The sequence below is a fragment of the Pelodiscus sinensis genome, chromosome 1, assembly GCF_049634645.1.
Source record: "Pelodiscus sinensis isolate JC-2024 chromosome 1, ASM4963464v1, whole genome shotgun sequence".
Classification (NCBI taxonomy): domain Eukaryota; kingdom Metazoa; phylum Chordata; order Testudines; family Trionychidae; genus Pelodiscus; species Pelodiscus sinensis.
In genome coordinates this window covers 188,572,481-189,678,916 of record NC_134711.1, presented here as the reverse complement: position 1 = coordinate 189,678,916, position 1,106,436 = coordinate 188,572,481, and the positions used below count along the sequence as shown (strand labels likewise).

The following is a 1,106,436-nucleotide window of genomic DNA, read 5'->3' as shown; positions in this document are numbered from 1 at the left end:
AGTGCCAAGTACCACCTCCACCCCACCAAATAACTTCAATGAAAAGGACAAATCTAGTGATACTTGAGCTTTCTCCCCAGCTGTGAGTCTACTGATCATTGTAAAGGTTGAGGGGAAGTAGCTCTTTTGCTACATTAATGGATCGTACTAGTACAGATTCAAATTCAACCTTCTATCTTTAGTTGTAAGGGGCACATGCTGTGTTCTGAAGATACTAAAGATTGTTATTCGCTATTGATTGCATAAGCGACGAGGAGTCCTGTGGCACCTTATAGACTCTGAAGTGTAGGAGCATAAGCTTTCGTGGGCAAAGACCCACTACATGCATCTGACGAAGTGGGTCTTTGCCCACGAAAGCTTATGCTCCTACACTTCAGTTAGTCTATAAGGTGCCACAGGACTCCTCGTCGCTTTTGCAGATTCAGACTAACACGGCTACCCCTCTGATATTGATTGCATGTGAAGGATAATTTAAAGTTTAACCAGAGAAAAGTTGTGAGTCATAGAAGTGTTACACTTTCAGTGCTTTTTCTTTTTAGACCACAATCCCACATTACTGTTGACTGAATCACACTAATGAACATCTTATGAAGAGATACTTTGGTTTCTGGAGCTAAGTAGGACTAAGAAAGCTGCAATGATGTAACATGGAAGCTAACACTACAGATAACTCTCACTAGCCCCTCAGTTCTTCCATAGAGGCTAACAAACATAGGTCAACCATGAGTTATGTACACACATCCTCTCTATCCAGGGACTACCTTATGGTAGTCTCAAGGGTGCCATTTCAGATTTTGGTAAGAGAGGGCCAAACTGTGCATGCCGTGATGGGGGGCAGGGTGGAAAGAGTGAGAGCATGTGGGGAACAGACTGAGGACAGAGGCTTCAGCAGCATTACTGAGCATGCTCAGTACAAGCCAAGCACCAGATGGGGAGGAAGGGAAGACAACCCTCCTCCGCTCCCCTCCCCCACATCATCTCCATCTGGGGCTACGAAGGTCCTGAAAAACTGTACTTCTTTTATCAGACCATTTAGTAGTTAGCTGACAGGAGCACTGTATCTAATCCCTCTTCCTGTGGGATGACAGTGACCTCACAGGTCATTCATGTGGCCCTGCCCCCAGCTCCACACCCAGAACAGCCTCTCGCCATGCTACCAGCCCTACGGCTGCAGCCTCTCCACACACTGCCCCCAGCCCCCTCATTTACACCCCCCCCCCACCCACAAACAACCTGAAACTCCCGGCACTCAGCTCCCTGCTAAGGGCATCTGAGGAGACCCAAGCCCAGCCGGGCTCCTTCCTGCTCAACCACGTGCCATGCAAGGCGGGTGAGGATGCATCCAGTAGCACTTACCTGGGTCTCCTTTGCCTGTCACTCCCGGCACTCTCATGGAAGCCACGAGCTGCGCAGCCTCTTCCCTCCCCAGTGCTCAGGGGAGAGTGGGAGCTGCGAGCTGCTCCCCCTCCTGGGGGGGGGGCAGGAGCTGTGCCCCCTTCCTTTCTCTCCCGCCCCCAGTCTCCTCAAACAACCCCTAGATTGGGGGGAAAGCCAGGGCTGGTGCAGCCTTGGCCTGGCCCCCCCAGCTGCCAGTGGAGTGGGGGAAGAAGGGATGAGAGAGCCAGGAAGATGGGGGAGGAGGGATAAGTGGGCCCCAGGGTGCGCATGAGGGAGAGAGCTGGGGTGAGAGGGCCAGGAGTGGGGGAGAGACCGAGGGGTGAGAGGACCAGGAGGGGAAGAGACCCTATCCCTCCCCAGATGAGGGGGGGTTGGCAAGCGTAGTGAGCAGGGGGTGCAGTCTCCTAGTTCCTATATAAAAGAAACAAAATTAACATTGACATCTTGTGGTATGTCACTTAAGGAACACTGGTTAGACTTAACATTTTAATGTATATTCTTACTTTGTTACTAACTCTGTGGAGAAAGAGACCCTGTCAGGATTCCTGGGCACGCTCTCAGCTCTTGAAGGGGAGTGAGGTCTAGTGGGTTAGAGGGGGGGCAAATGCATTTTAGCTTTATATAAGCACATCCGAATGGCCATACTAGGTCAGACCAAAGGTGCCCTTGGGTAGGCTATGAACTGTCTGATGGTATTAACCTCAGTTGCACTATACTTGAGAGTTTCATACAAACGTAATTACAGCGCACACTGATAGAAACTACTTAGTCTCAACTAAATGTATTGAACCACATTAAGGTTAGTTTCTTTGCCAGTGCTTGGGTCAGAGCATCAGGTGTCTCACGTTCGAACAACTTCAGATCCTCACACTCCACTGGCAAAGTGACATACTACTAGGTGGCTGCACCCCCTGTTTGCTGCACTCACCAACCTTCCTCCATCTGCCACAGCGGGATCGTGGCCTCTCCTCCTACCTATGCTGTAGCAGGAGCGGGGCCGCCGCCAGCCCTTTCTGTAGCCAGCTGGGAACTGGACTGCAGGGCCTGCCTCAGGATAGGGATTGGGAACAGGATGCTGCAGCCAGATGTGGTCTGGGCCCTAATTGGGGACTTGTTGGCCAGGCTTCATTTTAAGTAAAGGAAAATATTATTTCCAACACAAAAAGGTTTCAACATTGTCTTCATTAATGCCAGGGGTGGGGAACTTTTTTGGGTCAGGGGCAACTGACCTGCTGAAAAATCAATCTCACTACCCTGATACTCCAGCCCCAGAGGGAGGAGGGGAGAGAGAGGACTGAGGCCAGATTAACTCTTCTGGGGGTCCAGGGTTAGTGGATTTTGTAGTCCCTCCCCCCCCCAGGATCTTAGGTGGGGCCAGAAATGAGGGGTTGAGTGTGCAGGACAGGGCTGCCAGTAGTGGAATAGGGATGGGACTGCAGGATCTGGGTGGGGTGCAGGAGGGGCTGATGGTGCAAGGTCTGGATGGGAGATAGGGGGCAGAAGCAGTTCTGGGTGGGGGGTTGAGTGAGGGGCTGGCCATGAGGGAGTGGGGGCACTTGTCTTTTGTCCTCCTGCTGTTCCCGTTAGCCAGATTCTGGCCAATGAGAGCACAGGGAAAGGCTCCAGAAGAGCATGCTTGTCCACTGCTGTTCACCCAGCCCGGGAGCGCTTCTTCCCTGTGCAGCGAGGCTCTGGGCTATCCTGCCCCCGCCCCGCAGCAGGAAGCAAGCACCGCTCGGGAGAGGACGGAGGATGAGGGGCTGCAGTGCCAGGCAAAGGGGGCCCAGATCGCTCAGGTCAGTGCTGCCAGCCATCTCCTTGCCTGCCTTGCAGAAAAGCTACTTGTTGCTGCAGCCCCACATGAGGCTGGATGGGAGGGAGGCAGTCTGAGGTCTCAGTAGAGTGGCTTGGCCCTGGGCAGAGGAGGTGGCCACTCTGGGCTAGGTGGAGATGGGGTGGTAGGCAGGGTGCTTCTCTCTGCACCTGGAGCTTCTCTTGAGCTGGCTGGACCAGCAGCCATGAGCACCAAGAACAACAGCGGCGTAAGCAAGTGGCCCTAGTGCAAGTCCGTGTCTGGGGCAGGCAGCCTGTGGAATGCCAGAGTGACATGATGACATCAGGCTATTGTCCCCCAGGAAAAGGTGGTGTGTTTTTTTTTTAAATATATAGAAAATTTAAAGAACAAAAATTTCAAAATGTTACACTAACACTGCTCTACAGCCAAAATGCTTCTGAAATAAATGTAGTCAAACGTTACTAGTTCTGGGTCACTGAGAATGAAAATGATGCTTACAATTGTTGATTGGCTCTAGTTGAACAGGAAAAGGAAATCTATGCCTTTTGCAGTGCCAATGATTTGGAGAGAGCCAGCAGATCATACCAGCAATTGTTACTTCTGCATGGTGCCTCCAGTTGGGAAAGGTGTGTCAAAGAAGAAAAAGTGGACTGTGCATTATCCAAACATTCCATCAGCTATACACCCAGTACCGCACGGAGAAGGACTGCCGGTTCCTGATGCACCAGAATCATTCTCACTTGAGTCAGACGAGGAAGAGGATGAAACTGCTGGTCCTGAACCATCAATGTCACAGAACCCACATTTTCTCCCATCCTCCTCCTCTGACCCACACCTCATAACACAAGGTGAACTGAATGACCTTGTCAGGGATTTGGAACTACCCAAGAGTAAGGCAGAACTGTTGGGCTCCAGACTACAGCAATGGAATCTCCTGGCAGGTGATGTTAGGGTTTCCATGTTCTGTGACCGTCAAAAGGATCTTGTCCCATTCTTCTTCATGGAAGGTGATCTTGTAGCCTGCAACAACATCGATGGTGTGATGGCAGCCCTCAACATCATTCACGATCCAGATGAGTGGAGACTGTTCATTGATTCATCGAAGACGAAGATGAAGCTGTTTTGCTGCATAATGGCAATGTTTTGCCATCAATTCCAGTTGGTCATGCAGTCCATACAAAGGAAACCTATGACAACATGAAACAACTTTTGAGGTGCATAAACTATGACCAACATCAGTGGCAGCTTTGTGGCGATTTGAAGGTTGTTGCTCTCTTGCTTGGTCTACAGACTGGATACACAAAGTACTGCTGTTTTCTCTGCGAATGGGATAGTCGTGCAAGAGATTCCCACTACATCAAGATAGATTGGCCACTCCGACAGTTATTGGAACCTGGGAGGAAAAGTGTTCAGCATCCACCACTTATTGAATCAAGGAAGATTTGTTACCACCCTTACACATCAAGCTGGGTCTGATGAAGAACTTTGTCAAGGCCATGGACAAACCACAAGCAGCTTTCAAGTACCTCCGTGGAAAATTTCCAAGGTTAAGTGAAGCTAAGATAAAGGAAGGTGTCTTTGTTGGTCCTCAGATTCATGAACTTCTTCGAGATGATGCATTTGACCATGCATTGCGTGTCAAGGAAAAGATGGCATGGAAAGCCTTCCAGTTAGTGGCAATAAATTTTCTCGGAAACAACAAGGCAGACAACTACAGGTTGTTGGTGGAAAACCTCCTCAAGGCATACAAAAGCTTTGGTTGCAACATGTCACAGTGAGCGACGAGCACGGCGAGCGATTTCACCAGGACATTGCAACAATGGAGAAACGCTATCAGGGCAAATGGAGCCCATCAATGCTTGCAGACTATTGCTGGACAGTGACAAGAGATGCTCCATTTCATGAATACAAGAGACAAGCCAAGAAGCACCGAGTAGACACTGAATAGGACTAAACTATGTACATAATAGTTTTTTGCCTTTTGTTTCATAATACATTTTATTTATATAACCCTTTTGCTGATTTTTAAAGTGTTACATAAACAGGACAGGTGAAATATTATCATGTAAAGCAACCATAAACACATGAAAAGACCTAGGTTTACAATTTATAATTAAAACTCTACTATCTACACAATATACATAGACGTAAAGTGTAAAAACTTAAATATCTTGGAAACAGTAGCCAATCAGTTGTTTTAATTGTCATATTTGAATTCAGCACATCAAAATACATAATAAATAGCACATTTTATCTCTGAAGCAGACGACTTCTAAAAAATTGTAGACCAGTGTAATTAGTTTTCACAACTGAAAGAGTATGTAGAAGAAAACATACATTTTTCTTCTACAATTTTTTAAAATTGTACTTTCTGTTCTACAGCACAGGAACATGGTTTAATTCATTTGCCAATACAAGGTGTGTGTTTTATACTGGAGGGCCCATGTCCTCACTTATTAAAATGAACACAATCAAACTTCCTTCATTAACAATTGCAGGAAAACATAGAAAATTCATACTATAAAATAAACTGAAGTATATAAGGTCAGTGTAGACAGATGCACAATTTCTAATGGGTTATACAAAGCTCTGATATAGATCTTTTCAGAACCAAAGACTAATATTTGAAACAGACTGTTTAAGCAGAGAGGCTACATCACAGAAGATTTTATTAAGCGATGGCGAGCTTGTGTCAGACGATTAATTCGTCCACTCAGAAACTGCCTCTGATCAGCAGCATCTTTCCGTTCCTGAAGAAAGAAGCTTAATTCCTCTTTTTCTTGTATAAGTTGCAGCATTGAATTCTGTAGTTTATCTCCAAAGTCCTGAAGGATGTAGAACTGGATGATCAGAGGAATTTGACTGGAGAGACGTTTACCTGCACTCTGGAAACAGAAGATGGGTACAAAACATTATCAGAGACAATATGAGAAGGACACTATGGTGAAAGTCAGTAAGAAGCTACAAAATTGTGTCAAGTGATTTTCAGTAAATATCTTCATGAATTAGTCTCATGAAATGATTGACAGCTGAGATGCATATTTTCCTCACACTTGAAAACATGAATGAAACTGTTCTTAATTTTAAAAAGTCTCAACATTTTCTCATGAGCATGAACACAAGGCAGACCAGTCACTTGTAACTGCTTGTATAACCAGATCAATGCTGACATTTGCCAGCAGAGTGCTACCTAGTAAATAAGGCTATTGAGAAGTGCAAGCTCAAACTCCCTCCACAGAAGCCATAGCACGTGATGGACCTGCTTCTACAAACTGTGTGTGTGGGGGGAGGGGGAAGATTAGTGGACTGGGACTCCACCTAATATACTATCTCCTACATTCATAATTATATCACAGATTTCAATTCTTAAGGTTCTAGCCTGAATCCTTTAACATGTAACCCATTTGGGACAATCAGACGGGCACAGCTCAAAATCAACTCCCATGATCCAGAACTTACTTTGGCATGTCTATTAGTCCTGGGAAGTACAGGGCTCCCCTAGGCTTAAAGGAGGTCATCTTTGGGAGGAGTTTTAGAACCAAGGAAAAGGAAAGCTATTTCCCTTTTAATCTAACAAACCAGAGTACAAGTGAGGCAGCAATTCATAATTCAGACAAGCTATTCAACCTGACTAACAGAAGGAACATAAGTCAAGCTCACTTTGAGAGAAATTCCAGTCTATTGCCAAACATTATTCCTTTCAAATGCTGTAGGGTAACATTTTCCTCAGTGCTTAAATCCCCCCCCTTTTTTTTAAGTGACAAAAATGCCTAACTCCGCTAGAAAATTCAGTGGAACTAACTGCATAGGGTCTCTTGAAAATACTGCTGAGTTAGTGTAGCCAACTTTCTACTTGAACAAAACTGAATACCCTTCCCAGTGACCTGCCCCGCCTGCAAAGCTTTCTCTTCCCATTGCCCTCCCTCTCTGCCCCCCCCCCCCCTGTTCCTCACCCTCACTAAACTTGTTCATTTTCACCAGGCTGGTTCAGGGATTTGGGGTGCAGGAGAGGCAGAAAGCTCTCACGGGGATGTGGGCTCTGGGTTGGGATTGAGAGCAGGAGAAGGAGGATTACTTCTGGGGCAGAGGATTGGGATGCAGACTCTAGAGCAATTACCTCAGTTACCGGAAGCAGTGACATGTCTCCCCCGTCCAGCTTCTAGGTGAAGTGTTCAGGAGCCTATGCTGTATACTGCCTCCCAGCTCCCATTGCCTGCTGTTCCTGGTCAGTGGAAGCTGCAGAGCTGGCACATGGGGCAGAGGAGGTGCTTATAGTCCCCTGGCTGCCCCTATGTCAAGCTGTTGGGGGTAGGAAACAGACATGCCACTGCTTCCAGAAGGTTCACAGAGTCAAGCTGGGCAGGGAGCCTACCTTAGCCTCACTGCACCTCCCACTAGGCTCTTCTAGTCAGCACTGCCATTTACTGCTAGGGTCCCTTTTTGGCCAGACATCTGGCAAGCCTATTCCAAGTGCCCAATGATTCTCTGTCACAGATTCACTGCTCTGACATTATTTAACCAATTACGATATGGAGCACTTTAGGACTCCGTAAGTGTGAGAGAGGATTTAAAAGTAGGATCTTTTTTGTCTTTTCACCCTAATGCATAGCATCTATAGTTAAAATAACTGCTTCTAGTAACAGGAGCTAGATATGGTTTCTATTTTTTTAGGGAGAGAACAGAGCCCCGCTTGTTCAGTAGCTGCCTCTAGTAGTAGATACAAATCAATGCATCTATACTATACATGCATCCATTTTGTGCCATTGCACTTGAATTTTGCCAGTGATGCATTTCTGCAAAGCAAGCTAAAGCTCCCCTAAAAAGCAAGGCATTCATCTGATGTGGGGATACATTCAGAAATAGCATGGTCATTAAGTTGGTGTGAGTTGAAAGCTGAGGTAGACAATCAAAAATCAGAGCAGGATGAAGCAGGCCTCTGCTATCTATGAACTCTGTAACTACATCCAAGTAATGATTCTGATCACTGATATTATACATGCCTTTCATATCACTTCTGAATTTGCCTACAGACATTTTTCATTGGCTGTTCAAAATTCCAGTTAATGCAACAAAAGTGGTTATCTGTGGACATGAAGGGGGAGGAAGAAATCCATAAACTCACATTGAAGTATGCTGTCAGGTGATAACCCATTTCTTTAATGGCAGAGTGGTTCTGGGTTGGAATAGTTCCAAAATTGAAACTCAAGGAGACTGGGTTCTGACTCTTGGTTGCTTCCTTTGGGGTTTCTTCCCTGATAACTTTTAAGTCTTCGCTGTAAACATTGTCTTGGCAGTATACAAGCTGCTCCAATTTAAACTGGACTCGGATCATCATTTCAGCTTCCTGGGCTTGTTTGTCTCTAATGTCTTCAATTTTGTCCTGTAAAGGGATTGGGAGGGGTAAAGAGAACTATCAATATCTACTAAGCATCAGGCAATGCAGGTGAGTACAAGACTAGCCCATCTAACTGGTAACATGGAACATGGTGTCCCAGGTTTCCTAAAGAGCACATGGTAAATTGCTAGATTCTAGCTTCCTGTCAGGCAGTTCAAGGAGGCAGGAGAGTATACATTGCCCATTACACTTGTGGGCAAGAACTGCCAATAGCCAGCTGCTCCCGAGAGATTGTCTGCAGAGCTGGGGAAACACCGAAGAGATCATGCAATATATTCTGATATGGCACATAGAATCATAGAACCATAGAGCTGGAAGAGACCTCAGAAGGTCATCAAGTCCAGCCCCCTGCTCTAGGCAGGACCAATCCCAACTAAATCAACCCGGCCAGGGCTTTGTCAAGCCGAGACTTAAACACCTCGGCTACGTCTAGACTGGCATGATTTTCCGCAAATGCTTTTAACGGAAAAGTTTTCTGTTAAAAGCATTTGTGGAAAAGAGCATCTAGATTGACACAGATGCTTTTCCGCAAAAGCACTTTTTGCGGAAAAGCGTCTGTGCCAATCTAGACGCGCTTTTGCGAAAAAAAGCCCCGATCGCCATTTTTGCGATCGGGGCTTTTTTGCGCAAAACAAATCTGAGCTGTCTACACTGGCCCTTTTGCGCAAAAGGGACTTTTGCCCGAACGTGAGCAGCATAGTATTTCCGCAAGAAGCACTGATTTCAGACAGTAGGAAGTCAGTGTTCTTGCAGAAATTCAAGTGGTCAGTGTAGACAGCTGGCAAGTTTTTCCGCAAAAGCAGCTGCTTTTGCGGAAAAACTTGCCAGTCTAGACACAACCCTCTAGGGATGGAGACTCCACTACTTCCCTAGGTAACCCCTTCCAGTGCTTCACCACTCTCCTAGTGAAATAGCTTTTCCTAATATCCAACCTGGACCTCTCCCACCACAACTTGAGACCATTGCTCCTTGTTCTGTCATCTGTCACTACTGAGAACAGCCTCTTTCTACCCTCTTTGGAACCTCCCTTCAGGAAGTTGAAGGCTGCTATCAAATCCGCCCTCACTCTTCGCTTCTGCAGACTAAATGGACCCAACTCCCTCAGCCTCTCCTCATAGGTCATATGCTCCATCCCCCTAATCATTTTGGTTGCCCCCCCACTGGACCCTCTCTAATGCGTCCACATCGTTTTTGTAATGGGGGGCCCAGAACTGGACACAATACTCCAGATGTGGCCTCACCAGAGCCGAATAAAGGGGAATAATGACATCTCTGGATCTGCTGGCAATGCTCCTCCTAATGCACCCTAAAATGCCATTAGCCTTCTTGGCTACAAGGGCACACTGTTGCCTCATATCCAGCTTCTCATCCACTATAACCGCCAGTTTTCTGTAGAACTACTACTTAGCTGGTTGGTCCCTACCTGTAACAATGCTTACAGATTGTTTGGGATTCTTCCGTCCCAAGTGCAGGACTCTGCACTTGTCCTTGTTGAACCTCATCAGATTTCTTGTGGCCCAATCCTCCAATTTGTCTAAGTCACTCTGTACCCTATCTCTGCCCTCAAGCATATCTACCTCTCCCCCTAGCTTAGTGTCATCTGCAAAATTGCTGAGGGTGCAATCCATCCCCTCATCTAGGTCATTAATAAAGATATTGAACAAAACCGGTCCCAGAACCAAACCTTGGGGCACTCCACAAGAAACCGACCACCATCCTGACATCGAGCCGTTGATTACTACCCTCTGGGCCCGGCCTTCTAGCCAGCTTTCTATCCATCTTACCGTCCATTTATCCAATCCACATTCCCTTAACTTGCTGGCAAGAATATTGTGGGAGATCGTATCAAAAGCCTTGCTAAAGTCAAGGTATATCACATCCACTGACTTTCCCATGTCCACAGAGCCAGTTACCTCATCATAGAAGCTAATCAGATTCGTCAGGCACGACTTGCCCTTTGTGAATCCATGCTGACTATTCCTGATCACTTTCCTCTCTTCCAAGTGCCTCAAAATGGATTCCTTAAGGATCCCTTCCATGATTTTTCCAGGAACCGAGGTAAGACTGACTGGCCTATAGTTCCCTGGATCATGCAATATATTCCGATATGGCACATAGTGAGGGCTGATGCTACATACAGCCTCTGTCTGTCATCGTCCCCCATCCCCCCCCGCCCACTGCTGTATTTTAACTACCTGACTTCTGCAGGCCTTGACATGAACTTAGTTCCCCTCAGTCTCATCATGAAAATTCACACCATTGTCCATTCTCAAACAAACCAACCTTCAGCTAGTGGGTCAGGTATAGCAACCTTTTCTCTTTGGCCTTCTGGATACCTTACCTGTCCAATCCACCCAAATAGATGGACAAATCGTCCAGTTCTTGATAGTGCTACAATTTATTCAAGCCTTCTTAAAATCCTCACAAGATTTACACTTCTTCCCGAGCCAAATTCTGCCTTGTTCTCAGCTTCCAGGACTTCCACATCACAACTCCTTTCCTTCCTCCCTCTCCTATTGTTTCCCTCTATTCTCCCTTCCCTCTTTGCTCAGATGCTCACCTGATTGCTGCCTGATTTTTTCAGAGCTGCCGAGCCCCTGCATCTCCCTGACGATCCATTTATATCTTCTAACCTCTCCTCCCTTAAAGTCTTTTCAAAACTTACTTCAGTAACTGTAGTTGCTTTAAAAAAGAAAGTCCCATTGTATATAAAAGTCTCCTAACCAGCCCCATCAGCATGCTGCATGTTTGACTAAATCTCTGGGACTGACTGAAATCTGAGCTTGTAAACTCTTTGGGACTGGACTCAATCTTTGGGTATAGTGCTATATGCATATATGGTGTGAAATGGTGACAAAATGTTACTGAATGACAAAACAGCCGTATATAACATTTTCCATTTCAGTTTCTCTGTTACCTTATTGCATGACATTCATAAGGATGATATGTCTGCAGGAATCTCCACAAGTTGTTTAAAGATACAAGAATGAAATAAGTGATCAAGAGTGAAGAAGTAAAATATAGTTTTATACACACTAAATTATTTGCATTCAGTATTACTTGTCTTCTATGGGTCTATGTAACCTGATATAAGTATCAGGTGGGAAGATACCTTGAAGTCATCTAGTCCAGTTCCCACCATTCAAAGCAGGACTATGGAATTACTAGACCACCCCTGTCAGATGTTTGTGTAACCTGTTCTAAAAACCTCAGAGGAAAGAGATTCCACAGTCTCCCTCGACAATTTGTTCTAGGGCTTAACTACTTGGACAACCAGGAAGCATTTCCTAGTGTCTAACCTCAGCCTCCCTTTTTGTAAATTTAAGCCCATTGCTTCTTATCCTGTCCTCAGAGGTTAAGGAGAATAATTTTTCTCCCTCCTCCTTGTAACAACCTTTTAGGTACTTGAAAGCTGTTATCAAGTCCACTCTCAGTCTTCTCTTTTGCAAACTAAACAAACCCAATTTTAATCCATCTTCCTTCATAGGTCATGTTTTCCAGGCCTTTAAGTTTAACCATTTTTGTGCTCTTGTCTGGAGAAGATGTGGTGTCTCACCTTAGCAGCTCTGTTAAGATTGTGAAAATCCTCAAAATGATCTTTGGCAACCTTGGTAAAAGATTTTCGGACAATTTCTGAGGGGAGAAAAGAGAGATAAAATAAAGCTAACAATGTAAATGTGATTACTGAGCTACTGACAGCACCAGATTTGTGAAAACTTGGTCATTCAGCATATCTATCCAAAGGACAATGCCTTGGAACTCTGCTTAGCTCTTCAATGTTTGATTCATGTCCTATCTGATGATTTTTCATTTTCCTATTTTCTTATTGTGGTCCATTTACAACTTTCAGAAATACTGTCCATTTAGATATGTGTCCTATCACAGTCTAAAGGTCAGGCAGAGAGGATTAAGGTCTAGAAATGTTTCATGGCTTGACCCTGGTTTGATTCAGATTAGTTTTCCCCTGCCTGAAGCAGGTAAAATATAGCTCTCGACATGTGAACCAAAATGTTGACAAATTAATATTGCTGAAGCTTAGGATAAGCTTAATAAATGAAACTCACCATTTACTTTCTTCAGTATCTCAATAGCTGGTTCTTCTAGTATTGTGATTTGCTGTCTTACAATGGTCTCAAATGCCTTGTAACTGACAAAACCTGGGAGCTCTCTTCCACGATACTGTTGTTCAAATCTCCACACTTCATGTTGTATAGTTTTTCTAACTAGAACATTAAAATAGCACTATTTAAATACACTATATCCAATCATTTTATTTAAAAAAATTATGGATTTAAAACTTTAGCTTTGTTCTCAAGATACTTGACTGAAAGAACTCAGCTGGGCATTTATGAAGGTTGATTTATGAGCCAAAATATGCAATTACTTCTAAGAATGAGCTGTTTCATTCACTAAGCATGTAAACTAATGGAAAGCTGGAACAAGGGCCAGTATAGCATCTCCTATCAGTCTGATACCTTATCAGCAGTGGCCAATACTTGATGCTTTATTTAGAGGAAGATGAAAAACTACTACAAACAAGGAAGTCTACTCTAGGCCTTCTGATATGCTCAGGCACCATCTCTAAAACAATGTTAACGCTATAGAAGTTTGCCATCCTAAATCATATTTATTCCCTTTGATATGTGTACAAGTGCTTTAAAATGTATCCAATCTTTACTGATCATGGGTGGATTTAGAAAAATATAGCATAACTATGCATGACTGGAGACAGGAGGTACACAGGTAATGCTGCATTTGATTTTAGAAACCATTCCTCTCAAGAGTTCCAAGAGACTACAGGAAATTTTGGGCTTATAGTCACACTACAAAAAAATCATTGTGTAGTTTCATGTATCAAAGAGGAATTTGGGAAGCAAAGCAAACCAAAACCAAACAAAACCACAACACACCACTTTTAGAAGGAAGGTGTACAAGGTTTGTAAAATTAACCAGTCACCTAGAACATCTTCCAATGTACTTTAGAACAGGATGCTCCAAAACCTGCATAATTTCCTAAGTTTGAACTTTCATTTATAGGCTATTTTTAATATTTATTCTGTTCTAATTAGAACCATTTCATGAACTTACAATGACTCTAGTTATATAACTAATACCGGCCTCACACAGTGCCTCTCCTATGTGAATCTCAAGTTGCTTTCTAAATGAAGCTGGAGGTATCCCATTTTACCCTCAATGTAGGTGTGCCTCCCATTCCCCCCCCCCCCCAGCTGATTCTCAAAGGGAATAAGTCCCATCATAAAGAAACTAGTTTTTACTTGCTCTCCTATTTTTCTTGTGTTTGTTCACCTGCTCTCTCATCTTTTCCCTTGTTTTCCTGTGGTTTTTTTCCCATGCATCGAATACATATAGATTAACTGGTTCTGGATATGCAGTGAGACAGGACAGATTAGACAATAGACTATACCCAGGTCTAAATGTAGTTGTCCCTCAGTGAGGTGTGTCCTTATATTCAATCCACAGAATACCCCTTTATTCATCATGTAACTATTCATTTAAGAATTATTTAGCAACATTTATGTACATATGCACAAACAGTTAAAAAAAACATAATAGGGGTTGCTCAACAAAAAGGTAGTGCTACATGTTCACAAGAGTTAATGGATATTCTGAGAGGTTTAAAAAAGTTTTGAGCTTATCTTAAAATTAAATGTCTGTGAGCTATAGTCTCCTTTTAGATCTGGGTTATATGTGAAACCTGTTTTTTGTAATGGTTATTTTATTACACACACATTGCTACCTCTACACTTTAAAATCTCCTTTTAACATAAATTATTCAAAGAACCAGAGGGCATATTGTCAGCTGCTGAAATTGCCCTGGCACTATTGGCCTCAATGGAAGGTGGGAGCATGCTATTGACTTCAGTGGAGCTCTGAGAATTCACAACAACTGGGGGATTGCCAACCAGGTATCTAAGCATTAATTAGTCAACAGCTTGACAGATAAGTTTTCATCACTTCAAGCTTTTATTTTCATTAACATAATCTATTAGCTGTATTACAACTTCAGTCAATATAAATGCAGTATTTCATAGCAGCTTTATAGTCAATCCCCCCTGTACTTACCAGTCAATGCGCTCTCATCAAGTATTTTCCCCCATTTTTGAAACTCTGCACGGATTTTTGTAAATAGTTTAATTTGATTAAGCAGCAACTTTTCTTCTCCCACCACTGTATTCATGATTTCTTGATTAAAGAGTTTGATTTTCTGAAATGAGGTTTAAAGAGAAAAACAAAAAAACCCACTCTGAATTCTGTAAAGGCAACACAGCTAAGCAAGAGTGAACTTGAATTTTATTTCCCTTGTGGATCAAGGCAATCTTTTACTAAATTCCAGTTAGATTTATGAAAAGCCAGTGAGAGTTGGTAGAGTTGCAGAGGTATCAATGTGGGCCTATTTTGGTCTGCAGAACCTATTACTGGGGAGGGCATTAAAAAAGAAAAGTCTCCAGCTTGATTTGCAGATCCCAGGTTGAGACTGCAGGTCTGGCAGTTAGAAAAATAGACAACCATCTTATATTTGTAAACCAATGATGTCTGTTATGGAAATCATTGAGACAAACATGGACTACACTCTCATATTGACCAAGTTCTGTCCAGCATTGAACTTCTTTAAAAGTCATGGGATTTATGCTGCTAATTTATTTTGATGTTTTTGAAAATCCCAACTTAAATTGTAATTCACCTTCTTTGTCCCTCTCTCTCTTTACTCTACAGTCTGATCTAACCTCAGCCATGCTGTTCAGAAATGGATGCCTAAAGTGAGGCTCTTAAATCTAGATTGAAGCTCCTATAAGTGGTCTGATATTTGTGGCCATGGATGAGTGCCTGACATTTTTTTGAAAAACCAGACCTTTTGTTTGGATGCCTATATACGGCTTGAGGTCCCCAATTTTAAACATCTACTTTTGGAAAATCTTGTTCATTTAAAAAAAAAATGTACTGCTCCTGAGAGCCTTTGAGTCTGAAGTTATCTAGTTATCTGCAAGGACAGCAGATGTACAAGCTTCTTCCCCAACATTCTGCATGTGTTTCAGTTTTATTCTGGAGGGCTGTGTCTACACTGCTGCGATCTTGCACAAAATCGGCTGCTCTTGCGCAAAAACTTGCTGCCTGACTACACTGGCCGCATGTTCTTGCGCAAGTAAACTGACATTCTAATGTACGAAATCAGGGCTTCTTGCGCAAGAACTCTGATGCTTCCACTCAGGAATAAGCCCTTCTGTGCAACTGTTCTTGCGCAAGAGGCCAGTGTAGACAGGCAACATTAATTTCTTGTGCAAAAAAGCCCTATGGTTAAAATGGCCATCAGAACTTTCTTGCGCAAGAGAACACCTACACTGGCATTGATGTTCTTGCACAAAAGCACATCTCTTGCAGAAAAGCACATGCCAGTGTAGACGCTCTCTTCTGGAAGAGTTTTTGCAGAAGAACTCCTCCGCAAAAGAGTTTTTGCGTGAGAACGTGCCAGTGTAGACGTAGCCGAGGGGTAATTCATTCTCAGTACTCATTTAGTCCTAGCTGAGAGAGCTAGCAATAAGCATGGATTGAGGAGTTTATTTTTTCCTTACTATGGACACTTCACTGAGAACTGCTGAGACCAAATCACTTCATACAGACCACTGAGCAGGCATCACAATAGTTAGCAGTAACCAGTTTCTACAGAGACCAATAAGGGTGCTATTGTCATTGCAAGGCTGAGTAGAAGATAGCATATGCTATCCTACTATTGTCAGCTTCATTTTTCAGCCCAAGAGATGCAGTTTTGCTGAGACCAGCTAGATATGTGGATATAAGGGGTTCACTCTCTGTATTATTTTTTCTGAATATTATGTGTGACCTGTTTTCCCTGTTCTATTTTGTATTGCTGCTTACTTGAACTCAAAGGGTTAAATCAGACCAGAGTTGGAGATTGGCTTATACAGAAAACAAAACTAGAATGAGCAAGTCAGCCAGTTTCAGGTGCACACCTTCATAGCAGCTACAAGAGCAATGTGGCTATTAGTGGGAGACTCTACTTCCAGGTGCCAGTGAAATTAATGATTGTTTTGCCAAAGCTGAGACTTCACAGACTATAGAGCAGGCATGTCCAAAGTCCGGCCCGCGGGCCAATTGCAGCCCGTGTTCCGGTTTAATACGGCCCCACAGGTAATTTGGCAATATCTATCTTTTATGGCCCCCAACGAATCCATATGTATTGAGATGAATACATTGTAAAATCTCAGTTAATGTCAGTTGGTCTAAATCAGTTATAAATATATTTGGACACAACATGTATACTTGGTGTTATGTTCCTGTTCATATTTTTTGAACTTAAAAGTTGACAGACAACCTTTATTACCAATAATATGTAATGCACTTTACAATGTTCCTGACATATATTTCAGCTTCCTGGATTTTTTTTTCATCTGGCCTTCAGATATGAAAGGCAGAGTGATTTAACACCTGTTTAGATTTGTCATCCATGTGACGAAATGAAAAGTATGCCGTTTGCAATAAACTTTGCATAAAATAGTTAATTTGCATTTAATTTTAATGGTTCAAAGAATGTCAGGCAAAATGGTCGGCCCTCACGCATGTTCACTTCATCAAATCTGGCCCTCTTTGAAAAAAGTTTGAACACCCCTGCTATAGAGCAAAAGGATCCAAGTGAGCGAGAAGGGGTAGCCTTGAGTGTATCCATGAAACAGCTGAGGTCTGATTCAGAGGCAGAGGGAGCTTGTGTAAGCAGTGTAAACTGGTTCTTCCAGCTCCGAGATGGAAAAGAAGCTAGACCTGCCTGAGCTGTGGCCAGAGAGGGTAAGCTTGAGTAAGACCTGTAAGTCTGATATTTTATATCCACTTCTAAGGCCTGTGAACTTTTTGGAGAAAATATATTGTGTTTGTTTCCCTGCATGTATATGATAACAGTATCCCAGAGGAGAACTCTAGCAGGCCAAAGCCCAGGTAACAATTGGCAGCCAGGGAGGTGTAAGCTGGAGACCCAGTCTGGGGGGTGGGAGTTGGATCAGAGTATTGCACTTTGAAGAGAAGTGGAGGCACAGTTCTGCATTATGACAGGGGTGCACTTGAAAGACTGGAAGGTGGTGTCTGTGGGAGCAGCTTAATTAGTACTACGGGAACAACCATTCACCACAGTAGGTCTCATGGATGTTAAAGGGCAGAAAGGATTGCCATGAACATCCAGTCAGATCTCCTGTACATTTCAGGCCATTGGGTCTGACCTACCCCACCAGTAATAGACCCATCACATCAGGCTGGGGCTCATAATAAGGAGATTGTTGAAGCTCTTTCAACTGGCCACCATGAGCCAAACACAGCTATGGTTTAAATCCAGGGATGCACTTAGCCTTATATGTTGTAAGCCATGAAAGCCCTACAAAGTTAATGGAAGAAATGAATTTGTTCCCTTTTGAAATTCATGAAAATGTAGTCATTTATTCTGCTCCCTTAGGTGCGCCACACAAGAAAATACACATTTATACTCACATCTATTAGGAAAAACAGCTTCTCGCCTTCTGTTTTGGGTGCGCCTTTGCCATATTTGCGTAACTCTTCAGTTGCTTTTTGGAGCTGGATGTTTATTTGTTCTTCTAAAACAGGCAAAGATTTCTAGGGGTAGAAAAAAAATACTTGAACAGATCGGACAATTCCATTTAAGTAGAAAGAAATTTCAGGGTATGACATGGAGATATATAAATCCTGTGCTGCCCATAAAAATCAAGAAAGGCAGTGTTGATTTTAGACTGCAGAGCAGGCTATGAGGAAGTGTTCTTTTGTGCTTTCCTTACTTTTTTTTTTTTTTTTAAAGGTATCTTGCTTGTCTAGTGCAGCATCCTATTTGGAGAAGCAGTGCATCTCAGCAGTCTTTTTCTTATGATTAAACAGTGAATAAAAAGACTATGTAGCATCTGAAATGTTTCATTTATTATATATTTTTCATGATTCCAAAAGTTAACTGATAACTCGCTCTAATTAACACTACTTTATCCATAGGCTTCAAAGCACTTTACAAAGGAAAGCAAGGATCAGAATCCCTACTTTAAAAAGAGAGGAGGAGGAGAAGGGAGGGGGGTCATAGATTAAGTGATTTGACCATGGTTAAATAGTAGGACAGCAACAAGGCTAAACATAACATGGATCAGCTGACTATTGTTGGTGGAAATGTTTCCGATTGCTTTTTTTTCCACAGAAAGAAGCAGTTTTGGACAAGCTGACACTATAAGGTCAAGTTCATATAATTTTAACTGGGAAAGAGCTGGACTATTCTATTTTACTGATAGATTCCAAACACTTTGGGGGGAAAAATCCCCTGATAATACCTCTGGGTTGGCAGCTGAACTAAAAAAACCAACCAACCAACCAAAAACAGTTATCCACTCAGCTCTACATCTGACTCAGGCTCAGCATAATGGGCCATGTGCTTGCAGACTGCAATCCAGAAAGATAATTAAAGACTATTCAAATAAATAATGTTTATAGGCCCAGTCCTCCAAAAAATGCAAGATTGAATCCTATTTTGTAAAGGTCACCGATGTAAACAGTTTCTTTGTTAGCTTACATTAATGTGTTCCACAAGCTCAGCTGTAAGTTTCTCTGCCAAAATGGGGATAGTAGCCTTATTCTCCTGCAGAAGAACTCTGAAAGAGTAAGGAATATAAATGTCAGCAACTTCCATTTGCTGAACAAGATTGCAAGGTCTTCCCTAGTTCTGCAGAACAAAACACGTAACAGTTTCTTCTGATGAGGCAGGGGAACGCTGGTGAAGGTACAGCTGTTGCCTCAACACATCCTGACAAGTCTGCTTTTGTGCAAGATTGGATTCTAAACAATGAGCTGTTTGCTGAACAGACTGAGAATTAGAGAAGTTTGACACCTGTTTCAGAAAGATCACAAGATAAGAATATCCATATTTATTTGTGTATTATAGAGATAAATGTACCTCTACGCGGTAGGGATAGTGACTCAGAACCTCTTTCAGGTTTAAAAATACTCTTTATGCATGAAATGCTAAAGAGCAATCATCTATGGAGGACTGCATTCTCCTAACACAGACCATAGCATTCCTGTGTGTTTCACCATATTTTCTAGTGAATAGAACTATACATGTTAAATGCCAGAGCCAGCAAGGCACTTTAAAGCATGTGCAGAACTTGACTTCATTGGGACTACTTCAGAGTTTAATGATCACCAAGTTTAATGGTTTTCTGAACATACATAAGAACGGCTGTACTGGGTCAGACCAAAGGTCCATCTAGTCCAGTATCCTGTCTGCTGACAGTGGCCAGCATCAGGTGCCCCAGAGAGGGTGGACCGAAGACAATGATCAAGTGATTTGTCTCCTGCCATCCTTCTCCAGCCTCTGACAAACAGAGGCCAGGGACACCATTTTATCCCCTGGCTAATAGCCTTTTATGGCCCTAACCTCCATGAAATTATCTAGCTTCTCTTTAAAATTATCTATCTTCTCTTCTCTTTCTGGATCAGAGCTTAAATCAAACTTGAATCTGAAGTGTTGTTTGGTATAAGTCAAAAAGTTGTTTGGCATGTAAACTCTTGTATTTTGGAAACTACCACACAAACAAAAGGAAACTAAACAAAGAAACACCCCATCCTAAACTGACCTGAGGATAATTCTCATTATGGGCCTAATCCAAATCTGACTGGAGTCAGCAGGGATCTTTCCATTGACCTCAATGGATTGTGGATTAGGCCTTTTAACTGTTTGAAAAGTACCTAAAATGTTCATGCTCCTCAAAGAATGCTCTCTCCTTCTGGATTGCAGAGGCCAGGGTGAGGTTGTCATGAATGTCTTGCTGCCCACGACATTTAACAATCATATAACCCTTTCTTAGGTGGATGACAAGGTTTCGGACAATGTCAACAACCGACTCCTCAGTTCCTCTGTCCACCAAATCTGGTTTTGTCAGGATCCCTGTCGAGTAACATGAGGAGAAGATTAGATAAGCAAAGAAATTATGAGGGAAGATTTTTAACATATTCTGTTTTCAAGGTATTTATTGGCATAATATCATTGGCCGTAGGGCCCTAAATTTAGCTATCCCTTTAGATCAGGAGCAGGCAATTATTTTTGTTGGGAGGGGGCACTCCAAGAATTTGATAAGTGGGTAAGAGCCTCAGTGTTCCATGATATTAAATGAGGAGGTAAGCAGTCTGGGATGGAGGATGGATGCAGAAGGGAGTGTGGGGGTAAAGTATTGGATTGCATGGGGGAGGGCAGTCTGAGGGAGTCCGGGGCCGCCTGTGAGCCTAGGCAGACTCGGCAGTCGCCTAGGGCACCACCGGCCCGGGGCGCCCGATGATGATGTCACGGGGCGCCCGGGCACCCAATGATTACTTCACAGCCATTGATGGCCAGGCAGGCAGGGGCGTCAGCTGCTGCAGCTCACCTTGGACCACTCCTGGAGGGAGTTTGGGCGAAGGAGGGGTTTGTGACCTGGAGAAAGAGGCTAGGGTTCACAAGGGGTTGAAGGCATTTGGGTTGTGACCTGGGGCCATGGATCAGGGTGTAGAGTCTTGCGGGGGGAGGGGGAGTACAGGAGGAGCGGGGGGAAGAGCTGGGGAGCCAGAGGCAGGGTTTGGCTGGAAGACTTATCTCAGTGACTCCCAGCCAACAGCTCAGTGGGTTTCTCAGGCAGCCTCCGTGCCTGCCCTGCAGGGGACATATGGGTCTGCAGAGCTATGAGCTTGAGGAGAGGGAGGTGGAGAGATGCTGCATTCTGACTGCTTCAAAGAGGCAGGGGCAGGGGGAGCATGTGCTTGCAGCTGTTGAAAGACAAATGGCTCTGGCAGCCGTTTTTCTGAGTGGCGTGTGGGCTGGCAGGGCAGGTAAGGGAGCCTGCCTGAGGTGCCCTGCTGTGTCCACTGGCTGGATCCAGCCAATGGGGTCATATTTTCCTCAACCCTGCATTACATGTCAGTTTCCTTTTATTGATGCACAAAATTCATGTTCCCCCTTTCCCTCCCCCACCATAGTGGGTAGGTGTTTGCAGGGATGGGGAGAGGGGGAAATATTAGAACTCTACGACCTGCCTTCCCCCGTTTGTATATTTAAAAGCATGTCTTACCTAGAGTTCTCTCTCCATCAGGGTCCACTTCTTGAGCCATTTTCAGGGCCTCTGTTGTTGCAATATCCACGTTACTTGGCACCACTACCAAGTTTATTGTCTCTTGCTTATCAATAAATTTTTTAATTAGCTTTTTGATCTGTAATAAAATATGGTAAGAAAGAAAAGCAGTAAAGTTTGATGTGACAAATACCATTAGATGCCAGGCTTCTTCTTATCTGAGGAGGTAGAATTGTATCAATCATGTGTATGAAATTGTGACAGAAGTGAATGGGGAGGTACAAATACCAAGAGAGGGAAAATGGTTCTCACTATAAAGGCTAATTTATTTCTCTAAACCCTGATCTACACTAGAAATTTACTTTGAAATAACCCCCTCCCCCTAATTTTGAGATACTCCGCAGGGCGTCCATACTACCAAATCCGTTATTTTGAAATAACAGGCTAGTTATTTGAAATCTATTCCCACTTTCCTCAGGGAATAACACTTATTTTGAAATTGTTATTTTAAAATAGCATTATTGTGGATGATCTGATGCTGCTAATTCAAAATAATTGTTCTCCAAAGGCCTCTCACAGCTGCACTTCCGACCACTCTGGCCACATCTGTCATCTCCACTGCTCTTCTCCTCTTGCTTGAAACTCCAGGTAGAACATGCATGTTGCATTACCTGTTCTCCAATGTCTTGCGGCTGATTCCCTACAGCTACCCTTGCGATTCCTGGAAGATCGATCAGCGTCAGATCTGGAACATTTGGGGAACTAATTTCTAGGGAAATTAATTCCCTGCTAATGCCCACTCCTTCACCAGCAATTGCATTCTGGGCTAGAAAGGAGAAAAAGGAAAGAAAAGCAAATTGTTGGAAGTCCATCATGAGAATTTCAGATTAGAACATATTAGAAGTGGAAAGTTCCTGTTGCAGCCTTTTTTAAGGGAGGTATTTTGGGACTCTATTTTACAAAGGCAAAATCCCATAGAAATTAATGGGTCAGGATTGGACTCCAGTGCAGGATTTGAACTCTAATAAAGAACGCATTGTCTGTGAATTAAAACTTTCTGAAAACCCAATGTACAAAAATCAAATATCTGAAGATGGCTTAGAAAACAGTGATATAATTATTATAATACTTAGCGTGTACATAAATGGTTCCTCATCTTTAAAATTCTAGACACACATTAGTTAATCCTGACAACCTTACAAGGTACTAAAGGGTTATTATCCACATTCTATAAATGGATGAAATGAGGCATAGAGATTAAGTGACTTGTCAAAGATTTAGGAATGTTAAACTGGTTAACTGGTTAAACAAAAGCTCTGAACCATTTTGACTCAGGTCCTGCTGCCCAGCCCACCACCCAGCCCCGTTGTGGCTATAAGCTCCTGCCACAGCTGTGAGGTCCCCTTACTCAGTCCCTCCACCCTACCACAGCTGTGGGGTCCCTCCTCTCAGGCCGGTGTTGCTCTGGTCCAGCGGGTCTGGCCACTACCAGACTTTGCTGACAAGGGCAGTAAGCTATATGCTTACCAGTTAACCTTTTAACATCTCTCCCAAGATTATATAGCAAATCAGTGGCAGAGCTATGACCAGAATGGAAGAATATTGCGTTCCCATACTCTATTTTAGCCATCCGACCACACAGTCAAAATCAAACACCAGGTCACAGAAGCCTGCAAGTACATTTGACTGGTTTATCAATTAAATGCAACATCATTTTATAGCTGTTGATTGCTGCAGTTTCTTTGAAAAAGTTATTTGGTAAACAACTCATGAGAAACCTTCAGAAGCATGATTCGCTTATTTCACTTGCATGTCACTTACCTTGCTTCCTGACCAGGTTTTTTGTAAATTATTTCTTGAAAACCTTGGAGAATAGATGTACACTGTGATGCTGTGTGAAAGGAAGATGGCAGTGTGTATCACAGTTACCACGGAGTACAAAATATATGGTAATTTTGTAAAATGTATCATATAAAGTAGTAATAGAAAAGAGTTAGACTGCTGTTTTTATGCATGTATCATATTCAGTGCTGTTGGTAGGGGATGTGGGACCTAGGACAACCCCTCAAACCCTACGGCTATGTCTACACTCACAGCTTCTTGCGCAAGTATGGCCGTTCTTGTGCAAGAATCCGCAGAGCGTCCACACTGCCCGCCCGTTCCTGTGCAAGGAAATTTACGGTACCACGTGGTAAGAGAGGGCTTCTTGCGCAAGAGCTAAGCTCTTTTTTAACAGGTGCAAGCCCTCTTTCGCAGGAGTTCTTGTGGAAGAGGGCAGTGTGAACGCTCGGCAGGGATTTCTTGCGCAAGAGAGCCCTATGGCTAAAATGGCAATCAGAGCTTTCTTGCGCAAGAGAGCATCCACACTGCCATGGGAGCTCTTGCGCAAAAGCACAGCGCGCACATGGCAGTGTGGACATTTTCTTGCATAAGACTTCTTGCACAAGAACCCTTGTGCAAGATGTTCTTGCGCAAGAAGCCGCCAGTGTAGACATAGCCTACCTGTTCCTACCCCATCTCACCTCTTCTTGCACTTGCTCCACCCCTCCCACCAAGCCCCCACCACACCTTTTCCTCTCCCAAGGGATGCCAGGAGCCACAGGAGTCTGAGGGGCTGGGGACAGGTTGCTTGCTGTTGCTGGTGCCTGTTTCTGTCCCTTGCCACTCTGGACTCTGCATCCCTCAAAGTGTGGGGTTCCCCAAAGCACAAGGGCTGGGGGTGGTTGCACCAGTCAGCCCTAGGGATGGGATGGCTCCGCAGGGGCGGATATAGGGCAGGGTGAGCAGGGCGGCCGCCCCGGGCTCCTCGCTTCAAGAAGCCCCACGCATGCGCCGTGGCGCCACCGTGCATGCACCATGTCAAAGAGGGGCCCCGCAAAATTGTGCTCCCCTGGGTCCCGCAAAATCGTCATCTGCCCCTGTGGCTCCGATCATGTTTGTTTTAGAAATACATAGCAGAAATACCACTTCAATCTCAAACATGTGTTGTGTTCCTGCATAGCCCCTGCCAGTCAGATTTTGATCAGGGCTAACAGTCCTTGTGTTGAATGACTTATTGAAGGTCTCAACTTAGACACCCAGTGTGCCCCTCCTTGAGCTATTTCAGAGGGCTGAGCAATGGCTGACAAGAGACTCAGCAAGATGTGACCTAAGAATCCATCTTTCTGCCGGCAACTTTCTAGGTACATGGGCTGAAAGTATAAAAAAAGAGAATGGGACTCACTTTGTCTTCATTCCTGGTTCACCCCTCTGGACTGTTTTCTAGAAAAGCAGCTTTGAACAAGGGACTGATGATCCCCAACTTGTTTGTGGCTCAGAGAGACTTTGTAAATTAGCAGACGTATTTTTGCTCTGATCCTGACATACAGACTCTAAAAGATCAGTTGTGTGTGTTCCGTTTAATCTTGTAATAACTCACTTTGCTAAAGATTTATTGATATAAAAGAAATCTAAAACTAAAGGACTGACATGTGTGTGATATTTGGTAAAATGCTAAAGTGTGTAATTTTACCTGTTGTGCATGTTTGACCCTTTGGCATTAGAAGAACCTTATGTATGGTGAATCTGGTTTTCAGTAACCTTTCATAGAATCATAGAATCATAGAATAATAGGACTGGAAGGGACCTTGAGAGGTCATCGAGTCCAGCCCCCCGCCCTCAAGGCAGGACCAAGCTCCGTCTACACCATCCCTGACAGATGTCTATCTAACCTGTTCTTAAATATCTCCAGAGAGGGAGATTCCACCACCTCCCTTGGCAATTTATTCCAATATTTGACCACCCTGACAGTTAGGAATTTTTTCCTAATGTCCAATCTAAACCTCCCCTGCTGCACTTTAAGCCCATTACTCCTTGTCCTGTCCTCAGAAACCAAGAGGAACAAATTTTCGCCTTCCTCCTTGTGACACCCTTTTAGATATTTGAAAACCGCTATCATGTCCCCCCTTAATCTTCTTTTTTCCAAACTAAACAAGCCCAGTTCATGAAGCCTGGCTTCATAGGTCATGTTCTCTAGACCTTTAATCATTCTTGTCGCTCTTCTCTGTACCCTTTCCAATTTCTCCACATCTTTCTTGAAATGTGGCGCCCAGAACTGGACACAGTACTCCAGCTGAGGCCTAACTAGTGCAGAGTAGAGCGGCAGAATGACTTCACGAGTTTTGCTTACAACACACCTGTTGATACAACCTAGAATCATATTTGCTTTTTTTGCAACAGCATCACACTGTTGGCTCATATTCAACTTGTGGTCCACTATGACCCCTAGATCCCTTTCCGCCATGCTCCTTCCTAGACAGTTGCTTCCCATCTTGTATGTATGGAACTGATTGTTCCTTCCTAAGTGGAGCACTTTGCATTTCTCTTTATTAAACCTCATCCTGTTTACCTCTGACCATTTCTCTAACTTGCTAAGGTCATTTTGAATTATGTCCCTATCCTCCAAAGAAGTTGCAACCCCACCCAGTTTGGTATCATCTGCAAACTTAATAAGCATACTCTCTATCCCAATATCTACATCATTGATGAAATGATGTAGACCATAAAATCCTGTTGTCTGGGTGGAGTGCCAGAGGCTGGAATGCCTAAGGAAACAATGGGTTTGGCTTTTTATTCATCACTAAGGTGACACAGGAACCCACCACTGTTCCTGGCATGGTGAATTTTAATGACAGAATAACCTCCATTTTGGAGTGCCCCTGCCCTGTTGCTTAGTAGCCTGTGCTGAGCTAGCGTTCATAGCTATGACCCACCTACGCAGTGACTCATACCTAAAACCAAGAACAATGTATGTAAGTATGCAAGGTAAAACAAGGACAATGAAACCTTTTGCTTCAGAACATAAGCTGGTATCTCTCCTATCCCTGAGAGCTGTTCTCACCCATCATGGAACACAACTAGCTAGCTGCATGCATTTTTTTTTTAGTCTTCCCTAAGAATCCTGATATTGCCCAAGTACAAGATGATAACTCAGATACTCTATGGCCTGAGCTGGCCTGAAAAGTCCTGGAGCAAATAACTTCTGCTGTAAAAATGCAGCAGTGCCATTGAGTTCAGCTGAATTGTGAGTTATTCCAGCTGTGAATGTGGCTTCCTGGGCAGTTATGGTCAGGGGTTAATCTGGGACATGTTATTCTGGCTAACAGAAGGGAATAAAGGATGAAAGAGGAGGATCTGATTAATTTTATCAGAATGCAAGAAATAGTGCTGCTTACCTTTTCTTATTTCTTTTTCAACCACTGAAGGATCATGGAGTTCTTCATTTATATCCTGGTAACTAATTGTCCCTTTCCATTCCTGCTGAGGAGCCAATTTTTTCAGTTTGAGCTCTAAGGGGCATCTGGTAACAATACCTAAAGTTGTCCATAAAGAGAGTTCATCCTATTAACAATTGTCCTTGTTACTTTGAATGGATACAGTAGACAGCGCAAACCACAGAATGTAGCTTTTCCTACTGCCAGCTGAAAAATGGCCAAAGGTTTTCAGTGTGTTCGCAGAGCTTACACACCATGGAATAACTGAGAGCTCGGCATAGGCAGGGCAATGAGTAAAACTATCATCCTGATGGTATGTATGCAGCATTGGGCAGTGACCATGTTTAAAGTACTGTACTTTGTTTCACGAGATCTTGCATTTGTTTGAGAGCTATTTCATACAGTTAACATGGGGATTGGAAACCAGGTATATACATCTGAACAGAGAGGAATCATTTAAGGCATGTGAACCCTAGATGTTTTATTCCTTGAATAGACATTTTATGTATCAGGCACCCACTATAGAATTGTACTCTGATCCTGCTCTAGAATAGGGAAGTGATTGTGTTGTATAGGATTGCTTAAACAATCTGGTAAGGTATTTCTATCGGTATGAGGAGTGATTTCTTTAGAACTCTATTAGGTTTGAATACATTTTAAAGCCAGAAAGGACCATTATGACCATCTAGTCTGAGTTCCTACATAACACAGGCCATAGAACTGCACCCTGTGACTCCTGCCTCAGGCCAGTACTGCATCCTGTCATGCTAGTGCATATGATTTAGAAAAACATCCAGCCCTGATTTTTTTTAAATAGAATCCTCTTGGTTTTGGGTCTGTTAATCTTCATGGGTCTTTCCCATAGGAAATAGCAGCTGAACTTGATAGGTACAAATAGAGGTGTGATTTCCACTTTGGCCTAACTCACACCCAGGAGGTGTGAAGGTGAAGCAAAGGCATGGCAAAGCTGTTCTAGAGTTCTGTGGTTTACCAGCCTTGTCTCTGGCAGATCTTCTGTTCTTAGAGTAAAGTGGCTCAGAAAAACATATTTTGCCAGGCTGTGACATAGAGCATTTCAATGCTCATGTCTCCTGTTTAGACACTAGCTTCAGAAATATGCTGAGAGAAGGTCTTTTGAATGCCTAAACTGCTGCCAGGATCATAAGAGCTATAGGCAAGTGTCCTATAGTGCCAGCAAAGGCTCCATATTGTGCTTCTGTACCAAACAACTGGAGGATAGCTAATGTGACACATTTTTTTTAAAAAGGACTCCTGAGGTGACTCTGGCAATTACAGGCTGGTAAACCTGACTCAGTACCAGGAAAACCAGTTGAAATTACATCGAAGAATAATATTGTCAGACAGATTAACATAGTTTGTTGAGGAAGTGTTGACATTGTTTCTCTAAAGGGAAATCACTCCTCATCACTATTAACAATTTTTTGAAGGGAATCAATAATCACTTTGACAAGGGGCATTTAGAGGACATAGTGTATTTAGATTTTCAGAAAGCCTCTGACAAGGTCCCTCATGAAAGGCTCTTAAGCAAAGTAAGTTGTCATGGGGTAAGAGGGAAGGTCCTCTCAAGGACTGGTAATTGGCTAAAAGATAGGAAACAAATGGTAGGAATAAGTGGTCAGTTTTCAGAATGGAGAGAGGTAAGCAATAGTGTACCACCAGGGGTCTGTACTAGGACTATACAGCATGCATGGGTAGTGAGTGAAGGCAGCGCTAGGGGAGGGAAGCACCACAGAGAGGGTGGGTGGGCAGGGCCTACAGAAGGCATTCTAGCAGTGGAGTGTGGGTGGGGCCATGTCTGGCAGTTTGGGAAGTTTCCCCGACCTGTGATACCTGCTGCCTTGTCAACATATTCATAAGTCATCTGCAAAAAGAAGTAAACAGTGAGATTGCTCAAAAAAGTTAAGTCCACAACAAACTGAAGAGCTTCAAAAGGATCTCACAAAACAGGGTTACTCAACAAAATGGCAGCTGAAATTCAATTTTGATATGGACTTTGGAAAACAATCAATCAATCTCAACTATACATGTACAATAATGAAATCTAAACCAGGGATTTGGAGCAATCACATTTTTTAATTGCTCTGCTCCAGCTCCGCTCCGGCAGCAATAGTGACTGCTCCAGCTCCGCTCTGACTCCACTCCGACTCAAATTAATTTTTAACTATAAAAATATGTGTTGTGTTGTAGCGTTAGTACATGCTATCGCTGTTCTACGACATTAATTGTTGGGAAATAACGAGGCTACACATTACAAGGTTGAAGATAAACACATACTTATCTAACTAATCTATGTGAGTACATACTCGCCTAACCTTGGCACAAAAGTGGACGCAATCTGCAATGTTGCCGGATGTCTGATAATTATCTGATTCTTTAATAAAACGTATCTCCTAAAAACTTTGTAATTTTGTATCTGTACATTAAATCTTGATTTCGGCCAAAGTGAGAATAACTGTGACTTATTAAGTAAAGTGGTAAAGTAGATGTTAATGTCAATTGTTATACAATCTGAAACTTTTTGGCACATTTAGGATTTTCTTGCTAAAATATCATTCATTTTGGATTGAAAATGAAAAAAAAAAAAAAAAAAAAACCTGGAGCAGTAGAGCAGTCAAGATTTTCTGTGCTCCAGCTCTGCTCCAGCTCCCAGCAAAAACCTGCAGCTCCACTGCTCCGCGCTCCAGCTCCGGGCTCCGCTCCAAAGCCCTGATCTAAACTAGCTGTTAACACTCAAGAAAGAACCCCGAGTCATTGTGAATAGTTCTCTAAAAACTCAATGTGCAGCTGCAATCAAAAAAGTGAACAGCGTGTTGGGAATCATTAAGAAAGGACTAGATAAGACAGAAAATATTTTGCCTCTATATAAATTCATAGTATAATGCAGTGTTTCCCAACCAGGGTTCCACAAAACCCTGAGGTTCTGCAGACCATTGTCAGGGGTTCCACGAGAAATTGTGAAATAAATAAAAAATTGTTTTTTTACAATGTAAGCTGACATATAAAACCCCAGCTCTTTACAAATAAATTTTCTTGACAATAATTTAGCAGTAATGGAATTACACTCCCCACTGTCAACATTTTCTGGCCAAGCAAACATTTTCATAGGTAGGGGTTCCTTGGGATATGAAAAATTATTTTAGGGGTTCCTCCATGGGAAAAAGATTGGGAATCACTGGTATAATGCATGCAGTTATTCATCCCATCTCAAGATATATTGGAAGAGTTCAGAAAAGGTCAACAAAAATTAGGGTTTAGAATGGTTTCTGTATGAGGAGAGATTAAAGACTAGGACTTTTCATTTTAGAAAAGAAGAGACTAAGGGGAGATATGATAGAGGTCTATAAAATCATGACTGGTATGGAGAAAATGAATAAGGAAAAGTTACTTGTTCCTATAACACAAGAACTATTGGTCACCAAGGCTACATCTAGACTGCTTTCTTCTGCTGAAAGAAGATATGCAAATTTGGAGCTAATTTGCATATCTTCCAATCACGTAATTGGAAGTGGTTTTGTCAAAAAAGAAAGCAGTTTACATGTGGTTCTTTTGGGGGAAAAAAACACCCTTTTTCAAAAGAACTCTGCACACCTCATATTTTTTAGGAAAAAGGATTCTTTTGAAAAAGGGTTTCCCCCCCCAAAAGAACCTCATCTGAACTGCTTTCCTTTTAGACAAAACCTCTTCCAATTGTATTATTGGGACAAGATATGCAAATTAGGTCTGAATTTCCATATCATATTTTGGCAGAAGAAAGCAGTCTAGATGTAACCCAAGTGAAATTAATAGATTTAAAACAAACAAAAGGAAGTATCTCTTCATACCACCCACCATCAGCCTGTGGAACTCCTTGTCAGAGGACATTGTGAAGACCAGGACTTTAAACAGGGTTATAAAAAGAACTAGATACATTCCTGGAGGATAGGTCCATCAATGCTTATAAGCCAGGATGGATAGGAATAGAGTTCCTGCTTATGTTGTGAGAAGCTGGGAATGGGTGACAAGGGAAGGATCAGTTGATGATTGCCCCCCGCGGGAATGAACAGAACAGATAACTGGCATTGGCCACTGTTGGAAGACCAGATACTGGGCTAGATGGACCTTTGGTCTGACCCAGTATGGCCGTTCTTATGTACCCCACTTTCAGTGATTCTAAAGTGACATGAATTACAGAATGCCAGATAGAAACACATCATTGCAACTTAGGCAAATGTCAGATTTCCAAGATGAAAAGCCAAAAGGTAAATTCTTACCACTGCCTCTGGGAAGAGCAACTCCAGACAGAGCTTCTAGAACGGAGCTTTTTCCAGAACTCTGGTCTCCAATCACTGCAATTGCTGGCAAGGCCAGGTCCTTTTCTACTCCGAGCGCTCTCAGGGAGTCAATGAGATCGATACAGGGACGGATCTTCTCCTCATATTGGCTGCTCAAGGTGTATTCTGCACTCTGTTAGAATAGCCTTTCATTTAATTTGAGCTCTTATTTCACAGAATCAGGCAGTTATATATTTGTGCCATAAATAGTGTACATCAGCAAGCTATGTACTTCAAACCACAATACCACTAGCTTTGTACTTTGAGCTACCTGCCTTCGGAAGTATTCTTGATATGGTAAGAACATTTGCCATTTCAGCATAATTTAGCTAATTTGCAGCAATGGTTGAAATATCCACTATAAATAATTTAGCAGGTAAGGGAATACATAGGAAAAGCAAGAACACAATACTGTATGTTGTTCAGTTATTTTTGGCAACTGCAGATTTTTATAGTGCATCATAATATGCTAGAACATTTATTGCAATATATATATAGTAAAATAATGATGGTCTTAGTAATAAGAAACCTCAGTACATTATCCCTATTATATTGTTGCTGTGTGCTCTGGAGAAACATAGTTTGCATGTGAGTCAGATAATGCAGAAGAAAAGTGAGAATCTACTGTAATTTCTTTATGGTCTAATAATTTTTGGTTTATGTTGATCCTTGACCTACCTCCTCATGTCCAGGGCAGGATATTGTGCCCAGGGAAAGAATAAATGCACTGGATTATTTTTTTTTTAAATTTAATTACGTAATGTCTGATGCATAAACATAGAAGAACTCCATTTTTATTAAACAAACTGCCTTTTTATTAGAGCTGCTATTCATGGTGCTCTTCAAAATACATCTTAGGGTAAGTCTAGACTGTGTTGCTCTTTTGAGATACTGGAAGTATCCCGAAATAGCAATGCTGTGTCTGTAAAAGCGCTCACTATTTCCTGAACTAGTCAGTGCACTATTCCAGCATCCCTGTAACTCTTAGTCCACGAGGGTTAAGGTATTTGTCGGAATAGTGCTTTATTTTGAAATTTGGTGCTGTGTAAACAGCACCAAATTTCAAAATAAGCTCTTTCGATTTAGCCTTGGAATAAGCTACACTTGGAATAAGCTACACTTGGAATAAGCTACATCTAGATTGCAGGCTTCTTGCGCAAGAAGCTTTTTTCAGAAGATCTCTTCCGAAAAAACTTCTTGCAAAACAGAACATCCACACTGCAAAAGTACCTTGAAAAAGCGATGTGCTTTTTCTAAAGATAGCATCCAGACTGAATGGATGATCTCTTGAAAGAAAGCTTTGATTGCTATAGACAGAATGGCCACCAGAGCACCTGTGCTTTTTCCTCTTCCCTCTTCTTCCAAAAGAATTCCCTTCTCCCCATCCACATGCGCCTTTTTGCAAAAGAGCTCTTTTGCAAAAAGGCTTCTTCCTTGTAGAAAGAGAAATACCAATGCCAGAAAAACTCCTCTGTTCCTTCGATTTACTGTCAAAAGAATGCACTTGTAGTGTGGACATAACTCAGGTTTTGTCGGAAAAATGTCTGTTTTTCCGACAAAACTCTGTAGTGTAGACGTACCCTAAGTGTCCATAATTGACTGACATCCTGCTGTCTCCTCCAAATTCTTCCTTCTTGCAAATTCTCCAGGTCTCAAGCAGGTTGCTGCATTTATGGTATCCATGTCTCTTTGAGAAAATTAGTATTTTTTTGTTTGTTTGACAGGGCAGGTAGCTTCCTATTTTAATCTAAAATCTGGTATCTGTGTACATAGATAAAAATTTAAATGCACATCTTCCACCCTGAATTAAGAACACTGTTTCAGGAAATAAATATATGGAAATACAAATGCAGAATCGCTATCTTCTATGATAAGTTCGACAATTCTTAACACCAAGGGAATAATATTTGAATCTCCGATCATAACTGCAATGATTATTATCTAATAACCTTACTAGATAACTAGTTTAGAGGTGTAAGCAACTACTTGATTAGCTGATTAAATGCAATTCAACATCCCTGAACTGGTTTATTAATTTTAATGTAAAACCCTCAAATGCATAACACTGAGATTATAAGAACAAACTTAGGAAATATTAAGAGCCTCTGTATCTCTATTGAATGCACTGGAGCTTTATGTGAAAGAACAAAAACCCAAATCCCATGATACATGATCAGAGCTGCCACAGTCAATCTTCTAGAGTTCAGAATAGTGGGTCTAGTGAAGACACATTAGTAGTCCTGCTTCTATGAGGAGTAAGGGAAGTTGAAGGGAGAGTGTGCTCCCTTTGACTTCCTGCAGTGTGGACAGCACCAAAAATCAAGTTCAGATACTTCAGCGTAAGCTATGCAATTAACGTAGCTGAAGCTGTGTATCTTAATTTGACCTTACTCCCTAGTGTATACCAGGGGCGAGATATACATGTCCTAGGGAAAGTTGGAGTTAGGCGGTGGCCCTTTTATTTAATTTGCCTACCTTTGTTTTTTTATACCTGTAGAGGAGATGCAGGTGCAAATCTTAGTAATTACATGACTGAGCGCCTAGCCCCTGATCGTGTTAAGATTTATGCATGTGCTTAAATTTACAAAGTACTATAGGAGTCAAAGGGATTTACACACATGTATAAAGTTAAACATGTGCATAGGTGTTTGCAGGACTGGTGCCTAGACTGGCATGCACAATCACAGAGACAGAATTGTTTTTATCTGTGTCCGCTACTCCAGTGTAGAGAAGTTGAGACCAGATTGCTGAAAATTCAACCCTACGAATCAGCAGCTGAGCACTGAAATGTGAAGCATTAATTTTCACTCATGTGCTAAGTACCTAACTTGCCTTATTCTGTTGCTCTTCAAAGTCATAGGTTCCCCCTTGCTGTTTCATCTTCTCTTGATAGTTCCCAGACTCCACACGTTGGGCTGCTGCTACCTGTTTCTGAAGTGCCTCATTCCTCTCTGGAGGGGCGCTCTGCAGCAAAAGGTGAGGAACTGCAGTAGCTCCTGTGGTTGCTTGCGTTACTGCAAAAGCTTCTTTAGGTTGGATTGGTTGTGATCCCCCCAAAAGTGCTGTTGCCTGTGTTGGCAAAAATGGTGCAACAGCTGCATTTGACTGCATGACTGGGGTGCCAAGAAACACTGGTGATGGTGCCTGCATCGCACGCTGTGACTTTTTACGCGCTACCAGCCTGCGCCTTTGCTTAACAGAGGAAGATACCCAGCTGCCACAGGACTTGTTCATCAACTGTCACTGAAAAGCAAAAAAGTTTGGTCCTGAAATTCTTCTATACTGCTCCTGAAATGAGAGATCGGAGTGAGTGGATTTAGCGCTGTACACAGTTATTACTATTTCAAAGTGAGTCTATTACTGTTGGTGCCAGAGCATTGCTGGAATCAGCTGGAATAGTTCTTTTCCAACCCATGGGTTGGTGTTAGCTTGTACCAGCTGAGGTTCTGACCCCTTATTTTACTTCTGAGGGAATTCACCACCAAAAAATTAAAAATTCTGCACATAGTACAGTTCTGCATATTATACTTGTCAAAACAATATAATCACACCAGTTTAGTGTAGTAATTTATTTCAAAATACCTGTCAGCAGGTGTCTCTCTTCTCATGGAGAGATTCTCCCCCAGCAACAGGAAAGGCAGTAGAGGAGGAGTGCAGGGATCTCCCTGCTTTGTACCCCCATCCCCCATGCTACTCTGCACCACCCCCTGCAAAGGGCAGGTGGGGCAATCCTACATGGTGAGGGGGAACTCATACTGGGGTCCTACACCCCTTTCCTAGTGACCAAAGTGGAATTTGCCAGGCTTGTCCATGTAGGGTGCAGGAGGGTCCTCTGGAAGGAATGTGTGTGTGTGGGGAGGGGGGGGAGGGCTATTGGGCCCTACCTGGAGTGGCGAAGAAGCAATATTTTAGGGAAAATCCCTGCTAGCAGTATGTTGGGGGGGGACACTCAGTCCCTCCCTTGCTTTGGGAGTGTGGGGCGTGTGTCTGTCAGTCTCACCCACAGGCAGGTGCTGAGAGATCCTGGGGAGTTCCTGTGTTATGGTGCTGGATTCTGGGGTTCCCTCAGGGGAGTGTGGGAGGCATGGGGTTCTGTTGGGGCCCTCCCAGGTCAGAGGGTGGGTTCCTGGGGGATTCCCTGTGGATGGATGCAGGGAGAGTATTCCCAGGCAAGTGTGTATTGCATCCATCTGTTCCTTCCTAGGACAGGGGATGCCAGAGTTGGCTGCAGGTTCCCTATGGGAAGGTGTGTGTGTGTGGGGGGGGAGGTGTTGGTCCCTCCCCAGAGTGAAGGGGTGCAGGGTTATCTCATCAGTCCTGCCCCAGGGTAGCCAGGCCTGTGGGGAGTTTCTTATGGGGGGGGGAGGAGTCCACAGGACAGCAGGCTCTGGAGCATTTCCTATGGAAATGTAGGGGAGGGGATCATTGCTGGGAGTGAGGGGTGATCTGTCAATCCCTCCTTTTGGGGCAGGAGGATGCAGGATCCAGGGGGCCTTTCATCCCTTCCCAGAGTAGAGGTGCAGCATCTGGGGAAGTCCAAATAGGGTACAGGGGGTCTGTCGGCCCCTCCTTGGGGCAAGGAGGATGGGATATGGGGGTTCTCTTATGCAACTGTGGGGGTGTCTGGAGGGGTCTGTCAATCAGTAAATCTGGAAGTTAACACTATTAATAGTAAGTATAAGTCCCCTACCCTCTGCCCCCCCCCCCAATATAGAAGAAGTCAAGTTACACCTATGTCTAAATCACATCCCCTGTTATACTTCATGCAGCCCCACACAGAAAATGAAAGTCTGGCAGGCACTGCAAGGAAATTTAAGGGCTCACAGCACTGAAAGCTATTGGAGGGTTATCCAGGCTGTCTCTCAAACCTCCTCTAAAAATGCATCATTCTTTAACAATTTAGCACATCGTCATAAAGAGATAGCAAATGTTGTATTTATTTTGTATGTTGTGTCCTTATGCTCGTAGAGAGAGTTAAAATTTCATAGAGAAAAAAAGTTTGGGTTCAGTAATTTATTTATTCCTCTCATTTCAGATTTCCTTGCAGCATCTGCCAACCGACCCACATTCAGATATGAAGAGATACAAACGTTTAAATACTTACTGAAAAGAGGAGACAGAAAAATTCTGACCTGCTTCATCCTCAGTCCAAGGAAACTAATACAGATTATCTTTGTTCTATGCTTTGTACTGTGGGTAGAGCTGGTGATGACAGAAAACAGGAGAAATGAAACTAACTCAAAGCATCCTGCAGGTGGCATTGCTGTGAATTGATTTCATGGTGTGTTTCGTTTTTCTTCTTTTACACTTGTCACTGACGCCAACCACATTCTCAGACAGTAATCAGGGGAAATAAAACTAACTTGCAAGAGCATTCTTAGCATCGCTGTAAATTAGTTTAATAATGGAATGTATTGTCTTTCTCTGCCATGGCTTTCCAGGGATAAGTGATACGTGTTTCCAGAATCCATGTTGCATTAACTCACAGTTGTATTCATATACAGCTAATGCAACTTCTATTGATAGAAGTTTTCAGTTACTGATTTTTTTTTTTTTTAACTGCAAGGGTCTAGTGCAGTGGTCCCCAACGCGGTGCCCGTGGGGCATTTATGTGCGCCCGCCGAGACATCTGGGCTGGCTCCGCCCCCAGCACGTGGCACATGCGTGGTGCCGGCCCCGGGTGCGTGGTGCATGGGTGGCCCCTGCCCCGGGCGCGCAGCACATGCATGGTGCCAGCCCCAGGAGCGTGGCGCATGGGCGGCCCATACCCCTGGTGCGCGGCACATGCATGGTGACGGCCCTGGGCTCAGGGCGTGTGGACGGCCCCTGCCCCCGGGCGCGCGGCACATGTGTGGCCCTACCCCCGGAAGTGCAGCATGTGAGTGGCCCCACCCCCAGATGCATGGCACATGAGTGGCCACGCCCCTGGGCGCTCGGCAGCCATGAAAGGTTGGGGACTACTGGTCTAGTGCATGGTATCCAAATCTTTACAGTAAAATGTACTGCATCTCTGTCTTGCCAATCCCAAGATTTAAAAAATAATGAATTAGGCTCCCACAAAATCAAAAGATTGGCTTAAAATCTTAAGCTTTTTAAAAATAACAAGTGGGTCTATTTGCCTTTGAGATGTCTGAGCCTTTAGATTTTATGCATACAGGTTTCTCTCTCCTACCATAAAGTCTAGAAACCAATTTTCAAATATCAGAGGGGTAGCCGTGTTAGTCTGAATCTGCAAAAGCAACGAGGAGTCCTGTGGCACCTTATAGACTAACTGAAGTGTAGGAGCATAAGCTTTCGTGGGCAAAGACCCACTTTGCCCACGAACGCTTATGCTCCTACACTTCAGTTAGTCTATAAGGTGCCACAGGACTTCTCGTCGCTTTTGCAATTTTCAAATGACTCTGAGGATTCTGATGCCAGGAGCTGGGCATCTAAGGAAAACAACAAACATCACAGAAGCTCAGGATAAAAGCATGAGAGTTGGCACAACTGCTGCCGTAGGGCGATGACATGGACAACAGCCCAAAACAAAATGATTCCACACACCCAACATCAGTTTCTGATACAGTCAAACATCAGTCTTGATGCACATTCAAAATCAGTTTCCTCAGCAATCCTACTCAGTCTTCCCTAACACACAGACTTGAGCATATTTTCCCCAAACCACTGCTGCTTGGCCCCAGATTCTTTCCTCCTGGTACTTTACTGTTTCCAGCTGTTGTTGCCTCCCCATTCAGTTCCCTTCCTTCTCTACTTCCATTTATTCCCAGGCAGGCTCCCTGGCCTTCTGGGCTGCCTGCCTGCTGCTCTCAGGGTGGGCACTGGGGTGGCTTGGGGCTGAGGGCTAATGGCCCTGGTGGAGGTGCTCTGGCAAAGGAATGGGATGGGCCAGGGCCTCAGGCAGAAGGGGAAGGCCTGGGGACTAGTCTCCCAACAGGCAGTTCGCGTACTGCTCATGACAGCAGGTATGGGTTTGTCTCTGCCTCTGACGCTTTGGCCTTGTAGAAGTAGGAGGATGGGGGCAAGGTTCCAGCACCCTCCTATAATTGCAATCTTCCCGGCTCCCTGCTTTTGATCTCATTCTCCTGGCCACATGCCCTCCTTTCTCTCTAATTGGGATGATTCAGTTCCCCTGTTCATAAAATCTTTGGCCGGGGGGAAAAAAACTGTTTCTTCAGTGACAGGATTTCCAGGAATCCAGTTACACTTCTGGCTCTAACTCTGCAGTGAAAAAAAGCAAAAGACCTACAGTGCCTGACAAGCACCCCTAAATGTAAATGGGGGCATGGTCCTGCTCTGTGGGGAACGTCCCTGACTTCTACACAAAGCTGTCCCTACCAGTATGTAGAAAATGCAGCTGTTTAAGGCACCACAAAAGGTGGGGCACCAAACTGCCCCAAATTTCACAGTGCACTAGGCAGCTTCATGCCACTGCTGCAGTATGCAGCACTGAAGGCTCTGGCAGCCAGCCTCATCCACCAGCTTGTCTCCCCAGAGGCTTCACCAAGCAGGCCTGTCCATAGGGGTGTGTGGGGCCAAAACAAGCTTCCTGTTCTTTCCCTACCCCGCCCTCACTCTACCCCTATTCTGCCCCTGCTCCACCCGTACTCCACCCTTTCCCTTAAGTCCCCTTCCCTACTGTGGCCTCTGCCCATCCCTATTTCTCTCCGAGCCTGCGCCCCATTACCACTCCCCCCCCCCCCCCCCCGGGATGCAGTCCAGAGGATTAGCAGGGGACCTGGCACCAGCAGTAGGAGACAGGCCCACCCCTGCACTCACCAGTGGCAGTGGGAGGTGGAGCAACCTGGCCTCAGCCAGCTCCACTCTGCTGGATGCTAGTGGTGTTGCTCCATATCCCACTGCCAGTGAGTGTGGGGGTTGACTTCAGAGGTGTAGCAAAGGTGTTTTGCGCCTGGGGGCAAAGGCCAAATTTGTGCCCCCCCCCCCCCCCCAATCATTTGTTACTGTGGATCTGTTATTATTTCTAATGAGTTACTTACGAGTTAACCTAGTTTTTCATACTATTGCATGGCGATACACTACATCATAATTAAGAATGTAAGTGTTGCGAGAACCACAGGTCCAATGATGCATACCCAAGGGGGGAAGGACAGAACCAGGTAGACCGTTTTAGCAAGTAAAAGATATTTATTTATGACATTAATGAATTTATAGTATTTATTCTAAGATTTTTAATACACTCACCATTGTGGCAGGAGCTGGTATGGAGCAGGCTGCTGGATTACTCCAGCTCCTGCCACTGCAGTGAGTGGGGAGGGCTGACCCCGTGCTGCCACCGTGCATCATGCCCCCCGGTAATCTCCCAACTTACGTCACTCAAGGGCTTTGGGCAAGGGGGCTGAGCAGGGATGGGAAGGAGTGTGGCGATAATTCCCTGGGTCCCTCTAGGACCCAGGCATTGGACAGTTGAGACAGCTGCCACAGGGTCCCCCAAATTATGGAGCCTGAGGTGGCCACTGTGAACTGTTGTTTCAATGGGATGGCGCTGATAGGGTGCTACACTCCAAGGTTCATTACCAAGAATAACATGCACATCTGACCCCCTATAATGCCTGCTCCAGCAGTGTCTTATATTGACTGTTCCAGAGGCTAGGTCTACACTAGTGGAGAAAATCGATGCAAGATACACAACTTCAGCTATGTGAATTGCCTAGTTGGAGTTGATATATCTTACACTGATTTTCAGGTGTGGTCTCACAGCAGGAGTTCAACAGAAGAAACACTTCCATTGATGTCCCTTACTCCTCACAACAGCAAGGTGTAGCGGCTGCATCCTCAGCATTCAATTTAGCAAGTCTTTATTAGACCCATTAAATTGAACCCCGGAGGATCGATCACTGGGGCATCAATCCTCCAACAAGTGGAAATGTGGCCAGAGCCTCCCAACTCAGTAAAAAAAAAATATGCTTTTAAGCCATTGGGCCTTTCTCAGATTTGAAGTCTGAAGGGTAGTAGCTATACTAGGACTGGTGAGCATCTTAGTTTAGAGGGGGAGCCAAGAAAGTTGGTAGGCCTTGCAAGTGACTCTACAAGGGACTTCTGCTGGGAAATAGTTTCATACAAATGAGGGAGTGCACCCTTCATGTTACACCCTTATGAGGAGCGGCAGGCCAGGAAGGTAGCCTGTAATTCTCTGCTGAGAACTAATATGTTCATAACTATCAATGAGAGAGTTAGGCACGCATCAAAAAATAAATAGCTGTAATTTGCATGAACAGGCCACTCCCTTTGGAACTGAGCTATAAAGACCCTTGATCAAGGGATTATGTGGGCTTGAAAAATAAAGCATTAATGCAGGGGTGGCCAGCCTGTGGCTCTTTAAAGAAATGCGGCTTTTGCTAGTTCTGAGCCACATGCCCGGCCTGCTCAGGGCCAGCCACTCTGCACATGTGCCCCAGTGCCTGGAGGGAGTGTAACAATGTGATTTTTCTGTAGCCATATTGGAAGGCCTACACTCAAGTCTTCTTCTGTAGTGAGACTGAAGAGCAGCAGCCATTCGCTGTAAAGCCTGGAGTCACACACTCAGGCTGTGTCTACTTTGGCACCCTTTTCCGGAAAAGGGATGCTAATGAGACAAGTCGGAATTGCAAATGCCACGGGGGATTTAAATATCCCCCACGGCATTTGCATGAACATGGCTGCTGCTTTTTTCTGGCTCGGGGCTTTGCCGGAGAAAAGCGCCAGTCTAGACGGGATCTTTCGGAAAATAAAGCCTTTTCCGGAAGATCCTTTATTCCTCTTAAAATCAGGAATAAGGGATCTTCCGGAAAAGGCTTTATTTTCCAAAAGATCCCATCTAGACTGGCGCTTTTCTCCGGAAAAGCCCTGAGCCGGAAAAAAGCAGCAGCCATGTTCATGCAAATGCCGCGGGGGATATTTAAATCCCCGCGGCATTTGCAATTCCGACTTGTCTCATTAGCATCCCTTTTCTGGAAAAGGGTGCCAATGTAGACACAGCCTCACAGTCCATCTAAATTTCATTAAAGTAGAGTCTCACTAGGCTGTGAGAAGGTGACCTTGTCCTAATGGCACCCACTGTCACCAGATAAAAACACAGATCTCAAGATGGGTAGAGAAAACTTAATTAACAGCATTTCATCTGGCAAGAAACTGTTTACCAATAGTTGAGGTTGTGGAATACACATTCTAAGATTATTGGCCTCACTTTCCTAGTGTTTGGCTGTGTGATCTCTTTCTGGTTTGTAACTGTTTCTGTCTGCTGTATACTTAATTTTGCTAGGTGTAAATAAACTAAGGTGGTGGGGTATGACTGGTTAGATAATTCTGTTACAGTATATTATGATTGGGTATTAAAATTATACTAAAATAATTGGTTACGGTATAGCTAAACAGGACTCAAGTTTCACTGTATAAACTGGGGTCCAAGAAGGAGACCAGCAGAAAGAAGCAAAAGGAAAGAAGGAAAAAGCAAAAGGCAAGAAGAACAAAGGGAAAGAACGAAAGAAAGAAAGAAAGACAGACAGACAGACCAAGAAAAAGGAGGGATGATCTGAAAGAACACACCTCCAAGACACAGACTCCTCTGCATGACCAAGACCAGGACCGTCCTTAGGATTTATGGTGCCCTAGGCGGGATTATTAAACTGGCCTCTATGCCTAGGTTTGTCGAGCAAAAAAAAAAAAAAAAACAACCCCCCCCCCAAAAAACCATTAAAATCACAATCCTTTCCCCAAGACCCTACCCCTTTGAGGCCCCAGCCTCTCTGTTTCCCCTCCTCTTCATCACTTCCTATCCCCAGCCATTATATGCTCTCTCTTGGTTGAGAGAGGAAGTGCAGGTGCTCTGGGGTGGAAATGAAGGATTTGGGTGTGGGAAGGGGTGAGCAGTACAAGCTCTGAGAGGAAATTTGGATGCAGGAGAAGGGGATGCTGGCTCGGGGAGGGGGCTCCAGGCTGGGGAATTGTCAATAAATAGAGAAGAAGAATATTAGGCTGTGTCTACATTGGCCAGATTTTGTGCAAAAGCATCTGCTTTTGCGCAAAACCTTGCTGCCTGTCTACACTGGCTGCGAGTTCTTGCGCAAGAACACTGACGATCTCAAATGTTCTTGTGCAAGAGGCCAGTGTAGACAGGCAGCCAAGACATTTTATGCTAAAGGAGTCACAATGGGAAAAAGCCCATGTGGCCGCTTGGACGTTCGGTACCTGCAGGCAGCTCCCAGACTTCCTGGTAACCCGAGCCCCCTTAAAGGCAGATGCAGCCTGCAGAGACCACGAGGCAGAAGCCTTTTCCCCTGCCTCTACCCTGACCTGCTGCCTTTGCCACCAGCCACCCAGCAGAGCTCTGATGGCCGCTCCAGCAGGGGGGGGGAGAACAGCCACCCGCACCCCCAGCACAGGAGGCCCCAAAAGGCACCAAACGAAGAGCCCCCTCCTGGTCCTCAGGGGAGCCTGAGGCCCTCATGGACCTCTGGGAGGAGGATGACGCCCGCCGGGACACACGGGGCACCTGGAGCCAGAATGTTGAAATCTTCCGGCGGATGGCCCAGGCGCTCTTGCACCAGGGACACCCAGCCTGGACCCTTGAGCAGGTCCGGGCAAAGGTGAAAGAGATGCGCCTGGGCTACGTCCGGGCCAGCGAGGGCCAGGGGGCAGGAGCCCACACTTGCCCCCACTACGACCGGCTACACCGGATCCTGGGCCAGGCAGCACCACAGGCCCCAGAGGTCCCCATCGACAGCAGCAAGAGGCCCCCCATCACCAGGCCCACCGAGGCAGCAGAGGACCCGGAGAACGACAGCGGGTCGGAGGACGAGGGCAGCCCCGACGTCTCCCATGCATCCTCGGAGGCCGGGGAAAGATCCAGTGGTGAGTGTTGCACTTTGGACTGACAAGGGCGGGGGGGAGGGGGAGGGGCGGAGCCAGGCACCCAGGGGGGCAGGAGGTGGAGGGAGCATCACTTAGGCAGCGTGAGCTGCACTCTGCATAGCATTTAGCAGTATGTGACACGTGCAGCCTGGTGACAGAGAGGCACGTCGTCATGGCAGGAAGCTCCAGGGCACGCCTGGGACTGTGCTGCTCACTCACGTCCGGACCGGGGGGAAGGGTGGATGCCGGCTGGAACCAGCCAGGACCCCAGGGGCTCAGGCCAGAGCCCACAGCTCCACCATGGGCGCAGCACGCAGAAACAGCCACATTGTTCTATGCCTGGCTGTGAGGCACAGCCAGCTGCTGCTGGGAAAACCACAGTGACACAGCCCATGAGCGTGGCCCCTACTGAGCCCCTCGCCTGCTCCCGGTGCCTTGGCTGGCCCCCTGAGAGAAGTCCCCACTGCGGCCACACACGTCCCTGGGCTACTGTATTGTGAGGGCTAGCGCGAGGGGGAGGGAGGAAGCGCTCGGGTCAGCCCTAGGGCCACCTGAGTGTCGCTGCTAGGATTGTACACTCCCCAGTCACCCCCCTGGTTCCATCCAGGAGACAGCCACATGATGGGGGATCTGAGAGCCCAGACCACATCTGCCAGATGTGCTCCCAGGCATCTCGCTCCCTGTCAAACACCATTGATTAGCCCAAAGCCTCCCCGGCAGAGAGTTCCATGGGTTAACACAAAACACAACACAACACAACACACACACACCCACCCACCCACCCCCCCCAGTGGTTACAATACATGGAGAAGCACCCTTCTCGGGGGGCAGTGCTGTATGTAAACATACAATACGGGGGGAAGGCACGTGAATGGGCCCACGCCACAGTACCGTGCTGTCACTTGGGCTCAGGAGTGGAGGGCATGGGGTGTGGAGATGGTGGCTGGCCTGCCTGACTGACCCATCCTTTTCTCTGTTCCCTGCAGTGGGACCAAGCAGGAGCAGGGGACCCTCCAGGCCCATGGCAGTGGCAGCTCCCCCCAACCGCCCAGCCCCATAGCCGGCGGGTCTGGCAGCGGGACCACCTCCTTCGGCGGCACATTGAAGCTGTCGAAAGAATCGAGGCATCCATCACCCAGCGGGTGGAGGTGGACCTGGAGTGGCACCAGCAGGCCTGGCGCCACTTCCAGGCCCACTGTGATAGGGTGGGTGATGCGATTACTGCCCTCACAGCACATGCAGGTTATGCTGTGCACTACGGCATGGCCGTGCCCCATCCACCCACAATCCCTCCCTTCCAAATGCCCGTGCCCCCACTCCTGCCACCACCCCTCCTGCTCCTGCCATGCCCCCCCCTCCTGCTGCCATCCCGCCCGCCCACCTCCCTGTGGTGCCTGTCCCACTGCAGCCGGACCCACATGCCCTGGTCCAGCCCCGCAGGGGAGGTAGCAGCTACCGCCCCTCCCAGCACTCGGGAGCAGGACGTCATTGATGCCATGGCCGACCTGCAGAAGGGTGCAGAGAAACACATCAGATAAGGCAGGGTTAGTGTGTGCTCCCTTGGGCGCCCCCCCCCCCCGTGATGCCCTCTGTCCACACACACACATACACACACCAGCCCCCTCCCCTCCCAGCAGGCCTGTGCAAGGAAGGGACGGCCCAAACCCCTGGGTGACCCAGCCTGGAGTCTTGCCTGCCCCTGGGCATGGAGTGCAGCACCCTCTCCCTTCCCCCCCCACTCCCCTTGGGACTTACCTGCATGACGACAGCGGATCTGCCCACCCCGAACTGGTGTGCCACCGATCAGTAGCTGTCCGGGGTGGCCGGCTTCCATAATGCGATGGCGACCCTCTTGTCGACGGGGATGGGTGGTTCTCTGGAGCGCAGGGGCGAGCCAGGCACACAGCTCCAGAAACATCCGCTTTCGCATGCGGAAGTTCCGGAGCCATTGCTGGTCGCCCCATTGCCCCAGGACCAGCCGGTCTCACCAGTTCGTACTGGTGTCCAGTCTCCACAGTGGCCTCTCCACGCTGGGGTGGGGATGGCTCAGGAACACCATGGCATCCCTGGTCAGGGAGTCCAGAGTGACCTCTGCCTCGAGGTCCTGGAGGAGGAGTGCAGCAGCATAGAGCAGCTGCTGCAGCCACTTCAACATGGCCAGAAGGGGCAAGAGCAGGCACAAGGCCACCCCTGGCTCCATGGTGCAAGAAAGGAGCATAGAATGAAAAAAAAAAAAAAAATCAGCCAAAGGCACTAAGGCACAAGGCAGTGGTATCCAATAAGGCAGGGGGCACCTACCAATAGAACTGCTGCAGCTGTCAGTCCCTACAAGAGGTTCTAAAGCACGCAGCAGGAGAGAAACAGCTGTCCGGGGAGATCCCTTAAGCACATGTCTCAAAGGAGCTCCAGCCCCCGCCCCTGGAAAGAGCTGGTGCCCTTTTCAAAATGGTTCCGGGCTTCTGCTTTTGCGCAAGAGCGTCCCACCAATGTAGATGCTCTTTTGCGCAAAAGCGCATCATTCTGATAATGTTTCCTGGACCAATATAGACGCACTCTTGTGCAAATATTTTAATGCAAAAACTCGTGTTAAAAGTATTTGCACAAGAGAGCACCAGTGTAGATGCAGCCTTAGTGTGTAAGGCTCTTTCAGTGGCAAAAGATCTCGCAGACCCCTGAGTTACGCCCGGAGCCCTAGGAATTGGGTAAGGGTGGGTGTGTAAATTAACAGGGTTGCACCGTGAGCCCTGGGAACTGGGTAAAGGTGTGTGTCCCTAAAGTGTGGAATGGTTTAGAGAAACTTTTGCAGGTAACAGGAGATGTGTGTGGCCCTGGTGGCAGCTCCAGTGAGGCTCAGGTATTAGGTTAGAGCAGGAGGGAGAGGAGGGGAAGCAGGGGGGACAAGAGGGGCCTGGCTCTGGGGGAGGGGTGGTGCACTGGGTTAGAGCAGGGAGCTGGGGGTGCCTGGCTCTGGGGGAAAGAAGAGGGATTGGATTGGAGTGGGGAGACTGAAGCACCTTAAAGTCTTCATGGATGCAGAATAAGGCAGCCAACAAAGATGTCATTTAAATTCCAGGGCAAAAAAAGGATCAGCATGTACCTGGTTTACACTGTGTTTCTTTAAAGAAAATTCAAAGGCTAGTATTTGCCAGGCTGAAGCAATTGTTCTGAGATATGAGTCTGTCTCCCTTATTGTTTTTGAACCTGAGTTTTTAGAACTATAAAAAAGCCATAAACTCCATAAGTAAAAAAAATGAGGAAACCATACCAGAGATCAACAAGTTGGAGAGAAACAGGCACTTCAAATTGTGCCAATTACTTCTCAGTTCAGTTTAATTAAAAAAAAAAAAAAAAAAAACCCTCACAGAACATAATAGGGCAGCATTGTTACATTTAAAATACATAGTAGAGATGCTTGTTTTTAGTGTGAGAATATTGATGTATTTTTAAAGGTTCTTTTTTAATTTGATGTTTGTTCCTTGTCAAGTTCTCTGAAGATCTACGGACTGGCCATGAATTTTTTAAAATGACTAGAGACTATTGGTTTTTCCCCAAAGTGTCCCGTAATGTTATTTTTATCACTACATTTTATGTACTATATCTATATCTATCTAAAAATAAATATATAATACATGGCTCTTTGCACTCTATCCATTGCTATTTTGGCTCTTCGCCTCTAACTGGTTGGCCATTCCTGCATTAATGGAAACAAAACATGGCCATATTTTCAAAGGCCAGGACAAACTGAAAGCTAAAGGCTGTTGCTATGTCTTTAACATGGCATCTTTTATATAAATACATTTTTTAACATCAATATGTTGAAGTCATTTAAAAAGGAAAAAATAGAAAGCAATTTGTACAAAATAGCTGAGTTAACACTTTGGTGCAGTATCTTGAACTTCAGGAATTTCATCATGACACCTGAGTGCTTAAATATTTTGTCTTAAAATTAAGTTTATTATATTATATTATTTATTTATTTCGTTGCACTCATATTTGAATGGGATTAAAAAGAAAACTGATGGTTTTGAGCATCACTAATGCAGTTTGTAGCATTTAGGTCCTGAGTTTATGCTAAAAGCTACTTGACTCAACAATGGTCTCTTCTGTAGAATTTAAGAATATTGCAGGTTACTGACGATAGCAATTTCAGCTCCAATTCAGGAAAGCTCTTAAGCAAATGGCTATATTCATTTTTATCCAGGACTGCTTTCAAATCTATGCTTAAGCCCATCTGAAGTCCCCACATACAAATAAGTAAAGTTTCTAGCTTTTTCCATTTCAGTAGCTAGCTGAGAACTTAAAATGTGTTTTCCTTATACTCAAAAACAACTCAGCTGATCCTGCTAACATTCTTCTAAAGGGTAAATGTTGGCCTTACCCCCCAGTTCTTCTATGATGAAGGCACAAGTCCTTTCCTTTGCAGCCTCTGGAGGAAGCACTCTGAAGTGTTACTCCTGGGGGAATTCAGCACCAAAAATTTTAAAAATTCTATGTAAAATATTTTAAAGTTACACAATAAGTATTCCAATTTCAAATATTTTGGTAATTTATCTCAATACCTGTCAGCAAGTGTGCCTGTAACAATACTGGCAACAAAAAAAGATCAGGAAATATTTTTGACAACTAGATTCCTTATTATGCAAATTAACACAGAACTCTGAGTAATCATTCTTTTAAGCTACAATACAGAATTGTATCTTCTATACCTGCTGAATCAATGTAAAGGCTTATGGAGGAACTCAGGAGTAATGGAGGAGCTGAGGGACAAGGAAGAAGCCTGGAAGTGAAGCTGGAGGGTTGTTGGGTGTGGGTGGAAGAAATATGTAAAAGGTTTTTGGAAGTGGAAGGATTGTTAGGGTGTTGGGGCCCCTGCCCCCATGCAGACTCTGGCTGACCGGTAGCCTCTCCTATTCAGTCAGGAACACCCACCTCATCCCTATGTGTCCCTATACCCTCCGTCCCACATCAGCATGTGACTCCACATTCCCACTCAGCCACTTCTCATTCCCTGGCCCCAATTAGCCCTGTATCACATTCCCAATTAGTCCCTGTCCAGTCTGTTGCCTTCACTAGCCATTTATAATCTCAGGCGATTATCCCCACAGCCCTGTATAACATCCTCGGTCATCCACCCACATATCCTGTGCTTCCTAACCTGGCTACTGCTGGTCAGCCTGTTGCTCTCTGTTCTGGTGCCACCTTGTGGGAAAAAGCCTCTTCAGCCACATGTATTTTGACAGAAAAAAAAATCTGCAGTGGATAAGAATTCTGTGCATATACAATGGTGCAGAATTCCTCCAGTGGCAAAATAAAGACTTATTTCTGGAGCTGAGTTGGTCCAAGAAAGCATCCACTCCATCTGGCTGTGCCCATCACTAAAGATAGATCCATCTATACTCATTTACTTCTCAGATCTTCCCATCATGGCTAAAAAACACAGGTCAACAACACTGAACAATGTATTCACCCTTTTGGTAGGCTGTTGAACCACCTAATAGAATGAACCTCAGCCACTCTATTAAAACTCATACTGGACTTGTAGAGTTTCACAGAATAATTACAATGCACACTCACAGAAACAACCTAGTCCCAACTAATTATTTATTGAACCACCATTACAATTAGTTCTTTACCAGTGATTGGACCAGGACATCAGGTTTCACACACATACAGTCTAGAATCTTGCAACTTTACATCCTCATCATGTACCGTAATTCCAAAATGTTAAATAGACTAACTGGTTTCCATGGCTGAAATAAAGCATGTGGAAGAACACAACAACAAAAAAGTAGGAAAGCACACATTTAAAATATACTTTTTGTTCAGTCTCTAACTGCAATATGGTTTAATTCATTTGCCTATTGTAGAATGTGTGTTCTGTACCAGAGAGCCGCTGTCCTTTGTTTGCTAAAATGAACACATTCAAAGTGTTTCCCAGTAAGAACATAATTAGGGGGAAGCACAGGAAATTCATGTTATACATTGAACTAAATCAAATATAAAAATAAAAATATGAAATAATTTACAAATGAACACATGACAGATACATAATGGATGATGTTAAAGCAATTGTGTGATTTAGCTAAACTCTGACTTAGTTACTTCGGTTTTGTAAGGACAGTGTAGACAGGTGCACAATTTCTAACAGGTTATACAAAGCACTGATATAAATCTTTTCAGTGCCAAGAACTGATATTTGAAACAGACCATTTAAAGTAGAGAAGCTATATCACAGAAAACTGTATTAAGCGAAGGCGAGCTTGTGTCAGACGATTAATTCGTCCACTCAGAATCTCTCTCTGATACGCAGAATCTTTCCGTTCTTGAAGAAAGAAGCTCAATTTCTCTTTTTCTTGTAAAAGTTGCAGCATTGAATTATGTAATTTATCTCCACAGTCCTGAAGGATATAGAACTGGATGATCAGAGGAATTTGGTTGGAGAGACGTTTACCTGCACTCTGGAAACAGAAGATGGGCACAAAACATTACTATTGGAGAGGATATGAGAAGGACACTGTAGTGAAAGTCAGTAAAAAGCTACACAATTGTGTCAAATGATTGTTTCAGTGAGCACGTCCATGAATTAGTCATGAAATGGTTCAGAGGGCTGAAATGTATCATTTCCTTTTTTGTCCCATTTGAAAACATGAATGAAACTGCTCTTAATTTGAACCACAAATTTTCTCAGGGCATGAACACAATGGATGATGATGTAACTGCTTGTATAACCAAATTAATGCTGACATTTGCCAGCAGAGGGCCATCTAGTAAATAACACTGTTGTAAACATATAACATACATATCATGCAGAACACAATGCTATTCATAGCCTCAAAACCAATCTTATCATATTCAAAGAGACCGACAAAGGAAGCGCTGTACTTATCATGAACAGGACAGATTATAAACAGGAGGCCAACAGACAACTCACCAATACCAGATTCTATAGGCCTTTCTCCTGTGACTCCACTAAGGAATACAAAACAAAACAAAACACACCACACCCCCCCCACACTGAAAAAAACTGCTCATGACACTCCCTGATGCTGCTCAGGAACAAATTTACACTAACACCCCCCTCCAATCCCCAACCAGGAACTTTCTACTACCCAAAATACACAAACCTGGTAATCCCGGACAGCCCATCATCTCAAACATTGGCACACTCACCACAGGATTATCTGGCTATTTCGACTCCTTCCTCAGCCCCTATGCTACTAGCACTCCTAGATGCCTCCGTGACACCACTGACTTCCTAAGGAAACTTCAAAACATCAGTCATCTACCTGAAAACACCATCCTGGCCACCATGGATGTAGAAGCCCTTTACACCAACACTCCACATGAAGACAGAATATAGGCTATCAAGAGCACCATTCCCGATGACAACACTACACACCTGATTACAGAGCTCTGCGACTTTGTCCTCACCCACAACTACGTCTGATTCAGAGACAAGTTCTATCGCCAAGTTGGTGGCACAGCCATGACACTCACATGGCACCACAATATGCTAGCATCTTTATGGCTGACCTTGAACAATGTTTCCTCAGCTCTTGTCCCTTAACACCTCTACTTTACTTACACTACATCGATGACATCTTCATCACATGGACCCATGGAAAAGAGACTCTTGAAGAATTCCACAAGGATTTCAACAACTTCCACTTCACCATCAACCTCAGCCTGGACCAGTCCACACAAGAAATCCACTTCCTTGACACTATAGTACAGTTAAATAATGGACAAATCTCCACCGCCCTATATCAGAAACCCACTGACCACTACACTCGCCTCCATCCCTCCAGCTTCCATCCCAGACACATTTCTCAGTCTATTGTATACAGCCAAGCCCTAAGATACAACCGGAGTTGCTCCGGCCCCACAGACAGAGACAATCACCTACAGGATCTTTACAGAACATTCTTAAAACTGAAATACTCACCTGGAGAAGTGAAAAAACAAGTTGTCAGAGCCAAAAAAGTACCCAGACATGAACTACTCCAAGACAGACCCAAAAGAGAAAATAACGGAACTCCTCTTGTTGTTACCTATAGTCCACAACCCAGACCCCTCCAATGCTTTATACACAACCTACAACTCATCTTGGAAAATGATCCCTCACTCTCAGAAGCCTTGGGAGAAAATCCTATTCTTGCTTACAGACAACCCTCCAACCTGAAACAAATTCTTTCTGGTAACCATGCCACACAACCATATCATAAGCCTCCAGGAACCCAGCTCTACAACCAAAAATGATACCAACTCTGCCCACCTATCTATACTGGCGAATTCATCACTAGAGCCAACAACACAAGCCACCAAATCAAAAGGTCATTTGACTGCACATCCAATAATTTGATCTATGCCGTCAGAGTGTGTGTGTGTGTGTCTCTCTCTCTCTCTCTCTCTCTCTCTCTCTCTCTCTCTCTCTCTCTCTCTCTCTCTCTCTCTCTCTCTCTCTCTCTCTCTCTCTCTCTCTCTCTCTCTCTCTCTCTCTCTCTCTCTCTCTCTCTCTCTCTCTCTCTCTCTCTCTCTCTCTCTCTCTCTCTCTCTCTCTCTCTCTCTCTCTCTCTCTCTCTCTCTCTCTCTCTCTCTCTCTCTCTCTCTCTCTCTCTCTCTCTCTCTCTCTCTCTCTCTCTCTCTCTCTCTCTCTCTCTCTCTTATATATATATATATATATATATATATATATATATATATATATATACACACACACACACACACACACACACACACACACATACAGAACAGTCTCTGCAGGAAAGAATCAATGGACACAAATCAGATAAACACAGGGGTGGCCCATGAGGGTAGGCAAACTAGGCAGTTGCCTAGAGCACCACTGGCCCGGGCACCCGATGATGATGTCACAGGGCAATGATGCACCCCGTGATAATGTCATGGCCATTGACGGCTGTGCAAGGGGGAGGGGGTGCTAGCTACTGTTCCTGGATATACATATCGGGCCACTCCACAGGGAAGCATTGGAATTACAGTTCATCTGAAAATTCAATTCACATGCTAATGGACTCAATCATGATAAAAGTTGGTTGGGACATTACCAGTTTAACAGCCATTGAAGGTGCAAACAGCTCTCCCTGTTGTATCCTTCCTGACATGGGAGTCTATTTACTTTGATTCTTATCTGCTTCAGTTTAACTACTCAATCTTCACATACTTACTGATGCTTTCTGTCTCCCACCCTCTTTTTTCTTCCCTCACTCCTCCTTCCCCTCTCCTATTTATTTTGGGTGTACACATCCCAAACTCACAACTCTGGTCATCTGAAGAAGTGGGCTGTGCTCACGAAAGCTCATGATACCATCTACATGTTTTGTTAGCCTATAAAGTGCTAGCCTATAAAGTGCTACCAGACCATATTTTTTCCTGTAACAGACTAACTCGGCTACTCCTTGAAGCTATTGTTGTAAAGGAAAAGCTCAGAAACTCCTTCCACAGAAGCCATGGTATGTGACTGACCTGCTGTTATAAACTGCTGGGGAGAGTAATGGATTGGCTTGTAGGTAAGTACAGGTTCGACCTCTATGGTCCAGCCTTCTATAGTCTGGCACTACCTGTGGCCCAATATCTGGGTGGGTGCTCCTTTGTTGGAGTACTCGTGAGGCAAAGCTGCCCCCCTGCTCTCCTCTCCCCCCCCCCCCGAGCTTCCTGTGCCACAAGCTCAGGTAGGAGGGAAGGGGAGCAACAAGAACAGGGAATTCTGGGGGGAAGGGAGGGAAGAGGAAGGGTAAGTGCAGAGTCCTGTAGTTTGGAGACCAGGAGTGCAGCCCTGCAGCCACTGTTGAGGGGCTGGGAGTGCTGCCACAGGGCTCAGTGCACTCTCACAGGTTGGGGTTATGCATCCACCCTGCCTCTTCACCAAAATGCCCATCCCTCCGCTCAGTGCATGGCACCCCCTCTGCTGCTCCTGAAATGTAGCCCCAGAGCTGGCGGAAGCAGAGAGGTTGGGTGAGTGGGGACAAGAAAGGCGCTCAGGGGAAGAGGCAGGGTGGCTACAGAACCCTGTGGCTGGAGGCCAGGAGCATAACCCAACAGCCAGCAGCAAGATTCAAGAGTTCAGCCTGTCTGCCAAGGGGCTAAGCGTGCTCCCGTGGGGCTGTGCATTCACCCTGCTTCTTCCCCTGAATGCCCTTCTTCTAGTCCCTGTTTGGTCAATGCTGGCCCCTCTGCTGCTGCCAAAGCAGAGCCTGGCAGCCAATGGCCGCAGAGGGGCCGGCATCGACCTCCTCTGACCTGGAAAATTCCCAGATCCAGTTTGGGATTGGTCAGGTCCTGAGTGTGCTGGACCAGTGAGGCCCAACCTGTATGTAGGACAAAGCCTAATGTACTTCTACATATTTCAGATCTTATGGTTCTAGTTTGAATCCCTTTAACATTTTCAACCCATCTGGGACCAGTAGTCAAATGGGCACAGTCCAAAGTCAACTCCCAGGATCCAGATTGTATTTTGGCATGTCTAGTAGTCCTGTGAAGGAAAGTCCTGCCTTAGTGCTATATCCTAGCCTTAAAGGGGGTCGAGGATAATATAAGCTATTTCCCCTCTTCATCTAACAAACCAGAGTACAAGCAAGGCAGCAATTTGTAATCCAGACAAGCTATTCAACCTGACTGATGCACAGAGGGAACTTAAATCAAGCTCACTTTTGTGAGAAATTCCAGTCTGTTGTGTAACATTTCTCTTTTTAAATGATGAAGTTGAGGGTAAAATTTTCCTGAGTACTTAAGTGCTTAAGTCCCATTTTCAAAAGTAACCAATCTAGGAGCCTAATTCTCCTATTTAAAACAAACAAACAAAAAACCAAAAACAAAAACAAAACCACCAATGGAATTTATTTGTACAGGGTTTCTTGAAAATGTTGCTGAGTGTCTAATGGCTGCAGATTCACCGTTCTAGTCTTATTTAACCTATTGCCACATGAAGCGCTTTAGGACACCATAAGTGTGCGTGGGATGACATAAAATATGCCAGTTGATAGCCATGGTTATTTTAGCATTAGATATTATGAGGTAGGGTAAAAAGACAAAAGAACTTGCTTTTATTTGATCTCTCCATTAGAACAAAATGGAAACTGAGGTCTCCTTATTCAGTACCTGCCTTTTGTTTTATGGATGTACTGATGCGTATTGCTAGACATATCCATTTTTTGCCATTGCACGTGCATTTGGCCAGTGCTGCATCTCTGCAGACCAGGCTGAGGCTCAGCTAAAAGTCAGAGCCTTAATTTCTCAGGACACAGAGATTAACTTAATCCGCATCTAAATTTATGTGGTGAAAGTTGGTGTAGCTTAGAGCAGGAAAAGCAATCAAAAGGTAGATGCAACATGATGAAACATTCCTGTGTTACACATAAGGAACAACAAACAGTCCGGTAGCACTTTATAGACTAACAAAACATGTAGATGATATCCTGAGCTTTTGTGGAAAGAGCACCCTGTGCCCACGAAAGCTCAATACCATCTATATGTTTTGTTAGTCTATAAAGTGCTACCAGACCATTTGTTGTTTTTAAATTTATCCTGTACCCACTAACTCAGCTACCCCCTGAAGCTTTGTTAAACACTCAGCCTGTAACATTGATACTATACTGTACATGTCTTTCACATCACATTTAAATTTGCTCACAGACATAATGCATTGGCAGTTCTAATTCCAGTTAATAAATGAAAAGTTATCAATGCAAATCAAGGACGGGATTATATGCAGGGATGGCTCGTGAGCATAGGCAGACTCAGTGGTTGCCGAGGGGTCCGCTGGCCCGGGGGACCCAATAATGACATCACGGGGCACCCGGGCGCCCGATGATGACGTCATGGCCATTGACGGCTTGTACAGGCGGGGGCGCCGATTGTGCCTTCTGCTTGGGGCGCCAGCTGCCGCAGCCGACCTCGGGCCACTCCTGATCATATAAATGGGCAGGGCTTGACAATTAGTGTAATCTACTCACCCTGTGGTGAGTAGATTACAAGCCAGCACAGCCATGCAGCATGGTCTGCGCATGCGCAGTGCGCCAAACCGTGTAGCTGGTGAGCAGGGCTCGCTGCCGCTTGGTGAGCCCTGTAAATGGGTATTTTCTTAAATTAAAAACCATAAGAAACATCTGTTAATTGTAATGGGAACTGCTTCAAGGTGTGGAATGGAATAAAAACTGCTGTGGTAGGAATCCATAAACTCACATGGAAATATGCCTCCAAGTGATAGGTCATATCCTTAATGGCAGGGTAGTCCTGGGCAGTTCCAAAGCCGAATTTCAAGGAGGCCGAGTGCAAATCATTGACGACTTCCTTTGATTCTTCTTCCCTGATAACTTTTAAGTCTTGTCTGTAAACATTATCCTGGCAGTATACAAGCTGCTCCATTTTAAAATGGATTATGATGATTGTTTCCGCTTCCTTTGCTTGTTTCGTGATAATGTATTTAATTCTGTCCTGTAAAAGGAGATTGGTAGAGGGGAGAGAGAAGAAAATGATGAAAATCTATTAAGTAATAGGTTCATGAGTACGGGACCAGTTCTATGTGACAGGTAATATGTGCTATAGTGTCACAGGGTTCCCAAAATCTAATGGCAAAGCTAGATTCTGGCTCCCTGTCAGGTGGTTCAAGGAAGGCAGGAGTGTCTACATTGTTCTGTGCACCCATGACACTTTTGGGCAGGAACCACCAAAAAACTGCTGCCTGAGTAAGCAACAGAGTGTTTATGTTACCATCTATGGGAGACTTCCCACACCATGCGATGGGTGTGCAGAGTTAAGGAAACACTAACTAAAGGGATAATTCCACACATTCTGATGCAGCATAGAGTGATTGCCAATAGCGTATTCAACACATGTCCCCCCCCAGCCACATTTTAACTGTCTCTGTCTTTGGCAGGCCCTGACGTGAGCTTGTTCCCCTCAATCTTATCTCCAAAATCCACTCCATTGTCCATGCCCAACAAACCCACCTTCAGCCAAGCACTGAGCATCCAATAGTTCAGTTCAGCAACCCCTCCTCTTTGGCCTTCCAGAGATTGTTTTCCCAGGAGACTTTTGGGTAGATTGGATGGGTAAACTATCTGCCTCTCCTCGGTGTTACAATTCCATTCAAGCCTTCCTTAAAATCCTTTCCCAGGATTCACACTCCCTCCTGAACCAAATTCAGCCTTGTTCTCAGATCCCAGGACTTCCACATCACATCTCTCTTCCTTCCTCCCCCTCTGCTCTGGTTTCCCTTTACTCCCTGCCCTCTTCTTTGCTCAGCCAAAGCCACTCACCTGCCTGATTTTTCAAAGCTGCTGAGCCCTTGTATCTCTCGGAAATTTCAAAGTGATTTTGTGGATGCTCATCAATTTAGAAAATGAGGCCATATTTCATACAGTTCCCTCTGACTGGCAGTACCTTCCTGTCTGTCCATTTATAGTTTCCCTCTCCACCAAAATCTTCTCTCAATTCATAGCCCTTAAGTGACTGTATTCAATTTTTAAAAAAATAATCCCTCCCCCCATGATATATAAATTTCCTAAGCAGCCCCATCATCATATTGTCTTTGGCCTTTCCCCTCCCTGTGGTGGTGTCTTCTATTCTTAGCTTAACACAGGCACTACAAAAACTTACACGCATGCTTGACTTTGGGGACTACTTACGTACTTAAGTCTCAGCAGGAATGAAATCTGAGATTGTAAACTCTTTGGGAGCAGAAACTCAATTTTTGTTGTGTACACTGCTATGAACAGATATTGTAGCGGGTTCACTCCCTTTTTTTTCGCCCGGCTCTTCCCTCCAGGGTGGCCATCGGGGAAGTAACCAGTGTTCGGACCCACCCTGTTCAGGTGTGGTGGTGTCTTCAGGGCACTGTCCTCTGGCAGTGACCACTTTGCTCTTCCTCCAGGCCCCCTTCCAGGGGGAGATAGTCCAGGGTCCTCCTTACTCCTGGGGGACCCCCAGTTCTTCCTCTTGGGGACTCCTAGCTCCCCTCACTCTGTCCTGGCCTCAGGCCCCCTGCCTGCCCCTTAACAGCTCCTCCAGGCAGACTGCAGGATCTCCAGGCCCCTACTCCCCGGCCACAGGCTCACCTCTGCTTGCCCAGTTGCCTCCTGGACTCATGGCCTGGGGCTTCCCTGGCTCAGCCTCCCCTAGCTTACCGCAGCTGCCTCCTATGCGACCCAGCCTTTTAGGGCTGCCTCCATTGCTCGCCCTGACCTTTCAGAACTGCCTCCTATGCAGCACTGGGCCTCAGGCCGTGTAGCCTAGGCTTCTCCTGCCTGAGCCTCCCCAGTCCTGCCCTCCTCCAGGGAGCCTCCTTCTTCCCTAGCCATCAGGTCTTACTGCTCTCCCTCCAGAGCAGCAGGCAGGTAGATGATTCCTCCTCCCAGGAGCTGCTCTTTTATGCTTCAGCTGGGCTCTCCTAATTGCCCTCAGCTGGGCTCTCCTCTCTCCAGCTCTTTGGCCCCTTAAAGGGCCAAGGCAGGGCAACACCCTGACACATTATGATATAAAATCAAGTGCAGTATACTCATGAAACTGAGAAACATAGCAACGACAATGTTGCTATTAATGTAACACACCTTCATGTCTCCTGTATACACAATTTCCATTTATTTAGAGTTTCTCTGTTACCTTATTGCACAACATATTCATAAAGGTGATATGTGTGCAGGAATCGCCACAAATTGCTTAATAACACAATAATGACAGAGACTGATCCACAGTGAAGGAGTAAAATGTAGCTCTATATACAGTAAGTATACTATGCCATTCAGTATTACTTGTCTTATATCCGGTTACATAAAGTCATAGAAGTATCAGATGGGAAGGGACCTCAACAGGTTTTCTAGCCCAGTCCCTGACTCTCAAGGCAGGACTTACTAATAATCAGACCATTCCCAACAGGTGTTTGTCTAACCAGTTACAAAAACCTCAGATGAAAGAGATTGCACAACCTCCCTCAGCAATTTTTTTCCAGAGCTTAACTACTTGGACAGTTAGGAAGATTTTTTCCTAATGTCTAACCTAAACCTCCCTTGCTGCAATTTAAGCCCATTGCTTCTTATCCTATCCTCAGAGGTTAGAACAATTTTTCATTTTTGCCCTTTTAACAACCTTTAATGTACCTGAAAACTTACAATGTCCCCACTCAGTCTTCTCTTTTCCAAACTAAACAAACCAATTTTATCAGTCTTCTGTCATAGGTTATGTTTTCCTGACCTTTAATCATTTTAGCTGCGCTTTTGTGGAGAGCATGTGGTGTCTCACCTTAGCAGCTCTGTGAAGATTATGAAAATCCTCAAAGTGATCTTTGGCAACCTCTGTAAAAGATTTTTGGACAATTTCTGAGGGGAGAAAAGAGACATAAAATAAAGGTAACAATGTAAATGTGATTAATGAGCTTCTGGTAGTACAAGATTTATAAAACATGGTTCTTCTCTGTATCTATGCAAAGGACAATGAAATGGAGCTATGTTTAGCTATTCAATATTTAATCCATTCTTGTCATATCTAGGATGATTTTACATTTTCCTGTCATGGTCCATTTCTAACTTTTTCAAAAACAGAACACTAGAACTGGAAGGAACCTTGAGAGGTCATCGAGTCCAGTCCCCTGCACTTATGGCAGGACCAAGCACCATCTAGGCCATGGGTGGGCAACATATTAGATCTGGCCTGCGAAGCAGTCTGATCCAGCCCGTGGCCCACACTGCTAAGACCCCAAGGCTGTTCATCAAAATGGCTGGCAGCTTCCTTGCCTCCCTGTCCCCACCAAGGATGTGTGGTGCCTATAGGGAGCCATCAGCAGGGAGGAGTAGGGTGGGGGGCAGGGGAGAGGGATAGACTTCACACGCTCCCCTGCTCCCATGCTCCAATTGGCCTGGGAGTGGGAGAGAGTGCAAAGTCTCCTCCTCCCCCCACCTCCTGCCAGGGACACGTGGCACATAGAGGGAGCTGCCAGTTGTCCAAAATGGCCCTGAGTGGCACATGAAGGGAACCTCCCTGAGCAGCCTCAGGCTGCTGCAGAAGGGAGATTGTCTTGGGGACCCTGTTGGACTGCTGTCCAGGAGCTGCATCAGGTAAGTGACTCCTGGCCAGAGCCTGCCTCCAGCACCCTAGCCACTGCCTCTGGTACCCAGCCCCACCCACTTCTTAACTCCCCACTCCAGGTCATCACCTGCTCCTTCCTTAGGTCATCACCCAAATCCTCTGAACACACAGCCTGACCCAGGTCACAATTCCCTTCCAGACCTTGCACCCCTTGCTACACCCCTACCCCAGGTCAAAATTTACTCCTGTACCCCACTCCCTTCTGGACCCTGCATCCCAATCCTCTGCCCCAGGTCACAACCCCTTACTTCACCTAAACTCCCCTCAGACCCTACACCCCCTTATGTATTCCAGTCCCCTACCCTGGGCTCCCTTCTGTACCCAACCTCCATCTAACCTCCCGACCATCTAGAAAAGTGTGGCTCATGACCACCTTCCAAAATCTTGGAATGGTCCCCCATCAAAAATTATTTTCCACCCCTAAGGACAATTTTCCTCCTTCCTCCTTATAACACCCTTTTAGGTACTTGAAAGCTGCAAAGTCCCCGCTCAGTCTTTTCTTCTCCAAGTTAAACAAACCCAGTTCTTTCAGTCTTCCCTCATAGGTCATGTTTTCTTGTAGATTTACTTCCCATAGGGCCTTACCTTCTTTAAATCCATTGTCTTTATTTTGCTGTTCTCCCTCCTCCTAGTCCTTAGACTCATGAACTCTATACTTTCACTGTCACCCAAACTGCCTTCCACTTTCAAATTCTCAACTAGTTCCTCCCTATTTGTCAAAATCATATCTAGGACAGCCTCTCCCCTGTTCATTTTGGAATTTGTAGTGGCAAAGTCTAAAGAATAGGCAAAGATATTTGAGGTCTAGAGATCTGTCTCATGGCCCAAAGCTGGTTTGATACAGATTCATTTCCCCCTGCCTGAAGTAGCCAAGATACGGCTCTTGCTCAGCAACCAAAATGTAGACAAACCAATGTTTCCAAAGCTTAGAGATAACCTTAATTGAAACTCACCCATCACTTTCTTCATCATCTCAATAGCTGGTTTTTCTAGTGCCACGATTTGCCGTTTTACAATGGCCTCAAATGTCTTGTAACTGGTAAACCCTGGGAGCTCTCTTCCACGATACTGTTCTTCAAATCTGGACACTTCATGTTGTATGGTTTTTCTATCTATAACATTAAAACAACAGCACTCTTTTAATATACCAAATTTCTAAAGAAAATTGTGGCTTTAAAAGAGAAGTTTCAATTCTTTGTTCCAAAGACACTTTGGATTGGAAGAATTACTACACATCTGATTGCATAAGCACATTGATTTCTATAAAACTGAGCCAAAATATGCCATTACTACTGCTAAGAATGAACTGTTACACTCATTGATATGTGCATATAAATTAATGGAAACAGGAACACTGGCCAGTATTCTGAAACAGCATAGCAGTTTCTAGGAGTCTGATATTCTTGATGCTTAAGAGAAAGATGTAACACAATTTGTAAGTCCACTTAGTCTAAACTTCATTAAACACTCAGGCTGTATCTAGACTGGCAAATTTTTCTGGAAAATCAACAGCTTTTCCGGAAAAACTTGCCAGCTGTCTACACTGGCCACTTGAATTTCCAGAAAAGCACTGACGATCTCATGTAAAATCATCAGTGCTTTTCCGGAAAAACTATGCTGCTCCTGTTCGGGCAAAAGTCTTTTTCCGAAAGACTTTTGCGCAAAAGGGCCAGTGTAGATAGCACAGTACTGTTTTCCGCAAAAAAACCCCAATCGTGAAAAAGGCAATCGGGGCTTTTTTGAGGAAAACCGCGTCTAGATTGGCCACGGACGGTTTTCCGCAAAAAGTGCTTTTTCGGAAAAGCATCCTGCCAATCTAGATGCACTTTTCCGAAAATGCTTTTAACGGAAAACTTTTCAGTTAAAAGCATTTTCGGAAATTCATGCCAGTGTAGACGTAGCCTCAGGGTACGTCTACGCTTGCTCCCTATCTCGAGATAGGGATGCAAATGTAGTGTACCGAAATTGCTAATGAAGCGCGGGATTTAAATATCCTGTGCTTAATTAGCATAATCGCGTCCAGCCGCCATTTTGAAATCGCATTATTGCGAAATAAAACGCCCCGTGTAGCAGTGGCATTTAGAGAGAAAACCCATCTTTTGAATGAGTTGCCTTTCCCTAATGCCTGCGAGGTGGGGAGCCTTCCTGAGGTGAAGGCGCATGGTGGCACTACTCAGTGCTCTGGGGTCACTGCTGGCTTGCACTTGGGCCTGCAGCAGCCCACACAACACTGCCTGTCATTTGTCCTGCTCCTGCTCTGACATCCTGTGCAGACAGGAATAACACAGCTCAGACACTGGGTGGCGGGGGCGGGGTAACCAGGTCAGGCACCCAGCCTGGGGAAGGGGGGGCGATGCTGACTCCCGAATCATGCCACGGGCTCCTGGCACCACTGCAGAGAGGGGAAAGGAGCACCCAGCCCCAGATTCCGCCCGGGTGTGCTAGTGTCCAGGCTATTTGCACAGCATGGTGCAGAGTGGCCACTTTGCACTCCAGGGGCAGAGAGGTACCCTGAAGGCAGTGATCTCACTTCCCCACTTGGGTCTTACCCCCGGTGTAGGTAGAGGACTCTCTATCTTGCTGAGAGCCAAAGAAATAGCTCTGTGGTGCCCCCCACAAAACTCCTAGCATAGGGGCATTCCGGAGGAAAACTAGAGCAGTGCTGCCCTGTGCTTATTTTTGGCCTCTTGTGACTTCAGTGGAACTGTGGGCAGTGCAGACTTAGAGCTGCCTTGAGGCTAATCTAACAACAGCAGCTGGACATGCTTCTGGCAAGATGGAAAATACAGATGGCACAAAGGGGACATAGATACATCGTCCACTCTTTCAGCATTCCTGCACTGAGTTCATGCCTTGGTATCGTAATAAAAGTTGAGAGATGCTGTAATTCAGATTTTTCTGCTGGATCTCATATTTCTCATATATTGGTAGCAAACCCCCCGAGGTTCTTGTGGTGTTTTGAATTCTGACAGTAATCATAATGTCATAAGACTGGAAAGGAGATCAACTAGTCCAGCTGGGTGAGGCTCTGGGGAGGGCTATAAACAGAGGGAGTAGGCTACTGAAAATTTTGCAGTATTAATATTCTTTTTATTTGACCTCATATTATATAAACATTTAGGCTACGTCTAGACTGGCCCCTATTACGAAATAGCCATGCTAATTTCCAACTTTGGAATAGGGAAATCCACGGGGGATTTAAATATCCCCCGCGGGATTTAAATAAACATGTCCGCCGCTTTTTTTCCGGCTTGGGGAAAAGCCGGAAAAAAGCGTCTAGACTGGCGCGATCCTCTGGAATAAAGCCCTTTTCCAGAGGATCTCTTATTCCTACCTGAAAGTTATTAGCAAATATCTTATATATATTTTTTAAAATGTTATGGAAGAAAGAACCCTAAAACAAGGGATAATTAACAAGGTGCATGACTTTAAGGCCCCTATTACGAAATAGCCATGCTAATTTCCAACTTTGGAATAGGGAAATCCGCGGGGGATTTAAATATCCCCCGCGGGATTTAAATAAACATGTCTGCCGCTTTTTTTTCTGAAAGTAGGAATAAGAGATCCTCTGGAAAAGGGCTTTATTCCGGAGGATCGCGCCAGTCTAGACACTTTTTTCCGGCTTTTCTCCAAGCCGGAAAAAAAGCGGTGGACATGTTTATTTAAATCCCGCAGGGGATATTTAAATCCCCCGCAGATTTCCCTATTCCAAAGTTGGAAATTAGCATGGCTATTTCGTAATAGGGGCCAGTCTAGACGTAGCCTTAAAGTCATGCACCTTGTTAATTATCCCTTGTCTTAGGGTTCTTTCTTCCATAACATTTTAAAAAATATATATAAGATATTTGTTAATAACTTGGGTACCACGGCGGCACACATCCAAACAAGCGCACATCACCTCAATATCAGTGCTGAAGACAAAACTCATTCTGCTAATGGATGGAAAATCTTAGAGGGAACACTGCCGGGGAGAGGTGCCTCTCTCCCAGCCCCAGGGTTGCTGCGGCCTGAGAAGAGGGTCAGGAAGGAATTTATTTGGGGTTGGGAAGGAATATTCCTCCAGGGTAGATTGGCAGAGGCCCTGGAGGTTTTTCTCCTTTCTCTGTTGCATGGGGCACGGGTCACTAGCAGGAGGATTCTCTGCATCTTGGGATCTTTGAACCATTGTTTCAAGGACTTCAATATCTGAGATATAGGTGAGAGGATTATTCTAGCAGTGGGTGGGTGAGATTCTGTGGCCTGCACGGTGCAGGGGTTGGACTAGATGATCAAAATGGTCCCTTCTGACCTTAAAGTCTATGGGTATGTCTACACTATAGCACTAATTCGAACTAACTTAATTCGAATGGAATTGTGGAATGAGGTTTACCTAGTTCGAATTAAGCGCTCCGCTAGTTCGAATTAAGTTCGAACTAGCGGTTTGCTAGTGTAGCGCCTATCAAAGTTAATTCGAACTAACGTCTGTTAGTTTGAATTAACTTTGTAGTGTAGACATACCCTATGAGTCTAAGAGACACTTCTCCCAGGACCCCGGCCCTGGAGTTATTGCAGCTGGTGAGAGACTTTTTTACTCCGGTCCCAGCTTTGGCCCTGCTCCAGCCAGGCGTTTCTCCCCACTGCAGGAGGTCCAGGCTGCCATTCATTCACTTTAACTAGATTCACCAAAGGTAAGTGTCCTGCTAAACTTGGCCCAGAAGACTCTCTCACACCTGGGAAATGGTGTTGGGGTTACTAATGGTTAAAAGACTAGAACTTATTTAAGATCACTAATTACACAATCATCTGAGTTATCTACTGAAAAAGAACTGTTTGGGCAAAAGACATGTAGACAGCAACATTTTTATGGTTTTGTAGCACTAGCCGCAGTTTAATTGTAATCACTATTGCCACTTTTTACCAGCATGGAGAGTATTTAAATGACTGCTGAGTTTTCAATTACAACAAACAGTATCAAAGAGTAGACGCATATCCTAAATTTGGTTGGGAATGCAGTCTTTCTTAAAGATTCCTATTAAAAAAATCTAGCAATATTCTGTATATTATGGACCAAAACCAGCCAGTAAAAAACCCCCAAAAACATGGCGTGTGTGTAAGAAACTGAACATTTCTGTACAGTGTAGCGCCCCCTCTCCACCTGGTTACCTTCTTTTAGAGCCAATCTCCTTTCAGGTTCGGATGGATAGGTCTGGGTTCTTCTGGATCCCGCCACCTACTCAATTTTATTCTTTCTGATTGATGTACTTGGCGGTGCCTCCACCCCCCTCACTCCTTCCTAGCAGGGTTGCCAGGGCAGCTTGGGAGGAAAATTCTAGCCCAGGATAATCCCCACGTATTCGTCAGATAGTTGGAGACTCCCAGAAAATAACACAAACACATACACTATAATAAACACAATTATATTAAACAGGAGACAATTATAACAGAACAGGGTAAAACATTATTTTTAGGGTCACCGGTGCCCTGCAACTGTGAAGTTAGTGTCCCGTTGGTACGCGTACTTTGTTGGGGCCCTTGATGACTGTTGACCACACAATCCTTCTCTGCAGTGGTTTAGTAGTGGGGCTGACTAGGTCCAGTACAGCCCAAAGGACTCACAAATGGGAGAAGGCAGCAAATCCCTCCACAGTTTAATAGGCTGCAGGTAATAAAATCCCCAAACAAATTCCCTGACTTACTGACTAAAAATTGGTGCACTCACACACTCCATGAATGAGCCTCAGGTTGAGAGATGACTCAGTCTCTGCAAAGGGGCTGCTCTCTTCTCACAGGGGTCCTCTTCAAGCAGGAACCAGGCTGCTTCGGTCCCAGAATTTCCCCTCACCGTGAAGGGGTGCAGGGCTCAAGATGCAGACCACACAACTGCACCAAAATTCAAAACTATAGCCTCCCAGGCCAGCCTCCAGACCCACACAGCAGGCAGCAGCCCTGAACTTGCTGCTAGAGCCCAGCTGACCATGCAGTGCACTCTCTCACCCAGGGAGCTGGAGAGCCAACTCCGCCTGGCTGGGGAAGCCTCCCAGCAAACTCCACAACTGGGAATCAACAGTGGAGACATAAACCCAGCTGAGGGATCCTGCCTTCAGGTCCCTAGAGGCTAGCTCTCAGGGGGAACCCTGCATGCAGGCCTGGGGCTTACTAGCTCCCACACACTCAGTCCTCCCCTTTTCCTGGCTGGCTCCAGACTCCCCTCAACAATGGTCTCTCCTTCCCCCTGGGAGGGGCATCTCACTCCCCATGGGTTGCCGGGCAGACTCTGGCCCTGGTAGGGAGGGGGAGCCAAGGCAAACTCAGAGTGCCTCTCCCTGAGCTGCCAGCAGACAAAGCCCCGGGAATCCAAGCAATCTCCTTGGGGGTTACACTCTCCCTGTGCGAAAGTTCTTGCCGTCCTCGGCAAGGGTCATTTAACCACAACACAAACATGCAAGGTCCTTTCCATCAGGTAATAGTATACATTGTTTAGTTGACAATAAATATCATTAGCCAATAAGTAAGTATTGCTGTGTCCACATACAATATTAATTTAAACATTAAATTGTTATTCAATTTACATTAATAACATTCTTACTATATTTAAATAAATGACTTAACCTTGGAGTCTCCATTGTTAACTATCAGACACAAACAATAATAGGCCACCCGCACCCATCTATTTACTAAATGCAGAGGGACAGAGGTGGAGGACCCTGGGACATCATAGGTGAGTTTCTGTACAGGTTTTCGCTCTCGTTCTGAACGTCGAAGTACAGGAGCTTCTTCATTCTCAGGGTTCTCAGCAGTAATGACTGCAGGACAATCAATGATTTCCCTCTCTGCAGGTTGCATGGCTTCTCCCACATCCTCTACAGGTGGAACCATCCTAGCTGGTAAACCACTTGCCTCTTCATGCTGTATTGTTGACTGAGGGGGTACAAAGGGTGCAGCTTCAGGGTTAAGTATTTGAGCTAGAGGAGGCTCAGATTCTCCCTCTCTAACAGTTTCTACCTCACATAGCTGCTCATGAAGCATAGGAGGTATTGGATAATAGGGGAAGAATTCCTCTTCACTGCTACTCTGTGAATGAGGATCATTTTCTCCAGAGGAGGTTAAAGACTCACTGTCTGCCTCCTCAGCAGATTCAAGTTGTGCAGTAAGGGTTCTTTCTGCAGGAACTTTCTTCCTTAGTCTTGAACGAGTAATGGGTCGCCGGGAGGAACCACATTCACTATTTTTCTCTTCACCTATTAACTGCCCCACTGGCAAGAGGTGGTTTCGGTGAATAGTCTTACAAACATTTTTTCCATTTTCCATCCTAAGGCGATATACAGGCAAGTCTGGTAGCTTATCAACCACTATGTAGGTGTCTGCATTCCACCGGTCAGCTAATTTATGTTTTCCAGTGAGACCTAGATTTCGGATTAAGACTCTGTCTCCTACCTGCAGATCCTGTTCACGGACCCGACTATCATATCTCTGCTTGTTAGCAAGGTTGCTTTTTGTGGCTGCTTGGGAGGCCAGTCTGTAAGCTTCCCGCAAGTCACGCCTGAGACTCTGAATGTACTGGAGATAAGTTGTTTCGCTAGCTTCATCAGAGGATATCCCAAAACATAAGTCAATTGGTAGCCTGGCTTCTCTGCCAAACATTAAATAATAAGGCGAAAACCCAGTGGACTCATTTTTAGTGCAGTTATAAGCATGCACAAGGTAACTGACATGCTCACTCCATCTGGTCTTTTGGGATGGATGTAGTGTTCCCAACATGTTTAGCAAAGTCCGGTTGAATCTCTCCGGTTGTGGATCTCCCTGGGGATGGTAAGGAGTGGTTCTGGACTTCCTTATTCCCAGGGTTTTTGTAAGTTCACGAATTAGTCTGCTTTCAAAATCTCTTCCCTGGTCAGAATGGATTCGGGCCGGGAAACCATAATGTACAAAGAATTTGTCCCATAAAATTTTGGCCACTGTACTGGCTTTTTGGTCTTTTGTGGGATATGCTTGGGAATACCTTGTAAAATGGTCAGTAACTACAAGTATACTGGAGTGGTTCTTTCTATCAGGCTCCAATGACAAAAAGTCAATGCACACCAATTGCATGGGTGCATCTGTAGCGATGTTCACCATAGTCGCTGCCTTTTTTGGTAGAGTCTTCCGCTTAACACACCGAGAGCACCATTTGCAGTGGTCTTCCACAGATGCTGTCATTTTGGGCCAATAAAACCGATCTCTGACCAGTTCCAAAGTCTTATCTACCCCCAAGTGACCATGATCATCGTGCAGAGACTTCAACACCATCTCCTGGTATTCTTGGGGTAAGACCAGTTGTTTCCGCACATGGCCCCTTACAGTCTGGGTGGTCCGGAATAACAAACCTTTGTTAATCACTAAACGATCCCACTCTTTTAAGAGAAGAATTGTGCCGGGGGAAAAGTTAGCCTTAGAGACGGGTTTTTCACCCTTTTCTACAGCTTCCAGCACAGGTCCAATATTTGAATCTTTCCACTGAGCTCTTCTCAATTCAGTCGGAGTTAACTGGGGCAATTCAAAAGTCTTTAGCCCAACGAGGTTTGCATAAATGGTAGGTATAGCCTTCTCAGACAACCCCAGTGTGTCAGCATATCTTTCCTCATTTACATAAGGGGACTGCACTTTTCCTATTACAGCCTTGCAGGTGGCACGAATAGCAGGAGATGGTATCTCCATCCACTCAGACTCTTCCTCGAGTGGGTTATGAGGGCGACGGGACAATGCATCTGCGTCTGCATTGGTTTGACCCGAACGGTACTGCAGCTTAAAGTCATAAGCAGCCAAGGCAGCCATCCATCGCTGACCAGTAGCATCTAGTTTAGCCGTGGTCTGCACATAAGTAAGTGGGTTATTATCTGTTTTTACTACAAAGGTCGCTCCGTATAGATAATCATGAAGTTTGTCCACAACAGCCCATTTGAGAGCTAAAAACTCAAGTTTGTGCACGGGATAGTGTCTTTCAGAGGCAGTCAACCCTCGACTGACAAACGCCACAGGTTTCCATTTATTCTCATAATTCTGATAGAGAACTGCTCCTAATCCATCAAGACTGGCATCTACGTGTAGTTCATAGGGCTTGGTAGGGTCTGCAAAGGTTAACACTGGTGCAGTGGTGAGTTTCTCAATAAGGGCATGGAAAGCGCTGTTGCATTCCTCTGTCCAACGGTCTCCAAATGGTTCATTCACCTTGAAATACCTCTCATTAGGACTTGCAAGCTTATGTTGGGGTGATCTCTTCCACGTTGGGGGGTATCCCCTTGTCAAATTGGTGAGCGGTCTCACAATGGAGGAGTAATTTTTTACAAATCGGCGGTAATATCCACAGAAGCCTAGGAAAGATTGTAAAGCTTTCAGGTCTTTGGGTACAGGCCAGGTGGTTAATGCCTCAATCTTCTCGGGATCAGTCGCCACACCTTCTGCTGACACAATATGGCCTACATATTTTACTCGGGTCTGACAAAATTGACATTTATCAAGTGACAGTTTCAACCCACTAGCGTCCAGGCGGTCTAACACTTTCATTAGTCGAGCTTCATGCTCTTCCAGAGTTTTCCCAAAAACAATTAAGTCATCCAAATACACCAGCACTTCTAACAAATTCATATCCCCCACTGTCTTCTCCATCAAACGCTGGAATGTAGCAGGAGCTCCTGAGATACCTTGGGGCATCCTCTCAAACTGGTAGAATCCCAAGGGACAAATGAAAGCTGTTTTCTCTTTGTCTTCAGAGCTCATCGGGATCTGGTAGTAGCCGCTTCGTAAATCTAAGACAGAGAACCATCTGCTTCCTGCTAGGCAAGCTAAGGCATCATCTACCCTAGGTACAGTGTATTGATCTGGGATGGTCCTTTTATTCAGTGTGCGATAGTCCACACACATGCGCACAGTCCCATTTTTCTTCCGCACCACCACAATGGGGGATGCATAGGGGCTACGGGATTCAGAAATTATTCCTGCTTCCAATAGTTCTTGGATATGCTTTCTCACATCCTCAATGTCTGCAGGTGCCAGTCTTCGGGACCTCTCCCTGAAAGGCCTGTCATCTGCCAAACGAATGGTGTGTTCCACGTTAAGGGCACACCCCACATCCCATTCTTCAGTGGAGAACACATTAGGTCTCTCGCTTAACTGCTTTTTTAACCGGTCTTTCCAACTGGGAGATACAGGAGAATCACCAAAATTAAAAAGATCAGGATCCAATGCCTTACAGGGCTTTCTGGCTGCAGCTGCAGGGCTCATAACACTCTCTACTCTATACAATCGTGCCAATACCATTCCTCTCCTGATGGCTATGGGATGGTTGGTTTCATTTCGTATTCTGACCATAATGCCAGCTTCTTCCAGCTGTGGTAAGGACAATAAACCTCTCAGAACCATCAGACCACTAGGGAGGTTATCTCCATCAGAGGACTCCATCATTACTGTATGAGGAAGGCTGCTACTGTGCTTCTCAAGTTTTCCCCTCAAGTCAATCTCACCATGTGGGGGTATGGACAGAACAGCTTTGGATACTCTTACTACTTTCCCTAGAGATTCATCGTCAGAGCTATCATGGTCAGAAGGCATTGTGGATGAGCCCAGGGTCAGTTCTCTCCATGGAGGGCGAACCACATCTGGGGTCTTCTGGCCCAAACGACCACAAAGTGTGGCCAAAGATTGGAACATGTTGCTGTTGGTTCCAATCAATATGGGAATGCCATCAGAATTTTGTGTCTCAGGACAAATCAAAGCCAGAGTATCACAATCCTGGAGACATCCAGCCAGTTCTGCAGGAAAACGTAAAGTCACTAGTACATATCCATCGTATGGGTAACTAGCATTGCTAAGGCCCCATATTGCCAATCCTTCTAGAGGATGGATCTTCACTTGAGGGAGGAATTGCCGATGGAATTCTCTAGTAATGATGGTGACCTGAGATCCACTGTCCAGCAGGGCCCTACAGGGAATCCCTTCTACCATCACATTAACTACCGCTGCTGGGCCTATCAATCCTTCTGGGAATGGGCTCCAGGAAGGCTGTTCATAACACAACTTAGTGGAGCTCTGACTGTAATGGCTCCCAGTATGCTCCATTACTGGGATCCTTGGGAGTTTCCCTGTAGCTTCTTTTTTCGTTGCGCTACCTTCTCTTCATTCCTTGGGTTGTCACACTGGGTGGAAATGTGCCCATCCTCGCCACATCGGTAGCAGAATCTCTTGTTCCTTGGGAGGGTCACCAAGGTTTTCTTTACAGGTTCTCTGTTGGGGTCCCTTCTCCCTGGGTGAAAAGGAGGGTACTTCCTTTCTGTCAAAGTTGGTGGAAGAATATCGCTAGGTGACCCCTGAGGCATCTTACTCGTCATAAATTCAGTGAGCTGTGCTGTCAGGGTTTTGAGCTGTTGATGGAGGTCCTCAGTGGTAGGCAGACAAAGGTCATCCTTCAGTTTCTGAGGACCAACGGTCTGGCTCACTGAGATCTTATTCCTCTCTCTAACCGTTCTCTTTTCCTCCTCCTCCCGGACTTCTCGCAGCAGTTGGTGGAATTCTGGAGGACTGTCCAATCGGTCTGCAAGTTTCAATTTCATAATTAGAAAATCATCATAAATGGCACCTCGTATGACCTGTTCTAGTCGTACTCGGTGTTCCTTGCTCCTTTCAGTGCCTTTACGGCGGATGCACAGTTGAAGGGCTGGTTCCAATCTGTGAAGATAGGAAGATAGTTTTTCACCTGAATGTTGGTAACAGGATCGAAACTGAAAGTAGAGGTCTTCCCCAGTCTCTAGGCTCCCAAAGGCATCCTCCATCGCCGAGAGATAGTCATCAACAGTGGCAGCAGGCTTGCTGGCTTTTAATGCACAGATTACATTCCCTGCAGGTCCTCGCAGGCTTTCTGCCACACGTTTCCTCTTTTCAGCCTCACTACATTGCCATTCCTGCATCACCTGATTTAGTTGATGCCTCCAAGTGTCATAGTCATCTTCCCCTACAGGCACAGGTTTAATGCCTGAAAAGAACTTCAGTTTTCTGTAAGGGCCTGATTCATATGCTGTCTTTATGGACTCCCCTATTGCTTTTCCCATAGCAAAAATTATTTGGTCTGTAGAACTGGAAGGAGGCACAGGACTACTTCCCAAAAGAGTCCTTAATTCAGTCATGGTCTTCCCTTCCTGCATAAGGAAGTTCCCCAATTTGGACTGAAAACCATTAGTTTCAGATGGTGGGGCAGATGGGGAGGGAAAACGTGATTGTGTTTGAATGGTCACCTTCCATCCGTCCTTCTCTCCATCTGGCAGAATTACATGGGGAGTCACTACAGTAGACAGTATAATCTTGCTCTCTACAAGAAGAGATAAAGTAGCTTCCCCTTGTGCTTTCATCTGACTCCGAACCACACAGGTTCCCCATTCTCTGACATTAGCAATCTCATCTTCAATTTGTCTAATTTCCCATTCAGTGGGTACATTAGTGAGCAGAAAGTGGCGTTCAGGGTCAGCTCCCTCCAGCTCACACCAAGCTATAAGCCTTTTCTGATAATCCATACTGGGAATTTACTTAATATCCCAGGAAGACAGCAGGAGTGTATATAAGGTATGAGTTTAAAAGACGGGATCCCAGCGGTGCCTCCAATGTAGCGCCCCCTCTCCACCTGGTTACCTTCTTTTAGAGCCAATCTCCTTTCAGGTTCGGATGGATAGGTCTGGGTTCTTCTGGATCCCGCCACCTACTCAATTTTATTCTTTCTGATTGATGTACTTGGCGGTGCCTCCACCCCCCTCACTCCTTCCTAGCAGGGTTGCCAGGGCAGCTTGGGAGGAAAATTCTAGCCCAGGATAATCCCCACGTATTCGTCAGATAGTTGGAGACTCCCAGAAAATAACACAAACACATACACTATAATAAACACAATTATATTAAACAGGAGACAATTATAACAGAACAGGGTAAAACATTATTTTTAGGGTCACCGGTGCCCTGCAACTGTGAAGTTAGTGTCCCGTTGGTACGCGTACTTTGTTGGGGCCCTTGATGACTGTTGACCACACAATCCTTCTCTGCAGTGGTTTAGTAGTGGGGCTGACTAGGTCCAGTACAGCCCAAAGGACTCACAAATGGGAGAAGGCAGCAAATCCCTCCACAGTTTAATAGGCTGCAGGTAATAAAATCCCCAAACAAATTCCCTGACTTACTGACTAAAAATTGGTGCACTCACACACTCCATGAATGAGCCTCAGGTTGAGAGATGACTCAGTCTCTGCAAAGGGGCTGCTCTCTTCTCACAGGGGTCCTCTTCAAGCAGGAACCAGGCTGCTTCGGTCCCAGAATTTCCCCTCACCGTGAAGGGGTGCAGGGCTCAAGATGCAGACCACACAACTGCACCAAAATTCAAAACTATAGCCTCCCAGGCCAGCCTCCAGACCCACACAGCAGGCAGCAGCCCTGAACTTGCTGCTAGAGCCCAGCTGACCATGCAGTGCACTCTCTCACCCAGGGAGCTGGAGAGCCAACTCCGCCTGGCTGGGGAAGCCTCCCAGCAAACTCCACAACTGGGAATCAACAGTGGAGACATAAACCCAGCTGAGGGATCCTGCCTTCAGGTCCCTAGAGGCTAGCTCTCAGGGGGAACCCTGCATGCAGGCCTGGGGCTTACTAGCTCCCACACACTCAGTCCTCCCCTTTTCCTGGCTGGCTCCAGACTCCCCTCAACAATGGTCTCTCCTTCCCCCTGGGAGGGGCATCTCACTCCCCATGGGTTGCCGGGCAGACTCTGGCCCTGGTAGGGAGGGGGAGCCAAGGCAAACTCAGAGTGCCTCTCCCTGAGCTGCCAGCAGACAAAGCCCCGGGAATCCAAGCAATCTCCTTGGGGGTTACAACAGTTTTATTTCTGTTTGTCAAAATTGCAAGGAAAAAAAGGCTTTCCAAATTTTGAAGTGTGAAAAATGTTGACCATCTCGAGTAAAAACCTATTGCCCGGTTTACACTATCTTGAAAAGTGATTCAGCTCTCTCCGCTGGTTTTACACCAGCAATGCTGTGTGCCTCTGACCACAACCTAACATCAAAAGTACGGACGCCCATTCTAGCAAGCTGTTAACAGAGAACCTTTAGTAAAATGTAGCTTCATTAGGAAGTGCAGATGAAATCACACAGCTGTATTTTCAAATTGGAGGAGAAAGACTGGGTAGGGTAAGCTAGTTTAAAGTAACAGCAAATATTATAAACTAAAAAGTAAACACTTCCAGCTCCTGCTCAGCAACCAAAATGTAGACCAACCAATGTTTCCAAAGCTTAGAGATAACCTTAATTGAAACTCACCCATCACTTTCTTCATCATCTCAATAGCTGGTTTTTCTAGTGCCGCGATTTGCACACCGGCCTGTGCAGCATGAGCTCTGGTCCCACCCCAGCCCAGTGCCCTCCTAGCATGGCACCTGGGGGCAACTGCCCCTCTCATACCCCCCTTGCTATGCCTCTGGGTTTCAAAGAGGATGGAAAAAGACTGCTTTCAGTAGTGACGAATGGCAGAATGAGGAGCAATGGTCTCAAGTTACGGGGGCGGGAGGCAGGGGGAAGGTCTAGGTTGGATATTAGGAAAATATTTCACTAGGAGTGTGGTGCAGCACTGGAATGGGTTACCTAGGGAAGTAGGAATCTCCATCCCTAGAGGTTTTAAAGTCCCAGCTTGCCAAAGCCATGACTGGGTTGATTTAGTTGGGGTTAGTCCTGCTTTGCACAGGGGGCTGGACTCAATGACCTTCTGAGGTCCCTTCCAGCCCTAGGATTCTATGAAAAAATATCCTTAATATGCATCAGGTTACCTACTAATTTCACCTAGATTTTCAGAATTGTTTGCAGGGGCTTCTGTGCTGCCTATAATCCAATTTTCTGTTGGATAGGTCACTTGGGTTCTCATTCAGTAATATCTGCTGACATAAGTAATTACTTCAAGAGAAAGAGGAGCTTTACCAATCCACATGCTAGGAGTATTTCAAAACTACTGACTGTGGTTTACTTATCTCCATCCTTTTCTCAGAACTTCGGGAAACTAAACTAACCACTGAATGCTATTATAGCCCAAATTTTTGGTTCCCAAGAACATTATCTTTATACTTAAGGACCTGTCATTATCTTTCACCCTGTATCAGTAGGCTACTAGTAAACAGCATAGTATTTAAAACAAAACAGAAAAGGTTATATTATTCCAATGACTCAACCTCTGCAGGTAACCATTTATTCAAACTCTTGTTTCAGACTCCTATGCTGTGGGTACTGTGCTGCTGCCAAATGGCTACAGATTGGCTTTTGCATATCCCCTAAACGGGCACTTATTGACATTCACAACCCTGCAGTTTATTTTAGGAGTGAGAGGTGGGACAAAGAGAATTGTGGTAGAAAATAAAAAGTCTCCTCTTTATCTTCCATCTTTTTTCAGAAACTGTCAGAAATCTGGTGCCTCCAATCCAATCACAATTTTCTGGGGTGGCTACATGCTGATGGAAATGGGGTTTAACTCCCCCGAACTCAGCTGTGTGTCTCCTTCCTAGCAACAGCAGCATCCGCATCACCAGCTCTCTCCAGCTTCCCAGGCAGCAAAGAGCAGAAACGAAACTTACCAGGTAGAGTGATGGCTCACCATGTCAGCAAATCATTCACATTGCAGAGCGCTCATGGGCTGGGTGAGATATACTACCCTTCTAAGAGGGGAGAGCAATTCCTGGCAATCACAGTAATGTTTTCTCACCTCTGTTTATCTGAGCTTTCAGAAGCATCCAGAGAGTTCCCTGGATCCCTGAGAGACTGTAGCTGAAAACAAAACTAAAGCTAATTCAGTTTAATTGTGCTATATTTACCTTACAGTCTGATGCACTCTCTCTCTAACTGCTAGGTTGCTCTAAGGCTGTGTAAAACATTGCATAGCAACTCCATCCATAGACTAGAATCTCCTATTTTTTAAATATACCTCTAATTAACAATAATCTGTGACCCGTCCTTCAAACATCCTCTTAAACAGAAACTACATTCCCTCTGTAAGTTTATGCTACTAGCAGAGATTTTACAACACTCTGTTTTTGTCTAGTGAGAGAAAGCTTTTGTATCATTACGTCACTCTTGTTTCTGGCTCTCTGGTAGCAGCTCTTATTGCTACTCACATTTGACTACCAATAAAGTAATCCTTCTCTCTTGCAATAGAACAATCACTGCTATCGGCACAGTACTAAGGGATTAATTGAGAAAGAACAAAGGCGAAAGATTCTTACCTGTTCCAAGTGCTGGGCTGAGAGGAAACTGCTAATATTCTGATGCTTTTGGTTATATATACCATGCTTACTAGCCCCACCCTGCTTCAGTGGCATCATTCTGGAGAAATGAAACAAACCACCCGGGCTGCTTTCTACTGTGAGCTTAGCAGCATGAAATATGGGAGTTTAAATTCATGACCCAAAGATTTGGTTATTCATTACTGTTAATATTGTTTCACCTACCACCAATATCTAATTAGTTATTCTGATCTCTCTCCAGCAGACTGTCCTGTAATAGGATACATAAGAATAAAACAGTATTAATAGCCATATGAAGATAGTGAAATGCATTTAATTCTCTTACAGGCCACAGTTAAATCAGAAATCGCAGATTCAGTATTTTTAATGGGTCCTTTTTGCCATCTCTTTCTACACTGTGGTACTAGGAAAGGGGATAAGCTGCAAAGACAGATGCTAAATTCTACTTATATGGTAAAAAATGAGCCATGATCTACTTAAGTCACTGGTTCGTGTGACAGATGGGGAAGCAGGACCAGCAAGTCATGATTTTTACTTTAAAGTGAGGACAACTGAGGCATTTCATTCCGGTGTGCTGCAGGACCCTGGAGATAATGCTTCTTAAAACAGTGTACCTTGCTCCAGGGAAACATCAAAATCCAACTGAGGTTATGTCTCCACTACGGGGCTGTATCGGAAAAAGGTATGCAGATTTTTTTTTTGGAAGATGCTTTTCCGAAATTTGGCCTGTCTACACTGGGCCAAATTTTGGGAAAAAAAACCTTTCAAAAGAGCCCTTCATCCTCGTGGCAGGAGGAAGACAGAGCTTCCAAAAGAGCACATCCGCTCTTCTGCCAAAAAAGCGGAAGAGCGGATGCGTTCCCTGGATGTGTTAGAGTTTTTCCAGGATACCTGAGGAAAAACCCTGTAGTCTAGACATAGCCCGAGAGGAATTCCTCATAAAATGATTTACCTGAATGTTAAATGCTTTTATTTGTAGCCACACGAGAACCCAGGAGCTGTGGTCAGGATGCTGCTTCTACAGCAGCGGTTCCCAACCTTTTCCAGATGGGATCTATTTTGACAATTCAGGGAGACTTAGCGACCCAAGGCAATTCAAAAATGGGGGTGGGGGGGAGGAGGGATGGCAGAGCCATCTGGGGAAACACTTAGCGACCCTTTTGAAATGTAATGGCGACCCATATTTGGGTCCCAACCCATAGGTTGGAAAACCCTGTTCTACAGTTTTATGGGCAATGTAGCGAAGGCAGGTTGGGGGTGCTTCTGCAGTACAGATATCACACATGAAGAGCTGATACTCCCTGGCTGTGTCTACATTGGCAAGATTTTGCGCAAAAGCGGCCACTTTTGCGCAAAATCTTGCCGCCTGTCTACACTGGCTGCGAGTATTTGCGCAAGAACACTGATGTTCTACTGTATGAAATCAGTACTTCTTGTGCAAATACTCTCCCGCTCCCGCTCAGGGATAAGTCCACTTGCGCAAGTGTTCTTGTGCAAGAGGCCAGTGTCGACAGGTAACATCACTTTCTTGCACAAGAAAGCCCGATGGCTAAAATGGCCATCAGAGCTTTCTTGTGCAAGAGAGCATCTACACTGGTACGGATGCTTTTGCGCAAAAGCACATCTTTTTGTAAAGGCACACGCCAGTATAGACGCTCTCTTGCACAAATACTTTTAATGGAAAATATTTTCCGTTAAAAGTATTTGTGCAAAATCATGCCAGTGTAGACACAGCCCCCTAGTGTAAATTGGTAGTGCTTCTCTGAAATCAGTGGAGCTATGCTGATTTGTATCAGCTACTATCAGGCCCACTACATCTACTAGTGAGGCCTAAGCAGTTAGGGTATGTCTACACTACCACCCTAGTTCGAACTAGGGTGGTAATGTAGGCAACCGGAGTTGCAAATGAAGCCCGGGATTTGAATTTCCCGGGCTTCATTTGCATAAAGCCGGGCGCCGCCATTTTTAAATGTCTGCTATTGCGGACTCCGTGCCGCGCGCCTCCACGCGGCACGGACTAGGTAGTTCGGACTAGGCTTCCTAGTAACTACCGTTACTCCTCGTTTTACTCCTCGGGCTCTGGTTGCCTACATTACCACCCTAGTTCGAACTAGGGTGGTAGTGTAGACATACCCTTAGAAAGAAGTTCATGTCTGGTATAACTCTGGTAGATGTAGTATAAGCCATAGATCTACAGCAGATGCTCTCAAACTTTTTCTTATTACCATGCCCCTTCCAAATGTCTGATGTATCTTGCATAGCCCCAAGTTTCACTTCACTTAAAAAAAACCCTATTGGTTCCAAAATCAGACATAAGTGTCTCAAGCCCCCTATTACTGAAAAATTAATTATTTTATAATTATATGCTAACAATGAGAGTAAGTCAACTGGAATATAAATATTGTACAGATTGGACCTCCTGGTCTGGCTGCCTGGAGTGTTTTCCGGACCAGGGAAGGTCTGAAGGGAGGGGCAGTCCCTCCACTGGGCTCCTCTCCCCAGCTACCTGCTACCACTGCCCTCAGCCTCCTACTTATGGCAGCCCTGCGGGCCCTGTGAAGCCCAGCAGCCCCAGGAGCTCTGGTGGCTGCCCTGTGGACACTTGCAGCCATACCAGCTGCGGAGACTAAAGCCTCCTCTGCCCTGTGGACTCCAGCAGCCCTGCTGGCTTCCTGGCCCATTGCTAGCTCTGCTGCCCTCCACCCCCCATGGACTCTGGCGCCCCTGCCAGCTTCCCAGTCCAACTGGCTGTGTACTTTGATGCCCCGTGGGTGTTGCTGCCCCCTGCTGGCTGGCTCTGCTCCCAACCCCCAGCAACCTCTGTGCTGGGGCTCTCTAGTCCCACAACATCCATGGTCCTACCATGCACGTTGCTGGACCAGAGTCCCGGACTACAGAGGTTCAACCTATACTTATAGTTCTATGTATAGTATATAGCACAGAATAAACATGGCATTATATTAAATTTTAGTTTGCACAGACTTCGCTAGTGTTTTTCTTGTAGCTTGTTGTGGAGTGAAGCAAATAGATGAGTTGATGTACCCCGTGGAAGACCTCTATGTACCCCCAGGGTACACGTAAGTGGTTCAGAACCACTGATCTAGTGGGCCTGATGATCTTTTTACCAGACAAATTATATAAGGACAAGCCACTCAAATGGCACACTACATTTTTTATTACAGCTTTGTAAACATTTGTAAAACAGTATGGCTGTGTCTACATTGGCACGATTTTGCGCAAAAGTGGGCGCTTTTGTGCAAAAACATGCTGCCTGTCTACACTGGCTGTGTGTTCTTGCGCAAGAACACTGAGGTTCTAATGTGTGAAATCAGTGCTTCTTGCACAAGAACTATGATGCTCCCGCTCAGGAATAAGCCCTCTTGCACAACTGTTCTTGCGCAAGAGGCCAGTGTAGACAGGTAATATCAATTTCTTGTGCAAGAAAGCCTGATGGTTAAAATAGTCACTGGAGCTTTCTTGCGCAAGAGTGTGTCTACATTGGCACAGATGCCCTTGCGCAAAAGCACATCTCTTGCACAAAGGCACATGCCAGTGTAGATGCTCTCTTATGCAAATACTTTAACGCAAGGACTCTTGCATTAAAGAGTATTTGCGCAAGATCATGCCAATGTAGACGTAGCGTATGCTACATGAACACTACTAGGGTGTGTCTAAACTACATGGCTCCATCAATGGTGCCATGTAGATTAGACTGATGGGCAAAGGGAAATGAAGCCGCGATTTAAATAATTGCGGCTTCATTTAAATTTAAATGGCTGCCACGCTGAGCCGACAAACAGCTGATCAGCTGTTTGTTGGCTCAGCGAGCTTGTCTGGATACTCCTGCGTCGACCTGAAAGCCCTTTATTGACCTCCCCCTTATGCCTCATAGGATGAGGTTTACCAGGGAGGTCGATAAAGGGCTTTCATGTTGGCGCGGGAGCGTCCAGACTAGCGAGCTGAGCTGACAAACAGCTGATCAGCTGTTTGTCGGCTCAGCGCAGCAGCCATTTAAATTTATGCGCCACATGCCTGGAGCCCCCTCCAAGCGCCGCACGCCCGGGGCCGGCGCTACCCCCCAAGTGCCACGTGGCCAAGGCCAGGCCAGCCCCGAGCACTTGGTGAGCGCCCACAAATGCCCCCGCGGGCGCCTCCCTCCCCAAGCATTGCGCGCCCGGGGCCGGCACCTCCCCCCAAGCGCCACATACTCCCCCCCAAGTGCTGCACGCCCGAGGCCAGGCCAGCCCCAAGCACTTGGTGAGCGCACACAAATGCCCCCGCGGGCTCCATGGCGCCCGCGGGCACCGTGTTGGGGACCACAGACCTAGCCCGTGCTGCGGGCAGGTAGTTCGAGCTACTGGGCATTTAAAAATAGCGGCACCCGGGAACATGCAAATGAAGCCCGGGATATTTAAATCCCAGGCTTCATTTGCAAGTTCGAATGACTACATTAGCCACCCTAGTTCGAACTAGGGTGGCTAGTGTAGCCATACCCAAATAGGCTGGCATAGAGCTATTGCAGGTAGCTGGCTACTTTGGCTTTCTGCCTGCTTTGCACTTGCACAGCACCATAAAGCATTGTACATTACGTGCTCTCCAAATCTCCCCCAGAACATTGGCAGTTGCTACTGTATCTTCATAACTTCACAAAACAGCGTCCTTCACAAGCTCACATTAAAGACAAAAACAGGTTGGTGGACTTCTTACTCGGTTGGTACATCATCCAGGGTGCTTAAGAACCAGTAGCGATGAAGACATGCCCACTGCTAAGGGTATGTTTATACTGCAACTAAACACACATAGCTGGCTTTTGTCAGTTGACCCAGGCTAAGGGGCTTTTCCATTGCTGTGAAAATATTTGGGTTCAGGGAGCCTCCTGCCTCTCATGGTCCCAGACCCAGGCTCAAACATCTGTGCTGTGTAACTTTAGTGCCGTTGTGGCCAAGATGCAGTCCACTCCGAAGGCAGTTCTGGACAGGAAACGGCACATGCACAAATGCAGCTGGGAAAGTCCCTTCCACCTTGGAGCATCTGTTCCAATGCGCCCAGAATGAATACACATACACTGGAAGAGGACAGCAAATATAGGAAGAGAAAATATTTATTTACAAAGGGAAAGATGGGGGAGGGGGAGGTAAATCAGAGTTACATTGAACACAAGGCTCCTTAGCCCTGGTGGTACAGCAGTCTGAAAGAGGAGGCACTGAGGAATGCATTTGTACACTAAGTTCAGCAGTTCTGGGTAAAGTTCCCGTCCAACAGTGAGTACTAGATGCTCCTGGTTGTCTTTGGTGATACAAAACTTTCTGCAACAAATCCCTCCAATGCCCTCTTCTGCTGCTCTGTGTGGCTTTGCAGCAGGCAACAACCTATTCATATGGCTAGCTAGGTAATCTGTTTTGATGTTTGTTATTCCTTATATGATCACTTAAAATGCAGCTTTTAATAATCTTATTTTTGCTTTATCTAAACCAGTGTGCACGAACCACAACTTGCGTGCAAAAGGCTGTTGCATATTCCTCTTCACATTGAGGAAGGGGATGAAGTTAGTGAGCTTACGCTGGACTGTTCTCTATACAGTGCAAGATGGGTTTATACTCCTGAGAGTGTGAGCCTGAGAAGATGGTTGTTGCCTTTGCTGTAGCCTTCCCAAGGGGGGGCTTGTCAAAGAGTTTGCATGTAACAGCAGCTGGGTGTGTCGCTAGCCATACATATGCTGGTGAAAGTGAAGGCAGCAACCTGCTGAAGGCTTTGCAGCTTGAAACAGCAGTCCCAGTGTAAGAGGTAGGGATGTTAGAAAGTGATTAACTGAATAGTCATGTAACTGCACAAAATATTACATGGTTACATGACTATTCAATGGTCCTCAGGGATGGGGCCAGAAGGCAGCAGCATGGGGGTGGCACCAGCCCCTGTCTCTGTGGGGTCTGATCTCCCCGTGGACAAGAGCTGTGCCAGCATCCCACAGAGCAGCCTCTGTCTGCAGTGAGCTTGAGCCCACCATGGACAGAAGCTGTTCTGTTGCAGCCTCTCCTGCCCTCCCCCCTGCTACCTCTAACAGAGGCAGCAGTGTGAGTGGGGGGGAGGAGGGAGAGGGGAGAGGGGAGGAGAGGAGCAGCAGACAGATCTGTGGAGCCAGTATGTGAGGAAAGCCATCTTAAGAGCTGGTTCCTACATATATCAGCTCCTGCCTCTCTCCCCACCCCAGTTCCTCTGATAGAGAGGCAGCAGTGTGGAGGGAGGGGGAGAGAAGCGGCTCACATGAAGCCGCAATGCTGGGGTTAGGGGGGCAGGGCAGGTGGCTCTGAACCACCGGCTCTCACTTTCCCCTCCTGCTGCCTCTCTATCATAGGCAGCAAGGAGGGGTGGAGTGTGTGTAGTCAATAAGATTAACCAATAAGCCTAGGCTTATCAGTTAATCATCTGCTCAACTATACATTGACATCCCTAGCAAGAGGGAGCCCAGGCTGATAGGTCAGGAACACAGCGGTACCCAATAGGGAACCTATTACAATAGGAGTGAGGCCAAATTCAGCAGGTGCTATGTTGGATTTGATTTGGATTTACTACAGTATCTATAATGCCAACAGTTTCTTAGGTGGTTTACAGACAAATATTATTATTACATTCCTGACCTGAGGTGCTTACATTCTAAACAGATAACCAAACAAAGGAAATAGAAGAGAAGCAACAAATGCAACAGTGAAGCTAGGCATCTTTCTTATGAGTTCTATAAATTCTGTAAGAAGTTTGTGAAACAATGTGCAAAATAAACTAATGGTGGGGAGAGGAGGAGCAAACTGAAATGTAAGGGTGTAGATCATTTGCACAGAATTCTTGTAAGTGACCCTCTGGTGATTGCTAAAATTGGTTAATTATCAGTACACAAGTACATTAAGAGTAATGGCAATTCAAACTTTTCTTAGGAGAAAAAGAATTATTAATACACTGCAGCAGAGTAATTGTTTCAACTACTAGGGATTGAGACAGGAGAAATATAATTTGGTTTTCTATCTTGTTTCCTCGTAAAACTTACAGCAGAAAGCAACCTATAAAAATTAAGACTTGTCATTTATAGTGACAGTATGGTCCCATTTTTATAATCCTGGCATATCTATTATGCATCATCATTATAGACCAGAAAATGGATGAATTTATCTGCATCTACCATTGAAACACCCATTTGCTTTCCCACCAGTTGTATAATATAACCACTGAAGGATAACTGGTTAAAATAGTACACATGACTTTATTAGTTTACAGCAGTTATTTAAATGTGTATCGGTTTTATGACTCATCCATATATAAAAATAATGTACACAACTTTAGTAGCAAAATGTAAGATCAGATCAGGTTAGTTGGGATACAACCTTCTATCTGGATTTCAGCTGGCCAGCCATTATATCTGTTCTTGCTATTGTCAGAATGATTGATCTGGTTAAAAAAAAAAAGCAAACAAATGTTCAGTTTATCACATATAGACTGTTGTCAGTAGTCTGGAAAACTTAATTTCGCTGTTTGTAGCAAGAGAGAAAAGATACGTGGATACCAGCACTTGGAAACTGTCAGATGCACTGGGCATTTTGTTTATCATAAACTGGCATGTCCTCACTCCATTCTGTTATATAATCATTCCTCAAAATGATATCACCCAAACTCCTTAATGCCTGGAGCACCTCATAGACAATGATGCTGAGGTACCTCTTATAGGGAATCTGTTTCAGTAAGTAACACCCAACCATGTTCTGGAAAAGACGTGAAACTAGGGATAGTTCTCTATATCTTCAGAATAGTTTGAGAAATCTGTGGAAACTGAGCTGGGTCTAGAATACTAATTTTTCCTCCCCTCTCTACATCATATAAATTAAGGTATGGAGCATATAAATTAAAATATCACTGGCATGGGAAGAAGTTCAGATTCAAAAAGGATTACTGCTAAATTTTCCTCAAATGTGAGGAGGCTAATATTTTTTAAAAATGACATAGTTTTGGGCATCTCTTCCTGGGTGTCAATTCTGAGACTCATACAGGGTCCTGATCTTCAGAAAATGCTGAGCATCTACCTTCTGAAATTCAATTTTTGAAAACTCAATTTCTGAGACACCTTTAAGGAAGTCTGAAACACCCTAAATTGCTAGTCACTTTTGGAAATTGGTTTCCAGAAAAGAAGCCACAACACAAGGTTCTGAAGGGTTTCTCAAATTTATAGTTTTAAAAAACAAAACCGACAACAACAAAATAACCCTTACCCTTTCTCTTTGAATATAATCTGGTAGCTTGAAACCTTTGGCAGCTATAAAGACCCAGCTTGACCTGAACTTTATGTTCCATATTTCTTTACTCCCAAGTTCTGCTATTGCTTTTTTCGCATCATCCTTTAATCTAGAAGAGTTGAAAAATTAAACATTGAAAACTTCTGAAATTTAGAACTTTAAAAATAAGTTAGGTAAGAAAGGAAATAGTCTGTTGATATTTTGTGTTGGGTGTTCTGATTTCCTATTAATGAATAATTAAAGCCTTCTTGTATCTTCTACTGAAGAACTGTCCAGTAATGTGCCATACAATTCACAGAAACAAATTCTATCCTCACTTCACCTGTGCAACTCCACTGATGTCAATAAAAAACCATGAGTTTGCACACGTGGAGCAGAGAGGAGAGTTCTATGTTGGGAAGGATTCTCTTTTGTACATTTAATTGTTTGAACAAATTTAGTGTAATTGGAGCGTCTTTGAGAAGTTCAATATGTGTTATATGAGTAAGTGTTGAATGGGACAACATCAAATATCACAGGAGATGGTAAGTGATTAAACCTGATCATCACTCAAATTGTAACAACTTTTGCTTCTCAGAAGGTTGCCAGTCTGAGTTGCAAGCCATTTATTATTCTAGAATGCACTCGCTTACCTGCTGCTTCCATCATCATGGGTCACCATCAAAAGGAGTGACCCTTGAGGTGCATTTTTAATGAAAGTAGTCATGGGTCCAGAGAATTCTATTGATAAAACAAATGATTCTTCAATTACCTGCATACCAATGCACAAAAACACCTTACTCTCAGCTTATTGCTACTTTTAAGCTTTCCTTCTCCAAAAAAACAGAAGTAAATTTCTCATTTTTCTCTAGCCAGTTAATTCCCCCTTTCCCATTCAGAGGGCCCAATCCTAAAAAAAAAAGAGTGCCCTCAACTCCCACTGACACAATTCAGTTTTTTCTTTAGTATTAAGCTGTGAAGTACTACTGATGAGCAGAGTTAAATCTGTTTTACCATCTGTTTTATATTAATTACTGGAGGACTTTAGCAACTGTCAAATATTTAAATAAAAATATTTTCTATCCAAACTTCTTCTGCATGGAAAAGTGTCTACAAGAGACCCTGTGCCACTTCTATTTCATAATACTTTGGCTCTTACCTCCTTCCCACATGTCAAAAAACTCTGTAGATATTACTTTTCCTGTTTTAACTGCAATAAAGAAATAATACATTTTAAATATGATGGAAAGGGAGATATGAAAAGGGAAAGTAAACACAATGGTTACAACTAAAAATAAATGCATTTATTATTTTATATTACTATGGTCAGGGGCAGATGACTGTTTTGCGGGGCCCTGGGCAGCATAATTCCGCGGGGCCCCCCCTTTGCCACGGCACATGCGCAGTGACGCCATGCGCATGAGCAGCAGTGCCGCGGCGCATGCGCGGGGCTTTCTGAAGCGCGGGGCTCGGGGCGGCTGCCCCGTTCGCCCTGCCCTATATCCGCCCCTGACTATGGTTTCAAGTATCAGCGGGGTAGCCGTGTTAGTCTGAATCGCAAAAACGATGAGGAGTCCTGTGGCACCTTATAGACTAACAGATTTATTGGAGCATAAGCTTTCGTGGGTAAAGACCCACTTCATCAGACAAAGTGGGTCTTTGCTCAGGAAAGCTTATGCTCCAATAAATTTGTTAGTCTATAAGAGTATGGCTACACTTGTACCCTCTTTCGAGAGAAGGATGCAAATGAAGACATTTGAAATTGTAAATGAAGCTGAGATTTAAATATCCTGCGCTTCATTTGCATATTCGTGTTATGGCGCTATTTCAAAATAACAGACGCTGTTAGGACGCAGTATCTGGTAAACCTCATTGTATGTGGAATAAGGGTTATTTTGAGAGAAGGGTTTTCTCTCGAAATAACCGCGTCTTAACAGCATCTGTTATTTTGAAATAGCACTATTTTGAAATAGTGCCATAATGTAAATATGCAAATGAAGCACAGGATATTTAAATCCTGGCTTCATTTGCAATTTCGAATGTCTTCATTTGCAGAGCTCGACAAATAATGCAATCTACTTGCCCGTGGTGAGTAGATTGTAACCCGGAAGAGCCAGGTTCGGGCGATCTGCGCATGATCGCAGGACAGTGCGGCTGGTGAGCGGGACTTGCCGCGGTTCGGTGAGCCCTGTTCATTTGTATCCCTCTCTTGAAAGAGGGTGCAAGTGCAGATATACCCTAAGGTGCCACAGGACTCCTCATTGCTTATGGTTTCAAGTTTTCATTAGTTCCATATTTCCTTCCAAGTTCAGAACATTAATCTGGTGCGTGCATATGTATATTCACTTATATATAATCTTAGTGATTCTCCTTGACAGCATTAATTCCTGCCCACTGATTGCATGCAGAAGTGATCTATAAAAAGGTGTCCTGCAACCAGGGGCAGATGACCGTTTTGCGGGGCCCCGGGCAGCATAATTCCACGGGGCCCCCCCTTTGCCACGGTGCATGCGCTGTGACGCCATGCGCATGCGCAGCGGCGCCACGGCGCATGCGCGGGGCTTTCTGAAGTGCGGGGCCCGGGGCGGCTGCCCTGTTCGCCCTGCCCTATATCCGCCCCTGCCTGCAACTGAACTTCACCAAAATTGTTTCATGGCAGAAAATATTTCTGCCCAGATTCTTGAATTGGCTTTACTGTTTCGGTTTATGTTTAAAAGAATGAGTGAATTGCATTATGAACTGCGGTGCTTGCCTATACACTTTATTCTAGTTCCTAAGTAGAGCTGGATACAACGACTTAAGGCTTTCAAGTTCCTGTTGATTATGGAAGCAAAACTAGAGAAAATTTCAATAGCCCTAATTTTCAATGGATGGATGTTCATCACTTTCTAAAAAACCTGATCTCTTTATAGTGGCCCAAGTTAGGCTCCCATACCCACTAGTCATTTTAGAGAATTTTGGTTAATATTTATAATTAATTGTTATTGTTCAAAAATGAGCCTATCGTGAGTTCATGAAACAGATGCAAAATTCGAAGCAAGTCTTAAGACTTCAAAATTCTTTGATAAATTCATGTAACATATGTTTTTGCTAGTAGGAAAACTGGAAAAACAATAACCAATTGTCATGTTATGCTTTCAAATGCCAAACGGAGTCAGGCTTTAAAATGAAAGACACATACTTCCATGCAAGGCTTTCTTCTGGAGCACTGTAAGCTCCCACTCAGCAGGAAAATCTGGCAATTGCTGCTCCCTCTCTGGCTCATCAAGGCTTATCCTTGGCAAGATCATGGGAGAGGGAGGAGTATTTGGACTCTGTTAAAGTTTACTTTTCCCAATTCAGGAGGCAGAGGCCAGAAGTGGGGAAATAACATTCCAGATCTGAGTAAAGACCAGAGACTAGAGATGCCAAACGTAGGATTCTGGATTGTCTGCAAAACATCACCTTTTTTCCTAAGTGGTGTTAATCTTGATCTATGTTTTTTTTCTTCCTTAACAACAAAAACTCTTCATTCAGAAAACAAAGTGGACACCAATGTGAAATAATATATTAGACTGATGCTATAGTAAAAATGTTTGATACAGTGTGTAGTGGAAGGTATATCTACACTACATTATTTCGAAATATCTAATTTTGAAATACACACAAAATGCATTTTGAAATAGCACAGCCACACTGATTGGACGCTGAATCACATTTAAGGTCAGCCGGAACTGGTTCTGGCAGGGCATCAGGTCAGAAGTTACCTTGTGGCCAGGGCAGCCAGCAGGGCACCCTGGGAAGGGCTGGAGGCCCCTTATTTCAGAATAAGCATCTACACAGCACTTATTTCAAAATAGTAATTTCAAAATTGGCGCTAATCCTCGTGGAATGAGGTTTACCAATTTTGAAATAAGGCCTCCGCTATTTCAAATTAATTTCCAAATAGCAGCTGGCTTGTGTAGATGCTAGGAAAGTTATTTCAAAATAATGGCTTTTATTTTGAAATAACTTTGCTGTGTAGACATACCCAAAATGTTTAATTGAACAGTACATTTGCAGATGATTTGTTTTACTGTACTGCAAAGGTAGATACAGTCACTTTTCTATCTGAATGAGTGGATAAACAAAATAAGATAATTAAGGAAAGCATGGCTAGAAACTAGCTCTCGGTGGAAGGATGGCTGTGTCTCTATAGTGCAGCCATTTAGCTTCAAGTGTGTGGGGGGGGGGGGGAAGAGGGGGAAATAGAACAAAACTTTTTTTTAATGTGCAACATTTTTGGGTAAAAGCAAACACCACACTGAATCTGAGCTTGTTTTCTGGCCAATGGGATCTGTGAGGATTGTACTGGAGCAGGAACTGTGTATGGAGACCCCCTCCCAGGGGGCACACAGTAGAGGCATACACACTGACCCTAGCAGCTGACAGCTTTGAGTGGCATGCATGGGCATGACAGGCAGGAAGCCTGCCTGAGGATCCCGTAGACTACAGGACATTGGCAGCCCAGAGTATCATGGTGAGCTGGCTCTGGCTGGTGAGCTGTATTTTGCCCAGCTCTGCTACATTTTTGTAAGTGTCCAACGGAGAAGAAATGTTAGTTTAAAAATATAGAATGAGGATTGTTAGTTTGCTTAGAGATTGCATCTTAGATATGCATAATCATTTTTCTTAGTGTTCTACCATTGTCCTCATAACATTCTTCTCTTACTTACAATTCACAATGGCAATGTTTATACCTCGTCCAACATTACCCTTCTGTTCACTTATGAGCCTGAAATTGAGATAAATATGCTGTCAGTCAGGAATTGTACTTCCAGAAGAGCAATGGCATTTACCTGTGCAAAGTCCTTCCTTTAGATTTTTGTTTTTAGGTTAATCATTTAACTGAGGAATCTGCTGAAAGCAATGGAGCCCCCATGTCTTAAAAGTCTATGAAGGGTGGGTCAGTTTCTTCCAGAGAACCCATAATAAGCCTACTTCAAAACCGTAAATAAGTGCAGCATAAGAGTAAAAACAATGCTGAAGAGAGAAAAAAAAAAGTTTTATGGCACCATTCCATGTAGATTCATAGAATAGGCCAGTGTATCTTCTCAACAGTGGCACACCAACATTTTTACAAGTCACTAGTGATTGCAAGTGTCTCAGTTTTAGAGGGCCTAACTTGAAATACTATAAAGAGGCCCTATTTTGAGAACGTGCTGGAAATCCAACCTCTGAAAATTAGGCCCTTTTTACAGTGTTTCAAGTTGTGCAGTGGAAACTTGATGCACCAACATTAATTAGCCCTGCATTTCTCAAACTGTGGGTCCCAACCCCCCGGGGGGTCGCGAGCAGCTAAGAGGGGGGTCATGGTATCACAAAGTTTGAGAACCCCTGCATTAGCCACTTTTGAAAATCTTGGCCCAAAGCATACAAACTAAGGTACAATCCTAGGTGCAAGGTTAAACAATGTTACCAAGAATGACTATTTTAGACACAAGCGCAGAGAAAACAAAAAGAACAAAGGAGACTAAAAGGAAAAAAAATCTAAAGTGTCAAAGAAAAATAAGTATACTTTCAGATTACATAGAGCGAGGAAGACTGGAAAGATGCAATAAAACAGAGAAAATTAGACAAGGTTTAGTGTTGGTAATGGACTTAAAAAAAAAGAATGTTCTCCACACAAATGGAACAGAATTATTCAGGGTTTAAAGTTAAGGTATCCAACAGCTGACACAATGAAGCAATACATGTAGCCAGAAAAGGGGGAAATAAAAATGTCAGGGAGATAGCAGCTTCACAGAAATAAGGACACAGAGTCAAGCTTTAGTTTCAGTAAAGTCAGTGAAAATATTGGCAAAGATTTCAATAAAACCAGCATGTGACCCCAAAGATGAAAAAACCAGTGAGCTATCCCAAAGGGAGAAAACGTATGGAGCAGAGTTGACAGCACTGAAGAAGATTTTTAAAATATTTATAATCATTAAATTAAAACCCGCAACCTCTAAATCAGAAATATAGCCAAGGTTGGGCGGTGGCCCATTCACATAGGATCCAGGTCTACCTCCACTAACTCTATCTCTCCTCTGGCCCCATTGCTTTCCCTGCCCACCCCACACTCCAGCAGTGGAGTGGAGCTGAAGGCTTGCCCTGCTCTGTCTGCCCAGCACTCCAACCGGGAACAGGGCTGGGGTGCAGTGGCCTACACTGCTCACCCAGTATGCTGGCTGTAGAGTGGGGTTGAGGCCTTGCCTCCCTCTATCTGTCTGGTGCTCTAGCTAGGGAGTGGACTTGGAGTGTCAAGGCAGGCCCCCATGCTCTGACGCACTGCCCTGATGGAATGCCAGGCAGGTGGAACAGGAAAAGTTCTCACGCTTCAACCCTGCCCCTGCACTTTGACCCCACTCCCAGGCTGGAGTACCAGGCAGATGGGAGGATCCGGGCAAGCTCTTGTGTCCTGACCCTGCTCCCTGGGTGTGCACTTAGAGTCTAGGGGGACTCCTCGCCAGAACGTCCATTGCCCCCTGCAAGGCTGACAGGAGAGATTAGGCAAGGCAGTCCTGACCTCTCCTGTCCCCTCTCATTGCCCACCCACTCTCCCACCAAAAGTCGAGGCCCACCCAAGTGTCTGGCCCTGGCTACACCACTGCTCTAAGTGATTCCCACCTTTGGATTTCCAACTGTGCCTCATTTGCAACATATCTGTCCTAGAATCACACCTGTACTTTAAACTGAAATCTCTTTGCAGATGGACTTTGTGTGTGTGTGTTTTACCATCTCACACGCTATCAGAACCGAACAAACTGGGAAGAGCCAAGGATAGACCACTGACATATGCAGATGTAAAGTAGAGGAGAGCTGAGATGCTGGTTTCTTGCTTGAGGTGCTTAAAGAGTGTAGCACGGCAAATAATATTGAAAGTGAAAAATCCCAAGATCACTGTTCTTATGTTATGTAGTCTGCGTTAATCCAATAAATGTCTTTTATAGTAAGAATTTGGTTTGTCATTAAACCAAAAGCAAATGCCCTTGGTTGGATTGAAAGTAGAGTAGGACTTACATCTCATCTTCAAAACAAATCTTGGCCATTTTTTCCTTGCCACCACCACTAAGTAATCGATAAGCATAGCTCCCAGGTGAACATGGAGACCAATGGTCACATTTCTGTCGTTTAGGAGGTGGGGCTGTAGTGAATAAGAAAACAGAACATGTTTTGTTTGAGCACCGTGTAAACATCATGGTTATCAAAGTGACCAAATAATTTCAGACTATTAGAGCAAGGTCAAACAAGTACTTACAAAGGCAAGCGATCATATCAAAAGTACCCCAGATTTACACATGCTTGAAATTAGCACCTACTTGCCAAATGAGGGTAAATTGGTGTTTAAAAATATTACAACTTAGACAATCACTCAGACAAACAAATTTGGTTACAATTTGCAGGAGATAATGCTACTAACTTCTTCACAACGTCATCTGAAAGCGAAGTCAGTCAGGGTGCATCTAGACAGCAGCTCTATTTCAGGATACTTCTGGTGTCCCAAAATAACATTCCCGCATCTTAACACAGTACCTGTTATTTCAAAATAGCTTTAGAAATAATGGGAATGCTATTCTGACATCCCTGTAAACCTAGTTCCATGAGGATGAAGGGATGTTTCGGAATAGTGCTCTATTTCAAAATTTGGCGCTGTGTAGTCAATGCAAAATTTCAAAATAAGCCATTTTGAAATACACTCAATGTAAGGTATGCAATTTACATAGCTCAAATTGCGTAGCTTATACCGAGCTAAAAGTGCAGTGTAGATGCATCCTCATTCGCATGGCTCTGTTGTAACTAGCATCACAAAATATTTACATACCAGATGCACTAAAGATTGAAATGTACATTCATGTATCAGCCACCAATTCCAGAAGACACGTGTCCATGCCAACGATTGGTTTTGCTCAATAATCCAAAGCTGTACTGATCAGCACAGGCTCATTTTCATCATCTGAATCAGATGTCACCAGCAGAAGGTTGATTTTTTTGGGTGTCTTGGTTTCTATTATTTTTGCACCAGAGTGTTGTTCTTTTTAAGACTTCTGAAAGTATGCTCCACACCTTCATCCTCTCAGATTTTTGAAGGCACTTTAGACTCTTAAACTTGAGTACAGTGCTGTTGTCATCTTTAGAAATCTCACATTGGTACCTTGTGTGTTTTGTCAAATCCGCAGTTGAAAGTGGTAAAGCAGGAGAGGAGACACACAATTCTCTCTTAAGGAATTCAGTCACTAATTTAATTAACATATTTTAATGAGTATGATCAGCATGAAAGCTTCTTCTCTGGAATGGTAGCCAAAGCATAAAGGGCCTAGGGATGTGAAAGGTTGACGAGTAAGCATCACCTTTAATGAGTGACGCTTACCTGTTCCCATTAACCAGTGGAGGCTAGAGCTTTGCCATCCTGCCCACCTCCCCTTTAATCAGTTAACTGGTTAAACATGATGTTTAACCAGACAATCAATTAAATGGGATTTTACAGCTATAGAAGGGATTTACGAATATTCAGCATATCTGATCGTAAATACCTTGCAATGCTGGCTACAAAATTGCCATATGAATGCTTGTTCTCTCTTTCAAGTGACACTGTAAATGAGACATGGGCAGTATTACCTCCTATAAATGTAAACAAACGTGCTTGTCTTAGTGATTGGCTGAACAAAATGTAGGACTCAGTGGACTTGTAGGTCTATAGTTTAACGTAATTTTGTTTTTGAGTGAATTGAAAAATATTTCTTTTAGCATTTTTTCAGCGCAAATATTTGTAATAAAAATAACAATATAAAATGAACATTGTATACTTTGTATTGTGCTGTAATTGAAATCAACATATTTCAAAATTTAAACATCCAAAATATTTAATAAATTTCAATTGATATTTTATTTGTTTAACAGTGTAATTAATCACAATTTTTTACCACAATTCTTTTGAGTTGACCACGAGTTAACTGCTATTAAAATGACAGCTTTAATTATAATAATAGCTGCTCATTCATTCTTAAAATAGTACACAAGTAATCATTCATTAACTAACAAGCCATTTGCAGATTAAATTACAAACACTATGTTTCCCTTATAATATGCTGCATGTTAGTGGAAAAATATCAAGTGACCACATACGCTTAATTACTGGTTTCTCTCCAATGTTCTGAAGATTTTCAATAGCTGATGATAGCGAATCTTCAGGAACGATATCTGCAAATAGGTATCCCAAATACCAAGCACATACAGATGCGAATGCTAGTCCTGATAACTTTGCCACGTCTGAAAAGAAACAACAAATCCATTACTTAATGTGAAATAAGTCTACAAAAGGATATTAAAAATATAGCATTTTCTATGGCAATGCTACACAAATAAACCAATTTAATACAGTGAAATTCAGTCCTGATGCACAGGCACTCCACACCATTTGAGATTTTCAGTTGGGCTGTGGACAGAGTGAGCATGGCACTCTACAATGACCACCTTTTCTACCCCTACAGGAAAAATGTCTTAAAAACAAAAACAAACATCAGTCTATCTATTTGACCCTGGAAAAGGAGACATGCCAGAGAGTCCATGAAATCCACAATAGACCTTCCTATTGCTATCCATTTTAGATTGGTGGCACCCAGTTTCTATGATGATAGGTAGCAGTTTAAAACCCTACCCTACAGTAAGCTTACAGGGGGCTTTCTGTATCTTCTTAAAAATACAGGAGGAAACTAAGCTAGGCCTGACTAGGCAGATATGTAAATGAGGGTTGGAGATCTGGTTGAGGGTGGACTTCTAAACACCAGATTTGTGCACATCCGGAAACTTGGAAGCCTGCAGAGAAAACTGGAGTGACCATAGCCATTAGTCCAGTCTCTCTCATTTCTGCAATTGTGCTACTAATTCTAGTATAAACTATAATAGTGTCTATAATGGACACGAAGACTGGTGTGTATTTGCCATGTTTTTGATATTGAAGCAGATAAATACAGAGTCATGTTGTACCAGAAACTTGGCTACCTCTTCTTGAGAAATAACAATTTATTCCTGGGCCTGGAAGTAAGTGTAATTCATGCTACTCAAAAGTTAATAAAATACCACATTTGTATATTTTTCACCCCAAAATGACCCAAGTGCTTCAGACGGTGAGTATATACATTGTGTTCATTAAGAACTAGTTTGACTGCTGCTGAAATACAGAGTTTTCGTGGGGTTGCAAGATGTGGAAGGGACAGAGAAAACAAGGCAGGTTTTTCAACAGCACATAGCAGGCAGTTCAGACAAGGAAATGAGGACTAAACATCAAATTTGGAGATTCTTTTGTTTATTTTTAAGTTTCCTTTCCTAATAGTAAATACGGGATCTATAGATGGTTCCTAAATCAAATTCCTGAGCAAGAAGTTAATGAATTCCTTGTGCTTTAGCACAATCCCAGCACTCTAGGCCCCCCATCTATCATGGAGGAGTGCGTGGGTTGAGTTTAAAAAGATAAATAAATCATGTTTAACTTATAAGTGCTGTTTAAAAACATTAACACCGGGGCTATTCAGAAACAAACATTTTTTTTTTACATCAAATTCTGAAACTAAATTTCCCATTCTCTTTTACTATGTGGAAATTTCTAAATTTCCTGCAAAATGGAATTTGAAAAAACAAAACCCACATCAATTTCTGGTCAGGTGAAACATTACAATTCAATACAATCAAAATATTTTGAATCAATTTTGACATTTTATATTATAATTTAGAATATAAAATAAAATATTAGAGAAAAAAATAATTTCAAAATGAAAAACTGAAATGTCCTAGTCCATGGAAGTCAAAACAGAACATTTTGACCATATCAGAATGCTTCATTTTGATTTTTTTAAAATGAAATCTCATCAAAATTGATACCTGCTGGGGAAAGTTTAGATTGCAACAAAATAGCTTTTTCTAACAGGAAAAACATTTTGTTGGAAAAATTTTGACCCGTTCTAATTAGCATCCAATTGATACAGATTTTTAACAATTGAGTTAAGTGACTCTCAGTCTATGCTGGAGCTGGAGGTGATTAGATATTGACAACAAGTATTATATTTTAAAGTGAATTAAAACAGGATGCAATATATGTCCAAAATATATTCTGGGGTGAAAATCTGATATTTCAAAATACAAAATTATATTGAAAAATTGGCCCAATTTAACACATTTTGGCCAGCTCTATTTAGCATTCACTGATTGCTAAACTCTATTTAATGATTTATCTGATTCAGAATGCTTGAAGTTGAAGGGAGTGGTAGAAAAACAAAGAACTGAATGGATATAAGTAATTAAAACAAAGGATTCGTCTCAGGTAAAATATGAACACTGTAAGGAGTTGCTCAGCAGCTAGTTAAACAGGATTTGTAGTCACCTCACACAAATGCACAAGCTCAATTTATTTTGCCTTTTGCAGATCAAATGTGATACCGAATGTTGTCAATGAGAAACAGCAGAACTTTGATATGTTGAGTGATCATGTGACAGATTTTCATGTTTATAAAAAATATCCACGCTGTTTTGTTAAGACCCTTGTTTCCAGCTTATCAAGCTTTTTAATATTAATTTAATTCAAGAGAAATCTTGTTCATTTTCAGCATCCCCTGTGCCAGGAAAAATAAGGCCCACAGGCTGGATACTGCCCACCAAGTTGCTAGATATGGCTCACGTGAGCAGTGGAAGCCTGACAGCCTGCTCCCTCCCCCTGCTCAGACTCCGTTTGCTGACCCCACCTCCAGCACAATCTTTCAGCCCCCATTGTTCATTTTCTGGCCAATGGGAGCTGTCTATTTGAAGAACAGGCAGCACACAAAGTAACCTTTCCCTCCCCACAGGCTCACAGCTGTTCACAAACAGGGTCCCATGGCTGGCTGCTCTCAGTGGCCTTCTGGGACATGGAAGGCAGGGAACATGCTGGGCTGCTGGCCAGAAGTCATCCAGGTAAACATCTCCCAGCCAGAGGCAGGCTCAGTCTCTTCATTCCTCCTAGATCCTCTACTCCCACACCATATATAACTCCAAACCCTCTTCTTCCCTACCTGCATTCATACCTTCCTCCCAGACCCTACACTCCAGTTCCTTGACCCAGGTCATAACTCCTTTCCAGATTCCACACCCTCTTCTGCACCCCAATCCCTTACCTCAATCTCCCTTCTGTATCCAACCTCCATCCCAGATGCTGCAACTTTTCCATTAATATAATGGAAGAGCATGGCCCTTACCCACTTACCAAATGCCTGGAGTGACCCACCCATCAAAAATTATTGCCCACTCCTGATCCAGAGTAAGAAAAAGGTCACTATAAATCTGATCATCAACGTTTTCCACTTGATTAAAAAAAAAAACTTGCAACGGTCCTTTACTCATTAGCTTTAATGAAGTATAAAACATTTTAAAGAAACAATTGATGTTGGGTATCCTCCTTGAGACAAATTTCAACTGCCAGACTCACTTTTAGTGACTGAAAAATTAATTCAAGTTTTCTGTGCTTGAGTGTTCTGTGCTAGAGCTAGCCTAGCTCTAGTGAAAATAGCAACACTACAAAGTAACACTTGAGCTAATTTGTTCATACTGGCCTTTCACTCGTGTGTGGCACTACATTCTTGTCTTCACTTACAGAAAGATGTGTGTGACAGTGGGTTTTTTGTTTATAGCAAGATAACAGACAAACATCCAACTCTAAAATCCTAAGAACAGACAACACATTTATACAGATCATCATGAGCTATGTGGGGGTATGTCTACACTGCATTCCTCTTTCAAGAGTGGAATTAAAATGAAGCCAAGCGAAATTGCAAATGAAGCACGGATTTGAATTTCCCACACTTCATTTGCTTAAATAGCAATAGCAGGCGCTATTTCGAAACACCCTATTTCGAGATAAAAAAACACGGTGTAGACATGGTTATTTCGAAAGAAACCCCTTCTTTTGAAATAACCCTTACTCCTTAAAAAATGAGGTTTAACGGTTATTAACGGATGGTGTGGGGAAGGGTTCTCATGTTGGCTGCCGGAGCTGCAGCTGATGGTGGTGGCTGAAGCTGGGTCCCAGAACCATGTGGTGGCAGGGGCCAGAGCTGGGACCAGAGCCAGTGGCCACATGGACATGCATGGCCCAATGGAAGAGTGGGAATAGTACCCATAGGAGTATGCTTGTGGGGGGGAAAAAGTGGCTGATTAATTTCTTGGTGGTGGACAGTGCTTGTACGAGGTATGGGCTTGACTGTCATGCAGTAAAATTCAGACTGACATGATGAATAAGGAATTTTATTGTGTGGGACAGGGGTAAAATGGATGTACAGATGGAATGTACTGAAATGTAGTTCTAGCTAAATAGAGGAATGCTGTTTTCTTCCTAGTGCTTAATTGCTCCTAAACAGGTTTTTAGTTTTATCGTCCCTAACCATGATGGTATAATGTAATGCAGAGATAGCTTGAAAACATTGCATCCTTTATTTGTAAACATGTCGTAAAATAGTAAAACATGCACAGCATTCAGCAGGCCCACTGCCATTAAAAACCAGACCCTCTCAAAAAAGAGCAGAAAATAGTTGATACACAATATAAACTCTCTATTGCTACATGACTGGTGACCACACCTTCTGTTTTTCCTTCTTTACACATTTCTCTCTCTCACACACACACGGGACAGCCTAAGAGGGGAGGGGAATTTTTCACTTGAGAGACTTTGAAGAAGGAAGGCTGCAGAGGATTTAATTGCCCTGTTCAGCCGCTCATGAGTTCTGAATGTACACTTACTGCCTGAATGCACACTTACTGCCAGTTACTACTGGACTGCCTGTGCACTGTGTTATAAAGCAAATAATATTATTTGTCACCTTTCTTATACATTATTTGTGTTAATAGACATTTAAGCTTTGAAGAATGCTTCTGAGTTGATCAAATCAGACAAGGGAAATCTGAGAGCTTTAGCTCTGATTTATGTCTTGTGTGCAGAACAAGCATTCTAGGTAACTACATTTTCTAAGTTGCTATTTACCTGTAGTAAATCAAATAGAAAGAACTGAGGGCAGTGGTGGGGAGATACTGGATTGACTTCACCTCTGATCCAAAATAAAAGATAGCCCTGAGACACAAGGTGAATGGTGAGAAATATTCAATAAGCTGTTGTCTAGGTGTGCAATGGACAGTGTATTCTACACAAGCTGAGAAATGTTAGTCTGAAAGGCCAATTAACAATTTTCTGAAAGGACAGCCAGATTTAACTGAGCAGGAAGCCCAACTGCAGGAGGGTCTAGTAAAGGGATATAAACAGAGGAATTTGGCTACTTAAAATTTTGCAATATTACATTTTTAATTTGACTTCATATTAAATAAACAAACATTTAAAGTCATGAACCTTGTTAATTATCCCTTGTTTTAGTATTGTTTCTTCCATAGCATTATTAAAAATATATAAAAGTTATTTGTTAATAACTTGGGTGACATGATGGCAAACATCCAAACAAGCGCACATGACCTCAATATTGGTGCATGTGACAGGGTATACCAACTGTGCACTGGGTTGGCAAGAGTTAACTAGGCCTATATGGCTGAGAGAGCTCCACCCCACAACCCTGCTGGGCATGCTCCAACTGGAGGACCAGTATAAAAGCCAAGGGAGCAGCTCAGTCAAGGCTGACCACAGCAGAGAAAGGAGTTGCTGCCAGAGCTTGAAGCAGAAGCCAGCCAGCAGAGACTGGCCAGGTAAGGGTCCAGCTTGGAGGACACAGGTGTGGAAGAAGCTGAGAATCCTGGACAGGGTAGGAAGTAGCCCAGGGTGGGGAATTGGAATCTCTGAGAGCTTGGTGTGTTTTGGGTGAACTCCCCACTGAGCTAGTGGTGGGACATGCCCACCAGTGACAGTGCCCTGGACTGGGACCCAATGCAGTGGGAGGTCCCCTTACCCCACCCCATTAGCCTCAATGGGGGACACTACATCTGAACAACTGACTTGGCTACTGGGCTGCATTGCCCTGCTGATGGAGGCTGCTACTGGCCTGGGGATGATAACAATTTAAAAGGTAAATCAACCCAGATGGGGCCTCAAAGGCTCCATGCTCTTCCTCCTGAGGGGGTGGGGAGGAGCTGGGCTTGCCACCCTGTCACAGTGCATAAGGCAAAACTCATTTTGCTCATGGATGGAAAGTCTTAGAGGGAACACTGGTAAATACCTATCTTTGCACCTCATTTCACATCAACACAAGTGAGGGGTTAGGAGGCAGAAGCCCACCTTGAAAGTTTGAACCCCCTGGGTTTCATACTTGAGGTCTGTTTAAAGCTGTATACCCTGGCTCCAAAGGCAGCTCTTAACTGCAACAGAGTTTGAGCTGCTTGCTGCTTTGCCTTTGGGACAGGGAGTTTGTTATAAAAGGAGGGAGGCAGGTGATTAAGAACAACAAAAGACTGATATGCAAGTCATTAAATGATCATAGATCATCATGAAAACATTGCCAAGTACTTGATAGGGAGGGCAAAAGAGAGTAGCAATGAGTGTTGTGTTGCTGTGATTTGAATTTGTACCAGTACTGTTAAACTTATATGGCTATGTCTAGACTGGCATGATTTTCCGCAAATGCTTTTAACGGAAAAGTTTTTCCGTTAAAAGCATTTGCGGAAAAGAGCATCGAGACTGGCACAGATGCTTTTGTGTAAGAACTTTTTTGAGAAAAGCGTCCATGCCAATCTAGATGCGGTTTTGCGCAAGAAAGCCCCGATAGCCCCAGTAGCGAAAATGGCGTTTTTGCGCAAAACACATTTTAGCTGTCTACACTGGCCCTCTTGCGCAAATACATTTGCACAAGAGGGCTTTTTCCTGAACGGGAGCAGCAAAATATTTGCGCAAGGACACTGACAATCTTACATTAGATCGTCAGTGTTCTTGCGCAAATTCAAGCGGACAGTGTAGACATCTGGCAAGTTTTTTCGCAAAAACACCCGCTTTTGTGGAAAAGCTTGCCAGTCTAGACGCAGCCATACATGTTCTTGAAAATAAGGATAAATAGTGAGGTGGCAAAATTTGCAAATACCACAAAATTACTCAAAATAGCTAAGTCCAGAGCTAACTGCAAAGGGGGTTACAAAGGGATCTCACCAAATAGGTGATTGGGCAACACAATGGCAGATGGAATTCAGTGCTGAGAAATGCAAAGTAATGCACATGGAAATAAATAATCCCAACTATGCATACAAAAAATGATGGGGTCTAAAATACCTGTTACCACTCAAGAAGATGATCTTGGAATCATTGTGGACAGTTCCCTGAAAACTTGCTTAATATGCAGTGGCAGTCTAAAAACTGACTATTGGGAATCAACATGAAACGAACAGGTAAGACAAAATATTGTCTCTATATAAAGTCATGGTATGCCCACATCTTGAATACTGTATGAAGATTTGGTTATCACATCTAAAAAAAAATTGATTTGGAAAAGGTACAGAAAGGGCAACAGAAAAGGTTGGGGGTAAGGAACAACTTCCATATAAGGAGAGTTTAACAAGACTGGGATTCTTCAGCTTGGAAAATAAATGACTAAAGGATTGAGGAAGGGATATATTAGAGGTCTAGAAAATCATACATGGTGTGGAAAAATAGAATAAAGAAATGTGTTATGTTAGTGAAGGAGTAAATAAAAATAACTCTTATAGGCAGCAGATTTAAAAAAAAAACTTCAGTCAACCTGTGGAACTATTTGCCAGGAGATGGAGAAAAGGCCCAAACTATAACAGGAGTCCAATAAGAACAAACTAAGTTCAAGGAGGTTAGGTCCATCAGTGTCTTCTAGCCAGAATGGGCAAGGATGGTGACCCTAGCTTCTGTTTGCCAGAAGCTGGGAATGAGTGACGGGTCATTTAATGAATGTCTTTTCTGTTCATTCCTTCTGACGCACCTGGCATTGGTCACTGTTGGAAGATAGGATACTGGGCTAGCTGGACCATTGCTCTGACACAGTATGGCCATTCGGATCTTATAAAGAGCTGAAATGTATCTGCCCCCTGCTGTAACCCACTAGCCTCCATTCCAGTTCCGGATTAGAGCTAGAACCCAGGAGTCCTGACAATCTCTCTCTAGTAAGACCATACATTAACATTTTAAGGCTAACCAGTGTCTCTCAAGTGACTTGCTACAAGATGTCAGAACACATTAATATTAGAGCTGTGTGAGTCTAATATTTATTTACATTTTCTTGTATATAGGAAATAGATACAGTGCTCCTGACAGCTAACTATGTTCTCTGCCAAAAAACTCTAGAGAGCTTTCCAGTGCCTTAGTAGCTCCAGAAAGAGGTTTCTGTGTGTTTGTGCTGCATGGAATCTACCCCCTGCCCCCTTTTGGCAGATCTGTGCATGCCCCAAGGGTGGGAGAGAGCGAAAGCATGGTGGGCAGAGGAGGACAGGGGCATCTGCAGTGTTACTCAGTACAACCCAAGAAGTGAAAATTTCCTCTCCCCTGGGGGGGGGGGGGGGGGGGTGGTGGTGGTGGTGGTGTGTGTGTGTGTGTGTGTGTGTGTGTGTGTGTGTGTGTGTGTGTGTGTAATGAATTATGACCTTAGGTGAAATTTCCATCCAGAGTATCATGTGGCACTGAATGTATTTACTAGAGAAATTTCTCTAGTATTTTATACCAGTTTATACAGATTTCTCAGTCCCTTGTGAAATGGCACAAGCACTGGTAGGGAGTACACGTAGCTGTTGCAACCGTGCCCAGGCCAAAGGGCGGCTGTACTTATGTCCCACACTTAGGAGTGCAGATGTAGGCAGCCCTGGCAGAGAGCAGGTTTCTCCCACCTGCGACCAATGTGGCTGTCGAGAAGGGGGAAACTCAGGGAACAGGGGCAATTGCTGAGGAGAGACACCAGACTCTTCGCCTACCATCCCTAGCCCTGCGGGACAATCCCCCTGTTTGGAGAAAGGTCCTGCCCTTTCTCCAACCCCTGTCCCCCAGCAATGCGGTTCCGGGGACGAGCCGGGCATGGCGCTAGTAGCAGAGGTTGCTCCCCGCCGGCCCAACCCCTGCTCCCCGTGCGGGGGGATGACTCGTGCTGCAGGTGTTTACCCCCCATAGCCCCGGGCGCCCAGAGGCTCCGCCGCCCCTGCCAGGGGACGTGCCAAAGGGAGGCAGGGCTGGGAGGGGACGAGCAAGCCCGACACGTCCCGTCCCAAGAGCCTCCCGGAAGGGACCCTGAGCTCCGGGAGCGTGTGGGGCTCGGGGGCGGGGAGCCCTCCAGCTGCGGGCCCGCGCCCGCCTCTCCGCCCCACAGCCTCCAGCCCGACCGGGGGCGCCCGCCGCTGCTACTCACTGCTCCACGGCAGCCGCATCTTCCCGGCCAGCGGGGCTCCCTCGCAGCGCTCCCCTGCAGCTGCTCTGCCGCGCCCCGGGCAGGGTGGCAGCAGGGAGCGCGCAAACTCGCCGCACCTGTGGGCCCGGCCCGGCAGGCAGGCACGCCCCGGGCGTGGGGGGAGCGGGCTGAGTCAGGCGGGGCCCGGCTGCTTCGGTCTCCACGCCGGTGTATAAAGCCGCCCCGCCGCGGGGTGGGCTGGAGGGAGAAGGGACCTTGCGTGCGCCGCGCTCCGCTCGCAGCGCTTTCGCTTTCACTTCGCCCGGGCACTGCGGGGGGAGGCTGCAGGCGCCGGGTTAGCCCCGCGGGCCCGCTCTCGGTTGCGTAAATGTCACCGCGCCCAGTGCCACCCACAGCGGCCGGCGGCTTCTCCCTGGCTCCGCAGGCGGGGAACACGCTGCCTTTCCTGCGCGAGCCGCCCTGGGGCTTCTCAGCGGGGAAGCTGCGCTCATCAAAGAGCCTCGTTCACCCACCTGCTCTCGCTCCCAGGCTGCTGCCCTTCACAAGGCATTTCAGTATCCGCGCCGGACAGTCCAGCCAGCCAAACGGCTCCTGGATGTTGGTTCCTGGGCTTGTTTCCCCACCTGGCACGGCCGGGATTTCTTACTGAGCACCGGCTACACCCCGCGGTGAAGCAGAAACAGGGTGGGCAAACTCACTCCATAGCTCCCCCCGGGACCACAGGACAAGACAACACCTGCACCTGCTGTCCCTCCCCTCTCCAGTTAAACGAGGCTTTATGCTTTCCCCTCGATGAAGGCTTGCACGACTACACCCCCTAAGGATTCTGACCACCAGAATGAAAAGTTAAATTTCTTACAGGTACTACAGTATTATAGTACCAGTTTAAAAAAAGGGTGGGATGGAGAGAGGGGTCCTTAGAGCAGAAGGTTGGTTGGTGGGTGGGTGGGTGGGTGTGCAGTGTTAAAGGAAAAGTAGGATGTGGAAGAATCTCAGATTTAGGAGTACAGCCATTGCACTGCCCAGTTGCCAGAGCCCCATGGCTGGCATGCTACCCAGCCTGTAGTGCAGGGGTGGATAAGATCCTGCCCAGCAAGCAGTTTCATGTGGCTTGCGGCCCGCCCTACTGCACCACCCCAGGCCAATCAAGAACCAGAGGCAGGAGAGTGCACCCAGTCTTCCCCCCTTCTGCCAGGGGTGTGCCCCAGAGGGACTCACCAGCCGTTCAAGGTGGCTGGTAGTTCCCTCTAGGCACCCCTAGGACATGGGGTTAAGAGAAGACAGTGGTCCATGGACACTATCAATAGTGGTGAAGTGGCCCCCTAGAAAAATTGTCCACTCCTGATGTAGAGATACAAGCCATTTTTGTTGCTACACCAGCAGCATCTGGTGCCCCATGCCCAGGTGGCCAATCTCTTATCATACCCAGTGGCTTACTTTCACCTTTGTTGTGGAGGAGCCGGCCTCCTCCCCCCTGCCCACACACTCTCTCTGTTCAAAGGACTGCTCAAATTAAGAGCTAAGACACTAAATTTGGTGTACAGCTTCCTCTTATCCTAGCTTACAGCAAGGTAAGAGTTTGATTGTGCCAAGAAAATGGGATTGCTTCTCATAAAACCATACAGAAGAGAGTCTATCACCAGGTAGGTGAAAGGGGCAGGTAGGGAGCTGAAACCACCCTCCCCCATTCATATGGGAATATTGTTGGCTGTTCCCCTTTGTCAGGGAGCAAGGGGAGAGTACACAATTTGCTGCATTCCTCACTCTGGCTAGGGAACAACAGGCAGACAAATCTGAACCTGCCCCAGCTGGGGAACATGCACCCCTTCCCCAGCTGTGCCTGCTGAAGCTGCAGGGGCTATGGAGAGGTGCTCCTCACCTGGCCTCAAGCTGCTGTGGTGACAGATGGCTGGGATTGTTCTCGTTCCCCAGGGCAGCTGCCTACCGAACCCCTCATCCCCTGCTCCACTCCAGAGAAATGATTTAAATAAAGAAAAGCAAAAATTGAGTTAGACCGAAGCAATGCTGGGTAAACCATCTAGTATTTAAATAAATCAATTCAGAGGGGAAAAAACAGGGATGATAGTTTAAAAAGAGGGTAATTCTTATGCCAAAAAAATTCAAAGTGATTCCAACTGATTGAACTACTCTAAATATTTCATTTCAATAAAAAATGAAATGATCAGAAAAGTTTCTGCATAATTCAAAAAGGTGTTTTTGTTTAAAACCAAAAACAATTTCAGCTAGCCCTAGAAATCAATCAGTCTACACAGAAGAGTAATGGGGAGCCTCCTCTGGGGATGTGTAAGGAACAAATAAGAGAAAAATAATGAAGAAGAGGGAGGGTAGCACAAGTCTGAATTTAGACATACCAAGTTTAACCAGATAACCCACACCTACTCCTAAATCTATGAGTCATCTAGCTTCCCTCATCACCACCACCCATAACAATTCTAGCATATTTACCATGGGGCGGATCAGTGATAGTATTTCTAATCCTCCTCCAGAGGAGTGGCAGTACAATTTTTCTACCTTGCTAGGATAAGAGGTGAGGGCACATTAGCTTCTCTTAATAAACACTGCGCCCCCCCGTTCAGGGAGCTCTAAGATTAAAATATATAGGAACATTTGCGATGTTCACTCATTCTGCCAGGCAGTAGGAAAATGTGGCATGAGAAGGATGCCCCTGCCAGAGTAGGAGACACTGCCTTGCTGTAGTTTGGAATATTACATTAGCCAGCCATCTGCAGTAGTTGCTATTTGCTTTCCAGTAAGTTCATTGTTCCTGTACCAGCTCTAATTATGTTGACACCATAGCCAGGAGATCCCAAGGAGGACAAGGCAATAAGGAAGCAGATGTCAAGAGATAAGATAGGTGGAAACATGGATGCAGTAAAGGAGTGGTGACTGGTGCCTGTTGGGGGAGGGAGAGCAGGGAAGACAGGGACCAAGTTTGAGTATTTCATTAAGCAATTAAAATATTGGTAAGGGCAGGGCCGGATTAAGGGGTGGGCTAGCCAGGCAGCTGCCCAGGGCACCAACCTATGGGGGGCGCCACGTGCCCAGGGGCTGTGCGGTGCCCCTTAGAGCTGCCATCAGGCGCCACATGCCTGATTGCATCTGTAAGATGCGCTGCGTGCCGGGGGCGGGGCTGCACATGCGCTGCGTGCCGGGGGCGGGGCTGCACATGCGCTGCGTGCCGGGGGCGGGGCTGCGCATGTGCTGCGTGCCGGGGGCGGGGCTGCACATGCGCTGCGTGCCCGGGGGGCAGACCCACGCATGCATCATGCACCTGCTGCCCGGGGCGCAGGAATGGCTCAAGCCAGCCCTGGGTAAGGGCATGGGGGAGGAGCAGTGGCCCTGGTGAGTGCTACCATGAGTCACTATGGTCCAAATGATACCTTAAAGCAGTAAAGCACCTGCAGTAATGGAGGGGGGAGAGAGAGAGGAAGTAAACTGATTTTAAAGTAAACAACTGCTGTGATTACCATTGCAAGACAGCAAACAGGAGAGGTGGCCAGGAGATGTAGTTCTCTCTATTAAAAGTTTAATTCTCTCTCATAGATAGTTATAAAGCGGCTTTGAATCTAAAACTGTTTAAAATATGACAAGTGGAGGATTCTTCTCTTTAGTCTGTGACCACAACACTGAATTAATACTCCAAACAACTGTGGAAGTTTCCCTGCTTTGCAATATGCTTTCAATGTGACCTTGAACAAGTCACTTAATTTCTGGGTAAATTTTTCCAAAACCGAAGAGACTGGCTATCTTATGTGCCTCAGTTTCATATCTATAAAATGGGGATACTTCCCCCAACTTTAGAATACTATTGGAGGTAAATTCATTAATGATCCATGTCCAGCGCTCAGCACTTTGGAAATACCATGAAACTTTCTTAGGCAACTAATTATGGATTGTAGAGTGAGCTTAACACTTGGCATCTATTTTGGAAAATCTTGGCCATATTTGTGAAGTACTTAGCTGCTACGGTGATGCATGACATAGCAAATCTACTAAAACCAAAAGCAGTTCTGGCTAATAGCCACCTGCAATTGTGCTAGAGCAGAGATGTTTAAGAACTGATCTATGTCAATTTTTTTTATAAAACCAAGAATGTCATGGTTCTGGGAGTTGGTCCATGCAGGTGGACCCTGCAATCTCATGGAGCTCTACTAGTTGCAGAGTAACTTGCAGGATCAGGGCCGCTCTCTACTTTAAAGCAAAAATAATAAAATAGCTTCTCTGGGGACCCTTGAAGTCCTTCAGGAAACCTGGAAGCAAAGGTTTGGGACACAGGCCAGCCAGACTGAGAATATTAGATTAAGCCTTCTGCTTTTCAGTGAGACTAAACAAAAATACAAAAACATAGGCCTTAAATAAGCAACAGAAAAAATGGTGAGCAGTAAAATAAGCACTTTCAAATAATGAGCTGGAAAAGCCAGTGAGACTGAAAGCCAGTGGTTGTTGGCAGCCAATTTATTATTTTGATTTATGCTTGACAGGTTTTAACCTAAGGGGTGGATGTTTTGGTGCATATTAGCCCAAAGTCACACCACATAGGTGAAAACTAATTTCACCTTTTTCAGATAAAGGACATTAAAACTGACATTACAAACTTGAGTAATTACTTGCTCTAGAGATGGGCAAAATAAGTAGAGATGGTTTGGACGTACAGGACCGATTGGGGGAGAATATGAATGAATTTAACTGGTGATACAGAGCATAGGAGATATCGGTAATTTGAGAATTAAAAATTCTTACAGAACATTGTAGGTAGCAGCACACAAGCCCACAAAAACATCTCCCAGATGCATACCAACACAACCTCAATTTTGTTTTTATAAAAGTTAGATTTAAAACTACACTTAAGATAAACAAACATTGAAAAAGAAGGAACATTTACTGCCAAGATGAACTAACTTAACTGTCCCTGCAACAATGTTATAAAAATAATCATGCTACTTTATGTATCCACTACAAAGTTTCATATGATCAGTGTCCATAAAAAACCATATCATCCTCCTACAGTCATACATTTGGTAGAGCGGACAATTCTAGCCTTCTTTACAATTACTGTATATACATTCCACAGGGGAAAAATGCTTTACCAATTCCTTGTTTGACAAACAGCATATTGAGGCAATTTTTCCTCATTTCCTTTTTAAATGCTGAGTCTTGAGAGATGTTGAAGGTACTTGGCACTTAGGATAAAGCCCAATGAATCCAAGTAACAAAAATTCAAGTGTCAGACACAGATCTGCCAATAGAGATATGGAATCAGTTTTAAATCAAGGTCTATGGAGCACAATTCAGTTTTCTATATCATTTTGCCCAGCTGTACAAATACGATGGCTGTTCAAAATTTAAGCTTTTAGGTAAAGAAGTTCTTCCAGTTCTGAGAAACAGTTTCTTAAAAAGCCAGACATCTTGCAAAGCCACTGGTTTAAAAAAAAAAAAAAACCAAAAAAAACAAACACCCACACACAAAGCTGGGAGACTATAATTGCAGAAGGAGCAATGACAAATTAGTTGGGCATTTAAATAAAAAAAAATCAATTGTGAAGAAAAAGATTTGCAGATGTCACATCTGAAAGATGACACAGGAGTGCCATCTTGTGAGAGAATGTAAGCAGAGCACATTAAATATTTCTAGATAAGTAGGATACTAAAAAAAACCCTAAAAATATGTAGTATTAAAAATTGTATCATGAAGTTTGTCCCTTTTTATCTTGTAGCAGGAACATTCAAGATACCTAGTTAAAATATCTAAAGCATTATTAGTATAACTGTTTTCCCATCTGTCTAAATCATTCAAAAAGTTTCACTTACTGGACTAACATTTTCTGTGTCTGATCTCTGTCCAACGGTGAATAATTTTGAGGGAAAGATGAAGGAAAAATAGCTCATTTCTAAAGTATGAATGTTTAACTTTCTCCTTCACAAAGCAGCGAGCCCTCTGCAGGTTTCAACTTTCAATCACTAAAGTTCTACTCCCACTTCAGAGGTCAAGGTTTATTGAGGGGTTATTATTGAGAATCCTACGTTTGGTCGAAGGAATTTTGAATTTCACTGCACTGGGAACAAAGTGGTTGCATACTAAATACTAGTGACCAGAAAGTGAAATATTACATGATTTAAGAGACACACTGAACAAGTTAGAACAATTACTCATTTATTTCAACAAGCAGAAATTTTAAATTTTTACGCAATGCACATTAAAGAACAGTGGAACTTAGAAAGGACAAAAATACCAACTTTTAGAAAACCCAGTTATAATACGTAACAATAATTGGGAACAACATAGTACAGCAGCTGAAGACTAGCTTTACAAATGTAATATCCTCCTTTTAAAGATTTTGGCCCCATCTTCCCTTAATTAACATTCAACTCTGAACCATTAAAATAAAACAGGTATAAAATACTAGAGAAATTTCTCCAGTAAACTGAATTATGACCTTAGGTGAAATTTCCATCGAGATTATCATGTGGCACTGAATAGATTCACTGTAAAAGTTAGAAACTGATACCTGATTTTCTCTTAAATAGCATGACATCTTAAAACATAGATTTGCTCATTTAGGTTTTCTCCTCTAGATGACAGTTTAGAACTCATTCTTATAGTCACTCATGCTTGCTCTTTTGGGCAGTAATGCACACCTCAGATGAGGCATTAGGGTAACATGTTTCAAATGCACAGGAATAAAAAAAATACACCTGTTGCGAGGTTCTTAGGGCTCAGAGAACTTGATAAGACAAAGGAGCTTGATAAGAAAAAGGTGCTTCAACATTCTGCTTACCCATGACCTCTTGGGACCAATCCAACCCATTAAAGTCAGTGGGAATCTTTCCATTGACTGGACTAAGGGTTGGATCGTTACAGCTTGGCAAAGTATTCTGACTCCCTTTTTCCTTTCCCCACTCCTGTAAAATCAGAGTGGACCAAATTACTCAACAAGAAAAGTAGGGGGCTCCAAAGATGGCAAGAAGGGCCTAAAGGAAGTGGCACATCCAGATTTAAGAATCTGTATGGAGTCTGCCATTTGCTACCCATTGATCTACACAAAGGGAAAGCTCAGAACTAGAAAGTTAATGATGGATATATCAGTGCAAAGTAAGTTTAATGTCTATAGCAGAAGATGCAGGCTGTTTAAAAATGTTCAGCTCAGCTTTCATTACAAAATATAAAAAAAGTTTTTAAAATCATTTATCAGTTCTCTTCACTGCCCGACTTGAAATAGGTAGTCCAAAATAGGATTCCTGAAATTGAACATGGAGCAACAGAATGCTTTGCTGCAGCTTGAATTTACTCACATGTCTAATTCATTAGGAAACAGTAAACGTTATTAATGATTAAAGAAGTTGTATGCAATGAATTATGGACTTTTCCACATTTGTCTAGTAAATACATTTAATATTAATTTTGGGGATGCATTGCATCTGAAACTGAGCATTGGAATTGATTGATCTATTACTCCATCATTTGGAGTATATTTGGTTATTGTTCTAAAAAGCGTCAAATTGTCTGAAAATAAATATTTATTTTTCCTTAACCTTATTTTTGAAAGCGTGCTTTAATTTCTGAATATCCCTGAAATAAATCAACAAGAGTATCAATACCTTATGGCACTATTTCAAAATTGGAAAAAATCTTCCTGAATAAGAAAGACTAAGATTTTAGTCTATCATTGAGCTTCATCTGTCATAGAAAAATGCTCAAGTGCATTATTTTCTTAATGTGCTGCTGGCTAACAACTGAAACCTGCAAGAGTTCCCATTGCTTTTTCTGTTGCCAGAGCAACAAAGCAATACCCACCTGAGTATCTGCCACTGTAAGTATCAATTTAGTAGCTAAGATGAAGTTTGTGCAGCTAGCAGATGTAACTAACAGCACTTTAACCATAAGAGATTTTTAGTGGCAAAGAATGCCATGAAAACTCACAATGTATTAATGTTTATTTAATTTCTGTTACTGGATTATTGCGTATGTAATTCAAGTACTTCTATTAATGTCTTGACTGATGACATTTAAAATTAAACAAACTGAAGGGTTTTTATACGAAATACAGTGCATTAAAAATAGTTTATTGAACTACTTTGGAGGGAGCTAAATTGTCAATACAAAATATAGCAAGAATTGTATTCAATAATTTGATTCTTAAGATCCTTCTCAGTAATCAGCAAACTAAAGTGAAAATATTTAAGGGCATACAGTCTCCCACCCCTCAAATTAAGAGAGTTCCACTCTCCCCTATACTATTAAGCTAGACTCTGTGCACACCCCCACACACACTTTAAAACAAAATGCAAGAATATTAAATATATTTTCCTATTAAACTGAAAAGGTATTGTTTTCAATCACATTCCTATGTACCAAGTCAAATGGGGCTGAATCGAAAAAAAAATTAAACACCATTCTTTCTGAAGCAAAAGCTTTGGGTGAAACTCCAAACAGGAATTTTTTTATGTTTACACTCAATGCTCCACATGCAAATTTGTTTCAACAGTATGAACTTTCAATTATAAAGAAACACAGGGCCTCATTTTCAAAAGTGCTGAGCACCCCAATACTAGGTGAAATCAACAGAAGTTGTGGAGCTTTGTGCTGAGAATCAGGCACAATACACTTTATTCTACTTTTGTGCAAAGAAAAACAAACAGTAAATTTCATCTGAGTATGCTATGTAACAAAACTGCCATGATATGTGAAAGAAAAAAAAACTGTTACCCAGCTCGCATGAAGAAACAAAGATAGTGCTTTCCTCGTATGATTTTCATCATCTTCATATTAGAACTGACAAAGGGAAAAATAGTCTTTCATTTTTTAACAAGATAAAAAGAATTTATAGTGTGGATTTATAGTGATAAATAGCATAGGGGAAATCTATGAAAATAAGAATAAAACTAACACATTTTTCTCATTCTTGCTACCCAGATTTTAAAACCTGAAACAAGACACGCACTGAAATTTCCTGTTCCTCATTCCAAGAAAAGCACTTTCAGATGCAAGACTAAAATCTAGCTATATGAAATCTAGCTAAACCCCATAAGAGGCACTTTAAGCCAGGCTGCAAAATGTAGGTGTTTAAAAAAGTGTAATTAACTTAATTTCTGAGCCTAACACTGTTCCTTCTTTCCACTGACTACGCAAGAACTCTAAGGAAACCAAGGTAGAGCTCCTGCAACAATGGCTTACCACTAAGAAAATACTCATCAATATTTGAATACAAGGCCACATTCTAATCTCTGTTAAACTCCAGATTTATACTTGTACAACTGAGATAATACTCTGATCCAAAGTGGTTTTTTAGTGTGCTTTTTAGGTGTACCAGACAGTAGTTTTCAGTCTTACCTAGCATTCCTAACACCATCAATATATTTTTCACTAAGATGGACATGCCAGAGCTGAACTGACATACCTTACCGTGTTTAAGTGGCAAACTATTTTATAAAATGAAGATTAAGCAATGACTATTTGGGAGTCAAGGAAATACATCTTGTGGTTGGAGATTTCTTGTGGTTTAAGGGCAGTTTTGTGTCTGCCAAACATACCAACAATAAGTATCCTTATAAACTAACAGAGGTAGTCTTGTTCTATACTAAGATTGAATAGTTTTGATTTCCCAATTTTCCTCTTCAATCTGTTTAGGAAGGATGGCCTACGAAGGAAAATGCACTCAAATGGACAACAGGAGTTTGGTTTTTTTGGCAAACTAAAATATCTTCTTGCCCTCACTTGTTTCCGTCTGCTATTCACCACTCTTCTTTCCCTCTTCCCTACATTGTGAGCACTATTTCAAAATTAATTGCTGTAAACAGTAAAAAATAGTATTTCTTTAATGTGATTAATAAGAAAAATCAATAAAATTAAGGTTTTTTCTACATTCAAGGCTTGATTAATGTTAGATACTTAATGGTTCTTTTCTTCTTGTGAAGAAGGGATGAGCAACTTTGTTCATCTGATGGAAGAACACAATGTTTAAAAAAAAAAAACCACTGCGGAGAACTTAACGATTCAGCTGTACTATTGAGGAGCAGAACCAGTTAAGGTAGCACTTGAGAATGGTTATAAGGTTTTGGTTCAGAATCAGTGTTAGAAAATAAAGCTTAAAAGTTATGATGCAATATGCCTGGAGCGTATCCAGCACTAGGAACAGTGATTTGAGACTAAAGTATAAGGCCTTGGCTTTCTCTCCATGATTGGAAACTTTATCCTTCATTGTGTTAACAGAATCCAAAGTTACTTGACTTTCATCAAACTCCTCATTTCCATCGATGACGCACTAATGACGACTCATCATTGACTACATCATTATCAGTGTAGCGATGCTGACAGCGAGGTGGAAGAAGCAGTAAGATTATCAAGACAAGGAGGATGATTCCACATAAACTCATGAGAGCATAGGAGATAATCCATAACATCGGTTCATGGAAGGTCACTGTGGAGACACAGTTGCTTGCTATATCTGCTGTTGTGAAAGGGCCTTCAATCTCAGATACTGGAGAGCCACCAACCTCTGAGAAATTACAAAAACAGAAACATTGTGTCAGAAGCCAACACTTAAGGATGGGAAGAGATGACTTTTCTTAGCAAGATTAAAAATAGAAACCTACAACAGTGGCACATTCAAATTGTTCTGTACTTTAGATGTTTGGAATAACTGCAGTAGCTCTGTGTTCTTCACAGTTGATAGATAAATTATACCTCTTATCCAGACTGTTAGGGGAGGGGGGAAGGAAGAAAAAAAAATCAGGAAATGGTTGTGGTAACCCTGCTCCCCACAACCACATTAAGCTGATGTCAACATGGTATGAAAAAACACTGTGCTTTTCTAGCCTTTCTTCCTACTTCTATTTAACAAAGATTAGAAAAGCCCATCACTACCTACCCACAAAAAGGCTGTCTATATACTACATCCCTCTGTCGACAGAGGTAGGTAAATTAGACACTTCGAAATGGCAAATGAAGTGGGGATTTAAATATCCCACGCTTCATTTGCATAATGGCGCTTTTTCGAAAGAGCGCCATTATGTGATTATGCAAATGAAGCATAGGATATTTAAATCCTTACTTCATTTGCCATTTCAAAGCATCTAATTTACATCCCTCTTTCAACAGAGGGAGGTAGTCCAGACAGAGCCAACATATGTGTGTGTGTGGGGGGGGGAGGGAGGTTAAAGTAAAATTAAAAACATAAGTAAAGAGAAAAGGTATAGACATTCTCTTCCCCTTTCACGATGATAAATTCTTATATTAAGGATTTATAGAATTGGGCTCTAAACATAAGGTACTCTTACAGTAATTGGGAAGGAGCTATATATATATATATATATATATATATATATATATATATACACACACATACACACACACACCCCGCTTTTTTTGTGATGGTACTGTCCGGTACACAGTACCGGTACCTCCAGTCAGAGCTCAACAACTTTGCACCTGGAGTACTGGCACCATTTTTTTTTAAATACAAAAAAAGCACTGTGTGTGTGTGTGAGAGAGAGATTTTATTTATATATATATACACACACACACACAGGGCTCAACAAATTCTGGAAAACCCAACTCGCCAGACAAAAAAAAAAAGGGACTCGCCACCCTCCCCCCCAAAAAGTGTTTTTTTAATAGCATAAATTCCTAATAAGAACAGTAATTACTTATAAATATCTTATAAACCTCTACCTTTTCCCTCTGCTGCCATGTCTCCTCCCCTTGCTCCATCAGCTCCCCTGGTGCCTGCTACCCCCCCCCCCCAACCCCTCACCTGCCTCTGCTGTCCTGACTCCTGCCCTTCTCACTGCCCTCAGCCTTCCTCAGACCTGCCCCAGCTCCACCAGCCCTTCTCTCCCCCGTGCCCACTCCTTCAGTGGACCTAATCTGATCTGATCCTCATCCCTCTTCTAACACCTCCCTCTACACACCTGCCCCTGCCTCTCTCCTCTGGTGCTGGTCCCTCTCCTGTAGGTGTCTGCCCTTCTGCTTTACCCCCAGAATCTCCTGGCACTTGCACCCTCCTGGTGCCTTCCCCTTCCCTTTTTCTGATGCCCACCCTCTGCCAACATTCCCCTCATACCCGTGCTCTCACACGACTTGCTCCATCCTTGCCTTCCTCATGCCCACCCCTTCTTTCTAGCCTTCTCCCAGCACCTCTCCCTTCCCCCTCTAGCCCCCAATGTCCTCTCTCCTCTCCCAACATCACCCTGTTCCCCCCCCCCAGACACCTCCCCTCGTGCCCTTTACCTCATTGTCTGCACTTGGCCCCCTGGCATTTGTCTCTCCTGCACCCTGTCCCTTGGTGCCTTCCCCTTTCTTCTTCTTATGATCCCTCTCCTCCCCTCCCCTCAGCACAAGCCCCTTCCCCATATTTTTCCCCTCCCCTCCTCACAGTCCACTCCAGCCCAGCCCCTTGCCCTCCCCCAAGGCCAGCTCTAGGTTTTTTTCTGCCCCAGCAAAACATTTTTGGCCACTCCCCCCTTTTTATGTTGTCTTTTACACATTTGCAATGGGGTTTTTTTTTGTTTTCATTTGTGTCCCGGCATTTTAGCGCTATAAATAGCAAATAGCATTTTCATTTGTTTTTTTCCATAAAGGTGCTTCAAGTGAACTCCCCCTTTCACTCCCTGCTGGGTCATAGCAGCCTTTTCCCTGGCTTGTCCAGCCCCTCCCTATGGACAAGCACCTTTCACTCCCGACCCACAGGGGAAATAGGTTGCAGGGACAGCACCGAGCCAGAGAGGTGCAGGAAACAGTGTGGGGGGGGGGGGGGTACAGGGGTGGCATGGGGAATGGGAGGCACAGAGCAAGAGGGACGCAGGGTGTGGGATGTGGTGGAGGCATGGGGAATGGGACACGGGGAACGGGGCAGAGGGATCGGGGTCTAGGGGCAGTTCAGGGAACAGGCAGCACAGAGATGGGGGCAGGGATCGGAGGGGAGCAGGGTGCAAGGGTAGTGCAGAGCCAGAGAGTCACAAGGAAGAGGGAGAGCAGGGGGTCCGGGATGCAGGGGCGGCATGAATGGGCAGCACGGAGAAAAAGGGGCGCGAGGCAGGTGCAGCGAGCCGGGTGGTCGGATGGGAGCAGTTTCTCACCAGCAAGGGGGTTGGGGCCATGGCAGGACTGGAGCCGGCGGGGCGGGTCCTGGTTGCGCTGCAGCTAGCTCCCGGGGCTACGCAGCCAGCTGAGAGCTGCTGCGGCCCTTTAAAATCAGCGGGGCCCTGTCATGCCAGCATCCTGGCATCTGCTGCCATCCCGCCTCTGGCCCCACTTCCTTGCGCTGGAGCTGCACACAGGCAGCCCGGCGCCGAGAATCACTGCGCTTCCCCCGTCCCGGTGGCGCTCTGCTCCTCCGCCTGGCTGGTGGATCGGATGGGGCCACGTCGGCCGCAGTGCAGGCTTTGGCCAGCCCGTCACAACCACCCACCGGGCCAGTCTGCCCCTGCACTCACCAGCTGACAAAATCTACCCACCCCGGGCGAGTGCATTTGTCGAGCCCTGTGTATATGTACATGTATGTCTGAATACAGGTCCAGTATCAGTGAGAAATGGAATAGCCATGTAGAGTAAGCTTTACAAGAAAAATCAACATTTCATTTAGCACGAATAAGTACTGAAACCCCATTGCCCTCATCCGCACATGGTACAGCGGGATGGAATGTACATCAAGCACATAACTTTTAAAGAAGAAAAAAAAACCCACAACCACCCACGGTACACTGACCAATACCTGCTTCCTTAGAGACAGTGCAGAATGCATTGTGAAAGATTTTTGCCCCTGAAAATTGTGCCACAAAATGATTTTTTAAATTTAATAAAGGCTGAAGGGGAAAAAAAAAATCATTGAAAGTGGTAGACTATATTGGCCAGCTCGGCGCAAATTCCCCCCAAATCCTCAGGATTAGCCCGAGGACATCATGGAACTTAAAGAGTTGATTAGAATTTATATGGCTGAATTCTGCTTGAGAGGTTGCAGTAACAAGTAAAAAAGGTACAAAGACCAAAGCTAACACAATGATTTGAATTTCCAATAGCCTCAGTGCTATCTGATGGTTGCATGGTCATCTTACCAGTGACAGGAGGAGACAACATCACACTCTAGAACTGGTAGGCACTGTACTACCAGAATGATTCCCAAGGATGCTAATCACCTTGAATTCTTTAGGGAAAAAACCCCCTAAACTGCAGAACTACCTATTTATCGTTAGTTGGCAGATTCATTTGTAGATGTCACAGCAGAGATGGTCTTGAGGAAGAATTGTAAGTGAATGCTTATCGATTAATTATGTCAGTTATACGCAGCAAAGCCACCTTCCTGGGAGCTGGGCAGAAAAGGTTTCTGCAGTATAAAGCTAAGCACAGGTAACCATGTGATTTTCAGCAATTAAACAGTTAGGGTATGTCTAGACTACAGGGTTTTGTCGACAGAAGTTTTGTCGACAGCTACTGTCGACAAAGAACGTCTAGACTACATTCAGTTCTGTCAACAAAGCAAGCTGCTTTGTCGACAAAACCCTGTAGTCTAGACACAACCCTACATGCAATAACACCTTCTGTCGACAGAAGGCGTTATGCCTCGTAAAATGAGGTTTACCAGCGTCGACAAAACTGCTGAGTTCTGTCAACGTTATGTTGACAGAACTCAGCGGTAGTGTAGACGCAGGTATAGTTTTGTCGACAAAAGTCCACTTTTGTCAACAAAACTCTGTAGTCTAGACACACTCCTACTCTATTACATGATTTTTAACATTCCTTGTGTTGTGAAAGAAGTCATGAAAGACAGAATTTCCTGACTAGTTCATAGTGCCATTTGTTATGTAAAAAGCAGAACAGGTGCACTGCACTGGGAAAGAAGACACACAGTGTGTTTCATAACTGAGGGGCTGTAGATTTTGAAGGGTGAATATTTTCTAGTTGAGAGGTTTTGAAACTGTGGTCCATGGGCCAGCCCCATTCAAGTGGTCAGGAGCAGTTTCCTCTAAGGTGTGAGCCTGCTTGGCTGCACATCAAAAATGAAGGGCTACATACCTAATTAGTGGAGCTACATAGGCATGGGCTCCAGTAATTAGGTGCCTAGACCCTAGGGAAAGAGCACATGTAAGTTGAGGTGATGGCAGTGGAGGAACAGAAGGTAGGTTGGGGAGCAGTGAGATGAGAAGAGGGACTGGGGGAATTTGGGGACATGTATAGGTGCAGCAGCCAAAGAAAGATTATTTTCTCCAGTTCCAGGCCTACAGCTGCTGGGGAGAGACATGGCCCTCCTTCCAAATCTCAGCTCAGAAGCTGCTATGGCAGGAGTTGGGGAAGCATGAGCCTCTCCCTTCCCCCACCCCTCATTCCCAACCCTAGCTCAGCATCTACTGCAGAAAGGAAGAGACATTTGGAAAGATCATTAAGGCTATGTCTACACTGCAGATTTCTGGCGCAAGAACTGCTTGAGCCAGAGTTCTTGCGCAAGAGCACGTCCACACTGCCATGTGCTTTTGTGCAAGAGTGTCCATGGCAGTGTGGATGCTCTCTTGTGCAAGAAAACTCCAATGGCCATTTTAGCCATAGGAGTTTCTGGCGCAAGAAACCCCTGTTCCCGTCCACCCTGCCTTCTTGCACAATAGCTCTTGCACAAAAAGGATTATTCCTCGTGGGGAGAGGAATAACTCTTGGGCAAACAGCCCTCCTTCTGATGATCTACTGTCAACTTTCTTGTGCAAGAATGGGCTTGTAGTGTGGAAGCTCTGCAAGTTTTTGTGCAAGAACAGTTGTTCTTGCGCAAGAAGCCTGCAGTGTAGACATAGCCTACATGTTCCCCTGATTCTTCCAGCTATTTTCAAATGGTCCATGAAAAAAAAAGTTTGAGAGCTAACAATTATGACCACTATTGCACTTCAACAAAGTTAGGGTACCAAAATCGAGCCAGAATTCCATTCTAGGTACAATTTGTTGAAATTGTAAGTCAGTATGTTTTGCCATTGCCGTCAATGGGGTAAAAATTTGACTTCTGGGTAGTGCTCCTTTTTAAACATACATCCACGAATAATTTGAAAGATTTATAGTGAGACCGAGCAAATTTCAGCACACATTTATTTCAACGGTTTGTATTTTTAAATGTTGGAAGTTTCTGATAATTATTTTTAGATAAAAGTAATGACTGGAAAAATTATGGGGATAGTAAAGATGACTAATTACTATATCATTTCTATATTTGGCCACGAGCATTTCTCAGAAGAGACAGACTGATTTAGTTCAGAAAACGATCCATCAGCAATATGGTCAAATTAGTTTTATTTTATTTTTAAAATACTGCTATTTTATGCTTTTCTCTCTCAACCTTGGTCTACACTAGGAGTCATGTCAAAATAACCCCCCTTATTTCAAAATAAGCGGAGTGTCCACACTATCAACCCCATTATGTCAAAATACAGTAAAACTCCAGTTGTCCGGCATCCAGTGGTCTGACACTCCTGCTAATCCGGAACCACCTGGAACCCGGAAGTGCTCCAGGCAGCTGGACAATTGAAGCTGCCCTGACCTGGGCTTCCCTGAGTCAGCTGCTGGTCAGTTTCAGCAGTGGCTAACTCCGGGAAGCCTGGGGCAGAGCAGCTGGGGTGCTGCCGGGTTGGTCCCGCAGCACCGCCCTCCCACCCCACCCCTTCCGATAGTCCATCATATCCAATAATCCGGCACCCCCTGGGTCCTAAAGGTGCCGGATTATCGGAAGTTTACTGTAATGGGTTGGTTATTTCAAAATCTTTACTCCTGCTTTCCTCAGGGAATAATGCTTATTTCGAAAGTTACTTCAAAACAGCGGTAGCAACGCTACTGCTATTTTGAAATAACTACACACCAGATTAATTCAAAGTAGTTACTCCCCAGTGATTCCTGGGGCTCTAATGCGTCCACAATAATGGTGCCTGCCTCAGACTAATTTTAAGGCTCCCCCAGAGTGGGGGCATGCTATTTTAATTTTGTTATTTCAGGAGTTATTTCGAATTTAGTTATTTCAAAATAATTTCCTAGTGTAAACATGCTCTTAAAGTATGTCTCCACTACCAGTAGATCGATGCTGCAGCGATTGACCCACTGTGTGTAAATTTAGTTGATCTAGAGAAGACACAGCAAATATGCTCCCACGGACTCTGGTGCTCCAACGGAACAAGATGTGGAAGTTTCTCCAGAGTTTCTCACGTTGACCTCGTGCAGTGTACATACTGCAGTAAGTTGATCTAAGCTACATTGACTAACAGGGTTCAAAAAAAGAGCTAGATAGATTCATGCAGGTTAGGTCCATCAATAGCTAATAACAGGGCTTGACAAATAATACAATCTACTCGCCTGTGGCGAGTAGATTGCAATGCAGAAGAGCCGGGTTCGGGCGATCTGCGCATGCACAGATCGCCGGACAGAGCAACTGGCGAGCGGGGCTCACCATGGTTCGGCAAGCCCTGGCTATTAGCCAGAATGGGTAGGAATGGTGTGCCTAGCCTCTGTTGTGTTCCCTCCCTCTGGGGCATCTGGTATTGGCCGCTGTCAGCAGACAGGATACTGGGCTGAATGGACTGTTGTTCTGATCCAGTATGGCTGTTCTTATGCTTAGCTACATTATTCATGTAGCTGGAATTGCATAACTTAAGTCAACTTTAGCACATAGTGATAGACCAAGTTTCATACTATTAACATATTTCTTCCATAATTAATTCACAGCTTTACATGCTTAAAACAAAAACTTGAAAAGGAAGAATGTTATTACAAGTAGGAGGTATGGTTAAATAAAAGTTGCATTGCTTAAAAATCAAGAAGTCGTATGATCAGAACATCTAGTCCTGAGTGAGAATTTAGCACTACTCCAAAACCCTTTCTTTTTATTTTGCAGACACACTGACAGGCTGCAGAGGCTTGAATGAAGCAGCAACAGTTTATGAACCTTCTTCAACCCCCACTCCAGCTTGGGAGTTTTTTGGCCAATTTTTCCCAACAGTTTTAGTAGGCTGGGGAGAGTATATCACCTGAGGATTTTTCAAAATTCTTATAAAGACTGTCTTCTTCAGTATACGCCTTCAAAATAACACGGAGGTGGATTTGAAATTAGAACTGGGTGAAACATGTTTTGAAGCTTCCCTTAAATTAAGCTCAAAAGTTCAAAGGCTTTTGGACTTCTCTTCTTGCAATAATCAACAGCTTTCCCCAGCCCTCTATCAGATTTGCCTCAGGGGTGGGAGGAGCTGAAGTTTGAGGAAAGACATGTGTTGGAGAAATCGAAGGAGTAAGCGACCAAGAAGGGTATGAAGATTTGGGGACTCTGTATAATTTGTGAATTTTTTCCACCAGAATGGTGCAGAAACGGAGACAGAGAAATAAAATCTATTTTTCCCCTTCCCCCGCCGCACACGAGATCTGTGTATTTATTATGCACTTAAAGAGCAATAGCTGTGAGGAGTCCTGTGGCACCTTATAGACTAACTGAAGTGTTGGAGCATAAGCTATTGCTTATGCTCCAACACTTCAGTTAGTCTATAAGGTGCCACAGGACTCCTCGCCGCTTTTGCAGATTCAGACTAACACGGCTACCCCTCTGATACTTAAAGAGCAATGGCGTTATAATCCTATACAAAATCTGTATGGGTGTGTTTTTTGTTAATCTGTCACCTAAAAGCACCTGCTGGAATTCTGGGAGAGGGTGCATTTAAGATATAGCGAAGCCTGAGCAGTCATCCCTAGTCCCAGGAACTAGGCAGTTGTACCACAGGATCTATGCTCTCCGGAAAAATCAGCACTCCAGTAGCATGCCAAGGTGGAGCAGTGCCTGGACTAAGTTCCAGAGGCTTAAATCACATACGATCCTGCAGCTGCATGGAGAAGATGTTTGAATAGCACATCCTGGAGAACTTGGAGATGAGTGAGCAAGAAGGGTCACCACAGATAAGCTAATTCTTATCTCTACCAAAGAGATCACCACCTCAAAAGAAGTTGTGGTTCAGTTCAACGGCTGGTTTTGGTCCAATTCTTAATTTTTGTTAATTAGATTTTAGTCCCTATTTAAAAGGCCACAAAAGCAACAAATTCAAAGTTCAAATCCATGTTCTAATCATTAACTACTTATCCAGTTGCAGCATAAAATCAGCGACAAGAAACTATGTTTTCAATGAGCTCTCAAAAGTGAGGACATGTAATCAGCAAATCAGTTTATTTTAAGCCTGTGAATAGACTTAAGAGTCCCACCTAAAACACAGTAATAGAACTGCTATGGAAGTTTGGACCCTGTAAGAAGCCAGTTATGCTGTTTAATTTCTGCATACCATGCTGACTGTTTACCAGGCAGTGTCATGGTTTTCTGGTGAAAAATTATTTTACCAGACTTCTTGTATATCCATAATATGGGAGCTGTCAAGAAGTGAATTCAGAAAAACGTGTGTATCTGTGAATCACTGCATCAGCACAATAGCCTGTATTAGACAGCGGCTTACATCAATGGTTCCCAACCACTGGTCCATGGACTGATGCCAGGCTGCACCCATGCTGGCTGCTCTGGCACTGGGGCCAGGGTATGCCCCAGGTGTGTGCCAGGAACTGCTGGAGCTGAAGCTAGCTGTTCGTGGTGGCTCTGGGGGCTGGGGCTGGGGTACACTGCAGCTGGCTTCAGCTCTGGCAGCTACTTGGACTGCTAGATGTCTGTGTTCTCTGAAAGAAGGGGAGAGGAGTGCGGGGGCAGTGGCTGGAGCAGGGAAGACCTACGCTGCCTGCCAGCCCTCAGCATGTGGGGTGGCCCTGGAAAGGCAGAGCCCAGCTCCTAGTGAGTTGGGGTTTGGGTGCGCGCACACACACACACACACACACACACTTGTAATTCTTTTGTTTAGTGTTGTAGATATCTGCAAACTCTGATCTTGATTTTTTTTGCAAATATGCAAATGAATGTGCATAATGAATATGCATATATCAAATGCTGCCAGTATGCCAAAAGTTTGTGAATGGGTTTGCTGGTCTGCAGTATAAAAAAGGTTGGGAACCACTGGCTTACATCATGTGATCTCTGTAGAAAGCAAGTTCTCATAATAAATATGGATAACTGTGTGACATTATACCATGGAGCTGAGGAGGTTGGTTGACAGATGAATTCTTCCAGGCACCAGAGGCACCAGCTGGTGATCAGTTTACATCATAGCTAATGTAAATGCAGATTCTATTAGAATTCAGAAAATGTAATCCCTTTGCTTTGAAGAAAGATTATCAGAATGATGGACTTATGACAACAACAACAGTGGGCAGAGCAAAGGAGGAAGCTGTCAGGTAGCCAATTATGGCTCATTTGGCTTTCTGTTAGAGCAATTTAGAAGCTGCTCTAGATTCAGTCAGTTGGCTAAGCTCACTTAAGGGACATCTACAGGGCTACAAAAGGACTAGTTGCACCAAGTCTCAGACTCACATTGTAGGTCTAAAAATAGCATTGTGGGTATTTGTCCTTGTGATGGAGCCCAGACTGAAACCCCACAAGGGGAATTACTGATGTATTCTCCTATGTTTCCCTAAAGACCAGTTAAGAGATGAGATGACAGGAGTTCCACTCTTTACCCCGTGATAACAACATTTCCTTAACCATCTGCTTAGGATAGAATAACCTGTCAGTCAGTCTTGACTAAATTATGTACACTTTTTCCACCTTTACCTACCTTCATCTTTTCAGATATTGGTGAAAGGTCAGAAAGTCACAATTTTTACTTTTTCACAAGCTGTGCTGGTTTATTACTCTGATCTCTCCTTTATTGCCAATTGCGGAAAGTTTGCATTAGCATCTACTTATCTGTAAATTGCGAACCTGTAAAGTGATCTTCCTTGTTGATAGAGCAGCTGATATAGTTTGATATTTCCCATAGGGAATACTTCTCTTACCTGCGCATGGACTAACTGCAAAGCCCACTCTCTTGTGAGCCCTGTCAAAGATAACATAGAAGCCCTCCATAACTGTAGCACCAATAACCAGGGCATTGGTGGAGGAAGAGATGCCAAACCGGTAGCATTCTAAATTCTGTCCAATCCCAAGCAGGGGTTGAATATAAAGCTGTTTATTCAAAATAAAAATAAAACAAATAGTAAGTAGCAGCAATGCACAGTATTTAGAAGATAATGACATCAGCTCACAGCTGTGGATGCATTCATAAAACACAGCTCTTTATCTGGAACGTTCTCCAGAGCTTTTGATTTCTCATTTTGAGCACTCATTCATTGCTTAGCAGTTCATCAGATAAAGATGAATGTTGTAACTCACTTAAAACTGGGTAGAGTGTCAGTGGAGTTAAGAACCAGGAACACAGATGAAATCTGGATTTTTTATTAGCTGATACGTAAAGGTCACCTTCACTTTCATCTAAGCGATTGTCCTCATTGTGTGTGTGTGTGTGTGTGTGTGTGTGTGTGTGTCAGGGATATACAGTCAAATTACAGAAATATTCAAAAGGATGGGGGTGCGGTGGATCCAGAGAACATTCATGTCAACTTCAAGCCTTTTTAACAGAGTGAGCTTAAGTCAATTTTACACACTCATTTCCCACTCAGGGGTGAAGTCAAACTACATGGTCTATACAGAAAAAGCTTTTTCATGTTAAGAGCATCTATATGTTTCAGTTAGTGAAGTAAGAGGGTGTCAAACTGATGTTTATATTGCCATCAGAGCTGAAAAAACAATCAGGAATGATATTTGTTTATGTTTAACAGAAGTGGCATATTATATTTTAAAAGCCAGGCAGTACATACCACATCTAGGTGATAATGATAATAAAAACAAAATTGCCAAAGGCATAAAGGCCCTTTGCCAAGAGTGCCATTTGCAGGAAGAAGTGCCATAGCTTCACTACCATACAAAATTATAATACATTTGTTTTACAAAATGGAATGATCAAAATCAGCTGAAGCAAAATAAGTATTGGTGACTGAGACAGAACTATTGCTGTTAAAAAAAAAAAAAAAAAGTGTGCAGAATCATTATTGGATTTTTTTCCCCCTGACAATTTAAAAAAGTTCTCCACCTGCTCCACAGTTAGTGACAGAATAGGGATATTTTTGCAAAGCACCATTGACATTTTCCTCCTTTAAAATGTATTCTTCAAATTTCATCAAAACATCTTTAGCAGACCTGGAAGTAGCAGAATTCATAAAAATCATTGAAAACATTTTTTTGTAAGCATGAACTCCAATGATAGTTAAAATAAATGACTGGGGTTGATTATCTCTGCATCACCAGAATAGCTTTCTATGAACAGGATGAGCTGGGAAGCTGTACAATGCAATGATGAAAGAACTATGCCATCATAACGTTTAGCTCTCTGTTGCTGCAAGAATTATTTCACTGTAATGTGGCAGATTCAAACCAAATAAGATAAAGTTCAAACCTGTGGTAGGATAGTGATCCGAAATGATCTGCTAGAGTTTTCATCTCTCAGGTAGATAGAAAGTTTAGGAAATAAGGACCATGGTGTTTCAGTTTTATCCCAGCATGCAAGCTGGGAACCAGTCCAGAAACCAGAAGAGAATGTTTGAATCTATTGGGGAGGGGGAGGCGGGGGAGAAAAAAAATATATGCACATTATATTCTGTGATAATTAATATTATTACATTCATCCATGACCATCAATTAATCACCATTAACTCTTTCAATTAATTAATGATTAATCAGTTTTAATTGTATTGATAAACAATACCAACTGACATTTTATTTAATATTTTTCTACATTTTCAATTACAAAAAACAGACTACAATGTGCACAGTGTTCACTTTATATTATTTTTATTACAAGTATTTGAACTGTAAAAATTACAAACAAAAGAAACACTTTTTCAATTTACCTCATACAAGCACTGAAGGGTAATCTCTTTAGGGTTGTCAGATACGGTCACAAAAAATACCGAACATGGCCGGAAAAAAATTGGTTGAGGACTTCCCTACCCCCAAAAATTTAACAGTCTTAAAATCCCCATGCACCACACTCCCCCAACCCCTTCCAGACACAGCAGGGGAAGAATGTCCCAAGCAGCCTTCCGTCCAAGAAAAACAGAAAATACTGGACATTACACATCCTGTATTTTCTAGTTTGTTTGGTTTTTTTTTTTTTTTTTAACCCGACAGAGGCTGCAAATACCGGACTGTCCCGGCCAATACTGGACATCTGGCAACTCTAAAATCTTGATTGTGAAAGTATAACTTACAAATGTAGTTTTTTACATAACTGTACCTACGTCTGGGGTGAGACCTGGGAAAAGAGCTTTGGGGTGCAGAAAGGGGCTCTGAACTGGGACTGAGGGGGTCAGAGGGCAGAAGGGGGATCAGAGAGCTGGGCTGCAAGATTGCAGGCTCTAGGCTGCCCTTACCTCCTCAAGAAGCTTCCAGAAGCATTGGCATATTCCTGTTGGCACCTACGTGGAGGTGCAGCCAGCGGTTGCGTGTGCTGCCCTTCTGCCCCGTCTGCAGGTGCTGCTCTCCTATAGTTCCATTGGCTGGAAACTATTATGTAGTATGGAGAGTTATGGGGGGTAGTGCTTAAGGCAGCAGCAGTGCATGGAGCCCTCTGGCTGCTTCACTATAGGAGCTGGTCGGGGGACATGCCACTGCTTCTGGGAGCTGCACAGAGCAGGGAAATCCCCAGACCTCGTTCCCCAGCAGGATCTTGGGGCCAGATTAACAATAGCAGATGGGCTGGAGATGGCTGGAGCGCTGTGTGTGTGTGTGTGAGGGGGTGGGGACGGGTAGAAAGGGAGGGGAAAGCTCTAGTTTGCCGCCCTCTGTGTTAGTGGCATCTGACTCAGATGAAGACGACAAATATGCATTTGCCCGGGATGGTTATCAAGCAGAGCCTGTTAGCAGCATGGGCATCTGTCCTCTGGAATGGTAGCTGAAGCATGAAGGGACATACAAATCTTTAGCCCATTTGACACAAATGTTTTCTCCAACACTGACTACAACTGTGCCACATGAATGGCTATTTTCACTTTCAGGTAACATTGTAAACAAGAAACAGGCAGCATTATTTCCTGCTAATGTAAACAAATATATTTGTCTAGTCTGGTGTCAGCAACTTATGGCTCACTAGATAGCTAGATATGGCGCTTCTGGAACCCTCCCTCAGTTCTATCTAGGCCCTCCCACAGCAGGGAGACAGTGCTGGTGCTACAGTCTTACGCCCACCCCCCCACACAACTGGAATGCCAGTGCCAGATTCCTGCAGGGGATGAAGAGGAAGAAAGCCCCAAACTTCCCTGCCGGATCCAGCGTGTGGGGAACAAATGGAGTGAAAAATGGCTCAGTGCACTGCACTTTTCCTTCCTCTGCAACACACTTCTTGGAGGCTTCTTTCCGGCAAATGGGAGCAGTGGGAGGCCATGTTATACAGTGCATGTGACATGGCACAAAAACAAGTGCTCCTCACCCTCCCCACTCATCCCACCTGGCCAGACAGCCTGCTCCCAACCCACTCCTGTCCCCTCCCTTGCTCTGGCCCTCTCTCCCCAGCCAGACACTCTACTCCCACCCTGCTCCCACACCCTACCTCCCACCCAGACCTCACTCCCTTCTATACTCCACCTCCTGCCCTGATTCTGCACCCCCATTGCTATCCCATCCAGTGGTAATCCTATCCCACACACTTAACCCCTCATTTTTGGCCCCACCCCAGAGCCTAGGTGGGCCCACAAAATCCTCCAACCCTGGAACTGCAGAAGAGTAAATCTGGGCAGAGGCCTCCTTGGTCCTCCCCCCACCATGGGGTGGAACACCAGGGGAGTGAGGTATTTCACTTGGGGGCCACATTAGTGAGGACTGGGGGGAAGCTGAAGCTTTGGTGTTTTTTTTTTTTTTTTGCTTCTCACTTGTGTGGTCCCTGCTAAATAAAGACAATGTTGAAACCTTTTGTTGGACATATTTTACTTTATTTTAAAATGAAGCCTAGCCAACAAACCCCCAGTTGGAGCCCAGCTCCCATCTGGCTACAGCATAACAATCCTGCATCCCTCCCTCCCCCCACACCAACCCTGAGCCCTTCATATCCCCCATACTCCTGCCATAACACTCCTGCACTGCCCCCCACATACCAACCTTGTGCCCTGAGCCGGTCATACACCCAAATCCCCTGCCCTGAGCCCTGATACATTCCAACCCAAACTCCTACACCCCCACATGACCACCTGCTATAAGATTGACAGAAGACATCCTGAATGCATGCAAGAAGCTGGGATTTGACCAGTTCTGATCTAATCTTCAAAGAAATATGCAAAAAGATGCAGCAGCAGAAGTCCCATTAAATAAAGTCTGCGAGCACAACATTTCATGTATTCCATTATTAATTGTGTCAATTATGTATAATATTAAGTTGTATATTTTCAGTCATGCAAACGGGCATTCTTATACAGCTCTTTGTTAACAACTTGTTCTGAATTTTGACGTAGTTTGGCTCTTTGATTTGAAAAGGTTGCCGGCCCCTGGTCTAAGTGGACAAGAAGTATGACTCTATGGACTTGCAGGCTTTGAAGTTTAGAGTTCTTTATTTTGGAATGCAGTTTTTTCCATATTTCTACATCTGTGAATTTCAACTTTCATGATGAAGAGATTGCAGCACGATACTTGTATTAGGTTAACTGAAAAATACTATTTCTGCTGTTTCTACAGTGCAAACATTTGTACAGGGAGGTCCTGAACTAGTTTGCTGGATTGGGGAGATCAAGTCTCCCCTCCTGGCTGTCAGCCCTGCTCCCAGCCCTGCCAGGGCTGTGCTTCTAGCTATTGGGGGCACCAGTCTGGGCTGTGCCACTTTACACTAAGCTGACCTGGGCGGGGCTGTGCCCCCCCCACCAGCCCCAGCTGGGGCTCTGCTCCCCACCACACTAGCTCCATTCCTTATCACCAGCCCAGCTCCTGAACCTGGCCAGCCGGGGTTCTCTGGTCCAGCAATATCTATGGTCTTGCTGAACCATGGATGTTGCTGGAACAGAGAGTCGTGGATTTTAGAGATTTAACCTGTAATCAAACAAATATAAAATGAGCACTGGACACTTTGTATTCTGTGTTGTCAAAATATATTTGAAGATACAGAAAACATCTAAAAAGATTTAAATAAATGGCTTTTAATGGCTTGACAGTCCTAATTTTAAATGCCTTAACATTCATGCATGCTTTCTTCTCCCTTCATTAGAAGAGTTCTTGAATGGACACAAATTACAGAAGAAGCAGCTTGTGCACATAAGCCATCAGTGAGGCCTGTCTACCCTTTTGGCTGGTCTGATCCAACAAACTGATTAGCATTAAGACATGCTATTAAAAAAAAATATCTTAAAGGCATGAACATGAAAGGATTATTATGCCTAGTGGCAGGATTCTAATTTAGCGTTAGCAGCAGAAACAGAATAGTTAGAAATGTAACTAGCTGCAGTAAATACGTAAGCAGGATGATCAAACTCATGAGCTCCCTGAAAATACTGCCACATCAACAGACAGAAAAAGCAGTAAGTAGCCTTTGCTCCCTCCCCACCCACTCCATAAATGTTCATGTACATCTGGAGCTCAGCACAGATACTAAGGAATAGGTACCCTTTAAACACAAACAATTTAACAAAGTCAAGAACCTCCTCCCTTCTCCAGAGACACAATATTGTCTTCAAAGGACATTTTAGAGCAGGCATTAAAATTGTAGCTTGCAAGTTCAATAAAATCAAAGGAAACCTTTACACGGACTTTAGAAGACTTTGAATCAGGCTGTTAGTCTCTCTTCCTGTCTTACAACTTCGTGCTTTTGAAATAAAATTGATTAACAGAAGTTCTTAATATAACCATGGTATTACGAACAATAAACGCTGGCAAAACTTCCCCACCCAAGACAAACATCCCATCCTACTTCCTGAAGCACATAAGTATTGACATGAAGCCTAGCTAGATGATGCTAGAGAAGAGAAACAGCTTCTTTAATCTCGTGTAGTACTTTGTGCCTGTTCCCTTATGAAGCATCACACAATACCTTACTACAACACACACACACACCATTACACCAAATACAGTGTTTAAGTGAGCAAAAAGGTTAAACTCAGTTTATTTATGCATATTCACTACAATAGACTCTCATCAGACATTGAAGCCATATATCCAGAAATTATTTATAGAAAATGCTAGTGGTGACTGACATGTGTTTACAGGTGTGCCTTACATTTTCTCTAAGTCATAATAAACGTGTGAATAAAAAAAAAATAACCCTACAGCTTGTAAATCAAAACATAGCCTTCAGTCTTTTAGATATAAACATTTCCTAATACAATACCTGGCAGTCATTCTTATACACCCCCTCTTGTGCTAGAGCCATTCCTCATTTTTTCAGGAAGAACGGCTCTTGCACAAAAACGGCTCCTAATTAACTATGCAAATGAAATGTGGTAATATGTTAATCTGCACTTCATTTGCATAGGCTTTTGCAGAAGAGGGAAGCTGTGTAGACGTAGCCTATATCAGAGGCAGTGGGGGTAGGGAGGAAGCAGGAGCCAGTGCTGGGGGGAGCTGGCTTAAAAGCCAGGTCCCTCCAGCACTGGCTCCACAGAGCCGCCTGCCCCTCTCCCTCACTACGCTGCTGCCTCTATCAGAGGTAGCAGCCTGACAGGAGTGCAGGGAGGCTGCTGTGAAGCAGCTCCTATCCATGAGGGAGGTTCAAGCTCCCCACAGACAGAGGCTGCTGCTGCCTGAGCAGCCTCTATTTGTAGCAGCCCAGGCTGGCCACAGACAGAAGCTGCTTCGCGGAAGCCTCTCCCGCTCCCCACCCCCACTGCCTCTGTTTGTGGGGAGCTCAGACCCCCACAGACAGGGGCTGGTGCTGCCTTTGTATCAGACGCAGCAGTGCAGGGTGGCAGACAGACCTGGCCCACCTGGGGAGCTGATTTTTAAACTGGCTCCCCTCACCAACCTGCTCCTGATAGAGCAGCAGTGTAGGGTGGCAGGGAGTGCCCCATGAGTGGGTCCAGAGTGCACTGTCTGCCGGCTCCTACCGCTAAGAATTCATGCTGTTAGTTGACTATTCAATTAACCGATAGCTAACATCCCTAATCTGGGCACCTCACAATTTTTACATTTAGCCTCACATCACCACTGATATAGAGAAGTGTTATTATCCCTAGCTTATACATGGCCAACTGAGGCACACAAGGGCTACATCTAGACTGGCATGATTTTCCGCAAATGCTTTTAAACAAAAAAGTTTTCCGTTAAAAGCATTTGCAGAGAAGAGCATCTAGATTGACATGGACGCTTTTTTGCGCAAAACAAATCTGAGCTGTCTACATTGGCCCTTTTGCGCAAGGACTTTTGCCCGAACGGGAGCAGCATAGTATTTCCGCAAGAAGCACTGATTTCTTACATGAGATCGTCAGTGTTCTTGCGGAAATTCAAGTGGCCCGTCTAGACACAGCCAAGGATTAAATGACTTGCCCAAGGTCACACACAGAGCAGGAAATCCAACCTGGCCTTCCAAAGTCTCAGGCTAACATCCTAACTACTGAACTGACATTTATTCTTTTAGGCTTCACCTACACTGCAGGGTTTTTGCGGAAGAAGCCTTTCACGCAAGAGTTTTTGTGCAAAAACTTAAGAACATAACATAAGAACAGCCGTATTGGGTCAGACCAAAGGTCCATCTAGCCCAGTATCCTGTCTACGGACAGTGGCCAGCACCAGGTGCCCCAGAGAGGGTGGACCGAAGACAATGATCAAGCGATTTGTCTCCTGCCATCCCTCTCTAGCCTCTGACAAACAGAGGCCAAGGACACCATTTTATCCCCTGGCTAATAGCCTTTTATGGACCTAACCTCCATGAATTTATCCAGCTTCTCTTTAAACTCTATTATAGTCCTAGCCTTCACAGCCTCCTCTGGCAAGGAGTTCCACAGGTTGACTACACTCTGTGTGAAGAAGAACTTTCTTTTATTAGTTTTAAACCTGCTACCCATTAATTTCATTTGGTGTCCTCTAGTTCTTCTATTATGGGAACTAATAAATAACTTTTCTTTATCCACCCTCTCCACACCACTCATGATTTTATAGACCTCTATCATATCCCCCCTCAGTCTCCTCTTTTCTAAACTGAAAAGTCCCAGTCGCTTTAACCTCTCCTCATATGGGACCCATTCCAAACCCCTAATCATTTTAGTTGCCCTTTTCTGAACCCTTTCCAAGGCCAAAATATCTTTTTTAAGGTGAGGAGACCACATCTGTACACAGTATTCAAGATGTGGGCGTACCATAGTTTTATACAGGGGCAGTAAGATATTCTGGGTCTTATTTTCTATCCCTTTCCTAATAATTCCTAGCATCCTATTTGCCTTTTTGACCGCCGCTGCACACTGTGTGGAAGTTTTCAGAGAACTGTCCACAATAACTCCAAGATCTCTTTCCTGATTTGTCATAGCCAAATTAGCCCCCATCATACTGTACGTATAGTTGGGGTTATTTTTCCCGATGTGCATTACTTTACACTTATCCACATTAAATTTCATTTGCCATTTTGTTGCCCAATCACTCAGTTTGGTGAGATCTTCTTGGAGTCCCTCACAGTCTGCTTCTGTCTTGACTATCCTAAACAGTTTGGTATCATCTGCAAACTTTACTACCTCACTGCTTACCCCTTTCTCCAGATCATTTATGAATAAGTTGAAGAGGATTGGTCCCAGGACTGACCCTTGGGGTACACCACTAGTTACCCCTCTCCAATCTGAAAATTTACCATTTATTCCTACCCTTTGCTTCCTGTCTTTTAACCAGTTCTCAATCCAAGAAAGGACCTTCCCTCTTATCCCATGGCCATGTAATTTACACAAAAGCCTTTCTTGTGCAAAAGTGCATCCAGACCTCAAAGCGCATCGCAAAAGCAATGTGCTTTTGCACAAGAGAGCATCCACACTGCATGGACACTCTTGCGCAAGAAAGCTCTTATTGCTATTCACGGAATGGCCATCAGAGCACCTATGCTTTTTCCCCAGAGGGGTTTCCTGTGCAAGAAACCCCTGCGGAGCGTCCACACTTGCCTTTTTGCATTACAGCTCTTGCGCAAAAAGCAGTTATTCCTCGTGGGGAGAGGAATAACTGTACCGGCAAAAGCCCTCTGTTCTGCTGATTTACTTGCGCAAAAACGTGCTTGAGGTGTGGATGCTCCACCTGTTTTTGCGGAAAAACGGCCGTTTTTGCACAAAAACCTTGTCGTGTCGATGTAGTCTCAGAGCAAAGACTCCTCAACTGAGGCTACAGTGCTCATCCCACGCGAGGGGACTGCTTTCTTTACAAAGTAACAGGTGGCATCACAACAGCAGTGTTTGGAGAAATGTTTTGAGATGGTAATCTGCTTGTTTCCACAAAGAATTCTGAAAGATCAAAGATGCCAATGGGCCAACCAGCACCGGACAGGCTGCTATGTGTTAAGGGCTTCAGTATGACATGGTAGTGAGTCAAGCAACTGGTGTGAATTTAAGCACACACTAAATGGTTAGCTGGCTCAGGACACAGGGTTCAGCACATTGAAGATCTCAGCCTTAGATCTGTCCTACTGGAAAATAGTCTAGAAAGAAAATACTTCTTCTGTCTCTCAGCTTCTCTAGGAAGACAGCCCTCTTGTCCCGACACACAGCTTGAACAGGGCCAGTCTATAAGGTTTTGAATACTTGCTGTGATTTCAAGAATAATAGTTTGTTACATTACACTTGCCTGCCTTATTTTTATATGACCAAATAAATATATTTTGTGAGGCACGGCTTTATACCACATAACCGGACCATGGAGGCCACCAAAATAAAGGATTTTAGTTGCATTTAAGAGCCCCCCTCTCACCATAACTTATTAACAACACGCTAATCTAACAAGTGCCTTCCACAAGCAAAGCATGTTGAAATTTCTACTACAACACTGACAGTATAAAGTACAGCTACTGAAATATATCTGATGTGAAGCATGATCCTGCTAACATTACTCACATGAGTCAGAGTCTGAGACTCAGAATCCCCACCCACAAACAGTCCTGATTTCAGTGCGACTGGTTCCAGAGCAAGATGCTTCCAAATAGAATAGTGGCAGAATCAGACCCATCAGCATCTTTATAGACATGAATAGTCTCATTGACGTCCACAAGACTCTAACGACAAGCAGGCATTATGCCTGACAGGAAGTGCTTGCAGAATTAGCCCTTTATGTTTCATGAATGTTTCAAAACAAACAGTGAACTAATTGTCAGATGCTAGTACACAGAATTTGAGAGGCAGCGATTACATTATTGGTTCTTCGGTGCCTCAGAACAAGCCTTACACCACTGCAAATGTCCCCACCTTTTCCATATTAGAACCCCATTTTCCATACTGAGACCTGACCCCAACTAGAGCCATTGCTCATTTAGCAAAGTGGGCAAGTTGATCACAACCTCCAGACACACCAGGTTGTGGCCCCCTCAGGTTGCAAAAACTCATAAGCTCGTGTTACACAATACCTGAAAACGTACACGGTCCTTCAAGGAACAAGGAAGGTTTTACATGATCGGCTTACCAGAGATGTGCGCACAATTGCTTCAACCACAGCATTGAAGACCTTCTGGGGCAGCCGGAGGAGAGTAGTGCCACTGTCTACTATTGCTTTGTCTGCATTATACTAAGAGAACAAGAGGGAAGGAACACAGTTAACATAATGTATGCAGGTTCAACTTTGTAGCCAATTGCTTTGTAACAATTACTAGACTGTTCTTTTCTCAGTAGCAGTCATCAACCTTTACTTCATGTAATCTGAGAGCACTCTGCAGCTGGCAGCCAGCATAAAACTAAGGACTAAGAATGAAAGACAATGAATGAAGGATTCCCCCCATAGTTGAAATGGCTCACCATAACTTGAACACACTACAAGAGGCAAACGTATTATGACCTATAGTACTATGGACCTGGCTTAAAACAAATTAGGGAACTTCAGTCCTTATTTCTGCTCATCATACTGAGTCACCACGACTAACAGAGTCACTATAAAAAAGGTCACTTCTTTGTCATACTATAAGAAGTAAGGCAGAAATGCAAATGGAACTCTGAACCAGAATGGTAAAATCAAGTCTTGTCACATTATAATCTGTGCTTGCCAAACAGACATGTTTCTCTTCACTATACAGAAATCCAATAAATGAAAAAGCTTCGCAAACACGAATACATAAATATTTACAAGGTGGTCTTTTTACAAAATATGTTAGTAACCACCAGTGTTTCCTGGAATCCAGGAGTGGGCAATATTTGGTGGCGGGGGGCGCTGGGGGGGGACGGGACGGACACTCCAAGATTTTGGAAAGTGGTTGAGGGCCGCACTCTTCCATGATATTAATGGAGGAGATGCAGGATCTGGGATGGAGGTTGGGTGCAGAGGGGAGCTTGGGGTAAGGCACTGGGATGCAGGAGGGAGACTGGAGTCTGGGAGGGAGTTTGGGTAAAGGAGGCGGTTGTGAACTAGGGCAGGGGACTGGAGTGCAGGGGTTTGGAATGTGACCTAGGGTCAGAGGGGATTGTGATCTGGGGCAGGAAATTGGGGTGCCAGATCTGGGAAGAGGTATAGATGCAAGAGGGGACAGAGGGTTTGGGTATGTCGAGTGGGGGAGAGGGTTGAGTCAGGGAAGGGTCAGGGTGCCAAAGGCAGGCTGTGGCCAAAAGACTTACCAGCCAGCTGCCAAACCAGCCTGCCTGTCTGAAGAACTAAGGCTTGCAGAGCTTAAAACATTTCCCAGACAGCCAGCCTTCCTGCTTGCCTGGCCATGTGCTTCAGTGAATATCTCAGTTGAGGAGAGATGGCATGGGTCTTCTTGGCTGCCCATTATTTTGGCCAGAAACGGGATGGGGGCAACTGGGGGAGGGGGCGACTCCTGAAGCTTCCCTCCTCCCCTCCAGTTTTGAAACAGAAACAGAGCCTGGCAGCTGTGTTTCTGCACAGCGCATGGGTCTGCAGGGCAAGCAGGGGAGCCTGCTTAGGGCTCCCCACTGCCTCCGTGGCTGGATCTGGTGGCTTGTCAGGCCAGATCTGGCCCCGCAGGCCATATTTTTGCCCAGGTCTGCTATAAGCTGAGCACTTGGGCAGCCACCCAGGATAGATTCAAATGCTGCTCAGCTGATTAGCAGAGTGCTCACAGCGCTCAGTGCACATACCAAAATTGAATCCACACCTGGATGGAAACAATTAGAGGGAACACCCGTGACTTCATGTTTTATCATTAACAGTAATGGTAGTTTTTTCTCCCTATCAATTGAACTAATATTGAGAGTTGGGTCTTGTGGCAAGGTCTTTAATGAGTTTACACTCTTAAATGACAGAAGTAGTATCTTTTAAGTTTAATGAATATCAATTACATGGAAATATTTTCAATGCAGCTTTGTAATGTGGCAGTGAAACTCAAATTTTATTAAAATACAAAGAAACTTTGGGGTTCAGATAGTGCTTGATCCTCAGATAGCTGAGCACCACTAGAAGAAATGTGGAGAGTCTAAGCATTGCCTCAAAGCATTCAGCCTTCACTCAACACATGTGCAGAAATGCTTCTATGGAGCAGAGGGAAAAAACAAACTAGCAAACAAACCCATCAGCGATTTTTATTATTTTCAGCTATTCCTCTACCACCACCAACTGGCATCTCAAAGCTGAACTTGGAAGTAATATATAGCAAAACAGTCATGTTAGTTACCCACTGCCAGAAATACATGGAGAGGGTGCAAAGAAAGCAAATTACTCACAATCTAACAGCTCAATGCTTTCTATGCCAGTCACAATGTGTTCAGACCCACCAGTGTGCAAAGCCTGCTCTCTTTAGCTCAATCTTACTGGATCACAGACAACAATCTGCCATATGCTGCAGCCATGCGGGCAGCTCAGCACTGCTCTATCCAAAATATTCACCCGGAAGGATCAAGACCGTAATTGCAATAGTACTCAACAGCTTCCCAGTACTGAAGCAAAAGAGATTTGTTTTTACACAGAAAAAAGGAGGACTGTTGCCTCTTGCAACTGTAAGATTTACAGAAGTGCTCTATTTCCTAAATCATTAGTAAATACCAAAGGGCAAGTCCCTACCATCACAGTTCATCCTCCCAAGGTACTCATTGTACATTTATGCAAATTCAGAAAGACTAACAAGCTTGCTAATCTCATAACTACTATGACCTTTGCCTACTGTTTATCTCCTAAATTTTAATTAGAGAGTCTGCTTTGATTGTTGCAGGGGCTAGGTCTTCAGTACAGTGACTAGCATAGCTTGGGCATTATAGAAATGACAGAAAATAGCAGCAGCAAGAGTAACTGCAAAAAATATTAAATCTTCAATTTTATCCCTGAAGTTAAAGTGGAAAATATTTTTGTCAACCAAAAGGCTACTGAAGCAACAGCAACTCACTTCTCACTAGTACAATTAATCAAACATTCAAAGTGCCTGTAATACAACGGCTGCAGCTGTGCAATCCCTTGTGAACACTGGCGTATCTGCAGTATCTACCTACATTTCCCTTGGTCTAGGTTACTTAAACAAAACTGCACATAGTCTTGCTCATCCACTCAGAACCCCTCTTTGAGTCTGGTGTATTGTTAAACACAAATACCAAAAAAAGCAAACAAAATCTTCCACTCAGCTTTCTGCTAGGCACGGTCTCTTTCCACTGAGAAAGAATGTTTAAGAAAATGCCCAAAGGAACACGCACAACTTTCAGCTAAGTCTTCTTACCCAGTCCCAACTTCCTTTGTGAGGGACCATGACAGGAGACCCTGTGTCCCTGAAGCTTCACTCTTCCATTTCCCACTCTAGATTTAATCCAGTGGTTCCCAACGTGGTGCCCACGGGAACCATGGTGCCCGCCGGGGTATTTGTGTGCGCCCGCCGACAACCTGGGCCAGCCCCGCCCGCGGTGCACAGGAGGCGCCGGCCCCAGGCGTGCGACACGCACCAGTGCCGGGTGCGCAGCGCTCGGGCGGCCCCAGCCCCGGGGCATGCGGCGCTCGAGTGGCGCCGGTGCCAGCCCCAGGCGCGCAGCTCGGGCGGCAGCGCCGGTCCCGGCCGCAAGGCGCTCGGCCGGCCGCAGCCCCGGCCCTAGGGCACATGCCGGCACCGGGTGCAAGGGCATCCCAGTCCCCTAGCGTTCTCCCGGACGCGCAGCCCCGCCCCCGGGTGCCCGGAGCGTGAGTGGCCCCACCGCTGGGTGCCCGGGAGCCTCTAAACTCAGTGGTCCCCAACCTTAACCTCACTACTGTCCCTCTGGCCCTTTAAAGCACACACACAATACTGTTCAAGATATACAAAGGAAATCTATTCGCTCTCATAGAGTATCAACAACTTTTAAATACTGTAAATAGGTCTGCCCTTGAAAGAGCTATATAATTTCAGAGTTTAACTTTGATTGCTTTATTTTTGTTTCATAACAAATGGATGTAATCTCTGTTTAAAAAGCAGTGATGTATGTATGTTTGTTTTTTAACCTACAAACATTTCTCTCATTGCTAATACCTCTCTGCAGTCCAAGTTAAGGTTCTGGCCTCCAACCTCCAGTTTGAGAATTTCAACCTGGTAATACCATTCTTCCTTTATTGGCGTGTACCAGATATCACCCTTGTACAAACTTGGTTCAATTCCACCCATGACCTGAAGAGGGAGGGAGAGAGAATCATAAGTTTGAGAGAGTCATACACATTTGGGGAGGGAGGGTGAGTATACTTGCATAAAACCTAAAACAACCATGATTACACAGGACACAGAAATTTTACTGAGCTCTATTTATGAAGAGCACAACTGTTTCATTATCTATAATGTTTCACCTAGAAGTCAGAGAGCACTTGGTATAGGCAACAAGACCTCATCTTGAAATTCCCAAGTACCAACAACGTTTGCCAACTTCAAATTGATTCCCTTATGGGTGTTCCCTTCTTCAGTTAAAATTAAACAGCATTTTAAATAGTGCTTCCAAAGCTGAATCTAGGCAACCCACAAGAACAGGAATGAGCATTAAGCTCTTCACATTAAAAATTAACTTAAGAGTACAAAAAAGTTAAATATAGCCTAATAATGCAATTTTTAGATGCACTTAAGAAAAATACAGTATGGCAGTTGAGTCATTGCTACCATTATTAGTTCATGGTAGCATTTTCATTTCTGTTAATTATGAATGCACTAGACCTTCATACTTATGATGCAGAGTCAAAGTACAAATCTTTAAACAATAGCACAGAATCTCTACAGAAAGAAATGCCATGCTTGAATAATAGAAGTATTTTGAGAGCACCCGATCAGGATGCTGATGATGATTATGAAATGCGCAGGGAAATCAGACAGGCTACAAAGGCAAAACAATGCAACTATCTTCATATTGACCCAGTGTGTGTCACCCAAGGATAGCATGTAGAGGTAAAGTTTTTAGACACCATTAATGACTACTTTTTGAAGCAGCTTATACTGAAACCCACAAGAAGAAAAGCAATTCTTTATTTAGTCTGAAGCAGAGTACAAGATCTGGTACATGAAGTGAATGTAGCTGAATTGCGGAGTAACAGTAATTAAATTTAACCTCTCGTAGGGGACAAATGCTAAAGAAACCTACCACAGTGCCATTTAACTTTAAAAAAGGGGTTCTATAAAGAAATAAGGAAGCTAGTTAAATGGAAAATAAAACAATTCCAAGTGTGAATGCTTGAAAACTGCACGGAAACTATAACAATACAAGCTCGAACTAAATGGCTCTCACAAATTAAAACAAAAACAAAGGACCAGAAAATGCAAACAGCTTAACAGCACCACAAAAGAGGCTGTTGGTGGCAAAAAGTCTTCCTTTAAAAAGTAGAAGTCAAATCTTACTGAGGAAAATAGAAAGGTGTATATATTTGGTTATGTCAAGTATACAACTACAGGCCAAGAAAGACTCTGAAGAGCAACTAGTTAAAGACAAAAAACTAATTTATTTTTTTTTAAAAAATGCATTTGAAACAGGAAACCTCCCAAACAATCACTGAGGCCACTGGACAACTGAGGTGCTAAAAGAGCAATCAAGAAAGGAAAAGCTGTTGCGGAGAAGCTACGTGAAATCTTTCCTTCAGTCTTCACTGTAGATGAGGAAGGGAAGATCCCTACACAGTTACCCTGGAATTGAGGGGTGAGTACACCCCAGAATGTGATCCAACTAATTGCAGCTATATTATGTGTAGTCAGCCACTATGACCTAATGAAACAGAACACCAAATCATTAAGGTTTAATTTGAAGATAAACTTGACCTTGTCTCTAAAAGCCTAACTGGCAGCTTCTACTTATCAGAGTTTGAGAAGAGAATAAACACGCAAACAATGGATACTGAAAACCTTGGTGGCTGGACAGCCTTGAATCTAGACCAGGGGTGGGCACTTCACAAATTTCTAAAATGATTGTTGGTTGCGCCAGAAGGGTCAGGGCTTCAAGTGTAAAGGGTGAGGCCTGGGGGCTTCCCATGCACCTCTGCCCACAGACCCTGATTGGGGGCTGGGGGAAAGCAAAGTCTTTGCCCCTTCCCCCAGCACCTAGAGAGAACTGCCAACTGTTTCGATCAGTTGGTGATTCCCTCTGGTGCTGTATGCCACTGGCGAGGGGGGGGGAAGGAGGGAGGGGAAGTGGGGGATGGGGGGGGAAGGAGCCTTAGACCCTGCTGCCTCATTGGGCAGGATCCAGTGTTGTGCACCCTCCCCCATCTCCAGGTCTCAATCGGGCTGGAGACAAGGGAGCAGTAGGGCAGCCACAGGCCAGATCAACCGGCTTGGAGGGCCAGAGTTGGCCCGCAGAGGCTGTCTTGCTCACCCCTGGGGCAAGAGATTTGGATGCAGGGGGGCCTGTGAGATCTGGGAGAGAGTTTGGATGAAGGAGGCAGTTGTGACCTGGGGCAGGGGATTAGTTCAGGGGGTTGGGTTGTGCCCTAACGCAGGAGACTTGGGTGCAAGGGTTTGGGTTGTGACCTAGGGCAGGAGGAAATTGTGATCTGGGGCAGAGGATTGGGGTGCAGGGCCTGGGAGAGGGTATGTGCTCAGGAGGGTGTCAAAGGATTTGGGTTGTGTGTGGTAGAACTGGGAGGGGCAGAAGGCAAGGGTGCTAGAGGCAGGCTCCAGCTGGGGGACTTACCAGTAAGACTCCCAGTCAGCACTCCTGGGGGAGTGGTGTTTTCTGTGCTACCTGTTTTTCAAACAGGCCACTCCCATTGGCCAATGGGATTGTGCTGGGTGTGGGAGCAATCATGAAGCATTGCTCCCCTCTCCCTTCCAGGATCATGGTTTGTAAAACACAAATGGCCCAGCAGACGCTTTTCTGAGCAGCGTGGGGGGGCAAGGCAAGCAGGGGAGCCTGCCTGAGGCTCCCTGCTGCCTCCGCAGACTAGATCCAGTGGCTTAGTGGACCAGATCCGGCCTGCAGAGGATGTTTTGCCCAGGCCTGGTCTAGATGCCTCTGATATTAAGATCACCAGGGCTCACCGAACTGCAGCGAGCCCTGCTCGCCAGCCACGCTGTCTGGTGATCTGCACATGCACAGATTACAACCTGGAAGAGCCGGGTTCAGGCAATCTACTCACCACGGGCGAATAGACTGTATGATTTATCGAGCCCTGAAGATCACTGAAAGCTAGAAAACTGATGATATAATAGGGGTCATTAGGACTTATGTATTTTGTAAGAGTTAGTTCTAAGAGGTTAACTAATAGAACAGGAGTGGGCAAAATACAACCAGGCGCCCTGCCCGCCCCGCACCCTGCTCAGAAAAGCAGGCTGAAGGACCACACGTATCTGAACGCTGTGAGCCGAGGGGAAAAGGCTTCACATGCTGCCCCCATACCCAGCACAATCTCGCAGCTCCCATTAGCCAATTTCCAGCTAATAGTAGCTACCGGTCTGAAGAACAGGCAGCGTGCAAAGTACCCCTGTCCCCCTCCCCTCAGGCTTGCAACGTTCAGAGCAGCACACAGGCACCTGCAGCTGGCTGCCCTGAACAGCCTGTGGGGGCATGGAAGGCAGTGACCCTGGCTGAGGAACCTGCTGGGCTGCTGGCCAGGGAGTCACCCAGGTAGGCATCTTCTCAGTCACAGCCTCCTCTGGCATCCTAGCTCCTCCCTCCCTCCAAGCCTCTGCCCCCCACTTCTGCCCTCTACCCCATGTAACCCAAATCCCTGCCCCCCTCCTGCATCCATACCTCCCTGCTAGACCCCACACCCTAGTCCCAGATCCCACACTCCCTCCTGTACTCTAAGCTCCATCCCAGACCTTGCACCTCCTCCATTAATATCATTGAAGAGTATAGCCCTTAACCACTTACCAAATTCTTGGCATGCCCCCCTCCTCCCAATCAAAAATTTTGGAGCCATTTTGAGAGAGGCTTTTCCTGACCCCAACTCCCCCCCCCCCACCAACAGATGAGCAACTGGCCACTGCAAGTCTGCTGTTAATTACTCAGTATCATCTCAGAATATAGGTAAATATCTTGATGTCCTAAGCTTACTGCTTCAGTTTGTGAGAGCTTAAATCTAATAAACGGCAATGTTAGACAACAGCATGCTTACTTGCATTACTCCATGATCAGATGGAAATTCCTGCTGATTTATTCCTTACATCACCTGGGGAGATATAGTTAAGTTGCCCTGTTGGGTGTTCTGAAAACGCTGGGTTTCTAATACCTGAGCCATTCTTTTTAAGATGACAAATCTGAGGAACTGTCCTAGATCGAGGCACCATTAGAGATGGTCTTGGAACAAACTGATAAATTAAGCTATAATAAAGTCACCAGGATCAGATGGTATTTACCCAAGAGTACTGAAACAACTCAAATGTGAAATTGCAAAACTATTAGCTCTAGTGTGTAAACTATTGCTTAAATCAGCCTAAATACCAGCTGAGTGGACAGTAGCTAATGTAACGCTGATAGTTTTTTAATAGGCTCCAGAGGCCATCTTGGCAACTGTAGGCCAGTAAGCCTAACTTCTGAACCAGGCAAACTGATTGAAACAGAATTATGAGAGACCTAGACAAACACAAGATGTTGGGGAAGACTCAACACAGCTTTTGTAAAGAGAAATCATGCCTCACCAATCTATTAAAATATTTTAAGAATGTCAGTGAGCATATGGACAAGAGTGGTCCTCTTGTGTCCTGTGATTTTCAATAAGGTCTATTGACAAGGTCCCTCACCAAATAACTGCTTAATTTGCTTAAGAGACTGGGATAAGAGGGAAGGTCGTCTCCTGAATCAGTATCTGGTTAAGAGACAGAAAATAAAGGGCAGGACTGTGTGTCAGTTTTCATAATGTAGACAGCAGGGTCCCCTAAGGATCTGTGCTGGGACATGTGCTGTTCTACAGAACTATAAGTGATCCAGAAAAAGGGGGTGAACAATGAGGTGGAAAAATTTGCAGCTGAACAAAATTACTCAAGACAAGTCCAAAACAGATTGCAAAAAGCTAACAGGGATTTAAGAAAACTAGGTGACTATGCAACACAATGGCAGATGAAATTCAATGTTGAGAAGTGCAAAGTACTTCGCTTTTTTTTAGCGAACACATATAAAAAGGACAAATCAAATTTCATTGGGTTTTTCTCCTTTTATATGTGTTCACTTTTTTTGATTGTATCCCTTTGGTATATATGGTCATGCCAATTTTCTTCTACATATTGATCTGAGGAAGCGGGTCTGGCCCACGAAAGCTCATCACCTAATAAACCATCTTGTTAGTCTTGAAAGTGCTGCTTAGTCCTGTTTTTTGTTTCAGCTAGACTAGACTAACACAGCTACATCTCTAATACTATGTGTTCAAAAAAGAATTAGATATTTAATGAGGGATAGGTCCATTGATGTGTTATCCCTACAATGGCTATTAGCCAATATAGTCAGGGCCTCAACTCCATGCTCTGTGCGTCCTTAGAAAACCTCCAACTACCAGACACTGGGACTAAGGGTGTGTTTACACAACACCCTAAACTCAAAATCAGAGATGCAATTTGCGCTATGCAAACTGCGTATCTTATTTCAAAACAGGCTATTTTGAAATTTGGCGCATCTACACAGTGTCAAATTTCAAAATAGCGTGCTCTTTCGAGCCATTCCTTATCCTTCATGCAATGAGGTTTACTGGGATGGCGAAACAGTGCGCCCATTATTTTGAAAAATATTTCGAAATAAGAAGCGGCTTGTGTAGACGTGAGGTAGCTATTTTGGGACACCTCTGGTATCCTGAAATAGCTGTGCAGTGTAGAGATACCCTAAATGACCGGTGGGGGGGGGGTTGGGGGGGGGCGGGGGGGAGAAAATCACTCAAAATTTTCCTGTTCTGCTCATTCCTTCTAAAGTATCTGGCACTGGCCACGAGCTATGCGACATGTATGACCATTCTTATGCACAACAGGATCAGATTTTTTTTTTGTCATACACATTTCTCAAGTGCATTAACTTACATGTTTGTGAAAAATAAGTAGAGCAAAAATCTGTAAGGAGTAGGAACCAGATTCTGACAGCCTTAAGCACATCAAGTATTACTTTATTCCAAGCATCTCTATTAACTGGAATTACATTACTTGCAGAATAATATACAATTCACCATGATCAGAGATGGTGAATCTGGCCTTAAGTGAAAATGTTAAAGGACAACACTTCTTTCTTACAAGTTTTAGTTAAAAAGACAAAATTTAATATAAAACACAGATGACTCAAAGAAAAAAGAAAAAGAAAAGGGAAGGGTAATAATTTAAATAAAAATGGATGAAAGAATAAAGTGGCACTAACTTTTAGACATTAAAAACAGATCTATGTTTATTAATTTTGGAAGGCGAGAATGTGATTAATTTAGATTATTTTTCCCTTTCAGACTGACAGATACCCACAAGACTACCTCCGTTGGTACCACTTCCAGAAACAGGCATTCCAGCACCACACATCTGCAGAGAGAAAATGTTGGGAATCTTCGCTTGACTCACAAGGGAATCAAAAAAAGTCTCCACAGAACTTGAAGGCTAGAGTACATTTGGGGGAAGAAAAAAAAAGAAACAGCAGATAAATGCAGGAGTATTCACACAGATGAAAAACTGCATTAAGAATCATTTTAAAGTTTTTGTAGAAATAAGCAAAAATCAATTGCATAAAATCCCTTTTCACTGGACAAAGATGAATTTCTGACAACTAAGTGATGAACAAACACAACAGATTTAAATAAGTTCATTAAAAGGAAAATGGAAGAGACAGACTTTTGCCATTTCTCTTTCTCTAGATACTTCTTTACACACATTTTTATTCTTGGCCATTGTCACACACATCCAGAACGCATCAGTGAACTGATGATTGCAGTGTCAACTACTGAAAAAGCCTACCATTTTGCTGCTAAAAGCACCCAAGTGCACCCAATTTCTGCAGAACTATTTGCCACAGATTACACTGTGGGTCAGCAGAAGAATTAGGAATCAGTTTTCCCTGCCACTTCTCCATGGTCTAATGGCAGCATTTTAAAGAGGAAACATCCAGAATTTCAGATTTTAAGTCTAATCTTCAATGTCTTTAAGTCTCCTTTGGAAGGGATGGATGATCAAAATGCACTTAATATAATTAACTCTTGGTTTAATAACATGTGACATACAATTCATATCTAGAGTGATACCGTGCCCCCTCACTGGCCCGCCACACTTCCTATGAAAGCAGTTAGGATGAGGTGATTTTACATTGAGATATATCATTCCTGCATTTCATGACACTTGGCTATTTGTTTGGCACACAGAATAGTAAGGCCTGATCCTGTGAGCTGAGCACCCTTAGAATTTCACAGCACCAAGGCATCACTAAAGAGAGCAAAATCCTTGTGTGCACTATTTGCCTAATCAGTAGTTTGCAAAGTAGCTTTCTTCCCTGCCTACTACCCCCGGTGACAGTGTATGAGAGTAAGGAAGGCTGAAGTCAATGTAATCACCAACCACTTAAAATAAAGCATTCAAGTTCTGATGGCACCAGATAAAACATTGTATGTTGCAATGGGTAAATTTGAATTTCTGTATTTCTCATTTCATCACTATGAATGTAGATTTAAGGTAGTCTGGGTGGTCTCATTTTCGCCTTCAGATCTCCAGAGCTACTAAAAATTTAAGCGTTTCTATCCAGATCTCCTAACAGTAGAGCTGTATGTGGTTTATAAAAATAAAACTATGCACAGTTTTGTACATTTTTTCTCTTATTTTACCAATATATGTGCCCTGAATCTTAATGGTCTGTTTGGTTTTTATTTTAAATAAAATAAACAACGTGGGGCTTTGCCTAGCACGTGCATTGGCTTCTAAGCAAGCCTAAAGATGCTCACTAATAGCATTTCATGCCCCAGCCTTTTACATATTAGGAGACATGTGGTCTCCTACCAGACTTTACTTACCAGGTGCTGGAGTTTGTTCCAGAGCCAGACCTTCCACCACTAGAAGACTGCTCAGCCCAGATCACTGGCCACCAGATATGCTTAAATCATCGGGGGGGGGGGGGGGGGGGGAGGGGAGAGGGAAGACGCGCTAGGGGGAAGGGATAGCTCAATTTAGATTTGTTGCAATCTGCCAAACCTAATAGGCCCCTGGTGGAAGTGGATACCTCTTGCTAAGAGTTTATGGGGGAGGAGGAGGAAAACAAGGATTCTAATATCTTTAAGGGAGTGCTCCATGCCATTTGAAAGCACCTTCCCCCATTAATTACCCAGTCATAATTTTTTGCTTTACTTTAACATGAGAGGTTATGTGGGGAAGGAACCTTACCTTGGCTAAGGCATCATAGGCAAGTCCAAGGATCCCATGCCATTTAACCTCCGGCAAAAAGAAATTCTCCGATTCCAGAATAGTAGCAACGTTGACAGTGTAAGTGCCATTAATTCCCTTTGGAATAGTAATGACGTCAGTGCCAAGCACTCCTACCCAACTTCCTTGAGTATACCGAACAGTGACCTCAGTGCCTTGTGATTTGTATGTACTCGACCTGAAATTGAAATGCCAAGTTAACTGAATGGTTTTAGACAGACACCTCATTAAACATTAACAACAATTTCATTCTGGATAAACAAGGATGTAATTCCTAGTTACATAGCAACAAAACAGTCTGAAATGCACATAACTTAACTGTAATTTAAGGAAGAATGTTTAGATTTAATGGTGACAGATTTACAGGAAAAGGGACAAAAGTTCTGTATAGAATTGGGGCAGAAAAAGTTTAGGAAGAGCAATTAAAAAAAAGACAGAAGGGACTATGAATTGTGAAAGGAAGAAAAGGTCAAGTCTATGCAGGGTTTTGGAAACTAAACTAGGTTTATGTTATTGAGCTTGGAGACTGACAAGAAAACAGATGAATTGAGGTAAGGTGAGGTTGATATGGTCCTACTTCCTGAAGAAAGTTTGGGTATTTCATGGCATTACAGCTAGAGGGAAGGGGGGGGGGGGGGGGTGGGGGGGGGGGAAGACAGACAAGCGGGCATGGATTGCAAATCAGGTGATATGTGGCTCCTCCGAAAGTTCTGGGAAGGAAGGGAAGGAGCAGGTAAGTGCAGGGCTCCAGTGCATGAGGCGCACATAGGGCAGGAGGGAGAGGGGGAAGAGGGGAGACAGGAGGGCCACAGGCTAGCAGGGGGAGCCCCAGTGGGCTGCTACGACCCACTGGAGGTAAAGGAGGGCCACTCATGCACCCCACCCACTATTCATGGTTGCCCATCCATGCTTTAGCTGTCTCCATCTCCCGCAGCAGGGTGTTCTATATGCAAGCTGGGCTCTCCTGAATCCGGCACTCCTCTAGAGGCGGCCAACAGCACTACAAGTCAATTTCTGTGGGTCAAGAAAGTTCTACATGTACAACATCCATTTTTGCAAAATTCTGCATTGCACAGATAGGGTTGCCAGCTGTCCGGTATCCTACCAGACAGTCCAGCATTTGCACCCTCTGCCCGGTTTAAAAAAAAAAAATCAGACAATACTGGACACGTGTAGTGTCCGGTATTCTGATTTTTCCGGCTGGGCATTGGACAGGAAGCCTGATGTGGGTGGGAGGAGTGGCTGGGACTCCCAGCCACTCCCCCACCCCTACCAGGCTTCTGTGCAATCACAGGCTCCCAGTACCGATCGCAGCCCTGCCTCCCAGCCTGCGAGTCCCAGCTGGGAGGCGGGGCCCGATCGGGGGCTGCGAGCCTTCAGCTGGTTGCTTCTGGCCTAGGAGTAACGCCTTGGGGAGGAGAAGGAGAAGCCCTGTCCCTGAGTGCTGTTAAAGCAGGGTGTGGAGCCGAAGTCCTGGACAGAAGCCCACAGGTGCTTTGTGGTTGTTTAGGTGCTTTCCATGGGCTCTCCGCTAAAACTGAGTGGGGTAGAATTCCCACTTCCTTCCACTGGGACACCCAAAGACTTTGCTATGGGGAAGTCACCTTCTACCCCATGGTCACCCCACCCTCCGCTCTGCCACTGTGTTGCCCTGGGGTCTGCCTCTCTTCTTTGGGTAGCAGGCGGCTGCTTTGCAGAGCAGGCTCTGCTGCTAGGGTTGCCAGGTGTCCGGTATTCACATGGACAGTCCGGTATTTTCGCCTCCTGTATGGTAAAAAAAAATTCAGAGAATACTGGACACCTAAAATGGAGGCAAAAATGCTGGGCACCTGCCAATCCTACAAACACTCAGCGCCTGGCCTCCCCTCTGACTCCCAACACCCCAGCCCTCCCGACTCCAGCCCCCATGCTTACCTGGTTCCCCAAAGCTGCTGGCACAAAATGGCTGCCGGCCAAAAGACCTAGGGGAAGCAATGATTCCCAGGGTCTTAGTGTTCAACTACACCCCTGTTCCTATTCCTGCACTCATTCTTAAAGGGGGAAAAGTCCTATGGCCTAGGTCCGTGGTTTCCAACCAGTCCTGAAGCAGAATTGACTATATGTGAACAAGCCACACACAACCAGCCAAATAGCCACATGTGGCTAGTGGTCAGCTTGTTGGAAACAATGGGCGTACGCCATTTAGGGACATCAAATTATATGGTTGCAATGGTGCCTTCCACCCCCCCCCCCACCCCCCCCATAAAACCTATTAATATATGGATATCTTGGCTTTCAACTTTTAGATGAATTTGTTTCGGGTCTTAGATTGATTATCCTTTGGAATTGGAATATAAAATACATGCCAGCCCCAACAGATATTTCAGATCAATCTAAGTCTGTAGACCTAGCTAACAAAACTAATTAAAGGTTTTTTAGAAAAGAAAACTAGATGGATTTCATTACCAAATAATTTTAAAAAGTAACTTAAATGAAAACTATTTGAAGATTCAACATGAAATATATTAAACCACCCTTCAAGCCAGTTCAAGTAAGTCACTTGTAGAAAAGTAACAAGATACATTCACCAACAAATATTTTTGAACAGCCTAGTGAGATAAATCACTCCATGTGCAAAAAACCTCATCAGGTTTCCATCCATTGCCAGAGAGCCTTCTCACTATCCCTTGTTAACATTGCTGAAAAATGGTAAATTTACACATGAAACGAACAGTAGTTGAATCATTTGAAAAGCTAATAGAAGATTGCCAGAGCACATCTGAATTCCCTAACTGCTGAAGTGATCCAGAATCATATTATCTTGAATACTATCTACTTGCATATTATGCTGCTAGAATGTCTAATTACAATGTTTTGCTTGGCTTGTAGAAAAATGCACTCAGTTGAGCAGGCAATAGAGCATATTTCATGAATAAATCATCATATGGGCATTCTTAGCAGTAACAAACTTTTTTCTAAACACTGATTGAGTTCAAGGTTTCCTCTAATACCCCATAGTTCCAAATGGTTTTGCTGGAGACTCAAAGGTAGGAAGATAAGTAGCAGTTAAGTATCTATATTGTATCATTTGAATTAAAAGAAGCCACAAAAAACTAAACACACAAGAAATTCAGAATATAGATTCAACTTCTAACATTGCACTGACATATTTTAACTTTCACACCGTTTTATAACAAAGCACTAATTCTTAGTTCTCTCCCCACCCCTGCTTTTTTGCCTCTTTATAAACTGTAGTGAAAGTATGTACTGATATTTAATGAAATAGAAATTGCATGAAATATAACAAAGAAAGGAGAGTTTGAAATTATTTTTATTTTGTTTTAGAGCAATGAAAACAGTCACCCATCTTTAAACTCTAAACTGCAAACGGGTAGAATCCTGGCCCACTTACATCAATTGTAAAACTCTCCTACCCCTTCCGTGGGGTCAGCATTCCACTCATAGTATGTTTATTGCTTTTAAAACAAGTGTTTGGAATTAGAAATGGTGTGATCTAGCCATGTGGTATGTTCAAAATGCTTGTGCTACACAAAGACTTGTTATGTTTAGCTAGGTTTTGCTGAATGTTTGTATTCTTGTATTTCTTCAGCGTCACTTACCTTTTGTAACTCACTTCTGGGAGATAGTTAACAGTTGTGTTTATTTTAATGAACTTTATTACAAGCACAGCAAGAGCAACCTTAAGCCTGGATTTCTTAGATTTCAATGTCAAACTTTATGCCAGTGTTTAAAAACAAACAAGCAAACACAAACACCCCACCATACAACACATGGACAATTACAACAGTCAAGTGCTTTGTGTGGCACTTCCGGGGGGAGGGGGGAACAGAGGGAGTTAGGTTTATTTTTAAATGCTCCTAAACCTAGAGAGAAGATGGGTCCCTATACTAAGAAATTCCTGAAGAATAGAAGGGCAACAAGGATTGCTCCTTCTCATCCCACCCCTCATCTGTTGGCCATGAAGTCTCCTCATAATCACAGTCCCTGCCTGCCAGAACTGAGAAAGCAGTCCTGACATTTCCAACATCCTAAAGTTTATACAAAAAGGGAGACTTCAACTTCTGCAAGTACCCAAGAAAGAGGATCATTTGCTACACAGCCTAGCAGGTATTTAGAAATTAGGTCTCTTGTGAGCCCTCTGGATGTCTGCAGGCCTGGGGTTGTTTTAAGGCATGCTGTGGCAGGGGCAAGATGGTGTCTAGTTTACTGGAGAACGGGGGTTCAGTAGAGCCCAAAAATATAGGGGTAAGAGGAAGATAACTTCCCCCCTTCTACCACTGCTGCCCAGCCCCCATGAAGGGGGCCACAAGCAGTGCTCCCAGCAAGCTGTGTGCTTGGGTGGACACCCAGGAGAGATTCAGTTGTTGCCCAGATGATCAGCAAAGTACCCACAGCCAGCAGGATGTGTGTCTACTGGCAATGCACATCTGCATATGCCTCAGTGCACAAAGTTTATTCTACACATAAATGGAAAAAATTAGAGGGAAACATTGTAACATAGTTACAGGCTGGGGACCAACCAGTTAAGTAGTAGTTCTGCAGAAAAGGACCTGGGGGTTACAGTGGATGAGAAGCTGGATATGAGTCAACAGTGAGCCCTTGTAGCCAAGAAGGCAAATGGCATACTAGGTTGCATTAAGAGGAGCATTGCCAGCAGATCCAGAGATGTCATCATTCCCCTTTATTCGGCTTTGGTGAGGCCACATCTGGAGTATTGTGTCCAGTTCTGGGCCCCCCACTACAAAAAGGATGTGGACGCATTGGGGAGGGTCCAGTGCAGGGCAACCAAAATGATTAGGGGGCTGGAGCATATGACCTATGAGGAGAGGCTAAGGGACTTGGGTCTGTTTAGTCTGCAGAAGTGAAGAGTGAGGGGGGATTTGATAGCAGCCTTCAACTTCCTGAATGGAGGTTCCAAAGAGGATGGAGAAAGGCTGTTCTCAGTAGTGACAGATGGCAGAACAAGGAGCAATGGTCTCAAGTTGTGGTGGGAGAGGTCCAGGTTGGATATTAGGAAAAAGTATTTCACTAGGAGGGTGGTGAAGCACTGGAATGGGTTACCTAGGGAAGTAGTGGAGTCTCCATCCCTAGAGGTGTTTAAGTCTCGGCTTGACAAAGCCCTGGCCGGGTTGATTTAGTTGGAATTGGTCCTGCCTAGAGCAGGGGGCTGGACTTGATGACCTTCTGAGGTCTCTTCCAGTTCTATGGTTCTATGATCAACACACACCTTCCTGGCTCTCCCTGCCACTCTCCAGACTCCAAATGAAGACACACTTCCTCCCTTCCTGCTCTACTTTCATCTTTTGGATACTCATCAAGGCCTCCCATAGCCCCCGCCCTATGGTCTTAGGGATGCTCTGTGGGGGCCATGCTACAAAGCTCATAGGTCATCCCCATAATCCTTAACGATTTAGTTGTAACCCCACTTTCACACCTAGGACTTAAGTTTTGGGGGAGGTGGGAAGTTGATTCTCCCACCACAAAACATATCCTGAGAGGAGCAAGTCACTGCTGCTCCCCTAGCTCCCAACTTGACATGCCAAGATAAGCTTAGGACCTGCCCCTACAAAGCAATTAAAATACACAGGGGGACTGGAACTGGCCCCTACTGCTTAGCCTCTGAAAGCTTTCTGGCCAGGAGGAAGGGTGGTTTCCCCTCATTCACAGCTCAGGAGTAGAGCTGGGTGAAATTTTTCAACAAAAACTCTCTCAGCCACTAATGTAGATCTGGGAACATTATTTTTCCCCTAAATTGTTTAATGTCAGTTTTGGTGAGTTATATGGATATGAGAGGGAAAAAAATAATTTTCAAAGAGTCAAAGCCTTTCCTTAGGTATTTTAACACAAAACATTTTGATTCAAAACTACTTTTGGCTTAGAAATTTCCTTCCAATTTAAATACATTTTAAGACATTAAAAATGCTCTAAATCCAGGCAAAAGCCCCTTTTAAGAGTTTACAACTCAGGAACTTGTGTCTAATGCACTTTAAATCTGGCAGTGGAGGGGTGGGGTGCAGGATATCATGCTCTTCCCGGAGTGTAACCTTCCAAATGTTAAGCATTTTTAATGGAAGAGGGGGAGAAGGGTGTGAAGAAGAATGATCTAAAACAGGGATGGGCAATAATTTTTGATGGGGGGGCAGCACTCAAAGATTTTGGAAAGTGGTTGAGGGCCGCACTCTTCCATGATATTAATGGAGGAGGTGTGGGATCTGGGATGGAGATTGGGTGCAGAGAGGAGCATGGGGTAAGGGACTGGGGTGCAGGAGGCAGAACAGAGTCTGGGAGGGAGTTTGGGTAAAGGAGGCGGTTGTGATCTAGGGCAGGAGACTGGAGTGCAAGGGTTTGGGATGTGACCTAGGGTCAGAGGGGATTGTGATCTGGGGCAGGAGATTGGGGTGCCAGATCTGGGAGGGGGTATGAATGCAATAGGAGATAGAGTGTTTGGGTATGTTGAGTGGGGGGAGGGGCAGAGGGTAGAAGCAGGGAGGGATTGGGGTGCCAGAGGCAGGTTGTGGTCAGGAGACTCACCAACCAGCAGCCAAACCAGCCTGCCTCTCTGCCGAGATAAGGCTTGAAGAGCTTAAGATGTTTCCCAGCCAGCCAGCTTGCCTATGTGATTCAGTGAATAACTGAGCCAAGGAGAGGTGGCGTGGTTCTTCTTGGCTGCCTGTTTTTCAAACCAGCAGCTCCCATTGGCCAGTTTCTGCCAGAAACCGACCAATGGGACTGTGCTGGGAGTGGGGGTGGCTCCTGAAGCTTCCCCTCTCCCCTCGAGTTTTGAATCAGAAACGGGGCCTGGCAGCCACGTGTCTGCATGGTGCGTGGGGCTGCAGGGCTGGATCTTGCCCGTGGCCTGTATTTTGCCCAGGCCCAATCTAAAACCTGATTTAGAATAAAAGCTCAGCTGCAACCTCATTTATAGAATGGTGATAGCTGCCCATAAACACTTATATTCTCCTTAGAACCATTATTGAAAGTTCAGATGGCACACAAGGACTCCACTATTAAGAATACCAGGGATTGCACTGAAGGGAAAATTCTGAAATCTCCAGAACTGTCCTATTTCTAAAATATACTGTCAAGTTCTCCACTGGAGTTTCCTGGATAAAGGTCTTATCTGTTGCCATACCTCTGTAGAAATGTAATATTTCCCTCTATCCAAGGTAGGTTTCATTGAAGTCATTTTAAAAAAGCCAAACATGAAAAACTAAGTTGTATAAAGAGGAATAAAAAAGGGAAAGGGGCTTTCAGCATCCCCCATCTTCAAAACTGTTTTGGCCACATACTTCAATTAAAGATCAATCGTTGGGGTTGGAAAGATTACGTTTCTTACTTTTTTAAAATCTCATAATTATTGTAGTGAGCAGGGATGGCTGCTCACTGACCCCGAGGGGAAGAACCCCTCTCTGAACCTGGGTGGGCTGAGCCGGGTCCTGTCCCTTGAACTCTATGGAAACCAAGGGGTGGAGAAGGGAGGATAAAAGCTCAGCCCAGGAGCTCAGTGAGGGCTCAGCCCCAGGAGCCTGCCCTGAGCGCTCAGGCCAGGAGGCCCTTAAGGACCTTGAAGAAACTGAGGACTGGCCTGGACCGCTGGGCCCTTACTCTGAAGAGGAGACCTACACTCTGCCAAAGGGTTCAAGACTACCATGACCCTGAGAACCATCAGCTGGCGTGGAGCCAGGTAGATGCAGAAGGGGAACTAGGAAGTGGTCCATGGGAAGCTGATGACTAGGGTTGTCTTTGGTTTAACCAAAAATACAGAACATTCCCCCCCCCCCCCCAAAAAAAAAGCCACGAGGGAAAAAATTCTGTTGAAAAAAAGAAAAGAGGGGGTGGGGGGGAAGGGAAGGACCAAAGTTGTTGAGCACAAAAGGGACCCCAAGAGTTAAGGACAAAAATAAATAAATAAACCCCAGAATGGCCCCTTGAAGAGCAGGGGCTGGGCTCTGCCACTCTTAACAAGCTGCCAGTGTAGCACCAGAGTGAGAGCAACAGCATGCTCAGTACGCCCTAGGTATGCCTTTCTGAAACGCAGCTGTTTGCGATGCTACACCCAGGCAGCCATCTTCTCCATCTCCTTCCCCTGCTCCAGACCAGAACAGCTCCCCTGCAAAACCAGGTGGTGGAGGGGGGGAGGCGGGAGGGCGGGCTCGGCCCGGTTGCTTAGGGTTGCTAGGTCTCCGGAATTTTTGCCCCCTGGCTGGAGGGGGGGGACGGGGACTGGGTGTTAGAGGGGAAAAAAAAAAAATCAGAAAATACCGGACATTTTAGGGGTCTGTTCTTTTCTGATTTTTTTTTAAACCGGACAGGAGGCAAAAAATACCGGACACCTGCCAACCCTACTGATGACCGTCAGGCTGATCACATAACCTTCTACAGTATGTCAGCGTATTGCAGGCCAGATCCCTGCGGACCCCAATGGCAGGCAGTGCTGCCACTGCTAGGGCCCTGGGTTGGGATGTGGTGGAGTAGAGAGGGCCGGCATCCCTATCTGCCACCTCATATGCGGGGTGGCAGTCTCCCCTCCATGCTGGTATCAGGGGAACTGTGTTTGTTTTCTGACCTTCCCTGGACCAGGGCTGGGTTTTACTGACTGTAGGACTAGGTTTGCTTTGCTGCCCTGCATCATATTGACTGGGCGACTCCATTTGCATTGCTGCCTGCCCTGCCCTCAGGCCCCATGGTTTGAAAGGGGCCACTGAATCTTTACTTACAGGTCTGAGCACAGGTCAAAGGCCCAGGACTAAGCTAGCCAGCATACAACCATATACAGGCAGTCCCCGAGTTACACGGATCCGACACTTACGAACTGGGCTTTTCTCGCCCCGGAGGAGAAAAAGTGCGTCTCCCTGGTCTGCTGGAGTGGGAGAAGTGGGGGGGGGGGGGGGGGGGGGGGGGCAGAGGCAGCAGACCAGGGAGATGCGGAGCAAAGCTGCGGAGGACGTTGGCGGTGGGACCGTGGCGCGTCTGGGCTGTCCCGCCGTACGCGTCTCCCTGGTCTGATGGGGGGGGGGGGGGGGGGGAGAAGACAAGCAGCTAGTGCGCCTCCCCCCCCCCCCCCCCCCCCCCCCCCCAGCAGACCAGGCTTTTCTTGCGGACGCCTGTGGTAGAGCAGGTGGGGCGCTGCCGGGTTGGTCCCACAGTGCCGCTCCTCGGCGCTACTGTACCAACCTGGCAGCACCCCAGCTGCTCTGCCCCAGGCGTCCCCAAGTCAGCCGCTGCTGAAACTGACCAGCGGCGGACTACAGGAAGCCCGAGGCAGAGTTGCTCTGCCTCGGGCTTCCTGTAGTCCGCCGCTGGTCAGTTTCAGCAGTGGCTGAATCTGGACACCAGTTCCGACTTACGTACAAATTCAACTTAAGAACAAACCTACAGTCCCTATCTTGTATGTAACCCGGGGACTGCCTTTACACATGAAACAAGTTGATATCGACAGATTATCAAAATTTACAGGGGGGGAAAAACAAACAACCCCCCCCCCCCCCCAAAACAGTAAAAATGCTGCTTCAGGATATTAGTTGATTTAAAGATACTTACTACCTATTTTGATGTGACACTGACAATTCACATATTAATGGTTATAACTAACTTTTTGAATCTTGACTTCTATTGTCATTAAATACCCTGTTTCCCACAACTGAAAATTTAAATACAATTAAAATGCATAAGTTTGCACACACATGAAAATAAAACAAAAAATAAACATTGATATCAGTTACTAGAAGATTTACCTGGTATTGCTTGGCTCAATTAATTTTTGCAATAAAATCAAAATATAGATGGCTTCATTCAAATCATTGCTCTGGAGTAGGGCTAAGGAGGAAGGGTTTAGTATGCAGGCAGCCCTGGGGAGAAATAACTACCCCAGCCCTCTCTCACCACCTGACCCCAAGCTGCTTTAGCAGTGCTTCTCATGGCTATTACAATTTCAGGAGGCAGAACTGGGGGGTGGGGGGTGCATTTCCCTCTGCAGGGGCAGATCTAGGTCCATGAGCCCCCTGCATTCCCCAGACAGAGTGAGGAATGCAGCAAACTGCACTTTCCCCTCACTCCCCGACAAAGGGGAACAGCAGGCAATGTCCCCTAGGCAGGAACTGGGGTGGGGTGGGGGGAAGGGATGAGCTTCATTCCCTCCTTCCCTAAAAGGCACCTGATGGAGGTGGGAGGCTCGGGGCTAGAGCAGTACCAGACTGAGGGAGGAAGGGAGGTACAACCCCAGCCAGTGCCTTTCACCTGCCTGGTGATTTGGTCCAGCATATTTCTGTATGGTTTATGAGAAGCAATCCCATTCTGGATGAAAACAGCCAGACCCCGAGATGACAAGGACTGAAGCTATTTCAATTAATCTTGACCTTGTATTTGGTGCAGAGATTCTACAGCATGTGGTATCTTACATGCCAGGTTTAAACACCTCATGCTGCAAGTGGCTTCACTGAAGTCAGTGGAACTAGTGGTGGAGTAAGGAGCTACTCAGCATGAGGAAGAGTAGTAGATGCTGGTGCTGAAAATAAGACACATATGCCACATTCAGCAATTAATGGAAATCGAAGTTAGGGATGCAAGTGAGTAGTCAACTACCCGATAATCTTATCAGGTAGGCGAGTAAACTACTCGCTTCCCCCACTTGCTGCCTCTATATCAGAGGCAGTAGTGGGGGAGGAGCCGGTTCCCACCAGCACCATCTCTGCAGTGCCGCCCCCTCCACCGGATACTTATTTCCCGGTTTCAGGAGGCATGGCTGGGGTGAGAATAGGGAATGCTAGTTAATAAGCACAGGCTCAACATCAAATCACACAACAAGGGGGGTCCTCCCCCTCCCTCTCCGAGCTAGCCACACATGGCATGGATGGGACCGTGCAACACAGGTCTGGATCCTGTGTCCGGGTTAGGCACTATGGAACGCTCCACCCCGGACATTTGCTCGCCTATGATCTCCCCCTCTGCATCCTTCTTTCCTTCCCCCTTCTCTAGCATCCAGCTAATTCCCTTCCCTCACCTGAGCATCAGGTTGGGAAGTTGCAGTGCTTATTTTGTGGCTGGGGATGCTGCTTAGCTCCTGACTCAAGCAGGGGGAAAGTGTCTGGATGCTCTGGGAGGAAAATTTCCTCCTGCCTCTGCCACTCCCACGTAGGTTTATTAATGGCTGCATTGAACAGGACAGTGATCGGCATCTCCTAATGGAAATGGTGCCTGAGTGTCCTGCCAGCTGGGTTCTCCCAGCTCCCCCAGACCTGGTGGGGAGACCGTCATGTGAAATGGCTCCAGCTTGTTTCCCAGAATTGCTCTATTTTCAACACGCACACACAAGCACATGCTGCAAATTACAGTGAACTGCATTAAAAATCAGACCTAGGCGCCCTGAGGTAACTCGGCACCCCCAGAATATGTGGTCCAGCTCTTGCCTCTTAGCCCTTTGCTTCCCAGGCTTTCTTCAATTCCTCACTTGCTGCAAATTTTAAGTTACTTACTCTGCACCTGGCTAACCAAATCCACGTGGGTTGGTTTGTTTGCCCACACTGGGGTGTCAGGAACAAGCCCAATCCCCGCCATTTACTCCCCCCGCTTGAGCTCGCTCACAGCAAAATTTGCACAGAAGTAGAAGATTGCAGTTCAGAAGTTACAGGCAACAAGCAAGGCGGGAGCAGCAGATTTGCGAGTCTGGCGGGTCAGGATCTCACCTACTCCCACCACACATCCCGATCGAGCGGGGATGCTGGGTTTGCACCCACCAGGAGAGATACGTGGAGGGAAGGGCATGGGGTGGCAAGGGAGGCAGAGGCAGCCAAGGGGGGGGGGGGGCGTGAACCTGCCCCAGTCCTGGGGAGCTTGAACCTTTCTTCTCTGCCTGGCTCTCTAGACAGGGATTTTCCCCGGCAGGTCTCTTGCTCCGCAGAGCTTGCGAGGCAAAGGGGAAATGGACAGGGATGGCGACTGAGGTCTGGGGTGCCGAGTCCGCACCCTGCATCCAGCCACTCCTTTTATTGTTTAGCCTCATTTCTCTTTTCTTGGTACTGCCAGTCCAGGACCGCTGTTAAAACGTGTGGCACCCCAGCTAATCGATTGGTCAATTAACTGATTTGTACATACCTAATGGAAGTTCATCCACCTGATTTGCATATATAGGCCAGTACCCAAGACATTCAACCCCATTCAAAAAGTTTTAAAAAGATACTTACTTCTCAGTATTGAAGTATGATGTTACATCAGGGGTTGGGGCACCTGCGACTGCAAAATTACTGCTTCCAGTGTCAACCAGAATATTTAACTGCAGAATTAGAAAAGAGAGGGGGTTCTGCTGTCATTCATTGGAAACTCAGATGAAAAGAGAAGTATAATCTGAATTTTAGAAATGGAGATGAATATTGCTGGAGAAAAAAATTCAAATATTTATGCCAAAAAAAAAAAAATCACTGTTAGGAAAGAAATGCTGCTGTGACCTTTCATCACATTAGTTCATTACTATAAAATAATTTGATAAACCCACGTGTCTACAAAGGAAGGGAAGGAGGAACAGAGGGGGAACACTGAAAAACTAAGGCTAAATCTACACCAGTTGTTCTCAAACTGAGGTCTGCGGACTACAAGTGGTCCATGGCTCTAGCTCAGTCCCCCTTCCTCCCCCTGGTGTTCCGGCCTCAGTCCCCTCAGCAAGGTTGGAGCACCAGTGCTGGCTTCCCACTGGGGGGGGAAGGGGGGAGGGCGAGAAAGCACGGAGCCTTGCTGCGCAGTACGGCTTTCAGGGAAGTAACGGAGCCAGAAGTGGCTCCGCATGCCATTGCTCCCCCTCCCCTGGCTGGGGGAACAGTAGCACATGGACATGCTGTCTAGAGGCTTTGCCCATGCTCTCATTGGCTGCAATCCGGCTCATGGGAGCAGCGGGAGGCAGTGCCTGGGAGTGGTAGGCACAAAGGCAAGTAAGTTCCCCCTTCCCATGCTCAGAACCTGAATCTTCTCTCCTCCCCTCCCCCCACGTACGGCACCTTCCCCGCTGGCCAGACACCCTACCCTGCTCCTGCACCTAACCTTGCATCCAGACCTCGCACCCTCACCGCCTCCTGCACCCTCATTCCTATCCCTTTCACTGGCAGCTCTGCCCCACACACTGAACACCTCATTGTTGTCCCCACCCCAGAGCCAAAGGGGGCCCACAAAATCCACTATCCCTGGTACTCCAGAAAATTAAGTCTAGCCTGTGGGAAGCCCTTAACCTCAGTCCTCCCTGTTCCTTTCCCTCCCACCATGGGGCTGGAGTGCCTTACGTGTCTCAGTTGGGGGCCACATCAGTGAGGGTTGAGGGGTTTGGAGGGCTATTTTTGCAACTTGCGTGGTCCCCAACTGATTTTTCTGTGGGACAGTGACCTCAGACCCAAAAACAGTTCCCCACCCCTCCCATAAATAAAGAAAACATGGGAACCTTTTGTGCTGGGCATAAATTAATATTTTACTTGATTTAAGTTTGATGAACTAATGTGGAAAAGTTAAAGTGCTTAATCTGTATACAGTAATTTAAACTAGTACTAGGGAGCTATGTCCCCTCTGCTCGCTATGTTCACCAGCCTCCCTGTCTCTGGGAGTATGCAAGCCCGGCTCCCCCCGCTCCCACCCTGGCTCCTGGGGAGTGGAGGGCTAAGGCTGCAGTCAGCCCTGGCCTCTTGGCCCCCACTCCAGCTGCTGGAGGAGGGCTGGGGCTGAGCCAGCTGGGGCTCTCCCCCAACCACTGAGGACTGTGATCTAGGGAAGGAGGGGATATGGGTGCAAGAGGGGGCAGAGGATTTGGGTATGTGGAGTGGGGGGCAGAGGGTTGGGGTGTCAGAGGCTGGCTCTGGCCAGGAGACTTATCTGGGGTGACTCCCGGCCAGCAGCCCAGCACATTTCTCAGGCTGCCATTCAGCCAGTGCATGTGTGAATAACTACAAGCTAGAGGGGAGATTTGAAAGGTAAATAGCCCAGCAGATGGTTTTCTGAGCAGCATGCAGGTGGGGATGAGGCAAGCAGGCGAGGCAAGCAGGGATCTTGTCTGAGGCTCCCCACTCCGTCTGTGGGCCAGATGCAGTGCCTGGACCGGACCATATTTTGCCCAGGTCTGCATTAGCAAGTGGTGGTCCGCAGAAAGGTTTGCATTGAGCCAGATGGGCCACAGGTCAAAAAGGTGTAGACCAGTAGTTCTCAATTTAAAACATTAACACACTTTAAAGTGGAAGGATGGGCATGGCACAACGCTGGGAGAGACCTCCTCCAGCGCTCTATGTAAACCACCTAAGCAAGGAGCATAGCTCCTGTTACAAGCAGCCTATTTACACTGTCACATCACAGTGCTGTAACTTGCTGCACTCGGGGGAGAGGGAGAGAGGGATGTTTTTTACATTCCGAGTGAGAAAGCTGCAGTGCAGTAAAGTGTCAGTGTTAACAAGCCCAAATTCAAGAATTCAATATGTTCAAGTGCTTTCAACAAATACCTTTTAAGGGTAAAATTTCATTCTGAGTTGTTAGTATCCCATCATGTAAACCTCTAGGCAGCTTGTTGCCTGTAGATACACACACTTTGGGTAAAATAGCAACCACCAAACAAGAACTATAAATAGCTGCAATCACTATTTGCACCAAGATCACTTGAAAAGCATATCTGCAGTTGGAGCTGACTACAGACTAGATTCTTAAAAACGGTGTGTGGAGGGAGAGAAGGAGGGAGACCAAAGCCTGCACTCTACCTTCAGTCCTAGATGGGGAGAGAAGGGGGGAGCACTTGGGCTGTGGCCTCCAGCAAGCCTAACAGCCCAAGAAAGACCTCATTACAGTTGGTTTGCTACTCGCTTTGGGGTCCTGACCCACAGGTTGAGAACTGCTGGACTAGGATCTTGCAGCCTGGCTCCACCTATGAAGGTCTGCATTTGAATTTCGTTTTACTTCTTGGCTCCTGCTAAATCTTGAAAAAAAAAAAAGTGATAAAAACGCAGAACAGATAGAAACACTCAGCATTACTCTTGAGTTTGTGTAGTACCTGATTCTGTGGATGGACACACTTAACTTTAGACACACAAGTAGTCCATGGAACTATATGCCTGCTTAATGGTAAGCACATGTATAAAGATTGTCAGGATCAAGAGCATACACTAATAACCTGGGCTTGAAAATGTGGTCATTGCATAATCAATCAATCCAAATTGACGGGGGAAGTTGAAGGGGGATTCCAAATTTAGTGCAATTCAAATATTACAGGTGTTAGAACTTATGGAATTTTTACCTCAGGACACACTGGTGGTAGAACGAAGTGGAGACGAAGGTTTCCTTTGAATCAAAGATAAAGTAAAAGATTTCAAATACCTACAGCAATAGCAACAGTGCTATCTGGGAATGGGAAGGAAAAGACAGATTGGAAGCAGGACAGAAAGTGGAGAAACAAGCATAAAATATGACGGCAACAGGAACATTAGGATATTCATTAAAAAAAAAAAATCTAAGGTAGAGTTTTGGTCAAAGTATTTCAATTCACAGTTTATCCTGAAATGATCATTTTAGCAGCATCTGACTGGAAATGCTTCAAAACCAGAAATTCTCCAATGTTAACCTCCTAAGAATATCATCATCATTAAATGACCGTATGATTTAACACCTTCACGCCTATATTGGGAGTGCATCTCAATTAACTTTTACTGGGCAATAACTGACAATTCTGTCCTCACTTCCTTGGGTAACTTTCTAGTTTACCTAGCTAATAAAGCAACTTGTGATTCTTGAGTGAAGTGATATTGTACATGCCAGCACCACACAATTCATATTGTACAGGCAGCCAGCACCACACAATTCATGAATCCCTGAATAAAAGCAATTTTACTGCCCACTTTACTAAGCATACAGGATTTATTCTGTCTGGTTCTTAAACAAAGACAAAAATCCCTCAAAATACAAAGAACAGTAGAACACAAAAAGTCGCAAGCCCACTCTAGTATAACTAGCATTCACCAGACAAATTGCTATTCAAATTGACATTCTGAATCTGTATGTTTATGCATAACTAGACACTGACAGCGAATACACACACACACACACACACATATATATTGTAATCTTCACAAAAGATCCAGTGACTAGAAGAACATTTTGGGACAGCTGTAAATTACTGAGTTTTTTTAGATCTGCAATTCTTTTTTGCTTCTTCCCATCTCAAGATGAAAACCCTTTCCACCAGCACCAAAACCTACTTTGCACTGTATGCAGCCCATCAAACATAAATGGCTTGTCTTTCACACTTAAATCCAGGACCATCATTGTTACTGAGTGTGAGTATCCAATACCATCATGTTTTTTCATGAAATGTCAGAGGAAGCTGGAGAAATCCAAGAGCAAAGCAACACAATTGAAAAGAGGTACAACCAAAATATTAAGTTTGCAAGACTAATTAAGTGCAAAGCATTTTTTTTTTAAAAAGACATGCTTGTTTGTGCAGATTTCATGTACAAAGGAAAACCTGAAAGATTTATTTTGTTGCTGTTTCCAACATCTACATTTATATCTATAATAGGTACAAGACTACTTTTTCCTTGGTAGGTCACCTTTAATAGAACTGTAAGACATGCAGTGAACATCTGTAGGGACATTCCAAAAGCAACAACTGAACGAGTGTTCTGGGGACACTTACCAGGGTGCCTTTAAGATTTTTTTAAAAGACTTTTAATACTTTGATTAATATCAATTTTAGAAGCTACAAGCCATTTGATGATTGATTTATTGTCTTTTTTCCATCTGGCAGAACCTCAGTCATCTCTGTCTCTCTCATTTGCAAGAGCAAGTGGTGTTACATGGAATAGCGATAATGCCTTAGCTGGGAATCAAATACTCAAAGGTGCAGACATCAGCCATCCCCTCAGGAAACCGTATCCAGCCAATTATTGAGAGTCACAAGTTTCCTATTTTCTTGAAAAGAAAGCACTTATCATTGACGTTTAGATGCTCTGGAACATCAGCAGCACTCTCCCATAGACACATTACCTACCTAGGTCCTAGGAGGCCTTCTTTTACAGTTGAAACCACACTTGCCAGAGTTATCAGTTATTACTTGCTGTTTTTATATTGGGGTCAGTCGTCCATTCCCCACTTTCTACCACATGCATCCCTCACTGGAGCTCTGAATACAAAACTAACCACAATACACATCCATCTCAGAGGAGTAGCCGTGTTTGTATCTGTAGAAACAAGGAGTCCTGTGGCACTCCAGAGGCTGGCTAAACAGACATTAGGGCATAAGCTTTCGTGGGTAAAATCCACTTCAGATGCACTGGCATGAACATAGTCCCAGTACAAACTAATCACAGGTTACTGTGCCCGCCTCATTTCACTGAAACTGCTCCCACCAACAATTAACACAACCTTGCCCTGGTCAAGCCCCAGGTCCTGCACTCTGATCCCATAGACCAGTATTTCTCAAAGTGGGCCACGGGCTCCCCTCAGGACTGGCCCTACCATGAGGCGAACTGAGGTGGCTGCCTCAGGTGCCAGACAAAGGGGGGGGGGGGGGGAGAAGGGTGCCACTAGGACCCAGAGTGTAGAAAATTGTGTCTGCTGCTGGTGTATATGTAGGTGGCAGAACAGTACCATGAGAGGAGTAAAACAGGAAGGCAGAATTCAGACCTTTCAAAGTTTTGGCCCAAGCAAGGGGGCGTCATTTGGGCTCCCCACCTCAGGTGCCAAAATGTTGTGGGCTGGCTCTGGCTCCCCTTGACCGAAAACAGCAAACCTGAGCCTACGGGAGCCACAAGGCTCCATGGCTATGGACCCTCTAGATAAACAAAGTGGCATGGGCCCACTAGCGGCTTTGCCATCATAGACCACTATGCTGCTTTCAATGCTATTTGTTGTGTAATCCTCATAAAACCACATCTGATCTTTCACACTGAAGTATGGACCATGCAAATAGAGGGGTATGTGTGTGTGTGCGCGCACACGCTTCTGCCACCAAACTAACGGACCCGATCCTTTTAGCTGCAGCAGCAGAGGTGTTTTCTTTTAGATACAAAGTTCACATATTCACTGTCTTGTGCCCTGTTCTTTACTGAGATGGCAGTGAGGACTGGGGATTCTAAGGAACTTCTTACCTGGAGATAAAATTTAAATTGGGGGCGAAGGGAACCTAAGGCCCAGGGGCTGGATGTGGCTCCTGGCTTGCATGGATCTGGTCCCTGAGGCTCAGGGCTCCCTCCCAGCACTGGGGAGCCTGTGCTCCACCAGGGGGCTGGAGCACATAAACTCTATTAGCCGGGGCCCCCTAGGCTCTGGTGTGTGAGGAGAATGCAGGTATTGTTGTTTTTCCGTTTCTCAGAGGCCATGTCAGGGAGGGTTGTTTTGGGGTTTTCTGCATCTCATTTCTCTCACCTGTGTGCAGCCTCCCCCCCCCCCCCCACCGCCTTGTTTTTCTGTGAGTCAGCAGCCTGTGACTCAAAAGAGGTTCCCCACCCCTGTCCTAAGTGAAGACAGGGCACTTGAGTTTTCACCTGAATTAGTAGGCAAAGTTAAACACATTTAGCTTGACCTGCTAAATTATGGAAAAAACTAAGAACTGGTTTGCACTAGGCTTTTACCTCAATTTAAGAACATGTCTTTCTCTCCCCTCCCATCCCCCCAGTGAAGATACAAAGACCCAAAGACCCATTTAGGAAGGTTGTTCCAGTCACATACTGCTGAAAATCTGTTCTCCCTTGCATTCATGCTTCCTACCTCTCCTATTTCACTTAAGCTTTATAGTCCTCATCTTTTGCTGGAGTGCCCATACAGTAAACCATCAATAATTCAAGGGGGCTATTCCCTTAATATGCATAGAAACTCCAATGCTTGCACAAAATGAGAAGCTATGGTAAATCAGAGTATACTCTGATACATGAAAATCTCATGAGACAGTAAAATCCTACCATAGCTGAAAAACCCCAATCTCTTGTAAGCTTTATTACAAAAGTGAAAAGCAAAATCAGAAGTAATTAGCTAAACAAGAGATAAAAAGAGTTAGGTTTGTAGTAAGTGATTAGCAGCCAGAAATCGTTTGGATAATGTTCCCCCCTCCCACACACAAATGTTTTTTTTAAAGCTAGTTAATAGATAGGAAAATTAGCAGCCAATTTAAATACTGCCTCACTTAAATACAATGATTCCTAATTATACCATCAACCCATCTGTTAAGAATTGCTTGCAACCATCAAATAGGACAGAAAAGGCACTCTATGTACAATGTTTGCCCACAGTTGCGTGTTATTTATTGACAATGATTTTGCTAGTTGGGTTCTTTTACAATTTCATTTAGGAAAATTAATCATTTTATCATTCTTAAATATTGGCTTTAAAAAAAAAAGTGACAGTATTTCTCTTACCTGGAATGAGAACATTTACAAAACAAACAGAAGACTGAGCTTCACTATAAATTTGTTACTTTTGAAGATTTCCTTTTGAAGGTTTATTTCTTTAAATTCAAGTGAATTAGAACAATATTTGGAACAATGCTTAGGTGCAGAACACCTTAGTGTGGTGCACAGCAATCAAAAACATAGCTTTTTTTTGCACATAGAGCAGAGTATACATTTACAGCTAATGCTTTTCAAGTGAGCCTAAAACAAAGTACTGTCCAACTTTGCTAATCTCTCTAGAGGACTGAGACCCTGTTGTGGAACACCACATTTCTGGGCAGTTCCCAGACTACGGTTACGCAGTCACATTATTCTGTTGTATTCTGGAGAAGAACGCAAAGAATGATATACAGTTGTTTCTGACTAGCAGTTATGGCTCCTCGGAATAAGTAGTCCACCAGCTTGACACAACTAACTCTGCAGCACTAGCTAATGAGGTAGGCAACCTGAAGCCCAGCAGTGTTGTGGGCGCGCCCACAAGTCATTTTGTTTACTGTTGCCCATGTGCAGGATTGCCAGATTCTGCTGGTTTCCCTTTGTATAGTTTTTCTCTACCAGTGCTGCTGCTCATCCATCGAGGCCGATGAGGACCACCCAGTGTCATCAGTTTAGTTGCGGGTGGGTTCAGAGATGGCTAATTAGTCCAATCCGAGCCCGAAATTGACGGTTACAGTGGGGACATGAAAGATTGGACTGCCGACTGGAGGAAGAGAAGATACCAGCCCTGGACTTGCAAAGAAGACGTTTCTCTGCAGCATAACACAGTCTCTTTTGTTCGTGGGCTATTGCATCATCATGTATTCGTCTACGCCAGGCGGAACAATCATCAGCAATACTCTCCCAATTTCCAGGATCTGTGTTACAGTTGTTAAGGGAGTCTTTAAATCTCTTCTCTTCTTTTACCTCCAAGAGATTGCTTGCCGTGTTGTAATTCACCATAGAGCATCTTCTTGGGCAATCGATCGGACATGCGCACAACATGGCCAGCCCATCTGAGTTGTGCCTTGCAAAGCATGGTGTGAATGCTTGTCATATTAGCCTGTAGAAGAACATCAGTATCTGGAACTTTATGCTGCCATCTTATCTTCAGCAGTTTCCATAGACAGTTCAGGCGGAAAAGCTGAATCACTCTCTACCAGTATTACTAAAGTGACATGCACATAAAGCAAGGGAATGTGAAGTGAGGCGTGTGCTGATTGGTTCAATGTGGTGGGCATAGTGGTGCTTTGACTGGATGCAGAGAGAGCACATCCTGCAAATTCTAGTTATACAAGTGTGATTTGCTAACTACCCTATCTCAAATAGTTCTGCAGCACTTTAGAGATTAACAAAAAATGTAGATTATATCTCGAGTTTTCATGGGCACAACCCACTCGTTTCATCTGAAGGTGCTGCAGGACTATGTGTTGTTTAAGTTTCAGTTAGGGTAAGTCTACACTGCATTCCTCTTTCGAGAGAGAAATTCAAATGCAGCCAAGCGAAATTGCAAATGAAGCGTGGATTTGAATTTCCCATGTTTCATTTGCATCATCATGTCCGGCCGCTATTTGGAAATACTCTATTTCGAGATAAAAAATGCCATGTAGACGCGGTTATTTTGAAAGTATTTCAAAAGAAGGGGTTTCTTTCAAAATAACCATATCTACACAGCGTTTTCTCTCTCGAAATAGGGTATTTCCAAATAGTGGCTGGACGCGATTACACAAATGAAGCGCAGGAAATTCAAATTCACGCTTCATTTACAATTTCACTCTGCTGCATTTGCATTCCTCTCCCGAAAGAGGAATGCAGTGTAGTCATACCCCCACAGACTAACATGGCTACCTGGGAAACTTTTATCCTCTCTCAGGAGACTGTCTTCATTATAATAGTTTTTGTGACGCACTGATGAAATGAAGGAGGGCCATCATGAGGCCCACTCACTAGCCTAGTTTGCCCATCACTGGGCTAATGTCTCCAAGGAAATAGCTGTCTCTATTGGGTTGGCTCTTACAATGGTTACCAAAGGGAGAAGAAACAGCATGCCATTTCATTTAAGTGAACTAGGACAGTCCCAGGCTAACTGGGTGGGGCAACAGTGGAAGGGCAAGGTGGAAGAGAGACACATGCAAAACAGAAGGAAGGTTTAAAAATGAGGGAGCTAATAAGCCTTGTGAAAAAAAAAAAGGCATACAAGATAAAAATGGAGCCACAAATGTAAAATTACTCATTACTCAACATATTTTGCTAGATGGGTGGTGCCATATCTTTTACCGGTGTATCACGTTGTTTGGTTAGGCTGCTAAGAGATAGGTGGATAAACACATTTTGCGAGTCAGTGAGTAAGCAACTAAACAACGTGTGGATTAGCACCATAGAGAAACACACAAACATCTGCAGAATGATTGTAGTAAATGCTCTGTAGAATATTTTTTAAAAGAGTAATGGCTTAACATGAGACTTCCCTCAAATTTCTTCTAGTTCTTTACTGAGCTACTACTGTTTATTAGCAAATGATTAACACACAAATGAAGTTTCTACTGCAGTGAGACAGAAGCAAACTCAGAAATAAGTTCTGCTATAGTATTTCACACTTTCCCCCTCAACTAATCATACATCCCTGGTCCTATTGAAGTCAGCGGATTTCTCTTTGTGGTGATTAAGGTTATTTACAACTTTCCTACAATTATGGACTCTGACAACTGCACAGTGCCTCTGTCCAGTTCATAGATCTGACCCTGAGAAAGCATGTTGTAGGACTTGAACCTAAGTTCCTTCTCTATACAGTACTAGCCTCTTTCCTTTATTATAAGACAATGAGGGTCATATGGACTAGTCAACCTGTCTTGCTACATGGATTGTGCTTTTTTATAGTTTAGCTTAGCTCATTTTTGCTAGTTTAAAAAAAAAAAAATGTTACTGAAACTTCCTAAACTGGCAATAGAAATATGAGCAGATGACTGTGGGATAGATGAACAGTCATTTAGAAAAGAAATATAGGAAATGCATTACATATATTATCATTTTGACAGAGAAGGCAACTACAGTTTAAATAAAATACAATAGTCAGCCAATCAATTGTGGTAACAAAACATCCAGTATTTGTTACTATGCTTTCTCTTATGCCAACCCCTCAAATGTCTATATCTATCCCATATATTTTATTAATATTTTTTAAAATGTTTGGGTGGAAGATGCCTCTACTGACTGTCATGAGTAGAGCTCTATGTGGGTACAAATTGGTATTCACTTTTCCGCAGAGCTCTATTTTCAGGAAATGCAGCTGCTAAAGGAGAAGACTGTGGTGCTGTCACATCCAGGAGCCAGCACCCCCCACTTGCAGCTTGTCCTGGCCAGCTGTGAACCAATGCTGCTCCCAGCCATATCTCCTGTCTGGAACAGTACAACCCTAGTGCTGTGTACAGACAGACACACAGCTAGGAGGAGTTGCTAGTGTGGAGTGCTGGTTCCTGGGAACAACAGCACCACATCCTTCTCATTTGGCCACTGCATTTCCTGGGAGTATAGCCCTACAGACAGAGGAGAAAGTAAAATGATGTGCCATGGTGCTCAGATCCGGCAAGAGCTGGCTGAGCCACAGAAAAGCCAGCAGGGAGCTATTTAAAGAGCTGGCAGAGACTTGGGCTGCAACAGGATAGTATCTGTAAGAAATTTTAAGTTACTTCCCCTGCTGCCTGCATATCAATGGATATCAATTTCTGTCTGAAGGCATCTGTTGTTGTTGGCCTCCGTCGGTCAGTTGACCATGGATGACGTATCCTAGTTCTCGTCTTGGTTCGTGTCGGATTGTCTGGGACAGCGTCGGGGACAGCGTCGTTGGTGGCTGAAAAGGCCAATCCGGGACAGGCATTCTTTGCCGCAGAAGTCGCAGCTGTAGGTGGTTCCCTGGCTGTTGTTGTTGCGTAACTTCCTGCGGGCTCGCTTTTCTTCAGATGCACGCATCATGTTCGTTTCACCTGACTTGAGCTGTGTGGTCAGGGTGCCCCTCCACTTCGGGCGGTCTGCTGCGAGGTCTTCCCAGGACTGCGTGTTTATGTCGATGGCTTTCATGTCCCTCTTCACGACATCTTTAAATCGCAGGTTCGGGCACCCTGTGGTTCTCTTCCCAGATGCCAGTTCCCCGTAGAGGATGTCCTTTGGGATCCTCCCGTCCTCCATGAGGCGTACACGGCCAAGCCAACGCAGGCGACGTTGTCGGAGCATGGTGTACATGCTGGGGAGGCCGGCTCGAGTCAGAACTTCGAGGTTGGAGACTTTGTCTTGCCAGGTAATGCCCAGGATGCGGCGCAGACCTCGTAGATGGAAGGCGTTCAGTCTCCGCTCTTGTCTCGCGTATGTGGTCCATGTCTCGCTCCCGTACAGCAGGGTGCTGATGACGCAAGCGTTGTACACTGCCATTTTTGTTGCGGTTGTCAGCCTGGGGTTGGTCCACACTCGGGTTGTCAGGCGGGCTAAAGTAGAGGCTGCCTTCCCGATCCTCTTGTCGAGCTCAGCGTCAAGGGAGAGATTATCGGTGATGGTGGAGCCAAAGTACGTGAACTGGTGGACGACGTCAAGCTGGTAGTCGTCTACTGTGATGGCTGGTGGAGTGACAGTGTCCTGGCTTAGGACGTTTGTTTTTTTCAAACTGATAGTCAGCCCAAAGTCTTTGCAGGCCATGGAAAAACGGCTCATCAGCGACTGTAGTTCTTCCTGGGTATGTGTGACGACTGCTGCGTCGTCGGCAAATATGTCCCTGATCAGCGTCTCGCGTATCTTCGTCTTGGCTTTGAGGCGAGAGAGATTGAATAGCTTGCCGTCCGATCTGGTGCGGAAGTAGATTCCTTCCGTTGCTGAGCCGAAGGCATGCTTGCACAGATACATAGGTACCTACATGTCCTTCAGTTAATTTCCAGCCATTCTTCCTAAACCTAACATTTGTTTTATTTTTAGAGAGACTTGTGAAGTTTAAACAAACACACACACACAAACTCACCTTATTTTTTTCAAAACATTACAGCAAACCCCTGCGTTACAACAGCCCAAGTTGCGACCCCCCGCACTTATGAGCATTTTTGTAAGTGCAAAAGGGGCCGAAAACCCCTGACTTACGTCCTTGGCCTTCATGGATGTTGGTGCATGACGCCAATCGTAAATGTGTGTTCAAGTTATGACACCCCCGACTTGCGACGCTTCTCCAGGAACTGATCACATTGCAAGATGGGGGCCTCCTATAGACTTCAAGAGTTGAGTTCTCTCTAGCCTTTCAGAAGTCCCTGATCCTGCAAACCTGCACATGCTTAAAATTCACATGCACAAGGAGTCCCATTGATTTCAAAGTTAAAGTTACATATACGTTCAAGCATTTGCAGGATCAAGGCCCCAAATCTGTCACTCTGTGTAGATTTCCTGGTTTGTGGTAGGGAAGTGAAGGGTTAACCTGTTAACTGGCTTACACCTTACCAGCATCCTTACCAGTTGACTGGTGGTGGGCTCAGCCCCACCCAACCACACACCCTTGCCCACAGCACTGCAGACTCAAGCCAGATGGGCTGGAATAGCCCCCCTGCCTGTGGTGCAGTGGGCTCAGCCAGAGCAACCCTTCCCCATAGTCCCAGTGCTGCTCCAGCTCAGCACCCACAATGCTTAACCAGTTAAATACTTCGTTTAACTGAACCACCTAACTGGGATTTTACATCCCTAGTCTAAAGGGTTGCTCAGGAGCATTAGGCCGCTAGCAATTATTTAAAGATAGTGAATTTTGAAAACAAAGAATTCTATTAAAAATGCCTGGGGCAAGCCATACTCTAGGGCTACATCTAGACTGGCATGATTTTCTGCAAATGCTTTTAACGGAAAAGTTCTGTTAAAAGCATTTGCGGAAAAGAGCGTCTAAATTGGCACGGACGCTTTTCCGCAAAAGCACTTTTTGCAGAAAAGCGTCCATGCCAATCTAGACGCGGTTTTGAGCAAGAAAGCCCCGATCACCATTTTCGCCATCGGGGCATTTTTGTGCAAAACAATACCGTGTTGTCTACACTGGCCCTCTTGCGCAAAAGCATTTGTGCAAGAGGGCTTTTGCCTGAACGAGAGCAGCATAGCATTTCCGCAAGAAGCGCTGATTTCAGACAGTAGGAAGTCAGTGTTCTTGTGGAAATTCAAGCGGCCAGTGTAGACAGCTGGCAAGTTTTTCCGCAAAAGCGGAAAAACTTGCCAGTCTAGACACAGCCTAGATGTACTAATAGCAGTGGTATTGCTTTAAAATTGTGATATTATAATTAGAGCTTATTCCTCCTCTTCAGAGCAAATGCCATTTCGTGTCTTAGAAAATTTAGTCTGCATGACCCTCTGTGTGCACAAGAACAGTAGGCTAGTTCTCAAAATGATCAGCAATGTTGGTCTGCATTTTGTAGGCCAAGTATTATCCCTTATTAACCGGGGTACACAAGGAATAGAATTTTAATCTCAGCAGCACTTTTCAAAATGTTGCACAATGTATTTAATAAACTGATATCTGTGGTGTAATAAAAGCATATACAACTTATTTTGAATTCACAGTGCATCAGATGCATATATAAAGATTTTAAAACAAAAAACACAAATGCTCCTTGAAAGTTATGAAAACCTTAAGTCCTTCCCCCACCTTGCTAAATCCAAATTAAAATGTTTACCCTTTAGGGAGATTTTGGGAACTGAAGCACTGGCATTCTGCTCATTACACTATAGCATTTACAAGAAAGGAGATACAAACAGAAGATCATTGGAACCAGCTTTTAGATACTACTGTAGGGGAGAAGTCTCAGCAAGGATGCAAAATGATATTAACATTATTAAGTATTAGATCATTAAGCTTGCTAGCATCTGTACTGATGCTTATGATATATTTTTTACTTTCATACATATGATGCTTGAAGTACCTTGCATACATGCATTTTTATTTTATTACATGAAATATTGAAGCTGACCAAAGCAATTTTAAGAAGCTTCTTCTACCTTATCTCCCAAGCACAAGCAAATATCAGGGAAGATGAACATGGCTTTAGAGTCATAAAATGTTTATTACCTTGAAGTGTGTTTATACAGACTCTGGAAGCCAGCTTCATAACTTCTGTTTTAACGCTGTATATTATTTTCCTTTACACTAGTTTTTGCAGGATGTATATAGTTAGTTTTTGTGTTTTGTACAGAATATTTTTGTGGTATTCTAGACCTTGAGAGAGCACCTTATAGACCCCATATTTCCCATTTATAATATAGTGATATTACATATAGAAGCATGGCATGTGTCAAGGAAAGGTTATTTGCTAAAATGCAGTGTTCCATCTAAATAAATAAATATATATATATATATATAATAAAATTAATGCACATGAAGTTATGAGATTGTGTTGTATTGCTGTCACTAAAACACACTGTAAATTGGAGAATCAGACAGATATTAGCTCCCCAGAGACAACAGCAAGGAAAGTAACCAATGCCTGGATGTGGTGTCCAAACACCATCAACAGGCATGATCAAGCAAGGGAGCTACAATTCAATGACTCATCTGCATAAGGCCACAGCTGGGGAATTGCTCAGCCTTGCCTGGGGACTCAACAACACCCATTAGACATACCTGGATTAGTGTTCTCCAAGTACATGGAGAACAGAACACAGGGGGGAAACCATGCTTTACCTTTTTCCTGCCCCCAATTGGGCTGCAAGCAACAAGTTTGATGAGAAGACTCCAACAAAGGAGACTAGCCTAGGTTTAAGGAACAAACGTGCATATTAAGGATTAGACTATCCAGCGGGGTGAGAGAAACTGCTTAATCTGGATGTTGCCCTGTCTAAGAGGGTTGAGAGTTTAGACTGTGTGTTTATATTTTCTTTTGGTTATCACTTAGAATTACTTTAAAAAAAAATCTTTTGCAGTCAAACTCATTTTACTGTCTATCTTCCCAGGTGAATTTCTATGAAGTATCTGATATCTGCTCAGATTTACAAGGCTGGCATAGATCCACTTTCCATTGATGACCAGTAGAAATGTATCAATTGGTTTACCACTTCATCTTGAGCAGTGAAAGGCAGTGTATTCCTGAGGTACAAGGCTGGGAACTGGAGGAGACTTTGCGGGTGCCTCTCTGTGATTCGCGAGTGGCTCTGGGAGCATTCATGCGATCTAGCAGAGCATGGGGCTCCACATGCTGGTGTGCTGAGTGATCACAGCACCTGGAGGCAGTTTGCTGCTTGTCACTATTAAAGCATTGTGAGAGCCAGCCCAGGCTGGAGAGTGAAGTGGACACAGTGGTCCCACAGTCCTAGGCTGCACACCAGGACTCTGTCACAATTTTATCTGAGCATCTTATTTCAAAATTGTAACTATATGGTGAATGGCAGAGTCTAAAACTAAAAACCATTTGGTCAAAATCAAAAAACAAATGTAGCAGCATTTCAAAGACGATGACAGTCCATCTTTGTGTAAAATGTCAGCTTGATATAAAGAAACTTTATTTCAAGAAGGTAAACCATATTTCACCTTTTAGGCAGAGAACTGATTGTGAAAAGAATGCAGGATGTGTTATCAGAATAATCAGTCTAAGTAAATCTACACAAATAAGACTGGAAATATCTTAGCTATAATGAAATATGTAATTAATCTAAAAAACTTCATTCAGAAGAGCCTCTTGGAAAGTTACATAATGGGAAATGCTTGAAACCTTTTGTTTCTTAAACAATGAAATAGCAAAAACCTTTGCAAAACAGATAACTTGCAAATATGTTAGCAATCATATTTGTTTTTAGCTATATAAACAGTAAAATGCTTTATGTACAAATATAGCAAGGTCATTTGATTCTATAACTGGTTAAAAATGTAAGAAGCCATTTGAGTACAGAGATACTTATATTAATTGGGAAATTAGTATCTGGTAATGCTTAAGCAGCTCCTCACCTAAATCATGAAGGCAAAAAGAACCCCTCCCCGCCCAAAGATTTTTTTTAAAACCAGAGAGAGAGAGAGAGAGAGAGAGAGAGAGACACACACACACACACACACACACACACAATACAATCATTAAAGATTAAACAGTCAAAAAAGAAAGTATAAGAATTCAATTTTAAAGAAGATTATTTTGAGAGCTGACTTTAATAAATAGAACAAAAGCGACTGGACTTATTTGAAACAGAATTTTGATTCCTACTAAACCCTGAAGGAACTGAAGGGATTTTTTAAGAGAACTGACTGAAGAGAAATAATTAATAGTTAACTTTAAATGTTATTTAATGCTTTGCCACCACAAGAACAAAAGGTAACTGAAGAAATATTGCATATCCATTAGGCAGACTGCATATTCAGGGGCTGAAGTGTCATCAATGAAGCCATCTCCAAAGGCTTGAAGCCAATGAAAAAGCAACAGCCGCTAGCTTTGAATTTAAATCAGCTGGAAAAGTTGCTCATAATTTCATAGAAACAGAAGGAAAAGAATGTTTTATGTATAACTCTGAAGTGAGCATCCCTCACACAAACTGTCTACTACGCTTCTTACGCAGCAAGCATTTTACAATTCCTGTCCATCTCTATAAGCAATCTGCCACAGACAGATGAGGGACAGTTTGGAGAAGGAAAAGAGCAGACACAGAAAGAATTTACCCAAAGCATGTCACTGCTAAACTTCAACATAACTATCACTAATCTAATAGGACATTCAAAGGGATTAGATTTATATTCATATTGTGATTTTATTGGGATACCGAAATACTCTTGCAACTTAAACAGTTCTTCCAGTTTAAATAAATCAATCAATCACCAGGAATGCCTGGGTTAATCATCTGCAGGTGGGGACTAAACCTCAGAAAAAAAAAAAAAAAAAAAAAATAGTGGGATTTAAAGATGCCTACAAAGATTAATTGGCCCATGTAAAAATATATCCTTAAAATGTCTGTTGAAATAACTAGACTTCAGTATTTATTTACTTCAATTTCATAGGATATAGTTAAGATTATTTACTTTGCCCAATTATAAAATAGTCTAACTTATTAACAAGCAACTAGATCAACTTGCCCTTAAAGGAACTGTTTTGCCCTTACATATATGTAACATGCTATTCAATTTTAGTCTGTATCAGCATTTTTTAATTTTGATCTTTCCTGAGTTGATACAAGAAAAATATTTGGGAAGAGCTGGCCTACCACTTTTTATTTCACTGAACTAAATATTTTTGGTAAACTTTAAAAAAATAAAATTGCTTGGGATCCAGCACTTCAAAATTGTCCCTTTTAAAATCAACACTAGTCACTAGAAATACCACAACCTCATTGCCTTAAATTAGGCCCTCTGTACACTGGCAAAATTCATAGCCATAGCTCAGCGCAGTGGTCTCAGTAATCACAGTGGAAGATGGTGCAGGGTAGACAACAATCAGATACCTTGGTGATTAAAATAATATAATCCAACAAAATAATATAGTGAGGGCTCAAGCTTTTATCAGCCTGATGTTTTGAGAGGTAATTATAAATGCCACTGTATCTTTGGCAGCCACTTTTTGAGCCTAAACAGAACTATTTTAAGCCCATGTGACTGTCCAAGAGAGTAAGGGCTACTTACCTGTGCAAGGTTTGGCAGTACTGGTCCTCTAAATTTTGAGCATCTTGGAGAAAAACCTGCTTCTTTGCATGACAAGTGCCTAGCACTTTGTAGGGGCACAGGTCCTGCAGGCTAAGGCCCGGATGCAGACTTAATACACAGGTATTAGAGAAGTAGGATGGTCCAGCATCATGGTATTTGTTCTCATCATCTACTCTACAGAAAGTGGCAAAATTCTGAAAGTAGCAACTAATAGGGTATGTCTACACTGCATTCCTCTTTCATGATAGGAATGCAAATGCATCTGAGCAAAATCGCAAATGAAGCGCGGATTTGAATTTCCCACATTTCATTTCAATAATCACGTCCAGCCGCTATTTTGAAATACCATATTGAGATGAAAACTCTGTGTAGACGTGGTTATTTTGAAAGGAAAAAAAAAACCCTTCAAAATAACCCTTACTCCTTATAAAATGAGGCTTAAGGGTTATTTTGAAAGAAGGGGTTTTTCCTCAAAATAAAAAACGCTGTGTAGACACAGTTCTCAAAATAGGATATTTTGAAATAGTGGCTGGACGCAATTACACAAATGAAGCACGGGAAATTCAAATCCACGCTTCATTTGCAATTTCGCTCGGTTGCATTTGCCTTCCTCTCTTGAAAGAGGAATACAGTGTAGACATACCAATACAGAGTTGTCAACTCTTACAGTTTCACTGCAAGCCTTGTGATATTTGATGCTTGCTTAAATCCCCAGTTCCCAGACTAATGCAGTTTGGTTTGATTCTTAGCTTTCACTTAATTAAAAAACAAAAACAAAAAGACGTCTAGCCCTCAGGCTTGTGGTGAAAAAGCTTGAATTTGTGACCTGAGAAGCAGCTCAAACACACATGATGATTTTTTAAAAAGTGCTAACATTTAAAAAAAAAAATCACAAGATTAAAAACCATCTGCTTTGAATGCTTGCTGTTGGCAATACTGCACCTACCCAGCCCAATCCTATATCCCTTGCTCCCCCATAACCTCCCCAGAAATCAGTGGCAGCTAGGTGTAAAGGGATGCCACAGCAATCATACTTTGTGTCACTAAATAATTACATACCACATCCAAGCTTACATTTATGTTTTACTACCAGTCTGGTATCATACAAGAAACTAAAATTACTCAGGCTAAAACTGTCCTTTAAAAAAAAAAAAAGAATATGAGAGAGAGAGAGGTAGTCTGTGATTGTGGATATATTCAGAAGAGTTAGGGTTGCCAGATGGTTTAACAAAAAATACCAAACACCCTGGCCACCCACCAAAAAAAAAGGGGGGGAGGGGGGAAGGGGAGCCAAAGTTGTTAAGCAAAAGTTACACCATTCCCTCAAGTTTGGGGCCACACACTAGCCACCAATGCACCCACCCCTCCCCCTTAGCCAGGCCCCCCGCAGTGTCCCCCATCCCAATGCACTCACTCCTGCCTCAGAGCCAGGCTACTCTCCCCTCATCCCAGCTCCCGGCCTCTGCTGATCACGTGGGCCTGAGCACCATGTGCTCCACTCCCACCCCAGCCTGGCGCCTCCCTAGCTTGATGCCCAGCAACTTCCCTCTCATGCCCCCTATGCTAGACTCTGCCGCGCTCCTCACTCCCCGCCTCTGCCAGACGTGGCAGGGGAAAATTGTCCCTGACAGCCTTCCGTCCCAGGGAAACAGGAAATATTGGACACTGCACATCTCCAGTATTTCCTAGTTTTTTTTAAAACCGGGCAGAGCCCGCAAATACCAGACTGTCCGGGTGAAAGCTGGACACCTGGCAACCCTAAAGAGAGGGAATATATTAAAAATCAAGATCCACAAGCTTACATATAAGAAGTGCATTACACCAACTAAACTATTCTGATTAGAAATCTCATGGTTTTCCTCTCCAAAATTAGCTTCTAACTTAATTTGTCAAGTTGCAGTCACCTTTCTTTAGCTCCATTATTCATTAGAATCACTGAGGATCTGCTATATGAAAAAACTTGTGTTCAATTCATACCTATTGTCTACTTAGCTTCAAAAGGCATACCATGTAACAAAAGTTCATGTCACAATGGGGGAGGAGGGAATCAACCATTATAATCCTGACATCACAAAGATCCAAATAGTTTGAGACGGGGGAGAGAGGCTGATTTTATCTTCACAATACCCTCATATTATAAATAGGTCTGAGAGAAATGGATTTTTTTAAATCATTTCAGCAGATAATATTGATGTTTATTTTTACGCATTTTTTATTTGTTTATATTTTCACAGTTCTAGGAAACTATGGGTGGCAGTAGTCAAACGTAATGAGAGCAGATTCAAACAGCTGAGCGTTTATAAACTCTAAAACACAGATTGTATATTTTGAAATGTGATACTAAGTAAATATCCTTAAATCAACAAATTTCTCTTTTCCTATTCATGTTAGCCCATTTATAATAAAGACTAATTCAAAAATCTAAACAACTGAATTTTGACATACATTCTCAAGCACTATTTTTCTTATTTTGCCCATCTATACATTTCAGTTGCTATCAACAAATATATTTTAATGAGTTTGCTTGTATTCAGTGAAATAGAAGTTTACTGATGGTAGCTGATGAAAACCTAATCCTTTCAAGCCTACCTATAACAGAGCATAGACATTTTTAATGATTGTGGGGGCCAAACTAATCCCTATTGGTAGGAGGATGGTGGGGAACGTCCTTAAAAGGGGGGGGGAGGGTGTCACATGAAACCTTTTGCTTTTGGTCATGTGTCCATCTTGCCCTGAGAGTGTTGCCTTTAGAGGCATGGCTAATGGGAGTCAGGGTGTGTGACTAATGGGAGTCAAAGTGTACATTTTAAAAACATTCTTTGGGTGCACACCCTAATGAATTGTGCTGCGCACGCCTATGTTCCCTGGGCCACTTCCCGAAGCGATCCCTCTCAGTTCCTATCCTCTGGTGCCTGAATAAGTCTGTCCTGATCCTCCATGGCACAATGCCTTGCTCATAGTACTCAGCTTGCACCCAGTAGGTCTTCTCACTCTCGGATCTTGCCCTTGAGGGGGAGGCCTTATAAACAAGCCCCAGCAGGACTTTATGGGGCTGCAGGTGCTCCAATTAGCTTGGCCCTGTTTACTCAGGGAAGAGGAAACTGTTCACCCACAGCCCAGCATACTTGCCCTCCATTAGCATGCACCAAACCAGCTAGTCTGGGTCTGTCACAATATGTATATCAAAAAATCCCACAAAACCAAAAACAAAACAAAACCTCATATTTTTATTTTATTACCTGACTTGTTTATTGAAGAAAAAAATATTTACTTTAATGTAGAGCCAACCATAAATGGCAAAATGGCTAGCTTCTCTTGTAGCTTATATATGTCCATTATAATTCTTCATTACAAGGGAAGATGAATGACTTCTCCAGAACCTAGCTTTATTTTCAGGTACTGTAAATGGTTAAATTTGCAGGGCTGGAAATCAGACAATTATCTTTTGACTCGCAAACTGAAGAAGTTTGATATGAAAGTCACTGCAACATAATGTAATTCACAGGACATGTTTACAGTTCCCCTTCGACTCTTCAGCCTGTGTGTGAAACAATTATTCTCAGTTCAGGTAAAGACTTACAATCTATTCTGTGATCACAGCAGCTCTTCAAGTTTCAGTCTCCATCAGTTTGCTTAGTGAGATGGCAAATCCTGCTTCCTATAACTTCCTTCCAAACAGTACACTAAGGTGTGCCACTCGATAATACTTCTAGAAAATGATGACCTATGCAGTGAGTCACTAATCAGAAACAGGAACCGTAGGCTAATACAGCTCTCAACAGAGCCAGAACATGTAGGTTTAATAGGGTTCTCAAATTTGGGATATGAAGTCTATGAAAACTAGAATATACATAAAAAGAATTGTTACATTTAATCATTTCTCTCACCTCTACCCTACTAGTACTAACCTTGTCACATGTAACCTGCAGCGCAAGCAGATTACTCAATCAAGGAAAGAGAGCCAAATATCAAGGCACAACAGTTTGGAAAACATGGTTAACCGAGTAGCTATTTCTTTGAGTCAGGTGAATAGTAAGACAGGTTGGGCCTCCCGGCATTCCACCTGAAGTGCTGATAATACCACTGAGGCCATCTTTTCTGCTCACCAAGGCACCCTTTAATTCTGTCTTGCTCCACCAGCATATGTACAAGTAGCGCCATACCCAAATTCAGGAGACAGACACTGAGATCAGCTCTTCCACAGCACCCAGATGTCTGCCTCCCTTGGAGTACAAACCCAAATTATATGAAATTTGCCTCCTCTTTCAATGTGGATTAAGGTATGCACAACAACTTCCTTCCCTTCCCTCCCTTCCCCTCCTCTAGGCTAGAAATTATATAAACTGGGTTATATTATAAACCAGAAATAAGATTTAACAACTAAGAAAAAGTGTATTTTAAATAGTCACAGAGGTAGCAAACAGAACAAAGCAGATTACTGTGAAAACAAAGCACACAATCTAAGGTAGATTCACTAAAGAAACTGGTTACAAATAATAATTCCTCACTAGAGATACTATTTTAGGTAGAGTCCTTCACAAGCCAGGGATGTCTTTCTAGCCTGGCTCCATTATTCTGTATTCTCCCCCCACTCTCATTCCAATCCTTTTGTTAAAAAGTTATATTTTAAACAACTGTAACTGCTAAAAATCCTAGAAGTTACATATGCTGCATGCTCTGGATTATAAAGCTTTTATATAAATTTTATACTACAATTTAAACCACCAAAATACTTAGCATATTTCTTTAAACAATGGTGTAAATCTGATCACTAAAACATGTTAGTTTACAGTTCAGTGCAGCATTTTATGATGCCTAAAAAAGTTTAATTTTTTAGATAAGTTGATTTAGGAAATAGTGCATAATACTCATGTGTCTGCAGATACATTTTTTAAACTAAATTGTAAATGTTACACAAATGTGAAACATTTGCAATTTCAGCAGTCTGAGTTGCCAGCTATCCTTAAACTTTTTTTTTTAATTTTCAAATTTTATTAACTCCAACTGACAAGTCCTCAGAACACTAAATGTACAATGTTCTTAAAACTTCTACAACTAGCTTGCATCTTCCCCACACCCACTCATTTTAAGGCAGATCTGGTTAAAAGTTACCAAAAAAAGCTAATACTGACTGCAATCAGAGTGCACTTAATTTTGGAGTAAGGCCCCCTGAAAAACAAGTACAGGATAGGGTTCCTTTGGGAAAGCTGAGTTATGCTGAAGTAAAATAGGTTATGTCTCGACTTCAGGCTTCTTTCCGAAGAACCTTGTCCAGAAGAGATCTGAAAAAACTTCTTCTGAAAGTGTCCACACTGCCAAAACACATCGAAAAAGCGATCTGCTTTTTCGAAAGCTAGCATCCATTCAGTCTGGACACACTCTCGCATGTAAGCTGTGATTACTATGGACAGAATGGCCCCCAGAACACCTGTGCTTTTTCCTCTTTACTCTTCTTGCGAAAGAACTCTCTCTCTCCCCCGTCCACACATGCCTTTTTCCAAAAGAGCTCTTTTGGAGAAAGGCTTCTTCGTAGAAAGAGGTTTACCAGTGTCAGAAAAACCCTTCTGTTCTTTCGATTTTATTTTGAAAGAACGCAACTGCAGCGTGGATGTAATTGAAGTTTTTTTGGAAAAACGGCTGTTTTTCTGAAAAAAAAAAAACCCCCTCTGTAGTGTAGACATACTCCTAGGAAATAGACTATGGCATCACTATGGTCTGTGACCATAATGAGGTCTGGTCATTATGCAATATAAAATAAAAAGCATGTATTATGTAATATAAAATAAGAAAATCACATTCAGTGGCAACTGGCAACTCCAGATTTCTCTACTGCAGCTTTCTGTATTATATAATTGGACAATTCTAAACCTAGTAAGCTAATTAACTAAGCCATAAGTATTAACTAGAAGGTAAGTTTAGCAACATCCAATACAGCAAACCACTGTGAAATTTACTTATCAAACACTTGTACTAAAAGTCATAGTCTTGAAGAATGATCCATTGCAAAGTTGACCCACGTGGTTTTTCAGACATATCCACATCTTCATCCATACATATAATTTTCCCCAAATAAGCAAAAGTGGCGAGGAGTCCTGTGGCACCTTATAGACTAACCGAAGTGCTGGAGCATAAGCTTTCGTGGGCAAAGACCCACTTCGTCAGATGCATGCATGCATCTGACGAAGTGGGTCTTTGTCCACGAAAGCTTATGCTCCAGCACTTCGGTTAGTCTATAAGGTGCCACAGGACTCCTCGCCGCTTTTGAAGATTCAGACTAACACGGCTACCCCTCTGATACTTGACTCCAAATAAGCAGTTTTCCTTATGATGTTTCATTCTTGCAGCTAGCCCCTACATCTTCTTCTTGCACGGCTTACATTTGATAAATTTTGCTTTTACATCCAGAGAACAAATTTCTTCAAAAATATTCCCAGTTAGGGTCTCTTTCACACCTAGAAGCCATGATAGTTTTTCTGTAGCAGAAGTATAGGTGAATATAAGAAGGGGTGTGTGTGTACTGAATAAGGTTTTCCTTTTTTCTTTACAGTGCACTCCACTGTTCTTTTCTATACCGCCTCAGTCCCTTCTTATATATAGGTTGTACCTCCCTAAATTGGAACTCTGTGGTCCAGCAAAATCCATGCCAGACTACAGATGATCCTGGACCAGAGAGCTAAGTAGCGGTGGAGGGGGATTGCAGACGGGGGTTGATGCACCCTGCAGGTAGGAGCCCCGTGATGGAGAAGAGGCAGGCAGCAGGGCAGACAAATATCATCCCTCATTGGCAAAGGTGAGCATCCACAGTTAAAACAGTCACTAAAGGAGCAAAAGCTTATCGGTTAATGCGATATACTACATGCATTCCTCCCCACCCCCACTCCCCTCGCCTACATCTGGGTCAGTAAATTTTATAACAGGATGTCCAGCAGCCCGTCTCAGTCCTGGATTGAGAAGCCAGACCCAGGATACAGATGTTAAATAGTGACTAAATGACTAATCGAATAGTTGATAGGGCGATTCCGCCTTTGAAGAGTTGCAGCAACAGCTCTACACCTCAAAGGTGAGAGCTGATCCCGGGCTCCACAAGGCGCTGCCAGTTTGGAACACCGTGTGCAGCCTGGGGACACCCCAGCTGGCCTCAGGCTGCACCTGGTATTTCAAAGCAGCACCGCTACATGGAGCCCGGGGGTCTGGCCCCAAGCTTCAAGCAGCACTCTGGCTCTGAAGTACCTCCCTTTCTCTTCCTCCCTCGCCCCTGCCTCTTTCCGATAGAGGCAGCAAGGAGGGGAGAGGGAAGTGACTAGTTGACTAGCCTGTTGACTATTCGATAAGCATTTGCTTATCAGATAGTCCATTAGTCCTTCACATCCCTAGTTCAGGACCTACCCCTGCTGCATTTTCTAGATGTTACCATGAGGAGAAGACACACGCTGAAATGACAACTGCTTATTCAAACAAAAACGCAATATGGAGCCAAAGCATTTGTAACAAGGTTCTTATTTCACTATCATACTTTTTAGACTTTTTCTATTTTGCTGTCAATGGGCTATGCCATTCCTCAAGTCAGCATATATGATGGCACAGCCTAGATAACCTTCCACATATACTGTACATAAAGCATGTATGACACTTCTCATTTCACTGATCTGAATGCCATCTCACACTTACTAGTTTATAATGCTGCAATGCATCAGTATACAGGGATTTTGTACCAACAGATACTAGAATTCAACTCTGGAAATATCCTATTTATTGAATACAGTATTGAAAATTCTGAAGAGAAGCTAGTCTAGGAGGTCAAAAACCTCACCTCTGAAATTAAAAAAATTCTGACATCTGCAATTGCTTTAGAGCCCTAAATAAACACCATTGTTCTGAGTCCAAAATTGTGCTGACAGAGGCAGCCTTCAAATTACCTCCTGCTGGCCCCATACTGTATTTATGAAGTACAATTCTATTGCTAGTGCTATTTAAATTATTGTACCATTGAACAATCTTTCAGATTGTGTTTTGGCATTTCACCCTTTCAATAAAAAACAAGAAGTGTCCTTTACATAGTTAGTATCCCATCCTCCTCAATTAGAGAAGTAAACAGTGTTCCCAGCTATGAAAGCTACTGTTGAGATGAGAACAAGGAATGAAGATTTGAGGTGCAGAAGAAAGTGCTTATATCCTGCCTCCACACATGACTAACAGATTATACGCTTAAATACTTCCTGAGGTTCTGAAATGTTGATCTGCAGACTGCTCACACAGGTAAATCCATGAACAAATATCAAAAGGAATTATCTGGAAGATATCTGTCAAAAAGGATCAGATTATTTTCCTCCACCCCTTCAAATGGCAGAACCTAGCCTTTAATGAGAATAGGCTTGTATTCAAGCCCATCTTCTTCAAAATTCACTAAACTTTTTTTTTTTTTTTAAAGTACTGTATTTGATAATGGATACAATGAACAAAAGTGTTACAGTCAAGTAGTTTAGCCTCAAATATGGGTTAATTTGTGTATTATTTAAAGGGGAAGGGGAAAGGTTACTAAATATGATTGCAATATGAATCTCATTTTAAATAATAAAAAAATGCAGTTGACACCAATATGTGATTTAAACTTTTTGAACACACACAAGCCACACACAACATCAGTTTGTTCTAATGTATGAAAAAAAAAAAAAGAGATAGCAAGTTATGTTCTATTTTACTAACAGGTTAATTGCAGTGTTCTTAAATTGTCAGAGGCTGAGAATGGGTGACAGGGGAGGGATCACTTGACGATATCTGTGATGTTTATTCCCTCTGGGGGACTTGGCATTGGTCACTGTTGGAGACCGAATACTGCGCTAGATGGACCTTTGGTCTGACTCAGTATGGCCATTCTTATGTTCTTAAAGTGCTTTCGGGGATGACCCACCACTCCACAATAAAGTAATGTTGCACTGCAATAGCAGCATTCCTCGGAGCTCCTATTGCTAACCCAAAACAACAAAAGAGAGTCAGCCTACAAAAATAAAATAAAAAAGCATGAGATTTTTAAAATCATGAAACTTTAGAAATATGTTTGTAATTCCTTCTCACTTTCTAGTTTTTGAGCCTTTAAGTGTCATGTTTTCAATCTTCTATCACAACCAGGAGGGCTAGAAACTTTAAAAAATAAGGCTAGAGTCTCATGAAATAACATGACTCCAGGAATTGGGGATTTAAGAAAAACAACATTTTGTAAGTCTCACGATGAAAATGCAAAAGCTGGCAATACTACAAAACACTTTTTACAGACTATCATTTCTCACAGCACTCTTACAAAAGATATGCAAAAACGACTATCAAGTAAGAGATCATTCCCAAAAGACGCCAATACCGATGAAAGTTGTGGGTTTTTCTAACCTTTGAAACCATCAAGCCATACATTTGGTTTTTTTTTTTTTTTAAATAGCTGGACAGTGATAGACGGACTATCTCCAGGTAATTTTATGGGAATAAAAATTCATATTTTGTGATGAAGCCAGTCCCAATAATCACTTTATCCTTAAAACTTCCTAAATGCCAGTTTATAGGTCAAATTTGTGCTGACCCTCTGAGCAGAACAAACTGTCATTACAAAAGCTGCTTTCATGCTTAGCATTAATAATTGAACTGAACTGAGTGCGTAAGACAGACACTTAGTCACTAGAACAAAAATCAAGTTGCACAATAGTTTTGATGGCAAGTGATCAGAATTCAACTGCATTATGCTAGCTATTCAGAGGAATATAGTTCTTCCACCCAGGCTTCTGCATTGAAGTTACAAGGGAAATATTTATAGAGTTTTGATATAGACACAATTTGGGAACACAGGGAATGACTGAAAAGCAGGATGGGTGTAATCTGATGACATTGCTAGGAATGCTCCAGATATACCACATTTTCCCCAGATTCCTCTATTGAGTGTATTTCAAAAGTTAAGCTTCTGATTGTTTGTCAAATGTTGTGGGAAGGGGAAAATTAGGCAATGCTTTAGTAAAAATACATTTAATTCCACTTATTGAAGTTCTTATAAATTTCCATTCTAAGGCTGGCCAAAATACAATACAATACAGAGTGAAATAATTTAAATTTGTTTGCAGATTATTTAAAGAAATTAAAAAAAGTTAGAAGAGTGCAGTCAATGTATTCTTGCCAACACATATTTCAATCTTTAGACTTGGAATAGCAGGCAGCCATAAAGTACACCTTTCACCAGAAATAGGACACACAGCAAATCCATGGAATAAAAGACTTGTGTCTAATCACATTCTTCAAAACACTATGACATTTTTATCTTTCAAATAATTCTTAGAGAATGTATGTGCACTTTAATCTATTGGTAATAGAATGGGGAGGACTGGCAGAGAAACTGGAGTGCTGATATGTCTAGGATACTGTGCTATAAATCTTCTTTCGTAAAGGCTGGAAGAGGAAGAGAGGTACTTCTCTTTAGTTGCTTAGCAGTTTATACTATTCACTGTGAATTACACTTACATCAGATATAAGTTTGTGATTTCAGAGTCAAGCAGAGAAGGAGGTGTGCAAAGCACCTAATTTAAAACACACCCAAAATAAGTTTTAACTGTAAAAGTCTTGATCTTGCAAATATTTAAGGATATGTAGAACTTTACTTATAAACATCAATGGGACGTTTCAATGTTTTGCTCTGCGAAGACTCAATATAGCTTACAGAAAATTAAACCCTAAATCTAGTTTCAGGTGTAAAATGATGAACAGATGTTAAGAGGATCAGTTTTAATTGTACTGGTAATACACCTAATAGTTAATATAAAGTACTATCACTTATAGGTAAAGAATTGGGGGTACAACATTGAAACGAAGAACCTTTCTTAGCAATATACCCAAAAGTCTACATGAATCTCTATAATTTTGTTTTTCTATTTCAGAACCACTAAAAGTATAGAGGTAGGAGATACTAATATTCTGTTTCCTTTTTCTAACATACAGTTGTGTTGTAGTTCAAAGCCCATAGGATCAGAGTACTGATAGGATCAATTCTGATATCCTGAATCTCACAGAAGCAAGTATTGCACATCACAGCCTAGTGGGGGAAAAAACAGATACCTGGACAGCTTTTCAACATGGAGGAAAAGTTACCCTTTGGGTCAAGAAGAATTAAGTAACACCCTGATGAATCAGATCTGCTTAGGTCTCATAACATATATTCATCATAAAACTATCCAGTCCTCTCTGAATCCAGGTACTACTCTATGACCTACTGTAAGGCATTTCAATTAGTCAGAATGACAATTAGACCAATCCTCCTCTTCTATCAAAGCAGAAAAAAATTGTACACCACTCCAGAAGCAGCTTATTAGCTGAACATTTCCTTTTTTACTAAGTGTTTGTATGAATAACTTTTCCTTACGTTAAGAAGTCAGAATGGAAAAAAAAAGTATTTTCACGTATATAGGGTTCCTTCATTCACTTAAATATCATTAAAAGAGTCTGAGTACTGGGGGGGGGGGGGGGGGGAAAAAGAGGGAAAGCAAAACTGACACAAAGGCCTAAGGGCATTTAGAAAATTAATCCTTCTCAGCTGACAAGTCATCCCCACCAACAATCCACCAAAGCTTCACATGGGATCCCATGACATAGATGAAAGAAATTATTTCCAACGTTTTAAAGACTTGGTTGTCAAGGAGAGAGGCGGAGAAATAAGTCTCTCCACAGGAAGTGCATTCTTTAACTATTAGAAATGCACAGGTTACATTTGAAATAAAAATAAGATGTTTAAAAATCTTTGCATTATTGTAGCATTTAATGTAGTAAGAGTGGTTGATTAATCTGGAAGGGATGGGGGAGGGGGAGGGGAATATCTGACATTCAGCCTAGCCTACCACAGCTCAAGGCTGACTTCAAAAATAAGATAAGGTATGGTAAATGCAATATTTTTGACTGACAGAGCAACTCGTTTCAAATCAAATTGCTATCAAACAGGTTGAAATAAAGGGACTGGCTCCCCAGGATTTCTGTAAAATTACTGTGCCTGGGGACATTCATTTTTTATGCAAAGTGCCAATGAATAGAAATGCTACCTCCACAAAAGTTGCAAGCTGTATATAACTGTACATAGCACCAGCCCTAAACAATTGGTTTCCTTTGTTTTTTGGGGGGGGCAAACAAACAATACTGTCTGGCAATTAAAAGGCAACTGGGGAGGGGGACGTGGGAGGAAAGGAAAAGGAGGCAGAGAGTCCAGTCCTTGCAACACTTTGCCCTCATTGCTCACATGTGTAACAATCACATCTAATTCACTAATACGTTTACGACATTTAGGATCTTCCCACTGTTATATATAAAAAGTCACTCCTGGCTTCACTGTCTTTTCTTTTTGTAGATAAAGAAAAGACAGCGAAGCCAGGAGTGACTTTTCCTATTCTCCAGAAGCAATCAAAGGCACTCGTCACAGTCTCCAGTTTTCCACAGTCCACTGGAAGGGTCTCTTGTGTCCCTTCAGTGGGTGATGCGTGTGTCCTTCTGACTAGTGCTTTTAAGCTGCGCTCAGGCTCACTTCACCTGCGAGCGGTGGCTCCTGCGGCTTCATTAAGGGTCGTGGCAGTTCGGCTGAAGGAGGGCACTGCTCATGGAAGACGCCCTGTCCCCTGCAGCAGGGGCAGCTAAGCTGACCCCCTCCCCCGGCCTGATCCCACTCCCCCGGGAGCGGGAGGAAAATGGGGAAAGCGTCTCAGGATGAAGAGTGGCCAGCACGAGAAGAAAGTTTAAAAGCATCCCATGTTCCCCAGCTGCCCCCCAGCACAGCCAGCCTCCCCCCCCCCCCCACGAAAGAGCCTGCCATCGCCCTGCCCCGCGAGCCCCATCCCCGGGGTCGCCTCACCTTCTGCGGCGGGGTCCCGAGCAGCATCTCCAGGTAGTAGCCCCGGCCGGAGTCCCCCTGCAGATTCTCCACCATGGCCAAGAAGCTGACGGCGCCCCCGGGCTGCGAGGCCAGGGCCAAGCCGTCCGCTTCGCCGGGGGACGCCGGCGGGCGGCTGCTGCCCGGGACTGGAGGGGAGCCGCTGGGGGCGGCCGGCGGAGACACCCGGAGGGGGAAGGAGAAGGAGCGAGCCCGGCAGAGCCCGGCAGCGCCAGCCAGGAGCAGGAGCAGGAGCAGGCAGGGAGCCGCGGGCAGCGCGCCCATCCCGGCGGCAGCGGGACAGTCGGGGGCTCAGGCAGGAGGAAGCGGCCGCCTGACCACTGGGCTGGAGCAGCCGGGAAGGAGGAGGGCGGCTCCGGCTTCCCCACGCCCCGGCTTCATCTCGCACCCTCCAGCCCGGCTCCTCCTCGCACGCTCCCCGCCGGGGGCTACCCAAGACTTTGCGCTGCCCTCAAGAACAGGCGCCAAGAACCTGCCCCGCCAGGCGCCGGCCCACGGATGTGACGGGGTCGCCGCGGCCAGCAGGGGAAAAAAGTTTCGCCGAGGCCTTAAAGGGGCGAGGGGAGGGGAGCAAACGCCGCCCACGCCCAGCAGGGCGGAGCCCGGCCGGGGGAAGTTTGTCCCCGCTGCCCTGCGCCGGGCCGTGTTTACACTGGGAAAGGGGAAGGGCCGGTTCCAAAGTCCCCCCCCGCGCGCGGTTCGCTCGCCTGCAGCCAGGCGCTGGAAGGGAAAGCGCCAGCCGGGCCGGCTTCTGCAAATGAGCTTGTGCGCGAGCATGGCACTGAGTCTCTGCTCTTCATTACAGGGGCGGGCAGAACCAGAGGAAGGCAGAACCTCGCACCCGGAGGGACACTGAGCGCCGCCAGCGCTTGATCTTCTACCTACCTCCCGTGGACACGGTTTTCCATGCCGTGGGGGCGTCCGTTGTTATCCATTTGTTTCGCTACGTTTGCGCAGGGAAATCACTTTTATAATCGCAGCCTTATCTGTGAATGTGCATTCATGCGCTGCTGCGCCTCCCCCCGCCTCCGAAAGCGAGAGAGAGATGTGTATAGTTAGGAAGTAAATAGAGGAAGAAATTGTGATCCCACACCCGAAGTCCTCAGCCTGTGTAAACCAGTGGAGCTCCATTGATGTGACTACGCGCATTTACACTAGCTGAGCTTCTAGCTCAAGATTAAAAACGATGATGATGACTAGTTACTGTTTGTTTCTTTTGTGGTAGTGCTTGAGAAACACAGCCTGGGGGTAGGATCTCATTGTATCATATACACTCTGTGAAAACAAGTCAAATAAAGGCTATAGCTGCCCTGGAATGCGGCTCGCAGCCTAGGGTTTGAGAGAGGTGAATAAACAAAATCGGGAAGAAAGTCAAGGTAACAATAAAGATAAATGAGTTTGCATATGTTAGTAATCATCCTTATCTCAGGCACTATTCATTTAAATGCATTTCTATGTTAATGTGGTATATTGTGTACTGACTTGAATATAAAGTCTAGCTCCATGGAATAAATCCGGTATTGTAAACACATGAGGTTTTAAATATAATCATAACACAAATTATTAACACTCAAAAGATGTGAAATCTAACGAGCTTTTCCTCTAACCTGCTGCAGCAATTTTTTTTTATTTCTTCAGTAATGATAAAGTGAGTGCCAGATAATTAAAGTGAGATGAAGGTCTGAAACCTTTGAAAAATAATAGGATGCAAGTTCAATCAGTACCATTTCTGGCTCTTTTCCTTAAGTGGTAAGTAAACAGGAAAATGTCCAGACCCAAATCACAAACCTCTAAAGAATCACTAAACAATTTGTTGTCCTGGGCAACCACCTGTTCTGTCTTTATGTGTAAGACAGCCCTCAGTTAAATGGCTTAGGAAGAGCTTTGCACTAAGGAGAGAGGACAGGCATTGACTTCTATTATTGTTATAATTCAGTTCAGAAGATCTCAAACTGTTTAACAGATATTAATCAACCCCCCACAACAACTCTATGAAGCAAAAAGTATTTTCCCCATTTTACAAATGGGACACCAGTGAACTCCAGGAACCACATGCTGGGGAGAAATGCAGGTGAGTGGGAACACTACTTAGAGTAGAGTGATGTTCCAGCCCACATCCTCAATGGGACAGAGGTACCTAAATACCCTGGCTGTGTCTAGACTGGCAAGTTTTTCCGCAAAATCAGCCGCTTTTGCAGAAAAACTTGCCAGCTGTCTACACTGGCTGCTTGAATTTCTGCAAGAACACTGACTTCCTACTGTCTGAAATCAGTGCTTCTTGCAGAAATACTATTCTGCTCCCGTTCGGGCAGAAGTCCCTTTTGCGCAAAGCTTTTGCGCAAAAGGGCCAGTGTAGACAGCTCAGATTTGATTTGCGCAAAAAAGCCCCGATCGTGAAAATGGCAATTGGGGCTTTTTTGCGGAAAAGCACGTCTAGATTGGCATGGACACTTTTCCGCAAAAAGTGCTTTTGCGGAAAAGCGTCCGTGCCAATCTAGACGCTCTTTTCTGCAAATGCTTTTAACGGAAAACTTTTCCGTTAAAAGCTTTTGTGGAAAATCATGCCAGTCTAGACATAGCCCCTAAGAATATGGACTTCTAGCTTTTTTATCACTTTCACTGTGTCAGGCGTCTCATACATTTGAGGTGTCACAACCTTCTTTGAATGCTTCTCACAGTCTCCTGACTCTTTTAGGGGAGCATCAGTAACTCTGTTCCTCCTAGTTGTCAGTACAGGCAGTCCCCGGGTTACGTACAAGATAGGGACTGTAGGTTTGTTCTTAAGTTGAATTTGTATGTAAGTCGGAACTGGTACATATTGTAGGGGAAACTCTAGCCAAACATTTTTTTTAGTTTTGGATAGCATAGGGAAAGGTTAACTCCCCTCTAATGTTTGTTTTGCTGTCTGTTCCCCTGTTCAGAAGATTTCACATCTATTTCTGTCCCTATGACAAACTCAGGACTAAAAGAGTAACTCATCAAATACCAAACAGCTCTGCACCATGCTTTGAGCTAATAGCTTTATTTCCACACACCACCCAGGGTTCTAGGAGGAGGGTCCTTTTTTTGCTAACACAATGAGGCCAGCACTTTGTTTGTTTTGGTGGAGTCTTTGTTTGCCCAGGGAGCCCAGCATGTATAGGGGGAGGAGGGGCGGAGAGGCTGCTTTTGTCTGCTGTTCGGCAGCCTGTTGCTCAGGGGAGGGGGCAGCCTGTTGCTGGCAGGGGGGGAGGGGGGAGGCGTGCAGGATGCGAGGCTGCGGGGGGGGGGGGAGGGGGAGGGCAGCGGGCGTTGGGAGGCACTTTTCCTCTGCCCGGCAGCTCTGTGGGATCCCTGTCCCTGTGGCCAGCTGCTGCAGGCAGAGGCCAGTTGGTGCCGGCCGAAGAGGAGGAGGAGGATGATTCTAGGACCCAGGTGAGCGAGCCCCGGGGACGCTGCTGCGCTCCGGGAGCCCGGCATGTATAGAGGGGAGGAGGGGCAGAGAGGCTGCTTTTGTCTGCTGTTCGGCAGCCTGTTGCTCAGGGGAGGGGGCAGCCTGTTGCTGGCAGGGGGGGGCAGCAGGTGTGGGGAGGCACTTTTCCTCTGCCCGGCAGCTCTGCGGGACCCCAGTCGGAGCCGGCCCGAGGAGGAGGAGGAGGATCCTAGGACCCAGGTGAGCGAGCCCCGGGAATGCTGCTGCGCATGTGCGGGAGTTGCCTCACCCCGTTCGTATCTAGGGATCCGACGTAAATCGGATCCACGTAAGTCGGGGACTGCCTGTAACCAGGTTTGGTTCTTTAAAGGATTTGAAATCACAGACAGAGGAATACTTCTTTTAGGGTTAAACAAAGATTTTAATTTTTCTATTTACTTTATAATTAAATTTCCATTTAAATCAATTCACTATCTTTGATTCTTTTAAGACAGTGTAAAATACAAATAAAAAGTAGAAAAACAGTACAGTTAAAAAACAAGAAATAATAACTCCTCCTACAGATATACCCTCCAGATTTACCTTTAAACAATTTGTGGAGTTATCAAATATATAATACTCATGTTAAGAAAGATAGAAGCATTATTTAGATTCAGGAGATATCCTTTTCTTTCTGTCTTTCCTTTTTTGGATTTTTCGTTGCAACTTACAACTGGTGTTCCCTTTTCAGAGCTTATGTGCGGCAGCGAGATTCAGTGCTGGGGAGGGAGCCCTGGTTGATCAGACCTAGCTTTTTTGGATTCGCAACCCATCTGTTCTTGGTCTGTTCCGTCCAACCTTATATACCCTGTTTCGGTATTTCAGTATTCCTCCATTCGCCTGACAATTGCTGATGTTAGATTTTTGTTGTCTCATTCTGTCCTTTCAAAACTTTCATCTGCTCCATTTGGGGTAATGAGCACTGTGTTGCATATTGCAGTCTGAGTTACTTACTTCCCTAAAAACGGGGTTGCTGTTGGTCATCCAATCAAATTTTGTTTTTATCTTACATCTCCTGTATCTCACAATGCTGCCTTTCCTTTACACTTACAATTAAACTGGTGCTCATTTGACATATTCTGGGTAGGCCTCAACACCTTCCTTTCACACCAGTGTTTCACATTTTAGAACTCTTCTACCTCTGCTGCTACTCAGAGCTCTCCCAAGAAGCAGCCTAACAAAGTTGATAGGATTCTTATCTATTTCACTAAGGTCTATGCGTTTTCAACAGCAGAGGGACATGGACCAGAGGTTTTTAAATTTCATTCTGCTGCTGCCTACAATACTATCTGCAGCAAGAGAAACAGTGGAAATGCCAGCATGCAGATTCAGGTAAACTCTACTGCTTAACTTCACAGTTGTAAGGTTATCTTGGCACTCCAAAATTAGACACTATGGCTGTGTCTACATATTAGCATCCCTTTTCCGGAAAGGAGTGCCAGAGACACTTCAGAATTGCAAATTCCACGGGGGATTTAAATATCCCCCGCGGCATTTGCATGAACATGCCTGCCGCTTTTTTCCGGCTCGAGGCTTTGCCGGAGAAAAGCGCCAGTCTAGACGGGATCTTGCGGAAAATAAGCCCTTTTCTGGAAGATCCCTTATTCCTACTTTCAAGGGATCCCCTTTCAAGTAGGAATAAGGGATCTTCCGGAAAAGGGCTTATTTTCCGCAAGATCCCGTCTAGACTAGCGCTTTTCTCCGGCAAAGCCCCGAGCCGGAAAAAAGCGGCAGCCATGTTCATGCAAATGCCGCGGGGGATATTTAAATCTGCCGTGGAATTTGCAATTCCGAAGTGTCTCATTAGCATCCCTTTTCCGGAAAGGGGTGCCAATGTAGACACAGCCTATGCTTTTAAATGGAAGCTTAAATTTTGCAGCAATTACTTAGGACCCTGGCCAGGGGAAACTTGTACTATCCACAGACAAGTAGATCAGTGAAATTTTTCAAGTCCTGCTGTACCTGGCCTCTCATGCCCTGCAGTCATAGATAACAGAACTAGGCAATACCACATGGGCCTGAGTCAGACTCCCTGGCTACGTCTACACTGCAGGTTTCTTGCGCAAGAACTGCTTTGCACAAGAATACTTGCTCAAAAGTTCATGCACAAGAGTGCATCCACACTGCCATGTGCTTTTGTGCAAGAGATGTGCTTTTGCGCAAGAGTCCATGGCAGTGTGGCTACTTTCTTGTGCAAGAAAGCTCTGATGGCCATTTTATCCATAGGGGTTTCTTGCGCAAGAAATCCCTGTTGCCTGTCCACATTGCCCTCAGGAGGGCTTATTCCTTGTGGGGAGAGGAACAACTCTTGTGCAAGAAGCCCTCTCTTCTAATGCTTTACTGTAAATTTACTTGCGCAAGAATGTGCGTGCAGTGTAGACGCGCCTCAAGTTTTTGCGCAAGAACAGCTGTTCTTGTGCAAGAAGCCTGCAGTGTAGACATAGCCCCTGTGTCTAGATTGATAGCAGCTAAACAACTCCAGAAGTGGTGTGTGCAGCACTCCCAAGAAAGGTAATATTGCTGCAGTAATGACTTTTCTAGTCTAGCAATGCTGACAGTGACAGTTTATTCAGTAAACCCCATCTAGTCATGGTCACTATAGGGTGCGTCTACACTGCATCCTGAGCTCAAAATAAGCTACAAATTGTGTAGCTTATTTCGAGTTAATTTCAGAATAACATTTTGTAATTTGGCGCGGTCTACACAGTGCCAAATTTTTAAATAAACGGCTATTCCAAAACATCCCTTAAGCCTTGTGGAATGAGGTTTACAGGGACGTCGGAATAGTGAGCCTGTTATATTTCAAAATTACAGGCTTGTTTCAAAGATGCAGAATAGCTTTTTCAGGATATCAGAATTAGCCCGAAATAGCACTGCAGTGTAGCTGTACCCATATGAGGCCTACTCGCAGTTAAGGGTAGTCATAGGCCCAAGACCCTTTGTGGGAGTGCTCAGAATGGCCTCACCCTAGCAAGGAAAAGGAAATTAGAAAACAATTTAATATCCCCTCACTGCAACAAGAGTATATTGTATTAGTCAGTTGTATACATTTTGTTTAAATTCTTGTGCAATACAGTAAGTCTTCTCCTGATTCTGTTGCCAAGATAACTAGATGGTATCTCTGGATAATGCAGCAGCAGTCAGAAGAATGATTTACGAAGTATAAGCTTTTAAAAGTATAAAACATATGTTATAGTCTCTTCTGAATGTTCAGATGAAAGCTAGTCTTTTTGTAACACTTAAGTTTATGCATTTGGTAAAGTTTGACTCTATCTGGTCCTGTTACATGCAGGTCTGGGCTTTTAAAATGCTTGCTTAAAAATGATGGGAGTAAAAAACCTTCTGCATATAAAAGGATTGTGTTTTATCTTATAATAAGTTATGTGTGTACAGCTTCTCCGTACTCCTCCCCACACAACCGTGGCAGAAGGAATTGTTTGGGTGCACAATGGTTTATTGTATGGTGTTTGCCACTCCTCATTTCTCCTTTATTTACCCTGGTGGTTTATTACTATGGCCCTAATTCCATTACATGCATGTTAATAGTCCTATTGAATACTCATATATATGACAGTGCCACTGCAAGATCAGGTTTTATGAAAGCAAGGCAAACAACTGAAAGAAGACAAGGTCCTTAAAACCCCCCCGAAGACATCCATATCCAAAATATTTCTTCACGGGCATATGGAACGTATACATTTAATACACAGCTTTGTGCACAAGCTACTATGTATTTTAGAAACTTTGTGTGTCTGACCGTCTTTGAGTCCATTTGTTCAAGAATTCATCCACGACTGGCGTGGAAAAAGTGAAAAAGTTCTTTATTTGTTCCCATAACATAAGAACTAGGGGATGCCAAATGAAATTAATAGGTAGCAGATTTAAAACAAACAAAAGGAAGTTTTTCTTTATGCCGTTGTAGCCAGACAGAAACCCCCCCCCCCCCCCCCCGTAACATCCATTTTTGCTTGCCTGGAGCATACAGGGCACACAGAGCAGAAGGCCCAGGCTGTGTGACCGTGAATGGCTGTAAACAGAGATACGCCAATTGCTGACCAAGAGGCTGCCAAGGAATGCCCTTGACTCAAACCCATATTGATACGAACACACATCCATCCGCGGGGGGAGGAATCTCTCGCCCAGTAAAAAAATGTCTAGTGCTCACAATTTAGTTATCTCTCTTGCAAGTGTAAATTAACTTGAAACTTGCTTGTAAGAACTGGCGCCACAAAACGGACCAGTACAATTCGGCATCTTAGATAAGAAAGAGAATACAGGCCCCCAGGGGTATAAAGATAGGTCCAGCAGCGCATTTTCTCTGAGTGTCAATCTACCATCTATCTGCTGGTCGGGTTAGGTGTTTGATCTCCCGAGGTTCCAAGGGGACGCCCACCTCGTATTCGTCTTTCCTAGGAATTGAGAGACCGGCCCTGGCCTGACACGCTGGAGTCGAGAGGCACAGAAAGGGGTAAAAATTGTACCTGGATGTGGTCCTTTGCTTAAGTATATATATACATAGACTTAGAGCTCTTTAAAGATTAAGCTGTCACTTGGTACCATTATTTCTATTTTCTATCTTTATTTTCTTTGTAACCATTTTTAAAATCTGTATTTGTTAGCATTTAAGAAATAGAGCAATAGCCATTGTAACCATATGCTTTTATAAGTCTTTTAATAAACCTGTAACTGTTTAAGCTTTAACCTGACTCCTTCAGTTGCTGTAACAGAACCAAGCACAATTTAAAAGAACTTCAGCCGGTCATAAAGGGACAGGTATAGGGAGAGCTTGGGCGTTTGGATCTGTGTCACTCCCAGGTGACAAGATCTGTTGGGGCACCTTTCCAGCCTTTCCCAGGCTGCCCGCTGCGAAGGAACTTTGTGTTCTAGCAGTTAAAATCTAAGGTGTAATAAGCTCTTCCTATATAACGGGGCGTCTGTTGGCCTGCTGGCCACCCTCTGCGATGGGACCCCGGTCCTAGCAGTAAAGACACGGACGTTAAACCTTTTCTCGGAAACATACACACACACACTGCCCTGACCGTTGGCTGACAGCCGTGCACAGTCAACTTGCGGAACTCCTTGCTAGAGGATGTTGTGAAGACTAGGACTTTAAAAGAACTAGATAAATTCATGGAGGTTAGGTCCCATCAATGGCTATTAGTCAGAATGGGTAGGAATGGTGTTTCTAGCCTCTGTTTGCCAGAGGCAGGAAATGAATGACAGGAGAGGGGTCACTTGATGATTACCTGTTCTGTTCACACCCTCTGGGGCATCTGGCATTGGCCACTGTTGGAAGACAGGATCCTGGGCTACATGGACCTTTGGTCTGATCCAGTATGGCCATTCTTATGTTCTATCTTCTAAATGGTGAGAGCCAGGATCACCAAATTTGGTATGCTGCTTCCTCTTATAACTTAAAGCAAGGTAAGGGTTTGGTTGTGACAGGACTATGGGATGTGGTTGGAATTTGATTGCTTCTCATAACATGGAAAAGGGGAGGCCTGGAAGGAGGGACAATTATACTGTAGAATGTCCACTGGAGGTCAGCAAGGGGACAGAGATGTTGACCAGGACATCTATAACACCATTGGGTCAGTGGGGGACAGAACTGGATAAAGGGACAGATATCTATATTTCAGAGGATTTTTCTGTTTGTGTGTCTGTTTGTGTGTCGGTCTGTACCTCAGTCAGGGGAGATGTACATCTTTCCTGGCTGTACTCACTGCAGCTGCAGTGGCCATTGAAAGGCGCTTCTCAGCTGGCCCCAAGATGCTATGGTGAGAGAGGTCTGGGGTTGTCCTCTCTCCTCAGGGCAGCCGGGATACTGAACCCCTCATCCCCAGGCCCAACCCAGAGCAATTACTTAAATGAAGAAAAACATTAATTGAGTCAAGGACTCAGGCAATGCTGGGCAAATCTGGTATATATAAAAATATGGAATGCTAGAAACAGATAATCTTAAGTGTCTGTTTGCCCTGTTTTCTAAAATATCTTTATGTAATCCTGGTTTCTATAATATATTTCTCTTATTATAAATATGTATATGTTATTTGACTGAATATATGTTTTGATGTCGGCATCCATGTATAGGTATAATTCTAACTTCATGAAGACACATATTTAGATACAGAAATGTAAATATAATCAGAACTTGATTCACCCCTGTATTGATCCAGTTCCGTGGACTCATGCTAGCATAAAATGGGTGAACCAGGCCTACGGTATCTATAGCTATATCCAAAAGAGCCTTCTACTGTTTTTTACAAAATGTCATGTGAGACAAATAGGGAGCTAATCTGTAATTTTATGAATATTGTATGTTGAGCTGGTTTTGGGGATGTTTACTGTATGACCATATTTGGTTAATATTCCAATGGGAAAACAAGCAGAAAGGTGGAACAATATGCGAGGCTCCTGGGCTTGCTTATCCCTGGATGGCTACGACATCCACACAACCACCCAACACCTTTGTCAAAACAGTACAGGCTTTGAGCCATATAGGCCCAAATCCTACAGCTGGGCCTGATTAACAGTTCCTGATTGGTTCAGCCACACTACTCAAGCCTGGAGGGGACATCAGGAAGTTATCTTGCAACTAGGTGGATCCTGAACAGCTGCCATGAAAATCCTGCTTCTTCATCATACTTCTAGCTCTGGATTTGACCCTTTGTTCTGGTCCCTGGTGTTCCACTGCTAGGCCTGACTGTCCGGGCCCTGGCCCTGACACCAAGATTCAAGATAAGCCACCCCATGCTAAAAATTTGAAGGTAGTTATGAGAGAATGGGAAAGCCACTAGCTGTGAAGAGTCTAGATTTGCCTCCTGTAGAAATTATACTGATGTGGACAAATAGAGTAAAAGGCACAAAGGAATTCTGGCTGGATAAAAAGACATTCTCTCTTTTCAGACAAGGTAACTGTTGGGGGGCTATTCAGATTGACACAGTACCTGCTGGGGTGTATGAAAGAGCTAAACCTGTCCATTCTATCATCAGAAGGTGATAAGCATTTGGTAAGATAGATGCTTGCCTCAGCTTTGTGGTTTCAAAATCCTTTTTGCTAAGTACATTTTCCTACTGTTAAAATAAAACAATGCTTTGATTTTATGAAGGCTTTCTAGTCACAGCTTCCCAAAAGGATGAACTGCAGGTGCCTTGAACTGGCTGGGTAAAAACAGTTGCTACATAGAGTTCTATAGCCTTGGGCCTGATCTAACAGTGGGACAACTGACTGGGTAATTTCACCAAGAAGAGGTAAAGGCTTGAGGCCTGATAAATGAGAGCCTGCGCTCAGTCCACAAAGAGAACAGAGATGCAGCAAGCTTTGCAATCCTCCTGATATCGCACCTCCACTCACTTTTTATTCAGTCCTAAATCAATGGACATTTTGCCAAGACAATGCTCAATAAAACCAAACGAGTATTTCAGTATTTCACATGGCATTTCTTACATGAGAAATTGAAAACAAGGTAACAATAAGTTATATGTACTATGTGTCAGAGTGTCTCTCTATCTGTTTGTCTGCTTGTTTTTTCAAGAACTCCTCCAAAATGGTAAGAGCTAGGACCAACACATTTAGTGTACAGCTTCCTCTTGTCAACTTAAAGCCAGATAAGGGATTAGTAGTGCCAGGAGAATGGGATGTGCCTAGAATGAGCTTGCTTCTCATAAAACCATATAAAAAAAAAGAGAGACAGAATCACCAGGCAGGGGGCTGGCTGGAAGCATCTCCCTTCCTATTTGGGACTGCCTCAGCCCTGAGCCACCCACCTCTCAGGTGCCATTTAGGGAGGATGGAGGAGGCTGAAGATCCCCCCACCTCCAATTTGTAAGGAAACATTGCTGGCTGTTCCCTTTCTTCAGGGAGCAAGGGGGAAAGCGAACAGTTTGCTGCATTCCTCACTCTGGAGTGCAGGGGGCAGGTGAACCTGGAAATGCCCCAGCTAAGGGACATGTACCCCTCCCCTGGCGGTGCCTGCTGGAGCTGGAGGTGCAGCAGGTAGGAACAGGTGCTTCTTACCTAACCTCAGACTGCTGTGGTTAGGGAGGACTGGGGTAGTTCTCTCTCCCCGGGAAGCCCTGAGAAAACCAAAAATTGAGTTAAGGATCCAAGCAATGCTGGGTAAATCTTCCAATGTTGTATAAAAGAAAACTACAAGAGCTAATTCTTTCTTGCAAATATTACTGCATTCCTTGTCACAGTAAAATACTCTGAAGGTTGCAGTACTGACAGATACTATCAATATATGTGGGTGTAAATACCAATGTAATGTGAGTAGCAGTTCATATTATTTGCCATGTATATCACACAGATGGTAACGCATTTACCCATTACCTTTTTGCTGTTTCTTTTTATGACATCCTGGGCCTGATTCAGTAGACTGTCTCTGGGAAAAGATATAGACGAAGTTCCAAGCAGCAGAGACAACAGATGCTAACTCAGCAGCAAGCCTGTTGTGTGGTGTATATGGGGAGAAGGGTATGTCACCCTGGCACTGGAGACAAAGAACAAAACAGTTGGTCTGGGCCAGAAGAGATATGCAGACCTTGGGAGTTATAACAACAGTACTAGGATTGTAAAAACATCTCTGTTTTTCCCCAAGTGGGGAGAGAGGCAGTTTTGGGACTAGCCTAAGAACTAAGCATATGTACAAATACATATAACTAATCTGGACATGGAGGTTTCCCATTTTTTCAAAATGTGTTTGCTTACATGTATGTCATTGTGACAGAATACGAGTAGAAAGTCCGAATCTCTGGTCACCATTTTTAAGGGCATTTGGATCATGATCTAGCTCTCTGGTTGAAATCTTTAAGTGAGACATATGGAGCTAGTAGTCTTCCATCCATGCACTGTTTAAAAAGCTTCCTCAGCTCCTGCGGAAACATATTCAGTCTCTGTGGCGCATCTTGGAACTCATGCATTTCTTCAGCACAGTACTCGAGACACGAGCCTGAGAGCCCAATCACAATATCTGGTAGAGTGGAGTCAGTCCCCAAGCCTCTTGGGATGGGGGAAGCTGCCTGGAGAGCATCAGATGCAACATTCTGCACCCCCCAAATAGAGGTTACTCCTCAGAATTCAGCTCAGGACTCTTGCAGTGTTTTCACCAGGCAGCAACAAGAGAGGAAAACTTATTTCTGGATTAGGATTTAAATTATCTTTCATTGATCTTCTGATTCCAAACATTCATAAATAACAACCAACGATGGTTATGCATTTATGAACCATGACAAACTAAACGTGTAATCAACTATTATGGCACTTTAAAAACCTCACTTAAACTGACGGGCTGCAAAGGTTATTCAGGTATGTGCAGAGCTTCAATCCACTTGGCCAACACTAAAGCCTCAGGGGGTAGCCAAGTTAGTCTGTACAGGATAAACTTAAAAAACAACAAATGGTCTGGTAGCACTTGACCCTTGATTAGTTAGTCTTTAAAGTCCATTGATGATGTTAAGGATGGTATTAATAGTAAGGCAAATAGTAATGTAGGGCCAGATTTTCAAAAGTTCTCATTTTTCAGTGAAATATTTAAAAGCTGTGGCCAGATTTTCAAAAGTGTTCAGCTGCCAGCAGCCCCCACTAACAACAGAAGCAATTTTGAAAATCTGTCCATTGGCCACTTTGGGAGGTTTAAGTGCGTGGAGAGTATAGTTTGCATGCTGCTACCAGTCAAATGCACCTATTTACTATGGCAGTAGTAGAGAGGGTGCACGTAGAAAAGGGAATGTGGTAAACAGAAATTGAGGCATGCCCTTCCTTGACTGCACCCACTTACAGTTACATTACCACAGGTGCAGTTACATTACTACCTTACAATTATACAGTGGTAATGTAACTGCACCTACTTGTGACTAGCAGAACCTTCTGAGTTAAAACAAAATACAGGACTATGTAGCACTTTAAAGACTAACAAGATGGTTTATTAGATCCTCCTGCCTCTCTCTCACAAAATTTAAAGTGTCTTATTCCTCAGGTCCAAACTTCTCTGGTTTGCACAGGCCATATCTGCTAATTCTAAGGTTGCTGAATATGCTACAGGAAATAAAATCACATTGTGATAAGCAAACAGGTGCAACCAACATATCTAATCAAGACACAGTAACTTGCATGTAAGATTTTCCAGATGACACAGAAGTCCCCTAAGAACATTCATTTTCCCTCCCTACACACACACACACACACACACACACACACACACACACACACACACACACACACACACACAGTTTTTCCTGTCACATGACAGAATGACATCATTAGGCCTTCTGGTCACAAAAGTGGCCAAAGAGAGGGGGGTTGCCAAGCATAGTGAGCAGTGGGCACAGCTCCCTACTCAGTCTAAAAACAAAACAAAACCCAAAAAAGCTATATTTTCATAAATTTTCTTTTGCATTGAAGTGTGGATGAAAATTTAGTAGAAGTTTAGAATTTTGCCATTTTTTGACCATGCTCATAATCAGTGAGGAATTGTGTGACACAGCTCCATTACAGTGTTCATCCAACCAACCGCTAGAAAATGGCCAGCAGATTATACAAAGAATGTGATGGCAAAACTAATTATTTCTGCAAAGCCAAATAATAGAGTATCTGTCTTTCCTATCTGACACCCACAATCAATCCCAGCAGATTGCTCTCAGATCCAGTTTTTGGTTATCTACTTTTCTCTCTTTTTCACACTGACTAATTCCTGGAGGAGACTGTGTAGACTGGATGTGTTATACAAAATTACCACCAGCCATAAAGATTTATGCTAAGATCTGCAACTTGTCTAAATTACATTCCAGAAACCACAGATAAGTTACTGTCCTAGGGTTCTAAATGAGATGTAACAATCTCAGGTTAGATGTTCCGAGTGACCCTTGGCAGGAGGAGGGAGATGTGGATTGGCAAACTAGACACAGTACTTAGCATAGACACAGGAAACAGAGGTGTGGGGAGTGCTGCAGAACTCCCAGGGTATGTCTACACTACAAAGTTAGTTCAAACTAACGGATGTTAGTTCGAACTAACTTTCATAGGCGCTACACTAGCGCTCCGTTAGTTCGAACTTAATTCGAACTAACGGAGCGCTTAGTTCGAACTAGGTAATCCTCATTCCACGAGGATTAAGCCTAGTTCGAACTTCTAGTTCGAATTAAGGGCTGTGTAGACCCTTAATTCGAACTAGTGGGAGGCTAGCCCTCCCCAGGTTTCCCTGGTGGCCACTCTGGCCAACACCAGGGAAACTCATCTGCCCCCCTCCCGGCCCCAGACCCCTTAAAGGGGCACGGGCTGGCTACGGTGCCCGTGCCAGGTGCAAGCCTGCCAGCACCCAGCCAGCAGATCCTGCACCTGGCACGGCTTGAGCCAGCCACCCGATGCCCCCCAGCCCTCCCCCTCTTCCCAGGACCAGGCTGGTGGCTCCTGGGAGCTTGCCCGGGACCGCAAGAGGTGGGCACCCGCCTGGGCTAGTGCGGACATCGTGGACATTGTCCACGATCTCCGCACTAGGCACCGGAAAGTGGTCAGCTAGGGCAGGAGAGCTGCCAGCCTGGCCACCCAGGAGCAGGTGTGCATGAAAATCAAGGGGGTCCACTGAGACCCCCGACCCTGAGCTTACAATGGCCGTACTGGGTCAGACCAAAGGTCCATCTAGCCCAGTAGCCTGTCTGCCGACAGCGGCCAACCCTAGGGACCCTGGAGGGGATGGACCGAAGACAGTGACCAAGCCATTTGTCTCGTGCCATCACTCTCCAGCCTTCCACAAACCTTGGGCAGGGACACCACTCCTACCCCCTGGCTAATAGCACTCCATGGACCCAACCTCCATGACTTGATCTCACATCCCTTTAAACTCTGTTCTAGTTCTAGCCTTCACAGCCTCCTGCAGCAAGGAGTTCCACAGGTTGACTCTTTGCTTTGTGAAGAACAACTTTCTGTTACTAGTTTGAAGCCTGCTACCCATTCCTTTCCTTTGGTGTCCTCTAGTCCTTCTTTATGGGAACTAATGAAGAACTTTTCTTGATGCACCCTCTCCACCCCACTCCTGCTTTTAGAGACCTCTATCCTGTCCCCCCTCCGTCTCCTCTTTTCTAAGCTGAGAAGTCCCAGTCTCTTTAGCCTCTCTTCATATGGGACCTGTTCCCAACCCCTGATCATTTTAGTTGTCCTCCCCTCTCCCAGCCTCTCTCTTCCCCTCTCCCACCTCCTTTTCCCAGTCTCCCCCAGTTTTGTTCAATAAAGACAGATTCCATTTTTGAACACAATTGTCCTTTATTTTGTACATCAAGAAAAGGGGCTAGGGAAGGGTAAGTGGAAGGAGGTGAGGGAGGAATGGGGTACGAGCCCCCTATGGGGAGGACTGGGCTGGCTCTGCGGGCTTCTGGGTGTGGAAGCTCTCCTGCAGCCCCCCAATTGCCCCCTCTTCCCAGATGGCAGCCTGCAGCAAGTGCAGCCGGGCTGATGGCCGAGTGGTGTGATGTGCCCAGTGTGGGTACTCTGGGCACTCCAAACCAGGACTGCTTTGCAAGCGGGGAAGCCCTGAGAACTGTCTGTCCGGGGTAGGGCTCGGGTCCCTTTAAACGCAGCCCTCGGCTAGCCCGAGACAGCAGCTCCACGCTCTAAGTCCTCCTCTGATGCCCTGCCGGCACTGCTTCCGGCCATCCTTAACCCTGGTTCAGGGTCCACTTAATGTGGACATGCTAGTTCGAATTAGCAAAACGCTAATTCGAACTAGTTTTTAGTTCTAGACGCATTAGTTCGAAATAGCTTAGTTCGAATTAACTAATTCGAACTAAGTTAGTTCGAATTAGCGCTGTAGTGTAGACGTACCCCCAGGCTTTGTGCTCAGTGTGGCTCCATGCCATGGTCCTGGGTGTCAGCCCACTCCGGGGGCCCCATGCCCAGGAGTTCCACTGCCAGCTCCAGAGCCTGGCCACTGAACCATTGCCTAGTGTTGTGGATGCTGGCCCAAGAGTCCCAACTGCCAGCTACATTGCCACTGCTCAGGATCCCAGCCCCCTGCCCCATGGGCTCTGCTGTTGGCTTTGGGGTTCTGATCACAAGCCCCTTGCCTGGGATCCTGGATGCTAGACCCAGGGTGCCAACCACTAGCCCCACTGCCACTGCTTTTGTCCCAACCACCCCCCCCCAGGGACTCCACCGCTGGCCTTGGGATCCTGGCCATCTGGCTCTGCTCCTTGCCCTGGGCCAGTGCTCTGGTCACTCCAACTGTGAGGTGGTAAGGGACATGGATGGGAGGGGGACACAGCTCAGCACCCCCACCTAAAAATTGTTCGAGTACCACTGGTACTTAGTGGGATTCATTTTAAAGTGTTTGGGGAGGAGTTAGAACACAAAAATTAGCTGTAGTCTGAGAATTGTAACTCAGTCCTGTTTTGTTTGGAGTTCTGAAAGTGGTGCTTTGTGTGTATAATTGTTGCTATTTTTCTCTAAAATTATCACAGGAATTATGGGACAAATCTTGGTCTCATTGAAATCAATGACAATATTATCACTGGAACCAGCATTAAAAAAAAAAATCACATTAGACTCTTTTTTGCATACGTCCACTCTTCTAACAAGGAAATAACCCAACAATAGGGTTCAAATCTTTCCTGATGTTTCAGAATGATTAGATTTGCAATATTGGCATACTAGCAAGAAAAAAATATAATATTCCACAATGATCCAGATCTTCCTGGCAGCCATACTACGGTTCATGGATAGATGCCATAGTTTCAGGATTAACAGCAATTTTGTTCCCCACCCCTACCCACCTGGAGTTTCTTAAATGCACCCTCTTATGGTTTCAGGCTGCCAGCTGTCACCTCTCTCAAGTGGACACCTACATCTTTCTCCTTCCAGACTTGGAGGTTTAAATTTGCAGGTTCCAGTTCTTATGGTTAACCTTTCTCTAGGGGCTACAACAGGACCTACCGGTTATCAATCAAACTTCTCAGTGAAAAATATGCAAGTAAAAGCATTACACAGACAACATTTAAAATACAAAAAAAAAAATTTGATGCTAAAAGCTTATAAGAAGTCACTCATCATCTTAGATGGTTCTAGTGAAACCAAGTTTCTCCAACCCTTCCAAGAGGGTTCTCTCCCCTGCCCGTCCTGTTCCCACCCCCAAAGGTCCTGTCCATTTGCTGGATCACAACAAAGGCCCAGAGGTAGTTTAAACACAGTCTTTTCATACCAAAAACACCTTCCTTTGTCTGGGAAACCCAGTTTAAACTAGCGTGTGCATCCACAACTAGTTTTAATCATCCTCCCAGCCCTTCTCAGCTGCTTTTTATTCCTGCTTGAGTTGTAACCCTCACTATCTGAAGTTGCATATAATCCCTGGCCCACAATGTCTTATAAACCGTTCATAAAGTTAATGCAATATATTTTTCCCAAAGACATGTAGGCTGTTGTAATATCTGTCAGAGTGTATAGCTATCAACATTACAAAATATGCTTTGTTAGTATCTTCTTGTTCCTCTTCAGGCCTTCATTAAATTAAAATTTTATTGGGGCTCAAGGACAAAGATATTGAATTTTATTTCACAGAATGCTCTCCAATGGTAGCTATAATCTTAATTCACAATGTTCGGGGTAGATGTAGCTTTTTGAGTGTTATCTTCAACAACAGGAACAAAACAACTGCCTAAAACTCACACATAATTTGAAAACTGATAATGAAGTACTGATTATTCCGAGCATAGGACCTTCTGCTGAGAGGACAAAGCTATTTAGTTTTTTTTTTAAGTTTATTAGTAAGAAAAGCACATGCCATCTTAAAGTCATATGGTAACTAAATACTGTACTGGTGAATCAGTTTGTATAATATATGAACAAGGATAAAACATCATGAATTCTTTTTCAAAACAGACCAGAAATATTAGTAAATTTTCAAAACACTGAGTTACATTTAAAAACATTATTTCCTGACTCTGCATTTGAATTTCTCTATTTATTTTAATCTTAGTAGTAGTTCATTGTTTCCTATCCTGCTCTGGGCTCATAGGTCTCCTTGTAACATTTATGTGCCCCACTGTTGGACTAATTATACTTGCCTTTTGGCATTCTTTGTCTTCAGGAAACAATGGACCAGTGAAACTGTTCCAGTGAGGAAGATTCTCACAGGCAGGTAGCCAAAGAAGGCAAAACTTCAAAAACAGCTTAAGAAACTTCAGTTAATGCTGCCTTCATTTATAGTTGTGCAACCCACTGAAGTAAATAAGATTGGCTAGCCCTTTAAATGGGCAGAATTGGCCCATTTTTTTAACCAATTTTTCTTTAGTCTAATTCATGTTTATACTATTTCTTTTGTTCTGACATCCAAATAATCTATTGCAGGAGTTAGTAGTGCTATTTACAGTAATGTTTCCCCACACTTCCTATTTTAAGACCCTGTTTTCTGTTGGTTATAACTGCCAAAATCTAACTGCTTGAACTGAAATTTTCCATGGTAGATGTCTGCCTCAGACTGAATTGTTTTGGAAAGGTTCAACAAAAACAATCAACCCATCTCTGAGAAGGTGGCTAAAGGAAAACACATTGTTTTGCCATTTAAAAAAAATCTCAAGCAGCCTTTTCATTGAGAAGCTACAGTAACTCTGCATTTTGGAGATGGGGCTTGAAATTTGACAGGGAGTTCATGGTTATGTCACCAATGTTTCTTTTGCTGCAACAGTGAATATTTCCTGGAACCTTGTCAAGTTAAAAGCCTCTGAAAAAAATCTCTGTTTACATATGCTCAGTAGAGACTTGTTAAGAGTATTGAAACTAAATTCTCTGAAAACACCATCTGCACTGGGAATACTCTGTTTTCTTAGATCTACTACCTGTCACTGCCTTTTGTATGCACTATCATTATGGACAAAAACCAGCAAGCAAATGGTCTGGTAGCACTTTATAGACTAACAAAACATGTAGATGGTATCATGAGCTTTCGTGGGCACAGCCTACTTCTTCAGATGACCAGAGATATGATTAGAGGATAAGGAAACTCAAAATAAATGGGGGGGTGGGGGTGGGGGGGAAGAAAGATATTCTGTCATCTACCCCCCTACCTTTATGCATAAAGTATTAGGAGAAAGGGTGCTAATCCTGAGTAGATAAAGATCAAAGTAAGTGGATGGATAGAATCATAGAACCATAGAGCTGGAAGAGACCTCAGAAAGTCATCAAGTCCAATCCTCTGCTCTAGGCAGGACCAATCCCAACTAAAACAACCCAGCCAGGGCTTTGTCAAGCCGAGACTTAAACACCTCTAGGGATGGAGACTCCACTACTTCCCTAGGTAACCCATTCCAGTGCTTCATTACCCTCCTAGTGAAATAGTTTTTCCTAATATCCAACCTGGACCTCTCCCACCACAACTTGAGACCATTGCTCCTTGTTCTGCCGTCTGTCACTACTGAGAACAGCCTCTCTCCATCCTCTTTGGAACCTCCCTTCAGGAAGTTGGATAAGGCAGGAAGGATACCATTCATAAAGTAGTTAGCACTTCATTGATAAAGGTTCTACCACCCCATATCTTGATTAAGTCCACAATTAATTGAATTGAATTTGCATATGTATTACGATTCCAAGCTTTCCCTGTGGATTTGGCTTGAGGAACTGGCCTGTGACAAGACCACCACCTTCCAATCTGTGAGATGATGGTTAGGTATGTTCTGCCACTGGCTTCTGAGTATTTTCTGAATATGCTCCATCTGGGGCTGCAGAGGCCAAACAGAACTTTCTCTGCAATTCCCAGAGGCCAAAATGGTGCTGGGCACAGGAACAGCAAGCGGAGAGATTATCTCCCCTGTGGTCTTAATATGGCTCTGGGGGTGTCTAGGCCATGTGCAGGAGAAGGACATGGGGCAGCAGCAGCAGCATCCACAATGGACTGCAAAGTGGTGAGATGACTGGGCTGCAGCTGCCAAGGGGTGCAGAAAAAACCACAGGAGATGGGAGAAGAGCAGGTGTTGGAGGGTGAGGTGGATGCTCAGGGAGTGTGGTGGGGTATGGGTCAGAAAGCACAGTGAAGTGTTGGCTAGGAGGACAGGGGGACAGAGACAGGCTAGATGTAGAGGGGTAGAAGGCTCTGTAATCATTGCAGCCCATTCCCCTGTGTAACCTGGAAACTGAACTCAGCATTTCTCAGTCTCTACATTTCTCTACTGCCAGTAAATAGATGAATAAATTCCCATAATAAATGCACAGATTTTAAGGCAAGAAGGGACTGTTCCAATCATTTTGTCTGTCATGCACAACATGACAAGGAATCCTAGCTCCGACCAAGGAATCCTAGCTCCGACCAAGGAATCCTAGCTCATATTTTCTGCATCAAGCCCATCACATCATTTTGAGTGATAGCACATCTATTCTCAAATGCTGAAGGCTCTACAAGGTCCCTGGGTAAATTATTCCAATGATGAATTAGCCTCAGATTAAAAAATCTGTTAATTTGTAGTCTGAACTACTTCAGATTGGGCACCATACTGTTTGGACACCAAAACTGGGCACAACAAAATTGTAGACACCAAAATTGGGCACAGCAGCAGCTGCAGAGCATCCTTTAAAGCAGGGCTACTCCACTTCGGAAGCCCTGAGGGCCACAATGATACACACAGCACCTGCTGAGGGCTGCAACTTAACTGTGGTTGCATATACATGAAAATATATACACAAATATATGCAAATAGCTTCTTTCACAATGACAGGCATGAATACAAACATTGAGCCTTCAGCCGCGGTGCCAGAGCCAAACGTGGCCAGTATGAGCCAGTCAGCACCAATCAGGGTCTGCCCACAAAGCTAAGCAGCCAGCACTTCCCACAATGCCCCAGTATTCCCAGCACTTCCTACCTTGGGGCTAGAAACACCGACACCCTGTACCCATCTGTTCCAGCCAGCCCATCCGTTTGCGTCTTTCAATGATCACCTCACCTGGGAGACACCTCACCGTTATGGAGCATGTTCCCAGTGGAGGTCATGTTCAAAGGATCCCACCCGTGGGCCATGTGTCGAGCCCTGCATAAACTCAAATTGCACAGTGGGCCACAAACAAACAGACCACGGGCCATGTGCTGAGTAGCTCTGCTTTAAAGCATCGTGTTCTCTACCCCTCCTTCCCAGGGCAATGAGCCTCCATGCCCCAATCCCTTTCAGGATCCTCAGCTGGAGAGGGAGACTCCTTTCATCTCTTCCCAGAAGCTGCCTCCCCCACTCTCCTTCTTACCTGATCCTGCTAGCAAGCCTCACCCATGGGTGATGGGCCTGTCCTGATTCCTTCTAACCTGTCTGGTTCCCAGCTCTAAGATATGCCATTGCTGTTTTGGCAGCTGGGAGGCAAGGGTGTGGCACACTACATGCTCCGCACACACAGCAGGGCATGGGTGTTAACTGCAGTAGGATCCCAGCCAGGATGTATGTGGCTACTAGTTACAAGCTCACTGCAAATTACATCCCTGGACTCACAACAGGCAAGAGAGCAAAAAAAGTGGCCAGAGTGGTTAAAAATGGGGCAGGTGGCAACAGTTTTTTCAACATTTCTGCTTAAAAGTTGCTGAAACATGGCTCAGGTGCCCCAGCCCTGGCTCTGCAGCCTGCAAGACACAATATGCCAGAAATGATTTTACTAACACCACCTAGGCTGTGTCTAGACTGGCAAGTTTTTCTGCAAAAGCAACTGCTTTTGCGGAAAAACTTGTCAGCTATCTACACTGGCCGCTTGAATTTCCACAAGAACACTGACAATCTCATGTAGGAAATCAGTGCTTCTTGCGGAAATACTATGCTGCTCCCATTCGGGCAAATTGGGCCAGTGTAGACAGCTCAGATTTGTTTTGCGAAAAAAAGCCCCAATCGCGACAATGGTGATCGGGGCTTTTTTGCGCAAAAGCACGTCTAGATTGGCACGGATGCTTTTCCACAAAAAGTGCTTTTCTGGAAAAGCGTCCATGCCAATCTAGACGCTCTTTTCCACAAATGCTTTTAACGGAAAACTTTTCCATTAAAAGCATTTGCGGAAAATCATGCCAGTCTAGACTTAGCCCTAGAGAGTTAATATTGTGTTCCTACTTCTATTTCATATCCCCTTGCTTATATGTCAAAGGTTTGCATTCATCCTCTCAGCTACAGCACTGCGTGGTGAGGTCATGTTCATTTGGTTTTCTACCACAACCCTTAAGTCCTTTTCAGAGTCCCCAGCATCACAAATGTGAGCTCCTTTTTTATTCCTAGATGTGTGACTTTGCTTCTGGTTGTGTTAAAATGCACGTGTGATGGCACAGTGTGTCCTATTTCTTGGTCTACCCTGCCAGCTATCAGGACCCTTCACGAGTTTGGGGGGGGGGGGAGAGTGGGATGTGATACATAAAGCCTAAGGCAATATGAGGAGAAAGGAAAGGGGTTACAGGATGAACTAACATTTACAAAGGATCCTGATGCTGTATCTTGATGGGACTGTAACCTGGAGCCTTGCAGAAAGAATGGGACATGTCACCTCTCTTACCCACACAATAAGCAAGATGAGGGAAAGGGCCAGCCTAAATGCTATCTTTGGAACAGGACAGATGTTGAAATAAGGAGGGCCCTGAGTTAGCTGGAAATTGACTCCAGCAGGTTTCCAAACACTATGAACCTGAGAATTAAGTGATGCCAGCTGAGGGAGATAAATTACCAGTCAATTCCAGGAGTTGGGCTGAGTAAGGTGAGGGTTAATAATTTCTGGAATTATCTAGTTCTAGAAGCAAACTGAGGTTCTTGACATGAGAAGAAACTCACTGGCTGTGTCTAGACTGGCAAGTTTTTCCGCAAAAGCAGCTGCTTTTGTGGAAAATCTTGCCAGCTGTCTGCACTGGCCGCTTGAATTTCCGCAAGAACACTGACGAGCTCATGTAAGAAATCAGTGCTTCTTGCAGAAATACTATGCTGCTCCCGTCTGGGCAAAAGTCCTTTTGTGCAAAAGCTTTTGCGCAAAACGGGCAATGTAGACAGCTCAGATTTGTTTTGCGCAAAAAAGCCCCGATCACGAAAATGGCGATCGGGGCTTTTTTGCGCAAAAGTGCGTCTAGATTGGCACGGACGCTTTTCTGCAAAAAGTGCCTTTGTGGAAAAGTGTCTGTGCCAATCTAGACGCTCTTTTCCGCAAATGCTTTTAACAGAAAACTTTTCCGTTAAAAGCATTTGCGGAAAATCATGCCAGTGTAGACGTAGCCAGTACTGAGATTGTTGACATGACTGGGGATAGAGCTTAGCAGGCTGGCTTCAGAGAAACCTGAAACCCAGAAGTACCTTTTGTTTATTTGGGACTTCTTGATTTGTTTTATTTGTTTAAAGCTTTGCATTTAGGACACTAACAACTTCACAAATCCTTTCCATGCAAATATCAGAAACAAAACAATCATAGCAACAGTTAGATTTTATATAGGAATATTATCACCACATCTCTCTATTTAACAGGATGTTACCATATTATGGAGTGAGCTTCATTACAACACCTATGTCATTTCTATTGATTTTATTAAATTGTGTGAAATCTCTATATACCTTTATAACAGACCAGATATGCCTATCAAATGTTAACATAAAAAAAAATTGGACAGGTAAGTTGGTTTCTTTGGAGATGAATGTACTTTGTCTGAGCACTGAATAAAAGGTAACCAAGTGTTTGAGTTTCTATCTGTCCTCTATCTGTTGTGTTGGGTGTATAATTGGTGAATATATTTTCCATAATCACACCTTCTTTAACTGTACCTCAATGGTTGGATTCTGTCTCTTTTCCCCAATTGCTGAGCTGCTACTAGCAGATAACAGACTAATTATTTTCTTTTTGTGTGATTATTTCTACTAGGAAGCCCTAACAGGAGTACCGAAATATCATTTGGTAATAAATACTGAATAATCTGTGATATTTGGTTACAGATTTCTCAATAGTCTTTAATGATTGGACAAGTCCAGCACACACACATAGAATCTTGTCTTTTATCAGTTTGGCAGACTCATTAATTAAATAAGCCTGAGTGAAAATTCTTACAGAAGAAAACTTTTGAATGTGAAGCCTGATGTTTGTTTAGCAAGTAAAAATCTCGTAATTTAACTATAGTGACATCCAGTTTGTAAATGGTAAATCTTGGCACATATATGTATGTGCACACACACACACACAGAATTAAAAGTTGAATTGAGCTGATAAAACTTGTTTTCTCTACTTCATTCCCTGCAGTAGAATATACCACTGGACTATTGAGTATGTGATAGAAATATTGTATTAATGTAATCTAGTCCTTGCACGCAAGTCTCTCATAGGCTATGTCTACACTGGCAGGTTCTTGCGCAAAAACAGCCGTTCTTCCGCAGAGCATTCACACTGCCCACCCACTCTTGCGCAAGAAGTTTTACAGTAAAGCATGGTAAGAGAGGGCTTCTTGCGCAAGAGCTAATCTCTTTTCTAACAAGTATAAGCTCTCTTGCGCAGGAGCTCTTGCAGAAGAGGGCAGTGTGGACGTGCAACAGGGGTTTCTTGTGCAAGAAAGCTCTATGGCTAAAATGGCCATCAGAGCTTTCTTGCGCAAGAGAGCATCCATACTGCCATGGATGTTCTTGCACAAAAGCACATGGCAGTGTGGACGTGTTCTTGTGCAAGAGTTCTTGCACAAGAACCCTTGCGCAAGATGTTCTTGCACAAGAACCTGCCAGTGTAGACATAGCCCTAGAGTGCTCTGTCTTATTGTAACAAGACTTATACTTTTGGATGCTTATAAGCATATTTATCACTGCTTTTTCCTTCACAAATCTTTCCCCAGAGAATGAATGTACTGGCTACGTTAATACATTCTACAGACCTCCACAAAAATCCTTGCCTGTGCATTGGTCACCATGACAAATATTTGGCCACTACTGTATTTGAATATGAATTTCAGGCTATAGACCTATAGTAACCATAATCCTATTAGTCTGCCTAGAAAACAAAGAATAAGAAACAAAACTCACTGCAGTGTGGTAGGTAATCCTCTTAGATGGACTTGCTGAAAACACAAATCTAAAGCAAAACAGAGAGCATTTTCAAGGATCACAGACCCTAGAAAAGCATGCATATTTTGATCACATAAAATGATCAGGCAACACTCAAGCCTCAGCTTGGTAAAGCACCATGTGTTTAACTTTAATCTCGTTGGTTATCTTAACCTTCTTCTGCAAAGCAGGTAAGCCTGTGCTTAAAATTAAAGCTTTGCTGAATCAAGGCCTTAACAAAATTATACGCTACTGTGAGTAATTTACAATTACCACATGGGTTTATAAGAAATGGTGGCAGGAATGTCTCATGCTTACTGACCCTTGCTAATGACTCTGCTGTGATTTCCAATGTACGAGAAGTTGCTTGGACTGCATGAGTAGTTTTGTAGGAACTCTGACAAGAACAACACTCTGGCTCTGTAAAGGGTTAGTAGAAGATAAAAAAGACTGTTACTCTTCTCTCTATCCCAGATACACAAAAATTAGAACTATTGCTGTGAAGAAAATCCTATACCTCTTGAACTAGGGATGTTAATTTTTGAGTAATTGACTAATTGAATAGTCCAGTGGTCGGCAACCCGCGGCTCGCGAGCCACATGCGGCTCTTTACACGCTTTAATGCGGCTCTTCTGTGTGCCGGGCGCCCGCTCCCCTCCCTCCTCTCGGGCGGCCGCCCCAAAAGTCTAGTTACTAGACCAAACCGCAATTCAAACCGCATTTGGAGTGGGGCGGGGCCGCAGGGGGCGGGTGGGCGTGGGCCGGGATCCAATGGGGCTCCGGGGGCGGGGCCTCACCTGGGAAGGGGGCCGGGTGGTGTTTCTCGGCTCCTCCTGCTGCTCAGCGCCGCTTCGTGTGAGTGCCGGGCCGGGGGGCAGTGAGACGGGGGGGCGGGAATAGGAGGGCATAGAGATAGTGGGGGGGGGGGGGGGGTAAAGGAAGGGGGCTAGAGGCGGGGACGGGGGGGGCGCCGCCCGGGCAGAGTGGCGGGTGGAGGAACCGTGGGACGGAGGGGAAGATGGGGCGGGGGGGAGAAGGAGGGGCAGGGGCGGGGAAAGGAGGGCAGTGGGGCGGGGGGGGGAATGGAGGGGGCAGGGGCGGAGGGGGAGAAAGGAGGGGGCAGGGGCAGTGGGGCGGGTGGGGAATGGAGGGGGAGGGGGCAGGGGCGGAGGGGGAGAATGGAGGGGGCAGGGGCAGTGGGGCGGGTGGGGAATGGAGGGGGCAGGGGCGGAGGGGGAGAATGGAGGGGGCAGGGGCAGTGGGGCGGGTGGGGAGAAAGGAGGGGGCAAGGGCAGTGGGGGGGTGGCGCCCGGGGCAGCACGGCGCCCGGCCGGACACACAGCGGGGCGGGGGAGTGGACGAGACAGGGGCACTGGGAAGGGGTAGAGGACGGGGCGGGTCAGTGAGGCGGGCGGGGACGCAGAGGGCAGACGGGGAAGTGGCAGGAAGGGCGGGGTGCGGGAAAGGACAGTGCGGACGCGTGGAGGAGGGGCAGATCAGACACTTCTTTTGGTTGCGGGAAGTCGGGGTGTCTGCATTGTATGGTCGGGGGGTGGTGGCGTTGGGGTCTCTACACGGAGCTGCCTGTCTCTGGTGCTGGGACCCCAGTCTCTTGGGGCGGGCTGCCTTTGCTCGCGGGTCTCACTCCTTGCTTCACAGCTCGTTTGTTTTGTTGCGGAGCCTTTTCTCAGCTGAGACCCCCACCCTGGCTGGCCTGTGCTGCTGTTGCGCTTTAAACGTTATGCTAAGCATTTTGGAGCATTTAGTTTGAACCTGTGTAAAACACTCCTGGGCAGATAAACGGCCCGGGAGAGTAGAGGGGTGGATTTTAGCGATGCTTCATTCTGAATTTTTGCTTGGTCTGAAATGAGAGAAGAAGTTTCTTTCTGTGTGAATTAAACAGTCTGTAAAATACTAGTTCTTTCTTATCGTAATCATTCGGAGGGGCCTGTGCAAAGATACTCAGTGCAGAAGGTCCCTTATCATGATAGCCAGAGACCCGACAACACACAGATACCTCTAAGAAGTGTTAACAAGAACAGCCGGGATTCTGGAAACTGGAAGCTCTCTAAAAATCCAGTGCAGTCTTCACCCTTGAGGTTACTCACTTCTTGCAATTGAACAATGAAAATAGGGCGATTGGGTTGCAGGATTTGGTTTTTTTTATTGTAGCCTTTCTGTAATTGTTCCAGTGAGTTAATGCACTTCCTCATGTTTGGATTGCAGATACTGCTGGGGAAGCTTTGTTTATTTAAAACTGACCTGCTGGGAGGGGGTTGTTCCTTTTGTGCTGCTTTGTGATGTGTAACTGTAGCCTGAACATTTTAAGGTTTTATTTGCTTTCTGTGACCTTATAGTTAGGAATTTCAAGCTTGAGATGTGAATTTGGACAGAGGGAGACTGATCTGAAATACTGAGCTGGCAGCATAGAGATGGTAGTTGAACTTCTTTGCAATTTAGTTTACTTGGCTATAAGGTATAGATGAAGAGCCCTATACAACTTCCACAGAAAGATGGAGTGGGGATGAGGATTTTCAGAAAGACCTATTGATGGAGGATTAGAGATGTAGGGGAATCAGAAGAGAACAGTTCACTGCTGAGGAAAAGGGTTTTAACTCATGCTCACTAAGGCACAGCAATTTAGCTTTAAACTTGGGTTAGCAGTGCTAGCTCATCTGAGGCTGCCCTATAGACTTTAACAGTATACTAATAAGAGTTAAATGCTGTGTTGCTGTATCTTCACTGTTTTGTCCTAAATTAGCTACCCTTGAGTTAAGCATACTTTTTTTATGTAGACATACCCAAGAGTGGTGAAAAGGCATACTTGCATGCAGAATATTCTCAATAAAAACTTATTGAAACTAAAAACAGTGTACCATCCTATGTATTTTCGGGTTTAAAAATGTGGCTCTCAAAATAAATTTCAATCGTGGTTTTGGCGAGATTTGGCTCAGTTGAAAAAAAAGGTTGCCCACCACTGGAATAGTCGATGCAACTTGTATGGACTATTTGATTAGTCAATAGGGAGCCTTTGCCTTTGAAGTGTAGCAACAGCTCTAGGGGCCAGTGGGGCAGCATTTCAAAGTGGCAGCACCTCCTGGAGCCTGGGGTCCATAGGGAAGTCCCCAGCCGATCCCAGGTGCCACGCAGTGCTTCTGCTTTGAAATGCCACATGCAGTCTGGGGACACCCCAGCTGGCCCTGGGCTGCACTCAGTGATTCAAATTAGGAGTGCTTTGGGGAGCCTGAGGTCTGGCCCCAGGCTTCACGTGGTGCTGCCGCTTTGAAGTATGCCCTTGTCTTCCCCCTCCCCTTGCTGTTTATTTCTGATAGAGGCAGCAAGTGGGGGGAGGGGAGTGACTAGTCCACTAGCCTGTTGACTATCTGATAAGCATTTGCTTATCAGATAGTTGACTAGTCGGTCACATTCCTGTCTTGAACTTGGACCTTGAATCCTTCTCCTTCCCCCAAAAAGCATGAGTGAAGTACCTTATCTTTTCCAAGGGATAGTATAAATACTCATCCATTAATATTAATTTTCCTTACAACAAAAACAACATATAGCGTTGTGTTAAGATGTTGTCCTGAATTATATGATTACTTCCTATTTTTTCCACAGGACACCTCTTTCTGTCTGTGCTCAGGAAAGAATTTTAAAAACAGCTGGAGGGGCAAAGAGGACACGCATAGCTGCTTTGAAGGGAAGACCATCCTTATTTCATACTTTGGAACAAGCATTTACGAGCAGTTTACCCATGTGAAAATGTGACCCCAGTAATATTGCCAAGGTCAGTGAGAGCACAGATGAGCTGCTGAGGAAATGCAACTTGGAGGATGGGGGTTGTTGGTTTTTTTTTAAAGCCTACAAGAGCACTTCAAACTTTACCATTTTTTTCTGAGAGAAAAGCATATGGAGGAGAAGAGAGGACTGATAGTAGTCATGTCCTTATTTTACAGTAAGTTCCTTCCTTTTTCTCCTTTGGATATACAATTATTTATTGCAAAAACAGCTTTGTGAGAATAAAACATATTTAGCAGAACTGCCTACAAGTTTAAGCCTTCCCGCTCCAAAAGGAACATAGAGGGTTGCCACCTTTTAGTTGTTTGAGCTCTACAAGGATACGTCTATACAGAAGGGCTAAATTCAAAATAAACTGTGCAACTTGAGCTACGTAAATTGTGTAGCTTAAGTCAAAATAGCTTATTTCAAATTTGGGCACATCTACACAGCACTTATTTCGAAACACACTCTTTCTCCAACTTCCCTTACTCCCCATACAATGAAGTTTACAGAAGTTGGAGAAAGAAGCCTGTTATTTTAAATTTATTTCAAAATCACAGGCTTGCTGTGTAGATGTGCACTACATTATTTCGGAATAACTGATGTTATTCTGAAATAACGTTGCTGTGTAGATGTACCCCAACAAATTGCATCAATATTGGTAAAGCTGATAGGACTATCTATAGCTAATATTGTCCGATGCATCTCTGTAGAACACGCTATCTTTATACCTAAAATGTCCAGTATTTTCTGATTTTTTTTTCCTGGCCAGGAGGCGAAAATACTGAACACCTGACAACCCTAGCACCCGGGCCCCCCCCCAGGCCCCGACATCCCCAGCCCTCCAACCCCATGCTTATCTGGTTCTGCAAGGAAGCAAAGTTCTGGCTTCAACAGCAGGGCTGTGTGTTCTCATTTAACCATTCTCATTTTTTCTTATTCTTTTCTCTTAAATCAGTTGGGGTATGTCTACACTACCCCGCTAGTTCGAACTAGGAGGGTAATGTAGGCATACCGCACTTGCAAATGAAGCCCGGGATTTGAATTTCCCGGGCTTCATTTGCATAAGCGGGGAGCCGCCATTTTTAAAACCCTGCTGGTTCGAACCCCGTGCAGCGCGGCTACACGGGGCACGAACTAGGTAGTTAGAACTAGGCTTCCTAGTTCGAACTACCGTTACTCCTCGTGAAATGCTGCACGGGGTTCGAACCAGCGGGGTTTTAAAAATGGCGGCTCCCCGCTTATGCAAATGAAGCCCGGGAAATTCAAATCCCAGGCTTCATTTGCAAGTGCGGTATGCATACATTACCCTCCTAGTTCGAACTAGGAGGGTAGTGTAGACATACCCCTTATGTTTAATAAATTGTATTTGCTTTGAACCTTATGAAGTGATCACTGGGCCAAGAAGGCCTGCAGTGTGAAGAGAGCACCTCGGAGTGGGGACACCCTAACTCCTGCCCCTGGTGACTACAGGGTCGGGGATTAAGCCCCAGGAAACCTGGGACCAGCCTTGTTGGGGTTTCGAGGACTCTGCTACTCAGGAGAGTGGAGGGGGAGCCCTCTGGATCAGGAAGCTGTGGGGTAAAGGAAGTGGGAGCGGGGACTCAGATCCTTTCGCTGGTCCATTTCACCGGGGTGGTATAGAAGCCAGGAAAGTTCCCCACAATAGCGGGACCATTCCCCTGCTTACATTTGCTATATCCGGGGGGGGGGGGGAGGGGGGGGGCTGACAGATTTGCTAGGCCCCTGGGCAAGGTGTGGGGGATGGCTTGTGCTCCTGGAAGAAATGGGGTCTTGGGCAGAAGAGGCAGCACTGAGCATGCCAGAGCTGGGTCCCGAATGAACTGCCCCTTTGCCTCCACTCCCACAGTTGGCAGGCTATATTGCAGAGTTGAGAGACACGCTGACAAAGTGCATATCTCCTTCCCCTTCTAGTAGCTCATCCAAAGAGAGGTACCAGTTACTCTGTCTGCTAGAGGACAAATCTGTGGATATTCTAATGACCCATATGGAGGGTCAGTGTGGTTCTACATAATTTTTTTTTCCAATTTTTAAGTTTTTAATAAAATTACATCCAAAATCTGTTAAAAGAATATTGAGGGTACCAAGTGAAGCATTGAAAAATTGGAAATTTCAGTAGTAAGGTTGCCCATGCAGCCTTAGTTCAGCCTCCTTGTTTGTGGGCATTAAGATATTGTCTTGAATTATATGGTTATTTCCTATTTTTTGCACAGACGGAAAGACACCTCTTTCCGTCTGCGCTCAGGAAAGACTGCGCTTTAGGAATATATCAGGATTATGTAATGAAATAGGCTATTGTCTTCAGGACTCCTGCCTCATTTGTTGTAGCAGTTGGAAAGTGTATAATGAATGAGGCAGGAAGCCCACAGGAGCTCTTTGCTGAACATACAAAGTGCTTTAAATGTAAAGTACTCCGACCCAGGGCTTCTCAAACACATCATTCAAAATTAGTTGACGTTTTTGACAATGTTGGGTTTGATCTTTTGTGCCTCCATTAAAACACCTGAATATGAAATGGGGATAATAATACCACTTTATTGGAGTGTTGTGATGACAAATTCATTCATGTTTGCAAAGAAGTAAGATATGACAAGCGCACCACCGAAAAGCCCACAAGGAAGCTAATAGCTCCGTACTGAGTTCAGGATTTGGCTAGTGTATAGTAGGTAATTTATGGGACCACAAACTGAATGATGAGGGGAAAAAAATGGAATAGCTGCCCACTAAGTGAGTATTGGCCATTGTGTGCACTGAACAATGAAGAGTGTCCCGTGGAAAATATAGCTTGTAATTACAAATGTATCAACACATATAAAGCTGAAATAAGCTTTCATGGAAAGCCAGCAAGTGCTCCAGTACACGAATTAATTCACCACTGAAGTGCAATCATTTCTCAGGTGAAACATGATGGTTCCTTAACAGTGCCCAAAAACACTATACAACAGTTCAGGACAGAAAGCCGAGAATTCTTTATTCACTTAAAACAGCAGGAGGAATTTATGGAGGCATGTTGCCATCAGAACCCTGGATGTGTGTACAGTGCTTTACAGTGTAGGTCAGTTATTCTAAATCCTGTTATTTTCTCAGTTCTGCAGGAATTGTTCAGCTAATGCTGTGCTAATGTACAAAGTGCATAAACAACGTTATTGTAACTCTTCCTAGGATAGCTAATCAGTTTGCCTTTTCTGTCTTACACTTTCATTCTCACCTGGACCTCACCTATTCTTTTTCCCAGCACTAATGCCTCTCTTGAGCATTCCTTAATTGATTCAAAACTTTCCATCATCACAAGAAATGGACTCAACATTTTTCATATACAGTAAAACTCCATTGGTCCGGCATTCCTGATGGTCCGGCACCATCAAGAACCCGGAAGTGCTCCACAGCCGGACCATTGGAGCTGCTCTGCCCCCAGCTTTCCCTATTCAGCTGCTGCTAAAACTGACCAGCGGCTGAATCGGGGAAGCCGGAGGCAGAGCAGCTGGGGCGCTGCCGGGTAGGTCCCCTAGCGCGGCCCCTGGGGGCTGTGGGACCAACCCAGCAGCACCCCAGGCGTCCTGATTCAGCCGCTGCTGAAATTGACCAGCGGCTGATTCCAGGAAGCCCAAGGCAGAGCTGCTCTGCCTCAGGCTTCCTGGAGTCAGCTCTTGGTCAATTTCAGCAGCAACTGACTTGGGGACACCTGGGTCAGAGCAGCTGGGGTGCTGCTGGGTTGGTCCCGCACCGCCGCTCCTCGGTGCTACTGGATCAACCCGGCAGCACCCCAGCTGCTCTGCCCCAGGCGTCCCCAAGAGCAGCTGGGGTGCTGCCTGGTTGGTCTCGCCGCACCAAGGGTCGGCGTTACCCCGACCAACCCAGCAGCACTCCAGCTGCTCTGCCCCAGCGTCTCCGATTCAGCCGCTGCTGGTCAGTTTCAGCAGTGGCTGAATCAGGGATGCCTGGGGCAGAGCCGGACTATCGGAAAGGGGGGCTATGAGTGGTCTGGGGTGGCACCCCCCCCCACCCCAGACCTCTCATAGCCCCCCCTTCCGATAGTCCGGCATATCTGATAATCCGGCACCCCCTGGGTCCCAAAGGTGCCGGATTATCGGAAGTTTACTGTACTCAGTTTAAAGTTGTTTCTTAAAATGTGTTTCCATCCTACAGAGAAGGATAGAGAGAAGTTTTCATATTGCAGTTGTTTGTGATCTTCACCATGAACCCTGTCCTTCCCTCATTCTTCCCATACAACTCTTGTTTTCTCCCCATATTAACCCAACACTTCAATTTTCTCTCTTTTTTTAAATCTTCCCTTGACCCAGCCCCTCTGCGGTTGAACGATTTGCCTGCTTCTATCGCACAGAACCCATAGTCCCTTCTGTACATTGGAGCTGACTACTGTTCTAGTAAGGGGCAGTGTTTATTTTACTTGTTTGTAACTTTGACCCTGATTGTCATTGGTCTGTTTTGCACCTTGTGCTGATACGCTGTCTTTTATTTCTTAGATTCTGGGAATAATTTTTGAGTAAATCTGAATGTTTCTCCTGTTCATTCTTTTTTCATGATTTATCTGCTTCTTCTAATCGTTTCCTTTTCCTTCATCATTTTGGCACCTAGGCTATACTTTTTTTCAGTTTTCGTCTGGCTGATTTTTTAAGGTGCTTTGACAGGATGATCCTTTTCCCTCTCTCGGGGTTTGTCTACACTGCCAAGTTTTGTTGCCAAAAAACGCTTTTTGGTGAGAGAGTCTGGACATCGTTGACATTGCATGAGACAAAAGTTGCAAAAAATGCTGTTTCAGCAACAAAACCTTCCACCTCCACAAGGGACTTTTGCCCCTCGTCCTCCCTGTACTGTTGGTAGTCATGCAGTGAGTACTACAAGAGGCCTTTTCTCACGTTTCTTGAACTCCAGCATGTTTCCCACAATGCTTGATTAGCTGCTCTGGCCAGCGCTCTGAACTCTGCTGCTCTGCAGTCACATAAACAGGTAAACAGAAATGTACCCCTCCCCCTCCAAGCCCCTCGGACTTTAAAATCCATTTCCTGCTGGCTGGCTCCTCATGGTGTCTTCTCAGGGAATAAGGGGTGGCTGTCACTCACGATGCTCTCCTGCTTGGAGCACTCCAGAGCTTTTGGATCTTACCAGGGTGTGGGTGAAGAATCAGTGCAATCATAGCTGCATGTGATGGACTGGGTCATGTACAGTCACATTTCTCAAGCCCTGTGTGAGAGAGAGTATGAGCGAGACACCATGCAATGCAGAGCCACGATAAAGGAACTTCCGCAGTCATACCAGAAGATGGAGGCGGCAAACAGCCAGTCTGGTGCTGCATCCAACACATGCCGTTTTTATAAAGAACTGGATGCAATTGTGGGTGAGAATCCCACATCCACAGGCAAGGACTCTGTGGGTACATCCCAAAACCCAGAGTCAGCAGAAAGAAGACTTAACCTGGAAGCAAGAAGTTCTTGATGAAGAGGTAGAAGTGAATGAGGAGGAGGTGTTCACTCTGGGGTTACCTGATGCGGCAGACAGCCAGGAACTATTCTTAAGCCCTGAGGTGCATGGGGAATCTCAGCAACTGGACGTGGAGCATGAAGCAAGGAAAGAGATGCAGGGTAAATTGCTCTAATGCAGCAGGAAGGGGGTGGTGGCTTGGGACTCCCAGAGGCTGTGTTTCTGTGAGCTGGCTAAGCCCTGCCTGAGTCAGCGTTATGTCCAAACAGTGTATTGATGCACACAGAGAAATCAATAGGATCTTGCTGGGAGATGGCGTGGAAGCCTTTTTCTGAGGTACTTATTAATTTTCTTCTGGAGATTCCATGGCAAAGCTGCCCTTTCCCCACCACCATGGTATCACACTTGGCCAAACTATTCCTCAGTTTGTGCTGCTGGTACCAAGGTAGCACAGAACTGGGCTGCATAAGGCAGTGGTTCCCAACATTTTTTATACTGTGGTCCGGCAAACTCATTCAAAAATGTTTGGCGGACGGGTACTGAATAACTTGCATATTCGTTATGGTCATTAATTTATTTGCATGTTCATTATAGTAATTAGTTTAAGCAGGCACGTGTCATTTTACAAACATTTCACCCTTACTCTCACACAAATTATGTAAGCAACAGCATGCGGCCACTACCAAGGGGATATGATCCTCCGTAAGGTCCAGTCTGCCATTGAGATACCTCCATCTCCCTTTCAATCTGTCAAAGCCACATTCAACAACCATGCAGCATTGGCTTAGCCAGTTGTTGAACTGCTCTTTAATGAGTTTGGAGTGCCCTGTGCAAGGCTTCATGAGCCAGAGATGTAAGGGGTAAAGAGGGTCACCTAGGATTACTGCAGCCATTTCCACACACCCCAGTGTAATTTTCTGATCTGGAAAGAAAGTCCCAGCCTGTAGCTTCCAGTGCAGGCCACTGTTCCTGAGGATGTGTGCATCATGCACGTTTCCAGAACACCATGCATTCATGTTTGTGAAACACCCACACCTTGTGATCCACAAGCACCTGAAGTGCCATAGAGAAGTACCTTTAAGACAGATGTATTGTGAGGCAAGGCGGGGTGGCACTATATTGGGAATGTGTGGACTATCGAATTGTCCCACCACAGTTTGGAAAGCCCATTTCTGCAAAGCCAGTTACTATGTCATCAACATTTCCCAGAGTCACAATCCTACGCACTTTAAACTGACTTGCAACTGAGCGGTAGCAATTGGGAGTCACCAGGTTCTATAAAGGAATGGCAACAGGCTTCTCCATCGAGAGAGCAGCTCTCACTTGGGTGTCCTTGTGCTGCAATTTAGGAGCTAGCTCAGCTCACAGGTCCAGGAAGGTTGCTTTAGGCATCCTAAAGTTCGGTAACCACTGGCCTTCATCCCACACTGGCATGACAGTGTGGTCCTACCACTTGGAGCTGGTTTTCCTAGTGCAAAAGCAATGCTTTACTCTGCACAGCTGCTCTGTGACAGTCAAATGCAATGTCAAGTCAAGTCACTGTTGTCCGTGTCAACCTCCTGATTTTTGAACATTTGGGGATGGCAATACTGAATATGAATGCCTCTGTTTCCCGTCACAGGGGAGGAAGAGGGCAGAATGTCTATCAGGTCTGTCCAGTGGAAAATTGTTGAAGGATCTAGAGTGCGGTCTCACTGTCTTCCCAATAAATGTTTGCTTAGACTGCGTCTGTGAGTGAGCCTCTCAGCCCACATCCACAGATTCTCAGAAGTGGGGCTCTGCTAGGGAATGAAAAGTAGCAATGCAGATGGAGCTTGATGGTGCAGCTCGCCCCACCCCTTAGGTTCATAGCCCCAGGCACAATGGCTACACCAATGTTTTCAGAGCGCTACTGTGAACCCTGCTAGCAAGTCTGTGGACCCAGGTTGGGAGGCTTGCAGCCAAATGCAGGGGAAATGACCTGCAAACCAATGGCTGCAGGTGTTGCAAGTGTCATGTGGCAAGACAAGTGTCATGTGGCCACACTGTCATGCATGTGCAAGTGTCATGTCATGTGCAAGTGTCATGTGGCCACACTGTCATGCATAAAAAATGGAAACTAGGACAAATAACAAAGGATGAATATAGGCAAGCAACACGGGAATGCAGGGGCAAGATTAGAAAGGCAAAGGCACAAAATGAGATCAAACTAGCTACAGGCATAAAGGGAAACAAGAAGACCTTTTATAAATACATTAGAAGCAAGAGGAAGACCAAGGACAGGGTAGGCCCACTGCTTAGTGAGGAGGGAGAAGCAGTAACAGGAAACTTGGAAATGGCGGAGATGCTCAATGACTTCTTTGTTTCGGTCTTCACCGAGAAGTCTGGAGGTGTGCCTAACGTAGTGAATACAAGCAGAGAGAGGGTAAGTTTAGAAGATAGGATACACAAAGAACAAGTTAAAAATCACTTAGGAAAGTTAGATGTCAGCAAGTCACCAGGTCCTGATGAAATGCATCCCAGGATACTCAAGGAGCTGATAGAGGAGGTATCTGAGCCTTTAGCTATGATCTTTGAAAAATCATGGCAGACAGGGGAGATTCCAGAAGACTGGAAAAGGGCAAATATTGTGCCCATCTATAAAAAGGGGAATAAGAACAACCCAGGAAACTATAGACCGGTCAGTTTAACGTCTGTCCCAGGGAAGATAATGGAGCAGGTAATTAAGGAAATCATATGCAAACACTTGGAAGGTAATAAAGTGATAGGGAATAGCCAGCATGGGTTTGTGAAGAACAAGTCATGCCAAACTAATCTGATAGCTTTCTTTGATAAGATAACGAGCCTTGTGGATAAGGGAGAAGCGGTGGATGTCATATACCTAGACTTTAGTAAGGCATTTGATACGGTCTCGCATGATATTCTTATTGATAAACTAGGCAAATATAACTTAGATAGGGCCACGATAAGGTGGGTGCATAATTGGCTGGATAACCGTAGTCAGAGAGTGGTTGTTAACGGTTCTAAATCCTGCTGGAAAGGGATAACAAGTGGAGTTCCTCAAGGGTCTGTTTTGGGACCCATACTGTTCAATATCTTCATCAATGATGTAGATATTGGGATAGAGAGTACGCTTATTAAGTTTGCAGATGATACCAAACTGGGTGGGGTTGCGACTTCTTTGGAGGATAGGGACATAATTCAGAATGACCTTAGCAAGTTAGAGAAATGGTCGGAGGTAAACAGGATGAGGTTTAATAGAGAGAAATGCAAAGTGCTCCACTTAGGAAGGAACAATCAGTTCCATACATACAAGATGGGAAGCGACTGTCTAGGAAGGAGCATGGCAGAAAGGGATCTAGGGGTCATAGTGGACCACAAGTTGAATATGAGTCAACAGTGTGATGCTGTTGCAAAAAAAGCAAATATGATTCTAGGTTGTATTAACAGGTGTGTTGTAAGCAAAACTCGTGAAGTCATTCTGCCGCTCTACTCTGCACTAGTTAGGCCTCAGCTGGAGTACTGTGTCCAGTTCTGGGCGCCACATTTCAAGAAAGATGTGGAGAAATTGGAAAGGGTACAGAGAAGAGCGACAAGAATGATTAAAGGTTTAGAGAACATGACCTATGAAGCCAGGCTTCATGAACTGGGCTTGTTTAGTTTGGAAAAAAGAAGATTAAGGGGGGACATGATAGCGGCTTTCAAATATCTAAAAGGGTGTCACAAGGAGGAAGGAGAAAATTTGTTCCTCTTGGTTTCTGAGGACAGGACAAGGAGTAATGGGCTTAAAGTGCAGCAGGGGAGGTTTAGATTGGACATTAGGAAAAAATTCCTAACTGTCAGGGTGGGCAAATATTGGAATAAATTGCCAAGGGAGGTGGTGGAATCTCCCTCTCTGGAGATATTTAAGAACAGGTTAGATAGACATCTGTCAGGGATGGTGTAGACGGAGCTTGATCCTGCCTTGAGGGCGGGGGGCTGGACTCGATGACCTCTTGAGGTCCCTTCCAGTCCTATGATTCTATGATTCTATGAAGACAGATAGCTTGAGGAGGCAAACCTGGAAGGGGACCATGTGTAATTGTCTGTGAGGTGGACCGCAAAGAGATTGAAGATCTCATAAAATAGCATTAGCTGTCACTGTAGCTATGGGGATAGATTGTGCCTTTAGACGCTGCCTTGAGCCAGGGATATTAAATGAGCAGCATCACGCCAGGTCTAGTCTGGTGAGACATTATTCCCTAGAGCCGTGGTCCCCAACACGGTGCCCACGGGCACCATGGCGCCCGCGGGGGCATTTCCATGCGCCCGCCAGGTGCTCGGGGCTGGCCTGGCACCGGGCGCATGGCGGGGGGAGCGCCGGCCCCGGGCGCGCGGCGCTTGGCGGGGGGAGCGCCGGCCCCGGGTGCGCGGCACATGGCGGGGGGAGCGCCGGCCCCAGGTGCGCGGTGCTGGGCGGGGGGAGCGCTGGCCCCGGGCGCGCGGTGCTGGGCGGGGGGAGCGCCGGCCCCAGGCGCGCGGCGCTTGGCGGGGGGAGTGCCGGCCCCAGGCGCGCGGCGCTTGGCGGGGGGAGTGCCGGCCCCGGGCGCGCGGCTATGGGGGGGGGCCGCCCCCGGGGCGCAAGTGTCCCCGCCCCCTGGCGCCCGACAACCTTGAAAGGTTGGGGACCACTGCCCTAGAGACACCTCAACGAGGCACAATTCTGTCCTTGCGTCCCCTTTACCCTAAGGAAGGGTGTATGTGTGTGGAATGGCTGGCTTATACTAGTAGTAAATTACAACCCCTCTACTAGCTCAGCTGCCCTAGCTGGCATGAGGGGAGGTGGAAATAATGTTCCCCTGTGAGTAGGTGAGCATTGTGTACACAACACCCACTTCCACCATTTGCCTGAACCAAGGTTTGGATTCCTTCACGTAAGCAGGAGTGGAGGGGTTCTTACTTCATCCCTTCTCCTGTAGAGGTGTGCAGACCACATCAATCTAGCCCACGGTTATCTGAATAATATCTTGTGAACAAAGCATTATAGAACAGTGTTAGGAAAATACTGCAGCAGACTTCTTAACATGACAAAAGACTTGTAACATAATTGAATGTCTTGAAAAAAGCATCTGAGAACAACTTGTTCATCTGGCTTGATGTCACCCTCAATTTGGCCCCTCGTTTCAAAGTTCTGTCACTCACTCTAAGCTCATTCATCCTGATCGGTTGAATCCGTTTTTATGGCTGAATTCCAGTGAATTTTATGGTAAAATTCTATTCTTCAGAGCAGTGTCTCTGCCACTGTCATGTCCAAGAAAAGCTGTGAACAGAACTTGCAGTTGGACCAGAAGCTGTGGCTGGTACTGATCAGAAGTCTCTCCTCTACTCTTTGTAAATTAATGGACAGAGTCTGTCATCCCCACTCACACCGAGTAGCGCCTTTATTCTGTGAATGGCCCCATTGAAGTCAATGGAGCCATTTTCAGTGTGAATAATGCTACAGAATCTTTCCCTGAAAAATATTTCCTCCTTCTCCTACCTTGTTTTAGTTCTTGTGAAAGATGGCTGATTGAAATGTCCAGGAAATGAAACATTCTGTTTTTCCACAGGACAGGTGCAGTACAGACAGCTCCCTTTCATGGTTCCCCACTCTACTTCTAATTTACACTGGAGGATCATCCCTCTTCCCCACACATAGACAGAAAAAGAGGAGGCTATGTTGCAATGGCACAGCTGCAGTTGCACTGCTGTCGCACTTCAGTGCAGACACTTACTATAGCAACTTGAAGAGTTCGCCCAATACTGTAGTAAAGCCACCTCCCTGAGTCACCATAGTTAAGTCAATGAAGAATTAGAAGCAAGAGGAAGACCAAGGACAGGGTAGGCCCATTGCTCAGTGAGGAGGGAGAAATTATAACAGGAAACTTGGAAATGGCAGAGGTGCTTAATAACTTCTTTGTTTCAGTCTTCACCAAGAAGTTTGATGATGAAGGGATGCCTAACATAGTGAATGTTAGTGTAAATCAGTGGTCCCCAACCTTTCAAGGTTGTCGGGCGCCAGGGGGCGTGGCCATTCGCCCGCCGGGCGCCAGGGGGCGGGGACACTTGCGCCCCGGGGGCAGCTCCCCCCATAGCCGCATGCCCGGGCCTGGCGCTCTCCCTGCCGCGCGCCGCGCGCCCGGGGCCGGCGCTCCCCCCGCCCAGCGCCACGCGCCCGGGGCCGGCGCTCCCCCCGCCCAGCGCCACGCGCCCGGGGCCGGCACTCCCCCCGCCATGTGCCGCGTGCCCAGGGCCGGCACTCCCCCCGCCATGTGCCGCGTGCCCAGGGCCGGCGCTCCCCCCGCCATGCGCCCGGTGCAGGCCAGCCCCAAGCACCTGGAGGGCACATGGAAATGCCCCGTGTTGGGGACCATGGGTGTAAATGCTAGTGTAATGCTAGCTGGGAGGGGTTGCAACTACTTTGGAGGATAGGGTCATAATTCAAAATGATCTGGACAAACTGGAAAAATGGCCTGAGGTAAATAGGATGAAGTTTAATAAGGACAAATGCAAAGTACTCCACTTAGGAAGGAACAATCTGTTTCACACATACAGAATGGGAAGCGACTGTCTAGGAAGGAGTACTGCAGAAAGGGCTATATGGGTCCTAGTGGACCACAAGATAAATATGAGTCAAAAGTGTGAGACTGTTGCAAAAAAAAAAAAAAAAAAAAAAAAAGCAAACATGATTCTGGGACGCATTAACAGGAGTGTTCTGAATAAGACACAAAAAGTAATTCTTCCATTCTACTGCTTAGACCTGAACTGAAGTAGCGTGTCCAGTTCTGGGCATCAAATTTCAGGAAAAATGTGAAGAAATAGGAGAAGTTCCAGAGAAGAGAAACAAAAATGATTAAAGATCTAGAACACATGACCTGTGAGGGAATATTAAAAAAAAAGAGTTTGTTTGGTCTGGAAAAGAGAAGACTGAGAGGGGACATGATAGTGGTTTTCAGGTATTTAAAAGGGTGTCACAGGGAGCAGCAGGAAAAATTGTTCTCCTTGGCCTCTGATGATAGGACAAGAAGCAATGGGCTTACACTGCAGCAAGGGAGGTTTAGGTTGGACATTAGGAAAAAGTTCCTAACTGTCAGGGTGCTTAAACACTAGGAATAAATTGCCCAGGGAGGTTGTGGAATCTCCATCACTGGAGATATTTAAGAGCAGGTTAGATAGACATCTATCAGGGTAGATCTAGATGGTGCTTGGTTCTGCTGTGAGGGCAAAGGACTGGACTTGATGATCTTTTGAGGTCCCTTCCATTTCTAGTGTTCTATGATTCTAATTCTTCTGTTTACCTAGTGCTGTCTACTTTGGGACTTAGGTTTTCTTAACTGTAATGTTCAGGATGTGGATTTTTCACACTCTTGAGTAAAATAGCTGGTCCGATCTAATTTTCTTGTGTAGACTAGCTCTGAGTCTTGGTTAGTCTCTCGGTGATGAGTGCCAACAGCTGTGCTAATGAGTGACAAATTTGGTGCAGATGCTTAAGGTTATAGACACCTCCTCTCCATCCATTAAATACTGCATTGACAAACCTACTCATTTCCCACAGATCCCCAAACAATCAAATGCTAATAATTTTCAATCTGTATCAAGTGGGGCTGGATTCAAATTGATAATCCAAAAGCGAAACATTCCTTGTCACTCTTTCAGTCCCCTGAGACACCCACACTTGCTTGCCAATTAACTTTTGAATTGCAGCAGTTGTTTTCATTATTATTTTTATTGTAACTATTTATTACTGCAGCACCGGAGCAGTGCATGGCATTTAAAGACACATATTAAAAGCAGATGGCTCCTTTAATAAAGGAGTGTACCAGTTAAGGGCCAGATTGAGAATGTTCAGTAAGTAGTTCCACATAAGAGTGATGAGGGAAGAGAAAGGAACTTTTAGCCTTTCCCCCACTCCTAGAACTGGTTACAGTTACAGCACTTGTGCTACCCTGAGGGCAGAGGCCACAAATGTAGATGTATCTAGTTAGTCCATTGGTTAAATTAAAAAAAATGCATGTAATAATCTGATCAAGAACAAGAATATTACACACCTGTCTTTAAACAACACAGAATCAAGCTAACTGAAATACTAAAAGGGTGCAATGAAGAGAAGGAAACAAATATACAGGCAGTCCCCGACTTACGCGGATCCGACTTATGTCGGATCCGCACTTACGAACAGGGCTTTTCTCGCCCCAGAGCTCACAGGCGGCGGGTTGCCACCCGTGTCCTCCGGGGCGAGAAAAGCTTCTCCCGGTCTCCCTGGTCTGCTGGGGGGGTCCAGCAAAGCCGCTGGACCCCCCCAGCAGACCAGGGACACCCGAGCAAAGCCGGGGCGGCGGCTTTGCTCGGGTGTCCCTGGTCTGCTGGGGGGGTCCAGCGACTTTGCTGGACCCCCCCAGCAGACCAGGGGGACAGGAGCAAAGCCGCGGAGCACGCCCGCAGCGGGACAGCCCGGGCGCGCTTGGGCTGTCCCGCTGCGGGCATGCTCCGCGGCTTTGCTCTCCGTCTCCCTGGTCTGACCAGCAGACCAGGGAGATGGGGAGCAAAGCATCGGAGCACGCCAGTAGTGGGACAGCCGCGGCGCGCCTGGACTGTCCCGCTGCCCGCGTGCTCTGCGGCTTTGCTCCGCATCTCCCAGGTCAGCAGACCAGGGAGACGGAGCAAAGCCATGGAGGACTTGGGCGGTCCCGCCACCCCCGTCTCCCTGGTCTGCTGGGGGGGTGCAGCTAGTGCCCCCCCCCAGCAGACCAGGCTTTTCTTGCCTACCCCTGGGGTAGAGCAGCTGGGGGCTGCCGGGTTGGTCCCGCAGCGCCGCTCCGAACCAACCCGGCAGCACCCCAGCTGCTCTGCCCCAGGCGTCCTGATTCAGCCGCTGCTGGTCAGTTTCAGCAGCGGCTGAATCAGGACGCCTGGGGCAGAGCAGCTGGGGTGCTGCTGGGTTGCTCCAGTAGCGCCAAGGAGCCACTCTACTGGAGCAACCCAGCAGCACCCCAGCTGCTCTGCCCCAGGCGTCCCCAAGTCAGCCGCTGCTGAAACTGACCAGCGCTGACTACAGGAAGCCCGAGGCAGAGTTGCTCTGCCCCAGGCTTCCTGGAATCAGCCGCTGATCAGTTTCAGCAGCAGCTGACTTGGGGACGCCTGGGTTTCTTAAGCTGAATCTGTATGTAAGTCAGAACTGGCATCCAGATTCAGCTGCGGTTGAAACTGATCAGTTTCAGCAGCGGCTGACGCCAGTTCCGACTTACATACAGATTCAACTTAAGAACAAACCTACAGTCCCTATCTTGTACATAACCCGGGGACTGCCTGTAGTTTGAGAAAGGCTGCACTTGCAATTGACATTATTTCGCCAGATAAGAGACGTGACTAAAATAGTCAAAATTATGAAAGATAGAGTGATAAACAGTGTCAGAAACTTCTTTCTTAACTCCATCCCACAGTGAAAGAACAAGTGGTTCCTTCATGAGAGTGAAAGGCAATACATTTCAAACAAGCAAACCAAAACACAGTGCTATATGAAATATGTTGCTAGTCACTGGAGTTGATGCTGCCAGAAGCTGAGCCAAGGGGCCCATCTGTCTATGGTGAGCACAGGAACAGATAGGTTTATTTATTTATTTATTTAAAATATTTTTACCCCACCTCTCTATTTAAAATATTCGAGGCGGCTTACAATTTTTTTAAGGTTAAGTGATGGAAGGAAAGGTAGCTTTAAGCCACATTTGAATCACACTTTTTTAGGCTCTTCTCAACCCCTACGTGTAAGTCAGAGCAGTTTTAAAGTTGCTGTAGTTTACACTCAAGTTCCCATGCCCCCTATTGGCCAGGAAGTAGAAAATAGCTGGAGTACAGGGGTATTCTGGTGTCACCGCTTCCTGTCATGGCTCACTGACACAGTCATGCCCTCAACAGTCTACAGTAGAGATTAGGGGATGTACAAGCTTTGTACCATTCTTTCAGGTCAATGTTGCAGAGGAAGGGGCATTACAGGTCTATTCCCTAAGGGCCATTCCTTCTCCCTTTCAGATGGCCAGAGCATAATATTTACAGCCATAAAAAAAGAGAGATACAAAGGCAATAATAGCTAACGTTTCAGACCATAAAATGCTTAAAATGCAGGAGTTGACTGGGAAGAAGTACCTTCCTTCATGGAGCATCACAATTGAAAAGGTTCATTCTTTTATGCTTTTGTCTTCCTCAGGAACATCTAAAGGGTAATGGTTTCTTTACAGCAAATGATGTCACAACTCATATTTTCCTAAGGGAAAAACTATTGAGCAAAAAAAAAAAGCTAAGGCTGGCATTGCCCTTTTAAGAGACATGGCCCCTTTAAGAGATGCAGCCCAACTGATTGTTGCACATTTGCATACAGAGGTGCCAGTATACTCTGTTCCTTCCAGGTAAGCTCTGACTGGAGGTGCCAGTACTGCCTACTGGGCAGTACCATCACAAAAAAGCACTTATTATTAATTATTATTAATTATCAATTAATAATAATAATAATAATGATAGTAATAATAATAATAACGCCTAGGAGTACCTGTTGTGAGCCAGGACCCTGTCATCCCAGACCCTATACAAACAGAACAAAAAGACAGTACCTGCCCCAAAGAGCTTACAAGTGAAGGTCTAGAAGACACGAGATCCCATGTAGGGAAATTAATTTGCTGGTTTAATTGACCTCTCCCAAAGACCTGCTGTTATGCTTTTCCTTGCCAGACTATCTTGTCTGAGGATATTTTTTACTTTGAGAAAATTAATCAGGTCATTTTATGTATTATCCCAGTATGCTAATAATTAACATACGTTTAAAGAAAGAAAGTTAAAATAATAGTTCAGAAGGTGAAATATATTGACAAACATAGCAATTAGAGATGGTCAGATTATTCATTTGTAGTGCTGTAGCCATGTAGGTCCCAGGATACAAGAAAAAAAAAGATAGATAAGGTAATACCTTCATTTGGACTTATAGGTGACAACTGTATGGGTGTGTCAGAGATCAAGCATTTACAGAAAAAAATAGGAGGTGCTCAATGTGACATTGCATCCCCTCTTGTTTACGGAAACAGGCACATGAATATATCCAACTCAAATATACTTTATGTAAAATATTGTGTTTAATTTATCATTGGGCAGCTTGCAATCCCCTGAATGTGAATATTCTATTTGTATGCATGTACCTGTATCTGAAATGAAGAACATCAACTGTAGATTTATTATTAATATGTTCATCTTGAGAAAAATATATTTCCAGCCCATCAGAAACAACAGTGAAGAGGCCTGACCCAGTCAGAGAGCCAGCAGTCCATTAGTAAGAGACAGCTGAGTGAGGGAGAATGATCTCCCTGCAGAGATGTTACAAAGACATGTGTCCATGTCACCTGATGTTAAAATCCATCTTGAATTTTTTACTTTTCGTAAGAAATGTTAGGGAATTGAATAAAGGTTTCCTAATGTATGGACATTCTATAGAAGGAACAGGAAGTAAACAATGATTGTCTTCTGTAGAGGTGTAAAAGTATAACTGCTTAAACAGTTAACTGATAAGCCTGGGCTTATCGGTTACCGTTAACTGTTACACTCAGGTTCCTGCTCTGCTCCTAGGGAGCTGGCTGCCATCCCACGCTGCTGGCTCTGTATCATTGGGAAGTTTGCAGTCTTTTATCTGCTTTGTCTGACTTCTGTTTTGTTCACTCTGATTTTGCTTCCAGACTTCAGTTGAAAGAATAAGATGCCTGGTTGGTGCCCTTAGACTGTATGAGCTGGTTAGGCAAGATAGTCTGGACTGTGTATGTGGAGCCCTGAAGTGGATCCGTTTAGTTTGGAGAGTCAAAAACTGACCAGTCATAAAACTCTACAAATGCTTCTCAGTCACAGAGTATGTGCTGGTAATGGTGAAAGAGTATCCTGACAAGTGCTGAAAGAAGTGGTCTGGGATGAGGAAGCAGAGAGGACCTGAGATTAGGCACCTGCTATCTTTTTAGAGCTCTATGCTAAAGTACCCAGAAGACTGTGGGTAGGAGCTCCTCTTCCTCTCCACTATAACAACAGGGGAGCATACTACACTTAGTATAATTCTTGCCTTTCTCCCTCTACTTACTCATTTCATCCCTATAAAGTTGTGACCACTGAGACTTTCAAAATGAAATTCAAAAGACACTTCTTTTTGTAGGTAATATTATTTTGTATTATATTATATATCTTTGTCTACAAAAGCTTTCTACACATTTTTGAAAGGCATAAACATCAGACTAAGAAAATAATTGTTGAACATTGTCAGGGCTGTGCAATTAGAAGTAAGTGTGGGAAGGGGCAGCCCGTGAGCCTAGAACAACTAGGCAGTTGCCTAGAGCGCTGCTGGCCCGGGTGCTCGATGATGATGTCATGGGGCGCCGGGGCACCACGTGATGACATCATGGCCATTGACGGCCATGCAGGCGGGGGCATCAATCGTGCTGCCCGCCTGGGTCGCAAGCTGTCGCAGCCAGCCTCGGGCCACTCCTGGGAAGCATACATTGTGTTTGCTGAAGGACAGACTGAAAGACAGTGACCCCCAAAAGAAATGGTAGAATTCCCATTTCTTGAGCCATTTAAAATCAGTCTTAGTGAACCTCTTGAGACACCAGATGGGAAGTCTCCAGTCTGGGACTCGCTGGCCCAGCAACATCCATGGTCCGGCAGAACCACGGAATTTGCTGCACCAGAGAACTGAGGTGACCGAGTGGCTGGTAGCCAGGGCTGGGAGCGTGGCTAGTGGCAGGGTCAAGGTTAGGGTCAGGGATGGTAGCCGGGCCAGCAGCATAGCTAGGGCCAGCATCTGGGCTGGGAGCACAGGCAGGGCTGGGGCCTGAAGCAGGGCTGGAGGTGAGACCAGTAGCTGGGGTGGGAGTGCAGCTGGGGCAGGCAGCTGGCACTGAGGCATGCAGCATGGCTGGGGCTGGGAATGTGGCTGGGGCAAGTGGCTGGAGCTGGAGCCTGGTGTTATCTGCATTCTCCACCAAAAATGTTATCTGCTTAAACAAAGCACACAAGATCAGACTAAGGCAGTACGCCACATTTATTAAGAATACAACGGTTGCATATGCTTTTCAATTATTTACACACAAACACAAACACACACACACACACAGTCTTGCCAGACGACGTCATAGTTACCAGTCCAGAGTCTGTATCAGTTTAGTGGCCAGCTAGATCGAACACAGGAGGGAGCAGGGCCTTTGTTGGTAGGTCGACCTGATGCTCCTCTGGACTTTTGGCAAGATGAACCCAAAGTTCCATAGCAAAGCACCCTGCTTTTATAATCCTTTTCTCTGTTAAAATCAATGTATTCCGCTGTGTCATTCTGTGATCGGAACAGTATCTTTTTGATGTCAGTGTTCCCAAAACATTTTTCCAAGGCTCATCCTGTAATCAGTCATCTTTCAGGGGTACCTGCTTGCTTCAAGGCTCATTAATCTGACAATGTCCAATCTTCCTATGAGTCGGGGTATGCATCGATAGTTATAAATGGCTTCTATGAAGCCAGGTTGTTTTGTCTTAACCCAGGCTTGCAACCCCTCCTTCTCTGGCCATCTGGTTCTGAGAAATAACTTTGCACCTTATCTTGACACGTTCATACCCCTTTCACACACATAAGTAATGTTACAAAGGCTTTCAAGGCTATGCAGCACATCAACATCTGTACTGGTAAAACAAAGAGGTGTCATAAATCAAGCAATTAAGGCCTCAGCCTTTAACATTCTTGTAGTCTGCATTAACACAGACACAATATGAGATCCTGTCTCTTTACTCACTAAAACTTTAAAACAAGGAACTATAGGAGATATATACTTAACTAAAGGATTTGACTTACTACAATATTAAATATAATTCTATATACTACCTCACATTACTATATTACTAAACCTAAAATACAAATATTAAAAAAAAAAGAATAAAACTTTCAATCTTTCAATCCTAACATTGGCGCATAGGCAGGGCAGGCAGCCAGGGCTGGGGTTGAAGCCTGAAGTAGGGTCAATGGCTAGGAGCATGATTGGGGCTGGCATCCCGTGGCTGGGCTTGGAGTGCAGCTGGGAGCTGGGACCAGGGCTGGCAGCATTGCTGGGGCCGGTGGCCAGGGGGTCAGGAGCATGGCTGGTGGACCTCTGGGAGAGTCTGGAGGCCAGAATTGACCTCCCCTTGTCTGGCAAACTCCCTTGTTTGGGGCTGGTCAGGTCCTGAGGCTGCTGAAACAGGGAGGTCCAACCTGTAGCAACTTAGCAAGGCTAGATCCTATTCCAGCAAACTATTGAGCCCCCGATCTCTCTCTAGCTGTAATGGGAGCTAACATGCATAAATTGGCCCCCTAATCTCTTCCTTGTGTAATTTTTATGTTAAAACAATAGCAAAAATATTTTAATCAATTACTCCCATGTCCACCAGATGTCAGTATATTATAGGTCTACAAAGGGCACCCTATCAAACAAAATGAGACTAAATTCCTGTAAAAGAGGTACTAAGGTATCTTAAATGTTTCCTGGCCTAAGTGCAGAAAATAAATAGGGATGAACGGAAGAATGTGTAGTCTAGTCTCCTTCATACAGTGGAGGAAAGTTACTATTTTCTGGTGTATCTATGTTGATCTCCAAGAAATTAACTGTTCAGACAAATGGCCAAATTTTCTGCTGGTGCAAATTGCAAAATTTCATTGGCTCCAGCTGAGAATTAGATCCCCCCCAATAAAAAATTGATAAGCAAAAATAAACTTACCGTAAGTGGGGTTGTGACACTATCTCACAGTAGCCTACTGGTAGCATGATTGTGATATCTTATTATGTATTTGAGAAATGTGCATCTGCCTGTTTGCCTGTCTGTCTGTCCATCTGTGAGTCCATTTGTTCAAAAACTCCCCCTAAATGTTCCATTCAATTCCATTCCATTCCATGAGGAGTAACGGTAGTTCGAACTAGGAAGCCTAGTTCGAACTACCTAGTTCGTGCCGCGTGTAGCCGCGCAGCACGGGGTTCGAACGAGCGGGGATTTAAAAATGGCGGCGCCCCGCTTATGCAAATGAAGCCCGGGAAATTCAAATCCCGGGCTTCATTTGCAATTGCAGTATGCCTACATTACCCTCCTATTTCGAAATAGGAGGGTAGTGTAGACATACCCTTAGAGGTTTGTTTTTATGATGTTGTGTGGTTTTGGTCTGGCCTTTGACTTTTGAGGCCTCTCCCACTTACCCTCCTCCATGTGTCTGCAAGGCAGTTAGTATTGCCCTTGATCTGAAATGTACTGGGCATGGGATTTTGATCCTGAGTGCCAGAGTCTCACCCCCATATTTAAGAACTACTTGGCTAGCATTAATTCTGTCCCTCATCTCCAGATTAATCCTCTTCCCAACTTCTCCATTAGTTCTATTTTCCTATCTCTTAAGAGATGCTTCCACCTTTCCTGGGGTTCTTCATCCTTATTCCCAGGGTTGGGATAGGGAGAGAGGAGAATGGACCACAGGAGCCATTCTATTTCTCAGAAAAAGGGAAGGGGAGGAGGGAACTAGGTACTAGGTACTAGATTCTTGCTGCTCCCATCCCCTGAGAATAATATCTGCCCCTGAGTGGAGGAGAAGAACTTTGTCAGCTTCCTGCAGCAGCCGTGATTGGCTGTCTTTTCCAGGAGATAGGAAAGTGGGGCAGGCAACTAATCAGAGGACAGTATCCCCTTGTGGATTTGAAATTCATGAGAGGCACTGAAGTTCCTTGTGTCTTCCTTGGGCTGCCTCCAGACCCAGCCAAAATCTGTCATTTGCTGGACAAAAATGCAAGAATTGGCAACACTGGCATGAAACCACTGGCTCAGTGTCTCCAGCTGGCTGAGCTGATGTCAGACCATAGGCTTTTAGGAGCTTACTAGACAAAAGGTGAAGGAACTTGGAGGGCAGGGAGATGAAGTGAGTTATTCTCCTGCAATTTCACTTGACTGTTCCACAGGCAGTGCCTAGGACCTTAAAAAGATGGAGTTGAAATACTCCATGTGGGAATTACTTATGGGGGCTGGGACAATGTTTATAGTGGGGGTGCTGAAAGCCATTGAACCAAACTGTAATCCTGCATATGATGGAAACCACTTCGATTCAGCAGGGACAGCAGCACCTATGGAGGAACTGAAAGGAAGCCTCATTCTGCCCTGCCCTATCATTTCAGACCCAGGCCTGTCAATTTGGATGAATCAAAATATTAGGAAGCGTGAGATCACTGAGGGTTTGGGCAGTGGGAGAATGGCTCTGCAACCTCCCCCAGTCTTGTACTAGTGTGTGCTGCAAGTGTTTGTTCATTTGTGGTGTGTGTGTTTTTTTTTCTTGACAGCCTCTGCAGCTAAAACATTTAATAGGGAAGGACTGTTCCAGCCTCTCCAAACCCTTTCATGTTAGGTTTATAATGCCAGAGAGCCTGGTGCCCACCCCGATTGGTGGGGCTGAGGGCAGTATAACAAGGCTGGAGGAGCTGCTCATGTGGAACGCTGGCTTCTAGGAGTGGCAGCTCCACATTCTGCTCCTTTCGCTGTTGTGGTTCTTGGGCGAGCCCTTGTGGTTCAATAGATACAAATTTGTATCTGCAGATATACATTTCTATCTGTGCAGGGCTCTATCAGTCTTCTCCCTCTGCTCTCCTTTAGATATGGGGTAGCTCAGCACTAAAAGTGAATTAACTTTCTCCGTGTCCATGCTGGATTTGGAATTGAGATTCAGCATCTTGTCATGTGGCCATGTGAAGAAGTTTGGGTCTGCTCCTGAAGCCAGGCTGTACAAGGCAAGAACAGCATGGCTCATCCTGTATTGGGCAAACATTGACATACGTTTTGAAAATTATCAATGAGTGTTGCAAAGCAGACTGATTTTTGTGTGTCTCTCTCTTTATACTTTTTTGGCCAGTACATTACAGACAGCCATATGGTCCAATAAAAAAGTCTGTATATGCTGTCTCATAATATGCATGAAGACAGGATAATTAACACTGATTAAATCACTCTAAAGCATATACGAAACATAATCTTACAAATTAGTTAATTGGAATTGGTTGGCCTGTTCGTTAGTTTTTGGCTGACTACTAACAAGTCAAAGATGATGTCTCAGAAAGATGTGGATAGCATGCTTCCACTCTGTGCATTACTTGTGCTGTAAAAACACTTCCTGGGCCTATGGATGTTCTTATTTTCTGAATAAAGTAATCAGAGTAGGGTTCTGATTAACTTGCTCCAATTACTTGTGGGTTCATTATTCCCGAGATAGTAGGGGAAACTAGCAACACCAGAGTACAACCTGGACCTCTCTAGTCTGGCATTCTCCGGTCATAGCTGGGCTCCAGCATGATTTTAGTTAGCCAGCTATCCTAAGTAATCAGTGGAGAAATAAGCAGTTGAGCTTCTCTAAACTTAATTACTAATTTTCAGAAGAGTAGCTGTGTTAGTCTGTAACTACAAAAATGAGTTGTCCTGTGACACCTTAGGCTGTGTCTAGACTACATGCCTCTGTCGGCAGAGGCATGTAGATTAGACACATAGGCAAAGGCAAATGAAGCCATGATTTAAATGATCGCGGCTTCATTTACATTTACATGGCTGCCGCGCTGAGCCGACAAACAGCTGCCGACAAAGGGCAGGGGGAACCTCCGGACTAGCGCGCGAGCCGACAAACAGCTGATCAGCTGTTTGTCGGCTCAGCGCGGCAGCCATGTAAATGTAAATGAAGCCGCGATCATTTAAATCGCGGCTTCATTTGCCTTTGCCAAAACAACAAATCTACATGGCTCCGTCGACGGAGCCATGTAGTCTAGACGTACCCTTAGAGACTAACAAAAATATATATGGCACCATGAGCTTTCATGGGCAAAACCCATTTCTTCAGATGAACTGGAAGCTCATCTGAAGAAGTGGGATTTGCCTGCAAAAGCTCATGATGCCATATATATTTTTGTTAGTCTCTAAGGTGCCACAGGACAACTCATTGATTTTTAAAGGTACAGACCCACACGGCTGCCTCCCTCTGAGATTGCTTAAAATGAGACACTCCAAGGATAACTTTTCTGCCAATGGCAGACACAGGAGCCAGGTCCTTTTTCTAAAATAAAGAACACTAAGGCTAGAGCCAGACCCATCTGCTTCTGGGTAGTTAAAAGCCAGCCTCCCTTCTCCCTTCTGGCAAGTAGCCCTGCCTCATGCTCAAGCACTCAGACTCGTTAGGCACGTGAGACCAGAGTACCTTTTATTTAGGGGAAAAGAGATAAAAACTGAACAAAAGAAACATAGTAACCATGTCTGTAAATCTATGCATAACAAACTGAGGAAAACCCAGTCAGTGTGTCAGTAATATGACCAACACCATACTTCCAATTATTAGTTGTCTGACATATTTAAGCCCAGAATTCCTAGTCACAAAACACTCCCACATATTTAAAAGCCCACTCATAGGCCCAGGTGGACTAACCAGTAGTTAGGGATAAAAGTAAGTGCTATCCTCTGTGTGACTACTCCTATTCAAAGCAGTTTGCACCACCACACCCCTAGGTCCTACTCTGATATGCTATTACCAGATTCAGTTCCATGCAGTCAGTGTTGTTGGTCTCATCTGTCCTCACAACAAATTCAGCATGATCCAGTCACACCCATCCATTCTAGTTCAGAACTCCTGGGTGGGACACCCGCGCACACAACACTGTATACTCCATGAGATTGATGTTCTAGTAGACTGGCGCTTTCACGTCTAGACTGGCGCTTTTCTCCGGCTTATCCCCAAGCCGGAAAAAAGCGGCAGCCAAGTAAATGCAAATGCCGTGGGGGATATTTAAATCCCCGTGGATTTTGCTATTCCGATGTGTCTAATCTGCATCCCTTTTCCGGAAAAGGGGTGCAGTGTAGACACAGCCGTGGAGTGTCCACACTACCAAGCTCGTTATTTCAAAATAACAGGCTGGTTATTTCAAAATAACAACTCCTGTTTTCCATGAGGAATAACGCTTATTTCAAAATAGTTATTTCAAAATAGTAGTAGTGTGGATACTCCACTGCTGCTAGTCTGAAATAACTCCCCAGAGTCATTCAGAGTAATTACTCCCCAGAGCTTCCTGGGGCTCCAAGTTGAGGTAGCACATCCACTTTGAGGGAGCCTTCCTTGGACTAGTTTTGAGGTTTCTCAATAATGTGGACTTCTATTTTAAAATAGTTATTTCAGGAGTTATTATTTTGAAATGAGTTATTTCAAAATAATTTCCTAGTGTAGACATGCCCTTGCATTTCAATTCTTAGTCTGATCTTAGGAATGGAGCAGATAACAGTTGGAAGGAACAGGGTGACTTATTCATGATACCAAACTAACTCACTTTCCCACATCAGATGGAAGTTGCCCTAGCAGAGAACTAGGTGGTTTGAGCCAAATTTGTTTCTGTCTTTTTACTATTATTTATGGAAGAAGTCCTGGATCTTTGCAGCATTCCTTAAAATCTTAGGTTTATTTGTAATGCACATCAAAAATAAAAAAGCCCTTTTAGTTTAAATACAAAAATATGTATGCATCTATTTCAACAAGATTATTTAAATACAGACTGGATCTCTGCCAGAAATAGAAAGAAATTACTAGAAAATAACGGTAAGGATCACGAGTAGGAGTTATCTTCTTGCTTAGAAGAGGAGGCTGTAACAGCTACTATAACATTTGGTGTTTTAAAAATACATATTGATCGTGTGATACAGAATGACCTATAACAGTCAACATGACAGCTCAGGAGCAAGAGATAACCCATTAAGATTAGGACTCATTAGATGTGATCATCTTGTTTATACTATGTAATGTGGGCTTCTTGGGTGTAGGGTAGCAAACTGCAGAATAAACAGTCTGAGCTCTTCTCTTGGTAATTTATTTTGTAAATTACTACTATGTAATATCCATGTGCTAGTTACTTTTTATTATTCTGTAATTAGTTTGGCTTTTATAAAATTATTTTTGGAGACTGATAATTTACTTGGTTCAGTTGTTTTCTATTTAACTTAAAAACAAGGGTTTTAAAATTTTTATTTTACAACAAACAGGAAAGACAGACAAGGCAGTTTTTTATTTTGTAAATGCAGCATGCTGCTTTGCTACATTTGACCCTTCATAGATTATAAGGCCAGAAGAGATTATTGTTATACTCTAGTCTGACCCGCTCTATAAACACAGTTCATAGGATTTCTCTGAAGTAATTCCTGACACCATTGTCTCTCATCCACTTCTCACTGAGTGCTTCTACACTGCACCATAACTCAAAATAAGATACTCAATTTGAGCTATGCAAATTGTGTATGTTATTTCAATGCTATTTCAAAATATCTTATTTCATCATTTGACGCTGTCTACACTGTGCCAAATTTCAAAATAAATTGCTATTCCAAATTTCCCTTTAACCCTCATCGAATAAGGTTTACAGGGACGTCAGAATAGTGAGCTCGAAATAATGGGCTTACTATGAAGACGTGGGATAGCTATTTCAGGATACAATATTTCAGGATATTGAAGTAGAAATTAGATAGGATAGAAATTAGAAATGGGCATAAGATGAAAAATGTGGTTATGTATCAGGGTATTGAACACATGAATGTCCTTGGGTGTTTGAAACTAGGGATTTGGTTGCACTTATTATAAAGTGATGGCCATGACAGGAATGTGTGTTTTTCAGATTCTCATCACAAAGCGTGCTGGCTTTTTAGATCTAGGGCTAGGATGTAGGGTTTAGGATTATCTTCAGTAGAAATTAAACAGTACTGACATTGTATAGTCAACAAGAGCGATCACATATGCTATTCCACTGTTCAAAAGTTCATGGTTGATCACAGCTGAGTTTGGTTTATGGTTCATCTCTAGATCCCGTTTATGCGAACACCTAAGCTACAGAGGTTTGGGATAAATGGTGATGGTTAAATCTGTTGACAGTATGTGTAATTAGTACCTATTTTTAAATGAGATTGACTGAAATTAGGTTCTTAAGAAAACCCCACAAATCTCGCTGCCATTGATGTGCTACATAGTTCTCAGTATAATTCTGCGTATCTCAGTGATGAAGTAAGAGAAACATATCTGACCTGAACGCTCTTGATAGGGGTACAGCAAAGGGAACATCAGGAAAGCAAAGATACAGTGACAGGCGTCTACTCCCTAAACACTGGTTAGCAAGCGTGAGTGCCAGAGAAATATTCACCAGACAAATCAGTGATGTTCTGTACTTGTTTGACAGGAAGTTTTACATAAAACTAAAATATATGCTGCCTGGTAACACAGGCAGGCCTGTAGTCTCAAAGGAACGATTCTCCACTGTGCATCGGAATTGCCAACCAGTCATTGCCCTGCCAACTAGTAGAATCCTCAAGTCTGAACTAAGAATCCAGGTTCCTCCCACAATGCATGGGAGGAATAAAGCACCTAAACATGGAATCCTCAGAATCCAGGAGATTGGATAACTGTGTAAGTCAGCAAGGAGTGACATGCAAAGGTGAGAGAGGTTAGGTGGCTGAACTGGTTCATGGGCCAGAGATAGACTGTAGACGCATCCTTCTCTTGAGATCCTCAGCTGCCAACCCTCCCCCTGACACCTAAGCCAGGTCAGCTGCTGATGTAGGCTATATGGTAGCAGCTAAAGCCATCTCTTACTCATGCTCTGTGCCTGTCTCCTGAAGAGCCAGACAAGGCAAAGCTACATAAACCTGTAGTCATGTTTGTAGTCACTGAATAACCAATCATTCCAATGCTGCTAACTCTTGAGCCGGGTTGGATCAAAACCTGTCGAGGCCCTACGATATGAGAAGTTTAACAGGCCGCATGGCATTATCAAAAAATGAAATTTAGTATTTGTTTTTGTATTTAGAGGTCCCTTATAATTTGAGGCCCTAAAATCTAACTTATTTAGCTTGCATCTGACACTGTTATTGAGATTTGAGAGTCAATATATTTAGTGCTTCTTAAATCCCAGCTCCTGAAATTGAGAGGTTCTGAGATTCTTTGCTTTCTTTTACAGGGAACTGTGTGTGTGTGTTCCCATGATGTTTGCAGAGAAAAGCTGGAATGTGAAGTAAGTTCATCTTAAAGCCCTAAACCAGAAGGCAAATAATAAATGTTGGAAGGTTTTTTTTTATCTTAAATAAAAACAAAAAGCCAAAAAGCCTTCAGACATTTGCAGTAAGCATAACTTCCCTGTGAAGACAAGAAGGAATTTCCCATGGGTCTTTTTGCAGGAGGGAAACTGTGGTGGCATGACATGGAATCAAGTTTCCCTCAGTAGCTCTAGCTGTGTATCTCACCAGTCTGAAGGCTGGCCTACTGGAAAGCCAGTCAGATGTGCACCAGATGAGAATAGAATATCCATTTGCACAGCTGCAGTACAAAACACACTGCTAAATAATAATATTATTGTGCTGGCATGATTGAGCAATGTTCACCATTTTGGCTAAAAGCTAAGGCTGCATCTAGACGGGTGTGATGGGACTGGTGGCCTCCACCCCGCGGAGGCAGACCCGCCCTGCACTGACCTCGCGGTCGTGCTCACGCTCCTGGGGGTGGCCTGGGAAGCGTGGGTGGCGTGTGGCCCCTGTACCGACGCCGCCTCTCAGCTGAGAGGCGGGGGAGGGGCCAGAGCAGAGTGCCAGCCGGCACGCCGAGGCCGGGCGGAGCTACACGTTGGCCGCGACGTGCGTGACAGGTGACGTCACGCTGGGAGGATGCCGGCGCGGCATTTAAACCCAGAGGGGAGCCACCCAGAGAGGAGGCAGGAGGGAGGACGCCCGGGGGAAGGAGGACGCCCAGGAGGAAGAGGCAGGAGGGGAAACACCCAGGAAGGAAGTCACATGGTGGGAGCCAGTCCCACTGGGACGGCAGTAGGACCAGAGAAAGACTGTGGGGTAGGAAGTAGCCCAGGGCGGGGCTTGGAGCCGGTGAGCCGGTGAGTTGCGGACATTAGCCCCGCCGGCTGGGCAGGTTCCAGTGAACCTGTCCTTAGGGCCCTGGGCTGGGGCCTGTGAGAGAGGGCGGGCCCAGGCCCCCCTACTCCCACGTCCTGGCAATAACGGTTGAACCAAGCGTCCAATGATGGGGGAGAGCCAACGAACGGTACTGAGGACCTACCCTGGGTGGGGGAACCCAAGTGGGGGCAGCTAAGCATGCTTCTGTCTGGGTAGGGCTGGTGCCCCACTCGTACAACTGGCATGATTTTGCGCAAATACTTTTAACAGAAAAGTTTTTCTGTTAAAAGTATTTGCTCAAGAGAGCATCTATACTGGCATGTGCCTTTGTGCAAAAGCATCTGTGCCAGTGTGACGCTCTCTTGCGCAAGAAAGCTCCGATGGCCATTCTAGCCCTTGGGCTTTCTTGCGCAATAAATTAACGTGGCTGTCTACACTGGCCCTCTTGTGCATGAATACTTGCACAAGAGGGCTTATCCCTGAGTGGGAGCGTCGAAGTATTTGTGCAAGAACCACTGATTTTGTACAGTACAAAGTCAGTATTCTTGGGCAAATACTCGCGGCCAGTGTAGACAGGTGGCAAGATTTTGCGCAAAAGCACTTGCTTTTGTGCAAAATCATGCCAGTCTAGACGCAGCCTAAGTGTATTTTGCCTCTTGGGCCTCTTCTGATGTGTTGTAGCACATGCTATGACTTTATTTGAAATGAGTTTTTGGTGCACCACTTCCAACAGGCTCATGTTCCACTAGTGGTTTAAGTACCACAATTTGGGTTCTCCTGCTCTAGACACAAAGCATCTCATCTGAATGCATCAATTAAACTACAGGTTGAACCTCTCTAGGCTGGCAATATTTGTCTCCCATCATTATTTTAGTTAGCTGGATGCCTGTTTATCATGGATGAGGTCAAATTTCCTGCGGTCCCACAAAGTTTTACAGTTGCCAGTCCTGGCTCTGTGTTCTGTGCCATTATTTAGCTCTAATTTACCCTAAATATGTCTTCTAAGAGCCCAGCAAGCAGGGGAAGTGTTAGTAATGCTGCTAAATATAAGGATGGGTTTTATGCTTATTTCCTTCTGCCAATGAAGTAAAATTGTGTAACAACACTAACACTTTATTATGAAGACTTGGCTAGGTATAGGCTTATGTAGGGTGTATTGGCACAGTCATACATGATTCTGCAGCATTGCAAGTGTTGTTCCATTATTTACCTCAGTAAAATAAAAAGACACACTTTTGCTAAATTATTGACCTCCTGTGGTTCGGCAAATTCTCTGGTTTGGCACTGGTTAGGTCCCAAGGGTGCTGGATTACCGAGATTTAACCTGTATAACATTGGTGCAGTCAGTGAGACTGATGCCTTGCTTGCTGTGGCTCTTGAGGCAGAGAGATGTTAAGGTTTCCTCTACAAAAGTGGATATTTCCCATTATTTCCCATCCAGATGGAAAGTGGTTTTATAAAATTATCTCACTATTTTTAGTCTAACTTTTTTGCATGTAGTTTTCCAAATCTTAGTCTAGTTTAGACCCTTAAATTCAAGTGGGTGTGGGTGTGAATGACGAGGGATTATGTATCAATGAAGAGCAAATGTTTATTTCCAGATGTTGCTCTCTCTCTCTCTCTCTCTCTCTCTCTCTCTCTCTCTCTGTGTTTATAGAATGTTGTTACTCAAACTAGTGTTAGAATTTGGGCGTAACCAAATTCCATGAAAAGATACTTTTAACTTTAATGCTGTTTTTAATTATAAGTAAATCCTTTTTAGACCTGATGTTTTAAAATCTCAAACACCATTGTTGCCCCCCTTCCTCTCAAGAAATTCTAAGTGAAAATGTGTGTGTGTGTGTGTGTGTGTGTGTGTGTGTGTGTGTGTGTGTGTGTGTGTTCCCAGCAGCCTAAATTAAGGATGTTAAATTTAGATTAATCAACTGATTGAATAGTCAATGGAATTTGCATTGACTATTCGATTAGTTGATAAGAGCACCTCCGCTGTTGAAATGTGGCAAGAGCCCTGCCTGCTCTTGCTACATTTCAAAGGAGGAAGTGCTGCGGGGAGCATAGGCCAGTGGGGGACTCAATAGTCCCCCACTGGCCCTGCGTTCCTAGCTTTTGAAATGTACAAGAGCCCCAAGGGGGCTCTTGTACATTTCAAAAGCAAAGAGCATGGGGAGCATGGGGCCAGTAGAGGACTGCTTGAGTCCCCTGCTGGCCCCATGCTCCCCGCAGTGCTTTCGCCTTGAAATGTAGCAAGAGCGCCACTCTTGCTACATTTCAAAGGTGGAAGCACCGCCAGTTCCCCACTGTGTCCTTGTCTCCCCACAGACTCAGTGCTGGGGGGAACGGGCTTTTAAGCTGGCTCCCTCCAGTATTGGCTCATGCTCCCCCTCCTTGCTGTCTCTCTTTGCTAGAGGCAGTGGGGGGAGGGGGGAAAGTGATTAGTCAACTACAGTAGTTGCTTAAATTCCTAGCTTAAATAGTTGTGAGAGAATCTTTTTTTTTTTCAAACTCCAAGGCACCAGTGGGGGATTAACAGCTAATGGTGAGCAATTCAAGCAATAACAGCGAAGACATGTGAAACTACTGATTCTGCACTTGCTACACTAGCTATTTAAAAACAGAGAAAACCAAGACACTTGTGTATGACTCACTAATCACTGTCTGTGCTACAGAGTCAAGAGTACAAATGCCTTTTGTCATGAAAATGCTTGCTCCTTTGATCTCCACAACATTCTTTAAACATTTCTACATAATAAGTACATCTTTTGGCACATTCTTTGCAAAATAATCATATCAAAATTCAGTGTGGGAGTGTTTGATCCTGTGGAGACTGCTGCTAATACAATTTTAGTAGCAGGTTCATGCTAAACATTGCATTGCCTAAGAGGGGAGGAGAGTTTCCTACTTTTTCTAAGCAATTAGTTAGAAAAGTGAAATATACTGTTATGTAGAACTGCTGTATAGTGGTTGCCACTCACATGTTAACATTTACCAATAAATAACAGACAGTGACACTATTTATAAATATATCATAGAATCATAGGGCTGAAAGACACCTCAGGAGATCATCAAGTCCAACCCCCTGACCAAAGCAGGACCAACATCAACCAAATCATCCCAGCCAGGGCTTTGTCAAGCTGGGACTTAAAAACCTCTAGGGATGGAGATGCCGCCACCTCCCTAGGTAACCCATTACAGTGCTTCACCACCCTCCTAGTAAAATAGCTTTTCCTAATATCCAACCTAGACCTTCCCCACTGTAACTTGAGACCATTACTCCTTGTTCTGTTATCCGTCACCACTGAGAACATCCTCTCTCCATTCTCTTTGGAACCCCCCTTCAGGAATCATAGAATCATAGAACTGGAAGAGACCTCAGAAGGTCATCAAGTCCAGCCCCCTGCTCTAGGCAGGACCAATTCCAACTAAATCAACCCGGCCAGGGCTTTGTCAAGCCGAGACTTAAACACCTCTAGGGATGGAGACTCCACTACTTCCCCAGGTAACCCATTCCAGTGCTTCACCACCCTCCTAGTGAAATAGTTTTTCCTAATATCCAACCTGGACCTCTCCCACCACAACTTGAGACCATTGCTCCTTGTTCTGCCATCTGTCACTACTGAGAACAGCCTCTCTCCATCCGAAGTTGAAGGCTGCTATCAAATCCCCCCTCAATCTTCTCTTCTGTAGACTAAATAACCCCAAACCCCTCAGGGTATGTCTACACTACCCAGCTAGTTCGAACTAGCGGGGGCAATGTAGTCATCCGCACTTGCAAATGAAGCCCGGGATTTGAATTTCCACGAGGCGTACAGCTCGTTCAGATTAGAAGCCTAATCCGAACTAGCTAGTCCGTGCCGCGTGTAGCCACGCGGCACGGAGTCCGAACTAGCCGGCATTTAAAAATGGCGCCGGCCGGCTTCATGCAAATGAAGCCCGGGAAATTCAAATCCCGGGCTTCATTTGCAAGTGCGGATGACTACATTACCCCCGCTAGTTTGAACTAGCAGGGTAGTATAGACATACCCTCAGCCTCTCCTCATAAATCTTGTACTCCAAATCATTTTTGTTGCCCTCCACTGGACCCTCTCTAGTGAGCCCATATCTTTTCTGTAATAGGGGGTGGGCAGAATTGGCCTTATCAGTGCCAAATAAAGGGGAATCATCACTTCTCTAGATCTGCTGGCAATGCTCTTCCTAATGCATTCCAATATGTCATTAGCCTTCTTGGCTACAAGGGCACACTATTGAGTCATATCCAGCTTCTCATCCACTGTAATCCCCAGGTCCTTTTTTGCCAAAGTGCTGCTAAACCAGTTGGTCCCCAGTCTGCAACAGTGATTGGGATTCTTCCATTCCAAGGTCTGGTCTCTATATTTATCCTTGCTGAACCTCATCAGATTTATTTTGGCTCAATCTGCCTATTTGTATAGGTCACTTTGGACCCTCTCTCTGCCCTCCAGCACATCTAGCTCTCCCTCTAGGTTGGGGTCATCTGCAAAATTGCTGAGGGTACAATTCAACCTTTCATCCAGGTAATTAATAAAGATGTTGAACAAAACTGGCCCTAGGGGCACTCCACTTGATGCGGACCACCATCCAGACATCAGCCCTAAGCCGTTGGGTCCAACAGTCTAGCCAGCTTTCTATCTACCTTACAGTCCATTTATCTAATTCATATTTCTTTAACTTGCTGGCAAAAATATTGTGAGAAATTGTATCAAAAGCTTTGTTAAAGTCAAGTTATGTCATGTCAACTGCCTTCCTCATGTCCACAGAGCCAGTTACCTCACCATAAAAGGCAATTAGGTTGGTCAGGCATGACTTGCCCTTGGTGAATCCATGTTGACTATTCCTGATCACTTTCATAGAACCATAGAGCTGGAAGAGACTTCAGGAGGTCATCAAGTCCAGCCCCCTGCCCAGGGCAGGACCAATCTCAACTTTACTCTCTTCCAAGTGCTTTGTATCCCCTCCATGATTTTTCTGGGGACTGAGGTGAGGCTGACCGGTCTGTAGTTCCCTGGATTGTCCTTCTTCCCTTTTTCAAAAGATGGGCACTACATTTGCTTTCTTCTGGTCATCAGGAACCTCTCCTGATCTCCACAAGTTTTCAAAGATAATGGCCAATGGCTCTGCAATGACATCTGCCAACTCCCTCAGTACCCTCGGATGCATTAAATCCGGACCCATGGATTTGTGTATGTCCATCTTTTCTAAATAGTTCTTAACTTGTTCTTTCTCCACCAAGGGCTGCCCACCTCCTTCTAGTTCCGTGTTGCCTAGTGCAGTAGTCTGGGAGCTGACCTTGTCTGTGAAGACAGAGGCAAAAAACAAAAGCAAAAAACAACAACCCCAAAACAAAACAAAAACACAATAAAAAACAAAAAACATAAAAAAACCCACATTGAGTACTTCAGCTTTTTCCACATCATCTGTCACTAGGTTACCTCCCTTATCCAGTAAGGACCTCACACCCTCCTTGATCTCCCTCTTATTGCTAACATGTCTGTAGAAATCTTTCTTGTTACCCTTCACATTCCTTGCTAGCTGCAATTTCAGTTGCGCTTTTGCCTTCCTGATTACACTCCTGCATGCTTGTGCAATATAGTTATACTTCTCCCTAGTCATCAGGCCAAGTTTCCACTTCTTGTAAGCTTCCTTTTTGTGTTTAAACTCAACAAAGATTTCACTGTTAAACCAAGCTGGTTGCCTACCATATTTGCTTTTCTTACTGCACATCGGGATGGTTTCTTCCTGTGCCTTTAATAAGGCTTCTTTAAAATACTGTCAGCTCTTCTGGACTCCTTTCCCCTTCATGTAAGCATCCCAGGGGAACCTGCCCATCAGTTCCCTGAGGGACTCAAAGTCTGCTTTTCTGAAGTCCAGGGTGTGTATTTTGCTGCTCTCCTTTCTTCCTTTGGTCAGGATCCTGAAATGAACCATCTCATGATCACTGCTTCCTGGCTTGCCACCCACTTCTACTTCCCCTACTAATTCCTCCCTGTTTGTGAGCAGCAGGTCAAGCTGTACATGGCCCCTGGTTGGTGCCTTCAGCACTTGTACCAGGAAGTTGTCCCCAACATTCTACTAAAAATTCCTGAACATGCAATGCAGTCACACTAGCATATTTCCCGACATATTTATTTGATTGTTCAGCTGAGAACTTTACATATGTTTGGAGAGCTAATAAAATACAGGACGATATTCCAATGATCAACACATTTCTTCAGTAGAAGATATAAATTCCACCCCCTCCTTCATGGCTACAGTGTGCAGAAGAGTGGTTCTATTGTGTGAGTGGGGATAAGGGGAAGCCGCTATGCATAAAGCTCTGTGCAGATACAAAATTTTGTATCCTGATCTGTATCCAAAAAAATGAGCCATGAATAAGGGTACCTGTGGATATAAAGTGAATATTCTCAAGGTTCTACATACAAAATTTGTATCTGTATCCGCATGCACAAAAATGAGCCGTGGAGAACTGCATCCACATCTCTGGATGTGGATATGTGCAGATATAAAGAAGATATCCATAGATTTGCTGGGCTCTAAGCATGGGTATGTACCCCTGGTTTGTATAGGGACATGCTTTATGGAACTCCCCCTGCCATGCTTCCTATGGAGGGACAGGGAGACATAAGTTCCCCAGAGGTTACCTTGGCCATTGAGGCGTAATGGCCTCTCTGAATCATTTTCAGAACTGCTCTGGTTAGTTTTCCTTTGCCTTCCACAAGTCAGGCCAGCTGGGAATATGAGTCTTTGCAGATAGTAGAATCAGGAAAAAATGTTTTCCTTCTTCACTCCCCAACGTGTTTGCCAAAGGCCATGTTATCTTCATTTAAACTCACAAGCTTTAGCTAAAAGGAGACGGGCATCTGAGGCTATGGCTACACTGCAGGCTTATTGTGCAAGAACTGTTTTGTGCAAGAGTTCTTGCACAAAAGATCTTGTGCAAGAGCATGTCCACAGTGCCATGTGCTTTTGCGCAAGAGTATCCATTGCAGTGTGGACACTCTTGCACAAGAAAGCTCTGATGGCCATTTTAGCCATAGAGGTTTCTCGTGCAAGAAACCCCTTTCACCCATCCACACTGCCTTATTGAGCAAGAGTGCTTATTCCTTGTGGGGAGAGGAATAACTCTTGCGCAAGAAGCCCTCTGTTCCGATGCCTTATTATAAATTTACTTGCGCAAGAACGCATGTGCAGTGTAGACACTCCAAGTTTTTGCACAAAAACAGCTGTTCTTGAGCAAAAAGCCTGCAGTGTAGACGTAGCCATATATGAGTCATGCAAACCTACCCCATTTAATGATACACCACTGATTAGAACTAGGAGCTTTCCTCTGCCACAAACTGATCCTTAGTGAAGTTAAAATTCCCAGTGCACCATCTGGTAGCAAGAAATGTTTATCTTATTTGCATTTCAGCTGTAATATTCTTATGAAAGATATGCAGCATATAACACAGACTTTGAAAGCGATCTCACTGATGTTCTGTGCGTGTATGTGTGTGGGAGGGGGAATGGAGCTGCTGATGAAAGTTCTGGCACCTTGAAAGTTTTGGGTAAATGACTAACAGCTCTTCCTTGTCAAAGAACCAAGAATAGAGATTTCTATCATGCTCAGTGTATATATATTACTTCAGATCCAAACAACAAATCCATCTTTTGCTTTAAGAGATGGGTAACAGGATGATTTTTCTGGATTCCCTGACAAAGCATCACACTGAGAAATAACTTATCTGTAGGGAGGGCCAAGGATCAGCTCTTTCTACTGAAGGCCATGACAAGGCAAAATATATATGTTGATATGTCTCTTTACTGGGTTTAAGTTGCAGAAATAGCCTGTCCATTAGATCTATAATGAAATGTCCAGGAAGGCCTTTATATCCAACCTATATCTACAAGCTGTAGAACTTCAATTAGTTTAGATGAAAGATGGCAAAAGAGAGAGCTGCGAAAGGGGAATGGATTATGATCACCAATCGAGACATTTATTTTAATTAGTCTGTGTAGTAGTGAGACTGTATCTCTTTCTCTGGGTTCATATTTAAGTTTGCATTAATATTCTGTGGCTCATACATGTCTGCGAGTCTTTCATTTTGTCATCCAATTTCAATTTAAACTCTGGCCTCCCAATCAGTGTTTTTGAATCACTAGGATATTGACTAAGTATATAATTCTTATCTTAGACACTGAACAGCTGTTGCTGTTTGTATCAGATATGTAATTACAGCAGGGGGAGCTGGACAATCGGAGATTAACGGGATGCTGCTTAATCTTCCACCACATGGTTCCACTTTAAAAAAAAATACACACAAGAAATCCCATTATAACACATGGTATGTCTGCTGATGTCCCTACCCTCTGTTCAGTTAATAAGACAGATACAGTCCTCTTTCTAAAGTAACCGTAGGGCTCATTTTTGAATCTGTAGGTCTAGAGTGTTGCCTCCTGGCTTATGGATGACTCCATTCCTATATCTTTTGCCACATTTTAAAAATGCACCTTGCATATACATAAATATGAACTTTCCAGAAGGGTAGACGATTCCCTCCCTCATACAAGTTGAAGGGAGTAGAGGATTTGGCAGTGGGACCTTGTCATGCTTTCCGTGTATTACCTAGTGGGGTTCAATAGTTAGGGAGGTAGCATGGGGCAGAGAGTTCAAGTAGCATCCATTATATAGAGCGTGACCCCTAAGAGCTGTGAATTTCTAAATCTTTAGTGGAACTACTCACGTGCGTAGTAGTAAGCAGCTGCATAAGAGCTTGCAGGATCAGCACCAAAGGTGACCGTAGAAAAAACAGCATGTAATGTAAATAAACACCTGGCACGAGGGAGAGAGGAGCACTTTTTTGAAGTCTAGAGTTGTGAAGATGGCACAGTATTCTCTGTGTTACTTTGAAGGTTGTATTATTTTTCATACTATCGTCAGATGAGTGGTTGTCTGAGAAATGTCTGGACAAAGTAAGGTTGGACAAGAGAGAGGAAGGGGGAAAAGGAAGTTGCATTTCATATGGGACCAAAGGAGACATTTCATAAACATGGAGTAGCATGGATGAAGGAACAGAGGAGCTTATGTAAGGAAACAAATACTTGATGAAAAATACTGACTTTTATTAAAGTGTGAAAACGCATCTCTGGTGTAATGCTACATGCTGCCAGCTGAATTTTCACTTTGATGTTCTGTTTATCTTCTAAGAATAATTGCCAGGTGGGTGAGCAGATGTCTCTGGGTGAGTACGAAGAAGACTGCAACTCTTCATGAATAAGAAGGACTTCTGGCTTAAAGTAATTCTGAGAGGAAGTTAGGGGTGTTTATACACACTCTCTAGGGGTATGTCTACACTACAGCGCTAATTCGAACTAAGTTAGTTCGAATTAGTCAATTCGAACTAAGCTAATTCGAATTAGCGCATCTAGACTTAAAAACTAGTTCGAATTAGCGTTTTGCTAATTCGAACTAGCATGTCTACACCGATTGGACACTGGGGAGCACTTAAGGGCGGCTGAAACCAGTTCCGGCAGGGCATCAGGTCAGTAGTTGCTTTGTGTGGCTGCTGTCTGAGGCTATCTGAGGCTCGTGCTTAAAGGGACCCCCCCTGGACATCCAGTTCTCAGCTTTTCCGCTTGCTTGCCAACCTCGCCGAGGGACAGCAAAGCGTTTTCTCTGCGCCTGTCTGTGTCGGTGCTTCCCTTTGGGGACGCTGCCGCAGGTGGCAACATGGAGCCAGAGCTCGCCCTGCACTTTCTGGTGCAGTTTCTGGACTTGCTGCTGCAAGCCTGCCAGCAATGGCTGGAGGCTGCCTGGTTCCACCTGGTGCACGTCAGCCCCCTGCCTCTCCGCCTGGCCACCCTGGGGGCCATGGAGCAGCTGCGGTGGCGCCCGGGCGCCGGCGTGCCCCGCCGCATCTGGCGTCTGGACACCAGCAGCGACTGGTGGGACCGCATCGTCCTGGAGCGCTGGGGAGACTGACAGTGGACCCAGAACTTCAGGATGAAGAGGGACACCTTCCTGGAGCTCTGCGAGTGGCTCACCCCTGCTCTGCACAGAAGGGACACTCACATGAGGCCCGCCATCCCCCTCCAGAAGCGTGTGGCCATCGCCCTCTGGAAGCTCTCCACGCCGGACAGCTACCGATCCGTCGGGAACCAATTTGGCGTGGGGAGATCCACCGTTGGAGCAGTGCTCATGCAGGTACGGCACTCGCCGGCCACTGGGCCGGGGGCGAGGGGAGCTGCAAGGAGGGGATGGGCTGCCCCAGGGAAAATTGGGGGATGGGGGGAGGAGGTGAAAGTGCCCCGCACTGGAGAGGCCGGTCTCTCCTGGCCGTACTACACGCCGCCCGGGGGGGTTGCTTCCGGGAGTGGGGCGCGGGGCACTGCCAGGGCACGAATACTCCCAGCCACCCAGGCGCCCCACTGATTCGCGCTTTGCTGTGTCTCTCCGCAGGTGGTCAAGGCCATCAACCGGGTGCTGCTCCGCAGGGTGGTCCACCTCGCCGTCATCCGGGGGTTTTTGCCGGAGAAAAGCGCCAGTGTAGATGCGATTCCCCAGAAAATAAGTAGGAATAAGGGATCTTCCGGAAAAGGGCTTATTTTCCGGAGAATCGCGTCTACACTGGCGCTTTTCTCCAGCAAAAACCCCGAGCTGGAAAAAAGTGGCAGCCATGTAAATGCAAATGCAAATGCCGCGGGGGATATTTAAATCCCCCACGGATTTGCAATTCCGAAGTGTCTCATTAGCATCCCTTTTCTGGAAAGGGATGCCAATGTAGACACAGCCTTAGTGTATCTGATACAGGGAGCAGCATCTGAGAAGCGTTGTACCCCACATAACAAGTCTGCCTAGCAATGTATAAGCAGTTAATGAGGCCAATTGCTTTGTCTAACTTGAAAACAATACTACTTCTAACTTACAGGGTCTTGAACAAGGCTGGGGAAGATGAGGGCCAGGTGTCAAATCCAGCCCACCTACCACTTTGATCCGGCCTGTGGATGGCATCTGGCCACTTTCTATTTATATCCTGCTGCCTGTGCCACTGAATTTCCAGGTGGTAGCTCAGAAGCAGGACCCTATTTAAATGGCTAATGGCTAATGGCTCATGGTTGCGGCACTATCCTGGCAAGGGCTGGAGCCACAAGCCTTTCAAATAGCCCATGCATCTATCAGGCAATGTGGTAGTGTCGGGACTGGGAACTGGAAGCCCTTTGTTGTGTTTTTACTTCAAAGCCTCCAGCCCCAGACAACTCTGGGGGAAGGCTAGTCCCCAGTCTTCTGCGGGGTGGAGCTGGCCCGTGATCATGCACCAAAATTCACTAAGGCAAAGTCCACACTGCCACACTATTTCAGGATACTAGAATATCCCGACATAGCTATCCTGTGTCTTAACAGCAAGCCTGTTATTTTGGGCTTGCTATTCCGATATCCCTGCAAACCCCATTCCATGAGGAGTAAGGGATATCTTAGAATAGCAGATTATTTCAAAATTTACAAAATGAGCTATTTTGAAATAAGAGTTAAATAAGATACGCAATGTGTGTAGCTCAAATTGTGTATCTTATCTTGAACTATAATGCAGTGTAAATGTAGCCTAAGTGTCCCCCGGGTGAAAATTATTGCCCACCCCTGGCATTAAACAATGCATTTGATGTAAAAATATTAGGTTTGGCATGGATCATGGAATTCAATATGGCCACCATTCACAGACAATTGCTAATATCCCATGTTTCTAAATGTTGTTTTCCTATTCCCATCCCCAAATTTATCTTAATATCTGTGTAGTGGGGCAGCTGCCCCTCTCTGGCATGGAAGGGATTAAGACAAGAGGTTGTGCAGAATCCCAGGCAGGCAGGGAAGGATTTATTGAGAGCTAATAAAGTGGAGGGTTGAAAGCAGCCAATTAGGGACAGGCTGGGCCCTATAAGAAAGCTGCAGGAAAGGAAGGTAAAGGGAGAAGAGCTGGTTCTTGGAGAAGCATCTAGGACAGAGCAATGCAGGGCAGAGTCAGGAGGGGGTAGGAGAACTCCAGGCTGATGACTGCCAGGTGGGGGTCCTGGCACAGAGGGCAGAGAAAGTATGGGGGCTGCAGGGAAGTGGCCCAGGGAAGCAGGCAGTAGAGGAGAATTGGAGGACGACAGTAATGGCTGCTGCTAACTGGTCCCTGGATTGCAGCCCAGAGTAGCCCTCCCTCCCCCACTACTTTTCAGTGACAAGAGTGGCTTTGTCAGACTTTAGGTTGCCCTTGGAGAAGGGGATAGACCAAAGCCACTGGATCTGACCTGCAGCTGCCTCTCCAGAAACCTTAGGCAAAGAGCAGCTCACATTGTGCTCTGGACACCTGGGAGGGAGGAGGGAGGCATTGCATGCTGCCCGCCCCCAGCAAAATCTGTCATCTCTCATTGGCCAGTTTCTGGCCAATAGGAGCTGAGAAATTTTGCTACAGGCAGGGGCAGCATGTGAAGCCTCCCTCCCTCTCTCCCCTCTCCAGAGCAGAGCCGTGTAGTACAGCCAGCCCATGAGCCTAGGACTGAAGCAGCCGCCTGCCTCAGGTTCCTGCACCTAGGTAAGTGCTTCCCAGCCAGAGCCTGCCTCTGGCACTCCACTCCTTCATTCCCCCCAACCACTACCCAAACCCTTTGTATCCCTTTCCTCCTCAACTCCCTCTCAGACCCTGCTCCTGCTCCTACACCCTCCCCAGCCCAGAATCCTTGCCTGAACCCATATCCCCTCCCCAATCCGGGACCACAAGCCCCTGCCCCAAATCACAACCTTCTCCTCCACCCAAACTCCCTGTCGGACCCCACACTCCCTCCTGCACCCCAGTTCTCTACCCCAAACTCCCTTCTGCAGCCAACCTCTATCCCAGACCCTGTACGCCCTCCATAGAAGTGCGGCCCTTGACCACTTGCCAAAATCTTGCAGTCGTCGACCCTTGGGCTAGACTGAGGACTGCAGTGAGCTATTGAAGCTAGTGATAGAACAAGAAGTTGCCAGTCCCTCAGAAGGCTGGAGAGACAGCAGGGTGGTCACAGCAAGAGGGCAGAGTCCAGAAGCGGACACCAGGATCTTGGCATGATGTGGGTCTGATTATGAGGATGGTAGGGACCAAAACAATTATGGTGAATGAAACACCACTAGCAAAGGTGCATGGCTGAAAGAGCTGATTGCCAAAACAAGCAGCAGGAGGAGCTGCTGTGATGAGTCTGACCCCATTACACCCTGTCAAATGCATAAAATGTGATATTGCATCTTTGATACCTGAGAAGGGGGAATGTGAGAGGAAGAAGTTTGGGCCCTGATCCAAAGCCAATCAAAGTAAGACTCCCATATGAAAACTTCTCAGCATATTATATTTATGCACCCTCTACAAAGTTTGTAGTTCTCATCCAGGGGAGAACTGTTTGACACCTTTTGCTTAGCAGCTATGTTTTCATGTCTGGTACTGTTTACAAAACTGTAAGGTAAACAGGAAAACAAGCCAAAATATATTCAACTCCTACTGTAAATATATATCACATATAAATCACAGAAAATTACAATAGAAGGGTGCGCGGCAGACCAAGATTAAGGGGAGGGTATTATATCTTACTTGTGGCTGGATCCTTTATAGTAAACACTAACAACATTATGGAGAAGTAAATGACTTAACATTATCCACATTTTCAAAAACATTCAATTCAAGTAGTAACTGGGACAGATTCTTCAGTAAGAAATCAATGAGGAAATGTCAAGTGGTTACCTCTCTAATTTATAAAATAATCCCCAGGGTGTTCCAGTGTGCCAAATCACCTTGCACATGTGAAAAAAAATCACTTAGTGCACCTCTCTGAGTAACCTTGTTGGAAAGGCAGAGCCTGCAGAGACTGGCATTCTGCCAGAGAACTGTAGGGTGAACTATGGCTGCCCCCAACCAGACACGTGGAATTCGTTCTTCAGTGCCTATTCCAAGAATGCACTGTCCACGTGTAATTTGCTCATGGGTCTTGTTTACATTATTGTCTGCAAAAACTACATGTGCGTGGTTGGGCCCAGACTTGTGTAAAGATTTCATGGTAACTTTTCCTGGAAATCACAAAGTATTCATGACAGCGTTTTCCATAGTAAGGAAGAAAACAAAACTGTGGGAAAACACAAGTTTCACTGGTTTCTTCCCTGCCCCTTGCCCCATTATGCGTCTCTTATCTTCACCTTTTTTCTAGTATCTAAAATAAAACCTGTTTTGCTTTATGCTTACCCTATTAAATCTATTTGTAACTAAGTTTAGAGAAAAAAACAGCAAGCAAATAGTCTGGTAGCACTTTATAGACTAACAAAACACGTAGATGGTATCATGAGCTTTCGTGGGCACAGCCCGCTTCTTCAGATGACTTATTTCTCCATTGGTTATTTAGGATAGCAGGTGCTTGTTGTGTAATATATTATTAGGAGTCTCTGGGAAAAGACAAAATGAAACACTATTGCAATTAACATAATACAATTAACCTTACAGTACATTTGAATTTCTGCAGATCAGTTGGAAGTTAAGCAAAGAAAAGTTCTGGATGGTGCATAGGCAAGGCGGCTGTTATCCTAAGATACCGTTATATTCGCTAAATAACTAAGTGGTATATGTTCACATAGCTACATGCATACTGAGGAAGTATATTGAGGGAGGTAGCATTTTTATTGAAAACTATACATCTATACTGGCGCATTCTCATGCAAAAACTCTTTTGTGGAAGGGTTCTTCTTCAAAAATTCTTCCAGAAGAGAGCGTCTACACTGGCATGTGCTTTTCCGCAAGAGATGTGCTTTTGCGCAAGAGCATCCATGCCAGTGTAGATACTCTCTTGCACAAGAAAGCTCTGATGGCCATTTTAACCATAGGGCTTTCTTGCTCAAGAAATTCATGTTGCCTGTCTACACTGGCCTCTTGCGCAAGAACAGTTGCACAAAAGGGCTTATTCCTGAGCAGGAGCGTTAGAGTTCTGGCACAAGAAGCCCTGATTTCATACATTAGAACCTCAGTTTACTTGCGCAAGAACACGTGGCCAGTGTAGACAGGAAGCAAGTTTTTGTGCAAGAGTGGCCGCTTTTGCACAAGATCGTGCCAGTGTAGACACAGCCTTGTAGTCCATGTTTGTTTCTTATCTAAGTGAGGTGGGCTGATCAATGTGTGTATTAATCTCTGTAAGAGTGAGGAAGATCCCAGTCAGGGTCCCTTCAAGAAATGAACTAACAAAGCAAAGGCAGGGAAATGCATCTAGTCTCTGAAAGCTTCCTAGGTGAGAGCTTTTCCAGCTGCTTTACAAAATGCAAATCCCCTTTAAACATGTAAGCATTTTATGTGCAGCTGCTTTTATGCCTCCAGGAAATCTTTTATAATAAGTGCAGTAAGGACAATTTGCAGCATATTTCTTTGCTGAAAGAATTTTAGGAAATGCAGTATTTGCTGAAGCTGAACCTTACAGGATGAAATTTACTCCCAGGTAGAAGCTCAGCATCAGGCCTGTGTATCAATGAACTTTCACTTAAACTTTATTTTCAGTGACCTTCACTGGTGCATCAGCCTTGGGCTGGCCCTCTACACAATAGTGAATGTCACCTTTTAATATGGGTAGCCAGTGTACTTACAACACACTGACTACATCAAAAGAAAATGTTGGAAATAAGCTGGGGATGGAATTTTTTTTAATTGAAAGACAAAGCATGACACAAAAATGAAAAATAAATCGTTCTGACAGATTAAATAGGATTTACTGTCCCCAGACTTTCATTTTTCGTTTCTTTTAGCCATTGCAGTGGCTGGTCAACTTAAAAAAAAAAAGAATTCTGCTGCGCAATGGGCTGTCACTTCCACATCATTGGAATTTATGTTCAGGTTTGGTGACTGGAAACATCAGCAAATATATCCAAACCCTTTTCTCACAAGCATCACTTTTCACTGCTCCCTTTGGGATTTCACTGTGGTATGGACTCCTGTTTTGGACCTCGCACCACAGAAGTGAATTTCATCCTCTGTTTCATTAGCTCTCTTCCAGCATCCTGCCTTCCTCTGCTCCATCTCCCATGCCCGGAACAGTTTCCCAATCACCATTTGCAAAGCTTTTTCTGTCATACGCTCATTAAACCTTATATGTTCTGTGGTGCCTTACTATTCTGGGGATTCTTTCCATTGACTTCAAAGGGCTCTTGTCAGGCCCATAATGGCCACTTGCCACCACCACTGTGAATTGCATTGACTGTGTCATTCTTTGTTATACTAGCCTGCTTGCGGATCATAAAAGCTTGGGCGCAGGAAGCATGCTACATATTTGGCACAACTCTCAAACCGTACAGCACTGCGGTACTATACGAATAATATGACTATTTTCTACCTACTAATGGAAGAAACGATATTCTCTTTAGCTGATCTATGTTCCTATTCCGATGGGATATTTCCCCCCTCCCCACAAAATGGGTTTTCTGACATTTCTGTGACCTCTTAGAAGAAGAATTAGATGCACCAGTTACCAAGCAACAGAGAGTCAGGCAACACACTTTCAAAGAGCTCTAATTGCACATAATGGCAAGAACTGCATCCACATTCACAAAAGCTTCATGTATTAGAGACTTACTTGGTTGTGAGAATTCATTTACCTGTTTATCAATGTAGCATTAAGCTATAATGATCTCTATGTGGAGGAGGTGGAAAACTGAAGGGTACACGGGCTCTGGATCTCCTTTGCATACAGTGAACCACAAAGAACTATTGCCACTCGTTAGAATTCATGCTTTACATTTTGTTTGTTTAGAGAATATTTAAGGGTCCAGCTTCCAAGAAGATATAGTCATCTCTATGATATTAAAACCAAAAGGAATGGGAAAAAGGACTGGCTTAAATCTTTTTGGTTTCTTACAAAATATTTCAGAGAGGCTTTCAAGCACAATATATTCTGACAACGTATCCTCTGAGATTCAAAAATGACACGTTTCATGATTCTCACAATGAAATCGCTATGAGAGAAAAATACATGTGCCCATGTTTGAAAGTTTTCTTTTTTTCTCCAACTTGTATCTCACTGCACATGATAACTTGAATAGTTAATCCTTGCTTGGTGTGTCTAGGACAGTCACAGCCACTCCTTCCCACAGCATATCCCTGGTCATCAGAGGGCCATAATAGTATGTAAAGAGTGTAACAACCCACTTTCTGCATAAGGTGTTCTAAAAGTTCAGCTTGGGGTACAGAGCGATTCCACACAGAATCAGAACTTGTGAATGGACACCCAGCTTCTTTATTACACCTTTATTAGCCTTTGACCCTTAGCTTTCTGCAGGGAAGGTGTGTTGTCTAGTAGTTGGAGCAAAGGAATGGGATTTAGGACTATTTTCCACTCTGGCATTGGTTTGCTGTGTAACCTTGGGCAAGTCACTTCATTTCAGAAGTAAGGAGATTATATGCCTTTTAGAGATAAGTAAATACATGCCCACAGGACACAAATAGTGTGAGGCTGGCTTTTCAAGCACTGGAGTATTTGCTAGTGCCTCACAAAAACAGGTAAAGATTTAGGGCTTTGCTGTACTCCAGTGATGTTAATGTGAGTTATGTTGGCATAAAACTGATGTAAATTTGGGAAAATAATCTAAATGTGATTTGGTCTAGCACAACCTAAATTGAGTATGATTCATTAGTGGATGATATCAGGATCATTTTCTGCATCTTCTTCCTTGAGCCGTCTATGCAACATCTCTGCCTGTCTTGCCATCAGAAATGAATGGGTGCTGTGCTCTGTAGGGAAGATGAGCTATTCAAGGAGTCTGTCCTGGAACCTCACGAGGGCACTGCCCCAGACCATCAGAGCAGTTCCATTAACTTCACTGAAACTACACTCACGCATAAAAGTTAAGCCCCGATTGCATAGAAACCTGCATACAAAGTAGGTGGATACTCACCAGTTGAAACACTAGGGTTACGTCTAGACTGGCATGATTTTCCGGAAATGCTTTTAATGGAAAAGTTTCCCATTAAAAGCATTTTCGGAACAGAGCATCTAGATTGGCACGGACACTTTTCCGCAAAAGCACTTTTTGCTGAAAAACGTCCATGGCCAATCTAGACGCGCTTTTGAGCAAAAAAGCCCCGATCGCCATTTTCGTGATCGGGGCTTTTTTGTGGAAAACAAATCTCAACTGTCTACACTGGCCCTTTTGCGCAAAAGCTTTGCGCAAAAGGGACTTTTGCCTGAATGGGAGCAGAATAGTATTTCTGCAAGAAGCACTGATTTCTTACAGTAGGAAGTCAGTGCTTTTGGGGAAATTCAAGCGGCCAGTGTAGACAGCTGGCAAGTTTTTCCGGAAAAGCGGCTGATTTTCCGGAAAAACTGGCCAGTCTAGACACCGCTTAGGAGATAAATGAAGTATAGGTTAAATTACCCACATCTATATGGACTTTTGGAGCTCTGCATTTCTATTTAGGAACCTTTCAGTTCAGTAGCTGTATAATTGCCATGGTTTCTACTGTGACATTACCATGTTGTTTATTGCAGAGTATCTATGTAATTAACTTCTCACCCCTGTAAGTGGAACGTATCATGGTTTTCCAATCTGCAAGATCACATTTTTATAACCATATTCTGACATATTCAAAAAGATTTCTGCCATATTTTTAGTTCCACAACTGGTTATTGCTTTTCAGAGACCCAGCCAGAGGAGAGAATTACTGTATTGGCTAACTATATAACATAGACATGAATTACCTGCCACTGTAAATGGCACAAAGTTTTCACTGCAATTCTTTCCAGCTCATGAAGCTTTTGTTACCTACTTTAAGTAGGAATCTGAATTCAATCAGGTTTGAATGGATGTAGCACATTTAGATGATCAGTTGCTTTTTAAACACAAATTTAAGTTGGATCCCCTTCTAATGACACTTAACCTCCAATATTCTGTTCTCCTTAATATTATTGTATACTTACATGCTAACAGTATGCTCAGCATTGCTTATTATGCAAATATAAAGATGATCTCTACTCAGGAGAGGAGTGCAATCTAGGCTGCAGACTCAGAAGAGAAAGGTCCAACAGAAGACACAGGAAGGAATTGCTGCAAATAATCTCCCTTCCTGAACATAATAATGTTGTTGAGAGGGATTTTATTTTATTTTATCAAGGGTCTGGAAAACTAGATATGAGGGGCATGTCCAGAGGGATAGCATGAAACCATTCTAACCAGAGGGGTAGCATGAAGCATAGCAGCAAGGGGATTTAGAAGCACTTTTTAACATTCATACATCTTTCCCCCTGAAGTTAATTCATGCCCACTCCTGCAGTTCTTACATATGTGTATTACTTACTGAAGTCAACGAGAAGCTTACATGTAGGAGGGAGTCAGGATCAGGCCTAGTGGGTCTAAAATCTATTGCTATGAATTAATTTCTGCCCTGATATACCCATCAACATTCCGGTTTGAGAGAGAAAATTATCTTACAGCTATCGGGTAATTTCCTTGCAAATATATGGCTAGTACACATTCCATTTTGCTAATTCATTACAATTAACATGTAAGCAAACAAAAAGGAATTTGAAGAACAGTTACCCCAAAATTCAAAAAGTAATAGCAATTTTTTTAAAGTACATCAGAAGCAGGAAGCCTGCTAAAAAACCAGTCAGGCCACTGGACGATCGAGATGCTAAAGGAGTCCTCAAGGACAATAATGTACATGAGAATGACCATACTGGGTTAGACCAAAGGTCCATCAAGCCCAGTATCTTGTCTTCCAATAGTGATCAATGCCAGATGCCTTAGACAGAGTGAACAGAACAGGTAATCACCACGTGATCTCTCTCCTGTCATCTACTTCCAGCCTCTGACAAACAGAGGCTAGGGCAGTGGTCCCCAACACGGTGCCGGTGGGTGCCATGGCGCCCACCGGGGCACTTATGTGCATCCGCCGAGTGATCAGGGCTGGCCCGAGCCATTCTTGCACCCTGGGCATGCGGGGGGCGCGCGGCCCCGCCCCCGGACGCAGGACACACGCGTGGCCCCGCCCCCGGGTGCCCAGAAGCCCCAAAAGGTTGGGGACCACTGGAGTAGGGACACCTTTCCTACCCATCCAGGCTAATAGCCATTGATGGACCTAACCTCCAGGAATTTATCTAGCTCTTTTTTTCACCCTGTTAAAGTCTTGGTCTTCACAGAGAAACTAAATGAATTATTTTCATCAGTCTTTATGGCTGAAGATGTTAGGAAAATTCCAGAATCTTAGCCATTCTTTTTAGGTGACAAATCTGAGGAATTGTCCCAGATTGAGGGGTCACTAGTGGAGATTTTTGGAACAAATTGATAAACTTAACAGTAACAAGTCACCAGAACTAGATGGCATTCACCCAAGAATTCAGGAAGAACTCAAATGTGAGCTGGCAGAACTACTAACTGTGGCTTATAACCTATCCTTTAAATAATATGCAGTATCAAATGACAGGAAAATAGCAAATGTGGCACCAATTTTTAAAAAGAGGTGATCCTGGCAATTACAGACTTGTAAGTCTAACTTTAGTACGGGCAAATTGGTTGAAATTATAGTAAAGAAAAGAATTGTCAGACACATAGATGAACATACTGGTAATTTGTTGGGGAATAATCAACATAGTTTCTGTAAAGGGAAATAATTCCTTACTAATTTACTAGAATACTTTGTGGGGAGGAGAGTCAACAAGGATGTGGATATAGTGTGCTTAGATTTCCAGAAAGGTCCCTCACCAAAGGCTTATAAGCAATATAAGCTGTCATGGGATAAGGGGGAAGGCCCTCTTTTGGACTGATAAACTGGTTATAAGAGAGGAAACAAGGAGTAGGAGTAAATGATCAGTTTGCAGAATGGAATGAGATAACTAGTAGTGTCCCACAGGGATCTGTACTGGGATCAATCCTATTCAACATAGTAATATTTGATCTGGAGAAAAGGGTAAACAGTGAGGTGGCAAAATTTACAGATGATACTAAACTGCTCAAGATAGTTAAATCCACAGCAGATTGTGAAGAGATTCAAAAGGACCTCAGGAAACTAGGTGACTGGGCAACTAAATGGCAGATAAATTTTAATGTTGCTAAATGCAAAGTAATTCACATTGGAAAACACAGTCACAATTATATGTAAAAATGATGGGGACTAAATTAGCTATTGCCACTCAACAGATCTGGGACATATTGTGCATAGTTCTTTGAAAACATCCACTCAATGTGAAGCATTAGTCAAAAAAGCAAACAGGACATTAGGAATCATTAAAAAAGGGATAGAGAATAAGACAAAGAATAGCTTGTTGCCTCTGCATAAATCAATGATATGCCCACATATTGAATGCTGCATGTAGATGTGGTTATTTCACCTCAAAAAAGATATATTGGAATTGAAAAAAGTTCAGAAAAGGGCAACAGAAGTTATTAGGGCTTTTGAATGGCAACCATATGAGAAGAGACTGGGACTTTGCAAGTTAGAAAAGGGGAGACTAAAAGGGGTATGTTAGAGTGTAAAATCATGACTGGTGTGGAAAAAGTAGATAAGGAAAAATATTTACTTGTTTCCATAACACCAGAACTTAATGAATCACCAAATGAAATTAATAGGTAGCAGATCTAAAACAAACAAAAGGAAGTATTTCTTCATACAACACACAGTCAACCTGTGGAACTCCTTGCCAGAGGAGGTTGACCAGGACTTTAACAGAGTTCAAAAAAGAAGTAGATACATTCATGGAGGATAAGTCCATTAATGGCTATTATCCAGGGTGGGTAGGAATGGTATTTCTCGCCTCTGTTTGTTAGAAGCTGGGAATGGGTGACGGGGAAAGATCACTTGAGGATTACCTGCTCTGTTCATTCCCTCTGGGTTACCTGGCATTGGCCACTGTCAGAAGACAGGACACTGGGTAGATGGACCTTTGGTCTAACCCAGTATGGCCGTTCTTATGTTCTTAACAGTACTTGCTGTATATCATTATACTTTGTATGCTGTGCTAGTATCACCACTGCTAATATTAGTGTTGTGAAAGAAGATATACAAGAACACTATAGTCAGGGAAGCAGAAAGTCACTTTGGGTCCCAGAGCCTCTGTTCCAGTCTGAGCCTGAATATCTACATTGAAATTTTACAGCCTGCAGCCCAAGTTTTGTGAGCCTGAGTCACCTGCCAGAGGTAGGGTGGGCATATAATAGCTGTGGAGACATACCCAATGGGGTGAGGGTTTCCCCTGTAATCTTGTAAAGCAACAGGTTCACAAGTTCCGAAAATAATTTCTAGACATTTGAGTTCTTATCTGGGTGAGTGAATTAACATGTATACTTGCAAATTACATTTTCTGATCAATTTGACGGCAAGAGCAAAACGATGATTCCCAGTCTCTCCAATCTGCCTCCTGTCCTTCCTAAAATGGTAGCTCCCCAAAAAGGATTTTTAAATTTACAAAATTAAACTGTTGCTTTCTGTCGGAAAGCTGTGGAAAATGGATTTCATTATATGATTAGCTCTGATTTATTTTTTCTCTGCAGTGAGCATTGTCGTGCGTAACAGAATGTTAACAATCTGCCATGAATTTTCTGTAATGATATTCCAGCTTTCTGCAGTCAGTAAATACTCTGAAAGTGTTGCATTTTAAATTGGATTCGCCCCTCCTCCCTATCCCCGATATAGCCACCACCACCATGAAAATAAGCGAATTACACTGAATGAACAAGGTAACTCCAAAGTTTTCAGTGCCCGGCTGTTCCTCTGCATAACCAGCACAATACCTGCTGTGGTACTATCAGGAAGCCAGCTCAGAACCACAAAGGAAGGATTTGACCTCTTCTAAGAAATACCTTCTCTGGACCTATGTGCTAGTGTCTCTGGTACTAATTTCTGAATGCTGCTCTCATACAAGTGCCTTGCATGCCTTATTGATCTACACATTTCTAGTGAATTTGCCTTCAGAAGGCTGTGACACGACTGGCGTGCCCTGAGCTAGGACTCAATGATTTTTGAAGCTGTGAAAGAGGATGACTTATTATAGCCCTGCCAGCTACTTAAGTGATCATTCAGATGTGAATGTGTCACTACAAATGGTAATTCCTGCATCTTTGTATGATAAAGATGGCTGCTGAGTCCATGTCGATGTAATGTGAACCGTACTAGTTTCTGGAAGGCTTTATGCCAGTGGATCTCAAAGTTCGGACGATCATTCCCCCTCTTACTCCATTTCCCCCCTATCCAGAACTGGGGCCAAGAGTGAGGAAGCCTAGGGGGGACGATGCAGATGTGCAGGAGGGGCCAAGGCTGGGGCCATAGCTGGGGGTAGGTCTGTGGTCCAGGGCTGGAGCTGCCATCATGGTTCATGGCTGGGACCAGAAGCAGGCTGCAGCCAGGCTGTGGTGGGAACTGGCAGCCAGGCCCTAGGCTGGGGGCAGTTTCATTTCCAGCCTTGACCCCAGTCCAGGAACAGAGCCATGGTCAGCGGCCAAGGCTGGAGCAGTTTGGGGCCAGGAACAGAACTGCAGCGGAGACTGGCAGCCAAGAACGTGGCCGGGTGCACATTGATGTGCTCCAAGGCTGGGGCCAGAGCCAGGTGCAGATCTGGTGATAGGGAGTGGGACTGGAGCAGAACTGGGGGCAAGTCTGGATGGCACACATTGTTTGCTCTTTGTGGGGGATGCTGACAGGGTGACCTCTTCCTGGAATATGCTATTGCTATAACTATGCTGCCTTATTATTTGAATGTGACCCGGTATCTATTTGTTCATTGTAGGCCCAACGTCAAGTTTGAACTGAGCATGCAAATTGCTTGCAGACAGTGTGGAACGTGAGCTTTTCCTGTTTTAGCGGTGTGGCTTTTGTGACCTGTGGCGCTGTTCCTACAAACAAGGTAGATTAGCTCTCCTGTTTCAGTCTGTTCTTATCTCTTAGGTGGATTTGTTACTCTTCATGGCGGGGAAATGATTTGTTTTTCCACACAGATTCTCAGTGGTATGTGATGCGTTTTGTTTTTCCTCTCTCTCACAAGGGTGGCAGAGGTGACAGTTGCTTTGTGTCCATTCTCACATAGTGGCTAGTTTCTGAACATGCTATGCTAAAATTGTATTTAACAGCCAGGACAAGCTCATCAGTATTTTGCTCGGCCTCTTTTTTTATTTCCGATTTTGTAGCCCTGCAGATGTTTCTTGCTCTTGGCAAACACAGAGCAAGTTTGCTAAATTGGCCTTCTTCCGGTCTTCTACCAGTCACACGAAACACAGTTTTCTCTATAAGCAGATTATTCTCTGTGTTCACAGGCTCAATGTGGTGGCATCAGTCTCAGACTTGTTACATAGTGTTTTCTCTCTCATTTCCTCACAAATTAGATGAGACCAAAAGTGATTCTGTTCAGAAACAATGTTCTGTTTAGGATTTCAATAGCTTCTAAACATTAAAACTTCGTGCAGCATGCATGCCTCATTTCCTTTCTCCACTAACATGGTGTTATACGCTTGAGGAGGGTAAAATAAAATGGTTGTTTCCCTCTCTTTGTTACCTGTTTCTAAACCTTTGTAACATTTTTAAAGCATGCTCCCATTTCTTCCAGCTCTCTGTTACATTGTATCTAGAAACAATGGAGGTAATGGATTCTAACTGTTCTCCATGGGGTGTGTCTACACTGCACTGTTATTCTGGAATAATGGCTGTTATTCCGGAAAAACAATACTAGCGCCTACACAGCGATTGCATTATTTCAAAAGAAAATTGAAATAATGGAGGTGGACATTTTTCTGACATCAGTAAACCTCATTCCATGAGGAATAACACCTCTTCCGAAAAAGCTATTTTGGAAGATGACGTGTGTGGATGCTGAGTAGGGAGTTTTGTTGGAAAAAGAGGCCTCCAGGAAATCCCACAGGTGCCACCCCATCCACACTCCTCAGGACTCTATAGTTCCTTTTCCTCTGCAGCTCTTAAAGCTTCAGACACAGGGGAAAGGGCTTATAGCAGGAAGCTAGCCCTGATAGACTCCAGCCACAGTGCAGCTGCCAGTGCCTGATGTCTGCCTACCATGGCAGACCCCCAAAAGCTCCCTGCCCATCCCAGTGAGCACTAGCAGGGCTCCCAGGAGCCTGCAAGAAATGTGTGCTGTCTTGGTCTGGGGTGGAGATCCTGGCCCTCCTCGAGGTATAGGGCGAGGAGGAGAACCTGCAGGATCTCTGCTCCAGACAGCACAATGCCGATATCTACGGCTGGATGGCCGATAGCCTGGCCACAAAAGGCCATACCTGGACCCAGGAGCAAGTCCGGAGTAAAGTCAAAGAGCTCCACCAGGCATACACCAGAGTGAGGGAGCACAGCTTATGCTCCAGGGCAGACCCCACTTCTGCCCCTACTATGACAACCTGGAGAGCGCTGCAGCCCCTTCCCCACCGCTGGTGGTGGACTTGGAGCTGGAGACACCTGTTGTCCACCTGGGAGCCCCAGCTGAGAAGGAGGAGGAGGAGAATGCGGCCAGCATGGTGATCACCATCACCGTGGAGTCAGTACCCCACAGCCTGGATGTGTTCCAGGCATCCTCTGAGGCTGGGGAAAGAACATCAGGTGAATGGTCTTAGTTTTTCACGCATACAGCGTGGGAGTGGTGGGCGCTGAGGGGTTTGGTGCGATCATTGCTCGGCCTTCTCGGCCTGAGGATCGCGCTGCAGTCTGTGCACATGGATGCATGTGCAGACCAGTCTGTGCCATGCAGCCCCAGAAGGCAGTACTGGAGCACCTCTAGGCTCCTACTCACAGGCTCTGGGGAGGCCAACTACACTTCTGACCCCTATGGGGAAAAGTGGAGACACCTTCCCACCACAAGTCACTGCTAGAAGGAGGCTGGGGACAAGGACACACACACACTCTCGCTCTCTCTCTCTCTCTCTCTCACACTCGAGGCAGCACCCGCTCCCGGGGACAGTGCTGCAAGGTGAAGGGGTGTGTGTTGCTCACCCTCCTCCCCACACACACCCTTCAACCCCTCTCTCCCAGCTGGCAGGGAGACAAGGTCTCTCCCCTTGGGATGCCACCACTGCCAAAGGCGGCATGTGTGCAGCACCGATGGAAGCCCAGGCAGCTCGAGGCCCCTCTCCTGCCCATTGGCTCCCAGTGTGACCGGCAATTTCCCATTCCTGCTTGTCCGTGGGATGTGGGGAGGAGAAGCTTGGTCCTCTGGGGAAGTCTGAGCCCTTGTAAGCCAGGGCCCGCTATCCAGGCCACGCACAGCCTTACTCCCAGGATATCAACTTCCTCTGACATGGGAACTGTTGGTCTCAGCTCACAGATGAGGCCACGGCCTCAGGGACAGTGTCTCCAGGGATGACTGACCATCTCTCTTCATTGTCTTCAGCTGGACCAGCCATGGCTGTGGGGCGATCTAGACCACCCGAGCCAGCTGCCCAACCTGGGGGAGCCACAGGCACTGGAGGGCCAGGAGAACCTCATGAGGGAGCCCGTCTCCATCCTTTGGGACATGTAGGAGACGCTGGTCCAGAAGGTCCAGGACGACATGCAGTGGCGGAGAGAGACATGGACGGAGCTGCTGCAGCAGGGACACAACATGTGCGTGACTTTCCAGGCTCTCCGGATCCACCTGGAGCCAGCTCCTACTCCTGCTCCTGCCCCGGTCCCAGTTCCCAGTACTGCTCCCCCTCCCATGCCAGCCCCTGGTCCCCTTCTCATGCCTGACTCTGCTCCAGCCCCCCATCCTGCCTATCCCCCTAGCTTCCCCAGATCCTCCACCCCCAAGGTCACCAAGGGCCCTTCACACAAGGTAGAGGAAGCACGCGAGCCATGCGCCACTCCCAGCACTGCCCTGAGCCTCTCCTTCCCTGTCCAAGGTTCTCAGCCCTTCTCCTCCCTCCCCATTTCCAGATTTGCAGCCGCCTTTTCCCCCGGTTACTTCTACCCCTAATAAATCCAAGCACAGTTCTGTTTTAATAAGACCAAACAGTTGTTTTTATTGTGTCTGCAGGGTAGAGGGATAGAGGAGAGGAGGGGTTGTTGTGGGAGAGGCAGAGAGGGGCAAGGCACAGGCCCCTAGTGGGGAGGCCCTGGGGAGTGTCACTAAGAGGAGAAGGGTAGGCTGCATCCCCCATGATGCACAGTGGCATGTTCATGTCCCCAACCCTGATGCTGCACTTAGGGAAGAAAGTGCCAGCCTCCAACTTCTGGTAGAGGCTGGAGTTGTGGAAAATGCAGGCATCGTGCGCTTTCCCCAGCCAGCTTCATTTTTATTTTGTTACAATATAAATGTAACTATTTTGTTATGGTAGCAAGCCCCTTCCAAGACCATCTAACAGGTTTTTTCTGAGTCATCACATTGACACAGGTCTGGTTTTTCCTCTCACCTACATTGGTTTAAATTCACTCACTCGAATGGAGTAATTCCTGATTTATACAGGTGTCTGAACAGAAACTGATTCTGCATGTGGCCATTTATGTTTGTGAATTGGTGCCTCTGAGCAAAAGGAAAGTTGCTTGTTCCTGTAATTTTCAACAAAGATTATAGCCAATATGGTCCCCTTTCTGACTTCAAAATGGTCCTTTTCCAGCATGGATCTGTATAAGTCCTAAATCCAGCCACAGAACAGCAGTGTGCTAATTCTGTAATCAGTGTACATAATAATCTTTCCGTGATTGTCTCCATGCAATAAACAAAAAGTACTGTACATAATTTCCCTTTTTGCTGTTGTAGTTTGTTGTTAATTGGGCTCTTTAGTACTGAGATCCCTAATGGAAGGAATAGATAAATAACAAGCTTTTATGCAGAACATAGTTTCATTACGCAGAAAAGCTGAAAACATAGTGTTGTCTATATTTAGCGCCAGCATTATAACAGAGACTTCTTTTATGGATAGTAAAGTAAGAAGTAAATTGTACTGTAGTATTGCTACCATTTAACTGTTCAGTGTTGCTTCCTTAAGATTTCCACTCTTTTCTGACCAGTCCATGAATTTCATGTAAAAATAAGTTGAGTAAAAATATAACACTTCAAAATATGAAATCTAGCATTTAATATTTTCCACTACCGGTGGGGTCTGAATTCCGCTTACTCTAATTCAGAATGTGCTTTTGGCAGTTAATCTTACATCTGATAGGACAGGTTTGAATCAGTAGAGGATGGTGATAGCATCTGAAGCTGGAAAGTAAATCTGTCCTGTAAACCTGGTCTGTAAAGAGGCCTCAGAGACAGTTTGTACCAACAACCATAGATCATACTGTATGTTAAAAGGCAGCAGGTTTAAAACAAACAAAAGGAAGTTTTTCTTCACACAGTGCACAGACAATCTGTGGAACTCCTTGCTAGAGTGTGATATGAAGGCCAGGACTTTAACAAGGTTCAAAAAAGAAATAGATAAATTCATGGAGTGTATGTCAATTAACGGCTATTATCCAGGAGGAGTAGGAATGGTGTCCCTAGACTCTGTTAGAAGCTGGGAATGGGTGACAAAGGAAGGATCACTTGATGACCTGCTCTGTTCACTCCCTATGGGGTGTCTGGCACTGGCCACTGTTAGCAGACAGGATACTGGGCTAGATGGACATTTGGTCTAACCCAATATGGACATACTGATGTTCTTATGTTCTTATCTGAGTCAATATAGGGCATGACCCGTCTTCTTTTTGGGATCTTTCCCTGAATATGGCCCATGGAAATACAGGTTGAAACTCTCTTAACTGGGATTCTCTGGTCTGGCAACATTCATGGTCTGGCATGGATGTTGCAGGATCAGAGCGTCCCAGTGGAGATCCAGCAATAAGGATCCCTGAGGAGCCAACAGGGCAGTGGGCTGCTCACAGGGAGCTGATGGTGTGGCTGCCCAGCAGGGCTGGGAGCCCTGGCCCGCAGTGTGTGTGTGCAGATGCCCAGGGAGCCCAAGTGCATCGAGTTGTCTGGAGCCCCAGCACGTGGCGCTCGCAGCTTCATGGAGCCCCAGCACCGGGCTGCCTGGCGAAGCCATGGTAGCAATAGCTGCCCAACAGGTTGACAGGGCACTGGGTCCAGCAGGAAGTGGGGAGCTGGCTGAAAGGCCAGCAGCCAGGCAAGGGGGGCTGGTAGCAGGGGTCCAAAATGATCTTCCCTAGTCCGGCAAAATCCCTCATCTGGGATCATTCAGGTCCCAAGGGTGCTGGACCAGAGAGATCCAGCCTGTATTGTGATTCAGAAAAGATACATCCTCTCCAAGTTTACTGCACACTAAATCACAGTCTAGTTCGTGAACATCTGCCCTGAGTATATAGGACATTATGTAGCTCTGCTGTCTTTAGAGATTCTCTCCTAATCCCCAATTCTTGCTTCAGGAAGGAAGTAATTTATGTAAGTTATTCCGGGAAATTCAGGAAGAAGGCTACAACAATTTTATTCAGATCTGGTGTGACTGTCACTGTTGTTGTCTGAAACAAATATATTATGTTTGTGATTTTCCTGGAATTTTCCACTATAGAAAAGAGGCATAACAATATTAACTCAATTAATTTTTACATCAAATTAATGGATTGGTAAGAAGAGAGTGGAAATCTTGAGGAAGCACCATTGAACAGTTAAGCGGCAGCAGTACTACAGTACAATTTGCTTCTTTCTTTATTGTCCATAAAAGAAGTCTATAGTGTAATGATGATTCTAAATACAGTTCATACTGGGGTTTCATATATATTTATCTTTTCAGAAACCCCTTTCACCTGGGGAAACTCAAGAAGGGATCTATTTTAGACTACCTATCAGCAGGGTCTGTATAGCACACATCCTCCTTAGCCTACAAAGTGGCTTCTATCTACATTAAAGGATTTTCAAAGCAATTTGCAATGAGCAACTGTATAACAAGAAGGATATAAACAACTCCATTAAAAGAATGTTAAGGTTAGACATTTAGTCTCTTAAAAATTAGGAAATGCCAGAATTAAGTTTGACATTGCAACTACCCTTTTGTGCATATCCATTATGGTGATCATGGCTAATATCACATAAAAAGACTTAAGCAGAGTCAGAAAGAAAAGCCAAGTCTGCTTTTGGATCCTAGGCCTACCTTCATCATGCAAACACATCTTTTCTTGTATCATGTGTATTGAATGAGGCAGGGATTTTGGAAAACCAGAGTGTGTGATTTTATAATTGAAGATAATATCTTAGGCTATGTCTACACAGCAGCATTATTTCAGAATAACTGATGTTATTCCAAAATAAAAGTTCACATCTACACTACAAGCCTTTATTTCAAAATAATGTCAAGCTGGAGGACTTCTTACTCCAACTCCAGGTAACCCTCATTTCATGAGAGGTAAGAGTGTTCTTCCTTCGACTTCCTGCTCTGTAGACAGTACCAAAAATTGAATTAAGCTATTTCAACTTAAGCTACTCAATTGACATAGCTGAAGTTGCATAGCTTAATTCGATATAAGCCCTCCTGTTTAGATGTGGCCATAGTGTTTACATACACAGGGAAAGAATTAAGGATTAAACACCTTAATCCTGCCATTTTCATGCTTAACTTGACAACATAGTTTTTGTATGCAACTGTCTTGGTTTCTTTTTCTTTTAATAAATCTGGAAAAATTACAAGTTTCATTCCAAAGTGTGAAAATGTAATGTGTTGTAAGGGTCATTACAAGTTTTACCTCATTTGGTTACACAGCATAGATCTCTATCACTTGAGCTTAAGAGGTAGCAGCAGTAAGCCCCCCACCCCCCGGTTTTTTTTTTGGTGTATGGACTAGAAAGGGATGTACACAAACTTTGCAAGTGGGTTGCACAATTATTTGCTAAAAGCAGATGAAGTTTGGAAGTCTGAATTCCTAGATTCTGCCCCTGTGCCTAAAGGGATTATGGTCTAGTGGAGACAGGCCTCATAGTCAAGTACATAGATTTGGTGTGTATTCTGAAAGGCAATGTAGCTAAGCAGAGGAGACTTGAGCCTGCCATTTTCCACTCTGGATCTTTTTCCTAGTTCTGCCTGAAGTGATATGTACAACCTCTAAATCACCCACATCCCTAAAGTGGGAGAGGAGAAAGGGATGATAACTAGCCTGCCTTCCAAGGTGGACGTATGAAGCATTGATAATCAACAAAAGCAGTTAAATGCACAGAATCATTAACTCTAGTTAGTGGGAAGACAGAATAAAACTCCTGTTCTCCTGACTCTTAGCTCATTTTATCCTCTCTTGTTCCAAAGGGGCTGTTGTGATGGTGATAGTGTTAACTTGTGTGTTGGTATCAGTTCTCTAGCTGTGTTCCTAAAAGATAGAAAAAAACTGTAGGGCCTGAGAATATGCTCAGTGCATTTGGCATGTTGAGGGATTTTTGGAGCAAGTCTATAAGCAGCTCCACTGAGTCTGTGCAAAAAGCAATTTTTAGATTCTCCTAACTTGGCCAAATTTGTGAGTGTTTTCACAAATAGGGGCAGCAAAATGCCACTCACTGATGCTTGTATCATCTAACTACCAAGTTTTAAGTCCCTGTTCCAAAGGACTGAGTTGCTAGAGCTCTTCAAAGAAAAGAGGAAAAACTTTGTGACACTAGCAAAACTACTTATTCTCCACTTATCTTGTTCTCAAGAAAGGCAGATCTATCTCAGTGATACCAGGAGGCCAGCCATGAAGGGTGGAAAGGAAGTGACCCTCTCCAGAAAACAATAATTGAAAACATCAGGCCAAATATTGAAAGTTTGGGAAAGTTCTAAGCAGTTGAAAATGGGGCTTTTGAATGATAGAATCATAGAACTGGAAGGGACCCTGAGAGGTCATCAAGTCCATTCCCCTGCCCTTATGGCAGGACCAAGCACTGTCTAGATCATCCCTGACAAGTGTCTGTCTAACCTGCTCTTAAATATCTCCAGTGTTGGGATTCCAAAATGCCCCCCCAGCCAATTTATTCCAGTGTTTAAGAATCCTGACAGGAAGTTTTTCCTAATGTCCAACCTAAACCTCCCTTGCTGCAATTTAAGCCCATTGCTTCTTGTTCTATCCTCAGAAGCCAAGGAGAACAATTTTTCTCCCTCCTCCTTGTGACACACTTTTAGATACTTGAAAACTGCTATCATGTCCCCTCTTAGTCTTCTCTTTTCTAAACTAAACAAACCCAATTCTTTCAGTCTTCCCTCATAGGGCATGTTTTCTAGACCTTAAACATTAACATTTCAATTATAATGGAAAGTGTTAGTCAACGTTAACTATAGATGGTTTTACCTCTAATATCTCTGAAGTGATACAGTCTCTGATTAACTCTTCAGCTGATGCCAAATTGTCCAGTTCCTATATACAACGTTGATACATTTCTTAATTCTGTTCCATGTAAATGGATGGCAGTTTTGGTCTGTGTATTAAATTTTGGTATGAGTATGCACAGCTTTCAAGTACCTTAAAGGGGGTTAGAAGGAGAAGAGAGAAAAAAATATTTCCTTAACCTCTGCTGACAGGACAAGAAGCAATAGGTTTAAATTGTAGCAAGGGAGGTTTGGGCTGGACATTAGGAAAAATTTCTCAATTGTCTGGGTGGTTAAGCACAGGAATAAATTACCTAGGGAGATTGTGTAATCTCTATCATTTGAGACATTTAAGAGCAAGTTAGACATCTCTCAGGGATCAGCTAGGTGGTGCTTGGTCCTCCTGTAATGGCAAGAGACTGGACTTGATGACCTCTCAAGGTTCCTTCCAGTTCTAGTGTTCTATGATTCTATCTTTAAATATTAAGAAAGAGTAGAACAGTATATTTGTAGTTCATAGCATAGAAAATGTTAACAGAATATATATCGGATCATTACATTCCATGGGCCAAATTATGTTCAGTTTCTGTGCAGTGCTTCTATGCAACCCATCAATGGCGGTGGGTACAGGGATAAATGGAGGTGGAATTTGGTCAGCTGAAATTTCCAAATTCATATTCCAATTGCACCATGCATCAAATAATGTGAGTGTTGACTGATGACCATCTTCAGACTGCAGTTTATGAAATGAACACCAGATGGGAGAGAAGCAATGTGTATCCTTCACCAGCCCCCAGCTCATGATGAAACATCTAAAAAAAACAAGACACCCAGGACCTGAATCAAGCCTTTTATATAATGCCACTTGAAAAATACCAGAATGGAATTCAAAATAGAATGGGTTTTACTTCTAACATTATTTTTTTTATTATTTTTTGTATATTTTCCTCCAGTTTCATACTCCATTTCTCTGACGATCATTCATCAGCCTCTTCCAAGCAATCTGCATCTAAATATCAGCTTACCTCTGATATTCAAAGGTACATCCTTGTGTATTCTTCATGCTGCCAGTCCCTTTTTTTTACTTTTTTTGTCATTCTGTTTCTTCTACATCAATTTCTCCCCCATCTAGGTGCTGTCCATCTGTCTGCCCATCTATCTGTTTGTATTAAAATCTAAACACTGAATATCAATTAAAATAACACAGATTGTTCTGGGGATGAGGTCATTTGCATGACACTTTGATTTCACCCTTATTTGTGGTCAAACAGAATAGTCATAAAAAGGGCTGTGAATCAGAATATGGATATAATTGAGTTTGTAAGCAATTAAAATCTGCTGTATTATACAGGGACACAGCAGGGCTGCCATAGTTAAAGGCCTGTCAGTGTTTTCATTATCATAACCTTTTATGAGAAATCCTGCCATTTCTTTCTCCACAATATATCTAACAACTGACCCTTCCTTTCTGTCTCTCCAGCTAAAATGCTCATTCATGCCTTTATTATCTCCTGCTTTCACAACTGCTACTGCCTTCTCTCTCTAGTTTCTCTGATTCCCATTTTGCTGTAGTGCAATCTATTCAGAACTATGCAGCAGATTAAAATTGCCATCCTCACCTATTTAAACCACATGCCCCCCCTCCTTTTTGCAGCCCCTCACTATCTTCGTACAACCTTCATACAACCTAGACAGGGCTACAATAACATATATGCATAAATGGTTGGATAACTGTTCTCAGAGAGTAGTTAGCAATTGTTCACAGTTATGCTGGAAAGGCATAACAAGTGAGGTTTTGCAGAGATCAGTTTTGGGACCAGTTCTGTTCAATATCTTCACCAACAGTTTAGATAATGGTATAGAAAGTACTCTAGATACCAAGCTGGGAGGGGTTCCAAGTCTTTGAAGAAGAGGGCTAGAATTCAAAATGGTCTGAGGTAAATAGGATGAAATTCAATAAGGACAAATGCAAAGAACTCCACTTAGGAAAAAATAATCAGTTGCCCACATACAAAATGAAGGAGAACTGCGGAAAGGCATTTAGGGGAGTCATAGTGGACCACAGGCTAAATAGTGTGAGACTGTTGCAAAAAAGGCAAACATGATTCTAGGATGCATTAACAGGAGTCTTGTGAAGAAGACTAGGGCTATACTGCAAAGTTAAATTGGAAAAAGAAATGCAATTTGCAGTACGTAAATTGTGTATCTTTTTCTGATTTACTTTTGAAAGAGACTTTTCTGAAATTTGGCACATATACACAGCGCCAAATTTCAGAAAAAAGTGGTCTTTCAACACATCCCTTATTTCTCATAGAACAAGGTTGACATGGATGGTGAAAGAGCGCATCTGCTTTCTGGTGGGTATCCCACAATGTACAGTGAGAAAAATTCCAGAATACACAGAGCCTAGCAGAAGCACAATACACTGTGGTTTGTCTTTTCAGCATTCTGAACACTAATATCAAAGTAATGCAGTGCTTTGTGGATGCAAAAGGATGTGGCTTAATCTGTGGTAATGTGGTACGGAGCCACTGCTTGTGCAACAGTTGTTCTGGATCACTGAATAAGGCTATACAAAATCTGCAACAACTTCTAAGTGTAGTAGACATACCTGTCACGTTGCTGAATTGGAGGGAAGCAGCCAGATCGCTGCTGCACCCCTAGGTGGGGGTGTTGGCCCCAGAAATTGGTGTGGGGGGAGCCATGTGGGGTATTGAATGGGAGATTATTGTTTGTTGATCTTATGTACGCTATTTATGTGAGTATATAATGTCTGTGTGTGTAGGTAGGAATCTGTAATCTGTGTGGAAGCTGAATATTTCTGTGAATGTGGTTAAGCATGGCTATGGACAGGCTGAGTAGCAAAGCCCTGTGGAACAATGACTCTCAATAGGCTATGGACACACCCAAAGAATGGGATTTGTCACCTGAGGGCAGCCAGCAGGAAACATAGAGATTGGCCTCTGACCAGGTGACTTGCTGCATACAAGAAGAGGCCAGGAAGGAGTATAAAGAGGCCATGTGGTCGATGCCATTTGGTTCTCAGCTCAGCACTTCATCCCAGAGGCAGCACTGCAGGGATTGAAGAGCCCGGAAGACCTGTGGACCCATCCTGATCGTAGGATGTGCAATAAGGACTTTTAACCAGCAGCTGCAACATCTCTGCTAGAGCCTGCATCGAGAACTGGGAGATTCGGTGCATGTAACGTACTGTAGATTAATAACCTTACTCTCAGGCTTTTCTTTCTTGTAATAATAAACCTTTAGATATAGATTCTAAAGGATTGGCCCAGCGTGATTTGTGGGTAAGATCCAGAGGGTAAATTGACCAGGGATCTGTGGCTGGTTTCTTGGAACCGGACAGAACTTGTTCGGGGTAGGTGGGATTGGGTGCTAGGACCCCCCACCCGTGTATAGGCCAGGGGCCATCTGGGGCACGGATATTGCTGGGGTGTCGAAGGGGTTTTGCTCGGGAGGCTTCAGGCAGGCAGCTGAAGCGCTCTGTGGGACTGGTTTGTGGCCTGTTTGGAGAGGTCACCAGTCAAGGGGGCTGTAAGAAGCCCCGGATTTGAGCAATTCGCCCTGAGCAGATGCCCTCAGCTGTGCCCAGACACGGCGGTCTGTCACCTTTAGTCCCTCTATATAGATCGAATTTCTAGGACCCAAGCAGGGTGGGATTATGTGCATTCTGATGGCAGCCACCTTTGCTCAAGGTGCATTTGATGAATATAAATAATTGACTATGAAAGTATCTAGACTCAGTACCATTGAGTTTTCCTCTTGGCAGGTGCTGACCGGCAAGGTATAGACAATCTGCTTTTGCATATTTTCCCTGGCAGACAGATCCCTCCTGCTCCCCAGCTAGAGCAAGTCTGTCCCTCTTTGCCTCCAAGAGCCCTTATTTATACAGCGGACAGCTGGGCCCTAATTGGCAATATCAACCTCAGCTGTGGACTTTGCTCTCAGCTTTCTTCCAGGGTTGGGTTTTAGCCTTAAAGAGCCAATGTGAGGCAAACACCCTATCCCCTTAAGTATCTCCCACGGGGAGGTGGGGATGGGGTGTGTGTAACCTAGTGCAGTATTTCTCAACCTTTTTTAATAAAGTATCCCTTTTATAAAATATTATAAGTACCCCCAGTACCTACAGTTTTCAGACACCCAAATTTGTTTTCTACCATTGCAACACATTTGTTTAGACAACTTAATTGTAGTGGAGCAGCCGATGAAATTTTGGGGCATAAAAAGTACAAAAATAATAAAGCTCTATAAAATGTAAAACAAAAAATCAGTTTTCTCCAAACTTCAGTTGTGTTGATGTACCCCTCAGACTTCTCTCGAGTACCCCTAAGGGTATTCGTACCACTGGTTGAGAAACACTGACCTAATGCCCCAGCATTTCCCTCAGCTGGGCACGAAGGGTGTCTCTCTGCAGACTCTTCACCCTCTGGAGCAGCCTGCTCCCCTCTTCGTGGGTCTGGGTCCCCACCGAAGCACAGGCTGCTCCCAAGTAGGAGCCTAGAATTGTCTGGGGTCTCTCTGCCTCAGACCCTCTCTTATTTAAGGCTTTTGTCCTCACCACTCCCTCCTTCGGGGTAGTTTTGGGTTGAGCCTCTTTCTTGGCCTCCCGCCCCATTCCTGGGGGCAAGAACTCTTGATATGGCCTTTGGCATGGCAACAGAAGCACCTCTTGTGCTTTCCCTTTGCCCAGCTCTCCATGCCACTTGTGGCTTAGCCCTTCCCTCAGGGCTCGCTAGGACCTTGCAGGTCCCACTGGTGCACTCCCTCTTTAGGTGCCCAGGCTCCCCTGTTACCTTTACAGAGGGTGCTCTCCTGTTGTCCATCTTATCTGGGTGGCACCTCCCATTAGGTGGCACTCCCACAGGCATAACACTTTTTAGGTCCAGGAGCGGCTCCCAGCTTTTGGTGCCTGGTTTCCCCCAGAGTCCAGATGCCCACCCACCACAGCAGGCAGAGAAGCCCCCTCTGCTGCTCAGCAAAGTGGGCCACCTATGCCCTCCAATAAACATCTATTTTTATCTTCCACCCACAGTTTCTCAAGTCTCTCCACGTGGCCTGGTGGCCAGAATCTGTGAGATAGCCCTCTTGGTCACAGGGTGGCATGGCCCACCAGCTATAGTTCATAAAATAGCCCCCCTTAGTCACAGGGTGGCACAGCCTAATGGCCAGAGTTTAAAAGTTAGCTCCCTTAGTTGTAGGCAATGTGGCCCAATGGTCCAAGTCTATCCAATAGTGCCCTTGTATTGGGGAGGGGAGACCACACATGCCACATTCTCCACCACATGTCACTGGGTGGACCCTCACTGCCCTGGTGCCTCCTTCTGGTAGCCCTAGGAATTGAGTGTTAGCCTGCAGGGCACTTCCCATTGGCTGGTGTCTCCCCATGTCCTCACTCCACACTCTCCATTCCAGATTGGTGTCATTCCCAGACCACAGTGTCTCCTTCAGGACACTGCCTTCTGGCAGTGCCCACTCCAGTGTCTCCTGGCCCCCTTCTAGGCAGTGTTTATCTGTCTCTGCACTCTGGGGTACTCCTGTCCCAGGGGAAGCCCCCCCAATTCCCATTAAGCCACCTTGCCTCAGTGACCTACTAACAGTCTTCATCTAGCCTCTTACCTCAGGGACAAACAGAAGTCTGAAATGGCCACTCATCATTGACAAGGGGGTATGGACCTAATGCCTTTTCCTATACCTGGCTGCCCTCCTCCTATTACTCTCAGGCCTTGCTTTCCTGCAGCCTGGGAGGAGGCCAGGCCAGAGCTCCTTAGCCCTACCTGCTTTTCCCCAGCACTGCTCTGTCCCAGCAAGACCCCAGCTTCCCTAGCAGCCAGGCCCCTCCTGCTCACCAGCTAGAGCAAGTCTGTTCCTCTTTGCCTTCCAGAGCCCTTATGTATACAGACCATACCTGGGCCCTAATTGGCAATATCAACTTCAGCTGTGGGCTTTGCTTTCTGCCCTCTGCCAGGGCTGGGTTTTAGCCTTAAAGGGCAAACGCCCCATGCTGCAGAGCAAGGCTGTAACAAGATTTGTTGTTGGAAGAGCACAGTATTGACTAGTTTCTAAATCAACTGCTATCTTTTTATAGGGTAAGTTTGGGAGGGAGATGGTAAAAATAGCACAGCATGATCTATTTATGGCCTGGATCCTGCCATGTATTGTATATGATGCATACCTTCACCCAGACAGAACCCCGCTGAAATCAGTGGATGTTTATACCCACCTATGTACAGTACTTTTCAGGATTATTAGGGCTTTCTGCACCCAAACCAGCTGTGGTGTAACCAGAATAACTTATTTATAGTTATTGTTTATTTATTAATAACAACAGCTTATGTACTAATATTATGTAGGGAAGCAGTGTTATCTAGTGGTTATAATATAGGCTAGGGAGTTAGACACCTGAGTTCTATTCTTGATGTAGCTGCTAAGTCACAGTGTGACCTTTGGAAAGACACTCTCCATGCCTCTGTCCTGTTTGTTAATACTTAATGACCTTTGTAAAGCACTTTGAGATCCCCGGTGAAAATAGAGATGGCTTGGGGGAGTGAAACGTCAAAATCTTCAACATTGTGCTGTATGTATAATTTCAGATGCTCTACTTTACAGTGCTAAAGAGCTTGCATTTCCTGATGTCTCAAAATAGCTGCAGGGTTCACCAAATGAATCCAATGGCGTATTCCATCTTCAGTGCTAGCTGACAAGTTCTCAGTGCTTAGTACTTGCACATAGTTGCAGAAATGAGCCTGAGTCACTAAAGCAACTTTTTACTGGCCAGCATTCTGTACGGCTGCCATAGTATGAACACTAGGGGAAACGGAAGCGTGCGCAAACACACACACCTACAAAATAACTTATAGAAAAAACATTGCTTTTTTGTCCTAGAGTCCAAGGAAAATGCTGAAACAATGATGTAGGTGGTTGGATGCTCTTCATTTGTGACAAACTACAAAGATGCCCATGTTGAGTGGAGAAATAGGATACTTAACAGAATGCATCATCAACATTCCAGTCATGAGGCAAGGAGGCAGCAGCAAGAAACTTGCCACTCTTTGCAACCGTTAAAAGCTTCATCTGCACAATGTCACAGGGATTGAAAATACATGCCTATTACCCTGATTAAATGGTGATTATGCTGATTGGGAGAGTCACTGATGAAACACTTGGATTTTTTTGCTGCTGCTGTTTGGGAATAGGCCCTTTATTTCATAGTAAAATATAAAGGTTAAAGAATGTATGTCAAGAGAATCTCGGTGAGACTAGCACAAGCAAGGAAATACAGAGTTACTTACAGCTAACATTTTATGATTTTTACTGGCCTTGGGGGAACAGAGGAAAAGGTAGTTCCAAGGTCACTTCAAATTGCAGGCCATCGAGGGACATTTAGGCTATGCTACCAGAAGAACTTAGCTGACAGAGATGACCCTCTTAGGTACAGATATATATGTTACATTAAAATATATCAGTGAAATGGAAAACAAAGAAAATAGCAAGCAATACATAGAGCACTGGAAATAAGATTTTTTTTTTATGTCATACCATTTGCCTAGAAATAAAATGCATGGCAGAATTTAAAGCTTTAAAATTAAAATGAATATCAAATCTGTACAAGTCATCCATATGTGCCCAATTGCACTTGTGGAGATCATAATAAATGAAGCATCCTAGAGAAAACTGAAAGTTAAGCCATCTGGTGGTTGTTTGGTGGCTTTGGTAGGTAGCATTTATTGGTGGTCTCAAATGAATTGCTAGTTGAAAGCTGTCCAAATCACAAAGCCATGGATCACTAATGGCACAGATGGATATTTGTGTTGGCAGTATAATCGGAGGTCAGAGGTTAAGGCAGTTCCAGGAAACTTGACTACCACTACCTGAACTCAATCTGTAGGTACTAGATGGCAGTGTTCCTTCTAAGCTGAGGTGTAGCACAGCTACACGGGATTAATCAGCTCTGCCCAGTCAGTCAGTTCCCGGCACTGAGTCCTGAGCCTCTGACTGGGCAGGGCTGATCAATCATCTGTGAAGCTTTGCTGCCTTGCAGCTTAGAGGTAACACTGATAAGATGGCTTTGCTTTCTTTAGGTGTCGATGGAGTAACTTTAAGGACCATTACATTTTCTTTTAACCTCCCTCCAGACAGACATGTGGCAATAAAACACCACTGGTTGTAGCGGTACAACATGAGTGCCAAAAGGTAAGAATTTACCACAATTTTCTTTCTAAAAAGGGGTCCTGTAACCTTCTTGTTCTATTCTACCTTAATATGTTTGTATTGTTTTTATCCAGGAGACATGCACGTTACTTTTTTGCATTGCATTCCATAAAGAGCAGAGTTAAAGTTAATTATATGTCAACTTAATGCCTGTAGGCTTATTCTTTAGGAGAATGGATGGTGTGCATATAAGTGAGGGGTGAGGACTGTTCATATAAGATTATTCTGTATTTCCTGAGTTTTCTGTGGTTTTAAGTTTATAGAAACCAGTTATGGTTGCTAAGAGATAATAATACCAAGGTAAAATACTCCGAAGCACCTAACTGAGAATATGCTCTTGAGTGAATTGGTACTTTGACAAACTTGCCCAATGTGTTTTTATGCTTCAATCATATTATAAGATTCATTTCAATACCAGCTTTCACAACAGCTGGTCTTTGTTTTAACCTGAAGTGATGTTTCTTGTACAGCTGCAGGAGTTTTGCATTGACATGTTTACCAATTCTTTGACTTCCATGCCACTTTATATTGAATCTCTGAGGTGAGGAATTGTGTGGTTTCTTGCCACACAAACTAGTTTTCTCCTCTCTAGCGAGGGTGTTGGATTCTTTAAAAAGCACCTTGTGATGACTAGTTCTTATGACAGAAATGACACTAGTGTTATAATGTTGAAAGAGTGAGCGAACCAATTCTCATCGATCTTGATTGGTATGTATGTTTGTGGGTTTTGAAATTAGTAAAATTGACTTAACTCCCGATTTAACAAATTCAAACTAGCATGTCCTCACTATGGGGAAGCCTCAAAATTAGTCCAAATTAATCCAAAATAGCGCATCCACTTTGAACAGAGCCTTCCTCAGACTTAGAGCCCCTGGAAGCACTCTTGGGAGGGCACCAGGAGGGCAGATACTTCCTGTGGCTGCTTGGTCCAGCAATCCGCATCATGTGGCACCTGCCTCTGGGTGGTCTGGAGGCTTCAGCTGAACTAGAGGTCCCACTGCCCTGTGTTCTGGGGCCCTAACAGGCCCTGGGGAACCTTGAAGGGGAAGACATGAGGGGAGGGAGAGTGCGGAGGTGGCTTGCTCCATGCATGACTCAGAAACAAGCAAGCATGGGAAGGTGCCAGCCAGGCCAGCAGCCTGGGGGGGAAGGGAGTCAGGGAGACAGGAAGGCTCAGCTTCCTTCTGTGTCCCGCATATGCTGGGTCTGGACTGGCAGCATCCTGCAGAGAAAGAAAATCTATCCCTGCCTGTTGGAAGAGGGGAGAGTCAGTGTTGGGGGAGATGTGTGTGAGCAGCAGACACGCTTGCCAGAGAGAGTGCTGCTGGGTGTTCTCCTCCCCCTGGCAGGTTCCCATGCATGAGATCAGTTTCCTCCACATCACGTTGCTGGAGCAGCCTCTGTCCATGGGAAGCTCAGACTCCCTGCACATGCGGGCTGCTGCCAGACCGGTCTCTGCCCATAGCCAGCCTGGGCCGCCACAGACAAAGGCAGCTTTGTGACAGCCTCCTCCATTGCATCTCCCCCCTCACAACAACCTCTGTCCACGGGGAGCTTGCACCCCCCTCCGCCCGCAGATAGTAGCTGCTGCCACCCTGTGCCGCTTCCCCTGTAACAGAGGCAGCAGCGAGGGGTGACAGGCAGTTGGTCCACAAGGAGAGCTGGTTTTTAAACTGGCTCCTCTTGAGGATCAGCTCCCACCTGAGACCCCACGCTCCTGCCTCTGATACAGAGACAGCAGCACAAGGTGGCAGGGTGCTCCCCAGGCACGGGGCTAGAGCACCCAGGCTGCCAGCCTCACCTTTGGAGACTACAGAATAGTTGTGTAACTGATAAGAATTAATGAGATTACCTAACTATTCAGTTACCTGATACCTAACATCCCTACACTGCTGTCTGGGGTCATGGAACCACATAACTTACCGCGGAGGCTGGAATAAGGGAAGCCTCTCCAGGAATCTCGTGAGAAGGACTGAGGCATTCCTGTCTGAGAGTGTTATGGAGCTGAGTGCTCTGGACTGGCGCACCATGTGCACAGGCTGTTGTGCAGCCCCCAGGTCAAGTAGCCGAGAGAGGAGCACATAGCTCCTCGCAGCCCGTTGCCTGCCCCCATTTGTAAATAGGGAAAGTTAGAGAACTCACCTGAAGTGCCCTCCTCAGGTTCCTCAGAAGCCTGGGAAATATGTACCGTGGATTTAATTTTAAAGCCTGCTACCCACTGGGTGATAAAGAGGGGAAGTGGGAACACCTTCCCCAAAAGTATAGCTTGCTACCAAGTGTATAGTGACATATTAAGGCCCTGACTATATTTTTAAATGTTTTAGTTTTACTTCAGGGTACTAGACATGATAAAGCCTTGACAAGCAGGGGTGCCCATAAGAGATGCAATGGTTCATAAGAACTAATTTGGTTTTGTAAAGCAGCAGAGAGAAGCAATAAACAGAATTCCCTCTCCCCCACTTATAGAATTACATTTTTTCTATCATTAGTATGGAACTGTACAAACCCCTAGTTAGAATGGCACAGGACTGGCCCACAACATTTTGGCACCTGATGTGGGGAGATCAAATGACGCTCCCATGCCCCTTCACTTGGGCCAAAACTTTGAAAGGTCTCAATTCTGCCTTCTTCCTGTTCTACTCCTCTCATGGGACTGCTCTGCCACCTACATATGCACCAGCAGCAGACACAATTTTCTACACTCTGGGTCCTAGTGGTGCCTCCTCCCCCTTTCCCCCCCACACACAGTCTGCCACCTGAGGTGGCCGTCTCAACTCGCCTCATGGTAGGGCCAGCCCTGGAATGTCAGTTCACAGAATTTGACCAAGGTCTGACAGCAGGTCAGTGGTGCACACTTTAGACATTAACATATGATATTTTGGAGCCACTCTCTGTGCATAAGATGGATTTTGATAAGCCACTGTACTAAAGGCTTTCTCTTTTGCTTGTGGCTATGTCTACACTGCAGCTAGGAGTGAACTGCCTAGTCTAGGTAGTGAGACACCCTCTACCAGGGCTCAAACTAGTCACTAAAAATAGTTGTGTGGATATTGTGGCTCCAGCAGAGGCTTAGGAGAGCCATCTAAGCTTCGACCCTAGAGGTAGATGGGCTTGAGAACCTGAACCACCATCCAAGCTGCAATGTATGCCTTGAGGGATGGTAAGATGTAAGACTACATAGATTCAGTATCTGATGCAGGAGAGGGTTGGGAAAGAGACAACTAATTTTCTGAATGGTTATTTTGAGGAAATTAAGATGATCTTCCTGTCAGTGTCCAATATCTTATGACTCCAAACCAAAAAATCAGAAAGAGGGAAGGAAGTGTTTTGTCCTCACACGCTGAAGAGAAGAAGTAAAAGTGTATGAAACAAAGTGCTGAAGCAAGCATTACAAAAATCAAGAAACTGTTGCCAAGATTAAGGTCTGGGATTTTCTTTTTTGGCAAATCAGAAGAGGAACTGGATAAAATTCAATCTCCTTGTGAGCAGACACATTCTGAGGCTTAAATCCTTTCTCTTTTAATCTTTGTCAGACAGAGAACTATTTCCAAGCAAGGAAGAGGCTTCATAGAAAGAAAGAAGGGAGACACCACACAGAATAACTGTAAGCAAAACTGTTATGTGTTTGAGATGTTTGTCAGTAGTAAATGATCAAAAAGTGTTCTGTCTTTCAAATTATAGCCACAATCAGGTCTCTCATTCTGTCCATGTTCAGTGTCATGGTTAATGGTAGCTTCCCTCACCTACAGTCAGAATTCCGCGGTAGATGGGTTGCTTGGCTTGTGGGACCAAGAGGCCCTTCCATACCCTGAAACGCTTCATATCATAGTGACAGGACATATCACATCATCAAAACAGTGTTGTTTTGTGACAGGTGGAGAGATGGCAATGATTGGGACATCTGAAGATGCACATTACTTTTCTGAACTTGTCAGGAAATAATGTTGCAGAAGTAAGCAAGCTCTAATGTTGATAAGATTTCAGGTTTTTAACCCTCTACTTTCTATTATCTTGTAACGCCAAGGCTTTATTAGAACCAGCAGAGACCAGTGAGCCACACAGACTTTCTTAAAATATTATAGAATAAAATCCTAATAGTATCGTCTTTTTACAAACATGACTCTGTGTGTATATAATAGGACCTGTCTCCATCCCCATACTCCTTCCTGCAGAAAATCCTCCAGATACACTTAAGAAAACCTATTCATCTATTTCAAGTCCTCTGCACCAATATTACCACAGTCCCCTGTGCTTCTGCCTGTTTACAGTGTTTGCTGAGGTGAAGGCCCTCTAAGCAGGACCTGAGGGGAACCAAAGTCAACCTATTCTGAATCTTTTGTGTCTTAGGGAGACCTGTTCCTTTCTGTCTCCCCACCCACACTTCCTTTCAGTGACTCTTTTATTAGTCTTGGGCTCATCTAATTGAGTTCTTATCCCACTCAGCCTACCAGTCTGTTCAAATAATTTCCCTAATCTGTGTTTCCCATGGATTTAGTTAGCCTCCATATGATCAGAAAACAGGCTCCCCTACTCGCTCCCTGCACTGTCACATAGAGGAAAATGGTTTTCCTATCTTGAGAGAGAATTATCAAGATTTTTTGAAATGTTTCTCATCCTGACTCTGGATGAAAAATTGAAAACTCAAAATTTTACAATCCCCAAATCCTGCTCCTTCTCACTAACCTCCCTAAAATTGCAGATTGGGTGAAGAGAAAGAGGTTCCGATGTGTGCAAAGATCTTCAGATCTTTCAGGCAGATGTCATGGTCTTTGTGGAAGACTTGTCCCACCAAACTGTCCTGTGGATCTTCCTCTCGTGGCTAGCCCAGGTCCTGTGAGAGGCATTCTGTCAATGGATTCCCCCTCCGCCTTGACTGTGAAGTAGAGGTCACAGCCAGGCATCTCTGAGACTTATCCAATGTCAAGCATTAACTTTTTCACATGTGTTTCAGTAGAAATTTGCAGGGTCTTGAGGACAGGCATGGTCAGGTTGGCTGCTACTAACCTGTCACCATATAGCCCCGAATTTCCTCCCACAAATCTGCATGAGATATACATATTGCTCCTCCCCACACACCTGTTTAGGAGCAAATATCTCCATATGCATATTGCCCCCCAACAAACACACACACACACCCCTATTTAGGAGCAAATACCTCCAATGACCAGTGATGGGACACTAGATGGCGAGGGCTCTAAGTTACTACAGAGAATACTTTCCCAGGTGGCTGGCCAGTGGGTCTTGCCCACTTGCTTAGGGTCTCACTGATTGCCTGGGATTGGGAAGGAATTTTCCTCTGACTGGCAGAGAGCTGTGTTTGGGGCGGGCGGGGTGGGGGGGAGGGGGGAATTGTTGCCTTCTTCTGCAGCATGGTCATATGCATGGGTCGCTTGCAATTTGAAATAGTGTAAATGGTGGATTCTTTGTAACTTGAAGTCTTTAAAACATGATTTGATTATTTTAGTATCTCAGCTAGAGGTTGTGGATCTATTACAGAAGTGGATGGGTGAGGTTCTGTGGCTTGCACAGTGCAGGAAGTTAGACTGGATGATTATCAAATTCAGGCAAATATGAACATATTTATGGTAGTTGGATGCAAATATAGACAGACTTCCTAAGGGTTCTACTATGCGTCATTGGGAAGGTGGGGCATTCAGCTTTTTTTTACCCCATCCTCCAATCCATAAAAAGTGTGTGAGGTGGTAGTGGTAATGGCTGTGGAATAATGTTGAAGAACATTACTTACCATTGTGACTATGTTTCAATAATTATGATGATTTAAAAAATTCTCCCTTTCTGTACCCTCTCACACAGCAGTATTCTGTTCTTCCAAGTCAATGGCACATTTGATCTTGAAGGATCTAAAGAAATAAGCCTTCTGCATCTTTTTTACATGAGCACAAGATCTTGCTAATTAACTGTGGATGATGTCTATCTTCACTTATGACAATGTTCATATTTTGCTTTGAAAGAATTGTCTGTTTTCATTATTTCACTCTATTAGCTCCTAGCTCTCCTTTCAACTTTAGGCATGTGTGATAATAACTAAATTCCTGTCACTAGTGCAGTTGGAAATGTTTTAAATGTTGAAACTTCAGCAATTTTGATGTTAAAATCTGGAAAAACTGATTTTTTTTGGTGTGAAATCCCCTCCCGTTTTTCAACCTAGTATAGAATTAGTTTTGAATGTTTAAAATTTTGAATTTCTGAAACTACTAACTTCAAAAAAGGGGATTTATTTACATTGTAAAATTGTCTGTTTTTTGTCAGCTCTACTAATTATGCACTTGAAGTATTGATCATCAGCTTTCAGATTTAGTACAACTGAAAACCACCCACTCCATGTCCTGAATATTGCAAACTCAAGATGATAAATCAGATGAACTAGCTAATTTCCGTTAGACAGTGCCATGCCCATCATCCAAAGTTTCTAGATTCTAGCAAACAAAGCCCTCCAGTAGCAGACATTGCAACCCTTTCCTTGTTTCAGTATCCAATGACAGTTGATTTCACCCAATAATTCCACACATTATTTTCCACTCACTAGGCTTCTGGACTCTTACTGCTTTTCTAATCTTTTTTTTATTATTTCCTAATAAATCAATAGAGTTAAGAGAATGCCTATACAATGTGCAAATGATATCCATCTGGAAAAGATTTCAAGCACTTTGGAAAACAGGATTAAAATTCAAATGACTTTGATAAATTGGAGAATTGGTCTGAATGTAACAAGATGCAATTCAATAAAGACAAGTGCAAAGTACTGCAATTAAGAAGGCAACATCTCACGACTACTACAAAATGGGAACTAACTGGATAGGTGGCAGCACTGCTGGAAAAGATCTGGGGGCTATCGTGGATCACAAATTGAATGAGACTGAACAATGTAATACATCTGCAAAAAAATGTTCAGATTGTTTGGGGTGTATTAACAGGTACTGGTGAGGCTGGAGTGCTGTATCTAATTCTGGGCACCAAACTTTAGGAAAGATGTAGACAAACTGGAGTGAATCCAGAGGAGAGAAACAAAAACGGTAAAAGGTTTAGAAAACCTGTTTTGTAAGGATAGGTTAAAAAATTGGGCATGCTTAGTCTTGAGACAAGAATAACATGGGCGGCTGATACCTTCAGACATGTTAAGGACTGTTATAAAGAGGAAAGGGATCAATTATTCCCCATGTCCAATGAAAGTAGGACAAGACATAATGATCTTAATCTGCAGCAAGGGAGATTTAGGTTAGATACTAGAAAAAAATCTTTCTAACTATAAGGGTAGTTAAACTCTGGAGTAGATTTCTAAAGGGAGGCAAAGGAATCCCCAACACTGGGGGGTTTGTAAGAAGAGGTTGGACAAACACCTGTCAGGGATGGGCTAGCTTTACTTGGGTTTGCCTCAATGAAGAGGGTTGGACAAAAATTCTGAGGGTCTCTTCCAGCCCTATATTTCTATGAGAACAAGAACTACAATATTGTCATTACTTCCCTCTTGACTTTTTAAAATAGATCATTTTCATTCAGAATACAAATAGTACAAAATGCTTTCAAATATATTCCTGTTTATATAAATACTTCAGAATGAAATAGAAATTAAAGTGGGAAACAACCAATACCTAAAGCCATATAAACTTTTGTGCGTCCACCCATGAACAAACATTTGGGTAATTTTTCCCCCTGGAGAAAAGGTAATATTTTGCTAATACTTTCTATCACACTGACACAGAGGCAGGTATAACTTGGTCCCAAATGTCTTTCAATGGAGCAAAATCATATCAAGACAAATTTTAAAGAGTGAGGGTAAATAAATATTGGAATAATTTATCAAAGGTCACTGATAAATTTTAAAATTGAATAGATTTATTTTTAAGATATGGTCTAATTCAAACAAATTAATTCAGGGAAGTCCTATGGCCTGTGGTGCCTAGGAGATCTGACTAGATCAGGCCTGGGCAAAATACGGCCCGCAGGCTGGATCCGGCCTGCCAAGTCACCGGATCCAGCCAAAGGAGGCAATGGGGAGCCCCAGGCAGGCTCCCGTGCAGCCCCATGCATGAGGCAGAAATGCGGCTGCAGGACACCATTTCTGTTTTAAAACTGGAGGGGGAAAGGGAAGCTTTAGGAGCTGCCCTGCCCCCAGCACATTCCCATTGGCCGGTTTCTGGCTTGTTGGAATAACAGGCAGCTATGAAAAATCATGCCCCATCTCCTCAGTTGTTCATGAAGAACGTGGCCAAGCAAATAGGCTGGCGCTAACATTTTAAGCTCAGCAGGCAGGCTAGCTGGTTTGGCAGCTGGCAAGTAAGTCTCTTGGCCATAGCCTGCTTCTGGCACTCCAGCCCTTTCCTGCCCCAACTCTCTGCCCCCCCCACTCAACATACTCATGCTCTCTGTCCCCCTCTTACACCCATATCTCCTCCCAGACCTGGCACCCCAATCTCTTTCCCAAGATCATAATCCCATCCTACCCTAGGTCACATCCCAAACCCCTGCACTCCAGTCCCCTGCCCTAGGTCAAAACCGCCTGCTTCATCCCAGCTCCCTCCCAGACTCCAGTCTCCCTCCTGAACCCCAGTACCTTACCCCAAGCTCTCTCCTGCACCCAACCTCTATCCCAGACTCTGCATCTCCATTAATATCATGGAAGAGTATGGCTGTCGACCACTTTCCAAAATCTTGGAGTGGCCCCCTTTGTAAGTTTCCCCCAGGACTAGATGATCACAGTGGTCCCTTCCAACCTTGGCATCTATGACTTTTTGCACTAAGCCCGTGGCTCCCAACCTTTTCCAGCATACACACCTCTTTTCAATCTAGTAAAATTGTATGGACCTCCCCCAAACAATATAGCTCTGTCTGCAGCCTGCACATCCCTCAGCCTGCATTTCTTCCCTAAGAGTATGTCTATACTAGCCCCCTTGTTCGAACTAGCGAGGCTAATGTAGGCATTCGAAGTTGCAAATGAAGCCCGGGATTTAAATATCCCGGCTTTATTTGCATGTTCCTGTCCGGTCGCCATTTTTAATTTTTAAATTCCTTAGTTCGAATTAACTGTTACTCTTCATGGAATGAGGTGTAACAGTTAGTTTAAACTAAAGACTTAGTTCGAATTACCGTTTCACTGCTGCGTGTAGCCGCGGGCAGTTACTTCGGACTAGTGGAATTTAAAAATGGCGACCAGATGGGAACATGCAAATAAATCCTGGGATAGTTAAATCCCAGGCTTCATTTGCAACTTCGAATGCTTACGTTAGCCTCCCTAGTTCGAACTAGGGGGCTAGTGTAGACATATCCTAACAGTGTCCCTCAACCCATGTGGGAAGCAGTGCGGGCTGAGGGACTTGCTGGTTGCCAGCACAGATCCCCTCAGCTCCCAGCTTTCTGCGGACCCCCTACAGTACCATCGCGGACCACCAGGGATCCACAGACTACAGGTTGGGAACACCTGCACTAAGCAATGAAATACTCCATTTAATTTTGTAGTATTTTTTTCCAGTTTCAAATCCCTCCTCTACTTGCATTATCTTTAGTATAAAGAGATATGCCAGAAACTATAGTTCAAAAGTAACTCATACTGTCTACCTGCTGTTTGCCCTCTTTTCAAAATTACAGTTAAAAGCTTCTTAACAGCCCTCCTTCACTTAAAAAATTGAAATTGGATACCATTACAGTGTATCTGAATTGATGATGAGTGTTTTTTTTTAAAAAAAACATTAGAGTAGCATCTTTCTCCAAATATAGAAATTTTGGCTTGAATGGGATTATTTATTGAATAAAAGTACTATTCATTGAGAATAAGGCTATCATAAAAGGGCCCTGTATTAAAAGTGTTTTTAAATAGTACCTTGGTCTATAGTAAAGACAAGAAAGATACACGTTAACTTCATATCCACCATAAGATGTTGAAATAACACAGGGTTCTACAGCTAGAAACTCTCTGGACCTGACTGGTCCCAAAACAAGGAATTTGTTGGACTAGAGGAGGTCAATGCATCCAGGGCTCTGCTTTTCCTTGAGCCATCTGGGGTGACTCTGCTTTCCCTGTAGTAGCCAGGGTCTTCTCTCGCTGGGGCTCTGCTCTCCCTGCAGTAGCCTGGGCCTCCATTTTCTCCCCTGCGGCTCTGCTGCAACCCTGGGGGCTCTGCTCTGTGCTGTGTCTGGTAGATTCTTGGTCCACCCAGCAGCCCTGCTGCACCTGTGGCTCCATGCTCTGCTTGGTGGTTCTGCACTCCCCTCAGCAGTCCTAGTGTGCCACCCAGTATCCACTGATTCATTGGACTCCACTCATTCTTGGAGCAATGAGCATTTCCTGGGGGTCTCCTTCTGGTTCTCTTGTAAGTCATATAGTCAAAACATCAAAAATAACCCTTCGTGCTGCTTTTTTTGCCTCCTCGACACAGTTTGGGTTCTGTGGCCCCTCCATGTCCGAATGGGAGAAGGAGTCTTTTGATTTGATGGGCACCACTTCAATCCTAGTCATAAACTAGGAATACACCTTTTTATAAGCAGCAAACTCTCTTTAATAGGAACATACAAAACCTCCAAGGAAAGCCAATGTTTTCCTAGCATATGTCTATACTACCAGCCAGATCACAGAGTAGCGATTGCAGGAGAGACACAGCCCCGAACTTCGGTGGAGCCAGGCACTGGGCCAGGAATATTCCTGGTGCCTGGCTACCATAAGCCTATACAATTTGCCACCTATGAATATAGACTATACTAGATGTGATAAATCAACCACTGATTGGTCTCCACTTGACTCCAGTACTCCACCAGAATAAGAGGCACAAGGGGAATTGAGGGGAGAGTAACTACTGTTGATGCACTACAGCGAAGACACTGTGGTAAATAGGTCTAAGTATATTGACAGAAGTTGAGTAACTTAGATTGATCTCCCTCTCCCCATAGTGTAGACCAGGCCCTAGCTGCACCAATATAAAGTGATGGTTATTTCACATCTGGGATCTCTCCATTTGGAAAAGATACATCATTTTATATCAATTCAGCTTTACAGATACCCAACCACATTGAAAATAAGATCATACATTTATTGGAGACAAAACAGTTTCATAAAAAAAAATCATTCATAGGAGTTTGGTCTAGGGTATTTTAGTAGCTATTATGAAATATATCCCCCTTCCCACCTGCTTTTATTCTGATTGTGAATATTAAAGTTGAAAAAATTTCCAACTTATAATTAAAGATTTAAAAATTCTTCCTTATGTCATACAAAACTGTTAAAGTTACAATTTATATCATAGTATTTTGTTATCAGTGCTCACCACGAGAATTACACAGCAGTCATTAAATCTTATTACAAAGAAAAGTGCAGAAAGTAATTGCACATATTTGTAAGTAGCTTAGAATTGATTAAAAATGCATCAAGAGAAACGGCAAAATTTTCTTCAGGCTCTAGCCTGCTAACCCCTTCTGGTAAACATTACACCAACTCATTCCTCCGGTTACCTTTCTCTGTTTTCTACTGAGGTGGCAAGATGCGGATTTTCCCTGTTTTTAAGGACAATGAAACTGCATGTGTGATCCACGTCAATTGCTGCAAGCTGTGCAAGATATGGAAGGCTTGAATTCACATTAAAGTTAGGAAGCTTTAGGAGATGCTCATCAAGTAGTTCAATTTAAGCTGTTCCTCAGACTGTGTCCCCTGCTTCCTCTACACCCCCCCCCCCCCCCCCCCAGTTGCTGTCACAGAAAGCTGTATTTTCAAAGTGATGTTAGGGGAATTAAGTGTTCCAGTTCCATGACTGTTAATGTGATTCTTTGTATGGATCTTCTCCCCCCATCAACACCATATTGAGACTGTAACCTTATGTGAGGTTTTAGATATCCTTGTGAATTGCCAAACAAAAATATGTGTTAAGTATCTGACTATCTTTAGAAAGTGCCTGCATGTTATAAGGTATTTGCAAATATTTTTTGAAAAGTGTATTTAGTCTTCATGGAAAAGTGTGAGAACACAAAATGTTTGGTACATTTGATGTGAAGTGATGTAATAGGTTAAGCAATGTTGCATACTATATTTTGTTTTATTATGTAACCACCTTCCCTGAATGAGCAAGAGTGTGTATGAGATGTGTCAAAATGCAGGACAATGTAGCACTTTAAAGACTAACAAGATGGTTTATTAGATGATGAGCTTTCGTGGGCCAGACCAGAAAGCTCATCATCTAATAAACCATCTTGTTAGTCTTTAAAGTGCTACATTGTCCTGCATTTTGCTTCAACTACCCCAGACTAACACGGCTACATTTCTATCACTATGAGATGTGTGACTGGGTATATCTACCCAGCACTGAAGAGCAGGGAGTTACCCTGGCTCAGCTGGCCAAAAGGGCCCCACCCCCACAACCCTGCTGGACATGCTCACTAGGGAGACAGGGTATAAAAGCCCAGGGAGCAACTCAGTTGGGGCAAGCCACCAGAGGGGAAGGAGCTCAGGCCCAAGTTCCAGAGCAGCTGCAGCCCTAGCCCCAGAGGCAGCAGCCGCAGCCGCAGCCCCAGTGACTGCCCTGGCCAGGAGGCCCTCTGGGAGGGTCCAATCCGCTGAGCGATGCCCAGAGAGTGGAGCAGTGCACCGGGAATGGTAGGAAGTAGCCCAGAGTGGAGGATTGTCCTCTGGGAGCTCAGCGTGTTTTGGCAGGAATCCCCGCCGAGCCACCAGTGGAATCCTCCACTGCCACCAGGGCCCTGGGCTGGGACCCCCTACCTCTCCGCCCCACAACCCAGCTCCCTCGCAGGCTTACTTAGGTCTTCAGGGCTGTATATACCCTGATAGAGGAAACTGTACTTTGGAATAGGCCTCTGGGCCATGTTTGCCCTGGAAAAAGGGGACAGTGACCCAAACTTTGGGGACTTCCGGACCACCAAGGAGGGGGGGTGCCCCTCAACAAGCCGAAGCAAATTCAGGTGCCTCCCAAAAAACAAGAGGTAGTCAAATCTTTTGCAATTCAGACCTCAGCAAGCTACTTTTTAATTTTAACTGTCGCACAGTTAAGCTACACAACACGTCTCTGTCAGTGTGTTCAGAATTCTTGAAAAGTCTCTATTGTGTAATCATTTTCTCTTCCTTTTGGATTCACAGTTTTCTTTCAGCAGCAGCTGTGGTAGGCGGTGAAGAGGAGACTGAAAGGTTTTTTTTAACCACTATATTGTCCATCATATACCAGACAAATCTCTTATCTAGCAAAGTGACCCCAGCAGTTTGGTTTGAATCTGCACAGCATTACAGTCTTTGGTCCTGAATGCATCCAGTACAAGGAGAGGCCAAGGGACAAATAGTCCTGACCTATAATCTTGGGTACAGGAGTCCTTGAGCTCTACTGCTAGCACACTGCAGGCACAGTAAGGAGTGGCTTGGCTCTATGCCTCCACTGAAGTGGTCACTTGGAATATGATGCACCTTCTTTAAGGGTGGCATAGGCAGTGCACTCTGGGAACAAGAGTACCCAACGAGAATACCTTTTTGGGGAAGTGAGCTATGATTTCTATTTCTCTCTGTTAATTTACAAAACTGCATTGTAATTTTTTCCTTTCTGAATAATGACAATCCACCAAAACAGATAAAACTGAAGGGATTATGAAAGGATTTTACTCTTCTTTGTGTTAACTTTGAGGAGTTTTGAATAGCCTTTTTTCATAGCCAAGAAAATCACACAATTTTGCAGCTTGTTCTCAATTCATGATATGGGACAAGACCTGCCCAGCTACCCTTCATGTTAAGAACTCAAGCCCCATGTTGTGCTGGCTACATTCTTATGGACTATGTCTACACTGCCCCCTCTTATGCAAAAAATATGCAAATGAGGCAATGCATGGCATATCACCATGCCTCATTTGCATAATTAATGAGGCTCTGTTTTTGCGCAAGAGGCTTTTTCACAAAAACCCTTTCTTGCGCAAGAGCTGTTCTTACTCTTGTTTTCAGGAAGGGGCTCCTTTTTGCGCAAAAGCCTCTTGTGCAAAAATGGAGCCTCATTATTTATACAAATGAGGTGCAGCGATATTTAACGCTTTGCCTCATTTGCATATTTTTTTGCACAAGAGGGGGCAGTATAGGCATAGCCGTAGAGTTTACTAGACTTCACAGTGTGTGGCCTTAAGAACTCCTCAGTGCCAACTGGGAAAGGGTTTACCATTCTATACTAGAATCCACTGACAGGCCTGGCAAATTCATGGCGCCCATCACATTGCTGTAATAGTATTTATTTATAAAGAATGTCATGCAAGGTTTTAAATTAGTCAGTCAGGATCACGGTGTTCCTCAGTCATTGCATGGTGCATGTACAGATATATATAAGAACTTGTGTGTGTGTGTGTGTGTGTGTGTGTGTGTGTGTGTATATATATATATATATATATATATATATATATATATATATATATATATATGCTAAATATAAGTCTCAACCAGTTGACAGTTTGTGAGTCAGACGACAATGTGGATTCACCTAGTGTGCAGCAGGGGCTATGTAAATTAAACTTTGTAGGCCAACATAATGGAAGCCAAATCCTGTGACAAAAACAAGGTTTGGAAGTCACTGGAGCCTAAACCATCCTGGGTTATCCTGGCTCTGAGGGCAACACAGTGAATTTTGGGACTATAGAAAGGCAAAAGGACACATTTATTTATCACCGAGGGAGCAAAAAGGACAGACCTGTTTGCCATAAGGAGAAGTGGATCCCAGTTATGGTGGTTGGTTGACACTGGTGTTGGTTTTAGGTGAGAAACTACTTTAGACAACCTTACCAGGCTAAGATCTTTAATTCAATTGTTACTCTTTGCTGCTTCTTTCATATACAGCCATTTCTGTTTCCATTATGCTGACTCAGTATCTCTTGAATCTTCATCTTATTTTTTTTATCAATGTTTGTTTTTGCTATAACTAAATCTCAATGCTGTGATGATATAAAGGATCCGATCCTGAGTGGTACCAGTCAGTCTCTCTGTACTGCTCTGTTGGGAACAGAGCCCCAAGGACAGGCCCACCAGTTGAAGTGGATAGGAGAAGTTGCTGTGGCAGCAGTGTTGGCTGGAACCCTGTGCCCTTTAAATCACCACCAGGGCCCCATGTGGTGTGCTAAGGGCTGGCAGGGAGGAAGGGGGCAGGAGAGTGAGTGGTGCTGAGGCCCCTTCCACCTGAGGCCCTGTTCCTTCCAGGATCTTGGAGCTGCTCCCCACACCCAGGGGACCCAGGGATTTTGCTTAGGGACCCAGGGATTTTGTCAGCTCCCCTTCCTGAGAATATTGTTTGCTGGGGTGGGTGGCTAACAGACAGGTGGTATTAGGGAGCTGACACTGTTAAGCAGAAGCAAGTTTCCTTCTTACTGAAGTGGGAGAGATAAGGTGACTTGCAGCTTGAGAAGCCATCATACAGCTCTTTGAATCACACAATTACATGAGAGGAATAGCTCAGTGGTTTGAGCATAGGCCTGTTAAATGCAGGGTTGTGAGTTCAATCCTTGTGTTGGCCATTTGGGGCAAAAATTCATCAGGGGTGGTACTTGGTCCTGCTGTGAAGGCAGGGGACTGGACTCCATGACCTTTCAAGGTCCCTTCCAGTTCTAGGAGATAGGCAATCACCATTATTTAAATGCCACAGAGCAAGTATTCTACTCTCCCTTATCCCCGCTCATGCCTGAATCTGAAGGTTTTAACTCCAGCTACAGAAGCAGAAGGGAGAATTTGCCTGTTACTCCAATGCAACTCGATTGAGCTCTAAGGAGGCTGCATTATTGCCCAGTGTTGTATAATGTGTCCATGGAGAAAGTAGTTGATCCATTAGTCTGAATATTTGCATATTTGAAAACAAATGAAGCCATTTTTATTTTATAACTGGGGAGATTCTGATAAACTCATGGGGTCAAATTCCTCATTGTCTAATTCCATGGACTTCACTGGGATTATCACAAGGATGGATGTTGCTCATTATTTTGTTTTCCAGATGAAATCTATGTACGATGTGGCTGCATGATAAATAAATCCATCTTGGGTTTTGATTTTAATGACTCTTCATCTTTGGTTCGACCATCAGATTGTGATGGCCATAATCTTTGTAGCCCATGGACAAGAGGGTGTGAATCAGACTTAGTCAATATGAATATAACTGCTGCAGCACTAACATCAGCTGAAGACAAAGGTTTCCTAGCAACTGGAACTGTGAAAGCTCATTGAATAGTAGCTCAAATGTGTAGAGCTGGAATGAGGATGGAAGTTAGTAGAGTCCCCACCCAAGTCAAAACAAGCTACATATTTAGGGCAGTCTGTTACCCCATTTGGGGGTAGGTTTTATTAAGGGGCGATTAAAAGACATTGCAGAATACCAGCCTAAGATGCGTTCTCATGCTAGACTGCTCCTACGGCACTTTTCCCTGACTCAGCCTCCTACTAGGAGCGTCATTCTCTCAGAACCCGACAGTTCCAGACCCAAGTTCCCTCTTTCAGAAATGAAGGCTAGGGAGCCAGTTCCATCCTAGTGAATGAGCAGGAATTAATCTGCGGCACTCTGCAGGGTTCCAGCAGCTGCTAACTGGATGGAGTAACATCAGAAACCTGGTGTGCTGACACACAAAGGAAGAATGAATAAGTATCTAGATTGCTCAAAAACCTGCATAAATCTTGAGAATGTGCCCAGTCTTGAATTCTGGGAGGGTCCCTTTAAAAAATAAACACTTTTGCAGATTCTGGTACTGAAAGAATCCCTAGCCTATAGCATTACTGGGATGCTGAAGAACTCCAAACCTCTTTACATACTTAGTCGTGTGCCAGCTGTACCACAACTCTAAGGCAAGCCCTAGCAGCTCTAGCATCTGCTGGGTGTCAGTGAAGATGCAAAGCCATGTCCCACACAAGGATTGTTTACTATGACTGGCAAAAGAGGCAGTTGTTACAAATATCGTAAGTGGGGTGGCTTTGTTACAATAATTACAGCAATTCCTAGCTTGGCCCTTAGGGACAGCTGCATTCCCTAGGCTTAATTTGCAGGTCCCACTGGCCAGACCTCAGCCCCACAGCCTGTTGGCTCATTGGGGGCCCCTCCATTTGGTTCTCCAGATAAAGCTGAGTTCTCATTGGTAAGGATTAGTCTGCAAACCCTGCTCCACAATCTTTATTATGTATATGTACAGTAACTTCTATGAGTATCATGGAAGTCTAGGTGTTGCTTCTGTACACCTGCATCCCCTCCATTTTTTGCTCTGCAGTTGAAAGGTATCCTATAGAGATACTGTATTTTTATTCTGTATCCGATATACTCAGAAAACATCCAGTCGACTAACAGGGAGATTAAGACTCCTGTAGCATTAATCCCCATATATCTGGAGGTGGTTTGATTGAAAACTTACATTTTTACAGTGAATTGTGGATATTAATGTTCGTTTTATCTTTAGAACTTCCAAAATTTCACCCAGCAACACTTCAGACTTCAATTTTCACATCCAGCTTTATTTCCTTCTCCAGTAACAGCTCAAAGCAGTAAAGGAATATTAATGAAAATATGAAGTGGAGTTTACTTCGACTTTTCACCATAAAAACACCTATGGCCAATTGTTCCTAATATTAAAAAATTATCTCCTTTCATATGGGAATAGTAACATTTCCAAAATAATAAAAAGGTTTGAAATCTATTTGAAGGCTTCAGGAGATGCAAAGTACCCCTTTGCTATACCTCCTAGACATGAAAAGATTGGATACTTGTTCACAATTTATTCAGTGGTTTAGAAGTCTTCTAATGTTCTCACTGTGGCAAATACTTGATTGTTGTTTTGTGAATCAGGTGTATGCATGATCCTAATACACTCAAAGGTTGACCATTGTCTTCAGCAGAGGAAGAAACCAGGAGGTTCAACAGTGCTTTTTTATATCAAACCTGTCCATTGCTTCTGCCAGGTGTCTTATAGGTTGAAGTTAGATGACACAAAAATTTCTCCAGCTATTCAGAATGTTTGTAGGGACTTAATCCAAGTACAAGACAGGATTTTCATGGAGTTGGAGTTTTTGGTTAGCAAGAATGTCCGTATACTTACATAACCTATCTATCTCTCTCAGGCTGTGTCCAGACTCGAAGGTTTTTTCGAAAAAAGTAGACTTTTTTCGAAAAAACTTCACCTGCGTCTAGACTACAGCCGCATTCTTTCGAAATTAAATCAAAAGAACGCGGCTTTTCTTTCGACGGCGGAAAACCTCATTTCATGAGGAAGAATGCCTTTTTTCGAAAATGCTTTTTCGAAAAAAGGCGTTCTTGAATGCAAACAGAGCTTTTTCGAAAGAGAGCATCCAGACTGCCTGGGTGCTTTCTTTCGAAAAAGCGGCTTGCTTTTTTGAAAGTACTGCTTGCAGTCTAGACTCTCTTTTTCGAAAGAGGCTTTCGAAAGAGGCTTGCAGTCTAGACGTAGCCTCACTGGATGGTTGGAGGAAAGATGTTTGTAAGGACTAGAAGTGGAGATAATAGAGTGGACTTGAGGGTGTCAGTTACAAGACTTATAGACACTACAAATTTACATTGCAGAGGATATCATGAAAATTCTTTAGGTCCTAGTTCAGGGAGACATTCCAGTTCAGGAAGCACGGTTAAATGTATGTTTAATTTGAAGCATATGCTTATGTCCATTGAAGTCACTAGATTCACAGGATTGAATGCTCTACTGAATCAGGAGCTTTGTTTCTCTTCATTTTCACTTTTCAGTATTTCTTAGCTTACTTTAATACAGTCACTATTTTATCAACAACCAATCGGAATACCTAAGAGCTGGAGTTTGTAATTTTCTCCAGGCTTTGATGAGTCAATCTGATATCAGTACAAATTGGCAGATATGAGAATTTGCTCAAATACAGCACTAATGAAGGTACTAAAAATTGTAATATTAGGTTGAGGATGAGTTAAAGTTAGATCAGCAGTGTACTTTATCCTGTACTTATTTCCTCTTGTCAGAAGAGCCTGTGGAAGATCCAGGGAATGCATCTGTTCTTCCGAAATGTGGAATAAGGGCTCTTCCAAAAAAGGAGGGTTTTCCAACATTTGACCCCGTGTAGATGGGCCAAATGTCAGAAAAGCCTCTTTCGAAAGAACAATTAGAAAAAGATATGCAAATTGCGAATCACAGTTTGTGTATCTTTTTCCGATAAAACCCTGCATTGTAGACATAGCTTGAGTTAGATCTGTGCTTATTCAATACCATAGATCTCCCTGTCAGTTGACCTCTCCCCACACTATGACATCACTGGACTGGGTCTTAATTTACGATGTACAGTTTCACAAATTATTCCCAGGGGTTAATCCCAGCTTGTTTTCATCATCGTGAATGGAAGGCCTGGAACACAATGAAACTGGGGCAATTCTGCTGAGTACAGGTGAACAAAACAAGAAGCAATAAAGGCAGAATGCAGTACCTCTGTGCAAAGAGGTCATGTCCGCTGGATCCTATGGAGAAAGTTGTGTGTAGGCTTCCTGAGCCTCAGCATGGAGGATGGAGAAAGAAATGGATCAGTGGATTCACAAATACTTGAAACCAATAGCCAATACATTGTGTGGACTTAGGGCTCTACAGTCTGATCTGGAGGGGTAAATTCCATCTTGAGGAGACATCCCTGCACTAGTACTGATCAATCTAATGGGTTAAACAGAGTGTATCTGCAGCAAAACAAGCACTTAACTATCCTAAGTATATGCTTAGCATTTCAGTTGGGTACTTTGTCTTAGTTAAAACCTGTATTTGTAGCAACGTCATTTGTTCAGAGAAAATATGGGTATGTCATCTTGAGTTGAAATATACTTCTCCAGCTCAAACTGTGGACAGATCCCTAAGAGAATGGGTACGGTAGTTATATGGGCGTCTTTCTGCTCTGCTGCAATTTTATAGTGTAGGGAGAGGATTCAGTCCTGATATCACTTGCTTTGGGCATCCTCATTTCACAGCCCATTGGCCACCCCCTGGATCCTGAATTTGATCCTTCAGTGATTTGAGAGCCCAAAGATATTTTTCAATGTAATATTTTATTTAAATCATAGCACTGTATCTCCAAAGAACACAGCAGTAGAGTTACCCATGTAGGCTATGTTACATTACCATAGTGATTTCAGTTTTACAAAAATGTGTTGGCCTAGCAATGATGATATTGATTCCAAGGAGAAAATGGAGTTTATTTAACTGTAAAGAACTGATCTATGTTTTGTTTGTCTGGGCCTTTATGTGATTGCACCCACATGCACAAGGAGTCTCCACCTTATGACCTCACCTTTCAAACGTAACAAAAGATTTTGAGAGACTCCATTTGTGCATGTCCTAAAGGGGCTGCACTCAGCAGTTTTTGTAAATGAAACCCTTTTAAAGTATCTCAAATTGAACCCCCCCCAAAATCACTAACCACTTTTAAAAATGTAGGCCATATACAGCTATATAAATATATGGCTATATAGACATGCATAGACATCTTGCCTATAATGCAAACTGGTAAGCTCTCTCTGAGCTTAGACTGCATGCCAACCGTAAAATATATTTAATTTTGTTTCATGAGCTCTAAAAATAAAACAGTAAGGTAAAATAATACTTTTCCTTTTTATGCAAGTGCTTCAGACAGAATACAGAAAACGAAATATTGATTCAAGAGGCAAGCTGTATTGAAAATCAAATGAGTTTTTCGCCATTGCTGAGAGCAGACAAGCCCAGTAATCAGCCTGTTCAACTAATCATTACAACAGTGCTGTTTGTGGCACTTTAGTTAAGAGTCTGTCAGCAGTTTCATTATAAACCTCATTTTTCAGGAATTTATATGTTGGCTGTAAAAAGTTGCTCCAATCTGAAACGTCGTACATATACACGTCGGGATGGGAATTAAGGAAACTGACTTGTCCAGCTGGTTGCTGAGGATCAGCCAGTGCACCATTAAAGTTAGTGGGAATCTAACTGCTTACATCAAATGGGAGTATGATTTGGCCTGTATATTAATGGGGATTTTGCCATTGAGTTCAACTGGCCTCAGATTTGGTCCCAGGTATTATGTAACTACTTCTGAGAAGTGGACCTCTAAAAATGCCTATAAGATATGTGCTCTCATCAAAGGGTGCCACTGCGATGTAAATCTTGGTAGAAGCCTTTCTGATCAGGCACATCTGTGAGTAACCCAACACAATAGCACATGACAGGGTTTCAAGGTAAAGGTTTAGCAAGCTTTGATGGAGGCATTGTGATCTAAGTCAAAATAATCTTTTTACCAAAGTGCTTCTGTCAATGGTGTACACAAGAGGAAATAACAATTCCTATGGACTATGAGCTAAAAAAAATATTTAAAGCATTCCTAATTACCTGCAATACATGATCTGCAAAGTGGAGCTGTTACACTAACCACTATGGATGGCTGTTAAAGTGGTTGGCTATATGGAGATCTAAGCATCAAATTCATATTTTGGTAGACATCAAACTGCCCATTATTTAGGGGAGTTCAGACCTTGGGTTTTGCTTCTGGCCTATTATAAAGAAAGGGGCAATTCTGTAAAATGTGGATCTGGTTTCATTGTTGAGCGCCTTCATAGTTCAGGAGCATACGGATTAGGGATGTTAAATATTAGTGAATTGAATAGTCGAGTAACCTCGTGAATTCTTATCAGTTAGTCGACTATTCTATAGTCCCTGGGGCAGGGCTGACAGCCAGTGAACTCCAGCCTCATTCCCGAGGAGCCCCCAGCCACTACATGCTGCTGCTTCTGTATCAGAGGCAACAGCACATGGTGCCAGGTGAGAGCTGGTTCGCGAGGGGAGTCAGTTTAAAAACCAGCTCCCATTGCAGACCAGCTGCCTGTCACCCTGTGTTGCTGCCTCTGATAAAGAGGCAGCAGCCCCTGTCTGGGTGGAGTTTGAGCTCCCAGACCCAGTGTGAGCTGGAACTGAGCTGCCTGCCCACCTGGCTCTTAATACGCTTTAAAAGCAGAGCCACAGCGGGGGTAGGTCCCAGACCTGGCATGAGCCAGGACTAAGCCAGTATGCTGGCCAGCCTGCTAAAATATTTACTGGTCAGAGGTGAGGGTAGAGTAGGGAAATGCATGTAGTCTATAGCATTAATCTATAACTTTTGCTTATTGTTGAACTGGTTAATTGACTACGCTATTACATTCCTCATTTGGATCTGTGGTTTTGCTTTGAGCTCTTCTATTAGGCAACTTTTAAAAATGCACCTTTATTTATCCTTTCCTAATATGTATTATATGGGCACTTTGATAATACTATAAAGGAAATATTAATACTATTATAATAATGCTATGAAAAGGAAACAAAAATTAAAATAAAACTGCAAATAGTGCTTCTGGTCTGACGCTATGTTAACATCTGAAACAGATAAAGGTTTTTTTTTCTTTTTCAAAAGTGACTAAGGGATGGATTTTCAAAAGTATTTAGGATTCTAAAGCTATAGGTATATTCTTTCGAAAATCCCACTAGGTGCCAATCTGTATCTTTAGATGCTTAAGTATTTTTGAAAATCTGTCCCTGAATGACTTAGGAGCCTAAGTATGATTGAAAGTCAATAGTACTTAGGCTTTTAAGTGCTTAAGTGAATTCTGAAAATATAATTAAGACCCAAAGTTACAGAGTTGCTTTGTAAAATTTTGTCCTTTCAAGTCATGATAGCTATGGCACTATGGGTTATGGTACCGCTACATCTTCATTTGCTCCAAAATAACAGGCAACTCCACTGAAATTGCACTGGTGTAACAGAGAATTTGGGCTATTTTATCCAGTTATTTCAGGTTGCTTGAAGCAGCAAGTGATAAATATGTATTTACAAGGAAAGGACCGAAATTAAAGAAGCTGGAAATTGAACAGGAAAAAGGAATGTCATAAAATGTATTAAGGCCTTATAACGTTAATTTACTAATTGTAATTGCACAAAAGGAGTCATACCAGTTGCAGTGCTGAGAAGAAAAAGTATTTTGTGAAAAAACACCAGCTGCCAAGGTGAAAGCCACCGGCTGTTTTTCTGGCATGTGCTATGAGGCAGGGACTTGTAGAATAAGAAAGTGGGAAGAAATGGGAGATATCGTTTATTTGGTGAAGATTATGATACTCTGACATAATTTCTGTCAGTTACACAGAATTGCAAGCTTATATCCAGAATATGAAATACTACACATCTGAGAGAAAATAATGATCCCCATGCTGATTAATATTTCATTTCAAACAGTACAGCATTACATTACTCTGTGAAAGTATTGATAGACTGTCTATTGACAAAACATGGATTCATCTAGCGATTATGTGACTGAGATTTTTTATGAGCTATACCTAACGTTTTACTGTGTTAGATAAAGGATTACAGATGAATATTCTTTTTACTGTGTTACATAAAGGATTACGTACAGATGAATATGTGATTGGTCCTTAAAAACACTTCCCAAATTCTACATAATCCCTGCTCTCTACCACTATCTCCATTTTGATATGTCTGGCATTGCCTCCTTATAGCTAAACACAGGTTTGGTTCTCTAGTTACTGATTAGCTCCTAATTATCTGCTCTGCATAAGCGTTAAAGGGTGATGTACTGTTGTATTTTTGAGAGCATTAGGAGTTTGAATTTGACTCTAACTTCAGCTCAGTCACTGTAATTTCTAATTTTGTGGAAGGTAGTTGTTTATAATGTACAAGATGCTTGTGTGTGTGGTTTTTTTTTTTTTTTTTTTAATAAACAGTTGCTTTAATACTTAGCTACTCTGCAATCTTGCAACTTGCTCCTGAGTCAGCTACTGTGCTTTTTTTGCTCCTTTGTTATTCTGGCTGAAAAAATGTCAGAGTGATGGAGTACCCAACAGCAAGCCTCCCTGAGAGAAAAATGAAGGGATTTGCTGTGTGAGCATGAGACCCACTCCACAGAGAATCCTAATATCTGATGGTAAATCCGTGAGACAGGACAGAAGAAAGCCTTGTTTCAAGAGGGCCAGTCGCTAATGGAAATGTAATCCTCATAGAGGGGAGAGAAGCTAGGAAGCAAGAACTGCCTCTCAGTCATCATTTTATGATAGCTGTTTAGTAGCCTAGATATAAAATGATATCCCACAAAACAACATTAAAAGAATGCTAAGGTTGCACAGTCAAGCACGCATACCTTAGGAACTGGCAAAATTATGATTGCCCGTGACTTATTTCAATTCAGCCCCTGGTGTGCCTGTGTTATGTGTCTTGAATTACACAATTATATACTATTACTCCCCCCCACAGGATCCCTACCTCATTTAGCACACAGAATAGAAAGGGTTATTTTAATGTGGGCTCTAAAATGTAATTTCCACACATTTTAAATAAAACAAACTAAAAAATAACCAATCAGATTGACTTTCCTCACGGGTCATCAGCAGGGTTGGGAGCTTTACATACACAGCACAGTCCTCTACCACTTGAACTAAGAGTACATGGTAGGGCCAGGTGGCTGCCAACTTCTGTGTGCATCTGCCAATAGAAAGGAATGGAGGGAGACACTGCTGGTGGGTGTCTATGCTAGACAACAAGGGAAGGCTGAGACCTAGAATTTCTTGGTTCCATATCAGGTTTTGAAGGAGAGTGCATCCAGCTGTTACAGATCCTTCTGGGACCTCCTTTCCTCTCTTCTCCCCTGCTTCTACCATCTCTCCTCTGTCCAACTCCTGCTGCATCTTTCTCTTCTTGCTCTCCCCACTCTTCTTGTGCTCCTGTCCCACTCCTACACTGTAGCTCTTTCCTTTACTTCTTAGTTTCTTAGCCCTCTGCATTAGAGTCAGGCAGATTCCTACTTCTTCTCCATTCTGCTCCCATGGGCTCCCAGCGGCTGCTGGCCCCTCTGGCCTTGTGGGCTCCCACTGCTGCTGGACTTGTGGGTTGCTGGCACCGTGGGCTCCCAGTGACTGTCAGCCCTGCAATGGGTCTTGCAGTGGGATCCCAGCAGCGATGGCATGTGGGAGTTTAACTGATAACTGGAACCGATAAGCATCAGCTTATCAGTTAACTGATTAAACTCTTATATCCCTAATTGAGAGTACAGAGGAGACTGCCTGCCTGCTTTTAATGCCTGTGCCTGCCATCAGGTCCAGGAAGGAAGTATAATTATAGGGAAAGCCTACTCAGCCCCACTCTCCATTCATTGAAAGGTGCATGCTCAATTGCTCTGTGGGGAAGACACGTGTGCAGTCTGGTTGGCATGTAGGATGTATTTTATGTTCAGTGTGGATGAATCTTCAGCTATCATTTCTGGCTACCAGTCTCTAACATGTCTCTAGTGAGCAGGCACAAATGATTTCCTTTTTTAAATTTGAGGCTTTAGACTACAAATGTGGGTTTTTCACTGAGATGGTAAAAGCTGCATCCTGGTATTAGGGCAACCTGCTTGCCAAATTTCAAGTTCCTGCTCTAAAGCATGGGACATCTCAATAAAGCAGTCATTTTTCTTGACCTCATTCTGAGAAATGTCTGAACGATTTTAGGAAACTTTTCAGAATAATTCAGCCTGAGACAAACACCCAGTTTGGGGAAATTGCAGCTTGAACAGCAAAATTATGGTCAGTTGAAAATAGGATCATATAATAGAAAGTATTAGCAAACCTAATTTATTAGGGTTACTATGTGCCTTACTTGCAATACTTTTGAGTTAGTGGTCAGAGTCCAGTGTATAAATTGCACAGGTGTCAAACATCACAGACATAAGTGGTAAGTCTAACAGTTTCAACACGGAGGCTATGAACTGAATTGTGTGATAAGTTTCCAAACCCAACCTAATTAACCTGTCACCCTTAGACCATCCCTTAGAACTTGAAATTTGACCTCTGGATCAAAACTGAGGCTTTTGAGCAAGGCAAAGTGGGAAAACTTGCTCTGCCATTCACGAGGCTATAAGGTTTTTGCTTCTTTCTATAACAAACAGAGGACCTTAGCTTCTGATTTCCTGGGTTCTGGCTTTTCATCCCCCCTGGAATACAACAGAACCATAAGATTTTCCCTAAGCATAGAAAACTTTACAGCTGTGGAAGGAGGGGGGCTGAGACTTGGCCATAATTTCACCTTAAAAATAAAAGAGTCTTACAAGAGATCTCAAATAAATAGAGAAGAGTTGTCATAGAAATCTTTTTTTTTTTTTTTGCATATTAATTTCTCTGAAAGATGTAACAATCAACTTTCATCTTACTGACAGATAAATGTGTTCCACTGCTGGCAAAACTGCTGACACAGTTTGTGGAAGTGAGGAAAATAATTTGTTCTGCCTGGTCCTTAAAGCCTCAAAAAAGAGAAATTTGACACCTTTGCTTTGTGTGGCTTTATTTTTCACAGCTCTAAAAAACAGAGGATGATGCCATTCTGTGGAGAGAGATGCACTACATTATTTTAGTGTTTTATTGTAAACAATATGGTTTGGGAGTCTGCTTTACTTCCCTAGAGAAAAAGTTGTTTCACAGTGTACTGTACTTTCTCTAATGATGTTCTTAGTCTTCTAGGAAGAATGTGCAAGTAGTCTAGATAAGATGTACTTCTACAGCACAGATGAAATAATTCTTTGGATGGTCTCATTGGGAAGCTGCACACAGAAGCTGCCCTCTACACATTGATCTTTTCTGTCACACTGGGTGAGGTGGGGCTCAAACATTTCTGCAGCACAATTGTCCCTGTCCTGACATTCTGTACTCTCCATGCCCCAAGGCACAAAGTAAGATTAAACTAGCATGAGCCATTAAGGGCAGACAGAAATAATCTACAAATACATTAGAAGCAAGAGGAAGACCAAGGACAAGGTAGGACTCTTAGGATATTTTCTACACTTCCAGGTTATTTTGAATTAAGTTATTTCAACATCATAACTCCTGAAATGCCTTTTTTAAAATAAACTTATTCCTCTTCACAAGCAGGAGTTATTATTTCTAAATAACAAGCCCATTATTTCGAAATAACAGGCTTGGTAGTGTGGATGCTTCACTTATTTCAAAATAAGGTGAGTTATTCTGAAGTAACTCCCCAGCGTAGACATGCCCTCATGCAATGTGGCAGGGGTGGGAAAATAATAAGGATGCATCTACACTGAACTGTAGCTCAAAATAAGACACACAATTTGAGCTACGTAAATTGCTTATTTTATTTCAAAATAGCTTATTTCGTAATTTAGTGCTGTCTACACAGTGCCAAATTTTGGAATAGCAGGTTATTTCGATAAGTCCCTTACTCCTCATGGAATGAGGTTTACAGAGATGTCAGAATTGTAAGTCTACTATATTTTGAAATAACTGGCTTGCTGTGAAGAGGCAGGATAGCTATTTTGGGATACTCCGGTATCCCGAAATAGTGCTGCACTGTAGACATAGCCTAACAGAAAATGTGAAAATGGCAGAAGTGCTAAATGACTATTTTTGTTTTGGTTTTCTCCACAAAGGCTGGTAGCAAACATAGCAAATGACAGTGAAAATGAGGTAAGACCAGATGCTAAAATAGGGAAAGAACAAGCCAGAATTACTCAGACAAGTTAAATGTCTTCGAGTCACCAGGGCCTGATGAAATATATCCTAAAATACTCAAGGAACTGACTGAGGAGATATCTGAGCCATTAGCTATCATCTTTGAAAAATCATGGAAGATGGGAGACATTCATAAGAACGGAAAAATAGCATTATATTTGCCCATCCATAAAAAGGGGGAATAAGGTCAACCCAGGGAATTACATACCAGTCATCTTAACTTCAGTTTCTGGAAAGATAATGGAGCAAATAATTAAACAATCATTTGCAAACACCTAGTAGATAATAAGCCAACAGCATGGGTTTGTCAAGAACAAATTGTGTCAAACCAACCTAGTAGCTTTCTTTGACAGGGTAACAAGCCTTGTGGATAGGGAGAAAGAAGTCAATGTGGTATATCTTGACTTTAGTGAGGCTTTTGATATGATCTCACACGCCTCAAAAATCACAGGAAAATACAACCTAGATGGAGCTGCTATAAGGTGAGTGCATAACTGATTGGAAAACCATCCCCAGATAGTATTATCAGTGGTTCACATTCAAGCTGGAAAAGCATATCAACTGGGCTCCTTTAGGGACCAGTTCTAGTCAGTATCTTCATCAATTATTTAAGTGATGGCACAGAGAGTACTTTATAAAGTTTGCAGATGATACCAACCTAAGAGGGGTTGCCAGTGCTTTGGAAGATAGAGTTAAAATTAAAAATCCTCTGGACAAACTGGAGAAATGGTCTGAAGTAAATAGGATTAAATTCTATAAGATTAAATGCATAATATTCCACTTAGGAAGGAACAATCAGCTGAACACATACAAAATGGAAAATTAACTCTTAAAATGCCTTACTGCAGAAAGGGATCTGGGGGTCATAGTGGATCATAAGATAAATATGAGTCAACACTATTGTAAAAAAAAAGAAAAGAAAAAAAGCAAACATCATTCTGAGATGTATTAGCAGGAGTATTATAAGCAAGATACAAGTAACTTTCCTCTAATCTAAAGTGATTATGCCTCATGGGGAGTACTGTGTCCAGTTTTGGATATTTTAATAAAAAATATTAAAATGTTAACAAAAATGACCTGGAAAATAAGACTGAAAAAGTTATGTTAGTTTAGTCTGGAGAAGAGAAGACTGAGAAGGGGCATGTTAACAGTTTTCATGTATATAAAAGGTTCTTAAAAGGAGGAATGAGAATAATTTTTTCTCCATAATGTCTGAGGATAAGACAAGAATCAATGGGCTTAAATTGTAACAAAGGTGGTTTAGGTTGGACATGAGGAAAATCTTCCTAACTGTCATGGTGGTTAAACATGGAATAAATTGACTAGGGAGGCTGTGGAATCTCCATTGATGAAAATTTTTAGAGAAGTTTAGACAAACATTTGTTGGAATGGTTTAGATAATACTTACTTTTGACATGAGTACAGAGGACTGGACTAGATGACCTCTCAAGATCCCTTCCAGTCTAATGATTCTATGTTTCTATGCTGTTGGGATCCATGCAGTAGAAGGAGCAGCGGCTTAGAAGGCTGGAGAATTGCTTGGTCTGGGATTGAGTAGAACTGAGAGGACTAGGGTTGTTCTGCTTCACCTCCAAACTCACCAACTCTGTGGAGATTATTAAGAAATTATAGCCTCCTTTTCTATGAACTCGTCTCTCTTGGGTGTCCATCAATAGCTGTAGCCAGGGAAGCGCTGGTAGTAGGAATCCAACGAGGCTGTGCTGCTGGATGTGACGGAACACCAAATGGACTATATCCCAAAACCTGCATGGCTGTCTGAAGAATTCTTTGTGGACTCAAAGGATATATTGATTGCTCAGGTAGCATAAGGTTTTGGGGCTTAGCTGATCTGACCCAGCATTTAAGGCTGGGTTGGTGTCTACAAGTCAACAAGGGCCAGAAGTGGTAGTCATTGAGCAAGGAGCAGAGTAATCACTAAAGCCAGGATCGATAAATGAGAGTCAGAGACAGTCTAGGGCCAGAGACTGGAGATCAGAGAGCAAGTTGCAGCAGCAGGCCAGAAGTCTATGGTGTTGACACAACTTCCCTGGGGGACCTTCCAGGGTTCACTAGAGAGCATACATGGGCCAATCAGAATGTTGCAGGTTGCTGACACTGCTGCATCATCTAATCTCCACCACGCTCTTTGGATGTGGCTATGCATGGCCTCCCGGTGGTGATGTGGGAATGTTAAGTGTCCCAGGCTCTGAGCACCCCTGTTCTGGTCTCACAACCCCTTATAGACAGAGCCACAGCAGTGAGGCAGCAGTAGAATGACTGTTGAGCCATCTTCAGTGAGTGCCCCTCTCTTTCCTTGTGGCAAAAAAGGCCCCTAGTGGCCAGGGAGATGGATGGGGGGTATGTGTAAAAAAGGGCCATGCTGGATGGGACTCCCTGCCCTGAGCCCCCCAGCCGTAAGCCCCTCTTCACGTGGTGATAGTTGTGTTCATTGTTCTCAATGTATAATTTGTTGGTCTCACATTATTGAGCAACCAGTACATTCTGGTATTTTCACCCCAGTAATTTCAGAGATACAATACTGAAAGCAGGTTAGCAATTTTCACCTGCAAGACCATTAAGTATTTAGATTCAGTTTCCAAAAGATATGATTAGGCTTTTATGGGTATAATATGTACTAGTACTAGATTCTTACCAGGCATTGCCTGAGTCCTTCAGGGCAAGAAGCTGGCAGGGCGGGGGGTGCAGGAGGCTAGGGGTGGTGGGTGCAAGAGTCAGGGGTGGAAGGGAGTGCAGGCAGATGAGGGCGGAGGAGGTATGAGAAGGAGGGTTCAGGAGTGAGGAGGGGCTCAGGGCTCAAATGAAATGATGGAAAGGCATCTAGCTACAGAGCAGAGGGAATAGCAGGTCTATTTCAAGCTATAGAAAAATACCCATATTAAAAAAGAAGCAGGGGACCTGGTTCTTGTAAATCCAGTGCTAGTAGTACTACCTAGAAGAGTAAGACATAATGTGAACAGACTTTTGGCAAATTTCCCTAAACAGATTTATTGATGCACTTTAGTCTTGACCAGCTATTGCAGGTTATCTCTGAGCATATATTGCCAATTACATATTGCTTTAGCTGCATAGACATGTCTACAGTGGACTAAGATGAGACCCATAAATGCATTTTCACACCATGTACAGTAAACAAGAGCTGAATCCTATTTTCCAAAGGCAAAAGACTAGTGCTCTCACACATTGGTCTATCCAGTCTCTTACAGCAACATATTTATGTTTGAGATTATTGCTCTCTGTGTTCTAGGGCAGGGGGTTTCACATTTTGGGTCATGGCTTGCAAGGGCAAGCCACTAGTTGCCCGTGAGACTCTTTGTTTACCTGCCTCCCACAGGTATAGACAATTGCAGCTCCCATTGGACATAGTTTGCTGTTCTCAACCAATAGGAACTGTTGGAAGTGATGTCCCAGTTCACATCACTTCCTGCCACTTTCATTGGCTGGAACCGGAGATCCGAGGCCAATGGGAACCACAATTGCCCATATTCATGGAGGCTGAGGTAAACAAAGCATCTCACGGCCTGCAAACAGCTTGCTCTGGCAAGCTGTGACCCAGAGTTTGAAAACCCCTCTCCTGGGGTATAGTACTGAAATATTTCACCCTGCTCTGATTTAGTAGGAGGAAGTCAAGCTCTTCTAAAAAGTGGGTTTCAAAAAATTTTGAATAAAAATCAGAATTAGATTTTAGGCAAAGAATTTGGTCAATACATCAGCTACTATAGTAATGGAAACTTTCTCAGAACTTTTAATAAGGTTTAGCTGGGAGTTAGCTCAGAAAGAAGAACAAACTGTAGCTGACTTGTTCTGGAAGAAAATACTTTCTTTTCATACTACAAAAAGTACTTCTTCAGGGAAGTCTGTAGAAAAGAAATGTTGAGCCCTGCACATATCATGAATGGATCTCAATATCTATAATCTTAATAGCAAAGATTACTAAAGAATTGTTCAAAATTCAATTTCCATCAAGAAGAAACCCAGGAGAACAAATGATATGAATCTTGAGGAAATTATGTTTAATGCATGTTTATAACGGTAGCTGTCTGCCTGAGAGCAAAAATCAATGGTTTATCCTTACACAAAGCACTCTTGAGGATATGGGAAAGCAAGGTCTGAATAAGTTTTTGAAACAGCGTTGGAGTAAGCTTAAAAAAATTAAACACCAACCCAGTCTCTGATTGCATAGTGGCATGTAATACTGCTTATGGCATGCCAGCAATTCTGTGTATATCATGTACATTTCTGTTGATGCTCAGTAGCTACGTTTTACAGAAAGCAGGCTTTTGGGGTAAGGTGAAGAACAAAGGAAATGTCGAAACCCTGGATTCAGTTCCTGGCTCTGGCACAGACTTTCTGTGTGACTTTGGGGGAAGTCACTTAATCTCTGTGTGCCTAGATTCGCCTCTGTAAAATGGAGGTAAGAATATCTTCCTATGTTTCACTAGTGTTATGGAAAATTTATTTTGTCCTGGAGATGCTTAGTGATGGGAGCCATGTAGGTAACTATAGAGACAGCCTTCCATTCTACCATTTAAGCAGTCTCTGTTGTGTTTCTTTATTTCTCATTTTAACATCAGTGCTGGCTTCTCTATCATTATCTGCTGTCGTGCATCTTGAGGGGGCCTAATTATAATGCAGTTCACTCTCATATGGGGAAACTGGGTTTGATTTCTGGCTGGTAGCTTGGAAATATAGTGTGTGAGAGAGAGGGAGAGGGCTCAAGAATCCATTTTTTTCCCCAGCCATTTCACAACAGAATATCAATCTCTCTGTTTTAATTCAGTTTAGTTTATATGCATTAGTTTATCTTTGATGGGTCTTGTGGCTGCCAATCTTTCTGAAGTTTTGATGGACTTTTGATAATCTCAGTTTTGGGGTCTGATGTGTGGATGATTTAGTTTTGCCTAAGGAATTTGAAGTGGGCTGTGTCTTAAAATATTTACATTTATACCCATGTTAGTGAGTGATCTCACTAAAAAGCTCTTGCCTTGGATTCACCCCAAGAGGAAAATCCTAGCAACTACTGTCATGTAACTGAATTATTAACAACCAACATTACTCAACCTCAGCAAGTAAGCACATGAGATACTAACTCCAAGTGCTCTGGGGTTTTGTGGCTGTTGGATACTCTCTCTTAGTTGACATAATGCAATAAAGTATAACATCATGTGGCAAAGGCCCTTTTCCCCCTCCTCCCCTTGGTGAGATGCGCTACAGGTAAAGCACCCTATCTCCCACATCTGGGCAATCAGCCCTCCCCTTAACAGAAGTTTAGACTTGTCACTTTCCCCTAGGATAGGGAGCTCAGCCTTTCCTCCTGAAGCTGCTCACTCCCCCGCTACCTCTGGCTTAATATCTGTGGGTGCCCCTCTCCTCTTCTCCCTTTCTCTCAATAGGGGAAGGGTTAAAAAAGGTCTCAGGCAGCCCTGGAATGGAATCAGCTGATCCTAGCTGATCCCAGGTAGCCCTCTGTCAGTTCATCCTAATCTGCCTGAGACAACCACTTTTTAGCTGATCCTAACTGGCCTACAATAACCCATTTCTAGTTATAGGAGAGTGGGCTTTTACCCTTTTAGGGCTGCCTTTTCCCACTCTATTGCAGCCATCTGGCCTGACTTTGTCACCGTGGTTAATTTGCTGGTTGTTTAACTAAGGGGCACATTCGCTCCAATGCAAATGACTTATATAAATCTTCAAACTCTATTTAAGCTAGTGCTTAGTTTTTGGTTGGCTTTGTGCACACGAGTGTGGGTAAATATCACCTTCACAATGTAATTTTCAGCTGGTATTCCAATGCTTATTTTTTTCAATTAGTCCCCATATGTCTGGAGTATTAGGCATTTGGTCAAATGTGCAAGGTCACTTGACAAGATGACTGAAAGTTTTAGTCATTTGGCCAAATGACTGTCATTCAGTTGTAGTACACTTAGTCACTTGAACTGTCACTGCTTTGGTGGGGCCATTCTGTTATATAACTGACTGTACTCTTTTAAGTGTAAGTTTCACCCAAGAAGTGTTTCCATAGTAACTTGCTGTTTTTTGATCATGATGTCTTTCTCTGTTCAGGGCTACTTCTATCATCATGGTTTCAGGAGAGCTATGGTTTCAGAAAGTTTCTCTGTTAAAATTGCCTTATCAGAATAGGTATGAAGTAGAGGACTCCTTTCTTCTTTTTCCTCCTCTCTGTATTTTAACTGAAGCTTGTAGTAACGTTTATTGCAGATTGCTCAACACCTTCTATTATAGGACTCTGTTTTCAGTTGATATGCTTTCCCCAAACTTGAATCATTAAGGCTGAAAATTTCCATGTTGGGTAACTGTCTCAGGTTAGTATGGGGGTTTCTTATTTAAATTTCAGCCAAAATTATTAACAGGAGCAGAATGGTCTGCCACTGTCCCAGAGGGGAACCTTACTGAAACATGTTGACCTCACAAGGGTGGGTGATATCACTTGCTCCCCCTTCCTGGTTCATTTCCCACTACACTACCTGAAGATACAGTCCATGGAGCATCAGGGTCTCTGGGCTACTCAGAGTGGGTAATTCCCTGAGACGCTAATGGCCACAGATCTCCTGTCTGAACTGTGGGATCTCCAGCTCCCGTGGCCCAGGGATGAGATGGCTCAACTGAAGCCTTCACCAGAGGTCCTTCCTCTGCAACAGTCAGTCCAGACTGTGCCGGACTGCTTCCTTTTACATTGGCATAGCATTTGGAGCATTGCCTGTATGGTCTGAAGGGTGGGATTTCCTCTGCCCATCCTCCTTCTCCTCATAATCACACCCAGAACTGCATTGGCCATTGGGGCACCATCACAGATGAGCAATCGAACAATTGTCTCCACCATTGATGATTGTGTGCCAGTGCTTGAGTATCCATGAAATCCATTTCTGTCCACTCTTTTCTGGTGTCAATCCATCTCTCCGCCTCTTCTTCTCTTCCCCATACTATCTCTGGGAGGATGATTGTGGATAGGCCAGATGATCTTGTTACATGGCTATACCACTTAGGTCTTCATATGACTCAGTCATTGGATCATGATATTGTGGACCTCAGTGATGTGGTTGAATTCCTCTGTCCATTACTTGGGGTTAAATCTTTCTAGACCAGTGTTAAGATATGCACAACCTGCCACAATGATCATGTTGTAATGATGCATCTCACATGTCACTGATGCTATTGGATGGTGGAAACACAACTCTGGTTTGAAACTAGATACAGCCTTCTGTCTTAAGGTTATTGCTGGAATTTCCTCCAGGCTGCATACCATTGCAAAAACTGTTTTGTAAAGTATAATATAAGTGTTGAAGTTTGTATTGGCTGCCGGTTGAATATGCGAGTCACTGTTGATAATCCCAAATGTTCCATCATATGACTGACTTTAAAATCATGAGATTAAAGATAGTGAAGGGAGCTTGGAAGAATTCATTTTTAAAAACAATTTTCAGTGATAACATTTAAAAAAAATTTAACCACTTTTTATTTTATGGAATTACATTTTCATAACTGTATCAGTCAGATAAGCTTTTATAACTATCAAAACTCAAATTGTCAACAGCACATGTTAAAATATACAAAGTAAATATCCTTAAATAAAAACCCTAAGAAATTTGCAAGCAGTATTTCTCTTACTTTTCCTATGATTAAATTATCAATAGAAATATTTTGGTCAGTTTATGTGTGTACAGTGAAATCAACATTTATGAACACCAAAATAAATTTAGTATTTCAACTCTTTCTCTCATACACAAACACTCACATACCCTCACATACATAGTTCTTTTATTTGCCTACTAGTTTTCGATATATGAGTCTGTTGCTCTGATTCTATTTCCGAGCTTTCTTCCACGGTCATGAGGGTGAGAAAGTAACTTCTTAAAAATGAAAGCCAAGATTCTTATGTAATCATTTGTCTCCAGATGCTGGGGCTCTAAATAACATATCATGAGACTGGTGATAAAATCCTGCAAGTTAACATTGCTGGTAAATAAATGAAGCTTGAAATAATGTGGGCTTCCTCTTTGTTTGACTTTGTAGTTGTTTACATGCCATATGAGCTCTTTCTTTTATTTAATCTAACCATCAGGATGACCAGTCATAGTGTATCTTGTAACATTTGTACCTTTTTTAGCACTCATGATATGCACCATTAATCTGTCAATGGGGGTTGTTCATACCCTTCTCCTGTACTGTGGAGAAAACATTTTGTTTCTGGGGAAATCCTTTTCTGAGTACCCTGCCTCACCCTGCTCTATTCCTCTGCCTCCTTGGAGAAGGTCAGCAAACTGGAGCTGCTGAATGTCCTGAGAGAAGGCCTGGTACCTCCCTGTCATCCTAACTGTAAGTGCAGGGCTGGAGTGTTCTTATATCACTCTTCCTTCTGTGCTCAACTGGCTGAAGAGTAGCTACTTCTCTCGTAGGCCTGGGAGGGGTGATGCTCCAGCGGCTATCAACCCCTTTCTAGGTCTGTGGTAAAGGCAAGAGTTAAGAACTTCCCCTTTGCTGCCAAGCAGGGGGGCCCAAAAGAATTGCTGGGCCCCTGGACAAGGTGGGGTCTCCCCCACTCCACACTTCCAGAAGGGGTGAAGCCTCGGGCAGAAGAGATGGGATGGGGGCAGCCAGCACTTGGTGCCACCTGGACCATACTTCACTCCCCTAGGCATCCTTAATAGCCACCTAGAGCACGCTGTGCAGGATTCTGGTGGTGATTTAAAGCTCCAGGGCTCCAGCTGCCACCTCTATCACAGTAACAAAGACAACTGCCCCCTTTCTCCTCCTCTGTTGGTAGGTCTGCTGCCATGTCCCTCTCCAAGATTTCTAAATTGAAATGATTCTAAACAGATGGGCTGTGTCTAGACTGGCCAGTTTTTCCAGAAAATCAGCTGCTTTTCCGGAAAAACTTGCCAGCTGTCTACACTGGCTGCTTGAATTTCCGCAAGAACACTGACTTCCTATGGTCTGAAATCAGTGCTTCTTGCGGAAATACTATGCTGCTCCCATTCGGGCAAAAGTCCCTTTTGCGCAAAACTTTTGCGCAAAAGGGCCAGAGTAGACAGCTGAGATTTGTTTTCCGCAAAAAAGCCCCGACCGCGAAAATGTCAATCGAGGCTTTTTTGCACAAAAGCGCGTCTAGATTGGCTACGGACGCTTTTCCACAAAAAGTGCTTTTGTGGAAAAGCGTCCGTGCCAATCTAGACGCGCTTTTCCAAAAATGCTTTTAATGGAAAACTTTTCTGTTAAAAGTATTTCCGGAAAATCATGCCAGTGTAGACATAGCCTAGGGGAGGTATTGAGGGAGGTAATGGAAATAAACTGCAGGGAGAAAGGATGTTATGAACAGAGTATTTGGGAAGAAGGAGGTTAAAATTAAATGCTGAGATTTTATTCTGCCCAGCACTCATTAGCTTTTGGGGATTTTGAAAGTGATGAGAGTGATGGCCATTCAAATCCCCTGCAGTGATGATTTCTAAAGACTTTGGCTCTGTTCCTGAGAGTTTTGCTCTTGCTCTCGTGAATGATATACATGCAACAAAAAGCTTCATAATTCCTGAGGAAGGTTATCTAGGAATAGCTTCATTTTAAACTTGACTTGTGCATAGCTAACGTGTATGCTTATCTGACAGATTGGTGGTAATTTAACAATTGTTGAGCAGAAAGGCTCAACAGAGGTCCCGGGGCAAATGGCCTATGAAATGATAGATTTCTATACAGGGGTCAAAAAGAGAAATCTCGCTGGGGGTCCCCTTATGAAGAGTCCCCCAGATTGTCCTGACATGGGGCAGGGAGCTAGCTGTCCTTTCAGAATAGGCAATAGATCCCATCCTTAAAAAACACACATCTTGTGGGATCTGCAGGGTTCTAGTCATCCCATGGAGTCTGCACCTATTAGGCCTCAGCTGGAGTATTGTGGCCAGTTCTGGGCACTACATTTCAGGCTAGATGTAGAGAAACTGGAAAAAGTCCAAAGAAAAACAACAAAAATAATTAAAGGTCTAGAAAACATGTCTTATGAGGGGAGATGGAAAGAACTGAGTGTTTAGTTTGGTAAAGAGGAGGATGAGAAGGGATATGATAGCAGTTTTCAAGTACCTAAAAGGATGTTACAAGGAGGAGGAAGAGAAGGTTATTCTCTTTAATCTCTGATAATAGCACAAGAAGTAATGGGCTTAAATTGCAGCAAGGGAGGTTTAGATCGGACATTTAATAAAAACTTCTGAACTGTCAGGTTGGTTAAGCACTGGACTAAATTACCTAGGGAGGTTGTGGAATCTCCATCACTGGAGATACTTAAGAGTAGGTTAGACAATCACCTGTTAGGGATGGTCTAGATGGTTCTTAGTTCTGCCATGAGTGCACAGGGCTGGACTTGATGACTTCTCAAAGACCCTTTCAATGTACAATTCTATGGGACTGGTGCTTTTAGGGCCTCCCGTGACTCTGGCTGCCCTCAAGACCTTCATGTAAAGCAGGTTTCCTATTGGAGAGGGAGAGGCTGAAGAAAAGGTAATACAGGCCTAAACTGTGCTTCCTTTTCATAGCAAGCGTCATTGACCTGTGAGCATACCTTATAGACTGATAGGCTTCAAGGCCAGAAGGGATTAACACATGATCATCTAGTCTAACCTCCTGCACATTGCAAGGCCACAAAACCTCGCCCACCCTCTCCTGTAATAGTTCCCTGACATCATGCTGAGTTACTGAAGTCCCTAAATCATTATTTAAAGACCTCAAGTTACAGAGGATCCACCATTTACACTAGTTTAAACCTCCAAGCCACTTGTGCCCCATGTTGCAGAGGAAGGCTGTAACAAGATTCACTGTTGGAAGAACACGGTGTTGACTAGTTTCTTAATCAATTGCCATCTTTTTATAGGGTAAGTTTGGGAGGGAGATGGTAAAAATAGTACAGAGTGATCTATTTATGACCTAGATCCTGCCATGTATTGTATATGGTGTATACCTTCACCCAGATAGAGCCCCATTGAAATCAGAGGATGTTTATACCCACCTATGTGCAATGCTTTTTAGGATTATTAGGGCTTTCTGCACTCTAACTTTTTTCCCAGGAATCCAGAACATTTCACATTGAATGATCATGCATGTTGTAAGCCAGGCCTGCACAACTCGGAAAGCGGCGAGGGCCATATTACTCCAAAGAAAACAGCTGCGGGCCACAAGTAGGGTTGCCAGATGCTCTCCCAAAAAATAACGAACATGCGGGCTAAAAATTTGTCGGGGGGGGAAACCCCAACCATGTGTGTCGGGCATACAAAAAAAACCCCCGCATAGGAGGCGCCACCGGGCCGCTATTTTCTGATTTTTTTTACCAGGCAGAAAGCGCAAATACCGGACTGTCCAGTAGAAAACTGGACACCTGACAACCCTAGCCGCAAGAGTAGGTTGGCGGGTGGGGTGGGGTGATACTTTATTAAGAATTTTTCAGTTAAATCAGGCCTAAACAATATACGGCTCCCAATGCCTTTACCCTCTTCTCTCCCAGCATCACCCGGTCCCCCCTCCCACTGACACCTCCCATCCTGCCTTTTTCCTCATTGTCTCCACTTGGTCCCCTGGCATTTGTCTCTCCTGCACTCTGCCCCTTGGTGCCTTCCCCATTCTCCTGACCTGCCCCTCTCCCCTCAGCACAAGCCTCTTCCCCTCCCCTACCTGGCTTCTGCCTTCCAGTTTGCAGGGCTGCCGGAGCCTTTTAATACGGCGGTTGCTGGCCGTGATGTCATGATGCCACGTCATGCCAGCATCCTGGAGTCTGCAGGCATCCCACCCCTGGCTCACGCCCCGCCTCCTCGCGCCAGAGCTGCACGCAGGCAGCCCGGTGGCGAGAATCGCCGCACTTCCCCCTCCCTGGCGGCGCTCCACTCCTCCACCTGGCCAGCGGATCGGATGAGGCCATGCCGCCCATAGTCATCATGGGCCGCACAGTGATCCCCTGTGGGCCGCATGCAGCCCACAGGACGTATGTTGTGCAGGCCTGTTGTAAGCTACGCATATAAGCTGTAGAAATATTGGCATTAGACAATTTCTATATAATATATAGAAGTTTCACTGAATTCTGAAAGTTTAATTAAACTTTTCAGAACTGCTGATTATTAATAGAGTATGGAATATCTGTTCCATTTGCAGTTTATAAAGTGGTTAACATCAATATATTTTTGTGTGGTGTGATATACTTCATCTGCTTTTTATATCAGTAACATATGGCATTAATTTTTATTCAAGACAATTTTAGGATTACTTTGAATATTATTATTCTGTGTTGCATCTGTGGTTTTCCAAAAACTAAAAAAAATAAATTACAGGATCAAAACAGAATAAGGATCTCCCATTATTACTATTAATAATAAAAGCCTAATGCCATACACGTGCACAATGTTTTGCAGACTGCAGAAAAGGTGTGTTGTTTCAGAAATGTCAAGCACATGGCTTGCATGATGTGTTTGTGGTTCATGTGGCACATTCAGCATTTGCAAGAATCTAAGTTAAATATACATTATTTTGAAGAAAACGTTCCAAATGTGAACTAAGTATAGCCAATGTGGCATGACTTTCCTGTATCTGCTGACAGTTTAAAAAAAATGTCTGAAGTGTGTGTGCTTCCTCACCTACCATTAATCTTATTGGGGCATTGACATTAAAGCAAAATGACACTTTAAATGTCATCGTTTACCATTTCTTTGCTTATTTTAGTAGAAGAGATGGGGAAGAGGCTGGGAGGAAAAACTAGGTGGGAGAGGTGAACTGAGAATTCTTGAGGGGGAATTGTGACAGGGCGCTTGCCCTGCACTGGCCCTTTAAGGGCAAAACCACAGCCCTGAGCAAGGGATGAGAGCGAAGCCCCAGCTGAGGCAGCTCTTGCTAACGAGGGCCCGCTGGGGGCTATTTAAAGAAGGACTCCTGGAATGAGAAGGAGAACTGACTGCTGCTCTGGAGAGAGAGCAGTAGGGACCTGACTGTCAGAGAAGGGAGGCTTCTAGGAGGTACAGCAGTGCTGGGGAAGGAAGGAAGGAAGGAAGGAAGGAAGGAAGGAAGGAAGGAAGGAAAGGCAGGTGGGCTGGGGAAGCTCTGTCCAAGCAAGCTCCCAGGCTGCAGGACCTGAAGCAGCCAGGTTAGGCAAAGGCAACAGGTCCACACCCCTTTGCCACTGATGAGTGGCCATTACAGACTGCAGTTTGCCCCTGAGGCAGGGGCTAGATGAAGACTGGCAGTGGGTCACTGAGGCAAGGTGGGTACAGGAGAACTGGGTGTTCCCTGAGAGGAGAGCAGGGTCCCCTGGGGAGGGGAGGATGCTGGAGTGCAAACAGGATGAACACTAACACCCTCTACCCACTGGAAGGGGGCTCAGAGACTGGAGTCGACACTGCCAGAGGGCAGTGTCCTGAATAGGCAGCAGGGTGGTTAGTCTGCCCCGTGCCAGGAATCAAAGGCAGAAAAGAAATTGAGAGGAGGTTGGGGAAGGAAGGGACACAATGGGAAGAAATAATGGTGGCCCTAAAGGAGAGCTGTGATGTGATGTGTACCCTCCACAGGCAGTAAAATGGTTAATATCAGCCTGAGGCCAATTTTTACCTGGCTGCATTTGGAGAATGGCCAACCTTTCTTAGAGCTGAAGCTCAGCTGTGAAGGAGCTTGGTGGTTCTACGAAGACAGTATAGAGCAGAAGGGACCTGCAGAGGGGAGAGGAAGGAACTCCATACTCACTCAGCACTGGGGCTAGAGACTGGAGAGACCAATAGGGTCAACAAGAAAGCCCAAGGAGACAATTGATCCTGGGATCCTTTCCTAAATAGAGAAAGCTGACAAGTGACCAGAAGAAAGACAATAGCAGCCACTCGAGTGGCGTGGGTTTTGGTAGCGTGCCCTGAAAAACTATTGGTATTTGGACTTTCAGGGAGAGAGTCTTGGGAGGTGTTTAGCTGAGGAACAAGCAGGGGAAAACCGAGCAGCCAAGAGGTTAAACCTGAGGCAGGGTGAATGTGGATTTGTCTGTACTTTGGGATTTTGATAGGGAAGTGATTCCAGGAAAGAGTCCTGAGGGAAGGATAAACTAAAGAGATTGGGGAGAACTGGTCTGTTAAAAGACTATGGTCAGAAGTCCAGTGAGGTACCAGGAGCATGTTGTATAGACCAAACTTGCTTTTGATCACTACAGGGTCTCTGGGCTGAAACCCAATAGTGTGAAAAGGTTTGGGTTCCCCTACTAGCCACCAGAGAATATATGTAGCCCCTGAAAGAGACAGAATGGAGACCAAAGTTGGGTTAAGACTTTTGGTGAGGACCCAAAGTTGGGTTAAGACTTTTGGTGAGGACATTGGACTGTTTTGTGTTACCACATAAAGGGGGTTGGCGGGAGCTAAAATATGACCTAGCCATAACGCTGAGTTACAGGAAGAAAGGGGCAAGACCAGTTGTCAGTAAGGGGTACCAGAAGGGGGAGGAGCCTGCTATGCCATACCTAGTTGTAACGAGACAAGCGATCAGTGAATGCACTCTGCTATAGGAGCATATTTCCCTACTCAGTGATTCTGACAATTAAATTCTGAACAATGATCCAACACAAAGAAGTATAGCTGGTACATTAAGGCTATATTTTATACCCATCCTGAAACTCTCTACTCCTATGAAGTCAATGGAAAAAATACCATTAGGTTCATTAGAGTCAGGCTTGACACATTATCTCTACAGATCTTACACTGACTAGCATTGGTCTGAAAATGGAATTCCCATTCCATGGGAATTCTGATATTTTGAAACTTATCTTCATTCTGAATTGGAATGACATGTTGACATTTTCTCATGGAACAGAAATAAAAAAAGTCAATTTGGAGATATCAAATCAATTTGTTTTAATGGCAAAACCTTATATATCATATACAATTAATATTTATATTATATATTTCAATATTGAAACAGTGATTTAAAATGATAGTCAAAATGAAACATTTTTACCCTATCTAAATGAGTCTAAATTATTAATTTCAACACTTTTCCAGTGAACATTTCATCAACCTGTACATTCCATGGAAAATGTTGATGTCAATGAAAAATTTTCGGACAAATAAATTTTTCAGTGGAGCAGTTGTTGATCATAAAGCAGGATAAAAAACACCTTTGGGAGGTCTAGAGTGGATGGGAGTTTATTATTCTAAAATTTTCACTTTTTTATCATTCAAAATGTAATTCAGTCCTCTCCCTAGGGTAAGATTTATAACCTGTTTTTACAAAAAGAAAGTTTAACTCATGATTAAAATCCATTAAATATCTGATGGAGAAGAGCCCATAGGCACAAGATGTTTAAGGCTCATTCACTAGTAACATTCTGTAGTCAAACTTAGTAGCCTTCCTCCTAACTCAGTCTTGCCCTTAAGCAGGTTTAGTTGAGCCCTTATTACATCAGCAGAATGATTCCTCTCTCATGTATGTTCTTGGATAGACATGGCGGCTGTGTCTAGACTGGCAAGTTTTTCTGCAAAAGCAGCTGCTTTTGTGGAAAAACTTGCCAGCTGTCTACACTGGCCGCTTGAATTTCCGCAAGAACACTGACTTCCTACGGTCTGAAATCAGTGCTTCTTGCGGAAATACTATGCTGCTCCCATTCGGGCAAAAGTCCTTTTGCGCAAAGCTTTTGCGCAAAAGGGCCAGTGTAGACAGCTCAGATTTGTTTTGCGCAAAAAAGCCCCGATCGCGAAAATGGTGATCGGGGCTTTTTTGCGGAAAAGAGTGTCTAGGTTGGCATGGACGCTTTTCCGCAAAAGCACTTTTTGCGGAAAAGCGTCCGTGCCAATCTAGATGCTCTTTTCTGCAAATGCTTTTAATGGAAAACTTTTTCGTTAAAAGCATTTGTGGAAAATCATGCCAGTCTAGACGTAGCCGGCATGTTTCTACTCAGGAAAGCGTACCTAGAATGGATACTTGCAAGTTCTGAGTAACACTGGTCAGTAGGTTGATTTAAGTAGGAGAAGCAGCACTGCAGAGGTTCTGCAGCAAAAAATACTGAAAATGACATTTGACAAGGCCAGAGCCCTAAAGATTCAGTATCAAAGAGTATGCATTAGCTATAATTTGCACACGTAAGTACATGGTTTCCAAAATGCATATACTCTGTCTTTTGAGAAAAAGAGCTCTCCTAGATTGAGGAAAAAAAGTTGTATTTATTTTGCTTTTGTTAAAGCAGAGAAGTGATTTTTAAGTGACAGCAATTACTCATAAGGTATCTTGTCACTATAATTTTCAATGGCTATGTAGTTATCCAGTAACATGAAAAATTTAAAAGAAAACCTCTTTTTTCAAGTAGTAGTAAGAAAACTATACTGAACAGATCAAATTCCTAAGGAGATACAGAGAGGATGAATCTGACCTTAAATAATAGTAATAATGAATAATAAATACTTGTGCATTTATCACATTTTTCTATCTGAGGCCCTCAAAATGCTTTACTAACATTCACCGCTATTGGGATTTTGGATGCTTTGCTTCTAAAGAGAATAGCTATAAGGTACTTTTATAGGTTATTTCCTGTTATTTCTGGACATAAATTACTTTTCAGATCTTGGTAACTGAAGTCCCATGGAACTCAATGTGGAATTAGCCATGGGAAATTGAGAAATTACAGTTTATTCTGATGCAGTAAGGAACCTCTGAAAATGTTCTTGTGTACTGAAGTCCATGTGAGACTACTCACTAATTGCAGGAGAAAAATCAGGTCGTGAAATTGCTTCCAAAATGACAGCGGGCCCCACAGTATATTACATTCCTGTAACACACACAGACAATGTCTACACTCACGGCTTCTTGCACGAGAAATATGCAAATGATGCTAAGCGTGGAATATTGCCAAGCCTCATTTGCATACCTAATAAGCCACCATTTTTGCAGAAGAGGCTCTTGCGCGAGAAGGAGCTGTTTACACTGCCCCTTCTTGCGCAAGAAAAACCCTCTTGAGCAATGCTGCTACACTGATTATTTTCAGGAATAAGGGCATTGCGCAAGAGGGGTTTTCTTGCGCAAGAGGGGGCAGTGTAGACAGCTCCCTCTGGGGCAAGAGCCTCTTCTGCTAAAATGGTGGCTCATTAGGTATGCAAATGAGACTTGGAGATATTCCACGCTTAGCCTCATTTACATATTTGTTGTGCAAGAAGTCGTAAGTGTAGACATAGCCACATTGTGCTAATATACCTTATCTTATTATATTAGATCAGTGCAGCTCCCATTGTTGGATGAAATAGCACAGCACAAAACACTGGATCTTAACCTAGTGTGTGGACATAAAATTATTTCAGGTACAAAGCCCTTTAAGTTATATTTTTCTCCAAAAGTAGAAAGATGTCTGCAGCAGCTGCTGCTTGTGAGCTAGTATTTAACAGTCACCTGAATTAAAGTTGTTCAGTGCATTACATCTCTATTCTGGTAGCCATTTTTTTGCGAGACTACAGTTATTCCACTATGATATGTAGTTAAAAAGATGGGTGTACCAGTTAGATTCAGGGTTTAAAAAAACATGCCCACAGTAACGATGGCAAAATTTATTTTTGACATCCTCAGAACTAGGCCTAGACCTAAGTAGTCATTTTAGAGCAGTTTTATGTTCAGTGTTTTCTTTTTAACAGTTTGTAACTCAGAGAGCAGAGCTCTTTGATATGTCAGCCTGATTTTGTTTCCAGTTTTGGGGATGTCTTGGGTGGGGGAAGTTCTTACTAAAACAACAAGGAGTTCTGTGGCACCTTAAAGACTAACCGTTTTATTTGGGCATAAGCTTCCATGGACAAAGGATTTTTGTCCATGAACGCTTCAGCCCAAATAAATCTGTGAGGGTATGTCTACACTACCCCGCTAGTGCGAACTAGCGGGGTAATGTATGCATACCGAACGTGCAAATGAAACCCGGGATTTGAATTTCCCGGCTTTATTTGCATAAGCCGGCCGGCGCCATTTTTAAATGCCGGCTTGTTCGAACCCCGTGCCGCGCGGCTACACGCGGCACAGGCTAGATAGTTCGGACTAGCAAGCCATTCCAAACTATCTGTACGCCTCGTTCCACATAGTGCCACAATATGCCTGTGATGGGGTGGCGGAGACCAGTGGGGAGAGTCCCACACCCCGCACGACTGTAGCGCTCTGTACGGGCGCTGCAGGAAGCACCCGATGGTGCCCGGAGTGTTCGGCAGCTGCTGTGGGTGCCTGCGCAGTAGCGCCTGCCGCAGCGAGGAGGGGAGCACAGTCGCCGGTGTGCTGGGATGGTGGCACCACTTTTAAAAAGGCCGACTGGTGGAAGGACAGGAGAGAGCCGGGAGCCCCACAAGGACAGGCAGTGAATCGCAGGGGCCACGGAGGTGGGGGGGAGGGAATCTCCAGCCACCATGAGCCCACTGGGAGAGGATCCATCTCAGGAGGCGGACGGAGCAGGGAGGTGACTGCAGGATGTGGCAGGAGGGTAGGAAGAAGCCCAGGACAGGGCAGCTATGGAGCCCATGGGCTGGTGAGTTGCGGCACTCCCACCAGCCGGACAGGAAGGTGGGCTTCCTGTCCACAGGATCCTGGGCTGAGGCCTGGAGAGAGGGCGGGCCCAGGCCTCCCTCCCCTTCCCCCCAATAAGCCTTAATTACTCAGAATCTAAAGGACTCCTGAGACTTGACCAAGCAAGAACTTATGGGACAATGGGCACCTCAAAGGTCCCTGAGGCATCAAACTGTAACAGCGCCACAGAACTCCTCAGTGTTTTTGTGGATACAGATTAACATGACTACCCTTCTGAAGTTCTTACTGTGATTCCAAAAGACAAGTGCTATAAACACAGTGGTATGTCATGACGTATCTGTGCTTTTAGAATTGGTCAACATGTATGAGGAGTTCAAGTTGTTCTTTTCTACAGGTGCAACAAGGAACTGCACATTGGAAAGAACTGCTTGAACGGCTTTTAACATTGATTAATTTTAACTTAACTATAACCACTCAAAGAATGGCCGAGGTATCATTGTTCATGCCTTGCTTCAGTCAAAAAGCAAACATGATTTTTAGGGTGGTGTGAAGGATGTGGTAGAGAATAATAGTGCAAATATCAAAAGGTTCTCTGTCAGAGGGTTCGCCCCTTACATGGGGTGCTACCCCCTTCTCAGGTCCCGGGTTTCAGTCCCGGCCCCCTTTCTCATGGCATATACGGTACTAGAGTCCCAGTACACAAGTCCAGGCCCCTCTCTCAGGGCCTATACAGTACTAGAGGCCTAGGTCCGGGAAAAAGCCTCTCCTTGTTGGGGTGATTTCCCCGGGTGTGGAAAGGAGCGCTAGGGAGACCCGGGTCCCAGCCCAGGGCCCTATAAGCAGGGACTCTTGCCGCTGCCTGCTCGGTGGGGACTCCAGCTAATACACGCTGAGCTGTGTCAGCGACCCCTTGCCCTGGGCTGCTTCCTACCCTCTGGCGTCCCTCCCAGCCATCTGCCTGGGCGTTGGTCCTTACCGGGGATGGGGCTGGAGGCGTAGGGGGTCCGGTCCCTCAGGCGGGGTTGGCTGCTGTCGGTCCTCCCGGGGGTAGATGCGGACCCTCGCTCTGGCATCAGCTGCTGCAGGAACACTGGGGCTGTAGCCTGGGTCCTTCTAGCCTCTGCCTGCTTCCCCTCCTGCTGTGCTCCCTCCGCCTTTCTATGCTGGCTCTGCTTGGAGCATGCCCCGCAGGGCCGGAAGGGCAGGGCTCTTTCAGCCAGCTGGGCCTGGGCTACTCCCAGCCCTTCAGTGCGGGGCCTGTTCGCCCCATCACACTCTCATTTTGAAGACTGTTCAACTTTTAACTTGTCAAAAAAATGGGAAAGGTCTACAGATGGGTAACAAAAATTATTAGAAAGACTTCCCTGTGAGGCTAGATTTAAAAAAGGTAGAAGTAACTAGTTCAAGGAAGAACTTACAAGAGGAAACCTGATAGAGATACATAAAATAAATATTACGATAAAAGATGTATGATGTGATCTGTTGGGGGAATGGGAAGTGCAGGTTAGCCTAACATTCTGGTTAACTTATAGTGTAGATGTGGCAGAAGGTTGGGATATGGGACAGGGTATGGGCTCTGGGTGGGATACAGGGTCGATGGTGGTCCAGAAATGAGGGATTCAAGGTGCGGGAGGAGGATGTGGGCTGGGGCAGAGAGTTGGATGAAGGAGGTGATGAGAATTCTGTTTGGGGCAGGCTCTGGGATAGTGTCAGGGATGAAAGGGTTGGAGTGCAGGAAGGGGAGCCAGGCTGGGGACAAAAGGTTCAGTGTGTGGGAGGAAGTGTGGGGTTCAGCATCAGGGAGAGAGTTTGGGTGCAGGAGGTGACTCAGCTGAGGGATTGGGGCACAGGGGGAGGTGTGAGGCACAGGATCTGGGAACGAGTATGGGTGTGGGAGGGAGCTCCTGGCAGGTGGCTGGGGCATGGGAGGGGTTCTGAGGTGCTGGATCTGGGCAGCACTCACCTTGGGTGGCTTGCGTCAAGTGGCAACATGTCCCCGCAACTCCTGGATGGAGGCATAGCGAGGCGGCTCTCCGCACTGCTTCTGTTTGTGGTCACCAACACTACAGCTCTCATTGGCCATGGTTCCTGGCCAATGGGAGTTGCAGAGACAGTGCGCAGGGCAGGAGCACTGCATGGAGCTCCCATTGCTGTTCCTCCTCCTAGGAGCAGGAGGGACATGTCACCACTTCTGGGAAGTTACACAGAGCCAGGTAAGGAGCCTGCTAGTCCCATGCCATTGGACTATAAACCAGACTTTCAATGAAGATCAGAAATGCTAATTTATAGAGCTTTCTGGTAGGTGCAGGGCCAGGCAACACAGCTTTTACCATATATAGTAGGAGTGACTTGGTCTACTGTGTTTACTGTTCCTCATAACACAATAACAAAGGAACGACCCAAAGAAATTCTCAGTAAATAAGTAAGGCAAGGATTTTAAAAATGGCACAAGGTTGGGTTTTTTTTGTCTGTCTTACACCAAACAGTCTGTTATGGAAATTACTGCTACAAGCTATGATCAAGAAAAAAGACACCATAGGTCTTCAAAAAAGAATTGATGTAATGGAATATGTAAAATAAATACATCTTCAGTTATATTGCCTAGATTAAAATGTAATGGTATATTACTACTTTTGCTTCTGGCCCTAAGTTACCGTATATACTCGAGTATAAGCCGAGTTTTTCAGCACAGTTTTTGTGCTGAAAAATGCCCCCCTCGGCTTATACTCGAGTCAGCCTCCTGCTCGCGGGCGGGCTCAGCGCGTCTCTGCCGCCGGCCGGGTCTAGACGCGTGAGCCCGGAGCTCCGGCCCCCCAGCCCCTGCCCTCCTGGCCCTTCCGGCCCCTGCCCTCCTGACCCTCTCAGCCCCCCTGTCCCCTTGTCCCCCCCAGCCCCTGCCCTCCTGGCCCTCCCGGCCCCCCTGTCCCCTTGTCCCCCCGAGCCCCTGCCCTCCTGGCCCACCCAGTCCCTGCCCCCTCGGCCCCCCAGCCCCTGCCCTCCTGGCTCTCCTGGCCCCCCAGCCCCTGCCTGCCCGGCACCATGGGCCCTTGCCGCGTGGGAGGAAGGGCGTTTGGGGCCGTTCGCCATGACGCTCGGATGCAGCGCTGAGCTCGGGAACAGCTGGGCCAGGAGCCGACTCGGCACCATGGGCGTCTGTTCTGGAAGCGCCCGGGAGCCCTGATCACGAGCTTGGGCCCGATTCTGGGGCAGGTGCACAAGGACCAGCCGCTGCTCCCTGCTCCCCCTCCCCTCCCCTCCCATGGTAAAATCCAGCCAGCACCGGCACCCGCTCCCCCCGCTGGCTCACTGGCCCATCGACGCCCGGCCCGGGTCTCGCACAGCCTCCCGCCCCCCCGCTGGCTCATTGGCCCATCGATGCCCGGCTCTGGTCTCTCACAGCCCCCCCCCCCACTGGCTCGTTTAGAGGGGGCTCGTTGGCAGGCGAGGGGGCCGGAACGTGGGGGCTGCGGGGCGGGGGCTGAGCTGTAGCCGTGCCTGCAGAACCATATTGTTTTTGTTGACCCCCTTTTCCACTTACAGAGCTAGGTTATTGTTTTTCTTTGAAATAAATATTCATGTAATTTTATTGGTATCTATCTTCATTTTTTACATTTACCAGTAGCTGCCTCATTTCCTACCCTAGGCTTATACTCGAGTCAATATTTTTTCCCAGTTCTTTGTGGTAAAATTAGGTGCCTCGGCTTATATTCGGGTCGGCTTATACTCGAGTATATACGGTAAGTGCTAATTAACTGGGAACATGAATGAACTTTTCACATGGACATATTACAGTATTACATAAATGTCCATTATGGGTGTCTTGTAGCTCTCCTCGAAGCATTTGTATAAAATGGGGCTAATGCTACTTACACACCTGTATAAAATACTTTGAGCTGTCTGGATGAAAATTGTTAGAGAAGGCAGTGCACTTTATCTGGTACTGGACAATGCTGGAGGCAGACACCAGGTTAGATGGACCACTTGAATGATCTGGTATGACAATTTCTGTGAAAACTAAACAACACTAGAGTTGTATGTTCCTGGTGTACTCTATCTAGTGTGTTAGACAACTGCTAAATTTGTAGCTTTAAAAGACACTTAAGTAACAGAATGATGCTGGAAATTTGCAGAAAACATGGTAGGATCACAGAATGAGCAATTTAATTGAGAAGAATATATAGAGGAATGACAGAATTTAGAAGCTGGGAAAGACCCAATAGAGTGTTCAGTTCAGGATTATACCCAACAATGGATTTTCTAATGTTTTATTCAATAGCGCAGTCACTGGCCAGAGAGGCCCTTATACTCATTTGCATTGTCCCCTTTACACTGCTGTAGCTGTAGAAAGGGGCTATAAAATAGGAGCGAATTGCAATTATACCTACTTTAAGGCTTCTGCACATTGCTAAAGCAGGCACATTTAACATCTTGGAAAAGTGGAGCCTCAATAGTCATATGCATCCCATAGTCAAAGCTCAGGCACACATTTATCAAAAAGCCCATTATGTAGCAGATGGTAGAATAAAGTGGTTGTTTAAACACAATGTGACTCAGTGTAACCTGGCATAGCACATTATCATAATGTGCTGCATGTGTTTCTTCACAGTTCTGGACTAAAAATATAGCAACTAATAACTTTAAAAAAACCCTGGTACAGCAGCATGCCTTTTTTGTTCCTACTAGGATATCTGCAGAGTCATAACAGCAATTGCAAAACAATTGAAGGGGGAAGCAGAAAATGAATTATTTACATTATCAATAATATATAGAATAACCAAAATAGAAAAGAATTGGATGTATAATCAAGGGGATTTTTCTCTTTTGTTCATATGGAGCTTCACTAATTATAAGTGGCAGAAAATGTGTATTGGGGCTGTCTTTTAAAGCACAGTCATCAGATTGCAGTAGATGAAGTCTCATAGGATTTACCCAGGCATTGGAATACACTAAACCTTGTATAAAACCCAAGCAAATGGAGCCATTCATAGCAGGATGAGTATATTGCCTGCACAGTATCCTGCCTAGATTGCATCCACAAAATCTACTCTAGCACAGGCTTCTGGAAGAGATGAGGCGAAATGGAGCATTTGACTGCAAATGTTAAATATGGCATCAGAGTAGACTTGCCTCTTTGGGCTATACAAGAAAAATATAAGTGATCAATGTACACTTGTGTAATGAGGCAGCCTCCCCACGTAAGCAACGTGAACAAGTTACATAAGCCAGTAATTGAATGGATTCCTAGAAGCCCTTTAAATAAGAATTACTTTAGAAAAGAGAAATCCATGCTATCATTTGCACTACATTGGTGCCTTAGTATGAGAGGCAAATATCAATTACGGCTGTGGTTCAGATACATCCCTACTGCAACATATGTCTGAAACTTATTAGGCTGACACTTTCAGGAGGACAGGCTTTCATGTAAAGTTTCTGGGGCTTGTGATCAGGCCTGTAAAAGAATTGGTCTGACCCATGCGATTGCTTTCTTTCAATCACCTGTTTTATTATGAAGCAAAATGCAGGACAATGTAGCACTTTAAAGACTAACAAGATGGTTTATTAGATGATGAGCTTTGGTGGGCCAGACCCACTTCCTCAGATCAAATAGTGGAAGAAAATAGTCACAACCATATATACCAAAGGATACAATTAAAAAAAATGAACACATATGAAAAGGACAAATCACATTTCAGAACAGGAGGGGGATGCAGGAGGGAAGGAAGGAAGGTAAGTGTCTGTGAATTGATGATATTAGAGGTGGGGAGAGTGGGATGTTTGTGAGTTAATGGTATTAGAGGTGATAATTGGGGAAGCTATCTTGGTAATGGGTAAGATAGCTTGAGTGTTTGTTCATTCCTTTTTGGAGAGTGTCGAATTTTAACATGAATGACAGTTCAGAGGATTCCCTTTCAAGTGCAGATGTAAAAGGTCTTTGTAGCAGAATGCAGGTGGTTAAGTCATTGAGAGAGTGTCCTTTCTGGTTAAAATGGCAAGAAACTGTTTTTTCTTTGTGATCTTGTCAGACATGCAACATGAGGGTGTTGGTAGGCTACTCTTGGATGCCTAGATAGCAGCTGTGGCCAAGATCAATTTATTTTCACCTGAGACTTTTCATGCTGATAGGGACCTGGCCAAATTTTTCTCATGCAATTTTCACCTTGCAATAAAATCTCTGTAGTCAGCTTGTTATTGTAATAGAATGTTGAGAACACATTTAGATCAATTCTCTATGATCCATGCTGGGTTTCCAGAAGCTTCCATGAGGAATTAAAGACATTAGTTGGAATCTATATAGCCCAAGGTGCTTTTGGACCTACTTACTTGAGAGATCATCTGTCTGCGTGACCTTTGGCCACAGTTGAGATCAGCCTTAGGATTTGAGCTGAGACTATTTTAGTCCACATGTGATGAGAGTGGTTCACTGTCCTATGTGGTAGCATTTAGAGCACTTACAGAGAGAAAAAGTAGATGAGTTTTCTCTACAGTCTGAGCTAAGAGCCAGCTGGCATTTAGCTCATGTGGTAGAGGCTCATGCACTAAACTCCAAAGGTCCCATTTTCAGTTCTGCCTTTCAGTGCTATGCTATCTATACACAAATAAGAGAGAACTGCTGGGAGGTCATTTTTTGAGAGCAATGCATGTTTTTGAAATGCACACCCTGGTTTGGTCTGCCAGAGCCCATAGTTGTTGATCTTCTGCAAATGCTGCAAAACTCATTTTTTGATTTCTTCTCTAAGGCTGTTGAGGAGGGAGGGTACTGAGGTAGGGTACATTTGGAGAACCCTTTGTTTAATGTATAGAATAGAGCACAAAATATGGCCTAATAGTCATATTTTTAAAAATTTGAAGATATGTGGCCATATAGATAGAGATACTGATCAAATGACCTTGCACAAGCTCATGTCCTGACATCACCCCAGCAAACTGGAGGTACCATACCAGTGACCTCACAGAGGCCAGTTCCTTAGCAATATCTCAGAGTACGTCTACACTGCGGGTTTTTCCAGGATAAAAGTCTGCCCCGTCTAGGGAACACATTTGCTCTTCTGCTTTTTTTTGCATAAGTGCAAATGCGCTCTTTTGGAAGCCCTGTCTTCCTCATTCCATGACAAAGAAGGGAACTTCTGAAAGAGAGGGATTTTCCAAAATTTGGCCCAGTGTAGATGGGGCAAATTTTGGAAAAGCCTCATCTAAGAAAGAAATCGGAAAAAGTGATGCAAAATGTGGACCGCATTTTGCATAGCTTTTTCTGAAAAACAGCTGTAGTGTAGACCTAGCCTCACTGAAATAGGTATGCTGGTTCATTGACCTCACAGTGACTTGAATCTTGAAATAAGTCTACCAAGCTAGGGGATTTGGCTCACAAATGTTTGACACCAAACCCAAGCTGCTGACTCTAATAGCATTGGTAAGGCTACTACATGTCTGAAGACCAATGAAACAAAAACACAAAAATCAAAACATTTAAGTTTTTAAAATTCAAAATGGTCTTTTAGAAATTACATTTTCTATATAAAAATTTTAAAAAAGCTCAGATGAAATAAACATTTATTCTGGATTGAACAAAACATTTTATTGGACCTGAAATAACATTGAATAGCCGACTCTTTTAGCTTAGTTCAGCCACTAAACCAAAAGAATCAATTATTGGCATAGTGCTAGTCACCTGCATGTCCTGTTGTCTTTTACCTCTGTTCTTTCATTATCTTTGTCTGATTGCTTCATACAGTTGCTGAATATCAGAAGTGTGAGCCTCTGCAGGTTAGGGATCTGTTGCCATTGGTCACATATTATATGGTGTTTGTTCTCTTATTTGGACAAATGTTACTCCTTACCAGGTTTTGGATATGAATGCTTGTGGGAAATGAATTTGCAACTTACTTCCTGTGAGCATTTGTGCTAGTAAAATTCAGTCACATATGTTGATACAAAAAGGGCCTGAAGACAGCTGAAACAAATCTGTTTGAATATGTATGGGAATAGTCATAAGCACTTTTGCAATATTGACCCAAGTCTACTAAAAGAAATAAATCAGTGTGAACAAAAATTAGATTGTGGTAAAGTGAGCATATACTCTAATGCAGAGAACTAACTTGAAAGGATTGGATATTGTAAACAAGTTCATGTATAGTATCAGAAGAACATCTGAAGGCCATGAGACAACCATACAGAAATAAAAGTCTTCCACTGGTATTTTAGTTTGGCTATTATCCCTTCATGAGGGAATATTAGTTTCATTGTTAGATCAACTTCTGTAATCAGCATCTAACCTTAAAAGTGTAGCTGGTGACTTAACAGTTCTCATCTTTCCCCCAAAATTGTCTAAATCCCTCTTGAACTAATTAATGCTTTTTTCTTCTGTTGCTATCCTTGGCAGCTTATTTTATATTTCAACCAAGCTGTGCAAAGAAATTCTGTCTCACCCTGCTTTTGGGATCAAACTACTTAACCATGGCCTGAGACCTCCTGTTTCTGACTTCGTTATCTCACAAAGCTTGTTAGCATCTACATTCATTTCTTTCTTTTTCTCCATCACTGAGACACCAAACTGCTGCCAAATTGGTGTAACACATTCAAATCTCAATTTCTTTTTGCCAAAATTAATGGAGACAAATCAAAATGATCTAGTCTTTGAAGTTTAAGAATAACAGCCTGTTGTAGAAAAATCTTTATGCTCAGTGATAAGATGGCCAAGGCCTCTGGGAGTTCTGTTTGAAAAAACAACAAGAAAATCTCCAGCACTTTGGAAAACCAGAGGCAGTTGAATTAAAGATGTCCCTATGATCTGTATTGACTACAGTACAGTTAATGTAGCTGTAATGGAAATGAAAATACAGTATTAAGTAATTAAATAACTAAAAAGTTTCTAGTATGACAATAATGAAAACAAATCTCAGATGAATCACAAGTTGCTAAAAGCACCAAATAAGGTGGAAATGTTGCAGAACAAAAGCCATTTGTTTTTAATGAGGGCTAGGTTACATTTGTCCAAATTTTACATTTTGGTTTTCTGGGTTGCCCAGAGGTCTTGGAATGGGAGACATGAGCGATGGGTAAAGCCCGTGCTGCCCTGCCCCGACCCATCCGGAGGAGCCCAGAACCCTGAGCACACCACATGGCCAGAGGAACTGCCCCAGCCACAGGGTGCCTCCCCTCCTCAAGCTCCCCCAAGCTCCCCATCTGGAAAAGCACTTTGTCTCTTCTAGAAGAACCTGTATTTTTATATGCAGGTTTTGGGGCAGCGGAGGAGGCAGTGTGTGCTATTCAGCTTTCTGGGCTTCTCAGCAATCTCTCTGGTGTCCAGAGATATTACCCAGGTGCCCAGGAAGCGGAGAAGCTCATACTGCCTCCTCAACCACCCTGGAAACTGCATAGAGCACAATAATCAGCAAAAACTTCTCTCTGCAAAACTACCACAACCCACAACCAGGTATCTGGCAGCAATAATTGCACCAGGTGAGGCTGAGCCTCCCTTGGCCTATTATACCTGCTACCAATGATAGGAGAAAGAAACATTCATTGCAAGGTCACTCGCTCAAATCAAGCCCAGGTTTAGTTAAATGGTTGAAAGTTGTTACTATCTGTTGGTCATTGGGGGTATGTCTACACTTGCGCCTTCTTGCGTCAGAAGTATGCAAATGAGGCTAAGCGTGGAATATCGCCAAGCCTCATTTGCATACCTAGCACTTTGTCTCTTCTAGCTTGGGGATTGAGGAGCTTGGGGTTTGAGGAGGAGCAAAAAGCCACCTTTTTGCAGAAGAGGTTCTTGTGCCAGAAGGAGCTGTCTACACTGCCCCTTCTTGCGCAATAAAACCTCCTTTGCACAATGCCGTTATTCCTGAAAATAATCGGTGTAACAGCATTGCACAAGAGGGTTTTTCTTGCGTAAGAAGGGGCAGCGTAGACAGCTCCTGCTGGCACAACAGCCTCTTCTGCAAAAATGGCAGCTCATTAGGTATACAAATGAGGCTCGGCAATATTCCACGCTTAGCCTCATTTGCATACTTCTGATGCAAGAAGCCGCGAGTGTAGACATAGCCCGGGTCTCTAGTCTCCATGCAAAGTTGTCTGACACAAAACTCACCAACATTATGTGGGATTTTGGTGGCCTCAGTAGAAAAGTTAAGGGCTTGAATCTGCAAGGAGGAGCTCAGCAATATGCAATGCTAGATATGGAAACTGCACCCTCCTTCCCAGTAGTTGTTCTTCCAGGACAGGAGATACTTTAGTGGATATTTGCTGAGACTTGTGCCACACGTGTTCTATGACTGTCTTATCTATCACCTCCCATCAGCCTTAAAGTCTACGCAACTTATAGATGTCCAGTACGTTTTTTATAACTTCAAAAATCCTCAGCCAACTCCTTTCACATCAAACTATAAAATAAGGATTCATTTTAATAAGAAAATGTCAGGTGATTCCAAGTGAGAACCAGGAAGAGCAGTTGTCATCAGCAACATCAGTCCACACAGGGATTCTCCTGTGGATTAGGTAGTTCATTTTGGCTTCTTTGATGTATTATGTAAAAGAAGGCTCTATGAGAGAGATTTCAGTAAGAGCAAATACTGATACTTTGTAGAAGCTTGTTGGCAGCAGCCTAGACAAGATAAACAGCCTCCAGACAAACCAACCCCACAGAGTCTTCCACTTGCTGAATTTTAGCAAAATAAATGAGAAAGAAAAACTACATTTAAGATGAGAAGTTAGTAGTACTCACTGGGAATCTGGGGGCAGATACTGCTAGAAGTTGAGTGCTTTTTTTGACAGACATGCTAATTTCCTGCAATATCTTTGGGGGAATCTTACTGTCTTAAGTTTATATAATATTGTGAGTCAGGTATTGTATGTTATTCAATGGAGAGGATGACCACAACTCCTCCAGGAACTGTGCACAATGTGTAGAGATTGTAACGGGTTCAGTCACAGAGATCCCTTTGAGACTGTCACTTGATGTGCTGAAATACCATTGAGCCAACTCTCCTTCCTTCCTGGCACCCACTTTATTGTGTCTTGCTGAGCTAGCCTCTCCTGTTTCCTGCAGCACTGACAAAGAGGTGGTGTCACAGCCCTATGTGAAGTAATATAGATATTAAGATCAGATCAGCGCTGGGAAGATTCAATCAAAGGAACTTGCAATAGCAGACAGGCACACAGCCCCAATGGGACCAGAACCCCAGATAAAGCTGTCTTACTCTGTATACATTTTTACACAGGGCAAGCTCATATTGTCCACCCTCTTTCTTACATAAAGGCTGTGTCTAGACTGGCCAGTTTTTCCGGAAAATCAGCCGCTTTTCTGGAAAAACTTGCCAGCTGTCTACACTGGCCGCTTGAATTTCCACAAAAGCACTGACTTCCTATTGTAAGAAATCAGTGCTTTTTGCAGAAATACTATGTTGCTCCCGTTCGGGCAAAAGTCCCATTTGCGCAAAAGGGCCAGTGTAGACACCTGAGATTTGTTTTGTGCAAAAAAGCCCTGATTGCGAAAATGGTGATCGGGGCTCTTTTGCACAAAAGCGCGTCTAGATTGGCCACGGACACTTTTCCGCAAAAAGTGCTTTTGCGGAAAAGCGTCTGTGCCAATCTAGACGCTCTTTTCCAAAAATGCTTTTAATGGAAAACTTTTCCATTAAAAGCATTTCCGGAAAATCATGCCAGTCTAGACGTAGCCAAAGAGAGATGTGCCCAGCTGCTCCCCCCCTCTCCCCCAGATAACAATTATTTGCACTGGGTTTATTAATAAACAAAAATGAATTTATTAAGTATAAAAAGTAAAATTAAAGTGGTTGCAAGTAAGAGCAGGCAGAACAAAATAAGATACTAGGCAAAATAAAACAAAGCACACCAGCTAAGTCTAACACACTAAGAAGGATGTTACATGCAATACTTTATCGTCGGCAGTTCTAATCAATTTTTCTCACAGACTGAAAAGTCTTCCAGCCTGGACTTGGTCCTTCCCCCTGTTCAGTCTCAGATGTTTCTCCAGCAGTCATCTTGGGTGGTAAGTAGGGGTGTCCTGGAGTCTCACTGTAACCCCTAAGCTACGTCTACACTGGCAGCTTCTTGCACAATAACAGCCATTCTTGCGCAAAAACTTGCTAGCTGTCTACACTGCACACATGTTCTTGCGCAAGTAAATTTACAGTCTAGTGTTGTAAAACAGGACTTCTTCCGGAAGAGTTATTCCTCTCCCCACGAGGAATAAGCCCTCTTCTGCAAGAGCTCTTTCACAAGAGGGCAGTGTAGACAGGCAACATGAATTTCTTGCGCAAGAAGCCTCAATGGTTAAAGTGGACATCAGAGTTTTCTTCCGCAAGAGAGCGTCCACACTGCCATGGATGCTCTTGCACAAAAGCACATGCCAGCGTAGACGCGCTTTTGTGGAAAACTTTTTGCACAAGAACTCTTCCACAAAACAGTTCTTGCTCAAGAAGCAGCCAGTGTAGACGTAGCCCTATTGTTTGGTTTCTCACCTTTATGTAGATTTTGCCCAAGGCAGGAATCCTTTGTGTTCATTTCAAACTTTTTTTCATCTTCAGTGGAAAAATACAAGGACCAAGACAGGTCTCAGCATGAGGTGACCTAAACACATGTCCTTGTGGGGACTCTCAGCCCCTCCTGTGGACTGGTCCATAGGAAAAACAAACCCATTTACTGATCAGTGTCCTTACCCAAGAGTTATTATGTTTCTGAAATACCCTTAATGGCCCTCATTTAGAATGCCTATAATATTAATAAAACAGGTTTATACTTCATATTTCTAACTTAAAATACAGGAATGATATATGTACACAAATAGAATATACAAATTCAGCAGATTACAATGTATATGATACCTTACATGTTTTTTTGCATGAAGTATTTTCCAGTTATGCATATTCATAAACATATTTCCATAAATAATATGGGTAGCCCCATGACAGGACTGTTTAGACAATTTCACTCAGATTGAAATAACTCCAGAGAGGTACCACCACCTGGAAAGGTTTGTATGTATTAGGTCAAACTGGATCCTCCAGTGACCAATAGACAAAGAAAGGTTTTTGGTGAAATAGTCTGAGTTTAAACTGACTCATTACTTTCTTTCTGATCCAGCAAACGGACAGGGCCTTTTATGTGAAGTTGTGGCAGAGAAGAGGGTGGCACAATTCTTCCTGGGAAGGGCTGGAGAGATTTGGGTGTACTGAGGCCCCATGAGACCATTGGTGACTTAAACTAAACTCTTAGCATGCATGTTAAGAACTTTTATTGCTTTTATGTTTTTTCATTCACCTTAAGAATAAAGATGTGATGTGTTTATAAAGAACTGTATGGTAAGTCATAACAGCTGCAATTATACTGTTCATAGCCTTCAGAGAGAAAGCAAAGCACAAATGCTGGCCTGCTTAGGCAATTTGGGTTATCACAGTAATTGTGTAGCCTGGAAAATTGTGCAGTCAGGAGGGGGAGAGATGGGTTTCTGCTTGGAAGGCATAGTCTGCTTTTAGGTAGGGAACTCCAAAGCTATATTCCTCTAGCTTTAGAGTTCCCTACATAAAGGCAAAATATGCTGACTTTGCACGGGGGTAGAGATTGCATTTCATCTGAACAAAAGTAGTCAGTTCAGATTCTATCTTGTGGTCAGTTACAAAAAGTAACCTGCATTCATTTTTATTGACAAGTTGTTGAGTATCTTGTGAGAAATGTCCTATTTTAAACAGCTGAAGCGGAGCTTAGAGAAGACTAATTTACAGTAAATTAGTTTTTCTCTCTCTCTCTGGGTGTGTCTATACAGCAAAGTTATTTCGGAATAACGGCTATTATTCCGAAATAACTATGAGAGTATCTACAAAGCAATTCTGTTATTTTGAAATAATTTCAAAATAATGGACGGCTTATTCCGACTTCTGTAAACCTCATTCTACAAAGAATAATATTTATTCTGAAATAGTTATTTCAGAATAGGGGCTGTGTAGATGCTCCACTTCTGCTATTTTGAAATAGCCCCTCACCAAGGCCATTCTAAGTTATTCCTCCTGGGGCTCTAAATCGAGATAACATGTCTACATTAGGGGAGCCTGCCTCGGATTAATTTTGAGGCTTCCCTGTAGAGTAGACATGCTATTTCAAAATAAACTATTTTGGAATAGCTATTCTGGAATAGCTTATTCCAAAATAACTGTGCAATGTCGACGTAGTCACTAATCTCTCTCTCTCTCTCTCTCTCTCTGGGGCTATGTCTACACTGGCCCCAAATTCCAGAAAAGTGATGCAAAGCAGGTAAGTCAGAATAGGGAAATCCGCGGGGGATTTAAATATCTCCCGCGGATTTAAATAAACATGTCCGCCGCTTTTTTCCCGGCTTGGGGAAAAGCCGGAAAAAAGCGTCTAGACTGGCGCGATCCTCCGGAATAAAGCCCTTTTCCGGAGGATCTCTTATTCCTTCCTTTCAGGTAGGAATAAGAGATCCTCCGGAAAAGGGCTTTATTCCGGAGGATCGCGCCAGTCTAGACGCTTTTTTCCGGCTTTTCCCCAAGCCGGAAAAAAAGCGGCGGACATGTTTATTTAAATCCGCGGGGGATATTTAAATCCCCCGCGGATTTCCCTATTCTGACTTACCTGCTTTGCATCACTTTTCCGGAATTTGGGGCCAGTGTAGATGTAGCCTGTGTGTGTGTGTGTGTGTATGTGTGTGTGTGTGTGTGTGTGTATACACACACACACACACACACATATGGAGAGAGAAGGAGATACTTTTCCATATTTGATTTTTTGAGTGCAGTTGTTGAGCTGTCTAGTGTTATATTAATGCAGCAGCATTATTGTTTTCTGAAATCCAGCTAAAATAATTAGCTATTTTGAAACAAAATGGATATCTGGACATCTGCCTATAATTGCCCATGTCATGTACAAACACCTAAGGGAGGAGCTATGACCCAGTCTTCCTCCATACAGGCCATAAGAGCTGGCAGATTATGCAGGGGCTGTACCTTCTGCAGCAACTGATGTAATTCCCCTGAGTGCTTGGCCTTCTGTGAGGCATCGTGTCCTCTCAGCAGGTGCAGGCTATGCATTACTCCCCAATGGAAGATTGTTGATTTTCAAGTCTGTAGTAACTAGTAGGAGGCAAGATTTATGCATGTTTTCTCCATTTCTGCTCAACATCAAGGGCATAAGCATAGATGCTTCCCATTGCTGTCAGCTTGGCACATGTACCGGTCTACAAGAGGGCATAAAATAACATCAGGGTGCTCACCATGAAATATGTCTAAAACTACGCTCTATACTGAGCACCACTCTGACAAGTCCAATGGAGTCCTTAAACTACAGACTTGCTGATTTGGGGGAAATGAAAGCATATCACTGAATGATTATGCATTTTCATGCTGTGTATTTACAGAGACTCTTATGCATTGTATATATCTTATGGCAATGATAAACAGAATTTTCAAAAGCATCTCAGTGAGTTAGAAATCAATGGGACTTGTGCACCTATCACATTTAGCTGCTTTTGTAAATCTGACCCACTGTTAAAAATGATACGTGAATGCATATTACCAAGGCTTACTGTACTATCAAAACATTTCTTTGAAGTACAATTTTCAGAAATGTCTAGAGTCTGGAGAATCATCAAAGTACAGTGAAGACATACTGAGATCATATATCTACATTGTACATTTGTACTTGCCATTATAAGCTGGAAAGTTACTTTATCATTGACTAGATTTGCTGCACAATAATAAATAACTCTTGCAGTATCACAATAATGTGTTGCTATTATTTTATGACCCCTCTAGGATGGACCGCCACCTTGTCGTAGTTGGAGGGCTTGCGTGTCTCAATGACCCCTAGAACTATGCTGGCTGGAGCTTTGTGCTCCTGGTAGGGTTTCCCATGCCAGACAGGTCGAAGGGTAGAGACCAGACGAAGTGTGGTCCCTGGTCCTCCAGGTTGGGGGTTTGTCACAGGGCTAACTACCCTGTCCTAGGAAACGTTTGGGGTTACGGAAACAGCAACAAAGAAAACTTTCACGAACAGGTATGATGGACCTTTAGGGTCTCCTCAAGGGGTGAATGTCAGTGGTGAAGCCACTTTGTGGAAGCCACTGACAGGATGATAGAGGTTTTGAACACCAAAACAAAGACAAAGTTAGGATTTTGGAATGTTCGTACGATGTACCAGATAAGCAAGCTGGCGCAAGTAACAGTAGAGATGCGTTGTTACAGCCTGCATATTTTGGGCATTAGTGAGAGCAGATGGACTGGATCTAGCAGAATGACAACATTAACCGGGGAGACAGTTCTATATTCGGGAAGAGAGGACAATCAGCATGAAGAAGGAGTAGCCATCATTTTGAGAAAAGGAATTGAAAAGTGTCTGATAGAATGGAAACCTGTCAACAGCAGATTGATGAAAGTGAGAATGAAGGGAAAGTATGTAAATATGACCATCATCCAATGCTATAGCCCAACCAACGACAGCGATGATGAAGTGAAAGATCTCTTTTATGAGCAGCTAGAGGTAGAAGTCAAGTCATCACCTCGACATGACGTGATGATTATCATGGGTGATTTAAATGCAAAAGTTGGGAGCGACAACACCAACAACAAGCGTGCAATGGGAATACATGGATGCGGGATAAAGAATGAGAATGGAGAAAGGCTGGTTGAGTTCTGTGACACCAACAACTTGGTTGTTGGAGGTACTTTGTTCCCACCGGGAGACAGATTTAGATATTAACATCGATTTACCTACCAAAGAAGAAATTATATCAGCAATCAAGAAACTGAAGAACAACAAAACCCCAGGAAAGGACAACTTGAATGCAGAACTTTTCAAAATAGACCCAGAGACAGCAGCTGGAATACTGGAACCACTTTTCAGAACAGATTGGACAGAAGCCTGCGTACCGGAGGATTGGACTAAAGGGGTGATTATCAAGATCCCAAAGAAGGGCACACTCAGCGATTGTAACAACTGGCGCGGAATTACCCTTCTGTCAATACCCAGCAAGATCCTCACTAAAATCATCATAGGTAGAATATCAACAGCAGTTAATGAAACGCTGAGGAAAGAGCAGGCAGGTTTTAGAAAAGGTAGGCGTTGTATAGAACAGATCTTTGCTCTGAGTAACATCATAGAACAGAGTGCAGAATGGCAACGACAACTTCACGTGAACTTTGTAGACTTTGAAAAGGCTTTCGATAGTGTCGACAGAGACAGATTATGGCAGATTTTTGAGGGCCTATGAAATACCGTATCATATGGTGAAGCTCATTAGGAGCTTCTACAAAAATTATAGTTGTTGTGTTGGAGGAAGCGATATATGGTTTGAAGTTAAGACCGGAGTTCGTCAAGGTTGCGTAATGTCGCCACTGCTCTTCAATCTTGTTATTGACTGGGTGATGCGACGTACAACTGAGGAGGAGCATACCGGCATTAGATGGACGCTTTTCTCTACACTTGAAGATCTGGATTTTGCCGATGACTTGGCACTTCTTTCTCACACTCATCGGCATATGCAAGATAAAACAGATAAATTAAATAAGTATAGCTCACAAGTTGGCCTTAAGATAAACCAGAAGAAGTCAGAAGTCATGACTCTGAACACTATAACACAAACCCCCATCAAGATCAATAACAACGATCTTCCCTTTACTGATAGATTTGTATATTTGGGTAGTATCATCACCCCAGATGGTGGAAGTAAGCAAGACATTCAGAATAGACTGAGTAAAGCACGAAATGCCTTTATCAGTATGAATAACATCTGGAAATCCTCAAAGTACAGCGTGCGCACTAAGCTGAAACTATACAACAGCTGTGTTCTCCCAGTGCTTCTCTATGGAGCAGAATGTTGGCGCATGATACAACGAGACCTTACTAAATTGTCTACATTCCATACCAAGAATCTTAGAAGAATAATCAGGATATTTTGGCCAAATAAAATTTCCAACGAAGACCTACTGTCTCAGTGTAAACAAGAAGACATGGCCACTATAATTATGAAAAGACGCTGGCGATGGATAGGTCATGTGTTACGAAGAGAAGACGGATCTATTACGAAAATTGCACTCCACTGGAAACCAGATGGGAAGAGAAAGAGAGGAAGACCAAAAACAACCTGGCACCGAACGGTAGATCAAGAATTAAAAGACCATCATCACACTTGGGGAACAATAGGCGCTTTGGCCTGCGACCGACAGAAGTGGAAGGACTTTGTTGCTGCCCTATGCGCCATTGGCGTAACGGGCAGTAAGTAAGTAAGTATTATTTTATGACATTACATCATTGGAAACTGATGTTGTGACATTAGGAATCAATGGTAGAACTCAGCACATAAATTGCAATTAGTTATTTGTTCATATTTCCTGCTTTTGTAACATTCACAAGTTCAAATGTTTTTATTTATCTGAACTTATTCAGTGAACGCCTTTTAAATTTTTTTTACTTTTTCTGATACATCTACCTACGTGTGTCTTAAGCTATCAAAGCTTTGATTTTGATGTAAAACTCAGAATGCAGCACCAGACAATATATTATATGATTCTTATAATTTTATACACTATGGAATAATATCCTTTTGACTGATATGCAGTCCAATTCCACAGATTGTTCCAACAAAAAATATTTTAAAGCTAAACTGTTCAGACTACATGGTTCCTCACTACTATATATTGTAACTCCAATCTCTAGCTGTCCCATACCATTAGCCAGATGGAGAAAACAAGCTTCATGATAAATGGTAATGCAAAACACTAGTTATTTTTGGATTTTTAAAGAATATACAGTATGGGAGAGATTTTTCAAATGCACAGAGCATTTGGACACAACTATCATAGATATTTTTACACAAATTTGTTGCTTAATTGTCTTTTGTACTTTGGAAAATTTCCCTCCATATATACACTAACTAGCATGTCTTATCTGATGATTCACCAAAATAATTAATCTGATCCAAAATGTGGTGAGCACAGCTTACATCAGTTACAGAGAAGTAGCTCTAATGTTGAGCATACTGTATTATTTCAAGTAGTTGGACCACAAGAAGGTTTGACTAGAAAAGAGATGTGTAAACAATATAAAAACTTAGTGACTTTTCATAACAATGATTTTAGAAAATCTGATGAATTTCTGAATTTCTCTGTAGAGTCAAAGCTGCCTAACTGGAGACACAGTTACTTTCACATATTGGGTTATATGAATATACTAGACATCAAGAGACATTATAGTTAGATTCCTACCTAATTCATGGGCCGTTTTGGTCAATTTCATGGTCATAGGATTTTAAAAATGGTGAATGTCATGATTTCAGATATTTAATTCTTAAATGTCAAGGTATTGAAATTATAGGGGTCCTGACCTACGAAGGAGTTGTGGGGACATCACAAGGTTATTGGGGGGGGGGAGGTGTTGGTACCTTTACTTCTGTCTGACTGCTGGGGGTGGCACTGCCTTCAGAGCATTCTCACCCTTACTTCTGCACTGCTGCTGATAGGGTGCTGCCTTTAGAGCTGGCTGCCCAGTCAAAAGCCACCACTTTCTGGCCACCCACTTCTGAAGGCAACAAAGAAGTTACATGGCAATACTGCAATCCACTTAATATAACCACGTGACCCTCTTGAAGCACCATTTTATATCAGGGCCCCCAATTTGAGACATGCTCATCTCCCCCATGAAATCTGTATAGTTTAGAGAAAAAGCACACAAAAGACCAGATTTCATGGGAGAGATCAGAGTTCATGGACTATGCCAACATTTTTCATGGCTGTGAATTTGGTAGGATCCCAGTTATTGTTCTTTAGAACTCTACTACTTTGATACTGTTTCTAGGAAAATGTATATCAAGACAGCAAATCCACAATCAGCAGTTCAAATCCCTAGAAATACTTATTCTATTATGATCAGGCCTGCTGAAAGGGAGAGGCAAAGGGAGCAATTGCCCTGGGGCATGGAGAGTCAACAGGGCCCAGAGCTTCTGGCTGCCACTACTGCTATTGCCCCGGGCCCCTTTTAATTGCTGCTGGAATGTTGTTCTGCCATGCCACATGGCTCTGAAGAGCTGGGGGCGGGGGCACTGCGGTGTGGGTGGCACTAGGAGCTGACTGCCTGAGACTCTCCTCTTCTGCCTGAGGTCCTATTGCTTGCCTAAGGGCAGGCTGTTGGCTCCACTGATTATGGTCTTGTACATGGAGTTGAATCATAATTTTCTGTTTTACAAGGGCTGTACTTCTGTGCATCACCTTGTTTCCAAATCCTTTTTTGCAAACAGAAAAAGGTGAATTTGAACCATTGGGTATTTGGAGTTCTGAATGTTGTTTTTTGTAACTTGGGAAAACCAAAGCATCAGAAAAGCTTGTCCTTCCCCCTTAGCTCCACACAATGCTGCTTGATCAGAAGCATTATGATATCAAAGATAAATGGCCACTCAACACTCCAGTCCTTTTGTTTTTGGGGGGAGAGGTCACTAGTGCCCTGGTTGTCATAGCAATGACTACCTTTGGTAACTGATTATACTCAGACAACCTTTTGGGTCACAGGAGGAGCTGTTATGAATGCAGGCTAATTCTGGATATGCTCATCCTATGCTCCTTTGGGTTTGAATTGTGGTAAGGTGCTCTGGTTTTTCAAAGGACAATTGTTACTTTTCTCAATAAGGGTTGCATGAAAATAATATACAGACCTCCAGCTTCATTTCTTGTGTATTTTTCATCTGTTTCTTACAAACTGGGGTGCTCTGACTTGCTAAATCTTAAAAAATGAGAGATAATAGCTCTGAGTCCATACTCAGTTTTCTGTTACACAGTTAAAATATTATGTAAAAACAACAAATGGTCTGGTAGCACTTTATAGTCTAACAAATCATGTAGATGGTATCATGAGCTTTCATGGGCACAGACCACTTCTTCAGATGATCAGAGTTTTGGGTTTAGGATGTGCAAACCCAAAATAAATAGGGGAGAAGGAAAAAAAGGCAGGGGGTGGGAAACAAGGAGCAGAGGGTATGAAAATATCAAAGGGAAAAACAAGTAGGCAGAACTGGTAATCTATAAGCACCTGAAGATTGGATAGTTAAAAAGAACTAAAAATAAGGATCAAATTATAGCAATTAGATAGGAAGGGTACTAAGTTAGAGTCACAGGGCCAAGGAAACAGTGGAAAAGTGACTTGGGGCATTTGGATGGGTACTCAACTATGGTATGGCACATCCAAGTTCAGGTCCCTGCTACAATGATTAAGCATTATACAAAGTAGAAAAGTTTTAACAGGAGAGATTAATTGCCACACACTAGAGTATTCCATAGTCCAGTAGTTAGGATGCTCTCCTGCAATGGGCCAGACCCAAGTTCAAATTCCTTTTCCATTTCTGGGAAAGGTGGCAATTGAACCTGGGACTCACACATCCCAGATGAAACTGAGCTAAAAGTTATCAGAAGGGCACCAGCTCTGGCCATTTTGAAGTGATGGAAAAAATCCATTTCCGATTGAACAAACTATCTTCTATTTGACCCAGAATGGATTCTTGTGATTCATTGAAACATTTTTCCATTATTGGTTTCAGTTCAGATTTCTTTTTGATTTTTTTGGAACTGCTGATGTACCAAAAACAAACCCCAAAACAAAAACAAAACACTTTTCACCCAGTTTGCCCTATGTTCTGTCCCTGTCCTTCAAGTTCTTACTTGAACTCTTTGATGATGAACTTCTGGGGGCAGAGATAGCATCCCACTATATGTTTGGAAATCCCATACTATATTCTCAGCACTATGTTAAGTAAAGTAAGTAATCCAAACAACATCTCCAGTTGTGTGGAAGCATAGAGAATAACAGCTTCAGGGATGCGGGGGGGAGGGGGGAAGTGTTTTTGTCTCCATCACTAAGGGTAAATTAAATTCCTTGCTGTGGTGAAGACCATCACAAGGCCTATATGCCACTGAAGTCCAATTTCATCTGCATTTTAGTGTGAAATCCACCCTATGTTGAAGGAAATTGTTATTTTTGGGTGACAAAAGTAAACTATTTTACTGTAAGACAGGGTTATTTCATCACAATCCCTCCCTTGCAAAAATCTTGCTATGTAGCTATGGCCATAGCAAAGTCTATGTCAGGTGGTGTTGTTGCAGAGGACCTTAACTCTAGTACTCCACTGGTGGCCACTTCCTCAGCTTCGCAAGGCCTCTGTGCATGTTTCCAGTGCTTAACCCTCAGCCAGGAAACCTCTTCCAAGCTAATACAAGGAACAACTTTAAGTCCAAATGAATATCTAAACTAGTTATTCTTCTGCCCCCTTTGAGCTATGATGTAATTCTCTGCTTCTTGGTTCCTGCAGGGCTTCCCTGATGATGTTTCCTCCCTGCAGATTTTCTCCCACTGCCTCCTTTCCCCAGGGAATCTTGCAGCTTCCCTCAGGGATTTCTCTGATCATTATAGGTCCTGTCTTGCAGCCTGCTCTTCTCTCTCTGGGAAGAGTACTGGAACTTCCCTTATTCTTCTATTCTGGCTCTCCTTCCCCTAGATTGAGTTCGCAGCTCTGTTTAAGGAGTCCTCACACCCTATGTTTACACAGAAGCGTTATTTTGGAATAACTGGTGTTATTCCAAAATAGCATAATCCACATTTACACTACAAGCAGTTTCTTCGACATAATGTCAAAATAATGTCAAGCTGGAGGACTTCTTACTCTGACTCTTGTAACCCTCCTTTTAAGAGGAGTAAGGGAAATTGGAGGAAGACTGTTGTTTCTCGGAGTTCCTTCTGTGTAGACAGTGCCAAAAGCTGAATTAAGCTATTTTAATTTCAGTTACACAATTGACATAGCTCAAGTTGGATAGCTTATTTCGGCTTTAGCCCTGCTGTATAGATGTGCCCACATTGATTCCAGCCTCCCTCCCCAACTGTGGTTAGTCATTGTAATTAAATCTCTAGCATTCTCATCTATGGGGTAGTTGTCAGGGCACAGGCAAGGTTGAGTCAGGCTTGCCCTCAAAGGCCAACAAACTTGTGACACTTAGGCTACATCTACATTGCATCCCTCTTGTGCAAAAGCCTATGCAAATGAAGTATAGATTAACGTTTTGCTGCACTTCATCTGCATAATTAATTCGGGGCAATTTTTGCGCAAGAGGCTTTTGCGAAAAAAGGAGCTGTCTACACAGCTCCTTTTTGCGCATAAGTCCCCTCTTGTGCAAGAGCCGTTCTTCCTCATTTTTTCAGGAAGATCAGCCCTTGTGCAAGAGGGGGTTTTGCACAAAAAGGAGTTGTGTAGACAGCTCCTTTTTGTGCAAAAGCCTCTTGCGCAGAAATGATCCCTAATTAATTAAGCAAATGAAGTGCAGCAATATGCTAATCCATGCTTAATTTGCATAGGCTTTTGTGCAAGAGGGAAGCAATGTAGACGTAGCCTTGTTGTCTCAGAACCTGTGTTCCCTGTAAGCTGTGCACTTGTGTGAAGGCTCAGCAGAAATTCAAATACTTTCCATCTGATTAGCAGAGCACCCACAGCATTTTTATTGGTAGTGCACATTTACACATGCTTTGTAAATTTATTCTGCAGAGGAATGGAAAAAATTCACACATGGATGGAAAAGATTAGAGGGAACATTGCTCATAACTCCAAAATATATCTTATGCACTTCCAAAGCACAGCTTGATTAGTGTGTTTTGGTATCAGAACACTCCACATGGCAGTGTCTGTACATAGATTTGGGGCAGAAAGATCAGTCCATTAGTACATTGGTTTTCAAACTAGGGGTCGCAACCCAGTACTGGATTGTTGAATGTCAGGCCCTGGGTCTCATTGCTGCAGGATGACAGTGGCAGTACTAAGGCATGCTTCCTGCCTGCCCTGGCACCGTAGACTGTATTGCACCCCAGATGTGGCTAGCAGCAGGCCCAGCTCTTGTGCGGGAGGCGAGGGGGGGGGGGGCAAAAGCACAGGGCTCCACACACTGCCCCTGCCCTGAGCACTAGCTCCACATTCCCACTGGCTGAGAACCTACTGCTGGCTGCTTCTGGGGTGCAGCACGGTTTGTGGTGCCAGGAGAGGCAGGAAGCCTGCTTTAGCACCCCCGCTGCACTGCTTACTGGGAGCTACTCAAGGTAAGCCCCTCCTGCCCCAGCCCTGCTCCCCCCCCCAGCCAAGTCCCCTGCTACAGCCCAAATATCCTCAGCCACATCCTGGCGCCCAAACGTTAGTCAAATTATGTTGGGTCGCAGGCATTAACAATGTTCTTCAACTGGGTCATGAGAAAAAAAGTGTGAAAATCCTTGCCTTAGTGGAGCTGGTTCAAAATCCTCTAAGAGGAAAAACAGAGCTGATTAGTCAAAATCAGCAGTCAAAAAATGCTTCACAGGGATGGTCTGATTTCAACTAAGTTGTGATGGAATTCAGCAGGGTTGGAAACGTGCCTAGTTTCCTCTCAACTCACCTCCCCAGCTCCTCTGTAGCTTGCCTGGCTGGCTGAAGGGGAGTCAACAGCCTTGAAGCTTTGGCAGTCCCAGTTTCCAAGATCCACATCTGTGGAGCACACCTATCAGGTGGATTGCCCCAGAATTGGGGCTCCCTTTCATGGCAAATTTTAAAATCTTGAGTTTTTGTTTCAAACTGAAATGAAACCAGATTCTGAAATGTCAAACGCGTCCACAAAATGGAATTACTTTTCCTTTCTAAGTTCAAGAACTTATTGGTCAATTTAACAAACACATTATGGGCCTTTTCTTTAGTGTGTCCCAAATCTCATTTCCAGGGAGCGTGTGTTCATGCACAAAAGGATTAGCATTTTTTATAAGCTAACATCAGCACATTGGCAATTCATTCTGTCACTTCTGCGCACGTGCAAAACCCACTGGGTAAATGAAGCTTGTGCCAGAAAATTCTTTCACTTGCAAGCACAGGTGTTAATGCACTAGGGGGCATTGGTGCAAAGTAGACTGCGTGCAAGCCAATGCAGCCTGCTGAAAACTAGCCCATAGTTGCTTAACAAGAATTTTACTTTCAGCATTTGATTATCCTTTTGGGGCCAAATACGTTGGGGCTTCTTATCTGCATATTGACACGGTCGACTCTGCACAGAGCATTGTTTTTTTGCTAACCTAGTTTATAAAAAACTATTTTTAAGTTGACTCTGGTAGGTAACCTATTTTAAATTAGGTTTGTGTGTGTGTGTGTTTAATAGAAGTGTAATATTTCTGACTTTTTAAAAAGTAATATCAAGCAGCAAATAGACGAGTACAACAAAGCACTAGTTTCATTTGATCTGATGTAAGACGAATGGGCCATTCTGAACACCCCTTTGTTGCCTCTTTGCTTTTCTAACATGATGACATTCTCTGTCCTTGACTTATCCCTTCTCTTGAATCAGTGCTGACTGCCATTATTGCCTTTGGGCTTCTCTATGGCTGGTTTCAACCCAGTTAATCTTTTTTTATTGTTTCTTACTATTTTAGTTTTGTTCATTGCCCCCAATTCCCCCTCCCCCAATTCTCCAGCAACTTTGATTAAGCTCACAAGTGTGCTTAATGCACATGCGTTTTTTTTAAATGCGATTTTTCCACACCATGCAGTATTCCTGGTAGATTTCTTCTAGCTCTAATGGTTGTCAGTGAAACATTTTGAAGGGCCTGTTTATAACAGCTTTAACCTCCTGCTTCCAAGCATTCTGACACAAAATATTAGTTGCACTGCACACAGTAATTCACTTAGATAATCTATTTGTGTATAAAAGCAAAACAATTCATAATAGCATTGTGGTCTCTCCAGTGGGTACAACTATCATGAGGTAATCACAGCCTTGGGGGATTAGAAGCACTCCTCTGTTCCTCATTTTCTATCAGCCCCCAAGGATGCGCTTATCCCATGCCAGTAGTCATATTCCTTGTCATGCCTTACTGCTTAATTGCAGCATTCTTTAAAAAAATCAGGTGAGTATTGTTGAAACCTCTTTAAGATAGCATGATAGTTTCTGAGCTGTTAGCTATATATATTAATTAACTTCTTGCAGAGAAAATCCACAGAGGCATGCTAAGAGACAATGTTTTCTTTTCCTCCTTCCCCCACCACCCTCCTGATACCCTGGTGTAGTCTCTCTTCTGGTATCTCATACACTGCTCCAGGGTATTCATGTCAAAATATACCAGCTGAGAATGTAGGATAAGAACAGCCAGAGGCTTTCTTCTGGTCCTCAAGACATTTCAAATCTATACTTTCCTGATTATTATAATACCCTGTATCTTCAAGAGTACAAATATTTTTCTCCTGGTCTCCAAATAGGCAACTTATACAGCAACACAGAAAAGCAGCAATATAAGCAGAGAAGAGAGAAACCAGGAAAATACACCAGGGAAATGACAATTATAACATATATTTACTTTTTATGTTATGAGAAACATTTAAACAAATTCCTTAACATTTATAACTGCACATCCATTTGAAATAATTGAAACTGAAATGTTAAAAGAAATTACAATTTGCTAATCCATTTACAATGGTATAAATTACTTTTCATAGCCAACTGCCAGGCTGGCGGCTTTATTTAATAACTTTAATGCTAAAGTTCCCTGAGGCAAGGACATAGTTATACCACCAACTGTGGAAGGTTTTACTGAGGTCTCCTGGCTATTGTCCAGGTACTGTGTGAGAGTTTAGCTAAAAGGTTCAGTTGCATTCCTTATCATTTGCAAATTGTACAGCTGTTATATATGTTAATTCAAGCTAATTCAAGATGGAATAGAAAGCCTATAAACAATGTGTCTTACCAAATCAGAGTGGTTTATTACTATACAACAGTGACTCTGATTAACAATTTATTATAATAAAATGTGTTGCTTTTACATTAAAGAGCCAAAAATTTGGCAATTATGACTTTATTGACCAATACAATCACAGAAACACCTTCAGTATAAAAGCATTCTCTAGAAGAAATGGTATCTAGAAAGACAATACATAACCATTTCATAGACACTGTTGTCTATAATATAGTTGTCTGTGAAGCTTATTTCCATGGAGTCTTTCAAGAATATCAAGAAACCTTGAGGGTTTTCTCTCGATTTAGTTCCTCTCCCTCCACAATGACCCATATTGGGCGAAACATTCTCTTCAGCCTGAGGTCGGGACATGGCCCCTTTAGGCAGGATCCTGTTTGCATTTATGCTACTGTTACATTGGTGTAACTCCAGTGGCTTCAACAGAATTATTCCTGACTTATACTAATATAGGAATATAAGTCACTCCTTGTCAGCTTCAGTGTGCTATCTTGGCAGTTTTCATTTAGCTAAATATGATATTTAAAAACATGACATTCATGTACTGAATATCTTTGAAAAATCAAATTATTCCTTAACCTTCCTAAAGCCATAACATAAAAAATAACTGTGCTGATTTTTTAGAAAATTGTATCTCTAATATCTATTATGCAGGATTATGCCTATTTTTGTATACAAAAAATACATTTTCATTTTCTGCAAAATTGTCTGTAGGTCAAGCTCTAAAATTGTTCTTCAACAGATAGTATAATTAAGGATTTGACCTGAATGATGGAAATAGATTAGACAAAGCAGAGGTTAATGCTACTCATATCCATTTTCTTTTCTGCTTACGAAAGATGTGTTTACTTTAAGCAATGTTTAATTTCTGATGCATGCGCCTCTGAGGTAGAGACTAAAGATAAATGAACATGCAAATAGTACATTTGCAATGATGGAGGGTGTTCTTTCTGTGTGAGAAATAACTTGATTCCTTGCTTTTAATATAAAAGTTAAGCAGAGACTAGAGAAAGCAAGTGGACAAACCAAGAAAAATTAAAGTGGAGATCTACTGGTAACCCAAATGTTTCAAGAAGAATGGGGGCTTGGGAGCCTGGCAATGTGAAATGAGGCCTTTGACTTGAATGTCCCTGGTTTGAATCTAACTCTAAATCAAATTCTATCAGGAAACCTTCTGCAATACACAGTAAAGCTTTTTGGAAAGTATCAAGTTGCAGCACCTTCTGAGCTCTGAGATCATAGTATTTCTGAGGGTTGGGGAGTTAAAAGAAGGAGAGAGATCTTGTGTATTGTTTCATCAGACTACAGTGGAAAATACTGTGATGCCTCCCCCATTCTTAATGATAATTGACTGGTGAACACAAATATGCATAACTCAGAGATATTTTAAACAAAATACCTCATGTAACATATCAATGTTAATGTTACAACCTGCTGAATCTGTATATCCTATTTTGTGCATGTATCATTGTTGAATGTAAAGTTAGAAATATGAAGTGTAATTCTGTTTATAGTTTTAAATGTGCTAATGAGAGCCATAACTGGTGCCCTGCAAGCCTAACACCTCGGTGATCAACTCTACTGACCTGTAAACAGCCTGTGGTTGGTTGTGGTAAGACATGTGACCATACCACCTGATACTGGAATCCATTTTGATCCTGGCATTTTTCTATAGGAAGGAAGGATGTTGAACAAAACATTTACACCCTAGGGCTGTGTTCAGACTCAGGGGTTTTTTTCGAAAAAAACTTCACCTGCGTCTAGACTGCAGCCGCGTTCTTTCGAAATTAAATCAAAAGAATGCGGCTTTTCTTTCGACGGTGGTAAACCTAATTCCACGAGGAAGAACACCTTCTTTCGAAAGTGCTCTTTCAAAAGAAGGCGTTCTTGAAAGCAAACAGGCTTTTTAGAAAGAGAGCATCCAGACTCACTGGGTGCTTTCTTTCGAAAAAGCGGCTTGCTTTTTCGAAAGTTCCGCGTGCAGTCTAGACGCGCTCTTTTGAAAGAGGCTCTTTCGAAAGTATCTTTCGAAAGAGCCTCTTTCGAAAGAGGCTTGCAGTCTAGACATAGCCTTGGGGAAAGTCTATTTAAGCAATGGGAAGCTATCAGTCTTTGTCTTCAGTTGGCCTTTAAAACTGCCTCACCTACCCTAAGAAGATACTTGAAGAATTCTGGAAGTCTGTATACCCAAGTAAGAGCTGGCAGAGGCATGTAAATTAGACATACCAACATAGTCAATGAAGCAGGGATTTAAATATCCCCCACTTCATTAAAATAAAAATGGCCGCTGCATAGTGCCAGCTCAGCTGATCATCGGCACAATGTGGCAGTCAAGACGCGGATCAGTCGACAAGACCTTGTTTCACGAGGTATACCCTAAGAGATCAGCTCTGATTTGAAGTTTTTACCTGAAGTAAAAATAACTGTTTAGGGTAAAAATTTGCCTATAACAGGAACTAGCTATGTGATTTCTATTCATTTTAATTTAGTAGCTTACTGTGATCTGTTTGTTTTCACTTGCAACCACTTAAATCCTATTTTTATACTTAATAAACACTTTTTTTCTTATCAAGTCCAGTGTAAATAATTGTTATCTGGGGGAGCCACCACAGAGCATATCTCTCTTTCATTGATAAAGGGAGCTTACCCAATGAGCTTTCCCTGTGTAAAACTTTTACACAGAGAAAGATGGATTTGTTGGGGAAGGTGTTCCTTTGGGGGGCTGGTTTTCTGGGTCCTTAGTCCTAGAACTGAGTCTTTCCAAAGCAGACGTGGTTCAGTGTCTGCATTGCTCTGTGGGAGAAGGATGGAGGGAGTGCTAACTAACTCCATGCCTTGTCTTGGGAAGACCAGAGGATCTGACCCAGCGGGACAGTGTGGTGGGGAGCCCCAGAGAGCAAGATGGGTGTTAATGGTATGATACACACACTGAGGAACAATTCCAAGAGTTTTCTGTGACTGCACCCTATCACAAATACTACTTTCAGCACCAATTGGCCACAGTTCCCATCCAATGGGAGCTGTGGAGCTGGCATTGGGAGCAGGGACAACATACAGAGCTTCCCTAAGCTTTACCTAAGGGCCATAGGGACATACTAGGCCTTCTGGGCTGCGGCATGGAGATTTGCTGTGGGCCAGATGAAACTAAGTGGTTTGCTGGATCTGCCCCACATCTGACCTAGAGTATCATAACATTGACTGGAGCATGCAGAGCCATATTCTTCTCTGTTACCTGGATGCAAATCTTGTTTAAGTCAATGAGATCAATGCCTGTGACACTGTGTGGAGAATTTGGCCTATGGCCTCATCACAGCTGGTTCATCTAGTTTACACAATTAATTATTCCATCTGGAGGCTAGGAATAAGTACATCAAGCCTCTCTGTTTTGTGCAGGAAAAATGGGGGATGGAAATTATCTTACATAAGGATCAAACAAAATGTGTTATTCTTTGTGTGTCCCTCTCAGTCACTGACACACAGTAGTTGATGAGCTAGTTGGGTCTTGAGAAAGTGAGGCAAGCAGGGTTGGTCTCTCTAAGATTCCTCGGAATGTGTATTTGTAAGTCTTATGTGGCTACAAGGATGCCTGATGTAATTTCAGGAACTTCTCTGGAGTAACATCCAGCATGAAGCTGTCCCTTTATGTTTACCTTGGGGCTGTGTCTCTTCAGTTACCTGAGTAATATTTATAAGGTGATTTTTAGTAACTTGGTTGTTATTTAACTCATTTTATTTCATTTTTCTTTTACTGTGTATTTTTGGGCTTGTGAATGATAAGAATAAATGGCATAATTATGCCATATTTCACTGTGCCTATACATGGGTCCTAACTTCAACTGAGGCTTGTGGAAGCAGATTAACCAAGATAGAACCAATCCATCATGGATGGTGATGTTCTGAGCCATTGGATCATCAGACAAGAAAAAAAATTGAAAAACAAATCCCAGAACATAGTGCAATCCTTGTCTCGCGTTATGAGAATTAATTGATTAATTAGGTAGTTTTAGTAATGTTCTTTGAAGATGAAGTTATAAGTAATATGATTATTATAATCCCAAAGCAAGACCCGGAAATGATACCACTGTTACACAATCTTGAACATTTTGTATAGCTTCAGGCTGCATCATATGGCCAAGAACTGAACAAGCACAGTATTGAGTTGTCTGTGAGATTAGTCAGTGACATGCATATTCGTGGAATCCAGGGTATGCTAATGTCAGAGAAGACATTAATTTTAGGCTTTTTCACTGCCTGGCAGAGATTCAGAGTTAAATGTCATAAAACTTTCTGAAATTCAGCAGGATATAGACAGACTTTTAGTTCCTTAGGGCTCTAGAGTTTGATTCCTAACACTCCTTGTAATCTAAAGATTGGCTGTGCTGTGACTATTCTGAAAAAAAAGCATGACGGAAGAGTTTTCTCTGTTTCATTATTAGCATACGGCAATCAGAACATTTTGTTAGCTGTCATATATCTAAATATTAACTTCCACTCCCTCTGATACTGAAATGACATGCCCAGATCACTTCCACAGTCAGTTCAAGTCATATGCTATTTTATGGATCCCTTGGTAAGGACTTCAGGAGAGGGGCTTTGTTTAATTATCTGTTCTGTATGGTGCCTTGCACACATTTAGATGTAGTATAAGCAATAAGAGGTTGCATTTGTCATACGTGAAAAGCTATTGTAGCAAGATTCTGTAACACACGTTGCACATTGTACTATATTGATCTATTTAAACCAAATTTAGGAATTTTGTATGACACCATAGGTTCAGCACTACTTGCTGCAGTTTCAAGCTCAGCAAAGTGAAAGTCACTTCTGATGCTTTTCTGAAATTTGGAAACTCTAGGAATGCACAAAGTCCAAGGACAGTTACTACAGACACAGTCACAAGTACCAAGTTTTGTCTGTATTTCTTTCTTTAATAAAACTTGTAATAGTTGTAGTTACCCATGAGTATATATAAATCATATAAAAATCCATGCAAGAATTATAACTGTAATCATTTCCAAATCCTCAAAGAGGTTCTAGGGTATGATGGATACTTCACCAGATAATCATCAGTAGAGGGATGATTCCTGCTGGGGTTTTCCGTATGGTGATCCTAGGATCTCCCTACTTCATGCAACCAAGAAACCCTTTTAATATAGTATTTTCTGACTACACCTAATGCCTTATGCACATCCATAAAAGTTTCAACACTTTTCCTTATCTGAATTTCCACACCCAATAACTATTCGGATATATGGAAGTACAGATAAGGAAAAGAGGACTGAAACCTTCATGCATATGCATAAGGTGTAAGTTTGTTTCTTAGTTTGTCTGACTTTTTAGCATCTATGCAAAACATGCATCTATGGCAACCCTGAAGTCAGGACTGAATGTTCAAAGACATTACAATTAGGTGTCTTGTGATCTTGGACAATACTTTGGGATCTATTGCAATCTACTTTTTTGCAACATCACCTACTGGCACATCTTTTATAGTAACCTCGTGAGGTAATGGGCATAGAATTACCCATTCATGATAAGTGTCCTTGAGCGTATAACTTAATCTGGTAAACGAAACTCTTATAAGTTTCATCCTTGGGCCTTGTATTTCAGCCTTGCTTTACTATAGACCATTGTTTCCCAATTTTATTTGGCCACGGAACCTTTTTAAACTCAAAATAATTTTGCAGAACCCCTAACAACAGTCTAATATATGGACATCAGCGCTGAGTAGTGACATCATCATCCCCATTCTCTGGCTAAGCTGGCATTACACAGGAGCACTTATCATGGCAAACACACATTAAAATTGTTTTCAATAAAATTCATACTTGCTTAAATATTATTTTTTTATATCATAAAATGTTGTTGTAATGGAATTTTCTCGCGGAACCCTTATTTTCACTTCGGAACACCATTTGGGAAACACTGCTATAGACTCATAGAATCATACAATTGGAAGAAACCCCAAGAGGTCATCTAATTGAGTCCCCTGTGCCAGGACCAAGTACCATCTAAACCATCCCTGATAGATGTGTGTCTAACTTGCTTTTAAAAATCTCCAATAATGGAGATTCCACAACATCCTGAGCTGCTCTGCCTTTCCTCACTGCTGGCTGGAGGCTCCTGCAGCCCTGAGAGCAGGCCTGCCAAGGGAGGAGTGGGAGAGAACGGGGCAATTGCCCTGGGGCCCAGTGATTCATAGGGGCCTGTTGCTCCTAGCTGCTGCTACTGTAGCAGTGGCAGCAGCTGGCACCTTGGCCCCTTTAGAATCGCTGCCAGAATGTTGCATGGTGTGGTCCAGAGCCCTGCACCACACACTCCAGCCAGCTCAGAGGGGGAGAGAACATGGTCTGAATGGCACAAGCTCTGCCTCTTTTGCCCAAGGCCTGCCCCTTCTGGGAGTACAGAGCCAGACCCTTCCACATTGCTCAGGAGCCAGGTGATCATGTCAGCTCCCCTGACTGAGAAGAGCTGCTCTGGGTTTTCGCAGGACCTGTGTGCCTGCTGTGCTCCCTCCAGAGCCCCTGCGGCCTCCCCCTCTTCCCAATATTCCCCCTCTTTGCTGATTCTAAGCTTCCTGCTGGTTCCTGATGTGAGAGGAGATGCCACAGGTTCCGGTAGTTTTAGTGTCTACGTGTGGACCGTGCTCTCAGGCATGGTAGGTACTGGACTGATGTGTGGCCATGTGTGGAGGGATGCTGGAACAATGTGTAGAGTGGGGCTGCTGAGAGCCATTGAACCAAACTGTAAACTCTGGATATGCTGGAACGCACTTCAAACCAGGAGGTGTGGCAGCAGTTCCAGGATCTGTGCATGAGTGTGCACATCTTAAAGGGAATGTTGGACATAAGGCAACACAATCAGACACTTTGTAGTAGCAATGGGGGTGGCTGCTTTCTTAGCAAATACTGATAAATATTCAACTCACAAATACTGACTTGAACGTTCAGGAAAGTAATTAATGGTGCAAGCGGTAAACTAACAATTGTCGCTGTCAGCCACAGCATAGCTTTTCTCACCATTACCTACAATATATTTATGCTAAACCTTTTGAACGGCATTGGCATGTTTTTACATACCTGAGAATAATGTCCCCCCAAAATTCATGTTGAGCTTTTCTAAAAAGGGCCCAATTACTGAGGGGGTGGAGGGAAGGGGAAAAGGGGCGGTGGGAGGGAAGAGTGAGTGAGTAACTTTTTGCCACCTGAATTTGCATGTTAACCACTAGTTTTGAGCTTAGTGTAATCCAATATTTTAGGAGCACATGCATTGTTGGCACGTGCAGGGAGGAATTGGCTTTTGATCAATAGTAAAAAGTGCAATGTGCTGGCTCTCAGCTAATATAATGTTCCCTTTTTAATAATTTCCATGAAAGCATTCTTAATTAATCCTTTTCACTTTTTGTTTGAACAAAGGTATTAATAATAAATACAATTATAGGTATATTAAATAAAAGAACTACCTTTAATATAGTATTTTTCAGCTGTAGATCTTAGTGCTTTACAGAGGAAGTGAAGATACCTATTCCTATATCTGTAATGTAAAAGGACTGTTGCTTTGCAAGAGATGAATATCACAACATACCCGTTCACTTTTAAAGAGGTCTGTTTACAGGTATCTGGACTATTTGTTTTTAAAAACACACACACAGAGATCAAACACCTTGATGGATCAAGAGTATTAAAATTAGTTTTACCCATTTTAATCTTTTTTAATGTGATATTTTACAAGGTTTCAACAGACTATGTATTTTTACTCCCTAAAACATTAAAATGTATACCTGGTTAAATTAAAGCCTTCAGAGAAAAACAAAATGAAGAGTGAATTTTGAAATTTCACTCACTGAGATTAGCACTGCCTGCATCAATCATTACTTATGTGACCTCAATCCTTTTCTGCACGCCATCCTCAGACTGCATAATGGCATACAACAAAACCTTGCCTTCTAATCAAGTGTTCAGTTAAATTTAAATAAAATAAATTAAATTTAAAGACAAAATAAAGATCCAGCAATATTTCACATACAATAATGCCAAGGAAAACAACATGTACACATGTCTGCACAGGCACGCATGTGCACTCTCTCTCTCTCTCTCTCTCTCTGAGAATATCTGCTAAGAAAACGTAACTGAACTCCCTCAGGGTACGTCTACACTACAACGTTAATTCGAACTAACTTAGTTTGAATTAGTTAATTCGAACTAAGCTAATTTGAACTAACGGATCCAGACTAAAAAACTAGTTCGAATTAGCGTTTTGCTAATTCGAACTAGCATGTCCACATTAAGTGGACCCTGAACCGGGGTTAAGGATGGCCGGAAGCAGTGCCGGCAGGGCATCAGAGGAGGACTTAGAGCGTGGAGCTGCTGTCTCAGGATAGCCGAGGGCTGTGCTTAAAGGGTCCCGACCCCCACCCCGGACAGACAGTTCTCAGGGGTGCCCCGCTTGCAAAGCAGTCCTGGCTTGGAGTGCCCTGAGTGCCCACACTGGGCACATCACAGCACTCGGCCATCAGCCCGGCTGCACTTGCCGCAGGCTGCCATCTGGGGAGAGAGGGCAATTGGGGGGCTGCAGGAGAGCTTCCACCCCCAGAAGCCCGCAGAGCCAGCCCAGTCCTCCCCATAGGGGGCTTGTGCCCCATTCCTCCCTCACCTCCTTCCACTTACCCTTCCCTAGCCCCTCTTCTTGATGTACAAAATAAAGATAACGTGTCTTCCAAAATGGAATCTGTCTTTATTGAACAAATCTGGGAGAGACTGGGAAAAGGAGGTGGGAGAGGGGAAGAGAGAGGCTGGGAGAGGGGAGGGCAACTAAAATGATCAGGGGTTGGGAACAGATCCCATATGAAGAGAGGCTAAAGAGACTGGGACTTTTCAGCTTAGAAAAGAGGAGACGGAGGGGGGACAGGATAGAGGTCTCTAAAAGCAGGGGTTGGGTGGAGAGGGTGCATTCAGAAAAGTTCTTCCTGAGTTCCCATAAAGAAGGACTAGAGGACACCAAAGGAAAGGAATGGGTAGCAGGCTTGAAACTAGTAAGAGAAAGTTGTTCTTGACAAAGCAAATAGTTAACCTGTGGAACTCCTTGCTGCAGGAGGCTGTGAAGGCTACAACTAGAACAGAGTTTAAAGGGAAGTGAGATAAAGTGATGGAGGTTGGGTCCATGGAGTCCTATTAGCCAGAGGGTAGGAGTGGTGTCCCTGCCCAAAGTTTGTGGAAGGCTGGAGAGGGATGGCACGAGACAAATAGCTTGGTCATTGTCTTCGGTCCATCCCCTCCAGGGTCCCTAGGGTTGGCCGCTGTTGGCAGACAGGCTACTGGGCTAGATGGACCTTTGGTCTGACCCAGTACGGCCATTGTAAGCTCAGGGCTCAGGGTCGGGGGTCTCAGTGGACCCCCTTGATTTTCATGCACACCTGGTCCTGGGTGGCCAGGCTGGCAGCTCTCCTGCCCTAGACAGCCACTTTCCTGTGCCTAGTGCGGAGATCGTGGACGAGGTCCACGATGTCCGCACTAGCCCAGGAAGGTGCCCGCCTCTTGCGGTCCAGGGCAAGCTCCCGGGAGCCGCCAGCCTGGTCCCGGCAAGAGGGGGTGGGCTGGGGGGCATCGGGTGGGTGGCTCTGTGCCGTGCCAGGTGCAGGGTCTGCTAGCTGGGTGCTGGCAGGCTTGCACCTGGCACGGGCACCGTAGCGAGCCCGTGCCCCTTTAAGGGGTCCGGGGCCGGGAGGGGGGCATAGAGTTTCCCTGGTGTTGGCCAGAGTGGCCACCAGGGAAACCTGGGGAGGGCTAGCCTCCCACTAGTTCGAATTAAGGGTCTACACAGCCCTTAATTCGAACTAGCTAGTTCGAACTAGGCTTAATCCTCGTAAAATGAGGTTTACCTAGTTCGAACTAAGCGCTCCGCTAGTTCGAATTAAATTCGAACTAGCAGAGCGCTAGTGTAGCGCCTATTAAAGTTAGTTCGAACTAACATCCGTTAGTTCGAACTAACTCTGTAGTGTAGACATACCCTCAGCCTTCTCACCGCTTCCCCAAACATACCCAACAACCAAATTTATTTATCTAGATTTCATTACTGGATCCACAAAGACTTGTTAATAATTGAGGCATACAAGATTTAAATTAGTATGTTGGGCAACAGATATAGGAAAACTGATTAATGAAAACGTAGCAAAATAAAAGAAAGCGTCTAGAAGTAGTTTAGTCTAAAATACTCGAAGGAAAATGAGCAGCTACTCCTTGTGCTGGTTCTGTACGAAGAATGATAAAATCAGAACAAAAAAACAAAAAAGAAATGAGCATCAAAAGGATGGAGGGAAAGGACTAGCAGCCCCAGATAAAGTGCTCCCATCCTCTTAAGCTTTCTGTGAGAGGAAGCACCAGAGGCTGGAGTGGATACTACAAGCATGGCAGTGCATTGGAAGCAAATATGCCATAAGCTGTTCTAACAGAAATTGCTGTTTGTCCTGCACAATTCCCCATTCACCCTGGCCAGTGAGGATGGCAGCAGCAATAGTTATTGCTTGTGAATAGTTTCTTTCTGAATTTAATAGCCTACCACCAGAGACAAGTGATGCGCTGCCAGTTTCTCTCACTAATTAGTAATGTACAGAGATGCACTGTCAGAAAACCACCAAGTGATCCTCGGCCATCCCTGAGAGCAGTGAGTCTCTGCTTGCACGAGAGGCTCAATAACAGCCTGGCAGAGAAGTGAGAAGAGAGTTAAATTATTAATAATCAGTGATATCGAGTTGACTGTGAATTAATGACTATTCTGGTAGAACCCTTGTTTTAATGTATTTGAAACCCTGAAGAATAAGGCTCAAAGAACTGTCTGTCATTTAAACCCTGATATTTGCTCCATTGAGTTCAGTGATAAAAATCTCATTGACTTTAGTGGTACAGGGTTAAACCATATGGAGTATTGTCCAGTACCACTGTTGTACTTCGCTTATGCTGAAGCCGTATAGCTAGCTATTTCCACGACTGCCGGTAGCAAGAGGAAATCATCAAACTAATGTTTTGTCCCTTTGCTTTATTAAAATTACAGAGGATCGAGTGGGTTGTCGGTAGGGAGTCCAACTATTGCTTGTTTTCCTTTTTAATCTTTGGATTTGAAAATTGGCATCTTCCTCATTGTACAGTGCCTCTGAGGGAGGGCCACATGTTTCCATTTCCACGACTAGTTGGGCCTTTCTCTGCATTCTAAATGGGATCCAGAAGAGATGCTCTGTTGGATTCCAGCCTTTGAAGGCTGTGACTTGCCTTGAGGAAGTATCACCTCCCCCACCTGCTCACTCCTGAACAGCCAGGAGAAAGGGAAAGATATTTCGCTCCATACCATGTTCTGTCTGTACCTTGTCAAAATGTACTAAGAATTTTCTTCACACAAATGAGCTTCCAGCTGACAATGTATGTTTTTAATTTTGCTCACACAGTTATACATGGGCGGTTGAGAAGGGTCTGGGTTTTTTTTTTAATTCTGGTAAATGTATTTCATTTTATAACTTTTGCTTTGGATTAAAAAGCTGTTGCCTTTGGCACTAAACAGCACAGCAGGTTAGTGAAAGTTAGATTTCCTTTCATTTCCATGTTAGAAACTACAGTAACTTATCACATTACATTAACAACCAAAAAGAAATGAAAAAGCCTAATACAATCATGTAGGAACTGGTAGCCAGATAGATGCATTTCACCTACTGCCGGTTGTTCACTCTTTTTCTAAAGTGACCCCCTCATGTCAGTGCAAAAAATGGTCACATATTTTCCCCTGATAGGCAGCTGGGAGTTTACTGTTAAGAATCTTTCAGGATTGTATTCATGATCTCGTTTCCGGCTATGTCTAGACACTGTTCTTCCGGAAAAAGCTATGAAATTGCGAGCTGCAATTTGCGTAGCTTTTTCCACTTCTTTTTTTTTTTGGAAGAGGCTTTTCTGACATTTGACCCATTTACACTGGATCAAATGTTGGAAAAAAACCTTTTTCAGAACCTCTCTTCTTCGTTGTAAAATTAGGTTTACAGGGATGCCAAAAAAGCACTTCTGGTCTTCCAAATTTTTTTTTTGGAAGAGCAGACACATTCTCTGGACGTGGCAGAGTTTTTCCGGTATCCCGGAAAAACTCTGAAGTGTAGACATAGCCTCCTCCTTCCCCTACCCTTTCTTTCACAGTAGGCTTGGGTTGCTCTTCATAATGCAACTGGCCTTGCCCTGGTATTAGCCACACTGCTGGGCTCCCTTCTCACTGGGGGCTTGTTTAAACGGTGGGGTAGGGATGTGATTTCTAAAGTGCACTAAAATGTTGCAAATGTATCGGTCCCTTAGAACCTGCCGGTGTGCACTGATGGTTCCTCAGTGTGCTTTAACACATCTAGGCTGTGTCTAGACTACATGCCTCTGTCGGCAGAGGCATGTAGATTAGACACATAGGCAAAGGCAAATGAAGCCGCGATTTAAATGATCGCGGCTTCATTTACATTTACATGGCTGCCGTGCTGAGCCGACAAACAGCTGATCAGCTGTTTGTCGGCTCGTGCGCTAGTCTGGACGCTCCCCTGCCGACATCAAAGCCCTTTGTCGGCAGCCCCGTTATTCCTCGTGGAATGAGGTTTACCGGGGCTGCCGACAAAGGGCTTTGATGTCGGCAGGGGAGCGTCCAGACTAGCGCGCTGAGCGGATAAACAGCTGATCAGCTGTTTGTTGGCTCAGCGCAGCAGCCATGTAAATTTAAATGAAGCCGCGATCATTTAAATCGCGGCTTCATTTGCCTTTGCCAAAACAACAAATCTACATGGCTCCGTCGACGGAGCCATGTAGTCTAGACGTACCCGTAGACAGAACACTGTTACAGCACACAGGGAACCTTTACTGTGAACAAGGGCTATGTCTGTACTACTCTGAAGCCCACCTCCTCCCAGGATTTTTAGAACCAGAGCTCCAACGCAAGCTGCAACTTCACAGTACTGTCTATACAGAATGAAGGCTAGAGTGAGCCCTACCAGCCTGAGTCTGCTGACGCAAGATGCAAGGTTCACTCCAAAAAGCTGTGCAGACATACCCTTACAGGATCCAGATGGACCAATTCATGCCCAGAATGTTTCTGTGCTCTAGGAATCAAAGCCTTGAAATACAGATTACCCAGTGGGTAGACAAGCCATGAATTATCATCCTCTGCTACATAATACAGGTTGAACCTCTCTAGTCCAGCGCCCTTGGGACCCGGTCAGTGCCAAATCAGGGAATTTGCCAAACCACGGGAGGTCAATATTGTCTAGCAGCATCACCAATACTTCTACTTCTTACTGGGCTCTTAGAAGACAGTTAGTGATAAATTAGAGCTAAATAACAGCACAGAACACTGAGAGCCAGGACTGGTGGCTGCAAACAAACTTTATGGGACCATGGGAAACTTGGCCAGACCAGTGATAAGTGGACATCTGGCTAACTAAAATCATGCCCGACCACAGATATTGTTGGACCAGAGAGTGCCAGACTAGAGAGTTTCAACCTGTAATGTGTTGTTAGGAGGAAAGTAGTGATCTTTTGTTTTAAGCTAGGGACTGGGCCAACAGAAATTTGAGTTTAGCTCCCATCTCTGCCACAGAATTTGTGCATGACCATGGACAAGTCACTGAATCTCTCTTTGCTCTGAGAGAGTGTGATAATTAGAGCTGGTAACGAAATGTATTTTATCCTCAAAGTTTTTTTTTGACAAAAAAAACCCCAAATTTTTCTTCAGAAGTTTTTGGGGTTTCATCGGAAAACTCAAAACCCTAAAAGCAAAGCTCCTTCAAATGGTCAAATGTAGACATTTACCTTTAAAAATTCTCATTTTGCTGAGTGTGCCATTTTTCATCAAAAAATGGTTCAGAGAAAAAAGTTTGTATCTGCTTTAAAAATAATACTTTCACCTTTTCTCCATCTTGCCTGCTCTGATTGTTAGCACTGTAAGCCTGGAATGATTTGTTGCTCTGGGTATATATACAGTGTCTGGCACAATGGGAGTTGAATGGGGTCACCAGGTGCTAACACAAAATAAATAAAAGAACACCCACCCTAGCACCCACACTATATGAAGAAAATCAAGGAAACATCTCTAATTAACTTTTTTACACATTAAAAACTTTAGGCTCAATTTGTTTCATGTTGGGGTGAGTTCTCATTTAATTGCCTAATAGGACATACCCAGATGGTAGATTTTCTGATGGTAGATGTGCTGTGATTTATGCCTATTAGCTGCTTTAATGCTACCATTACTGGCTTTCTACTCCATTAATTATGTTCCTTTGAGAGCTAGTTAGTGTATAGTAACATGTAGGGATTAATTCTTCCTCCCCCCCACTGTTTCCACTTTCTGCCATTATTTACCCTTGTGCAAAGTGTGTGTTAAATGCTTCCAGACTATAATGGCTGTGACTTTTTACCCCCGTTTTCCATAAGAGTAATTGATTACAAAAGTTGCAAGGCAGTGAAGATTCAGTCTCATTCTCTTTAATTGCTAATATTGGGCCAAATTTTGCTTGCCTCATACAAAGCTAGTTCCACTGGAGTCAGCATAAGCAGTTTGAGGCAAGGTCCTTATTCCACTAAGACTTGTTTCATTACCTACCAAAATCAAAGGAATCATTCCCATTGTTTTAAATGGACACTGGATTGGACCCTTACTTGTATGGACAGTGCCCAGTGCACTTCAGTTGCTATATAAATAATACTATGAGTTCTCCTTTTTGAGCAGTCACTCACGTGTTCTTTTATTATAATGTAAAACACATTTTAAAATATAGATTTGGCTGCAAATGCTCTTATAATTGTTTGTTTATGGAGTGCCCCAGTCAGGAATAAGGGTCCCATTGAACTAGGAACTGTACTGAAAAGTAACGAAATCTGTCACTGCCCCAGAAAGCTTACAGTCTGAATGTCAGACAGAGCACAACTGGGAGACAAATAAGGTGAATGTGATGTGGAAGGATGAAGTAACACTAACTGAGCAGAGGACAGTGAGTTGTAGGATGGATTCAGGCAGTGGCTCCACAAATTTTTCCCTGAGTGGGAGGCAGTATGAAGGAAAGTACAGAGGTGCTGGATGTGGGAGTGGATAGGCTGACAATCAAGGCTGGCATCATTGGAAGAGCAAAGACTGGGAAGTGACTGCTTAATAATTGAGTAGAGATTTTGGGGTGGAGCTTCCTAGTGAAGGGCATTAAAGACCAAGAAAAGTGGCATGTTTTTGTTGCAGTGGAACCAGCAGAGAGATCCTAAGAGAGGAGAAGGGTTGGTGAGCTTTCCTAGATGGAGCATGCTGTTGAACCTTTCCCTTTCTAATTACCATTTTATACTGGCTGGTAAATTTAATCTTTATCAGAGATTTCTTAAGTGACAAACGTCAGATTCAGCTCTCAGTTTTCCATTTGGTCTTTGAGAGCCTTGATTCAAGGAGAAGCTTTGTGTCCTGTCATGCTACAGAATGCTTCAGCCAGGAAGTGTTAACCTTTTAGATACATAGTATTCGGGAGGGTTGTGATTTTTTATCACAAGAAATACATTGGTTTATGTAAAAGCAATTTCATGTAAGCATAATAATCATACACCCAACACACTTTTTACACTGGTGAAAGATGCATTCTTGCTTTACAATGCTACAGTCTACACCAGTGTTTCTCAAACTTTTTGGTCCGGGGTCCACCTGGCTCAATGCAAACCTTTCCATGGACCACCAGTTGCTAATGGAAACTCAATGTTAATTACATAATTACACCTGAGCTACTTTGCTAGCGCTGTAACTTGAGAGAACAGTTTAATTTAACCTGTAAGAAAGGAAACATTACTTTAAATTATTAAACAGATTAAGCACTTTGACTTTCTCATGTTAGTTTATCAAACTTCATTTTATACAAAGTAAAATATTAATTTATGTCCAACACAAAAGGTGTCAATGGTTTTTTTATTTATGGCAGGGCTGGAGAACCTTTTTTGGGTCGGAGACCACTGATCCAAGGAAAAATTATTTGGGGACTACACACATGAGAAGCAAAAAAAACCACCCCTCTAAACCTCCTCCCCCCAACCCTCACTGATATGGTTCCCGACTGAGACACCTCACTCCTCTGGTGCTCCAGTTCCATGAGGGGAGGGGCAGGGATAAGGCTAGAGAGGGCTGAGGTTCAGGGCTTCCTATAGGCCAGATTTACACTTCTGGGGTTCTGGGATTAGTGGATTTTTGCTCCCTCCCCCAGGCTCTGGGGTGGAGACAAAAGTGAAGGGTTCAATATGCAGGACAGGGATGCCAGCAGATGAGATAGGGATGGCAGGTGCAGGATCTGGGAGGTGGGGTGCAGGAAGAAGGTGAGGGTGTGAAGTCTAGGTAAAAGATAGGATGTCTGGGCAAGGAATGGGTTCAGGAGTAAGGGAGGATTCTGGAGCAGGGTGAGGGTAGGGTGCCTGACCAGGGGAGAGGGTGCAGGAGCAGGCTGAAGGTAGGTGTCTGGACACAGAGAAGATGCAGGTACAGGCTGGGGGTAAGTGTCTGGCCAGGGGGATGGGGCAGAAGCGGACTGAGAATGCAGGGTATCAGAGAGAGGAATGAGTGATAGGGTGGGGGTGCAGGGTTTGAGCATGAGGAGGCGGGAGGCACTTACTTGCCTTCTTGCCCTGTGCCACTTCTAGGCACTGCAGTCATGGCACAGCCTTCTGCTGCTCCCATTCGCTAGATTCTGGCCAATGGGAGCAGCAGGAAAAGCTTTGCGGCAGTATGTCCGTGCGCTGCTGTTCCCCCAGTCAGGGGAGGGAGAGGGAGAGAGAGAGAGAGGGAGTGGCAGCATGCAGAGCCCGTTCTGGCTCTGCTTCTTCCCTGCCAGCTGGATCACGCAGCAAGGCCCGGGGCTTTCTCCCCCTCCCTCCCTCCGCATTTCCAGTGGGAAGTTGCGCTGGCACTCCAGGCTCGCTGCCTCCCAGAAGGCTGGAGTGCCAGCGCAGGCTCCATGCTGCAGGAAGAGGGAGGAAGGGGAGCAGGAGTGAGCTCCAGCTGCAGACCACCTGGAAGGTGGGACCACAGTTTGAGAACCACGGGTCTACACTGAGCACAGCTGATTACACTGGTAACTATTATCCCTACAGTTGCTAATGGAAACCCTCCCCCATACAATTCTAGCTATACATTAATCAAGCACAAAAACAGGAAGGCTTTCTCATGATTCAGTGCTCAGCTGTGGGCTCCTTAGTTTGACAAAGTGCTTAAAGGATAGCACTAAAGATATTTCTAATACATACGGACATTTCACAGGTGATTTCTCAAAAACAGGAAGTCCTGAAGTATTATCATCACATTTCATTCACTTCCCTTCTGCTTCTATGGTTTTCCCCTTCAAGGAGGTATAAATTAAGACATTATTACTGCAATATTTTTAGAAAACTTTCTGTAGCATTGTCTTTCAGAGATGAAATAAAACAAGACCATTCTGAGAAAATATGGTATTCATAAATAATTTCAGCTCACCCACAGATTATAAAAACAGGATGTAATTTGAACAATTTAGTACCAACTTACTAACCTTTAACAGCCTGCAAATCACAGTTTTATTTTTGCAGTGATGTAAATTACAGTGTCTTGATAGGCTGATTTGTTTTGGTTCACATAAGATGACTGTGCATAACATCTGCCAATTTTCATAACTAGATAGTTTTAAAATATATTTTCTTTAAACAAGATAAGATGTCCAGTAGTTCTAGATGCTGACTTGTCTGTGCACACATGCTTTAGAGCTGTTAGTTTAGTCTAAAAACACTGGAAAGAAAGTGAGATGCCACTTAACAGGAAACCTAATAAAAAGTTAATTATTATTGTTACCACCAAGGCCTGATCCTGTGATAATCTTAGCCTAGGCACACTCTTACATCTCTGTGGCACTCCAGTGAAGCTAATAGGGCTCTTCCAAAGTGCAGGCGTCTGCCAGGTTACAGTCCCTTGCAGAACTAGGGCTGAAGTTTCCTCACATTCTTAGTGCTGGAGAAAAAAACCTCTACTATTTCTGATATCAATGTGTGGCAACTGATTGCCAAGCGGATTTTTTTAAATGTCTGTAGGTCACCAGGCAATCATTTGTTCTTTTTCTGTAGTAAACAGTAGCTGAAATCCTGAAATCCACCTATTTAAAATCCTGAAATCCACTGATTTTAAAAATAAGGAAAACACAGGAACATAGGAATTTCCATATTGGATCAGACTCATGGTCCATCTGGTTCAGCATCCTGTCTCTTTAACAGTGAATGGTACCAGATGCTTCAGAGAAAGGTGCAAACCTCCCACAGTAGGTGGATACGGGATAATCTTCCCCGTCCAAGTCGCTAATAGAAATTAGCTTAAACCATGAAACCTGAGGTTTAATATCCTTTCCAAAAATGTTGTCATCATAAATTGTGAGAGTTCTGGATACCCTTGATAGTCATATAAATGTACAATCCCATTATGAATATTGTTGCGTGCTTAGCCTCAATGACGTTCTGTGACACTAAAGTTCCACAGTGTGATGGCGCAAAGTATGAAAACAGCATTTCATTTGTATAGGTTTTGATAATCAATAGAGATGAAACTGATAAATCTTTCTCCTTTTTTCCTGTGCCAGAACTCCCTTCCCCATTTGGTCTTTTTAATTGTAAATATGAAAAGAGTATTTTTTTAAAGATAACCCCGTTCCTGCATTAGCCGTTTAAGTGATGAACAATGCCTCCCAGTGCTTGAGAAGAGAAGGGCAACTTTAGAAATAAAATTATGAATGTTTTAAAAGGATAGAAATGGACTTTATCATTATCTGATATACAAACATTTCCACCTTTGAAACTTTATCAGTGGAAGCCTGAGGAAGACAATTTTAAAAAAAATTAAACCCATGAAATTTCTCTTTAATAATATATGAGGTTACCTTAATAAATCCTTATGGAAGTTGTTACACTGGCAGCTAATGACTGGTTTTAGTTAATGACCCATTAACACATTAGCAAAGCAGCCACTAACTGTGATATTTGGGAAGAATCAGTTTCAAAGGGACTATTAATATTAAAATCTGGCAATGATTTATTAACCAACACATTTTAAGGTATTATTTTCTACCTGGAGCAAAGAACATGCACTGAAGTGGCAGTGCTGGGAAATCAGTAATTCCATGTGGGTTAATAACCAATTTCACTTCCATCAGCAGACATAAATAAATTAAAATGCTAAAACTTCTACCTCCACCCTGATTTTATTGCTGAGGCAAGTCTCACCAGAGGATGATGGATGATGAAATGAAACAAAATTCCATGGTCTTCCTATGTAAACGTGAAGACTTAGGCCCTGCAGATGATGTGAGGCCCAGTTCTCTAATTTGGTCGGTGAAAAAGACCTTCCATTTTCCTTGGCAGGGATATCTAAAGAGAATATAAAGAAAGAGGTATCCTCCTTTTGCAGGCTAAAGACATCCGCGGTTGAGGTCACTAAGTGTACGGTATCCCAGAAAAACTACACTGTACCCAGGGAACGTGTTTGCTTTTCCGCTTTTTTTGTGGAAGTGCATATGTGCTTTTTTGGAAGCTCTGTCTTCCTCATTCCATGAGGAAGAAGGGATCTGCCAAAAGAGGGGGATTTTCTGAAATTTGGACCAGTGTAGACGGGATAAATTTCGGAAAAGCCTCTTCTGAAAAAAAATTCAGAAAAAGCTGTAATGTAGATCTAGCCTAAGGGTATGTCTACAATGTATCCGGAGTTCAAAATAAGCTATGTAATTTGAGCAATGCAAATTGCATAGCTTATTTTGAGTCAATTTCAAAATAGCTTATTTTGAAATATGGTGCTGTGTACACAGCACTTATTTTGAAATAAGTTCTATTCTGAAATGTCCCTTATGTCTCGAGGAATGAGGCTAGCTCATTATATTTCGAAATAATGGGCGTGCTCAAAAGATGTGAAATAGCTATTTTGGGACACCAGAGGTATCCCAAAAAAAGCACGGAAATGTAAATGTAGCCTAAAGGCATGTCTACACTAGGAAATTATTTCAAAATAACTCCCAAAATAACTATTTTGAAATAGTGTGTTCTCACTACAGAGAAGCCTTGAAATTAGTTTGAGGCAGGCTCCCTTAATGTGGACACACTGCCTCATACTTAGAGCCCCAGGAAGCACTGGGGAATAATTACTTGGAATGACTCTGGGGAGTAGTTATTTCAAAATAGCAACAGTGGAGCATCCACACTACTGCTATTTTGAAATAAGCGTTGTTCCCTGTGGAAAGCAGGAGTTATTATTTTGAAATAACCAGCCTGTTATTTCAAAATAACGAGCTTGGTAGTGTGGACATGCCACTTGTTATTTCAAGATAAGGTAGTGTAGAGGAGGGCTAAAGAACATTCATCATCTGTACTTGGGGATGAGGGAGACCAAAAATTGTGTGTCCCTTTCTGTATTGTAAACTGGTGTAGAGCATCTGAGCATGCTCCAGAACCCCAGAAAGACATCTCTCAGGTCTGTGAGGCTATAGGGCTGCTGCTCTGTTGAGGATACCATTTTCATGGTTACTTCTGTCTTTGGATAAAGTAAAGCTTCCTGAATTAATAGTCAACCTTTCTTTGAAATTCATAATATGTGGGAATGAAGATGGTCAGAAAGATGAGAGCTTGTGGGGAGGTACTGGGTATCACCCATTTTCTCCAAACGCATTCTATTCTATATCAGTTCTTACCCTGTTCTCATCAACATAAGGTTTGAGTGCCTCCCTGAAGTTCACCTAGCAACTTGACTAACAACAAATGGTCTGGTAGCACTTTAAAGACTAACAAAACATGGAGATTGTATCATGAGCTTTTGTGGGTACAACCCACTTCTTCAGATGACCGGACCTGTTCTAGAATAACTTGGCTACCCCTCTGAAACTTGACTAATGGCTGTTGTATGCTGTTTGTTCTCTCATTCTCTGTTCAAAGGGAGAAGTCTGAACTGTGCAATCTTTTGTGTTGGTATTGTTAAATACATACCCACACTGTCTCTGTGTGTTTATATTAGAGAAGGCAAGATCAAAGAAATGCACCTCACACTTCAAAGTGGAAAGCAGTGAAGTTTGTGAAGGGTCTCAGTTCCTGTGGGAATTTGTTCCACAATCTGGGACTGGCCCCTGGGAAAGTTCTGTCTCCTACACAGATGAGCTTTATACCCTTATTATAGAAAGTTTTGTTGCGCAGGAGGAGTAAAATTTCAGACTATAGTCTTCCTCGTAGAGTTTTAAGATCTCTCTTCAAAACATACCTTTTTCCATGAAGCCTATAAAGCCCAATTTTCCCTTCAGAGAAATCAACATATTCTTGGATGCTAATGGTGCATGCATTACCAACCTGATAAGTCACATAACATCATTGCACTGCCCCTCATTCACTTCCCTGAATTTGCAATCAACATGCATCAAATTCTACCTCAACTTAAAATGCCAATTCTTGAAAACAGGGATTCTCTTTTTATTTTGTCTACAATATGCCATTTAAGGAACAACTTTAGTAAATATTATTATTATTGTTGTTATTATTATTATTAATCAGTAGATCTCAAAATACTTTAGGAAGAAGGGCAGTGTCATTATCCCCATTTCATAAATGAAGAAACTGAGGCACAGAGAGGTGACGTGACTTGCCAGAGGCTACCTCACAGGCCTGCGATGTTGCTGATACTAGACTTTGGGTTTCCTGAATCCCATTCCAGTTCTCTATTCCAGTTCTTTGCCAGCTAAATATTAGTATTGTTTTTAGTAAAAACTATAGTACTATTAACACATTTTACTAGTTGCTATGGAAGTCCTTCTTGGTGTTGCCTTTATTCAGGTCATGTGAAATACACCCAGATATACATATATCTTTCCTGATAAACTCCTGATGGGATTTAGAAAATGACTTTTTTTTAAGTTTTTTTTTCTGTATGAAGACTTGGCATATAGTTTTGTGTTTTCTCTAGGATATTTTGAACAAGTTATTGGATGTATTAGTGTAAAAAAGTCTATATGAAAACAAGTAGAATGAAACTAGAAGGAAATGCAGGCTCTGGAAGTCACTTTTTAAAGTCTTGTCATCCCTAGACTCCTCCGCTCTCTCTTCCCCCCTTTTCTATTCATCTTAGTCATTACTCAGACCACAGTATAGATGCTACTTTTGACTCTTCACTCTCCTGTGCTTCACAAATCTTGCTGCTTCTTTCTCCTCAAGGTCACCAAGATCGATGCTTTTCATTCCACCCCCACAACCAAATTTCTTATGCACATCTGTACTATGTCCACCTCACCTTCTGCATCATCTTTCTCTTTGGTTTCCCAAATATATTGCCCCTCTTCAGTTTCTACAAAACACACCCATCGAGGTCAGCTTCCTTGCCTATCAATTTGATGGTGTCTGCTTTCTTTTTGAATCTCTCCACTAGCTCTCCATCTACTAATACCTTGTCACCCTTTTCAAAGCATATCACAACTCTGCCTCTGCCAGGTTATTTTCCCTTGCTATGCTAGATGCTTCCCCACATCTTCTCCCTGCCACCATATTCCCAAATTAAACTTCTCACACAGTCACCTCCATCATGTTTTCATTCATGGAGTACCCCATGGAACAACTTTCCTGAGCCCATCTTGAAGGCCCCTTTCTCCTTCACCTTTTAAAATCTCTTAGAGTTCCATTTTTGCTTGGTTGGCTAGAGGCCTATAAGCCACTTATATAAAGATTATTTTTTACTATTCCCTTTCACCAAACTTTGCCTACCTGTGTGCTCTCTGGGACAGAAGGTTTTACTCTGAAGTTAAGCCAGCACGGTAGGGTTTGCAGGATTGGGGCCTGCAATTGTAGTGTAACTCTTAATCCTTAGAGCATGGGCATTTTTATCTGGCTTAGACAATACATTTATTGGTTGAGAATTTAAACATGTTCTCTCATTTACTTTAAAATTTGAAATTCAGCTCTTTTTTTCAGCAAAAAAGATTTCAATCCCAGTGAGCCTATTGCGACTAAAAAACTACTGTGTAGCACACTATTTAAAAATGAAACTAGACAGACACAGGACAGTTTAATAATTCTTTAAAAATGTAATGCTTCTTATGAAATAGTTCAATTTATTTTCCTGATTGCCTCTCCAATGTATCTTTCTATGTATCTTCCTAATAGCCATTCTGTATAATCATGAGTAAACTTTAAGTGGATACTATTGAGACCATAATATAACCAAAATAATGTTAATAATTCCATTTTATTATACCGGCCATGGCTTTCTTCGCTGTGGATATTTTTTTCTGCTTTAGGAACACACAGGACTACAAATGGCAGAAGCTTGTGATAGGGTTAATACTTTCCTCTGTTCTGCTCAGAGGCAGAGAAGGTTAGCAGAGGGATCAATGTGATTAAAGCTGAAGGAGAGGAAAGATGTGCCTGTCTGCTTGCTTGCTGCCTGGATGTGGTGGTTGAAGGGTGGTGTATATGTAGCCTGGTTTCTGCAGATCTGGGCTGGATAGTACCAGGGATGATCTTGTGCTTGCATTGGAAGATTTTTTCACCTGCGGATCTGCCTCTGCAAACCTACTGGTGTCTCCCTGAGCTAACGACACACCTGGGCTTAAAGCACCCGCCTCCCCTTTTCCTCTAGCTGCATCTTTCTGAAACAGAAAGCCAGCAAGCAAGTGTCAGTGGAGAACAGAAGCTAAAGGAGAGACAGATCACTTGCTTTAAGGACAATCAGATACATTCATGCAATCTCCAAGCAGCTACCAGCAAAATAAGCTGGACTGATCTTCTCTCATAGCTTGCAGCTTTAACCTTGCAGTTGACAAACAGGGAAACAGAAAGCAAGGAAAAGAGTGGAAAGCTAAGCACATAGCTGGGAGGCTAGGAAGGAGCAGGGGCATGTGGATATTGGCTATCTTCTTGTTCCAGAGCATCTTGAATGGTGAGCAATATTGTCATTTAGTTTGTGATTCATTTAATTTCAGCTAATTGGGAAGGGTGTCAAAGGGAAGTAGATATTTTCTGTCTTTTCTGTTTCATGCATGGCACTGGTTGTTGGCAGCCATAGAGAGAAGGAAGAAATTTTTTTGTAATCATTTAAACTAGTTTACCTAGGAAACCGATCGTCCATAACTAAACAATATGTCTCCTACAATTGGAATTAGGTGCTTTTGTTTGGGTGTCAGTGATCAATGTGGTTTTGTTGTTGCAAGTATTATTTTCTGAAATAGGTGCACATCTTATTACTGTATATTGCTTTCAACAATGTGTTTATTTATCTAAAGAAAAAATAATCTCTATACTTGGATTTGATTGGTTTAGAATTACAATTGTGAACTTGTCTTGCCTCTTTAATTGAGATTATACATAATTTATTGTGGAAAGGGGAAAGATTCAATTAAATCAGATATTTAATCTAGACATAGTGTTCATGTTTATTGCACTTATTATTATATAGTGGACACAAGCAAAACTTATTCAATCAAATTTCCCTAAGGTTGAGGGACCATACAGTTAATAAGTTATCCAAGAGAACTACTAATTTCAGAGGACTTAAAATATTTCAATATTAACTACCATGCACAGATAATCACTGCGGATTTTTCTTTTTGGAGGGGGGGAAGGAAAGGGGGTTTATTTTTAAATGTGGTACTTGGGTGAATTTGATGTTTTTTAAAATGAAGAATGATATGAAGAATGATATGTCAGCCAGACACGGGGTATGCCGGCATTTTGCCATTTCCCCACAAAGCTCTGCCAATGTCCTTCTGTCTTGACCTGCAAAAGCTGTTGATGGTGTTCTAAATTTCTACTAAGCACTGTGTGTGCTTTAAAAAAAATATCCAATAGGGACTGAGGTGAGACCCTACACTCTCTTCTTGTAACCTGAAGAAGATTTGAACTCTAGCTTTCAGAGCTGATAGTTTAGGCCCCAGTACTGAAAGCTTGTATGCAAGGTGCAGTATTGTTCAGGGGAGCAGGAATCTGCTTGTGTCAATTTGCAGAAATTGGAATTTTAGCATGTTAGCTAGATCTTGAATTTCAGTATATACTGAAGAAAAAAATGGAAATAAAATAAATATTTCTCACAAAATAAAAATTAATTGGGGGGGGGGGGGGGGAATATAGAAACCACCTTATCAAATTACTTGTTTCAGTAAGGTTTAAGTACTTCATTTTTATTTCTGTATTGTGAAATATAATGGTAAAATCTAAGGAGTCTAAATGGAGTGCTTCAACCATATTGAAATGAAGCACTTGGATAATTTTTCATCAGAAATTTGGATGAAATTTATAATTCCTTTGAAACATTTTCATTTAAGTGAATCAGGTTTTGCCTTTTGATGGAAAAACACCTTGGAAATTTTTTTTAATGTTAACCTTGCATGCAAGGATGGTGAATTAACTCATTAGCATCTCTACAGCAGTATCTTCCCTCTGACCCAGCAGGTTTTCTCTCATGACCCACCTTTTCTTTCAGTTTGATGCTTCAGTGAAGTCATAATCCTAGTTTATGAAAACAAATCTGATTTATGAAATTGTTGCGATGTTATCAGTTGAGCATATTCTTCTTTTCTCTCTCACTTTCTTGTTGCAGTGTTAAGAAGTGGTACCAATTACCAAAAGAGTAAAAAGTTGGTGTCATGCATTTAATGCATGACAAAAGCAGGAAGTACTAGATGTCACAGGAGAGCATGCTCTTGTTTGACCTTCTAACCAACCCCGTATCCAACCAACCCCCTACAAAATATTTGAATTCTCTGGTCAGTTTTGGTCATACAGTCACCATAAAAACTGTAGTAAAAATACAAGGGCAGTGAAAATGATGAAGGAAGGAAAGCATTCCATATTGGGAGAACATGGAAAAAAATGAGAGCTAAGAGTGCTGATAAATGATGAGGGGACAGGACAAATATATAACATAATAAATGACATGTATAAGATAATAATGATAAAGAATAGACAAATCAGGTAATCCTATTTATTTATTTATTCTGCATAATATAAGGAAAAGAGATATAATGAAATTGGCTACGTCTACACTGGCCCCTTTTCCGGAAGGGGCATGTAAATTTCATGAGTCGTCGTAGGGAAATCCGCGGGGGATTTAAATATCCCCCGCGGCATTTAAATAAAAATGTCCGCCGCTTTTTTCCGGCTTTTAAAAAAGCCGGAAAAGAGCGTCTAGACTGGCCCCGATCCTCTGGAAAAAGCGCCCTTTTCCGGAGGCTCTTTGAAGTAGGAATAAGAGCCTCCGAAAAAGCGCCCTTTTCCAGAGGCTCTTTGAAGTAGGAATAAGAGCCTCCGGAAAAGGGCGCTTTTTCCGGAGGATCGGGGCCAATCTAGACGCTCTTTTCCGGCTTTTTTAAAAGCCGGAAAAAAGCGGCGGACATTTTTATTTAAATGCCGCGGGGGATATTTAAATCCCCCGTGGATTTCCCTACGACGACTCATGAAATTTACATGCCCCTTCCGGAAAAGGGGCCAGTGTAGACGTAGCCAGAGGGTATCACATTGGGCTCTTCTGGTACCTTTTATTGATCTAGGTCTATATTTAGATCTTAATTTCTGGAGTTGGTTAAGACTAGTAGAAAAAATGCTTTTGACCCATGCTTAAGCCTCTAAATTAATGTCTCCCAGGTGTAGCCTCTTTGACAAAACCCCCTCCTATAAACTGACATTTAAATACTTGATTAAAGTGGCTGCCATTGAAAGCAATCAGTTATCAACCATTAGCACATTGCTGTATCCGAGGTAACAGTTTTTCCTTATAGTCACAAAATGAAATAACTGTGGTAACTGTTAGCAAATATTGACTTTTTAATGAGTCACCGTTACTTACAGGTGGCAAAAAAGGGAACTGACAATGATTAGAGGGTAGCCAAGGGTAAACTGTATTTTTTGTTTAAATCATTAAAACAATAGAATGTGTGTCCATAATCTGCCTGATCACTCTGGTCCCAATCCTGTGAGCTGCTCTGTGCAGACAGGCCTCTGCACCTATGCAGAACTCTACAGAAGTCAGTGATCAATATGGGAAGGGCAGTGTCATGATCATCTTGCTCTTTCCATATTACTAAATAGTGTGAGAATCCTTGTACTTCTGACAGACAAAGGCTAGCAGATCTCATGTCTGGTACCCACACGTAGGCTATGTCTAGACTACATCCCTCTGTCAGCAGAGGGATGTAAATGAAGCACTTTGAAAGTGCAAATGAAGCCGGGATTTAAATATCCCGCACTTCATTTGCATAATCACGTAATGGCGCTCTTGCAAAAAAGCGCTATTTCGAAATTGAAACCGCAGTCTAGATGCAGTTCTTTTGAAAATGGGGCGCTTTTTCAAAAGATCCTATAAACATGAGATTTTCAGGATCTTTTGAAAAAGCACCCCATTTTCAAAAGAACTGCGTCTAGACTGCGGTTTCAATTTCGAAATAGCACTTTTTCGAAAGAGTGCCATTGCATGACTATGCAAATGAAGTGTGGGATATTTAAATTTGGCTTCATTTGCACTTTCAAAGTGTTTCATTTACATCCTTCTGCAGACAGAGGGATGTAGTCTAGACATAGCCCTACTGAATATTTCTGAACATGTAATCCTTAACTTCTTTAAGTGTAAGTTCTCCCCAGCTGTAAAATGGGGTAATGATGCTTTAAACAGAGAAGACTTTCTGGGGACTGACAATGGTTGTGAAGTTCTGTGTAAGTGTACAGTATAAGGGTCATTCAGTTGCAAAGGTAGGAACCAGAAGTTCTGGACTCACAGCGCAGTATGTTCCTCTAATCCATGTGACTTCTATTCAATGTTCTGTATTTCTTTTTCCTACCTATTACTGAAGATGCTTCTATTGAATCTGATTTCTTCTTTAGTTCATCACTTCTGTCTTTTACTTACATAGGAATTCATCCACTGATGTCATAATGATGTCACTGACACCATTAGTATGAAATATTTGTGAGATCTCGGATGGCACAAAAAGTGTATGAAAACTTAATATGGAAATGATCAGTAGAAAGAAGAGAATTTCTGAGAAAGCAGGGTTCTGTTATTGCATAAATGGTCCTCATGATGTACAGGAAAAATTAAACTTCAAATTTGATGTCACTCATTTTTCTTTCTAAATGGAGCGATTGTCCATGGTTTTCCAGAATGAACAACAGCTGGTACAAACATGGAGAAGAACAGCCTGTTTTTTTAAGGACTGTCCAATGAAGGCAAAGTGGTTTCTTTTTATTTTTTTTTCTGCATCTTCCATAAAATCAAGGGAGCAAAGATAATATTCTCTATTTCCCCTTGTGCTGCTTAACTTTCTCTATGTTGGGGCCAGATTCTATCATGAGAGCTACACCAATTCAGGGGAGATAGTGGGATAGAGGAGCAGATGGAAATGCTGCAATTGCCCTATGTGGGTAGACACATTTTATGTGTGCTTTGATTTTTCTCAGCTTTACACCTCGCCTTTCCAATTCTGCTCAGGAACACTTCGAATCATAGAACAGAATCATAGGGCTGGAAGAAACCACCGAGTCCAACCCCCTGCCCAAAGCTGGACCAACCCCACTAAATCATCCCAGCCAGGACTTTGTCAAGTCGGGGCTTAAAAACCTCTAGGGATGGAGATTTCACCACCTCACTAGGTAACTCATTCTAGTGCTTCACTACCCTGCTAATAAAATAGTTTTTTCCTAATATCCAACCTAAACCTCTCCCACTGCAACTTGAGACCATTGCTCCTCATTCTGTCATCTGTCACTTCTGAGAACAGCCTCTCTCCATCTACTTTGGAACTCCCCTTCAGGCAGTTAAAGGCTGCCTCCTCAATCTTTTATTCTGTAGACTAAACAGGCCCAAATCCCTCAGCCTCTCCTCATAAGTCATGTGCTCTATCCTCCTAATAACTTTTGTTGCCTTCCACTGGACTTTCTCCAATGTGTCCACATCCTTTCTGTAATGGGGAGGGATGGGAGATGGCGGGGGAGGGGGGGAAGAATTGGATGCAGTACTCCAGATGTTGCCTTACCAGTGACAAATAAAGGGAAATAATAACTTCTCTAGAGTTGTTGGCAATGCTCCTTCTAATGAACCTTAATATGTCATTAGCCTTCTTGGCTATAAGGACACACTGTTGACTCATATCCAGCTTCTCATCCACTGTGATCCCCAGGTCCTTTTCTGCCAAACTGCTGCTTAGCCAGTGGATCCCCAGCTTGTAGTGGTGCTTGGGATTCTTCTATCCCAAGTGCAGGACTCTGCACTTGTCCTTATTGAACTTCATCAGTTTTCTTTTGGCTCAATCCTCCAATTTGTATACGTCACTCTGGACCCTATCCCTACATTCCAGTTTATCTATCTGGGTATGTCTACACTACCCCGCTAGTTCGAACTAGCGGGGTAATGTATGCATACCGCACTTGCTAATGAAGCCCGGGATTTGAATTTCCCGGGCTTCATTAGCATAAGCGGGGAGCCGCCATTTTTAAATCCCCGCTGCTTCGAACCCCGTGCAGCGCGGCTACACGGGGCTCGAACTAGGTAGTTCGGACTAGGGTGCCTATTCCGAACTACCGGTACACCTCGTTTCACGAGGAGTACCGGTAGTTCGGAATAGGACCCTAGTCCGAACTACCTAGTTCGAGCCCCGTGTAGCCGCGCTGCACGGGGTTCGAAGCAGCGGGGATTTAAAAATGGCGGCTCCCCGCTTATGCTAATGAAGCCCGGGAAATTCAAATCCCGGGCTTCATTAGCAAGTGCGGTATGCATACATTACCCCGCTAGTTCGAACTAGCGGGGTAGTGTAGACATACCCTCTCTTCCCTTAGATTAGTGTCATCTGTGAACTTGCTGAGGGTGCAATCCATCCTCTCTTACAGGTCATTAATAAAGATGTTGAACAAAACTGGCCCTAGAACCGACCCTTGGGGCTCCACTTGACACTGACCGCTAATCAGATATCAAGCCATTGTATTGAGCCTGACAATCAAACCAACTTCCTGTCCACCTTGCAGTCCATTTGTTCAATCCATACTTCCTTAACTTGCTGGCAAAAATATTGTGGGACACCATATCAAAAGCTTTGCTAAAGTCAAGATATATCACGTCCACTGCCTTCCCCATGTCCATAGAGCCAGTTAGCTTGTCATAGAAGGCAATCAGGATGGTCAGGCATGACTTGCCTTTGGTGAATCCATGTTGACTATTCCTGATCACTTCCCTCTCTTCTCTCCTCAGCTCCTCCATGATTTTTCACTTCTTCATAGCTGTGCTGCCTTCCCCCCTCCCCCCCATCACATACATAAGAGACTTGGGAAGATTCATAGTCATACCTGTGCTGGCTGGAAATTTTCAAGCAGCACATCTACCCCAGTGGGAGCCATCTGTGGAGGACACGAATATAGAGAACACTTTGCATCTCCTGGAACATGCAGATCTCTGCTCTTCGTGGCTCCTTCTGCAAGCTGATTCAGACCTGCCCCATTTATAGGGTTCAGTTCCACTTTAATGCATCTAATTAGAGCTCTGTTTAAATCAGAGGAATTCCACGCAGGTAAATGAGGGCAGAATTTGACTCAAGAGCAGAGAGGAACTCCTTTGCACATAATTACAGTATTTAATGGATTGCACTTTGGCAATAGCTAGAAAGAAAGGTCTGAAGGTCTTTGAGACTGTCATTCATTTTCAAAAAAGCCTCTTGGAATCTGCAAGACCCCAAATTTCTGTTCAAGCTCCTGTGGCATTTTTAAAAGCTATGACTAAATATATTTCAGAAAAGCTAGGAACCAGAATGTTCTTAGATCCCAGCTTTTTGTTCAGACCACTTGATGACTCAGCTTCCTTTACAATCAAATACTGTTTTAAAAAAAAAAGTCTCCATGCAACTGATGAAGTGGTGTTTACCCACAAAAGCTTATACCCAGATAAATCTGTTAGTTTTTAAGGTGCCCCAGGACTCTTGGTTGTTTTTACAGATACAGATTAACCTGGCTATCCCTTCCTATATTTACTAGTGAAATTCCTGTGACATATACTATGTGGCCTGGAACAGTCAATAATTTTGATACTGCTGTAAGGCACAGCAGGGTAAGTTAACACAGATTGTCAGGCTTAGCTTTTTAAAGCCTTCTCTTTGTGCATTCATCAGACATGTAAAGAGCAGCAGACCCTTCTTTATGGGTGTACTAGATGTGCCTCTATAATGCTGTAGAACTTGCACAGTTTCTTATGCTCCTGTCCAGTACCAACGACCAGGGCTAACCATCTTCTGCCCGTCTGTGCATTTCCTGGTGTTAGTGGGTAGCAAGCAAGGCTACTATTGAGGGAGCTCTGCAAAGCTAAGTTATGTGATTGAGCTTTTGCTTCAGCCCTTACATAAGCTGCAGGCTTTGTCTCTGGTGCCTTAGTTTCTTTTTGGGACCATTGTGAGTTCAGTGACGACCCTGCATGTAATACTGCAGGCCCAGCTCTTTATTCAAGATAATGTCTGAAATCTTCGATGATCTGTTCTGTCCCTCCACTCTCAATTATCTTACATACAATTTTTTCTCAGCTCTATCACAAGAAAATGTTCTTTTATATCTGAAGAAATCAACTATTCTCTCCCCTGCTTTTCTCTTCTTTACAAAAGATTTTTCCCCCAATTCCCAAGGCTCCATAAAATTTCATATAAATGTTTGTATCTTTGTGTGTTGTGATACAAAAATTGTCCAAAATGGACATGCTTTCTTAAATTCATTCAGTTCTAGTCTCCATTCTTCCAGCCAATGAGAATTGAATGAGCTTCCTATTGAAGGCTGTTAGTGATATTCTTTAATCATTACAATTAGTAATCATTTAGTAGAACTAGTTGGAAATTTTGGAAATTTCACATTTTTGGTTGTAAAAACTTGTTGAAATTTTAAGGGGGAAAACTTGAAATTTTTCATTAATTTTTTTTTGCAAAAATATGTCCTTGTATTCTGATTAATTCTTAGTGTCCAAGAGGTGATTTTTAGTTCTTTTTTTGTTATTCTCTCACCCCTCAATAGAAAAACGTGATAATCTCTGGGGAAACTAAAGCAATTTTATCAAGTAAAGCTCCCAAGAGAGTATGAGTTATGTATACAATCTTATTACCATTTTTGCAGGTACTAGGTTCTTTCATTCTCGATTTTAAAAAATAGGTTGTCTTTTTTTTTTTTTTTTTTTTTAATTTCCTGCAGGAAGTTCATAGAACTCTAGAAATAGAAGCTGCTGAAGCAAAGAGAAACTTCAGTTAAAATACTCATGGCATGGTCATTTTTTCTATGTGCATTCAACTTTAGTAGTTTAACATGAATACTATAGTTACACATATGGGGCTGTGTCTACACTGGCCCCTTCTTTGGAAGAGGCATGCTAATTTCTAACTTTGGAATAGGGAAATCCGTGGGGGATCCTCCGGAATAAAGCCCTTTTCCGGAGGATCTCTTATTCCTTCCTGAAGTAGCCAGTCTGGACGCTCTTTTTCGGCTTTTCCCCAAGCCGGAAAAAAAGTGGCGGCCATGTTTATTTAAATCCCGCGGGGGATATTTAAATCCCCCGCGGATTTCCCTATTCCAAAGTTAGAAATTAGCATGCCTCTTCCGAAGAAGGGGCCAGTGCAGACGTAGCCGTGATGTATTGATTCATGGACGTATCACAACTAATAAACCACGGTGGGATCCAGGAAGGGATATTGCTACATTCAGCATTATGACACCTATTTTTTAGGTTCCTAGAAAATCACAGGAATAACACAATGGTCTGTGAAACTGAGTTGGGCATGTAGGGTATGTCTAGACTACATGGCTCCGTCGATGGAGCCATGTAAACTAGTTTACCCGGCATAGGCAAAGAAGCGGGGATTTAAATAATCCCTGCTTCATTAAAATAAACATGGCCACTGCGCTGTGCCAACAATCAGCTGATCCGGCACAGCACAGCAGTCTAGACACGGATTTGTCAGCTGGGGAAGCCTTTGCCAACCGATCCTGTAAACCTTGTTTCACAAGGCATAAGGGATCGGTCGGCAAAGGCTTCCCCAGCCGACAGATCTGCGACTAGACTTCTGCGCTGTGCTCGATCAGCTGATCATCAGCACAGCATGGCAGCCATGTTTATTGTAATGAAGCAGGGATTATTTACATCCCCGCTTCTTTGCCTATGCCGGGTAAACTAGTTTACATGGCTCCGTCGATGGAACCATGTAGTCTAGACATACCCGTAGGCTGCCTGTACACTTTGAAGAGATAGGCATTCTCGAATGCAATGTACAAAAGACAGCACCTCAGCAATTCCATGCCTAAGCTTGGCAATGGGAGATACTGACAAGAGAACGGTGTAGTAAACCTTACCCCTCTCTTGAGTATAGGCACCTTCCTGCACCCTGGACTTAGGCACTTATCTTTTCTTAGTGGTCTATGAATGGAAATCTGTCTTCTAGAGTCAAGTGGCTTAGGTGCCAAAGGCATTTCCTGAGGGAATGCGGTAGGCATCTGCCTCACTCCACGTACAATGAGGTGGGGATGATGATGGTGCCAACCACTTTATAATTTTTAACTCAGCAATTGGGGCACTTACCTGGGATATGGGAAACCCAGGTTCACTTTCCACTTGCCCGTGCACCACCTTTGCTAGAAAAGGAGATTTGATCAGGGGTCTGCCATCTCTCAAGAGAATGCATTAACCATTGAGCTACAGGCTACTTTGATATGGCACACCTTCAGACTCTCCTGCTGATGCTCTTGAATGATTCATGAGTCACTCTGGGCTTCAGGCAGGAGACAGGCATCCGGATGTCTTGAGGGAGATACTTTACATGCCCACAGAACTTTTAGCCTGAAAACTTAGGCGCCAAGTGAATTCAGGTGCTTACAGGGTTCATCAGGGGTTTTGTGCAGTGTTGAAGTCTACTAGTGAATTTAGGTGCCTAAACCTAAGACTAAGGTGCTTAAAGTTGGAGCTTAGATGTCTAAGAACCTTTGTCCTTCCCACCCTGAGTGTATGCAAGCATCATGGATAAGTCAAGAAAGCGCAAATATTTAATCAGAGGACAATATTTTTGCATGTTATCTTCATGGAGTAATGTATGGTTTGTGGTACAGATGAGAACATTAATCACATATATCCCTTAATATTACTGGGAAAACATGACGTTTTTCTCACAAGGAATCCTACCAATGGTTGCATAATGGAGGACATTTAGAATCTATTAGTCCAATTTGTTTAGTAGTTATTTTATGTTCCAATCTCATTGTCTTTCACCATTAAGTCAATAACAATATTGATAGACCTTGAAATGGCTTTAAAATCTGGTGTCCCATTGACAATATTCAATTTGTGCTGCTTAAATTCAACTTCTTATGATCAAAATGGTAGATGGTGAGTTGATGAAAATAAGTTAAACCACTTGGCTGTGTCTACATTGGCATCCCTTTCTAGAAAAGGGATGCTAATGAGACACTTCGGAATTGCAAATCCGCAGGGGATTTAAATATCCCCTGCGGCATTTGCATTTACATGGCTGCCGCTTTTTTCCAGCTCGGGGTTTTTGCCGGAGAAAAGCGCCAGTCTAGACGCGATTTTCCGGAAAATAAGCCCTTTTCCGGAGGATCCCTTATTCCTACTTTCAAAAATAAGGGATCCTCTGGAAAAGGGCTTATTTTCTGGAAAATCGCGTCTAGACTGGCGCTTTTCTCTGGCAAAAACCCCGAGCCGGAAAAAAGTGGCAGCCATGTAAATGCAAATGCCGCGGGGGATATTTAAATCCCCTGCGGATTTGCAATTCCGAAGTGTCTCATTAGCATCCCTTTTCTGGAAAGGGATGCCAATGTAGATACAGCCCTTGTGAGTGAACAGCAAAAGGTTTAGAGCATGGTGGGGAACCTTTTTTTGGATAGGGGGCTGCTGACCCACAGAAAAACCAGTCGCACACAAGTGTGATGGCAAAAAAAACCAACAACAACAAAACCCAAAACCTGTGTCTGACATCGGAAAGGAGAAAGACACCTCTGACATCCCCCTTGTACACCAGAGCCTATGAGGGCCCAGGCAAGTAGACTTCATTTGCTCCAGCCCCGTGGTGGGGCGGCAGTGGCAAGAAAAGTCTCCCTGAACCCCACCCTTTACTCCACATGTAGTTTTGAATGAAACCTCTACACTTCTCATGATTATATGAAAATGAGGAGGGGAGTTTATCAAGCCTTTTATTTTCAATCAATGTTCAAGTAGGATTGATTTGGTTACAATTTGAGATTTAGGTAAAAGTTTGGACTAGAATTTATTTCAACCTAACTCAATCACCAATTCTTCATTTTATCTACCAACAAATGTTTTTGATAAGCTTTTAGCTTAATAAAAATGGGAACATTTCTATATATTTTGTCAATTTGGGGATTTTTCTATTGAAAGGATTGTAACTCTTTCCAATGGTACTCAAAGTATCATGACAGGCAAAGAATATAATTTTTTAAAATTACCTTTAACATTAGCTATTTCCATTACAGAGTTCCAACTGTAGCAGTTACTTTAACCTAGATGAGAAATTGATAATCAATAATGACCAAAAGATGCAAAAAGAGTTTCAGAAGCTGGGAGATGAACGATCCGTAATAATGGTCACTGGAGATCTGTCTTCTTACTCATCTAACCTTTTATTCCATGTTAATTTCTCTACTCTTCTGACCACTAGTTCTCACAGTGAAGTCAGCCCTGTTGTTAAATACTATCCTTAACTTTTTGAAGTAGATTTTGGAAACTAGGTACTGTACATGTATTAAACTGCAGTGAGGTGCTCCATTTGAAATGTTGAGTTCTCTAGTGGAGAAGATTTGGGTGAGCTTCCTAAAGCCTTAGGAGCATGACACTACCTACCCCACACCTAATTGGGTTAATTGTCTCTATTAATTCCAATCCAATCTGTCTTTGTGAAATGCTTTCACAGAAATCCTTGAGGCCCAAATCAGTGTTGGCTTATAATTGGTAGAGCCTCATATCTTTGTCCAGAAAGGAAAGGGAATTTTACTTCAGGACAGGATAGATACATCATCTGAGCAAGATCGTATATTACTTATTAGAACATGCCACATAGCAACCTATTCAATCTTCTTTATATTGATTTGGAGTCCACATGTCTTTAAATCACAATTTGAGGTCTTCAGTAACTCAACTAGGAGTCTTTTAAAGGAGTGGGTGGAAGAGGTTCGGCCTTCAATGTGTTGGAGGTCAAACTAGATGATGATGAGTCTGAGATTTTTTACAATAATTTGTTAGATGTACTATCAAAATCAAGTATCTAACAACAATACATCTAATCAAGAACAGGAACAGATTATATAAAGGACATCGGGCTAGGTTGCTTACCTGACCCCCTGAAATTTCCTGCATTTGTTATTCAGAATGCTGAATTTTGTGCTTTTTGTTCTTAAGACATAATTGTCTTTTTTAGCTTAGGTTATGTTGGGTCAGGACACATCAGGTTTGGAGTATGTGTGGACAGAACTGTTAGAGACTATTTTATTGCTTTAGATACTCTGTTGGAATTCGATGGCTTGTGTTTCCGAGTCTTTTAATGAGTTCCCAACAGCATGGTTTTCTGCTTTCATGCTCTAAAATATAACATCAACTGGAATGCTAAGTGTTTAAAAATGTAGGGGGCAGAACTAGTGTTCCCTCTAAGTGGTGCAGCAGCACAGCTTCACAGGTGATTAATCAGTCCTGTCCAGTCAGTCAACTCCCTGCATGTACTCCAAGGCTCTGACTGGGCGGGGCTGATAAATTACCTGTGAAGCTGTGCTGCTGCACAGCTTAGAGGGAACACAGGGCAGAACCTCAGATGGTGCAAGCTGTCATAGCTTCACTGATATCAGTAGACATATTGCAGTTATCACCAGTTGAGGCTACTGAAAGCTAGAAAGTATGGGTGATAACTTCCTGTGCAGAAGGAGAGTGTGAGGTCTGTGTACCCCTTACATGCCAGTGAAGCCCTATTTTCAAGAAGTATTTATGTGGTGGATAGGGCTTGTGCTGGCCTTCCACACAGGGTTAGATTTCATCTAATGATCTTGCTTTGATAGCGGCCTTTCCGATGGAGCCTAAGACAGCTTTTCTCTCTGATAGAGGGGATGTGATGAAAGATCACATAGAAACTGTCAGCTATTTTGATTTTCAGAAAAGACAATATTTATATTATGTAAAAAAATCGAAATATTGACAATATTCTGGAAAATTGTTGGATTGTTTTGGTAAGATTAAAAAAAATCTTTTTTCATACCCTTGATCCACAATGTTCTTTACAGTAAAATATATTAAAAGACAGGCCTGGCAAACTAATGATATCAAAAATAAAATAAAACTTCTCCTTGGATGAACATCTAACGCTCCTTAAGTCCCAAATGGACTTTATGTAGTCTGTTCTTATTCTTGATGGGACATATTGTTGTCTTGACTTCGCTAATACATCCAACAAATGACTATAACAATCTCATAGACTCATGATTATTTAGTCATTTGAAAGCCACCAAATCTCTTCCACCCATTCCAGTAATAGACCCCTAGCCTCTGGATGAGTTACTGAAGTCCCCAAATCCTTATTTAAGGAAAGGTGGACCCAGCTGATGAACCTGACCATTCTTGGTTTTCAGACTTGAAAGAGTGCATGCCAACTATGATTTCAGGTACTTAGAGAATGGGTGATCAGGTGGCACTGTTTCTGTTTCCTGACTGGTTGACTGAAACATAAACAAAAAGAAGGAAAACAAAGCAATGCAAAGATGGCTGCATGGACAGTTTTGGCCCAAACTAATTCACATGACTATTCATCAAATTTTGCTTGTCATCAATGCTTTTGCAAACTAAGAAAACAATTTATAGAAAAATGAATATTCAGGGTATTGAACCCCATTAAGGCAAACTGGGCTTTTTAATGTTAGCTCTCATCTCCCCCAATTCTGTCTCTACTCAGTATTCTCTGATCTCCTATAGGAAATATTTTTCTCCGCTTACCATATATTTCTTAAGATTTCAATGAGCAGTTAGTCCCTGCCCCCCTTAGGCCCAGCTATACTATTTTAAACTGAAAAATGAAGATTCTCCTGTCTTTCCTGACCAGAACCCCAGCTATAACATGATGCAGAAAATGAATCATTTGTCCCAGATGCAATTTTTCTGGTTTTCCTTTTTGTTTTTAGCTTCCTTAAGACTGACAACTGGAAGACTTTATATCATGCTTCTGATACTTTTAAGACCAATATTAATATATCAGTGAAGTCTCTCAACTATGCTTCTTTTCTCTTTGGCTATATTATTGAACTTTCTAGATCTGTTTCTCCTTTGATCTTATTTTTGGGCAACCTTTCTTGAGCTCTATTATAGTGAGCAAGGTCAGTTCTTGCCAAGTTGGCCATTTTTAAGACCGCAAAAGAGATGTTTATTATGAATCTGTTGTCTGTAAGTCCTCACTTTAATTATGTACCCTGCAAAACTCTCATTGGGATAATGCAGGATTCTCTGGACCACTAATAAATAAGACATTTTTGTTTTAAGTTTCATTAATTGTAACACAAATCTTGAATTAGCCTATTACAACTATGTAGTTCACAGTATTGATTCTAGTTATTGTATTTTAATGTTTCAATTTTGTGACTGGTCTTCACATAATGAAAGGCAAAGTAGAAGCACAGATTGGTTTAGTTAGTGAGGCTGTAATTTACAGTTTTACTAAAAGACAAAAAAAAAATCAGTTCCTACAGTAAAGAAACACTTCAGAGCCTACATTGCATTGGAAGCATTAGAAACATAGTTTACTATTTTATTGAGAATCTCAGTAAATTATTTCACATGATTCTGTGTCTAAGCTATGACCTTCTAAAAGTGCCACCCTCTACTACTTGTCAACACATTAGTCATATAAAATTAAGCTGATGCCAAACGGATATCAACTACAGAAATGTATAATATTCTACTATGTTCTTCTATTGGTCTTGTTCCCCCCCCCCTGCTATGGATACTTTCTGCTGCTTTAAGACTGCAGAGGGCTAAAATTGACAGAAGCTTGTGATAGGGTTAATACTTTCCTCTGTTCTGCTCAGAGGCAGAGAAGGTTAGCAGAGGGATCAATGTGATTAAAGCTGAAGGAGAGGAAAGATGTGCCTGTCTGCTTGCTTGCTGCCTGGATGTGGTGGTTGAAGGGTGGTGTATATGTAGCCTGGTTTCTGCAGATCTGGGCTGGATAGTACCAGGGATGATCTTGTGCTTGCATTGGAAGATTTTTTCACCTGCGGATCTGCCTCTGCAAACCTGCTGGTGTCTCCCTGAGCTAACGACACACCTGGGCTTAAAGCACCCGCCTCCTCTTTTTCCTCTAGCTGCATCTTTCTGAAACAGAAAGCCAGCAAGCAAGTGTCAGTGGAGAACAGAAGCTAAAGGAGAGACAGATCACTTGCTTTAAGGACAATCAGACACATTCACGCAATCTCCAAGCAGCTACACACGGCTACCAGCAAAATAAGCTGGACTGATCTTCTCTCATAGCTTGCAGCTTTAACCTTGCAGTTGACAAACAGGGAAACAGAAAGCAAGGAAAAGAGTGGAAAGCTAAGCACATAGCTGGGAGGCTAGGAAGGAGCAGGGGCATGTGGATATTGGCTATCTTCTTGTTCCAGAGCATCTTGAATGGTGAGCAATATAATCATTTAGTTTGTGATTCATTTAATTTCAGCTAATTGGGAAGGGTGTCAAAGGGAATTGGATTTTTTTTTATCTTTTGTGTTTAAAGCATCGCAGTGGTTGTTAGCAGCTGTGGGGAGAAGGAAGAAATTGCTCTGTAATCATTTAAACTAGCTTACCTAGCAAAGTAAGTGCCCATAACCTAAGTGTGTTACTATATATCTTCCTCATTCAAAATAAAACTGTGCTTGATGAAATAGGGATAGATGCAATTTTTCTTTTTTGGCTGAAAATAATACAGAATTTTGCCAAGCTGAGCATCAATCTGTAAGAGCATACTGAGTGAATTTGAAGGTCTTGTACATTAAGCTTTTGGTTTTTGATTTTTTTGTCATGTTTTTATATATCAGTGCTTAAATAATCACATGATTTGACCAAAGTAATACAGGCTTTTTATTTAAGGAAAAATAATTTGAATTTTTCTTTTGCCATCATTTCTCTGAGAAGGTACCTGCTATGTGTTCAACACACTCATTTATGTAAAAATATGCACTCATAAGCATTACATCATCTAAAAAAGGTTGAAGACTCAGTGAAAGTTATGAAGGGAAAATAATCATGGGAAAACAATAAAGAAAAATCTTGTTTATGTACTCCCTTGCAACAGATAAATGTTTCCACAGTTTTTAATGTTATTAATACAGGTGAGGATTTACATATTTAATACTTAGACTTACATATGGTCAAAGACTATGTATCATCCTAAAATGCATATTGAATTCTACAACAGGTAAAATGCTCATAAATGTAGTATCTTACAGGATAGAAAACAGATCATGCTGTATACTGTGATGCTAGTTTATCCTATTATTTTGTCTTTCTATTTTCAAATTTGAGCACATAACACTGCCTAAAATTCATTTTACACTGATGGTTGAACTGTAAAGCTTTAGCACACAATTTTCAAAATAGGCACGGCAGATAGAATAGGAAAATGTTTCAAGAATGAATGAATGAATGAGGGAGAAGCACAGGGTAAAGTGTAATTTTTTCCCTTGGAAGATACAAATATAACTGAAGCCCCAAGCAAAGGGTGACAAATGAATGCTGGATGAGGGTGCTTTCACATTAGCTTAGGTATATACTAGATGAGAAAATACATTGACAGTCAAAGCAAATCCAGTATGAATATATAGAAATATCATAAAATTAAGGCAATAAAATATGAATCAGGAAGGAAGGAAGATAAAGAAGGAAGCAAGATGTATCTAGGTATATCTTTAAAATGTTTTGGTGCATAAGATACTGTATAATGCAATATGACCAAAATAACTCCCAAACTTTTTATTTTGAATTCCTTCTAGCTGTGAAGACATTGAAATAACTAGCATTAAGAATGTATTTATTTATTTTGTCAGATGGCATTGTAGTCATATACCTTAGAGATGAGATTTGCTTTCAATAACACGGGAAGGATCATTGTGAAAGTATATTCGCTGATCAGGTCTATTCAGTTAAACAAGGATTTGCATAGAAAATTAGAACTGCAACATCTGTGTCCAAAAATTGTGTCTTTGACAAACAGATATATATGTACCCTGCGCACACATCAATTCACAGCAGTTTAAATAGCAGGCTTTGAAGGTAGGCTACCTGAAAAAATAAATAAATAAAAATCTGCAATTCTGAAGAGCAATACATTATTTTTGTTTTCCTTTTAAGACTAAAATTGTATGAGAAACAGTTTCTGTCATTTACTCACGTAGACTGCAGCAATTTCTCAGTTTCAACATTCAGAAATTTGGACCAAAATTAAACAGAAAAAAAATTCAGAATACATAACACTCTAAATAGAAAAGATAAGTGCATTTTCCCAGATTTTATGCTGATCTACATATCTATGTATATGTGGTTGTTCATACATGGTATGTACACACCACAATTTTTTAAATTTTACAACATTAGAAATATCTAATGGATGGTTCTGTGAATATTTATTAACTTTAAGATGGTTTAAAACGGATATTTTGACATTAATTTTCAATGATAAAGTAGATGTAAGATACTAATCTCTCTCTCTCTCTCTTTCTGTATGCAGTTTCTTATATGTACCCACACAGAGTATGTAAACAAACATAAAATCTGGGAAGGCAATACTTCTGCATTTAGGGGAGCTAAGGATAAATATAAAATAATACATATGATAAGTGTTTCCTGAGGTAGTGTCTGGCTATATGTAAAACATCAAACTTCATTGTTACAGTGTTTTTAGTAATACTGTTGAAATTACAATACACTCTTCATGTGACCATGGCACAAAATTGGTGATATTTTGAAAATGATGAATACTTCTGTGTTTGAAGGAAAGTACAGTGTACACAAATGCATATGCTATATTTACATTTACGTGAATTGGTCTGCCTCAAGGTAGATAATATTATAGAATATGTGGCACTCTTTTATGATACTGTATAAAAATTAACTATTGAAGCTTGACTTGTTATTGCTGTTACTGACCTTCCTTTCAGAAGTCCCCTGGGAACTGTACTATATCTACTTTCAACACACATGCACTCTTGCCACACACATGTATGTGCATCTAATTATGTTCTAGATATATTATAAAATTAAATAAAAATCTAGTATCACAATTAACACTATTCATTTTAATTCCTTTTCTTACCTTTTTTGTTTAACACACATAGGGCCCAATCCTGAAATCTTTCTATATGACAAAATTTCTATTGGAGAGTCCATGAATTGGCCCCCTCTTGTCTTTCTATAATTTCTCAGCACAAATATCTCATCACAATACATGGCACCTTCACTAGATGGACTTACTGTGTGCAAAATATCTTACTTATCAGTGCTATAGAGTATTAGTCCACTTCACTATCAAAATAATAGGACTCTGAAACACAATTTCCAAATATTAAGTGTATTTTTATTGAAACCACTGATTCTATTTATGTAATACTCTTGGATTCTTAAAACCCGGGTAAAATATTATTAACCATAAATACAGGTCCATTGGAGAAGATGGAGGTACACTTTCAAAACAGTGACTTACGCTGCACAGCTCCAGCTGATAAGGACAATGATGGAGTTACAACTTGGAGCAACACACTGAGAATTTACCTCTTGTATTAGAATATGCTAGATGCAACATTTAAATGATTGTTATAAGTGTAAAAATCCATTTTAGTTCAGTCCCAATGAGTGTAGGCATACTTTATTGATTGATTCATGGAAAAATCATAAAGGTCAAACCTTTTTTTAACATATCTCAGAATGCCTGTACCCATGTGATACACTAGCTTATTTTAAATTTATAGTTAAACATATTATTGCTCTGCATATTCAAATGTCAGTGTTTCTTGGTAACATTTCAACATGTTGACATAAATATGCTGAAACCATTTCCAGGCTTCTCTTCCACTGCAATTCTTGTTTGCCTGTGGTCCATTGATCTTTGAAATCAGTGGATCACCAGGATGTACCCAATACAATACAGCTGACACTACAAATAAATTATCTTTAAAATGATTTCCATTTTATATTCAGAATGAATGAATCTCAGGGTGCACATGTCCATCTTTGATCTATCAAAGGAGTTTTACTAGCATATCCGACTGGATGCAGGACAAGAGCCAGACTGTAAACTGGGTTGGGGGCTGAGTGAACAGACAGAAAATATAATAAGGTACAAGAGGAATAATACTAGGAGCTCTTGCCACAAGAAATAATGCTCAGTATTGCTAGAAACAAACCAGAAGGCTATCATTTTTACTGGGATAAATGGGACTTGTGCCCCCATGGAAGGATTTTTTTTAAATAGCTGTGACACCAAAATATACTTTGAGTAGCCAAAACTTTGCTTTCAGGTAGTAAAATACTTTGTGTTGATATACAGTCATTGACATGTCTGTGGATAGCTCAATCTTACTGATTCATTTTGACCTTGTTACTTCTGAGGCTTTTAATTCTTTTCTTTCACTGAGTATTAGTTGGTCACTGAGTGATTAGAATGAAATTTACATTAACTAGACAGCTAGACAGAGTGCAACAGAAATCTATTCCTACACATCAAGAGAGATCTCATTTCTCTTTTTAGTGATATTCCAGAGTATGGCAATTACTGAACTTTTAAGAATTCCTGACCAGCTTCACCAAACATAAACTAAGATATATGATGACATGCTGCCTGCATGTTAGTGTGTCAGTGTCACAGGACACTAGTGGGCAGCAAACCACACAAGACTGGCAACACTTCAAAACAGTGTGAATAAACAGTCACTGAAAGGAGGATTTGAAGGTAGGCTGCCTTGCAGAGTCACTATCCCTTTTAATTTGCAGAGCTCACTGTTCTGTTTTCTTTTTCTCCTGGGAGCATTGAATAACAATTATTAATGACAAGAAGACTACAGGCGACATTTGTATTAAAGTTGAAAATAAGGTTGATTTCCACAAATAGCAAGAAGGTGTAGTGAGAGACTGGGGCTTGATTTAGCATACACTGAAGACAATGGTAAACCCCCCTTCACTTCAGTGATGCAGCAGCAGGCTTTTTGGGTATTAAAGGTCAGAGGAACTGGTGAGTGGGAAAACTAATGGATAGCCTGAGGTTGGTTGATTGATTTTAACCTGCCTACACTCAGCAGTTCCACACTGTATTGAATTATGTCATTTACAGAGGTAGCATTCAACTCCCCACACCATCATACATCAGGTCTTTTCTTTAATTGAAGCTAATGGGTGCTCAGCATTTTTGAAAATCAGACTCTCTATTTAGGTGCCTGAATTATGGACTTGGGAGCTTAATTTTATGGCTCCTTTTTGAAAATCTTGGTTTAAGCCTTTCTCAGCACCCCAAAGCTCAGGAAGGTGAGCCATAAATTATTCTCTAGATTGTTACAAAAGGTGTCTCTAGCAGGGCCAGGAATACAGGGCATGATTTTCAAGATGTTTGCAAAACAGTGTTATAAATGATCTGATACAACAGGGATGGACACCAGTACAAAACCTTAAACCAGAACAGTGTATATGTTTTAAGCAGTTGCTCTAGCTACAATTAGTATTATTTTTTAGAACTAATTGACATGCTTTTGGTCAAAATGTTTGTCAGAAGGTGATGTTTCAATAAAGCTGACATTTGTTGTAAAACTGTAACAAAACTGTATCAAATTTGTTTTGGGGGAAAAAATCCTAGAAAACATGTTTTGCAAATTTTTAAACATCCAGTTTTACCATTTTCAGAATGAAAGGTTTTGATTTTTTCCCCCCAAATGACTTATTTTATATACAAATTTAAAAAATGTCAAAATTGAAACAAAATATTGCAAATGAATCAAATTGAAATCTTCTAATTGTTTTTTTTTTCAGAATTTTGTTTTGTGATTAAATTTGGAAATTTTGGCTTTTTTCCCCCTCCATTCAGAATGAGTGCGTGCATGTGTGTGTCTCTGTGTGGTGTCTTTTAAATCCTTTTTGAGACAGTAATCCATTTTCCAATCAACTCTTTTATTTCAAAGTGATATCATTGCTAATAATTTAGATCATAGGTCAAGATATTCATTCTGAGTTAGGAAAAAATTTCCCTTAAAGACAGATCATTGTATCCATGGTCCATCATGTGGGTCTTAGCGCTTCCATTGAAGAATCTTGTACTGGCTATAAATGGAGTGGAATGTTTTCTTTAAGTGTGTCTTTGGTTCTGATTTAGTATTGCAATTCCTATCGCATGGCAAAATGGACATTTCTTTAGAAGATGTGAGAATTTATTATCTTGCCCGGATTACTTAAAGTTGCAGCATATTTCCTGGTTTTAAAAAATATTCCTTATTTAAAGAGCCTAGCTTACTGGTATCATACATACCCTCTTGAATAATAAAGTTCACCGATGTATTCAAAACTATAAGATCCTGAATACCTACTCCAAGGTGAATGAGGGGGAAAGACTGTTATATTACTTATTTCAAAATGTAATTTGATATCTTTCAAGATCTCAATATATTGAAACCGTCTTTATTTATTTTAATATGTGCTTTATTTTTCCTCTGGTCTATTGAAAGATTTATTTTCTTGTATTATTTTATTACATACAACAAACCCCATCTTCTTAACCTTACTTATTTACAAAGCCATTTCATTTCATTAATCGATGGGCCTATACTATCTCATAGAAACCACGGTTAAAGTTTCAACAAAATGAAATGGAAGAAGCCTTTCAAAAGAGCCTTCCATATTAAAATATTCCAAAGCATTGAAGAAAATTAAAAGTAAAACATGCATTCCATAGCTATTTGTTACCTGGTGGTTTTTGCCCTTGATTTTACACACTGACCCCCAGCTATTGTTTGTTACTCATTTCTCGTGACTTTATAAATATTTTCTCCCTTTAAAGTAATGACTTAATCACCAGGACAAGAGAAAATAGGCTGCCTAAATATATCTCCTAGTGAAATGGGAGAACAGATATTAGGACAGAGACAGGAAGAAGGAAAGGCTAGTGGATGGATAGTCAGAATGACAGAGATTAACGAGTCTTGCCTGCGTCCCTATTTAAGTTATTTTTACTCAGGAGGCAGAGAGTAAGATTTAAGAATGAGCCAGCAGTCCTATTTATAGAAAGCCATTTTTAAATGCAGTGGCGATGAGAAAGAGAGGCACCTCCGCACTAAACGCCTGCATCCCTGGAGCTTCCTAGTAACTCAGAGAGAGAGCAGCGCAGCAAACTGTGCTGAATCACTGATCAGCCTATGTGCTGAACATTCTAGAAGGGCAGACCACCCATGAGCTCCGGAACACAGGAGAGCACGGGAACGCTGCTGGGAGTGGCACTCGCGGTACATGTTTAGATGGCAGCTACAAAGCCAGATGCAAACAAACGGGAGTGCCGCAGCTCAGAGGCTATGTTGATGAAATACCATTCAAGGCACCTGAACGTGCGCTGCATCACCTAAGCTGAAGACCAAGCACACAGTTGTTAATCTAATGCTGTCAGTGTTACAAGCTGGGACAAAATTATATACCATATGTGTGATGACTTGGAAACTACTGTGTAAAGAAAAACAGGAAGCTTGCTCTCATGTCCAACCTTAGATGCTGTTGTCTCTTTACACTTAATTCCACATTAATCACATAACAAAGATTTGTCTTAAATTAGGGCACCTCTCTGTATTGTCAGAAAATATTGAAAATGATATTCCCACAGATTTCTTTTCTAATTTATTTTGAGATATGGGTAAAATAAATAATAACTTTAAAACCAAACAAACTGCCCTGAAAAGATGACTATGATAATAATAAGAAATTAGAGACACGATTTCTGGAGTGACCAGAAATATTCTAATGGGATGGACAGCATTGTTAATACACTCTGACCTGAATTAATATGCATTGCATTGAAGCTTTGAATCATCCGGTGTCTATGCATCTTTACTCATAGCTATGGCAATTATAAAGATAAAGGATAGACAGAGCAACTCCATGACAGGCATCTCCCAGGGTGTGAATTCCAGGGAAAAGAAATGCTGCCATGTTGTGTTTGCAAATGATTGACCTATGCTGAAATCTGCACACTAAGGACTTCTGCCTTTCCCAGTGCAGAGTGGCTGCACTCATTGTTTCATTTTTATAGTTGCCATAGTATGAAGAGACTTGATGTAAGTTGGGACTGGCTTGTTATCTTCTGTACTGCTCTTAACGAGTATTTTCTTACCTGGCATATTTTAATTCCTATGAGGCTGCTAGTTGTTTAGTAGCATTGTTCTGTGATACTAAATGAGGGTTTAAGTGGGGAGTAAGGCTATATCTAGACTGCAGGCTTCTTTCGGAAGAAGCTTTTTTCAGAATAGACCTTCTGAAAAAATGTCTTCCGAACAAAAGTGTCCACACTGCAAAAGTGCATCGAAAAAGCGATCTGCTTTTTCGAAAGAGAGTGTCCAAATTGAATGGAAGCTCTCTCTTATGTAAGCTGTGGATGGAATGGCCACTAGGGCACCTGTGCTTTTTCCTCTTTTCTCTTCTTCTGAAAAAACTCGCTCTTCCCCATCCACACACACCTTTTTGCGAAAGAGCTCTTTCGCAAAAAGGCTTCTTCCTCATAGAATGAGGATTATCAGTGCTGGAAAAACCCCTCTGTTCTTTTGATTTTCTTGTGGAAGAATGCAATTGTGGGTGGCTGTTCCTCAAGTTTTGTCGGACTGTTTTTTCCGACAAAACTCTGTAGTATAGACATACCCTAAGTGTGTGAACCCGAGGAGATAAGCTGGCTCAGAAGAGCAGCCATACAGAGAAACACACAGAAGTTGTGTATTTCTATGTATGTTGTTATTTCGATATCCTCTGTGGGAGACAAGTAACACAGGGTGCATTTACACTTCTTCCGTAGCTCAAAATTAGCTACGCAATTTGAGCTACGCAAATTGTGTAGCTTATTTCAAGTGCATTTCAAAATAGAGTGCTATTCAGAAATGTTACCTGATCCATGTGGAATAAAGGTTACAGGAACATTAGAATAGTGTACCTGTTATTTTGAAAGCTATTTTTAAATAACAGGTGTGCTGTCAAGACATGGAAAATGCTATTTCGGGATAACGGAAGTATCCCGAAATAGCATCACTATCTAGGGTTACGTCTAGACTGCAAGCCTCTTTCGAAAAAGAGCGTCTAGACTGCAAGCAGTACTTTCGAAAAAGCAAGCCGCTTTTTCGAAAGAAAGCACCCAGGCAGTCTGGATGGTCTCTTTTGAAAAAGCGCTGTTTGCATTCAAGAACGCCTTTTTTCAAAAGAGCACCTTCGAAAAAAGGCATTCTTCCTCGTGAAATGAGGTTTTCCGCCGTCGAAAGAAAAACCTCGTTCTTTCACTTTAATTTTGAAAGAACGCAGCTGTAGTCTAGACACAGGTGAAGTTTTTTCGAAAAAAGGCTACTTTTTTCGAAAAAACCCTTGAGTCTGGACACAGCCTAGATGTACCCACAGTGAGGTTAGTATTCCCTGAAAGGAGTCAGTTACCTGTTTTGTTAGACAATGGGAAGGGTATGTATAAAACTAGAAATGCTAGCCCTGGGTCTGATTGGTCTCCCCTCCCTGATGGATTAGGCAATTGGAGGCCATTGTCCCCACTTGACTTCACCAATGTTATTTTTTACAGTTGAAAGCAGAGAGAGGGTTTTTTAAAAATGCATTTAACCTGATGGAAAAATAAAAGTGCCATGGAGCAGCCATGAATAAAAATATTAAATTACATTTTCTCTAGGCCATAAGTGTGGACTGCCATGCTACTGCAGCAGCAAGGGATCAACTATCTTTGTGCACTTAAGCATGGTTTTAAGTCCTATTGAGTCAGAGGATGAAGAAGATTAAATGCAGATAGAGATTTGGAAGGAGGGAGTGGACTTTCAAATTATGTACTGGCTCAAACCAGGGCCAATAGAAATCTCTAAACACAATATAGGTGATTAGCTGACGCTGACTGTTGGTCTCTTGATTTCTGTTTGTTTCACCAGGACCAAAACACTCTTGGTGTGAGCACATAAAGACTGGGAGAACAGGACATGTGCCACAAAGGGGAAGTACTATGTGCTGTTCTGTGAGGTCAGGCTAGTGGTGGTGAAAGAGGAAAACCGGTTTTCAATATACACAAGAGACATGTTTTAAATCTGGCTCCCAAGGCGTGGGGATCTCTCCCTAGAATTGGAGAGTCTGCACTGGTGCTCCAACCTCTCTGCCTCTTCTCCCCCCCTCCCCAGAGGCTGGAGCGCACAAAATCTACTAGCATGGGCCCCCTGGGCTCTGGTGTGGGAAGTGGGAATGTGGGAAGTGTCTTTCTTTCTTCTCAGTCAGGGGCCACATCAGTGAGGGTTGGATATTTCTGTGGGTTAGTGGCTCCTGAGCCAAAAAAGGTTCCCCGCTCTTGTTACAGGTAGAAAAGGCCTATCCTAGTTTATCCTGCAAGAGGAATGAGGAGCACAGCACTGAATCCAACTACTACTAAAAATCATGCTCTAATGGTTTGTTCCTGTTTAGTTCCTGCCTTGCAGTTTGTTTAATTGTGTACCCTTCTGGACCTGGTGAGCCAGAAGTTGTTGGTAAAATTGAAACTTAATGATGCAATGTCATAATATCCACCCATTAATCTGGGGGTCCCTAAATAGGGTCTCGGTTATTTTAGGTATTTCTGGAAGTGTTTTTGGCATTTTTAAAAAAATTTCAGTCTGCACTTTTAGCTTCACAAATTTAGGAATATATTCTTTCTCTTTCCTCTCAGTCTTACTGTATACTTGAAATATTTACCCCTACTCTCTATGCACTTGCGAAAAGGAACAGCTAACAGGGAGTTTGGAGAGGGAGTGCTCCAGGTAAAAGAGGAGTAAAAACGGGACCCTTGTGGTAAGTGGCTGTCTGGAGTGTGTGTTTGTGTGTGGGGGAGTTATTTGCTGTGTGCTGAGCTTGTGTTTGTCTGTTTGGTTGGTTGGTTGGTTGGTTTGTTTGAAGGAGCTTCTAAAAGGTTTGAAATCTAGAAGCCTCTGTTAATTGGCTGAGCGTCAGTCAGTGGGAGGGCTACCAGAGCTATATAAGCCTGTGACTCAGCGACCAGGGAGCTTGCAAACAGGAACAGCTAACAGGGAGTTTGGAGAGGGAGGTTAGAGGGCACTAGTGACTTCTGACCTTCTTTAAAACATAACGGCTGAGTCTACATTGGTACCCCTTTCCGGAAAAGGGATGGTAATGAGTCTGCCCTTTCCTGAAAGATAATGTTGAATCAAATGAAATAAAAATATTAAATGTATCAACATGTTTAATAGAATCGCTATGGATAGTAATTCCATGCTCCAATAATAAGAAATTAGCAGTAGGAATATATTACCGACCACCTGACCAGGACAGCGATACTGACATTGAAATGCTGAGGAAGATTAGAGAGGCTACCAAAATAAAGAACTCTATAATAATGGGGGATTTTAATTACCCCCATATTGACTGGATACATGTCACCTCAGGAAGAGAAGCGGAGATAAAATTTCTCAGTGGCTTAAATGACTGCTTCTTGGAGCAGCTGGTGCAGGAACCCACAAGGGGAGAGGCAATTCTCAATTTAGTCCTGAGTCGAGTGGAGGATCCCTGAAAGCTGCATGGAAACTTTTTAAAGACACCATAATAGAGGCCCAACTTAAATGTATACCCCAAATTAAAAAACATAGCAAGAGACCTAAAAAAGAATCATCGTGGCTTAACCACCATGTAAAAGAAGCAGTGAGGGACAAAAAGGCATCTTTTAAGAAGTGGAAGTCCAATCCTAGTGAGATAAATAGAAAAGAACATAAACACTGTCAAATCAAGTGTAAAAATTTAATAAGAAAAGCAAAAAAAGATTTTGAGGAACAGCTAGCCAAAAACTCAAAAAGAAATAACAAAATGTTTTTTAAGTACATTAGAAGCAGGAAACCTGCTAAAAAACGTGTGGGTCCCCTAGATGATCGAGCTATAAAACGAGCAATCAAGGACGATAAAGCCATTGCGGAGAAACTAAATGATTCAGTCTTCAGTCTTCATGGTTGAGGATGTTGGGGAGATTCCCAAATCTGCTCTGTCTTTTGTGGGTGATGAATCTGAGGAACTGTCCTGGATTGAAGTGTCATTAGAGGAGGTTTTGGAACAAATAGAAAAACTTAATGATAACAAATCTCCGGGACCAGATGGCATTCATCCAAGGGTTCTAAAAGAACTCAAATGGGAAATTGCTGAGCTAATATCTGGGGTTTGTAACCTATCCCTTAAATCAGCTTCTGTACCTAATGACTGGAAGGTAGCCAATGTGACACCAATATTTAAAAAGGGCTCTAGAGGCGATCCCGGCAATTACAGACCGGTAAGTCTAACTTCAGTACCGGGCAAATTAGTCGAAACAATAGTAAAGAATCAAATTGCGAAGCATGTAGAAGAACATAATTTGTTGGACAAAAGTCAGCATGGTTTCTGTAAAGGGAAATCCTGTCTTACTAATCTATTAGAGTTCTTTGAAGGGGTTAACAAACATGCGGACAAGGGGGATCCAGCAGATACAGTATACTTAGATTTTCAGAAATCCTTTGACAAGGTCCCTCACCAAAGGCTCTTGTGTAAATTACATGGCCATGGGATAAGAGGGAAGGTCCTTTCTTGGATTGAGAACTGGTTAAAAGACAGAACACAAAGGGTAGGAATAAATGGTACATTTTCATAATGGAGAGGGGTAACTAGTGGTGTCCCCCAAGGGTCAGTCCTGGGATCAATCCTTTTCAACTTATTCATAAATGATCTAGAGAAAGGGGTAAGCAGTGAGGTAGTAAAGTTTGCGGATGATAACAAACTGTTTAGGATAGTCAAGACAAAAGCAGACTGTGAGATACCACCAAACTGTTTAGGATAGAAGCAGAGTGTGAGGGACTCCAAGAAGATCTCACCAAACTGAGTGATTGGGCAACAAAATGGCAAATGAAATTTAATGTGGATAAGTGTAAAGTAATGCACATTGGGAAAAATAACCCCAACTATACGTACAGTATGATGGGGGCTAATTTGGCTACGACAAATCGGGAAAGAGATCTTGGCGTTATCGTGGACAGTTCTCTGAAAACTTCCACACAGTGTGCAGCAGCGGTCAAAAAGGCAAATAGGATGCTAGGAATTATTAAGAAAGGGATAGAAAATAAGACCCAGAATATCTTACTGCCCTTGTATAAAACTATGGTATGCCCACATCTTGAATACTGTGTACAGATGTGGTCTCCTCACCTCAAAAAAGATATTTTGGCCTTGGAAAGGGTTCAGAAAAGGGCAACTAAAATGATTAGGGGTTTGGAATGGGTCCCATATGAGGAGAGGTTAAAGTGACTGGGACTTTTTAGTTTAGAAAAGAGGAGACTGAGGGAGAATATGATAGAGGTCTATAAAATCATGAGTGGTGTGGAGAGGGCCAATAAAGAAAAGTTATTTATTAGTTCCCTAAATAGAAGAACTAGAGGACACCAAATGAAATTAATGGGTAGCATGTTTAAAACTAATAAAAGAAAGTTCTTCTTCACACAGTGTGTAGTCAACCTGTGGAACTCCTTGCCAGAGGAGGCTGTGAAGGCTAGGACTATAATAGAGTTTAAAGAGAAGCTAGATAATTTCATGGAGGTTAGGTCCATAAAAGGCTATTAGCCAGGGGATAAAATGGTGTCCTTGGCCTCTGTTTGTCAGAGGCTGGAGAGGGATGGCAGGAGACAAATCCCTTGATCATTGTCTTCAGTCCATCCTCTCTGGGTACCTGGTGCTGGCCATCGTAGGCAGACAGGATACTGGGCTAGATGGACCTTTGGTCTGACCCAGTACGGCCATTCTTACGTTCACTAAGCAACCTGTCTTTCATCCTTTATTACTATCTCTACTGCTGTAGATCCCAAAGCCCAAATCTGGATCATAGCTTCATTGTGCTAGACACTGTACAAATAAACTTTTAATTAAAATGAGAGGACATGAGAAGAGAGACAAAGAGAGACAGCCTACATACAAAGGGATCAGGATAATGACAGGCTCACATCATATTGTTTGTTAAGATTAGGTGTTTTGGGTTTATTTTCTTTCATTTGTTGATATTATGAAAAGTCCTTTTAGCTAGCTTCTGTGGGACAGGGGTATTACAAGTAATGCATGGAAACAGGAAAGAGTTGCTAGTGTAAGAGAGGGAGGATGAGAGAGGGCGTTGGGTTGGGAGGTGGTAGAAAGGAGCAAAGACATCTGAAGAGTCATAGTGGAAGAAAAGGGGCATGATGAAGTGGAAATGGCAGCATTTGTACCATGTAAAGGAGAAACAGTTTACATGAATGTACATAGCAGCACGGTGGGTAGAGGGCCAGATAATGCCACTGAGTTAGAGATATCTCATTTGCTTATCCCATGAAATTCCATTCAGGTGTGGCTTACATATAAGCTTTTAAAAATTGCTATTTTATCCTAGTGTTTCCTGGACTAGAAATGTCTGGAAGCTGCTGGAGCAGCTGGGGAGAGGGAAAAAGACAGTGAACCAGACTCCTCCCTTGGTTCCTGGTACATAGGTCTGTCCTTCCACTCCCCCCCACACATATTCTGGTTATGTCAAATGGGGCAAATGGTTGTGGGGAGAGAGTCTGGACTTCCCCCCAAAAACACTGTACACACAGCACATAGTGTTTGCAGCCCATCTACTTTCTGAGCTAGCAGCCTTTTTCTACCAGCTGATTCAGTTAGTCTGGTATCTTAAATGGTAAAAGTCTGTTGCATTGCTAGTCTATATTTACTATTTTTTTCACACAAGAACCCCGCTACATTTAACGCATGGCATGGGAACACAAAGGGACCAGAATTAAAGTTGCATGAGCAACCATAAATCTAGCATTTTCTGACTTTCTAATATTTGACTTTACAACCTAAATAAACTTATTTAAAAATACATTTTGAAATATATAGTGCTTTGAGAAGGTTATATCTTTAATGAATTCATAGGAATGAGAAAAGGAATAACTTAAGCCTTTAGTTACTATATAAAAAGATCTGATACAATACTGGCAGCTCCCTTTGGGTAAAAAGCAGACTGCAGAGTATATAGAGGTACGTGGCAGATACCAGCAGGGGATGCTGTTATCTGGCTAAAGATTGCTGTGCAAGGATAAACCAATAGGAGAAGAGTTTTTGTTGTTTATGTACTGTGTTATCTCTGACCTTGGCTGTAGTGTCAAACTGTGTTGCCAGCTGTTTCTTCCCCACCCTCTGCCCCCCCTTCCCCAACAGTGATTGTTCTGAGATGACACAGTCTCCAGAACTTACTTGCTTTTGCTTTTTAAAAGATTAGCATGTAGTAAAAACAAGTGTAGATTTAAACTAAGTATTTAAAAACTAAAGAAAAACATCTAAAAACTTTGTCGCTCATGCATCCAGGAACGCCTGCTGCAGCTAAGTGTCTGTTGCTGCATGAATGACTGATTGATTGATTTAAATCCAGGAATATTTGCAACATGGGTGTTTCTCACTGGCTCAGCAGAAAAACAAGTCAGTTGAATTGTACCAGGTTCTCTAGCACAGAGAGATCTTTAGTGGCATGTCTTTAAAAACGGAGAAATTTCAGCTCTTTACAGTACATTTGTCTAAAATAAAATACATATTGCATTTAGTCCTTGAGATTTTGTTTTGGTGTAATCATTTTCCTGTACAGAAAATGCATACTGTACTTTGAGATGTAGTTCTTAAATTGTGGATGCTGAACTATATATTTTAAAATAGCATCCCCTCTAAGCATATTGTAGAGAAATAGAATGGGAAATAATGGGTGCGGCATTGTAATTGGTTGCCTTTTTATTAATGTACAGTTATTTTGAGATGTATAAAGGATTATCGATAGAGGTCCTTAGTGGAGGATATAGTCAATTTAAATTAGCTCACAGTTTATCCCTTATGATCTGGAATCTTTAAAATATAGGTAGCACCTAATTATTCTGCTAGGTTATATTGTACTGGAGGGAATTTCTTGTATTCAGGGCTTGCTCACTACCATGTAATAAACTCCCACATCACTATACTTAATTCTACTAAACTCAACTAGAACAGTCAATTTCAAAAGGCTAACTAGTTGCCTTTAAATACCTCAAATCCCATTTTTCCTCAGAACAAAACAAACACAGTAGATTTAAAAAAATAAACAACCGTTTAAAATATTTTCCAGGTTGGCTTCTATCACAGTGTTTTCCCCCATGGTCTTCATACAAATAAATGTCATTTGATTACTCAGGTAAACATCAAGGGTATGCTTAATGTTGTGCTGCTTCAGGAAATTTTCTGCTGTTTCTGCTTTTATAACTGAAATGGATTTACAACCAAATTTCGCTGTTGTATTACACAGAGAACTTCACTTAATGGGTTTTCTTTCCCTTCCCCCACTCCCTCATCCTCCCTTTAGTTAAGCCACCAAAAGCAAGTAGTGCAGCATTGGACTAATTACTACCAAAGCAGGATTTGTAAAAAGGATACTAATACTTTACTGTATTTCTGAAGGTCATTCAAGTGATCTACCCTTAAACAGTCAAGCATTTGGCGGGAGGGGGAAAACTTCTCCGAAAAAGGGTCAGAGGTGATCATAATAAAATTGTATGGGCTGAAATATATGTCCACTCTTAAATTGCCCTGTGATAATCCAGTGCAGAACTGTTCTTGGGGTTTGGGCTGTCTAAATTAAATCATAGCCATGGCAAATCTGGTTCTAACGATATCTCTTCTGGGTTAAAAATAACATGCAATCCAGATGACAGACTTAAATTGTATCTCAAGCACAATAAACCTGCATTTCCTTTTATTTTAAAAGTCATCTGTGCACAATCTTGCGTCATTAATGTGCTGGGTGCCTAAGGTGTTCCTTCATCTGCTTCTCTAGCAGCTTTTCCCCTCAAGTGATTATGCTAATTAGTGTTTGATCAGATGATTAAATTATAATTCGATTAATCCTGTGTGCTAAACGCTCTGAATGCATTTTCCATTGCCTGAATGCCTTGTGCTTAAGCGCCCCTGGTTGCAGCCTGATACAAGGCTTTTGGTTTTTCTCATGGATAGTGTTTTCTATTTTAAAAGCATCATTGATCCTCTTTGACATTAGAAAAGGAGAAACCTTTTTGTTTCCTACCCTCATTACAAGGATCTAAAATGTGGCTCCCCCCAGATTGAACTGAATTATATGAAGGGAGTTAAACAAAAAGGAGAAGAGTTCTGTCTGTTAATATTTAGTACTTACATCCTTTTCATAAATTCCTAAGACATATAAATGCTGTGTTGCTGCTAAATCATTTTTGTGCCTACAATATTTCCCTTTCCAAAGCTGAAATGTTTAAATCCAAAGGACCTTTCTTTGTAGAACAATGTTTTTTTATTGTTTCTGGGTCCCACCCCCCCAAACCTCAGTTTTATCAAGGTTTCTGTTTGCATATCAAATACCGTAAATAATCTCCAGCAAAAGAAGAACACAGAATATATTGCATTCATAAGTTCAAGCTACTAAAAGATTTGCACTTAGCTGCAGTTGATGCTTTCCCTTGAAGAGTGGAGACTTTTTTTTTAATGTACTCCAAATAATCTTCCTAAATAAAACAGAGACGACACAGTTGACTTTTAAAGTTAATTTATGGCACATATTTAAATTTAAAAGGGAATAATTTTGGCTTCAATGTGACTTTTCCCCATCTTTGTCAGGGCAGAACAATAACATTTATAGCTGTGTTAGCAGCTGCCATAGGACAGGGTAGCTGCAAGAGTTGAGGAAGTGTTGTGGTAGCTGAGGAGGGACTAATTTTATGTCTTTGGTTTAACTTCCAATCTACAGTGCAAACTCTTCCGGGGGGAAAGGGGAGAGGTTCCAACAGAGAGAATGCTGCTGAACTGCTTCCCAGGGGAAGTGTGAGAGACAGATGGAAGAGACAGTGGTCAAGTTTTGTTTATGCAGAACTCCATCTTTTCTTCCCTAGCTGCAGAAAGGAAGAGCAAGGCAATAGGGATGTTGGATTCCCAACCTTTTGTTACCTTGTAAGCTAGTAACCATTTCTGAAGCCCACCTTAAATGTCATTGAACCTTTGCCAGGCTGTCCATAAAACAACTTTGCTGGTAAGCTAGCTGTTCCATTATATAGTTGGGTGTTGATTTTTTTTTTCTTTAACCAAACACAAATCAAAATAGGGAGGGTGATTAGGGTACGTCTACATGGCAGGGCTAAATCAAATTAAGCTATGCACCTTGAGCTACATCAATTGTGTAGCTGAAGTCCAAATAGCTTAATTTGGCTTTTGGCGCTGTCTACACATCAGGAAGTCGAAGGAAGGATGCTCTTCCTTCGACTTCCCTTACTCCTCTTAAAATGAGGATTACAGGAGTCCAAGTAAGAAGTCCTCCAGCTAGCCAGCATTTCAGAATAATGGCTTGCAGTGTAGATACAATCTTTGTTATTTTGGAATAATGTCAGTTATTCAGAAATAACGCTGCTGTGTAGACATAACATTAGAGACTGGGACGCTTAATTAAACAGCCCCTTAACATGTCATCTCTATATTGGCACACTTAATAAAATTAATGTGGTAGAGCTGGGGCCGAGAGGTTTGGAGTGTGGGTGGCGGCACAGGCCTGGAGCAGAGGGAGGTGCTGCAGGTGTGTAAGGGCTCTAGCTGAGGGTGTGGACTCTAGGATAGGGCTGGAAGTGAAGGATTTGGGATACAGGCTGCCCTAGGGCTATGGCAGGGAGTGAGCGACCAATGTTCCCTCTAATTTTTTCTACCTGTATGTGGAATAATTTTTGTTATGTGCACCAAGGCATGTGTGGATGTGCACCACCAATAGAAACACATACTACTGGGTATAGCACCAGAATGAGCTGGGCAGCACCTGAATCTCTCCTCGGCAGCCGCCTAAGAGCGGAGCTTATAGGGAACACTGGTGAGGATGCTTCCCCAGCTGTCTCCTTGCAGCAGCACTTGGGATGGGATGGGAGAGGTACATCTCCCCAAGTTGCAGCAATGCTGGACCTGGCCTGGATACTGGCCTGCAGAGGAGCATCTCTTTCCCTGGCTGTGGCAAGTCAGGGGCCAGGCTAGGTTACATAAGAACATAAGAATGGCCGTACTGGGTCAGACCAAAGGTCCATCTAGCCCAGTAGCCTGTCTGCCTACAGTGGCCAGCACCAGGTGCCCCAGAGAGGGTGAACCGAAGACAGTGATCAAGCAATTTGTCTCCTGCCATCCCTCTCCAGGCTCTGACTGGGTCTGGGTTCCCTGAGCACATACATGACACTCAATAGACTGCTGCAGACTGCAGAGCTGAGAGGAAACTTAGACTGTCACTAGCATGAGCAGAGGAGATTTGAAAAAAACAAAATAACCCTCCAACACCTCTATACTTTTGATAGCAAATGCTAAAGTAGCTATAAACTTTGGATACCTGCAAAATCTTCAGCCTGTGGGAACCTGATCTTATTTTCATTTATAATTATTTGTATTACATGAGAACAGCTATACTAGGTCAGACCAAAGATCCACCTCGCCCAATATCTTGTCTTCTGACAGGGGTCAATGTCAGATGCCCCAGAGGGCAATAACAGAACAGGAAATCAGTAAATGATCCCTTTCCTGTCATTCATTTCCAGCCCCTGACAAACAGAGGCTAGGGACACCATTCCTACTCAATCTGGCTAATAAGTATTGATGAACATAACCTCCATGAATGCATCTAGGTTTTTTTTTAATTCTGTTAAAGTCCTGGTCTTCACAAAATCCTCTGGCAAGGAGTTCCACAGGTTGACTGTGTTCTGTGTGAAGAAAAACATCCTTTTGTTTGTTTTGAACCTGGTACATATTAATTTTATTTGGTGGACCCTCAGTTCATATGTTATGGGAACAAGTAAATCACTTTTCCTTATTTACTTTCTACATACCTGTCATGATTTACAGACCTCTATCATATCTCTCATTTGCCTCCTTTTTTCTAAGCTGAAAAGTCAGTCTTTTTAATCTCTCTTCATAACAGCACCCATTCCAACTCCCTAATCATTTTTTTTTGCCCATTTCTGAAACTTTCCCAATGCCAATATATCTTTTTTCAGATGAGGTAACCACAACTGTACACAGTATTCAAGATGTGGGCATGTCATCTATTTATTGAGAAGCAATAAGATATTCTCTGTCTTATTCTCTATCCCTTTTTTTAATGATGCCTAACATTCTATTTGTTTTTTTGACTGCTGCTGCACACTGAGTAGATGTTTTCAGGGAACTATCCACAATGTCTGCAAGATCTCTCTCTTGACTGTTTATAGCTAAATTAGTCCCCATTATATTGTATGTATAGTTGGGATTATTTTTTCCAATATGCATTACTTTTAATTGATCAACATTCAAATTCATTTGCCATTTTGTTGCCTAATCACCTAGTTTTGTGAGATCCCTTTGAAGCTCTTCACAGTCTGCTTTGGCTTTACCTATCTTAAGCAATTTAATATAATCTGCAGTAGCACTTAGAGGTCCTAGCTGAAATGGAGCCCACTTTATGTTAGTTACAATACTACAATGACATAGTAAATCTTGGCCTACCCACAGCTTTTATACTGATTACATTATTTTGGTTAGATTTGTAAATTGTCTACTGAACTAGTTAAACCAGTACAACTCCTAGTGTGGACACAATTATACTGGTATAAAGGTGCATATACCAATATAGTGTACTCTGCTTCCCTTATGGGAATAAGCTAAACCAGAATAAACACCCCTTATAAGGGGACGTCTACACAGCAGTGCTATTTTGGAATAACTGACATTATTCAAAAATAACATACTCCATGTCTACATGACAAGTAGTTATTTTGACATAATGTCAAAATAATATCATGCTGGAGAACTTCTTACTCTGACTCCTGTAAACCTCATTGTACAAGGAAAAAGGTGGAAGGAAGAGGGCTCTATCTTGAAATAACTACTGTGTAGACAGTGCCAAAAGATGAAACGAGCTATTTCAAATTAAGCTAGGCAATTGACTTAGCTCCAGTTGCGTAGCTGATTTCGACTTTCACCCTGCTGTGTAGACGTGCCCTAACAGTATCCTCACCAGGTGGCTCCTCTGCTTGAACTATACTGATATATAGTGCATATGGTATATAATAAGGCTTTATTATGTTATGTCTCATGTTACTGTCTTAGAGACAAACTAGGGAAATATAAGGTAAAACAAAATACAGGACTATGTAGCACTTTAAAGACTAACAAGATGGTTTATTAGATGATGAGCTTTCGTGGGCCAGACCCACTTCCTCAGATCAAATAGTGGAAGAAAATAGTCACAACCATATATACCAAAGGATACAATTTAAAAAAAAATGAACACATATGAAAAGGACAAATCAAATTTCAGAACAGAAGGGGGATGGGGAGGGAGGGGAAAGGTAAATGTCTGTGAGCTAATGATATTACAGGTGATAATCGGGGAAGCTATCTTTGTAATGGGTAAGATAATTAGTGTCTTTATTCAAACTTAGGTGTAAAGTGTCTTTCACACTTAAATCCAGGATTATCACTGTTACTGAGTGTGAGTATCCAATACCATCACTAAAGGCACTATTTGATCTGAGGAAGTGGGTCTGGCCCACGAAAGCTCATCACCTAATAAACCATCTTGTTAGTCTTTAAAATGCTACATAGTCCTGTATTTTGTTTCAGCTACACCAGACTAACACGGCTACATTTCTATTACTATAAGGTAAGTTCACAACTGTTTGGAAAACCATACTCAGGTAGTAATCATCAGTGGTTAAAGGTCAATTTGGAAGAGTATATTTGGGCGGGGGTTCTGTAGGGATCTGTCCTAGGTCCTGTTCTATTCAATATCTCCATAAATGGTTTGGATAATGACATATAAAGTACACTTATAAAGTATGCAGATGATACCAAGCTAGGAAGGGTTGCAAGTGTTTTGGGGGACAGGATTAGAATTTAAAAGTGTTCTGTTTAGGATGGTATAATCAATTGCCTTACAGAATGGGAAATGACTGTCTAGGAAAGAGTACTGCAGAAAACGATCTTGATTATAGTGAATCAACTAACAAAATATGAGTCTGTGATGCAGTGATATCAGCTCTGCATTGGGCCACCCTTGTGGGCCCAAGAGGCCATGCCCTCTCCTCTCTGCTGCTATGCTTCAAGTGGAGAACCAAGATAAAAGGAGGCAGCCCAACAGGTGAGTGATGGAAAAGGAAGGCTGTGCACTGCTGGTTCTTGCAACACTGCTGGCGGTAGAGCCTAAAGACCCAAGCTATGCTCCAGGTGACTTGCCAACTGTTGATACTGCTGGGGAAGCCAAGCCGGAGCCCGCTGAAGAAGCTGCTGCCTGTGCTATGTATCAGTTCAGAGGGAAGTAAGGCCTCCAGACTGTTTGTTTTGCCCCATCTAAAAGGCTAATCCCCAGTGCAGCTGCAGTGCCAGAAGACTGTTTGCTCATCCCCATCCTGGATGCTGTGACATCTCGGACTGTTTGATTGTTTTGCTGCTTCAGCTAAGAGGCTGCAGAACTACTGACTATTTGCTTACCTTGTCCCACCCAAGGGTTGCAGCCTTCTTGCTGCTGTTGTGCCTTGGTCAGGGGGCTAACCCCCAGACTGGTTGGTTGGTTTGCTACCCGAAGAAGCTGTGGTGTTCCCGCTTGATCCACAAGGCATTAGTTACAAAGTCCACCAATATACCACTGTTGCAGAAAGAAAGAGACAGAGACAGACCATTTTGGGTTGTGGTAGCAGGAGAGTTGTAAGCAAAACATGAGAAATAATTTTTCTGCACTATGGTCTGGTTTTGGACACCACATTTAAGGAATGATGTAGACCTCTTGGAGAAAGTCCAAGTGAGAGAACCCAAAATGATTCAAGGTCTAGAATACATTGAAAAACAAGTGGGTTTATTTTGTCTGGAGGGGGAACTAATAAATGTCCAAGTATGTAAAAATTGTTGTAAAGAGAAGGAGAATAATTTAATTCTCCTAAACCACTGATGATAGGACAAGAAGCAATGGGCTCAAATTGCAGCAAGGGAGATTTAGATTGTACATTAGGAAAAACTTCCTACCTGTCAGGGTACTTAAGCTCTGGAACAAATTGTCTAGGGATGTGGCACAATCTGTCACTAAAGGCTTTTAAGAACAGGTTTAGACAAAAATCTTTATTGGGGATGGTCTAGATCAGGGATGGGCAATAAAACAGTGGTGGTTTGCAAGGGTTAGCACCTCGCTGACCACTGTCACTATATTCACCTGTGGATCTCGGCTCTCATTGGCCATGGATTGCCATTCCCAACCAGTGAGAGCTGTGGGAAGTGGTGTCCCAGTCTGCATACAAATGGGATAACCATTTCAGTAAATCATGACCTTTCCAATGATACCTTATGTGAGGCATCATGCATAAATTAGATCTCATTAATCATATTTTCATAAAGCATATGGAATGCCTCATTAGAATCATAGAATCATAGGACTGGAAGGGACCTCGAGAGGTCATCGAGTCCAGCCCCCCGCCCTCAAGGCAGGACCAAGCTCCGTCTACACCATCGCTGACAGATGTCTATCTAACCTGTTCTTAAATGTCTCCAGAGAGGGAGATTCCACCACCTCCCTTGGCAATTTATTCCAATATTTGACCACCCTGACCGTTAGGAATTTTTTCCTAATGTCCAATCTAAACCTCCCTTGCTGCACTTTAAGCCCATTACTCCTTGTCCTGTCCTCAGAAACCAAGAGGAACAAATTTTCTCCTTCCTCCTTGTGACACCCTTTTAGATATTTGAAAACCGCTATCATGTCCCCCCTTAATCTTCTTTTTTCCAAACTAAACAAGCCCAGTTCATGAAGCCTGGCTTCATAGGTCATGTTCTCTAGACCTTTAATCATTCTTGTCGCTCTTCTCTGTACCCTTTCCAGTTTCTCCACATCTTTCTTGAAATGTGGCGCCCAGAACTGGACACAGTACTCCAGCTGAGGCCTAACTAGTGCAGAGTAGAATGGCAGAATGACTTCACGAGTTTTGCTTACAACACATCTGTTGATACAACCTAGAATCATATTTGCTTTTTTTGCAACAGCATCACACTGTTGACTCATATTCAACTTCTGGTCCACTATGACCCCTAGATCCCTTTCCGCCATGCTCCTTCCTAGACAGTCGCTTCCCATCTTGTATGTATGGAACTGATTGTTCCTTCCTAAGTGGAGCACTTTGCATTTCTCTTTATTAAACCTCATCCTGTTTACCTCTGACCATTTCTCTAACTTGCTAAGGTCATTTTGAATTATGTCCCTATCCTCCAAAGAAGTTGCAACCCCACCCAGTTTGGTATCATCTGCAAACTTAATAAGCGTACTCTCTATCCCAATATCTACATCATTGATGAAGATATTGAACAGTACAGGTCCCAAAACAGACCCTTGCGAATTCCACTTGTTATCCCTTTCCAGCAGGATTTAGCACCGTTAACAACAACTCTCTGACTACGGTTATCCAGCCAATTATGCACCCACCTTATCGTGGCCCTATCTAAGTTATATTTGCCTAGTTTATCAATAAGAATATCATACGAGACCGTATCAAATGCCTTACTAAAGTCTAGGTATATGACATCCACCGCTTCTCCCTTATCCACAAGGCTCGTTATCCTATCAAAGAAAGCTATCAGATTAGTTTGGCATGACTTGTTCTTTACAAACCCATGCTGGCTATTCCCTATCACTTTATTACCTTCCAAGTGTTTGCATATGATTTCCTTAATTACCTGCTCCATTATCTTCCCTGGGACAGATGTTAAACTGACTGGTCTGTAGTTTCCTGGGTTGTTCTTATTCCCCTTTTTATAGATGGGCACAATATTTGCCCTTTTCCAGTCTTCTGGAATCTCCCCTGTCTTCCATGATTTTTCAAAGATCATAGCTAAAGGCTCAGATACCTCCTCTATCAGCTCCTTGAGTATCCTGGGATGCATTTCATCAGGATCTGGTGACTTGATGACATCTAACTTTCCCAAGTGATTTTTAACTTGTTCTTTGTGTATCCTATCTTCTAAACTTACCCTCTCTCTGCTTGTATTCACTACATTAGGCACACCTCCAGACTTCTCGGTCTGGATTACAATAGGCAACTCAGAAATCAAGGATATATAGTTGTTTGCAGATTTGTTTGACTTTATCATGTACAGCAGAGAAACTTTTCTGCCGCAGCCATTTCTAATATTCTCAGTAGAGTAGTGATAACCTGACTCTTGACTACAATGAAGAGTGTTGTCTTATTATGGTGGTTTTCTTTTTTCATTCTCCCCCCCATGGAGGGAGGGAGAGAGGGAGAGAGGGGGAGAGAGAGAGAGAGAGAGAGAGAGAGAGAGAGATGCTCACTCTCTTACATTTATTGGGTAAGGTAATTTTGGTGCCCAAAACTGGATCTGATACTCCCGTTTTCTAAAGATATATTGGTACGATGTTAAATGCATACAAACGGAAGGTGTCTAGCAGTTAAAGGCAGAGCTAATTGCATTGTACCAAACATGAGCACTGGAGGGACAAATCTAAGCCTAAGGAGCAACCATCACCACCCACACATGACTTCTCTATGTGGTGTCTCTGGGTTTTTAGAAATTCTCCCATCCTATTATAAGAGTTTATGTAAGGTAAAAGATTGGTAATGTGCAGCAGTTTACCACAATAGTGAACCCTTTTAAATACAGTGCATGGACACAATGCTGTTAATTTTCTCATCCTTTTAAATTATGTACTAAAATATTTCATATTCTGTGTCACTTCAGTGGCATTCTGAAATTACAAAACTACTGGTAAATTTGGCAGATCACTGTTGCATGTCCTGACAGTTCTATGTATCTAGCATTCTTTCATGTTTCTGTTTGGGAAAATACTCAAGCTTCTCTGCTCTATTTTAATGTACAATGTGTATTTTCCCTTCTCTTTTTCAAGCTTTACCTTTAAAAATAGGCTATTATCCCTATTATTCAGATGAGGACTGTAATAATAAGACTAAATGACTTGCCCAAGGTCACAGAGGAAGTGTGCGTTGGAGCAGAGAATTGAAGCTGGCTCTCCCAAGTCCTGGGTTAACGCTCTAGACTCTGGACTCTGACATTTTGTCCTCTATGAATGCCGTTTGGGGGAAAGCCGAATGCCATTTAATTTTAGTCTAGACACTAGGACAGAGGTGGACAATAAGATGGCAGCAGTTAGCCCCTAGGGGGCCGCTACCGCTGTCTCCGCAAGTATGGGTATGTTCAGCTTCAGATGGCTGCAGATTGCTGTTCCCAGCCAATGGGAGTTACTGTGCAGACTGGGACACCGCTTCCTGCAGCTCCCACTGGCTGGGAAATAATACAATGGCGGAGGCCCACCAGGGACCAATCTTGGCAAACTGGATCCGGCCTGTAGACACAGAATATGGGTATGTCTACACTTCATTCCTCTTCCAAAAAATGAGGAGTAAGGGTTATTTTGAAGGAAGGGTTTTATCTCGAAATAACCCCATTTTTTTCTCAAAATAGCACTATTCCGCAATAGCGCCATAATGCGATTATGCAAATGAAGCGTGGGAAATTCAAATCCATGCTTCATTTGCAGTTTCGCTCAGCTGCATTTGCATTCCTCTCTCGAGGAAGGAATGCAATGTAGACATACTCTATTTGTCCACCACTCCACTAGGTTATAAATTAAGGATGACAGAGTCACCTCCACCCACAACAGAATTCTCACAAAAATCAGTGGGTTGTTTGCTTGAAGATCAAAGGGAGAGTGGTCTTTTGGTATTTAACATTATTATTTGTTCAGGACTTTGTGGTGTTTAGTCTCTCATTAGAAAACATGCTTGCCTTTAAGATCAGGACTTGTCTTGCCATGTGTTCCTATCCCCCTTTCACCATGTGTGTGTTCCTGTTCCTTTCTTTATATCTCCTCTTCCAATTCCTACTTCTCTGTTAGTTTCATTCTTATTCCAGTTGCTAAAAATGTTAAATGAAATGCTGCCATTTCAAAGTTTTCAGATGTTAGAATCAACACTCCAATGACTTCTAATGAGGACAAGGGAGTTCACATATCTCTGTTATTTCAGGTTGTCTGAAGACTCAGGAAGACTGGTTACTCTTAAGTCACATTTTCAAAATAATCAGTGATACAGAACTCTATCATAGCCCTTTAAAAGTTGATTCAATGGTTAGTTATTCTCACTATTAAAAATTTACATCGTATTGCGTGCCTGAATTTGTCTAGCTTCAGCTTTCAGTCACTGGGTCCTGTTACACTTTTCTCTGCTAGATCGAAGTGTCCATTATCAAATATTTTCCCCTGTGCAGTTACTTAGACTATAGTCAAATCACCCTTTAACATTCTGTTTAAGCTAAATAAGTTTTGCTTCTTGAGCCTATTGTTATAAGACATGTTTTCTAATCTTTTGGCTCTATCTTCTTTATTTATCACTTCCCCAATTTTTTGTCCCTTCCAAAGTGAAGAGATGTAGTTGCAAACCTTCTGGCTAAGGTTAACTACCTAGAAATCTATTTAGTGTCTTCATACTGCTGCTAAATATATAATGGTTATTGTGAATTGAAAGGAACTGATCTCAATAGGTGCTGAGCCAATGATGGCAAAGGAGACAGAAAGTGGCCTAAGATAGAAATGGGTATGTGCTGTAGAGGAACGAGCAGCACATTTTTGGTTTTAGTTCATAAACAGTTGTGTGTGTCATCTCCACAGAAAAACAAGCAAATGTCATCATAAACAACTAAAAAGACTTGTAATTAAGATCAGTGAGCAGGAGCATATGATAGTCCTCTATGCACACATCTTACACAATTTAATCAAGTTAAACAGATTTAAATCAATGTACACACTTAAAGAACATAGTCTCATCTCATGACTTCCTGTCAGTACAAATACATGGGTTGGAGGAAGAGGGAAGAACTCACCGTTTACTTTATTTGATTTTTCTTCCCAAACAACTGCTTACTTAAAAATGTAAATAATCAGAATAAATCTGTTCTTAAAGATGCACAAATGGATCTTATTCAATTTTATGTCCTGCTAAAACCAACTTGGATTTAAACAGCAGGTACAATTTACCCCTAGCTTTTCTTGGAAGAGCTAACTTAATCAAAATACATGAGCTTCCACAGAGTCAATATTTCTTTCAACTTTTTGTCTATACTGATCTCTAGCTGGTTTAAAAAAATAGACAGAATATTTAGAAATCCTTTCTGATGGAAAAAAAATCAAAGAGCAAATCTATCAAACTGTCATTGAAAAGAATATTGGAGTGATTTAATTTTAAATGGAAATTTTACAGCTGGGAACAGTTTTTTTTTTCTAGAAACAATGGCACATAAATTTATCAGACAAAATAGCACAGTAAGTTATTTTATAAAGTCTCAAAAACATACGCTGATGTATAATTTTAAAATGCACATACATGGACAGCCTTTGGATGTGACTGGATAGAATTCATAACAGCACAACAGCCTACTGTTTGTGTATATCATGGTAGTGTCCAATCAGATGTTAAGTAATGTGTGGAGAGACAGTCCCTTTCTTAAAGAGACAATGCAGGCAGACAGATATTTTGACAAATTAGCTAAAATACATGCCTTATTGGTTTTATTTTAGTATCTCAAAGGCTTCCCATGCCAACTTATTCCTCTGACTTTGGGGCCCAGTCAACCTGCTCTGCCATTATTGACCCAAAGAGACTGCCTTCCACTCTGGTCACCCCATATGTGACACATGCTGAAAGGAACAAATAGTTCTCAGAGTCGTTATTACAGTTCACAGTCATGCTAGAAGGGCATAACAAGTGGGGTTCCGCAGGGGCCTGTTTTGGGACCACTTCTGTTCAATATCTTCTTCAATGACTTAGATGATAGCATAGGGAGTACGATAGGGTCATAATTCAAAATGATCTGGATAAACTGGAGTAAATGATCTGAAGTAAACAGGGCGAAGTTTAATAAGGTCAATGCAAAGTACTCCACTTAGGAAGGAACAATCGGTTTCAAACATACAGAATGGGAAGTGATTGTCTAAGAAGGAGTACTGCTGAAAGGGATTTAGGGGTCATAGTGGAAAATAAGTTAAACATGAGTCAACAGTGTGATACTGTTGCAAAAAAAGCAAACATGATTCTGGGATGCATTAACATGAGTGTTGTGAGCAAGACATAAGAAGTCCATTCTTCCACTCTAATCTGTGCTGATTAGGCCTCAGTTGGAGTATTGTGTCCAGTTCTGGGCACCGCATTTCAAGAAAGATGTGGAGAAATTGGAGAAGCAGAGAAGAGCAACAAAAATGATTAACGGTCTAGAAAACATGACCTATAAGGGAAGACTGAAAGAACTGGGCTTGTTGAATTTAGAAAAGAGAAGACTGAGAGGGGACATGATAGCGGGTTTCAAGTATCTAAAAGGGTATTATAAGGAGGAGTGAGAAAAATTATTCTGCTTGACCTCTGAGGATAGGACAAGAAGCAGTGGGCTTAAAATGCAGCAAGGGAGGTTTAGGTTGGACATTAGGGAAAAACTTCCTAACTGTCAGGATGGTTAAACACCGGAATAATTTGCCTAAGCAGGTTGTGGCATTTCCATCACTGGAGATATTTAAGAGCAGGTTAGACAGACACCTGTCAGGGATGATCTAAATGATGCTTGGTCCTGCCATGAGGGCAGGAACTGGACTCGATGACCACTTGAGGTCCCTTCCAGTTCTAATGTTCTACGATTCTATGATAGGTAGTTACAGATTGATCAAAAGTGTTCTAAGAAGTCTGCTTCTGTCAGTCTTCCTTTTTTTCTCCTTTATCACATACAAACATCACTCCATCCTGCTTCCCTCCATGGATTGGACTGGTAAGGCAATTCCCATCATAGTTTCCCAGGTAAAGGGTCCACAATATATCTTTACACATCTTTTATTCAGGGTTAGGCAACTAAAATTGCAAGTACTGAATTCCAAGAACTTGTATATATTCATGACTTCTCTTTGGATAATGCTATAGCATATATTAACACCTGAAAGTAAAGTATTGACAACTGAAAGCCAAATACAATTTTTCTCTCAGACATATCTAGATTTATTTTGAAATCAGGTATTTTATAAACAGGAAATGAAGTGAGAAATTCGTTTAGACTTATGCATACTTGAGTTTTCTCTGCTTAATTCATAAGCCAAAATTACTTCTTTCTAGAGTGAACAACATATTGATTACCACACTTAAAAAAATACTACTCATGAGCCAGATATTAGGCTTACCCTGCATAAGGAGCAATGGAATATGTACTTCCCTTATGAGAACTTCTTAATTAACAAATACAAATGGGAGTGATTTTATTTTGCATAGAATTGATTGAACACCAATGGCTTATATATGATCAACCCTGAATTATCAAATAAAAAACACCTGACCAAGATCAAGCAGTTTTTTGGAGTTTGCTTAAAGATCTGACGTTTTCTGACACAAACTCACCCAATAGTTAAGAAATCAGCTGGACAAGAAGGATGACTTAAGGCACAGGCTTATGGTATCTGCCTTCCCTGTGCAAAGAAATAAAAAGATCTGGGACTATCTCCTCCGTATGCATCTTTTAAGACAGCGTGCAAAGATTGTGCGTAATATACAACTGGAAAATATCTGAATTTTTGACAAATTAGCTTTTCAGAAGCATAGAATATAAATTGTATAGAATCTGAGGTACATTTGATATGAGGGGGCATTTATTGGTGACTGAAAAACAACAAACTTCAGTTAATATCTACATGCTCTTAGGCATATTGTCTGACAAACTATACATAGTGCTGCTACCAGCATTTGAATTCTATTGATCTATAATTACTTATCCTATCTAATGAAAGCTTATAATTGATGAAATCCTAGAACCTGAAGTAATTAACTGGGATGTGTATTATGATGGATAGCTAATGTTTAACAGATGTACCCACTGTTTTTCTTACAATAAAAAAAATATTAATCTGAGTACTAATTGAAGGAATTCTTAATTAGACATATTTACACTTCATTTTTATTTGTGTGTTTTTATATACTAACTTACCAGTGGAACGATGGTCCAGGGGTTATGACCTGGACTAGACTTTGGAGACTTGGGTTCAAGTCTCTGTGCTGCCACAGTTTTCTCATGTGATCTTAGGCAAATCACAGACAAATTATGCGCCTCAGTTACCCATCTATAAAAATGGAGATAATAATACTGTAATGCTCATTGAGTGCCCCAGACTCTACATCAGTTTGTTACCTGTCTCCACTGAGAGAAAAACCCGTGGATGCTTAACTAGATGTCAGTCCCCTGATAACCACCAGCCTGTTAGCTTCCCAGTCTCCACACACCTTTCACCAATCTCCACACACCTTTCACTATAAGGTGGGTGCATAACTGGCTGGATAACCGTACTCAGAGAGTAGTTATTAATGGTTCACAATCCTGCTGGAAAGGTATAACAATTGGGGTTCCGCAGAGGTCTGTTTTGGGACTAGCTCTGTTCAATATCTTCATCAACGATTTAGATATTGGCATAGAAAGTACACTTACTAAGTTTGCAGATGATACCAAGCTGGGAGGGGCTGCAACTGCTCTGGAGGATAGGGTCATAATTCAAAATGATCTGGACAAATTGGAGAAATGGTCTGAGGTAAACAGGATGAAGTTTAATAAAGACAAATGCAAAGTGCTCCACTTAGGAAGGAACAATCAGTTTCACACATACAGAATGGGAAGCAACTGTCTGGGAAGGAGTACGGCAGAAAGGGACCTAGGGGTTATAGTGGACCACTCGCTGAATATGAGTCAGCAGTGTGATGCTGCTGCAAAAAAAGCAAACATGATTCTGGGATGCATTAACAGGTGTGGTGTGAGCAAGACAAGAAAAGTCATTCTTCCGCTCTACTCTGCGCTGGTTAGGCCTCAGTTGGAGTATTGTGTCAATTCTGGGCACCGCGTTTCAAGAAAGATGTGAAGAAATTGGAGAGGGTCCAGAGAAGAGCAACAAGAATGACTAAAGGTCTAGAGAACATGACCTATGAGGAAAAGCTGAAAGAATTGGGTTTGTTTAGTTTAAAAAAGAGAAGACTGAGAGGGGACATGATAGCCGTTTTCAGGTATCTAAAAGGGTGTCATAAGGAGGAGGGAAAAAACTTGTTCATCTTGTCCTCTGAGGATAGAACAAGAAGCAATGGGCTTAAACTGCCGCAAGGGAGGTTTAGGTTGGACATTAGGAAAAAGTTCCTAACTGTTAGGGCATAAATTGCCCAGGGAGGTTGTGGAATCCCCATCTTTGGAGATATTTAAGAGTAGGTTAGATAAATGTCTATCAGGGATGGTCTAGACAGTATTTGGTCCTGCCATGGGGGCAGGGGACTGGACTCGATGACCTCTCGAGATCCCTTCCAGTCCTGGTATTCTATGAGTATTCTATGAATCCTTGCTTTGCCTTGCAGATTAACAATATCCCTGCACCTAAGTACTTCTGAAGTATCCAATTCTTGTTGCTGAACATTAATAGAAATAACTGGGTTTTCTGTCCATGAGGGAATAGTGTTTAGACATTTTGACTAGTACAACCCAGGATTGGGTCCATTATAACATCACTGCCCTGAGAGATAGTGAAAATAATCCTAAATGTATTACCAAAACCTAAGATTTAAGAGAGAGTGAATAAGAATAATATAAATAGAGATGGTTACATATAACACAAAACCCTAAAACATAAGCCTGGTCTAGGCTTATGAATAAAGCAGATTTCCCACCCCTAATCCCTGCCCAAGGATTCAGCCTTTTGCAGAGCTAGCTGATTTTCAGTGAACCAGGTTCCAACTGTTTATGAACAACTCCCACTCCCCAAGAATTCCTCAGTGAATGGATCAAAAATGTCCTTTTGTTTCTTCTTTTATTTCCACAAACTCATTATTTTATCCCCAGAGTTAGGACAACCCCTGTGGTTAAAACTGTCCTCATATGCTGGCTCCATGACGTCTTTACATAGTTGTATGTATTCGATATGCAAAATGGCTGCCTGTATGCTGACTTACAAAGTTTAATCTACATATGGCAGGTAGGTGACTATACATCTCTTTGTCTGGCAGTACTTCTTTTTCAAGCCTGCCTGGGACACAGACTATATAAGGCAACTCTTTAAGTATAGACTATGTGTACATTTTACAATGATCATAAGACAAGCTTATATAGATACGTGACATGATATTCTTTATGAATACATACAATGAATGTGGTGTACTAAGTGTAGTGAGTTTGTTAGGCCTGTTAGGTATGGAATAGTGAACCCTCTGCCAGCTGGCACTAATTGGCCTCTGTGTCACAAGTACTTCCCTACCTCATAGGGGATAAACATATTACATGCAAACTACGGCAACCAGCTACAGTAACAATGGGGACTATAGAAGTATCTTAAATAATACTAATGCTCAATAAAGTTGCTATGCCAGTAAATCAGTCCTAAAAACAAGCCAACAAAAAGCCTCATTCTTGAAAGGGAGAAAAAATAACAGGTGACTTTCTCCAGCAGCCAAACAAGAAATGCTCCATGCTCTCCTGCTTAGAAATGAAATATTTTTAAAATCCCCAACAGACCATGCCCACATCTCTTTCAAATAGCCTTCACCTCGAAGGAAAGTGTGTGTGTTATTCAAGTGAGAAATATACTCCCATGTACCAATTTTATTTTTGTCCCTAGAGAAGGGGAGTCTTGTGAAGTAATCTGGTTGCAGGGTAAACTGAGAGTTCCATCAGTGGTTTCTGGAAGGCACTGCGCTGGGCATCAGGCAGTAATTGTGTTAATCATCCATTTTTAAATAACTGCATTTGAAGTTAAGTTGAGAATTGCTTTTTAGATCTTTAATTTGCTTTGGAAAAGTGAAATACTCCCCAAAGGGGTTTGTGCTAATCAATATTCCAACGGCAAATAACCCTGGATAATAGTTGAGCATAGAATGCCCAGTATTGTACTGCTTAAAGAATTCTATGGAAAAAAAATACGCCATCTCAAGCTGTAATTGGCAGGTTAATATTTTTTTTTTGACTGCCAGACATAGGGAGGTTTAGTCAACAAGAGATTCATGTAGTGGAGAATTGTGTTGCATTATCATCTTCTTTTTTACCTCCTTGCTAATATAAATGATGACAAATTGCATAGCTGTAAACTTGAAAGTCTCTAAATGGTGTTTTTGTCAAATCCTTTAGAATGAAATGCTTGCTTGGAGAGATTTTGAACTTCGGGAACTGGCGGAGGGTCCTAATTATTATGCATCATGACACAATGCATTATGCATCATGGCTGCTTTTCTGCTTTTTAAACACTTGTTATGGATGATGAGACTAATATAAATGGACATACAGTGAGAGCTTCTGCAAAACATTCTTGTGATGTCATATTTTGTTTCTAGGGACTTTCACTGCAACCTTTCTTGGAAGCCAAAGAATGTGCATATGTTAAAAGGCATTGAGAGGCACACTAATAATTAGGTAATTGTCAAGGCAAAGTTATCTTTGATCAAAGGTGCTTTGGTGGTAGACCATGTAACAAACTATTGGTGTAATGCTGGCAATAATTTAATCAATCTCACTGTTTTAAATGTGTGAATGCCTGCCTCTACCCTCATTTATGTCAATAGTAAAATAGTCCTTCCCTGCCTGCTCTATGGCAGGAGACTGGAGCTGCCTGCCCTCCCCATGCTCCAGGGCCGAGGAGACTGGACCAGGCATAGCCTGCCCTCCCCATGCCCTGGGGCCAACAAGGCTGGGATCATCACTGCCACTCTCGCCATGCTCCAGAGCTGGAGAAGACTCATGTAGGAGGCTGGAGACTTGCTCCTGTGGTGGCGGTGGGGGGGGGGGGGGGGGGTAGCTCTTTTGGGGAGCAGGGCCTTGGGCACAAGGGGCAGTGTGCCCTTGTAGTCAAGAAGGCTAATGGCATATTAGGGTGCATTAGGAGGAGCATTGCCAGCAGATCTAGAAAAGTGAACCACCACCCATGTGTATGTTCCCTTCCCTAGTCTAATTTACACACGATCTTTAAATAGATACTTAAAGGTTGTGGTAGGGTCTTTTCAATGTTTAAAAAGGGCTATGGGTACTGTCCATGAGGCAAAATTTTTCAATAAGTTGTTGTCAAATCAGGGTTGATTTTTTTTTTTTTTTTTTTTACTTCAAGAGCAGAATCTGTTTATATTAGGGTTTTGCATTGACTAATAGGGATGTAATGGAAAAGCCATATTTTGTCAGATGTTGGGGGAGTCTGCATATTTTAACAGTCTAGGTAATCTCAGTGAATATCTATCTCCTGTCAAATCTGAGGGAGAACGCCCAGCCTGAGCAGATGATTAAGAAGTCAGAAGCAAGTAGTGGAATAAAAAAATGACTGCAGTTCTCCAGAAGGCAAATATAATACTGTACCTCATTTTTAAGGATGAGGGGGAAATACAGTTTCAGTGTCAGTGTTTGCATTTAAAGATGATTCCACTCAGTGACCCAGTGAGAGTCATGCCTCTCAGGAAAGCAAGCTTTTTCCATCCCTCGAACATCAAGAGCATTAATCCACATGTAGCTGTGCTGTGAATGTTTAAAGGTATGTTTGGAACTAAGGAGGATGTTCAAACTTGAACCATAAAGATTTGTGCTCATTGCAGAGAGAGGGCCAAGGTACAAACAGGGTTGTTTATACCATTCAATCTTGCTGAAATATAGAATTATTTCAATTTTAACCTTCTACCCCTCAGGGCCCTGATTAGGAGCCTTGCTGCTTTATCCATATCCTCTTCTCCTCTTATGTGCCCGATGGTTTGCAGAGAATCCTGTTGTATTGCTGCTTGCAACTCTAGTCTTTTCTCCTAACTTCTGTAATGTTTCTATGTGGGGGACAGATTAGAAGGCTCCTTGAGGTAAGTTGGAGAAACCCAGGAACAAGACTTTAGCCAGGTAGGGTTGAGAGTGGCCTGCTAACAGCAGGGACTTGCTGGACTAGGAATCCTATATTTACATCTTTCAAGTTTTGTTTTCTACTTTGATATTAATAAACCCAGACTCTAAGGCAGGGTAAATATGCAGAGAGAAATCTGTGTGTGTGAAGTGTATTGAGGAGCCTTGGAAGAAGGGAAACTGTGGCAGGCTGCTGTAGAGTCATCCCTGGCTATGAGAGGGTATGTGGAAACTGGCTGATTTTGCTACAGGGTGTTATGGAGATGAAGCACATCTGCTTAAATACTTGGCACATGGTACTTTGACAATAAGATAGTATGGATCTAAACCCCACTATAGTCCTCCGCTCCCTACCAATGAAATCTATTGAGGAAAGAGGATCTTTGAAGGAAAGTGTGACAGACTTCCTCTTGTTCCTCCTATGTCTCCTAACACTTGTTGCTGTTTAGAATCAATAAGGAGGACACTTTTAGTTTCTTTTCTTGCTGCATCCATGGGTGGCGATGGGGCAAGGGCCAAAGCAGGCTTGATATTTTTCAAAAAGTAAAATTTAAGGAAGTAAAGAATCATACCCCCCAGCCATTTGATTATAAAAATGTAGCACACTTTAAATCAGTAATACTTTATTTTATAGTATGTTGGTAGTTGTTGTTTTTTCACGCCTGTAAATTTGAATCATATTCAATGAGAGTTGTGTAATATATAATTCTCCAATAAATAGTTACTTTCTGGCTAATGCTTCAACCTGAATATCATTTATCACACAAGTATAAATAATTTTTAATTTCCTTTTTAACAGTAGTGTGTTTACACTAAGTGGATCTGTCCTGAAAGGCTTGATCTAAATGAAAGTTTAAGAAAGCATCCAGTGAGGTTGCTGCACCCAATTAAGTGCAGTTTTATGCTGTAGGCTGCCAGGTCAGCCAGAGGAAATGCTGATGTTATGATAAACCTTTACTAATTTACAGGAAGGACTAGTCTCACTTCATTGTGCTTGTTCTGTATAGATTTTTTTAAAGCAGTGAAAGATCTATACAGACAAGTATAGCTAAGATGTGCTGGTGCATTGTTTGTTCAAGTTGTAATATATTCAGCACCCAGCCCTTGTTCTTAGAGCTTGATCTAGCTCCCACTGAAGTCACTGACTTGTGTGGGAGATAGATCATGCTATTTGTAGCAAAGTGTGAGCTATAGTTTTGTTTGCTTTTATAATACTATTATAGTGTCAACGTAGGCACTGTAAAATGTTATAGTTTTGTAAAATATACTTTGTACAAGAGAGCCTCCAAAATATTTGTCATCTTTGTATATAGAGAAAAGGGAAATGAAATGCATAAAGAGACCCTACATGTCTGAGTCACCTACATTGTTATGAAGTACAGTTGAAATTTCTGGCAGAAGAAGCATCCAATTTAGTATCAAGTCTTGGTGTTAACATGTAATGTTACATATGCTATTATTTGTGTGTAATGTTCAGAGTGGCATCATGGAGAGTAGCAGGCAATGCTTTAAGATGAAATATTTCCATTCTCAGACTGCCTTCTAGACCCTTATTTTTGCTAGATATAATACGATTTTTAGATAGTTGTACCGAAATCCTCATGTTGTAATTTTCACCAATTAAACTCATTGCAGCTGAAATAGTCGTCGTTTTTGTCTTGGTTGCTTTAGAACTCTAAAGGCTTTGTTCTCAAATTCTATATGTATTATGAATTGCCTTGAATTAGGCAGGTAAAAAAAAAATTTACTAACTTCCTTTTGGCAGATAATTAGATTTCAACAAAAAATTCTTTCACAGATTGTCTACTCTCCTCAATTTTTTGCATTAGAAAACCAAATATTTTCAGTATTTGGAAGATTTTTTTTAAGTGAAAGATTTACACAAAGAAGTATAGCAAATATGTAATCGTGCATCTCTAGACTTGAACAACAGCTAGTGATTTTTACACATTAATGTAAGGTTAGAGGCTTATTTAGCCATTTGAAAATAGCATATTGAGCACAAGCACTAAATCAGTTTCCACATAATTAAGAAATGAGCAGCAGGCTGTGATTCTGTTTGCAGATTCCAATGCCTGATTCTACAATCATTGCATTCTGTTGGATTTGACAATGAGAGGACATGGTTGACTTAAACTTGATGATCTTTCAGTCTTTCAGATCCATGCTTAGATTTTATGCTTCTTCAGAACTTGGATCTCTTTTTCTTTCCAGACAAACACTTTTTTCTTTTCTTTTCTTTTCTTTTCTTTTCTTTTCTTTTCTTTTCTTTTCTTTTCTTTTCTTTTCTTTTCTTTTCTTTCTTTCTTTCTTTCTTTCTTTCTTTCTTTCTTTCTTTCTTTCTTTCTTTCTTTCTTTCTTTCTTTCTTTCTTTCTTTCTTTCTTTCTTTCTTTCTTTCTTTCTTTCTTTCTTTCTTTCTTTCTTTCTATGCAGTGACACATTTAACTTTTTAAAAGTGTCATTAATTAAATAATGAGATAGGTTATGTATGGTGCAACCTGTGAGGAGTAAGCTATATAAGTCATAGAAAACTGCAAAAGAAGAGGTAGTAGGTAAGTTTTGAAAAAAGTGTGGCTGTGCCAAATACACCTGATCACTTCGGTTTTTTCAGACTAAGCAATTTGTTGTCAATATGGGAATACTGTCAAAGAAAAAAAAAGATTAGTATCTTTCCTGTATAAGGTTTTTGCCTACATGCCTTTAGCAGATGAATTCTGAAGTGGTAATAAGAGGGAAAGCCCTAGTGGTTTGCTATTCAGAAGTCCCCGGATCAATTTCTTGCTGGAATGGATTTCTCACAAATAAGGATTATCCTTCATTTGTTGTTTACTCATTTGGAAACTTTAATGTGTTTTGCACTAGCCACATCAAGCTTTGCAATTTTATCTGTTACTGACAGAATGCAGTTATTTGTTAGCTGTTCTAATAATAATTATGGTTGAGTTGACAATTCCTATTCTCTGCTCTATTTTCAGTGTCACATTCATTTCCAAAACAATTATTTTTAGATGAAAATAAACCTCAGATGCATATGCTAGAAGGGATTGTCTCCCCCAAAAGATTTTAAGATAATCTATTTTGCATGTTTTGTGGATTGGATATTGCAATAATGAATGAGGTATGAAATAAGAAACAGCTGTGCCTGGTGCATACTAAAATTGTGCATTTGAGTTTTTGATAAACATATCTTTTTCTTTTTTTTTTTAAATGATAACAGTTGTATCCTGGTCTACGTTCATTAGGGGGCATTGCATCTTGAACAGTGTCAGATGCTTCCCTAATATGACAGAACCCGGGCCACAGACTGACAATCTGAAAACATTGTATTGGAATCCCTTTCCGTATGCCCATCACTACAGCTGTATGACTTGGCCATCCATATTGATCTATAAACTGGTGCCAGTGCCGGGTGAGTGCAGGCAGGGCTTCCAAACAGTGGTGCCAGGTGTGGCCCTCAGCTTGGGGCTGGGAAGTGCTGTTCCCCCCAGTCCTGCCACGCTGCCACTAGTACCTCCCGCAACACAGCACTCTCCCATCCTCCTAACACAGTGATTGTCAAACATTTTGGCCTGTGGCCCACATGGCTCAATGCAAACCTTTCTGTGGACTACTGGTTCTAATGGAAACTTGCTGTTAATTACATAATTACACCTAAGCCATTTTGCTAGTGCTGCAGCTTGGGAGAATGGCTTAATTTAACCAGTACGAAAGGAAATATTAATTTAAATTATTAAACATACTAAGCACTTTAACTTTCTTGTGTTAGTTTAGTTTCTCAAACTTCTTTTTAAATAAATTAATATTTTACTTTATGTCCAACACAAAAGGTTTCAACATTGTCTTTATGTATGGCAGCAGTGGGGAACCTTTTTTGGGTTAGGAGCTGCGGAACTACAAAAAAATCATTAGGGACCACACAAATGAGAAGCAAAATAAACACAAAACAAAACAAAAAAACTCTGCAAAAATCCCTAGCCCTTACTGATTTGGCCTTCAACTGAGATACTTCACTCCTCTGGCACTCCAGCCCCACCAGGGGATGGGGAGGGGCAGGGAGGACTGAGGTTCAGGGCTTTCATTAGGCCAGATTTGCTGTTCTGGGGTTAGTGGATTTTGTGGACCCCCCCCCCTCCAGGCTCTGGGGTCGGGACAAAAATGGGGGGGCTCGGTGTTTGGGACAGGGCTGCCACCAAGAGGAATGAGGGTATAGGATCTAGGTGGGATGCAGGGGTGGATGAGAGAATGAGGGCTGGATGGGAGGTAGACTACAGGAACAGGATGGGAGTAGGCTGTCTGTCCAGGGAAGGAGGCAAGGGCAAGGAAGGTGCAGTGTGTGGCCAGGAGGGAGGGTGAAAGAGAAAGGGTGGGTGCAGGAGTGGGCTGGGTGTTAGAGAGTCTGGCCAGGAGGGTGGGTGGCGGTAGGGTGTTTGTCCAGGGTGCAGGGGGCAGGACCAGGGGAGGATGCAGGAAAAGGTTGGGGATAGGGTGTCTGGCCAGGGGGAGGGGGCAAGATCAGGCTGGGGGTAGGGTGTCTGGCTGAGGGGAGGGTGCAGAAGCAGGGTGGAGGTAGGGTGTCTAGTCAGGGAGGAGGGGTCAGGAGAAGACTGGGGGTAAGGTAAAGGAGTGGGCTGCGGGGTGTGGGGTCTTGGCAGAGGGGATATGTGAGGGGGCTGGAAGTGTGGGGGTCAGAGCATGAGGGAAGGGGGGGGCACTTGTTTTCGGGCACCTGCATTGGTCCCAGGCACTGCCTCCCACTGCTTCCATTGACCGGATTATGACCAATGGGAGAAGCGGGGAAAGCCTCCAGGCAGTGCATCCACATGCTGCTGTTCCCCCAGCTGGGGGAAGGGGAAGGGGAGGGACCAGGAGAATGTTGCTTCTCCATGAGCCAGATCATGCAGGGAGGTTCAGAGCTTTCTCCCCCACCCCACAGCAGGAAGCTGACGCTGGCTCTCCAACTTCGTGGTGGGGGGGAGGGAGAGGCTGGAGTGCCAGCATGGGCTCACCATTGTGGGGGGAAGGAGGGTGCCTGCACTTGAGTTGCAGACCACCTGGAAGGCAGCCGTAGAGCCCCCTCTTGCTGACTTGGGTGACGGTGGGGGTGCATTTACACACTTCACCCCTCCCCCGCCATTTACGGGCCTGATCTAAGCCTTAGACTACTAAAAACATGGTTCCCTGTAGACTAGGGAAGGGTACTCTAGGCCAATTGAAGCACTTGTAGCTAATTAAGGCCCTGTAAGGAACCTAATAACTCCCCTCCACACACACACACACACACACACACACACACCCCACTTCAGGCAGACAGGGTGGAGTATTGAAAGAGAGAGGACTGAGGTTTGAAAGAGCAGAGGAAGGAAGGGAGACTCTCTTCATCAGTGTCAAGGACTAAGGGTAGCCCTACTCAAGGGGAAAGGGGGTAAGAAGCCCACAGCGACTGAGAGGGGCTGGGGCTTAGAATGAGGAGCAAACCCAAATCTCTGCTACCATCTTCCTGGGCCATGAGTGGGCCCCCAGGAGCAGAGGCATGAGGTGGTGTCCTAGCCCCTCGTCTCCACCCCCCCCATCCAAAAAAAGTGCAAGGCCTACCACACCAACTTTGGTCATTTTATCACAATACTTATGATCGCACACTTAATGTAGAGTGTTGCTCACATAGAATATTTGATTTAAAAAAGCAATAAGACTCTGACATTTCAAAATGATTTAATAATAACAAAAGGGGGCAATCCCAGGAGGAAGGGAGGGAGACAATCACCAAGGCAGCTCCCCCCCCCCCCCCCCCATGAGTGTCTAGCATCCATTGGTCAGCACAGAGAGTGAGGGATTCTGATTGGCCAGTAATCCCTAGCTCCCAGGATTTAACCCAACATAGGGGCCACGTGGAACCTTTTGACTCTGTTCCAGCAGCCTATTCTACCCAGACAGATGCTGTGGGTCTAGATGATCACCTGTTTAGGGGGCAGGAAGAAATATTTTCTCCTGTAGGCCAATTGACGGGGGACCAAGGAATTTTTTGCCTTCCTCACAGCACCTTTTAGCCACAGTGTGTTGATTAGGAACATGCTTAGTACCTAACTTAAGTAGTTGGGTGAAATTATTTATTTGTCAGAACTTGTGGCCAGTTTCCAATGTGGTGAAGAAAATAAAATGAATGGTTCCTAGAGGTAAAAGACCTGTAATTTTGGAGACGGGCCTTGGGTTCATGTGATAAGGTCAGACTGGTAGCCCTTGCAGGCTGAGTTCCCCACTGTCCTGCTGGCAGTGCTAGGACTCAGAGAACTGAGTCTTGGGGTGTAGGCTAAGGAGAGCTACTACTGCACATGATCAGTTCTATGGTAAGGAGCCTTATAACTACTCACTGGAACAATGCATTGTTGTGTAGGAAAGTATGGCTGATGGTGTTAAAAGTTTAATTAAAGTTGTGACCTATTGCTTAGTTGCATGTCCTCATTTTGCTGCTGTGTACACAACAGTATGCTTAGATTGATCATTTACATCAATGGAAAATGCTTACCAGTTACCTGAGTCTCTGGAATGTAGTTACATTGCATACGGTATGAGGAGTGTGTATGTGTGGGGGAAGAATGGTACGTGAGGTTTGACAGAATGTGTGCAATTTGGATTAGTGTTTATAATCACAGTTATAAATCCGCCTTTTTCAATGTCAGGAGTTCTTAGTAAAGTTAATGAGCTAATGCCCCATATGTCAATGGTGGAATGGGAATGGGTTACTGGGGAGGAGTCACATGATGATTATTTGTTTTGTTCATTCCCTCTGGGACACCTGGCATTGGCCACTATTGGAAGACAGGATCCTGGGATAGATGAAGGTTTTGTCTGACACAGTATAGTCAGTTTTCAGGGACATTCTTATGTTCTAATAGGTCCTTTTTATATACTAAATGGTTTAATGCGTTAAACCTATATTACATGATGTGGAGAGGCAACATCCCATTAAAATGACAGAGAGAAAGGGATGGAGAGGAAAGTAGAAGGGGGCTGGTTGATCATCGGCTAGAATGGGATATGCAACTACTCATTTCCAAATTTCCATTTTACATAAAAAACGCATGTCTATAGTAATCCAAAGTCATTGCCATCTGATGGCTATTTATTGGCTTGTCTGAGGAGTTTGTGATCTCCAGCCAGTTCATCATGAACAAGTCCACGTCACCTCATGGCCCCTTTGTTAACAGACCAGAGACATGCTAGCTCTGTCTCCAGGCTCCTTCAAAGTTTTTACCCTTAAACACGTTCCATCCTACTCAGCATCAAGCTGGGGAAGCATGTACTGCCAATGTCTGTGCTTCACAAGTTTGTGTAGACGTAGTTATCTCTCTGAGCCTGTCAATCTGGTAACTTTCAAAAACATGCACTCATTTATTTATTTAAAAAAGAAAGAGATCATAATCTCTGTTAAGGAAGCAGCATGAATTAAGAACTGTCAGGAGCACTACAAGCTATTCTAAATTTAATCTGTTGGGGGGCAGGTTAAGGATATTGCACTGGTGCAAACTGCAGTTGAGAAACCCCAATGAATTTGTGTGTCTATAATATGTACTTTCATGCATGTTTTCCATCCATGTGGTATCTGAGCGCCTACCCGGGATCCCCTTAGTCACTGCCTTTAAAACTGGCAAAAGGAAAAACAAGCTGACAGTTGTTCCATCTGTATCAATTTTATGGCTGATAATCCTCATGGATTTTAAAAGCAAATCACTAAGCTCTTGTGGTAAGAAAGCTGAGTTGTTTAAGCCATGAGGGAATTTTGTATGCCCTTGTGTTGTATCCTGTTTAAAGTGATAAAGATTCAGACTTCTTGTCTGAAAGTCACTTGTTTGCCTCTTTTAATTAGCGAAATACAACTAACACATTTTTCATAGAAACACTGGGATGTTCACATCATCAGTTATTGTTCACAAGTAATGAATAGAGGCAGTTCAACATTGGAGTCATAATACTTGGTTTCTGTGGAGGCCCTTCTTTTTTCCAATTACAACCATCACAAGCATTCCAAGTTTATAGCTGGCAAATTTGGCTACTGTGCATGAGGCCTTCTAAAAAAATTTCCATTACAATAAAAATGTCAAGCACACTGAGCTGTCTTGTGCCCTACTGGGTTTGTGAGAGCTACAGTAAGCAGATTTGTAATTCCCCATCTTACTAGATGACAGTTCTACTAGACTTTTGAGAAAATGTGAAGATGTTGGCCAGGGAAGGTGTTTTTAGGCAGTGTGGAATTTGGTACAATTTAAAAAAAATGAAGTAATGTATGAAGTAAGTATATAGCAGGTTCTTGAAGGAGCCTGCTATATAGCTCACTGGTTTAGGTGGACTTTGAATCAGACCCTTAGACTTTACCCAAGACAAATTCTGTTTTTGCTTTAAATGGGAGTTATGTACTTTGATTTCATGTCTGAATTTCATCCATGTCTTTTAAAGACTAAATCATATATCGGAAAATAATTATTTGCTGCTTTATGAAAAAATTAGAATTCTTTCTGGTATACTTCCCCCGGGCATAGTGGTTCTGTTTTAATCAGGTTCCTTATTACTCACAGGAAACTTGAATGCAACAGGAATCCACATGATGATTACAATTAGAATTGGTTACCACTGTGTCCTGACCTATGTCACTGTAACACATAATTTTCTTGGGCATTATTTGTTTTAAAATTAGCTTCTACAAATGTTAACTTTGAGAAATTCTGTAGTGATAATCTCCAAAACATTTGTGGAAAGTGAGGTTAGTGTGTGTGTGTGGGGGGGTTTCTATTGCTGATTTTTTTTAAAAGTTGGACTCATTGCACTTGTTTGTGATGTGATAGTGTTATTTAGAGTCTGATCCATTAAAATATATCTAATAAAATTAGGCTGTCAAAGCTCAGCAGAGCTTGCTAAGTGCTATGTAAATTCAAACAAATGCATTACTTTTGCCTCCTTCTATTATTTGTATAGGGCCGGATTGTGGTGCCCTTATTCATGCTGTGTGGTACTTTTTCACCATGAGTTGTCTCAGTGAATCTAACGCGATTGCTTATGGAACAAGGTACTCATGTTGACTGGTACCTATGATATTACTGCTCACAGACATTAAGGGTCAGATCAAGACCCATTACTCTGGGCTGCTGTGAGAGGGTATCCCACTTAGATTATGTTTAAAGAACGATAATGTGTGGGGGATGGTGCAATTATTTACATCCTGCCAGAGCAGGCTCGAGCCATTCCTGCGCCCCGAGCAGTGGACACGCGATGTGTGCACGGCTCTGCCCCATGGCACGTGGCGCATGCATGGCCCTGCCTCCTGGCGCGCTGCGCACCTTACAGCTGCAATCGGGCGCGTGGCACCTGATTGCAGCTCTAAGAAACACCACGCGGCCCCTGGCCCCGGGCATGCGGCACCTAATTGCAGCTCTAAGGGGCGCTGTGCAGCTCCCAGCCCCGGGTGTGTGGCACCCCTTCCAGCTGCCATCAGGCGCCCCCCATAGGTTGGCGCCCCAGGCAGCTGCCTGGCTAGCCCCCCCCCTTAATCCGGCCCTTCACCCTGCTGAACAAGAGTACCCAAAATGGGGCTAGTTCGATGGGATTGCCTGTGGGAGTAATTGTCCAATGGTAGGACTAAATCCGTGGTCACCAACCAGTAGATCGCGATCTACCAGTAGATCTCAGGAGCTCTAAGAGTAGCTCTTGAGCCCTCTCTGAACTGCGCGCATGCACAGTACATTTACACTAGATTTCCTCATTTGAGGAGCAGCTACTCACCGAGCAACAGCACAGATGAGTAGCTGTAAGGAATGGTGGGAGCAGGGAGGTTGGGAGGGCTGAAACACCCCAGCAAGTTGACTGTGGCTTTCAGCTGAAAGAGGCTGCCCCGCGCTCCAGCTGATCGGCAGCTTCTCCTCTGCACCTGCCAACGTGGAGCTTGGTGCACCCTGGCTGAGCGCCATGGCCAGCTGGCCGGGCAGCCATTTCTCTTCCCTCCAGCCCGGCTGCCCTGCGCTCAGCCCAGGGAGGCTGTGTCTAGCTCCAGCTGTGCTGGAGCAAGCTTACCAGGCTGAGCGCAGGATCACAGATGCCCATCTGATGGACTGTATACGACTAGCAATCTCAGACTACAACCCAGACTTCAAGACACTGGCAGATACTGTTCAGTCACAGGTGTCACACTGAGACTTTGTTATTGGAAGAAAAAATATATAATTATCAATACTTGACTTTAGATTTACAAAATAGCAGAGAACAAAATGTATAATTGTAAATGCTTCATTTGCCATTTAAATAGCATGAATTAAAAACAGACCATTTATTTCATAACTATAAACATGTGATTTTAATTTTATATATTGCATAATTTAAAAAAACTGTTTAACAGCATGTATAAGGGCTGGGGATAGCAAGTGATGGACAGGAGACTAGAGAGGGCGGGGCTTCAAGGAAGGGGTGGGGCTTCAAGGAAGAGGTGGGGTGGTAGATCTTCGCTTGTTCTGAGACTTAAAAAGTGATCTTGGGTGTAAAAAGGTTGGAGACCACTGGAAGGGATTCAGAAACTAGTGATCAAAAGCAGGAGAAAACTACTTCTTTGTAAACTAGATTTGAAAATCTTCCCTGTAATAAACATGGTTTCAAGGCAGACTGCCAAAACCACAACTTTTTAATGAAACAAACAAACAAAAAAACCCTTAGGCCATGGCACATGAAATTGTGTGATTCTAAAAAAGAAAAGCAATGCTGTTTTTGCAAAGGTACAACTTTGTGTAACCATCCGAATTAAAACATCTGAAGGCACAGGGAATCCCAATGGGTAATTCATTCTAAGCCTTATTTACACTAGTATCTGCAAAACTATTCTTGACCTATATAAATCATTGGCCGCAATAAGCTTTTATTTTAGGAAGGCGATTCAATGGGAGACTGTCTGCTTTGAAAACACATCTAATATGGTGAGTGAAACATCAAACAAGATTAAATCAAAAGGTGAAATAGAACCCCCTGAAGGGGAAAAAACCCAAGCAATTCTATTTTCTCTCTTTAACTACATATAACTTTCACATTAGAAATAAACAGTATAATGTAGCGACTTTATGGGGTAAAACCAAGTCTGTCTGCAAGAAGAACTGAGTTCTTCTCTCTGCCCTTCCAGAATATCAGGTATAGCACTCACAAGCAGATTGCAATTTAGTTAGGAGCTACAGATAACCCATTTTCTCACAGTTTCTGTAAATTGAGACTCCACTAAGTGACTTAGAAAAATGTATATGTGCTAAAGAAGACTGTCCCATACCCTTAGTGAGCTAATTTATTGCCCTTCATTTTATATTTTGTTAGAAGTTGAGCTTCAGGAGGTCATGAGCTATGTCTCAGCCTAGGGCTCAAAGGACATCTTTCCAATACACTAACAGTACATTTCAGATACAGCACTTAAAAAACTATTGAATTTTAGATAAATATTTGAGCTGTACCATTTTTAAGGTAAGACTGGATTTTTTCCCCCTATATATATGGCATACACTAACATTTTTGTGTTTTCTCCAGTCATAATTTGGGCTTGCGAGTTCATTCATTAGCAATGAAATTTGTATTACCAGCGAAGCCCCACTGTTAGGGAAGTTTGTGTTTTGTTTCCATGGAATGCATTGGGATGCTCTAAAATGTGTAAACTGCATGTTTTTGTAAGTAGAACAAAAGGATGATAAGAGTTGTGGCAAAAAAGCAAGGTAAGTATAAAAAACAAACAAAAAACTCCAAATGAATGAACCTGAATGAAGTAGATACTGATATACATAATGAATTTTCAGGAACTCTTTTATTAGGTAAGTTTATGAAATTGTAGTGATTTTTTTTTCAAGGAATATTTTAATCTTGTTGAATAGGAATTAATTTATGGCAGATGTGAAGGTTTATGTAGAATACATCTAGTATTACATTTCCTTTGAACTAAGACAATAATACCTTAAATAATTAATCTCTGAGGGCATCGCTTCACTCTTGAATTAATGCAAGTTATAATTCAAGCATTGTCCATAAACTCAAATTCTGTTCACACATAAAAACAAGATAGCTGCCCCCCTCAGGGGGTATAGACTACAGCTTGAGTTAGCACAACTCGTCAGCTGCTAACAAAATCATTCTCTGTAGCTCTTGAGGAATTTTGCAGTGTAGCCACTTGTATAGACAGGGTAAGATGCAAGGGGGTAAGATCATTGCTTAATCTAAATACTATCTAGTGTGATAAGGGTTAAGGTTTTCTGTTCTTTTGGTAACCTCTCTGACTTTTCATGTATCACTTATAATATATCTTTTGTAATCAATATTCTTTTGTATTGTGTATCTTTGCCAGTGAGTTTACCTGAAGTGTTGGGCAAATTTGCTCAGGTTTGTAAAGGCTGGTGTATAGCCACTTTCCAGTGATGAAGTAGTGAACCAATTAATAAACTTTCACTGCTTGTCTGGAGCAGTTCTCGATTGCATATTCCTGATGTACAAGGCTGGGAGCTGGGGGGATTTGTTAACGCACTCTACCTGGGTGTGGGGCTCCACATGCTAGTGTGCTGAGTGATCACAGTGCCTAGATGGATTTGCTGCTTGTCATTAGCAAAGCATTGTATGAGATATACGAGTCTGGAGAGATAAGGGGGACATAGTGGTCCCACAGTTCCAGGCTGCACCCTGGGGATTCTATCACCCTCTCACACTTCCTCCCCAATATGCTATAAAAACGTCAATGTGGTAGAAAATATTGATTGGAACTCCGTTCTGGCAGCTCTGGCTCAATTTAAACCCTGAGAGTAGATGATTATTATTACTATTGCTGTGAAGACAAAGCCTAAGACATATGAGTACAATGAACCTATCTGCATTTCCAACAGTTGGGTTTGATCCGAATAGGAGGATGAAATTATGGCCTTGATCTTGCAAATATTTCTGCACCTGTGTAAATATTTTGGCTGAACTCAGCCTATTGATGTGATTTAGTAATTTTCATGCATCTGTTTGCAGGATTATAGCTTTAATAATTATTCCAGCTACCACTTAAACATTCCCCCTAAAAGTCTATAACTGGCACTGGTGACTGAAATCACAAGTATTCTGCTTGGATTTCTACCATTGAAATTTAGAAGTGATCTCTCCATAAATGAATCAATGTAATAGTTGAATTCTGACCCTTTCCTGGGTAAAAATAACAGTTTTTAAAAATAACAGCTTTTAAAAATAACAGTTCAAAGGAACATTAAGAAGATATAGGAAAATTCAGGCTGCTGCCTTCAGTGCAGATAGACTACTATAGTTTTCTAGGACTGCTGCCAGCTTTTTGAGTGTAAAAAAGTAACCAAAATAGAATTGTATGTTGTATTGAACTGTTATCTCTTCAGTTCGGTGTGCAAAATAGCGTAATCTTAAATTCAACATGCCATTGTATATTACTTTTATTTAGGGACAGACAGTAACTTTACAATCTTTCTGACCAGAGAATGAATAGAGCACTGCATTTATGTAAGAAAGATTACTGGGGTAAATGGGTGGAGGGAGAGAAGAGAATACACTTCTACTGAAAAGAAAGTAACATATGCAATCTACACAACTCCTACTTCCAGTCAAGCTCTTTTTATAAGTAAAGGACGGGTGGTGGGCTCCATTCCTCACATTCAGCACAAATGTCCTAGAATAACTTTTTCTTTTAATAGGAAGACCTCTGGGCAGATAAGCGTGGGAGAGAGGAGAGAAATGAATAAAATAATTTATAAATGTCTTTTTTTATGTAACTAGTATTGCAAATTACCAAAAACAAACTAGTTGTTTTTGCAAAATTTCAATCTTCTGGAGATTTGCTCTTCTCATTTCTCATAAATATTGGACTAAATATATCAGAAAATCCAGATTGCCCACACATAATTAAACAGCGTACATTTTGATGAGATGCTTTTTCCTGTGGGGGCTAAATTTCCAGTACTTTTCCATGATTACACCTAATTAATTTTAATAGAATTGTAAAATACAAGTGCTCCACTTGTAGCACCGGTTATATGTTAGTGAATATTAGAGTCTGTTTTGTCTGTAGGACATCTCCTATTTGGAGAAAACCATGTTGTCCACTGTTGGATTTTGAGGCATCTCACAATATCTAGTGTGTTTCTTGAAGCCTCACCTTCTGGAGTCTTTTGAATATATGAGACTCTCAGTTCTCATCCAAAATAAAAACACTTCTAGATCTCATAGTTACAGTAGAAAACTTGAAGACATGACATAAATACTCATCAATGGATTAAAAAACCCCTTGAATTGAACACAACATATTTCATCTAAGTTTTAAGCCTATGTTAAAGCAGGGGGCTTGACTTGTGCTTTTTGAATGTCTGGAATTGGTAAGAGAAAACAAGTAAATCAAGCAGTCAGTTATTTTCATATATGTCTATAAATATACTGTGGGCATGTTCTCAATGGCATCTGTTTTCAAGCTGCTGAGGAGTTTGGAATTTTACACGAAGAGAGGGAATGCAGCTGATTGAGAAAAGCAGAAACGGTGGCTTCAGTTTATCAAGCACCTTAGTCACATGGCTTTGCCATTTATATATGCATTTCACTTCCAGCGACATAAATGATGGATTCTCACAGGTGTATTGTAAAAGTTATACCTTCTGGTTTATAAAGTAGGTGGAGACATGGGACCTTGTTTAAAAAAAAAAAGTCCTCTTTGGTTATGCCCAGAAGGTGGGGGACACGCCCAGCTATCTACATGGGGGTGGGGGTGCACAGGAGTTCCTGTTTCTTAGACCTTGTAGAGAGCGATCCCCATCCTTTGCAGGCCTTCTTAAATCCCCTCTGATGGGGGCTCAACAAGAAAATTAAATGTTCCAGCACACTTGAGAATGACATCTTCCCTGGGCCAGCTCAAGTGGAAAAGACCAAAAGTGCTGCCTTAGTTGTGGGCTGTCTGTGTGGCAATTTGCAAGGGGTCTTTCTAGCTGTACTGCTGAATTGGGCCCACTCTGTCAGGTTTGCCTTGGTAGCTTGCTGTGCTACCCAGAAGGTTGGGGGTGGACATCTCCAGGATGGAAGTTCCCCCGTGCAGCTTCAGGAGTCACTCCAGCAGTTGTCTGCTCAGGGTGATCTCTTTTGCCGAGCTTACAGTAGTAGTCGCCCTTTTAAAAGCATCTTCCCTATCATATATGATTGACAGGGCTGGTGTAAGTAGGCCAACATTGCAAACAGGCTATCCCTGGCACCTTCCCTGTCATTGTGGGGCCTATCCACGCTGTCACAGAGCTCCATTAAAAAAAAGGTGGGAGGCAATACATTGCTACTGGAGAAGTTGAAAATGTAAACCCTAAAGGCTCAGAAAATCACATAAAAAGACTAAATATTTATTATCTTTTTAAAAATTCTTGTGATTGTTTTAAGTAAACTTTATGCATTTTCAGGTATTTGACTCATGCTTTTTGAATGTCTAGTGTTGCCAATACTGGAATAAAGCCAGAAAATTTTCAAAAAACCCAAGGGAATTAAGTACCCATATCCTATGGAAATTCAGAGGGAGTTAGATTTCTAACACCCATTAAACACCCTTGAAAATTCCAACCAATGTGGAGACTACAAAAGAGTTAATGCATTAAAGTCAACATTGATTTGAACTCGAATTGTCGGAGTCTGTATAGCAAACTAAAACAAAAGTGACATGAGAAAAGCAGTCATCCATTGTTCCCTGATGATAGAGAAGGTTTTGAAAATCAAACACTGCAATACAGCCTGGCAGTGCACAGAGAAAAAGCTAATTAATTATAAATAAGGTGAATAAATAATTTAAATGTATCACTTATTTCTCCTTTATAGTTTAATTCATGAAAAATAATTTCAATTAAAATTTTCAGCTCACTCAGAGATGCAAAGAGTCACTGTGTTCAAGATGGATGCAAAGTCCTTTATGATTTTCCTTTTTTAAAGTCTGTTTTTACAGCAGGGATGATATTAAAATGACTAGCAAGGAAGAGGGAGACAATAGCAAGTAAAGTTTCCTCTGACAGAGTGAGTTTATCTTTAATTTATGAATTAATAAGCATGTTTAGTTCAAGGCCCAATTTGTCAAAAATATCTTGGTTCCCCTAGAATTCATGTTATATGCATGAAGTAGACACAGTTTCTCCATAAATTATAATTTCCCATTTTCTCAAGAGCAACAAGAGATGATTCATTCCTCTCATCTTTTGGCCCAGGATGGCTCCTTTGCTCTACTGATGAGAGCTTTCTCATTCATTATGACTTTGTGGAACTATTTGCTTTGTGTCTGGTCATGAAACTGGGAAGGTTAGGGGAAAAGATTTGTATATTTTGTTTGTTGCTATGAACTAAGATGTAATTTGTGCATTGAAAACATATTTTAGTCTGCAAGTCCCTAACAGAAGATTCTTGAAACATGAAAATACATAATTTGTTTAAAATCTTGGAATCATCATCATCATCCTTGACCCTGCACATTTTTCTTTCTATGTCTCTTACACATATCACAAGGGCTTATAATCACAAGTGCACTGCTGTTGAGACTGTTGGATTCCTCCTTTCTCAATTAATTGTCTCTGATTCCTTCTATTTGCTTGTGGCAAGCTACACTTTTGACTCTAGCAAGCACACTGATTCACTAGTTCTCCCTTAATTTCAAGATCACATTCAATATCTTTTTACCCTCAAAATCCCTCCATATACTTCTCACAGCCTACATCATGAAGCCTGTCACCTCACGTAAAACGTGTGTGTGTGTGTGTGTGTGTGTGTAAATGGAGAATTCCTGCTGATGTGGCATGTTATCAAGGTCCTATTAGCACTTGTTTGGCATTACACCAGACTCTCAGTATAGAGGTTTAACCAGCATATCTTTGGTATTATCCCAAACTAATGTTAATAGAACTTTTATGCTCTGCCGTATCATGTGATCTGTTAATATCTCATATTGGACATGGTTTACTGGGCAAAGGGCAGATGAGGTGGCTATCTGTACATGATGGTGATTTATCATATGGTTTTTCAGCTTATGTGGATACCATGTATGCATGCTGACAATGCTTGTTTATATAATTTTTGAAACTACGCCATACCAACCAAAAACAACAAAAAGAAAGAGGTAGAGTTCAGTAACAGAGAGACTGATAGGCGCTACGGAGAAAAACAGAGACATTTCACGTTGTTTGTAGATGGCAAGTTGCTGAGTGTTGCGGAGACACATGTACTTCTAGATGGCAAAGGCTGGAAAGAAAAAAGCTTATATGCGAGCATGAGTCCAATTTCATGAAGAGACACAGAGGCCATTGAAAGATGAACAGGGTAATGAATAGAAAGAGACAAATTTCATAAAGCAGGTTGGAGCAAATGTATGAAGGATTTGAAAAAGAAGATGGACATTTTGAACAGGTGCTTGAAATGAAAAAGTAGTCAATAGAATTTTTTTTAAGCACTGGGCGATGTGGTCATGGTGCCCTACATCTGAGAAGGAAGACTGCAATGTTCTGTACACACTGAAGTAGAAAATTGCAATTTGGCAAGGGCATGTAGAAGAGAACTGCAGTAACCCAGTTATCAGTGATGAAAACTAGCAGAGGTAGTGTCAAAGCTGTCACTTACAGAAGCATTGTTACAGTGGTGGTAATATGTAGGCATGTATAAATAAGATACATAGGAAGAAAGGGAGAGAATATATACATATATTGAGAATCTGTAGGGGTAGATGTTTGGTATCTGTATATATAATATGTATGCGCAGGGTGAAATTCTGGCCTCAGTGAAGTCAGTGAGAATTTTACTATTGACTTCAATGGGCCAAGGATTTCACTCAGGCTGTGACTACATTGGCACCCTTTTCTGGAAAAGGGATGCTAATGAGACAAGTCGGAATTGCAAATGCCGCGGGGGATTTAAATATCCCCCGCGGCATTTGCATGAACATAGCTGCCGCTTTTTTCCGGCTCGGGGCTTTGCCGGAGAAAAGCGCCAGTCTAGATGGGATCTTTCGGAAAATAAAGCCTTTTCCGGAAGATCCCTTATTCCTGAATTTAAGAGGAATAAGGGATCTTCCTGAAAAGGCTTTATTTTCCGAAAAATCCCGTCTAGACTGGCGCTTTTCTCCGGCAAAGCCCCGAGCCGGAAAAAAGCGGCAGCCATGTTCATGCAAATGCCGTGGGGGATATTTAAATTCCCCGCGGCATTTGCAATTCCGACTTGTCTCATTAGCATCCCTTTTCCGGAAAAGGGTGCCAATGTAGACACAGCCTCAGTGTTTGTGAATAAACTGACTAGCTTGAAATCTTTAATGAATGTTAAGTAACCTTTTCATATTTTAGCTTTATAGAGTGATTTTTGGATACAATTGTGAAAGGAATGTTTTATGTATTAAAGCTGTCCTGTACACTTCTGATGTAAAATAAGGGGTCCCTTTGGCATCGGATTAGTTGATATAGGTCTCTGTGTGCATCAAATGTAAAGGAAAACTGTGGGGTAATTCCAACCTCCTTGTGGTCATGGAAGTATTTTGGGATCACAATCTTTAAAACAATAACCCCCACCCCCTTCCTCCCACACTAGTTATAATTAAAATCCCGAGGCTCTGCACATAGGAAATGCTAGACATAACCCTAAGACTAGTATACTGGTCTATGAGAACTTTCAGAGTCTTTTGTTCCTATAGTCCAACTCTAGAAGGAACATATTGGTTATCCACCACTTTGGGTGTGTAATTTATTGGGCAAGAGTAGAAACACACTGATCACTAGTTCAGTCCGGAACAACTTTATAGAACCTATAACGTGACAGAATGTGGTAGACTGTTTAGATATTAAGAGTAATTGCTCTTACTTTCTACAATGGTTTATTGGCCATAGTCACAACTTTTAGAAATGGAAGACTTAACTTTTTGTAAAAATTTTTAATCTTCCTTGTCCCCAGTGAATTTAATCTTGTGCTATCTTTGCAGCAAGATAAACATGGTGTATTATGGGCCAGGTGTCAGTATTTATGTTTAATGATTTATACACATTTTCCTCTTTTCTGTATTCCCTTGGAAGAGCTAGTCTGTTGCATCCCTAATGAAGCATTTGACGGAAAAGTACTATGAATATTTTTTGTCACACAAAGTACATTTTTGTGTAAATCTAAAAGCTTAACCCCCATATGGCTTGCAAATTATGCTTTTTCAGTGGGTAAAGGTGTAGTGGAGGAAAATATATAGAAAAGAAATACATTAGTGGTTAAGTTTTTGTTTACCTATTACTAGGGCCCTTCTAAATTCACAGTTCATTTCAGTCAATTTCATAGTATAGGATTTTTAAAATAATAAATTTCATTATTTTAGCCATTTAAATTCAAAATGTCAGTGTTGGAACTGTAAGGCTCCTGACCCCAAAAGGAGTTGGGAGATCAGAAGTTTATGATAGCGGTGTTGCAGTGGTGTTTCCCTTCTGGACTGCTACTGGCAGCAATGCTGCCTTCAGAACTGGGCAGTTGGAGAGCAGCAGCTGCTGGCGAGAAGCCCAGCTTTGAAGGCAGTGCCACTGCCAGCAGCAGCACAGAAGTAAAGATGACATGATATTACCACCCTTAGTTCTGTGCTGCTGCTGCTGGCTGGATGCTCTCTGGCCACCACCTCTGAAGGTAGCGCAGAAGAAAGCTTGGCAACACTACAACCACCCAAAATAACCCTATCTCTCCCCACAACTACCTTTTAGTTCAGGATCTCCACTGTGGTCCACTGGTCCCCACTGTGAAATCTGCATTGTACAGGGTAAAAGTAGATACAACATGCCTCCTGGGATACCTCATCCCAGGAGGCATACCTGGGTGGTCGACAAATACCTTTGATGTCGACACCCACGCATCCAGACTATCGCGCTGAGCCGACGAACAGCTGATCAGCTGTTTGTCGGCTCAGCATGGCAGCCATGTAAATTTAAATGAAGCGGCGATTATTTAAATCGCCGCTTCATTTTCCTATGTCTGGTAGCCTAATCTACATGTCTCTGGCGACAGAGGCATGTAGTCTAGACGTACCCTCTGTGACACTTTTTTTATGGTCATGACTTTGGTGGAGACTTACCTATTACTTCATCAATCATTGCTCTTGCTCCTCAAAACATTAGGTGTTAACTTCAAAGGCTCATTTTGTCATCTGGAATCCTGAGACTTCAGCTGGGAAGATTATATCACAACTAGAACTAAGAGGATAACAGATTTTTTTTCTTTCACTGTTGATTCTAAAAAAACCTGAAATTCTTAGCCATTTTTGTTCAGACAAAGTATTAGTTTGACCCTAAGTGAAAAGTTTTTTGTTTCAGTTTTGACCGTTCTGACTAGTTTTGATTTTTTTTTAAAATAAAATTGACGAACATTTTTTATTTTTTTCTCAATGAACAATTTGATGAAACATACACATGTTCAAAATATTTCAGGATTGGTGGATATCTGTGTGGTTTTTCTTTCTCTTTTTTGCTTAGAAAGGTTTCAGCTGAAAAACGTTGCCAAGCTCTAATATGACATTTTAATGAATATTATAATGGATTAATATACAAATGTCATTATCATGGAGACTTACTGCAAACATTCATCCAGTTCAACAGCTGTTTTAATGGTCGGTTTTGGTCCCTGAGGAACCGAAGTAGGAAAATTTTGGAAAAGTGTCTCACCACTGTTAGCACCGTTTTGTTTCCATAACCGTTAGTAACATAACGAGCCCATATGTAGACAGTCTGCAAATTTAATCATTACAGAATTCAAAATTACAGCTGCAGCTGGCAGCCCATGCATACTGGTGTTATCAGGACTGCTAGTGTGATAGTGCTTATGGAGTTGAACTGATGTTATTTGTTAATGGGATGCTTTCAAAATATTTCACTAGTGCATAAAAGTCAGTGACTTGTAGCTGTGCATTTTTTGACATTACACTCTACTGCCACTCAGAAGCTTTTGTGACATCACTAAGAGTCTATCGCCCAGAATTTACAAGTGGGAAACTTCCAACAGACTGAATGAGAGGCAGCAGTAGAACTATTTTTATACACCTGCATAGTATGAACTAGGGAAACATTAGACAAATTAGTTTTTCCATTTCAAGTTCAGTAGTCACAAGAGGTAAGAACTGGAATGGAGTTCTAAGGCTTTTATGAAATTATCACTAGTCTTCGCCTAAATCAGATAAGGGTAGAAGAAATAGCTTGGATAAAATAAAAACCAATCCAAAACTTTGTCTAAAATATGAATTGAACCAAAACCAAACCGGAAGCCAACAACTAGTGTGCCAGTAGCACGGGAACAAATTGAACATTGAAGATGTTTAGAAAAATTCCCTTGTAAGAACATTTTACTCTTTATTTTCTCTCCTTGTTAGTTAGTACAGGTCAAGCATTGTGTGAAGATTAACCAAATTCCTGGGTAGTGGAGACTTCTTTCAAGTTTTAGAATTCTGCTTCCTGTCACTGCTATAGCTTCCCTCCTATCCTATCACTTATGTTTTGTGTGAGAACAATACCCTGTTATATCTTGTTTATGAAGAGTCATGATGGCCTTGGCATTTAACAGAAAAAGCATATTGAATTTCACTCCCCTCTATAGGTGCAGTGGAGTATAGTTTGCATTTCTTGCAGCCACAAGATCAGCTGTGCCCAAAAGAGGATTGATAGCTGATGGAAAGGGCAGATGGAAATATGGCCATTTTCCTCTACTGAAAGGGGGAGCAGCTATAAACTCTAACCAGGACTCCACCATACACTGAAAACCTGCTAGCTTTCCTCAAAACACATGTGAGATGGGCATGTGCTATATCAAGCAAATGGGGCTGGTGTCTTGGCCCTGTCATGTATCCAGTTGATAGTAGTGGAAGACTGATCTTGCGATTTCCCACCACCCTTGGTTCTTCCGTAAGAAAATGAATGGAGCACCTCAACTTTAAATGTGATAGGGGAAGTAGAATGCTGACAATTCTGGGACAATATTGAATGTAGCTTTGATGTGAGTCTTCTGCATATTATAATGTCATTTTTTGCTCAGGGTGGTAGATTATATGTTCAGCCTGTACATTTACTATGCATCAGTGTTTGAACACACAGTAGCATGCAGTTGGTTAAATACTTTCCTTTGTCCATACTCTTCATAATAACCCTTCAGGCACTTGAAAATAAAAAGTTAATCTTAACTATTCTTGCTGCATCATATTCCCATGATCTAAGTGTTCTGGCAAAGTAAAGGTTCAAATGTGGCCTATAATTGTATGGACTTTGTGACAGAGAATATCACGCTGTTGTGATGAATCTTAATAATGCCTCTTTCATTTGAATTGAGCATGGTGATGAATTCATTCATTGAGTGTGTGGTCTGTTTAATAACAATTATATTGCCTATTCTTATATTAATATGCTATATTTAAACCCAATCAACTATAGCAAGTGTGTATTGTCTCTCAAGTAAAACACTCAATAATGGACTTTACTCAGTGCTTAGATATTTTGCCTCATTGTATTAAGATTAACAAATGCATGTATGGGAAGAGTTTGATTAAAAAGTATTCCTATTAATTTCTGTAGTTTTACTCATACCATTCTGTGCTTTGCAGAATGAACAAATCTTCTGTTTGTCTTTCTAACATTAGTCCCCCTTTAAATGTAGGTTATCAGGTAAAAAAGAAAAATACATTTTCTGTTGGCTTGTCCCACGATAGTCATATCAAGCTCATTAAATTCAGGCATGAATTTGGAGACTTACAGACTTGATCCAATGTGTCATATCTGAAGAGCATCGCTTTCCTTCCATTGTGCCATTCAAAAAGGTGGACAAGGGTTCACGCCTGCTCATGACACATTTTCCAGAGTGGATATATCTTAATCCTATTCCTGCTGACTTTCTTTCCTAGAAGTGTGCCCTGTCCACAAGCTCGCTATAGTGGATATTATTTTTCAAGCTACTCTGATGTTAACTAGAAGCTCTTTTACCTTTTGTCCACTTATTTTAACTAAATTTTCCTTAATAAGATGTTAGAACCCTCGATTGTTGTCATTCCTACCTGAATTTCAACCTTCCAGCTTTGGCCAAATCATCTGCTGCCTCACTCCTGTATAGATGAACATATGATGGAATATATCGAAAAGTCAATTTGTTGCCGCCTCCTGTTATGCTGAGCCTTTTTATGAATTACAAAAGAAACTCAGGATCGTTGCCTGAGAGTCGACAAACCTCACACCATCTGCCTCTATTGCTGCTGGGTTTTTTTTAGTGCAGTGAGAATAGCTATCATTTCAGTGATATAATTTGAGCTGATATATGCTGAACTACTGCTCCTTCTTGTGCTCTGTCCAGTAGGCCTCTGGAAGAAGGCATCGATTCTCTTACAGCTATTCTAACATTATGTGGTGACGCTTACCTTTTTAGTTTAGAAATGAGTATGTAACCTTAGGAAATAGAGCAGAAAATCAATGTAAATCACAATATCATGTATGACATTTTAATCACATAAATAGTTCATCAGTGCACAATGAGGCAGTTGGTGAATTTTACTGTCAAAATTCACCCACCTTGGTAGCTATTTTAGTTTCCTTATTTGGCTGTTGGTGGTTTGTAGTGGCATGGTCTCTGACATCAGAATTCACTGTATGCTGAGGCAATTTCTGACATCATTTAGCGTTACTCTCCCGGGTTCCTTAAGGAGCACAGATCCTGAAGTAGAAATGTTCTTGATTTATAAAATTCTTCAATAGATATCTTTAAAACCTGTTTGAAATCCTGAACCATGTGGATTAGTGGATAGAACACTAGACTTGGACTCGAGACCTGGGTTTTGTTCCTAGTTCTTCCACTGGTTTTACTGGGGGACCATGGCAAATCACTTCACTTCCCTGTGTCTCAATTGTTCCATCTGTAAAAGGGGATAATGATACTGTGGCCTCCTTTTTAAATCACTTTGAGATCTACTGGATGACAAGCACTGTGTGAGAGCTGGCTGCTGTTATTGCTATAGAAATGAATCCTGATTATTCTCTACTTCCATCCTGTGTTTTAGTTTTAAAGTATAGATGACAATAAATGCTATTTTTCTATCCTCCTCAAAATGTATCCTGAATATTCATCAGTCAAAGTATTGTATCCTAAAATATCATTAGCATTTAACTTTCCCATCAGAAAAAGCTACATGTCGATTTACTTCTTATTTGAATAAAAGAATTATTTCACACTTCAAGATCACTTATGCTCTAAGTGATCTTTTAAGTTCATTGGTTACATGTTTCATTGAAATAAGGGTGGTAGTTTGATGACTCTTCCTTCAGTGTTCTTATGACAGTGGGTGAGGGCTATGTGGCTGTTTAAGTCCATGAATCTTTTTAGGGCTTTCTAATAAAACACACATACATTGTGTGCTTGATACGTTGTATAAGTCTTATTTTGTACACATAAGGATGGATATTTCTGACTCTACATGGGTTTGAGAGGAACGTAGATGATGCTACTTTTGCTCCTGGTATTTGAATTTCTTTTGTCCTGTATCTAGCACATTTGCCACCATAAATCTCGTTTTCTGGGGTTATCGGTGGAGCCTAAGGCACCAATAAAACATACACTGTTATTACACTTTCCTTTTTTCCCATATAGAGGCATATTTAATACTTCTGGATTCTTCCCAGTGGTAAGAATACATGTGGAATAAAAGATTTGAAATAAAAGCCTTTAAAATGAAGAGCATTCTCCAGTAGTTGTTTTATATTTTTAAGTCTTTGTCTCTATACTTCGAATCTCCTAAAAGCATTATTAATATTTGATGGAATAGGGTGAGCTCTAAGTAATATAAATGCATAGCTGTGCACAATCCATCTAAGTTTAAATATTTTCAGTCCTGTCCATTTAGGCAGAGCTTGGCATGTGCCATATAGCAAGGATGATGAATGGAATGTGTCCCACTGAACAAGGATGTGTACCAACTGGCTCATGCTGCTGAACCTGTTCATTTTTCCTAATGATTTTAATACCTTGCAGATGAGCCTACTATAAAGCACAAGTTATAGCATTTTGTTTCAGTGAATGCTCTAATAAAAGAGTTAGGTCCCCTTGCTTGTGTTGCAGGACTTGAGAACATTTTGTGAGGTCCTTAGAATTCCTCAGACACTGTAGAACTCACGACTGAAAATTTCATATTGTACTACTAGAGCTTGCACTGTTGTAGTGAAGGACATTAACTATCTTGATGGCAATGTATACTGGTTTGCTAAACTTATGTTTTGTAAAAAAGTAGATTCAGGATCTGGAAACTGGGTTAGAGAAAGGTCAGTGACTTAAAAAGGCTATTAAGGATATAAGTAAAAAGAGTACTATGTTATATAAGGAGGAAATGGTGTGAGAGCCAACGCAAACAGGACAGAGATGTGTTTTGGGGAGAGTGTGAATTATGACCAATGAAGCCAGTTGTTGTATAAGAATTTGAATAGTTAGAGAATGACTTATCTGTCAGTCAAATGCTACATTTATTGTCTTTTGCCATACAAATGCAATAATATCATTCAGATTGATGCCACAATGCATGATGATTTTATGCTCCTACTGGCCTCCCATATAGTATCAGTCTACACTAGGTATTTTCCCTCTGAAATGTCCTATGATTGTTAACATCAGTTGAACTCTACTGGTCATACCAATTGGAGAAATATTAGTATAAGCCTTGGGGGTGTCTGGGCCTACCAGTACTTTTGACAGCATGTTTTTTAATCTTACCCCGGTCAGGCCTAAATGAAACACTGGGAAGGGGTATGTGATAGATAGGAGGAGTGCTGGCCAGCATTCAGTGACTAAAGAGTTAAACTGAGGTAGCTAGCAGGAGTATTGGCAGGAAAGCCAATCAGTATGACTTTTGACATTTGAATTGTATATAGACACCTGGCTGCTCTTCTTGTGGATGAGTTCAAAGTTAAAGGCTGGAGGGAGAAATGTGCAATAATCAGGGTTACCATGCCTCCAAAAAATTTGGGGCATGGAAGTAGACTGAGCCATGAAGGGATCATAAGTAAATAAGGGTAAAATGTATATTTAGTCACAATCAGGGTATTTTTCTATGTTTTGGTTGTTTGGTTAAACTTCTCTGTGTGAGTTCCATGTGCATTCCCTTCCTCACTCACCATATCTAAGCTGCAGCCCGAAGAGATTGTTTCTTTGTGTTTTGATCTGTTCTTTTCTCAGTTTCTCTGTAACACCTAGCAACCAAGTATGCGTTATCAAGTATATCTTTTGGTTTTGTTAATAAGATCGCCTTTTTTAAGGTGATGATTTGATTCTTGTGTCCTAGAAGGTAACAGGAGGTCTGTGTGTGTGCCTGCCTAGACTGAGAGGTCAGCTAGCAGAGACACAGCTTTTCTGTGTTTTTTTTTTTCTTTTTTTTTTTTTTCAAGCTCTCTTCTGGCAAAAAGGGTTGGGGGTACCCCTTGGGAAGAATTTCAAGTATTTCTTCCTGTTTTTTAAGGATTAAATCCCTTGATGGTGGCAGCTACCTTCCAAAGTCAGTGAATCTGTGACTCTGGAGAGTTTTTTGTAAGCAGAGCCTATAGAGGCACGGTATTTAAGGTCTCTTGCGGATCCCCACCTTCTGCACTCAGTGCCATAGTGGGGAACAGCCCTAACAGGGTAAAAAACATTGTCTAAATCCCATTTTTAAAACAAAGGCCACGTGTCATTTTAAGGGGAAAAACCCTTTCCTTTGTCATATTGCTGTACACTGCTCTGTTCATCAATTTGCTGCCACTACTAATAGTTTTTGGCTTTACCATTTTGCTGTGTAATCTGATGTGGTTTTATACCATCCAGTCCTTCTTCCCAAGTTCCCTCTCCCTGGGCTTGATTCGTACTACTACTGAAGAACTTCTAGGAGCTTTGGCATTCAAAAAATGTCTCAAGTACTTCTGGGAAGGTCAAATTCTCATCAAAGGGCTTCCTAAACTGCCAAATCTCAGTACAAAGTTTAAGGATACACCTCTACAGTGTATGTATGAAGTATGAACAAGAATGGCATTTGAAGTATGTAAATCTGCTGAAATGTGGCTTGGTATGATGGAGGTTTCAGATTAGCGCTTGATCTTATATAACATGTGCTGACATTTCTGGGCACCATGGAGTGGGTTACTTTTTCCATTACTGGTCTGGTAAGCTCTTTCATGAGGTGGCATCTTATATTTTTTTCCCCTTTTTTTGGGGGGGGGGAGGAGGGTACAACTACGCTGCAGCTGTGTGGGTACTACCTAGTGAGAATAGAGACACACACTAGGTAGTGCACTAAAAATAGCAGTGTAGTTGGGGATAGCCCAGGTGATAGTTCAGGGTAGCCACCAAAGCAAAAATCCACCACTTTGTACCTAGGTCTGTCCCTAGGAGTTTTGGTACCCTGTCCAGCCCCTCCATGGAGGTGGGGCTGCTCAGCCAGCATCTCCATAGGGAAAAGGAGTTGCGCTCAGGGCCATGGAGGCAGGAGCTGCAGGGGACAGGAGCAGGGCAGGGAGACAGCAGGGGTTGGGCCCACCCCTGCACTCACTGGTGCAGTGGAAAGTGGAGCAACCCGGCCCTGCCCGCTCTGCTCCCCAGCTCTCAGCCTTGTTGTTCGGGGGAAGGAGTGTGGGGAAGAGCTGGAACTGCTCCCTTTTCCCTGCACTCATGCTGTCCAGACGCAGAGCAAAATGGCAGGCAGGGAGCTGGTGGAGTGCAGTGGGCTGCGGTTGGGTCGCTCTACTTACTGCCACCACTGTTGAGTGCAAGGGCAGACCCAACCCCTACTGCTGGTACCAGTCTCCCCCTCCATTAATTCCCCCAGGCTGAATCACTCAGAGGAACGGGTGCTAGTCGGTGGGGCGAGGGTGAAGCAGCAGGTGCCTCGGGTCCTGCGCCTCCTAGAGATGGCTCTGCTTGGTGCAGCCCACAGGGGCTGGCTAGGGGATGGAGCTGGTGACAAGACCCAGAGCTGCCCCAGAGGTGGGGTACCATGCAGTTTAGGGCAATTTGGTGCCCCACATTTTGTGATGTCCTACTCATCTCCATACTTTGCATTTTGGTAGGGATGGCCCTGCCAATGCAACTTGGGTATATACCTGGGTGGATAGCCTCACTGGCTAGCGCACTCCCAGATGCAATGTAGGTGTACCCTTGTGTGAATGGGAATGGCAAGAGTGAAGGGTTGCTTAGCCATTTTCCCTCTAGTCTTTTCCATCCAGATGAGGAATATACAGATTTTTACATGCACTGAGACATGTATGAATGTCCACCATGAGTAGAAACAAAACCCTCTTGTGGCTGCTCTATGAATCAGATGGGCAGGATTTGAATCTCTCCTGAATGGCCACATAAGTCCACAGCTTACAGGAAACATTGCTGCTTAGGGTGTGGGACAGCACCGGAGAGGATCTTTAATTCTTGTACAGTTATACTAAGCAATAATGATAAGATTAAGGACCAAGTGTCAAACTTCAACAAAAGACGTGATGCATAAAACATCACCTATACTTATAGTCTTTCTATTTAAGTTTTGAGTGAAATTGTTTGTTTAATGGGTTTGTTTTATTTGTGTCTCTTTTGCTAAATTATTAGAACAGTATCACTTAGATTATGTAATGCAGGTTACTCTGCATATGCTGCTAGAGGTAATAAACCAAAGGATTAAATGCAGCATGTTTTCTAGGATAAATAAAAGCTTTGGATTGACCCAGAATTGCTTTACTGTGACCTTGTCCAATGAGCACAGTTTAGGTAAAAGTGAGCTAACTGTGTGAATTTCAGGCTTGAGTTTACAGAAAACTTCACTGAGTCATAAGTATAAGAGGAAATAAATTTTCAGTTATCAACAGACAGGAACAGCTCTGGAGCAAAGTCCACCCTCTGAGATTAATATTAGTTTAGAAACAAAACACTCTGGTCTGTGCAGAATTTTTGTAGCATACAAAAGAGGCTGAAATTAGCTGTAATCTTCAAGGGTAGACATATTTTGGTAGTGGAGTAACCAGTGACTGAACTTCACAAGTCCAGCAGAGATTGTCGGGCCATTGTCAGTCTTTCCACAGCTTTGCCTGACAAACTAGCTCTGGAACTGGATTGACTTAGGAACTCGTGTGTGTGTGTGTGTGTGTGTGTGTGTGTAGCGGGGCTTGTAAATGACATCTGCATTCTATCTTTATTACTGTTTTGAAACCAAAAATTTCTTGTGGGGGTTTTAAAACACTTGTCTTTTTTTTTCTTTGCACGATTGCATATTCCCATTCCACTTCAGGCATATGAGCCCCACTGCATTCTTGTCAGAGACTTTCCCTCAATGGGGCAGCTCATGTGTCCTCTGTTGCCTCAGGCTATTGTGCAATGGCAAAAAGCGCAAAGTCCCCCTCCCCCACAACCATTTTCAGTTCCTTCTTTCTGCCTGTGGCAATTGTTAGTGTGTTAATGAGACCATAAGAATGGCCATACTGGGCCAGACCAATGGTTCATCTATCCAAGTAGTCGGTGTCCAGTGTTTCAGAAGGTATGAACAGAACGGGGCAACTGAGTGATCCATCTCCTGTCATCCAGGCCAAGTTTCTGGCAGTTAGAGGTTTAAGAACACACAGAGCATAGGGTTGCATTCCTAAGTACCTTGGCCAATACCCATTGATGGACCTATGTTACCTGAATTTATCTAATTCTTTTTTGAACTCATTTATACTTTTGGCTTTCACAACATCTCCCAGCAATGAGTTCCACAAATTGTCTGCATGTTTTGTGAAGAATTATTTCCTTATGTGACTGTTAAACCTTTTTTTCTACTAATTTTATTGGATGACCTCCGGTTCTTGTGTTATGTGAAGAGGGAAATAATACAAGAACTAGGTTTATTTTGCTATCAAAATGTTTTTCTCACTCTGTACATAGTTGGTGCTAATTTTTTAGTCATAGTTTTAGTATTAGGCAGTTTTATTAATACATTTTATTTTGGGGAATAGTCTTTATATACACTTCATAACCCATTGTTGAGTACTACACTGGTGCTGGGACATGCTTTAGTTACCCAACTGCAAGTCCTGCCATTCTTGAAAGAAATTGATTCCCACAGTCTAGTTTCATGAAGTATCTTGCAAGGAACTCCTATCAGGGACCAAGGTTCAAGGAGCCCCCTGCACTCCCCCCAAAAAAGACATGGAAGCCAGACTTCATTTATTTTGATGGAGGCAGCCCTGTTGCAACACTCAGAGCTGCTGCATCAAGAGATCTGCTGAGCACTGTTTTCTCTGGGAATCCAGGAGTCCACTCGTGTGGTACCACTGGTTGTTATTAAAACTTGCTGACTCCGTCATCCCATCACTATGAGTGCCTACAGACACTTGATGGCCATCCAGAAGGGAACTGGTGAAGAGCTCTCTGCTACCATCTTCTCCGGCTTCCAATTCTGATCCCCAGCACCAGTAGGAACAGCCACCTCTGGGCTGATGGAAGCTGCTTCATATTTAGACTGAGCGATTGGCTCATACATGTTAAAGTTATGTCACGTACATCATCATTTCCCCTTGAATGCCTATCATCACTGGTACATACTATATGCTCTGTTTTGGCTGCCCAGTAGAGGTCCATAGCATAGGAGAAATTGGTTGCCAGGGACTTATTAATGTCCTTGTTGAGTCTTTTGGGATTCCCCTGCTTCCAGGTTATCTCTGCACCCTCTCTGCTTCATCTAGTAGTCATCAAGGCCCATTCCACCAAGTGCAGCAGGTGATTATGCCTTCTCCTGTGCTCAGTGGTAGTAAAAAGAATCTGCTCATAGGAATCATCCCTTGGAGGAATCAGAGCTGGCCCTACCACAGCCACATTTGGTTTTCTTCACAATTTGTGTATCTTTTTCTGACTTATCTTTGTAGTGTAGACATAGCCTTTCTTTCAATCAATCCCCACACACTCCTTTGTCCTCGTCTCAGTCTGTGTCCCTATTTCCCACTATTTCTTTTGCTTCTCCACTACTAGAGACATTCACTACCTCCTGCAGGAATGCACTGATAATTGCCAGTGATGGATGTTTTTATGGGGAAGAGATGTGACACCGATGCCAATTCAGGATTGTAAGGTTGCGTTGCAGCTGATCCTATCATCTCTCAGATTCCAAACTCCACTGGAGGCCATAGTGTTAGCAACAGTGCTCCAACTTATTGAGATTAATTAGAAAATGGGGTAACCAGACCTAAGTAGGTCACTTTTGTTTAGAACTGCTGATGGGCAGAAACAGGTAGCAGTCTGCAGATATTTCAGTATTCTCAGACTTTTTGAAGTTTTAAAGCCTATTTATTTCTAAACCTAAACAGCAGCTTTGATATATTTTTATATCCAGTCGTTTTTCAGAAATGTGCCCAGTGAGGAGACCTCCTGTTACACACTAGTGAGATAATTGGAGAATTCAATATTTGACAGCATTGTTTGCAATGGTGGTATAGCCATTTTGGTGCCAAAATATTCGATACGCAAGGTGGGTGACATATTTTATTTTAAGCTCTTGAATTGATGCACACCACAAGAAGAGCTCTGTGTAGTATTGAAAACTTGTCTTATTCACAAAGAGCTGTTGTTCCCATAAAATATATTACCTCACCCACCTTGCCACTCTATTAGACATTATGAGGTTTTTTTACATCAATCTTTCCTAAGCAAACAAACATACTTCATGGCAAATGTCCCTCTGTAAGAGGCATCTGTGTTCTGAGAATCAACTGATAGGAGGGCACTACTGTCAGTTGTGTTAATGACACAATCTTCTTTTTGCCAGAGTAGAATAAAGACATCTGCTCTTATGTGTACAGTCCTCAATTTCCACATATAATAGTTGACATTGTTTAGCAGAGGGCTCCTCTATGACTAGGTGATTCAAATTGTTTTTGTTTTAATTCCTAGAATCTTTCTTTCTTTCTTTGGGTACGTCTAGACTACAGGGTTTTGTCAACAGAAGTTTTGTCGACAGATACTGTCGACAAAGCTTCTGTCAACAAAGAGCGTCTAGACTACATTCAGTTCTGTCGACAAAGCAAGCTGCTTTGTCGACAAAACCCTGTAGTCTAGACACAACCCTACATGCAGTAACACCTTCTGTCGACAGAAGGCGTTATGCCTCGTAAAATGAGGTTTACCAGCGTCGACAGAACTCAGCGGTAGTGTAGACGCAGGTATAGTTTTGTCGACAAAAGTCCACTTTTGTCGACAAAACTCAGTAGTCTAGACACTTTCTTTCTTTCTTTCTTTCTTTCTTTCTTTCTTTCTTTCTTTCTTTCTTTCTTTCTTTCTTTCTTTCTTTCTTTCTTTCTTTCTTTCTTTCTTTCTTTCTTTCTTTCTTTCTTTCTTTCTTTCTTTCTTATTTCAGATGAATACTGTTGTACTGACAGTATAGTTACAGTACGTGGACTCTGTCTCAATAAAATCCTAATAGCAAAGGGGACAAATTCTACCAACAAATGTGGGTGTTACGTTTCCACTCATTATGATGAGATAGGAATGCATGTATCCAGAGCTGAATTTGGTCCATCAGATAAAATAGATATGATGGTGCTGCAATATCAGTCTTTTCTCTTACACCATCTACAGCAGTGTTAATTTTCCATAAAATAAGTTTATATTTTATAATCTTTCCCAAAAGCCTCTTCTCCTTTCTTCTGTCCCACATTCCAATCTTGCATATAGACCCTCTGTCTTTCGACCCTTTCATTTCACCAAATTAACTAAAGCTGATTTCTTGCTGCCCTTGTCCTTAAACCTATTTCTCTGCTTTCACATTTAAAAGGAGAGAGCTTTTGTTCACCTGTGAGATTGTTCTACAAATTTGATCAATTGTCATTTGCATTCCATTACTTTACACCAGCTGTGTTCCTATTGACAAGATGTCAGATGCATAATAATCCAGTACATTTTCACATCAATAATAATTCAACATTTTGTCCTGATGGCTGTCTTACAGAGGCACTTTGAAACCATATATTATAAATGGTGGTATGAAACCTTTACATTAACATTCAACTCTGCTGCATGTCCTTTCAGTTTTTAGTGTGCTGTACATCACCTTCCATTAAGTTTCAGAAAGTTATACAGCTGCTTTTTAATATATTTTACTCTTTAGTGGGTGAAAAACAATATGAGAGATGAATTTATTTTGGCTTTTCCACATTGCCCATTGGGATGGGGGAGAACTCCAACTTTCTTTCGAGTTGTGGTCTAATTGCTACTTATTAAAGATAATGAACTATCTTACTAGTTATACTTTCCCGCTGTAGATTTAATTAGCATTTTCCCTCCTTTTGCTATGCTGATAGAGCTTAGAGGAGGGAAACTGAAGCAATTTGAAAGCTTGTTAGAAATTTATGAAGTGCTAAAATGTTTTATTCCCAGAGGCTGGTTTGCCAGCTGTCACTGGTAAGCCATTCGCTGCCTGCCTGTATGTATGTCTGTGATAGCAAGGGAGGCAGTAGGCCACAGTCAACAAGAACATGTACATCATTTGGCAGATTATACACTCCATAATTAGTGGGAAGTAGAGTGAAACTAATTATTTTTCTCCAAATTGGCCAATGGCATTTTAGAGGAGGATGGATTTGGCACTGGTTAAGGGAAGTGCAGAAAGAGCACGGTGATCCTCCATCTTTCAAACAATGTGTCACATTATATGATCCCAGTAATCTGTTAACCTAATATACCTGCTTGAAAGTGCTAACTTTCAGATCCTTATGTTTTATATTGTACAGAAGTAACTTTTTGTGTTGATACTTAACCTGTGAAAACTTTCTAACCCCTAAATAGAACCAGGTTGTGAAACTGAATTGTTTTGATTGAAAAAGTAGTTTAAGGGTGTGTGTTCACTGCTATTACTCACACACTAAAGCTTAAATTCTGTGTTTATATGTACATGCACACTCCCATTCACTTCTGTGGAAGGACTGTGTGTGCATCCAAGGAGTCCCTAGAGCTGGTTCCAATGGACTGATGATCCAGAAAAGTCAGCTTGTACCATTTAAAGGGGTAAGCAGCTTATTAGGAGAATTAATGCTGGTTTTTAGTTTAGATTTCATTAAGCAAAACACAAATCAATCTGCTTCCATTTTAGAATAAGCCATTCCTTATTTGCAAGCAAGGCAGGTGCCCCTTAATGGCATATGCGAACATAGCATCTTGAAAACCACAGGGCTGACCTTTAAAGTCAATTTCTAGCTATGCATATTTAAGAAAAGACTTTTTCAAGATCTGTTCAAAGACCTTATTATCTAAGTGGAGTCACTTGAAGTACATGGCATGGAAACATATTACTAGGAAAAAAAAAACTACTCCAAATAGATCAGGGAGAATTTAGAAAAATAAATATAGTATTTTCCTCTTACCCTTAAAATGGGAAAGAGACATGATTTTGCTTTTTATAATTTTTCTTTTTACAGATTTAAAGTCTTACCTTACAGTCTTAGTTATGCCTAGAAATGTCTTTGTGGGTCATTTAGTCTACCTCTGGGTAGAGCAAGGTATTTTTCCTATGCTAGTCCCTCATGTGTTTTATTGATCATGCTCTTAACACCTCTAATGACAATGTGCCAACTATCTCCCTAGACAGATCATTTCTTTGCCTAATTGCTTTTGGTTAGAAAAAAGTATAATGTGTAACTTGAATTTTTTCCTCCTAATTTAGTTTCAAGGCATTCACTCCTCATAATACCATTACCAGTCTTTGGAGATGAGCTTGCAAAAATCCTAGTCTCTGAGCTATAAATTGAAAGGGGAGAAAAGGGAACTGGGGGCAACCTAGCAATAAGGGCTTTTAAATTTAGGCCGTGTAAACATTCTGAGAACTCCCTCTTGCATGTGTGTGTAATATAGAAACATATGTGTGGACTGCATATTTAAATAAATATAATTAAAGTACATACATTTTTAAATAAAATGAAATATCTTTACAGAGAAACCATTATAATTGTTACCATGAATAGAAAGGAGCAACAATTGATAGTTTGTAGTCATTCTACCTATTTCTGAGGAGGGCTTTAATTGTGGATTTAAAAAAAATTCTTTTAAGGTTTGACTTTTGATTTTTGAATGTGTGTGGGTAACAATACTGTGCACAAGTCTCACTGAACCTACAAAACTCAGTAATAATAGTACATAAATATCTCTCTGGAGATATTTAAGAACAGGTTAGATAGACATCTGTCAGGGATGGTGTAGACGGAGCTTGGTCCTGCCTTGAGGGCGGGGGGGCTGGACTCGATGACCTCTCGAGGTCCCTTCCAGTCCTATAATTCTATGATTCTATGATATTCATGAATCCCATTGACTGCCATTTTATCTAGCAACTAGAACTATGTACACATACGAAGACATCTCTCATATACAGAACAGTTTTGTAACAAGAGCAATGGGTGCTAGAAGCAGCAAAGATGTTAGGTCTAGCACATGAAAGAGTGATAATGATGTAACAAGTCTCTGTTTGTATATAAATTCATAGTGTAATCAGCTTCCCACTAAACCCAACCAGGTAGGCTTCAGATGGGTGTGGTGAGAGTCTCTGGAAGAATGGAAAATAAAACAAAGTGTCTGTCTTGGAGGATGGAGCTCCCTGTTGGCTGTAGAATTGGTCTCAGTGAGGGATTTCCAATGTATGATAAATGCGGGTTTTCAAGAATTGGTTTTGTTTTGTTCTGGGAGCGTGGAAGGCCTGAGGCCCTCATTCGGGGACATGTTGCATGGTTAGGGTTGCCCCAGAGCCACAAACCCAGACTCCTAGTTCCATGACAAAGATCTTAGAAGCCCTAAGAGACCTAGCTCAAGCTTGGTGCTCAGGGATTCCAGGTGCAGGGCAGGGAGCTGAGCCTTAGTTAGAATCCAGGCTTTGAGAGGCTTTTAAGGTTTTGGCTCCACAGCAGGGAGTCTAGAAGATGGTGGGGCTGCCCCAGAGCTGTGGACCCTCAAAGAGAAGTGTCACCAGCAATCCAATTAGCTTTAATTCTCTTAAATTCACCTAAAATTCTTAGAATCTATGATATTTCAACAAAAATGATTGGATTCTAGAGTTGGCATTTCTGATTAAACTATTTTCCTGGACAATTTTCAACTGGCTCTAATTAGCTGTTGTAGCGCAGAGGGGCATGGTGGGCTGATAGCTCTGGCTGCATTAAGGCTTAGTGTTTTTGACAATGTGCTCTCCCCTCATGCATCTTATAGCTATTGGCATGTCATGAAAAATCCACTGGCTTCTCAGCAGTAATAAATGGAAAGCTTTCCTTGTGAGGGGAGGAAAAAAGGATTGTTCGTTTCTGAAAAATCTAAGCTATAATAACTTGCAAAAAGAGAAATTTGTTCTTAAACAGTGAACAGGTCCTTGCAGTTATTTTGTTCTTTGTTTTGTAGTGAGACCAGCCAACAAAAAGAATAGAACTGAAGAGATTTCATGAGAGAATATAGAATGTGTCTGCTCTGCAGCCTCCCTTGAGATTTAGAACAAAATGCAGTTTTGATAGCATAAGAACATAAGAATGTAAGAACATAAGAACGGCCGTACTGGGTCAGACCAAAGATCAATCTAGCCCAGTAGCCTGTCTGCCGACAGCGGCCAGTACCAGGTGCCCCAGAGAGGGTGGACCGAAGACAGTGATCAAGCGATTTTTCTCTTGCCATCCTTCTCCAGTCTCTGACAAACAGAGGCCAGGGACACCATTTCTATCCCCTGGCTAATAGTCTTTTATGGACCCAACCTCCCTGAAATTATCTAGCTTCTCTTTAAACTCTGTTATAGTCCTAGCCTTCACAGCCTCCTCTGGCAAGGAGTTCCACAAGTTGACTACATACTGTGTGAAGAAGAACTTTCTTTTATTAGTTTTAAACCTGCTACCATTAATTTCATTTGGTGTCCTCTAGTTCTTCTATTATGGGAACTAATAAATAACTTTTCTCTATCTGCCCTCGCCAAACCACTCATGATTTTATATACCTCTATCATATCCTCCCTCAGTCTCCTCTTTTCTAAACTAAAAAGTCCCAGTCGCTTTAACCTCTCCTCGTATGGGACCCATTCCAAACCCCTAATCATTTTAGTTGCCCTTTTCTGAACCCTTTCCAAGGCCAAAATATCTTTTTTGAGGTGAGGAGACCAAATCCGTACACAGTATTCAAGATGTGGGCGTACCATAGTTTTAAACAGGGGCAGTAAGATATTCTGGGTCTTATTTTCTATCCCTTTCTTAATAATTCCTAGCATCCTATTTGCCTTTTTGACCGCCGCTGCACACTGTGTGGAAGTTTTCAGAGAACTGTCCACAATAACTCCAAGATCTCTTTCCTGATTTGTCATAGCCAAATTAACCCCCATCATACTGTACGTATAGTTGGGGTTATTTTTCCCGATGTGCATTACCTTACACTTATCCACATTAAATTTCATTTCCAATTTGTTGCCCAATCACTCAGTTTGGTGAGATCTTTTTGAAGTCCCTCACAGTCTGCTTTTGTCTTGACTATCCTAAACAGTTTGGTATCATCCGCAAACTTTACTACCTCACTGCTTACCCCTTTCTCCAGATCATTTATGAATAAGCTGAAAAGGATTGGACCCAGGACTGACCCTTGGGCGACACCACTAGTTACCCCTCTCCATTATGAAAATTTACCATTTATTCCTACCCTTTGTTTTCTGTCTTTTAACCAGTTCTTAATCCAAGAAAGGACTTTCCCTCTTACCGTATGGCAATATAATTTACACAAGAGCCTTTGGTGAGGGACCTTGTCAAAGACTTTCTGAAAATCTAAGTACACTATATCTACTGGATCCCCCTTGTCTGCATGTTTATTAACCCCTTCAGATTAGAGTTCTAATCTAAAGAACTCTAATAGATTAGTAAAACAAGATTTCCCTTTATAGAAACTATGTTGACTTTTGTCCAACAAATTATGTTCTTCTACGTGCCTCACAATTTTATTCTTTACTATTGTTTCAACTAATTTGCCTGGTACTGAAGTTAGATTTACCAGTCTGTAATTGCCAGGATCACCTCTACAGCCCTTTTTAAATATTGGTGTCACATTGGCTACCTTCCAGTCATTAGGTACGGAAGCCGATTTAAGGGATAGGTTACAAACCACAGACAATAGTTCAGCAATTTCCCATTTGAGTTCTTTTAGAACCCTTGGGTGAATGCCATCTGGACCCGGGGATTTGTTAACATTAAGTTTTCTATTTGTTCCAAAACCTCCTCTAATGAGACTTCAATATGGGACAGTTCCTCAGATTCATCACACACAAAGGACGGTGCAGATTTGGGAATCTCCCTAACGTCCTCAGCCGTGAAGACTGAAGCAAAGAAATCATTTTGTTTCTCCACAATGGCTTTATCGTCCTTGATTACTCCTTTTATATCTCAATCGTCTAGGGGACCCACAGTTTTTTTTTAGCAGGCTTCCTGCTTCTAATGTACTTAAAAAACATTTTGTTATTTCTTTTTGAGTTTTTGGTGAGCTGTTACTCAAAATCTTTTTTTTTTTTTTTTTGCTTTTCTTATTACATTTTTCACTTGATTTGACAGTGTTTATATTCCTTTCTATTTATCTCACTAGGATTGGACTTCCACTTCTTAAAAGATACCTTTTTGTCCCTCACTACCTCTTTTACATGGTGGTTAAGCCACAGTGACTCTTTTTTAGGTCTCTTGCTATGTTTTTTAATTTGGGGTATACATTTAAGTTGGGCCTCTATTATGGTGTCTTTAAAAAGTTTCCATACAGCTTTCAGGGATTTGGCTCTAGTCATTGTGCCTTTTAATGTCTATTTAACTAACCTCCTCATTTTTGCATAATTCCCCTTTTTGAAATTAAATGCCAGGGTGCTGGACTGCTGAGGTGTTCTTCCCACCACAGGAATGTTGAATGTTATTATATTATGGTCACTATTCCCAAGCAGTCCTGTAACGGTTATCTCCTGGACCTGATCCTGTGCTCAACTCAGGACTAAATCGAGAATTGCATCCCCACTTGTGGGTTCCTGAACCAGCTGCTCCAAGAAGCAGTCATTTAAGCTTTGAAAAATTTTATCTCTGCTTCTCTTCCTGAGGTGACAAGTATCCAGTCAATATGGGGATAATTTAATCCCCCATTATTATAGAGTTCTTTATTTTGGTAGCCTCTCTAGTCTCCCTCAGCATTACAATGTCAGTATCGCTGTCCTGGTCAGGTGGTCGGTAATATATCCCTACTGCTAATTTCTTATTATTGGAGCATGGAATTACTATCCATAGCGATTCTATGGAACATGTTGATTCACTTAATATTTTTATTTCATTTGATTCTACATTATCTTTCACATACAGTGCCACTCCGCCCTATAAGAATGAGGTATAACAATGCAGCTCAGTGGACTAAGTATGGAATGTAGAAATTACTACAACTTTCTAATCTAACCTAAGGTCTCATACAGAATCTCTCTGCAGTAACTTAACTTTTCTGCCGTAGCTTTCATACCTTTAAATGGAAATATTCTTCATGTGGGAGTGTTGTAGTAGTGATGCTCAGTCTATGGGCTTTATTTACCAGTGGAAGTCAATGTAATCCCAGTAGGATTGAGAGATAAATTTGTGTCTACTGTTTGGAAGCTGGGATAAAATGTGATTTTTATGTCAGATGGTCTTGCTGAATTCAGTTATTTGTTAAGGGAAAATGGATAATATGCTCGTTTTTAAGCTTTTTAAATTTTTATTTAAAATTTCATAGTTGCAAGAAATTATGGATGGATGGTTAGACAATGTGAGAGGGTGGGCAATTAATAACAGATGTTGACATTAAAAAAAATTAAGTTTTATAATAGCTAAAAGAGAAATTGTCAACATCACATGTCAGAATAGAGAAAGTAAATATCCTTCATCTGAAAATTCTCAGCAGCATTATTCCTTGCCCGTATGTAAATTCTGATGATCACAGATGGAAATATTTTCCCTTGATTTGTGTGTATAAGGTAAAATTGATGTTTACGGGGCATCTCTGCCATAAGTCACCCTGGTATACATCGGTTTCACACTAATGTCGTTGACACTTGTAGGAACTGATGCGTTATAAATCCTCCCATTCCCATTCCCATTGAGGAGAGAGGGAGGGAGGAAGGAAGGAAGGAAGGAAGGAAGGAAGGAAGGAAGGAAGGAAGGAAGGAAACCAATTTGTGCAAATGGAAGTCAGCTGCGGGGGAAAAAAGATCCCCAATTTAGTTTGTTTCACTGTAAGTCCAAGTTTTTTTGGAACATGTAGCGATGACGGCCTGTACCAACATTTTAAAAAAATCTAATTCTTCCAAGCTTTGTTATAGATGAGAGATATTAAATGCTGCACTGAATTATGGGGAAAGGATGCTAGCTAGAGCTGCTCAGGAACCCTTCAGTTAAACATTTTTCATCTGAAAATGCAATTAATTGAAACATAAATTTTTGCAGCTATGTATTGGTTTTAACACATTTTCTAGGAAAATTTCTGAGGCCCAGGATGGAAATTCTGATTAGAAACAGACTAGCTCCAGAATAGCCAAGATACTGGTGGCTAGGGCACTTGCCTGGGATGTAAGAGGCCCAGGATCCCTAGTTGGAATCCAGCAGGGCAAGAACCTCGATTTTTACATATACCATGTGAGTGCCGTAAGCAATGAACTATTGGCTATATGGAATAGCTCTTTCTTTTACATTTTTTCCTAAACCCTTTTGAAAGATCTAGTTTTTGTTCCTCATTGGAACAAAAACAATCTCACAAGCCCACAACATTTTGCAAAATTAATTTATTGTTGTCCCACTTGCCATCATGACTCATGAAAAGAAGTTGGGAGGCAATGTTGGTACAACCTCTTGGCACAGCCAGGGAGGGGCAATAGTTGAATCCAACATGCATGAAATTCTGTGCAGATGGAAAATTCTGGGAAGAAGGAGGGGAAGGGAAGGGAACGGAAGGGAAGGGAAGGAGAGAGAGAGAGAGAGAGAGAGAGAGAGAGAGAGAGAGATGAATAACAGACAAGCAGAAGCAAAGTGGTGGGGCAGAGAGAAGAGAATTTAGGGAGATAAGGGGACAATACAGAATAGGAGCAAGGGGATAGGAGATATAACCCGGTAGAGTGTCAGCATGAAAGAAAGGGGTGAATATGAGGGAGGAGGAGAGGGAGTGAGAGTGAGAGAGAAAGAGAAAGAGAGAGAGACTGATAAACTAATTTTAACCTGCAAGAAAAAGATTGTGTGTCACTATGGATAATGGAGCTTCAGGGGGTAGCCGAGTTAGTCTGTTACAGAAAAAAAACCCAAAATGTCTGGTAGCACTTTATCGACTAACAAAACATGTAGATGGTATCATGGTTGTCAAAGGAGCAAATAAGGTGTTAAGTTTCTGTAAGAAAGGGACAAAGAATAATACTGAAAGCATTATGACATTGAATAAACACTGAAGTGCTGATTGTGGTGAAGCCATGACTTGTTCAGTTTTACTCACCCCTCCACTTCAAAAGAATTAACAGAAATCCTGACAGAGACAATAAAAATTACTAGATATATGGGAAGACATCCATATGAGAGTCTAAGAAAGACCTAAGATTATGATCAAATTAGAGAAGAGAAGATGATGTGACATGGCTGAGGTGCATACAACTAGTAAATAGTATGGAGAACGTAAATAGAAGAGCTTTTTTTTTAATTAAGAGGTATAGGGCACTGAATGAAATTAAAAGGAAATACCACTTTAAGTAATGCATGGTCTGTCCAGCTCGCTACCTCTCAATACTGTAGTGATAAATAGCTTAGCTGGATACAAAATCATGCATTTTTATGAATCAGAGCTGGTACATTTCTGTCAAAATCAAGAACTGAAAAGGGAAAAATTGTGTTATTTGTCAAAGAGGTTTTAGGAGGGCTGTTTTGTTCTCTGATGAGATGTAATGAATATCCTCCTTTTCCACAGGTATATGTTTTATCTTAACCTGAATAATGAAGGTTGCTATCCATTTTACATAACTGCAGTTATGTTCCAAAGGTTGGTGGCTGAAGTAGGGGGAAGCCTGCTCCAAAGGCATATTGTTGTGTAACACTCCAAAAGGGCAATTGGGTACCCTTCTTTAAAAGTGTTTGTTATTAGATGTTCAGACAATGGCTATCTAGGAAAACCACTGTTTGCTAGAAGAGAATTGAGAGAGAGACTGAAAGACTGGAGGAAGGGAAGATCATAAAGGAATGGAGGAAGGAGCTATGCAAGGAAAAAATGTTACTTTTGAGTGGGTGAATTATATTAAAAATGCTTTATATTCTTATTGTACTTCATTGAAAGATAACCCAGGTCTCTAAATATGGGGAAAAGCAATGAGATGGTTATAATGAGTATTTTATATTAATATTTATAGCTACTTTTGATTGTGCAGTAAATCAACTGAAGAAAATGACAGTAAATAATAATCTAAATTTCACTGGTATTGTTCAAACAATCCTCTGGCTTGGCCAAAGTAGAAGACTAGCTGCCCCCAGATACTTAGCTGATTGGGAAAGTTGTCCCTTGAAAGGACACAAACATTCACGGCTTCTGTATGCAGATGTAATACACTGTCTTAGTTCAATCTACCCACCTGCTGGATGTGGTTCACTGTTCCATGTAATGGCACTTATTCTTATCTCTCACTGTTAGTGGTCTGAGTGACCTCTATAGCCTAAACTCAGAGCCCTCTGGCTTTATAGTTCAATTTAAGAGCAATCATGTCTCCCCTGAGCCTTCTTTTGGTTAAGGTAAACAAGCCAAGCTCCTTGAGTCTCCTTTCATAAGACAGGGTTTCCATTCCTCGGATCATCCTAGTGGCCCTTCTTTGTACCTGTTCCAGTTTGAATTAATCCTTCTTAAACATGGGAGATCAGAACTGCACACAGTATTCCAAGTGGGGTCTCACCAATGCCTTGTATAACGGCACTAACACCTTCTTATTTCTACTGGAAGTACCTTGCCTAATGCATCCCAAGACCGTATTAGCCTTTTTCACGGCCAGGTCACAGTGGCAGCTCATAGTCATCCTGTGATCAACCAGGACTCCGAGGTCCTTCTCTTCTTCCGTTACTTCCAACTGATGTGTCCCCAGCTTATAACTAAAATTCCTGTTATTAATCCCTAAATGCATAACCTTACACTTCTCACTATTAAATTTCATCCTATTGCTATCAATCACTCCAATTTACAAGATCATCCAGATCTTCCTGTATGATATCCTGATCCTTCTCTGAATTGGCAATACCTCCCAACACAGGATGGCCATTAGAGCACCTGTGCTTTTTCCCATAGGGGTTTCTTGCGCAAGAAACCCCTCTGGAGCATCCACACTTGCCTTCTTGCACAATAGCTGTAGTGCTAAAAGCAGTTATACCTCAGAAAAGGAGGTTTACCTATGGCGGAAAAAGCCCTCTGTTCTGCCATTTAACTGCTCATTTAATTGCGCAAGAGCACACTTGAGGTGTGGACGCTCCCCAGGTCTTTGCGGAAAAACAGCTGGTTTTGTGCAAAAACATTGTAGTGTAGATGTAGCCCTATGGCTATGGCTACACCACAGGTTATTTCAAAATAACTTATTTTGAAATAATAACTCCTGAAATAACTATTTTGAAATAAGCTTATTTCTCGTCACAAGTAGGAGTTATTAGTTTGAAATAACAACCACATTATTTTGAAATAACAGGCTTGGTAGTGTGGATGCTCGCCTTGTTATTTTGAAATATGGGGAGTTATTTCAAAAGAACTCCACAGTGTAGACATGTCCTATGTGATCACAGTCATAACACACTGTGCTAAGTAATCATGATTCATAACCACCTGCTGGTGAGTGATGTATATACATCACCACAGGTGATAATCAAAAGAAAATGGGTTCCTCTTCTTCCAAAGAGGAGATTAGTAATGGCCCAAAGAACCAACTCTCTTGCTTCTCTTTATTTGTATGTATGTATGCATGCAACTATGTATATGTCAGTTAAATTTGGGAGTGGTCCCAAAGAATCTTCTTGCAGACCACCTCCAAAACAACTAGGCTGATGCTATGCATGTTGTTATGTGGCCATCACATTTTCTAATGAGTCTCTAATGTCTAAACAATTATTTGTGATCCTTTTTGCCAAATCTAGTTCTATCCTTTTTGTCTCCCCTACTCTGTGTTGAGACTTTCTGTCCCTGCACTAAATTTCTATCCTGTTATCTGACAGCATTTTCATTGTACTTTTTGTACAAAGATCCAAACAGGGCATTTTAAAACATCCTTGAATTACTGTTTTAGATTAAATAAATAGTTTCAATGCTGCCTTAGATAGGTGTGCTAGTAAATAAAATGCAGATGGAAGTCAAATGATCTTGAAAATTGCTTTTTGAATTACATTATCCATGATATTTACACTACACTATATACATATGCAATGCAGTTTTTTTGTTTGGTGTTGAACTGTAAGGCCTCATTCCACTATTGGCTTTACAAGACTGATATAACATATGTCATCACATATATCATCAGCAGGAGAATTTTAATGGCTCAATTACAATAACTTAGGCCCCTCCCTTACCTCAAATAGTGCTTCTCTCCAGTAAATGTATACTTATATTTTTTAAAAGACCTCAGATAAGCCTTACTTATAAGGTAATTTTTCTCCACTTTGATGGTTGTATTTGTACTTTTTGTCTAGGAACTTCATGGTGTCTGCTGGTGTCACGGGGAGAGAGGGGGAGGGAAGAGACAGACCTCCATAGGAAATCATCAATATAGTCAACTAAAGCGATTTTAAATCCACAAGAAGCCATACTTTGTTACACTAAACTGTATCCTGTTGGGGAGCTGGCTTTCAGAAATGTGAGCTACAGACACACCCATTTTTTGATTCTTCCCCCTACTTCTCTAACTTAAATACAAGTGACATTTTTCTCCCATAAGTAGTTAGTGTTCACTCTGAATGATTCATTAACATTAATATAGTTTCCAGAAAATCTCTAGTTCATTTGAATGTTTACAGGACTCTTGCAGAAATATAGCTAACAGATTTAGTATCTGCTGTATCAATTTTCTGTATTAGGTATTTAGCAGCAATAATTTCATGTTTACATTATTCCTTTTTATGAATGTGGCCTGTAGTTTGAACTCATGATAAAAAAAAAAGAAGCTTTAACCATTTAAATCATATCCCCAATATGTATTTCAAAGATCACTCCCACACTTCATTAACTCTCTCACCCACACATACAAACAAATGTAAGCAGCTTCTCAGAGAGAAGATTTTTTTCTTATCTCTATGGATCTCACAAGAAAAGCAAGGCTATTGTCCTTCTAAAGAATGTGTCTAGACAAATAATTAGTGCATGGTAAGCTGGCGTGCAACTTTACAGCACACTTTGGTTTAAACCTCTCGGCTACGTCTACACTGGCATAATTTTCCGAAAATGCTTTTAACAGAAAAGTTTTCCGTTAAAAGCATTTTCGGAAAAGCACGTCTAGATTGGCAGGATGCTTTTCCACAAAAGCACTTTTTGCGGAAAAGCATCCGTGGCCAATCTAGATGCGGTTTTCCTCAAAAAAGCCCCAATCGCCATTTTCGCAATTGGGGCTTTTTTTGTGGAAAACAGTACTGTGCTGTTTATACTGGCCCTCTTGTGCAAATGATTTGCGCAAGAGGGCTTTTGCCCAAACTGGAGCAGCACAGTATTTCCGCAAGAACACTGACGATCTTACATGAGATCGTCAGTGTTCTTGCAGAAATTCAAACGGCCAGTGTAGACAGCTGGCAAGTTTTTCCGCAAAATCATCTGATTTTGCGGAAAAACTTGCCAGTCTAGACATAGCCCTCTAGTCTGGTAACCTCAGAACCTGACTGGTGCCAAACCACAGAATTTGCCGAACCATGAGAGGTCAATGCTGTCTGGCAGTGTTACCACACTTCCACTGGTTAACAGGCTCTTAGAAGACATTTGGGGTAAATTAGAGCTAAATAAAAGCACAGAACACTGAGAGCCAGGACAGGTGACTGGAAACAAACTTTATGGGACTGCGGAAAACTTGGCCACACCTATGAAAAGTGGACATCCATCTAACTAAAATCATGCTGGACCATGGATGTTACCAGACCAGAAAGTGACAGACTAGAAAGGTTCAATTTATAGTGTGTAGTGCTAAATTTGTGAATGGGCCCTGCTACCATTCAGTAGTTTCCCTAATATGTTTGCTCTACTCCCATTTTAAAGTGCAATCTTAAAGCAAGACAGATGGTCTGAGAGTTTATAGAGTGGGACATACCTGGTTAGATTAGCATCATGCATTCTTAATTCTGAAGCAGTAAGATCTCAGTAGTATATTGTTATTAAAGTTCAGTTTAATTTTTCAGCTTAGTGAAGTGCAGTAATCAATTGTGCAGTTTGTATGCATTCTTCAGGGAAGATAAGGCATGTTTGCTTATTCATAAGAAGCACGTGCATTGTAAAAGATTCTGTAGGGGCTCAGAACTGGAAGAAGAAACTAATTTCCAAAGTTCTTGAGAATTAAGGACAGAGGATTTAAGATCTCAAAACAAATCCAAGTATGAGTGCCACACCCATTGAAAAATCAAGACATCAGAACATTATGCTTTACCTCTCAAGTGGTTGCTTTAGAATGTAAAATCAATGTTACTTTATCAGATTATCTCCATATTCATTTCTGAGTGAGTATCTTTTAAAAATTCAGCTTTACTTGTATAGAGGAACAAATGCTTCTTTTATATTGCTGTTTTCCTTGGACTATCACCCAGTAATGACCTAGATTGTTAGAATTTTCAGGCAACAGTATTCTTAAAAAAATAGTATGTGGAAAGACACTTTTTTCAAGATATTATCTCAGTACAAAAGCAGAATAATTTTAAACCCATATTGTCAGCTTAAAACTAGGCATTCTTGAATTACAAAAAAACAACAACCCTTCATTTATGAAAACTGAAACAAAAGCAAAAAAATCCTTATTCTGATGATATTTTGCACTACTTGTTGTTGTTTTTTCTAAACACAACAGGGGATTATTGGGTCCTGTGGGTGGCTCAACAGTTCTACAAAACAGGCCATTTTTCAGAGGTGTTGAAGTACAGGTTTAACTTTATGCACTAAGGCTTGACTCTAAAAAAAAAATGTAGCCAAAATGTTCAGTGTTTTGTGCAAAAGAATTTGTTGCTGGCTAATGCACGCTATCCTGTGTTCCACATTTTACTAGCCATAAGAACAAGCAATGTGGGGAAGACACCATCTTTGTGAGCTGCTGTTAGGTGTTCAAGCCTGGCTCCACCCTAGGCTTCACCCCACCTATTCCTTCCCTCACTTCACTCCCACTCCACTCTGTTCCACCCTCTCCCACCTAACATCTCCTGGGTGGGAGGTTTTGGTGGGAGGGGAATGAGCTGTGTGTGTGGGGGGGGGGGGGAAGGAGTAGATGTTGAACACCCATTATTGTTTTCCATAGGTGCTCCAGCACCTACAGAGTTGGTGGCTATGAACAGTGTTGCAATAGGGTAGAATAGCAAAGGTTAGAAGAATCTATAGGATTTTTCTTCACTCAGTGCACAGTTGACCTGTGGAACTCCTTGCCAGAGGATGTGGTAAAGGCTAGGACTTTAACAGGCTTCAAAAAAGAGCTAGATTGATTCATGGAGATTAGGTCCATCAAAGGCTATTAGCCAGGATGGGTAGAAATGGTGTCCCTAGCCTCTGTTCATCTGGAAATGGGTGACAAGATAGGGATCATGTGAGGATTACCTGTTCTGGTCCCTCCTTCTGGGGCATCTGGTATTGGCCACTGTCAGCTTATGTTCATATGAAGTAATTTTATCTGTGCCTGAGTATCTCTACCCTAGGTGTGACACTGCTAGACAAGATAATGGGGAGTTGTTTGTGTTTAAAAAATAGACATCCTTTAAAAATATAGAGTTATTTCAAAAAATGTACCATTCCAGGAACACATGCACATACATTTAAACAAACTTAGATGGTTTTGATAAGAGGTTCCCACTGATGGATGATCCTGCCCAACCTCCATAGCATATTTTGATCAGTCTAACTAGGGGCTTGCATATCTCGTCACTGAAGCTCTTTTAATATTATCAAATTGGATTTAAACTACAGTAAAATGAAAGATTTATTTTTTAATTCTAATTGGAAAACCAAGCTATCCAACTCTAAAAATCCTTCTATTGAATACCCTAAAGCAAAAATTTCTGATGTGGTATATTAATTTTTAGCAAATATTTTGCATTGTTAAAACATAATTTTCTGTTAGTAAAATTCATATCTCCTAGCAACATTTTGATTGATTTTTGTCTCTTTTTAATTGCAGAAGTTACAATGTGCATTTTCTAGCAATTAAGCATCACTTTTGCATGTTTCTGCTATGCTCACTAGTTAATTGTTGGTACTCTGTAGTAGTAGATCAGTCTGTTTGGAGATTTCAAGCTGATAGTGTCCAGTCAAGAAGCAGAAGGCTAGGAAAAGGAAAAGTGTGGTCTTGGTGGGGAGAGTTGAAGCCTTGATCCAATTTCTCATTTTATTCCCACAAATAAAGAAGAAAATACATCTTGAATGATCATTCTGGACAACTCCTGATACAACAGAGAGGGCAGTAGAAAAGGGACAAAGGCAGAGAAAAATTATCTGAACCAGCTGCCCAAAGTGAGGGACTGATGAATGTGCTCTTAGTACTATAACAAGCTTTACTACACAGCATTAGAACAAGCCTCAGGATGCTAGGGATATTGGTCTGTACCCTGGCTTGGATGAGAGAGAACCAACCTGAATTCAAAATGTATCTGGGTAAGCAAATAAAAGCTACCAGTGTTCAGTTTGAACATATCCTCTGTATATGGTTTCTTCTCTGTCGGTGCAAGTAGAAAATAGGGCAGGGGTGTATTCAAATCCCTCTGCTGCTACTGTGTGCAATGTCTTTTTCCCCCTCTCAAGATTCTGGAAGGTGATCTTAAACCCACATTTCTTCAGTGTCTGCAGACTCCACCAGCTGCATTAGTGTCTTCCCATTTACCTGAAGTGGCCTCCTCTTCATGGGCAAAGTAACAACTTGAAATCCAATACTTTCTGGATCAATCCTAAGCTTTTTCTTTGACCCAGAAAATTATGTCTCATGTAATCCTTTGGCAGATTAGATCCAGCACTTTCACACAGATGTCTAAATGTCTGTGCACTACACAAGCGGAGGAATACTATTCTTGTAGCCTTGTACATTGGAAACTAATGAAACAAACAAATGCACTACTTTTGTATCCTACTGAAAAAACTAAAAGACTTACCTGACACTGCCTGGGTCTAGCCCAGTGTGGAGGAGGAGGAAGATGCCTGGGTCTGGGCTTGAGGGTGATCTGGGGCTTCAGGGGGAGCTTCCTACTGGTGCGCCTCAGGACCACGGGTGGAAGGGGGGATGTGCAGGCCAGCTGAGTGGCCTGCAGTGTTTGGGGGAGCCACCTATAGGTCCTTGGGGGGCAGAGGCTGGGACTGTGCTCCTCAGTCCTGGTGGTGCTCTGGGGTGGGGGCAGCAGTGAGGATGGTGGGGTTTCTTTCCTGGTCTGGGGCTTGGGCCCTGGGGGGAAGGGTTTGGGGTAGGAGGACCTCTTACCTGGGCCTGGCAGCCAGCAAGATGGTGAGCTCCTGCACCAGCTGGGCATTTCTTTCCTGGTGCGGCTGCCCCCAGTGGTCATACAGCAGAACAGCTGTCCCCCCATGTTTGCTGCCCCCAGTGGTGACTGTGCACTATCATGTCCCTCCAATATGACCCTCCCTTTCCATGTTATGGAAAACAGTTGAATTCCAGGTACATTCCATTGTCCTGCTACAACCAAACCCTGACCCCACTTTAAGTTAGGATAAGAGGAAGGTGCCTACCAAATTTGGTAGTCCTAGCTCTTACTGTTTATGAGGAATTCTTGAACAAAAGTACTTGCGACAGACAGGCATATCTATATCTATATCTATATCTATATCTATATCTATATCTATATCTATATCTATATCTATACAAAGATGAAGTGTATGCCATATGTCAACAAATGCATGAAAATATAGAGTGAAATCCTAGCCCAGCTGAAGTAAGTGGGAAAACTTCCATAAACTTCAGTGGGGTCAGGATTTTGTTCATAGTCCTTAACTCTTCCTCTCTCCTTTCCATTGTGCTTATCTAGTACATGCTGTGGTTATATTGCTATTCATTGACGTCTGCCTTGACTTACATAACAGACCAGATTAAGGAGTGGTTGTTATTTTTAGTTTTGATTTTCTTTACTACTGCTGATCTGTTCTACAAATTGAAGGTTCCGTGTTAATTAAAATACAGAAACTGTTCAAAAAGGATAAATTCTGTAGAAATATTTTTACTACAAATTTGAGGTCATGATCCTGTTCTTCCTACCAGGTGTGGTACTTTGTACTATGAGTAATTCCACTGAAGTTATGCTATTATTCATCATTGCAATCTCTTTGCCCACTAAACCCAGAGGTGTTTGTAAAAGTGAGCCCTTAATTAGTGCTCGCAGAAAAAATCACAAAGCAAAAGCAAGGTATGGATATTTTGGAAGGTATAACTTCTACCTCTTCCTTGACACCACTTTTTTCCTCTGCACATATTTTTAGGCACGTAATGTTATGTTTATGTATATATGTACACATAAAAATATATACTCCTGTGTATTTCCTGATTTCTCTTCTACAAGTAGGTGTATAGGCTTGTATGATATGTATTACAGTGTGGGTTGGATCATCTGACTAGAAAGGAAGTCTCCTTGTGAGGTTTTTCTTATCTTAGTCTTGTTAGTCAGTGATATGCCAATTTTTAAAGGATAGAATTACAATTAATATTAGTTTTAGTTAGTGTTAGAATTCTTTATCCCAGGATGGGTTCTGCATATCTTGTATACTACTACACTATAATTGCCCCAGATATATCATTTTAGAGGTCCCCAAACTTTTCAGTCACTCCTCACCAACCTCTGTCCATACCTCTGTCTGGAAGCCAGGCCGGGAGTGAGGTTGTTATGGAGGGATGCAGACAGGCATAAAGGGACTTCTGCTGGAAGCAGGGCTGAGGTTGGAGCCAGAAGATGAACTGTGGCTGAGACTGGGAACCAGGTCCGAAGTTGAGATCAGGGCTAGAGCTGGGACCAGAAGTGGAAACCACAGTCAGGCAGTAGTCAGGGGCTAAGTCTGGAGTGATAGAGCAGGGCTCAGTATCCCTCCCTTCCTGCCCTCTATGTTCCTCCATGCATGCCCCCTTACTTTGTGTACCATTTGCATCAGATTTATCTGCTGGAGGTACATGTGGATGCTGTCATTTCTGTAGACATCTGGGATAAACATGAAGGGTAAAATAATCAGAGACGTTTAGACACCTTCATGCCAGCTCTTAGTCCTGTTCCAGCAGAAAGTGCTGTTAAATTGTGATAATGATTACACATAATGACTATTTCACACTTGGATTTTGCTTAAAAGATCTTTTATCTCATCGTTATTTGTACTTTAAATCAGGCTTCAAAATCTGCATTGCTGCCAGTTATTTGATGTAGGTACTTAACTATGGCTGATTAGAAGACAAAGTGGAAAAAAAAGAAGCATTTTGTCAAATAGGTTCATTTTATTGGGCCTGAGTTGTTGTTTAATGTGGCTAATGAACTCTTCATTGACTGGGTTGTTCACATGAACGCATAATGGCTGCGTCTAGACTGGCATGATTTTGTGGAAACACTTTTAACTGAAAAGTTTTTCTATTAAAAGTATTTCCGCAAAAGAGCTTCTAGCAAAAGCATCCGTGCTCAGTATGGACACACTTTTGCGCAAGAAAGCTCCGATGGCCATTTTAGCCATCGGGCTTTCTTGAGCAAAAAATTAAGGTGCCTGTCTACACTGGCCCTCTTGCGCAAGTATTCTTGCTCAAGAGGGCTTATCTCTGAGTGGGAGTGTCAAAGTATTTGCGCAAGAAGCACTGAATTCTTACATTAGAACATGAGTGCTCTTGCACAAAATCTTGCCAGTCTAGATGCACCCAGTGTGTCCATTACACTGAAGGGTAAAAGATGGTTCTTACAGGACTTTGCTATAAATAATGACTGTGGTCCAGATCATTTGGGGGGAATGGATAAGAGCAGCAGTAGCACACACTTAGCAAGACACTGCACCATACCATTTTATGAAAAATAAGAAGAAATTGGGGTTACGGCCATCTTTGAAGTGCAGTGAAAGTAGGAATTTGAGGCATACTTTCCAAGTACAGGCAGTCCCCGACTTACGCGGATCCGACTTACCTGCGATCTCCGAGGCGAGAAAGCCCAGTTCGTAAGCTGCTCCGGTGCCCCTGGTCTGCTGGAGACCGTCTCCAGCAGACCAGGGGCACCGGGCGTGTTCCCGCGCTTCTGAGGCTTTGCCAGAGCAAAGCCTCAGAAGCGCAGGAACCCGCCGCTGCTGCCGCTTCAGTCCCGTGCCTGTGGTCTGCTGGGGACCGTCCCCAGCAGACCACAGGAACCGGGACTGAAGCCGCAGCCGCGGGGGGGTCCCGCGCCTCTGAGGCTTTGCCAGAGCAAAGCCTCAGAGGCGCGGCACCCCGCTGCCGCTGCGGCTCTGCTCCCCGTGTCCCTGGTCTGCTGGGGGGGGGGGCGGCGCGGCTAGTGTGCCCCCCCCGTGTGCCTCCCCCCCAGCAGACCAGGCTTTTGTTTTGGACTCTGGAGCAGAGCAGCTGGGGCGCTGCCGATTGGTCCTGCAGCACCGCTCTGGGCACTACTGGACCAACCCGGCAGCACCCCAGCTGCTCTGCCCCAGGTCCTGATTCAGCCGCTGCTGGTCAGTTTCAGCAGTGGCTGAATCAGGACGCCTGGGGCAGAGCAGCTGGGGTGCTGCTGGGTTGGTCCAGTAGTGCCAAGGAGCGGTGCTACTGGAGCAACCCAGCAGCACCCCAGCTGCTCTGCCCCAGGCATCCCCAAGTCAGCCGCTGCTGAAACTGACCAGCGCTGACTACAGGAAGCCCGAGGCAAAGTTGCTCTGCCCCAGGCTTCCTGGAATCAGCCGCTGATCAGTTTCAGCAGCAGCTGACTTGGGGAAGCTTGGGGTTCTTAAGTTGAATCTGTATGTAAGTCAGAACTGGCGGTCAGTTTCAGCAGCGGCTGAATCTGGACGCCAGTTCCGACTTACATACAGATTCAACTTAAGAACAAACCTACAGTCCCTATCTTGTACGTAACCCGGGGACTGCCTGTACTATGTAGATTTAGGCCACACAACTAAAAGAGCAAAAAATGCTTTGAAAAGGTATCCTTTGGCTACTACAAAATGTTTTAACAGAGCTGAAATTACTGCATGCATTCTGAACCCTTTTATGCATCTTTCTCTACCCTGCTTTTGATTTGGTGAGACTGCCTTTTTACAAGTCTTCACTAACTACTACTTTTTATTTTGCGTATATATACATTATTTCATTGTCTGATGATGTAATATAACTGCTTAGAATGATAAAGTCAATTTGTCACTTCTGTTGGGCCTAATTATGTGAGTGAAACTTCCATTGTATGGAAATTGCACCGACGACACTACAAGTAGAACAAAGACAGTTTTCTTCCACATAGTTTGGGTGTGGTCTGTCAAACCTTTTACGTTAGCAAGGATTTGCAGGCCTGAAACCTTTGTATGTTCAGAAGCTTCAGGAGATACCTGAGTTAGTCTGTATAGGAAAAAACAACAAATGGTCTAGGAGCACTTTATAGACTAACAAAACATGTGATGGTATCATGAGCTTTCGTGGGCACAGCCCACTTCTTCAGATGACTGGAATTTTGAGTTTAGGGTGTGCAGACCCAAAATGAAGATTGGGTTTGCTAATCTTAAGATACTTACTGATTCCTTCTATTTTGCTGAACTTTCTGTACCCTCTGCTCCCTGTCTCTCTTGCCCCCCTTCCCTCCTTCTTTCCTATTTATTTTGGGTCTGCACATCCTAAACTCAAAACTCTGGTCATCTGAAGAAGTGGGCTGTGCCCACGAAAGCTCATGATACCATCTACATGTTTTGTTAGTCTATAAAGTGCTACCAGATCATTTGTTGTTTTTACATAATATTTTAACTGTGTAACAGAAAACTGAGTATGGACTCAGAGCTATTATCTCTCATTTTTTAAGATTTAGCAAGTCAGAGCACCCCTATTATCTCTCATTTTTTAAGATTTAGCAAGTCAGAGCACCCCAGTTTGTAAGAAACAGATGAAAAATACATTTGTTGTTGTTTTTTGAAACCTTTGTGAATCTCTGTCCATGACAGGTTAAAAAATATTTAAGATTTCCTTGTGATTTTCAATCCTCAGACCTTCTGGCAATCTTCCCGGGTCTATTAATTGAACTTGGTGCTCAAGGTAGACAGTCCAACATTATCCTGTTTGTGCATAAAGAGGTCTGTAGTTTTTGAAATGCTTGGATTTTTATTAAAATTTTATATCTTTCTGCCCTTTAAAAAACAATTGTCGAATAGCAACCTTAGTTCAAATGTTAAACCGCTGCCCTCACTACCCAGATTGTTTTACAGTAACTTTCAGCCAATAAGAAGAAAATGTTTTATGTAAATAAACTGTTTAAGGCAGCACCAGTACCCCAGGTACAGTCTTTAGATCAGTTGCTACAGGAGTTAAAACACAGGGTTTGTTTAAACTGAGCCTATTGAAAATGCAGTAAATGGACTAGTTGCGGTTATTTAACTGATATAGGCTTTAAGGACCATTCCTGGAGGCCAGTCATTAATTTTAAGCCATTCACTCTAGTTTCTTCTGGATTTAGTTGAACAAAAACCTAAAGCAGGCAAATCATTTTGGAACAAATAAGATACAAGCACTTGGAAGCTAATGTCCACTATACAAAGACAAAGGTGATACAAGATTAGACTAGCATGTATTGTTAGGTTTAGATATGGCACTCTTCACTGTGGTAGCTGAGCATGTCATGAATGTTAATGAACTCATTCCTAACAGATCTGTGAGGAAGCAAACTTTTATTAGCCCCATTTCTCAAATTGGGGGGAAATAATTCAGAGACTTAGTAACCTGCTCAAGGTCACACAAGAAGCTTGACAGAGCTGGGTGCTGAGACCCAGATCTCCTGGATACCAGTCGAATGCATTGTGGGATTGCTTTTCAGGAAGGCCATGAAGTCAAAAGTCTTGTATTTTATCAAGAAAATCTAAAGTGTAACTGTACTGCTGGGGTATATAAAATGCTTACAGGCTGTGCCTCTGGTTACTTTTTAAATTCATTATAAATCTCCTCCCTTCAGATGATCAGCATACACGATTCTCTGATCTCTAGGACTGAATATTATTTTAGGAATCTTTCAGAATGCTTGGGGATGCTAAATGGCTGAGATTGCAGTGAAGTTAGTCCAATATGTATCCCTAATTGGTTGATGAGGAAGTAAGTTTTCCTGTTAATGGAATGCCCCTTTTAAAAAGAAAATATTGTACATCAATAGAAAACCCAGGTTTCAGAGTGAGCCTGAGCCTCCCACCGGCCAAGGATTGACGGTTTTGGTCTTTCTAAAAATAGAAGTAAATGAGGAAGAAGAGTATAAAACATTAATGCTCTTAGAGGCCAAAATGATGGTTGACAATCATCTGATTTCTTATGTATATGTAGTTCACTATGGCTTATCTAGTCTACTAGAGAAACAGAGGCCAAGAGTAATCAGTTCATTTTACTTTTTCTACACCAAGAGAGGGAAGTAACTAAAACTTAGTACTTCATGGCAAACTCCAAGGAGGCTTAAAAATGAAGCTGAGCAATAAGTAAACACTAATGAGGCTTCTCTTCTTTTCTATGCGTAGCTATGTATCTAAACTATATGTTGCCTACATAAGTAATAACTTGATTCTAATGCTTGACTAACATTAGATCATGTTAGGAGTCTTTCTAATTTCAGTACACATTTTTTTCCATTTACAGAAGGGAAAATATTTGCTCTGACTCTGACTGTATTTGGCTTTGTACTTGCTTTCCAAATAGACACAGAGGACAACTTATTTTGTCTGCTGCACAATGCACTACAGGCAGTCCCCGACTTACGCGGATCCGACTTATGTCGGATCCGCACTTACGAACGGGGCTTTCTTGCCCCGGAGGTCGAGGTGGCGGATTGCCACCTGCGAGCTCCGGGGCGAGAAAGCCCCGTTCGTAAGTTGCTCCGGTGCCCCTGGTCTGCTGGAGACGGTCTCCAGCAGACCAGGGGCACCGGGCGGGTTGCCGCGCTTCTGAGGCTTTGCCATAGCAAAGCCTCAGAAGCGCGGGGAACCGCCGTGGCTGCCGCTTCAGTCCCAGTGCCTGTGGTCTGCTGGGGACGGTCCCCAGCAGACCACAGGCACCGGGACTGAAGCCGCAGCCGCGGCGGGGTCCCGCGCCTCTGAGACTTTGCCAGAGCAAAGCCTCAGAGGCGCGGCACCCCGCTGCTGCTGCGGCTCTGCTCCCCATGTCCCTGGTCTGCTGGAGGGGGGGGGGCGCAGCTAGTGTGCCCCCCCCAGCAGACCAGGCTTTTGTTTTGGACCCTGGGGCAGAGCAGCTGGGGCGCTGCCGATTGGTCCTGCAGCGCCGCTCTGGGCACTACTGGACCAACCCGGCAGCACCCCAGCTGCTCTGCCCCAGGTCCTGATTCAGCCACTGCTGGTCAGTTTCAGCAGCGGCTGAATCAGGACGCCTGGGGCAGAGCAGATGGGGTGCTGCTGGGTTGGTCCAGTAGCACCAAGGAGCAGCGCTACTGGAGCAACCCAGCAGAACCCCAGCTGCTCTGCCCCAGGCGTCCCCAAGTCAGCTTCTGCTGAAACTGACCAGCGCTGACTACAGGAAGCCCGAGGCAGAGTTGCTCTGCCCCGGGCTTCCTGGAATCAGCTGCTGATCAGTTTCAGCAGCAGCTGACTTGGGGACGCCTGGGGTTCTTAAGTTGATTCTGTATGTAAGTCAGAACTGGCGGTCAGTTTCAGCAGCGGCTGAATCTGGACGCCAGTTCCGACTTGCATACAGATTCAACTTAAGAACAAACCTACAGTCCCTATCTTGTACGTAACCCGGGGACTGCCTGTACTTGCGGACCATATCTTCAGCATGAATCTGTGTTTTCTTTGGTGCTCAACTCTGGCTTAGGCAATGCTAAGTATTTCTTATTGTGTTCTTAATGTCTACGTGGTGGATACAAGAGTGCCACTCTTGATTTGTTGTTGGGATGTTTGTGACTCAGCTAATCCAACCTTGTCTAATATGATGGGCAAACTGACAAAACTAATGAAATCAAACTGAGATCCAGTCCCCACCGGGAAATGTCTGGTACAGTTGTGAATTAGCATTATGCTACAAAATACCCTACATGTACTACATGTTCTGTTACTGTCTGAAAAGGCGCAACAGGCTAAGAATTCCAAAGGGAAGTAACTGTAAATGAGTGTTTAATCCAGGAAAGGGCTGCATCAAGCAAATGTGTCTTCCCTCTTCCCTGCCCAAAGGTGTTCAGTATGGCCCAAGTTGATCTCCTGGCATGGATCTGGGGCTGGCATAGGTGAGAAGCAGATGTCTGAGAATTTGCTGTTTTGAAAAGAAATGGAGGGTTACTTAAGTATTATCAGTGAGGGTTGAGATAAAGGGAAGGATGTCCCAGTACTCTCCAGGGAGTGTCTTAGCTCTCAAAATGAATCATAGAATCATAGGACTGGAAGGGACCTCAAGAGGTCATCGAGTCCAGCCCCCTGCCCTCAAGGCAGGACCAAGCTCCACCTACACCATCCCTGACAGATGTCTATCTAACCTGTTCTTAAATATCTCCAGAGAGGGAGATTCCACCACCTCCCTTGGCAATTTATTCCAATATTTGACCACCCTGACAGTTAGGAATTTTTTCCTAATGTCCAATCTAAACCTCCCCTGCTGCACTTTAAGCCCATTACTCCTTGTCCTGTCCTCAGAAACCAAGAGGAACAAATTTTCTCCTTCCTCCTTGTGACACCCTTTTAGATATTTGAAAACCGCTATCATGTCCCCCCTTAATCTTCTTTTTTCCAAACTAAAGCCCAGTTCATGAAGCCTGGCTTCATAGGTCATGTTCTCTAGACCTTTAATCATTCTTGTCACTCTTCTCTGTACCCTTTCCAGTTTCTCCACATCTTTCTTGAAATGTGGCGCCCAGAACTGGACACAGTACTCCAGCTGAGGCCTAACTAGTGCAGAGTAGAGTGGAAGAATGACTTCACGAGTTTTGCTTACAACACACCTGTTGATACAACCTAGAATCATATTTGCTTTTTTTGCAACAGCATCACACTGTTGACTCATATTCAACTTGTGGTCCACTATGACCCCTAGATTCCTTTCTGCCATGCTCCTTCCTAGACAGTCGCTTCCCATCTTGTATGTATGGAACTGATTCCCATCTTGTATGTATGGAATGAGCATGTTCCTGACATAATACAGTAGTGAATTTCAACCTGTCCTTGCTGGGGTGGGGATAGAAAGGGTTACTAGAACCCAGAGGCTTCTTGTGGTTTTAAGTATGGCTATGCTGTCTGAGGAGGCTGCTAAGTTTAGTAAAGAATAGGATTGGAATACCCCCATGCCTTTGGAAATATTGCTATGGTTGCAAATCCTGACTTGCAAAACCTCTACTGCTCCATTTCTGGGTCTCTGTTGTACATACTAGGATTAGAATGATGCAACCGAAGTTTTGGTCTTAGTTCAATCTGCATTTTAGTTTCTCATTGCACAACACTGTAATACATACATTGAATGTGGGAGAACATTTGATGTTTTATTGTGGACCATGAGAAAATTCAACCTTCATCCATTGGCCAATATACAGTACTAGAAGATTTGCTCTAAAGTGGGGATGGGGATGAGGGGTTCAGTATGCAGACTGCTCCAGGGAGAGATGACAATTCCAACCCCCTCTCACTGGAGAAGCTTTGGGCCAGGTAAGAAGCACCTGTCCCATGGCTGCTGCAGCTCCAGCAGGCACAGCAGAGGGTGGGGTGGATGTCCCCTGGCTGGGAAACAGACAGACACACAGACAAACGGACACATAAACAGACAAACTCTCTGAAATAACAGTAGATAGCTGTCTGTTTCTCCACCCCTGTCCCCTGCTGGCCCAGCTGGGTTTTAACTGTCCCAGTCCCCATATCTGGCCCCCTTGCTGCCCCCTGTGGTCATTCCACAGTATAACTGTCTCTTCTACCAGACCCCTGCATTTCCATTTTATGAGAAACAATTGACTTACAGGCACATCCCATTGTCCTGGCACATTCAAACCCTGATTTTGCTTTAAGTTATGGTAAGAGGAAGTTGCATATCCAATTTGGTGGCCTAGCTCTTACTGTTTAGGGGCTTTCTCTCTTCCTCCCCATCCAGCAGGACTTCCCCCAAACTCTACTGCAGCACTGCAGCCAAGGATCAGGAGAGAGGGGTTTGGGGTGGGAGGGTCACTTACCTGGACTGGTAGCTGGCTAGATGGTGAACTCCAGCCCCAGCTGGTCACACTCTTGGTGGTGCAACTGCCACAGTGGTCACTCTGCAATAGAGCTCTTCCCCGTGCTTACTTCCCCCGATGGGGACACTGTAGTATCTCTGTCCCTCTGATTAGCCCCTCCCTTTCTAATTCTACTGCAGGCAGATCTTGTTTTACTTGCACAACCAAATCCTGGCCCTGCTTTGAGTTAGAAAAAGAGGAAGCTGCCTACCGAATCTGGTGGGCCTACCTCTCACTGTATAGGAGGAGTTCTTGAACAAACAGACTCATAGATGGATTGATAGACAGATGTACATTTCTAAAATATGTAGATCAACTGTGTGTTCTTTCTGTGTCACTCTCAAGGTAAATCTCTTTCAGGTTCCACTGCCCTATGTTTTCTTCATAAGTTGGTATCAGATAATAGTAGTGGTTAACATAATATATCTCTATATACATTTTAGAGGCATCTGTCTTTCTGTGAGTCCATCTGTCTCTGTCTGTCTGCGAGTCCATTTGTTCAAGAACTCCTCCTAAACTGAAAGAGCTAGGATCACCAAATTTGTTAGGCAGCTTCCTCTTATCCTGACTTAAAGCAACATCACAGTTTGATTGTGGCAGGAAAATGGGATGTGCCTGGAACTCGATTGCTTTCCATAACAAAGAAAGTGGGCTGATTGGAGAGGTGTGATACTGCACGGTCACCACTAGGGCAATGAGTGCAGGGGACAGCTCTACTGCAGAGTGGCCACTACCAAGTGCAGAGACAGCTGCACTACTAAGGGAGTGTCCATTTGGGGATGGGTCTCACCATCTTGTTGGCCACTGGGCCCGGGTAAGTGGCCACCCTTCCCCAAATCCTTCTCCCCAGCCCTTGGCCCAAGCTCCAGACCTGGAGTGGCAGAGGAGGGTAGCCACCACTGCGGCTTCCTCCCCAGGGGCACCCCCACCCCCCAGTCCTGGCTCTCCTGTCTGTGGGCTAACCCCCCCTGCCCTGGGTGGCCAGGTCTATTTCCTCACCTAGAGCCCAGCCCCCCTCAGACCAGGCTCAGGGAGTACCAGTGGGATGCCTGCGCAATCACACCCTCCCCCGACCCTGGGATCAGACCTGGTCAACACCAGGTAAGTCTTTTAGTTATGTTACATTTTATAGCAACTCCAGACTTTCAAGAATATTGGGACTTTTTTTAGAAGGTTTTAGGGCCTGGTTTATAGAGGTTTTAAAAAACCATACTGTGCCATGTAAATATTGTAATGGCCAAAACTGGGCAAAGTTTTTAGTAAAATTGGATGGAAAATAATATCCTATTTGGAAAGTGCCTTTCACTTTGTGTGTAGGACCATCCTCATGTGACGTATGTGCTCCCCTAACCATTTTAGGGCCTGATCCAACTCCAATTGAAGTGAATGAATCTTTCCATTGACCTCAGAGGCAGTTGGATGAGGCTTACATCAAGGAAAGGAAGGTCCTGTTTGTGAGACAAGTAAAGCTGGTATGTAATAAAGTTCTGAATACAACAGGAGCTGTGATGTAAGAGTATTGATATATAACCTAGGGTATGTCTACACTACAGCACTAATTCGAACTAAGCTAATTCGAACTAGTGCATCTAGACCTAAAAACTAATTCGAATTAGCGTTTTGCTAATTCGAACTAGCATGTCCACATTGAGTGGACCCTGAACCGAAGTTAAGGATGGCCAGAACCAGTGCTGGCAGGGCATCAGGTTAGGACTTAGAGTGTGGAGCTGCTGCCTCAGGCTAGCCGAGGGCTGTGTTTAAAGGGACCCAACCCCCACCCCGGACAGACAGTTCTCAGGGTTCCCCATTTGCTTGTCTACCTCGATGAGGGACAGCAAAGCAGTCCTGGCTTGGAGTGCCCTGAGTGCCCACACTCGGCACATCACAGTACTCAGCCATCAGCCCGGCTGCCCTTGTCGCAGGCTGCCATTCAGGGGGTCAATCGGGGGGCTGTCAGGATCCAGGAGGCCCAGCAGGAGAGCTTCCACCCCGAAGAGCCCGCGGAGCCACCTCAGTCCTCCCCATCGGGCGCTCATGCCCCATTCCTACCTCACCTCCTTCCATTTACCTCTCCCTAGCCCCCCTTCCTGATGTAAAAAATAAATTACACGTGTGTTCAAAAATAGAAACTCTCTTTATTTAACAAAACGGGGGGGGGGGGAGAATTAACCTCTGGGGAGACTGGGAAAAGGAGGTGGGAGATGGGAAGAGAGAGGGTGGAAGGGGGGAGGGGGAAACATGGGAGGAGGGAGCTGGAAGGGGGAAGCCAGGGAAAGAAGGAGGAGGGGAAGTATAAAACTATGGTACGCCATATCTTCAGAACTGTGTACAGATGTGGTCTCCTCACCTCAAAAAAGATATTTTGGCCTTGGAAAGGGTTCAGAAAAGGGCAACTACAATGATTAGGGGTTTGGAACAGGTCCCATATGAAGAGAGACTAAAGAGACTGGGACTTTTCAGCTTAGAAAAGAGGAGACTGAGTGGGGATAGGATAGAGGTCTATAAAAGCATGAGTGGTGTGGAGAGGGTGAATAAAGAAAAGTTCTTTATTAGTTCCCATAATAGAAGGACTAGAGGACACCAAAAGAAATGAATGGGCAGCAGGTGTAAAACTAATAAGTGAAAGTTCTTCTTCACACAGTACATAGTCAACCTGTGGAACTCCTTGCCACAGGAGGCTGTGAAGGCTAGAACTATAACAGAGTTTAAAGAGAAGTTAGATACATTCATGGAGGTTGGGTCCATGGAGTGCTATTAGCCAGGGGGTAGGAACGGTGTCCCTGGCCTCTGTTTGTGGAAGGCTAGAGATGGATGGCACGAGACAAATCGCTTGGTCATTGTCTTCGGTCCATCCCCTCTGGGGTACCTGGTGTTGGCCACTGTTGGCAGACAGGCTACTGGGCTAGATGGACCTTTGGTCTGACCCAGTACGGCCATTCTTATGTCCTTATGTTCTAAGCTCAGGGCTCAGGGTCGGGGGGTCTCACTGGACCAACTTGATTTTCATGTAAACCTGCTCCTGGGTTCGCATGTGGCCTTTGGTGGCCAGGCTGGCAGCTATCCTGCCCTAGACAGCCGCATTCCTGTGCTTAGTGCAGAGGTCATGGATATTGGCGGCCTCCCCCCAAACCTCGATGAGGTCTACGATCTCTGCACTAGACCAAGCGGGAGCCCGCCTCTTGCGGCCCCAGGCAGGCTCCTGTGAGCCACCAGCCTGGTTCTGGGAAGAGGGGGAGGGCTGGGGGGCATCGGGTGGCTGGCTCATGCCGTGCCAGGTGCAGGGTCTGCTGGCTGGGTGCTGGCAGGCTTGCAACTGGCATGAGCACTGTAGCCAGACCGTGGCCCTTTAAGGGCTCCAGGGCCGAGAGGGAAGCAGAGGAGTTTCCCTGGCTTGGCCCAGAGTGGCCACCAGGGCAAGCTGGGAAGGGCTAGCCTCCCACTAGTTCAAATTAAGGGGGTACACAGCCCTTAACTTGAACTACTTAATTCGAACTAGGCGTTAATCCTCGTAGAATGAGGTTTACCTAGTTCGAATTAAGCGCTCCGCTAGTTCGATTTAAATTCAAACTAGCGGTTTGTATGTGTAGCGCCTATGAAAGTTAATTCGAACTAACGGCTATTAGTTCGAATTAACTTTGTAGTGTAGACATACCCCTAGTTATTTAGGGAGGATATGTAACTTTTATATTGAGGTAGTGGAATGTTGTTATACACTGTAATACTTGGACTCATTAGGGGCTGTAGGAATGTGAATAGGAAAGCAACACTGTTATGTCCCAGAGAAGACCATCTAAATATCACTCTGGAAAGACAGTGAGCCAAGTTGTTAATTTCCAGAAACAAATAGATGATCATCTTTCTCCTCTATCACTTTTAAATCATCTGGAGAGACACAAAGGACTTCTTGGACTCTTATTTTGCCTCTGTCTGGTTATTCGTGCTCCTCAAGCCACTTCCTTCATGCCCGCTCATTTCTTTATTCTTACCTTAAAATCACAAAGAGGCTTCACCAGAGCTTTCCATTGCAAGAGGTAAGGATATCTCACTGAAAACAAGCTAACAAATAAAAGTCAAATGTGCCCTGTTAAAGCTTCTCCAGTATTTTAAAAAAGAAAATGACCCAACCCCCTACCCTTAATTAAACTGCCACCACACAGCTTAAAACATTAACCGCTCAATTACAGAATGAATAATCATTGCAGTATCTATTCCATGTGCATTTCCATCAGTCAAGGCATTATTATTGGACACAAAATTGAAGGCACTACACATTTAGGCCACAAATAAATGATACTTTCCTAACTAATTAGAGGCTTCCTTGCTTTTCACCCATGGTATTTGTCATTTAGTATCTGTGTTCATGTCCCGGCTGTGCATTGTACCAAACAACCCCACTTTTCACACTTTCAGAGATGCAACTCATTTGTGGGCTTCACTTCTTATTTTATGGTTTGACCCGAGGACCTTTTATTTTAATTGAGGAAGCCTGCTTTGATTTTAATATACAATGCTATCCTGTGAGAATGACAGTGTAAAAATGTGTGCTTTTTTTTGTCTTGTAGCAGTCTTTTTCTATGGAAAAAAACAATTGCCTAGTTAATTATCCCTATTAGAGGTTTTGAGGCTTCTTCGGATGAATACACCCTTGAAATAATAAATTGAGCATAGGCACATGGAATAGGAGTAGCAATTTGGAAATACACAGTCTGGTTTTGTTCCTTTTGGACACACTGTAATTTTGTACTTCACAGCCCTAAAATACTAGTAGCCTGAATAACAGAACAGAATATGCTACATGGAAAGTAGTTCTATAGCTATGGAATGTATTCCATGAAAAGAAATTGTTTTTATTTTTTTGGGAAGCACCAATAACGTAAGACATACTAAAACAAAATATAAGCTAACAAAACTTATTTATACATCCGGGCTACGTCTACATTGGCCCCTTCTCCGGAAGAGGCATGTTAATTTCCAACTTCAGAATAGGGAAATCCGCGGGGGATATTTAAATCCCCCACGGGATTTAAATAAACATGGCCGCCGCTTTTTTCCGGCTTGGGGAAAAGCCGGAAAAAAGCGTCTAGACTGGCGCGATCCTCCGGAATAAAGCCCTTTTCCAGAGGATCTCTTTGAAGTAGGAATAAGAGATCCTCCGGAAAAGGGCTTTATTCCGGAGGATCGCGCCAGTCTAGACGCTTTTTTCCGGCTTTTCCCCAAGCCAGAAAAAAGCGGCGGCCATGTTTATTTAAATCCCGTGAGGGATTTAAATATCCCCCGCGGATTTCCCTATTCTGAAGTTGGAAATTAACATGCCTCTTCCGGAGAAGGGGCCAATGTAGACGTAGCCATTGTGTTTATGTTCCATTTTGTCCGTTTACCATTCCATTGCATGAAACAATCTACTACGGGATTGAATTCCGTAGACATGTATGGACAAGATTTGCTTTGTATTTTGAATTGTGCTTTTTCAGACTATAAACTGATTCTGAGTATTTTAAGTATTCAGTTGCTACAGTGACACCAAAGAATAACTAGAATGATCTTGTACAATAAATATAAATTAAGACAGGCACAGTTCACTAACTGACACTGTGCCAGAACATAAAAGAAAAAAAACATATAATTTCAGCATGGAATTTGACATAAAACAAACTCAATATCTATCATACAAGCACTATACAGGGAATAAGTAATAAGGGAGAATGGGAACATAGTCATAACACCAATATATGTGGTTTCCCTTTAGAAAATTGCCCTTACAACTTAATCCATTATCATGATTAAACCTTACAACTCGCCTCTCATTACCTTTTGGTGGTACAGTGTATCAAGATGGTGGTGAGATGTGTACTAGAAACAAAAGGGAATTTGTAGCTGACTTGTTCAATGTTTGTATCATGACCTGAGAGAGGAAGCAGGTAGCATATGAATGGAATTTACAGACAGTAACAGGGTACAGTACAGACCCTTTGAAGTTTGAGGGAGAACCTCTTGGGCTAGTATTGCTCCAATCAAGTTTGTCTGTGGCATTAGGGAATGTTGTGACTGAGGGAGAAGTGGTCTGGATTGAGGAGTGAAAGTAAAATTATTTCCTTCCCAGTATGGGCACACCAGCTAAGGATGTCCATGTAACCCCCCTCCTCACACACATGATTCCACCCTACCCCATCCCAGGGCCCCACTCTTTCCCCCTCCTCTCTTCTCCCCATCCCACACCGCTACCTGGGGCTAGGTGTGCTGGTACGACAGCCAGAGGAACTGCTGGCCATTTTATGCTTTTCCTGCTCTTCCCCTCCCAGTGGGAAAAGGAGCAGAAACTTTCCCTTCCCTCGAACCCTCCACAGAGCCGCCTCTCTTCCAGTGCCATGGGTACAGCAGCAGCCCTGCCAGTCCAAGACTGCCCCCAGTCCCTTCAGGGCCCCATTCAGGGAGAGTAGGAGGGCTGATGCCCCCCAAGACTCATACCAGGACTCTGTTTATGATTCCCCTTCCAATCAAGGCGTGAAAGGAAAGCACACAGCATGTCTGCCTTCTTCTCCCTCCTGACTGGAAAGAGCTGGGGAGAGGAGGTGTTGATGGGCATGAGCGCATCTTCTGATTTCTATTTTTGCAGGCCAAGGAAACGTGGTGTCTACATTCAGTCCTGTGGGGAGCTGTGAATATGTCTAGATATAACTATGTCAGTAGCCAGGGACACAGGGAAGAATAGTGCCTCGCCAGTCCTTCCACTCCTTGGTCCATGAGTTGATACAGTGTTCCATAAGGAAACCTTAAAATGTAGCTGTGTCTGTTAGACTTTGAGGACAGACCATGATGACTGAGGTGTCCTGTTTGTGAATTAGGGTTATGATGTCTGCTTGGAGGGGTTAGTAATCCATTCAAGACAGGTGAACTTCTGTCCCTAATGCCCACTTTTACATTAGGGAGTGACCAGTTGTATCAGATGTGTCATGTCAGTGGGCCTAGGCAGGGCAATGAGCTTTTGGGCTTTTCCACAGTCACTCTCAACTTTTCTGTGAAACCTTCATGATCTGGAGATCAGTTCTGTGGTGTGACTTATAACATGGATTCTGTTGACTTGCACATAAGGGATACACTTGAAATATTCCTATTTTCCTTGGGAAGATTTTTCTACTTTAGTGAGAAAGGTACTCCATTTCTGTGCATTCTAGGCCTGGTCTAAAGCTCACTGGAGCCAATGGGCTTCTCTCTCGGCTTTCTTCACTGGATTTTGGTTCTAGCTCCCTGAGGGTGATGTCTGGAACAGCCTGGAGGGGTGCGATGGTGTACCAGCAGGTGCACCACCATCTAATCGTGTTTTGATAATGTCAGCAAACGAAAAGAAGGTTAACTGGATCCAAGATCATGAATAGTGATTTTATTTATTTATTTGTTACTGTTGAGCTAACACTGCACAGCATATGTGCAAAAGATTGGTTGAGAATAGTGAGAGCAATGTTTAGCAATTTTTGTGTGTGTGTGTTTGTTTTAAAGAATGGCTGCAGATGGAGTGGACATAAGTTGCACAATTATTTTCTTTGTAAGTACCGGTTGCCCTTTCAGATTTTACACTCCCAGGTTCTTTCCCCCACTGCCCCGCCAAATCAGAGTCCTTTCAGTCCTCAGTCAATTGTATTTCTCATCAGGTACTCCTTCCAGTTTTGTCAACAGCTTTCTGGCACTGAGGTGCCCAGAAAGGAGTCTCATGCCCTAGGGCTTCACCTGTGCCACACAGAAAGGTACTTTCACCTTCTCAGATTATTGCATGATGGTTCTAGTATATGGCCTATGGCAATGCTGCAATATATTATATATGGAAGAAACCTTCATGGAGCTCAGCACAGGCATCATATATCCCCCTTCTCTCCCCAGCTCTTTCCAGTCAGGAGGCAGAGGAATGCAGACATGCTGTGTGCTTTCCTCTAGCACCTTGATGGGAAATGGAACAGCAAACGGAGTCCTGGTATGAATCTCGAGGGGCATCAGCCCTCCTACCCTCCCTGAATGGTGCAATGATGGGACCAGGGGCTGGAACAGTCCTGGACCGGTGGAGAGGCCACACTCCCAGCCAGCCTCTTTAGCCTGCCTGGCTGCTTGCTGCTTAGTGTGGAAGCCTGCAGGAGAGCCTCAGGAGCTGGGCTGGGAGTGTGCTGCACCTTCTCCTGTAGTCGAGTGCCTCAGTAGGCTGGCTCCTCCTTGCTGGATCAGTAGGCACACCTCCTTACTTTCACCTCTGCCTCTGGGAGGGGCAGCAGGGAAAAGAACAGAACATTGGCAGCTCCTCTGGCTGTTCAACTGCATACAGCTCTCTTCCTCTCCCCAGCCCTGTTCTCCTGCAGGGCTGCCACTGAAGAGAGAGAGCCAGAGGAGAGACAGCACCGGGGAGGGGCTGGGAGTGGTAGGTGTGGTGTCTTTCTAATACACCATACTGGCTATAAAAAGCCAACAGAGGGTAATGAGGGGAGAATCTTAAGATTTAATTATGATAATTAATTAAGTTGGAAGGGCAATTTTCTACCACATGTGTCGGTGTTATGACTGTTTTCTCATTCTCCATTATTACTTATTCCCTGTATAGTGCTGGTGTACCAGGCCATGCTGGCTTATATTTGCCTCTTCCTGGATTTCATTGAGAAGCCAAAGCTGCTGTTGCTGACTTTACAGTTCACATTTGGCCTATGTCTACCCTGGTGGGTTATTGCACAAAAACAGCTATTCTTGCGCAAGAATCCTCAGAGCGTCCACACTGCCCGCCCGCTCTTGCGCAAGGAAACTTAGGGTATGTCTACAATACCACCCTACTTCGAACTAGGGTGGTTAATGTAGGTAACTGGAGTTGCAAATGAAGCCTGGGATTTGAATTTCCCGGGCTTCATTTGCATATTGCCGGGCGCCTCCATTTTTAAATGTCCACTAGTGCGGACTCCGTGCCCGCGGCTACACGCGGCACGAACTTGGTAGTTCATATTAGGCTTCCTATTCCGAACTACCGGTACACCTTCATTTGCAACTCCGGTTGCCTACATTAACCACCCTAGTTCGAACTAGGGTAGTAGTGTAGACATACCCTTAGGGCTTCTTGCCCTAAGAGGGCTTCTTGCGCAAGAGCTATGCTCTTTTTTAACGGGTGTAAGCCCTCTTGCGCAGGAGCTCTTGCGCAAGAGGGCAGTGTGGACACTCAGCAGGGATTTCTTGCACAAGAAAGCCCTATGGTAAAATGGCCATCAGATCTTTCTTGCGCAAGAGCGTGTCCACACTGCCATGGGAGATGTATGTGAACAGTATCTTTTCCATAATATAGGAGACCTGGTAGTAACCAGGCTGCAGTTTTTCTCTTTAGCTTCAGTGCAAGTAAACACACTATTGAAAATGGACTAAAACTACTGTATAAAACAATACTACAGTAACAGGGAGGGGAAATTCACCTGGCTTCTTTTTTATATTTAACTTTTCAGCTTTCTGATACATGAAATTTCAGTTGGTTTAATCTATTTAAACAGGTATAATGAGTCCCTAGAGAATGGAACTTACTGGGAGAGCTGGACAAAAAATAATTTTTCCCAGCCTGCAAAATTTTTCAAGATACTGAAAAATGTCTTTCCAAAATTGGGATTGAAAATTGAAATCTCAAATTTCCACAACCCAAAAATCCTCAAAATGTTTTGTATTGAATCAATTAAAACATTTTATTTCAATTTCAACCACTTTGTTTAATGTCAATTACCTGAACTTTCTAAATGAACAGTCAAAACGTTGAAACTTTTTTCTCAATTTGTTTCTAATTGAAAACATTTTGAAAACCAGAAAGTTTCAATTTTGACATATTGGCACTTTCAGAGAAAAATACACTTAGTTGAAAGATATTTGACCAGCTCTATTTAATTATGAATTGTTCAGGAAAACCATTCAGAGTTACTCATGGAGAGATTGGTGAAGCTTGTTTCATTACTGCAAGTAGGGGATAAGTTAGTGGTCTCCCCCCACCAAAAAAAAAAAAGAAGTATTTTGTAAATCCTCTCCTTTAGTAACACTATCTGTTTATTAAATAGTTCTAACTGTGAGTTGATCAAAATACATTCTGAATGTTTTGTTTAGGAGAAAGCGAATCTTATTTTGTCTTACTTGAATTCTTACAAGAAAGTAGCATTGGGTAAGGACACTGAAGTGGCTTGTAGCAATTAAATGATTTTTATGTTCATCTCTTGCTTTGCTTTTGGTTAGACTTACAAATTATTTTTCCATAGCTTATTGGTTTTATTGGCGCTTCTGTAATCGTGTATATTTTGATATAGCAATCTAATATCCACATTACTGATTTATTGTCTATTATATTTTTTAATCTCATGATTGTGCAATTGACTTCATTTTTTGCTTTATCTGAAATATTTTGTGTTGATTTATCACTCTCCTTAGCTATCATTATTATGCTTCAGTGTACCCATTCTTTCCTTCATGCTCTTGGTGCTATTCAGAGAGTCCTTTGTGGCCTCCCTACAACTTTGCTGTCATTCAAAGCCAATTTTTCTCTACTTTCTTGAGTGAATGCCTTACTTCTGCCCTAATTTTGTTTCTTCTATGATCCCCATGTACTTTCTCATCCTTTAATACAGAAGGCCAAATTCTTCCCTCAGGAATGAACAGCCAATTCCCTCTGACTTAAGAGGAGCTGAGTATGCTTCTAAGGTTCAAATTTGGCCATGATTCATTCACTTTCTCCTTCCTCTAATACAAATATTTAATAGCTATTGCAGTTCCAAATTCATTGGTCACAGGGGCAAGTCACTAGAATGACACACAAAGTGTATCATATACTACACTTCTCTGACCTCTTTCTTCTGGCTGAAGCTACTCCAGAATGGCTCTTGGAATTGTCGTGGCAATCATGATTATTTTTAGCTGTCCATTCAGATTTTATTTTGGGTTTATTTGTTCTTTACCAAACTATGGGTTTTTAGGGAGAGGAAAGAATGTTTGACTACATTTAAAGACTTGTCTATGTAATCTGCCTTGTCTTCTGTGCCTAAGCACCTTGACAATTTCTTACAGTGGCCAAAAGGAGGTCCCTACAACTTTCCCATTACCTTCCCATTTCAGAATAGCTGTAAAATATTGCCATTTACTACGTATAAATTAGTCGTTGACCCAGGGATATGAATTTGAGTCTTCTCTGAGTGCCCTAGCCACTGTATTGTAGAGTTATTATTGCTTGCTCTCTCTGGCCTGATAACTATTCAAGTATTGGATACAAAGTGCAGATATACCGTGAAGTGATGTATCCCATAGCTCAGTGGCTAGAAAACATTCCTGCCATATAGAAGACCCAAGTTCAAATTCCTGTCCCACACCAGGCAGAAGGGAAGGGGGATTGAATGTAGGTCTTCCACATCTCAGATTGGGCTAAATGTTATAACAGAGATCCTACTCCCCACATAGTTTGTGACTCTATCCCTTGCTTTTATTTAAAAATGCCTAGAAATTTAATATTTTGTTCAACCAAAATGAATCTTTTTGTCAACCTTTTTGATTTGATTATGTCTAAATAAATATTTCATACCAGACTGGATTAATCAAAGGGAAAATGGGGAGGGTTTTTTTTTTGTGTTTCTATAAATTCTGTGAATATAGGGCTGAATTCTTCCTTACATAATCAATTTGTAAGGGTAGAATTTGGCTCTTAGTGTATAAAATGAATGCAATGTACATTAGAATGCTGATAAGAATCATAGAATCATAGAATAATAGGACTGGAAGGGACCTCAAGAGGTCATCGAGTCCAGCCCCCTGCCCTCAAGGCAGGACCAAGCTCCACCTACACCATCCCTGACAGATGTCTATCTAACCTGCTCTTAAATATCTCCAGAGAGGGAGATTCCACCACCTCCCTTGGCAATTTATTCCAATATTTGACCACCCTGACAGTTAGGAATTTTTTCCTAATGTCCAATCTAAACCTCCCCTGCTGCACTTTAAGCCCATTACTCCTTGTCCTGTCCTCAGAAACCAAGAGGAACAAATTTTCTCCTTCCTCCTTGTGACACCCTTTTAGATATTTGAAAACCGCTATCATGTCCCCCCTTAAGTAATCACTAATGAAATAAAGTAATCAATAAGTAATCACTAATGAAATAAAGGGGTTTTTTCAATAGAATTAGTATTAGATTTCAATAACTTTACAAATTTGACACACACAGAAATTGTACAATTTAAATACATGCATATGTATATTTTCAGTCATCTATAAATATTGAAATTCAACTTTTACTAGAACTTTTCCTTATCAACTTCTGATATTTTGATTACTGTAACTTTCTATTACATTCCAATGCTATCATTTCTTAGATAGTTGAAGAATGTGTTGTATGACTTCCTACCCAAACAGATAAAGGAGGTGACTCTATACAAACCTGCAATGGTCAAATCTAATTAAATGCAATTCAAATAATCTGTAGAAGTTTGAATACTTGTCCAAATCTTTTCAGGCTTCCCCTTCTATTTCTTGTTTACTCTCCTTTCTTTTTCACGATTTTACAATGATCCTCAGAACTTCCTCCATCCTCAGAAACATGCGGTAGGCTGATGGTTCAAGCCATTTATTCCTTCCTCCCTGCAGGATTTTTGTATAGACTCTGAATCCCTCACTTAACTCTTCATTATGTTACAGTAAAAGGAAATTAGGCCTACAATTCATCTGTTTTAGGAGATACTAGGTGCATTAGAACTGAATTTGAAGAACAAATACACAAGAATATAAAACCAAAGAAATTATTGTAGTGCATTCTGAGGGGCATGAAAGCATATTTAAAAGCTGATAAAAGGCTCACAGTCAGCATAATTTACATTATGTGCCTTAGTTTCATGGAGTTGGAGAACAATAGGATTCAAAAAGGCTTGGACACTATACAGATAACATGAATATATTAGTTAAGAGAGTAAGAATAAAAACAAGTAATGAACAGTTTTGGAGGGGATTTATATCCCCATGATTCAGAGCATAAATCAATATTTAACAAGGGTGGTTGGGAAACTTTCCCTTGGGCAGTGTGAACTCTGGGGCTAGAGACACCTATGGACACTAGCAACATGGATCAAGCAGAAGAATTATTCGACTGTCTGGCCTTGGCCTTTAAATACAGTGTACCTATATGTACATGGGAGTCATGGCTTATTAGAGAGCTGTGGGAAGTGACTCTCAGGCTAGGAGACAGGATAATTACAAGACTATACTTACCCAAATGGGTAGCTATTAGACCCACTCAAACACTGGAAACAGGTTTTGGTTTAGGGGAGAAAGTTATATTATCCACTCAAGGACCTTGCTCCACTTAGGCAGGTCTCCAGAATTTCTTCTGTGAATGCTTTTGTGGGTCTGTGTACACAGAACAATTTGCAGGAGCAGGCCCTACATTTGCTTATTTGTATCCATAGCATGTTGTTCCCCATGCTGGAAATTATGCATTTGCATCTTCAAATAAACTTTAGATCCAGTTTTTTAAATAAATAATTAAGTTTCTTGTTTTCTGGAAGAAAATGCATGGTGCATTCCAACATCTGTCTTCCCTTATTATTCTGTACATGTATTCATACTCTCTTCCCTATTTCAGGTTTTCACTTCTTTGTTTTCATCCTGAACCTGTTTGTTTTCCTCAGTTACTCCCTTCCCCCCTCTAGCAGCATTGTATGGCCTTACTGCTGTTTTCCCAACTAAGCACCCATATTTTTTATTTCAATAGTTAACACATTTTAAGGTACAACAGCATATAATCATATTCACCTCTGTATCTTAGTTTCAGTTAATTTTTGGTAAATCATCTGCTCTGTTATTCGGCAAATTCAGATTATTTTTTCCCGTGAATCATAGTAGAGATACTGCACATTATCCCATTCTGCTTTTTTCCCCTGCAGTATGATTCCAAACAGCTTGTACATTGTGCTCAACAATATTTGTATATTCTGTCTGTATATTATATAATCGCAATTACTTTCGAGGGATTCATTTGGCTTCCATCAAGATAAATGTGTGCTGGGCACTACTTTAAAGTGAAGCATTATAGTATTGGATGAAAAGTTAATTAGGAGTATTGAAAGTTACTACAGAGGATACCATGCAATTGGAATATGTGTTATTTTCTTAAGGATGCATTTAGTATGCATCCTGTTCACTTGCATAGTATTTTGAGTTCAATTAAACATGGAAAAGTTAGGCTCTGTGTAAGGTACTACACTTACCGTCTGGTAGTCTTCTCTATTTTATGACATTGACAATTCGGTATCCACCTCTTCATACTAAATTGGAAACCTTACTGATTATACCTGAGTTTCTGTTGAGATGCAGCACAGCATATTAAGAGCTAACAATGGTTTGGTGTATTTATTATTATGAGCATCTCTTCTTTGGAGATGAAAATTAAAACATGTTAAACAATATTTCAGTTCTAATTATAGAGGCTAGCTCTTATTGTTCAATTAAAAATGCTCACTTACACATTTTTTTCATTCTCTATCCTGTCACAATCCGTTTTGTTCCTTTAAAGTGTGTCTATAATTAGAAATTTGACTACATAGAAATTGCACCATCTTCTTCCTGTATGCATTCAGTTCATATCTGTTTGCTTTACTAAAAAAAAAATAAAATAAGTTTGACTAAAACTGAACCAACCTTGAAGGATAATAATAGAGATGTAACCGTGTTAGTCTGGTCTTGCTGAAACAAAAGGCAGGACTATGCAGCACTTTAAAGACTAACAAGATGGTTTATTAGTCTTGTTAGTCTTTAAAGTGCTGCATAGTCCTGTCTTTTGTTTCAACCTTGAAGGGTCTGTTTCATATGCGTTACTCTGAGCCAGCACCTGAACACCTGGTTGGCAGCGAGCTGTAAGCCATCCCGTTTGCTTGATGAATCAGATTCCTAACCCTACAAGATCTTTTCACGTTGCCTCCTGAAATTTCCCCAGAAATCTCTCTCCACTTAACTTTGCTGTCTTTTAGGTGGGCAGTCTGCTTTTCCTGCTACTGGTGGGCAAGAAAAGTAAGGAAACCCTCCATCTCACACAGCCAACCCTCCATAAAACTCAGAAGCAGGAGGAAATAGCATCTTGTAAAGATTAGCTTTGTGGTGTCTAGGGGTTCTTCAGACCCCACACAAGATGATACATTTTGCAGATAAAGGCTAGTATTGAACTCCCTGGAAAATGTTTAATGTGGTTAGATACACAATAGCTACCTTTTAAAAACTTGCCAGTTATGCTGGATAAATTCTACTTCAGTGTTTATAGAATTCAAGCTGTAGAGAAGTGCAAATGGAGATAATACAGCAACCTTATCTATTTGTCTAAAGTAGAACTAACTAGTTTTTTGGGTGAACACTGCTCATATATTAAATGCAATCTCTTTCTTTCTCTCTCTCTCTCTCTCCTTTTGGAAATGCAAAAGTAAAGCTTTTCACTACCATATTCTCAAATATAGAGCAGAAGGGAGATGCTGCTTTATTAGAGGTCTCATACTTTGGGTGAAACCAAGTGAAGTTCTGACAGTCCTTCTTAAAAGAATAGGCGGATAGTTTCCTGGCCTGGCCTGCATTCACTCTCTCAATATAACAAGATCTACAGCCCAAGGCTTTGGGGGAGCTAATACTGAGCAAACTATAGTTGACATGTTAGCCTGGACAATCTCTATACTAAATATACCTTACTCTTTTTACTAACCCTGGTAAATTATTTTTACAAATGTTTGTTATTTTAAGGAGCTGTTTCTTTTTTTTTCATTATTTGCTGCATTCTTCTCATTACATTATACATTGTTAGATAGACATCAGAGATGAAAAATATTCAGTTACTAATGCTAACAATCTTTGCCAGACAGGAAATTGTAGTTACTGAAGGTTTGACTGAAATAAATGATGGCTAGTATTTGATTGGTCCTAGCACGAATGCTTGATCAGCAATGGCAAGGGTGAAATTTACTTCTTTCCAGACTAATGGTAATCTTGCTGGAGAGTAATTCTTTTTCTTTGTGCTTCGAGATCCATAGCGTTTTGATTGGTTTATTCTACCACAACACAGAATCAAATGGTCCAATCCTATAGTAGAATCCAGTTGCTCTAGTGATCTTTATCAGCTATCATAACGGTTCAAATTTGATTGTGTTGTATGGTTTTACAGTAAGAAATTATTTACAGAAGCAGAAAAATACTGAGCATCACTATCATACTAATTAGTAAATGCAAAATTGTTATATGTGCAGCTATATTTTCTTATTTTCTTATGCCCATTTATCTGTTTTATTTTGCAGTTTTCAGCGAAGAGCTACATGCCAGCCTGTATTTTGTCAATGCATCTTTGCAAGAGGTAGTGTTTGCTAGCACCACGGGGACACTGGTGCCCTGTCCTGCAGCAGGGATCCCTCCTGTGACACTCAGATGGTACCTAGCAACGGGCGAGGAGATCTATGACGTCCCAGGGATCCGCCACGTCCACCCCAATGGCACTCTCCAAATTTTCCCCTTCCCTCCTTCAAGCTTTAATAACTTAATCCATGATAACACTTACTATTGCACAGCTGAAAATCCTTCAGGGAAAATCAGAAGTCAGGATGTTCACATTAAGGCCGGTAAGTATGGTTCTTTACTTCATAACTCCAAGTTGTGAAAGGGGAAGACCGTGTGTTTCAGGCTAAAAGTGATAGCCCTTGTGAACTGAAGTAAACGCTGGTCTAGGAGGGCAACCCCAAAAGTTCGTAAAATGAACTGAAACAATGTTGGTTTAATCTGTTTTTATGGAAGAGCAGTTAAAAGTCCTATCCCAAAGTCCATCCATAAAATGAGTTTTGAAAGATGCCAAGATGCCCAGCTGAACAATTAAAAACAGGCCATTCATCAGAATCTATTTACTCTTCAAAGAGATGGATATGGGAACTCTCCCTGCACTGCTTTTTTTTTTGGGGGGGGGGGGAAGGAATGGCTGATAGATGATATTCTTGCATAAAACAATTTTCTCCTTATTTAGCCTGTCTTTGATTGTGACCCTGATTTGGGACTCTATAGAGATGAATGTGTATATTGATGTATAATAATAAAATGGTACAGTAAATACATAGGAATAGCTCCATGTTTATTAACTTAAATTACACAAAGGATTTTTTTGTATTGTGGGCAAAGCAGTTTAGCAACTGTTTTGTAAAAACTGGCCCACGAAAGTTCATCAGCTAATAAACCATCTTGTTAGTCTTTAAAGTGCTACATAGTCCTGTATTTTGTTTTCTGAGATGACTGAATAAAAAGTGGTTGACTCTAAAAGAGGGAGAATTGATTTTAAATGAAATTGGACTCAAGTCTGTTACTAGTACTACTATTCTATTAGTGTACAGCACTCTAAAACCTGGTATCTAGACATGAATCAAAAAATTTCTGGGGGCAGATTCTCAGCTGATGCAATTGTCAAAAATCCTGCAGTGACTTCCGTTTACCCCTGCTTAATCGCCAGTTTACATCAGTATAATTTATGCCATCTGAGAAGCTGTTCCAAAGAGTATCTGCAATCCAACTGCAAACCATGCACAATGTAGTGCTTTGGGGTTGTGGCTCTTTGTATGATTCACTTGGCAAATAAGAAAAAGCACGTCTATGAAACATTATGCCTGCTAATAGTTTCTACTTCCAAACTTTTACTCTTACTAATGTTAAATATGACTTCAAAGGCATGCAAAGTGATAATTAAAAAGGACAAAGAAAAACTGACCTTCTCCAAAGATTAATAACAACGTACTATGCAAAACATACAGTCTACAAAAAAAAATACATTCATTTTTCTGTGCAGAATGTGCACTTTTTTGAACTGATGGAATCTGTAGACAAGAGATTTGATCTTTTTAGGGAGAGCAGATGTCTTATCAGCTTCCCTGTGTGGGTTTGCCAATGCATCTGTTTTTACTTCCTTTCAGTTCTTTCCTTGAGCTTCTTTTTAATCAGAAAATCTAAAGTGTTGGGTGGTTTCCTCATAAAATATTGCATGCTAATGATGCTTAAAGATTCAAATATGTGCTCAATTCACTATTCCTGTATGGACACACTAATGTGGCAGCTAAAAGACTATATCTTGAAACCTTGCTAACTAGAGCTTGTCTGCAGTGGCAAGGTACTGTGCTGTAATTTTCATACTCAGGGGTGTAAAGAAACACCCTAGCCCCAAGCACAGCAAGATACCAGGCTGTAAAGCGCCAGTGTAAATAGGCTCCCAGTGCTGTTAGCTACCGTCCTCATGGAGGTGGTTTACCTAGGGCACTAGGAGAGCTCCCTTCCCCCCTCATTGCTGTTGTGATCACACTTATTCCTGCCTTATAAAGCTCTGATGAAGCAATGAGGTGCATGCAGCTGCAAGTATCTATGAAGAAGCTGAAAATGTGTGCATATCTCCTTTATACTTCCAGTCACGCAGATATACATACATAAGAAGTATTTCTGTAAATAAGCACTTGAATATGCAAATCATTTTCCTGTTCTGTCTGTGGCTTGTGGGATGACTAAAGACACTGCTTTAGTATCTAAGAACAGTCTATGTCACAAAGACATCAATTTGCTTAAATTAACAAGCATCAATAACATAAACAAAGGAAATAAAAGAATAGTTGTAGCCAGGGGCAGATGATTGTTTTGCGGGGCCCTGGGCAGCATAACTCCGCGGGGCCCCCCCTTTGCCACGGCGCATGCACACGTCTTTTTTAAACGCGGGACCTGGGGCGGCTGCCCCGTTCGCCCTGCCCTATATCCGCCCCTGGCTGTAGCCTCTGTAAAGGAAGGCTGCAGCATCTGACAATTCATATGACATCCTTTCTCCCCACGATCAAAACAGCCTTCCACACAGATAAACCACCCAGCCTACCCAAGCCTTCATATAAGGCTTGGAGCACAAATCCATCCCCTCCCACCCCCCCCCCCCCCCCCTCCGCCCCAATAAATATATTAAAATAAATTACAGCTGTCATTGAGTTAGATACCAGACTATCTCCACGGATGATTCTCAGTCTCAGGGATATGCCCAATCCCATAATTCTGGGAGATATAACCCCCTCTCTCTACTATCCTTACAGAAACTGGATACTATATTGCAATATATAGGTGATAGTCCTAGTTTGGGAGCCCTCTAGTGGGCCTTCCTATTTTCTATTGCAGGAGCTATCCGAACACTTCTGAAGTAGCAGTGTCTACGGATAGCGAGGCCTTGTATATTTGTATATACATATTGAACCTCTTTAATCCAGACTTCCCTCATCTGACAACTTCTGTTGTCTGGCATCCATGAGTTCTGCGGAGCTGGAGCACTCATGGGATAATGCTGGGGGCCCGCTCTCAGCAGCTCCTCCCCTTCTCCTCCAGAGTGCTGCAAATAGCTCATTTGCAGAGTTCAAGCTGTGGGGTGGAGGAGACGGAATAGAGATAGGGAGTGCTAAGGTGAAGAGGTGGGATTGGGGCAGCTGCAGAGTGGCTGGCAGCCAGAGCTGGGAACGCAGCCCCGCGGGCAGCAGTGGCAGCCAGGAGTGCAGGCTGGTGACTGTAGGGCTCCGAAGCTACCCCACCTCTTTCCCCAACACCCCCAGTCCTCGCTCCATCAATGCTGGCCCCTCTGCTGTTGCCGTAGCGGAGTACTGCAGCACAGGGGCTGCCATTGATCTCTCCTAATCTGGCAAATGTCCTGGTTTGGGGCTGGTCCGGTCCCAAAGATGTCGGACCTGAGAGGTACAATCTGTAGTTAGTAAACATGCTTATTTGGGACCCAGTTATCAGTGTGGCATCTTAATATTACTAATGTTATGAGGAGAGCAAAGAGGTGACAAAATGTAATTTCTAGCAAAAACTATACAGTCCCAAATGTTCTGGCACAATATGCTGGAGCATATGCCTGACCAGTATTCTAGCTTGGTAACAGCAGAAAAGACAATGCCACAATTAGTCAACATAAAAACTACATCTCTTTGGTAATTAAATGCAGTATCCAGAGGAAAGGACAAACCACTGGTCCTAAGCAAGTGGAGAGAAACCCTGCTGCAAGCACGATGAAAGCTAGACTAGCTCTTTGCTCCTCTCTAGCTCCACAAGTAAGTGCACAGTGCTCCTTCCTATCCAATCAGAGGACTCCCTGGAGCTAGACACATGACTAGTGGTATAGTGTAACACAAAGGTAGACCCTCATTGGCCAGGAGAGGCAAGGAAAGCCTAGATTCCATCCTAGGAAGTCCCTAAAAGAAAACAGACTGTCCAGTGGCTATCCTGTGGATTTTTGTGGATTGTGGAGGTGTCAAGGGGATGGTTGAGTTGAATAGCTTTTGGCTTTGTATATAATGTAGAAAAACTCTCTACAGAATGTCAGATGGGATAAATGAATATAGTTCCATCTTGTTTTCAAGTGTTTGTTTTTTCCAAGCAATTGTGAAAACTAGACTTTTATTTTCAAGAAAAATCAGAGTCTTATGTAATCAAATGACTCTGGGATCTGGGGCTTCAAGAGAAACAATAAAAATCACAAGGCTCATGATAAAATCATAAGTCTTGGCAACATTGTGAATGCATTAAACAGAAATGTTAGTGCATGCTGTCATGGCTCCTTCCCCACTCTGGCATGATAAATGCAGAAGTGGGGGCCAGCAAGTGTACCCCAAAGCCTTACCTACCAGGCTTTGGTATAAAACTTCCCCCAAGATCTTAAAAACCTAGATCTTGGGAATAAAACTTCCGCTGCCACCACCCAAATGTTGCTAAAGAAACCAGGGGAAAGATCATTTGGGAAATCTTCCCCCTAAAACAAAAATCAGGGCACACCATTAACCACTGCCAGGTTAATAAAAGAAAAGAAAGAACTTTTATTATTACAACAATATTCTGGTTGCAAGTATAATGACTAGAGAGGAAGGTAACAAAATATACTCATGGAGAAACTCCATGGGCCTAGAACTTAGTTACAAAGAAAAGCCAAAACATCTTTTACACAGTGCCAGATCTCAGATCCCATACCCAATCCTTAAAACAATAAAATCTAACGAAACTGCCTAAACTTTACCCTACTTACAGAAAATGAAGAATGGTGTCTTGGAGAGAGAGAGACATGCTTGTCCCTCTCTGTAGCTGCAGAGAACTCTCAGAGAGACAAAAGGGAGAAAAGAAAAAAACCCAAATTCCTTTGTCCCAGTTTGAAAAGTCCCACCTACATTCCTATTGGTCACTCCACCTGGCTAGGTGTAGTTAACCCCTTAATCCCCAGGCTGCTGGCTAACCCTCATAATCATGACACATGCATATAAACAAGAACCGTCTCGTGCTGTTTGGGATTGAACAATTACTTTTGTGATATCTCAACCTCCTTGGATACTGCAAAATCCAAAGATTAACAGGTTGGTTTGGAAATCCGATAAGCATGTGTCTTTTACCTTCCCATATGCCAAAATGTGAAGGTCCAGATTCTACAAGTCTCCGCAGCAAGAGATTGAGGAAATGGGACTAGTTCAGCCTTTGTCAAGTTTCACTATTTTGCAGGTGTTTGTGTATGTTTGTTTCTTAGAACGATTGCCCTGGGAGTGGCTTTTTTTTAATGACATGACAGGTTTCTGTAACTGTACAAGCAGTTTAGAAAAGAATGTGAACCAATGTTCACTAGCCCTGTTCATAACATTGTCATGATACCTTCTCAAAATAGCCCATGCTGCAAGCTATCCCTGCAGCATTAGAGGTAGAAGACAGTTAGCCACATAAAGAAAGAGATCCTTGTGTTTTGTGAGCCCTTCCTTGGGGCATAGAAAGAAGAGGGTAGCTGGCTTCTTTGCATGAAAAGGAGTTCCATAAGGTTGCTAATGTAAAAGAGCATATGTTTCTAAATATTCAGCAAGTCTGTGACCAGAGTTAGCCACTTTGCCTCATTATTTATAATCAGTAATATATTTTAGACTAATGATACCGTGTTCTCTTAATACTTAATTTTGATATATTTTATTTTAATACCTCTTAACGTTTGAACTGTATAATTGTTTAAGCAGGATGTAAAACTAAAAAAAAAAAATCCTCTTTATGATCGAGGGCTTGCATTGTAATTTAAAACCCTTTATTGTTTGCTCATGTTTAACTTGCCATTTGAATCTGGCTATACACTCTTTTATTTTTAAGGAGCTGTTATAAAAGGGTCACCGTTTTATAAGTCCATGACTACTTTGTTCCAGAAATATGCATCCAAATACTGGCGAGCAGGGCTGGCCCGAACCATTCATGCGCCCCGGACCCCGGGAGTGCAGCGCCACCCCGGGAGTACAGCACATGCGCAGCCCTGCCCCAGGACGCACGGCGCCAACGGTCCCTGGGCGCCCGGTGCATGTGCGGCCCCACCCCGAGCGCCGGGCGCATGGGTGGCCCCACCCCCGCCTGGTCTGGAAGCCCCGTGCGGTGCCCCCTACAAAGGGGCGCCCCGGGCAATAGCCTGGTCAGCCCGTAGCTTGGGCTGGCTCTGCTGGGAAGCTACTATAGCTACACCCACTTGAGTGAATGTGCTTACACCTAGATTTTGCTCTTAGTGATTTTATTTTCCAGTGGGACTAGAGAAAGTTACTATACAATGGTCCCATTCTGATATGATCACCATGGAGTGCTGAAATTGTTCTCAGCAGTAATGACTTCTAGACCTGTGTGAACATTTTGCCTCTTGCCCCTTTCATTGCTTTATATTCACTGAAACTGGCCTCCTCTTTCTCCCTCCCTATAGCTGCATTCTTGTAGTGGTCTATTTTCTCCCAGACCAGATCTGGAGCAGTGGTGGTATTGAGCTCCTACTCCTTCATTCATGCCACTTCCCACCTTTTCCACATTTGAACTGTATTCCATCTGGCATTAAGCTTTTTCTCCCTTTCCTGTTAGTCACTATCCATACACAGAGAATTCTCATCTCTATTTCCTATTGATTACAGTGCCTGGATTTCCTCTTCTCCCATTTATATTCCACCCTCTACCCCAAAATGCTCAGCTGTTGTACTAACTTGGTAGATGCTATTGCCTCTTTTATTTTCCACTCCCTGCCGTCTTCCTTTTTTCTCTAGACCAATTCTCCCAGGTACCAGCAGAATCATTAGTATACTTGTTCCTGCTAATGTACCTAATCTTTTAGTTTCCCTTTTCTGATCACTGACCTATTTATTTCAGTATAACCTGCTCCATCTCTGGCCCCGCTTTCCTGCTCAATCTTTGAGACCTTCAACATTTCTCTGCAAGTCTGAGCACACTCCTTCCTTCCCTCTCATTCACCTCTATTGATTCTCTGGTTAGCATGTTCAACTCTTCTCATTCTCCATCCTCAATTCCTCTCTCTTCCATCTTTCTGGGTTTCCACCTTAACCTCACACCAGGAGAAGGTTGCCAGCTTAATTCAACAGACCCTCTATGTGGGAAGCTTCCAGTATTACTGGGGGGGTCCTGTTCTCTCTCTGGTAAAGTAGAATGCTCAGCTGGTGCAGGAAGTGTGGTGTAAGAACCTAAGCAAGCCAGCATGCAAGTGTGTGTTGTTTTTCTCATGTGGAGTCTCTGTTTCTCTTGGGAAATGGTTTTCCCCTTGCACCTAGAATTAACTGAAGGATGAACATTGAAATGTGATGGGGTACAATATAGCATTAGAGTACGCAAGAGGGTCTTAAAGTTCTTTTAGGGAGACCCTTCTGATCAGCTGTGTAACATTATCACATATTTTCCTGCTCAAACACAACATTTACTCTCTTATCTTGCCATTAGGATGAGGAAAATCTAATCATATTTTCTTATTTTTTTCATCCTGGGTGAATTGTGCAAGATCAAAGCAAGAACTGGAAAAGGGCATGATCCCACCTTTTGGGATTTGTGACACTGACTAAGGGGGCCATGCGGCACATGAAAGTGAAAGGGTTAATGGGCATGAGATCATCTTCTGATTGCTATTTTTGCAGGCCAAGGAAATGTGGTGTCTACATTCAGTCCATGGGTAAATGACACCCACCTGTTCTTCCGGACAGGACTTCTTTCTGTTGAATTCTATCTTGCCCTGACCATCTCACTTATTAACAAAGTCTCACTATTCTTTCATTTTAGTTTTACGGGAACCCTATACAGTCCGTGTGGAGGACCAGAAAGCCATGAGAGGCAATGTAGCGGTCTTCAAGTGCATTATCCCCTCCTCTGTGGAGGCATACATCACTGTTGTCTCTTGGGAGAAAGACACAGTCTCACTTGTCTCAGGTAGGCTATTGTGGCTTACTTTCCCTATTGGGTATGGTTTCTGTGTTTTCTATAATGCTCAAAGGTTCCTTGATGTTGATTGTAGCTCAATAATATTTCATCTCTCCACTATAATTAATGTATTGCACATTTAGCACTGATGCATCCTCATGATTAGGTGTGACTTGAAGCTTTGAGACAGCTCTGGCTTTTTTTAGCTTGCTCCCAGGGAAATTAACATGTGTTTTTGTTTTACACCAGACAAGAAATCAGAATTTCTTGGCATTGTGGCATAATGTTGACTTGAGTTTTTTAAAAGAAAATTCTATTTGCTATAAAAAAATTTGGTTTTGAGTGTCATAATCTATTTGTTCTGTTGTGATTATCCTCCAGTGGTGAAGTTATTTATGGAGTAAAAGATCTTGAGGTACATTGATTGTGTTTGTTTTAAATGATGCATGCAATTGATTCCCATATTTTAATAGGCATACCTGGTACAAACATACTATAGACAACATTTGGAAGCTCTCACAGTGTGAAAGCTTGTATACACAGACACACACATCATATAGTAAACTCTTTGCTGTATGCCAAATATATTTATGTATATATTGAAGTTAAACTGTATGTTTATGAAAATAACTATATGAATTGCTGTGTCTACAGAAAATTTACTTTGCTGATAGAAAACTGCAAACTGTCATGCAGATAATTGAATTTTCTAGTTAGGGCCCCACAAAACAGCTACAGTATGCACTGAAAGTATCTACTGAGGCAGCAAAGATCCCTTTTGCTTTAAAGAATCCCATTGACTTTATTTAAATTCACAAACTGGAGTGTAGGTGTGAAACCCTGGTCCCATTGAAATCAATGGTGGGAGTTCTACCATTGATTTCAGTGAAGCCAGGATTTTAGAGTAGCAAGCTGACATTTTCTAGCCAATAGTAGGTAAGAAACCAAAGAAAACCATATGCTGTATAGAGACTGTATGACATGGAAAGTGCACATTGATGTACTATAAACGAAATGTATAATGTGGATAATCACTGAATATATCTGCTATTATATGCTCAAGGAAATAACGTACATGCATAGGATGTGCAAGTTCAGCTGCTGAGTATTGCAGCAAGGGGACGATAATCAGAGCCATTTGTCAGTGCATTGCATATCAAGGATGTTTTTACACTTTGCTGTAGTCTGTGTTGAAATGAGTTAAGTTTGTAAGTTCTCCATTCAGGTAACCACTCTCCAATTTAGATACACATAATGCTGACAGAAATGGAATTCTTTGTTTCTATGTATCCTGTGTTCTAAATACAACTTTCTGTCAGTCGTAAATATGTTGTTCCAATGGTTTTGTTCCTCATTGATGCTTTTGAGATTATATGAAACTAGACTAATTTGGTACAGAAATGTAGTATTTTTAAGCGATCATTTGCTTTGTTCAGTGATATCGGTATCATTTTAAATCCACTTTAGTCCATTTTTTTACATTGCCCCATGAGAGCCGTGATCCAACTATCTGATCTTCATAGGTGGAAACCTGCTCCATAGAGACCACTACTGAGCACAAGGACCTGCCTGTACATACCCAACACAAATACCGTACAGTAGCTGATGATGTGATTTGTGGTCTGCATTAAAGAATAGGATTGAGCCCATAAACTACTATAAATATCTTTATTATTATTGAAACCTGTTAAAATGGAAAAAAGAATTAAAATTACCAAACATATAATGATGTGGGATTCTATTTAATTTCTCTTCATCATAAAATAGATTATTGTTATTTTAATATTATTAAAAGTTCCTTCATTCTCGATTACCCATTCAGAACTACTTCAAAAAATTCACCAACAGGACTTGTCTCTTAATAGCCTGATTCTTACCCCTTTGGAAAATCACAGTATCTTTGGATGGCTCAGTTTTGCTGGTAATTCTGAAATCTAGAAAGAAATATATTATTCTGCCGCCTCTTTCCTATTATTGTAGAGGGAAATACTGTTCCTGGAGCCATAATGGCTACACAGTACACAGAAACAATCTACCTAGTTAGGCAAGCTGCTGACGTCAACATCTGTCCTTCTAATGGCTGAAGGAAGATAATAGTTTTGGGTGTGTCTAGACTACAGGATGTTTTTTTAAAAAGTGGCCTTTTTTTGAAAAAAACTTCCCCTGCATCTAGACTGCTGCCACGTTCTTTCGTAAGTAAATCAAAAGAATGCTGCAGTTTTTTCGACCACAGAAAACCTCATTTTACGAGAAATCACGCCTTTTTTCAAAAGTGCTTTTTCGAAACAAGGTGCTATGTAATGCAAACTGTGCTTTTTTTTTAAAGTACTGATTGTAGTCTAGATGCTCTTTTTCAAAAGAGGCTTTTTCGAAAGTATCTTTTCGAAAAAGCCTCTTTCAAAATAGGGTTGCAGTCTAGACGTAGCTTTTTTTTACTGATCAGCTGAGCCTCAACATTTTTTTCTTGTAGGACTTTTGACTTTTTTAATTGATGAAGCTTCATCCATTAATGATCTTGTTCTCATCCCAAAGCATCTTTACAGACCTGGAGAGCATTACACCAATATCACCATTCGTTCCTGTTTGTGGCTTGTTTCTCCATTAAGTCCATCCCGATTATGTCCCTGGAAGAATAAAAGCTGGAACCACATTCTTATGAGCTATATATGGTGGGCTGGCCTAATAAGCCATTAGATACGATACTTATTTTGTATAGAACCAGTGCAAGAAGCCATTAAAAATGAAGACTTAGTACATTTATTATGGCCTTGATCATATCTGGAAAAAAAAATCGCATGCAGTCACAAAGCAAGTAAAAACTATCCATAGAAACTGATGTTCATTAAAAGGTTGTTTAGCTTATCTTGCCATATCATGGAAAATACTTCAGAAAATCTGATTCTTGAGGGTGTCACTGTGCAAATTAAATATAGAGTCTGTATTTAATTACAGTTTTTCCTCAATAATTCCTCACTCTCAGTGAGAAAGGCAGGGAACGTTAGTCTAGTTTTACTAGAAAGATTGTAGAGTTTGCTGTTTACTATCTCAGTATTTTAGCAGTAATTTAATCATGGCAGCTTTTTTAAAAAAGTGATGTTTTACGAGACAATTGCTTTGCATTCTCTTCATGATCAATTCAATGATAATATGGCCAAGAACTGAAATGGTGAATATCGATTAACCTCAAAGTCTTGGATTCCCAGTGCTGATGAATAGGATGCTAAGATATAACAGGATTATTGAGCTGTTTTCCACTAGCGATCAATATTTTGAGGGGAAAATGTATGCTAACAAAGGTATCAAATACAAGAACAACTTTCCCATGTTTATCTGATCTACTGTGGTGAAATATTGAAAAGAAATATGCAATAGCATGTTTTTGCACCTGACAATTTAATATTAAAACATTAATGACAGGATAGGATTAAAAGAGAAATGTGGCTGATTATCAGTAAGTAACGAATACTGTCAGAATGGAATGATAAAATGAGCAAAAACCACCACAAGAACTCTTCTAAGGATGTGTATTTATTGGAGATTATTACAGAATGTATTAGACAAAATGCCATGGAAACAGTGGGATATAACTAAATATACAGAACTGCAAAAGGGAGAAAGTTGAAAAGAAAATCTCCCATAAGAACTGTAAGACAGCAAGCTTAGACCCATGGGGTGAGGAGGAGAAGTGTGAGGCTTCTTAAAACAAGTAAGCAGCCTAGCAATCTAATGAGTGTTGCACATTCGTGTTTCAGAAGAGTGATTTCTGCTTTTGAATTAGTTATACTTGCATATAATCATAGTATCACAGGACTGGAAGGAACCTCGAGAGGTCATCAAGTCCAGTCTTAGGCACTCATGGCAGAACCCAACACCATCTAGATCAGGGGTGGGGAACCTAAGGCCCAGGGGCCGAATGCAGCCCCAGCTTGCCTGAGTCTGGCCCCTGAAGCTCAGCACCCCACATCCAGCTTTGGTGATCCTGTGCTGGTGCTCCAGCCCCCGCTTCTTTCCTATCACAGGGCTGGAACACACAAAATCTATGAGGCTGGGCCTTCCTAGGCTCTGGTGGGCAGGGGGAATATGGAGAGTGTCTTTCTCCTCTGTTGGGAGCCACTTCATTGAGGACTGGGTTTTTTTTTTCTTTTCACTTGTGTGTGGACTGGTTTTTCTGTGGGTCAGTGGACCTGCCCCTGCTCTATATCATCCCTAACAGGAGTTTGTCTAACCTGTTCTTAAAAATCTCCATTCTTGGAGATTCCTAAATCTCTCTAGGCAATTTATTTCAGTGCTTAACTCCCCTGACAGTTAGTGACTTTCAGATATAATGTGGAGTAAACATTAAATATTAGTATCCCGATCCTGAATTTTAGAATAAAGGGACTTGCAAATGAGCCACATTCTTCATTTCAGATTCTCAGCTATTGCACAGTGTGTTAGGTGTCCTTTCCTTTTTTTATGGAAAACCAGCTCTTTGCTTGCTTGCTTTTAAAAGAATTGCTGCTCATTGTAGATACCTACATCCAGACTTCTCAAAGAACACTTAGGAAATATGTCTTAGCTCAGATAGCATGGACCTTGTTTCATACTAGGCCAGCCTGCCTAGACCTCTCTAAATTTGTAATCTATTGGCTAGATTCTGTTTTTGACGGTGCATATGATGGTCCCACTGAGGTTATCAAAGAGCAGAAAGCTGTCCATAGCAACTCCGGTATGTAATACAGATGTAATACACAGGATTTCTTATAAGAGTCCTTTTTCTATTTACTCGTTCTGGTTTCATGACATGGATCAAGGTTAGTGCAAAGGTGAAGCAGTAGAAGTCCCCTTGAAGACATCCCCAGAAGATAAGCCCGTGACCTGCCCAGGAACTCTGTGGCTGTATGCAGATTCCCCTTCATTTAAGGCACTGATTGCCTATGTTTGGAGCTATGCAACCCAATGTTCAAGAATAGCAGCTAACTGTAAAGTTATTTTGTGTCATGTTGTTTAATGATAACACAGAAGTCCCTGAATTGGTCTCTTTTCTCCATCTCCTCCTACTTTCCTTTTCTGTTCCTCCTCCTCAAAATCACACAAGTTATAGTCCCACAGAACCGCTTTATCTTCTGAGAATGTTGTGCATTACACTTCCCTAAGAATGGTGCAGAATAAAAATTTATACAATATGAATAGTCAAAGCATAAGAATGCTTATTAAAATGGTTAGGATAATAAGAATATTTGAAATGAACATTTTCACACAAACTGTTTTCCACAAAATTTTCTACTTCATTGGAAATTAAAAAAAAATAAATTTTAGAAATTACAAATAGAAAAATTATATCCATTCAGATTGGATGAGCAAGTGCCATGTTTCCTAGTACTAACAATTCTGATTAACTTCCCTCCCACAGTATAGGCCTGGCCTAACATTGTTTAAAATGTGGAAAATAGAAAATTTGACAATGGTTTGGAGCAATTTGAAAAGAACTTGCACTTGTGTCTTTGAAAGGTTCTTTTCAATCTTTGAGACCCACATAATTTCTGGTGAATCATATTTTGCAAATCACACTAAACGTAGAAAATAAACATAGAAACTTTAGTAATCTTTTGTTTTAAATCTTGTCATGTGACTACTAGCTAACTTTTACATATTCTCACTCCTTACTGTTTTTCCTTATGAAATTTCTCCTAGAGATTGCCATTCCATTAGAATCTGGCACAGTTCTATGTTGATTTTGTAACTACTGAAAAAGGTTTTTTTTTCCAGAAGGGCCTAAAGAATGCAGTAAAGTATATTTGTGCATGGCAACTGCAATGTTTTCTGCTGCCCTTGCTGACCGTTGCCTCTTCATTCAGACATCAAAAGGGACCTAATGCTTGGTTCTGGTCTCCATCTCCAAACTCTTTCCGTACTTCAGCAAACAGCCTCAACAAACAGCAAAGCCAGATGGGGAAGAGGACAGACAAAAGCAAATAGTCATGGATTTTTCCCGCGGGTGGGTACAGATATTTTAATAGGCATATGTAGTTTAGCACTAATAAAGAGGTTAACAAGAAGTACATGGATCCTTCTCCCTAAATTACCCCATTTTTCATGTCTTAACAATAAACCTTGAAAAGATTTGAGTTGTATGAAGGATATAACCACTGAAAAAGGAAGAAAAAGAAGAGGGACACTATTTATTGTGCATGATGGAGATTTACTCAGCAGTGAAAGAATAACAGGTTTGAAAGAAGATTTGAAATATGAATGGCAAGTAAGTCCTGAAGGGCTTTGGTTGACATGGGATGACAGCTCTTGAGTCTTTCAGCTCTGCACTTTCTATGAGCCATAAATTAGACATAGCAGACCAAGGCTTGAGAATGTGTCACTGATGCAGAATGACCTCCATTTAATTAAACGAATTGCATAATTTGTAGGCTACTCTTTAAGTATTAACTTGAGAAGGTTCCAAGGGTGCTTGGATCTCTTTCCTGAAAGATTTCCATGAATTGCAGTAGTTGATATTAAGAAGTCTTGTTTGCCAGTAGTTACCACATAGCTCTGAATCTTAGATACCACTGAAGTTTTCATCAATGCTTATATTTGGAGATTATGGCAGCATCTCAAAGGCCATGTGGTGATAGAGATTTTTCCATGACGATTGAGATTTCCTGTTTGTGAATTTGGGTTATGATGTCTGATTGGAGGGGTTAGTGATCCAGTCACGACAAAGCTTAACTTCTATCTCCAATATCCACTTTTCGATTAGGACGTGACCAATTGTATCAGATGTATCATGTCAGAGGGCCTAGGGTAATGAGTTTTGGGGCTTTTCCAGTCTCTCTCAACTTCTTTCTGAAACTTTCATGATCTAGAGATCACTTGTAACTTCGATTCTATTGACTTGTAAATAAGGGATACATTTGAAATTTTCTTATTTTCCCCTGGGAAGATTCTCCTGGTTTAGTGAGAAAGCTACTCCATTTCTGTGCATTCTAGGCCTGGTCTAAAGCTCGCCAGAGTCAATTAGATTCTCTCAGCTTTCTTCGCTGGATTTTGGTTCTAGCTCTCTAATAGGGTGATGTCTGGAACAGCCTGGAGAGATGCTAAGGTGTACCAGCAGGTCCAGAGCCATCTAATTATGTTTTGGTAATGTTAACAAAAAGGGAAAGAGGATTCATTGAATTGAAGGTCATGAATCGCGATATTTTTAAACTGTTGAGCTAACACTGCAGAGCATATGTGCAAGAACTCAGCTGGGAATGGTGAGAGCAGTGTTTATTTTTTATTTTTACAGTGGCTACTGATGGAGTGGACATAAGTTGCACAATTATTTTATTCCTAAGTACCAGTTGTCCTTTCAGACTTTTCACTCCGAGCCTCTTCTTCTATTAGGAAGCTTTTCCTGAAACCCAGCCTCTCTCTCTCTTTCTCTCTCTCTAATATAATACCATTCCTCCAGGTTACAACCATTCGCTCTCTATTTTATCACCATCCTTGTAATATTAATAGGCAATTACATGCCACACTCCCTATTTATCATAGCCTCACCAAATATATATATATATATATATATACATATATATACACATATTTCTCCAGTCCCCCAAATCAGAGTCCTTTCAGTCCACAGTCAATTGTATTCCTCGTGAGGTACTCCTTTCAGTTTCGTCAACAGCTTTCTGGCACTGAGGAGACATTTCTGGCATTGCCATGTCCTAGGGCCTCATCTGTGCCAAACAGAAAGGTACTTTCACCTTCTCAGATTATTGCATGATGATTCTAGTATATGGCCTATGGCAATGCTGCAATATATTATATATGGAAGAACCCCTCATGGAGCTCAGCACAGGTCTTGTGGTCTGTTGTATAATACACCATGATCAGGCTCACCGGTTGTTGGGGGGTGAGGTTGGGGCAAAGGGAGCATAGGCCTCAGGGCCAGCAATTCAAAGAGGCCAAGGACTCTGAGCCATGGCCACTCTGGCGGACCTAGGCCTTTTAAATTGACACCCAAGCTCCATGCCACACGCTCTGAGGGCTGGGGGGAGGGCAGTGCTGCAGTTTGAGCAGTGCTGAGGGCTGGCTGCCCTCCAATCCCACCCCTTCTGCCCAAGACCCCACATCTTGCCTAGGGACCCACAGAAGCTGTCTGCTCCCCAATCACGATACAAGCTGTGAGCCTCAAACTATATTGGATTTTGGTTTTGAGTGTTTTCACACTAACGTTTGACATTCACACTCATGAATTGGTTCTTTCAATAACGTTTCTCTCTCTCATTGAAAATATCTACATATTGGATTATTTCTCCCCAGACATATCTGAATTTATCTGTATTTTTTTAGGCTGAATCACATATTATTGCCTGCCAGATTTTTCTTGCAACTCTGGTGCCATTATATTAATTCTCTCTTTCTGGAGATCATAACACTGCCAAGTATTGTCTGCAGTCTTAATTAATTTGGTGTTTACCACTCCCCTGCACTGGATCTTTAATAAAGATATGAATTAAGACAGAATGGACTATTAGCCTTCATAGTCGCTCACTGGACTCCTTTTCTGTACCAGATGCATTGAATTTTATTAGTGCGCTTTATTTACTAGTCTGCTCTTCAGACAGTTTTTTAAATCCATGTGACTTTCTTGTATGTTCAAGTCATTTTGAATTAAACAGTTCAAGGAAGATTTTGTGAGACATTATCGAAGTATATCATATCTTTGTGGACCATCCTCATTTAAGCCCAATCTCATTATGGTTAGTACAGATGCAGACTGCTGAGCTAATGGGGATCCATATTGGCACAAATGGCTAGGAAGAGGGACACATTGATGTGGATCTAGCCCTCGCTTTGCAATTCTATCAAAAATAGCAATCATAGCATTGTTTATGGATTTTTTTAATTATCCCATACTGTTAGCTGCTTATGCATCTTGTTACTCTTCTAGATATTTACATATTTTTATATCACTCGATGAGTTGATATTGAGTATATTCTGAGTTTTCAGGATGATTCCAACAGAAGTTGGCATCTCACCTGAGAAAAACATCTCGTGATCACTGATATATTTCATGTGAAGGGATGAAATTGACATATTAACTCATGAAAGCATGCCTTACTTCTCAGAACTGATGACACCATAAAGCTGTTGTTATATATATATATATATATATATATATATATATATACACAGAGACAGAGACAGAGACTTTGCAGAAATTGATTTTTAAAAAGAATACATTTAATGTATAATACCAATGTTTAATTTTAAGCATTTTTCTATGTTTATTTTATTTAAATTTTCATGGTTGAGGGAAATTATTGGGAGTGGGTGTCAGACATTATATGATGACAGTAGATTTTGAGTTTCAAAAACTTTATTACCTTTAAAACACAGATTGTCAACATCACAGGTCAAAATGCATAAAGTAAATAACCTTCACTCAAACTCACACAGCATTTTTCTTATTCTGCTTATCTGTAAATTTTTGTTATCATTAGTGGAAATATATGTATGTATGTATGTGTGTGTGGGGGGGGGGGGGAAGAATTTACTGATAAATACCTAATCATTCCAAGTTTATTTATTTATGGCTTAGCTGGTTTCAAAGTGGTAAAAATGTAGAAACTTTCACTAACAGTGTTGTCTGACCTGTATTTTTATTTTGATATGGAGTGAGTTCATAACAACTGACATTGACATTGATTAAGCTTGAAATAGTATTTTCTGGTGACATTTTTTGACTAGTGTAACTGGTAAAACAACCCCATGAGTGGATATAGTACAGTTACCATGGATACACCTTTAAATGTTCAGAGGTTCAAACACGCAGACAGACATCCAAATTCAGATGCTTACTCTGATCCATCCATCTCTCTTGAGAGTCAAAATTGAACTGGAAAAGATCATTAGAAAATCCATTCTGTTGAGATATCTGGTACTTCTTGATTTCGCTCTAGCTAAAAGTATCATAAGAACAATTTTTCTTTATCTGTTTCTTCACATTGGTCTCCAAAATGAAGATCGTATATATTTTCAGTCTAAGTATTCAGTCTAAGTTTTAGGTTGCTTGTTAATATGGGTCATTTTAAAATCAGTGGTCTGTGCAATAATTACAAGAACTACTTCTAATTTTCTGGGGGAAATACTGTCCTCTTGTTTGATGATAATTGATCATCCCATGTATATAGGATATAGTTAAAACTTTTTGGCATTTGATAAGAGGCTCTCCAAATATTCTTTGCCTGTTATGGTGATTTGTTAGTAGAATAAAATCCCTTTGCTTTCTTGTGGGGAGAACCCTGCACAGTTATTTTAATGTAAAGAAATGCATTATACTTTCAGGATATTTCTCTGCTTTAAGGCTACTGGTTTTCTAATTTGTATCTGCCCAGTTAGAAACAAAAGGTGTTTATTTTTATCATGCATTCAAATGTTATTTATGTTTAGTTAGTAACAATCTTTACTCCAGGCCAGAGACCAACATGACACTATACTTTCTACTGACAGCATAGTATGATCCACACATCCCTGTCAAGGAAAGCAGGTCAGCAGGATTGAGCAAGGGAAAAAAATCAATAAATCTTTGAATTAATCATGCAACTGCCAGAGAGAATTATGAGTGCATGAAATGAAGTATCTAGGTATATATCTATGGCCACTTTTTTTTTTAAATACAACTCAGTTCAGTCTTTCTTCCTATGCTTACCTGGTTTTGCTTCTATTTTAATATCTATTCGAATATGCTCTTCTAATATTCAGAATCAATTTAAAACCAACTAATCAAATTTATTTCACACAAATTTTTTTAACTTTTTCTGTACAGCCACCGTTTGAATTTTATGTCAATTGGATATAATTAATACAAGAGTTTTAGCGTGATATAAAGCTAAGATTTTTCCATGTTGTGCAGTGAATTGGACTGAAAACAACTGATGCTTCATTGCACAGAAGAGTTAAAAATTCATGTCTGCACTGTTGATGTCTCAGGTGAGCCACTGTCCTCATGTCTAGTTGAGCACTTCTGTAGCAGTGCAGTGGGGTATGAGCTTTGACCTCTCAGGAGGAAAAAAATGCACCCCTGTGCATAAATGCCAAGCCAGGACTGAGTAGGCTGTTGTGAATAGTATATCACAGACAACCACCATCAATAGGCTTGATTTTTAAATGTATGTGTTTGAGCCCTGGCATCCAAATCTGGATTTCAGTCAAAAGTGTGCAAAAAACCAAAAAGGGGGTGGGGGACACTGGGGAAAATACTTTGATGTAAATTAAATTTATGATCTGATTGAAACTAATTATGTTTCAGTAGATCTATGGTGTCTAAATCTTATAAACTTTAGTTTCGTTAGATTCTCTTTGAAGGATTTAGCCTTAATTACAGTGCAATGTATCATTCCATATGTTTTCTATAGTAAAAACTAAAGCTTTACTACTGCCCTGGTTTTGAGTCTGGTAACATTCACAGCTGATAAGATTAATGTTCCAGGATCTTTAAACTCTTATTGTCAGCCTGCTTTGAAGAAGAGCCTCTCCCACCTTCCCACTGCATACCTGCTGTAATTTTCAGCTGTAGATATTTGTCATGGACACCAGTAGGAGGCTATGTTTGTCTCTGCACCTAGGGAATTTGGCTCTGGCTAAATTCCATTTGGGGAGTGGCTCAGCTCTTGATGTTCACTCTCACTGTACATTCAAATTGATTTCCCCCTTTTGTTCTCAAGCTTTCTTTTCAAATAGATGATGATGCTTATAAATTCCCTGAGAATAATCATCCTGCTACTTGTGGAAGGTCAGGGCAACTCAGTTCAGGGATTGTGATTCAGCAGAGGGAAAAAAGGGTTGATGTGGAGCTTTTTCATCTTTCAGATAATTCTCTTGTGAAAAAAAAAATCCTTCTAAACATCAGTCTCCAAAAGGAGGACACCACATTCCAGACACATGCAGAGAAAAGTATTAGGGGTCAGGGATTAAGTTGAATGAGCAATGGGGAAAAAATCTCCTTGGGGCTTGTCATTTTTTTTGTCTTTTAAACACCTTGGTATATATAAATAATAAAATATAGAGGGTTATTTAAAAGGACACAGTATAAAAATCACATTTCTGTATTGTGGTGTTCTGCACTGTCACAAGTAACCCTCAAAACAGTCACTAAGAGAGAATAATGGAAACATACTTTTTTCTTTTTTAATACAGTTTACTTTGACCCATTTATGCACTCTAAGGGTGTGTCTAGACTACAGAGTTTTGTCGACAAAACTATACCTGCGTCTACACTACCACTGAATTCTGTCGACATAATGTTGACAGAACTCAGCACTTTTGTCGACGTTGGTAAACCTCATTTTACGAGGCATAACGCCTTCTGTCAACAGAGTTCTGTTGACAGAAGGTGTTATTGCATGTAGGGTTGTGTCTAGACTACAGGGTTTTGTCGACAAAGTAGCTTGCTTTGTCGACAGAACAGAATGTAGTTTAGACGCTACTGTCGACAAAGCTTCTGTCGACAAAACCCTGTAGTCTAGACGTACCCTTAGACTTTCAAGCAATACAGAGGAAAGAGAAATATTTATTTGAAAATAGAAAATCTGTAGTGTGGTTTTTTATCACAATTATTTGATCGAATGAATTAGTGCCATGTGCAAAGTGACTTAACTACTGTTAAAAAATTGGTTAGATTTCATGTGATGGTGATCCTTTAAATGTAAAAAAATAGTATGGGTATTTTTTTTAAAAAGGATTAAACTAAAATACTATTCAATGCAAAAAAATAAAAATAAAAAGAAAGAAATCCTTACAAATGAAATGACTTGGCTCAAGCAAACTTCTAATTTAAAACAAAATATCAATGTTAAATCTTAAATCTGTAAATTGAGCCCTCTAATAATTTTGTGTGTGTGCAGTGTGACTTACCATAATCTTTTTATTGCAACTGGTTTATCTGAAGTCCTCTATAATTTCCTCAGTAGTCTCGCAATAAAAAAGCATAAGTAATTAATGGAGCGAGGGAGAGGTTGGAAAAAAAGAAAAGTGAAACATAAAGAATGTGTCAAAGGCTAATACACTTGCACCATGTTATATTTAAAAATGGAATACAAGGCTGGGAACAATGCTGAAGTAAGAGATTTTGTGAGCTTCGCACTCTTCCAAACATTTTTTTTATTCATAAAAATATTAGAGTTTCTTAAAATTTGTCCCTGAAAATAATGAAATGCTGATATCCAACAACATTCAATTAAAAAACCCAAACATTTGTACCAAAGTGGAAGTTGTATGTCTTTCCAGAAAGTAACTTTAGAACTTTGCAACTGAAGCACAAAGAAATAGAAAGTGATCAGATAGTATAACCGGTGGTACAACAAATACTCAGCTTTTTTTAATGTGAAAAACAAAGAAGTATGTACATTATGTGGTGCCGTGCTAATTTTTAAAGGGATTTTAAAAAATACTCTACTACTTTTTTCTTACCCAATTTTCCATATCCATTACAATGTTGTTAGTGATAGAAATGTAGCCGTGTTAGTCTGGTGTAGCTGAAACAATGTTGTTAGTCAACTAGCATTATTAATAGTAATACTTTTCAGTTCAATAGGGCTTTCAATCCCAGAATCTTTAAGTACTTTGGGACAGATTTTCAGAAGTCCTTAAGGAACTTAATAACTCAAGCCCTGATGAAAAACAGTTGAAAATAGCCTTTTCACAAATATTAATGTTCTGTGAGGTATTAATATTATTATCTAATAAGTGAGACATACCTTCATTTTATGTATGGAGAAAATGAGACCCAAACAGGTTTGTTGACATGCCCAAATTCTGAGATTCTGTGGCAAAGCTGGGAACAGAAATTGGTTCTCTTGGTGTATAGTCCTCTGCTTTAATCCTTCATTTTTATGTATTTCTTTATAAACACTGGATTAGCAGAACACTGATAGGATGAGCGACGAGGAGTCCTGTGGCACCTTATAGACTAACTGAAGCGTAGGAGCATAAGCTTTCGTGGGCAAAGACCCACTTCGTCAGATGCATGTAGTGGAAATTTCCAGAGGCAGGAATAAATATGCAGGCGAGGATCAGGCTGGAGATGACCAGGTGGATCCAATCAAGGAGGATGGGGCCCACTTCTAGCAGCTGATCTGGAGGTGTGAATTCCAAGAGAGCAGAAGCTGCTTTTGTAGTTAGCAAGCCATTCACAGTCTTTGTTTAATCCAGAGTTGATTGTGTCAAACTTAAAGATGAACTGTAGCTCAGCAACTGATAGGATGTGAAACCTTTCTTAGTTCATTTCCCTATCACTTCCAACAAAGATATGAAGGAAATCAATGGCCACAGTTTTGTGGTGAGACTGCATTAGCTTTGTCTTGAGTTCTTGTGAGAAGGCCCCATCCTGCATGCTCTCTTGTGATTTGGTTTGCTATTGCCAGAACTCCATTGACTTGAATTGGAGTTCCCTGTGTGGAAGACTTGGAAAGTGAAGCTTGCTCAAAGAATGAGATGGGAAATCATTGCTGATAAATGTAGTCTGTAAACAAATCAAATAAAACTGTTTGCCTTTTGCTGCTCCACGTTTATTTAGATGTATTTTCTTATTGTGTGTGATATCGCCTAGTAATAAATCACCACAAGGAAGCAGTGCAAACTAATATTAAGAATGCCCTAAATATGTCAGACAAAACTGAAGATTGTCTGTTTTAATCAGTGAAAATGAATTGCATTTAAAACTAGAAACCTCTTTCCCTTCTTTGTGACTCATGTCCTTTACAAATGACATGCACTGTTGAAGTTCAAGTCTCATTCTAATCTCTCCAGTTAACTTCCACACATGTTTCAGATAAGGTATTAAGTGGCTTAACTGAGGTTTTCTACATTCTGTTAATTTCCCACATTCTCCCCCAGATTCTAGTATGGAGAAAAGAATGCTAAATATTTCAGTTCAATTAAGGTAACATGTTGTATGTTAACAAACTCCTTCAGAACATTTGTGCAGAATATTGTATTTTCTCCTGAAATAAAACTGTTAGAGTTGTAATGATTTGTATGTAGCAGTTTAACTACAACATTCATCCAAACTGCTTCTCTTAAATGAAATCAATGCCATTTTTGCATTCCTAATGGGAACCTGTTTAGTTAAATACACAGGCATTTTTCATCTTCATTCTGTTTACAAGAGCATAAGATTTCTGAGTTGCTGAGGTGCAAGTAGGTATTGGCTTCAACCCAGTGTACTGAGGAACACTGAAGTAGATGGGCACATCTATGTGCCCTGCTTGCTTCATTAAGATTTTGCTTTGTTGCCCTACATCACCAAGATTCACATCCCCAAGATTCCTGCAACTCTGGTTTGAGGGATGTTTTAAAATGTATCTTTAACACCATTATCACTACATTACAATTACTATATGGGTACTTTTGTAGTACAAATCTTGTTCTCGGGTGTTTATAAGATAAACATAAAAATAATTTGTGGACTCAACTTGGTCTTGTAGGTCCAGCATTATTTTCATGACTAATATTAAGCCATTGTAGATTTAATGCTTTTAAAATCAGCAGGTGTGAGAACTGAACAACTAGTTTGAAAAGAAAATGTTGATGTACACTGTAAGGTTTGAGAGAGTGAGGGTCCATAAAAGCACGACAGAACTGAGCATTGGTTTGATTTAGGTTTGGAAGCTGCCCCAGAATGAGACTTGTGGCAATTAAGTTAAAATGCCGACATACCAGTGAATATAAAGCAATGAAAAACATGCAAAAGAGAAAACCCTGACGTGCTCAAAGGAAAGCAATGGAATTTTATCTGCGGCTAACATGGCCTGCCACCATAGGGCTACCGTCCCTCCAATGCCCTATTTAATGTCACTATGGAAGTTATTGGAAACAGGGGTGAGGGAAGGTCATTTGACTGAGGTATCAGAATAACCATCTGCTTCTGGAATTTGGTCCACGGAGTATAGTATAACTGCTCGTTTCATTCTTCTACCAACTCAAACATATTTTGACTGTATGTAGATCTTTTGTTTTTAATTTTTTAATGTAATCATATGAACAGTCTGCCATTCTGTGTGTTTGCCTATATATAAACAAAGTATTGACTGGGTGAAATGGGAAAGATCAATGAAATACTGCAAAAGGTCTTAAAACAGATAATGAAACTACCTCCATTATCCAAAATGTAATTCCTTTTATCCTAGGATTTGTTAATCTTTGGGATTATTGTAAAAAGTGCTTGTGTGGTGCTTAAGAAATGATGAGGATAATTGATTGAATTAGTCAAATTTTGAAATTTGAACTTTTTGGGGGGTGAAATTAGTCATCCTCAATCCCCACCCTGTTTGCTGTCTGACTAGTTGAAATTTTTGGAGAAACAATCCCTTAGTTCCTTTCAGATGCTCTGTTAAGAGACATGCTTAGATATCAGCAGAAATAGCAGGTGACATGTAGAGACTTCAAACTTCCCTTTGTACAAGGATTATTGCCTCCTGGCATGCATGTGAGACAACAAACATATGCTGCTTTTGATCAGAAGGTCATGCCTGCCAACTAATTGTTCAAAAATGTAAAAGGTTAATATGTGCCACTAAACACAATCTATAAATCAATATATAAGAAAAATACTGGCAACAGTAGATATGTGTGTGCAAACAGATTTTATTTAAATGCATACCATAGTTACATGGATGGCCACTCCATCCAGAGTAATCACAGTTTAAATGTGAGATAGTGTCCATTCAGTGTGAACTCTATCTTACAAAAAAGCAGATCGCTTTTTCGATGCGCTTTTGCTGTGTAGATGCCCTGTTTCAGAAGTTTTTTTGGAAGATCTCTTTCGGAAAAGCTTCTTCTGAAAGAAGCCTGCAATCTAGACATAGCCACAGAGAAATGTTCTATGTACACATTTATACAAAATGCTTACTGGCAGTGATATAATGCTAAATTTTAGAATTCAGGAGTGCTGCAGAAATTGGCAGATGATTCTCCACAAGATAAAGCACCAGTTTTTAAAACCTAAGATTTGACCATTTTTTTTTCTGATTGAAAATCTGCACAACAGCAATTGTGAGATGTCACACATTGGTAATAAATACACCTATTATGACACAATTTGTGTGTGTCAAATTTACAACTAAGTAGCAAGGCACAGCCAAAGCGCACACATAGCTAATTAAAAAGCCCAACGGCTTGAGCCATTATTGTGTTACTCTAGTTTCAAGCTGGTGCAACTATATTGGAAATAATGACTAGAGTAACACTGTACAAAAGGGAAGTAAAACAAGGGGAATCAAGCCCCAAATCTTTGTACATAAATCCACAGTTTTGCCCATTGAAAAATATGCAACTTAAGCACAAACAGTATTTGTAATCATGAGAAGCACTTGCTCATATTTTATTTACCTGATTATGGGTCACAGAGTTAGGGAGAACATAATAAAATTCCCAACCAACCTCAATTTTGTGACTATTCCCCAAGTTCATATCCTCAGATTGGCCCAGTAAAGGGAGAAACTGTACATGGCGTGTCACCTCTTCCCATACACAAGATTCAACAGATACCATTTTGGAATCCCCTTGTCTTGTTTTAGACCCTAGATAGGCAGTGACGTTCTCAGAGATTCCTTTACAATAAAATATAGAATAACTTTTAAAAAGAGTGAATTCTAGACTGCAGTACATGGACAACAAGGTGATACAGATAACTATGGGTCTAGTTCTGGATGGAAATGTTAGAGAGAATTTTTTTCCAGTTCCTTTTATCTGTGGCAGTGACTCCTAAATAATCAAGAAGTTCCTTCTTCACGACAGAAAATTGGCTGGTCACATGGTGCTGGCTCTCCTCTTTATTTCTGACTTTTAAACTAAATTTTAAAAGAAAGTGCAATACATTACTTTCTTAATTATGTTTTACTATGTAACCGATTGCTATAGCAGACTTCCCAGGATGAGAGAGTTAGAGGATAATCCATGAATAGGCACTGTATCCAGAACATAGTGATATTCTCTTTCTTAAATGTAGTCCATACAATGGAAAAGGAGCAGATCAAGGATTTGCAAACTTTTTCAGAACTCTCTCTGTGAATCCAAGCTGTTTACTCAGAGGGGACAGATGACAAAACAAGAAGCAATGGTCTCCAGTGGGAGATATAGGCTGGATACAGTATTAGGAAAAACTGTTTCACTAGGAGGGTGGGGAAAGATTGGAATGGGTTGTCTAGGTAGGTGGTAGAATCTCCATCCTTAGAGGCCGATCCTGCTTTGAGCAGGCAGTTGGCCTAGATTAACTCCTGAGGTCTCTCCCAACCCTAATCTTCTATGATATTAGTTCAATTTCATGAAAAATATGTATTGTTTAGCCTTTAAAATCAAGCCACACATGAAGTAAGTGGTCTATCATATACAGAATTCAGTACAGTACATACATTGTAAGAAAGTGGCCTGACCCCACATTTTGGAACAGCTTTTTATGATCATGGATCATGGCACTTTTTGACAAGGAATATAGCAATATCGCCCTCAGAAACACACTTCTGTGAAGAACTTTTGGAAAAAACATCACCAACACTCCTGCTCAAACTGAAACTTATTCTGGCACCTGAAGCAGTACTATAGCACATGTGTCTGATCTGTTTTGTCTGTACGAGGTGGCTAGCTCCTTAGGCAGACAGCATGTCCTCTTATATGTTTTTATAGCACTGATGGAATTATTTTCCTTTCTATGTGCATTACAGCAAGCACCTAGTAGTATTTATAATGGTTCCAAAACAGCTTCCATTATAATCCTGTTTTCAGACTAAAAAATAGCAATAAACGAAGAGCCAAATCAACATGCTTTTCTTTCAGTTTAGCACCTGCTTATTGTGATGTTGGGGACTTATAAAAACTCAAGGAAAGGTAAATACTTCACCTTATTTCTGGCTCTTCTGAGCTTATTAGGTGCAGTTTAAATGCTAACATTAAACATAAGATCTTTTTTCTTTTCAACAAGGGAGTTTAACAGTTTCATTAACAGTTCTTTTGACATCTGTCATTACAGAACTTAAATAAAAGGTCAGGAAATGCACATGTCAAGGTTTCAACAGCAGTGTTCCCTCAATTATACTACAAAATCACAGTATCTTATAGCATTTTTTCATTTTAAGTATGTACAATAGCTTAATATATTATGATGTTAGATGTATGTAGTATAATGTACTGTATGTGCTGCTCTTCTAAATTAATATTGTTGGAACCTCAGCTTTTGCGTTTCCTGACTTGTCCTTTTAGTTATGCAATGCTGATGTTGATTTTTTAAGTAGGTTTTTTTTTTGGAATTTAATATATTCTTACAGGAGAGATATTAAATTCTGTCTAGACAGAGAAAATGACAAATGTCAAGATAAAGATATGCCAACAGAAAGGCCATGCAACTTTAAGTAAAATTTAGCTTCAATTGTAAGTAAGAGTTAGCCACAAGTAATAAAGGGATTAAATTAATTGACTTGTTACAAACAATATTCTACTTGATGCTTAGAAACCTGGAATATTGAGAATTGGAACTACAAATGAAAAACAATGTGTTGGAATGGTAAAAATAACAAAAGGTTCAACTATAGTAAAAATATGTCAAAAGCCAAAGCCATTGTAATTGACTCAAGTATTTTGTACATAATTTCTTTTTAACCCATCAAAAGGCGTGTCAAAACCACTTATTTCCAGGTACCCTCCTATAAAAGTAAAGCATGCTATGAAAATAAACTCAATATTTAAATTCTTTATTAAAAATGTAGTTAATCCTCATATAACTAAAAATAAAACCAACAAACTAAGATGATATCCTGATATCACTATATGCCATAAACCTACTATAGTACATGCTTCCTACAATGGCCACTCAGAATGTCATGACAATTTTGGGAGTAAAACTCAGAACGTGTTGTATCCAAAACACAGACTCTTGCCCCTGAGGCAAATATCTGTTATCTCTTAGTGTCTTGATAGACTTGCCCAACATTTTAAAGCAATATTGATTCTATCCAGCTGAAGACAACAATATATTTCCACTTTAATCACTTGATTATAATGTATTGATTTGGGTGTGGCTGGGAAGCCTGTTGTCAAAAATAGCTAAATAAACTATTAAGCATACACAATGTTACAGGTAATCTCCATAGTAGCAGGAGAGGGCAGCAAGACAATTCCCATCAATAAGACTGCACCCAGTGCCCCTATGTGGAAGACCATTCTGGTTTTAGTACTCAGAAATTGCTTTTATAGGTAGCTCCTTTGAGACACCAATTCTAACATTTGCCGTAGACATTGGTTTTCCTGGTGTCAGTGTGTGGATGCAGTAGTCCAACTGTGCACTATCATTGGAGGGTTGCAGACTCAGGCTATGTCTACACTTTGGTTTTTTTTGCAGAAGAGGATATGCAAATGGTGCACTCATTTGCATATCTCCTTCCGATTCCTTTTGCAGAAGAGGTTTTGCCTCTAAAAAGCCCCATGTAGATGGGGCCATTTGTTAGGAAAAAAAACCCCTTTTTTTGCAAGATCCCTTAATCCTCAAAATCAAGGTTTACAGGAGCTTGTGAAAAAGGGTTTTTTTTCTGACAAATGGCCCCATCTGTACGGGGCTTTTTAGTGGCAAAATTTTTCCACAAAAAGAATCAGAAGAAGATAAGCAAATGAGCACACCATTTGCATATTCTCTTCCACAAAAAAACTACAGTGTAGATCTAGCCTCAATTTCTAAAGAAGAGTATTTCTACACTACGGTGTTATTTCAAAATATCTCATTTCGAGAAATAGCTTATTTTGAAATAACTCTTCTACACACAAAATGCATTTCAAAATAGCATTTTGCTATTTTGAAATAGTGCATCCACACTGAGTGGACTCTGAATTGCATTTAAGGCTGGCCGGAACCAGTTCTGGCAGGGCACCAGGTCTGGACTTACTGTGTGGGGCCACTGCCTGAGGCTATGTGAGGTCTGTCCTTAAAGGGACCCTCCTGGACAGCCATTTCTCAGGTTTCCCTGCTTGCTTGTCTACCTCAATGAGGGACAGCAAAGCATTTTGTGTCTTCATGCTCTGGTTACCCTCACTCTGGACACCACAGAACTCTGCAACATGGAACCAGAGCTGCCCCTGGGCACTCTGGTGCTTCTCTTGGATGCGTTGCTGTGAGCCTGGCTGCACTTTCTGCAGGCTGCCATCCGGGAGGTCCATCGGGGAGCTGTCAGAATCCTGGAGGCCCTGCAGGAGAGATTCCACCCTGAGGAGCACTAAGAGCCTCCCTGGTCTACCCCACTGGGGTCTTGTGCCTCATTCCTCCCTCATGTCCTTCCACTTACCCCTCCCTAACCCCCCTTCCTGATGTCAAATAAAATACACATATTTTCATGAATACAAATTCTCTTTAACGAAAGGAGGGAAGGGGGAATGAAACTTTGGTGAGATTGGGGAAAGAAGGCGGGAGAGGGGAGAAGAGAGGATGAGAGAGGGGAGGGGGAAACATGGGAGGAGGGATCTGGAAGGGGAAAGCAAGGGGAAGAAGGGGGAGGGGAAGCTCAGGGTTGGAGGTCTTGCTGGACCGACTTGATTGTCATGCAAACCTGCTCCAGGGTTCGCATGTGGCCCTTGGTGGCCAGGATGGCAGCTATACTGCCGTGGATGGCTGTGTTCCCCCATCTAGTGTGGAGATCATGGACATTGGGGGCATCCCCCCAAACCTGAATAAGGTCCATGATCTCCACCCTGGACAAGGAAGGCACCGGCCTTCTCTGGGCCCTGGCAGGCTCCTGGGAGCTGGCAGACTGCTCCTGGGGAGCGGTGGAGGGCTGGCTGCCAGTGGCTTGCTGGCTCATGTTTTGGGGCCACTGGGTCAGGGGCAGTGACTGCTGGCTCTGGGCTGGCAGGCTTGGAGATGGCACAGGCACTGTGGTCAGAGTGCACCCCTTTAAGGGCTCCAGAGAGGGAAGGAGGGAGAGAAGTGTTCTTGGTTGAGGATGGAGTGGCCACCAGGACACTCTGGGAAGGCTGGAGGGCCCCCTATTTCGAAATAAGTGTCTACACAGCATTTATTTCGAAATAGCTATTTCGAATTTGGCATCATTCCTCGTAGAATGAGGTTTACCAAATTTGAAATAAGCGCTCCGCTAGTTTGAATTTATTTCGAAATAGCAGTTTGGCTGTGTAGACACTAGGAAAGTTATTTCAAAATAAGTGCTGTTATTTCAAAAGAACTTTGCTGTGTAGACATACCCAAACAGAAGAAGTACATAGAGCTGAAAGTTCACAGTGGTAAAGGGCTAAACACAGCAAAAGTGATGATGGAGCTGAGGCAATAAATCAGTATTGAATATCAGCTTTTAAAACCATCAGGCAATATATTTTTAAACAAATAAACAAAGAACACATGAAGTCTCTAAACATCTGGTATAAAATAGCTATGACTATCTGATGATCATGGATAGACATAGTCTCTAGTTAGCATAAATTATATTTGCTGCAAGATAAGAATTAGATTCTTGCTGAAAAGCACTCTGTTGTTTACAGGAGAATTCTGTTTCTCATTAGTTTTGAAAAGAAAGTGGAACCGTTGTAAGAGAAAGGGACTCTAAAAAAAGAGTGTGGACTAGAAAAAGGAATGAGAGAGAGACTAGTTAGAGAATAAAGAGAATAAAATGGAAAAGAGACAAATAAAGGTCTATTGCTAGTCATATTTTTTCTGTAGGGCCTTTAATCCCAAAGGATCTTAAAGTGCTTTACAACCAGACACTCAAACTATAAAAGGAAACTTTTCTTCTAACCTCTGTATAGATAGGTGCAAAGAACATGTTTTTAAAGGCTTTGCAAATCTATTTTTGCTTCACATTGAGTGATAGGTATCCATGCAAAATTGGCCTTAACCCTTTTTCATTTACTAAAATAGTCCCTTCAATCCATGCTCTTGGTTACCTTATCCATTTATTTATAACCATCTTCCAAAAGGCATGGTTTTGTCTCTCTTCACCAAATATTGCTTGGTGAGATCATCTGCAATTTTTTTACATAATGTTTAAGTTAATATATATATATGTGTTACATTGGGCTAATGTATAAATAACAAATTGACACTTCAGGAAGCTTTCCTAATTTTGGAATTGTAGCAAAGTCTCTGCAAAGACAAACCAGAATCCCCACTGGATGTAGACATCTATAGGAGACCCAAAAGAATGAGTATTTCACTGCTTTCAGAATAAGAAAATAGATTGTTGCCATTACATCGTTATCTTTATAAAGCTCATAATATGTTGTACACTGTAAAACTCTTGCAGCCTTAGAGTAATTGTGAGTAATTAGCAGCTCCTTCATCTCTGACCTTAGATGTTCTTGCCTCTGACAAATAACTCCCAGGTTAAGTTTTGGAGAGCAAGTACATGATAAATGGTCACCACTATTAACCAAATACATAGCAAAATAGATGCCATGATTAGATGACATTAAGGCAAGGCATTTTTCACACTGTAATGTGCTGATCTTTACAGATAGCTGATTGATTTATTTGAATAGAGACAACTACAAAACATGAAGTGGAGTTGTAGATCATTGGTTCAAATAGGGTTAGTCTGCTGTATAGTTGGTTTCAATCAAGTTTCTAGGTGACAAGTGTCTATCTATTGAAACAATCACCATTATGCACTAAGCATCTATGATGTACCCAAGTGAAAATAAGATTGGCAGTGATCCAGTAAGGTCAGACTGAAAGATTCTGGTTGGACAGTGTGAGGATGCTAACAGTGTTAGGGTATGTCTACACTACCACCCTAGTTCTAACTATGGTGGTTAATGTAGGCAACCGAAGTTGCAAATGAAGCCCGGGATTTGAATTTCCCGGGCTTTATTTGCATCTTGCCGTGCGCCGCCATTTTTAAAGCCCCGCTAGTTCGGACTCCGTGCCAGCGGCTACACACGGCACGGAGTAGGTAGTTCGGATTAGGCTTCCTATTCCGAATTACCGGTACACCTCGTTCCACGAGGAGTAACGGTAGTTCGGAATAGGAAGCCTAATCCGAACTACCTACTCCATGCCACGTGTAGCTGTGGGCACGGAGTCCGAACTAGGGGGGCTTTAAAAATGACGGTGCCTGGCAAGATGCAAATGAAGCCCAGGAAATTCAAATCCCGGGCTTCATTTGCAACTTCGGTTGCCTACATTAACCACCATAGTTAGAACTAGGGTGGTAGTGTAGACATACCCTTATGTACCTCCTGTGGATATGTGGAACATTATGATTAAGTGACTTTTTTACTTCAGATTTCTAAGGAAAACGTCACTTAAGATGTATACTGCTATTGCCATTTGATGGGCTCCATCATCATGGTAAATTGCTACTCTGATTGCCTTTTATTATTAATTATCATTGTACAAATGATAATTTTCAGTGAAAATGTATGGGTATGTCTACACTACCCCGCTAGTTCGAACTAGCGGGGTAATGTATGCATACCGCACTTGCTAATGAAGCCCGGGATTTGAATTTCCCGGGCTTCATTAGCATAAGCGGGGAGCCGCCATTTTTAAATCCCCGCTGCTTCGAACCCCGTGTAGCGCGGCTACACGGGACTCGAACTAGGTAGTTCGGACTAGGGTCCTATTCCGAACTACCGGTACTCCTCGTGAAACGAGGTGTACCGGTAGTTCGGAATAGGCACCCTAGTCCGAACTACCTAGTTCGAGCCCCGTGTAGCCGCGCTACACGGGGTTCGAAGCAGCGGGGATTTAAAAATGGCGGCTCCCCGCTTATGCTAATGAAGCCCGGGAAATTCAAATCCCGGGCTTCATTAGCAAGTGCGGTATGCATACATTACCCCGCTAGTTCGAACTAGCGGGGTAGTGTAGACATACCCTTATCTTATTACATTGTAGCTACATAAGTAATTGGCATGTAATCACTGTAGCTGGAATTTGGCCAGGAAACCAGTGTGAACACCCTTACTCATGTGCCATGGAATCACTAGTGAACACAAGGATCTTGGTTTACATTTTACCTGAAAGACAGCACCTCCTGAAGCACACACTTTCCTAGCACCATGCTAGGTTACTGATGATGGCCAATCACTTACTGCTGAGTATGATCATCTTCTGTGGGAGTTGTGGACCCTCAAGTGGCTGATAAGGCCAATCCTTGAACCACAAGTTCTTTTACAATGAGGAAAGCTATTTCTAGGTACAGCAGGATGCTGTTGACCATGACTAGAAGCCAGTCTCCCCTTCCTCCTGCACCTCTTCTCCTCAGCTTGTCAGCAGGCAAATTCAAAATGCAGGGAGCCTCTCCATTTAGAGCGATCCTGGGCAAGTGTTTCCCAAGTGTCAATGTCAGTGTTGCACTTCTTTAAGTTATCCCTTAGAAAGTCCTTATAACGCTTCCATTATCCTCCAACGTTACAATATCCTTCTTTCAGCTGAGAAAACAGGACCCATTTTGGGAGGCGATGGTCTGACATGCAAAAGTGACCAGTCCAGCAAAGTTGCTGATGGATGATCATTGCCTCGATTCTGGTGGTCTTTACCTCTTCCAGAACACTAATGTTTGTGTGCCTGTCTTCACATTTAATCTTCAACATCTTGTGGAAGCACGTTGATGATACCTCTCAAAGACTTTCAAGTGATGTCTGTAAGTTGTCCAGGTTTCGGACCCGTACAATAGAGTTGGGAGAATGATGGCTATATACAGAAGAAGCTTGGTGTCTGTTCAAATGTTGTGATCTTCAAAAACTCTGTGGTATGAATAAGCAAAGGCTTGTACTGGCATAGCTCAGAGGATGTTGGTTTCTACATCAATATCTGCCTTGGATGAAAGATGATTTCCAAGGTAGAGAAAATGATTGACATTCTCTAATGCCTCTCCATTGATTTTAATAGATGGTACCTCATGTGGAGAGGGCTAATAGAATACGTAGGTCTTGATCTTGAGGGTGAGAACAAGACATCAGCAAACACATTCAAGATAGTTTGAAAATCTTTCTTAGATTGGGCAAAAACTGTACAGTCAGCAGCATACTGAATTTTCATAATAGATGTGGTGGAAATCTTACTCTTAGCTTTGAGCTGTCTGTGGGTACGTCTAGACTACCGCGTTTTGTCGACGGAAGTTTTGTCGACAGATACTGTCAACAAAACTTCCGTCGACAAAGAGCGTCCAGACACATTGAGTTCTGTCAACAAAGCAAGCTGCTTTGTCGACAGAACTCCGTAGTCTGGACGCAGTGTTACAGGCAATAACACCTTCTGTCGACAGAGTTCTGTCGACAGAAGGTGTTATGCCTCGTAAAATGAGGTATACCAGCGTCGACAAAACTGCTGAGTTCTGTCGACGTTATGTCGACAGAACTCAGCAGTAGTGTAGACGCTGGTATAGTTTTGTCGACAAAAGTCCACTTTTGTTGACAAAACTAGGTAGTCTAGACACACCCTAAGCCTAAACAGCTTTTCATCCATTCTGTAGATGATTTCAATGCCAACCGGGAACTTCCCAGTAATTAGGTAAAAAATGACGGCAATAAAGACCTCGAACATGCTTAGGGTGATAATATAGTCCTGTTTGTACTTTGAAAGGTTCCCTCTGGTAGCCACTGCTGCTCAGAACAGTTTCTTTCATGTTGTCATGAAGCAACTTTAGGAAATTGGATGTTCTGATAAATACATTAAACTTTGAAAATATAGTCCAAAGGGCCCCGAGACTCAGAGTTGGTTTTGCTCCCAACACTTTTCTTGCAACTGCCATGCAATGAAGATAATTATCTGCAGTTCTGTGACATTGTCGGAAGCCACTCTGTGATGGGGGCAGAAGACAGGTTGCAAGTACCTGTGCCAGAACTTTGCTTGCAACAGCAAGAAGACAGAGACTGTGATATTTTCCATAGTCTACTTTATCCCTTTTCTGAAAGAGGGTAACAATCAAAGTGTCCCTCATTTCACTGGGTATTTCCTCCTTTATCCAGATTTTAAAGATAAGCAAGTTAAGCTACTGAATTAACTTTGGTCTATCGTCTTTAAAGATTTTAGCAGGGATCCCATCTGGACATGCTGCCTTTTGTTCTTCATTTGCTTGATGGCACTGTATATCTCATACAAATTGGGAGGGTCTTCATACTCATCCTTAGAAAGTAATTGGGGAATTTTTTGCAAGAACTTCATCTGCAACCATAGAGTTATGATTAAGAGGGTCTTCAAAATGTTCTTTCCAGTGAAAATTAATGGCTTGATTGTCCTTCAAAAGTGTGGTTCCATCCTTAGAGCCAAGGGGGTTCATGCCATGACAAAGCTGGCCCATAAACAACCTTAGTGGTACAAAAAAAGCCATGTGTATTATGGGTGTCCATGAAAGGTTGGAGTTCTTGCACTTTCTCAGTCTACCATTTGTTCTTGAGTTCTCTGGTTTTACTTTGGACTTCCATCCTCGTCTTAGCATGGGCTTCTCTCTTTGTATTGCAATTTGTATCATTCTGCCAAGCACGAAATGCCATTCTCTTCTCATTGATGAGTTGCTCAATTTCAACATCATTCTCATCAAACCAGTCCTGATGCTGTCTGGTGTGGTTGCCTATGGTTTCCTCCCAGGTATTGATGATTGCTGCTTTCAGCTGACTCCAATGTTCCTCAGTTTCTTCTGGAAACTCTGATGCAAGCTTTCTACTGAGACTGCCTGAAACTGGTCTCACTTAATGGAGTTCTTTGGATCTTGAACTTTCAGCTTGTGTCTGATCTGCTTCTTTTGAAGCCTCCATTTGGAGGTGATCTTAATTTTCATTGTGGATCGAATGAGGCAATGATCAGTCCAGCAGTCATCAGCACTTGTCATTGCTCTTGTCAGAAGTGTGTCACTGTGATCTTGAGAGCAAACTACGACATAGTTGAGAAAACACCAGTGCTTTGAACGTGGGTGTCTCCAACATGTTTTGAACTTGTCCTTTTGTCAAAAAAGGATGTTCATGATGTTAAGTTTATGTTCAGCACACTTGGTCAGGAGCAAGAATCCACTTGAGTTGCTTTTGCCAGCTCCTTCCTTCCCAATTGTTCTTTTCCACAGGTCTGAGTCTCATCCAACACATGCATTGAAGTCCCCCAGAAGAATGATCTTATCTTATTTAGGTGTCTCTGATAAAATGGTTTCCAGATGAGAGTAGAAATCTTCCTTTACATCCTCATCAGCGTCCATTGTTGGCGCATGGGTACTCACAATAGTTATCTGTTGGGTTTTGGTGACCCGCAATCGGAGTGTCATAAACTGCTCATTGAGGCCTACTGGCAACTCAGAGAGGCACTTTGAAAGCTTGTTCTACTCCATACAATCAAGGTTCTTTGAAAGATTTTCCCTTTCAGAAGTAGGTGTATCCTCCTTTCTTCTCCCTCACCTGTCCTTCATCAGCTCTTCTAGTTCGGGACAAGCCAGCAGTATCAATGTTAACACTAGTTGAGTACTGAATCAAAGGACAGGGTACCATCCACTAATTCACCTCATCATTCTTCCTGCAGCTGTCTTGCAAAGTGTTTCAGATTTCACAAAATGGATTTAAAAGTTGATAGAGTGGCCTCCAGTTCCCTTGGAATTTGGTCATCTCCAACTATAGTGACTTAAAGAACATTGCTATTTTGCCTGTCATCTTATAGATTCACAGACTCATAGATTACAAGGCCAGAAGGGTCCATCATAATAATCTAATCTGATCTCCTGCACATTGCAGGCCACAGAGTCTCCTCATCAACCCAATCTGTAATACATGCCTAACCTCTAGCTGAGTTACTGAAGTCCTCAAATCATGATTTAAAGACTTCAAGTTACAGAAAATCCACCATTTACACCATCTTAAACCTGCATGAAAGTCATTCCCCAAGTTGCAGAGGAAAATGAAAATTCTCTAGGATCTCTGCCAATCTGACTGAGGCAAAAATTCTTTCCCAACCCCAAATATGGTGATCAGCTGGACCCAGAGCATGTGGGGAAGACTCACATGGGAAAAAATTCTCTGTAAAAACTCAGGGTCCTCCCCATTTAGTGTCCTGTCACCAGCTATCGGTGGTATCTGCTCCTAGCAGCTGCAGGTTGTCTACATGCCATTAGAAGCAGTCTCATCATACCACACCATCCACAAATTTAACAAGTCTTAATCCAATTAGATTTTTGCCCCCCACTGCACCCCTGCTAAACTCCTCTTTTTCCACATTATTTACCCAAATACTAGAGCCCCCATTCTGAGCAGTGGCTGAGCTTATTCTGAACAAGACTGAGTGAGCAGGAGATGACAGATGGCTGTTTGCTACCTTTGCAGCTCCCTGGGTTCAGCTGCAACCTACATCTGGCTACCTATATTTCCAGAGGCAATAGCAGCAGATGAGAAAATAATGCTTCAGCCATAATTCCTTTTCCCTGGTCACGCTGCTCACACATCCTTATTCTATAGACTGCAAGACAAGGGACATAAACTTGGTATGTTGGCAGCATACCACACTGGTTCTATTGTCTTCCAGCTTTTCCTGAAAAGATTTGGGCCTATGCATTTTCTCCTTTCCACATGAAGGCCTATTTCAAGCCTAACATTAACCAATTCTGAAATTCCAGCAGAAGCTAATGAACCCCAGTAATGACATATTACATCATGCAAGACTTCTGTTTTAAAAGACTGAATTTATAGGAGGCTTATGGCTTTTTTTATCAGGCCTAGCAGTGAGGTGTGCTGTGTGATCTCTAATGCTTTGGCATGTTGTTTTATTTTGTAATAAATACAATGTATAACTTACAACTTATTTCTTGCCTCTCTCCTAAAATATGCTATTTGGTTGTTATCGGCCCCATTTGCTATGAAAGTTGCATTATGATTAAAACATCTTATTTCCCAAACCAAATGTAATTTTCCTTCTAAGGCAGCAGTTCTAGTTTTTAAGGGTAAATGTGTCTGATATTTTTAATGTGCTTACTTTTGTGCCTCTCTGCACATACTGTAGAGACATCTCATGGGAAACATCTTCTCTTTGTTCAAGCTTTACTCTCCAAATCAGTACTTGAATGTATTTCTGTTTTGCAGATTGGCAATTTTGCAATAATTAAGCTTCACAAAAACATAGATTCATGTAGAATTCCTTGGGTGCTCTATGGTTCTGTTTAGCAATAAAATTCTACCTCATCTCATTGTAACCTATTGGGCTACGTCTACACTGGCCCCTTTTCCAAAAGGGGCATGCTAATTTTCAAGTTCGTAATAGGGAAATCCGCAGGGGATTTAAATATCCCCCGCGGGATTTAAATAAAGATGTCCGCCGCTTTTTTCCGGCTTGTAGAAAAGCCGGAAAAGAGTGTCTAGACTGGCCCGATCCTCCGGAATACTTTGAAGTAGGAATAAGAGATCCTCTGGAAAAGGGCTTTATTCCGGAGGATCGGGCCAGTCTAGGCGCTCTTTTCCGGCTTTTCTACAAGCCGGAAAAAAGCGGCGGACATCTTTATTTAAATCCCGCGGGGGATATTTAAATCCCCAGCGGATTTCCCTATTACGAACTTGAAAATTAGCATGCCCCTTTCGGAAAAGGGGCCAGTGTAGACGTACCCTTGGTGTTTCACTGTTGCTCAATTGAATTGCAATGCTGATTCTCAAGAAGTACCAACAGCAGGCTAGGTAACTTTTAAGCCTGTGCAGTTTGACTTTGAAAGGTGTTACTCCAGAGTGTTTGACAGAAATTGGAAGGAGAAATTCTCTACAGATTCAGCAGCAGCCTGGAATTAAATAATGCTGATCTTGAAGGCTGTGTAAGTTAGTGAACAAAGTGCTGGACTGGAAGTCAGAAGCACAGTTATATTCCTACTGGTCTACTGTGTCATTTGGGCAGGCTACTTCACTTCCCAGTGCCTCTGTTCAGTGTTCCCTCTAAGCTGTAAGGCAGCACAGCTTCACAAGTGATTAATCAGACTTGCTCAGTCAGAGGCTCAGAGCTCCATGCACAGAGCTGATTGGGCAGGGCTGATTAATCAACTGTGAAGCTGTGCTACTGCACAACTTAGAGGGAACACTGCTTCTGTTTCCTTTCTCACCTTCTCCCTTGCCTATATAGATCGTAAACTTCTCAATGCAGGGGTTGCCTTTTACTCTGTGGGTGTACAATGCCTTGCACAAAAGGCCCTGATCTCCGTGGCCTCTCGGCACTACTGTGATGCAAATTATTGTAACACTAGGAAACTACGACAGATTCCATTTGTGAGAGTGACTTCATACATTTGTTGCACACAATTATTTGCTTAGTGGCTTCCTCAGAAGTCTAGATGGAAATGTATTCATGCTAATAGAACATGGAGCCTTCAGCTGACTGAAAATGTCAGGGCTCAAGCAAGACTTGCTGTATTTTATTGATGCTAAAATGCAGAACGACCCCTTGTTCCTGGTGATATTTTACCTCTACAAATGCCTTGCCGTTGCAGTTCTACTCTTTGAACATATCAACAGAAATGATGAGTTGTTTTTATATCTTGATATGTAAAAGCTTTCTATAGTTAGGATATAGGAACGAACATACTGGGTGAAACCAACGGACCATCTAGTCAAGTATCCTGAGCTATAGTGGTTACGTCTGCACTATGCAGCTTTTAGTCACCATGGCCTTGTTGCTAAAAGTCACCATGTGTGAACACTGTTTAACAGTACTTTTTGCAGACAAAATAATCCCCCCCCCCCCCCACACTGAATGGGTTTCTTTATCCTGGTAGGAGAGCATTCACATGAGCATTTGACACAGAAAAACCTTGTCATTAATAAGGGGGGTGTTTTAAGCACCCATGAATGACAAAAGTTTTGTTGATCAAGTGCAAGGGTAGACATACCCTCAGTTAGTTTTTTGATAAATTAGCCTCACCTAGGGGTCACATAATAATTAAGAGATAAACATTTCAGTTTCCTATTTTAACTAAATGCTAAAATCTGCTCATAGTATTAACTTTACTGGGTCTAAGGGCCAGCATGAAGTCCATGTAGCAGTTAAAATCCCAGTTAATCTCTCATTTGAGGTCTTTTGTAGAACTCCAATTGGGCAAAAGCCTGTGCTAGACGTCTGTGTATGGTGAGTTGACTAGCATACTTTTACGTGCTCAGGAGGCACCATATTGACATAAAAAGACCGAGTCTTTGATCCAAACAGTTAATAATATGTGTGTAATTATGCCAAGAAACGACAAAAACAGAAAGATGTGGCAGAGGGATTGTAGACAGAGGTTACAAACAGAGCTGGGTCAGTTACTGACTGTTCTGGTCTACTGATGGTTTCAAAGACACAAACAATTTTATTTTTATTTTGACATAATATCTCCACCCACCCACTAGGCAATAGGCTAGTATGCGTGTGTGCGCACACACATGCTTGAGAGCTAGAATTTGAATCTGATTTTCCCATACTCCAGATACCCTACCTTTGGGCTGTTGAATGTAAGGGAACCACCTCCTGGGCTGTGAATCTAGAGCCCTACCCCTTTAGATTTTTTTCTGTAACTATTCTGCAAATTCATGATAAACTCATGTATAGTTTCAGTTGACCCAAATTGCATTAGTGTCACTGGGAATAGATGTGAGATTACCAAACTCATGTCACCTGTATGAAGTTAAATTCATGCCAAGATTCCAGAAGTAAATAGAGATAAGTGTTGTGTATATCTAGATATAAATCTATTTCAGAAAGTTTCTGAATGCAAAATTTGAGCAATTGGTACAATTTGACACCCCCTAGGACCTAATTTTTCAGTGTCGTTTTAGGATTGTTGCAATGTTACTTCTGTTACTTATAATTTGCAAGGTAAATTTCCTTTGCTAAATTGTGACCTGATATAAATCAGAGGGACTCCACATCATCTAGATTTCTCTTTTAACTGTCTTCTCTTTCCGTGACTGGGAAGTTATCACATCTAACATCTTGGGAAGGTCATGTTCTGTGTATGTGTCAGATTTAACTAAAATCCAACACTTCGTTCCTGATTTTTCTTACCCTTGAAACAGGCCGGAAGAAAGACTGTACTTAATATTACAATTAACTGTCCTGAGGCAATTATGCTGGACGACTGACATAGGCAAGTGATGGTGATCATGGAGATAATGCAACAATAAATTGCCTTTTTCTCCAGTGAAAGGAGACAAAAATGGTAGAATTGTACACATGAACCATTTTTTTTTCTTCACACTGAAGTACATAATAATGCAACTTAGTTCAGTCTTGTCAGGTTGAGGAGGCATTGAGAAAAATAATGCACACTTAGCTTATTTGACAGCCCAGCCACTAATGGAGTAAGTGACAACGGCTTTTTGCTCAATGCATGCCAGGGAGTGCCTGGAAATTTTGTGAAAATAGATGGGAAACCACTCATATTTAGTTTCCCGAGGAAGTTGGGGGACTAGTGGTGTGTCATTGTGAGATAAATGATAAGAGTAGACTTGTACCAGTGAGAGAATGCAAAAATAGATATATATATATATAGAGAGAGAGAAAATTTGCCATAAACAGAAATTAAAAGTTCTGTATTCATATACGTCATTATATGGTTTGTCTAATTTATAATATGGCAACATTCCAAATTAGAGTTCATTAGCAACATGGTAAAATTGCAAATAATTCATTTCTATTTAAATGGCTTTGTGTTGCAGATGACTGGCAGCATCAGGACAAGATTTAGTAGCCTGAGTTTGAGCTAACTGGTTTAGACAGCCAGTGTTGGGGGATTCAATTTGCAACAAAATAAATAAAATAAAGAAACCTGACAGGCTGGCTTTAGCTGCTGCTGTAACATTTCAAGGCTTATGAATCTGCAGCTTAAAAAAGATGTTTTCATATGCAGAAGCTTTTCTTTTTTAAAATGACAGCAGAAATTTTGCCCCTAAAGAAGCATAAAACTGAATTTGGGGAATGACTGCCACCCTTTGGGGTGTTCAAGCTCTGATACAACAGTCTGAAAGGGCTTTATTGTTCTTGCTAGGCCTAACAGGTTAGCAGGGTTAGCATCCTGCACTTTAATGGTTTCCTATGATTTATAGGATTCAGCATGCAAATGTGGAAAAGCCTGCAATGAATCCTATTATAAAACTTTATATATATATGTGTGACAGAAAGTTGTCACCTCAGGTACCTAAATGATGTTATTTTCCTTCTTCCTTGGACAAAGGGGGCAAAGTTGATTCACATAGACCTAAATACATCCATCAAAATGGAAGGTTAGATGAACAGGCTTGATATAGCTTGGAGACAGCCTGCCTTGTCTCAAAACAAGGCACTTGACTTCATAGGCATAGTTTTAAATACATTATAGACGAAAATCTGCTTTTAGCTATGTTGTGTTCTGAAACATTTCAGATTTGTGCAAAATCCATATGCTTGTGACTAGATATCTTATTTTGTCACATTATCTTGGAATAATCTAGATCATAATGCAAAATACAGGGTTTTTTCAATTAATTGCAAACAATATACTTCCTTTTCTGCCAGATTTTTACCATAATACCATCAGATTCGATATCGAATAACCCCTATATTCTGATTACAACATTAATACATCTCTAAAGTAAATTAAAGAGTAGCTCATATTTCTCAGTGTGAGCAATACATAATTTTTACCTGAAAATCTAATCAAAATGGATAACCTTGCTTTGCGAGAAATGATAGTTTATATAAAATACATTGAAAATGAGTATCACCACTTTGCCAATTAAATATAAATTAATATTAACCAATTACAAGAAATTGGAACAAACTCCTTCACCCCCGAAATAAAGTATTGGCTCAGCTCCACTGAGATCTATGGAATTACACTAGCAGAAAATTTAGCCAATGATCCTTATTTTGTCATCTGTTCACACACACTGCCCCTATTTAAATGTTTAAGTATTCTGCACACAGGTTAAGGACAAGGTTCTAGCTAACATGCAAATATTATGGAATATTTTTGAATTTTGTGGAAAGGCCAATAGGATTTAATTTGATGATAAGCTTAAATGAGTAGTCACCGTAACTGCTCCTATAATATGTCACCCCTGAACCCATAAATATATCTAATTTTATGGCATTATTGGTAATATAGCTATAGAATGTCTACATCAGTCTTAAAGACCATAGCGTAGCAAGGGAGGGTGTGTGTGTATGGGGGGGGGGGGGAAGCAGTTGCCCCCAGGCGCCACACTAGGGGGGTTCCAACTTAGCTGCCAAAAGTTGTTGTTAACTTTTTTTATGATTATTCCGTATTTTGTATATATTCTAACAGCCAACTGTGAAAGGTTTCAGTAAAACCTTCAAAAAGTAAATAGAATGATAGTTATGTTATATGTTACATATGTTATAGTATAACCTAACTATCGTCCTATTTACTTTTTGAAGGTTTCACTGAAACCTTTTCACAGTCAACTGTTGGAATATATACAAAATGGAGAATAATCATTAAAAAAGTTAACTTTTGGGAGCTAAATTAGTACCCCCTTAGCGTGGTGCCCGCGGGCGACTCCCTCCCCCACCCCGCCTCCCTTCACCACACCATTGCTTGAAGGTGCTGCAGTGAGCAAGAATAACTGCACAAAAGAAATGAAATGCTTTTAAAAATACAATAGTTGCCACTGAAAGGATCAGAATTTCCAAGTAGTCTAGGATAAAGGTACCTCAAAGAGATGTATGTGGTTGTATTTTCACTTTTAACAGACTGATTCAACAATCTTTTGATTTATACTTTTGGTTGTCTTCCAAGAAATGCCAACTCACTTAAACCGATACATATTTTTATAAATTCACTTCAGAAATCCATTATGGCTTTTGTTTTATTCTTTACCTTTATTTCAATGAGTATATTTTATTTACCTAATAGTCAGCTTTTTTTTCTTGTTAACTTTGTCCATCTTGCTAACATTTTCCCATATAGGGCATATATAAAGTATATATAAGAGATTATTTATTGTGAAGTGGATCAGAAAAACATAAATGATACAATTCTACTATCATTATTTTTTTCATTATTAAATCAGTAATCAGAGTTTGAATCATAAATTTCAGGTTACAGGGGTTGATCAGCTGAATCCCTCTTTAATCAAATCTATCTGTGGTGTTTGAAAAATCTATCACCTCGATAGTCAGGAATTCCCTCCTCCATTCTTATCTTGCATGCACTCTGCATTCTACTTTCCCTTCTAATTGACATCCTGTATAGAGTATAGCACACACATGAAACTGAAAATGAATTTGCTTGATTACTATATGTGCCCTCAGACATTCATATCTACTGCATACTAATTAACAGAGCTGTGAAGATTTAAGTTGGTTCACACCAACCTGTATCATATCACAGAGTGCCAGGATCCCTTTTCTGCTGTCATCCATTCATTAGAGCTCAGAATGCCACAGTGATTGCTCTCAGTTCGTACTCTGACTGACTTATTTTGATTTGTAAGGTCCTCCTTTAAGGTAGTACTTAAATCTGAATTTGGACAGGCAAGTAAGACTCTAAATTTTCCCCTCAAATGATTTCACAAGAGGTTGTGACAGAAAATCTGTCTTTTTAAAGCCAGGGGATATAAAATGGGCACACATCAAGAAAATCCTAAATACAAATGCTCTGATATCTTCCCTGCACTCATTTACTTTCACTGGACTGGGACCAGGGGATTGAGATGAAGAAGGGGGTGTTTCCTGTGACTGGAAGGATAGCTGATGAGTCTGGGGTTCAGGAGGGAACTCTGGACTGGGGAAGGAGACTGGATGTGGGAAGAGTGAGAGAGGTATAGGGTACTGGTGGTGCTTACAGTGATTCTCAGGAAGCAGCCATCTGATGGTCCCTATGGCCTCTGGATAAATGGGCACCCAGGGAAGCTCTGCACACTGCCCTTACACCCACATACAATGCCCCCAGCAGCTCCCATTGGTCATGGTTCCCAGCCAATGGGAACTGTGGAGCTGGTGCTTGGGGCAGGGACAATATGCAGAGCTTTCAAGTCCATGTCTGCTCCAATGCCTGAAGGTAGTAGGGACCTGAAGGCCACTTCTGGGAGCAGGATAGGTAGGGATAGGTAGTCCCGGACTCTGCTGCACTGTGGATTGACCTTTAATAGCACAGTTGGCAATGCTGACCAGAGCTGCCAGAGTTCCTTTTCAAACCAGTGTTCCAGAAAACCATTTGACAATCCTAGTTGACTAACTAGCTTAGAAACTTTTAAAAATCCCACTAGATTTCTCTCTGAATCTTTAAGTGCCCCAATGCATCTGAAAATCTGTCCCTTAGTCTTTGTGGTTCAGTTCCCCTTCTGTATAACACCTACCACTGCATTGTGGCCTCTTTTGGGACCTCTGGTTTACAAACGGTAGTTAGCAATTTCTAGAACAAAAATTATCTGCTTTAGGATGTTGTACAATATTGAAATTACTCCTTTTCCTTTTCCAATAGTAGACTGGGAAATGAAACCCCCTATGTATATCTCTAGACTATTTTCTAGGGGTATGTCTACATAGCAGAGCTAAAGTTAGATTTAGCTATGCAACTTCAGCTACATCAATTGCGCAGCTGAAGTCGAAATAGCTCAACTTGGCTTTTGGTGCTGTCTGCACAGCAGGAAGTCGAAGGAAGAACACTCTTCCTTTGACTTCCATTACTTCTCATTGACCGGAGCATCCCTCTCAGTTCGAATTAGCATGTCTTCACTAGACCTGCTAATTCGAACCCTGGAAGATCAATAGCAGCAGCTTGGGTCTTCTTTGTAGTGTAGATATACCCTAATAAAGTAACATGTTTTTTTTTCAAAATATCTTTATTCTGACCATTTTTTCAGTGCGCAGAATATCAAAATGTTGCTCACTAGCTGGAAAAGATAATTACTGTATTTATTACAATTTCGTTAGGAACATGACAGAACAGTAGAACAGTAGGTGTCAAAGTTCAATTAGTAACATCAATAACTTCATATTACCTATTATACTGTTGTAATAGCAATGTTAATTCAGCTAAGAATCAATTGGCAAGCCTTCAGCCTTTCAGTTTAACTTATACCTTTATTGCAGTTGCCTTTCCTATGCCATTTTTGAGAGACTATAACACTTTCTACACTTTTTAATAGCCCTAATGTAGATAATTCATGTAGATATCAATATTTATCCAGTATACTGATTTTCTCCCAGTCCCCAGTACATACTCAAGACAAATGTGATAGCTATGGTTTAGTACTCTTAGTGTACATAATTGTCACAGCTTTAACTCTGTCATAAAAAGAAGGGGAGAAAAAGAGAGGAAAAACATTGAAGAAGGAAAAGATGCGAAGAGCAACCACAATAAGCAGGGATAGTTGGAGAAAGATTATTTTGCATGTGTCAACTCAAAGTTTATTCCAGAATTAATAAAATAAAAATAAAACCAGAACAAAATATGGATCTTTCATTTCCTAAATTTTTTCAGTACAAAAAGAATTTTAGAAATAATTGTAGGTAGGTGATTTCTTTCTGGTCTGAGGTCCTTCAATGACATCTGTTTTGAAAAAAGACTATCACAGGCTGGCAAAGATTTTCCTTTGGCTCACCTTCTTAGCAGTGTTAGTCTGGGGTAGTTGAAGCAAAATGCAGGACAATGTAGCACTTTAAAGACTAACAAGATCTTGTTAGTCTTTAAAGTGCTACATTGTCCTGCATTTTGCTTCTTAGCAGGTGGGGTTGCCCAGCAGAAATTTGTGGTTTTATTACCTCAAGAGGCAGTTTTAGCGCCGTAGGCATAAATCTGAATGTAAGGGAGATAGCAATCTCCCTCCAAGAGATGGGATTATGGCGTGAGGCCTGAGGAAAGGAACTTTAGGAAAAGTCAAGCCTTGGTAGAATGTGTATCCTGGAATTTATGCAAAGTACAATTTTAGAATCAGTCTTTCTGTTTATAAAGCCAGCTCGCAGGAGAGGTGATGATTTAAGTTTACAGTGAGTATGTGGAGTTTGTTTGGAGCTGGGTGAGGATTGCAGACAACACTGTCAGTGGATACTACGGAGTCCTGGGAGTCAAGAGTCGTAAATTGAAATTTTGGCACTACTGAAGTGAAGGATGAATTCTTATTGACTTAACTGGGGCAAGGATTTTGATTTCACTCTTAATTGGTGTTGTAAATACTATGAATAATCCACTACCTGATCTTAGGTCAGTCACTTGGTCCTAATGCTGCAAATGGTTGGAGGGCCTGCTGATTAGAATCAGAGACATCCTGTCCATAGGATGGTCTGAGGCAGCCATCCTGGCCTTGTGATTTTGGGAAAGCAGCAGCAGCAGGGGTCGTCCCTCCTGGCATGCTGCCCTCAGCTTCTCAGCAGCTGTGGATTACAAAGCACTCTGGTGTCACAGTGATAACCAACAGAATGCTGACTACTTGAGCCTGACTCTCTCTCTCTTGTTGTTGCTAAAGCACAATGGAAGTAGATGACTATTATTACCTAAAAGTGGAGTGTGAAGAGAACCCTTTTGAATCTTATTTTTCTTCCTTCCTGCTAGATGTTTACCACACTTAATTGAGGCATACCAAAAGTAACATTATTTTGATTTTGAGAAACAGGTGCTTGTGTGTCTAAATCTAGACTCTGGATAGAAATCCTGGCTCAAAATCTTAACTGAATAAAGAAAAAAAATGGAGACAAATTTCATAGGACACAAGATTAGTTAGAAACCTTCTCAGCTCTTTTTTACCCTCTACATCTTATGTGCATGCCACAGGGAAGTTCACTGACCAAATAAAACATAAAAATAAAACATAGGAAGAATGTAAATGCATCAATTCAGACATCAGAATCCAATCTAAGATGTTCACAAAGACTTAGAAATGTCTTCCACACTTGCAAATACACTAATAATCTGTCTAGAGAAATCTTTACAACCCAAAGGCTATGAGTAGCATAACAAATATGGACATTTCTGTGCCAGTTCTAATGAAGCTTGTCATTAAATATCATTTTAAGGCTGTGCTTTCAATGAAGATAGGGGAAAGAAAGCTTCGTTTCTAAACTAAATGGGTCTTTCTGTAAATGAGATTAGTGAAGTTGTGTGTGTGTGTATCCATATACATCTGTATATTCAGAGCATGACTGAATTGAAACATCACCTGAAAATATTATGAATGAATTCCTAGAAATAGAAATAGCATACAATAAATGAAGCAATATCAGGCTACGTATGATATCCGGAATATCCTGGAAAAACTCCTCCGCATCCAGGGAACACGTCTGCTCTTCCACAAAAAAAAGCGGAAGAGCAGACGCGCTCTTTTGGAAGCCCTGTCTTCCTCCTCCCATAAGGAAGAAGGGCTCTTTTCAAAGAGGAGGCTTTTCTGAAATTTAGCCCAGTGTTGATCAGCCAAATTTCAGAAAAGCCTCTTTCGAAAAAACTATCAGAAAAAGGTATGCAAATTGTGGTGCACAATGTTCGTACCTTTTTCCGTTAACTTAGTGTAGTATAGACATAGCTTCAGAGCTCTTTGAGAAGAACTGCCTCTTCATTTTCAGTTCTAAGTTCTATTTTGTCTATTAGTTTTTCCAGAAGCAATCCTTGTTTGTTACAGCTCAGTAGAATACTTGTTCCACACCAGTCAGGTTCCATTTTTTCACCCATTTTCAGCGGTATAAAACTGCTGTTGGCCTTTTCACACTTTGTTCTGCAGAAATATCATTTCCAAAAATGTTGAATAATAGGGCTTGCCTAGGCTAGAGTGGGGAGAAGGAAAATTTGCCAGGGCCCAGCAATTCAAAAGGGTCCGGTGCTCCTGGCTGCTATTGCTGCTACTGCTACAGTGGCAGTGTTCAGAGCCCCAAGCCCACACAGCGTATTCTGGGTGGCTCTGAGGGTAGGGGGAGAAGTTGTCGAGGTGGCCAGTGCTGAGGGCTGGTTGGCCCCGCCCCTTCCACTCTAGGCTGTACTCCTTCCAGGAGTGTGGGGCCAAGCCCCTGCCACACACATATCTTGTCCAGGGGCCTGGCGAGGCTGTTGGTTCGCCTGAGCTGGCCTAAATGTGGAACCTTTATGAAGATCCCAGGCCGCTAAAGCCACAGATTTGCTATAGCCTAAGAAGCAGAAGAAATAATGGTCTTAAACTGCATTAAGGAAGGTTTAGGTTGGACGTTAGGAAAAACTTCCTAACTGTCAGAGTGGTTAAGCACTGAAATAAATTGCCTACGGAAACTGAGGAATCGTCATCATTTTTAAGATGAGGTTAGACAAATACCTGTCAGGAATAGTCTAGTTGTATATTGCTTCCTTGAGTACAAGGGACTGGACTTTTGGCCTATTGAAATCCCTTCCAGTCGTACACATATGTGATTCTACTAGCAAATTTATCTGGCACTGCTTGGATCTTTAACTCAATTAAAGGTTTTTTTCTTTAGAAAATAAAAGGAAAATGCACATGCTTTACCTAAATGATTATATTTTCCAAAAACACAGTGTTATTTTTATGAAATTAATTTTTATTTCAGATTTCTTAAAAAGAGATTGTCATATTGTTTTTCCATGTACCATATATAATCATTCATGACCTGTCTTTTTTTGGAAAAAAAATCCTGCTGTGAAGAGCGGGGGTCGGCTTATGAACGGGTTCTTCCTGCGGCTGTACTAGGACAATGGGATGTGTGTGGAATGCAATTGTTTTGCATCAAACAGAAAGGGAGGGGGTGTTATAGCAGGGACAGTGAATGCCCATGGAAGGAAAGGGCATAAAGTGCCCTGACCCTGGGGAGCAGCCACTGGCTCGCAGCATTTCCACCACTGCCCTGGCCTGGCCACAGAGAGCAGGCGCCCACTGTGCTTCATGGCCCCCCATTGCTCAGGGCTGGCCCTGGGTAGCAGCTGATGGGGAGGCTTGCATGACTCCCTCACCGCTACATGGGCTTAGGCAACACTGGGTAAGTCCTCTAGTTTAATAATAATATGGAAAGGAAGCTATGTTAATCTTGAAGATGATGGGGATGAAAACAGCTGTATTAAAAAAAAAAAGCTATTCATGTATTTCATATTTTTGCTACTCTGTAATTATTCCTAATCAAACTACAACAAACAGTAAACACTAAAAATGAAATAAATGCAGTGACAGTTTGCCAATAATGAGCAGAAAATGTTCCATCTGTCTAGCAGTGAGTAAAAATGTGTGTAATTACTGCTCATTTTTCTTCTAATTGCTGAGTTATTAGTTTAAGCTTATGCACAACTGGTGAACAGTGCTGACTACCCATTCTCTAATTACAGTCCCTGCTTTTCTGTGCTTGAAAGCTGGAAAAGCAGAAAATGGAATTTACATTTAGAAAAGATGTCTCCGTTAAACCTCCTCTTTCTCCCCTCCCACTAATAGCAACTATTCAGTTTTGACTTAACAAGATCTTGAGACTAAATCCTCAGCTCATATAAATCAGCATACAATTTATACCAGATAATGACTTGGTCCTAAATTTTGCAGAGGAATTACCACTCTCTGTTTTAACTCCACTTTATCTGTCTTGTTTATTTTGGTTGTCAGCACTGTAGGACTGGGACTAGGGATATAATAGTTTAGTCGATTAACAAATTAACCGATAAGCAAAGTTTATAGGTTAATGCTATAGACTATACACATTCCCCTGCCTCCCACTTGTCAGTAATTTTTTCATTTACTGGCAAGTTCTAGTTTGCACTGGGTCCAGTACCTACCCCCGCTATGGCTCTGCATTTAAAGTGTATTAGGAGCCAGGCGGGCAGGCAGCCCATCTCAGTTCCTGCTTGGTCTTGACTTAGACCCACTCCCCCAGTCAGGGGCTGCTGTCACCCCTCACTGCTGCCTCTGGGGAGTTTTTAAATTGGCTTCTCTTGCAGACCAGATCCCGTCTGGCAACTCTGCTGCCTCCGATACAGAGGCAGCAGCATGGAGTGTCAGGGGGCTCCCTCAGGAGTGGGGCCAGAGTGCATTGGCTACTGGCCCAACCCCAGGAATTACAGAATAGTTGATTAACTAATAAGAATTCATGAGGTCAATCGACTGTTCAGTTAATCGATATGTAACATCCCAAGCTAGGACCATACTATGGTGCCTAGCATAACGCGGCCCCTGTTCTCGATCATTCTTCAGGAAGTCACATTATACCAACAATACTAACAATCACCCACAGCTAACTAAAGCATTGTGTTTGACTAGCAGTAATGACCTCAGGATTCCATAAAACATAACTTGTGTTTATATAGTTAGTACCAAAACTAAATGAAGCAGGTATGATCTAAAATGTGAAGGAAGTCTAATTCTTGTATTATTTCTGGAGTCTTAGTCATTGACATTTTTAAGCTGCAATCTTTTTATGTCCCTAACTGAGGCGAGGAAAAGATAGATGATTTCTATAGGAAACAGATAGGAAAGGATGTCCTGATCAGCCATTCTTCTGATATGCTTGTGTAACTACCAGTAACATTAATGGGGATTGCACATGTCCTCAGATGGGAAGAATAGATTCTATAGATTAACCTACTTTAAAACAAAACAAAACATACAGCAACAGTGGAAGGACTTTTGATTTTTCTCTTTTTCTTTCTTTCTTTTTATGGACGTGGGGGAGGGGGGAAATCATGAAAATATATTTAAGAATCTCTGCTCTGTGCCTAAAGGACGGCAGTGTTTCTGCTTCTTTTCAGCTCTGAATAAATGTATTTGCTTCATGGGCTCACATGCATATTATGCATAATCCATTAGATACAGTTGCCAGCTGTTTGGTGAAGATAGGAAATGGTGGGCCTTCACAGATTTAAAAATGGCAAGGATACTTCACCCTAAAAGTAGCAGAAATGAAATAATTATTTGCATAATCTTTCTAGAGTCACCTAGGTTTCCTGAAAGCAGCTTAACATCTTTGGAATAATCTATTAGGAAAATATTAGGGGGAAAATACTCCTTTTTCTCATGAACATATGCATTTTGATTTTCTCTCTTGGTCTAAAAGATTTACATTATGTTCTATTCATCTTAAGAATATTTTGTTTCAGGAAAAAAAACACTCTTTAACCTTTGTCCACCCTAGAAGAATATCAGTGAAAGCTCAAGGCTGTCACCAGAAACAAATTGTATTGTATTTTTGATATTGTGTTCCAAACGCAGAATATTATGAGAAAAGTATTGCTGATTTAAATGCTATTAATACACATTACTATTTTGGAGTTTTTTTCCTTTGAAGTAGAAGTACTTGTTGTGCTGTGCCCAGAATGAAAGATCCCCTCTGCCTGCTAACCAATAAAGCTAATGAAATGTTCTTACCATTACGCATTCATGTAGCCCAACTGAAATTAGTCAGACTTCTCTCATAAAGTAAGGCTCATTTGCATGAGTCTATTTTTACAGGGTCTGCCCAAATGGCAGTTTGTTTCACTATCTGTACGTGTTGTCCGGTGTTTAATATTTGGTTTATACTATTGAGGATAGGTACGTGAAAGTGGCTATTGTCATTTCAGATATATAGATTTTAGATCAGGATCAGCTGTAGGTGTCAGTTTCAGTTAATGAAAATTAGCACCCGGAGGATCTGTTCCCTCAGGTCAGCAAAATGAATCTTATAATGTTCAGGCTGGGTTTTTTGTCCCCCACATTACACTGTAGATGTACATAGTCTGTGTTAATGGAAAAAGAGAGACTGAGACAGCAGTGTAAGCTCCATAGAGAATTTCAAAGGCACCTAGCCCACTTAAGCTTCTTCATAAACATAGAAATTCAAAATCTATACTCCTGTTTTGCATGTATACAATGTGGTTTTCTGATGTATGTTAAGCCTTCCTTAAAAATATATTATACCTTTAAAAATTATGGCATAACAGTGGCTGTGTTTACTTCCTAGAAAATAACAACAATAACAAAAGGTTAAGTGCTTTTTAAACACCTACGCTCCAAATTTAACAGCTCCTAAAATATTTCTTTCAACCAGTATAAAATGAATTACTTTAAAGCTCATTAAAACCTATTAATTTTATTAAAACTCAGATTTGATCATTTTAAAGATTTTATATGCCACAAAAAGATCCTTACTTTTTTTAAAAAATCCATCACTTCGTGAATTTTTAAAGAAACACAATATTTCTGTAATCGGTGTTTCCTTTCTGCTGGTTTTGCGTCACTTCTATCTAATGTGAACTGCCCTTTAACTCTTGTCTACACAAGATGCACCAATGACATTTCACCCAAATAAGTGTCCCCACAGCCTTTTGCACAGATATAACTCAATTGGTTTACAATGACGGCTTTAGTTCAACTGGTGCAATTTTCTCATGAAAACAGAGTCTGAGTTATATGTTGGCATCTTCCATGAAGACGCAAACATCAAAAGCAACTCCAGTGTTAATTTTAGCTTAATTCGGAATTGGGAGGGTGGACCTGCTTAGGGAAAATGGCTATTTTCCTACTAAAAGGAAAAGGTGTACAAGAAAATAAGTATTACTTTTTAACTTGTAAAATGATGTTACAAACCATACAACACTGAAAACCATAATAAAAGCTATAAAACATACCCTGTGTCTTCATAAAATATTAAGAAAAATAAATCTGCAGAATAGATAACACCCTTTAAGATACAAGCAACTACTGCTTGTTTATCATAACTGTAACATATGTGTAACATTTGTTTAATTCCCCAGTTTTCAGAAATGAGGCTGAAAGTTTTTAATAGCCTCCGGGTATCAAATGTACAGCCCCAGGCTCCTATTTGTAATTTAATAAGAGTAATTTATTATAAAGAGAGTAAAAACAAGAATTGCCCAGTAGCTATGAAAGCCCATTTACATTATAATTATCAGGCACAGCTAGAAAATAGATAAAAAGGAGCATTACACTAGCACCACCACAGCCACAGTGTAGTCTGCTAAGATATAACAGAAAATCATAGCTATAGAGAAATTTTACACGGCGGGAATAAATAGGTTGTAGATGAAAGGCCATCCCCAGCTCAGCAGACTGGGTGATCCAGCTGGTAGTGTTACAATCCGCCCTTCAGAATGTTGAGAAGAACTTTAAACCACACTCTTCTTGAACTACCTGGGGTTGGATAGGAATTATAACAGACCAAAAAAGGAAAGTTGCAACCTTGTATCACTAAAATATTTCTAGATCAGTGGATTTTTAAAGTTCTTTTATTAATTAGGTGTCTTTCTCCACTGCTGGTATGTCAGAAAATCTCAGTTCAAGGCAGCAATGTTTAATAATGCTGGTAGAAAGCTAATGCCCTTTTTCTAAATACAGTAAAACTCCAATAGTCCAGCATCCAGTTGTCCGACACTCCTGATAGTCCGGCATCAGCTGGAACCTGGAACTTCTCAGGTCAGCTGCTCTCACAGCCTGGCCGCTGTGAGTCGCATGCATGCTCACGGCCCACACCATTCCGCTCACGGTCCCCAGAACACACAGCATCCAGCCTGCACGTGCTAGCAGCTGGCTTCTGAGCGCCAGCAGCTGTTTGGGACCAGGACATAAGGTTGGGAGAGAAGGGGGATTGAGTGACAGCAGGGAGGATAGGGAAGGGGAATTGGGTTGCGCACGACATCCCAGCCAGCTCATTGAAAAGCTGGCAGTTCAGCGCACAAGCCCCAGCGCCTGGAGGGAGATGTGTGGCTGTACCGGTGGCTCCAGGGCCCGAGCATAAGGTGGGGGGAAGGGGATTGGGTTGGGAGTATGCCCCCTTACAGTATACCTCCTGGTACTCCGGCATATTTGATAATCCAGCACCACCTAGGTCCCAAAGGTGCTGGATTATTGGAAGTCTACTGTATTACACAACATGGATTAGATTTTCAAAGAGGTCAGATTGCAGTTCCTATTTTAGAGACTCAAATAAAGTGTATGCCCAATTATCTCAGTGTGGGCCTGAGGTTGGGGGTGCAGATAGTTCTGAGAACATTTTGAAAATCTGGTCTGGGTTAATGAGTAACCAAATTTCTGCTTGTGACTTCTACCTCTGTCTGAGAGAGCTATTCTCCTAGAACTACATCTTGGAATGATTTTTAGGCACCTCATGATAGCTTCAAGATTAAAAATGAATGTAACAAATCCATTGAGCGTGTTTAACAAAAAAAAGTTTTCCCAACTGTTATAGGGTCCGGATTTACATCTTTTCTAATATTGTCTTTACTTTCAACTTATATGACATCAAAGGTAGACTTCAGTCTGAGCTTTTTGGTTTTGAGATTGGAACGAGGTTTACCGGGACATTGGAATAGTGTGTCCGTTATTTTGATTACATTTTGAAATAATGGGCATGCTGTCAAATTGCAGAAAACACTATTTCAGAATACCAGAAGTATCCTGAAATAGCGCCACAGTGTAAACATACCCTTATATTTCCTCTGCCTCAGATTTGTTACTCAAACTTCTAATAGTTTCCTCCTAACTTGGTTCTAATAGGGGCTCATTGGTGTGACTGTCAAGGTGACTCATCAAGTCACTGAATCTCAGGGCAAAGACTGAAAGATTGTTGTTATTTTGTTGCATGGATTCTTTGCTGGGTCTCAGAAATGTAAAATATACTGCAGGTCCACCTGCTGGCCCTCTAGAGCATGTCTAGTACTGTTGGTATATGATTTCTGCATTTGTTCTTGAAACTGAAAAAATTCAAGGACAAAACTCGATGATTATCCCATAATTCTGAAATAAGATACAAAACCAATGATGTGCTGTCAGTGTTTGTAAGAGGCTTCTGCATTTTTTTTCCCTTTTGAAAATGGGTTAAATGATATGCATATGCTCCTTGTCTGCACCCTGTTTCTATTACGAGGCACCTGGCTCATCCTGTCATTAGCAACACTCAACAGAAGAGTGGTTAAGGCCCTTTTTTCTCACTCCCAACAATTGTACAGAAATTCTAGCACCTTCTTTCTGTCACAATACCCTTTGTGAGAAAGGTTTGGCAGTTCTCTTTCCTCAAGATCAGCTGTTGTTTCATACAGCGAGCTTCATAACTCCTATCACCATCCAGACTCTTTAGAGGACAAGTCACTTGCACCAAGATGTGCCAGGGTTAGAACCTTCCAGACATGCTGTTCACTTTGCTCCATTGCTACTGAGGAGGCATCTGGCTGCAACAGTAGTGGGCAGAGATCCCCACAGTGTTAAAATGGGGGGTTGAGAAGCAAGAAGTGAAATTTAATAAAATTTTCCCAAATAAATCTCAAATAGTTTGGGTATAACAATCTAATTTTACCCATCCTTTGAAACTGTCACTAAACATATCTGGTTCCTTCAACCAACACATCCCCAGGCATCAATGACCTAGCAAATAGAATGTGTGATAAGGCTATGGAATTTTCTGCTGAAACACAACTGGGAGTGGCAGGAGGGGCAATAACATTCAAAATTACTTGAATAAAGGGGAAAAAAATATAACAGGAAAAACAACAAAGGCAAGTCAGAGAAACACCAAGTAATGAAACTATGGAGGGGGGAAAAAGGAGGAAATAATTCAAAATAGCCACAAGTTACAAAACCCTCAAAAAGACAATATAAATAGTAGGTAAAACTTTAAAATCACTTTTTACCGTTCATTAATCACCACATTAAAAATAATTTGAAAGGTATAAACAGAGCTACATAAAGCTGTTGTTAACCGCAAATGCTCTCTGTGGTGCTAACTGATTTTAGATTCATACTAAAACCAGAAAATCTTATTTTGACCTAGTTGCCTTATTGCCTTGGAGTTTTCTGCAAGGGGGGATTTTATAGATGGCTCTTCTTCAAGAAAGGTAGGCTATATGAAATGTGAATTCTGATTCAGGAAAACATCTCTATTCAGTATAGAACGTAAGTGCATGCTCAAATGCTCTTCTGAATCGGGACCATGGGTCTCTAATTTAGCTTTTTTCCAGCATGAATGCAACTATTTTGTTCCATTAAATGTCTCTAATAATGCATACAAGAAATTTGGAATAATATGACATGCATTCTTCAGCCATTAATTTGCTGCAGTTTGATTATTTCAATGTGCATAATGGACAGTCATGGTGGAAAATGACAATATAGAAATATATTCTTCCTACAACCCCCTCTTGATTTTAAGTCTCTAAGTTCTTGTCTTCCCTAGAAAATTAGGTCATTAATTAACATGATGTTAAATATGATTTTGTAATTAGTGGGGGGTGAACTATGTTTCAGCAGGTTGTGGATAATTCCTTCTGGGACCATAATGTCAATTATGATCAGCTGACATGAATCCTATAGTTCCAGTAGGATTTTTCCCATGACCAAGTGACATGATGGTTTCTGTCTATCGTGCCATATTTTGTACAGTATTAAAATACAACCTTGAAGAACCATGTCATCTAACATGACCCCATTTTCAAATGATTACAAGCCTCAAGAGCTTAATGTTTAAAGCAGAGAGAGAAAAAAAAGATTTTGCTTTGAAACACCTCTTGATATTAATGGGACATTAATAAATCCAAATCCTTGCTGTGGAAATGTTATGTTTAAGCTTGAGCAAAATGTTAGTTTTCTACAATCCTTTCTGTAAGGAAAACGCATGTTCATGCCTTACCATTGATGATGCCGTAATTTCTGTGTACAGTATATATTCCTAGCTTACATGTAAAAAAGATGAAAAGCCCCAAAACATCAAAATAAAGATAGGGAAATGTTTAATTTACAGTACTAAAAGGAGCTTATATGGATTTTAATGATGATGTCTGGAGCAAGAATATGTCCCACAATGGTGAAAAGTAAATAAAGGAATGAAATTTAATGATAAGACTATGTGCTAAGTGTCACATTTTATTACACAATGAATATTTTAAAATAACTTTTCTGACACTATATATGGTTTTGCTTGTATCCCAAAATGTATGATCCTGAAAAAAGCAGAGCATTAAAAAATGGCCAGAAAGTCACTAAGGTTTTCAATGTGAATTGTGTAATAGGGGATTTCCATCAGAAAAGAAGCATGAGAACAAGTGTACTCACAATAAGGATATGTTTTGGAATGTAAGTGAATAGTGCTGCAAGCCCCACTTTTTGATGATATCTGAAACTACCAATTGCTCAATTCACTTTTATTTTATTCTGTACAGATAATAAAGATCTTGACTTCCTCACTTAGCAGTGTTTTTCCTCTTTGTAGTTCATGGAGTTTTTGGTGTTTGTGTGATTGAGTTCAAGAGTGTATCATTGTATAATTAATGATGAGTTTCCATTAGCAACTGGTGGTCCGTGGAAAGATTTGAATTGAGTCAAGTGGCTCATGTGCCAAAAAATTTGAGAGACCACTGGTGTAATGAATATACAGTATCTCTGACCCATGAGTTCTACGTACATAAGAACATAAGAACGGCCATACTAGGTCAGACCAATGGTCCATCTAGCCAGTATCTTGTCTGCCAACATGGCCAATATCAGATGCCCCAGAGGGAAGGAACACAACAGGTAATCCTCATTCCATCTATCCCTGTCACCCATTTCCAGACAAAAAGAGGCTAGGGACACAATTCCTACCCATCGTGGCTAATAGCCATTGATGGACCTAACCTCCATCAATCTATCTAGCTCTTTTTTGAACCCTGTTAAAGTCCTAGCCTTCACCACATCCTCTGGCAAGGAGTTCCACAGGTTGACTGTGCACTGAGCGAAGAAAATCTTCTTTTTGTTTGTTTTAAACCTGCTGCCTAGTAATTTCATTTGGTGACCCGTAGTTCTTATATTGTGGGAATAAGTAAATAACTTTTCCTTATTCACTTTTTTCACACCAATCATAATTTTATAGACCTCTATCATATCCCCCTTAATCTCCTCTTTTCTAAATTGAAAAATCCCCATCTTTTTAATCTCTCTTCAAACCCTAACAATTTTTGTTGATCTTTTCTGAACCTTTTCCAATGCCAATATATCTTTTCTGGGATGAGGGGACCACTTCTGTGCACATTAATCAAGATGTAGTGTACCATGGTTTTATATACAGGCAATAAAATATTTTCTGCTTATTCTCTATCCCTTTTTAAATGATTCCTAACATTCTATTTTCCTTTTTAACTGCTGCTGCACACTGAGTGGATGTTTTCAGAGAACTATCCACAGTGACTCCAAGATCTCTCTCTTGAGTAGTTGTAGCCAAATTAGTCCCCATCATATTGTATGTACACTTGGGATTATTTTTTCCAATGTGCAGTACTTTACATTTATCAACATTACATTTCATTTGCCATTTTGATGCCCAATCACTTAGTTTGGTGAGATCTTTTTGAAGCTCTTCACAGTCTGTTTTGGTTGAGCAGTTTGGTATCATCTGTAAATTTTGCCACCTTACTGTTTATCCCTTTTTTAAGATCATTTATAAATAAGTTGAACAAGATTGGACCCAGGACAGACCCTTGGGGGACCTCACTAGTTACCGGTCTCCACTCTGAAAATTTACCATTTATTTCTACCCTTTGTTTCCTGTCTTTAGCCTGTTATTAATCCACAAAAGGACCTTCCCTCTTATTCCATGACAACTTACTTTACTTAAGAGCTTTTGGTGAGGGACCTTGTCAAAGGCTTTCTAGAACTCCAGATATACTATATCCACTGGATCCCCCCTCCACATCTTTGTTGACCCCGTCAAAGTACTCTAGCAAATTAGTAAGGCATGATTTCCCTTAACAGAAACCATGTTGACTTTTCCCCAACAAATTATGTTCATCTATGTGTCTGACAATTTTATTCTTTACTATAGTTTCAACTAATTTGCCCGGTATTGACGTTAGACTTAATGGTCTGTAATTACCAGGATATTGGCATCATTAGGTATGGAAGCTGATTTAAAGGATAGGTTACAAACCACAGTTAATAGTTCTGCAATTTCACATTTGAGTTCTTTCAGAACTCTTGGATGAATGCCATCTGATCCCAGTGACTTGTTACTGTTAAGTTTATCAGTTTGTTCCAAAACCTCCTGTATTATAAGTAGAGCAGTGTAAACTTTGCATACAGTAGCTGAGCTAGCATCTTGCTGGGAAAATAAAGTATACTATATATACATTCACTGTGAGTACATGAGGATGAAAAAGAAAATAAGTTTTCTGCCCCAACCTCAAGATTTTGCTGTATGTGGTATTGTAGGTCTCCTGCATTCTCACTTTTTTGTCATTGTCTCGAAGATATGATGCTGTGAAATGAAAGCAATTTTCTTAGTGTGAGTATCCACCTAAATACATGATTTTTATGTCCTCCTAATCTGATTTTAAAGAAAAATGTAAGAATTAACTTTATTAATATTCATTGCTTATTGAGCTATATGTGCTTTGCGATGTGAGGGGGAAAAACCCCACTATCCCCAGGAGTTTACATTCTACTTGGATATCAATGGTAGAGTTCAGATACAAAATAGGTATTGATAGACATAGTGCCTTATTGATTCACTTTTTGAAAACAGAAATAGTATGATCATCTTTCCATTTGGGGTCATTCGACTTTTTTTTTTCTTGTTCTCTTTTATAATATAAAATTACTAGTTGAATTGGGAGAAGATGGGGATTAACATGAGAATTGGAAGGTGGGAAAGGAACTGATTAAAGGGGAGATCATAATGGGTCATACTAAAAAGCGAATTGTCAGGTTGTAGGAAGGTTTTTAAGTCAAGTTCCTGAGGTGTTGGTATAGTTAACATTTTTATTACTGACCTTGGCAAAAAAATTGAGCAGTTGCTAATGAAATTTGAGGATGACACAAAGTTGGGAGGTAAAGCCACTATGGAGGAGGACTGGAATATCATACAGGAAAATCTGGTCGAATAATAGAAACGGGATGAAATTTAATAGTACAAAGTGAAAGATCATACGCTTAGGCCTGGTCTACACTAGCCTAGGAAGGTTGGCTTAAGGTATGCAACTCCAGCTATGCAAAATGTGTAGCTGGAGTCAATTTACCTTAAGACAAGCCGTAGCAGCATCCACACAGCAAAAGGCTGATGGGACAAAACAGTCCTTTTGGCTTCCTTTACTCCTAACAGAATGAGGAGTCCTGGATGGTGATGGGGGCTGCCCTCCGCATTCAATTTAAGGGTCTATACTAGACCTGCTAAATCAGATGCTAGAAAAATTGATCCCCAGAGCATTAGTCTTCTCATAAATATAGATGTGCCCTTAGGGATTGACAACAAGATTTTTTGCTAGAAGCTGGGGACTTATCAGAAGAGAGAGACCTGGGTGAGCCATCAATGCAGTTGTGAAAAGAATGGCAATGCAGACCTAGAGTGCATCAAGCAAGCTACATCCAGAAAAGACAGAGAAGACTTAGTACCATCATACAAAGTACTGGTGCAACCTCATCTGAAATACGGTGTCTCCTATGTTTAAGAAAGATGAATTCAGACTGGAGCAAGTACAAAGAAGGGCTATTAGGATGATGTGAGGGAATGGAATGCCTATTTTATGAGAGAAGACTAGAGCTAAATGGGAAGGGCTCTGAGTTACTACCAAGAATTCTTTCCCAGGTCTGGTTGATCACCATGTTTGAGATTGGGAAAGCAGTTTTGCAATGGGGCATTAGAAAAGTTAAACCTAGTAAAAATATGGACCATTCTTATGCACTTGATTAACTGAGAATTTAGTTAAGAATTTCAGTGACATCTGTGATCAGCTTTGTTAATCAAGAAAAGTACATAAATGCTAGCACACCATTTGGTGCTAAATGTCTTCATTAATCAGAGAATACTCTCATTCAAAAGACAAATTAGCTATGCATTGATCCAACTACCTCTGTTAACATAAGATATTGAAAGAAAAGGAAATTTAACGCTGCAATTATATTTCCTGTAAAATCCTACATTTGCTGCACAAAGATAAAAGTGGTAAAAGATCAGTACTATTTCATAAGCAGTGGTTAATGCTCTGTGGGACTTTGTGATGTTCTTCATTTCTTATTTATATGGAAGTGATGCAATTTTATAGCATTTGCTAAAATGCCAGACTGACAATAGATGGCCACACAATCTGAGTGTCCTTGACTGAGTAAGAGATTCTTTCTCCATGACTGCACAGTCAGTGTAGATGTGTTGTGTACCACCTCTCCTGAAAATCGTACACATTTTCATGATTCAGTTCCCACGTGCAGAGACAATTGACTGAAAAAGAAACCTCCCACTCAGCAAGCCAGATTTTTTTTCCCCTCAGAAGGTGGCACGTTACTTTCTTCTTCTCTTTGGGAAGCTCCAAGTAGAAGCTGGTCATGGACTAGTTAAGGTCACTTAATGAAACTACATGCTTCTAGCAGGTGGCGTCTCCACTCCGAGCAGCTCTTTTAGTTGTTGGAATTCACAAAGGGACATGCTAGATATGTTTGATACCCTATTTCACAAAGGGATTTTCCATTTTTACTATCTCTGTCCTGCTCCAGTTTGTTTAGTTTTAAAAGAGTAGAAATAAAAATCATAGTTAGCAGCAAAACACAGGGAAAGGGAAATGATTGCTGGGAAATTGTATATTCTTTTACAAGGGCATCGGTCCCATTCAACTATTGGGTAGTGCCTCCTGGCACGTTAAGCTTGAAGAATTCTTGGAAATGTGAGTTCTCTGGGGCTGCATGACTATCCCCAAGAGATATGCATGTCCAAGCCAATGAAGAGGAGGGTGATTACATTCCATCTTTTCCAGTGTGTAAAGAGCATTAAAAATCCACTTTGTGGCCCTATTTATATGATAAATATTTTCTAGCTTTTTAATTTAAGTGCAAATATTGAGCATGTGTTAGACTTTGAGTCTATAACTGAGGATAATCCTCTGGATTTCCTCAGTGGAGGGAATCTTTAGGGCCTACCTCTGTTATGCCTCATTCTGAAATGTTAGGTCTTGAGTGCCAAAAGGGTTTCAAAGGTGCACCTTGTGCCTGGGAATTTACCTGAAACTGGACGTGCGTGTTCAGTACCTCATACGGTTTGGGGAAACTCACTCCCCAGAATAGTGTTCAGTTTCTCAGTGCTCACCCCTGGGTGTGCTGGGATTGTCAGATGGACTCACTGATACTGGAGGCCTACATCCCAGGAGAAGCCTTAAAGGAATAGGCACTGGCACCTGAGTGCCAAGGTTTGGAGCAGGGTCCACAATGGCTATCAGCAACACTGAAGCCCAGTATTGCCACGTAAGCAAAGGCATCTGGCATCAGCCCAGCATCCAAAAGAAGCTCTAGTACAAAGTCTCCCCAAGCACTGCTTGCCATTTAGGAATTAAAATAGCACTGAAGCTATTGGCTGTGACAGTTTCAGCACTGATTACATGATTATACCTATATGGGAGTCCAGAGCTGACACCTCTTTTGGGTATTTGAAGGCAATTCCTCTCTCCCTGTAGCCCAGAAATCCCAAGTCAGCCCGGCACTTGATCTGTAGAGATGCCAACCACCTAATCTCAAGATGATTCTTACCAACAACCATAGGACATACCACACTAATACCAAACCTGATACCTTCTCTTGCAACAAACCCCGTTGCCAGCTTTGTCCACATATTCACTCTGCTGATACCATTATTGGACCTAACCAAGTGAGTTATAAGATCAAGAACACATATTCCTGCGCATCCAGAAATATAATTTATGCTATAATGTGCCGAAAGTGTCCGTCTGCTATGTACATTGGACAGACGTCTCAGACACTTCGCCAAAGGATCAATGCCCACAAAACAGATATTAGACAGGATCACAAAGAAAAAACAGTTTCTTGCTATTTCAACCAGAAAGGACATTGTCTCAACGACTTGATTACCTGCATCCTGCTTTAAAGACCTTTTCAGACCACACTTGAAAGAGAATCCTCTGAACTGTCATTCATGCTTAAATTCGACACTTTACACTTAGGTTTAAACAAAGACATTAATTATCTTACCCATTACAAAGATAGCTTCCCCAATTATCACCTCTAATATCATTAGCTCACAGACATTTACCTTCTCCTCTCCCTCCATCCCCCTTCTGTTCTAAAATTTGATTTGTCCTTTTCATGTGTTCATTTTTTTTAAATTGTATCCTGTGGTATATAAGGTTGTGACAATTTTCTTCCACTATTTGATCTGAGGAAGTGGGTCTGGCCCACGAAAGCTCATCACCTAATAAACCATCTTGTTAGTCTTTAAAGTGCTACATAGTCCTGTTTTTTGTTTCAGCTACACCAGACTAACATGGCTACATTTCTATCACTATTCTTCATCAGAGTGTATGCCTTAAAGAATGGAGAACAGAAAGCCTAGATTCAAATTCCAGTAGTGTTCTGAGAGAGACACCTTTGCACAAGCTGGAGGAGGAATCACTGGCACCAATCTCCATCCCCAAAGGCAGGACAACAGAAGTGGCTGACACTAGTACAGGCAGAACTGACCTCAAACCATGTTTCTTAGGGTATGTCTACACTACCCCACTAGTTCGAACTAGCGGGGGTAATGTAGTCATCCGCAGTTGCAAATGAAGCCCGGGATTTGAATTTCCCGGGCTTCATTTGCATGAAGCCAGCCGGCGCCATTTTTAAATGCCGGCTAGTTCGAACCCCGTGCCGCACGGCTACACGCGGCACGGAGTAGCTAGTTCGGATTAGGCTTCCTAATCCGAACTAGCTGTACACCTCGTTCCACAGAGTCATTTAGTAACAGAAAGAGAATTTAAATAGTTAAAGATATTTATCTTGTAGAAAAAGAAAATATTTTGAGTGCTGCTAGGTCACTCCACATTTCTCCAATCAATTAGCTTAAACTCTAGGAGAGAGTACTATTTTTGTATTGTTTGTTCCCAGTCCTGCCATCAGATGTGTTGAAGTGGAGCTATGCTCCCTTGTAAAGTCAATGTGTACTAGGAGAAAGGACCACACAGGTGCACCTATTTGTAGGGAAGGAGTAATTTTCCTTACTGTTCATGTTTCCAGTAGCACCCAAAAGCCCAAACAGAGGTCTGTTCTGCTAGCTAGGTGCTGTTCCCAAATGTTGTTTTTAATAGCCATTTTGTTAATGTCTAAATTTTTAACATGTATCTTGTTTCTTCATTAAGAGACCGATTATGGGTAGTGGAAGTGTTCTTTACTTAAGCAGTATTCCAGGTGGAGCTGATAGTTTTGTGCTCCTATATCATATGGGGAAAAGATTTTGTTTTGCTTGACTTGCCAGTATTTTTGTTCATCTTGAGCTGCAGCTAAAGGAAGAATTTCTGCTCATGTTTAATAAATACAAAAGATTACTGTGTTCTGCTAATTGGATCCTGAGGCTAGCTGTAGCTTTTAAAAAACATTAATATAAACTCTGTTCCATAGCTTGTCTTCAGTGTGAAAGTTAACATCTAAATTTCACAATCTGTGTAGGGAGCTGTGCAGAGTTAGCTATGTACAGGAGGAGAGTTACGCTTCCTTCTCTCCAGGCTGTTAGTAACCTCTACAACACACCTGGGAAGAGTTTTAGGGAAGATCTCAGAAATAGCGTATTTATAAACTTCATGGTGGAGAAGGGGGAAACACTCGGCAGTACTTAGGGGGGATAGGACAACGCAACACCAAAAGAGATAATTTAATTTCAAAAAATAAACACAGGTTCACTAAAGGGAGGTCATGCCTAACAAATCTAATTCTCTTTTAAAAAATTATTTGTTTAGAAACATGATTTTATGTGAATAGCTATGGAAATAATTTACCTGAACTAATCTGTAAAGTTAGAGATCAATGTGTGGGATACTTGAGAGTAAAAAATAGGTTTAATTATCAGTGAGGATAATTTGCATAAAAGCAGTTTGGGATGGAGGAAGGTGACTAATGGAATGCCACAAGGATTAATATTAGAAAGAATGCTATTCACTTTGTAATGACCAGAGGTTGGAATATGCAGTTTGGTGATTTAATGGCTGATAGAAAATTAGAGAGCAAATTAATGTAAAGCAGCAATATAGTACAATTCAGAGAATGTGTTAGATAGGTTTGCAATACCTACTTATCTAGAGCACAGGAGACTAATGATCAACAATGTGACACAAGCAGTATAGACCCAGCAGAGATTCAAACAAAGTAATTAAAGAACAAAAAAGCAGGGCCATTGTGATATACTTTCTTGACCAAGAATGAGGAGTCTTGTGGTACCATAGACTAACAGATTTATTGGAGCATAAGCTTTCATGGGCAAAGACCCTCTTCATCAGATTCCCACGAAAGCTTATGCTCCAATAAATCTGTTAGTGTATGTCTACACTTGCACCCTCTTTTGAGAGAGGGATGCACATGAAGACATTCAAAATTGCAAATGAAGTTGGGATTTAAATATCCCACACTTCATTTGCATCATCGCGTTATGGTGCTATTTCAAAATAACAGACGTTATTAAGACTCGGTTATTTTGAGAGAAAACGCTTCTCTCGAAATAACCCTTATTCCTTATACAATGAGGTTTACCAGTTATTTCAAGAGAAGAGTTTTCTCTTGAAATAACTGCATCTTAACAGCATCTGTTATTTCAAAATAGCGCCATAACGCAATTATGCAAATGAAGCATCGGATATTTAAATCCCGGTTTCACTTGCAGTTTTGAATGTCTTCATTTGCATCCCTCTCTCGAAAGAGGGTGCAAGTGTAGACATACCCTCAGTCTACAAGGTGCCCCAGAACTTCTCATTGTTTATGGAGATTCAGACTAACATGGCTACCCCTCTGTTTCTTGACCAAGAATCTAGCACCATTCATATATTTTATTTATATACAACTTACACATTTTGATGAATTTTTTGCAGACATCCACTCATTTTGATACGACACAGTAAAATATATCTTGAAAATCTATTTGCTTAATGTAACCCCCAGATGAATCGCTGAGAGTCCAACAATAAATAGTAGATAATATTTAAGAATAGAGGAGACTCTACCAGATGACTTCTCAAGATCCCTTCCAATCCTATGATGCTATGATTAACCAGCCACATCTTAATAAATAAAGTGGTATAAGGAAAGAAGTTGCATCTCAGTTTGTTTCCTTTTTTCAGGAAATGCTTGCAACAGGAGATTGATTTTTCATGACTTCTTCAGCTTTACCCCATCATTGTCTAAATCTCACTGTAGGACACTGCAGCCCAGCTGAGAAAATGATGGATCTGCCTGAATGCCAGAGGTTAATGATTCTTGCAAATATTCCCATATCATTCATAGTAGCTGTCATCCCAGCCCAATTAGTTGCTGAGAGTCACTCTGAGATACCGCCTTGCCTGGTTTGTGCATCTTGGACAATGAGCCATACTCACCACTTTGACTGACTAGTAGGAGAATGGCAGTAATGTTTGCATTTGCACTACAACTGTTGTTCTATGATGAACACAGGATGTTGTCATCCCTATCATTAGCATTGTCATAGCCATTCTCAACTTCACCGTTCTCATCAGTCAAGTTTGCAGTGGGAGCATTGACATACTTCCTTTCCATTCACACTTGCCACATTTTCTTTGAAATAAACACTTGTGTTTGTATACCTCTCAAGTGATGGAGCAATTATTGAAAAGAGCCATGACGCAGTAATTAAAAAAAAGTTGGCAACTGACATTGTAAAAACACCAGCCTTTGATTTTTTTGCTGGCATGAAATGTGTAGTTGAACACAATTCTTCTAGGAAGCATGAATTCCCACTTCTAGAGCAATCCAACACATCTGTAATACCCAAGACCTCAGACTGATAGTTGGACCCAATTAGAATAAATCTGACACGTTTGCGTATTTCCTGTGGTTCTTTGCAAATCAGTTGTTTATTTGAGGGAAGAGAGTGCTTCCAGATTATATACTATTTAAAAGGAGTGGGAAATTCAACTGAGGTACAGTCAACCTCACAAGTATATTATAGAACAGTGTTCCTTAAAGTGGGCTATGGGCCTGCTTTGGGAAAAAGCCACTAGAGGACTTGCACCATTTGGTTTACTTCAGTGCTTTTTTTTTTTTTTTTTTTTTTGGGGTAAGAAAAAAGGTGCCAGTACTCTGGGGCAAACTTGTTGAGAAAAAAAAAAAACCATGCTGGGGGCCGAAATGCAGTTGTGGCTCCTTTAAGATCCATGGCGCCACGCTGGGAGCTGGGGGGAAAAAAATCACAGGCTTCCAAGCCGCTCCAGGAAAACAGGTGCCAGTACATGTGGGGGAAATCCTATTTCTTTTCTGTGGGCTGGGAAAATAGGCGATGGTACGCCATTCCAGGCAGTACCGTCACAAAAACAGCACTGGTTTCCTTAAACAGTCCATAACTATTAGCCTCACAGTTCTCATTGGATCCAGTTTGCTGTTTCCAGCCAAGAAAAGCTGTGGGAAGTGGCATGGCCTATAGCTCCCTTGGCTGGAAATGGTGAACTGGAACCAATGGGAGTTGTGAGGCTCCATGGCTACGGATCCATTAGGTAAACAAAGTAGCATGGGCCCACTAGTGTTTCCTCCCCAAAGCAGGCCCATTGCCCACTTTGAGTAACGCTGATGTAGAACTGGGGGTACGTCTACAATGCGGGCTAAAGTCGAATTAAGCTATGCACCTTCAGCTACGTTAATTGCATAGCTGAAGTTGAAATAGCTTAATTCGGCTTTTGGTGCTGTCTATACAGCAGGAAGGTGACGGAAGAACATTCTTCCTTCAACTTCCCTTCCTCCTTGTGCAATGAGGGTTACAGAAGTTGGGGTAAGAAGCTCGTTATTTCAAAATTATTTTAAAATAATGGGCTTTCTGTGTAGATGCACCCTCTGTTATTCGAAATAATATGAGTTATTTTGAAATAAGTGTGCAGTGTAGACAAAGCTTTAGTGAGTGAGGGGCAAATTTTCAAAAAGTGTCCTGTGTTTATACACATGCAGCCCTGTGCCTACCAATAGCTCCATACATATTTTTCAAGCACTAACACTTTCATACACAGGAGATAGAATTTACCAGTCTAAAATGCATTTAGGCATTGGGAGTCTGTGTGTGTGTGTTTGTATGTGTGTGATTTCCTACTTACATTCTGCAATTGATACTTCTAGAGCAGGGATGGGCAATAATTTTTTTCCAGAGACCACTTCAAAATTTTTTGAAGTGGCCCTGGGCCACCCCAGAAGGGTATGTCTACGCTACCCTCCTAGTTCGAACTAGGAGGGTAATGTAGGCATACTGCACTTGCAAATGAAGCCCGGGATTTGAATTTCCCGGGCTTCATTTGCATAAGCGGGGAGCCGCCATTTTTAAAACCCCGCTGGTTCGAACCCCGTGCAGCGTGGCTACACGGGGCACGAACTAGGTAGTTCGAATTAGGCTTCCTAGTTCGAATTATCGTTACTCCTCATTCCACGAGGAGTAACGGTAGTTTGAACTAGGAAGCCTAGTTCGAACTACCTAGTTTGTGCCCCATGTAGCCGCGCTGCACGGGGTTCGAACCAGCGGGGTTTTAAAAATGGCGGCTCCCTGCTTATGCAAATGAAGCCTGGGAAATTCAAATCCCGGGCTTCATTTGCAAGTGCAGTATGCCTACATTACCCTCCTAGTTTGAACTAGGAGAGTAGTGTAGACATACCCGAAGAGACAGGGCCTAATCCAGAAGAGGTGGGACCAGAATGTTTCTGGGTTTACCCACTCCAGACCATAATTGCCCCCCCTTTGCTCCCCTTCCCACTAGGCACTCATGCCCCTGGGAGGGCAGGAAGAGATTTCACACATGCCTCCAGGCTCTGCTTGGCCTGGAGGCAGGGGAGCGTGTGAAATCTCCTCCCGCTCCTTCAAAGTGCCACACGTTACTCACAGGGTGGGAGGAGATGTCACGCACTCCCCCACCTCCAAGTCCTGATTGGCCTGGGGGTAGGGATGCTGTGCAAAGCTTCCCTCACCCTTTTCCTGCTCTGCGCGAGCGTACAGCACTTGTGCAAGCGTACGCTCCTTGGGGGCGGGGGAGCTTGGTGGGCCGGATCTGGCCTGCAGAGGCCCTTTTGCCCATCCCTGATCCAGAGGCTAATGCTTGAAATAAACTAACATGTTTGCAGGAACTAAGGGTGTGACTAGACAGCACCCTTCTGTTGGAATAAGCTACGCAATTTGCACTATTCCGAGTCTAAATCGGAATAGTGAAACTTGGTGCTGTCTACAAAGCACCAAATTTCAAAATAAGGCACTATTCCGACAACTTCCTTTAACCTTGTGGAACGAGGGTTACAGGGATGCCGGAATAGTGCGCCTGCTATTTCAGGAAATAGCGGGTGCTTTTAAAGACTCAGTATTGCTATTTTGGGATACATCTGGTATCCCGAAATAGCAATGTAGTCTAGACGTGCCCTAAGCTTTGGGTGCACATAAGGGAAACTGAAGTAAAATGGCTTTGAGATTTGGCTCTTGATTGTTTAGAAGCCCGTTAGAGGTCTTCAGCTAGCTAATGCTCAATACTATAATATATGAAACCTCCTTACAAAAGTTTGATTGTGGTACTGTTGGTTTTTATATTTACTGTGTTTGTTGGCAGTTGGGTAACACTGCCTCAGAAAGGTGTTAACTTTTTGGCTACATCTACACTGGCCCCAAATTCCGGAAAAGTCCTGCAAAGCAGGTAAGTCAGAATAGGGAAATCTGCGGGGGATTTAAATATCCCCTGCGGATTTAAATAAACATGTCCGCCGCTTTTTTTCCGGCTTGGGGAAAAGCCGGAAAAAAGCATCTAGACTGGCGTGATCCTCCGGAATAAAGCCCTTTTCCGGAGGATCTCTTATTCCTACTTGAAAGTAGGCTTTATTCCGGAGGATCACGCCAGTCTAGACGCTTTTTTCCGGCTTTTCCCCAAGCCGGAAAAAAAGCAGCGGACATGTTTATTTAAATCCGCGGGGGATATTTAAATCCCCCCCGGATTTCCCTATTCTGACTTAGCTGCTTTGCATGACTTTTCCGGAATTTGGGGCCAGTGTAGACGTAGCCCTGATGTGAGCTTTGGGATTATTTTTAGTGTAGGGTTCTTTATAAAGTTTCTGAGGAAATTACTCCATTTCAATCCAAGGCTGTATTGAGTGTTTGTTTTGCTTTCCTGGAATTTGGACTCTTCCCCTCCTTTTGGTATATTCAAACTAATTAAGAAACATTTGGAATGTGAACACATCACAGTGTTTAGATTTCAATTTTCAATATCCTCTAAAGCTGCTTACCATAATTACTAGTAAACTTTCTTCTCCATTCACTTCTCTTCCAGCAAACTAAGTTTCATTTCACAGAATTTTATGTGTCTTTGGTCTCATGTTATAATCCAGTTTCTTAAATCTTTGGACCTCTATTATTACTGAGAAATACACTTTCCAATTATTTATTTTGTATAATTTCCCATTTATTTAACTGGAGGTGATTACCACTACTAATACTTGGATGATTTTAAACCTGTTTTCTCATATACAGGTTTATGAAATTGATAGGGATTTATTATAAATATCTAAATTTGATAGTAGAAGAAACAAGTGTATTTTTAAATTACCAGTGCCAAACACTTCTCTGAATTACATTAGATCAGTGGTCACCATCCAGTAGATCAGGGTCTACTGGTGGTAGATCTTGGAGCCTCGGACAGGTGATGCTGACTGGTTTGGCCAAGAGGCTATCAAGCTTATTTGGTGTCTCAAGTCTGTGGTGCTTGGGAAAGAATAACCATTTCCCTGTCGACTATCAAGAATAAACTGAGGAGCCTAGCATAGCTTAGCAGGGCATCTGAGCAATTCCTGAAGAACTCTGCAGAGCCAATAGGAACAAATGGGAATCGAACCAAAGGAACCCAGTGCAACCCAATAGAACATACATGACTATATTTTGAGCACCTACATAATTTGCTTTAAGGGACACCTCAATTTGGTATTTCAAATTGACAGAAATGTGTTTGCAGATGGATCTTGATTCATAGGCAGGATTTAAAAGTGAATCATTGATGTTCCTGGCCCTCTCCATTCAATCCCTGAGTAAAATAATCTTGATTAATTATATATGAAAGATTTTTGCAGCACTAAGAGTCAACTGTAAGGTACTGGACTCAATTACCAGTGCCAGTCACATGTAAAATAATCACTTGCCAAATGGCTAGTCGGTTTGTGTAACATGCACAAGTTATTGTTCATAGCCCAATAGCATTTTAAGCAGAAATAAAGAGAAATAATATGGGATGGTGCAACCCAAAGAAAATGCAGGACAAAATAGGGAGCCAAATTGAGCAGGAAACTTTTTTTGTCATTGCAGAAGAAATTGTATATAACAGTTGAGCTTTTTTTTTTGTTGAGCACAAGCAGAGGAGGAAAATTTTCTACTGTGTCAACAAGTATGTCACCTGTTCATCTGTGTGTAAGATAACCTTTTTAAATACTGACATGGAGATGGCATTCCAGCTGCTATAAGTAAATGGGCAGATGATCTATGAGAGAAAAGCAAATACTTTTAGCAGTAATAACTGGAATCTTTCAATTGTGTTTGCTTTTCATTCGATGGTGTTTGTCAATGGCAGATGGGCTCAGGAAGTTTAGGCTGGAAGGAAAGAGGTGGGACTTCTTCTGCAGATGTTAATTTACAGTCCTTACAATAAGCCTGTCTTGCAAAAATCAGTCAGATACAGATATGGTGGGGAAAATCAGACTGGAATAATTAGAAAAAGCATTCTTTGTAATGTTCTCTCTTCCACACCTATTATTACTATGATGAATGCTCTCTACCTTATACTAAATTTTGAAGATAGTGATAAGTCACAGTTTATCTTCCCCTGCCCTTGAAACTCTACATGTTAATGGGTACATGATGCATTTATGGCACACACTGAATATTTAACATGTACAAATATTTTACTGGAATAAAATAATAATAAAAATAAATAATAATGAATACAAACAAATAGAAAACCAAATCCAGCTAGTAGAAACACACAATGGAATTTTTTGGATTTGTAATTGAATTTTTCACTAATTACACTACATTTTAGTCATGACACTGGCATTTATGAATCTATATTAAGCGCACTAACAAAAATATTTTCCCAATTATGGTCCTCCACATTTCCCAGTTTCCTTTTTAGTAGCCATGTACATCTCCTAGCATTATTGACCAAAAATGGCTGAGTGATTACCACTTGAAAATTAGCTATTATCTATACTCAGAAATTATTTAAAGTGTCAGTTTAAATATTCATATTGATAGGCACTTAGATGGCAGGGTGATGGGCATGGGGGCATGGGAGGGCAAGAGACTTGCTGGACCCTTGATAAAGGGAGGGGGAGGAGTGGTTCTGTGCTGCTCCTGGAAGGGGTGAGACCTACCTCTGTCAGCCCTTCAGCACCACCTGGAGTGAATCGCCTGGGGCTCCAGTAGTGATTTAAAGGGTGTGGGGGTTTTGGTCAATGCCACTGTTGCAGAAGCAGCAGAAGCAGCAGCAGCAGCTGAGAGTCCTGGGTCCTTTTGAATTGCTGAGTTCCGGGGGCAGTTACTCTCTTTGTCCTCCCCCCTCTCCCATCGGGCCTGGATGGGCAGGATTTAAAAAATCCAGATATTTACTAACACAGCAAAGGTACAAGTAGACACGAAAAGTTCCATATGCTTTGGAGCCAGTAAGAACACATGAAACTCAAGTAAAAAAAAATAAACATCTGCTATAACAAGTCACACAAGACGTGCAGGCAAACCAGGTAGCATTCTATGGGTATGTCAAGACAGCGGGGCTATTTTGGGATACCAGAAGTATCCCAAAATAGCTACCCCGGGTCTTTTAAATGCGCCCGTTATTTCAAAATCATTTTTGAAATAAGGGACATGCTATTTCAGAATCCCTGTAATTCTCGTTCCATGAGGGTTAAGGGATGTCTTGAAATAGCAAGTTATTTCAAAATTTGGCGCTGTGTAGAAATGCTAGTTTTCAAAATAAACTATTTTGAAATACAATCAAAATAAGATATGCAATTTGCATAGTGCAAATTACATATCTTATTTCAAGTTTAGGGTGCTGTGTAGATGCACCCTATGTGTCATAAGAAGGTATACAGAAGTAGCAGTTCAGTGAATGTCCTAGGTGCGTATGTGTAACCGTATACAAAATATTTTCAGGTGGTGATGCTGGAATGAGAATGCCTTAATCCTACAGGCACTTTGAAGAAGCAATGAGAAGATATTAAATTTAGGTGGTGAACATGCCATACCTACCCACGGTTGCATGTATGCTTGTGTGTGCTGTGAGCACCTCAGAGCAAGGACCACATCTTCTTGTCTGTCTAGAGAGTCCCAGGCACATAAAACAAATGCCTTCCTCTGCTGGAGAAGGGCACCAGTAGCTGTATTAATTCACACTGTGGCATGTCTCATTGCTATTGGGTGTTGGCTCTTTAATTTTACATTGAATTTTCTTTGAAAACAAGGTTGAGGAGGGGGAGGTATCTGTGCGATGTATTTTACACCATAAAAAGTAAGTTGTAGCAGGGACTCTTCCATATGTCGGTTCCCCAAGAACCCCAGGCTCTTTCAGCAGCAATCTGTGCTCCCTACAACCGTTTTAATTGTGTGGGTTTTTTAAAATTATAAATAACAAGAATGATCCCCCTAATGGTTGTGTGTGCTTTTATTTTGTGTGTGGTTGTTTTCTTTTTTTCTTTTGTTTTGCATTTTACAATACATAATTGGTTAAAAGGAACTGGAGTTCCCCAAACTGCGGCTGAGCGGGTGAAAGGGCAGTATGGAGTGGCATTCATGGTCAGGGATACATAAAACTATCACTTTGTTCTGCTCCACACATCTCTCTTGATACTTCTAGCTCATACTGCCCTCATCGTTCTCTCTCCTGCCTGCTTTTGGAATCCTTTCAGGGATTAGCCAAAGAGTAGGTTGTTGGTAAAAAGGCAGTTGGAAGTGAGGGACGAGGTAGAGGAATCTGAAAGGGAAAGAAAAGATAAGATCAGTTTGAAAGGAGGTGAGAGAGGGTAGAAAGAATGACAAATTAAGGTTTTTATTACATTTTTTCTTTATTAACTTCAAGGGAATATTTTGGTTGGTTGGTTGGTTAGACCACAACTGTGCATGGTGAGGAGTCAATGCATGAATGTGATACCATCAAAAAAGGCACCAGTGAGCAAATCAGGATATCTTGGGCATTCCGTGTTCCCAGTTGTGCTGCCATGCCTGGATAATCAGAAAGCCACAGTCATTGACTACACTGGGTGCAGAAAAGCAAGTCATTGGGGGAAAACCTAGACCTCAGCCTCTCCTTGCTTTACAACAATAGTTAACTTTATCATTTGTCTGCTGATAAAAGCTGGTAGTCAGGACAAAAGACTAGGGTAGGATCCATGAAGGGACTTAACTATTACAGTGCCTACAAAAAAAATCACAGGGGCAGTAGTATGATCTAGAAAGCTGAGTCAGACTTATGATGAATGGGGAGAAAGAAAGGAGCCTAAAAATACAATCCACAAAAGCCAGGATGGTAGGGAGGAAGCTGCCTAAACTAGCTAATGGGTGCTACTGATGAGGTGTATTAAGACCCAAACGTCTCTCAGAAATAGGTACTTCAGAAGGGTACCTATGTTAGTCTATAACTAAAAAAAAATTAAAAAACAATGAATCGCCTTGCAGCACCTTAGGGTATGTCTAGACAGAGGGATGCAGATTAGGCAGGTTGACATTGCAAATGAGGCAGGGATTTAAATATCCCGTGCCTTATTTGCATAAAAATGGCCGCCATTTTTGCCGACATAGCACTTTGTCGGCAAAAAGAGGCAGTCTAGAGGGGGATCTGTCGAGAAAGAAAGCCTTTTTCGACAGATCCTGTAAACCTCCATGCAGGAGACATAAGGGATCTGTCGAAAAAGGCTTTCTTTCTCGACAGATCCCCTCTAGACTGCCTCTTTTTGCCAACAAAGTGCTGAGTCGGCAAAAATGGCGGCCATTTTTATGCAAATTAGGCACGGGATATATAAATCCCTGCCTCATTTGCAATGTCGACCTGCCTAATCTGCATCCCTCTACTGACAGAGGGATGCAGTCTAGACATACCCTTCGGCTATGTCTACACTGGCCCCAAATTCCGGAAAAGTCATACAAAGCAGGTAAGTCAGAATAGGGAAATCCGCGGGGGATTTAAATATCCCCCGCGGATTTAAATAAACATGTCCGCCGCTTTTTTTCTGGCTTGGGGAAAAGCCGGAAAAAAGCGTCCAGACTGGCGCGATCCTCCGGAATAAAGCCCTTTTCCGGAGGATCTCTTATTCCTACTTTCAAGAGATCCTCCTGAAAAGGGCTTTATTCCGGAGGATCGTGCCAGTCTAGACGCTTTTTTCCGGCTTTTCTCCAAGCCAGAAAAAAAGCAGCGGACATGTTTATTTAAATCCGCGGGAGATATTTTAATCCCCCGCGGATTTCCCTATTCTGACTTACCTGCTTTGCATGACTTTTCCGGAATTTGGGGCCAGTGTAGACATAGCCTTAGAGACTAACAGAAAATATAGATAGTATCATGAACTTTCATGGGCACAGCCCAGTTCTGAAGAAGAGAGTTGTGCCCACGAAAGCTCATGATACTATCTACATTTTTTTACTCTTTAAAGTCCTGCGGGGACATTTGTTGTTTTTTAATTTATTTTAGAGATAGGTACTGAAATCCAGGCTGCAGAGAGGCTTCTATCTCTGTTTGCAACCCATGAAGCAGACACAGCTACCTGGACTGATCTGTTATACATCCTGAGCTATTATACATCCTAGGTGCCTGAGCTCTTTCTTGCAGGAAGGAGCAAGACAAATGCCTCACTCAGACCAGCTGACGGGGAGGGGAGGGAAGGGGACAATGGCTCAGTGGCCTGGTGATTCAAAAGGGCCTAGGGTTCCAGACCACTGCCACTGGTGTTGGCTGGTGCCCAGGCCCTTTAATTTGCTGCTGGAGAGCTGGGACAATCGCTCCGAGCTCTGTTCCTTACACCTGAGGCCCTGCTCCTTCTGTGTAGGCACAGAACCATCCCACCCCATATTGCGCAAGGCCCAGCAATCTTGTCAGCCCTCTTGAGAGTACGTCTACACAGAAGGGCTTAACTTGAAATAAGCTATGCAAATTGAGCAATTGCGTAGCTTATTTCAAAACTGGGAGCGTCTACCCAGCACTTATTTCAAAATAGAACACTCCCTTACTCCTCATACAACAAGGGTTCCAGGAGTCGGAGTAACAAGTCCTCCAGCCTGACAGTATTTTGACATTATTTTGAAATAAATGTCTGCTGTGTAGACGCGGACTAAGTAATTTTGAAATAACGTTGCTGTGTAGATGTACCCTGAGTGAGGATCGACAGAGGAAGATGTGTGTGAGAGAGAGAAAGAGAGACACTGTTTAGGTGTTTATTTGCAACAGAACAGCTTATTTGCAGTAGAACAGCTTCAGCAAGACAGGTTGAAGGAGTGCTACCACCATCAGCACTACCTCCACATCCTCCTCCAGCCAGATTTTAAAAGGAACCCAGTCTGGTAGGCATATACGCTGAGGCTGCCAACCAGATCAGGTCCTGCTTGTGACTCAGACAGACAAACACCTGTCTTTCCTCAGTTTGTGTTGGATCAGGCCCTGCATACATCTCAGGCTGATGACTATCTACCATTCCTTCATTTATTAATGGCTCTGGAACTTAGGCACCCATTTGTCAAAAGGGAAGCACTAGTGCACTTGCCCAGGAGTTAAATCTTAAGTGATACCTCAAGAACTTTCAGGGTGTGTCTAGACTACAGGGTTTTTTTGAAAGAACTTGCCCTGCGTCAAGACTGCTGCTGCATTCTTTCGAAATTAAATCGAAAGAAAGCAGCAGTTTTTTCACCCATGGAAAACCTCATTTTACAAGGAATGATGCCTTTTTTCAAAAGTGCTCTTTCGGAAAAAGGCATTATTGAACACAAACAGTGCTTTTTCCAAAGACCGCATCCAGACGCCTGGGTGCTCTCTTTCAAAAAAGGTGCCCTTTTTCAAAAATACTGGTTGCTGTCTAGACAATCTCTTTCGAAAGAAGCTTTTTTGAAAGATTCTTTTGAAAAAACCTCTTTTGAAAGAGGCTTGTAGTCTAGACATAGCCTTATAGTGGAGATGTAAGCACCAAGTGTCTGCCAAGCAGGAGTTTTGTGGATCACACTGGTCCTATGCGCAGGTACTTAGGTGACAAACTAGGGATTATAGGTATCTAAGTTGCTTCATGAATCACACCTTAGGTATTGTCTTCTGGACCGAACCCTTACTTTGAGACAGACCACTAAGTACAATACAGACAGACTTAGAAAAGGAATTGAATTTTAACAATTGCACTAGTATTGGTGATGTGCTAGAGGGGATTCTACAACGTTCCCTGTAAGCTGAGCACTTGGGTGGCCACTCAGGAAAGATTCAAATGCTGCCCAGCTGATTAACAGGGCTCCCACAGCTGACAGTATGTGTTTATACTGGTGGTGCACATCTGCACATGCCTTAGTGCACATAACAAAATTTATTCTGCACATAGATGGAAAAAAAATAGAGGAAATGTTGCTCTTCAGGGTTACCAGGAGCCCCTTGTTGAAATCCCACTGCTGAGTTGATGGAAATAGAATTTCCTGCTGTTTCAGAATGATCCATGGGGCAGGAGCCTGACCCAAAGCTATTGTCATTCACTTTATACAGTCTCATTCCAGTTCACTTTCCAAGAAAATCTTTGGAATTTTCTGCATTGTGGATGTAGGGGAATGCTAAAGACCACTTTCCTTATATTCCTTTTGCTAGGAAAAGTAGGCAAAATCCCTTTTGTTCAGTTATTCTATGTGGAAGTGAATAAATAATTTGTAACAAATAAATTATTTACATGTAGCCCTTCTCTCTGTTCACAGATTGTCTTATTAATTACCAAAATACTTGTAATGTCTGTTCTTAGTCTGTATATTGATTATAAATATTTGTGAAGGTTTCATTGGACACATAAGTCATTTAGTACTTTCTATTGCAATTAAATGAGAATAACTTTTACAATCAGGTTTCTGGAGTGGGTGCTCATGTTTACATGTTCAGAATTTGCTTTCTGCAAACATTCTTGAATATTATGTTAATTTGCCATTTCTGTGAAAATTCCTCCCAGTAATTACATTCACTAGAATATTCATGGGAAGGAAATGCAGATGAAGAGCGGGAAAGATCTGAGGCATTTGTCTGGCTCTTCTTTTCAGACTTTCACACAGTCCATGTGAGAGGAGTGAGACCTTGTTTAGGAAATGGCTAAATAATTCCTGCTGCAAGCTGACCTATTCCGGAGGCTCAAAAATATTTCTGAAGAACAAATCTGAAGAGCTCACACCACATGACAAATATAATTGTAACACTGTAAGCAGGTTGATTCACTAGCATAGCTCCTCCTGCTAGTCACCATAGGAAATAGCTCTGACCATTGAGTGCGCTGCTTTCTGGACAGTGTCTCCACTCTCCAGAGTGTCTCTGTTGACCCACATCATTCCTTGGACCACAGTATCCTCTTTAGGACATTGCCCTCCCACCGTGCTCACCACTCTGCTCTCATCCCCTTCCAGGGATATTAGCAGTCCACAGTGTCATACCTGCCACAGCAGTCTACTGAAGCCAAGATCTAGCCCCTCACCTCTACAGCAAGCCACAGTCTATAAAGGCTACACTCTGTGGTAGCTAGATGTGGTGCAAGGGGAAATGGGACCCAGTACTTTGGATCCCAGCTCTGAGACCCTCTGGTGGCAGCTTTGGCCTGCCCTCCTTCCCTCCTTTTAACTGCTTACACTCCCTGGGCCCCTTCCCCATGACCACTGCAGCTTCTTGGCCCTTATATCAAGGCTGCATGCTGGGAGGTATAAGGCAGGAGTCTCCCTCTGCTCCCATGAGCCTGCACAACCCTACTTCACCAACAGCACTTCTCCCAGGGAACCAGTCCTGTACCTCCCTGGTCAGGACCCAATTGCCCCCTGCTCTGCTGAGCAGCTTCTTATATCAGGGATGCCCCAGCAAATGGCCCTTTGATTGGCTCCCTAGAAGCCATTTCCCGATTGGAGGGGGTTTGCACAGGGTTCCCTCTGGCCTGCTCTTTATCCCTCCCTTGCTGGAGTGGGGCAACTGCTCCACTATAAACATTTTTCTTGGAAGATAACTGTACCCTGTCCTAAAAGGTCAGGCAGAGAACATATGATTTAAGTGTGCTTGCCAAGCAGTACTACCTCCAGCCTTAGTTCTGTTTATAACAAGGTGCTTTTATTTAAGGGAGAAATTCCTAATTCCTTCACCATTACTTGCTACAAATACATGCATCCATCTTCATCTAGTTCTGTTTTGTTGTTGTTGTTGTGTGTGTGTGTGTGGGTTTTTTTTTTTTTTTTTTTTTTTTGGCTAGGCACGTTTGTTAACATATTGGCAACAAACTTCTTAACAGTATTACTACTTTCTATCTGCACATGTACATGTGCAACTTACTATAGGCCAGTCAGTGTGTCATCTGAAGCATTGATTGCTTGGTTAGGCAGGTGAGTTTCTGTTACAGAAATGAACCTCTTGCTCATTCCTGGCCAACGTCAATTAGTCTACCAGAAAGTAATAAAATGCACTTCTAAAATTAGGGGATAAATCCTCAGCAGGTGTAAATTTATCTAAGGCTATTACTTATTAGACATATGTTAATTTATTCCAGTTGAAGCTGCCGCTCATGCCATTTATTATCTCTGAATGTTTCCTTACATCCCATTCATTTGCAAAATAATTTGTTTTAATACAGTTTTGCTAGACCATTTCCCCAATGGTGAGCTCCAGAGCAAATATGAAAGACAGCTTCTCTAGCACCAAATCAGAGTTGCACTCTCAGCATCTATTTAGATCTGCTCACATTAGACAGAGTACAGTCACCCACCCCCACTTTTACCCATCCCTCATGGCAACCGCCTCTACATTACACTTTGGTTCTTTTAATGAAAAGGTCCACATTAGAGCCTTCCTTTAAAAAAAAAAAACATTTCATGGCTGTTAAACAGCATTCATTTCAAAGCAAGAGCCCTTCCATAGAGAAAATGATTTGTTTGGAGAGAAGAATTCCTCCTTGGTGTTTGCCATATATTTATTTTGTCTCAGCATTGTAAAAAAGTATCATGTTGCTGACTCGGAAGGAGCTCATTATGGATAGCCTTCACCTCTCAATTTCAAAAGACAGTTCATTGAAATGATACCGTAATGAGTGTTAGATCAGGTGTATGTAACTGTTAGGCTATTCTTTTGATCAGTCTGAAATACCTTTGTTAAAAAGCTACTTGATTGATTTCCTGGCTGGTTTTTATACTGTTTGGCTCATCTGTACATACACACATCACGTTTTTACTACTTCAAAGTGGCTAATAAATTCACACGACTTGAGAGACTGCACATGAAACACTGTGAGTGCTTTCTACAGAGATCTTTGTTGCTTGATAGTAAGATCCTTAAATTTACACTGAGCAGCTCCTTTAAAAATATCTGCCACAAATAAAACTGTGTCACTGAAGCAATCAAAGAAAAAATTTGGGTCTCCCTGATTCATATTCCCAAGAAGCTGAACCCTGAAAAAAGGCAATGACACTTAGTACACGGGGCTCAGGAAGACCAGATGAAAAAAATTTTAGCCTGTTTTGGTTTAACCACAGCTATGGGTGCGGGGGGAGGGGTTCTGCTTAACGTGAATAATAAATTGAGGCACTGTTATTATTTACAAACTTGTTTCCGTACAAAACAGTGGGAGTACAGGGTTATGATGTTTGAGGTAATTTGGTATTTAAATAAACCTAAATGAGCATGGATCATACTCACATTATTAGCTATGCAAAATATCCCCAGGTAAACACAAACCAATTGAATTGTAAAACTTTGGGTTACTTTACCAATACTCCTATTATTGGATGAAGCACACACACTTTGCCTCAATTTTGAGAGCACATCATTCAGATTATGGTTTTGTGTTAAAATGTACAATTTTTCACAAAAATGTTTTTGTGTGAAACTAGGAGATTGTTTTTGGTCTCAGTCCAGTTTTGCTTTGAGTTTTTAGATACTTGTTTTTAACAATAAACAAACAAAAAAGAATGAAAAATATTGGGTCATAAATGTCATGAACTAAGTGGAAAGATTAGATCAGGAGTGGGGAATCTGAGGCCTGGGGGCAGGATGTAGCCCCCAGCTTGCCTGGATCTGGCTCCCGAAGCTTGGGACTTTCCCCCAGCATTGGGGATTCTGCACTGGTGTTCCAGCTCTCCCACCCCCCACTCCCTGAGGGTCAGGAGCACACAAAATCTGCTAGCCTGGGATCCCCCAAGGCTCTGGTGTGCAAAGGGAGTGCGGGGAGTGTCCATCTCCTTCTTAGTTGGGAGCCACATCAATAAGGGTTTGGGTTTTTTTGTTTTGTTTTTGTGTTTTTCTTTTTTGCTTCTCACTTGTGTGCGGCCCCTGAATGATTTTTCTGTGGTTCAGCGGCCCCCAGCCTAAAAAAGGTTCCTCACCCCATGGTTTAGATGAATCCCTGCAAAATGAAACCCTGAGGATGTGCACAGATCTGCATAAAATACTGCATTTTGAATGGGCATTTGTTCCCAAGATAACAATACTCACAGCACAGCTTGTCTCTTTCTCTCCTCCCACTAAGCAGAGATGCCAATTTGGATTTCACATCAAGATGATGTTGGGTGTTAGAAACAAAATCTATTATTGTTTCATTGTCCTTACATGGGCATATCTGTGACTTGGCTATGTATTTAGCATACCATTCAAGCAATTGTGTACACAGGCCTTGTCCAAGCAGTACAAATGCGAAGAGTTGGAAGCTGTTCTCTTGTGCACATTAAAAATCCATGTCAAGATATCAAAGTATAATTGAAACACCAGAGCTTTCCAGTGTTGTATAGTGTCAAAATGGCCACATATGAAACAAAAATTGACAGTAAATTAAGGAGAAAGAATTTTGACTATTGTTAGCACAGATTTCTATATATTTCTAGTATAGAAAGAGTATTGGGAGCCAAGACAAAATAGAATAAAAGTATTTAATAGAAACAATCAAAACCTATGCTCTGTGTGGTTTTTTTTCTTCTGAATTTTAATGTGTTTGTAATTACTCCACTATAGACAAAAGTGGTTTCTGTCCTTCTCATTGAGCCATTCAACAAATATTTGATTAAATCATGGGATACTTTGCAGGAAATTCCATTGTTTCACCCTAGGGGCTTCTTGTGTGACCTTCGGCAAGTCACTAACCCTCTCTTTGCCTCAGTTTCCCTATTTATAAAATTAAGATAGTACTGCTTCCCTACTTTAGAGGTATTATGAGGATAAATACATTGGCACCTGATGTGGTGTTCATATGCTGTTGTGATGGGAGAGACGTGAACAGTTGCTTAGGATACAGAAGCTTATGATAATGAGTCTTGCTTCTGCTGCTCTCAGTTCCAACTGACAGAACATATATGATCTTGCATGTCTACTTAAGGTGAAAAATATCCACAAGGGGTGAGGTAGCTATACTTCTGACCTAACTTTTCTGGGCTGTTGATCACTCAGCTGGGTATGAGTCCCTACAAGCAAAAGGAAAACAACTGTTTTCTGATGGAGATGGTTTTGCTTTCAGTATTGTACCTGGTCCTTAGTAATAGGATTTATCAATACGTGACTGAAAGCAAGATGGCCTTAATCTAAATTCCAATATTTTAAAGTGTTTACAAAGAACTTTAGACTCTCTGATAGGTTGGTGAATGCCTTGCTGCCCATTTGCCTAAAGGCATTTGTGTGCCTTTGCCTAAGCAATAATAACGGCATCTTTTATATTATTTGTGGGGTGTGTAGTTATGTCTGAAAGACCTTTTTTGGCCCCCCCACCCCATTCCAAATAGGATCAGAATGCATTAGTTCCATTAGACAAAATGGTTAACTATTAATGATATTTGTGAGATGCCAAAGCATGTATATTCTGGTTTGGTTCATCTGCAGCTATGTTTGGTTTAATAAGAGACCTGTGAAGGAGATAAAAAGGTTATGGGGTTTTGTTTGCAAACAGACTGCAGCTGTTTGAGATGGTTACTGTATCTGGTGGTAAATAAAAGAGAAATATCAAGGTAATTACACATGTCTGAATATAAAGTATGCATTTTCAAGCTATTATTAACAAGACAATGGACTCATTATAAATACACATGGCAATTTACTCCTCATCAGAGATGTTTATTGTTAGATGAGTCTTTTGATTAATACCTTTTATTCCTGAATGATTTAACATTATTGAAATTCATACATTCAGTATATTCTATTTTAGTATTGACAATATTTGGAAACTACTTTGTATTTAGGGAATACAGATATCCATCCATCTTGCTCATAATCAGATATGCCTGTCGTTATGGTGGCTGGGCACCAATATGATTACTATACATAAACCAGTATTGGGTTAAGAGAACTAGACCTTCCGCAACACTTTTATATTAAGCCATTTATTAATCAGCTAATTCGAGTTAAGGGGTTACTTCGAACTCCTGTTTCACTGCCGCGTGTAGACGTGGGCAGTTATTCTGGGCTAGTCAATTTCCAGAATGGCGACCTCACGGGAACATGCTAATGAAACGCGGGATATTTAAATCCCGTGTTTCATTTGCAATTTCGGTCGCCCTCATTAGCCTCCCTAGTTCGAACTGGGGGCTAGTGTAGACCTACCCTTAGAAAGCGATTTGATCTCTGCCGAGAAACACCTATGCAGGGAGAAAATCTCTTATGCTTCAGATCTCTTTAATCTAGCAAAAGCATGTTGTGAACAGTGTCTGGAAGCTTATCAGAATGTTATTGGTTTTTATTTCCAGTCTGAATTTTAGCAATGTGCCACTTAACTATTAGTACAGATTGCTGTCCAGTTTAGGATAAATACTCTGTCACTTGACATCTTTAAAACAAGATTAGGAGTCTTTCTAAAATATGTTCTTTATTTCAACCTCTGGAGATTGGGCTCAGTGCGGGAATCACTGGGTGAAATTCTATGACCTGTCGTATACCAGAAGTCAGGTATACTGTACTGCATGCCATAAAAGGATCTTTAAGGCCTTAACGGACCTTTCTGGCCTTAAAAATCCATTAGTCTATACAAAATACTTCTTAACAGCAGGGAGTTAATTTCTTCTGGACCCTACTCAATTTACTGAAGACAATGGAAAGAATACCAATAACTTGAGTGGGTTTGAGATCAGACTCAATCTGTCTTCCTTTCTCACACTCATGGTGCAGTTGCTGTCCCTACCAAGGACTCATTCAAGTGGCCTATCTGCCTATAAGATCAGCTTTGTACACAGAATAAGCTTCCATGGTATCATTCAGTGTATGAGCTGAAAATCAATCAATAAGTGGTTGTGTACCCCCATATGAAACCCAATTTTCCCCTCCCCCCAGCATCCCTGTTGTTCCACTTACAGCTGTAATTTATTACCTGAATGATGGAAACTCAGTTTATGGGAGATGGAAAGCAAAGCTGCATACACAATGGGAGAGGCTGAACATGGTTTTATTGGCAGAGGATCAGCAGTTTGCGTCATCGTCTCTTACAGCTTATGCCCTGCCTTCTGATTCTGTCAGCAGTGCTGGGTTTCCAAGGTTACAGCTGTTTAAAGGCCTTAAGGTATACATTTCTTACCCTTTGTCTTTTATTTATTTACTTATGTAGTGTCCCCTGATTCTGGAACCTCAGTATATTTTATTGCATCTTCAACATATGGACCTATGGTGCGTTTATACTATTAGGCTTGATTCCATTATTCCTGTCCAGTTCTGCCCTTTTGTACTGATTTTTGACACCTCTTTTCTGTTATTGCAGGGCAGGTTACACTGCCTTGGTAGTGAAATTCCTAGTGAAGTAGCAATAGATCACTGTTACAGAAATATATAACTCCCTTTTGAAAGTTCATCTTCATTCAGGAAGTCAAAATCCTCTTTTCTTTACATGTATCAAACAATGTGCAGGGCAGACATCCTCATCTTGGATGCGAATATTATATCCATCTCTTTTTGCTAACTTTAAGGGAACTAGATTTTTTACTTATCCACAGCACTGCATTATTGTAGTTTTTCTAAATGTATCAGATAGATTACATGAAAGCCAAGGTTTTGTGCATTTTATACTGGCATTCTAACACAGATTGCTATGCTACTTCAAGAACATTGGTAGCTAAATGGTATATCTGTATTTGTACAACATCATTCTTAATTTCATTATTTCAATATGATTCCTTGTCAGATAAAATCACTGAAAAAATTATATGAGTCTTATCACAGTATGTCTGTGTGCCAAAGAAGGTCAGAAGGACAGCCTACTGACATATAGCATTACCTACAGTCAATTTAGCATGATTTTGGGTTTCAAAATGATGTTAATATCTCTCTTATTAACACCTAACTTGGAAATAAAATTCAGTATTTTTTTTCATAAATGTGTGTTCTTGTGTTTGGAATCATTATTGTAGAGTTCAACACTCAAGAAGAAGAAAGCAGAATGTATTGTTCATTTTGTAAATAGCAAAGTCATGCAACTAATGAAAAGGTAAATAGATGTTGATTATTGATCTATGAAATAACATAACAAATCACTCCTATCAAAACACCGTTTTAAAGAGCACACCCTCCACAATCATAGTTTTGGCAAACCTAATGTTTATAAAAAGCCAAAATGTCTTGTTCAAAACACCTAATCAATAACAACTTGAGAATTCAAGACAAATGCATTTTTCATAACAGGTTAATACTCTGTTTCGGAAAATATCTCTATTATTGAGAATACCAGCTTATCAATCAGGCTCTCCTTCACCGATTTTATATCTTCTCTTCATGGATGGATATGTTGCACAACTAGTGCTCTTCTGATTTTCAGCATAAAAAGGGACATTTACTGTAAGTGGAAGACAGAGCACGGGGTCAATATCACAATTACACTAATGAGGAAATTAAAAAACTTTTTAGGTAAGTCAGAAATTTTGGTTTGAAGTGGGGGTATTTAGTCATTCAAAATGGAAATTATAGGAGATGAAAAGGAATATGTTTGAGTAAGCCATATGAAATTCTTTCCTGTCCTTATTCACCAAGCTGCAGTAACACTGGATTAAAAAACAAGAGTACCGCTATAGTTAATACTTGCCTGTAAAATAGCCACATCTAAGAAACCTACTGACCCAGAAACATAAAAAACAAAATCAATTAGTGATTTAGTGGTAACAAGTCTGATGAATCACCACGTGGTGCTGACATTGAGAATTTTATATTTGCAGTGTCAGTGTTAATGATAGAACACAGAGAGAGAGAGAGAGAAAACTGGAAAGATTACCACATCTTTGATCCTCTCATTCCATATGGAGAACAGATCTGGTTAAACAAAGTTCTTATTCTCTGGTAGTGAATGAGAGGGGGGAGAGTCTAATTTAAAAAAAAATGGTGTAATCTTTTATCACCTGATTATTTAGTGAAAACAAAAACAGCTTCCATCACAACCTAATCTGCTTCTAACCATTCCATGCACACACCCAGCTATTTTCATTTCCTAGGAAAGTTGTGAATTTCCACAGATTTGTGTGAATACATAACTCAGCATAAGTGCAATTTCACTGGGTTGGAAAATGGGAAAATATCTAGATTTAATATTTTTTAAATACCTACTATCTTATTAATGTGCTGATTGACAATAATGCTTAGTTTCACATGCTTACATAGGTCAGTATTTCAAATAGAGACAGAGAGATGAATAGTGATGGGGAAAATTGAAGGACTGGAAAGCCTTTAAATTACTGGTTTTGATAATGCCACTAAAAATTTTGTGTAAACAATAGCCTCAAACTAGCAAATATGTATTAAAACAAAAAGTTCTGAGAGGAGACAAATTATTTTTAAATTAACCCATTTTGTGACATGGGGGAATAAATATGCATATACCTGGTCTTCTACATATGAATACCTTGTCCTCCTGCCAATAAGAAATAATATTAATGGTTTATTTGGCCCTGGGCATGCAGTGAGACATAGCATGCTAACATTATGCATTTATAAATACAGCAATGTCTTCTAATGCCAGTCTTCTATTTGAAGAAAATATAATCTTATTGATACCTTTCAGGGGAATTGTATGGGCCTTCTAACCCTATGAGTACTGTCTTTATTCTTTTTTCATTACCTTATACCTGCAATATTCTTTCTGAGGTAACTTCTAACACAATCAGCCAACGGGCCCCTAAACTCATTTCACTTGACTCTCTCTGAATAATCTCTTCTTCCTTGTGAAATTATAAACCATCTGCATGCAGTTCCCTGTGGTGAGTAACTAATAATAATGAGGATTTGTTGATTTTGTAGTTATTTCACGTTTAAGTGGCAAAGACCCAAGAATTCAGAGGAATGAGATGTCATTTTTTCAACATAAAACAATATAATTCTTTTGAAACCATTAATGGCTCTCTCTATGTATTCTTTGGTTTTTAGAAAAAATAAAGGTATCAGATGTCCTGCACACATTCATGTTGGCACAAAAGAGTATGGGGGAAAATTCATTATCCACTGAAAGTGACTGAATACATCAAAAGAAATAATATGTAACATACATTGGAGTTATTACAGAAATATGGTAGTGATTAAAAGAGGACGATGGTGATCAGTATGCAAATTGACTCTGTACTAATAAAGCAAACCGTAACTCTTCTAATTGATACAGTTAAACTGCATGTTGAAAGAGTATGCTCCTGTCCATGTTCAATAGGTTGCTTTGAAGTACAAAGTATTATGTGAAAGGAAATGGTGTTGTCTGAAGAAAGAAAGATTGTATATCGAGGAATGTCATGTCAAAAATTGGATACGTTGGCATATTTTACCAGAAAGGAAATAATAATAAACTTATTCCTTAGAACTATATAATAGATGAGAAAATAACATCCATATATTGTTCCAAAAGGTGAATTTGTTTAATGTAACAATGCAAATCCCTAAACAGCATAGACAAGAAAAGCAGAGGCCAGATAAAAAGCCAAATTAACAAGTTAAAATTTGTGGCAGGAGAATGTTTATTGTTAAAAAGTGCTTCAGAGATGCTAGTTGTGGCCATTTATTAGTGTTATACTGTTGGTGTTCACCCTCAGAACCACCCCTTGTATCAACACTGTGTTGCCCTGCAGGGCTGGCCCGAGCCATTTGTGCGCCCTGGGCTCCAGGAGCACGGCGCCGCCCCTGGGAGTGCAACACATGTGTGGCCCTGCCCCTGGGCACACGGTGCCCCCCAGGTTCATGCATGGTCCTGTCCCAGGTTCATGGAGCATGCACGGTGTCGCCTCTGCCCGGCCCGGCAGCCCCGCGTGGCGCCCCCTACAATGGGGCACCATGGGCAGTAGCCCGGTCAGCCTGTACCTTGGGTCAGCTCTGTTGCCCTGCACACCCACTGGTGGTAGTGTGTGGAGTGGAAGATGTGCCCCCAACTCAATTTCCCCTTATGAGCTTTCTGTAAGGTCAACAAAACTTGTACTTAGTGAAGATGCCCTTTCAGGGATCTAATTATTTAATCAAAGGCCTATCAAACATGCAATCACGTCTTTAACCCCAGTGTCCTAGCTGAGGAAGAGAAGGGCAGTTAAAATTGATATGTCTTTCCCACCTGAAAAAATGAGTAAGTCCTGTGGCAGTTTAGAGATTAAAAAACATATATATAGACTCATGAGCTTTTGTTGGCAAAACCCACTTCTTCCCACCTGAGTCCATCCATTTTCTTTCAGTAATAAGGCCCGCTTGACACAGGGCCATCTTTGGCGTCATGCCTACTGCCATCGTTTGGGGACAAGTTTGTTTCTTGAATTGAGGGCCCCAGCAGAAGGCAAATCTCAACAACTCTTCTTTGGAGTTTTGTGTAGTTTCCAAATGACCTAGACCCTGTGCTGCTGTATGGTACGGTCCCTCCATGGGAACCAGGCCTTCATCACCTTTAACCTCTTTGGAACCCACTCAAGGAGCACCTATCTTAGGTCCTGGTTTTTGCTGAACTCCTTCAAGCCAGCTTCCTAAGCAGTCCTCTTCCTCAGGAGCTTCTTTACTGTGTACTTGGACTTCCAAGCTGAGCCCTCATAATCTTTTGTAAGGCTCAGGTATTCCCTAAGGCTATGTCTGCACTGCACGCTTATTTTGGAATAAAAACTCTGAAATAGCTTATTTTGAAATAGCACATCCACACTACAAATGTCCATTGAAATAGCGTGTCCACACTGATTGGAGCCTGAAACGCATTTAAGGCCCTCAGGAAGCACTTCAGGCAGGGCATCAGGACAGCACTCTCTTCCTGGAGCTGCTTCCTGAGGTTACCTGTGGCTCATGCTTACAGGGACATCCCTCCTCGTCTACAGCTGTATCTCAAGCAAAGGTGAAGAGCCTATCTCCTTGAGGGACAGCAAAGACTTCTCACTGCTGCTCTGGTTGCCCTTGATGACGCCACAGCACTCCAACCATGGAGCTGGACCTGCTGGAAAGCAGTCAATGGCTCTTAGACCTACAGCTGCACCTCCTGCTGTAGTTACTGCAGGCTGCCCACGTGGCCCTGCAGAAACAGGACCCCCAGCTCATTGCAGGGCACCTTCTCTCCTCTCTCCCGACGCTACTCATGCAGCACAACCCCTCCTGCCTTTCCCTGCACACCATGCACCACCACTTCTGGCAACAGGACACCATTTCCAACTGATGGGACTGCATTATCATGGATCAGTGGGAGGACCAGCAGTGGCTCCAGAACTGTCACAAGCACAAGTCCACCTTCATGGAGCTGTGTGAGTGGCTCACCCCTGCCCTCTGCTGATGGGACACCCACATGCGACCCACCATCCTCTTCCAGAAGCAGGTTACCATCGCACTGTGGACGCTTACCACACTGGACAGCTACCACTCTGTCGGGAACCAGTTCAGTGTGGGGAGATTGACTGTTGCGACCTGGTCATGCAGGTATGGTGCTCTCTTGCTATTGTTCCAGGAGGGTGGTGAACTGCTGGAATGGAGTTCTCTAGGGTAGTGGGAGGATGGTGGTGGAAGCTCCCCCTCTAGAAGGTATTTGGTCCCACCTTCACAAAGCCCTGATGATGAATGGAGCAAGTTGGAGGCTGCTCCTGGTATGTGGGGAGGGGCGGGTTGGGCTCAGGGAACTCTTGAGGGCCCTGGCAACCTTGTGAGTCCCTGATTGGCTATGTCTACCCTATAGCTTTTTTTCAGAAAAAGCTACACAAATTGTTCTCAGCAATTTGCATAGCTGTTTCTGATTGCTTTTCCAGCAGAGGCTTTTCTGCCATTTGGCCCCATCTACATGGGGCCAAATGTCGGAAAAGTCTCCTCTTTCAGAGGAGCCCGTATTCCTCGCAGAATGAGGTATACAGGGCTCCCCAAAAGAGCACATTTGTTCTTCCACGAAAAAAGGTGGAAGAGCAAACGTGTTCCCTGGACGCGGTGGAGGTATCCTGGAAAACCCTCGCAGTGTAGACGTAGCCTTTGTCTCCTTCTACAGGTAGTGAGGGCCATCAACACTATCCTGCTGCACAGGGTCATCATCTTCGGCCGTGTGGATCCCATCATCACCGACTTTGTCACCATGAGCTTCACCAACTGCAGAGGGGCCATTGACGGCACCTATATCCCTATCTAGGCCCCTGACCATCAGCCCTCTGATTATATCAACCACAAGGGGTACTTTTCTATGGTCCTGCAGGCCCTCATGCATGCATCTTCAGGAACTCCAGCCTGTTCCAGCAACTACACACAGGAACTTTTTCCGCTATGGTCATTTGAAGGGGAGGTTCCTCTGCCTCCTCATCCGCCTGGACCTTGGTGAGTGGAATGTCCCCCAGCTGGTGGCGGCCTGCTGTGTCTTCCAAAATATATGTGAAAATATGGGGAAGACATTCCTGCCAGGGTGAGGGGCCGAGGCCGAGCAGCTGGCCAGGGCATTTGAACAGCTGTTCACATTTGCCTCCTGGCAGGCCCATTGGGGGCTGTGTGCATCTGGGAGAGTTTCAGACAAAGACATGTCGCTTTCTGAGGAGGATGCTGCTGGTGTCCCCTCCACTCCTTCCCCCTCGTCCACCCAGCAGGCTCCCCTGGCAGAGCACCAGTGTCCTCTGCCTTGCTGCATTTGGCCAGGAGTGTAGGCATGCCCATGTGCAGCCCTGCTGTGTGTGAAGTATCAGAGGGGTAGCTGTGTTAGTCTGAATCTGCAAACAGCTGCATGTGTGTATCTCTGACCCTATCCTCCCTGGTGGTGGCCTGTGGTGGGAAAGTGTCCTACCACGGGGTCGGGAGTAAGACAGGCCTCTCCAGAAGCCCTGTGAGCAGGAGTGTGAGGTTCCTGAGTGGCTGCTTCACTGTGGCTGCGTGCTCCGGACCTGGGCTCCGTGTGCACAAACATTCACAGGCTGCTGTGAGAGCCCCAAGCTGAGAAGGTTGGGTGAGGAGTGCGCAGCCCCTCACCACACACCACCTCCCCCCGCGTGTGTCTAGGGAAAGTAATGCATCTCACCTGACGGGCCTTCTCCCATCTGATCCCTGAGTGATATCCCGCTCTAGGGACAGGCTGACCTCCTGGCTAGCAGGCATGGGGTGGATGTTGGCCACCTCCTTCTCCTACTTGTCCTCCTCATCGTCCTCCTCTACAGTCACGTCCTACAGGAAGCTGACAATAGGCATGTCCAGGCTGAAGCTGATGATGAGGGGAGGCGAGGCAACCTGCCCCCTCCCAGGATGCCATCCGGCTGGGTGAAGAAGTAGCAGGTCTGGGGTGCTGCTCCTGATTGGGAACTTCTTTCCTTGGCATTGGCATACTCCTGCCAAAGCTCTTTTATTTTCATTCGCATCTTGTCCAGGGTGCGGCTGTGCCACTTCTGGACCAGGCTGTCAGCCACTCAGCCATAGAAATCCACATTTTGCCATCTGGCATGGAGATCCTGGATGTTGGAGTGTTCGCCCCAGATTTCAATGAGATGCATGATCTCCGCATCAGTCCATGAGGGCACCCTCCTCTTTTGCCCCAGGGCAGGGGCTTCGGTGGTGGCTGCCTGCTCCCTTGCAGCCATGTGGGGCTCAGAAGGAGCACGGGGATCTGCCATAGCAGCAGTGATAGCAGTCAGGGCTCTGCTGTGTGGCATGTTGCAAGCTGGGCCTGCTGTGTGCCACAAGCCCTTTGTCCTATGGCTGTAGCTTGGAGGGCTGCAGGGGAAGAAGAACTATACAGTTCTGATGTGTGTGGACAGAGTGGCTAAAGAGCACCTGTGGGGAACCTTGGAGGCCACTTATTTCTAAATAACGCCAGTTGTGCTGTCTACACACACCCTATTTCAAAATAACTATTCTGAAATAGGCGTTGTTCCTCGTAAAACTAGGGTTACAGAAGTCAGAATAAGAAGCCCATTATTTCAAAATTATTTCTAAATAATGCTGCTGTGCAGATATGCCATAACTAATTAGCTACCTCCCCGCTTCTTAGATAATTAACTATTCACAGGTGAACCTGGGTTGCTTCACTCTCATGAGCAGAGCCTGTTATAGGTGGGCTGATTCCTGACTGCATTTATTGAACTAGTCATCACAACAGGGGACATAATAAGATCCTAAATGAACACGAGAAGGAACAGGAGCAGGGAATATCAGGTTAGAGTCACCAAGGATGCTTTGGATAGACCAGGCCACAGGATAACTGAGACATGTCAATATTTTGTGAAACTAAAAATGTACATCTTGCACTGCTATAGGTATAAAATCACAATTAATAAAGTCTTCTCAACAAAATGACGCTATAAGACAGAGATTGTGTGATCTACTGGATTTTTTATCATTTCTGCCATGAAACTGACTCAGAATTGTTTGTCTTCAGTCTAATGTCTTGGAAACATCCAAGAAAATTGCAATGATAAGTGACTGTCCATGTAAAATACAGTGAGTAGTCACAGCATAGCTCAATGGAATTATTTTGTGACCTGTTTTAGGCTAATCATAAAATCAGGATTTAACCTAGATTGTAATTTGAGAATTGCTATATAGCCACATTTTTTCCACTATATCAACCCAACTCTAACTATGCAGCATGCTTATACATTAATCCCACTCGTTAATTTAAAAAAATTAAAGTGATGGAGTAGCATGGCAAATAATGTATAAAAGGATTAGTGTACAATATTTACTTTTTAAAGAATATGTAGCTCAGGCTTCTGCAGCATTTCTATAAATATGTAGGCCAAAGAAGGGGAAAGACTTGTTCAGCTGCGGTATTTGAAAACTGTCTTTCACATCAATCAGGAGGTTGTGGTGACAAACATGTTCTACACCGCCATTACTGAGAGATCATACAGTATTGTTATCCCATGAAGCCACAAGTTTCTGCTACTATGCACCTGTTTCCTGAGGTAATAATGATTCATAATGGCACCTGTGTTGGGTGTTACCACATTATCTTACAAGTTACAACCACCAGTGTAATGTCTCGGGAAAAGCATTCTCAGATTGATTTCTTATAACTCCATAGCAGTAACTATAAATAAGATGTGCCCTAGCATATTGGATATGTCAAAATTAAAGGAGGATAATAAGAATAATTATCTATATTTCACATAGGTGACTGTAGTCCACACACTCCATGCCACTACAGAAAAGGGGCTTTCCTAGGTGATAGAGAAGTTCAGGTTGAAGAAATATTTTCTTTGTATACATTCTTTAAATGTACTCAGAACAAAAAAGAACCTAATAATGGTATTGATCCATTACTAGATGAAAATGGTAACATTATCAATAATAATGCAGAACAGACAATATTGTTCAATAGATATTTCAGTTATCTTGGGGAAAAACAAATGATGTAGTCATATCATATGACGATGATGGCACACTTTCTATTCCACTAGTAACTCAGGAAAATGTTCAACAACAGCTACTAAAGTCAGATATTTTTAAATCAACTGGTGCAGATGATCCAAGAGTCTTTAAGAGCTGGCCAAGGACCTTACTGTACCATTAATGTTGCTTTTTCAGTGAATACTGAAACACTGTATCAGAAGGCTCAGACACAGCTTATCTTGTGCTAATATTTTAAAAGGGTAACTATTAATAAAGTATTTAAAGGAGAGCAATCTAATTAATAAAATAATCAGCATAGTTTTATGGAAAATAGATCCTGCCAAACTAACTTGATACCTTTTTTTGATGAGAGTACAGCTTCGGCGAATAAAGGTAATAGTGTTACTGTAATAAAGTTAGACTTCTGTAAGGTGTTTGACTTGGTGCCACATGACTCTGTGTGGATGGTGATTTAAGAAACTGTTGACTCCAGCTACGCAATTTATGCTGTTGAAGTTGCTTATCTTAAGTCAACTTTCCACTCCAGTGTAGATCAAGCCTATGCGTTTTAGTACAGCTAAATGTAAGTGTATATTTCAAGGAACAAAGAATGTAGGCCATACTTACAGGATGGGGGACTCTATCCAGGGAAGCAGTGACTTGGAAATGATTTAGGGTTCAAGGAGGAATAATTAACTGAATATGAGCTCTCTGTTTTGTACAAAAGTGCACATGCAATCCTGGGATGTATAAACAGGAGAATTTCAGGTAGAAGTAAAGAGGTTATTTTACTTCTGTATGTGGCATTATTGTGGTCATTGCTGGAATATGGCGTCCAGTTCTGTTGTCCACATTCGAGGACTTTTGATAAATTGGAGAGAGCTCAGAGTAGAAGCCCGAGAATGATTAAAGAATCAGAAAGCAGGTTTTATCGAGAGAGATTAAAAAAATCTATTTAATTTAGCAACGTTAAGGAGTGATTTGATCTTAGTCTATAGGTATCTACATGGGGAACAAATATTTAATTGTTGGCTCATCAGACTAGCAGAAAAGCATAGCACAATCCAAGGGCTGGAATCCAAAGCTAGACAAATTCAGATAGGAAATAAAGTATAAATTCTTAACAGGGAGAGTAATTAAGCACTGGAACAATTTACCAGGTATTGTAGTGGCTTCTCTATCACTGGCAATTTTTAAATGAAGATTGGATTTTGTTTTCTGAAAGATCTGTTCCCTGCATTCTGTCTCCTCTTTTCATGCCACTATCACAACTGTAATTCTCAGCCCAAATGGATCACATTCTTTTAGCTGCAGTAAGCTGCTCATACACATCCTTGTTTTTGTGTTAAGCCACTAGAATGTGGCAAGCCATGTGAGATCTATCAGAAACAACAGATGAGATCAGAAGTTAACTAATGTTAATTTCAATGTTCCTTTTTCTATTTCCCAGTTGCAGTTAATATTTTTCTTCATAAAGCTGGGATTCTTATGAATATCACCTTTCTTTATATGTTAGCCTTAGGCTTATACAGTGTTTAGAAAAGACCAAGAGAGGTCAATGATTGTGCATTTAAGAACTCCTAAAGAGGGTTGCAAATCAGACTTCCATGTGCTGCTATGGTACATAATTATCTTGTTTATATTAATGTAATATCACAGAAATCTCTGGCAAGGAAGCTTTATTACATTCTATGTCGTCTGAAGAAAACAGCTTTGTTCAATTGCCCTTAGTATCATCATTCTTCTAGTGAAAGTCATGGAAGGTGGCCACATCACAGAAGCAAATACAGGTTGAACCTCTCTAGACAGGCACTTTCTGGTCCCCATGGTCCGGCATGATTTTAGTTAGCCGGATGTCCACTTACTGTGGCCAACTTTCTCACAGCCCTATAAAGTTTATTTACAGACGCCAGTCCATTATGTTCTGTGCTGTTATTTAGCTCTAATTTACTCCTAAATGTCCTTTTAGAGACCAGCAAGCAATGGAAGTGTTAGTAATGCTGCTAAACATACGGATGGTTTTTATGCTTAATCTACTTATTTCCTTGTGCCAATACAGTAAAATTGTGTAACAACACTAACACTTTGTTATGAAAACAGCTGATAATCCTTGGTTAGGCATAGGCTTATAAAGAGATGTATTGGTACAGTCATACATTAGTAAGCAGTATTGCAAGCATGGTTCTGTTTATTTGCCTCAGCAAAATAAAAATAAAAAGAGACCCACTCACTACAATATTAAATCTCTCTAGTCAAGTCCTGAGGGTGCTGGACAAGAAAGGTTCAATGGGTAATATATCTAAGTTTATGGGAAGGACCTAACATAGGTGAACAGTGTCACCTATAAGAACTAATTTTATTGTGGAAAGAGGGACCAAGAAGGAAGATAAGCCAGTGCAAATATGGGAAGAAATGGCAACTGCACTCCAGCAGTTAATGAACTGTTCAAGTTGTACCTTGTGCCTCATGCAGATCCAGAATCAAGAGTAGGTCTCAGGCCACTCAGCCTTGATAATTGCCAATGTGTGAATCGAGCAATCAAAATATGTTATAAGTGACCAACTGCCAAATTTTTATATTGTAGCGGTCATTGCACAATTGTTGACTATTTTAATTAACAACTGATGGATTCTAATACCTGAATGGTTTTAAATCTCTCTGTATATACAAATGTTTTTTCCTGTGGGATGACACAATGACATCATCACATCACAGCATCAGCAGGCTGAGGGGCTAGGCATGGGTGGGTAAAGCCCTGCTCCCAGCGCCACCCCTTCCATCCCGCGCCCTATCCCCATGGAGCTAAGCACCTTCCACTGAGAGCCTAACCCTTTCTGGCAGCTGGGGGCAGGGTGGGGGGATGGAAGGAGAAGAAGCCCGAGTTGGCAGGGAGACAGCCTGGTGCTCCATGGTGGCCAAGGGAGAGCATATCACAGCGAACATAGAGCAGCCCTCTAGTATATTATATTTTTAATTCAAATGTGATCACTTGATGACAGACTTTAATGGTTTTCACGTCTTTCTTTAACAGTTTGCTGTGGTTCCATCCATCCGCTCTAGGGAAAACATCTGGATGAGTATTTTAGGGAGAAAAACAGCTTATAATGTAGGTCCTTTGTTAAATAGAGAGATGAAAGGGAGATGGATTAGTGCAGGGAAAAGATTCTTTTGGCAAATGGGTGTCTCCTCTCCACAGGAGTCCTGATTCCCAGTCCCTAGCTATAGAGCAGGGGTGGGCAATATGTGGCTCACAGGCTGGACACAGTTCACCAGGATTAGCCTTGGGCAGGTGGCTGGTGCTATATTTACCTGTGCGTCAGCTGGGAATGGCAGTCTGTGGCCACCGGAAGCTGCAAGCAGCTGTACCTGTGCAAATGCAGATAAACATAGTGCCAGTGGCCCATCAGAGGCTAATACTAGTGAACTGTGTCCAGCCTGTGGGCCACTTATTGCCCACCCTGCTACTCACCATATTGCATTAGAGTGATTAAAGTAGAACTAGGACTTTTTTATCCCTGGAGTTTCAAAGATGTTTAATTTGAGACAGTTTCATATTCCTTTGCAGATATCTGCAAGGGATGTTTTATTGCACTAAATTGTTATCATTTAGATGCTACTGCTCTCATAGCTCATCTGCAGCTCTGTCATTTAGGATGTACATTTATAAGGTCCTGTTTCAGCAAGCAAACATTTGTCAAGTTCCTCACTCTGGCTGTCCATGGACTAGTGGCTTGACTAAAGATTAAGAGCTAACACCCAGAGTCATGGTGGTGAGTGTAAGTATTAGATACCTTGAAAAAAGGAGAATGGAGAAACATATCCTCCAGCATGGCACTGTACTCCTGGGTACAAAATACATGATGGCTGTGTCTACAGTGGCAAGTTATTCCGGAAAATCAGCCGCTTTTCTGGAAAAACTTGCCAGCTGTCCACACTGGCCGCTTGAATTTCCAGAAAAGCACTGATGATCTAATATAAAATCATCAGTGCTTTTCCGGAAAAACTATGCTGCTCCTGTTCGGGCAAAAGTCTTTTTCCGGAAAACTGTTCCGGAAAAGGGCTAGTGTAGACAGCACAGTAGTGTTTTCCGCAAAAAAGCCCTGATCGCGAAAATGACCATCGGGGCTTTTTTGTGGAAAAGCGCGTCTAGATTGGCCACGGACACTTTTCCGGAAAAAGTGCTTTTCCAGAAAAGCAACCTGCCAATCTAGATGTGCTTTTCCGGAAATACTTTTAACGGAAAACCTTTTCCGTTAAAAGCATTTCCGGAAAATCATGCCAGTGTAGACATAGCCATGATAAGTCAGAGCCTACAAAGAAGAGTTACCCCATATTTATTGCCATTTTGAGAGCTTATCTTGTGTTTGACACGCATGTCATATATGAGTAAAGGACTGCCCTCTTCCCCACGCCTTTTATTTAATTTAAATTTGGGTATCTCCTGTTCTTTTTCTGATTGACAAAAACAAATAGTAAAAAAATCTGTTGTCAAGTTATCTTTGACTCACTGGGAAATTAATCCAAGTGCCCTCTGTTTATAATAATCCTACAAGAAAAATCAGGAATAAGTCCATATGGAGTCCAGAGAAACGCTGAGTATCTTCTGGTAGTCACAGTTTCTATTGCCCATTTAATTGCAGTGGAAGACTTCCTGAGAAATGGGGGACTATCAAAGCATAGAAGTCAATCTCATTAGGCAATCGTGGTGTTGGCCGAAGATGCTCTAAGTAATTTTTAAAAAGCTAGTGGTAAGTGCCCTTGGTACAGTAAGAACATGCAGCAGGGCTCTGGAGAGCCATTCCCTCTAATGTGGACAGACTTAGATTCCCCATAGGATGCCATTCAAGTTGCTTTTTTACTGCTCTTGTTTTTAATCCCTTGACGTTCTAAGTAGGAAGGACTGTATCCCGCACACAGGCAAGGCTCAGTGTGCCTGATGGCAAATGGGATCTAAGTTCTGCAGTGAGATCCCAGCATTCTGAAGCACGATGGCGTGTGGCAAACTGGCATCTCCTCTGCAGCATGTTTTAAATTTAGAAAATGGAGGATTTAAATGAATTTAAGTTGAAAATGAGCAATACAGTCATGATGACAATAGGCCCTATTCTTCCTATTTTATATTATATGTCATTGATTTGACTCTGGCCTTACATTTCCAGTTTTCAATACACTGCAGATTTGTCCATTGGCAAAGCATTGTTAAATCAGAGAACTTGTGAGGGAAATCTGAAGATGTGGGCAAATGGGAGTTTTGACAAGGGCAGAAGGGAATATGGGAGCAGGTTTGTGCTTCTGTAATATCCCTGGTGGTTGCATATTTCTGACAAAAGGATCAGCAATCAAATAGCAGAAAGTGGACATTTTAACAACTTTGTTTCTCAGAATTACTTCCCCATTGACATGAATATGAAACCAGAAACTCATGTTAAGTTATCTGCCTTGTTTTTATGTTACCTATGGCACTTCAGAATAATTGCTTCAGACACAGCCTCTGTATACATTCACGTCTCCTTTCCAAGGTTATTAAATAATAATTTAATTTATAGAGCCTGATGCTGTCATTAGTGATGTACTTGATACCTATATCTGTGGTTGTTGGCACGTTGCATTATGATGCTGTTTGCTGATGTTTCATGGAAAGTGTAGGGGTTTGTGGGGGGGAAGGGTTTAAGAGGAGGAGCATAGTGCAGATGGGAATCCACTAATTATTTTCCTTTTTCTAAGAATTTGCACTAAACAGATTTGCAGCTTCTTTCAATTCAGCTACATAAAATGAATTTTTGAGAACTGAGAAGTGGCTCTTTTGGAAAATAATGGTGACGATGGAGTAAGCTGTAGCCATGCTGAGAAAGGGAAACAGTAAAAATTATTTTTGTTTCTTTTGAGTTTCTGGAATATAATCAATCTACTTGTGAAAAGATGTGCTTAATGAATAGGGAATAAATGAAATCTGCAAGGCTAATTATTTTCTGCTTTCTTTTTGTGATATCAACAAAGACTCCACTAGATTAAAATCAAAACAATAGGGAAAAATTGAGTAACTAAATAGAAGTCAATTGTGTTAGGTTTTTTACCCCCTACACTAGGTGCTTTATTTATACGTTTGCTGGCTTTTTCTATCAAGTAGCACCATATATGATGCCATGACATTTTATTCATAGTAGTTCAGTAGTCTTCTACATGTCAGCCTTCTAGATATGTGAGCCTACAGCAGTTTGCATTTGTCTTTCTTTCTGATATGCTCAAAATATCATATAGTGTTCATATACACATATGAAAAATTGCTTCCCATGGAGCTGAACAAAATTGCCTAATCGGAGCTATAAATTCAATAAATTTTTGAAAGGGTGAATGTTTAAAGAATATGCTAGAATTTTGGAATTCATAAAACATAAACAAGAGATGTTGCCATCAAAACTCTGAACTATTATTATAGAAATCATAGAATCATAGAATAATAGGACTGGAAGGGACCTCAAGAGGTCATCGAGTCCAGCCCCCCACCCTCAAGGCAGGAAATCATAGATCTTCAAAAGTAGCACATCAGTTATACTCTCCATTTTGACAGAAACAGCTTTTCATTAGGAAAGTCATGACCAGTAACTCTCTTGATGATGCCTACCTCACATTCACATGCTGCATTATATGACTTGCTCCATGGCATGCCATGATTAATCACTTCTTTGCTATGGTTCAAAAATAGACACAAATCCCTAAAAAGCATTTCCTTATAGATCTCCTCTTTCTCTGTAGCTCTCTGTTGGAAATGTAAGTCTGCAGATTTGATCTATGCAGTGATTTTGTTTCCTAAGTACCTGTTCTTTTTTTAAAATACTACTGAATACATGAACTCTGCAAAAACCTGTGCAAAAATGACTCCCTTGCTGTATGCTCTGTCATTAGTCCCTGCCTAGAGTAAAGCCACAGGCAGGCTGAGAAATAGGAAAATAGCAAAATAATGTATTTCATGGAGAATGCAGTTTGTTGCACCAGATATATCCCATTAGCACTATGATAACACTAGCTGCCAGGATATTCAGTCTTAACTAGAACATACATTGTACCTTGCCTAAAGGATTTACCATCAGTTATGTCTGTGTCCCAGTAGGGGTTTTCTTATTTTATTTTATGGTTTGCAATCACAAGTTAGGCCTCCCTTCAAATACATCTTTTATCAAAAAGTTGGACCTGGATCTCCTTGTAAATTAGGATCAGAGCATGAGGTTGGATTTTACTGTTCTCCCCTATTGATAAATGTTCTTTCTTTTAATCTAGCTAGCAGACAAAGCAATGAATTAAACATTAGCTGAATTGGCAAGCAAAATGCTGAAATCCTTTCCTTCTAGAGAAATGAGATATTTCACCTATAAGGTGCCTAAATAACCTTTTGGTTAGTCAGAATTAAAAGGGAACAAACATTTAAATAAACCTAGCAAACAAAATAAGCCCCCCAAAACAGCCTTCCTCCCCCTCATCTTAGCTTTTATGTCTTATTGGGAAAAATACAGTTTTATTAGCAATATTGTTTCCTCTGATCATCCCCTTTATGTTTGTTCCCTTGTAAACACATCATAAACTAGATACAGAATGTTGAATTTACAAAAGCCACTTTATTTCCATTCTAGGGAGAAAAACCCTAGCCATTCATATTACAATGAAAGTATAACTGCAAATTGGAGACAGGGTAGGCTTAATTAACTTCAGCAGCATTGACTTGGTATCAAATTCTGAACTCCTTACTCCTACCGATCTGAAGTTAATCAGATGGTTTGTCTCATTGACTTAAATGGAACTACTTGCTTGAGTAACTGCTCAGTGTTGTGAATTAATTTTTCATAGAGTGGCTCTTCTTTGCTACTCTCTTTTTGTACAAGTGGATCTCTTAGTGCTACTGTAAACCAAATAATATAAACCATTAGTAATATTTTCAGTTTATGGAGATTTTTAAGGTGTTTGTTTCCCAAACTAGCTGAGTGTGGGTTTGGATTGTACTAATTAAATTATTCCTCAATCATATGCAACCAGTTTTTTTCTCACCAGCCTCTAATCAGTGTAAACCCCTCCTAAAAAGTGTTTTTTCTAAAATGTGCAAAAATTCTGAAATTCAATTATATTAAATTAATATGAATTATATTCAATTATATTAAATGAAACTTCTAAATATCTTTACAGCTGACTTTCTTTAGAACATAGAATAAACAAAAGTAATGCAATTATAAAATCAGTATTTGTACTGAATCCTTTTAGTTTGACATATCAGGCAAAGACTTGTGGCTTGAATTCTGTTGAGTTTTTTCCTTTCTGATTAAAGAGTGGTCCACAAGCAGTATTCCCTCTAAGCTGCACAGCAGCACAGCTTCACAGGTGATTAATCAGCCCTGCCCAGTCAGAGGCTCAGAGCTCAGTGCATGGAGCTGATTGACTGGGTGGGGTTGATTAATCTCACCTGTGAAGCTGTGTAGCCCCACAGCTTAGAGCGAACACTGATCCCAAGTGCTGTGTCTAGACTGCAGGGTTTTTTCGAAAAAAGTAGCCTTTTTTCGAAAAAACTTCACCTGCGTCTAGACTACAGCTGTGTTCTTTCGAAATTAAATCAAAAGAATGAGGCTTTTCTTTCGACGGCGGTACTCCTCATTTGACGAGGAAGAACGCCTTTTTTCGAAAGTGCTCTTTCGAAAAAAGGCGTTCTTGAATGCAAACAGGGCTTTTTCGAAAGAGAGCATCCAGACGGCCGGGGTGCTCTCTTTAGAAAAAGCGGCTTGTTTTTTCAAAAGTACTGCTTGCAGTCTAGACGCTCTTTTTCGAAAGAGGCTTTTTCGAAAGTATCTTTCGAAAAAGCCTCTTTAGAAAGAGGTTTGCAGTCTAGACGTAGCCAAGATGTCTGATATGAGACTTAACGTGGAGAGTATTCCTATATGCAACATTTCCTATTGCACATATGCCCTACTTATTTAAATTTCCTATGTGCTTAAAAACATGCTCCTTTAACTGAAGTTACAGCATGCGTGCCTGTCAGTACCATTTCCTTATTTGGCTATGATCCCTCGAACACCAAGGCATATATGTAATCTTTAGGTACATGAGTGCTCTCACAGATGTTAATAGCTCTTACCTAGATTACACAAGTGCTTACGCATCTAACTAGTCCCACTGAACATTGTTGTTTCACTAATGGCCATTTTGACACAACCATTCATCATGTACTTATCTCATAATTCCATACTCTCCCATGCAGTGCACAATGCTAGAATGCTTCCCCACTCAACTGCTCAACCTTCCATGCTTCCCTCTTCACAGCCTCTTCAGTGCAGCTATGGTTTGTCAGTATAGGCATCCATGTTCCCACTGACAATTTCAAATGTAGCGTCAGGGTTAAATATCAAATCTAATATAAAAATCTAATATAAAAATAAATAACATGGGACACTGTATTCATTATATTATTCATTTTCAAACTTAACATCCAGTGTGATGCACTAGAATGTTGCAAAAATTAGGACATCTTGCAAAACTAGGGGATTTTTGTTCACCTTATTTCAAGGTACATAACACTAAACTGAATCCTTGCTCTAACTGTGAAGATTTTTTTATAGTGATGAATACTAAAATTAAATGAATCCTGGGATGTTGATCAGAATAAAAAGAACTACCCAATTCTCCAATGATGTAGTATATGTGATCCCTCGTGTTTCATGGGTTATACGTCTGCACTCATTGCCTGCCGTTTAAAAGGTACAGTATTACAGTGATTACAAATATGATTCTAAATGGTTAACTGAGTTTCTTAGTATTATTGGGCCAAGACTGTAAAGTCATTTTTACTAAATTATTTAAAATAATATGTGCCCATTATTCAGAATAATATGTACCCATTTCTAAGGAACAATAGAATATCTCTTCTTCACTCTCCTCTCCTGTCCAGTTTATTAGATTGTCATCAATCCAAGTCATTAACCTAGAGTATTTATAAGACCTATAGAATATGTACCCAAGCTAAGAAATATTTTGATTCTTGTTAGGGGCAGGGAAGATATTTATAATAATATGCAAGAGAGAATTACATACTTAGTAATGTCGGTGGCTTTCTGTATGAATTTTAGTCAACTACATTTCTTTCTCTTGCCATGTACTTTAGAGTGGATATTCTTAACTAACATTCATAGCCAACATGTAAAATCCCTGGCCTGGCACCCTGTGGAACACACACAAAATATTTTTCCTTTTTTTACTTTCTGCTCCCCACTAGACCTACATGAAATATAAACTATTCCCCCGCCCCTGCCGAATCATTGTGACATTCCAGTGTGAGTAATGGGGAGCTTCCAAGGAAATGGACAGAAACATGCTTCACAATAAATGAATATAGTATCCACAAATCTTAAGGCACTTATTACATAAAGGGCAGCCATGGGTTTATCCTACCCTGTACTCTCTCCTCACTATCTCTTCTGGTGATTGGCTTGGATCTAGTAAGGGGGCCCAGAGAATATAGGAAAGAACTGTGAATAGTTATATCTGCCTGTTAAGAAGGAAAGGGAAATAAAGAAAAAGTGCTTACTAAAACCTGCTGGGTGATGATGATGTCAGTGGGCTGTAGCTGTGAATTAGATTTAAACTCCTATTCCAAGACCCCTGGGCTTATGGAAGCCAATTCAGTCAGAGAGAAAATACCCTATGCCTTCAGATGCTTGCTGTGTAGACATCATGGCCATTCAGGAGGGAAATCTTCATCCAGATTCCTAGCAGCTGTGTGCATTCACTTTGATGACCAGTCGTCTTTCTGATGACCAGAAGTAAACTAGAGAGAGGGGAAGATTTTTTATAAGGTGAAATGAAGAAAGGTTAATTTTGATATTTTGTCTTTTTCTGAGTATTGCCACTGGAAAGAATGAAAGTGGCTGCCCTCTGTTTAAGCTTGATTGTTACAACAGCTTAAAATTCCCCTCTCAATATATTTTAGAACCAATATTTCATTCGATCATATGCAGAGCTTAAGCTAGCTCTGGAAAATCAAAGGCAGATGACATTTTGCCTTTTCTTAACTAGGGTGTCTTGCATCTCAAAAAGATGGTAATATTGGATCAAAAAGTGTTTGTTTTTGCTATAGCTCTGCTATTGATAAATGGTCTGTCTTTTCATCTTGCTTCAGGAAGAAAACATGAATTAAACATTAATTGAACCATATTGACTGCCAGCGTGTAGAAATCTTATTGTAGATGTTAGAGCGTGCAGAAGGCTGCAGGGCAGATTGCTGTTTCTTCATTGATTATTTCAGTAGTAAAAGAGACTTGTTGACGGAGTTCTGTTCTGATGTGAATAATATTTACTCCCATAATACTGCACAGGAGGTGAGAAGAACTGGAGTGTCATGCTGGGTAATGTACGGTCTGCTCAATTCAAGGGAGGTGGGAAGAGCTCCCCTTTAGTTATTTCTTGGGTTCTAAACTACATTAAGACTTTCCACTTTTGTAAGAGAAATAGCCATAGAGAATAATTTCATAATGGTGTTTGTGACATTTTCCCCTCCTCACTTCTTTCTGATACGAAAATGTGTCTGTCTTTTTCTTTCTTGTTGCGCTTCCCTGTGTACAGTAATAGGCTTTCCAGTACCCATAGTAACGCATATTGAAAGTGACTAGCAAAGAATCCCAAAGCTAAGATTCTTGGGTTAGATGACTGAACTGAATTTAAACCAAACACACACTAGGCTCAGAATGAAAGACCCCCTAAAGCACTGAATCAGTGGATGAAGGGAAGATTTAAAAACTGCCAGGTCTCAAAGAAAAATGTCTAGTGGTTAGAGCAGGTGGATTGTTGGAGCATATCAAAAATAAAATACTCTGGCATGTATATTGTTTATAATTTTTGAACTATGCAAAAATAGTTTCACAGCTAAATAAGTTCTTCTTTCATTTGTGGGGGTTGTAACCATTAATCCTATTTGACTCAGGAGCATTATAAACAGTAAAGCACACATATAACTTCATTGTTTCCCACTGCTTTTCTAGCAATTAAACAACCCTGTTTATAAATAGATATGTATTTGAATTTCTCAGGAGAGCCTGATTTCAGTGCTACTAAACATTTAATATCTTTTTCTAGCAGCCAAAGTCTCTCTAGGGCTCACAATACCAGGAAATTTCATTTGCTTTTTTATTATGAATTTTGCAGATCAGCATCTCCCATAAGTCATAGTATAACAGAGGCCAAAAAGTGAGAGATACTGCACCATGAAATGCAGGGCTCACTGAGCATCGGTGAGCCCCGCTCGCCAGCTGCAGGGTTCTGTGCTCTGCGCATGCGCAGATCCTTCTGCGCATGTGCAGAACACTCTGCGCCGGCTGTTCCGGGGTGTAATCTACTTGCCCCGGGCGAGTAGATTACACTATTTGTCGAGCTCTGATGTTATGTATACCTATTTTCTTATTATGGTGTTGGGCTTTTTGTTGTTGTTGTTGTTGTTGAATGCATTTAGTGCTGAGTTGATGCAGAACTGGTGTAAAAGGTTTTCTAAAGGTCTTCCAGCTTAGTGAACAGGAGCAACTAAAGGGGAATTTTGTGAGGGAGTTCTCTAGGTAAAAGAGGAGTGATTACGGGACCTTTGGGGTAAGTGGCTGTCTGTAGTGTCTGTGCTTGTGTTTGGGGGTTGCTTGCTGGTTGCCTAAAAGATACCATGTGCTGAGCTTGTGTTTGTCTGTTTGTACAAAGAGCCATGTGCTGAACAGTTTGTTTGAAGGACCATGTGCTGAGGCCAGCAGATGGAAGCTGCAAGCTTCTTAACAAGGATTTGAAATCTAGAACCCTTTGTTCATTGGTCAAGTCTTAACCAGGGGGTAGGGCTATCAGGAAGGGAAGGCCAATGCTGTATAAAGCCTGCTAGTAAGCAACCAGGGAGCTTAGCTAACAGGGAGTTTCATGACAGAGTTTAGAGGGGGAGTTGGAAGGGGGCTAGATATGTTTGGCATTCTTTAAAACTTTTAAACTAAACTAAAACCAAAATTACCTGATTTAAATAAGAACCCTATCAATAATCTATTTATCTGTAGGAGAGAATGCCGGCAGAAGCTTAGCAGCAGAGTGGGGGCTTTCCTGTTTATTGCACCCAATGTAGGATGTATGATTATCAGCCCTATGGACTGATGGCGTATGTGTGCTTTTGATGCAAAGAGCTCCTGGCCCTCAGAATCCATGAACAGGCTTTGGAAGCCAGGGTGGCAGAACTGGAGGAGCTAAAGGAGGAAAAGAGGTCAGTAGATGAGCCTTTTTGGGAAGCTGTAGGGCTCCAGCTGTTGGGCTCTCCTTCCAGATGATGATGTAGTATCCTCTCACACTGAGGATACCTTGCCAGGGGAGGGAACTCCAGTCATTAGGAAAAGGCAGTTGTTAGTAATGGGGGATTCGATCATTACAAATATAGACAGCTGGATTTGTGGTGACCAGGAGAACTGTATGGTGACTTGTCTGCCTGGTGTGAAGATTGTGGATCTCTCGAGACATCTAGAGAGACTTATATATAGTGCTGGGGAGGAGCCGGTGATCATAGTACATGTAGGAGTAGGAGCGCAGTTCTGGAGTTCAAATTTAGGCTTCTAGGGAAGAGATTGAAATCCAGGACCTCTATAGTAGCTTTCTCTGAAATACTTCTAGTTCCTTGCACAGGGCCAGGTAGGCAGGTAGAACTTCAGAGGCACAACATGTGGGTAAGACAATTGTATAGAGAGGAGGGGTTTAGATTTACTAGGAACTGGGGAAAATTTTGGGAAAGGGGGACTCTTTACAGGAAGGATGGGCTCCACCTAAGCCAAAATGTAACCAGTTTGGTGGCACTTAACATTAAAAAGGTCGTAGAGCAGTTTTTAAACTACGGGCTGGGGGAAAGCTAAGAGTTGTGGAGGAGCATATGGATCGGACAGAGATATCTCTTAGGGAAGGGTCTATTAATAGTGATTCTTTATTCTAGTCAGGAGGAGAGGATGGAAGATGATAAAGTACGGGTAAGATCAGATGAGAAACAATCAAATGAAAAAGAGTCTAATGCACCACGAAATGGCAGACAGATAAATAGTGACAAATGTTTAAAGTGCTTATATTCAAACACTGGAAGTCTAAATAATAAGATGGGTGAACTAGAGTGCCTCGTATTAAAGTAGAATATTGATATAATAGGCATTATAGAGACTTGGTGGGATGATGACAATCAACAGGACACATTTGTACCAACATACAAAATATATTGACAGGTCATGCAGGTGGGGGGATGGTACAATTCATGAAAGAATATGTAGAATCAAATGAAGTAAAAATCCTAAATGAACCAAAATGTTCCATAGAATCCCTATGGGTAGTAATTCCATGCTCTAATAATAAGAATATAGCAGTAGGGATATATTATCGATCACCTGACCAGGATAGCGATAATGGCTATGAATTGCTAAAGGAGATTAGAGAGGCTAACAAAATAAAAAAGTAAGTAATAGTGGGGGATTTCAACTATCCCCATGTTGACTGGGTGTACACGTCACCAAAGGACAGGATGCAGAGATAAAATTTCTTGATACCTTAAATGACTCTTTCTTGGAGCAGCTGGTTCTGGAAACCACAAGGGGAGTCAATTCTTGATTTAGTCCTAAGTGGAGTGCAGGATCTGGTCCAAGAGGTAAATATAACTGGACTGCTTGGAAATAGTGACCATAATGTAATAAAATTTAAAATCCCTGTAGTGGGAAAAACACCTCAGTAGCCCAACACTATGGCATTTAATTTCAGAAAGGGGAACTACATAAAAATAAGGAGGTTAGTTAAACAGAAGTTAGAAAGTACAGTGACAAAAGTAAAATCCCTGCAAGCTGCATGGAAACTTTTCAAAGACACCATAATAGAGGCCCAACTTAAATGTATACTCCAAATTAAAAAACATAGTAATAGAACCAAAAAAGTGCCACTGTAGCTTAACAACCAAGTAATAGAAGCAGTGAGAGATAAAAAGACATCATTTAAAAATAGAAATTAAATCCTAGTAAGGAAAAAAAAGAGGAGCATAAACTCTGACAAATTTAGTGTACAAATGTAAGAAGAAAAGCCAAAAAGGAGTTTGAAGAACAACTATCCAAAAATTCAAAAAGTAATAGTAAAATGTTTTTTAAGTACAACCAGTGGGGCCCCCGGATGATTGAGATGCTAAAGAAGCACTCAAAGACAATAAGATAATTGCAGAGAAACCAAATGAATTCTTTGCTTTGGTCTTCATGGCTGAGGATAATGGGGAGATTCCCAAACTTGAGCCATTCTTTTTAGGTAACAAATTTGAGGAACTGTACCAGATTGAGGTGTCATTAGAGGAGGTTTTGGAACAAATTGATAAACTTAACAGTAATAAGTCACTGGGACCAGATGGTATTCACCCAAGACTTCTGAAAGAACTCAAAAGTAAAATTGTGGAACTATTAACTGTGGTTTGTAACTTATCATTTAAATCATCTTCTGCTCTTAATGATTGGAAGATAAAGTGATGCCAATATTAAAAAGGGGCTTTACTGATGACCCTGACAATTAGGGTGTGTCTAGACTACATGCCTCCGTCGATGGAGGCATGTAGATTAGACAGATCGGCAGAGGGAAATGAAGCCGCGATTAAAATAATCGCGGCTTCATTTAAATTTAAAAGAACACATACGAAAAGGACAAATCAAATTTCAGAACAGAAGGAGGATGCGGGGAGGGGGGAGGTAAATGTCTGTGAGCTAATGATATTAGAGGTGATAATTGGGGAAGCTGTCTTTGTAATGGGTAAGATAACTAGAATATGTATTCTTGATCTTATAACTCATGAGTCATAACTTAGAACTTATGAGTTATAAGATCAAGAATACATATTCCTGCGCATCCAGAAATATAATCTATGCTATCATGTGCCGAAAGTGTCCGTCTGCTATGTACATTGGACAAACGTCTCAGACACTTCGCCGATCAATGCCCACAAAACAGACATTAGACAGTATCACAAAGAAAAAACAGTTTCTTGCCATTTCAACCAGAAAGGACACTGTCTCAATGACCTAATCACATGCATCCTACTTCAGAAGACATTCAAATCTGCACTTGAAAGGGAATCCTCTGAACTGGCATTCATGCTAAAATTCGACACTCTCCGCAGGGGGCTGAACAAAGACTCCAACTACCTTACCCATTACAAAGATAGCTTCCCCAATTATCACCTCTAATACCATTAACTCACAGACATCTCCCTTCCCCACCTCTAATATCATTAAATCACAGGCATTTACCTTCCTTTCCCCCCCCCCCCCACCCCGCAACCCCTCTCTGTTCTGAAATGTGATTTGTCCTTTTCATATGTGTTCATTTTTTTAAATTGTATCCTTTGGTATATATGGTTGTGACTATTTTCTTCCACTATTTGATCTGAGGAAGTGGGTCTGACCCACGAAAGCTCATCATCTAATAAACCATCTTGTTAGTCTTTAAAGTGCTACATAGTCCTGTATTTTGTTTCAGCTACACCAGACTAACACGGCTACATTTCTATCACTATTCTACATAGATAAACACAATTTGTTGGGGAATAGACAACATGGTTTCTGCAAAGGAAATCATGCCTTACTGAGGGTGTGGTCTCCATCTGGATGGTACTTATCATGGGCTGCTCCTGGCTGGTGATGCATCAGAACTAAGGCGTTGCTCCCAAAAGTGCCTGGCACATCCCTGTGCCTCCTGGGAGAAGGAGGGAGAAAAGGCTGTATGCTCTGCCCTCACCTGCAGGCATTGTCTTCACAGCTCCCATTGGCTGTAGTTCCTGGCTAATGGGAGCTTTGGAGTCAGTGCTGGGAGCAAGGACAAAGTGCAGAGCTTCCTGTCTCTTCTTTCCAGGGTCCATAGGGATGAGCCACCCACTCTCAGGAAAAGCATAGGGTCCAGATAGATGAGGAGTCTGCTTTAGCACATCTGTGCCTCAGGACTTCCTTTTGTGCCTATAGTATACCATTTTGGCTTCAGCAACCTCCATGAAATAGGGCTGATTCTGGGAGACTCTCAGTGAAATCGGGAGGGTTGGCAACCCTACTAGTTCCAGTACCCATGAGCACCATGTCTCAGAACCTAGGTGATCTGACTCAGGCTTGCAAGGCTCAAACTGTGGGGCTAAAAATAGTAATGTTGACATTCAGGCAGGGGTGAAACCCCAGGATCTGAAACTTACCACACTGACAGGGTTCAAGTGCAGAGGCTCCAGCCCAATCCTGGATGTCTACACTCAGTTTTATAGCTAGTAACCCAAACCCTGGGAGCTCAAGTCAATGTGGGTATGTCTACACTACAGCGCTAATTTGAACTAACTTAGTTCGAATTAGTTAATTCGAACTAAGCTAATTCGAACTAGCGCATCTAGAACTAAAAACTAGTTCGAATTAGCGTTTTGCTAGTTCGAACTAGCGCGTCCACACTGATTGGACACAGGGGCGCATTTAAGGGCGGCTGAAACTGGTTCTGGCAGGGCATCAGGTCAGTAGTTGCTTTGTGTGGCTGCTGTCTGAGGCTATCTGAGGCTCGTGCTTAAAGGGACCCCCCTGGACAGCTGGTTCTCAGCTTTTCCGCTTGCTTGCCTACCTCGCCGAGGGACAGCAAAGCATTTTTCTCTGTGCCCGTCTGTGTCGGTGTTTCCCTTTGGGGATGCCGCCGCAGGTGGCAACATGGAGCCAGACCTCGCCCTGCACTTTCTGGTGCAGTTTATGGACTTGCTGCTGCAAGCCTGCCAACAATGGCTGGAGGGCTGCCTGGTTCCACCTGGTGCACATCAGCCCTCTGCCTCTCCGCCTGGCCACCCTGGGGGCCATGGCGCAGCTGCGGCAGTGCCCAGGCGCCGGCGTGCCCCGCTGCATCTGGCGTCTGGACACCAGCAGCGACTGGTGGGACCGCATCATCCTGGAGTGCTGGGGATACCAACAGTGGACCCAGAACTTCAGGATGAAGAAGGATACCTTCCTGGAGCTCTGTGAGTGGCTCGCCCCTGCTCTGCGCAGAAGGGACACTCGCATGAGGCCTGCCATCCCCCTCCAGAAGCGTGTGGCCATCGCCCTCTGGAAGCTCTCCACGCCGGACAGCTACCGATCCGTCGGGAACCAGTTCGGCGTGGGGAGAACCACCGTCGGAGCGGTGCTCATGCAGGTACAGCACTCGCTGGCCACTGGGCCGGGAGCGAGGGGGGCTGCAAGGAGGGGATGGGCCGCCCCAGGGAAAATGGGGGGACGGGAGAGGGAGGAGGCAAAAGTGCCCCACACCGGAAGGGCCGGTCTCTCCTGGCCGTACTACATGCCGCCCGGGGGGGTTGCTCCCGGGAGTGGGGTGCGGGGCACTGCCAGGGCACAAGTACTCCCAGCCACCCGGGCGCCCCACTGATTCGCACTTTGCTGTGTCTCTCCGCAGGTGGTCAAGGCCATCAACCGGGTGCTGCTCCGCAGGGTGGTCCGCCTCGCCGACCCGGACGCTGTCATCCGGGGGTTCGGCGCCCTCGGCTTCCCCAACTGCGGGGGGGCCATCGATGGGACACACATCCTCATCCATGCCCCGGAACACCAGGCCTCCCAGTACATGAACCGCAAGGGGTACTTCTCCGTCCTCCTGCAGGCCGTGTGTGACCACTGGGGACAGTTCACGGACATTAATGTGGGCTGGTCCGGCAAGGCTAATGACTCCAGGGTGTCCTGGAATGCCTCCGTGTGCCAGAGGCTGCACGCCGGGACCTTCTTCCCCGACTGCACATCAGGGTCGGGGATGTGGACATGCCCGTCTGCCTGGTGGAGGATGCGGCCTATCCCCTACAGCCCTGGCTCATGAAGCCCTACACGGGGCACCTCAACCCCTCCCGCCAGGCCTTCAATGCGAGGCTCACCAGGGCCCGCATCATCATTGAGGGGGCCTTCGGGCAACTGAAAGCCCAATTTAGGTGCCTCCTCACCCAACTCGACCTTGCCGAGCACAACATCCCTTCCGAGGTGGCAGCATGTTGTGTGCTGCACAATTTGTGCGAGAGGAAGGGAGAGGCTTTCCTGCCAGCCTAGATAGCTGAGGCTGACCCCATGGCTGGCCAGTACGCTCAGCCCCGCACCGCCGCCATCTGGGAAGCCCAGCGGGGGGCCGTCCAGATCCGGGAAGCCCTGCGGGAGAGCTTCCAGGTGGAGGAGGAGGACTGAACTCTCCCTGCATACCCCACTGGGGCCTTCTTCCACCCTTCCCCTTTCCCCTCCCTAACCTCCCTTCCTAATGTCAAATAAAGACACCTGTTTTGGCAAAAAAAAACCTCTTTATTTTACATAACAGGTGGGGGGAGGGAGGAGTGAGGGTGGGAGATGGGAGGGGGAAACCTGGGAGGAGGGAGCTGGAAGGGGATGGAAGGGGAGGAAGGGAAGGGAAAGCTCAGACTTGGGGGTCCGGCTGGCTCTCCTGTCTTGCAACACTGCGGGTGCGGGGGCGTCGGGGGGGAGCGGATGTGGAGGGTGGGGCAGGAGGGATGGGGGGGTGGAGGGAGAGGGAGCAGGGGCAGCAAAGGGAGCAGGGGTGGGAGGAGGAGCGAGAGCTGGGGCATCCGCAGGAGCCGGAGCAGGAGGCAGCAGGAACCGGTCCACCAGGTTCTGGAGGTGGCCTCTGAGGCCACAGCCCTGCTCCTCCAGTGCATCCACACTCCGCTGGCGCAGCCGAAGGTCCTCCCAGACCCAGTGCTCCTGGTTGCGGAACAGCTGCTCCATGAACCGGAGGTGCCGCCGCTGGTAGTCCTCCTGTTTTCTGGCACGCCTGCTGGCCCGGGCACGGGTGGCTGTTGCAGGCGGGGTGGTGCGCCCTGCAGTTCCAGGTGCTGCAGCTGTGGTGAAACAAGAGCAGCGGTCAGTTCTCCCTGGGGACAATGTGGGGGAAACCCAGCCCCCCTCTGCAAGGCCAAGGCCCCTGCATGACACCCAGCTGCTGCTCCATGGTGGGCAAGGCCCAGGCGCACGGTCCCTGGGCTCCCTCTCCCACCCACCCTCCCGTACACATAAGGGGAGCATGATGGTACTCACAGGTAGAGGTCTCCCCGGCCTCGGACGACACAGGCGATGTGCTCTGTGGGGTTCCTCGGGGGTCCTGGATCCTGGGCAGGCTCCTGGCTCACGGCATCCTCCGGCTCCTCCTCCTTGGTGTCCAGGACCGGTCCCTCTGCCCCAGGGTCGATGACCACCCGGGGCGCATGGACGGCGTGAGCCCCCAGGATGTGGTCCAGGGCGTGAAAGTGGGGGCAGGCCTCCGGGTCGGCCCCTGGCAGGCAGGCCTGGGAGTAGGACTGCCACAGGTCCTTTATTTTGCAGCGGACCTACTCCCGGGTCCGCTGGTGGCCTCTGGCGGCCAGGCTGTCAGCCATGCGGCCATAGACAGCCGCATTCCTGTGGCTAGTGCAGAGATCGTGGACATTGGAGGCTTCCCCCCAAACTTCGATGAGGTCCACGATCTCCGCACTAGACCAAGCGGGCGCCTGCCTCTTGCGGCCCCGGGCAGGCTCCTGGGAGCTGCCAGGCTGGTCCCGGGAAAAGGGGGAGGGCTGGGCGGCATCGGGTGGCTGGCTCATGGTGTGGCAGGTGCAGGGTCTGCTGGCTGGGTGCTGGCAGCCTTGCAACTGGCACAAACTGTGTAGCCAGCCCGTGGCCCTTTAAGGGCTCCGGGACCGGGAGGGGGGCAGACAAGTTTCCCTGGTGTTGGCCAGAGTGGCCACCAGGGCAAGCTGGGAAGGGTTAGCCTCCCACTAGTTCGAATTAAGTGGCTACACAGCCCTTAATTCGAACTAGCTAATTCGAATTAGGCATTAGTCCTCGTAGAATGAGGTTTACCTAGTTTGAATTAAGCGCCCCGCTAGTTCAAATTAAGTTCAAACTAGCGGAGCGCTAGTGTAGCGCCTATCAAAGTTAATTCGAAGTAACGTCTGTTAGTTCGAATTAACTTTGTAGTGTAGACATACCCTGTCTTGGGCCCAGTGTGTCGGTGCCAAAACTTCTTTATTGCTGAGTGGTCATATCATTGGGCCTCAGAAAAGCTAACTCATGACTTAGTCATTTGGGTTCTATTTGCTGATTTACAAGTGAAATTGTCTCTTTCATTACCAGTACATTTGATACATCCGTTTCCTTGTGTTTACATTTTAACATTATACATCAGGTCAATGCAATTTTTTTTGCCTACTTAAGACCTAGGAAAACATTGATGTGAATGCAGGAGAGATCAAAGTTTTCTGAAAACCAAATATCTACCGAAAAATTCAAGCAATTATTCAACAAATCGAGGAAATCTGTTTATATTCACCATTTACTTCTATACCACCTCTAAAAAAATCTAAAAAATATTTTTGTGGCAATGGAGGTGAGGGGGCAGTATGTATTACTAAGGTACCAACCAGATGACACCAGGAACTCTACTTTTCCAGTCTGAGAAAGTGCATCCTGTCATCTTCTTTCTCAATTTTGGTGGAAAAGGCTTCTTTAGTTGGTTGTGGGACTTTACTAGCTTCCTTCTTCATATGTCACCTGTTTACTTCTTATTCATGTATCTTGGTTCTCCCTTTCATGTTAATGGAAGTATGAGAATGGAATGTGTTTCAGCCACAGCCTGGGTCAAGGTCCAATGTTGAGAGAGTCAAATTTGCTTCTTCCTCCAATGGAGAGAAATCCTCAAGGATTACAGTTAAAGCATATGGAGATTTTCCCCCTTCACAAAAAATCTGAGAATTTACCTCCTGTAGGCAGGAGTTACAAGGAAAGGCAGAGGAGAGAGAGGATGAGACACCAGATAGACAATGGAGTTTTTACAAGCAGCCATTTCCCATTCTGTATGTGTGTATCAGATTGTTCCTTCCTAAGTGCAGTACTTTCTGTTTGTCCTTATTGAATGCTGTTTGCATTGGAAGCTATTTGTTGGTGTGTGAGGCACTTCCTGTTTGGTGCTTCTCATGAAACACTGTGGCAACTGAATGAAAATGCATGCCTGAATCTGTTTGTCCATGTGTGTTTGGTCTAGGGTAAATATGCACACACACATACCACAAAATACATTAACCTAACTTTATGCAGAGAACTGTGGAAGATGATAGATTGTGCAGACTTAATTTAGCTCAGACCTTCTCCTGCTAGGATAGAGAAGGAAAGGATTACTGGAACAACAAGGAAAAAATAAATCCTTTCCAAACATGCTGGATGTGGAGACAAGAGACTGGTATGTCACTAGACATCCAACTGTGCATAAAAGTTGCATATATTCTTCATTCTCAAAACTGCCTGTTACATAAGGCTTTTATTAAGGTTAGGTGATTTAGCTTGGATTAAATTCAACCCCATTTTAACACTGGAAGTTTGAGTGATCCAAACCAAATCCGATTATGTGATCATTTCACGTGTCTTATGAAAGCGGTGAAATGTTAGTTAAGGTGAACACAGATTATTTGGTATTTGCCCCCTTTTCCGCTCTCCTGCAAATGATTTCAGACCATCAACATTATGGTTCTAACTCTACCTCCCGGGAAGCAAGCAAAAGGGTATGTCTACACTAGCCCCCTAGTTCGAACTAGGGAGGCTAATGTAAGCATTCGAAGTTGCAAATGAAGCCTGGGATTTAAATATCCTGGGCTTTATTTGCATGTTCCCGTCTGGTCACCATTTTAAAATTCCACTAGTCCACAGTAACTGCCCACGGCTACATGCGGCAGTGAAACGGTAATTCGAACTAAGACTTAGTTCGAATTAACTATTACACCTCATTCCTCCTGCAAGGAGGTTTAATGATAGTTTGAATTAGGAGCTTTAATTTGAACTACCTACTCCGTGCCTTGTGTAGCCGTGGGCAGTTAGTCTGGACTAGTAGGCATTTAAAAATGGTGGTGCCCGGGAACATGCAAATGAAGCCCGGGATATTTAAATCCCAGGCTTCATTTGCAAGTTCGAATGCCTACATTAGCCACCCTAGTTCGAAGTAGGGTGGCAGTGTAGACATACCCTTGGACTTTATTCTCAGTGTAAATGCAATGATATAGCATTAGTATCATGGAGTTGCAAATAAGGCCTCTTTTTTTTTCTGTTCACATGTTGGGAATTGTTCTCCAGTAGTAATAGTTTTGTCTTGTTTATATGGGGGTTTATTTCCCAATTTTATTTCTTATAATGCCAGGATCCATGATTTCTTGGTATCCATTGCCATACTGTCTTTGTGTCACCATATTATCCTTTTTGTTTGTTTATTTGTTTAAACTCTGGTTAGACCTGCAGGTAATCGTAACATCCTTCATTTTTAATTTTCTGGCTTCCTTCCTTTCTGTTCACATCTTTGTCATTATTTCAATTAGTGTTTTGTCTGATAACAGTGAGTACGTTCCTTGCTCTAACTTGTGAAATACCTAACTTCATTTAATCAAATATGAATTCAGTCGCTGAAAGGTATTTATATTAATTGATTTTCAAATTAATTACATAGGTTGTTTTAAATTAATATAACGGTATACCCTCACCAGCTTCATGCAGCCAACTTCATGAAGCCAACTTCTCCTGTTAAGTGGTGAACTGTCAAAAATTAATTAACTTCACCCCACTAGAGAACCCCCTTTCTTTTGTAACCCCCAAGGAGATTACTTGGATTCCCGGGGCCTTGTCTGCTGGCAGCTCAGGGAGAGGCACTCTGAGTTTGCCTTGGCTTCCCCTCCCTACCAGGGCCAGAGTCTGCCCGGCTACCCATGGGGAGTGAGATGCCCCTCCCAGGGGGAAGGAGAGACTATTGTTGAGGGGAGTCTGGAGCCAGCAAGGCAAGGGGAGGACTGGCCGTGTGGGAGCTAGTAAGCCCCAGGCCTGCATGCAGGGTTTCCCCTGAGAACTAGCCTCTAGGGACCTGAAGGCAGGATCCCTCAGCTGGGTTTATGTCTCCACTGTTGATTCCCAGTTGTGGAGTTTGCTGGGAGGCTTCCCCAGCCAGGCTGAGTTGGCTCTCCAGCTCCCTGGGTGAGACCAGGCACCGCATGGTCAGCTCGGCTCTAGCAGCAAGTTCAGGGCTGCTGCCTGCTGTGTGGGTCTGAATGCTGGGCTGGGAGGCTGTAGTTTTGAATTTTGGTGCAGTTGTGTGGTCTGCATCTTGAGCCCTGCACCCCTTCGCGGTGAGGGGAAATTCTGGGACCGAAGCAGCCTGGTTCCTGCTTGAAGAGGATCCCTGTGAGAAGAGAGCAGCCCTTTGCAGTGACTGAGTCATCTCTCAACCTGAGGTCATTCATGGAGTGTGTGAGTGCACCAATTTTTAGTTAGTAAATCAGGGATTTTGTTTGGGGATTTTATTACCTGCAGCATATTAAACTGTGGAGGGATTTACTGCCTTCTCCCATTTGTGAGTCCTTTGGGCTGTCCTGGACCTAGTCAGCTCCACTGCTAAACCACTGCAGAGAAGGATTTTGTGGTCAACAGTCATCAAGGGCCCCAACAAAGTACGCGTACCAACGGGACACTAACCTCACAGTTGCTGGGCACCGGTGACCCTAAAAATAGTGTTTTACCCTGTTCTGTTATAATTGTCTCCTGTTTAATATAATTGTGTTTATTATAGTGTATGTGTTTGTGCTATTTTCTGGGAGTCTCCAACTATCTGGCAAATACGTGGGGATTATCCTGGGCTAGAATTTTCCTCCCAAGCTGCCCTGGTGACCCTGCTAGGAAGGAGTGAGGAGGGTGGAGGCACCGCCAAGTACATCAATCAGAAAGAATAAAATTGAGTGGGTGGCGGGATCCAGAAGAACCCAGACCTATCCATCCGAACCTGAAAGGAGATTGGCTCTAAAAGAAGGTAACCAGGTGGAGAGGGGGCGCTATACTTTGTTGAGGATAGAATATTCCAAGAGCATCCATCAGTTTCAGTAGCCATAAGAACAGGATTCCCATAGACCCCACATTCCTAGGGAGCAGGAAGAAACAGAGGGCCCTAGAGCCACCCTGGAAGTATGCTTATGGTCTAATGCCTCCAGAAGAGTCTCCTGAGACTCATGAGTTCTGAGAAATTCAATGCCATTGTGATGGAACATCCGCCTCTTCCTCCCTCCCCTCCCCCCCGCCGATGATTTATTAAATGGACTAATGGACACAAATATGCATATCTCAAAGGTGCTTTGGAAAGTTTGCTCCATGTAACCTATTAATCTTAATGTCTTAATCCACTGGGTCTGTTATCTTATTTTGGTGTATGTATCATTCTTGTGTGTAAAGTTAGATATATGAAATATGGAATGCTTTGTGGTTTTAAATGTGCAAATGAAAGCCATCAAGGGTGCTACCCACAATTTCTAGATGACCAACTATAAACAATCTCCTTTGTCCTCTAAATCTTAGCAGTGATTGGTCTAAGGAAGTCACATGTTCATCCTAACTGGTAGGAGCTGACCAAGCAATGGATGGGTGGAATGTTGAAACAGAATTCCCGCCCAAAGTGGAATCTTTAAAACACAAGGAAGGTAGCATGTCTTTGTCTTTGGCTGGCTGGCATGGGCCACCCAAGGGAATGAACAAAAGACCCCATGGGGAGGGAGACCCTGGTTTGAAGGATTAGCTGGAAAAGGAACAGTTTTAAGTTGAGTTTGTAACAAGTTTGCACTAAGGTTTTAGTGTTAGAATTAGCTAAGCAATTTCTGTTATTTTAAGATTGTAATCTATTTTGCTCTGCCTATTCTCACCTATTACCACTTAAATACTATTGCTTTTGCTTAGTAAAACCACTTTTTATTTACCACCAAGTCTAGTGTAAATAATTGTTATCTGGGGGAGCAACAAGTGTGTACATTCCGCCTTTCATTGTTAAAGGAGACTTATCTAATGAATTCATTTGGGGTTCAGATCCCATTTGGGGAATGGTATCCCAGGAAGCTGGGCCAAAAATTGCATTTTCCTCGGACCTGAAGAGTTTTAGTGTCTGTACTGCTTCTCGGGGAGGAGTGTGGGGAGTGATCTCAGCTGCATGCCTTGGCTGGGGAAGACCAGGAAGCTGGCTCAGAAGGACAGAGTGGTGAGAAGCCTCAGAGAGCAGGAAGGTGAGTGGTAGTGGCCTTGTCTGTATTCCAGGAGGCATCCCACGGGGTTTTCCATGACTGCATCCCATTACACCCATATTCATTCCTCATCGGGGAGTTCCGTTACATGAAGATTCTGGAAAAATTGGCATGGGCTTTCCTCCTCCACTGGCCTCTCCCCCAGGCCTCTTCCCCCCACAAAGGAGAGAACAATTCCTACATGGGTGCATCTGGACTGGCAAGATTTTGTGCAAAAGCAGTCTCGTTTGTGCAAAAACTTGCCAGCTGTCTACATTGTCCGCTTGAATTTGCGCAAGAGCACTGACTTTGTAATGTACAAAATCAGTGCTTCTTGTGCAAATACTTTCACACTCCCGCTTGGGAAAAAGCCCTCTTGCTCAAGAATACTTGCGCAAGAGGGCCAGTGTAGACAGGGAAGAACTGTTTTGTGCAAAAAAGCCCCGATGGCTAAAATGGCGATCGGGGCTTTCTTGCGCAAAATCGCGTCTAGACTGGCCACGGATGCTTTTGCGCAAAAGCACTTTTTGTGCAAAAGCATCTGTGCCAATCTAGACGCGCTTTTGCAGAAATACTTTTAACGGAAAAACTTTTCTGTTAAAAGTATTTCCGCAAAATCATGCCAGTCTAGACGCAGCCCATGTGTCTGTGATATCTGTTCCCTGAAAACTATTACAGATGCCTTGTACACATCCAGTAAGTAATTCTACATCTGCCTATGCTTTCCATAGTGCAATGTCTTCAGACAGTCATTTTAGTTGGCTTTCTTCTTGCTGGAGCACATGTCTAATGCAAACTAGTTGGAGAAATCTATACCATGAAATGTAAGTACTGATAACAAATAGAAGCTGGCAGGAGAGAAGATAAGCGTACCACTTAATTGGAAAGAGCTGGATTGAAATATGAATTCATCCTCCATACATAGAAATTACTTTGGGGACCAGCACTAACACTGAAATTCTGTATGCAGTTGGCTTTAGAAGAAGAAATACAGGAATTGATTTATTCAGGTAAATATATTGTATGATTCATCTGTGTTAATGATGTTGCAATTACTCACCTCTTGCAGTATTACAGCACATTTAGAAGTATAAAAACTAAAATAAACTTTTAATAATAAACATCAAATAATTGAGAATTACTTTAAAATACATTTTCTTTTTGAATTAGAAAGGCTTCTGCACAGCCAGATGTTCAAATGCCAATGCCTCAATATATTGAAATAGATATTTCTTAAAATGAAAAGAATATTTGCCCACAAACTTGTTCGGTGGGGATTGAATTATCCCTGTTGCCTTAAACTCAGTTTATGAGGTACATTCTTCTTTCCCTGTGTGGGCAACTACATTAGTGGTTTATACATGTTATGGGGGGAAAAGACCAGACTCTTTCATGCAAACACAACACAGGTGGAGTTCAGCAAACAATTAGTGTTAGTGTTGCAATACATATTTTTTCATCTAGTATTATTCATATTTATTAATCTTTTAACTAGGCATAATGGTATGTCCACAAGAAATTTTCAGTCGATCAAGTCATTTCCTTTAGGAAAATGTCATAGTTTATAATAATCATCCATGCAGAACATCCTTTGTGCGCATTAATAAAAGACATAGCAGTTCTATCATCCACTGCATTTTTAATGACTTTTAGCTTAAAAAATACTAGTGCAGCTCCAGTTTTCCCTATTGCATTTCAATTTTTACCTTATTTTTCAAATATTATTCATTTATATTTACTCTGGTAAATCTACATCATTCTGCCGATTCTGCTAGTTCCTTGTCCCTTCGTATATCTGCAACTAGTATAATTATGGGCCATAACTACAGATTTCTTAATCAGCTGAATAAGTTCAATTGTTTTTTATTAAAATGGGTGAGTCCTATCTGTCTAGATCAGATTCACTGCAGGTATAAAGTCCTGCCAAGGACTGATCAAGATGCTATGTGAGCTTTTCTTCATTCTCATTCTAATTCAACCAGTCAATGATATAAAACCTGGTTTTCTCAGGCAACTTCAATTTGCAAAAAATGATCGGGTCAATCTATTGTCCTTGCTGACAGCCCAAGATGCAGCAGCAGACCTGCTGCACAATAGGCAGCCTATGGGGGTCAAAGCCTGCATGTGGCTGATAACAGTGCTAGTCTTGAATGGAAAACACCATGATTAGTGAGCTTCAATCTGTCTCAGCATGGGACTATAGCTCAATGGCAAATCCTAAAGAAGCCATTTTTAGGAATCTCTTCTGTCCCTGAATTTTATTTAAAAGTAGAAGCTGCAGACTCAGAGATCTGAACACTGTCATGCTCCCCCTCCCCAACACCAGTGAACCCTACAATAATGAAGGAGAGGGATGGGAGGAAGTTCAGAATTATTACCTTGCCTTCTCATACTATCCATACAACTCTACTGAGATCCAGCATGTTAGAATTTAATTGTGCCTTCTACTTTCTGTGCTTACCAATTTAGCAATGAGTGTGGTTGAGGATCTCTTCTATAATTATATATAATTATATATAATCACTTTCTATTAAACTGATCATTTCAGAAGTACTAAAGAAAATTGTATATAGATATATGATTTCATATGTTTTATCTTGGAAGATCTCAAAGCACTTCAAAAATTGATATGAAGCATAAATTATATATGGGGATCCCTTTTTACCCCACTGATATTCACCACTGCAACATTATTCTCTGCTTCTTCCTCCTGACCTAGCTATACCCCTCTATGCCAATATTCTAGTCATGAGATTTATCATATCAAATCTCTGTGACTTGTTCTCATTTCTAGAACAATTAAGTCATAATTCAGCATGTATACGAATACTTCCAGTTCTTCCTATTTATTCCTTTTGCTCCCTGCACATGTGTAAAGACATCTAAGAGGCTGAGCAAGATTCCCCCATTGATTTCCTTCTTGTAACTTGTATGACCTGGTCATAATTTTTCATGCTCCACCCATTATCTTGCCCACTGTTATCTTGCCTTTTTTATGCTTACCTGTGTTCTTTTGACACTGGCTCCATTGAACCTAGCTTAAAGCCCTCCTCACCAAGTTGGTGAATCAGTGCATGAAGATGCTCTTTCCTGTCTTGGCCAGGTGGAGCCTCATTCTTTCCATCAGATTTCCTTCCTGTAACAGATCTCCTATCCATTGGCCTGGTCTGTGCAGGATATGCTTGTCCTTGGTTAGGACCTTATCCTCAACCAGAAGGTGGACAAGAATGTGATCTCAAGTCCTTGACTCCTTCACTCTTGTTCCCACAGCTATGTAATTACTGCTCATCTGTGCCCCACTTTTCAACTAATGGATAGCAGAACAGTGCTCTGAGATCTCATGGAAAATACAGGACTATGTAGCACTTTAAAGACTAACAAGATGGTTTATTAGATGATGAGCTTTCGTGGGCCAAACCCACTTCCTCAGATCAAATAGTGGAACAAAATAGTCACAACCATATATACCAAAGAATACAATTAAAAAAAAGAACACATATGAAAAGGACAAATCAAATTTCAGAACAGAAGGGGGATGTGGGGGGGGGGGAAGAAGGTAAATGTCTGTGAGCTAATAATTGGGGAAGCTATCTTTGTAATGGGTAAGATAACTAGAGTCTTTGTTAAGACCCCCACGCAAAGTGTCGAATTTTAGCATGAATAACAGTTCAGAGGATTCCCTTTCAAGTGCAGTTTTAAAAGGCTTTTGAAGCAGGATGCAGGTAATTAAGTCATTGAGACAATGTCCTTTCTGGTTGAAATGGCAAGAAACTGTTTTTTCTTTGTCATCCTGTCTAATATCTGTTTTGTGGGCATTGATCCTTTGGCGAAGTGTCTGAGACATTTGTCCAATGTACATAGCAGACGGACACTTTTGGCACATGATAGCATAAATTATATTTCTGGATGCGCAGGAATATGTGTTCTTGATCTTATAACTCACTTGGTTAGGTCCAATAATGGTATCAGCAGAGTGAATATGTGAACAAAGTTGGCAATGGGGTTTGTTGCAAGGGAAGGTACCAGGGTTGGTATTACATCTCATGTTACTAGAACTTCTTTGCTTTTACACAATGTGCAGTATTCACTAGGGGTATGTCTACATTACCCCGCTAGTTCGAACTAGCGGGGTAATGTAGGCATACCGCAATTGCAAATGAAGCCTGGGATTTGAATTTCCCGGGCTTCATTTGCATAAGCGGGGCACCGCCATTTTTAAATCCCCGCTCGTTCGAACCCCGTGCCGCGCGGCTACACGCGGCACGAACTAGGTAGTTCGAACTAGGCTTCCTAGTTCAAACTACCGTTACTCCTCGTGGAATGAGGAGTAACGGTAGTTCGAACTAGGAAACCTAGTTCGAACTACCTAGTTCGTGCTGCATGTAGCCGCACGGCACGGGGTTCGAACGAGCGGGGTTTTAAAAATGGCGGCGCCCCGCTTATGCAAATGAAGCCCGGGAAATTCAAATCCCGGGCTTCATTTGCAATTGCGGTATGCCTACATTACCCCGCTAGTTCGAACTAGCGGGGTAGTGTAGACATAACCTTGGATATTGTAAAGTCATAAATAATTAAAACTATTCTATGCTTGTCAGTGAAGTGGGAGGGAAAATACATGTTTCATATTGTGGTATTAAGGTGTTTATAGTGCCATACGTGTACATAGTAACTTATAGGCAAATAGAACTACAGAGTTTCTTCCTCAAGAGTTTTTTAATTTTAAATTAGCCCAAAATACAACAAAAAGGTAACAGCTATTCAAGATGAGGAGATTTGGGCAAAGGCATACAAATGTGGCAGGGACATGAGTATTGGTGATGGAACTGGGGACACTGAGGTGTGTGGCACCACCCCCTGGCTTGAAGTGGCTCCCATCATATTCAAGGTTTATAGATTGGTTAATGGCTCTTAGGCCTGCACAAATTGTTCTAGTGCCTCTGGATTAAAAATTTAGCTGTGGAAAACAGTGGTTAAAGCCATTTGCTTCATGAACTCCTTATTTGTTATTTATGTTAATTTAATTAAAAAATAAAATGAATCCTTTTTTCACTGTTGGAATATCATTGATAGGCTGTGTGGAACAAATTAGTGTTGAGGAAAGACTTGAATAATGATAGGATGACTCTTATGTGCATAACAGAGCATAAAATCCTTGATATTTCATTAGGTGATTTTTTTTTACTCAAAAGTAATAATTCACTTCCTGCCAGTGGTCAGTGATGTATACACACAAGTGATAATACAGGTGATGTGTCTTTAGTTGTTAAAAGAATTAGTAAATTCGTTTTCTGACGCTCTGGCAATTGTTTTTCAAAATAATGGCTAGTGGGCAAGTACCAGGCTATTAGAAATAGCAAATGCAGCACTGGTCTTTTTTTTAAAAAGGGCAAAAAACCCAATCCTGGAGAATACTGTCTGGTAAAACTGACTTCAAATGTGTCTGTGTGTGGTGTGGGGGTATGAGTATATAAGAACATGGGCAGGGATTTTCAAAAGTGAGTTAGGTGTACAAATTAATAGAAAATCTCAGCCTAGGTGATTTCAAAACCACTAGCATAAACAGCATTGCTGTATAAGGAATAAACTGCTCCACACAAGAGTGGTAATTTTTGGATGGAATTATAAAATTGGTGGCTGAATGGGATAGCTACTCATTTGCTAAAGAAATCCAAGTTAAAATATTTGAAAAATTCATTCAGATTGGCTCAGATTTAATACTTCAGTATATGTTGCAAGCTGGTTGAAGGATCACATATAAAGGGTTTCAATTTTTCTCTAGCAAGAGGATGGACCCAATGATATCACTGGGCTTTTCTATGTCTAATATTCTATGATCCATCCTTTAAAATGTGGTGGTGGTTGAAACAGAATTTTCAGTAAAATGTACTCTCCAGTATTGCTTACATGAACTTTAAGCAGCAGATTCCTTACAGTATATCATTGCATTATCTTCTGTCCTGAATGGCAAAATCATTAAAGTTTTATCACACACCTGCACCTCTGAGTTGCCCTGCAGCACTGTTTCCTGGTCAGATACAATCAGTTTCGTCATGCCTGCTAAGAACTAGCATGGACTGTAAATCCAGACTTCTGCAGACTTTGACCATTTTCTATATTTACTTCCAAAGCAAAGTATTTCTGGGGGAGAAAATAGTACTATACAATCAGAAAACATACTAAAATGTCTTCTCTTGTAGTAGCCATGAGCAATTGTCTAGCTGTGATTTGGATGCGCATATAGGTACATATACATGTAAGCAGGGTCAGGGTAAACTCTATCCTGACATCTAGTGGCGAACTGTGGCAAGTGGTGCAAAGAGACTTCAGGGGCTGAGCCCAATTTGCATAGACACACCCACCCTGTCTAGTATGTGCCACAGCAGCCCAAATCGTCACTTTGGCCACTGTGGGAGCCCCAGTCTCTCTCTTATTGAGGCAGAGGGGATAAAAGTGTTGTTACCCTGATTATGCGAATCAAGGAAAATGGAATGGTGGAACTGTTTATGACAGAGGGATTCGCCATAAACTAAGTAGCACTCGCTAGACAAGGGGCATGGGTTCCAAACCCAGTCAAATTGAGAGAGGTTGGGGACAGGTCTTGGTACCTGATGGTGGGGCCCTGTCTGAGGGCCTAAACAACACTGCTTGCACTCTCTCCACTGTGGAATATCAGAGTTAATTTAGATTCCATTAGGAGTCTAGTTGTGAGCTGTGGAGCTAACTTTGCTGAGGGCCAGCGCTACGAGAGCTGAAATCACTGTTGCTGAGGGGAGCCTGGTGCTGTGCTGTGGACAAGAGCTGAAATCACTGTTGCTGAGCTGTGGACAAGAGCTGAAATCACTGTTGCTGAGGGGAGCCTGGCGCTGTGCTGCTAGCAGAGCAGTTTGCAAGGGGCAACCAGCAAGCGCAGGCGGACAGTAGATGCAGCTGGCGGGGCAACCTGAGGGCAGACAGCGGAGCGGCTGACGGCGGCCTGCGGCTGGTAAGAGCGGCAGCTGGCGGAGCAGCGGCAGGAGCAACCAGCTGGCAGCCCGGAGCGTGGACCGAGACGGTTGGCGGATTTGCGGAGCCGGACAGTGGAGGCGGCTCACCTGACGACAAGTGGAGTGTGGCGGAGTGACTCGCGTTGACGGCGGCGGCACGGAGAGGTGGAGCCACCGCCAGGGCCACGTAAGGTGCATCGATCCCCCACCCCTCCAGGTTGGGATGGTGAAACCCTGCCGGGTGGACTTTTGAACCCTGGGACGGCACTGACCCAGGGCTGAGACTCTTGGGGTGTTGGACTTTTGGGACGTTGGGGAAATTTGTGGCTGGGGGGAGGGCCTTTGCTCATTGTTTGGTTGGTAAATCCGAGTTGTGGTGTTTCCCCAATTTAATGCACATGTCGGTTACCTCATGTTATTAAAGGTTTGCTACTATACTGAGGCTCTGTGCTTGCGAGAGGGGAAGAATTGCCTCTTTTGAGGCACCCAGAGGTGTATGTAAGATTTCCCAGGTCACTGGGTGGGGGCTCGAGCCGGTGTTGTATTACCTCGTTGGGAGGTGACCCCTAGATACTGAACCCGGCCCTTGCTGCTGCTATTTACTCGGCCTGGCAGAAGGGTTACATACACATTACCCTATGCTTCTTTATAGACAACATACTATGTGTGAGAATGCCAGTTTGCTTCTTGATCATATACATTTGATAAAAATGTCATCTTAACAACTTGAACTAAGTTTCTCCTCTCAGCTGCTAACGCCATGCAGGATTATTGACTGGGGTGAGGGAAGCAAAGAGGGTGTGTAATGCCATATTTGTTTTTACACACTGATGTGTGGGTATGTCTATATAGCAAAAACTGTATATGGGCTAGCCTACTCGAGCGAGTTTAAATCTATCTGGCATGGACAACAACAGTAAAAACAGAGGATGAAGGCTTAACCAGGAGATCTTCAATGATCTAAAAATAAAAAAGAGTCAGTCTAGCTCAGGTAAGTGAGCTCAAGAGAAAACTGGGGCATGCTAAGACTTGCTCCATCATAAACAAACTGAAAGTGAAAATAATTTCAGTGTAGTGTTTTTACATTAGAGCCAAGAGTCAACAGTCATATTTACATGCAGAAAGATTCTATGTTTTAAACAAATGAAATATCTGTTCTAAGAATCACTTGAAAATTACCTTGTGAAATAATTTTGGTAGATGTCCACACAAAGGGTGAATTAATAAGAACCATATGGCATGATTCTTCTGTTGCTAGATTTTTACACCAGTGTAATTCAATTGTTTCCAACGCAGCTACTCTCAATTTACACCACTAGTAATGAGAAGACAATCAGACAAAGGGTCCATATTCCCTGTCACCTCTTGGTGTAGCATAAGCTTTCTGCCTAACCTAAAATACATTCCATAGCTTATCAATGGGAGAATTTGAGTGACCTTGCAATAGGAGAGGTTCTAGGGCGAAGTCTAAGCAATCTATGTATTGTAGATCAGATTTTTAAATGTATGTATGCACCCATAAATGCAGACTTTTGAAAATCCCTTTATGTGCCTATCTAAATCTTTAGATGCCTAAATATCTTTAAAAATTGGAACCTGAGTGCCTCCGTCCCCCAAGATTCTTAAAGACACAGTTATTTTTCAAACGGGGTTCTTATGGCAGGTGTTCATCTTCCTTTTACAGGGACTTTTCCTCTTTCATTTCTTCACTAATGTCCTTTAAATGTTAGTATGAAACTGTTCTGAGATCTTTATTTTTCTTTTTGACTTCTTGGTAACAGTGCATATAGTTAACCACCAGTCCAACCACTTCACAGTGTGACATTTGCTTGTATGTGGAACTTCTTGATCTTTTCTGAATGCTTCTGTTCTCATAACTATTGGAGGTTTTTATTATTGTCCTAAAAGTCTGATATCCTACTCTTCACTAAATATATCCAGTAATATAGTAAGTACATCATCATCTTCTTCTTCCTCTCTAGCTTTAACAACAGTGTGTTGTAAAGTAGAAAAGTGGAAATGTTTTCTAGGCTTGTTGATGATCACTAAGCAGAAGACTTTTAAAATTTACATCAATCAGGTTGTGATAACTGAAAGCCCATTCTTTGGGCAAAAGTGAGATCAGTTCAACATTATAACTAAGATATATTTTGTCAGTAAAAAATATATATATTTTTTAACCTGTGATAAGTGTCTCTTGCACACTTTTCTTTTAGGTTATCGCCTCTGACTCAGAATCTTGATTTACCGCGTTGTAAGAGCATTAAAAGAACATTCCTGAGTCAGCTGTGTTAGGATCATTACCAAGTTTTATGCAGTTACTAAAGGCTCATGCTGTTAAACAGATGTAATTCAAAATCATGTGCATTAAAAAAGCCTCCACTGGCTAAGAACTTACAAAATGGGAGGTAACAGACAGCAAATGCAATGCTGATTCAACTGGTAATACACTAAGCAAAAAGTGTTCTCAAACTTGTATGTAACTGTTATCATCTCTTTACAAAGTGTCTCAGCAAACTTTCAAGGCTTCAGAATGATGTTTGGGTTTATTATGTGTGTTCTATGTGGTGTTTGCCTGACTCGCTGGAAAAAATGCATGTAGGTTGCAGTGGCAGAACTTTGTGGATTTGTGCTTGTGGCAAATGAGGGAAGCGTGCTGCAGTGTGATAGTGTGTTTTGGGATTTATTGCCGTGCCTAATTTGAGCCAGGGCTTGCCAGCGTTGAACCCCAGCACCTTTACACTTGGAAATTTGTAGCTCTGACACCTCTGGGCTTCCTGCTTCAATAATCAATGTAAAAAAAATTGCTTGAGCTCCAGCACGTTATTGTTTGACCCTCAGAACCTCTTTCATTACATATTAATTAATGGTTTGCTGTATAAGCTATTGTGGTGCTATATGGAATATTATCATATAGATTTCAAAAAATCAACGTAAGTGTTCACTTTATAGGAGGATTTTGTGCCTACTCATATTTCTTTAAAATAAAAATCCCGTTGACTGAATTGTTCTCTTCTAATGTTCTTGTACAGTTGTGAGTCTAAAATAATGTGCAAAAGCCATTAACCTCTCTGCCCCCACAAATGTGCACAAACCATGGCCTTTAGAGTCCCTTCTCTAAGATATGGTAGTTGTCATCTTGAAAAATATAGTTGCCCTTTAATCCAAATGCCATTTTATATATATAATAAAAATGATTTCTGCCCCCCTAGTCAGCTCTATCCATTGGCACATAAATTATACCCCTTATTCTGTTGTCCCTGAGAGAGGACATTCTTTTACGTGAAGCTAAAAGTAATCAGGAATTAAAATCCCTTCCAGTTGGTGAGCACATTATGATTTGTGAAATAAACAACAAATAGGAGTTGGAACTGGTAGAGGACAGCTGGTTGGAGCACATAAACCACAGCAAAGTGGAAGAGCTGACTTGGAAAATGAATCTCCTCCTTTTGTAATCTGAAGACTTGCTAAGTAAAAGAATGAAAATTGAATGCTTCTGGTGGTTTTTATTATTTTCATGGGGGTTCAAAAACTGTTTTGTTTGTCTATCAACCATTACAATATGAAGAATGAAATCAGGTGATAGCAAATAATAATCATACTGAAGACTGATTATTATTCTACTACCCAATAAACCTGGTTTGTTGCAGCTGACACAACTTTTCTGGAATGATTATGATTAACTCTAAATCACTATTCTAAGTAGTGTATCTGATCAGATACTAGAAAGCTGCACTGCTCTAACTTGAAAACTGTGTTTTCCAGGATATTGTTGAAAACATGTTCAGGTAGGTCTCTTTCTAAAACCCCATTGCTTTATTTCTGATAAGTTTGAACGAGTGAGAGTTCTTATTGTCATTGATTGAGGCTTCAGTACCTGCAAACAAAACCATTAGAAATATTTATAGTGCTCTCCACAGAATGTCTTCAGCCTTAGACATCTACCTCCTAGTGAACTTGGCAACATCAGTGCTGACAAACTCAGGCTTTATTGGTGGGTTGTTTCGATGCATGTAGACAATATCTCTTGTCTGCAGTGTTCTTGTTCTAGCAGCGATGGGAGAAGGCAGACATGGTGCATGGGAGCAGAGGGTGAGTAGAATGCAGAGTTATTGGGGACAGAGTGGAAAAGAGAAAGGGAAAAGTAAAAAGGAGAGGAGTGAAGATGGGAGTGAAATGGAAAAGACAGAGGATCAGAGAGAGGTGAAAACTAAAGTGAATAGGGCAGGGGAATGACAGGAATAGGAATGGGACAGAAATCAGGGCATGTCTACACTAGGAAATTTTTAAACTTATTTTGAAATAATAACTCCCAAAAAAACTATTTCAAAATAGTGCATCCACAGTCCAGGAAGGCCTTGAAATTAGTCTGAGTCAGGCTCCCTTAATATGAACACGCTACCATAATTTAGCAAATATAACCCGTGGGTTATATTCACTTTTACAAACCCCGCACCTCCACCTTCCTCGCGGGCGCGGGGCTTGGCGGCCAGCAGCAGCAGTGGGAGTCTGCAGGCAGCCATGGCTCACAGAAGCGGGGCCGAGACATGGTGCTTGTTGCTCCTGTGTGATCCAGACGGGCACCCTCTCCTGCCTGTAAGTTTCCCCACATTGTTTGGTTGCAGGCTGGGAGCCTAACCCCCCACACCATAACTATACCCCCGGCACAGTCTTGTGTACCCCGTGGGTTATACTCATGCTCAGGGTATACAAGATTTTTTTTTACTGAAATAGAAAAAAAACACGGGGTATATTCTGGTGCAGGGTATATTTGGGTGCAGGGTATATTCACTAAATTATGAGACTTCAACTTAGAGCCCCAGGAAACACTGGGGAATAACTACTTTGAATGACTCTTGGGGGTCGTTATTTTGAAATATCAGCAATAGAGCGTCCACACTACCACTAGTCAAAATAACTATTTTGAAATAAGCTTATTCCCCAAGGAAAGCAGGAGTTATTATTTCAAAATAATGGGCTTGGTAATGTGGACACTCCACTTGTTGTTTCAAAATGAGGGGAGTAGTGTAGACCAAGGCTCAGAGATTTGAAAGGATCTAGAAAATGGAGGAGTAATAATACAAGAGATACAGAAAATGAAGGGATAGAAAAGCACGTATTATTGCCTCATAAATTATAGGAAACCTAGACTTAGGTGAAATGGAGGAAAAATTCACCAAGATACACACTAGAGGGAAAGAAGAAATGGAGTGAAAAAAGGTAAATGAAAAAGAATAAAATGAAGGGAGACATATCTAATGTAATAGATCATTTAATTTAAAAATGTTACAATAACTAAACCTCTTCATTAATGTTGATTGTGCAGAAGAACTGAGTCCTTTCTTTTTAATGACTGAGAGAGGTCTACTAAAACTTCCACAGGCAAAGCACATGCACAGGTGAATGTGGGAAATAGAAGGAAAGGATGATGAAATGTTGTGGGCTGCTCTAAAATATTATCTGAGCTGAGTGCAACCACCATTATCTGGCCCTGGTTCTGGGAGGAGATGGTGGGAAGTACCAGCTTACTAAGTAGATCAAGTAACACAACCATTGTGAGTAGTTCTTGCATCAAAGAGAAGCGCTGTCTGTAGAACTCAGAATTGAATATCCACAAGACAATCGTTCAATCCCTCTTCAGGCTCCTGGCTATGAAACCCAGACAGTGAGTGAGATAACTCTCCCCTCCCATGCTGAGCACTAGAGCCATCCAGAGACCCACTCACAACAGTCTCTAACATTGGGTATCTCAAATCTCAAGGTTGAGAAATACAGACCCTCTCCCATCAACTTTAGTCTTCTCTGACTGAACTATTTGATCCCTTGAATTATTTTGCTCCCTTTCCGCTGATGGGGGTGGGAAGCAAAAGGGGCAATTGTCTTCAGGACCTGGCGATTCAAAGGACCTGGGGTTCCTGGCTGCCACTGCCACTCCATGCTCTGGAGTACTCTACTTTCACAGACATGGAAAGCTCCAGAAGAAACAGTCTCCTACAGAAATGAACTTTCCCTCGATACAGACAATTCTGCTGTACCAAAGGATGGGAGATGGTCGCAATCATCTTCGAGCTTTTAGCAGTCTTTTAGGTATCTCAGCCCCAGATACTTAGGCGCATTGAAGGTAAAGACTGTGCTCTTTAACCTCACGTGATAGCTGTAGAGAACCATTTTAGTGAGCCCACCTGTACATTTTGTAGGTGTCATTTCCCCAAGGCTGACAGTTTCATGCCCATCTGGACTGTATTTGGTTTAGTCCAGTCAAGGGGCAAAGAAGACAAACATAAATCTAGTTTTTTGAGAATGGGTATTAGAAAATAAATTGGGGCTAGCAAAAACAAAAAACAAAACAAAAACAAAAACAAAAAATCCCACAGCTAATCCTGGAAGGCTCTGGTTCAAGTTAGGAGTTAGCAGCAGCAGTATGTTAGATGGTTTGAAATTGCATTAGTAGGATGAGCAGGCAACTGGAACATTTGCACTTTATACTTGTTATAACAGTTAACAATATGTCTCCAATCTGGAGTTTATATGTGAGAACATTTTTAGAATCTTCCACGTTAGCATTAGCAAAAAGATCCATCTAATTTCCTGGGATAGGGGTTAATAAAATGGTGTAACAGAATCCTGGTTTTGAGTTGAACAGTTAATGAAGGTCAGCTTATGAAGGCCTCATTCTATCATGTCCTCGAAAGCTAGGGAATTAGAAATATACAGTATAAAAGTTGTTTGCTGTTATTAAAAATGTTCTTTTGATACCATATGTCATAAGCTATATCTGTCTGAACATATTGCAGTGCTTTCATTGCTTTATGCAATGTTTTAAATTAAATCTTGAAATCAAATAAATCTTGCACTTGTGTCAAGCTTCAGAGGTGGATAAGATCTAAACTTCTGTTTTATAGTAACTTTATATTTAAATAGTGTTTCTCATTGTATACGATTGCAAGCACATCAGAACCTCACCTATCTTTGCATGTGTTTGTACAGAACCAAGCACTGTGGGGTCCTGCTCCTGATTTTCACCTTTGAGTCATATAAATACTTAACCGTAATGGGGTAAACATTTTTATTTAGGCACCTAGGAGCTTCGCCTTATTCACAGTGAGTGAGTGACACGGTAACCAATGGGAATTGTAGTTTGGATGCCTCATGTCCCCATAGTCTTCTTCATGGGCTGGGTTCCCTAACCCGATGACATGTCTCATAATGCAGCACAACCATGTGACTCCTATTAAGCCCTGCAACTGGTCAGCAAAAGGAGAGACCTGGGTAAATAATGGGAGCTGTCATCTGACCATAGAAGTAAAGGAAGTAGAAGGCACCTGAGATACATCTCCCATGAGGCACAATGGCTGCCCAGGTCAAACTGCTCTGAAACAAAATATCTTGATATCTGGATCTTGTTTTTAATTCGGCCAAACAAACCAAAATAGTTTGATTCAATTAGTATTTTGTTTCCATTTTTCTGATGAAAACTTGGTTTTGGTAAAAAGTGATAGGTTTTCAGATATTCAATTAGAAGTCAAAACTTCAGTTTCTGTGGTGAAAATGAATGTGTGGGTTGTTGAAATTTTCCACAGAAAACCCCCATTTTCCAACCAATTCTAGCCTCTACTGTTGGTTGGTACTCAGAGGCTCACATATATCTCTAAAGATCTCTAATAGCCCGAAAGAGAGCAACAGTTATTTCTCTCTAAGAGTAAATCAGTTGAAATGTCTAAGGAGCCACTCTGGCTAAGGTCAGAATCCCACAGTATTTTAATAAGTTTTTATGGTGATGGTGGCAGTTACCAGCTACTTATATAGCCAGTGGTTGATGAGATCCCATACTAAGACACCTAGCAATGTTAGAGGCTTTCTAGACATCACAATGAGCAGCAGAATTTATTTGGTTTTGCTTTGTTTTAGGGGCTTTTTTGGTTATTGTTTTTATTTCTATTAGAAATGGGGATACATAGGCCAGAGAATTTCTGGGATTAAGTTGGGTTCACTTTGGGATTATGGGCAGCACAGGACCCCACCCGTTGTTGTTGGTATTTTTATTTAAGAAAATGTCTTGGGTTACACAGAAAGGTCAAACTTGAGGGGCAAATGGGAAAAATTACACAGGGCCTTTACTTCAGAGTATTGTGTGGCTTAGAAAATAATGATAGTGAACATTGAGTCAATGCCATTTTACACCAGCAATGATCTGGGGTTCAGGATTTGTAATGATTATTTTTGTATTTCTTTCTAATGTTTTCACTGCCCTACAAACCACCTCCATTAGCAGCTCAATTTTTCAAATGAAAAATAAATCTATAAGGAGGATTTATTTTTAAAAAATCTTCAGACTTGTATCTTTGTGTATAAAAGATCACCCTAATATCCGAAAAATATTACGTTAAGCACTAATAAAGTACATATATAAAATTAAATAGTAAAGTAGTAATAGAGACATTTTATTATGAAATCTACTTTCGCTGCAATACGTAAAACAGACTTTAGCTATAATACCAAACACAAAAATAGAATAGAAAATCAATACATGACATTTGAGGTATGTTTTATACAAGTTTTAAGTATTTCATTTTTAATATGTTTTGTGAAAATATCCCTGAATGTAATGTGAATGTTCCATGTTAGTTGTGGAAAAGTGCTTGGCTTTGAAATAAGAAAGAATCAGTTCAGGTTTGTAGTCTTTTTAAAATATTGTGCATCTGCTGAAGTACACAACCATGAGATGGGGATATACTTTGGTTTTTGGCACCTCTTTTTTAAAAGTTGCTTTAGACACATATACATATCACATGACTTTTCAAGTCATCTGAAGACATATTTCCTTATAAATTAACAACAGAGAAAACTCAGAATAGAAAACTTCATTTCTTTGAGGCTCAAAGGCATTCATACTATAGATTTTTATCATGGGAAATTATCATGGACTTCATTGTGGGTTAGTTCACTAACTGTTCAACTTTGAAAATGTATATCAATGTAAATCTATATTTGGGTTCTGATTCAGCAAAATAGCTGCTTAAGTCAAGGTCTGAATCGGGACCTTAATTCACAAGTGAAAGTTACACTGATACTTTGGAAAGAGTAGACAAATTGAGATAGGAAATAAAACATACATTTTAAACAGTAAGCATAATTAACAGTTGGAACCAAAGGGTCGTGGTGGATTTTCAATCACTAACAAATTTGAAATCAAAATTGGATGTTTTTCTGAAAGATATGTTCTAAAAATGTTTTGGGGACATTCTAGAGCCTGTATATTATAAAACTAGATTATCACAATGTTCCTTTCTAGTCTTAGATTCTATGAAACAGACCCATTTAAAAATCAATTAAAAATAAACATATTAAGTATAATTAACATAGTTATTGAATTTTTGTGTGTGTTTGCCGAAACCCTGATACTTTTAATGTTTGTGATACAGCTGAAAGCACATTAAAAAAATACGTTCTTAAAAAAAAAAAAAAAAAAAAAAAAAAAAAAAAAAAAGAACCCAACAATTCTTTAGGGGAGCACATTCTTTTTAACAAAAAATACAGTTTTACAATGCAGCAGTTTTGTTTGAGAAACTTCTACCAGATGTACAAATCACACAGTGAGCAATATTATCTTAATTGCATGTTTTCAATAGAAGAATATTAAAGATGGAATTAGTTGTTGTTTGTGTTGCATTTTTTTAGGTAAATATAAACATGTACAAAAAGTCTGTTGAGAATAAACTTCCTTGTAATATAGAACCCAGCCAGTAGTGTATGGATAATATGAGAAAACTAGTCATAACAGAGTTAGTGTATTCAATAACTCATAAGTATTTACTATTGTATTAAATATGTTTACTATAGGTGGTGGATTATTACCATTGTTACCATTCATCTTTAAATAATTTAACCACTTATATACAAGGCAAATGTATTGTCATTTTTCTGTGGATGCCAGGAGAAATTTCATTAGAGTTTGGGTTTTTTAAAAAGGGGATGGAGTGTGTATATGTGGGAGGGACGGCAAGAGGAAGAATACAGAAAACTAAAGTAAAGGAGCCCTGGGGAACGAGAATGGGAGAGGAGCACAGAGAGGAGAGAAAACTGGAGCTGTTAGAGTGATTTGGTTTTAAGGATCTGGTCAAGTTATTGTTAGTAAACTAACCAATTAGTTATTATTATTTTCTATTTGGAATGATTTGCAAACTATTTTAATCTTGCCAGACATTTAATCATTTGCAAAATTTGCCAGTTAGTTTAGAGGAATGGTTCTTGGTATATGGGTTCTTGGTATATGGGTTGTTTGCAAACTGTTCACTTTGGCTATAAATGTTTGTTATTCATTGTGTGTGAATGACTACGTAAGTCATTTTTGCTGTATAAATGGAGCAAATGATGAATGGCAAATAACAAAAACAACAACAAAAAGGGGACATGGATATAGTTGACCCAAGCAGCTGTTTGGAAATGTATTTCTGCAACATTCAATATATGCCCTGGAAATAGAGTGACCAACTGATAAAACAGAATAATTCCATTGACTTCAGTGGAGCTACACTAATTTAATCCATTCAGAGATCTCATGTTTTCCTGTTCCACACAGGTCAAGCACCATATATATTCCTCATGTTGAAGCGGAGAAAAAAGGTTAGAGTTGGTAGACTTCATTTTTTTTTAAACGGCATAGGTTCTCAGCATGTGTTCCATACTGACTTTTGTTCCTTTACCCCAATTTCTTAAACATGGGAACAACAGAATGCTTGATATCAACAGCTGATCTCTTTGCCAGATGTGAATTTAAGGGACAAATGTCAGGGAACTTGCAAACTGGCGAAGTCTTGATCAGCAGAGCTTAAAACTTTGATAAAACCTCTTATTGCCGCAATAGAATTTTGAATGTGGTCTACATTTTTGCATAAATTAAAAACAAAAACATATGGACCTGATTGACCTAAACCATCAGAAAAGGAGCTGGGTGATCTCTGCCTTGTTTAAATTTCACTAATACAAACTGTTCATAAGAGGCTTTGTCCTTTAATCCTCACTGATTTTTAGACAATTTGTTGTGTTACAATTAAGTGCAGATGGTTTGGAGCTGTAATGCAGATAAACAAACGTGCTTAGGATGTTTCAATTTCCGGGCTGGATTTTAAAAATAATCTGGGTCTAAAACATAAGAAATCTGTTTTTATCTGATTTTAATGCTCTTTTACTGTAATCACTGTAATATGTCAGCTATCTATAAAATAATAACCATTATTATGTTTAGCAAAGGAATACACATTTTAAGAAGACTGGGTAGAAATATTAAGTAGACAATTCAGCCATGCTAAAAATGACTTGTAGTGCGAGTCAGATTTGGCATTGAAAAGGAGATAGTGCTATCATGAAATAGCTGTAAAAATTTGAAATGAAAACAATATTCCCTCATTTAATACGCACACAAAAAATAAAATCACTAATGATTCCAAAATCACTCAAATATGGCACTGCTTTTATAAATATCTGATTTTCTTTTGTTTAAGATGCAAATAAAGATGGACAATTTTGAAATGCCTTGTAATACATCAATGGATAGAAAGGAGAGAAGAGAGTGCCTTATACATTTGAATACACCATCTGCAGTGGGTCCCTACGATAAAGATTCTTGGATGTTCAGGGGATAAGTGAGAACTCTCCAATAACTTTATTTATATTGGGTTGTAACTGGCTGCGCAAGTAGTCGCATTGAAGTAATGGGTCTGTTCATGAAGGGCATTCAGAATCTACCCTTTTATAGAAACAGTGTTGCCTATTTTTTAACAGTCACGAAGAATTGGGCTGGCAAAATCTTACTGATCTTCAAAAAAGTAGAGCTGCCTTAGCAATTAACACAGAGTAAGGTAACTTCAATTCCTTCTAAAACAATGAGACAAATACAGAGAAGATAAAACACAAACAATTTAAAAGACATCTGAACCATTACCAGCATGGGTTTATAAACCTGATTGCTTGACAACCGTGACCACTTTTAATTGTATCACTACAGTATCAGTCCTGACCCAAACCCAGCACATAGATTTTAGTAAAATGTTTGGTAAACTGTGATAATCTTACTTGAAAAATTAATTTTAACTTGGACATCAGTGCTCTCACGTGAAGTATAGAAATTAGAGATTGAGAGGGGTTATTAAATCATCCTTTCTGCTGGTGTTAGATTATTTTAGGAGGGGATGGGTTGGTGCTTTGTTCAGGTTATATTTATGGAGCCAGACCCTCAGGTGGTATAACTCCATTGATTTCCATGCAGCCACATTGATTTACACCAGCTGGTGATCTGGCCCATCAATGTATGGTTGTCAAAATGTTTTTTAATCTTCAACAGCAGTCAAATATTGTCGGTGCTTGAAATACTGCTCCATAAATTGTTTACAAAGAGTGATTTAATAATTGAATATACACTTTTCCAGCCCCCATATCTGCTCACTACTTTGAAGAGGGACGAGAAATGATCTGAGGCCTACTTGCTTCTGCCCCTTAGGGAATTAATGCCAGTAATGGAGAATGCTCCTCTCTGCCTCTTCCTCTAAAGGCAGAGCTGAAAGGAGAAGAAAAGGAGGTGACAACAGGCAATAATTGAAGGACTGGGGGAGCTGGGGTCCACCAATTGTGGGCAGCTGTTGCTGCTACAATAGCCTGGAAGTGTCATGTGCTGAGCTGCTTGCTGCTGGTTCCTTTCCCTGTTTGTGAAGTAAGGAGCAGAGATTGTGCTGCATCTGTGACTGAATCGTGGAAGCTGTCCAAGTCCAAGCTGTTCAGAAAGAACAGCTCTTCCCCAGTTCTCACCATTGTTTCATTATAGCAGCTGGGCACTCTCCTTCCTCTCTGGCTGGCTTCCTACCTTTCATTCACTCTTGCTATCATTAGCAGTGTCTATCCCCACTCCCTCAGCCACCTCCACACATAGCTGGAGATGTTTGGCTTCCCCTCCATGATCATTACAGTAATTGTATGCCCTCACAAGCACACACTGCGTCCACACTGAATTTTTAGCACTGCTCCAACGTTTGTCTTGCACCTGTTCAGGTGGAGGGAGTGCTAATGTTGGTAGGGTGCAATGCTGTCTAGCCCTGCTCATGCCAGCTATGGGGAAATGCTGGTGTAGTAAGGGCCCAGAGGTGATTTATCATTACTCAGTGTAGCATCCCATGAAGACTTCAGGCAGGACACTGCTTGTTTGGGGTCTGTCTGCTTTCATCTCAACTCTCACCAACAGGTGATTCCCCGCTCCTAGTTTCAGTTATGAAGTAGACGCAGGGATAGAAAAAAATGCAATACCGAATTCAAATGTACCTATTATTAAAACATCATTTTATAACAAATGTTGTTAGTGTATAACCTGAGTACTCAGTTCCATGTGTGGATTATTTCTCTAGACAATGGCATCCACTTTTTAACTGTTCCAAACAATAGGACTTACATCAGTTCCCTAAAAAGATTATTACCCTATTTAACAAATCTCACCATCACAAAGTTACCTCCCACATGTGGTCTGAAATTCCTTTCTTTTAGTTTTATCCAGTTGTCCACCCACCTTTAATCTCCCTGGATACACGTGGATTGTAATATGGACAAAAGGTGTAAGGGTGGGTCAGCTTTTGAAGTCACATCTAATTTAACATCTTCACTATTTATCTGGAGGTGGGGATTAATTAACTGTACATTAATGAAATTCTTAGATCATATTAAATTAAGAGCGATTGCAAACATCACCGAGGAAAAACATTAATGCAATTGGTCTTACATATGGCATAAGCATTAAAAAATGAGTTTCAGCTAAAAGAATACACACTTAGGGTACATCTATACAGCAACATTATTTCAAAATAACTGAGTCTGCGTCTACATAGCAGGCAGTTATTTCGAAATAATGTTGAAATACTGTCAAGCTGGAAGACTTTTTACTCTGACTCTTGTAACCCTCATTCTATGAGGAGTAAGGGAAGTCGGAGGAAGAGTGCTCTATTTTGAAATAAGTGCTGTGTAGATGCTCCCAATTTTGGAATAAGCTATTTCAAAATAATCTATGCAGTTGATGTAGCTCTATTTGTGTAGCTTATTTTGAGTTAAGCCCTGCTGTGTAGATTCACCCTTACAGTGCATCTACACAGCATTTCCGTTATTTCAAAATAATTTTAAAATAATGGACAGCTTATTTCAAAATCTGTAAACCTCATTCCATGAGGAATAATGCTTATTCTGAAATGGCTATTTTAGAATGGCAATAATGTAGACGCTCCACTGCCGCTATTTCAAAATGGCTCCTCCCAAGGGGCATTCAAATTAATTACTCCCCTTGCCTCCTGGGGGTCTACATCGAGGTAGTATGTCAACATTAGGGAAGCCCACCCCAGATTAATTTTGAGGCTTCCCTGTAATGTATACGTGCTATTTCAAAATAAACTATATCAGGAAAAAAATCTGAAATGGCTTCTTTCAAAATAAGTGTGCTGTGTAGACATACCCTAATACATAAGGAGAAAAGAGGGAGATGAATTTAAAGTAGATATTCTTTGGAAGAGTGGACTCCTGCCAAGACAGACCTTGGGGGTAACAGAGCAAAGTCTCTTCTACTCAAAAGATGTAGGTAAATATGTAGGGATTTCTTATGCTTTTTACTGGCAGCAGAATATCCATTAACTTGTCTTGTTCCAGGTTCATTGTTGAACCAGCAAATAATAGTCTGAGTTTTCTAGAAAGACTCTACAGTAGGACCTTTTATTTTCCATAGTCATCCAGTCCACAAATCATGCTAAGCTTCAACTGTGTGCAGGTCATGACATAACAGTTGCTTTAGGAGACATCAGAATGGCCACAAACCTCACTGCCAAGAGAACAAAATGCAAAGCTCATTGATTGGCTTTAGCTTTCTCACAGTAATTAAAAGAACCCCGGAAGGAAGGAAGGAAGGAAGATGTTTATAGCAAAGGATATTGAATAAGGCTAGTTTGCCTTCAGACATGATTGACACCATATGTGATACAGTAACCGGTTCAAGAACACGTCTGTGTTTTATTTCTCTACAGCTTCTCTTATAAATACAAATAATAGAAAATCAAAAAGAAGAAAATTAAAATTGTAGCAAAATGTTGCTGGAGGACTGCCACCATAATAACCCATCATATATAATTCATGCTAAGCCTGCAGCTTCAAAACCTTGGATCCTGCTTTCTTCTGAAATATGCATTTAAAGAGAGCTCCTTTTCTTTTGAAAACTTGAAACAAAATCAAAATAATCCCTCTCCCCTTCCCTCTCAAAAGAAGTGACTTGGAAGTTATGACCTGAAATTTTCTCTTTTGTAATGTTGAGGAGGAAGAGGCCATGTTTGTCCAAATGTAAGGTTCTCCTTTTCCCTCAGCTTTAGCAAAACCTTCATTAATTTATCATAAATTGGACAGATTTTGGATAAAGCTTAAATTCTGTATTTGCTTTAAGAAGAGAGGATTTGCTGGATTTGAATTTCATTTCTGTAGCCAATCACAAATCTCAAACATGCATGATAAATATGCACAATATCATCTCTATTGACTGCTGAATATAATGGTAGAAAATACAGCTAGTGAATAGACCTTCCAGGACATTATGTCATGGGTTTCCATGGAGTCAGGAAAGTTTCAACACAAAAAAATGGGTTGTTTCCCTGTTAGCAGAGAAATATGTTGAAGCAGACATACAATATGGTCACTGATTCTAGTATTTATTTATAATGATGCACACTCTTTGTTGGGAGTGTTAGTGAAAGGAAGGATTGTGTAATTTCACTTCAAAAGACCAGTCAAGGACTCTCACCTAATCTTTTGTACCATGCACCCTCTCCTGTTTTTCTTAAAATACCAACTGGTACTTAGCAAGTTCTTCTCTTAGCTTCTAGTGCTAAATGTTTCATGTATTTAGACACGTTGTCCTGGGGGTTAAGTAAATGGATTATCCTTTCTGTCTATAGCAGCTTTGTATCATTCAAACAATTCACTTACATTTGATCATTTCCTTCTTAAACACTAGGTTGTATGTTTCTGTTCAGCTTGCTGGAACCTTTGTCCTAGCTTGAGCTGGGTGAAAATTTTAGCTAAAATCTTTCAAAACCTCTATAGTCTTTCACTAAGTTTTCAGAGGGGTAGCCAAGTTAGTCTGTAAGGCTACATCTAGACTTCAAGCCTCTTTCAAAAGAGGCTTTTTCAAAAGTATCTTTCGAAAAAGCCTCTTTCGAAAAAGAGCATCTAGACTACAACCAGTACTTTCGAAAAAGCAAGCCGCTTTTTCAAAAGAGAGCACCCAGGCAGTCTGGATGCTCTCTTTTGAAAAAGCACAGTTTGCATTCTATGGCGCCTTTTTTCGAAAGAGCACTTTAAAAAAAAGGCATTATTCCTCATAAAACGTGGATTTCCACAGTCGAAAAAACTGCCGCTTTCTTTTGATTTACTTTCAAAAGAATGCGGCAGCAGTCTAGATGCAGGAGAAGTTTTTTTGAAAAAAGGCCACTTTTTTTCGGAAAAACTCTATCGTCTAGACACATCTTAACAGGAAAAACTTTAAAAACAACAAATAGTTTAGTAACACTGTAAAGACTAACAAAATATGTAGATGGTATCATGAGCTTTCATGGACACAGTACCATCTACATGTTTTGTTAGTCTTTGAAGTGCTACTAAACTATTTGTTGTTTTTAAGTTTTCACTAATTTGTCATTTTTGCCAAATTGTCTTGAAAAGCAAAAGATTCACAGCTCTTCATGTAGACATTTAAAAAATTAAACACTTTAATTTGGGGGAAGGAGATAGAAGGCTCCCTCTTCTGACTTTTTTTTTTTTTAAAGTACTGGAATTTTCAGCATTTTTTTTAAATGCAAAAACAGAAAACTCTCAATCTCAATGAAACATTTTGTTTGGGGACAAATTAAACATTTAATTCAACCTGAAACAAAGAGGAATTTATTTTAATGTTCAAATATCTGAAAATAATCAATTCAGCTTGAGCAGAAACAACTCTCCTCCTCTCCCCCCCCCCCCCGAAAGTGTCTATGCACTAAAAAATCTGTTATTCACAGAGCTGTAATCCTCACCAGTTAACTCAACATTTTTACTGAACTAGGAATATTTGTTTGGACCCATACTTTGTGTTGCTATCTCAGATATTTCTTTCAAGGGAGTAATAGATTTCATAGCAGTATCAAAATGAGAAGATACAATGGAGGAGTGTCTTTTGGTTGTTGGATCTGCATATTTAGGTGCAATAAAATTGGGGGTGAGGGATTCTCTTTCAGTGACTTACTTCTGCCCACAGCTAATAACATATTGTGGATAAGAAACAGCAAAGGAATAAAGACTTAATTATTTTTCTTTTAAAATTCCCTGACCACTTTCTATTAAATGTGAGATTTATAACTGAGCTTTCTAAATTCAGCTTCTCTCACTGTAAGTCTGAGGCACATTGCAGCTTTGCTTCTGCAGTCATCAAAGCCAGGCAGGAAGCAAGATACTGCATCTTTAAGAAGTGCTTATTTGGCATTTACTTATTTAGTTAAAGATCATCACCAAGCAGAAATCCCTCGGGAGGAGTAGATGGTTCATTGGGCCCCATGGGGAGGGCGGTAATTAAACTCTGAAGGCGAGCACTGATGTTAAGCTAAAAGCTCGTCTTTAAATAGTAATACACTTGCAATGTAAAGTGGTAGGCCCTCGGGTGCCTGTTGACATAGCGTTAGGAGCTGGCACTTTTTATATAAAAGCTAAATTGAAGAAACTGTTATGAGCTCATCTGCATAAAGCAATATGATTCTGCCTGAGGGTGCAGGCAACAGGGAGTGATTAGCAAAACGTCTTTTTTCCTGCTACTCTGTTGCTCTGCTAACATGCCACTTGTCACTGAGAAATTTGAGACACCATATGCCAACCTGCAGCTACAGAGACCCCCTTGCTGATTGCACATTGAAGGATTCCTCTTCAGCACATGAGGTGCTGTCAAGAGAAATTTTTGAGAGCATAGGAAACACACTGGAAAGAAAAAAAGAAAAAGCCAGTGTTGCCTTCGTATCCCTTCTCCTCATGCTGAATCAACCTGGTCCCAGTGAGATTTTATATTTTAAATGAAACGCTGTAACAGGGAGAGAGTTAAAATGTTTATTCCCCCTCAGGCAGGGTACGCATGTGGGTAGACTTGTTCTAGTTATTCTTTTTGCAGTACAGAAGCCTAAGCTGTCTGCTTTTTATGATTTATTGAATAGCATTTTGTTAACTGGTTAATTATCTTAATTATATATTATATATAAAGATAATTAACAAATTAAATTGCTATTTAAAACCAAAAATATTGAAAAGCCAGTTAACCTTGTGATAGCAACATACTAATCCATCACACCATTTCTGAAATCAAATTACTTAAAAAGGAATGGATAATTGAAAATATTTTTTAAAACTTAATGCACATAACAAATGTGGTATGAAGTATAAAGAAAGGCATATTTCATCACCACAAAACAACCTCAACTCTGACCCATAATTTTGCTCTTTTTATTCATATCCGTTGTTAAACTGGGAAAGTAATTGCTATTGTTTACAATTATATGTCTGTGTGCTTATTTGACTCTTGTCACAATAGTAACTAAATAACTCACATTTATTAATGCCATCAAAATACTCTTTTACACATAGGAGCTGAGGTACAGACAGATCAATGACATGTTCAATGTAATTAATTATGAGTGAATTAATTATGAAATAAGTTCTCATCTGTTTATGTTGTCAGCACATTTTCAATAGAACCTGAAGAAATGTAGGTTTTTTTTAAGTATTTTCTAGAACTGTGTTGTTCATCTATATGTGGATTTTGGTAGGTATCCTAGCTTTGGGGTAATTGGGATTTATTTTAGTGGCCTCACAAAATGTAAGCATCTTAAGAATATGAGCCGATTTTGAAAGATGTGATGTTAATTATCCTAGAGATTTGCATATGAAGGTTCAAAAGCAGATGCACTATTTCACTTAACTCTCTATTCCTGTATTATAAAATTGTATTTTGTGAAGTGACATTCCTACCGATCAGATCTATGAGCATTATAGTATAAAGAATGGTTAGGTGTGCCAACTTTTCTGCATCATAAATTGAGTCTTCTTTCCTAAAACCTCAGCTCAGTCTTCTTTTGTGGCACCTGTCCCAGAATAGGCACTAAAACACCTTGTTTGCTTAGCATTGCAAAACATAGAAACTGGTCCTGGGTGGATCAGTAATGATATATGGGTACTTTCACCATTAGGTCATTGGTTTCAGATATAGGGCTGGTAGAGAATGAAGGCCACTTCTATTTACTAGCTCTATGTAAAATGCATTAGTAGTTACAGTCTAATCCCTAAAGACTAGATGTCCACATCAAAAGAAAACAAAACAGTTCCACAAGGTGCATTCTTGGTGATAGTCTCAGCAGTAAGGGCAAGGGCTGGAGAACTGCCTATACTTTTACCCCTGGAGGGATTGATTGGAGTGTCTCATTTGAAAGTAAAATAATTTGGGGCGTTAAGGCAGAGGATGTGAAAGAGGGCACCTTCCGAAACACAATTGAGGCATAATGAAAAGGCGTGTTAGGGAGGCTTACATTGTTACTGTGCCTCTTCAGGGAATACATGGAGCAGGGGATTATCAAATTTCATTGTACTGCAACCCCTTTGTGAAAACAAAAATTACTGCATGAGCCCAGGAAAAGGGACTGAAGACTGAGCCTACCTGAGCTCAGCATCACAGGTTGGCGGGGGGGGCAAAGACAAAGCCCCATTGCCCTAGGCAGTGGGACAAAGTCAAAGTCCAAAGGCTTCAGCCCAGATAACATTGTAACCTGAGCATTGTTGTCCAGGGCTGAAGCCCTTGGCCTTGGGTTTGGGCTTTGGCTCTGGGCCACAGCAAATCTAAGCCAGCCCTGGTGACCCCACAGTTTGAGAACCTCTGATGCAGAGGATTTCAGTGCCCAAGGCTGCCAGTTTGGCATCTTTCACAAGCACTACAGTTTATTTATATATTTGATTAAAATGGGTCCATGGCTGGGAATATGAGATTTGAGGGCTAATCAGTTTTTAGGATGTGACACACATTTTGATCTAGCATTAACTGTGGTATGTAGAGATTCTAATAGCCTCATTCTCCTGGAGTGTACTCCATTGATTTTCACAGTTACTCCTGACTTACATTGCTGCAAGAGGGAAGAAAATCAGGCCCTATAGCATCACAACATAATATAGACATCTGGAAAAACTTAAAAATGTTCCCTTGATGACACCAATGCTAATTTCCAAATTTGATGATACTATATCAAGTCCATCTTGCATAGCAGGAAGAAAAGTTCCAGATACACAGAATGGCCTCCAGGTTTTTACAAAAGTGGAGGCAAAGTTGTATTTGGCAAAAACCTGATACAAATCTAGTGGACCTGTTGGCTGGTTTGAAATATTAGGGATCAAGACCCCCACATCTCACAAAGTTTAGTGCTCTAGTTCATTAACATTTGTCTACTATTGTTTGCCCATTCTTTTAAATAGCAAAGAGCCTTTGCTGATACTTTAACACTGAATGAGTCTAAACCAAACCATAGTTTGCCATGGAAGATATCTGTAAAATTCAGATGGCTCTAAATGTATCATGGAGCCACAAATCTGCAGCAGTTCAGGTGCATTATCAGAACAACATCACAAAATCATGATCTGTTTATAAGACTGGGTTTTTTTCTTTGTTTAAAATACTTCAAGTCTCTGGGATGAAAAAGGTTGGCAACTATTGATTTGCAACACCTCACCTAGTGATGGTGTAGGATTTCCTTGCAGGAAAAAGATTAAGTTCATTCTGCTGACTCACTGTGTCAGGTGATTCATTATATCAAGGAGGAAAGAAAAGATGAGAACATCCAGAGAGACAGAGAAAATATGTAGGCCGTGGGTTGTAGAATCCTAAAGTAGGAATCCTTGGAGCAGTCAAACCAGGCCAGATGATTTACGCTACACTTCATACTGTATTATAGATAATTTCTTAGTTGGGCATGGTCTAAGAAAAGGGAGTTTCTCTGTGTGGATTTTCAATATGTGGAAACGGACGTCATCAGGATACGTCTACACTACAGCGTTATTTCAAAATAAGATATTTTGAAATAACTCGTATACACAAGTAATGCATTTCAAAATAGCATTTGGCTATTTTGAAACAGCGCGTCCACATTCAGTGGATGCTGAATCACATTTAAGGCCGGCCAGAACCAGGTCTGGCAGGGCATCAGGTCAGGAGTTACTTTCTGTGGCTGCTGCCTGAGGCTATCTAAGGCCTGTGCTTAAAGGGACCCCTCCGGACAGCTGGTTCTCAGGTTTCTTGCTTGCCTACCTCGATGAGGGACAGCAAAACATTTTGTCTCTGTGTGCTCTGGTTGCCCTTACTCGGCACACCACAGCACTCTGCAACATGGAGCCAGAGCTGCTCCCGGGCATTCTGGTGCTTCTCATGGATGCATTGCTGTGAGCCTGGCTGCACTTTCTGCTGGTTGCCATCTGGGAGGTCCATCGGGGGGCTGTCAGTATCCAGGAGGCCCTGTGAGAGAGCTTCTACCCTGAGAAGCACTAAGAGCCTCCCTGGTCTGCCCCACTGGGGGCTTGTGCCTCATTCCTCCCTCACATCCTTCCACTTACCCCTCCCTAACCCCCCTTCCTGATGTCAAATAAAATACATGTATTGTCATGAACACAAACTCTTTATTTAACAAAACTGGGGTGGAGGGGAATGCAACTCTGGTGAGACTGGGGAACTAAGGCAGCAGAGGGAAGGAGAAAGGGTGTGAGAGGGGAGGGGGAAACATGGGAGGAGGGAGCTGGAAGGGGGAAGCTGGGGAGGAAGGGGGGGGGAAGCTCAGGGCTCAGGGTTGGGGGTCTCCCAGACCGACTTGATTTTCATGCAAACCTGCTCCTGGGTTCGCACTTGGCCTTTGGTGGCCAGGCTGGCAGCTATCCTGCCATAGACAGCCACGTTCCCCCATCTAGTGCGGAGATCATGGACGTTGGGGGCATCCCCCCAAACTGAATAAGGTCCATGATCTCCACCCTGGACCAGGAAAGCGCCTACCTTCTCTGGCCCCTGGCAGGTTCCTGGGAGCTGGCAGACTGCTCCTGGGCAGCCGTGGAGGGTTGGCTGTCAGTGGCTTGCTGGCTCATGTTTTGGGACCACTGGGTCAGGGGCAATGACTGCTGGTTCTGGGCTGACAGGCTTGGAGCTGGCACAGGCACTGTGGCCAGAGTGCACCCCTTTAAGGGCTCCGGGGAGGGGGGGAAGGGAGACGAGTGTTTTTGGTTGAGGCCAGAGTGGCCACCAGGGCACCCTGGGAAGGGCTGGAGGCCCCCTATTTTGAAATAAGTGTCTACACAGCACTTATTTTGAAATAGCTATTTCAAAATTGGCATTATTCCTCGTGGAATGAGGTTTACCAATTTCATTATAAGCCCACCGCTGTTTCAATTTAATTTCGAAAAAGCGGTTGACTTGTGTAGACACAAGGAAAGTTATTTTGAAATAACAGTTGTTGTTTCAAAAGAACTTTGATGTGTAGACATACCCTTATAGAGCAAGTAGAGAAGGGCACCTGCTCACTGGGCTGTATAAACAAAAGATGTTTCACTCCAATATTCTATCATGAGCTGACATTAAAAAATGTTGTCAGTGTCAGAGATGGTACTTATTTTTCTTGTTCTTCCCCTCCCTGTTCTTTTTTTGCTCTGGCAGCTTTGACCATTGATGCTAATTAGTATTGAAAAGGACATTTTTGGCAAGGCTTTTAAATACAGCTTTTATCTTCTCTAGCAACAGGCAAAGTTGCAGCTAATGGTATTCGACATCTAAGAGTGACTGCAAGTATTTTTTTTAAAAAAAAGAAGTCCTCCTTACTCCTGAAATTAATCAGCAAATCAGAGCATTTTTGTTTTCAAAAAACAAATATATCAAGGGCTTGACTATCTATCCCATGAATTTAAAAGGAAAACATGAACATTGTCAGTGTTGCATTGAAATATCAAGAGTTCTTTTTATAAAAGTCTACATCACAAATTCTATTGTGCTGTTGCCTTGGTTACATGCACCTTTTAAAAACTAGTCTTCCCTTTTGGTGGTTATATTTCCTTCAAACTCCCTTTAGTTATTGACCTTTATATTACAGGTTTTGTACAGTGGTAATAGGACAATGAGGAATAAACAATCCATCTGGGTTCTTGCAGCTATTTCTTATGTATTTAGTAACACCCAGTCTGAATTAGTATTACTAACCATACATTTATGGTGTTGCATGCACTATTGTTTTCAGAAGGTCTTGTAGTAACTTTAGGAAATGTGCTAATGCTGGCCTATTATTATTGCCAGCCATTATGATTTGGGCCTAAGTACTACTTTTTGATATAGGACTTCTAAGAATGATAAGCTTATGGTACACATCAGAACTAATGACTGGCTAACTACTTAGCATAAACCTGCTCACAGACATCTGACTACTGTTTCATGAGAATTGTACTCCAGACCTAGTGAATCTACTTCTGTTACCAAAAATGTGTCCCCTCCCTTTTTTCAGTAATATGCATTGCACACTGCTGAAAATAAGGTGAAACAGATAGAGAAAATAGAAAGATGGAGTGGGTTCCTCTTTATATTTTTTTTATATATTTCAGAGACGTGTATGTACAGACTTTTGGGGCTGTACTTTATGCTACAGTATGGTTTCAGTAATCTAAGGGGAGAAATGCACATTCTTTGGACTATTTCCTCTAAAACACCACTAAATTGCTAATAACACCAGGTTCTTGGGAGAATCTGGCCACTCACTTGGCTATAATAGAATCATTGCAATGAAAGAGGATCCCCCAGCATCACAGAACTGATGGGGAGGGGCCTCCTATAGTGCAACACTTCTCTGCTGTTGGCATATAGAAAGTGTTCAGAGTATAGGGAGCATACCAGATACTTTTTCACCTTGCTGATCCCTCTCTGATGTATTGGGTCTTGGACCAAAATGAGATGAAGTCAGTGGAAAGATTCCCATTGATTTGAATGGATTTTGGACAAGGTCTTTGGACCTTTGGGGCCATTGTCATCTGTTGTATCTTAAAGCAAAACTAAGGCTACTCTAGCTTTTACCTGGTAGATTGAGCCAACACATAAATGGCCAAGTTTCAGGAGAATGAGAAGCTGGGCTATATATCAACTTGGTATTCCCCACCTGTACCATATACCTCAGAGCCATTCCCAGGGCTCAGCCCATATGTATTTGACGAGCTGATGGGTAAAACTAGTCAGGAGTTATGCAATCAGAAATAAGAATTTTCAGTTTTCCATGAGAAGACTCTAAATGAAATATTTTATTTCCACTCATTTTGTCCCAAATCAAAATGTTTCCAAAATGTTTCATCTCAAACTAGTTCCAATTTGGACTCCCATACTTTCCTGTGGGCTGGACTCCTTGGAGACCTAGCTGTTCCATAACATAATGTGGATTTTCCTCTGACAGAGATGCGTACTGCATTATGGAGATAGAGTATGGACAAGAAGCCTGGTCCATAGATGTTGCTGATGGGCATCAGGCTCCTGAACTGCAGCTCCATGAGGCAATGCATTGCTTTGGGAAAAATCAATTTAAGATAGAACTGACTCAGGATGAAGTATTTTGGGTCAATTCAGTTAACCAAAATGAAATGTTTCAATTTTGGGAATGCTGAAATGCTTCATTTTGATTAAAAAAAAGTTGAAGCTAAGTGTTCTAACATGTCTGAAATGGCATTTTTTGAAATTCTTGTTATGTGAGGGGGAAAAAAATCAAAATTTCAACTTTTGTACCAATTTAGTACTCCTCCCTTAGCTCCACCCCTCCCCCCAATAAAACCCTTGTGAAATGTTGGGAAATTTCAAATTTTGTTTTTTCTAGTGGTATGTTATTTATTTTGGGATTTTTATAAAGCAATAAGGTACACCAGGAGTTCTATGTTTGATGCACATAAAACACATTAACTAATAATGGACATTATGTGCACAATTGTTCAGATACCCTGTACTAAGCTATAACGATAGGCCTAAAAGTAAGTTGAAATGAAATATTTTCTCTGTGAAAGGAAATTACTGTGCCTCCACAACCAATGTGAAAAGAACTATTTTGCCTTGTGGGCTATTAAGGTTTTCTTGAGGAGTGAAGGAAACATAATAGTCAACATTTGCTAGGTGAGACACGCTTTTATTTCTAGAGAGAGTTTTTTTGGCTGGAGTGAGTGTTGCACTCCTTAGTGTCTAAAATCTACAGTGGTTAATATGAGCTAAGATGTTTCAAAATAATAATTGGTTGCTACTTTTGGGAACAACATAGTGATTTGTTTCCATAGAAAATTTGGAAATGTTATGGTTTAAAAAGCAGATAATAATTTTGGGTTTATGATGCAACTAAGGATGAGTTTCACCCCCAAAGAACCCTTATATACCTGTAAGTTAAGTCCTACGCCCTCATCCAAAGTCTAATATAGAAAGCTTCTCCAATTGATTTAATTGGGATTTGGATCATTAATCTTGAACCATCATTCTGCACTGGAGCATTTACTTAGTGTATATGCACATCATCCTATGTTCACAGAACAAATGTTCTATCTAATCCTTTGGCAGTAAGGGTCAATTTTTCAAATAGGTACCTAATTTCTTCCTGTGGAACATGTTTACAGCAATGTTTTTAAAGCACAACATAGGATCCTATGTTTGAGCATTTGGTTCAGTGCATCAGCCATAGATTCATATTACTATCATATATGTAAAATTTTTGGTAGTGCCCCATTAGCCACACCCTCTGACCCCCATTAACCGCACTCCCTGACCCCTGTTAACCAGGCATCTGGAGAAAACCACTTTTTGGGGCCGGAGTCTGTGCTCAGGCCCCAGAAGTCCCCGGACTTTGAATCTGGAGCTAAGCCGCACGGTGCAACGCTGCGCTGAGCACTTTTAAAATCCCGAAATGTGATGTCACGTCACACTCGGGCATCTTCCCGCTCACCTGTAAACTCCATGCATAGCAGCAGCAGCCGGCAGCGTGCACCGGCATAGGGGAGTTGGACTGAAAGCTGCACATGGCAGGGACGGTCTGGGTCCAGGGGGGACGCTCTGGGGCCGGAGTGGGAGGATGCGCGGGGGGCCGGCAGGTGGGGGCCAGGGCCCACTCCAGGCAGGGCTGTGGGAGAGACCCAGCTCCGAATATTGGTGGAGCAGGGCCCCCGGCTCTGAATATTGCTGGAACACGGGCACCACGAGCCCATATAACTTGCCACCCATGATGTTACACGTTCCTTTTCACAAGGTGTTTCTCTAACAAGACTTGCCATTTCAAAAGAAAAAGCTAAAAGCATAAATTGGTATATTTTCACTGCCTAAGTCCATTCTTAAAATGAAATATTTTACTCAGCTGAAAGATAATGAAGGAAAAGACTCTTACAGCATTGGAGAACCAAGATGTATATATTTTAAACCCCAGAAGACAGCATTTTTACATGTTTTTTGTAGCTACAGTAAAGTGCCATTTCCTTCTGTCACTGCGGAAATCTCTTCTCCCTTATTATTGGAAACTATACTTTATTAAACCCACAAGACCATTTGATCCAAGAATGATATTGTGGCAGTAAAACCATGTTTTTCATAGCTTTCTTTGTTAGTTGATATAGTTTTATCATTTTATGTTCCTGACATTTCTATATATCCTAAGCCTCACTCATCTACTGGGAGATGTTTTCATATCACATTAATTTTAAGACAGGTTTGAAAAAAAATCTCCCTTTTATGAAGAAGCATGTTTCAATGAAAAGTTTAAAATTTCATTCAGTTTTTCTTAATGCTCCCTCATTCAAATTGTTAGCCCCTATTTTGTTCCTAAAATTTTAATGATCAATATTGCCTCACTCCTCTTCCCGTTAAAGTCTATAACAAAACTTTCATAGTACAAGAGTCAGCCCAGTATTTGCTAATATGTGATACTTCTAAACCATTTCTGTTTTGACAATTCTGCCTGTTAGATGTTTCCTCTGGAATTTGAATGTTTGCATTAGTAATAAAGAATAAACACTGGCCAATGAAGAGGTCTGCTAATTGCAAAACACCTTTGAAATGGTCTATTAATCAATGAAGTTTTCATTACTTCCTTGAGAGACTCAACTTTCTCTGTAGCCCCGAGTTAATTATATTAAATATTACAAAGTTTCTTTACATTTACAAATGAGCTGAAAAATGTGGACAAGTATTGAGTTAAAAAGAATATTGATACATCATAGATATTGTAAATTAAAGAAGAATGGTGATGAGAATTACAGAATATTTTTAACTGAAATAGGTTCAAAGAGACCATTAAATGCCAGAAAATACAGCATATTTGACCCACACATCAGCTAATATATGGAGGTAACAGAGCCCTTATCAATTATTTTAAAGAAAAGAATTAAAGATAAACTAAAATGTTAGAACTATATCTCTAATATAGGAATAAAGAAGGCAATAAACATGACTATCTTTGCTAGGAATGAATCACATTTTCTGTGAATGTGCAAGATGAAAGAATTATAGATTTGTACATTGCTTTGTGTATACTAACGTAAAATATAAGGTAAAATTAAAATTCTACACTCTTCAGTAGGATCCAAAGACCCTATCTTTCAAATATATTCAATATCACTGCAGGCTAGAGAACAAAAAACTAGAAAGACTTGAGTAGTAATAAGTACTGGAGTACACACTGAACATATCTTCTCCTCTTATTATTCCTCTGGTATTACACCTGCCAATCTGAAACATAAGATAAGTTGGAATGTAGTTGCTCGCTTAGTTAGTGTTGACCCTAAAGAGCATTGAATATCTATGTTTCATTGATCTGTCTCTGGACTCGTTTCTGGGAGCAGTTTCATATGATGAAAGGTTGCCTAAAACCTTTCATCATTTAAAAATAAATAACATTTCAAAGCATGTTTGCAATATCTGTAATACCCCTATCATTTGAAGCAAGGACTTGAAGCTTGGAAAATAGATAATCCTGAGGCCAGTGAGGTGCCTTCTGCTGAAAATCCAGTCTGAATTGGCAGAGATAGAGTTATAATTTATTGAAAAATCACTACTTGCCATCTGTGTGTTCTGCTCCATAGTGCTTACTGCAGGCTTGCCGCAAAGAAAAAAAGATCATTACATGTACCCCAGCCCCAGTAAGGTTGTTCATTGACACCATATGCACAGGGCATGCTCTTGGGGATCTCTCTTCATATATCTAAAGCAGCCAGATGGAATCATAGATGCAACCACTATGCATGAGTGAGAGGGGACTATGGAGAAATTGGGGTGGAGGGAGGCTAAGGCATGTTACCTGCTCCAAAACTATTTTCCTGGTCAGTGATTCCCATCACCAACCAACACTGCTTGCCTCAAACCTGGGGAGTTAAAAAATATGCTTCCTATAAAATCATAGGGTTAGAGGTGACCTCAAAGTACAACACATCCTCCTGTCACTGCTTCTGGTCATTCAATGCTTTCTATCCCCTCCTCATTCTTGCTACTCTAAGGGCTTGCCTACACTAGGAAATTATTCTGAAATAACTAAATTCGAAATAATAATTCCAGAAATAACAACATTGAAATAGTGTGTCCCCGCTATGGGGGAGCCTCAAAATTAGTCCAAGGCAGGCTCCGTTATTGTGGATGTGCTACCCTGACTTAGCGCCTCAGGAAGCACTGGGGAGTTATTACTTTGAATTACTCCAGGGAGTAGTTATTTTGAAACAGCAGCACTGGAGCATCCACATTACCATTATTTCGAAATAACTATTTTGAAATAAATGTTATTTCTCGAGAAAATCAGTACAGCTTTCAAAATAACCAGCCCATTATTTCAAAATAACGGGCTTGGTAATGTGGACACTCCACTTATTAATTCGAAATAAGGAGGGTTATTTCAAAATAACTCTAGTGTAGACCAGGGCTTAATGTCAAGTCTTGTCTACTACAGACAGCAGAGGGTCCAGCAAGAAGGCAAATATTATAGAACTCCCTACTGCAACAACAGCACTGGAGAAAGCTGAAGGGATGGGGGGGGGAGGGGAGATGAAAGCCAAGAAGTTACATAGGCAGCTTTCATTCTGGCAAGCGCGTCTAGATTGGCAGGATGCTTTTCTTCAAAAACACTTTTTGCGGAAAAGCGGTCATGGCAAATCTAGACGTGGTTTTCCACAAAAAAGCCCTGATCGCCTTTTTCACGATCGGGGCTTTTTTGCGGAAAACAGTACTATGCTGTCTACACTGGCCCTTTTGCACAAAAGTCTTTCGGAAAAAGACTTTTGCCCGAATGGGAGCAACATAGTTTTTCCGGAAAAGCACTGATGATTTTACATGAGATCGTCAGTACTTTTCCAGAAATTCAAGCGGCCAGTGTAGAGAGCTGGCAAGTTTTTCTGCAAAAGCAGATGATTTTGCAGAAAAACTTGCCAGTCTAGAAACAGCCTTAATGTTTTTAAACATAGTTTTTAAAGAAAAATGGTTTCATATGATGAAAGTTCCTATTGGCCAACTTGGTTACTTGGATCTTTTGATCTACCACTCAGAACTCTGCCACTTGAGCTAATACTGGAATCTTCTGGAATAGTAACTTGTTTTCTTCTGTGAAAAGTGAGTCATCAGAAGGGGATGAAACACACCCTTGCCAGTGGATTTGACAACTGCTTGCTGACAACAGAGGAATAAAGGGAGTAGAGATGGGTGAATGATGACACTGACACTTTTTGAAAATGAAAACAAGATAATGTTTTGGGTCAAACCAAAGGTTTCACTAGATCCAAAATAAAACATTTAATTTTGATTTTGAGCATTTTTAAACTTTTTGAGGTTTTAAAACTTAACCTTTGTTTTAAAATGTCCTTTATTTTGAACCCCCAAAAAATCTTCATTTGGAAAAAATGCTGAAATTAAACATTTCATTTTTTCCTGAATGTTGAGAGGTTTTTCCCCCCTCAAACTAACAATTTGGCAAAATCAGCACAACTTTACCAAATATTTTGTTGTTACCAAATCTACATTTTTTTTTTTACTAGGAAAAAGGTAAAACATTCTTGCCCAGATTTTATTGGAACTCGGGAAGCCTGGGTTCTTTTTCCAGTGGATAATTTTCTAATGACTGCAGTACTTTCAGTCCCTGCTCTCTAACTCCTCAGCCTGTCCTTATTCCCCTCTCTCCTTGCCTTCACTTCCCAGACTGACTCTGCTCCTTTCATCTTCCCTTGGGGACAGCCGAAGAGAAGAGGTGGGGAAGTCAACCAGAGGCACATAGATGTCATGGAAAGCATTAGCTAAAGGGTTAAAAGTTACAAGCTAGAAGTGACTGAAAATGGAGTTTAATAATGGAAACTGTTGGGCAACCTTAAATATAGACATACATGCTGTCTACTCTTCAAATTTATATAATCATAGCTCTGAAAAATTCACAGCCATGACCAGCATTGCTATGTGAACAAAACAAACAGTGAAGACACTTTGAGGACAGTCTTCTGTTAGCATAGCTAATGCCGTTTGGTGGGAGCAGAAAAACTTTATAGGAAAAAAAAGTATTTTTTCAATGAATTTCCAGTTACGTGGTTAATCAAGATTCCATATGTATTTTATGCAGGTTTTCACCATGTATTATTTTCCTTTGATGTTGCCTGTGTATATTTGTTTATCTGTTATCTATAACAGAAGGCTGTTGAAAATCCTCTTGCTTTCCTTAATGAAAATAAAGAAACATTTGTATAGCCTTCTCAGATTTATTTAGTACTCCACACCTTAAAAGACATGTGGGAGAGAAACTGATTTTTATGGGTGGTGCAAAAATAAGATAGAAAAAAAAGGGCCTGTTAGAGAGACAGACTAGTTCTTGTCACTGATGTCATACTGCTCTCATTTTCTTTGGTTGTCAACGTAACTATCATTTTGGCCCATCCAGTGATATTAAATAAGGATGTCAAGTGAAGTAGACAGAAAAGAAGAAAGAAAATGGGGACAGTAGAAAAGCACTAAAAAAAAATCAAAGATTTCACTTAAAAATGTGTAGCATGCACTTTGAGAACTAATTTTCATAATATTTAATTTTTCACCTGATTGTGATAATCATTTTGATTGGAGGACACTAAGTCCTGGTGTACACTAGGGCTTTATTTTGAAATAATGCCCTCAAGGTTGAATTTATAAGTGGAGCATCCACACTATCAAGCCTGTTATTTTGAAATAACAGGCCACGGAATTTAAACTCCGTACTCCTGCTTTTCATCAGGAGTAAAGCTAATTCCAAAATAATTATTTCAAAATAATGATAGTGTGGATGCTCTCATGCTGCTAATTCAAAATAATTATTCTCCAGTGCTTCCTAGAGTCCACATTAATGGAGCCTGCCTTGGATGAATTTCAGTGTTTCCGCGTAGGGAGGACACATTTGTTTGAATTCGTTACATCAGGAGTTAAGTCAAATTTAGTTATTTTGAAATAATTTCCTAGTGTAGATATGGCATAAAATGATTTCCTTTCGAGTTTAGTTTTGATCTGATTTCCTTTTACTTTATTCTGATTTTAATAAGAACTTAAACTAACCTCTTTCACCTTGAAAATAAGACTTTTAATTAGTCTGTGGCAATGTACATTACTTGTGTTAAAGACAGACTGCACCAGGGGAAAACTAAGGAAAAATCTGTAACAAAACAAAACTCTTCACTGTTCTGCCTGGAACAGGGGTGTGCAAAATATGGCCCGTGGGATGGAGCTGGTCTTTCTGGCATTTCTGACTGGCCTACCATGACTGGATAGGTCATAAATGCTTAATATGAAAGAATCTACTCAATATTCCTTTATGCAGTCACTGCTTATTTTTACACTTCAGTCAATCTCTCTCTCTCTCTCTCTCTCTCTCAGTGACTTTCTGAATGTTACATTTGTTACTGTTAGGACAAATGAGTATTATTCATGAATGGCATTTTCCTCCTACAGTTTCATACTAGTGACTGTAGTTTTAAAATACAGAAACTCGCTTATTCATTACTCGCTGCTGCACAGATTTGATTTTATTTTTTTAACACCAAAACCGTTTGTGCTCAGTTCCCTATTAGAAATGGTAATACATACGTCTTTTTTAATTTTGACCTGAGAGCTTAAGTCACATCCATTGGAACAGTAGTATAGAGAGGGAAAGATTTGTATTAAATTTGTACCTGACTGCAGATAAAAATGTTGAGGTTGTCTGCCTTCTTTGGAGGCCTGCCAGGTGTGTCTCAATTTTCAAAAATAGTCCTGCTTATCAGAAAGAGCTAAGCGCTCACTCTTAGAACATCTGGCCCTTTTTAAAGTGTCCCAAGCTGAGCACCCAAAAAAAGATGAGGCACTTCAAGTCACACTGTTCACTAAAATTAAAATGTATGACCTCATATGTCTATAAATGTTACTAGGAAGGCAGCTCTTGCTCCAAGCCCAGATCTTCTGGATCTTTCTACAAAAGACAGACCAGACTATGGTCTTTGTGTTTGCAATATTAGAAATACAATCCTTCCCATGAAAAATTATATAAAGGGTCCTGGTCAAATATCTTCAGTGATTATCTAGGTGGAATTTAAATAAACTCAGAGGTTTTTTGTTTTTGTCTTTTTGTTTTTTACCAAAGAATAGCACAAGAGTGAACATTCTGTGGGTGGGAAGGTACATGGAGACAGTTAGGCAAATCCACAAACATTATTAAATCTTTATGAAACATTTTACCTTCAAGTAAGTGCTTCCTCCTGGCATTATTTGCATCTAAACCCCATATATGAAAACAATAATTATTATGATTCATTTGTACTGCCCGAGAGCGTAATATGGGTTATGTGAACTGTGGATGGAAAGAAGCTAACTGATAATTGGGAAATGGCCATAAAGGCAGCATCATATTTGCCATCTCCAAATCATCTACCCTATTGGAATACTGTGAAACTATTATGGGTGTATTAACCATGACCCTTTCGTTGTCAATTATCAGCTAAGCATTTTCACAGATTGGAATACCTGGCATCAAAGAGGCCAAAAGGATTTGAGTGGCAATAGAGAGGCCTTGATCCTATGAGATAGAGAGGTTTAGGAGATGTAACCCCATCAGGGACTGTCTTTTTGTTTTGCATTTGTACAGTGCCAAGTGCAATGAAGTGCTGGTCCATGACTGGGGCTCCTAGGTGCTACTGCAAAGCACATAATAAATAAGTTTTGTGTAGGTGGAGCAAATAATGCCTACATATGGAGTAATTCCAGGAAAAAAAAACCTGCAAGCATATAGTTTTACTGACCAGTGCCTGTGTGTGAATGACACCCACCCTAGGGCACAAATCAAAACCAAAGGGATTTGTTAAAACACACACACACACACACACACACACAAATCAGCTGAAGTGAAAGCACAAAATGTTCTTTAAAAACTGGCTTTCATCAGTAGTGCACTTTGTAAACAGCTCTAGGTGAACATTTCAAGCTGATCCTTGCTGACATACTGACACCTATAAAATGGTGCACTGTACTGGTACATAAAAAGCACTCAGCATTAAGCTCTTGAAATAGTCAATTATTTAACAACTTATCGCATTTACTCCCCACTGAACGAAGGATCTTTATTGCACCAGCGGTCATCACAATTGGATCATCTATTCTACTATTCCATCTTCAAAACATGAACACAGCTGAGAGCTCCTATGAGGACAAAGAAAAGCAGGAATCCCAAGTTTTGCTAAATTATTTACAGGAAGAGAAAATGATTATTTATAACTTCAAACTCTGTATTGAATTGGACTATAAAGGTACACATATGCAAAACAGAGGGCTTTCTGATTATTAAGGTCAATGGGAATCCCAAAGGAGAATTGTTTTCTGGAGAAAATCAAACAAAGAGTTTTGAAATGTTGGCATAACAAAAATTCCCCACATTTTTTGAAAATTTGTAAATGTCCTTTCAATTGGGAAAAGCACTCATGTTTCCACAATGTTATGCTTCATATGTTCTTTCATTGTTTTGGGAAGGGGGAGTAGGTTTGGTAAGGAAATTACAAAGATTCATAAAGAGCTTTTGGTGGGTCTTGGAATACCTCGACTCTAAGGGTGCGTCTACACGGCATCGTTGTTTCAAAATAATGCGAGCGTCTACACAGCAATTCTGTTATTTTGAAATGAATTCAAAATAATGGATAGCTTATTCCAACTTGTAAGAAACTCTCCCTCAGGGACTCCCAGATTTGCATCCCCATCTGATGAGCCTGTCGCATGGTAACTGTTCAAAGACCCTGACCTGCCCACCTGGCTGGCCTCTGCCCCAAAACCCAGGGAAGAATGTGTCCCCCTTCCTCTCACAGAGGTTGTGGAGCATGCAACATGTGGACACCACCTGGGAGATGTTCTGCTCCCCTACATCCAGGTGGGTGGTGGGGTCTTCAAAGGCCTTGAGACGCTCGAAGGTGCACTCTGCCTGCATGTGGACCCTGCCCAGTTGGGCATTAAAGCAGTCCTTGCTGAGGCCAAGGTGTCCGATGTAGGGCTTTATGAGCCATGGCATGAGAGGATAGGTTGCATCCTCCACAATGCACAGTGGCATATTCATGTTCCCGCCCCTGGACTCCAGCTTCTGGAATAGGCTGGAATTGTGGAACACATGGGCATCATGCATCTTCTCTGACCACCCGATGTAGATGTCAGTAAACTGCTCACGGTGGTCGACCAGGGCTTGCAGGACCATGGAAAAATATCCCTTCCAGTTTATGTAGAGAGATCCCTGATGGTTGGGGTCCTGGATGAGGATGTAGGTGCCGTCAATAGCAACCCAGCAATTGTGGAAGCCCATGGCAGCAAAGCTGGCGATGATGGGGTTCATATCGCCAAGGTGGATGACCCTGCACAGCAGGATGGTGTTGATGGCCCTCACCACCTGCAAAAGGAAACAAACAAACAACGAAACAGAGACTCACAGGGATGCCAGAGCCCCATTCCCCCCCAACTACACCAGGAGCCACCCCCTAGATAGCCCCCAACCCAGCAGAGCACCGTACCTACATGAAGAGGGCCCTAGTGGTTGACTTCCCCATGCCAAACTTGTTCCTGATGGATCAATAACTGTCCGGCATGGTGAGCTTCCAGATAGCAATGGTGACGTGCTTCTCGAGGGGGATGCCGGGTTTTATCTGGGTGTCCCATCACATGAAGGCAGAGGTGAGCCACTCATAAAGTTCCAAAAAGCTCTCCTTCCTCATGCAGAAATTCTGGAGCCACTGCTGGTCATTCTACCACTCCATCATGAGCCAGTCTCACCAGTCAGAACTGGTGTCCAGCCTCCAGAAGTAGTGGTGCAGAGTGGGAAGAACTGTGCTCCCAGACAAAGGTTGAGGGGCTCCTCATGCTGATGGGGGTTGTGTTCCTGTAGAGCCAGGAAGACAGACTGCAGAAACTGCAGCATGACAGTTAGAGTCCATTGCATGCCCAGAGGCAGCTCAGGCTCCATAGCTGGGAGTGCTGTGGTATCCAATAACAGGGCAACTAAGCATACAGTGAATATGCTTTGTTTTCCCTCAGAGAGATAGGCAAGCAGGAGAAGAACCTGAGAAATGGATGCACAGGGGGATCCCTTTAAAAACGTCTCAGATAGCCTTAGGCAGCAGCTCCAGGAAATAACTGCTGACCTGATGCCCTGCCTGAAGTGGCTCCGGGTGACCTTAAATGTGAGTTAGCATCCAATCAGTGTGGACACTCTATTTCAAAATAGCTAAGTGCTATTTTGATATGTTTTTTGTGTGTAGATGTACTATTTCAAAATAAGCTATTCTGGAAAATAAATTCCGGAATAGCTTATTTCAAAATTAGCGTGCAATGTAGCTGTACCCTAAGATAAGCAAGGAAAGCTTTATTTCTTAGATGTTTGTTAGATGAGAACTATAAAGAGGAACTAGTGGAAGTTTGAGGGAGCATCCCTGACATAAAAGTGGAGTTTTCTGCCTGTTCTTTTCTAGTTGGAAATGAACTGTAAACTCACAGCCTAGTTCTCCAGATCAGGAAACAAAGAGAAGCTGGTAAACCAACCACTTGGCTTACATAATACTATAGACTGCTAACCAGGTGCTTTTGTAAGTTAAAGGGCATTTGGTTTTATCTCAAGCTGACACAGCCTCTCCTTTGTTTACTATTTTGCTCTTTCTTTTGGGTTGGCCTGAAGAAAGGACAAGAACTAATTCCCCATAAAATTAGCCAGGATAGAGAAACGTGTTGTGGATTCAGGTGTTTGTACAACATAAAATGTCAGAGTTCACGTGCATGTGTGCATTGAGGGGAGTACCTTGTTTATTTTCCTTCTTTTGTGCTGCCCACCACTAAGGTCAAACCTTAAAGTTATTTTTAAAGGTGACTTGCCTATGGAGAAAAAAAGGGCATATAGCCTTTTTTTGCTCCTTTCTAATGTATAAGTCCTGAAAGTTTGGCTTTTTTAATGTAAATGTTTCCTCTATTACTTTTTGAGATTATAAATCAAAATCTTGTTTGACCTAGAGGAGTTAATGGTTACTAGAACAAATGAAATTACAACATCATTGATAGGTGGTGGGAAGCAGCAGCACTAAGCAGAGATTGGCTTTTAGTTTGACTGTTACAAAACTTGGCTTTTCAGTTTTGTATGTTTGCATGTCATAAACTCCAATAACTAATGAATACATTGGAGAAAGGATGTCCTGGTGAAAACTCTCAGGAAGGTCCATAGATCCTCCAGCAAAACTGGTGAAGTCCAGATTACGCATTTCTAGGCATTTTGGAAATGGATCTATTACTTCTTTCTAAGTTAGACTGATAGGTTGACAGAAATTCTGCAGTGCATGTCAACAAAGAAATATTTATTGGCACCTTTCTCTGATGAGATGTGCAATAACAGTCTCTAAGTACAATAATATTTTAAAAGAAGGTGGTAGAAGTCATGAAATATGAATAGGATTTTTGAAAGACCATACTTTTACATCTTTTTTCTGCTATTCAACAATCTATGTTAAAATTATGTTAAACATTGCAGGATAGGATTCATCCCCATATAACTCCACTGAAATGAATGCAGCTACACTAAGATGAATTTAGAACATAGGAACATAAGAACGGCCGTACTGGGTCAGACCAAAGGTCCATCTAGCCCAGTATCCTGTCTGCCGACAGTGGCCAGCACCAGGTGCCCCAGAGAGGGTGTACTGAAGACAATGATCAAGCGATTTGTCTCCTGCCATTCCTCTCCAGCCTCTGACAGACAGAGGCCAAGGACACCATTTTATCCCCTGGCTAACAGTCTTTTATGGACCTAACCTCCATGAATTTGACCCTGAATTATTACAAAGAAACAAGATGGGGAGTGTTTACATACTTTAGCCTTTTTATAAAGACTCTTTTGCTACCTTTTCTAGAGTCACAGCAAAACCAAAGTTGCTGTGTTAGAAAAATAAATCTGAGATGGTATGGCTGCTGTCAGTGCCTGAAACAATGTAAGTATGAAATGCAGCAATCACAAAGTGCATTTTTTCTCATACATAGTGCCATTAAACATCCTACAATGCTGAAATATAGTCAGCAGTGGGTGGCAAATAGACCTTTAGTAAGTCCTTAAAAAAACAACTACCAATATTATTAGATATATATCATGGAAAAACTACGACTCCAATAAATTGAACTTTTAAAAATTATTCAGTATTTATTATCAACAATTTGTCCATGCAAATATCTCAAACAGGTGTAAAGCTTACCCCATATGTTAATGGGGCTTTTTGCTCATGTACCAAATTTTTAAATAGAAGGCCTCCTTCTTTTTAAGCATCTAATTCTGCATTTAAAATAGGTGGTTTAATTTTCAGTGGTACAGGTCAGCTCTTGTGTATGTCATGCAGAATTAAGCTTGCAATTTCTCTCTGTGTTGGATAAATGAGTTTCCCTCCTTTGCCCAGTTGCTCTGAAACACAAAGGAAGATTAATAAAATTCTTTGAACTTTCCTGTATATAATAAATACAAAGGGTGAAATCCTGGCCCCACTGAAGTCAGTAACTTAACTGCCATTAACGTCAAAGATTTTATTCAAGGTCTTAAATAAGCCCATCAGTAGTTCTAACATAAATAGCTTCAAATAATGAGCTGTTAACCCATCAGCAAGGGAGGTGCCCACAAAATGGTTCTTCTGTGAGTTCGAGTTTCAAATATTTATTTCAGACCATTATTGTTTCTCATATCTTTGCTATTTTGGTATGTTTTCAGCAATTCTTAATGGAAATAGCCTATATTATGCATATATGCCAAAATCTTCTCCATTCTCCCTCTGTCCCTTGTAATGTTTTGTTGACTCTTCAAAAGTAAATGGGAAATTTAGGTAGTTGTGATTGAATATTAAAATAGACATACAATGAAAAGAGAAAAAGCAAAGCAAATGGGAAGATATGGTTGGGTGTCAGTACAGAGACTTTTTTTTCTAAAATTCTGCAAGAAATTCAGATTCATCAACAAACAGAAGACATGGGTGAAGCCTTACCTTCCATTGAAAAATTGAAACAGTTATTAGTAGGGACCAGTAAGGAAGATCTTACCTCTTCTCTAGAATTCAAGAGGGAAGACAGTGAAATGAAAGAGATCTTGGTACCTCAACTACTCTCCAATAAAACTTGCAGGGGATTCTGCAGACTATGGAATGGGATTTTTCAAAAGCACGTAAGTAGACAGGTTACAATCGCTTTCAGATAAACTTTTTCTCCTAAATCAATTAGGGTACATCTATACAGCAGAATTATTTCGGAATAATGTCTGTTATTCCAAAATAACGTTATATGCTGTCTACACAAGAAGCTGCAGAAATTTTGAAATACATTTGAAATAACAGGCTTCTTACTCCAACTTCCTGTAAACCTAGCTATATGAGGATTAAGGAAGTTAGCAGAATAGCAATTTATTTTGAAAGACGTGCTGTGTAGACAGTGCCAAATTTTGAAATAAGCTATTTTGAAATAAGCTACGCAATTTGCATGGCTCAAATTGTGTAGCTTATTTTGAGGTATGTGCCACTGTGTAGATATGCCCTTTAGTAGTTTTGAAAATTCCACCTCATTACACACATTTGTATTTTTAATTTCTGAACAAATACTACATTGCAAGGGAATATGGCATTTATATAATAATTCTATTAATAAGTATAGTTAACTATGCTTTCATATCCAATTTGAACATTTTAAACCACACAAATCTGTATATAAAAAGTGTGGGGGGGGGAGCACTGTAGTCAGAAGGATAGCTGAATTCTGAAGATACAGTTACTCAGACTTCACCTTTGGTCTCTTGTCTGAGAGGACCTGCTAAATTCTGATATTTACAGCTCCTTTGCTGTTGGTCAGAATCTTCTACTGAAAATAAAGATAATTAACAGTGTCAATAGTCCTTTGTGGTTTTGAAAACCTTCCTTAGAGGATATGCTTTGTGGCACTTTTAGTGACTTCATACTGAATTGATTGGAAGAGAGTCAAGGTTAACATACTGTCTGATAAAATGATGATAGGTTTATTGCTACATGGGAATGCATGTCTGACTTTTTTATTATTATTTATTTAATATGGAGACAGAACCAGAGTAGAGAGGTCACTCTTGGAACTGACTGTAATTCTGAGGAACATAACTTTCACTTTTCAGGCCATAATTTTCATCCAGCTGAGGATTCCAACTTTAAGTAGGTGTGTGACCCTGGGTCACACGCTAATGGAAATCAGCTCTCATTACAAAGTCACAAACTCGATGTGTAATTAACGTTGATTGATATAAGAGTTCTTTTTCAAAAAATGTTGAACAGAGCTATCATGGAGTCTATTTTTTTCTTCCCCTAAAAGGCGTAGCTTTGATGGAGTCTGAGCATTATAACAAAGAGAATGAAAACATACTCCTGTCAATGGACAGCTAGACAAATGAAGAATGTCATTCCCCCCCACCACCACCACCTCTTACTTAGCAATGACACAAATGAATAGAGAACTGGGGATTCAGAAGAAAATATGTTCTTCATTGCTCAGTGCAAATATTCTTTGGAATTTTCTCAGAAAGCAAAAGTGGATGTGTAGTCCCTCTTCCCCCTCCCCCCACACACTGTGTTTTCCCTTCAGACCTTGTAGATTCTTCCTAAAGTGACCCTCTATATAAGAACAAACCCATATATTATATGACAAAACAAATAGACAAGAGTTATTCTATTTCCATGGCAATATCAATTGATATTCTGCAGGTACAGCAGCTGCCAGTTAGGCCACTGACGAAATGAAAGCTCCTGAAGGCTCTTTGTACTGCAGCACTTGGCCAAAAATAACTTGGCATGCCACAGTTTCCCACAAACCCAGAGAGATAGGAGGATTAAACTGACTGGCATGCAAACTGTCAGCTCATTTAGCGTCTTCACGCTAAGAGGAACAGAACAGTCACTGTAAACATTTGAGAGAAGAAAAATGTTTATGATTTGGCACATTATATTTATGGCCTAAAAGGTAAAACATTTAATGCTGTTGAAAGGAATATAAAATATGTTCCATCTAGTTCACCCCAAGGGCACCAGCTAATTTGTTTTCCACCAGAACCATTATAATTACATACATTCTGAATTGGAATTAATTAGCATTTTTGGAAGTAACAGTGATAGAACTAAGCCATTATTTAAAATTCATTCTTATGAAAGTAAATCAGTTTTTTTAGTCAGTCTTGGACTTTTTAGTAATTTTTTTTCTGAGGGAGACATAAAATGATTACTTCCATAATTATCTTAATACTGAAGCTCTGTTCATAATTAGCTATCACCACATGATATTAAAGTTTGCATCATCCCTACCTGCTTTGGGTAGACTTTAGTGCTAATCAAGTGCTACAATAGTGCACCATAAGGATATTCAATAGGAGCTGGTAGAATGAAACTCTTTTTGACACACCCGTGACTAAGTGTATATGTAGTGTTTATACCTGTAATGTGTCTAAATGAGTTTGTAGCGGTCCTGTCTGAGGCTAGGTCCCCCAACCCAGAGTTCGGGTGATGACCCAGAGACCACACCTCCTTATGTCCCCAAAATCCTCCAGTTCTGTGCTCCCCAGTCCCTCTCAAGTTCAGTACATTTTGCATTCAATGCGCCTGTTATCATGGTGATGCACCAACCAACCCGAGCGGCGGCTACTCAGTGAGGGGAAAAGGGGACCCAGACCCTTCCTCTTTACCGGGTCCCAGCCCGGGGCCCTAAGGTGTAGGGGTTGGCAACTCCCTACCCAACTGACGGGGTGTCTCCCCGAAACTCTTCAGTCCATGGGTGCCAGAATGGCCCTGCCCCGGGCTGCTTCCTTCCCCTCCCAAGGTCTGGTGTTTCTAGCTCTCCGACCCCCGTTCCTACCAGAATCCTCACCGACTTCTCCTCCTCCGGACTGCTGGTGCCTCCCTCGAGCCTTCTGCATCTCGGGCCTGTTCCAGCTTGTCCTCTCCAACTGCTCTTTGGGGAAGTCCTCTCGAACATTGGACCTACCCTCTTGCCTGTCTAGTGCCCTTTTAAATGGGCCTGCCGGCTTTTGCGCCCTCCTGACGCTGCACCTTGCCTGCATCCTGACGCAGGCTTGCATTGTTCCCTGGACATGCCACTCCACTCTTTCTGCCCCCCCTTTCAGGCCGGTGGCTAAACTTCTGTATCTGGCATGTCACTGGCAGCTGTGCGCGGCTTCCCCCACCCCTATGTGAAGCGACAGAGGGTTTGCCACCATCTGCCCCGCTCCCCGCCGTCTCACCCTCGCCGGCTACAGTGCAGTTCCCAGTCGACCCGTCACAGAGTTAATTAAAACTAGAACAGACACTCCTGAGTTACAGCATTTGGAAAAATGTGGTAGGAGGCCATCCAGAGGTACTGGGGACTAGATTGGGCACTCTATTCAAAACCAGATGTTTGGGAAAAGGGATCTGGGTATGGAGTCTGAACTTTCTCATTGAGTTCTTCTTCACACAGCGTGTAGTCAGCCTGTGGAACTCCTTGCCAGAGGAGCCGGTGAAGGCTAGGACTATAACAGAGTTTAAAGAGAAGCTAGATAATTTCATGGAGGTTAGGTCCATAAAAGGCTATTAGTCAGGGGATAGAAATGGTGTCCCTGGCCTCTGTTTGTCAGAGGCTGGAGAGAGATGGCAGGAGACAAATCGCTTGATCATTGTCTTCGGTCCACCCTCTCTGGGGCACCTGGTTCTGGCCAATGTCGGCAGACAGGCTACTGGGCTAGATGGACCTTTGGTCTGACCCAGTACGGCCATTCTTATGTTCTTATGTTCCAAAATAGTGTTATGATAGACAAGTTGATTATAGATGGCACGGAAGACTTGTCACTTTTCAGCAGATAGTAGACTTTAAAGATTGTCAGCTCAATGTATCTCACAAGCAGCTAATAAACTTGTAAGGGCCTCTATCAGCCTTTGAGCTTGCAGGTAGAATTTTTTTGTGCACACTTTACTTTAAATGGAAATGGAACTAACTATTTGCTTTGGGACACAAATGGGTAGTTAAATGTCTAAATTCAAATATTTGCACTGGCAAAACTAATTACACTTCAGAATGAAAGAGAGTTAGTCCAAAACATTCTTGACTTTTATATCATTGATTAATAAATATGTGTACAGTATGCAACAGGAATAATTCAAAACACTACAGTTTGTTGTAGGTATGACAAAATGTTACAGTTCTTACTACTGTATGGCCTTTATTGTGAAATTCTTTTCTTATATATATGTATGTAACAATAGTGAACTTAATTTCCATTTTGTCATACTGAGGAGGCACTTCACTTTTGCCTTTTATGGTATTTCCTTAATTGGGATATATTTTAAACACCATTTCTATAACACAGTCGTAAGTGTTAATTTTAAAACATTCCATAAGTCCACCCTGATATACTAAAAAGGTAAGCAAAGGTAAATTTATGCCTTATCCAAATGTAATGATAGATTCTGCAGGGAATCTCACACAGTAGAATACATTTAATGTATTTCTTTGGAAATATGCTGTCTGAAGCATGCACCGAAATGTACTAAACACTTATAGGAACATCATTGTGGAGTTTTTTATATTAAGAAAATGTCCGTGGAAAATGACTTTTTCTGAGTATATCGTTGGTATCTTATTTTTAGAGGAATATATTTGATGTATGCTTTTTGTGGACATGAGGTGCCTCCTAAGTGTGTATCTTAAACATAGCCTTCTAGTATGACACCTAGTGGGCAATCAAGATAGATATTTTGTAGTGTCATTCACATTAGACAAGGATGATTAGCTTTTATCAGATCTACAAATGTAGTATGTGAGAAAAATATGTGAAGCAGCATAAACATTTCAGAGAGGTCCTTGTTGATGGCAATATGCATTACCTCTGTGGCCTGTAATGCAAAACATTTGTGTCATTTAAAGGAACATCAAGTATTTTCCATCTTGTTCACACCATTAGATATTACCGCAGGACATTAGAATATGCATCAGTGCAACTTGGCTAGTTTTTATGACATCTGTAAATACAAAAGGAAGTTTTCTTCCTTTTGTGGTTCCCCCCTCCAATATATCCCTAACAGCATAATGTCCATGTTTAAAGTGATTTAAAATCCCCTGATATTTGTTTTAAGGGCATTCAGGGATTAAAAATGAGATTCAAGCATGGACTAGAATGGTGCAGTTAGCAACCAATAAAAACTCAATTATATGTCAAGTAGTAGAAATCTATAGATGAAGAAGGTTTAAAGTCAGATCCACCTGTGATACACCCCTGCCTTAACCAGCTTTAATATATTTTGGTCATCTTCGCTCCTGAGCTCATGGATAGAAGATTTTGGGGGAGTTTTCATCTTGTGTGAATTCCTTCTATCGAATTGCCTTTTTATTTTCACCTATTTCTTCTCTTCTGCTGTCCCAATAAGAATCCTAATGTACTTATTTAAAATCAGCTGCTTGTCTGAAATTCAAGTAAGGTAGCTCCACTTCCTAAAGGATCCCCTACAGAAAACCAAACTCGAATTTGACGGTGATATTGGTATTTTCTTCCAAAGTGAAACAGAAATCTTATTTGTTGAAATCAAACTGGTCTGCTACAGAACATATTCTAAAGACTAACCCTTTCCAAAGACACTACATTTCTCACTTTGATTCTAATAATAATAGCATGATCATGTTTTTGACATAATCCCCCCCAAACAATTAAGAAAAAAGTTTAATTTAAATTGAGAAAAATGACCACATGGAAGGTGAATGTAAAAGTAGAACATTCAGTATTATAAGAAAATATATTTTTCTGAATATATTGAAGAAACCGTTGTAGCAATATACTGGATTTGATGAATTAAAACAACTTTTGTTGCTGATTTAATGTCACATTTCCATGTAATACATTTTTCCCAGTAAAATCTTTGTTTCTATATTAGAATTAAACTACATTCCTTTGTGAACTGTACTTTGATAGCATTGTTATTGGGAGAACTGTGGGGATGTTTTTGTCTTACATAAAGTATCTATTTAATATATTTTAGTCTCCAAAAATACTTTTTTGTGGCTTAAAAAACAAAATTATATGCCAAATAAGTGCCCCATTTCAGAAAATTACATAACCATGGTAGTGGTCATGGCTTTAGTAATGTAAATATCTGTCTTTCCATTGCACTGAATGTAGGACACCAAACTGTTATATATAGTCCACCAAAGAGTAATCAGAGGTTAATAAGTTCTGGTCACTAAGAGCACGGGTGAGATTCAAAATAGCAGCCTACAGCTGAAAGATTTCTAATCCCCTTTAATATTCAGCCCCCAGGCAGGTCCATTTATTTTTCTGAAAGAAATGGAGTATGTTCTTTTCAGTTTTAAATGAAGTTGATTATAACCCATTTCATTCCATCCCCAGCTTGTCCTGAAGAATGACATGTTAGCTTCTTTTACAGCGATTGAAAAATATACAATTATAAGTGTACAATAAAGAAAGCATCAGAATCCAAATTTAGTCTGTAGTACTTTCTAAGAATGTTCGTAGAATTACACAGTCATAAATATAGCTTCATATAACTCTTGTTTGGCTTTGTCTCTGGCCATTAAAAGATTTTAAAAATTGCAATGAAGTTTAGCCACAATCTTTCTTGCCCTTGAGCTTATTATTCCTTGAGGTTTGGATTAGTCAGTCTCCAGGTACAAAAACAACCTACAGTATCATTCATTTCCCCTCAGATTAAATTTTGTAGGTTAACTCTAGCATTTTATACTTTCATTTGGGTCATTAATGAAATCTCTGGTAGAGGGTCCTAGAAAAGTAGATCAGCCCCATGAATTGAGAATTTTAATTATTTGGAATATGCATTCTTCATTAGTTCTCTTGGGACCAGATGCAGTGTACGGTGTTATTCTCCAAGTGCATGAGTGTTGGGGGTAGAGATAAGTCTGTAACAAAGCTCTGACAGCAGTCATTAGTCTTTAAGATTAACAAGCAGTTTTATACATTGGCTGGGTATTAATGAAACGAGTGCAGTATGTTGCAATAAATGTTTCTCCAGTAGACTAGAAAGATGCTTCATAGTAGCAGAAGTCAGCTGGGTATTATTGTTCCTGTTTGTTGAGGGAGGAGGAGCTAGGTTCCTTATTTATGGGGCCTTACATCATCATGAACATGAATTGAAAAGCAAATATTCATAATAGCTGCATGCTCATTATTTGAAAAATGGGTCGACTATAAGCTTATCGGTAAAATGTTAGTGTAGAATGTCTTTATCCCTGTAAACAGAGGGACTGCAAACAGAAATAGAAATGGGGTTTTTAATTAGGAGCATTGTTTGTCACTGTCATTAAACAGGTCTTAAATGATCCTGTGCTGTGAATTTAAATCACAGGAGAATTATTTAATTGGAGTAGCCTAAGCCTCAGGGTTCTCTCTGATTACCACCCACACCTTAGAAACTGCCTGATCCCTTGCCAAAATGCACTGTGATTACTACAAACAGGTGTGAAATTTGAAGCAAATCAATAGTGTTTACCAAGCGAGAGCTCTGTTGTACGGACAGTCATAGATGTCAAGTGGAGCTCCAGTAAGAAAAGTAGATGTCTCTCTAGTGGGAAGATATGACATATTTCCAAATGATGGAGAAGCACTTTAGGCCAAAAGAGTTGTTTCTAGAGACTTGACAGGTAATTCGTTAACATACTTGGGAGCCAGGTATAATGTTTCTCAGTCTAATGGATTTGTGGACAGTATGCAATTGTAGTAATAACAATGATAACCACACCTTCTTCCCCAGTAGACATCCAAATCCCTAAGGGTATGTCTACACTACCCTGCTAGTTCGAACTAGCGGGGTAATGTAGGCATACCGCAATTGCAAATGGAGCCTGGGATTTGAATTTCCCGGGCTTCATTTGCATAAGCGGGGCGCCGCCATTTTTAAATCCCCGCTTGTTCGAACCCCGTGCCGCGGGGAGTAACGGTAGTTCGAACTAGGAAGCCTAGTTCGAACTACCTAGTTCGTGCCGCGTGTAGCCGCGTGGCACGGGGTTTGAACCAGCCGGGATTTAAAAATGGCGGCGCCCCGCTTAAGCAAATGAAGCCCGGGAAATTCAAATCCCGGGCTTCATTTGCAATTGCGGTATGCCTACATTACCCTCCTATTTCGAAATAGGAGGGTAGTGTAGACATACCCTTTGTGCCTTTAAAAATGTCAATGCAAATATCTAATGGCAAAGAAAGCAGCCATTTTTAGTTCAAGTCTTCTATGGGCATTTTCTGCCAGTGAAGATTCTTTTCAAAATGAGCCCAGAAGTCATTTACTATACATAACCTTCATTGTTAATTTTAACAGCTTAAATCATCAGTAATAAACATTATACAAACAACCCTACTCTGCATATCCTTGGAGGCATGGGGACAGGAAAATCATGGGATTTGCAGAGACCCAGAGGTCCTGTCTACAGCTGAGAATCTTTCTACTGTTGCTAATGTCTCCTCAGCTTTATGGGTATTAGCAATGTAGGGGATCTCTAGTGAAGAGTCTGCTCTCGTTTTTAACACAATATCATGTATCGTTGCTCAAAGCAGATCTGATTGACACAATACTTTCAGATTCTGCTAGCCTGTAGAGAAAACAACCCAATGTCTCTCTTTTGAACCTGGGTATTTGAGTGGCTTTGTCTTGTGTCTCTCTTCTGTAGGGCAAATGCATAACTTAAGTATATTACTAGATCTATTTACTTTACTAGAACTACTCTCATATATAAACTTGGGCATAATTTTAAGTATTTTGATATATCAAAACTAATGTCACTGGGGCAGCTTGAACACTGGAGTTATTTTCAGTTGAATCGGCATATTTCAAATGCTGATTTGCCTCAGGCGTTAAGATTGTAAGTCTTAAATAAGAAGATTAATAAAAACAGTTCTGAGTTCTTATGGCATTACTCTGTAGGTGAGAGATGAACCCCTTGAATTTCAGTACTAAAGGGAAAGAAAACAAAACATGTATGTCACAATACCTGACATTTTTCTTCTTAACTTTTTTTAAGCATTTCATAGTTCATGTAGTTATGTGACATGCTGTAGGTAACAAACCCTGATATGGGTAGGACATAAGACACATGACAGCTCTGTGAGAAAATGAGCATCTGCTTACTTACTTATTCTAGTTATTTCATGACTATGACAGAAGACATGCCCTTCTCCTGTCAGAAATTTATGTTAATTGGCCTCCTTTGGTAATGCAGGATGGCTGATGACAGAAGTGACTTGAGTTTGTGTTTCAGAAGTGTATTCCTAGTCTGATCAGGAGCTCCAAGAGAAAAAGCAAAAGCAAAGATAGTTTGGGTCTTTATTCAAAGGTTACTTTTGTGAAAACAGAAGTGTGACATTACATTAACACTTTCACCAGTGTGAAACACTTGGAAAAATGGAGGCTGATCAGGCTTTGGGTATAATATTTCCCTGCAATACTTTACAACACTGAAATACTCTTTTGGGGAAAAATGCTGATATTAAGATGCATTAAATTAACATATAAAGTCTTAAATTTTAAAGGTCAGAGTGAACAATTATGATAACCTAGTCTCACATCTGCATTACACAGGCCATAGAATTTCATACAGATAAATTCACAAGTTAATTCAGCTATTGAAATGCATTGACTTGATGCTATTTGTGGCACTAATAATTCTATTCACTTACATAGTTCAATATAATTAACTTTAAATTTATATTTTCTAAGCCATTAAATTCAGACATGCAAATATACAGAAACATAATGTGCAGGGGAAAATAATTCTGTCAGAAAAAACCTGACTGTGAGTGGGGAACTTAGTGTCTTTTATATTATGAAGTGAATTGCAGTATCATTGTTTGATAGAGTGGCACCAGGAACAGAGTGCCCAGAAATGATTTGAGTTTAGATTTGAAAGCAAATAATTTTGCCAAAATTCAGGATAGCTCAGGTCAGGACTTCCAAGTCTTACTTGACTCATGATCTGTAGTAGTTATGATACATAACATTGCTCAGGCATCTTAAATTTTAAAAGCCTTTAACAGATGCATAGTAATAAATCTTCAGAAGAATGCATCATCACTAGAAGCAAGCCAAATTCTGTCATCGAGATGATCATGGTTGTGTTGTTGTGTTTTGTTTTTTTATAGATGTGCTATTTACGCTTTCACTGTCTTTGAATTCTGCCTTTGATAATATATGTCTATATAGAGTTCTACAGGAATAAATGAAAGCAACTCTTAGCCTTACAGTTCAGATATAGTAAACCTATTTTTTGATGCCACAACCTTACATAGAAACAGCTCACATTTCCATAGCTTTGTAGTCTCTGCAAGGTTAGCAGAGACAAAAAGCATTATATTTATTTCCTCCTGCAAAAAGTAAGTAGGTGTGACTAAATGTGTACAAGGACTAGGTCGGTTGAGCTACGAGATGTCAAATTTATATAATTTATAATCTAGAACACCACTTTAATGTATTTCTCACATTGTATTTGAAAGTATATCAGTACATATAGCAGGTATCTCCTGCACAAAGCAAACTATAATTTATATAGATAATGGGAAGGAGAACATTGGTAAGGCAGATGTGAAAACAGCATCAGCCTAAGTTAAAGTAATTCCTAGAGCTGTTTTCTAACCTTTTCCAGTCAGAGAAGTGTACTTGGAACTGTCCCTCCCAAGGCTGAAAGAAGACTTGTGGCTCTCGGCACCAGCTAGTAGGAGTCATGCTGTGACTGTGGTGCTGCATAGTTCAGACCTCAGAACACCAGAGGAAATGAAATTAGTCTCTGTACTAGTAATAATCCTTAACATTGTACCCGGGATGCCCAGTACACTTGGGGCTATTTAGCTGGTTGAGTATGGCTAGTTCACTATATAGCAGTGGCTATATATATATACTATAGTGGCTACTCCTCAGAACTGGTTGGACACCACAGCACTACACAGTGCCCTAATGCTTACTCATACAGTTTACTCTTTGCACATATTAATGGAGAACTTGAGTGCACCTGGTTTGTAATACATATAGCAGCTCCCCTGTACTGTTCACAGTTTGTTTAGATGCCCAAGCTACACCTGATTGGTATGTAATATGTGGTCATTTTTGTTACCCCTGTCAGCCTCTTCTGAGAAGTGAGAGGAGAATGCCATTTGGATGCTACTAGGTATGCAGATGGTGCTTGCTGGAGAGACTCTCCTGTAATAGGAAAGGGTAGGGGAAATGATGTATATGTCAGCCTGACTCCAGGGGAGTAGTGTTCTCTTCTTCCGAAGTGTAAACAACCAGACTGCAAAGGGGGGAAAGTTCCATGCAAGATTCACAAGCAATAATTTGTTAGATAAGCTCACATTACTGCAGTGCTTGACATCTTCTTAATAGAGGCAGTCAGTAAAAAAGGGGAAAGCGGAGCTTTATTTGCACACAGGAACAGGCACAATGCTGGATTCTCATCTGGCACTGGAGTGATGAGAGCAATCCCCAAAGAATGTTTCCTCTAGACCAGGCCTTGAATGTTTAATAATGGTGAATTACCAGAACTCTTCAACCATAATGAAGGAATAAGCAAGCAATTAGAGCAAACTCCAAATCCCCTAGCCCTTAAAAAAAAAACACCCCAGACTTTTAACTCATTAAGTACAAATTTCTTTCCTTCTGGTTTTTGTTCTTCCATTTATTTGAAACCAAGGCTGAGAGAGAGGCCTTCTGCCATTCTGTTTTTTTAAAAGATGCTGCTACAGAAGATAACAATATTCTCAGACACCCACACTCATTGAAGTGCTGTTGCATTTTGCATCCTTTCTGTAGCATTTTTAAGAGGGGATTATACAAAGTTCTTTGGAAACCAAGTCTATAATAAGCACAACTTTACAACCATCAATGTGTCAATAATGCATCTTGATCATAATATAAATCTCTAGTGCCATGCCACTGCAAGGCAAGAGAAACGAGAAACCATTATCCACTGGTATGCTTTAGGTTTGTTAAGCAGAAGAGTCTATAAATCTGGTAAAGATGTTAAGGAAAAAATATTGATTACAAGAACTATAGAAACAAACTCTTTTGGACACTAATAACAGCACATTTCTGAAATCCTTAGTGATGTGCCAAATAGGTTAATGAGCATCTGTATCTAATCTACAAGTAGGCCGGGTATTTGGTACATATTGGGCACCACCATGTTTTTTTGTTTTTTGGGGTTTTTGGCTCCATTTTAGGAAGTAATTGCACCTGAATATGCTGATTCAGAGAATAGTGTTGCACAGTCAGAACCAGAGGCAATATGTTACCTCTTTTATATCTCATCCATTCTTTACAAATATTAATTGCCTTATTTTCACAAATAAAAAAATACCAACACAACACATATAGTAATATATTTCTTAAAATTCCATGTTAAATATGACAAATGGTATGCGTGGGACAATATTAAACTGGGCCCCCCTCAAGCTGCTTTGGGCTCCAGAGAATTGTTTAGTCTGCTTATGTGTGATGTGACCATTGGCCTGAACTTCATGGTTGGTTTTAGGATAGAGAGAGAGAGAGAAAGTGTGTTTGTGTGTGTGTATACATATAAATATATGGACAATAAACTCTCCTAGATGACACTAACATTGGAATCAGAGCAAAGAATGAGAAACAGTGCAACCAGGCTGAAGAGGATTTGGATTATTTAGGTAATTAGGTCAGCAGATGGCAAATGCAGTTCAATATAGAAATATGTAAAACAATTAGTCTGGGAAGAAGAAACCAATCATCCTAGCACACTAATCAAGAATGAATTCATTGGATATTGAGGAAAGGTCACTAAAACTATCAGGACTACGTACAGAGCAATAGTGAACAATGCAAACACATTGCTAAGTTGTGTGAGCAAAGGAATAGAATACAAAACCAAAACTAAGAAATCTGGATACTCCATGCCATCATGCAATGTGTGTTTGTGGTGATTACTTCCTTGGTATGATATGTGGGCTTGGAAATAGGAATCAAAACCAAAGCCCTTACACATATAATGCTTGAGACAACTATGTTCACAGAGAAGTGTCACAGTATAAGTTGTAGTCCACAAGATGAGGTAGACTTGTATTATAAGAGATTTTTTGGTCCCCATTTGGTATCATATAGGTCCGTGGTCCCCAACATGGCGCCCGCGGGGGCATTCGTGTGCGCCCGCCACGTGCTCGGGGCTGGCCTGGCCCTGGGCACGTGGCGCATGCACAGTGCCGGAGCCGGCTCCAGGCGCATGGTGAGCGCCGGCCCCGGGGGGGTGAGCGCCGGCCCCGGGCGCTTGGGGGCGCCGGCCCCGGGCGCGCGGCGCTTGGAGGGTGCCGGTCCTGGCCCCGGGCGCTTGGAGGATGGGGGGCGCCGGCTCTGGCCCCCAGCGCTTGGAGGGGGGGACTTGGAGGGGGGGACGCCGGCCCCAGGTGCACGGAGCTTGGGGGGGGAGGGGGCGCCGGCCTCGGGCGCGCGGCGCTTGGAGGTGGCCCCGGGCACTTGGAGGAGGGGCGGGGGGCGCCGGCCCCGGGCGCACGGCTTTGGGGGGGCGCGCGGCTATGGGGGGGGTCATCCCCACCCCCTGGCACCCGGCGGGCGAACGGCCACGCCCCCTGGCGCCTGGCAACCTCCACAGGTTGGGGACCACTGATATAGGTAGTATTATTCAGCATACCATAGGAAGGATATTATCACCTTGGAGAAAATCAACAATGCAAGATGGCAATTCCAAATAACACCAGCTTTTAAGTTACAAGAAAATGCTATTGAGTCTATCCTCTGTGGCTGCAATGAGACTTTGAGATAACCTTGTTGAGAAAGTCAGATCAATTAGGGCACTGTTCTTTTTCACGCCGACAAGGGATGACAAAACTTCATCTGCAAATTAGAAGGAGAGTGGATTGGTAGTAACGCACAATAAGACTTAAAATTTGCATAGCAGTATGAGCCACAGTCTTTGCTGAAGTACATTGATGCATCTACAGGGAAGTCAGTGGAGCCATGCCAGTTTGCACAGTACAGAGTTCAGCACTATATATTCAAAGTATAGTGAGAGAATAATTAGTAAGCTCACCTGCCTCACAGTTTGGTGTTTTGTAAGATTATTATCCTCATTTTACACAGGAGGAAATTGAGATTGGATAATGAAGTGATTAGCCCAAGACCACATGCCAAGCCATTGACAGACTGGCATTAGAATTCAGAACTTCCTGATTTCCAGTCCTTCACACATTCTTCCAGACCACACTGCCTTCCAGCAGATGCATGCAACCAGACTAACTACAAGTCTGGGCCCAGACAGAACAATGAATGCCCCCACCCCGAAAGGGATGGCTGAGCTTTGTGACACTACTTTTTATCCTGTTGATAACACATTAGAGCCCACAGTGTGTAAGTTGTGATGTTGCTTGATCAAGTTAACTTTTTTTTCCAGCTACAGCATCAGTGTTAACCAAATTTTGAGTCTAAATATAAGATGTAGAATTTGTTATTTTGAATTATAGGTTTAAATTAAATAAACACATTATGGAATGAATTTAATTAACATATAAAACATTTAAATAAGCACAGAAGAAACACCTAGGTTGCGTCTAGACTGGCAAGTTTTTCCGCAAAAACAACTGTTTTTGCGCAAAAACTTGCCAGCTGTCTACACTGGCCGCTTGATTTTGTGCAAAAGCACTGACGTTCTACTGTCTGAAATCAGTGCTTCTTGCGCAAATGCTTTGACGTTCCCGTTCGGGCAAAAGCCCTTTTCCAGAAATGTTTTTGCGCAAGAGGGCCAGCGAAGACAGCTAAAAACTGTTTTGCGCAAAAAAGCCCCGATGGCGAAAATGGCGATTGGGGCTTTCTTGTGCAAAACCATGTCTAGATTGGCACGGACGCTTTTCCGCAAAAAGTGCTTTTGTGGAAAAGCGTCCATGCCAAACTAGACACTCTTTTCCGCAAATGCATTTAACGGAAAAACTTTTCTGTTAAAAGCATTTGCGGAAAATCATGCCAGTCTAGACGTAGCCCTAAAGTATCAAGTAAGCTAATTAAGCAACTCATGGTGAACTAAAGGAAAGGAAAAAACTGATAATTCAAGATGTAACTGAATATAACCAACACAAATATTAAATATACAATACATTGCTGGTTCTGTGAGATATCAACCCCTGAGCATTGAGGAGATGGCTGATATGGTGCACTACATCTAACAGGAAATCTCCAAGGAGATGGTCGGGATGAAGGCAGAGGGAAAATCTGCACTTTGTTCTCTGGCTGACCAGTGGAAGTGTCCTCTTATCCTGTGTTCATGACAGTGGCTCATCAGTTAATGCTATTGGTGGTAAATGAGGAGACAGACCCTGCTGCCTCTTGGCAAACTTGGCTGCTTGATTGGGTGGCTGAACTTGTTTTGTAAGAAGCTGCAGCTCTAAGGGAAGAAATCTGGTGGCACAGTGGGAGTTTGTTCCTCTTCAAAATCTCCCTGGCCTCAGCCCTGCCACTGGAAAGCCACCACGGCAGGCACCGTGCCTCCTTAACAGCCAAAGGAGGACCACAGTTCCTTAGCTGTTTTTGTGACATACTGCCAGACCAGCAGGGGGCAGCAAAGTGTTCGGGCCACAGTGAGGGACAGCACCCTGTACAGAGCAACAGTGGGGAAATGGATTTATTTTGTCTCAATTTTGATTTAAAAAAAATTACATATCCTTTCTGCCTAGGACCCAAGGCAATAGATCCCTTTGCCCATATTCCGCCTTGTTGGCAAGCCTGACTACCTGGAATGTATTATTGGAACCTGCCTTTAGATACTCCCATTCTCACATGCTGTCATATTATCTCTTTGTGTCAAAGAGCAACATCTATACAGTGACATTCTAAGGTCTCACACAACATATTCCCTCTGCTGAGATGGTTTTTCATCATTATCTGCCATTGTTCCAAAACAATATTACATCCTCAGGATCTCTGGGGTTTTGTCTCTTTGGGGCTGCCTTCCTCCTGCAGCAGAAGGGGTCTCACTAGAAAATAACTCATGTTGACTGTTGCCTCTGCAGTAGGAAATTTACTATGATTACAATTATTGTTTTCTACATTGGTGGGCATTTTGGTTTCTAATTAAATCTGAAAATCATCTACAGTAATTCACCAAACATAGATTTCAACAGCCGTTTTACTTAAAGAGTCTCAAATAAGGATGAACATACACTCCATTTCCAGAGTATTTATGTACATTACTGTTTCAGGTGAAGCTGCATTTCCTGGCATAGAACTCTGCAATGAAAAAATGGAAGAGGTGGAGTCCCGCAGAGATCTATCATGGGCCTAGTTTTATTCAAAGTCTTCAGAAATGATTTGGATATTGGCATACAGCAGGGATGGGGAATCTATGGCCCACAGGCCAGATCTCTCATGTAATTTGCCTTGAACTGGCTTACGAGGCTCACCGCCTTGCAGCAGCATGAGCCAGTGCTGGCACTCCAGCCAGGGGTGCGTGTGTGTGTGTGTGTGTGTGTGTGTGCTGTGGCTGCAGCACCAGCACCAGCTCCCTGCTATGGAGGAGCGAGCCCTGAGCCTCACAGGCACAATGAAGGCAAACTGTGGGTCTTATCCAGCCCACGGGCTCTGTCTTACAGTGAGAAGGAAGCAGCTCTGCACACTGCAGGGAAGCACCACCCTTTGTCATTCCCATGGGCAGGAAATTGCAGCCAGTGGGAGGTGGTACTTGCAGGGAGTACTTCCCTGCAACATACAAAGACACTTGTGCCTCCTGGGAGTGGTGACAGGTAGGTACCCCAATCTACTGGCCCTTTCACATCCCCCTCCTACCCAGACCCTGCACCTCCATCCTGCTCCTGCACCCTCGCTCCCACCCAGATCCCACCCATCTGCCTCACTCCTGCATCCCTTTCACCCCAGCCCACTCTTGCACCTCACCTCCCTCCCAGATGCTGCACTAACACCCCAATCTGCTCCTTTACCCTCCCGCTCAAACCCCACACCTACATCCCCACTTTCAGCCTGCTTCTGCATCCTGCATCCTGCATCCCACCCAGACCACACATCTTCACTCTCAGGCTGCTTCTACACCCTCCCTCCAACCAGACCCCGGACCCCTATCCCCAGTCCAGTCCCCAGAAGTCCCTTCTCACACACTGAACTCCTCATTTTGGCCCCATGTCAGAGCCAAGAGTGGCCCCGCAAAACTGACTAATCTCTGGCCTTCAGAAGAGTTAATCCAGCCCTGATGATAATCCCTGATCTTTGGCACCTCCCCATCATGGGGCTGAAGCTTGAGGGGAGTGTTTCTTTTTTCCTTATTTCTCAGTTGTGCGCCACATCTATAAGGGTTCTTTTCTCCTCCTCACTTGGGGGCCAGGTCAGTGAGGATTATTTTGGTGGTTTTTTTTGGGGGGGGGGGTGTGAGGTTGCTTCTCACTTGTGTGTGATCCTCAATTAATTTTTTTGTGTATTTGTGGCCCCGACCCAGAAAAGTTCCCCAGCTCTGCCATATAGAGTACACTTATAAAGTTTAGGGACAATATCATGTTGGGAGTGGCTGAAAGCTCTTTAGAGGACAGTATTAGAATTCAAATGATCTTGACAACCTGGAGAAATGGCCTAAAATAAGAGGGTGAAGTTAAATAAGGAAAAATGCAAAGCATTATTGTTAACAAGGAATAATCAATTGCACAGATACAAAATGGGAAATCACTGCTTAGAAAGGAACACTGCAGAAAAGGATCTGAGGGTTCCAATGCATCACAAATTAAATACAATTTAACAATGGAAGAGCGTTGCAAAAAAAAGTGAACATCATTCTGGAATATATTAGCAGGAGCAGGCAGGTCGACAGACTTGCTGCATCCATAGCAAAGTGGGGAGCAGGCTTCACACTACTGGAAGGGGTAGGGCCCTGGCCAGAAGATGCACAGCTAGGGCATAAGAACATAACATAAGAACATAAGAATGGCCGTACTGGGTGAGACCAAAGGTCCATCTAACCCAGTAGCCTGTCTGCTGACAGTGACCAGCGCCAGGTGCCCCAGAGGGGGTGGACTGAAGACAATGATCAAGCGATTTGTCTCATGCCATCCATCTCCAGCCTCTGACAAACAGAGGCCAGGGACACCATTCCTACCCCCCACAATTTTATTCTTAACTATTGTTTCGACTAATTTGCCCGGTACCGACATTAGACTTACTGGTCTGTAATTGCCGGGATCACCTCTAGAGCCCTTTTTAAATATTGGTGTCATGTTAGCTATCTTCCAGTCAGTAGGTATGGAAGCCAATTTAAAGGATAGATTACAAACCACAGTTAACGGTTCGGCAATTTCCCATTTGAGTTCTTTTAGAACCCTTGGGTGAATGCCATCCGGTCCCGGGGATTTGTTAATGTTAAGTTTTTCTATTTGTTCCAAAACCTCCTCTAATGATACTTCAATTAGGACAGTTCCTCAGATTCATCTCCCACAAACGATGGTGCAGGTTTGGGAATCTCCCGAACATCCTCAGCCATGAAGACTGATGCAAAGAAATCATTTAGCTTCTCCACAATGGCTTTATCATCCTTGATTGCTCCTTTTGTATCTTGATCGTCTAGGGGACCCACTGGTTTTTTAGCAGGCTTCCTGCTTCTAATGTACTTAAAAAACATTTTGCTATTGCTTTTTGAGTTTTTGGCTAGCTGTTCCTCAAAATCTTTTTTTGCTTTTCTTATTACCGTTTTACACTTAATTTGACAGTGTTTATGTTCCTTTCTATTTATCTCACTGGGATTGGACTTCCATTTCTTGAAAAATGACTTTTTGTCCCTCACTGCTTCTTTTACATGGTGGTTAAGGCACAGTGACTCTTTTTTAGGTCTCTTACTATGTTTTTTAATTTGGGGCATACATTTAAGTTGGGCCTCTATTATGGTGTCTTTAAAAGATTTCCATGCAGCTTGCAGGGATTTGGCTCTTGTCACTGTGCCTTTTATTTTCTGTTTAACTAACCTTCTCATTTTTGTGTAATTCCCCTTTTTGAAATAAAATGCCAGAGTGCTGGACTGCTGAGGTGTTCTTCCCACCACAGGAATGTTAAATGTTATTATATTATGGTCACTATTTCCAAGTGGTCCTATATAGTTACTAAATCAAGAATTGCCTCTCCCCTTGTGGGTTCCTGTACCAGCTGTTCCAAGAAGCAGTCATTTAAGCCATTGAGAAATTTTATTTCTGCATCTTTTCCTGAGGTGACATGTGCTCAGTCAATATGGGGATAATTGAAATCCCCCATTAATATAGAGTTTTTTATTTTGGTAGCCTCTCTAATCTCCCTTAGTATTTCAATGTCACTATCACTGTCCTGGTCAGGTGGTCGATAATATATTCCTACTGCCAGGGCTTGACAATCTATTGAATCTACTCACCCGTGGCGAGTAGATTTCAGCCCGGCACCCCGTTTTCTGGCGGTGCACGCATGCGTAATGCAGCTCTTGCGCATGCGCAGTGCAGGGCTGGCGAGCGGCTTTTGCCGTGGTTCGTCAAACCCTGCCTACTGCTCTATTCTTATTATTGGAGCTACTATCCATAGTGATTCTGTTGAACATGTTGATTCATTTAAGATTTTTATTTCATTTGATTCTACATTATCTTTCACATATAGTGCCACTCCACTACCCACACGGCTTGCTCTATCCTTTCGATATATTTTATATCTGGTATGATTGTATCCCACAGATTTTCCTCATTCCACCAGGTTTCTGTGATGCCTATTATGTCAATCTCCTCCTTTAATACAAGGTACTCTAGTTCACCCATCTTATTAGTCAAACTTCTAGCATTTGTGTAGAAGCACTTTAAAAATTTGCCACTGTTTATTTGTCTGCCCTTTCCTGATGTATTAGATTCCTTTGTATGTCGTTGTTTGTCTGCTCTGGCCCCTTGTTTGTCCTCTCTCCTCTCTTTCTGACTACAGCCTAGATAATCTCTATCAATGGATTCTCCTCTAAGAGAAGTCTCTGTCCGATTTACATGCTTCTCCACACCAATCGGCTTTCCCCCATCTCCTAGTTTAAAAACTGCTCTATAGCCTTTTTAATGTTCAGTGGCAGCAGTCTGGTTCCACCCTGGTTTAGGTGGAGCCCATCCTTCCTGTATAGGCTTCCCCTCTCCCAAAAGCATCCCCAGTTCCTAATAAATCTAAACCCCTCCTCCCTACATCATTGTCTCATCCACGCATTGAGACTCTGCCAGTTCTCAGAGCTTCATGGAGCATACAGTGCAGCATTCTGGGAGCAACTTAAAGTGCCCACGATGCAGGCTGCTGCCACTCCTGCAGTGCCAGCTGAGAGTCTCGGGTTCTTTAGGATCACTGGGCCCCAGGGCAACTGCCCTATCTGCCTCCCCCCATCAATAGGCCTGAGCAAGTGTCTTGTAAGCAAGACACAGAAATAATTCTGCACTGCTCTGTACTGATTAGGTCTCAACTTGAGTATTGTGTCCAGTTCTGGAATCTACATTTTAAGAAAGACGTGGACAAAGTGGAGAAAATTAACAACAATTATTTAAAAGTCTAGAAAACAAGATCTTCAAGGGAAGATGGGATTGGGTGGGGAAGAAATGGGTTTGTTTAGTCTGGAGAAGAGACCATTGAGAAATAACAGTCTTCAAGTACATAAAAGGTTGTTATAAAGAGAAGGGTGATAAACTGTTCTCCTTAAGCACTGTGGACAGGACAAAAACTAATGGAATTAAACTGCAACAAGGAGGACATTAGAGAAACTTTCTACTTATAAAGGTATTTAAGCACTAGGGAAAAATGCCTAGGGAGACTGTAGAATCTCAGTCCCTGGAAGTTTGTACATGCAGGTTAGACAAAAACCTGTAATTGATTGTCTAGTTAATACACTCACTGCAGAGGCTGTACTAGATGACCTATGAAGGTCCCTTCTATGTTTGAATTTCTATGATGTTTATGGAAAATGTGAATTCAAATTAGCTCCTACCTCCCTCTAAGTTTTTCTAGGAAAGCAGCAAGCTTACTTGTGATTTGAATGTTCCAAAACTTATACACCATTTATTAGAACTAATCCATATCAGTTGGGTCAATCCCTTAATTAAGATCTTGGATCCTTCACCTTGAGTTGGCAGAAATTAATCACCCTTATGTTCTAGTGCCCTACATAAAACAGAATCCTTTAAACGAGGTCTTTTTTTCCTCTCTGTCTTTTTTATCTCTGATAAAAGTTTCTAATTATTCAGAGTATAATTATCATTTTATGATGGAAATTTTGTTAGTAATATTCAATTAAGCAATATCTGAAATTCCCCCAAAACTATTAATATTTGACATATTTTTTACTATATGGTGTTACTTAAAACCAGAGAAGTTGACATTATTGCTGCTTCATGCGTATATAGATTTTAATGAACAATCTTTTTCTCTTAAGCTAGACTTTCATCCTCTCCTCTTAGATAAATAGATTAATTTATTCAAATCAATTGTTTCAAAATCATTTTGTTTCAGCACTGTAGCAATGAATTTCATTCCTTTCTTCTGTAATCTGTCACAGTTTTATATTGCATTATCTTGGTAATTTCAACCTGATTTTGCCATATTATTTTGCAGAAACGATAATCCTTCTAAAACTGGATTGTTCAGAGCTCTGAATCTCTCCTTCAGTGATTATAATAGAATTTGCTCCTGTAACCAATCACACTTCCTATGTAAATGCTATCAGTTTGTTTGCAGTATGTTGAAATATTTTGCATGTTTTACTCTTTCTACCATTTATTGCTGGTGATGGAAATGCTACTAATATTTCTCCTTTATTCCCTACCTTCCATTCCTCTGCACCATTCTAAAAATTAGCAATGAATAGTAGCTACAAGAATAGGCAAAAATCTCAGTAATCAGACGTTGCTACTGTTGGCAACAGCTCTGGCAGTATATGCCCACTTTGTTAAACAAAGACATTTGTAAATCCATAAACTGGGAAAGAAAACACTCTTGCTTAACATATTAACATCAATTTTTTCTACTGTTATTTTATTCCTTGTGAGATTGAGTTCCTTGTATTTAGACTGAAGAGATGTAAGAGACATGATAAACTTGCATTGCAGTGATTAAAGCTGCAGAAACATTTTACTAATTTTAATTCATTTGAAAGAAGTGTAGTGCCATGATTCAGTAGCTAGACTAGTAGACTGAAACTTAAGAATCCTTGGTTGTGTTACTGGCTCTGCTAATGACTTACTTCAGCTCTCAGTGTCTCTTCCTTCTCCCACCCTCTGTTTAGACTGTAAACTCTGTGCAAACTAGTCACTCATGCTATGTATATCTACAGCACGTTCTACAGGGGAGCCCTGATTTTGGTTAGGACCTTTAGATGCTAACATGATACAAATAATAATTAGTAATCATGTTTGCTTCCCTAATCCATAATTTTAATATTTCCAAATATAAGAATAATTGTAATCTTAACTGATGATATGTAACATCCTGTTAGGCAAATCCGGACTTATAAGTAATATTTACTTATTATAGGCAAAAAGAAAAAGACTGTTCCTTTCAGGAATAATTAATCATGTAATTGTATTGTGTAGGGTTAAATCCTGGCCTCAGTGAAGCCCATGGTGAAACTGCCATTGATTTCAGTGGAGCTATGATTTCATTGTAATGATCTAGTATTAAAATGGAGAATTGGTAGGTTTTCAAAATATGGATAGACTTTTTTTAAAAATAGTAAGTATGTGAGTCATCTATCCATGTATTGTATATTAAACTGTGACAGTGATCTTCTATTCAGAAAGCTATAACTTTTCAAAGGTGTGTCTTCTTGTACTTCAAGTACTACTTTTAGTTTTAGTCAAATAACAACATATAGTCTTAATTTGCTTTATAACACCCTAAATCACAATGATGTCATTTAGGGGAAATATGTATTATTGTATTCTCTCAACATTGCAGGTTGAAATTTTGATGGGGTTTGAAGGGTGTTCCGTGCATTTTTGATAAAATGAAGATTTTGTTGAGTTCCAACACTTTCCCTTTTTGACTTTGAAAAAAATTGAAATGAAGATTTAATTTTGAATTTTCATTTTTCCATCACTGATAAGGAAAAAAGTGAGAATAGGCAGGGTTTCCCTTACTTTTTTTCAAATAAAAAATATACAGAAAATGTAAATGCCTAGTTTTTCAGCCAAAACTCCATTTTTCAATTAATATTTATAAACTCTAATCACTTTAAGACATGATTGAAGTACCCCTGTTTCTACAGCAATATTTTTATAATAAAATGATGCCACTAAAATAGCGTTTTACAAATTTAAAATAAACAAAATGACTTTGATTGCCAAACAGCAAAATATACTCTCTCCTGAAAAAAAAAAAAAAAAAAAAAAAGAAGCTGTCATCAGCCTGAGCTCATCTTGCCAAAACGTAAGCCAAGGTGATCAACATGGTGTTTAAATTGAGGAATCATTTAAAAAATGGTGATGAAAAATAAAGCTTTCACCTGCAAAATGTCAGTAGGGAATACTTGACATCCTGTCAGTCCAAAAATAGAGCAGGGCATTTTCGAGAAGTTGCATGTTTGTACTACCCAATAATGATTACAGTATGTTCATCTAGATTTCTTCTGATTTCTGCATCACACACACAGAATGACTCTCTGAACACAAGATACTCTGCTTTTTGTATGGGCCAAAACTCCACCTTATGTGAAATGTCATTTTGTTTCTCCCACTCAGATCAGTGTAAATGGGGAGTAACTCCACTGAAGTCAATAAGAGTTACACTGGTATGAATGAGTGAAGAACTGGTACCCTGAGCTTTTCTTCCACATCTAAAAAGGAGTAATGTCAATGTTTACAGTATATGATCTAACTACACTAAACTACAGAAAAGAGTGATGGCTTGTATCTTCTTACACAAAACACTCAAACACATTTAAACAGCAGAAGTCCATAATGTTGAATGTCCATGGCCACACTGTGGTGTTTAAGTGCTCCACAGAGTTAGTACTGATCTGATAATGCCAGCTTAATTGTGACTACTGAATGCCAATTGCCAGTCCATGACCTTTACAGCTTGTTGTATGTGTACTTTGTCTCCAGGGTAGGCAACATGGCCAGACAGGACCAGTCAGTGGTGGCCGATGATGGCCATTGACAATGCACATGAAGTGTCTCTAGTTTCAGAGTCCATGATTCAGATCCATATAAGAGGATCAGGAGTACAAAAGTTTGGTAAACCCATTGCTTTGTATATAGTTTCACCTTCTTTTGGCTGCAGACCCTAGGTAGGTACTACAGTAAAACTCTGATGGTCCGGCATCTGACGGTCCGGCACTCCTGATGGTCCAGCACCATCAGGAACCCAGAAGTGCTCCGGGCAGCCGGACCATTGGAGCTGCTCTGCTCCCAGCTTCCCCGATTCAGCCACTGCTAAAACTGACCAGCGCTGAATCCGGGAAGCAGGGGGCAGAACAGCTGGAGTGCTGCTGGGTAGGTCCAGTAGTGCTGCCCCTCGGGGCTGCGGGACCAACCCAGCAGCACCCCATCTGTCCCGGATTCAGCCGCTGCTGAAATTGACCAGCGGCTGACTCCAGGAAGCCTGACACAGAGCTGCTCTGCTCCAGCTTCCTGGAATCAGTCGCTGGTCAGTTTCAGCAGCAGCTGACTTGGGTACACCTGCGACAGAGCAGCTGGGGTGCTGCTGGGTTGGTCCTCACAGCGCCGAGGTTTGGCGCTACCAGACCAACCCAGCAGCCTTCCAGCTGCTCTGTCCCAGGCGTCCCGATTCAGCCGCTGCTGAAACTGACCAGGGCTGACTCCAGGAAGCCCGGGGCAGAGCAGCTCTGCCTCTGGCTTTCTGGAGTCAGCCGCTGATCAGTTTCTGCAGTGGCTGACTTGGGGACACCTGGGGCAGAGCAGCTAGGGTGCTGCTGGGTTGGTCCAGTAGCGCCGAGGAGTGGCGCTGTGGGACCAACCCGTCAGCACCCCTGCTGCTCTGTCCCAGGTGTCCCCAAGAGCAGCTGGGGTGCTGACGTGTTGGTCTCGTGGCGCCAAGGGTCGGCGCTACCGGACCAAGCCGGCAGCACTCCAGCTGCTCTGCTGCAGGCGTCCCCGATTCAGCCGCTGCTGAAACTGACCAGCAGCAGCTGAATCAGGGACTCCTGGGGCAGAGCCGGACTATCAGAAGGAAGGGCTATGAGGGGGTCTGGGGTAGCATCTCTCCACTCCACCCCAGACCCCTCATAGCCCCCCCTTCTGATAGTCCGGCATATCTGATAATCCGGCACCCCCTGGGTCCTAAACATGCCGGATTATCGGAAGTTTACTGTATATGGCTGATGCTGCTAAACCAAGTCTCCTTATGATGTCCATATGCCTGTGCCCATTTGATGACAATTTTCTGCCTAGGTAAAGGAAGTCATTGTTGTAAGGAGAGAATCAAAGGCTGCGTCTAGGTCTATGCATATGGCTGTGAAAGGCCAGTTGAATTCACAATGGTTTTCAGCTAAAAGATGGAAAGCAAGTATAGTGTCCATTGTAGATCACCTGATAATGAAACTCTGTTGCTCTGGTCAATGACATTTCAGAAGGCAAGGTAGAGGTTGAGAGTAGGACGTGTGTGAGGACTTTTTCAGGAGCAGAGAGAATAATATTGGCCTGTAGCTCCTGCATTCCCCTGATTGAGTGTAGTCCCCTTACTAAAGGTGTCTCTGCTTATTTTCTGGAAAGTCTCTGTGTGCTGCAATCCAGCTTCACAGACTACAATTCCCATGAACCCTTGGGAAAAACAGGAAGTTACTTTTGTGTGGGAGATAAGGCTCTCTCCATGTGCATGAGAAGAGAGGCCTCCCAGTCTGGGACTCTGCCCTTGGATTTTGGAACAGAAGGGGAGCCAGGCTGCCGTGAAGGAGTTTGATCCAGTCCAGAGTGCAGCTACAGACTGGGACTAGATGCCTTTGGAACTGGGATCTAGCAGGCTGCTTCTGATAGCCACAGCATGAGACTGTAAGTAATTGGGCCTAGTTGGGAAAGTGCTGCCTGGGACAGAGCTGCTGCCTAGCTTGGACCCACATACATACTGCCTACAGAGAACCTCCATTACAGCTGCAGTTCTTCAAGTGCACCCACACAAGGACGAGTCTGGGACTCTGAGTCCAGGGGTGTGCACACTGGGGTGGGATAAATATTGGCAGCTAAGTAAGTTCTTTTTACTTCTGTGTACTTTGTTAATTGATGTTATTCACTGTTAATTTGTTAAATCCTGTTTCTTCAAGTTAAGTAAAGGTTGTACTATTAGATGTATATTATTTATGATTTGTAATTGTTGTTCTGGAGTTAGATCCAGTTTATTTCTGGAATAAATTTATTCCTGGAGGCTTCCAAGGCACACCAGTGCGTACAGGGCCAGCCACGTGGAGGCACCACCACTGTATGTTTCTTTATGAGCAAGGGACTGCAGCAAGGAGGTGGACAGGTTTTCCCCAACCAAACATCATCACCACGGGGGTACTCAGGATCTCCTTTTTAAGTCAAGACCATCAGGTGCGCCGGCACACCTGTGAATGTGACCTGCTCCTGAGTAACCCGGGGAGGAAAAAATGGGGTTACATGAGTGAGATAAAGGTCTCTCCCTTCCACTCCACTGGTACCTTCCCAATAGTCCAGGCTTGGATAAAGAGTTGATGCAATGCTACATTTGTGGCATCACTGAGAAGTTTGGATGTATGCGGTCAGATCCAGCAGCATGTCTGCTTTGCAGTTTCTTTATGGCACAGCAAACCTCTTCTAACTAGGGATGTAAAAAGTGTAAATAGTAGCCATGTAACCAATTAAAATTCCAGCAGGCTTCTGGTTGCTGGCCCTGTGGCCTCCCAGCTCCACGGGCTCCCACTCCCTAGCAGAATTTAACCATTAACAAAGAACTGATAAGCATCAGCTTATTGGTTAACTGGTCAACCAGCTAAACTCTTACATCCCTATTTCCAACATAGATGCATTCACACGTTTCAGGGCCAGGGATTGCATCTACTGTCCAGATAAGAATACAGATAGTTAAGTATGGTATCATAATATTCTTTCCATCTGACCAGGACTTCTTAAATTTAAGCATGCTTTACTATCAGCATTGTTTATTAGCTTAGACCCCTCACAAGGTTCAATTTTGGGTCAAAGTTATTAAATAGCTTTGAATGTCGGCTGTAACTTACTACATCTTGTTCCCTTTTCTGCCTCCTTTGCCAACTTCTCAAAATAAGCTGCACGATCCACTTTTGTTCATGTTCAAAGACTTCATAAATGTTAATCAGCATTCATCATGGTGCTGTCTTGACTCAGATTTCTTTTGCAAAAATTCCTATCTTCTTGGGTAGATAAATCTGATGAAAAACATGACATACAAGTATCTGAAAATAGCATACTATAAAAATTTCTAAATTCTGGCAATAGCATATGCTACACAAGTTTAATAAAGCTACACTCAGCGATATTTGCAGAGTAACTGTGTTGGATATGTTTGATGCATTGGCTGAACTAAGAAGATCATAACTGTGCAATGAAATATTTTGAGGAAAAAATTAGCAAAACAAGAACAGTATGGGTATGTCTACACTACAAAGTTAGTTCGAACTAACGGACGTTAGTTCGAACTAACTTTAATAGGTGCTACACTAGCGCTCCGCTAGTTCGAATTTGAATCGAACTAGCGGAGCGCTTAGTTCGAACTAGGTAAACCTCATTTTACGAGGACTAACGCCTAGTTCGAACTAGCTAGTTCGAACTAAGGGCTGTGTAGCCCTTTAGTTCGAACTAGTGGGAGGCTAGCCCTCCCCAGGTTTCCCTGGTGGCCACTCTGGCCAACACCAGGGAAACTCTATGCCCCCCTCCCGGCCCCGGACCCCTTAAAGGGGCACGGGCTGGCTACGGTGCCCGTGCCAGGTGCAAGCCTGCCAGCACCCAGCCAGCAGACCCTGCACCTGGCACGGCACAGAGCCACCCACCCGATGCCCCCCAGCCCACCCCCTCTTGCCGGGACCAGGCTGGCGGCTCCCGGGAGCTTGCCCTGGACCGCAAGAGGTGGGCACCTTCCTGGGCTAGTGCGGACATCGTGGACCTCGTCCACGATCTCCGCACTAGGCACAGGAAAGTGGCCGTCTAGGGCAGGAGAGCTGCCAGCCTGGCCACCCAGGAGCAGGTGTGCATGAAAATCAAGGGGGTCCACTGAGACCCCCGACACTGAGCCCTGAGCTTACAATGGCCGTACTGGGTCAGACCAAAGGTCCATCTAGCCCAGTAGCCTGTCTGCCAACAGCGGCCAACCCTAGGGACCCTGGTGGGGATGGACCGAAGACAATGACCAAGCCATTTGTCTCGTGCCATCCCTCTCCAGCCTTCCACAAACTTTGGGCAGGGACACCACTCCTACCCTCTGGCTAATAGGACTCCATGGACCCAACCTCCATCACTTTATCTCACTTCCCTTTAAACTCTGTTCTAGTTGTAGCCTTCACAGCCTCCTGCAGCAAGGAGTTCCACAGGTTAACTATTTGCTTTGTCAAGAAGAACAACTTTCTCTTACTAGTTTCAAGCCTGCTACCCATTCCTTTCCTTTGGTGTCCTCTTGTCCTTCTTTATGGGAACTCAGGAAGAACTTTTATGAATGCACCCTCTCCACCCAACCCCTGCTTTTAGAGACCTCTATCCTGTCCCCCCTCCGTCTCCTCTTTTCTAAGCTGAACAGTCCCAGTCTCTGTAGCCTTTCTTCATCTGGGACCTGTTCCCAACCCCTGATCATGTTAGTTGCCCTCCCCTCTCCCAGCCTTTCTCTTCCCCTCTCCCACCTCCTTTTCCCAGTCTCCCCCAGTTTTGTTCAATAAAGACAGAGTCAATGTTGGAAGAAACGTTATCTTTATTTTGTACATCAATAAGAAGGGGGGCTAGGGAAGGGTAAGTGGAAGGAGGTGAGGGAGGAATGGGGTACGAGCCCCCGATGGGGAGGACTGGGCTGGCTCTGCGGGCTTCTGGGGGTGGAAGCTCTCCTGCAGCCCCCCAATTACTCCCTCTCCCCAGATGGCAGCCTGCGGCAAGTGCAGCCGGGCTGATGGCCGAGTGGTGTGATGTGCCCAGTGTGGGCACTCAGGGCACTCCAAGCCAGAACTTCTTTGCAAGCGGGGCACCCCTTAGAACTGTGTGTCCGGGGTGGGGGTCGGGACCCTTTAAGCTCAGCCCTCGGCTAGCCTGAGACAGCATCTCCATGCTCTAAGTCCTCCTTTTATGCCCTGCCGGCACTGCTTCCGGCCATCCTTAAGCCCTGTTCAGAGTCCACTCAATGTGGACTTACTAGTTCGAACTAGCAAAATGCTAGTTCGAACTAGTTTTTAGTTCTAGATGCGTTAGTTCGAACTAGCTTAGTTCGAATTAACTAATTCGAACTAAGTTAGTTCGAACTAGCGCTGTAGTGTAGACGTACCCTATCAGAGTAGAGTTAGCCGAAGGTCATTCAAAGAAATTAGCTCAATTTAAAATGCTCCAGATGCTATATATTTTTTTGTTAATGCAAGTGCTCTCTCACCAGTACACCATGTTTCATTTCCTTCAACTTAAAAACAAGCAAAAATATAAACAAGCATGAAGTATGCTTGAGATTCTTAGCTCATCTTACAAGGCTTTCTTTCTGGTATCTCTGAAGCTGGGTCTAGTCAGACCCAGCTCCCCAGGTAGTAGCATCATTCAGCTTGTTTTGCTCTTCTCAACCACTTTCCTTTCTGCATAGCAGGATTTAGAAGTATGAATGAAGTATTTGACCTTCCATGCTAAGATTTGTCAAGGTTGGTCTTTGTATTAAACCACAGTTTAATTCACTGGTGAAAGTCCTTGTTCATTAGGGTGACCATATTTCCATATGCTGAATAAGGAACAAGTGAGTTCAATGATAATCAATAGGAACTATGCAGTAGTTCCCCTTCTAGCATCTCAACATGCAGTGGGCCCAGTGGGGGAAGGAAGGCATTGGAGGTCCAAGCCAGGAGACTGGGGGTCTGGGCATAGGCATAGTATAATTTATATTTTGGGAGCAGGAGCCAGCAGGGCTCAAGATAGCTCCATATGGTGAGTACAGGGAGGCATGGTGGCCTAATTCACCTCAGCAGGCCACCCCAGTGGTGTTGGTTGTGGCAAGGGGAAGAATCAGTCAAAAATTATAACTCAGAGGTTGAGGGCTTAGCTCAAAAAGTTTGAAATACCTTCTCCCTACATCCTAAGCTTATCTCAAGGTGTAGAAAGAGTGCTAGCGAAGGACTGTGTGCGGGCAGAGAGGTAGCTCAGGGTGCAGGAAGGGGGTAACTAGAGGCTGTGTGCCATCAGGGCTTCCTGTAATCCTTGTTTACTAAAGGCTCTGCCAGCCATGGAGTGGGTCCGCCACCTCTGCAGCTCTTACCAGCTATGTGAGAAAAATGAGCTGTGAGCTGCAAGGCAGTTTCAACCCTCTGAACCAGCAGCAGCAGGTTGGATAAGAGAGAACACCGCTGCTTTCTTACTCCTCTGGCTGGTGCCTTGGCTATCTGCCCTGCATTGCCTGGCTCTGGCTCCGGCTCCCAGCCCCCAAAATGGCAAATGCGCATGGAGAGAAGGAGATGTGGGGGTATGGAGCTTCCCCAAACTGCTCTGCAGTTGCACTGCAGTTTTGGGGGACAACAGATCCCTGATGCCCCTCAGCTCTTCCTATGGACTCAGTGGGCTTTTGCCACACAGAGAGCACTGGGAATATGGGATTCTGGGGAGGCAGGGGAGAGGAGTGATGACTGGGGATCAAGACTTCAGCCATGCAGCTTCTGTCTTCAACCCCTTTGGGGCTGCCTGGGCTTGAGCATTCTGCCCCACAGCTCCTGGTTTCAGCAGGAGGAGGGAGAGGGTACACCAGGCAATGTTCTCCCTATTTTTTCCATCCATGTGCAGAATACATTTTGCTATATGCACAGAGGCATGTGTGGATGTGCATCATCAATTGAAACACATGCTGCTGGCTTTGAGTGGTTGTGGACACCCTGCTAATCATCTGGGAGGCCCCTGAATCTCTCCTAGGTGGTTGTCCGCAAGCACACAGCTTACAGGAACACTGACACCAGGGAATGGGGCTTCTGCCTATACCCAAGCTCTCCTAACCCCCACAGCCTAGACCTCCATGGTACCCCTTTCCCTGCTGGGTCCTGGAATTTTTATAGCATATTGGGAGGGGGGCTACTTCATAGTTCTGATTGCCTGACAGGCCCTAGCTATCCCCTCCCTGCAGGATTTCAGCCCCACAGCTCCTGCTTTATCCACATGGGTTTCAGCATCAGCTCCCAGTGGTCCCTAGGAAAGGGCTTGAAGACCCCGCTGACAACCCCTGTCTTAGAAACACACTTACTCCACCTCTCCCTCCACCCCCACACACAGCTTCTCTCCTACCTGATGTGTTGCCTCCTTCCTCTCTACCAACCCTGAGGCCATGACATGCTTTCACTGACTGGCTACCACTTGCCCACACTCAGCAGCCAGCCACAAACAAGACAGGTCTAGGGCTGTGCTGACTTACCAGCGAGGGAGCAGAAAATACTGGACAATTTGCCCTTAAAAAAAAAAAAAAAGCAGGTGAGGGCTTAAATATGTTACTGTCCTGTTAACAATGGGATGGATGGCCACCCTATTATTCAAAAATGCAACAGTGTCAAAACTTGCCTTTGTGAGGTGAATGACCACTCTTCCGCCGGATGAAGGCCAGTAAGAATAGGCTAGTGCAATGACCATTTTGTTCTATATTATATCTGTGTCTTAATATTATGAACATACTGTATGATGACAATATATATTTGCAGAGTACTTCTCTAAAAAGTGGTTCTTGTAGCCATTATGTATTAGGAGAGCTTTATGATGAAGAACCTTAAAGAGAGCACTGATATTATTTTTTTAATATATGGGAATAGATTTGCAAGATGAACAATATGTGAGTTTTGTTTTTTTGGTGGTGTTTTATTAAGACATTTTTGTTATGTCGTGGGGAGTTTCACAGCATAGGAAGAAATCAGTGGAAAGGCAGAGAGCTGGAGTAGGTGCAAGTGTCCATTTTATTGCATAGCACAGAGCTCACCAGAACAAGCCCAGACTAGCTGGGCTGACCCCAGTGACCTACTCAGTTACCATAACAACAAGATCTATATCTACAACCCAATATACAACAATTTTCATAATGTAGGTGTGTATTTTGACGATTTACAAATTATAGAATGGAAAAATCTTTGCTCCCTACTTTTTTTCATTCTTTAATCATACGTCTACACTACAGAGGAAGATCAAAGCTGCCACTGTCCATCTTCCAGGGTTCAAATTAGCAATCTCATAAAGACAGCTAATTTGAAGTAAGGGGAGCACTCTGGTCAATGCCCGTAATCCTGCTTTCATGAGGAGTAAGGGAAGTCAAAGGAAGAGTGCTCTTCGTTTGATTTCCTGTAGCGTGGACAGTGCCAAAAGCCAAGTTAAGCTACTTCAGCTTCAGATATGCAATTAATGTAGCTGAAGTCACATAGCTTAATTCAGTTTTGTCCTAGTGTACACATACCCTTCAGATAGTTACCCAAGATAACTAAATAAACCAGGACTCCATTAGTTCAAGTGGTAGAGATTGTGCTGTGGACCCTAGCTTCTACTTTCCTTCCTTTTCCTCCCATGCAGGCAGTAAACGTGGTTCTACATGATAGAATTTGGAAGAGAAGGCGTTGTGATTCAATTTCTTTCAAGAAAGTATCATTAAAAATTGTTTATAGAAAACCATGTTAAAACATTAAGGTTGCCAAGTCAAACATTCAAAAGTTAGGAAATGTCAGGATTAATATTGCTCCTGCAATGTTCATTCAGCCCCCTTGTGTGTGTGTATTAAGATACAGTCTATAGTTACATCATCACACAAACTTTGTTCTGCAGAACACTTTCTTCATTCAGTGCCCCGTGCAGATGAGGATTGAAGCAAAGTTGCTAGGAAGGATGTTCTCTTGAATTTAAGGGCCTGGGATGGTATAAAGGAGAGCTAAAGTCTATTTTTTGGCTTTGTCACAGACGTTATATGTGAAGCTGGATTAGGTTACATTAATACATATGCTTAAAGAGGTCAAATTAGAGTCGTATGGGTGACCTTAATTCTTGCATCCCTAACTTTGAAGAGCTTGACTTTACAAGTTTAATAGTGTTTTCTTTATAACTATATATATTATTTACTACTAGGATTGGTATACCGTGGCAAATACTAGTTAACATTTTCAAAACAAAGGGATAAATATATCCAAGTCTATCAAAATTAATGAATTATCTGTCTAATTCTTTCAGTTTTGAAAATTTTCCCTGGTATAGTTTTGTAATACAGACAATAAAATTAAGTGCAACACTCCTCCACCTATCTGCCTATTTCTCTCTTAATTTTTTTCCTCTTACTTTTTAATTTTGTATCTCTCACATAGAGCATGATGCTCATGGGCCAAATCTGGCAAGAACTTACATTTGAACCTGTTCACAATTGTAAGTATTGCTCCTCATAGAAGATATTTTCAGGACTGAGTCCTGTTTTAGGATGTACAACTGGCAAGACTTGTGTCAAAGCTTAAAGTGCAAAACGTAATATTGTTTGAAAGCATATTTTGGATTTTATTTAGTCTGGTTTTTTTTATAGTGCTCTTTAGACACCAGACCAAATAAATGAATGAATACATCATTATAAGCATTAATTTAATGAGTTTATTCAACACCAGATGAGAATTGGAGTAATGTAATGTATCATTCAGCAGCTTATGCATCCAAAGTATGCACTCTTTTCTGAGGCAAAATACTTGTGGAAGAAAGTGAGATTTTTGCCTGAGTGAGAACTGCACGATTAGTTCCTGTGGTTGATGATGTTGAATCGGATCCAACTACAACTGAAATCAGTTGTTTGCAGTGTTGGTGCAGCCATGTTAGGTCCTAGGCTGTTAGAGGGATAATATACGGGAGGTAATATCTTTTACTGGACCAATTCATAGGAACACCAGACCCTGTCAGAGAAGATGCGAAACTAGAAGACATATCTCTACTGCTATAATAGTCAGTACTCCTACACAGCACACTGTTCAAGATCCATGGGTTCAAGACTTGCCTATCACAACATGTGGTGCACCTCATCCAGTGCATTAAATGCTTCAATAACAACTATGTGGGCAAAACCAGAAATCGCTACACTCTTGAAAGAACTCACCCAGGAATATGATAAAAGACAAAAACACCATTTTACCTGTTGGTAAACACTTTTCATAAATGATCATTACATATCTGACCTCTCCGTTCTCATTCTCAAAAGAAACACTAGATAAGGAGCTTAAATTGGTAAGACATTACAAATTATGGTCTATATAAATAGACTGGATTTATGTCTGATTATAATTACCTGTAATCCACTAACCCCCCTTTTTGTCCTATGACTGCAGAGGTGTTAACAGGGGCCACCTCACCTTGAATGGTCTCTTATGATGTGTGTTAACTACTTACGCTAAACTATCTATTCCACGTTGTATTTAGTGGTGATAAGTCTAAGTACTTTCCCCAGACCTGAAGAAGAGCTCTGTGCAGATCAAAAGCTTGTCAGGTGAAGCAATATATTTTATTGGTCTAAATTTTGTAGACCCAGTAAAAGATACCACCTCACCAATCCTATGTGTCTATTGAAATCACTGGCAGTTTTTTCATTGACTTCAGTGTGGCTGCTTCTTTTGTAACTCTAACAAACTGTCTCTTCCCTGGTCCTCTAACTTCCACAAAAACTTCTATTTATGCAAAAATTATAAAGAGGGATCATTAAAAATTCTATAAAACAAATTTTACAGATATTACATTGGTTGTAGTCTTATCAAGAGTCTGTTCTTAGTTGAGGAAATTTCTTTTAAAGAGTTCTTACAGAAATAGGTGTAATGTTTGACACTTTCAAAATAGAGTTTCTCTTACTTGAATTTTGAGGTTAATTTTTTTCTTGAAATAAGTGATTTTCCTCCCTATTAATTAGAATTCTTGCAGTAAACTGTAATTCTGTAAGCAGTACATTTTCTCTTGCATTCATTAATTGGGGCTGGCAGTTATGCCCTGTGTGGCCTGTTTTGTCCTTTATACAGCTTATATTTTAAGATGAAAATTTAAACATTGGAAATCTATGTATATGCAGTCTCCAGTTTAGACCTTTAAATCCCCCCTTCCCCCAAAAGTCAAACCCCCAAAACAAAACAAAAATATTGACAGCAAAGATAGATCCCCAAATATTCAAGCTTAATCTGACATTTCTCTGCTAACAAACTAGCTGAAGAATTTATTGTTACCTAATAACAGCTCGTGAATATTCATGAAGTTGCCCTCCTGAGCCTGGAAGGGAAAAAACACTCAGAAGTATTTATGATACATGGAAGAAAAAAGACCAATACACTATAGACAGCTGTAGTTTAATTAGTAGAATCTAACACGGTCCAATTAAGCAGTATATAGTATTTGCCAGGATTTGGGAAACCCATCAATTTCACAGGAAATTAAGGTTGAATTTTTGCCATCACTTGGCCACATGGAAAAGATCCCAAATGACTCTGAGCCCTGAAGACCTAATTGAGAGCTGTGAGTACATCCAGGGATTTCTCTCCTCTTCTGAATTTTATGCACACAATAACCACTTTGTTTATATCAGTTCTCTGAAGTGCTGCCTAGTGGAGAGCAGCTTTCTTTCAGATTGACTGTCATGCAGTGAAGGTATGATTGCAAAGCCTGATGCCTGGTATTATTTGACTTGCAGTAGTGTTTGCCACCACAATTTGATCATTGAAAAAATATTTTACACTCTTCCGTTCTTTTACTTTTGCAGATAGCACAGAAATGGATGGCTCTTTACAGAGAGAGTAAGCCCTGGAGGAGCTAACGTTCTAAAGACCCAATCTTTCTAAGAATGTTAGTATAGTTAGTCATATGCATAGCAGTTCACAGGATTGGGGACCAAGTTAAAATGTAGCTGAATAATAAGCATTAGAAACATTTTGGGTGGAATCCGAAACTACTGAAGTTAGAGGAGTTTTGACATTGATTTCAGTAAGGTCAGCATTTCACCCTTGTTGTCCAGTCCTGCTTCCATGGAAGACAGTGGCAATAGAAATGTGCCCTAATAAATAAACTTGTTTTCTTGACCAAAAATATATGTAATCAAATCAGCTATCCCAAATAACAAATGAAGTACCTTTTATTATGTATAAATTGTTCTTTGGTAACAGAAAGCAAATAATGTAGGGTGCATTAGAAAAACCTACATGGCTGTTGGTTTCCCCATTATTATATGACTTTCATTTTCATTTTTCTCCCCATTTCCAGATTTTTATTCATTTTGTATTTGATAGTGTTGCTCTTAAGTGATAGTGTACATATCAAGAAGGTGCTGGTTTTTTTAATTTTGTGACTATCCAGTTATAAATTGGAACCAGTCATTCAAAATTGCTCCTATTTTGCATATCCACTGTCCTTTTTTTCCATATCTGGAGACACTAGATATTTTGTAAACTGCACTGAAATGATTCCTTTTTATTATTTAAACCAGAAGCCTTTAGAATTAGATTTGCCTCTTTTAGCTAAAGTGACATGTTAGTGGTGGTCAGTGTTATGAATTTGGAACACTTTATTTTCTGTTTTCCTTCTACCATGTTAAGTTCCACTGTAATTTTCATTAAACTCTGCCATGTGCTCCTCCAGCACAGGAGACAGGTAAATTTATAAGTTTCCACTTTTAGAGTTTCGTCTTCCTTCTATGTTTAGGTGACATATAATTTGCCCATCTCCTGCCCAATGCCTGTGGAAAAAGTGGGCAGATTACTCTCACAAAACCAGCGGCTCTCCAGTGATCTTCAAGGTCTTGTCTTGGCACTATTACTGAAAATAACGATGCCTTCAGGTGATGTAGATGTGTTTAGATATTTTGGCCGATTTCTCATGCTGCAAATGAGCTGCTCTTGAGACCCACAAAAACTATTTTGTGCAATCTTTTTGGGCTCACTAGCAGAATTTAAACCTTACTATTCCTGAAACTACCATTAATGATGCTGGTGCAGAAAACAAATGGTCTTGGAGTGACACCATGCTAGAATAAATTTGAAAGTACAGGAGCTGTATTACATGCAATGATGAGAAAAATTGTCTGTGCTCTATTCGAGACACTGCCTGTGTGTTTGGCACACTAAAAAAAGGTTAAAAAAAGGTAAAATAAAAAATATTATGGAAATGTTTTTCCCTAAACGGGCTGGGTTATTTTATACGGGGGGAGAGAGAGAGACAGACAAGAAATAAACTATGGAAAAATAACTTAATTGGGCAGAGTCATTAATGACTTGGGAGTTTTAAGGTATGGACATCTTCATTTCGAGAGCACCAGTTCAATTCCGTCATGCGTGCTAGTCACAGAAAGTCACTTTTATTGCCTTATGTGAAATGAGTTGGATAGCCTTTGCCCTTTTCCAGCTGGGCACAAATGTAGTGAAAATAATCACTTTCACTCATTTCTAGAACAATACTTGAACCAAATCTTCTTTAAGGTTCAGCAATGTTGTTCACTTATGGTTTTTCGTAGGGCCTGGAACCATTGAAATAACAGGACAAATGCTGTTCTCCCAGTAATTCCAGATGAGACTGAAAGCTAAAGAACTGGAAATCTCATGCGAAAGATTTCAAGCTCAGTTTTTCAGACTCAGGTGCTTTGGGTAGTTCAGATAAATGTTTGGATGCTTATTCAGAGTTTATCTGCTCACTCACCATCTGTCGTTGTTTATGGATTTTTACAGGGACTAGAACAAAAGTGAGGAGAAATTTTACCTACACTAAAGAATTTATAATCTGTGCTATACAAACACAGAACTGAGTAGTTGCATTTAGAATAATTTAAATTGATCTGTCTAATGTAATTTATTTGTCACCCATCACTTTAATAACAGTGCCTCACCATCTTTAATATAAGCTTCAGAGGCATAGCCGAGTTAGTCTGTAACTGGAAAAACTTAAAAACAACAAATAGTCTAGCAGCACCTTAAAAGACTAACAAAACATGTGATGTTATCATGAGCTTTCGTGGGTACAAAGCTCTTCTTAAGAAGTGGGTTGTATCCACAAGAGCTCTGATACCATCTATATATTTTGTTAATCTTTTAAGGTGCTGCTAGACTATTTGTTGTTTTTTATCTTTAATATATTTATCCTCCCATTATTCCTGTGAGGTAGGACAGTGCTATTAGCCCCATTTTAGATGTGAGGAATTGAGGCACAGAGAGACTAACTGACTTGGCCAAGGTCATACAGAATGTCTGTGATGAAGCATGAACTAATCCTGAACTCCCACAGCCTAGGCTAACATGTTAACCACTGCACCATCCATCCTTGCTACAGAAGGATGTTAATAGTATTGTCTTTTAAGGTACTACTCAATGTGGTTGAGGGCCACAGATTGGGCCTAAGTGAAAAAAGAGGAAAGTAGGGGGCTAATAATAAAAACTTAGTCATCTTCTAACTAGGGACGTTAAAATGGTTAACTGATTAAATACTAGTGATGAACCAGTTTGCCATTTAACTTCGGGCCTGCTGCCCAGCCCACAGTGGCTTTGGGATCCAGCTGCCTGGCCTGCCAGCCCCTCCATGACTGCGGTTGCTCCAGCCTGGCATGGCTGTCCACCTCTGAACTTCACCTCCAAGGGCCAGTTAACCAGTAAGCCTACTGGTAAGCATAAGCCCTTACACTTACCGGTGTGCTTACTGGTTAACTGTTTAACATTCCTAATTCTAACTATCTTGTAATCTTTGGTACTTTCCAGAGACTGCAGTTGGGAAAAAAGTAAAGAGCACTGGGTGGTGGGAATCAGCAGAGGAAATCCATTTGGAAAAGGCATCAAAAAGAGAGTGAAAGTGTTTGCTGAACTTGATGGGGTGGGGAGGACAATGTGCTGGGCTTAGAGAGAAAGCAGTGAGAGAAAGCACTGTCATGAGAATGGGAGCAGGCAAAGGCAGCTATATAAGTAATGTTTCTCTTTCAGTAGTTGGATGTTTTGAACCCGAGATCCCAGTGAGCCAAGGCCAGCACATGGGGCTCCCTTCTCCCTGTCCCAGAAGCAGCCGTAGGGCCTCTTTGCCATAGTTACTCCAGGAGCAAAAGTACATTTTCTAGAGGAACGCGGAGGGAGTGCCAGCTCAGGACAACCTCTTCCTGCCTCACCCTGAATCCCCAGTAGGGATGATGTTGACATGTTTTCTCCACCTGAGCAAATGTTCCTCCCATTGATATGCGAAGAGTAGTTCACACTTCTCAGACCAGTTTCTGCAGACTGGCTCCGTTTGAGTCTGTTTCCGTTTGAATCTGTTTTCAAGCTTTCCTTCACAATCGTGAAATCTAGACATAATTTTAATCATTGATTTTATGAAAGCTGAGATTCTGCTGACATCCTACTTGTGCAGGATCTGGAGCCATAGGCACAGGCCAATGTTGTCTATGCCTTCATTGAACCTTGAGGAGAAACTGATGGCCTATTCTGTTAGGCAGAAGATCAGACTAGATGATCACAGTGGGTCCCTTCTGGACCTACACATCTATGCTTTAATGGTGGCAGAGGGATTGAGGAAGCAAATGAAGTCAAGACTTGGGCCTTGTCCACACTGTAGAGTTTTGTTGGCAAAAGGCAGTTTCTGGTGGTAAACCAATGGAAGTGCACCTACTGCAATGGCATTTTAGGAAGCAAAACTCTTTGGTTTTGGTGACAAAATAAAAGCACCTCTATGAGAGACATAGGGCTTTTGGCAACAAAAATAGAACAGCAAGGCCTCAGTGTAGATGCTGCCATTCGTTATCTTGCCAGAACTGGCCTCCTCCAATATCCCACAATGCCTGCAGGTACTCCTCTTCTCACTGATTTCAACTCAGCTGCCCTACGGGTTATGACAGCTCTGCTCTGCTGCTGTGTCCCAGGAACAGAGCAAGCCATTAACATGGAATGTTACTGCTCTCTCCCCTAGTAGGAGCACAGAGGGGGGGAAAGCAAGGGGAGATGTGTGGACATGTGATAGAGACACTGCTGTGCTGTACAGAGCCATAGAGGGAGGCAGGCAGGTGCTGATGTTGGGGGTGTTCCCTTTTCCCTGCCTCAGGATTGGTTGCTTTTGGTATCTGGACAGCATGCTGATAAACTCATTCTTCCATGATTCACACTTTGTCTCTTTCATATACTTCCCCCACTATCACATACACTCCCCCAAAACATGTTCTTTCTCTCCCCAGGCACATGCTCCCTGTCTCATGCTCTCTTCACCTCCCCCCACAAACACTTCAGTGGATAAGTGACAGACAATCTAGTAGGATACCCATGGAAGGATGGGATTGAAAAACTTGCATCATGTGATGCTGTACCTGCCCCATGAGGAACTGCAAACTCTTCCCCATGAACCCTGCAGCCAGTTACGCAGTGGTATAACTATCCACAGTGCATTACTCACTGTGCTGAGGAAAGAGCTACTAGCATGGATGCACTCTGCCAACACAAAGAGCATAGTGTGGACATATATTAGTAGTTTAATTAGTCGAAACAATAGTAAAGAATAAAATTGTGAAGCATGTAGAAGAACATAATTTTTTGGACAAAAGTCAACATGGTTTCTGTAAAGGGAAATCCTGCCTTACTAATCTATTAGAGTTCTTTGAAGGGGTTAACAAGCATGCGGATAAGGGGGATCCAGTAGATATAGTATACTTGGATTTTCAGGAAGCCTTTGACAAGGTCCCTCAACAAAGGCTCTTGTGTAAATTACATGGCCATGGGATAAGAGGAAAGGTCCTTTATTGGACTGAGAACTGGTTAAAAGACAGGAAACAAAGGGTAGGAATAAATGGTAAATTTTCAGATTGGAGAGGGGTAACTAGTGGTGTCCCCCAAGGGTCAATCCTGGGACCAATCCTTTTCAACTTATTCATAAATGATCTGGAGAAAGGGGTAAGCAGTGAGGTAGTAAAGTTTGCAGATGATACAAAACTGTTTAGGATAGTCAAGACAGAAGCAGAGTGTGAGGGACTCCAAGAAGATCTCACCAAACTGAGTGATTGGTCAAGAAAATGGCAAATGAAATATAATGTGGATAAGTGTAAAGTAATGCACATTGGGAAAAATAACCCCAACTATACATACAGTATGATGGGGGCTAATTTGGTTACGACAAATCAGGAAAGAGATCTTGGAGTTATCGTGGACAGTTCTATGAAAACTTCCACACAGTGTGCAGCGGCGGTCAAAAAGGCAAATAGGATGCTAGGAATTATTAGGAAAGGGATAGAAAATAAGACCCAGAATATCTTACTGCCCCTGTATAAAACTATGGTACGCCCACATCTTGAATACTGTGTACAGATGTGGTCTCCTCACCTCAAAAAAGATATTTTGGCCTTGGAAAGGGTTCAGAAAAGGGCAACTAAAATGATTAGGGATTTGGAACGGGTCCCATATGAGGAGAGGTTAAAGCAACTGGGACTTTTCAGTTTAGAAAAAAGGAGACTGAGGGGGGATATGATAGAGGTCTATAAAATCATGAGTGGTGTGGAGAGGGCCGATAAAGAAAAGTTATTTATTAGTTCCCTAAATAGAAGAACTAGAGGTCACCAAATGAAATTAATGGGTAGGCGGTTTAAAACTAATAAAATAAAGTTCTTCTTCATACAGTGTGCAGTCAACCTGTGGAACTCCTTGCCAGAGGAGGCTGTGAAGGCTAGGACTATAATAGAGTTTAAAGAGAAGCTAGATAATTTCACGAAGGTTAGGTCCATAAAAGGCTATTAACCAGGGGATAAAATGGTGTCCTTGGCTTCTGTTTGTCAGAGGCTGGAGAGAGATGGCAGGTGACAAATCGCTTGATCATTGTCTTCTGTCCACCCTCTCTGGGGCACCTGGTTCTGGCCACTGTCGGTAGACAGGATACTGGGCTAGAAGGACCTTTGGTCTGACCCAATATGGCCATTCTTATGTTCTAATTAAAGTGGCATAACCTATGGTGATAAATCCAAGCAGTGTAGACATATTCTTGGAAATAAAGAGGCGATCAATAATGTTTTTGAGGGCAGTTTCAGTGGAGTGTGGAGTTTATGAATCTTCACCTAGACTCCAAATTTTTCAAGTCAGAAACCTGGATCCACCACTGACGTGGCTTGCTGTTTGACAATCAGTAATCACTTAGCTTTTCCATTTGTTGGTTTCTGCACCTGCATCAGTTTTTTATGAGTATTTCATTTGTATAAGAATGCAAGGAAGATACTTCCAGTTAAACAAAACTTTACAATTACAATGTGCACTGCTGAGTTATGCTGCATAATTTACCTAATTGCTGACTAGGAAGAAAGTATAGATCATCCCAAATAATTCCAAATAATGTATCTTCTGCTCTCTGGAAAATAATGCAGTATGAAATAACTGAGAGAGAGCACATTTAATTTTGTCACAAACTACCAAACTTTTATTTCTAAAATCTTTATTGCATACTCTATCATTTATGTAGGCATCTTTGCCATTCATAAAATTTGAAGTTATAAAAATGCTATGCACCACAATAATGGACTGCAGTATAAGATAAGTCACTGCCATTCTATGCTTCTGACTAGAACTCACAAATGTGAATTATTTTTGAAATTCTATTGAAATATTTTCAATTACAATTGAGCAAATTAATATATGTATATGAATTCTTAGATTTGGTCTTTTAAAAATAATTTGCCTACTATTTTTTACACTGAAATAACAGATTGATCTGACACAGAAACTAGATATGTATTTTTAATAATTACACCACCATTACAGCAGTTCTGCCTTAATTAAATCTTCACAATTACATAGGCTTGTTATTGTATGTCATTAGTCTCCTTAATACAATTTTACCTATTATCACCTGGTTTTCAAGCATACATCTGTCAAAGGGAAGCTACTTTTCCACCTCACTTCATTGCTCACTTGACTTACACCTAAAAGCCTTTAGGCAATTATATTAACAATTATGAATTGTCTTGCTGAAAGTCACAGGAATAATAAATAAATGAACTACACAGGCACATTAGACTGAATAAAACCATTAGAAGATACAGATTCTGGGGGCGCCAGTAAAGTTTTTCCTGTGGGCTTTGTTTTGCCATTTGGTCTAATTCTTTCTGAAATATCCCCATAGTATGCAATTTCATTGCATACTCCCTCACTTGATTTTGCTCTCTGAAGACAATAAGCATGATGTTGCTGTTAAATTCATCAGCTTGATTGACAGACTAAATGTAATTCCAGTTTTCCTCAATCTCACATTTTTGAAGAATTCTTTTTATTATTTGGCTTTATAATATTGTAAAATGTTTGAATGAATGCCCCGTTGCTTATTCAAGTATTTCATTAATATTATGAGCGTGATATCAAAAGTTACACCATCCCCCCTTCACCCTAAACATTGATTTTTTTTTCAGTGTGTGCATGGAATTGTGGACCGATTTGTAGAGTAAAAACTGGACAGAGTTATTATTTAATCTTACCGTGCAAGACCAGTGTTTTATTCCCACTATTAAAGTTTATGGCAAAAATAAAATGTCAGTTACACACTGTGTACTAATGTATTAGTCATTTGCCTATATCAAAAGGAGGAATAAAATATAAATTCAGCAACTACTAAATGGATTACTGGTAACAACTTCCCCTTCAGAAAAACTGTGGACCCTATTTTCCAAAGTGCAGGAAGAGACTTCTTAGGATATGTCTAAACTACAGAGATCGAGGCTGCTGCTGTCACTCTTTCAGGGTTCAAATTAGTGGGTATAGCAAAGACACGCTAATTTGAACTGAGAGGAACATTATGGTCAATGCTGGTAGTCCTGCTTCCATGAGGAGTAAGAGAAACCAAAGGGAGAGTGTTCTCCCTTTGACTTCCTGCAGTGTGGACAGCACCAAAAGTCAAGTTAAGATACCTGGTCTTCAGCTAAGCAATTACCGTAGCTGAAGTTGAATATCTTAATTCAACCTTATCCCATAGTGTAGACATAGCCGTAGGGAGTTATTTCTCTTCTTGATGCCATCTTTGGATAGCCTCATGTAGCAGATTTTTTTATGACTGAGAAATGACACTTATATGTACATTTTTATCAATATGACTCATGTTGCCTTGCACATAATAAATAAGTAAGGTTGTGGGATAGGCTCTATGTCATTCAGAAATGAGGAGTATATTGTCATAAAAGGTTTTTTTTATTTTATATATTCACTTTTCTAATGTCACATAATCTGAAAGATTAAAGTGCCATCCCAAAAAGAAGGCAGCGAACTACTGCTGAAATATCAGTTTGGGTGCAGCTAATGTTTACCCAAGGTATTCAGTCCCCATATGCTCTTTGATAACTCATACATCTCTTGAGATAATGCATTTAGAATGTCACTGTAAATCAGTTCTCAGCATTAAAATTACTTTGTTGACAACTCCATACCTTTTAAAGGACATTTCCAATGCATGTTCTACTCCCTTCCCCATGCAGAATTCTCATTGATATCAATAGTAGCAGGGTATAGGACCCAAGGCACTTAAATTGCTGAGACCATTCTGACTTGTCAGGTAAATGTTTTGTGGTTTTGATCTCTCTCTTCTTTTTAAAAGCTCTGTATATGGAAAGGAGATATCAGTTAAAGCCTTTAATTGCAGCACAGTATCCTGTCCTTTAACCCAGTCTGTCTGTCCATGAATGTTCAGACATCAAGAGTAACTGGTTACCCAAATAATAGTAGGAGTATCTTAAAAAAAAAGTAGCTATCATTATCCTATTCAAAACTAGATTTTTTTTGTACTAAAGAAAACACAAATTATTTTTCCAGATGCATACACACTAATTTTTTATTGTTTGGAATCTGTAGCTTATAGTATCAATTTATATATTTACATTTATGCATATTCTTAAGTGCTTGCTGTATCATGACCTAAAATTACTTATTTTGTAGCCCACTACTTATTAAAGATAAAAATCTATAACGTTAACTTTGTACAATGTGTGGCATGGAAACAGTTTTGGACTTTTTCCAAGACTGAATGTGTAACAAAAGATGTAAGGTCAAATGAAAATAATCAGAATAATGAACTGACTTTCCAAGGAGGACAGTCATCTCATTACTTAACACTTTTGTTAATATGCTGAAAGAATAAAGTAATAAAAATATAGCAAATTGCTGCATAAACAACAAAAACCACTGTGATGGGTTCAGGCTCCCTTTAATGCAGTCATCCAATGTGCTGAGACTCTAGTGAGCCTGTTTCCCCTGCCAGCTTGGTCCCCCCAATACCTTGTCTTGTTGAGTCTGACACATTCGCCTCCTACAACATGAACACAGGATCCGGGCTAGGCCCCCAAAACTGCAGAGCTCAACTGAAAACAGCCAAGCGAGTTACCTGTTTGCAGCACTCAAGATACCCCTTCTAGAGGCTAAAATCTGTCGTATGCTGTTTAAAGAATTATACGGTATAAGTACATGAAGTTTGCTCTCTTTCTCAATATAAAGAGAGATATGCACAGACTTCTTGCCTCCCTCTCAGGTAACAATTACTTACTCTGGGTTTATTAATAAACAAAAGTGACTTTATTACATATAAAAGATAGGCTTTAAGTGATCGTAAGAAATAGCACAGAGAACAAAGTAGGTTACGAAGCAAAACAAAACATGCAAACTAAGCTTAATATAGTAAGGGAACTGGTTACATATACTATCTTGCCCTCAAAATTGTTCTAAGCTTCTTTCACAAACAGGAAAACCTTCTAGCCTAGGCCCAAACCTTCTCTCAGTCCAGCTTTACATGTTTCCAGAAATAATTTTGGGTGGGGCCCCAGGGGAGAATTGACAACCTAGATTACCTCACTCCCTACCCTTACATACATTTTGCAAAAGGCAGAAATTTTTTCTAGGCTCTTGTGGGGAAAATACAGTATCTGAGATGATTCCAGCATCTGGTGACATAGCCACAGGTCTTGCTAGGACCCATCATAGCCCCTCCTCCCAGGCTTATAGAAAAAACGAGTGTACTCACAGATCATTATTCTGAGTATTGGGCCATTAAGTGATCTGAGTATCACTAATCTCCCTGATTTAATGGGACTATATTAATAACACAGGTTTATATTACACATTTCCAAATTCAGATACAGGAATGATGCAGGCATACAAATGGGTTAATCACATTCAGTAGATTACAACCTTTCCAATGATATCTCACATGAAGGATTTCACATAAAACATATCCCAGTTGTCATATTCATATTTATATTCATAAACATACTCCCATAAATAATGTGGAATGCCCCTCATGCCCATCTTAAATCAAACCATGAAAGACAGCAAGGGTCTCCTAAATTCAGCTGAGCAACAGCCTTAGAGTTCAGGTTTAATTCAGAAAGAAATTAACAAAGATGAAGTGATAAATTAATTGAACATGCCTCAATTGCTACATCCCAATATATAGAGTCTATCTTCGTGTTTGTGTACAGGCTGTTAGGCTGAATTTTAAGATCTAAGGGAAAAGATGTTAGTGTCCCTGAGTAGAGAACACATCTAGGAATGACCATATGAGAGTGGATCAAGTCAGCTATGGTGACCATACTACCTTAACTCTAATTTTTTTGTGTATGCATTAGTCTATATTGAAATACATAGGACACCAAAGTGGCAATGTTATGGATAGTGAAAATAGGCTGTTACAGGAGGAACCTGCTCTTTAAGAGGGTTGGGGCTCAGCTGCAGCTATGTCACACTTACTCCCTCCTCCAGGTGAAGGACATAAGTGAAGTCACATGAAACAGGTGAGGTGACTAGGAGTGAGGTACACAGGGAGATAAAAGGCAGCCTATGATTCCATAAGAGTGGAAGAGACAAGTTGAGAGGATCTCAGAGGGTAGGAGAAGATAAAAATTGAGAGAGATCTGCAGGCAGGTATGTCCTAGGCATAGAGCAGAGCCTGGTAAGCAGGAGAACCTTGCTAGAAGTGAAACACAATCCCAGGAAGGACAGTTATGCTCCCCCCGTCCCATGGGAAAAGATGTTTGAACTCAGGATGGAAGGCAAGGAATAGATTGAGAGTCACTCCAGAAGAGAAATGGCATAGGGAGGAATTCTGAGATGGAACTGAACAGAGCAACTCCAGGAAGAAGGACTGCAGGAGTCATTCTTTAAAACAGAGATGGAAAATAACCAGTAAACGGAGAGGCCCTGGAAAGGAGCATCAGGGCTGTTTGTGACTATAAAGGTAGACACCACAGTGTTCGGTGATTGAAGTGTGCTTAAGGGGGAGAGAAACTGAGGCAGGATGCTTACAGTGCCATGTTACGCCTCAAAAGGGCACACACTGACACAAGGCCTTGCACACAGGCTTATCATATATTTTCTCTAGGATTCATACTTCATTTGGGCCTCAATTCCACGGCCACTGAAATCAATTGGAATCTGACCTTTGGCTTCAATGGGAATTGGATCAGGCCCTGACTGTCCAAGCTTGACAGGGTGTACTATGCAATGTGCAGTGTTTTGAAGAGCTTCTTTCATACCTAAACGTTATAGTCCACGTGTTACATAACTATTTGGAGGTCTCTGCAATAGATAGATGTGGAAGAGTATCTTTAGGACAGAACATCGGCTTTATCTCAGAATTCTTGAATATATTTTTGGTTTAAGTAGTACCCTTAACAGTGTGTTGAACTGATTCATATTTTTTAGAAAAAGAAAATGCAATAAAAGGAAAATTGAATGGATCTAGTGGTTCTTTGTCTCAGTTATGGTGTGCATTATGCTTTTTTTTTCTACTAAAATCTAAATGTAATGAACAAACCAGACCTGACTCAGTGGGAGTTGTGCCCATTTATATAGACCCTGGCTCAATAGGAATGTGGCCCATTTATTCCTGAGCTTAATTTGGTTAAATCCTGCTTCTCATTTTACTGCTACTTTAAATCCAGCATTTATCCCTCCATAGAGCCTGTCAAGTGATTTGTTGTGAATAAATTAGCCTGCAAATGTAGCCCACTTTTCTGTTTTGCAAACCATTCTCAAGCCTATCATCTCTGCAAATGTATTTTCTTTGTTTGAAAGCATTTGGTGCTTTAGGTCTTGGGGGTTAGTCTCTTCTGTTGGGAAGAAGAAAACAATTTAAAAACTCATTAAAAAATAACCAAGTATGCATTAACAATATACACACACTTGCACAAATATTTAGAATGTCTATTATCTGAAGAAGGAATCCCTGAAAGCCTGGTGTTAAACTTTTTGGTTGAATATAAAGGTGGTATCTCCTCCAGGGTCTGAGCCAAAGCTCATTAAAGTCAGTAGAAAGACTCCTATTAACTTCAGTAGGCTTTGGATGAGGTTTCTAATAGGGAATATTTATAAATACACACTATGTTTTTCTAAAATTGTTAAAATGCCTTTATGCCTTTGTAGTGAAGCAATTCTAAACACTTAAGGTTTATTTTTCCACAGAACTCTCACAATTACTTCTAAATGCTGCAATGTAGAAAACAGTTGTAATACTGCTCACTAAATTGGAATGCACTCACTTCAGGAATAGGAATCCATATGTCAAAAAATAGTTTATTTAAAACTTCTAATAGAAAATGTTCCATTTCACTCTCAGATGTACACTATGTAATATAGAATAGCATATTTGGAGCATATTTACATCTAGGTTGCCCAATAGTGCTGTTTTCTGTGTTGTAAGATTTTAGAGAGCCTAATTTTACAATGAATAACACCAGATGCTTTAGAAGAGCAGTGGGAACTGTCTGGGGTTCTCTGCTTGATGTTCCCCTCTGTCTTCCTTCTTTTGAGCCTATGTCCCTCATTCCCATCTCTGGTTTTTTTTATTATTATTTGTAGTCTTCCAGACTTACTTGAGCCCTGGTTCAGTAGCTCCTTCCCTTAGGTGAGAGAAGGGGCCTTCAGATGTGGGTAGGCTTGTGTCCAGCCACTTCAGACTCTCCTTAGATGCAAAACAAAAAAAGCAGTCATGTAGCACTTTAAAGGACTAACAAAATGGTTTATTAGCTGATGAGATTTCATGGGGCAGACCCACTTCTTCAGATCATATTATGCCTCCAGCTTCCATCCAGGACACACCACACAATCCATTGTCCACAGGCAAGCACGCAGACACAACCGCATCTGCTCCAATCCCACTGACAGAGACCAAAAACCTCAAGATCTCTATCAAGAATACCAGTCTAGACCGGAACAAATGTCAGGAAAAACTCCTCTTTCGGAAGCCCACTCATTCCTCGTAGAATCAGGAATAGAGGGGCTTCCAAAAGAGCGCGTTTGCTCTTCCGGAAAAAAAAAACAGATGCAGAAGAGTTTTTCCGGGATACCTCTCAGAAAAACTCTTGTAGTCTAGCTGTATCCTTAGTGTGATGCATGCTTCCTGATTCCTTACCTAGACTATATCTACGCTACAAAGAAAAGTCAGAAAAAGATATGCAAATTGCGAACCACAATTTGCATAGCTTTTTCTGCTTTTCTTCTGAAAGAGGCTTTTCTGACATTTGGCCCGTCCACACGGGGCCAAATGTCAGAAAAAAACCCTCTTTCTGAACATCCCGTCTTCCTTGTAGATCAAGGTTTACAGGGATGCAGAAAAAACTCGTTTGCTTTTCCGAATTTTTTTCCCCTTGGACGTGGCAGAGGTTTTCCAGGATACCTCCAGTATCCCAGAAAAGGTCTGCAGTATAGACGTAGCCTTAGAGATGTCCCAGTGGGCACAACTTTGCCATTTCTTCCTTATTCTTTTTAAAGGAAGCTAGGGAAATCAGGAACTGGGGATTTGACCCCTTAACTCCCTTAAGGCTTCTTTGAAAAATCCTAGTCCAAGATTATAAATAAACCAATGATAAATTATCTATACTCACCCATTGACCACCAGCCCAGTAAATAAACCTAATATAACTATCAACTAGATTGTAAGATGCTAGGAACATGCACAATCCTTTTATTTTCCTGTGCTTGCATAGCTCCTAGCACAGTGGGCTCCTGTCTCATAGGTACTATGACAATAAAAATAATACCAGCAAACACAAATCCTTATCTTTTCCCTTCTCTTTGAAACAGAAGCATTGGTAACTCAAAGACACAATTTTGAAGATCCTCTTCCCCTGAAGAGACCTAAACTGTTGGGGAAAGTGCAAGAAAACATACAAACCCATGAGAACAATGGCTGACCTTAAAAAAGCTAATAGACACTTAGGATAGTGACCGTGCCAGGTGCCACTATAATAATCACAAGCCAATCAGAATCTAAACACAAACCAGATTTTTTTTAGAACTGTCACATCACTAAGCTATTGGAAAAGAGCTAAATATATAAAAGCTAAGAAAACAGATACATTCTCTTTTATTAGCTGTCCAACAGAAAATGCTGCTGCTGCTGCTGATGATGATTTCTCCTGATTAGGAGTTGCACACCTTGCAGGATAACTGTCCTGTCCCTCACTAAGGATTAACATTTCTTTTAAATCTTGAAACTTCATTATAATGGCAGTTGATTGTTATGATGCTAGTCAAAGGCTTTGTTAGGAGAAAGAGGCTGGAGGCTCCTAGATGATCTTAAAAAATGCTGATTAGTGATTACTCTACAAAAGCAAGGTTTGGGGCCACTACACATTGCTTTCATAGCTTCCACTCTCTTACTGTGCTAACCCTTATCTGAGATATTGTACGAAAGAAGCTAATTCACTTCCTTTTCTGGCCATGAAGTAGATAGGAATCTGTTGTTGTATTTAAACATTAAAAAACACAACCAACCAACTGCTGCAGAAAAACACTTGAGGGAAAGGGGTGAGAAGAGGGTAAGGAGTGGGCAAAGCTTATTGTCGTATTAATTAAAATTCACAGAACAAAATTGTTGTTTGTTATAAACACAAAGTCATTTGCCATTTATTCGCTGGGGTAGTGAAAAATATGCTGGCATTGCAGTAGTCAGCTTGTCAATGTGACCTTTTTTAATGTCACATGTCACAGAATTTCATGTCACACTAAGACAACGTGACAGGGCCTAGCAGTGTTTTTCTAATGCTTCTCCTTCACATTCTCTAAAGTGTTTGCATCCTAAAGAGGAAAGGTACTGTACATCCAACATGTGGTGATTCAGTGAACTCTGAAAAGAGAAAGGTCACTCTGCAAAATATACTTCTCTTTTCCTCATCCTTCTCCCTTCCCTCTTACGTATGTATGTATTTTTAAAAATACATTACAAAATTCAGATAAACTAGCAAGGCCGTCATGATGCTTTATGCTTGGTGACAAGAACACATTTGAAATGTCAGTGCTAGTTTAGAATGTCACTCAAATACTTTATGCAATATTATCTCTTTACATCTAATGTAATGAAAACTAAATGGAAATTCCTGAATCCAATTCTAGTAGCAATCTGTGGTGGTTATGGGACTACAAAGTTACAAGGGCCATGAAGATAACACCATTTTTCATCATTTACTTTTAAAAACCAAACCATATAGTAGAAGGTACCAAAAAAACTATCTCCACTCATCTTTCTTTTTCTTAGTATAGTTGGCAAATACTATTGTTAATGGGGGTGATTGCTGTAACATATAGTGTCAGATATTAGTTGGTGTAGATGTAGCCCATAATACATGTATAAATGCTTTTTTATTACTGATTTTGTGTTGTATTAGTATGGAATTTGATACACTACAAGTGGTGTATTTAACACAATTGCATTTTCTGAGAGTACGTCTACACAGCAGTGTTATTTCAGAATAACTGACATTATTCCGAAATAACATAGTCCTCCATCTACAAGATGTAGACGGAGGACTTTTTACTCTGACTCCTGTAACCTTCATTTTATGAGGAGTAAGGGAAGTCGGAGGAAGAGTGCTCTACTTTGCACTTCCTGCTGTGTAGACAGCGCCAAAAGCTGAAATAAGCTATTTTGACTTAAGTTACACAAATGATAAGATGCGTAACTTATTTTGGCTTTAGCCCTGCAGTGTAGATGTGCCCTAAGTTTAATTTTAATTATTAAATGTTATCTTTAGTAGGGTGGGCCAACCCATATTGCATACATGACCTTTTTATTATTGGGTGTGGATGCTTTTTGATCAGATACTATAGACGTTTGGAGGAAAGGTGGTGGAATGGTTGTTTTTTGTTTTGTTGTTTTGTTTTTGGTTTTGTATTAGCTAGAAAACCAGATGACCATCAATCTAATAGTACTTGCAGATGATTTCGACCTTTGCACTGTTAGAGATCAGGCTTTTGCATGAAGTGCCTTAAGAGATTCAGCAAATGTGGGAGACTTGGGCTTCTTCCTCCTTGTTGTCATGTTTCTTGAAGGTGGTGACAACTGAGTCTTTCATCTCATTGGGTTTTGCTGAGAGACTCACCAGCTCAGTTAGGGCGCTAAATTAAGTTAACAATATCTTGAAGTCAGAAGGAATCATACTGGAGAAGTAGAGGAGGGAGCCCTAGAGAGCATGAAAATCATGGATGATGATTGTTTAGGATAATCAAGACAGAAACAGACTGTGAGGGACTCCAAAAAGATCTCACCAAACTGAGTGATTGGGCAACAAAATGGCAAAAGAAATGTAATGTGGATAAGTGTAAAGTAATGCACATCGGGAAAAATAACCCCAACAATACATACAGGATGATGGGGGCTAATTTGGCTCTGACAAATCAGAAAAGAGATCTTGGAGTTATTGTGGATAGTTCTCTGAAAACTTCCACACAGTGTGCAGCGGTGGTCAAAAAGGATAGAAAATAAGACACAGAATATCTTACTGCCCCTGTATAAAACTATGGTATGCCCATATCTTGAATACTGTGTACAGATGTGGTCTCCTCACCTCAAAAAAGATATTTTGGCCTTGGAGAGGGTTTAGAAAAGGGCAACTAAAATGATTAGGGGTTTGGAACGGGTCCCATATGAAGAGAGGTTAAAGCGACTGGGACTTTTCAGTTTAGAAAAGAGGAGACTGATGGGGGATATGATAGAGGTCTATAAAATCATGAGTGGTGTGGAGAGGGCAGATAAAGAAAAGTTATTTATTAGTTCCCTAAATAGAAGAACTAGAGGACACCAAATGAAATTAATGGGTAGCAGGTTTAAAACTAATAAAAGAAAGTTCTTCTTCACACAGCGTGTAGTCAACCTGTGGAACTCCTTGCCAGAGGAGGCTGTGAAGGCTAGGACTATAACAGTGTTTAAAGAGAAGCTAGATAATTTCATGGAGGTTAGGTCCATAAAAGGCTATTAGCCAGGGGATAGAAATGGTATCCCTGGCCTCTGTTTGTCAGAGGCTGGAGAAGAATAGCAGGAGACAAATCGCTTGATCATTGTCTTCGGTTCACCCTCTCTGGGGCACCTGGTGCTAGCCACTGTCGACAGACAGGCTATTGGGCTAGATGGACCTTTGGTCTGACCCAGTATGGCCATTCTTATGTTCTTTTGTTGTTTGTGTATTCTTGACTGACCAACAGAAGACCAGGAAGCCAGTATATAGGACTATAATTTGCCTTTCCTCTCAATCTAATCTTTTAAAAAAGTATTTTCATCCATTATGCAAAAGTCATTGGGAACACACACTGCTCATTGTCCAAAACCCACTGTGGTCGGTGAAAAGACTGCCATTGACTTCAGTGGGCCTTGGATGAGGGCAATGTTGCTATTGTCACTAGTGCAGAAAATTGGTTCACATAATTTCTTTGCAAGAATGGGTGCCATAATGGGTGACTGCATTGTAATGCTGAAGGAAACTTACTTGTTCTAGAGTAATGAAAGCGTTCAAAATGACTGAATTCAATACAATGCAATAAATTAAAAGATATTTTCATAGACAGTGTTGATTTATATTGAAATTCTTTGTATTAATGAAATGAGTTTTGTGTAGAATAAATAAATGCCCAAACTTTCTCTCAAAACTTTTTAAAATTATTTTTGTGTGTTTTGATTTGCTTTATTCTTTCTCCTATTTTCATTATTGGGGTTTAGCCTGAGCTAAAAGTGAAAATATCAAAATACTTTATTTCCAAGGCCATCTCCTAGGTATCAAATTTTAATATTCTTTCCTTGCTAATTTTTTAACAAGTATTGTTATCCTGCTCCTTCTATCTTCCTTGCCTATCCTTCCACACACCTTTTAGGATGTTTACACATGGTTGCTGTCCTTGCAGAAGAACAGAAAAGATTAATTCAAAACTCAGCTGGTTTTTGTAGGGCTACATCTCTACCTGTTTATATTTATATTGTGTGTAATTATGGCATATAGCCAGAAGACTCTGTTTAGGAGTTAAGACATATGCATGTATCACAGATTGGTTCCAAATAATAAACAGCCCTGGTGTAATGGACTATGCTGGATTTTGAAGCCAGAGTTTGATGTTGTAATGAAGAATTTAGAGATAATAGTGTACTTGGCTAGCTTTATAACAATTTGGCATTTGTTCCTCACTGCATTTAGATTGTGCTGGATCAGATTTAAAATCATGTTCCTTGTTTGTTTCATTTTTCCCAGCTAATATCATTTCAGTGAAGATTTAGTTTTATTTTCAAATTGCTGCTTCACAGAAAGTCCATCGTGTTTGTAAAAATTGGAATCAAAGTGCTATTATTCTGCAAGTGTATGGTTCAGAATGAGGTGAGAGAGGTCAAGAAGACTGGCTATGCATTCTGCATTTGATTTCACGTGTAAGTGTTCTGCTATCCCGAAGATATATCTAACTGAGAGTGACCAGATGGTGCTTGAGTCCAAGATGGGACATGAAAGGAATTCCTTGCTGAGTTGATCAGTTTATTCACTGTGCGGGTGGTAGGAAACAGCCAAGCTAATAGTGCTTGGTACATTCATGGTCCACACATTTGATTTCTCTGGATCAGCACAGGATTTCGTAGATTCCATGATGACTAGTGGACTATCCCAGTTGACATCTGCCTCTTCTCATACAGCTGGCCATCATGTGGAACCAGTCTTCAGGATATTTGAAAAAATGTAGTGTGTTCATTTTAATGTGTGTACAGTAGCCCCTGTAATATATTAGGTGTTCTTCATATGTTCAGGAAAAGAGTGCCCTTACTCTGAGAAGCTCACAGTCTGAATTCATGTTGATGTGATTAGATCTGTTGAGCAGGGTCTATTTTTTGTTGTACGTTTATACAGTGCACAGCTCAACAGGTTTCTGGTCTGGTTTGGGACCCTAGGCACTGCTATAATACACTAAGGGTACGTCTAGACTACAGAGTTTTGTCGACAGAAGTTTTGTCGACAGATACTGTCGACAAAGCTTCTGTTGACAGAGCGTCTAGACTACATCCAGTTCTGTCGACAAAGCAAAGGACAGTGTAGATGCAATAATGCCTTCTATCTACAGAACTCTGTCGATAAAAGGCGTTATTCCTCGTAGAATGAGGTTTACATACGTTGACAAAACTGCTGAGTTGTGTTGAAGTTATGTCGACATAACTCAAAGGCAGTGTGGACGCAGGTATAGTTTTGTCGACAAAAGTCTGTTATGTTGGCATAACAGAAACTTGGTGGGATAATACACGATTGAAATGTTTGTATAGAAGGGTACAGCTTTCTCAGGAAGGATAGACAGGGGAAAAAGGGAAGAGGTGTTGCCTTATACATTAAAAACGAACACACTTGGAGTGAGGTGGAGATGGACACAGGAGACGGAAGTGTTGAGAGTCTCTGGGTTAGGCTAAAAGGGATTAAAAACAGAGGTGATGTCATGCTAGGAGTCTACTACAGGTCACCTGCCCAGGTGGAAGAAGTGGATGAGGCTTTTTTTAAACAACTAACAAAATCATCAAAAGCCCAAGATTTGGTGGTGATGGGGGACTTCAACTATCCAGATATATGTTGGGAAAATAACACTGCAGGGCACAGACTATCCAATAAGTTCTTGGACTGCATTGGAAACAACTTTTTATTTCAGAAGGTTGAAAAAGCTACCGGGGGGAAGCTGTTCTAGATTTGATCCTAACAAATAGGGAGGAACTGGTTGAGAATTTGAAAGTGGAAGGCAGCTTGGGTGAAAGTGATCATGAAATCATAGAGTTCACAATTCTAAGGAAGAGTAGAAGGGAGAACTGCAAAATAGAGACAGTGGATTTCAGGAAGGTGGATTTTGGTAAGCTCAGAGAGCTGATAGGTAAGGTCTCATAGGAATCAAGACTGAGGGGAAAAACAACTGAGGAGAGTTGGCAGTTTTTCAAAGGGACATTGTTAAGGGCCCAAAAGCAAGCTATTCCAATGTGTCCGAAAGATAGAAAATATGGCAAAAGACCGCCTTGGCTTAACCATGAGATCTTGCATGATCTAAAAATAAAAAAGGAGTCTAATAAAAAATGGAAAGTAGGACAAATTACAAAGGATTAATATAGCAAACAGCACAGGAATGCAGGGGCAAGATTAGAAAGGCAAAGGCAGAGAATGAGCTCAAACTAGCTACGGGAATAAAGGGAAACAAGAAGACTTTTTATAAATACATTAGAAGCAAGAGGAAGACCAAAGAGAGGGTAGGCCCACTGTTCAGTGAGGAGGGAGAAACAGTAACAGGAAACTTGGAAATGGCAGAGATGCTCAATGACTTCTTTGTTTCAGTCTTCACCAAGAAGTCTGTAGGAATGCCTAACATAGTGAATGCTAGTGGGAAGGGGGTAGTTTTAGAAGGTAAAATAAAAAAAGAACAAGTTAAAAATCACCTAGGAAAGTTAGATGCCTGCAAGTCACCAGGGCCTGATGAAATGCATCCTAGAATACTTAAGGAGCTGATAGAGGAGGTATCTGAGCCTCTAGCTATCATCTTTGGAAAATCATAGGAGACAGGAGAGATTCCAGAGGACTGAAAAAGGGCAAATATAGTGCCCATCTATAAAAAGGGAAATAAGAACAACCCAGGAAACTACAGACCAGTTACTTTAACTTCTGTGCCAGGGAAAATAATGGAGCAAGTAATCAAGGAAATCTTCTATAAGCACTTGGAAAGTGGCAAGGTGATAGGGAACAGCCAGAATGGATTTGTAAAGAACAAATCATGTCAAACCAATCTGATAGCTTTCTTTAATAGGATAACGAGTCTTGTGGATAAGGTAAATACAACTTAGAGGGGGCTACTATAAGGTGGGTGCATAACTGGCTGGATAACCGAACTCAGAGAGTAGTTATTAATGGTTCACAATGCTGTTGGAAAGGCATAACAAGTGGGGATCCGCAGGGGTCTGTTTTGGGACCGGCTCTGTTCAATATCTTCATCAACGATTTAGATATTAGTATAGAAAGTACGCTTATTAAGTTTGCAGATGATACCGAGCTGGGAGGAGTTGTGACTAATCTGGAGGATAGGGTCATAATTCAAAATGACCTGCACAAATTGGAGAAATGGTCTGAGGTAAATAGGATGAAGTTTAATAAAGACAAATGCTAAGTGCTCCACTTAGGAAGGAACAATCAGTTTCATACATACAGAATGGGAAGCGACTGTCTGGGAAGGAGTACGGCAGAAAGAGATCTAGAGGTTATAGTGGACCACAAGTTGAATATGAGTCAGCAGTGTGATGCTGTTGCAAAGAAAGCAAACATGATTCTGGGATGCATTAAACAGGTGTGTTGTGAGCAAGACACGAGAAGTCATTCTTCCGCTCTACTCTGTGCTGGTTAGGCCTCAATTGGAGTATTGTGTTCAGTTCTGGGCAATGCATTTCAAGAAAGATGTGGAGAAATTGGAGCAGGTCCAGAGAAGAGCAACAAGAATGATTAAAGGTCTAGAAAACATGACCTATGAGGGAAGGCTGAAGGAACTGGTTTTGTTTAGTTTAGAAAAGAGAAGATTGACGGGGGACATGATAGCAATTTTCAGATATCTAAAAGGGTTTCATAAGGAGGAGGGAGAAAACTTGTTCATCTTGGCCTCTTGGGATAGAACAAGAAGCAATGGGCTTAAACTGCAGCAAGGGAAGTTTAGGTTGGACATTAGGAAAAAGTTCCTAACTGTCGGGGTAGTCAAACACTGGAATAAATTGCCCAGGGAGGTTGTGGAATCCCCATCTCTGGAGATATTTAAGAGTAGGTTAGATAAATGTCTATCAGGGATGGCCTAGACAGTATTTGGTCTTGCCATGAGGGCAGGGGACTGGATTTGATGACCTCTCGAGGTCCCTTCCAGTCCTAGTATTCTGTGATTCTGTGAATAAAGTCCTAATTTGTTTGGTTTCTGGTGATTTGAGGAACTCTCTCACACTTCATATGTTATTACCTCATTTGTGATCTGCTGAAATCTGCAAGTGTGGATACAAATCAGAGAGAGCTGTTTGCCATATTCTCTGTGGTCATGCCACAGCTCTTTTCTTTCTCTTGTTCTGATAGAACCCTGATATATTAACCTTTCAGACAGGCTGCTAAGTCCATCTTTTCTTCCGGGCAGTGGTTATGGGTTTTCAGGAAAGGGGCTGGAGAATAAAGGAGGTTTTAGGTTGTATCTTAGGGTATGACTAGGTAGATTGCCTTTGTTTCTATTAAAAGGAGTCTATGGGTATGTCTACACAGTAGGGCTAAAGTCGAATTAAGCTACGCAACTTCAGTTACGTCAATTGTCTAGGCTAAGTTGAAATTGCTTATTTTGGCTTTGGCACTGGCACAGTGCCAAAGCCAAAATAAGCAATTTCAACTTAGGCTACACTGTAGGAATCAAAGGAAGAACACTCTTCCTTCAACTTCCCTTACTCCTCATGAAATGAGAATTACCACAAGTCACAGTAAAACATCCTCCAGCTTGACATTATTCCAAAATAAAGGCTTGTAGTGTAGACACACACTGTGTTATTTTGTAATAATGTCAATTATTCTGAAATAACGCTGCTATGTAGACATACCTTATAAGTCTATTAATAGGACTGCTTATGTATTTGTAAGTCTTGTAAGGTGCCTAGAGATTTGAACATCAATAAAAATGAATACATGTATATAAAAATAGAGAATTTAGCACAGCTAAGGGTTAGCAGGTTTGTGAAATTAGCCTTTGGCCAAAATGGCTATTTCTTGGTTCAATATAATGTTCCCTGTAAGAACATGTTTTGTTCACCAATTACTATGTTGTTGTTGATAAGATGGTATTTCGTTACTATCTTACCAAAAACAAAAGTTTGAGTCAGAAAAATAAAAACACTAAAAACATTTCTAAGACTTTGCCACAGCATAAGCAGTGTTCAATGGCATATGTGTGGAAAAATTTACATACATCACAATGTAATGTATACAGTGCCATAAATTAACAAAATGAGTCTATCGCTGTTTTTAGTTTAATAAAAAGAACAAATAGTGATAGTGGATCAATGAGTGATGGGAATATCAAACTAGTTGATGTCTGTAACATGGTGATACCCAAATTTTCCTCTGGGGTTGAGGCTTTGTCTGTCTTCTGTAAAGAAAATTCATTCATGTTCAAGAATTGAGAATGACAATATAACCAGGGTACACCCCAAGAACCGGCTATTTGGAAAACCATCTGTTCTTGGTATAGTGGCTAGCTGTTCCTTTGGTAATGGCTTTAGGAAACTCACAGGTGTATGGCTACAACATTGGTTTGGAGATGAATAAGCTTCTCTAGATCTTTCTTTTTTTCTTGTGTATTGCCAGCCTGACTTCTACACTGCCATTGTACCTCATGGTGCCTGGCACTCAGTCTGTGGCTCAAGGTAGGCTTTATGCTGTCACACAGGAATTGCATCTTGCCAAAATCCCTGGACTCTTATAGCCCTCTGTCCACCCCTGGCTCATCATGGGTGCCATTTCAGATTTCTCGAGGGAAGGGGATATTCCAGGAGCTACTTAGGCACCAGAAAAGTTCCAGGGGCTACTCAGGCATCAGGTTTTTTGCAGGTTTTTATTTTTAATAATACTTTGACAAGAGCACTGTATCAAATCTAATGAAATGTCTGTCTGTCTGTCTATTTGTCCAAGAACTCCTCCTAAACAGTAACAGCTCTGGACACCAAATATGGTAGGCAGCTTCCTCTGACCCTAACTTAAAGCAAGGTCAGGGTTTGGTTGAACTGGGAATACTGGAAGTGGCAGGAATGGGGAAAATAAGTGACCTTCATCTGCACAGTGTCTAAGTTATGTGTTTAGCTATTTTTTAAAAAACTGGCACAGCTAATGTGAATGCAAGCTAAATTTACATTCTAGCAGGATACTGTTAAATGATTGCACCATTTTAAATAATGAATGACAAAGCACATTATGGTTATAAAAGTAATAATGTTAATTACTCTGAGCAGAGCTAAGGACTGTGGGGGTGGGGGAGGCTGCTCTGCGCTCTGGGCAGTGTTGAGGGCTGGTTGCCCTCAGCTCTGCCGCTTCTGCTCTCGGTCCCACCCATTTTGGGAGCATGGAGCTTCCCCCCACTTCCCCACCACATTGCCCAGGAGGCCAGCAGAGGCTGTTGGCTGTGTGTGTGTGTGTGTGTGTGTGTGTGTGAGAGACAGAGAGAGAGAGAGAGAGAGAGAGAGAGAGAGAGAGAGAGAAAATGTGTGTACTGGGGGAATGGGAAAGACATCATGCTGTCTCTTGAAGCCCAGCAGCTGCCAACAGCAGCTCCCATTACTGCTGACCCAGAGGCAACAAGCACATATTCCTGTGTCCCCCCTCTAGCTCAGAAGAGACTGCATACATGGGTGGAGGGATAGGGTCATCCCGAGTCATGCCCTTGACACATCCCCATTGGATTACTGCAATGTGCTCCATGTGGGGATGCCTTTGAAAAGTCTTTGGAAACTTCAACTAGTCCAGAATGAGGCTGCTTGAGTTCCAACTAACACTCGCTATACGGAGCACATCATGCCAATGCTCTGGCAGCTGCACTGGCTTCCAGTAGGTTTCTGGGCACAATTCAAGGTCCTGGTGATGACTTATAAAGCCCTACGTGGGTTGGGACTGGGGTACCTGAAGGACCAAATCCTCCTATATGAACTTGCCCAGGGATTAAGATCAGCTGGGAAGGCTCTGCTCCATGTTCTTCCACACATGGAGATAAGGCTGACATCTACGTGGAGCAGGGCCTTCTGCGCTGTTGATCCCAAGCTATGGAATTCCCTCCCCTGGGACATTTGACTGGCAACAACACTGGCACTGTTTTGGCACCAGCTAAAGCCACCCTTTTTATCCATGCTTTAATTGGTACTTGAGTTTGGGTGTGAGTGGTGGCTCCTTTCAGTGTGTCTTAGTAGGTTTTATGCCCTCCTCTTGGGGTCTTTTATTCTATTCTACTTTTTATATATTATGTTTTAAAATTTTGTAAGCTGCCTCAAATATTTTAAATAGAGAGGCAGGGTAAAATATTTGCAAATAAATAAATAAATACATACATAAATAAGAGTGTCCCTAACCCTGCACAGCAGAGAGAGGCTCCTTGGGCGGGCTGACCAGGGGCAGTTCCAAGGCAGGGAGGAGGGAGCAGGAGCAGTGACGGCTGCTGACAGTAGCAGAGCAAAGCAGTGGAGGGGGGAGGTGCCTCCCTTAGCATGGTGCCCTGGGTTATGGTCCAGCCCACCCATCTCTAAGGGCCAGCCCAAGAGATGTACAGCATACAGTCAGATACTTCTGTCTGTGCCTCTGATATTTTTCCATCAGTTACAGGGATGGGCCTGCACTGCAAAGTTTGGGTGTGGATTTGAGTTTCTCCAGAGGGATTTGGGCCATCTAGCCTATTGCTAATTAATTCATGGAAGACACCCACATAAAACTACAACTCATATATATTTCCATCAGTAATAAAGTTACGAATTTTATAAGTGTTTTAGAAGAGAGGGAAAAGTGTTTAAAGTTCAGAGACCAAATACAATATGAGCAATTACTTCTCTCTCTCTCTTTCTACTAAAATGATTAAACTGCTGTGTTATATTGTGTGTGTTATTGCCTCTTTCTCGAGCTCTTAGAATTGCAGCATTCCATGAGAGGCAGCATGATGTCATTATAATCACAGAACAATTTTTTTCCTGCTGGGAGGAAACACATTGTTTCCTATCTGTGAAAGAAAATGGATCCTTTCAACATTGCAAGTATAGTAAAACAAAATACCTTTTAAGTTGCTATCTATTTTTAATTACGGTAGACCTTTGGAAAGCAAGCCTGAGAAAATGTCACATTTTAAAGGAAAATATCTTTCTTGAGTCTTTGTTCTATTAGAAACAAAGAAGGTTTTTTTTCTGCAAAGAGATTAGATTATTTTTGTGTTGTTTTAAGAGATATAGTTTTGGTGAATCAGGCATCACTAATACACCCATGGCTGTTTAAGATAGCAAACTGGCTTGGTGCTTGAATGTTTGTGGGTCAGGTGTGTTTAATATCCAAAGTAATTACCAAAGGAGCTGCCTGGGGTTACACTAAGTATTGCCTCATTAGCATTCAATGCCATTGCTAGAGCATGAAGGAAGAAAAAAATCCCTCAGAAACATGTGAAGACAAGATAAAAGGAACATGCTGAGAAGAAAAGACAGTTGTTTCCTAATTAAGCAGAGGAGGAAGATGAAATGGCCTTTAACATGTTCCCTGTGATCTATTCCTGCTTCATGTGGAAGTATGATGCTGAACCCTGATAAATTGTCAGCACTGTGATTATAGGTAAGAGCAGTCACTGATGTTTTATGCCACATGCAAATAATTAAATTGTACCACCATCCTTAACAATATCTGCAATATGGGGACCAGTGTTTGATAAATATTTGCATATTATGAACATTTTCTGTCTAAAAAGCTCACCTCCTCAGCCAATCTGATTTGGTTTTCATGTGGCATTGAGACATAGAGGCCTGACTGTCAGCAATTCTTGTCAGGCCTGAGATACTCACCATACCTAATAACCCTGTTATCATGATATATACCCAAAGGTTGCTATGTAATATATTACTGGAAAACCAATAAGTCACTGATCATTAATATTCTTGCATGATGTATATGCAGGGTGTGCTCAAAGAGGTATGGCTAAGTGTTAGAGTTATCTTCTTAAAGTGTGGTTGACAAACCATGCATAAGGACATTTTTCAGTAGACAAAGGGATATGTAGTTGTCTGTCTAGCCTGGACACCAGTCAGAGACAATCAAAGTCCATTTAAATATAAGGCAAACAATGTTCTCAAGCCAGGGAGAAGATAGCAAGATGTCAGCACCCCTGTAGGAGATAAAAAAATATCTGGGCTATAAAGAGAGGAGGTCTGAACATGAAATCATAAGTAATGGAATCAACGGATTGTATACAACTGGGGAAGGGTAACTCTGGCCTATGGGCCACACGTAGTTCATCAGGCTTTGCTGCTGGCAGGCTGTTAGCTGGTTGTTTACCTGAGGATCCATAGGCACAGCCACTCACAGTTCCCAGTGACCATGGTTTATGGTCAATGGGAGCTGTGGGAAGCAGTGGCCTGATCCACACTGCTTTCTGCAGCTTCCTTTGGCTGGGAACAGTGAACTGCAGCCACTGGGAGCTGCAGGGCTTCATGCCTGCAGATGCTCAGGTAAACAAACTGTCCTGTGGCCTGCCAGGAAGAACAGTATGAACTTGTCTGGGGCAAAACAATAATGAAAACTATTTAGAAGCTTCCACTGATAGAAAATATAGTGCCTCTTGAGTAAAGTAGTATATATGGGTATGTCTACACTACCCCGCTAGTTCGAACTAGCGGGGTAATGTATGCATACCGCACTTGCTAATGAAGCCCGGGATTTGAATTTCCCGGGCTTCATTAGCATAAGCGGGGAGCCGCCATTTTTAAATCCCCGCTGCTTCGAACCCCGTGTAGCGCGGCTACACGGGGCTCGAACTAGGTAGTTCGGACTAGGGTGCCTATTCCGAACTACCGGTACACCTCGTTTCACGAGGAGTACCGGTAGTTCGGAATAGGACCCTAGTCCGAACTACCTAGTTCGAGCCCCGTGTAGCCGCGCTACACGGGGTTCGAAGCAGCGGGGATTTAAAAATGGCGGCTCCCCGCTTATGCTAATGAAGCCCGGGAAATTCAAATCCCGGGCTTCATTAGCAAGTGCGGTATGCATACATTACCCCGCTAGTTCGAACTAGCGGGGTAGTGTAGACATACCCTCTGCTATTAGTATATAATATCGCTCTAATAACATGTAAGCTTTGATTTCCTATGTTTATCCAGCTATTAGCTAAGATTTTTAAATCTTTGAATGATTAGGGCTCTAGTGGCCTGGAGCATTTTACATAGTCTGGAGTTGCATTCCATAAGTTGACCTTCCTGGTCTAGTGTAGGCCAGGCCTCAAAGTATAGAAAAAAGAAATAAAATAAGATTGTACTGAAAGAGCAATGCATGTCTCAATGATCATGTATAATTTTCTTGTTTTTGTTAGCATTGCAACACATTCTAAGTCTGCACGATTTTTGTAGAACTTCTGGAATGTTTTCTGGAATGTCTTTGTAATTAAATAAATTATTTATTTTAAGAGCACAAAAGCAGTGACAAATCTACTGTAGATTTGTACATGGTACACAGACCACCTTGTACTGTGGCACCATTTCAGATTTTGGTGTGTGTGTGTGTGTGGGGGGGGGGGTTAACCTGTGCATGCCCTGATTAGGGCGGGGAAGAGAGTCAGAGCATTGGGGGGAGGTGGGACCAAGGACAGCAGCTTCAGCAGTGTTACTGAGCATACTCAGTACAAGCCTAGCAGCAAATTGGCACGGGGGGGGGGGGGGGGGAACCAATTCTGTCATCCTCCTCCATCACACAGACACACACCATCTCTTTCTAGGGTTACTGAAGCACTGGAAAACTCTAAGTGAGTTTTTTGTTTTGTTTTGTTTTGTTTTTTGGGCAGATAACTTATCAATTAGCTGACAGGAGAACTGTATCTAATTACTATATAAGAGAAAGGAAATTATTATACCCACTCAGCTCTGATATTAACATTCTGACATCTTGTGGCAAGTCTCTTAAGGGACACTGCTTAGCCTTAAAATTTTAATGTATAATATATATTCATCTGCAGAGACAGACAGACAGTCAGAGTCAGTCAGTCAGTCAGGACTCCTTGGCTTTATCTCAGCTCTGGAAGTGAGTGGGGTCTAGTGGGTTACAGCAGGTGGTAGACACCTATGGGCTTTATATAAGATCAAAATGACCATACTGGGTCAGACAAATAGTTTTTAGACTGTCCCTGCACATTGAGCAGATGTTTTCAGAGACCTATCCACAATGATTCAAAGGTCTCTTTCTTGTGTGGTAACAGCTAATTTAGACCCCATCTTTTCTGTATGTGTAGTTGGGATTATATTTTTCCATGTGTATTACTTCACATTTATCAACACTGAATTCCATCTGCCCTTGTGTTGCCCAATTACCCAGTTTTGTGAAATCTCTTTGTAACCATTTGCAGTCAGCTTTGGACTTACTTCAAAATTACCCAAAATAGTATCTGCAGATTTTGCCACCTCACTATTTATCCCCTTGTCAAGAACATTTCTCTCTAAAAAACCATTTCCTGCGGGATGACAGAGTGACATCATGCCACACTGCATCTCCAGGGGCCCTGACCACATGACCACTCTGTGAAATGGGGGTGGTAGCTCCATCCCTGTATACCCCGTGAAGCAGCGTCTACCTGCCTCTGGGCCCCGCCCCCAGCCTGCCCAGCCCATGTGCCTGCTGTGCGGCTTGGCTCTTTGAGTGGCCCAGGCTCAGGCATACTCTCTCAGGTCCGCTGCAAGCTGGGCAGGTGTTGCACCACGGCCACTTCCTCAGCTTTCCAGAGCCTCCTCTTAGCACTCCAGGCTCACTATGGAGCAAAGCTGCCCCAACAGGCTTTGTGGAAAGGTTGGGGGTGGCCAGGGCTGTGCTGCCTGGCCTGGTGGTGCTCCTGGGGGTCGGGCGGGGGTGCAACTGGATGAATTCATGGGAGGGGACAGGGTGTGTAGGGAGGAAGGAAGGTGGATAGGGTATATGTGGGGATAGGCCGTGTGGTAAGGGAGGGAGGGTGGGGGTGAGGAGGGTATAGGAATGGAGGCAAGGGAATGGGCAGTGTGTGGGTGGGGAGACATTAGGGAAGGATAGGGGTGCAGAAATAGAGGAAGAAGGTGGGGGTAGGGATAGGCAGTGTCTGTGGGGTGGAAAGTGGGAGAGGGAAGGCTTAGGGAAGATGGTGAGTGCAGGAATGGAGGCAAGTGAATCAAATTGAAGTACAGGTTGGGGGGGGGGGGAGCCGAGGCTGCCCAGCGGGGAGGAAGAGCTGGGGCTGACCTGACCCTCGCCTGGTGGCCAGGGGAAAAGCAGGAGTCCAGGGCTGCCATGCCTCAGTTTGGCCCTTCCCAGCAGCCATGGGGAGAGCCAGAGCTGTCCACCCCCAGAGACAGGGGGACTGGCAAATCTAGGGAGCAGGGGGCACTGCCTCCTAATATAAGTTTAACAGTACTTAAGAGTCTAAATTCAAATCCCAGCAGCACAACACTCATTGCTACTCTTTCCCCCTCCTATCTTTTAAGTACCTGGCAATGTTTTCATTAGGATCTAATGATCCTTCTGTTATTTGAATGACCAATCTTTTGTTATGCTTAATAACTCACTTCCCTTTTTTTATAACAAACTCTCTGCCCCAAAGGCAAAGGTGCATCAGCTCAAACTCTGTGGCATTTAAGAACTGCCTCTGGAGCCAGGGCATGCAGCTTTAAGCAGACCTCAACTATGAAATCCGAGGGTTCAAACTTTAGGGGGGAGCTACTGCCTCTTAGCTCCCCTAAATGGCACCCTTGCTGTATACAACCTATAGTCAGACCTGCCACTATTTGTTTGTGCTCTTCACACTTTATACTCCTTTATAATTAATTTCAATTTAGAATTTGGTTTCTAAACTCTGGAGTTCCTTGGGGAAGGATAAATTAATTAAATTAAAGGAATGCTGTCAATTTTAAATTTGGCTCCAAATCGTGATTCTGTAAAACAATAATGATAAAGGTTATTCTTATTTAGTCAGGGCACAAAGGTGTCACAAATAATCTGTTTCAAATAAAAATCTGTAAGTGGGAATCATTTACGAACACTTCACCAGATGCCCCAAAAGCTACAACTGAGGAAGAAGGTTATAACAGTTTAAAACAAAATACCGTCTTCCAGGGGAAGTGAAGGCAGCTATAAATGTTTATTTTCTTGTAGAAAATTGATAAGGGAAGCCAAGTGACACAAAGAGAACTTTGTGGCCAGCAGAGTTAAGGACAATAAGTAGCTTTTTAAATATATGAAAAACACAAAATATCCTGAGAATGAAATAGCTCTCACTAGATGGAAGTGTCAGAATTATCAATAATACCATAGAAAGGCAAAAAGAGTTTAATTAATATTTTTGTTCTGTGTGTTGGGGGATAAAACATAGTCTCATAATAGGATGATGACACTCTTTCCATTCTACTATAATTTCTGGATGGTGTTCAACAGAAACTCCTAAAGTTAGATATCTTTAAATCATCTGATCCGCATGATTCACATCCAAGAATTTTAAAAGAGCTGGCTAAAGTGCTTGATGGACTACTAGTGTGGATTTTCAGTAAGTCTTAGATACACAGTAGGCAAGATACAGCAAATGTACAAGTACCTACAGATGTGTAGCTAAGAACCTACATGGAAACAAATATTTAATAATGGGGTCTTCAATCTAGCAGAGAAAGGTATAGAAATCAAAGCTAGACAAATTCAGACTGGAAATAAGGCATATATTTTTAACAGTGACAGTAATTAACATTGGAACAATTTGCCATGGTCCATGATGACTTCTGTTTTTCTAAAAGATATGCTCTAGGAATTATTTGGGGGCACTTCCATTGCCTGTGCTGTACTGGAGGTCAGTTTAGATTTTCACAGTGGTCCCTTCTGGCTATAGAATCTATAAAAACAATATTTATTGCAGACATTTTTAAGTGCCTTCAAAGGAGCTATATAGTTTCAGCTTTCAAGCAAATTATGCTTTAATTAAAGAAAGTTTCCTATTGTTTTGGTTTGTGCCTACAACCATGTGTGGCAGGTAGAGCTCCACTTCAGGGAGGCTAATTCCTGACTCAACCCCTTTTATCCCCTCACCCCTGTGACTGAATCTCCAAGGCCCTCTACCCCACCAGCAGCCAGAGCCCTGAGAACCCCTGCTCCCTTGTGGTTAGCCCCTTTAATCTGCTCTGCAGTTGGAGCCCCAAGACACCCCCCTACACACACTTCCCAACAGCCAGAGGTGCACTGGGCCAGCTGGTGCCAGAGCCCTTTGGTCCCTTTAACTCCCATCGTACTGGAGGAGCCTTAGACTGGCCAGAGCTTAAGACCAGTTGGAGCCTTCACAGATGCACCTCCTTTCCACAGACCCCAAGATGCCTTGTGGGAAGATTAAAAAGTTCTTTTCTTTTTCTCTTTTCTGGAAGCTTTTGATATGCCTGATGCAGGTTCCAGGACATCTGAGGAAGTGATATGTTTCACTCAGCTTCCTGGGTTCACCAATAATCTCTCTGGAGTTCAAGGAGATTACTGACAGACCCAAGAAACTGAGTAGCATGTACCATCTTCTCAGCCACCCTGGAACCGGCATCGCCCATAAGAAAAAGCAAAAATGACCCTCTGCCAAACCCCCAATTGGGGTCCAGTGGCAGTGGCAGCACCAGGGGAAGCAGAGCCTCCGCTGGCCTATTATACCCACCACTCATGCCTACAACTTAGCTTTTTCCTGTGCTTATCTGCTGACTCTCCATGAAGACAGTGCACAGATCATCACAGTTCAGAAACCCTCTGGTTTTTGTGTGTGTGTGTTTTTTTAAATATCAGATCTTTCTCCACCTTACGTACCAGCACAATTGCAGCACTACCTAAGTGAGGGTAAGTGTGTTTGTGCAGACCAGTCAAGGATCAGGCATCATTAAGAAAGAGGATGAGTGAAAATTGCTGGCTTTTGCAAAATACATGTTGATTAGTGACAGAGCCAGACTTATAAATTCAGGCTTAACTCCTTCTCTATTTACCTTCAAGGCACCAGGAACTGTATTTTATTCCTGAGCATTTGTTCACACTTTATTTTTTGTACATAGAATGTACACTTCCAAGTACCATAATTGTACCACTAGTTTCCCATAGGAACAGATAGATATTGGGCATTTGGCAAATGAAATTAAATCAAAGTTAGACTTTTACTATGGGGGCAATATAAATGTGCACCTCTTCTTTGAGCATAACTGATTTAGAAGCGAAGTCAAGTGAAATATGAAAATATAACTGTGTTTTGCAGATTTTCTCAATGAAAGATGTAGGGATCATATTCTCCCAGGATCAGGCCTTAACCCTGAAAATAGAGATTCAGGGACAATTACATTCTTTCCTTGCAATAATTATAGTAAATTGTATCCTGTTGTTTTATTGCTTTACAACAAAATTGTACATTGTACGTTAATTTCCCTGTTCTCTTTTCCTGTTGGGCAAGACACAGTCTTCTTTTCACAATCACACGAAAAGGACTGTGTAAAGTGCTCAAGTTATTGTCTAAAATTACTGAGGTAATGGGGTAGATTAGGCTAACAAAGTAGATATTTTTAAGTTTTCAGAATTTTTAATAGCTCAAATTTCGTTGAGTTCCCATACCACAATAGTTTGTATAACCTGAGAATGCTGTGTTTCTCCCATTTCCTGTGCTAGATATTTTTGAACAGAGGTGCCCAAATGTATTGAAACCCAGGAATTTGGCAAAGATTCATAGCTTGTGTTGTTACTCCAGAAATCTATGCCTTTTGAAAGTGGCTTTAGGATTACTGACCATTGCCCCAGTTAGATTTGAGAATTGCTTAAATTTAGAAGCAACAATCATATTCTTAGAGCAAATAAGGCCGAGCACCCTCCTTATATTCAGTGGCAAAGAGACTGTATTCAGAAAATGTGTCCTCTGCAGTAAGAATATTTTTCAGATACACATCACAGAAAAATAGAAAGCAGAATGGGAAATGTTAAAAGATCCAAGGTAAAAGAGTGGATGCAAAAAACATAACTCCATTTGCACTGGATCAACATAGCGTTCTCCAGGTTTTCTAAATCAAGCTGTACTTTTCTGTTTAATCTTGAAAGCATTTATTCAGAAATAAAGGTGGATAGTGCCAAGGGGAAGGTAGTCTAAAGTTTTTACCTGAAAGGGGGCTACAGACAGATAGAACTGCTTTTTCCTTTATGTGGAAGAGGTGTGAATAAAATTAAGTGGTTGCAACAGAGTTCATTGAGTTCAGTAAAAGTAATTTTCTAAAGTGGAGTGTTTCCATCTGGCGGTGTCGTATAATGGGCTCATCCTAGCAGACTGATTTTTTGTTTCTACTATACTCTTACAACAGTACAGAAATTCACAAAGCCTCAAAACCCACTTCACAAAGGCCCAAATCCTCAGAGGCACAGAATACCTGCAACACAGACTGACTTTAGCGAGGTACAACCCACAGTAGTTTTTGTTCTTGATGAAGGAAGTAAATGTCTGGGTCAAGGGATTTCAGTCATTCCAACAGAAGTAGTTACTATCTGGGGCAAATTGCCTGGATGAAGTCTTGTTGCTAACAGCCGTGAGGGTGATATTTGCTATTATAGAAAAAAGCATGGATGGGACAGGTTCCCAAGTTGTGCATCTCTTTTGAATTTGCTGTAATTTGTATTAGTTCATATCTGACCCTGATCTGTACCATATAATTAGCAAATTTGACTACACATGACCCACTGTCTTTTAATGTCTGTTAACAGCTTAACACTCCCCCTCTATTTTCTTTAATATGTATTCTTTGAGACGTTTCATTAAAAAAATCGGGAAGAGGGGTTCACTTGGGCATTCACTTGACCTTGGTTTACCTGTCATGTCTGTCTGACAGGTTGTAAACACTTCAGATTTGGGACTGGAAAGTCATTTCAAACCCTAACTGAAGGTGCACTGGACTATATGTTATGATCTCCGTTCTTCTACTGATGGTTCTTAATCTTCCTGTGGACTACACAACATTTACCAACAAAAAGCTCTTATTTTGTTCTCTGAGTGGATGTAATTATTATTCACCCATTTTACAAATAAGGTAATTGATCAGTTGAAGCAGAATTGGGACTAGAACCCATGTCTCTAATATGATAGCTTTCAGCCTTTTAGGTGAAATCTGTCAAATTATGTGTTGTGTAATCCATACAGAGAGTATAGGGCTTTTTCTCCCTCTAGTGCAGTGGTTCCCAACCTTTTGGGGCTGCCGGGCACCTGGGGGCGGGGCCGCTCACGCGCTGCGCATACGGGGGCGGGTCCACTCACAGGCCATGTGACTGGGGGCGGGGCCAAACATGCGCCGCATGCCAGAGGCCGGCAGCGGCATGTGCCACGATCCTGGGCAGGGGCTGCTCAGGTTCCGCGCAGCCGGAGTCAGTGCAGGCACGCGTGGTGCCCCTGGGGCCAAGGCCAGCGCTAGGGCCGGCAAGGGCACGTGCGGTGCACCCGGGGGCGGGGCCAAGGGCACACGCGGCGCACCCGGGGCCGGGGCCGGCCATGTGCCCGAGGCTGGCACCTGCCGCACGCCCGGGGGCGGGGCCAGCCCAGATTGCTCCGCGGGCGCACATAAAGGGCCCGGTGGGTGCCATGGCGCCCGCAGGCACCAGGTTGGGGACCACGGCTCTAGTGGCTAGACCACAAAAGGCCTGATCCGAAGACTACCAAAGTCACTGGGATTAATTCCAGTGGGCTCTGGATCAGACGTGAATACAGTTTACGAATCCACTACTATATCTATGCTAACCTGCATCATCATGCAATTCAAGTGACAAAAGCCTGCACTTTTAGAGCCAATCATCCAAAGCTGAGTCCCTGCAGGTGATCCAAACAGGAGTTTCATTCAACACAAGTATGCTCTTGTCTAATCACTGTAGCACATGCTAGAACCCAGGTTTCCTTAGACTCAACATTCTAGTTCTGGTTCACAAATAGGTGAATAACTAGAGATAAAGTGCACGTTGGGTCTCTAGGCACCTTCTCACACAGAATAACAGCACATCTCTCTCTATACCCCAGCCCCACATCTCCCTGTCCTCCTGGTACTCATATAGCTGAAATAGTAAAAACCTGTGCTCCTAACAATTGCAGGTTCTAACAGTGTGATAACCCATAATAGAGAAAATTATTGTCGAGATTCTGGGATAATTGTTTCAATAAATCTGTGTCTAGAGACATTATATTTAAAATTGAATTTGTATATTGTGATACTATTTTTTGTTTTGTTTTTTGTTAATGTTTGCTATAAGCTGTGGTTTACACCAGTGCAATTTAGTTCTTTCTTGAAATTAAAGTATACATTATGAAAGCATATCACAGTTTATAGTGACTTTGCCTGAATAGCCTGGAGGTGTGCAATGAAGCAGTTGCACCCTATCACTGGTGGTCACCTATACATAGCTAGGACAAATGCCCCATGTAGATGAGGCCTAAGCTTTATATCCAGATCTGACAAATAGGCCCAGAGAGGTTGTTTTGTTGCTGTTGTTTTTAATAAAAACAATACCATTTGTGAGATTACTCTTTTGCTGTTGTTGTCCTCAGAGTTAATTAGCATATGCACTTCTCGTTTGCCTTCTCATTTGTTTGAAATATTCTCGTAATCCCCAAAAGGTGCTTCATTCAAATAGAATTCTCCCAAACCGTTCTTCCCTCACTTGAAAGCTCAAAGATTACAACTAATTAGGAAATTAAGTATCATAATAGGAAATGTTAAGATCCAAGTAAAGGAATGCATGCACAAAATCACTCTATTTGCCTTGAACCAACATTTTGTGTCCTTATCACCATTCTGTATTACTGCTACCAAAATAGTAGGTGAGTTATTATATTAGCATTTATTTATTTTATAGTAGTACCTAGAAGTCCCAAACCATATTAAGGCCCCGTTATGTGAAGCATTACATACACACTTTCTAAGAGACCACCCCTACCCTGAAGTGTTTACAATCTGACAGATAAATAGAGGTGAAGTTACTTGCAGATGATCACACAGGAGGCCACTGGCAGAGATGAGAATAGGTTTCCTTTTTCCTTGCCAGTTCCCTAGCCACTAAATCACATTATGGGAAAGGAAAAGATAAAACTGACACTTCTGTCAGTATTAAAAGATCTTTGGAATTTCTAATTATTATAGATGACAATTTCCTCACAATTTTAGAATGGGTGCATCTACACAGCAGGGTGTAACTCAAAATAAGCTATGCAAATTGAGCTACGTCAATTGCGTAGCTTATTTGAAAATAGCTTATTTCGAAATTGGGAGTGTTTACACAGCACTTATTTCAAAATAAAGCACTTTTCCTCCAACTTCCTTTACTCCTTGTAACATGCGGGTTACAGGATTTTGTTGCCAAATCTTTCCAGTATAGACGTAGACTAAAAAAAATAGTGTTCTTTTAATGATGCTGAATTGGATGTGCAATTATTACTGGACCTGGTGAAATATTTTCACAGATAGCTTATTCTTTGATTAGGGCCCCAACTCCCAGATTACAGACTCTTCTGATTTTCTTTCTCTAGTGCAATGACTATTCATGGTCCTTAGAATGACTATGAAGTGCCACTGTGAGTGACAATGAATAGTCATTGAGTCAGGAAAAATGATCAGAATGATACTATAACTTGCTGGTCAGGGTATTCAGCTGTGATGGAAGAGCCTCATGTTCAAATCCATGCTCTAGTCTAATGACTTTATTTATAACAAATGAAACAGCTTTGAGAGAAGAGACTGAAGTTATGTTTACACTGGCATTTACAGCGCTGTAACTCTTTAGTTCAGGATTGTGAAACCCTCCCCCGCTCCCCCAAGCACTGCAAGTTACAGCCCTGGAAAGTGGCAGTGTGAACCCAGCTACAGTAATGGGAGCTGTGTTCTCAGCGCTGTTGGCTACTCCTCTCATGGTGTTGATTTACATTGAGTTCTGGGAAAACTTTCTCCAAGCACTTATAGTGTGGCCACACTTTCAGCTTTTAAGTGTAGCCAAAGCCTCAAGAAATGCCACATTAGAATATCCTATAGTCTGGTGGCTAGATCACTGTCTAAAAACATGAGAAGCAGAAGTTCAAATCACTTCTCATCAGGCAGTGGAGGAAATTCATCCCAGGTCATGTTTTGAAACTAGCCCTCCTTTGCTTTGGCTAGAATGCCCAAAATGGAAATGTCAGGTGGGGGCAAAGTAAATAAAACATTGTTTGCCCTCATTTTATAAGAGGTTTTGCAGTGCAACATGCCCTCAGTTCCCTTTTACTGTTGCATAATTGAATAGAATCTCCTCTACTCGCACTACTAACCTCTATAAAAATGATCATTCATTGTATCTAATAAGAACATAAGAATGGCCGTACTGGGTTAGACCAAAGGTCCATCTAGCCCAGAAGCCTGTCTGCCAATAGTGGCCAGCACCAGGTGCCCCAGAGGGGGTGGACTGAAGACAATGATCAAGCGATTTGTTTCCTACCATCCTTCTCCAGCCTCTGACAAACAGAGGCTGGGGACACCATTTCTATCCCCTGGCTAACAGCCTTTTATGGACCTAACCCCCATGAAATTATCTAGCTTCTCTTTAAACTCTGTTATAGTCCTAGCCTTCACAGTCTCCTCTGGCAAGGAGTTCCACAGGTTGACTACACGCTGTGTAAAGAACTTCCTTTTATTAGTTTTAGACCTGCTACCCATTAATTTCATTTGGTGTCCTCTAGTTCTTCTATTATGGGAACTAATAAATAACTTTTCTTTATTCTCCATCTACACACCACTCATGATTTTATAGACCTCTATCATATCCCCCCTCAGTCTCCTTTTTTCTAAACTGAAAAGTCCCAGTCGCTTTAACCTCTCTTCATATGGGAACTGTTCCAAACCCCAGTCATTTTAGTTGGCCTTTTCTGAACCCTTTCCAAATCCAAAATATCTTTTTTGAGGTGAGGAGACCACATATGTACACAGTATTCAAGATGTGGGCGTATCATAGTTTTATCTACTGGATCCCCCTTGTCTGCATGTTTGTTAACCCCTTCAAAAAACTCTAATAGATTATCATAGAATCATAGGACTGGAAGGGACCTCGAGAGGTCATCGAGTCCAGCCCTCCGCCCTCAAGGCAGGACCAAGCTCCGTTTACACCATCCCTGACAGATGTCTATCTAACCTGTTCTTAAATATCTCCAGAGAGGGAGATTCCACCACCTCCCTTGGCAATTTATTCCAATATTTGACCACCCTGACAGTTAGGAATTTTTTCCTAATGTCCAATCTAAACCTCCCCTGCTGCACTTTAAGCCCATTACTCCTTGTCCTGTCCTCAGAAACCAAGAGGAACAAATTTTCTCCTTCCTCCTTGTGACACCCTTTTAGATATTTGAAAACCGCTATCATGTCCCCCCTTAATCTTCTTTTTTCCAAACTAAACAAGCCCAGTTCATGAAGCCTGGCTTCATAGGTCATGTTCTCTAGACCTTTAATCATTCTTGTTGCTCTTCTCTGTACCCTTTCCAATTTCTCCACATCTTTCTTGAAATGTGGCGCCCAGAACTGGACACAGTACTCCAACTGAGGCCTAACTAGTGCAGAGTAGAGCGGCAGAATGACTTCACAAGTTTTGCTTACACACACCTGTTGATACAACCTAGAATCATATTTGCTTTTTTTGCAACAGCATCACACTGTTGACTCATATTCAACTTGTGGTCCACTATGACCCCTAGATCCCTTTCCACCATGCTCCTTCCTAGACTGTCGCTTCCCATCTTGTATGTATGGAACTGATTGTTCCTTCCTAAGTGGAGCACTTTGCATTTCTCTTTATTAAACTTCATCCTGTTTACCTCTGACCATTTCTCTAACTTGCTAAGGTCATTTTGAATTATGTCCCTATCCTCCAAAGAAGTTGCAACCCCACCCAGTTTGGTATCATCTGCAAACTTAATAAGCATACTCTCTATCCCAATATCTATATCACTGATGAAGATATTGAACAGTACGGGTCCCAAAACAGACCCTTGCGGAACTCCACTTGTTATCCCTTTCCAGCAGGATTTAGCACCGTTAACAACAACTCTCTGACTACGGTTATCCAGCCAATTATGCACCCACCTTATCGTGGCCCTATCTAAGTTATATTTGCCTAGTTTATCAATAAGAATATCATGCGAGACCGTATCAAATGCCTTACTAAAGTCTAGGTATATGACATCCACCGCTTCTCCCTTATCCACAAGGCTCGTTATCCTATCAAAGAAAGCTATCAGATTAGTTTGGCATGACTTGTTCTTCACAAACCCATGCTGGCTATTCACTATCACTTTATTACCTTCCAAGTGTTTGCATATGATTTCCTTAATTACCTGCTCCATTATCTTCCCTGGGACAGACGTTAAACTGACCGGTCTGTAGTTTCCTGGGTTAGTAAGACATGATTTCCCTTTACAGAAACCATGTTGAATTTTGTCCAACAAATTATGTTCTTCTACATGCCTCACAATTTTATTCTTTGCTATTATTTAAACTAATTTGCCCAGTACTAAAGTTAGGCTTACTGGTCTGTAATTGCCAGAATCGCCTCTAGAGCCCTTTTTAAATATTGGTGTCACATTGGCTACCTTCCAGTCATTAGGTACGGAAGCTGATTTAAGGGATAGGTTACTAACCACAGATAATAGTTGAGCAATTTCCCATTTGAGTTCTTTTAGAACCCTTGGATGAATGCCATCCGGTCCCGGAGATTTGTTAACATTAAGTTTTTCTATTTGTTCCAAAACCTCCTCTAATGACACTTCAGTCCAGGACAGTTCCTCAGATTCATCACCCACAAAGGACAGTGCGGATTTGGGAATCTCCCTAACGTCCTCAACCATGAAGACTGAAGCAAAGAAATCATTTAGTTTATCCGCAATGGCTTTGTTGTCCTTGATTGCTCCTTTTATATCTCAATCGTTTAGGGGACCCACAGGTTTTTTAGCAGGCTTTCTGCTTCTAATGTACTTAAAAAACATTTTGTTATTTCTTTTTGAGTTTTTGGCTAGCTGTTCCTCAAAATCTTTTTTTGCTTTTCTTATGACATTTTTACGCTTGATTTGACAGTGTTTATATTCCTTTCTATTTATCTCACTAGGATTGGACTTCCACTTCTTAAAAGATGCCTATTTGTCCCTCACTGCGTCTTTTACATGGTCTTTTTTAGATCTCTTGCTATGTTTTTTAATTTGGGGTATACATTTAAGTTGGGCCTCTATTATGGTGTCTTTAAAAAGTTTCCATGCAGCTTCCAGGGATTTGGCTCTAGTCATTGTGCCTTTTAATTTCTGTTTAACTAACCTTCTCATTTTTGCGTAATTCCCCTTTCTGAAATTTAATGCCAGAGTGCTGGACTGCTGAGGTTTTCTTCCCACCACAGGAATGTTAAATGTTATTATATTATGGTCACTATTCACAAGCGGTCCTGCAATGGTTATCTCCTGGACCTGATCCTGCGCTCCACTCAGGACTAAATCGAGAATTGCTTCTCTCCTTGTGGGTTCCTGTACCATCTTCTCCAAGAAGCAGTCATTTTAGCCATTGAGAAATTTTATCTCTGCTTCTCTTCCTGACGTGACATATATCCAGTCAATATGGGGATAATTAAAATCCCCCATTATTATAGAGTTCTTTATTTTGGTAGCCTCTCTAATCTCCCTTAGCATTTCAATGTCAGTATCGCTGTCCTGGTCAGGTGGTCGGTAATGTATCCCTACTGCTAATTTCTTATTATTGGAGCATGGAATTACTATCCATAGCGATTCTGTTGAACATGTTGATTCATTTATTATTTTTATTTCATTTGATTCACATACAGTGCCACTCCGCAACCCACCTGGCCTGCTCTATCCTTTCTATATAATATCTGGTTAGCGAGTTCATTTTTCTTAGATTGCATAGATTGCAGATAGTTGCCTAGTTTGGGCTCCACAACCCCATCTTTGTTGGAGAGCTAAGCCTCATGTTAAAGGATTGCAGTACGGTGCCACGTGCCCTCATTTGTTCTCAGTAGGTGATGAGCACAGCACTGCCTTTGTTGTCTGGGGGAAACTCATCTCGCAGTACACTGTGATGTCTGGAGGCCTTTTCCATCATGGACCAGCAAAGCTTGTCTCCTGTGCCTCTGCAAATTCCTCACGGAGGAAGTGCTCTGGCCTTGCATGGCATCCAATCCTGGACTGGTGGAACAAGCAATCTCCTTTGCTGGTGGTGAGTGCTCCACCCTCTATCACCCAATTGCATCCACCAAAGCACAGTAAGGCCAAGAAGAGAGCTACAAGTGCTCCCATGGGCATCACATCAGAGCCCCATCACAGACTACTGCAAGGGGCAGGGTTTCCTCCCTGAGCCTTGCCTGAAGGGGCAAGACATTTTGTGCAGATCCTGTCTCACTACCACCCCCTTCAACTCCACACGTGAGGGGAGAGAGGGAAGGTCATAAGGAAGAACGAGGCACCAGTACTGTCAGATCCCATGCTGGCCATGCAATGGTACAGCCCTCCAAGGCATACTCTTCCATGTCAGCAGGAGTCCCCATACTTTACTCTGCACATCCCTGTGCTTCCTGTAAGCTGTGTGGCTGGGCGGACGCCCAGGAGAAATTCAAGTGCTATGCGGCTCATTAGCAGAGTGTGCATATCTGGCATGTGTTCAGGTGCCCTCCCTGCTACTTTAGAGCCACTGCTCTTGGGACCTTCCTGCTGCCTATGCAGATCAGGAGAGGAGGATGCTGATGTCCAGGGATTCTCCTTCCCCTGCTCCAGTACCGCATCTCCACAGAGCATGGCAACGGGGGCAGCCTGGCTCAAGGCTCAGAACTGCTGCAGTCTGAAGACTCCAGCATCTCAGCAGTGAGTGCCTTTCTTAAAGAGACAGAGCATTTTCTCTGAGACTTCTCCAGCAGCCAGTTCACACATTCTCTGTATCCGTCTCTCTCTCTCTTTCTCTCCCCCCCCCCAAAACACTCTATCTCCCTCTCTCTTCCCTCCTTACATCCTCTCGTGCCCAGGTATCCCATCTACACACAGCAGGGGGAGGGGAGACAAGTCTCAGGATAGAGAAGGAGAGCGTTCAGTGAATCTCTCAGATGCTTCCCCAGCAGCGAGCATACGCTCTGTCTCTTTTGCACTCAACCTCCAGTTCTGATACACTTATATTACTGTTGTTACTTCTTGGGACTTCCTAAATGCACATATATTCTCTGTAATGTTATTCTTTCAATGTGTGTCATTTTAGTGCTTTGACTGATCTATACATTTCATAGTTTTTATTTCTCTTACACTGATATTTAATTCTTTGAGTAATGGGCCCTAAAATGCCTAACTCGTCCTAACTGAAGTAATTATCCATTTGGTAACTTTTAAAAATATATCATATGTTGGGGGGGGGGGAGGGTTCTACTTATTTTAGCACTTTATTCTGCACATGGATGGAAAAAATTAGAATGAACATTGTAGTGTGGTTGCAGGACCCAGGCGGCAACAGATTTTTGCTACTATCACATGCACGTATTGTTGGCAAAACAGTATGGATTGACACACTGGAGTAGATGGATACCAACACAGTACCATAGAAGAATCAGCGTTATACAGTAAGCACATCTATATGAGAGCTAGCGGATATAATGCACTGAGCAACCACTACTGTGCTGATAATTGCATTTGGGAAAATAACTGATTTTTTCATCTTCCTGGTATTTCCAAAATTTTTTAAAAATGTATACCTGTAACTGGAGGTTCTTAAATATGTGTGGTCTGTATTTGTATTCCGAAGGTAGATGCACACATTTAGATGATGTTTGTCTTACTGAGTTATTACTGAACCAGTCCTCTACAATGATCTTAGGTGGTCCTGCTTTTTCAGAGGATTTCATCATCTGATAGAACCCAAATGTGAAATTTGCCACCTACTAACAGGTTACAAACAATAATAATTTAAATCAAGTTACTGTACCAGATGACTGGAAAATAGCTAATGTGGTGCCAATTTTTAAAAAGGGCTCCTGAGATCATCCCTGCAATTACAGGCTGGTAAGCCTGACTTCAGTACCAGCAAATTGACTGAAATTATAGTAAAGATAAGAATTGTCAGACACATAGATGAATATTATTTGTTGGGAAGAGTCAACATTTTTTTTTGGTAAAGAGAAATCATGCATCAATCTACTAAAATTGTTTGAGAGAATCCACAAGAATGTGGACATGGGAGAACAATGGATATAGTGTACTTACATTTCCAGAAAGCCTTTTGACAAGATCCCTTACCAAAGGCTTTTAAGCAAATTAAGCTGGGATAAGAGGGAAGGTCTTCTCATGGACTGATAACTGATTACAATAGAGGTAAGAATAAATAGTTAGTTTTCAGAATGGGGAGAAGTAACTAGTGGTGCCCCCCAGCAGTCTGAACTGGGACCAGTAATATTCAAAATATTTATAAATTATCTGGAGAAGGGGTAAACAGTGAGGTGGCAAAATCTGCAGATGATACGAAACCATTCAAGATAGGTAAGTCCAAAGTTAATTATGAAAAATTACAAAGGGACCTTACTAAATTTTGGTGACGGGGCAAAAAATGGCAGATGAAATTCAATGTTAATAAATGCAAAATAATGCACATTAGAAAACACAATCCCAACTATGCATATAAAATCATTAGATCTAAATTGGCTGTTATCACTCAATAAAAAGATCTTGGAGTCATTGTGGATAGTTTTCTGAATTCATTCACTCAGTGTCCATTGGCAGTGAAAAAGCTAACAACATGTTCGGAATCATGAAGAAAGGGATAGATAATAAAACAAAAAATAACATATTGACTTCATATAAAACCATGGTACATCTGCATCTTGACTATTGGCTGGAGATCTGACTGGCCCCATCTCAAAAAAGATATATTGGAATTAGAAACGGGCAACAAAAATGATTAGGTGTATTGAACAGCTTCCATAAGAGGAGCAATTAATAAAACTGGAACTTGCACAGCTTGGAAAAGAGATTGTGTGTGTTTGTGTGTTTATATATATATATGTTAGGGCTGTCAAGCAATTAAAATATTCAGTTACGACTAATCGCGCGCTCTGCCCCTTTGAAACGCTGTAACACGCGTTTCAAAGGGGCAACACTGTGGAAGCCCAGGATCAGATAGATTCCACAGCTGACCCCAGGCTCTGTGTTGCACTGCCCTTTTGAAGTGCTGCTTCACATTAATTAACACATTAATTCTGCCCTGCGTTAATCACAAGCGTTAATGCTCATCAATTGACAGCCCTGATACATATATGTATATGTATATCCCTTGATTTTCCCATTAATTCCATAATTCCAGTTGAATAAGATTTCTTCATATGCTACATATTTTCACTCGAGGTGGCAGAATTTCACACTGAATGGCTCTTGTACATTGTATAGTTTATAAAGAACTATGGGATCTTTTAGGCTTGCTCAGTAGTACATCAATGTATGTAATTATTACTTATTATTCAATTCTAGTAAAATAGTTTTTGTCCCACCTTAACATAATAGGTTCTACCATGTGTTTATATCATTCCACAGTACGTTATTAGCTTCATACATACTTATTGTACCTTCTACAAATGGGATGTAAATTTTTGATACACATTGGGGGATGGGAAGGAACTCTTACAGCTCTTCATTTCTCTGTTCCTATTACTCTCTTATTGGCTTGCAGTTTTGCTACTGTTTTTAGTGATAATAGATGAGATCAAAGCAAATAGTGATGAATGCCCCTTGTCGGCTTTAATATTGCTATTAAATTATGGTACATTAAATTTTTAATTAAATAAAATGTGGCAGATTGCTGGATTACATGATTACAATTTCAGGAAGCAATAAACAGGTTACTCACTAGTTTGGAATTGCTGAAGGTAATTTAACATCCAAGATACTTCCACCTACTGATGATAATTTGGATTATGCTTGAATAAATTAATTGATTGTGAATATCTGATCAAGAGAATTTTGGGGGAAGGGGTATTTCACAGTTAGTATGTTGTTCAGTTAAGTACATTTGATCTTATCCTTTTACATCACATAGTGCTTTCTGGTAATACATCATGTAATAACATGCAATGTAGCTATAAATGTCCAGCTGCAGATCAGAGGGTTATTGTAAAGTCAATGAAAATTGCACTTACATTTCAACACAGAATTTTTCTACCTAGTTGTCTAGAAGTGAAACAGGTCTCCACAAAAGCAGCTTTTAGTCATGGTTCAGCAGGCCAATGAAAAGCCTTTCCTAATCCTGTCTCTGTCAGGAGGGCTTTCATGGGAAAAGCTGCCTACAGAGCAGACACAGAGGGTTATCTTTGGACCAACCTCAGTACTAAGGAGCAATCTCTGTGCCAGATAACCCTGATGAAGTTTGACAGCAAGGGTAGGGCCGCAGGATTCATATTTATGCTGACTGTGGTCAGTAGTGATATAGTTAAAGCTGTAAATGTGTGTTTGTAGACAAGTCCATAGATTTAATATGTTTTAGATAATGGGAATAGAAGGGTGAGGTGGCCAAACATCTTTACATATATAGATATTGGAATGAATTGCCAGACATAAACAATTACTTGTGGGAGACGTATTGGATAAAATTCACTCATAGTTTCTTAGGCCACATTTCCACTTACTGGAGAATCAACAATTCAGAGATTGATCTTCGAGGACTTGATTTTTGCAGGTCAGGTAAAGACTCTCTTAATCAAATGCTGAGAGCACCCCCATCGATCGTGCTACTCTTTGCAGTCACAAGGAATAAGGAAAGTTGACAGGAGAGCTTCTCTCATCGTCCTCCCACTGTAGGGCCACCCAGAAAATTGATGTAAGGTATGTTGACTCCAGCTAGACACTTGCTGTAGCTGGAATTGCATATCTTACATCGATTTTCTCCATCAGTGTAGACTTGGCCTTAGTGTTTCCTATTGGAATTTTGAAAGGACCTAACAGGGAACGGTTCCCAACTCTTTGACTTTCAGTGGAAGTTGGGGCATGACTTCCTGTTGAAAATTCCACCCCATGTTTATATGTAACTGGTAAAAATGAGGATATTTCATAAATCCTAAACTCACTAAATTTCTTTCTATTCATGGCATTTTATAACTCTGCTTAGTTTGGGTTTGGTCTAACACCCATTTTTCCAGTCTACACCTGCTTTAGAGGCACCTGTCACATGATTGTAGATAACATGCTGACCTGGAGATTTGCCCTTTTTAAGGAAATGATATTAAACTAGTGGAGCCAAAAGCTACTGCGGAGGCCACTATCAAGTAGTAATGACAAATTTCAGAGCTCCACATTGTGTCTACGATGGCATTAGATGTCCCTAAATGACCCAAGTTAGAAAGAGTGTGATTAAGTTACCTTGGCAATATCTTTTGTAGCTTCTAGACTTATATAGCTTGTTTTAGTTTAAACCCACACAAAGAGAAGTAGAACTGCAGGGTTACCATGGCAACAGCTGGGGCCTGTCAACACCTCTCTCGCTAATAGTGACAAATGGTACTTATTACATCAGCACTAATTTCATCCGATCCCCTTCAGATGAAGATACTTAGTCCTTGCTGATCAAATTGTGTTTCTGTAATTACTGAGAACAGACCTTATTAGATGACAGTTCTCCTTACTCATTGCCTCATCTCATGCTGAGGCTCATCACTTTTCTAGTTTGACTACTTTTGAGGGTGTTTGACTACTGATGATGCCTGTTATGCAGTGTGCTCCCCATTCAAAACAATGTCTGTTTGTTTAATTCAGGAAGGTACAGACAGCAATTTAAACTATTTATGTTAAATTACTTTCTGGGTGGTTTTAAAACACATATGAAAAAGCAAAAGAGAATTCTCAGTAAGGTGTGAAGCAACTTTATCAATGTACATAAAATTGTGTACCATTTCTTTTGAAGAAACTACAAGTTTAATCTATGCAGTCGTGGAAAATACATTGTTTATGTTAAGCTTGCATAATTTTAACAAGAAGCACATATTTCAACCATGTTTTTGTTACAGTACTAAATGTTTCACATATACAAGTACATAATACAGAGGCAAGGTGGCCCAATGAGTAAGGCACTAGACTGTGCCTTAGGAGAATCTGACCTCTATTCTCTACCTCTGGTCAGCTATGTAACCTTGGCCATTCCCTGTATACCCATTCCACTCCTTTACAAACTGGAGAAATGGTCTGAGGTAATTAGGATGCAGTTCAATAAGGACTAATGCAGAGTGCTCCATTTAGGAAGGAGCAATCAGTTGCACAAGTACAAAATGGGAAGCGACTGTCTAGGAAGGAGTACCACAGAAAGGGATCTAGGGGTCATAGATGACCACAAACTAAATATGAGGATATGGTCTCACTGTCGTTTTTTTTCTCGAAAGCCCCCTGTAAACCTTGTTTTATGAGGAAGAAGAGGGCTTTCAAAAGAGGTTTTTTTCTGACATTTGGCCCCATCTACAGGGGGGAAAGCCTCTTCCGGGAAAAAAACCGGAAGAAGGTATGCAAATGTGAGCGCTATTTGCATACCTCTTCCTCCCTCCAAAAAAGTGTAGCCGTACCCCGAGTCAACAGTGTGATACTGTTGCAAAAAAAGACTGAGAGGGGATGTAATAACAGTTTTCAAGTACCTACAAGGGTGATATAAGGAGGAGGGAGAAAAATTATTCTCCTTCACCTGTGATGATTGGATAAGAAGCAATGGGCTTAAATTGCAACAAGGGAGAGTGAGGTTGGACATTAGGAAAAATTTCCGAATTGTCAGGGGGCTATACACTGGAATAAATTGCCTAAGGAGGCAATAGAATATCCATCATTGGAAATATTTAAACGCAGGTTAGACAAACATCTGTCAGGGATGATGAAGATGCTTGCTTCTGCCAGGACGGCAGGGAACTAGACTTCATGACCCCTCAAGGTCCCTTCCAGTTCCAGTATTCTATGATTCTATGGTAGTACAAAGTACACACCAGGCCCTAAAATACTTAAGCATGTGTTAATGCACTGTCTCATATACTAAAGTGTTTGCAAGATTGTCACTTAAAACAATGAAACCTGAATTTTATCCCCACCTTGGTGGGAAAAATGCATAATAACCACCATACCCCAAATATACTACACAAAATATATTTTATAAGAAATATTGTATCATAATGACCTTTCCATTGAATTCTCTAATAACCTTGTCTATTCCAGTTTCTTTGGGTGAGCATTTAGTACATAAATTTGAGTGTGTATTACTAAGTGAGGATTGAAAGTAAGGCTCTATGGTTTTAGACTAAACAAATTGAGAGGAATGAGGGGAATACTGCTTTTTAACCAGCTCTAAACTGCTCTAATGAGGTGGAAAACAAGAACACATTTTGCAGATAAAGAATTTTTAAAATAAGAGTGCCCTTTGTGAATCTGAAAAAACGTAAATGGGAAAAATATTTGAATTAAAAATGGCTATTGGGCATACATAATAATCCTGTTATTTTTCATAACGTTGTTGTTATTTTGATATCAAAATGGAAATTACTTCATGATCATTAGAATTTTATACTGTCATCTGATTAAATGAGAAAACCATGCTGGATGGTTGTTTTTCACAAGACCACATGCAAGTGCTTATCTGTAGACAAAGATGACATTTTAGTTTCAGAATTAAATGAAACATTATCAAATCAATTCACATTATCATACTAACACAGAGACCCATACACAAAGCTACTGAACATTTAGGTTAAGACATAACTGGCAAGAATAAAGGATTGCTGAAGGAACTCATGACTAGAATATCTATGTGCATTATTGCAGGTATGATCCCCTATCAGAGACAGCTTGTCAGTGTTAAATTTTTTAATGATAAGAACGATTTAATGGCTTATTATGAACTATGAGTGATAAATTACCTTGTGATGCAATGGTCATCACAAAGATTAAGTATCACTTACATCACACTTATGATCTATTTTAAAAATATAGGTGGAATTTTGTGGTGCATAGGCTTTGTGCTGGCTCTCTCTCAGGGTGAATTTGACCCTACATGCAGTGCATAATTGCTTACTTGCTATTTTTATAATATTTTTCAGCTTATTTGTTAAGGTCTTAGACCAAGATTTTAAAAAATAAGAGCTTCATATTAGTCTCTTAAATTTACTCTTACTACTTAATTAAGTGGCTTGATTTTTCAAAAGTGCTGAACAATCAACACGTCCTTCTGTCTCCTCTAATTTCAAAGAATCACTAATAAAATAGTTTTATATTAAGTGCCTTAAATATAATTTAAAAATATAAAATGAAACAGAAAATCATCCTATTTAGAATCTGGTGATGCAAATTAGAGCTGAAAAAAATCATCTTTCTCACCAGATAGTTTTGATAATCAGACAGTTTAAAAGTTGTTTTAAGATAAATATCCAAAAGTAACAAAATAAATAAGTGTTTTTATTTAAAGTAATCAAGATTGCATCAAGTTTGATATAACCTTGCCTCTTTCCAAATATATCTCTTGGGAGTCAAACAAAACTCAGAGGTTTTGGTTATAGTTTTCACTGAGTTAATGAGAACAAAACTTGAGGTGTGTGCCCAAGTGAGCGTAAGTGTAGGGCTTGTCTACACTGTGCTGCAAGGCAGGCTTTGGGGGTATGAATTGCAGTGTGTATTAAAGAGTCATATTTTATCTTCTCTTTGGATGCTGTGGACACAAATGTGAAGTTATAAGATGGGTACCTCCTTCTCTTCTTCCTCTGATCTTTTTGTGTGGAGATAGGCATTTTCCTAACTCATTCTGGGTACGTCTACACTAGCCCCCTAGTTTGAACTAGGGAGGCTAATGAGGGTGACCAAAATTGCTAATGAAGCGCGGGAAACTAATTAGCATATTCCTGGCCGGTCGCCATTTTGGAAACTGACTTGCCTGAAGTAACTGCCCACATCTACACGTGGCAGAGAAGCAGGATTCCGAGATAAACCCCTTAGTTCGAATTAACTGTTACTCCTCATGGAATGAGGTTTAACAGTTAATTTGAACTAAGGGGTTTATCTCAGAATCCCGCTCCTCTGCCGTGTGCAGATGCAGGCAATTACTTCGGGCTAGTCAGTTTCCAAAATGGCGACCGGCCGGGAATATGCTAATCAAGCACAGGATATTTAAATCCCATGCTTCATTAGCAATTTGGTCTCCCTCATTAGCCTCCCTAGTTCGAATTAGGGGGCTAGTATAAACTTACCCTCTCATAAGCAGTGGCTTAGGCTGGGTCCAAGGTCTGGTGGCTAGGCCAAGCCACTGCTAGTCCAGACTGCTATTTTTAGCACGCTACTTGGAATCCCTCTAACATAAATCTGTCTACCCAGGATGAGAAGCTCATTCTCCGCTGCAGTGTAGGCATCCCCAAAACTGCCTAATTCCAGTATTTGGGATGTCATGCATTAATTGATAGCAGAGATTGATGCATCCCTGCAGCCTGGATTTTGGTGCCAAATTTCATGAGTAGAGTGAGGTTAGGCCACACTGCTTTTTTTAAGTGGTGCCCCATTTCATAGTCTGGCATTTGTGGATTGCATTCTGAGGTGCCATTCTCCCATTCATTGTCTAGGAGTCTATGAACCTAACTCTGGCTTTGTGAGTAGCTGTGTTGTTCCAGTGATTTTCTAGGTACCTAAAAGTTAGGTATTGTAACACTTTGCATCCCAACTTTGGCGTACTCTTGGGAATTCAGGCCTTAGTAACTACTAATAGCCTTATATTATTTCCTGAGCTCTAATCTTTGCATCAGTAGACCAATAGCTAGCTGCTCCTGCTTTCAAATTCAAGAGGGCAACACAAAGCTAACCCAAAGACTCTGCTTTCAGTCCTCTGACTTACTGTCAGCTAATGAGCTCTACAAACTGCATTTTAAGAAATTCTAAAATGCACTACTGTAAAGCATAGAAGTTTAAGATTGTTTTCTGTCTGATAAGATATTTTGCTTTCTCTAAAAATAAAGCATCCTCTATGTATCCCTAAATAAGGCTTATGTGAACTTCTCTACTGATATCCAGTTATTGATTCAATTCTATTACACTATTCTCATGGCCAATTGGTTTAAAATTTCACTCATTTTCTCGAAAAAAATTACGAGGAATAATTCTCCAGCTCTCACTTCCTTTTTTCCTATCTTGGTTTGGTGCTTTATCCATACCAAGAACTGGGTGCTTATTCTTTTTGAAATTATTCAGTTCAATTTTCTTTCTCTTAGTCTTTTTTAATATTAAAAACAGATGATTTAACAAATATGTTAGTATATTGTATGAATTAGATGTTACTTTAGATTTCTTTCTTTACTGCATAATAGTTTGGCTACAGTGTCATAAAATACACTATAGGCCTGATCCAAATTCCATTTAAGCCAATGAAAAGATTCCCATTGACCAGCATAAGCATTGGTTCAGGACCCAATTATAAAAGAAGAAAAGAAAAAAAGAGAGAGACTTCAGACATTATCAAATGTCTTGGTAACATAGGCAGCAATATTTTGAATTAGAGCAATACTGTAGAATTTTTATACAACTTGTGGCATGCATTTTTAAAGCACAAGTTCTTTTGTATAGATGTAATTATCTTAAAATAACATATACTAGATGCAGACTACATTCCTGCTATGCAATTTTTTTCATCTACATTTAACCACTGGGACATAACAGTGACATTCAAGGCAACGACATTTGGTCATTCCTCTGGGAAAAATATAGCCACAAATCATCCCACCACATGATTAGGTCAAATGGGAATAATCAAGTCATATTCATAACTCATTGGAAATAGACTATTCTGAAATTGCTACCTGATACAGAACAAATGCCTCATTAATCAGAAAGACATCAACCTAAGAACACTAGTAATGTCAGATAGAATTATGAATGACACTACAGGGAACACAACATTCTGTACTACATTCAAGAATGCATCTATCTACCTATTAGGAATGGCATATCCTTATAGTAATTGTTCTACTGATCAAGGTACTGTAAAAACATACCAGTATATAAAAATAGACTGGGATGAAGAAGAAAGATAGACAAATTGACAAACTGAAAGATATCCAATTAAATAAATCCTCTTTAGTATACTTCACAGGAAAGAGAGTGTCATAATCATAAATGTATGAATCCTGAAGTTCTTATTCAGGGAAAACTCACTTTTGAGAACGTAGGAATTTTTCATGGTAGAATATGAATAATAAGCCTGAAAAGTTTCTCTTTCACCAATAGAAGTTGATCCAATAAGATATTACTGCACCCACCTTGTCTTTCTAAGGGCCAAATATAATTCACAAGACAACAGTGACTGTAAGCACGTCATTTCTGTATGCATACAAAATACAATGTGCATACTTTTAGGTGCGTAAAATTTAAAATGTAAGCCAGCCAAATCACAATGACTTTTCACTGGTCCACCATAAAGCACAGTCATTACTAAGGGACTACATGTCTGCCACATTTCAAATCTCTATTAAGTGCTAAAGGCACTTGAGATGCCTTTAAAAAAAGTTTGCAAACTATTATTTTTACAATGGCAAAATGATAAATATATTCATGCTAGAGAGGCTCATGCTAGTGCACAAATCAGAGACATATGGATATTATGGATCTGCCTGAGTCTCAGGCTAACCACCTACATTCAGATGCAGGAAGTCTGATCCGCTTGAGAGCCTGAGCTGCTGCCCAGGCCCCAGTGTCTGTACTTTAGTCTGCACTATGGTGCTGCGAGTCTGTCTACCTCACCTGAGAACTCATTCCTGCGTATTTCCTTTTAGGCTTTAACTTGAGTTGCTAACCTGAGTTAAAAACCAAGTTGCTGGCTGTTTTAACCCAACTTAGCTACTGAGCGTTAGTGAACTATAGTTAAGAACACACCTCTTTTTGCAGTGTGGACATAACCCTTAACCTGTTGCTGATTTGTAGCTATTTATGTTTTTTGTAGCTTTGGAAAAGTGCTCTGCAATACAACTTCCTATATACAGAAATGTCTATTCTATTAACATTTCACAGTTTTAGCAATATTTTACTGATACACCCACGGGTTTTACTTCTCAAGCAAATATTAGTAGACTCCTCAGGAAATGGCAGCAAAGACAAAAACAGCTTGCCCGGGCACTCTCTAATGGATCTAAAAGTGACGATACTATTACAAAGCAATTTTAAAAAACAGCTTGAGAGAGAAGCTGCAGAACTTGGCTTCATTTACAAGTTTGACACCTGGAATTGAGGTCTGAACAAAGACCTGAACTGGATGGGCTGCTACATTCCACACTCAAATGACATAAAAAGCCAAGCACCGGGTACTTAGAGCCTATTCTATCACCTCATTTAACATGCACGCTCTAATTGACAATATTTTGCACTGTTTTTTCCCTTCTCTTTCCCTCCCCATCCCCGCTCTTTCTCTGCTATTTATTTGTATACTGGACCCCTAATTCCATTCACCTGAAGAAATGGATTGTGCCCATGAAAGCTCGATATCATCTACATTGTGTGTTAGTTTCTAAGGTGCTGCAGAACTATTTGTTGTTTTTTAAATTTTTTCAGCTACAGACTAACATGGGTATCTCTCTGAAACTTACCTGACAATAGTTCTAAAGTTTTAAATTGAACTTTCTGATTTTAAAACCACAGGAAGGTAATTCCAACTGATATGTGCTGACACTGCAAATCCTTACTCCTACATGACCTCTTCTATGATCTAACTATTATGTTGTTCTGGCCATTTGATCTTAAAGTACAATATAAACCCCTTCTTGTGTCTTTAATAAGTGTAATTAATTATTTCCTGTGGTTTTTTGTTCTCATCAGTGATGCTGAAGATCTGATGGAATAGAATTAATCTTTTTATCTCCCGAAAGCTACAATGTTTTAACCACTTTTTGCAAAAAGTTACCTTAGATAAAGAAAATATTGTAAAACTTTAAATTCCCCCCAAATTAAATTTCTAGTCAATTTCTATTTTCTCCTAGACTAGATATTAGCAAGTGTGATCTATTCTGTCCAAAAATCTACATATGAATATTCAGATAGCACGCCCCTCTCAATGCCCCATCTATCACAGCTATATTTCTCTTTTTAGTGCAGTGCCACAATGAGACCTAATGTAGATGTGTCCACTTGAGCTGGAAACTACACCTCCTATCTTTGGTGTACACATACCTTATGATTGAGAATGCACAGAACACTATGAAAATGTTTTTCAGAATACAGACAAGAATCTAGAGTGACTCAATGCTGTTTTGAATAAGTTTTTCAGGAGATATTGTCTGCAACTTAATTAACTATTGAAGTGGCACAAAAATAAGTGAAATTGGGTACCATCTATCAAGGATGCAAAATCTGTGCACGTGAACCACTGTAACAATGCCCTGAGCATTTATAAAGTATATATCACAACAGCTAAGTCATGAGTAAAATTATGGAGAAATGTAAGAATCCTCATCAATTAGCATTTTTTTTTTCTTAGTGTTCCCTAGGAATTTACCAGAATATGCTGATTGATAGGTGTTCATTCCAGAACATTCTTTTAATGGCCACTGTTTTGGAAGAAAGATTTTATTGCTCACTGTGCATAATGCCAAATGTGCAGCATAATTCCATTAATAAAAAAATGGAAGCAGACAATATGCAACTAAAATGAAGGATTACATAAGAAAGCAAGCATTTTGCATTTTAAATGCACGTCTGTTTGTAGACTGACAAGATGATTGATGGGTATGACTTTTGTATTTTTATGTTTGCACCCACATTGGAATATTAAGTTTTTAAAAGTGGGGTTTTCTGCCACAAGCACAATCCACAGCATTCTATTGTTAAGGAAATAAAATAATTAATAATGCGGCACTTTTGAAAACAGAAAATAAATTAAATCATTGATTAAACTTTTAGTAAAAGTCCTCATCCTTTCAAAGGTGGTGTTGAGGCCATCAGTGGATTCTGTGGGTTAGCAGAATCTCCTGGATGCATAGAATCAGCATACCTTACTCCATGCCACCCATTCCCCCTTCATTTGGGGGAAGTTGTGATTAGGGATGACTGTGCCCACTAACTTCTGGGTTTGGCCAGCCATGTGCAGTTGGAAAGAAGGAACCACTGAGGTGGCCATGTGTGGCTGATATCTGGGTTATTAATGGGCTTGGAGACTTTGTATAGTAACCATTATGGATGTGTGAGCACGTGGAATGTAGCTGCAGAAATCAAAAGCTCTATTCCATGTTCGAAGTGGGCTCTGGAATCCAGAGAGCAGAACAAGCAATGCAGGATGCACCTTCCAACAGGCTCTCATTGCTGTCATATGTTCAGATAAAAAGAATTTAGTTTTTAGTTACCAGCTTTCTGAGCCTTAATCAGAATGAAAGCAAAAGTTAGACTTCACTGTGCCCTACTAATAACATCTGTTGCACACACATGAGTCGAATAATCCTTACATTTAGGCAAGGCCTTTTGCTTTTTTAACAAGTAGAATTCCAACAATTCTGAATTCATGCTTTTCAGCAGTTGGGTTTGCCAGCAGCATTCATGTGTGCAGGGGAAAAGAGTCTGATTGGACAAATTAGATCTTCCATTCTCATTAGATCTAGAACGTGATAATGGATAGAAGCCATTATTCAAACTGCATCTTAAAATCAAGGTCACTAAAGCAGGAAGACTGAGTCCTTGGTTTTGGGTTCAACTGCTGATGGCGTTTGTGATGCTTTCCCCATCTTCTTCTATATACAGGTCTACAAAACCTGAGGAAAGGAGTTACACCAATATCTAGATATCGTTGTTCAGTTTTCTCTACTTCTGAGTTCAGGTTGCAAGGATTTCTGTGCTTACTTGCTGGGACTTGTAGACTGCTGTTGAGGAAGGCAAAGTGAAGCCTTAATTTCTGATCTATTAGTAGTGCGTGCTTACTCAAGAAGACAGGTACCAAGAACTTTTTGTCTGACATTAACTGGGCAGATTCTGATCTTATAAGCAAGAGCAGGAAGGAGAGAGGAGCTTTAAATTAAAAAGACAGAATGGTGGTACAAAAAAGCTGCCTGTTGTTGGTTAATAGTTTATCTGAAGTTGAATATTTCTACTATTTAGATACCTGAGTTTTAAAAATAAAATTAAAGAAATATTTTAAATATATCATAACATATGAATAAAGTTTGTCCCTTGTATGTGTGGAGTGGGGATTTTAAAAAATAAATGTAGAATTGAGCAAGCTGCAAAATTCCGGTCTAGATCCAGATTTTAGAAGCCCCAAAGTGGAAACACAGAGTTGATTTGAACCCATCTCTACACATTAATTTCAAATCCAGTAAAATTCATTTTGTAATGGGTGAGAAGCTTCTTTTTTTTAATCTTGAAAGAAAACAACAACAATATAATGAATTATTGCAAGTGAAGAATCAGTTTTAGGATTGATCTTTCTGACATATTGTGAAGAGAAAACGCAGTGAAATTTGATAAATAAATTATTTTGTATGAATTATTTGCTAGGAATGGTACATCTTTTAGTTCTCTCTCTCTCTCTTCTCCTTTCCTCCCCCTGCATTTATTCTGCTGATTTTATTGCTATTGGATGGCTTCATGGTGCCTCAGTCAAATGAAAAAAATCTCTTATGCTGGGATGCTGTGTTCTAGTTATAAATCTGTAAACTACAATTCCAAATAGATTAAAAGCTGTTCACTTGCCCAACTATATGATAGGGAAAGATTATAACAGGGTATGTCCTAAATTAATTAAAGAAGATCTGTCAAATATGTGCAGTCCAATTACTTTCCTCTGTGTGTAGTCAAGAAAGGATTAAATATGGCCATGGCCATTCATGTTTTATTCTTACTTATACATGAGTTTCAATCAAATAGCAGAAAAAAAGACTAACAAGATCTCTTTGAAGCAATATGAATGTTTTAAGGTCATTGAGAGAATGGTCAGTCTGGTTAAAATGGCAAGCAACAGTTTTCTCTGTTCTTATATCTGATTCGTCAATTTTATATGTGTTCACTTTTTTTACTGTATCACTATGGTATATATGGTCGAGCCAATTTTCTTCCACATATTGATCTGAGGAAGTGGGTCTGGCACACACAAGCTCATCACCTAATAAACCATCTTGATAGTTTTTAAAGTGCTGCATAGTCCTGTCTTTTGTTTCAGCTAGACCAGACTAACACGGCTGCATCTCTATCACTAATCAGGTAGCAGAGATAGTAGAAACAACATTTGTAAAACTTGGCACTTTAAAGTTAGGCACGATGGGGTCTGATTTTTTTCAGGAATGCTAAGCACTCAAAGCACCCTCTCACTTGGTGGTATTGTGAGTGCTCATCACTGCTCAAAATCAGGCCACAGATTCAGGTGCTTAAATGTAGATTTAGGTACCTAATACAGGCAGTCCCCAACTTACGCGGATCTGACTTATGTCGGATCCGCAGTTACGAACGGGGCTTTTCTCACCCCGGAGGACGCGGGCGGCGGGACCGCCCAGACGCGCCGCGGTCCTGCTGCCCGCGTCCTCTGGGCGAGAAAAGCTGCTCCGCATCTCCCTGGTCTGTTGGGAGGGAGGGGCCCAGCAGACCAGGGAGACGCGGAGCAAAGCCGCGGAGGACGCGGACAGCGGGACCGCGGTGCGTCTCGGCGGTCCCGCCGCCCGCGTCTTCCTGGTCTGCTCGGGGGAGAGGGCACAGCTAGTGCGCCCCCCCCCCCCAGCAGACCAGGCTTTTCTCGCCGAAGCCTGGGGTAGAGCAGCTGGGGTGCTGCTGGATTGGTCCCCGCAGTGCTGAGGTGCAGTGCTGCGGGGACCTACCCGGCAGTGCCCCAGCTGCTCCGTCCCAGGCGTCCAGATTCAGCCGCTGTTGAAACTGATCAGCGGATGATTCCAGGAAGCCCAGGGCAGAGCAACTCTGCCTTGGGCTTCCTGTAGTCAGCCGCTGGTCAGTTTCAGCAGTGGCTGAATCTGGACGCCAGTTCCGATTTACATACAAATTCAACTTAAGAACAAACCTACAGTCCCTATCTTGTACGTAACCCGGGGACTGCCTGTATTAGACACCCAAGGTTGCATATTTTGGCCTAGTGCACAAGCACAACAGTTTCTTTGGACACATTGTGCTGTAATGTGGTGAAGAACTGTGCACTCTAATAGACTGTCAATTAGATGAAAATATAATTAGTCATTCACCTGTATAAACTGGGTGATTAAACAAAATAGTAGCCTTAAGGAGTGAAGTACTCACTGATCCGTCACTCTGTGCCACTTGTATTCCCAGGCACAATTTTGGCTGGGTAAAGATGTGTTGAATGGGGAGTGCAGATGCTGTATTTCTGACTAGTTCAGAGAGATTCCCTTAGAGATGGGGAGTCAAAAGTCTTGTACTGACTCTCCTAAGCACCTACGGTGGAATCAGACAATTAGGACATCAAAAAACAACACCTAATGATTTAAACCATTTGACCATTCCTAACCACCTCAGCTCAGAATTTATCTTAAAATTCCCATGGGACTCAAGAAAGTTTGGGTAAAGTGAGGGAGAAACCAGCACTCAGCTTCTAATTTTTCCTTGAGCAAAAAACTCCATAAACAAGGATGTATTGTCCGAGATGCCATGTGAATGGAAAATGGTGTCAATTTCTAGTGTTTGCAATTTTTATACAGCCCTGGATGGATACTTATTTTGAACAATCTGATCTTGTGCTATTGTTTAAAATAGGCATGCAGGGAGATCCAACAGTAGTGAGAACACCTTCCATGACAGCAGGGAGGGAGACCGCATAATTCGCATAATCAAACTTTTCTGAACTGTTACTAACATTTCACACATCTCTGCAAATTGATAGTGTTTGAAATAGATAGTTGTTTGAGAGAAAGAGCCTGTGTGTGTGAATGTTCTTGAAATATTCCATCATATAAATATGATTTTAACATTAAAAATGCCATCTTGTCTTGGAGATTTAACACTGTTACTGCTCTTCTGGAGTTAATGAGTCGACATGTAACTTGGAGGCAGTGGTATGGTAGATTTACATACACTTGGGACAAAAGACACAGCTTTTCGATCAGACTAATGGCTTGGAAGTGGCTTCAAAAAGAGTGCTGGTAATCATGTTTGACGGTCTGAATTGATGGCTGATGGCTTGTAAAGGGCAATGCACTGGAGTGATTTCAGGGAGCTTTTAATAAGGCTTGGCAAATGATCAGGCTTTACAGTCATTCAGTTTGTAGATGCCAATATTTTTCTTTAGAAAGCCACCGGATCATCAAACAAAGAAAGCACAAAAATATAGACATTGCTAATGGAATCTGAGTTTCCCAAAAAACAGAAGGTCAGGTTTATGATTAACCTAAATCTTGTATAAGCAAATCATATCTATAATGATCCTTGACATTTAAATATTACCTATGGCAGTGTGTGTGTGTGTGTGTGTGTGTGTGTGTGTGTGATGGCAAGGGGCTGGTTGGGTTTTGTGACATCACTATATAAAAATTAATATTTGCTGTTTCCAGTAGCACCCACAAAAGGCCAGACCTTGTATAATCATAAAGGAAGGTCTGATGGAGGGATTTTTCTCCCTCCCTGGACAGTGAAATGACGCCACACACTCCTTCACTTTTACTCATTCTCCTTTTTTAAAAACTGCAACAACAAAATCAACAAGTGACAAACCAGCAAATGATCGATGGTGGCTTAGGAATAAATTTTGGTTCAGCTCTCCCTCCTGCTTTTTCATGTTTTGTTACTTTGTGGGTAAAATTCCTTTTGAATATCTGGCAATATGATAGTGATAGAAATGTAGCCGTGTTAGTCTGGTATAGCTGAAGCAAAATACAGTCTTTAAAGTGCTACATAGTCCTGTATTTTGCTTTGGCAATATGATGGAACTCTTCCAGAAGCCCTACCAGTTTTGTGCACAAAATTACACAAAACCAACCAAACCCTTGCCATTACATAGTTTTAAAGTCAAAGTGATACAGTTTTGGAATTGCTGCTTTTTCATGTAGCTTTTATTGGAATATTTCTATTGTATCTATTTGGATTGCCCATTTGCCTTTGCCACCTTTAGTGACCATTTCGAAATTACTTTGAAAGTCCTTAAATAATAAGTCCAGGCTTGACAAAGCCCTGGCTGAGATGATTTAGTTAGAGTTGGTGCTGTTTTGGGCAGGGGACTGGACTCGATGACCTCCTGAGATCTATTCCAGTCCTAGGATTCTACTTACATTTTGCTCAAAAACGCCTTAAAATTGTGCGTCATCCTGGACAATGAAGTGTAGAAGCCATCAATTGCATGAATTGTATTTTTCCATATTGCTTCCCCTTGTGGGGCAAGATACTCAGCTAGTGTAAATTGGAGTAGCTTCACCTGTGATATCTAGCACTGTTTAACTATAGCATCCAGAAAATAATATTACTACTGTCTAATCCCAACTTGAGAAAATAACATCTGGCAGTTATACTCCTGGAAGTTCCAGTGACAGATACATTTTCTGTGGTATTGAAAAATTGAATATATTGCTGGGAAAATAAATGTCAGGCTATAGAAGTACAAGCTGGCATATTTTGTCCAACAATTAAATATGTCTACATGCAGAATGAGGTGTTTGTTCTCAGTAGTTGTAATCCTAGTGCAATGTATTTATCATAGAAAGCATATTAAACCTTGTGGTCTGAAATCTGCACCGGGTACCAGTCAGATTTTAGTTGAAGTTTAAGGTATTGGTTTTAAAATATAAAAACTTAAATAGTTTGGTTATAAAAGATCACTTTTCATTGCAATTGATTAGGTGACCCACTTTTCAGTGTGTTATATGTTCTCTTTCTGTGCTTGATCCACAGAGATTGAGAGTCTGTTACAGCTCCAAGATACAGTTTGATTCTGGTTCTTAAATGGAAGCAGTGGAGGGAGACTCATGCTTTTTGCTCTAACAGCCTTCAGTTCCATCTTCAGCATGTCACATATAATGGTAGGCAATGGGTTTCACAGTAGCACAGGGTGGGGGATCAGTTGACATACTCCAGTCAATATCCCTTGTGTCATTTCAGTGATTCTTGCCATTGGAGAGAGCTGGCAAGTTGTCTTTAACTATGAAACTTGCTGCTGCCCCTTTGGGCTGTGAAAAATAAGATGTACCAACTTTAGGGAGTGCTGCAAGAATTGTTTGTTTTCTGGCTTTTTCTGGGTGAGATGAACTGAGTTGATTAGGGCCCAGAGTTAGGACAATTTTGTTTCAAGGTTGCATGTCTCTTTAAGAAGGCCTTTTAATATCTTTTGGATTGGTTGTGAGCTTAATTAAACATTCTGTATACATGTAGAGAGTTTGTGATAGATGCTATTTACAAATCAAAATAAAGTGACAGCAGGCATAAGTACTGACTGCTGCATTTAAACTTGCAAAAAATTTTCATTACAACTCCTCATTTTCAGACTTTCCTATGTTTTATATGAAATCCTGGCCCCTTTTGATGTCAATGAATTTGATGGCTATTGAATTCAGTGCAGCCAGGATTTCATCCCACGTCTCTGCCAGAAGCCAACTTTCACACGTCTGCACACACATTTTTGCTTCCCCCTGCTTTTAAAGATTCAGCAAAAAATATTCAGCCATTTCACAGCTAGGCAAGAATGAGGGAAGGAAAACTTGTCCCCTTGAAATTCTCCACTATTCTTAACAGCAAAAACAGCTGAGGTTTGCAAAGCAGTGACTTGGCATACAAATACAGAGGTTCGCACTGAGTACCAGTGTTTTGTTTGCTTTAAAAACAATTTTATTTTAACTTACTTATATTATAATTGCCTGATAATTGTGCACAAGTAAGTCAGTCTTCAGTGTTTTGAAGTGAAGTAGAAAAATATGAAGTGCATGGTATTTTAGCACTTTCACTTCCTATCCCAAGTGGTGTGCTTGTATTCATAACAAAATTCAATAATATGGCCTGAGGCATATTTTTTATAGTATTTTTAATTTTATATGCGCATTTTTAGATAAATTTGGCAATACATTTCTGCGAGAGCGGACAAGGCTTTTCATAACACCAGGTTGGTTTCTGACCCCAAAACTGGCAAAAGGGAGTAAAAAATCGTACTTTCAGACTTTTTAGAAAAACATCCAGTCTTGATTTAAAGACTTCAAGTGATAGGGAATCTACCCCATCCCTCACTGTTAAAAATGTTCACCTTATTTCCAATCTTAATGTATCTAATTTCAGCTTCTAGTCACTATACTTTGCAGGTAGAGGAATGGGGCTGGAGAAGGGCCTGGGAATTCAAAGGGATCCAGGCTGCTGCTACTGCAATAGTGATGCTGATTGGAGCCCTGGACCCTTTAAATCGCCACTGGAGTGCTAAATGTTCCATGTGTCTCTGAAAGCTGGAGGGGGTGGGGCATTCTCCGGGTAGCACTGAGGGGCTGCCTGGGGGCTGGTGTGGTTCACTCTGGATGGCACACAGGACTGGCTGCCTCAGTCTCACCCCTTCTATCTGAGGCCCCACTCTTTCGGGGAGCAGGAGCCGGTCCTCCACACACACCTTGCCCTTGGGGAAGGTAATGCCAGCAGTAGAAATATGTGTGAGTGTGTGTGTGGGGGGAGATTTTCTGCAATATTTTGTGGAAGCGAGTCAGTCCTGGGTATATTCTGCCCGTGGAGGCCACGGCAGAGACTAGAGTGGGAGGCAATGTTCCCTCTAATCTTTTTCATCCATGTGTGGAATTGAATGTTAAGTGCACGAAAGCAACTACAAATGTGCCCACCTGTAGGAAAGAAAAAAAACCTAGCTGTGGGTGTTCTGCTAAACAGCTAGGCAGAATTTAGTCAGATAGCTGCAGCGGCACAGGAGCCAAGCAAACAGAGCTGTAAACAGGGGAGTTTGAGTGGGAGTTTGTAAGGGGAGTTTGGATATTGGAACTTGTTTGGAGTTTGTTTTTGCTGTGGAGGGGGTGTTTTGGTTTGTTTTTTGTTCACCGGACTAATAGGATTTTGGTGAGAAAGTAGATAAAACACAGAGGCATTAGTGGCCATGGCCCAAGTAGTAGAGAACACAAGGAGGATGATTGGATGTGGTAGCTGCGGTATGTACATGATTCTGGAGGGGGTACCTGAAAGGAGTTTTGTTTGCATGAAGTGCCGCCTGATAGAGATGATGGAAGAAAAGATCCGAGGACTGGAGATGCAGGTGGAAACTCTGGTCGAGTTTAGAAGGGGGTTTGAGCAGATGATGGGGCAAAGGCATGACGTGGTTGAAGGGGAAAGCTTAGATATGCAAATGGAAGCAGGATAAAGGGCCTCAGACGGGGGACTGCTGGGCGAAGAAAATGGACCGTGGAAGCATGTGAGTCAGAGAACCAGGCAGAGGAAAAAATGGGTCAGTGAAGGAAAAATAGAGCTCAAGAACAGGTATGTGGAGCTGGAGAAAGAAGAAGGGGTACAGCAGGTAGATAATGAAGATGGAAGGGTAAGGAAGAAGAGAAGAGTGGCTAGTCCCATAGATAAAGGGGAAGACTTAATGGAGACAACACCAATAATGAGCATTAGGAGGATACAGGATGGGTTAAAGAGGATTACAAGGGAAAACAGGAATGGCAAGGACTTGCAGCCAGAGGAAGCTAGAGGTAGACTAGAGAATTTCACTGTCACTAGGAAAAGGCAGGTCTATGTGATTGGGGACTCCTTATTGAGAAGAATAGATAGGCCTGTAACCAGAGATGATCCAGAGAATAGAAGGGTGTGCTGTCTGCCAGGTGCTAAGATACGAGATGTGGAACTGAGGTTGAAGAGGATTATTAAGGGAGCAGGAAGGAATCCATTGATCATCCTTCATGTAGGAACAAATGATACGTCTAGATTCTCGCTGGAACGAATAAAGGGAGACTATGATAGGCTGGGGAGGATGCTCAAGGAAATTGAGGCTCAGGTGATTTTTAGTGGGATTATGCCTGTTCCTAGAGAAGGGCAACTAAGATGTGACAGGATTATGATGATCAATAGATGGCTTAGGCAGTGGTGCTATAAGGAGGGCTTTGGGATGTATGGTCACTGGGAGGCATTTATGGACAGAGGACTGTTCTCTAGGGATGGACTTCACCTAAGTAGGGAGGGAAATAGACTTCTAGGATGGAGGCTGGCTCAATTGATTAAGAGAGCTTTAAACTAGGAATTTGGGGGAGACGGTTGGGAGATGCCCAGGTAATCTCTACGCTAGATTTTAACACTGAGAGGGAGGAAAACGAAGTAAGAAAGGATATAGCTGGGGGTAGGAAAATGAACATGAGGAAGGGTAAATTGAGTAAAGAATGTGAATGAGGCCAAACAGCAAAAATTAAGATATTTGTACACCAATGCGAGGAGCCTAGGTAACAAAAAGGAGGAACTAGAGCTATTGGTCCAGGAAGTGAAACCAGATATTATAGGAATAACAGAAACATGGTGGAATACTAGGCATGACTGGAGTACAGGTATTGAAGGGTATGTGCTGTTTAGGAAAGACAGAAATAAGGGTAAAGGTGGTGGAGTTGCATTGTATATCAAAGATGAGGTAGATTGTAAAGAAATAAAAAGTGATGGACTGGAGAAGACAGAGTCTGTTTGGGCAAAAATCACATTGGGAAAGAAAACTATCAGATCCTCCCCTGGGATAGCGCTTGGGGTGTGTTATAGACCACCAGGATCCAATTTGGATATGGATAGAGACCTCTTTAATGTTTTTAATGAAGTAAATACTCATGGAAACTGTGTAATCATGGGAGATTTCAACTTTCCAAATATAGACTGGAGAACAAGTGCTACTACTAATAATAGGGCTCAGATTTTCCTAGATGTGATAGCTGATGAATTCCTTCGTCAAGTAGTTGCTGAACCAACAAGGGGGGATGCTATTTTAGATTTGGTTTTGGTGAGTAGCGAGGACCTCATAGATGAAATGGTTGTAGGAGACAACCTTGGCTCGAGTGATCATGAGCTAATTCAGTTCAAATTAAATGGAAGGATAAACAAAAATAAATCTGAGACTAGGGTTTTTGATTTCAAAAGGGCTAATTTTAATAAATTAAGGAAATTAGTTAGGGAAGTTGATTGGACTAAAGAAATTATGGACCTTAAAATGGAGGAGGCCTGGAATTATTTTAAGTTAAAGTTGCAGAAGCTGTCAGAAGCCTGTATCCCTAGAAAAGGGAAAAAATTTATAGGCAGGTGTGTTAGACCAAGCTGGATGAGCAAGCATCTCAGAGAGGTGATTAAGAAAAAGCAGAAAGCATATAAGGAGTGGAAAATGGGAGGGATCAATAAAGAAAGCTACCTTATTGAGGTTAGAGCATGTAGGGACAAAGTGAGAAAGGCTAAAAGTCAGGTAGAGTTGAACCTTGCAAAGGGAATTAAAACCAATAGTAAAAGGTTTTATAGCCATATAAATAGGAAAAAAACAAAAAAAGAAGAAGTAGGACCGCTAATTACTAAGGATGGAGTGGAGGTTAAGGATAATCTAGGAATGGCCCAATATTTGAACAAATACTTTGCTTCAGTCTTTAATGAGGCTAATGAAGAGCTTAGGGATAATAGTAACTTAACAAATGGGACTAAAGATATGGAGGTAAATATTACCATATCCGAGGTAAAAGCCAAACTTGAACAGCTTAATGGGAGTAAATCGGGGGGCCCAGATAATCTTCATCCAAGAATATTAAAGGAACTGGCACATGAACTTGCAAGTCCATTAGCAAAATTTTTTAATAAATCTCTAAACTCAGGGGTTGTACCATTTGACTGGAGAATTGCTAATATAGTTCCGATTTTTAAGAAAGGGAAAAAAAGCAACCTGGGTAACTATAGACCTGTTAGTTTGACATCTGTAGTATGTAAGATCCTGGAAAAGATTTTGAAGGAGAAAGTAGTTAGAGACATTGAGGCTACAGGCAGTCCCCGGGTTCCGTACAAGATAGGGACTATAGGTTTGTTCTTAAGTTGAATTTGTACGTAACTCGGAACTGGCTCCAGATTCAGCCACTGCTGCTGAAACTGACCAGGGGCTGACTACAGGAAGCCCGAGGCAGAGTTGCTCTGCCCCCAGCTTCCTGGAATCAGCCACTGATCAGTTTCAACAGCGGCTGAATCTGGAGCCTGGGACAGAACAGCTGGGGCGCTGCCGGGTAGGTCACCCCAGGACCAATCCGGCAGCACCCCAGCTGCTCTACCCCAGGCGTCCACAACAAAAGCCTGGTCTGCTGGCGGGGGGGCGCGCACTAGCTGCGCTCCCCCCCCCCCAGCAGACCAGGGAGACCCGGAGCAAAGCCGCGGAGGCGGCGGGGTCCCGTGCCTCCAAGGCTTTGCTCCGGGTGTCCCTGGTCCGCTGGGGGGGGGGTCCCCAGCAGACCAGGGACACCCGGAGCAAAGCTGCAGAGGCGGCGGGGGTCCCGCGCCTCCAAGGCTTTGCTCCGGGTGTCCCTGGTCTGCTCGGGGTGTCCCTGGTCTGCTGGGGACCGCCCCAGCAGACCAGGGACACCCGGAGCAGCTTTTCTCGCCCCGGAGGATGCGGTGGCAGGACTACTGCGCGTCTGGGTGGTCCCGCTGCCCGCGAGTTCCGGGGCGAGAAAAGCCCCGTTCGTAAGTGTGGCTCCGACATAAGTCGGATCCGCGTGACTCGGGCACTGCCTGTAATGGCAATTGGGACAAATTACTACATGGTTTTACAAAAGGTAGATTGTGCCAAACCAACCTGATCTCCTTTTTTGAGAAAGTAACAGATTTTTTAGATAAAGGAAACGCAGTGGATCTAATCTACCTCAGCTTTAGTAAGGCATTTGATACAGTACCACATGGGGAATTATTGTTTAAATTGGAAATGATAGGGATTAATATGAAAGTTGAGAGGTGGATAAGCAACTGGTTAAAGGGGAGACTACAGTGGGTCGTATTGAAAGGTGAACTGTCAGGTTGGAGGAAGGTTACTAGATGAGTTCCTCAGGGATCAGTTTTGGGGCCAATTTTATTTAATCTTTTTATTGCTGATCTTGGCACCAAAAGTGGAAGTGTCCTAATAAAATTTGCGGATGACACAAAGTTGTGAGTTATTGCCAATTCAGAAAAGGATCTGGATATCATACAGGAAGATCTGGATGATCTTGTAAATTGGAGTGATAGCAATAGGATGAAATTTAATAGTGAGAAGTGTAAGGTTATGCATTTAGGGATTAATAACAAGAATTTTAGTTATAAGCTGGGGACACATCAGTTGGAAGTAACGGAGGAGGAGAAGGACCTCGGAGTCCTGGTTGATTATAGAATGACTATGAGCCTCCATTGTGACATGGCCGTGAAAAAGGCTAATACGATCTTGGGATGTATTAGGCGAGGTATTTCCAGTAGGGATAAGGAGGTGTTAGTGCCATTATACAAGGCATTGGTGAGACCCCATTTGGAATATTGTGTGCAGTTCTGGTCTCCCATGTTTAAGAAGGATGAATTCAAACTGGAACAGGTACAAAGAAGGGCCACTAGGATGATCCAAGGAATAGAAAACCTGTCTTATGAAAGGAGACTCAAGGAGCTTGGCTTGTTTACCTTAACCAAAAGAAGGCTGAGGGGGGACATGATTGCACTTTTTAAATATATTAGAGGGATAAATACCAGAGAGGGAGAGGAATTATTTAAGTTTAATACCAATGTGGACACAAGAACAAATGGATAGAAGCTGGCTAGTAGGAAGTTTAGACTTGAGATTAGACGAAGGTTTCTAACCATTAGAGGAGTGAGGTTCTGGAACGGCCTTCCAAGGGAAGTAGTGGGGGCAAAAGATCTATCTGGCTTTAAGATTAAACTTGATGGGTTTATGAAGGGGATTGTTTGATGAGATAACATGATCTTGATAACTAATTGACCACTCATTATCAGTGGGAAATAGGTCAATGGAGGGATGATAGGAATTACTAGAGAACTTTTTGGGTGTCTGGCTGATGAGTCTTGCCCACATGCTCAGGGTTTAGCTGATCGCCATATTTGGGGTCGGGAAGGAATTTTCCTACAGGGTAGATTGGCAGAGGCCCTGGAGGTTTTTCGCCTTCCTCGGTAGCATGGGGTATCATAGAATCATAGAAAAATAGGACTGGAAGGGACCTCAAGAGGTCATCGAGTCCAGCCCCCTGCCCTCAAGGCAGGACCAAGCTCCGTCTACACCATCCCTGACAGATGTCTATCTAACCTGTTCTTAAATATCTCCAGAGAGGGAGATTCCACCACCTCCCTTGGCAATTTATTCCAATATTTGACCACCCTGACAGTTAGGAATTTTTTCCTAATGTCCAATCTAAACCTCCCCTGCTGCACTTTAAGCCCATTACTCCTTGTCCTGTCCTCAGAAACCAAGAGGAACAAATTTTCTCCTTCCTCCTTGTGACACCCTTTTAGATATTTGAAAACCGCTATCATGTCCCCCCTTAATCTTCTTTTTTCCAAACTAAACAAGCCCAGTTCATGAAGCCTGGCTTCATAGGTCATGTTCTCTAAACCTTTAATCATTCTTGTCGTTCTTCTCTGTACCCTTTCCAATTTCTCCACAGCTTTCTTGAAATGTGGCGCCCAGAACTGGACACAGTACTCCTGCTGAGGCCTAACTAGTGCAGAGTAGAGTGGCAGAATGACTTCACGAGTTTTGCTTACAACACACCTGTTGATACAACCTAGAATCATATTTGCTTTTTTTGCAGCAGCATCACACTGTTGACTCATATTCAACTTGTGGTCCACTATGACCCCTAGATCCCTTTCCGCCATGCTCCTTCCTAGACAGTCGCTTCCCATCTTGTATGTATGGAACTGATTGTTACTTCCTAAGTGGAGCACTTTGCATTTCTCTTTATTAAACCTCATCCTGTTTATCTCTGACCATTTCTCTAACTTGCTAAGGTCATTTTGAATTATGTCCCTATCCTCCAAAGAAGTCGCAACCCCACCCAGTTTGGTATCATCTGCAAACTTAATAAGCGTACTCTCTATCCCAATATCTACATCATTGATGAAGATATTGAACAGTACGGGTCCCAAAACAGACCCTTGAGGAACTCCACTTGTTATCCCTTTCCAGCAGGATGTAGAACCGTTAACAACAACTCTCTGACTACGGTTATCCAGCCAATTATGCACCCACCTTATCGTGGCCCTATCTAAGTTATATTTGCCTAGTTTATCAATAAGAATATCATGCGAGACCGTATCAAATGCCTTACTAAAGTCTAGGTATATGACATCCACCGCTTCTCCCTTATCCACAAGGCTCGTTATCTTATCAAAGAAAGCTATCAGATTAGTTTGGCATCACTTGTTCTTCACAAACCCATGCTGGCTATTCCCTATCACTTTATTACCTTCCTAGTGTTTGCATATGATTTCCTTAATTACCTGCTCCATTATCTTCCCTGGGACAGACGTTAAACTGACCGGTCTGTAGTTTCCTGGGTTGTTCTTATTCCCCTTTTTATAGATGGGCACAATATTTGCCCTTTTCCAGTCTTCTGGAATCTCCCCTGTCTGCCATGATTTTTCAAAGATCATAGCTAAAGGCTCAGATACCTCCTCTATCAGCTCCTTGAGTATCCTGGGATGCATTTCATCAGGACCTGGTGACTTGCTGACATCTAACTTTCCTAAGTGATTTTTAACTTGTTCTTTGTGTATCCTATCTTCTAAACTTACCCTCTCTCTGCTTGTATTCACTACGTTAGGCACACCTCCAGACTTCTCGGTGAAGACCGAAACAAAGAAGTCATTGAGCATCTCCGCCATTTCCAAGTTCCCTGTTACTGCTTCTCCTCTAGTTGTATAGATCACAGCTAGAGGATTCTCTGCATCTTGGGGTCTTCAAAGTATTTGACGACTTCAATATCTGAGATATAGGTGAGAGGATTATTCTGGGAGGGGTGGGTGAGATTCTGTGGCCTACACTGTGCAGGGGGTCAGACTAGATGATGATAATGGTCCCTTCTGACCTTAAAGTCTATGAGTCTATGAGAATTTGAACTCTCTTGAGTGGCTGCACAAGCACACAGGTTACTGTGAACACTTATCTTAAGGATTGCTGGAGTGACCAACTGCTGCACACAGGATCAGGCAGGTTTCTGGAGATCAGACAGGACCTCCTGGCTCAACCCAGTCCATCCTTCCAGCCACCCTGGGGCCTGACCGAGACACCAAGCACAGGGGTGGGAGCACATGCACCAGCCATCAGGTTTGGGGACAGAGCTGGCACCTGAGAAAGGATGGGGGCATCAGCACATACATACTGTGGAGGTGAGAAGAGCACTGGGCACCAGCTACTGAAGAACTGCTATAGAAACAGCAATAGGAAGCACCAAGATGCCCTTTCCCAACCTGGAGCGGGCTGCTCTCCACCTCTCATCCCTCCCACAGCACTATTTGATCTTGTGATACTGTTATCTACTACATACTATCAAATCTTTTCCTTATATATGTTTGTGGCAGGCTTCACTCAGAGGCCAACAGGTCTAGTGGGCAGACCACGACTCAATAGTCTCCAAAGCCCTGTGATATCCTTGCTGGGCAGTCCATAAACTTGGCAGCTGTTGCAGTCCATTGTTCCTCAGTGTCCCTTTAGCTTTTCTGGGGAGGGAAAAGTAGTGAGACCCAGGCTCTCCCTCCCCACTGGGTCCTGGCTAAGGCCCAAGGAGAAAGGGGGAAGGATTGTGTTTCTCCCCACCTGATACCTGCCTCGAGTGGGTCGTTTTCTTCCTCCCTTCTTTTTCTTAAGTTTTGGACATGATCACAACACTCTACCTTTCCTCCCGCAGCGGAAAGTTTCCAATCAGTCTCAGCATTTCAAATAGTCAAGTGGGTACTTCACTACCCATTTATCAATATCCAGTTTTTCTTCCTTGTCAGGGGACAGAGGACAGAAAAGGGTCAAATCCTTGGCCTACCAGTTGGATGTTACCTCTGATCCAGACTCTTCTTCTATTGATCATTCTCTCCCAGAAGCTGCAAATTGGCTTCATCTGCTCAGACAGGCTCTCCTTCACCCTTTCCCATGCTTGACTATCAGAGTCCTGTTTAAACCACATCCTCCATTTGAAGAATAGTCCCCTAGTGGCTAAAGGGCAGGGCTCTCTTGGCTCTATATTACTCCTTTGTGTGGAGGTCTGTTAACACCATCAGAAGGTGCTTATGGAGTGTGATAAATCACTTCTTAACCATCCATTTGAAAAGAGAAATAGATTGTGCTTCTTAACTGTCACTATAAGGCAGAACTTCCAGACTTTGAATGGTTCTGGTAGCTCATTACTGTGCTCTTTCAAATTTTTCAACATTTTCAATGGTAATTTAAAGATTTCATTTTTGTCTTACTCTCCCCACTTGTCCATTCCTCATTTCTGCTTCCCAGTGATGAAGATCTGACAGCAGTTTGTTATGAACACTTAATTCAGAATACAGTGCTCTAGTCTTGGTATTTACATGTATTCATTCTGTCTTCAAAATAATGTCTTAGGTGACTGGACTCCCTCCTTCCAACTTCTTGTGTGTAAACAGTTTTGCCCACAGTAAATTCTCAATTTATGTATTATACATTGCTTTCATAATTTATCACACACAGAGGCCTTATATTATTTATCACATGCGTAAAGACATTTATGTGCAGACATGCATGCGTAGGATATTTTCTTACATAAATACTCTTATTACTGTATTAATATTTAACCTTGGCTATATTCCAAGCAAAACTTACTCTTTTAATGTTTTACAAATCATTAAAAAATTGCTTTATATATAGCATATAGTATGAGTATCATTAAAGAGAAAATGTTGACCATGATACAAAATGAACAAATCATCACAATATTTTAAATATAGTGAATACCACAATTAATTCAAATGTTGTGATATGGCACTTTTTGGCTTCTTCAATAGCAACTTTTTCTTCACAGATTCTGATTGTCTAATTATGAGCAGTTTTTTTGAGAGATTTTCATTGACCTTATGTTGCATTTCAGAATGCTATTGATTAAACAAAACTTTCTAAAATGAATTATGAATTTTACCAGTAAGCCCTAAATATTATTTTACTTTCAGAATAATTATTCTATATAATGTAGCTTTCAACAGGGACTAGGACATAATCAAGTGTCCAATATCAACAGAGTTTGTTGCGAAGTGCTGATTTGTCTAAGTATTTCACAGCATTGTCTCCGTTTGAACTTTCATCATGTCACAAACATCATTCTAATGGAAATCTTCTAAAAAATGTAGAAACCTTGCGGTTCTCAGGGCTTCCAGGCTTCCTGATTTAGATCTATGAGGCCAGAAGCTCTGGGATCCCTAGCTCTAGCAGGGACTCTGGGGGTATGTCTACAATATAGAGTTTTGTTGGAAAAGCAGCCATTTTTCAAAAAAACCCTGAGTTATGTCCACACTGCAATCACGTTCTTCCGAATGTAAATTGAAAGAACAGAGAGGTTTTTCTGGCATTGGTAATCCTCTTTCTACGAGGAAGAAGCCTTATTCTGAAAGAGCTCTTTCAGAAAAAGGCGTGTGTGGACAGAGAAAAGGGAGTTCTTTCAAAAGAAGAGGAAAGAGGAAAAAGCACAGGTGCTCTGGTGGCTACTCCGTCCATAGTAATCACAGCTTCAATGCAAGATAGCGTCTATTCAGTGTGGACCGCTATCTTTTGAAAAAGCAGATTGCTTTTTCAATACATTTGTGTGTGGACGCTTTCTTTCGGAAGACATTTTTTCAGAAGATCTCTTCCCAAAAAAGATTCTTCTGAAAGAAGCCTGCAGTTTAGACATAGCCTGAGTGGTAGGGCTGAAATTGACATGAATCATGTTGATTTCAGTCAGCCATAGCCTGGGACCATATTTTGTTTTAGAAATACCATGTGTCAATGTTTCCAAAATAGACATTTTACAGAATTTGAAATGTACAGTATATTGTGAAAAAATGCTTTTGGTCTGAACTGGAACAAAAGCAAATTTCAAAATGTCAGTTTCCCATGAACCAGAAATCCCATACCAGCCAGTTTTAATACTTACCTCAAATTAGAATTTGGACAGACCGTTTAAGTGAACTGTCCTGCTCTTATGGAAAGGGCTATCAGATCTTTAATGACCACAAGTGGTCAGGAGCACTTCAGTTTTACATCTCAGCCAGAAGACATGCTAGGGGAAAGTCTTCCATGTTCTTTCACATTATTGCTAAAGCAAATAGGTATAGTTTAAGTTAGAAATATTGTTCCTTGACTCTTGTCGATTACTGTTTTTCCTTTCTGCCTTTTTAAAAAGTCTGGCATTTTGACATATAGTCAAAAAATGCTTCAGAATCTAAAGGCAACAGTAGCTCTGTAGCAAGCAGTTTATCAAGCAGAAAGGTAGGCATTAGTAAATGGCTGTTTGCCTTAGGCAATATTACTTCCTCTCTCCCTGGTGCTTCCTCTAATCAAGCACCAACCCACTCGCTCACTCACTCCCCACCCCCATGTACACCCAAGTTTTGAATGCCTACAACCAAATGGGATTGACTGTGAAGCATACCAGTTACAAAGACCAAAGAGGATTCCATTTCACAGCCTGAAATCTAGCTCCCCAAGTGAAATCTGGTCTCTTCTTTGTTTAGAGTCATCTCAGAGGTATATGCAGGCAAACCATTCTACAAGGCAATAAGAGACTGTTGTAAAAGAGTTGCATCTTTAATACCCAGTTTTGAAAGAGTAGGTCAAAGACAACACGTGTAATAGGTTGGTCACACTATCAGATCCCATCCAAGCACTTATTAATTATTAAAGCCCTTTTTTGTGCACTTGTCAGTTTGAGTAGAAGAGTGATCAGCTGTTGGGCCACTATTGCAGATCAGCCTTAAATCATTTTTATTGAATTGGAAGACCACTATGGCTATTTTGAAGAAAAATAAGTGAAGCACAATATATTGACCTTTTGAGCAAATTTTTTAAAATATTTATTTTTCTTCTATCCTCTGCATTCTGTCCTCTCCAGTGTGCTACATTTTGTACACTATGTTCCTTACAATACAGAAAGTACACAAGTCAACCAAAGTCTAATAATGGAGTTGCTACATGTCTTGCTTTTTAAGTAAATTTTTTAAGGGTGGGGCAAATAGGGTGTCCAGAGGTACACTGTGTAGAATGTTAATACTAGGTACTATGATACGAGCTACTGAGATGGCATGGAAAATAATTTTAACAAGAGAAATAGATCTTTTCCTGGGAGGCAAAGTCATTGTGAAAGTCTAAAGAAATAACTGTGACCCTCATATCTTCTATTGAAGAAATTGCTTAAAAGGTTGACTATTTGGAGAATTAGCATAGAATAAATGCTATCTGTCATCCAGCTTTTCAGATTTTACCACATTAGTTTTCTTTTTATGACACTTATTTATGGCAGTTCACATCTCTAAGCCATTGTCTGCAGAAAAGAGAGTTCTCAAATTAAAGTTTAATATCAGGAAAGGGAAGCAAAAATAATTTTCATATAAAGTCTTTATCTCTACTATTTTTAAGCCATCTGGTTTTGAAAAACAGGATTTTTCTTAACTTTGTAGTCATGAAGAAACTGCAATTTTTAAAAGTCACGTCATATCAAATCATAAAAACTGCAGCATAATTCCTCTTAAAATTCACTATGTACATGGCTCCATATCAAGTGAATTTTCCTATAAGAAAGTATCTGTATGTTTTGTGGGTGTGTAACTTTTTTTCATGCTATCAAAAGGAAATTGAATATTCCTATATGATGAATTTCATGTCTGTGCAGAGAGCTAGCAAAAGGGATATGAATCACTTAAATCCATCTTCAGCCCTAGTTCGAAGACTTAAATGAGATTAATTCATAGGTTTCCTATTGTTCCTCTACATGAAGATAAATTTCACCCATGTTAGCAAATCTCCTAAATGAATGTTTAAGCATACTCCCCAGTATCTTTTATAAGAAATGCCCATCTTCTAGTCTTTATATATAAATATTTTCTTTAAGATAGCAGATAATGTGTCAGAACACGGGGGCTACGTCTAGACTGGCATGATTTTCCGGAAATGCTTTTAACGGAAAAGTTTTCCATTAAAAGCATTTTCGGAAAAGAGCATCTAGATTGGCACGGATGCTTTTCCACAAAAGCACTTTTTGCAGAAGAGCGTCCGTGGCCAATCTAAACACACTTTTCCGCAAAAAAAGCCCCGATCGCCATTTTCGCGATCGGGGCTTTTTTGCGCAAAACAAATCTGAGCTGTCTACACTGGCCCTTTTGCGCAAAAGTTTTGCGCAAAAGGGACTTTTGCCCAAATGGGAGCAGCATAGTATTTCCGCAAAAAGCACTGATTTCTTACAGTAGGAAGTCAGTGCTTTTGCGGAAATTCAAGCGGCCAGTGTAGACAGCTGGCACGTTTTTCCGGAAAAGCAGCTGATTTTCCAGAAAAACTGGCCAGTCTAGACACAGCCTGGGGGTACACCTAAGCAGCAGCATTATTTCAAAATAAGTAGCGTTATTTCGAAATAACTTACTCCGGCTCTACAGAGCAAGCAGTTATTTCAAAATAATGTCAAAGTACTATGAAACTAAAGGACTTCTTACTCCAACTCCTGTAACTCTCTTTGCATGAGGAGTAAGGGAAGTTGGATGAAGAGTGCTCTATTTCCAAATAAGTGCTGTGTAGACACTCAAAATTTCAAAATAAGCTATTTAGACATAAGCTATACAAAAATGTAGCTCAATTTGCGTAGCTTATTTCGAGCTAAGCTCTGCTGTGTAGACTCACCCTGGTACAAACAAAAATACCATAGCTCTGATGAAGTGGTTTTTACCCACGAAAGCCTTTGCCCAAATGAATCTGTTAGTCTCTAAGGCTTTGTCTAAACTGCAGGGTTTTTGTGCAAGAAGCTTTTTGCAGAAGAGATCTTCCGCAAAAACGTCTTGCACAAAATCGCATCCACACCTCAAAAGTGCACTGCATGGATGATCTTGCACAAGAAAGCTCTGATGGCTATTAACAGAATGGCAATCAGAGCACCTGTGCTTTTTCTTAAAGGCTCTTTTTGCACAAAAAAACCCTGTGGAACGTCCACACATGCCTTTTTGCGCAAGAGCTGTAATGCAAAAAGGAGTTATTCCTCATGGGGAGAAAAATAACTCTACAGGGAAGAGCCCTCTGTCCTGTCGATTTACTATATTTTTGTGTGTGCAAAAACACACTTGAAGTATGGATGCTTTACCAGTTTTTGCACAAAAAGCTTGTAGTGTAGACATAGACTAAGGTGCTACAGGCCTCGTTGTTTCTGCAGATACAGACTAACACAGCTACCCCTATGAAAAATACCAAGCACATTTTCAACATCTTTAATACTGTCCTTGTTTATACCGGCCCCATCTGCAGAATGGGCCTCAGAATGATGCCCCTTGTGCAAAGATCCCTTCAGTAAGGTCCTCCCCTATCAGCTTTTCAGGCATTTGTCTCTTACAGTGGCTGTGAAAGAACTCTCCAAACTTGTAAATCCGCAAGGTTTGCTGGATGCCAAAGCCATCTGTAACGAAGACATATACCTCCACATTGACTATGGCTACAGGCACAACCATGTTTTCTCCCACCAGAGTCTCTGGAAGCCTCTTTAAATGGGAAGGGGAAGAATTGCTTTCCAACCAAGATCTGCATTTGCAAAAGCTCTTGCGCAAAAAGGCTCTCTCGTAGAAAGAAGAATAACTCTTGCACAAAAAGCCCTGTCTTCTGATGATCTACTGTTCTTTTTCTTGCACAAAAGCATGCTTGTAGCCTCATTCGATCATAATAGACCAGAACTATTTAGTTGTGTAATTCAGATTAGCAGAGCCACCTATGTATATTCCTTCTATTGTAGTGGTCTTGGTGCTGGTACTTCTAATTCTTTAAAGCACTTCTCCAACACATAGGGCTACATCTATACTATGATCCTCCTCCACAAGAGGAAATGCAAATAGAGTGCTCATTTACATATGTCGCACTCTCATTTGCATTTCCTCCTCGGATCCCTTTTGCACAAGAGTTTTTTCCGCAAAAACCTCTTGCGCAAAAGGGATCCGAGGAGAAATGCAAATGCTTCATTTGCATTTCTTCTTGAGGAGGAGGATCATAGTATAGACATAGCAATAGGTTGCTGTTAAAGCCATAAGAGAGGAAAATAATTTCTTCCCAAGTCCCCAACCCAAGTTATTTATTTGGGGTTCCCAGATCTGACAGACACAAAATTAACCATTTCATCGAAATACTAAACTAAAATGTGTCAAGTGACACTTGGTCAAATAGGTGCCACAGGACTCCTCACTGCTTTTGGTCAAATAGAGTTTATGCAATAGATGAATTTACTGTGAAAAGATCTTTCATGAGGAAGAGATGTTGGGGTAATTTTTTTATAAGATTCTCCCTCCAGTTTGAGATGCTTCCTTACCTTTTGCAGTTAATTGTGAGGTGATCCAAAGTGATAAGATATCAGTGTGTTTAAAGCATGTGAAACTATTAAATTGCCACAGTCCTTATCAAATGTAGCATAATATTGATGATATGCAATTAGTTACAATAAGATTGCTGCTACGGGTGTTGGTAATGCTATCTATCCTAGGCTCTGATTTATGCTAATCATATTGTTTATACCTAAAGCGATTTTGAAGGTACAAACCATTCAGTCTGATGCATAAACCTAACATAAACCTAACCATTGTTCAGTTCAGAAGAAATTCAAGTCCTTCCTTTATATAATGGCTGATGTCCTGCTTGTTCTTAAAACTCCCTGTTGATGAAAAAAGAGATGAATTAGGGTTCCTGGTATGATAGAGTAAAATATAAATTTAGATGTATTGTACCACTGGTCACCTATAGGCCATATATTTATTAAAGATTCACCAGCAAAAACTTGAAAGAACTGATTTTAATCCTCAGGCAGTGAGTGTATTTAATCAAAAGCCTTCTTAAAATTAGCTAGTGATTTAAAACTTAGCTGCTTGCTTTGTAACTGAAAGAAGGAAAGCAGCTGACAAAGTAATGTCTGTAGAATCCTGAATCATCTAAAATTGCAGTATTAAGATTATAACAATTTTCCTTAACACGCTGGGGGATTGACGGCTAACTACTACAGGTCAGATTTGCAATTCCCCAGACCAAATGCTCTCAAAGTGAGATTTAGAGAAAAGAGACTGCATTATGTACATGTTTTGAACATTTTTTTATGCTCAAACAGCACAAAATAATTAACATTGACATAACACAATCTTGACAAATAGACATAAACATACAATTAAATGCTCTGCTTTATTTATCTGAAGTGTGGCCATGATTCACCATTCCCAGCTAATGGAAGCTAAATCACAACCACCTGACCTGGAATAGTGGACACAAACCACAAGAACATCAGTTCTCACCATATTTCTGAAGAGGTTGAGATGAGCTAAATTTCTCAATATAAGGCTTGCTCAAGGGCTCAAGAGTTTCAGATAAACATCCAGAGTTTTGCATTGTTTATCTAGCCTAGATCCAAACTTTAGATTTTTTTAGGTTTGCTCATCACTACCATCAGCTTAGCTTGCAGCGGTGCTGATAGAATAAATCAGAAAAAAATAACAAAAGATCATCTGATTGGGTTTATAGCTCCTATTTGGTCAGGATAGAGATTAGGCCCAGAAAGTGGAGGCTGGAGAACTTCCTTAGTAACAAGAGGAGATGAGAAAGCTGTCCAATCTTATTGGGGCCGAGGCCAGATCAGATAATCAAACATTCTGAGAAGCTGAGGGGCCTTGTCTGCCAGTCTCACCATTGAGTCCAGTTAATACAGAGAGCCAGATAATGGAGGGATAAATGGAATTCTACTGTACTTTATCAGAGCTCTGAATGAAATTTCAATGAGCCTTGACTAGGCCCTACATTAAATCAATTAATCTTTGGCATCAGATCAGACTGTTGGCATCAGATCAGACTGTTGTAAAGAGGATATTTCTGGATCCTTTAACCTACTGTAAACCCATATGATCATGCAGAAAGTCATTATTATTTCAGTTCATAATTTCATAGCTCTTAAGGCCAGGAAACACCATTAACATTATCTCACCTGATCTTCTGCTTGACACAGGCTAAATTACTTTACCAAATAGTTCCTTTATCTAGCTTTTAACCTCTGATTAACCTGTAGCATATCTTTTAGAAAGTGACAATCTTTTAGAAAGTAATCTGATCTTGATTTAAAGATTGTAAGTGATGGAGAATCCATCATGTCCATTAGCAGAATTATAAATGAGCACAATTCTTACTGGGCTAGAAAGCTATTTTAATAGAAACCTATCTAATTCTCTGAAAATTATGAAATATTAAGAAACTTGTGCTTGTGTGTAAATTTTGTTAGTTCAAACCAATAAACTATCCACCAATGAAAATAAGAAGTTAAGTCCTTTCCAAACCACAGCAGAAGCCATGTTTGAAAACAGTTAAACATGTTCTTAACTTTACTCATGAAAGTAATCTTACTGACTTCACGTCAAGGTTCAAAACAGCTGGTATGAAGCTATTTGCCATACCGCCAGCTCTGAGCAGTTATTATCCTGTGTTAGAGTCTCAACTTTAATTTTGAGGGGTGTATCCAACTAGGCCTCCCAGCGAGGTTCCTCTGCCTCCGGGTCAGTGGATGGCCACTTCGCCCCACTTCAGCAGGGACTAAAACAAATTCCCAAGTCAGTAGTCCAATATCCCAGCCTTGCTTCAGATCGGGACGAGAGGCAAACTATTCAGAGCCCAGCCTTGCTTCAGGTGAGGTAACAAATAAACCCCGTTAAAGAGCCCTGGGCCCTAGGTCAGGGTGGGGCAGCGAACAAACACAGGTATAAGCAGTTCAGCAGTCCCAAGCCTTGTTTCAGGCGGGGCAGCAAACACACAGAGTTCCGGATACCCTGGCCCTAGGTCAGGGCGAGACAATAAATACACAGAGGTATAAACTGATTCAGGGTAGGGCGGCAAACAGACAGACAGTTTAGCAGTTTAGACAGCACAGGCCTTGTTTCAGGCTGGCCCGCAACCAGACAGAGTTCAGGAGGCCCAGCCCTCGGTCAGGGTGGGGCAATAAACAAACAGTTAGTTCAGGCTCTGGCCCTGCTACAGGATGGGGCAGCAAATAAACACAGCAACAACAAGTTCCTTAGCCAAGGCCTTGGTTCAGGCAGGGCAGTAAACAAACACCATCAGTTCCAGAGTTCAATAATAAGCAGTTTGTTCAAAGGCCCTAGCCCTGGTTCAGGGTGGGGAAGCAAACAATACAGTTTGTCTCCTGGTTCAGGAGGAGTGCAGGCACTTCGCCTGTGGTGGTAGAGGGGGGGATTGCCACCAGGTAGGGGGGTGGCAGGAGGAGATGCAGGCCCACCCACTCCACTGCGTCCTAGCCCAGGGCCCTAATTAAAGCAGCACAGTTGGCTGTGGGGTCAGTGGGGGCTCTAGTCCAAAACGTGCTGACTTGAGGCACTTAACAGTCCTCCCTATTCCCTGGGCCACTTCCCGTCTCCCCCTCGGCATGTACCCGGGTTTCTAGCCGGTCTCTCGAGGAGACAAGGGTGCTTGCGTTCAGCTGGGGTCCTGGTGGTCCAGGCCAGTCCTTGGCTGCTTGCAGGTCCAGTGGTCCTAGCCAGTCTTCCGGTACAGGCCAGTGGAGGCATTCAGGCTGGTCCTCTGGGTCAGGCACAGTAGGAGGACCAGGCCAAGCCTCGGCCTCCTGGGCACGGAGCACTGAGCAGGCCTCTGGTTCCTCTGGAGGCTGGGCCCAGACTGAGCCCTCAGGCCTGGCTTTTACTAGCCCTGCCTCCGGACTTCCGGTCAAGTGACTGGGAGGGGTTAGGCTGTGCCCAAAATGGTTCCCGGAGGGATTCCTCTCCCTCTGGATCAGTGGGCAGCCAATCTGCCCCACTACAGGGGAGCAGTGGACACTGTCCAGGGTTCTCTGCTTGGTGTCCCCATCTGGTTCCCTTGTTTTACACCTGTGACCTGCACCCCTTGACCCTTTAATCATTATTTGTCTCCCGTTACCAGTTGGACATGGGTCCAGTTGTCCCTCCCGCAAGGCTGGGGCCACATGTTTTCAAATAGTGCCCCACTACAGGGGAGAGAGAAAAACACCAACCCTAACATTTTGGTTGTTATTCTGAAGTAAACCTCAAAAGTATAAACTGAGAGCTGGTCCACAGTTAAAGTGCTGCAGTAGCACAGTTGCACCTCTGTAGCCCTTAGTAAAGGCATTACCTACACTGACAGAATAGCTTCTCCCATTGGGTATTCCACCTCCCAAAGAGACAGAAGCTATGTCGACAAAAGAAGGTGTCCCATTGAGGCTACATCTACACTACAGAGTTTTTTCGGAAAAACAGACATTTTTTCTAAAAAAAAATCACTTACATCCACACTGCAATCACATTCTTTCGAAAAATAATCAAAAGAACAGAAGAGTTTTTCCGACACTGATAAACCTCTTTCTACGAGGAAGAAGCCTTCTTCCGAAAGAGCACTTTTGTGTGTGGACGGGGAAGAAGGAGTTCTTTCGAAAGAAGAAGAAAGAGGAAAAAGCACAGGTGCCCTGGTGGCCACTCCATCCATAGTAATCACAGCTTAAATGTGAGATAGCATCCATTCAGTGTGGCAGTGTGGACACACTCTTTCGGAAGAAGTTTTTTCAGAAGATCTCCTCCAGAAAAGCTTCTTCCAAAAGAAGCTCACAGTCTAGACATAGCCTGACATAGCACTGTCTGAATCAGGAATTAGGTCAACGTAACTATATCACTCAGGGAAATGGATTTTATAGTTATTCTATTAGGGCATGTCTACACTAGGAAATTATTCTGAAATAACTAACTTCAACTTACCTCCCACTTTTACAGAATCAAAATACAGTAAACTTCCAATAATCCAGCACCTTTAGAACCCAGGGGGTGCCGGATTATCAGATATGCTGGACTATCGGAAGGGGGGGCTATGAGGGGTCTGGGGTGGGATGGGGGGGATGTCACCCCAGGCCCCTCATAGCCCTCCCTTCCGATAGTCTGGCTCTGCCCCAGGCGTCCCTGATTCAACCGCTGCTGGTCAGTTTCAGCAGCGGCTGAATAGGGGACGCCTGCAGAAGAGCAGCTGGAGTGCTGCCGGGTTGGTCCGGTAGCGCTGCCCCTCGGCGCTACTGGACCAACCCGGCAGCACCCCAGCTTCTCTGCCCCAGGTGTCCCCAAGTCAGCCACTGCTGATACTGATCAGTGACTGACTCCAGGAAGCCCGAGGCAGAGCTGCTCTGCCCCGGCTTCCTGGAGTCAGCCGCTGATCAGTTTCAGCAGCAGCTGAATCGGGACGCCTGGAACAGAGCAGCTGGGGCACTGCTGGGTTGGTCCCCACAGTGCTGCACCTCGGCGCTGCGGGGATCAACCCGGCAGCACCCCAGCTGCTCTGTCCCAGGCGTCTCCAAGTCAGCTGCTGCTGAAACTGACTAGCGGCTGATTCCAGGAAGCCGGGCAGAACAGCTCTGCCTCAGGCTTCCTGGAGTCAGCTGCTGGTTAATTTCAGCAGCGGCTGAATCGGGGACAGCTGGGGTGCTGTCGGGTTGGTCCTGTAGCCCCGAGGGGCAGCGCTACGGGACCTACCCAGCAGCACCCCAGCTGCTCTGCTCCCGTCTTCCCGGATTCAGCCGCTGTCAGTTTTAGCAGCGGCTGAATCGGGGAAGCTGGGGGCAGAGCAGCTCCAATGGTCCAGCTGCCCAGAGCACTTCCGGGTTCCTGATGGTGCCGGACCATCAGATGCAGGACCATCAGAGTTTTACTGTAGTGTGTTCCCACTACGGGGAAGCATCAAAATTAGTCCAGGACAGGCTCCATTAATGTGGACGCACTACCTTGACTCAGAGCTCTGGAGCTTCTTTTCCTTCCTCTGTAGCATGGGGCATGGATCACTTGCTGGAGGATTCTCTGTATCTTGGGGTCTTCAAACCATCATTTGAGGACTTCAATATCTGAGATATAGGTAGAAGCAAAATGCAGGCCAATGTAGCACTTTAAAGACTAACAAGATGGTTTATTAGATGATGAGCTTTCGTGGGCCAGACCCACTTCCTCAGATCAAATAGTGGAAGAAAGTAGTCACAACCATATATACCAAAGGATACAATTTAAAAAAATGAACAAATATGAAGATATAGGTGAGAGGATTATTCCAGGAGTGGGTGGGTGAGATTCTGTGGCCTGCATTGTGCAGGGGGTCAGACTAGATGATCATAATGGTCCCTTCTGACCTTAAAGTCTATGAGTCTATGAGCTCCAGGAAGCACTGGGGAGTAATTAGGTCAAATTACTCTGGGGAGTAGTTATTTTGAAATAGTGGCACTGGAGCATCCACACTAATGCTTTTTCAAAATAACTATTTTATTTCAAGGAAAGCCAGAGTACCTAGTGTAGACCAGAGGTTAGTGTACAACAAGTCTGGGTTTAACTGATGCAGAAATGTCAGCGAGTTTTCAGAGAACTGGAACAATAGCTCTGAGAAGTGTGAACTGCCCCATTCATCTCAATAAGGTGTTATATGCTCAGTGGTCATGATTTAAAGGGTTTAAATGAAATGCGTGTTTTATTTCTTATGTCAGAAAAGATATGGGGAATTGCAGATATGCAAAATTCATTGAATAACATCTCATTTCAGTGCCAAAGGTGTTTTGACATTTGAGATATATCACAACTTATTCCCCCACCTCCATCCCAAGCAAGAAGGAGTTATGCTAGCTTAATGAGCCCAGCAGGGGCCCTGGGTATAATTCTCAAAGGGGAGCCAGTTTTGTTCAGAGGGACGCCTACTCGTATTTTGTTCATCAGCAGGACTTACTCTGAGTGGCATCTTGTTTTGATGGCACACATGGATCGAGCATATTTTCTTTGAGGAGCTTGGAAGAGTACCACCACTCTTTTTATAACTCAATCTGGTTCATGTATAAGTGTTTGCAGGACTGTGGCTTCTGAGCACTGTTTAAGTATGGCTAAGTCTAGCACATTTTCCCTGTCCAGAGTGACAGATTGTTTTGTTTAGAGAATCATGTTGTAACTATGCTATGCTAGTATGTAGCCATATGTCTACACAGCAACATAATTTCGAAATAACTACCTGTATTTTGAAATAACTTAGACCGCGTCTACATAGCAGGCAGTTATTTCAAAATAATATTGAAATACTGTCAAACTGGAGGACTCCTTACTCCAACTCCTGCAACCCTCATTGTATGAGGAGTAAGGGAAGTTGGAGAAGAGGACTCTATTTCGCAATAAGTGCTGTGTAGAAAAACCCAATTTCAAAATAAGATACACAATTGGCATAGCTCATTTTGCATAGCTTATTTTGAGTTAAGCCCTGCTGTGTAGATGCATCCCTAGGGTATGTCTACTCTACCCCGCTAGTTCGAACTAGGGGGGGTAATGTAGTCATCCGCAGTTTGCAAATGAAGCCCGGGATTTGAATTTCCCGGGCTTCATTTGCATGAAGCCGGCCGGCACCATTTTTAAATGCCGGCTAGTTCGGATTAGGCTTCTAATCCGAACTAGCTGTACGCCTCGTTCCGCTAGTTCGAACTAGCGGGGTAGTGTAGACATACCCCTTGAGAATAACCTTTATGCCATTTAAATAATTTTACAACTTTGCTGCACTTATGGAATAAGTCTATCAAAATTCAACAGTGCTCAGGTTATTCTCTAAGGCTATGTCTAAACTACACCCCTCTGTTGGCAGGGACGTAAATTAGATGTATTGAAAATGCAAATGAAGTGGGAATTTAAATATCTCATGCTTCATTTGCATAATGGCGGCTACCGCTTTTTTTCGAAACGGGACTTTTTGAAAAAAAAAGGCAGCTTAGATGGCACATTTTCGACAGAAATGCCCTGTTTCAAAAGATCCTGTACGCCTGTGAAATAGTCGTGCAGTGTAGACATACCCCCTGGGGGAGTCTACACAGCAGGGCTTAACTCGAAATAAGCTATGCAAATTGAGCTATGTAGCTTATTTTGAAATACCATAAAATCGCGAGTATAATGCACACTTTTTCCCCACGGTTTTTAAGGGTTAGAACCGGGGTGCACATTATACATCGGAGATAATTTGTACAATATTTTTACCTCCCCCTCCCAGCCAGGCTCCAGGACATGGCGCAGCATGTGAGCAGCTGGACAAGGCTCCTCCCCTTACCCCCCGCAGGCGCGAGCTCAGCTGCCCTGCCCGCCATCTGCTCACCTTGTCTGGGAGCCTGGCTGACCTCACACCTGCCGTGAGGGCCCCCTGCTCAGCTGCCAGCGCGCCAACCTGACCTTGCGCCTGCCGCGGGGACCCTCTGGCCAGCTGAGCTTGTGCCTGCCGCAGGGTCCCCCTGCTCAGCTTGAAGTACCGGCAGCTGAGCAGGGGGTCCCCGCAGCAGGCACAAGCTCAGCTGGCCAGGGGGCCCCCACGGCAGGCACGAGCTCAGTGCGTCACATGAACAGCTGGGTGGGAAGAAGGTTTCAAACTCTGCCGCTGGCTCCCCAGTGCTGCACTTGCTTTTCCCTGGCGAGCCTGAAGGTAGATATACGGTAAAATCACAAGTATAATGGGGGTGCGCATTATAGATAAGAGCTCAGTTTATTTGAGAATTATAACGTTTAAAAGGTAGGTGCGTATTATACATAGGTGCGCATTATACTTGAGATTTTACGGTAGCTTATTTTGAAATTGTGAGTGTCTACACAGCACTTATTCGGAAACAGAGCATTCTTCCTCCGACTTCCCTTACTCCTCATACAATGAGAGTTACAGGAATTGGAGTAAGAAATCCTCCAGCTTGACAGTACTTCGACATTATTTCGAAATAACTGCCTGCTCCATGGAGCTGGAGTAAATTATTTTGAAATAACGCTAGTTATTTTAAATAATGCTGATGTGTATACATACTGTAAGATGGCTCTTTTGAGACATGTTCGGGAAACCATTCTAGATCCTTTCTAGAAAAACATTTTCTCAGTTTGGAAGTGATGGGTACAACTGAGGAAAGTTTAGTTGTGCTACATTATCATTTAGCATCTGATTAAAGCAACCATCTGTTCTTTTAATTTCTATCAATTAGGCTGCAATAATATGAAATCATTATATGTTTCCCACATGGCGAATATCAAATATGTTTATTATCCCTTCTTGGGAACAACATTACCCTTATTCAAAGGCTAATACTATGGCTGTCCAAAAGAACAAAAATAAGTAAAGTTGTTGGTTTTATGTCAGTGTTGTTTTGTTTTGGAAATAAATCCTTGAAAGCATGGTAAAAGAATAATTAATGTTGGTGTCTTAAAATATGCTTATTTTCCTACAAGAATATTTTACACTAATTCCACAGTAAGCCATTCAAATACCCTTTTATGAATTATATATGAGAACAATTTCATATTGGAAACCCAGAGTAATCTTAACTTTATTACTAAGACTTGTAAAATTTTATTTTACTCTTTAATATTATCCAATCTAATGGATAGCATAAAAACCTTACATAAGAGCAATTTCATAATTGTTAATGTGGCTTCTCATCACTTAGAGAAATTAATACAAGATTTGCCAATTCAGATAAACTTTAATGAAGTCACTGGGTATTTAGGGCAGTAGGCAGCAGTTATTAAAATGAAAGATGCACTTCTGTAGATGCCATCCAGAAGGATTAAAGGACACAATTCAGGGTGACAAACTCCAATTTGACCTACTTTCCCTCCATCTATTTCTTTTCAAGTTTATTATTTTTTATTTCCTCAGATAAAATGCTTCAGTAATGTCTCCTATCATAGGCAACTGGTGCCTGCATGAGTAGGGGGTCCAGGGTGCACCACACAGAGGAACAGGGAGGTGGTATGAGGGGGTACCTCTGTTAGCAATTAAGATTTTGGTTGGGGTACTGGGGGTCTCCCATATAAATGTAAACATAATGTTATTCACAATTGATGGTGATTAATTTGATAAACCAAAATTGTTGCTGGTAAAGTTTGTAGAAGGCAAATTGATACCATTGTAAATAATAAGGAATAGGTCAATTATACAGAGTGATCTGTATTACTTGATAAACTGGTTTCATTTGAATAACATGTGTTTTAATATAGCTAGATGTGAGGTCTAGGAACAAAGATTATAGGTTATAGTTGCATAGAGTTTAAGGCCAGAAGGGATCATTAGATTATCTCTCTCAATTGTTGTATATCACAGATCATTACATTTCCCCAGATACCCGTATACTGAACTAAAGCATTTCAGTCCTCAAAAGACTCAATGATTGTGTGCCACAAAAAAAGAACAAGAAAGTGTAAGGTGCCACCGATAACCAAGGCCCATGCAGGATGGGACTGTGTTCTGGAAAGCATTCAGAAAGAGCATCAGATGTGAACAATCAGCATTAGTTACTCTGGCTAAGACTAGCATGCTTTTTGGATGAATGAACAGAGGAATATCAAGGAGGAGCAGGGAGAAGGTGTTCCCTTTGCATGCTGCGTTACTGAGACCATTACTGAAATATTATGTCCTGTTCTGGAATGGGAATTAAAAAAGAGCTGTTAAAAATAGGGAAAGGTTTAGAAAAGAGCTGCAAAAGTGATTCAAGATCTAAAAGATCCACTTTACAATCAAGATTTAGGAAGCCATTTAGTTTATCCAAGAGAAGGCTAAGAGATAAATTGTCCGTAAGTACTTGGTGTCTAATAATAGAGGCAGTCTTTAATTTAACAAAGTAAAACAATATCAAATAGTTGGGAGCTCAAGATAGGCTAATGCAGACCTTAAATAATGGACAAACTTTTTAACAGTGATAGTAATTAACCATTGGAATAATTTATTTTGTGGTTGTAGTGGTTTCTCCATGGAAGTCTTGGATCAAGCTGTATGTCTTTCTCAAATATATGCTCTAGCTCAACCTTAATATATGTGCTTCATATAGGAATTGCTATATAAGTGGATGATTATAACAATTCTCTTCAGGCCTTAAGACCTATGAATCCACAGTCTATTCATTCTGATAGTAAGGTGAAGTTGTACAGTGGAGACAGCAGGAGACTGAGGGGGACCGGGACTTATGGATTCTGCCCCTGTCTTTTCCACTGACCCACGTGATATTTGACAAATCCTTGACTCATCTGTGTGACTCAGTTAACCCATCTGTAGAACAGTTATAATAATAATATTAACAATATCGGTCTACCTCACAGTTGAGTTCTGAGTAGTAGTCAGTGTTTGTAATGTGTTTTGAGGTCCTAGTATGAAAGATACTATGTGAAAATCATGGTCCTGATTTTTCAGAGGTGCTGAGCACCAAAAACTGCAATTGAAGTTAATAAGAGCTGCAGGCACTTAGCATCCCTGAAAGTCAGGCAGTAAAATTATTATAATTATCAAGTTTCCAAGGGATTATTACATTCAATAGGAAGGAAAAATAAATGTGGATTATGAAATATATTTTGACAGTGTTTTTTTATTAACTGGCGTGAGTGTGATTTCTCTGCCTCTCTCCCTCCATTGAAACCTGCTAACAGCAAACAAACAAAAATCTTAAATTTCTCTGAAAAGATGCATATTACCAAAAAATCCTTGTTTAGCATATTAAGTAGGTAAATCAAAAAAAAATAGATTTTGCTAGAGCAAAACCAAGAATGATTAAATTAAATATGTCTGGTGAATAGAAAATTCCCCAAGATCAACAGGATAATAAATGCATGTCATTCTCCATCCTGGTACATTGCTAAACACTTTTGAAGTACAGTACATAGAATGCTCAACACTTAGGCTTTGTTGCAGCTGACAGCCTGTCGGCTTTAATGAAAATGTTCTTCGTTTAGAAGGTGACAGGAATTACATACGTTTCCCTTTATTTTTGTCATCTTTTATGTCTAGCATTTTTATGGCTTAAAGGAGTTGGTTATAAAAGTGTTACATAAGTATGTAAAATATATTAAGAGAAAGAGGAAGAGAAATGCTTTAACCCAGTAATTACACACAGTGTGTGTTGGTGAGAAATGTATACTGTGTGATCAATCTGACATGTGGCGATAGCGCTTTATTTTTAGTTATCTTTAAAGAGAGAGGGGCAAAAATTCCTCAATAATGTAGTAAAGGTTTTATTTAATAGCTCCCTTTCTAATATCCTATTGTGAAATCATTTAAATAGTGTTAATATTATGTGTACATTCAAAGAGGCAAACCCATTTTCCTGGGGCTAAGGCTAGAAGAAGATTACCTGTACATTAATAATTCCTTATTTCAAAATAATTGTGTGTAATACATTGTTCAGATCGTGATCATTTACAATTTCTCGGCTGTGCATAGAATCACAGAACACTAGAACTGGAAGGGACTTTGAAAAATTGTCAAGTCCAGTCCCTTGCCCTCATGGCAGGACCAAGCAGCATCATAGACATAATGTGATATTTCTCTAGCTTTCAGACAGGCTTAAAAAAAAAGACTAAATTTGACTGGCATGTGTATATAGGAGTATTTGAGAACTTTTGCAGGCTGGAATAAGTGAAAGAAGTCAGAGGTGCAAATGAGTGGTGTGGGGTCTTGGAGTGGCTCATATATCCATCCATATATGTCCCTTATAACAACAATAGGCAATGTACATGTGTCTCAACAAAAGATTCCTTTTCCTATATTGGTAGGAATAATATGTATTAGGTGGGAGATGTTGTGGCAATTCAACTTTTAAACCCAAGTTTTAAACCCATGTATATACAAAGACAAGCACGTGTGTAACTTTACACGTGAGTGGGACCGCTTGACTGCTACCAGCCCCACTGCTGCAGGGTGTTCCCCAGGGTTCGTGGCTCAGGCCATCGGGCCACTGCCAGTCCTGCTGCTGCCGGGGATTCCCCAGCTGGGGTGCTCGGCCGCCCTGTCCCGCTACTAGTGCTGGCATCACTGTCACTGGGGATTCCAGCTGCCAACCACCACCAGCCCCACTTCAGCCCGGGGGTTCCCCAGCAGAGGCTGCCCAGTCATCCCATCCCCACTGCCACTAGGGTTTTGGTGAGATTCCTTGCTGGGGCAGACAGGGGTTCCCCAGCTGGTGCTGGGACTCCCTGGTCACCTGTCCCTGCTAATTCTGGGGGTTCCCTGGCTGGGCCAGGAGTTCCCTGGCTGCTGCCTGGCTCAACTAACGCCAGGGATTCCCCAGCCAAGGCGGGGGGCTCCCCAGATGCCGCCTGGCCCAGCTGGGGCTCCCCAGTCCCTGCATTGCTCCTGCCTTCTCCGGGGTTCTTTGATCCAGCAACATCTGTGGTTCAGCAGGGGAGGTTCAACCTGTATCCAGCCCAAGACAGGGAAGCTAATGATCTGACCAGAAGACCAAATTTGGCGATTAATCTGGTTATGTACGAACCAAGGTCCATTGCGCACATAGTGCTGAGAAGAAGTAATAGAAAAGAGTGATTCCAGTCACTTTTGGCTATTTGTACATGCAATTACTTTATTCTCATACATAGTTAGATAAATGAGATGGTTACGTCCATATCTGTTCACTTAAATTTCTTGAAATTCATTCCCTTCAAGTGTGATCATTAGAGTTAAGGGTTAGCCCCAACTGAGATTAATAAGAGCAGCTCGCATCTCTGAGAGCAATCATGTAAGGCTTCCTGCAGTCACAGGAAAGCATTTGTGCATTGGTTATGCAGTTCACATCATGATGATTTCTCTGCAAACAAGGAATGTAAACTTTTTAAAAAATGAAAAGTCTAGATTCTACAGACATGCTGGTCAGATACTTCAGAAGTTATGGATCTGGATTGTGGGCTTAGTTTTTGGCATGATATGGCCCGTGTCCCTTTTAGCACAGATATTGGAATCTTTACTAAGAAAAATATTTTAAAATCTTTCACAGAAGTTAGGTTGCCAAGTAATGAGTGCAGGCAGAGGAGAGTAGATTGCACAGTTGTATTTCAGGGTGTGTAGGCTGTAAACACCATGGCTACGTCTAGACTGGCATGATTTTCCACAAATGCTTTTAACAGAAAAGTTTTTCTGTTAAAAGCATTTGTGGAAAAGAGCATCTAGATTGGCACGGACGCTTTTGCACAAAAGCACTTTTTGCGGAAAAGCGTCTGTGCCAATTTAGACGCGGTTTTGCGCAAGAAAGCCCTGATGGCGAAAATGGCAATCGGGGCTTTTTTGCACAAAACAGTTTTTAGCTGTCTACACTGGCCCTCTTGCGCAAGTACATTTGCGCAAGAGGGCTTTTCCCCAAACGGGAGCAGCATAGTATTTGCGGAAGAACATTGAGAATCTTACATTAGATCGTCAGTGTTCTTGTGCAAATTCAAGTGGCCAGTGTAGACAGCTGGCAAGTTTTTCCGCAAAAGCAGCTGCTTTTGCGGAAAAACTTGCCAGTCTAGATGCAGCCCATGGGAAAGGGAAGGATAGTTAGCATGGTGCCAGGGGAGTAACGAAGAGTAACATGGTGGAATTAAGCAAATAATATGTTCACTGAATACCAGTGAAACACCATGGAACAGCCTTCCTAAGAAGTGGTAGAAGCCCCATCACTGCAGGCATTTAAAAGTAGACTGTGCAAATAATTAGAAAATGTAATGTAGAGGACAAGCATTTACTAGCCAGTGAATGCCCTAAATCAGGGCTACTCAACTTTGGAAGCCCCGGGGGCCACAATGATACTCACAGCACATGCCGAAGGCCGCAACTTAAGTGTGGTTGCATAGACATTCAAATAATAGCTTCTTTCATGCTGACGGGCATGAATACAAAGATTAAGGCAAGATTACACAACACGCAGGACCCATTTAATTCAGTTCTGCTGATTTTAATAAAATGCAATATTTCCCTGATTTCCACCCATATGATGGCACTTTCAATAAGCACTGACAGTTCAGGAATTGAACTACTAAAATGCACCTCAACAGAAGACCATTATATTGACTTGCCATTGTGGAGTGTGTTCCCAGTGGAGGCCATGTTCAAAGGATCTCACCTGTTGAGCCCCATATAAACTCAATCCTCACCACAGGACACAAACAAACAGGCTGCGGGCTGGATGTGCCCTACTGGCCCCGTGTTGAGTAGCCCTGCCCTAAATGATCTAATAGGTACTTTCAATCTGCTTTCTGTGTTTTCACCACTTCCAAGGTTTGTCAGTAGAACTGTTAAACTGCTGTATGAGAGTAACGTGAACAGCCAACAAATTCCTATTTGGCTAAGGTTTACTCCTGGAAAAGAGCTTGTGGTCACATTAGTAAGCTCTTAAGTAAAAGAAATGGTGCTGATTATTCTTACTGAGTTACTTTTGCATTGTTAGATCAACTATACCATTTTCTCCAAACATTGTAATGAAAAATATTCCAGTATTTTAAAACACAAAGAATGATTTTTCCCCCTTATGAACTTTAAATTGTATATTTCAAGCATAATTGTACTGCTCTGAAATACTATTTCCCAGGAGGTGGTGTCTGCCTTCCACTCTGCTAAGAAGCCTATTTTGTTTCAAAGTAATGTGGGCTGAAACACAAACCCTGTGCATTTTGGTAATTAAAATTTTCAAGACAATATGAAATAGATCTGGTCCCTGGATAGTCCAAAAAGTAAAATAGCTTCATCTCAGGGTAAACACGTCATGTTTTAGGTTTGAGTATACTCCCAGAATGCCTCCACAGATATTCCCTCGCTGAAAAGCCTTTCCCCTCATTCTCTCTATGACATTTGCCCCATGTCTATCACAGCTGCTCAGGTTGAGCACTGAGCTCTGCATTTGATCCAAAGTGAGCAGGAGCTTGATGTCCTGTATATTTATGTTTCAACAGGACTTGTCAGCAGCAGCTCAGTATAATGGTTTAAGCTCTTTTGCAAAAATAAGGAAAAATAATAGATTCAAAATTCAGCCTCACCCTTCTTCCATTGGAATAGGTGGCAAATATTGTCTAGGCTTTTAAGGAAGCAGGATCAGGCTAAGACAGTGTCATATCACAGGGAAGGCAGGCAGGCAGGAAGGAAGGAAAACATTAGACTTTCTTTCTTTTTTTCTTTCTTAACCTGTGATATGGCACTGTCTTAGCCTGATCCTGCTTCTTTCTAACTCACTATATCTTGTTCCAGAGGTCAGGCCTAGGCTGTCTACAGATTCTTTTAAAGTTTTTAGATCACTGCTGAAATGGGATGGCTCAAGTAATTGTCTTCCCCACAAATACCATTTTATTTTGAATAATTGATTCTTAGAAGTGCTTATACCTTGATCCATTTGCAAGTCCCCTTCATATTGCTAATCACAGACAAATTCGTATACAAACCCATGTCTGGTTAAAAGGAAGTGTTCCTCACATCCTTTTTACTGAATATTGGTTTATAGCTGCTGTCATTCCTGTATATTTTCCACCATAATTTGAGAATTAGGATAATCTTTTGCAATATGCACGTACAAATGTTCTCATTTGTACATGCATATTATCAAACAACAGGAGAACAATAGTTCACTTAATATTGCTATATATAATTTATCTCTTCATTTTATAAAATGCAGTAATATGTAGGTCTACAATCCTATCTTTGATAGGATAACGAGCCTTGTGGATAAGGGAGAAGCGGTGGATATCATATACCTAGACTTTAGTAAGGCATTTGATACGGTCTCACATGATATTCTTATTGATAAACTAGGCAAATATAACTTAGATAAGGCCACGATAAGGTGGGTGCATAATTGGCTGGATAACCATAGTCAGAGAGTTGTTGTTAATGGTGCTAAATCCTGCTGGAAAGGGATAACAAGTGGAGTTCCGCAAGGGTCTGTTTTGGGACCTGTACTGTTCAATAGCTTCATCAATGAAGTAGATATTGGGATAGAGAGTACGCTTATTAAGTTTGCAGATGATACCAAACTGGGTGGGGTTGCAACTTCTTTGGAGGATAGGGACATAATTCAAAATGACCTTAGCAAGTTAGAGAAATGGTTAGAGGTAAAAAGGATGAAGTTTAATAAAGAGAAATGCAAAGTGCTCCACTTAGGAAGGAACAATCAGTTCCATACATACAAGATGGGAAGCGACTGTCTAGGAAGGAGCATGGCGGAAAGGGATCTAGGGGTCATAGTGGACCACAAGTTGAATATGAGTCAACAGTGTGATGCTGCTGCAAAAAAAGCAAATATGATTCTAGGTTGTATCAACAGGTGTGTTGTAAGCAAAACTCGTGAAGTCATTCTGCCGCTCTACTCTGCACTAGTTAGGCCTCAGCTGGAGTACTGTGTCCAGTTCTGGGCGCCACATTTCAAGAAAGCTGTGGAGAAATTGGAAAGGGTACAGAGAAGAGCGACAAGAATGATTAAAGGTCTAGAGAACATGACCTATGAAGCCAGGCTTCATGAACTGGGCTTGTTTAGTTTGGAAAAAAGAAGATTAAGGGGGGACATGATAGCGGTTTTCAAATATCTAAAAGGGTGTCACAAGGAGGAAGGAGAAAATTTGTTCCTCTTGGTTTCTGAGGACAGGACAAGGAGTAATGGGCTTAAAGTGCATCAAAGGAGGTTTAGATTGGACATTAGGAAAAAATTCCTAACTGTCAGGGTGGTCAAATATTGGAATAAATTGCCAAGGGAGGTGGTGGAATCTCCCTCTCTGGAGATATTTAAGAACAGGTTAGATAGACATCTGTCAGGGATGGTGTAGACGGAGCTTGGTCCTGCCTTGAGGGTGGGGGGCTGGACTCGATGACCTCTTGAGGTCCCTTCCAGTCCTATGATTCTATGATTCTATAATTCTATACAATTCTAGATGATTCTTCTCAGAGGGAGCTGGGTGGGTGTTCTTATGAATGTTAAAAGTTGCACCGCATTCAAATTAGAATGCTAGATACCACATGATAGAAAATATTACTGTAAAAGCAACTCTGTATTTTCTTTTTATCCCATGTCTCTTAACTTCAATTTTTTCTAATGGAAAAACTTGGCAAAACCTATCCTTTCTCTGAAAGGAAGCTTGCTTGCATCCTCACTTTGTTTGTTTGTGTGTTTGTTTGTTTATATTCCAGCAATGCTTGGAGGTACCAGATGATATCCGCAAGCACCCTTGTGCTTAGTGTTGTATATATATAAAGTAAGATATAGTCCTCATTCCCAAAAGGCTATGCTCTAAATAGAAAAGGTAGACAGAATGAGGAGAGAGTATTATCACCATTTAATGGATGAGGAACTGAGACACCAATGGTACATCTACACAGCAGTGTTATTTTGGAATAACTGACATCATTTCAAAATAACAAAATGTGTGTCTACACAGAAAGCCATTATTTCAAAATAATGTTGAGCTGGAGGACTTCTTACTCTGACTCATGTAACTCTCATTTCACAAGGAGTAAGAGAAGTTGAAGGAAGAGTTTTCTTCCTTTGACTTTCTTCTGTAGAGACAGCGCCAAAAGCCAAATTAATATTTGTGACCATATTTTCCTAGACCAGATACAGGACACCTAATAAAATTGCTCATATTTAAGTGAATTCAATGGCAATTAATCAGATCTATACAATGCAAATGTTCAAAATAACATTAAGTTGACTGAGTGTAACCCACACACCTAGGCTGTGTCCAGACTCCATGCCTCCGTCGACGGAGGCATGTAGATTAGCCAGCTCGGAAGAGGGAAATGAAGCCGCGATTAAAATAATCGCGGCTTCATTTAAATTTAAATGGCTGCCCCGATCTGCCGATCAGCTGTTTGTCGGCAGATCGGGAGAGTCTGGACGCGATGCCCCGACAAAGAAGCCTTTCTTCATCGACACAGGTAAACCTGGTTTCACGAGGCTTACCTGTGTCGATGAAGAAAGGCTTCTTTGTCGGGGCATCGCGTCCAGACTCTCCCGATCTGCCGACAAACAGCTGATCGGCAGATCGGGGCAGCCATTTAAATTTAAATGAAGCCGCGATTATTTTAATCGCGGCTTCATTTCCCTCTTCCGAGCTGGCTAATCTACATGCCTCCGTCGACGGAGGCATGGAGTCTGGACACAGCCCTAGTGTGGTTCACTGTCCCATGCAATGGCACCTAGACCACAGGAACAGCTAAGAAAGAGAGACCTCTGCAGCATGGGCTGAGAGCCAGCTGGATTTTAGCTCAGAGGGTAGAGGCTCAGATACTAAGCTGGCAGTTACATGAGCACCCATTAAAAAGATAAACTGCATTTTTATAACTAATAATAGGTAAAAAATTAAACTATATACTTACAATTAAATGGTTACTGCTCTTTCGAAGTGCCTGCCTTGTCCTCATCTTGCTGTCCAGCATGGTTGTAGGTGTGCTGGGCTGTGAGGTGGTGGGAAAGAAATGTGAGCTGGGGGGACTAGGGAGTGGAAGTTCTAGGCCTCAGCGGTGGGGCTGTGAGCAGGGGTGATGTGCAGGGTGCTGTGCTTCTGGCAGGGCTCCAGCAGGCTCTGTCTATAGGGAGTCGAGGGGATGTTGAGTCAAGGGGCTGTGGGGCATGGCATGTGCCTGAGCCACTGTGTTCCTAAGAACGGCCAGTTTATAAGTAATGGCCTTGTGCTGACCTGAGCAGAGCAGAGCTGCCCTTGCCATCCATTCCCCTTTGCCTCTAGCTGCCCCCTGGCTCTGGGGATGGGCATCCCAATGCACTGCTCCGTTATCCCCTTGAAGGGGGATCCCTCCATTATTCCTCCCATGGACTCTGAAGGCTTCTCTCCCATGGGGAGCTCCAGGCACACAGGATTAAGCCCTGTTGCTCTCATCTCATGTCTTGAGGGGGTGGGAGGGAGCAAGGATAGAGCTTCAGCTGAAGTGCGTGCTGGGGATTAGAGCCACTGGGAATGGGGGCTGTTGCTGGGAAGTGGGGGCCACCAGGTATGGGGGCTGCTGACCCATGGCAGGCGCTGCTGCAGAACGGGGCTGTCGGGGGGCTGAGGGTGCAGCCAGCCAGGGGGACTGCCAGGGAAGAGGGCTGTGGGTGGAAGGGAATGGGAGCTGCAGCCAGCAGTGGGGGCCACCCGGGAACGGGGCTGCTCAGGAGATGGGGCCTGCAGCCAGTGGTGGAGGCTGCCAGGGAAACTCCGTGGTGAGGGGTGTTGGGGAAAGGGGCTTCAGCTCTGCAGGGGCGCCAGCAGTCAGGGCTTCAGCCCCATGTTCTGTAAGTGCTGGCAGACCTCCCTGTTTCTTTAGGTGCACAGGGGGAGGGGTGACACACACTCCATATGCCCTACTCTTCACAGTATATATACAGGCTACCAGTCTCTGTCTGGTTTCTATCTCTCTCTGCACCCTGCCACACTCCAGATATCACATGCTGGTCTCCTGCGTTTACAGCCAGCCACAAACAGAAGGCTGCTGTGGCTGCGCTGCGGGGCATGCACATATGGGACAATTTGCCCCTTTAAAAAAAAAAGTCGGGATGCCTGCAAGAGAGCTTAAATAAGGGACAGTCCCAGTAAAAACAGGATGGATAGTCATCCTATGAATTAAGCTATTTCAACTTAAGCTACGCAATTGACGTAGCTGAAGTTGCATATCTTAGGGTGTGTCTAGACTATATCCCTCTTTCGACAGAGGGATATAAATTAGACACTTCGAAATTACAAATGAAGCTGCGATTTAAATTTCCCGTGCTTCATTTGCATAATGGCGACCGTGGTTTTTTTCAACACAGGGCTTTTTGATAGAAAAATGGCAGTTTCGAAAAAGAGTTTTATTTTCAAAAGATCCATGTTTAAGCTGCCTTTTTTCTATTGAAAAGCCCAGTGTCATTGGAAAAAATAACCCCAACTATACATATAATATGTTGGGGGCTAATTTAACTACAACTAATCAGAAAAGAGATCTTGGAGTCATCGTGGATAGTTCTCTAAAAACATCCACGGGATTGTGCAGCGGCAGTCAAAAAAGCAAATAGGATGTTAGGAATTATTAAAAAAGGGATAGAAAATAAGACGTAGAATATCTTACTGCCCCTACATAAAACTATGGTACGCCCACATCTTGAATACTGCATACAGATGTGGTCTTCACACCGCAAAAAAGATATTTTGACATAAGAAAAGGTTCAGAAAAGGGCAACTAAAATGATAAGGGGTTTGGAACGGATCCCATATGAGGAGAGGCTAATGAGACTGGGACTTTTCAGTATAAAAAGAGGAGGCTGAGGAGGGATATGATAGAGGTATATAAAATCATGAGTGGTATGGAGTGGGTGAATTAAGATAAGTTATTTACTTGTTCCCATAATATAAGAACTAGAGGTAGCAGGTTTAAAACTAATAAAAGAAAGTTCTTCTTCACACAGAGCACAGTCAACCTGTGGAACTCCTTGCCAGGGGGGGCTGTGAAGGCTAGGACTATAACAGAGTTTAAAAAAGAGCTAGATAAATTAATGGAGGTTAGATCCATAAAAGGCTATTAGCCAGGGGGTAAGGAATGGTGTCCCTGGCCTCTGTCAAAGGCTGGAGATGGATGGCAGGAGACAAATTGCTTGATCATTGTCTTTGGTCCACCTCCTCTAGGGCACCTGGTACTGGCCACAGTCAGCAGACAGGCTACTGGGCTAGATGGACCTTTGGTCTGACCCAGTATGGCCATTCTTATGATTTTATGTGTCCAAAAAAACTGCGGCCACTATTATGCAAATGAAGCACGGGAAATTTAAATCCCAGCTTCATTTGCAATTTCAAAGTGTCTAATTTACATCCCTCTGTCGAAAGAGGGATGTAGTCTAGACATACCCTTTATGCGACCTTTGCCCTGCTGTGTAGACATACCCCCAATAGATTAAGTGATTTGTCCATGTTCATACAGGAAGTCTGTAATAAAGCTAGGAATTGAAGCCAGGTCTCCAGTCTTCTTACCCACAAGACTAACTTTCCTTTCAAAATTTTGTTCATTTTTACTTGACAGTGTTCACCTCTTTGATACAACCAGGTTTTCATCACCCATGATTCTTAAGATGCACTGGATAGCATTGCTCCTCCTTATTTATTTCCCATTATTGTGGTTAGAATTATCAATTAGCTAAACACAACATGGAGAACAGGTCTTGTTCATTCTTCTGTGTTGTGTTTATTGTCTAATTGCCTGGTTCTGTTAGCACAGCAAATAAAAAGATAAAAATTGCAAAAACCTGTATACAACGTGTGCTTTTGTTGTTGTTCTTGGTTAAAGAAGAGTGGTTTAAATGAAATGGAAACACATATATTTACATATTATATGTAGAGTCATAAACTTTACTGCCAGAAGGGACCATCCTGGTCCTCTAGTTTGACCTCCTACATGTTGCAGGCCACAAAATCTCACCCACCTACTCCTGAAGTAGGCATATAACTTCTTTCTGAGTTACTGAAGTCCTCATATCATGGTTTAAAAACATGTGAGTTCCAGAGAGCCATTTACACTAATTTAAAGATGCAAATGACCCATTCCCTATGCTACAGTGGGAGGCAAAAAAATCCAAGGGTTTCTGCCGATCTGACTCAGTGGGGAATTCTTCCTCAACCCCATATACAGTGATCAGTTAGACCCTGAGCACGCGGACAAGACCCACAAGGCAAATACCTGGCAAGGAATTCTGAATGGTAACTCAGAGCTCTCTAGTATCCCATTTTTGGCCATTGTAGATATTTGCTAGTTGCAGTTGCAAAAAGGCCATATGTCATTGTAGGTAATCTCAGCAAACTTATCCTACAATCAGAGGGTTGGAAGAGACCTCACGAGGTCATCAAGTTCAACCCCCTGCTACAAGCAAGACCAATAATATAATATAATATAATATAATATAATATAATATAATATAATATAATATAATATAATATAATATAATATAATATATTAATAGTTTACAAATTAGAGAAGAATCTCCACCACATTTCTACAATTTAAGGTACTGTGGGTCAAATGATAGAACAATTCAGTCCTGTCCCTTTTTAAAGAGCAGCCTCTGTTGGGCTTCCTTTCATCCTGAAATTAGATTTTGCTTAAAAAAAAATGTAATAATATTGCTGGGGTTTTTTTTCAGTCTTTGAATTTGAAAGCATTTCCCTTTTCTTTATCTATATTTATCTGAGCTCTTAATCTATGCTTAAAGCCCATAAGTCTCCCATTGCAATGTCTCTTCAAGTCATCTGAGGTTAGCTTTGCTGTCTTTGTTTTATATTCTGAGGTCACACTTGAAAGAGACCCCAGGGCCTTCTCAGTGCAAGGTTCCAATCTTTTTCCACATAGATCCCCCCTGCTGGAGATCTTTCCAGATCTGGGTGTAAAAATTTTCTGTTTTTGCAAGTTTCTCTCTAACTGCATAGGTCTCTCTTTATCTCATAATCTTATCTGAAAATGTTCTGTTTGTTTGCTTCTGAACAATGAGACCAATGTAGATTAATATTGTTTTATTATGAATATCCTCCCAGATAATTATTCTGGTGTATATCATTCCCCAGGTAAATTACTAGCATAAAATAATACTCTTTGACATTTAAAGTAGTTGACTCAAATTCTTTATTAGAGAAGTCTTGCTTATATTTTATTTAAAACACCTCTCTGATACTCAGAGCTATAATAACCATGAGTATGAATTAGTGATATCTTTCTTTGATAATCATATGTCATATTTTTCATATATGTTCTTATACTTTTATAAGCAATCCACCTGAATTAATTTCTAGGTAGGCATCCATAAATGAACACTTTAAAATATAAGATTGGCAACATAATTAATATCTCTAGACTCTGATAAGGAAAACGTTATTTTTATTGTTGTATTGTTATTTTATTGTTTTGCCTTCTGAGGTAAAAAAAAAAATGATGAGGCATTCTGAACACAGTAAACTCATATGTCTTTCAGGATCTAGATTTCTCATCACATCCACGGGAGCCTTGTATATTGTAGATGTACAGAATGAAGATGGATTGTATAACTACCGATGTATCACACGGCACAGATACACTGGAGAAACAAGACAAAGTAACAGTGCAAGACTTTTTGTATCAGGTACTTTGGAATTTCTTATACTCACTAATCTGTCTGTCTGTCTGCAAGTTCATTTGTTCAAGAATTCCCCCTACATGGTGAGAACTAAGACAACTGTATTTGATATGCAGCTTCTTCTAGCTCTAACTTAACGCAAGGTCATGGTTTGGTTGTGCCAAGAAAACAGGAAGTGCCAGGAATGAGACTGTTTTCCGTAACATAAAACGGAAGGGGCACAGAGAGGAGGGACGGGATGCTGAGTGGCGCAACTGAGGGCGCTGAGCCCGCAGGGGAGAGCTAGACTGCACAGAGACCACTGGGGGCAGCCACACCACCAAGAGAGTGACCAGCCCTTGCCTGCCACTTGCCTGGGTACATATCCCTCCTTTGCCCAGGACCCCCTGACCCCACCCAGGAGCCCCTGCTGCCCCCCAAAAAAGATGGAACCGTGGCCTGGCTCTGGGCAGACTGCAGGCCATGGGGACAGGTAGGTACTGAATGCTGAGGGAAGCCCCCAGAGCCCTGCCCCACTCACACAAATAGCTTGCAGATGGGGTGGGGGGCATTGGAAGTTGAGGCCAGCCCTCAGAATGTCACCCCACCCAAAAAAAGCTGCAGGCCATGGCTGGGACCACTGAAGGCTGGAAGCATCCACCAGAGACTGCCCCCAGGCAGCCTTTAGGCCATGGGGGGCACTGCAGACTGTGGAAGCCCCCAAACTCCACCCCTCTCCCACAGTCTGCAGGTTGCGGAGGGGCACTGCAGGCTGGGGGCAGTCCCTGAAGGACAGCCTGAAGGCTGCAAGTGGGGCTACTGCTGGTGGTGGAGCTCCAGATCCCTGGGAGGAGTTCCTATCCAGGGAGCACACCACAGTCCCCCCCAGGAACAGGCACCATCCTCACCACCATGGAGCCCTTCCACACCAAGCCCTGTCCCCGAACCTCCCACCCGCTGCTCTCCCTCCTGCACCCCACCCTCGTCCCTGACACCCACCCTTGTCCTAACTTCCTGCACAGGCCTCTTCACTCCCAGCCCTTGCCCTGAACTTCCCCACACTGAACCCTGTGCCTTCAGCCCCCCACTTCCTGCTCTCAGCCCAGCACTTTCCACCCCTGCCCTGAGCCCCCCTAACCCTTCTAGTCCCCTGCCCCTCCACTGCCTTCCAAGTCCCCGCCTCATCACACCCTGTGCCCTAACTTCTTCCCTAAATCCACCCACCAAACCCTTTGCCCTCATCTCCCCAACCCCTGCCCTCACTCCTGCACTCCCCAGCCCCTTTTTATTCTTTCAAAAGACAGATAAATTGCAAATATTGTCCACCAACAAGCTCTATTGTTTGAATCACTTTCCTTCTTGTATTAATACAAACTTTTTCCCTTCATTTTTGAAAAATACAGTCATTTATAACTAAAGTGTGTACATTTCCCTTTTATTTTCCAAACAAACCCCAAAACCCATTAAAGAATACATCTGCTAGTACTATATATTTCTTTCTTTAGCATATTGAACTGCTAAGGCAGAAACTACTGGCACTGATAGTTACTTGTCTAGCAAATGAAATGCAAATGTAAGTACATAAGAATCTACAGCACTTTTCCTGTAGAATGAAATATTATAAATTATTTTTTTAACTTTTTCAGTCAATTATGTGTTTTCTAGTGCATCATATATGGAAAATACTGTCCACAATGCTATAATGTAAACTATTCAATGAAAATATTCATTCTCAGAACTGGGATACAAATGCAGGAGTTTCTGGCTCCTAATTGGCAAAATTATGCTGATATTTCCATAGTCAAATGGCCCTTTCATCAGTAATATAGGTTTAGCTACACATGGTCTGTTCCTCATGTAGTTTGAAAGATTTACTTGCTATTTTTCTTCTACTTTCTAGTAAATATTGACTGAGATGGTCCCCATTCTGCAATATTAATGATTTAGCAATTTTATTTTGATCATTGGGCCTGCGAATGAAATACTTAATGACATCATTTTCAAACCATCACTGAGGCTATGTCTAGACTACATGGCTCCGTCAATGGAGCCATGTAAAATAGTTTATTCGGCATAGTCAAAGAAGCGGGGATTTAAATAATCCCTGCTTCATTAAAATAAAAATTGCCGCCACACTGTGCTGATGATCAGCTGATCCGGCACAGCGCAGCAGTCTAGACGCAGCGTAGTCGACAAAGAAAGCCTTTGTCGATTGCTCCGGTAAACCTCATTTCACAAGGCATACCAGAGTGGTCGACAAAGGCTTCCTTTGTCGACTGCACCACGTCTAGACTGCTGCGCTGTGCCAGATCAGCTGATCGTCGGCACAGTGCAGCGACCATTTTTATTTTAATGAAGCAGGGATTATTTAAATCCCCTCTTCTTTGACTATGCCGAATAAACTATTTTACATGGCTCCGTTGACGGAGCCTTGTAGTCAAGACGTAGCCTGAGGTATTAGCCTACATAATTAGAGTGCTCAAAGAGTAAAAAAGCACTTAAAGCTGGGAAACAACAATTAAAAATGGAACTATGCCTCCCTGTATCTTGGTAATTAAGCACACATAGCCCTAAAATTTCAGAATGGGATGGGCAGTACTATTTGTCCAGGGATTTGGCTCAATTATGCAAACAAATTTACATGCCTGGAAAAAGAAGCTATTTTCAAAATTGGATATGCAAGCTGCTTGGGAACAAAGAAAAGCTTCCCAAATAACATGGAGGTTTGATGTTGGGAGCTAGTGAGTATTTTGGTGAATTTTAGTTGATCTATAGTGCTTTATAAACTCTAGCTTCTCACTTGTCACAGTCCTTTCATTAGGTAAATAGGTGTGAATTACTATCCCAAGTTTTTCAAAGGGGATAATTGAAGAAAAAAGGGTAAGTGACATAACCAACCCTGATAGTGTCAACAGTGAAGTTACAAAGCAGGAGTCAGTGAACATGCTTAAAAGTACAGCCAGGTTTCTTAACCCTACAACTTCCAAATGAGAAGGCAGATCACATAGGAGTGTGTTCTTATTTTTATTTTACAATCTCATTATTTTTAAGACAGTGTCACAGTTGCTGTATGTCTAGTCATTTTGAAATGCACAGGGTTGTCAGTGCCTTCCTCCATGTCCCATGGCTCCTCCTCTCCGTTCCCAGTCTTAGCACATGAAACTGGAGCTGAGTGTGAAGAGAGGAGGCAGGAGCAAGGACTGGGCTTTAGTGCTACCAGATAGAGGGAGAACCCTCACTTACACACATGGATCTCCTAGGTCACTGAATCCAACCCCCCGCTATATCAGGCAACCCTGCCATGTAATCCCATTCATACATGTCACAAGTTCCATCTTAAACCAAATTAGGTTTACAGCCTCTGCTGCTACTCCTAGAATGCTGTCTGAAAACCACACTCTTCTGATGCTTAATGGGTCGATCTGTTTGTGTTTGTGAGTGTAAATGTATTTGCACATGTCTATTTCTGTATCCAGAAATCATTAAGCATCTGCAAAATCATCCGTTTTTGTGCCCCAGAGTATAAGTGCACATCCATTCGCTCTTCCACCATCCTAAAAGGCCATCCTTCCTATTTGATGCCTAATGCATGGGTTATACCTAGGGCTTCTGGGTTTGTTTCTTTGTCTGTTTAATTGTTAAACACTGAGAAAACACTCATGCATAAATCTTTTTAAAGATATAGACTGTTTTTTAGTGTTTAGACTTCTCCATGTAGACAAACATAAAAGTTTGTCTCCAGAGCAATAATGAGGACTACCGGGGTGTGATTTCAAAAGTGCATGAATATGGTGTGCATTAATTAGTCGATATGGACCTGATAGGGGCTCTCTAAAGATTCCCTAGTGTTCTTTAAAGTAGTGCTGTCTGAAAGAGTAGTACATTAAAGCATGCTAGAGAACATTACCAAGAGATTACTCACTGAAGTGTATACAAAAAGCCCCTGAGTTTTGGATATCTACATGAAACTCAAAAGTTTCTCAAACTAAATTCTGAAAAACGAAATTATTACAGAAGCTCTAATGATGTCATTATAGCAATTACCTGTTTTGACTATCAAACAGTTGTTATAAAGGCATAGCCCTGCAGATCAATTTGGGTATAGGAATGATTACAAACTGAAAACTGAAGGACTCATCTTCCTTCCCAGGGATTAATCCTTTATCAAGAAAATCTGGTGATTAAATCCACAAATCTCCGCTTCTTGCAGCTTGCCAACTGTGACTGAGATCTTAGGTCACCTACTGTCCTCCTTTCTTCTGCAAATGTTATTTAATGGTTGTTCAGATCCTTGAAAATATAAATCAGTACATAAATGCTAAACATTATTTCATTATTCAATCTAGAAGTATTTCACTATTCAAGTCCAATTATTTGTACTATGTCCCATGTGACTGAAACACTCATTCCTACTTTTCTCAGCTAGATGTGGAAATATAAGTCCAGTGAACTGGTCTGTCTATTGATCCCAGGTATTTTGTCTTAACAGTAAATGATGATTTTCATCCTTTCCGTTCAGATCTATAATAATGGTCCCATTCTCTCATGCAGTCAAACTAAGATGGAACCAGTGTTTGAGTAGAGTAATAAGGTTTTTTAAAATTCAGTCTTTGGGTGAATCTACACAGCAGGGCTTAACTTGAAATAAGCTACGCAAATTGAGCAACGTCAATTGTGAAGCTTATTTCAAAATAGCTTATTTTGAAATTGGGAGCGTCTACACAGCACTTGCTTTGAAATAGAGCACTCTTCCTCCAATTTCCCTTACTCGTACAATGAGGGTTACAGGAGTCAGAGTAAGAAGTCCTCCAGCTTGACAGTATTTCAACATTATTTCAAAATAACTGTCTGCTGTGTAGACTACCCTTTCATTCTTTTTCATACCATTCTCCATCAACATTTGCTATAGATTATTGTGACATTTCATGAGCTTATATTACCTTTTTACACTTGGGCTCACAATCGGGGTAAATTTGCCGGCCCAGTTATCTCAGTGGAATATCCAAACCTTCTCACTTTTAGTGAACGTTGGGCGTCTATGTCCTTTAGGAACTTTTGAAAATGACAGCCAGAATGTATTTTAAACATCATTTCCAAGGTTTTAAAAAGTTATTAAATCAGTTTTAAAAAATCAAACAAACTGACTTAAAGCGGCCAGTATGTTATGATCTTCTCACTGCATCACTGATTTTCACTTAGTCTATCACATCTGTTGTATTCTGCACCCTCATGAGAGTGCTACTTCATCTACCTTTTTGTTTTGATGGACCTCAGGTATTTTTTTTGCACTCCAGCACCACGATAGACAATATCATCTGGTTGAAATCTGAATCGTTACAAATCACCAGCTTTATAGTGTGATGAAATATCCATAAAACAGTACACACCAGGGATAATGTACTGGTTAGTGCCCTGTTGAGTCTGGTTAGAAAGCATATCAAATATTATATGTGCAGCTCCTGTAGCCATCCCAGACACATCTCTGGTGGAATTAAGATCACATCCTCACTTCATTCAGTAGCAGAGAAGACCACTGTTCATCCAAAGCTCCTTAAATATATATTATGTTGAACAGAGGTTACCGAAGTGTCTGCATAGCTTAAGGATCATTACTAGTATCCTATCCATATTGCATTTTCCATGAGTTAACGCCATCAAAAGCAAGTTGAGGCCGCAGGGTACCAAATAGGATATATACGGAAAACTCTTGTTATACAGCATCTTCATGTTTTGGCTGAGGCCTGACACTACAAACCAAAGATGAAGGAGCTGCAGGTTAACCACTTTGTTATGATTGCTTTCAGCTTTTCTAAAACATTATGGGGAGAGTGTAATTTCTAAAAGCCACCCAGGCACGTCACAGCATGCTAAGGAATCTTATAGGTGATGATGCCAAAGAGAGATCCAGTGGTTACTATTGCATATAAATTATGGTTATGGGTAGGCAGTTGGTGAAAGCATGCTGTAGAACTGATGTTCTTCCTGGAGTGATTACATATGTCTATTCCACTGCAGGTGCTTGTGCGCTCCAGGGCACAACAGAGACATTTTGCTTTTGCAATACCCATTGGAAAGGTATAAGCACTTTCTGCTGACTTGTGGGTACGCCACGCAGAGGCTTATAGGGTTGAGCCACCTTGACCCCTCTTTGTGAGTTCCCTTCTGCTGCCCATGATGGTTGTTGGAGCTCCCTTTTCTTGCTTCTGCAAGGCTTTTCTTTTAGCCTGCAAGCAGTACCATTTTTAGAATCTGTGTAACTAGCTAGGGTAAGTTAGTTGAAAAAGAAAAAAGCTGATTTTTTTGTTGCTTGTATGTCTCTGGTGCCTAATCTAGGTCCCAGTCCTGGTACTGGAGTTATGCTTCTGCTCCCTGGAGGTGTAAGCCCTGCCACTCTTGTGGTAACATGGTGCCAGTTAGTGACTTTGGCCCCAGCTGCTTTCTGTACTTGGGGAAGGCTCACCTAAGTGACAGTTGTAGCAACAGTAAGTGCTTTAAGCTTAGCTCTGAGAAGGGTTTTTGTTTTAATAGTAATAATAAACAGGTATTTTGTGGTAATTGTCAGAGGCCCCAATCAGATTGGGCCCCACTGTACAGAATGCTTCTGCAGCACAAATGTAAGAAAATGACAGCCCCTGTCCCAAAGAGCTTTCAGTCCAACAGACAAGACCGAACACCTAGATCATTATGGTGAGGTATCAAAGCATAAACATGGAGTTAATGTGTCACAGTTCTCTAGAATAGAGATAACAGTCACATGGCACTTGGAACTTGTTTCTATGAGGGACACATCTTCCTTGGGCATCTGGACAAAGAGCAGTTTGCTAGAGTTATAAGCTGCTGTTTACTTTTGCTGTCTAAGATTACTTTTCCACAGTACACAATATTTGTCAATTAGAGTAAATCACACCACCCCTACTTCTTCCCCATTTCTCTTCTGACAAGGGAGTAGTTCAAAACCCTCTTACCACTTAGAAACCAGTAGAATACGTTGGTTTAGTTCTAGGTGAAATGTGTTTATACTTTTTAGCTCTTCTGATAAGTGATATGAAGAATGACTGCCACCTGGAAAATATCCAGCAGGAGGGCTACCAAGTAATCATACCAGGTTTAGTTAGTACATGATGCTGCATGTGAGCTAGCACTACTGAGATACCACAGTCTGGAAGACTGGTGCACAGTAGCAGTTCATAGTACATCAAACTCAGAGATGGAGGTTAAAGGAGGTTAAATAGTGACATAGTGATTAGAAAATGAACTAAATTTAATTATTTACAGTGAAAATATCCATTTGTTTTCCAGATCCAGCAAACTCAGCACCGTCTATTCTGGATGGGTTTGACCAACGTAGAGCCATGGCAGGACAGCGAGTGGAGCTGCCTTGCAAAGCATCGGGACACCCGGCACCAAAGTACCGTTGGCTGAAAGACAATGTTCCTTGGGAACCAGATAGCAGGTTTCGGCAGACAGTTACTGGTCTGCTGATAGAGAACACCCGTCCTTCAGACTCAGGCAACTACGTGTGTGAGGTGTGGAACAACTATGGTACTGCTGAGGTGATAGGACATCTACATGTAAAACGTAAGTTCAGGACTGAATGTGGCAAGTATAATTTCAAACCCTTCATTGTGCTTGGTTTTGCAACGGGAGGAAAAGAAGGAAATGTTTTGTAGTAGCTTCTTTTGTTGCTGATTTTGTTGCTGTGACTTGTTTTGTGGTAAATGGTGACTACTTGAAGCTACTCAGTGGTTTGGAATGTTTTAAGCTGCCTCAGTGGAGATGGATTAATGGGCAGAATGCAGATGAGAGATCAGAAATACAAAATGAACACAGTTCATTACATGGTTATGCAATTTTTCACACAAAGGATGTATTTTGCTTGGTAATAGAACTGGATGAATTGCAAACAGTCTTCCGAATAAAAGTGTCAAGCTCTGGTCATTGGGATTCCTGCTATTTGTTATTTTGAAAATTCAGATAATCCCCAAGTATTTATGAAAATATATGCAAATCCTGAATGCCTCATGAATTTTATCATAGATGATTATAAGTCTGAAATGCTGCATTGGAAAGGAATTATTTGCTGTTTGTTATTCTCCTGCTGTTTAATTTTTTTGCCATCTCACTTAGACTTCTAACCATGCAACAAGAATAAAATTGTCAAAAGGAAAAGTGCATGAACAATCCATTGTCTAAAAATGATTCAGCAAATAATTACAAATAACAAGTACGTCTAAAAAATCAAGATAGTGTATCAATGTTTTCCAAAGTAAAAGAGAGAGCTAACAAATAGTATACATAACAAATAGCTGAATCAGATCCACTTAACACCATACAGGCTCATAGCAGACCAGGAATATCTGGCAATCCTCAACCGGGAAATAATAATTTTTCAATTATCACATTATACAGTATTCTGTAAAACAGAATTAGGTTAACTAAGGAATTGCATATATGTGTATAAAATATAGCATCATAGAATACTAGGACTGGAAGGGACCTCGAGAGGTCATCGAGTCCAGTCCCCTGCCACCATGACATGACCAAATACTGTCTAGACCATCCCTGATAGACATTTATCTAACCTACTCTTAAAGGTTATGTCTACAATACCACCCTAGTTCGAATTAGGGTGGTTAATGTAGGCAACCGAAGTTGCAAATGAAGCCCAGAATTTAAATATCCCGGGCTTCATTTGCATCTTGCCGGGTGCCGCCATTTTTAAAGCCCCGCTAGTTCGGACCCCGTGCCTGCGCCTACACGCGGCACAGAGTAGGTAGTTCGAATTAGGCTTTCTAATTCGAACTACCGGTACACCTCGTTCCATGAGGAGTAACGGTAGTTCGAATTAGCCTAATTCGAACTACCTACTCCGTGCCGCGTGTAGCCACGGGCACGAAGTCCGAACTACCGGGGCTTTAAAAATGGCGGCGCCCGGAAAGATGCAAATGAAGCCCGGGATATTTAAATCCCGGGCTTCATTTGCAACTTCGGTTGCCTACATTAACCACCCTAGTTCGAACTAGGGTGGTAGTGTAGATATACCCAAATATCTCCAGAGATGGGGATTCCACAACTTCCCTGGGCAATTTATTCCAGTGTTTGACTACCCTAACAGTTAGGAACTTTTTCCTAATGTCCAACCTAAATTTCCCTTGCTACAGTTTAAGGCCATTGCTTCTTGTTCTATCCTCAGAGGACAAGATGAACAAGTTTTCTCCCTCCTCCTTATGACACCCTTTTAGATATCTGAAAACTGCTATCATGTCCCCCCTCAGTCTTCTCTTTTCTAAACTAAACAAACCCAATTCTTTCAGTCTTCCTTCATAGGTCATGTTCTCTAGACCTTTAGTCATTCTTGTTGCTCTTCTCTGGACCCTCTTCAGTTTCTCCACATCTTTCTTGAAATGCGTTGCCCAGAACTGGACACAGTACTGCAACTGAGGCCTAACCTGCACAGAATAGAGCGGAAGAATGACTTCTCTTGTCTTGCTCACACCACACCTGTTAATGCATCCCAGAATCATGTTTTCTTTTTTTTGCAACAGCATCACACTGCTGACTCATTCAGCTTGTGGTCCACTATAACCCCTAGATCCCTTTCTGCCGTACTCCTTCCTAGACAGTCGCTTCCCATTCTATATGTGTGAAACTGATTGTTCCTTCCTAAGTGGAGCACTTTACATTTGTCTTTATTAAACTTCATCCTCTTTACTTCAGATCATTTCTCCTATTTGTCCAGATCATTTTGAATTATGACCCTATCCTCCAGAGCAGTCGCAACCCCTCCCAGCTTGGTATCATCTACAAACTTAATAAGCGTACTTTCTATGCCAATATCTAAATTGTTGATGAAGATATTGAAGAGAGCCAGTCCCAAAACAGACCCCTGCGGAACCCCACTTGTAATGCCTTTCCATCAGGATTGTGAACCATTAATAACTACTCTCTGAGTTTGGTTATCCAGCCAGTGATGCACCCACCTTATAGTAGCCCCATCTAAGTTGTATTTGCCTAGTTAAAAAAAGCCTCATCCACTTCTTCCACCTGGGTAGGTAGCCTATAGGAGACTCCTAGCATGACATCACTCTTGTTTTTAACTCCTTTTAGCCTAACCCAGAGACTCTCAACACTTCCGTCTCCAATGTCCATCTCCACCTCACTCCAAGTGTGTTCATTTTTAATATATAAGGCAACATCTCCTCCCTTTTTTCCCTATCATTCCTGAGCAAGCTGTACCTTGATCAGGTAGCAAGCATATCCGATAATCTGGTACCTTTGGAACGTAGGTGGTGCCGGATTATCGGATATGCCGGAGTACCAGGAGGTACTATAAGGGGGCATACTCCCAACCCAATTCCTCTCCCCCCCGCCCTTATGCTCGGGTCCCAGAGCTGCCGGTACAGCCACACGTCTTCTTCCAGGTGCTTGGGCACATGCACTGAGCGGCCGGATTTTCAATGAGCTGGCCAGGACGCCGTGCGCAACCCAATCCCCCTCTCCTCTCCTTCCCTTCTCCAGAGCCAAACACCTCCCCTCCCTGCTGTCACCCAACCTTATATCACCCTTCTCCCCCAACCTTATGTCTGGGTCCCGAAGCAGCTGTGTGTGCCCTGCGGCCGGCTGCTAGCACATGCAGGCTGGACGCTGTGTACTCTGGGGACTGTGAGCTGAATGGCGCAGGTCATAGCAGCCCAGCCTTGAGAGCGGCTGACCTGAGCAGTTCCGGGTTCCAGTTGATGCCGGACAATCAGGAGTGACAGACAACTGGATGCTTTATTGATGGAGTTTTACTGTATATAGAATCATTGGGTTGGAAGAGACCTCAGGTGGTCATCAAGTCCAACGCCCTGCTCAAAGCAGGACCAGTCCCAACTAAATCATCTCATCCAGGGCTTTGTCAAGCTGGGACTTAAAAACTTCTAGGGATGGAAATTCCACCACTTCCCTAGGTAACCCATTCCAGTACTTCACCAGGCTCCTAGTAAAGTAGTTTTTCCTAATATCCAACCCAGACCTCCCCCACTGTAACTTGAGACCATTGCTCCTTGTTCTGTCATCTCTCATCACTGAGAAAAGCCTCTTTTCATCCTCTTTGAAACACCTCTTCTGGTAGTTGAAAACTACTATCAAATCACCACTTACTCTTCTCTTCTGTAGACTAAAAAAGCCCAAATTTCTCAGCCTCTTCTCTTAAGTCATGTGCTCCAGACCCCTAATCATTTGTGTTGGACCATCCCCAATAAGTCCACATCCTTTCTGTAATGGAGGCCCAGAATCGGGCACAATATTCCAGATGTGGCCTCACCAGAGCCCATTAAAGGGGAATCATCACTTCTCTAGATCTGCTGGCAATCCTCCTCTTAATGCTCCCTAATATGCCATTCACCTTCTTGACTAACAAGGGCACATTTTATTTAACTCATGTATTTTACAGAATATAACATATCTATAACTATATATGTGTTTGTGTGTGGGAAAGAGCAGGGGAGAGAGATATAAAATAAATAATATCAAACTTCAGGAAGCATATATCATTATATTTGTAAGCAGTGACACTGAGAATGAAGTTAATTGGGCTATTTTATTGCTTTTTGTGCTTATCCCATAGTAAGTTCCACACAGGGGCAACCAAGCATCCAGGCAGAGCCCCATTGAGGGCTGTGGGACTCCAACCAGGTATAGGGGTCTCTTTGTGGAGAACTTATTCTGGGTCTGTGGCCTTAAAAGGCATTTTAAAGCAAACATGGCTATCTATTCTCATTCCAGTGAAGTATGTTTGTGATTCAGCTTTTTCTCAGTGAAAGGTCACCTGTTAGTCATTTTTTTAAAGATATATAATATCATCCTTTTCTCCCTTCCTTTTGACTTAAATCTTCAGAGCCTCTGAAGGCCACAATCAGTCCACGGAAAGTTAAAAGCAGTGTTGGTAGTCAAGTGTCCTTGTCCTGCAGTGTGACTGGAACTGAGGACCTAGAACTCTCCTGGTACCGAAATGGTGAAATAATCAACCCTGGAAACAATGTGAGGATCACAGGGATCAACCATGAGAATCTTATTATGGATGGCATGGCCAAAAGTGATGGTGGAGCATACCAGTGCTTTGTACGCAAGGACAAAATGTCTGCTCAAGACTATGTTCAGGTGGTGCTAGAAGGTTAGTCACTACCTGGTTTCTTGGGGTTATTGGCAAGTGTTATGGTATGTATACAGCATATACAATAAGCTAGTGGTCAGCAATTATAAAGAGAGAGAAGATCCTATGCCTGTAGGAAGGATGAAGCTAGCCATACACTTGGGGAGATATTTATGCCTCTCCATGCTCCAGAAAAGCAATTGAGAGGGAATGAAGGTCCAAGTGTCAAAGAAACTGATTTAAAAAATATCCCTCCTACCTAAGCCCTACCCAATGCATTATTTTTCTGCTGCTATCCAGAATTCTGTCACTCCAGGACAAGAGAGAAGAGAGATCTGTACTGGAGATCAAATATTTAATTCCAAACACAGTTTTCAGGCTGGCTGTGAAATCAGCTGAAGGTCTGGAGATCATACTAAGTAACTGACACAATGTTCCATATAATAATCAAGTGGGGAAAGTAATCAATTTGTACAGAGCCAGTTCATTAATGAGGCTGTAGTGTAGTCATGGCATGGCCACTATTTTTAGTCTTTATAGGAAAAGAAGAGATTACCTGCCAGGACCTAGTTACCTTGGCAACCATCTCTTGTGACTAAGAAAGCCTAAAGAGCATATTGATAATCTATAATGATGTCGAGAGAGTGCAGGTTATCAGAGAGCGACAGCAGGAAAGATTTCAAAGACACTCCGGTCTTGCTGGGAAAATAATGTCTGCTTTCATCTCCAAAAAAGCCTGTCACTTTAATAAAAAAAAGGGCAGAGGTGCATACTGAGCACACTCACTGATTTATTTGTCGTGTGTCAGTTTCCATTCAGGATAGAAAGCTGATAGCTTTTTTGTCTTGTGAGAGATGACAGTGCTAATGCACAGAAAAGGAAAGGAAGAGAGAGAATTAGAGATGCAAAAAGAAATGTTAAATACTCTGTCATACATCCAGTGGAACAGAAACAGAGAGAGAGAAAGTGAGAAAAAGCATAGAAGAAATCCAACCTAATGTCCTCTCTGAAATATTTAAGTGTTTCAATGTACTGGAAATTATAATTTTGATGGTTTTAAGTGATTGTGTTGGGAAGAGAAAATGCTGCTCTTCTATTTATTTTAAAATCCTGCTAAAATACAGCACATTTTGTAAGAATAGCAATTCAAACTCAGCACACACCATGACATTTTCCTCAGTTTCCTTTGTAATCCTGAGATTACTAGGTAAGAAGATGCTATTTTCAATGGAATTATGCTGGTCTGAGCCTCCATGAAATGTGCTGAGTGCACTGCATATTCTCTCACAACATTGGAGTTACCTTTGCTTACACTGATGTCCTTCCCCATTATATCTTGTATGGAATTAAAATAAATTATTCTCATAGGGCAAAGCCACCATGGTGAGAAGACAGGGATTTTCAATAGTTTTAAGCCATTTTATACTGTGTTTAAACCACTCCCTTATAGTCTTTACTGGTGCTAATATGTTCTCAACTTTAAAACGAATTGCCTGACCATACTTTGCACTAGAGCCAGACAATGGCAAAAAGAATTGCTTTCTAAACCTCTGACTAGACTGCATCCTACATATTATGATCTGAACCAAATGTATTCTTACCCCCAATTATATTTAAATCCATTCTAACCACTACTCTTAAAGTATATTTTTAAAATGACAACAAAAAGTGTTTCAAGATCTGGGAAAGAACCTTCTCAATAATAATAGGGTGTCAGTTTTCTTACAAAACCGTTATCCCCCTGTGCTATCCATCTAGAGAAAAATTTAATTCTACTCCATACTTTGTAAATTGTTTCTTTTCCTTTTTAGCTTACACATTGGAGACTTGGGTTAAATTGTGACATGGGTCATGAGAAAATATGATCTATGTCCTCTCCCCCCGGTACACTTGTGTGAAAAGCAAGCTGTCACAAAAATGGTCATCATCAAGATGACTAGCAATTTGTATTTGAAAAAGACTTATTTTAATACTGTTATAAAAGAGAGATTGTAGGATTGATCTGACTTGGCAGACCTGTGTGGAATTAGCATACATAAGTTGCACCTGACTTTGGCCAACATTAGTCATCCTTAACTTTCAAAGGAACTGAAATGTATAATAAGTAGATCCCCAAACATTTTAGGCTTACTCTATATTTCTTTGGCCTCTCAGTTGCCTATGGCTTCCAAGTCCTTTTCACAGGGGCATGGGAATTGCTATATCAGAACAGACCAATGGTCCATCTAGTCCAGTATCATCTCTCCCACGGGGAGATGGGTGATTCGGAGGAAGGTGCAAAAGAAACCCTGCAATAAGCAGTTATTAGATAACACATCTACAGAAAAAATCCTTTCTAACCTTCATTGATTAGAGTTCACCTTATGTTCCTGAAAGATGAGGGATAGCAACCTTTTTAAAACTTGATTTATAGGCTAAACAAAGGAAAAGAGAGCAGGTTTTTTTGGTGCCTACATACTGTTCATTTGCTTTCCATTTCCTCTTCAGATGGAACTCCCAAAATCATTTCTGCCTTCAGTGAGAAAGTGGTAAGTCCAGGAGAGCCTGTCTCCCTTATGTGCAATGTGAAGGGGACACCTTTGCCTACAATCACCTGGACACTGGATGAAGATCCCATAATCAAAGATGGTAATCACCGTATCAGCCAGATTATCACCTCTGAGGGCAATGTGGTCAGCTACCTGAATATCTCTAACACTCAGGTCCGAGATGGGGGAGTCTATCGCTGTACTGCCAACAACTCTGCTGGAGTCATCCTGTACCAGGCTCGAATAAACGTAAGAGGTGCTTGTCAAATCAGCTCCTCAAAAAAAAAAAAACACACATAACTCATTGTAGTGGAGAAGAAGATTGTTGCATGCCTGGCTCTGAATCGTGGAATGCCAAAACTGACTTTCTGTGGTTCTCCCCATCTTCACACCTCTCTCTTCTCTATCTAGGAACTCTGTTGTATGGTTTAAAGTTAGAAGGACCCTTTCCCCTTCCCTCTATTGACTTGTGAAGTCAGCTTTTTATGCAATCTCTTTTCCTAAATTTATGTTTTTCAAGCATGAGGGTCAGTGTCCTTGCTAGTATGTTTTCCTATTTTGTTTTTCGCTTGCATGTGTTTCATATTTTCCTCTCCTCCTTGAGTTGTATTACATTCATTATAATTACTCATACATATGATATGTTAGCTTGCACTTGTAGTTCTACATGCCATAATATCCATCCGCGTGATATTATATTTATTTACATCAGAATTTTGTCAGTGTTCTCGTGTGTAACAGGATTCTAGCTTAGCGTACATTTTAGAATTTGACATTTAATTAAATCATTCCCTAGCCTTTAATTTGCAATGCAGCAAAGATTTTTATCAGACAAGCATTCAATAATACAAACACATACCACAGCCCTAATTAGAAAACATGCTGTAGAGTGAGAGAAACTAGAGCACATAAAGATTAGGGAGACTGCTTAAGTGGTTCTTAAAAACAAAAACTGCCAAACGTTAAGAAGAAATGTTAGGCAGGTTGCATTAACAGATGTCGTAAACATTTATATATTCAGCAAAGAATGAACATTTCCTCTAGCAAATATTCCCTTAAATTATTTTCAAGAGTTTCTTTTTACTTTTACAGGCCCAGCAAGCATCCGTCCAATGAAAAATATCACAGCAATAGCAGGACGGGACACCTATATACATTGCCGTGTGATTGGCTATCCATATTACTCCATTAAATGGTACAAGAACTCTGATCTGCTTCCTTTTAACCATCGCCAAGTAGCATTTGAAAACAATGGAACACTGAAACTCTCTGATGTGCAAAAGGAAGTGGATGAGGGGGAATATACATGCAATGTTCTGGTTCAACCCCAGCTGTCTACAAGCCAGAGTGTCCATGTAACTGTAAAAGGTAATGTTTTTACTGAAATGTAAAGCCAAGCAAACTAATGGTCAGATATTTTTTAATCAGTACAAGAATCTGCACATACAAAATTGTGGTGATTAGAAAATAAGCAATAGGATAATTAAACTGTTTTTTTTAAATAATTGTGTTGGCATGATATGTAACCAGTGTTCATCTATAGATAGCATATAGTATCAATGCTTGCTCACTTGGAGTTGGGCCTTACTTGTTGTCTTGAGTAGGACCACTTACCTTGTAAGGTATTGCTCATCCTGAAAATCTGGGAGAACCTGGCCTTATATGATGAGGACTGTATTGTTAGTAAAGACTGAAGACTAACGATCATGAAATGCAATTTTTGTTTGTTTGTTTTCTGAGATGACTCAGTGCCTGAAGATGGCTAGTCATTCACCAGAATGTTATGTTCGCTGAAGTTTCATTGATCATTATTTCTCTTGATGATTAAAGTCAGTTTAGCAAGCTAGTTATTTTTCATTGGTTAGCAAATACAATGAAGTTTTGTTAGTTATAAATTGCATCTATTTCTTCTTTTGCTCCAGTAAGCAGTAAACTAATACAGGAGCTAAATTAATTATACTTGATTTGAAAAAAATTAGAACTGTTCTTTTCAGGGAGATGTTGATACTTTAAAGAGAGAACAATTTCTTTACATTCATATTACTATTCTATAACTCGCAATTGGAAACAGGATATTTGAAATCCATGCAAAAGCTCCAATACAAGGATGTGGAAATGGACATGTAAACATTCAGAAATTGATTATGATAATTTCCAAGCATTGCATCCAGACCATTCACAAATACATGAAAGATAAAAAGCAAAAAAGTGCTCATTATGCTCGATTATTCTAAACTACAGGCAGAATCATGGATGTTCTAGGATAAGAGAGTCCCAGAGCGCTGAGGGGTTGGAGCTGCCCAGGAGTCCAGTGCAATATTGGGGAGGGAGCCCAGTGCATGGCTCAGCTGGGCTGGGGGAGATGGAAAGACCAGCACATGGCTCACCTGGGCTAGGGGGGGCAGAGTGGGGCAGGAAATCCAATGCACATAGCTTCTGGGCTGCTGGAGAAGCTGGGAAGGGGGTCAGAAGCAGGGGGGCCAAAAATGACCTCCCTGGTCAGGAAAAATCCCTCCTCCGGGACCAGTAAGGTCCCAATGGTGCTAGACAATGGAAGTTGTACTGTATTGTGGTCCCACATTGAAGATGACTAGCATGTTCATTTCACATATGCCTACAGGAAAAACTAAAGTGCATTTTCTCCTTATGAATTTGTTCTAAAGCTTTTCTCCCCTTGTGTGTGTTTTCTTTGATTAATATGTGTGAGGCCTCAGATAAAATTCCAGGAATATTTCTATGCCTTTTTCTTGTTTTGATTCCAAAATGATATTAATTGCTTATTACTTGAAGGGGTGGAGGGATTAAATTGTATCCAGTAGTACCCTTCAAGGACTGACCCATCATGTTCTTTAGCCGAGAAGCGGCCCTGTTCCATGCAATTTGTTATAAAAAGTTGCCAACACTGCAGCTTTTTATCCTATGCTCTATCTTGTCTGTCACTACAATAGACTTGCAAAACTGCTGTTGTTGCAGCTCTGTGAAAATGAATGTTAAATTAGTAATTGTGCTTATATCATCTCTACTGTTCCCCCGGTTGAGAATGCCACCTTTTAATTATATCATTCTTCAAGTGCTTATGACAGCTAATGTAATCAGATGTAGATGGAAGTGCTCTTCCTATATTTGTAAAGAAAAGCCGTGGTGCCATACCTATACACTTCAGATATCTAAACAAAAATGCAGTTGCCATTCTGAAAGAGATTTGATGCTTTAGATCCAGGGTATTTTTATCTAGACACCATGGCAAAAGGAGGACAGACATATGTATGTATTTAAATAGCAGACCATGCCTTTTATTTTGACACAGGTGAGGGGTGCTACCCCCCCCCCATCACTTGATGTCTTCTAAACTAGGTTTTTAAGTGGCTCCCGTGCAGCAGTTACAAGGCTCCTACCATATAATCCATGATTTGGGATAGGATCTCCTCAGCCTAACCCATGGTAGTCAACAGTCTTTGAGTCCTACCACCCCCACCTCCATTAGGGGGACATAGGGAGAAGGTGGGCACATTAAGTGCCACAAGGTCTCAACCTGTCCCATTAGCCTAAGGCCCATCACACAATCCCAAGTCTTTTTACCTCTGGGAACCATTCACTTTACCTTTTTAACAGCCTTGGAAACTGGCCACAAGTTATGATGAATTAATAACTCAACTGGGTAACTCAATTAGCTAACACATTTCTGCTTACTCTATTGTGTCTCAAAGGCATTCTCTGAAGGAAGGCAAAACAACTCTCCATGTTTTTGTTTTGGCTTTAGAAAACTGACCTTGTGGGAGGTAAATATTCCTCCCTGATTCTCTATGGGTCACAGCATCTACCAGACTAGATTTCCATTCTCAGCTCCAGGTGGGTAGGAGCGTGGGGCTATTAAAATGGAGATGAAAGAGGGCCCACATGGCCCAGGCTTCAGGTTAAATTCCTGGAGTTGGGGGATTTGGGCCAAATATTGTCCTTCCCCTCAGCTGGTCAATAGATTTCAGATACTGCAAGAGGAGAGAGAAACTATCTGGTGTTGTTCAATGTGTATTCTACTCTTGCTGCTGGATCTCTCCTCTTAACCACCAGCCCAATTAAGTTTCTCTACCCATTGAGGTGGCTGGGTGGCATTTTGACTTCCAGTGGATAACAGATTTCAACTGGACTCTGCCCCTCCCCCTCAAACAAATCACAGGCCTTTTATTTATCTTGATTGGAGTTAGGTATTTTTAAAAAACAAACTAGATAAATCCATATCTTAACAAATTATTTTTACATTATTACAAGATTCCAAAGTTGGGCTTTATTCTGTCTCCTTGTCAAATCTGAACAATTTTCAAGTTAATTATGTATTTTAGCTGTCATCCTGGACCGCTGTAAAATGTCTTAGCTACACATTTTTTTCTCCCATTAGTTAATAACTACATACGGATTTCACCCTGCATATTATATATAGTTCCTTGAAGCATTAGTACAGGCAGTCCCCGGGTTACGCACAAGATAGGGACTGTAGGTTTGTTCTTAAGTTGAATTTGTATGTAAGTCGGAACTGGTACATATTGTAGGGGAAACTCTAGCCAAACATTTCTCCAGAGCTCAGTTTTATTCTCCCACACCTCACTTCCCTCAGTCCTTTATTCTCAAGCTGAGGTGTCTGCTGAGAAAAACCGCTCCGCGTCTCCCTGGTCTGCTGGGGGAGGCGCTAGCTTCGCGTCTCCGTGGTCTGCTGGGGGGAAGCAGCTAGTGCAGGGTTGCCTCACCCCGTTTGAAAGTAGGGATCCGATGTAAGTCGGATCCATGTAACCCGGGGACTGCCTGTAGTTAACAACAGTCAGTATTTACCTACTGCTTTAAAATACCGTATAAACTATTATAATTTTTGTGTGCTATCTTTTCCTCTACAGCACTGTTTCTCAAAGTGGTCTGTGGACCCAGTTTGAGAAAGCTTCTACCGGGCTGCTCCGGTTTGTTTATTTACTCGATCTGCAGCCATGGAGCCCCATAGCTGCCATTGGCTGTGGTTCACTATTTGCAGCCAAAGGGATCTGCAGGAAGTGGTGGCCTGTGGCCTGCTATTTCTCGCAGCTCCACTTGGCTGCAAACGGTAAACCCCAGCCGATGGGAGCCGCGAGGCTCTGTCGCTATGAGGCCAGTAACCCAGTAGCAACCAACCGAGTAGCAACTTTCTCAGACTGGGTCCATGAACCACTTTGAGAAACACTGCTTTACAGTTTCTGTAATAAATGTGAAATCTGCACAATACAATATATGAGTTAAATATCCTGAAATAATTTCATAGGGTATGTCTACACTACAAAGTTAATTCGAACTAACAGCTGTTAGTTCGAATTAAATTTGATAGGCGCTACACATACAAACCGCTAGTTCGAACTTAATTCGAACTAGCGGAGCGCTTAATTCGAACTAGGTAAACCTCATTCCACGAGGACTAACGCCTAGTTCGAATTAACTAGTTCGAAATAAGGGCTGTGTAGCCACTTAATTCGAACTAGTGGGAGGCTAGACCTCCCCAGCTTTCCCTGGTGGCCACTCTGGCCAACACCAGGGAAACTCGTCTGCCCCCCTCCCGGCCCCGGAGCCCTTAAAGGGGCACGGGCTGGCTACGGTGCCCGTGCCAGGTGCAAGCCTGCCAGCACCCTGCCAGCAGACCCTGCACCTGGCACGGCTCCAGCCAGCCACCCGCTGCCACCCAGCCCTCTGCCTCTTCCCGGGACCAGGCTGATGGCTCCCAGGAGCCTGCCCGGGTCCGCAAGAGGTGGGCACCCGCCTGGTCTAGTGCAGACATCGTGGACCTCATCCACGACCTCTGCACTAGGCACAGGAAAGTGGCCATCTAGGGCAGGAGAGCTGCCAGCCTGGCCATCCAGGAGCAGGTTTGCATGAAAATCAAGGAGGTCCAGTGAGACCCCCGACCCTGAGCTTTGAGCTTAGAACGGCCGTACTGGGTCAGACCAACGGTCCATCTAGCCCAGTAGGCTGTCTGCCAACAGCGGCCAACACTAGATACCCTGGAGGGGATGGACCGAAGACAATGACCAAGCCATTTGTCTCGTGCCATCCATCTCCAGCCTTCCAAAACAGAGGGTAGGGACACCATTCCTACCCTCTGGCTAATAGCACTCCATGGACCAAATCTCCATGACTTATATAACTTCTCTTTAAACTCTGTTCTAGTTCTAGCCTTCACAGCCTCCTGCAGCAAGGAGTTCCACAGGTTGACTATTTGCTTTGTGAAGAACTTTCTGTTATTAGTTTGAAGCCTGCTACCCATTCATTTCCTTTGGTGTCCTCCAGTCCTTCTTTATGGGAACTAATGAAGAACTTTTCTGTATGCACCTTCTCCACCCAACTCCTGCTTTTAGAGACCTCTATCCTATCCCCCCTCCATCTCCTCTTTTCTAAGCTGAAAAGTCCCAGTCTCTTTAGCCTCTCTTCATATGGGACCTGTTCCAAACCCCTGACCATTTTAGTTGCCCTCCCCTCTCCCAGCCTTTCTCTTCCCCTCTCCCACCTCCTTTTCCCAGTCTCCCCCAGTTTTTTTCAATAAAGACAGAGTTAATGTTGGAAGAAACGTTATCTTTATTATGTACATCAATAAGAAGGGAGGCTAGGGAGGGGTAAGTGGAAGGAGGTAAGGGAGGAATGGGGTACTAGCCCCTGATGAGGAGGACTGGGGTGGCTCTGCGGGCTCCTCGGGGTGGAAACTCTCCTGCAGGCCCCCGATTGACCCCACCCAGGATGGCAGGCTGCGGCAAGTGCAGCCGGGCTGATGGCCGAATGCTGTAATGTGCTGAGTGTGGGCATTCACTGCACTCCAAGCCAGGACTTCTTTGCTGTCCCTCATCGAGTTAGACAAGCGAATGGGGAACCCCTGAGAACTGTTTGTCCGGGGTGGGGGTCAGGTCCCTTTAAGCACAGCCCTTGGCTAGCCTGAGACAGCAGCTCCACGCTCTAAATCCTAACCTGATGCCGTGCCGGCACTGCTTCTGGCCATCCTTAACCTCGGTTCAGGGTCCACTGAATATGGACATGCTAATTTGAATTAGCTAATTTGAACTAGTTTTTAGGTCTAGATGCACTAATTCGAATTAGCTTAGTTCGAATTAGTGCTGTAGTTTAGACACACCCATAGAGTTTAAGGCCTGAAAGGATCATTAGTTCACATAAGCTGACTTTCTGTATACCATGGACCCTTGTATTTCATCCATTTCGTTTGCACAGGCATTTCCTAACTTCTGCATTTTTGCCTTTGCCACCTTAATTATAGTCCTTCAAGATAGAATTTTGTGGGTAATTTCCTGGCTTTTTAACCAAGCAAATTGAAAAATTAAAAATTCTATCATACAGCAGGACATTGATATCCATATAGGTGATCAACAGGATTTTAAGTTTTAGAACCGCTGCACAGAACTTTTTCTCTTGAATTGAAGGGGTGTTCTCCTGTTGGCACAGACTCTTCTGCTCATTCTTCCCAAACTTGACCCATTCTGCTCTGGCCTGTCCAACCTGTCCTTGTTCTTGTCCTATCACTTCCGCATCTGTGTCCTTATTCCAGTTCCAGTCTCCAGTCTCAGTCTCCACTCTTCACGCTTCTCCTTCCCCATCCAGTCTTAGCCTTCACCTCTGAGCTCCATGACTCAGTCTCCTTGTCCAACCATTCTCAGTTCTCCCTTACTGTTTGGGTACAGCTCTCGTTTCCTCTGCATTTTAATTGTGCAGCTTTCTCCTCCATATTGACTGGACCCACAAGAGTGTGTGACAGGGTATATAAACCCTGCACTGCTGATGAAGGGTTTAAAGAGTTACCACAAACAAGGCTAGCCTCGCCCCTCTGGCTCAGAAGTTCCCAGGAGCTGGTGAGCAGCTCTGGGAAAGAGTATATGAGACTCTAGCATTCCAAGAGAAGACTCCTAGAAGCCTGCCTAGGAACCACCCCAACTCAATGTGCATAAAAGGAGACCGTGACCCTGGTATGCTGGCCTGGTAAGATAGGTCCAGCAAGCCCCAATGGAGGTTGATTAGGTGCTTGGTGCCACTACCCTCTATTCCTTTGGGAGCTGAGAACAGAGAAAAGAGACAAGAACTTCATTTCCAGCAATCCGAAAATATTAACTTATGCTATGTGGGTCCTAGAAACTCATATTTAGACAAAAGAGGGCACCCTGATAATTTTTCAGTACCCAGCCACTAGGTAGTACCCATCATCAGGCCAGAGCCATGAGGGGGAAGTACTAAGAGCACAAAGGAAACAGGCTCCCTGCTGTCTGTCAGTTCTGCTGCTTGTCCATGACCCTCCTTACAGCAGCCCAGAACTGAAATTGCCAGGAAAGATCTGTTCAGCACCCTGTAAGCCAGGCTTGAGCATGCTGAGCACAGATAGACTCTTTGGGGTCTTTAAATATGAAGTTCTAGCAAGTCTCTATTGAGCATGCATGAACTGTGATTTTTCAAAAAGTTGTAACGTGGCCAACTGTGGATGGATTTTTTTCAGAGATAGTGAGAGACATGTCTCTGGCCCAGAAGTCATGAATCTGAAGTCCCTTCTGCAAAGCATAGGAATATGAGAGCTTCTGGAAGGAAAGATTATTAGAACAGGTACATGAGCATAACAACACATTTCCCTCCCTCTTCCCCACACACAGACACCACCTTGTTTGGAATCACTCCAAACAACTCTGGCTATTTTTATTTTTAATGTCAGCCTATGGCAAACACTCAGCAAGGAGATTTCAACCGAGACAGTTAAGGTTTTGGTATAGTGACAGAATACTGTGTGTGTGTGTGTGTGTGTGTGTGTAATTTTTGAAACATATTGTTGAAAAATTAACCCTTCACATGCTGAGAGCAAAACTATTATAAATTCAAGCAATAGTAAAACCCACCAGAACTAAGTGGTGATGTTTTTGGTCAGTCTCATAAGAGATGCTTCCCAGGTGAAAAGCCTGCTCCCATTTAGGGTTGACAACTTTCTACTCACACAAAACCAAACACCCTTGTCATGTCCCTGCCTTGCCCCTTCTCTGAGTCCATGCCCTGCCCTATCTCTGAGGCCTCGCTCTCACTCACTCCATCCTCAATTCCTCTGTTGCTTGCTCTTTCTACCTTCACCCTCTCATTTTCACTGGGCTGGCTCTGGCTGGGGGGGGGGGGGGGGATTTTGGATTGCTGAAGAGGACTCTAGGTTGGGTGGGATGTAGCCAAAAGAGTTTGGCTTATGGGAATGGACTCAGAGCTTAGGCAGGGGATTGGAGTGTGAGAGAGGAGAGACTCTGCACTGGGGTGCATGTTCCAGGGTGAAGCCAGAAATGAGTGGTTCAGGTTTTCCAGAGGGGAATCTATGCTGGGGCAGCAGTTAGAGTGGAGAGGACATGAATGCGGATGCAGATTCTGGGGTGGGGCTGGGGAGGAGGAGTTTGGGATGCAAGTGGGTGTTCAGGCTGGAACTGAGTGATTTGGAGAGTGGAAAGCGACTCTAGGCTGGGAAAGGAGGTCGGGGCACAGTTGGGTAAAGGCTCTGGCTGGGGATGTGAGTATTTTTTTTCTCTCTCACCCTTCTTTTCCTGTTGTGAACCCTGGGTCCCCCTTTTTCCACTCAAGCTCATCTGAAGAAGTAGGTTTTGACTGTGAAAATTCATAATACTATATATATTTTTGTTAGTCTCACAGGTGCCACAGGATTACTCGTTGTTTCTAATTTATGAGTGCTTGACTTCACAATACTTTTAATGTTGTGCTGGATATATTGGGGAGAGGGAGAGTTTTTTTATGTATATGTCGTTGACATATAAACAAAGAATGCACTATGATACAATATTCTGATGGATAAATAATGAGCCTGTCTTTGTACAACTATAGAACCACTCATATCAGCCTTTTTTATGCAGTTGCCTAGAAAATGTTTATACAACATACCAACGAATCCAGGACATACAGAGACAGTAGCTCAGAACAATCAGTTTCATTAGCATGTGTAATGTTAGCAGATATATATTCTGTTTGATTACCCTTTTCAGTTTGGAATAAATATTTTGATGAATGATTATCCCCGTTGATAAGGCTCAATATACTGCAGTAAGGGAGAAACAAAAGAAATTCGAATGCTCCAGGGGTTAAATTGCGTTTTGTACCTACTAATACACCATTGATGAAACTCTTTAGAAGAAGCCAAGTGTGGGGAAGGAAATTTGAATAGCTAGACTGTAGCTAGTCCTGACTATCTGCACAAGGCCCAGACACTGTCCTGATTTTTGCACTCCCAGTGCATAAGAACCAAGTGAGTCCAGTCCAAATGGAGGCCACTAAGCACTCCAAAGGTGATGAGGGTCAGGCCATTATTTGTATCAGCCAATGGATCTAAATCAGTCTAGGAAGGGGAGGTCACTGTGTACCCCATGAAAGGATGTGTCAGAAGCCATTTGTGTAGGTGTTTCTGTAGGCATGCTGCAGAAAAATTCATTTAAGTAACAGTGACATAAAATGACAAAACCTCAGTTTCACTACCGCAGAAGAGGTAGAAGGTGATAATGCTCATAGGGGAGACTGGAAAAACAGATTATCTGGAGGATGTGCTGTTTCAATAAATTCCCTTAGCAATTTCCTCCAACAAGGTTCCTTTGGACTTTTGGCCAAGACATTAAGACTGCTTCTGTCCTAATGAAAGGCAGTGGTAGAAACTGAAGGTAATCAAAGGAATTTCTCACAGGTGCACTTGTTCTGGCAAGGAGACATAATTTAATCCTGCCTGTGTTAGCACTAACAAAATACAGGACTATGTAGCACTTTAAAGACTAACAAGATGGTTTATTAGATGATGAGCTTTCGTGGGCCAGACCCACTTCCTCAGATCAAATAGTGGAAGAAAATAGTCACAGCCATATATACCAAAGGATACAATTAAAAAAAAAATGAACACATATGAAAAGGACAAATCACATTTCAGAACAGAAAGGGGATGTGGGGGGGAGGGGGGGAAGGAAGGTGAATGCCTGTGAGTTAATGATATTAGAGGTGGGGAAAGGTAGATGTCTGTGAGCTAATGGTATTAGAGGTGATAATTGGGAAGCTATCTTTGTAATGGGTAAGGTAGTTGGGGTCTTTGTTCAATCCCCCCCGGAGAGTGTCGAATTTTAGCATGAATGCCAGTTCAGAGGATTCCCTTTCAAGTGCAGATTTGAATGCCTTCTGAAGTAGGATGCAGGTGAGTAGGTCATTGAGACAGTGTCCTTTCTGATTGAAATGGCAAGCAACTGTTTTTTCTTTGTGATCCTGTCTAATGTCTTTTTTGTGGGCATTGATTCTTTGGCGAAGTGTCTGAGACGTTTGTCCAATGTAGTGTGTTAGCACTAGTGAGCCTTGACCACAATCCTCTTCTTAAATAAAAGAAGTGCTCTTGGCTTGAGTCCTCCCAAGACATTGCATTGCTTGGTAGAGAGCTGAAATTTGCATTATTTTTTTCCAGTCTTATTTGTCACTGGACTTTTCCTTCTCCTAATAGACAATTTCTTATCATGGGATTGGGAAAACAATCCACCGAGCATAGGGGGAAAGTCCACAGGCTCTGGAGACCTGTTTGCTCAAGTCCAGGTTTTTCTCAAAAAGGAAAAAACCCTGTGTTATAGTTCTACTTTTTAGCAGCGCGATTTTTTAAATATTTGTTATGGTATAATTGCCTGTACATTTAATAGCATTATATGGCACTGTGTTGCCCTCCAGTGTAATGAAAGTTATACCAGCCTAAAACTGGAAAAATACAGTGGTAATGTGTGCCTTATATTTAAAAAAAATGAAATACTTTCTTTAGGTGAGGATAGATGCAATCTTTGTACGAATTGTATTTATTCAAACATGAGATCAGAAATCTTTCTCTTATAGCCACTTTATTTTAAAAACATTGGGTCATATGTTGGCTAATAATTTTTTCTTGACCATCATTGGTTCTTGACATGTTAAGTTTTTGTATTTTGTAACCTGCCTGCTCAGGTTAGCTCATTAAAACTGACTTAAACAGCTCGAGCATACAAATGTGTAATATCCGATTAGCTATTGGCAACAAGTTGGAGTTGTCACTTAAATATGAACGTTGGTCAAAGCAATGATACTAATAACATATTGGTTTAAAAAATATTCTCTGCAAGCACACCAAGCTGTTACAGGTTATGTGTATGTTAACGTTTATACAATGGGAGTAAACAATAGTCTGTCTCATTTATGCTCTAATAATCTGTTTGGAGAGACAATGTGCTGGCCTTTCAATGTCACAACTAGTTTTTAAACTCTATCTGAAAACTGCTACATAGTGGTGAAATCAACCTACATATTATAATGGAAGAGGTTTGTGTATGGGGGGGGGGAGTAAATTCAATACCTTACAAAAAGCTGCTCAAACATTTCAATGTTAATTTGATCCTCTTATTCCAGAGACTCCAAAATCAGGGTGGGAATCTCATGAGATAAGTGAGTGTTTCTTGCAGATTTCTGGAACTCTCCACTTTTAGTTAAGTCAAATATAGCCCCAGACTATACATCTGCATCTGATCTCAGTGAAATCTGGAAATATAGACGAGGGAAATTATTTTTAGATGCTACATACACATGTTCTCTATTCAGTCTGGACTGCTTTGCCTCTGCCTAGTACAGAATATGTTATACTTTCAGAGTTTAATGCAATCTCTATCAAATATTTGTTAGCATTGGAAGCCATGGCAAATAATGTCATGCGATCATTCTGCGTCATGAAAACCTGTACTCCTAAATCAGCCTCTTTACTTCAAGCTACACTACTCTCAGGATCCTCTGAATAGACATTTTTGAATGGGTGAGGGGAAAGGCCAGGACTTTGTTTCTCTTTGTCTCCATTTTCACAACTATGGAAAAGTAACCTCAAAAATACAAAAGGAATTCAGCAAGTTGAAGAGAGAATAATTCAGAGTATCCTCACCCAACTCATGAATGGGAATTGGGACTGTTCAAATGTCCAACATCTGAAAACAATTTACTAGCTCAGTAAGGAATGTCATTGCTACCTGCAAGAATGTTTCTGCTGTCCACAACAGCAGGGCTTCCAAATTAAAATGATTTTCCTTCCATTTCTTGACATCTATCCCATGATTCTGTTATAAGAGCTTGTGGAAATGGGAGGAATAAGTATCAAAACTTCACCTGTTTATTATTCCCCTGATTAATTTCTAGACACAAATCATAGTCTTTGACATATTAAACCTAAAGTGTTTCGTTTTTACCTCAGTTATACAAGGCCTAGACATAATCTTTAATTCCAGTTCAACTCTGTTAAAAAATACATGATGTGTTGAACTAGGCCTCTTAACAGCGCTTTCATGGGACTGAAATGGTGCACAGGCCTTTTACTGCCCTTCTGCATAGAAATTAATTTCATCCTGAGGTTCTGATCTTGTGAACACCTATGCATGTGCTTCAGTTTAAACATTTGAGAAGTTTTATTTGAAGATAGTAGGGATAATTATATGACTATGATAACTGTTTTGCAGATCAAAGTATGAGTCAAAAAATTTCCATAGCCTTATATGGTAGTGTCCCAAGACATACTTTATAGACAAAGGTTCTCTTTCTAGAACACTGAGAGAGGAGTCCTAAGAATCATTACAGAAACTTAAGCTGCATGGAGGCAGGGCTGTCTAGTGGAACAGTGAAAAACCCAGCAGTGAGGGCACTCAAATGGGATGCCAGATTCCCAAGTTGAATTCCCTGCTCTACATCAGATCAGGAGCTTGAACCTGGGTCTCTCATCTCTCAGGTGAATGCTCTAACCCCTGGCAATTGACTATTGTGAGCTGCATTTCTCTTTTGCTCTAAATTCCCCCCTTCCCTCCCCAAAATAATTTAAAGGTCAATTTCCATCCCAATGCATACCCCCAAAACATGCTGAAATCTCAAAAAAAAAATTCAAAACGGAATTTCAGTTTTCTGGGCTTGTTTCCAGAAGCATAACTTGTTGGATCAGGATGTAGTAGTCTTATTTTAAAAAGTATTGAGCACTCACAGGAGCGATTGGCTTCAGGTGGAATTGTGGGTGATCAATATCCCTGAGAGTGTTGTCATCTCAGTTTAGATGTAGGAAATAATGCTTACCTCACAGAGATGCTATAAAGATTATTTAATAAATGTATACTATTTTTATTATTATTACGTTGGCAACATACCATCTGGAAGATTGAAGACAGATTTATTTTCAATAATTATCAGTATTTTCCATAATTATACTATATTTGCAATAACCCTTTTCTTTTAATTTTTCCTTTCAGTTCCACCTTTCATCCAGCCTTTTGAGTTTCCAAGATTCTCCATTGGGCAGCGAGTCTTCGTTCCATGTGTTGTGGTCTCAGGGGATTTGCCAATCACAATCACCTGGCAGAAGGATGGCAGGCCAATCCCAGCCAGTCTTGGAGTAACCATTGACAACATTGACTTCACCAGCTCCTTAAGGATTTTTAATCTTTCACTGATGCACAATGGGAATTATACCTGTATAGCTAGAAATGATGCTGCAGCTGTGGAGCGCCAAAGCCAATTAATTGTGAGAGGTAAGAGATGTAATTTGTCTGAAGGGCACCAATTAAACAGAAAATAACAGTATTTCCAAATGAGCATTGTTTGGTGGAGATATAAAATAGTGGGATATTTGGTAATATCGCCTTTCATATTAAAGATCACAGAAAAATAAAGCAGAAAAACAAACATAACTTTTTCTTTCTGGAAGAACTGAGCACTGAACCTAATCAGCAACCAAGGAATACATTAATGCACAGATGGGTGCCGGAGAATTTAATTTCTGGAAAATATTTTGAAGAACCAACCCGCTCATCCTTTGAGGAAAAGAGCATTTAAATTGTTATTATATTAGTTTCCTGTTATTGGTGTTCTAGTTTCGTTTTCTGTATTTTTAATTTAGAAGAACAGAATCTCCTACAAATCATGTTAATAAACGAGAGCACACGAATATTACCAGGAACTGCCTGTAGAAGGAGAATGATTTTTTCTCCTGCTTATCCGTTTTTAAAATATGATTGCAATTAGCTAGATAGTGTCCCTCTTTGTCTTTATACCTGCTTCTAACGCATGATCTCTGGAATGTGAATAAAGAATATCAAAAGCTAGAAATAGACCCCTTAGCAGAGATACTCTGGAATTTCCTTTTCCTTTGGGAAACCCCCCCCCTCCCTTTCAGAAAAACAAAGACAATATTGTTATTGTAAAAGATTTTCTGCAACTTTTTTTGAATTGCCATTAAAAAGACAAACAGAATCGAAAAAAATTGGATTGCAGGGCAAAGTGTATAGTTGTATTGAAATTTTGTCTCATCAGACAAAAATTTTCAGTTTTTAATTTTTTTTAAATTGTAAGCCTAAAACTATAATTAAAAATAGATATTTTTAACTGAAATTAAACTCCTTTTGATAAAAAAAGCCATTTCATTAAAAAAGCTATTGATGAAAATTCATCAAACTAATTCAAACAAAAACTTTCAACCAGCTTTATATATTATATATAACCCATTTCCCTAGGCCAGTGCTAGATTATTCTTTTTGAAATATTCTCAAATTTATTATCCTGTTATTGCATTATAACTATTTTTGTTATTATGTTATAGTAGTTCCTAAAGATCCTAGTCAGAACTGAGTCCCCATTGTGTAAAGTGCTGTACAAAGACACAGTACCTACCTCGAAGAGTTTATTGTTCAGAAAGTAAAAAAAGTGACAAAGATGGGGGGAGGGGGCGTAGGGATACAATATACAAGCACAAACCCCATTTCAAGAAACACCTTGACAAGGTGCTTAAGTTCCTTTATATTCAAAACAGAACTTAAATGCCTGTTTAACTTAAAAAATAATCTGTGGCACTTTAGAAAATAACAAAAATATATATAGTACCATGAGCTTTTGTGGGAAAAACCCACTTCCTCAGATGAGCTGGAAGCTGGAGTGGAAATAAAAGGAGCCTAGAATTTATAACAGAAAAAGAGGGGAAGAAAAAAACCTACCTCTCAATTGTAGTGCTGGTGCTAATGAGGTGAGTTGAGTGAGCTAAAAGTGCCTCATATTTAGCTTTTGATGTAAATGAGGTATTACATGCAGGGAAGGCTGGATTTATAATGTGGCATCCAGCTAATGTCTTTGGTCAAGCCCAGGGAAACAGTATCAAATCTGCATATGAAGATCAATTCTGCACTCTCTCTCTGTAATTGGCTTATGAAATTCATTTGTAGAAGAATGGCTACTTTTAAATCCATGTGTGCAGGCAGGTTAAAATGTTCCCCTACAGGTTAATGTGTGTTACCATTTTTTATGTCTGACTTGTGTCCATTAATCCTTTGTCATAAAGACTGTCCACTTTTGCCAATGTACATGGCAGAGAGACATTGCTGGCACTTGATGGTATATATCACGTTGGAGGATGCACAGTTGTGTGAGCCTCTGATGTGGTGGCTTACATAGTTAGGTCCTGTGATGGTGTCACTCGTATGGATATATGGACAGAGTTGGCAATGGGGTTTATTATTGGGTCAGATTCCTGGGTGAGTCTGTCTGAAATATGATGTGTGACTGCTGGAAAGAACTGCTTCAGGTAAGGGGTTGTCTGTAAGCGAGGATTGGCCTGTCTCCACGGCCTGTGAGGGTGAGGGATTGTTTTCCAGTATAAGCTGTAGATTGTCAATGATGCGCTGGAAGGGGTTAAGCTGGGAGGTGTAGGTGATGACCAGTGGTGTTGTTATTTTCCTTGTTGTGACTGTCTTGAAGAAGCAGATTCCTGGGTAGTTGTCTGGCTCTATCAATCTGTTTCTCCACTTCCCCGGGTGGGTATTTAAGTTTTAAGAATGCCTGATACAGATCTTGTAGGTGTTTGTCTCTGTCCGAGAGATTGGAGCAAATCCAGTTCTATCCTAGGGCCTGGCTGTAAACAATCAATCGTGAGATATGTCCTGGATGCAAGATAGAGGCATGTAGGTAAGAGTTGTGATCAGTAGTTTTCCAGTATTATAGGGTGGTGTTAATGTGGCCATCATTTAATTGCATTGTAGTGTCAAGGAAGTGGATCTCTTGTATGGACTAACCCAGGCTAAGGTTGATGGCAGGGTGGAAATCCCGGTGGAATTTTTCAAGGGTCTTATTCCCTTGGGTCCATATTATGCAGATGTCATCAATGTAGCATAAGTAGAGGAAGGATGCTAGGGAATGAGTGATGAAGAAACGTTGTTCAAGGTCAGACATAAAAATGTTGGCACATTGTGGGGTCATGCGAGTGCCCATAGCTGTTCCACTGACTTGAAGGTATAAATTGTCCACAAAATGGAAATAGTTGTGTGTGAGGACAAAGTCACGTAGCTTAGCCACTAAATTCACTGTGGCATCATCAGGGATTGTGTTTGTAACACTTAGTAATCCATCATCGTGTGGAATTTTGGTGTAAAGAGTGCCTACACCCATTGTGGTCAGGATAGTGTTTTCAGGAAGATTACTGATTCTTTGTAGTTTCCTTAGGAAGTCAGTAGTGTCTCAAAGATAGCTAGTAGTGCTGGTAGTATAAAGTCTACGGAGAGAGTCAACATAACCAGATAATCCTGCTGTAAGTGTGTTGATACCTGAGATGCTGGGACATCTGGGATTTCCTGGTCGTGGATTTGGGGTGTTTTTTATAGATTTGGTCTTCAGTTGTAGCAGGGTGTTTCATGAGCAGATGCTGTAGTTTTTTTTTGGTATTCCTCAGTGGGCAAGATGCAGCATTGGTGTTGGTGCGTTGTCTGGCAGCCTCCTGTTCATAATCTGTCCTGTTTATGATAAATACAGTTCTCCCTTTGTTGAACTTGAAGGCATGCTTGTATTTCATCTGGGATTGAAGAATGTGCATAATGTGAAATATGTGCTAAAGTGTGTGTGTGTGTGTGTGTGTGTGTGTGTGTGTGTGTGTGAGAGAGAGAGAGAGAGAATATGCTAATTTTAATCCCAACAATCATTTCTAATTGTGAAAGTAGAATTGCACAAATAATGGAACCTTGACACCCTCTCCCTTTTCCCTCACAATCTCTGGATGGGTGTCACCTCTATGTAGGAAATCAAAACAGGTTCTGATAATTTCACTAATTCTACTGGGACTGTGAAAGAGGATCTGTTCTAACTGGCCCCTGCTTGTGCTACTGCCTCCCTGGATGTTCTTCTAGTGCCCCAACTTGTCTCCTGTCCAGGTGGGTCCCAGCCCGTCTGCTCTCTCTCTCCCCCTACCCATGCCACTACTGCCATTACCTCTCTCCAGTTTTCCCCTAGTCAACTATTCCTAAGTAGGAGGTCTTGGCTGTCATGTTCTCTCTTCCTATGTTTACCATGCTGTTACCTCTCTTGGGAGCACTTCCATCCTCTCCTTGGTCATCTTGCCTTCTTAGGGAGAGGTTTGAGTTAATTTACTCACTGCCACTGCTATTTCGCTACTGCTACTACTCCTCATTTGCTCATCTTAATAGGGGGGGGGGCGGATTGGCTGACCTCATTTGCTCCCCTCTGCTGAAGATCCTGCCTGTTGCTGTGCTTGGCTCCTTGCTTTCCTTTTCCTAGAAGAAGTTCTTACAGACCAGCCTGTGGTCTGACAGGAGGTCGCTTCTGTCCTGCATGTTCCTTTGGGACAAGAGAAAGCCTCCTGGGGTCCTGATGCTTCCAAGTTCTGTGGCGGTGGAGTGGCTAGTATGTTTTTCCCACCTTTACCCACTGTCACTCTGGTGGGGTCTCCTTTGGTGTCCTCTGATTTATCCTCCCCTATCAACTTAAATGATAACAACTCAGTCAGTTTCCCTGGGGAGACTATTCCATTTCTGGGTGATATATCACTGTTGAGGAAAGTTTTCTAAAACTGAGTCTAAATTTTCCACTAGGTGTCAGACTGACCCTCTCTTCCTCAATGTATCACTTCAGGCACCCCATTTCAATTCACATAGGTCAGCAGACAGCCATCAGAGAGTCACTGCAGGTCATTAATAATCTAGATTCAACCTGATCTAGACACTTTGAAATAAAATACTAGAAATCCCACCATCTGTTCGCTTAGCCTACCGGTTTTCATCGTTTCTCTTCCTATTATGAGTGTCGTGTAACGAAAGCGTTACATTTTTCTAAACGAGCAAAGCAGTTTTCCTTACATAATGGGAAAATAAATGGTACTTAAGCGCTTCCATTTTCTAATCCATATTGTGCAACAGCTTCTGAACAATATGCTCTGGGCTTAAACACTGGCCTTACCAATTGGCAGGGGAAGAGTCCTTGGAAAGGTCTCATATATGTGAAAGTGTGTGGTTTTTATACAACAGTAGAGAGAAATCGTGTGTGTTGATATGGAAAAATAAAGAGAAATATGACTGTTCGTTGTAAATGTTTATTCTTCCTTATTGTTTTATACACTAATGTTATTAATTTTAAAAATATAATTAAAATAATTTTTATAAGAAACAATCCTTAAATTTTTTAAATATTTGGGAGTCTAGATAATTTAACAGAATATAGGTAGATTTAAAATAACATCTACATATACTACAATCCAAAATTGAATTGAAAAGCATTTTGTCTTCCAACAGTTGATTTTCAGGGGCCCATATTTCTCCTTCAGTGGCTGTTGACATAATTTATACCTACAATATTGGAAAGCAGAATAGGAAACTGTTTGTTACCAGTGAATGTATGAACTTTTGAAGGGGCCTGTGACGGGCTGAACTAAACCCCAGTGCCCTGCTGGAGGCCTTGTCACACCCCGCCCCAGTGAGAGGAGCAAAAGAGAGGTCCTCCAAGCAGATATGATTTCTTTCACTTGGGCAAAGAACATCTCTTTTCTAGAACTGCATAGAAAATGGTTTCTCTAAACCAGCTAAACTGACCTGGTAGGTCCAATGACCAAATTTAATAATTGTTCATCTCTGCCAAAATACGCTTTATAATGATCTTATTCAGTAATACATCAGTGGCTGATTTGACTAATTACATTTCTTCCATCATTGTGACTATGACCTAAATGTAAAGTACAAATGTTCCATGTAGAAATGGAGTATTGTATATTGTGCCAATCACTTGGATTATTTTGCTTCTTACTCCAAGGGCCCTCTAGAAAAGCTCCTGTTAGGAGTCTTCAGAGTTACTCTCTGGTACATTGTTTGTTAATGATAGTTGGGATCAGGAATACTTTCTCTGCTTTTAAGGCAGCAAGACCCGTTATGAGTGTCTAGTCTGACATCCCACATACTTTGATCATGCTACTAAGAATATGATGAATACTGTTTTTAGGAAAGTTATCTGGATTTATAAAAGTAAAATTAAATTAAGGAACAGCAAAAGCTGTGTAATGATTATTTTAAGTAATCATGGGTCAAGTCCATCGATATCACATGGATTAAAAGTATGTAGTTAGACTGCTGATGGATCTTATGCTAATGTATTGGGACTTTTTCAGACATGCAGATAATAAAATATTTTCCAGTCTTACAAAGTCACCATAGTACTAAATTTTATTTTTCATAATCTGTTTTGATTTCTCTGAATCTTTGTGTTCTCTTTATTAAAGCCTGAAACTTTTAGTCATGATTTTGAGGGGAAACAGCTTTTAGGCCCCTCTGAATATAACCATTAAATAGTTTGAGCCTGTCAATTTAGTATTGATGATGTAAGCAAATCACTCTTTAGCACAGATCCATGAATCATAGGAAATGAGTGAAGCTTAAAGAAACTCACGGTTAAAGCATTGTAAAATATCTTTGTTCCAGCAGCTTTCGTTGCTGAGCTTATAAAGCTAATATTCAGAAATTAATTACTCCATCATAGTCTCATTTTATTTTTAAAGGTATTTGTGAAGGCAGGTGAATTGTAGGAATGTGAGGCCAAAACATTAATACCACCGTGAGAAGAGCACCAAACTAATGGCAGTCTCCCCACAATTGACTTTACTTAAACTCACCAGTTTGGTCAACTCAGAGAAGTCCTTACCAAGCACATTGTCTTGATTTCTCCAAGGTCTAATTAATGGTATTGAAGACACTGGAGTATATTTATAGGGCAAATCTAGATCGAAATCAAAAGATGAGAGCTTGCTTGTGTGTGTGTCTGTGTGTTCCAAAATATGTCTGTAATGCTGCAGGAACCACTCAGAGGGTACGTCTACACTACAACATTAATTCGAACTAAGCTTATTCGAACTAACGGATCCAGACTAAAAAAATAGTTCGAATTAGGGTTTTGCTAATTCGAACTAGCATGTCCACATTAAGTGGACCCTGAACCAGGCTTAAGGATGGCTGGAAGCAGTACCGGCAGGGCATCAGAGGAGGACTTAGAGTGTGGAGATGCTGTCTCAGGCTAGCCGAGGGCTGGGCTTAAAGGGTCCCGACCCCCACCCTGGACAGACAGTTCTCAGGGGTGTCCCGCTTGCAAAGCAGTCCTGGCTTGGATTGCCCAGAGTATCCACACTGGGCACATCACAGCACTCGGCCATCAGCCTGGCTGCACTTGCCGCAGGCTGCCATCTGGGGAGAGGGAGCAATTGGGGGGCTGCAGGAGAGCTTCCACCCCGAGAAGCCCGCAGAGCCAGCCCAGTCCTCCCCATTGGGGGCGCGTACCCCATTCCTCCCTCACCTCCTTCCACTTACCCTTCCCTAGCACCTCTTCTTGATGTACAAAATAAAGGACAATTGTGTTCAAAAATGGAATCTGTCTTTATTGAACAAAACTGGGGGAGACTGGGAAAAGGAGGTGGGAGAGGGGAAGAGAGAGGGTGGGAGAGGGGAGGGCAACTAACATGATGAGGGGTTGGGAACAGGTCCCATATGAAGAGAGGCTAAAGAGACCGGGACTTTTCAGTTTAGAAAAGAGGAGACAGAGGGGGGACAGGATAGAGGTCTCTAAAAGCAGGGGTTGGGTGGAGAGGGTGCATTCAGAAAAGTTCTTCATGAGTTCCCATAAAGAAGGACTAGAGGACACCAAAGGAAAGGAATGGGTAGCAGGCTTCAAACTAGTAACAGAAAGTTGTTCTTCCCAAAGCAAAGAGTCAACCTGTGGAACTCCTTGCTGCAGGAGGCTGTGAAGGCTACAACTAGAACAGAGTTTAAAGGGAAGTGAAATCAAGTCATGGAGGTTGGGTCCATGGAGTGCTATTAGCCAGGGGGTAGGAGTGGTGTCCCTGCCCAAGGTTTGTGGAAGGCTGGAGAGGGATGGCACGAGACAAATGGCTTGGTCACTGTCTTCGGTCCATCCCCTCCAGGGTCCCTAGGGTCGGCCGCTGTCGGCAGACAGGCTACTGGGCTAGATGGACCTTTGGTCTGACCCAGTACGGCCATTGTAAGCTCAGGGCTCAGGGTCGGGGGTCTCAGTGGACCCCCTTGATTTTCATGCACACCTGCTCCTGGGTGGCCAGGCTGGCAGCTCTCCTGCCCTAGCCGGCCACTTTCCTGTGCCTAGTGCGGAGGTCATGGACGAGGTCCACAATGTCCGCACTAGCCCAGGCAGGTGCCCGCCTCTTGCGGTCCCAGGCAAGCTCCCGGGAGCCGCCAGCCTGGTCCCAGGAAGAGGCGGAGGGCTGGGGGGCATCAGGTGGGTGGCTCGATCCGTGCCAGGTGCAGGGTCTGCTGGCTGGGTGCTGGCAGGCTTGCACCTGCCACGGGCACCGTAGCCAGCCCGTGCCCCTTTAAGGGATCCGGGGCCGGGAGGGGGGCATAGAGTTTCCCTGGTGTTGGCCAGAGTGGCCACCAGGGAAAGCTGGGGAGGGCTAGCCTCCCACTAGTTCGAATTAAGGGGCTACACACCCCTTAATTCGAACTAGCTAGTTCGAACTAGGCTTAATCCTCGTAAAATGAGGTTTTCCTAGTTCAAACTAAGCGCTCCGTTAGTTCGAATTAAATTCAAACTAGCGGAGCGCTAGTGTAGCGCCTATTAAAGTTAGTTCGAACTAACATCCGTTTCGAATTTAAAGTGTCTGTCCAGGGTGGGGGTCGTGTCCCTTTCAGCGCAGCCCTCGGCTAGCCTGAGACAGCATCTCCACACTCTAAGTCCTCCTCTGATGCCCTGCCGGCACTGCTTCCGGCCATCCTTAAGCCCTGTTCAGGGTCCACTCAATGTGGACATGCTAATTCGAATTAGCAAAACGCTAATTCGAACTAGTTTTTAGTTCTAGACACGTTAGTTCGAATGAGCTTAGTTCGAATTAACTAATTCGAACTAAGTTAGTTCGGACTAACTCTATAGTGTAGACAGAATGACCTTGGGTGGTTGAGATTCACCTTGAGCAAACACAACAGTTTTCTTCATGCTTATGTTGAGAGAGAACAGTTTACTAACTCTGGACAGAGAATCCATAGTGCCTATAGTGTGTCTTCATTATGTGCGACAAGCGCTGCATCATCTGCGAATAGGAGTTCTCTAATAAGAACTTTCTTGACCTTAGTTCTAGCCTTGAGTTGTGTTAGGTTGTGAAGAGATCCATCTAACCTTTTATGGAAAAATACATCACTGTGTGAGTTTAGAAATGCACAATTTAATAGGACCGAGAAGAATATACCAAAGAGGGTAGGAGCAAGGACACTTCCCTGTTGGACTCCACTCTTCACTACAAAGTGTTCAGATATAGATCCATCATAGTACACTGTTGCTTTCATATCTTCATGAAAAGATATTATGAGCTTGAGTAGAGTTGGTGGACAGCCAATCTTAGTTAACACTTTGTACAGTCTTGATCTACTGACTGTATTGATGAATGCCTTTGCAAAGTCCACAAATGCTATAAACAGCGGCTTTCCTTGCTCTCTGCTTTTTTCCTGTAGTTATCGAAGAGAAAAAATCATGTCCATTGTTGACCTGCCAGCCCTGAAGCCACACCGTGTTTGTGGATAGACTCGATCTTTTTGCAGGTGATTAAAAATGACAGGGGCAAAAGCTTTACCTGTAATGCTTAGCAAAGAGATGCCTCTGTAGTTGTCACAGTCCCCCTTATCGCCTTTGTTTTTATAGAGAGTAATGATGTTTGCATCCCTCATATCATGAGGGACCTCTCCCGCTCATCAACATTTTATAAGTAAGTCATAGAGGAAGGGGATAAGGACAGCCTTGTTAGCCTTCAGGACGTCAGCTGGAATCCCATCGTTAGCTAGTGCTTTTCAACTGTAAAGAGCATCAAGTACATGTGAAAGCTCTTTCACCGTAGGTTCTACATCTAGCTCTAACATATCTGGGGGTATGTCTACACTACCCTCCTAGTTCGAACTAGGAGGGTAATGTAGGCATACCGCACTTGCAAATGAAGCCCGGGATTTGAATTTCCCGGGCTTCATTTGCATAAGCCGGGCGCCGCCATTTTTAAATCCCGGCTGGTTCGAACCCCGTGCCGCACGGCTACACGCGGCACGAACTAGGTAGTTCGAACTAGGCTTCCTAGGTTCGAACCAGCCGGGATTTAAAAATGGCGGCGCCCGGCTTATGCAAATGAAGCCTGGGATATTCAAATCCCGGGCTTCATTTGCAAGTGTGGTATGCCTACATTACCCCGCTAGTTCGAACTAGCGGGGTAGTGTAGACATACCCTGGAAGAGTTGGAATGAGGTTATCAAATTCAGGATATATTGTATGCTCATGGGAGTAAAGACTTGAGTAGTGTTCCACCCATCAGGACATCTGTTGGTTTTTATCTGTGATCACCTGTCCATTTAGCTGTTTCAATGGAGCAACTTTGGTAACATTTGGTCCAAGTGTTTTCTTCAGTCCATCATACATGGTTTTCAGGTCACCCATATCGAACGCTTTTTGAATTCCAGAACATAGATCGGCCCAATACTTGTTTGCACACCACCTGGATTCTCTCTGAAGAACAGATCTTGTATAGCGGAGCTGATCTCATGAACTTTGTGATGGATTCTTTATGTTGTTCAGAAAAGCCTTGTATTTTTCTTCAAGAATAGGCCTAAGAATGTCAATGTTTTCATCAATCCAGTCTTTGTTGGAAAATTTCTAAAGGCAGGTGTGGCACATTCATATATTGCAGCACTCAGCATGGACCATGTCTCGTCAACAGACTGCTGGACAGGTTTGTCTTCCATTTTGCGTGTGAATTCTTCCACAAAGACAGAGCATTTTAGTGCATCTAGTAACCAAAATCTTTGGTTTTTTACAATCCTTTGACGTAGAATATTCTTTGGAGCAATTTTCACTTTACTGATAATCAATGAGTGATCAGTGTCACAATCTGCACTGTGATACGCATGTGTAAATTAAACAGAGTTGAGATGTTTTCTGCAGACTAGTACAAGGTCGAGTTGATGCCAGTGACCAGATCTGGGGTGGTACCATGAGACCTTGTGGCAGTCTTTTAAGTTGAAAAAAGTATTAGTGATGGAGAGATGATTCTGAGAACTGAATTCAAGAAGCCTTTGACCATTTTCATTCATTTTCCCAATGTTGTGATGACCTAGGCAAATGGGCCAGGACTGGTGATTGCATCCCACTCTTGCATTAAAAGCACCAAGAATGTAGTTGTTCACCAGATGAACAGGAATTGACAACTTTCTGAAGATTATCATGGAAGCGGTCCTTGTCTTCAGTGCGCGATGTTAGTGTGGGTGCATAAGTACTTATCATGTTAACATATCCTGACTTGGTACTGAGCTTTAGGGATATAACACATTCTGAGTCAGCTATGGGTGTATTGATAAAGTTCATCAGATTGTTTTGAACAGCAAAGCCAACTCTGTAAAGACGGTGTTTCTCTGAACTCAAACCCTTCCAAAAGATGGTGTAGTAGGTTTTTTTTTACTAATCCAGCATCTGCCAGTCTGGTCTCTTGGAAAGCAGCAATGTCAACATTCAATTTATGTAACTGTTGGTCTATGACTGCTGTTTTACATATTGAATCTGTGTTTGTAAGATCATGATCAGGTTCAAGTCCAGGACACATTGTCCGCACATTCCGGCTACCAAGCCAGAGGCAAGTTGGTTTATTGTATCGACTGTAGTAGCTGTGTAAAGCCGTGTGTGGGTAAGTGTCTCCTCCTGTGCACTGCATTGCCTGGGCTAGTTTTTGAGGAAAGTGCGTTGCCCAAGTAGCACTGTCCCCCTCACGGTGGCCCCAGTTAGATCCAAAGGAAAGACAAGAGCCAGTATGTTAGGAACTGAGGTGACTGCAGGAGATGCCGGAAAAGCAGATTGGATAAAACCTCACTGTTAACTGCCTTAGGGTCTCCACTCCAGATTATCTGTCTGGGTTTACTCCCATAGCCTTTGGATCTCCTGAGCAGTGGGGAATTTTCTGTCAGGGTTCCCTTCCCGGGGGTGATGTAAGGAGTCACTATCCCTTGGATGCTGGTGACCAATCAGGGTTCATACGCCAATTGGATTATCCAAAGCAATCCAGGGACCCAAGTATCCCAGACCCTCAACCAGCAGAGTGAGGGGGTAGGGCAGCCTTATTTGATGGCAGGCTTCACTCACCATGTCACAACATCATCATCGGGCACTTGTGACTTTTAGTCAGAGTATCAGATACCACCCAATGTCCATAACACCCTGGTAATGTTGCCACTGCTGCTCCGCAGCTGCATATTCACATGACAAAGCACACTTATTGTGCAGCAAACCTCTGAAAAGAGGCCCCCTCCTATCTGCCACCTGGAGACGTGCTGGGTAGCATGCAGCTCTGCCAACCGGCGCATAGTTATATAGTTGCATATTATCATACAGTATCATTTTTAGTGACTAAATTATGTTAATTTATCCTTGTATTAATAATGTGTAGGTGGCATAGTATCTTTCACCTTGAAAAACCAAGGATGAAGATATTGACTCTGTATTGGAAACATCTTTATTGTCAGCCTCTAACAATGTTCCTAGGATTTTAATCTCTGAATACCCATGCTCTTGAATTGACCCATTATCCATTGACTCACATCACATCTCTATCAAATCCTGTCAAGCTGAGTGCAACACATTTGCATCCAATTCTGGAGAAAATTTAAGTATTTCATTAGTTTTAAAATGATGTCTCCTTTATTATAAATATGTTCACTCTCCGACATATCCTTGTATGAGGCTGGCACTATTCTAATCAGATCTATGCCTTTTGTTTCCATGTCTCAGGCAGACACCTTTGTATGCACCATATCTTTCTACCAAAAATTTTTACAGGATGTTTCCTGAATCAGGCAAAGTATTTTTTTTACAGAATTTTAGCACTCTATTTTCATGTAAGACTTTATCGATGGTCACCTCTTTATTGATTTTGGGAAATCTTGAACATAATTTGCTTCCCATTAGCAGTTCTCCAGGTGAAACACACTGAAATCACTAGACTGTGAGCCATACATACCCAACTATGTTTGTGTTACTGCCTAATTATGGGAAGGGAGTTAAGTGGGCCATGAACAATCAGTACCCCCAAATTCCCTTTTCTGCTTTTCTATTTGCTTTGCACTGACAGGGACTTGTAGTAATTTGATTTGTTTATGTTAATGTCTGGAATAATGTGCACTATTGCCCAAGATTATGGTTACTGGGGTTGCAGTTTTGGTGAATAGCTTTTATGTGAATTAATACAGTCTTTGAGTTGTGCTTGATAGCATGCTAATCCTCTGGAAAGCTGGAATAATTATGAACAATAAATACCTTAGCTATTTCCATTGCACAGTAATAAATCAGAGCCTCCTTTTTTCAGTGATGCAGTGGACATTGTTTCTGACACAGTTCGCTCCTTTGGCTTGTTGCAGTAATATTTAGCACATGATCTGCTCATTGTCTTTATTCATATTTGGTTAATAAACAGCTTCACAATACATTTGATTTTTCAGTGTCCTAGAGAGAACTTTTAAGATTTAATGTACAAAAGGAATTTATAAAATGATGGTTGGTTTTCAATAACATTGCTCCAAGAAGTGCGAACTGACCCTGTAGTGGATGGTACTACTTTCATAAGCCACTAAGCCACCCAGGACAATGTAGGACATTGGTATAGCATTGGTCATTCTACTGTTTCTGCTTTGCTTCCATTACATTTTACCTTTCACAGGTCAGTCACCTAACATGGTTTTCTACCTGGGACTAAAACCTCAAGATTTTTACATATTGAGGATACAAATAGTCTGTACAATTTTGTTTTCCAAATGTGTGGTCATCAGTTAAGTACTGGAACACATCACCTAGGGAAGTGGTAGAGTCAGCCTCACTGGAGGTTGTTAAGAACTGCTTGGACAAAAATCTGTCAGGGATGTTCTAGAGCAGGGATGGGAATCCTATGACACATACGCCAGATCCAGTTTGCTACTTGCCTTGATCTGAGCTTTACAGGACCTATCAAAGCAAGCTGCAAGATGGGATCAGCCCATGGGCTTTGCCTGGCATGGGAGAGAAGTGGCTCTGTGCACTGCAGGGCAGCTCCTCCTGCAGGAACCACCCCCTGCTCCCATTGGCTGGGAATCACAACCAATGGGAGCAGTAGAGGGTGGTACCTGCAGAGAGTGCTTCTCTGCTGCATGCTGGTCTATGCAAATCCATTTCTCCTCCATTGGGAACTGTGCCTGGTAGATGCCCCAGTCTTTCCCTCCCTCCTGCCCAGACCTCACAGTCCCACTCCCAGCTTGCTCCTGTACCCTTCCGCCCACCCAGACTGTGCCCACTTATCCCCAGTCTGCTGCTGAACTCTTCCACACACTGACCCTCTCATTTCTGGCCCCACCCCAGACCATAGGGACGGGCCACAAAATCCAATAGCCCTAGTTTTGAGGGAAAACAGGGGTCTATCTTTTTTTTCCTGCTTTTCAGTTGAGAGCCACATCTGTGAGAGATTTTTTTTCTCCTTCTCACTTGGGGGCCAGGTCAGTGAGGGTTGTGTGTGTTTGTTTGTTTTGCTTCTCACTTGTGTGTGGCCCTTGATTGATTCTTCTGTGGGCCACTGGCCCCCAACCCAAATAAGGTTCCTCATCCCTGGTCTAGATAATACTTAGTCCTACCTCATTGCAGGGAATTGGACTTGATGACCTAGTGAGTCTCATATTTCTATGATTCCATGGTTATGGTCCTGATTCAAAAAGCCTATTAAAGTCACCTGAAAGACTCCCATTGAATTCTATGGACTTTTAGATCAGATCCTGTGGCTGTGTCTACATTGGCAAGATTTTGTGCAAAAGTGGGTGCTTTTGCGCAAAATCTTGCCACCTGTCTACACTGGCCGCAAGTATTTGCGCAAGAACACTGACATTCTAATATAGGAAATCAGTGCTTCTTGTGCAAATATTCTGATGCTCCCGCTCAGGGATAAGCCCCCCTGCTCAAGTATTCTTGCGCTAGAGGCCAGTGTAGACAGGCAACGTTAATTTCTTGAGCAAGAAAGCCATTGGCGCTTTCTTGCACAAGAGAGCGTCTACACTGGCACGGATGCTTTTGCGCAAAAGCACATGCCAGTGTAGACGCTCTCTTGCGCAAATACTTTAACGCAAAAACTTTTGCGTTAAAAGTATTTGCGCAAAATCATGTCAGCGTAGATGTAGCCTGTATGTCTCAGGTCTTCTATTGTTTAGAATCTTTGTCTCAGAGTATTTGAAACTCTGTAATGGTAGTCAACTTTGCTTTTGAACTTTTGATGAATTTGCAGATTTGATTGGCCCTAGTAATGAAACCTCATGATCCGCTCTCAGTGCCAATATTGTCACAAGTAGCTAATCTCCTCCACTGTGTATACTTACTGGCATATTCTGGTCGGTTCCTCAATGTCAACAGATCTAGTAAACTCTGCAGCACCTATATACTCAGATAACTCTGATAATTTCTCTCTCATTTGAGCATAGATCAGCCAAAAATTGTAACATTTGTTTATAAAATAACAGACACTGTTATAATTCATGGTTTGAACCACATTATTTTAAGGTAAAGAGATCTTTCTTAGAGTTAGGTGGTATTGATATTTGTTCCGTGATATTTAGGTCTGTTTTTCTGCTTTATTTTGTTTGATTACCTCTTTTTCTAAAACTAGTCAGCATAATCAATACTTTGAAACAAAAGGGCAACAGTGTGTGTGGGGGGGAGGGGTGTTAATTTTATGCATGTTTTTAATTGGCAAAAACTTCTTTAAATTTGTGTAAATTAAAAATAAGAAAAATCAAGAGTAAAAAAGTTTAGTTATTAGTTTTGAATACTGAAAAATTATCTTTTAAACTTTGCTTTGTGTGACATTTTGTGCCCATTCCTAATTTTTATTTTTATTGTAATTCCAAGAATTGGCCAGTAATTTTTTGCACTGTCTTCTCAGCTGCACAATTTTTCAATGATTCCATGTTTTTTCCCTCAGTTCCCCCTAGATTCGTGGTTCAACCAAGTGATCAGGATGGAATTTATGGTAAAGCTGTAATCCTCAATTGTTCTGCAGAGGGTTATCCTGTACCCACCATTGTCTGGAAGTACTCAAAAGGTATCACCTCTTTCATAATTATTTGGATCCACATTCTGGTACTCATACTTCAATTTGGTAGCACCTTACTCCATTCAATTCTATAGGACTAGTTGTAGAGTAATAATGAATTTGATTGAGGAGTATCACAGTTTAGTTCCCCAATATTTAGAATAAGATGTACTATTAAAATGCCTGTTACATCTGCATTTGTATGTATGCTGTTCATCTGTTGGCATTTGGCTGTCTACAGTGATTCTAGGTTCTTGAAAGTAAACCTGAATAAAATCTCGGTAAGTAGGGTGCAGTAAGGTAAATGTTGCTCTGGCGCTGTAACTTTCAGAACATAGTTCATTGGTACAAATTAGGTTGATTTTTTTTTTTTTTGCTTTTAAAATTAATAACACAACCAATCACATCTTTTCAGCAAAGAGAAAAGGTCAGATATCATTAGCATAACCTAGTAATTCAGTATGCACTTTACATAATGCCTTAACATTTTATTTTTATGTAACAGAGCATTAAAACTGGCCCTACTTGACACCAGCTAACCACATGAAATTGACAGCTTTTTAATTAAAATGTACTGCCTGCTAGATTGTGTCTTTTGGCCAATTATCTGTTAATGTTTACCTTGTGTCAAAGCTGGTGTTCTTCAAGAAAACAACTGTATTGTATACATTAGTTAGATATTAACCCTTTACCTCTGTATAAAAGAGAATACCTTATCACATCAAGTTGTATGTGATCAAAAAAATGGACTTCTGGCTAAATTTTGTTGCTGTTTGGAGCAATAGCTTAGGCAACTCTACATATAATTTTCAGTTTAGAAGCACTGTTTTGCTTTACCAGTGGAAAAAAGTAAAAAGTGGATGGAAGAAACTATAGAATTAATTTAAATCCTTCACCGTGTGTTTTTATTTTCACTTTCCCTGCTGTGGTAATAAGAAAAAACAATTCTGTGTTCCATTTGTATTCTGAACAGGGAGGCCGAATTGGGCCAGCTCGATTTCAGCTAACAGCATGCAAGCACCACTAGTCTTTTTTAGTAGCAGAAATTTCAATTTTAATGATATTCTATACATCTAAGTGAAAATCCTGTAAGAATCTTTGTTCTTAGCTCTTCTTGAATTATAGATGCAGTAGATGTGTCAGACAGAAAGAAATTTTAGTTGATTTTAGAAGTGGTCAAAAATGGCCAAAACATCTACAGCTGCTGTCATGGAAAATATTTTAATGCTGACATTGTATTTTGTTATTATATCATGATTCCATCAAAAGTTTTAATTAAAACGTACAGTAACGCCTCGCTTAACATTCTAGTTATGTTCCTGAAAAATGCTACTTAACAAAAGTACACTTTACAAAATAATGTGAAGAAAATCTAATTTCCCCATAAGAACAGCAAATACATAGGAAAAAGAGAAAAAACATGAATCTAATTAATTCAGCTGAAAAATCATTAATGGCAGCTAATATGTGTGCAGACGTTATCCTTATCCTTATCCTTGCAATGTTACCAAGTTCTGTGTATCTGCCAAGGTTATCTTTTCTCGAAAGGAAACTCTTTTGGGATTAGCGAAGATTAAATTTGTACATATAATTTTAATATTCCAAATGTTGTATTCATGGTTATGTCCATACTAAAGCTAAGTGAAATTCTTTGGATGAATAGTTTATCTGAAAAAAAAGAGCAGATTTTGGTGGACCAAAACTATTCATGATTTCAGGTTTAATTTGCCAAATAATTTCAGACAAACCAACAATGAAAAATTGTTTGACAAAGCCACTGAAATGAAAATTAATTGTTCCCTCAGTTACACATACTGCAATTACACCACCACTTGTTTGGTAGGCATTACTGGAGCGCCAAAGAACAGACAATGGTAGTGAAAGATTACCCGTAAACACATTTCATTTCTGTTCTGTTGTAGAAAGATAACTTGTAAAAGTGAAAGGGTAGATTAGTTGTGATACACAATTCTTGGTGAATTTGGTCAGGAGAGCATTTGTAGCATTAGAACTGGACTGAAACCATCAATATTGAAGTGGGAGTAGGGAAGCAACAACATTCAGTGCAGACTTTGGCCAAATTCAAGCAATTGAACTTGCGATATTCTACCTTATTACTTATCCCTTGAATCATCCAGACTCTCTAGACCCCCACAAAGAAAAATTCTGCTCAATCATTCAGAATTGGAAGTGGGGCATTTTCTTGCTTAAGCAGGAACCTTAATGTTTAATAATGGTTCTAGAATCAGTGAATTACAGATCAGGAGCATGCACAATAACTCTCTTATTGAAGGGCATTATGCTTTTCTTGTAGTAGAAGGGAGTCAAAGTATTAAGCGATAAGGTGGAAAGGAAAAGTGGTCACATGAGATGTTAACCACCTAACTCTGTTTGCCCTTTTCTCCTTCACAGTTCTATATGGGTACGTCTAAACTACATGGCTCCATCAATTTGTTTGTTTGGCAAAGGGAAATGAAGCCACGATTTAAATAATCGCGGCTTCATTTAAATTTACATGGCTGCCGCGCTGAGCCGACAAACAGCTGATCAGCTGTTTGTCGGCTCAGCGCGCTAGTCTGGACACTCCCCTGTCGACATGAAAGCCTTTTATCGACCTCCCCAGTAAACCTCATCCTACGAGGCATAACGGGGAGGACGATAAAGGGCTTTCAGGTCGGCACGGGAAGGAATCCAGGGACAGTTACTCTGTGTGGCTTAGTCCAGTAGGAAAGCAATATGAAAGCATGAAAACTCAATGCAGTCACGAGGCAAAGTAAATCCCACTCTTCAGTTTTTTTCTGCTGAAGACTGTAAAGGGGCTCAGCCAATGTCAGCACAAATGCTATGTGACCATTGTTGTGAGGGGAAGCCTGGGAAAAGAGCAGACAGACTGGGATCTAAGGGGCATGATTGCTATTCCAGCAAATATTTGTCTGTCACAAGTAATGGCAGAGTACACCCTCCTTCTGAACCTACCTCCAGGAAGTGTGATGGCTCATGTCCTTCTAGATCTGTCCTCCTTTTAACATGTAAAAAGAAGCATATGGCTCCATCCAAGTAGATAATTCAGTTCTGTACAACAATCCTCCATGTCTGCCAACTTATAACATGGATCTGAGTTCTGTATTTTAAACTAGTTGGTAAGTTGAGCCAATTATGTAGCTTTCGACAGTTTCCATATCTGCTCCCTGAGGGATGTGCACAGTTTGGGTTTTGTTTTTGTTTTTAAAAGCGTAACAGCTTTGTTCACACCTTTTAAAATTCTTTGCAGCTCTGACTGAGAAAATTAACAGACTGAAATCCTTTAAATTGTACATTGCATTCACTGCTCCTACCCATGCCAAATATTGATGTTTGGATACATGTCTTATTTGCAGATATTAAGATTTATCTTTAGATGGTTGTTTCAGTCAAAAAATGATTAAACTGGTTTCTGTTTGCATAACCGATCCTAATAATAGAATGTTTGGTATCCGTTATTAGTCATCCCAGAATACTACAGTTCTCAGTCTAATCAAATCTGTCAAATGCATATAAAATTCACCATCACTGTAAAATCTATGAGCCATAAAAACAATTTGAAATGTAACAATTATTGAAAAGCATCATACTACCTATTTTGCTTGATTTCCAGTCAAGGAATTCTCTGTGCTAGGCTACGTGTAGACTGCAGGCTTCTTTCGGAAGAAGCTTTTCTGGAAGAGATGTTCCAAAAAAACTTCCGAAAGAGAGCGTCCACACTACCAAAGTACATCAAAAAAGTGATCTGCTTTTTCAAAAGATAGTGTCCATTCAGTATGGACACTATCTCACATTTAAGCTGTGATTGGTAGGGATGGAGTGGCCATCAGGGCACCTGTGCTTTTTCCTCTTCTTCTTCTTTCAAAAGAACTCCCTCTTCCCCATCCACACAGGCCTTTTTCTGAAAGAGCTCTTTTGGAAAAAGGTTTCTTCCTCATAGAAAGAGGATTACCAATGTCAGAAAACCCCCTCAGTTCTGTGGATTTTCTTTTGAAGGAATGTGATTGCAGTGTGGACATAAGTGATTTTTTTTCAGCAAAATGGCTGTTTTAAAAAAAAAACCTCTGTAGCGTAGACATAGCCCAAGTGAGCATGGGGCTGCAAAGCTGTTCCCCACTTAAATGCACATCTCAATTCCAGGCCATCCCAGAAGCCACAATTTGAGGAATCACAAGGGAACTACTACACTGGTGAATGAAATCAAACTAGGGTTTGGGTGAGACTTAAGTGCAGCGTTGGCCTCATGCAGACCCTGAGAGAATTTGCACTGGTAGAAAATGATACCCATTAACAAATCATAAACATCTGAAATAAACTGAATATGATGGACACATGCAGGGGGGTATTATACGATACTATTCATCTAACCTTGGGAAGCAGGGGTTTGATTGAGGAGATGAATATGAACAACAACTCCATCTCAGCATTCCCTGATAATACAGGTCAATGAGCTAAATTCATCCCTACTGAGCTCCCTTGTCTGCAATGCAGTTATACCAGAGATATATTTAGTGCAATGCCTCATTTCATTGTTGACAGAAAAGTGAGCAGTGCGTGTTTTGAGTGAGTTTTGTGCCCCCTATCGCAAACTACTACACCTTCCCTATCTGAATGCTGTCCCAGGACACAGTGACTCAGAGATTATGTGTGATCAATTGTAGGAGGAACTATTCATTGATGTGTTTGTCCACATGTTACCATGAGGCTAATAAACAAGGTCTTTAAACTCCCTTGAGCAGTTCATGTTTACTACAACAGACATTTCTCATGATCATAGGGAATTTATTTGGTATATGCATAAGGAATGCAGACTTCTGTGGCTGCTCAGCTGTTATTTTGAATAATTTATCAGCCACTAAATGTACAATAAATGTGGCTTTTTACCCAAGAGCTTTCTGCAAATCTTCCTCTTTCTCTTACTCCTTTCCTTCCTCTGCCTCCACCTCCTATCTTGTAGTGAATGGTAACTACAATTATAATTGATAACCACTCTATGACTAGTTTTGGCAAAAGGCATTCAGCTTGTTTCGTAGATCATTATAATGCCAGACAGCAACATTTCATTGTAACTGAATTTAGCCTGCAATAGTAAGTAGCTGTTGCTGCTGCCTTTTCAAGAAATTCTTCCTTCATCACTCTTCTCTCCTGATTAATCTTTTGGATTCTGTTGTAGGTGCTGGGGTCCCCCAATTCCAACCCATTGCCTTGAATGGCCGTATCCAGCTTCTCACAAATGGCTCCTTGTTGATTAAACATGTGCTGGAGGAAGACAGTGGATACTACCTCTGCAAGGTCAGCAATGATGTTGGAGCAGATGTCAGCAAGTCCATGTACCTCACTGTTAAAAGTAAGAACTACAAACATTTTTTATGATCCAAAGCTGAGTTACAAAGATTTGCTTGTTACTTGCCTGTTACTGATTAAATGTTTTTTAAAAATTTGATATTGACATTCAGTTGCATATTCTTGTAACTGGAATGTCAACGTAGCTGGGTGATGTTTATTTAGGAATGTTACAAATGAATGAAAAGGCAGAATGTTGACACTATTTACTATTTAAGTGGTGTGGATATTACTTGGGTAAAGACAAGGAATGAAAAATGAAGGAGAGATACTATGAATATCTGCTAACAAACCACAAGCTTGACTGAGAACAATGATGAGAAAATCCTGGACTAATTCTCAAGGTACCATAAGCTGCAATTATCATAAGCTGCCATTGGTCGATTTTTTCAGAAAATACATGTTTACTCCTGCGAAAGATTTGGTCAAAGCCTTTTCTGTCTCATCTGAGATCTTTATAGGACTTAAAAATATCTTCTTTAGTGTGTGAGCAAAAGGGACCAATGGAAATGTCCCACTGTTTAAAATCTGGTTTTGTTCTGTGTTTATACAGCTCCTAGCACAATGGGTCCCAGGACCGTTACTGGGGCTCCTAGTTGTAATAATGACAGAAACAATAAATATTAAAGCTAACCTCTGCAAACACCCCTTAGTGTAAATATAGGTGAGAATATAAACATGATGATATTGTCATGCAGACTGGAGTGGCTCACATCTGAGAATGACAATCTCGGGCCAGACTGACAGAAAATAGGGTAGACATCCCCAACAGGAGGTATGTTCTATCATTAGATTTCACTAAGCCCATAACAAAAGTTAACTCCTGGATCACTAGAACCATCTTACCATGGAGTCACAGACAGCCCCCATAGGATCTCCAGCCTATTTTACTACACAGACAGGTGGATTTTATGGTATTTGTCGCCATCCCAAATATTACATTATAGGAGGTTAGTCCCAATGTCTCTTACTCCATGTCAATGGACACCCTCAGTCTCACTTCAAAGATAGCAGCCAATTTGTCTGCTAAAATAATTAAAGGTCTATCAGCTAAGAAAAAGAAGAGTTTGTGAGAGGTTAAAACAGGTAAAATACATTTAACAGGTGAGTCTAAATTTATAAATCCAAAATGATAACAGATGTATAGTAATCTGCTAGTCTCCAAAAGTCTTTCAAGGTTACCCGGGATAACTTTGGGGATGTCTGTCCGCACACTCAGTATTTCCACTCTGTTGGAAGTCATACCTGTTCAGAGATAAAGAATCCTTCCTACACTCCATGTTTTATATCTTCTTCACACAGAATGTTAGCTGACAGCTTCTGTACCCAGATGGGTCTTCTGTTGAATACATAAATGAGAATAATATAACTAACATTTCATTCATTTTCATGACGTCTAACCCCTGAATACATTCTTCCTTAACACACCTTTGATCTTGGGTTATTTAATCACAGAGTATTAGAAGTAATACTGTAGAAGTAATATTATAGCAAACTGCAGGATACAGGCAGACTAAAACATTATAGTCCGGCTCTATTAGCATAAGAGTGAATTAGTGTGAACACATAGTAACACTTAATGATTCTTTAACATTCACATACAAGAAAATTGGCCTATGGTTTTCACTAGAGCTGGTTTACCAATGTCACAGATATATTCCAGAGGAGGTCACAATGTTGATGCATTTCTTCACCATAGAGAGGTACAGAAAACAGTGACACACACCAACAGACACACTCCTGCAAATATTCCTTGTTGATTTATTAAAACAGCATTGATGGAGATCACCTGGGAGACCAAGTACTTTCATGCCTGTGGTCGTCCTCTGATTGATTGAATTCTTTGACAGTTCTGGATTTCAATTGTCTTGACAAAGGGCTATCTTTGAAAGTAAAAAATATTTTCCCTCAAAGGGAGGGAGAATCAAGATTATTAATTCTTCCCTGGATCTGTAATCTAGGATATATAGTTTTTGGAATACCAAGAATTGCTGATTGTCGTAAATGGATTTCAAAGACTAGTGTGAATCTTGTTACACCAGCTAGTATTACAGTCTCAAACGTCTTCCATGCTCAAGTTTATCTTTCACCTAAAGTTATATATTTATTGGTAAGAAGGAAAGGACCATTTTTCCTAATCACTGCAGAAGTGACCAGAGTAATTGTGACATCCAAAAATTCCAAAACTAAAAATATGAGCAACTACTAATAGTTTTCATAAATCAGGGTTTAACTCCTGTTCCCCATCCTTCTGTAACTGGCCATTCGCGGACCAGTTTTCAACTACAGTAGCAGTACATTTCTTTAATATGCTATAGAAAAGCAGCTTCTCTCTGGCTGGCAGCTATGCACAGTGCCTGTCTGATCACTGCATGCAGTTTCATGTGTGATAAAAGAGCATCCCTTATCAAATAAGAGCAGGGGCCTCCCTGGAGAGTTAGTTACTGTTTGAATCTAATGAAAATCCCTCAAGCTCTAAGATAGCAAACACATATGTGTGCACTCTCACATATACACACTCACACACATACTGTTCCCAGCATGGGATTTGTAAAACAACTACAGTATACACTCTTTGTATGTGGGTGTATGCTTAAAAGAGACTCAGCTTTAGCTTTAATCAAACATACAGTATGGGTAGTATGGTTTCTGGAGAAACATGCATTTGTGTGCCCATGATATGGCTGAATTCCCTGCTGGCTGCCCAGGCCACAAGGTAACTTCTGACTTGATGCCCTGCTGGAATCATTTCTGGCTGACCTTAGATGTGATTCAGCGTTCAATCAGTGTGGACACGCTATTTCGAAATAAGCAAAAAGCTATTTTGAAATGCATTTTGTGTGTAGACATGTTAATTCAAAATAAGATATTTCAAAATAACTATTTCAAAATTAGATATTTTGAAATAACACTGTAGTGTAGACATACCCAAAAGGATTAACACAAATATTTTGCTACTTATTTTCTTTGTAGATTCCTTTAGACAAATCAGCTTCCTTCCCTCTCCCTGGTCTATATTTCTTGACACTCTGTATAGAGTTTCAATATGTATATCATACTGTAGCATCTCAAATCACTTGGGAAATAAATAAGTGGCTTAATACACTTAGGCTACGTCTACACTGCAGCACTATTTTGGAATACTGGAGGTTTCTGAAGTTTCAGGAGGTATCCTGAAATAGCTATCCCGTGTCTTAACAGCAAGCCAGTTATTTCAAAATATAGACAGCCCCAAATTACAAAATAAGGTATTTTGAAATTTACTTGAAATAAGCTACACAATTTGCATAGCTCAAATTGCATAGCTTATTTTGAGCTACAGATGTAGTGTAGACGCACTCTTAAAGCTCTTGAAACCAGAATACGAAACTGAAAGAGACAAAAGGGCTGGCTCCTCCCCAGCTCCTCCCCTTTTTAACTTATCTCTTGACTGACTGGCAACATGGGTTGCGAACCACTAGAACTATAACCATGAATTAAAAATAATAATAAATCTTATACACAGGTTATTTTTTCCATTTGTAATAAGTGTTTCTGTCTACTCCGTTTTCTCCTTTGTTTACCTTAACACTTTCAGAGAAGTTGTCTGTATTAACTAAGATGAACTCCATCTTTCTGAAAAACTGGATTCTTTCCTCTTCCATCATTTTTAGTATCACATGCAAAGTTATTTCCTATGTAAAGTAGGTGTTAACATAAGATAAGTGTCTTTATTAGTAATTTGTAACTGGCTAGAATGCACATTTAAACTAATATACTTTCCTGATTTATTGCTTCTTCCTCATTTTTTCCTCAAGCAGACTTACTATGCAGTTCACATAAACTAAAAAGCAACCTTGCTAGCACCTGATGGCAATTCTAGATATGTATTTATATTATTTAGTGTTCCAAAGGGTGCTTGTTGCAAGATGATTAACTTCAGAGGAAAGTAGCTGAAGCTGCATGGCTGATGAAGATTGTGCAAGGAATGAGTATACAGGAGAGAGAGAACAAAGGACAGAGCCCTGAGGAAAATCAACCAAGAATAAGGAGGAGAAAGGGCCTCCAAAGTGAATGTGTAATCAGCAGCCAAAGGCCTAGAATGAGAACCATAAAAGCATAGTCTACACCTAACAATTACTGTCCATCTCTTTACCACTTGATAAACTCATCTGAAGATCACCATCGGGGACATATGTCTTTCTGCTGGGTTCAGCATATGCAATTTTCAAACTTCACATGCACCAAGATACATACATAAAATGGGGGGGGAGGGGAGGGCGGGGAGACAGAGAGCCCTAAAATAAGGCATCTAGAATTGGACTTTTTCTAGTGGTGGCTGAGATTAGGGGATTTTAACAACATTCCACAGAGGATAATAAGCCTATTGAGATAAGGAAAGAACTAAAATTAATTGAAGGTTGTCCAGGAGTATTGAGAAGAGATGTCCATTTAAAATCAGCATCATTCAAAAACTATCTGCACAGACTGGTTCTTCTGAATACTGTCACACTTTAATTCCAAATGAGAGCGTGTATAACATGATAAAACAGTTTTGAAAGAATTTATCCTAATGGGAGCCAAGCCTCGGTATAAAACAGAAAGTAATCTGTGATATGGTCCTATTCAAGTCGTCATTTGGATTCAGCCATGGTTTTCCTGATCCTTCCTAAATCCATCACTCTTTTGCATGCCAGTCTGGAGTCTGGTGACATTTAATCTGAACACTGAAACACTTCCAGCAAGTCCTGTCTACTCATAAAATCACTTGATTCACTTTCTTCTCAAAAACACTTCTTGACAATTTGCATTATGCCTGATTAATACATAAACCTAAAGCTCTACCCTACAGCCAGACTCGTGTATCCTTCCAGCATGAATTTATTAATTGCAGATACTACTTATGCTAAGCTACCACACTTTAAATATTTTAGCTAAACCCTGCTACAGATCTGTGACAAGAGCTCAGAGCAGAGAAGGAAGCAGACTGGGATAAATAGTGTTGTCCAACGGCTAGGTACCTGAGTTGGGAACCTGGGGTTTTAGCCCCAACTCAGCCTCTGGCCTGATATGAGACCTTGGATAAGTTACTTCATTGCTCTGTACCTGTTTCCTTCCCACCCTATATAAGAACATAAGAACAACCATACCGGGTCAAACCAAAGGTCCAACAAGCCCAGTATCCCATCTTCCAACAGTGGACAATGGCAGGTGCCCCAGAGGGAATAAACAGAACAGATAATCATCACATGATTCCTCCACAGTCATCCATACCCAGCTCCTGACACACAGAAGCCAGGACACCATTCTTATCCATCCTGGCTAATAGTCATTGATGGACCTGTGCTCCATAAATGTATCTATTTCTTTTTTGAACCCTGTTAAAGTCCTGGTCTTCACAATGTCCTCTGACAAGAAGTTCCACAGGTTGACTGTGCATTGCATGAAGAAATACTTCCTTTTGATTATTTTAAATCTGCTACCTATTAATTTAATTTGGTGATTCCTAGCTTTTGAGTTATGGTAATAAGTAAATAACTTTTTCGTATTCACTTTCTCCACACCAGTCATGATTTTACACAGCTCAATCATATCCACCCTTAGCCTCCTCTTTTGTAAGCTAAAAAGTCCCAGTTTTATTAACCTCTCCTCATATGGCAGCCATTCCAAACCCCTAAACATTTCTGTTATCCTTTTCTGAACTTTTTGCAATGCCAAGATATCTTTTTTGAGGTGAAGCAACCACATCTGCACACAGTATTCAAGATGTGGGTACACAATGGATTTATACAGAGTCAATAAGATATTCTCTGTCTTATTCTCAATCCTTTTTTAAATGATTCCTAATGTCCTGTTTGTTTGTTTGTTTGTTTGTTTGTTTGTTTGTTTGTTTTAACTGTTGCTGCACATTGAATGGATGTTTTCAGAGAACTGTCCACAGTGACTCCAAGATCTCTCTCTTGAGTGATAAGAGCTAATTTAGTCCACGTCATTAAGTACGTATAGTTGGGATTATGTTTTCCAATATGCATTACTTTGCATTTATCAATATTAAAATTCATCTACATATTGTTGCCCAAAAAGTCACCTAGTTTTGTGAGATCTTTTTGAAGCTCTTCACAGTCTGCTTTGAACTAACCTATCTTAAACAGTTTAACGTCATCTGAAAATGTTGCCACCTTGCTGTTTATCCCTTTCTCAAGAACATTTATGAATCTGTTGAATAGGATTAGTCCTGGTACAGACCCCCTGTGAGACACCACTAGTTACCTCTCTCCATTCTGAAAATTGACCATTTATTCCTACCCTTTGTTTTCTATCTTTTAACCAGTTTTCAGTTCATGAGAGGATCTTCCCTTTCATGCCATAACAACTTACTTTACTTAAGAGCCTTGGTGAGGGACCTTGTCAAAGGCTTTCTGGAGATCTAAGTAGATTGGATTCCCCTTGTCCGCATGCTTGTTGACCCCCTTAAAGAACTCTAGTAGATTAGTATGGAATTATTTCCCTTTGTAGAAACCATGGTGACATCAATGTGGGACAATTCCTCAGATTTGGCACCTGAAAAGAATGGTTCTAGTTTGGGAATCTCTCTAACATCCTCAGCTGTGGCGAATTCAAAAGATTCATTTAATTTTTCTGCAATGAGCTTATTGTCCTATCGTGCTCTTTTTAGCATCTCAATCATCCAGAGGCCCCACTGGTTGTTTAGAAGGCTTCCTGCTTCTGATGTGCTTAAAAAAAAATGTTGGTATTACTTCAAAGAACAGCTAGCATTTCACAGTCACTATCACTATCCTGGTTAGGTGGTTGGTAATATATCCTACTGCTATATTCATATTATTAGAGCATGGAATTACTATCCATACACGTTCTATATCTGGCAAGCCTTTTTAATTTGCAAGCTCTTTACAGCAGGGGTTGCTTTTCATTCTTTCACTGTGTTTGTACGACACCTGCACAATGAAGCCCTGATCTCAGCTGGGAACTCTAGGTCCTACTGCAATAAAAATGAATGATGGTAATAAAATAGAAAAAACCCCACACAGAAGTACAAATTGTGGCTTATACAATGAAAATCTGAATCTTGTGAAACTATTTCTTCCATTGTTGGAAGGTAACTTGCTACCATATCACTGAAGCATTGCAGTATTCATAGGTGTTGCCTATTAATTTCATTTGGTAATCCTTGATCCTGCAGTAAAGCCAGTGCATTATTATAGAAAATTCAGTGTGTTTACCTCAGCAAAGTAACTTCAACTAATAACCCACAGTGTGCTATGAAGGAAGATAAAAATTATCATCCATAGTATGTTAAAAAAATCTATTGTAGGAAGAACAGTTATCTCCCTGTGCAAGTTTACTGTGAACAAGCCAAACTATTCTGATTGATATTTCGTAATGTGGCCCTCTTTTGCAGTTCCATGGTCAATAGATAGGGTTTTCAGTGTCAAAAAGACACTCTGATTGCATTGTGTTTTATTATTTTCTCCTTCTGTGTTCTGCCCTCTTGAGTCAAAGTTTCAAATTTCTTACCTATTTCAATCACTTTAGGCAAAGGGTGCTGAGTTTCTGGCCAAAGGAAAAGTGAGACTCTGTAGTTCAATGATTAGGCCCGCTGACAGGGAAAAGGCAATAGGGGTACCTGCCCCGGGACCAACTGATTTAAAGGGGCCTGCAGCTCCTGGCTACTGTTGCTGTTAAAATGGCAATAGCAGCAGCCGGAGCCCCGAGGCCCTTTTAATTGCCGCCAGAGTCCTGGGCATCACTGACAAGCTGACTAGGGGAATCCAGCCCCCATATCCTGACCCATTTGCCCAAGGCTCCGCCCCTTTTTAGAAGATGGAGCTGCTCTACCCACACCTTGCTCAGGGCCTGGCGAAGTCTGTCAGCTACTTAAATGTCTCATCAGAACAAGGAAGTAAGTAAAGGAACAAAATAATGAAAAATGAATGCAGTTAAACTGAAAGTAACACATATAGCAAAAAAGCACCTTTTTTCTTGAGATACTCCACTGACATATCATTTTTTTTACCCCACCCTCCTGGCCACAGGGATGAGAGCCTTTGTTCTAATTGCAAGTAAATGTTGATGGCTTGTAGAACAAATTATTTTTAATGCAATCTGGGAGAAGCTACAGAAAAGCTATGGTAAATGTTGAAAACATGAAAAGGTTCCCTAGACACAAGTACTCACTCTTGTTAGTATAACAGGCCCCTTTTTATCCTAATGAGGTCCTCCCACTATGAGAAATGAACAAGCTCTGAGTGCTGTTTGCTGCCTCTTCAGACCATCGGCACAGTTTTGATTTAAGGACTTGCACTTTAATCACCCATCATGTGTCATTACCCCGACAGGCGGCAGCAGCCGCAAGATACAAGCTCCAGTAAATTGCACTGAAAGTCGCTGAAGCGACCCTTTGTTGATTTTCTTTTACAGCTATTCAATGGCAGATCAGCCGTCATAACAACACAGTGCCTGTGGCAACAGAGTGAAATTAAACGTGAAGTATGTTCAAGGTAGCTGGTAGAAAGCTGGAATATCCATTTTTTCTGTAGATTTGAATGCTTTTTACTCTTCTCACTAATGTGAAGCCTGTGGCAATTGGCTGAAATGACTGCTATATCTCGTCAGATAATTGCTGGATGCACTACAGTACAAATATTAAAGTGCTTTTGTATGCAAATCATTACATTACTATCATTTTTTAAAGAAGGGACTGAAAATTTGCTCTCTTATTTTTTAAAGGAAGAACCCTAAAGAAAGAGGCCATACAAGGGAGAAAATGTAACAGTGCCTTTTTCTTTCCCTGGAGACTAGCTACATCAGCATTGCCTCTGGCAGGAAGATGAAATGTAGAGACTCTCTCACCCTAAGGCATATATAGATAGGTATATATAGAGAGAACTGCAATATTTTATCAACGGACATCACACTCATTATCTTTTCTGGTAGGCAGTTGTCTCTCCAAGCCCGGTGGTTCTTTCATAACAAAATTAAACATGAAGTATAAGTTGGGTTTTTTTTGAATGCTGACATAGAGAACATTCAGTTGGGACTCTAATTCTATTTTCAAAAGAGTTCTGTTTTCAGAGGCGTCGTAAGGGATGTAAAATGTTAAAGCATTGTTGCAGAGATGCTCAATGAAGTAAAGTCATTACCATTTCCTCCTTCAAACCCTTCCTTCACATTGATTTATACTATGACGCTGGCAAGAAACTAGTCAATTACTACTGGATAATCTGTGGGAGACAGTGTAGTGTAGCCAATATTTAATTTTGTCATATTTAAAAACATGTAAATAATCATGATAGGTGAAATGTGCATAAACTACAGATATTTTGACTGTGTCCTTCTTTCCAGCTCTTGGTATGTTGCCTATCTTATTAAATTGCTACTTTTTTGGACAGTGAGGACAGTGGCTCCAATCCTGCAATGAGCACTGAGAGAAAGCCCCACAGAAGGCAATGAAACTGACCGTGCACAAGCAACTGCCCAACAGATCTCATTACAGTGTTGAGATCTGTGTCTCCGATACATCTAGTGTATTCTGGGTGGGACCAGAATAAATAATAGTAAAATATTTACATTTTTGCCATTGATATTCTGGTAGTCCTGTTATGTCCATTAAATAGAAGACTATCCTGTTCATGTTTACCTTCATCAATCTTATAAACCTTTTGTGATAATGATGAGCGGATTAAGAATGGATATTTAAAATATACAAGAGAGCTAGTTAAAGGGATAGTATTCCCAGCTAAAAGAGCAGTTCACATGTGACAGCAATGCAATTCCTGTGAAAAAAGAAAATTAATCCAGTGTATATAATAGGTGACTGGTTGAAATGTAGAATGCCTCCCTTTCTTCTTTTCTCTTTCTTCTTCCCATATTTAAGTCTAATTCATTTGTCATAGAAATGCAATGTCAGTGGCACTAGAATATAATGGAATATAAAATAAGATGGTTAAGAGGCACACTTTAATCTTGGAAGGCTTCCATTTTAAAGGAAGTATATTGGAAATTGTCCTCAATTATTGCTTGAGTTTTCTTTTCTTTTCTTTTCTTTTCTTTTCTTTTCTTTTCTTTTCTTTTCTTTTCTTTTCTTTTCTTTTCTTTTCTTTTCTTTTCTTTTCTTTTCTTTTCTTTTCTTTTCTTTTCTTTTCTTTTCTTTTCTTTTCTTTTCTTTTCTTTTCTTTTCTTTTCTCAGTTTAGATGAGCCATCAGATGAAGCCTCTATGTAGATTATTTCTGAAATAATATGTTTTTCTAAATAAGCTTTTAAGCAAATATGTACCAACTGGCTTAGCAGTTTCACGATTACTCGTACTTACTTTACTGCACTGGACTGTTACAATATATTTGGAGAGAGTTTAGTATTTTTCTATCTTGATCCCTTATTGACCCAGATCATATTTTGTTATTCGGTTGTGAACTTTTCACAGTTACCCAAAGTATCTAGTGTAGATCACTATCATCTGCTTGAGAACCTTTTCTTATGCCCCAAAGAAGTGACTTTCCCAAGTTGCTGTTGGCAACACAGTTACTTCTATCTGGTCTCCAGAAGCCTCACTTTTTCCTAATTCAGAATAGCAATGTAAACATTCCACTTTGCTACACTCGAGTGCCCAGTCCCTTATCTTCTGGATATCCACAATGTACACCTATCAACTGCCTCCATGAAAGCAGTGAGTCTCAGTTCACCAGTCTCCATAGCACAAAGCTCTTAGGCAGAGGTGCCAGCTTTCTGAGTTGAAGTACTTGTTTGCACACGCTGTTCAGGTATCAAGATGTTTGAATGTCCTGAATAATGCACTGATTCATTGCACAAAAAAGGTAAGCCTTCCATAGCCTTGGCCTATCTGGGCCCCATGTAGCCCTGCCCCTTCCCCTACGACATGAGCTTGAGGGAAGAAGAAATTCCAAGCGGGAACCAGAGACCCTTCCGCAGCAGCAGCTATAGTAGGATAAATCTCACTTGGAGCACTTCTCTCCAGAATGCCTTGCACCTAGAATTATGTTACTTAGCACCCCTCCTCCCATATCTAAAGGACATCATGCCTCCCCAAACAGAAGGAGGACATGAGGTCCTGGTGAATCATTATTATTGTATACTAGCCTCCACAATTGACACACAGGCCCCCAAATGGTCCCTTCTTATCAATCACTCATTCAGGTCTCCTTAGTTTTCTGACACTGTGTGCTGGATGAAGACAGAGGGCAGAAACTCAAGCACCAGTGGTGAAAACAAAGACTGGAACAGACAGAATGAAACAAAGAATTTTTTCCAGCCTATGCTAAAGCTGCATTACAGGCCAAGAGAACCTTCCTATCAGCCTCCATTGAAACTGCCAATCAATCCCTAGGGAGTTATCTGGGGTTAGAAACCACTTCACCAGTCCTGAGTGCCTGCTATCTGCACCAAGTGCTGCAAAGAGCTATTTGCCTTCTTTGCTGAAAAGATTGCTCAAGTCTGGGAGGATCACATGCATTCTCAAGCAGTGTGGATCTGCCCCACCTTTACCACAACCAGCTGCCCATTTGCATTCCCAAAGTTCAGTACAATCACTCATCAAGAAGTTCTTGACTTCCTAGGGGATACTCAAACCAAGACTTGTGAAATCAACCCTGGCTCTTCCAGGCTTATGAAAGAGAGCTCTGTGCATCAACTTGCAACTCCTGACTGAAATAGCCAATGCCTCATTCAGGCTACGTCTAAACTACACCCCTCTGTCAGCAGAGTGATGAAAATGAAGCACTTCGAAAGTGCAAATGAAGCAGGGATTTAAATATCCCTCGCTTCATTTGCATAATCGCATCATGGCGCTGTTTCGAATAAGCGCCATTTCAAAACTGAAACTGCAGTGTAGTCAGTTTTTTCGACAACAGGGCGATTTTTCAAAAGATCCTGTACTCCTCATTTGGCCCCCCGACAGAGGGTTGTAATCTAGATACACCCTCTGAGAGAGAATTTTCCCTTCCTCCTCCTAAAGTCCAATAGTGAATCTGATCAACAGTGACGATACCTACCCTAGATACATTGGCTCTAGCCAGCTGCCACAATGTGAAACCTCCATTCCTGAGCAATATCATAGGAAAAGCTACTGAAAAGACACTAGAGAAAGTTAACACTTTAGACCCAGCACAATCTGAATTCAGTTCAGAAGATAAAATCAAAACTTCTGTAGTGGAACTGATAGATGATCCTCTGTCATCGGTAGGTGGCACATATCCACTCTCATCTTCCTGGCCCTCTCTGCAGCATTTGACACTGTTGGCTATCAGTTAATGCAACTGTATCTGAGACAGGTGTCAGGACTCAAGGATAATTTGCTAAATGTTGGAATCCTTCATGGAGGGATGCACCGAAAGAGTAGTGATGGGAATTGGACCTCCACAAATACATCCCTCGCTTGTGCAATCCCACAAGAATCAATTCTCCCTTGGTCCTGTTCAACATCTACATGCAGTCACTAGGTGAACTGTTCTAAGGATATTAGATAGTGTGTCTTTTAGTAGCCCCACTCCCAGGGAGCCACCTCATGCTGCTGCTTCTGTATCAGAGGCAACAGTGCAGGGTGGCAGGCGGAGCCAGTCCATAAGGGGAGCTAGTTTAAAAATCAGCTCCCCACACAGACCGGCTCCTGCCTGCCGCCCTGCACTACTGCTTCTGCATAGGCTTATTGGTTAATCGTTTAAACAGCTATACGTTAACATCTCTAAACTGGTCAGATGCAAGGGCTCAAATACCAGCAATAAGTAGGTGACACACAGCTTGACCTATCCTTCATCACATATAAGCATACCTCTATCCCCAAGATGTCCCAGTAATTGCTGGCTGAGACTAAACCTGAGCAAGATGGATTATGCTGGAGGGCAGTCTCTTTTGGGTGAGAGTACATACTCACATTGGCCAATTCAATCTGTAGTTAGAAGACTCTTGGGTTTTTCACTGACGTTGAGCTCTCAGATAACACCAACTGCATGAGATGCTTTCTGACATCTTAATTTGGCTACAATGCTTCATGAGAAAGTAAAAAAAATAACATAAGTGAAAACATAAAACATGAGTAAAACATAAAAAAGATAAGTAATAAACAGGAGAACAGCGAGACTGGGTCAGATCAAAGGTCCATCTAGGCCAGTATCCTTTCTTCTGAGAGAGGCGAATGCCAGGTGACCCAAAGGGAATGAACAGAACAGGTAATCATTATGTGATCCCTCCCCTGACACCCATTCCCAGCTTCTGACAAACAGAGGCTAGAGACACCATTCCTACGCATCCTGGCTAATAGCTAAATAATAGATAATAGGACCTATCCTCCATGAATGTATCTAGTTCCTTTCTGAACCCTGTTAAAGTCCTGGTTTTCACCACATCCTCTGGTAAGGAGTTCCATGGGTTGACTGTGCATTGTGTGAAGAGATATTTTCTTTTGTTCGTTTTAAACCTGCTACCAATTAATTTAATTTGGTGACCCCTAGTTCTTACATTATAGGAGCAAGTAAATAACTTTTCCTTATTCACTTTTTCCAAACAAGCCATGATTTTGTACACTAGGGATGTTAGATAGAGTGTAGTTGAATAGTCATGTAAATGCATGAAATCTTAACAGTCAAATGACTATTTGATAATCCCCATGGATGGGGCCAGCAGCCAGTGCATTCCCAGCCTCATTCCTGGGGAACCCTTTGCCACCCCTCGCTGCTGTATCTGTATCAGAGGCCTAGCAGTATCAGAGGCAGCAGCACAGGGTGGCAGGCAGGAACCAGTCCACCAGGGGAGCCAGTCTACAAACCAGCTCCCTGCGCAGACCAGCTGCCTGCTGCCCCGCTCTGCCACCCCAATACAGAGGCAGCAGTGTGGAGTGGCAGCAGCCCCCGTCTGCAGGGGTCCAAGCTCCCCTTGGACAGAGGATGGTCCACGGCAGCCTTTCATCCTGGAGAACAATGACTTGACTTTAATTGCTTATGCCTTTACCATTTCTTGTCTGGATTGCAATACTGTGCTATACCTGGTTGTGAAACTTTCAACGCTTGGAAAACTAGTACAAAATGCTGCAGTACATCTCCATAGCAACACAGGCTACTGTGAGCATGTCACACCTGTCCTTTGCTCTCAACACTGGCTTCCCATAAAATATTGAGTCAAGTTGAAGTCCCAGCTCTTGTCTTCAAGAGTTCCAGGCTTGAACCCAGGATCAAAAAGTCTTGCTAAAGCTCCAGGATGATAACTTTTCTCCTCTGGTACACTAGTACTCTCAACAATAATGGTGCAGCTCATCTGTGCAGAAGACAGAATTTTCTTTGGGGACGTGGACAGTCCAATGGCCATCACAAATCTCACCATCTTCTGCTGCAGGTGCAAGATGTATTTCTTTGACATTGCCTTTTCTCTAACATAAATACATATCAATATATATATAAACAAAAACAAATGAAAAACTTCTCCCGAAACAAATTGCAACACTGCATCACAGTTCTTCCTCTGGGGGAGAAGATGAGAGAACAAACAACATCTGACTGATGTAGAGTTATGTTCTTTGTGCTCAGTGTGCTCAGATACTACGGCAGTGTGGTCAGATACTACGATAATGAGCATTGTGTTAGAACCTATATAGATAAGAGTAGCTGGGGGAACAGGCTCTAACTTAGCCCTGTGGGTTTACAGAAGAAACTCCTACCTAGAGAAGAGCCAGCCAAGACACCACAAGCTGGCTGACAGCAGCATGTGTGCCTTCCACTTTGTATGCTGGTGATGTCATATGCTGACTTCCACTGTCAATTTAATTTTAACCTGAATGGCGAGCATGGAAAGGAAAGTTGTTCCTCAAAGCTACTAGGTAAACAAAGCTGAGAGAGGACAGACAGCACTTGCTATGGCCCATTCTCTCTCCTGCTTCCATACGTTAATCACCCAAAAATGTATACTCACCCCTAGTTATCTACTTGCCTCTTCACCATAGATGGCTTCAAATCCCAAGTTAACAAGGTTTACTCACTGGGGGTATGTCTACACTAGCCCCCTAGTTCGAACTAGGGGGGGTAATGTAGTCATATGGAGTTGCAAATGAAGCCCGGGATTTGAATTTCCCAGGCTTCATTTGCATAAAGCTGGCCGGTGCCATTTTTAAATGCCGGCTAGGTCGGACCCCGTGCCGCGCGGCTACATGCGGCGTACAGCTAGTTCCACGAGGCGTACAGCTAGTTCGGATAGGAAGCCTAATCCGAACTAGCTAGTCCGTGCCGCGTTTAGCCGGCATTTAAAAATGGCGCCGGCCGGCTTTATGCAAATGAAGACCGGGAAATTCAAATCCCGGGCTTCATTTGCAACTCCATATGACTACATTACCCCCCCTAGTTCGAACTAGGGGGGTAGTGTAGACATACCCTGGCTCATCAAGGCTCTGTGCTGAGTGCCACTAGTGATTCAAAGCATCTGAGGGACAGCATCAGAGAATGCGATATGAGGGAAAACTGAGGGATATGAGGAGCTCTCTGGGGTATTTTACCTGGAAGTACTTGGTGTGGAGAATGTTGCCTGATCTAAGATTACGTTTACATTTCTAATTACCCACTTTTAGTGTAGACAGGGTCTTTATCCCGGGATCAGACCCAGTATTCAATTATTCTATGTTTGGGAACCCTGATGTGCACAGTTGCAACACTCACACTATAGGAACTCTTGTATTTTTACAAATATTGTTTATTAATACAGTTAGCACAGTCACAAACACTCCAGTTTCATAAGATAGGGAACATACATCCATATTCCCATACCATATACTTACATCATTCCTTCTAGAACAATCTTAGGTGTTAGTCCATCATCTTTTGCATTATCTTCACCTTCCCCATCACCAGGGGCCATCATTCTGGTCCTTCCAAAGACGACATCTTCTCCCTCCCGCTCCTAGTCTGGGGTCCCATTTTTATACTATGTGATGCTGACGCTGACATGTTTGATACATATTCACTAGGGGATGCCTGGACAAAAGATAAAATATAGCCCCATATTATTTGACCTGGACTGTGAACTTGTGTGTGTTTTTTCATTCACATGCAACCCTGCCCTCTAATTGGCTGTAATGCAGACATGGAACTCCTTGGAAAAGGCATTCAGAGGCTGAACCATTTTGTTATACTCTAGAGCAGGAACCACTGCACTGCAAGTGAACCTGATTCACCAGAGAGCCCTTGGGCTGGGCTGGGCTGTACTGCACCTATGCTGCTCCTATGCCTAACAGCATCTGGATTGCCACACAGCCCAGTCAGTGTATGGCATCGACTGGCTTGTGGTTGGCTGTGTGGGGGGAGGCAGGGCTTTTTACCACCCATGGGCACCATATCAAGCAGCATATGCACACAGACAGGTACCAGCAGCAGGACCACTAATTTGGGGCCAGCTAAGAAAGGGCACAGACCTGTACCCAGACATCAGTCAAGCTAACACAAAGGGCCTGCGGGAATGCTGATGGTAGCTTTGCAACTCCTGCCTCCCATTCCCCTGAGTGCAGCCCTTTGGCCAGGTAGATATGCCATTCCCCCTCCCCCCACCCCAGTCCCAGTTGCTCCAGTCTGAGGCACCGGGTAGGCAGGGCACACTGTGATGCAGACCAGCCTTTAGCAGATTTCTTTCATTACAACTCTTAACTATTACCTAATTAATCTAAATTAATACAACCATATTATTAGCATGATAGGCAAGTAACATGATAGGCTACAAGAATCATGGATAAATCATAAAATATGTAGACATGTATAAATTGCATTGTAGGTAATATAGCATAGGCATGTATAGAAGCGTCATCTGGGATTGTAGGGTCTGTTGTTTGTTTTCAAAAGGAATCTGAAAAAAAAGTGATATAACCTAACACAATGTTCAGAAAAAAGTGATCCAAATGTTTATATTTACTTGAAAAATTTCTTTGTGTGTATCAAATTTTCAAAAAGTTAGCCACTTTCAAACAATAGTTTCCTCTCGGTTTACTTAAATCAGTAAACCATGGAAGCTACAGAGAGGTTTTAAAGTTCTCTCAAAATGAAAAGGTTACATGACTCCAAATTTTCATTTGTCTGTTTTATCAAATCAACTATGTTTCTTAAATAATGTTTAAAAATATATGTTCAACTGTAAATAGATATTTTTTCATTCATGATAAAGCAAATGCAAATTACTTTCTGTGTGTGTGGATATGTCTACACTTGCCCCCTAGTTCGAACTAGGGAGGCAAATGAAGCACATCAAAGTTGCTAATGAAGCGCGGGATTTAAATATCCCACGCTTGATTAGCATATTCATGGCCAGTCACCATTTTAAAATGCTGGTAGCCTGAATTAACTCGCCGCGTGTAGATGCGGTAGTCTGATCCAAAACCCTTCCCTCGAGTTAACTGTTACTCCTCATTTGCACCCAGCATTCCCTTTATAGGAAATATATGCATGATTCATCATCATTATTTTTGTATTTGCAGATCATCAGGAGTTGGGTCTAAATTTGCTAAAAAAAAAATGAATATGCTTAAGTCTGTGATACATGGTATACTTCTAAGGAAAATACTGTAAAATTGATAAGCATGTCAGGCAGTTGGCACTCAAATCTGCTCTAGACAAAAGAATGTGTATTTGTTTCTCTGGCTGGCCCAGTCATCAGGCAGAGACAATGAAAACCCATTTACATATTAGGTAAATAAAGCTATCAAGCTGACAAATGGGACAGAGACAGCTTCTCTTTATCTAGACTACAAAGACAGAGGTTTTGAACCTCAAGTGATAAGCAATTGAATCAACTGAATACATAGATGTGACATTACTGGGAGTACAGTCTGGACAGATGAAAAGTTGTGTCCCCTCAGTTCTCCAGCTAGGGTCATCTTTTACATCAGGGGTCTCAAACTCCAGGCTCATAGGCCGGTCTGGGGTGGAGCAATCGTGCAGTCCGATCTGGGGCTCCTGGTGGGATGGGAAGGAGCTGTCCGTTACTGGCCCCCAAATCCTGCCTCTTCCCACCATCACTCAGTCCTCTCTCCCCTCCGTGGCACCTCATCCTCTGAGCTTGCCGCTCTGGGGATCACTGGGGGGAGGAGCTGGCGCCACACGGCAGAGGTAATGCCCTTGAATTCCCTGCAGTGGCAGGATTCACAGAAGAAGCAAAGCGCACTGGGTGGGCACCATCAGAATGGGTCTGAATAGGAACTGGGAATGGCTCTCTCATAGTAAAACAATGAATGGTCCTGCAACTGTAACCCACATAGAGTATGTCTACACTACCACCCTAGTTCGAACTAGGGTGGTTAATGTAGGCAACCGAAGTTGCAAATGAAGCCCGGAATTTGAATTTCCCGGGCTTCCTTTGCATCTTGCCGGGCGCCGCCATTTTTAAAGCCCCGCTAGTTCGGACTCCATGCCCACGGCTACACGCGGCACGGAGTAGGTAGTTCGGATTAGACTTCCTATTCCAAACTACCGGTACACCTCATTCCATGAGGAGTAACGGTAGTTTGGAATAGGAAGCCTAGTCCGAACTACCTACTCTGTGCCGCATGTAGCCGCGGGCACGGAGTCCGAACTAGCGGGGCTTTAAAAATGGCGGCGCCCGGCAAGATGCAAATGAAGCCCGGGAAATTCAAATCCCGGGCTTCATTTGCAACTTCGGTTGCCTACATTAACCACCCTAGTTCGAACTAGGGTGGTAGTGTAGACATACCCATACCTAGTGTAGCTCACTGTCCCATGTAGCGGCACTTAGACCAGTTACAGTGAGAGAGAAGAACAGCTGAGAGCCAGCTAACTTTTTAGCTCAAGCTGTAGAAGCTCCTGTACTAAGCTCCAGAGTTCCCAGGTTCAAATGCACCTGGTGGTGGTTACACAGCACCTTAGGGTATGTCTACACTACAGCACTAATTTGAACTAACTTAATTCAAGTTAGTTAATTTGAACTAAGATAATTCGAACTAGTGCATCTAGACTTAAAAACTAGTTCGAATTAGCATTTTAGAGTGTGGAGCTGCTGTCTCAGGCTAGCCGAGGGCTGTGCTTAAAGGGACCTGACCCCCACCCCGGACAGACAGTTCTCAGGGTTCCCCGCTCGCTTGTCTACCTCGATGAGGGGCAGCAAAGCAGTCCTGGCTTGGAGTGCCCTGAGTGCCCACATTCGGCACATCACAGCACTCGGCCATCAGCCTGGCTGCACTTGCTGCAGGCTGCCATCCAGGGGGGTCAATCAGGGGGCTGCAGGAGAGCTTCCATCCTGAGGAGCCCGCAGAGCCACCTCAGTCCTCCCCATCTCCACCTCCTTCCACTTACCTCTCCCTGGTCCCCCTTCCTGATGAAAAAAATAAAGGACACGTGTTCAAAAATAGAGACTCTCTTTATTTAACAAGACTGGGGGGGGGGGGGGAGAATTAACCTCTGGGGAGACTGGGAAAAGGAGGTGGGAGAGGGAAAGGGGGAGGTGGGAAGGGGGAAACCTGGGAGGAGGGAGCTGGAAGGGGGAAGCCAGGGGAAGACGGAGGAGGGGAAGTATCAAACTATGGTACGCCATATCTTCAGTACTGTGTACAGATGTGATCTCCTCACCCCAGAAAAGATATTTTGGCCTTGGAAAGGGTTCCGAAAAGGGCAGCTAAAATGATCAGAGGCTTGGAACACATCCCATATGAAGAGAGGCTAAAGAGACTGGGACTTTTCAGCTTAGAAAAGAGGAGACTGAGGGGGGATATGATAGAGGTCTATAAAATCATGAGTGGTGTGGAGAGGGTGCATAAAGAAAAGTTCTCCATTAGTTCCCATAATAGAAGGACTAGAGGACACCAAATGAAATGAATGGGTAGCAGGCTTCAAACTAATAACAGAAAGTTCTTCTTCACAAAGCAAATAGTCAACCTATGGAACTCCTTGCTGCAGGAGGCTGTGAAGGCGAGAACTATAACAGAGTTTAAAGAGAAGTTAGATAAAGTCAAGGAGGTTGGGTCCATGGAGTGCTATTAGCCCGGGTGTAGGAACGGTGTCCCTGGCCTCTGTTTGTGGAAGGCTGGAGATTGATGGCACGAGACAAATCACTTGGTCATTGTCTTTGGTCCATCCCCTCCAGGGTACCTAGTGTTGGCCACTGTCAGCAGACAGGCTACTGGGCTAGATGGACCTTTGGTCTGACCCAGTACGGCCGTTCTTATGGTCTTATGTTCTAAGCTCAGGGCTCAGGGTTGGGGGTCTCACTGGACCACCTTGATTTTCATGCAAACCTGCTCCTGGGTTTGCATGTGGCCTTTGGTGGCCAGGCTGGCAGCTATCCTGTCATAGACGGCCGCATTCCTGTGCCTAGTGTGGAGGTCGTGGATGTTGGAGGCCTCCCCCCAAACCTGGATGAGGTCCACGATCTCTGCACTAGACCAGGTGGGCGCCCGCCTCTTGCAGTCCTGGGCAGGCTCCTGTGAGCCGCCAGCCTGGTCCAGGAAGAGGCAGAGGGCTAGGTGGCAGCGGGTGGCTGGCTCGTGCTGTGCCAGGTGCAGGGTCTGCTGGCTGGGTTCTGGCAGGCTTGCACCTGGCATGAGCACCGTAGTCAGACCGTGCCCCTTTAAGGGCTCCGGGGCCGGGAGGGGGGCAGAAGAATTTCTCTGGTTGTGCCCAGAGTGGCCACCAGGGCAAGCTGGGAAGGGCTAGCCTCCCACTAGTTCGAATTAAGTGGCTACACAGCCCTTAATTCTAACTATTTAATTCCAACTAGGTGTTAGTCCTCGTAGAACGAGGTTTACCTAGTTCGAATTAAGCTCTCCGCTAGTTCGAATTAAGTTCAAACTAGCAGTTTGGATGTGTAACGCCTATCAAAGTTAATTCGAACTAACGGCTGTTAGTTTGAATTAACTTTGTAGTGTAGACATACCCTCAGAGACTAACAAAACATATAGATGTATCATGAGCTTTTGTAAACTTAATCTGAAGAAGTGGGTTGTGCCCATGAAAGCTCATGATTCTGTCTACATTTTTTGTTAGTCTCTAAGGTTCTGCAGGACAGTTCGTTGTTTTTTAAGGGTTTTTTTTTCAGTTACAAACTAACACAGCTACTCCTCTGAGACTTCATTAAAATAAGTAATTTTCTACTTAAGGTATTTTCTCCTTATCCCCATCCACCCTGATTGAATTAGCTCTGATGTTACACTTCTATCTCTGCGTCCCTATCTGTTTCTTTTTCTTCTACATCATGCATCTGATGAAGTGAGTTGCAACTAATGAAAGAAGTCACAGTTATGTTCAATATCTTTATCAATGATTTAGATGATGACGTAGAGAGTACACTTATTAAGTTTGCAGATGATACTAAGCTGCGAGGGGTTGCAACTGCTTTGTAGGACAAGGTCATAATTCAAAATGATCTGAACAAACTGGAGAAATGGTCTGAGGTAAATAGGATGAAGTTTAATAAGGACAAATGTAAAGTACTCCTCTTAGGAAGGAACAAGCCGTGACTGTCTAGGAAGGAGTACTGCTGAAAGGTATCTAGGGGTCATAATGGACCACAAGCTAAATATGAGTAAACAGTGTGACAGTGTTGCAAGAAAAGCAAACACGATTCTGGGATGCATTAACACGAGTGTTATGAGAAAGACACAAGTATTCTTCCACTCTATCTGAGCTGATCAGTTTGAGTATTGTGTTCAGTTCTGGGCACAACATTTCAAGAAAGATGTGGAGAAACTGAAGAAGGTCCAGAGAAGAGCAACAAAAATGATTAAAGGTCTAGAGAACATGACCTATGAGGAAAGACTGAAGGAATTCGCCTTGTTTAGTTTGGAAAAGAGAGGACTGAGAGGTGATATGATAGTGGTTTTGAGGTATCTAAAATGTTGTCACGGGGGGAGGAATTGTTCTCCTTGGCGTCTGATGATAGAACAAGAAGCAATGGGCTTAAACTGCAGTAAGGGAGGTTTAGATTGGACATTATGCAAAACTTCATAGCTGTCAGGGTGGTTAAACACTGGAATAAATTGCCTAAGGAGGTTGTGGAATCTCTGTCTCTGGAGATATTTAAGAGCAGATTAGATAGACATCTATCGGGGATGGTCTAGACAGTGCTTGGTCCTGCCATGAGGACAGGGGACTGGACTTGATGACCTCTCGAGGTCCATTTCAGTTCTAGGATTCTATGATACTGTGAAAGTTTATGCTATAATAAAATTGTTAGTCTTTACGGTGCCACTGAACTCCTTGTTGTTTTTCTTTAACAAACACTGCAGCTTATTAAGTCTTATGTACTGTATGTATCTTGTGACGTTCTAAGCAAGGCTTTTAATTTTAAATAATCCAAGCAGGAGGCCAGATGTTCAGAGCCTTTTCTCTAACCCTATGCATCATGTGAATTTTCATTTCAGATATTAGCTTTAATAATATGTTTTAAAACCTGTAAAAAAAAGTCCTTGAAAAAGACTGTAGCATGTTAGCCATTAAAAAGGCTGTTTTGTTTTGTGTAACATGCAACTCTTTCTATCTTTATTCCTTATACTTGAATTCACTTAATCTTGTGTATATTTTGTTAATACATTTATTACTATAAACCTACTTAGTGCAGTGTTTGAAACGAAATGTGTATTTACCCCAGTTAAATTAATAAGCTGAAATGTGCTTTTGTCTCTTTAAAGGTGCAATTAACCTTATTATTTTGCTGAGCTATCCAGGAGAGGACTGGATACTTCATGGCATAGGATTTTGGGGATATATGGGATCGGGAATGTGTTGGTGTCAACTTCCTAGTGAGAGTAGGGCTGTGGAACTGTAGACAAGCTACTGTACTGGGGTCACAGTTGTCTAGAACATAGATTTTCAATACAGGTTGAACCTCTGTAGATCAAAACTCTCTGGTCCAGAAACATCTGTCTTCTGGAATTATTTTGTTAGCCAGATATCCACTTTTCATGGGTGTGTGGCCAAGTATTCCGCAGTCCTATAAAGTTTGTTTACAGCCACCTATCCTGGATCTCAGTGTTCTGTGCTGTTATTTAGCTCTAATTTACCCCTTAGATGTCTTCTAAGAGCCCAGTTAGCCGTGGAAATGTTGGTAACGCTGCTAGACAATATTGACCACCCATGGTCCCGAAAATTCTCTGATTTGGAACCAATCAGGTCCTGAAGGTGACAGACTAGAGAGGGTCAACCTGTACAATATTAAGTATCTCTGTTACCCATAGAAGTTCTCATCCTGATGCTTCCATCATTATCTTTATAAGATATTTTTTTCTTTTTGCAAAGGAACCAATTTTGTCATGAGAGATTAAAGAACAGCATTTTTGTGTTCTTTTGTTTTCTACTTCAAACTGTTATTCAAGAGTTACATGGTAACTGTGATCATATCCTTCTATGAAAATCCTATGATTATTCAGAATAAATAGCATGTGTGTATCCTATAATAATAACAGTAAAAGCAAAGGTTAAGTATACAGTTTGGAGACACACTAATGTTACAGAAGATGCAGGACAAAAGGGGACTGTACATTAGGTCACAGATTCCTGCAGATAAGTGAGTTTTTGTCACTTTGTTTCCCAGACTGCCTCTTGCTGTGCATTCATCATGTACAGTATTTCACAAAGAAGCACTGGCAAATGGTTAGTAAAGTACAGTCGTTTTCAGCAGCCTAGATATATTTGCCCTGTGGGAAACTGTTTTTCTTTGGCCTGAATTTCATACTTAAGCAAAGATTTCATCTCAGCATCAGTGTGTGAATGCCCATTAAAGTTTTTTTCTTTTTCCTTTCAGATATTTTCAGTGTGTGAGGGCAGTATGTACCATCACTTATTGCTTGCATGTTTCTTTGAAAGCAAGAACAGCCTTTGGAGCTGTCCATTTATAACAATAGTTATTACCTTTAAACTGTTTCAAGAATGTCTTTGTGGGACACAATCCATCATAAAGAACTAAAGACGTGTGTCTAATTTTTAAATAAATTTCATTAGGGGAATACAGGGTTGAGTCTTGTTAAACAAAAACCCATGATTAGCTAATGAAAGGTCTCACAACATTGTCCCAATCTCTCAAAAAGTAGAAACTTAAAAAACAACAAGTACCCTAGCAACACCTTAGGGTGCGTCTAGACTACTGAGTTTTGTCAACAAAAGTGGACTTTTGTCAACAAAACTATACCAGCATCTACACTACCGCTGAGTTCTGTCGACATAACGTCGACAGAACTCAGCAGTTTTGTCAACGCTGGTATACCTCATTTTACGAGGCATAACACCTTCTGTCGACAGAGTTCTGTCGACAGAAGGTGTTATTGCCTGTAGGGTTGCGTCTAGACTACAGGGTTCTGTCGACAAAGCAGTTTGCTTTGTCGACAGAACTCAATGTGTCTGGACGCTCTTTGTCGACAGAAGTTTTGTCGACAGATACTGTCGACAAAACTTCTGTCGACAAAACCCGGTAGTCTAGACGTACCCTTAGAGGCTAACAAAATCTGTAGTTGATATCATGAGCTTTTGTGGGCACAACCCACTTTTTCAGATGAATGGAGTTATTAAAAGTCCAGTTTCTAAATAAATAGGGTTTGGAGGGGGGAGAAGGAAAAGAAGGGAAAAAAAAGAAAAAAAGGAGGGAAGAAATAGTCAATTAAAGTGTCCATGCTACATGAAGCTGATAGAGAAGGTGCTAATTGTTCTTAAGGACCCATTGTTTAGTTTTTTTATGTCATATGTCTCTATAAGCTTCAAGAAAGGGGCTGACCACTGCAAGGGAGATGGTTTTGGGAAGACATTGGCATCTTCTTGCAAGGAAGATTGGCATCTTCTTGCAAGGAATAACCAGGCTGATGGAAGCCAGGGTGAGGCAACTGTGCTGAGAGAATGCTGCTGGTATCAGAAGTGTGAGCCAAACCTGCACAGCATAGAAGAACCCTTGGTAATAAGGCAGGTGGTGACACAACCTCTTAGTGGTCTGAGTGAATCCCATGATATCACAGTTATACTTAACTATCTGCCCAAACTTGCATTAGCTCAGATGCTGTGATTTCCTTCTCCAAACCCAAAGATGAGTTCTTTGTAGTTTGAAAGCTTGTACTTTCCACCAGCAGAAGTTGGTAATAAAAGATATTATCTCCTCCACTTTGTTTTTCTCATCTCTTGGAACCAACATGACTACAACTACACTGCAAACTGCAAGAAAGGGGTATTTTGTGACGTAGGCATGTCACGCAGTTTCAGACGACAATGCAGTATAATATGGTGGCACCTCTGGCTGACAAACAGGGATGATGTGTTGGGGGCATGAAGGATTACATGTCCCCCCAAATACTGGGGTGGGGGGGGGAGTGGCAACAGAACAGGTAATGATCAAGTGATTTCTCCCCTGCCATCCATCTCCACCCTCTGACAAACAGAAGCTAGGGACACCATTCCTTACCTATCCTAGCTAATAGCCATTAATGGACTTAACCCCCATGAGTTTATCTAGTTCTCTTTTAAACCCTGTTATAGTCCCAGCCTTCTCAACCTTCTCAGGCAAGGAGTTCCACATGTTGACTATGCGCTGTGTGAAGAAGAACTTTCTTTTACATGTTTTAAATCTACTGCCCATTAATTTCATTTGGTGGAAACAAGTAAATAACTTTTCCTTATTCACTCTCTCCACACCACTCATGTTTTTATATATCTCAATCATATCCCCCCTTAGTCTCCTCTTTTCCAAGCTGAAAAGTCCCAGTCTCTTTAATCTCTCCTCATATGGGACCCGTTCCAAACCCCTAATCATTTTATTTGCCCTTCTCTGAACTTTTTCTAATGCTAGTATATCTTTTTTGAGATGAGGAGACCACATCTGTTTGCAGTATTCAAGATGTGGGCATACCATGAATTTATATAAGGGCAATAAGATATTCTCCATTGTATTCTCTATACCTTTTTTAATGAATCCTAACATCCTGTTTGCTTTTTTGACTGCTGCTGCATACTGCATGGACATCTTCAGAAAACTATCCACAATGACTTCAAGATCTCATTCCTAATTAGTTGTAGCTAAATTGGCCCCCATCATATTGTATGAATAGTTGGGGTTATTTTTTCCAATGTGAATTATTTTACATGTATCCACATTACATTTCATTTGCCATTTTGTTGCCCAAACACTTACTTTGGTGAGATCTTTCTGAAGTTCTTCACAGTCTGCTTTGATCTTAACTTATCTTGAGCAGTTTAGTATCTTCTGCAAACTTTGCCACTTCACTATTTACCCCTTTCTCCAGATCATTTATGAATAAGTTGAATAGGATTGGTCCTAGGACTGACCCTTGGGGGACACCACTAGTTACCCCTCTCCATTATGAAAATTTACGATTTATTCCTACCCTTTGTTTCCTGTCTTTTAACCAGTTCTCAATCCATGAAAGGATCTTCCCTCTTATCCCATGACAACTTAATTTACGTAAGAGCCTTTGGTGAGGGACCTTGTCAAAGGCTTTCTGGAAATCTCAGTACATTATATCCACTGGATACCCCTTGTCCACATGCTTGTTGACCCCTTCAAAGAACTCTAATAGATTAGTAAGACATGATTTCCCTTTTTAGAAACCATGTTGACGAGGGGACTAGTGTGGGGCCTGGCACTGGCACTGGCACTGGTGGAAGAAAGTGGTGTGACTCTGCCACAGACCACTGTGATCCCCGAGCTCCCAGCTACATTGGTTCAGGAAAGAGGTCTGGGGAAGCGGGGTTCTCCCACACTCACTGATGGCAGGAAGTGCAGCAACATGGCTGGGAACTTGGGGAAAAGAAGGGACTGGTATTGGGTCTCTCTGATTCTCCCTGCTGCCACCATTGGTGACTACAGCAGAACGCAACCCCTTCTGCCAGCATCAGGGACTCCCACTAGTCTCCCAGGCCATGTCTCTCAGGAAAGCTGGTTAGGACAAAGAGGCTGGGAGGGGGTGAAGCAGGGTGGGAATTTGGGGTGAAGGTGAGGAGTGAGGGCAGTTTGGGATGGGAAGAAACAGGGCCTGCCCTGGGCTGAGAGTGGTGTAAGGAGGAGTCACATGGTGGGGAGGTCATGTGGCCAGTGCCCCTCATTATGTTGTGACGGCACGTTGGGGTCCCCTGTCTCCTGCACCCCGAAATGGCACGAACAGACTCCACCAGACAGTAGAATGGAGGGAGTTTATTGCTTCTCCAGGACATAGCACAGCACAGATGTCATCTGGTTACAGGAACTCGGGCTAAGAGGCCTCAGTGCCCCCCTTGAGATGGGGGAGTCCCAGCCCCCTCCCCAGCTCCTTCTCCTCTGCTTTCCAGACAGGAACTAACCCACTCTCCTCCAGCCCTGCCCCCAGCCAGGGCAGCATCCACCTTCCTTTGTTTCTCCCCATGCGGGGTGGCTGGTCAGACCAGTTTGGAGCCACCTTTGCATAATGACTGCCCCCTTCCCTGCTGGGTCTTGCTACAGACAGCAGAGGTCGCCACAGCCCTAGCAAGGCACCCCCACTACGTCACATATGTCTACCCAGCAGTCGCCACTCCTGACAAAGGTTGGCCCTCTGCCACATATTTAAAGTCATACTCCCAGCTGAAATAAGGCAGAACAGACTTTATTAAAAGATTGTATGTTATGAAAATCCTCTTCCCATTTGAAAGCCTAATGCCCATCTCTAATTAAAATATAAGTCATTGCTTGATGAAATTATTGTATTTTAATACAAATGGGCATGTATTCTAATGGTGAATATGACTGCCAAATCCCTGGTCCTCATGATTGTTGCTTATTCCATGCGGTACCTGTACCTATCTTACAGCCAGTCTGCTTTGAAAAGTTCCAGACAGGGTTTTGCTTTTTGTTATAAAACAACTCTGCTTGGCTGGCATTTTTCATGCAGCCTAAATAAATAATTAGACATGGGAATAAAAAACATATGCAATTGTGGTGTGTCCTTGCTACTTTTATAAACATATATATTTTGCAAAAGATTTTGTCTGGGATACAAATAACAACTTTATTCACTGGCCTCCTCCCAACTCTTAAACACAAGCGTTTTCAAGTGCCACCCCTATAGATAAATGGTTTTGAAAAAAGGTTTTGAATTTTGTTAATTTATAAAATCCATGGTGTAATGGTTCAAGTTTATTAAAATATTTCTGAACAACAAAGCAAGTTATAAAAATATACCAGTTGTACAGGATTTTCACTTCTTGGTTTTAGATCCTGAGCATAAGACTGGCAGAATGTCAGAGCTCTTAAACAAGGATTAAAATAAGATGTTGTACAGAAGAACATACCTGCTTTTTCTTCCCTTGTGCTGGAGGAGCAGCCTACTCATCTACATGTGCCCTGGCTGATATGGCAATTGCTCCCCCTCCTGCTTCAATCTACTTTGAACATTGCTCCTAAGATTATTTGATCCAAAAGGTCAATAGTAGCAAGATGGATGGGGAGCCACATGGCTACACACTTACATGTTGTCCGTTATAAATGCTGCTCTCTAATAGTTGAGGCTGTTCTCCACTTTGAGGCTTTTGAGTGCAGAAGGTTGGAACCTGAATGAGACTTTAAAATACCTTGCCACTAAAGGCTTATGTTAAAAACTCCCCAAGGTCACAGATTCCCTAGCCTTGGATTGGTATTGCAGCATGGGCAGCAGGTAACGCAGGCAAGTGAAAACATTGCCTTCCCAAAACTGCCTACACCATCCAGCTGCCCAGGGGGCGAGGCCATGCTGCGTGGCTCTCCAGCAACTGGGGAAGGCTGGGGCCATGCTGTATAGCAGCCTGGCAGCTGGGGAAGTCTGGGGCCATGCAGCTTGACAGCTCCAGCCCTCAGCTGGAGGTACACAGGGCGTGGCCTGCGGGGGGAGGTTGTTGAAGGGGAATGATCTCAGAGGAAAGGGATGTGGCTTTGGGTGGAAGGGGTGGTGCTTCGGCTTGTCTTCCCCAGCTGGGCCTTTGCCTGCTGCCCATGCTTGTGAAGTACCCTCAAGCTCTTTTAACCCTCCCTCTGCAAAGATCTTAAAAAATTAACTTCACTTAGTAGTTTGGATGTGCAGTCTTAAGCGCATGCACAGAGAAGCTCTTACCTTCTAGGACACACGAATCAGAACATGGTCTTAAAGGGTGATTTTTATTAACAACAATAAAAGAGAACTCTCTTGGTGAAACTTTACTTGGCTGATAGGTGTTACAGAGCAACTGAAAAAATGGAGTAAAAAACATTGCTTGCCTTGGAGTCATTTTGGAAAGTTACAGTGTAAGGGGGTAGTTACATGTGCTCAACACAGAGAAGTCCAACAAACATACAAATAAAGAAAATAACTTGATCACTTCTGAGTAAACATTGCCTGTTCTGCTCACATATCTGTAGTTTCAAGACTTAGCCCTTCCTAGGCATGGATGTTGCTAGATTCTCCATGCCTGACTCCCTGGGTTATTTCATGGCCTGCCAGGCTCTACTCTGGCCACACAAGAGGAACAGGAAGCCCTACTGCTCCTGATTCAAAAGCCCATACTCTGTTTCCATTAGCTCTCCTGGCCTCCTCCAAACTCATTTCCTGTTTCACTAGCATTCCTGGAGACTCTCTAGGACCCACTGTTTATGGTTTTAACCCTTAAAAGCAAGACAGTTAAGGTTAGGCCAAGAGTTAACTACTGAGATTTTAGTTAACTGAATGGCTGGAATGTCCAGAAAAGGGTATTACTTCCTTCCCCATTCATCTCACAACAATTCCATTCAGTTTCTTAGAGCCTGTCTACCAGAGACATTTTCCCAATTCTGCCTATATATACCTATAGGCTGTGTCTAGACTGGCAAGTTTTTCCACAAAAGCAGCTGCTTTTGCGAAAAAACTTGCCAGCTCTCTACACTGGCTGCTTGAATTTCCACAAGAACACTGACGATCTCATGTAAGAAATCAGTCCTTCTTGCGGAAATACTATGCTGCTCCCGTTCGGGCAAAAGTCCTTTTGCGCAAAAGGGCCAGTGTAGACAGCTCAGATTTGTTTTGCGCAAAAAAGCCCCGACCACGAAAATGGCGATTGGGGCTTTTTTGCGCAAAAGTGCGTCTAGATTGGCTACTGATACTTTTGCACAAAAGCGCTTTTCCGTTAAAAGCATTTGCGGAAAATCATGTTAGTCTAGACGTAGCCATATAGTATAGTTAAAATGCTGTAGTTACACTGATATAACTCCCCATGTGAACACACTTATTCTGGAATAAGAGTAGTTTTTTAAAGCTTAGTTTAAGCCACTTCCAAAGCAACATAAAACTTGAAAGAGGCCTTCAGACACTGCAATAGGAATGTCTGCACATGAAGTTATACCAGTATAAAAATGGTATAAAAATAACAAAATATAAAAAAGTATAAATTCACAGTGTACCTTATCCTGAAATCACTTCCATACACAACCAAGCCTTTAGATGGAGGAAGGTGAAGCCCCCACAAAGATAAGCTAATTTGAATGCTAGACCCTGATTCATGAAATCATCTCTCTTTAAGACAACACTTAAATTTGTTGAGGTTAAGAAGAGTTAAATACATGCTATCTTGAATCAGTCTCTCAGGGTACGTCTACACTACAGCGTTAATTCGAGTTAACTTAATTCAAAATAGTTAATTCGAATTAAGCTAATATGAATTAACGCATCTACACACAAAACCTATTTCAAAATAGCTTTTTGCTATTTCGAAATAGCACGTCCACACTGAGTGAACCCTGAACCGAAGTTAAGGCTGGCCGGAATCAGTGCCGGCAGGGCATCAGGCTAGGACTTAGTGTGTGGAGCTGCCGCCTGAGGCTAACTGAGCTCTGTGCTTAAAGGAACCCTACCCCCACCATGGACAGACAATTCTCAAGGTTACCTGCTTGCTTGTCTACCTCGATGAGGGACAGCGAAGCAGTCCTGTCTTGGAGTGCCCACACTCAGGACACCACAGCACTCAGCCACATGGAGCCAGAACTGCCCTGGGCACGCCGGTGCACCTCATGGGGTCGTTGCCATCAGCCCAGCTGCACTTGCGGCAGGCTGCCATCTGGGGGGGGAATCTATCGGGGGGCTGTCAGGAGAGTGTCCACCTTGAGGAGCCCTCAGAGCCACTCCAGTCCTCCCCACCAGGGGCTTATGTCCCATCCTCCCTCATATCCTTCCACTTATCCCTTCCTAGCCCCACTTCCTGATGTCAAACAAAAGGCATGTATGTTCAAAAATAGAAACTGGGTTTATTGAACAAAACTGGGGGGAGGGATGAACCTCTGGGGAGACTGGGAAAAGGAGGTGGGAGAGGGGAAAAGAGAGGGTAGGAGAGGGGTGGGGGAAACCTGGGAGGAGGGAGCTGGAAGGGGAAAGCAAGAGGAAGAAGGGGGAGGGAAAGCTCAGGGTTGGGGGTCTCACCGGACCAACTTGATTTTCATGCAAACCTGCTCCTGGGTTCGCATGTGGCCTTTGGTGGCCAGGCTGGCAGCTATCCTGCCATAGACGGCCGCATTCCTCCGTCTAGTCCAGAGGTCATGGACGTTGGGGACATCCTCCCCAAACCTGAATAAGGTCCATGATCTTCACCCTTGACCAGGAAGGCGCCTGCCTTCTCCAGCTCCTGTCAGGCTCCAGGGAGCTGGCACACTGCTCCTGGGGAGAGGTGGAAGGCTGGCTGCCAGTGGCTTTCTGGCTCATGATTTGGGGCCACTGGGTCAGGGGTCCTGGTGGCCACTGCTGGCTCTAGGCTGCCAGGCTTGGAGCTGGCACAGGCACTGTGGCCAGGGTCTACCCCTTTAATGGCTCTAGGGCTAGGGGAGAGGAGAGTACATTTTCCTGGTTGTGCCCAGAGTGGCCACCAGGGCTCCCTGAGAAGGGCTGGAGGCCCCCTATTTCTAATTAAGTGTCTACACAGGACTTATTCCTTTTTGTAAGAGGAATAAGGGATCTTTCGGAAAAGGCTTTATTTTCCGAAAGATCCCCGTCTAGACGGGCGCTTTTTGCCGGCAAAGCCCCGAGCCGGAAAAAAAGCGGCAGCCATGTTTATGCAAATGAAGCAGGGGAGATTTAAATCCCCGCTTCTTTGCAATTACTCTGTGTCTAATTTGCATCCCTTTTATGGAAAAGGGGTGCAATCTAGACACAGCCTAAAAATTCTCCTGCCAACTCCTCTTACTCTTCTCTTTCTGGTGGAGTACTGGAGTCGATGGGAGAGCAATCAATGGTCGATTTATTGTGTCTACACTTGTAATTTTGTGTTGATTTATTGTGTCTACACTTGGAATTTTACCAAATTTAAGAGAGGAGGAAATATATTTTGTGCTGAAAACAACTTCTGAGTATCTCCAAAGATTTTAGAATAGTGATAGAAATGTAGTTGTGTTAGTCTTGTGTAGCTGAAACAAAAAACAGGACTATGTAGCACTTTAAAGACTAACAAGATGGTTTATAAGGTGATGAGTTCATCACCTTATAAACCATCTTGTTAGTCTTTAAAGTGCTACATAGTCCTGTTTTTTGTTTCAAAGATTTTGGGATTTGTTACCCACCCTGGATTCTATAAATAGGGATCTGCAATCAAACTGCAATAGCTTTGATTCTGTAATATGGTACTACAGCTGACATAAGCGCATCAAGATGTTTTCAGTCAAGAACACCCTTTTTGAAGTCAAGAACGCCTTTTTTCTAAAGAGCTCTTTCGAAAAAAGGCGTTCTTCCTCGTAAAATAAGGTTTACCGCTGTTGAAAAAAATGCCACGTTATTTTGATTTAATTTTGAAAGAACGTGGCAGCAGTCTAGATGCAGGTGAAGTTTTTTCAAAAAAAGGCCACTTTTTTAGAAAAAAACCTGTAGTCTAGACGTAGCCTTTGTTTACATGGTTAAAGATATATATGTCGCTACAGCATGGTTCATAGAACAGTTATGAAGCTTGATATAGTTATAGAAAGCTTGATCTGTCTAAAGCTCCCTTAAAGAAATTTTGCTTTGTATGTGGCTTACAGACAAGGTTGTGAGAAATGTATTTTCCTGTCTTATCTCTTGGATGGTCAGAGGATGTTGCATTAACAGTGGTAGGTTTGCTATCTAAATTACTTCAGCTTCATTAGGTTAGTCGAGAATGCTGATGAAGTTTAATTGCTTTCAGGCTAGTCTTGGTGGTGCAAGAGTGACAAAGGGTCTGTAATACCATTAGGTTCGTGTTTCTCTTATTGATCTCCATGAGAACAATCATTAGTATAATTATTCTAATCCAAGATCCCATAATATAACAGTGAATAAACACTTCTTGGTTAATGTGTCTGAATTTATAGGTCTCCCAATATCACTGCAGCGGGTTGTAAATGAGTAGATTTTAGGATCTGTGCTAAAAAATTACTAGGTTTTCCTATTCTGTTTAGATAAAATGGATTCCTAAGCTTTACTCAAATAAATCACTCTTGAAGTCTTTAATTATAGTATACACATGTTAATGACACCATTGCCAGGAGATACAATGTATCAAAGACCACGTGCTGCAGTTGCTTCCTATGAAAACAGTTGTGTATGAGAATACAGCCTGTCACAAGATGTCAAAAGAAACCACATGGTGTCTTGCAATGATTGTGAAATTATCAGGTGTCACCATTGCATATAGGATAAACAATACCATCATAACTGAATTTCTGGTGATTTTATTAGGTGATTAATCGCTGAGAGAGCAAACAATTGAGATTGTAGACATCTTAAATGCACAGAATGATGCAACAATGAACCGTTTTATGCATTTATTGTGATTGAATAACAGTACATTAATCATGAATCAAGGGTATACATGGTAATAAGCAGCGCTCAATAACTGTTCTTAGAATTTAAAAATGTGCAGAAATTGTCATATGCTTGCTAAATACTAATTGATTCTTTTATAATATGCTGTAGTTAAAGCTGATTTAACATACCCATTATAGGTGTTATCAGTCACTACTATAATCCCATTTTCATTAAAGGCTAAGCATGATATCCTGACCCCACAGAAATCAATAACAAAACTCCCATTCACTTCAATGAGGACAGGACTTCACTCTAATAGACCTTAAGGGTCTTACGAGTGCAGAGTCTTACTTGGATCCTCTGCAATTACAGTTAATTTCCATCTCAGGCCCTGATTGAACAAAGCTTGTAAGCACGTGCTTAACTTTTAGCACTTGGCTTTCCTGTTGCAGTCAGTGGAACTACTTGCAAGCTTAAGAACTTTGTTGGCTGAGGGACTTAATGAATAACATCGGCTACAGTATATGTTATTAAAGTTAAATGTCGTACAAATAAAGCATAAATGATTCAATCAAACAATCTAGTTTACACTATGCATTGCTTTCTTTTTTCCATTCCCATTGTCATGCAAGCAAAACTCGCACTGAAGATCTACTTTTACTGTATTTTTTTATGAAAAACTAGATAAGAAGGTAATTCAAGTGTCAAACATACTAGCCTGTAGAAAGAAATGAATGAGTATGAATGTGCATGTAGATTATTCTTGAAGGATCTACATTCTTGATTGGCAATTGGAAATACACAGTAAGCCTGAAAGCCTCCAGAACATACACTGATGAGAGGGTTAATAGTGAACAAAAACCCAATACCACTTTAATGTTGTTCTATAATAGAATCAATAGTTTGTCTTAAAGCTGTACAGGAATGGTTATAGACAAATACCCCCATAAATATACTATTTTCTGACAAATTGGTATCTCAGGGTATGTCTACACTTGCAGCCTAATTCTTCGGGTCTCACTAAAACCTGCTGTCTGTGGTTTTAACCCTTATCAGCAGGACAATTAGGGTTAGGTCTCAAGAGTTAACCAGTGTGAAAGACTTTAGATAACTGAATGTCTGGAATGTCCAGAAAAGGGCATTACATTCATCACAGAATCATTTTTTAGTGCAGACCTGGTCTGAGTCTGAGAGAAAATAAATGATTTCCGAAGGACATGCAAGAAGCCTGTGACAGGGCTGAGATTCGAATTCCTATCTATAAAATGGGGATAATGACACTGTGCTTCTTTATAAAGCACTTTGAGATCTGAATCTGTAAATCCAATATACGAGCTAGGTATTCTGTCAGGGTATGTCTACAGTGCACTGTAATTCGAAATAAGATATGCAATTTGGGCTATATAAATTGTGTATCTTATTTCAATGCTATTTTGAAATAGCCTATTTTGTTATTTGGCAGTGTCTACACCATGGGTTCCCTGGGGGGTATGAAGAAATTCTGGGGGAGGGTGCGAGGTGACCTTGCCTCCCCCATCAACCCTCTCCTCCCCAAGTTTTGCTGCTATTTTTGGGGGGGGGGCGGTGTGAGTGTTTCTCAAAAATCAAAAAGGGGGCATGATGCTGAAAAGTTTGGGAACCACTGGTCTACACAGTGCCAAATTTTGAAATAAAGCACTATTCCAAAACGTCCCTTACTCCCCGTAGAATGAGGTTTACAGGGATGTCAGAATAGTGAGCTCAAAATAACAGGCTTGCTGTTAAGACACGGGGACAGCTATACCAGAGTATCTTGAAATAACACTAGAGTGTAGACGTAGCCTCACAGACCTGTGCTTTATATGCATGACTATCTTTATCCTTTTCAGTGCCTTTATTCAGTCTTCATATTCTAGTAATGATGGTGACAATCTGATTGTTGCCATCCCATTTATGCAGGGGAGCCAACAGCCTCATTGGGCCTCTGGGCAAGGTGGGGGGCAGGGCTTGAGTAGAAAGGGGGACCAAGGGCAGCCAGCCCTCACCTCAGCACCACCTGGACCATGGAGTGCTCCCCTCAGACCTCAGCACTGTCTGGAGTGTACCACACTGTGCTCCAGCAGCAATTTAAAAGGCTTTGGGCTCCAGATGCTGCCACATTAGCGGTTTCTGTGGCAGGGGAGCTGTGGTTCTTTTGGATTGTTGGGCTCCAGGACAGTTAGTTGCCTCCTTTGCTTCACACCCCAATAAGTGGGCCTGCATTTGCCTTTATCAAATATCAGATTTGAATAAACACACCTTCATGAAATTAATGCCTTTCTATATAGCAAATATAGATGGGTGATTTAATCTGGTTGAAATCAAGTCCAAATCTGAACACAAAGAAATCCTTCTGAGACTTGGAAAGTCAAATAGGCTATGTCTAGACTACACCAAACTTCCGAAAGAGGATATGCAAATTCAGCAGGAATTTGCATATCTTCTTCCGATTTCACTTTCGAAAGCAGAGCTTTCAAAAGTGAAAGTAGTCAGGAAGCATTTTCTTCAGCAACCCTCCCCCCTTTTTTTTCGAAAAGCCACGTAAACCTCATATTTTGAGGAAGAGATGCCTCTGCTTTCGAAAGTGAGATTGGAAGAAGATATGCAAATTCTCACGGAATTTGCATATCCTTTTTCGGAATTTTGGTGTACTCTAGACAAGCTTGTAGAGAACATTTAAAACACTAAGGCTACACCTACACTGCCTCTTTTGCCGGCAGAGAGTATGCAAATGAAGTGCTCATTAGCAACTTCTCGCATTTCATTTGCATATTCTCTGCCTGAGGCTTTTTGCGCAAAAACAATCAGCGTAGACAGGTCCGTTTTGTGCAAAAAAAACCAACCCCTTTTGCACAAGATCCTTATAACTCCTTTTTTGAGGCATTAGGATCTTGCACAAAAGGGCTTTTTTGTGCGAAGCAGACCCATCTACACTGATTGTTTTTGCACAAAAACCACTTGCTCAAAAAGCATCGGAAGAGATTATGCAAATGAAGTGCGAGAAGTTGCTAATGAGCACTTCATTTGCATTGTCTATTCCTCAAAAAAGAGGCAGTGTAGACGTAGCCTAATAGTTATTGCTCTGTTCTTCTTGTTTCTAGTTGAATCCAGTAGGAGAAGTGATAAAACAGCATAAAAGCATGTTCTTGCAGTATTTCTATCCCAACCAGACGTACAGGTTGAACCTCTCTTGTCTGGCAATCTTTGGTCCAGCAACATCTGTGGTCCAGTATGATTTTAGTTAGCTGGATGTCCACTTATCATGGGTGTGGCCAGACCACTCCACAACATTTTGGCACCCGAAGCGGGGAGCTGAAATGATGCCTCCATGTCACCTTTTCTCCTGCCTTCCTGTTATGTCTCTTGTGCCCTCCTTCCATCAGCACAGCACTCCACCATCTCTGTGCAGCTAGAGCAGAGAGAATACATATGCACCAGCAGGAGACACAGTTTTCTACACTCTGGATCCTAGTGGCGCACCCCCTCAGTTTGGCACCTGGTAAGGCCAGCTCTAGGTGTGGCCAAGTTTTCTGTGATTCCATAAAGTTTATTTACAGCCACCAGTCCTGTCACACAGTGTTCTGTGCTGTTATTTAGCTCTAATTTACTCTTAAGTGTCTTCTAAGAGCTCAGTAAGTAGTGGAACTGTTGGTAATGCGACTAGAAAATATTGACCTGCTATGGTTCAGCAAATTCTCTGGTTCAGCAGCAGTCAGGTCCTGAGGCAGCCAAACTAGAGAGTTTCAACCTGTAGTAAACACAGGAATTAGACACCCAGATACTATGGGGATGCGCCTGCGCATTATATAAAATAAAATTCTTGACAGATGGCTTGTTTTCATAAGATTTCCAGCCTAATTTTCAGAAGATTGGCTAAGATTAAGATAATGATCCTAATTTTGGGGTGGGTTTTTGTTCTGAAATGACGTTCCAGACCTTTTGAGGTTTTCTACAAAACTCCTGCTTATTTAGGTTTACAGAAATTGCAGTTGCCAGCTTGCTCTGCTGGACACATAAAGTAAATTTTCAGTGGCCATTTTTTCACCTCCTACCAAGGCCAAGTCTCTACAAGGAATACAACCTATGTAAAGGACCCAGCAGGAGCCTGCTAAGAAAGGAGGAGAGACTTGACATGAGAGGGGGGAGGGAAAGAGTGTGCATGATATTATAGGCTTTTGTTCTGACCAAACCCAAAGCAAGGAACACGAGCTTCAGATAGAGATGTAGAAGGGATTGAGATTTGTGAAGGACTAGAACACAGGAGATGGCAGAACCAACAATAGGAGTTGGGTAAGTTATTGGAGTTGCCAGCAACTTTGCAGGCTTCTGGAAAGAGAATCGAAGGATTATTATTTGTTAGCAGCTGTATTAAAAATGCATTGAACTGACACAACTGAACAGGCTTTTCCTTTTGTCCCTACTGTGGATATGCCTGCATTTTTTAATTATTTTTGTTACAGTTCACTAGAGATCAACTTTCTCATGAGCTGCTCACTGTAGATCAAGCTCTGAACTGACTTCTTGGCTGATGATATGCTCATGCAAGCAGCTAAATTAAATATAAAGTATTAATATTGGTACATTTTGGCTTACATGTCTCCACAAAGTTTCTAAGAGTGCCTTGGAGAAAGCATTGGTTCATCAGACTTTAAGTCTTTGGCAAACATAATGTTGCTAAAATTTTGTTTCTTCTAATTATGGGCCAGTTTCTCCACACTTCAGTAAATCAGGCTTTCAAGTCGGTCACTTAGAAAATGAGAACCACACAGTTAGTGATGACCTCCCAGAATGTTGGTGTAAACCACTTGCCCAACATAATATAGGAACTTTGTGGCAGAAGATGGGCTAGAACTAAATTAACCTGAGTGGAGTTCACATCCTTAATCACAAAACCATCCTTTGTCTTCCTGCGCTGCTTTGTCTTATTTACTACACGCTATGAACTTCTCAAGCAAAAGAAACAGGCCTACAAATAGCCTCATTTACTAATCAACCCTGATTCATTGCCTGACTACTGTCCATCCTGCAAATTAAATGAGACATGGTTTCTGTGGAACAACCAGTATGTGATCATTTAATTAAAAATTGTATCATTCTGCATAGGCACAAGGGGGCAGAATTAAGGTTTCCTAGGAAGCCTAAGTTCTGCCATTTCCCAAAGTTTGAGTGCTCAGATTTGGAAATCTAAAAACATGTTCATTTGATGTAGGGTTTCTGTGTGTATTAAAGAGTCACTTATGGCTCCCGAACCTCAGTCTGTTCTAGAAGGTCCTAGCTGGCAAAAATAGACTTGAATTTTAGGGAAAACTTTCACAAAAATATTGTCTGGTTTTTCATATACATTCAAAATTTCAACAATTTTTCAGCAATTTTTTAAAATTTCCCAATCAATCGTAACTAGGATGATAGGGAACTTACCTATCATATTGCAAGCATAAGGCAAGGAAGATTTGGACAACATCGAACTAAATTATGTCCTTCACTGCTCCTTTCCTTAGCATGTTGCATAGTTTTATTCTTTTCTCCCGTTCTGCCACATTTTTCTAAATGTCTTCGTTTGGAGGTGATACTTCTTATTAGTTATAGAAAGATGATAGTTATTCACTATTGCCAAAGATTAGGTTGCAGGGGAGAGATTTAAAACAAATGCATTATACTCTGTTTATCATACAATCTTTATTAGATAAGCAGCTTTTGTCAGATAAATATTCTTTATAAGAGGGTTTCCTGTAATTCTAAGTAGATTTACACTAATGGGTTACATCAGTCACCATGTGTCAAGAGTATTAACGTGGACCACCTAGGGAATTGGTAGCTCTGCCAATTGATAATGGAACATGTAATCTTTTCTCCCTAGGGCCCCAGTTTGAATCTGAATATGTTAGTGATAAATGAAAATATCTGACCGCCATTTGATGCTCTTAGCCCAACTTTGTAGTAAACAAGTTTCATAATCACAAGACTAACTGTTGTAATCAGCTCTAGGGATGTGAAAGATTAGCCAGTCAGCTGGTAAGTATCACCTTTCATGGGTGATGCTTACTGGTTCTGGTTTACTGGCAGGGGCTGGAACATTTCCCCACCATCCACAGTCAAGGGGTTGCGTCAGCCCCATGGGGCTGACTGCAGATAGAGGTGCTCCAGTCCGGCCGGAGCAGCCCCTGTCTGTGACTGGCCTGGGCATGCCACAGGCATATTCGGTTAACCGGTTAAACATGACATGTGTTAAGCCATGCTGGATGATATGATTCACGTCTTGCTTTGCATGCAGCTGAGATATCACTATTGCCTTTTTTGTTTACTGCACATTGCCATGTACAGTATTTGGAAGTTGAGGTAGTTCCATTAAAGCAAAAGTTAAAGGAAATTCTAAACCAAATGAATGAAGGTCTTCATAGATTTTATGAAAAGTGCCAGTCAGTGTTGGCAAAAAGAGGCCTGGAGTCTTTTATCATGTGTTTTGTCCATTAGATTGATAGCTATAATATACTATAGCCCAAAGCATTGGGATTTATTATGCCTTTCCTTAGCCCAGAGATAAACATAGTCTCTAAAGAAGTAGAAACATATTTTTTTCAGAGTATCCTGAAAACAAAAACCATTATACTAATGGAGATACAAAGTATGAGAGTGATGAGAGGGGTGACTCTGTCCTTTCAAGATATTCGAAATCCTGCTTACAAATTATCTGATGCCATGAAAAAAAGGTTTTTAAAGATCAGATCCCTTTGGTCCAAAACATCAGCTATAGCTCAGGAGAACACAGTGAAACAGTGGAAGAGGAGGATGAATACAAATGTGGCTTTGTACTCCCCTCATCTTCTAATGGCTGGACAGGCTGGTCACTCAGATTACATCTACACTGAACGCTTATTTCATAATAAGCTATTTTGGAATAGTTATTTCAAAATAGCTTATTTTGAAATAGCACGTCTACACTGCATGGAAGCCTCAAAATTAGTCTGAGGCAGGCTTCTCTAATGTAGATGTGCTATCTCAATTTAGAGCCTCAGGAGGAATAATTTAGAATGCCCCTGGTGAGAGGCAGTTTTGAAATAGAAGAAATGGAGCGTCTACACACACCTGATTTCAAAATAGCTATTTCGGAATAGGTATTATTCTTTGTAGAATGAGGTTTACAGAAATCGGAATAAGCCATCTGTTATTTTGAAATTATTTTGAAATAATAGAATTGCTGTATAGACACTCATAGTTATTTTGAAATAACTTTGCTGTGTAGACACACCTCAGAGTAAGTCAGAGTAGGCAGAAAGCAGCTTTAAGTTGCATCAACTTCCATTGGCTCCCAGGGTTTCATGCAACAGCCAGATAGCAGCAGCATGTAGAGAAGCTCATCCCATGCAACTTGCTCCTGGGCTCAGGGAGGGGGTGTCTCATAGAGGCTGCTGTTACGTTGGCTTGGTGCCTCTGGAAAATTCCACTGCATGGAGGCAGACCTCATCTGGCTGGCTACACTGGCTTTATGGCTTCTTTGTGCCGCGAGCTGCAAAAACATGATGGCAATGCCAGCATCTGGACATGTACATACCAAGTTCTGTACAGCCAACAGCAAAATTTGGCCATCGGATTTGTATCTCTGTTGCCATGGATTTATGTAGTGGTTATCTGTACAGTATCTTCTACTGTTCTGTTTTAGTTCTTATTCCACACCCATCAGTACTTCTGTCACCTTTCATAAAATGTTTGAGAGGTGACAAACATTTGCCAATGTCTTTCTTTTCTTCTGCTCCCAGGGAGGAAAATTACATACAAAGTTGGGTTTTAAAAATAACTTTGTTATTAAAAAAAAGTTTATTGTATAGATGCTGTGGTGTGAATTGAAGACGTGTACCTCACACTTAGAACAGAAAGAGATGAGATTTGAGATGGAACTAAGTTACTAATGTAACATTGGTTACCATAATTTTGAACTGGTCTTAAAGAAAGTTCTCTCACCTGTAGAGAAGAACTCTTTTCAATGGTGTCCGAGGGTCAGACTTGTCAACCACAGTCCTCATCCCAGAGCTTTCGGTGATTATTTAGGTATCTTGGGCCCAAATCACTGTTTTCCTTAAGGTCAGAGACTTAGGCCTAAAATATGACAGTACTCTATACGTATACTGACTGTAGAATAAATGTAAAAAGCAAAAGATGTACCATTCATAAGCCATTTTATGCCCTAACACAGATTTAGGCAAACAAAGGGTACATCTACACTGCACAGCTATTTCAAAATAAGCTATTCTGGAATAGTTATTCTGGAATTCGGCTACGTCTACACTGCAGGCTTTTTGCAGCGCATCTACACTGCACGCGTGTTCTTGCGCAAGTAAAATTTACAGTACAGTGTCGGAAAACAGGGCTTTTTCCAGAAAAGTTATTTTTCTCCCCACGAGGAATAAGCCCTCTTGCGCAAGAGCTCTTCCACAAGAAGGCAGTGTAGACAGGCAACATGAATTTCTTGTGCAAGAAAACCGTATTGCTAAAATGGCCATCAGAGTTTTATTGCACAAGAAAGCGTCCATACTGCCATGGACGCTCTTGCGCAAAAGCACATCTCTTGCGCAAAAGCACATGGCAGTGTGGACATGCTCTTGTCGAAGACATTTTGCACAAGAACTCTTGCACAAAACAGTTCTTGCACAAAAAGCCTGCAGTGTAGATGTAGCCAAACAGTTTATTTTGAAATACCACATCTACATTTCAGGGAAGCCCCAAAATTAGTCTGAGGCAGGCTTCCCTAATGTGGACATGCTATCTTGATTTAGAGCCCCAAGAACACCTATAGAGGAATAACTTAAAATGGTGCTGGTGAGGGGCTATTTCAAAATAGCAGCATTGGAGAATCTACACACACACCTTATTTCAAAATAGTTAGTTATCTTGAAATAACAGTGTAGTGTAGGCACATCCAAAGTGAGTTACCCTTTGTGGACATATGTTATTCCCTCCATTCTGGGTTACGTATACAGCGTCCAAGTGATTTTCCTAAATCATATTCTGTTAAGCAATTTTAATTTACAATTGGAAGTACAGTAAACTTCCGATAATCCGGCACCTTTAGGACCCCGGGGGTGCCGGATTATCAGATATGCCGGACTATCAGAAGGGGGGGCTATGAGGGGTCTGGAGTGGGGTGGGAGGGGATGCCACCCCAGACCCCTCATAGCCCCCCCTTACGATAGTCTGGCTCTGCCCCAGGTGTCCCTGATTCAGCCGCTGCTGGTCAGTTTCAGCAGCGGCTGAATCGGGGACCCCTGGGGCAGAGCAGCTGGGGTGCTGCCAGGTTGGTCCTGCAGCCCCGAGGGGCAGCGCTACGAGACCAACCCGGCAGCACCCCAGCTGCTCTGCTCCCAGCTTCCCCAATTCAGCTGCTGGTCAGTTTCAGCAGCAGCTGAATGGGGGAAGCCTGTCCGGCTGCCCCAGCACTTCCGGGTTCCTGATGGTGCCGGACCATCAGGAGTCCCGGAGCATTGGATGCCGGACTAATGGAGTTTTACTGTACTAGTTGATTTGACCTCTGTAGTTAATACTACATTCACTTTTCATAGGTCTTCTCACACTAGGGATATTAAGTAGCATTTAATTAGCTAATTGAGTAGTCAGAATTTCCATCGACTACTAGTTTAACTGATACAGAGGCAGCAAGGTGGGGAGAAGCGAATAGTGAATACAAATAAAATCTACTTTACCAATCTGCTTTTAAACCAGACAGCCTAGTTTTTCATTTCCTGAGCAGGTTCCCCATTCTTCATGAACATTTTCCTTTTTCATACATCAGTTCAGAAGTCTGCTTTCCCTTGTAGAAATTGCTGACACCCCAACCAGCCAAAGATGAATATATTGCTGAAAGAAAACAAAACATAATAAGATAAATGCATGCTAATGTAAATACAGTGTCTTCAGAACTGTGATTAGGTTTTCATTCAAATTAGAGATAATTCCACTCTCTTGCCTTCTTCTGAGAAAGTTATATTTATTAATATTCTGAATCTCCTTGTTTTTGTCTAAATTAGACTCACTTCTGGAGCCTGGGAGTATACAACTATACCTATATAGCGCGCGCGCGCGCGTGTGTGTGTGTGTAAACACATCTTTCAATCTCTATATAGAGGAGCTCCATCTACTGTATGTGTCTATATGGGTATGTCTACACTACCACCCTAGTTCGAACTAGGGTGGTAATGTAGTCAACCGGAGTTGCAAATGAAGCCCGGGATTTGAATTTCCCGGGCTTTTGCATGTTGCCGGGCGCCGCCATTTTTAAATGTCCGCTAGTTTGGATTCCGTGCCCGCGGCTACACGCGTTCCACGAGGTGTACAGGTAGTTCGGATTAGGAAGCCTAGTCCGAACTACCTAGTTCGTGCCGCGTGTAGCCGCGGGCACGGAGTCCGAACTAGCGGACATTTAAAAATGGCGGCGCCCGGCAACATGCAAATGAAGCCCGGGAAATTCAAATCCCGGGCTTCATTTGCAACTCCGGTTGACTACATTACCACCCTAGTTTGAACTAGGGTGGTAGTGTAGACATACCCTATGGATACGTCTAGACTACATGCCTCTGTCGCCATAGGCATGTAGATTAGGCTACCAGACATCAAAGGTATTTGTCGACCACCCAGGTAAACCTCATCCCAGGAGGCTTACCTGGGTGGTCGACAAATACCTTTGATGTCGACACCCGCGCGTCCAGACTATCGCCCTGAGCCGACAAACAGCTGATCAGCTGTTTGTCGGCTCAGCACGGCAGCCATGTAAATTTAAATGAAGCGGCGATTATTTAAATCGCCACTTCATTTTACTATGTCTGGTAGCCTAATCTACATGCCTCTGGCGACAGAGGCATGTAGTCTAGACGTACCCTATGTGTCATACAGTGTAGTTGCAGACATGGCAGTCTCAGAATATTAGAGAGACAAGATGAGTGAGGTAATATCTTTATTGTGCTTTGATATTGAGAGACCTTTCCCAAACCTGAGAGAGAGCTCTGTGTGGCTTGAAACTGGTCTCTCTTACCAACAGAAATTGGTCCAATAAAAGATATTACCTCCCCCACCTTGTCTCTGTGTATATACCACACACACAAAATATAAGTGAATAGATATATCTTTCTTCTATTCTAGTTCTGCTGCTACTGCCATCACCATGGTATCAGATGCTATCTATCAATCTGTGCACTAGACTATAATTCATTCTGAAAAGTCAAAACAATACTAGACTTTCTACCAGAGCTCAAATTTTTATACATCAGCAGATCGTATTTCATGGCTTTTTAGCTCAGAACTGTGCTGTTATAGACCCAAGTCACTGTGCTTAAAAGTATACTTACTTGCATGAACAAGCATTGAATGAAAACCATTAGTGTCCCAGCATGCATTGCATAGTGGCACACATTTTTGTTGTAGCTAGAGCTTCTTAGTGTGTTTCTGCTTCATTTAAACCCCTCAATACCTCAATTAGTGCCTGCTTCTCTTCCCTTGGGAGGGACATTTACACATGTCACTTCACAAGGCTTGAAAACCTAAAAATCCCATGAGAGCAGCATGGTCATAAAATATCTCCTGATTAAAAGCTTGTGTTTTGTAAGGTCTGCCTGCCCCTGTTTTGTTTAATTTGTAAACTGTTCTGATGTTATCAAAGGACACCAACAGAAGATTTCAGGAAAGGCAACTAATAAGAGAGTAAATAGGAACACTTCCCAATGACCTTAACAGCCTCTCTTGTTTTTACTAATTTATAATCTGTAAGAGTAAGACACAAACATTTGAAAACTCAATGGGTTTAAAATTGTGGTGATAGTAATATTCTTTTTTAACATTACAACCTGGTAGTGTTTCAGTGAATTTAACTTAGGGTCAAAGCAAAGGGGAATACACCCAGGATTATGTACAACTGCTTTTAACTACTGGAACTTTTCTATTGATCTCAGATTTAACTTTTGCATAGCAGCTAATAAAGCTAATGAAAAAGGACCCAAGAACATTTACCAATACATTTTTTAGAAATCCATCCTTTCTAGTGTAACAATACTGCTCATTAATTTCCCATGGAGATGGCCTTAGTCCAATTCTCCATGAATCATGCTAAAGTAAAAATATACTGTTTATAAATCTCCAATTAGTTATTCTTCGTATTAGCTATTAGTCTAGCTTCAGTCTCATACAATCTATCACAATTTCTCACAAATTTCTGCAGGCTTTTACTATACATTTAATTGTATATACAGGGCAATGCAGAATTAAGTTACATTCATTTCAGAACTGTGTCATATGAGAGAGAGAATAAGAAATATAAGCACTGTTAGTCTCTGGTATGTTATCTTCAGACTGCAGTTTGCAAGGTTCAAGCATAAAATGAGTGTAAGAAAAAGCTCAGGAAAAAGGAAAGATTTGCCTGTAGTGAACTGAAAGAAAAAAAACCTGTTATGAATGTATCTTTTGGTTAAAATTCATAGTTGCCATGCAAAATAAATCAACTCCTTTGCCCATAATCTGACCTGAAACTGCTTCTGAGTGAATAAAATATGAACCCTAAATGTTCACAGCCTTTACCCTGACATATTCAATCATATCCCAAGGCTATGGAGAAATCGCCTAGTGCTCAAGACATTGTCATTCTTTTTAAAGCATAGCATTAAATAAGGCCTATTCTAGTTTGGAAACACATGTTTCAGTAACACTTTTAATCAAGTAACTTCATTATATAACTGTAATAAGCCAGCAGAGATGATATTAAAGCATGTGCTCAGTGTTTATTAATTCCAATCTGAAGAAATAATTTTAAGGATTAAGGTTATCCAGTAATCGGGCCTTAATGCTGCAGTTTTACATACCATAAAATCGTTGGTAAAAAAAATGTTTTGCTCTGGGGATTGCAATTTGTTTTGTATTTGGGACATTGAGAAGAACTTTAGTTGTGTTTATAACTGCGGTTTATTATTTATATTCTGGTATTAAAATGCTGTGTGCTATATAAGCAAATAAAACAATCAGACACCTGCTCTGGCTTTTATCTTTCATTCAGTGTGCCACTGTTTCTCAACAAGTATTACTTTCAGAACTTTTAATGAAATGTAAAGTAAGTGTGAGGTATCTGTCAATCAACAACAGCTATTTCAAGTATAATTGTAAGTCTGAAAGCCTTATATTTATATTGTGTGCCAGGTTTGATTATTTTCAAAAAATCACCTAACTAGACGGCCTAAACTAATTTAATATGCAATGCAAAATCTCCTGCATTTTAGTGCAGTACTCAAAACTAAAGATGAACGAATAATTCATACTGAATAATTAATTCATCATCCTCATTTTCTGTTTACATCGTGTTCATGGGCAGATTGCAGAATTCTCAGGTTTTTTTTGTTTGAAATGATCTAAAATGTATACCCATTGTATTAATACCTCACTAACAATTCATTCCAAAATATTTGCTATTTGATCTTTGAAATTCATACCATATTGGTTAGTTACATAAGTCACCTAGCATTGCTTCTGTTCATCAAATAAATTACTTATATAATGAAGGCAGAATGGATTCCAAACATTACAATAAAATATACAATTTAAAATTCAACAACTATTCAAGTATTTGAGCTAAAAATTTGCTTTTTGCAAGTACTTGTGACAAAAAAGCTTGACTTTCATTATTCATGACAAGCAAATAAGAAAGGATCTCAAAAAGTAGTTACACTGAATTTGAAATTTTGAATAAATACCAACAGAAAATATTTTGCAATATATGCTCAGCTCAGCCATGTGTACACAGAAGCGTTATTTCAGATAACTGATGTTCCAAAAGTTATTTCGACATAATGTCAAAACAATGTCGAGCTGGAGAATTTCTTATTCCAACTCCTGTACCCACATTGTATGAGGAGTAAGAGAGTCAGAGGAAGAGTATTCTTCCTTCGACTTCCTGCTGTGTAGATAGCGCCAAAAGCCGAACTAAGCTATTTTAACTTAAGCTACGCAATTTTGCTTATTTTGGCTTTAGCCCTGTTGTGTAGATGTGCCCTTTCACTGTCAGCCTTTGCTTCTATTAGAAATAGCACTATTAACGAAATTAGATACTCTGGGGCTGATTTTTTATTTATTTCAGTGAGTGAATTTAGTGTTCTTCAAAATGAGTGATTAATGTCGTATTAATATATAGAGCCCCACATGGATATAAAATTTCTATCTGCATCCAACCCATGATTTGCAGACATGGTCTGTGAATAGACACATCCGCAGATATAAAGTTGATATCTGCAGATTTGCAGCGGACTACTAATATGAACCAGCCATATTGCTGTCTTTTTCACACAGCTATGACAGTCATAACGGGCAACATTATTTTTGTCCCCAGCCTGGGCCGCTCTGGAGTTGACTAAGGATGTTAAAAAGTGGGGGCTAAGATGAGATGAGTCCTTTCGCTTGTTGTATAGGTCCCAGCCCAGCAATCCATGTAAGCATATGTTTACCTTTAAGCACTTGAACAGTTATATTGACTTTAAGTTCTTTGCTAGATAGGGGTCATTGTATTTGAATTCAGGTCTCCAAAAGACGGAAACGAATATATTAAAGTAAGGTGCCACTTAGTTTCCATCTACAGGGAAATTTGAAATTATATGCAAATGTTAAGGGTTTACCAGTAGGCTATTGTAAAATTATTTGTATTTGAAAGGAAATTAGTTAATGGGAATCCATAAAGTAAATATGGGTAAACCAGTAGATCTAATTTGGATGTTATTTACAATAAAGGTATTTAGAAACAGGGATTTTTCTTTCTGAAGTTGAAATTCTTTTATTTTTAATCTTTACGGGTGTTTCAGTTTTGAAAATAAAAACCATTTCTTTTTCTAGCTAAAGTGAAATCTGGTCTATGTGTTATCACTGGAACAGCATTCCTTATACCCTGAGGGTTTCCTGCAATGGTTTTAAATACTAAATTTATTTTTCATTTGCATTATTTTGTTTCTTCTCCATGCTAAATTGTTCATATTATTATAGTCACAGTATAATATAGAAACCCCAACCAAGATCAGCCCCCCCAAACAAAGAGTGACAGACAGCACCTACTATGAAGAGTTAAATAGGCAAGAGTGGGAGAAGAAAGAAAAGGGAAATGACTTGTCAAAGGTCACATAGTGGGTCAGCAATACTATCAGGAGCAAAATTCGTATCTCCTGAGGCCCCAATCTGTCATCATCTCTACTAGACCACAGCACTGCTCAAATTGCTCTATCCTTGTTACCTGCTACATTTAACACTTCATTTTTCCATTTTTTTTTCTAATTGGTCCTTCTCTGCTTCTTTTTTCATCACTTCACTTAAGCAGAACTTGAACCCCTGCAATGTTTGGATTTGACTCAAACCTCTGAACACTTCCATTTTAAAGATGGTTTGAAATTGGGCAAACCACATTTGCTCTATCCTACTGTAGAGAGCCTGCAACTGCCAGCTTCCCATCAACAGTTCTTTGTTCAGCTTTGAGGAATCTTGGGGAATATAGCACCTAATTGCTGCTTGGAGACTGACAATGGTGGTAATTATTCAGTACCTGCACAGAGACTAGGTATTTTTAAAATTTCCCTTCCTTAGTGGGTGTTTTTCACTAACTGGTAGCTAAAAACAGAAAAAAGGAAAGAAACTCACATCATTGCTAATTTCTTTTAAAGGGTTTTTCAGTGGAATTTTTGCCTTGCTCACTTCAGTTTGCTAATGCCTCGTGATGGGTGAATATAAAAAGATTGAGAAGTTTGGTTCCGATGGCTATCTCAAGCTTATTCTAATTTATTAGCACCTCTTTGGTGTAGTATAGGGATAGTCTTTCTAAGGGTAAATCAGTATGTCCATTTGCAGTTCCTGATGAAATAATAAGTGCAGTGGTGGACAAACATTAGAGAGAGAAAACAAAAGCAAGTTAACAAACTACGCTGTAACTCAGTGTAACCCAGAAGTACTTAGACCACTGACAAGTTAGAATGAAATCTGCTCTAGAGCCTTGGCTGAGAGCATGATGGATTTTAGCTCATGCAATAGAGACCCATGGTGTTAACCTCTGAGATCTCAGGTTCAATTCCTCCTGCTGATGATCAGGATCCATTGGGTTTACATCAGCAACGGTCCAGGTTGTATTTAATTTGAGATTTGGGGGGAAGGTATCTGCACAAGTTCTTCTTTTAGCTGAATCAATTCAACAGTTCTTAACAGTAACCTCTTCTACTGAATTATGCACCTTGATTTTGGATTTTGTCTCTAACAGTAGAGCCATTCTCTATGAAGTTCACTTAAAAAAAAGGGAAGATAACTGGTTAACATGTAAAAAAATTAAACCACCACCCTTCTAGAAAGAAGACCAGCTTTAAACCCAGAACCCTCCACCCCATATATACTTAGCAATAGAGCTGGGCTCAATTCAGATCTTGAAGATATGAATTGTCATACTGGCATTGACATATAGTCTGTATAATCTGCAATCCTATCTTCAGCAGGGCTCCGCAGCACAGCACCAGATAACATGCAACCTTCCCCTCCTCCCCAATAGGCAGATGTGGGGAAATCTGACCATAGGGAAGCCTCCTCCTAAATCCTAATAACTGGAGATAGTTAAGCCCTGAAGCATGATACTTTATATCCTTTCTAAAACACTTTAAAACTACTACCACTATGTCTTCTTGTTAGTCATACATCCCTGTTTCAATCGTATTACATTTCAACCTTGACATCGTGCTGTGGGAGTTTGTTCCACTGTCTGTTTATCTCAATCTGAATGGTCCTAATATCAGGAGTTTGGATTCAGGATTTGATTTCAGCACATTTCTTATGTCAATAAAGCCAAAAGGGCAAGAAAATTCTTCTGAGAAATATATTTTATTGGTTTTATTAAATAGATTGTTCAAGATGCTTTGTTATTAAAAAGCACAGTTTTTTAATTAGGCTGTTCATGCAGTTTTAGGAGTGAGACTTTGATCCCAGTGACCTGCTTTTGACATGGAGAAAGATTAAGAGGAGAGTCCTGGAGAGCTTATGGGTTAGCATCATTGAAAATAGATTGCACAGGGTAAGAAATCAGCTCTGGAAGGAAAGGAAATACGTAGTTGTACCAGTCATTGCCCTGGCAATGAAGAGTCAGTGCTGATTACTGTGTTAGAGGAAATGTAGGGTAAGAAGGGATAAAGTTGTCAATGAAGAATAAAATTATTTCTTTCTATAATTTTTCTAGTGCCCTTAGTAGGAAAGTTTGGATAAATGTAAGTAAACTCATATTTCTCATGAGCTATTTATTTGTTTCACACACAACAAATGTAACACTCCTTCAGCTGGACACTCACCAGATCTCTGTGTTTGGATCCTTATACAGTGAGTAGAAACCCTTGTGTCCTTCCGTTTCCCTTGGTCTTTCTAGACTGTCACACTGCCTCTTTCCAGGGTCTCTCGGCATATTTCCTGGGCTCTCTGGCGGTTACTGCTTAGCAGAAACAGAATCAGATGGCCCAGCTACCCCTCCACCAACATGTTAACCTTCCCAGCAGTTTGTCCAAAGCCTCTCCCAGAGCTGATTTTTTGTGCACACTGTGATTTTACAGTTAATATTTTCAAGGACATGTGATAGGTGTAGCACAACATACATATAGACTTTGCAAAGATTGACATTAGTGAAAAGTCTTTACATTAGCAAGCACAAAAGATATACAGATCCAGAAAAAAAATAAAACATCTATAAACATTTCCCGGCCTGTGGTTCTCTCACACCCTGGAACATTCTTTTGTCTTAGGTCAGAGTCTTCTGCAGTCCATGGCTTCTACTCTAAATCATAACGTCTCCCTCTCTGATCCCTCCAGCCAAAGTCCTTACACACACATGCTTCCTCTCCACCATGCCCGATTCAATGAGAGGCCCTCACTTTTTGAACCTCTAGTCCCTTTTGGGAGCCTCATCAGGGAATGCATTGCTTAGCTACCTCACCCTGGAAGTTCAAACTTGAAACATTTGTGATATTTGCATGGCAGTGATTTCTTTGTCCATTGGTATTCCATATGAATGTTCAATCATCAAAGGCTAATGACCATCTATAGTTAGCTAGTGCCAGGTGCAATAATTTTTTTCTGTTATGACTTGGGAGTTTTATCTTCATATGAAGGCAAAAGGCAACAGAGAAGGCAAATAATCTACATTCAAAATAAAGTTTTCAGTGTGACACAGATACACTGAAGGTCCCTGATAATAACCAGAATTCCTAAGCTGCATGTAGATAGACTTCCCCTAAATCTTCACAATTTATAAAAGGAAAAGGATAGGAATGGAGTTTGGTTTGAAATTGAAACATCAGTTGGTAAGCTGTTTGCCGGAACAGTTAAAGCTCAAGAAAAGAGCCCCAGAACCAAATTTCCCTGGAACTTGGGGAAAGCAGATTCAGAGCTAAACTTCAATTTATTTATTTGCTTATTTATTTTTGCAGTAATATGGAGCTAAATTAGGCCGTTGCCACTAGGTTAATGGATGGGGCAGTAGATAGATGCTATGAAAGCAGACTGTGATTCAGACATTCAAATAGGTAGATGAAATATCTGTGTTTTGTAAGGTATATTCAGATTCTTATGTATACCACTAATGTAAAATATTAGTTTTGGACTTTGAGTTCTCACAAAAGTATTGGTATTATAGAACACTGTACTCAAATTTTGAATATATCAAAAGCTTTTTTTATGAAGCTGACCTTTTGAGTTTTAAATTACTCCCCCCCCCTTTCATTTTCGAGACCATATGAGATTTAATGTGTGAGTAATTAAATTCATTCAGCAAGTATTTAAATTAAATTATTCTCAGACTTGTGTTCAGGGCATTTTTGAACTACAAATCTATAACAGAAGCAGAGATACTTGATATGAGTTTTATGCTACTAGAGAAAAAAATAATGAATTCAAATCAAATATGGTGACTAGATTTAGCTGGAAAAATGGTTTTTTTTCAAACAAGAAAAAGGGTTCATTTAGACCATTTTGAAATTAAATGTTTTAAATTTTCATTTGGCAGCATTTCATTTTGAAATGTAGCTCTGTTTATTTCAAGACCGTAAAAAACCCCAGAAACAAAACAAAATGTTTCAAATTTTAAAAATCTCTCTAAATATATAAAAATATTTTCCTGTGGGATGATAGAGTGAGATCATCATGTCATGCTGTGTCCCACCTCCTCCTCTGCCCTCAGCTGCCCTGCCTCCTCCCTTCCTCCCCAGAGCCGCGAGTAAGGAACCATGCACCCTCCCCACTTGCAGAGGGGCTGGGAAGCCATGTGCCCTCCCCCATTGGGGGAGGAGGGAGCCGTGCACCCTTCCCCGTCCCTGAGGGACCAGAGCCACGAGGCCCAGGAGCTACACGCCTTCTCCCCTCCTCCCTTCCTGGGAGGCCGGAAGCCACGAGGCCTCCCCCCTTCGAGGAGGGTTTGTGAGCCAAACACCTTCCCTCCTCCCTGGGGGGGCGACACCGACGAGGCTTCCCCCCCACAGAAGGGGCCGGGAGCCACGCGCCCTTCCCACTCCAGCCATTGTGACCTGGAACACAGATTTTGGTGCCACTCAGTTTTGCCCTGCTTGGTTTCAAGGTGGGTGCAGTTGAATTCATGCTACAACCACTCCTGCTCTGTACTTTTCTTTATTGAATTTCATCTTGTTGATTTCAGACCAGTTCTCTAATTTTTAAAGGTAATTTTTCATTCTAATCCTGTCCTCCAAAGTGCTTGCAACCCTTCCCACCTTGGTGTCAGTTCCAAATTTTATAAACATAATCTCCACTCTATTATGGACAAACTAGAGAAATACTCTGAGGTAAATAGGATGAAGTTTAATAAGGACAAATGCAAAGTGCTCCACTTAGGAAGGAACAATCTGTTTCACACATACAGAATGGGAAGCGCCTGTCTAGGAAGGAGCACCGCAGAAAGGTATCTAGGGGTCAAAGTGGACCACAAGCTAAATATGAGCCAACATATTTTTTGCTGTTGCAAAAAAAGCAAACATGATTCTGTGATGCATTAACAAGAGTGTTGTGAGCAAGACACGAGAAGTCATTCTTCCACTCCACTCTACTCTGCGCTTATTAGGCCTCAGATGGAGTATTGTGTCCAGTTCTGGAGAAATTGGAGAAGTTCCAGAGAAGAGTAACAAAAATGATTAAAGGTGTAGAAAACATGAGCTACGAGGAAGACTGAAAAAATTGGGCTTGTTTAGTTTAGAAAAGAGAAGACTGAGAGGGGTCATGATAGCGGTTTTCAAGTACCTTAAAGAGTGTTACAAGGAGGAGGGAGAAAAATCGTTCTCCTTGGCCTCTGATGATAGGACAAGAAGCAATGGGCTTAAATAGCAGCAAGTGAGGTTTAGGTTTCACATTAGGAAAAACTTCCTAACTGTCAGGGTGATCAAACACTGGAATAAATTGCTTAGGGAAGTTGTGGAATCTCCATCTCTGGAGATATTTAAGAGCAGGTTAGATAGACATCTATCAGGGATGGTCTAGACAATGCTTGGTCCTGCTAACGGGGGCAAGGGAGTGGACTAGATGACCTCTTGAGGTCCCTTCCAGTTCTAGTGTTCTATGATTATCCATGTCATTAATGAAAATACATAATAGTACTGGACACAGGATAGATCATTGCAGGACTTCACTAGATACATCCTCCCAATCTACTGCATACCATGATAACTACTCTCTGAGTATGAGTTTCAACCAGTTGTGTGCCCACCATATCATAATTTCAGCTAAAGCATATCTCCCTAATTTGCTTCTGAAAATGTGGGATTCTGTCAAAAGCCCTCCCAAAATTAATCTATATCACATCTACTGCTTTCCTTCCTATCCAGTAACCCTGGCAGAAAAAGGAAATTAGGTTGGCAGATCCATGCTGGCTATTACTTATTAGCCTATTGTCCCTAGGTGCTTATAAACTGGTTTTTAATAAATTGGGGTATGTCTACACTGCATCCCTAGTTCGAATTAGGGATGCAAATGGAGTCGACCAAAGTAGTTAATGAAGCGGGGATTTAAATATCCTGCGCTTCATTAACATGATCTCGCTGGCGCGCTAGTTCAAATCACACCTGATTTGAACCAGGAAGTGCGCGCCAGCGAGATCATGTTAATGAAGCATGGGGTATTTAAATCCCCACTTCATTAACTACTTCAGTCATCTCCATTTGCATCCCTAGTCCGAACTAGAGATGCAGTGTAGACGTACCCTTGTTCCATTATCCAGATATCAGTGGTAGGCTGACTGGTCTATATTCCCCAGGGCCTCTTTGTTCCCCTTTTTGATAAACTCTACATTCTAAAACATCTATTTGGGGACTATATCCTGTACTGATAAGGGACTCAGTCAACTAGATAATTTAATCATTCTTTCCATTTCATGATTAACCACATTTGTGAATGCTGTGTTCAGACACTAGAGCAAAAATACCGTCTGAACATCATCAGTTTATAGCAAATAGAAAATGCCTGTGAACTTCTAATCCCTATGCCTGCTCTGCTGAAATTCAACAGTGCAAGCTCAGACACTTGATGCTAGAAGTTGTACAACACATTTTCAAAAAGCCTCCATTTCTTTCCCTACAATATGTAATGCATAGGTGCAGCTGTCTGTCCAAAATTGCAGCACCAGGACCAAAAGTGTAAGTGCACCCACATATACATACAAAACCCACACTCGTGTCCATAAATTGGATAACTGTATAAGCCTAGTCTACTGATTTGTACATTTAAATGTAAATGTGTGCATGCCCCAAAAGCTAATACTCTGGATATATGATAGCTGGAAAGTCATACTTTGTGAAATAAATGATCTGGCAATACAGAATTATATTTCATGAGACTCCTGGACAAATTTGGGCCACTACTTCTTTTTACAAAAGTGGGAATTCCTTTCAACTCAGTTTCCTCTTCCAAGTAATCTTTAATGTGGAACACTTCTTCATAAGAAAGTTTATCAGGATTTAACATACAAACAGTTTTACAAGACATAGGTGATCAGACTGCTTAATGATGCTTGATAAGTGCATCATAAGTCAGAAAAAATCTTTCTAAGAATCCCTGCTGTAATTAGATCCAATTTTCAATTCTAACCCACAGCTCCACAGCCCTGTTAATTATCAGATTGATTTGTTATGGTTCAAAAACCCTTCCAATGGAAAGGGCTGCCTCCTGACATAGTGTCATATCCAAGCATCGATAACGCTGACATGTGAAAAGGTCATGCCACCAAACATTAGCATTTCAAAACAGCAATTATACTAATTCATTTTAAAAAAGGTTTCTTCATCTGTCCATTAGCAATGGCTCTGTCTGGAAGAAAAGACTGGAAAGGCCCTGCACCAAATTGACTGGTGCTATTTTCTTGCTGAAATCGAGACCCACAAAAATGTAAATTAAGCAAATTGACTGTTTGCCTGATAGAATGAGGCAAATTCACCTGGCATAGAAGTGGAAAGAATGATACTGTGCAAAAAGCTTTGGAGTGTGAGAACTTGACAAGGACACTACCCATTCCACTTCCATCTCAGGCAAGGGTGCCTTTTCGAAAGGGTGGGGGAGCAGCAGCTGTGCACTCCGGGACATGGTTAGCTATTCATTCCATTCCCAGGTTGCTAAGGAAGTGAGGGGAAAGTGCTTGCATTCTGTGCATGCCTCTCACATGGTGAAGGGAGCTCACCAGCCAGGTGTGAGAGGAATGCAGGGAATGCAAGCACTTTCCCCTCACTCCCTTAGCAGCTGGGGAACGGAATGAAAAGCTAGCTGCATCCCGAAGTTTATGGCTGTTGTTCCCCATACCCTCTCGAAATGGCGTCCTTGCCTCAGAGGATCTAATTCAGTTCAGAGGAAGGTGGTTCCATTCAGCACACTGAGCTTTCAAACTTTTTGGCTGTGTCTACATTGGCACCCCTTTCTGGAAAAGGGATGCTAATGTAGACTTTGGAATAGGCAAATCCGCGGGGGATTTAAATATCCCCCGCGGCATTTGCATTAACATGGCTGCCGCTTTTTTCCGGCTTGGGGAAAAGCCGGAGAAAAGCGCCAGTCTAGACGTTATTCTCCGGAAAATAAAGCCTTTTCCGGAGGATTTCTTATTCCTACTTTTAAGTAGGAATAAGAAATCCTCCGGAAAAGGCTTTATTTTCCGGAGAATAACGTCTAGACTGGCGCTTTTCTCCGGCTTTTCCCCAAGCCGGAAAAAAGCGGCAGCCATGTTAATGCAAATGCCGCGGGGGATATTTAAATCCCCCGCGGATTTGCCTATTCCAACGTGCTACATTAGCATCCCTTTTCCGGAAGGGATGCCAGTGTAGACGTAGCCTTTCAGTGTGGGCTATACCTTAACTGAACAACAGACAACCTTTCTATTGGTAGTTGCCCAGGATCCCTTTCCTCCCCCGCTCCTCCCCCCCACCCCCCATAACTGCATAACAACCTTACAATAATTGTTTGCATGGAAAATACTAGTTCAGGTTTTAACTGCCTGCATGGTTGATGGTGGAGATCTGAAATAATTTATTTAAAATGCCAGTTGGGTTGTGATGGGGAATTTCCTATTATTTATGGGAATATGCTTATGAATATGACATCATAACTGGAATATGCTTTATGCAAGTGTTGTCTCATGCAAGCAAGGTAGTAACAAACTTCAACAGGACTTTATTTACCAAAAGTGAAACCTCTTTACAAAGCTGCTGCACCCCTCTATAGCTCTCACTCAGCCCTGGCTCATCTCCTCCCTCCCTCCTTCCTGTTTCTGTGTTTCCAGATTCCCGACAGCCAGTGCTCCCAGTTCTAATAATTACAAGCAGCATCTAAAACACCACAGCATCTCACACTTTACGTGAGATATCATATGAAAGATTATAATTTATTGAATAAGTTAAGCCTATTGGTATGCTTGCATCATTTCTGTATCTGAAGTTAGAAATATTGACTTATTTATTACCAGTGTGTTCGTGTTGAGAAAACCCAATTACCAACCCATATGGTACAACAATGATAAAGCCAGGTATAGAGCTAATGTCCCATTAGCAAGAGACAATGAACTGTGTGAGAACAAGGCTTCCTGTAAGTGTGAGGATCAACCTGTAAGAAATGGATATTGACTCCTAAATAACCTGTGATCATGTCACCTGATTCCGGAATCCATCTTGGATTCTGTACTTTTCCACAAGAAGGGAAGGAGGAGGAAAGGTTTGGAAGACAAAGGAGTCCTGCCTTAGGCAAATCCTACGTACAGGTGGGGAGTCATCAGTTCTCCCCTGGAACTCCAACCAAGATGACTGCTGAAAAAATCTAAGGCTGACAAGGAGGAAAGACTGGATCCAGACTGGAAAGGTGTCTAGTCTGTGCAGAGATGATTAGAACCACTTTTTAGGTGATAATTTACTTGTTGCCAGTTTCATTAGTGTACTAAGCTTAGTTTGTGTGTTCTGTTTTTATTGTGGTTAGTAATCTACTTTGTTCTCTGTGCTATCTCTTATGCCCACTTAAACCATAGCAGGGTGGCCATGCTATTACAGGGTGAGCAAGCTCAGTGGTTTCTCAAAACATCAAGTAACAGTTCCAAGGGGAGTTGGAGACCAGTCACACAGGCCACATGCTTTCTTTGCGTTCATCATAGAAACGTATTATCAGAATAAATTATTGTATTTCTCCTATGTTTCCTCTCGCCCTACCACTCAGAAAGTCTTAAGTTTTGCGTTCCTTTCCAAGGCTTGGAGAGGTCTGAGCCTTCAGAAGGGTTAATTCTCCATCACCTCTATCCACCAACACTCCTCATGTCTGCCTGCCTTTATCTTTATCCATAGGCACTCACATCTACTGTCATTCTAAACACTGGGTAGCAGCGTGAAGCACAAAATGGCACTATTTTCTAAACCTTGTGCTTCTGGTAATCTGTTGGGAAATCTACAGTCAGAGGACACACCTTCAAAACTGTACCCACAATCCAATCTATGGGATTCCTGTCTGTGCAAAAGATGCATGTTGCTGTCTTGAATAGATTTATTTCAGTCCTTTTCTTAGGATTAAGGTTGTTTTCTCACTCTGCAAACTTTTTGGTCTGAGGGCCACATCGGGTTTGGAAATTGTATGTAGTTCCAGGTAGGGAAGACTGGGGGAGGCTGTGCCTCCCCAAACAGCCAGGCCAGCCCCAGCTCCTACCCCCTATCCAAATGCTCTGTCCCCAGCACCTAACACCCTCTGGGGCCCCTGCCTCTTATCCAACCCCCCTGCTCTCTGCCCTCTGACTGACTCCCAGGGACCTCTGGCCTATCTACCCCTCTTGCTCCCCACCCCCGATCACCCTAGACCCCTGATCCCATCCTTCCCCCCTTGTTCCCTGCCCCCTGTCTGCCCCCCAGGACTCCCTACAGTCTATCCAACCTTCCTTGCTCCCTGCCCCTGAACATGCTGCCCGAAGTATTGGGGCTGGCAGCATAGTGACCATGCTATCCAGGTGCTGGGAAGCTGATGCTACAGGAGAGGTGGTGGGTGGGAGCAGTGGGGAGGAGCCAGGGGCTATGTGAACCTGCTCACCAGAGTTGGGCTGGCTTCTCCCCACAAGGCAGTTCCGACCCTGCTCCCCAGTGGGAGCATGGGGGGTGAATTGAAGGATCCAAATGTGGCCTCAAGCTGAAGTTTACTCCCCATCTGCACAGCCACAAGCCCAGCTAGCCCAAAGCATTAGACGCAGGCTGGAGAGTGAACGGGAGGACTTGCTCCAATATGCTGTATAGAAAAGCCAGGGATGGTCAAGAGCAAATGTAACATGGTGTTTATCAGCAGATCAGAATATGTGTAACAGTGCTCACTTTTTGGCCAACAGTGGTGGCCCTGAGTTCATTACAAATTGCACTCCATCGTCTACATGCCTGATTTCTCCATGGCCCATCTTGGCCTGCTTTAGAACATGTTGTTCAAAAACTTACCAATGCAATTAGACACAAAGCTGATGCCACACAATCCCTCTGCACTGCTCTGCTGCTCCTTCCTTGTGATCAGGGCAGCTACTGTCAGAATCTAGAAGTCCTCTACATGTCAGTGCCTTCCTGCTCACGATAACAGAACAAGCAGAGTGGAGAGGCCCTGCAATGCAGTACTCACAAACTAACCCAGCTCCCTGTGAGTCACTCAGCTGTAGTTTGCTTTATTACATCACCCAGAGTCAATGGACGGTTGAGATTTCAGGGTTTGATTTTGTTGAAATGATATTTTGAGAGGAGGTTTGATTTCAGATCTGTCAGTCCTCAGCCTGTTTTTTTTAAGGAACCATGTGGGAGGGAGAGGACATTCAGTAAAATACTTCTAAGCACCACGGTCATTACATCCAGGCCGTAAGATAGTTATTGAAATGAAACTTGAAAATTGCATTTTCTTTATATAGATTGTGCCAAAAGTAAAATTGTATAGTTTTTTTTTTTATTCTGTGGGCTCTGGTGGCCCTGCCGGCTCCACTGGCTCTACTGCCCGGCCAGCTCCTCTCCCAGCCACCAAAAACCTCTGCCACTGGGCCTCTCTGGTCTCACATTGCTGGACCACAGATGCTGACAAACGAGAGAGTCCTGGACCAGAGAGATTCAACCTGGATTATGAATGGGCTAAAATCATGTCCAAACTGACCACACAATATACTACAGATTGAATCTCTCTAGTCTGACACCCTCGGAACCTGGCCTGAACCAGAGAATTTGCCAAACCCCTGGAGGTCAGTATTGTACTAAGTGAGTCTCTTTATTTTTATTTCACCAAAGCAAATAAATGGAACAGCTCTTTCAATGCTGCTTAATAATGTATGACTGTACTGATATACCCAATATAAACCTAAGCCTAAATTTATAGGACCATGGGAAATATGGCCACACCCATAATAAGCGGACATCCAACTAACTAAAATCATGCCAGACCATGGATGTTGCCAGACCAGAGTGCTGGATCAGAGAGGTTCAATCTGTAGGAGAAAATCAGGATAAGTTTAGCATCAGCTTTATATATAGACATGTGCCATACATATGATAATTTTACACTCTGTACATAGACTGTAAGCTCCTCTGTGCAGCCACTTGTCTCTTGTGTTGTTATACAGCTTCTAGCTTAATAGGGCCCTGATCTCACAGCACTGTTGACAATAATGCAACATATCTTTATAAAACAGAAATGTAAATGTGTGTTCCACTGGTCTTCATCTGAAGAAGTGGGTTGTACCCACAAAAGCTACATGTTTTGTTAGTCTTTAAAGTGCTGCTAGACTATTTGTTATTTTTTATGGTCTTCCTCGGTCATTTCTGTTACATGTCAACATAGCAATGTGGCCTTGTGTATAAAGCTCTTCCATCACATCTTTCCAGGACACATACCTGACAACTTATGTCTCATAGTAATTTTCTGTTTGTATGCATATTTTAATGTATTAAAGATGCAGGGATGGACTCAAGTTTCAAATCTAGATTCCTACACCCAAATATGTCAGAATTGTTTGGATCTCAAATGTGGCATGGAACCTTCTTCAATTAAAATATTATTTCTTATATCACCTAAAAATGATAATAAAACCATTGTCCAAGTATTGATGCTAATTAGTGACATATGAAGAGTATAGCTGAACCTGTGACTCTAAGGCCAGACCTCAGCTAGAGTAGCTGTCTCACTGATAAGTTGCCTTGTTTTTTATTTTTAGTTCCTGCGATGATCACTTCCTATCCAAACACCACTTTAGCAACACAGGGTCAAAAAAAGGAGATGAGCTGCACAGCACATGGAGAGAAACCCATCATAGTCCGCTGGGAGAAAGAGGATCGAATCATTAACCCCGAAATGTCCCGCTATCATGTTTCCACCAAGGAAGTGGGCGATGAAGTCATCTCTACCTTGCAGGTATCAAAACAAAGTGACCAATGGTTTGTTTATACAGTCTAGAGTGTTGTTTGCTTCTACTTTTTGTAGCTGAGGACATCAGGCACAACTGCCAATTTAAAAATAATGACTTGGAGTCTGATGTGCCTTTTGTTTACGTTGGTTTGAGTAAGGAGTAACTCCACAAAAGTCAGTGGAGCTGCAGGTCCAACAACCACTGCAAATCCAGGGGCAAGGAGTGGGGAGGACACAGCTCATACCCCTGAAAGAGGTAGGGTTGCTAGAGGGTTTCCCCAAAAATACCAAATACCCCCCCCCACACACACACACACACAAAAACACCAGGGAAAAAATTCTGTGATGGGGAAAAAAAGGGGGAGACGAAAGTTGTTGAGGAAAAATATAAGAAGTTATTAAGAATTTTTTTTTAAAAAAATAAAACAGAATTAAAACAGCTTTAAGTGCCTGTAGAGTCAGAATAGGGATAGCAAGAGGGGAGAAGTTGAGCACTAAGACCCAGAGAAGGCTTCAGTACTTTAGGCTTTTTGCCGGCGGTCATTTTGTTTTCTTCACGGAGCCAGAACGCAGTTTCCCTGCGGAAGCAGGTAAGCAGAGGGGCCGGGCCCAGTTGCCGAGTGTGTCGTGGGGTTGCCAGATGTCCGGTATTTTCACCTCCTGGCTGGGAAAAAAAATTAAAAATACCGGAATGTCCGGGTCAATACCAGACACCTGGTAACCCTGGGAAGAGGTGGGGCCTTGGGTGGTAGGGGCGGGGCCCTAGGTAGTCAACACCCTGGAGCAGTGCTCAAAGCTGGGTGGAGCAACGCTATGTCACTCCCACGGCAATTCAAAGGAGCATGGGATTCTGGCCATAGCAACTGCTACAGTAGCAGTGGCTACGAGCTCTGGGCCCCTTTGAAACATTAGGCCTTAGGACAGTTGCCCGCTTTGCCCCTCCCTGTTGGTGGGCCTGCAGTGGAATCATATTGGTAGAAAACTGGTGTGGGAAGGAAGGGAATCAGGCCTAGTATTTTTCAAGTGCCTTTGTTCCCTGTTCCCATTTGGCCATCTGTGTGGCAAACAGATGGTGTAAAAAAAGTCAGAGTAATAATCAGATAAAATGTCAATTAAAATCTCCTAAGCCAAGTGAGGTTAAAAGAAAAGGTACCCCAGGGACTTGTGTCGGCCCTGCATGGTGTCTGTTAGTATTCAGCAGATACTGAATACCATAGCAAAAATCGTCCAACCAGCTGGCAAGAAGTCATATTTCACGGCTTTGCTGTTACTTCTGTGAAATGCAGCTCTCTGGTGATATCACAGCTGTGAACAGGGCTCAGTAAAGCCTTAAGAGGCTGAGATGGAAAGGCTATGGGGAGGACGTGCACCACCTTAACGGCATTGCAGATTTGTGAGGCAAAGTGTTACATATGTACTTAGTGGGAGCAAGAGTACAGATAGCCCTTGGTAAAGAACTGAAGCTATACTATTGGGCTGCTGCCCTGCCCCTGCCCTCATTCTGCCTGGACATGCATTCTGGGTGCAGTATAGTTTCTGATGGTGCTAATTTGCCCCTTTTTCCATTATGGCAGCCTGCAGCCAAATAATGCTGCCTCCCCCCAACTCTCTCATCTTACAGCAGCTCCTGGTCTCAGAGGGAAAGGCACGTCTCCTTGCCATGGCAGCTCTGAGGATAGGTGCCCTTTCCCCAACCACATCAGGGTTAGACTTGGAGGAGCCAGGGCTGGGCTGGACTTGGAGGAGGGTTGTCCCAGCCACGGCTGGGTTTGTGGCCAGGCCACTCTGGCCACAGCAGGTCTGGATTTGGGCCACAACAGCAGGTCTGGCCCTGGTTCACCCAGCCACAGCAGGTTCAGGGCTGGGCCACATTGGCTGGGTTCAGGCCCTGAGAGAGGCATTCCAGCCATAGCAGGTTTTGGCTGGCATTGGCTTCAGCCTCCCTCCCCCAGTCAAGGCATTTTGGAGGCTGGGCTAGATTAGGGTTGGGGGTGGCTCAGCCTTCCCTAGCTGTGGCACATTCCTGGGCGGGTTCCTTGAGAGCTTGCATGGCACGGTATAGGCAGCTGTGTGACTGCACAGCTCACAAGGCACTTGGAAGATATATATATAGAGAGAGAGAGAGAGAGATCTAAGGGTATGTCTAAACTACCCTGCTAGTTCGAACTAGCGGGGGTAATGTAGTCATCCACAGTTGCAAATGAAGCCCGGGATTTGAATTTCCCGGGCTTCATTTGCATGAAGCCGGCCGGCGCCATTTTTAAATGCCAGCTAGTTTGAACCCCGTGCCGCGCGGCTACACACGGCACGGAGTAGCTAGTTCGGACTAGGCTTCCTAATCCGAACTAGCTGTACTCCTCGTGGAATGAGGTGTACAGCTAGTTCGGATTAGGAAGCCTAGTCCGAACTAGCTACTCCGTGCCGCGTGTAGCCGCGCGGCACGGGGTTCGAACTAGCCGGCATTTAAAAATGGCGCCGGCCGGCTTCATGCAAATGAAGCCCGGGAAATTCAAATCCCGGGCTTCATTTGCAACTGTGGATGACTACATTACCCCCGCTAGTTCGAACTAGCGGGGTAGTGTAGACATACTCTTAGGCTATGTCTAGACTGCAGGCTTCTTTCGAAAGAGGCTCTTTCGAAAGCATCTTTCGAAAGAGCCTCTTTCAAAAGATCGCGTCTAGACTGCAGGCGGATCTTTCGAAAGAGAAATCCGCTTTTTCGAAAGAGAGCACCCAGCGAGTCTGGATGCTCTCTTTCGAAGACGGCCTCTTTACATTGAAGAACGCCTTCTTTCGAAAGAGGAACTTTCGAAAGAAGGCGTTCTTCCTCGTAAATTGAGGTTTACCGCCATCGAAAGAAAAGCCGCGTTCTTTCTAAATAATTTCGAAAGAACGCGGCTTGAGTCTGGACGCAGGGGAAGTTTTTTCGGGAAAAGGCTACTTTTCCCGAAAAACCCCCTGAGTCTGGACACGGCCTAAGTGTGTGTGTGTGTGTGTGTGTGTGTGTATATATACATATAGATACACACACATACACACAAAAAGATTTACAAGAATATTATTCAGGTTACAAAGTCAAACTCTCTCAGAAGTTAAGACATCTCAGACTGTGCAGCATTATATGGCATTTGATATGTTAAAAGCACAGCTCCCATTGATTTAAGTTCCAGCTACTAGTGTTCAATACTTCTGCAAATCAGATTCAAGGGTGTCAAGTCAGGCATCCAGAAAATGGGAAACACACAATTAGTGACCCTCTATGAAAAGCCTGGTATAAGTGATTTGCTCTCTCTGAGTATCACGTAAGAACTCTGTGACAGCAGACACTAACGCTATTTCAAAATAACTGTTTCAAAATAAGCATTATTCCTCGTGGAAAGCAGGAGTTATTATTTCAAAATAACGCGCCAGTTATTTTGAAATAATGGGCTGGGTAGTGTGGAGACTCTGCTTGCTATTTTGATTTAAGGGGGGGTTATTTCAAAATAACTCCCCAGTGTAGATCAGGGGAGCCATTACAGGGAAACTCCAGTTTCTACCATGTAACACTGGCTTGCAGAGAACACCCTCAGCCACTCTGTGGGTATGGTTCATGCACACTCTGGTCAGGTCTGGGAGAAGTGAAAGGATACAGCACGCTCAGTACATTTGTGTGGATGGCCCATGTGCAGTCCTGTCACATCTAGTGTCTGTGACAGCAGATGCACAAGCAGTCTAGTCAGCACTTTAATCTGAAAGAAGGTTTGAACAAGCACGGTTAGGAGCAAGTCTGTGGAAACTGTAGCTGCTAAAATCAGATCTCTCCTCTGTGCATTTACAGACTGAAACTTTTAGAGTCTTATAACTTGGCTGCATTTGGATGGATTTTAAGGGGATGGAAAAAGGGCACATTCATTACACAAAGTGACCCCCTGACAAATTTCAGGTCCCTGTTCCAAAGCAAGAGGTTGCTAAAGGAACAGTTTGAACCCTGGAGACTGATTTTAAAAATAGCCTGAGGCAGACACCTGGGATAAAAAAATCTCAGCCCAGATTAGAATCTGACAATGGGCTTTTATAGAATCAACAGGCTTTTATAATGGGAAATGTTAGGCAAGCTTAATAATGGCTGGCTCTAACTCCTCCACCTATAACATGAGTAAGTCTCTCTCTCACTCACTCACTCTCAATATATATATAAGAAAATCTTATCTTGCTGGACAACAGAGTGATGTCATCACATCACTCTGCATCCACAGGAGCAAGATCCACCCACTCCCAGCCTGGGCACTGTGGCCCCAGGCTGGCCACCCCTCCATTTCCATTCCCTGGGGCCCTGTCCTTACTCTGGCGGTTGAGAGACCGCAGCCTGCACAGCCTGTGCCAACTCAGCCCTCCTACAGTGGGCAGAGAGGGGCCGAAAACCACGGCCTGCAGCAGGGGAGAAGTGGGCTGGCGGCAAATTAGTGGGACGTGAGAGGCCCAGACTGTCTGCTGCTGGGGGAGGACTGAGAGCCGAGGGCTGGCTGTGGCTGGGAGCTAGGGGGCAAGAGGCTGGGGCTGGCTGCGGCCCTGGCTTTCCCCTCCCTGGTAGCTGGGGGGCAGAGCAAGAGGCCATTGGTCCTCTCTTCCCTAGTGTCTGTGGGGAGAGCTGGACCTGCCTACCCCCAGAGCCAAGGAGGTTGGCAAGCACAGCGAGCAGGGGCACAGTCCCTTAGTAATGTGTAAATATCATTATTATGGGATTTGCATCCAGGCTACTTGTACACTGCCAGCTTTGCTAGCAGTGCCTATGAAAATGAAGTGCAGATTAGCATATTGCGTGCGCAAAAAAGTTTTGCGCAAAAAAATCCACACTGCTTGCGCAAAAACAGCTTGAATGAATTATGCAAATGAAGCATGGCAATATGCTAATCCACACTTCATTTGCATAGGCACTGCCGGGAAAGCCGGTAGTGTAGACAAAGCCCCAGAGTTTCATGCAATAATTTCTGACACCATACATTAAATTGGATTTATTATGCATTTTGTCCATCTCACCTGTACTCTGACTACAAATCTATCTTCACTTGATTACTTCCAAACATAAGCTGTTTCAAGCCTCTGCCATTTTCCTTTAACAAAAAGTTTCTTTCCAAAGTACATATTAAAACTATCTTAGGTGCAGAATTCCAAGTATTTAGTCCTATAGATCAGTGAGAAATTCAAGATCTGACCTCATGTAATGCAACAGAGCCAAATCTGTTCTACCACTAGAAAGGGGAGATGCCCAGCTTTCTAGTATATTTAGCTCTTGCACCTAGTCTTGATAGATGCCAGTATTTTGGACCTTACATTCATGCCATTAATATTTATTCTGCATAGTTACATATAAGTTTGCATATTCCATATACAAAACACATACAGTATCTGTGTACTACTGCGAGAGAAACAGCCTATATAATTTCTCTCCCCACCCCATATCTGAAAGATGCTTACATTTATTTGTTTTCTGTACATACAGTTGAATCAACGGTTTCTTTTCAATCCTCCTCTAGATTTTGCCAACTGTGCGTGAAGATTCTGGCTTCTTTTCCTGCCATGCTATCAATTCTTACGGGGAGGACCGTGGAATAATTCAGCTCACTGTGCAAGGTAGGAAGAGGACAACATAAGGAAAAAAACACAACTATTGTAGTACAGTAAGTGTATGCCATGCTCAGAAATCTGTTTTTGGGGGGGAGGTGTAAGTCCCTAATTAAACATATTTCTAATTATCTGAGAAATTATAAGGTGCATCAGAATCTTTTTCTGAACTCATATTTTTTAGCACCACAGATTCAGTCACAATAAAACTTAAACTTCTGAGTCTTTGTAGAAATGTGCAGATGAGTAAAAGGAGTATTTCTTATATGCACAAATTAACAATCTACTTGTCAGACTTAAATATCCGCCAGCACTTATACTGCAAGGACAATATACTTGAGGGTTGCCTTATTTATTTTTTAAATCAAAACAATCCTCTAAATTCAGGTGAAAGACAAAAGTGATTTGATGTAATTTTTTTCAGAAGAAATGTTAAACCTATTGTTTGTTTAGAAACACAATATTTCAAGTTTAATCCATCAAAATAAATTGTAATATATTTGTGCAACTCGGGCTGCAGTAGCCTTTATCGCCTAGGGTTGGGATCTCCTTCCTGTGTGGGCTTAGTCAGGCAGACAGCAACGGGATGTGGTGTGGTTTAAGGTGATGGTATTTTAGATGCCGAGCAGAGACAAAACTCAGCCATTGGCCACTGCTGGTTTGCCATTTGATGCTTGCTCATGTGCTCTTATGCCTTGGAGCTTGCATATAAATTTCTAGTATTTGAAAATCTCTTTCTCCCAACCCTTGGCTCCATGTTACGACAGGTTCCACAACACGTCTGAACCAACCCTGTCAAAAATTTAGGTGGAAATTGGGAGCTTGATTCTCATTTGCCCTAAAGTTCCTTTATGCTGCTTTGGCAATGCAAATGGTTCTTATACAATGCATAATGTGTAAATATGAATCAGGCCCTTGGTTTTGAACCCTTCTTTTATGAATTTACATTCAAAGGATTAGGATTCTTATTTCTCCCAACCCCCAATAGATTGTATGTATATACTTTCGCATACATTCAAAATGTAGCAGTACCAAAGCAGTGTGACAGTTATAGCCAGAATACTCCCCTGGCATGAATACAGGGTGTCCCCGCTATGAGTCACCCTGATGTACCTCCATTCCACACTAAAGTCATTGATGCTTGTAGGAAGTGATGCGTTATAAATCCTCCCATTCCCTGCTCTTAAGTCGTGCAAAAAAAAAAACCAATTTGTGCAAATGAAAGTCAGCTAAGGAAAAAAATTCCCCACTTTAAGTTGTTCTGCTGTAAGTCCAAGTCTTTTGGAAGGTATCTTGGACTTATAGTGAGGTTAGCCTGTATTGCAAAAGGGATTGGAATTTAAGCAATACTGCAATATGGTGCATCTATTTAGGTCTACCACTAATTAGTAATCCAAGACAAATTCATTCTCTCTTATTTTGATAAATGGTCTTTCCTTTCTTAAAGTCCGCAGAATGCTCTTCAATGGGTGGTTAAATGAGTATATAGATATTAATGAAGGAGCAGAGAAAACATCATAAGATCTTCCTGTTAACAGCCCGCGATAGAGCCATGCTCATTATTATATCTTATGCTTAATACCAGCATTCTTTTGACTAAAGCAGAGTCTGTCTATTAACTCAGAGCCACCAGACCCTCCTGAAATAGAAATCCGAGAGGTGAGAGCACGCAGCATTGCCCTCCGATGGACAATGGGATTTGATGGAAATAGTCCAATCACAGGCTACGATATTGAATGCAAGAACAAATCTGGTAAGGGATAGTCTTCATTTGCAAGTGATCCATTTCTCATTACTTGTTTTTATTCCTTCATTATTTTGTTTGTTCTGTAACTAGTGAATCATAATCAAAACACTGTGAGGTAAATTCTTCTTTGACAGTCTTTTTGTTGTTCTACATTGGGATTTGTCTTCTGTCATTTCACTTGTTTTGATTTCTTGTGTTATGACCATTTTGCTTATATTTGGATTGTTGTGCTTCCTTTTTTTATTGGGATATGCACAGATAACTGCGTCAGATATCCTAATGCAGCCTTAGCCATTCCAGCTGGTAACAATGGATGCTGAATAGTAATAGGCAACTATTATTATCTTTACCTCCTTCTATTTGTTTTTCTACTGCCCATTTTCCCCAGCAGAGTAATTTTTTTAAACAGGGACCTTTTATCTGGATTGCTGCAGTTTGGAAATTCTCTTCTGTTGTACATAGAGTTGTGTGAGGTTTCACCAGAACAGCAGGATTAGGAGCCAAACTGCAGACTTGGGAATGCACTAGGATAGACAAAGAAATCTGTACAGTAGCTTGCTGAACTACCAAGCTGAGTTTGCAGTAATCTCTAATGTGCTGCAAGGGACAGGCTAGTGGCACATATCTGCAGAACAACCTAAGCAAATATATTTTTGCTAGCTCAGCATTCAGCCATAGCTACATGCTGCTCATAAGTAAAGCTAACTCATCTGTCAGTATCACTACAGGAGTGCTAATTCATATTCTTAAAGGGAAAATACCATTTTGGGAAATATAGTGACATTTTACATTTTTCAGTATTTGAACTTTTGGAATAAATATCAAAGTTCTGCCTCTGGGTTGCTCTGTAACATAAAAGGTGCATGTTGGCTTGAGTTTCAACTCTATTTGGACAGGTAGCAGAAAGAATTATCGGTAAGGTCATAACATCACTTCCATTTATGCTTTCTCACACCTAACATGTTGTTGCTGTGAGCCATGCTACTCTGATTCATTTAATGTTCCAAATATGTAGATGAAAGGCGTGTGTCTGTTTGTTTCATGCATGTTGTATATGCGACATTGTAAGACATTACACACTCACCAATACAGTCTTTCACCATGTTGTGTGGGGAGGGGAAGGGAAATATTCTGCATAGGAATGCAAAACAAATAAAGCATTGTGGCAAAAACCTGAAAGAGTTATTGGAGAATGGTGAGAACCTGATAAACTGGAAGAAAATAACCATAACTCCTGAGTCAGGAAATCATCTCTATTCAGGAAAGAATTTAAACATAGCATAGGATTGTCTTTAAGCACATATTTACATTCCATTGATGTCCATGCAAATCAAAGTCATGTTTAAAATTTAAGCCCAGGCTTTCATATGCTTTCATAACCCAAGAAAGCACTGGGTTGGAAGCAGAGAACTATAGATGTGTAAGGTTTGCTTTGTTGATAAGCAAGCTTTAATATTAAAAAAGGACATTTAATTTGTTCATTTGTTTTGTAATGCTTTCCATCCTGGTGTTCGTGATACTCTGTCTATGGAGATTACCTGCAGACATAGTCTAATAAGTGATGCATTTTGAATATATATAGTTATCAGTGCAAACATATTGCTGATGAAGTTAATAATGAGAGAGTATTGGTGTAATGTTCTATTTTTAACTCTTTGAAACTGATAACTATTTGTAAAAATTATATTCCACTACATATCTTTAATATTTTGCAGGATCACCTTGGACATACTAGTTTGTGTAGCAGAGAAGTAGCAATCCTACCTGCACATGCTCTTTGGTGTGCAAGAATAGCATATTCATATTCCTATTTTGGGAGTTAGGAGGATGCTGTACTGCAAAATAGAAGCAAATGTCACACTTGTTTGTATAAAACACTCATAAGCACGGTTTCTTGTTTGGTTGGTTTTTAGGGAAAGATATTATGTAAAAATGTAAATTATATCAGTGAAATTATTCCCTATGAAATATTGGCTGGATTCTCAGTATAGCATGCATGGAAGGTATGCAGGTTAGCAAGGGAATATAACTATGTTACATGCACACGTCCACGTTTTTTGGGTCTGGCTTTTCCTATTCACACATAATCCACTCCACTAACCCAGAAGAAGAGGAGTTTAGAATACCATCCCTCCCTGACACACCCTCATCAGAATCAGGGTCTCTATTTTCTGTAAATCTGGTGGATACTTTTCAGGTGATGATACAGAGTGCATGCAAGGGTGAAGCAGTGAACATGATGTACTTGGGTGTCAAAACTGCATCCGAACAATACCACATGATCCCCCTGAAGCAAGGCTAACGTAGATTAAAAATGGTTATGTGACTAGAGCATATTATAATGGCAAAAGTTTGAATCTGGAAAGCAAAAGGAATGGGTGGAGGAAGTGGTGCATGAGATAATACATTAAAACTGTATAGCTAAATAAACAATGTGGGCCCAATCCTGCAAGATGCTGAGTACCCTCACAGTGTAGGCAATGGGCAGGTGATCATTTGCATGCAACTACTGTGCCCAGTTTTTGGTCATCACTATGTAGATAAATCATCAAGAAGATAGAAAGGCAGAAAAAAGGCATTGGGAAAGTTAATTTAAGCTGAGTTGCTGGGGAAGCCGGTGCTGAAGAAAAAGAGAGTCAAAAGGGGTTGTTGCTGATTTTTTTCAGATTTTGGAAAAACAGTGAGCTTAGAAAGATAAGATCCCTGAACTAATATTAAACCCACTGCTTAGTGTACATAGACAAAAGAAGGAAATAACAGGCTAGAAGATAATTTAAGCAAAACATTCACACAGCAGATTATAAGAATCTATAATGCCCTTCCGAGAATAGCCCCCCACTACAAAAAGGATGTGGACGCATTGGAGAGGGTCCAGCGGAGGGCAACCAAAATGATTAGGGGGCTGGAGCATATGACTTATGAGGAGAGGCTGAGGGACTTGGGTCTGTTTAGTCTGCAGAAGCGAAGAGTGAGGGGGGATTTGATAGCAGCCTTCAACTTCCTGAAGGGAGGTTCCAAAGAGGATGGAGAAAGGCTGTTCTCAGTAGTGACAGATGGCAGAACAAGGAGCAATGGTCTCAAGTTGTGGTGGGAGAGGTCCAGGTTGGATTTTAGGAAAAACTATTTCACTAGAAGGGTAGTGAAGCACTAGAATGCGTTACCTAGGGAAGTAGTGGAGTATCCATCCCTAGAGGTGTTTAAGTCTCGGCTTGACAAATCCCTGGCCGGGTTGATTTACTTGGAATTGATCCTGCCTAGAGCAGGGGGCTGGACTTGATGACCTTATGAGGTCTTTTCCAGTTCTATGATTCTGTGATTCTATGCCAGCTGACTACTTAGGTACCTGGGTCCTGACGATTGTAGAGCAGTCAGAATGGAGACAAGAACCCAGAAGAAGTGATTCTCCCCCTCTCCCCCATTCTACAATTTCTGCTTCAAGTGACAATTCATGGGAAGGTCTCAGGACACTACTTTCCCAGCTATGGCTCTGTGGCATATACATTATACCTAACATGAACATGAGTATAGTTGTTTTCTAATATTATATTATACTTGAGTATCTTATTTGCAAGTCTGAAAATGTGTGTCAGCCTAGAAATATCGGTTAAGCTATGTCTACACTACGTGTTTTGTCGGAAGAGGCAATGAAAATGAAGCGCTGATTAGCATTTTCTTGAGCTTCATTTGCATAATCTATTCTGTTCCGTTTCTGCCCAAGACGTTTTTGCGCAAAAACATGCAGTGTGGACGTGTCCATTTTGTGCAAAAAGATCCTCTCTGAGAGAGGCATAAGGATCTTTCACAAAAAGGTGTTTTTGTGCAAAATGGACACATCCACACCTCATGTTTTTATGCAAAAACCTCTTGCGCATAAATGGATTGGAATGAATTATGGAAATGAAACACGAGAAAATGCTAATCAGCACTTCATTTGCATTGCCTCTTCCGACAAACACTTAGCATAGACATAGCCTTAATCAATAAATCTCTACCTACAGTAAGCCATAGATTAATATTTTAAAATTTCACAGACAAGTCACCGGGGAGTGGGGATGCTAACATCTTAAGTACAGTATTTCTAGCAGCCTCCCAATCCAACCATCAAGTCCCTCACAACTGTTCCTAAACTGTGACCGAATGCTATCTCCTTTTCTGTTTCTCTGATCCCAAACCCATCATAACACCCTCCACTGAAAGTTGCATTCCAAATCTTGAATAAATCCACTTGTAATTATTGTCAGAAAGCAACCAGATTTATTGCCCTTCCAGAATGACAGAAAAGACCACATATCTCTGACAAGCACCATGAGCTCATCATCCATCACCCAAACCTACCAACTGCCCCTTTCAAGAAGCATTAGTAGCTCTGAATCTCCTGCGATTTTAGAAGAGTGCCAAGAAGTAGTTAGATATTGGGGAATACAGAAGAGAACAAAATTCCATTTCCATGACTTCCATGAGAATGTGACTCAAAAGTCATTTACATGAATTAAAGAACTGTAGCAAAGGCAGGTGAGGATATGAAGGGCCCATTAAGGAGCAGAGTAGGCAAGAAGCATCCTGCAGATTAAAATGGCATACAGTGTTTAGCAATCTATTTTGAAAATATTGCCAAATCACACTGCATTACATTGTCATTAGCCCTTTTCACTCTACCCTGATGTTTCTATTATAGGCTTGATGTTGTACAAAGCCGGTACTGAATGTTGTGTTATAAGGTAAAGAATTATGAGCAAGTCCTGGACTCAAAGAGCAACCTAGCACCATAACAATGTCTGGGTTAGGCACATAATGACATGAAGCCTCTCATGGCCCCAGCCATCAACCATGGCCCTTTCCCCATTTGAAATAGCAATGAGCCCCCTCTTCAGTCATTGAGAGCCAGAGCAACATAAGAATGGCTATGCTGGCTTAGACCAATGGTTCATCTAGCCCAGTATATTGGTTTCTGAGAGTGGCAGGTGCCTGATGCTTTTGAGGAAATGAATAGAACTGAACAAATATTGAGTGATCCACCCCTGTCATCCAGTCCCAGCTTCTGGCAGTCCAAGGGTTAGAGATACTGAGAGCACAGGGTTGCATCCCTGACCATCTTGGGTAGTAGGCACTGATGGATCTATCCCCCATGAATTAATGTAATTTTTTTAACCCCAGATATACTTTTGGCCTTTGCAACATCCCCTGGCAAGGAGGTCCACAGGTTGACCATATTTTGTGTGAAGAAATGCGTCCTTATAATTGTGCTAAACCTGCTGCAAATTAATTTAACTGAATGATCCCCAATGGTTCTTGTGTTATGTGAAGGGGTGAATAACACTTCCCTATTCACTTTCTCTATAGCATTCATGATTTTATAGGTATCAGAAAGCTCCTGACTCGCCACGTGGAACGAGGTGTACCGGTAGTTCGAATTAGAGATCCTAATTCGAACTACCTATTCCGTGCAGCGTGTAGTCGCGTGTATCCGCGGGCATGGAGTTCAGACTAAGGGACATTTAAAAATGGTGGCGCCCGGGAAGATGCAAATGAAGTCCGGGATATTTAAATCCCGGGCTTCATTTGCAACTTCGAATGCCTACATTAGCCTCCCTAGTTCGAACTAGGGGGCTAGTGTAGACATACCCTTAAGGAATGGCAGCTTCCCATACTTATTTCAACAACTGAGGTGTCACTGTTGGATTGGTGGGACTCTAATCCTCCTTCCACACACACAGTCCTCCAGGACAAAGGGTGGGAAGGGGTTACAGGGCTTTCCAGAGGAGTTGGTCAGGGAATTAACACAGGATTGAGATGAATGGGGTAATTGACCCCTTTCTGAGCTGTTGTCCTTTCCTTTCAGACTAAGGCATACATTTTAGCATCCTTCATTTGTCACATTTTCAAGCTTTTCTTTACAACAAAGTGGGCCATAAACTCTTTTTTTTTTAAATAAAAGTTGAGACTTTTGTATAATCACATGGTTTCAGGATTCTAGGCTTGGGCTGATAGGCCAGCTCTGCCTTCATCCATCCATCCATGGCCCAATTAAATTACTGCAGTCTGTTCATCGCATTACTCCAGCCTGCTAGCAGAAGGGACAAGGGGTAGGAGAAAGCATGTAACCAGGTGTCTCATCATGCTGGAGCTTATTTATGTCTACTCCATACCTTGCCTATTTTTGATGCTGCATCCTTGAAAGTTAGGGTGATCTACACAATAAGTTAAGCAAATTGTGCAGCTTATTTTGAATCAATTTCAAAATATGGCGCTGTCTACACAGCACTTATTTCAAAATAAATCACTATTCCGAAATGTCCCTTACTCCTTGTGGAGTGAGGTTGACAGGGAGTCAGAATAGCAAGCCCATTATATTTCAAAATAATGTGCGCACTCAATTGACGTTGAATAGCTATGGTATCCCGAAATAGCACAGCAGTGTAAACATAGCCTCAGGGAGAAAGGTGCAAAGGAAGGATTATACTTAGTGCTTAGCTTTCCTCATACCTGTACATAGACTCAGCTCACACTTGCATTTAAGCACATTCTTTTATCCATTCTGTGCATGGATTTCCAGAATCACGGTCTTTATCTGCAGCTTGAAAAGGGTAGCTTCAAGAAATCATACCGGTTTTAGCAAAGCATATGACAAATGTGTGTAGTTTTAAATAGTTTCACTAGATGGCATCTCACACACAAAATAGAAATTCAGTATTAGCAAAAATTATTACCTATACAATTATCCCTCCAAATCAGTAGTAAAGTACAATATAAAACATATTCAGCCTGACTAGATTCTATAAATGGACCTTTGTGGGTCAATCATTACCTTTAGAATTAGCGAAAAGTACAACACAGAGGTACTGATTTTCATAAACACTTTCACTCAGTGTGCATTTTATATAGCACTTAGAATTGCCTGATTTTTTTAAAAAAATCTCTTTTTGAGGGAAAAAAGGAACTGAAATTTTATGCTTTCTCTTTGCTTTTTGATGTATGATTCTTATCCATTCTGTATATATTATTTCTAAGTTAAAACCCCATTAAATACGTTGATTTTAAAATGCTTTAATATGATAATAGGAAACCAAAAGAGTTATAAATCAATCACTGTAACTGACTGGATGAATTTTTACTTCCAACATCAGAACAACCATTTTATTTCTAACATCTAGCAGCAGGATTTAAGTCAGCTTTTGTGTGAGTGTGTCAGCTGCTAACAACACTAGAGAGAAATTAAACAGTTTTGTTCTTGTGTGTGTCTCAAGCTTTTCCTATTTCCCCCATCGCCCCAGAAATTTGGATCATAAAATATTCTAAAATCTGTGTATTATCTACACTGTGTCAATCTGGAATAAAATATAATTAGAAATCTTAGCGTTTCTGGCTTTCCATCTCCTTCCTTATCTTAGTATACCACTATTTAATCTGCCAAGAATTTAGGGGATTTTTTCAGACTAGATTGTCTTATTTGAGTAATTTATTTTTTTTTAAAAATCTGACATTGAAGGAAATCTTTTTAAACATCTTAATCAATTTTGTAAAATACTCAAATCAAAATTATTATCTCCTATAAGGAAAGTTTAATAATTCCATATAAACTGGATCTTTTTACTCCAGAACTGTTGACATAACAACCTGAGATAGAGATTGTTTTTCTCTATGTTTGTTCAGGGCTAAGCACAGTGGAGCTCCTATCTTGGCTGAGGTCCTTATGTACAATTCTAACCACAACCATAGGTAACTATTACAGGCCAGATTATCCGCTGCCCTGAGATTCTGCTGAGTTCATCTCAATTGCGGGATCATCATGGAGCCAGTTGCAACTTCCTGATTCTAAGATCAGCCCCAGAGCAGATTAGTATAGCCTAATGGCTGCTCTTAAATGTATCAGCTGGCAATAGTCCCCAAAGGTCCATCTGACAGCAAAAAAAGAACCAGAAAGCCGTGCATTCCAGCTATGCTTCCTTCTTGCCCTCCAATGGCAATGGCAGCAGGAAGGGTGGCATAGAAGTATGTTTTGCCAGCGGTACATCTAGTAGAGAGTTTCCCATATCTGGATGCTTTTATGAACCATAGACATTCTTGCGGCTTGTCCGTCACTGAATGATTCCCCATTTCATATTTTATGGTTGTTTAATTCTTTCTGCTGATATATTTGGTATATACAGAATACAGGACTAACTGAAATATTGGTTTATGGCTATCCCCGAATTGCAGTGTTTAGGGGGGGTGATGGCTACTGTCATTAATTCAAATTCAGAGGGGTAGCCATGTTTGTCTGGATCTGCAAAAGCGACAGTGAGCTCTGTGGCACCTTATACACCAAGGCTGTGTCTACACTGGCACCGTTTTCCGTAAAAGGGATGCTAATGAGACACTTCGGAATTGCAAATTCCGCGGGGGATTTAAATATCCCCCGCGGAATTTGCATGAACATGGCTGCCGCTTTTTTCCGTCTCGGGGTTTTGCCGGAGAAAGGCGCCAGTCTAGACGGGATCTTGCGGAAAATAAGCCCTTTTCCGCAAGATCCCTTATTCCTACTTGAAAGTAGAAATAAGGGATCTTCTGGAAAAGGGCTTATTTTCCGCAAGATCCCGTCTAGACTGGTGCTTTTCTCCGGCAAAACCCCAAGCCGGAAAAAAGCGGCAGCCATGTTCATGCAAATGCCGCGGGGAATATTTAAATCCCCCGCGAAATTTGCAATTCTGAAGTGTCTCATTAGCATCCCTTTTACGGAAAAGGGTGCCAGTGTAGACACAGCCTAACAGATGTATTGGAGCATAAGCTTTCGTGGGCAAAGACCCACTTTGTCAGATGCATGTCACATCTGACATGCATCGTCTTTGCCCATGAAAGCTTATGCTCCAATACATCTGTTAATCTATAAGGTGCCACAGGACTCCTGGTTGCTTTTGCATTAATTCAAATGTTTGTCTTTTAAGACACAGCATGGTGGTTTCAATCTGTGAACAAGAGCACCAACTGAAAATGTCCATAAAGTGTACGGTGTATTCAAAGCAAATTTTACAGAGGCTATGTTTAGAGAAGGCCTTTAGGCTTAGACATCCTGGGAGCAGTACTGCAAAGGTAGCAGTGATGATTCCATAATGAACGGTGCAGTGGATTAGCGCTGCATCCACTGATGCCTAAACATTTAGAAGTTTTTAAATGAGCATCAGTTGATAGCTAAATGTTTGTTCATTTTTAAGTGCAGACAAACAAAGAATAGTATTGTTCTGCAACCAACAAAATTGTTTAGCACATAAACAACCTGTGCATCTTTTAAGGGTACATCTAGACTGCAAGGCTATTTCAAGATACTGGAGGTATCCCGAAATAGCTACCCCACGTCCAAGGAATGCATCTGATATTTCAAAATAATTTTCTAAATAACAGATGTGCTATTTCGGCATCCCTGTAAACCTCGTTCCATGAAGAATAAGGGATGTCTCAAAATAGTGCTTTATTTTGAAATTTGGCACCATGTAGAGGCGCCAAATTTCGAAATAGCCTATTTTCAAAATAAAATCGAAATAAGATACTCATCTACTAAAGACTAATATATCTAGAGTGATGGCAAATTGTGTATTTTATTTCGATTTTACAGTACAGTGTAGATGTACCCTAAGAGATGCTACAGAAAGAGAGAAAGAAGTGCATAGTGCCTCAAAAACTGGACACAGTATATTGTTTCCTGCTATGCTTTCGTATTTTTAACCTAGACTTTTCTGTCTGGTGAGCTTTTTATGATGCTGCCTGCAGTGACCCTCGCTATATACAACACCACGTCTAGCTCCCAGCTAAATCCCATAGGATGCTGCAGAGGTTAAAGGAGAAATATGCAATACAGTGAAAAAGAAATGACAGATGACAACACATAAGAGATGTCAAGATGATTTAAAACAGATCAGTGCTGCTGTTTTATTTGGACTGATTTAATGTTACATTGAGGCAGTGTAGTTACTACATGTAACCAAATTCTGTCCTTTCTAATACTATGTGTCAAGCAAGTTTAGTGAATAATTTATGCTAAATGCGAATAACCCCAGATTTCCTTAAATATTGATTTAATCTGGATAAATTTCCTCTTTTTACAAGCACATCATGACGCCACCAGTGTTAAATCTCATTGAATTTGGATCTGCATCATTAACTGGAGAACATGCTTCAGAGGCTTAGCACTCAATACTGAAAAGTGCCAAGTATATTGGCCCACATCTCACTTAAACTCACACTTATCTGCATAGCTCATTGGATAAGTTTGCAGGAGTGAGCCCTTAAGAATTTAAAATATAAAACATTTTTACCTTTCTAAATGATCCTTTGCATCTTTAAGCATCCTCCCTGTCCCCCTTCTTGTTCCTGTCAAACAACTTCCTTTCAAGCCTATTTGTCACAGTTACCAACCTTCTGAGGAACACTGAATGACAGCAGGTCTCATCCTTTTCCCAGTCACAAAATAAAATTGGGGGACTCCTATCACTCCTATTTAATTATAAAAAAGGGAGGATTGTAACAAGCCCTTTGGACCTGTTCATGCACCCCAGGTTGAGACCACTTTCTGTGAGCACTTTGATCAAAGAGAAGGAGTACTGAAGAGAAATTCTATATGCCATTTTCTCATAAGAGTGAGTTAGTTAAATATTGGAAATAACAAAATGAATGGGAAATTGTTTTTAGTTTTTTTCTCTCCCCCCATTTTATCAAACAGACTCCTGGGATTCCGTTCAGCGAACCAAAGATGTCTCCCCTCAGCTGAACCAGGCCACTATCATTGACCTCCACCCTTCCTCCACCTACAACATCCGCATGTACGCCAAAAACCGCATTGGCAAGAGTGAAGCAAGCAATGAGCTCACTATCACTACAGATGAAGCAGGTATGTTCTGATGTTAGCTAACTCTCACCTGAGCACAAGTTTTCTTCCTTGCTAGTAATCTCTGTTTGTAATGCCAGCTACATTACTGCAGCTATCTTACAGCGGATCCCAAAATATTCCAAGAAAGCATGACTTAGAAACCTCATTAAGCAGGCTTGTCATTAAAGCTGTTAATTGGCATCTAGTGGTCAAAAAAATATTGTGCCTCAAATTTTCAGCCTTAGGGGCTAGAAACTGTGCATTTAAAGTCCTGTGGAAGCACGTCCGTAAATAAGAGCTACATTTTAGTGATGACTCAGCATTTATAAAAATCGGATCTGTTTATTTTTAGATGCCTAAATATCATTTTGTATGCCTAATTTAAAATTCTCAAGATTAAAAATGTGTATCTACATGAATAATGTCATTATTGAGCTATTCTCTGCCCATCTTGGCTGAAGGAAGAAACTAAATCATTGCAGTTAGTTTGAACTAGTTAATATTGTTTCCTTGAATTTAATTTTCATGCAGTCCTGCACTGCAGATAGCATTGGCCATTGCAGCACTTCCTCTTCAGCCAGGAGAGCAAGTGACTGACTGTTCAGTCAGAACATGGCCACTGTCTCAATCTCTCTCTCTCTCTCTCTCTCTTTTTTGGCAAGAGGATTCTGACAACACTTTCCCCTTAATGCCTTGGTTAGCCTTTTTTGAGCCAGCAATTGCTGTGTGTAGTGACTTTTTTGCATTCAAGTCTCCATGTGTCTCAGTTGCTGCAATGGAAAAAAAAAGTTATCCTTTATTGCTTTTCTTTGCTCTGCCACCTCTCTCTTTCTGAAGCCAATGTCAGATCTTTCTGTTCCTGGAATTATATTTAATATAATGTTCAATGTCTGCAAATGCCTCCCTTCCCAGTTACTGCAGTTAAAAGAACAGAGATCACAGCTGGGATTTACAGAGGAGCCTAAGAAAGTTCAACATACTGAAAGAATCTGCCATTTCTTGTTTGAAAAGCATACCTGTGCCGTGTATATTTTATTCTATGCTAACATGCTAATGCCTCCCTGCTGTTTTTTTTAAATAAGATATGTGCTAGTAGTTGTTTTGGGGAAGCCCTATGGCCTTGTGTTTTACAGGAGGTCAGACTAGATGGTCCCCATGGTCCTTTTTGGCCTTGGAAACTATGAAACTATTTACAGTTAAGAGGTAAAATAATAATGTAAGTAGTGGGGAGCTGGATTGTGGCAGATAAAGCACAACCACACTCTAAAGCTTACATGATGATCTAGGGCAGGCTCTAGACACTCTGTGGCACTTCAATTAGCCCATGTATGAGAATTTGTCTTGGAGTGTTACTAATATTAATAGAAAACTAAACCACTGCAGTAAAAATGTGCCCCTTGCTGTGTGATCAGTCTAACTTCTGAAGGATTTGTGACAAAGAATAAGAGTAGAAGAGCTTACTGTGGAAACGGAAGCAAACAGGAGACAACCTGAGCTGCATTCATTTCCCACCACCATCCCGATGCCCTTTTCCAGCATATCTTTCTGCCCTCAAGTAATGGTTGTGTTAGAAAAAGAAGATAGAATGAAGAGAATTCTGCGTTATGGGTTTTAATTTGATATGATTCTTCAGTGGCAGGCAGCAGGTTTCTTTACAATATATCAAGAAAAGGATGAGTAGACTGATTTTTTTTCCCTGTTTTCGAGGTGAAAGTGAAATCTTTAGGGAAACAGGTTACCCTTCCTCAGAGCCCACAGTACCTCCACTTCCTTCTCTCTGAAATCCCCTAAAGAAATTGTGTTTCTTATATATTCCCACAAGTTATTAGTATTTTCTGTTAATGAACATGGAATGTGTCTCACTTTCTGACTTTCTTTTGTCTGGTAATTAACATGTCAGCATCAGCAATTGACCTTCCATTAAAGACTAGCTTCCCTTTTAGCAGGCTGAAACCTGGATGTCACATTTTATTTAATGCCTCCTGACCTAGTTTCAGGATGAGTGGGTCTTTCACTGCTCTCATTAGGGAGCTGTCCAGTTAGAGTGAAAGGTCAGTTCTGTGGAACCGCAGTCAAAAGTCACTGATTCATTCAGGGAACAATCAGAAGAGGGAAGGTCAGGTGCATAATAACTGTTGTCTTGGTTTTGGTTTGATCAGTCATGCGATGTACAGAAGTGCAGTCACTTGTCGTTGTTCACTGTCATTTGCTGCTCTTATTTCAGATGGGTTAAATTAGCTCAGGGTGCTAAGCAGGAAGTAGAAGCCTAAGGGGAGAGATCAAAATGAAGGCTTGAGAAAAACAACAACATTAAAAATTTAAAAATCCAAATCCCTTCCTGGCAAAGGTGCAGATCACATCTCCTCCACTAGTGTGACTCCAGGCTACTGGTATTATTTATTACAAAGTAAACTGAAAAGGTTGCCTTCAGCAGGAGGAGAGTCAAGCAATATCCTCTGTCCTTTCACTAATCTGGAGCTGATTTCAAGGTTATTGGAGCTCACCTCCCCATAACTTTAAAAGCTACTCCTTTGAAAAATAGACTGGGAGAGCTCATTACTGTCAGGGTTTGGCAGGCAAGCAGAGGGGTTATTTTTCTTTGTTTCTCTGTATTGTTAGAATTAGCAATGCAAGATGAGGTAATAGGATTCTCTTTCTGACTTTACCTTAAGATGCTCATTTATCTTCTTTGTGCCTCAATCTCTTCATCTATACAGTGGGGATAACAACATTTACCTGTTTCAAGGGGATGTTCTGAGCCTTAAATAAATCATATCTGTAAATCATTTTAAGATGCTCAATGGAAGGGCCTAGAGAAATGTTTGTTTGTTTATTTATTACCTATGGCAAGCAAAGCTGCAGAAAAGTTGGCTCCCATATGCAAATCGTTATCAATGGCTCAATAGATGTAGTCCATCTGTATAAGGGCATGATTACACTGATGTTGAGAATGACCCAGGTAGACAGGCTTGCGCTAGTGAGGCTCAAGTGAGCATGCTAAAAATAGCAGCGTGGACACGGTGGTTCTGGCAGGGACTGGGGCTAGCTAGTCAAGTGCGGAACCAGAGGTGTTAGGTGGGGGCTTGAGAGCCTGAACAGCCACCTGCGCAGCAGTGTCCATTTTAATCATGCTAGCTTGAGTCGTACTGGCATGAGTCTGTCTCTCAGGGCTGGGAGGCTCACTCACAGCTGCAGTGCAAACATATCCCAAGGATGTGCCTGCACTTCAATTAAAAACCCACAAGTGGCTTGTGCCAGCTCACTGGGGCCCAGGCTATTGGGCAGCTGAATTGTGGCGCAGACATTCCAGACTTGGGCTGCAGCCCAATCCCTGGGACCCTCACAAGGTCCTAGAGAGCAGGCTTCAACCTAAATCCAGATATCTACAGTGCAGTGAAGTAGCCCCACCACCTGAGCCCTGTGAGCTCAAGCCAGCTGGCCCAACCATGGATTTCTAGTGGCACTGCAGATATACTGAGAAATTAACATAACTTTGCATATTTTGGATGGTGTTTTTATGAAAAATCACCTATGGGTCCCAAATTATGTCCTGGAAACAATACTGGACATTCAGTTCATTGCCTTCAGGGTGGTAGTTAGATACCTGGCAACTCTTAATAATCTTGTGAGTTGCGGTGAATGTGTACAGAGAAATTGGCAAGCACCGATTTCACACCACTACCCCCTCTGTCACAAGCCTCTTACCATACATTTTATCACAGCACTCTCCCCTCTCTATGCCCTCCATCACCATCCTCTTCCCTAGCCCAATGCCCTCACACGCATATACCACTATGCCCTCTGTCACAGCTTGCTCCCTTCCACCACATCTTCTATCATGGCTTCTCCTTTCGCCATCACAAACTCAGCCACAGTGTGCCTCCACCATTCACTTGCCTCTCCAATCTCTGCCAGGGCATATCCACACTAGGAAATTATTTCAAAATAACTACATTTGAAAGAATAACTCCCAAAATAACAAAATTGAAATAGCATGTCCCCACTACAGGGAAGCCTCAAAATTAGTCTGAGGCAGGCTCCCTTAATGTGGACATGCTACCTCAACTTAAAGTCCCAGGAAGCACTGGGGAGTAATTACTTTGAATGACTCTGGAGAGTAGTTATTTCATAATAGCAGCCTCAGAGCGCCACACTAATGCTGTTTCGAAATAACTATTTCAAAATAAGCATTATAAGCCAAGGAAAGTAGGAGCACAGATTTTGAAACAACCAGGCCATTATTTTGAAATAACGGGCTTGGTAGTATGGACTTGTTATTTCAAAATAAGGGGGGTTATTTTTAAATAACTCCCTATAGTGTAGACAAGGACCCATCATCCCCCTCAAGTCCAACTTCATTACACCATCTTCTATACCCATAGTCCATAAGATCATGATTCTTCGAGTCATAGAACCATAGAGTGAAACTCTGAGAATTGACCACAAGGGTCATTTAGTCTAATCCCCCGCCAGATGCAAGACCTTTCTCCTTCTACTTGCCTTTACACCTATCTCACCCCACCTCCAGCTCCCCATGAATCCAGTACTCAAACATTCACTCTGTCACTGAATCACTGCATTCTTTGCCACAACCCATTCCAATGCAGTTGTCTCCTTCAAAGTCCCTGAAACTAGGTCCTGAGTCTGCTCTCACTTACATTGATATAAATCAGAAATACTAATGTGAAACCAATGTGAGATCAGAGCTGGGCTCAAGGATGTGTTATCCCAAGCATAGCAAAGCAAACAAGGCAAAATAGCTAATGTTTGCAGCAGTGTGTCTCTCTGATTGCATTCCTACCTGCACAAGCTTCCTGTGCTGAGTCTCAGTTCTTCAGACCAGAAGACCAAATATCTAGCTAATATAAATATATTGCAGTAATAACCTCCATGGCAGAGACAGAGAATATGCTTCTGCATGTGGAGGAAAGAAAGAAATTGCTGCCATAAAAGGAATTTATGGGTGCCATATTGTGACACCAATGAAAAAACAAGATTTATCAGCTCATTGTATGGATCAAATGGGTTGCACATATCTACTATAGAATAATATATCTAGAGTGATGGCATTACTATCTGTAAACAGCGTCTAAAACTGATTTAAAGATCAAGCAGAAACTCCATTCTTGCTGTTGCACTCTCTCTGTTTTCATGACTATATAGGACAATTAGGGTATGTCTGCACTGCAACTAAAACCTCACGTCAGGTCGATGCCAGCTGACTCAGGCTTATGGGACTCAGGCTGCGAGGGCGTGTCATTGTTGTGTTGGGCTCAGAATGTAGTCTGGGTTCTAGGACTGTGCATGGTGAGAGGTTCCTAGAGCTGAACCTCTAGCCCAATGGTCTCCAACCTTTTTACACCCAAGATCACTTTTTAAATGTCAGGACAAGCCAAGATTTACCCCATCCCTTCCCCAAGACCCCACCCTTTCCTTGAGGCCCTGCCCTTTCTGTTCCCCTTCTCTCTATCACTTGCTATCCCCGGCCCTTATACACTCTCAGGGTACAGCTACACTGCTGCTTTTATTTGATTCCATCTAGACTGGGCCAAGTGTCGGAAAACCCCCTTCTTTTGGAAGCCCCCTCATTCCTTGTGGAATGAGGAATAGAGGGGCTACCAAAAGAGCGTGCTTGCTAGAAAAACTCCTGGGGCTACGTCTACACTGGCCCCTTTTCCGGAAGGGGCATGTAAATTTCACCAGTCGTCGTAGGGAAATCCGCGGGGGATTTAAATATCCCCCGCGGCATTTAAATAAAAATGTCCGCCGCTTTTTTCCGGCTTTTAAAAAAGCCGGAAAAGAGCGTCTACACTGGCCCCGATCCTCCGGAAAAAGTGCCCTTTTCCGGAGGGTCTTATTCCTACTTCAAAGTAGGAATAAGAGCCTCCGGAAAAGGGCGCTTTTTCCGGAGGATCGGGGCCAGTGTAGACGCTCTTTTCCGGCTTTTTTAAAAGCCGGAAAAAAGCGGCGGACATTTTTATTTAAATGCCGCGGGGGATATTTAAATCCCCCGCGGATTTCCCTACGACGACTGGTGAAATTTACATGCCCCTTCCGGAAAAGGGGCCAGTGTAGACGAGCCCCTGTAGTGTAGCTTCACTGTGTTGAGACAGGAGGTGCAGGCTCAGGGATGGGAATGAGGGATTTAGGTGTGGGAAAGGGTGAGAGGTGCAAGCTCTAGAAGGGAATTTGGATGCAGCAGGATGTGGTGAAAGGGATGCTGGCTCAGGGAGGGGGCTCCAGGCTGGGGAGGGTTGGGCTCAGGTGGAAGGTTGGGGTGCTGAGCAAGCCATAGGCTTGTGAACGTGAGGGTGCAGGAGTTTGGGTTGGGCTTTGTGAGAGGCTCAGGGCAGGGAGGTTGGGAGTATGATGGGCTCAGGACACAGATTTGCAGTGTGTGGATGGTGCAAGTGCGTTGTGGCAGAAGACTGAGGATGTGGGGGTGCAGGAGTTTGGGGATGTGAGAGGCTCGGGACAGGGGGTTCCAGTATATGATAGGCTAGATTTGGGGTCAGGGTGGGGGTACAGGAAAGTTATGATGCTGTGGTGAGATGAGGGCTTGGCCCCAATTGGGGGCTTGTTGTCCAGGCTTCATTTTTAAATAAAATATTATGTCAAACACAAAAGATTTTAGCATTGTCTTTATTTATGAGAGGGGCAGGAAACCTGTTTTGAGTCAGGGGTCACTGACCCACAGAAAAGTCAGTCAGGGCCACACAAATGAGATACAAAAACACAACCCCTCCAAACCCCTCAAGCCTCACTAATGTGGCCCCAGCTGTGCTGGTGTGTGCAGGGTACAGGGTGCTGGGGCAGGGTGCCAATGGATGATGAGGCAGGGGACAGGGTTCCAGTGGATTCCAGGGCAGAGGCCTGGGGCCGGGGGACAGGGTTCTGGGACAGGATGCCAATGGGTGCTGGGCAAGGTTGCCAGTGGGTGCCGGGGGAGGGTACTTGGGGGTCTGGGCAGGGAGAGGGGATAGGGACTGGTATCTGGGGATCCTGCAGCTGTGCGCCAAGGCCCAGGAAATGCGCAGGCTGCTCCCCTGTCCTCCAAACAGTGGTGCAGTACCTGAAACACTGGTCTGTCACGTTCCTGATGTCTTTCTGCGTGGGGTAGGAATGGGGGAGGGGGAGTCCCAGATTGTGCCAGCTGGAGCTGGCGTGCTGGGGACTTTATTCCCCTGCTGCCTTCCTGCGCGGGCGGGAGAGGGAGTCCTGGACCGCATTAGCCCCTACCACTTGGGCAGCATGCGCCTTGCTCCTTCACTCCCCAGGACTGCGCACGCCGCCCAAGCAGCTGGAGCCGATGCGGTCCCAGACTCCCACCCCCTTCCCCGCGTGCAGGAAGGCAGCAGGGGAACTAATTCCTCTGGGCATGATGCTCCAGCATTTTAGGTACTGCACCAGCAGTTGAGAAGGAAGAGAAAGATCAGCCTGCACACTTCCGGGACCTGGCATGCAGCTGCACAACTCCCGAACATCTCGCCAGAAGCCTGTGCTACCTCCATTGTCACTGGAGGTAGCATCAGTGCAGCATTCATCTTGAGGGTGGGGGGCAGTGAGGAGGGGCCTTGGAAAGCCTCGCAATCGACTGGTCGGTCCCCCAGGATCAACCAGTTGATCGCGATCGATGGGTTGGTGACCACAGTTCTAGCCCAAGCCCGAATGTCTACATCGCAGTTAAACAGTACCTAAGCCCAAGTTGGAATTAGCTGGCATGGACCAATGGATGAGTGTCTAATTGCAGTGTCAAACATGCCTTAAAGTAAGGATCTACATGAGCTGTATGAAATGGTTCCTCCTCACTATGTGTGCAATTCACCCATGAACACAGGATCCACAAAAGGGGACTTGTACATGACTTCAGTGGAGCATAAGCCTTGCACTGGATCTCTGTACAGTGGTAATATTTCACCCCATGTAAGCCAAATTGACTTCTTGCCCCCTTTTCCCCTTTCCCAGGGCTGCTTTCATTGCAACTTCCATTTTCTCATGCTTTCCCTCTCACAACTTAGTCTAACCCCCTTTATTACTTTGCTCCCTTTGTCATATTATTATATTTGTGATTTCATACTTTTTATTCACACCACCTCATATATGTAGGAATCCTCTGCCACAGCTCTGAGATACTTACCTCTGGGTATATCTACACTAAGCGGAGCGCTTAGTTCGAACTAGGTAAACCTCATTCCATGAGGACTAAGCCTAGTTCGAACTTACTAGTTCGAATTAAGGGGTGTGTAGCCCCTTCGTTCGAACTAGTGGGAGGCTGGCCCTCCCCAGCTTTCCCTGGTGGCCACTCTGGGCAACACCAGGGAAACTCATATGCCCTCCTCCCGGCCCAGGACCCCTTAAAGGGGCACGGGCTGGCTACGGTGCCCGTGCCAGGTGCAAGCCTGCCAGCACCCAGCCAGCAGACTCTCCACCTGGCACAGCTCGAGCCAGCCACCCGATGCCCCCCAGCCCTCCCCCTCTTCCCGGGACCAGGCTGGTGGCTCCCGGGAGCCTGCCCTGGTCCACAAGAGGCGGGCACCCGCCTGGTCCAGTGCAGACATCGTGGACCTCGTCCACGACCTCTGCACTAGGCACAGGAAAGTGGCCGTCTAGGGCAGGAGAGCTGCCAGCCTGGCCACCCAGGAGTAGGTTTGCATGAAAATCAAGGGGGTCCACTGAGACCCCCGACCCTGAGCTTACAATGGCCGTACTGGGTCAGACAAAGGTCCAGCTAGCCCAGTAGCCTGTCTACCGACAGTGGCCAACACTAGAGACCCTGGAGGGGATGGATCAAAGACAGTGACCAAGCCATTTGTCTCGTGCCATCCCTCTCCAGCCTTCCACAAACTTTGGCCAGGGACACCATTCCTACCCCCTGGCTAATAGCACTCCATGGACCCAACCTCCATGACTTCCTCTAAGTTCCCTTTAAACTCTGTTCTAGTTGTAGCCTTCACAGCCTCCTGCAGCAAGGAGTTCCACAGGTTGACTATTTGCTTTGTGAAGAACAACTTTCTGTTATTAGTTTGAAACCTGCTACCCATTCCTTTCCTTTGGTGTCCTCTAGTCCTTTTATTATGGGAACTAATGAAGAACTTTTCTGTATGCACCCTCTCCACATCACTCATACTTTTAGAGACCTCTATCATATCCCCCCTCAGTCTCCTCTTTTCTAAGCTGAAAAGTCCCAGTCTCTTTAGCCTCTCTTCATATGGGACCTGTTCCAAACCTCTGATCATTGTAGTTGCCCTCCCCTCTCCCATCATCTCTCTTCCCCTCTCCCACCTCCTTTTCCCAGTCTCCACGAGTTTTGTTCAATAAAGAGAGATTCTATTTTTGACCACACGTTTTCTTTATTTTGTACATCAGGAAGGGGGGCTAGGGAAGGGTAAGTGGAAGGAGGTGAGGGAGGAATGGGGTACGAGTCCCCAGTGGGGAGGACTGGGCTGGCTCTGCAGGCTTCTGGGGATGGAAGCTCTCCTGCAGCCCCCCAATTGCCCCCTCTCCCCAGATGGCAGCCTGCGGCAAGTGAAGCCAGGCTGATGGCTGAGTGCTGTGATGTGCCAAGTGTGGGTACTCCGGGCACTCCAAGCCAGGACTGCTTTGCAAGCGGGGCACCCCTGAGAACTGTCTGTCCGGGGTGGGGGTTGGGACCCATTAAGCACAGCCCTCAGCTAGCCTGAGACAGCAGCTCCACGCTCTACGTCCTCATCTGATGCCCTGCCAGCACTGCTTCCGGCCATCCTTCACTTCTGTTCAGGGTATCCTTAACCTCTGTGTGGACATGCTAGTTCGAATTAGCAAAACGCTAATTCGAACTAGTTTTTAAGTCTAGCTGTGCTAATTCGAATTAGCTTAGTTCGAATTAACTAATTCGAACTAAGTTAGTTCGAATTAGCGCTGTAGTGTAGACATACCCTCTCTTTCTTCCATTAAAATGGCTTGTTTGGGTTAGCTTTTTTTTTTTTTTTTTAAATCTCAACTGCAACACTAACTGCTTCCAATCATTATGTTGTGGCTCTAACAATTGCCTAGCTTAGATGTAAATTTCTCAGGAGCAGAACCTTGGCTTCCCACTTGTTTGTGATGCTCCACACATATCTTTGCTAGAATATAAACAATAAGAGAGACTCCTTCTGACCCACCCAGCAGAAACTGCTCATTCCATCAGACAGGCTATTCTTTTTCTGGTTTCCACACTGATATATTTAGACACAGAAGAATCATTTGTGCAGTTTGTACTTCATAAAATAATTATTTGGTACCGAACATGCTCAGTCTTTAGTTAACAAATGGAATTTAATCAGACATTACATATTGAAATGATCAAAGCTGGTTGAAGAGTTACTGTGTTCCCTAATTCTGAATAGTTGCTACTGCCTGTTCAGTGCTAGCACATTCACAACAGCTTAAAGCATATTCATTATATCAGTAAAGAAGACTTCAAAGGGAAAGAAAAGCATCTTGAGCATGTCACGAAACAAGGCTTTTGAAGGAAATTCACCCTGTGACTGTCTCCTGTTTTATTTGCAAACTTGCTGAATCTTGAAGTATACTGTATTTCATTGTTACAGATACCAGCTAGTGGAGACTCCTTAGCCTTTTGGTTTTGTTTGAGTAAAGAGATAACTTCACTGTATAGGCTGATAAATGGTTTCATACCAACCCAAAGCCTCTCTATTCTATGCCATAGTGTTGACGTTGACATTGTATTTTGTGTTTATATATTCTGCATTGTAAGTAGCTGCCTTATAATGTTTGTGTCTCTCTCTTACCAGCTCCTGATGGCCCACCTCAGGAAGTCCAACTTGAGCCTGTATCTTCACAAAGCATTCGGGTCACCTGGAAAGTAAGTAAACATCACAGGAAACATAGACTCTAAGAGTATTTCTGCATATTCAAGGACCTGTTGTTAGGGTAAATATAATAACTGTGGATCAGAATTATGTTATTTTGAATACAGTTTGCAGATCATTTTGCCAACAGATCTTACAAACTTCACCAAATTACAATATTGCCTCTGCTCTAAGGTTCTGGGGATGGTTCCCCTTCGTTACTACTATATGTGTGGCTCTTAGTAGTGCATGTGTCATCAGCAAAGCTTGGCATTTAGTATATAAATCTAAGAGCAAAATACAATGATTCCAACTGGGAAGGGAGATATACAATTATAAAATGCAACAAACTGCATCCTATTTAAAATTCCTGTGACCCATGAAGACAAGTGATTGTGCCCTGTCTTGTTCAATCAGGAAGAAATTATTTGCTATTCATCTTTTAGGGGTCAGATATACAGCACTAATGTTTGCATCACCTTCATATCATATAATTATGTTTTTTGATGAAACTATGGTTTCCACAGGTAGCAATAGTTTGCACCATATAGCAGGGACAATGAAGTTCCATAACATACCAGTAGACTAGGGGTGGCCAACCCATTTAACAAAGGGAGCCAAAACAGCAGCAGAAATAATGCAGAGCCACACCAGAATTGTCAAGCAAAGAAAAAAAAAAAGCCCCAGAACAGAATTGTCGAGCAAAAACAACAATAAATGTAATTTAAAAAAAAAGAGGCTGCCCCTTTAAGATGGCTGCCATCTTGGGTGCCCTTTTTAAAACCCCGCAGCTCTGATCCTGTAAGCACAGGGAAGTCGAGGGTCAGTGTGTGTGGGGGGGGGGGGAATAGCTGGCGGGGGACAGGGGTCGTTGGGGGGAGCATGCAGGCGCGGCTTTGCCAGCCACACTTTTGGAGGGCAAGAGTCACATGAGGCTCGCAAGCTGCGGGTTGGCCACAGCTGCAATAGAGAAAGCTTAAAAGGGTCTGGGCGTGAGAAAGATGGGGAAGCACCGCAACTGGCCTCCAGACAGTGTGTCCACGCTCTGCCGTTCCCCTGTGTTAGGCCCCATTGACTTTCTGTGGGCGCTATGAATTTCATTGTCTTTTAAAAATCTCCTCTTACGCATTATGGACCCACATCTACTCCGATATTTATAGCTGAAATGAAACTTCCCAGCTCAAATTTTCAAAAATTGCCTCCATCATCATAAGTGCAGTTAAACGTGGGCACAATAATCTGTGCCTACAATTGTTCCCATTTAGACATTTGACTAGCTAGGCTGTGTGTGTTGTCAGGAAAATAAATGCATTTAAATAAGTGAAACTGGAGTTGTGTTTTTCTTGGTCCCTTTCTTCCACAAAGGGCATTCAGAATCATGGCCATGGCTGATTTGCTCTGTGGCACTACAGCGGTTTTCAACTGGTGACATTGTACACTTTGTAATAAAAGAATATGCAAGAGCACATTATACTGAAAAACACAAATGACATACACTATAATGTAGCAGTAAGATAATTCATTGTAACTCATATACAAAAATGATAATAGTATTTTAGTGCAACAGTTAAATTTGTTACATACTCTATGTAACTGACATAAACAACAAAAGCAAAGAAATGCAAGTTTAAGTCATTTATCAATACGGAACATCTATTCTTCTATCCATAAACACATTCTTAACTCTGCTGCAACTATCATGCACTATAGACCATGAACTGCAACCTTCACTCTAATGCTCTAGAGAGGCACCATAAAAGGCATCAGAGGGGTAGCCGAGTTAATCTGTATGGGTATGTCTACACTGCCACCCTAGTTCGAACTAGGGTGGCTAATGTAGGCATTCGAAGTTGCAAACGAAGCCCGGGATTTAAATATCCCGGGCTTCATTTGCATCTTGTCGGGCACCGCCATTTTTAAATCCCCCTTAGTGCGGACTCCGTGCCTGCGGCTACACGTGGCACGGAGTAGGTAGTTCGAATTAGGCTCTCTAATTTGAACTACCGTTACTCCTCATGGAATGAGATGTACCGGTAGTTCGAATTAGAGAGCCTAATTCGAACTACCTACTCCGTGCCGCATGTAGCCGCGGGCACGGAATCCACACTAAGGTGGATTTAAAAATGGCGGCGCCCAGTAAGATGCAAATGAAGCCCAGAATATTTAAATCCCGGGCTTCGTTTGCAACTTCGAATGCCTACATTAGCCACCCTAGTTCGAACTAGGGTGGCAGTGTAGACATATCCTTCCAGGTAAAACTTAAAAAACAATGAATAATCTAGAAGCACTTTAAAGACTAACAAAATATCTTAGGGTATGTCTACACTAAAAAAGTTAATTCGAACTAACAGACGTTAGTTCGAATTAACTTTGATAGGCGCTACACTAGCGCTCCGCTAGTTCGAACTTAATGCGAACTAGCAAAGCGCTTAATTTGAAGTAGGTAAACCTCATTTTACGAGGACTAGTTCGAATTAGCTAGTTCGAATTAAGGGCTGTCTAGCCACTTAATTTGAACTAGTGGGAGGCTAGCCCTCCCCAGCTTTCCCTGGTGGCCACTCTGGGCAACACCAGGGAAACTCGTATGCCCCCCTCCTGGCCCCAGAGCCCTTAAAGGGGCACGGGCTGGCTACAGTGCCCGTGCCAGGTGCAAGCCTGCCAGCACCCGGCCAGCAGACCCTGCACCTGGCACGGCTCGAGCCAGCCACCCGCTGCCACCCAGCCCTCCGCCTCTTCCCGGGACCAGGCTGGAGGTTCACAGGAACCTGCCCGGGTGCGCAAGAGGTGGGCGCCCGCCTGGTCTAGTGCGAAGATCGTGGACCTCATCCACGACCTCCGCACTAGTCACAGGAAAGTGGCCATCTAGGGCAGGATAGCTGCCAGCCTGGCCACCCGGGAGCAGGTTTGCATGAAAATCAAGGTGGTCCACTGAGACCCCCGACCCTGAGCCCTGAGCTTAGAATGTCTGTGCTGGGTCAGACCAAAGGCCCAGTAGCCTGTCTGCCGACAGTGGCCAACACTAGGGACCCTGGAGGGGATGGATTGAAACAATGACTGAGTCATTTGTCTCGTGCCATCCATCTCCAGCCTTCCACAAAGAGAGGCCAGGGACACCATTTCTAGCCCCTGGCTAATAGCGCTCCATAGACCCAACCTCCATGACTTCCTCTAAGTTCCCTTTAAACTCTGTTCTAGTTCTAGCCTTCACAGCCTCCTGCAGCAAGGAGTTCCACAGGTTGACTATTTGCTTTGTGAAGAAGAACTTTCTGTTGTTAGTTTGAAGCCTGCTACCCATTCATTTCATTTGGTGTCCTTTAGTCCTTATATTATAGGAACTAATGAAGAACTTTTCTTTATGTACCCTCTCCACACCACTCATGCTTTTATAGACCTCTATCATATCCCCCCTCAGTCTCCTCTTTTTTAAGCTGAAAAGTCCCAGTCTCTTTAGCCTCTCTTCCAAACCCCTGCTCATTTTAGTTGCCCTCTCTGCTCCCACCCTCTCTCTTCCCCTCTCCCACCTCCTTTTCCCAGTCTCCCTGAGTTTTGTTAAATAAAGAGAGTTTCTATTTTTGAACACACGTGTCTTTTATTTTGTATATCAGGAAGGGGGGCTAGGGAGGGGTAAGTGGAAGGAGGTGAGGGAGGAATGGGGTACGAGCCCCCGATGGGGAGGACTGGGGTGGCTCTGTGGGCTCCTCGGGGTGGAAGCTCTCCTGAAGCCCCTTGATTGACCCCCCCTCCGGATGGCAGCCTGCGGCAAATGCAGCCAGGCTGATAGCCGAGTGCTGTGATGTGCCGAGTGTGGGCACTCAGGGCACTCCAAGCCAGGACTGCTTTGCAAGTGGGGAACCCCTGAGAACTGTCTGTCTGGGGTGGGGGTGGGTCCCTTTAAGCACAGCCCTCAGCTAGCCTGAGACAGCAGCTCCACGCTCAAAGTCCTAATCTGATGCCCTGCCGGCACTGCTTCCGGCCATCCTTAACCTTGGTTCAGGGTCCACTGAGTGTGGACATGCTAGTTCGAATTAGCAAAACAGTAATTCGAACTACTTTTTAAGTCTAGATACGCTAATTCGAATTAGCTTAGTTCGAATTAACTAATTCGAACTAAGGGTACGTCTAGACTACCGCGTTTTGTCGATGGAAGTTTTGTCGACAGATACTGTCGACAAAACTTCCATCGACAAAGAGCGTCCAGACACATTGAGTTCTGTCGACAAAGCAAGCTGCTTTGTCGACAGAACTCCGTAGTCTGGACGCAGTGTTACAGGCAATAACACCTTCTGTCGACAGACTTCTGTTGACAGAAGGTGTTATGCCTCGTAAAATGAGGTATACCAGCGTCGACAAAACTGCTGAGTTCTGTCGACGTTATGTCGACAGAACTCAGCGGTAGTGTAGACGCTGGTATAGTTTTGTTGACAAAAGTCCAGTTTTGTCGACAAAACTAGGTAGTCTAGACACACCCTAAGTTAGTTCGAATTAGTGCTGTAGTGTAGACATACCCTCAGATCTGGACTTCCAACACTCCACTCATCTGAAGAAGTGAGTTGTGTCCACAAAAGTTCATGATACTATCTACATGTTTTGTTAGTCTTTAAAGTGCTACTAGACTATTTGTTGTTTTTCATAAAAGGCATGATATTCACCTAGGATATGTCTACACTACAGCGTTATTTCGAAATATCTTATTTCTAAATAGTTAATTCTAAATAAGTTATTTCGAATCAACGCGTCCACACTGAGTGGACGCTGAATCACGTTTAAGGCCGGCAGAAACAGGTCCAGCAGGGCATCAGGTCAGGAGTGTCTTTGTGGGGCTGCTGCCTGAGGCTATCTGAGGCTTGTGTTTAAACGGACCATTCCCCCACCCCCAGCAGCTGGTTCTCAGGTTTCCTTACTTGCTTGCCTACCTTGATGAGGGACAGCAAAGCATTTTGTTTCTGCGTGCTCTGGTTGCCCTCACTCGGAACACCACAGCACTCTGCAACATGGAGCTAGAGCTGCCCCTGGGCACTCTGGTGCTTCTCTTGGACACATTGCTGTGAGACTGGCTGCACTTTCTTCAGGCTGCCATCTGGGAGGTCCATCGGGGGCCTGTCAGTATCCAGGAGGCCCTACGGGAGAGCTTCCACCCTGAGGAGCACTAAGAGCCTCCCTGGTCTACCCCACTTGGGGCTTGTGCCTCATTCCTCCCTCACGTCCTTCCACTTACCTCCCCCCGCCCCCCACCCTCCTTCCTTTTGTAAAATAAAATACACTTTTTTTCATAAACATGAACTGTCTTTATTTAACAAAACTGGGGAGGCGGTTATGAAACTCTGGTGAGACTGGGGAAAGGAGGCGGGAGAAGGGAGGAGAGAGGGTGGGAGAGGGGAGGAGGAAACCTGGGAGGAGGGAGCTGGAAGGGGGAAGCAAGGGAAAGAAGGGGGAGGGGAAGCTCAGGGCTCAGGAGTGGGAATCTCGCTGGGCCAACTGTCTCCCAGCACCACGGATGTGGGGGCCTTGGTGTCCCTGCGGGGATGGGGAGGGAATGGAGGGTGTGGAGGGAGGGGGAGAAGGAGTGGGAGGAGGAGTGATAGCTGGGGAGGCAGCAGGCGCTGGAGCGGCAGGAGGCAGTACACTCTGCACCAGGGTCTGCAGGTGCTGGCAGATGGCACGTCCCTGGGCAAACTGCTCCCGCCAGAGCTCCAGGTCTTTTTGCACCCAGTTCTTGAGGGTGTGGTGCAGGGCTTGCAGTGCCCCCAGGTGCTGCTGTCGGTACCTCTCCACTGCACAGGTGGTCCTGCGGAGCCCTCGGGTGTTGAAGCATGTCCCGTGCGGGGTGGTGCACCCTGCACACGCAGCTGGTGCAGCTATGGAGAAATAAGAGAAGTGGTCAGTTTTCCAGTGGGGACACAGTGGGTGAAGCCCAGCCCCCCTCTACAAGGCAAGGATGACTGTTCCCTGCACCATCAGAACCGATGTGCTTGCATACAGGCCATGTTCGGAATGTACTGCTATCCCCGGGAGTGGGAGTTGACCCGAGACCACACCCATGCCCCTGTGCTGTGTATAGTGTGTGTGTGGGGGGGGGGGGGAGATGTCCCCTGCCTCTGTGTAGAATGGCCTTGTGGAGGGAAGGTGTCCTGCTGTGTCCCACCCATGTCATGTCTCTTCACACACGCGTGTGGCTAACAGGCCAAGGCCCTTGTGTGGCAGCCAGCTGGGGCCACGTGCCCAGGGGTGGCATGACACATGCTTGCACATGCACAGGTTGCTGTGTGATCCGTGGTAAGCAAGGCCCATGAGTGCAGTGTCTGGTCTCTCTCCCCGCCCCCTAATAAGGGGACAGTGATGGCACTCACATGTTGTTGCCTCCCCAGATGACACTGGAGACAAGTCTGCTGGGACGGCTCGGGGGTCCTGGCTGTGTGGCACGCTCCCTCTGGGCTCCTGCAGTTCCTGATGCTCCTCCTCCATGCCTTGCTCAGGGCCCTCTGCTCCAGGATCAATGACTCTCGGGGGGGCACGGACCGTCCCACCCCCCAGGATGCGGTCCAGGGCGTCAAAATAGGGACAGGTGTCTGCCCCTGGTTGGGAGCTGCCCCCTGTGAACCTGGCATAGGCCTGCTGCAGCTCCTTAATTTTCATGCGCACCTGCTCCTGGGTGCGCATGTGGCCTCTGGTGGCCAGGCTGTCAGCCATCCGCCTGTAGACAGATGCATTCCTCTCTCTAGTGTGGAGATTATGTTCCTCATTCCCATGAAGATATCCAGGTTTTTAAATTCCATCCTGGTTTCCCCCCCACTGGTAAAATATGAAGTTTTACAATCATGTAACGAGCAAGAAACTATAGGGCTACGTCTAGACTGGCATGATTTTCCGCAAATGCTTTTAACGAAAAAGTTTTTCCATTAAAAGCGTTTGTGGAAAAGAGCGTCTAGATTGGCACGGATGCTTTTGCGCAAAAGCACTTTTTTGCAGAAAAGCATCCGTGCCAATCTAGATGCGGTTTTGCGCAAGAAAGCCCCAATCACCATTTTCGCCATCGGGGCTTTTTTGCGCAAAACGGTTCTCAGCTGTCTACACTGGCCCTTCTGCACAAAAGCATTTGCGCAAGAGGGCTTTTTCCCGAATGGAAGAGTCATTGTATTTGAGGAAGAACACTGTCAATCTTACATTAGATCGTCAGTGTTCTTGCGCAAATTCAAAGCAGCCAGTGTAGACAGCTGGCAAGTTTTTCCGCAAAAGCACCTGCTTTTGCGGAAAAACTTGCCAGTCTAGACACAGCCTAGAAGTATTGAGGCTATAATGCCATACTGGCAGCTAATGCATTTTTGATAAGATGTGGCTTTTTAAAGAAACGTCTTCAATCACCCTGCAAGACTGAGTTATTCAGAAAAGAAAGAAAAGTAACTGGTCTATTATATACCAAAAATGTGGTTCCAGTCCCACCTCAGGTCTCATGCATGAAGTTAGACCCTGATTCTGCATCTGTTTTGCATACCTCTGCTGAAATCAGTGGGGATTTGCTGTGTGAGGGTTTAGTGATTAGGCTATGTATATTTGTCTTTACTACTTCTTTTTAGCTGAAGATCCACACTAAAATAATAAAAGAGGAGGATACCACTCGCTCTCTTAGAAAATATTGTTGCTGGGGAATTGATGTATACTCTTGTCCTAAGAAAATATTCCTGCACGAAGCTTTGTTTCCTTTTTGGAAACCAAATGCAGTGGAAAATAAGCAAGGCATCTGAAAAGGAAATCCTATTTCTCTAGTTATAGGCTTCAATATAGTGTGCCGATGGTAGAGGGAGAGTTTAGCTGGGTAGTCTGATGGAATGTGTGTGTGTAAGAGAGAGGCTATGTCCACACTACACATCTTTTAGCAAAAAGGCTGTGTTGACAAAGCCCTGCCACTAAAAATAGGTGCTTGTGAATGCTTTTTGTCAGCATTTTTGCTGACAAGACACTTCCACCCACCACCCAGTGGGTTTGACTTTGTTAGCAGCAGCTTGCTCCTGCTGACAAAGCAGTATTCACACTTGTACTTGCCAGGAGAAAACCTTTCTTGTCATTCTGGGAGGAGGTGTTAAGCACCCGTGAACGACCAACGTTTTGACGAGCAAGTTCAAGTGTAGACACAGCCTTTGTGTTTGTACATGGACCCTAAGTGATAGTTGTAATTTTTATAATAATTGTATATGCACCAAGAGCATTCAATGGGAACATTTTTACAAAATGAAATAAAGAATTGTTCAACTCATTTTAGCAACTATGTAACCAACATTTCTATCACTAGTAGATCTTCTCATCAAGTTAACAATGCTTATTTTATTTTATACTATATTTTATGCTATAGTCTACTGAAATGGAAATCTTTCTACCAATCAGAGAGCAGGAGTCTTGTATGTTGACTCAGAACTATAGTATACAATACATTTACCGGGAACTCCTTTGAAGATTGGACACCAAACATTTGTTTTAATAGCTTCAGAGGGGTAGCCAAGTTAGTCTGTAACAGGAAAAACTTAAAACTTGTCAACTTAAAACTTTACGTGTTTTAATAGATATTCAGCATGGAAATCCCTACATTCTGATGCACTACTGCCTTCAGGGATCATCTACATGCCCAAAACATAGATGGCTGTCTCAACTTCTTGATTTATTCAGGATAAACTTCCATATCTGAATTAGGTCTCAGAATATCTCACTATTACGCATTTTGTAAAATAACAGTCTAGAATTCTTTTAAATTCCTTTATCATTATATTCTAGGTAAAAAAATAACTTGGCTTGAAATTTGTTTAGCGTATTAAAGAGTTGTTGTCTTATGAACAGTGACTCCTTCAGTTTATTACCTAAAAATAAAGTGGTGTTCATTTAAAGACAGTGTTGACTTTCTGTGCAATTCAAACTGTTTAAGGGAAAGAATGCATTTGAGTTTCTGCATATATTCTTAACATATGTCATATCCTGTTTAGGCTCCAAAGAAGCACTTACAAAATGGAATTATTCGTGGATACCAGATAGGCTACCGGGAATACAGCGCAGGGGGCAATTTCCAGTTCAATATCATCAGTATTGACACCACCGGAGACAGTGAAGTTTATACCCTGGATAACCTGAAAAAGTTCACCCAGTATGGCATGGTAGTACAAGCATGTAACAGAGCTGGAATAGGACCTTCTTCTCAGGAAATCATCACCACTACCCTAGAAGATGGTAGGTCCTAAGCAAGCAACTAACATGTAAAGCATTGCATGTATTTTATTTTTTATCAGGCCTTTTAGTCCCATTGATGCATATGGTGACTTAATTGTAGCTACAGCTTGATAAGTGTTCATTATATAGTTGATAATAGAATGATTACATTGGAAAACAATCGTTATATTATAGCCTGCATGTTGGGTATACAAGTGTCAACTTGCTAGCTATGCATTATAGTTCAGTTTAAGAAGTCTGGCTGTTCTGATTTCATAACATCTGCAGTTGAGAAACAACTTGATTGAGAACATAGACTTTCTCAGAAACATCCTTGTTTTGATATTGAATCAGTTGCCAGTTTCATGCTCTCATGAGAGGATTACAGCGTGGTTTAATATCTCATAATGTAAAAATACCCAAACTGAAGTAATTATTTTTTTCAGATAAATCTATTGTGAAATCCATCACTGTGCTTCTGTACCAACATAACATACCAGCCTAAAATTAAGCAGGAGTTTTTCCAGAAATGTCAAACTAATTTTAAAAAACTCATGGGTACTTACTCTATATTTCAGAATGGCCATTCAGAAAACCAATTCCAAAATATTTTTCTAAACCACATAGAAGAGCACTTCTCAACTAATGATAGAGAGTCCTCTAGTGGGGAAAAAAAAAGAATCATTCCATATGCTGTAGAGAGAACTGATGCTTTAGAATAGTATAAAGTAAATTCTAACATAAACAATCAAGAATGATATTCAAAGCCAGATTTCCAGCAATTTAAATTGCCAGAAATCCATTAATATTAATGTCAGCTTACACCAACTGAAAATCTGACCTTTTTTATTTTAAATTCTAACACATTTATTTTACATTTTTGAGTGTTGCTATGTTAGAGGCATATGCTTCATAGAACATTGCATATCCTGATAATACTAGACAGATGAAACACATTTCACATAAACATGCATGTTTTTACTACTGCAACTGGCATAAAGTGTTTTTGCTATATCTGGCACATATGGGCACTTTATTGGCAACATTTACGTAACATCACTATGAGGACATTATGAGAAATGGAGATAAGATAAACCAAGGCATATCCACAGGTTAACTAGTAGGAGATTGGACTTGATGACTTCCTGAGGTCTCTTCCAGCCCTATGATTCTATGAAGTATGGCATTTGAAAATAAAATTGCTAACTATAAATGTAGAAAAGCTATTTGAAAAGTTCTGATTTTTTATGATTTTTGTGAAATATTTTCTATTTTTTCATTAAACTCTGTTTTTTACAACCTCTTTTTAAAGAGGTTGAAATTCTTCCCAAAACTGTCAATTTTTCCTTACAAAAAATCTCAAAAATATTCAAAAAATAATTATTTTGTTTATTCTATCAGCTCTGGAATATATTTTTCTTATAGTAGGGAGGATAAAACCTACTGAAGGGCAAGTCAGTGAGGGAGAAGGGAGTGGATCCAAGGACATTTTGGGAGAGTGAAATGTACTTTTAAGAACAAAAGTATCAGTAACCAAGCAGTTCCATCAGTGGCAAAGTTAAAATAATAGATTTTGCTTAAGTGATTAAAATTGAAAATGTAATAGAAAGGGTCTCTTCCAAGAAGTGGAAATGATTGTTATTTAATGTGTCGCCAATGAATTATAAAGAAAATATGTGTGTACATTTTAAGTATTTATTTTCACGTTGATGTAATCTCCTGTCAGTTTCACTTGTCCACACAAGTTATATGGAACTAAAATTCACAAATATTTCATTCTAGTACCCAGTTGCCCTCCAGGGAACGTTCAAGCCACCGCTACATCACCAGAAACTATCTCAATTTCCTGGTCTACACTTGCCAAAGAAGCCCTGAATGGGATTCTACAGGGATTCAGGGTTATTTACTGGGCTAATCTCTTGGATGGAGGTAAGCAGCTTTTGCCAACCAATCAGGTGTGCTCCAATAGCAATGAGAGAACAATAGGAAATTTATGGCAATTAATGTCACTTTGCCCTCTTGTATGTCAGAAAACTTTAAAATTTTTCCTTCATAGTCACTTATATAGATCATCATAAATCTGTGTGTGAATCATTCTTTATAGATCTTAGAGCAGTTGACAGCTTATTACAAAACTATTTACAAACACACACGTTTTCAAAAGAGTTTTGGCAAGTGTGGGAGCATCATCAGATCCTCTTTATCTCCTCAAAGATGAAGATAACGCCTTTCCTTTAAAGAGTACTTTGCTAGTTTTAGCAGCATTATATCCAGACATCAAAATACCTGTTACCTGCTTATTTAAGGAAGAAAATTACACAAGGAAATTCTTGTTTAAATGTCACAACCATTTTTTAAAATATATATACATTTAAATACTAAAAGGTTTCTTGCTTTTAGAGAGAGAAAAAAAACTTACCAGGCACATCTTTTTCTTAAAGTCAATAGAATTACCTCTCAAACCATTTTGTATTGGGGTGAAGGAAAGAAAATGGTTGGGGTTGCTCTTTTTTTTCATCATGTATTTGAAGTACTCAGATGTTTGGAATGTTAATATAGATCAGAAGGGAGGTGGATTAGCAAGGAGAGAACATAAGAACGGCTGTACTGGGTCAGACCAAAGGTCCGTCTAGCGCAGTAGCCTGTCTGCCGACAGTGGCCAACACCAGGTGCCCCAGAGAGGGTGGACTGAAGACAATGATCAAGTGATTTGTTTCCTGCCATCCTTCTCCAGCCTCTGACAAACAGAGGCCAGGGACACCATTTCTATCCCCTGGCTAATAGCCTTTTATGGACCTAACCTCCATGAAATTATCTAGCTTCTCTTTAAACTCTGTTATAGTCCTAGCCTTCACAGCCTCCTCTGGCAAGGAGTTCCACAGGTTGACAACATGCTGTGTGAAGAACTTTCTTTTATTATTTTTAAACCTGCTACCCATTAATTTCATTTGGTGTCCTCTAGTTCTTCTATTTAGTTCTTCTAATAAATAACTTTTCTTTATCCTCCCTCTCCACACCACTCATGATTTTATAGACCTCTATCATATCCCCCCTTAGTCTCCTCTTCTCTAAACTGAAAAGTCCCAGTCGCTTTAACCTCTCTTCATATGGGACCCGTTCCAAACCCCTAATCATTTTAGTTGCCCTTTTCTGAACCCTTCCTAAGGCCAAAATATCTTTTTTGAGGTGAGGAGACCACATCTGTACACAGTATTCAAGATGTGGGCAAACCATAGTTTTATACAGGGGCAGTAAGATATTCTGGGTCTTATTTTCTATCCCTTTCTTAATAATTCCTAGCATCCTATTTGCCTTTTTGACCACCACTGCACACTGTGTGGAAGTTTTCAGAGAACTATCCACGATAACTCCAAGATCTCTTTCCTGATTTGTCGTAGCCAAATTAGCCCCCATCATACTGTACGTATAGTTGGGGTTATTTTTCCCAATGTGCATTACTTTACACTTATCCACATTAAATTTCATTTGCCATTTTGTTGCCCAATCGCTCAGTTTGGTGAGATCTTTTTGGAGTCCCTCACAGTCTGCTTCTGTCTTGACTATCCTAAACAGTTTGGTATCATCCACAAACTTTACCACCTCACTGCTTACCCCTTTCTCCAGATCATTTATGAATAAGTTGAAAAGGATTGGTCCCAGGACTGACCCTTGGGGGACACCACTAGAACAAATGAGGTGGTCAAATGTGCATGCTTTTATCACAGTCTGCAATTTATCATGTCACCTCAATATTTGTTTCCTTCTTGTGGACTTTAGTGAACAATACATTTTAACTCTTTTTTTTTTTTAACTTGTGTTAGCAGTGCAGCGCTGCCTCAGTTTTGGCACAGTGAGCTGGATTGTATTCTGGGGTGTGTATCCATCAATAGAATAGTTAATTCAGTTCCAATTGTCCTGCCAAATTCTGTCTTCTGCTAGTTACACCTGTTCAAATGTGAGGTTGCAAGGGTTTAATGAGGGCAGAGTAAGACCCTGAAGCTCACTATTACCGGGGTAATGCTCAAGTCAGAAATCTGTTGAGGTACTACTCATTGGTAAATTAAAAAGAAAGAGGAGAAAATTTACACAGACAGAAAAATGTATCAAGGATAATTATAATGAGACTCAAAGTTAAACATTACAGTCCTGATTCAAGAGAAGATAATTCAAGACAAGACAAGGTAATTTTTTTTTCATTGACATCAGTAGGCTTTGGATTAGGGCCTAATCCTTAGGCCCTACACTGCTGAAAATTTATATTACAGTACAGTCTACCCTGAAAAAGGAGCTATTGGATCTGAAATTTTAACTTTGAATGTTCTTATGTTATAAGTTATATTTTTGGTTCTTTTAAAGCATTTCTGCTTTTGAATTATGTTTCCCATCTTACTACATTAAGGTTTATGTGACGAGTCACATCTCTCTGTGCAAATGAACTTGGTTTTATCACATTCAAATCTTTTGTTAACTAACGCTTCTGACCATAGCATACTTTACAGTAGAACTGGCCAGGTTTTTTTCAAACAAGAAGTATTGCTTGTTTAACTTTATAAAAATGGCTTTATTACAGAAATGAAAACTATTGTGAAAAGTGCTGACTTTTTCTAATGTTTTTATATGGAGGGAAACATTTTGCACCATTTTCTTATCCATTTAAAATTGTATGTATTGTCAATACCATTGTGGAAATAGTTCATTCATCAAAAAGGTGGTTCTCAGTAAATGTGAAATTTCAATAACTATTTTGACAGGGGTTTTGATATTTTTGCTAAAATATCAAATTAAGAAATGCAAAGTAAACATTAACATGAAAAAGAAATTTGCCGTTAACCACGTGAAATGGAACTGACATAAAAATGTCAAATGTCATTTTTATCAGCTCTACTTTATAATATTGATCAGTGTGAGCATTTATTTATTTATAATCAAAAAATATTATTTCTCTTTTATGAGTGCATATTCTTCAATCAGAAAATTCCCCTTTTATTTTCACACCAACATAGATATGTATAGTGAAAAGAAGAATACCATTGCCAGTAATTTGGTTTACTCTTTGTTCCCTAGAGCTGGGAGAGATTAAAAATGTCACTACTACACAGCCCTCACTAGAGCTTGATGGCCTGGAAAAATACACCAATTACAGCATCCAGGTTTTGGCATTCACACGAGCTGGAGATGGAGTCAGGAGCGAACAAATTTTCACCCGCACTAAAGAGGATGGTAAGAACTAAGAACGTCTCCATAGTCAGCCTGACAAGTTATGACACTGTTTGACTTGGCCCAGATTTTCAAAGAAAGTGACCACAGCATCCAGGGTGTATTCACAAATTGGGATTTGAATGCATAGCTCTTGAGTTGTGAGCACAAGCTCCATGCTGTGTGCATAGTTTAAAAAAAAACCTGGACATTTCTATTTATTCATTCCTTATATCCATGTTAAAGATTAAGATCCCATTTCAGGAAAGGATCTAAGCAGGAAAATTAATTTTAAGAGTGTTAGTATTTTTTTAAAATGCAACAACTGAACAACTTTAATATTTTGGGAGAGTTCTGATCTGGCAAGCTCATATCTTCCACTTATGGTCATCTCTACTTAAAATGAGGACAGACTAATCTGATCTTCAGTAATAAACTCATTCAGGATATCATCAAGCCTTCTACTTCTATATCATTTGGAGGAGGTTTGTTTAGTTTTTACATCATTGTGAAGTTTTCCTGAAATCAATGAATGATATGTCCCTTTAATATTGATAGGGGCTCATTATGGCCATTCATCACTTAAATATGCATCCTTACCTCTGATATATGCAACCATGAATCCAGAATATCTCTACTATCCCTGAAATGGCCCAAATATTTTCTTCCCAACTAGCAAATTTAAACAATAATCCCAGTGGCAAGGAAATCAGGCTAGAGAAAATGAGTTTGTATTTGAATTTTTGTAATAGTCTTTTTGTAATAGTCTATGCTGATTTTAGACACCAGCGATTAGCTATAGATGCGGTTGAACTTAGGAAATGAACCAGGATCCAGCTGGGCATATGAAGTGAGGCTTCCTATTAAAGTGACATCATTTATGTTTTTGCATAACTTTTCTCTCCATGAGCCTTCCAAAAAAGTCATTGTTCCTCTCAGAGATCCTCATAGCACAATGAGAAATGGAGTAAGAACTTCCTATTTTAAGAATTCATTGCATTTGCTGTGCCCTTTTCACTCTCAGCAGAGCTATTCATAAGCCAAGTGTCTTCTTCACCCATGGATTTATTTTACTGATCATTAAAAATTAAAATAGATTTTCTAATTGTCTCCTTCATTGGATTTAAATTGCATTTTCACAAACTATTGTATTTGATAGCATGGGGATTGAATTATTTCCTTCATATTTCTTTATTGGAAATGATACATTATAAAACCATAATTGAAACAATGAATCTGTATTCTTCATTAGATAGGCCCATTGAACCAGATCCTCAGCTAGTGTAAATTAGCATAGTCCCATTGATTTCAATGGAACTATATCAGTTTGCCGAGCTGAGAATCTGGGTTTATTAACTCACTCAAGGCTGTGTTCAAAAAAGATGCTTAAACTTGGGTACGCACCGCTCAGTATGGCCTTAATCTGCTGTGCTTGACTTCTGTATTACTGCATAGCTGCCACATGTAGCTTTTGGGACTTGGCTAATCCCGTAATATACATGTGCCTTTATTTCTTTTCAAAATCACTTTTCTATTTTAAGACATTTTGTTCCTATTGTCTAGAAGGAATAACAGTATAGGCAGCAGGTTGTGTGTGTGTGTGTGTGTGTGTGTGTGTGTGTGTGTGTGCGCGTGCGCGCGCATGCATGCATGCATGCCAAAAATGTGGAGTGTTTTGTATGCTGCAGAGTCAGAATCCTGTGTACAGGGCAAAGCTTTGCTGTCCCAGAGGTGATATATAGAGGCCTCAGACATACCATTCATGGCACCTTTGCCTCCCTGCTGTCTGGTACTGTGAAGAAAAATAGGCTGCTTGTACACTTGCTGTGAGAGAGCTCTTGGGAGCTGCTCTGGATCCCCACTCTTCTCCGTCAATAAATTCTGTTCCTCATCCTAGTCCTCTCAGTGTCCTTGTCCTCCCCATGTTAGTTTTGCCCCTCCTCTCTCACCTACAGTCTTTCAATACATTTCCACCCAGCCACAGGGACAATACAGCATGCTTCTTTTCCTGCATAGGATGAAAATGTGCTATCTAGGCCATTTTTAAGATCCTGTTGGTCCAGAGAATGAGCTTGGTGTCCAATATCTGATCGCAAGGACAGCTGGGCAGCTTTAAGTGATGTTTCGCTTTTCAGTATGGAGTCCTCTTAATACACCTTTATTCTGTCTCACCCTGACAGTCACTGAAGAGCAGTCCATAGTACATGCCATGTTGAGCTTGTCCCTCTTAGAAATTAGAGGACTCAAAGAGCTTGTGAGAATGATGGAAATCTCAGGCTGTCACCAAAAGATCACCTATGAATTCAGCCCTGTTAATAACTCAATAGCCATTAGCCCATTTTGAGAGAGCATGTGGGATCATTGGTCTTATCAACACCAGAAGTTATTAGGCACAGTCAGACAGGAATTTTCCAAAGAATACTTTTTCATGGGAAAATATGTTAGTCAAAATCTAAACTTTTAATAAGAACAGGTTGGTTTCAATCAATTTCTCAGTGTAAACATTTTTTTAAAGGAAATAAAATTATCAAAGTCCTGTCTGGACATTTTCAAAATGAATTGGTTTGAAACTTTTGATACTTTTTTTCTAGATTATCAGCTCTCAACATTTGTTGAGATTTCTATTTTTCATTCTGTTGTGGGATAGAAAAACATTAAAAATCTGAAAACCTCGAGCACATTGGGAAGTCAATTTCCTGCCTAGCTATACTGTCAGTTCCATAGAAAAGAGAGACAATGGGTGACAGTGGCTACCAGTGTATGACTATGAGTAGGTGAGCATGTCTGTCAGTAACATGATCAACAGCACACAGTACTACCAAATGTAGGGTCTGCAGAATATTCAAGAACCATATTTAATAAACATCCCAGCTATTTTATTGTATAAGCCCATTCTATGCTCCATGATAGAAAACCAAAACCAGAGACATTGACGGCTTTGAGTACGTTTCTTGAATACAGAAGCTGTTTGTGTGTATATGTATGTTTGCATATATCTAGAAAGAAACTGAGATTACTGGATTTCATAGTTTAGTAAAAACAAACTTGGATTTACATGTCCCAGCAATATTCCCTTCAGGGTTTTTTGAGTAAACATGTAAAATGAAAAATGATTAGCAATTAAAGTTTGTTAGTATCTACATCTTATAGAAGAAAATATAGAAATCCAGTGAAAAGTAAAGCTTTTCATGTATCTGTAAAACTCTACATCAATTTTGAATTAATCCTTTAGCAGCTGACAGCTAAGAGCCACTCCCGTCAGAACCTCTCCCAATGGATCAGATACTAATTTGGCAATACATTATTTTAAACTCTCATATCTAGTGGCAGTGATTTTCAAGAGACATTACTAACCATAAAGAATCTCCCACTGGGCTAAGTAATTACCAGGAAGAGCCAGGTTTCACTCTTCAGCAGTAGTCATGAATAGCATTTCTAATGAACTGATTATAAATATTGAGCTGAATGCAGTCAAACATCAATAATTGCTTTGGATTTACTAAATGAATTAGCCTTTCAGAGAAAGGATGTGAGGAGGAGCAATTGGGATGAGAATTATGAGCTCATCATTTGGACCCTTAGTAACATTCTCAATACAGTATAAATAGAAAATGCAGGATTTCAGGAATATTTTGTAATATTTTGAATGGATTCATCTTAGGCAAAATTATACTTAGAGGTATTTACCAATCATCTTTCTTACACTGTTTTGAGAAAATATTAGATGTAGTTGACTGGCAGTGTGTGACAAAGTTGATTTATCTGTGCACATGTAGAAACTGAAGTTTTCCTTAAATGCATTTCAAAGGCTAAGGCATTTAGCTATGAAACAAAATATAGCTGCAAACATAGACCCCAATTGCACTAGTTTTCTCTTGCAAGCAGACCCTACTATCTATGTGGGTCCTTTTAATTTCAGTGAGGATCTGGACATGTTTAAAGTTCTGTCTATGCAGATCAGCTTGTAGAACCAGGGCCTAAGATGGCATGTATTTAGTAGCAAATTTTCTATGACAGCATTTCCCAAACTATGGGCCGCGGCCCGGTACTGGGCCTCACGAAAAAAATACCGGGCCTCAGCATGGCTGCCGGGAGGGGAACAGAGCGGGGTGAGCTGGGAGGAGGAGGGGAAGCTGTCCCGCAGAGATGAGGGGGCGGGCAGGTGGGCAGCGGAAGCAGGGTTGGGGGTAGCGGGGCTGTCCGGTGGTGGAGATCAGAGAGGGCAGGCGGCAGAACCAGGGCTGCACGGGGTGGGGAGAGTAGGGGGAGCTGGCCGGAGGAGATCAGGAGGAGGAGGATGGGAGAATCAGCTGCTGGAAGCAGGGCTGGACGGGGGCAGTGGGGCTGGCGTGGGGGGGGTCGTCGGCGGAGCGGGGCTGACCGGGGGAGATTGGTGGGTGGCAGGGGGGAACCGGCCACTGGAAGCAGGGCTGGACGGGGGCAGCAGGGCTGGACTGGGGAAATCGGGAAGAGAAAGGGGGAAGCGAGACTGACCTGGGCACATGCAGACCCTGGCAGATGAGTGAGTCTGGCCGGGAATTCCATTTTGCCCCCTCCCCCCCCCCACATACCCTCCCTGGAGTAGTTGTGAACTGCCTGGCAGGTAGACACACTCAGACAGTGTGAGCACATCTACCAGGCAGGCAGCTAAGGACTAATACACCTAATTATAATAAAACGTACCGAATTAGAAAATACCAGGCATTTTATATGTCTGGTAATTTCTCAATTTCTTTCCCAGACAAAACCTTCAAATACCGAACTGTCCAGTACAAAACTGGACACCTGGCAACCCTACCCTTCCTTGCACCCTCCCTCTTAGCCAGATACCCTACCCCCAATCTGCTCCCGCCTTCTGAAGTGCTCATGTGGCACCTGGTCCCCCAAGCCCTGACCCAGGCTGGGTGGAGGATGCAGCTGAGTGAAACTCTGAAAATTTATTAATTTTTCATTCTTTTTTTTATATGCATTTATATTTTTGGGCTACAAAAGACAGTACGGAAAAAAAACGGGTTCCAACTAAACCCTGATCTAGCTAGCTTTCTATCCATCTTACAGTCCATTTATCCAATTCATATTCCTTTAACTTGCTGGCAAGAATATTGTGGGTGACTGTATCAAAAGCTTTGCTAACACTGGCACTGGGGGCTTTGGGAGGACCAGAAACAACTTATTTGAATATTCATCATTTGCTTATTGAATACGCAAATATGCAAATGAATGTTACCGGTCCTCCAAAAGCTCATGAATGGATTTACTGATCCCCGTGTCAAAAAGTTTGGGAACCCATGTTCTATGATACTGAAAAGACCAGCGCAGCAACCAAAATCTCCACTCCATGGGAGACTACAATATTATTTTTTTAAAAAGCAGAATCAGAGCAAAATGCTAACATTTCCCACAAAGCAAAAATTCAGATTTTTCTTTTATTTGGGACCAAAAAAAGGTTTGTTTCCATACTTTCAAAACATTTGTTTATGATAGTGTTGAACTGTTTTGATTTTTATATTACATGTGTATCTATAATGACAATATTTAATGTAATGTAAGTTGAAATGATAATGTTGGAATGAAAATTTTCAACTCTATCTAAACAAAACATTTTGACATTACGAAAATGAAATATTCTGAATTTTTCCCATAGAAAATTTTGTTGAAATGATCTCATTTACACAAAACATTTAGATTTTTATGGACTTGCATTTTCCAGTGGAAAAGCATTCTGTCAAAAAAAAAAAAATCAACCAGCTCTCATACTAAATAGTCTTTGTAGTATGTTGTAAGAAATAAAGTTTATTGCATACTTGTCATATAAGTTTCATATTTATGGGCATTCTGACATACACAAATTGTACACAATAAAAAAAGGCTAGCTCTATATATCTGAAGTTGTAGACAATTATATTATATAATAATGCTTAAGAAATATGAGTGCATATCATTACATCCTTTCTCATAATGCAAATAAAAGGGAGGCAGGGTTAATGTTGTACACAGAAAATTAAATTTGGCATTGCCTGACTTGAATTTTTAACTGTGCAGCCTTAATTAGTTGTTTTTCACAGTTTGCGGTACAAATATTACATTATTTAATGAAATAAATAATTAAATGTGTGCATATATATGTGTATAAACATATGCACATTTATATTATACATATGTAGAAAATGTAATTTCACACATGCAATCTCTACAAAGATTCATTAGGATTTATGGGTGGGAGGTTGACATGTAAAATGTTAATTATAACAAACACTTCACTGAACACAATTTTTTCTTAGGATTTCTTTCCCTTTTTTTTTTCTATTTCTTGAGTACAGTAAAACCTTTGAGCTGTTTTCTTCTTAGATGTATTGTACTGTATAGATCAGTGTGTTTCTATTGCTTTGGTTCACTTCGATAATTATACATATTGCTCTTTCAGTTCCAGGTCCTCCTGCTGGAGTTAAAGCAGCTGCAGCTTCACCATCCACTGTGTTTGTGTCCTGGCTCCCCCCCTTTAAGTTAAATGGTGTAATCCGAAAGTACACCGTGTTCTGCTCACACCCCTATCCCACAGTAAGTTCTATAAAAGCTACTTTAGATGTTCAGTATTAATCTATCCATATACATTTACAGATGTTTAGTGTCTAATGCTTTTCTTAGATTCCCCCCCTCCCTCCTTCTCTTGGTACATTTTTAAGGAGCGTTGCTGTTATGTCCTTTTTGACAGTACTTAAAGATTAATACAGCACACTAATTTACAAATCATTGCAAATCATAGGATTCCCAGGTTGAATGATTTTAAAGGAACAGTTTCTTCTGGAGCTTTTTAGTTGGGTCTCACCAGACCAATTGACAGCTCTCTCTGACACACTTACGGGGGTAAATTGTGGAAACATTTGTTTATGAACAACTTACAATTGGCTCTGTATTCCTACCCTTCTGGCTTGGGCATTCACATGTGAATGAATGTAATGTAGTGTGAACGAGCATATTTGCTTGTAAATATGTGTATTTGTGCCAAAAGCGTTTGCCCTTCATATATATAAAATTTATAACTTGCTGAAAATGTGATAAGGTAAAACTGAATTGAACATAGGCTGGTCATCTCATGCTTTTCTCTCTCCTTCAGTCAGGAAGAAATCCAACTTTCTTAAAAACTGGGGGTCATCTATTATGTATAAACGTCAATGTTTGTCTCTTTGATAACATATATATCAATACCATTTATTTACTGTATTTCATATTTATCTCTCTGTGGAAGAAAAGTGTGAGCTGTTAAATGAGAATACACATCAACTATGATTTTTTTAACTGAACATATCCTTAGTTTATGATGCAATAAAATGTTGTTCCCAAATTAAAATGAGGCCTAGGGGAATATCTTCAAAAGCACTCAAGTACCATTTTCAAAAGTGAATTAGGAACTGATTTTCAAAGGTTTTTCTAGGCACCTAAAAATGCAGGTAGAGTACTTTTTCAATTTTTGAAAGCACTTACCAGGTTATGTACCTATCTCTTATTGAAATCAATGGAAAATAGGCTCCTAAGCTTCCTAAGGGTATATCTACACTACCCCGCTAGTTCGAACTAGCAGGGTAATGTAGGCATACCGCAATTGCAAATGAAGCCCGGGATTTGAATTTCCCGGGCTTCATTTGCATAAGCGGGGCGCCGCCATTTTTAAATCCCCACTCGTTCGAACCCCGTGCCGCGCGGCTACACGGGGCACGAACTAGGTAGTTCGAACTAGGCTTCCTAGTTCGAACTACCATTACTCCTCGTGGAATGAGGAGTAACGGTAGTTCGAACTAGGAAGCCTAGTTCGAACTACCTAGTTCGTGCCCCGTGTAGCCGCACGGCACGGGGTTCGAACGAGCGGGGATTTAAAAATGGCGGCGCCCCGCTTATGCAAATGAAGCCCGGGAAATTCAAATCCCGGGCTTCATTTGCAATTGCGGGATGCCTACATTACCCCGCTAGTTCGAACTAGCGGGGTAGTGTAGACATACCCTAAATGCTTTGGAACACCCACTAGCCTGTCTGTATGTTCACCTAAATCCCTTTTTTAGAATAATGGCCCTTTTAAAATGAGACTTAGTGATTTTTTAAATAATGTAATTAGAGGTAAAATTAGCAAAAAAGCTCAGGATCCTGTGTTAAAACCCAAAATATCTTGACTTATGGTGTTAAGCTAGCTATTGCTTTTATAGTACAGACTACTAAGGGAGTTAATGTTGTTCAAAGAGGGTTGTTTGGATTTTACTGAACTAAAGCTTGACATGACATCAACAGTGTACTGTACCTTGTAGCCAAGAAGGCTAAAGGTATATTGGGGTGCATTAGTAGGAGCATTGCCAGCAGACCTAGAGAAGTGATTATTCCCCTTTATTTGGCACTGGTGAGGCCACATCTGGAGTATTGCATACAATTATGGCCTCGCCCCCATTACAGAAAGGATGTGGACGCATTGGAGGGTTCCAAAGAGGATGGAGAGAGGCTATTCTCAATGATGACAGATGACAGAACGAAGAGCAATGATCTCAAGTTGTAGTGGGGGAGGTCTGGGTTGGATATTAGGAAAAACTATTTTACTAAGGGTACAGCTACACTGTGTTTTCTTTTCAGCGTTTGCATTTGCATACCTTTTTCCATTTTTTTTCCCCAGAAGAGGCTTTTTGGCCATTTGGCCTCGTCTATATGGGCCCAAGTGTCAGAAAAAAAGCCCTCTTTCAAAAGCCCCTGTACACCTCATTTTATGAGGAAAAAGGGGGCTTTCGAAAGAGGGTCTTTTTCCATCATTTGGCCCCGTGTAACTGGCACTATTTGCATACCTCTTCCGAAAACCCTCCACAGTGTAGCCGTACCCTAAGAGGGTGGTGAAGCACTGGAATGGGTTGTCTAAGGAGATGTGGAATCTCTATCCTTAGAGGTTTTTAATTCCTGGCTTGAGAAAGCCTTGGCTGGGATGATTTAGTTGGGATTGTTCCTGCTTTTAGCAGGGGTTGGATTCAATCACCTCCTGAGATCTCTTCCAAGTCTATGATTGTGGTGTTTCAAAAAGGTTAATTAATAAGTAACTGTGTCTATGGTTTAGAAAAAACAGCAGGTGGTGCTGATGCTTCTTTGTGTTTTCTTCTCTCACATTTCCTCCTTCAGCTTCTTTACCAGAAATATTGCAGTACTTGGGTTTATATTACAAGGAGATCAAGCACTGTACTGTTCATTCAGTACCTGAAATTTTTTTTGGAGATTCTTGCTGATTATATTCTTTCTCTAGAAAATCTATTTTATTGTGCTAATATCCATGTTTTGCTAATACGTCAATATTAGGCTGAAATATTAGCTTTTCTTGTGGCTTATAATACAGAGACATTTTGCAAGAGGAAATATTAGTGTTCTGCAAAAAAGGGGACTGCTAGGACTGACCAGAGCCACTGCTAGTGTTGGACTATGTTGAAATGTGCAGCAACAGTTTTGTTATGTAATGTCATGGCTCTTACAGCCTATGGCTAGGTACCCTTTTTGCTGTTTGCATATATTATTAATAAAAATACCATATGGTCAGGCTTTGTAAAACACCTCCATAAATCTCTGTTGATTCATATAACTAAGACTTATCCAGCAGCATCTCCTATTTATTATAATTCAATTCTATCTTGAGTAGAGATGACCAATCACACTAAATTGCCAATATCTAGAGATATTATTGGACTATATCCCTAATATATCCCTATAGAAAGGGATGTAGGGGTTATAGTGGACCACAAGCTGAATATGAATCAGCAGTGTGATGCTGTAGCAAAAAAAGCAAACGTGATTCTGGGATGCATTAACAGGCATGTTGTGAGCAAGACAAGAGAAGTCATTCTTCCGCTCTACTCTGCGCTGGATAGGCCTCAGTTGGAGTATTGTGTCCAGTTCTGGGCACCGCATTTCAAGAAAGATGTGGAGAAATTGGAGAGGGTCCAAAGAAGAGCAACAAGAATGACTAAAGGTCTAGAGAACATGACCTTTGAAGGAAGGCTGAAAGAATTAGGTTTGTTTAGTTTAGAAAAGAGAAGACTAAGGGGGGACATGATAGCTGTTTTCAGGTATCTAAAAGGGTGTCATAAGGAGGAGGGAGAAAACTTGTTCATCTTGGCCTCTGAGGATAGAACAAGAAGCAATGGGCTTAAACTGCTGCAAGGGAGGTTTAGGTTGGACATTAGGAAAAAGTTCCTAACTGTCAAGGTGGTCAAACACTGGAATAAATTGCCCAGGGAGGTTGTGGAATCCCCATCTCTGGAGATATGTAAGAGTAAGTTAGATAAATGTCTATCAGGGATGGTCTAGACAGTATTTGGTCCTGCCATGAGGGCAGGGGACTGGACTCGATGACCTCTCAAGGTCCCTTCCAGTCCTAGTATTCTATGATTCTATATCTGTAAAAACAACAATTTAGGACAAAAGGCTACTTTTCCCGAAAAAACCCCTGAGTCTGGACACGGCCATAGAGAATGCAACTATGTAGAAAGATTAACCTAACACCCTCCATTTTGGCTGGGCTGGGGAAGCTTCGGTGAGAAAATCCCTTTACTCATGAAGGATGAGCTGGAGGCACCAGGCTCTGTCTACTTCCCTTTTCCCCACTTGGCAGGCAGAGGGATCAGCAGGGGAAAAGCTCTCACAGGAGAAGAAGGAAGAAAAATAGGTGACCTCCAGCTTCGTCAGTTCTTCTACTCTTGTCAGATGCTGGTGCTGATCCACTTACTATCAGGAGGACCTAAAGTCCCATAAAATCCCCATCCAGCTATATCTCCTACTACTCCTGCCACTGAATATTCTTCTTCATGCTTCCTTTTTTCATCAGTCAATGAAGAGGTGGTAGGACAAGGTAGAGTGCTAGCACAGCCGAGCTCCTCTAAGCCCTGAAAAGAGAGTGAAGGGGAAAACCTTCTTTTTGCTTTCAGTAAAGGGAAAGGGTCAGTGCTCTGCATTTCATCCCCCTACTTGAACGGCTGCCTGTAAGGTTGCACAGAATCTACTACATTGGCAGAGTACCAGAGACTTTGCAAAAAGATACAAGTGAATAGGCCACAGATGAAAATAACCAACTTCGACTACATCTCTCTAATATTTTTATAAAGACCATCATGAGTAGCATGTATAAGAGGCTTTAATTTGCCTATATCCACAGGGGGAGAAAAGGCTGGTCATGCAGGGACCAAATGCCAGGTGTAGGTCACCTCTTTCTGGAGGCTCATCATTTGCTTGTTTTTCTGTTTTTGGAGACTCTCTGTGATGTTCAGATGTGAGGATTGCCTCTCTTCCCTTTCCTGCCTTTGTCAAGAGGGTGGCAGAGCTCCTCCCTGGCTTGTTCTCTGTCCTAGGCTTCATAGAATCCCCCTCCCCCATCTTATTCATGGGCTTGGGCTGCCTTCTTGCTCCAGAGTGAGGCTTTAGTGCTGCTGTGTGGCCACCTGTGATGTAGTGGGGGTACTTGCTGGGCTGTGGTGACCTCTGCTGTCTGGAGCAAGACCCAGCAGGGAAAACCTTATTATGCAAAGGTACCATACCGGTTGAACCAGCCTACCCCCCATGGGGAGAAACAAAGGAAGGTGGAATGCTGCCCTGGCTGGGGGGGGCAGGTCTGAAAGAGGGTGAGTTAGTTGCTGTCTGGGAGCATGGAGGAGACAGCCTAGGGAAAGGGGCTGGAGTTTAGGGGCCCAGTCTCCCCCCATCTCAAGGGGGCCTGAGGCATCCTAGCCCAGCTCTGTGACCAGATTACATCTGTGCTGTGCTGTATCCTGGAGAGGCAATAAACTTCCTCTATTCCACCAGCTGGTGCAGTCTTCTTGTGCCATTTCGGGGTGCAGGAGACGGGGGACCCCCAACGCGCCGTCACACCACCCATCCCAGCTGCTGCCACTGCCATTGCATTTGAAATCTGGAGGAAATCAGGACCTATCCTGCTACCCCCACATCCACGTGATTTTCAGATGAGACATCTTCAGGGGTGCTGCTGCCCATTCCCATGATTCCAATAGTCAGGGACCACTCCCCCATTGCATTGCTGCCCAAGAGGTCGTCCACTTCCCAGGATCATTAGACCTGCACACAGACTGGGAGGCCATGCTGAGATGAGACAGCCAAGTGCCTAAAAGGCGGCATACTTTTCCTATACTTCTCATACCCTATAACAGACCCCAATTCATGGTTCCCATTTCTCTATAGTTATGCCCACTGTGTGACTTTCCCCAGGATATGAGACCTTTTCTCTGCTAAAGTGGGACTCTCCTCTCTAATGCTTTGTTGAGCCCTTCTGTAGAGACAAAGCTGCCTGTCGCTGGGTCTGGGCTCAGTTCCTGAAAGTGAACATGTAAACATGTTATTGCCATCTTGTGTGATCCCATTTGGGGAACTTCTGCAAACTTGGTTTTCATGCCAGACCCCGCAGTTTTCTCCTGGGCCGTGTCCAGACTCAGGGGTTTTTTCGGGAAAAGTAGCCTTTTCCCGAAAAAACTTCCCCTGCGTCCAGACTCAAGCCGCGTTCTTTCGAAATTATTTCGAAAGAACGCGGCTTTTCTTTCGATGGCGGTAAACCTCATTTCACGAGGAAGAACGCCTTCTTTCGAAAGTTCCTCTTTCGAAAGAAGGCGTTCTTCAATGTAAAGAGGCCGTCTTCGAAAGAGAGCATCCAGACTCGCTGGGTGCTCTCTTTCGAAAAAGCGGATTTCTCTTTCGAAAGATCCGCCTGCAGTCTAGACGCGATCTTTCGAAAGAGGCTCTTTCGAAAGAGCCTCTTTCGAAAGAAGCCTGCAGTCTAGACATAGCCCTGGTGGCTAAACTTTCCTCCTTTGATCACTGAAAGGCAAAGCTGGGACTTGCCTTTTCCTACTGCTGGGATTCTGGCTATTCTTGGTGGGAAGAGAAGCCAGAAAGCAAGACATTCGTTCCCTGTTTCATTTAACCTGCTCTTGCAAGCAGGGTACGTTCACAAATCTCCCCAGGAGGAGCAAGACTTTTAAATGTTAGCAAACCAGATTGAACTGAAGTTCTACTTCTGTGCATCAAGGGGGGAGCTGAGACTAGAACCATGACACAAGGATCAGAGGGGAATTGTGATGATTTTTAGGTGGTTGTCTATCTTTTCTCAGCATGGCCTCCCAGTCTGTGCACAGGTCTATCAGTTCTGGGGAGTCAATGAACTTTTGAGTAGCAATGCAGTCAGGAGTGGCTCTCTGACACCTGGGAATTCTGGGGCTGAGTAGCAGCACCCCAAAACTTGTTTTGACTGAAAATTGAATGGGTGTGTGGATAGGAGGACAGGGTGATTGGGTACAAGGAATGTTTCTGTGTCATTACAGACCAGTAATCTTATTTACTCCAGATTTCAAATGAGCTTTGGAAAGTAGGTTGGTGATGGCCTACTCCTTTTGTGCATTAATCTTCCTGTAGATCGGGGTGAATCTCCATCATGTTGGCCAGACACAGTTTGTCAGGGTTAGCTGCTGGCAGGTCGCCATAGGCTTCGTCCACTGGTATGGCCCCTCGCATTTCTTGTTGTCCAGGAATGGTGAATGTTAGCCACTAGGAGCTGCAAGTGGCCATGCCTGTGGACACATAGGTAAACAAACTGTCTGGTGACCCACCAGCAGCTAACCCTGATGAATCACATCTGGCCCATGGGCCGGCGTTTTCCTACCCCTGCTGTATATCATTTGGTTTAGTAAATACAAGGCAAAACTGCAGAGTAGCCTCCCCAAATGAGAGACTCACATGTCACCTAGGAAGACCATTTTGTGCACTGAGAATGCTATTATTCAACACACTTTAAGTTGCTCTGAGATAGCAACATAGTTAGGCGTGGAAGGATTAGATTTTTTAAAAATGTCAGTGAAAGGTAGATTACATAATTCCCACCCAAACCAGTAATTTCCATTGATAAATGTCGAAGTTTACAAATTGGCTAAATAAGAAAAATGGGCTGCTTGGGAACTTCTTAGAGTTTGATTTGCATTTGTTGACATGTGATGTTGACAATTTGTGTGTTCATGGTTGTAAAGCTTTAATTTTTTGGATCTCAACGTGTACTATCATTAAATTGCCCCATAATTTCCTGCAACAGTGCAAATTTAAATGGACAAAAGCTGAAAAAATGCTTCACAATAAGTATTATTTTTATCTGTCAAAATTATTAAAAAATATAAATGAAATTCTACCACATCTAAATATAAAAAATAAAACAGTGCTGGGGATTCCACTGGAAGTTTAAAAGCCAGACTAAACAGTTTGAATTAACAAAAACCAAACAATTACTGCTGGCCATATTGTGCACACTTCTTCATGGTTCATCCCTTAAATAACTGGGTGGGTTTCTGAAGGGCAGATTTGCCAACATTTCTAACAGCAAGATTCAGTTTGCAAGGGCAGACTCTGATAGAAGTTCTGCTGATTTTAGTCAAAAGGAATGCTGAAATTTTCAGCTTGAAACACTTTGACTTCAAAGGGCGGCATCTGCCTAGAATATTTCATACAGAAGAATTTGATTCACCCATGAAAATAGAAAAGCAGCTATCATTGAATTCCAAATTTCTGTTCAATCTTCCTGGGGAGGACCCTTACGTCGCACAACATTGTGAGCTACAAAATAAAAAAATGAAGATACTGACCCATCCCATTTAATAAAGCTGATTGCTAGCCTTCATTGCTTGCAGAAACAGATTTTCATTTATCTAAGGGTGTGTCTAGACTACAGGGTTTTTTTTAAAAAAAGTGGCCTTTTTTCGAAAAAAACTTTCCCTGTATCTAGATGGCTGCTGTGTTCTTTCAAAAGTAAATCAAAAGAACGCGGCAGTTTTTTCAACCACAGAAAACCTTGTTTTACGAGGAATAACACCTTTTTTTGAAAGTGCTCTTTCAAAAAAAGGCGCTATGTAATTCAAACTGTGCTTTTTCAAAAGAGAACATCCAGACTGGCTAGGTGCTCTCTTTCGAAAAAGCGGCTTGCTTTTTCGAGAGTACTGGTCGCAGTCTAGACACTCTTTTTTGAAAGAGGCTTGTAGTCTAGACATAGCCTAAGAGACAAATGAACCAATTTAGATTAAATAAGAACTGGGAAGCAGAAAGAGCCTGGAAAACAGCATCACAATAGTAAGTGACAGGAGCCTCCCTGCTTGGGGAAAATAGCAGCAGCAGGATAGGAAAAAGCAGTCTGAAAGAAATAGACATCTCATGCTCAAAGTGGGATAAGGCATAAGAAGCAGGATTTCATTGGTGGAAAGACAAAGGGAAAGAGAAACAGAACTTCAAATGTTCAAGCAGAACAAAAGACTTAAGGAAGGACTTGTGACCTCATGCAACATGTGGGCTTATATAATTCAACAGTGTATGAAGACAACCTATCAGACATATACTATCCTATATTAAAACCTAGATTATAGTGCCAGTTTCAAAAGCTCTGATTTTATCACAAGAGGTAGCATATTAATCAAGCAACACATTTATCGTTAGAAAGAAATACCATTAAAGTGGGTTATTCTGCTTCTTCCATGAAGTGGGTCATTTAACTGAAAATAAATCGACTGTTATGTCTATGGGATGGTTACAGATGGGGAAGAAGCAGAGATTTAAGTAAAACAGCAGTATAAAAGGATACTAAATAGAAGAGAGTTAGCTCTTGTCTTCTGTTCTACCCATATTAAGATTTGAAGTAAGCTGACTTCACTATCACACTCTGATTCCCTGATAAGGGAACTCTAAAAGCAGCATTAGTTTGGACTGTTGTGCCTCATGAGGATTTAAATGGAAGGTGTGCAACCTCTGCTGATGACTTCAAATGTCCGAAAGATTTTGGTGGTGCCTTTTCCTTCGACTAATTAAGGAGGTGTCTTTGTTGCCATTATCCATTTCAGTTTTCTCAGAAGGTATCATCTCAGATATAAAATTGCGGATTTTTGTTTAGTTACTGCATAAATGTTTCCATGGTAGACAAAGAAGTAATATGCACTTTTTTGTAATTAGTAAAATTTAATTACATGACAAATCATAATGGTTGAACAGTTGACTAGAGTGACTTCTAAATTACTTTTCAACTTCATTTGGCTTATTTTTGTAAAAGTGTGTGTGTGTGTGTGTGTGTGTGTGTGTGTGTGTGTGTGTGTGTGTGTGTGTGTGTGTGTAATAGAAAAATACACTACTGAGGATTTTTTTATGTTAGAAAAAATGTAGTTATTTAAACTCTTATCATCGTTTTCCTTTGAAAAGCTATCTGCGTTGTGTACTGCTATTACTGCGTTCCCTAGTGACTGTGTGATTTGATATACCATACGCAATGCCATATGAAATCATAATACTTCAGCAGCTAATGGAAGAATTGTGATCCTTAAATGCATTGCCTTTGACTAAGTGCTTCATACTCTTCATCTTACTGAAACTAGTTTTCGTAGTGTTTACTGGTCACATTGAAACTCTGATAATTGCTTAGTTCCACAGATATTTGGAAAAATGGCTCTTATAAATTAATACCCCCAAAAATTCAAAGTAGAAGTGTGATAGATCTAGCACAGATTCCGCGAGGTCTGTCAATACATTTATAAAAGTAAGAGCGGGAGATAGAGGGATCTAAAGAGGTTGTGGGGTAAGAGGAAGTAAGATTATGCTGGGCTAAGGAACCAAACCAGTCAGACCCTAAAGTATTCTGAAATTTGGGGAATTAAAAAAAAAGTTAAAGATTATTCAGTTTATGGTTTGCCTAACTAAATGTATGTACTGCTATGGTAGAAACTACATCATGAGCTTACTTTGTTCAGTAATCCATATCTGTTTCAAGTTTGATTTGTACACAAACCAACTAATAGGAAAGGTGTATTACACTGTTGTACATTATACTGTTTGGCCTAGTGTCAGAAGCAACATACTGCTAATCCTATGATCCCTTCATGCTGTGACTTTTGCACACCTTACTGCTCATGCTCTGTCTGCTGGCTCCTGTGATTGTACAGTCAGTAGAAGAGACAGATACCCACATACCATTCACTGGAGAGCCACAGAAGTAAGTGGGAAGAAAAGATTACATTCATACTTCCTCGTCTTGCTGTTAGTGAAATGACTTTTCAGATATGCCCATCATTACTCACTTTGACAGATTATTTTGTTATGCAGAACATATGCACTCAGTGCTGACTGCTCCCAGAAAATGCAGGAAGGCTAGTTATTACAGTTATTGTAATTTATTCTGTTATTTACACAAATATCAAAAGAATACATGGCACTGTACAGCAGATGACCTGTGATGCACAAATACATCCCTGTTCTAGCTGTCCAACTGCAGATACAGGCACACAATTGGTGCTTGTACAGAGGTTGCCTGCATCCTGGCCCTGATGAAGATGTCTTTGTATCCATCTCTATCCCTCTCTAGTTTTAAAGAAATGAGCAAAAACTGCAGAACTTCGTGATACAAAAACAGTTATAAACAAAGTGGGGTATGGTCATTACAGCTCTACAGGCCTGGTAGATTAAGAGTAAATTCAGTTTTTTCAAAGAGGAAAAGGAGAAAATTGGTGAACATTGAAAAGGCAGAGTCAAAGGTAGTAAAATATACAAGGAAGACCTGGTAAAATCAAGGTTGCTGGAGGGGTACTAAGCTTTTTGTTTCTAATCCACACTTAGGTTCATTCATTACAGGAAGCATTTGTCAATTTGATTACATGGCACTTTTATACACCACAAAAATATTTGTTTTTAATACTTACTTTTATAAATCATACATAGACTTATTTATATTTTTAATCTGTTTTAAAAAAACACTTCTTTTCATACACCATAGTCTTGTTTTATAACTATTTGACAGCTTTATTATCAGCACAAATAATGGTAGCTTCATTGTTTTAAACTCTGTCAGCTTTAAATTTTTATTTAACATTTTTGCCATAGTGCATATCCCTAAAAGAGTTTGGAAATAACAGATTAACTGATATGCACAAATGGCACTCATATACTGTATAATATCATTTTTAAAAGATATGCTTTTAAAGCCCTACTAAAAAAACGGAACCTGCCTTTTCATAAAACAATGTACTTGTCTCATTACCCAGCTTCAGATAAAGCAGTTGATGGACTATAATAGCAACTACTCAGTATCTAACAATTTCAACATGTATGAATTTGTATCACTCTCTTCAACTTATATCAGCAATAGAACTCACAACTTTTAATTCCAAAAGCCCAGAGGGAAATCCTGATCCTTTTACAAGCAATGCAAAATTCACATTGATTTGATTGGGGTCAAATAGAGGGTTTTTTTTAAATCAAATTTTAAGAGTAATTTTTCTTTAAAGTGTAACTCATTACAAATAGCATTATTAGGGTTCTGTGATTATTTTTTTTCTTTTATTCTTCAAGCTCAAATATCTTCAGTTTACTAGTAAAACCAAGTTTATTTCTAACTGGAAGCTTTATAAACTCTATTAATTATGTGTAGCAATGAGAGACAGGGCTTGGCTGTAGTAAACAGCTAGGTGATTCTTTATTGAGGGTATTGGGCACATGTATGCTCTGTAACTCCCTGGCTCTCTGCTTTGCCAATTGAGGTACATAGCTTGTGCTGCCCCATTCAGGGCCTGCCTAAATGCCAGCCCACTTGGAATAATCATGAAATGGATGACTGAGGAATAGAATACACTACAGGATGAGAGACTCAAAGTGGATTTTGTCCTACTTGTCATTGCTAACAATAAAGGTTCTTCTGAATAATTTATTTCTTCAGCCCCACCTACCTTTGCAAAAAGTCTTCAGTAGGTTTGCAAAAAGTGCCTAAGGCCTAAGCTAGAATGTAGAAAATAATTCTGTTGATGGTGATTTACAAGAAGGCATAGAATCCAGTTTATTATTAGTTGCATTGACATTAACGTGTTAATGGGAGTAAAAAGGAGTAACAGTTTATTTTAGTCACTAATTTAAGAAGCCGTGATTCTGAACACCCCGAGGGAACAGGTCTATTGAATAAGAAGGTAACATTTATATAGTCACATTTCAGAATAGAATCACACTTTCTAGTAATGCTGTCATTTCTCTTTCATTTTAATTTGATGCTTTTTATGCTCATGCTGGGGGTGTTAACTGCGCTGACTTTGCTGTTTCTTCACAAGCCAAAGCACAACTCTTAAGTGAATCCCAGTTTCCAGTCTACTCCTCAGATAGTTCTTTTAATTCATCCTGGTCCTAACCTGGATCTCTCTGATCCCCTCGAAAAATGTGCAAAGAAAGGAACACTTGTGATACCTTGGAATCTTAGCAGGGCCAGAGCTGAGAGACGTTTCCAATGCATCGTCTTCAGTGCAGGATTGACAGGGATGCAGTGCAGACAAGGGAAGCAGCTTGCTGTTTTCCCCAATTGGCTGTATGTCCACAGGAAATCCTGGCCTCAGTACTAACCCTGTGGATATCTTGAGTGCTGCATTGAGACACTTTTCCTCTGCTGTTTCCATAGGTTTGCCCCCTCAATGGCAAAACAGGTGGCCCAGATGACACCACCAAGTTACCTATACAGGCAGTCCCCGGGTTACGTACAAGATAGGGACTGTAGGTTTGTTCTTAAGTTGAATCTGTATGTAAGTCGGAACTGGCGTCCAGATTCAGCCGCTGCTAAAACTGATCAGTTTCAACAGTGGCTGAATCTGGACGCCAGTTCCGACTTACATACAGATTCAACTTAAGAACCCCAGGCATCCCCAAGTCAGCTGCTGCTGAAACTGATCAGCGGCTGATTCCAGGAAGCCCCGGGCAGGGGCTTCCTGTAGTCAGCCACTGGTCAGTTTCAGCAACGGCTGACTTGGGGACACCAGGGGCAGAGCAGCTGGGGTGCTGCTGGGTTGATCCAGTAGTGCCGCCGCTGGACCAACCCAGCAGCACCCAAGCTGCTCTGCCCCAGGCGTCCTGATTCAGCCACTGCTGAAACTGACCAGGAGTGGCTGAATCAGGACGCCTGGGGCAGAGCAGTTGGGGTGCTGCCGGGTTGGTCCCGTAGCGCCCAGAGCGGCGCTACGGGACCAACCGGCAGCGCCCCAGCTGCTGTATCACAGCCGCCCGGAGAAAAGCCGCGGAGCACGGGAGCAGCAGGACAGCCCAGACGCGCCGTGGCTGTCCTGCTGCCCTCGGGCTCCGCAGCTTTGCTCTGCTTTGCTCCCCGTCCCCCTGGTCTGCAGACTTACGTCGGATCCGCACTTACGAACGGGGCCCTCTCCCTGGTCTCCAGCAGACCAGGGAGAGGAAGCAAAGCGGCGGAACAAGCGGGCAGCGGACAGCCCAGACGTGTCTAGGCTGCCCGCTGCCCGCATGTTCCGCTGCTTTGCTCCCCGTCCTCCTGGTCTGCAGACCAGGGGGACGGGGAGCAAAGCAGAGCAAAGCCCCGGAGCACGCAGGCAGCGGGCAGCCCAGACGCGTCTGGGCTGCCCGCTGCCCGCTTGTTCCGCCGCTTTGCTTCCTCTCCCTGGTCTGCTAGAGACCAGGGAGAGGGCCCCGTTCATAAGTGCAGATCTGACATAAGTCGGATCCACGTAACTCGGGGACTGCCTGTACCTTGCAGTCCCTCAGATGAAGGCGCAGAGCTTGGAAGGGATGGTTAATGTTGTCTCTAACAGCGTTAACTATTCTATTTTAGTAATATGCTGAGGGTATGTGGGAGGGAAAGTGTGCTGCTGACAGAGACTGTTCCTCTGATTGTCTTTCTGTTGGCTGGCTTCCACCGGGTAGACAGTCTACATGGATAATTAGCAGAGAGGATGTACAGAGGGAAGAATGCATCATATAGCTTCCATTTTATGCTGTGCAGTCCCAGCTCTTTTTCCATGGTTATGCTCTAGGCTGGGCTTCAGACAGGGAGCTGCACCAACTTAGTCAGTTACTCCTGGAGGAATTCTGTGTCACAAGTGTACATGCAGAATTCATGTCCCTCCAGTTTCTCCCCAGAAAATATATTTTGCTGGCGAGATGCTGTATTTACACCTTTTGCCCACAAAGGGCTGCTGTGGTACCAGAATGGAGCAGCTGGCTCATTCACAGTAGCAGCAGGCTGTGTTCCTCACAGCAGCCTGCCCACAGGGCCAAGCTAGGAGGAACAGGATTGTGAGAGATAGATAGAGTGGGGCACATGGGGTTGCTGGAGGATGACATAGACTGGGGTTCAGAAGAGCTAGTGGGGAAGATATACTGGGGGCAGGGGCTGAATGAGAATGGGGGTTCTGAGCCACATGAGGATGAGGGCAGGGAGACCCAAGGATGGCTGATGGGGGTGTAGTGATATGCAGGGGCAGGAGGGGTGGATGAGCAGAGATGCAGGGACTCATGAGGGTAGGTGAGGGGGGGTGAAGGGCCACATGGGAATGGGTGCAGGGCTGGTTTAGGGGGGGTACAGGCACACAGGGGCAGGGGCAGATGTTCTTGACTGAATGGGAGAGGTTGGGGTCAGACAAGGTCTTCATGAGGGAGGCGCCCCAACTCTCTAACACTCCCTCTCTTCCCCCCAAAAAAGCCCTATTCCATACTTTCCTCACCCGTACATAACACACCAGATTCACTCCCAGGTGTCTTCCAAGCAATAACTTCTCTCTCCCTCCACTCCTCTGTTACCCCTGACTCCCACAAAGCCTTTGCACTGCTTTGAAGAGGGGTGGGAAATATACTTCTGTAATGTGGTTTAAATTAAATATTGCTCTGAACTCCGTATTAATATGCCTTGTAAGGACTGTATTCATCAAAAAAAATAATTCCTGAATCCTTTTTGTTGTCTGCATTGTTACAGACATATTTGCTGACAAGTATGAAATACATTACCAAAATAATTGAAACTGGTGTGTTTATGGTATGTTATTTTGACAATTAAAATTTGCAGAATTCTAAAATATTGTGAGCAGAATTTTTAATGTATAGTGAAGGTGCAGTCAGTAGGGGAAAAACACTTGAGAGAAAGTGAAGCATTTCTTTCATCATAGAACATTCATAATGGGACATGTAAAGCCTAATGTATGACAAGAAGACATTTCCTTTAAAGTGTTTTATTACAACTTTTCTTTTTTTAGTTATTTAATCGTCTTGCTCATAAAGCTCCCCTCCTCCTTTCCCCCATGCAGTGTAAGTCTCTGGCATATTAGTCTAGCTGAAATGAAAGAAAAAAAGCTAGAAGTAAAATCAATTCCTTGTCACTGGAAATGTTTGGAAGTTAATGTTAGATGTTGAAATATGAGAATTCTGTTAACCAGTTAGAAACTAAAACATTTTGCTAAAAAATCTTACTAAAAAGTTGCCCATGGAATATCCTAGACATTAAATGAAGGTGCCCCAATGGTTTCACTCTCTACTTAAGTTGACTGCTTCCTAGTAGTAGTGGAAGCCATGTTAAACATATGATAAGTCCAGCAAAGTGACACCACCTCCTACAGAAGGAATCACAATGGCTAGGAAAAGCCCATCAGACTTTGATAGGAGTATGATCAAGCAAATCCCAAATTAGATCTGGCCTCCCCAGAGTGGAAATAGGGAAATCAACAGGTGTGCCAGTACACCAGTGGGAGCAAACAGGGTTGGACTGGAGCTAGATAAGAGATACAGTAATTACTCATTTAACGCGTGCCCACTTAACACGTTTTCACAATAGCATGATTTTATTTTTATGTTTATCTTTGTGATTTAACAAACCACAGCGACTTGTGCTGCAAGTTATCTTGTGCAAGCCAGATATCTAATGCTGATGTTGATGACCCAGCACCAACAAAATATTGACTTTGCCACCACCACCTGAAACGCACCCCCCACCTTTTCCATTATCTTTAATGGGAAAATTGACCCGCATAGCACGTTTTCGCTTAGCACGAACATTTTCAGAAACGCATCTGTAGTGTTAAATGAGGAATTACTGGACTTTGTCAGATGAAGCAGACCAGTTCAAAGGAGCTCATACAAAGGATTGGCCCCATCACAGCAAGGAATCAGCCCTACAGCAGAATGGAGTAAAGAGTTATGGATTTTGGCCACGGTTACACTGGGAAAACAGATAATTTTAGAGCATGTTAAGTTGACCAATATAATGTTAAACATAATTTAGAACCTGCTTAGCTGGGCCAAGTTAAGTTTAACACGTCAACTTTGAAGGGGTTAGCAGTGATCATTTGTAAACAGTATTCCTTTTCTGCCCTGGAGGCAAAATGGAGTTTAATATGATGTTAGTTTTAAAATATTCTAACATGCTGCATTTTTTCCCAGTGTAGAAGATGTCGGTTCAAGGGGTTTACTTTGCCACACCAGTTTGCTGAGACTTTCTGTCAGGTCAAACTGCAGAGGTATTAATTGATGCCTGAGAAACAGCCCATTTATTGCCTCCTGAGGGACCCTTATGTGAACACTTTCAGGTCAAATTCTCCTTTGAAATACCAATTACTTGGAATTGGCCTTTACCACCTTGAGATATCTGTATTTTGAAAGGCATCCGTGTATCCAACCTGTCTGTTTTAATGAACCTTAGTTTGTATCAATATTTATTTGTAAGAAAAAAAATCTCAAAACAATTTTATATTGCATCATTAATACTCCACTAGCCTGCCACTAGCTAAGGAATACCAAGTGTATGTTACAAATAAAAATTCTCTTTTATTCCTTTGAATTGATTGGTTATCCTGGCTAGCTGTTTGTATATTCAAGATTCACAGATCCTGTGTTAGAATAAAATAAAACTAGATGATCTGGCTGTGTATAGTTGCTAAATACTGGGGGATTCAATATTTGAGCTCAATTCTCTTCCAGCTGAACCTGCAGGAGAAAGTAAGTTGGTAACAGTAAAGGTATCAGGCAGCAATATCACAGCTAGCTCCTGATATTCTTCACTGTCTATTGTATTTATTATACTTTCATTTGCTGTTTGAGCTTGAGGCAAAATTTCTGTCTGAGAAGATGAAACTCAGAAGAATAAAGCCTCTCTGAACAATGTGTACTTATATACCGAAATCATTGTCCATCCATAACTACCCACGCTTCTTAAATTACATAGGTTTTATTTAGGTTCTACTATAAACTGTCTCACCACAACTAGCACAATCTGGCACCTTGTTAGCATTCCTCCAGCACAGCACTGAAGCATATTGGTGTGGCAATGAGGAAAAGACTGACCTTCCACTCCCTGCACTGCATCTCTTACTGTCCTCATCTAGCACAGAAGCTGAGAACACCCATTGTGGGGAATTTTTGAATCAAGAAGGAAGACAAAACTCATTTTGTGACTAAATAATATTTGCATGGAGTAGAGGTAGTTTAAATAGCTAGACCATCCAATCAGAGTAAGGAAAGTTTAAATCATAAAATCAAAGGATATGTTAGCTGTATGTCGACAGAATTGAAGAAGGTCTTTAAGGACACTTCTCCCAAGAGTTAATTTAATAACCCGACCAATCCGCAAGGGATGGTATTTAAGGTAGCGACCCTCTCGCCGTATCTGATCACCGGAGAGTGTGAGATATTAGATTAAGGTGGCGCATTAAATAAAAACTTAAGACTTGGTTTTAAACTGAAAACCACCAGACTATATTGTTGCAAAAATAAATTTAACAAAACAATACCTCAAATTAACTGAAGGGGGCAGTCCCCTCTTACACTAAGTGGACCAGGAGGGGAAGTCCACAAGGTCCCTATACCTACTACAGAGTCTTCGACGAAGATGATTGATGGACGCTGGCGACCTACGATCCTTTGGCTATTTGCTAGTCACAGGAGAGGAACAGCCAAGGTGATCCCTCGAAGCAGGAGTTGAGATCGAAGACGGTTGATTCGCCTTCCGCAGAATTTCTGGTCCTCGACGCCTCTTCTCGCACTTCGGTGCGACTGGATCAGGCGATGGACGACTCTGGATCCTATCTATCCTAAACCTAACCTAAAAATAAAACCTTAAACTAATCCCGACGCGCCCGATGGACAGTCACGAAGACGGCCGACATGCGTTAGCCGACGTAACCTGCCGTACAAACACGATGACAGGAGCTATACTATCTAAAAGCTAAACTACCTTAACCTAACCTAAATGAGAGAACTGACCTTCCGTCAGGTTCGCTAAAGAAATAGCTTTACACGACCTTTCTCATTCTATCAGACCTAGGACAAGACTTGAAGGATCTCTCTCTCTCTCTAGAACCTAACCTATCCCTAAGTCCGACGCCCCGACGCAACAGGTAACTGCTGTGTGACAGAAGCTTTTATAGTTTTGGCTCATACATATTCACGAACCCTAAGGTTTAAAATGATTGGACACTAAAGGATGCTTTTATGGCGTGTTTTAAACTGATTGGTAGAACAGGATGCTTATGAATATTCATAGTTATGTAAATTCCAACAGGTAGGTGAGTTGCTATTTTCAAACTCTAACAGCTACCTGTGAACGTGATAGAATGCATAACTCAAATGGATGCTATCAGAAAGAGTTCTAAATTCAAAATGGAGTTTCAGACTCCATTTTGAGACATTGCCAAACTTGCATATTTTTAAGTTTACAAACATTTCAATAATCGAATCGACATTGACATATGTATACAAGGATAACCTCCATCCTTTAGCACTTATACAGATGTTTACAGGGTGAATCTACATCAAGATCTTATATTTGCATTTATAATTTTACACTTCTCATTTAAATATCTATTTCTGCCTTACAGATAGGAACAGTGTTGTACGACTTGGGTGACCCGTGACAAAACACGTAAAGTGAATGCCAACTATCCAATCAGACCAATGAATGAATATTCACTCAGGGTGATCTGACTACAACCCACTGTGCAATGTGTTCATAAGAACTATTCATAGAGCACAATTGTCAGATATGTTAATTAAAACTATTCGTCAACTCAGTTAAAAGAAACAAAGTCATAACAGTTGAGATCTATGCACAGACAGTTTGCAAAGAGAAAATAGGTCTAAATTCACTGAATAAATGATTGTGAAATGTAGTTCTATCCTATTAAGTACCATGTGCAGTCTATTTGAAGTGATTACCATCATTCATACCTAATGCCCGGAGGTAAAAGCCTTGAGCTACCCCATTCAACCATCTTTCTCTAGATACTGTTTATTTTAGTTTGGAAACATTTGTCTCTCCTATCACAGGTAATCAGCGAGTTTGAAGCCTCTCCTGACTCATTTTCCTACAGAATCCCCAACTTGAGTCGGAATCGACAGTACAGTGTCTGGGTGGTGGCTGTGACTGCTGCCGGAAGAGGCAACAGCAGCGAAATTATCACTGTGGAACCATTGGCAAAAGGTATGCAAGCTACATGCTGCCCTTCGTAAAACAGTATTTTAAGAAAACCAGTAACTAATATAAGTCAGTTGCAATTGGTGTTTTGGTTTGTTTATTTTTAAGGCCAGGTCTGCCCTAGGGGGCGATGTCAAACTAAACTATGCAACTCTTGCTACCTGAATAGCATAGCTGGAGTCAAGGTACCCTAGTTCAACTTATTGCAGCATCCCCACTGTGCAGGGTCAATGGGAGAAATATTCCTATTGACTCCCATTACTCTTCTTCCAGTGGAATACCAGAGTGGACGAGAGTGCAATCAGTGGTCAATTGATAGGATTTTTATTAGACCCACTAAATCAACCCACTGGGAGATTGATCCTTGCCACAGTAAGTGGAGACATGGCCTAAGTTTCAGTTCTAAGTTTACTGTAGGGTCTGTCTATATGCCAATCAGAGGTATACCTGCCTTAGCTTTCATTGAGCTAGCCCAGCTGAAAACAAGTATAACAGAACTGTATGTGTGGGGAGGAGGGGGTTTAGTGCCCCACATTGGACATATTGTGGAGGGAGGGAGTCCATCCCCATCAGGTCTCAGACCTCAGAAGATTACCTCTCTCTTGGGGTGGAATTACACATCTCCCTGTACAAGATCAGGTGTCAGGCTATAGTCCCTGAGTTTAACTGTGATTAATTCAGGAGGCATGACTTATCTTCCATGCCTGCAGTTCTGTTCCTCCCAGGTGCAATGACAAGGGACAGAGTGTTCATAGCTGAATATGAGAGAAGCTCCTTTGGGGGGAGAAAAGAGGAACACAAAGCTGTTTTATGCCAGGTCAGGACTTGCGAAATTGCAACATATGAAAGCAAAAGTTACACTATTATGATGTCATGTCCTCTAATAGAAGGATGGTAGGCATTTTGCACGCATGCCGGGTGTTCTGATAACACAGTAAATTAATTTGAGACTTGCCAGTAAGTTGCTGATAGCTCTCTTAGTTCACTCGTGAGGATCAAAGTATTTTATACTCCAAAATGCCTGCTATAATTTCAAAGCTAGCCATTGCTTTCTAAGGAATTTGACTGGGATTTTGTTTGTTTCTAGGTTAGTTTGTATTTTTTAGACAACTCAGAAGATTATTAGAAGTTAAGTTATACGGAAATATTTGCATTAAGGATTTCCAAGCTGCTTTACTATCTACTTTGCAAATAAATAATATGAAAAGAGTATCTAGTGTATGGAAAGTAGTGGCCCTTACCTTAGAACTTAGTTCCTCCTCTGCCACTGACAAATTGGGCAGCCTAGTTTCTCCATTGATTACAGCATTATGATACTTCCCAGGTGATACCAACATATTCAGTATCCTTTGTCTCTGTGTTCGGCCAGTTTTAGCTTGGCCTTCCTCACTTTTTATTTCCTCCTTCTGATACTCAGTTCAGTCATTGCTTAGAAGGTCTCCCGTCTTCCTTTTATGTGTGTTCCAACCATATGACCCTTATTTTTTTTATGATATTTGTTAACATGTCCTACTCTGTGAGCTCTCTTCTCTCGCATTTTGTCTTTCCATGAATTATGTTGTTTCTTCCTCAGCAATCTGCAATGGTAATGGGCAGCGATCTGATTTCATTAGCTACTGTCATTGGCCAAATCTCTGCTGTGTTTGGTAGGGTGACCAATCCAATCAGATGGTATAAATTTAGTGTGGAGGCTTCTGTTTGACCGGCTCTTGTGAAGCATTTCATGGTAGAACCCTACAAATCTGTGAATGTCCACAGACTATTTTTGCAAATTGTGAATTGGCTGCAGATACACATTTTGTGGTAAAATCCCTGCAAATCTGTGGATATCTGCACATCATTTGAGGATTGCTGATTGATCAGATGCAAATAGAAATTTTGTATCCACATAGGGTTCTACTTTGTGGTACAGATTTAGCATGTCCTTTTATAAGTTAAAATTTGTGAATTAAAAGAAAAGTAGTATTGCTTTTTTTACACTGTAAGCATGTCCTGTGAGCTGCGTTCTGTCAGTTTGCAAGTGGTTTGTGTTTCTGTGAAGTTACGTGTTTCTGCTATGCACCCTAATGATGTAGATCGCACAAAATGGTCAAAAAAAATCCTATCATAACCACAAATGAAATATCCACAGGGACCTTACATTTGATCTGTAACCTAGGGAGCAATTAACTTTTGAAGCTGCCTTCAGAAAGTAGGTAAACTGCACAAGCAGGTTGCTAAGATCATAGATATCCCCTGGTGAGGCCTTTTACTTGATTTCTGCTATATGAACAATTTTTTTCTTCAAGAGATGGATCTTTCATTCGTCCAAAATAGCAGTAAAAAACAACAGAAATTGTAAGTCAGCACAGAGGAGCTTAGGAGCTCTCAGAAATTTTGCAATTTTATTTTACTTTCTGGTCTTTTTTGGAACAATTGTTTCTTATTCTTGCAATTTTGGAATTTCCTATGGAACAGGAATTCTAGTTTCCTGCCATTTCTCCTCAAAAGTGGACTGCAGTTGCTGTTGAAACTTTAGATGCCTTTAGGGGGTCTATTTTGTAGATAAATTATAAGTGACTTCATTGACTGCTTTTTTTCTTAGACAGAATGAGTAGCTTAAAAACATCCTCCGGGGGAGCGGGTGAATGTTTGACTCCACTGAAGTCAGAGTGAGAGTTTGGCATTGATTTCAGTGAGCCCAGGATTTCACTCCAGGTGCTCAGTCTGTGGTAAGACTGTTGGGACTGACTAATTTCTTCATGCCATTTCTGTGATATAATTTGCAGTACCTCTGAAACCAACATCCCATCAAGGGTAATGAACTACCTGCAGATGTAGAATAAGCAGGTATTTGTTGACTGCTGTTTGCTTGTAATGGGCATTTTCAGTCTGGGTATGTCAGGGCAGTTTTTCTGGAAAAACTATATTTATGTCCATGCTGCTATTGTGGTCTTTCGACAGAAAGTAAAAAGAATGGAGAGGTTTTCCCGACAGCGGTAAACCTCTTTCTACAAGGAAGAAGCCTTTTGCCAAAAAAGCTTTTTTGGAAAAAGGCATGTGTGGATGCGGAAGCGAGTGTTTTTTTGAAAGAAGAGGCCCCCAGGGAAGAGCACAAGTGCCCTAGTGGCCACTCCATCCACAGTAATCACAACTTAAATGTGAGATAGCATCCAATCATTGCTTTTTCATTGTGCTTTTGCTGTGTGGACACTTTCTTTGGAAAAAAGTTTTTCCAGAAGATCTCTTCCAGAAAAGCTTCTTCCGAAAGAAGCTTACTGTCTAGATGTAGCCTCTGTTGCCTTTTCTGTCAGCAATATACTGCAGTCCTACTGTCTAAGTGTCATTTTACATCCATTCCTCTTGATCATTAGAACTGATATTTTGTGTGTTTGTTGAAGAGACCACTTGGACTAATAAGCTTAGGTTCCTATAGCACATTAAGAGAATCTAGGCATCACAATTCAAAATGATTATATAATAAAAGGCTTCATTTTCTCTTCATGAATCCCAGCAGTCCCACTGCAACCCACAGAAGTAATTTCCCTTCACTCTTCAAGATCTGTTCTGTTATGTGTGATTTTACTTTAAATATTATTTGCAGAGGATAAGAACCCACTGAGATGAAACACCCCAGTTACAGTCAATGCTGGCTCTCATATTCATGTTTGTCTAATTGGCACAAAATGGATCACTAACTGTCAGTTCTGATAAACATACACTATTGAAGAGGGTCAGTATTCCAAAAGCACTAGGAAGTGAAGTTGTATCCAAATTCAGCATGTTGCTTTTTGGTACAGATTTAAGGGGGGGAAATGAATAATAAATAGCTTTGTGTTATGCAGCACAAAAGGAATCTATTAAAAATGACAAATCTGTTTTTCAAGGTCCCACAACTCAAAATGTCAAACTGAGCTTTTCCAATTCAAAAGAAAATTCCTCTTCTTTAACTATAATGTTTTAGTCGAGTCTTCCTCAGAGCATGCTGAAAAGAACAATGTATTGGCTTGTGTTGAACATTCTGCTGCTGCTGCAGCCTGAAACCTTTAAAACTGATGGTTAAAGCAAGCACGTGCTAAAGTGCAGCAAAGTAATGTTTCTTCTATGAGCCAACTTATCAAATAGTTTCCTGGTCCTGGCAACTGCTCTCTTCCTATTTTTAAAATTTACTGTGCCACATATATTCCTCCTATACAATATCAAGTCTTTATTTTCAACGCAGACTACCCATTTTGACTGCACAAATGCCAATTCTGTAGACACAGACTGCTGCAAGAACAAATATAGAAGGTGCCTTTAAAATTTTGCCTTGTATTTCTAAAATCGTCTGAGGTCCATGCTTTTGAGAACACAACTTGCACATCCACCTGAATGTTTTCAGATGGAATACCTTGCTGACTTTAGCAAGTATGTGATCACATTTTCCATGACCAGAACTCTGTTCTTTCCTAGTGATCTCCAGTTGCCAGAATGCCCCCTTGGGTATCATTGCAACAGGAAGCAACTTAGATCAGAAAAAGGACTATTCTAATTCGCACCAGGGACTGGCTTTGGGATCGGGGAGCGGGGGGGCACAAAGGTGACATAAAACCACATTTTCCCTCCAGATGAGTTGCATGCAAAACTAGTGCAGCTTAAGATCTGGCTCTGTATGTCACTAACGAGCAGTTCCACTAAATTGCATCTTTACTCTCAAATATCCATTTTACTGATATGAACTCTTGACTGATTTTCACAACTGTGGATACATTTTAATGTAACACTGTATCATTAGGGGAGATTAACCTAATTGTCAAAATCTGTCTGTCTATTTTAGGCACTTGTATAGTGTCCATCACTACCATATTTAATCATTGGCACTTTTTTCCCTTGTGGAGCCAGAAAATATATACCTAACTGACAATCACACATCAGGATATGAATCCTAGCAGTGCCACTTACAATCTTATGTTGGTACGTAGGTATCTAGCTGGACTTCAGGATGACAGTGTTTTATCTGGTGTAATAATTTTCTTTTTTACATTAACATTGCTTTGGGTGCAAACATAGATAATAACTAAGACTGCTTCCAAAGAGCCTATTGTATTCCCAAACTGCTAGAAAATGAGAAGGAAGAAAATTTTTACAAAGGTACAGTAGATATTGGGACAAGCTCTGATCACAAGATTACCTAGGTCTTATCTATACAAGGCAGTGGAATGATCCTGCAGCAATTGACCTATTGCCCATTGATTTATCATGTGTAACTCAGTCTTCAAGCACTTCCACACTGGTGTTGATGAGAGAGCAGCCCCCACCCACCTTATGCACGCACGATTTGCATAGCAGAAGTAGATTGATGGTGTGGTTGGTGTACACGAGGCCTTAGATGAAAGTATATGCAATGAGGCTATATGACCATACAGGCAAAGCTTAAGGTGGCTTGACACTTGTAAAAAATGAGTCTCATTCATAGCAAGAACAGGGAATAAAACAATATTGAATTTTGGAGGAATGAATGTCGGTCATTGAAGACACGCATTACTCATAACAGAGATTTGGAAACAACTCTCTTGATAAATTCAGAGTGTTTTCCACTTTCACTTCACTGAGGTAAATAAGATTTTCTCTTTGCTAGCTGAAATTAGGCAATATCATAGGATGCTGATAAAATATTCTTCCGTAACTGGTGCCTTTAAGATTCTTACGTGTGGTAGACATGACAACCAGAAAATACAGGTAATTTGAAGGGAGGAATCTCTTTGAGATAATGTTCCATTTTGGCTCCTAACTATGGATAAACAAAAGATTAAGTTTTCATAGGAAAATAAAGAGGGCTCAGTGATTAAAAGCTTTGGGTATTTATTCTTCTTGAAGGCTCTTCCACCCCCAATCTTCTTTCCTCCAGATATTAAAATATGTGTTTAAATAAATAGCTGAAAATGTGGGTTGAAAATAATTAATTTCATAGATACATAGCTTGGAGCAAGTGGGCTTTTCCTTTTAATATTTATGTTTGCATTTGTGTGTTCTTACTCCAACGAATGTATGGAAAAGAGCTTCTCTGTTTCAGTCTTCCTCTTCTTATTGTTCAGCTCCAGCCAGAATTCTGACATTCAGTGGCACAGTAACAACCCCATGGATGAAGGATATCGTCCTTCCTTGCAAGGCCGTTGGGGACCCATCTCCTACAGTCAAATGGATGAAGGATAGGTAACCAGCAACTATATGTGCAGCTTGAATAAGACACTTCAGCTGAAAATCATGCAGCGAGCGTGTGCATGACACTACATGAATGTGTCAGGAGGAATCTACCCTTGCTTCACAATGTAGAGAATGAGCACAGCTGCAGAAGTGAAGTTTAGAATGTCCAATGGACTAAAATTTGTTGACTATAAGGGTTAGAAGGTACTGAAAATGAGGGGAAAAGTAAATATTAAAAACTTTAAATATAGTTTTGATTGTTATTTAGATATCAAGGTTCGGGGAATATAACTGTCATGTCAGTAATCATTGTGTTGCTAATGTGAATTAAAATCCATGGTAAATGCCAATAACAGTAATCTTCTAAAAAGAAATAATCACGCGTGTTTGCTCTTTTATAAACATATTGGTCATGCATTGGAGATCCATGCTTGTGACAGTAAGGGCAATAATTTGATCCAAATATTGGATCAGCAGTGATATTTAGGAGTTATGAGGGAGAAATCTATGTCACATACCAGTGACTTTGATGCGTTTTGCTACTTTAATTTACATTATGCCTCAAGTTGACTGCACTTTTTAAAGTGGCAGATAATTAAGGAAGGAGCTATTTTGTAACCCTTTATATTCCAAACCATAGCCTGGGGATTCCCTATCCAAATACTGACCATTGGCATTCTCCAGCAACATGCTTCCAGTGCTGCTTGAACTAAAGAGGGTCCTGGCTTCTTCTTATGTTTGATTTAATCCGATTGTAACTTCTTTAATGTATGCATTTTGTTTCCTGTGAGGTAGTAACGGGACACCCAGTCTAGTGACGATTGATGGGCGAAGAAGCATCTTTAGCAATGGCAGCTTTGTTATCCGTACTGTGAAAGCAGAGGATTCTGGATATTACAGCTGTGTGGCTAGTAACAACTGGGGATCAGATGAAATTATTTTGAATTTGCAGGTACAAGGTAAGCCAATTGGACCTCTTATGTAATTGTATTTTACAGTCTTATCATGGCTACTGGTTAATATGTAAGACGCATGTAATATATATTTAAGTTGTATGTCTGCATGTCTTTGTACAAACATTAATATTTTTGAAAATTTAAATATTCAAAAACAAGACATTGCTAATCCAAAGAAGGGTTTGGCTAGTAATGGTAAACTAGGCTGCTTTTCAATGTATCATCCTGTATATTTTATGGTACGCATTTTGCAAGCTAAAAATTAATATGATAGTCATTGGCCTCAATATGACTGTTCATGCACTTAAAGTTAAGCATATGCATAAGCATGTGCAGAATCAAGCCCAAAATGTTCACTTTCAGTTGGTTTTGAGAGCTCTACAAGGAAAATAGCATCTTATGTTTTCACCATTTAATATATAATTTTAAGGTTTAAAAAATTTAACAATAGCTGAAGGAGTTTTATTTACACATCCAAAATCAAATTTTGCTTGACTGAGACCTAGCATGAAACATTTCATGATGAAAGGAGAAATGTACGGAAAGCTATGGTGACTATTGGAGGGGATATTCATATTTTACCCTTCTATAGTCTTATTTAACAGGTATTACCAGGTACCTGCTATAATATTTTAAAATGTATACAGTTACCCAACATGGTATTGTTGGGTGCACAAACAATGTGAAAATGTGTATAACGCTCATGTTAACAAAAGCCAGCAATATGCACATGCATTCACAAGATCCCTCAACAAAATAGACCCTTGCAATGGGCTTTAATTATCAAAAACTAATCAGGTTTGGGGAAAATTACTGCTGGATTGAGCACATGGATCACACTTTGGAAAACACTCTCTTCCCTGTCCCCAGATATACTATCCTCAAAATTGTCAGCTCAAACTGCCCAGCAATTTAGAACACAAAGAGAGAAGTGGTCTCTATGGCAGTGTAAGCATTTCTAAGTATCCCTATCATTTAAACTGGGAAACAAGCATCAGTGAATACATTAACTCACCTAAAATCCAGCAAAAGTGCTTGTTTGTAATGTCTGAAACATGATCACAATAGGGTAATATGAGACAGAAATAACAGTAACCGGAAGTCTCGTTTCTTATATTCTAGTACGTGCTCTCATAATTGTATACTCCCAGAGTTATTAAACTGCAGTAACTAAAAACAAATCACTATTAATTCCTTTGAATAAAGGAAGGTTGGTATTTAATGTGTGCAGGGGTGACAGGTTGGCAGAAATTTTGGTGGTGTCCAGAATGCCCAGAGCCCACACCCTTCCCCCACTCACCCTCTCTCTCCCGCTCACCTCGCAAGACTCTGAGAAGAAGTTTGGGTGGGGGTGAAGGCTTTGGGAAGGAGCTTGGGAGTAGGCCCTGTGCTATAGCAAGTACTGGGATTCAGAAAAGGGCTGGCTCTGAGAGGGAGTTTGGATGCATATGGAGATCTAGGATGCAGGCTCTGGGAGGGAGTTTGGGGACTTGACGGAGAAAGCAAGTTTGAGGGCAGGACAGGTGAGTGGGGGGAGAGGGTGAAGACTCTGAAGGGAGTGGGGTGCACACAAGGACAGGTGGGGGAAGGGGATGAGGTGCCACGCCTGACCCAGGCAACTTAAAGTGCCCCAGGAGCCTCACTGCCACCACCATCGACAGCACAGCCCGGCTAGCTGCACGTAGCACAGAGAATACTCCTCTCTCGGGCGTCAGTGAGTCACATGCTAGCAGTCGTGAGGAGCATGCAGCAAGATGCTGCTCTAGGTCAGCTGCAGTGGCAAGGGCCCTGGGCATTTTAAGCAGCTGGTAGAGCTGGGGGCAGGGGCGGCCTGTCCATATAGGCGAACTAGGCTATCGCCTAGGGTGCCAAGTTAAATGGGGAGCCAAATGGTGGCGCAATATCATTGAGGGGTTTGGAGGTGGGGGCGCCGATTGCATGGTTCGCCTAGGGCTCTAGTTGCTGGCAGCTAGTCTAGGGCCGCCCCTGGCTGGGGGATGTATGGAAGAAGCGTGCAGGGCAGTAGGGGGGCAGGGTATATGGGAAACAGGGAGTGCAGGGGGCAACAGGTGACAAGTTTTGCTGGAGCCCAACCCTAGGCCAGAAATATTCCTTGTGCCAGGGCACCACGGGGCCCATATTGCTTGTCATCCATGCGTATGTGGGATCTTAGATCGAGAAGGTGAGAACTATGATGAAAAATTGTATGTTCTATCTTTTAGTGTGTAATATGTTCATTAACTCTCAGTAAAATGTACCAAACCAAAATGAATAAGGGAACAATGGCACAGCACTTCTGGGGTAAACAATCTTCCTTTCAATATATAGAGTTTACTTTTTCTGAAGCATTCGTACTGTTAAGTAATTAAGATGTTTTGGGGCATAGGAAACTGGGTTTTTTCTAGGCAGAGATACTCCTCTCCTTTGCCTTTTACAGCACATGACTAAATTTTCAGCACATGAAGCTGAACTAAAAATGTGTATGTACCTGTTCTTGCCTGTGCAATTACCACTATTTGGTTCAAACACATCTCTGCATGTGCCATTTATTTTATCAGCTGAAAATTCAGGCATTGCACTTAAAGCAGGCATGAAAATTCTTAGAAAGTAATCTTGTGAGGGCGAATGTGTTCTTTGTCATTGGGGAGAAGATCCTGCAGGACAGTAGTGCTGAGAAATACAGATGTTCAGAGGAAAAAGTGGGGGAAAGTGAGAAAAATGAAAGAGAAAATTGTATAGAAATTTAAATATAAAAATGAGAGCTTGTCTGAGGATGTCAATTATACAGACATTTTGACAGAAATAATTTGCATTTTTTGCCATACAAAACAGTTATTTGATAAATGTCTGTTATAATGGTTTAAAGTTATGCATAATCATCTGAATCTATTTTCTGTTTTTAACTCTTTCCCATCCAGTGCCACCAGACCAGCCAAGACTTACTGTGTCCAAAACCACATCTTCTTCTATCACTCTTTCTTGGATACCTGGAGACAATGGTGGTAGTTCTATCCGAGGTAACAGAATTAAGGTTAACTGCAACTAAATTATGGTCTCTTTATGTAATAATGAACAACTGCAATAGAAAAAAAACTCCACATATTATCAGGATCCAAATCTGCAGTAGACAATGATAACATCTTACAGCAAAATGCAGTTTCTTTTGATTATCATTTTACTCTATATTCCAGCCTTCCCCAATTGTTCTCCAGTGACTTTTACTGCTTGTACATGCAGCCTTTGGAAATCCATTTTGGGATCTTGATTAGGGATGTAACAGTATAGTTGATTCATCGATAAGCAAAAGTTTATAGGTTAATGCTATAGACAACACACATTTCCCCCTCCTGCCTCCTTGCTAGTAAATTTTTTAGCAGGATGGCCTGCAGCCCAGTTCAGTCATGGTTTGCACCGGGTCCAGGACCTATCTCCACTGCAGCTCTGCATTTAAAGTGTATTAAGAGCCAGGTGGGCAGGCAACCCGGCTCAGTTCCAGCTCTCTCTGGACCCAGGAGCTCAGTCTCCCCGGTCAGGGACTGCTACCATCCCATGCTGCTTCCTCTGTATGAGAGGCAGCAGCGTGGGGCGACAGATAGCTGGTCTGCAAGGGGGGCTGTTTTTTTAAACTAGCTCCCTTTGTGGACCAGTTCTCGCCTGGCACCCCATGCTGCTATCACTAATAGAGAGGCAGCAGTGCTGCGTGGCAGGGGGCTCCTCGGGAGTGAGGCCAGAGCACGCTGGCTGCCAGCCCCACTCTGGGGACTATAGAATAGTTGAGTAACTGACAAGAATTCATGAGGTTAATCGACTATTCAATTAACTGATATTTAACATCCCTAATCTAGGTCCATCCGTTGGTCTGTGCTGCTTGGCAAAAAGTGTTTTAAAACATGCCTCTCTCCTTCTCCACTTGAAGCCAAAATACTGAAACAGTATCATTTGAAATGGTTGCAGGAACTGGTGCACAAGTAATAGGTATATTACTCACACTTTATTGGAACTAGCCAGTAAGAAGAGAGTTCAATATCTTGCTGTGCAAAAGGGTTCCCTAATATAAAACGCTTTTATAACATCTTGACATATTCAGCAAAATTGGTGAATGCATATCTTCTAAAGAAGTTAGGTAGCGGGTTTATCATTGTCTTTGCTTTTCTTTCAGGTTACATACTTCAGTACTCTGAAGATAATAGTGAGCAGTGGGGTAGTTTTCCTATTAGCCCTAGTGAACGATCCTATCGTTTAGAGACCTTGAAATGTGGCACCTGGTATAAGTTCACACTGACTGCTCAGAATGGAGTGGGACCAGGACGCATCAGTGAGATCATAGAGGCCAAAACACTTGGAAAAGGTACTGAATTGGTGTCCTCTTTACTCCAACAGCTAATGAGTGTGTGAACTCTCATCATGCTCTAGATGTAATTCTGTTATGGTTAGAAAGAGAACCACAGATATTCCAATTGTAGTTGTGTTGAGTATTTTGTTATTGCTTTTGAAAACATTTGTTTGCATTTTTATTTTAACCATGTTGGTTCCTGGGCATGAGAGAGACAAAATGGGTGAGTTAATATCTTCTATTGGAGCAATTTTTATTAATGGAAGGAATAAGCCTTCAAGTTACACAGATTCCAATTCAGGTTGTGGGAGGAAACAAGAGTGTTTGAAGTTGGGAGAGACTGTTAGGAAGAAATGGTCATTAACCTCACTTACCCTTGTCTGTTTGAAAACAGTTCCAGCTGTGTCTATCTTGATAAAAGAAGTTAGCTCTGAAGCCCTTATATGTACCTTAGCTGCTTTTCTGTCTTGATTTAACTGGAATAATGTGCCAAAATGTTTTGGAAAATTTTACTTCTGAATTTGGAGCTTTTAGCATAGCTGTCCTTTTTTGTAAACTTAAAGGTGTACTGTCTGTTCCCTCTACCATTAAATGGACTTACCCATATGCTTCTAAGTAGAGCCAGTCAGAAAATGGAATTTCCATACCATGGAATCTTACAGTATTTCAACATTTGTTTTGATCCTGAAATGGGATGAAAAGCCAAAATATCAACTTCTTTTCGGGAATGCAAAATTTAGATTCAGAAATATGAAAAAATAAAATAGACATTTTTAAACAAAATGTTTCATTTCAAAATGTCAACATGTTAATGCTTTTGTTTGTGTTTTGTTTTGAGAGAAAATTGTGTCAACATTAACAATTTCCCAAGCAGTATTTTGATTTTCAGGAAACCTTGCATGCTATCAGGAACAATTTGTGGCTGAAAAATTTTGATCAGTTCTATCTCAAATATAGCACTAGTGGGCAATTCATTAATTTAGAATTTTTCTCCAAGTTTACCTGTCTTTCTCTGACACTTTCACTTAGTTTCCTACAAATTTGGGGAGTTTTTTTATGCAGCAGTGAATAACTGTATTCTCCATTCTGACATGTTTGTTCTAGACTTTCAAACTGACTTGTGCATATCAGGACCACATAGAAGTACATGCACACTATTCCTAGGTTTCAAAATTTGGGTCTCAGAAAAAAAAACCTTTAAAACTAGGGGAGAAATCTTTGCTGATTAATGGACACTTTAAGAATGATTTAGGATAAAAATAGGACCCTCATCAATTATTCCTTATTTAAGTATTTCAATTAAAGTTTACTTTCTCTTAGAGCCACAATTTTCCAAAGAACAAGAACTCTTTGCCAGTATTAACACCACTCGAGTGAGATTGAACCTTATTGGCTGGAATGATGGTGGTTGTCCAATCACCTCCTTTACTCTGGAGTATAGGCCATTTCGGACCACAGTTTGGACAACGGCTCAGAGGACATCACTTTCTAAGTCCTACATACTATATGACCTCCAGGAAGCAACTTGGTATGAACTTCAAATGAGAGTGTGCAACAGTGCAGGCTGTGCAGAGAAACAGGCCAAATTTGCCACACTCAACTATGATGGCAGTAAGTGCATCCATTTGAATTGTTTGCATTACATGTACTTTTTGTATAATATCTTTCTCTTCTATCCAACTGTCATTTTGATTTCTTTTTGTGACTGGTAACTGCAACCATGACCAGAAAAATTAAAAAAAAATGTGATTGGCTACAATGCCATTTCACAGAGTTTCTTTGTGATAGAACTTTAACACCCAGCAGCTCAGAATGCTGGATTAATAGTTAAAACCAAGGTTTTTTTAATCCAGAAAGTTATGTGATTCAGAAGGTTTCCTTATTATGTTATGCACTCAGTACTAGCTATAATTCACATACCATGAGCTGACTTCTTAAGGTATGTCTAGACTGTGGCACTATTTTGGGATTCCAGAGGTATCCCAAAGTAGCTATTCTGTGTCTTTTGAATCCGATATTTTGAAATAGATTTTGAAGAAACATGCTTGTTATTTCAACGTCCCTGTAACCCTTGTTCTACAAGGGTGAAGGGACGTTTCAGAATAGTGGTTTATTTTGAAATTTGGCACTGTATAGACAGCACCAAATTTCAAAATAAGCCATTTCAAAATTAGATTGAAATAAAATATGCAATTTGTGTAGCTCAAATTGCATATCTTATTTAGACCTACCTACGGGTGCAGGGTAGATGCACCCTTAGGGTATGTCTACACTGCCACCCTAGTTCAAACTAGAGTAGCTAATGTAGGCATTCGAACTTGCAAATGAAGCCCAGAATTTAAATATCCCGGGCTTCATTTGCATGTTCCCTGGTGGGCGCCATTTTTAAATACCCATAGTTCGAACTACGAGGTTTAATGGTAGTTCGAATTAGGAGCTCTAATTCAAACTACCTAGTCTGTGCCGCTGTAGCTGCGGGCAGGTAGTCCGAACTACGGGCATTTAAAAATGGAACCCACCCGGGAACATACAAATGAAGCTTGGGATATTTAAATTCCGGGCTTCATTTGCAAGTTTGAATGTCTACATTAGCCACCCTAGTTCGAACTAGGGTGGCAGCGTAGACATACCCCTAGTGTTTTACTTAGCCCCTTCTGTCCCTTCTTCTCTATCTTTTTACACAATTTTTCTGCCCTTTCCTGAAATTAGAAAAAAAATCAAGCACAATAATTACTGCATGACTAGATATGCTCTTTTAAACTGCATATTAAGTTGGGATGTCATGAAAGGCACATACCAGAATGTGTAATAAAAGAACTAGAGCATGTAGCCACTATATTCATAGGACAGACTGATTTAGAAAGGCAGATCACATGCTTTTTGGTCAATAGATAGTAAATAATTAAATGTCATGTAATGTTACCTAAGTGCCATTTAGCTTTATGTACTGCGATATGGAATCTTCAATAAGAAGACAATAAAATGGTAAAGACAATTATATTTCATAAGAATATAAGAATGGTCATACTGGGTCAGATCAAAGGTCCATCTAGCCCAGGATCTTGTCTTGTGACAGTGGTCAATGCTAGATGCCCCAGAGGGAATGAACAGAAGAAGAAATCATCAACTAATCCCTCCCCTGTCACCCATTTCCAGCCTCTGAAAAATAGATGCTAGGGACACCATTTCTACCCATCCTGGCTAATAGCTATTGATAGACCTAACCTCCCTGAATGTATATAGTTCTCTTTTCAACCCTGTTAAAGTCCTTGTCTTCACAAGATCCTTTGACAAGGAGTTCCACAGTTTGACTATGCACTGTGTGAAGAAAAACTTCCTTTTGTTTGTTTTAAACCTGTTACCTATTAATTTCACTTGGTGACCCCTAGTTCTTATTGTCATGGAGTGTGGGGGAGTCCCTGGGCCCTGCACTCTTATCCGCAGCTAGACATGACTCTCAGCTAGAAAGTAGAACGGAAGGTTGATTGGTTCATAGGGACACACCGTAGCCCAGACTTCTTGTTACAGGAACCAGGAACATTCAGTAGAATCTATCTTGGGGAATGGGAGGGGGGCCAGAGCCCCAGCTCAGGTCCCCCGCCTCCCCCCTCTCCCCCCCAGGCCAGCTAGGCTCTTTTCTCCCCCAGACAGCTAAAAACTACTTCAGACGTAGCAACTGGTCATCTAGCCTCCAGGTAGCCATGCCCCTTCTTTTGTTCAGATTCCCAGGCAAAGTGTCACCTGACTGAATCCTCCACCTAGCTCAGGTGACAGGCAGGCCTAGGCCATTCCCTATGTGCCTCCCCGCAGGAGTGCTCCGCTAGAGATCCCATCCTCCGATGGGCACCCAACACACACACACACACGCACACATACGGTGTAAAAACAGTGAACAAGAATGGACGGAGCCCCCACTACATTATACTTATGCTTTGGGAACAAGTAAATAACTTTTCCTTATTCGCTTTTTCCACACCAGTCATGATTTTATAGACCTCTATCATAACCCTCCTTAGTCTCCTCTTTTCTAAGATGAAAAGTCCAAGTCTTTTTAATCTCTCTTCAAATGGGACCCATTCAAAACCACTAATCATTTTTGTTGCCCTTTTCTGAACCTTTTCCACTGCCAGTATGTCTTTTTTGAGATAAAGTGACCATATCTGCACACAGTATTCAAGATGTGGGTGTACCATAGTTTTATATAGAGGCAATAAGTTATTCTCTGTCTTATTCTCTATCCCTTTTTGAATGATTCCTAACATTCTGTTTGCTTGTTTGACTGCTGCTGCCCATTGAGTGGATGTTTTCAGAGAACTATCCACAGTGACTTCAAGATTTCTCTCTTGAGTAGCTGTAGCTAAATTAGTCCCCATCGTTTTGTATGTTTAACTGGGATTATTTTTTCCACTGTGCATTACTTTATATTTATCAACATTACATTTCATTTGCCATTTTGTTGCCCAATCACATAGTTTGGTGAGATCTTTTTGAAGCTCTTCACAGTCTGCTTTGGTCTTAACTCTCTTTAGCAGTTTAGTATCATCTACAAATTTTGCCACCGTACTGTTTACCCCTTTCTCCAGATCATTTATAAATAGATTGAATAGGATTGGTCCCAGTACAGACTTTTGGGGAACATCACTAGTTACCTCTCTCCATTCTGAAAACTTACCATTTATTCCTACCCTTTGTTTTCTGTCTTTTAACTAGTTATCAGTCCCTGAGAGGACCTTCCCTGTTATCCCACGACAACCTAATTTACTTGAGAGCCTTTGGTGAGGGACCTTGTCAAAGGCTTTTTGGAAATCTATATATGCTATATCTACTGGATACCCCTTGTCCACGTGTCTATTAACCCCCTCAAATACTTTAGTAGATTAGGAAGGCATGTTGACTTTACAGAAACTGTGCTGACTTTTCCCCAACAAATTATGTTCACCTATGTGTCTGACAATTTTATTTTTTACTATAGTTTTAACTAGTTTCCCTGGTACTGACATTAGACTTACTGGTCTGTAATTGCCAGGAACTCCTCTATTTCAATGGGGCACTGCTTCCAGTCAGCTGGAAAATCTCACAAAGGGCAGCAGACATTTATAACGCTGATTATCCTCTTTGATAACAATGCTTTGGTAGTGAAGATCCACAGCCAAAGTGACTATAGTCAAACTTAGAGAGAAGTATGATCTGGAAAAATGAACACATGACTAGGAACCAGAAGAGTGTGTAGAGCAGGTTGGGAATTTCATTTACATGAAATTCTGAAATAATTTGCTGTAGAAATACCAAAATAGTCCTGCAGAGATGTGTCAGTGTTCCCAAAATGAAATATATCTCCCAGCTGCTCTCTGATGGGCTGCCAAGATAAGGGTGAGCCACAGAGCTGGAGACAATTGTTCAATGGAAACTCAAGGTGAATTTTCCATTAGAAATCATTCAGAAGTAAAATTTCCAACCAGTTCTACTCATAAATACAATCCCTGACCTTTTTGACTCATTGTCTGAGCTTAAGAAAGTCTCTTAACTGGTCTTTATTTCAGTTTCCCCACCAGTTGAAAGGGGATTATAATACTTATGAATGTATGAGGTGTCTAAGGGTACGTCTACACCACAGAGGAAAATTGAAGCTAAAGATGAGTGCTTGTTGGCAAGAACAGAATTTGGGTAAAGACTTCAGAAAGTTCTGAGTTGTTGATATTTTTCACTCTTTGGTTGGAACAGATGATAGGCATTTGTAGAGTTTATAACAAATTATTAGGTTAAATGGTATGAGGAATCACACAGGAGTTACTTTTGGATTCCTAATTCTAAGGCTGGCTCTATTTTAATCCTAGCAAAATGCAGGACAATGTAGCACTTTAAAGACTAACAAGATGGTTTATTAGATGATGAGCTTTCATGGGCCAGACCCACTTCCTCAGATCAAATAGTGGAAGAAAGTAGTCACAACCATATATACCAAAGGATACAATTAAAAAAATGAACAAATATGAAAAGGACAAATCACATTGCAGAACAGGAGGGGGATGCGGGGGAGGGGGGAAGGAAGGAAGGTAAGTGTCTGTGAATTGATGATATTAGAGGTAGGGAGAGTGGGATGTTTGTGAGTTAATGGTATTAGAGGTGATAATTGGAGAAACTGTCTTGGTAATGGGTGAGATAGTTCAAATGTTTGTTAAGTCCTTGTTGGCAAGTGTCGAATTTTAACATGAATGACAGTTCAGAGGATTCCCTTTCAAGTGCAGATGTAAAAGGTCTTTGTAGCAGAATGCAGGTGGTCAAGTCATTGAGAGAGTGTTTGGGTTTTGCACAAAAAGGAAATGTCCACACTGCTTGTTTTTGCGCAAAAACCCCTAGCAAAAAATCTTTTCTCATTTGCAGAAAATATGCAAATGAGATTGTGACTTATACTAATGAGTTCCTCATTAGCCTCAAAAGCTCGTAATGTAGACATAGCCTGATTGTGTGAAGCTAGGATTGCCAGACATCTAGTTTTCTACTGGAACTCCCAGTCAAAAAGTAACCCTGGTAGCTCCAGTCCCCAGTGCAGCAGGCGCCTTGGGCTATGACAGGATCCCTACCTGCCTTAGTCTATGTGGCTCCCATTAGCAGATGCTAAGTCCCCACAACTCCTAAGTACAGGGAATAGTGATAGAAATGTAACCGTGTTAGTCTGGTGCAGCTGAAACAAAAGACAGGACTATGTAGCACTTTAAAGACTAACAAGATGGTTTAATAGGTGATGAACTTTTGTGGTTCTGTCTTTTGTTTAAGTACAGGGAGATTCTCTCTGGGTGCTGCTCTCTCATCCACAAGTGCTGCCCCTGCAGCTCCCATTGGTCATGGGTCATATCCAATGGGATTTGTGGAGCCATCACTCAGAGGTGGGGGAAGCACAAGGAGTGCCAGCTCCACAGTTCCCATTGTCTGGGAGCCACGACCCATGAGAGCTGTAGGGATGGTGCCTGTGAGAATGAGGACAGCATATGGACACAGCCTGCCTGTGCCTAAGGGCCTCAGGGACCTGGTGGCTGTTTCCTGGAAGCCATGGTAAATGCTGCTGACACCCTCAACTGCTTGTAAAGCCCAGAGTAGTCTCATGCATCCAAACTCCTTCCTGCCAACTCCCCCAAGACTCCAACACCATGTCCCAGCCCTGAGCCCCCTCCAGCACTCCAGACCCCTCATCCTTGGCCCCACTGCAGAGCCCATAACCCCAGCTGGAGCTCTCAATCTCCCCCGCACCTCAACTCCCTGCCTGAGCTTAGAACACCCTTTTATGTCCCAAACTACTCATCCCTGACCCAGACCAAGTGCCCACACCACCAGCTGCAGCTCTCATCCCCTTCTGCATCCCAACCCCCTGCGCCAAGCTGGTGAATGTGAGTGAGGTGGGGAAGAGCGAAAGACAGAGAGAGGGGAGATGGAGAGAGTGAAGGTGGGGCTCAGAGAAGAGGGGGGCAGTTCCATTTTGTGTAATTAAAAAGTTGGTAACATTGTGAAACATGTAATTCTATTAAACATGTTGTACATATTTTATTAAACTAACAATATTCATGTATAATGTTCCAAGTTTGTACTTTATTTAGAATAAATATAAAACATTTAATGTATTTACCAAAAAACTATAGGTTTAATTAAAAATAAGGACATTATTTTATTATCACTTACATCAAAATATAACATCTGGAAAGATCTAGTTTTAGGTATTACTGAGCCCAACTCTCTTCCTAGCCAAAAGGTTTGTGTATCTATTACTGAGGACATAATTTAATCCTTAGTATTCAGAAGAATTTGTGATGATATATTACAGAGATTAGTTTGTCCTTCATTAGTTGCAGTGCTTTCTATGTCTTTATCTAATCATTTTCTCTGTCATTGCCGTAGCTAAGCATTTCTGTTCTGTGTAAATATGTTTTCATGTTTTGCTCTCTAAAGCTGCTATTATTCTAGATTTTCTGTACACAAAATAATAATTTGTTTTAATGTGAACCTGGCAGCTCAGAAAAGGGTGGGGGGGAATCTACAATGTATGTATGAATAATGCTAGTGTGTGAAATTAATGTACTTATGTATCTGAAATAACCTTGGACGTTGCCATCACTTATGCTTACCTAAAGTCCTTAAGGGTATCACTATGCTTATTATATAAAAAAAATAGCTGTTCTGCAAAAAGGGTGTAGATCTTTACATTTGATCTATATTTATGGTGCTTATATTTCATCACATCATCATACTTGTATGATTCTATATACTAAACAAAGAGATATGATCCTATGACACAATACTGCAGTTAAAATGTAAAAGAGAATGTATCTTTTTCTAAACCCTACCCTATCCTTTCAGGAAGCAGTTTTATGCTTCAGTAGCTGGTTAAAATTAAATGGTTTCCATCTGCAGCCATCAGAATCCACAATACTTACATATTTCTACAGCTTTCTTTAGAAAGTGCTGCATGCTGCTCATATCCCTGAAAAGGAAAATAAAGAGTGAATTATTACATTCCATAAGTCAGGGAATGGTGCTAAAAATGCAAATGCATCCCAAAATGAAAAGAGCATTCTGCTTCTTAGAATGGCTGTTCTTTATAAATTCTTTCCCTCCTCCACTTTTAAAAGTCTCATTGTTTCCTCATATCCTTGTTGTCCTATTTCTTTCATGAGTTAAACTCAGATAGCCTTTATCAGCCACAGAATTAGCAGCAGGTAAGTTATCTGAATTCAAGATCAACATAGTGCTGCCCCCTTAGGTTATGTCTATACTACGAGACAAAGTCAAATTAATTGCGTAGCTGAAGTTGAAGTACCTTAGCTGGGCTTTTGGTGATGTCCACAATGCAGGATACAGCTTTTGGTGCTGTCTACAATACTCTCCCTTAGAGTTCTCTTGCTCCTCGTGGAACCAGGACTACCAGAATTGACTGGAGCACCCCTTAGACAGTTAAAATTAGCTGTCTAAACCAGATCCGCTAATTCAAACCCTAGAGGATTGACAGTGGCAGCTTCAATTGTCCTCTGTAGTGTAGATGTAGCCTTAGACACTTGATACAAGAATGTTTTTGTTTAAAGGGCCCATTTGATGTACATAGCAGTGAATGTGCATTCTTTTTTAGAGGACTACATGGTCATGTAAAGCTGTTACACAAATACTAATTTCCTGTAGTAAATAATGAAACAAATACGTTAGACTTTAGATATGCAATTTCTTTGTAATGATTAAATATGTCATGTGTGAAGGTACTATCTTGTATGCCCTTGGAAGATATAGTACAGGTTCAATACGCTGTAGTTTCTGAAAACGCAACCTTTTCTCTTCATTAATAGGCATCTAATGTCATGACACTGTTTCCAGGTACAATCCCTCCACTCATTAAATCAGTTGTCCAAAGTGAAGATGGTCTGGCGACCAACGAAGGGCTAAAGATGTTGGTGACCATTTCCTGTATCTTGGTGGGGGTCTTGCTGCTTTTTGTGCTTCTGCTGATTGTGCGAAGGAGGAGGAGGGAGCAGAGACTGAAGCGACTCAGAGGTAAGAGAAGATATTTGGCATTTATTCTCACATACTTATGGACACCTAGCATGAATGCATAAATGGGCCTGTTTACAGAAAATCTTGTGACAGTTTGTGTAGCATATGAAAAATATTTTTCTATATATTTTACTATAAAGTTTCATTTCCTGTGATATGATTAGTAAATATAGTAGTACAGGTGGGACTGGGTTTTTCTTTGTTTGTTTTTTACTTTTTTTTACAGAAATGACTCTTTGGGGGCATTGTGAAGAAATAACTTTCTGAAAAATGAATGTCTCGTGTCCATATGGAAAGTGATTATTTTATCTGGGGAAAACATGTTCCATGAGGTTATTTTTTTAAAGAATTTTAGCATCTCTACTTACAATTTCTTAGAAAGAACATGTTCTTGATGGAAGTGGGAAGAAATCCACTTTTCAAAAAAATATAAGCCAGACACCTAGGATAATCTGATGCAATATCCAGATATAAATGAGCTAGAAGAACACACCGTTAAATTTCCTGAGGTTATGTCTACACATCAAAATTAATTTGAAATAACAGCCGTTGTTTCGAATTAACTTTCCTAGTGTCTACACAGCCAAACCGCTATTTCAAAATTAAATCGAAATAGCAGAGTGCTTATTTTGAATTTGGTAAACCTCATTCCACGAGGAATAATGCCAAATTCAAAATAGCTAAATCTAAATAAGCAGTGTAGATGCTTATTTCAAAATAGGGAGCCTCCAGCCTTTCCCAGGGTGCCATGGTGGCCACTCTGGGCACAACCAGGAAAACTCTTCTGCTCCCCACCCTAGCCCCAGAGCCCTTAAAGGGGTAGACTCTGGCCACAGTGCCTGTGCCAGCTTAAAGCCTGCCAGCACAGAGCCAGCAGTCCGTGCACCTGGCCCGGCATGAGCCAGCAACCCAGTGGCACCCAGCCCTCCACCGCTCCCCCGGAGCAAGCTGGCAGCTCCCAGGAGCTTGCCAGGGGCCACAAAAGGTGGGTGCCTTCCTGGTCTAGTGCGGAGATCGTGGATCTCATTGAGGTTTGGGGGGAGGCCTCCAATGTCCACGATCTCTGCACTAGACACAGGAACATGGCTGTCTACAGGCAGATGGCTGACAGGCTGGCCACCAAAGGCCACATGCGCACCCAGGAGTAGGTGGACATGAAAATGAAAGAGCTGCGGCAGGCCTATGCCAGGGCCTCAGGGGGCAGCTGCCAACCAGGGGCTGACCCGGACCCTGCCCCTATTACGATGCCCTGAACCGCATCCTGGGGGGTCAGATGGTCCGTGCCCCCCAAGTGGTCATCGACCCCAGAGGGTCCTGCCCATGACACCGAGGAGGAAGAAGAGGAGGAGGATGGTCAGGAGCCGCAGGAGCCTGAAGAGAGCACGCCCCGCACCCAGGACCTCTGAGCCATCCCAGCAAGCCTGTCACCGGTGTCATCCGAGGCCAGAGGGGCCTTGCCATGTGAGTGCCATCACTGTCCCCTTATGCGGGGTGGAGGGGGGGGCGGGAGAGAGAGACCAGGGACCGCGCCTGTGGGCCTTGCTGACCACAGAGCACGCAGCAACCTGTGCATGTGCCACGCCACCCTGAGCATGTGGCCCCGGCTGGCTGCCACACAGGGGCTCTGACCTGTTAACACACACACATGTATGTATGAAGGCACATCGTGCAGTGTCCTTCCCTGGGGTCAGAAGCATATCATGTGCCTTCATACATACATGTGTGTGGGTAAGAGGCCAGGGCCCCTGTGTGGCAGCCAGCCCTCCACAAGCCCCCTCTACACAGAGGCAGGGCACATCTCCCCTCCCCCCCCCCCACACCCACACTATATACAGCACAGGGACCAGCTCACTCTGGGGATAACAGGACATGATGGTGCAGACACCTGCCGTCCTAACCTTGCAGTGGGGGGCTGGGCTTCACCCACTGTGTCCCCAGGGAGAACTGACCACCTCTCGTGTTTTTCCACAGCCGCAGCAGCTGTGAGTGCAGGGTGTACCACCCTCCCCAGGACATCCTTCCGCACCCAGGCCCTAAGCAGACTGACCCAGAATCAGGAGGAGTACCAGCAGCAGCACCTGGAGCTCCTGCGAAGGCAGGTCCACTGCCAGGAGCACTAGGTGCAGGAAGACCTGCAGCTGTGGCGGGAGAGCTTGCGGGAGCTGCTTGCCCAGGGCCATGCCATCTGCGACCACCTGCAGACCCTGGTGCAGAGATTGCTGCCTGCTGCCGCTCCAGCCTCTACAGCTGCCGCAGCTATCGCTCCTCCTCCCACTCCTGCTCCCCCTCCTGCTTCTTCCTCCCCCCCCTCCCCACCCACCCCATCGTCTCCACCTGCTCTCCCCCCGGGGACGCGGAGGCCCCCGCACCCCAGTGCTGGGAGATAGGTGGACCAGCAAGACCCCCAACTCTGAGTTTCTCCTCCCCCTTCCTCCCCTTACCTCCCCCTACTAGCTCCCTCCGCCCAGGTTTACCCCTCCCCTCTCCCACCCTCATTCCCCCCTCACCCTAGTTTTGTTCAATAAACAGAGTTTGTTTTTGTCAACACATGTGTCTTTATTTTATATCAAGAAGGGGGATTAGGGAGGGGTCTGTGAAAGGATGTCAGGGTGAAATGAAGCACAAGCCCCCAGTGGGGCACACCAGGGAGACTTTAGTCCTCCTCCGGGTGGAAGCTCTCCCGCAGGGCCTCTCGGATATGGACAGCCCCCCAATGGGCCTCCCAGCTGGCAGCCATGCAGGGCTGCTCATAGAGGCCAGCCAAGTGGTTGGCCTCTGCCATCCAGGCTGGCAGGAAAGCCTCCCCCTTCTGCTCACACAAATTGTGCAGCACACAGCACGCTGCCACCATGTGCGGAATATTCTGCTCAAAGAGGTCCAGGCGGGTGAGGAGGCATCTAAAGCGGCCCTTCACCTGGCTGAAGGCACCCTCTACCACAATGTGGGCCCTGCTGAACTTGGCATTAAAGGGTTGTCGGGAGGGGTTGAGGTGTCCCGTGTAGGGCTTCATGAGCCAGGGTTGTAGCGGGTAAGCCACATCCACCCCAGGCACACAGGCATGTCCCCAACCCTGATATGGCGGTCGGGGAAGAAATTCCTGGTGTGCAGCCTCTGGCACATGGAGGCATTGCGGTACACCCACGCGTTGTAGGCTTTGCTGGACCAGCCCATGTTGATGTCCACGAACTGGCCCCAGCGGTCAGACACGGCCGGTAGGATGACCGAGAAGTATCCCTTCCGGTTGATGTAGAGGGAGGCCTGGTTGTCTGGGGCACGGATGGGGATGTGCATCCTGTCGATTGCCCCCCAGCAGTTGGGGAAGCCCAGGGTGCCAAACCCCTCAATCACAGCGTCCAAATCGGTGAGGCGGACGATTCTGTGGAGCAGCACTCTGTTGATGGCCTTGACCACCTGCAAAAGGACACACAAAACCGAGAGTCAGTGAGGTGCCAGGGTGGCTAAGGGTGCTCCTTCCCTGCCACTGCCCTGCACCCCCACTCCCAGGAGCAATCCCCCCTGCAATACTGGCCACCGTGGGCAGTCCGTAGTGTGGCTGGGACAGACCAAACCCTCCTGTGATGGGGACTTTCACCACCTCCCCCCCTTTTCTCTAGAGCAGCCCATCCCCTCTTTGCACCCCCTCTTCTCTCACAGTGCCCGGAGATTGCCATACCTGCATGAGCACTGCTCCAATGGTGGATCTCCCCACGCTGAACTGTTTCACCACGGATTGGTAGTTATCCGGTGTGGAGAGCTTCCATAGGGCGATGGCCACATGCTTGTGGAGGGGAATGGCGGGCCTCGTGTATGTCCCATCGCCACAGAGCAGGGGCAAGCCACTCACAGAGCTTGAGGAAGGTGTCCTTCTTCATCCTGAAGTTCTCGGTCCATTGTTGGTCTCCCCAGAGCTCCAGGACGATGTGGTCCCACCAGTCGCTGCTGGTGTCCAGACGCCAGATGCAGCAGGGCACGCTGGCGTCCGGGCGTTACTGCTGCTCCTCTCTGGCCCCCAAGGGGGTTGGGAAGAGGGCCTAAGGGTTGGGCTGCAGCAGATGCTGCCAGGCAGTCTCCAGCAATTGGAGCCAGGCTTGCAGCAACGCGTCCAAAATGGGCACCAGAGTGCCCAGAGGCGACTCTGGCTCCAAGGTGCCGAGTGCTGTGGTGTCCTGAGCCAGGGCAACCAAGGCAGACAGAGAGAAAAAAGCTTTGATGTCCCTCAGCAAGGTAGGCAAGCAAGCAGGGAAAGCTAAGAACCGGATGTCCAGGGGGTCCCTTTAAGCACAAGCCTCAGATAGCCTCAGGCAGCAGCCACACAAAGCAACTACTGACCTGATGCCCTGCTGGAACCGGATTCAGCTGCCCTTAAATGCGATTCAGCGTCCAATCAGTGTAGACGCGCTATTTTGAAATAGCACAACACTATTTCGAAATGCATTTTGCATGTAGACGCGTTATTTCGAAATAACTTATTTCAAATTAACTATTTTGAAATAAGATAATTCGAAATAACACTGTAGACATACCCTGACTTACTCATATATCTTTTGCAAAAGATGTGATCACATTTCTTATTGGAATGGACATTAATTATATTGTATAATATACTATATTATAGTAGAAATGTAATAATAGCATACTTCACGGTTCACTTCAAATAGAAAATTTTAAATTGTCTATTTAACTCTGCTGTCCTATTATTTCTCATTTCCTTTGTTGTTGAGCTGTCTTTTTCTCTAATCATTTCCCTATTCATACATAAGTGTCTGCACTTCACATACATATTAATACTGTGAATTAATGCAATTTCATTGTTTCTTGTGATGAATGCACTGATCAGTCCATCATAACTATTGGCGATGGGGGCTGAATACCATGTCTGCACCCTGCCCTGTGTGCCTCATGACTTGGTAATATTTGTGAAGCCTGCACAACAATTCATAAACCTGCACAAAGCCTATACAAGGCTTAATAAAATTATTTTGCTAAAAGTCTTTTGACACCTGCACTACATAAAGACACATATTTTTAATCCTTAAAATTAGTTTATTTCCAAGTGCATGAAAGAAAATTAGTCCTATATATGTCACGCAACATGTGATCTTGAGAATTGAAACTGGGGCCAGCCCTAAGTTTCCATGATCTTCATCCCAATTTTTGTATCCACTCTCCTCTTCTTCCTCCTGCCTTCCGGTAAGCCCTTGTGTAAAACTGTGCCAATGTAGCCATCACAAAGAGGGAATGACTCTGTATTAAAGCACAGCACAGTGAATCAGGAGCACTGGATTCAGTGTCTAGATCTTCAGTAGGTTTCCTGTGTGACAGTAGTCATATCACACTCATTTGCCTCTCTGTGCCTCAGTTTTCCTCATCATTAAAATGGGATACTGATATTTACTTACTTCTCAGAGACATTGTGAGGCTCAGCCCTTAATGGCTATAAAATGATTTGCAATCATTGGATAAAAAGCATTGTTGCTGTACACATCCAGAGTATTTTTACTCATAATTACTTTGATTTTTCATAGAGTGTAAGACTGGAAGGATTAACTGTGGTTACCTAGTCTAACCTGCTGTATAATATGGTCCACAGAACTTCCCCGAATTAATTCCTGTTAGGGCATAACTAGAGCATATATTTTAGAAAGACATCTAACCTTGATTTTAAGATTGACAGTAATGGAGAATCTACCACAGCCCTTCGTTAATTGTTCCAGTAATTAATTATCCTCATTAAAGATCTGCACTTTGTTCCTAGTCTGAATTTGGCTAATACCAACCTGATGCCACTGGATCTTATAGTATCTTTGTCTACTACACAGAAGAGCCTTCTAGTGTCAAATTTCCATTCCCCATATAGGTAGACTCTGAGCAACTCACCCCTAAACACCCCTTAACTTTCTCTCTCACAAACTAAATAGAGCTTGTTGAGTCTTTTGATACGGGACATGATTTTTATACACAGAGAATGCAAAACTATCCTCAGCATTCTGCCAACCTAATCTAATGAAAACCTCCTGTGGAACATTATGGGGGGACTTTTCACATGTACTTCAGTGGGTGTAAAGATTTCATTATTAAGATATTCAAAATCCCATTGTCAGACTGTATAGAGGTTGAAACTCACAGGTGCTGAGTTTCTTCTCTGTGGGTGGATGCTTCTCCTCCCACCTCACCCCTTCCTCCTCTGCCCCCTCCCCTTAGTGCACTCTGCCCTTTCTCCTCTTCCACCCTTGCTCCTTCTGCTTCCCTAGCCCCTGTTTCCCTGCAGTTGATCAATGGGTTGCTGTGGTTGCTAAGCACCCACAGGTTTTTTTTCTATGGGTGCTTCAGCCCTGGAGCACCCATGGAGTCGGCACCTACAGGGAAACTCACTCTAAAGTTCTTCTGATGTATTAAATTAATCCACTAGAGTTAATTCAGTTCAGAGATAAATTATTCATGCCTCTTCTCCCAACATTTTCCAGTTTTACAGCATCCTTTTTCAATCGTGCAAATCAGAACATGACACAGTGCTAAAAATAGAAATATAGCTTATCTACTCTTACTAAATATTTCTGTGTTCATGCAGAGTGCGTCTACACTGTACCCATAGTTTGGAATAAGCTACACTATTTGAGCTAAGTAAATTGCATAGCTTATTTTGAGTCAATTTAAAAACAGCTTATTTTGAAATTTGTCTCTGACTACACAGCACTTATTTTTAAATAAATCACTATTCTAAAATGAACCTTCCTCCTTGTGGAATGAGGTTTACAGGAACATTGGAATAGCAATCCTCTGCTATCCCGAAATAGCGCTGCAGTGTAGACATAGCCACATATAAATATTGCATCAGTCTTTTTGGCCACCACATCATTCTAGCAGCTCATGTTCAGCTGATTATCGAGCATGACCCCCAAATAATCTTCACAGTCACTGCTTCCCAGGATAGGACACCCCCAACCTGTAAATATAGCTTACATTCTTTCTGCTGAGATGTATGATGTTACACTTCATTATATTGAAACTCATATTGTTTACTTGCCTCCAGCTTACATATCACACTATATCAGTTGCCTGTCCTTTTCATTATTTACCACTCCATTATTTACACTGAATCTTTGTATTCTCTGCAGGCTTTCTCAGGAAAGGCTTTATGCTTTCTTCCATGTCACTGATAAAAAAATGTTAAATAGTTTAGGGCCAAGAGCCAATCCCTGTGGGACCCCATTTAGACACATATCTGTTTTGAAGTTTCTGATTCAAAACTTTTCAGTCCTGGTCAGAAAAGAATATTATGACTTTTAATCCAATTTCAGGATCAAAACAAACGTAAAAATGTTTCTTACAGTTACATTTTTGAGTCCTACCTGCTAATTTTAAATCAATTTAATGTATTTTATCTTTTCTCTCATTCTTGTTTCTTATTCAAAATATTGTGTGCTACCAAGTCAGATATCACAAAGAAGTCTAAGTACCTTACAGCAACAATATTGCCATGGTCATCCCAAATTGTAATCTCATCAAAGGAAGATATCAAATTAGTTTGAGAGGTTCTGTTTTCCATAAACCCATGTTGATTGCCATTAATTATATTGCCCTTCTTTAATTCTTTGTCCAGTAGCAGTCATTTTATTTGCCTTGCATGGATGACTGGCCTATAATCACATGACCCTCCTCCACATGACTCCTCCCTACTCTGCACCCCAGCCCAAGGCTCCCATGCTCTCCCCATCCTCTTCCAACCCACCCTGTGATCAACCTCCTTTACCTGGAGATGGGAGTTTCTGTTCTCCCTCTATGTCAGAGACTTTGGAACTGTAGTAACAAAAAGAGCAGAGTGTGGGGCCATTAGACAACCCCACACTGGCAGTTCCTCTGGCATGGCTCTGCCACCCCAGCCCTTCCACACAAGTATATCTGTCCAGGATCTGTATAGCAGCCTTTCTGGAGAACAGGGTGGGAGCAGTAGAACCACAACAGAGAAGTTGCCAGAGCTCTGCTCCCTTCCCTGCTGCGGTTCCCAGGAGATCCGTGAATCATAGGGCTCTCCTAGGAACTGCAGTGGGGAAAGGAGTAGAATGTGGCAATGGAGGTACCAGGGAGGCCCCACACCAACAGCTCCTCTACTGAGGCTCTACTGCTCCAGCCCTATCCTCCAGTGGGGCAAATGTACAGATAGGGGAGACCCTACATGAAAGTGTTGGGGACTGTACAAGCACATCAGAGGAGCTGCTGGGCAGCATCACCTTCTGCTCCTGCTATGTCTTTCTGGCACACTAGACCAGCTACAAATATCTTTCTGGTATGACATACTGGACTATGCCACCCAACTTGCATTGCTACATATAATTGTTTGGTTGGCCCCAGGTAATATTTTTAAATTTGGCATGAAAGTATCTTTTCTCTGTCCTTTGAGCTCTTCCTAGTGTTTTAAGGTTTATCAGAAGTCCACATTAATGGGCCAGAAAATGTCTTGGCCAAGTCTCTTAGAACTCTTAGATGAAAATTGTCTAGAACAGCTGATTTTAAAATTCCTAACTGTAGTAGATGCTGTTTAACACCTTTCTGATTTCCTGTCATAATGGAAAGTATTTCATCATGAGCTATGATATGATCCTAATTTACTAAGACTAGTGATGGATTCTCCATCTCTGGCAATTTTTAAATCATATCATATCATATGACATTATTTACATTTAAAATAATTCTAAAATTATTTTTCCATATAAAAGTTTGTCAAGATCATTTTACGAAGTATGAATATTATTGCATGGTATTTTATTTCCCCCCTTACCTGTATATCTTCCAGAAGGGACCACTGTGAGCATTTAGTTTCTGACCTCCTATGTAACACAGGCCATAGAAGTTCCCCAACATGGTTCCTGGAGCAGATCTTTTAGAAAAACATCCAAACCTGATTTTAAAATTGTCAGAGATGGAGAATCTACGTCAAGTCTTAGAAAATTGTTCTAATGGTTAATTATATGCACTGTCAAATATTTCTGCCTTATTTCCAGTCTAGCTTCCATTTCTAGCCACTGGATAATGATGTACATTTCTCTGATAGATTGAAGAACCCATTTATAATATTTGTTCTCTATGTAGATACAAATAGATTATAGTCGAGCCATCCCTTCACTTTCTCTTTGTTAAACGAGGTAGATTGAGCTCTTTGAATCTAGCACTATATGGCATGCTTTCTAACCCCTTAATCATTCTGATTACTCTTCCCTGAACTCTCTCCAAAGTAGCAACACCCTCCTGGAATTGTGCATACCAGGACTGGACACAGCAATAGCACCAGAGACAAATACAGGGGGAAAATAACCTCTCTACTCCTATTTGTGATTCCCCAATATGTGCATCACAGGATCACATTAGTTCTTCTAGCCATAGTGCCACAATGGGAGTTCATGCTTAACTGATTATCTACTATAACTTCCAAATCTTTTTCAGAGATTGATGTCACTTGTAGTGCATTTTTCACAAAAGCATCATCTCTGTGATCTATATTTGGGTTATGGTTGTGATGTAGAATGGAGCTATGGCTTCAGTTCTTCCCAGGCAAATTATGCAACCTAGCCAGTATTCTCTCCCTTCTAAAGCATTTTAATAATTGTTTTTAAATGAAGAGACCACTAAAAATTGTCCTCCTCCTATCTGACATGTTGTATGATTTATTTATTAAAGGACTTTCAGTACAGAGACACTACATGGTTTTTGATCAGTTGTTTATCCAAATTTTTTCATTCGTATTGACTGAGGGTATGTCTACACTACCCCACTAGTTTGAACTAGCGGGGTAATGTAGGCATACCGCACTTGCAAATGAAGCCCGGGATTTGAATTTCCCGGGCTTCATTTGCATAAGCGGGGAGCCGCCATTTTTAAAACCCCGCTTTTTAAAACCTCGTGAAATTTTTAAAACCTCGTGAAATGAGGAGTAACGGTAGTTCGAACTAGGAAGCCTAGTTCAAACTACCTAGTTCGTGCCCCGTGTAGCCGCGCTGCACGGGGTTCGAACCAGCGGGGTTTTAAAAATGGCGGCTCCCCGCTTATGCAAATGAAGCCCGGGAAATTCAAATCCCGGGCTTCATTTGCAAGTGTGGTATGCCTACATTACCCTCCTAGTTCGAACTAGGAGGGTAGTGTAGACATACCCTGAGGCACAAGGAAGACAAGTGACTCCCTGAGGTCGTATAGTGATTCAGTAACTGAGTATCAGAACCAAGGAACCTGCTGACTTTCACTCTTTTTCTGCTATTAACCTTGCTCTCACTGTTATTGAAACAGTATCTCCTTTGCTTTGAATATCAGTTCACTTTAATCCAAGAAGGAGATATCAGCTCATAATGATACCTGATAAGTGGCAACATCCAATTTAAAACTGCACTATGGCCGCTGATTTCCTCAAGGTTAACCCTAAAGGGTTAAGAAATAAAACTGATGAGATCCCAGGGAGCGAAAGTCAGTGCAGAGGCTGGATTTCCCATTTATCACATCCTGATATAGTCATGTACCAGAAGATCTCTAGCGTGTGAAGTTAGCTTGCCAATGAGTCTGCATTTCTGCTTCAGTTAATGCTTCAGATATATTATTGTCTTATTGCAGATGGCATAGGTGGGTTTTTTTTTAAAAAAAAAAACTAAATGTGTAAAGTATTCGCAGACTCTATGAGTCACCTTTCATGTAGTCTTGGTACATTAGTTTTCATTCAGCAAGTCACTGCCATGCATGTGTAACCTGTGTATACAGCACGGAAGGCACGTAAAACCATTGCGTATTATGTTGGTGCTATTTTCTGAGGAAATGGACCAACTTGGCTAGTTGCTGTGCTTAATATCGATGCTGCAGTTAAACTGCAGTATTTTCTCATTCACTGGTTGTATGCACCATTGATAGTGCTGCAGGTTTCTTTCTGGCAGTGTGGGTGAAATTATGAGGAGATGCTCCCTTACACAAATGTTCTCAGACCAGCTAAATAAATATATGAATACCCTGCCACACATTTGTGGTTGTGAGAACATAAATACACTCAGGTTTTCCAGGTACAGCGAGGATCAGAATACAGCTGAGCAGGAGCTGAGACTACATGGAAGAAGGTTGCTTGAAATCAGGGGGAAAGGACAAATGAGGGAGCATATTGATGCTGCATTGCACTTATTCCATATAAATGGCCCTGGGTGTTTCAGAATGTATTTCCTTTCTAGAGCCAAATGGAAAAGCTACAGTGAGAGAAAATTCCATAGAAAAACTTTTACTTGGTTACAACCAGCATTCTAACTGTCTGTGGTCTCACTATGGGTTGCTGATTTAAAGCTTCCTGCAGCAGGTCCGTCCTTAGGCTTTATGGGGCCCTACGTAGTATGGTTATACTGGTGGCCCTATATCTGATGGCAACCTGAGGTAGGATGATGATTTTTCTAGAGATATGATTTTATAATCTTCAGCAACACACTAATCCCTGAAATATTTTAAAGCAATTTTTAAACTCAGGTCCTGTAGACTAACACAATAAATTCAGAATTGACAGTATATACCCGGGGGTTCCAAATCCCTGGTAAATGACTGAATGACTCTTTCACAGATTCAATGTTCTGCTAATACATCTGGCAGGCTTCTTCTAAGTTAACTGAATCCTTTCCAGAGTTCTCACCAGGCTGCAGCAACCACAGAAAAGAGATAAGAAAAGGGGAAGGGGTACCCCGTGGTGCCAAAAATTTTCAGGTTTCCTACGCAGCAGTGTATTCTGCATAGGAGCAAGGATGGCCCTGTTCTGCAGGGTAGAGGGGAGTTTTTATGTATCGCAACAATGTTGTGAAGTCTGAGTTGAGGATGATATTTGGATCTGGTTTCTTCATCATCCCAGATATTACTGTAGCTGGTCAGCAACAAAAACCACAACTGAGAACTGCAAGAAATCAAAACTTACTTTGAATCAATTGTTGCATTTTGTAGGCAATATAGTTTCCATTTCCCCTTGTTTTTTGTACATAAAGGCTTTGCCAGGTCTTTAAGAGTCAAAGGTAAAACCATCATGGACTTTAGCTGGAAGAAGAAGCAGGTACTTATATGGTTTTTAAATATTTTTCTTAATATTATGTAGCACCATTTGGAAAAATTGTCAGCCAACAGTTAACAGCAAAAACCATTGATGTAAGAGAGAGCAAGAGAGGCTCAGTGGCACAGGGATTCAAATTAGATGAGACATCTCAAGTGGAAAAACCCCTCGTCTTTCCGTCGCCTGCTATTTGTTGTTGCATTGAAGGGAGAAAAGAAGTTAGAGAAGACTGATGGAATGGAATGAGCAGCAGGGGAGAACTTTCAGAAACTTGGGTTTTATACCTCACTATGACCTTACATAGATAAGGTGGCTGATGTCAACGATAAAAGCTATCACAAGTCCATGGAGGATTTTAAAAAACAGTGTCCATTTTCTATTATAGTCAAAGCTGAAAAAAAATCCATTAAGAAGGATGCATTAAACTGGTGAAATAGTCCTGTTTCCTGGAACATGTGAATAGTTTGTCCATTGTATCCTACATCTTTGGAAGTTTAGAGACATGACATTTTAAGAGGACCATGTACGAGCAATTTGCAGTACATGCAGTTGACCCCAGAATTGATTAAAAAGATTTCTGCAATACCAGGGGGAAATAAAGACAAATTCTGCTGATTTCAAACAAGGAGACAAAGGGGAAAAAAGGTAAATGAAGGGCTCTGTGTGACCAATTTTTGATAGAATGGCTCCTTAAGAGTTTGAGATGAAGAGATTTGTTTGAGATTTGTTTTCTTACCACATTTCTTTCCCTCAATTTCATCTGCACACAGCTTTATAGATGTGGGATTGCTCATGACCTGTGGACTATGCATTTTTAAATTTTTTAAAATGTTGTGGATAGCCATGTTATGGATAGGGATGTTAGATGGCATGTAATTGAATAATCATGTAACCACATGAAATTTTATTTGATAGTCCCTGGAGGTAGGGCTGGCAGCCAGTGTACTCCCAGTCCCACTCCCAAGGAGCCTTTTGACACCCCTATGACAGGCAGCAGCATGGGGTGACAGGCAGGAGCCAGTCTGTGAGGGGAGCCAGATTCAAAAACAGCTTCCCACACAGACCAGCTCCCTCCAGCCTCCCTATGCTGCTGCCTCTGATACAGAGGCAGCAGCATGGGTTGGAAGAAGCCTCTGTCTGCAGAGGGTCCAAGCTCCCGACAGACAGAGGCTGCTCTGGATCAGCCTCCCCTGCTCCCCCAGCTTTTAAGCCAGCTCTCCTGTGCAGATCAGCTCCTGCCTGCCCTCTTCACCCTCCATGCTGCTATCTCTCTATCAGAGACAGCAGCGCAGGGGAGTGGAGGGAGGTGGGAGCCAATCTGTGTGGGAAGCTGGCTTTTAAGTCAGCTCCTCATGGGTGCTGGCTCCTGTTCCCCCCAACCCCACTTGAGGCAGCAAGAGGGGAGGAGTGTGTGTAGTCAACAGGATTAATCAATAAGCCTAAGGTTATCCGTTAATCGTGTAGTTGTTTACATACTGACATCCCTAATTTTGGATGTGGGGATATACACATCAATCTTTGCTTTCTTAAATATGCCACAAAAATAATTATATTCATTTTACAAATAAATAAAAGAGGCAACACTGACAGACAGACTGGGTCAACCAGCCTTCAACCTCCCTTTGACCTATTCCATGGACAACGAGACCCAGAAAGGGCTTTATTTTAATAGTAATTGCAGTATTGCCTATGAGAATATCTACACAGCGTTGTAAGACTGGGTCTGTGTGATGACCTGTGCCTGCAGACTCCACGTTTCTGAGCCCGGATTTGAGCATCACATTGCATTGGAAACTTGGGCATCACAACCATGCTAGTGTACCCACACTCACTGCTCAGATCTGATTCAGAACTTCAGCCTCACCAAGTCTATACCATCATATCCCAGGGTTCTTGGCGCACTCACCAGCTGCAGCCTCTCTCAATGATTCCTAGTGGAATATGGGAGAACTGTCCAGCAAGAGTTGATTGGAAGTGTTATGAGTGGTTTTAGCAAACCAACACATCCAGCTGAGCCATTTTGTATCTGCACCCCCATCCCCACACACCCCGAAAGCGAGAGCTATCAACATGGACCTTGATCCAATAGAAGAACTTCTCTACCACATGCTGTCAGTCCTATTTCAGGAACCAGGCAAAGCATCTGTGAGATGCCGGTGGACATTTCAACAGCAGGTTTTGGCATTCCAGTCATAACTTAGCTGATGCTGTTAAAGTCTGTTGCCTTTGCTGTAAACTCCTCCTATGCAGCTTGGTGCTTCTGGGGCAGGGCCATAAGCGCCAATCGGTGAGATCACATTTTCATGCAGATGTGGGGCAGCCTGCAGTAGCTCCAAAATGTTCACATCAAGAAGCAGATTTTCCTGGACACTGGAGGAACCATCTCGTACCAGGACATGTACTTGAAGGAGGTCATATACAAATCCAGAAAGCTGGCTATCCCAAACTGCAGCAGGATTTACAAGTATCAGAGGGGTAGCCAAGTTAACCTACATCCTCAAAAACAATGAGGAGTCCTCTAGCCCCTTAGCATATGTCTGCACTGCAGGGCAAAAGTCAAGTTAAAATATGCAACTTGAGCTACATCAATTGCATAGCTGAAGCTGAAAGAGCTTAACTTGGCTTTTGGTGCTGTCTACACAGGTGTCTACATCCTTGTAAAATGAGGGTTACAGGAGTCGGAGTAAGAAGTCCTCCATCTCGACATTATTTAAAAAATAATGGGCTTGCTGTGTACACTCGCAGGTCATTATTTTGAAATAACATCAGTTATTCTGAAATAATGCTGCTGTGCAGACATACCCTTAGAGACTTGTGGAATGAGGAGTACAGCTACTTCGGATTAGGAAGCCTAATCCGAACTAGCTACTCCGTGCCGCGTGTGGCCGCACGGCACGGGGTTCGAACTAGCCGGGATTTAAAAATGGCGGCGCCCGGCTTATGCAATTGAAGCCCGGGAAATTTAAATCCCGGGCTTTATTTGCAAGTGCGGTATGCCTACATTACCACCCTAGTTCGAATTAGCGGGGTAGTGTAGACATACCCTTAGTCTCTGAGGGTACGTCTACACTACAACGTTAATTCGAACTAACGCATCCAGACTAAAAAACTAGTTCGAATTAGCGTTTTGCTAATTCGAACTAGCATGTCCACATTACGTGGACTCTGAACCGGGCTTAAGGATGGCTGGAAGCAGTGCCGGCAGGGCATCAGAGGAGGACTTAGAGCGTGGAGATGCTGTCTCAGGCTAGCCGAGGGCTGCGTTTAAAGGGACCCGACCCCCACCCCAGACAGACAGTTCTCAGGGGTGCCCCGCTTGCAAAGCAGTCCTGGTTTGGAGTGCCCAGAGTGCCCATACTGGGCACATCACAGCACTCGGCCATCAGCCCGGCTGCACTTGCCGCAGGCTGCCATCTTGGCAGAGGGGGTAATTGGGGGGCTGCAGGAGAGCTTCCACCCCCAGAAGCCTGCAGAGCCAGCCCAGTCCTCCCCATCGGGGGCTCGTGCCCCATTCCTCCCTCACCTCCACTTACCCTTCCCTAGCCCCTTTTCTTGATGTACAAAATAAAGGACAATTGTGTTAAAAATGGAATCTGTCTTTATTGCACAAAACTGGAGGAGACTGGGAAAAGGAAGTGGGAGAGGGGAAGAGAGAGGCTGGGAGAGGGGAGGGCAACTAAAATGATCAGGGGTTGGGAACAGGTCCCATATGAAGAGAGGATAAAGAGACTGGGACTTTTCAGCTTAGAAAAGAGGAGACGGAGGGGGGACAAGATAGAGGTCTCTAAAAGCAGGAGTTAGGTGGAGAGGGTGCATACAGAAAAGTTCTTCATTAGTTCCCATAAAGAAGAACTAGAGGACACCAAAGGAAAGAAATGGATAGCAGGCTTCAAACTAGTAACAGAAAGTTGTTCTTCACAAAGCAAATAGTCAACCTGTGGAACTCCTTGCTGCAGGAGGCTGTGAAGGCTAGAACTAGAACACAGTTTAAAGGGACGTGAGATCAAGTCATGGAGGTTGGGTCCATGGAGTGCTATTAGCCAGGGGGTAAGAGTGGTGTCCCTGCCCAAGGTTTGTGGAAGGCTGGAGAGGGATGGCACGAGACAAATGGCTTGGTCATTGTCTTCGGTCCATCCCCTCCAAGGTCCCTAGGGTTGGCCGCTGTTGGCAGATAGGCTACTGGGCTAGATGGACCTTTGGTCTGACCCAGGACGGCCATTGTAAGCTCAGGGCTCAGGGTCGGGGGTCTCAGTGGACCCCCTTGAATTTCATGCACACCTGCTCCTGGGTGGCCAGGCTGGCAGCTCTCCTGCCCTAGCCGGCCACTTTCCTGTGCCTAGTGCGGAGATCGTGGACGAGGTCCACGATGTCCGCACTAGCCCAGGCGGGTGCCCGCCTCTTGCGGTCCCGGGCAAGCTCCCGGGAGCCGCCAGCCTGGTCCCGGGAAGAGGGGGAGAGCTGGGGGGCATCGGGTGGGTGGCTCAAGCTGTGCCAGGTGCAGGGTCTGCCGGCTGGGTGCTGGCAGGCTTGCACCTGGCACGGGCACCGTAGCCAGCCCGTGCCCCTTTAAGGGGTCCGGGGCCGGGAAGGGGGCAGACGAGTTTCCCTGGTGTTGGCCAGAGCGGCCTCCAGGGAAACCTGGGGAGGGCTAGCCTCCCACTAGTTCGAATTAAGGGGCTACACACCCCTTAATTCGAACTAGCTAGTTCGAACTAGGCTTAATCCTCGTAAAATGAGGATTGCCTAGTTCAAACTAAGCGCTCCGCTAGTTCGAATTAAGTTCGAACTAGCAGAGCGCTAGTGTAGCGCCTATCAAAGTTAGTTCGAACTAACGTCCGTTAGTTCGAACTAACTCTGTAGTGTAGACATACCCTGAGATGCCATAGGGTTCCTTGTTGTTTTTGCTACAGGACTGTTGCAGTTTGGAGTTAGTATACCAGCTGTGGGGGTTGTCATGGCAAAGGTTTGTGAGGTGATCAGGTCTGTGATATACTCAGAAGTGGTGGGCGTTACAAATGTCCCTGTAATAACAGCTGGCTTTATAATGGGGCCACCCATGGGACTCATGCCTATAGTTTGCCCTCCTCAATAAGAACACTGGTACATAAACAGCAAAAGGTATTTCTCTGTTGCTATGTGGGGCCAAGTGAAGATCAGTGCTCCATTGTGGGAGACATTTACAAATAACAATGTCAGTCTCTGCTCCAAACAGTTTACAATTTAAAAATTGGATAATATGTGGTAAATGAATACCCAGATAAAAGGGGCAGGAGGAAGGGAGGGAAGATACAGAGGCAAATGTAGTTTGGATCTCCAGGAGGAAAAATATATAATCTCAGAAATTGGAAAAACAGTAAATAAATATTCATAATAAATAACATACAAAGCTTCCTCTCTCTGAAATGTATACTAAGGGGGGGATCTAGCTAATTTCAAATAATCACCATGGACTTCTGTGAATACTGGACAGTTTCTGAGTACTGGATGTCAGATTGAATTGCAACACCTGGGAGGAGCAGGATCCAACCTACCCCATCTTCCTATCTGTCAGAACAGCCTCTCTCCATTGGCCTGGTCTCCCATGGGACCTGCTTTGTCCTTGCTCCCAGGTCCCAGCTGCTATCTGAAGGATTTAGTCCCTCCAGAAGGTCAGGCTGAGGATACAGCAGCATCATTATGACAAAAGAAACTTTAAGGTTGTAGTGTCTCAGTGTGGGACTTAGTTCTTAGGGGATTGAAGTGGAAAGTTTTAAAAAAAGAAAAACTAGTGGCTTGTGTGATACTCAGGGTTTCAGGGGAGCTTAATTAGGGTGCATTGCAGGAAATGGGATGGCCAATCCCCAAAGCTAGTATTTATTCCAATATTTGTTGTGCTGGCTTGGTGACTATAGAGCTTCTGTATTACCTTATTGGTCGATCACAGATCCAAACCACACAGTTCCCTTAAAGTACCCAGCCTCAGACTCAGATTCCCCAGCCAAATAAAGTTCTGCAAATCTCAAGGGACCGGACACATTACCTTTCAGGTCAATACATATTTCTGACCTTATCCCAAATACACACTTATAGACAAATCTCATCAACTTAAATACATTTTTAATAAAATGTATTAAAAAAGAAAATTGGTTAAAAGATCAGTAAACATAGACATGAGTTCAGTTCTTGAAGTTCAGTTACATAACTGAGATGGTCGTCTTGTGGTTGCAGAAACTTCTTTTTATCCATTAAGCTATTTATCACAGACAATGATATTATCTCACCCATGATTCATCTAAATGTTAACATTACCTTTTGATCTGTGAATCAGCAGTTATAGTGATTGTCAGGAAATGTCTGCTTACCTGGTTAAGATAAATAAACACATATAATTAGTATTACCTCTAATTTCTAACACTACACGTTTGCATTTCAGAATTCTAGCCTAATTAGCATTGAATGGCCTTAATTACCATTCATATGCTTTTCTCAAGTGCCTCAAAATGTTGACTCTGGGTCATTTAGCCTGGGATTGTTTAACCCTTTCTGGCCATGTGTCCTTCTTGGCACAAATTTTGTTGCCACTATGTGACAGTGATTGCAGCCCCATTTTAATAGGATAACATCACAGCTTGATACCCAAACCATACACTCTCATAGAACTTTACTCCTGCTTGCAACCCTATTGAAGTCAGTGGGACTCGGTGAGGGAGGAAATGTCCATCCATTGAGATAGTTTTGAAGGACAGACTCTTATGGGAATAACCTGTTACCTACTAATTTATATGTAGAGCTCCTTCTGAAGGCAAAGAGGTAGTTCTGTATAATAGCTAATGGAATGTTGTTGACACCTGATGGTGACCAAGCAATCCTACTCTTTTGTAATCTTCCTTGACCAATTCTCCAATCAAAGATTTGATTTGGTGACTCCTAGATAGGAGACTGACCATTCATCTAGTGATTTGCTCCTATTGAGAGCCACCTGAAACTTTGTGAACTACTTCAACTCATCCTGGTTTTTTTTAAAGCTAATCGTGTTGCAGAAAGGACAGTATTAAGGCTTTTATTGGGGCTGTTCCAGTTTTTATATTGTCTCTCTCTTTTTTTACTGAATTTCTTTAGCTTTTTCAAGTTAAATTCTATTCTGTTCTAAAATTAGTTTTCTTCAAAGCCAAGAGGAATGGTTTCCAATAAAGCCTTTAATATGTTTTTGAGCATTTTCACTGCCACTGGAGAATTATACATGCTCTGAGTGTCAGAAAGATATATGATAGTCAAATGCTGTTTTAACAAAAATAAGGAGTTTTAGTGACTATTATGTCTTCGTGACTGATCTGAGGAAAGATAATACTCTTTAATAAATGGCTACTCTGAATCTTCTCCTTAATAATCCATCTGCCAAATAAACTTTCATTGTGGCACAAAAATTAAAGTGTTAACTAGCTACTTATCAGATACTAATATATGCCCTGTTTTCTTCTAGATGCAAAGAGTTTGGCTGAAATGCTTATGAGGTAAGAATAATGTTTAGTCATTCTAAATTTAATAATCTTTGGTTCAAAGGATCATATTCAAAATCATTCCTCAGAACAATGTAATTATTAAACCTCCATTTCTGAATTCTGTCTATGTGCTAAACATACCATTTTAATGGTTATTCTGAAATAGTTTATTTCGAAATAGCACGTCTATACTTCAAGGAAGCCTTAAAATTAGTCTGAGGCAGGCTCCGCTAATGTGGACATGCTATCTCGATTTAGAGCCCCAGGAGGCACTGGGGAGAAATAACTTTGAATGGCCCTGGTGAGGGGTCATTTCGAAATAGCAACAGTGGAGCGTCCATGCGTGCCTTATTTCAAAATAGCTATTTCAGAATAGGTGTTATTCCTCATAAAATAATGTTTACAGATTAAGCTGTCCATTATTTCAAAATTATTTTGAAATAATGGAATGGCTGTACAGACGCTCACATTGTTATTTTGAAATAACACTAGTTATCTCGAAATAATGGTGCAGTGTAGACACACCTTTACAATTAAGAGCAGTGACTGGTGTAGGGACCACCAGAGTTCCACAGAAATCTGGTTGGTCACATGTTACTTCTTGGTTCCACCTATTACATCATATTAAAAGAGCTTGAGGATGTATTTGTATGCTTTCCTAATATTGGTTTTGCACTTAAGCAGTTGCTGAAATTGCTGCAGGGATTTTATTCAGTCAGTAAAGAGAGGTGATTAGTGCAGTCATAATGGCAAAAAGAGGTGATCTATGAGATGATACCTCTATTAAGATGTGAGACCCCTTCTATTAGTAGAATCAATTAGTGGACATGTTCAGATCCCTTTGAACATTTTGCCTGCTCACTGACTTTTATTTATACTATACATCAAGGGAATTGCTCTGCAGAGATCATCCTATTGAAGGCAATAAATGCCTGGGAACATTTATTTGAAAACACAATGCAATACAACAAAACACTAGCACATCATTGCTTGCTGGTTCTAAGTAGAGCTTTGTGAAAGTGGGACATTTTATTATTTTATTGTTTTATTCTGAGTTATTTTACTAACCAGAAATATACAGTGAAAGCTCTGTTACCTGGCATTCTGTTACCCGGAAAACTTTGTTAATCAGCATTGCTCCCAGCCACTATACTACTCACTGCATCTTCAGGCACACACACCTGATTCTTGCCTGTCCAGCAGGCTATCGCAGGCTTCTGACAGCTGACACTGCTGGCTGATGTCATCAGCAGGTACCACCTACTTCTTCAGCCTGTCTTGAGCTACCAGGAGCCGGATCTGCCAGTAGGAGGCAGGAGCAAGGCAAAAAGCTTTGTAATCCTGCACATTCAATTAACCAGCAAGCCCCATTCCCTATGAGTACCAGATAACAAAGCTTTCACTGTAGCTATTTTGTGAAATGACAACAAAATTACTGTTCTTGCAACAATAACCTACATATCTTCAGTGTTTATTGGTTTGTCTAGAAAAAAATGTCAGACTTCAAAAGCATTGTGGGTTTTTGAAAATAGGACAATTTTGGTTTCTATTAGCTGAAAATAATATTTTTTTAATGTTTAGAAAAAAAACTTACACGATATCTGCTGATTTGCCAGATTGGACCATTTTCCAAAATTCAAATTCTCTGAGGTTTTACATTTCTTAGGAATGTACTGCATACCTTAGTTATCATACTGTATCTTTCTGATATGATTGTGATAGATAGAGTTAATCAGTTGGTATAGGTTGAAATCTAGCCCCCCCCCATCCTGCAAATGCTTACAAACCTGTATAACCCCGTTGACTTGAATAGCACTACTTGTGCGTACACAATTATCTATGTACATGTTTGCCGAATTAGAGCCCTAGCTAACTGTAAATGACAAGTTGCATCTCTCAAAGACAAGCATATCATTTGGCAAGCCTCTGCTCAAAAGAGACTCAAAATTTACTTGCACTGCTAAAATTGAGTAATGCCGCTAATATGTTACCTATCTGCAATCACTTTTGCCTGTCTTTTGCCTGTATTTCCCTGGACTAATTCTTTAGCTACACTGCTTTTATTTCCCTGGACAAATTTCCCTGGACAGTCATTCCTTCCTCCACCCCATTAAGAAACAATTCACTTGATTTTATTCAAAAAATTACCAAAATGGGCTTTTTGAATAAATGTGTGATTTAGGACTACAATTTCAAAAGTGACTTGTAATTTTTGGTGCCCATCGTGTGCAGCTTTCACAGAGCATGTTTTCCAGAGAGTACATGCACAATGCATGCTGAAAAACTAGGCCCCTTTGGATGTGTCTAAACTACAGGGTTTTGTCGAGTTCTGTCAACAGTAAGTCAACAGAATGTGGCAGTTTTGTCAATGGCAGTAAACCTCATTCTACGAGGAATAATGCCTTTTTTCGACAGAGTTATGTCGAAAAAAGGCACTATTGCATCCACACTGTGCTTTTTCAAAAGAGAGCGTCTCGACTCTCTGTCAAAAAAGCAGCTTGCTTTGTTGACAGAGCTGTCGACAAAGCCTCTGTTGAAAAAAGCCTGTAGTCTAGACGTACCCTTTAAGAGTTATCTCAGCTCGGGTAACCAAAAACTGAGGTTCCCAAAATGACTAGTTAACTTTTGAAAAATTAGGCCTTTTTTAGACAAAGAAGGCAACATCCCAATAACCCACAGAGTTACATATGGTAAATTTCTTAATACATTATGAATAAGATTTCTTTATATTATATCAGAACCTAGTATCATGTACAAAACTAGATGGTCTAGAAATCTCCTTTGGGAATATTTGTGCCCTTGTGAGTGGATTTAAGAAGAAAGAGGTTAAGGATAGACCTTTAGTCTTTGTGCTGAAAGCCTTTGTTTGGAGTATTTCAGTCAGATCCTCGGGGAAGCTACTCAAGCCCCCATTGTTAACAGTTCAGTGAAAGTTATCTGATTTGACCGTCTTGCCTTAAGTTAATAATAGTTACTGGTATTTAAACTCAGCTTGGTGATGTTACTTTTGGCAGCACAGTTCCAGATAGCTTCCTCATTACTATTCATCATTGATTGGCACAAGGAACTAACTACCTTGTGTTTCTAATGTTGAACACAGCTCCTTAAATCAATTGCTCCTTAAATCTCTAACCTAGCCTTCACATTTGCAAAGGAATGGTTTTTCATACCTCTTTTGCATTAACCTACTTACTGACCTCAGGTCCAAAAATTAATGAAGATGCATGACTGTTGGCCAAGCATACAAAATTACTTTAGTTTTACACTAGTACCATATGTAATTCCTTGGGGATACACATGGGTGTACAAGATTCAGCCCTGTTTTGAATGTACAGATTTTTCATTCAGTTGAAGGGGGAGAGGTTAATGTCTAAACAGATTATTCAAAATTATATTAATCTTTTTAATAAGTTATGTACAGACATTTAGCATATCATTCATTTCACTTGCTAAAAAAAACTCCAAACATTTATCCAGAGGCATTAAATAAGATATATTATGTATACATCATCATAATGTCTGAGGATCTGCTTAGCAACCTTGAGGCAAATTTAAGGCTTATGATCACTACAGTCTCTTTTTATTATCCCAGAGTAACTAAAACATAGGTCAATTATATTTTTCTGTTAGGGAGGTAGTCTCTGAAATCCTTATCTGTGAGATTATATTCTCCTGATTCTAATAGCTGGGATTTCCTAATGTTAAAACCCACTCTACCATGGGTTGGGAATTTTTCAACATTATTTTTTGTTGGAATGTGCCAATTATTTGAAAAAACACTTATTCCTGGAGACAAATCAGTTTTAAAAAGAGGCTTTCTCATCTCCAGAATGTAATTGAGATGAAGAGAGAGAAAGACTTTGATGAAGAAGGTTTCTGGGGTGGTGGGAGATAAGAGAATTGAGCAGAAAAGGAACTTGAAACTGGGATTCCTACGTCCCATGAGTGTCCTAATCACTGTGTTATTGGCTCTTTGGGGACGGGTCTCTCTTGTATATGTTTTCTGTCTTCTATAGATTTCATTTTCATCTTGATGCAGAATGAAAACACATTTTAAAACTTTGAAATTTTTCATGAAATGGAATTCTTGTTTTCCAAACAGCCCTATAATTCACTAATTGCGTTATTGAAGGGAAATCAGTATTTTCTTGTTCAGATGTCTTTTTACCTTAATTATACACAAAAATCTGTTAAAACCTGTTGTCAAACATGAAATAGATTGCTGTATTCATTTGAATAGCTAACTAAGGCTGTCTTGGGAGCTGGTGATTCTGCAGTTGTTCATAGAGATGAACTTCCTTGCTAACCTCACCTTCATTATGCAGTGGGTGCCGAAGAGAATCAGACATTGCCGTCTCACTTGCCTAAGCACCAAAAGGGATATACAGGTGCAGAGGTGCTCAGAGAGACAAAATGATCCAATGATTAGGGCACTAGTGTGAGCCATGGGATACCCAAGTTCAATTCCTTGCTTGGTCACAGGTTTCCTATGTATACTGGGGAATGTTCCTAAAGACTAGATTTCCATAGGTGTTTGAGTGCCTAAAGATAGACATCGCTGCTTAATGAGAATTTCAAAAGCATCCAAGCAGGTTCTCCTCACATGAGAAACAATGGGAGTTAAGAATGTAACCTGTTCAGGGACTTTTGAAAATCCCATTAGGTGCCTCTCTGTCTTTAAGCAGCTGAATGCCTTTGACAGGGTGACTCTTAGTCTCTCTGGATCTAGTTCCCTCTGTGTAATGGAGATAGTAGCACTCACCTAAAAAAGGTGCAGATTTTTAATGATGGGAATAATCAATCATTGAAACAATTTTTCAAAGGTCATGGTGGACTCTCCATCACTGACAATTTTAAAATCGGGGTTGGGTGTTTTTTCTAAAAGATCTGCTCTAGATTGGATCTGTTGGGTTTAGGAGCAGAACTGCTGCCCTTTTGGTGAGGGGAGGGAATTCCCCTTATAAAATGATTCAGGGAAAAGAAGCAGATGTGTATGGAGAGTTCCTTTCTTTTCTTTGCTATTTCCATGAAAAGGAGTGAACCAGTCCTTGGATCTCAGTGCAAAATGGAGGCTTGTACTGCAAATTTTGCACTGCACATGATTATGCTACTGAGTTTTACTACCCATTTTCATTTACTTTTTAGTAAGTGACTCATTCTCAGAGTAATTTTCTGGTACACAGACTTTAAAGTTGTTACAGCTTGTGTGATGATACAATAATTGTTTTATAGTCCTACTCTAAAATACCAGATTCAATTAAAGGAGTTAACCCACGAATGCTAACAAGGTTTGTAATGTCTTACTACTGCAATGTCAACAGGACTAACGTCTTCACATTTACTTATGCAATTCATTACTATTAATGGAATCACTAATTAATGTTTGATTGATGTTTTTAAACAATTCTTACGATGTTCAGGATTTAAATCATTGCTGAAAAACAATTAATATGAGAAATGTACAGAAGACACCATCTTTCCATTGGACCTATTTAGTCATCTGAAGGTTTCATCAGATAAATCTGAGAAATACAAAAAAAATGTTTTCCTCAGCTTCACTGAACATTTGCATGAAAAAGATTCAATAAAGGCTTTTGATAGCCACAGAATAATGGCAGATTCAGTTCCTCAACCCATCTATTTTTCTAAACTCCTACCACATAGTTTGAATTAATACCACCTATTTGTATCAAGGTATAAAGAAAGAAAAGAAAATATATGAGAATGTTGGTGACTATGGTCATTTTATTATTAGCTTAAGCTGATCTGATTTTTAGGAAAGAAATATTCAAGTATCTGTTCATTTAGGGGCATTTTAATGTTTGTCTCTCTTTTGTGCTTAGTAAGAACACCAGGACCTCAGATACTCTTAACAAGCAGCAGCAGACGCTAAGGATGCACATAGATATTCCCAGAGCTCAGCTTCTGATTGAAGAGAGAGACACAATGGAGACTATTGGTAAAATGTCAATGCACTTACGTTGCTTTGTATAATAACATTTTCTGTGGACTTTGCACTGCATTCTCTATACATAAAAAGGTCTCCTATTTGTAAGACAATTTGTCATGGTTGAGAAATGAATTGAGACCATTTCTGTATTTGAATCATTTTGAGCTTTAAGGAATCTGAGCAAATTTAAAGTATAGTAGGGCAGCAAAAAATGAAGTTTTCCATTCTGACATTTTCTACGTGAAAACTTTGATTTTTCCATTTCAAATTGCTGTTTTGTTTTACTTTCTTTATAATAAAAAAAGGTTATTTTTAAAAGGCTGAAATACAAGCACAAACATTTCAAAATTACTGAAATAAAATATGTTGAGTGACCCAATGTGATTTTTTTTTCAGACTCTCGCTTGTGAAATGAAAAGACGTAGATAAGTTCCTGGGGGATAGGAAGGGACAGTGTCCTTAGCTTCTGTTTGTCAGAAGCTGGGAATAGGTGAAAGGGGAAGGTTCTCTTGATGATGGCAGGTTCTGATCATTTCCTTTGAGGCATCTGGCATTGACCACTGTTGAAAACAGGTTACTGGGCTTAATGGACCTTTGGCCTAACCTGGTATGGCCATTCTTATATTCTTCTGTTTTAGATTTCAATTTTTTGCCCCAATTTGGGACAAGAAAAAATATTAAACATTTCAAAAACTTGTGTAGGTTGAGAAAATTGTTTTCCAACCCAATCTGCCTAAAACTCCCTGGCTGTGTCTACACTGCACCCCTTTTCCGGAAAAGGGATGCAGATTAGACACTTTGGAATAGCAAAATCCACGGGGGATTTAAATATCCCCCGCGGTATTTGCATTAACATGGCTGCCGCTTTTTTCCGGCTTGGGGATAAGCCGGAGAAAAGCAACAGTCTAGACGTGATTCTCCGGAAAATAAACCCTTTTCCCTTGAAAGTAGGAATAAAAGATCCTCCGGAAAAGGGTTTATTTTCCGGAGAATCACGTCTAGACTGCCGCTTTTCTCCGGCTTATCCCCAAGCCGGAAAAAAGTGGCAGCCATGTTAATGCAAATACCGCGGGGGATATTTAAATCCCCCGCGGATTTTGCTATTCCAAAGTGTCTAATCTGCATCCCTTTTCCGGAAAAGGGGTTCAGTGTAGACACAGCCCCTATGTATATATCTTCATAGCTATAGACAAAGCTATTCTGTCATCTCATACATTGAATAAAAAAAACAATAAAAAATTAGATACATTAAAACTAGGCCTAAAGGTTGGATACCAAATCTCCTGGAACCAGACTTACTGCTGTCATTCTGTTTTCAAGTTAAAAGCCACACATAACTAAATCACGTTGTGCCTGATGCATTTGGAATCTCATGAAAACATCATTTTTTTTAAGTATTCAGCCCAAAATGGCTGAAAGCTCGCAGAAAGAGACAGTTTTCTGCTATTTTGGACAAAAAGCAGTCTAAAGCAGACTTGAAGCTGGTTTAAGGAGTCGTCAAAGGATGGCACTTTAATAAAGGAACCTCCAGTGATATAAAACATGTGTAGTGGTCACATTTTGGATGGGGTCAGAGGGCAGGAAAGCAGTGGAGCTAGCCAATATAACATAGCTCAGCTCTGAGGCTTCCTGTCAGTGCCATGATTGGGGAAGAATGATCTGATTTTGTCTCATCACATCCTGTGCCAAGCTAGCTTGATCTGGCAGTACTGGAGGATTCAGCCCTTTCTGTGCTCCATGATTTATAAGGTTGCTGTGAAAATGAGACCCATATGTACCTGCAACATGGACATTTTTGTTTTCAGTTTTATATTTCCAAAGTTCATTTCTGTGCTGCAGGGTTTTTTTTTGTTTTGGTTTGGTTTTTTTACAAGTTTTATCATGTAGGGAGAGTTCACTCTTGAGTTATAGTAGCTGGGCAATAGGGGATTATAATGGAAATGCTATTAGCTCCTTAACTAGAGCAATGTGATCGATGCCACAGTAATATTGTGTTGCACAACGCAGTAATAGTAAGCTGGCACTTTGACAGGATTTACATCGACTTTGGCAGGTTTTATTCATGACCTGTGTAAGAGCTCCTCTTTTGTCAAGGACCATGTAATTTGGTTTCATAACGTTCATCCTGTTTAGGGCCTTTTTTGGGCAAAAAATGCTAGTTATGTTTCTGTGCAGCATTGCTCATGTTAATGTTCTCTCGTCAGTTGAAAAAAAAAACCCAAAACAATTTATAGAAACAGTGGATCAGCCTCAGCTGATGGGTAAATTCACAGATGCACCATTGCAGGCAGTCCATTTAGAAGTGCATTAAAAAGCTATATATTGTGTGATAGCTAGAATTTTCCAGGGCTTTTATTGCTACTCAGAATAGATTAGAAAGACTGTAATAATGTAAAAGAAATTCTGGAGACTCAACCTGGATATCACTAAGCATACAAATGTAGTTGTTCTGCAAATGTGAAGTCAATGGATGATATACCAATGATTATAGTAGGCCTGGAAGGGACTTCTTATTAAATCATGTGTGATAGAATGGGCAACATATTCTGCATTCTGTATAGCTTCTTTGTAAAAAATAGCACTGTGACCACAATTGGAATAAAAAAAACTACTAGCTGCAGCTCCCCCACATAGCCTGCTTTGGTGCAGGGGTAGGAGGAGATTCTTTGTGGATAGTAAAAAGGAATCCTCAATGGATTGTACTGTCTCTTGGCAGAAAATCCATGTAGTTGTGGATTCACAAGTGTTTCTTTCTCCCCTACTCAGCCTGGGGTCTAACTCCCTCTCTTACCCCACTCCACAAATGCTGCAGTTCAGGGGTAGGAAGAAACCCCCATTTATCTGTACTCAACAGCACACAAAGGATCAATACCACTTTTGCACCATGTTCCCCAAGTCCTCTTCCTGTTGTGACCAAGGATGTTAAGTATCAAGTAATTCACTAATCAAATAGACAACGCTTTTTGCATCGACTATTCAATTAGTCGATAGGGCAGCGCTTCCCCTTTCAAACACCGCCATGGTGTTTCAAAGAGACAGTGCCACAGGGAGCCTCGGATTAGCTGGGGACTCCCCAGCTGATCCCAGACTTCATGCGACACTGCCACTTTGAAATACCACCGCGGCATTTCAAAGGGGCAGTGTCACATAGCTGATCCCAGGCTCTGTCTGGCGCTGCCTCTTTGAAATGCAGCAGCAGCATTTCAAAGGGGAAGCCTGCATGGAGCCCAAGATCAGATGCGTGGAGGTGCCCCTTTGAAACGCCACCATGGTGTTTCAAAGCGGCAGAGCTGCATGGAGCCGAGGACTCCAGGCTCTGTGTGGTGCTGCGACTTTGAAGTATCCCCATCTTCTCGCCCCCTTACTGCCTCTGTCTGATAGAGGCAGCAAGGGGAGGAAGCGACTAGTTGACTATCCTGTCAGCATTTGATTATCAGATAGTCAACTAGTCCTTAACATCCATAGTTGTGATGCTGACCCATGCTAGTGAAGTTCTGCTGCAGGAAGTCCCCTTTGCAGCATAAGAAAGAGCTGAGATTTGACTCATAGGCTCTAGTCCCCAAAAGCATTTATGCACATCCTTAACAGTAAGCACAAGATTTATCCCACTGATTTCTATGAGAGTGCTCAAGTACTTAAGCAGGTTTATAAGCACTGTACGTGATTGAGACCCTAGCACTGCAGTATTTTTGTTCTGGTGCTGCAGAGGCAAAGCTAACCAGAAGAGAAAGCACAAGATAGTTAACAAACTCCTTTCAACATCACAGAGGCAATTGTTTATGCATGGAAAAAAAGTAATTAAATAATCCATGGTCATGTTAATCTGTGCTCTATGAAACATAAAGAGACTGTGAGAATGTGGACAAGTGTTTACAGAATAGAAAAAGTCAAAGTATTTAAGGCAAAAGGTTGTTACAGGCATTAGAGTTTCTAAAAAAAAATACACAAAAAGCTTATCTGCATCCCTTAAGGTCATCAGATCGGAAACAAAGGCCCATACTTAATACTCATTTATTTGATTTTATATAAGCCTGATGATTTAAACTATTTTGAAGGATCAACAAAAAAAAGTATTCCTTATTTTAATGCCTATTTTCTGTTGCTTACAGATGACAGATCAACAGTGTTGTTAACTGATGCTGATTTTGGAGAGACATCCAAACAGAAATCATTGACAGTTACTCATACAGTACATTACCAGTCTGTTTCACAAGCTACTGGACCATTGGTTGATGTTTCTGATGCCCGGCCAGGAACAAGTGAGTATAAAAGAGACTATATTACCTATAGTGGATATCATTACCACTGTATTTACATTATCATGGTACTTTCTGTATTTAAAATGCAGTGGGGGAATTATTTTGTTCACAGGAAATAGTCTTCCAATTGGAACCACTGTGAAAGTGTTACATATTAAGATTAATACAGTACAAGTTTCCTTTGCGTGTTAAAATGTAGATATAATTTAAGTAATTCAGATGTGAATTTTCCTCGAAGAAAATTTATGCTGGATTTTAACATCTAGAATGTATTGAGTAAATGTTTCTAATGGATTTTAATATATAATAGATATTTATTTTTCAGAAATCAGTGTAGCAATAAACTGTGATTGTTTCTAACAGTCTAGGATTTGAGAAATACACTTTCTCATTACTGCATTTTTGAAAAAATTACATTTCGAGTTACCGTATGGAATTCATTTTCCCAATTATGTCCAAGCTGAGATCGTCTTACAATGATTTAAACACCAAAATGGACAAATACACTACTACAATGCATTCTTCCTAAACTCTGTTATAAAGGTGTTCCATATCTGTATAATTGGAAAAGCTGAATTTAAGCTAAAGAGTATGTATTAGATAGTAATATGGCATACTGAAAGTATATATAATCTATTCTTAGGATATATAGAATACAAAGATCAAGTATAGTTATTGATTTTTATTATATTGAAAAATTAAGATTACAAGAATGAGCAATAGAATAGAAACCTGCAATGGTTTAAAATCTATTATTTTTAATTATGCAAGATCCTGCCCTCCAAAGTTGTTTTTTCTAGGGATGATTAGATATTAGATAACACACCAGAATACTTACATTTTCCTTCCCTTATCTCCTTCAGATAAAAACCCATTGAAGACAATGGAAATGCTGTTACTTAGTTAAAATAGGCTTTTAATCAAGCCTGGTCCACATGTATCCCAGCAAATGTGGTGGGAAACATGTTAAATATATTTATTGTCTGTTTTAGCATTCCTTGAATATTTGAAAATAACACTAAGTGTAACCCACACATTTACTGGGTGTAGTATACTATTTCAGGTAGTAGCAGTTAGGCCACTTACAGAGAAAGAGAATGAGGCCAGGTCTACAATAGACCTGAAAGGTTGATTTAAGGTAAGCAATTCCAGATACGTAAAATACATAGCTGGAGTAAGCTTTACCTTAGGCCAAGCTTGGTGCTGTTTTCACAGAAGGAGGCCAATGGGAGCAAATGGGAGGTTCTGTCAGTTTTCCTTACTCCTCGCAATTGTGAGGAGTACCAGCACTGACAGGAGCCACTCTCAGTATTCGATTTAGCGGGTCTTAACTAGAACCGCTAAATTGAATACAAGAAGACTGATCTCTGGTCCAGCAAGACGTGGCCTGAGTTTGCTCTATAGCCTTAGTTGAGAGCCAGCTGGCTTTTAGCTCAAGTGGTAAAGGCTCATGCACTAAGCTTTAGAGGTCCCAGTTTCAGTTCCATCTATCAGCATTACATATGCACCATAAGTGCTGGAAGTAGGGGTTCTGGGAGTCCTACCCAGAACCCTCTGGCATGAAGTGGTTTCCCTCACATATAAAGTTTGTTTGGTTCAATGTCTCTCAGCACTTCACTATAAAAATTATCCCAACTTCCCTGCTGTGCCCAGGTCCAATCTTAGAATTTTGAATAGCATTTCCCGAACTTAACGCGCTTAAATGAATTTGAGGGGCACAAGGCGATGCAATTTTCAGTTTTCTCTGCTGCATAAGAACAGCCCTGCTGCTTGTGTTGATGACTAAGAATAGCTACTAGCATTAAAGCAGATATGTTAAAATAACAATTCTCCAAACAAGCTGGGAGCTCAGATTGCTGATCCCCTCCATTGCAGAGACCATCCATGCATCAGAATCCATATATGTGATTGCAAAAAGTCTGTGAAATAGTCTCCTTTTTAACTTGTAAAATAATTGTTGTTCAAAATCTAAAGTTTTATTCAGAAGACAAAATTGGACCTGAGAAATGGACTCAAATAAAATGTGGGTGGTTTAGGTTATTTCTTTGAGATGCCTCTGATACCTCAAAAAACTGAGGCCCTACATAATGTGCCTGAATTTCAAAGGTCCATTCACCTTTTTTGTATTTGCAAGAACATTTCCAAATATCCTGGGTCAAAATTTGTCCTCTGATCAAGTGGTCGCTCTCTTCTGCTAGAGGTAATTGTATTTCAGTGGTGCACAGTGTATATATTTCACAGTAGGTTGCAGAGGGTTTTGGGAACCTTCAGGATGAATGGTTCTGAAAACATATACAATGTGTATTTATTAGTGATATTCTTGGCTAGCTGAGATCTTATCAACTGTATAGCTACAAAGTCAAGGAATAGCTGCTCACTTCCCAGCTCCTGGAACTCTGCTAAAGGCAAAGAACTGTGCTGCAGCCCAAGCATGAATATCTACACAGCAGTGAAACAGCCCCTTAGCCCATGCCCCTCAAGCTTGAGCCTCAAGTGTCTAACTGCAGCATGCAGCTGTTAGACAAAGGGAATCTAAAGAGGGCATCTTCTACGCACATCCACTGCTTCTTGGGTTTCACATCTCCAGTGGATATGAGTTAGCCTTACAAAGCCACATAGGAGAATAAGAAGGAACAATTCCTCCTCACTTGCTCCTCATGCCTGACCGTCCAAATACTGATATCACAATTCATAGTATTAGGGGAGAAAAACAATAGTGAGCAAACAGGAATGGGGAATGATTAATGGCAAGCCTCTGCCCCTCCATCCAACAGAACTCGACTGTCATAGAAGAGGAAGAAATCTGCCAGTGATGTGGTAATTTCACAGTTCTAAACACCCACTCTACCACCTCCTTCGGTCTGCTTCTGAAGTGGTGCAGCTATGCGCCATGTCTTGCTCAGGGCAGAATGAACATTGACAATCTAGCCTCTTAATAATTTCCTACATTAATTTTTTTATAACTAGATACTAACTTTGCAACTATTGTCCTTGTTCTAAAAGACAAGTATGATATAGTGTTTATCAATGGCATTGAGTTTATATTTTTGCTTTGCTGTGGAGGAGAATCTGAAATAGAAGGTCAAAAACGCATGGTCATTTAGTATTTATAAATAACTTGCACCTTTGAAGTAACAAGCTGTAAAGGCTTCACAGGGAATGTGGATTCAGAAACAATGCTCAAAGTCAGTATCTACTGATAGTTTATCCTTAAGCCCATTTCTGTTAAAATCACCTGCTCCAAAGTAATAGAACAGACTTACCATTTGAAGATCAAAGAGCACTCTTTATTCCTTTACTCACCATTTTTACTAATCAAAGCTTCAAAATAAAAATCTTTCCCTGATGGTTTAGTCACTTTCCATTTGCCAATTAAAAACTTTTCTTTTCCCTTTGGCTTATGAGCAAGGCCCTAACAAATTCATGCCCGTGAAAATCATATCATGAACCATGAAATCTGGTCTTTGGGGAATTTTACTCTATACTGCAGGTTAAAAGTAAACAACAGTACCTCCTGATTTCTTCTGATAGTATCAGTGCTGCCTTCAGAGCTGGACACCATGAAATTCAGGATTTTTAAAAAAGCTGTGCCAGTAAAATGTACAAAAATGGACTGTGAATTTAGTAGGGCTCTGTTTATGGTGGAAAACAAACCTTGTTTTTGTACCAGCACAACTGATGATGTCAGCAAAGCCCAGGCATTTGCTTTTGGCAGGTAGGGTGTGTCTACACTGCAGGATTTAACTCCAAATAAGCTACACAAATTGAGCTACGTCAATTGCATATTTTATTTCAAAATAGCTTATGTCAAAATATGGAGAGTCTACACAGCACTAATTTCAGAATAAAGCACTCTTCCTCCAACTTTCCTTATTCCTCATACAATGAGGATTGCAGGAGTTGGAGTAAGAAGTCCTCCAGCTTGACAGTATTTTGACACTGTTTCAAAATAACTGCCTATTATGTAGACACGGACTAAGTTATTTCGGAATAGTGCTAGTTATTTCAAAATAGTGTTGCAGTGTAGCTGTAGCCTTAGTTTGCTTGTACTTCCTTGGAATGGATTGTCTCTGGGTCAGCAAAGCATAAAATATTTTAGGATCTATATAAATAGTTGATTTCCTTTTATTTCTAAGGAAGAATTGGGGTGATTTTTTTTTTCAGACACTCTAAGAATTTGTATGGATTACCATCAGGACTTGAAGGAGTTTAAAGTTGGCCATGTTTCAGCTACCCTGTAGCAGCTCTTTAATATGCATGATCAATACCATACAAGCCCAAATGCAAACAAATAAATAATAAATGCATAGGGTTTTGATAGTGAGTAATACTGATGCATGTTAATATTAAGTATGATCCCTAAAATAAGAAATGTGATAATATAATTTCCTAGACACTTGTCATCTTTTCATTTATATTTTATAAATTGGGGTGGGGTTAGTTATTATGATTCACTTGAAGAGATAATGAGTGAAATAAAATTACATCCGAGTTGGGAACTGGTTGGAGACCTTTATTTGTTCATTCCGAGACTTTTGTGACGGTAGAATTTTTGTGAAAAAAATGTTCTCATTACGGAGGGTTCTCACTGCACTTCACTGAATCACATTTTCATCCTTAACTCTTTTTTGTAACGTTTTGTTTGTAACAGTATGTCAGTTACCACTTCATTTCAATTATTCCGCTAGTGATTTTTCAGTGAGTAATTAAGAAACTAATGGCAAAGATGCTCTGTTTGTCAATCACAGATCCTACGACAAGAAGAAATGCCAAAACTGGGCCCACAGCTCGCAATAGATATGCTAGTCAATGGACTCTCAACAGACCCCATCCTACTATATCAGCCCACACTCTCACTACAGATTGGAGGCTGCCAACACCCAGAGCTGCAGGATCAGTAGACAAGGAAAGTGACAGCTACAGTGTGAGCCCCTCACAGGATACAGGTATAATGTTGTTTTCAGAATTCCCCGCTAAAGATAGGATTGACCTAACTGGAGTAGAAATCACTGCATGGGATTTACTATATTTGCTGCTCAGATAAAGAGCCTTATTTTCTTTTTGAAGCATTTTAAAAATTCACCTACTAACTTCAGCTGTTACTGAGTTATGCAAGTGCCTACCATTTACGATAACAAGAATTATGTATATGACTCCCTATACCAAAAATGCACTCCGAAATCTTTTTGATGGTTTTGTTGGTAATTTTTCTGGTCACTGAAACTATGTACTTCCTGAGTTCTAAGGGAAAGGTATGAGAATTTGCTTCATGAAATGGCACCAGCCAGGAAGTGGCAGTATTAGCAACTGGGAAAATGGAGTCAAACCTGGAATGGTTCTAAGGTTTGAGCTACTATAAGGTAAGTTGTTTCCAGTGGTGTAATTTGCTCAAGGGGGAAAGACCCAGCTTTGGGCTCAATCAAGTACTCAATATCATCAGGGATGTTGAACCAGGCCCTTGTTTTCTTTGGGAACAACTATATCTATATCTGCTGAGAAGGGGGAAATTGAAGATGCAGTTCCTCACTCAATCTTTAAATTTTTTGTATCCAGTTAAAATGCAGTTGTGGGATTGAATAGTGAATATGATTTTCTTTTTCCTCTGTACTGAACAAAAGATGAAGAAATGTACAGCTGGAAATGAGTTACATCATGTTAGCAGGGAAACACGAAGCAGTTCCAAAGCTAGATTTAAAAAAAAAAAAGCAAAAATGTTTGTTTTGAGGTATGTCCCTAAGAAGAGGAGGTGACTTTCTGCCTAGCTCAAGGTTGCCCAAAGGGAACTGCTTATATTCCCTTGGGATTTAGAAGAGCTACACAGGAAAGTCTCCAAACAGCCAGTCCCCAGAAGAGAAAGTTAACCAGAGCAGTATACGCAAATAGCTTTTTGAGAGGGGAAGGGAGGGGAGGGGAGGGGTGTTAAATGCAATTATTCTCTGAGTAAGAAAAAGCAGATGTCTACCTTGCCCTGAACTAAAAATATTTGGTCCAAAAATATATATTCCTAAAGGCCCATGTCTACACTATAGATAAGATACAAACAGTTGCAGTTGATCTTCTGGGGGTTGAATTAGTAGATCTAGTGAAGACACACTAATTCGAACTGAGAGGGGTACTCTGGCCAATGCCAGTCGTCTTGCTTTTATGAGGAGTGTGACGGACCGGGCCATGTCTGGGCACAGCTGAGGGCGTCCGCTCAGGGTGAATTGCTCAACTTCAGGGCTCCTTACAGCCCCCAGACTGGTGACCTCTCCAAACCGGCCACAAACGAGTCCCACAGAGCGCTTCAGCTGCCTGCCTGAAGCCTCATGCGCAAAACCCCTCTGACACCCCAGCAATATCCGTGCCCCAGATGGCCCGGGCCTCATACACAGGTGGGGGGTCCTAGCACCCAATCCCACCTACCCTGAACAAGTTCTGTCCGGTTCCAAGAAACCAGCCACAGATCCCTGGTCAATTTACCCTTTGGACCTTACCCACAAATCACGCTGGGCCAATCCTTTAGCATCTAACATCTAAAGGTTTATTATTACAATAAAGAAAAGCATGAGAGTAAGTTTGTTAAAGAATAGTACATTACATGCATTGAATCTCCCAGTTCTCAATGCAGGCTCTAGCAGAGATGTTACAGCTGCTGGTTTAAAAGTTCTTGTTGCGCATCCTAGGATCAGGATGGGTCCACAGGTCTTTCGGGCTCTTCAATCCCTATAATGCTGCCTCTGGGATGAAGTGCTGAGCTGAAGACAAAAATGGAGTCCACCACATGGCCTATTTATCCCTCCTTCCTGGTCTCTTCTTGGCTACAGCAGGTCACCTGGTCCACCTTATTCCTGTGTTCCCTGCTGGTAGCCCTTAGGTATGAGTCACCACTCATTCTTTCGGTGTGTCCTTGGCCCATTGAATGCCATTGTCCCACAGGGCCTCGCCAATTAGCATGTCCATAGGCCGGGCCCTGCCCAATGCTCAGCCACATGCAGGGAAATATTCAGTATCCATACAAGTACATGCTTATAATTGCACACAAAGACATTATACAAACACATGAACAGCATATATAGGATTAACAGACAGTAAGCTTCTATTCAACACCTCACATGGCCCCCTTTTATACCATTTTTGGCGCCAACACCCCCCCATGGGTGCAGCAGTGATCTGGCTGCTCCCTTCAAAGTCCAGTAACGTGAGAGTGTGCTCCCTTCGATTTCCCGCAGTGTGGACAGCGCCAAAATTCGAGTTAAGATACTTCAGCTTCACAATTAACGTAGCTGAAGTTGTGTATCTTAATTCAATCTTATCCCCTAGTATAGACTAGGGGAAAGACAGCCAGTCCCTTCAATCCATATTTCAGAACCTTAAAGTATGGCTTGATTTTCAGAAGTGCTGAGCACTAAATATCTCCCAATAATTTTCACTGGGCTACTCAGAGCAGTAAGCAGCAAGCCTAGCAATATTTGTAGGATTAAGCTGTTATCTTTTAAGAACTCACACTCTCCTTTTAAATACCTTACAATTGAATACTGTTCTCCTAATGGTATCCAGCATTAATATCAGGAACTTCTTATGGGCTATGCTTTTGCATTATAAAGTCCATTGTTAAAGTAAATTAGGTGAAACAGACTTGTAAGACTTATTCAGTTTAGAATCAAGGTACATTTACTTTTGCAGTACAGGCAGTCCCCGACTTACGCGGATCTGACTTAAGTCGGATCCGCAGTTACGAACGGGGCTGCCCCAGAGTACACGGACTGCGGGACCTCGCGGTCCTGCCGCCCGTGTACTCTGGGGCATTCTCTGCGTCTCCCTGGTCTGCAGACCAGAAAGACGCAGAGCAAAGCCGCGGAGGGGCTCGGGCAGCCCAGGGGCGCCTGGGCTGCCCGAGCCCCCCTACCCGCCCCCCCCTGCAGCTTTGCAAAGCCGCGGGGAAGCCGGCAGCGGAGCAGTCCAGGCACGCCTGGGCTGCCTCGCTGCCCGAGCCCCCCCGCAGCTTTGCAAAGCTGCGGGGGGGCTCGGGCAGCGAGGCAGCCCAGGCGCGCCTGGACTGCTCCGCTGCCGGCTTCCCCGAGGCTTTGCAAAGCCGCGGGGGAAGCCGGCAGCGGGACAGCCCAGACGCCCCGCGGCTGTCCCGCTGCCAACGTCCTCAGAGGCTTTGCTCCCTGTCTCCCTGGTCTCCAGCAGACCAGGGAGACGGGGAGCAAAGCCGCGGAGGATCCAGGCGGCGGGACCGCGGTGCGTCTCGGTCCGCCGCCTGTGTCTTCCTGGTCTGCTGGGGTGGGGGTGGGGCACAGCTAGTACGCCCTCCCCCCCCAGCAGACTAGGCTTTTCTCTGGACGCCTGTGGCAGAGCAGCTGGGGTGCTGCCGGTTGGTCCCGCAGCGCCGCTCTGGGCGCTACTGGTCCAACCCAGCAGCACCCCAGCTGCTCTGGTCCTGATTCAGCCGCTGCTGGTCAGTTTCAGCAGCGGCTGAATCAGGACGCCTGGGGCAGAGCAGATGGGGTGCTGCTGGGTTGGTCCAGTAGTGCCGAGGAGCGGCGCTACTGGAGCAATCCAGCAGCACCCCAGCTGCTCTGCCCCAGGCGTCCTGATTTAGCCGCTGCTGAAACTGACCAGCGCTGACTACAGGAAGCCCGAGGCAGAGTTGCTCTGCCCCGGGCTTCCTGGAATCAGCTGCTGATCAGTTTCAGCAGCAGCTGACTTGGAGACGCTTGGGGTTCTTAAGTTGATTCTGTATGTAAGTCAGAACTGGCGGTCAGTTTTAGCAGCGGCTGAATCTGGACGCCAGTTCCGACTTACATACAGATTCAACTTAAGAACAAACCTACAGTCCCTATCTTGTACGTAACCCGGGGGCTGCCTGTACTAAACTTATGCATATCTAATCAGTGACCTTGATTTGTATTTTTTGAAGAGAAGGTAGGGCCCTAATAATGTACCTGTTAAATCTTAGGAAAAGCACAGTGATGGGCTGCTCTAATGGCTCATGATATTTCTGCACCAAGCTGCATGGAAATCCAAGTAACTCTCTGGGGCTGTCAGGAAGTAGGACAGCTGAGGAAGGCAGTATGTCCAGAGAATACTTTATGTTGCCCATCAGACATGCCTCCACCTCCATCCAGTTAAGGAGTTTCATCCAGACTCCTTTTCTAAAAGGATGGTGAGGTTACTTCCACTAGCTATACTTTCAGAATACTTATACTCATGCTAGGTTGTGGGTGTGGTCCTGCTTTTGTTATGCCCGCCCTATGCTGTAGACCAGCGCTACTCAACATGTGGTCTGCAGGCCGCATGCGGCCCGCGGACCATTTATTTGCAGCCTGCGGTGCAGTTTGAGTTTACTTGGGGCTCAACACACAGCTCATGGGTAGGAGCCAAAACAAAAAAGGAGTCAATATAATGGTCTTCTGTTGATATGCATTTTAGTAGTTAAATTCCTGGACCGTCACTGCTCATTAAAAGTGCTGTCATATGGGTAGAAATCGGGTAAATATTGCATTTTGTTAGTATCAGCAGAACTGACTTAAATGGGGCTTGCGTGTTGTGTAGTCTTGCCTTAATCTCTGTATGCATGCCCGTCAGTGTGAAATAATCTATTTGCATATATATCTGCATGTATATGCAACCTCACTTAAGTTCCAGCCCTTGGCATGTTCTGTGAGTATCACTGTGGCCCCCAGAGCTACCAAAGTTGAGTAGCCCTGGTATAGACCTTCTCCAGAGGTATCCTGGTAGTGCTTCAGTCCCCCCAAGAGATCACATTCTTTCACAAGGCAGGCCACACAGCCTCAGTGCCTCTGACACTGAAGCCTCCTAGGCTCCAGAACACCTGTTCCTTACTGTGAGCTCTGCCCAGTAAGTCAAACTAAAGCAGACTCGTGTTCAGAGATGTTTATCCCCTTGTGATAATTCAGCAAATGTCTGCTATGTGGCCTTTTAAAACAGAGTAGGGTTTTTAGCTGAAATACAGCATGAGGAAGTCCTCAGATTAGCATAGAGAAGAGAGAATTAGCATAGGTAAAGAGAGAGTTTAGAGTGGCCAATGCTAGGTCTGCATCTAGCCTATCTATTCTAAAATCCATCTCAGCTCTGTCTCTTTGACTTTCAGTCTTCCGTGAGAGCTCCCATGTTGCTTTGTTGCCGGTTCTTATCACTGACATCTGATACCTCTTGCCTTTGTTCTCAGGACACAGCCTGACTGTGTTCCCATGTTCACCTGCTTTTGTGGTTAGGTGTTAACCTTTGATCATGGGAGTTTACATTTTCCCTTCCAGAACCTGCGTTCAAACATGTTCAGCTTGTTATTCTGGTCTCCAGCCACGCATGAGTCAGACACCTCATGTGTGCTGCTCTATACCTGAAAAAATTGAACATTTTAATCCTTCATTCATTGGGTAGCAATACTGAGGTGCTAGGTACAGAATCATACTGGCGGTTCATAAAAATGTTACCCAAAAAATCCCACATGCAGCACAAAGCAAGATTCTATTTGCCCAGGGTAATTGTATTTGATGGACAAGTAAAGTATCACTAGGTTTTCTCACCTTCATCCAATCATCATGTAAAAGGACATGCATGTGGATTCACTGCATGAGCTAGTAAACTTTAACAAAGATTTTACAAGCCTGCTTCATAATCTATAATATTTGAACAGAGGTTGTTAATTATTATAAGACACCTTCCAACTCTATCCCTACCCTTTAAGATGCTCAGGATTTTATATGAGATATAAAATTGGAAGGGGTACAAAACAAAGGGGTAATAAAACAATATATACCCTTTGCTTTTGATTTTTAGGAAAGGAATGGAGTCAGAGTGATAAATCTACTGTTATTTTAAAAGACAAAACAATTGCATATTGAAGTTTATAACCAAACATGGCCACTCGACTAGAAATGCTACAGCAGCATAGCTGCAGCACTTCAACATAGACACTCACTACAGCAACAGGATGAGTTCTGCTGTTACTCTAGTTAATCCACCTCCTTGAGAGGCTGTAGCTAGGTCAACAGAAGAATTCATCCATCAGCCAACAACTGTCTACTCCAAGGGCTAGGTCAGCTTAACTCCAGTACACAGTGGTGTTGGTTTTTCACACCTCTGAGTGACATAACTAGCTAAACTTAACTTTGTAATTTAGGGCTGGACTAAGAATCAATAAATGAAATGTAGTAAGGGTCTACCAATTTTGATCTGCTTTCAAGTTCTGGACTCAGGTTTGCAAAGCAAGGCAACTTGGACATATGAGGACAGAGCTTAGCATTTTGTGAATTGTCCCAGATTTATAGGTCACTAGCTTTAAACCGAGTGGGGACATGTCCAAAAGTGCTTTAATCATTCACATCTATAGGTGAGTTTGAAGGTGCAAATGAAATTGTCATATCATAAAAACACTTATGAATTAAAATAATTCATTTACCTCTTTATACTTGACAGGTGTATTGCTCTCCTTATAGAAAAAATACTGATAATAGGACTCTAGTATATGATATAAACAATAAAGAGTTGCAATTAACAAATTATTGCATCCAGTTATAGTAGTAGACTCATTTTATGGCCTACTTGTTGTTGCAGCTACTAGTAGTAGTAGTATCAATTTATTGAATAGTGGTATTGTGCATACAACTATACAAAACCTGAATGAGGGCATGGTTCCACCCCGTGGACCTTGTGAAATGTGTGTACTCTCCCGATGTTCCACAGCAGAGAAATAGAGCATTCCCAGAACTTTTCCATTTAATTAAGCTCTCATCTGCTTCACTTCTCAGGATTTGGCATTGTGCTTACAATATGCTTTACAGCAGGGATGAGAAACTTCAAGCTCAGGGGCTGGATGTGACTCCTGGCTTGCCTGGATGTGGTCCCTAAGGTTCAGGACTCCCCCCTCCCCAGCATTAGGGAACCTGTGCTGGCACTCCATCCCTTCCCCCTCCCCTCGCAATCCCACCGCAGTGTTGGAGCACATAGAATCCACTAGCTTGGGCCTTCCCAGGGTCTGGTGTGCAAGGCGAACATGGGGAGTGTCATTCTCCTTCTCAGTCAGGGGCCACATCAATGAGGGTTTGGTTGTTGTTTTTGACGTTTGCTTCTCACTTGTATGCAGCCCTGGACTGATTTTTCTGTGGGTCAGTGGCCCCGACCCAGAAAAGGTTCCCCACCTCTGCTTTACAGCATGCAACTAATTAAATCTTCAAGAATAATGATGCTTGTTCAAGAGAAGTTGATGTCTCCAATAATCGGTAATGGGAAAAGAGACACTTCTATATCACAAAGGACTTGATTCTGTGCCCATTAAAGTCAATGGTGAAGTTACCCTTGACTTCATTAGGGATGAATCAGGCACCAGAATACAAGCAGATTGGCAACAACCAAAAGTGTTAGCTTCTGATGCAGCCATGTGCTCAGTGTGAGATGAATTGCTGGTTTCAGTCAGGTTCCTAGAAAACAAATGTCTGTCTCAGAATCATAGCCATTCTGTTGTACATTTGTTGGCATTCTCAGCAGAAGGACTAAGTTGTGGGTGTGTATAGAATGTGAGCTATCCTTTTACTCCTCAAAGTGAGCCCTCTGGAATATGTCTGAGGCACAGTAACAGAACACTATATTGAAGCTGTTCTTGGCATTGCTGTGTCTGTTTTGTGGATAAACAATGGTACTAAACTCACCTGTCAAAAAACAAAGGCGAGAGGGGAAGGAGTGAAACAGTAGTCACATTTTCTGACTGAATAAAAAGGGTTTTTTCTGCTTCTAAGCAAACAAGTCAATTCTTTTAAATGTGAAAGATCAAAAGAGAGTAAATTCATACAAATCATAGAAAAAACACACCATAGTAAAAATTCTTTAATATTAATTATTTAGATACTGAAATGACCACACTGTTATCTTTTCTGGATGTTTAGATCGAGCAAGAAGCAGCATGGTCTCCACAGAAAGTGCCTCCTCTACATATGAAGAGCTAGCAAGAGCATATGAACATGCTAAGATGGAAGAGCAGCTGAGACATGCCAAGTTCACAATTACGGAATGCTTTATATCAGACACGTCATCGGAACAGCTAACGGCAGGGACTAACGAGTACACAGACAGTCTGACCTCAAGCACACCATCAGAATCGGGAATCTGCAGATTTACTGCTTCACCCCCGAAACCTCAGGACGGAGGACGCGTGACAAACATGGCAGTTCCGAAGGCACATCGGCCAGGTAAGAGCACAGAACTAACCTTTTGGTAATTTGAGTGAGTCTTTCACTGTGTGCATGGTAGATAGGACAAAATATATCATAATGAAGGAAGAAAGCATTCATATTTAAGCACAGAGTACAGAATAACTTTTTAACATAGCCAATGTTATATTCAGTGTAATCTTATCCTCCTATATGCAGACAAATTAAAAACAATGGCATAACAACAGCCTTTCACTGGTTTCAAAATAATGCTGCAAAGATAATTGAAATTGGTTTCAGACAGACATAAGACCCTTTCAGTGATGTCATTGAAGTGTTGTATTCTTCCCTTGATGTCTGTGCTTACAGAATTATAACTGTTTGACACTGGAAAAGAACAAAAATATGAAAAATATCAAGAGAGCATGCTACCTCAGGGGACTGACAACGTAAGTGCTGGAACTAGGCCAGGTTTGAAGGGGTTTCCAAAATATACAGGATTTAAAATTTGGTTCAATGACACTTAGCCCCCTCATTATTAAGCACTGGAATAAATTGCCTAGGGAGGTTGTGGAATCTCCATCACTGGAGATATTTAAGAGCAGATTAGATAGGCATCTGTCAGGGATGGTCTAGCTGGTGTGTGTTCCTTGCTTGCGTGCAGGGAACTGGACTTGATGACCTCTTGTGGTCCCTTCCAGTTCTAGTATTCTATGATTATATGATTGTATAAAAATTATTTTAGCACCTTTGACTGTTAATGGGATATCGGGTCTTCCACCATTAGATCACTAATTTAAATCCATCCCAACTTATTAGTGATTAATAATGTCTAATGGGTGCTTATTGATTTTAGTCCAGTTCCTAAAAGGCAACAAATCCTATCTTTGGCAATATCCTTTTTATTTTATTTATTTATTTATTTATTTATTTACTGTCTTACTTATACAATGCATATGTATGCATGGTGCTCTGCAGGTAAAATTATGTCACAATCCCTTTTCTGAAGAGTGTACAGTCTAGATTACACAATGCATGACGTGACACAAGGAATGATGATGTAAGTGAAGAGATATTCACAAAGTTAAAAGGTTATTTACAGCATGTGCTTTATTAGTTCCATTTTAAAATTATTCTATCTGCAATTTCATTTTCTAGTAAGTGTGTTCGCTAGGCTGAGTTGGTGTTGGGGTTTCCTATATATGTGTAGAAAACAACTCATATATTGTAGGTGCTTTCTTTACATAAATAATAAATACTACTTATTGAACAAAGGGGATTTTGAGAAAGAGAGGACAAGCATAGCAAATAATGCTGGACAGAATGTTCCAGGAGCAGGAAGTAGCAGTCAGAGAACCAAGGAGGGGCTTCTGGGAGAAGGGTATCAGAAGAATGTGGAAGGACTCAGGAAAACAAGAAGAAATGAAGTTGGAATAGTCTGGGTAGGTAATTCAGAAGGCTTAAAGGGAGGATAGGTAGAAGAAATACTTTAGTGGAGAAAATGGCAGATTGGCTCTTGGGTAAACACTGGAAACACAGACCCAAGAGTGGTGATCACTTGGGATATGTGAATCTACAGAAAACAAGAATAACAGGTATTTTTTTCTTGCTTTGCTGAGAGGAAATATCCACATTTCACAGTTCAAGGAAAATTACAGTCTGCCCCTTCCAGTCAGTCAACAGACATGTTCTATAAGTTTCCCAGGCAAATAGTTTACTCTTCTTTCATTTTTCCAAATACATTATTTATGCTGTTTTAATATTTTTAAATGTTCTAATGTGTTCTAAATAATGCACATGCACCCTGCGGGCAGCCAGGGCTAAAAATCAGTCCCCGGGCTTGAAACTGAAAGCTCCATAGTTTAAGATTTCAGCAGTTCCCCTGCAGTGACTCAGCTCTAAGTCCATCAGCTACATTGATTTGAATTCACACCCATTTTATTGTATATCGCCTCTGCTTCCCCCCCTTCAGCCCTTTATGTGCTCCACCTCTTGCTGTCCTCTTCCTGCTCTGCCCCTTCATGCCCCCTCCCACAGGCTTGCTAATCCTCCATATGCCCCCGGTAGGAACAGCTCCCTCCCAGTGCTGTGAAGAGAACCAGTCCCTGGTCACAGTGCTCAGCTCAACAAGAACTTGGCTGACAGGCTGCTTACTTCTCCCACCACCTCTTGCTGGGCTGGTGCCACAGGACGGCTGGAAACCTGCTGGTCTGGGATGCTGGCCAGGAGAAGCCAAGCCCTGCATGTGCCATAGCCCCGTACAGTGCTGGCACAGGGAAGTCTCTTTTCCCCTCAGCTAAGCTCTGGAGTGGTGGTGGGGGAGAAGGGAAGTGATTTCCAGCTTGTTTGTGTCCTGACCCTGTAGGTTCCACAGCAGCCCCCCAGATTGGGGCTTAGCACTCTCTTCCTTCCCCCAGTTCCAGTCCCCAGGGAGTGTAAGGTCACTCCATTCCCTAGGCACTTTCCCCTGCTGAACAAGCTTTCTGTCTGGGTTCATTAAAGCACCTGCAGTCAGGTTCCCTGTGCCCTCGTGCACAGTGCATCCTTAGGGATTAACCCCTTCCTGTCTATGCCGTAGCCAGGGCACAAGAGGTGTCTGGGTTATGTCAGTAGCCAGCAGCAGCCTGTTAGCTGCCATTCTACACCATGTAGAAAGGAAGGTGTGTTTGAGGGAGAGAGGGAGGAGATGAGCTTCACAAAGACATGGACCAGGTCTCCCCACCACTACCTCCCTGCACAGCTGAAAGCAGTTCTCATCCATTCCATAAGGCAAAGTGCCAAAAGGTTACATTCTAGTGTAAGCCCTGGCAGAAATTGGAGTGGATGGGGGGTATGACACTGGTCCCCACACCACCACCACATGTTGCCTCCAGAGAACACAGCAACAGCAGAGCTGAGTCCATCCCAGGGGCCTAGCCCGGAATGGAGGGCAGAGAGTGCCGCGCCAGGTCTGTTCGTCCTTCCCCCAGTATGAGAGAGGGGTACGGGAGTGTGTGTGCATGTCACCTGTCCCCATGCAAATTATAAAGATAAAAAGAATTCAACTATGCAGTGTTAGTCTTTAACAGGGACTCAGTCAACTTACTGTTAATTTGAACATTTGTACTACAGATCTCTGATTGACTGCCATTGAACTCATTCGACTATGAGTAATTTTATCAGGTGTTCTGTATTCAACAGAGGGAAATCTGGTCACCCTAGCCTGGGGTCATTGTAGGTGTTTGGGGGAGCTCACAGGGTGCTCTATGGGGGTGGCAACACATGGCACAGGACCCACCCTGGTCCCAGGACCCCTTCTGCTGTTTCAGGATGTAGCAGGCACAGTGGCCCGAGACCATTGCTGCTGCTGGGTGGGGTGTGGTCATCCAAGACTGTCCCAGCAGTGGCAGATGCCCCAGGCACTGCAGAAGTCTCGGAGGTACGAAATACTCACAGAAGCTGTGACTTCCATGACCTCCATGGAAGACTCGCAGCCATAATTAAGTCCCATGGATAATAAATGTTTCTTAACATGGTCTTTTGGTGATACTTTATAACTGAAAGGCCTTAGACAAAGTATGGAAGTATAAAGAAGCTGATTCTTGAATACCAGGAGGAAGATAAATCTTTTCCCAGTGTCCACATTGCTGATGTGTGACTCAAGGGGCTTTTTTCAAGCATTTAAATCCTTAGAAATTCTGAGAGAGTTATTAATTGAAATCTAATTAATTAATGACATTGATGTGCATCTGGTAGCATGAAGAAATAAAAATGGCAAAATGTTTAGGTTTGCTAGATGAAAACATTTGAAGGTGCATATTGAAAATGCTCTTTGATGCTGGTTTTCTCACTTAATGTCATTCTTTTTCAAGATTACATCTACCTATCTGTTTCCATGGTATTTTTCTTTTCTTCTGTCTCTTGTATCATGTCATTTTCTGTAACCTATGCCTTCTTCTTCCCAATTTCTGATCTTACCTTTCAATCAAATGTCTTTAACCCTCCTGCTGCCAATTTATGGCTGTAGGCATCTACATTAATAATAGCTATTATTCAGAAATAATCCTAGGAGAGTTTTGGATTAAAAATAGAATGTATTTACAGGACATTCCACACTAGATTATAACAACTGGATATTTTCAGAGACTGGAAATATTGAGCTTAAACTGCCTGATGATAAGAGCTCCTTTTCATTAGAACAAGGTAATAGATGTAGATAGGCCCATCACATAACTTGCTGTATAACAAGTCAGTGAGTCATAGATTTTGGAATATTTGGGGCTGACAGAGTACTCAGGTACTTAGCTAACCATTCCTTAGCCTGTTGCTCACATTCATTCAGACAAAACTCTGAAATCTAAGGGCTCAATCTTAGAAACTGCTGGATGATCCTGTGTAATGCTAAGCACTCTCTATTCTTATTAATTTAATTAATTTGTGGAAACATAGCTTCTCACAGTAGTGCTCAGCACCTTGCAGGATTGAGCCCTTTAGTAAGCAGGAGGCTCCAAAGCATTTGAGCAAGCCACCAAGGACCCACTAATGGTGAGCAGTGGAGAGTTTGGGGCCCCAAAGGGAGCGAGAAAGGCAGGGTAGCCCATTTTCAGTTTTGATGAAGTCTCTATTCAGGGATCTGTATAATAGAATCATCCCTTATTGCCCACCAGCTCAGCTTCATTCAGAAAGTGTCATCTCAATCCAAATATTTGAATATTTACTTATCTCTATGAATGACAGCAGCAAATAACCATTCCAGGTTGGCATTTTACATTGGAATTCAATTTGGATGGCTCATCACACTCGTAGGCGGACATAAAATTTGATTTTTTTCTAGCACAAGAGATTGGAATTAGGACAGCCTTTTCACAACCTCTGTACTTCAATTGCAACTCTAATTGTTTAAGTAGTAATATATCATAGAAGACCTCTCTGCTTACTACAATCGACTGTAAATCTTTCACTCCTTTGTGATGAAATTAGAAACTGTGATCTCTTTTTCTCTCCCAATCAGCTATATTTCTGATCTTCTGTGTTCTCATGCACATGCTTACTTGCAAGAGGAACTTAGAATTGGCTTCTGCTTTCACTGGATTTCTGGTCCTATGTTATTCATAATGTTTAGTCTCTACAATTAAGAGAGACAGCTACATGAAGCTATACAATCATGGATTTCACAATTAGTCCATTAAATTTCAATAAGAGTTATTTAAAAGAAAAAAAAAGATGATGATAGGATCTAATTAAATGAACTGACAAATTTGGAAACAAGAATAATTTTATACTAAATTAGAGACATGCAGCATCACTGTAAATTCATTTTAAAATATTCAAGTGATTTATGCTTAAACAGTGCAGATTGTCTAGCAAGTTCTGCTATAATATGTCTCTCTCCATCTCATCACAAGCATTCCATCATTTTCACTTATATGAATAGGACATATTCTAATAAAGCATCTTTTTAAGGTACTATTGGAGGGGTTGAATTACTAAATATCCCTGTAGTTTTACTTTTCTACATATATACTTTTTTTTAGGAATCACAGCTGCAGGAGATGCAACAAGGAACTAAGTAATAATTGTTGGCATCCTTTTGTCTGTGCGAGATGGTGGGAATTGCAGCCTGTAATGTAGATGGTTTGCAATGTCTCATGTGACTGAATAGTCCAACCCAAGATTTGCATGATCTTTGGCAATTATTGCAAATATATGTATCTTGGTTGAGAGCTGCTTGCTTCCCATGGGCTCTTTTCTTTTCTAGCTGTAGGAATTAGCTTCTGGACTTTGAAACCCTGATGGAGATGATGGCGCCACTTGTTACGATAACTTGTCAAGGCTTTCCATTAGTCAGGATAAATTACAAATTCCTTCATATCTTGCTTGCATATGTCTTTATAGCAGAGCTTGGGACATCCTGTTGTTCTTAGTTCCTCTGACAACTCCCTATGTAGCAAGATCTTGCCTATGCATCCATTGCCAACCTACTCAGATGGCCCAGTCAACGCAGTCATCTTTGATTAAGCAGGGCTGTCACAGTTGGCAAATTTGCCCTTTGAAGAGCCTCTGAGGATGGTGTGCTTTTAGATCACCATGATTGACAGGATGACCCCTCATCTGCATCATTGTGTTGTGATATGGACCCCACACAGCTCCTGAATGCCAATTAAAATGTCTTGAAGCACCTGTAAGAAAGAAAACCAGGCATCATTGATAATGAAGGCCACTTATGGAGGGACTGGGTGGTGATTACAAAGCCAGGAAGTTGAGAGCAGAAGAGACTGCCAGAGGAGAGAATTTGAAGTCACTCTCTAGGACTAGCGGAGGCTCGAGGAGGAAGCCCAGGGCAGGGACATAGGAGTGTGACACCATCCCGGACAGAAGGGGCACCCTGTGGTGAGTGAATACCTTCACTCCCCTCATCAACAGAAGCCACAATAGAATGAAATAAATTTAGTGTCACATGGGTGGAGGATGGGGCAGAGCTACAGCGTGGCATATTCCCCACCGCTCCTTAGTGACTTGCTCCTTTGAGTATTATATCAGGTGTATAACCCTAGCACTCCCCACCCAAAGAGACGTAATCCTATCTGTCCTCCATCCCTTGGGTGGCCACATGAAGAGCTGCGCATGATCTAGCTTTTAGAATGCATATTATCCAGACCCTCTGATATAAATATGCTTATATTGTCCAAAAAGTCTCTCATGTGCCCTTTATCAATAATAACTTCTGCGTGGTCTTTAATGTTTAGTTAATTCAGTGCTAGGTGTGCCTACCAGAAGACTGATGTCTCCAGTGGCATAATGATGTTAGGGATATGATTCTTTTGGAAACGTAACATTGCCAGTAAAATCCCCAGTGAAGATGCAGTTACCTTAGTATCTTTTACCAGTATATCTTATTCCACTTACCAACCCACAATAAGTTTTTCCAGTATAACTGTATCTATGCCAGCGGGATTTGCCACTTTTAAATATAGCAGCACAATAAAAACAGCAACATTTCGAAGTGATGACAAGTCCTTGAGATGCAGAATGCAATCACTTCTATGAAACAGTGGCTCACAAAGGCCCGCAAGTAGATGGTGAAGATTAACTGCTGCATGCAGAGTGCTGTTTTATGATCCCAAGCAAGAGGTGAAAGTTAAGAGTGGCCTGGGCACAAATCTTATTTTCCAGACTCGCACAGTATGGATAAAAATAAGCAACTCAGACCAATGAGGGGAAAAAAATGAAGTGTACAGTAATCAAGTTCAGAGTTCATTCTTTGCGGACAATAGCCCTGATCAGGCAAAAGAGAGATGAACTGGTATGCAAGGAACTCAAGGTTGTTGAAGCTGGAGGTTCAGTTTTCTGGCAAAGGTTAGAGTGCAATATAGAGGGGAAATCTATTCTGAAACTCAGTTTCTGCTGAAAAGGGCTGGCATCCGTGAAACTGCAGCAGTAACTGAACCTGATATGAATTCAGCCATTGGAAATTTGCTAATGACTGTGAGGCTTGACTCAAAAATAGCATTGACCTGAGAAAATGAACATTTTTTTGTCTCCTTTTTACCTCTCTCTTGTATGCACTGGTTGAGACAAGAGGTGAGTCCAATCCATAGAGTCTGACTCCAGAGCCAATACAGTTGGAATTCCCTGAGCTGGCACCTTTGGGACCTGACCTGTCCTGAAGGAGGGAATTTGCTGGACTAGGGGAGGTCCCCTGCCACCAGTCTCCTAGGACACTGCCCCTCCCTCCGTCTGGCTTCACTCCAGTCTCACTGGCACTAGGCTCCAGCCTTGCTGCTACAGGGCTTGGGCTCCAGCATGCTGCTCCAGGGATGGAGCTCCCCAGCCGCCATGGCCTCGCTTCTTCCAGGTAGCCCACCTGGGGCTACCCGGGGCAGAGCTCCTGGGCTGCCCTGCCTGGCTGGGACTCTCGGGGACAGGGGCTCACCAGTCCTGATGGTGGGACTTCCTGCCGCTGGACTCCCGATGGGCTCGCACTCCTGGGGGCTGGGGGTTCTCTGGTCCAGTGAAATCCTTGGTGCTGCCAAGCCACAGATATTGCTGAACCAGAGAGTCCTGGATTTAGGAGGTTCAAACTGTACTTAATTTCTTTAAAGAGTCAGGCTGTTTGAACCTGGAGTGTTGGTTTAAGCCCGTCTCTAAACCAAAACCTGCCTGCTGCCTGATAAATCATGTAGTTGCAAGTTGTGTGATTGGAAATTACCCATTATAATGACAGGTCTATACAGTTGGTGAAATTGGTTGGAAGAGCACTGGTTTGTTTGTTTGTTTGTTTTTTAATTCTGAGTATAATCACTCTATTTTGCACTGGTGTAATCACTCTATTTTTCTTCAAAAATTGGGCCAAATTCTCAATTGCCTTATACCCAATACAGTTATTCTTGGGCAATGTGAGGGGAAAGTATTGGTAAAATGCCACCAGATCTGAATGGCAACATTTTACACCCAATTTGCAGAAATGTGAATGACTGCATGAGATGTAAAGCAATGGAGAATCAGGCCCAGACTTTCTACTTTGTGAAGGGGCCTGACTTCCTTCTCCAGTTACATCAACATTGATGAGCTTCTAGGGATATCCTAGTGTGCATTACCTTAATCTTTACAGTGCTTATTTAAATATCCTTGGATTTTCCCAGTTCTATCCTCCCCAACCTGCACATGTGTTAGAAGATGGCATTTAGCAGCTGTCACAGGATTCTAACTAAAAAGTGTAAAAAGAATGATATAAGAACATAAGCATATCCATATTGCATCAGACCGATGGACAGCCTAGCCCAGTATCGTGTCTTCCAACAGCAGCCAGTGCCAGATATTTCAGAGGGAATGAACATAACAATGCAATTACCGAGCTGTCCATCCCTTGTCATCCAGTCCCAGCTTATGGCAGCCAGAAGCTTAGGAATACCTGGAGCATGGTGTTGCGTCCCTGAGCATCTTGCCTAATTGTTGTTGATGGACTTACCCTCCAGGAATGTATCTAATTTTTTTTAACCCAAATATACTTTTGGCTTTTACAATATCCCCTTGCAACAAGTTCCACAGGTTGATTGTGTGTTGCATAAGTATTTTCTTATATTTATTTTAAATCTGCTGCCTATTAATTTCAATGTGTGGTCCCTGGTTCATATTTTTATGTGAAGGGATAAATAACACTTCCCTATTTACTTTGTCCTGTTCCTTCATGATTTAGTAGATTTCTTTCCTATCCTCCTTAATTTTCTCTCTTATAAACTGAACAGTCCCAATCTTTTTAATCTCTCTTCATACGGAACCTGTTCCATACTAAAATAGATTTTATTGCCCTTCTTTGTTATTTTTCCAGTTCTACTATATCCACTTTGAGATGGGGTGACCAGATGGAGGGGGTTGCTTTTTCAGCTGAATATTTGCATCCTGTGGCTTAAAACACAATAGAGAATATTTTCAATCAAGGTTATGTGTGCTGGAAGCAGTTCCAAGACTGATTCAAATCATCATCTTGATTCCATAAAAGAGCTAAGTGGATCTGGGACCAGGGCTGAGAAAACTAGATGAATCAAAGCAGGAATGAAAACAATGGAGCAAGTGGAATTTTGTAAATAGAATTGCATATATTTTATAATAGTTTTTAATCTTCACCAGCAAGCCTCTGAATTTGTACCATGTGGCAGAACCCCATATCTGATTCTGAAGTTACTCCCTGTAATCAACTTTTCAGAAATGTTGTCTAACATTTTAGTATTGTTTCTCTATGCTTAGAATAATAATTTATGTTTTATTGTGCTGTTGGTAAGCTGGAAACACCCTAGAAAAATTCAGATCTGTTAAGTCTGTGTTTTGTCATAAGGGCATCACATCAGTGATGAAAAGCTAAATTTCAACATCTCAGCTTTTCTTTTCTGTAGGATATCAGGGTTTAGCCTTTTTTGAGCTTTGACAAGCTAATGTTCTGCAAATGTAAGGGGATTGTTAGCCCTTTACTAAAACTCAGTGAGGGTGTTTGGTTTGCTAGCTCCCAGTATCAAAAGGAGAAGGGTCCATGAAAAATCAGGGCCCTGAGACTGACAGTCCCCAGAGACAATGGGAAGAGGCCAACACTCCAGGTCAGCCTGATTCTCAGGTCAGACAGGCCAATGAGGAAATTAGGAGGTCAGGTTCTGTCCTCCGTGTGAGCTGGGATTTTCTGGGCCTCTCAGAGAGAAAAGGAGAGAGAGAGAGCTAAGAATAGTAGCAAGGGGTCCAAGCTGTGCTGAGAGGCAGACCTTCAGTGACCAGAGAACTAAAGGGGTCAGAGAAGCAACGCAAGGAGCTGGAGGCTGGCAAAGCAACATAGTCTGCAGCTGGGTGTGGCGAGCAGCTGGGACCAGCAAAGGGGGAGAAAGAGGCTCTGGGAAGGGAGACACCACCAGCCAAGAGGCCCTGCAGGCCAGACTTGGAGAGGGGATTGTAACTCCAACTAGAAAGGTCCTGCCACCTAGAGCCTGAAGTCATGTGGTCACTGCCAGAGCAAGCATGTCCCACCTGCAGCTCCCCCACCCCCCGCAGCACAGCCAAGGCCTGAGAGCCAGCCCTGGGACCCATAAGGAACAGACTGTGAACTGTCCTTACACTCTGCAAACTGCTGTTTGTGATATCCCCATGCCACAAAGCAAAGCTATGTGTTCTCATTTAACCTCTCTTGTTTTTTCCTTATTCTTTTCTTTGTAATCAGTTGCTGTTTAATAAATTGTATTAGCTTTGAACTGTATGTAATGATCAATGGGTCGGGAAAGCATCCAGTGTGAAGAGAGCACCCTGGAGTGAGGACACCCTAGCCTCTTCCCCAAGTGACTATAAGGTCAGAAATTCAGCCCCCGAAAACCTGGGCCCAGCCTTGTTGGGATTTTGAGGACTCTGCTACTCAGGGAGGTGGAAGGGGAGCCCTCAGGGTCAGGGAGGCCTTTGGGTAAAAGAAGTGGGAGTGAGTACTCAGATCCTTTCGCTGGTCCATTTCACTGGAGTAGTGTAGAAGCCAGAAAAGTTCCCCACAATAGCGGGGCCATTTTCCCACTTACACAAACATGAAAGCCACTTAATTCTACACATAATAGGGACTCATTACGGAGTTCAAATCAGTAGGTTGTGTCCTTTCCTTAATTGATTTACAGAGTGGTGTTCATTTTTGCAAGATTTTATAACCCCGCTGCTGCATTAACATTGAACTAGAAAAGTATTAGATCAGCAACTCTTCTGGTTTTATATCAAACTGGAAAATATACTGAGGTGATTTTAATGCTTAAATCTTGCTGTTGTTTTTATCCCACTTTCTCTTCAACTTCCCTTACTCCTCATGGAAGTAAGACTGCTGGCATCAACTGGAGTGCTCTCTCAGTTCGAATTAGACGTCTTAAAAAGACCTGATCATTTGAATCCTGGAAAATCGACAGCAACAGCTTTATCTTCTCTGTAGTGTAGACGTACCCCAAGTATCTTTTATAGCAATGAGATGATAGATTCTCCTTCAAATAGTCCCCGTGGCTGCTCCACTCTGGATGCTGGTACGTCCTCGCGCTGGTGACCGGAGACTTTTCTAGCAGTTTCTGCCGCACTGCGCAGGCGCAGTGGTGCCCTCTAGCGGTGTAAGAATTGTTGAGCACGTGCGCGGCGCGTCTTCTCAGTTCCTTCTCTACCGTCCTCAGCAGCAGACGGAGCTGACCGTTCTCCTTACTTCTGTGAAAAAATAGTTAAATACTCCATTTTAATCCCTAGTTACCTCATTATCCAAGTTTTTTAGTCCTATTCTCCTTCCCAGTCTAGTTTAAAAAAAAAAAGAAAGATTTTTTTCTCATTGCGGCTTGCCGCTTTTCCCCAACCCCTCATGCCCAGCTCCCCAGGCTTCAAACATTGCGAGTCATGTTGAGATGCCATGCCCACTTTGGACGGGCACTCGAAGTGTATTAAGTGCTTTGGGGAGGTGCACCAGACTCAAAAGTGCCTGCACTGCTCCAAATTGACAGCAAGGGCGCGCCGAGACCGAGCCAACAGACTAAAGACTCTCTTATACAAGAAGTCCCTACGTCCTTCCTCAGAGGACTCTCCTACGATGTCTAGACCACCTCAACTGAGTAAGAGTATGGACAAAAGTCAACTGCCAGCCCACTCTGCCTCCACGACCTCCAAAACCGGTCTCTCTCTGACTCCATCCCTAACCATGGCACTGTCAGTAGTACAAGTCAGCACCGAGGATAGGCCGGGAACCTCTGGTGCGGCGCAGCTTAAGATGTTGGCACTACATATAGCGCCCCCTCTCCACCTGGTTACCTTCTTTTAAAGCCAATCTCCTTTCAGGTTCGGATGGATAGGTCTGGGTTCTTCTGGATCCCGCCACCTACTCAATTTTATTCTTTCTGATTGATGTACTTGGCGGTGCCTCCACCCCCCTCACTCCTTCCTAGCAGGGTCACCAGGGCAGCTTGGGAGGAAAATTCTAGCCCAGGATAATCCCCACGTATTTGCCAGATAGATGGAGACTCCCAGAAAATAGCACAAACACATACACTATAATAAACACAATTATATTAAACAAGAGACAATTATAACAGAACAGGGTAAAACACTATTTTTAGGGTCACCGGTGCCCAGCAACTGTGAGGTTAGTGTCCCGTTGGTACGCGTACTTTGTTGGGGCCCTTGATGACTGTTGACCACACAATCCTTCTCTGCAGTGGTTTAGCAGTGGAGCTGACTAGGTCCAGTACAGCCCAAAGGACTCACAAATGGGAGAAGGCAGCAAATCCCTCCACAGCTTAATATGCTGCAGGTAATAAAATCCCCAAACAAATTCCCTGCCTGACTAACTAAAAATTGGTGCACTCACACACTCCATGAATGAGCCTCAGGTTGAGAGATGACTCAGTCTCTGCAAAGGGCTGCTCTCTTCTCACAGGGGTCCTCTTTAAGCAGGAACCAGGCTGCTTCGGTCCCAGAATTTCCCCTCACCGCGAAGGGGTGCAGGGCTCAAGATGCAGACCACACAACTGCACCAAAATTCAAAACTACAGCCTCCCAGGCCAGCCTCCAGACCCACACAGCAGGCAGCAGCCCTGAACTTGCTGCTAGAGCCCAGCTGACCATGCAGTGACTCTCTCACCCAGGGAGCTGGAGCCAACTCAGCCTGGCTGGGGAAGCCTCCCAGCAAACTCCACAACTGGGAATCAACAGTGGAGACATAAACCCAGCTGAGGGATCCTGCCTTCAGGTCCCTAGAGGCTAGTACTCAGGGGGAACCCTGCAAGCAGGCCTGGGGCTTACTAGCTCCCACACACTCAGTCCTCCCCTTTCCCTGGCTGGCTCCAGACTCCCCCAACAATGGTCTCTCCTTCCCCCTGGGAGGGGCATCTCACTCCCCATGGGTTGCCGGGCAGACTCTGGCCCTGGTAGGGAGGGGGAGCCAAGGCAAACTCAGAGTGCCTCTCCCTGAGCTGCCAGCAGACAAAGCCCCGGGAATCCAAGCAATCTCCTTGGGGGTTACATACATAAAAGAGCTCATTCAGAGCCAAGACAAAAGTCAGCGGCACCAACCGCTACTGCACCTAAGCTGTCCTCAGCACCGACTGCTCTATTGAAAGAGCGTACGGCACCGAGCCATGCCAAAATGGCACCAAGCCCGGTGCTGAAGAAGGCCCGTGCCGACAAACCACCTCCGACTGCTCCGGTGCTGGAACAAGCCTCAGCACCATCAACACCCCCGCTGTCGTCACCGCCACCACCCAAGCCGCACTGCCCCGCACTGTCTCAGAGGTGCAAGCGGTACCCATCCCCGGTGTGGAGCCACACCTCCTCAGCACCACCATCCCCGGGTTCCTCTATCCGCTCCGTGAGGTCTCACCGCTCCTCGGTCGCTTCTCGCTCGGTCAGTGACATCGGCACCGAATCGAGGAGCAGGTTTTCATCGCAACACTCTAGCCCGGCACATAGACCTCCATCCTGGCAGCTGGCTCCAGTTCAATATGCATACCCTCCCTCTCCACATCCATGATATGCGCAACAGTATGGCTACCCACCTCCGCCATATACCACTCAATGGCAACCCTGGAAGCCACGTCCAAAGAAGAGTCACCTTCTACCCTCTTACACTATTTCCAGGCCACCTCCTCCCTCGCCTCCTGCTACTGCATTTGCCACTGAACCGAACTTTCCAGTCCCCTAGGAGGCACACAACTCTCTCTCTCTGAAGGGGAGACCAGATCTCCTCTACACAATTCCTCCTCCTCCCCAGATGAAGCGGTCACTACCGAAGCCCTATCGTCTGGAGATGACACAAAAAAATTTCAAGACTTGTTTAAAAGAGTCGCAATAGCTCAGGAAAGAGGCCTCCAGGAGGTTCAGGTCAAGCAATATCATCTTCTTCGTACACTACAGCCACCAACCGTCTCTAGAATTGTTATACCTAAGGATGAGGCTATTATGGACCTGGCCGACAATATCTGGCAAACTCCAGCCTCCATCACTCCAACAAACAAGAGGGCAGACCGTAAATATTTTATCGCTCCAAAGAATATGGACTTCCTTTTTACCCACCCACCTCCTAACTCTCTAGTGGTAGACTCAGTGCGACACAAAAGTAAACAGCCTGACCTTAGAATGACCCCACAGGACAAGGACCACAAGAAAGTGGACATTATGGGCCGAAAAGTTTACTCTTCAGCCACATTACTCCTCAGGGCTACGAACTATAGTGCCATGCTCACGGACTACGACCACGCTAATTATTCCAAGCTCAAAGACCTCCTCCAGCACCTTCCGGAGCACAAAAGGTCAACCTTGCTCAATATTATGCAGGAAGGTCATACCATCTCCCGCACAGCCTTACAGTCCGCCATGGACGTGGCAGACACCGCAGCTCGTATTATGGCCATGGCGATTGTGCTTCGCAGGATTTCTTGGTTACAGGCATCTGGGGTACCTAAGGATCTACAGTAGAAGGTTGAGGACCTGCCTTTTGACCAGACCAACCTTTTCGCAGCTAAAACCGACGAGGTGTTGCATTCTATGAAGGACTCCCGTACGACTCTCAGAGTTCTTGGAATGTGCACTCCTCCATCCAAGAGAACTAGGTAACGGCCTTACCAACGTCCAAGAGAGTCATTTAGACAACAACCCAAATACAATTTCCGCCAGAAACAAAGAACTCAGCGCCATAGACCACAGCGGCAACAACAACAGCACGTCACACCCCATCCACCATCAAGCGAACAGCAGGTTTGAACGTCAGGTCAAGAGTCAGGAAGCCAATCCTCTGCCACTGACAACCAATACCTTTCAGTTCCACCACCCCCTCCGGGCCTTTTTCCACCAATGGTACCTCATCACTTTGGACAAATGGGTCTTGGATCTGATTCAATTTGGTTACACTATCCCTTTTACCTCCCTGCCTCCTACCCACCCTCCTACCCCGTCCCTCTTCAGGGACTCCTCTCACAAAACCGTCCTCTTACAAGAGGTTTCACATCTTCTTCAACTAGGCGCAGTAGAACATGTACCACCACAATTCCAGGGCCGAGGCTTCTACTCAACCTACTTCCTAACCCAGAAGAAGCCGGGAGAGTGGCGACCCATCTTAGACCTCTGGTGCCTCAACAAATACATCACATACCACCGTTTCAAGATGGTGACCCTATCAACGATCATTCCCACGCTCGATCAAGGCAATTGGCTTTCGGCTCTTGACCTCCAGGATGCCTAATTCCCCATTATGGTTCATCCTGCTTACAGACGTTTCTTACGGTTTACGGTAGGCACCCACCACTATCAATACAGGGTGCTCCCGTTTGGTCTCTTCACGGCCCCCAGCGTGTTTTCCAAAACCCTGGCAGTCATTATGGCCTCACTTCAATGCCATGGCATCATAATCCCGTATCTGGACGATTGCCTCAGAAAAGGCACGCCCTTCGACGAGACCAACGCCATGACAGATACCACAATAGCCCTTCTACTCAGCCTAGGGTTTCACATAAATTATACAAAATCCACACTACTCCCAATGCAGAGACTAGAATTCATAGGCGCCCTCATCGACACGGTCACGGCGAGGGCTACACTTCCCGAGCACAGGTTCGCAACCATATGCAACCTTATCAAGGCAGTACAATAGGTGCCGACCGTCACGGTCCAGGACTGCCTCAAGATTCTCGGGCACATGGCTTCCATGACCTATGTTGTGAACTTGGCCAGACTTCACATGAGACCTCTCCAGTCCTGGCTCATGACAGTTTACAAGTCTTCCAGAGACCAACTTTCCAAGCCTGTTGCCATTCCACCACGCATCATCAACTCCCTACTCTGGTGGACAATTCCTCAAAACATGTTACAGGGCGTTCCTTTCCAACATCCACCTTCCACTCTCACAGTTATAACAGATGCCTCACTCATGGGATGGGGGGCCCACTTAGGCCACATCACAGCCCAGGGAAAATGGTCATTTATGGAGCAGACTTTCCATATCAACCTTCTCAAGTTACGGGCAGTCAGATATGCGTGCCAGCATTTTACAAATTACATAGTTCGCAAGTCCATTACCATCATGACGGACAATACCACCTGCATGTATTACATCAACCGTCAAGGGGGTGCTCGATCTCCTTCCCTGTGTTCGGAAGCTATCAAGCTCTGGATCTGGTGCCTGTTACACAGGGTCACCCCTTTGGCTGTTTACCTTCCCGGAATACTGAACGTCACAGCGGATGCACTAAGCCGTATGTTTCTGGACCAGCACGAATGGGAGCTCGACAGACATGTCCTCACTCCACTCTTCCTTCACTAGGGCCAACCAGACGTGGACCTCTTCGCCACAAAAAACAAAAGAAAGTGCCATCTTTACTGCTCCAGAGGAGCCCTAGGGAAACGTTCCCTCGGAGACGCCTTTTCCATCACATGGGATGCCCCTCTCCTGTACGTGTTTCCCCCCTTCCCACTCCTACACAGAGTCCTCAACAAAATCAGGATGGACCAGGCGCGGGTCATTCTAGTGGCACCTGCGTGGCCCAGACAAACGTGGTTTCCTTACCTTCTCAGGATGGCGGTGATGTACCCATACCCCTTTCCTCTTCACCACGACCTTCTGTCGCAGAACCACGGTCGGACTCTCCATCCAGACGTTACCAAGCTCCATCTCCAGGCCTGGCTCCTTCATGGCTGCAAGATGCCGAGGCTGCCTGCTCGGAACAGGTGAAGGACATTCTGATTAACAGTAGAAGACGTTCCACTAGAAGAACTTACCTGTATAAATGGACTCGATTCTCTCGCTGGTTTGCTCAAAAGCATGCGAGCCTACCACAGCTTGCTCCTTTACCTACTCTACTGGACTACTTACTATCCCTAAAACAGTCGGGACTTAGCAGTATCAAGGTCCACGCCGCCAACATAGCTGTCTTTCACTATCCCATGGACGGCGCTTCTTTTCTCGCTAACCCATTGACCAAACACTTCTTTAAGGGGCTGCAAAATACCTTTCCTCCTGTCCGTCCACCAGTCCCCATCTGGGACTTAAACCATGTTCTAAAGACCCTTACAAAACCGCCATTAGAACCTATAGCCACTTGCTCTTGGTCTCATTTGTCTATGAAAGTAACCTTCCCCATTGCTATTACCTCCAGCAGGAGGGTGTGAGCGAGCTTGCGGCCTTGATGGCCGATCCTCCATACACTGTATTTACAAAGGATAGGGTGATACTCTGACCCCACCCTAAGTTCCTCCCTAAAGTAGCCTCCCCCTTCTACGTGAATGAACCCATACACTTACCTGCCTTCTTTCCGAAGCCTCACGTTGACCCAGTCCAGGCTGCATGGCATACTCTCGACGTCCGATGAGCCCTGGCCTTCTGCGTTGATCGCACGAAACCGTGGCGAGGCTCACCTTGACTCTTCATCTCTTATGCTGAGAGATCTAGGGGACAAGCAGTCTCATCTCAGATAATTTCTAAATGGATTACTTCCTGCATTCGAACTTGTTATGCCCTATATGACAAGCACTTACCTGGAACTGTCACACTTCATTCCACCAGGGTGGTAGCTGCCACAACTGCCTTCCTTCGTAATGTTCCACTGCAAGACATTTGTAACGCTGTCACCTAGTCATCTGAACACTCTTTTGTACAACATTATGCTCTTTCCTTTGCCATAGCATCCTCCATGGCAGTGGGACAGGCTGTATTGTCCACAATTACTACTACATGGCTCCAAACCCACCTCCGTGAGCTGACAACTACTTTGTAGTCACCCAGAGTGGAGCACCCACGGGGACCACTCGAAGGAGAAGAAAGAGTTACTCACCTTGTGCAGTAACGGTAGTTCTTTGAGATTTATCCCCGTGGGTGCTGCACTACCCTCCCTCCTTCCCCTGCTTGGAGCCTTATACTCTAAGTACACGCTCAACAATTCCTGCGCTGCTAGAGGGCACCATTGCACCTGCACGGCGTGGCAGAAACTGGTAGAAAAGTCTCCGGTCGCCGGCGCGAGGATGCACCAGCACCCAGAGTGGAGCACCCACGGGGACACATCTCGAAGAACTACCATTACTGCACAAGGTGAGTAACTCTTTCTTCAACTCCATAGGCATAGCTTAGCACTGAAAGCAAGGCTTAAATTTATAGTTGGGTTTTGGTCAATTTCATTTGCATGTTCACATGCCCTAGCCAATTGATGAAATGTTTAGATTGCAAACAATATAAAGGAGTGTTCAAATCCAAACACAAAATTTTGGTTTTGTTTGAATGAAAATAACAGTTAGTGCAAACAGTTCTCTGGTTCTTTTTTTTTTAAAAAACCTTGGTTTTCCAAATCCTTAATTTGGGTCTTACATTAACCTAAAAAGCATTGTTTTAATGTACAGTGAATGAAACATTTCATCTTGCTGTTTTGTGAGCTTCTTGATTTTTATATGCAATGTCACAGCAATCCCAGAGAAACCAGAAACAATTGTTTCCATAGAAACAATAAATGATCCAATTGTGCCATAAGAGGCTGTGGTCAGTTACAGGTGTTGCAACCCCACACCATAGGTTCCCTTTCTTTCCCTTATGCCATGGAACCGTATTGCAATTTTAGATTTACAGCAGATCTTATCTGTTGGCATGGAAGTGGCAGTTTGTGGTGACTTTCAAGAAAACGATCATACTCTTATCCAGGAGTGGACAAGATAGTGTCCACAGGCTGGATCTGGCTCACAGCCGCCATGATGCTCCCCCGCACATTGGCAATCAGGTTCTCGGGGCGGGGGAGTGTGCAAAGTCCTGGGTCCAGGGGTGCACGACACCAAAGGGAACTGCCAGCTATTCAAAACAGCTGATAGTTCCCTCAAGGTGCCATGCACCGCTAACAGGGTGGGGTTGAAAGATGTTGTACACTCTCCTGCCCCCAGCCACTGATTGGCCTGGGGGCTGGAGGTGTGTGCAAGGTCTCCTTCCCTGCCAGGGGTGGGCCGTGCCTAGAGAGAACAGCCCCCTTCCACCTGAGGCCCTGCACCTTCAGGGGTGGCTCATGACCTCTTCCAAAATTGGTGAAGTGGCCCCCATGCAAAATGATTGCCCACCTCTGCTCTTATCAGACCATAATGTGCAAGCTAACAAGTGTCATTGTACAGTGAGGGAATCAATTTAACAGCATATCCTTGTCATATTGCAGTTTTTCTCAGTGTGAAGGCTTCTTTAGATAGTTACATTTAATATGTGCATATTTTATTTTGTTCAAACTTTGGTGTCAGCAGATAGAAAGTTCTTAGTTTAGGTAAGAAAATCTAAGATTTCTGGCCCAGTTGATAAATTAGCAAGAATTAAACAATGCACCGGGTCAGCACCACTCAAATTATTTCCACTGGTGGGCATTACAGTGACTGTGCTTTGAGCATCACTTCAGGGAGTTATATATCAGTAACAGTCTTTGGTTCCAAGTTTTTGCTGCTTCTAAATCATCCTAATATTATTAATAGAATTGAAACTCAGCCTAGCTTTGAGCTTCTCTTCGTAGGATTTCTAAGGCCACATCTTTACTGACATAAATCACATACTCCTGGTCTACACTAGGGGATAAGTTCTAATTAAGATATGTAATTTCAGCTATGTTAATTGCGTAGCTTACGTCAAAGTATCTTAACTCAAATTTTGGAGTCGCTCACACTGTGGGAAGTCGAAGGGAGCTCACTCTCCCTTCTACTTCCATTACTGATCATAGAAGCAGGACTACCGGCATCAACAGCAGCACCCTCTCAGTTTGAATTAGTGTGTTGTCACTAGACCCACTAATTCAAACCCTGGAAGATCGAGTGTGGCTGCTTTGATCTTATCTGTAGTGTTGATGTGTCTATAGTGTAGATGCAGCCTACACTGAAGTCATTGGTTGTTCTGTTGGTATAGGAATGCTACCTCCCCAAGCAACAGTAGTTAGGTTAATGAAAACATTCTTCCAACAGCCTTGCAGAATCTATACTCAGGGTTAGGGCAGCATAACTGTATTGCTCTGTGATGTGGATTTTGAACACCCTTGAGCAATGTGGCTATGTCAACCTATGTTTTGTGTATAGACAAAGTTTAGGTTAGTTTTAACTATGGATTTCAACAGCAGGACCTGATCTAAATAGAATATAAATAGTGAAATAAATAGAATAACTCTTATTGACCTCATTGGACTTACAATCAAGTTGTATTTGCCAGCTTAATATCCTATGCTATCCCAGGAATGTATTGTGAGATGTACCAGGTTCTAGAATGTGGAGATTCTGTGAGATGGCGCATATTGAAAGAACTTTCATGCAGTGCATCCAGTGAGCTGCAAGCCAGTGTAAAACACTGGTGTTACTAACCGCCTGTAACTGAATGACTTCGGTGTGGTTTTCTCTGCCTGCTGTCATGGATAGGAAAGCAGCAGTGTTGTCTTCAAGTCTTCATTGTCAAGTCCAAGTCGAGTCTCAAGTCACTACAGTTCAAGTCTCAAGTCCCTAAAGTCACTTTCGAGTCAAGTCCCAAGTCGAGTCTCAAGCCTTAATTTTAAAAATGTCAAGTCACTTTTGTACAAGCCATCAATATCGGCATTTTCGGACAATTTCTTCACCAAGTCGATTTAACAAAATTAGCAAGTCTCAAGTCGAGTCTCAAGTCACTAACAATGAACCTGAGTCGAGTCTCAAGTCAAGTCACCTAGGCGACTTAAGCCGGACTCGAGTTCAAGTCATGAGACTTGAATCAACACCTCTGGAAAGCAGTGTTTCTAAGTGCCCTTATAGAACATGAAGCATCTTAGCTGATGAGCCAAAGATGTTGATTTACCCAGAAAGGTCCTTTTAACAAGTTTTTACAACCTTTCTGTTGCATTAATATTGAACTAGAAAAGCATCAGATATGCAACTGTGCTGGTTTTGTCAAAAATTGGACTCCCACCCACCAACTGTGCGGCCCAAAGAATACCATGCATCCATTAATTTCTTATTCATTCTTCATTCCAGCACCAGCAGTACTATAGCAGCACTTAAAGATGTGTTAGTTTTGCTGAGACATATAACTAAAATTACTTCAAAGATTCTGCAGGGTTCCCTGGTACTTCCTACTGTAGCAAATACCTTGTACACTGAAGATTATACAAGGACTACTGGCAATCTTGTACAATTGCCAAGATTGTCTAAATACAAATATTTGATTACGTCTGGGGCAACTGACAAGTTTTTAAAGTCTAGCTCTGTATGTCAGTCCTGCTTCTCACAATAGTAAGAAATTTATTTCATTTACTATTTTATTAGAGGCTTCAAACTAGAGAGAGGCATGTCTATGCTTCCTTATAGTCAGTTAATAAGTGTAATGTTTAAGTATGGTTCACTGATTTAAAATGGTGTTTGGTCTCGGTTCAATTATAATAGCAGTGGTTTTACTTTAAGATGCTCATTGATTAACAACCTATTTTAGGAATTAAAAGGCTTAAGATCAAGTAACTGAGTAAATTACATTCTTTTAAAATGTTCCATATTAGATGGAATTTTCATTTTTGATCACTGAAGAACAAGTTCTCAGTGAATGTAAATCAGTTTAGTCCCCGTGAAATCAATATAGCTGTACTAGTTTACACAAACAGAAATTCTGGCCACAAAACTCTAGGTATTACTCATCCTCCCAGTAGATATTTGGATTATAAACAGCAAGTAGCTGAATGATGACGAATGGAATCAACAGCAGGTGGGTTCATTTCATTGTGTGAAACTTAACTTCTAAATCATTAAAAATACTAGGAGGACAAATATATTTATGAACATGCAAACATCGGCAGTTTGCAGGAAGCAGTTAAGTATATAGGTCCTACAGAGATTTAATTTAAAAAGTCCCTCTTCAAACTACAAAGTAGAACCATGAAGGGGGCTAATGTAGTTGTAATATTGCAGTCTGGATATAGTAAATATTACAGAGAAATTCTGCGTACTATATCCCCAAATGAATCTCTCACCAGCAGAGTGTATGTAAAGTGGAGATTTTACTTCCTGTGCATTATGAGCATAGATCCGTGTTTTCATCTTGGGTTCAGATTTTGGTTTTGTTTTTTAGTACCATCCTTGAATTGTTTAAACACTTGTCTCCATCTCTGTGAGACACACTAAATATGTAATGGACTGGGCTCAAATGTCACGGTGGTTATCCATATGACAAAGAGAAATTTAAGAGTACCAAGCTGCAAGGTAGCAAACTACTAAAATACATCCAAAGCTGAATACCTGTAGTGCATCTCCTTCAAATGTTTTAACTCATTTCAATCTGCCAAAAGTATGAGGTTTTCACAGGCGTTTGAGCTCCATTTGCAGGCATTCAAAGGAAGCTGGGACATAATGAGTTATTTCACAGAAAGGTTTCTAGGCAATGAGAGAATGAGCTACACTTTCACTTCCCTTTTTAGGCCTTCGACATGACTAGTCAATAATAGAGCCCCTCCTTCTTTGTGGAACACTTTCCAACTTAGGCTAGGCAATAATTGTATGAGATCCCTATATAGGGAATGTATTAGTGGGTCTATGATATGCTAGCTCATTGCAGGAGGAATACCAGCTAATTCGAGTTAGGGCTTTAAATCGGACTCCCGTTTCACTGCCGCGTGTAGACGCGGGCAGTTACTCCAGGCTAGTGAATTTCTAAAATGGCGACCGGCTGGGAACATGCAAATCAAGCGTGGGATATTTAAATCCCGGGCTTGATTTGCAACTTCGGTATGCTTCATTTGCCTCCCTACTTTGAAGTAGGGGGCAAGTGTAGACATACCCTAATAGAGGAGGCAGGGGATACTCAGGCAATAGTTTTTATAACTACACACTCTACTTCTTCATGCAGTTGAGCTTAACTCTTTGCTGAAGCACAGGCCAGTATTTTGTCTTTTCAGGACTTTTCAAAACCAATACACCAAGCTAAACCTCAGGCTGTTGCAGGTAAAACCTTAGTAAGTAGGCCCCAATCAATTTCAAACAGAGCATACCATACACAAATATTTAATGGGCACAAAACATGTTATAAATAGTATCGAACGTTGTAAATGGTATTGGGAAAAGCTATTGCACAGTGAATTTACCGGCATTCCGTACACAGACTTTTGCCCCTTTGTTTCTGTTACAAAGATTCAAATCTAAGGTTTCAACATAATACTTTCTACTTTAGCACACACACTAAGACACATTTCCTTCTGATCTTTTCTCAGATTTCTCAGTCTTAATAGTGTGACCATAGTATATAGAGTGTGTCACCTTTACTCTTCAGAGCTGGAGGAGATTGGCAGCACCTAAGTCCTTTCGGTGCCTTGTCTGCAAACAGCTGGATTTTCACAGCTAGTGACTCTGCAGCCTTTGGGGTTAATAGCTCATTGTTGCTGGTGAAACAGAAGTCTGTTTCCAAACTGATACAGAGAGCTTGGGACCCAGCCCTCATAACAGCTACATTTTTTGGTCCTGTGATGATCAGGCCCTGAATCTACAGGGTTGTTTTTAATACCTCTATTTACAACCTTCTTTTCCTCCACACACACTCTCTGATTGGCTCCACTCTGAGGGCTAGTAGGGTATACTTTGCCAGGTAGGTAATGGAAATTTCCTATACAGTCTCAGAATAGTTACTGAGCATGTCAGGTAACTACCACAATCTGTTCTGGAAGTTTCTGGGTCTTTCTAATAGGCTTTCTAAGAGGCTGTCTGCACAGACCATCCAGTTAAGATTGGTCTCCTCCCCACTGCTTCTCTTACCCTTCCCTGGAGAAACAAAGTCAAATGCTATGATATAAAGCATTCACGTTACACTTCCTCTTGGCTTAGGCTAACCCCAGCGATTCAGCAACCGGAGTGAGCTCTGAGGCTGCTACCAATCATGTGTCCTGGAAAGGGTTCCTATTAAAATTGAAAGATTGTTTCAGCCACCTTGCATGTTTTGTTAAAGGGCCTAGAAGTTACCTCATGTGCTATGATATGCCCCAAAGAGCGGAGCTTTTCATAGCCCATTGCTACCTGAGAGCTGGTTGGGAGCTAGTTGAGGAGTCTGTTCAGCTGAGTGGGCACTAATTTTCTTGGGAACATTTCAGTTCCCTTTCAGTGTGTCTTCAGCAGACAGCTGGGTTCATTCCCTGTTTGAACACAGCATTTTGCTTCATTTCCAAGCAGATGAAATTAAATCATCTAGAGGGACTTCCACACTGGAGCAAACTTTTATAAAGTGAACATTTTAAAAATATGTGACTAATATTTTTCTGTTCTTTTTACTATTTTTGAAGGATTAAATGGACCTGTGGGTCAATCCACACAGCTGCTAGGTGGTGTCATTCCCCACACAGGTAGACAGCTTGGCATTCACTGTGCTCCAGCTAGCACTCTCAGGGTGTGTCTAGACTACACGTCTCTGCCGACAGAGAGATGTAGATTAAGCACATCGAAATTGCTAATGAAGCAGGGATTTAAATATCCCGCGCTTCATTAGCATAAAAGTGGCCAACGCTTTTTTCAGCACGGAGCTTTGTCGGAGAAAAGTGGCAGTCTAGAGGCTGATCTTTCAAAAAATAAAGCCTTTTCCGAAAGATCCTGTAAACCTCATTTCACAAAGGATAAGGCATCTTTCAGAAAAGGCTTTATTTTTCAAAAGATCAGCCTCTAAACTGCCGCTTTTCTCCTACAAAGCTCCGTGCTGAAAAAAAAAAGCTGTGGCCATTTTTATGCTAATGAAGCATGGGATATTTAAATCCCTGCTTCATTAGCAATTTCAATGTGCCTAATCTACATCTCTCTGTTGGCAGAGAGATGTAGTCTAGACACACCCTCAGAATAACAATGTGGCAACAGTGACACACATGGCGGTGTCTCAAGCCAGATCCCCAGTTATGTACCCCATGGGTCAGGAAGGCTTGTACTTGGGCAGCCTTCTTTTTCTATGCCACTTCTTTTTTTAAAGGCTCAAGCCAGGCTATCATGTATACTGTATATGTCTGTACAGGATGTTGCACTTCCCAGCTCCAGTGTGGACAAATAACTTTAGCTCTTGAAAGGATAGAGCTTTTTTCCCCCCGTATGGCTGGCCAGTTACTCTGCCAGTGAAAAAGAAGGGGAGGGAATGGAGCAATTTCCCTCTGCCCCATTAATTCTCTGGGGTCTACAAAGCAAGATATCTGCTCTCTGTCAGACTCAAACCCAAGGTCTGGGTCAGCCAAATAAAGAGGCACAAGGCAGATTCATCTTACTGTCATAGTCAGTTGAATAAAACATGAGCACTATCTAAGCCTAAGGGTATGTCTACACTACCCCGCTAGTTCGAACTAGCGGGGTAATGTATGCATACCGCACTTGCTAATGAAGCCCGGGATTTGAATTTCCCGGGCTTCATTAGCATAAGCGGGGAGCCGCCATTTTTAAATCCCCGCTGCTTCGAACCCCGTGCAGCGCGGCTACACGGGGCTCGAACTAGGTAGTTCGGACTAGGTTCCTATTCCGAACTACCGTTACTCCTCGTGAAACGAGGTGTACCGGTAGTTCGGAATAGGCACCCTAGTCCGAACTACCTAGTTCGAGCCCCGTGTAGCCGCGCTGCACGGGGTTCGAAGCAGCGGGGATTTAAAAATGGCGGCTCCCCGCTTATGCTAATGAAGCCCGGGAAATTCAAATCCTGGGCTTCATTAGCAAGTGCGGTATGCATACATTACCCTCCTAGTTCGAACTAGGAGGGTAGTGTAGACATACCCTAAGAGATTAGTGTTTGAATAGAGCCCTTTTCTTTTTTATATTTCCAGTTATTTCTTATGATTATTATAACTCCATAGCCTGTTCTTATAGAAATTATTGTGATGCAACATAGACAACTCTATTGGTTCAAGGTAGCATACAATGGACAATGTGGGCACTAGATCTTATTTGAAATACTGACAATTGTAAGAAATATTACAGCTAGACTGAGACAACAACCCTAGTTAAGAATCTCCCGAATCCCAGATTTCAGCCACTTGTAACTTTTTAAAATGTCTGTCTTTTGAACTGATGTTTCCTAGGTCTGCAGTCAGCCAGGCTGAATGGTTTGGGGGTTTTTTTTTCAAATGTTTAAGTGAAAATTGTTTTGTGTTTGAGAATAAAACCCCTTTTCCAATATTCACAATCTTGCCCCCTTTTTTGAACCCATTTCACATCTCAAAATGTGTTGAGATTTGTCAGGAACATGCCTGCCACTGAGGAGAAATACTTTGGGGGTAAAAAGGTGAAGATTGGTTTTGATTTGGCACAGTCATGATGCATTAGAAAAACCATACAGATATTGCATACCAAACTGGAAAGAGTACCTTTTTACTGCCCACAACACCCCCATAAAAAGTGGAGGAATTTTCTGAAGTTTGAAGGATAGTTAGGCTAGGTCTTCACAGGTAAAAGATGTGGGCTTGGTTTAGATTTGAGTTAATTGGTGGTTCGGTTTTGATTAGATCAAAATAACTGTCTCACTGTAAAATCTTAGTGGAGGAAAAGCACAAAGAGTTTTTACTTCATTGTAACTAGTCAAGGTGAGCCTGGTGTCCCTCAGCCTGGATCTGACCACTTTTAGCTACATGAAAATAACAATTACCCTTCCCTGCTAGGATTTGACATTGTTAGCTATTAAAAATGCAAAGACTGCAAAAATGCACTTTTTCTGTAATGCAATCACAGCCTTAGTAAACATCCCTTTTCTGGGAAAAATATATTGTAAATGATAAATGCATGTAGGGAAGTGACTTACAGTATTTTGGTTATTTTAATTTGCTAGAGAAGATTTCTTCTTACTATGTTCTATGGTAACTATTTCAACTGTTTTAGAGCTTTTGCCACACAGAATGAAGGATTAAGTTGATGCCCAATTATATGGGTTGATTCATATTTGAATGGATGGTTCTTATTGATGTACATCGTCCATTTTTCCAAAGACAGCATATCTCTTATTTCTAAGCCCATCAGAAGGCTATAGATTCTGAATGGCTTTTGTACTAATTAAGTTTAAATGCATAAATTATTAAACATACTCATTTGTGGTGCTTACGCAGTTGAAAGGTTTGCTTTCATCGCTAATAAGGCATACGCCACATTGAAAAGAGGTAATTAGAGCATCAAAGGCAATGAACCGTCTTAAAGCTTCCTAATGCTTTGCCTGAAAAATGTAACATTCAACTGAATTGTCCTTTGGCAGAAAAATAACAAACTGGAAAACAAATATGCCAATGAGTCTGGAAATATGAGAAAAGAAGTCTTGCCATGTTATTTCTGTAGCCAAGGTTCTTTCCTCCTTTTTAATCTCCTTAAAATACCCTAACTCTTAATGTAGGAAGCTAAGTGGACCCCTGTGGTCCTATTTCAAAGAATGTTTTTAGTCAGAAATATTAGTTCTAACAAATCAAAGACTTTTTTTCATCCCGTGATATGGCTCCAGTTCTAGCAAGGGAGGTAGAGGGCAAGTTAGAATCTTGAAAGTTTTCTTTTTCAACACTTTTAATCATCTGCTTATCTTAGAAGTTGTAGAGAATGAAGCTTCTTTCAGTTACAAAAAACTATTGCTTCATTACAATATGAAAATGTGCACATCAGAATAATTAGTGCTCAAGGTAAATCAAGATAAGATGACACTGTGTTAGTGGATTTTGGAGAACAAGTTACACTCCTTCGTTTGTGACATATTAATACAATCCTGTTAAAATTGTGCACCCCTTCATGTTGTGTGCGCCTTCATATGCAAATTACTTTAAAATTACTGAATATTGTTTGTAAAGATTAAAGACTGTCTTAGCAGAAGTGGATTCAGAGAAATGTTTTCTCTTTCAGATAGTCCGGAAAGATCTCAAAGTGTACACATTTTGTTTTCTATCTAGTGTCTTGAAAGTAAAACTTCAGCCATCTGAAGTTAAACACATTTCTTTTTTACAATCCATGTTTAATCCACTAGTCTCAGGAAGTCTCAGTGATTGAAATGCATATTTAATAGGAGAGTTAGGGCCTGCCAGTAATCCAAGATCTGGATTTTTCTCTGAGTTTTTTGCTGTTACATAAAGTATACTAGGGAACATACAGTGCAAGCTACAATAGGTATAGACGACCAGTTGGTATGGCATTTTTAAGACGCAATCCATTCTCTGCTACTCTTAATGAAGTGGTACAGCTGTATCATCTCACATTAAGGATAGCAGGAGTTAAGCGTGCTGAAATCATTGCTATGATGTGAGTGATCTCCAGGGGAAAAGCTATTGCGGCTGAAAATGCTGTAGGTGATTCAATAAATACAGCGGGTGACGCTTGGTCCCTGAATCCTATGGAACCAATGTTTCAACATGGTGTCAGTGGGCGTGGTGCTATTTGGTGTCTCATAGATCTTGATGGCTAATAACCTCAAAAATAATTACAAGTATTGATTTGTGAACCCATGGACCTTTATGGGTAATTATATACCATAATTCTTCTCTCCCCTCCCATTTCAATTGCATGCACTGTTGTTCACTTCCTACCCCAGCCAGCTGAGGTACATCACTGTGAAATGCTGCACTTCACCCTTGTGGAAGCTGCAGTCCTACAGTAGTCAAAGTGACTCGTGTACATGTAAACAGCTTTGGGATGAGGTATCATGAAATGGAAACTAGTAATTATTAGGCCCTTGACAATTTGCCTTTCATTTTCTAAGTGGTAACCATATGATTATGGGCACACAGTTTTTCCTGGTTTTGTGCAAATGATGTTGCAGTATGTCAGCTGAATGCTGAGACAGGCACTACATCCTTCTATGTGGGGGTTAAATACAGTGTACCATACAGCTGTATTGGAAATGTAACTAGAATAAAACATATGGTGCCAGACACTGCCTGCAGGAGATCCACAGGAATAAACTGTGATTCTTTCCAAAAATAACTCCTCAGTAATTTTTCTGTCTGTGGCTTTAAATCATGAATAGATTCAAAGCTATTTATCTTTTAGGCCACAATAACATTGCCTTCATTTTTAAAGCAACGTTAAAAATCTGCTTTATTGTAAAGTATTGAGTTACTTTCATTCCGATTAGTCAATAATGCCACTCACCCCCCATCACTAACCCACTGGTGGGGGAAATTGGCGGGACTGGCAATGTAAGGAGCACAGTCGTAGTCGCAAAGGAGCAACTTCCCAAGAGTCAATGGGTACTCCCCCCATGAGCATCTCTAGCACCCATTGGCCAGGTAGGGAAGAGGAGTGCTCATTGGCCAGCATTCCCTACCTCTGAGACGTTAGTCCAACTTATTTAGTTCTGCTCCAGCTGCCCACCCAACTCGCCCAAACTAGAAATGGGAACCCAGCCTAAGAGATGCTGCAGTTTTAGCCAATTACCTGTTTAAGGTGTTATGAAAGATTTTTCCTCCTAGGGGCCATTTGGCAGAGGACCAGTGAGATGTTTGTCTTCCTTGCAGCCCCTTCAAGCCACAATGAGTTAAGTAGGAACATGTGAAGTATCTAAATGCTATACTTGGGTGAAGTTGTTTATTTATATCAACTTGTGGCTGGTTACCAGTGTGGGTAAGAGAGGTTAAAGACCTGGGCTACGTCTACACTGGCCCCTTTTCCGGAAGGGGCATGTAAATTTCACCAGTCGTCGTAGGGAAATCCACGGGGGATTTAAATATCCCCCGCGGCATTTAAATAAAAATGTCCGCCGCTTTTTTCCGGCTTTTAAAAAAGCCGGAAAAGAGCGTCTACACTGGCCCCGATCCTCCGGAAAAAGTGCCCTTTTCCGGAGGGTCTTATTCCTACTTTGAAGTAGGAATAAGACCCTCCGGAAAAGGGCACTATTTCCGGAGGATCTGGGCCAGTCTAGACGCTCTTTTCCGGCTTTTTTAAAAGCCGGAAAAAAGCGGCGGACATTTTTATTTAAATGCCGCGGGGGATATTTAAATCCCCCGCGGATTTCCCTACGACGACTGGTGAAATTTACATGCCCCTTCCGGAAAAGGGGCCAGTGTAGACGTAGCCCTGCAGTTTTGATGATGGATCTAGGTCTTGTGGGCTGACGTCCTCACCCTGGGGTCCCCTTGGTTCCTTTCATGGGGGAGAAGGCTCTAGCACTCAGAGAAGTGCTAGTTGTAATGGGATGCTAGAAGCAAATGTTGTTGCATTGTAATAGAAAACTATAAGCTTCCGAGACATCTCGTTCCCTTTTAGGGTATGTCTACACAGCGGTTAGATAGCTGCAGCTGGCCCGTGCCAGCTGATTCAGGCTCGTGGAGCTAGGACTAAGGAACTGTATAACTCTGGTGTAGACATCAGGTTTCAGGCTGAAGCCCAATCTCTGAGACCCTGAAGTGCAGTGTAGAGCTCCCCAGTTATGTGGCTGTGGATGGGAATGGATGCCCAAAAGAGATGAATTGTCATTACTGTGTTGTACCAAGAACCCAGATCTGAAGGTATTTATCACCATCATCCATGTATCCATCTTCAACATCAAATCTTCTTGGAAGAAGGCATGCTTTATATTTTGCTTTTTTTCCCACTGTACTCCTTGAATTTTTGTGAGTCATTTTATGAAAGAATGAAACAATATTAGATTAAATTAACTGAATTTGTATAGCAGGACTAGCAGATGGGAAGATACATGCATATGAACAATGATAGTCTACCTTCTGCTTCCTTACATGGTGCATGGTAACCACAGAGCAGTTCCAAAGAAGCTATTCTAACTCAACCAATGGAGTGAGCTCCATCACTCTGTATGAAACCCCTTGCCTACAGAAATGATGGGAGGATGAATACAACAAGACCTCTAGCCCCATCCATGTAGCATTATTGGCTACAAATTTAAATATTCAGAAGTCAGGAGAGCAAAAAAGTTACAGTTCACATTTGGGGTCACCCAAGGAAATTGACAGTTAGCAAGTCTAAAACAAACAAAAATAAGTTTTTCTTAATACAGAGCACAGTCAACCTGTGGAACTCCTTGCTAGAGGATACTGTGAAAAGCAGGACTTTAACAGGGATCAAATTAATAACTAGATACATTCATGGAGGTTAGGTCCATCAATACTTATTAGCCAGGATGGGTAGGCATGGTGTCCCTAGCCTCAGTTTGTCAGAGGCTGGAAATGAATGATAGGAGAGGGATGACATGATGATTACCTGTTCTGTTAATTCCTTCTGGGGCATCTGGCATTGGCCACTGTTGGAAGACCGAATACGGGGCTAGATGGACTTTTGGTCTGATGCAGTCTAGCCATTCTTATGTTCTTATGACAGTATTAATATATCTTGTGTTATATTTATTTCATATTCCTGTGTTGCTCTTTTAATGTGTACACTAATTAGTGAATATATGTGTTGTAAAACATCAACCATGAGGAAAGGAAGAAGGATGCTTTAGTGTGTAGGCCATCAACCTTGGTAACCTGGAGACCCAGATTCAATACCTTGTTCTACCATAGATTTTTGCCTCAGTGCCTCAGTTTCCTATCTCTAAAATAAAGATGACAGAGCTTCTCTATCACTCAGATGGCATTGTGATCGGAGCTGGTGACCAGGGCCAATTAACTCTTCTGGTGGCTCAGGGCTACTAGATTTTGTGGTCCTGAAATTAGGGGATCAGGCTGCTCTTTTAGGCAGGAGAATGGGTGCAGAGTAGGAGAGGGTGAGGGCTCCAGCTGAGGGTGCTGACTCTGGGGTGGGGCTGGAGATGAGGTGTTTGGAGTGCAGGGGGTTCCAGACCGCAGTCAAGGGATTTGGAGTGTGGGAAGGGGCTCAGGCCAGGAGGTTGGGGTGGTGGTGCAGGGTCTGGGCAGCAATTTGGGTGCAGGAGGGGGCTAAGGGTGGGGGCTGGGCTGTGGGGTCTGGAAGGGGTTGATGGCTGGGGCAGGGAATTGGAGTGTGGGCTCTGGGAGGAGGGAGAGTGTAAAAGGGGGCTTAGAGCTGGGGCAGGGTGTTGGAGTGCAGGGTCTGGGTGGGAGTTAAAGTGCGGTAGGGGACTCAGGTGCTTACCTGGGGCAGCTCCATTTGGTGGTGGTAGGGAACAGGTGGCTCCACGTAGCCCTCTGCTCACTTTCAGGCATGGCCCCCTGCAGTTCCTATTAGCTAGGAATCAAGGCGAATGGGAGCTGCAGGGGACAGGGCAGCTCAGGAACAGAGTTTCCCAATGCAATGCTTGTCGCGGCGACGCCATTCCAGCCAGGGTGAGTCACCTCTCCCACCACCGCCAGAAAGGGCTGGCCCAGAACACAGGGTTTTTAGGGACTGCTGCCCAGGGCCCTGGGATAAAGGAGCCTCCCATAGCCCAGAGCTCTCATCTGAAGCCCCTAAAGACCTTTTCTTAATCCAGCCCTGCCAGTTACAGCTGTTTTAAGAGGGCACGTTGATATTACTACAATGTCCCTAACTTTTTATATTTTAACTTTGTTTAAATTTGTAGCCTCACTGTTATTTCATCCAATTTTTGTATAATGTATTATGTTTGTGTTCAGTGGAGCTTTTAGTTAAAATTCAGGAGGGGGGAAAAGAGTCACTGAAGAACTGAAAACCAAATCAATATTTTTCAAAGTTCAATGGCCAAAGCCTTCCAACTTTTGGCCACCAAATGCCAAATTGTTTTGGGTCTTTAATAGTAAATGATGGGAAAAAGTCCTTCAATTTATTTTTCTTAGAAAATAAAATACATTTTGACCAGCTTCATTGCCTTTATGTCACCAATGTTATCACTAGATTAGGAAAGTCTGGTAGTTTTGAAATCAGATTAAATGGTTGCCTACCTGCTTGAGTTCATATTAGCCAAATAGACAGTTCTACTGTATTGCATAACTAAGAGGTTTCTTTTCCTATTTTTCTTCACAGGTGACCTCATGCATTTGCCACCGTATCTTAGAATGGACTTTTTGTTAAACCGAGGTGTTTCAGGCACTAGCAGAGACCTGAGTTTGGGACAAGCCTGCTTGGAACCTCAGAAAAGCCGAACCTTGAAGCGTCCCACAGTTCTGGAGCCGATACCTATGGAGACATCCTCCACGAGAGAAGTACAGTCATGGCAACCTGGTGCCATGGCAACATTACCTCAGCGAGAAGGAGCTGAGTTAGGACAGGCAGCTAAAATGAGCAGCTCCCAAGAATCCCTGCTGGACTCCCGGGGCCACTTGAAAGGAAACAATCCCTACGCAAAATCTTACACCCTGGTATAACAAAAAGAGCATGGCTGGACAGTGGCTGTAAATACTTACAATTTAAAAAAAATCAATCAAAGCTACCTTTTTTATTGAATTCCAATATTTATAATTAAAGAAGATTGCCAAAATATTTGAAAAAAATGCAAGCTACAGACAGTGCAAAGACTCTCCTGCTTTTTTTCTGTCTGAGTGTGAGCTTCATCTGACTGGACATCTAAATTTTTGGGTAAAAGAAGTCCAGTTTTCTGATCTCCACAAGCTTTTTGTGTTTTTACTGATTTTCTACAAAGTGCATGGGAACTAAATAAAACATTTTAACGGGAAGTTCCATCACACAAGATTAAAAAGAAGGAAAACAAATCACCCTATTTGTGAATTTAACAGGGACATTGATCTGGGAAATCAAAAAGTCTTTTGTCATGTTTGCACACTTTTTTTTAATTAGAAAATGGGTCCTCGGTCGATCTTTTTGTTTTGTTGATAATTAGGATGAGTGCTATCAGTGGAAGGGGAGGGAATCAATTTGCTTTTGGTTTTTCTTTTCTTTTTTTAATAATTTAATGAGACACTCTTTGCATTTTGTCTATGCGAAATAAAAGGGTCTTCTGCCTTTATTTGTGATCTTTGCTTGCATTGCTTTCTGTTGTACTGGGGTTTCTTTATGTCCAGTAACTATTTCAACACTTCACCCAGTATACTTTACACAGGCAAAACCTTCACTGACGTTGCTATTTGGGTATTTTTTTTGAAAGAGGTGTTCTAGTTGAAAGAGGAATGAATTCAGGGACGTTCTATGGCCTGTGTTATGCAGGAAGTCACAACTGTCCTTTCTGGCCTTAGAATCTTTTATCTGATATGGACTTTGGCCTATGTAAGGAGAGCAGGGATATGCCTTTAAAATATATTGGGGTTTGCTCAGACATAGATCCTCTTGCTTATGAGGCAAAAGGCCAAACTGTTGCAAAGGTGTGAGGTGGTTGGACCAAAAGCAGCACTGAAATTCTCTGTGTTTATTTTGAACCTGATCCAAAACCCATTGAAGTATATGGGAATCTTTGTGTTGATTTCTATAGATTTTCAATTAGGCCCTTTATTAGCATTTTGAAAATGTAACAAGATGTTCTTTTGCTAACTGGAGGCAAATCTTTAGTCCTTTTATGTAAGCATCATTTCCATTGGCTTCATTGTGCATGTTACCTGTCAGGAGAGAATAGTGAAGCTTCTCCCTATGACAGGATAAGGTGGGTCTATCCAATTTTCCAGAAAAATCTTTATACTTCCTAAGCAATTGTAAGAAATGTGCTTTCTATCCACCCGTCTTTTCCTTAAGAAGACAAAGACTGCTTTTTACCAAGGAGCTCCCCACTCACTGATCTTTATTGCATCTTTTGCTTACATGAAAATATTGTTTATTTTGCAGAAAATAGGAAGTATTAAACCCACACATTTTGAATGAATGAGCTTGGTGATCTCTAAGCTCCTATTTGTGTCCTAGTCTTTCTCTCTTTTACATAATATCCTTAGCAATGGGTGGCATGTCTCATTTTATTATGTAAAGACACTGAGCCTAGTATTTGAGCACATGCTATTGAAATCAATGGGACATGTACTTACATGGTTCATTGCATCGGAGCCTAAGCACTAATAATGTGGTTAGTACTGTAGAAGGGACAAAATGAAGATAGCCTAAGGCCTGTTCAGCTGGCAGCCAATAGAAAACTAAAGAGTGAGAACCATTTCCCCATGTAGGCCACTAACCTGACCAACCTGATACTTCAGCTGGTCAAAACCCAGCAAAAAAATTACAAATTTGCACTAAACAGTTCAATTTTGCACATGAAATTTCACTTAAAAGTGAAGTGAAAAATTGAAACATTTTTACTGTAAACTTGTCACTTTTTTTTTCATTTTGGTTCAAATAGAAATTGTTGGTTTTGTTTGGGATTTTAATAATCAACATTTTCATCTTTTGAAAATCCAGTGAAAAATTCCAACACGTTTCAGTGCTTTCCTGGCTCAGAAACAGAGTACTCAGCAGCCTATAAGACTGAGTCTTTACTGCTCTGAGACTCTTACACACTTTTCCTTTTATTATTAAGAGAAAAACACATACCTATTAAAATGCCTCTTAAATAGTTAATTAATTTACATAAAAATGTGTGAATGACGCAGGAAACTGGGCTTGACTGTATTACATTCAACAGACTTAGAAATTTCTGATTGAAATTGCTTTCTTGTGGTGCATGCAGTAAGTGTGGTTGCAGGTAAAGTTTCTATTTTAGCTTTTATTTTTGTATCCTCCCCCTCCCGCAAAATAGCGATGGAATAGCCAGCCCAACTAAGCTAAGAGTAGATCATGAAAAAAAATGTTTAACATTCTTACATGTTTCACAGAAATAACCAGCTATTGGAGGAGTTGTTACTCAAGATCTAGTCAAAGACAATCCTTGCTGCAGGCAGGTTTCTCATTGCTTACACTGGTGTGGGTGTGTTAGTGTGGCCCACAAAAGCTCATCACCTATTAAACCATCTTGTTAGTCTTTAAAGTGCCATGTAGTTTTTCCTTTTGTTTAGATCAGACTAACACGGCTACCTCTTTATTACTGGTGTGGGTGTTTTAGCTATCTCCAACACATACTTTTCATAGATCTATGTAGGGAGAGATGGCTAGGAGGACACTCATTACAACCAGTGGTAATGCTGTTAAAAGCTAATGAGACCTGAATCTCAGTTAACTCTTGTGTGGGGCCCATTCCTTACTATGGAACGTCTACAAGGTGGGGAGAATTCCAGAGATAGTTGTGCAGGAGTTACGCCTAAATAGTGGATCTTGCTGCTAGAGAGCCAGGGCCCAGGTAATGAAGCAGGCACTCTCAGAGCCTGTGTGTAGACAAAGACCCTTCTTTGGATTCCACACATTCAGCGAGGAGATTGACAGCTTCTGGGGAGACAAACCCTACCACGTGTTATATAGCAGTGGGAGTGAGTGGGACAGAGGCGAAACCCCACCTACCAGGTAAAGCAAACTGAGCAAGCACAACCTTGGCATGGATTCTTCCTCCACTGCCAAGCCTCTTTGCACAGATCTTTCTGCAGGAGATGGTGATTCCCCTGCAACTGATATTTGTCCGTTTCACACCTCCTCCAGTGCTCCACCCCACCTATGCTTGGAATGATCTCCTATTTGCTGTCTGCCAACCACCCACACTCAGTTTTTTCCATTGATCCACTGAGAAAAAGAAAACTGCCATAACCACTGGACCACCATCTGAAGACCAGCCTTCAAGCCTCTGCTTTGCTGCAGACTACCTGTATGATCTTGGACAAGTCACTTTGTCTTTCTGTTCCATGGCTGAAATCTGCAATTAGAACATAAGAACATAAGAACGGCCGTACTGGGTCAGACCAAAGGTACATCTAGCCCAGTATCCTGTCTACCGACAGTGGCCAGCACCAGGTGCCCCAGAGAGGGTGGACCGAAGACAACAATCAAGCGATTTGTCTCCTGCCATCCCTCTCCAGCCTCTGAAAAACAGAGGCCAAGGACACCATTTTATCCCCTGGCTAATAGCCTTTTATGGACCTAACCTCCATAAAATTATCTAGCTTCTCTTTAAACTCTATTATAGTCCTAGCCTTCACAGCCTCCTCTGGCAAGGAGTTCCACAGGTTGACTACACTCTGTGTGAAGAAGAACTTTCTTTTATTAGTTTTAAACCTGCTACCCATTAATTTCATTTGGTGTCCTCTAGTTCTTCTATTATGGGAACTAATAAATAACTTTTCTTTATCAGCCCTCTCCACACCACTCATGATTTTATAGACCTCTACATATCCCCCCTCAGTCTCCTCTTTTCTAAACTGAAAAGTCCCAGTCGCTTTAACCTCTCCTCATATGGGACCCGTTCCAAACCCCTAATCATTTTAGTTGCCCTTTTCTGAACCCTTTCCAAGGCCAAAATATCTTTTTTGAGGTGAGGAGACCACATCTGTACATTGTATTCAAGATGTGGGCGTACCATAGTTTTATACAGGGGCAGTAAGATATTCTGGGTCTTATTTTCTATCCCTTTCCTAATAATTCCTAGCATCCTATTTGCCTTTTTGACCGCCGCTGCACTCTGTGTGGAAGTTTTCAGAGAACTGTCCACGAACTCCAAGATCTCTTTCCTGATTTGTTGTAGCCAAATTAGCCCCCATCATACTGTACGTATAGTTGGGGTTATTTTTCCCGATGTGCATTACTTTACACTTATCCACATTAAATTTCATTTGCCATTTTGTTGCCCAATCACTCAGTTTGGTGAGATCTTCTTGGAGTCCCTCACAGTCTGCTTCTGTCTTGACTATCCTAAATAGTTTGGTATCATCTGCAAACTTTACTACCTCACTGCTTACCCCTTTCTCCAGATCATTTATGAATAAGTTGAAAAGGATTGGTCCCAGGACTGACCCTTGGGGTACACCACTAGTTACCCCTCTCCAATCTGAAAATTTACCATTTATTCCTACCCTTTGTTTCCTGTCTTTTAACCAGTTCTCAATCCAAGAAAGGACCTTCCCACTTATCCCATGGCCATGTGATTTACACAAGAGCCTTTGGTGAGGGACCTTGTCAAAGGCTTTCTGAAAATCCAGGTATACTCTATCTACTGGATCCCCCTTGTCCGCATGTTTGTTAACCCCTTCAAAGAACTCTAAGGGTATGTCTACACTACCCTCCTAGTTCGAACTAGGAGGGTAATGTAGGCATACCGCACTTGCAAATGAAGCCCGGGATTTGAATTTCCCGGGCTTCATTTGCATAAGTGGGGAGCCGCCATTTTTAAAACCCCGCTGGTTCGAACCCCGTGCAGCGCGGCTACACGGGGCACGAACTAGGTAGTTCGAACTAGGCTTCCTAGTTCGAACTACCGTTACTCCTCGTTTCAGGAGTAACGGTAGTTCGAACTAGGAAGCCTAGTTCGAACTACCTAGTTCGTGCCCCGTGTAGCCGCGCTGCACGGGGTTCGAACCAGCGGGGTTTTAAAAATGGCGGCTCCCCACTTATGCAAATGAAGCCCGGGAAATTCAAATCCCGGGCTTCATTTGCAAGTGCGGTATGCCTACATTACCCTCCTAGTTCGAACTAGGAGGGTAGTGTAGACATACCCTAACAGCTTAGTAAGACAGGATTTCCCTTTACAGAAACCATGTTGACTTTTGTCCAACAAATTATGTTCTTCTACATGCTTCACAATTTTATTCTTTACTATTGTTTCTATTAATTTGCCCGGTACTGAAGTTAGACTTACCGGTCTGTAATTGCCAGGATCGCCTCTAGAGCCCTTTTTAAATATTGGTGTCATGTTGGCTACCTTCCAGTCATTAGGTATGGAAGCCGATTTAAAGGATAGGTTACAAACCACAGATAATAGCTGAGCAATTTCCCATTTAAGTTCTTTTAGAACCCTTGGATGAATGCCATCCGGTCCCGGAGATTTGTAAACATTAAGTTTTTCTATTTGTTCCAAAACCTCCTCTAATGACACTTCAATCCGGGACAGTTCCTCAGATTCATCACCCACAAAGGATGGTGCAGATTCAGAAATCTCCCCAACATCCTCACCCGTGAAGACTGAAGCAAAGAAATCATTTAGTTTCTCCGCAATGGCTTTATCGTCCTCGATTGCTCCTTTTATAGCTCGATCATCTAGGGGACCCAAAGGTTTTTTTAGCAGGCTTCCTGCTTCTAATGTACTTAAAAAACATTTTGTTATTTCTTTTTGAGTTTTTGGCTAGCTGTTCCTCAAAATCTTTTTTTGCTTTTCTTATTACATGTTTACACTTGATTTGACAGTGTTTATGTTCCTTTCTATTTATCTCCTAGGATTGGACTTTCACTTCTTAAAAGATACCTTTTTGTCCCTCACTGCTTCTTTAAGCCACGGTGACTCTTTTTTAGGTCTCTTGCTATGTTTTTTAATTTGGGGTATACATTTAAGTTGGGCCTCTATTATGGTGTCTTTAAAAAGTTTCCATGCAGCTTTCAGGGATTTGGCTCTAGTCACTGTGCCTTTTAATTTCTGTTTAACTAACCTCCTCATTTTTGCATAATTCCCCTTTTTGAAATTAAATGCCAGGGTGCTGGACTGCTGAGGTGTTCTTCCCACCACAGGAATGTTGAATGTTATTATATTATGGTCACTATTCTCAAGCGGTCCTGTAACGGTTATCTCCTGGACCTGATCCTGCACTCCACTCAGGACTAAATCGAGAATTGCCTCTCCCCTTGTGGGTTCCTGCACTAGCTGCTCCAAGAAGCAGTCATTTAAGCCATTGAGAAATTTTATCTCCACTTCTCTTCCTGAGGTGACATGTATCCAGTCAATATGGGGGTAATTAAAATCCCCCATTATTATAGAGTTCTTTATTTTGGTAGCCTCTCTAATCTCCCTCAGCATTTCTATGTCAGTATCGCTGTCCTGGTCAGGTGGTCGGTAATATATCCCTACTGCTAATTTCTTATTATTGGAGCGTGGAATTTCTATCCATAGCGATTCTATGGAACATGTTGATTCACTTAATATTTTGATTCACCCAGATCACAGGAGTGTTGCAAAGATAGTGTGAGATATTAGAGAAATGCAGGTCAGATATGTACCTAATGTAGTATTACTATTTGTATTATTGTAGCACCAGTGTGACAGATGCTGTTCAGATACATAAGAGAAGGCAGTCTCTGCCCCCTATGGGCATTTCTACACAGCAGGGCAAAAGTCGATTTAAGCTACGCAACTTGAGCTACGTCAATTGTGTAGCTGAAGTAGAAATAGTTTAATTCGGCTTTTGGTGCTCTCTACACAGCAGGAAGTTGAAGGAAGTGCGCTCTTCCTTCGACTCCCCTTACTCTTCGTAAAATGAGGGTTACAGGAGTCGGAGTAAGTAGACCTCCAGCTCAACATTATTTTGAAATAATGGCTTGCAGTGTAGACAAGCTTTTTGTTATTTTGGAATAATGTCAGTTATTCTGAAATAATGCTGCTGTGCAGACATATCCTAAGAGTTTAGGACAAGATATTACAGCTAGGAACAGACAGACCAATGGGGGGATACAAGGAAAACAATGAGACAATATTGGTTAGCATAGTAGGCTGTGCTCTCAACCTACCAGCAACCTAGCTGTTGTCAAGCTTTTTGTAAGGTTCAAGGTGAAGGAGAGTTTTCAGGACAGTGGATAAGGTGTTAGTTTTGCAGCTGTTTACAGGCAGTGCTCCCAAGCATGAGGGACAGCATGGGGGAAAAAGCATGAAAGGTGCTTGTTTGAAAAATGTAACAAATGAACCATGAAGCTGACCTTATATGCTGACTGGAGGTGAGCGCTGACATTTCAATAGTAAACAGAGATGATAGGTAGAGAGCAGGTAGGCCAGCAAGGTGAGGACAAGCTGCTTTTGTTTCAATGGACACAGAAGAAGGAGTCATTGGAGGGCTAGAGAAAGAGGGATGACATGATCAATGAAAGGGGAAGAAAATGATCTTTGCAGCAGCATTCTGAATGGATATGAGCGAGGCGTATCTATACCTCTATTTACCGAGGCCACAGACAAGGATGATGACGTAAGCAAGATGTGAGATCATGAGAGCCTGGATGAGTGAGCAACATGGATAGATGGGAAACACCACCTTTTAGAGACAATGTACAGAAAGAATCCGAGTGGTTTCAAGAGAGCCTGGAAGAGAGGAGCTTGAGAGAGAGATTCAAACTGAAGATGTTTCTCATATTACAGACCTGAGTGACAGGCAGGATGGTGGTGTTGTCCATAGTGTTTAAGAAACAAGGTAGTGGGGAGGGTTATGGGGGTGGGGGAGAGTAGGACTCTGAGCTTAAGCTGAAGGCTAGACATTCACACGGGGATGTCAGAAATATGAGCTGAGATTTTTGTTTGGACAAATGGTGATGAACATAAGAACACAGAACATACGCACGGCCATACTGGGTCAGACCAAAGGTCCATCTAGCCCAGTATCCTGTCTGCCGACAGTGACCAAAACCAGATACCCCAGTGGAAGGGAACACAATAGGTGATCTTCATGTGATCCCTCTCCTGTCACCCACTTCCAGACAAAGTGGGTCTGTATATCTAGATATTATCTTATCACACCTTTTTTCTAGCTTACATTTTGCCCCTTGTTTTATTTGTGGTGAATTGTGGGCTCCTTGTTGCAGGGACCATGTTTTATTCCATGTCTTTTAAAATGCCACGATCATTTACACTAACTGGCAGTCTCTGCAGAAAATCCAAAGTTTGCATGGATTTGGAGGCTGGGAGAGATGGAAGTCTATGGGGAAACTTGTGCAACAGTTGACCATTCTTTAAATGCTTTGGACTTAACACAGGATATATAAGAATAGCTATACTGGGTCAGACCAAAGGTCCATCTAGCCCAGTATCTTGTCATCTTACAGTGGCCAATGACAGGTTCTTCAGAGGTAATGAACAGAATAGCAATCATCAAGTAATCCATCCCATCTCCCATTACCAGCTTCTCGCAAACAGAGGCTAGGGACACCATCCCTGCACATCTTGACTAATAGGCATTGATGAACCTGTCTTCCATTAATTTATCTAGTCCTTTCTTAAACCCTGTTATAATCTTGGCCTTCAGAACATCCTCTGGCAAGGAGTTCCAAGGGTTGGCTATATGTTGTGTGAAGAAATGCTTGTTTGTTTTAAACCTGCTGCCTATTAATTTCATCTGGTGATACCTAGTTCTTAAGTTATGAATAAAATAACATGTCTTTATTTACTTTTTCCACACCTGTCATTTTATAGACCACTATTATCTCCTCCCTTGGTTGTATCTTTTTCAAGTAGAAAAGTCCCAGTATTATTAATCTTTTCTTATATGGAAACAATTCCATACAACAGTGATTTGTTGTTGCCCTTTTCTGAACTTTTTCCAATTCCAATATATCTTTTTTGAGATGGGGTGATTAGCTCTGCAAACAGTTTTCAAGATGTGGGTGGACCATGCAGCCATGTGGGTGTGGGTGTAGCAGCAATAAGATATTTTCTGTCCTCTTATCTCTTCCTTTATGATTTCCAGCATGCTGTTTGCTTTTTTTGACTGTGACTGAACACTGAGTGAATGTTTTCAGAGAACTATCCACAACGACTCCAAGGGTACATCTACACTAGCTTGTTAGTTCGAGCTAGGTAGGGTAATTAAGGCAAGCAGAGTTGCAAATGAACCCCTGGATTTAAATAACATTGAAGTAACATTTTGTTACCCAGTGTGGCAAGACTCTTACCCAGGCCACCACTGTGGCCAGCCTCTTGCTCCCAACCGCAAGGGTTGGGGTTCTCAGCAGGTCTCTGTGATAGGAAGCCCAGCCACTCCTTCTCGGACTCTCTCCCCGGCTTTCTGCTCTAATGCTGGTATGACTCACTCTCAAACTTCTTGCTCTGTGTTTCTCCTTCACCTCTCCTCCCGTCCTCTCACTCTCTCCCCCAGCTTCCAACTGCTGAGGCTTTTAAAGGCCTTCAGCCAGCCAGTCAGCCCCAAACTGCCTGAGTCAGATCCCTCCCAGCTGCTGCTAATTGTCCTGCAGCCCTCTGCTTCCATAAACAGGTCGTTTACCCTTTTGGGGCTTCCTTTTTCCCCCCTCCGCAGCAGCCCTCTGGCCTGACCCTGCCACACCAGTCACCCAGTTTTGTGAGATCTTTTCATAACTCTTCTCACTCTGTTGTGGATGTAGCTGTCTTGAGTAGTTTAGTATCTTCTGCTTTCCCCTTTTTCCAGATAATTTTTAAATATGTCGAATAGTACTGATCCCAGTACAGATTCCTGGGAATACAGCCATTTGTCTCTCTCTGTTCTGCAGACTGACCACTTATTACAACTCTTTTAACCAATTCTTTTAACCATGACAGTTTACTTCACATAAGAGCCTATGTTGTGTGGTTTTCTAAAAATCTAAGTACACTTATATCCACTGGATCCCCCTTCTCCACATGGTTGTTGACATCAGAGAATTCTGGTTATCAAGTTAACACTTTTTGCCAGGAAGAATGTGTGTATGTGTAATTTTTATTTGTACAGAGAGACATATAGGTGAATCTGAACATGCTGCATCCAACAGACTCCTAATCATAATGATGAGAACATCTATGTTGAAGTGCTTCATGCTTACCTGCCACAAAAAGTCACAGAACAAATAGGCTTTCTGATTTCTCACTTCTTCTTTCTAACTACTGTATAATGTGGTGTCTTGTACAGCAGCTAATTCAAACTGTGTGATCATCTTCCTATTATGAAGTCTAGAGCGAGAGTTTCAGCCTTCTGAGAATCTCGTCCTGGAGTGGGCAATAAGACAGTAGCCACCACTGTATTTACTTGTGCCTCCACAGCTACCGGCAGTTGCGGTGCCTGTTGGCCGCGGATTGCCATTCCTGGCCAATGGGAGCTCAGGGAATTGGTGCAGACTAGGATACCACTTCCTGCAGCTCCCATTGGTCTTTGCTAGGTTATTTCCACTTATGTCACAACAGTGGTTTAAGGGTTTATTGCTGCTGACTCTGATACATTCCAGAGAGAAAATACCTTTCACTATTAATTTTGCCTGATCTTGCCTGAGCTTTCCAGGGGAGATCTTAGTACCTCCCCAAAGAGACAGGTCTCTGACTATAAAGTACACAGGTCCAGGGCACATATTAGGTCAGAGCATAATTCTGTGAAGAGAACATTCTACACCTGCTTTGGTTAAAGGCTGGGGGTATGTCTAGACTGAAGAGTTTTTTGGGGGATACCAGAGAAAGAAGGGATGTTCTAAAAGAGGGGTTTTTTTCTGCCATTTGGCCCAGTGTAAATGGGCCAATTGTTGGAAAAAGCCTCTTTCAGAAGAAAACGGAAAAAGATACACAAATTGTAGTTCGCAATTTGTGTATCTTTTTCTGATAGACACAGCCCGAGTCTAGACACAGCCTGAGAGTTCTATCCCACAGATTATATCCCTTTATAGCAGCATTTCCATGCAGCATACTTTTAAAAGCTAACATAGGTTTCTAATGTTTATGAATTATATCAATATCATACCAGTTGTGGATTTCACACAATTAGTAGGCAATGTCATAACAGGCTGGTTTTGGGAGAGTTCATAGGTTTCTGCAAACGGCTGTAAGTGTCCGGGTGAGTCTACAGAAATGTTATCTTTTGTCTGGCAATTGCTGTCTAGAGATGGGCAAAAGTTTTTGGATGAATATTTTAGTAAACAAAAATTCACCTTTGGTGAAATTTTCAAACCAAAAAATGAAAGAACCATTTTATTTTTAAACAAATTAGTTAGATATTTTTTGTTCAAAATGACATTATTTAGAAATTTAGCTTGCTGTAAGAAAAAAACAAGCAAACAAAAACTAGTAAAAAGACAAACAAACAAAATAAATGAAAAATAAAATAACCCCTCCACACACAGAGAATTATAATATTTTCGAGTGACCCAAAATATTTCAAAATGCAGGACAATGTAGCACTTTAAAGACTAACAAGATGGTTTATTAGATGATGAGCTTTCGTGGGCCAGACCCACTTCCTCAGATCATTTGACCTGAAACAATTTTTTTTTTAGGTTTCCATTTCATCCACCAAACAGATTGACACAAGAAAAGCTACAGGTCTATTGTGCGTGGCTGCATCCTGCAAGATGCTGTGCTCTTTTTATGCCTTTGGTCAGAGCAGAGGGTTCTCAGCTTTTTGTGTGACTGAGTCTGTGCATATGATACATGAGAGTGTGATTGTGTGGATTGATTCTGAGAACACAACTGGCCAAATTCAGTCTTCGTGAAAGTAGCTGCAATTCCAATAACTAATTGTAAATGCTTCTCATCCTACGATGCTATTGGCCTTTTACCATAAATCATTTAAAGCCTGAAATGAATTTCTTTCTCTGTGGGATAGTTAGAGATAGTTTCAGTGTCTCAAGGTGTTGAGTTGGCAAGGACAGCAATCAGAGTGATTGGATAAGAAAAGTTGCCCCAGATTTGCCAATTTAGAGGGAGAAAGTAATAGACAAAGAACATACTCTATCTCCATTTTACAGCTTGGTAACTGAGGCACAGAGAGACTAAATGACTTGTCTGATCTCAAAGCAAACTAGGGAAATGTAGTCTAGATGAAACTTCTGTAACTGGTTGAAAGACAGTTGAAAGTGTGTTATCAGTAATTTACTGTCAAACTGGATAGCTGTATCTAGTGGGGTTCCTCGGGTTCTGTCCTGGAGCTGGTATCAATCATAGTTTTCATTAATGACTTGTATAAGGGAGTGGAGCAGATGCTTACAAAATGTGCAGTGAAACCAACCTGTGAGTGGTTGCAAGCACTTTGGATAGCAAGATTAGAATTCAAAATGACCTTGGAGAATTGGTGCAAAATCAACAAAGTAAAATTCAACAAAGACAAGCACATTGTACTACATTTAGGAAGGAAAGTAGTACTGGATAGTGGCACTATTGAAAATAATCTGGGGGTTACAGTGGATCACAAATTGAATATGAATAATGATTTAGCTGCAAAGAAAGCAAATAGTCTGAAGTCTATTAACAAGGGAGATATTTTAGAGTAGGTTAGATAAATATCTATCAGGGATGGTCTAGACACTCGAGGTCCCTTCCAGTCCTAGTATTCTATGATTCTATGATTCTAAGGGCATCATGTATAAGACACAGTAGGCAATAGTCATTCTCTATTTCATTCTGGAAAGGCCACTGATGGCACAAGGTGTCCAGTTTAGGGCAGAACACCTTAGGAAAGATGCAG

At 42.2% G+C, this 1,106,436-nt stretch overlaps 5 protein-coding genes and 4 long non-coding RNA genes across 12 annotated transcripts; 3 read left to right on the top strand and 6 right to left on the bottom strand.

Annotated features, from left to right (window-relative positions):
* Positions 1-5,143: 5,143 nt before the first annotated feature.
* LOC102450348 (interferon-induced GTP-binding protein Mx2-like) lies at positions 5,144-36,513 on the bottom strand. Its single transcript, XM_075912149.1, has 14 exons — positions 36,382-36,513; positions 34,110-34,565; positions 31,218-31,410; positions 26,908-27,045; positions 22,366-22,520; positions 21,695-21,833; positions 20,343-20,541; positions 19,168-19,246; positions 18,096-18,218; positions 14,673-14,814; positions 12,653-12,811; positions 12,145-12,221; positions 8,316-8,573; positions 5,144-6,078 (listed from the first exon to the last, which is right to left on the bottom strand). The coding sequence occupies exons 2-14, from the start codon at positions 34,509-34,511 to the stop codon at positions 5,845-5,847; spliced, it is 2,298 nt and encodes a 765-aa protein (XP_075768264.1). The 5' UTR covers positions 34,512-34,565; positions 36,382-36,513; the 3' UTR covers positions 5,144-5,844.
* LOC112546999 (uncharacterized) lies at positions 17,273-36,523 on the top strand. Its single transcript, XR_012898129.1, has 2 exons — positions 17,273-17,405; positions 36,313-36,523. It is a non-coding gene; the product is annotated as an uncharacterized LOC112546999 (long non-coding RNA).
* A 12,002-nt stretch (positions 36,524-48,525) lies between these two features.
* On the bottom strand, positions 48,526-68,888 carry LOC102450104 (interferon-induced GTP-binding protein Mx1-like). The gene is made up of 6 exons (XM_075904711.1): positions 68,714-68,888; positions 67,827-68,305; positions 60,176-60,377; positions 58,380-58,456; positions 55,326-55,577; positions 48,526-49,585 (listed from the first exon to the last, which is right to left on the bottom strand). Exons 1-6 carry the CDS (start codon positions 68,886-68,888, stop codon positions 49,352-49,354), a joined length of 1,419 nt encoding a protein of 472 aa, XP_075760826.1. The 3' UTR covers positions 48,526-49,351.
* Positions 68,889-82,703: 13,815 nt separating this feature from the next.
* Positions 82,704-102,339, bottom strand: FAM3B (FAM3 metabolism regulating signaling molecule B). Its single transcript, XM_075912142.1, has 8 exons — positions 102,026-102,339; positions 92,850-92,993; positions 90,747-90,870; positions 88,421-88,479; positions 84,886-84,936; positions 84,380-84,467; positions 83,724-83,856; positions 82,704-82,908 (listed from the first exon to the last, which is right to left on the bottom strand). Exons 1-8 carry the CDS (start codon positions 102,042-102,044, stop codon positions 82,819-82,821), a joined length of 708 nt encoding a protein of 235 aa, XP_075768257.1. The 5' UTR covers positions 102,045-102,339; the 3' UTR covers positions 82,704-82,818.
* Positions 102,340-108,176: 5,837 nt separating this feature from the next.
* Positions 108,177-189,258, bottom strand: BACE2 (beta-secretase 2). Of its 2 annotated transcripts, XM_075912127.1 has the most exons (9): positions 188,640-189,256; positions 157,990-158,078; positions 145,772-145,988; positions 143,879-144,007; positions 137,516-137,650; positions 133,555-133,656; positions 124,403-124,552; positions 122,907-123,075; positions 108,177-112,539 (listed from the first exon to the last, which is right to left on the bottom strand). In XM_075912127.1, the coding sequence occupies exons 1-9, from the start codon at positions 188,940-188,942 to the stop codon at positions 112,286-112,288; spliced, it is 1,548 nt and encodes a 515-aa protein (XP_075768242.1). In that variant the 5' UTR covers positions 188,943-189,256; the 3' UTR covers positions 108,177-112,285. The 2 variants fall into 2 exon arrangements, with proteins under 2 accessions (XP_075768242.1, XP_075768249.1); XM_075912134.1 differs by lacking the exon at positions 122,907-123,075 and having other exon boundaries at positions 112,332-112,539; positions 188,640-189,258.
* A 95,255-nt stretch (positions 189,259-284,513) lies between these two features.
* On the top strand, positions 284,514-290,316 carry LOC142826972 (uncharacterized). 2 transcript variants are annotated; one of them, XR_012901283.1, is made up of 3 exons: positions 284,514-284,590; positions 286,583-286,694; positions 290,246-290,316. It is a non-coding gene; the product is annotated as an uncharacterized LOC142826972 (long non-coding RNA). The 2 variants fall into 2 exon arrangements; XR_012901284.1 differs by having other exon boundaries at positions 290,250-290,304.
* A 108,158-nt stretch (positions 290,317-398,474) lies between these two features.
* Positions 398,475-1,094,242, top strand: DSCAM (DS cell adhesion molecule). Of its 2 annotated transcripts, XM_075912112.1 has the most exons (33): positions 398,475-399,062; positions 510,357-510,674; positions 518,149-518,295; positions 814,423-814,569; positions 821,842-822,120; positions 826,421-826,696; positions 829,163-829,459; positions 830,296-830,571; positions 843,483-843,761; positions 859,514-859,633; positions 864,819-864,992; positions 926,342-926,538; positions 932,049-932,145; positions 933,761-933,889; positions 944,574-944,741; positions 955,496-955,566; positions 964,519-964,759; positions 966,521-966,667; positions 969,803-969,958; positions 976,359-976,492; positions 996,038-996,191; positions 1,002,239-1,002,356; positions 1,003,143-1,003,306; positions 1,006,222-1,006,320; positions 1,007,463-1,007,651; positions 1,008,957-1,009,247; positions 1,016,988-1,017,164; positions 1,036,667-1,036,697; positions 1,042,529-1,042,644; positions 1,046,745-1,046,894; positions 1,051,643-1,051,840; positions 1,059,785-1,060,087; positions 1,093,313-1,094,242. In XM_075912112.1, the coding sequence occupies exons 1-33, from the start codon at positions 399,020-399,022 to the stop codon at positions 1,093,651-1,093,653; spliced, it is 6,027 nt and encodes a 2,008-aa protein (XP_075768227.1). In that variant the 5' UTR covers positions 398,475-399,019; the 3' UTR covers positions 1,093,654-1,094,242. The 2 variants fall into 2 exon arrangements, with proteins under 2 accessions (XP_075768227.1, XP_075768230.1); XM_075912115.1 differs by lacking the exons at positions 843,483-843,761; positions 859,514-859,633; positions 864,819-864,992; ... (20 more) ...; positions 1,059,785-1,060,087; positions 1,093,313-1,094,242 and having other exon boundaries at positions 398,482-399,062; positions 829,163-829,452; positions 830,296-830,461.
* LOC142826970 (uncharacterized) lies at positions 908,373-924,773 on the bottom strand. The gene is made up of 3 exons (XR_012901279.1): positions 924,597-924,773; positions 915,972-916,105; positions 908,373-908,502 (listed from the first exon to the last, which is right to left on the bottom strand). It is a non-coding gene; the product is annotated as an uncharacterized LOC142826970 (long non-coding RNA).
* On the bottom strand, positions 1,071,204-1,078,154 carry LOC142826969 (uncharacterized). Its single transcript, XR_012901278.1, has 4 exons — positions 1,078,025-1,078,154; positions 1,077,791-1,077,934; positions 1,077,057-1,077,204; positions 1,071,204-1,071,721 (listed from the first exon to the last, which is right to left on the bottom strand). It is a non-coding gene; the product is annotated as an uncharacterized LOC142826969 (long non-coding RNA).
* Positions 1,094,243-1,106,436: the final 12,194 nt, after the last annotated feature.

Excerpts from the sequence above, each read along its gene's own strand:
- LOC102450348 (XM_075912149.1), bottom strand. The coding sequence starts at position 34,511 with ATGAACAAGTCCTGTGGCAGCTGGGTATCTTCCTCTGTTAAGCAAAGG. Across the intron at positions 12,812-14,672 it reads TGATGAGAGCGCATTGACTG|TTAGAAAAACTATACAACAT; the intron begins GTAAGTACAGGG and ends TTAATGTTCTAG. Across the intron at positions 8,574-12,144 it reads ATCTTAACAGAGCTGCTAAG|GACAAAATTGAAGACATTAG; the intron begins GTGAGACACCAC and ends ATCCCTTTACAG.
- LOC102450104 (XM_075904711.1), bottom strand. The coding sequence starts at position 68,888 with ATGCCCCAAGGTATCTCAGGAGCTCCTGCTACATTCCAGCGTTTGATG. Across the intron at positions 58,457-60,175 it reads GATGATGAAGAAAGTGATGG|AAATTGTCCAAAAATCTTTT; the intron begins GTGAGTTTCAAT and ends TTCTCCCCTCAG. Across the intron at positions 49,586-55,325 it reads ACTTGGAGGCATATTTCCAT|AGTGCAGGTAAACGTCTCTC; the intron begins GTGAGTTTATGG and ends TTCTGTTTCCAG.
- FAM3B (XM_075912142.1), bottom strand. Across the intron at positions 90,871-92,849 it reads AGAGAAACCAGTAATTAAGC|CCCCACCTCCTAAACGACAG; the intron begins GTATGTGGTCAC and ends TATTCACTACAG. Across the intron at positions 84,468-84,885 it reads TTTTGACATGTGGGAAGGAG|AATTCTCTGGACCCATGACT; the intron begins GTAAGAGCCAAA and ends TTTTATCAATAG.
- BACE2 (XM_075912127.1), bottom strand. The coding sequence starts at position 188,942 with ATGGGCGCGCTGCCCGCGGCTCCCTGCCTGCTCCTGCTCCTGCTCCTG. Across the intron at positions 137,651-143,878 it reads GTACCAACGGAGGTAGTCTT|GTCATGGGTGGAATTGAACC; the intron begins GTGGGTATCTGT and ends CTCCCTCTTCAG. Across the intron at positions 112,540-122,906 it reads TGCAGTTAGTCCATGCGCAG|AGGTTGGTGGCTCTCCAGTA; the intron begins GTAAGAGAAGTA and ends GTAATTTCTCAG.
- DSCAM (XM_075912112.1), top strand. The coding sequence starts at position 399,020 with ATGTGGATATTGGCTATCTTCTTGTTCCAGAGCATCTTGAATG. Across the intron at positions 944,742-955,495 it reads TATCACTACAGATGAAGCAG|CTCCTGATGGCCCACCTCAG; the intron begins GTATGTTCTGAT and ends CTCTCTTACCAG. Across the intron at positions 976,493-996,037 it reads GCTCACACCCCTATCCCACA|GTAATCAGCGAGTTTGAAGC; the intron begins GTAAGTTCTATA and ends CTCCTATCACAG.